This window comes from Dermochelys coriacea, chromosome 4 (assembly GCF_009764565.3).
Source record: "Dermochelys coriacea isolate rDerCor1 chromosome 4, rDerCor1.pri.v4, whole genome shotgun sequence".
NCBI lineage: Eukaryota > Metazoa > Chordata > Testudines > Dermochelyidae > Dermochelys > Dermochelys coriacea.
The window spans coordinates 67,739,998-68,771,135 of NC_050071.1; the positions used below are offsets into that span (position 1 = coordinate 67,739,998).

At 40.9% G+C, this 1,031,138-nt stretch overlaps 8 protein-coding genes, 3 long non-coding RNA genes and 1 other non-coding gene across 23 annotated transcripts; 5 read left to right on the forward strand and 7 right to left on the reverse strand.

Moving 5' to 3' along the window:
* Nucleotides 1-4,643: 4,643 nt before the first annotated feature.
* On the reverse strand, nt 4,644-20,491 carry NPY1R (neuropeptide Y receptor Y1). 4 transcript variants are annotated; one of them, XR_005292809.2, is made up of 5 exons: nt 20,215-20,491; nt 14,854-15,702; nt 14,184-14,726; nt 8,700-8,774; nt 4,644-7,579 (listed from the first exon to the last, which is right to left on the reverse strand). XR_005292809.2 is itself a non-coding variant. In XM_038400995.2 (3 exons), exons 2-3 carry the CDS (start codon nt 15,571-15,573, stop codon nt 14,268-14,270), a joined length of 1,179 nt encoding a protein of 392 aa, XP_038256923.1. In that variant the 5' UTR covers nt 15,574-15,702; nt 20,215-20,491; the 3' UTR covers nt 12,358-14,267. The 4 variants fall into 4 exon arrangements, 1 of the variants encoding a protein (XP_038256923.1); XR_006280884.1 differs by lacking the exon at nt 4,644-7,579 and having other exon boundaries at nt 8,384-8,774; XR_006280885.1 differs by lacking the exons at nt 4,644-7,579; nt 20,215-20,491 and adding an exon at nt 16,053-16,583 and having other exon boundaries at nt 8,384-8,774.
* A 2,842-nt stretch (nt 20,492-23,333) lies between these two features.
* LOC119855267 lies at nt 23,334-28,681 on the reverse strand. The gene is made up of 3 exons (XR_005292810.2): nt 28,533-28,681; nt 26,806-26,938; nt 23,334-24,678 (listed from the first exon to the last, which is right to left on the reverse strand). It is a non-coding gene; the product is annotated as an uncharacterized LOC119855267 (long non-coding RNA).
* NPY5R (neuropeptide Y receptor Y5) lies at nt 28,551-39,960 on the forward strand. 2 transcript variants are annotated; one of them, XM_038400992.2, is made up of 2 exons: nt 28,551-28,759; nt 38,176-39,960. In XM_038400992.2, the coding sequence occupies exon 2, from the start codon at nt 38,185-38,187 to the stop codon at nt 39,517-39,519; it is 1,335 nt and encodes a 444-aa protein (XP_038256920.1). In that variant the 5' UTR covers nt 28,551-28,759; nt 38,176-38,184; the 3' UTR covers nt 39,520-39,960. The 2 variants fall into 2 exon arrangements, with proteins under 2 accessions (XP_038256920.1, XP_043369570.1); XM_043513635.1 differs by lacking the exon at nt 28,551-28,759 and adding an exon at nt 37,135-37,565.
* Nucleotides 39,961-42,870: 2,910 nt separating this feature from the next.
* Nucleotides 42,871-43,032, reverse strand: LOC119855323. The gene has a single exon (XR_005292830.1). It is a non-coding gene; the product is annotated as a U1 spliceosomal RNA (small nuclear RNA).
* Nucleotides 43,033-113,975: 70,943 nt separating this feature from the next.
* On the forward strand, nt 113,976-168,294 carry TMA16 (translation machinery associated 16 homolog). Of its 2 annotated transcripts, XR_005292492.2 has the most exons (8): nt 114,159-114,319; nt 119,196-119,308; nt 127,986-128,023; nt 129,200-129,284; nt 133,610-133,758; nt 157,237-157,279; nt 158,641-158,867; nt 164,924-168,294. XR_005292492.2 is itself a non-coding variant. In XM_038398901.2 (7 exons), the coding sequence occupies exons 1-7, from the start codon at nt 114,317-114,319 to the stop codon at nt 158,777-158,779; spliced, it is 570 nt and encodes a 189-aa protein (XP_038254829.1). In that variant the 5' UTR covers nt 113,976-114,316; the 3' UTR covers nt 158,780-161,767. The 2 variants fall into 2 exon arrangements, 1 of the variants encoding a protein (XP_038254829.1); XM_038398901.2 differs by lacking the exon at nt 164,924-168,294 and having other exon boundaries at nt 113,976-114,319; nt 158,641-161,767.
* A 1,063-nt stretch (nt 168,295-169,357) lies between these two features.
* On the reverse strand, nt 169,358-654,234 carry MARCHF1 (membrane associated ring-CH-type finger 1). Of its 5 annotated transcripts, none has more exons than XM_043513291.1 (9): nt 654,057-654,234; nt 451,697-451,743; nt 451,413-451,575; nt 266,475-266,525; nt 237,068-237,147; nt 236,040-236,801; nt 211,298-211,478; nt 179,624-179,771; nt 169,358-171,410 (listed from the first exon to the last, which is right to left on the reverse strand). In XM_043513291.1, exons 3-9 carry the CDS (start codon nt 451,509-451,511, stop codon nt 171,112-171,114), a joined length of 1,620 nt encoding a protein of 539 aa, XP_043369226.1. In that variant the 5' UTR covers nt 451,512-451,575; nt 451,697-451,743; nt 654,057-654,234; the 3' UTR covers nt 169,358-171,111. The 5 variants fall into 5 exon arrangements, with proteins under 5 accessions (XP_043369226.1, XP_043369228.1, XP_043369227.1 ...); XM_043513293.1 differs by lacking the exon at nt 654,057-654,234 and adding an exon at nt 566,028-566,681; XM_043513292.1 differs by lacking the exon at nt 654,057-654,234 and adding an exon at nt 452,401-452,483.
* A 255,355-nt stretch (nt 654,235-909,589) lies between these two features.
* On the reverse strand, nt 909,590-954,273 carry LOC122459876. 2 transcript variants are annotated; one of them, XR_006280834.1, is made up of 4 exons: nt 951,962-954,273; nt 941,840-941,903; nt 934,256-934,368; nt 909,590-911,828 (listed from the first exon to the last, which is right to left on the reverse strand). It is a non-coding gene; the product is annotated as an uncharacterized LOC122459876 (long non-coding RNA). The 2 variants fall into 2 exon arrangements; XR_006280833.1 differs by lacking the exon at nt 941,840-941,903.
* On the forward strand, nt 941,075-943,593 carry APELA (apelin receptor early endogenous ligand). The gene is made up of 2 exons (XM_038400386.2): nt 941,075-941,522; nt 943,504-943,593. Exons 1-2 carry the CDS (start codon nt 941,447-941,449, stop codon nt 943,590-943,592), a joined length of 165 nt encoding a protein of 54 aa, XP_038256314.1. The 5' UTR covers nt 941,075-941,446; the 3' UTR covers nt 943,593.
* Nucleotides 954,274-958,234: 3,961 nt separating the features above from the next.
* Nucleotides 958,235-960,702, forward strand: LOC119855021 (E3 ubiquitin-protein ligase TRIM39-like). The gene has a single exon (XM_043513310.1). It carries the CDS (start codon nt 958,661-958,663, stop codon nt 960,083-960,085), a length of 1,425 nt encoding a protein of 474 aa, XP_043369245.1. The 5' UTR covers nt 958,235-958,660; the 3' UTR covers nt 960,086-960,702.
* Nucleotides 960,703-973,057: 12,355 nt separating this feature from the next.
* LOC119855023 (ATP synthase subunit delta, mitochondrial-like) lies at nt 973,058-975,110 on the reverse strand. Its single transcript, XM_038400384.2, is given in 3 exon segments — nt 973,058-974,226; nt 974,228-974,270; nt 974,273-975,110. Coding segments are annotated over 3 exon segments (483 nt in total). The 5' UTR covers nt 974,532-975,110; the 3' UTR covers nt 973,058-974,045.
* A 5,042-nt stretch (nt 975,111-980,152) lies between these two features.
* On the reverse strand, nt 980,153-1,014,021 carry TMEM192 (transmembrane protein 192). 2 transcript variants are annotated; one of them, XM_038400380.2, is made up of 6 exons: nt 1,013,876-1,014,021; nt 999,632-999,778; nt 995,125-995,389; nt 992,681-992,815; nt 985,980-986,082; nt 980,153-982,131 (listed from the first exon to the last, which is right to left on the reverse strand). In XM_038400380.2, exons 1-6 carry the CDS (start codon nt 1,013,927-1,013,929, stop codon nt 982,008-982,010), a joined length of 828 nt encoding a protein of 275 aa, XP_038256308.1. In that variant the 5' UTR covers nt 1,013,930-1,014,021; the 3' UTR covers nt 980,153-982,007. The 2 variants fall into 2 exon arrangements, with proteins under 2 accessions (XP_038256308.1, XP_038256309.1); XM_038400381.2 differs by lacking the exon at nt 1,013,876-1,014,021 and adding an exon at nt 1,013,595-1,013,750.
* Nucleotides 1,004,462-1,005,719, forward strand: LOC122459877. The gene is made up of 2 exons (XR_006280835.1): nt 1,004,462-1,005,179; nt 1,005,467-1,005,719. It is a non-coding gene; the product is annotated as an uncharacterized LOC122459877 (long non-coding RNA).
* Nucleotides 1,014,022-1,031,138: the final 17,117 nt, after the last annotated feature.

The window sequence follows — 1,031,138 nt, forward strand, 5'->3', positions numbered from 1 at the left end:
TACAAGTACGTTAGAGCCAGGATGTTTGAAATATAACAATGCATGTTATGTTTAGCTAGTTATATTACAAAATGTTCAAGCTAATCAAAGAAATTTCAGGCGCTTTCTGCTTCTATTGTCACACCCAAGCCCCCACCACCACCACCACCAAGGGGTCACCTGGGGGGATGCAGATCAGCATTGTATATTGCTAATGCTGTTGGGAAGAGTCAAAAATGTAAGTGGGGAGTGGAAGATTCTTTTGCAGGTTGTGAAAGGCCAAAGGCGGAAGGAGAAAGAGAGCAGAGAATGGGTTAATTCAACACTGCAACTAGCAAGCTCAGTCCAACAATAAGACACTGGCCCCAGTCCAAGGTCACGGCGCTAGATGAAAAATTATCTGACCCAGCCACAGCCAGCCATGAGAAAAGAAAAAGTACACTGAACAAGGGCTGCAGAGATGGAAAACACCGGTGAAACAATGATGGGGGGAGCAGAGCTTCACATCCCTGGAGCCGTTGTGTTTTGGGAAAGCGGAGAAGACCACAGAAAGCCGGTTTGGACTGGCACAAAGAGCACCAGGAACAGAGGTCGCAGAATGGAACAGCCCCAAAGGAGCCCAGGACTTAAAACCCTCCTGAGAGCTGGAGCAATTTGAGATCACAGCAGACCTTGGACGACCTGTGCACACAGGACAGAACTCCCGTCCACCCTTCTCCCTCTTCTTCTTACGTTACACCCAGGCCTGGCCAGCCTCAGGTAGTGTGGGTGTGAGTATGACAGTGGGTTAGGGCTTGGGGCACTAATGCTTTCTTCCTTCCTCTGAGTGATGTGGGGAGCACCCATCACTCTCCGCTGTCATTTTATTATTTTATCAATAAAGCTTTAAAACTTAGACACTTGATGTGTTCCGTCATTTCCTCCATTAACAATCCTGTGGTCTCAGCCTGATCATCTGATGCCTCAGGCAGATTGGTAACAGAAATCTGTCCCACTATCACTCAAAGACAAGCTAAATGTCAAGCAGATATCCCTCATTAGCCATAAAACCATGTTTATTACCCTTAGAGTGTCTTATCTAGACTAGGATACCTCACTCTCGTATAAATACCAGTTTGGTACAAATGTAATCCTTATCTCAAAAATACAAACCATGTAAAACATTCATGCTTTAAGAAAAGATCATGAAAAAGAATTTAAGGTTGGGTTATCAAAGCAGTAAATCTTCATGTAAAGTTGGCTTTTTCACCCTCCCTAGAACAACTTCTAAGTAAACATTCACAGAGAATTCCAGAAATATCTTACTGAAAATGAATTTTATAATAATTCTAAAAACATCATTCAGAAAAGCCTCTAGGAAAAACATATGTAGTTGGAAATGTTTTAAACCTTTGTTTATTTCTAATGTTGAAATGGAAAATCATTTTGAATGGCATATTTGCAAGTCTTTTACCTAAAGGCAAAGCACCTAACATAATTTCCTAACATCATTCCTACATAAATGGTAAAATGCTTTATTTACCAGTGATGCTTTCCTGGGGTCTCCAGAACTGTAAGTCACATTGTTACCTATCTGCCTCAGCAAAAGAGAGATTTGCTGGTGCTAAACTAAGTGTCAGCTCCCTGCCATCCCAGTTAGTTAATCAGCCAAACAAACTGCTTAGAATTCTGCTGGCCCACACTTTGCTTTGTAAACCTTGTTTACTTGTTGCTCTTCAGTTCCCATACTCCCTGGAAGAGCGATCCACTGCAGTGTCCAGCCCCTCTCACTGGACATTCACAGAAATTACAAAGACTGCTGTCTCCAAAGAGACAGTTTAGACACCAGCCTGTTACCTCAGCACACTTTACTGTTATATATTGCACTAAGATGAGCTTACAATAAAACCAGGACTAAATGTATTAATAAAGAAAAGAGATTCAAGTGATACTAAGCAAAGTTAAAAAATCAGAAAATTGTCATAAATAAAATAAAAGTATAATATGATTTCTAGTGGCTACAACTTTACAGGCTACAATCTTTGTCTAGGGTGTTTTTCTCACCTAAAGCCTCCTCTCAGAATCACAAGGCCTCCCTGGGTGAGGATCCAGCTTTCATGGATGCAAAGAGCACTGATCTCTTTGTTCCCTCAATGATGGACAACAAAATATCTTTTGTGCTTATAGTTCCCCCAAAATCATTATTAAGATATAGCTTATATCTTATATCCCAGAGACAAGACACCCCTATGTGGCCTTGGTTTCTCATGATGGTTTCACATCCCCCAGTCAACCTGACTTTTCCTGATGACTTACTTGCAAATGCGGCTTCTTTTGGTATTGTTTTCACAATGCTTCATTTATATTAGCGGCAGAGAGATAATTATCTTCCCTCCTGTCTGGAAGAAAACCTATTCTCTCTTTGTTTGCAAAAAGAAAAGGAGTACTTGTGGCACCTTAGAGACTAACAAATTTATTTGAGCATAAGCTTTCGTGAGCTACAGCTCATTTCATCAGATGCATTTGGTGGAAAATACAGTGGGGAGATTTATATACACACACAGAGAACATGAAACAATGGGTTTTATCATACACACTGTAAGGAGAGTGAGCACTTAAGACGAGCTATTACCAGCAGGAAGGAGGGGGGAAGGAGGAATACCTTTTGTGGTGATAATCAAGGTGGGCCACTTCCAGCAGTTAACAAGAACGTCTGAGGAACAGTGGGGGGTGGGTTGGGGGGGAGGAGAAATAACATGGGGAAATAGTTTTACTTTATGTAATGACTCATCCATTCCCAGTCTCTATTCAAGCCTAAGTTAATTGTATCCAGTTTGCAAATTAATTCCAATTCAGCAGTCTCTCGTTGGAGTCTGTTTTTGAAGTTTTTTTGTTGAAGGATAGCCACCCTCAGGTCTGTAATCGAGTGACCGGAGAGATTGAAGTGTTCCCCGACTGGTTTTTGAATGTTATAATTCTTGACGTCTGATTTGTGTCCATTTATTCTTTTACATAGAGATTGTCCAGTTTAACCAATGTACATGGCAGAGGGGCATTGCTGGCACATGATGGCATATATCACATTGGTAGATGCGCAGGTGAACGAGCCTCTGATAGTGTGGCTGATGTGATTAGGCCCCATGATGGTGTCCCCTAAATAGATATGTGGACAGAGTTGGCAACGGACTTTGTTGCAAGGATAGGTTCCTGGGTTAGTGGTTCTGTTGTGTGGTGTGTGGTTGCTGGTGAGTATTTGCTTCAGGTTGGGGGGCTGTCTGTAAGCAATCCAATGAAGTGAGCTGTAGCTCATGAAAGCTTATGCTCAAATAAATTTGTTAGTCTCTAAGGTGCCACACGTACTCCTTTTCTTTTTGTGAATACAGACTAACACGGCTGCTACTCTGAAACCTCCCTTTGTTTGGTTACAGATTTTAAAGCATAATATCAGTGAGTGTCCTTAATTTCTCATATAGTGTTAATACACACATTTCACAATGATATTAGTGACCAGGATATTACCAGCTTTCATTAAATACCTTACAAGTCAGTCTTTATAGATAAATACTATGACAGCAACGTGTTAGGTCTAGTCAGGCCTGAAAGAAGTTGCTGACACAGAGTAGTGAACCGCCAATAGACCTCAGTATCACTGTACCAGCATGTAATCTAATGATCTTGCTAAACCAATTAGTAATGTAAGAAGCCATTCAAGTATTGAATATTTATTTTAATGGGGATTTAATTATTGGCAGTGCTCAAGCCATATTAGGAAAATAAGAAGAATAATCTCTCAAAAATTGTTATGAAGACTCAACAACTTCTTTAAAAGCTATTTAAGATAAACACACTCTAAAAATCACTGAATTTTTGAAAAAACAGTTTTAAGAACCATAAGTTTTAAGTTTAAACTTAGAAGGAATATGGACTGCATAAAAAAGAGTTAAAATTCTAAACTTAAAGATGTCTGAGAATCTCCCACCACAAAGACAAAGGATCTATAACTGCCAAGAAAGAATTACAATCCCAATGCATACATGCATTAATAAATTATATATTCATAATATAAAGAGGCTTTTAAGGATAACCTACGAAAGTACTGAGCCAATGAACAGAAATCAACTTGGAGTCTAAACAAATCTGAAAGTGGCTTTTCTATAATTTCAAGCAAATAGGAAGTAGAATGGTATAAAACTCTGAAGTTACTCCCACACACACACACCCCCTCTGCTACCCTGCTTAAACAGCAAGCATGCCACAAGTCATCTTGTCCATCCCTACAAGTAAGCTACTACAGAGACCTAACAAGAACAGAGAGGACTAAAGAAGAAACCAATTCTTGGAAAAGCGCCCCTAAACTTTACCATGCATTGGTGAAAGAAAATTAACTAAAACACTGGATTAGATTTTAAAACTCTTGTAATAATTTTGTTTATCTATGGAAATTCTGTTGTAACTTAAAATACTAACAGTTTCTCCTGTTAATCAACACATGGTTAGACTATGTATTCCTGGAGAGGAGACAGGGGCCAACCATTGGCAAACCGAGAAATTGTAGATTTAAGATTCTTATTATTCATAATTGGCTTGTCTTGAAGATCCTTAAATGGCTTCCTCTAAGTAACTGATTTAAATATTTTCTTAGATTTCATAAGATTGTTTATTTTGCCCAATTATAAACTGGCTGGTTATTAATAACAATGAGAAAGGTATCACCTGCCCTTAAACACATTATTTTGTCCATACATAAACAATTTTAAGTATCTAGTTAGAAACTAAGAGTAAGTTGACAATAACTTTAGGAAACAATATACTTTGGTCTTAATTTACCAAATGAAGTACATCCTGATTTAACTTTTAAATGTGAAATCTCTTTTAAAAGTTCTCTACAAAGAAGCCTATAGAAGAGATTGTAAGAGAAGTAACCAGTTTATCAGTTGTGTTCTGTAATTTGTTTTGTATTGTTTAATGGTTTCTTTTCCTTTCTTTAATAATAAATAGCATGGTTAATAAGTGTGGTTATGTTGTATATCATGACATCCCCTAAGGTATGCAAAAGAACTTCTGTGACTAAAGTAGTGGGACTCACATCCCTGAGATAGTTTTATAAATAACCTTTATTAATTATTTCATCTTTTTATTTTGGTTTTCCTGGTTTGGCAGTCAGAGAAACACATACTAAGAGCTGGCCCACCATTTCTTGTTTCTCTGGACTAAATAGTTTTAGTATTTTTTAAAGTAAAACTACTTGGCTTGCAACAATTTAAAATTACCCCTTTCTACCCCACATAAGTATACAAGCTTATCCATTAGGTGAAAGATTTATAAAGCAAAAGGACCACATGTAAAGAATCTTAAAATAAAACGAGGAAGAGAAGGGAACATGTTAGTAGATACATTGTGTCTCCAAAATGAGAATCAGCCATCAAAACCCCAACAGCATTTCCACAGAAACAACCATCCTCATGGTCAATATATTGAAACACTTGTGGCATAAGAAATACTCAACATAGAAACCTGAGGCTCCTCCAAGAAACAGCTTTTCACAGACATCAACAATAAAAGTAAAAAAGAGCTACACCGCATCAGTGAGAATAAGAACAAGGGAGATTTAAGGTGGCCAGGGCTCTGCTCCTGCCATAAAATAGTTTGCCCTCACCCTGTAGAAGTGAAAGAAACTGAACTCAATGTTTTGCCAGTGTCAATGGCTGCACTGTAGAATATACTTTTCTGCTAATGCCAAAATGTTTTTTTTGCTTGGCCTTGGTAATGAGATCCAGGTAAACCTGAGATGGAAAGTCATAACAGGTTATCAGTTGTCTTGCCTGGCCGTTGTGAGGATCTCTCTTTTTTTTTTAAATGGTGTAACAGAGAAATTTAATTGTTAGAGGTCACTGCTTGGGCATGCTTTCCAATGCCCTGCCAACCATTTATATGACAGCTTGTTGGCCTCAATTAGTGCTTGATTCTGCCCTCAAATCTTCATATACATATTTCAAAAAATGCAATAATTAATGATTAACTGTTGTTCTGCTGTTTTTCTTTTTTCTGTCTTTCAAAATGTATGTTATATCTGATATACCTGTTCTTGTTTGAAGATCTCCAAAATTAGTAGTAGATTGACTGGACATTGGAGATTTCAGCATAAGTTACATCCATGCAACAATCTGAAACAGACATATCTGGCATACATTTCTGAGGGCAGTGTGGATCTGGGAAATCGGCCCATAGCCTGATATTCACATGGAAAATAAAGGGTGAACTGTGGAGTACAATTTGTTGTGATAAACAGGAATTCTCTGTGCTGAACTGATCCTGCCATGCCTGGGTTTACAAACACATAACACAGTATAAGGCCCATTCAGGAAAGCATCCCTTCCCAGAACAGAACTTAAGTGCAACATATTGACAGCCTTAACCCTGTACCTTCTTTAATTTTTTAGCTTACATAAGACCACTAGTGCTATTTTTTAACAAAAATGTCATTTAATATGTATCAGCATCAGCAACAGGCAAATTAGAGCATAAAAGATGTGAGTTGGTTATAGTTTTTTCCTTTCTTAAATTACATGACATCCCAAAACATTTGGACTTCAGTAAAACTTATGCAAAAAAGAACATATCTTCCTTTCAAACACACACTGGTAATGACTCGGGTACTTGTCTTTTTACTTTTGAGAGGCAAATACTGAATATCAAATAATTTAGACATGAAAAGAACATGGTAGATCGGTCATGATTTTGATCTATATCCTTTAGCCGAGAAAAAGACTGTCAATGCAACTTATCATTTGAGTATAATTTAGCATCTCCTCCCTCTACACCCCCTCCATCCAGCCAAATTCCTTTCAACTGAATAAATCAGAGGTGTTATCTGAGAGCACATTTTGTACTGTTATATATGCTGTAAAAATAAGAAAGTAAAATCCATATTTCTTATTTCTTCCATTCACTGCAAACCAACTGGTTAGAGTCTCTGCTGCTAAGAACTAGAAAAGGACCTGAAGAAAAGCCATGGATCAAAACATCCTCAGGCTTTGGACTCCAGATCCAACTCTAGATCCAAACTTTATGACTTGAACTTACCTGTATAAAAGGCTGAAACTAAACCCAAGAAGCAAATCCTTATGATATTTGGGACAGATCTGGGGCCCTGATTCAGTAGTCCATTCCTATTCAGCAAAGCAGTTAAGAAAATCTTTAACTTTAAGCATGTGCTTAAGTCCCATTGACCTCAGTTAGAGCGATTTGCTGAATCAGGGCCTTACTGAATAGGGCTGGATTTAAAGCATGTGCCCAAATGTTTTGCTGTATTGGGGCCTAGATACAGGTCAAGATCCAGACTTTGCTGGTAGAATTCATTCCTAGTAAAAACCCTGGTTATAAACAGAGTCAATATTTATCAAGAATTTTCTTCTTTTTAAAAAAAACTGATGTTAGAACAAGAGGTGGAATGGCAAGTTAGTTGTGGGAGGGTAATTTATTTTACTTAAAATGTTGACATTTTATATAGAAATTGATCATTTTTACTAGAAGCTGATCATACATCCTGAACTGGAATTAGCTGATATTCATCTTCCATGGCATCTTCAGCGTATGTCCCACCATGTCACTTCATGGAGTTCTGTAATAATTTTTAAGTAAAAATATTTATATACAGGATCAAGGTAGAAGGGCTCTGGTTCCTCCTCACTAACAATAGTAGTAGTAGTAGGATCTCAAGCAGCTTCTTTGTATTGGCGATTGAGCCTAATGGCTAGCTGAAAAGCTTTTGAACATCATTCAGCAAGGCATTTAAACACATGTTGAACCTTATGCTCAAGAGTTCCATTGACTTCAATGACGTGTAAGTGTCTCGCTGAATTGGGCCATTATCATAAGATAGCAGGATCAGCATTGGACACTCAAGCCACTGGCCTTCTGAATGGTCAGTCCTGAACATAATTAGCAAATATCTCAGGTCAGATGGGTCCAGTTATGTAGGAAATTTTTTTCCCCAGGTTTAAACATAATTTTCAGAGATAGATTCAAAGGGATTAAAAATCAGGGAAATTGTTTTAGTTTTTCTAATTGTAACCATAAAATACAGTCCTTAGTTAAAGGCCTCATACAAGATTACTTTCCATCACACCAACAGTAGGTGTTAGCCTAGAAACAAATAAATCAATGATTCCTTTTATATCTTCATGTAACCCTTCTTTATGAAGACACAACGGCTGTAGACCAGAATGCACAATAACAAGTATTTTGAAAATAAGGAATATGGAACTATTAATCTGAACACAGATAATTATTAACATGGTAACCACATATGGTAATATTTTATCTGCTATCAAACATAAAATACTGAATGTTAAAAAACAAAAGCAAAATGTTTGTTGCTGTGGGGACAGGAATCTAAGATAATGTAAATGACCAAACAAAGGGAGGCTATTAGATTTTTATTAAATAATTCAATGTATCATTTAAGGCTGTAGTTTGGATTTGTATGTACCGTACATAAATTAATAAGTAATAAGAATGCCATATTGATTCCTCTGTCTCGCTTTCTAAAACATTCTACCTGGCTGAAAGTCAGAACAAAAGCAATTTTCACAAAGTTTTGTCTAGAAGTCAGGATAGGTTGTGGGTTACAAGTGGACAGTACCACACAGTAAAAAAACTAATCTCAAAATTGTGTGATTGTTGCTTTGGTAAATGTGAAACTAAATGTGAAAATGTGGAATTCATGTGGACAACATTACCTTGGATGAATGGCTCTCATACAAGGGAACTTGGCTGGTACAGGATGAGGGAAGTAGCAGTACAGAGAAGGAAATCTGAAAATGAAGAACAGGATCAGTGATGTGCCAGGTGGTGGGGAGAGGGGCATCTCTTGCTAGTATTTGGGGACCCTGTTGTCAAAATATTGACATTAAAATGAAGGTGAATGTTAGGATAATCTATGAGGAAATATTTAAAAACCTGGATGTGGTTTGTCTTGAGAAAATAAGACTGAGGTGCAGGGGCAAATAGTCTCCACATATGTTAAGGGCTGTTATAACATGGACAGTGGTCAACTGTTCTCCATGTCCACTGAAGGTAAGACAAGAAGAGATTGGCTTAATCTGCTGCAAGAGAGATTTAGGTTATATATTAAGAAAAATGTTTTAACTATAAGGGTATTTAAGCTCTGGAACAAGCTTCCAAGGAAGGTTGTGGAATCCTATGATTGGAGGTTTTTAAGAACAGCTTAAATAAACACCTATCAGGGATGTTCTATGTTTTCTTGGTCTGACTCAGCATGAGGAGGATATACTAGATGACCTCCTAAGATCCCTTCCAGCCCTACATAAAAATACTCTGAAGAGTAAAGATTTTGCCTTTGAAATGCCCTAGCAGGTGTCAGGCATTTGCAAACACATTGTCCTAAATGCAGAACCTTCTCACACCCAAAATTCTCTCTACAATGTCTTCACTTCCCACCACCATTCCAAATAGCAAACTGTACTGTTAATATATGCTGTTCCTGCAAAATATACTGAGCTATATCCTAGGCTGAAGAGTACACAGCGCTTCTTGGGGAAGGAAGGGGGAAGAGTTCAAAGGTGACCTGATGTTGGGCTGGTTGTTCACCAGGCTGGCTCCCAGGTATAAGACATAAGACCAGCCATACTGACTCAGACCAATGGTCCATCTAGTCCAGTGTCCTAGCTTCTGACATTGGCCAATGCCAAGTGCTTCAGAAGGAATGAACAGAACAGGCAATGATCAAGTGATCCATCCCCTGCCATCCATTCCCAGCTTCCGGAAAACAGAGGCTAGGGACACTTCAGTGCATGACTTTGCATCCCTGCCCATCCTATCTAATAGCCATTGATGGACCTATCCTCCATGAACTTATCTAATTCTTTTTGAACCATGTTAAAGTCTTGGCCTTCACAACATCCTCCGGCAAAGAGTTCTACAGATTTACTGTGTATTGTGTGAAGAAATACTTCCTTTTGTTTGTTTTAAACCTGTTGCCTATTAATTTCATTTGGTGATCACAACTTCTTGTGTTATGAGAAGGAGTAAATAACACTTCCTTATTTATTTTCTCCACACCAGTCATGATTTTATAGACCTCTATCATATCCCCCTTAGTCATCTCTTTTTCAAGCTGAGAAGTCTCGGTCATATTATTCTCTGCTCATATGGCAGCTTTCCATCCCCCAATCATTTTGTTGCCCTTTTCTGTACCTTTTTCAATTCCGAGATATCTTTTTTTCCAGATGGGGTGACCAGATCTGCATGCAATATTCAAGATGTGGTTGTACTATGGATTTATATAGAGGCAATATGATATTTTCTGTCTTATTATCTATCCCTTTCCTAGTGATTCCGAACATTCTGTTAGATTTTTTGATTGCTACTGCACATTGAGTGGATGTTTTCAGAGAACTATCCACAATGACTCCAAGATCTCTTTCTTGAGTGGTAACAGCTAATAATATAGACTTCATCATTTTATATGTATAGTTGGGATTATGTTTTCCAATGTGCATTACTTTGCATTTATCAACACTGAATTTCATCTGCTATTTTGTTGCCCAGACACCCAGTTTTGAGAGATCCTTTTGTAGGTCTTCACTGTCTGCCTGGGACTTAACTATCTTGAGTAGTTTTGTATCATCTGCAAATTTTGCCACCTCACTGTTTATCCCCTTTTTTTTCAGATCATTTATAAATATGTTGGACAGTACTAGTCCCACTACAGATCCCTGGGGGAAACCACTACTTACCTTGCACCATTCTGAAAACTTACCATTTATTCCTACCCTTTGTTTCCTAGCTTTTAAACAGTTACTGACCAATGAGAGGACCTTCCTTCTTAGAATCATAGAATCATAGAATCATAGAATATCAGGGTTGGAAGGGACCCCAGAAGGTCATCTAGTCCAACCCCCTGCTCAAAGCAGGACCAAGTCCCAGTTAAATCATCCCAGCTAGGGCTTTGTCAAGCCTGACCTTAAAAACCTCTAAGGAAGGAGATTCTACCACCTCCCTAGGTAACGCATTCCAGTGTTTCACCACCCTCTTAGTGAAAAAGTTTTTCCTAATATCCAATCTAAACCTCCCCCATTGCAACTTGAGACCATTACTCCTCGTTCTGTCATCTGCTACCATTGAGAACAGTCTAGAGCCATCCTCTTTGAAACCCCCTTTCAGGTAGTTGAAAGCAGCTATCAAATCCCCCCTCATTCTTCTCTTCTGCAGACTAAACAATCCCAGCTCCCTCAGCCTCTCCTCATAAGTCATGTGCTCTAGACCCCTAATCATTTTTGTTGCCCTTCGTTGTACTCTTTCCAATTTATCCACATCCTTCCTGTAGTGTGGGGCCCAAAACTGGACACAGTACTCCAGATGAGGCCTCACCAGTGTCGAATAGAGGGGAACGATCACGTCCCTCGATCTGCTCGCTATGCCCCTACTTATACAACCCAAAATGCCATTGGCCTTCTTGGCAACAAGGGCACACTGCTGACTCATATCCAGCTTCTCGTCCACTGTCACCCCTAGGTCCTTTTCCGCAGAACTGCTGCCGAGCCATTCGGTCCCTAGTCTGTAGCGGTGCAGGTGTATCTTATCCCATGATAGCTTTCTTTGCTTAAGAGCCTTTGGTGAGGTATTCTGTCAAAGGCTTTCTGGAAATGTAAATAGACTATATGCCCTGGAACCCCTTGCCCACATGCTTTTTTTACCCCCTCAAAGAATTCTAGTAGATTGCTAGAACAGTTATAAGGCAGCTGTCACTTATACACACTGACAACAGTCTCAAGAGGCTGTTACAGTCATCAGAGATTGCTTTGCTTTGTTCATAAGTCCTACACCAACCACAAGGAAGGGTTGGCATAGGAGCTGTTACCTCCATAGGTGCTGGAACTAGGTGTGCTGGGGGTGCTACCGCACCCCCTGGCTTGAAGTGGTTTCCATCATATACAAGGTTTGCAGTTTGGTTCAGTGGCTCTCGGCACCCCCACTATAAAAATTGTTCCAGCACCCCGGGTTACCCCACTTTCCTATTTGCATCACAGGCAATAATAGCTTTAGAGTTGCTTTGCGCTAGTGGAGCCAAACACAGAGGAAACTGTATAAACATCTCCTGCAGGTACATGAATATGTTAGTTTGCCAAATACTTTTGTCTCCTGCCTTCTGTATGGTTACAAGAAAGTGTTTTTCTTTAAATGGGAAAAATAAGGATGGATTTGCCAGTCCTGCTCTGTTTCTCCCTGTGAAAATGTTTACCTCTGATTCATGGCATTTATCACAGAAGAAAGGGGAAATATTAATAGAAGCCCATTGTTAAACTATTAGCAATGTCTTACCAGAGATGACCACAGAAAAAAGGAAAAACATACAAAACACGAAAGTGGCCAAACTCCGAAAACAAAATTTTCTCTTCTGGATACAATATATATGTACAGTAGTTGTCTCATTATTCTCATCGCCCTCATAATAACATTCCCAAATTTTAAGAAATGATCCTAACATAAAGAAATACATGAAATTATAATAGTACAAGGACACACTGTTACCTTAACATTCTATATAACACATTATTTATAAGACTGCACAAGGCACAAAATTATTTTTTGACTTTTGAACACTGTCAAAATAAAATATTTTCATATCTTAATCATCTATTCCTATCAAATTTTGAGTATATTAAATTCAACATTATACTTAGAGATCCTTTATGTTTAGAGATGCCAGGCCTAATTTCCATGTGTGCTATATTTACATTACACCTACTTTTAGGCCCTTCTGTACTGCCAAAATAGTTTCAAGGGATCTTAGTGTAAACAAGAATCAGGCCTATTCTTTGTATTAAACAAGCTGATTACTTATATAGGCACTGACTTAGACAGAAAAGTAATTTATGTCATAGATTCTCAGCTAATTAATATTGTTGTAGTTCCATTTACTTCAGTGGAGCTATGTAGATTTTCATCAGCAGAGGATCAAGCCCTGTATGCCTATATTCTGGAGATTTATAGTTGAGAAACCTTTTAACAAATGTAATAATTCAGAGAACTGTATTGTTGACATTTGGGCAAATAATGAGTGGCCTCCACAGGTGAAAACACCATTGATCAACAGATGAAATGGGTGTATGACAATCAAATGTGCCAACAAAAATTTCAAGCCAAATTATGCCCTCCTTTACAATGGTGGAAATCTGGATCAACTCCTTCTTTGTGTTGGAGAAAGTTCAGAAATACATCATTGTATCTGATGGAAGAATACAGCTCTACATTATTAATATAGACTAGTAAAGTAATTACTATTAAAATTTCAGATAGCCAGGACCACCATATATTTTTACTAGTGGACCTGATGTTCGAAGTATTCTTTGAGGGTGAAATTCCACCCTGTGCAGAGGGCTGGCTCTTAAACACCACTTAGGTCCTCAAAAAGGGTGTAAGTAGGATTTAAATGGCGTGTATGTCTTGGGTTAGAGGCAAACTTCATGCTAACAGTCCAATTCCTTCAGATGTTAGCAAATGAAAATGTTAAATTTTGGTGTTTAAATGAAAAAAATGTTCACATTATTAAATCTAGCTGTAATATGTTAGGATCAAATTCAAAAACAGGATTCAGAGCCAAATTCTGCTAAAAGTTACACTGGTGAAAAGCTGGAGTATCTCCATTGCACTCAGTGGAATTACTCTGGATTTTCACTAGTGTACATAAGAACAGAAATTAGCCCTTCGTTCTTTCTTTGATCCTAATTGATTAAAGCACAAATTATCTCTATCAACAATGCATATGAATGTCACCATTTAATTTAATCTGTGGCTTTGTGAGAGAGTCATTCTTGTCTGGTTATTCCAGCAAATGGGGTTTTATTTAATACTGCTCTAAAACTGGATTTAAAACAATAAAACTCTTCAAATCAGAGTGATCTAATTTTATGCCAGACTAGATGTCTTCTTTAGTGATAGTCTCATTCAGACCACTATTGTTTCCAATGCTGAAAAAATATTCCTTTTTGATAAATACAATAGATAAATCTTAGTGCAGACATGCATAACTGTGCAACAAAAGACAGCTGATGAAAACCCTAAATAGAAGCAGGTCCAACAATGTCTTATAGTGTGATTCAAATATAACTACTGTGAATATTAAATCAGCAATCGGGGAAATGCACAGCATATCATTTCAAAGTGACACAAGAGTTCCTTAAAAAAAGAAAAATCATTACCCATTTTGTTACAAGTTTGTGCTTTTCCTTTGCCCATATCACCTGTGACCACACTGACAACACTTTGGGTTGGATGTGGGGGGGTTATATTTTTTCATCATAATCATTATTTATTTTTTTAAATGCTACTGGGCTTGCTTGCTTCAAAGAGGTCTTTGAAATATCTGTTTGCATGGTGGACATGGCTATAGTCTCATAATCATCATCCCTGGAGCGAAAATCACAAAAATGAAATAAAAACTGCAAGTCCCTCTGGAAGTTCTTGTTGAGGAATCCATAAAAGATAGGGTTCACACAGGTAGAGATCATGGCTGTGAGGTGACAAATCAAGAACAATACATTGTGGCTGCAGGTGGCAACCGGTAGAATTTCATGATTCCAGTCAAATACAATATTAAAAATGGTAAGAGGTAGCCAGCAGACTGAAAATGCAACCACAATAGAGATCAGCATGATGTTGATCCTTTTGGTTTCAGTGGATCTGTATTTATTGTCTCGCATCTTGTCCATCATGTTGTTCCTTCGTTTTAAGCGTATGTATATCTGCAGAAAACAAAATTCAACAACAACAAAGAAAAATATAGAATCATTTAGCCCAGAGGCAATTCTTTACAAGGACAAACAAATCAGACAGAAATAAGGAGAGATCATAAAATAGATTCTCTCTTACCTTTAAGTAGCAAATAAATATAAAACAAAGTGGTCCAAAGTACTGTATCACCAACAGAGCTGTGGTATAAGAAAGCCTGATAGTGTCCAAAGGGAACAAGTCCAAGCACACGTATTTGTCCTTATATTCATCGATTGTTATATTTTTGAAGGGTTCATCAGTTAATACATGATAAACAAGGAAAGGCAAGGAGGAAGCCACGGCTAGAATCCAGATGACAGCAACCCCTAGGTAAGCATGTCTGTTATTCGGCCTCCATCCTCGAGGGTTGATGATCAGCTGATGGCGTTCAATCGCGATGAGGACCAAAGAGAAAACCGAGACTGTGATTGAGACACACTGCACAAAAGGATTCAGCTTGCACATGGCCTCCCCGAAAATCCAGTGGTCCATTAAAGTGTATACAAAGGTGAAGGGGAGACACATGATGGTCATTAGAAGGTCTGAGAAGGAAAGGTTGACAATAAGGATGTTGGTAACATTGCGCATCTCCTTCTGTTTTAAGATGATGATAATTAAGGCCAGATTTCCAGAGATGCCAAGAATGAACACAGCCCCATAAACCAGAGCCAAGGTGAAGACCATGGCCAATGGCATGTGGCAATCTTCATCTTGGAAGTGTATGATTCTGGAATTCTTCTCTGAAAAGTTCAGATGGATAGACTGATTCCCAGCAGAGGAAAGAAATGATGTGTTCATATTGTTGAAACTTGCGTCCATGCCCTGCACTGATCTCGACTGCACTGAGTTTCTTCCGGATGGTTTCAGAAGCTCAAAATGTTCTCATCACTCAAGCAGCAGGATCTCACCAAAAGCTGTCACTTCGTTTCCTTGAGAACCTTGTACAATCTGCAAAGGGAAAAGAGCACATGTGTTTATTTTTAATCATTTTAATCGCGCGATAATTTTATGGTGCTAAGAAGGCGGATATGAGCATGGAGAGAGACTGCCCCTTCTTTCGGCAGAACAGGGTATGTGATTCCTTGTTCATAACCCTCGAAACAGACCAAGTGGTCTCAGACATTAAGCAAGCTCCCCACAACAGAGCAGGTTTTACAGACTACCCTACATCAAACACTGTCATGAGGACCCCGTACAAGCAATGCCAGTGGAATATTCTCCACCATTTCAAATGCTTATCCAGCTCGGGACAGCATCCACCCAACTGACTTAGAAATACAGCCAGCAGTGCCACTCACTCTGGAGCAGAGAGCACCAAGGAAGGTGAGAAGAAGACTTGCCCGTAAGCAGAACAGACGACCCGAGAAGAATTTTAATCAGCACCACGGACAGACCAAAAAGCAAGCCGAGATTCAGCACGCGAAAGAGCAGGACAATGAGTATCTGTAATCCCGAGCAGAGCTGTCCTGCTGCGAATAGACTCCAACGGAGAAGTCACTTCCCTGCGCCCTGCATCCCGAGCCTTAAATACTCAATGAAGAATATAGGCTTATTTCTCTCTTATATGACTTGACAGCACATGGAGCTGGAAGAGTTTCCCAGCTGGTGGGTTGCACCCAACGCTAGGAAGCAGACGAGTCCTTTAGACATACGCATGAGAATGCATTAGGAGGAGGGCGCTTGATCACGGGGGAAGGACACGTATGGTCTTAACTTATGCTAAATATAACCGAAAGTATAACGGGGACGATCGTTTCAGAGGCAGAACAGAAGCAGACGTACATTGTCCTTCTAGTTTCATGTCACGCGTTTGCCAGCCAGGATGAAGAACTGTCGAAAGGGGGATTGGTACAATGTGGGTGGGCCAACGCAAATCAGGACTTCCACAATCTTTCCCTTGAATGTAATTGCCTCTCCAGACTTGGTGACATGAGCTCTTTCTCTGAGTGTGCCAGCGTGAGACCGCTTTGTACAGATGAGAACTGTACTTGATGTACTTGGAGTGTACAGATGAGAACGAGCGCATGCTGATGACAAACTAGAAAGTGAAGATGTAGGTATAGATGTCAGGGTCGTAATGGAGGCAAGGCGGAATTTTTGTTCGTATAAGCGACTCTGGCTATAAGAGAAGGCTAGACGGAGAAGACGACAGTGTTAATGGATTCTGTGTCCTCTCCATTCTGGGGCTTCAGAGGAAAAAAAGGGATCGCTCCCAAACCTACAGCCCTCAACCATACGCACCTCTCACCCTTCCCAGGCATCAATAATTTTCAGTCGAATTGTTCCCCCAAAGCTTTTTTAAAATAGAACCTTTGTAGGTTTCCGTGGTTAACTATCTTCGCCATAGGGCTGTGGGATTTAGGAGGAGATTTATTCACTGCGAAATAGCGGCGTAAGCAGTTCTGCGAAATGCCTGGCCCCTTACTCTGCCATTACTGTGATCTTAATCCTACACTTCTCCACGTGCAAAAGGAAGCTGTATCACTAAAACTGAGGGAGGAAGAAAGGGGGGGGTTAATGGATCCTAATCTAGGCTAGGAGAGTACATGTGCGCACAATGTTTATAATCGCTCTCCAGATTGTGGAAATCCACCATGCCGAGAATGTAAATAGAGACTGGAAGGCGAATTACCAAAATTAAGGTCTAGATCCCGCGCCCCTTACTCAGCGGAAATTCTTTACTGGAGAGGATGAGAAGTTTTGCCGCAATAGGAAGTGCGGGATACAGTAGAAAGAAAGAAAGAAAGAAAGAAAGAAAGAAAGAAAGAAAGAAAGAAAGAAAGAAAGAAAGAAAGAAAGAAAGAAAGAAAGAAAGAAAGAAAGAAAAGCTCCATTATGTTACAAAATATTTACAAGAGAGAGCGAGAACCGTTGCCGGTAGTTCACTATCAAAACAAATTGCATCTAACACACGACAATAATGTCGTTGAAAAAGTGAGCTCAGTTTACGACCGATTGAACCTTTAACCCTTACATTGTTTTTAATATGTTTCTTATGATCTATTATGTTGTTTTCTCAAATTGTCATGTGTTTAATGGCATCTCTCTTATTTTAACAAAGCTATTCAGCTATAAAATAACAAAGGACAAGCCCAATCTGACATGAGTAAACAGTGATGAAAAATTTACTGCAAAACATAGTTCCTTACCTAATCGATTTTCTACAGTTGACCGACTGGTGACTAACATGCCGCTGACATTGGATCAAAGACAAATCAGCAACTCTGATCACTTTAATCTCAGACAGAATTGCTATCTAGCAGAGAAGAACAAAGGGCGGGGGAAGGAAAGAAAATTTAAAAAGCAAAAATTAAACAGTTTGCAAAAAAAGAGGGGGGAGAGCGATCAATATTTACCTATGCAACACAAATAGATATGCTTAAATAAGCCCCTCCTTCGCAAAAGCTGCAGGCTATTAAATCACAGAAACTCAGGCATGTGTGTTGGGGGGAGGGGAAAGAAGTCAACAAGAAACTGACACACCTCTGCTACAACCTGCAGTTAGCAACGGTCTTGTCGAATCTGGAATTTTCCCTTTGCCAAATCTCAGACACTCTGTTTACAATGCTGTATGCTTAACCTCAGGTGAGAGCTGGAGGAGGGAGTATTGCCAGTTTACGCCATGTTAATGGTTCCTGAATCACCGCTCCATAATGTCGTTGTCACAAATGTGCTCTTCAATGAGTCTGAAAGCCGCCGAAGCATATATTGCTGAAATCCACTTTATGTTAAGATACCTCCAGGGGGTGAAGTTACCTTAAATGACAGCCGGCATAAATAATAACTGCAAACACCCTAGTAACCACAAACACCGAGATTTAGATAAATCTGCAGAGGAGGGAGGTTTTCCTCCCACCAGGGAACTGGCCTTACTTCTGCTTGATATATGCTAGGATTCAGATCCCGTACTCTTCACTCAGATAGACCTGAACACTTTGCCAGAGTGAGGACTGCAGGATTGGGCCCGAGATATTCAACAGAAGATGACAAAAGTGAACGAGGCTCACGCATAAATTAAATCGCAAGCTCAGCTCAGCTGGCTTTGCATTCCATTTCTGCAACGGATTCTTTACAACCATTATTAGCACTACATTCACATTTCAAATCGCTAATTAATGTAGCCAGGCTTTGGTGATTTACATCTACTGGCCAAAGTTTGACTACTTTGATTTTTTCCAGGTAGCTTAATAGCAGACGTCCATCTACCTCAGTGTTATCGCTTAATAATATCTTTACCACATAGCTTCATCCAGTCTGTCTAATCTCCCCGGTCTATTTTAGGATTTGAAATGCAGCCTGTCATCGTGGTATGTAAGGCCCCTAGCCAAACTGCTTTCGTCGTATTTTGTGTTTTAACAGAAAACTGTCTGTGCTGAAAGACAGTAGCACTCCCAAGAAGCAGAAGCTGTATTTAGAAGTATTTAGTGCCAGCAATGAGGACTTCATGAATTATCTACTCCCAGTAGTGTGACTTTGCCGTGACCTGCTGAAAGACAAGACTGGTTTTGCTGTAAACATTAACTACATTTTCATGTCAACAGCAGAGATCATACAACTCCAAGCACGCTGGGACTTCAGTGGGTTTCCTGGGGTGGAGGTACAGGCTGGGGGAATGTGTTCTCTCCTCCCCGTTCTCCAATCAAGAAAGAGACTGGGATAATAAACTCAGCCACAGACTCAGACCTCGCTGCAGGACCTGGGTCGGTGTCACTTTTCTTTTTGTGGCGCTACAACGGCTCTAAAGGGAAAATGCCGATGCTCCTTATTCTCGATAGAGAAGCCACCGGAGCCTCCAACCCCCAAATCGCCCTCTGGGATCGGATTAAAGGAAACTCTGTTTGCTGCGCGATTGTGACTCCCTCTCTCCTCATCTCTCCAGCAGGGATTGCATGAAGATAGGTAGCAGATGAAGTTGACAGTGAGCGCGCTTGTCTTTCCCTGACAGCTCATCAGCTGGAGAAGACACCGGGTTGCCCTCTCTGTGCTCAGGCTCCCCCCGCCTTTAAAAAAAAAAGGGATACCCGGAGAGGCTAACCTGTGCTTCTAGGGGTGGGGATGGAGAAATTAAAGGTAGGCAGAAAAAGCACACAGCCCTGCAACCCAACCCACCCTCCCCCTCCTCGGGATCACACAGACCTCCCCTGCTCTCTCCACGGTTTTGATCCGAAGTTTGATGCTAAGGGATAAAAAGCTGTCACAATGCAAGGCAAGGTGACGGGAAATACCCTGTAAAAACTCCAGCCGCTCACAGGGAAGCATACCATACTGTGAGCCCGGACCGACAGGTAACATACCCAAGAGAGACTCCGGACGGTCAGGGATACACCTCTGAATACACCCCTCTCAGCTACACCTGTTCTGTCACCCTAATGAGCCGCACAAACATCCGCTTAAAAAGCACGCGCGCATACCACAAATAAAAATAAAATAAAAACCAGGGAAACCACAAAAGGAACCCACCTTGTAACTGATCTTATTTCCCCCCGTTCCTTGATTTGGTCAGGGTTTGAGCAAAAGAGTGGATGGAGAACAAGGAGCCAGGCGATGTGGAAAACATCCACTGGTATTCCTCCAGCTCTGATCCTAAAGATGGGTGAGGAGAGCAGGAGACACCCCCTTAAAGCTGAACTCCACCTTATCCCAGTATCACATGATGTTGTTCTATTGAGCAGATCCTGAAGATCCCAGTGCAAGCACATCACCATTAAATTATACATCTGGGGGTGAGTTGCCTAGTAATTCTGAAATAAATGCAATTAAGTATTGAAACAAAAGGGGAGGGGGGTTGCACTGAGAAGAACTTGGGAGGGGAAGCAGTTTGAAATTGCTCTTACAGATTAAACATTGCAACATTTTGTTTGCAAGCCAGTGCCACCTTGTGGCCAAAGTTAAAATATTATATAAGAGCTGGCTGGAGATGGGGCTGGTAACATGGATTGTGTCAGTTATAAAGTGTTCTGTTGCTGCTTTAAAGCAGCACAACTGGTCTCCACTTTGTTTTGCTCTTGAAAAGTGATTGAACTGATAAGGAGTCCCAAATGTAAACATGTCCAGTTTCTTTACATTTTGAAATACTAAGAAAGCTAAATGTTTTCTTTAAAGTAGAAACAAGTCAACTAACCAACCACCAAACCGCAAGGAACTGTAACTAGTACTCCTTAGATTCAGTCAATGTATGATTTCCTGCAGGTACATTTCACAGCTGTATGTAGTCCTGCTTTGCCCTAACTCAGCATTTCTCAGATTTTGGTCTGTTGGGCCTTCCTGCATGCTGGAACATTGTGAGAACTCATCAGTGGGATGGTTGGGGAATTGCGAAGAGAAATAGGCCATGAAAGGGTAGAACTATCCTCATAATATGATACGCAGAAGGGAAAGTTGGAGAACCATTGCTCTATGCAGCTCCTGCAAGTATTGTAAAAACTCCAAGTTTGACCAGATATTTGAATACAGGATGCACATGGCTAGTTCTGCTCACCTTTCCCACTTCTCACCCCATGAACTCAACAACAAAGCAGTGCTACTTAAGGGTTGTAGTAGTAGCGTGCAAGCCTCAGAACCTGGAATGTTTTAGGACCCAGTGGAGAGTCTCAGAAAAGTCATAAAATTAAACTTGTATTTAATAAAAAAAAAATCACTACAACTACCATGTAACTTGCAAACACTGGCGAGTTTCACTGAAGTCTGGAATGACTAGAAAGCTGAGACCCAGGGTTTTCCAGTGATTTAAATTTATTTTCAAAACGTAAGTCATTGCAAATGTAGCTGCATTAGGATGGCACTCTGTAATTTTTGTATGACTTGCCTTGTCAAAAAATGTCGGGTGATGATTATTATTATGTTATCATCATTACAGTAGTAATTTCATTACGTTAATTAATACAATATTACCAGTAAATGGGAGGCCTGGCTTAGTGCAAGAAGAAATCTGGTACCGGTACTGAGGCTTGTGGCTAAGCTGCACCTACAACTATATAACTGCCAGGAGCCACCATGTCTCTCAACTGAGCAGAGTAGGGCTATGCCAGTATTTAGACAGGGAAGCCCAGCTGTTGAAGGGGACATTAGTGCTGGCATTCCCTAGATAGTGCTTTTCTCTCTGAGACAATGGCCCCTTCAGGATCTGTAAACTGAGGGTCTGACTGCTCACCTGGTCATTGAAGAGCCTGTGACACTATTCATAAGAATGGTCAGTGCAATTTTACAGATTTTTTTAAAAGGAGTGAGAGAGTTGCCAGCTTGAAATGGAAGGGATCAGTTTCTTCTATCTTTCCCTTGTTCCTCCTGCACCAGAAGGCTCCCACTGCTTAACTGCTTCCCTACAAGGCTCACGCCCACCATCCCCCACCTTATGGTTATTTTAAAAAATAAATGTAAGTTTTATTGTGTCCTGCACAACCCCAGCACTTTGACTACCAACAGGTGCCAGAGGCATGGGATAAGCCTATTTACACATTCCTAGTTCTGAGTAGTGGTGTTAGAGAAATTACATTTGTCTTATCTAAAAAAAATCCCAGCAGTTTCAATTGTATGAGAGACTCTTTGCTTCTTGTTTTCCAGTCTTATACTGTATATTGTTACTGTCAGCTGCAATGTTTCACCTCCGAGGTAGCTGCATTTCAGTGGTACAGGAAGTAATCTGTAATACTTTGTTTCTATTGAACCTTCCATCCAAGGATCTCAGTGTACTTTATAAACGTGGATGAACCAATCCTCACACCATCTCTTTTGTAGTTGGTGACTATTAGTATCTTTATTTTATACATGAGAAAACTGAAGCCGACAGAGATTAAAGATTGGCTCCTGCAATGACTGAGTGCTGTGAACTCACAATGAAGTCAATGCAATGGCAGTTCCTGATCCCACCATCATGCTAGTGGGTGCAAGTTTACAAGGCCCTTAAAGGGTTGCCCACTATCACACAGCAAGTTTACAACAGAATTGGCAACAGAACTCAGAATCCTTGAGTCCCAGTCCTGAGTTTTAACTACAAAGCCACCCTTCATCCCATTCCCATATCTACCATACCATGGTGTGTCCAGGTTTAATTAAATAAGATTTGTGCAGTACTTTGGAAGTCCCAAAATATCATTCATTGGAGTATAGTCCCAAAGGCCTATAGTCCCAAAACTGGTGTTACTGCTTCCCGTGTGTTAAGAACCATTGAGTTAGAGCTGTAGTTCTTAACTTTTGTGCCCTACGATATCTTTCAAAGGCAGCTTGTATTGCTAAAACTCTTGTCCTGTCTCACTTCACACTCCCCGCCCCCAAGCTTACTCTTTTGTCATCTCCACATGCTATTTTATTAATTAAATTTAGACTGTAAACTCTACTGGACAGGGACTATTGCTTTCCTCGTTGAAACACCTATTACACATTTGGGACACTAAAAAAACCAAAAACAGTAATAATCAGGACTCACCTTATAAAGCAGAGATGTTTTCTTTTCAAACTCATAATATGTGTTGTAAAGTAAATGTTCCATAATATATAGACATAGTATACTTTCCTTATGAAATGAACTCAGACTTTAAAAGTCCTCTTATCCATTCTAACTACATTTCTATAGTGTCAGCACTCATAGCACTTTCCTGCTCACACTCCCTGGTTCACAAAGAGATCAAATAATTCCCCAATAACTCTTTCTTATTGCTAGCCATTGGAAGGACACAAGAATACTGAAAAATCAAAATAACCAAGCAGTAGTTCAGTAAAATAATATATTCAGACTTCTCTGGGGAGTACATTATCTCAGTACACCAAAGGTACCATAAGCTGCAAACATATTATTGTTTATTTTGTAGTAATTGACTTTTTGCAACAAAACACACAGTATGCAAACACGCTACCTAGAAAAACAGTACTGTACAGATAAAATGTAACAACCTTTCATAAAATAATAATTTAACATTGAGGGAGGAGCAACATCTGTTATAGAGCCATTAGGAAAGCAATATTACTAGCTTGCCTGTTGACCAATCCATACATTATAATCTATTTGTAAATCTCAAAATACTGTAAAGTCTATATTCAAGAAAAAAAAACATCAAAATTAAGGTGGTGACACCCTCTGACATTTATTTTGTTGTGCTCAGATAGTGCAGCACAAATGTTACACAAATCATCTTTTAGTGCAATATTCAAATTCAATAGGGTGAGTAAAGGAACACCTGTAGAGTTTTGTGTGATCCCTTTCTATGTGCAAAAAAACCTGTTTTTGAGGTTGTAATTGTTCTGAATAGAAATGTCACTCTTCTTTGTAAGGATTTTTTAAAGTTTAAGTTTATTGTTTTCATTTTGCAATAATGAGCATACACTTCTACTTTCATACCTTTGCAAGGCTTTTGTTGCACAACTGTACATTTTTCACATGTAAAGAGTCACCTGTATTATTGAACCTGCTCCTGTTACCATTAGAGTGAATCAGGGCTTTGCCACAGGTTTCACTGGCAGCAGCAGTAAACTCTCTGCTTGAATGACTAAATTATATGCACTCTGTTATAGGACTAAATACTACCCTCTGCTGTCCTGGAGCCCTAATCTCCCCCCACAAGTGACGGACCAGGACCTAGTGGTTAGAACTGGATGCCAGCCCAGGGGTTAGAACTGTTACCCAGCTACTGAATAGAGCCAGAAATAGGAACCAGGAGTCAGTGCCAAGGGTCAGAGCTGGAGCCAGGAAACAAGCCAAGGGTCAGAGCAGGGCTGTAGCAAGGTGGAATGAGACAGAAATAAGGCTGGGGACAAGGCAGACACAAGGGTGATCACAGCTGCAGGAATAAGCATTGAGCAGCCAGAAATACCTTCTTATGCTTTATGATGATGCAGACTCATTTAGACTCATCCTTACAAAATCCCACATTTGAGGAAGAAGACTGTGCTGCTAAAAAACAACCACCTGGTTTAAAGGGAAAGTGAAGGCACCTGTCAAAAACAAAATAATAAAAATATGTAACAAATGGAATAAAGGGTAAGTTGATAGTCATGAATATAAAGCAGAAGTTAGGAACGATAGCAAATTGATAAGAGAAGCCAAGGAACACAAGGAGAACTCTGTAGCCAGCAGAGTTAAGGACAATAAGGAGTTTTTAAAAATGAATGGTAACAAAACAAATCCTGACAATGGTGTTTGTCCATTGCTAGATGGATATGGTAGAATGCTCAATAATAATGCAGAAAAGGCAGAAGTGTTTAGACATATTTCTGTTCTGTATTTGAGGGGAAAACAGATGATTTAGTTTCATCATATGATCTCATCTTTCCATTCCACTAGTATCTTTGGAGGATGGTAAACAGAAGGTCCTAAAGTGGTCTCTGCCATATGTTATGCCAGTTCACAGTGACACATCCTGACACTGCACAGATGTCACAACTGTAGAGCACAAAGCCACCTTCCCGCTGCTGTCCAGGCTCATCCCTAATTGTTTTATATAAGGAAGGAATTTGGCTTATGCTGTGTTTTTGAAAAGGTAAGAGAACAGAAATGGAGGCACAAATAACCTGTAGGATTTTTTTAATACATGCATTTTGGAGACAAGGAGAGGAGAGAGAAGAAGGGAGGAAATGGGATGGACAGTTGAATTGCCCTGTGGAAAGCAGTATTTTCAAACAACAGAGATACTGTATATAACTTCCTTATATAGCATATCAAATCATAAAGTTGTCATTGTTTTTTAATTCATTCCAAATTTTCAGAATGTCTTGCTGATGGATCACTGCTACACTGGTAGCAGATTTTTTAATGACATTAGGATTTGACTCAGAGTGATTGTATGCCAGAGAATTCTGACAATTACTAAGTTAAGGCCTGTTTGTCACAGACACTGAGCACTTGCAGATCTCATTGACTTGAGCTGGAGCTTTGAGTATTCAGCACCTCTAAAAGTTAGGCCCTAAAATCTTAATGTACTCCCAGAGTGAAGTAGACATTTCAGAGTCTGATGAGAAACTTGTACTAAAATAACAGCCTCAGAGCAATGTGTGAAGTGAGAGGGGATCGTTTGAGGCATCCCCAATCACATGTCATTGGTTGTGGGATTGGATTTCACTTCTGAGACTCCACTCTACTCCACCTGTACAGAGACTGATTACTCAGGCTTTTTGCATGTATAATTGATTTTGCTCTGTATGAATAATCTGGAGGAAAACAGAAGAATATGAAACAAATCCTGCTCACTTGAGTATTATCCTGAAGAGACGACTCAAATGAGTCGGATGAGCAGGATTTGGCCCTGTATTGGCATTTTAAGTTTCATTATGGTCTGAGATTTTAAAATGTGTATGATCATTGTGTTTTTATATGGTAAAGCTTTTCCAACTGTAGTTATACTGAAGGGTTGTGTTCAGCACAGTATTAAATATTGATAGTGTAGTGACTGTATGAGAATAGAGAAGCCAGTATTATATTTGTAGAAATAGCTGTTGTGAAGGCTAGGACTTTAACAGGGTTTAAAAGAGAACTGGATAAATTCATGGAGGTTAAGTCCATTAATGGCTATTAGCCAGAATGGGCAAGGAATGGTGTCCCTAGGCTCTGTTTGTCAGAGGGTGGAGACGGATGGCAGGAGAGAGATCACTAGATCACTACGTTAGGTTCACTCCCTCTGGGGCACCTGGCATTGGCCACTGTCGGCAGAAAGGATACTGGGCTGGATGGACCTTTGGTCTGACCCAGTATAGCCATTCTTATGTTCTTATGTTCTTATGACATACAGACTTCAACATGAGAAACTGATCTATTGAGAGAAGGAAGGAATTAGGACAGTGGGGATATTCCCTGTTCTTTCCAAAAGGTGCTATTGGATCTTTAATTTTCACCTGGACTGCCAATAAAAGGGGCCTCACTGTAGGGCCAGATTCTACCCCTCTTAATGAAGCTGAGTTGTATCTCACTTACTCTTCCCATTATTGTTCCATTGTGATCAGTGAGACTTCTTGTAGAGTACTTGAAATAGTCCATATGACTAGTAGAATTTGGCCTCTTAATGTCTCATCCCATGACAGACCCTACACTTCAAAAGGAAATGTTACAATTTTAAAAATAATAGTCACCTGTGTACATATCTTAGACTAGGTCCTTGGTCAGCCAGAACTCTCCCATTGAGAGGAATCCTCAAAGACTGCATTATTTATTTCTATAATTAGCCAATGTTGTTATGCAGAGTCCACCAACTCCCATACTCTTCTAGAAGGATTAAAAACAGTGAAAATAAAATGATTAAACATCTCTTCAAATTAGTATTAAAATTCTGAACTGTCCAAACCACGAAAATGCAGGCTGAAACTGTAGCAATCATCCTGCTGTGATTACCTTGTTACCAGTGAGTTTCCAGATTGCTTATCTCCTACAATATACAATACATTCTATTTTAGCAAAATAAGTGAACTATGGTTCGAGCTGAGAAAGACCTACTGAATCTACTCTTAAATACTAGTTGGTGTATGATTTGTTTACAGTTTCAAGACCTACTGAATCTACTCTTAAATATTAGTTGGTGTATGATTTGTTTACAGTTTCAGTAGCTTTCCATTAGAACCACTGTATGAAGTTTTGCCATCAGGGGTAATCTTGAAACTTACAGATACAAATATTGCATGAAATAGTTTGTCAAGATTCCCTAATGAACTGAATTAGGCCTGATCCTGTTCTGACAAGGGGGGATGGTAAAAACTCCATAGGAACTAGATCCAGCCTTTCTATTATTTTTAGGCAAGGATGTTCTTATTTGGAAGATATTTATGCAATCTTCTCCCTTTTATTGTGGTATTCTCCAAGTCACAATATTTCAACTTCGGACCTATTTATTAATTAGCACAGATTTTTCCTTTGTATACCTCCTATTATATCATGTTTTTAAATAGCTGCATGCATCCATTCCCTCTCTCCGCTATGCATGCAAATGTGACGATAATACCTAAGAGGGCGGCTCAAAATGCTTTGTTGGCATCTGACCTATTTCAAATTCGCTTAGTCTCTCTCATGATTATAGAGCGCCTGCTGAACTACACCTCCAGTAGTTGTGATCTGTGTGTAAACTGGAATGCCGAATTGCAGAGTACATAAAGATCAGTAAAATAGGAAGACGTCACAAATATCACTCTGGCAATTATAGGAAGAAGGCAAACAACCCTGATCACTTCCTGGGAAGCACGGTCAGGTAATACAAAGTTCAAGCACTTTCCATAAGGAGCAGAGCTGGAGCTGGTTAGTACGTGCACAATTGCACACAAAACCTGAGTTATCTGAAACATTGAAAAGGCAGATGTCCAGTTTAACCTCATGGGATTGATTTGTCATTTTGATTTTCGCCCGGCCGAATTCAAAGGGAGTTTGCCTGTTTACTGGTTTCAGAGTAGCAGCCGTGTGAGTCTGTATTCGCAAAAAGAAAAGGAGGACTTGTGGCACATCCGACGAAGTGAGCTGTAGCTCAGGAAAGCTTACGCTCTAATAAATTTGTTAGTCTCTAAGGTGCCACAAGTCCTCCTTTTCTTTTTGCCTGTTTACTAATACCTACGAAATCCGACCGAAATGAAATAACTTGTCACCTTTAAAAATATCCTACCGCGTTTTAAGCCCTCTGCAATGCGGGTCAAAGCCTCTGCCCCTTCCCACACTCTCACACGCATAGGAACGTAAAATCGGGCCGGGTAGCCAATGTTTCAAGCCTGCTTCGCCGCCCCCCCCCCCCCAGTCCCTGGTGGATGGATTCGGGGGGGGGGGGGTCTAGTAGCTCGGCTGCTTTTGTCTCCGTCCTCACCCTCCCATCACCCATTCTTACCCCCAGCGCCCACGCTCCTGTCAGACCAAGACACCGTCTTCAGCGCAGAAACCCTCCTGGAGGCAGCACGTGGAAAGCGCTTCGTCGCTCCCGGCCGGTGCTCCAGCGGCGATCAACTGCCTGCCTGCTGGGAAAGCAGCTCTGGCGACTTTGGGATGGCCAGGAATTATTCCCCGTGACAAACGCCGATAAGTCATTGGCTCCTAGAGGCCGCGTCGATCAGCAATGTGAGGCTACGTGAACGTTACTGGCGGGGCCGGGGGGGGGGTGTAAATCAACTGGCGGCGTTTGTTTAGGGGGCCTCGATAGTAAGTGGCTGGGAGCGGAGAAGGGGCTCGGGGAGGAGGCATCCGCCGCATTGTATTTGGGACCGTCTGTCGGGATTAAAGGGAGACCGAACGGCCCCACCTCCGCTGGGTTGCGATCTCAAGTATACAGGTGTCAGAGTAGCAGCCGTGTTAGTCTGTATTCGCAAAAAGAAAAGGAGGACCCGTGGCACCTTAGAGACTAACAAATTTATTAGAGCATAAGCTTTCGTGAGCTACAGCTCACTTCATCGGATGCATTTGGTGGAAAAAACAGAGGAGAGATTGATATACACACACAGAGAACATGAAACAATGGGTTTATCATACACACTGTAAGGGGGTCTGATTTGTGTCCATTCTTGTATATTCTTGTTAACTGCTGGAATTAGCCTACCTTGCTTGTCACCATGAAAGGTTTTCCTCCTTTCCCCCCCCTGCTGCTGGTGATGGGTTATCTTAAGTGATCACTCTCCTTACAGTGTGTATGATAAACCCATTGTTTCATGTTCTCTGTGTGTGTATATCAATCTCTCCTCTGTTTTTTCCACCAAATGCATCCGATGAAGTGAGCTGTAGCTCACGAAAGCTTATGCTCTAATAAATTTGTCTCTAAGGTGCCACAAGTCCTCCTTTTCTTTTTAAGTATACAGGTGTGAGCGAGGCGGAGTGACTCCACCGAGCTCAGCGGAGTGACTCCGGATTCAGACAAGATACGGCTGGTCTCTCTGCTGGGTTCGGCTTCCTAGAGCGGAGCAGCCAGGCCCCCCGGCCCCCTTCAGAGGGAATCACTGGGGCGGGGGCTGAAGTCCGCGCGTGGGGCGGCGGCAGCGCTCCGGCCCCACCGGCCCCGGCTCCGGGTCGCCGCGCGCCAGCCGCGCGGAGGGGAGGACCTGGGCCAGGGTCGCTCCGGCCTCCCCGGCAGAGCGGCACCGGGTGTCCCCAGCGCGCCCCTTCTCCGGGCCCTAGGCAGCCCTGCGGCAGGAGCCTCCCTTCTCCCCGGCAGCGCGGGCCACGGGCGCCCCGGAGCAGGCTCCCCCGCAGCGGCCGCCCCCGGCTGCCAGGCGCCCCCCTGCCCCCTCCGGCGGCCGGTCCCCGCGGCAGGGACAGTCCGACGCCCTCGCCCCGCAGCGGCTGAGCCGGGCGCGGTCAGGGAGCAGGCGGAGAAGCCGCTGGGCAGCGGCGGCAGGAGGTGCTGGGTCAGGGCCCCCATGCCGCTGGCGGTCCCATTGGGTGCGATGGGAGGCGGATCGGGCCCAGCATCTGCACCAGGGAAGTGCCCGGGGGGGGGGTTGCTTTTGGGCCGCAGGTTGGCAATAACCAAGCCGGCCGGCGTCAGCGCCCCTCGGAGCACCTGTGCCAGACAGCACGTCGGCCGCCGGGCACTGCCAAAGGCAGGCAGGCGGGGCTAGCTCCACACTGAATGAACCCACGTGCAGTCTAGGAGTCAGGCTGCCAGGCGGAACCCTCTGTTCCTTATTTATCATCGCTTTCATGGAATATAGTGTAAATGCTTTTTAGAGCAGGTAGTATCCAATGAAAGCCTTTCCCAAAGTCTGGCTAGGTCGTGATTCAATATCCCTTGAAATGGAAGTAAATATTATCGAACACCTCCCACATTGCTGAATTATACTTAATGCAATGCCCTTTAAACATAAATATTCTGGCATTCATGTTTTACATTTTGATGAATAATTTACCTTTGACTTGCTTACAGAATATGAGAAATGCCCAACTGGAATGAGCACGTGTTTGCCGTCACTAACTTCTGTGATTCTTTGAACGTAATCCTTTTATTTTTAACCAATGCTACTTTGGCAATAGTCCACCGGGGATCCTTTGGAATCTATGCTTAATGAAATTAGGATTTTGTCTAAGTAACTAATAATATACTTCACTTGATCGCTTGAGGACAAATATAATATACTGTATTAGTTGACATAATCCAAAATGCCTCCCTCTAGAAAAATAAAGAAAAGCATGTTACATATCTAAAGTTGTAAGGTCTCCAGTGTTTGTTTGGTTGTTTATCTAGACGTTTGTTACAGTTACTCTATGTGCTCAGTAGCATATACTTTAATAATATGTTAGGCTTGCTTTACTGATCAGCGAAGTCATTACATCACACTCCTTGGAATTGGGAGGTGTAATCCTATTTTTAATGAATTGATTATTTGCCTACTGTGGGAAGCCATATTGATGTTTTTCCAGAAGAATTTTGTAATATTTATTTTCTTTTATCAATAATGGCCACTTTAAGAGAGACAAGTAAACTTTCATCATTAACGTATGATAAAGCACTTGTCTGGAGTTTTGAAGTGCTCTTACTCTTTTTTTCAGAGCTCAGAGGTTCTTAAACTGAAGTTTACTGTTGAATGTACTAATTATAAAAGAATTGGAACAGTTGCAGTGGTAGCTCTACCTCTTTAATCTGTGTTTTGTAAATGCACAGCCCTAACTCTGCTTTATTGTATTTAGGCATTATGACACAGTCTGTAATTACATGCATCCGATGAAGTGAGCTGTAGCTCACGAAAGCTTATGCTCTAATAAATTTGTTAGTCTCTAAGGTGCCACAAGTACTCCTTTTCTTTTTGTAATTACATGACATTTTTTATCCAGTATAACGTATTTCAGTGTTTTCTAGGAGCTTAGATAACAATGATTAATTAATTATGTATTATTATAATACCTGTATGCAACAGGGTAGCATTAAAGTTAAGTGTTCGTCTTTTGTATTTCCTAGCTTCTGGGTGCTTAACTATACAGGGTTAACATTGTGTTTGCAGTGTTGGTCCCAGGATATTAGAGAGACAAGGTGGGTGAGTAATATCTTTTACTAGACCAATTTCTGTTGGTGAAAGAGACAAGTTTGCAAGCTTACATAGAGTTCTTCCATCCTCCAAAAGTATGATTTATGGATTTTTTGCTTTTTGCATTTTAAACCAATCACAGGCCTTAAAGTGGAATAATGAACATAATCCACTTCAGACCTATTAAATTGACATAAGATTAGATCACCTTATATCTTAAACTGAGCTGAGACTGGACAGTGGTTTAAGCTTCTTGTGCCATTTTAAGGCTTTAGATTAGTTTAAATGATTTTTAAAAAAAAACAACCCCTCCACCCTCTGCAAAAATCTTCCCTAAAAACATAACTGCGGGGGAGAAACAATTTGATTAAAGTGCTTATCAAAGGAAGATGAATATTAAGATACATCAGATGGACATAGGTGAACATGGTTCAGGAAGATATTATGAAGATCTTCCTAATTCATGATGCATTTTCCTACTTTAAAGTACATTTACATGCTGAATGGTGACTATAAAGCAAAGTTGATAGGAAACTAGTGAGACACAAGGAATATGGAACCCCAAGATACTGTCTTTACAGTCACTGTTCAGGTTAGAACCACACTTTAAACATGACGAAGGGAAACATTTTCAAAAGCATGTTAGTGACTTAGGAGCCTAAGTCCCATTTTAAAAAATGACTGGCACTCACGAACCTAAGTCTTACTGAAAGTCTCACACTGGATGTCATTGACAAGAATAGGAGCAGAGAGGGTAAACAAATCCTAGCAGTAGAAGTTGCTGCTAATACCAAGCAGCAAGAGAGATGCCTCAGTAAGTGCAAAAGTCCAAATAATATCAGGGGCATGTTATTGTGTGATTGTGGGCTGAAAACCAGCAGTATGGTGGGGGAGCATTTTAGCTTCATTCAGCTAATAGCACTCAAGTTGAAGACACACTGTGTAAGTGTTGTGAGTCAGGGTAGAAACCCACAGAAACTGGAAAATGCCTCTTTACTGAATCATCTCTGTAACAACCCTCCAGACCCCCGCATTTCTTGCATGACCAGCATGCCCCAGTGCAACAAAACAAACGGCTTTTGCTGCCCAAGCTTAGTAAAATACCCACCAGTTCCAGTATATGTACTGAATCACCATCTCTGGGAGAGGCAAGCAGTGCTGGTGCATGCAAGTTGACTCTGGGTAAATATTCACTACAAGCGCTACAGTGTCAAAGCTGAAGCATAGAAACTTACTAGAGTGGCAGAAGAGTTTTTCTGTCCCTGTCATAAAACCACCCTCTCAACAGGTGATAGGTCGATGGAAGAATTCTTCTGTTGACCTAGCTGCATCTACAGTGGGGATTAGGTTGACCTAACTGCATCACACAGGTTGTGAAATTTTTCACAGCCCTGAGTGATATAGCTAGGTTGATCTAATTTTAAGGTATAATCCAGCTCTAATGTCTCCCTCTTTCTGTTATTCTACTTTCCCACAGCTGGTAGTGATACTTCTCTGTCTTCATCCTTAAGTAGGAGTACCACTGTGATGGGTTGCCCCCCTTTAAGGTGCCATCTGATGTACTGAGATACCACTGAGCCCACCTGTTCTGCCATCCTGGGCCCCCTTTACCCGTCTTGCTGAGCCAGGCTCTTAAGCCTCCTCTGGCACACACACAGCTGCAGAAAAACACAGACACTGAGATCAGCTTAAGGCAAAATTTCCCAAACTTTAACAGCCCGCAAACCCCTTTCACTAAATTGTGAAATCTTGTGAACCCCCTCCTAAAAATGAATATTTCAAGGGATTTAAGTTTAAATTTCCTCTGCACTCCGCACTCGCACTCCACACTCTGTGGGGTTCTTGCTGCTGGACCCTGTTGACCGCCCCAGTCTACTGAGTCCCTCTGAGCTTGGGCTAGAGGTCCCACTGACTGCCGGGGCTATGGCTACCAGCCCCAACTGCCCGACCCCGCCCTCCCTGGGGCTTGGGCTGCCAGCCCCGCAGGGAGTGCTGGGGTTTGGGCTGCTGGCTCCCCCACTCACAGAGGCAGGGCTCAGGCTGCCAGCCCCAACTGCCCTGCCCCGCTCTCCCTGGGGCTCAGACTGTCTGCCCTGCAACCGGGTCCCACCTGCTGCCTCCAATGTCCGTGGTCCTCTGGCCGCCATTAGTGAAATTTTTCTGCTGAACCTCCTGTAATGTTCTCCCAAACCCAGGGATTCACAAACCCCAGTTTGGGAACCACTGGCTTAAGGGACTTGCCCCAGCACTCAGGTGTCCACCTCTTTTGGAGTGCAGACCCAAAGGTATATTGTCTTGCACTGTATAGAAAAGTCTACACAGCGCAAACTCATAAAAATTTGCTCTCTCCGTCAATGTGAAGAGAGATATGCACAGTTGCTTGCCCCCCAACCCAGATATGAATTGCCCAAACTGGGTTATGTTATAAGCAAGAAATAAGTTTATTGACTACAAATGACAGATTTTAAGTGATTATAAGGGATAGCAAACAGAACAAAGCAGATTACTAAGCAAATAAAACAAAACATGCAAACTAAGCTTGATTCACTAAAGAAACAGGTTACAAAAATGTAATTTCTCACCCTAAATGTTGAATTAGCAGGATGCAGAGTTTCTGCAGCTTAGAGTTCCAGTTATTTCTTCTTACAGACTGGACCCCTGTCTCAGTCTGGACTCACCCTTGCCTTTCCCTTCAGGTTAGTTCCTTTGTCCCTTCAGGTTCTTTCAGCAGTCCTTCTTCTTGGGCAAGGGAGGGGAGTCCAGATCAACCCCCTCTCCAGACGTTAAAAAGGATTTACGCAAGGCCGGAATCCTTTGTTTGATCCCCATCCCTCTAAAGTGGAAAAGTACCAGCAGTGTCGAAAGGGGTATTTTTCATCAGGTGACATTATCACCTGAACTTGTAGTGTTAATGCAGCATCTTCAAAGTTCTATTGTCTTTCTTAAATGGGTCATTCAGGTGGATTGCCTACTGTCTGGTGGTGGGCATTCCCCCCAAGTACACACACAGTTGTAATTGTTATATAGTCAATATTCCTAACTTTAGATACAGAAATGATACAGGTTTCAGAGTAGCAGCCATGTTAGTCTGTATTCACAAAAAGAAAATGAGTATTTGTGGCACCTTAGAGACTAACAGATTTATCTGAGCATAAGCTTTCGTGAGCTACAGCTCACTTCATCGGATGCATTTGGTGGAAAATACAGTGGGGAGATTTATATACACACACAGAGAACATGAAACAATGGGTTTTATCATACACACTGTAAGGAGTGATCACTTAAGATGAGCCATCACCAGCAGCGGGGGGGGAGGGGAAGGAGGAAAACCTTTCATGGTGACAAGCAAGGTAGTTAACTGGAAGCAGTTAACAAGAACATCTGAGGAACAGTGGGGGGTACGGTGGGGGGGAGAAATAACATGGGGAAATAGTTTTACTTTGTGTAATGACTCATCCATTCCCAGTCTCTATTCAAGCCTAAATTAATTGTATCCAATTTGCAAATTAATTCCAATTCAGCAGTCTCTCGCTGGAGTCTGTTTTTGAAGTTTTTTTGTTGAAGGATAGCCACCCTCAGGTCTGTAATCGAGTGACCGGAGAGACTGAAGTGTTCTCCGACTGGTTTTTGAATGTTATCATTCTTGATGTCTGATTTGTGTCCATTTATTCTTTTACGTAGAGACTGTCCAGTTTGACCAATGTACATGGCAGAGGGGCATTGCTGGCACATGATGGCATATATCACATTGGTAGATGCACAGGTGAACGAGCCTCTGATAGTGTGGCTGATGTGATTAGGCCCTATGATGGTGTCCCCTGAATAGATATGTGGACAGAGTTGGCAACGGACTTTGTTGCAAGGATAGGTTCCTGGGTTAGTTCTGTTGTGTGGTGTGTGGTTGCTGGTGAGTATTTGCTTCAGATTGGGAGGCTGTCTGTAAGCAAGGACTGGCCTGTCTCCCAAGATCTGTGAGAGTGATGGGTCATCCTTCAGGATAGGTTGTAGATCCTTGATGATGCGTTGGAGAGGTTTTAGTTGGGGGCTGAAGGTGATGGCTAGTGGCGTTCTGTTATTTTCTTTGTTGGGCCTGTCCTGTAGCAGGTGACTTCTGGGTACTCTTCTGGCTCTGTCAATCTGTTTCTTCACTTCAGCAGATGCCCCCAACACTTCAGTCTCTCCGGTCACTCGATTACAGACTTGAGGGTGGCTATCCTTCAACAAAAAAACTTCAAAAACAGACTCCAACGAGAGACTGCTGAATTGGAATTAATTTGCAAACTGGATACAATTAACTTAGGCTTGAATAGAGACTGGGAATGGATGAGTCCTTACACAAAGTAAAACTATTTCCCCATGTTATTTCTCCCCCCCCACGCCACCCCCCACTGTTCCTCAGATGTTCTTGTTAACTGCTGGAAATGGCCTACCTTGCTTGTCACCATGAAAGGTTTTCCTCCTTTCCCCCCCCCCCCCCGCTGCTGGTGATGGCTCATCTTAAGTGATCACTCCTTACAGTGTGTATGATAAAACCCATTGTTTCATGTTCTCTGTGTGTGTATATAAATTTCCCCACTGTATTTTCCACCAAATGCATCCGATGAAGTGAGCTGTAGCTCATGAAAGCTTATGCTCAAATAAATTTGTTAGCCTCTAAGGTGCCAGAAATTATATATGCATACAAATTGGATAATCACATTCAGTAAATCATATCCTTTCCAACCTTACATGAGCCATCTTGCTTAAAGTATATCTTAGTTATGCCATAGTCATATCATAACCATGTTTCTATGAAGAATATGGGGTGTAATGTCATAATCACATCACTTCAGTTCTGGTCATGATCTATCTCAGAAAGAAAAAAGGCAAAGTCAACCCACATTAGTGTTTATAACTAATCCAAATATGCAGACCTTTTGTGGCAAAACTAAATATATTTCCTCTGACAGAACAGTACTTAGCTGAAATGAAGGATATACTGGAGTTGGCTCCATAAGCTATCTATTTTGGAGATAGCTAGGTCCCCCCCTTGTGGTCCACCTTTTCTATAAGAGTGCTGCCTTGTATTTATCAAAAGGCCTGAAGGGAAGATTCCAGACTTCTAAGGCAGTTTGATACCTGGAGCAGTACAATTTCAGTGCACACCTCGCTGCCTTTGACAGCCCACTACTGTAGCCACAGCAAAAAGCATCAGTGGACATTCCCACTGCTCTGTGCGACAACCAATCATCTATGGGTACTTGGGTAGATCTTGAACATTTACTGCAACATATCTTGATACAGGCTATCAGCACACACTGGAATGGCATATTGTGCATGTTACGCTGATAGACTGGACAAAAGCAGGCTGTACACCTCATGTTCATGGGGCAGGACGCAAGGGGAAGCACTAGGCCACCATAAGTGGTTCTTGTGGAAGTCACTAGTCATCATAAAAGAACCTTTAAACACAGCACACTTGATCTTAATGACAGCAAGCATCATTGAGTGGCTCATATACACTAGACTTCAATCTCTCATTTGCTAGAGCAGGCAAGGAAGGATCCTGAGGAGGTTTCTGGTGATGATGCTGTCCCTGTCAGTGCCTTGAGGACAAACCTGAAAACTGTGTACAATAATCTATAACAGAACAAACTGCATTGTTGCAATGGTGCTGGAATTTCACTGATCCCATTATAGTAAAAGGGAGATTTGCTAGGATTTGTCTGACTGCTAGTATTAACCCAGAATTCTCTATTTCACCTCTACTGACAAAACTTTGTGTAACTTTAGTGGAAGTTTTGAATCAGTGGACTCTGCATGACTTGGCCCTATCTTACGTTAACATATATTAAATACTATTTTACAGATTAAATTGAGTATGGCAGTTATACAATTCAAAAATTGCTACACTGGGACGTGAATTCTGTGGAAAAGTGAGTGGCCATAATAATGTGACACTTTCTGAAAGTTTCTTTTTTCTAGTGAAATTCTCTATTATGAAAATAAGGAATATTGCTGGAACAAAACATTATGCATTTTAAGCACTCCAGTGTAGTTTGTCTTCATGTAACAGAAATAGGTACTCTAAAAATATAATATATGGATGGGTGCAATTATTGCACAGAGCCAGATTATGAACTCCTTATTCACAATGGTGAGCAGTTATTCAAATGACTTGTCCTATTGATTCTAAAGGGACTACTTTGATAAATAGCTGGTCACTCATGAGTAAAGGGTCCACAATCTGGGCAACAGCAAACCATTGTTAATTGCTTACTTCATCTGCACCATGCTTTAAATTGTAAGTGCAAAATATGAGAATCCAAGGGTTGGGGCCTAGGTAGGCTGCATAACACATGCTAAGAACTGTGGCAATTAATTGGTGAGGGTTTATAATTATGCAGGATTAGGGCAAAGTATAATGATACTGCACTTTTAAATGTAATGAAGCAATAAAGAAAATGGTTGTTTCTCTAAATTCTGATTAACACCAATGTCATCTTTTCTGCAGTTGCTAATTAAAATCTTTCTGATTCTAATCAGGACTGTAATATGGATTTAGAACTCGAAGACTATAACACAACACTCACTAAGGAGAACAGATCTGCTACTATCCAGAGTTCTGATTTTTCTGCCTGGGAAGACTATAAGAGCAGCGTAGATGACTTACAGTACTTTCTGATTGGCCTGTACTCATTTATAAGTCTTACTGGCTTCATGGGAAATCTGCTTATACTGATGGCTCTAATAAAACGCAAGCAGAACACAATAATAAACATTCTCATTGGAAACCTAGCCTTTTCTGACATTTTAGTTGTGCTGTTTTGTTCACCTTTTACATTAACATCTGTCCTGCTCGATCAGTGGATGTTTGGAGCAATCATGTGCCATGTTATGCCCTTCCTCCAATGCGTGTCAGTTCTGGTTTCAACTTTAATGTTAATCTCTATTGCTGTTGTCAGATACTGCATGATAAAAAATCCCCTTTCTAGTAATTTAACAGCAAAACATGGCTATTTCTTAATAGCAACTATCTGGGCTCTTGGTTGTACAATTTGCTCCCCTTTGCCAGTTTTCCACAAAATTGTAGATATCCATGAAACCCTTAATTTAGAGACACTGAACAGCAGGCATTTGTGTATTGAATCATGGCCATCTGATTCATATAGAATTGCCTTTACTATTTCCTTATTACTCATGCAGTATATATTGCCCTTGGTTTGTTTAACTGTAAGTCATACCAGCGTCTGCAGGAGTGTAAATTCTAGATTGTCAAACAAGGAAAACAAATTTGAAGAAAATGAGATGATAAACCTAACACTTCATCCACCCAAGAGTTGCAGATCTCAGGTGCAACTCTCCAGCAGTTCTAGATGGAGCGATATGTTTTTCAGACAACACAGAAAAAGGTATAGTAAAAAGACTGCCAGTGTGATGCCAGCTATTTTACGGAGTCATCAGGATAATAATTCTGGAGAACTCCCAGAAACCTCTGGTACAGAAAGAAGCCAGCTCTCTTCATCCAGTAAGTTCATACCAGGGGTACCAATCTGCTTTGAGATGAAACCAGAAGAAAATTCAGAGATGCAAGACATGACAGTATCCCGATCCATCACTCGAATTAAGACAAGATCTCGGAGGGTTTTCTGCAGACTGACAGTACTGATCTTAGTTTTTGCTGTCAGTTGGATGCCTCTTCACCTTTTCCATGTTGTCACTGATTTTAATGCCAATCTTATTTCTAATAGGCATTTTAAATTAGTATACTGCATATGTCACTTACTGGGTATGATGTCCTGCTGCTTGAATCCCATCTTATATGGGTTCCTTAACAATGGCATAAAAGCTGATTTGATGTCTCTTATTCCATGCTACCAAATATCATGATTTTAAAAGCTCGACAATAAAATATAAAACAAACAATGTTATGTCTATAAGCATACTGAAGTATAAAATACCTTTTATTCAGTTTTAGGTGTGAATCAGTTGTGGTTAGCAATGATTAGCAGCTTTAGGTGTGAATGGTTAGTTCTTGGTCTGAATGGTTTGTACATGCCTCTTATGTACAGCAGAAAATACAAATACATTGTAATATTAGTCTTTTGTTTACCTATTGTATGGAGGAAATCATGTCTAGTGTACAAAATCATATTATCATTTTAATAGTTCAGTTAAATGTTTTAACTGTACCTTGCAAATATCTGAACTCTGAATTCACAATTCATGTAAGAAATGAGTCAAATCACCTCATATCAATTATCATGAGGCTATAATCAGCAAATTATTATTATTATTACTGCTAAATAATGTTTAAAATGAATCAGACTATTTTGACCACTTCTTAAAATAAAATTTTTTGTTGCTTGATGTGATTAGGACAAATTTATATTTTTCTTTGATCTCGACATGTCCAGTGCAGCCAATACCGCTCTATCAAATTTGTCAGACATCAGCAGATCTTTTGCTTCTTCTTTAAAGACTGTCTTCTTCACTTGGATGACTACATGGATAATCACTATATTCCAGATTGTTCTCATACTTCTGGATTTAATTAGCATCATCTACCCCTTTTTTCTGGTAATTTACTGTGTCCTATCATTACATATGATTTTCAACTTGACCTGAACATAGATAGAATGCCTCTGTCCTTATTTTCACGACTTTCCTGCAAGAACAGTATGTTTTGATTCAGAATGAACTCTACTGATCCCTGGGAGAGCAAGTGACAACAGAAATAAGAAGAAATAGATAAACAGTTTTTTCTCAGGAAAGCAAATGATGATCCCTTTTTCTTTACAGATAGTCTGTTGTTTTGGAGAACTGTGGTATCTTCCAGATACAAATATTGGTTGAGTCTGCATCCAAGCAGCAGACACTAGGACCCTGATTCAGCCAGATGGTGGAGTCAGTGGGATACTCATGTGCTTAAAGTGAAGAAAGTACTTAAGTATCTTGCTGACTCTAGATCAGAGGTGGGCGAACTATGTGGCCCGCGGGCTCCTGAGCTTGTGGCCCAGGAGACTAGCCCCAGGCCCCTCCCCTGCTGTTCCCCCCTCCCCCACAGCCTCAGCTCACTGCACCACTGGCGCCATGCTCTGGGCAGCGAGCTCCTGGGGCAGCACAGCTGCGAGCTGCACGGTGCAACTGCCTGTCCTGGTGCAGCAGCGCTGCCAGCCACCAGTGCTTCAAGCAGCGCGGTAAGGGGGCAGGGAGCGGGGGGGTTGAATAGAGGGCAGGGGAGTTCAGGAAGGTGGTAAGGGAGCGGGGGTGTGGATGCGGCCGGGGCGGTCAGAGGGCGGGGAACAGGGGGGTTGAATGGGGGCAGTCAGGGGACAGGGAGAAGGGGTGGTTAGATGGGGCAGGGGTCCCGGAGGGGGCTGTCAGGAATGAGAAGAGGGGTTGGATGGGGTGGCAGGGGGCAGTCAGGGATATGGGTTCCGGGGGCAGTCAGGGGACAGGGAGTGGGGCAGGGATTCCAAGGGGGCATCAGGGAATGGAGGGGTTGAATGGGGCAGGAATCCTGGGTGGGGGGGGTGTCAGGGGCCGAGAAGCAGGGGATAGGGGCGGGGGCCAGGCCACACCTGGCTGTTTGGGGAGGCACAGCTTCCCCTAACCAGCTCTCCATACAATTTCCAAAATCTGATGCAGCCCTCAGACCAAAATGTTTGCCACCCCTGTTCTAAAAGTGGATTTTAAGAGCCCACTGTGGCTCTTTGCTATCCCCAGTATCTCTGTGAACAAGTCAGTGCCTGCATCTGTTTTAAGTACAAATGCCCAGGTTCTGCCACCCCTTAAACTGAGAAATACACTACTCCACAATTAATTACATGTGGAGTAAGGTATGATTCAAAGTGAGCAAGGGTGGCAGAATCTGGCTCAATGTCTTTACTTTACTAAAAAGTACACTATGCTCCCCACTCCCCTATCTACTTTATTGCTTTTTACTCCTCCAATCCACCCCCTTTTCCCTCTCCCTTTACCCTTCCCTCTCTCTTCATGTTTATTAAATAAAACTTCAAAACAAAACCAAAAATTTTAGGACAAATTACAGACACAAAAATAAACTTCCTCACTCCAGACTCTTTATCCACAGAACTAAAAGGTCACTTTGATCTCATAGGCTACCCCCATCCAATGACAATTGCCATTTTGCGGAACTTATCTGTTTTCTCCTCAGCTATTGCTCACAATTGAATGACTGCACAAACAGCGGTGAACTAAAGTATCAGGTAAGTCATTCTGTGCCTGCAAAAGGGCTGTGCCAAGGTAGTATAAAACTACGGCATTAGTAACTGTCAGAGGCTCAAAGAAAATACATGGCAAATGTCTGTCCTTCCTTATTGATGTATGTACCAAATCTTTTGGTGTCTGAAAAGGTCCAATACCCAAATGTCCATAAGTCTCCCTTACTCCAACAGGTGCTTTACCTTCCCATTTAAACTGCAAGTGTCTTCCCCCAAAGAAATTTTGCCCCCTCCCATGCTATATTTTTATAATATAAATAAACTAAATATATATCATTCCTTGCTTTTGGCTGCTTTAACTCAGCACAGGGGAACTGGCTTTGCACAGAGGCTGCAGCAACAGGTGGTGGTACAAAGGTGAGCTTCAAGCCACTTTTGTACACCTAACCTTAACCTGAGTTCCATCCAGGTCAGCTTCACCCTAGGAATTGCCCCTTAATTCTTTTCCCTTTATCCCATTTTCTCCCCCAGTTCACATTTTCAATCTGGTGGCATTTAAAGGGCATACTTTGGTGAACAGGAAGAACAAAGCGAGATACTAAAACTAAACACAGACAATTTTATGTATAATAGTTGGTATATTATTAGAAGTATACTCTGGTACTGTATCATCATTGATGTGTTTTGTTAAGTTTGCAGCATACAGAAAAATCAGATAATATGAATAATCTTGCTGGAAGAGTGCAACATAACACTACTTTATTTCTTAGAATTCCGAATGATAACGCACAAGAACCCAAAAACAGAGAAAGAAAAATCAGGCTGCTCCTAAAGGTGTGTCTCCACTGCAGCTGGGAGATGGGATTACAGCATGTGTAGAGATACTCAAACTAGCTTTACTCTGGATATATCAAAGCTATCTTGAGAAACACTACCAGTGAAGCTGCAGCAGCATGGACAGCTGCACAAGCTAACTTCACTCATCCAGATCAAGTGGCTGCTACCCATGTTGGCATGGCTTCAGTGCTATTGTTTTTTTTGTTGTGTTTTTTTCCAGGGGAAAGTGCAAACACAGTTCCCCACTACCACAAATTATGCAGTCGAGTTTCCTGCATTTGGGGAAATCACCGGGATCCGCATACCCACAGTGCAAAGGATGAGCCTCACCCTGGGAAAACCACCTTCATGATCATGGTATCTGTGCTATTGTTAGTCGAGCTTGCTATGATCAAAGCTAGCTTGGGAATGTCTACACATGCTGCAATCATATCTCCCCATTGCTGTGTAGACAGACCTTAAAGCAGAGAGACAGAACTCACCCCACCTTGCTTTAAGCTGGCTCTTTCCAGAACTGACTCTGCTTGCATGCTTTGCTACAGAACCCCTAGTCTGCTTTTGGGACCTGGAACCCCCTTTGTGCACGCATGCACGCGCGCGCGCGCACACACACACACTCTGTTAAAGTGCTAGCTTGTAATTTTGATACAGTCCTGAATACATGTTTAATACTCAAAAGTAGGGCTGTCAATTAATCACAGTTAATTCAAACGATTAATGCAAAACAAATGAACTAGATTAAAAAAATTAGTCATGATTAATTGCAGTTTTAATCACACCGTTAAACTAATAGAATACCAATTTAAATCTATTATATATATTTTGGATGTTTTTCTACATTTTCAAATATATTGATTACAATTAAAACAGAATACAAAGTGTACAGTGCTTACTTCATATTATTTGTATTACAGATATTTGCACTAAAAAGATAAACAAAAGAATTAGTATTTTTCAATTCACCTCATACAAGTACTTTAATGCAATCTCTTTATTGTAAAAGTGCAATTTACAAATGTAGAATTATTTTTTTTTACATAACTGCACTCAAAAACAAAACAATTTAAAACTTTAGAGCCTACAAATCCACTCAGTCCTACTTCTTGTTCAACTAATTGCTAAGACATATAAGTTAGTTTACATTTACGGGAGATAATGCTTCCCATTTCTTGAAAGCGAGAACAGGCGTTTGCATGGCACTGTTGTTATCAGAGTTGCAAGGTATTTACCTGCCAGATATGCTAAACATTTGTATACCCCTTCACACTTCAACCACCATTCCAGAGGCCATGCTTTCATGCTGATTATGCTCATTTAAAAAATGCGTTAATTAAATTTGTGACTGAACTCCTTGGGGGAGAATTGTATGTCTTCTGCTCTGTGATTTTACCCACATTCTGCCACATATTTTGTCTTATGGTAGTCTCAGATGATAGTATATGTTGTTTGATTTAAGAACACTTTCACTGCAGATTTGACAAAATGCAAAGAAGGTACCAATATGAGATTTCTAAAGATAGCTACAACACTTGACGCAAGGTTTAAGAACCTGAAGTGCCTTCCAAAATCTGAGAGCAACAAGGTGTGGAATATGCTATCAGAAGTCTTAAAACAGCAACTATCTGATGTGGAAACTACAGAATCCAAACCACCAAAAAATAAAATCAACCTTCTGTTGATGGCATCTGACTCAGATGATGAAAATGAACGTGCGGTGGTCTGCACTGCTTTGGATTCGTATCTAGCAGAATCCATCATCAGCAATTAATCACAATTTTTTTTTAATCTCACGATTAATTCTGATTAACTTTTAGTAATTTGTCAGTCCTACTCAAAAGTTACATTGACCTCTCTAATAGCAAAATAAATAATAATAATAATTAATAATTAACATGTAATAATACTTCACATTTCTTTAGAACCTTCCATCACAGGATCTCTAAGCATTTAACATTGATGAATTAAGTTCTTCACAGGGGTATTGAGATTAAGTAGTATTCTCATTTTATAGATGAGTCATCAAGCAAAACCCTAAGAAAGGGGGTGAGTTTTGAACCTATATATTCTGCATGGGCTGTCTTTTGTGTAGGAAAGCCACCGGCTCATATGCATCAAGGCCAAAGTCCCATCTGTACAATTCATAGGTCAAATTACAGGCAATATATTCGCAAAAAGAAAAGGAGTACTTGTGGCACCTTAGAGGCTAACAAATTTATTTGAGCATAAGCTTTTGTGAGCTACAGCTCACTTCATCGGATGCATTTCAGAGCTGTAGCTCAGGAAAGCTTATGCTCAAATAAATGTGTTAGTCTCTAAGGTGCCACAAGTACTCCTTTTCTTTTTGCGAATACAGACTAACACGGCTGCTACTCTGAAACCAGGCAATATATTGAGTATCTCTGTGGAGCAACCAGGGGACAGACTCCTGCCTCACAGAACATGGAGCAGTTGTGCAGTTTCTCTGCTGTCACTACTGCAACTCTGAGACTACAGTGAGCCCTGCAGCCTTAGCATATGCACGTTGTGGGGAAAAAAGAGGTTTATGGCAGTATCTGTGTAGCAGCAGCTTCTCTAGTCCTTTGCACCCCCACATTTCCGGTGTACTGATATGCAGGTGGGTGGGGATACAGTCTATGGGGGATGAATCCCCCACTCTGATTCTCCCAAATCCCACTCCCACAGCCTCCCCTAAACAAGGAAACCACATTGGTTACTCTGTCAGGGGAGCTCCACAGCTGTTGAGGAAGGACCAGTTTGTCTCCAAGAGACTTAGGCCAAAATTTCAAATTTGGATGCTGAAACTGAAGCACTTAAATCCATATAAATCCATAAATCCATATTTAGTTACCTAAATAAGTGGTCTGCTTTTCAGATGTGTTGAGCAACCTTTAGTTGAGTGGGAGCTGGCAGTGTTCAACTCCTTTGAAAAGCCCTTGAGGCACCCACTTTTGAAAAGTTGGCATAAGTGACTAACTCAAGGTCATATGGAGCATCTGCGGCAGATCTAGGAATAGAACTCAAGTGTCTGTCTTCCCAGGAACAGAACACAATACTATCCTTCCCCCCCATCATGCATTCCATTTTCATGATAGGTTACAATTTATCTAATATTAAATGCACAAGAAAAAAAAAACCTTTGTCCTGGAAAATCATTGTCAAAAGCCTTTAAGCTTTTCAGTAAACCTGTGTCTTGTCTTAACAGAGAGCTTTATCCTGTCTCCTGGTTTCAATTTTCTATTTGTAAAGGGTCCTCTTGTTAATTTTAACGTTTCAGGAAACTATTTCCCATATACAGCATCTCCTTCCATTATCTGTGTATTTTTCCAATAGTCTCACTCATAAACTTTTCAAACTAAGAGGCAAAATCTTTCTTTTTATTTACAGGTTTCAGAGTAGCAGCCGTGTTAGTCTGTATTCGCAAAAAGAGAAGGAGTACTTGTGGCACCTTAGAGACTAACAAATTTATTAGAGCATAAGCTTTCGTGAGCTACAGCTCACTTCATCAGATGCATTTGGTGGAAAAAACAGAGGAGAGATTTATATACACACACACAGAGAACATGAAACAATGGGTTTATCATACACACTGTAAGGAGAGTGATCACTTAAGATAAACCATGAAGTGAGCTGTAGCTCACGAAAGCTTATGCTCTAATAAATTTGTTAGTCTCTAAGGTGCCACAAGTACTCCTTTTCTTTTTGCGAATACAGACTAACACGGCTGCTACTCTGAAACCTGTGATTATGCAAGGCACTGAATTTAGCTGTATAGAGTGGAAATCTGTCAACTTCATGAAAAAGGTTTTCCTCCTTTCCCCCCCCTGCCGTTGGTGATGGCTTATCTTAAGTGATCACTCTCCTTACAGTGTGTATGATAAACCCATTGTTTCATGTTCTCTGTGTGTGTGTATATAAATCTCTCCTCTGTTTTTTCCACCAAATGCATCCGATGAAGTGAGCTGTAGCTCACGAAAGCTTATGCTCTAATAAATTTGTTAGTCTCTAAGGTGCCACAAGTACTCCTTTTCTTTTTTCTTTTTATTGTGTTTCTTGGCTGGAGGTATTTCCAGGCAAAAGCAGTCCTTCTTTATAATACTTCAAACAATTGTCAGCCTACTGTTATTGCAATATTTCTGACATCTTCTCTCCCCAGGCTATCTTTTGATAAGAAGTCTATTGCATAGCAGGTTGTAGTGTCTTTCCTTCAATATTCAACAATTTCCTCAAAGTTGGGTTATATAATAGCACATATTTTTTTCATTTCTGATGGTGATATTATTTATTAGTTTATTTGTGGCAGCTAATTATTACCTTTTGTAGATTTTATTTTTTTTCTAAAAAGCCCTTTATTGTGCTGTCACTGTATATTTATAGGCATCTCTGTTGATGAAGCTGGATCAATATGTTAAAAAATATATCAACCAACTTTCATGTGAAAAAAAAACATTGAAAAACACAGAGATAAATCCCCAGCCAGTACAAACTGGTATAGCTCCATTGAAGTTATATATCAGTTTATACCAGCTGAGGTTCTGGCCTATTTTATAATCTAATTAAAAATGTAATACTTATCTTATTAATTGTATCTCTGAATCTAGATCCTTCTAACAGGATGAACTTTAGAACAAAAAAGCAGATACATGGTTGGAACTTGGAGCATTTCCTATCCCTTTCTCCATGCTGAATAGTTCCTTTCAGTTTTTCTGGTAGTTTGGTTTGGTTTGTGTTGTTTTTTTTGAGGAAAACAGCTATTTTCATAATTAAAACCATTTCCAACTCCTGCCCTTAGGGGAAGCACAGCTATTGTATTAGACATACACAAGCCCTGGAAGCCTTCCAGATTCAAAATGTAAAGAGCTTCCTCCGTATTCTGAGGTGAGATGATTCCCTTCAGATTCGGCTGCATAAAGCTGATTTTGGCTTTAAGTGTCTATCCAGTCCCCTGCATGTTTCCATGGATGGAGTCAATTCATCTGTTCCCCATCTTACACTCCATTTTGACTGCTGTATATTGTAATGATGAAATCAGGGGATTCACTGAACGTAGTCAGTGCTGCATCATCTAGCATATTAGGGAAATTGTTCTTTTTTCTATCTATCTATGGTACCTATATGACACCCATCACATAGTATCTGAGCATCTCCAAAATATTTTAAACCTCATTCCCTTTCTTTCTTCCCAGTCTTTCTCTTAAAGACTTGATTCATTTATAGGGGTTGTTTAGTATTAGTTTGTGTGTGTGTGTGAGAGAGAGAGAGAGAGAGAGAGATACTGGGTGTGCTGTGCATCCACATGTGGATAACTTACTGAGGGAAAGTTATGTCAAATAAATTAGTTTTTCATTTAGCTCTGAAAGTGGTGAGATCTGTGGCCATGCTTAGTTCATGTAGAAGTCAGCTCAATAGTCTAGGTCCAGCTTCTCTGAACGTTCTGTGTGAGGATGTGATAGGGCAATCTTCCCCCTTGAAGGTAGTAGTACCTAGCAGTCAGATCACTCTGGTCATATGGCATGGTCCTTTATGATTTTGGGAGGTTTTGATGTATGCAAAAGACTTCAGAAATAAGAGGTGTTGGTGGAGAGGAAGCAGGCCTAAACAGTATTTGGGAGAACATCAGTTACTGTTTTTTAAGGACCCAGGACCAGGAACCTTACAGAGTGGGTGAGGCATGATTTCCTTTTCAGCCAACCAAATGGAAATGATCTGGGAGAAGACAGCTGTATATATCCTGTCTCATCCCTCAGAGAGGGACACCTTCAGGAGAAGGAGGTCTGCTGAGCCTGGGAGCAACTGGAGAAAACTATCTGAGGGAGAAGCTAGCTGAAACCCACAGCTGACCTGAGGTAATTAGCACAACCCTACAAGGGAGGAGAAGCTTGACTAAAATTCCCTCAGACCCAATAAGGAGGGTGGGGAAGATGTCTGAACCTGATGGGAGATTATATGGGCTGGGAAGGCCATGACCAAAACAGCCCTAGCCCCAAGAGGGAGGCTTATTCAGACCCCTGAAGCTAAAGGGGAGCTCTTTCGAGGGAGCTGTTCATACCAGCGCTGTGTCTGGGGGAGACACTGTCCCATTGACATAGTTTCCGCCTCTTGCGGAGATGGAGAAATCACGCCAATTGGAGACTGCTATCCCATCAGCATAAAGCATCTTCACCACACACGCTACAGCGGTGCAGCTGCATCGGTACAGCTGTACCCATGTAGGGCTTCTAGTGTAGACCTGCCCATAGGTGCTTAGATGATAGCCAGTCTCTTCTCCTTCCCTTACTCCTGCCTTGAGTGCAGGGGACTGGACTAGAAGACCTCTTGAGGTCCCTTCCAGTGGTACTATTCTACAATTCCAGTCCAAGTCAAGATGACACAGCTTGTTGCATATAAATTTCAAATGAAAATTTTCGATGAAAACAGTTTCTCATGATTAAATACACTTAATACAAGATATACTCATGTGTGATCTTTTGGACAGTGAGGTTTTTTTTATTCTAGGACAGTTTTGGCTATTTGAGGAACTATCCAACAAGCAGTGTTCTCAAATAAATTCTGTGGGTTCTATCCACAAACTCCTACACTCACACGCTCACCACCAGCCATCTGCTGGAGTTAAAATAAAAGCAAGTGTAAGAATGTTGAGGTAGAGGCATCCATCTACTAATAAAAACTGGAAAAACAAAACTGAAAAAATAAAACTGAAAATAATATTACTTATGCAGGTGGTTGTTGTGACTCTTGTGGCTTCATTTGGCTTCAGGAAGATGGAACCTTGTGGCTGGCAAGGTTAGCCAGTGGCTTTCTCAGCTCAGCTGAATAACATTTTCTGACAGACTGGGTAAGGTTGCTTGCTTGCAGCTGTCAAAAGAAGTGTGGCACACCTGTTGTCTCCAGCCCAGTTGGGAGCGCGGATGAAGTGCAAGCCTTTTTGCAGAGCATAGCTGTCACAGGAGGCTGTGCTCCTGGAGGGAGAGGCAGTCAGCTAGGGTCAGACCTATGGAAGGCTCTGAATGTTAGAACAGAGACCTAAACCTGGATTCTGTATTCATCAGGGACCCAATACTGTGGAAAACTTGTGTTGCTAAGCAGATGGGCTGCTGATTTAAAAAAAAAACAGTTTGATCTTTTTCAGGGCATGTGGCTTTATTCTCACATATGAGAAGTTCTGATAAAGCTTGGCTGCCAGCTCTGTAACAGCCAACAGAGAGAAAATAGAGCCCATCAGACTGAAGATGCTATTTGGTTCACATAGCAACTGGTGGGGCCAGCGGTAGGGAAGGAGAAGCAGCATCCCCATCATAACAGCAACAGAAGAGTGGGGCATGCTATATTACGAACTAGAGATAAACAGCACCAAACTACCCCTTCAGCAATGTGGAGGGGTCAGTAGGAAGAGCCCTTCCTCAGCTCTTATCCAGGTGCATGTGATAATGTGTACAGTTCTCTGGCACCCACTGGAGGGGACGTCTATATCTACCTGCAACGTCATGGTCCATTGACTTGAATGGGAGCTGGGTTAAGCCTATGCACTTCTAAAAATCCCACCCACTATTTTTCCATTACATTATGAATACACCTATGAATATATAGGCACAGCATATGGAATATGGCCCCATATTGATTTAAGTCAATAGGAGTCTTGCAGTTGACTCTGATGGGACCAAGATGTTCTATGTTGACTTCAGTGAGAGCACAGTTAAATCAACACTAAGCGCTCTTAAAAACCCCACCCATAATGTACAAAATGTTCTGGTGATTTGAGTTTATGCTGGAAGTTAGGAATTCCCAAATTCTAATCCTATTTTAGAGGCTGATTCCCTTTGTAGACTTGGACAAGCCTCTTACCCTTTGACTCATCTTCGATTCCCCACATCTATAAAGCAAGCTCCATTATCTCACAGGGGTATTGTAAGAATTTAGATAATGTTTATAAAGCATGTTGAACATGACATGTTATATGAAAATCAGTCTTTGTCCATTCCATGCTTCCAATCTATTGCAGAATCTAAAAGGCAGGGCATGTCAAAGAGAGCACTGCGCAATTATTTGAAAACTCTTCAGGCAGTTTAAAATGTTAACCACTGTGATCCAACAGTGTAATATCTTTAGCATGAATATTTTTAATTGGCTTGAAGCTGCCTTACCACTGAGGTTAGCTGGAGCTGTCAAGGTTTGATGATATTCAGTAGGAGCAAATATTTTTTCTATGTGCACTATTTAAGGGTAAAAACACAAAACTTCATATGGAAAGGTGTTGAACATCTAGGAACATCTTCATAAGCATATATCATCTTCATTTGAAAGCATACAAAAATGCTTTCAAAAACCCAATCCAAAGCATTTGAATTGTTCACTTATGCAGAGACTCCCCTAATTCAATAAATAAGCGTTGAGTGAGGAAATATGCAGAAGGCTGGAATAGCAGCACAGATCCTTATATGCCCTTGTTAGCATGTGCAGCCCCTGGATTAGTGTAACCATGGAGCTGATAGCCATGCTACTTTCTCTCCACACACATACCTATCTATGTGGAGCTCACAGGGAGCTCAGCTCTGTGGCAAGTAAGAAATATTTAGTTCTCTTGCATTATTCTCTACAAACAATCTCCTCTATGCAGCAGAACCATCTGTGGTGCTGGCTCTTTCCAGGGCCTCAAATGTGAGTGGGTGAGTCATCTATTGAACTATGGGTCAGTCCACTCTCCTGCAAGGTGTTAAATGTCCTCAAGACTCATTGGCTTTAATGGAACTTGCTGGGGCTTAGCACCCCACATATGGACCTCTGCATGTTGCAGGTTTGGTCCCTATATGAATAATTCTCAGTGTAACTTTAGAGATGACTGAGTCTATTAAGTCAATATATATTGAACCTTGTTTGTGCATGAAGTTTGATCAGAAGGGGTTTATTGTCTATCCAGTGCATTATGGGTGAAATTAACAAGTGTGGGGAGGGCCAGAAAAAGGCTTAAATAGAACTTCTGTGGGATACAGGTTTTGTGTTCACTCTTCAGCACTGGAGTAAACGTCTCCCAGATTAATAATCAAGTAAATCCCCATTAGTATAAGTGAGAATCAGTAGGAAAGTAGATTCCTAAATCTTCTATCTCTGAAGAGGACATATAATAAAAGTTCTGCTCACTCGTTAAAATTGTCATGGTGTCTTTAAGAACAAGTTTAGGGATGTTCACTCTGGTATTTTGACCAATTTCCAATTTAGATAGTTACATTAAATTAAATTAAAACTCTTAAATTATCAGCATCTTAAAATGTAAGCTTCTATGTTATCACTTTACTTAAATTTCAATATTCTTACATTTGCACAGCTCTTAGTAACTTCCTTAAACCCTGCTTCTTGATGTTCATCTTACCTGGTGACCACAACTCTTCTATACTTTTTCCCTTGTGTCTCAAACACATGTATTACTCTCTTCCTTTCCTGAAAGGGAACCATCTAATTTGGGTTATATTGCCACCTTGAATTCATATAAAGATGTTTTCTCAAAGCTAAACTAGGAGGTCTGAGAGAATAAATAAAGATCTTGTTGATCATGCTGTGATACTAAAAATACATTACTTTTAACATTGAGGAAAATAGTTTATTGATAATATACTTTCCTTTAGCACTTAACATAGGGTTTCCAGATCTACTATACTAGTGACTATGGACTCTTTTTGAAATATACTTTGGCAACGTACCACCATTGCCAAATAATTTCACTATAAAGTGGAACCTTGTTCACCACACTGACTGGACAGTCTATTACAAACTACTATATGTTACAAAATGACAGCTAAGACTTGTATAAATGGGGACATCCAGGAAAGTTAATCCAAATTGATTGGAATTGTGAATTTGAAGTGGATTAGTTAACCTGCATTAAATTCCTGTGTGGATATACTAATTCAGAATTAAAGTGACCTTAATTTGGCCAAAGTGAATTAAACTAAACCAAATTAAGGCCACTAGCTCTGAATATGGGTGTCCACACAAAAACTTATCACAGTTTAAGTAATCTGGTTCAAATTCACACGGTTAAGGTACATATACTCAATGATCACTACAGCAACACAGCTGCAGCTTTGCCACTATAGTGTAGATACCACAGTGATGAAGGGATGTACCCTCTCAAAAAGGGGTAGCTAGGTTGATGGGAAAACTCTTCTATCAGCCTAGCTTCATCTATATTGAGGGCTAGGTTGACCTAACTATATCACACGGTGTGAATTTTTTTTTCATCCCTGAGTGATGTAGCTAGGTCAGCCTAAGATGTTAGATGTTTGCCATGTTGTTGTAGCCTGTGTTGGTTTCAGGTTATGAGAGAGACAAGGTAGGTGAGGCAGGTGGAAGTATAAGCTTTCAAGCTACAGAGTACCTCAAAAGTTTGTACCTTTCACCAACAGAACATAGTCCAATAAAAGATATTGCCTCATATACTTCGTATCTCAAAGTTTAGGTGTAGACCAGGACCTAGATAATTTGGATTAATTTTCCTTGAGGTACCCATGTAGGCTGAAGTAAAGGAGCACAATAAAAAAGTCCAGGCTACTGCATATAACACTGTTCTATGGCCATATACTTTACAACTAGTTTGTTTTCAAGCTATTTACAATACATTACATTTACTAATACATTCAAGTATGTTTTGTAAAAATAGTCTGATCACAGCAGCTGCTATTAAATCTCTCCTAAAGGTTCAGAGTTTTTGTTTTAAATCTAAATTGGAATTTAGCCAGATTCCATCCTCAGAATTCTCTCTCTGGTCCCATTAAAATAGCCTTGCATATAGATTCATAGATAATAAGGTCAGAAGGGACCATTCTGATCATCTAGTCCGACCTCCTGCACAGCGCAGGCCACAGAATTTCACTCACCCACTCCTATGAAAAACCTCATCTATGTCTGAGCTACTGAAGTCCTTAATTCATGGTTTAAAGACTTCAAGGAGCAGAGAAGCCTCCCTCAAGTCAACCATGCCCCATGCTACAGAGGAAGGCGAAAAACCTCCAGAGCCTCTCCAATCTGCCCTGGAGGAAAATTCCTTCCCGACCCCAAATATGGCAATCAGCTAAATCCTGAGCATATGGGCAAGATTCACCAGCCAGATACTACATAAAATTCTTTCCTGGGTAACTCAGATCCCATCCATCTAATATCCCATCTCAGGGGATTAGGCCTATTTACCCTGAATATTTAAAGATCAATTACTTACCAAAATCCCATTATCCCATCATACCATCTCCTCCATAAACTTATCAAGTAGAATCTTAAAACCAGATAGATCTTTTGCCTCCACTGCTTCCCTTGGAAGGCTATTCCAAAACTTCACTCCTCTGATGGTTAAAAACCTTCGTCTGATTTCAAGTCTAAACTTCCTGGTGGCCAGTTTATACCCATTTGTTCTTGTGTCCACATTGGTGCTGAGCTGAAATAATTCCTCTCCCTCTCCTGTATTTATCCCTCTGATATATTTATAGAGAGCAATCATATCTCCCCTCAACCTTCTTTTAGTTAGGCTAAACAAGCCAAGCTCCTTAAGTCTCCTTTCATAAGACAAGTTTTCCATTCCTCGGATCATCCTAGTAGCCCTTCTCTGTACCTGCTCCAGTTTGAATTCATCCTTTTTGAACATGGGAGACCAGAACTGCACACAGTATTCTAGGTGAGGTCTCACCAGTGCCTTGTATAATGGTACTAAAACCTCCTTATCCCTACTGGAAATGCCTCTCCTGATGCATCCCAAAACCACATTAGCTTTTTTCACAGCCATATCACATTGGCAGCTCATAGTCATCCTATCATCAACCAATACTCCAAGGTCCTTCTCCTCTTCTGTTACTTCTAATTGATGCGTCCCCAACTCATAACTAAAATTCTTGTTATTAATCCCTAAATGCATAACCTTACACTTCTCACTATTAAATTTCATCCTATTACTATTACTCCAGTTTACAAGGTCATCCAGATCCTCCTGTATAATATCCCGATCCTTCTCCGAATTGGCAATACCTCCCAGCTTTGTATCATCTGCAAACTTTATTAGCACACTCCCACTTTTTGTGCCAAGGTCAGTAATAAAAAGATTAAATAAGATTGGTCCCAAAACCGATCCCTGAGGAACTCCACTGGTAACCTCCCTCCAGCCTGACAGTTCTCCTTTCAGTAGGACCCGTTGCAGTCTCCCCTTTAACCAATTCCTTAGCCACCTTTTGATGTTCATATTGAGCCCCATCTTCTCCAATTTAACTAATAATTCCCCATGTGGCACGGTATCAAATGCCTTACTGAAATCTAGCTAAATTAGATCCACTGCATTTCCTTTATCTAAAAAATCTGTTACTTTTTCAAAAAAGGAGATTAGGTTGGTTTGGCACGATCTACCTTTTGTAAAACCATGTTGTATTTTGTCCCATTTACCATTGACTTCAATGTCCTTAATTAATTTCTCCTTCAAAATTTTTTCCAGGACCTTGCATACTACAGATATCAAACTAACTGGCCTGGAGTTACCCGGATCACTTTTTTTTCCTTTCTTAAAAATAAGAACTATATTAACAATTCTCCAATCATTCGGTACTACTCCTGAGTTTACAGATTCATTAAAAATTCTTGCTAATGGGCTTGCAATTTCAGGTGCCAATTCCTTTAATATTCTTGGATGAAGATTATCTGGGCCCCCCGATTTAGTCCCATTAAGCTGTTTCAGTTTCGCTTCTACCTCAGATATAGTAATATCTACCTCCATATCCTCATTCCCATTTGTCATGCTACCATTATCCCTAAGATCCTCTTTAGCCTTATTAAAGGCTGAGGCAAAGTATTTGATTAGATATTGGGCCATGCCTAGATTATCTTTAACCTCCACTCCATCCTCAGTGTTAAGCAGCCCCACTTCTTCTTTCTTAGTTTTCTTCTTATTTATATGGCTATAGAACCTTTTACTATTGGTTTTAATTCCCTTTGCAAGGTCCAACTCTACTCGACTTTTAGCCTGTCTCACTTTATCCCTACATGTTCTGACCTCAATTAGGTAGCTTTCCTTGCTGATCCCTCCCATCTTCCACTCCCTGTATGCTTTCTGCTTCTTCTTAATCACCTCTCTAAGATGCTTGCTCATCCAGCTTGGTCTACAACTCCTGCCTATGAATTTTTTCCCCTTTCTTGGGATACAGGCTTCCGATAGCTTCTGCAGCTTTGATTTAAAGTAATCCCAGGCCTCCTCTACCTTTAGATCCATAAGTTCTTCAGTCCAATCCACTTCCCTAACTAATTTCCTTAAGTTTTGAAAGTCAGCCCTTTTGAAATCAAAAACCGTAGTTGCAGATTTATTTTTGTTAATCCTTCCATTTAGTTTGAACTGAATTAGCTCATGATCACTTGAGCCAAGATTGTCCCCTACAACCATTTCTTCTATGAGGTCCTCGCTACTCACCAAAATTAAATCTAAAATGGCATCCCCTCTAGTCGGTTCAGCAACTACTTGATGAAGGAATCCATCAGCTATCGCATCTAGGAAAATCTGAGCCCTATTATTATTACTAGCACTGGTCCTCCAGTCTATATCTGGGAAGTTAAAGTCTCCCATGATCACGCAGTTTCCATTAGTATTTACTTTATTAAAGACATTAAAAAGGGCTCTATCCATATCCAAATTAGATCCCGGAGGTCTATAGCATACCCCAAGCACTATCGTAGGAGAGGCTTTACTAGTTTTCTTCCCCAATGTAATTTTTGCCCAGACAGACTCTGTCTTATCCATTGCATCGCTTCTTATTTCTTTACATTCTACCTCATCATTGATATACAATGCTAGTCCACCACCTTTACCTTTGTTTCTGTCTTTCCTAAACAGCACATACCCTTCAATACCTGTAGTCCAGTCATGACTACTATTCCACCATGTTTCTGTTATCCCTATAATATCTGGTTTCACTTCCTGCACCAGTAGCTCTAGTTCCTCCATTTTGTTACCTAGGCTCCTTGCATTGGTGTATCAACATCTTAATTTTTGCTGTTTGGCCTCGCTCACATTTTGTACCCTATTAGGCACAGTCATTCTACAGCCAGTATAGCATAGTATCCGCACCGCCCTCGCTCCTTATATACATTCTCCTACCCACGGCTGTACCCTTTCTTACTTCGTCTTCTTCCCTCTCAATGCTAAAATCTGGTGTGGAGATTTCCTGGACATCTCCCAACCATCTCCCCCTAATTCCTAGTTTAAAGCTCTCTTTATCAGTTGTGCCAGCCTCGATCCTAGAAGTCTATTTCCTTCCCTACTCAGATGAAGTTCATCCCGAAAGAACTGTCCTCTGTCCGTGAATGCCTCCCAGTGGCCATACATCCCAAAGCCCTCCTTATAGCACCACTGCCTAAGCCATCTGTTGACAGTCATAATCTTGTCACACCTTTGTTGCCCTTCTCTAGGAACAGGCAGGATCCCGCTAAAGATCACCTGAGCCTCAATTTCCTTAAGCGTCTTCCCCAGCCTAGCATAGTCTCCCTTAATACTTTCCAGCGAGAATCTAGCCGTATCATTTGTTCCCACATGAAGGATAATTAGGGGGTTCTTTCCCGCTCCCTTTAGGATCCTTTTCAACCTCAGATCTACATACCGTATCTTAGCACCCGGAAGACAGCACACCCTTCTATTCTCTGGATCAGCTCTAGTTACAGGCCTGTCTATTCTTCTCAATAAAGAGTCCCCTATCACAGAGGCCTGCCTTTTCCTGGCAACAGTGCTATTCTCCAGTCTCTCCCCTGTTCCCTCTGGCTGCAAGTTCTTTCCATTCCTATTTTCCCTTATAATCCTCTTTAACCCATCCTGTATCCTCCTGGGGCTCATATTTGGTGTAGTCTCCCTTGACTCTTCCCCTTTTCCTATAGGACTAGCCTCTCTTCTCTTCTTCCTTACCCTTCCACCTTCAACAAGTACCTGCTGAGCCCCTTCTTCATTTTCCAACTCTGCAAACCTGTTCCTAAGCTCTATTTCTCCTTCACTAGCCCGTCTTTTCCTCTGCCTGGTTGTTTTAGTCACATGCTTCCACTGACCACTTTCCTCACCCAGTCTCCCCTCAAAATTCTCCAGCCCTGCTTCCATCCATGAGTCTGAGCTTTTCCCTTCAGATACCTCATATCTTTGCTCCATCATCTGCTCAAACCCCCTTCCTAAACTCAACCAGACTTTCCACCTGCATCTCCAAACCTCGGATCTTTTCCTCCATCAGCTCTATCAGACGGCATTTCATGCAGAAAAAACTCTTACCGGTTCCCCCCTCCAGGATCATGTACATACCACAGCTTCCACATCCAGTCATCCTCAATGTGTCTTCCACTACAGGAGTCACTCCCACAGCTGCCTCTGTATCTGTCATCGCCTTCCTACCTAAATCCTGTTAATCTGGGAAACACAAGTCACACCAAAAAGACCCCCCCCCAGCAAAAGCAAACCACAAACAAGCACCACAATACAAACTCCTCCAACAGAACTCCCACTCAAACTCCCCTGTTTAGAGCTCTGTTTGCTAGCTCCTGTGCCGCTGCAGCATAGAATGTCTTCTAAGGGTTCAGTAAGGATGTTATATAGGTATCTTTTGTCATTCCGTTAATCTTGGCAAACAGGGAATATTGGCACAGAAAGCAGTAATTGGCCAGAGCTCTTATTAGAAAATTGCTGTCATAAATATAAAGGGAAGGGTAACCATCTTTCTGTATACAGTGCTATAAAATCCCTCCTGGCCAGAGGCAAAACCCTTTCACCTGTAAAGGGTTAAAAAGCTAAGGTAACCTCACTGGCACCAGACCCAAAATGACCGATGAGGGGACAAGATACTTTCAAATCTGGAGGCGGGGGGGACGGGGGGGACAAAGGGTTTTGTCTGTTTGTGTGATGCTTTTGCCAGGAACAGATCAGGAATGCAAGCCTTACAACTCCTGTAAAGTTAGTAAGTAATCTAGCTAGAAAATGTGTTAGATTTTCTTTTGTTTAATGTTTAATGGTAAAATAAGCTGTGCTGGAGGGAACAGTCAAGCTCAGTCTTAACTCTAACTTTTTTTGTGTGAATTTATACTGATAGCCACATTTTTGTTGTGATACAATATCTTGTAAATACAACTTATCTTCAATAAATTTGAAGAAGTGAAAGTTGTTCCAGTGAAACTCATCTTGTTTATTTTATGTAACCACTGGGACTCATTACTTAATACAGGCAGAACATTTATGCACTTGAATATGTGATCATCAGCAATATGCATCTCTGTGGGATAGCTGTCTCAAGCCTTGTTCATCTGAATTAAAACGGTGGAGTCTTAGAGCATTTGAGAAAACACAGACTCAGAATCCTTATTGAGAGGCATGATTGCATTGCTGAAAAGAACTGTTTTCAACAGATCAGAGCTACTCAGATTGTATTGCAATGTGCTCTACATGGGGCTACCCCAGGAGACCAGAGACTGAAGTTGGTGCAGAATGCAATGGATTGTTCACTAAGCTAGGGCATCTTGCTGGGAACACATGAAGCCAGTGCTCCAGGATCTGTACTAGGCACGCATGGTCTCTGGATGGAGTTAAGGTGTTGGTCATGACCTATAAAACCCTAACTATGCTGAAAGTAGCCTACAAGACTGAGGAATTGCCTCTCTCCCTGTGCCATAATGCCACAGCTGCAGTCATCAGGGACACTGGAGCTGGATCCTCCTCCTATAAAAAAGAGGAAGTAGATTGGAGGGTATTCTCTGTGAGGGCTCCAAGACTGTGGAGCTTGCTCTCCCCTTCCCCATCCCCTTGGTCTGAAATGGTGTCCTTCTTGGCACACTGCAGAAGATGTCCATTTGAGAGGCATTGTTGAGAAGGCTGGGCATCTACCTCCCACAAAAATGAAGAGGTAGAAAGGAGTGTGTGTCTGTCTGGCTGAGTGCCAGTTCGAATGGTTACTTTAATGTTGGGATATTATTGAATTGATGTGTTAGGGCCTCTAGAGCCTTGGTGAGGCACCTTTGTTCATTATTTTAAATTGAAATAATAAATAGATAATTAATAGTATAGGAGGCAATGCAAGGCTTTAACTTATGTAAGTTAACTCTCACTTATGTAAGTCATGACATTAATGTACAGAGAAGAAAACAACTGGCTACATAAAGTTCACAGGACAGAAACAAAGTCAGTCTCTTTGGTGTATGTATAGTACATGACACTATGCCCATTGATTCTGATAAGGGCCTTTAGATGTTACTATTATTAATCATTTATACCGCTGTAACACAAGAAAAGAAAGTGAATGATTAAATAAATGAATCTACCCAAAGAATAGTGATGGGAATGCTATGATAGTTAAATACCACTTGTCCTATTAAATGAAAATGTGGGAACTTTTTAGCAGTAGTTCAATAAGTCTGCTTAGGTGAAATGTTATTTTTATTGTCCTTTAGATAAGTGTATACAGCTTTTATTGTCCCTTTAGATAAGTGTATACAGTATACAAGAGGATACAGCTATACTTGGAATTCCATAATAGTGAAATAGAAGAAAAAAACTAAACAAAGGCTTAAGTCTAAGGAATACTTTATACATTAAAAATCTCTTTTCCTTGCCCATATCACTATTACTACAGCAAAAGAAGTCAGTAAGTTGCTGCCTTTTTTTTCCCATGCAAAAACTTAATAGCTTATTCCCTACAACAGAACTGCATCTGCAGTATTACTGCACTAAGGAAGAAGTAACAAGCAGAGATATAAAATTCCATCACAAACATAGATGCATAAATTTTACTGTGTGAATTTGATTAACTGTTATTTAAATCTAACTGCAAAACCAGCAAACTGTTTTCTACAGTAATTAGGCAAAGATTTTATTGCATGTACCATTAGGAGGTTTTGCAGGAAAGTTACCAGTCAGGGTGCTTATGGCATGGATAGGCCCCCTCTGTATTTGTATTCTGATTATACATTTGTTCATATCATAATGGATTATCCCATTTTTCCAGATATTGGGAATCAACTCTATAACAATGTTTAGAACATGCGTAAAGTTCATGATCCCATTTAGAGTTTTCCTTAGGGAATAAGTGATTGAAAGCCAAATGAGGAAAAGAGGACTAGTGCAACTACCTCTATAATGAATATAATGAATATGGGGTATTCCCCTGACAATACAAATCACTGGAGTGTTGTTCTTTGTGTAGTGTGGTTTTGCACAGAGCTGATTGCTCTAACATCACAAAGACAAAAGTTTTATATGTGGAGAAATGAATAGGAACATTCTTATTCTTCTCACATTTTTGTTGAAGCATTCAAAGTAAATCAGTCTCCGATTTTACATTTATGGAGATCTTGGCATGAATTTGGAAATGCTGTTTGAACTTTGCAGTTCTTTTTAATTTTTTATATTAATTTTGGTCTTTCTTAGCATATGTGCAATGTGCCTCAGGTGGCATGTGACCAGGATTCATCGTCAGATTTGGTCTGATGGTTAGATCATTAGCTTCCCCAGCTTGGGCCAGGTACTGACAGGGAGACTTTAGTCTTCAGACTCCATATTTTTACAGAATTAGTAGAAGGCGGCACCCTCTGCTGGTGGATACAATACCTCCATCTTCAGATATTGCCTGCTGACTAGAAACTTTGTTACAAAGTCCTGCTCTGTATTGGAAACTGGGTGGTGTTTAAATCCTGTGAAGTTAGTATTTTTATTACTCCCCATAGTGTAATTAGAAATTTGTTATTTCTTAACACTCTTGTGAAATAAAAAGCAACCTAATGAATGAGAACAACAGGTGTACCTTGAAAATCTGTCCTTAGAGGCTTCCCTGAGTCACCTTTGCCAAAAGCTTGGCATTCTCTTTTTTTCTTGATTTGGGAGTATTGTTTCTTCAAACCACTGACTTTGCACTTGCATTGCAGAATTCAAGGAGTCACTAAGTGACTGGTTTTATTCACAGGTACCTACTGATATCAGATGAAGTGTAGGCGTTCAGCTTTTCTGGAAAATCAGACATAAATGTTTTGGTCCCAAGTAGAGCTGGCAAAATATTACAACATGTTTCCTGAGAATATTCATTTGAATTCTTAAGTGAATTCACTTTAACTCTATTTGACGCCCATAACAGAGATGGTCTTTCCCCTGTAAGGGCAGTAGGGGTCACCAACCCCCATGGTACTGGAGGAGTTTTAGTAGCACCACATGCTCATAGGAAGTGATATTTAAGCTCATTTGCTTAAATATTTATGAAAGGAAGTTTTAAAAATTGGTTTTCTGCTGCAAATAGTCAAAGATACTGGATGAGTTACTCATCCACCTAAGGAAAAGAAACAAGTTCAGGTTACCCTTAAGTGGAATGGGGATTCATGTTTCTAAGACCACCTTACAAAATGAATAGTTAAGTCAAGAAGAGTACTCATCTATCAAACAATAAATACCTGAGCAAGAAGTGGCAAAGAGTACAAGTAGCATGAGTTTCTGAATTTCTCAATACCCAATAGCAGGACACATACACTTTACAGAGATTAACCTGATACCCTTACAGAACGTTGCATGCTATTCCAAAATGGAGCCCTTATGATGAATTATTCATTTATAAAAGTGTTTTGACAAAGAGTGTGTACACACGGAAATTTATCAGACGGAAACTGAATGAGTGAGCACAGCTTGAAAATCCTATCATATTCTAGATGGTACCATGGGAGAGCCCGAGAATTGAACTACCGCAAAAGACTCTCAGCAGGAATATGTTGTTGGTTGCAGAGGGAAACAACAGAAGACGTGTTGGACAGACAAGTAGAAAAATCATGTTTTGTCCCTATATCTATTGCCATACTCTCTAAATATGTTCACGCTGCAGTAAAGAACTCAATATACTATAGTATTGTTTCTGTCATAAATATAAAGGGAAGGGTAAACATCTTTAAAATCCCTCCTGGCCAGAGGAAAAATCCTTTCACCTGTAAAGGGTTAAGAAGCTAGGATAACCTCGCTGGCACCTGACCATAATGACCAATGAGGAGACAAGATACTTTCAAAGCTGGAGGGAGGGAAAGACAAAGGGTCTGTCTGTGTGATGCTTTTGCCGGGGACAGATCAGGAATGGAGTCTTAGAATTTAGTAAGTAATCTAGCTAGATATGCGTTAGATTATTATTTCTTTAAATGGCTGAGAAATTAGACTGTGCTGAATAGAATGAATATTCTTGTCTTTGTGTCTTTCTTGTAACTTAAGGTTTTGCCTAGAGAGATTCTCTATGTTTTGAATCTAATTACCCTGTAAGGTATTTACCATCCTGATTTTACAGAGGCGATTCTTTTTACCTTTTCTTATATTAAAATTCTTCTTGTAAGAAATTGAATGGTTTTTCATTGTTCTTAAGTTCCAAGGGTTTGGGTCTGTGGTCACCTATGCAAATTGGTGAGGATTTTTATCAAGCTTTCCCCAGGCAGGGGGGTGCAAGGTTTGGGTGAGGATTTTGGGGGGGAAAGACGTTTCCAAACAACGCTTTCTCAAAAATAAACCCAGACATTTGGTGGTGGCAGTGGAAGTTCAAGGGCAAAAGGTAAAATAGTTTGTACCTTGGGGAAGTTTTAACCTAAGCTGGTAAAAGTAAGCTTAGGAGGTTTTCATGCAGGTCCCCATTCTATACCCTAGAGTTCAGAGTGGGGAAGGAACCTTGACATGGTGGCAAAGCGATGGGATCAACTTGAAATCTTTTGAGATTTCTTTGAACCAGAAGCACAGATTTGAAAAGGAAATATATTTTTTTTCCTTTGGGCTGCTGGAAAGCAGGTTAAACTGAAAACAGTTAGAGGTTTTGGGTTTTTTCTCTGCTTTGGGTCCAGAGCAGAGACAAAAGGGAATTGTCTTCTGTGAGGTGGAGTTTTCTCTACCTAAAGGCAGGGTAGTTAACCTCCTGCAGGGAAATTCACAAGTCTTCACAGACCTGAAGTTTTTTTTTTTACCTAAGAGCAACTAGAGAGGTTTTCTACCTATTTGCCTGGAGACAAAGGTGTTAGTTTTTGTTTTTTTATTAGGATTTTGATCTTTTGAATAAGGAGAACAGATTTTAAAAGGAATTTTTTTTTCCCTTTGGACTGCTGGAAAGCAGGTTTCCAACTGGAAGTAGTTGGAATCCGTCTCTCTGCTTTGGGGCCAGAGCAGAGACAAAAGAGAATTGTCTTTTGTGAGCTGGAGTTTTCTCTACCTAAAGGCAGGATAGAAAAGGAGTACTTGTGGCACCTTAGAGACTAACAAATTTATTAGAGCATAAGCTTTCGTGAGCTACAGCTCACTTCATCTAATAAATTTGTTAGTCTCTAAGGTGCCACAAGTACTCCTTTTCTTTTTGCGAATACAGACTAACACGGCTGCTACTCTAAAGGCAGGATAGTTAACCTCCTGCAGGGAAATTCACCAGTCTTCACAGACCTAAAGTTTTTTTTTTCCTAAGAGCAACTAGAGGGGTTTTCTGCCTATTTGCTGGAGCCAAAGGTGTTAGTTTTTTGGGGGGGAGGGGTTTGGATTTTTCTGTAGGCTGACAATCATTATCAGAGAATATAGGTATCCTATTACAGCACAGCAAAATTTTACAAGCCAAGTTTTGTTTGTTTTATTTTTAAACCTTGGGTGTAAAGTTAGTTAAAAACAGAGAGGTAAAGATGACAGAAACCAACACACGACACAAATTGGAGTTAGCCAAACTGGAGGCAGTAAAAGAAGCAGAAAAAGCTCGAGAAGCTGCCCACAGGAGAGAACTAGAGGCAAAGAACAAAGAACTGGAGGCAAGGGCCAAAGAACTGGAGGAGAAGGAAAAAGAGAGGAAGCATGTGGAGGAGGAGAAGGAAAAAGAGAGGAAGCATCACTGGAGATGGAGAAGGCAAAGGCTCAGCAGAATATACCAACAAACCCTAGCAATCCTTCTCCAGGTACCACTTCCCATCCCAGAAAGTTCCCCACCTACAAGGCAGGCGATGATACTGAGGCCTTCTTAGAGAACTTCAAAAGGGCCTGCCTTGGGTACAGCATCTCTACAGATCAATACATGGTAAAGCTGAGGCCACAGTTCAGTGGACCCTTAGCTGAGGTGGCAGCTGAAATGCCTAGGGAACGCATGAACCAGTATAAACTGTTTAAAACCAAGGTGAGAGTCAGAATGGGGCTAACCCCCGAGCATTCTTGTCGGCGGTTCAGAGCCCTAAGCTGGAAACCAGACGTGTCATTTACCCGACATGCCTACCACATTGTGAAACATTGCGATGCCTGGATATCAGGAGTAAGTGTTATATCTCCAGAAGATTTGCACTTCCTAATGCAAATGGAGCAATTCTTAGAGGGTGTTCCTGAGGAAATAGAAAGATACATCCTAAATGGGAAGCCTAAAACTGTAATCGAGATGGGGGAGATTGGAGCCAAATGGGTGGAGGTGGCAGAGAGGAAAAAAACTGGTCGCAGTTGGAGTGGATACCAGAAGGGACAACCTCAGATCACATCCTACTACTGTGGGCCGCCCAAGGCCCCACCTACCCCTCAAGGGACCCTCCAGCCACCTTATCGTCCCGCCACACCATTCTCCTGCAACCCACCTCGCCCCAGTGACCCGTCAGCTAGACGATGTTTTAAATGTAACGAGCCAGGGCATGTAAAGGCCAACTGCCCCAAGAACCCCAAAAGATTACGGTTCATTTCACCTGAATCAACCCAGAGGTCCTCAGGCCCAGATACCTCCCAGATACCCTTGGAGTGGAGGGAAACTGTGAGTGTGGGTGGGAAGAAGGTCACTGCATGGAGGGACACCAGAGCACAGGTGTCAGCTATCCATGCTTCCTTAGTGGACCCCAATTTAATCAACTCAGAGATCCAAGTGACGATTCAACCCTTCAGGTCCAACTCTTTCAATTTGCCTATAGCCAAATTGCCTGTCCAGTACAAGGGCTGGTCAGGAACGTGGACTTTTGCAGTTTATGATGATTATCCCATCCCCATGCCGTTGGGAAAAGACTTGGCCAATCATGTGAAGTCAGCCAAGAGGATGGGAATGGTCACCCGCAGCCAGACTAAACAAGCCGTCACGCCTAGCACTGTTCTGGAAACTTCTACCAGGACCTAGTCAGAGGGTGATGGACCCAGACCCCAGGCCAATGGCTGCAACAGCAGTAGTGGATCCAGTCCCAGAGACCCAGACAGAGCCAGTCCCAGGACCAGAACCAGCGGAACAACCCACACCAGACCCATTGCCAGCACTGAATCCAGTACTTGCAACCCCAACCCCAGAGGGCCCCACCGAACCTGACTGGCAGCAGCCGATAACCCTACACAAGAGGCTCAGCCGGAGCCTGAACCCCAACATAGTGCACCAGTGGAGAGCAGTTCACAGTCAGCGGAAACAGCCCCATCCTCTACATCACTTCCAGAGGGACCAAGCATAGATCCACAATCCAATGAGGAACTGATGTCTCCAGCATCAAGGGAATAGTTCCAGGCTGAACAGGAAGTAGACGAAAGCCTCCAGAGAGCTTGGATGGCAGCACGGAGCAACCCACCTCCTCTCAGCTCTTCTAATCGATCCAGGTTTGTTGTAGAAAGAGGACTCTTATACAAGGAAACTCTTTCTGGTGGACACCGGGAAGACTGGCATCCTCAGAGACAGTTGGTAGTTCCAACTAAGTATTGGGTCAAGCTCTTGAGCTTAGCCCACAATCATCCTAGTGGCCATGCTGGGGTGAACAGGACCAAAGACCGGTTGGGGAGGTCATTCCACTAGGAGGGAATGGGCAAGGATGTTTCTACCAATGTCCGGTCTTGTGAGGTATGCCAAAAAGTGGGAAAACCCCAAGACCAGGTCAAAGCCCCTCTCCAGCCACTCCTCATCATTGAAGTTCCATTCTAGCGAGTAGCTGTGGATATTCTGCAGCCTTTTCCGACAAAGACACCCAGAGGAAAACAGTACGTACTGACTTTCATGGATTTTGCCACCCGATGGCTGGAAGCAGCAGCTCTAAGCAACACCAGGGCTAAAAGTTTGTGCCAGGCACTAACAGACATTTTTGCCAGGGTAGGATGGCCCTCCGACATCCTCACAGATGCAGGAACTAATTTCCTGGCAGGAACTATGGAAAGCCTTTGGAAAGCTCATGGGGTAAATCACTTGGTTGCCACTCCTTACCACCATCAAACAAATGGCACGGTGGAGAAGTTTAATGGAACTTTGGGGGCCATGATACGTAAATTCGTAAATGAGCACTCCAATGACCTAGTGTTGCAGCAGTTGCTTTTTGCCTACAGAGCTGTACCACATCCCAGTTTAGGGTTTTCACCATTTGAACTTGTATATGGCCACGAGGTTAAGGGGCCATTACAGTTGGTGAAGCAGCAATGGGAGGGATTTACACCTTCTCCAGGAACTAATATTCTTGACTTTGTAACCAACTTACAAAACACCCTCCAAACCTCTCTAGCCCTTGTTAAAGAAAACCTACAGGATGCTCAAAAAGAGCAAAAAGCCTGGTATGATAAACATGCCAGACAGCGTTCCTTCAAAGTAGGAGACCAAGTTATGATCTTAAAGGTGCTCCAGGCCCATAAAATGAAAGCGTCGTGGGAAGGGCCATTCATGGTCCAGGAGCGCCTGGGAGCTGTTAATTACCTCATAGCATTCCCCACCTCCAACCGAAAGCCTAAGGTATACCATATTAATTCTCTAAAGCCCTTTTATTCCAGAGAATTAAAGGTTTGTCAGTTTACAACCCAGGGATGAGATGACGCTGAGTGGCCTGAAGGTGTCTACTATGAAGGGAAAAGTGCTGGTGGCATGGAAGAGGTGAACCTCTCCATGACCCTTGGGCATATGCAGTGACAGTAGATCCAGGAGCTGCGCACTAGCTACGCGCCAACATTCTCAGCCACGCCAGGGCTGATTGAATGGGCATACCACTCCATTGACACAGGTAATGCTCACCCAATTAAAGTCCAAGTTTACCGGGTGTCTCCTCAAGCTAAAACTGCTATAGAACAGGAGATCCAGAATATGTTACAGATGGGTGTAATCCGCCCCTTCCACAGTGCATGGGCATCTCCAGTGGTTCTAGTTCCCAAACCAGATGGGGAGATACGTTTTTGTGTGGACTACCATAAGCTAAATGCTGTAACTCGCCCAGTCAATTATCCAATGCCACACTCAGATGAACTATTAGAGAAACTGGAACGACCCAGTTCATCTCTATCTTGGACTTAACCAAGGGGGGCAGGTACCACTAGATGAATCCACCAAGGAAAGGTCAGTCTTCACCACACATGTCGGGCTGTATGAATTTAATGTACTCACTTTTGGGCTGCAGAATGCACCCGCCACCTTCCAAAGACTTGTAGTTGGTCTCCTAGCAGGATTAGGAGAATATGCAGTCGCCTACCTTGACGATGTGACCATATTTTCGGATTCCTGGGCAGAACACCTGGAACATCTACAAAAAAGTCTTTGAGTGCATAAGGGAGGCAGGACTAACTGTTAAGGCTAAGAAGTGTCAACTAGGCCTAAACAGACACCAGGTGGGTCAAGGAACTATCAACCCTCTACAGGCCAAAGTGGATGCTATCCAAAAGTGGCCTGTCCCAAAGTCAAAGAAACAGGTTCAATCCTTCTTAGGCTTGGCCGGTTATTACAGATGATTTGTACCACAATACAGCCAAATTGCTGCCCCACTGACAGACCTAACCAAAAAGAAACAGCCAAATGCCATTCAGTGGACCGAAGAGCGTCAGAAGGCCTTTAACCAACCAGATACTCATGTCTGACCCTGTATTAAGTGCCCCAGACTTTGATAAACTGTTCCTAGTAACCACAGATGCATCCAAGCGTGGTGTGGGAGTAGTTTTAATGCAGGAAGGACCAGATCAAGAATTCCACCCTGTAGTGTTTCTCAGCAAAAAACTGTCTGAGAGGGAAAGCAACTGGTCAGTCAGTGAAAAAGAATGTTATGCCATTGTCTACACTCTGGAAAAGCTATGCCCATATGTTTGGGGACAGCATTTCCACCTGCAAACCGACCATGCTGTGCTACAGTGGCTTCATACCGCCACGGGAAATGACAAAAAACGTATGTGGTGGAGTTTAGCTCTCCAAGATTTTGATTTCGACATCCAACACATCTCAGGAGCTTCTAACAAAGTGGCTGATGCACTCTCCCGTGAAAGTTTCCCAGAATCAACTGGTTAAAATCGTCCTTGAGATGTGGAAAATATTGTTAGTCTTTATGTACTTGGTAGTATATTTAGAGGTGTATGTGTCTTATTAACTCTGTTTTTTCCTAGAGCTCCAGGAAGAAATCCCAGCCAGTATTTCACCCTAGCTGTGATTTGGGGGGGGGGGTGTCATAAATATAAAGGGAAGGATAAACACCTTTAAAATCCCTCCTGGCTAGAGGAAAAATCCTTTCACCTGTAAAGGGTTAAGAAGCTAGGATAACCTCGCTGGCACCTGACCAATGAGGAGACAAGATACTTTCAAAGCCGGAGGGAGGGAAAAACAAAGGGTCTGTCTGTGTGATGCTTTTGCCGGGGACAGATCAGGAATGGAGTCTTAGAATTTAGTAAGTAATCTAGCTAGATATGCGTTAGTTTATGATTTCTTTAAATGGCTGAGAAATTAGACTGTGCTGAATAGAATGAATATTCTTGTCTTTGTGTCTTTCTTGTAACTTAAGGTTCGCCTAGAGGGATTCTCTATCATTTGAATCTAATTACCCTGTAAGGTATTTACCATCCTGATTTTACAGAGGTAATTCTTTTTACCTTTTCTTATATTAAAATTCTTCTTGTAAGAAATTGAATGGTTTTTTCATTGTTCTTAAGATCCAAGGGTTTGGGTCCGTAGTCATCTATGCAAATTGGTGAGGATTTTTATCAAGCCTTCCCCAGGCAGGGGAGTGCAAGGTTTTGGTGAGGATTTTGGGGGGAAAGACATTTCCAAACAACGCTTTCTCAAAAATAAACCCAGATGTTTGGTGGTGGCAGTGGAAGTCCAAGGGCAAAAGATAAAATAGTTTGTACCTTGGGGAAGTTTTAACCTAAGCTGGTAAAAGTAAGCTTAGTAGGTTTTCATGCAGGTCCCCATTCCGTACCCTAGAGTTCAGAGTGGAGAAGGAACCTTGACAGTTTCCCTTCATCCACCCTCTCTCAGCTGCTGAATGCTATCAGTAATGCCAGATTTCCATTATACTTAATATATTGTTTATAATAAAAATTGCCTCTCTCTCTCAAGCCCTCCCCTTTCCTCTCCCAGTATATATATGAAGGCACCTCATTTATGCAAAAATATTTAATAAAAAGTGTTCACTCTCTCCCAGGGTTTCTTCCAAACATATTGCTGCTCCTTCTCACTGATTTTTAATAGTCTCTGCCTCAGTTCAGGATAAAACAAGAGCCATTAGTGGGAATATCACTCATGAATTAAACAGATACACTCACCATTGAGATGCAAAGCTGGGCACAGTCTGACAAGCAAATGGGGGTGGTAAATATGTAGCTTTAATAGAAATCTACAGGGGCTCAGTTAGTCTGCCACTGTTTGATTCTCTGGCAAACAGCTCTCTTCAGCTCTTCTTGGTCATAACTTCACCATATTAATTGCACAGACCATGTTAATGCAGCATCATGGCTTAGATTGGAAATACGAAAACATTACTTGCCCTGGTTATGTTATGTATGTGTGGTAGCTTGTTTTACTACTGGTGGTATTAACTAAAATGCCATTGTTCCTTCCACATACACAAAAATCCATGTTCACACACAAAAATCTATGCTTTGTCTTTAAGCCACCATTCCATACAGTCTTTCAGTGTGGTGCTGCTGGGGAGTACATACAGGGCCGAAATAAAATGGGTGCCTAAAATTAGGCTCTTAGTCCATATTTAGGCACTTAAGTGATTGGCTTGATTTTTTCAGAAGCAGTGAATGTTCAGCAAATCCCAATGTATTCAATGGCAAAAAGGGCAGTGAGAGAAAGGCTACATCACTGGTCAGAGTTGTAATTCTTTCCCAGCTCATCTCTTGGTCTGCTTGGGTGTTGGGGAGAATGTTACTTGCACACCTTTTTGTGGTGCAGCATTGCTGGCTGCTGCATAGAATCTGAGCCCCACCTACTCCAAGGGAAGGTAGTATTGGGTGCATAGTACCTGCTCTGCTCTGCTCCACCCTAGCCACATAGAGCTGTGTAAGAGGAAAATGATTCCACTCAATGGTCACATTAAGGCTAGCAAATATCTAGCCTTGTATTATCTGTAGCTTCTCTGGAGGTAGACTTGCTATTGTTGGACAATTCAAGGAAAGTATCTGCTTAATCTAAAGTGGTGGTCAAAAAAGCAAACAGTCAGATCCTCAGCTGCTGTAAATCAGCATAGCACCACTGACTTTAGAGCTACACCAGTTTACATCAGCTGTTTATTTGACCCAAAATGTAAGGATATATACAGAAATAGGTAGAAACACTGAAAATATGATATACCCTTATTTAAATTGATGGTGTGCCCTTACCTAAAATATTGTATTCTATCTTGATCATCCAACCTCAAAAATGATGGGCACCAAAATGATCAAAAACACAGAAAGACTTCTGTATGAAGAGAGGTTGAAAAGATTGGGACCAGTGAGTTTAGAAAGGAAATGAGTAAGAAGGGGACATGGTAGAAAAATACAAAACAATGAATGTATAGAGAAGGTAAAATGGGAGCTCCTAACTATCCTTTCTCATAATGCAAGGATAAATGGATTTTCAATTCAACTAGAAAGCAAGAAGTTTATAAATGAAAAAGAGTTGTTTCTCCTTCTTCCCCCCCCCATGCATAATTAATCTGTGGAATTCCTTGCCAAAATATCACTGATGTCAAGATCTCAGAAAGATTCAGCATATCTATATGGATGATCAATTACATTAGAAGATGTGGGTAGTGGAGGGAACTATACACAAGTCCTCATGCATCAGGACATAAGGCAACCATTAGCATTAGGAAGAAATTTCCGCTTTGGGCAGGTTATTCCTTAATTTTCAGTTACAAGGGTTTTTCCATCTTTCTCTGAAGCTTTTGGTTCTGGCCAGTGTCATAGGCAGGAATTTGGATTACACATGTCACTAGTTTTATCCAGTCGATGAAACCATTGTAGTGCAAGGGTCTGGCCTCCCTCCGAGATGGACGGGGAGGAACCACGCCCCACCCCGGTGGGCGGAGCCAGGCAACCCACACCCACTCCACTGGAAGCAGAGGGGCAGGACAGGAAGTTCAAAGGGCAGGCCCCACAGCTCAGTTGTGCAAGAGCTGGAGAAGGAGATAGTTGCCTCTCACCCACTGCTGAGCCCGGCGCCTGAGACTGAGCTCCGCAGAGCCAAGGACTTGGAAGAGTTGCTGGGTCTGCCGACTGGCGAGAACACAGAGGAGTTACTGAGATTGCTGCTGGCCATATATGCCAGGGAGACGGAGGAATCCCAGGAGATAGAGGCACTTGCCACGGTGTAGTAGGAAGTAGCCCAGGGACACCAGACAATAGTCCAGTTCTGTTGCCAGAATTCTGGTCAGCATGTTTCGGTGGGATCCCCGCTGACACAGTGGTGGAACCATCCGCCACTGTTAGGGCCCTGGGCTGGGAGACAGTGGAGTAGGGTGGGCTTGGGCCCCTGGGATGGCCACCTACCCACCTTTGGCAAAGAGGCCTGCATTTTTCCACTGTCTGCCTGAGCCAAAAGACCAAGTGAAAGACTGCTTATTGCTCTGCCCTGCCCAGAAGACCAGAGCCCTGTAGACTACTTATTGCTCTGTCCTGCCAGAGGGCCAAAGCCCTACAGACTATTTATTGCTCTACTCTGCCAGGGGGCCAGAGCTCCTTAAACTGCCTAACTGCTTGGCCCTGCCCAGAGGGCTAGAGCCCCTTTGATGGTTTCTTGCTCTGCTCTGTCCAGAGGGCCTGAGCTCCTGAGACTTCTAATTCCGCTTTGAGTCTTGTCATTATAGATACGCAGTTGCGAGGGGGTATGGCTTCCATCTGAGACTAATGGGGAGGGACGGCCACAGACTCCTACAGCCACAAAGGAAAGAGTGAGCAAAAGCCTTTTAAATTTTAACTGCAGGGCTGCTTACATGAAACTATAATAAAAATAGTAGCAAACAGCACTGTAGCTAAGCTAGAAAGCTATTTGACATTTGCAACTATAGTACAATTAGTATAAAATTATTTCCCCTTGTGCTGCTAGGCAGATACTGTTTTATGAACAGATTTAGTTTACAGTGAATAAAATAGATGCTGTCAGGAAAAAAACACAGCTGTTCTGAGTTGTAATACCCACTGGCATAGTATCCAAAAAACAATTTTAATACATTAAGTCTAAGTAATATTTTTAGACTAAAGCCTTCCATAACAAGTGCACTACATTTCAAGGAGAATGTCATGTGTTTACAAAGGCACAATATTAATATGTCCCTTCAATTTATATAACTAGTACACTTTGTTAACATATTGAATGATTCTAGGGAACTCCCAATGAAATTAATAAACAACAGGTTTAAAACAAACAAAAGGAAGTATTCCTTCACACAATTCACAGTCATCCCGTGGAACTCAATACCATGGTATATTGTGACCACCAAAAGTATAACTGATTTAAAAAAGGAATTAGATAAGTCCTAATTCTTAATGGAGGATACATCCATTAATGGCTGTTAGCAAAGATGGTCAGGGACCCAACCCCATGCTTTGAGTATCCCTTAGCTTCTGACTGCCAGAAGCTGGGACTGGACAATGAGGGAAGGATCACTCAAAATTACCCTGTTCTGTTCATTCTCTTTGAAGCATCTGGCACTGGCCACTGTCAGAGACAGGATACTGGGCTAGATGAACCACTGGTCTGACTCAGAATGGCTATTCTTATGTAAAGAAAAGTATGACACTTATTGTTTAGGTAGGACTGAACTTAGGTTGGGGTATTGCCCTGCTAATATCAGGCATTGAAAATTCATTGGTTTTACTATGCAATAGCATAATAGCTCTAGTGCTAGTTATATTATACATTATACCATTTCTTAGAACTGCTTCTCAAGTTGGAATGTTATTTCTCTCACCAGCTACAAGTACACTTAAAATATTAAAAAAAGGAAAGAAATAGCAGTAACACTGTTATTCAAGTCTTGACATTGGAGTCACAAGATAATTGGGGGAAGTTTTCAGAAGTGGGAGCCTAATAATAGAAAGCTCCTAAGTCTCTATTTAGGCACCCATGGTGACATTTTCAAACTGTTTAAAGGCTTTGGATATTTAATTCCACTGGAATTGACACCCAAATCTCTTATGAAGCTTTGAAAATCTCAACCCTGCATAAGTAGCCTGATTTTTCACAGGTGCTTGGTGCCCCACCAGGCTCTCCTTAAATGTTGTGTGCTCAGGACATGTGAAAATCAGGCTGTTTATGTTGATGCCTAAACATGGATTTAGGAGCTTAACTGTGACTTGAATTTTCAAGGGTCTGTAAAGAAGTTAGGTATTCAAATCCCATTGACTTTCAACAAGAGACGGGTGCCTTTGAAAATTCCAACCTATATCTCTCTATATTACTAGAAATCTGAGATTTCCTAAAACAATGTTCTAAGACACATTTCTTAATCAAAGACCTAGGTAGAGTGTTTGTGAAAATTCACACAATTCTTTCAGGAACAAGTGTGAATGAGAAAAGACAGCTCAATTGCCCAACAAAAAGTCTCTGTTAAAAAAAAAAAAGCTCAAACAAGTTCTGACTTTTCCAAAGGATTGATCATTGTTTATAAGAAAAGGAATGTTCTTCATTACATCATTTCTTGTCCATATTAAGATTTCCAATTGTGAGTCAATAGATGTTTGTAATTGGCTCTTTCAATTCTGGCATCCCAATGACATTTGAATATGCCTTTCTACTCCTCCACAGATGAGACATTGTTGCACCTGCTATAGTAAAGTTAGCCATGTTGCAATCGTGTTAACTGGCTAACTGAATTTGACAGCAAATAGCATTGTAATGAGGTGGTATGGCATTCCTCCGAGCTAGAAGGGGAGGAACCACTCTTTCTGCCCGGGTGGATGGAGTCAGGCCAGGCTCAACCATCCCAACGGAAGTTGAGAGGCAGGATAGGAAGTACAAAAGGTGGAGCCCCTAGCTCAGTTGGAGCCAAGCCAGGGAAAGAGACAGATGTGCCTCGCTGGCTGCAGCCCGCCGACCCTGCAGCCGAGCCAGGTGGCATCCTAGACCCGGAGAAGACCGAGGCTGGGGAGGAGCTGGTGAGACTGCCGGCGGCTGAGTACCCTGACGAAGCAGAGTATCTTGAGACCACAGATCTTGATCAGAACTGTGGTTAGGAAGTAACCCAGACTTCGGGACACCTTGCCACTGTTAGGGCCCTGGGCTGGGACGCAGTGGAGTCAGGTGGGCCTGTGTCCCAGTACCCTAGCCATCCCACCCTAGACCGCTTGCTAGCTCTCTTCTGCCTGGGGGTTAGAGTTTATAGACTGCTTGCTAGCTCTTCTCTGCCTAAGGATGAGAACCCATAGATTGCTTTGTTGTGCTTTCTGATTATGGGCCTGAGCCTATAGAAGACTTGTTAGCCCAGCCCTGCCTGAGGGCCTAGGGCCCATTGACTGTTTGGGGTTCCACCCTGTTATGAAGGCCAGGGCAATATGCCTACTACGCTAATTCCCCTGACACTAGACCGTAATCCCAGTGATGTAGTGGGACGGTGTGGCCTCCCTCTGACCCAAAGAGGGAGTGATGACCATGACGCCACTACACTTGGTGGAGAATGTGGGCAGCGACCCCACCCCTGCATTAAGGGATTTAGAGTGAGTCTCACCACAAAGCATCCCTGACACGATGATGGAGATGGACAAGCTCATGAAGTTCCTGGCGGAGAGCCAGCAACAGATGGCCCAGCTCCAGCAACAGCAGCAACTAGTGCAGCAGCTGGGGGCCCAACAGTAGCAGCTACTCCATACGTTAGGAGCCCAGCACTGCGAGCAACAGCAGCAGTGTCTTCAGCGACTTGCGGTCCTGTTGCCTCACCCTTGCAGGGCCCAGCCCATAGGAGCGAACAACCCACCTGTTCCCATTGTACTGTACACATTGTACACATCCGCCTGGCCAAGATGGGGCCCGAAGACTACCCAGAGGCCTATCTTATGACCTTTGAGCAGGTCAGCTCGAGGCAGGGTGGCCCCCCGACCAAAGGGCCACCCTCCTCACCCTGTACCTGATAGGATATCTCAAATGGCCTAACAGGGGCTCCCAAATAATGAGGCCCAGGACTATGGGCGAGTGAAAGCCACAATTCTCAATGCGCTGGACATCACCCTGGAGACCTTTTGGCGACAGTTCCAGGGGAGAGTCTACCCACCGAGCACCTGACCCTGGGTTGTGGCCTAGGAATTTAAGGATGCTTGCTGGCGGTAGCCGAAGCCTGAACGACGGACTGCGAATGAAGTCGCTGAGCAAATTGTACTTGAACAGTTTGTGCATATACTCTCAACCTGAGGGAGGACCTGGGTCCTGCGGCACTGGCCAGTGACCCTGAGCATGGCTGTCACTCTTATGGAGGACTTCCTAGCCACTGAGACTCCAGTTGGGCTGACAGCATGTTTCCCACCCTCAGGACCGAACATCCTGAGACCTGAAAAGTGGTCCCAGGCCCAGGGCTGATTGGCAACCCAAACCCTGAAGGCAGGACGGCTGAGCGGATGACCCCTGGGGAGCGCCAGGGTGTCCAGATCAGAAGGCCCAGGTGCCAATCCCAACTCCACCCTAGGATATGGGCAAAACCCCTACATGGTCAGGATGCCATGAAGTGGGGCCTTGCTTCTCATGTGGCCAGTTCACACACCTGCAAAGGGAATGCACTGAGATGAACTGAAGCTTTGGTTAGGTCTACATAGGTGAGTAGCAGGCATGTCAACAATCCGTCACTAAACTTATGACCCCCATGTGGAAGTTGGGGGGACCCCCATCACCACCCTCATCAACTCAGGGTGTGGACAAACTCTTGTCCTCCAGGAACTTGCCCCGGACCCTGAGCGGACTCTTAGGGAGATACGGATCCAATGCATCTTTTGGGACATAAAGCCGTACCCCAGGGTCCGGGTCCCCCTTACCATAAACGGGGTTACCCAGGTAATGATGGTGGGACTGGCACCCACACCTGCCTACCCTGTCATCCTGGGTCATGACTGGCTGGATTTTGTTGGAGTGCTCTGGGCCCTACTGCTTGAAGTGATGCCTACACAGGAGGCCCTCAAGGGGAACCCACCCGAAAATGGTGTGACCCAGGAAAAGGGGCCCAATTCTGATGACCTACTGGCCCCAGCATCTGACCAGAACCACCTGGAAGGTGCAACCATGCAACCTGGCTTTACAGATTTTAATTGGGTCCAGAGGGAAACTCCTACCTTCCGCCATGCCTAAGAACAGTTGACCCGGGTTGATGGCCCGCTCCTTTGTGCCTAGTGATCAAGTGCTCCTTCTGCTTCCCTCTGAGGAATCAAAGCTTTTGGCTCTCTGGCAGGGCCCCTACAAGGTCATTCGCCAGATAGGCCCAGTCACTTATAAGATTAAACAACTGGATCACCAGAAGAAAAAAATAAATATACTATGTAAATCTCCTAAAGCCATGGCAGGAGCGTGAGGGGCTACTGATTTCCCTGTTCCCCCCTGAACTGGCACAAGGTCCTCAGGCACTGGAGACCCGTAGCAATGGCGAACTCCAGTTAGGTGATATCCTCACCGCTGAGCAACAGAAGCAGGCCTGCTGCCTGTTAAGAGCATTCCCCAAGACCTTCACTGTGATGCCCGACCAGACCACCCTTGCCCACCATGTCATCCTGACCAAACATGGCAAGATGGGTGGTGTTGTTGTGGCTTAACAGCCAGTCAGCATGTTGTAGGAGGATCCCCACTGGCCCAGTGGCAGGACACCCAGCCACTGTTAGTGCCCTGGGCTGTGATCATAGAATCATAGAATATCAGGGTTGGAAGGGACCCCAGAAGGTCATCTAGTCCAACCCCCTGCTCAAAGGAGGACCAAGTCCCAGTTAAATCATCCCAGCCAGGGCTTTGTCGAGCCTGATCTTAAAAACCTCTAAGGAAGGAGATTCTACCACCTCCCTAGGTAACGCATTCCAGTGTTTCACCACCCTCTTAGTGAAAAAGTTTTTCCTAATATCCAATCTAAACCTCCCCCATTGCAACTTGAGACCATTACTCCTCGTTCTGTCATCTGCTACCATTGAGAACAGTCTAGAGCCATCCTCTTTGAAACCCCCTTTCAGGTAGTTGAAAGCAGCTATCAAATCCCCCCTCATTCTTCTCTTCTGCAGACTAAACAATCCCAGCTCCCTCAGCCTCTCCTCATAAGTCATGTGCTCTAGACCCCTAATCATTTTTGTTGCCCTTCGTTGTACTCTTTCCAATTTATCCACATCCTTCCTGTAGTGTGGGGCCCAAAACTGGACACAGTACTCCAGATGAGGCCTCACCAGTGTCGAATAGAGGGGAACGATCACGTCCCTCGATCTGCTCGCTATGCCCCTACTTATACATCCCAAAATGCCATTGGCCTTCTTGGCAACAAGGGCACACTGCTGACTCATATCCAGCTTCTCGTCCACTGTCACCCCTAGGTCCTTTTCCGCAGAACTGCTGCCGAGCCATTCGGTCCCTAGTCTGTAGCGGTGCATTGGATTCTTCCATCCTAAGTGCAGGACCCTGCACTTATCCTTATTGAACCTCATTAGATTTCTTTTGGCCCAATCCTCCAATTTGTCTAGGTCCTTCTGTATCCTATCCCTCCCCTCCAGCGTATCTACCACTCCTCCCAGTTTAGTATCATCCGCAAATTTGCTGAGAGTGCAATCCACACCATCCTCCAGATCATTTATGAAGATATTGAACAAAACGGGCCCCAGGACCGACCCCTGGGGCACTCCACTTGACACCGGCTGCCAACTAGACATGGAGCCATTGATCACTACCCGTTGAGCCCGACAATCTAGCCAGCTTTCTACCCACCTTATAGTGCATTCATCCAGCCCATACTTCCTTAACTTGCTGACAAGAATGCTGTGGGAGACCGTGTCAAAAGCTTTGCTAAAGTCAAGAAACAATACATCCACTGCTTTCCCTTCATCCACAGAACCAGTAATCTCATCATAAAAGGCGATTAGATTAGTCAGGCATGACCTTCCCTTGGTGAATCCATGCTGACTGTTCCTGATCACTTTCCTCTCCTCTAAGTGCTTCAGGATTGATTCTTTGAGGACCTGCTCCATGATTTTTCCAGGGACTGAGGTGAGGCTGACCGGCCTGTAGTTCCCAGGATCCTCCTTCTTCCCTTTTTTAAAGATGGGCACTACATTAGCCTTTTCCAGTCATCCGGGACTTCCCCCGTTCGCCACGAGTTTTCAAAGATAATGGCCAAGGGCTCTGCAATCACAGCCGCCAATTCCTTCAGCACTCTCGGATGCAATTCGTCCGGCCCCATGGACTTGTGCACGTCCAGCTTTTCTAAATAGTCCCTAACCACCTCTATCTCTACAGAGGGCTGGCCATCTCTTCCCCATTTTGTGTTGCCCAACACAGCAGTCTGGGAGCTGACCTTGTTAGTGAAAACAGAGGCAAAAAAAGCATTGAGTACATTAGCTTTTTCCACATCCTGATGCAGTGGAGTTGGGTGGGCCTGCGTCCCCTGACCTCTGCCACCCCACCCCTAGAGTGCTTGCTAGTTCTCCCCTGCCTAAAGGTTAGAGCTCATAGTCTGCTTTATTGTGCTGCCTGATTACTGGCCTGAGCCTGTAGACTGCTCATTAGCTGAGCCCTGCCTGAGGGCTAGAGCAGATAAACTACTTGTTAGCCCAGCCCTGCCTGAGGGCCTAGGGCCTATTGACTGTTTGGGGTTCCACTCTGTTACAAATGCCGGGGCAATAACATCTACCCTGCTAATTCCCGACATAAGACCGTGATCCTGGTGATGAAGTGAGGCCTCCCTCCGACCCAGAGGGAGAGGGACAACCATGATACCACTACTAGCATGTAGAACCAAGCTGAGGCAAGTGAAACACTATATGATGCACTTAGTATTACAAAATTACCTCAGTGTTATCTTTTTGATGATAATCAAGACTTTGGGAATGATCATCATTTACACTAAGCGCTCTTCACATCCACTTTAAGGCCCCTTACACTTGCAGAGTGAGGTAAGTAAAGTCCAATTTATTCATGTCTGAATACTGGTGACATCATAGCAGAATCTTCATCAGCATTCTTGATCCATCACTAACTTCACACACTCAGCAGCTGACCTCCCAATGATCTGATGCACACTATCTATCCATCTCCTCATTGATTGTCCCCTACTACAATGACCTGTCACATTCCTTCCACGTTGACTTTCTTGAGTGTATTTCCATCTCTTCCTGTGTAACCAAAGTACATAAGTTTGTACCTGTTGATTTCAAAGAGCAGACTCTGCTTCTTTCAATAATATTTCAAATATCTTTATTCATCTTTTCCATCAAGGAAACATGCAAGGGTCTTCACCAGCACCACATCTTAAAGGCTTCAATTTTCTTCTCAGCAGCATTTGTTTCCCAGGATTCACATCCATAGGTTGCTATGGGACTGGGGGAGGTTAGGTGGAACTTACCATGATTTTTCCACTCTTTAGTAAGGGAGACCATGGCTGAGTGAGCCACCCCACATAGTCTTCAGATTTCTTTGGCACAGACTCTTTGGTTGGAGGTGTATGATTCCAGATGATTACATTTATCTACTGCCTCTATACCTTGGCCTTTAATTGTGATGTCCACTTGCATCCTGTTGTTCTTGATCAGTGGTTCTCAAACTTTTTTACTGGTGACCTCTTTCACATAACAAGCCTCTGAGTGCGATCCCCCCTTATAAATTAAAAACACTTTTTTATACATTTAACACCATTATAAATGTTGGCTGAAAAGCGGGGTTTGGGGTGGAGGCTTACAGCTTGCAACTCCCCATGTAATAACTTCATGACCCCCTGAGAGGTCCCGACCCCCGCATTTGAGAACCCCTGTTCTTGATTGTGTACATGCATTTGTTTTTTGACACATTCAGGGATAGTCCATATTCCTCACTAACTGTTTTTACAGACTAACGTTTGTTGCATTGCATTGGTGGTTGCAGCAAAGAGTATCATATGACTGAGGTCAGTAAAGAGGCATCCATCAGTGGAAATCCCAGCTTCTTCCACTTAGACAGGCCCTGGAAGGTTTTTACATTGCGTGTACCTGTTGCAAAGATTTGGAGATACAATGCACTCTTGTCTCACACCCTGCCAGTGGAAAACCACTTGCTGTTGCCCGCTGTTCACATTGTGGGCTGTTAACCGTACAGACTCTCAATGAGATACTGGTAGATATTGGTAGAATCCCAATATCTGTCAATATCATCCAGCAGTGACTATGTTGCATGGTATTAAATGCTTTGGAGTAGTCAGTGAAACACAATCAATGGGTGACTATACTACCTACAGTTTTAAAGATATGACAGATATTCGTGATTTGGTCATCAGTGCCTTGTCCCACTCTGAAACTAGCTTGTTGTAGACTGCTTCTATTATTTGCTTCATGCAATTCCTGAATTATGAAAAGCAGTACTTTACTCATGTGCAATATTATGAAGATGATACAATAGTTGCTGCACTCTGTTATAGCCCCTTTCTTTGGTAAGGGGGAAAAGATTACTTTGTCCAGTCATCGAACCAATATCTAGATCTCCATACATGGATGCACATTTTCTACAAGAAATCAATACCATGGTCACCAGAGTGGGGGTAAAGGGGTCTTAAGTGTATATCAGACTCAGAGACTGTTGTAGGCAAACCAGATAGTTGAGTGGAAGTGTTGCCACAGCTGATGAGCTACAGCAGCATGAATTGCAGTCTTCAACTGTGTAGACCCTGCTAGTGTGAGCTAACAAGGTAGCTCATACAGCTTGATGCAGTCTTGTTTGAAAGTTAAAGTGCACTAGGTTTCCAAACAGAACTACCTCAAGGCATAGTAGTTGCCTTTTTAGCTGAAGCCTGCAGGGTCCACATGGGGCAGTTTGAGTGAATTGCAATTCACATTATCGTAGACCACCCTCTGTGGTTGCACTTCTCTCAGAAATCTGCCAACCTAAGGGAGCTGCCTAGTTTGCCAATAACTGTAGCAGCCCCGGGTTAGAATGTGGGGGAGGTGAGCCAGAGCCCCCTCTTCCTCTTCCCACCCTCCTCACCACTGGCACAAACACAAGTATTGATCTGAGCAAGGCAGGCAGCTCTCTGAAGCTGTAAATTAACATCCAGTTGGAAAGACAGGTAGGGTCTGGCTTGCTCTAGTTCAGGGGCAGGCAAACTTTTTGGTCTGAGGGCCACATCAGGTTTCCAAAATTGTATGGAGGGACAGTTAGGGGAGACTGTGCCTCCCCAAACAGCTAGGTGTGGCCTGGCCCCAACCCCATCCAACCTCCCCCCCTGCTTCTTGCCCCCTGATGGGCCCCCCCCGGGACTCCTACCCCTTCCAACCACCCCATTCCCTGTCCCCTGATGGCCCCCCGGGACTCCTGCCCCATTCACCACTCCCTGTCCCCTGATCATCCTCAGACCCCCCACCCCTGACTGCCCCCTACCACCCTATCCAACCCCTCCTCTCATTCCTGACTGCTCTCCCAGGACCCCTACCCCATCTAACCCCCCGCTGCCCCATCCAACCCCTCCTCTCATTCCTGACTGCCCTCCCGGGACCCTGCCCCCATTCAACCCCCCGCTGCCCCATCCAACCCCTCCTCTCATTCCTGGCTGTCCTCCTGGGACCGCTGCCCCCATTCAACCCCCCGCCGCTCCATCCAACCCCTCCTCTCATTCCTGACTGCCCTCCCAGGACCTCTGCCCCCATTCAAGCCCCCTGTTCCCTGCCTTCTGACTGCCCCGCCCCCTATCCACCCCTCTCACCCCGACCACCATCCCAAACTCCCCTGCCCTCTATCCAACCCCCCCGCTCCCTGTCCACTTACCGCGCTGCCTGGAGCACCGGTGGCTGGCAGCGCTACAGCCAAGCCGCCCGGCTGGAGCCACCATGCCACTGTGCAGCTCAGAGACCGGGTCAGGCCAGGCTCTGCAGCTGTGCTGCCCCAGGAGCTTACAGCCCCACTGCCCAGAGCATGGCACTGGCAGCACATTGAGCTGAGGCTGCGGGCAGGGGGAACAGCAGGGGAGGGGCTGGAGCAAGCCTCCCGGGCCAGGAGCTCTGGGGCTGGGCAGGAGGTCCCATGAGCTAGATGTGGCCTGCAGGCCGTAGTTTGCCCACCTCTGCTCTAGCTGAATGGGGGTGGGAGGGGAGAGGGCTGGGACTGGCCTTTCTATGGTGGGCTCAGATAACAAAGCAAGCCCTAGACCTAGGGTAACCCGCAGTGGAAAAGTGGAGGGAGTCCTGTGGCAATCTGGCTTAGGTCCCCAAAGGGACCTCTGAGGATGGGTCGTTTCACAAAGTAAAACTATTTCCCCATGCTTATTCCCCCACCCGCTCCCACTGTTCCTAACACCTTCTTGTCAACTGCTGGAAATGGGCCATCCTGATTATCACTACAAAAGGTTTTTTTCTCCTGCTGATAATAGCTCACTTTAATTGATCACTCTTGTTATAGTATGTATGACAACACCCATTTTTTCATGTTCTCTGTGTATATATATAAATATATGTATAAATGCTGGCTGCAAAGTGCGGTTTGGAGTGGAGGCTTACAGCTCGCAACCCCCCCATGTAATAACTTCCTACTGTATTTCCACTGTATGCATCCGATGTTTTAGCCCATGAAAGCTTATGCTCAAATAAATTTGTTAGTCTCTAAGGTGCCACAAGTACTCCTCGTTCTTTTTGCTGATACAGACTAACACGGCTACCACTCTGAAATTTGAGGGATATAGAGTCACTGCTTAACCCTGCTCAGCTCAATTTAGGCTCAAAGTGTCAAGCTCCAAATTTCACCAGGCAGGAGGAACATTGGGTCCGAGGGGATGTGGGACAGGACTCTCCCACCAGCAACTGCAGCCTGCAAGAGACTTCAGGGGACACCTATTTCTCAGAAAAGATTCACTGCATGAAGGAGTATGTGTGAGAAAGGGGGTATATGAGTCTGTGTGCAGTTGTGTACGATGGTGCATGAGGGAAAGGTAGTTGTCTTTATGAGAAGGGGTGCATAGAGGGAGTGTGTCAGAACTTGTAAGTATGTGCATATGGAGAAGGGTTATGTACATTTGACAGCCATGTATAAGTGTGTGCATGTGTGAGGTGTATGAATGTATGTCGGTGTCATGCATGTGTATACTTGTTGAGGGTATAGGGATTGTGTATGTGTTTAAAAGTGGGCCTCTGTGCATGCTCTGGTGCATATATGTTGTATGTATATGGGGCATAGGTGAGGAAGGAAGACCTTTATGAGCTGCTACAAACTAATTGATGTACCAACCAGGCAGGATACTAACAAACTAGAACAGGACTTTATTTTTAAAGTGGAAACCTCTTAACCAAGCTGCTGCTGCTGCACCCTCGGTAGCTCTCACTCCACCTCCTCAACTTCCCCTGCCTCCTTCCTGTCCTTTCAGACTCCCAACAGCCAGTGCTCCCAATTCTAATAATTACAAGCAGCATCTAAACACCACACTAATCTACCTTGTCATGCCAGTAGAGCTTCATTGGAGTGAACTGTATGTGGGAGTACAGGGAAAATCTGTGTGTAAAAGTCAACAATAGCACTACATTCATCCAAAGAAAAATGCCCTGGTGGGCTCTGGCCCCACCATGTAGACTGTGTCTGAACTGGGGCTCATGCTTGTCCACTCCATGCTGCCACAGATAAATGCTTTCTGAGAGAGGAAAGCCCAGACCATGGCTCCTCTATCATGCACCCTGGCTCCCTCTTCAGCAGGGCCATTTCTCCTGTTACCTGCACTCCCACTCAGTCCAGGTGCACCCCAGCACATCACACACACTGGCAATGGACATGCTACAAGCCAGGCAGGCAAATGTTCCCAGCACACACCCTGCCAGAGGGCCCACTGTAGAACAAACTGAAATTTAAGGCCAAAGATCACTATAATCTGTGAACATGGGTAGTGGCCACGATCATACTAAGCACCAGTTTGCCCCGGCCCTGAGCTTCATGCTGAGTTGGTGCCCAGCTGAGCTGACTGGGGTAGGTATAGGGGTCTCCTCAACCTCACTCCAGTACAGGAGTGTTTACAGCAGCCAGCAATGAAGGGCAGAGTAAAACTCCCCTGGACCTAGTAACCTCTGGCAGGGTTGGGAAGGAAAGACCAAGGGCTACCAGTCAAATAGTGGGAGTTAGTAGGACAGGGATATGACATTGAGTGGTGGGTCTGTGAAACTCTGTGCAAATTCTAACCCACTGCAGTCAGAGCTGCTAGAGGGCTCAAGTGTGATCCCTTACAGATGAACTGTTCCTGAGGGCAGGCCATTAAGGGGTCAGCTTGGCTCCTGCACAGGAGCAAATCTTCTAACAGTGAGCAAACCCCAGCATACATCCCTACTGATAAGGTCTATACACACTCAATCTTGTAATTAAGTACACTTGTGCTGATTGGTTAGGCTGTACATTCCAGAGCATGGGAGAGGAATGACTCAGAGAGAAGCTAGGCCCTTCCCAGCTGGTGACATGCAGGCTGGATTGGTAACAAACTGCCCTGGATTTCAGTGGGCTGTTGAGGGAGGGGATTCCACCGTACACCTCTCTTTTCCATGACAGTGTTTTGCATTAAGATTAGTTAATCTGCAGTAGCCAGGGAAATGGCAGGAGCCAAACTTCAGGACTGGAGCCATCAGGGTAGGAGGGAGGCAACCCACTGGGGCTGCAGATTGTCACGAGTGGTCTCTGGTCAGAATCATTCCATCTGTTTTTTGTAAAGCTTTGGTCCCCACAACACTGCAGACTGAAAAGGAAAGGTATTTGCTAATTTTGCAGTTATCAGTCTTTAATTCAGAATGATTATATAATCCTTTTATGGCAAGGTAATGTTAGTAGAATCAATTAGTCTTTCTTACACTGGCTTATCATGTTTCTCCCTTAGGGGACCACTAATTAACTCATGTGTTGAAAGAGCTAGTGGTATTAGTTGCTAATGAGCTGGATTATTTACAGCGATTGAATAGTAATAATATTAATTATCTATGGAACAGCTTTAGCTTCTCATTATAAAACTAATTTTCAATTCATTCATTTCATCAAGAAAAAACACAAAGGAACGGGTTCTCCATGTCATCACTCATGCATGGGTAGCTTTTTTTTTTTTTTTTGAGGGGGAGGAAAAAGGGGTCTCAATAGTTGTGTTTTTCAAAAATATCCTTGTCGTTGCATATATTTTTGCAGGTTTTATGGAGCAAAGTTCAAAGTAACAAATATAGAACAGATTTCAAAGCATGCAACCCTCTGAAAAAAAGTTTATTCAGTGAAGAAAACATGCAGGAGTCAGCCACATAGTTTGATCATGTTTTATTCTAAATAGGGAGAAAATACAAAAACAGCAATAGCTTACCTCACAGAGAAGTTGATTATTAAGTACCCCTCTGGCTCATGACTTTTGGCTGAATACAACTGAGAAGTATTGTTAGGTAGTTTTCCTTTTGTAAATAGAATACAATAAATGGATTTTTTTAAATTTATCCAGTGCCTACTTTTGAAATAATCTAAAAATAAATTTCTGATTCTTCATACTTAGAATGAATCTCTTGACCTATCATATACCTGGCTACATAATTGCTATACCTGTTTGTGTAGCCATTTGTGGATATTATAATAGAGAGATCACTAAAACAAACATCTTTCTGCATGAGTATACTAATGTATATAAATGCTGTATTATAATAATGCTATATAATTTATAACTTTTCTTGGTATGTAATATCTGCCTTTGTGTTGTGAATTAGCAATTTCTTTAGATCTATTTACAGATTCCTTTTAAAATACAAATTGAGTTCTTAAATAAAGAGTACTAGTAGACAAGATCACACAACATTACATAATATTTCCCTATATTCAAAATGGACAATGATTACTAGAACATTAATTGAAATTTCAACCTAGACCTAGTAGAGATAATGCTTGTATTTCATACACAAATAATTAGCTACCCCATTGCATTTGCAAGTATACTGCTCATTGTTTAATTATGTGATAAAACTCAATTACTGCAAACCCACAATGGTCACCATTATTTTTATTTAGTAGGCAGCATTTTTGGAATACCTGACTAGAGAATAATGGTACACAAGTGAACATTTGTAATAGTGCCATGTGATTGATTTTAGAATAAAGTTGGCTAATTAAAAATGGAGACAAGCCTGTGGCCACCTAGGGTTTAATGGTTTTCATTATGCTACACTTTGTGGGCTTTTGGAAATTCATGGCAGCAGTGGGCTAGGACTCAAATCCCCTTTTCTTAGACAAATCATAGGTACCTACTACTTAGATTATGTCTACACTGTGAGCTGGGGTGTAATTCCCAGCTGGAGGGGACCCCCGCACCATAGCTCTAATTGAGCTAGCACACTCCAGATACAGTGTAGCCATGGCAGCACAAGTGGTGGGAAGGGCTAGCTGCTCCAAGTACAGACCCATCCAAGACCATAGGCAGATATCAAGGTGGCTAGCCCTCCCACCACTCAGGCTACACTACCTTGTGTGTTAGCTCAGTTGGAGCTGGCATAGGTATGTCCCATTCAGCTGGGAATCATGACTGAAATGTAGATATATCTTTATTGTGGCAACGTGCAGCCATGTGGCTACGTGCAGCATTTTTTCCTCTGTAGTCTTGCCAACCAGGTCTACTGGTGGTCCCCCTTTGCCCTGTGATTCAGCCCTCCAGCCAGGTCACTTTTGGTCTCGCCACTTTCAGGGTAAGCCAGGGGTTTTCACCCAATATTCCTAGGACCTCACAGCAGATCGACAGCCCTGGTCCAGGCCCAATAGTCCTTCTGCCCAGGAGGTATTCTGTTTATCTTCCCATTGAGCTTGCAGGAGAAGCCAGTACCTCCCTTTATTGTGGGTTCTCTGGCCCAGGGATCCTTGCAATAAGTATTTTGTCAGACCTCTTGCTTCTTCCCAGGGCGACTTCCTGTGTTTGATAACTTTTGCCTCAGGAGGCTTACTCTCAGTGAGGGTCTGCCCTAGGATCAAGCTACTAGTCTCAATTCTCAAGGTAACAAAGGAAAGGAAGCTAAATTAACAGAAATAAGGAGTGTCATCATCCCTCTACCCTACCAGGATCCTCCAGCTATCTGTCCTAGTTCTGTGCTTGCAGACCACCTAAAGTAGCTTGGCTCATTTCTGTGTTCCTTTCAGGGAGCTGAAGATAAGGTCTGTCCACTTCTGAACAAAGCTTCTCCCTTTTAAGACTCCTTCTCCAAGATTAGCATGCCTCGTGTGTGTGGCACGGCTGCCTGAGCACATAGTTACTCTAATTCCTCCTTGCCGGGATTTGTACATCCCACCACACACTTAAGGAAAATCCCCAGTGGTTGAGAGCAGTTGTGTTGATTGGTAATTCAGTTCAACACTTCTGACTCTAAGAGAAACATGGTAAGCATGCATGCCAATTTATTACACAATAAATGCTCTAACAGTCTGCTTGTTTCCATTTACTATATAGTAGGTAGTGTATCTGCTACATTTACATAACAACTAAGAAAAAGAAAAGGTGATTAAAGCTGAAAATTATTCAGCAGAACATAATTAGCCTAACATCTTTCTTTACTAATGCTTGAATGTTATCTCAAGTATGTCAAATTAATTTTGGTTCTAGATTATTTCACTACATCCTATTAGAAGGATGTTTCTTTTTGGTCTGGTACTGATTCAATAGAAACTAATTGAGAGTACAGTATGTCACAGGCCTTTTTGAGCTCCTTCCAGTTTCCTTTGGGAAATTAAGGCAAAAATTAATATCAGGAATGGGTGATCTGTTTCCTCTCATTTCTACTGATCTTGGAAAGTGATGAATTGAGTGGTTCTTGTTTATCCACTTACACAAGTAAAATATTGTGTAAATCTCATTCCCAGATGCCTGTTAGGCAGAAGCAGCTATATGACAGTCTACTGAAGGGCTAAATGAGTCAAAGCACCTGACCTCAGCTATCAGAGCTAAATAGGAAAGATTCAAACTCATGTACATGCAACCACACCAGCACAAACCAAATTCAATATTTAATAAAACAAGTTGAAAAAGTGGATGTGAACAGATATTGGGCTTCTCAGGAATAATGGAACTTTGATCATACAAGTCTGATTTATTTACCAGGACTCTAAAACTGCTAGAAGAGTTATGCTGGAGAGACATAAAGAGTATTGCCTAATTATTATGCACAGGGTAAACACGTCCTCCAAGTTCAGTGGTATTCAAATGTAGGCATTTGGTTCAGGAAGTTTTCTTGGTAAAAGTGGTCATGTTGCTAGTCTAGAAAAGCAGACTGGTTATTTCAAGGGTAAGTAGATTTCCCTAAGCAATGAAATATTAAATTCATCTTAGAACAATAGGTTAGAAGGGACCACAAAGGTCGTCTAGTCTAACTCCCTGCCACGATGCAGAATTAGCATCTTGTGTGCTGCAGTGGTGATATCAGACCCCTATCATTCACACACTATCAGGTCAACAGGTGGTTGCACAACAAACAAAATGCTATGACTTGGCCATGTGAGAGAAAGTAGGATGCTTGCCATGCTTTATCCAGGTGTTGCTATGCTATCCTGTGCTGGGAGTGCCTCTGTGTTACTTTCAGATTCCCCTATGCTTTTACACTTCATTCTTACAGGACCTTGCCTCACAGCCATAATCCTTTAACCAACACTGGTTGGTTATTGGGCACAGGTTACTAATGAGTGATACAAAATATTCCTTCCCCTCTTCCGCAAAGGCGTCCACACTTCTGGCCCTGGGAACAAGAGAATGGGGCTCAGAATAGCCATAGATTACAGCTGGGCATGCTGGGCAGTGTGCAGCTGGGAAGCAGTGTGGTCCAGTGGCTAGAGCATGTGACTGAGCCTCAGAAGCTCTGGGCTCTATTTCCAGCTATGGCATGGATTTCTTTGTGGTCTTGGGTACTTCACTTTCTTCCTCAGGGAAACTGAGGCAGAGGAGTTCTGATACTCATCTTTGTGAAGTACTTTGAGTTTTCTGGAGGATGAGTGATTATTATACAGCTAATCCCTTTTTGCTTCACAGATGTCTGAATGTTGTCTTCATACCTGTGCATGTGAGTTCACACCTACTATCACTACAAGTTTGGGATCTGAATGTTATAGTCAAGTTTCAAGTGAAATATATGTAATATAATGAATTTCACATGTTTTTGATGTAAGACACTTCAATGAGTCCTAAAACTGGGTCCAGGAATACAAAATTTAGCAAGCCTTTCAAACATGGGCCTAATTGAAAATTAGGATTGGCATAAAGAAGGAAAAAAGCAAGTTTTCTTTGGTTTGATTGTGTCTTTTCCTCTTTACGCAAAGATAATATGAAGGCACCACAATGGGATTTAGATTGTTATATTTACTGAATATATACAACTGCAAGATTTAGCTAAACATACATTGCTACCCTTGTTGCATCTTGGCAGCTTCCCAAACAAACAATATGGAAAGGGCCACCTTATGTTGAAATGTTTCCAATTAGTATTATGTTTTTAAAGATAAGAGTGCAATAAAACCCAATTTAGTTTTCAGGTTTGAGCCTCTCGGTCTGTTATAGAACATTTATTTAATAGAGGTCCAATAGGCAACACTTTGAATAATGCACCAAACTTTATTTAAAAAGAAATATTAAGCAAACAAAAAATACATTCATGCTTACATTCAAAGATGAAATAGCATATCAGTGGGTTATCATCCACTAACAAAGTGAAGTACTGCCTTATAATCCTGGAACCTAATGTTTGATGTTAATTGGAGCTTCCCCACAATTTAGCAAAACTACTCCTTTAATACTAAATTAACATAAAACTGTCCTTTACCATAATTCTGTTTCTTCCACTTTCTTATTTCCACTTTCTTGACATTGCCCATTATTTAAATTAATGTCTGCACCAATGTTCTTCTCATACTATCAATAGATAGCATTTAAATAACATTCACAATACTCAAAAACATGCATTAAAAATCTTGCTTAAGCTATTTATACATAAATGGTAACATAACTCTGAGTCATGTCCTTGCTAACTCTTACTTTCTCATTACACACTCTTTCCAACCTATCTCTAACTTTCTCACACTAGCAACTTCAGTTTCCCATACTCTTATACAGTTAGGCTAACTTAAGCCCCAAACCTAATTTCTATGTATTTCTTAAGCCCCAAAACATCCTATAGGCTACACGCTAAGGGGTTCACAGACTTTTGAGAGATAGTACACTATTTTCATAAACTACAGGTTTCATTGCAAACATTTCATACAGCTCTAGTATAGAAGTATCTCTAATACTTGTATCTCTGTTTTTGGCCACCATCTCTTCTGGCTAGATCTTTGAACCCCATGCAAATGCTTACTGGTACCATAGAAATGGTGCCACCTCTCAGTTTTCAGGTGGAAGGAAGCTGTGTGGGTCATGGAACAGAGTCTGGGAATGAGGTAGTTTGGGATAAATATGGCCTGAAAGACAGGGGCAACTTCAAACCTGCTGTAAACATGTGCATTGACGTAAGGGGCATTGTGACAGTTTACATCCAAGAATAAACTTGGCCTTTTATTTCTTCCCCTTATGCAACTTTCTTTTTTTTAAAAACAAGGTATTGTTGCTAGTCCAGAGGTGGGCAAACTATGGCCCACGGGCCATATCTGGTCTGGGGGGGGCCCTCCTGCCCGACCCCTGAGCTCCTAGCCCGGGAGACTAGCCCCTGGCCCCTCCCCTGCTGTTCCCCCTCCCCCGCAGTCTCAGCTCACTGCGCTGCCGGCGCAATGCTCTGGGCAGTGGAGCTGCGAGCTCCTGGGACAGCACAGCTGCAGAGCCCGTTCCAGTGCTCTGCATTGAATGGGGGCAGGGGTCCCGGGGGGGCAGTCAGGAATGAGAGGAGGGGTTGGATGGGGTGACAGGGGAAAGTAAGGGGAGTGTCCTGGGGCGGTCAGGGGACAAGGAGTGGTGGATGGGGCAGAAGTTCTGGGGGGGGGGGCATCAGGGGACAGGAAACAGGGGGGTTGGATGGGGTAGGAGTCTCGGGGGGGCCCATCAGGAGGCAAGAAGCAGGGGGGGTTGGATAGGGGTCGGGGCCAGGCCACACATGGCTGTTTGGGGAGGCACAGTCTCCCCTAACAGGCCCTCCATACAATTCTGGAAACCCGATGTGGCCCTCAGGCCAAAAAGTTTGCCTGCCCCTGTGCTAGTCAGCCTCAACTGACTAGCAAGAGCCATTTTAAAAAAAGTTCACATCCTCCTGCAATGGGTTCGTTAAGAAAGGGCTGTCCTTGAACAGGCTTCTAATGATGCTAGTAAATGAAGAAATACAAAGTTTTTCTAGAATGACAAAAGAATAGTGGAATGAGTTGTGGTATTTTACAATGGACTGCATGTGGTAAATGTTTCACATACAGAATACTAGCTACTAAAGATGGGGCAATTAGCAGTAACATTCTATGTGGTAAGTGAATGTGTTTTAGAAATCCCAGATGATACCATTTAAGGCAATGCACTTACTTATACAGCAGAAAATAAAGTGCAGTATGATTCCTCAATTAAATATTTTTCCAGATATGCAAATACTTTTTGTGCTATCATCTCTGTAGTTGTTTCTCCTCCTTAGTTTCAATTTTTTCCCTCTCTCTATATTAGGAAGAGAGGAGGTAGAAGAGATACTTCTGTACTGTATATACTTTCCCTTAGGAAGTTTTGTCATTATTTGTCTACTTTTTGTAGAAAACAAGTCAATTTGTACTGCTGGAAAAATGCAATCAGTTATTTACATACAGTTATAGGTGGAAGTATTTAATTAACAAAATAGTAGGGCTTTAGCTGAAGCTGAAAACTAGAATTATGTCTCCAATGGATGTTGTAGTACAAGAAAAAAAAAAAGGGCCAGAATATCCCCATTGATTCCAAGGACAGCATTTTCCTAAAGTTGATACTGCACTACAACGTCAGTAGATCTATGCCATTTACACCAGCTGAGGATTTGACCTCTAAACTTTTAAGCTGCTTAGAGGCTCTTTGTTGCCATTGTTTCTCTCTATGTTGCCACTCTAGCACTAAGAATATAAAAGATCAACTTGGGGCAGAATCCTGTAGATTTCAGTGGGAATATTGCATGAGTAAATAAAGAACTGAAAGCTTTGGCCTTAGACTGCAACTTCAGGGGAAACTGTAGTCACTACACACATAATATATCCTTGTTCTTATAAAGAGAGGATCCCCTGTACGATTCCTCCTTTTTGTGCTTAGTCACATGAAAACAGACTGGAGCACAAAGAAGAATCAATTTGTGTTTATGTTGGGTGTTTTCCTATTCACAAGGCTGAAAATATCAGGCCAATAACTGAAGCAGTCCAACTCTAGGATTTTGTTGATGCCATGGTAGGTAGAACTGTTATGGTGATGAACCAAGGAAGAAGTGGGGCCGCTTAACACTGAGGATGGAGCGGAGGTTAAAGATAATCTAGGCATGGCCCAATATCTAAACAAATACTTTGCCTCAGTCTTTAATAAGGCTAAAGAGGATCTTGGGGATAATGGTAGCATGACAAATGGGAAGGAGGATATAGAGGTAGATATTACCATATCAGAGGTAGAAGCGAAACTGAAACAGCTTAATGGGACTAAATCGGGGGGCCCAGATAATCTTCATCCAAGAATATTAAAGGAATTGGCACCTGAAATTGCAAGCCCATTAGCAAGAATTTTTAATGAATCTGTAAACTCAGGAATAGTACCGAATGATTGGAGAATTGCTAATATAGTTCCTATTTTTAAGAAAGAAAAAAAAAGTGATCCGGGTAACTACAGGCCAGTTAGTTTGACATCTGTAGTATGCAAGGTCCTGGAAAAAATTTTGAAGGAGAAATTAGTTAAGGACATTGAAGTCAATGGTAAATGGGACAAAATACAACATGGTTTTACAAAAGGTAGATCGTGCCAAACCAACCTAATCTCCTTTTTTGAAAAAGTAACAGATTTTTTAGATAAAGGAAATGCAGTGGATCTAATTTAGCTAGATTTCAGTAAAGCATTTGATACCGTGCCACATGGGGAATTATTAGTTAAATTGGAGAAGATGGGGATCAATATGAACATCAAAAGGTGGATAAGGAATTGGTTAAAGGGGAGACTGCAACGGGTCCTACTGAAAGGCGAACTGTCAGGTTGGAGGGAGGTTACCAGTGGAGTTCCTCAGGGATCGGTTTTGGGACCAATCTTATTTAATCTTTTTATTACTGACCTTGGCACAAAAAGTGGGAGTGTGCTAATAAAGTTTGCAGATGAAACAAAGCTGGGAGGTATTGCCAATTCGGAGAAGGATCGGGATATTATACAGGAGGATCTGGATGACCCTGTAAACTGGAGTAATAGTAATAAGATGAAATTTAATAGTGAGAAGTGTAAGGTTATGCATTTAGGGATTAATAACAAGAATTTTAGTTATAAGTTGGGGACGCATCAATTAGAGTAACGGAAGAGGAGAAGGACCTTGGAGTATTGGTTGATCATAGGATGACTATGAGCTGCCAATGTGATATGGCTGTGAAAAAAAGCTAATGCGGTTTTGGGATGCATCAGGAGAGGCATTTCCAGTAGGGATAAGGAGGTTTTAGTACCGTTATACAAGGCACTGGTGAGACCTCACCTAGAATACTGTGTACAGTTCTGGTCCCATGTTTAAAAGGATGAATTCAAACTGGAGCAGGTACAGAGAAGGGCTACTAGGATGATCCGAGGAATGGAAAACTTGTCTTATGAAAGGAGACTTAAGGAGCTTGGCTTGTTTAGCCTAACTAAAAGAAGGTTGAGGGGAGATATGATTGCTCTCTATAAATATATCAGAGGGATAAATATAGGGAGGGAGAGGAATTATTTAAGCTCAGCACCAATGTGGACACAAGAACAAATGGGTATAAACTGGCCACCAGGAAGTTTAGACTTGAAATCAGACGAAGGTTTTTAACCATCAGAGGAGTGAAGTTTTGGAATAACCTTCCAAGGGAAGCAGTGGGGGCAAAAGATCTATCTGGTTTTAAGATTCTACTCGATAAGTTTATGGAGGAGATGGAATGATGGGATTTTGGTAAGTAATTGATCTTTAAATATTCAGGGTAAATAGGCCAAATCCCCTGAGATGGGATATTAGATGGATGGGATCTGATTTACTATAGAAAATTCTTTCCTGGGTATCTGGCTGGTGAATCTTGCCCATGTGCTCAGGGTTTAGCTGATTGCCATATTTGGGGTCGGGAAGGAATTTTCCTCCAGGGCAGATTGGAGAGGCCCTGGAGGTGTGTTGTTTTTTTTTTTTTTTTTTGCCTTCCTCTGTAGCATGGGGCATGGTTGACTGGAGGGAGGCTTCTCTGCTCCTTGAAGTTTTGAACCATGATTTAAGGACTTTAATAGCTCAGACATGGGTGAGGTTTTTCATAGGAGTGGGTGGGTGACATTCTGTGGCCTGCGCTGTGCAGGAGGTCGGACTAGATGATCAGAATGGTCCCTTCTGACCTTAGTATCTATGAATCTATGAAACCTCATGATGGACCATATGATATGGGCATCAGGCATGCTGTGTATGAGCCGTTACAACTATTGCGTAACCTTTGGGCAGTGTTTTTGCTATTTAAAAACACCACTTTCCATTCTTTCTACTCTGAAGCACCAGCAACTACAACTCTGATTGCTGCTTCTGTAAGCTTTTAGATCTTAGGATAGGTCTCGACTTAAAAATGCTGCACCAGTGCAGCTGCATCCTTGTAGCACTTAAGTGAAGATGCTCCTATGCTGATGAGAGCTTTCTACCGTGGGTGTAGTTAATCCACATCCATGAGAGGGGGTAGCTATATCAATGGGAGACGCTCTTCCACTGAGGTAGCACTGTCTACGGCAGGGGTTAGGTTAATATAACTATATCACACAGGGATTTTCCCACCGATTTACCGAAGAGTGGGTAGTGTAGACTGGCGTACCAGTAACTTAACATAGCTATCTGCCAGTGTTCCAGGTATTCCTACAGTAGACACATGAAGGCTTATTAATACTACAGATGTGATGTAGCTTATTCAATAATCTAAGGCCAAATTGGCAGATTTTCATGACACCCGTTGTAGTACCATAATCCTCTTGAACGGGGCGTATTGCTCTAATGCTGCAAAATTAATTCTTCACCACAAGTGGAATTCATAAAATGTCTTTATAGATATAAAAAAAGACTATTGCCTTTTTGTGGCATTACAAAAAACTCATTACAGCTTTAAGGAGTTTGTGTAAATCAGGGTTTGCAGACTCTGTAATAAGAAAATCTACAGCCTAAAGTAAAAAGCAATGCTACTAACTTCCTTCACAAAGCTATCTTAAGCTTTCTTCCATTCTCCCCTCAGACATCGCTCTCTCCCACCTTCAGTTAACAAGGCAACCACTCTTTTCCTTGAAATTCAGCCTGAAAATACACATCTTCCATTAAAGCTCCTAATTTAATGCAACTCAGTTAGAAGTGCTATTATGCATAGATTTTAAAAAAAATCATAACTACCTTCCTTGCATCATCCAGATGGTGGATGTGTCCACAACCACAAATGGCTGTTGTGTCCATTTACACTGTAAACTGTATGAGGTTGGTACCAGGTCTTCCTCTGTTTTGTTTAGACCTGAGCGTGCTGTCAACACTAAAGACAAGGACACTAAAATTGTATTTACTAAATCTTGTTGCAGTCTGCTCACCTTCTCTTTCACATTTAGTCAGAGGCTATGAAATCAGTGACATTTTAGACTGTAGAAGGTTGCCAGAGAAAAGTGGTGGAAGACTGTCAGCTGAGCAATTTAAATAAGAATTGACAAAGCTGTCAAAACACCATTGGACCAGGTCCTGCCCTGGTTTGCATGATCTATTAGGTCTGTTCAGTCTCATAGTCTATGATTCAAATTTACATTTTGCATTGTGAAGATCTCCTCAGTCTCTACTACTGTTTTCTGTAGCCAGTTGTTTTAGTCATTTGACTTTAGTCTTCCAGAGGCTGGTATAAAAAAATATTAAAGCCTTTAAAATAGTTGGTCAAATGCAAGTGGTCTCCAGAACCCAGCCAAGAGAAAATACTGTTGCTATTTTTCTCCATTACATTTTAAACATGGGTGATGCAGCCAGGAGGATTTGGTGCAACTTTTTTTTACAGTATATAAATGGAAACAAGATTATACTGTGCATCCAGGAGACTGTCTGCATGTAGAATAATTATATATTAAGCAGGCTCTCCCTCTTCAAATCAATCTTTTAGATATTTATGATTTCAAATTAGTTAAGTTCTTTGACATCCTTTAGGAAGAAAAGAGCCACCTGAAGTGAGACGTGCAAATGCAGGCAAAGTTAATAGTCATATTACAAAAAACAGAAAAGGAGTACTTGTGGCATCTTAGAGACTAACAAATTTATTTGAGCATAAGCTTTCATGAGCTACAACTCGTGAAGTGAGCTGTAGCTCACGAAAGCTTATGCTCAAATAAATTTGTTAGTCTAAGGTGCCACAAGTACTCCTTTTCTGTTTTGCAAATACAGACTAACATGGCTGCCACTCTGAAACCAGTCATATTACTAATGTTGTTCTTTGGTTTTTGTCATGGGGTTGCAAAGTCTGAGACTTCCTAGCGGGTTTTATGTTTGTTTTGTTTTTTGAGATCTATCTTTCTGCCACTGTCCTGATCCCTGCAAGTGGATAAACAGCTCCACTACTTTTCATTTCTGCTTTCTACATGGGGATGTAAAGACCCCTCATCCTCCCCTCCCTTTGGCTAAACTCAGGAGGCTTTGGTTTGTGACGCACTTGGGGGGGGGGTGAAACAGTTCAGACACTGGAAGTTACAGTTTCTGGAAACTGAAAATCTCAGATGTTTTCATCCTATTTATCTTCTTTTCAAAAGGCAATTCCTTTAAAAAAAAAAGTACCAATGTAATACTGTTTTCTGGTCTGGTCACCTCATTACCAGAAGAAAAAAAGAGAGAGAGAGAGATTAAAAGTAGTAGAGAGAATCACAGTAATTGTTAGATGGCTGGAGGTTTGACTTGAGGAAAGGTCATCTCATATAGATAGAGCCATATCCTCAGATGGTGAAAATCTGCCAAATTCAACTGAAGTCAAGAATGCACTATAGTGTGTGTGTGTGTGTATACATGAGCATCTCAGTCACAAAGCAGTCAATTCTAGCTTCTCTGACAGCAAGTTCCCTTCTTCTCCCTTTATACACTAGCTGTAAACTGCTCCAGGATTGTTGGGGCTGGAATGCAACTTGTTTACATCACATTCTGAGGCTTCTTGTGCCCTGTGTCATGCTATACAATATTTGGTCAGAATGGGGCCAAGACAACTATCAGGTATCCACAAACAGTGCTGCTTTTTATAAATGTATATATTTATAAAAAAATATAAATACTGACCTATTTTTTATATGTTGTCAGCTCTTTGAAGCAGGTAACATCTGGCACAATAGCGGTTGTGAGGAGGAAAGTCTGAGAAAAATCAAGAAATAAATGGAATGTACAGATAGGATAAACAATTTGCCATACAAGATTGGACCATGAGTGTGTTCATGTTCACTATCCTGCTTTCAGCATGACTTGAAAAAAAAAGAAAAAGGCTAAAGAAAATTTTGCCACTAACAGGTTATACGATAGGCAATACATTCCTTCCTGACCCCTACAGCAAGCAGTTTAAGGCCTGACTCATGAAGTTTGATTGCCCTTATCCTAGCATACATAATTACAAGCATTAGAAGTCAAACATCTCCAGTTCTTTTAAAAATCTAATTTTGAGTCTGTGGGTCAAATTCAGACAATAGACCAAGTAAGTAAAAGTGACATAAGCTATAAAGATTAATATTGAAAAGTATTATGGGCCAGACACTCAGCTGGTATAACTTGATGTAGCTATGTTGAAGTTAGAGTGCTACACTGATTTAAGCCACCTAAAGAGCTGATCCTTAAACTTTTTAGGTTGTCGTTTCTTGTGATCTTGCACACAGTTATTGCTGCAGTCAAAAATGTCTCAATCTGCCTGTCTATCCTGACTGAGAATAATCAGAAACAGAAGTAATCAGTGGCATTACTTTTAGCTGGTTTCAGAATGATCACATGGGAGCAACTGATGAAGCCATTCTGGGATCAGATGAGGAAGCTTGTATCCAGGAATCTCTAGCAAATATAGTTCTCAGACTGATCATTTAAAATGAGAAAGTTATGTAGTACATTCATACAACAGAGGTGTAACTGCTGCAGATCAGTTATCTGGTCCATAGAGACATGAATCGATTGAGGGGAGGGGAACCCACCAGGAGAATATCCAAAACAGACACCAAGAACAGAAAGGACTAAAGAATTATCTACTTTATGAATCACATTTAAATGAAAGAAAATGTGTTGTGATGCAAAGCTGACCCATTGCAGATTCTTCCCATGTTCTATGGAGAAACCTGAAATTGTCTTAGTATAAAAACTGACTCTTAAATTAGACATTTAATTTGTCAGGAAAATGTTCCTTCATCTTGCATTCTTATTACTGGTGAAATGTTTCAGTGTATCTAGGAATATGTCAATTCATTATTTATCAGACACATGATTCAATTGACTCTAAAATGAAGAAAACTGTGCTGCACCTTACTCTTAACCCTAAATTAAAGGGACACTGTCAGGTTCTTCATTCCCAAAGTGTGGTGTGCCATTAAAGCAAGCATTCTCATAAGGGAAGGGAGTCTTTATTGTGGTTTAGGGCTGGTCTACAGGGGGTCCCCGGTATACATTTCCCCCTTAGCCATTGTTTCGGATACCTGTTGCTCATCAATAGAGGAATGTGTTCTGATTTACATTCGTCCTGATCCACATATCCATTGTTTGCATGGATTGGGACTGACGAAACACGTCCCCCTATTGTACGGTACAGTACTGTACTTACGTCCACCAGCCACATTCATGGCTTATTACCTATGGAGAACGTTCTCCATGCTGATTAAGGAGACAGCAGGTGAAGGAAAGCCCAGTGTAAAGGAGTTTTGGAAGTCCTATAATACCCTGAACAGCATAAAAAACATTGATGCATCATGGGAAGAGGTCAATTTGCAATGTATGAATGGCGTTTCATACATTACATACATTTTGCATGGCAAAATACTGTCCGCAGTTTCATGGGATTTGATGCCGTTCCTGCTCTCAAGCAGGAAATTGTCAAGTTGGCAAAGGATGTTGGCTTTGAGGAGGAGGATGTACAGGAGTTGTTGGAGTCTCACATTGAGCAAGTGCAAATGAGGAACTGACTGAGCTGGACCAACAATGGATATCCGAGGAAAGCAAGGACCATGATGCCAATGATGTAGGACAGGAAGCCAGGAGTCTGATGACAAAGAATCTCTCCTGGTTCTTTGGATTGGTGGATGAGAAGACGGAAATCATATAGAGCGATGATTCTTTTCATTAACAGTCTGCCAAAGTCTCCAGGGCTCTCAATGATGCAATGGCTTGCTACAGGGAGATCTATCATTCAAAGATTCATGCAGGAGAGCAGACATCGGTAAAATCCTTTTTAAAGACTTCTGCAACCAAAAAGCCAGTCATGGAAAAGCCAGACCAAGAAAACCCAGCCACCACCTCTACCTACGTTTAGCATAATTGACACTTTTATACTGTATTACTGTACTGTATTTACTGCATTAAAATGTTCCATGTGTTTGAATGGTGTTAGTAGGATTCTACATTATTTTATTCAATGTTTTATGTGTAAAATGTGTACTATATAGCCTGTCATTGTAAAAAGGTACACTGTTTAGGCACACTGTTTAGGACATGGGTGGGCAAACTATGGCCTGTGGGCCAGATCCAGCCCCTCAGGGCTTTGGATTCAGCTTATGGGATTGCCCCCCATGGTTCTGCATGCCCCGCACCGCTCTCAGAAGCGGCTGGCACCACATCCCCGTGGCGGGGGGGGAACAGAGGGCTTCATGTGTCACCCTTGCCTCCAGGCACTGCCCCCCGCCACTCCCATTGGCCGGGAACGGGGAACCGTGGCCAATGGGAGCTTTGAGGGAGGTACTTGGAGGCGTGGCAAGGGCAGCACATGGAGCTCTGTGCCTCCCCGCACCCCAGGGGCCGCGTAGTGACGTGGTTCAGGTCGCTTGCCAGAACAGCGCGGTGTGGAGCCAGGGCAGGTGTGCAGGGAGCCTGCCCTGGCCCTGGTGCATGCCGCTGCCACCCCAGAGCCGCTTTAGGTAAGTGGCGCCAGGCTGGAGCCCGAACCTCTCCTGCACCCTGCCCTCCAAATCCCTGCCTGCATTTTGCACCCCTCCTGCACCCCAAACCCTTGCTCTGAGCTCTCTCCCGCAGTCTGCACCCGTCCTGCACCCCAAACCCCTTCCCTGAGCCCCCCATACACTCCGCACCCCTCCTCTGAGCCCCCTCATACACTCCGCACCCCTCCTCTGCCCCAATCCCTTGCCCTCAGCCCATTCCTGCACCCTGCTCCCCCTCCCACACCTCACACTCCCTCCTGCACCCCAACCCCCTGCCCTGCATACAATTTCCCCACCCATACGTGACCCTCGGCCCAAAAAGTTTGCCCACCCCTGGTTTAGGAGAAAAGAGCATTGTCAAAGGCGAGTGTGGTGAAGTTGTGAATGCATCCCTCCCACCTCCCTTATTCAATTATTTCTTATGGGGGAAAATTCTCCATTGCCCTTTTCAAGAATGCAACCCCAATGTGTACAGGAGTTTGAAAAATCCACACCCCCTGAGAGATGTAGCTACGCTGACCTAATCACCAATACAGACAGTACTAGGTCGACAGAAGGATTCTTCCCTTGACCCAGCACCTGCAACTTGGGGTGGTGGATTAGCTACAGGGCCAGGAGAACCCATCCCATTGCTGTAGAAGTGCTACAGCAGCACAGGTAGAGTTTAAAGTGTAGAAATAGCCTTAGAAAAAAAATCTGCATCCTGGGCTGGGTAGCTGTACAGGCAGAATGAGGCGATACTCCCCCTGGAGACGGCCTGTGGTTTCCCGGTTGATCTTGCACAGCTGAAAGCAACTCAGAGGCAATGGTTTGGGAGGAGAGAGAGTGAGCAGATCCTTTGGACTGGCCTTTGCTCCTACACAACCCACTGCCTTCATTTGCCTCGCAGGGAGCCCTTGAGGAGTGAAACAAATAATAAACATACACAAATGATATATTATACATTTAGACAAATTATTACCTTTAAGCACTTTTTGTTCTGTGTCTGTATAGAGTCTAGCACAAAGACGCAATACAAGAAACTATAGGCCTGATTCTCCTCTGACTTATATGAATGTGAATGAGGAATAGTGTAATTAAAGTCAATGGTGTTACATGGAAGGAAAATTAGTGTATGTGAGAGGAGAATCAGTCCCTAGGTTTCCTCTGCTAGAGATCCCTTGAGTTTATTAAGCAGTGTGACAACAATGTTACACCAGTATCCCATAGTTTGGTTGCAGGGCCTTTTTAGTGAGAGGTTTCTCAGGTCCCCTGAGTTCAACAGCCTAAGATTGGGCAATCTTTAGGGTTGCTGAAAGGCTCATCTGTTTTCTCAAACAGATGGCATGAATAGAATGATTTGGACCGTTTGCTGTGGGAGGTTACTACATTATGGTGAGGGGATTGTTTAGCTGGTTTTGGGAAAAAAGCAGATGGTTTTGAGTTGAATGGATAAGTTTGTGTGCATTGGTATTGATTTTTTGCTATTCTGTTTTTTAAATATTTTAAAACCATGTTTAAATATTTTAAAACATATTTATCAGCAGCTAGAAGATGAGAACCACTTAAAATATAATCTAAATAAGTTAAGGGATAGTTCCTTAATTGTATACAGTTAACGGTATTGTTAGAGTGGCTGGATATGCCAGCTAATTGCAATAGCCTAAAAACCTCCGACAGGAAGTATAACTGATCTTTTGCTTCTTTTGTTAGTGAGAGGCAATTGATCAGGGCTGTAATGTAACTGGAAAGGAAAGAAAGATATGGAGGTCCAAAAACCTAGAGTAAGAAAGAGATCGGTAGTGTAAAGTTAAGAGTGTAAGTAGTACGTTAGGGTTATTTGTTTAGAAATGAAGGGAAAGTAGGATGCTGCAAAGGTGTAATTATTTAGAAGTAGGGTTCCATGTTTTAGATTTTATAGTTTGATTATAGTCACTGTGTCGGATTCTCCATTCATTTTGCTGCTTGTGTGCTCGTTTACAAATTAGAGCCTTAATCATGAAAACAATCATGTATGTGCTTAAAATTAGACCTGTGAGAAGCTCTATTGACTTTATGCTCATGAATTGTTCCATTTATGTCTTAGATCACATAGGATATGTCTACACTGCAGTGTAAGATTAGGATTATTAGAACTAAAGTGAACAAATGCTGGATTTGCAAAAAAAACTGAGGAGTACTTATGTCACCTTAGAGACCACAAATTTAGGTGCCATAAGTACTCATTTTTTTTGCTGATACAGACTAACACGGCTACCACTCTGAAACCAAACCCTGGATTTGTTAATCTTAGGCTTGTTCATCTACCCCAGGTTACAAATTGTTGAACCTAGGTCCCAACCTGGGCCTCTAGCATCTATACTTCATTATGCAGGCCCAAGTCCAAGCACTCATATCCCAGACTTCCTGTGCCCTCTCACAATGTGGATGTGCCAGTCCTTTGTTCCTGGTGCAGTACAGGAAAACTTGACTGTTCAGAGGACTAAAAGGTGGCCTGTGGGATACTTTTGGCAGACTTTCAAAGCATGAGTCAAGTGGTACTGTGTCTAAATTGCAAAGCAATAGAGATTGAATCCTGAGCCCCAACTTTAGAAAACTAAATGAGTGAATGAAAGAATATGGGCTAGGAGTAGTGGAGTAACTGGGAGAGGGGAATTTGGTAGAGGTAAAGAGAGTGGTTGAAGTATAGAGATGGCTGTGTAAGGTATTGATAATTTTTTAAAGACAACATAAATGGAAAGTGGTCTTCATCTCTACAGTATTTACATCAGAGTTATCATTCTCACACAATAACCCAATCATTTCCCCCCTATTCAATTAGGTTCTTATTTGTATTCCTTTTTGAAACATGAATAAAAACAGCAGAATGGCTGTATGTGTTTTAGAGAACTAGGCCTAACACAATTCCAGCAGTTGTTCCCACTGTTGCCTGCAGCTTCTCTTCTCCATGGATTGTTGCCCTCAGCATCTTATCTTTCCTCATGGTCCAGGTGACTCAACTTCATCAGTTTCATGCTAATCAATTCCTGGGGCATTTCAAATTTCTTTCTCAAATATGCCTGCTGTATACTCAGTGATTCTTTTAAGTGATGGTCTGACTTGGTTTGAAACATCCTCAGGGTTCAGGTAGCTTCCCTGAAGTTATAAGGATTCTTGATAGATTCCACAATGTGCTTCACAACCCATCTCTTCCAACAGTATTGGAGAAAAATCAGATGTTCCTGCCACATCCTTTTCTTCCACTGTCAGTTAAATGGTAGTTCAAGCAACGAGGAGCAAGGTAGCCCAACTCATGTACTTAACTTTACACACTGCGCACAGTCCCATTAACTTCATCTTTGCAACATCAGAGCCTATACTGGATATATCTTGGGCCTGATTCACCTCTCACACTTGGGTAAATCATGAGTAACTGCATTATGTTATTGGTGTTATGATGCTATAAAAGTAATGTGAGAGAAGAATCAATCATACTTGGATTTGTGCAGAAAGGAAGGGAAAAAGCCATTTTAACAGCTACTGATATTGATCATCCCTTCCACTGTATGGTGCACAGGAAACCAAAAGAGAGTAACCAAATGACAAGCAAGTACAGAAGAGAGTGTGAGCAGAGAAATGCCTAAACATCACCCTTCCCCCACCACTCCAACAAACTGAGATGGCCTCTCAGTCTAGTCAAGTCAAATGTGGGCTGCCATTGTGTTTTGGTGGGATGGAATAACTGGGGACCAGCCATACTACGTGACATTGTTTCCTGAAAACCAGAGGATTTTCCTGCTTTAAAAAAAAATGCATATGGACAAATGCCCTCTGTCTGTGTGGCACCTCAAACCTTTCTCCTTGAGAAGGCAATGCCTTGGAAACCCTTGTTCAACTGTGCACGTAACAGATGTTTTAGGTCTCTGAGTCAATCCAAAATGAAAACTTTTCAGTTTTCTCAGCAAAATAAACAAACAAAAAAGTGGTTTTACATTGACAGAGATGTTCTGTTAACCCAAAATGAAATGTTTTGCTTTTAGATATTTTAACTTTAAAAAAAATTATTTAGGCAAATTTCAAAACAAAACATCATTTTGAAAGGAAAAATTGAAATATTTTGTTTCTAAATGGTCAAAACAAAACATTTTAACTTTTTTTTTAAATTTTGGGGGGCTGAAACTGTGTACTGAATTTGACACTAAACAGCAGGTTTTTTTAAGAATAAAATATTTGTTCAAAAATTTTACCCAGCTCAGAACACTTTAATGCATGGAAATTTTTGAATAACTTCCTTCTCCCATGCAGTTTTGTGAGGAAAGGGATGCCATTGCTAACTATATGGAGAGGGAAATTAAAACCCATGTACATTTAAAACTCCTTGAGTGTAGGGACTCTGATTGGAGCTTTTAGCAACTACTACAATGTAAATGAATAAATAACTGATTTGATACAGTTAAAAGAAACCTCATCTTTCAGCCTTGTAGATTTCTGATACATGGAAATGTTGTGAGGTTACACATAATCATATTACAAACTAAGATGCTTCCATTTGCTCTCCGTAACCTTAAGAATGGCAAATGTCCAGCTGTGACTTATTATCCAGTAATACTCAGGACCTTGATCTTATGTAGATAAGATAGTATGGTAATCACACAATGTACTGAAACATTGCTAGGTTTGAGAGCCTACTAATCTATTCAAAGAGAGAAAATATTGTAATGTATTATCAATGACCCTATCCTGAGTGTCTTTGGCAAGTGCCCTTGAGATAGGGAAATTATGAATTTATGTCTATTGAAGGTGATATCTTAGGAAGAAATGTCAGGTTTTGAAAGCTACATGCTGTAAAGTGGATTTTTATCCCATACTTGATCTTGTAAAGGAACAGGAAATATTCTAAAGTGGCTCATACATTTTCAGTCAATAAATGGTCCTTAGATATGAAAACAAGATGTGAACCAATTACAGAGCGATAAAAGTTATAGAACTCAACACAAAAGGTCTCTTCACTCAGTTCAGCAGAGATGTAGAACAGTTTGATCAGCTAGTTTCTGCAGTAAAAATATATGTTCCTTCTCCCCAATAACTAGTAGCTCTTCCACATTCTTTCTAACTAGACATTTATATGTCCCTCATCACCATAGTGTATAAGTGCTTAGTATTTCATGTTAATGATAGTGACAGATATGAACATACATCTGTGGGCCTATTTCTATCTAAATGTATTTGTAGTCATTTATACCTAAGTACAGCAAGTGCACAGTGCATATGAAATGCAACAATTCTGCTCTGGTAGTATTTCACACATATTGCACAGGTGTAAATAACTGCATAAGGAGGTAGGCAGTGGGGAAAAAAATCAGGGCTCTTCCAGGATGTTTTAAAAAATTTAAATTCAACTCAAACAATAAAAGAAACAGCCTAAACTCATATTTATCTCCCAAGTCTGTCCTTCTCCCACATAGAGTAGAAGAGATTACTTTTTTCTGAATCACAAAATAATTGCAATTTTAGATTAAATTCAGCTGGCATGCAGTCATATAATTAATGACATTGTTTTTACATTGCATTACTATTAAACCCAAATTCTCTTACCCATTATAATTTGTAATTATTGCTTATGTAGTACATGATGTCTTAGCTCTCTAATGCTGGGCTAGTCTATCAACCCACACTGGACAGATTTTGACACATACCAGATGTGACTGACATTACTTCAAGTGTTTAATTTCTGCCAGCGCACTTCAGAATGATCAGATACTATGTTAATTTTTAAGTGAGTTACACAAATATTCCAATGGCTATAAAAATTGCAAGTAAACCCTTAACTTGATAAGGGTCTCAGGTGAGTAAATAAATCAGGACATTATAAAAATAAAATTTGGTTCTGTCAACATGTGGCCTTGTCTCAGGTACCCTTTTGTGGCCTCAGGCAGCCCTGTGAACAGTCCTTCACCTCACTTTCCCCTTTCCTCAAATTAGCTCCAAATGAGGATTTTACAAGTGCAACAACAGCCCTCCTTTGGGTCTGGTTTATTCACTTAAACTAAAATGTGACACAAAGGCCTTCCCCTCAGCCTAAGGCTGCGCAAAGGCCCAAGCTCCCTTGGTGTCTCATGTCCCTTCCTGCCTTGGCTTAGGCTAATCCCAGCCCTTCCTAGCAACTCCCCATGGTTTTAGAGTCTTCCCTGTCTCACCTGCTCGGCTCCCTGAATGCAGCTTGCTGTTCCTTTGTAGGGGACCTGCTGCTCTCTTCAGTTGTGCCTCTTCAGCAATCAAGGTTGGCTGGGCCCAGGCCTCTGGACCACAAAGGAGCAAGCAACCCTGTAACAGTTCTATACAAATTTTGTGTATGGCTTAGATCTGAGTATCAGTTAGATAGTGGAGTTTAAAAACAAATAAACAAAACACACCCTACAATCAGCATGAACAATTGTTCAAGATGGAAGTTTTCATATTTACCGAGATTATTTGCACTACAAACTAAGAAACTATTACATGTGCTGCATCTTAACCACTGCCCTAACACCTCAGTTACATATACTTTTTAATCCGTCTGTGAAACTAGTATCTTTCCCTTAGCACCTGTAAGATATGTGCTGTGCACAATTTTCTATTTTAGTTCAGTAGCTGACAAGATAATTAACTCACTATTTTGATCCTCAATACATGATAGCACTTGAATAGCCTTTAGAGAACACTTCAAACTACTAGATTATTTTGCTGTTTCAGTGACAAAACTTTTGTTACATTAGAGTTCTTTTGAGTGATTTGGTTAAAAAAATCCCTTCCCTATTACATTGTACTGCAACTTTTACAAGTGTTCTGAGTTCAAGAGGGGAATCTGTGCAATTTCATCTCTGGGAGCCCTTTGGCATTCCTTGCAGACCTAAATTCCAACTGAGAATGATCAATGACAGTTTTGGGTGTACAAGGAATTGGGACTTCATTGGACCAGTAACTATCTTCATCTAACATCAATGTGGCCTAAGATGCATGTTATTAAAACAAGAGGATAAGCAACCCTGGGTACATTATCCAAAAAATATAGATGAAGGAGCAAAAGTGATAACATAATGGTACCCTGACTCATTTTAGTTCTATTTCCATTCTATTCAAACTTCCCTGAGCCTTAATCACAAGACTATCCTTCCTCCAGTATTTACTGCAAAAATCTCTGTTTAGTTAGTTTTAGAACAGCCTAAAAGACTACACCTCCCATCAGTGTAGCAGTCTTCTTCTGGAAGAGCAGAAATGATGTTGTGTTAGGTTTTAGTCTCTGATGCATGACAATGATGTGCATTTCTTGTGAAAAGTAGCTTTTCTACAAGCAATGTGTGGGATGGGTAAAGTGCTGAAAGGCAAGAGAGGTCTCTTATGACTAAGGAAATTCCCAAAGTGTGCTAAATGATTCAGTGACTGAGGGGGTTCACCAGTCTACCAGAATAAAGTATGGGTGGTGAAAGAACAGGGAAAATAGGAAGGAAGGATTGTGAGTTTATCATCTCTTGCATAGTAGATGTGGATAGAAAGTTGCCTTCTTTCTTCATAGTTATCCAGTCTCTTCTTTTCTCCCCATCCTGACAGAGAGGCTTATGTTCCCTTTGGGTTCATCCACACTGTACAGATAACATATTGGATTACAATCGTCTCTTCATATGGTTAAAGCATAGTACTGTTTTACAGCATGGGAGGCATCCAGCTGTATAACTGTGGTGATGCTTCCTTGGGGTACCCAGGGTTATGAAGCACCTCACTACCACCTGCCCTTAATCTGAGGCCTTGTCTTTGGCTGGCTCTGAGTCAGCTCCCCAACCCCACTGGCAATACAAGCACTCCTCTCTATACCTCACAGATCCTGCTGTCACTCTGCTGGTTAACAACAGGCACAGTTCAGTCCTCAGAGTATCTCCCTGGATCAGCCTCTGCTCCACTGGATATTCACCATATCCACCAATTCACTGCTTCCAAAGAAACAGTATACCCCAGTTTACCAGTTCCACCTCAGATTACTGCTACACTTAACTCACAGCACTTAGATTTGCTTCTAGTGAAATCATGTTTTTTAAACAAAGTAAAGAGATTCAACTAGTAACAAGTAGAAGTATTGGAAACAAATAGTTACATATAAAATAAAATAATAAACACTCCATTCTAGAGCCTAGACTTCATTAACAAGATACTCTCATATCTAATCCTCACTTGAAATCTTTGCAGCGCTTTACAGCAGGGCAGGCTGTGACTCTTCTTTCATGAGACATGCACGCTGTCAATTTGACTCCTAGGTGCAGGAGTCAGTGTGTCTCTTTGCATTCCAAGATATATCAGACAAATCCTTTGTCCTGATTCATAAAAAGGACGCTTCCCCACTGCTGTTTGTTTCTTCTTACAGATTTCCTCTTTTGTAGATTTCACAATCTGTCAATTCATACCTGGCTCAGTGAAAATAGGTATACAGTGTGAAGCATGTGATATAGAGGTGGTCAGCCAGGGAGATATGTGTCAGTTACCTCCTACCTGAGAGAAACTTCTTCGAAGTATGTACCTTTCTGGTGACCAACCTTAACTCCAAGATCTTAAACACATAATTTTCAGTATAGATATAACTCCTTAAATATTACCCACACATACATTTTGCAATGATTATGATGACCCGTAGGCTACTGGCTCTTGGTAGAGACCTCACATTCCATCCTTCAGTGAACTACCATACAGATATCCAACTCAGGGGATCCCTGTAAAACCCTATTACCCCCATGACCTCTGCCAACTGGCACCAAGGGTTCCTAGGTCACAACTGTCCTTGAAATGCTACAGCCCAGAGGTTCTCAAACTTCCCTGCACTGCAACCCCCTTCTGACAAAAAAAATTACTACATGACCCCAGGAGAAGGGGCCGAAGCCTGAACCCACCTAAACCCTGCAGTCCTGGGTGTGTGGGGGGGGGAGCCAAAGCCTGAGCCACATTTCCCTGAGCTGGGGAGCCAAAGCTGAAGCCCAAAGGCTTCAGCCCCAGGCAGGCAGCCTATAGCCGGAGCCCCACCACCCAGGGCTGAAGCCCTCAGGCTTTAACTTCAACCCTAGGCAGTGGGGCTCAGGCTTTGGCTTTGGCTCCAGGTGGTGGGATTCAGGCTTTGCGCCTCAGCAAATCTAAGCCAGCCCTGGTGACCCCATTAAAATGGGTTCACAATCCACTTTGGGGTGCCAACCCACAGTTTGAGAACTGTTGCTATAGCCTGTTCTGTCCAAGGTTGTAGCACAATTTGAAACAGAGTTAAAATGCAGCTGGGCCTCATTTTCAACTCAGCTACATTGGTATAATACGGCTAAAAATCCATTTAAGTCAAGGGAGATATGCTAGCATAAGGTAACGTGACAGAGTTGAGAATCAGGCCTGGTTAGGATCAATGTACACTACAAAATGGTATTGTGTTTAACTATGTTGGGAGACAATTCTGTGGTAACTGGATTTCCTAAACTGCTTGTCTGTAGTGTAAATGGCCCCATGTAGCTGTTCATTAAATGTTAATTGAGAGAAGACTTAATTCCTCGATAAGTTAAAAATAGTAATTTGAAAAATTAATGTAAATTAAATGTTCAGAATATTTTGTATTAATATGAATGCAAAATTTGTTTTATAAGAAACAAGTTAATACATTCATTTCTGCCTTTCTTCAGAATAACCACATTTAGTTATTAGAAATAATAACCACATTAGAAATAAATGCACCTTGCCAAGTTGAAGTCCAAAGTCACCAAATGCACCTTGCCAAGTTGAAATCAATGCTTTTCTGCAGTTTCTGAAAACAATGTATATAATGAGGAAAATTAGTCCCTTTCCATATTTGTTGTTTTCTTTAAAAAAAAAACTAACACAAAAATATTATGGTAATACACTTTTATCTTTCTCCTACATCTTTATACATTTCCTTTGTCTCAGACAGAAAAACAGACTTTGCAGGTTGTGTCTGGGATAAGTTACTTATAACCAGACAGTATTTCTATTTTATTTCTAATATAATTGTCATATTGGTTAAATTATATTATTAGCCTTGTTTGGTGTTTGATCCTCATTACCACACAGGTGAAAGTAAGAATTTCTAGTAAAATTCTTACATCCAGTAAAATCCTAATAATTCAGGATATATATAAATAATTTGTGGAATCATCTTTCCAATATAACCTCATTCTTTCTCATGTATCATAAATGGGAAATAAGTGCAAATAAAAAGACTACATTCCTCAGTATAGTCATTACATATTGAAGTCACATACTACCCCATATTCTGTATTATTTTAAATCCATATACTGTTGTAGGTGCTATGGGCCCTACCTTTCAGCTCTTATGCAAAAAAGTAGGAGTAGTCCTCATGCCTACGTAGTTCCACTGATTTCAACTGGGCTACTAATATGATTAAGGACTTTTCTCATAAGGGTTGCAGGACCAGGTATTCAGATGTCCTGAGTTGGTCTTGGAAGATAGAAGTTTATGGGAGTAAAGAGAAGAAAAAATAACACAAAATAGGAAAAAAATGGCTGAGCAGGGCATATAGGTAGATAATAGATGTTCACAATAGGAAACAAGGGAGCCAAATCCCAAGCTAATGTAATAAACTATCAGAGCTCCATTGACTTAAATGGTAGTATGCTAGTTTACCCCAGCTGAGGAGGTGGTCCAAGAATCTTTTTTTAAAGTGAACTCTTTTAGTAATTGAAAGAATAGTACCTTTAGGACATTTATTCTATGGAAAATGCTCTTAATATTCTCATTCTACATCAGACACTGAACTAGCTCAAGATATTTTACTATAATTTCCTTGAGAGAAGCTGTATAAGCAGATATGTCACACAAATACTGAAGTTATAATATCTTTGTTAGATAAATGCCGCCATGACAGACTAAATGAATGGTGTCTTGACATAACGTTGCCAAAGTAATCTACCAGGATGCAGTTGCCAATCTAATCTATCAGGATGCTCTTCTGACGTATCTGATGAATTTTAAAGTAGTACTCATACATACTGGAACTAAGGTTGCTGGGGGTGCTGCTGCATCCCTGGCTTGAAGTGGTTTCCATCATATATAGGGGTTTACAATTCAATGGCTCTCAGCATCCCCACTATAAAAATTGCTCCAGCACTGCTGGTAGTACTTAGTTTGAAAATGCTATTTAAGTGCTATATGTTTGAAGCACTTTACACAAATGGGTATTATTATCATCCCCATATCACAAATGGGTAAACTAAGGCTGTAAGAAATGAAATATTTTAAAACTTTTACTTCTGGACTCCATCCACTGGTTGGTGGAGAGAGCCAGTCATGGTTGGCATTTGTGTTTTGTGATAGGACCTATAACCCAGTGAGCTATTTTGGGACTTAGAAGCAGCATTATAGTAGTCCCTCAATCCCAAACATTCAGAAAGAATAGTCACCTCATTAAATGACCTCGGGACAGGTGAGAGAAGCTAAGATCTGGCTGACGTGACTGCTTGCATGCGGGTCCGAGGTACTGAACTGTGTTGCTGTGTGGAAGCACTATTCCTGGAGGAATTCTGTGCCACTACACATGTTGAGAATTTATGTTCCCTGCAGATTTCTTTGCTTCCCTGCAGAAAAAATGACTTTCTGACAGGGAAGCAAAGGGAAGTCACAAGATCAGTTATGCATTCCTCCCCAGCAATATGTTTTGGGTGCCTAGGGCAGACACAGAGAGGTAAATTACTGTGGGGCAGAAGGCGGGACTGGGGAAAACCTGGTTGGTGGCTCCTACCCTGTGGTGGGCTCAGCTGCTCATTCCAGCTGGGCTGGGGAGGGCGGGACTTCCTCTTCCCCTGCACAACAGCTGGGGCTGGGTCAGACCCACCCTGAGATTTCTCCCCCAGCTGCAGGAAGCTCTGCAAACTCCCCTCCCCCAACTTCCTGCACCCATCGCTCTTCAGCTGCAGGGGGAAGGATCCCCGTACAGGGAAATGCTCCCCCATCCACTTAAGCTCCATGCATCCAGACCCCCTCATACCCAGACCCTCCTGAAGAGCCTCAGAACCCTCCCCCACCTCAATGAGCCCCACACTTCCCACACCTGGACCACCCTGATGAGCCACCCACACCAGGATCTGCACCCCACCGAGCCTCAACCAGCTGCAGCTGGATCCCCATCCCACAGAGCCCTACTCCCCCAGCATCTTTATTCCCCGCTGAGCCCCACCACACCCAGACCACCCTGCCAAGCTCTATCCCCCACAGACCCCCCACTGAGCCATACCCACCTTCATCTGGACTCCCCTGCAGAGTCCAATTACCGTTGCACCCAGAACCCCCCAACAAGCCCGTGCACCCAGATCCTCCAATGAGCCACCTGCACCCAATTGCCCCACACAGAACCCGCAACCTACACCTGGATCCCCTCACACTAAGCCCCTCCACACTGGCATCCTGCTTTGCTAAGGCTGCCTGCCCACACCTGCCACAGAGGGGCAGGGCCCTGGCGTGTTTCTGGGGCAGGCCTGGTACTTGCGCTGTGTCAGGGTTGGGTTCAGCCTCATCGGGGGGAGGCTGCACAGTGATCACCCATCTCCGTGCAGCCAGTGGCCTATGCGCCCCAATAGCATGTTGGAGCCTCCACATTTATTTGATAAATAAAATTTGCAGAATTTTAAAATATTGTGCGCAGAATTTTCCATTTTGTAGCGCAGAATGCCCTCAGGAGTAAAGCACTGAGAACTGCTGACTTCCTCCGTCTGTTTGCTAGGGTTAAGGGACACGTTTGCTTTCGACCATTATTATTATTATTGTATTATCAACTGCTGCTCGTGATGGGGGATCAGTCAAGTGGCAACAGGGTCCCACAACGTCCTTCATAAATCTTCGTTTCCTTTTGAGATTTTTCTAGGGAAACGGTGCTCGGCGGGCCGGAGCTGGCCCACACCCGCGCACGTGGTTGTGACTTGTTTTTCCCTCCTTTTCCCTGTTCGGGGCAGCGCGCGGCTGGGGGGCCGCCGGAAGGGCGGGGGCGGGGGCGGGGCCAGCCCCAGCCGCGGGGGAGACGCACCCGGAACGGCCAGGCGCCCAGTGACGGAATCACCCAGAGCAGGCGGAACGGGACGCTCGGGAGCGGGGCACCGAGCCGGGCTCTTTTCCCGTCGGACCGGACGCCCGCTTCCGGTTTTTGCTGAGGTGCCCCGCACGCGTCGCCGTTGCCTGCCTGCGCCGCTCGCTCGGCGGACGCGCCATGGTGAGTGCGGGGGTGTCGCCTGTCGCGCTGCCGGGCCCCAGGCGTGAGCAGCGGGGGTCTGTGGGAGACGCCAGCACCCGCCCCGGGGGGACACCCCGCTCCGTGGCGCTCGTCGCTGAGCGAGGTGGCGGCTTGGCCCCTGCGGGGGAACCAGCACGTGCAGAGCCACGGGCACAAACATCGAAGCCCAACAGGCCCGTGCTCGCCGCAGAACCCCGGTGCCTCGCCGCGTGTCCGGGGAGCGAGCGAGGAGCTTCCCCGGGGGCAGGTGGCCTTCCCCGCCGCCCGCGTCACGGGCCCTTCTGCCTACCTCTGAAGCAGGCTCAAGCCAGCGCTGGAGGCAGGGGGAGCCGTGGGGCTGCTGGCAGGTTACATTGGACCGGGGGCGTTGGGGTGTCTGGAAAGGTCGTTCGTTGTCTCTGTGTTTCAGGGTCCTCCACCTGGTGCCCTACAACAATCTACTTTCCCTTACAGTTACTCTGCGCTTTGAAATCATTCAAGCCTGGGAACTCGGCAAAGAATTCACTTAAGGGATCCCGCCGCTCCCCTGCGGCCAGACAGACAGGCCGTCATTACTCGCTGTTCGCTCCACCTGCCTTACCCGGCACACCCGCTCTTAACCTTGTCTCCTGCATTTTGAAAATATATATACAAACAAAGACTAAAATAACAAGTAACCAGGAGATCGTAACATTCAGCTTTTTTTTCAGTCGATTCAATTCTAGCGTATTCAAATACCAAAATATAGACTTGTTTAGCTCAATATAAAGACTATAGATGAGATTTTCAAAATCAGATGGGGGGGGGGTATAATCCCTATTGATTTCGAATAGAAATTAAATATCTAAGTTGCTTAGATAGAATTGGGAGTCTGTTGCTGCACAATATTTATTATTAAAAGTACAAACTTGTAAAGTTTGTGTCTAATATACAAAGCTGTGCAATCCATGCATTTCGTAATAGATAATTCATTTCAGCTGTATTCATAAAAATATTGTTTGACCTCAACATACTACAGTATAAGAGAACTAATAAATCTATAGCATAACTTGGTATACCCTGGGACTATATTCTTTTCAAAATCTTTACTCCTTTAATAACAATTAAAAATATATATGCAACAGTATTTCTATTACAGAAAAAGGAGCAAGATTTAGGTGTAAGTCTTATTTTCTATTCTACTGAGTTTTTCTACATGCCTAATGTAAGCAGTCCAAATGGTTTAAGTCATAGAATCATAGGACTGGAAGGGACCTCGAGAAGTCATCTAGTCCAGTCCCCTACACTCAAGGCAGGACAAAGTATTATCTAGACCATCCCTTACAGGTGTTTGTCCAACCTGCATTAAAAATCCCCAATGATGGAGATTCCACAACCTCCCTAGGCAATTTATTCCAGTGCTTAACCACCCTGAGAGGAAGTTTTTCCTGATGTCCAACCTAAACCTCCCTTGCTGCAGTTTAAACCCATTGCTTCTTTAAGCCCTATCCTCAGTGGTTAAGAAAAACAATTTTTCTTCCTTCTCCTTGTAACAACCTTTTACATACTTGAAAACTGTGATCATCTCCCTTCTCAATCTTCTATTTTCCAGACTAAACAAACCTTATTTTTTCAATCTTCCCTCATCGGTCATGTTTTCTAGGTCTTTAATCATTTTTGTCGTTCTTCTCTGGACTCTCTCCAATTTTCTAAAATGTGGCGCCCAGAACTGGACACAATACTCCAGCTGAGTCCTAATCAGCGGGGAGTAGAGTTGAAGAATTACTTCTTGTCTTGCTTATAACACTCCTGTTAATACATCCCAGAATGATGTTCACTGCTTTTTTTTTTTTTTTTGCAACAGTGTTAGCTTGTGGTCCACTCTGACCCACAGATACTTTTTCACAGTACTCTTTTCTAGGCAGCCATTCCCGTTTTGTATGTGTGCAACTGGTTGTTCCTTAAATGGAGTCTTTTGCATTTGTCCTTATTGAATTTCATCCTATTGACTTCAGACCATTTCTCCAGTTTGTTCAGAATATTTTGAATTTTAATTCTATCCTCCAAAGCACTTGCAACCCCTCCCAGCTTGGTATTGTCTGCACCCTTTGTAAGTGTAGTCTGTATGCCATTATCTAAACCACAGATGAAGATATAGAACAGAACTGGACCCAGAACTGATCCCTGCGGGACCCCACTTGTTACGCCCTTACAGTATGACTGAACCACTGATAACTACACTCTGGGAATGTGTTTCCAGTCAGTTTTGCACCCACCTTATAGTAGCTCCATCTAGGTTGCATTTCCCTAGTTTGTTTATGAGAAGTTCATGCGAGACAATATCAAAAGCTTTACTGAAGTCAAGATGATGACCTATTTTGTTTATATGCTTATGGGGAATTCCTCTAAAATAGGTGTTTTAGCTTTCAACGCCAAATATTCAAAATAGCCTTATAGCCTGCCCCAAAATTGTACCTGCAGTTTGGCATGTGCAAATTCAGCAGGTGTATTTGATTTTCCTACTGTAAGTGTAGGGACTAGGGAAACTAGTGTAATAAAATTATACGTTGTCATATTTAATGGTGTCCACTGACACACATTCCAATTTGCAAACTTTTCTTTCTCCACTTAAAAAAAAAATTAGTATTTTTTAATTCTAGCCGTGAATAAAATCTGTTGTTGTACAGCAGAGTGTACTTTAAAAACTCTTCCAGACATTAATTGTAGGTTCTTTAACCAGGCAATTTTTTAAGCTGTTCTGTCATCAGAAAAGGCAATTTAGAACGTGTTGCAGAAGTTGGAATAGGATCAGTGTTCTGTTAAATGCTCAGGTAGTTAATTGGTTCTTTCCTTTTCTATGTTAAGTCAACATAGAGGACAGAAAATACATTCTGTTTTAGAGACTATAAACAAAAGTTAAATGAACATAACAGATTGGAATGCAGCTAGAGGTCTTCTCTATCTGTAGAAGATGCATACCAAACAGGGAGAATGAAAAACTAACAGGTGGTAGTAAATATACTGTTAAATGCTTCTGAATCGATCCATTTCAAGCAGTATTTGCAGGGAGCTGTCTCGATAAATTAGTTAAGCTAAACATATATGAAAGTGTTTGGTGAAAGTTTTAAATTTGTACTTTTTGCATTGTTGATCAGGGTATAGCAACTGAAACGTATTTGTCTTTTTGGACACTTTTGGCTCAAGTTTTGAGCAAGTATTTGGCTTGTATGTGTATTGTTGTTTCACAGTTGTATTTCAGTGTGTTTCTGAACTGGATGGGCAAATGAGTCTAGGATTGTTAGCAATGACTTGATGAGGGCAATTATCTATGTTTTTCTAGACTTTCCACCACTATTCTGTTTAGAAACTCCAATCCTAAACTGAAAAACTTCTGTTCCAGACTTGTGGGTAGAAGGCTGTGCCAAATTACATCATATTTTTATGATGTGGACTAGAATAAGGCCATCAAACTGCAATTCCATTTCAAAGCCAGAAAAACTTTCTTTGTTCAACCAGATTTTGAAAATAGATATTAAAAATGAGTTCAGCACCATGGGTTCTGGTCAACTCTTGGTTTTAGACATTTAATTTGTCCTACGTTTTATCTTCTTGGCCCTTATCCAGCAGGGTGACTTAGAACAGAAGCATGCAAGTGTGTAGTTGATCACCTGACGCTAATGTCACTTTTGTGGTAGCAGAGGGTGTTGAAGCCTTCAAACTAGATTTGGAATGCATATACAGCAGTTCATTAGTACAGATTCTGCCTGATCCACATTGTGATGCCCCCAACAATGGAAACTACAGAGCTTCCTATTTGTTTGTTTTTCTGTGATGTTACAAAACAAAGTTCATATTGCAGTATGTTTTTAAATTCCCTGTATATATGTAACCAAATAGAATACAATATAACTTGTTCTTTGGCGAGAAGGAGTAAGTTATTTTGGCACAGTGGTGTGCGTAAGATTCAAGAGAAAAATTCCTTGCTGCTTATGGCATGATTTTAAATAAAAAATAAAATAAAAAAAAATACATGCCTTGTTCATGTTGCTGTTGCTTCCAGTTTGGCATGAAATTGGGCTGAGGTCATATGAGCAACAATAGTTGCTATTAATACCTTCTTTAAATTAGTGGAGCTTCAGGGTGTCTTCTCAAGAAGTGCTAGAGGAAGCAGTCTATGCAAATTTAAATCATCACAGTAATAAACTTGTGAACACTAGTGCAGGATCACTACTTTATGACCAAGCTTACTCTTGTTTTCTTTCTTCCCTATATATTACTCAATATCACACTCCTTAGTAATCTTTCCATTAATTTTTTGGGGCAAACTTCATAACAAAAAAACCAACAACAAAAAATTGAGAACTGAGAAAGGTTTTAAATGGAGCTGTCAGTTGGGAAAAGTTTAAATTAGGGTATACTGGAAATTGCATCCTCGTTAGGAGAGGTAATTTAAAGTTTCCTCACCACTGAGCTCTGTAAGAAGGAAGGTATTTTCTGTTTGTAGAAGAGTAGCGGCCTGAAACAAATTTTATATCTTTTTTTAGTTTAGAGTTGATGTGTGTTATAACTGCATGCTTGCTTCAGCCATCAGTTTGTATGCCTGATTTTCATATTGCATGTGCTGTGTTGGAATCTGAATTCAGGAATCTGCATTTTATTATTCTCAGCAACACAAGGAGTGACATGAATATAACTTGTACAAGCCCATCTAAACTCACTGTATGAATTTTGGATCTTCTGAGGTGTTTATGCATGCTCTTTCAAAAAGATTCATTCGAGATAAGGTGCTGCTGGCTTTCCTTTGAGCAGTCTTTTACTCTGGTTGCAGTAGCTTATGAGACACTTTGTGAAGGGAACAGAAGTGTCTCATTTTATTCCTTGTTGTGTTTCATTTCAGCCAAAAATACCAAAGGGCAGAGGAGGAGGGCAAGAGAAAAAAGTCATCCATCCTTACAGCAGAAAGGCTGCTCAGTTTACGAGAGAAGCACACAAACAGGAAAAAAAGGAAAAGTGAGTTAATTTTTACTGATGTTATCCAATGTGGGGGAAAGGGAGCATAATTCTGTATTTTTTAAAAGTATTATTTTGAGTCTGAATTTCAGGCAAGTGGGGAACACAAAATTTGGAACCTTTTTTGGTAAGTGATTAAAACTAGGAGTAATTAATAAGATGAATTTAAAACAAAGATAATTAGGCTGAATATCGGGCATTATTTCCTAATAGTGAGACTGTTAGTGTGTAGAATAGCATTGCTTGGAAGCTGATAGAAGCTTCAGCACAGGAATAATCTAAAATTTAATTAGACGACCTGATTTATTAGACAAAGTACCGAATCATAGGAATGTAGGATTGAAGGGGACCTGAAGAGATCATCTAGTCAATGCCCTTGCTCAGAGACAGGATTAAGTAAGCAGGATTAACTACAATGTAAGATCATTGCATAAAACTTGAACATAATGCCAAATTCTGCCAGATTATTTTCAGAACTTTTACTTACACTATCAATCTATTTACCAAAGTACTTTTTAAAATGAGTCTGATTAACATGTGGCTGGTAATTGACATGGAGCTTTTCACCTGGTCTGAATCTACTACAAATTGACATTGACAATAAGTTTGGTTCAAATTCTGTTTCTTGCTACAAGTGTCCAGATGACAGAAAACACCAAGATAGCTGGCATATTTTATAGCCTTGCAAAAGGAGGGAAAGACTGAATGAGAATAGAGCCTGAATAATTCATCTCTAGAGGTGGTCCTTGCATCTTTTTTCCTGCTGTTTTATGGGATCTCTCCCCTCCCCACCACCTTTTCTGTGGGGATAGTGAAGGGCACTGTGCTGAGAGGGATAGAGTTTGCCTAGTGCAGGCAGGGTAGAACATTTGGTGAAGAATTCTGATTGTCCCTACGGCTGAAGCTCCTTTGTGCCATGGTAATCTGATCTCCTGGCATGACAGCCTCTCTCTTCTGGGAACAAATCTTCACCTCAAGTTGGGAACTCTTTTTTTTTTAGGGTTGCTTAGTGCTTTAGAGGTCTGCTTGTTGGCATTTGAAATGTCAATATATATTATTAGAACAGCTTTGGGAGAGTCTCTGCTACTGCACGTTTTATCTATTAAATGCATGGTGAGAGATGACCAGGACAGTTAATCTGGCTTTTCACGAACTACTATATTTAAATATTAGGGTTATGAGACAATAGTAACCAACCAGGAAAATTAAACTTCAATGTAAAAAAGAGTGGGCTCACTGCTCCAGCACCTCCTGGCAGCTCTCTCCCCATCTGGCACCCCAACAGCCACCCTAGTCCTCCAGTGGTCCACCTCTTCCCATGACTCTTCCCTTCAGGCAGATCACAATTTAACTCCATCTCTTCCAGGGAATTAGAGTCCAAAAAACAAAGGAATATTACAAACTCAAATCCAGGGTAATCTGAGAAGTTCCAATGTACTGGAATGGGTTACCTAGGGAGGTGGTAGAATCTCCATCCTTAGAGGCTTTTAAGGCCTGGTTTGACAGAGCCTTGGCTGGGATGATTTAGTTGGTGTTGGCCCTGCTTTGAGCAGGGGATTGGACTAGATCACCTCCTGAGGTCTCTTCCAACCACTGTTCCCTCTAAGCTGTGCGTGTGTGTGCATGCACACAGATCCCAAACCCCTTGCAAATGGAAAAACACCGCATGCACAAAAATTGGCACAGAAGAAATTTTTTGCGCACACGGCCTGTCAAAAAATCGCACACAAGAAATTTTTTGCGTGCATGGCCTGTCAAAAATTAGAGGGAACATTGCTTCTAACCCTAATATTCTGTGATTCTAAGTCTTTGACAGGGCCACCCCCCACCCTGTCCAGGATTTCTCTTCATGCAACCAGTCCTTTTAATTAATCTTTCTGGGCTGGTTGTCCCATCTGCTTGGAGGTTCATCCATGCAGTAAGCTCTCTGTCTCTTGCTTGAAATAAGGCTTCCCTTACCAAGAGGAGTAGAGCTCCGCTCTCTTTCCTTGTCAACCCCAAACTGAGCTGGGCCTCCTCCTTTTAATTCCCCTCCCCTCTCCTGACATCTGCTACAGGTATAGAGGTGCAGGGCCAATTGGGACTACAGACCTTCATCAGTCCCCTCCTTGCCAGTGTGGGGCCTGTCTACCCCATCACAGGCTGTAAGTGATGGTAATAACTAGAGTAACAATAACCAGAATATGACTACATACCACCCTTGTGTTTAATTTGGTTTTGTTTCCAGATTATGAGCCTTAAGTGTTATGGAAACCACGCTTCTTGTGGAACCACGTGCAGAAGTAGGGTTTTATGGCTGAGTTAAGGATATTTGTGGAATTCTGACTATGAATTTCCTCATTTTCCAATATTTGTGTTTAAGAATTATGGTGTTCTAACCATGATTTGAATTAATGGGTATAGGTGTAGGTTAAGGGTTTTTAAAAACTAATTTAGGAGCAAGACAATTGAAATACATAATTGTAAAATATTTGAAAACTAGTATTCTATTGTGCAGGTTTAAGTGAAACTCCCACTGCAATAAAATACCACTTTTTAAAAATAGCTTATTGCGGTTTATTTAACTGAATCTCCTGAATTTGTGCTGCTGTCTTCTGCCTGTGTTTCCTTATTGTGTCTGCTTCTTCCTTTCTTGCTCATGTCAGTCAGCTCTCCTCAGCCTTGTACTTCTCGTTTTTCCCCCGTAGCAGTAAGTGCCATAACCTGCATACAGAATTGGCTAGTCTACACTAGAAGCACTACATCAGCACAGCTGCAGTGCATCTGGTGAGGGCGCTCTATGCCGTTGGGAGAGAGCTCTCCTCTCAGTGCATCCGATGAAGTGAGCTGTAGCTCACGAAAGCTTATGCTCTAATAAATTTGTTAGTCTCTAAGGTGCCACAAGTACTCCTTTTCTTTTTGCGAATACAGACTAACACGGCTGCTACTGTGAAACCTCCTCTCGGTATAATCACTGCACCTGCACAAGCAGTGGTAGCTATGTCAGCGGGAGAAGCTCTCCCACTGACATCGCACTATCCACGCTGTCACTTAGGTCAGTGTAACTTACATTGCTCGGAGGCTGGGGTGTGCGTGTGGCTTATTCACACCCTTCTGAGTGACAGAAGTTATGCTGACATAAGTGGTAGTGTGTACAAGCTCTATGTAGAGAGAACAGATGTGAAATGAGAAGTGGCTGAAATCCTAGAGACTGGAACATATGGATCTCATAGCTGTCGTAGCATTTTTAAATAGATAAAATATATGTTCCACGCTTTTAAAAATTTGTCAAGTATCTTCGTTCTAGGGCTTAATTAATGTTTATGTAAAACCAAAGGCCCAACTAATAATATCGGTTTGGAAATGGAAATCTTCAAATAGAGGCGCCCAGGTAGTGTATATAGATGCAACTAAAATTATACTTGTCTCTTATGCCTTCCAACCAAGGATTTCACTGTGCTTTGCAAACGTCAATTAAGTATGCAGTGGAGAAAGTAACAAATATTAGAAAAGTAAAAATGCTGTAGAATGACAGCAAGTGAACTGTAAGTAATGCACAATACTGCCACTGCCATCAGTATCAGATTGAGACTGCATTATGATCTTAGACCTACTTTGCCCAGTCTGAGGCTTGTCTACAGAGGAAAATTATCCTGGTATAAATTAAGGTGTGAATTTAAACTGATATGATTATACCAGTATAATCTGGTATAGACACTTTGATTTGGAAGGTGTGCTCCTTCTTTCAGTTTAGCTGTTGTTGTTTGGGAACAGGTTTAAACTAAACCAAGAAAAGGCACTTTTATATTGGGAATAAATAGGGAGGGTTGTATAGTATTACCAGTAAACCTTTATCCTGTCAACAAAGGCTTAGGCACCTATTAAAGGTTGCATGTGCATATCTGTGCTGCACCTGATATAGGAAACACTGCCACATGTGTCAGAATGCAGGAGACAAGCCAGCTTCTGTAAACCAGTAATTTATCTGCCTGACACCTTTAATATTGCAATAATGAGAGGTCATTGTAGCCCTCCAAGTACAGGAACATCACCTACAACTAGCAGAGGAAGATGTAGCAATAGACTGACCTAATTTTAGACTGTAATATATGTATGTATACATATATGTATATGTAATATATGTAGAGCAGGGGTGACCAAATTGTGTCTCATGAGCCACATGCGGTTCTCAAACTATTTACCATTGTGGGCTGCATATGCAGCTCTCAGTGTGTGGATGTGGCCCATGTAACACACAATCTACCAAAAAAAAAGCTTAGTATTTAGCAATACGATTCAACCTGATATAGTACCTTTCATTTCAACACTGGCAAATGTCTACCAAGAGCATTTTAAATGAACAAAATAAGTGAAAACATTAACTCTTAAAATTAATTAATTTGGGTGTCATGGCATGGTGTATTGCCACCTTCGATTCTAAACTGCTGCTGGCGGCACAGCTGGGCTGAGCACCCGGAGCCTGCCTGCAAAGCTCGGGAGCCCTGCCTGGTGTGGAGTGCCTCCCAAGACAGGGACTGCTCCTCATGCACCCATACCCTTCATCCAGGGACTGTCCCCCACCCCTTCCCAGACTGCCCCCTCTGCCCCCACCAGAGAATGCTCCTCTATCACCCAATCCGTTGGGACTATCCCCCCAGCATCAAGACTCTCCCCCTCAAAACTGGGCTGGGAACGTGCCTGCCCTGCAGAGACACGGTGCCCTGTCCAGGGCAGAACTGGCCCTCCTCTTCCCCAGGGACTACCACCTCCAGAATCTAGTCCCCCACCCAGGGATGGCCCCCCATGCACTCATTCCCCCACCTAGGGACTACCTCCCAGCAACTGCCTTCAGCACCCAGTCCCCCAGCACTCAACCCATTCATCCCGGGACTGTACCTTGGTCTCTACCCCCCATTCAGGGATTGCCACCAGTCCTTCCCACCTAGAATCTGTCCCCCATGCACTGGCTGCAACCCAGCCCTCTGCACTCCCGCCCCATTCCCCAGCCCCCTGAACTGCCCTCCCTGTGGCCCTAGGTCAGTGGTTTTCAAACTGCGGGTTGTGACCCAGCACTGGGTTGCGGCAGCTCTGGTCAGCATTGCTGACCGGGCCATTAAAAGTCCTGTCGATGGAGCTGGCCAGCTAAGGCAAGCTAGTCCCTACCTGTTCTGACACTGCACTGTGCCCTGAAGCGGCCAGCATCAGGTCCAGCTCCTAGGCGGGAGGGTGGTGGTGGTGGTGACTGACTGAGGCTCCTCATGCTGCCCCTGCCCCAAGCACCGGCTCTGCACTGCCATTGGCCCGGAACTGGCTAACTGGAGCTGGGGGCGGTGGTGCCTGCAGTCGAGAGCCGCGCGGAGTTGCTTGTGCACCTCTGCCTCGGAGCCGGACCTGCTGCTGGCTGCTTCCAGGGTGCAGCTCGGTCCGCGGTGCCCGGACAGGCAGGAAGCCTGCTTTAGCACCCCCGCTGACCGGGAGCCACTTGAGGTAAGCCCGCCCTCCAATCCCCAGCCTCAGCTCTGAGCCCCCCCAAATCCGAAGCCCCTTCCTGCACCCCATAGCCCTTATCCCTTGCCCCAGCCCAGAGCTTTGCAAATGTAGTTGCTGAATCAACTAATGAAAAATGGGCATGGGTAGAGGGGGGGAACAGCAGCTGTTTAACAGCCTGAAACAGGAAGCGAAGGAAAAATTATCCATCGACTGTCATTTTTAAGGTAGGATCAAAGAACCCAGCTTGACCTTTGGAGCCAGGGATGGAATTTAGGAGAGAGAAAAAACCTCTTGACATGGAATCTGAGACACAAACATAGAACTTGCAGAGTAGAACCAAAGTTTAGTCTCAATTTTCAGAGTAGAATCTCAGTTTCATCTCTTAGCCGTCCACCATATGCTGTCGGTCTTTTTGTTCTGAGTTTCTACAGCGCTTAGCACAATGGGGTCCTGGTCCATCTCTCGGGCTCATAGGTATGACAATAGTACAAAATAATAATATTGGGTAGATACCCATATTGCAAACAAAAAAAGCCATCAAATGCATCCGATGAAGTGAGCTGTAGCTCACGAAAGCTTATGCTCAAATAAATTTGTTAGTCTCTAAGGTGCCACAAGTACTCCTTTTCTTTTTGCGAATACAGACTAACACGGCTGCTACTCTGAAACCTATCACCTTTACCGCCGCTTTTCAATCTCCCCCTCCCCCTTGCAGGGTCCCAAAGCCCAGGCTGCAACCCGAGCCCGAATGTCTACACTGCAGTTAAACAACCCCAGATAGCCCAAGCCCTGTGAACCCAAGTCAGCTGACACATGTAGCTGCAGGTGTTTAACGGCAGTGTAGACATACCTTAAGACACGAGGAGGGGACTGTTGGAGTGGCTAACTTGTGTGCATTTTTATCAGACAGCAGCCTGTTGTGATGGGCAACTGTTTCTCATTCCCACAAGCTCTCACTTGTGAAGTTCCTCATGGCTCAATCCTGCATCCAGAATGATGGACCAGTTTGAGAAAGCTGCTAGTTTTGTGGATAAAAGCTCCTTTGTTGTCACTGCAACAACTTCCGCAAGCCCTAATATTCACTGGAAGAATTCCTTGTGTTAAGCTCTTGACCAGAACATACTATTTTAATTTCTAAGAGTCCCCTCATCCCTCCCCCGTTAGTGATTTCACAGAATGACAGTGATTTCCTTTCAGGAGCTTAATATTTTCTCATTTGGGATCTACATGGCTTTAACCTCCACCCACTCCAATCTCCTCTTGCAGAGTACAGTGCCAATCATGTGAATAACGTGTTCTATGCTAACTTTTTTCATGAAAATCTGTTAATGTGAAGTGTTTCTATAAATGCACACGCATAAATATTGCCTGTGTGCATTTAAGCACTCACCCGCCCACCCCTGAAAAAAAGAAACAACAACAATTTTTAGTGGTTTTTGGATAGTAACCTACTACAAACTAACGTGTACCTCATATGCAGCATTTACAGGCAGGGTAAAACTATATAGCTTATGCTTTTAGTTAGGCTGCTTGTCTGTCCGATGTCCCAATTTTCTCCTTGGCCATACTTTGTAGACATGCACTATTGTCTGTATGTGTTGTCATGTAAGGTATGGCAAACACTGAAGATGACTAAATAAAAATGCAAAGCTTCTGTTATAACTAATATGTAAATTAATGGGCTGACAATATTATATTAAAAATATTTGAAGCACACAATTTTATTTTGTAAAAACTGTATCATCTGCCCATGCTATTTCCTTTGTCCTCTCCTTTCATTGGTGTCTTTTTTTTCATGCTGTTACCTACATATGGAATGAGTTTGCTTTTTCTGTGCTCTCCTCTTTCAAAATCCTGCCCCATATGCTTCTCACCATGTGCTTCCAATTCTGTGCACTGGACTCCTTCCCTCTTTTCCTATTCCTATCCTATCCTATTTCCCAGCAGTCTCTATTTCAAACATTAGGTACAACTCGCATTTTAATTTGTTTTAATATTAAATCCTTCCTTTCCCTATCCTTTACATTTTCTGTGCTCATCACATTCCAGATTTGTCTAATTTAAAGTCTGCTCATCCTGCAAATCCTACACTCAGATGAATTCATTTTTCTTTAAGCATTTTCATCTTTTAGCTAGCATTTATAAAATCGCTCTTACTTGTGAATATGTTTAAAGAAATAAAAATAACTTCAACTTCTCCTACTCCCTGCTAAACTAATTTACTCGACTACACAAAAAGAGTGTCCATCCCAGGTAAAGGATGCCCTAGACATTTTGGGGCAGATCCTGAGCTCGTGTTAGTTGTCATTTGCATCACTGAAGTCAGTGTCACTATACGTTTATACCAGCTGAGGATCTGCTCCTTTATTTTGTATACTTTAATCAGACTCTTTCTCCCGTGTATAACTTTTAGAGAATCTCCATCACACGGAGTAATACTGTTTTTAAAAGAGCTAACAAAGCTTTAACATTGCGGTGTTAATCTGCCATTATTATAATGTTTTTTTTCTGTGCCGAAGTAACAAATAATTAGAACACTTCTGTATATTTTACCCTGATTTGCTGGAAACAAAATTAGGATTAATGTGGGTCATTTCTGGGGATTGAACTGAGCTCTCCAGGGGTAAAATCATGAATCTCTACTACTGTACTTGAGCAGCTCCTTCAGGTAGTAGCTCTAGGTGACTTGAATCTTTTGTAAACCAGCCACTAGAGTGGGGCATGTAAGAAATACTGAACAACAGGTTATGTATGCATCCTTCAGCATTGATGAGGTTTCAGTTTATAACCCATAATTCAAAGAGAGTGAGAAAGAGAAGAACTTTTTGGGAACAGATGAAGAAAATCTTAGCATAAAAGCCATTGGCTGGCTTTGTGAAGATATCAAAACACTTATTTATATCTACTTGTTGCAATAAAATGTTTATATTGTAGAGTCCAATAAATATCAAGAGGTCTTTTTACTCTCTGCCTTCACCTCCCTTCCACCGTTTCTTTAAACAACGTAGTAGTGAAAAGTTGGAAATAGTTTACTAAAATCTGAATTAACTGGTTGCCCTGGAGCTCTCACACAAAAAGGGAAATCGGAAGTTGTGACATTGGCAAGTTTTAGAAGTGGAATTATGCTACAACATGTTTTCACCCAGCTTTTCCATTGATTTTTCTCTGGGGAAATAGTTGACTGGTATGTGCACTTTCTGTCTTTTAGGTTGAAGAATGAAAAAGCCTTGCGTCTGAGTATTGTAGGTGAGTATCATAAGCTATTTGGTTGAAATCAAAATTAAGGTTTGTCCTATAACTTAGGTCTTACAGACTTTTGTGGGAAAAGGAATTCTATCCAGTTGTTCTCTGTTTGGGGTCAGGACGGTCTTTATAATCTATTAATAAACTGTATAATTGTAAGAATATCATGGATGTTCTCACTTCAACCTGGCAACTGCAAATTAAATCAGAGCTAAGAGGAGTATGGGATCTCTTGACTTCACTTCTTTGCAACACACGTGGACTTCATCACGTGGCTGACTGTAGCAATAGGCAACTTGGCATAGTACAGAACAAACCTCTATTTCATGAATACCACCAAGCCTTGTCAATCCATATGATTAGATGTAGCCTTCTCCGAAGTTTATACTTGAATCAACTCATGTAGATGTTTGTGAACTGGCAGAGTTGCCAGGCAGCAACTTGGAAGGCTGGTAAATTTCAGACCACAATTTGATACAGTGTTTTAAAGAGTTTGATGTTTTACCTTGTTAATTTACTTTACTCTTAAATTATGCAGATCTGTTGATCAGGGAATGAAAAGGCCTCAGGACGGTTTCTCATACTGCAACTCTAAGTTGTTAATTTTGACAGTTTCTCCATTACAAATTTGATTATCTTGATATTGATCCAGTATGGTGATTCTTCCCCCCCCCCATCATGTCTTAATATAACATGATCTGAAAGTGACTCTTGATATTTTTAAACATTTCACAATCAGTACTTACAGAAAGTTTTTTAACAATTTTTAAGATCATCTAATTTCTCTGCACTTTACTATCTGAAAAAAATATACTGTGTATATTGCTTGCTGAAAAATTGAGTTGTGTTTTAAGAAAAATAAATTGAACATTTTCTTCCTGATTTCCAGTACTTTAAAACAATTTATGTATGTATGTATTTATTTATCCTTTTAGTAAAGGAGGATGGAAAACATGTAAACAACTTTTACCTTCTCCTCCAAATTAAAAATAACTGGATGAAACCTAGTCTTTGTTTTAATTTCCTATCTAGACTGAGACCGTGTGCTTGTAGCATAGTGAGGCAAATTTTTATGACTGAATTTTAAACCCCTGAAAAATGGGATTTATTGCAGGAACATTGACAGGCTTTCTTCTATGCTAGTGCTACTATAATAATTAACACGCGCTTTGTTCCTAGGAGAAAAATTGCAATGGTTTCAAAGTCACCTTGATCCCAGCAAAGCAGACTACACAAAGAAAGAAGCCTGTGAACTAATTGAAAAGTAAGAATGGGGAATACAATAATATAAAAGGCTTTTTTTTTGATGGAAATAAGATTGACTTACTGACTGGTAAAATTAAGATGAATCTTTAATATACTGAATATTTCCCTTTCATATTTATTATTAGAAATCTCATTGATTTATTAATAGTGAAGATATTTTATGCATTAGCATAAGTAGATCATAATTAATCTGGAACTACTGGATGAGGTCAGAGTATAACCAGAGAGATTTACCCACTCAAATATTATATCTCTGCATTGTAGTGAAGGCAAACTCAAATTAAAATGGATATACCTATATCTTTTCCAGTTACTGCATGATCAGCAATCTAAATGTTTATGTCCCCAGTGCACGAAGTGTTAGTCGCATTTCTTGGTGAAAGTGCAATCTACAGGTTCTACTTCACTTAGCCTCACTTCTTAGCTTTGTCACATTCTGTTTTAGGAAGGCCAGCTGAGCAATGCCAGAGCTGTTTCAAAAGTGGGGGCCTGTATGGGGACTATATCATTACTATACATACATATATATACTAAGACTACATGTACCAAAGGCTACCCCCATTGCCAATTTGTCAGCTACATCTCTTGCTAGGTTATGCCTATCTCATGATGGTAAATTCCTTTTACCCTCAGTATTTATGGCATATTTCATATGCAGTTCAATGAAACCTGCATTATTGAGTAGTATCTCCAGTGCTACTCTGGGGCAGATCCACCACTGGTATATGTTATAGGATCTATTGCCATCTTATGTTTTAAAGTCTTCACAGTATAATGATGGCATGAGACTTTAAAATATCCTCAATGTATCCAGAGTACTTTAGTTTGACATTTTAGTGAAAGACCACTTATAGCAGGCCATGTATGATTTTATTTTTTTCTGGGTTGAGAGCAGTTACTTGGACAGGTTACACTGTTTTTTTTTTGTTTTGTTTTGTTTTTTTAAACTTATTCACATTGAAAACACTACATTAAAACAACAACATTGTGGTTGTGAAGTCAAGCACTCGGAAATTAGGAAATGCTAGAATTATGATTGCTTGTGCAACTTTAATTTGGTTCCCTTGTGTATAACCATTATGATAGTCTTTAAGTACAGCCCTGGCTCGAGCATGCTGGAGTACTGACAGAATCTTTGGAGAATTTAGCTTCCAAACTCTTAACAAGTCTTTACTTAATGTCAAAAAACAGTGGATTTTTCTCATAGGCAAGGCCGCCCCAGCGGGGGATGGGACAAGTGGGGCAATTTGCCCCGAGCCCCGCAGACAGAGCAGGGGTGGCATTTCGGCGGCTGGTCTTTCAGTCCCTCTCTTCCTCGTCAGTGGCACTTCGGAGGCAGTTCAGTTGCTCCGCTTCAGTCTTCTATGACAATTCGGCAGCTGGTCCTGCTGTCCTCTTCTTTCTTCGGCGGCATGACTTGTTTTTTTTTTCTTTGCTGCTCGGGGCGGCAAAACTAACTTTTTTTTTATGGAAGGGGCCCCCGAAATTGCTTTGCCCCAGGCCCCCTGAATCCTCTGGGTGGCACTGTCCATAGGCTCGTATCTTAGACAGATTTGGCTGTTTGTTTCACATGAATGGCAAAAATAGGGCAACCCCTCTACCACCACCAAATTTCAAGTTCAAAGCGTGGAGGCACTAGAGCTTCTCAGAGAAATTATAGTACAAATGTTTAACGTAGGCAAAATAACACTTTTCTCTAATCTCATTCTTTGAAGTGGCAAAACCATTTTAGTTGAAACATTCAAAAAAGTTCTGCCTGAGGCAGACACCTGACCTGAGAAATTTCTGCTCAAGTGATTGAAGTTTGGCAAAGTTATAAGCAACTGAAAACAGGGTCTTATAATGGGAAGTGTCGGGCAATCAAGGAAGAAGGCTGTACTTCTTCCAATCTGGCTTAGAGGGGAATTGAAAGCAGCTATAAATAATAAATATAACAAATGGAAAAAGGGAAAGTTTTTATAGTAATGAATATAAACCAGAAGTTAGGAATTATAGAAAATTGATGAGGGAAGCAAAAGGACACAAGGAGAAATCTTCTAGGGAGTTTTTTAAATATATTGGGAACAAAAAATTCTGACAATGGTATTGGTCCATTACTAGATTGAAACGGTAGAATTATGAATAATAATGCAGAATAGGCAGAAGTGTTCAATAAATATCTGTTCTGTAGTTGGAGAAAAAAGCAGATGATATAGTCTGATCAAATGCTGGTGATAATGCTCTTTTAATTCCACTAATATCTCTGGAGGATGTTAAACAGAAGCTCCTAAAGTCAGACATTTTTAAATTAGCATGTCCAAATAACTTGCTTCCAAGATTTTTTAGAAGAGGTGGCTGAGAAGATTGCTGGACCATTAATGTTGATTTTCAGCAAGTCTTAGAGCAATGAGGAAGTTCCAGAAGACTGGAAGAAAGCTAATGTTGTGCCAATATTTAGAAAGGGTAAACAGCATGACCCGGCTAATTATTGGCCTGTCAGCCTGACATCGATCCTTGGCAAGACAATGGAGTGGCTGATACAGAACTCAACTAATAAAGAATTAAAGGAGTGTAATATAATTAAAGGAAATCAATATGGGTTTATAGAAAATAGATCCTGTCAAACTAATTAGATTTTTGTAATTTTTTTTGAGGATACAAGTTTGGTTGATAAAAGTAATAGGGTTGACATAATATACTTAGATTTCTCTAAGGCATTTGACCTGGTACCACATGCCATTTTGGCTAAAAAAACTAGAACAATATAAAACGAACATGGTGTTAACTAAATGGATTTAAAACTGGCTAACTGATGGGTTTCAAAATGTAACTATAAATGGGCAATCATCATCAAGTGAGTGTATTTCTAGTGGGGTCCTGCAGGGACCAATTCTTGACCCTATGTTATTTAATATTTTTATCAGTGACCTGGAAGAAAATATAAAATCACTGATGAAATTTGCGGATGACACAAAAATTGGGGGTGTGATAAATAATGAAGAGGACAGGTCACTAACTCAGAACGATCTAGATCTCATGGTGACGTGGGTAGAAGCAAACACTGTGTTTTTAGTATGGCTAAATGCATACATCTAGGAACAAAGAATGTAGGCCACACTTAAAGGATGGGGACTCTATCCACTACAGCCCACAAATCTTTTTCAAAGTCACTGCTTCCCAGGATAATCAGCTGAACATGTGTGAGGCGGTGGCTAAAAGTGCTAATGTAATTCTGGGATGAATAACAAAGGATTCTCAAGTAGAGGTAGAAGTTGTTTTGCCACTGGTGCAACTGCTGCTGCAATACTGTGTCCAGTTCTGGTGTCCCCAATTCAGTGATGTTGATAAATTGGAGAGGGTTCAGCAAAGAGCCACGAGAAAAATAAAAGGATTTAGAAAACATGCCTTATAGTGATAGACTCAAAGAGCTCAATCTGTGTAGTTTAACAAAAGAGGGATAGCTAAGTGGTTTGAGCATTGGCCGGCTAAACCCAGGGTTGTGAGCTCAATCCTTGAGGGGGCCATTTAGAGATCTGGGGAAAAAAAATTGGGGATTGTGCCTGCTTTGAGCAGGGGGTTGGACTAGATGATCTCCTGAGGTCCCTTCCAACTCTGATATTCTATGAAAAGTTAAGGGGTGACTTGAATATAATTTGTAAGTATCTACATAGGGAACAAATATTTAATCGGTTCTTTAATCAATAAAAAAAGTATAACGTGATTCAATGACTGGAAATTGAACATAGGCAAAAATCAGACTGGAAATAAGGCATGAATTTGTAATGGTGAGAGTAATTAACCATTGGAACAATTTACCAAGATTCTCCATCACTGACACATTTTAAATTGATTGCATATTCTTTCAAAAGATATGCTCTAGGAATTATTTTGGGCAAGTTCTATGCCCTGTGTTATGCAGGAGGTCAGACTAAATCACGGGGCATTTTGGCCTTGGACCTTTGCTATAGGTGGAATAGGTAATTCTGCCTATAATAACAAACAGGTAGGAGCAAAATCTGCTCTCTCATCATTATCCTGTAGTCATTTGGAAGTTCTCCCAGTACAGCGCTAGTCTTCCTTCTCTCAGAGATTCTTGGCTACAATAGGTGACATGCTATATACTCTAAGTCTGAGGGGTAAGAGTCTAGAGGTCACAGCCTAAACAGAATTTCTCTTTTGGAAGAATATTACAGTTTTTCACACGAAATTCAAGATTTGCATCGGTGGCATATTTTAGATGTGGTGCAGATGGCAAAGAAATATTTCCCTGTCAAATGACCAAACCAGTATAGTTTTAATAAAATATTACAAGACATCTCATAGCTTAAAGTTGTTGTCTTTCAGATATTTACATCGATTCAGTGATGAGCTGGAGCAGATTGAGTTACATAACAGCATTAAAGGCAGACAGGGAAGGCAGCACAGTTCCCGGGAGATAATCATCAAACAGACCATAGAGCATGAAAGACAACTCTATGAAGGATATGGGATAGGTATGGCTGCTGTATTGTTTCTTTGTTGTGCAAACTGCAATAGCTGCAACTCCTCATTCCCTCCCTCCCCCCCCTCCGTTCAGAAGGCCTGAATCCTAAGGGAAAGCTTTAGGTGATACTTTGGTTTCTTGTTTTAGAGAAATAAATCTTCCTTTACTTCTCTTGATTTACAGGTTCTTTTAAGGTGGATGTAAAAACAAACGGAAAGATCTAGTTAGAAATTCATTTTACTTCCTTGAATGCAGTGATTGCCTTTGAGCAATGATTTTGCTTTATGTTTTATGTTGCTTTAAGGCATATGTGTATGTAGATTTTGATTACTAAAGTTGACAGGAGGGTGATATTCCTATGAAGTCGGACTTCTGTTTTTAAAGCATATTAATGTAGTCACCCCAAAACAGCATGAATTGCATCCTGTACCTGTCTGTGCAGTTTCTTTTAAAAAAAGGTAGGGGTTTTTTTAGCCTGAACAAAAGGTTGCCCCTTTAAAAGAGTGCATAATTACGTGTTTAGAGACATACATGTGGTGATGTTTATTAGTATAAAGGTTTTATTAGCTCTTATTTGAAATGACCAGCATTACTTGCTCATGGCTTCATTACTCATGACTCGTGACCTTCCCAAACTCATGCCATGAAACCTTTGTACCATGAAACATCATAGAAACTTAACATCACTGAGGACCCCATGTATTGTTCCCTCTCACAGGAATGGGCCAGTGGGAAAATTCTACAAGGTTCACGTTGCATAAGCTTACTGTATGTTCCCTACTTAAGAGGGAGGACTTTGGAGCCTACTAAACTTAGAGGGCCCAAGGCTTCCCACTCCATGAATCACGGGGATCTTTAGAGGAAAAAAAGAACCCTTGATCTAAGGAGGTGGGAATAGTCCTGCATCAATTGGACCTGCCTGCACCAGGATTTACACTTTCTCCTTATTTGCGGTGGAGCACAGCTGCAGTAGATGCAGTGGAGCCAAAGGGCATTAATACAGCTCCAGACTTGATTAAATTTCTTGAGTTTTCCTGGATTTCTTCATTAAAATGTAGGGGCTCATCAAGGAATGGTGCTTCATTTTGACAGGTCTCTTGCTCCACCCTGGCCCCACCTAAAACTTTGTGCAGCCCCAACAGACAGAAACTCTGATCAGGCTGAGGATACACATACGCAGAAGAACCCCTTCAAATGTATAGCTGGTGATGAATCTTTGACCCCATGGATGTTTGGAATAGGGTTGAGAGTGTATGTTTATAAAAATGCCCTAATCTTTAACAACCAAAGTCCCCTGAAACAAAACTCTAACATTTAGAATACAATAATGCTGTAATTTATAACAAAAATAATAATAGTCCAATAGACGGTTAGCTCAGAACAACATCTTAACTTCTAGTCTGATGTTTCAGGGTTTTCACTGGCTGCTATCACAAATACAGATAAAGTCAGACTGTCAGACATGATTACTGGTCTTTATTTTTAAATTTCTCCAGGGAAAAAATAGCAGTTGCCCCTTTGTCAACACAGTGTCTCACGATGCCTTAAAAAGAGCTCGGAGGAGAGCTGTGTGTGTCTTGAGACCCTCAGCATGATTATTACCAATGAAAGGTATCGGTCAGGGATGCTGCATGGGATTAACACTAAAGAATGGAAATTTTTGAGCCCAAGTGATAGCATCCCTTTAGAAATACACCGGACCCCCGCTAGAACGTGCGTCTGTATAGCGCAAATTTACATATAACGCGGTCGCGGCCATGGATCCCAAATTTAATTACTTTTAATTGCAATTCATTTTAATGCAGTCCCCGCGTTAACACGGTACTGCACATGTATCCCAAATCCTGCGTTCTAGCGAGGGTCCAGTGTATTCTCTTTAAAGGTCGTATGCAAATGCCAGCTATGCTTGAGAGAGGGCCTGAAATGACTGAAAATCATGTGCATGGAACTAGGCTGGTGGGCAAGAGCAGGAATCAAGTGGGGCAAGGCTAATTGGGACGGGGAAAAGAATTGTGGAGACTGAGATCCAGGCTGTGTTGATGAGGATGTGGTAAAAGTAATACCAAATTTAATGACCTGACACATTACTTTTTAAAAATAGCCTTTTTGGAGTCAAATAACCAGTTTAACTTTAATGTCTAGAAGTAGTAGTGTTCAAAGTCAATGCTACTTTCCTAGTGATATGAAAGTTCATTAACAGAATGGAAAATCAACATTTGTTTCCTGCTTGGAATGTAAAATCTTGGCCAATTAGCTTCTTTGAAATGAGCGTTTCCTATGGTCGTGGGGTGGGGGAAGGGGAGTAATGAAACGTTTTCGGAATATTTGTCAGCTGTACTTAATCCTTCAGAGCTTCTCATATCCTGCATGAGATAGCTTAATGCCAGGAACCCCTGAATTGTTTGCTATTGACTTAGTGCACAGTAAGAATCCAGTGTTCTTTCTCCTCACTTCCTCTTTTGCATTTCTTCTAGGGCAGAAATAGGGAAGCAATCTATATGACTTTTTTAAAAATCTGTTCTTGTTTTCAAATTGTTGTTCACCAATACAAAGTCCTCCTTCCAATTTCTGTGGTTTTAAAAAAGTTTTTCTTATTTTTAAAATTTTTTTCTCTCCTGTTGTGTGTGAAAATTCCAGGCAAACAGAAAAATCAGTGAAATAGGCTAGCAAACAACTCTATCAAATGCACAAGGTAAACAAACTGTAAAAAATAAAGAAACAAGGTGTTTTCATATATATAAATCTCAAGTTTTACTTACTATTGCTGTAAGTTTAAAAATTGCAAAAATGTGACATATTAAAGTTGATGGTGCCCCTTTACATGTTAAATGCAACCTCAAATCATTTATCGTTTGTTATTGCAGCTGTTGAAGGTTCTGTCTGTCTAGAACTCAAAGAAAATTGTTCAAAGAAAATTGTTGCTGCTAACTACTATAATTGGAATTGGGAGGGAAAAAAATGTGAAGTCAGCGGGAGATTGTGCTTTAATGGCTCTATCTCATCATTATCACTAGAGGCTTCTTTAATAAAAGGGAATATCTTCAAACTGACTTTATATTTGAGTGTCTCTCTCTGTTACTGAGGTCAGAATTTTCCCTTGTGTGTTTTGTCTTGAAGCAGCCTTAGAATATAAAAGTGTTGGGAGTTCTAAAAGTCACCCAAGGTATGCCATTTTTGTATAAACAGTCATGTTCGCGTGAATAGAAATTCAAGATTATTTCTTCACTAGTTGATCAATAACAGGCTGAATTTCATGCTGAAGTTCTTTAAAATAGCTACACTGGCAACTGAGTATTCAGATAAATTAGTAAATGTTGTACAGATTCTTCTAGGAACAGTAATAATAAAGGAAGCTTCACTCTTATAATGAGTGAGGTTGTTAAGGAAATTGTGTTTCTTTAATAGTGTCTCGTTGGTTCCTGTCTTTCCCTCTATGCTTAATTGTACGACTAAACAGGTTCCTACAGGTTTGACTTTCCTGGCATATTGTCATTTTCATCATTGTGTATTTCTGAAAAGTACTTATTTTTCAAGCGTTCATAGCTAATGTCCAAAGCTTGTTGAAATGGCATCCCAGATGTTGACAGGAACCCCCTGATGAATTGAGAGTGCATGTTTCTAGCTAAAAATGGCAAGCAGTAGTTATTTCTTCTGAACTTCATGTTGTTTAGTTAACTGACTAACTTTTAATTATGGATTCTGTCAGAACATGGAAGCCAAGTGTCCTAGAAAAAAGAAATTGGTCCAATGAGCTCTCAAAGTTAAACATATCCAGATATGAAGAGTTAATTTTTTTTTAATATTTGGGATGGAAGACATAAGGGTAGAATATTATAGCATAGCTAGTGTCTGTACGGTTTGTTCAATACATTTGAAGTGTTTGCTGCTGATTTTGGTAGAATCCATTGTACAGCTGAATTGTGTAAAGAGATCACTCCTAATTAGTTTAATGACCAGTCATTTCTCAACATTACTTTTTGGCTCCTTGATTTTTAATGCTGCCTCTTGTTCTCTTGAGTTTTGCCTCCACTCCTTAATGAGGAAATGTACACGTGATTTGAATATGGGTTCAAGAACAATGTATTCCAATTCTCGTAAGACTTAACAGAAACCTTTAGTGCAAATCTGTGTATGTCTGAGAGAATGAGGAAAAAAGTTGTGTTGGAGACGGTTGATTTTTATTTTTCAGAAACATTTCATTTATATGAATCTCTATTCTGACTTCTACAGAACCTGATACTATTAAAATTATGTAGGTACCTCTAAACCTGGATTGTAAGCTCTTCCGGGCAGGGATAGTCATATTGTTATGTCTGTACAGTGCCTAGCAAAACGTAGCTGTCTTCCCCAGCTGGGTCCCTTTGGTGCTACTACAATACAAATAAATATTAATAGACTAGAGTGTTTGCCAGAAACATTATGTAGTCATCTTTTTTTGATTTGCTACTCAGACACATGTACAGCAATGGAAAGGCTGATCTGGATTGCTTAGTGAAGTGTTCTCATTTAAGCAACATGTCTTTTAATACAGCCAAATGCAAGGTTGTGCATATAGGAAAAAAATGAAGGTCACATACAAAATGGGTAGCAGTATTCCGGAATGCAGTGATTTGAACAAGACTTAAGGGTGATGGTAAAAAAAACTAAATGTGAGTTCCCAGAGCTATGCTGTAGTTAGGACGGGGTGGGCAGTCATTTTGGTTGGGGCTGCATCTGGGTATGGAAATGTTATTGCGGGCCATGAAGGCTCCCGAAGTTAACAATAGATTCTTATTTAATGAAGATACATTTTAGTGGAAATAAACATAAAACCTTACTTTACTATTATAAATATACCATCATAACATATTACCATAATTAAACTAAACTTAACCCCTTTCTATGCCCTCTTTGATTAATGTGAACAATACAGCTGGTCACCCTTCTTTACAATGGCATCAAAGTCCGGTGTCATTCTTGTTATGGAAATCCGTAATACTGAGTTGAGATTCTGGTCAGTTAACTGGGATCGGTAGTAAGATTTGTTGTAATTCTGCAGGGAAAATGTTTGTTCACACACACAGGTGGAGCCGAACAAAACAAGGATTTTCTGTGCCACTTTGCGGATATTTATGAACTTCGTTTCACTCAAGGAGGCATAAAACTCATCAATTTTTTCTGAATTGTACTTTTTCTTCAAGGTGGAATTGCACTGTAGATCAATGAGCAATTAAAAGTGGCAATTCTTTAACAAAAAAAAAAACTTCAAAAACAGACTCCAATGAGAAACTGCAGAACTGGAATTAATTTGCAAACTGGACACCATCAAATTAGGCCTGAATAAAGACTGGGAATGGATGGGTCACTACAAAAACTAAAAACTAATTTCCCCATGCTAATTTCCCCCTACTGTTACTCACACCTTCTTGTCAACTGTTTGAAATGGGCCACCCTGATTACCACTACAAAGGTGATTTTTCCTCCTCTTGATAATAGCCCACTTTAATTGAATTGTCTCATTAGAACTGACCCCCCACTTGGTAAGGCAACTCCCATCTTTTCATGTACTGTGTGTATATCTATCTATCTATCTTCATCAGATGCATGGAGTGGAAAATACAGTAGGAAGTGGGTTTTAGCCCACGAAAGCTTATGCCCAGATACATTTGTTAATCTCTGAGGTGCTCCTAGTTGTTTTTGCTGATACAGACTAACATGGCTACCACTCTGAAACCTGAGCTCCAGTTGTAATTCTTGCGGGGCTTTCTTGTAGTCAAATGACAGAGAGGACACTGGAGTTGATGTCATGCCCACTATCTTCTCGAAGTCAGGGAATCGACGAGAAAATTCTCTGTGCTAGTCGCTCAAAATTTTGCTGTACTTTCTGTCTGCTCTGGTAACACTTCCAAGTATTTCAGTGTTGGAAATTGAGTGAACACTTTGTCCTTAATTTGTTCTGATAACAAGACTAACTTGCTTCTGTCACACTAGAATACAATTTGTGTACAAAACACATTCTTTCCTTGCAGCTTCACATAAAGTTTATTTAAATGTGCCAAGATATTACCAAAAGCAAGGTTGCACACCGACTTTGAATTCTTTAATTCAGGGAAATTATTTTTTTTCCCCTGCATCTACAGAAAAGTGCAAATTCCATCTCTGAGCTCCCACACTCACTGCAATATCTTTCCTAGATTGAGCCAGCAGACATTTGAATGATAAAATAAGTCCTCATGTTCGGCACCAGGGTCTTCAAGTTGGGAAGTGAATTGCCGATGATTGTCTCCTCGCTCTTGCATAGTTCACTATTTTCACCACTGTGCGAACAACATGATTGATGTCCAGGATATTTATACAGAGGGCCTCCTGATGTATAATACAATGCAGAAAAATCATCTCTTTATCAGGGTCGTCTTTTTTCACTTAGTCCTGAATTCTTTTAAAAGTCCTACGTTTTTCCCAGTTAAATTTGGCTTCATTAAAAGCTTACATAGTAAGGGATGTTACCAAGGTGGAGCGGGAGGACTCATGGGATGTGGTGCGGCGGAGCTCTATAAGGGATGTTACTGAGGTGAAAGGGCACGGGGTGGTATCTGGGACACCTGCTGGCAGTGATACCAAGGCGGCCGTACCAGGTACCGCCACGGGTGGAGGCTGCAGCCTCTGGGCAGTTTCGAGGCTCTTGAGGGCGGGGCCATAGGAGACCAGGAGAGGATTGGGTGCACTGCTGTGTGTGCGGGGCTGCCGCGTAGGGGTGGGGTTCTGATCCCGGAAACAGTGTGGTGAAGTCGCGCCTGCGCAGTGTGGCTCTTCTGCATGCCGGAAGGAATCTTCCAGGCAGATGGTGCTCATCAGTGAGTCGGGGGGTTGGGGCGAGTCTGGCAGAGCAGGGCAACCCCCTGACCCCACTCCCCAGCGGGAGTGCTGGAGTGAGGCAAGCCCCCAACCCTGCTTCCTGGCGGGAGCTCAAGGGCCGGATAAAAACGTCACATGAGCTGGAAGCAGCCTGCAGGCTGTAGTTTGCCCACCCCTGAGCTAAGAGGACTAATGCAAGTCTTGGATGCATAAGCAGGGAAATACCAAGAAACAGTTGAGAAGGGGGTATTACTACTTTATAGAGCTTTGGTGAGTAGAACTGGTGAAAAATTTTCAATAGTATGACTTTTTGGATGAAAAATTCCCTTTATGCAAAACTGAAATAATCTACAGAAAATTTTCAGTTTTTCAGAAAAAAATAAAATCATTTTTTGGTTGGGAAAATAGAAACAACAGGTACATATCTGCCCATCTCCCCCTCTCCCCCCCCCCGCCTTGTCAGTTTCACTTTTTGCCAGTGAAATTGACAAACTTTCTCAGCTGGCTGCCATGTCTGACTTTGTCTCCTTCCCTTCTCTTCCTTCCTTATTCCCCTGCCCCAAATGAGCACTTGGAATCTCTGCTTCTCATGCTCCTGAAGCTGGGGGGAGGGTGTGCAGGTTGAATGGCCTCTCCAGCCCTGGAGCTGAGTGGGTGGCTTAGTGCCCTGTGTCTGTGCGTCTCTGGCAGCCAGGCTGGAAGGTTCTTGTCAATTTCACGAGTGCTGGACTTCAGTTCTCCCAAAACAGATTTTTTTCTTGAAAGCCTTTCCTATTAAAAATTTCAAATTTTTGACTTTTGTCCAGGTTTGGGGCATTTTATTTTCAAATTTGGGAATGTTTTTGCAGGAAGGGGATATCCATTTTCCAGCCAGCTTTGTGAGAATATTGTGTCTGGTTCTGGTTTCCATGCATCAAAAAGGAGTTTGAAAAATTGAAAGGGTTTAGAAAAGAGCTAGAAGAATAATTTGAGGATTGGAAAACATGCCTTATAGTAAAAGACATAAGAAGCTCAGTTCTGTTGAGTTTATCCAAGAGAAGGTTAAGAGGTAACTTAATCATTCTCAGCTAGTACCTATGTGGAAGAGAGATTCTGATAGTAGGGTCTCTAATCTAGCAGAAAAGGTGCATTGAGAAGTTTGGAAGACTAAGCTAGACAAGTCCAGACTAGAAATAAGCTACACATTTTAGCACTGAGGATAATTGATAATGGGAGTATCTTTCCTAGAGATGTGGTAGATTTTCCCATCACTTGCAGTCTAAAAGATATGCTGTTCAGCGGTTCTCAGACTGTGGGTTTTACCGCAGAGTGAGTCGCAACCTCGTTTTAATGGGGTCACCAGGGTTGGCATTAGACTTACCGAGGCTTGGAACCAAATCCAAAGCCTGAGCCCCACTGGCCAGGACTGAAGCTGAAGCCCGAGCCCCGCTTCCCAGGGCTGAACCCAAAGTCTGCGAGGCCAGGCTCAGGCTTCAGCTTCAGCCCTCGGCAGCGGGCTTAGATTATAGATCTCCTGTCTGGGGCTGAAGCCCTTGGGCTTTGGCTCCTTGCCCGGGCAGCGGAGCATAGGCTTTGGCTTTGGCTCCTCCGCCTGGGGTGGAGGGGCTTGGGCTTTGGCCCCACCCTGCCTTGGGCAGCAGGACTCAGGCGGGCTCAGGCTTCGGTCCCCCTTCATGGGGTCGTGTAGTAATTTTTGTTGTCAGAAGGGGGTCACAGTGCAATTAAGTTTGAGAACCCCTGCTAGTTCAAACAGAAACTATGGGCTTGATGCAGAATTTGAGTGAGGTTCTATGGCCTGTGTTATGAAGGAGGTAAGACCAGATGTTCATAATTGCCCTTTTTGGCCTTAAAAATCTATGAATCTGGGAAAAGAGAATTTGATAACTTATTTAAGCAGTTTTTGAAAAATTATTTGAAGGAAATGAAATAAAGGCATGTGGATTAATTTACAAAGGGTAGGCACTTTATTATTCTAAAGCAGTGGCTCAAAAGATATTCCTTGAAGCTGTGGGAGAAGAGTTTGGGAGCTGTACATATCTGAGGGTAGAATGTTGCCCTTTGTGGTGACTGTGGTGCTGTTAAAATTGTACTTAGCTTTTGTGTAAAATTGATTGGATTGTAGGTTATATGCCCTTGTCTGTTTTTGTATAACAGATATCTTGAAAAATGCCTTTCAGAGATCACATTAACTGGTATTAATACATAAGTTATATTGCATCTAAACCAGGCCAAAAAGAGGTGAGAGTGTTAGATTCTTGTTATAAACTTATTTTGTTTACATTACACACTCGTAAGATTACAGAATTAAGGTTACTCCTTAGTGTAAAAAACTTAGTGTAGAAAAACTTAGTGAAGATTTCTCATTGGAAATCATACTTATGTGATGGATACCTGTCACAGAGCTCATCTTGAAAATTTAAATCAGCAATCCAAGAGATGACACATTCAGGAGTGTATCTGTGTATATTAAGTTTTTGTGTGTGTAAAAAATTATTGGCCTTATTAATACCTATACATTATTAATACTTACTGTTAAAATACTACTGTTGTATTTTTACCTTCCCTAGATGTTTTCAGTTTTATATTCCTGGGGTAGCTCTTTTTTCTAGATATCACGGTGCACTTCGTCTTCCAATATATAAATTTTCTGGGAAGGGACTGTATTAATAGTCCTGCACAGAACTGAGTATCTTGTTGGTGCATAGATGGAGACAATATAAATTATAATCTGTGATTCCAATGGGATCAAACATTCTGATTGGGAAGATACTAGATTGAACATAACCCAAATATGTTCTCTTTATTTATAACAAAAGTTTAATATCATGATTTTCAAAATAAGGTGCCTAAAATTTTATTCTTAGATCCATATTTAGACATCAAAATAACTGATTTTTCAAAAATGCCAAGCAACCAATGAATTCAGTTGGAGCTGCTGGATGCTCAGCATTTTTTTTAAAAATAGGCCATTTATTAAGTTGCCTGACTATGGATTTAGGAGCCAAACTTAAGGCATCCATTTTCAGAAATCTTGTTACTAATATCCATTAGTAAGACAGAATATTAGACATCTTGGTTAATATTACCATCAAGAGTACATATAGTAGTCTGTGTTTTTTGCTAACACATCCTATATTTGAACAGCTGAGAGCTAAAGGCATGGCATTTCTGATGGAGGGCTCTTGACTATACACACCACCCTTCCCCTGGTATACTACTCTGTAGACCTCAAGGTACAGCATAAGGCCTGTTGTCACAGTTTCAGTTCTGTTGTCACAGTTTGTTGTAACTCTCTTAAGGTTTCAGGCTTAGCCATAACCCCTTTTGGATGGAGACCCATGTCTCTCCTTCCAGACTGGAGAGAGAGAGACTGTGGAGGATCAGGTCTGACTGAGATCCAGCATCTCAGGGCTGGATAGTTAAATTAGTTAAGGACATTGAAGTCAATGGTAAATGGGACAAAATACAACATGGTTTTACAAAAGGTAGATCGTGCCAAACCAACCTAATCTCCTTTTTTGGAAAAGTAACAGATTTTTTAGATAAAGGAAACACAGTGGATCTAATTTACCTAGATTTCAGTAAGGCATTTGATACCGTGCCACATGGGGAATTATTAGTTAAATTAGAGAAGATGGGGATCAATATGAACATCAAAAGGTGGCTAAGGAATTGGTTAAAGGGGAGACTGCAACGGGTCCTACTGAAAGGCGAACTGTCAGGTTGGAGGGAGGTTACCAGTGGAGTTCCTCAGGGATCGGTTTTGGGACCAATCTTATTTAATCTTTTTATTACTAACCTTGGCACAAAAAGTGGGAGTGTGCTAATAAAGTTTGCAGATGATACAAAGCTGGGAGGTATTGCCAATTCAGAGAAGGATCGGGATATTATACAGGAAGATCTGGATGACCTTGTAAACTGGAGTAATAGTAATAGGATGAAATTTAATAGTGAGAAGTGTAAGGTTATGCATTTAGGGATTAATAACAAGAATTTTAGTTATAAGTTGGGGACGCATCAATTAGAAGTAACGGAAGAGGAGAAGGACCTTGGAGTATTGGTTGATCAGAGGATGACTATGAGCTGCCAATGTGATATGGCTGTGAAAAAAGCTAATGCGGTTTTGGGATGCATCAGGAGAGGCATTTCCAGTAGGAATAAGGAAGTTTAGTACCATTATACAAGGCACTGGTGAGACCTCACCTAGAATACTGTGTGCAGTTCTGGTCTCCCATGTTTAAAAAGGATGAATTCAAACTGGAGCAGGTACAGAGAAGGGCTACTAGGATGATCCGAGGAATGGAAAACTTGTCTTATGAAAGGAGACTTTAGGAGCTTGGCTTGTTTAGCCTAACTAAAAGAAGGTTGAGGGGAGATATGATTGCTCTCTATAAATATATCAGAGGGATAAATACAGGAGAGGGAGAGGAATTATTTCAGCTCAGCACCAATGTGGACACAAGAACAAATGGGTATAAACTGGCCACCAGGAAGTTTAGACTTGAAATTAGACGAAGGTTTCTAACCATCAGAGGAGTGAAGTTTTGGAATAGCCTTCCAAGGGAAGCAGTGGGGGCAAAAGATCTATCTGGTTTTAAGATTCTACTTGATAAGTTTATGGAGGAGATGGTATGATGGGATAATGGGATTTTGGTAAGTAATTGATCTTTAAATATTCAGGGTAAATAAGACTAATCCCCTGAGATGGGATATTAGATGGATGGGATCTGAGTTACTATAGAAAATTCTTTCCTGGGTATCTGGCTGGTGAATCTTGCCCATATGCTCAGGGTTTAGCTGATCGCCATATTTGGGGTCGGGAAGGAATTTTCCTCCAGGGCAGATTGGAGAGGCCCTGGAGGTTTTTCGCCTTCCTCTGTAGCATGGGGCATGGGTGACTTGAGGGAGGCTTCTCTGCTCCTTGAAGTCTTTAAACCATGATTTAAGGACTTCAATAGCTCAGACATAGGTGAAGTTTTTTGTAGGAGTGGGTGGGTGAGATTCTGTGGCCTGCACTGTGCAGGAGGTCGGACTAGATGATCAGAATGGTCCCTTCTGACCTTAGTATCTATGAATCTCTAGGTTGCTCTTTTTTCAGGAGCTACAGCTGGGTACACGAGTTACCAGTCAGCCTTCGCAAAACAAAGTACATTTATTCTTAGGGCAAAAATATTATAGATAAAACATAAAAACACAATAAAAGGAATTACCTGCATGCTAAAAGGTTAACAGAGGTCTCCCCCAACTCCAGATAGGGCTCTGGAAGGTGCTAGTCTTTCAAATCCCTCAGCCCTCTTGGTTAAAAGTTCATATCAGGTTTCAGATCAAGAATAACCTTGGGATAGTTCAAGTGTTTCTTTATGAATTTTGGGCCTTTAATAGGTGACACTAGTCAGTGGTCCTCTCCTCAAGAGGTGAAGCTTCAGAAGCTGAGTTTTTGTATAACTTGTGTTGGAGAACTTGCATTAACCACTCTTCAGGGATTTCCCAGGAAAACATCTCAGCAAGCGATGAATCTAAAAACATTTTTAAAATGTATTGTCACAAAAATACATGTCTGTCTGGCACACTTCACCTCATGGTTCCTGGGTCGCAAGACAGATGCGAATCTGTCTGTCTCAAGTGTATATCCTTTTTGTGAGAAAATACGGTACCACTGTAGTGTTGGTATCATGCCTAGGGACTATTTTGATGGGCTTATTAAAGATGCATAGCTATTAATTAATAAAAATTTTCTTTTTGAACAATAAATCCTAGTGCTTTCACTTCCAGTAGATCTGTAGATGTTCATTTTTTAAATCTGGGAAACCTTAACTCGCTTTCCAGGCGTATAGGTGCCCATAAATCTTTTGATTATATTGCAGTAGTAGAATAAGGTTAATCTAGATCTAAATGATTTTTGCTTCTTATATTTTACAAAAGTAAAATGTCTGTTATTGCTGTGGCAGATACCAACACATTTAATAGCATTTTAATTGGGAGTATGGAACGATTAAGATTTTATTTTTTAAATCTCATCTTTGACCAAATCTCCTCTCTCCAATTCAAGATGAATCAGACTTTTATCACAGTCTTTCAGGAAATGATTTTATTTAACACAAATAAACATGGGATTATCTTGTGTTTACATACTGGACAGGGCAGTAATTGAATTGGTTAAAATTGCAAATTATGGACCAAGAAACACGGAAGATTTGTAGTCTGTGTTTACAATTGTAAATTCAACTTTATTTGGATGTATTCCACAATTGTATTTGGTTAACTTTCTGATTAAAATATTATTTTATCCAACTGTATATTGTAATAGATTCTGTGATTAGTCTGACCAAGTAATTATGGGGTAGTAATTTAATTGTAAGGTGCTTATGAATTCTCCATTCCTATGGCTAGAGGACTCTGAAGTAAAGCAGAGCATTTCTTTTGCCACACAGAATAAGACACTCCATCTTCTAGAACTGTAAAATTTTAGAAGGCATTTTTTTTCCAGAATGAAACATTTTTATCAAAAGGTAAGCAAAATTTTTCTTAAGCTTTCTCTGACTGGTACTCAGAGTTTTTCAGGCTGCCAGGGTTTTCAGTCATCTTATGAAAAGCTTTGAAACAAGCTAGTATGTTAAAGGTTTTTCCACTGGTCCAGCAGAGTTTTAAATGAAATCTGATTATTTTAATGGCTCTGCAACACCACATCTTTTCATAGCCCATCTTTAGGTTATCAGTTTGTCTCCAGCTCTGTGTGCTGTGACCACACATTTCTTTACATTAAAATTTAAAAAAAAACAAACAGGAAATTCACAGGTTTTGTAACATACAGATCTAATTTTCTTGAGTCTCTACAAGGCAAGAAAATAATAAATTAAGCCTACACCCATAACAAAATGCCCATCTGCAAGCATTAATTTAGTACCACTGCAACACTCTACCCCACTGACATGCTAATAATCTGATACACATCATTTTCAATTCAACATACTATTACCCTTGTTTCCTACATAAAACCTGAAAATCACAGTGCAGTGCACAATCCTAATTCTGACCTGTTCATTTTGGTGGTTTCTTACACAACGTACCGGTATTTGAAAAGTGCTGAGCACCCTCAATTGGGGTTAGGGGTAAGGAACAGATTTTCAAAGTACTCAGTGTTTAGCAGCTCTCATAGTACTTAGTGTAGGTACCTAAATGTGAACTAGTCACTTTTGAAAATTTGTCTCATGAAATATTTGTGTGTGGGCTTGTTCAGTTGGTCATATTGTATGGTTGACCTGGTTATACACGTTTTTGAAAACTCTGCTACTGCTGCTGAGACATCACTTGATGGAGGATATTAATTGAACATGATGCATGTTTTAATTTCATGTTTCCATAACTCGCAATTCAGGGCCAAATCTTGCCCTTATGTGCATACTCATGGCTTTCATTGACTTCACCAAAGGAGAAATTTCCCATGTCCCTTATGGAACAGTCCTGTAGAGTTTAATAGAAAATAAACTTCCAAAGGTTTTTGAATCATTCCATTAGAATAAAAGAAAATTATACCCTGTTATAGATGGTTCAAAGAGCCTTTAGAAAGTTTCTCACTTTCTATTAAATCTCCTATAGATTTTTAGAACAACTTCTGTAGAAACTTATTTATTTTATCTCTCTCAAATTCTGTTTCCATAAAGAATAGGAATAAAACTGATAGATTGGAGCTGAAAAAGCCCCAATTTGTCATGTTTGGTGCTTAGAATATAAAAATCCCTGCACCAGAGAAGAAATTATTGGTGCTGTTCACTGCCCTTTTTTTCCTCATTACAAATGCTAAGGCATATTGCCTTTTGTTGTTCGTGGTTCTGTCTTAGAGTCAGATTTCTTTCCCTGCCTATTTCTTTATTTGGCCAGTATTGGGGTTCCTCATCCCTTAGCCACCTCTATGTATTATAGTACTTGAGTCCACTTCAGTCTGGTTTGTTGTATTGTCTTTAAACATAATTGATAGAGTAAGCTCTCGGAATGGGTTTTGTTTATTGAATTTTGCCTCTTTACAGATGGCTGCAAATACTAAAGGTTCAGTGTTTTGAATTGTGGGCTTTTGTCTTAGCTGATGCAGTCGTTTAGGTTTTTAAAGCCAAACAAACAAAACCCAGCAACCCAAATCTAAGCATGTCAAAGGGTATGTGGGGATGGTAGTGTTTGGAAAGCTGTTGAACAAACGAGTGAAAGCCTTAAGAGCTATGGTACTAAATCCCGATTTGTCAGGGAGGCTAACAGAGAGTAGGAACTTGGAGACAATTCTGTGATGATTTTTAAAAGGAGTGAAAAAGGCACCCCAGACCAGCGGTTGGTAGGTGAATTTTAATTCCTCAAGGACTCTGTGCGGACTGGTGGCAAAATCCCACAGCCCCAAGAATATAGCAACAGTGGCTATTTTCACTTCTCAGTGACAGAGTAATAGAATAAATAAAATTCTAGGTTCCAGAGAATACTTACACTGTCACAGTATGATACTTTAAATTTAAGACAAATTTTATGTGGAAACTACTGAATTGGGACCCTCTAAATTATCATGGCATAGCTGCACAATTTACCTGAATTACTAATCTGACACAGTACAAAAATAATTGTATTGTTTTAGATCTTTAAAGCACTGTACAAATATAATTTTATTACTTTACACTATTAATTTTGTAGGGTTATAGCCACTCACTGCATGGTTAGTGCTATTTTGCTACTCAGAAGCTATGCTCAGTACTATAGTAGGAAGGTTCCTACATGTGGGATTTTTTTTAGCTACGAATTTCTTCCAGAAAAGAAAATGATTCATTTCTCTATTTTCCCCCCAATTGTTATAAATACAAAGCATAAAGTATCTTCTGTGACATGGATGAAAAATTTGGGCCCAGAGAGTCAAAGGTGTTAACGTGACCCTCAAACTGCCCCACATTAAACAGAGTTAAATAAGGTTTAAGTGTTTGGTATACAGGTACCTTACTTAGCCTGCTTAGTCTCCTGGCAAACACCATTAAAAATCTTTTAAATCTTTTATTAAAGATGCAGAAAATGAAGGAAAAACAGTTAAAGCCTTTGAAAAATGAAGTATTAAGTAAGGCTTTCATTTTAACAACATATCTTGTTCCCTTTCCCTGGAGAGAGTTTTTAGAAGGAAACCTTGCCCAGTTTGACAGTCTTTTAGATGGTAACTCTCCTTTTTTGAGGAGAAGAGAAGTTAGCTGAGATGAGCTGAAGCTGTTAAAGACTAATCCTATTTCCTAGAAGACAAAACAAGACAAATGCACACAAGAGGGGATGAAAAAGAAAAATAGAAAATGGTGCCTGTCTGTGTTGTCTCCACTAGCATCTTCACTGCTGGAGAAACAACAGCATGGCACGTGGTCTTATTAGTCACTCTGAGACCTGGTAAAGTTGTACCAGCTTCAGGCAGTTTAGGAAATTGCTTTCATCATTCTCTTTGGTCACAGGCTTACAGCAGTGTTGCAAAATATATAGTCTGGCTGGCTAAGCCTGACTTTTATTAAACAGAAGGAAGAAAGAGAGGGATAGGAAAGAGAAGGAATAAAGTGCGGCAGGAGAAGGATACACAGGGTGTGTGAGACAGTCATAAAATCATAGAATATCGGGGTTGGAAGGGATCTCAGGAAGCCATCTAGTCCACATCCTAGATGGTGTTCGGGCTGTAGCTGGAGCCAGTGAAGGTGTTGGTGTCATCTGGGTCCCTCTCTTGATCCTGACTGGTCAGGACATCTCTCAGGATTAGGTGGACAAAAGCCCAAGTCACAGTGGCACCTGAGGTCCCAGAAGATGGTAGGGTGGCAGCCATGATGGTGAAACTTCCCCTTTCCCATCTCTAATCTCTGTTAGGGAGTGATGAGTGAAATAGCCAGTCCTCTAATTATTTGGTGCAGCAATATTGGGCCTAATTTTTGACCCACCAGTTTTGGTCTGATTTTGGGACTCTCACAACAATTTTGGTCTGTTGATTTTGGGACTTGCACTTCTTTAGCAGGCATGATCTTAATTACAGTCCTTGAGTGATATCAGCAGGAGTTTTTATTTGGACTAGTTTAATCTTTTTGTTTCTCTTTTGCACCTTTTTCCATCAATATTTTTTATTATAGGTTATGACACTATATAAACTTTCACTCACTTTTTACAGTTGAGTTCACAATAAGGATAAATCTGCAGGGACAATTATTACAACAGTTGCTCCACAAAGTGTGAGTAAAGCCCTTGAGTTAGCCATGAAATATACAGGAAAAGGCAAAACTTATGTTCAGCTGATGTTGTATAAGACAGAAAAGCTTGGATTATATACTCTCCTGTGACAAGTTGGAAGTTTCCCATGTCAGTGCAGTCTACTTGTAAAGAAGCTAAATTCTCATTAAAAAACAAAACCAAAAGCCCCCTCCAAAACCAATTTAGCACTTGTGTGAAGAAAATCTTCTAAATATGAACCAAATGTAAACTGATGCAGAGATGTCACCTTAAGACTTCAGACAGTTGTGCCTCTGCTGCTGCTCAGAGTTCTGCCAAGTAGCTAAAGAGTGAAAACTAACCAGAATCTTGAGTCTTCACTAGTGCTATTCAGAAGCCTGTGAGCAGCAGAAAAACTGATTAGAGTTGGGTAAGTTTCACTTTGCTACTGTCCAGTTAAGCTAGGAACAGCAGCAGAGGCAATCATTCTGTTCTATAAACATTCTTGTACTATGGTTATCTGAGCACCTTCCAGTAATACATTAAATGAAGTGACCACTCATCTGTCATGTAGTGTTTGTTCTCTCATTGTGTCCTCAGGAGAAGGTGCAGTGCCTTTGTTTTGGTAAGGTTTTTGGTTTCTTTTTAAATATACGTGTTTTTATGTATTATGTTAGAGATGGCAGGGTGAAAGAAACATACCTTGCACTCAGAGCAGAAAGTGATCTGACCAGTTTGCCTGGTGGCTACATGTAGATGTTGAAAAGGACTGGAAAGAAAATTGATCCTTCTGGGACTCCACAAGTGAGGGGTCCAGTAATGGGAAATTGCTCCTCTACCACTACTCCTTGGTTGTGTTCCTCCAGGAAGGACTCAGACCATTTTAGTGCGTTACCCTGGACCCCTGCTCCCTCTCCCTGGTGAGACAACACTATCTCATGGTCAGCAATGTTGAATGCCGTAGTGAGCTCCAGCAGGAACAGAATGGATCTGTCCTTTATCCACTGACAGGAGGAGATCATTCCTGAGTGCCACTAAAGTGGTTTCAGTTCCTTATTCTGGCCTGAATCTGGATTATGACATGTCTAGAATTTTAGCTTCAATTAGATGATCTTATAGTTGGCCTTTGCTAGCTTCTCTTTGATCTTGTTCAGGAATGGGAAGTTTGACATTGGGCAGTAGTTGGGTAGAACTGATGTGTCCAGGGTGGGTTTCTTCAGGGTTGGTCAAACAATTTTGTATTTGAAAGAAAGGAAGAGTTCTCTCCTGAATGAGATGTTGTCTTTTCAGTCGAGAGTAGCACCAGTTGTTCATCACTCTTTTACAAGCCAAGGGTATTTGTCAGATTTACAAGGCTTGGGTCAGTATTCCCTTAGGGACTCTTCTCTCATTGAAGCTATTCACTAGGATACAGGATCCAAAATCAAGGGTTTGGGATTGTGTAGAGTAGTGTAGATATCCCTGTTGCAGTAGTCAGGATAGGTAGAGCAGATGAGATAATGCCCAGTACTTCTCAAGGCAGGTAACATGCTATATTTTATCATGGAGAAATGTGATACGTAATTCTATATTGATAGTATTATATGGCTTATTACCTTGAGACTGAAGAAAATTGATAGAAGCTATTCTTTGTCCGTCTAACTTTCACTGTGTGTTCAGTGTCAATCAGAGACTGCATGGGAACCATCTGAAATGTGACATTTGTATGACATGAGGCAGTAATTTAGATTAAATGCTACAGAGGTAGCATTATTCCTTGTTGAGACACTTTGCTGCTCCTTAAATCTATATAGTTGTTTCTAGATAGTAATAAGGCATTTCAAGCTGTGCTAAAACTTCAAAGCGTCTGAGCATTAGAATCTCTTTTAAAGTGTTCACAATTACTGATAGCTTGAGAAATAGGTCACCTGTAAGATTTTAGAAATGGCCAAGAAACAGGGAATGGCTGTGTGTCACATAAAGCATCCTGAAGGTTCTTTTTTGTGCACTGATTTGTACCCTGGGCAACTACCTTGATGCCAATAGGAATGCATAGGGATACAAGAAAGTTCAGAATTTGGTCATGTAATTTCAACTGGAAACTAGAAAAAGCATCTCTCCTATACATCTATATACAAGAAGCTTGTTCTGGGCCAAGGTGTTCGAAGCACCACAGGCCTGGCAGGAGTACTCTGAAAAATCAAGGCTTACACACAGCTGTGAGTTATTAGCTTTACTGAAGGTTAGTGACACACCTGCAACGGGGACTCCAAGCATTGCTGTCATGGAGGCGGGGAACCCAGCACATCGGAGGTCTGCCTGGGACGGAGTCCCCGTTGCGGGTGTGTCACTAACCTTCAGTAAAGCCAATAATTCACAGCTGTGTGTAAGCCTCGTTTTTTCAGAGTACTCCTGCCAGGCCTGTGGTGCTTTGAACACCTTGGCCCAGAACAAAGCTTGTACTCTATTTTCTGCATTCTGTTACACTGATTATCCAACCTTTACTGATTTATTACTACATCCCATTTATTTCTTTTTATGAAGGGCTTTTGTTGTTAAAAGCTATTGCTATTTATTACGATTAAGCAAGAGGTAAAATCACTTAAGTAGAAAGACAAATAACATACTGTGTAAGCATAACATTGTAATTACAAATTACACAACTGCATTTTTTAAAAATAGAAATTTCAATAATTGCAAAATGACAGTTTTAGTACCAAAAGTTCTGTTTTATAATAATGATATATAATTAACCGTGTAAACTTCAACTACTCTGTAAACAGATACATTGATAGTGTGTGGAGGCGCCCTGTCACTCAATCAGGCATTACCTCAAGTTTTCCAGGCAATTCAGATGTTGATAGGGGCCAAGACTGTTGAATGGCTTGAGTGGGGGAAATGGTGTGTTCCAGAGCCAAAGAGAGATTAAACCCCCGGATAGCCAAATGACAAACAGCAAGGTATGATTATACCGCTCCATGAAGATACATGTCCATTTTTTCTTAATGTTTTATTGATCTTTACATTCTTAGAACTGTGTTTAAAATTGATTTGAACTGGAAAGCCAGGTTTGACTCCCAGTTCAGGAACTGATCCGTTTGACCTTGCACAAGTATCTAGCCCACTACGTAGGAAAGATAGGAAGTATAGCAAGAGACCACCCTGGCTTAACCAGGAAATCTTCAATAAGTCCTACAAAAAGTGGAAACTAGGTCAAATTACAAAGGATGAATATAAACAACACAAATATGTAGGGACAAAATTAGAAAAGCCAAGGCACAAAATGAGATTAAACTAGCTAGAAACATAAAGGGTAACAAGATAATATACTATAAATAAATAAGAAGCAAGAGGAACACCAAAGACAAGGGAGGCCTGTTACTCAATGGTGGGAGGGGGAACGACAATAACAGAAAATGTGGAAATGGCAGAAGTGCTAAATGACTTTTTGTTTCAGTTTTCACCGAAAAGGTTGGTAACAACTGGACATCCAACTTAATGAATGCCAGTAAAAATGAGATAGGATCAGAGGCTAAAATAGGGAAAAAGTTAAAAATTCCTTAAACAAGTAGCAGCTGTGTTAGTCTGTATCCGCAAAAAGAAAAGAAGGACTTGTGGCACCTTAGAGACTGTTAGTCTCTTTACTTTTCTTTAAACAAGTTAAATGTCTTCCATTCACCAGGGTCTGATGAAATACATTGTAGAATACTCAAGTAGCTGAGTGAGGAGATCTCTGAGCCATTAGCGATTATCTTCAAAAAGTCATGGAAGATCGGAGAGATTCCAGAGGACTGAAAAAGGTCACTGTGTTTGCCTATCTATAGAAAGGGGAATTACAGACCAGTCAGCTTAACTTCATTACCAAGAATGATAATGAAGCAATCAGTTTGCAGACACCTAGAAGATAATAAGGAGATAAGTAACAGTCAGCATGGATTTAAAGAATAAATCATGTCAAAGCAACCTAATAGCTTTCTTTGACAGAGAACCAAGCCTGGTGGATAGGAGGAAAGTGGTAGATGTGGTATATCTTGACTATAGTAAAGCTTTTGATACTGACACATGACCTTCTCATAAACAAACTAGGGAAATACAATTTAGATGGAGCTACTATAAGTTGGATGCATAACTGTTTGGAAAACCATTCCCAGAAAGTAGTGTGACAAAGTTCCTCCTCTGCATTGGTGGGTCTTGCGCTTCTTGGCAGATTTGCTCGTCTGAGATTCATGGCAGCCCTCAGTTTGGTCACTTTTGCTAGTGGCTCAAATCTGCCGTTCACTCAGCTAACCTCATCACTGGCCAGCATGGGGAAAAGGAAGGAGAACAAACCCCGCAGTCTCTGCTGGTCCACCTAGTGGGTTGGAGAACAGGCCAGGGACCTTTTTCTCCTCTGATGGGACCCACAGTTCAGGTCCATTCCTCCTGTATCCAATAGGAAATTGGTGAGATAGGGAGAACCTGGGCCCACCCACTACTCTGGGTTCTAGCCCAGGGCCCTATGGATCACAGCTGTCTACAGTGTTTCATGTAACCCCTGTGTGATAGCTACAACTCCCTGGGCTACTTCCTCATGGCCTCCTCCCAACACCTTCTGTATTCTTACCACAGGACTTTCCTCCTGATGCTATATAGCATTCATACTCATCAGTCCTTCAGTAGCACATCCTCTCACTCTCAGCTTCTTGCACACCCCCCACTGACTGAAGTGAGGTCCTTTTTAAACCAGGTGCCCTGATTAGCCTGCCTGTCTTAATTGATTCTAGCAGCTTCTTAATTGGCTCCAGGTAGTCACAGTAGTTATCAGTTGTTCACAGTCAAGCTGGAAAGACACATCAACTGGGGTCCTGCAGGGATCAGTTCTAGGTCCGGTTCCGTTCAATATCTTCATCAGTGATTTAGATAATGGCATAGGGCGTACACTTAAATTTTGTGGATGATACCTAGCTAAGAGGGGAGGATTAAAATTCAGAATAATTTGGACAAACTGGAGAAATGGTCTGAAGTAAATAGGATGAAATTCAGTAAGGACAAATGCAAAGTACTCCAATTAGGAAGGAACAATCAGTTGTACACATACAAAATGGAAAATGATCCTCTAGGAAGGAGTACTACGGAAAGGGATCTGGGAGTCATAGTGAATCACAAGCTAAATATGAGTGAAGTAACGCTGTTGCAAGAAAAGTAAACATCATTCTGGGCTGTATTAGCAGGAATGTTGTAAACAAGACACGAGAAGTAATTCTTCCGCTCTACTCCGTGCTCATTAGGCCTCAACTGGAGTATTGTGTCCAATTCTGGGCGCCACATTTTAGGAAAGATGTGGACAAATTAAAGAAAGTCCAGAGAAGAGCAACAGAAATTATTAAAGGTCTAGAAAATATGACCTATGAGGGAAGATTGAAAAAAATGGGTTTGTTTAGTCTGGAGAAGAGAAGACTGAGAGGGGACATGACGATAGTTTTCAAGTATATAAAAGGTTGTTGTAAGGAGGAGGGAGAAAAATTGTTCTCCTTGTCCTATCCTCAGAGGTTAAGAAGCAGTGGGTTTAAATTGCAGCAATTGCAGCAAATAGTGTAGGTTGGATATTAGGAAAAACTTCCTAACTGTCAAGGTGGTTAAGCACTGGAATAAATTGCCGAGGGAAATTGTGGAATCTCCATCATTGTGGATTTTTAAGAGCAGGTTTGACAAACACTGTCAGGGATCGGCTAGATAATATTTAGTCCTGCCATAAGTACAGGGGCTGGACTAGATGACCTCTTGAAGTCCCTTCCAGTTCTACACTTCTGTGATTCAAAGTCACTTCAAGTAAAATTTCAAAAGTGTCCAAGTCCTATCTTCAAACCAAATTCAGAAATTTAGGAGCCTAAGTGCCTAAATCAGTTTTGAAATGGGACTCTTCTCCCATAGTTTAACTGGTTTGTCTGTTTAAACTGTAAGTTCTCGGTAGTAGGGCTTGTCTCTTACTCGTGTGTGTGTGTGTACACACATGTATAGCACAATGGGGACTCTAGGGTACAATTGTAATACAAATAACGTAATTATGTTGCTAATCTCACTGTTGGCATTTGCAGCTTTCTTTTAAGGGCCTAGATCTTTTGCTGGTTTTGACACAAACATTTAGACAAAGTGCAGCTTCCTTTCAGCAACTAAAAGAGGCAGCTAAAAAGTTGATAAAGTACCTTGGGAGATTTTCCCCCTACTGCTAAAATGGGCTCAGGAACAGCACCTTATAGAAATCCCAGCACCCTCCCTCTTCCTGGCAGTTGTGGGAGAAAAGGTAGACTTCCTGCTAGATTATTACCATTGGACCTTGCTATTCTCAGTATGATTTGTATCCACCTCTGACCTTGTGGGTTCAGTCCTTCACCTAGCATATACCTGATGTGTCTTTTGAAGTCGTAGTTTAATGTTTGCTATGAAATGAGAATTGCTATGGATATTTTATAGCTGGTAATCTAACTGTATTTAATTTTGTTCCCTTTAGACATTCCTGACATTGTGAATGGCAAACATCTTAAAATTTTCAGGTGAGTTTCTTTTTGTTGTATTTAATTATTTGTGGTCTGTATGTGCCCGACTGGACATCTCTAGAAATGGCATGGCATGTCTCAATTTTTTTTTGGGGGGGGGGATAAAAAATAAACCAATCCAGCATTCTACAAAAAGCGGTTTGTGGAGGACAGTGTTCTCTTGTTTGAAGGGAAACTGATGGCTTATTATTAATGTACTCAATATTTTGCTGTTCTAGTTTTTTTCTTAGCTACTGCAGCCTAAAAATTGTAACTTACTAGCTAGTAACAATCAATTATTGAAATATTGTAAGGTTTAAAATGCTGAGACTGTTAGGATTGAGTTCATGTAACTACTTCGTTTTTTGGATATTTTCAAACAAACTTTCTCTGATGTGATTATTAAATGAATCCTTCCTCCTTTATGCAGCCTCTGGCCTTTAGAAAGTAATAGATTCAATATGTGAATTTAAATTACACATGCATTGTATCTCCTTGGCATCACTCGTATAACATTTTAACATTTCTCATAGATCATAATGAACTACTGTTTTCCAGTAGGTGGAATATTAGCTCTGCACATTGAGCACCCAAATGGGGAAGTTGATCCAACTGCACTCATTATTTTGCACAAAAGGAGTTAAGTCTGTCAAATCTAAAACCAACTGGTTCATAGTCAGAAGGGTACAGAATAGAAATTGACAGTAGGAGTAGAATGAGTAATATTTAACTTACATTTTTTCAGGGTCTCTTATCCCACAGAATCCTAAAGCACTTTACAAACTAGATAGATACATGAATCACTTAATTCATCACTGAAAGCAACCAGATGTGGGTTGAAAAGTCATAATGGTTTTAATTGTGCTCAGCAGCAGTATACAAGTTCAGGACAGGAAATGAAGAACATTATATTTGAATTGAATTGCAATTGAAACTGCAGGGGGGATTTAAATTGATAGTGTAAATTAGTAGGACAAACTTGCTTGACTTAATCCAGCTCCCCTGTGAAAATGTTAATGCTGCTATTCTTTTAAAAAGTTTCTTGATTTGTGCCTCATCTGATATGCTATCCCAGCTGACAAGTGCCCTACCTACCTCCCACCCGCCCCCCAGATTTCAGCATGAGTGTAGAACAAGTGGATGAAAGATGTATCATTTGTGCACACATGAACCAGTAAAGATTTGCAGAGGACAGAGCACATTGGGACTGATGTCAGGCTAAGGCTAATGCAGCAAATCCTTTCTTGTTCCAGACTTATACTTCTACCTGACCTGACTGAAACCAGTAACCAACTTTTCAGTAACTAACATTAGTTAATTTTTCTGGGTTCTGAATTTTAAACATTAATTATTTTTCATTATATCTTTTTTTCTTTAAGAGAATGGGATGGTGATCTGAAGAAACTGCCAAACATTAAAATGAGAAAAGTCTCTACTAAAAATGCTGTTTGCAGTAGGACAGAGATGGCAAATGGGGAAGCTGAAGAGGAATTAGATACAGCAAAAGACACAGACTAATGAGCACCAGCTGATACGAAAGATGAAACAGCTGAAAGAGACTGCCAGGAACCTATTTGAACTATCACTGGAAGAAGGAATAAAGCTGGTATTTTCAATTACATATGAGAAGATGTGGCTGGTTGAATATTTGATTAGTTGGTTGTGCTTCACCCTGGCCTTAAGTTATGGAGTGAGATTTCAGCAAGCAGCATGTTAGATTCAGTGTGGTGCTTATTTAAAGAAAAGTGAAGGCTTTAAAATCTTAAACTTACAGAAAATCTCCATTTTCCCCCCTACCTCTTCCACCCTAGTGTCTATTCAGGGTGCAAGCCCCTGGATATGGGTTGATGGGGAATAGTTATCTCTAGCCTAATGGCTGTGGGACAGTGCACTTATCTGTGACTCACCTGTTTTGGCAAATGTAATGGGGAGGGTGGGGGGATTTTTTTGGTAGTGCCCATTCATTGAATGATGATAATGAGAACATAAATGTTGTTTAATTTTGATAAGTAGGTAAGATACTGTTATAAAGCAGACTACCTTTACCCATAACTTGGTCCATTACCTGTGGCCTTTAAGTTAAGATAAAATGGTACTAAATAGGTGACTTAAATCTATCCCCATAGCCACCATCTCCAGATTTTCTTTACTGAGCCAGCAACCAGCCCTCAGCAAATTGTGCATTTGCAGATGATGGCTGAAGCTCGGGTAATGGCTTAGAGAAGCAGGCTTTCATACAGCCTCATGTTAGCACATGTTGAAAAGAGCATCAAAAATTGGAGGAAGGCATTTGGAGCCTCTTCTAAAGCATCCCTCCACCTCCCTTTGTGCCTAATTTGGACCCATCTTTCAGAAAAGCCCTTGTCAGACTTTAGAAAAAGCCAAGGAGAGAACAGCAGGAAGAATTTTCTTCTCTACTCCTTTAAGAGCACAGTCCCTGGTCTGTAACTAAGAAATGTATCCCAAAGTAGAAGCATAGCGTCCCATTTAGTGATGAGGGATATCCATAACTTGATCATCAAAAGGGTTCCTAGGTCTACAACTGCATGAACTCAAGAAAAGCCTTTTACTCTAGGGCTGTGGAGGCAGAATGTATTTCTGCCACTAAAAGCTATGTGCATAGATTGACTGTTTTCTGATGCCAGTGATAGCCAGTTAACCCTTTTATGCAAGAGATTTTATTGCCTTCATTACAAAGACTGAGTTGATCGCTAAGCTGAGACACTGTTGGTTATTTGGTGTGGCTTAGTGAATAGAATACTGGACTGAGGTTCAGGACACCTGGGTTTTCTTCCCAGCTCTACCACTGGCCTCCTGGGTGACCCTAGTTAGTCACTTTCCTCTGTTTGCCTATTTGTAAAATGAAGATGATGATGCTTATTTCCTTTGTAAAGCACTTTGAGATTGACAGATGAAAAGTGGTGTGTATCAGGTAAGTGATAGTATTTGTACCATTGTTAGCACATTTACATGGGGATGCTCTTGTGGCATTGTAAAATGCCTCTTGATTCATAAAATGGGTGGGCTTCCCCAGGGTTTATTCTTAAGGGATGCTGCTGGATCTCACAGAGACTTGCCAAACAGGCAGTAGTTTGCAGGTGGGCAGTTTAACATCTTCAGGTTAAGGGAATTTATATGGATCAGGTATTCAGCCCATCCCTCACTCATAAGGAAATATATAACAATTGAGCTCAAGGCTATTGGAAAAGACCTGACAGTCTCATTTTGCTTCATCCTCCCATCCCTGTGGAAGGGACTAGGGACTTTGGATACTTTCATGGAACCTGCTGTGAGGCCCAAGCATGTCTGTTTTGTAGCGAGTAAACTCAGACAGTGGATAGAGTACATGGACCTGACTGATATGAAGTGTAGCGATGGTAATTGCTTTGTGTTATATTGAGCCAAATTGCCAATTCTGATATCTGGGTAGAAAAAAAAACTTGCCACGCTGTCACAGTTGTGTGGGATGTTTCCAGGGGCATAGATTTGTTGGTGCATAAACTCAAGGTAGGATTACTTTACAGAATCCAGAATTCATTTTTCTCTTGGGCTTAGTGGATATCATGTGTGATTTGGGGCTGAGTGGGTTCTTGATTTAATATATAAAAAAGGCTTTCTTGGGTTCAATGGTATGACCATTAGGCTGCAGAAGAGAAGAATGAGGGGGGATTTGATAGCTGCTTTCAACTACCTGAAAGGGGGGTTCCAAAGAGGATGGATCTAGACTGTTCTCAGTGGTAGCAGATGACAGAACAAGGAGCAATGGTCTCAAGTTTCAGTGAGGAAGGTTTAGGTTGGATATTAGGAAAAACTTTTTCACTAGGAGGGTGGTGAAGCACTGGAATGGGTTACCTAGGGAGGTGGTGGAATCTCCTTCCTTAGAGGTTTTTAAGGTCAGGCTTGACAAAGCCCTGGCTGGGATGATTTAGTTGGAGATTGGTCCTGCTTTGAGCAGGGGGTTGGACTAGATGACCTCCTGAGGTCCCTTCCAACCCTAATAGTCTATGATTCTGTGACCAAAACCTCCTTGTTGTGCTCAAGGCTAAGTTTTAAGGATCTGTAGTGTTAAGTATGTCTCTAGGATGTGGGGTTTGATTTGCCTCTGTGTGAGACTCAGCGGGAGGACCAGCCTTCATCAGACTCCTCTGTTACTGCTTTTAGGAGATGTAATCCAAAACTAAACCTCTTGCTGTCAGGATTTCCTAATTACAGGTATCACTCCTTTCCTTATGACTGAAATGGGAGGCAATGTTGGATACCACATTAGAAGTTAGTAAGTGGAGGGCACAACTGGCACAGTTTGAAACTGTTGTGCCTCTCTTTTCCAGTGATTGATATGTCATGCAATTCTGTGTTAGTTCTGTTAGACCCCTCTTTGCCTATTCTTAGCAAATTTCATTCAGTTACTTACCAGCTTTTTTTTGGTATGTAGTCTGTGTAGGGGATTTCCTGCCCTGGACAGTGAACTAAATTGCATAACAGTAAGTTTCTATTATTAACCGGAACAACCAAAAACAAAAAACTCCCTTCTTGCCAGACAGAAGGAACATGCACTGTTATGGTTTGAACTAAACTGGATTAGCCAGTAATACAGAATTAACCACTCTGTTTCTTAAACTCAAATGAAACAATGCTACAAGGAAGTGAGCTGGAGAAATTAGAGGCCTGGAAGATGTTTGAGTGACCTTTCACCTGTAAGCTGCATCCATGGCCATCCAGCAGTCTGATAGCTAGTGCGCATCTCATGTGGCTGGGAGCGCAGCTGGCGCCTGGGCTCTCAATCAGCCAGAATCTATGGCAGCTCCTCTCGGTGCTGGGGAACAGGAGGAACCCTAGAATCAGCAAGGAGGGGTGAGTAGTGAGGTGAGGGAGGCAGGGGCTCTGGAGGGAGCACGGCTGGCACTCATGTCTCACTCTGCCTGCCAGGCCCTCCTGGCGGAACCCATGGCAGCTCCTCTCAGTGCCAGAGGAAGCTGTGAGCCAGCAAAGAGAGGGAGCTGTTCATGGTGCCTTCCCAGGGCATGTGGAGCCAGCTGTGGAGAGGCTAGACCCTGAGGCTGGCAGCAGCAGCGAAGGCTGGCAGTGCTAAAATGAGCCCCCAGCATCCCTTCCAGTAGAGAGCAGCGGTGGGGGGAGTGCCTATGCTGCCGTTGCGGCTGGGATGTAAGTGCCCGGTCTGGGAGCTCCTCCCCACTCCGGCCTCTAATCGCAACTCCCTCCCAGGGACTTGGGGTAGGGGTTTGAAGTAGGGCTGGCTTTGAGGTAGGGTTGGGGAGACCCTAAAATCCTTTCGCCAAGGAAGTATTAAGCTAGCAGGGAGGGATAAGGGGAGGCAAGGTGCACCTGGGAAGGAACAGTCCGGGGCGGGGTTTCCCCTCAAGGGCTGCCTTTCACATCTTTGCTCAGTTAACCCATCATTCCCTAAGGCTGAGCATCTGATCATTCTCATTCGTCCCTGCTAAAGGTTTTATTGCCTGCTCTACACACCCTGCATTGGTTTAACTAGAAATGTAATAACTGATTTAGTTAAACTGGTGCAATGTGATGTATAATTGCTCTTAACTCTATTTAAATCTGTCTCATCTGCTTAGCTTGCCTTGGTAAATGTCCAAACAAAACCTGAACTGATATCATTGATCTGAATCACCAATTGACCTGTGTCCACAGAGCAAGTCGGGGGGTTTTTTGGTTTGTTTTTTTAAACCCAGTTTTAGTTGAATTGGTGTAACTTCCATATATAGACAAGCTCTGCGTTTCACTTTGGTGATAGAATCACTGCAAGAAGTTTTTTTTTCCCTGCATTTTCTTTTAAAAGGGACAATAAGCCTTATTCTTCCTGGTATGACTCAAAAGGCTAGTTTGTCATTGTAAAAGATGTGGTGTCCTTAATAGCACTGTGTTAAACTGACATTTGTGTAAACATTTTTTAAAAAATGTATGTTATTTGGAGTAATGGAGAATATTAGATTAGCTGTCTAAGTGAACAATTGAACAATTCCATTAAAACAAAAGGCAAATATATAAAGCAAATGTATAATCTGTAAAGTTAACTTGACAAAAAATCGAGCAGTCTTGAAGTAATTTGTAATACTTGCTGCTCACGTTATGCATTTTAAAATAAAAGTGAAACTAGATAGAGAAATAAAAATTTTGATTGTAATCTTATGTACCCTGTGTTCCTTTTTGCTATCATGTAGACTTCAGCTTTTTAGACTATTATGTAGGTTACACAGGGAAACGGAAATGTCTCCAGCTAATGAAGAGAAAAGTTTTTTATATTGATTGTAGCCAGAAAAATTACTATAAAAATGGCAAGATCTTACATAGGGAACAGATAGGATGACTATCTGACTCATGCTGATAAACGCAAATTGGTATTGTGTCAGTATAGAAAAATGAGCTGGATTTTATTCCGTCTTGCACATCATCAATTTGTCGAGTAAGTTTTGACTGCAGAATCTTTATATGGTAATGATAGAAGAGAGAAACTCATGCTGACTTTAAATTTCCAGGTTGAGAATGTTGTTGAGAGAGAAAATGAATATGGAATCCCATGATGTCATTTTTATAGTAATCTTTCTGACAATTACTGTGCTTTACAGCCAGCTGGTGTGTTCACTGGATTGAAGAGCCTATTCCTTCTCCAAATGCTATAAGGATGCTTTGATCTGTTGCACTTGCATTCTTTTTTAAATGTGACTGCCATTAACGTGAAAAGTTTGCCTTCTGTCTAATTACTCCAGTGTTTTTCTATGTTTAGGCTTAGATTGCTTTAATATAGGAAATACCATGGAAATGTTACTTGCAGAAAGTGGTTATAAACATTGTAATGTTAACCACTGTAGATGGGAGGCACTCTGTGTTTATAACTATAACTAAACTTTATCATGCTCTTTTAATTAGAAAATTCAAAAGTAGGTATTTTTTTTCAGAATGCTGTGGGCTGATTTTCCCCCTGCCCAAATGTCTGCGATTTTTTTTAGTTAGCTTTAGGTAATTGATTTTAATGGTGTTTAACTGCAAAGTTTTATGTGTTACAAGCAGTCTTTGTTTTAGCTCAAGGGACTCAAAACAAGTTGTGTACAAAACTTCAAACTAGCGTAAGGCTGGTCTGCAAATTAATATAGCTCGAATAAGATAGGATGTGAACTTAAAGCAAATGAATGATGCCTCATTAATTCCATGTGTGGACACTTTTATTTCCAAATAAGAGTGCCTTATTCAGAATTAATTTAGTCAGAAGATTAAGCTAATTCTGGAATAAGAGTGTCCACCCATGGGGTTAATCAGGGGAAAAGAAACTGCTGCTATAGCATCAGTTAGTAGATGACTAAATTGGTATATTTCAGAAGCTTTTGAAGATAGGGGCCTTTCCCCCTCCCCCCCCCCGATTCTTGCTCATTCATTTAGAGGCATGGAAGCTTCCTGAGGGATCATATCTAAAATACAAAAAGGAATGGATGAGGGGCCACCTGGTCATGTTTTTTCACATCTTCACTAAATTTTACAAATTAAATGTGAAGAGACCTGTATGCTAGTATTCACCCCGTTAACTGATGTATTTAAAAAAAAAAAAAAAAAGACACTGTCTCATCATTTGTCCTTTGTTTCCCTTGCTGCTGCTGCACTGTTTTTGGACATCCCATTGTAATGGATCTGCAGATTTTTCGCTGTGAAGAACAAGAACATTTGCCTACCTGAGAATCACCTTTCTTCTAGCATGGAAGTCGGCAGATCCAACCCACCCACCACAAGGTTATAGTTCTGAGCGAGACTTCAACTGTTGCCCTCTCCTCCATTTTCTTTTTTGGGCACATATGTACATATTGTATATATTCGCTGTTAATTGGGGTGGAATTTGAAGTTACTCTCGTTTAGGAAGGGTTTATATACATTTGTTGTTCTACCTAATAACCTGGGAATTAAGGTTTAAAGGAATTAGCTCTACAAAGCAGGTCTAGAAGGATCTTGAACTGGCTTGCTAGATGGGTCTTCAAAAGTGTGGCCTCTCCCAGCCTGCTTTGACTGACTGACCTGGTGTTTGCCTCCAAGGAGCTGCAACTATGAGTAAGATCCATTATAATGGAGCTGCAGACTGTCACTGTAAAGAAAATGTTCAGGTAGGTTTTTTTTTTTTTTTAAAAAAGGCTCCTAATATGGAGCCTCACAATACCATTTTAGTAAGCTATTCCACAGAACCGTTCTTTAAGCATCTACGCTTAAACTGTTACCTTAAAAATGTGTGTACAGTGGCATGAAAATATTCTGTGCAAAGTGTCATGAGGCGTATAATAAAACTCTGCTTACAACTTTAACTATGGATTTGATACTGAGTAGTTTTGTAATCGGAGTAACTCTTAATTACCATAATTCAAATACTCTGACCAATTTTCTACATAAATGGAACAGCTGTGTCATTCTATAACTAGTTCATTATTAGAAATGAACAAATAGAACAAACCAACATTTACATAGAGAGCCTGGACTAAATACTGGTCTCTCATTCACTGCTCTAAAAACATAGGCTTGCTCCAGTTGAGGTAAAAGAAGCTCTCTGTTATGCTGTCAGCCCTGATTTATATTCTTGAAGCTATATCCAATCAAGAAGGGCAGCATGCTTATTGAGAATGACTGGGTCACCGTGTTATTCCCTAGCCAACTACAAAGTGATCTTGTCCAAAATTCTTATTTATTTTGCAGCTTTAGAAAGATAAGCAGCAAATGTCAAGGTGAGATTGCTAACAGTTCGCAATAAAACCTTGCCTGAGCTTCCCCTCAGACTGGTATATGCCCAGAGCTGCTCTCTGCAGAGCTTCCTGTACCTAGCTGTTTTACCTCTGAGAGCCACTGAGCTTTTATTGGTTGCTGAACTGGTTCAAGTGAAACCCACCTAATTTTGTTACTACAAGTGGTCTTTCTTCAAAGAGAGATTTACAGACAACATGTCTGGCTTTAGGAACATCTTACATTGCTACAACAATTCCTGTGTAAATTTGCTTAAGAACAATCTAATTTCTTCAAACTATAGACTGTGTACTAGCTCTTAAGGAATTTTAACTATATGGCAAGTTTGAAGGAGTAATAAGCTAGTTTTTGCTTTCTCCAAGAGCTTCAAACTGCATGCAAAGCACCAACTGGAATAAACAAAGAAGTGCTGTTTTAATTCCCATTTCCTCAGTGTAACTATAAAAGAGGATACTCCATGCTGTACTGCATACATCTTACCAAAAGATATGTGACTTCTCAGGCAAAGTGATCAACTGCACACCTAAGATCAAGTTGAATGATGCATCAGGAAGTACCTACTGCTGTGAAGGTAGGGTGGAGTCCTGGTCATCTCTAAGGTTGCAACCAAGTTCCAACATAAGCTTTATTTTAGGTGCCCAAATTTTAGCAAAGGACAATTTTTTTTTCCAGAAAAGGTAGGAAAAAAAATGGGCTATAAGGTTACCCTTCATGGACATTAGTCAAACATTACTTCAGGTTACCCACAATTCCCTACTTTTAAAATAAATGTAGCTCTGTATTTGTATACAATGGATAGAAATGAACATGTCTAATAAAAGCAGTTCACTCATTTTTATTGTAATAAAATGCACTTTGTTTTTACTGGCAAAGTTGGGCATGTAGATCTGTTTAAACTATGAAATTTTCTTTATACCTTGGCAAGGTTGGCTTAGATGATTTCTGCTGCAACTCTTAAGAACATGTTCTCTCAAGGAGCACTGTGATCCATTGGTCTTGGAGGCAATGGATACCCTTTAATGTGAACACCCCTGCTTCAACACTTTAGATGTCATTGGATAATGTCAGTCTGTTTTGTTTTAAATAGATTATCCAGAGCATAGTTGTAGCAGTCTATCATATAAAAATGGTGGGGCCCATACTTGCTTGAATTCTGTGCAAAGAGGCTTTTAAAACTTAACCAAAATCTTTTCCTGGGTGCATAGCTTGAGACAATGGGGAGGGGTCAGAAAGATGGAATCCTCCCAACAAATTCAGTTATAATTATGCTTGGAGTTCTGCCTGTGGAGAAAAATGGGAGGTGAAAATGTTTTGTCCTGTTGAAGGAATGTCACACTTAAAGCAAACATAAATTTTGCGTTTTTGCTTTAACAAACCAAAATGTTTTTCTTTTGGAAACTCAAATATACTATATGGTGGTAAGATCATTTCTACCACTTAAAATACAGAAAACTGCAGTGGTTTGGGTCATTTGTTTAATACAAATACAAATTTGTTCTACAACAATTAGAAGTTATATTAATTTTGTTTCCCTTAACCCCCCCACCCCCTTTCTTTCAGTACATATTCACTCACAAAAACCAACTCTTTTTGGAAAAGAGAATGGGGTTAAACAAGTAACAACTCTTAGTTCCAAGTATTACAGTGTAAAATATTTTCTTCATAGATTAAGTGTCACGGTGGTGTACAGAATTATAAAAAAGGGCTTGATCTGATGATGGGGAATGTATAGTTATGGACAGGCCAGGAAAATAAGCACTTGCTTTCAGCTATAGCGCTATGTGAAATAGTACCATTAGACTGGGTAAAAATCCTCATCATACTAACACAAAGGTAAGTGGTGCATTGTCACTGTTTTAAAATGAATAAATGAAAGCATTAGTTCTGGAAATGGAAACAGATTTTAAGAAACCAGGAAAGAAGAGATCCATGTCCACCTAGGGGACAGAAGCATTTTGTTTCACAATTCCTCACTAATAGTAGTAATTCTGCAATCCTTATCCAAGCAAAACTGCCACTGAAGTTAAAGGGAGTGTTGCTCAAGCAAGAAGGAAGAATTTGGCTTCATATCAGTGCAGTCTACCTGGGACTGACCACATCTACAAAAGGGCAGCTTACAATGAGTGTTCATCCCAGAGCTGATCCTGCAGTTCTTAGCCAGTCCAAATTCCACTTAGGTCAGCGGTGTTTTGCCTGAATGAGGATGCATTTGATTACCAAGCCTGTGGTTCAGCAACTTATGTATATGTAGGTTTTACTGATCTTTAACTTCTTCTCAAAATAAATTACTACTTGCCAATGAAAAAGAGTGGGTTTTGTGGCACAGAATCCTCAAGTGGACTACAGCGATTGATTGGGTTCATACAGAACATTATGCTCTCTGATAGACAAGGATGGCAGATGTTTTAAGATGAGGTGTTGTCCAGTACTTACGGTCTTGATCCATTTTCATGTGAAGTTACTCATGCAAGCTTGTATCCCTAACGCCTCAGTGTAAATAATCTTTTTTGCTGGAGACAAGTCTTACATTACTAGATAAATGTGGCTTTGAGTATATAGCTAAATTTCTACCCCAGACCAGAAGAAAGAGAGCTTTGTGTAAGATCAAAAATTTCTCTCTCATATCAGCAGAAGTTGGTCAAATATAAGATATTACTTCACCGACCTTGTCTCTCTAAAAACCATCAAGTCAACTGTAACTGACAGAGGGGATGGGATGGGGAAGGGTGGGGGGTGAGTAATGACTTCAACAGTGCTTAAGCCCCTTCAGTTTTTATCAGTTTAACTGATAAATTCCTGAGGTTTACAAAACTATTTTTTTGTAAGAAGTGGAGGAGACAAGGGCATCATCTTCTTATGCTGCTGCCTCTGTCTCTTCCACTTTTGGACCCTGCCCAGAAGGAGAGATGGTGGCTTGGTAACCTGGGTAGCCCAGTTTGTAAAGCCACCATCTCCGCTTCCAGAGCGGGGAGCCAGGTCAGAAGTATGGGAATTATCTGAATCTCATGCCCACTAAATACCCATTTCCAACTTTACAGAGAACATGGATAAAAGTTAAGGAATTACTTTTCACACTAAATGGGTTGAAAATAAAAAACTATCTGATTACCTTTCTGAAAGTTAAACAAACAAAACAAAACAGGAGCAGTGATATTTACCCAATATTTACTGAGAAAAGTGCAGTTAATTTTTTTCTGCAGATTTTCATCCTTCTTAAATTTTTGTAACAAACTGATAAATTCCCTTAAAACTGAAAGGAAAGGGCCTCAATAATGCTGTAAGGGATTAAAGGCCTAGTCCAAGCCCCCTGTAGTCAGTAGGAAAATTACAGTTGTGTTCAATAGGCTTTGGAGTAGACATTAAATACTTCACTATCTCATTCCTTAAATTTTCTTCAGGGGACAAGTTCTGTTGAAGTATATCTCTAATATCTCATTCTGAACTGAGACTAAGCCTCAGAGTATTTGCACGACAATTGCCATTTAATGGTGCTTAAAGGTTAGAAAACTCAGAATTTATGCTGCAGAATGTAATTATCCTGCTTGGTCATTACATCCACAAAATGATTTGTTTGATTTCCTGTCCTTCCCCCCACATGCACACACCACGAGATCAAAGAGGGCCCTAGTTTACTGTGGTCCCCAGACTTACCCAAACCAATTCACAGGTACTTCTGGCCACTTTGGCTCTCCTGTCCCAATAATAAACACCACAGCAACTGGAAGTGAATCACAAAATTCTTTGACAGGTTTCAGAGTAGCAGCTGTGTTAGTCTGTATCCGCAAAAAGAAAAGGAGGACTTGTGGCACCTTAGAGCTGTAGCTCACAAAAGCTTACATTCAAATAAATTTGTTAGTCTCTAAGGTACCAAAAATTCTTTATGTAACTCACTGCTGTTGGACATCATTTTATCTACATTCATTTATATATTGCACTCTTTAATGTTAGTCACACTTCAGTTTTACATGAAAATGCTCAAAACACAAAATTAACAACTGAACTGTTGAATCTCTAATTGCTCAGTCTTATCCTGAACAGAGGATAACTATCCAGTCAAGTCAAAACAGGGTGATACTGGCATCTTTTAATAGGTCCACGTATGCTCTTTTGTGATTACCTTAATTGCTGAAGCATGAACTCTTAAAAAAATTCCACCCTCCACTTTAGCTGTCATTCCTAGGGGGTGTGAGGGTATAAATTCATTTCATATTCTTTTGTAATGGACTGCATGCTTCAACCTGTAATGCCTCTGATTATACTTTGGAGAAAACTTGCTATATATCCTTTCTACATATATTGGCAGAAAGTTCATGTTAATTCACCACTTAACAAGTGTTATTTATTTTACTTTAAGATAAGCAGAACTAAAAGTGTTGTTCCAGATGTAGAGCTAATAATTTGAGCCTTGTGGCTAAATACTACTTGTATTTCATGGGTCCAAGGAAGCATTTGAGGACTTGAAGACTACTTGTTGAAATTGCTTATTTTGCAAAAAACAAAAAAATCACATATCCAAAAGCATTAAATATGTATGTGCTTCACGTATCCTCAGCTCACATGGCTGCCAAAACATTCAGGCTCCAATGTAGCCATACAACTATGTAATGATTACTTTACAAGATTTAGAAAGTGAGTGTCATGGTGCAGGTCTGTTTACTTTGTTGATTTAAGTTTAATGCAAATGACCTTTTTAGTGTCACTTCGAAGTGTATTTTTAAGATGATGAGCAAATAGAATGCCTAGTAGTAACAAATAGATGGAAAGTTGTTGATGTTTTCTGTAACAGAACAGTTATAGCAGGTCTATTTCCAATTCCTCCTGGTCATCCAGTTTAAAAAGGTCATTTTGTCATGTCTGTTTGACACTGTTAGAATTGTTCTCTGTTGTGCTTTCTACACTTCCACTACACCTGGCTGACTAATTGAGAAACTATTTCACAAACGGTCACATTCCATAAGTAATGCATGTTGCTTCACTGTATCCATTTCCCTGGTCAGGGTTTTTTGTTCTTTTATTTAAAATGCATGTTTGTTTCTGCTTTCTGTAGTGGCTGTGGTGTAAAAAACACACACACCTTTTTCAATGAAGAAACAATATCACCTCTGTCAAACTGGCATGACCTCAGAGGTCATTTCTTCAGCCGATTGCTGTGAGTTTGTACCTGTCTGTGATACTGGCACTACCACAGCATCCTTGATTTCAGAATTCTGAATGCATGAAGGGTTCTTCTCCATTTTTTTGGCAGTGTCCGGGCAGTTTTGAACAAAGATCACTCGATTGTAAGCCTTCAGTCTGCGCCACAACTGAATGTAGACTTTGCACTGTACATACATGAAGACTAGGCCTCCAGTGAACCCAATTGCTACCACAACCAGTTTTGTCCAAAATGGCCATTCAAGGATACCTTTCAAACAAACAAGTTACAATTAGTGTCATCATAATGTCTTGCTGATTGCTTGTCTTTACTGTAGCCTATATATTCCAGTACTGCATAAAGCTGCCAAAACATTCTTTTCAAAGGATCTCTAATACTATTTGTACTGTACGTATACAGTCACACACATGAAGTGCAGCTGTTGTTATGATAGAAGACAGCAGCTGTTCCCTAGACATAGAAACAAGATCAGATCCCTAAACATCTAGTACAATAGGGGATTTTTGGTTTAACAAGGAATGCAGGATCAGGTCCTAGGACAGAAAAATAACTATCCTTACTAGAAACAGATGACATTTTTATGTCCCTTGATTGTACCCATGCGTATAGTACGTATTTTAAACAGGCAGAATGCAGTTATCTAAACTGGAATGGCCAGATCACTGGGCTTTGGCCCCTACTATTGAAATAAAATAAGGGTTTTTTTTTTTTTTTAACATTTGAGGGCTGGTTAAAAGGAGACTCAAGTGCCACAAGCTAGAGTATGTACAGTGTACTGATCAGCTACGCAGTAAGGTGCTGCGTGGACCCTGCTACCATGCACAAAGTTTCGTAACAAGCAATAGCAAGGTCCACATGGCTACTTGGTGCGCTGCAAGCTGGTGCACTGTAGTTTACACCCTAGTTTGCTGCACGCTACGGGTCTGTAAATACACCTGGCACACCCTATTTTATACCTCATTGAACAGTGGCACCTACAATACCAATGTGTTCCCCTGGTATGGTGCTGTAGCATTGGTTCAATAGCAAATTAGTGGGAAGAAATCCACCTTCCTGAAACCAGCTTTTTTTGTTCTTTATGCCTCTCTTGTATGTTTTTTCCTTCTGCTAAATCAACACATTGCTATTTTCCTACTTAGTTAAATAAGAACTTTACTGTTTTTGCTCATTACACCCTTTGCTCTCAATTTAAAAACCAGGAAAAACTCTTGAAAAGTCTTACTGTAATTGTAGAAAAGTCTCCATTGGTGATGACACTAAAGCTACAGAACAGAGCATTAATGATATGAGTAATGCTAAGATGATTCACTTTAGCCTAGAACTAGTCTTAGAACTTTACAAAATCAATTATTGCTATCCTGGGAACAGCTTTATAATCGCAGGATAATTAACAACACTGCAGCTGCTTCTTCATATGTTTAGCAGTATGACTAAAATGGGGGAAAAAAACCTCAGTTGTGCATTACTGCATCAGATCTAATGATGACCGTGTTGGCATTAATACATAAGTGTGTGGTTTTGAGAATGCATGTCATATGCCTCTGTCTCAATGCTGCTTTCTAGATATTTTACTTAAAATAAATTTATTAGTCACATTGGAAGATCTTTAAAAATCCCTAGAACATACAGAGTGCAAATAACAATCAAAGTGCTTTAGAGAGAGGCACTCCAAGATGGATATGGTGTCAGATGGAGGATTAGAATCCACTGGTGGTCATCTGCCAGGCTTAGTTGCAACCAGTAGAGCAGTAATTTGAGTTTAACCTAGGGCTGTCAAGTGATTAATCGTGTTGTTAAACAATAATAGAGTACCATGTAATTAAATATTTTTGGGTGTTTTCTACATTTTCAAATATATTGATTTCAATTACAACACAGACTACAAAGTGTACAGTACTTACTTTATATTTAATTATAACAAATACTTGCACTGTAAAAAACAAAATAAATAGTATTTTTCAGTTCACCTAATACAAGTACTGTAGTGCAATCTCTTTGCAAATGTAGAATTATGTACAAAATGCCAACTGCATTCAAAAATAAAACATTGTAAAACTTTAGATCCTACAAGTCCACTCCGTCCTACTTCAGCCAATTGCTCAGACAAACAAATTTGGTTACAATATGCAGGAGATAATGCTGCCTGCTTCTTGTTTACAATGTCACCTGAAAGTGAGAACAGATGTTCTCATGGCACCGTTGCAGCCGGTGTTGCAAGATATTTATGTGCCGGATGCACTAAAGATTCATGACAGGTTTCAGAGTAGCAGCCGTGTTAGTCTGTATTCGCAAAAAGAAAAGGAGTACCCGTGGCACCTTAGAGACTAACAAATTTATTAGAGCATAAGCTTTCGTGAGCTACAGCTCACTTCATCGGATGCATTTGGTGGAAAAAGCAGAGGAGAGATTTATATACACACACACACAGAGAACATGAAACAATGGGTTTATCATACACACTGTAAGGAGAGTGATCACTTAAGATAAGCCATCACCAGCAGCGGGGGGGGGGGGGGGAAAGGAGGAAAACCTTTCATGGTGACAAGCAAGGTAGGCTAATTCCAGCAGTTAACAAGAATATCAGAGGAACAGTAGGGGGTGGGGTGGGAGGGAGAAATACCATGGGGAAATAGTTTTACTTTGTGTAATGACTCATCCATTCCCAGTCTCTATTCAAGCCTAAGTTAATTGTATCCAGTTTGCAAATTAATTCCAATTCAGCAGTCTCTCCTTGGAGTCTGTTTTTGAAGCTTTTTTGTTGAAGGATAGCCACTCTTAGGTCTGTGATCGAGTGACCAGAGAGATTGAAGTGTTCTCCAACTGGTTTTTGAACGTTATAATTCTTGACGTCTGATTTGTGTCCATTCATTCTTTTACGTAGAGACTGTCCAGTTTGGCCAATGTACATGGCAGAGGGGCATTGCTGGCACATGATGGCATATATCACATTGGTAGATGTGCAGGTGAACGAGCCTCTGATAGTGTGGCTGATGTGATTAGGCCCTATGATGGTGTCCCCTGAATAGATATGTGGACAGAGTTGGCAACGGGCTTTGTTGCAAGGATAGGTTCCTGGGTTAGTGGTTCTGTTGTGTGGTGTGTGGTTGCTGGTGAGTATTTGCTTCAGATTGGGGGGCTGTCTGTAAGCAAGGACTGGTCTGTCTCCCAAGATCTGTGAGAGTGATGGGTCGTCCTTCAGGATAGGTTGTAGATCCTTGATGATGCGTTGGAGAGGTTTTAGTTGGGGGCTGAAGGTGATGGCTAGTGGCGTTCTGTTGTTTTCTTTCTTGGGCCTGTCCTGTAGTAGGTGACTTCTGGGTACTCTTCTGGCTCTGTCAATCTGTTTCTTCACTTCAGCAGGTGGGTATTGTAGTTGTAGGAATGCATGATAGAGATCTTGTAGGTGTTTGTCTCTGTCTGAGGGGTTGGAGCAAATGCGGTTATATCGTAGCGCTTGGCTGTAGACAATGGATCGAGTGGTATGATCTGGATGAAAGCTAGAGGCATGTAGGTAGGAATAGCGGTCAGTAGGTTTCCGATATAGGGTGGTGTTTATGTGACCATTGCTTATTAGCACCGTAGTGTCCAGGAAGTGGATCTCTTGTGTGGACTGGTCCAGGCTGAGGTTGATGGTGGGATGGAAATTGTTGAAATCATGGTGGAATTCCTCAAGAGCTTCTTTTCCATGCGGAACCACCTGATCAACATCCTCTACAGCAAACAGGGAAAGATTAAGAATGAGCTCTCAAAACTGGATACTCTCATAAAGAACCAACCTTCCACACAAACTTCCTCGTGGCTGGACTTTACAAAAACTAGACAAGCCATTTACAAAACACACTTTGCTTCTCTACAAAAGAAAAAGGACACTAAGCTATCTAAACTACTATATGCCACAAGGGGCCACAACAATGGTTCCCGTAACCCACCCAGCAATATTGTTAATCTATCCAACTATACTCTTAGGACAGATTCTTCTGCTGGGCTATCTCGGGGCCTCTCCTTTTGCCCCTCCACCCCCACGAACATGATACAGTTTTGTGGTGACCTAGAATCCTATTTTCGACGTCTCAGACTCAAGGAATATTTCCAACACACCTCTGACCAACATATTAACCCACAGAGACCTTCCTGCCAACACTACAAAAAGAAGGATTCTGGGTGGACTCCTCCTGAAGGTCGAAACAGCAGCCTGGATTTCTACATAGACTGCTTCCGCCGACGTGCACGAGCTGAAATTGTGGAAAAGCAGCATCGCTTACCCCATAACCTCAGCCATGCAGAACACAGTGCCATTCACAGCCTCAGAAACAACTCTGACATCATAATCAAAAAGGCTGACAAAGGAGGTGCTGTCGTCATCATGAACAGGTCGGAGTATGAACAAGAGGCTACTAGGCAGCTCTCCAACACCACTTTCTACAAGCCATTACCCTCTGATCCCACTGAGAGTTACCAAAAGAAACTACAGCATTTGCTCAAGAAACTCCCTGAAAAAGATCAAGAACAAATCCGCACAGACACACCCCTGGAGCCCCGACCTGGGGTATTCTATCTGCTACCCAAGATCCATAAACCTGGAAATCCTGAACGCCCCATCATCTCAGGCATTGGCACCCTGACAGCAGGATTGTCTGGCTATGTAGACTCCCTCCTCAGGCCCTTCGTTACCAGCACTCCCAGCTATCTTCGAGACACCACTGACTTCCTGAGGAAACTACAGTCCATTGGTGATCTTCCTAAAAACACCATCCTAGCCACTATGGATGTAGAAGCCCTCTACACCAACATTCCACACAAAGATAGGCTACAAGCCGTCAGGAACAGTATCCCCGATACTGTCACGGCTAACCTGGTGGCTGAACTTTGTGACTTTGTCCTGACCCATAACTATTTCACATTTGGTGACAATGTATACCTTCAAATCAGCGGCACTGCGATGGGTACCCGCATGGCCCCACAGTATGCCAACATTTTTATGGCTGACTTAGAACAACGCTTCCTCAGCTCTCGTCCCCTAATGCCCCTACTCTACTTGCGCTACATTGATGACATCTTCATCATCTGGACCCATGGAAAAGAAGCTCTTGAGGAATTCCACCATGATTTCAACAATTTCCATCCCACCATCAACCTCAGCCTGGACCAGTCCGATGAAGTAAGCTCACGAAAGCTTATGCTCTAATAAATTTGTTAGTCTCTAAGGTGCCACGGGTACTCCTTTTCTTTTTACTAAAGATTCATATGTCCATTCATGCTTCAACCACCATTCCAGAGGACATCTGTCCATGTTGATGACGTGTTCTGCTCGATAACGATCGAAAGCTGTACAGACACATGTTCATTTTCATCATTTGAGTCGGATACCACCAGCAGAAGTTTGATTTTCTTTTTTTATTGTTCGGATTCTTCAGTTTCCGCATCTGAGTGTTGCTCTTTTAAGACTTCCAAAAGCATGCTCCACACCTCGTCCCTCTTAAATTTTGGAAGGCACTTCAGATTCTTAAACCTTGGGTCGAGTGCTATAGCTATTTTTAGATATCTCACATTGGTAACTTCTTTGCCAAATTGCAACGTCAAAGTGTCCAGCGAACGCCTTTTCTCACTTTCAGGTGACATTGTAAATAAGAAGCAGGCAGCAGTATCTCCCATAAATGTAAACAAACTTGTTTGTCTTAGTGATTGGCTGAACAAGAAGTAGGACTGAGTGGACTTGTAGGCTCTAAAGATTTACATTGAGTGCACTTATGTAACAAAAAAACCCCAAACCTACATTTGTAAGTTACACTTTCACGCTAAAGAGATTTCACTACAGTACTTGAATGAGGTGAATTGAAAAATACTATTTCTTTTATCATTTTTACAGTGCAAATATTTGTAATAAAAATAATATAAAGTGAGCACTATACACTTTGTATTCTGTGTTGTAACAGAAATAGTTGAAAATGTAGAAAACCATCCAAAATATTTTTTTAAAAAAAGAAAAGGAGTACTTGTGGCACCTTAGAGACGAACAAATTTATTTGAGCATAAGCTTTCATGAGCTACAGCTCACTTCATCAGATGCATTCAGTGGAAAATACGGTGGGGAGATTTATATACACAGAGAACCTGAAACAATGGGTGTTACCATACACGTTGTAACGAGAGTTTTCAGAGTAGCAGCCGTGTTAGTGAAGTGAGCTGTAGCTCACAAAAGCTTATGCTCAAATAAATTTGTTCGTCTCTAAGGTGCCACGCGTACTCCTTTTCTTTTTGTAACGAGAGTGATCACTTAAGGTGAGCTATTACCAGCGGGAGGGTGAGGGGGCAATAAACCTTTTGTAGTGATAATCAAGGTGGGCCATTTCCAGCAGTTGACAAGAATGTCTGAGGAACAGTGGAGGTGGGGGACAGAATAAACAAGGGGAAATAGTTTTACTTTGTGTAATGATGACCCATCCACTCCCAGTCTCTATTCAAGCCTAAGTTAATTGTATCCAATCTACTCTGAAACCTGTCAAAATATTTAATACATTTCAATTGGTATTCTATTGTTTAACAGTGCGATTAATTGTGATTAATTTTTGAGTTAATTACATGAGTTAACTGCAATTAATCAACAGCCCTAGTTTAACCATGTGTTCTTGCTGCTTATGCAACTGGCTTGCCTTAGAAAAGTCTTTGTAAGTGAGAAATCATTGAAATAATCACTACAGAATGGTGTTTAATTACCACAGATTTCCCTATCATGGAAACTGCTGATAAGTGCTAACTTTTTCAGGGTGGCACTTTTGAAAGTCAGAGTGACTTTAGCACATGTTCCAGTGAAAGTCAGTTGGACTCCTACTCTTAAGTGACAGGGATGGTCTCCTTATTAAGGCAATGACAGCTACTCCACACACTGACTTAGGAGCTTCTGAAAATCCTACCAACCAGTGATCACTGTTGAGATGTGGTGTTAGTTTTGAAAAATTACACACCAGGCAATAGCCTCAGCTGCAGTAAATCACTGTAGCTCTGCTGAAGGCAGTGGAGCTATACTGATTTACATGAGCTAGTTTGATTAGATATTTCTGTCATCTCACCAGACCCTGGAGTAAATAGAAGAAGAAATAGGGAAAAATACTTTTAAGGATTTCCCCCCATCTTCCCACTTTATCAGGCTAGCATGCAACTTTTGGGGTAGTAAATCAGAGTTCTGAATTTCAATATGAAGAAGAGTGGGCCTGCTGTTGCATCGCTGTAGGGGATGGGAGCTTTGCAGTTGTCTGCAGTAATCAAATAAATGCTACTATGTGTGATCAAATTCTGTTTTTGAACATGCTAATCTATTTCCTATTTGACTTCACTGAGCGCCAAGGGGTGTATCCATAGTCAGGATTTGCTCCCATGTGTTAATTTTTCCTTAATGAATTCTTGTAACTAAAAGCAGCATAGCATTTGCAACTCTGCTAAAGTAGTATACTATATGCATGTTGGCAATATCTGCTTAGTTCATTAATCTACTGTAGTCTGTTGTAAAACAAATCAGCTATGTAAATCCAGTCCTGCATTCAAATGCCCTCTAGCACAACGAGGCCACAATCCTGACGGGCATACTACTAGTACTGAAATAATAACCAAAACTTTCATTAAGGTTCTAAATCAGTCAATAGGTGGAGCACGGCCCAAATCTGGACTGCCATATGCTTTTGAACAGACTCCCAAATTTTTTTATTTACTTATTTTCTCTGGATCCTGGAGCTTGACTATACCTTGATGAAGAAATGTGGACCTTGACAAAAATAGACTACCCCTGTTCTAAACTCCTCCCTCTCCCTCATTTTTTCTCAGTCTTTGCTTGTCTGGATTCCCACTAGAACTGGAAGTGCTGAAATATCACAATAAAGGCTGCTGTTAGAGGATGAAATCCAGCTGTGTGCAGAGAATGCAGGAAAGGACCTCTGTGACATTTAATTCCCACATTAAGGGCTGCACAGGACTTTCTACACTAGGGTGAATTTCATGCAGCGTTTCCTGCTGGGTCTGGAAGTTAACTTGCTTGAAATCTTCTAAGAAAGCCTGTTGCAAGATTTCTACCCCGGTTTTGTAGAAGAGAGGTTTCAATAGGTCAGATCGCGCAGCTTAAATCTTTTGGATGCTCTGAACTGAACTTGCACTGAACTTTTTAAGTTTCACTCATCCATTTTTAAATAGTAGCTTTAAAAAAGTCCAGCTATTGAAGTAAAATGAAAAGAACGAAGTGAATGGTTTAGTTGTTGTGATGGGTGATTGAACTGTGATCTCTTTGCACTGCAGGAAAGAAAATATATTCAGCAAAAAATAGGTTTGTAAACTGAATTGTGTGTCCTTTGCTTTGTCATCAAACCAATTCCCTATAATCCTGTTATATATTTACAAATAAAAAGTGCCTTGCTATCTATCTGCATTTCTAATGTCTCCCTCGCTATGTTAGCAATGAAGGAGATAAAGTCACTTACCATTGTCATTGCCTTGCTTAATTTCCTCAGCAGTTCGATCTATTAAAACATACAATGACCAAACAACGCAGGTAATAGCAATAATATGGAATGTAACTGAACAGACTATCTTCCTCCTTTCACTTGTTGTCATCTGTAGTTTCTCCCACTGTAATCAGAAAAGAATTAGAAATTAAGTGGGCTTGTAAAGAAAGCCTCCTTGTCATTCTAGTTGTTCCTGTTTGAAACGAGAAGAAAGACAGGTTAATTACAAAATATTTTTCTTATAACTTATGTCCCTAAGAATTGTAAGCTTCACAAACTTACCTGATGCATTATATACAAATCTACATCAATTCATAAGAATGTAGGATCCTGTGGAAGGAGTCTCACCTCTGATCTCTTACCACCTTTCTATGAAAAAAGAAAAGGAGTACCCGTGGCACCTTAGAGACTAACAAATTTATTAGAGCATAAGCTTTCGTGAGCTACAGCTCACTTCATCGGATGCATCCGATGAAGTGAGCTGTAGCTCACGAAAGCTTATGCTCTAATAAATTTGTTAGTCTCTAAGGTGCCATGGGTACTCCTTTTCTTTTTGCAAATACAGACTAACACGGCTGCTACTCTGACACCTTTCTATGAGTTACACCTAATCTTGTGTCTCTGCAGCAATAGCAGATTAACAGTGATGGGGAAGTCAAAAAGCAAATATTAGTTTTAACTGCAGGAAATCTGGAACTATGAAGAAAAATTCACATCTTCCAGAACTCCAAATGTGCTTGGTTGCACTACTGGCAAGCACTCAGATACTACTGTGATGAGCAAGATATAAAAACCTGTATGGAATAGAACTTTTAATAGTGAAGAAAACTCCACAGATTTCATTTAATTTATTGCTAGCATCTAGTAGCCTCCACCAGGTCATGGCCCCATTGTGCTAGGCACTGTGTAAAAACAATAAATGATCATCCCTGTCCCAAAGAGCTTACAGTATAACACTTAGCAACAAACAGAACTTCCTTTAACATTGGGCTTTCATTTATAACGCTTAGGAGAAACAACACTCCAATTAGTCTTTTCTCAAAGTTAAAGTGGATGTGTAATAACAGGTTTCAGAGTAGCAGCCGTGTTAGTCTGTATTCGCAAAAAAGAAAAGGAGTACTTGTGGCACCTTAGAGACTAACAAATTTATTTGAGCGTAAGCTTTTGTGTGCTACAGCTCACTTCATCGGATGCATTCGGTGGAAAATACAGTGGGGAGATTTATATACGCACACATACAGAACATGAAACACTGGGTTTTATCATACACACTGTAAGGAGAGTGAGCACTTAAGACGAGCTATTACCAGCAGGAAGGAGGGGGGGAAGGAGGAAAACCTTTTGTGGTGATAATCAAGGTGGGCCATTTCCAGCAGTTAACAAGAACATCTGTGGCACAGTGGGGGGTGGGGTGGGGGGGAGAAATAACATGGGGAAATAGTTTTACTTTATGTAATGACCCATCCATTCCCAGTCTCTATTCAAGCCTAAGTTAATTGTATCCAGTCTGCAAATTAATTCCAATTCAGCAGTCTCTCGTTGGAGTCTGTTTTGGAAGTTTTTTTGTTGAAGAATAGCCACTTTCAGGTCTGTAATCGTATGACCGGAGAGATTGAAGTGTTTTCCGACTGGTTTTTGAATGTTATAATTCTTGACATCTGATTTGTGTCCATTTATTCTTTTACGTAGAGACTGTCCAGTTTGACCAATGTACATGGCAGAGGGGCATTGCTGCCACATGATGGCATATATCACATTGGTAGATGCACAGGTGAATGAGCCTCTGATAGTATGGCTGATGTGATTAGGCCCTATGATGGTGTCCCCTGAATAGATATGTGGGCAGAGTTGGCAACGGGCTTTGTTGCAAGGATAGGTTCCTGGGTTGGTGGTTCTGTTGTGTGGTGTGTGGTTGCTGGTGAGTATTTGCTTCAGATTGGGGGGCTGTCTGTAAGCAAGGACTGGCCTGTCTCCCAAGATCTGTGAGAGTTCTTCTTAACTGCTGGAAATGGCCCACCTTGATTATCACCACAAAAGGTTTTCCTCCTTCTCCCCCTCCTTCTGGTAATAGCTCATCTTAAGTGATCACTCTCTTTACAGTAAAAAGAAAAGGAGTACTTGTGGCACCTTAGAGACTAACAAATTTATTAGAGCATAAGCTTTTGTGAGCTACAGTTCACTTCACGAAAGCTTATGCTCTAATAAATTTGTTAGTCTCTAAGGTGCCACAAGTACTCCTTTTCTTTTTGCGAATACAGACTAACACGCCTGCTACTCTGAAACCTCTCCTTATAGTGTGTATGATAAAACCCATTGTTTCATGTTCTCTGTGTGCGAATATAAATCTCCCCACGGTGTTCTCCACCGAATGCATCTGATGAAGTGAGCTGTAGCTCACGAAAGGTTATGCTCAAATAAATTTGTTAGTCTCTAAGGTGTCACCAGTACTCCTTTTCTTTTTTGGGTATGTAATGTTGTTGATGCCTGAAGCACAAAAGACTTTTGAATCTAACTAGGGAGGCATAAGGGGACAGGAAGAGGGCAAGCAGTGAGACCTTGGGGAAGGAAATGAGGAAGCAGTCAGCCAAAGAGATTAAAAGGGATAAAATGAGGGGCTCCCTTCAAAGTCAATCTACAAGTAGAAGCAGAATTTGGCCTAAGAGGGGGTGCTGTACTGAGGCTGGTGGAGAAAAAGAGACAGCAGCAGGAAGGAGGACAGGCCAGAGAAACAGCAAGAGAAGTCTAAGGGGGGAGGAGGGAGAGGTTGGGAAAGGCATATTATGTAAAACAAAACAAAAAAATAATTGTACCCATGAGCATCCATATGGTTGGGTGATGGTATGTGCTCTAGTTTCACTCTTGGAGAGATGTTTATACTGTGATTTCACAGTGCTGTATAAGAAGACAGTAAGCTCTTCAGGGCAGAGATCTAAAAGACTACAGAGTGAGTGAAGACAAATGGATAACGGAAGACTGTAGGGAAAGAATGAGGGGTACAACAAATAAATATTATGGTTCTAATCCAGTCCTGCCACAACTCCAATAAAGTCACTGGGGATGTACTTGTTTATACCAAGGATGCTTTGTGTCTTGTGGAATTTTGTGTTACAAGCTTCATAGGCATCTCTCAATTCTCTCTCTCCTTTTCATTTTGGGCAGAGGGTCAGCGGAGGTGAGTGACAGAAGGCTAACCAAAAGAGGAGTGCTATGATGAGGGATTTAGAACTACTCAGGATATTTATATCCTTGTATTGTTAGACTGATAGGTAAAGCATTTTTCATTTTTAATAAATCCACCAGATTATTACATTTGTACTGTGAAAGACAAGATGGGTGTGGTAATAACTTTTATTGGACCAGTTTCTGCTGGTGAAAGACAAGCTTTCGAGCAACACAGAGCTCTTCTTCAGGTCTGGGAAAGATACTCAGAATGTCACAGCTAAATACAAGGACAAACAGATAGTTTAGCACAAGTAGTTAACACACACTCTAAGGAACCATTCATAGGACAAAATGATGGGGGGGGAGTGTTAGTGGGTTACAGAGAGTTGTAATAAGCCATAAATCCAGTGTCTTTATTAAGACCAGTGCTTAATTTGCACCAGGGATGAGCCCTGGCACCTGTGGGCTTGCCACATCAATTATGGCAGTTAAAAACTTGTTTGAGCCCTTTCACCTCCTTCATTACAAATTAAGCACTGATTAAGACCATGATTTTTAGTGACTAGCTAGGTTATGAATTCAAGCTCCAACACTTGTCTTTTGAAAGTGGTGTGCTGGTTTCCTTCAAGAATAAGGCCTGCTAGCCACTAGAGGGTGCAATAAGACTGTACTGAGTTCATAAAGTTCATAACACAATGTATTATGAAGAGCATTCAAAGGCACAAAGAAATGAAAGCAAGATTTTGTAACTTTGCACAAAAATAAAATCAACCATTAAAAAGTGTATTGGACTAAATATAGAAGTAGAAACAATGTGCACTGTAGATTTTATGCACACATCCCAAAACCTTTGAAAAAGAAAGAGAACATTTTGTTATTAGCTCATGCCATAGAAAAGTTGTAATAATCTTAGTTAACAGTACACATAGCTCCACGTTCAAGCTTTTTGCTTCCTCTGCGTTATAAAGACATGATCTTCCTCTGAAAACTAAAAGCTGTTACCGAAGTTCATAATCATTTTTTTGGTAATTGCAAACCAAATCATCACGAGTCATCACAGAAATAGGAATCTAAACAGTTTGCCTACACTCAGTGAGGAAAGGGTATCTAAATAAGACTATGATAGCCAATGTAGTTAACAAGTTCCTTACCCTTGCTGGGTAATCTTCAGGAAATCCACAGTACTTGTGGGGGCTGGCTACAGGTCAAAAGGCAGCAGGATCAAAACTGCCTCTTTTTATGTCTTTTTGAGGTTATACTGGTTAATCAAAATCACTATGCTGGTTTTATTCAAACAATTACTCAAAGACAGGTTTTCTGAAGTATCCAGGGATGCAGTCCCATTTTCTAGAGCAGAGGTGGGCAAACTACGGCCCGCAGGCCACATCTGGCCCTCGGGACCGTTCTGCCAGGCCCCTGAGCTCCTGGCCCAGGAAGGTAGCTCCCGTCCCCTCCCCTGCTGTTTCCCCCGCAGTCTCAGCTGACTGTGCTGCCGGCGCAATGTTCTGGGCTACGAGCTCCTGGGGCAGTGCAGCTGCAAGCCCGGCCTGACCCGGTGCGCTGAGCGGCTGCCTGTCCTGGTGCAGCCACGCCACCAGTCAGCGGTGCTCCAGACAGCACGGTCAGGGAGCGGGGTGGGGGAGGGGTTGACTAGAGGGCAGGGGAGTGCGGGGGGTGGTCAGGGGCTGGGGGTGTGGATAGGGGTGGGGCGGTCAGAGGGCAGGGAACAGAGGGTTTGAATGGGAGCAGGGGTCCCGGGAGGCAGTCAGGAAGGAGAGTGGGGTTGGATGGGGTGGCAGGGGGCAGTTAGGGGTGGTGGGTCTGGGGGCGGTCAGGGAAAAGGGGTGGTTGGATGGAGCAGGGGTCCCGGGAGGACAGTCAGGAAAGAGAGTGGGGTTGGATGGGGCAGCGGGAGGCAGTTAGGGGCAGGAAGAGAGTGGGGTTGGATGGGGCAGCAGGTCTGGGGGTGGTCACGGAGAAGGGGTGGTTGGATGGGGCAGGGGTCCTGGGGGCAGTCAGGGGACAGAGAGCAGGGGTGGGTGGGTGGATGGGGCAGGGGTTGGCAGGATGCCGTCAGGGGGCGAGAAGCTGAGGGGTTCAGATAGGGGGCGGGGGTCAGGCCATGCCTGGCTGTTTGGAGAGCACAGCCTCCCCTAACCAACCCTCCATACAATTTCAGAAACTCAATGCGGCCCTCAGGCCAAAAAGTTTGCCCTCCCCTGTTCTAGAGACTGCTTATTATAGACATTTTGGATCAAATTTTCAAAGGAGCCGTAACTCAGTCTATAAAAGTATGCCGGCAATTCAAATTCCCTCCCCTGCACACAACACTTAGGTAAACAGACTTTATGCAAAACAGTTCCACGATCGAGACAGAAGTCTCTCCAAAAGGGCTGCACCCTTAGGATTATAGTTACCATTGGCTCACATTTCCCCATTCCCCTGCAACAGAGACACAGATTCACTGTTCAGAGAGCCACACAGTCCTCCTCTAGCCTATCCTGTACCTCAAGAATTAGCCATAGTATGGCAGATAGAGCCCTGAAAGGGCATATTTCTGCAGCATGCTAAAGGTGCAGTTCTCTGCATCCTTCCACCCCCTCACTGCATTCAGGGTTTTCCACAACCTTCACTTGGGCCAAAAGGCTTGGCCCACAATAATTTATTCCCACAATTTTGTATTTAGCTACCCATGTTTGTAAATTAATGTGCTATTTACATACGCAAATGTTTCTCTTTTGCAAGGGGCAAATGGCTCTACATACAAAATTGAAGTTACAAGTTAGGCTGCTTTGGGGAAAGGTGTCTCTCCTTTGAATGCTTGGAGCAGGAGGAAACTAACCTTCTGTACTGTGTAACAAACTATGTTACTGTGTAACAAAAGAAAAGAAGATAAAATAAGAGCTCAGAACACAAGAACACAATTCAGGTATCACCAGCAAAGAAGTGATAGCGGCTCAAAGTCTAGGTCAGTCAGTGTCCTGAGTATGTCATAGCAGCCACTCAGAAGGCTGTGTGGCTTCAAAGAGGCAACTTGGAGACTGTCTGAAGTAGAGAAAGATGTCTGATCCTGCAGAGAAAGGGCTTCTGTAGAATTCATTAATTGTAACTACTGTATCTTTTTCTGGATCTTTGTTTTCTAGGATTGGTTAGAGCAGCCCTGGAAAGGGAAATTCTATAGTGATAGAGCATTAAATCTTTTGTGTTTGATATGTTTTCCTGTTGCATCAATCCTTCTTGCTATATATAATTCTACAAATAAACATAATAGTTAGCAGAATACAAGAAGCAGCGCACACACCTGCATGGAGCTGCTTCTGTTCACATCTAGAGACAAGGCTATTTTATTACATAGTTTCTGTTCTTTTTTCAAGAAGGTAAATAATTGGGGGGGGGGGGGGGTGGGAGGGAGAGAGTATGTGTCCTTCTCCCTGCTCCTACCCAATAATCTCTGCAAAAGGGAGTCTGAAATGATGATTTTATGATGGCATCTAAAATGTGCGAATTCAAATGCTCTACAAACATAGAGAAGTGTGGTCCCTTTCCCAAAAGAAACCTAATATTATTAGCAGATCATGGATGATCTTTTGGAACAGACAGGGCAAAAGACCATAAGGACTTTAGCAAGTATATGATTCAGTGAACTGAACACTCAAGATATTTCAGTGTGATCTGAGTATATAACTTGGGGGCATTTATTTTCTATTTTTTTGGTCAGTTGTCAAAGTGCTAATTGTTTCTGACTCCACAGTAAACCACTCACTAATATCAAACTACTGGAGGAAAGAATCAGACTGTTTTCAGGAATGGAATGGGTTCACTAGGCAATCTGTGTGGGGAGGAAGGAGAAAGACAAACTAATACTAATAAAAGACAATAGGGATTCCACACAGGGAGAGCAGAAGAGCTTTGAAGAGATCAGAAGTGTGGATCAGAGAGGAGAGTTTAGCCTTTGTAGTATGTGAAGAAAAAACAAAGAGGAACTAGGGGGTTAGATCTGTAGCAAAGACCACCTTATACCCTAATGCAGCACAAAATACCCTGCTGTACATCACAGAATATTGAGTATGTCTCTGGCACCTCCCCTTAGGATAATGCAGCATTTTCTAGGTCTAGTGGGTGGGAAGAATAAGGGATAGAACCATGGCCTTCCCTTTGAGATAAACAGCACCCCAGAGGCACCACTGTTCAGTAAATTGTAGGGAGTATATTTGTGCCTGGTTGCTATAAGACAGAGATGGGCAGACTACGGTCCACAGGCCATATCCAGCACGCAGGTCCGTCCTGCCTGGTCCCTGAGCTCCCGGTTGGGGAGGCTAGCCACCAGCCCCTCCCCTGCTGTCCCCCCACCCCCACAGCTTCAGCTCGCCATGCCGCCAGTGCTCTGGGCAACGTGGCAGCATAGCTGGCTGCGGCCGGGTGGCATGGCTGCCAGTCCTGCTGCTCTGAGCGGCATGGTAAAGGTGTGGGAAGCGAGGGGAGTTGGATAAGGGGCAGGGACTCCTGGGGGGGCAGTCAGGAGACAGGGAACAGGAGCGGCTGGATAGGCGTGGGAGTCCTGGGGGCTCTGTCAGGGGGCGGGGGGTGGATAGGGGTCAGGGCAGTCGGGACAGGGAGCAGGAAAGGTTGAATAGGGGGTGGGGTCCGGAGGGATGGATAAGGGTCAGGACCGACAGGGAGCAGGGAGGGTTGAATAAGGGGTGGGTCCCGGGGGGGCGGTTAGGGAGCGGGGGGTTGGATGGGTCGGAGGTTCTGAGGGGGGCAGTCAGAGGGTGGGAAGTGGGAGGGGGCGGGGGCCAGGCAGTTTGGGGAGGCACAGCCTTCTCTTCCCGGCCCTCCATACAGTTTTGCAACACCGATGTGGCCCTCAAGCCAAAAATTTTGCCCACCCCTGCTGTAATGTGTGTGTTAGGCTCATCGTACCCCCTTCTCTTAACTGTGCATCGAGAATCAGGTGCCTATTATGCTAGGCACTGTAGACACATAGAGAAAGACATGGTCCATAGAATGTATAATCTAAGACCTGGTCTACACACACAGATTTGCACCTGTTAGGCTGTGTTTACACTGCCACTTTCAGCACTAAAACTTTAGTCATTCAGGTGTGTGAAAAAACACTCCCCTGAGCAACAAAAGTTTGAGTGCTGAAAAGCGCCAGTATAGACAGTGCCTTATCGCCGGGAGCCGTGCTCCTGGCGATAAAGCTACCACTGCTCGTTCGGGGTGGTGTTTTTTTTTTTTTTTATCGTTGGGAGAGCTCTCCCCTGGTGATAAAGCGCATGTACACTGCCCACATCACAGCGCTGCCACGGCCGCGCTGTAACATGGGCAGTGTAAACATACCCTTAGTTAAACTGATTTAGTTAAAACGTACAAACCCCTTGGTAGGCACTCATTTCAGTTAAAGAGTGACTTCTTTCACTGTTCCTCATCAACATAACCTAAAATATACTGGTTTAAACTGAAATCAGTGTCTACACAGACTTGCATCTGTTTAACTAAAGAAATGTTAAAATCACACACATTAAATTGGTGCAGCTCTGCTTGCAGAAAAGCCCTAAGATTCTACAGCTTCTGCAGTAATGGTCGCATAGATTATTGAAGAACTATGTTATTAAAATACCTCACTTTGCTAAACACATTAGTAATGAGATTTTTATCAGCACAGAATTCATAATGCAGCCTTTTCAAAATAAGGAACAATACATTTCTCTTTAAAAATGACAGTGAATTGAAAGAGTTGTACTCGGTTGGCACAATCAATGCACACCACTTGTTAAGCTCATGACTTTGTATGTCATCAGTTAGCAGGCCCTTAAAATGTGCAAAGTAGGGATATTAAGTAATTGGAGCAGATCATCTCTAAAATGCAAAATGAAGTAGCTGTTTCTGTAATCTGTATCATCAAGAATAATCATAGTTCAGTAACTATCCTCACCCCAGTACCTACATTCCAGCACAGACCTAAAAGCAGGAATGTGGAACATTAATATAAGAATGGCCATACAAGGTCAGACCAGTTGTCCATTCAGCCCAGTATCCTGTTTCAGAGTGGCCAGCAACAGATGCTTCAGAGGAAAGTGCAAGAAACCCCACAGTGGATAATTATAGTATCCTCTGCCCATAGCAGGGCCTTCTTCCAAACCAACATCGTCATTATCTCCTCATCTATTAGGGATATGCTCATGTCACATTATGGTTGTTTATTTAGAAAGCAATATTTACAGCCTTCTACAATGCATAAACCCTCCTCCCTAAAAAGCCTTTAAGGATCCTCTTCACATGTTGAAACAGCAGTTAATATGGTCTTTGTTCAGTGTGACATGGCATGATCTAGTGGACAGGGCACTGAAGACCAGGGTTCTAGTTTTAGCTCTGCTACTGAGCTCCTAAGGGCTAGATTCACATAAGGCCTGAGGCATTTAGCTGCCACTTTAGGTGCCTAAGTCCCAGAATCAGGCCCCAATGGGATTCACAAAACTCCTGCTCAGTCCTTGTCCCTGAATCCTTTAGGTACATGAAGTCACTCAGAGCCTACACTTATTGCAGTAAAATTTCCCTTAGGTGCCTATGTTTCTGCCTCTGAGCGTGTGCACTGCAACCTTACACCAAGGGTCCAGATGCCTAAGCCCCTGTGTAATTCATGACTGGGGGAAGAGAGGTGTTTGGCCACCTAACTCAGTCCTTGCCTACTGGATCAGCCCCTGATAAGTGAGTTTACACAAAAATAGCCCAGTGGTTACGATACTCACCTGGAATGTAGGAAGACCTCCAGGTCAAGTCTCACTCCACCTGAAAGGGAGAAGAGATTTGAAGTGGGATCTGCCACTTCTCATGTGAGGGCCCTAACCACTGGCTCATTCGGTATTCTGATGTGGGGCTCCCTCAGACTCTCCCGTTGAAGCTGTTCCACTTTGGATAAATCATGAGAGAATCACTGGAGAGGTGCAGAAGAAAAGAGCAAAAGACTACAGCTGGTGGTTGCAGCACTCGCTTAGAAAGTCGAATACCTACAGTCCCTCTGTTCCAAATAATTGTATAGGCATCTAACTCCAAGAGAGGGATAGTTCTGAGCACACAGCACTTGGCTTAATGTCTCCCATTGACTACCTGAGAGGAGGAGCTGCCTAGCATGCTGGCTTTTGTGAATCCCACAGTAAGGGTGCTATGTCTCCCATGCACTATAAGAAGCTAGGTTCTAACCAGGTGTTTTTTCTAGGCATGTAAAAGTTAAGTAGGGTGACACTCAGCATTGCCATGCCCAAGTTCCTTTGTGAATCTAGCCCCATGTGACCTTGTGCAAGTCACTTCACCTTTCTGTGAATCAGTTTCCCTTCTGAATCTTTATTTGTCTTGTCCATTTAGCCTGCAAGAAATCTTGGGAATACAGTCTCTCACTATGTGTTTGTACATGCCTAACACAATGAGTCTCCAGTTGTGGCCGCTTAGTGCTAATGCAATCCAAAGGACAGTCATAATAGGGACTGTGCTGCACTACAGGCCAGTACTGAAGCTATCACTGTCAAGTGGAGCTCAGTGCCACCACAGAGAATAGCTTGGATGAAATCCAAGATGGATAAGGTTTCCCTCCGAATCAGTAGGGAGTGATCTTTTCTGACAAACAACTAGAAGATGGCCACGTCTATCTCATTACAATATCCAGAAAGGATGTACTCTGGCTGCAGAGAAATCTATCATTCACGCAAAGTCAGAGAGGACAGGCAATATGTGGATAACTCACACAGGAATGAAGGGAAATGAAATCTAGCCCTGACCCTCCACCAAGAACCTTCACTCAAGAGCTGCTGTTGCTACCACCCACTCTTGCTAAACCAGACTCTTGGGCAATCCTTTTTTATATTCCATTGATTTGTTGCTCACATCCCTGGCTCTTCCCCAGCCAGCCAATTCCTTTCCCTGCCCACTCTGCCATAAAGAAATTACTGCACATCTTTGTGGCAAGATCCCCTATAAGATGTCTCTACAGCATATATCTTTAGGTAAGATGTCTTGCTCCAGCTATCAAATGGAATAACCTAAATTTGTATAGTAGGTCATCCTAACTGGGACTAAAAGTACATAAGTCACGGTTACATTAGTGCTGGAAAGCCAGGCTCACAACAGTTAATCCAAGATTTTAGCGTCCCAATCAAAGCAATAGGGACTGCTGCATTTTATGGCATGTACTGTATGGTAGTAGAATGTTAGTGGTATATCTAATGGCATGTATTATGTCTTGGTATGGGACATATCCAGCTTTTTGGCTGTGATACGCCATTAAGGCTGAACATGTTGTGAAAACCACTCAATTTCACAGATAGGACCAGCCATGAGGCCCCCTTCCTTCACCCCCTCCAGAACCATGCCAGAGCATGTCTTTCCACTCTATGGCAAGACATCTATCTGCCTCTCAACACCAAGTAATATGAGCACCATCTGCATGGCTGATTATTTTTATGTTGGCATTGATCTTAAATCTATAATGGTGCAGAGAGCATGGAACAAAGGCATATTTAGCATGGAGGGGCAATGGGAAAGTGCAAGGATGAGCCACTTGCACGGACAAGAGGAATGAGGGGAAAAGGGGGGATGGAACTAACAAGATGAATGTTTAACATTGTGACCCAAGGACCTCTTGATGCTAGCTGGCAGAAGGGTGCATTAGGGTTACAGGGATCCCCTGGGTCTGGTATTTACATACTAGTTCCCTCAAAGAGTGTTATGTAAGATCTCTACTGAAAGCCTGTGTCACACTGGTCATCATAGTCTTTGTGAAGTGCATGTGCAAATAATACGTAAGGATGTGTGTGTGTGTGTGGGGGGGGGAATTATATTCTTTTAAAGCCTTGAAGATAAAGGCAAGTCACCCAGCAGTGATGTGCCTCAAGACAGATTGCTGTACTATATAATTTCTTCTTTAAATTGAGTCTGGTCTTGCAGGTAACTATTTTAAATATCTCCAATTTAATCTGCATACTTGACCATTATTAGTCATTGCATCGTAAGATTACGATTTCTAAGCCCAATTTCTACATTAGTGTATATTTGATTTCAAACAAGGTAGTTGATGCAATCCTCTATCATAGTAATTAATTTGATACAAACTTGACCGATATTTACAGTTAATCCTTTCCTTATAATCTTGAAAAAACCTAGGTAATCTGTTGCTAAGCTTTCTGTTACAGGAAAAATTTATTTAAAATATATCACCTTCAATTACATTAATTACTTCATAAACTCTAGAAAGTTGATATTCTAATTTTAAATCATATAAATACAACTGAAGCTCTGTATTATTTATTCGGTATCCTCTTTGAGACTTTTGAATTTTGAACTAAATGTATATTTCTAAGTGTTTCCAGACTTCCCTGTTTGCAAACTTTTGCAACATGATTCTATTTCGTGCAGATATGGCAGGTTTGACCATACGTTGGACATTGTCTAGGTTCGTGCTTCTTTCCATAACTAGAACATTCTTTCATATGCTCATACATTTTAACTATAATACTTTCACTCTGTTTTCCTCCCTAGACTTGTTCTTTACTTTTTCTTATTAAGTCCGTATTCACATCAATTTGTTTTCTTTCTGAAATATGCAATCATTGTTGATTAAGATCAGCAGTTTGGCAAATTATCATTTTTTCCCCAGATTTAGATCAGCTCTTCTAACAGTCTTTTCCTTACATTGATACCTTTTATACTCATCTATATGTGTCTCTCTCTTCCTCTGTCTTGCCTAATTAGATTGAAAGCTCCCTGAGGCAAAGACTATGTCTTTATTATGTTTTATACAGTGCTTATAGCACTTTTGGGTGCTTATTAACAAATTATCATAGTTTTGTTAGCAAGAGACCTCTCATGGATCACCTCCCCCTCTCTATTCACGACATAACTTGGTTCCCAAAATATTTAATTATGAGACCTGGAACCACCTTGAGATACATGTGTCAAAATTAGAACTGATCAAATCATATTAATTAGATAATTTATTCAAAATTGCTGACATTTTAAATAAAATACTAAAAAAAATATTTTTCTATTATTTACCAAGTCCCAGTCAAAAATCATGCATCCAGCCATCATCCTGGTGGCTCCAGATCTCCTGTGGCTACTGTGTAATATTAGTTATTCCCCCTAAAGTCTGGAAAATATTTTCACTTGAATTTGCTTTGTGTTAAACCAATATAAGGGAAAAGAATTGCACTTAGTACTGTATTGTGCTAAAAATGTCCTGTTCTCTTCAAATCATACACTTCCCCCCGCCTTTGTTCCATTTGCCCTAGCATCAGAGTAAAACCACTCTTTAGAGAAAGAGAGAGAATCCCCTATACTTGCTTATTTGTTACAGACAAAACTATAAGTAACTTATTTGAGATTTGCTGGAGATCTTATGGTATAATTTGACCTGAAGGTATTACATTTTCTATCATCAATATAATCCATGTGCATAACGCCCCTTCACATCAATGTATGTTCCATAATGTGGATTGAGAGAAGTATTCCTTTGTATGTTGGAAGCAACAATACACAGATAAATACACACACAACAACGAAAGACTATATCCCAAAGAAAGCTCCTCGAGAATCCTGACACAAAAGGGAAGTAACTTCGTTAGAAACTTTAGTACTCATTCAGGAAGAAGACAAAGTTAAAACCCTCAAGTATTTCTGAAAAATATATTTAGCTGAAGCCAATCATTCTTCCCCTCAGTATAAGCCTTACATTTTGCTAAAATACGTTCTTCAGACCTCTTTCTAAATACGCTGAAGTGTCACTATCCATAATTTCATGACTGCATATTGGGAAGCCACATACAAATATTTTTTGGCATGCCTATATGGTGCCTTAGGGTGCACCAGAAAGGATGTAAATTCTAATGTGCAGCAGCACATTGTACACTAAATGGCCCATGTGAATCCTGCTGGCATGCACTAAAAATTCCCTAGTGCACATTAGCGTAGTTCTGAATGAAATGGGATTACATTAATGTGCACTTGGGAACCTTTAGTTCAGGCATAATTTGATAGAAGTTGGATGAATCTCTAAAAGTTGTCACCCAAACACCCATCTGCATCCCTGTTTTTATTTTCATTTTCTGTTCTTTCTGTTAGATGCAAACAAAATTGCCCTCAGCCAATTCTGCTCCTTCCTACTCATCCAGTAAATAGTACAAGTGATCCTGAAAATAGCCATTTTTCATGTGGGCATCTTTTTCTTCCTGAAGAATAAGCTAACCTTACTTGGGTGGGGAAATAGAACCCAGTATTTGATATTCACTTATTCAAATCAGTCTGATTCATAAGACAGGTGTTGTTTGGTTTGGGTGACTCTATAGGCCAAAGGTCTGTCAGTCTGACATTTTCTCATGCATTTCAGCTTGATCAGGTCAATACACTTGACTGTTCAAGTGCAAGTGTAATATATATGTCAGATTCAAATGCATGACTTGCCACATCTCAGTGATTGAAAGAGGGGAGGTGCTTTATTTTTTTTAAATTTGACTTTGCAAAAAATGTGCCAATTTCTCAATAAATAGCTACTCCTAATTCATTATCTTTTATACTTTTCTCATGGAAATGATTATTTGATCCAATGAAACAAAACCAGCTAAGTGGGACCAATCTGTTCTGAATAATCCAGGAGAGTCCTTCACAAAAGTACACAATTGAGTCCTTCACAAAAGTACAGCCATAACACACAGATGAAGAGTTGAGGTAAGCTTTATGTTCGCAAAGTACTCTGGCAAAGATCTAATATTGTGCTTTTACTTTTCACATAGCCAACTTCTGAACATCATGTGGCAGGAGAGTGAGGTACATATAGAAAATTTTACGTCCTTGTAGTGAAAGACTATATTTTTAAACTTAAAAGAAAAATGAGTTCAATATTGAAAGTTGTAAAATATAGGAAATTAAATATATTATTTTCCCTAATTTAACATAATTTAGACCCAGTGCTGCGAAAATAGCAGTTGATTACAAGAGAAGAGCCATGATATATATTGTAAATGAAATAGTTACATTTATTCCACCAATAACAAGCAAAGCAGATCTAGGCAGAATCTATATATAATCTGCTTCGTAGCTAAGGAAGCCCTCCATTCAGAACTACTCACATGATTTGGAAGTTTATCTTAAATAATCTCAGTAAAGTTTGGATATTTTCATTTGATTAATTTGTCATTTATTACATTATTAAACAGAATTAGGGTGGCGAATAGTCCTCTCCCATTAAAGCCAATGGCAAAATTGCCATCAGCTTCAAAATCATGCTCTAAAAACTGAATGTTTCAAGTATTTTTGGAACTATCTAAAAGTCAACAAATAACTAACAGCTTCAGATTTGTTTTAGATCAAGATTGGGGCTGAGAATTGAAAAATTGATGGTTTCTGCTTCTTATGTTTTTACATTTTCTAGTATGGCTCAATAAATTCTAAAGACCCATGTTTAATATATGACTATTAGGAAATGCTTGACTGGACTCTCCACCAAAAAGGATGGAGATAAAAGGTCTAGACTCATTCTGAGTTCCACAGGCCACACAACTGAGTAGAGCAGAATTGTAATAATCTCAGCTTCTGCTGAAATGCAACATTTCTCTGGGGAGCACAGCTGGGACTCTGGGCTTACCCACAGCCCCCAAGTGTTCGTAAGTGTCACACAATGAGAATTTGGACTGTACAAAAGGCATTTTACCTAGCCAGATTCAGGTTCGGGTTTCTGTGCAGCAGTGGATGACATCACAAACATCTAAAGTTGAGCAATGTCCTGAATTCCTTACACTTCCATGAGCGTTATTGAGATCAGCCACTGTAGCAGGAGAAATACAGAACTTGGAAAAGGCTGATGAGTAAAAGAGGAAATGACTTTTAGTAGTTGATTTTTAAGAAGCTTTATATTATGATAACCAAAGCTTTGGTTGTTTATCTTAAAATAGAGCCCAAATCATCATGAACAACAAAACGATATTAGAAACAATAAAAGCTATTCTCTTCAGTAAGACTGCTACACTGGGGTGTCACAGCACAATGTTATGATGTGATGACATTTTGCTAGCATGAAGATATCTTGGGGATGTTTCTGGGTCATGAAAGGTTGAGGGGTCAGATTCTCAGCTGGTATAAGGCACTGTAAATTGGGACAGGAGCAGCAGAACCTCCACTGAATAGAACAAAAAGAAATATTGGGATAGGTGGCTAGAGCAGTCTTTCCACTGTGAAATATTTATGACCTATTGTTTTTGTTGTGGCACAAGTCATGAGAAGGTTGCACCATAAGAACAAGCATATGTGTGAACTGTTTATATACAAATTAGCAGTAGACCACAACTGTAATTGCTAAAACATTAGAAGTACAACAACTGTCTGTACAAAGCAGTCCCTTGTATCCTTGAGGCATCACAACCGGACATAAATGCTATAGAATTATTTTAACTTTAAAAGCTTTAATATACACATTCTCCCTTGTGCACAAAGTTGTTCCCTATAATGACATGATAGCCAATAAAAAAGTAATAGCTTTGTGCCTTTGTGCATACTGGTGAAGTATTTGACCTCACATATTACAAGAAATGAGTGGGATTTAAGGCTTACAATGTTTGAGCCTAGTTTACTGTAGGAAAGAAAACACTGATGCTGGTTGCCTTGACAACACTGTGTAGCTGCCCCAGAAATCAAAGGAAAATGCAGGACCTTCTGCTATGTCAAGGATTGAAACATATCCACCAAATTAGGTTAAAAGAAAACGAATCCCACAGCAAGTCAGTGTTACCAGACCTACACAATATTAGCTATCACTTCTTATCATGGACCTTGTTATAAAGATAATGAAAAGGCCAGGTGGTTTCTACTTTACAGCTCAGAGTAATAGGAAGAAAACAGCAAGGGATACAATAGTGACTGCTCAAAAGTTTCCTTTTTTCCTAGGAGATACTGCAGGTCAATTCAGGTTCTGAGAGAATCTCTTCTATTGGGAGGAGTGTTTTTTAATGGACTAGCTTGATTTCACAGCAGGAGCTCACACAGCTCTCTCTGCAGGGAATATCACTTTCAGCAGCGAATACCACATGGCATGTTCTTAAATAATGAGCGTAAATAGGAATGATCAAAGTGAAGCTATCTTTTAAACAAAAAGAAATCAACACCTTTCATCATATTTTGCCTTCATTTCAATTATTATATCACCCTATAAAGAAGATTTATCCTCAGATCATCACATGTTGAATGAATCCCTCCAGTAAAATACTATTTCTGTTATCAGACAGATGCAATTCCTAAAGGTTATTCCTTCTCTGGCTTTCTACTGACCACACAATTCCATCACAAAGAAAACATTTTTGCTAATGAAACCTAAATCATTCTATTCTGACTCTGTGCCCCCTGTAAAGGACTGGCTTGAAACCATATGAGAAGAATGTATTATATAGAATACAAAGATTTGGAGGATAGTCATAATGTCACTTTGATATGCTAGATTCTGTATTGTTTCCTGCCTCTATAGAGTCTATGGGTAAGATGAGACTGCAAATTTTGCCAAATACCTGGAGCAAAATTGTTTTACCCATGAAGGTGAAACAACACAAGGAGTAGTGTGAGAATCTTTCCCTAAGTGTTCATGGAATGGACTCAGTGAGAGAGACTGGATTATTACTATTAGCAAACACAACATACTGAAAACAAAATCTGTAACAGAGTTTTGCCATAAGATATTTTGAGGGAGCTCATTTGTGACCAGAATTATGGCTTTTTATTCTTGTCTCTTATAGAGAACAATACTAAGCAGATCTTAATCAATCACCAGCCCATTCTCTAGGACCCAACAAACCCTGCTGCAGACAAAGGGTAATAATTTGTTACCTATTGCATTAAAATGGAATATCTGCTTTTTGACCCAATAGTGAATCTCTGTGTTGAATAATTTAATTCTCCACTAACCTGCCTCAACCACTGAGTCACTCACTAATCTACCCCATTGGTTCACTGGGAGGAGAGCAGTGACTTTAAATTCTTCTTTGGAGAGTCTTGAATATGACTCATTTAAATGAGTTGATTTATTCTATATATTTTATTATTCTTATTATGGGTTGAAGTTATCATGTGGGGAGAGATCTTATATTCCTCTGTCCCAGTACGGGTATCAGTGGGCTATCTAAGGAAATCCCATGGAGTCCACTGATATATGAAAATCAGTAGCCCAAGGAGAACTGTCTAATAGTAATGCTTGATTTGGTATACAATATCAGCGTATAAACAAACACAGGCTTCAAAACTAGTGAATGCTTGGAAGAGCTACATCCACAATCTCTAATGGATAAACAAAAACGATCACATTTGTTTGAATATTAATAGTTCTAGACTTGCATTTAATTTGTTAATATGAGTAATGACAGAATTGTCATTCAATTTAAGAAAACCCAGAAACATGTCTTACGTTTTGTAAGGAGGATCATCCTGTAACTTCTATTACCCTTCCAAATAGAAATAAAATGCTGCCTGAATTATTGCATAAACAAAGTTGATAAATTCATTTTAATGGTTAATGGTAATTACATAATAATGATTTGTGAAATTGCTCATACTTCCTAAATACAGTAAGAGCTTTGTTATCTGGCATGTTCAGGAAATCGGGGGATGCCAGTAAGTAAAAAATTCCAGTTAACTAAGACGGAGGGAGTTTGGGTGCAGGACGGGGCTTGGGGAAGGGAGTTGGAGTGAGGGAGAACTACAGCCAATAGGAGGAGGAGGAGGGATAGCTCAATGGTTTGAGCATTGGCCTGGTAAACTCAGGGTTGTGAGTTCAATCCTTGAAGGGGCCATTTAGGGATCTGGGGCAGATATTGGGGATTGGTCCTGCTTTGAGCAGGGGTTTGGACTAGATGAGCTCCCGAGGTCCCTTCCACCCCTGATATTCTATGATCTTTCCCAGCTAGCACCTGTGGGCGGAGACAGCAGGCAGAGCCGCCTAGCCGCACCTCCACCTAAGAGCAGCAGGGACATGTCACTGCTTGCAGGGAGCTGCTCCAGATGAGCGTTGCCCAGATCCGGCACCTGAATCCCCTCCCGAACCCCAACCCCCTGCCCTGAGCCCCCTCCAGCACCCAAATTCTCTCCCAGAGCCTGTGCCCCACACCCCTTCCCACACTCTCAACCCCTTGTGGCCTTTCCTCCGCCTAAGAGCAGCAGGGACATGTTGCCGCTTCCGGGGTGCCATGCAGAGCCAGGTAGGAAGCCAACTGGACTAGCGCCAACTGGACTATAAACCGGGCTTTCAATGAAGATCAGAAATGCCGGTTTATAGAGTTTTCCGGTTGGTAAAGTGCTGGATAACACAGATTTTACTGTAAATGATTATTTTAAAAGTTTCCAAAGTTAAATCAAAACCAGGAGAGAAAGAAAGTCATATTTGATGCTACAGAATAATCAGTTGGGATAATACATTAAGAGAAAATATCTCATCAGAGAGCAAAAAACTTTAACTAGACAGCAAGATTTAAATATGAGAAGTAATTTGAAATATAATCACAGTGAGAGGCTTTGGGGAAAATCTCCATTTGAAGATATATCTCTGTGTTATGCACATTTTAATTTGATGCTTTCATCCATTCCATATGGATTATTGTAATATGTTGATTCAGTTTATGTTTTTTACTATGCTTCACGCTTCAAATATTGGATTGAGTATATCTGAACTGTAGCTGCTACTTTACCAAGATTCCATTCTTTTTAAAGGAGAACTGAGTTTCTCAAGGGTGGAGATATAACCTGATAGACTTCACTAAAACAGGTTAATTCTCTCTCTTTAATCCTCAACATGATAAACAAGGTGAGTTCCTAAATGGGAAACTGAGGGATACAAAGTGGAGATGCTGAATGGAAAATCATCAAGTGAACCAAAATTGCCTTATAAACTTAAGCAGATTTAATGCACAACAGTGGAAATAAACCTGACTAGAAAGAGTGGCCTAGTATTTCAAACTTAACCACCTCTAGGCTTCTATAGGTTACTTCAATATAAATGACCAAAATAACAAATCTAAGTTTTATTTTATAGAGTATGAGGTCTAGAAGAGACTGGGATAGGCAAACTGGTATAAATTGGCATATGACCTTTGATTTCAATGGGACTATCAAGTTTGCATCAACTGAGAATCTGGCCCATGGTCCCGTCTGACTCAGACATAACTCTACTGAAAATCCCACAAGGTAAGTGCCAATCTGATCCAGGGGAAAATTAATTCCTGACCACACATATAATGATCAGTTAGCCCCTGAGCATGTGACCAAGAACCAGCCAGCCAAGCACCTGAGAGAGAGAGAATTTTCAGTGCCACCTCAGAGCCCTGACCTTCCCCATCCTATGTGCCATCTCTAGCTGTGACCATTCCTCATTCTTCAGAGGAAGGAGATTAAAAGAAATCCAACAGAATACACTGGGGGAGGAGAGGGGGAGATAAAATCCATTCCTGACCCCTGGAGATGGCTAGATGAAATCCCGAAGTATGAGCTTTTAGGACATATGACATAAACCAAAAGTGAACTCCAGCACTGCTGAGCTTTGTCCCCCCTTACCACCACAAGCAAGCCCATCATACAATCACACTCATAAATTTGTCCAGCTCTCTCTTAAAACTAATCAATTTGTTTTCCCTCACAACTGCTATAGGGAGGCTGTTCCAGAATCTCATCCTTCTGATGGTTAGAAACCTTCTTCTAATTGTCATCCTGAATTTGTTCGTGGCTAGTTTATATCTAGTTTTGCTTGTGCCAGCATTCTCTGTGAACTTTAATAGCTCTTCACCCTCCCTGCTATTTACCCAACTGATGCATTTATAGAGAGCAATCATATCTCCTCTCAGATGCCTTTTTGCTAGACTAAACAAGCCAAGCTCTTCCAGTCTCCTCTCTTAACACAGACCCTCCTTATCATCCAATAAGCTGTTCCCTGTACCTGTTTCATTTTGAATTCACCTTTCTTGAACACATGTGATGAAACTGTACACAGTATTCCTGCCCCCAACCCCTCACTGGTCTCCAGAGCTTCCTTGATGACCATCCCCTTCCAAGCCAGCTATAGACCCATCTTTTCCAGACCATCCTTCTCCATGTAGACTACTGCCCTTTGCCTAATGGACCTTGGCTCTCCGCTATTCAGGTTCCTTCTATTGCAAACCTCCATGTGATTTTAACAGATTCCATAGCCTGTTAGGCCACTGTCAGCTCCCCCAGATCCCCACACAACCTCTTGCTCTACGGAGCTGTTGAACTTCACTAAGGAAGGCAAATTATAAAGCACAGAAGTGACAGCAAAATGGTAGATTTCTGAGGTGCACACAAGGAAATTTTCAGCAACTGAGAAGAGAAGGCAATTATTTGACAGGTTTTGTGATGACCTAGGACACTGAGCCATGATTGTAACCTGATCTTGGGAGATATTGAGCTCCCTTTGGAAACTGAGGTGCTTAGCAACTTTTAGGATCAGATCCTTATGACTCAGTCTTGCAGCCATGCAAATGAGGGTTTGATCATCTCTTGCAAAGTGTTGCTGAGTGCCATCAGCTTCCAGTAGATCACACTTACATCCAATCCCTACTGTATGTTATGTCCACTGGTGACTTAGTCATTGATTTCATGGGACCTGAGGATACTTGAAAGACAGTACAGTGGTAGGTGCAGATGAGAGAAGTGCTCAAAGCCAGGCAAAATCAGGCCCACTGGTAGGGTAGGGGTTTGATATACACAGTCCAATAAGGTGAAATAAAAGTGAGCTCTACAGATGAATGGACTAGCAAGAACACAGTAGATGGCATATGAGGCATTGAACAGTTAGCTGAGAGAGATGCTGTTTCATGGATACAGTTAGCTGACTCCCATGACTAACTGTGGTATGTAACCTCTCTCTTAAATCAGCCACCGTACCAGATCACTGGAAGATAGTTAGTGTAATGCCAATTTTCAATAAGGCTCCAAAGGCAATTCTGACAATTACAGGCTGGTAAACCTAACTTCAGTACCAAGGAAATTGATTGAAACTATAGTAAAGAACAGAATTATCAGACACATAGCTAAACACGATATGTTGGGGTAGAGTTAACATGGCTTTTGTAAAGGGAAATGATGCCTCACCAATCTATTAGAATTCTTTCATAGTATCAACAAGCATGTGGACAAGGACAATCCAGTGGGTATGATGTACTTGGACTTTCATAAAGCCTTTGACGAGGTCTAACTGGCCACAGAAGACCCAGAGAAAGCAGGCCTAGTAGGGCTGAGAAAGTGAACACCAAGAGCACTAGAAGCAAAATCCCCTGCAATGCCATATCCAGGCGCGAGGGAGTGCCACAGAGGTGAAGGCATGCTATAACACCCTCCTTTCTTGTTTTTGAAAACATTTTGTTCTGCTCATCCCTAATGAGCAAACACAGGGCACTCCATGGACTACGATCTGAGAACTAATTATTAGAGCTGGACTGTTCAGTATCTATAATAGTCTTAAGAATTTAGCATTTTTTTTGGCTAGGAAGCAATTCATGACTCCATCTTCGCATTTTTCTTTGAATGTATTTGTTCTTTGTAAGTATTTGCTGAATAGTTTTGATGAATAATCTTCAGCATATGGATTATTTGACAGCTTTCTCTTTAGCTCTTTACTATTCACATTGTGTGGTCAGTCACCTAAATATTGTTTCTGCTCCCTGTTGGATGACTAAATCTTGTTGAATAGGGGAATAGTGAACACTGAAGAACCAGCTTCTCATATGAATAAACATTATGTGCTAAAATGCATGAAACTGGATTCACAAACAATGAATAATGTGAGTTTATGAGTCATAGTAAACTGAACTACACAAGTTTAATAAAACGTTATTACTGAATCAGCTTTTTTAAAGTATTCCACCAGCTCTACTAAACCCACCAAACACCTGTCAGCTTAAAACAATTATTTTCACTACTTACATTAGAGCTAGATTTGAAGTGGCAATCTAAAGGTGAAAGGCTCAATATTCTATTACCAGTCTTGCCACTAATTCTCATAAACCCCTGGTTGATACCACATTCTGGAGGTTTGGCTTTTGATTGCAGTATGTTCCATTATAATTGTTTTCATAATAGCATCTTTGGAACATTTCAAATGCCAGGCTTGTAAGGATCAGAACTAAACCTATTTACAGATTATCTACATTTCTGTTCCTATGATACCATGAAACAGGATTGGCATTAAAAGAACATTGCTTTAAGTTGACTGGTGAAGTACCATATTTATTCAGAGGGTTTACGCCTCAGACGTCCATGCCCTTGATTTTGTATTAATGTTGTTTACAACACAGTCTAAGATTGTGTGATAAACCCACATTTAAGTACTTGAACTTCAGTAAAGCATTTGACATGGTACCATGTGGGAAATTATTAGTTAAATTAGGAAAGAAGGGGATCAGTACAAGCATTATAAGGTGGATAAGGAACTGGCTCAAGGGGAGGAAGCAATAGGTCTTGCTAAAAAATGAATTATTGACTAGACGGAGATTGCTAGTGGAACTTCTAACTAGGTAACAAAATGGAGGAACTAGAGCTACTGGTGCAGGAAGCGAAACCAGATATTATAGGGATAACAGAAACATGGTGGAATAGTAGTCATGACTGGACTACAGGTATTGAAGGGTACGTGCTGTTTAGGAAAGACAGAAACAAAGGTAAAGGTGGTGGAGTAGCATTGTATATCAATGATGAGGTAGAATGTAAAGAAATAAGAAGCGATGCAATGGATAAGACAGAGTCCGTCTGGACAAAAATTACATTGGGGAAGATAACTAGTAAAGCCTCTCCTACGATAGTGCTTAGGGTGTGCTATAGAATCATAGAATCATAGAATATCAGGGTTGGAAGGGACCCCAGAAGGTCATCTAGTCCAACCCCCTGCTCAAAGCAGGACCAAGTCCCAGTTAAATCATCCTAGCCAGGGCTTTGTCAAGCCTGACCTTAAAAACCTCTAAGGAAGGAGATTCTACCACCTCCCTAGGTAACGCATTCCAGTGTTTCACCACCCTCTTAGTGAAAAAGTTTTTCCTAATATCCAATCTAAACCTCCCCCATTGCAACTTGAGACCATTACTCCTCGTTCTGTCATCTGCTACCATTGAGAACAGTCTAGAGCCATCCTCTTTGAAACCCCCTTTCAGGTAGTTGAAAGCAGCTATCAAATCCCCCCTCATTCTTCTCTTCTGCAGACTAAACAATCCCAGCTCCCTCAGCCTCTCCTCATAAGTCATGTGCTCTAGACCCCTAATCATTTTTGTTGCCCTTCGCTGTACTCTTTCCAATTTATCCACATCCTTCTTGTAGTGTGGGGCCCAAAACTGGACACAGTACTCCAGATGAGGCCTCACCAGTGTCGAATAGAGGGGAACGATCACGTCCCTCGATCTGCTCGCTATGCCCCTACTTATACATCCCAAAATGCCATTGGCCTTCTTGGCAACAAGGGCACACTGCTGACTCATATCCAGCTTCTCGTCCACTGTCACCCCTAGGTCCTTTTCCGCAGAACTGCTGCCGAGCCATTCGGTCCCTAGTCTGTAGCGGTGCATTGGATTCTTCCATCCTAAGTGCAGGACCCTGCACTTATCCTTATTGAACCTCATTAGATTTCTTTTGGCCCAATCTTCCAATTTGTCTAGGTCCTTCTGTATCCTATCCCTCCCCTCCAGCGTATCTACCACTCCTCCCAGTTTAGTATCATCCGCAAATTTGCTGAGAGTGCAATCCACACCATCCTCCAGATCATTTATGAAGATATTGAACAAAACGAACAAAAAATAGACCTCTCGGATCTAATTTGGATATGGATAGAGCCCTTTTTAATGTTTTTAATAAAGTAAATACTAATGGAAACTGCGTGATCATGGGAGACTTTAACTTCCCAGATATAGACTGGAGGACCAGTGCTAGTAATAATATAGGGCTCAGATTTTCTTACATGCGATAGCTGATGGATTCCTTCACCAAGTAGTTGCTGAACCGACTAGAGGAGATGCCATTTTAGATTTAATTTTGGTGAGTAGCGAGGACCTTATAGAAGAAATGGTTGTAGGGGACAATCTTGGCTCAAGTGATCATGAGCTAATTCAGTTCAAACTAAATGGAAGGATTAACAAAAATAAATCTGCAACTAGAGTTTTTGATTTCAAAAGGACTGACTTTCAAAAATTAAGGAAATTAGTTAGGGAAGTGGATTGGACTGAAGAACTTGTGGATCTAAAGGTAGAGGAGGCCTGGGATTACTTTAAATCAAAGTTGAAGAAGCTATCGGAAGCCTGTATCCCAAGAAAGGGGAAAAAATTAATAGGAAGGAGTTGTAGACCAAGCTGGATGAGCAAGCATCTTAGAGAGGTGATTAAGAAGAAGCAGAAAGCATACAGGGAGTGGAAGATGGGAGGAATCAGCAAGGAAAGCTACCTAATTGAGGTCAGAACATGTAGGGATAAAGTGAGACAGGCTAAAAGTCGAGCAGAGTTGGACCTTGCAAAGGGAATTAAAACCAATAGTAAAAGGTTCTATAGCCATATAAATAAGAAGAAAACTAAGAAAGAAGAAGTGGGGCCGCTAAACACTGAGGATGGAGTGGAGGTTAAAGATAATCTAGGCATGGCCCAATATCTAAACAAATACTTTGCCTCAGTCTTTAATAAGGCTAAAGAGGATCTTGGGGATAATGGTAGCATGACAAATGGGAATGAGGATATGGAGGCAGATATTACCATATCTGAGGTAGAAGCGAAACTCAAACAGCTTAATGGGATTAAATCGGGGGGCCCAGATAATCTTCATCCAAGAATATTAAAGGAATTGGCACCTGAAATTGCAAGCCCATTAGCAAGAATTTTTAATGAATCTGTAAACTCAGGAATAGTACCGAATGATTGGAGAATTGCTAATATAGTTCCTATTTTTAAGAAAGGAAAAAAAAGTGATCCGGGTAACTCCAGGCCAGTTAGTTTGATATCTGTAATATGCAAGGTCCTGGAAAAAATTTTGAAGGAGAAATTAGTTAAGGACATTGAAGTCAATGGTAAATGGGACAAAATACAACATGGTTTTACAAAAGGTAGATCGTGCCAAACCAACCTAATCTCCTTTTTTTGAAAAAGTAACAGATTTTTTAGATAAAGGAAATGCAGTGGATCTAATTTAGCTAGATTTCAGTAAGGCATTTGATACCGTGCCACATGGGGAATTATTAGTTAAATTGGAGAAGATAGGGATCAATATGAACATCAAAAGGTGGCTAAGTAATTGGTTAAAGGGGAGACTGCAACGGATCCTACTGAAAGGTGAACTGTCAGGTTGGAGGGATGTTACCAGTGGAGTTCCTCAGGGATCGGTTCTGGGACCAATCTTATTTAATCTTTTTATTACTGACCTTAGCACAAAAAGTGGGAGTGTGCTAATAAAGTTTGCAGATGATACAAAGCTGGAAGGTATTGCCAATTCAGAGAAGAATCGGGATATTATACAGGAGGATCTGGATGACCTTGTAAACTGGAGTAATAGTAATAGGATGAAATTTAATAGTGAGAAGTGTAAGGTTATGCATTTAGGGATTAATAACAAGAATTTTAGTTATAAGTTGGGGATGCATCAATTAGAAGTAACGGAAGAGGAGAAGGACCTTGGAGTATTGGTTGATCAGAGGATGACTATGAACTGCCAATGTGATATGGCTGTGAAAAAAGCTAATGCGGTTTTGGGATGTATCAGGAGAGGCATTTCCAGTAGGGATAAGGAGGTTTTAGTACCATTATACAAGGCACTGGGGAGACCTCACCTAGAATACTCTGTGCAGTTCTGGTCTCCCATGTTTAAAAAGGATGAATTCAAACTGGAGCAGGTATAGAGAAGGGCTACTAGGATGATCCGAGGAATGGAAAACTTGTCTTATGAAAGGAGACTTAAGGAGCTTGGCTTGTTTAGCCTAACTAAAAGAAGGTTGAGGGGAGATATGATTGCTCTCTATAAATATATCAGAGGGTAAATACAGGAGAGGGAGAGGAATTATTTCAGCTCAGCACCAATGTGGACACAAGAACAAATGGGTATAAACTGGCCACCAGGAAGTTAAGACTTGAAATTAGACAAAGGTTTCTAACAATCAGAGGAGTGAAGTTTTGGAATAGCCTTCCAAGGGAAGCAGTGGGGGCAAAAGATCTATCTGGTTTTAAGATTCTACTCGATAAGTTTATGGAGGAGATGGTATGATGGGATAATGGGATTTTGGTAAGTAATTGATCTTTAAATATTCAGGGTAATTAGGAGTAATCCCCTGAGATGGGATATTAGATGGATGGGATCTGAGTTACCCAGGAAGGAATTTTCTTTAGTATCTGGCTGGTGAATCTTGCCCATATGCTCAGGGTTTAGCTGATCGCCATATTTGGGGTCGGGAAGGAATTTTCCTCCAGGGCAGATTGGAGAGGCCCTGGAGGTTTTTCGCCTTCCTCTGTAGCATGGGGCATGGGTGACTTGAGGGAGGCTTCTCTGCTCCTTGAAGTCTTTAAACCATGATTTGAGGACTTCAATAGCTCAGACATAGGTGAGGTTTTTCGTAGGAGTGGGTGGGTGAGATTCTGTGGCCTGCGCTGTGCAGGAGTTCGGACTAGATGATCAGAATGGTCCCTTCTGACCTTAGTATCTATGAATCTAGGAGGTTATTTGCAAATACCATGGCTTTTTCAATATTAATAAAACTTCTATGATGAATTAGACAGGAATATGTAAATTGCTTTTCTATACATTTTGCATTGTCATCATTGTATTTTTAACTAATTCCTTTATGTCTTGATGCATTTACAGTCGATTCAGGCACTACTGAACCAGTTAGTGAAGTAATCAAAGTTTCCAGAAACTGCCTGTTATACACCAACATTTCTCAACATTTCTTAATCCACGTTTTCTCAAGCCTGGCAGTAACTATTTCCTATTTTCTACTCTCATTCACTAGTGATGAGTATTTTCATTTTTTAAAAATGTTGTTTAGTTTGCTATTTTACTCCAAAATGAAACTGTACTACAAATGTACAATAGAACCACAGGCTACTGTACTTCATGGTAATGCAATTTTAGGCTACGTACATACTCCAGCTTAAGTCAGTATAAATTATGATGCTCAGAGGTGTGAATAAACCACCCCCTGAGCGACGGAAGTTATACTGACCTAAGCACTGGTATGGACAGTGCTATGTCAGAGGGTTCTTCCACCAACATAGGTACCGCCACTCACAGGGGCTGGAATACTTAAGTCAACAGGAGAGCTCTCTCCCATCAGCTTAGAGCATCTGCACCACCTGTGTTACAGCGGCGCAGCTGCACCATTGTAAGCTCTTTAGTATAGCCAGCCGCAGCCTTACTCTGAACTACCCTGGAACACATACTTGCTTTCTCTCCCCCGTCACCCATTTTTAAAATATATACCTTTCTACACATGGACAGATCCAGAGTTATGGGATAGCCCTATAGAATTTAATAGAGATAACGTCAATGGTATAGAAATGTAAATGTAAAAGATTACAGAATTTAATGAATAGAGAATGATAAGTTTTTCTGAACCATCCTATAAATTGTATAGCAGGGCTATAATTTTCTATAAGATGGTTTCAATTCTGTAAGATGGTTGAAAAAGCCTAGAGAAAGATTACCATTTTTGATAGGATTTAGCCATAAGAGCAGGCTCAACTAGACTGCATGGATAAAGACAGGTAGTCTCTGTGGCCCTCTCCTCCATTAAATATGAAGGTAGCTGTGGCTACACGTTCTAGAATTCTACAGATCATATTTAACCTAAGATGATTCTCCTTGGCTACCCTTGCTATAAAAGTCACTCTCTGACCAGTTATAGACAGGGAATAATTGTTTTGGGGATTCCCAATGTAGTGACTAATCCTGATATCATTGAGATCAGTTGCAGAACTCCCATCCATTTGAATGGGAATGGGATCAGGATTGCAGTACATGGGTAGGCAATGCTCTGGCATAGAAAGGGGGGCCTCCATCTGATGCCTTTGAAGGCCTGAGTGGGATTATTGAACAATTTAGAACATTACTGGGACAGGTTAGGACACCTGAATCCACCAAGTTCATGTAGATCGTGTTACTGCCACAACTACTAATGCACATGAACATTCATATGGCTGATCTTTTTGTGATCTCTCTTACCATTCTAGTTTTGCTTTTGCAACAACATACAAAACAGCTTCTTTATGACTGTATGGTGTATCTTAACATGGTGACATGATAAGAAGAGACAAATGTAAACAGTTAGGGATGGTATATCAGTGATATTGTATCAAAAGCATATAATACTCAGGATTCCATTAATGCAAGTAATATAGATAATTTAAAGAACTTCTCAGTATTGTTTCAAAGAAATTCCAGGTAATTTTGGTATGTTGAAGTATTTAGCAGAGAGAAGAATTAACCAGAGAAGACCAGCAAGAAAGAGGAGAAAAGGGATATTTCCGAGCCCAAATTACAATATAAAACTCAAACTTTTGTCACTGATTTCAGTGGGAGAACTGGGTCCATACAGTTATACACTGGGCCCATACTGTACATACAATATTGATAAGTTATGAATTTGGGGGGGGAGGAAGGCTGGTTGGCATCTTTTAATATTGCTGAAATAAATTGAGCTTGGAATGCTTCTTTAAGTGGAAAATAACTACTTTCTAAAAAAACAGGGACAATCCCTGGCATGTACAAAATCAGAGATATTCCCAAGAACTGGTGATGACTCAGAGTCAGGGGGGCATGTCTAAAGACGAATAAAGTGTTTGCCATTCAATGAAGAAAGTTATAGACTTACACGAATGTGGTTTTGTGTAACCACTCTAAATCTGCCAGTATTCCATATGATTTTCAGAATGAAAGAAGAATTCTGAGTGAGAGTTACCTGCTCAGATGTCAATAGTAATGTTAGTTTTTCATTTCTTTTCATCATGGAAGCTGTAACTTGTATTTCTTGGGCTTCCCACACAACCCATTTAAACGTAATGTAAAGTGGAATTAGACAGCTTATTTGTTTAAATAACATGCTCTCAATGTATTCACCTGGGAAACATGGCAATTTTTACTTGTAAATTTGGCAGTTACACTAGCAATTGAAGTATTGAAACCTATGTTGAAAAGGAAGTGAGCAATTTGTATAGCTCATGCCAAAGGGTATGACTAAAGATATTTAAGTACTCTCCATCAGATAAAATTTGCCTTTTTATATTAATAAAATTATAAATAATAAGTAATAACTTATTTAGATGTGCTCAGTTCTCAGATCGCAGGTTGAGTTTGCAGGGCTGGCAGTTTAAAATAATGTATTCCTTCTCTGTAACATCAGCACCTGTGATAAAGCATTTGCAGATCAAATTAAGCCTTCCATGACACCTGCACAGCCCCTGTGCTTTTTATTAGCTGGTATAATTGATTGGAACTTGCTAAACAATTTCTGTGAACGAGACACAGGAAGGCATAGCATCCGGCTCACTCTCTCCAGGCTGTGTTAACAAGAGTAAAAAGCAGTAAAACCTATCTTTTTTCACCAAAGTGGCTCTGAATACAGGGAACACAGGGAACAGGTCGGTTGAATAAGATGTTATTTTTACATAATCACTTTTAGAAAACCTCACATAAAAATTAAAGTTTAGCTTTAAATTGGATGCTGACTCTAATGAAACTCCAACCCCAAAGATAAAAACTTCAGTAGGACACAATGATGTATTAGGGGAGAAGGGGAGAGAATCACAAGAGAAAGAAAGGATATTTCCCTTTTGCAAAAAAATTAACCTCTTCACCTTCTGTAAACTGACATTAAACAGACTTTTAAAAGATTCATCCAAGAATATTTATCCTCAAACTGCATACACTTGACTTCCTAGATACCAAATTAGTTAATGTAACCTAATATACAGAGGGAACTTAATGCACATGGGTATTATAAATTGTCACACAAATGTAACCATTAACATTTATGCATCTAGAAGCATTATTTGGGATACCTCCAATTTCCATCTCTGCATAAGCATCTGTACAAATCTCATCCAAAAATTATGGGCTTGATGGAGGAATTGCTGGGTGATATGTTATGGCCTATATTATGCGAGAGCTCAGATTAGATTAGATTATTGTTGAGTCCCTTCTGATTTTGTAATCTATGTACACACCAATATAACACCAAAGCTAAGGAAGAAAAATCTAAACAGCAGAATATATCATAAGAGACAATATTACTGTGTGTGTGTTCTCAGGGCATGAAACACATTGGACCAGAACCACAGCTACTGTAAATTGATCAACTTCTGTGGAGTAGAGCATCACCCCATTGTGTTTATTGCAACAGTAAATCAAATGACATTTGGGAAATGTAAATGTATCTTAAATATGTCAGCAGGTTGTGCAGCTATCTCATCCTTTCAACACTTGAATGTAATTAAATTACTAATATCGTACCTTCCGGAGAGGTTTGAGCTTGGTCTCCATTATAAAGTCATATTTGCAGAGTTCACAACAGCGGGTGTCTGAGCTTTTAATCCACTGGTGCAGGCATGCCTGATGAACAAAGCGCAGGGTCCCTGTACAGCGACATGGTGTGATGAGAGGGCTTTCATCATCTCCCTCACAGTGACAGATCCTGACAGGGAGGACAGCAACAGATAGTAAGGGAGCTTTCCAAGGAGCAAAGCAAAAACACTGGTTTATTTACACTGCTTTTCATTCTCAGACTTGACATTCATAAGACTTAAGGTATGTGACCTTTAAGATTGGAGCCCAGAAATGCATTCCTCATTCCCTTCTGACACTTTGAATTTGCTGTGTGATCTAGAGATGAATCCATAGAAATTATACTCATCCCCCCGTACCTTTTGTATGACAAAACCTTTAGGGCCTAGTTCTGTCACCCATACTCATGCTGAGCAGTACCTCATTCTGTGAGTAGTCCCAGTGATATATTCTGCAAGAGTGACAGATTCAGACCCCAACTTAAACAGGCAAAGTATGAAAGGTATAGGAAGCCTACCCTGAAAATGGCCCAAGGGATAAGGGAGACAGAATTGTGGATATCTTTAGCGTTCATACACTCCCCTTGGGAGAGGTTGAGAGGGTCACAACCTCTGAAGAGTCACAGCCCTGTCTGTTTTCCATTTGTCTCTGCCCCTTTTGAGGTAGGTAACTGCACTATCTGGAAGCACAAAGAATACAACAGCAGCCAGCCTGGCTATGTCTACACTGCCGCTGGGAGCGAGCTTCCTAGCCAAGACACACAAATTCATGCTAGTGGGGCTTAAGCTAGCATGCTAAAAATAGCAGGATAGAAACTGCAGCTCCAGCAGAGACTTGGATAGCTACCTGAGCTCACATTCAGAGCATTGAGTGACCCTGAGAGTCCAAGCTGCTATTTTTAGCACACTGCCTCAAGCACCACTAGCTTGAATCTGTCTACCCACACTGGGAGGCTCCTTCCCAGCTGCACTGTAGATGTACCCCTTGAGGGTGCTGAGTGTGCACCCTGTGAGGACTGGCCACAGACTGATTCGTAGCTGGTAATGGGATAAAGAGATTTTTTTACATTTGGATCTCTGTTTCAAATGTTTTGGAGTCAGTAGTGTCCTAAAGGTACTATTATTTAAAGTCTTTCCTTTGGCCTACGTCAAATGACTTGGTGATCTCAGTCAGTTCTTAGTAAACATCTGTCCACATTAAAAACCAAACCAAAAACCACAATAATCAGAACTGGTACTTACTGACACCTTTGTTGACAGTGTCTCTAGAAAGGCTAAAAATTGTTCTGCAGGTGAACAGAGGACTTTTATGTATGGCTGTTCATTAAAAAGAACTTTAATTTCAACAAACACTCACAAAAGCTAAATGGATGTCCTAAATGGCAAACTGAAAAAAATAAGAAGCCACAAGCAATGCATCAAAACCCAAACCACATCAACCTCAAAATAGAGAAGTGGTAACCACGGCACTTAGTTCTTCAGAGACATGTGAAGCTTGCAACAGGCAATTAAAATGTAGAAAAGGAACACTTTGTAACTCTTCCTCAAATTCTGTCGCTTGTATGAAAAAACCTAAAGAAAAACTCTTGCTGAAATATACAGACAACTGTGTCCAGTCTGTTCCTTATGGGGGCTGTCATGCTATATATGTTTTACACTGGGGAAGCTGGGAAGGAGCGTCATATCCATCAGGATACATGAGCACCTGACATGAATTGTGAGAAGGGCTAGCAAAGTCTTTCAAATATGTTGATATAACTATTGACTACAACAGTAGCAAATACGCTACCTAGTCTATTGCCAGAAGAAAGAGGAAATTTGAAAGACAAGTAAGAGTTGATTTATGCCAAAAGTGCCATTGAAAAAACTCAACTCCCTTCTATATCTTTCAACAGCCTGGCCCACAGCCATGTGAAAATTAGTCTACAAAATGAAAAAACAAAACAGAGTGAGTCTTCCAGATGTACAGCCAGAAATGAAAACACAACTTAAAAAGAAAACAGTACATGAAATTGACAGCTGTCTCCGCAGTTGGTTCAGTCAGTGATCTGATAATAGTGCCAATGCATTACTCAAAGATACAAATCTTCACTCATGCTCACCACTTTAGGTTTTTGTACATGTTCAGGCAAGTTCACATTCTACAAAAAAAAAATCCACCTGTGTTCTAACCTGTGCTAGCCCAGCCAAACTTGACAAATTGAAGTCTCAGCTATTATGTGTCCTCACTGTACACTGGCTTTTTACTCAAACCCTCCCTTATATAGGATTAATTTTTTTAAAATGAATAAACAGCTATTTTGATACAGCACACACATTCCCAAGAGTTGATTAAAGTTTCGTGAATGCAGTTATGATCTTAGCTCTTTACTAATGATAATTTGTAAGTCTTACTCTTTGCCAGTTTAGATAAAAGTTTTCTCTCTGTCTAAAATGTTACATAAAAAAGCAACATGTGACCTCCAGAAGAGGTAAGCGGAATGTCCGGGTTCCAGTAACACAGACACAGGTAACTAACCGCTTTCATGTTCTCTCCACAGGTACCAATGCGGAGAGTGGACCAGATGATATGTCTGGGGGGAGAAAGCAGAAGGAGACTCCGCTGGTTGGGAGGCATGAGATGCGATGTCCTGAGGTTGGAGGTTCCACGACCACCACTCCCAAGAGGAGAAGGCGGGTGGTGGTGGTCGGGGACTCTCTCCTCCGGGGGACTGAGTCATCTATCTGCCGCCCTGACCGGGAAAACCGAGAAGTCTGCTGCTTGCCAGGGGCTAAGATTCGTGATGTGACGGAGAGACTGCCGAGACTCATCAAGCCCTCGGATCGCTACCCCTTCCTGCTTCTCCACGTGGGCACCAATGATACTGCCAAGAATGACCTTGAGCGGATCACTGAGGACTACGTGGCTCTGGGAAGAAGGATAAAGGAGTTGGAGGCGCAAGTGGTGTTCTCGTCCATCCTCCCCGTGGAAGGAAAAGGCCTGGGTAGGGACCGTCGAATCGTGGAGGTCAACGAATGGCTACGCAGGTGGTGTCGGAGAGAAGGCTTTGGATTCTTTGACCATGGGATGGTGTTCCATGAAGGAGGAGTGCTGGGCAGAGACGGGCTCCATCTTACGAAGAGAGGGAAGAACATCTTTGCCAGCAGGCTGGCTAACCTAGTGAGGAGGGCTTTAAACTAGGTTCACCGGGGGAAGGAGACCAAAGCCCTGAGGTAAGTGGGAAAGCGGGATACCGGGAGGAAGCACAGGCAGGAATGTCTGTGAGGGGAGGGCTCCTGCCTCATACTGGGAATGAGGGGCGATCAACAGGTTATCTCAAGTGCTTATATACAAATGCACAATGCCTTGGAAACAAGCAGGGAGAACTGGAGGTCCTGGTGATGTCAAGGAATTATGACGTGATTGGAATAACAGAGACTTGGTGGGATAACTCACATGACTGGAGTACAGTCATGGATGGTTATAAACTGTTCAGGAAGGACAGGCAGGGCAGAAAAGGTGGGGGAGTAGCACTGTATGTAAGGGAGCAGTATGACTGCTCAGAGCTCCGGTACGAAACTGTGGAAAAACCTGAGTGTCTCTGGATTAAGTTTAGAAGTGTGTGCAACAAGAGTGATGTCATGGTGGGAGTCTGCTATAGACCACCGGACCAGGGGAATGAGGTGGATGAGGCTTTCTTCCGGCAACTCACGGAAGCTACTAGATCGCATGCCCTGATTCTCATGGGTGACTTTAATTTTCCTGATATCTGCTGGGAGAGCAATACAGCGGTGCATAGACAATCCAGGAAGTTTTTGGAAAGCGTAGGGGACAATTTCCTGGTGCAAGTGCTAGGGGAGCCAACTAGGGGGAGCGCTTTTCTTGACCTGCTGCTCACAAACCGGGTAGAATTAGTGGGGGAAGCAAAAGTGGATGGGAATCTGGGAGGCAGTGACCATGAGTTGGTTGAGTTCAGGATCCTGACGCAGGGAAGAAAGGTAAGCAGCAGGATACGGACCCTGGACTTCAGGAAAGCAGACTTTGACTCCCTCAGGGAACAGATGGCCAGGATCCCCTGGGGGACTAACATGAAAGGGAAGGGAGTCCAGGAGAGCTGGCTGTATTTCAAGGAATCCCTGTTGAGGTTACAGGGACAAACCATCCCGATGAGTCGAAAGAATAGTAAATATGGCAGGCGACCAGCTTGGCTTAATGGTGAAATCCTAGCGGATCTTAAACATAAAAAAGAAGCTTACAAGAAGTGGAAGGTTGGACATATGACCAGGGAAGAGTATAAAAATATTGCTCGGGCATGTAGGAAAGATATCAGGAGGGCCAAATCGCACCTGGAGCTGCAGCTAGCAAGAGATGTCAAGAGTAACAAGAAGGGTTTCTTCAGGTATGTTGGCAACAAGAAGAAAGCCAAGGAAAGTGTGGGCCCCTTACTGAATGAGGGAGGCAAGCTAGTGACAGAGGATGTGGAAAAAGCTAATGTACTCAATGCTTTTTTTGCCTCTGTTTTCACTAACAAGGTCAGCTCCCAGACTGCTGTGCTGGGCAACACAAAATGGGGAAGAGATGGCCAGCCCTCTGTAGAGATAGAGGTGGTTAGGGACTATTTAGAAAAGCTGGACGTGCACAAGTCCATGGGGCCGGACGAATTGCATCCGAGAGTGCTGAAGGAATTGGCGGCTGTGATTGCAGAGCCCTTGGCCATTATCTTTGAAAACTCGTGGCGAACGGGGGAAGTCCCGGATGACTGGAAAAAGGCTAATGTAGTGCCCATCTTTAAAAAAGGGAAGAAGGAGGATCCTGGGAACTACAGGCTGGTCAGCCTCACCTCAGTCCCTGGAAAAATCATGGAGCAGGTCCTCAAAGAATCAATCCTGAAGCACTTAGAGGAGAGGAAAGTGATCAGGAACAGTCAGCATGGATTCACCAAGGGAAGGTCATGCCTGACTAATCTAATCGCCTTTTATGATGAGATTACTGGTTCTGTGGATGAAGGGAAAGCAGTGGATGTATTGTTTCTTGACTTTAGCAAAGCTTTTGACACGGTCTCCCACAGCATTCTTGTCAGCAAGTTAAGGAAGTATGGGCTGGATGAATGCACTATAAGGTGGGTAGAAAGCTGGCTAGATTGTCGGGCTCAACGGGTAGTGATCAATGGCTCCATGTCTAGTTGGCAGCCGGTGTCAAGTGGAGTGCCCCAGGGGTCGGTCCTGGGGCCCGTTTTGTTCAATATCTTCATAAATGATCTGGAGGATGGTGTGGATTGCACTCTCAGCAAATTTGCGGATGATACTAAACTGGGAGGAGTGGTAGATACGCTGGAGGGGAGGGATAGGATACAGAAGGACCTAGACAAATTGGAGGATTGGGCCAAAAGAAATCTAATGAGGTTCAATAAGGATAAATGCAGGGTCCTGCACTTAGGATGGAAGAATCCAATGCACCGCTACAGACTAGGGACCGAATGGCTCGGCAGCAGTTCTGCGGAAAAGGACCTAGGGGTGACAGTGGACGAGAAGCTGGATATGAGTCAGCAGTGTGCCCTTGTTGCCAAGAAGGCCAATGGCATTTTGGGTTGTATAAGTAGGGGCATAGCGAGCAGATCGAGGGACGTGATCGTTCCCCTCTATTCGACACTGGTGAGGCCTCATCTGGAGTACTGTGTCCAGTTTTGGGCCCCACACTACAGGAAGGATGTGGATAAATTGGAAAGAGTACAACGAAGGGCAACGAAAATGATTAGGGGTCTAGAGCACATGACTTATGAGGAGAGGCTGAGGGAGCTGGGATTGTTTAGTCTGCAGAAGAGAAGAATGAGGGGGGATTTGATAGCTGCTTTCAACTACCTGAAAGGGGGTTTCAAAGAGGATGGCTCTAGACTGTTCTCAATGGTAGCAGATGACAGAACGAGGAGTAATGGTCTCAAGTTGCAATGGGGGAGGTTTAGATTGGATATTAGGAAAAACTTTTTCACTAAGAGGGTGGTGAAACACTGGAATGCGTTACCTAGGGAGGTGGTAGAATCTCCTTCCTTAGAGGTTTTTAAGGTCAGGCTTGACAAAGCCCTAGCTGGGATGATTTAACTGGGACTTGGTCCTGCTTTGAGCAGGGGGTTGGACTAGATGACCTTCTGGGGTCCCTTCCAACCCTGATATTCTATGATTCTATGATTCTATGAACATCACTTTCTTTTTAAATTAAAACTATTTCCCAAAGGGAAAATACAAGGCTTTGCTCATTTTAATTCCAGTTACATATAATTTATTTTACAGCATTTAAGCCATTTAGAAATTAGACAACTAAATTGGGTACCCAATAGTCTTTTTCAACCATTGTTGAAATCATTTTACATTATTATAAAAGCTAAAATATAAAGCTAAAATTCAATTGGGATCTGCAAATAAAATGACAGTACTACTTTGAAAGGAACAAAACTATTCTTCTGTAGAAACACTTAATACAAAACACTATCTGAAATATAAATTAAAAACATGCAGTGAGAAAAACAAACATTCTAGCAATAGAAATGATATCCAGAGGAAATGACTCTAGAAACAATTTTCACTATATTAAGTGCTCTTCTCTTCTGTATATTTTTGTTCTGTTTGTAATTTATTGACCCATAAAAGATTGGCTTAGAATGAAGCACAGCATGTCTTGCCTAAAGACAGAGTAAGTAAGTGTGAATGTTTGGCTTAGGAGGATTTGAACCAGCACAGCAATTGACCAGGCCTACTACTGCCCACCTACCCTGGTCATAAATTTCACCTCAGAAAAGATATTCTTCAAGGATGTTGAAAAAAATATTGCATAAAATAATTATAGCTGGAGGGCTAGCAATAGCTATATTTAAAGATGCCAAATTTTTTCCATTCTAGCCCCCCATTTTCTGATGCTCATAACTTGCTGAAATATCTGGTTGGCATTTTGCAGGCCTGGTCTCTGCCTGAGGGTTTTATTTTTCTCTATATATCCTTTTTTTAAATACAGGTGTAGCTAGATCTCCAGCTATAATTCAAATTTTACATATATGTTATATAAAAAAATATATAATTTAATATATAAATATATCAGTTGATTCTATAAATATACATACCCCATCGCCACCCTTGAAAAATTTGAATACGAATTGTTTCGGCACTTTTGAGATTAATTAAATGGGAAAAAAATACTCTCCCTACCCACCCCCACCCCCAAAAAAGTTTTGCTAATTTTTGAACAGTCCTGATACTGAATTGACGGTGTCCAAAAGAGCAGGCTGAGCTCTTGGAAGGGTCCTAAAGGGGAAGTCCCAGTTCCCACTGACTTCCCAAGCTTTAAATTTGGCAGACAAATAGTCTTCACTTTGGAGAAATTATTTTGACTATACTGTGGAAAATTAGTTACTTGGCTGAGTTAGAGTCCATTTAAAAATCACAATTTGAACATGCAAAGAATTTTTTTAAACAATGACAGTTCAATGTTTTAAAAATACATGGACAGAGAACTAAGTTGGCTACAGTGTAAAAAATATACACAGTGACCGAGGAAGGGCTCCTCAGGAGATATGCCTCAATGATTCAATTGCACTCTGATAGCAAGTGGTTTTATAAATATCATGTAAGATCCACAGGACAGCAACTTTTAATTATGTATTTACAATTATTTCCAAATTATAGAATTTATCCTTTTTCTTAGAAAAACAAAATTAGAACACACACACACACACTCACACACAGAGGAAATTCCATACAAAATACTATATTAAGAGTATTTACAATTTCATCCTTAACATTACTCCTTGTGCCTGTGCATTATATGAGTCACATATTCATAAATTCATAGATTTTAAGACCAGAAGGATCCATTGTGATAGTCTGGTATGGCCTTATGCACAAACACAGACCATATGACTTCCTCTAATTAATTACGGCTTCGAGCCCAATAGCTGTGGTTGAACTAGACCATATTTTTTAGAAAAACATCCAACCTTGACTTAATTTCAGTGACAGAGAACCCACCACAACCTTAATAAATTGTTCCACTAGTTAAATACCCTTACTTTTAATAAGTTATCCTTTATTTCTAATCTGAATTGTTCATCTTCAGCTTCCAGTCATTGTTATAACTCTCTGCTACACTGAAGAGCCCATTATCAAATATTTGTTCCCCATGTAGGTACTTATAGACTGTATTCATGTCACCCATTAACCTTTTCTTTGTTAAATTGAGCTCTTTAAGTGTATAAGGCATGTTTTCTAATCCTTTAATCAGTACTGTAGCTCTTTGAATCCTCTCCAATTTATCAATATCCTTCTTGAATCGAGTGCAACAGAACTGGTCACACTAGTGCCAAATACAGGAGTAACATAACTTCCCTACTCCTACTCGATATTCTCCAGTTTATAAATCCAAAGATTGCATTAACCCTTTGACAGGTTTCAGAGTAGCAGACATGTTAGTCTGTATTCGCAAAAAGAAAAGGAGTACTTGTGGAACCTTAGAGACTAACAAATTTATTTGAGCATAAGCTTTCATGAGCTACAGCTCAAAGCTTATGCTCAAATAAATTTGTTAGTCTCTAAGGTGCCACAAGTACTCCTTTTCTATTAACCCTTTGGTCACAGCACCACATCGGGAACTTAGGTTCAGCTGATTATCCACTATGACTACCCCCCCCGCTTCCAAGTTTTTTTCAGAATCACTGGTTAGAGCCCCTGTGATTGTGTGGTCTTCAGAATCCAAGACAAATGACAGGTCAGACTCGACTAGAATGCATAAATCTAGACCCTTCTTCCCCCCTGGGATTTCTTGCAACAGTCTTGTTAAGCCCATGGGCCAACACAGACAGCCCAACAGTCTTTATGTAGCAAAACAAAGAAATAGTCCCCAAACCAAACGCAGTAGTCCTGTGCTGGCCTGCTTGCCTCCTCCACTCCCTCTGGAAGGCTCCTGCAGTCTTTGCAGTGGTTCTGGGCTGGGCCTTTCCTTAGGGAGCAAAGGGTAGGAGGTCTGTTCTTCTCCCTCATCAGCTCATTACTGAGCTCTCCTCTTCCTTTTTTACCTGCCCCTTCATTATCAGCGTGTGCACATGTAGCAGAGAGGGGCTGAGTGGGTCCACAGCAGCTCATTAACCTTTGATGGCTCACTGTGGCGTTGGTACCCCCATCACAATCCCCCTCCCATAAGTATGGCCTATATTCTTTGTTCCTAGTTATCTGACCTTACATTTGGCTTTATTGAAATGCACACTGTTTGCTTTCACCCAGCTTACCAAAAGAACCAGATTTCTCTGTACCAGCGACCTGTCCTATTCATTACGTACCACTCCTTCAATCTTTGTCTCATCTGCAAACTTCACCAATAATTATCTCATGTTTTCCTCCAGATCATTGATAAAAATACTCAATAGAATAGGGCCAAGAGCTGATCCCAGTGAGACCTCACCAGGAAACACACCCACTCAAATTGGATTCCCATTTACAATTACATTTTGAGCCCTACGAGGCAGTTTTTAATCCATTTAACATGTGCAGTGTTGATTTTGCATTGTTCTAGTTTCTTACTCAAAATGTTATGCAGAACCAAATCAAATGCTGTACATATGTTTAAGAACATTACATCAAATTACTGCCTGATAATTACATAATCATAATATATTTCACAAGGTACAGAGAAGGACTACTAGGATGATCCGAGGAATGGAAAACTTGTCTTATGGAAGGAGACTTTAGGAGCTTGGCTTGTTTAGCCTAACTAAAAGAAGATTGAGGGGAGATATGATTGCTCTCTATAAATATATCAGAGGGATAAATACAGGAGAGGGAGAGGAATTATTTCAGCTCAGCACCAATGTGGACACAAGAACAAATGGGTATAAACTGGCCACCAGGAAGTTTAGACTTGAAATTAGAGGAAGGTTTCTAACCATCAGAGGAGTGAAGTTTTGGAATAGCCTTCCAAGGGAAGCAGTGGGGGCAAAAGATCTATCTGGTTTTAAGATTCTACTTGATAAGTTTATGGAGGAGATGGTATGATGGGGTAATGGGATTTTGGTAAGTAATTGATCTTTAAATATTCAGGGTAAATAGGACTAATCCCCTGAGATGGGATATTAGATGGATGGGATCTGAGTTACTACAGAAAATTCTTCCTGGCTATCTGGCTGGTGAATCTTGCCCATATGCTCAGGGTTTAGCTGATTGCCATATTTGGGGTCGGGAAGGAATTTTCCTCCAGGGCAGATTGGAGAGGCCCTGGAGGTTTTTCGCCTTCCTCTGTAGCATGGGGCATGGGTGACTTGAGGGAGGCTTCTCTGCTCCTTGAAGTCTTTAAACCAAGACACACACACACAGCATCTGGTGGAATGATATGGTACTCTGTGTGCATGCAAGACAGAATCCATGAACATTATTTATTTACAAAATATGCTCCTGCAGAGCCCAGATTTATCTGTTATGCACCAGGAAAACAATTTTATGAACAATTTCAGTTTTGTTTCCATTTCTTATTTTCCATATTTTGTGAAATCTTCTGCAATATTTTATACAAAACTTTTTGCAAAAACTGTTTTCAAAGCTTTTCATTTACTGAAAACTGGGTTTTCAATAAGAAAACATCTTTCAGTAGACAAAATAAAAAAGAAAATTTTGAAAATAATTTAAATAAAAATTTAGAGAAGAATTGAAAGTTTCAGTAATATTGACAATTTTTCATGGTTTAATATTTTTTTAAAAAACTATTTTTGACAACTTTTTGTGTGAAAAAATTTTTGACCAGCTCTAAAATGTACATGGAAAGATTGCACAAAAACAGAATGTTAACATATTGCATTATGTGACATATTGAGTGCATCATGTAATTAAATGAATACACAGAAGAGGACACAGATAAAGTTGTAGCTGCAACCTTAATTGTATCATCTTCTCACTTTTGAGGAAGTAACGTGCTACTTTAGTTTTTTCTTATACATATTACATCCAAAATTATTGTTAAAAGAATATTACTGTTACACAGTCAAGCACTCAAAAATTAGGACACACCCAAATTAAGATTTCCCATGCAATCTTAATTCATCCCCCTTGTGCTAAGGCATTATGATAAAATCTCCAATTACTTTCAGAAACAGCTAAACAAAAAAAAAATTCACCATTGGACAAACAGCTGGCATGGATTTCAGAGTAGCAGCCGTGTTAGTCTGTATCCGCAAAAAGAAAAGGAGTACAACATGGAACATTTCAGCCCCTATGGTTAAAATCTGGCAAAATTATTAGCAACTGAAAATAGGGTCCTTTAATAGAAACTGTCAGGCAACCTTAATAATAAGTGTCACCACCTGCACTGCCTATAATTTAGAGATATAGATAGGTTGCAATAGGTTTGTATTTTTCCCTTCACGTGCAGGGTAATAATTTTACCTTCATTAGGAAGAATAGCTGTTAATCTCTGCTTCATTAGTGAGAACAGTGGTTATCCTAACCTGTCTTTCACTAATTATCTTTACACTTCAGTAGTTAGGAAAATAGGCCAATTTCATTCCTGCTTGTGCAGCAAACAACATATTCCATTATCCTGCATCAGTCTTGCCTGCTTCATCCGAGGGATTGTACTACCTTTGGTGAACAGTCCATTCTCATCAACTGATCTGTGCAAAGTATTCTGAAGGAGCTTTCTCATCTGAGATAGACTAGGATTATTACTGAATCAATACATCTCTACCTACATTATCTTCAACCCAGCATTTGCAGGGTAGCATGGGCCTCAGGAATGACCCCCACGACGGAGACTGCAAGCACTTTGCGTCACCAGAACCCCTGAATGGACTGTCCATCACAAAAGATTCTGGATACATTTGGCACATGATACATGCATAATTTTCTCATCAGGGATTTCTGGTGACAATGTAAACTCTAACACTGGTGACACCAGAATCCAAAGATAATATAGATTTAAAATAGGTTTGTCTTAAAAGGATCCCTTATCCACAAGATATCCACACTCATAATATCCTATAAATTGCATTACTCATGGCTATGTTTTTAAAAAGTTGCAGCTAAGGTCTGCACATGAAATATCTAACTGTGGATGCGTTTGTAAAAGAAACAAGAGCAAAATGCCATGCAGTAATCCATTTTCTGCACTCATGTGAGAGTATGAATGCACCAATTAAATGCATCTTTGCAAGAATGTGGCCCTGACATTTGTATTTATTTGATCTTCCACACATTCATTCCTATATCTCAGTCTGGGAAATAATAAATCAAGGTATTTCAGAGAATATTTTGCTTCACTACATTCACTACACTTCATTTGACTACATAGGGCCAAATTCTTCCCTCATTTACATCTCTGCAAGCCCATGGGACATTAAGAAAGCCTTTCTGAAGTTCTCAGGGTATATCTCACTACAGCCAGGGATGTGAATTGCAGCTCGTGTAGATGTATCTTCCTAGCTTTAATCTAGCCAACTTGCTAAAAACAGAAGTGAGGATATGGCAAGTGTGGGCTTCAGCATGGACTGCACAAGCCTGCCGGACCCCGGTGGGTACATAACTTACATTTGTAGCCCATGCTGAAGCACATGCCAATGTGTCCTCACTTCAATTTTAGTGAACTACCTAGATTAAAACTAGCATGGTGAAAAATCAGGATGGAGTGGGGGATAATAGCCATTTATATAAGAAAAAGCCCCGAAAATTGGGACTATCCCTATAAAATCGGGATATCTGGTCACCCTACATGGGTATGTTTATACGAGCTGCAAATCACACCTCTGGCTGCAGTGTAGATGTACCTTCAAAGACAGAGCAGATACATTCTGTGACAGCATGGTACATAAACCAGCCATCCTGCCAACTATACGGAGCAGCTGAAGAGGTATATGGAGCTGACTTCATGGCGCTGGATGGCTGTAAATGAGGCTAAATATGGGCGGTATGTTGTCATTTGAAATCCCTGTTATTTCTTAGCTATGTAAGGAATTCACTGAATACATTAGGACCCGTTACTTTGTCAGCATGCCACAGCAAACAGCTCCTTGCACACTCTTTTTCTCTGTCTTGCTGGCCACCCCGACTAGTTGCAACTTGCCTTCGTTCTGAAACAGGCACAAAGGCATCCGATGGAAGGATGCTTCTGCCCTTGGGGACTCACAACAGAGTCCTGAAGGGGGATACACACTATCCAAACTTTCATGTACTTCCTCTAGAACAGGGGTGGGCAAACTTTTTGGCCCTCGGGCCACATCTGGGTATGGAAATTGTATGGCGAGCCATGAATGATCACAAAATTGGGGGTTGGGGTATGGGAGGGAGTGAGGGCTCCGGCTGGGGGTGATCTGGGGTGGGGTTGGGGATAAGAGGTTGGAGTACAAGGGGGTGCTCCAGGCTGGGACTGATGGGATTGGAGGGCATGAGGTAGTTCAGGGCTGGGGCATGGGGTTGGGGCATGGGAGAGGTGCAGGCTCCAGGCAGCGCTTACCTCAAGCAGCTCCGAGAAGCAGCAGCATGTCACCCCTCTGGCTCCTACGTGGAGGCACGACCAGGTAGCTCTGCACGCTGCCGTGTCTGCAGGCGCTGCCCTGCAGCTCACATTGGCCACAGTTAGTGGCCAATGGGAGCTGCAGAGGCAGCACTTGGGGCAGAGGCAGTGTGCAAAGCCCCCTGGCTGCCCTTACACATAGGAGCCAGAGGGAGGACATGCTGCTGCTTCCAGGAGCTGCTCAGAGTGGGGCAAGCCCCTGACCCTGCTACCCAGCGGAAGCTTGAGGGATGGATTAAAACATCTGGAGGGCCGGATGCGGCCCCTGGGCCATTGTTTGCCACCCTTGCTCTAGAAGTAACCCAAGAGAATTGTGCCCTAAATTCCTTTTCCAAACTGTTCAGAGACCACAAGAAAAGAACCTATCCACGTTCCCACGCTTAGTGGATGTAAAGCCACGCACCTACTGAGAAGAAGATTATATCTATGATTTGTCCCAGATTTCTTTTTTTTATGAGGAGAGACTTAAATAGGCAGGCACAATCTGTCCTAAAGTGCAAGGTGTATCCCACCTCAGCAGGGATTAACCCAGTGTGAGGATGAACCTCCAGTGGAACATAGTCCTGTGCCATCCTTCTGCTGCTGGAAGGGGGCATGACCAGAGGAAAGACACTGTTCCACCCTAATCCATGCCTGTGGTTTGGGACTCCTGGGGCATCCAGCATAATTTATAGATACTAAGGTCAGAAGGGACCACTCTGATCATCTAGTCCGACCTCCTGCACAGCGCAGGCCACAGAATGTCACCCACCACTCCTATGAAAAACCTCACCCATGTCTGAGCTATTGAAGTCCTCAAATCATGGTTCAAAACTTCAAGGAGCAGAGAAGCCTCCCTCCAGTCAACCATGCCCCATGCTACAGAGGAAGGCAAAAAAACCTCCAGGGCCTCTCCAATCTGCCCTGGAGGAAAACTCCCTCCCGACCCCAAACATGGCAATCAGCCAAACCCTGAGCACATGGGCAAGATTCACCAGCCAGATACCCAGGAAAGAGTTTTCTTTAGTAAATCAGATCCCATCCATCTAATATCCCATCTCAGGGGATTTGGCCTATTTACCCTGAATATTTAAAGATCAATTACTTACCAAAATCCCATTATCCCATCATACCATCTCCTCCATAAACTTATCGAGTAGAATCTTAAAACCAGATAGATCTTTTGCCCCCACTGCTTCCCTTGGAAGGTTATTCCAAAACTTCACTCCTCTGATGGTTAAAAACCTTCGTCTGATTTCAAGTCTAAACTTCCTGGTGGCCAGTTTATACCCATTTGTTCTTGTGTCCACATTGGTGCTGAGCTTAAATAATTCCTCTCCCTCTCCTATATTTATCCCTCTGATATATTTATAGAGAGCAATCATATCTCCCCTCAACCTTCTTTTAGTTAGGCTAAACAAGCCAAGCTCCTTAAGTCTCCTTTCATAAGACAAGTTTTCCATTCCTCGGATCATCCTAGTAGCCCTTCTCTGTACCTGCTCCAGTTTGAATTCATCCTTTTTAAACATGGGAGACCAGAACTGCACACAGTATTCTAGGTGAGGTCTCACCAGTGCCTTGTATAACGGTACTAAAACCTCCTTATCCCTACTGGAAATGCCTCTCCTGATGCATCCCAAAACCGCATTAGCTTTTTTCACAGCCATATCACATTGGCAGCTCATAGTCATCCTATGATCAACCAATACTCCAAGGTCCTTCTCCTCTTCCGTTACTTCTAATTGATGCATCCCCAACTTATAACTAAAATTCTTGTTATTAATCCCTAAATGCATAACCTTACACTTCTCACTATTAAATTTCATCCTATTACTATTACTCCAGTTTACAAGGTCATCCAGATCCTCCTGTATAATATCCCGATCCTTCTCCGAATTGGCAATACCTCCCAGCTTTGTATCATCTACAAACTTTATTAGCACACTCCCACTTTTTGTGCCAAGGTCAGTAACAAAAAGATTAAATAAGATTGGTCCCAAAACCGATCCCTGAGGAACTCCACTGGTAACCTCCCTCCAACCTGACAGTTCGCCTTTCAGTAGGACCCGTTGCAGTCTCCCCTTTAACCAATTCCTTATCCACCTTCTGATGTTCATATTGATCCCCATCTTCTCCAATTTAACTAATAATTCCCCATGTGGCACGGTATCAAATGCCTTACTGAAATCTAGGTAAATTAGATCCACTGCATTTCCTTTATCTAAAAAATCTGTTACTTTTTCAAAAAAGGAGATTAGGTTGGTTTGGCACGATCTACCTTTTGTAAAACCATGTTGTATTTTGTCCCATTTACCATTGACTTCAATGTCCTTAACTAATTTCTCCTTCAAAATTTTTTCCAGGACCTTGCATACTACAGATGTTAAACTAACTGGCCTGTAGTTACCTGGATCACTTTTTTTTCCTTTCTTAAAAATAGGAACTATATTAGCAATTCTCCAATCATTCGGTACTATTCCTGAGTTTACAGATTCATTAAAAATTCTTGCTAATGGGCTTGCAATTTCAGGTGCCAATTCCTTTAATATTCTTGGATGAAGATTATCTGGGCCCCCCGATTTAGTCCCATTAAGCTGTTTCAGTTTTGCTTCTACCTCTGATATGGTAATATCTACCTCTATATCCTCCTTCCCATTTGTCATGCTACCATTATCCCCAAGATCCTCTTTAGCCTTATTAAAGACTGAGGCAAAGTATTTGTTTAGATATTGGGCCATGCCTAGATTATCTTTAACCTCCGCTCCATCCTCAGTGTTAAGCGGCCCCACTTCTTCCTTCTTAGTTTTCTTCTTATTTATATGGCTATAGAACCTTTTACTATTGGTTTTAATTCCCTTTGCAAGGTCCAACTCTACTCGACTTTTAGCCTCTCTGACTTTATCCCTACATCTTCTGACCTCAATTAGGTAGCTTTCCTTGCTGATCCCTCCCATCTTCCACTCCCTGTATGCTTTCTGCTTCTTCATAATCACCTCTCTAAGATGCTTGCTCATCCAGCTTGGTCTACAACTCCTTCCTATGAATTTTTTCCCCTTTCTTGGGATACAGGCTTCCGATAGCTTCTGCAGTTTTGATTTAAAGTAATCCCAGGCCTCAACTACCTTTAGATCCATAAGTTCTTCAGTCTCAGTAACTGGGCAGATAGGGACCAGCTCCATTCACAGCTGTAACAGGATCCATGCATTGCTTTGTGTACAGTTTGGCAGTCTTGAAAAATCCATTATAAAAATTTCAGTCATCCAGTTGGATGTGTCAATACCATGTGTCTTAAGTAACCAATTACACACCACAAATAGCAAATGATTGAAAATTTAGTCTGTGAACAACCCATGGCAAATAATCAACACATTTGTAAGAATCAAACCCAGCTCAGATAATTTGTCAACAGGAAAAAGAGTTAAATTTGCTAAATAAATTATTCTCTCTGGATAGTTCATCTAGCAGTAGACATCAGCATGCTGAGTTTCTGTCTCCTTCATTTGGCAAACTTGCCTTCTGATCACGCACACTCTTTTTCTTTCTATTCCAGTTTTTCAGTATAAAATAATCTAAATGACAAATTGGTCTTCCTCTCCCTCTAAACCTAGTCTGAATGAAGCACATTAATTCTGCATACTGAATGTAATCAATTTGTATACCTCTCCTCTGTCATTCCTGCCCTTCCATTATACTATATAGTCAGCTGTCTCTATCTGAATACAGAAAAACACCTTTTGAAAATGTTGTACCACACTAACATAATTTCATAATGGTTCTGGTAAGGTGCTCTCTTGATTTCTCAAAGCGTGATCAGAATAAAGAAGAGAGTCAAGAGCAAAATGTACTAGGGAATGCAGGCTATGAACGATTTATTTTGTTTACAATACTTGTATTAATCTTCTTTCATTATAACTGATGAACAGGCAGTTTAATCATGTAAATAGTTACAACTCATTCCTACCCCAATGCACTACCAGTGCCACTCACAATTGGTACAAAACAAGACCTCATAACACAGCAAAATTTAGGATTAAAGAACCAAGCCCACAACTTTAATAATATAAATTGCAATATACACATTAGCCAATAGCCTCTATGTCTCTGTTAATCAGAGATAAATGCTGAAAGCAACAACTTGATGACCTATTCAAGAGATGCAACTCTTGATTCCTCAATTATAGTTTTATATCAGGTCACTGGTGGAGTTCCCCATACCAGTGCGTAATAAGGCTTTTCCTACTATATTCTCACATTGTCCATGCCCCTGGCAAAACCTGTGCCAGAATTTTGGGAAAGAGTCTCAGAGCTTGTCTACATTTAAAATGTTACAGCGGCGCAGCTGCACCGCTGCAACTGTAGTGCTGTAATGTAGACACTACCTACACAGACGGGAGGGCTTCTCCCATCAGTGTAGGTAATCCACCTCCCTGAGAGGCAGTAGCTAGGTTGACAGAAGAATTCTTCCATCAGCCAAGAGCTGTCTACACTTGGGTTAAGTTGCGGATTTTCATATCTACACCTATGTAAATTCCTAGCATAGACCAGGCCTCCAACAACCATAATTCCACCATGCAACGTAGCCAGCAGCATCTACATGTCTTATAAAAAACACTGCTTCTTCATTGCACCACACTTTTGCTACTCCAGGTACTAGCCTGAGCTGTGATCACTCTTCCAGTAAAGACCATATTTCTTTTAGAGAGCTGTTACAAACAGGTGAGCCCTGCAAGAAGCTCTAAATGAAAGAAAAAAAATATGGAGCAACAGAAGTCTATTCACAGTTAAGATTGTGACCAAGTTTCCATTTTAAGCCTGATGTTGCCCCCTGCTGCCATAAAATCCATCCAAAGAAGTCCTATCAACCTCATGTTTGGGTAGCTTTTTTCCTAGAAAATTTGAAGTAATTTGGTTAAGCAATTAATTGATTATAAGCACCACCTCCCCCCAAAAACTCTGTTAAACATAGTTCTAACAGCCTTCTAACTTCTTGCTATTTCCCAGTAAAACTGGAAAGAAAAAGAGGATTACCTAGTTTACTGGAATCTCCTAGCTGAGATTTGTGCCCATTGCTAAAACTTAGTTGCTTAAAATCTAATTTTAGAAGTTATTAATTTTTTTACTTTGGAATGTTGCTATGGATGCTCGCTTCAGTGAAGTTAGTATACTGTGTCAAAGGATTGCTGACCCAAGCTTTTATTACAAAGGAAGTAAGGGCTTTCTTTTTCAAAGTGATTCTTTGTTACAGTAAAGACTCATTATACTGATCAGGCAGCATATAGCAGTCTTAATGTGGCTGGAAACAGCCCTTAGATTCTGCCTCTTTTATACTGGGATCATCATTTTGTTATCAGCTGACAAACGTGCAAGGTTTGCCAGCAGACTTGACAAAATACACTCAGATATCTGTATCTTGAATACTCCTGAGATTGAAGGAATCTATATTTTCTTACCCAATGCAGGTACATCACTGATGTTAAAGTTTCAGAAGTTAGGGCCAAAATCTCAGATAGTGTAGATTAGCCTAGCTCCATTGAAATAAAGGTCTCTACGTTGATTTACATTAAGCATCTAGGTTTTAATGTTAATATCCTCATGTGAAGGTTAACAGCTGCAGAAATAAATATATCTCTAGTTCTACAGTTGTTCTCAAGACTAATCTTAGAAGGACTGTTTCTTCTCAAGCTCTTCTCAACTTTTAGACTGTTTTCCCTTTAGATCCCAACCTGATGTGTATTAAGTGATTAAAGTTCAGTACCAATAAGACATATGTTAATTTTATACATAACTGGTACATGATTATAACACTTGATTTCATGTAGTGAAATCATGATTCAGAAATTTTATGATTTCAGTTTTATTATTTCATAATTACATTTTCATGTACCCTATGTAATATAATTTACATGATGTTTAAATTACTTATGTCTGCAGTTGAATACAATAATGCCTCATCTCACTTCTTTTGAAGTATTTATAATATAGTCCAGAAAGAGTGATTCAAAAAAAAAAAGAAATCAAATCTACTTAATACATTCACCAAAACTTTTCTACTAAAAAGATGATTTTATTAAAGTGATGTTTGAAATGGATTATGCAGATTTCATTACCAATCCCCCCATCCAAACCTCCCTTTCTAATGATTGCTAAGCATCTCTCTCTGTTCCATTCGCTCCCTGACTATTAACTCTCATTTATCTGAACATATTTGTTTCCACTCAAGAAGTTCAGAAAAATCAGGATTCTTCTGTGCGTGTAATTAATTTTTGTTATGGTGATGCATCCTGTCTTATTTAAATGTGTTTTTAAAAGAAATGCATATTTTCAACCAATTACAGTTTAGTATTATAGAAACTGTAAAATTGACCCAGCCCTTTCAACTGCAAAAGCCTTTGGGATAACAAATAGAACCATAGTGTAAATCAAAAATCCCTCAGTGCTCCTTTCATCAGTAATATCACAACTAACAATCTTCCAGGAGTGTCTCATCTATTGATTCTGAATTAATACCATTTCTAACTAGCACTTCTTCATAACTCCAATGTTGAAATTCCAGGCATGAGATATTCACCCTGGTCCCAGCTCCTTTACACCAGGCACAAGGGTTGGTAGTGATGTAAAGGAGCCCTAATAGTCCCATTTCTGCCAGGGGGAGGAGTCCCTTGGCACAGGCACTGAGCTGTAGGGCTGCCCTCCAATGATCTTGCAAAGGGCAAGCCCTAGTATAAGGGTGTGTTGGGGGGAGATTCAAGATTGCTGTGGCCCATAAGGCACCCAGGGGAGGGCTTGCCCCAGTGTTGTTTGAGTAACACTGGGGACTTATCCAGCCCATGGAGCTACCCTCGACAGTGGCTTAAACTGAGTTTTAAACTATCCTGCCCATGATTTCATCCTCTCTCCTTTAGGAATAATATAGAAGCCAAGACAAAGCCCACTGAAGTCACTGAGAATTCTAAGGCTTGGAATTTTACAGTACTTGCTCAGGTAGCCACCACATCACAGGTAGATCAACCACTCCCACAGCCACTTCAAATACTGCAAAGGGATGACTCTTGTATTCCGACCCATTCTAGGAGCACATGGGAGACAAAACTTGTAGACCGAATACCATACATACATACATCCTGCCACCAGCAGCTCCAATACTGCATGAAGAAGAGAGGTAAGCTGCTGCAATGAGCAAGTCCTGCATCCTGCATTTCTCCTTGCCACTACCTGCCTGCCCAGCTATCTTGGAATTTGAACAGGGTGGAGCCCACCTGTGATGCTGTATGATTTAAACATGAGCATTTATCTCATTAATATTGCCTCTCTTGGACAATTGCAACACATCTTGTACAAAGTATATCATGTAAAGTGTCGATGGAAAAGTCAGGATTTGCTGAGTATGATTATCCTGTTTATAGCATGTATCATTTTTGTATCTGATGTTGTGAATATTGACTACATACCTGTATTTCAAATACATTTGCCCCTCAGGTAACACCCACTAGGCAGTTTACATCCAGTCTAGTCATTGTGAATGGACCATTCAACTTGATGTTCCATTAAAGGACACTTGGCTCTTACAATGGATATAGAAGAAGCTTGTCTCCACCCCATTAGCCAGAATATGAGCCACAGTACTTAGTAAGATTCTTTCAGCTGAAGCAGTATTATCGTATAATAAATCTTCTGCCTTCTGTGTAGCTGTATGCAAATTTAACAAGTAAAATAACTTAGTAGCCACGAAAAATTAGCATGCTTTTGATTTTGTAGCATCCTTCCTAGATGTGCAATCTTCCAGAGGTGATACATCTAGAATGACTATAAGAAATACAGCACTTCCCCTAGAGTGAGGAAAGGGTGGCCTTATGGTTCTGTTAACATGGCAGCATTTTAAAAGAAGAGGACAGATTCTCAGCTGTGCCAAGTTTACACTCCATAGAGCTGAGCAGAGTGGCAGGGAAAGGCGGCTCCTCTGATTCTTTAAATTATGCTGGCTGTAGCCGTCACACACAGACACTGCAGAACTGCTCAGGTCTCAGGTGGAATGCCATGTACTTTACCCCACCCCTTCCTTGTTCCTCCTGATGTCAGGGGAATCTTCGGCTACTCCTTTAGGGTTGCTTTCCACCTGCATTTGTGTGCTCCCTCAGCAATTCCAAGCTGGCAAAGTCAGGGCTGAGATTCTGTTCAAGCAATTATCTAATTTTAAACATGCCTGTGATGCTTTCTTTTGTGATTTTAATCGCTCTTTGAGTCTTATTTTGGGCTGCATGTGTCTGTGTGTATTTTCAAGGTGAATACTGAAGATAGGTACGTGGGTCAAGCAGGTATTAGATGTTGCTGAATATTAACAGGAAGTTTTTTAATAAATGAGAAAGGAATTGTGTATGCAGCAAAATTACAATAGTGAAGACTTCTTACTAATATGTTGTACAAGAAGAAAACGTGCTTCCTTTATTTTTATAATCAAACCAGGACAAAACACTTGGATTCAACTCAGGCATTACACATTCTAAGCTTGGATGTATCTAACAGAATCAGGATGAAGTGGAAACACAGGAAGCTACCAGTTTCTATCCCATCCATATCTAATACTAGCACAGCTACAGTGCCACTACAATGAAGAGTCAATAAGATGGGGCAAAGAGCCAGGTAGAGAGATTAGCCAACTTCTCATAAGGGTTCCTGATCCTTTCCTATACCTCCTCAATGTTAATGTTTACCATGAGATCAAGTAGGGCACACCCCTCTCTAAGCTGGGCCGCTCTTTCATACTACACTTGAGTCTGGGCCAGAGTTTTATGTGAACCTTCAAAAGTTTCATTTCCAGCCTTAAGTCAGGCAAATTTTACACCGCTGTAAAAGCAACTATGATGGTTGAACCTTAAAGGGTCCTCCTACTTTCCTCTCTGTAATCTCCTCCTATCTCCTAGTTTCTGACCCCACCTAATGTACCACACATTTATTTTGGTGCATAAACACTGTAGTGAAAGTACACTTGAGAAACACATAGTATGATAAAGGAAATTTAATCTAACAGTTCTTAGGCATCCTTCTCCCCCTACATGACCTTCTTTCTCTTCCTTTCCTGTGTGCCCCAGGGTGAGCAAAATGTGGACAGTCATAGTAAAGCTGGGTGGGTGGACAAAAAGAATCATAGACTATCAGGGTTGGAAGGGATCGCAGGAGGTCATCTAGTCAAACCCCCTGCTCAAAGCAGGACCAATCCCCAACTAAATCATCCCAGCCAGGGCTTTGTCAAGCCTGATCTTAAAAACCTCTAAGGAAGGAGATTCCACCACCTCCCTAGGTAACCCATTGCAGTGTTTCACCACCCTCCTAGTGAAATAGTTTTTCCTAATATCCAACCTAAACCTCCCCCACTGCAACTTGAGACCATTACTCCTTGTTCTGTCAATAAAGAGAAAAATAGAGTCCATGCTTGCATCTGAAAACACAGTTTGAGTTCATGGATTGGGGCAGCAACTAGGCCTGGTCTACCTGAAAAAGTTACACTTGTTTAATTTAAATCATTTTTTTAAATAGTTTTTCACTTATATTCAGTTCATAACTGAATTTTCTTACTATATATGTGTACAGTACCTAGCACACGGAGTCTCAAAGTGCTACTGTAATATAAATAATAATAATTATTATTTATTGCAGTAGTTAGCAGGGCCCTAAGTATGGATCAGGGCCCAACACAAAACTAAACGATGGGTCCTGTTCTCAAGATCTCACAATATAAGTACAGGATCAACAGGTGGATACAACAAACAAATAATGAAAAGGGAACTATGTTGTGGCTTGCCTAACATATTGAAGGGTGTACAGCACATGATCAACTAATAATTATATCTTACATACAGTAATCTGAAGGAGCACACTGTCTATACTTCTACTGACAATTTTCTTAACCAGGACCATTGGAGCTTACTGCCAGACACAAAGTACACTGTATCACGCCATGTAGTTTCACAGCACATATTCATTTCCTCATTCCACTTCTGTTTATATTTTCATACCAGTTCTTCCCAGAAAAGAAAAAAGATTGCAAGGTTTTCAGTTACTGTACCAATATATTAGGTCTGATTCTCATTTACAGTAAGGCCCACTGCCAGGGGACTCACTGTAAATGAGAAACAGGTCCAGCATATTTTTTAAAAAGAAATATTAACTTTAATGCCTGATTTTCACCTATAACTTCCTTTTCAATTTACTGATGAATTGATTTACTCAAGTTCACTCAGTTTTCTACCCCAAACTCATATACTGGGTTTAAAGGTGTCAGTAAGCTGAAGAGTGTTTTTACTCAGAACACAATCCTGTCAGCTTTCAGATCCACAGACACGCTGCCATGTACTGACTTAATGTGATGTTGGTCTGAAATCCTTCCCTTTGATAGTTCCCTCAGGCGAACTTCTCTGCTTCGCTGGACCTCTTGTTGATGTTACTTTATCCTAATTCTAATCCTTTTAATATATTTTTCCTTCAAATATTGAATTTATTATTATTCCATGCACTTCCCAGGGTCTCTCACTGTGAATGGTGCCAGACTGACAGCCTCGGAAACCAAAGATCTCTATTTATTCACATAACACATCATGGATAGCAGCAGCACAAACTCCCACACACTACCTGCCAGCATACCTCCGTCTTAACCTGGAAGGTAGTTCAGTATTCGTGCTGTTATAGTTCTTAACATATGTGCCAAGACTGCCAAAGTAACGCCAGCTATAAGGCTGTCATGTGTAATATGCACTGACTTGAGACCAACAACTCACTTCATGTAGGTCAATGAACAGACCCAGAGAGTAACACATTTCAATCACTTCAGACCAGAGCTGGATTTGAACTGGTCATCTAAGAATGAACGCCTCCATATCCCATTAGCATTGAGCTATCTGATCTTCCCATTCAATCTCTGGTTCTCGTGCCAGAGTGCAGTGTCTCAAACTTGGTAGGACAAGTCACCATGCAGGAGGTGGGAATCTAGTTCTGTGCAACTAGTGTTTTTAAATGAGTTAGGTGTCATATCTTTAGAAATCTTCCTTTATCAACTATTTTGTGCTATGTATCCCTGCCCCTAACAGATAGCTACTGAGCAGTAGTTATAAAAAAAAAGATCCAAATGACAGCAAGAATCAGGTAAAAAGCACACGTATAATTCACGGCAATTCCTTTTAGTAATATCCAATCTTTCTTATTAGAGACTAACCTGCATACTTCTAAATCATCAGACCAGTCATCATATAAAACAGGAATTTTCTGAACAGCATCTGTCACATTGGGCCCTGCCCCAACAGATTCTCCATTTTCTGGAATTGTCAGAGTATCACTGCCAGAGTCTCTCTCTGTAAAGCCTTCCTTGGCCACTTTATTTTGTCTAAGGTGAGATGAAGACTGCAGCCCTCGGGGGTAGCTTCTGCCCCTGTTTTTTCCACATTTTCTTGAGAAACTCCTTGCCTCCGGAGAGGACACTGAAGACAGTGAAAGGCAAGATTCTTTAAATCTTGAAACCCTTCTCCTCCTGTGATTTAAAGTGTGGTTATCAGAATCAGACACCTCTTGTTTCTTTTCCCCTGTTGTCCCCAGGGTGACAAGTTCAATGGCATTGTTATTTGGAGATCCATCTGGGTTACTGCAAGATCTATTGCTCCTTCTCCCTCTCCTGGGCATTTTGACCTTTTCTCTGGCTCTCCTTCTAGCCTGAGCCCACTGATTCTCATCTGAGGATGATGAATCATATGTTTCCTTGTGCAATGCACTGCATCTGGAGCTTGCAACCACCGGGTACAATTTGCAGTCCTTCCCTTTTCTTTGCTTTTCTGTATGCTCAACATTGTCCCCAATCGCCTTCCTCCGCCTAAACCTTCGTTTCACTTGTTTCTTACCAGACTCCCTACTAGCAGGGGTCAGCACCATGACAGGTGTTGCATGTTCAAACTCATCTTCTGACACATCATGCAAGGTGGTAGATCTAAACAAAGCAGCAGCAAAGGAGAGAGATGGAAAACGGTAAAGAGAGAACAAAAAAGAGAGAGATGAAAACAGAAACGAGTTGATTTAATAGAAAATATGAGATTGAAAAGGAAACATGACAAAAACAAGAGCTCTAAAGAAAACCCAGATATATGTAATTCATGAATAATGCTAGGCAGAAGCAAGAGCTTACTTTTAGCTTATTAGACAAAGAAAAAAACTAATGTTTGACAGACAGATTAAAATGACTGATTCAGCACTTACCTACAGATGTCCTGAGTGGAAGGACATACAGACAACCGTGACTGACTCCTAGGAGCTGTTCCTGTTGTAGGACTGCTTGCCTGTTGAAAAAAGTTAGACAATTTGGACTCTTTGCTCATAAAATACATTGCAGATATTTTACTGCTTTGCCACATGATTAAAAAGTTTAAACAACTGTTGCAGTTGTGCATGGTCTTCTGTTGCAAGCACACAAGTTCGCAAAATACAGGAAGAGTGAACGGAAGTAAAACCTTTTTGAGGAACTAAATATAACTGAAGGGCTGCAGCTCTCATTTGCCCTTGGATATTTTTTTGTTTCAGGAAGAGGCTTTCATCAGCTGAGATTTCATTTTAGTTCTGATCTACTGTAAGTGTTTGATGGGAAAGAATGTTCAAGCAGGCAAATAAGTGTGACGATCCTTGTCAGAATGAAATAAGACACATTGACATTATTGTGAATCAGGATGAGCGCAGAGGCTCAGCTTGCAAACCTGCATGGCATGGAGTGACCAAGCATCATGAATATTAAAGCATTTTTAAAAAGGTTTCCAAGGCAATCAAATCATCTATCAGAGTTGAATGAATGTGAAATTGATGAGCCTGAGAAAGTCCAAAGTTCAGGCTGCAACTCTACAGAGTCTATCACATTCTCCAAACAGCAGGAGAGAGAAATTCAATACACATACAAATCTACTGTACACAATTCCCTTCCTAAGGTTGTCACTGCAATTTGCAAAGTGCATCCAGTAAGAAACATGTTTTGATGGTGCTGACAAGAAACAATTTTGGTCTGCCTGATAGTTTATTGGTAGGGTAGCTGTGGGGGATCCAAACGTAGGTCCTGAGAGATTCCTGGTTTACCAAGGACTAGATCAGGGGCAGGCAACCTATGGCATGCATGCCAAAGGCGGCACACGAGCTGATTTTCAGTGGCACTCACACTGCCCAGGTCCTGGCCACCAGTCCGGGGGGAGGGGAGAAAGGGGGCTCAGCATTTTCATTTAATTTTAAATGAAGCTTCTTAAACATTTTTAAAACCTTATTTACTTTACATACAACAATAGTTCAGTTATATTATAGACTTATAGAAAGAGACCTTCTAAAAACGTTAAAATGTATTACTGGCATGCAAAACCTTAAATTAAAATGAATAAATGAAGGCTCAGCATACCACTTTGAGCTAATTTAGATCTTTCTCTTTACATAAGTTGAAATTCACAGTGAGATTGTGAATTATATTATTTTATTCCATATTGGCCCATCAGGAAAATCCACTGGAGGGCCAGGATTTACCTGAAGCATCCGCAGGTTTGTTTACCTGCAGCGTCCACAGGTTTGGCCAATCGCAGCTCTCACGGGCCACGGTTCACCATTTCAGGCCAATGGGGGCTGTGGGAAGCAGCTGCCAGAACATCCCTTGGCCTGGAATGGCGAACCGTGCCCGTGGGAGCTGCAATCAGCCAAATCTGCGGATGCTGCAGGTAAACAAATTGTCCCGGCCCTCCAGCGGATTTCGCTGATGGGCCACATGCCAAAGGTTGCCGATCCCTGTCCTATGATTTATCAGCATTAAGTTTTGGTTTCTGATCCTTTACATTCTCAGCTCCTATTTAATATTCATTCTTCTCCTGTATGTGGTCTGATTGCCAGCGGATTTCCCTGATGGGCCGCATGCCAAAAGTTGCCGATCCCCGTCATAAGACCTAGATAAGGCAAATATTATATAGACCACACAATCAAACTGACTCCTGCATTACTTTGCCCAGGGCAGGATGTCAATTTTTATTTCGATCAGGTGTGAATTTTGTACTAATGAAAATAAGGAATTAATAGCCCAGGCTAAAAATTGTTGATAGATGCATCAAGAGCTTCCTGCCACTGCAGCATAATCCTGACCCATAACATCTTTAACATTTAATGTCTGGGTCTGTCTCGAGCAGGACCACCACTGTGTTATGATGGACTCAACTGAAAGTTGGGAGCCGAGGTAGGATTTGAAGTAAAGTCTTCATGGGTGAGGGATTCAGTCATTAAAAAAAATAAAAGCTTAGGAATAAAAAAGTGAACTTGATAATGGTGTATGTGAGAAAGCATGTATGTTAAAACTGCTCTTGTATGGATAAGTCCCTTCCGCCTGTTACAAAACTCAGGTGTGATGTGTCGTCAGCCAGATATGGCACATTAAAGTGACTGCCACTGAATGAAAAAGATCAGTCATCAATGGAGAAAATATTTTATTTTCCTTGTCTCTCTAGATAAACAAACATCTTACTTCAACAGTTTTGAAGGAGAAAAGGCAGAGTCAATTACATCTGGGGAAAGAGGATGTTAGAAAGAGCTGGCAGCTGTGTGCTGTGGAATATATTCTTCCTCATCTCAACATCTGTGATAAGCCTTGTTAAGTGATAGATAACTCATGTCTCATGCAGTTTGTCTGACTGCTTACTACAGCATTGTCACCGAGGAACAAAATGAGAGGCCAGTGCCAGGCCAAGCAGCTGGATTGTGCACCAGCAGATGCACAGTGGATAAGGGCATGAAAACAATCTGTCCAGGTCACAGAGCAGCCAAGGAATTGCCATCTGGCAATTGCTCCAGCCCAGCTCATGGGCCCTTACACAGGCTCCCTGCAGGTAGGACAGAAAAGAGATTCCACATAGCAGTGGATCCTCTGCCCTTGGTACTACCGGATCCACCCATTTTCTATACCTGCTAAGCTCTATGGCATGGACACACCTTGCCTGTTCCTCTGGCCTTTTCTTTTTTGGGGTGGATGGATGGGTGGTGGAAAGTGGTGGAGAATTGTCAGAAAAAATTAAGGACAGTTCTTACACGTGAACAATTACATATGTGTTTAGCCGTAAAGAGCTGTGCCCTTTGGTGAAACACTGGAAGTATGAACACAAGATGTACCAAACGGAATCAGATCACAGGTCAGCTAGCACAACATCCTAGGTTAACTTTAGAGTGAAATTCACCCAATATGCAGAAGGTTTAAGTGGGACTTAAATAACGCACAGACCTTGTGCAAGGGAGAATTTGGTTTTGAGCTAATTTAGCTCTTTCTCTGTACATCAGTTGAAATTCACAGCGAGACTGTGAATTATATTACTTTATTTCAGCTGGTGGATCAATCACAAATAAATTCTTCATGATTCACTAGCTGAGTGGTGTGACTGATGACCTGGCATCATGTGCCACTGTTTCTGTTACCTGTTTGAATGACCTAACCTTTATAAATTAATTCTGCTTTTATCCAAAATAAATTTCATTTAAAAACAAAGCCAACTGTATGTTGTGATCGAACAAATCCCAGCCTCTAATTGCTTTCTGCAAACATTTGTAAGAGGAACTTCATTTACAGAAATGTTTGTAAAATGTGAATAAAAATGGGTGACTCTTAATGTGGCTGAATCAAAATTATATTTAGAAATGAGCAAAATGTTTGTCAAGAATTGGCCTAATCCTGAATTAGTCCAAGGTGTACTGAGAGCAGCTTCCGCGATGGAGAGGAAGGATAGCCCACATGTTTAGAGCACTAGCCTGCTACTTCTAAGACAGTAGTTCAATTCCTTTCTCTATTACAGGCTTCCTTTGTCCACAGACAAGTCACTTTGTGCCTCGGGTATAAATAAAATGGAGATAATAATACTTCCCTATTAGAGCTGGTTCTGAGATTTCTGAGGAAACGGCATTGTCATCAGAAAATACTGATTCATCTAAACCTAAGTGTTTTGCTTTGCCGAGGCCCTGCCCCCACTCAACCCCTTCCCCCAAGGCCCCTGCCCTGCCTTTTCCCACCCCCAACCCACCTCTTCCTGCCTCGCCTCTTCCCCACCCAGTTCCACTCCTCCCCCAAGCACGCTGTACCCTTGCTCCTCTCCTCCTCCCCCCAGCACCTCCAGATGCTGCAAAACAGCTGATCGGCAGTAGGCACTGGGAGGGAGGGGGAGGCGTTGACTGATGTACACCTGAAGAAATCCAAACAGAAGCCTGTAAGCTCTGCATGCGTGTGACCCTAGGAGAAGCTAAAGAGACAGCTTTTGGGTCTGGTGCTGGTGAAAGAGGCTTGGGGCTGTCAGGTAAGAAAGTACTCCTTTTGCCTTTGGTTCCTCCTGAGTTTTCAGAAGCAGGATTTTGTAAATTCTTTGTAAATAAACAAGATTGCATCAAAGAACATCCTAGACTCCATAATCAATTTCTACTCCCAACTGGAACATCTTCAGGACTCTGAATTTTGACTAGCCATTCAAGTCAAAATGGGACAATGTTGTTTCCCATTCACTCAGATGGTTAAAGAAGATTTTTAGACTGGTTCATAGTGAGGTTCACTTTCTATTTCTCATACATTAGCAAAATGGTGTTTGTTTGGTTTCCAACATTAAAGGGAAATGTTCAAACCCTGCCAAAACTGTCTCCATTGAATTAAAAAACCAAACCAAACCTGGAAACATTTTTATGCCCATTATGGTGAAACATGACCCATATGCAGGCATAAGGGCGATGCATCATCTAAGCCCTCAAAATAGAGCTTAAGTAGGATTTAAGTGATGCACATGCCTTATACAGATCTTCTCCTCAGTAGTAAATTTCATTCAGTAAGTTCCCCACAATTTTTAACGGAAACCCAAATTTCAGGTTTAAACTGAACAGTGTTTCTTTAATGATATATGAATATCAAACTTAAATGGTGTGTGAGGTTCTAAAACTTAGAGATAGTGTTCTTAACATTTGTTTTGATTTACTTATTATTGCCCCTTTTCAACCTGAATAGCTAGTCAAAGTCTGGGGTCCTGTAGGTGTTCCAGTTGGGAGTAGAAATTGAGGATAGTCAGGTATTTCTTTGATGCAGTTTTGTTTGTTTACAAATATTAATATACAAAATTTGGCGTCTCTGAATACAGAAGGAATCAAAGCAGAAAACAGCTTCTTTTGCTCATAGCACCAAGGGCACTCTTTTCAGCCTGCATCCCTCTGCCCTTCCTCTCTGCAGCTTTCTTCCAGAGTCAGCTGCTCTTTCAGCCTCTCTCTGGCTCTAACTGTTCTTCTGTTTGACCTCAATTTCTGTGTGATCTCTTTCCCACCCCTACTCCAAATAATACTCAGTCAAATTTTCCTGGGCAGGTTCACACACACCTTTTGTGTTAGGTTTGGCTTATGCTTTAACTATGTTAATTGAACTCTGAGTCCACAGCTACCAGTCTTAATGTGGTTTTAACTCAAACATAGAAAGGTTTCAACCAGCTCATAACATTATTCATTAAAGGTCAGATCTTGCAGCCCTTACTCAGGTTGAGTTATGCCTTGGGCCCTGGAGCCTGCAAGCTGTACCTTACTTAAGTCAAAGGGGTTCTGCATAGGTGTAGGAGTCCTTTGTGCAAAGCGGGATAAAAGCCTTAGCATGCAATTCCACTGAGATTGTACAGAGTAAAGTGCTACTCCTTCTCAGGATGGTAGAATCAGATTTTAAGTTTTTATCAAGAAACTAAATTTTAATGAATTAATCCATACAGTTACAGTAACACAATCATCCAGAACAATTGAAGTTGATTACTTATGTACCCCCCTCTACACTGAAAGCATGATAACTTGCGTGGATTTTTCTAATACAATCTCAATCAAGATAATGAATCCTTAAGGGAAAATGTACACAACAGATACCTTGCAAATACATAAACTCAGCATACCACATCTCATTGCTATAATTTGCCATTTGGCACACTATGATTATGTTGAAGTTACTGTATTCATTGAATGGGGACAAGATTGATACTAAGGTCTCTATTTCATTTGGCGAGTAGAATAATGAATTCTTGTAAAGAGTGTATTCCTTTAATACATGTTTATTTCAGACAGCTTCATTGTACGGTGCATTCAAATGTGGAAACTAAACTGGAGGCCAGCTGCATAATTTTATCATAGCATAGTATATCGAGTAGCATAATTAAAGGCGTAATTCAAAATTAAGTTGTCTGACAACCCATTTATAAGTAAGGCAACTCATTTCTTTATGACATGAAGGCTACGAATGTGCTTAAGGGACAGTGCCAACTCCAGCTGATTAGGTTTGGCATTTAAAAAATTACTGTTAAAAATCATTCTCTAGTCACCACTTTCTCATGTCTTAATCAGTTTAGATTAATTCTTCTTCAAAAGGATGCAATTCAATTAACAGAGATGACAGGATGTTTTAGTCATAATTATTTTGAATAAGAGCTGATGATGCACTTTACAAACAGAATAATTGTAAGTAGTACACATTCAGGACAACAAAAAAGCAGGCTGGACTACCATCTGACTGCAGAAAACCCTCTAATATCAAGCATCTCTCTGCTTTAAAAGGCATTCAGTAAACTATCATCTTCCAGTAAAGACAAAATATTCATGGTAGCACAGATAGCAGTGGAATTAATGTATCGTTATTGCTGGAACCCTAAGAACCTCCCCATTAGCTTTCAAATTGTTTCTAGGTCTTCGGTTTGTATGCCACAGACTCGTAAAGCTTCCCAAATGTGTGTCTTCTGTAACTCAGCTATACTCTTGACAAACCATTTCTAAAATATTGCACATTTAAGTTCCCAAGAATTTATGTCACAAGCATGAAGCAACAAGCTCCCTTCTGAATTGGAAAAAAAAAGGAACTTTGAGGTGACCTTATGGAAATGATCAGAAAAGATACATGGTTTCACACTTGCAAAGCATTCAGAACTGAATGGGCAACATGTTTCAGATAACTAGTTCATTTGCCAAAAAATGCAGTTTCAATTGACTCAAAACTATTTCCGAATTTGACCCAAGAGTTTCAGCTGGGAAAAGATTTGTGTATGTGTAGTTTGAATCCCCATTCTAGAGCAGAGAGTTAAACTCAGATTCCCTCTGCCAGCAAGCTATACTGCAGTGGGTTGCTCTCAAGTATTTTCAGAACCAAATGCATTATTCTCCCTGATTCTTTGGTCGCCTGGCCAAACCAAAAATCATTCATCCAGCTCTAGGTTTAAGCTTTGAATTTAGCCAGGCATAAATGGATAACCCATGCAGAACAATTTCACATAAAGGGTAAAGATATGGCAGAATAGGTGAATAAATTATCATAAACCTCCCTCTTAAGTAACACCAAAAGCATTTGTATGGGATGCTTGGTTCAGGATGGTATTTGGGGCTATGATGAAAAGGAAGGTGCTAAGACAGAACCAGTGGCAAGTGTGTTGTCCTAGATGGCTTTGTCCGGTCCCTAAAATGACTTATACTCTTATTCAGATACAAAGTATAGCAGTGATTCATCATAAAATCCTCCAGATTCCCAACACCTGACATATTCAAATAACTGAAACTTCAAGTCCTATTAAAATAATGATACTTTGGGGAACAGATGCCTTAGAGGATCAGCAATGGTTTATGGAGCTTTACACATCTTGATTTGAATGCTGTTAAGGTCAGTAGTCACACAAAGTCATTATTGTTTGATGACTGTTCAGAGACCCTGAAATGAGTTTGTGGTGTCAGTCAAAATCCTGGTGGACATGTATCTATACTACACAATCCATTATTATTGTCTGAGACTTAGGGCATGCTTGGTGCTGCATAGGTGTAAAGGGAATTTAGAATCTAAACTGGACATGGACAGCAAAAGTCCATATTATTATACAGACAGAAAACATGCATGGCTCAAAGCCTGAAGAGTAGAACTTCACGTAAGTCCTGTTTAGGTTTTATTTTGCATAATTATAAAACATGATTGAAAAAATATATATTATCCTATTAAAAAAATTCTGATAAAAAATCTGATTTTTCTATGGAAATTTTTTAAACAACATTTTCTTTTAATTTCTGTAACATTTTGGATTTTTCCTTCACTATCTTTCCCTTTATACTTTCCCCTTCTTTTCAGTGAAAAAGAGGAAAAAACCAGAGAAACTGGGGAATAACAGTTTCATTTTTCTTCCTTTTTTCGATGATTGAAAAAGGAAAAAAGAAGACCCTCAATCCCTCCCAACCCCCTTTATTCAACTGAAAAAGTGTGAAGCTAAGTGAAAAAAGTTTGTTAAAAGATTATCAAGTTAGAAAAGTAATACATTCTTTCACTTTTTAATTTTATTTAACTTTTTTCACACTTTTCAAGTGGAAAGATGTTTTAATGTAAGTGTGAGAAAGTGGGAAAAATCTCTAGTTCTTTCACTTTTATTTCCCCTTTTCCACTAATAAGGAATACAAAAAGTAGTAGTAAGGAGAAAACAGTTGCTTTTTAATTCTCCCTTTCTCTTCCCATTCTACTTTTTTCCCCAGTGAAAAAGGTTTTCCCCCTTACCGTCCTCTTTCTTTCCTTTTCTTTTTTTAAATATTTTCCAGTGGATCAAAGGGAGAGAAAGAGGGAAATAAATTCCCCCCAAAACCCTAAACTGAAAATCAAAGTTTTTCAGGTTTCAAACTAATAAAACAAAATTTAAACCAAAAACAAAATGAAATTTTTGTTTTGTATGTTTATCAAAAAGTAGAAAAATGTTGGAAACAAAATTTTCCTGTAAAAAAAATTGTTTTTGACAAAACTGTATTTTCTGATGTTACTAGAAAAAGATGTTACTAGAAAATTTTCTAACAGTCCTAATCGTGACACTGTTACATTGTCTTGCTACTCTCCGATCTGAAGGACGACCCATCACTGAAGGACGACCCATCCTGAAGGACGACCCATCACTCTCACAGATCTTGGGAGACAGGCCAGTCCTTGCTTACAGACAGCCCCCCAATCTGAAGCAAATACTCACCAGCAACCACACACCACACAACAGAACCACTAACCCAGGAACCTATCCTTGCAACAAAGCCCGTTGCCAACTCTGCCCACATATCTATTCAGGGGACACCATCATAGGGCCTAATCACATCAGCCACACTATCAGAGGCTCGTTCACCTGTACATCTACCAATGTGATATATGCCATCATGTGGCAGCAATGCCCCTCTGCCATGTACATTGGTCAAACTGGACAGTCTCTACGTAAAAGAATAAATGGACACAAATCAGATGTCAAGAATTATAACATTCAAAAACCAATTGGAGAACACTTTAATCTCTCTGGTCACTCGATTACAGACCTGAGGGTGGCTATTCTTCAACAAAAAAATTTCAAAAACAGACTCCAATGAGACACTGCGGAATTGGAATTAATTTGCAAACTGGATACAATTAACTTAGGCTTGAATAGAGACTGGGAGTGGATGAGTCATTACACAAAGTAAAACTATTTCCCCATGTTATTTCTCCCCCCCACTCCACCCCCACTGTTCCTCAGATGTTCTTGTTAACTGCTGGAAATAGCCTACGTAGCTTGTCACCATGAAAGGTTTTCCTCCCTCCCCCCCTGCTGCTGGTGATGGCTTATCTTAAGTGATCACTCTCCTTACAGTGTGTATGATAAACCTATTGTTTCATGTTCTCTGTGTGTGTATATCAATCTCCCCTCTGTTTTTTCCACCAAATGCATCTGATGAAGTGAGCTGTAGCTCACGAAAGCTTATGCTCAAATAAATTTGTTAGTCTCTAAGGTGCCACAAGTACTCCTTTTCTTTCTCCGATCTGTGTGTTTTATCCACCTGGCTTGTGAATGCCTTGGAGCAGAGAATTTTCTTCTTTGTTTACACAGACATTATTTATTCATTAAATTAATTCATTAAATATAAAACACCACCATATTGTTTGTACTATAATCAAGGACCAACATCAAGGACAAGGATCCATTGTGCTAGGTGCTGTACAAACAAGAAAACAATCCTGGTACCATATGTATGCAGGACTTCAACATGTTGTCATCAAAGGACCTGAAGAAAAGCTCTGTATGAGCTCGAAAGCTTGTCTCTTACCAGCTTATTGTCCAATAAAAGATATTGCCTCAGCTACCTTGTCTCTGTGGTTGAATAAATGCACTTTAAAGAGAATTTTGAGTGTATGCAGGGATATTGCTTGGTGTACAAGGAGAAGGAAGGCCTTTCAGGGATAAGGGGAAATATGGAAGAAGGCTAAAAGACAAGAGTGGGCAAATAATAAAAATGCGGTGCTTGTGGATGTGGTGATGCTTGGGAAGAGTCTCAGTTTTGGGAGGGAGAGTTGGAAGGAATGAGAGCAGAAATATAGGAGCTTGAAGGCAAGATTGAGAAACAAGAATTTGATTTTCAAAAGGCACTGAGTACGAAGAGCTCCAGCTGAAGTCAATGGCAGTTGCAGGTGCTTAGCACCTGTGCAAATCAAAGCCTTATTGTGTCATTTTTCACTCAAATGAATACACCAAGTTTATTTCCAACAAATCAGCATTCAAACACAAATTCTAAGTAGTATCATTATCCATCTGTTAAAAAAAAATTAAAAACAAATCAAACAGTATGTCCAATTTTGGCATTGGTATTTAATGGATTTCTTATCAACTTCTCTCTTACTAGGGAAAGTCTATTTCCTCAGGGGTTCAAGTCAAAATTCTGTTCATTGTATAAAATCAAGAAAATTGCTAGCTAAACTTGGAATTACCAGGACTATAGTTTCCATTGTGTGTTTGTATTACAGCAAAGCAATTATTCTGAACTGTGATTCCTTCTTAACTCTTTAGGACATATTTCTCAGTATTATCATTTTGTTAGTAAAAATGTTGCCTAGCTCCCTGAAAAAATAACTATTTCCTGAATAAGCAGCCTAAGCAACTGGACTTGAGTAAAAGCAAAAGTGAGCACAAATTTAGGTTTCCAACTAAACCAAGGGTTATATGAAGTTAATTCCTGAACTTCCATCTCAAGCAACCCTTTTGTCTAACCATCTCCTTCTCCCCTTTCAGCTGCATAACTAATGAACCAGCTTGTGACAAGTCATTTTGTTCCAAGCAGAATTATCACAAAGAGCTGAAAGTTTGTTTAAGAAGTAAAGCCAAATGCCTTTTTTGGGGGGGCAGGGGAGGAGGGAATGGGGTAAGTCAATATTATTATGAATATTTGTATTATGGCAGAACCCCAGAAGCCTCAGTCATATCGGGGAGCCATTGTGCTGGGTACTAAACAAACACATACTGTAAAACGTGTAGATATCAAGAATTTATGGACTACGTTTATTTGCTCTTTCATACCTGTATATACAACTTTTATGTCTCCTAATGCACAGTTGGGGGTGGAGCGGGGAAGCTGAGCAGACTTTGTGCTGACAACGGGATTTAGAGAGATGAGTATCCAATCAACTGGCCTCTTAGGACTGAGACAGAAGGGGCTGGAGCATACAACTACTGGGCTCAAGCTAAGATGTAGGGCTCTTCACAGACTTCTGTAAACAGCTTCCATTTAACCAAATGGTTAAGAAATACAACACTGAGCTCTTACTTTCCCATGCCTGAGACTTTTATTTCTCAATTGATATAAAAGAAAATAAAAGGCATTTGGAGAACATCACCTTGCTGGTGGAAAAAAATAGAAAAAATGCATCCTTAGGCAGAACTTATACTGGGACCTAGCAAAGCTCCACTAGTGCTCATTGTGCTGGCTACAAACTTGGGCCCCAATTCTGCAGGTTGATCCATGAGAGTGGACCCGTGGGCCCACGTAGAACAGCTTGCAGAATTGAGGCCTGGCTCAGCAGCAACATATGTAAATTAATCCTGCAAAAATTATCTGGAAACCATGTAATGTTTTCTGATCTAAAATCAAGAGCATTAATTCCTCCCACTTGCATTTCTTCCCACCTGAACTATCCTCTCTCTTATATTAGCATACAAGTGCTAGATGGCTCACCTGTATTAATGACTATTAACACATCTAGGCGATAACTCCAATGTGCTTGCCAAAATAGGAGAGCAAGAAAAGGGCAAAGTGCTAACAAACACAATCACAAGATACAATGGTTTGAATTATTTTATGTTGGCTTAGATGCAGAAAAATAAATGAAAAGAACAGCCCCATTGCCTTGTTATTTAACAGACTCAGCTCAAGCTCATAGTCATATTTGATGTTGCAAGATTTTGAGTGTTCTCCTTGAAAGCTGCTAGGGAGAGCGCTGCAAATAAAACTGGGTTGTGATTCCACTCTTTGTGGGCTAGATTATACCCTTATTTTACTAAGGGTACATTTACACTACCTGCCAGATTGGTGGGTAGTGATCGTTCTATAGGGGATCGATTTATCGTGTCTGGAGTAGATGTGATAAATCGATCCCTGATCACTCTGCCGTCGACTCCTGTACTCCACCACGGTGAGAGGCAGAAGCGGAGTTGATGGGAGAGTGGTGGCAGTCGACCCTGTACCGTGAGGACGCACGGTAAGTTGACCTAAGATATGTTGACTTCAGCTACACTATTCTCGTTGCTGAAGTTGCATATCTTAGGTTGATTCCCCCTCCCCGCCCCCAGTGTAGACCAGGCCTAAGTCATGTAAGGCAGTAAGAGGGACTAAAGCCCTTTCCCCACCCTCATAAGAACATAAGAACGGCCATACTGGGTCAGACCAAATATCCGTCTAACCCAATATCCTGTCTTCCAACAGTGACTAATGCCAGGAGCCCCAGAGAGAATGAACAGAACAAGTAATCATGAAATGATTACTGTTGCTCATTCCCAGCTTCTGACAAACAGAAGCTAGGGACACCATCCCTGCCCACCCTGGCTAATAGCCATTGATGGACCTATCCTCCATGAATTTATCTAGCTCTTTTTGAACCCTGTGATAGTCTTATAGTCTCCTACTTGGCCTAATAAGTCCCACATGGATCTTGGATCTGGGTCTGGTGAGGAGCACAAATCTGCTCTCTGGATACTCTTCTGTGAGCAAAGGGGCAGGGAGGGGCAATACCTTGGCTACTCCCTTCCTACTGCTGGCTGTTTGTGTGAGAGGTGGGAAGTAAACGCAGCCTTTCAAGGATTGCGGTAATTTATTTGCCCTCAGAGAAAGAGGAGAGCAGGAAAAAATTCCCCAGAGGGAAGGATCTGAGGCACCACAACTCCCCTGGGTCCTCCTGAGGTTGAGAGTGGAATCAGATTTGATATCCTTACTCAAGTTGGAATGTGCCTCGATCTACAGATACTCCCACAGGCCTAGACTGCCTTTGGGCACTGCCCGGAGACAAAGGGTCAGGCATAAGCTGCACCACCCTAGGTCTTCGATTAGCAATGTGCCTCAGACACATCCCTCTGACTCTCACTTCCTCAGAAACAGCTACAAGGATTTCACTTACACTTTTGAAAACACATATTCACCTTAGGACAGAGACCACGCATGGGAAGGCTCAGCCCAACAGAAACATTTCTGGGAAATCTGGGGTCGGGGGGAGAGAGACATTATGGGGTTATGATGAAACCATTTTGTATCTTAACAACAGCATTTGCTTCTCTGAAAGCCATAACAATATCAGAATTGTACATATAGAAACAAAGGCCTTGTCCCTCAAACTCTCCTTCCACAATACTGCCATTGTCTTCAGTGTGATTTCTCTAAGCCGGTGGCCTGTGGGACCAGTGGTGACTAATAAGGGTGCCCAGAGCATGCTTCTGTTGATAGGTACATTTATGTACATCAGGAGTAATACCAAAGAAAACAGTGGAGTTTTGTGAACCACATCCATGTAAATGAGAGCAAAATCAGGCTTGGCCACTCCAGTAGAGTCAGAATGGAGATAAAAAATGGTATTTCACAGAAAATATTTTCTATTTTCTAACCTGAGTTGGTTGAGTGTAATTTGTCTTAGTTGTGTTAAATTGTAACTACACAAGCCTGACCAAGCTAGTGCATAATCACTGAATGTATACTATCAAGTTGTTCATAATGCATATAAAGTGAACAGTATTCTGTCTTTCTTTTTATATGATTCTGTGTGCATTTTAGTTTAATGTGGAGAGTAGCCGTTCTTCAAAAGTCATCAAGAGGATTTTCTCTTCCATGGAGGGCAAATATTATTCTGACAAACAGTTCTGTTTGCAAGACTTTTCTTAAAGTCTCAAAATACTTTTATAAGCTGAGCTTCTTCCAGGCACATTGTCTCCCACAACAGAAAGCTGTATTTCATCTATTTCTTTTTTGATCTTTTGTACTTCTGAGGATGCAGATTGAGGAAGTTCCCCTATCTGGAACTATAAAAAGGAAAGAACATATGTGAACAGTGCTATGTTCTCTGTTCAAGAATATTTTATTCTTTTATTTAAAAGAAGAGAGGGCAAAGGGGCTACCAAATCTTGAAAATATCTATGTGAAAGGATCTCAATGCGCCAATAAGAATTATGGGGCTGCCACATTTTTAAAGAGACAGTACAGTATCACAGAATGCAGCAAAACATTTTGGGGTCTGTGATGCCGGCTAGCCAGATGCCAGCTTATGCGGTGGTCCCCATGTCTCAGCTGGACACTGACAGCTACATAGCTAGAATCAGTCTGGCTCACTTGTGGGTTCACATTTGATAAAGTAAGTATTAAAATGATAAGAAAGTATTTAGACTATTGAATGCTTGTGAGTTGCTGCATGCATTAATGTCCTTTGTAATATTAAAATGTAATATTTGAGTGGTTGCACTGTGAATAGCCATACAGGAGAGGGACATTAATTAGTATGAAGAGCTGCTCTTCTAGCATGAAGAGCTGCTCCTTCCAAAAGAGGAGACCCAGCAATACCAGCTGGGCTAGGGTTGGATCTTACAACTGGAAACTCCCTACATATGGATTGATATACGGTCTGCAAAAGGACTGAAGACACTTATTGCTTTTCTCCCCTCATCCCCGTGAAGATGAGAGTGGACTGCTTCCATCAGCTGAGTTTGCACCTCAGCACACATGGCACAAGGGGGATAAAAACTCCAAGCCAAAGGAACTAAGGATCTCTGCTTCTTGGATTCTGGGTGTGCAAGGTGTTTCTAGACATAAGCAAGAGATCCCCAGCTGTTTATCCTGGGTTAGCCCTAAAGGACAAATTAAGCTTGTTGATTACCAAAGCCTATATTACCCTTTGAGATCTACAGCTATAACTCATTTGTGTATTTATGTTTCTTGTTTTAACCTTGTAAATAACTCTCTAGTTTCCTTTTCCTATTTAATAAATCTTCATATAGGTTACTATCGTATTGGTTATAAGCATTGTCTTTCATGAGAGATCTAACATGCAATTGACCTGGAGCAAGTGACTAGTCCTTTGAGATTAGGAGTAACCAGAATATTGCTGTGATTGTTCATGTAAGGGACCATGCATCACTGAGATTCACTCACCTGGGTGGAGGCAGGACAGACCAGAGTACCCAGGGGACTATCTGTGACTCCATCTTAAGGCTATTAAAGTGTCTGAGGAGTTTGCACTTGGTGCAATTGATTGGTGGAATCTAAGTTCAGAACTCACCAATCTGGGGTTTGTGCCCTGATTTTTAACAGTATGTCCTGAGGTTTGTACTCATGCTCTTGAGTCACTATTGGGATCATCAGAGGGTCTGTACAGGGCAAACCACCACTTAGCAGGACTGGGACCTTATATTTTCCATATTGCTCAACAATGAAGTAGGCACATCAAATCTGATAAAAGTGTATACAATAAAATATGTTAGGGATAGGCAGATCAGTCCCTCAATTCAATGGATTATTATTCAAAAGCCTGCTTGAAAACAGGACATTTTACACAACACAAACAACATAAGAATCATGGTTACTCTGATGCTATCAGGACTGCTTGATACATAGGGCTATGTATATAGTCTTATAGCTCAGGGCATCATCTTTTTCTCTAAAAGTATCTAGACAAGAAGCATATTATTTTAAGATGTGTGTGTGTGTGTGTGTGTGTGTATAAAATCTCTCTCTCTCTCACACACAGACAGAGTTTGGTTTAGATTTGTGAGTACATGTCGCCAACTTGCATGAACTTCAATTGAGTGATAAACTATTGTTTGTATGTTCAAGATAAACTAGGCATTTTGATTACATAAAACAATCTGTATAGAAGAATGCATAGTATTTTTTCAAACACACACACCATTTCATTAGATCAGCAGTTTAAAACAGGTCAAGTGTAACCAAAAAAAAAATTGAAAAATGCATTATTCTATACTGGTAGGCCCTTGAAGTTGAAACATATTCAATGCAATTTTATTGAGAAGTTCAAACGTCAAGCAGAGACTTAGGAAAACAAATGCTGTTGTCATACACGTTGTGAACTTACTGTAAATAGTACATTCTACAAACAGCCACTGTGTGTTTTCTGAACAAATTCTAATATTTACATCTAATAGGAAAAGAAACAGCAATAATTTTGAATGTTGCTGCATCTAATTTTAACTACATATGCTTTATTAACGTTTGCAAGAACAGTCTATTTTTCTAAGAATGTGTTTGTCACCATAGGAGTTTTAGAGTTATAATGGTTTAATACGAGCTACACTTCAGGTCTACTCCATACTTTTTGATATTAACTCTTCTGTTTATCAGCAGGAGTTATCATTTAGGTGACTAAGCTAATATTTACTCTAATATATTTTAATGCTGGTTTTGTATACATAATAATAACAACTGACGACAGCTTTTGAAGCATAATGACATTTTAAGATTTATACATTTTTGTTTTTTTTAAGAAGCCATAAACAGTTATTACATAGGGATAGGATATGCTCGCTCTCTTACACATTTGATTAAATAAGGGCCTTATTATACCTCAGATTTATGCATTATCCCCATCGGACTCAACTGCGAGTTATGTTTAAAAAAAGATGGAACATAGCCCTTTGAAAAGTCACAATAATTCAGAAGAGAATAGCCATTCAAAGGATTAGTGCAAAATTTGGAAAGGCCTATTAAGAATCACAAACAAGGGCCAATTGCCAGCTACATGCTGCTACTGTACTAAGGTATGTGGGATTAAATATTTCTAATTGTAAACCCCAATCCTACAACTGATAGTGAGCAGATGCAGCAGGCCAGCCTATCAACTGCAGGATGTGAATATAGATACTTTTTTTTTTAAGAACACTCCCAGTTCTGTGAAAAATACATATTCTTTTCTAAAATCTAAGTCAGCAGTGGTTATTTTCATAAAGAGACTGCTCAGAGTAACAAAAATAAGTCTATTCACAGAATTGCAAGTTGGAAACTTGCTGCCTTATTTAACTGTATCATACCACAGTGGTGGGAAAATGCCCCCTGACTAAAATGCAAAGTAAAGGAGGGGCAGAGCATAGCTCCATCCCATAATACACTAGGTAACCCAGTTAACACTATCATGACCACTCTATTACAATGATACATTCTGATAGCGTGTACTGTGCATTCTCAGATAGCTGCACTGTTAAGGAAATGTGCTGTTTGCAGCTATAGAAAAACTACATTATGCCTGGCATCTTGAGTTTTGCTTCTATTGTGTAAATCAACCACTTATATTGTGCTACGGTATGCTTCACACTTGCACCTCAGAGTGCTATATATAGGGTAAACTAAGAATTTGAAAACCCAGGCGGAAGAATCTTCAGTTTTGATTGAAGGAATGAAATGGCTCTCCATACTTCTAACTTAGGATGGGTAGAATAGACTGTAAACTATTAAAAAAAAATCTTCCATCAGTGAATTCTACTTGAACCATTTTTTAACCCCTTAGACAGAAAGCAGTGTGTAACCGGGTATATAGTGAATCTTTACAAATCTTCCTCTAAAACAGTATCTAGGACAGATGCTTCAAAATACCAAATCATGTGAGGTCAGTAATTTGACATTTTTAATTTAATCATTAATCCAAACATTTAGCAGATATATCTTTGACATGCCAGTGCCCCTTTTGTTGTTGTTTATAATATCATGAGAAGAGACAAAATTGACAAATATTTGGTGACAAAAATATTAGATAAGGTGAGGTTAAAGATACACCAAAAATCAATTCCCTCTTTCAGTCTCTGTCCATTGAGTGTTACTGTTCTCCACATTCTAAACCACGCAATGAGTATTACCACACTTCATCTATCTCCCTCCCTCCAACTATAACTCAACTGAGTTTTATATGACAGACCCTATAATAGGCTCCCAAAGAAAGAGCATTCTAGTGCCTGTGCTGGGCTTTTGAAAAGTAACTGAGCTGAGCAAAATCAGACAATTTACTTTGAGTCTGAATTTCTTTTAATTGGAAAATAAGCACAAACCTCCCACCAGGGAATTTTTAAGACTTTCTGCATGGAGAGCATATAGCTTCCGTCACTAACTAAGGGGCACTTGAATTATAGTGAACATGCAGAAAGATAATTACAATGTGTTAGAAGCATTTCTCACAAGAAGCATTTTAGTACAACCAGTCAGTCTCACAAATACATATATAAACATATCCTCAGAGGGTTATATTTCAAAGACAAGATTTGAATGGAAATGGAAAGAATGGAAAGAAATGAATCCACCAGATCTTTCTCACATCATCATACCCCTTAAATAATTCAGACATTTAGTAAGACAAAGAATAGTCACGGAGAAACGACACAGGCAGTGAAGAGAAATATACTTTCCAGTGGTAAGAGGCTAGATACTTTATTTATTTAGATTTAAATAAAGGCACTTAAAAGAATGTCAATGTCAGGAACTATCTGCCCTTCCCAAGAGTCAAAAATACTGTCCCAACGCCCCCCCACCCCCCACATAATTAAAAGAGTAGGACATTCACCTACACACATACAAGCACCAGACAGAAAAAAAAATACAAACCAAATCTGGATATCTCCACCCCTCACATTCCCAATTATTTTCTGTTTTCTTATGTATTGGTAATATGGTAGTGCCTGGGGGCCATAATCGAGACTCCATTGTGCTTGGCACTGTACACATAACATAAAAAGACAGTCCCTGTCCCTAACAGTTTACAGTCTATTATTGCAAAGCTGTGGGGAAAGCACACTCATTGCCAGCAAAGCAGGTCTAACCATTCCTTCCTCCTCATTCTAACCCCACAAGCACCACACATCCACATGTTGTAAAAACAAGCACTCTTTTGGTCTTGCCTTACAAAGGAAATTCAAAAGACAATGCAGTAAAACAGATTTCACATCCTGCCCCCCTTTAAAGTGTGCCTCTTACTACAGAAACCAAGGAATGTATCTTGACGGACAATTAATTCAGTGTAAGGAGGGCAGAGTTACAGTAGCTGTGCATGCTTCTTAACTGTGGTATCCGCAAAAGGCTTATTAGGAATGCTGTGTCTTCATTAATTAACAAAAGACTGATGAAATCCTGGGCCCACTGAATTCAATAGCAAAACTCCCATTGTCTTTCATAGGACAGAGATTTCTCACCCGTGTGCTTTTTACAAAGAGAAAACTAACAGAGATCAAGCTGCAAAATACTAGGGTTTACTCAATCATCTACACTGAAGTAAAGCTACTGCTTTGCCTTGTGTGCATTTGGATTTCACAATGAGCCAGTTATCTCATGTTAGCTCTCTCACAGAAAAGGACACACTATTTGTACTAGTGAAAACTTACCCTATGTGACAGATAGCAATTTTTTGCAAAATCCTGGACAAATCTTATTGAATTAAGTTTAATCCCTTTGGGGTCTATTGTATTAAATGTGCAATTGTTTATGTATTATTGGATGTAAACTTTATTGGAGGGGGGGTGCTAATGTAATTCCTTTGGTTATCAACTCTTTCAAGCTTCATTCTGGGGAGGGGACCCACAGGCTGGCTGATTACCTATTTGTGGTCTCTTCAAAGATCCAAGAGGGATTATCTAAAGACCAGCGGACAAAGAAAGGACATTGGGATAAACAATTTAAACTGACTCACGACCTTCTCCCTGGATTGAGCAAACAGACAGGACCTCCAGTCTACAGAGGGCCCCAATGTTTAAGGAAGGATTGGAAGGACTTTGGTCTACTGCAGCCCCATAGGACTGGGTTTTTGTTCAGAGCAAAGGGGTGTGATGAACTTTAAACCACAGGAAAACCCCTGGTTTGGGGCTTAACGACTACTGCTGGAGTTGGGGGGTGATCTCTGGTAAGCTTACTATCACATGTATAGGTTCTTTAATTGTTTGGAAATATTTTCTTTGTATTGCTTTTACCTTAAGAATAAAATAGGCTTGCTTAGAAAGAGTTGTGTGGTAATTTATATCTGTGAGCAATTGCATTGTTTTTAGTCTCTGAAGAGAAGGCAAAAGAAGCCTGTTTAGACAGTCTGTATTTTACTGGGAATAACACAGTGAAGGCAGGGAACTGTTCAGCCTAGAACTACAGGCAGGAGAGAGACATGTCTCCATCCAAGAGAGGCAACAGCCAGGGTTGCCAGAAGCCTGAAAAAGGCTGGACCACTGAGGGGAAACGCAGATGTAGTTGCCCTCAACCGTTAGGCCCCATAAGGCTATATTTCCAGTAGCAGTTAGAAACTGTTGTGGCCTCTGGGTATAATTAGCTTTTGAGTTTGTTTCTTTGCTTCAGTGTCTTGATATCCTGCTCAAGTGCTTAGTGTCTGAAGTTCTGTGGAACTAGACTAATGTGAAATTCTTCCTCACCAGTTTGCTTCTACATTGTCAGTTAAACTCAGGAAATGAATTTCTATCTTTGCATAAACGGAGTTGTTATGTTTTTAAACTCACCTCCAGAGTCCTAGTGACTATTACTACAACCAGTGTTAATCTTCTCCCCTCTAATTTTCTGGATCCTTACATCACACAATAACCTGATTAATTACCTCTGTGATGGAGCATATCTACAGTGTTCTTGACAATGTAGCACAGTGTCTCATCAAGAGTCTGCAAAATGAACTAACAGAGTAAGCAATAGACTGAAACAAAGATATAAATATATGTGATTGTGTGAGAGATAGAGATGAGAGTGAGATAAAGAAGGGGGAAATGTACAGTTATTTAAAATGAAACTAGCTACTGCCTTATTAAAAAAAATTAAGTTGACCTTTTGTGTAAGTAACATGGATAGAAAAACTACTCAGAAAAGGCCTTATCAAATGTGTTGCAGTGAAAGACACCACAGAGCAAAGGGTACCAATGAAATTTGACTAGAGACTAAAAATTCTTGACTAATGCTTTGTTAAAGTGGTGAAAATTCTTTTGCACATTTTCACACTAAAATTTTCAACATATTTCTCATTATTTTATATCCCTGAAATTCTACTTTCCTATGAAACCTGGTGAAATGAGTATTTTAACATAAAAATATACAAAAATATGAATCTTGAAATGTCTTCAAGGCAAAGTTTCCGACACTCAAAGTTGGCCATTTTTCTTTGAAAAATATCCTTTAATCCTGAAAATGAGTCCATTTTCATTCATAATGGTACCAAGTTAAACAATTCACATAACTGGGAAAATACTTAGTGAAATTATAAAAAGTTTCATATTCAAAATAAAACATTGATAAACTCTCTTAAGAATATCTTCCCTTTTTCCCCTCAAATATTTCATTTACCTGTAGACTAGACTTTAACCTGAGTAATCTAGTTGTACTCACATGCTATAGATTCTGTGATAGCAATAGATGTACTTAAAATGAAAAACAGGCAATATTCCAATAAGTATATCTGTTAGATTATGTGCAATCCTTTGCTTGAACTTGGTCATTACTTGCAAGTAAGTCAGGTAGCTACAGCTGGTGCCTGCTGTGAATGACCTAATAATTCTTTTCTATTCTCTCATTAAATGTCTGCAAGCTGTAATGAGACTCAGTTCTTCAGACAGAAATACAAGTAGTGCACTGAAACTCATTTCAGTGAGACAAAAGGCGCTGAGCATCTTTATGCATGACTGATTTTCAAGGAGTTCCCTGAGATGACAGGTAATGGAAAAATAAAAAAAACAACTTTCACGTTAGCCTTTCCTTCTTTATCCATGCAGATGACCAGTGGTAGTGAATATCTGGCAACTCTAGCAGTACACAGAAAAATCTAGAGTACTACTAAGCCTCCTTCAGAAGTGCTACAGAAATTAAACATAGTTGTTTCACTATTTGGCCATGGTTAAAAAGACCATCAACCAATTGGAACAGTCCTTGTCTACATTTGCGGCAGAGTGTAGGGTACATGTATACCATAGTGAAAAGCAGGCTGCAACCACACTGCAGTGTGTAGCTACACATAGCAGTGAAAGGCCCTGGCAGGGAGGGAGGCAGCAGGGAAAGGCTCCGGAAGCAGGTTGCTTGCTCCCAGCCCCATGGGGGAAGTACTGAGTATAGAGGTGGGTCTAATTTCCCCCTGAGAACAGCTGTGCTGGGGGAAAGCAAGTCCTGTCCCTCCCCAGCCCAGCAGGCACTAGCAGTTAGGAGCCTCTGGGCTGGGGCACTCTCAGCAGCACAGACCCACCACCACCTCCAGAAACTGTCTGCAGCTGCAGGAAGCTCCAGGGGAGCTGCCTTCAGAGCCCAGCTCTGAAGGCAGCACATAAGTGAGTGTGGCAATCTCACGACCTCCCAACAACAGCTTTGTGACCCTGCCACAGTCTCCTTAGGGGTCAGGACTAGGGATGTAAAATACTAAACAGTTTAACGGTTAACTGGTAAACATTAGTCTTACCGGTTAACTGACCCTAACCATTAATCCCCAGCTGCGTGGGTCAGCCGGCCAGAGCAGCCCCAGCCCCTCTCCCTTTAATTGGCTAACCAATTAAACAACACAATTTTAATTGTTTAAATGGTTAACCTTTTTAATAGATCTTTACATCGCTAGTCAAGACCCCCCATGGTTACAACACCCTGAAATTTCAGAGGTAAACATCTGAAAATGAACTTGACTAATTTTCAAATCCTATGGACATGAAATTGACCAAAATGGATTAAATTTGGTAGAGGAAGCGCTTGGCAATGGACTGCCACTGGAGCTACTACTGAAAGGAACTTCTCCAGAAACCCAAACAGACAAGAAGGCAGACTGTTTGGGGAGCCCTTGAGGGCTAAGGCTTTAAGGAAAGAACCAGGAAACCTTGTTATGGTGTGTGAGACTGATCTCAAGAAGGGACTATTATTCTTGCACAAAGTTTGCAATAAGAGACATTAATGGGTGGGAGTGTGTTTAATAAGACGACTCAATTACAGAAACTACCCTAGCTGAAGATAGTTTCCCAGGATTCCTTGAGAAACATAGGCAGTGAGCTGATGTGGCAGGATAAAACTTGGTCTGAAAGGAGAAGGGCACTAGAAGATAGGCCAAATCTATTACAATTGCAACAAGTGAACTAACCTGCCCGATAGATTTTCCCTGAAACCAACCACAGCTGACCACAGGCATCAATACTGTGCAAACCTACGGATTGAAACTGGAGGATTACGGCAGATAGACAGCATTAGTTCCATGTGTAGATTATCCTCTACTTGATTTTTAATAACTCTTTTGCAAAAATCAGACCTTCCCCCATTGTTTGCCCAAATGCTTAAGTGTTTGGGGTCATAGAAGTATCTTTCAAAATGTTAGTGACAACAGTTACACATTAATGATCCATTTCTGTCAGAAAGGACAACAAACAACAATCAAGAAGAGTATGAAATGTGGGTGAGCATATGAAAAATTAACAATGAACTGCCTTCTAAGCCTAGGATAGTATTTCTTCCTCTCTGAACTAAGTGCACCAAGTGACATGAAGATTACTTCACAAGTTTAAAATAAGCTCTGTGGCTACATCCAGAGCACTCCTTGGCTGGTTTACAAAAAGCAGCATGGAAAGAAAACAGATGGATGAGCAAAATGGTTGGGATAAAGTAAGAATGACTTTTCCTCTCCAATTCCCTCCCCCAAAAGCCAAAACACAATTTTCATCTTTGAAATACAATTAGATATTTCCATAGGTTTGATTAAAAATATTATAATAAAAAAATTACATAACTCTCTCTCTATCTAATGCTAATACTTATTAGCCTGGGGTGGGAAGTGCCAAAATAAAATGCCAGGGCTTGGATCCTAAACGGACAAAAGACCAGCTTCTCTCCTCAGTGACCTCAGACAGCATTCCACCAGTTTTTCTCTCCTGAAGTCTAGCCAGCATCGCACACATCATCATTCCTCAACTGAACACAAAAAGGTCTTCAACATCTTTCTGTCCCCGCCTCAACAATTTCTTTGTTTACATCTCGGTGGTTGTGGTTTACTTTGGGGAGACTATAGGAAAAAAAACTCCTTGGACTCTCTAGTAAGCTTCCACAAGGGTGCCTATTTTGGTAAGTAGTTTTGTGATATGTCTGCTTGGAACTGGACCTTCATATAGTATGGAGAACAATAAAGCGATGGAAGAAACCAAAAGCTGTCACCAACATGAGATTTGAACAGACAGCCACAAGTTTAAAGATCCCGCATTCTATTATTAATGGAGTTGAGTAAGGACTGCTGGACGTGACCTGTAGTGACTGGTTTAAATTTTGAGGGTTATGCTCTACACTGAAAGACTAGAGAATTTTTCTTGTTTCAAAATTAATGTTCAGAATAAGTAGAAAAGAGCTTGTAATTTTCACCAGACCTCTCACTGAAGTTATAAAGAAGCAGAAAGTTAAACAGTTCAGGCAGATCTACAGCAGGTATAAATCAGTGTAGCTGTAGCTTTATTGAACTCAGTGGAGCTATTCCAGTTTATACTGGCTGAGGATCTGGTCCTTCATTTCATGCCCACAGTGGGCTTTTGTTCCCCATTTCCGATTGTGGGATATTCATGATATGGAAAACTTACTAATATGAGCAAAGGAGGAAAGTGAACAGCATTTTGCTATTTGGTATCCTTTTATTAAACAAAATAAATCTCCTTACGTCCCATGTAACACTTATTAAATTGAACCGTTTCAGAACTGCTAAATGTCACTTATTGTCAGGACACTCAGGCATTTGGCAGCCCTTTATGCATCCCCTCAGGCAGCTGGAACCTCACACATATGGCTGGGCTCATGCAGAAGCCGTAGTAACTCCCTTTTTGGCCACCACAGACTACTGTGGTGCCTGCATTTCAGGCATTCCTCATTAACTATCCTTCTGCGAATGCCAGATTAGCACAGAGCTCCAGGGTGGGGAAATGGTGGAGGTGATGCAACAGCAGCAGCAGCTGCTAGTATGGAGGGGGAGGCCATGGGATCAAGGTGGAGCTGGAGTCCAGAACTGAGTGGAAGGATGTAGAGCAGAGGTGGGCAAACTACGGCCTGCAGGACTGTCCTGCCTGGCCCCTGAGCTCCTGGCCGGGGAGGCTCACCCCGGCCCCACCCCTGCTGTTCCCTCTTGCCGCAGTCAAGCAAGCAGTGTTCTGGGTGGCAGGGCTGCACGCTCATGCAGGGCAGTGTGGCAGCATGTCTGGCTCCAGCCAGGCATCACAGCTCCAGACACGCTGCTCTGAGCAGCATGGTAAGGGGGCCAGGACCGGGGGGTTGGATAAGGGGCAGGGGATCCTGGGGGGCAGTCAGGTGACAGGGAGCAGGGGGCGGTTGGATGGGGCAGAGGTTCAGGTGGGGGGGGCGGTCAGGGGATGGGGAACAGGGGGCGGTTGGATAGAGGGTGGTGTCCCAGAGGATGGTTAGGGGCAGGGTCCCGGGAGGGTGTGGTCAGAGGACAAGGAGCAGAGGGGGTTGGATGGGTGTGGGCTCTGAGGGGAGCAGTCAGAGGGTGGGAAGTGGGAGGGAGCAGATAGGGGGTGGAGGGCAAGCTATTTGGGGAGGCACAGAGCTTTCCCTACCCGGCCCTCCATACAGTTTTGCACACGGATGTGGCCCTCAGGCCAAAAAGTTTGCCCACCCCGATGTAGCGTCTTAAAAGGTGTCAGGCTCTAATGGAAAGTGGGAAAAGTAGGTGAGACTACCTCAGTCCCCTCTTGCACTCAACAAGCCTCAGGGTCCACTACTATTTCTGTCCCTTAGCAAAAGTCACACCTAGTACAGCACTGAGCACGTTGTTGGGCAAACATTTGTGTGAAGTTTGCCCTGCTGCTGCCCTCTAGATAAATTACTTCATTCACTAGGTCTATAAATTGGCACCTTTCACCAGCAATAGATCTACATCATTTTTAAGGAAACCTTTAGAGTCAAGTGCACATTACATTTATTGACACTACTCCCAATAACTATTTTATTATCAACTACTCATAAATTGACACCTCTGTTGTTCTAATTTATGTATAAGCCATGGATTATCACAAGTACAAAAATCAACTTCTAATGAATAAAACTTTTTCCTATAGCTTGGTTAAAATACTTTAGTGAGCAAATTCTTACTGGGGATTCATATATAAAATAAGCAAAATATTTATATACTCAGCTCATTTTGGATTATAAACAGAAAATATTTTAACAGGAAATATATATATATATATTTTCAAATTCCTGCAACTCTCTCTGCTTCTCTCCCATATTCTTTTCAATTAGAATTTGGTGAATTAAAAAATATATGGAATTGTTACTGTTAAGTACACGATGAGCTAAACCAATTACACATGTTCCACATAGCTGCAGGCCTCCAGGTGTATGTCTATACTGCATCTGGGAGCAAGCCTCCCAGCCTGGGTCTACAGGGTAGCAGGCTTATGCTAGCACTCTAAAAACAGCTGTGTAAGATGGTGCTTAGACGTTACGGCTTGGGCTGGAGTTCAGGCACTGAAACCCAAACCCCACCACCCAAACCAGAGTCCGAGTGCCAGCCCAAGCTGCAGTGTGTCTACACAACTATTTTTAGAGCATACAATCCAAAATGAGTGGAACATGTACAAATTTTGCCGAATACATAATTAATATAATGAAACTATTGTACTACCAAGATGTTGCCTTTAATTCAACTGAATATACTACCTCTACGATGAAGAGTCAGAGGTTCAGCTCACTTAAAGTATGGTCCTGCACCACTGAAGTGAATGGGAACTTTGCAATTGACTTTGATTGGTGCAGGATCACCTTTAATGAGAATAGTCTTGGTTTTTTAAGGTTGCTCTAGGAAAAAAAAATATGCTGTACAACTATGCTGTTTTGGGAATCATTTCAGTTAGATTAGGTTTTGTACCACACTATATTAATCTAAAGCCATGTATTTTCTTTTTAAAAAATGTTTTCAGGAGCAGAAAATTAATTGGAAATATTGCATCCCCTGTCTAGTATATTCCATCATATTCCCTATTAGTGGAATATATAATGTAGCAGGTCAAATGGAATGACATCATGCTACAGATGAACAGGAGACAGCCTAAGAAAGGGCAAGTCTGGATAATTTTGCATTGCAACAGACAATTGGTATTTATCATATTTAAAGATCATCATCCAGAAAAACTGGACTCCGCAGAGGTCACTTTAAGAGAAATGTTAGTAGCTTATATGTTCTGCCTTAACACACACTAAATATATTTCTACAATCCCTTACAGATTATTTATGAACTGCTGATGCTGTGGCTTTGTCATAATTTAAAAGTAATTCATGTACTTTGACATTGTTAGAAAAATAGACAACTATGTATTTTAAATCGTAATAAATTTAGTTATTATAACTAAACAGGTTCAAAATTAAGGAGCCACCAAACCACAATCTCTGGATCCTCCCGAAGTCTGGGGGGGTGGTAGGGTTTTGAGTTCAGTTCAGCATGTAGTAGAGTGAAACTTGACTCCAAACTTTCCCAAAAGTTCAAAAGTCTTTGCATCAGGGGTATCAGTTGGGGCCCATCTATAATGACATTATTAATATTCACACACATAATACTACGTTTACATAATATTTAGAATTTGTCAAAAATTAAAAAGTGAGGAATTCAGAGTTAGGACTAACACATACATAATTGTAATTTCACTGCCAGAAGTAATAGTGTCTGTTATTTAGTTCAGTCTCCTATTATGAGAGGTACCCGGGCTCGCTCTTATTATTATTATTAATAATAAAACTAATACTTTTCACTTTTATAGCCCCTTTCATCTGAGGATCTCAAAGCATTTTACAAGCATTAATTAAGCCTCTAAGAACCACTTCTACAATTCAACACTGGTCCTTTCCTTTTAGTCAATGGTATGAGATAAAGGCATGACAGACTAAGACTTAGAGTTTGAGGCTCAATTTTGAATTTCCTGGCTTTTGTTGGTTGGTATCTGACAACATTCAAGTTACTAAACCAATGGTTTTCATCTGTGATTTTCTGTGTTATCGGAGATCTTAAAACATAACAAAAAGGTGCCACGGAAGCAGATGAGAAGAGATACAAAACATTATGCTGGCTTTTGAGCAGATACCTACATACGTAATTTGGACAGAGTGATGGTGTATTTATTAATATTTTAAGGGGTAGGTCCAGATTTTGATCTCAGTTAGATCAATGTAAATCAAGAAGAAATATGATTACATCAGTTGAGTTCCCTTAGCTTTACATCAGAATAAATTATATCAAATGTAGATCCAATATTTAATAGACAATTCTAGGATAGGACACAGTCAGGTAAATATGAATTTTGCTACTGGCACTATACTCATTCTGATATTGTATAATGTTTATCCAATACACTGTTAGGGCTCCTCCTGGGTCAGACCAGATATTGATCATTATACATTGGAAAGTAACATACTACTTACTTTATTTTTTCCTATAAATCTATAATTAAACTCACTAAAAAAGGAATTTGACATAATAGAGTCATTACAAAAAGTCCTGAAAGAAACAAGAGACTAGATCATACTATACACTACTGTGGTTTTATCAAAGCCATAGTTTTGTTATACAAGAGCAGAAAAACTGTTTAACCTGCATTTCTTGGAACTGCCATCATATAACTTAAAAATTACTAGAGTAAGCATTTTCAAATCAAATGCTGCTATGGGGATAAAACCTTTTATTGCAAGGTCCAGCACACCATACATTTTTGTTAGAGAAGGACTGAAGACAGTGTTCCTCTGAATCAGGTATAGGTTGGGGTTTGAAATTAGATTATGGCTAGTGTTTGGATTTGGCTTTTATGGTGCCAAAACCTTTGGAACTGCTCTTGTGAGATTTCAGTTTTTAGCTCCATTTTTGGTCATTTTGGACTTGAGATTTCAGCCACATTTGAACCAAAACCATAAGAGTTGCTTAAAATCCATGGATAAGTCTGAAACAGACACTCTCTTACTGCCCCCAAGAAACTGAAAGGGATCTGAGATTCTACCACTGGCATATTTCTGGCGAGTTGAAAATCCCTGTAGATGGGACTCATATAGCAAATGCTGATACAATCATAACTGCAACATATTGTAAACTTTGGTGCCATCATTCTAGAACTGAGCAAGAAATAATTCTGCCTTAGACCAAAGATGACAGCATATTTCCCAAAGGTATTATACTGAGTTGGAAAAAAAAAGATTGTTATGTATTTTAACATGTTTTACATTGCAATGAAAGCACGGCAGCCTAAAATTAGAAACTGGTGAATACAAAGGAAATGTCAGAATATGGATATCTGGGTAGTGGAATAAAGTACTGCATTACGTTTAATAAATTGCTGTGACTTGGAATTCTGTATAAAAGTAAATAAGTTAACATATTCCACTTACCTTTGAAATGTTACTTGATCGACTTGTAGAGCGCCCTGGTGATTTGTCATTCTGGAAAACAAAATTGGACAAATTACTGAATTAGGTGAAACCCAAACTCTACGAGCTCAGATTGAGAAGAAACTGAACTCTTTAATCTTGACTGTGAACATAATGAGCTCTGTGCATACACTTCTGTGTTAGTCCACATATTGTATACTACCCAGCAGCTCAGCAACTGGCTGCCAAAATTGTTCATACTATGCACGTTAATAAAAACTGATCATGCTATAAAAAAAATAGAGGGGAGAACTTAACTTGAATTCTGAATTGCTGTTCAACGTGGCCTCTTTTTGCTTGTTTTTCCATGAACACTTGAGCGAAGAGGTTTGAATATGCATTAGTTTTGGGGAGTGTTTGATGTGAACACCCCTATCTGCATGTAAACAAAGGTACGTTGTGCACAAATATAGGCATTCAATATTCCCACTGATCTCTGTTTATGAAATTTCAATTTACAGAGAAGAAATGGCAACAACATGTAGCATAAGTGACCAACCACACACTGTGAACAACAAATTGTGACTCGTCAGAGACAGTCACAGTAAATAGCTCACAAATACTATATATGCTTAAATATACTAGCATAAAGTGTTTATTGAATGATTACTAATAATTCAAATTGTGTTTGCAGACAATTCACAGAAAAGGGGCTACATTGGTTCAATTAACTGTTCAGCAATAATACTTCTGCGACTCTTGTATCAGCTTAACTTAGTCTGATAAAAGATGCCTTCTCAAATCTGGATCTCCCTTTTCTAAGAATTTTATTTCGAAGTATAAAGCTTATCCAGGTGAAAAAAATACATATTTTATGGAGGTCATAATCTATGCTTTTCTTATCACCCCAGTGGACGATTCAAATGCTGGTGTGATATACTGCTAATAAACAGGATTGATTCTGATAGCTATTACTTCCCAGAAGAGCTGGATTTGAACCAGGCACTATTAATGTAGGTTTTCATACTGTTTACTCTAGAAAAATGTTTTTTCAATTTTCAGATAAATATGGGGACTTGACCAGTTCACTAAGATATGTTCTTCAATTTCAGACCTAGTCCTACTTGAATAAAGAGAAAAGATTAAAAATATACCCTAGCTGTCACCAGGGCCAGCTCTAGGTTTTTTGCTGCCCCAAGCAAAAAAAAAATTTTGGCTGCCACCCCGGGTTTTTTTTGGCTTTTACATGTTTGCACTTTGCAATGGCTTTTTTTTTGACTGTTTAAAATTTAAAAAAAAATGAAAACAGGGAATTTGTAGTTAGTGAAATAAAACAATTTCCTACTAGTGTACTCATTTAATTTTAACAAAATCACAATTACAAACAATTTGGGTTCAATTATACACTGTAATGAAAAACATTAGTGTCTTCCGGTGTGCCTAGTTTCTCATAAATTAAAAGAACTATAACTGAGTAATATTTGGCATGTTTCAAATCCGATAAAATTTCATTATGCACTCCATTAGAAATTAATTGTATTATCTCATTTTGTGTATTTTACCCAAATAATGGGTGTGAATCTCTCCATCTTTCACTCTTCGTATATGCTCAGGCATAACACTATCAAATTTTGCCAATAACTCAACCAATTTCAAGAAATTTCCATTGTTATTCTCATATAAAATATCTGAGGATCCACGGAATGCGAGGCACTGTTCGGCTACGAAATTAATGATTGCCAGTAAACGTTCCAACACAGCTTGCCAACGTAGAATTTCTGAATTTAGTATAGTTGCTCTACCACATTGATTGTTGTACCAGAATGTAATCTGTTTGACAGCCCAATTCAATTTGTCAACAAGTGTAAATGATTTTTGATGTTTCATGTTCTTTCAAATGCTGATGCAAATTTCACCAGTCATTAAAATATGCAGTTGCCAGAAGAATGTCCAAGTTACAGAACAATTTGCAGCAAAAACAAAAAACTACATCTTTGGTCTGTGAATACACTAACCATGATCTATTAATTTGTTCCCCATTTTTCATTTTTTTCTTCACACTGGATGGCATAAATCGACAAGTCAACTCATTAAATGGATATTCAAATGTAGGATCTAGTTTTGAAGGACCTTTTTTCACAATAATCATTAGCATTGTATCAGTAATTATTGTTGGCCATGTACTTGGATTCAATCCTGTGTCAGTCTCTCCACCTTCCATTAATCAGTCTTCAGTTTTAGATTTGGATAACAGTTTTTCGTTTCTGGATTCTTCAGCTGAAGAAGTAAATCTTTGGATGGATTGTGATTGTTTGTCTTTATCAGTTAGCGAAAATAATCTTTGATCAGATTGTTGTTCATCTTTATCAGTTGATAAAGATAATCTTTGATTCGATTGGTCTTCATCAGTTGATGAATAATCACTTTTAATGCATTGCTTAGAGCTTTCTCCTTGATTGTCGACTTTTTAAGAATACTTATTTGAAGTACGAGATAGTTTTTCTAATTCTTTTTGACGTTTCTCTATTCGTTGCTGGAAGGCAGCACCAGAAAGTCATTTTCATTTTTGTCCCAGCATTTTAGCCCTATAACCACTGGCACCAGCGTGACATAGAAATTGGCGTGAATGGTGCCAATAGGGCGTCACAGTACACACAAGTAATCGTGATTCCTGATTTAATTAATCAATAACCGTTAACGTTTACACATTTACGCATGTTCACATTATGAGTGACCGTGTCATGACATGACACGATATTTTTCATGTCATGTTCTTATCGCACTACTGGAGATTTGTTTGATCTTCATGTATTATTTTTTTTCCGTACATTGGTGGATTTTTCCGAAAAAAAGGATGGCCAGAATGCCGCCCCTGGAAATGTGCCACCCCAAGCATATGCTGCTTTGCTGGTGTCTAGAGCCAATCCTGGCTGTCACATGTCAACCTATTCAACTCAGCAGGAACCTCCCCATTTATTTGTCATTCAACATCTACCTTATCCCACTCCAGACTGTGGGTAACTGAGCTATTTTTCTTTTCAGCACCATGTCTACACTGCAAATATCTTTTCACTGCACTAAATACATCTTTGTTTTATCTCAACCAGTACTGAGTGGCTCAACACATTCATGCATTCCAACAAAACCTACTGCACTTTGTGGTCACTTATATTTATCTTTTTGCAGTTGATTTTGTCCCAGGAAGAGAAGAGGAGGCTGGCCTATTCTCTAATCTTTGTATGCCTTAAGGTTTGGGTGCCAGAGCCTTTTCTTTCTCTAGAGAATTTCCAAAGCAATCTGTCCAATTTATTACTAATTGTGTGCCTTGTCCAATTACTATTTTAGTGACATATTCTTCACTATAACTTAATTAAATACAGTTGTAATATGTCATTAAAATCAGGTTATATTTTCTACCCTATTTTAAAAATATACAGTCTCAAACATCAGTTTTATATCCATGCCAAACGTATTGTGGACTCTCTGGGCCTACATTCAAGGTACCACACTTCAACCTCTAAATGGCATGCAGGAAATTATGGGCCTGTACAGAGACCTTCCTACCCAACAGTGGGGAATTGTCAGTGCAGTGGGGTTTGAAACCGGGACCTTAAGTGCTAAAAACATTAAACTAAATCACTTGAGCGAAAGGAGCATCTGTTCTCTCAGCAGTTCCCAAACTTTTTTTATTAAGGTGACCCACCAACTGTATTTGTATCCATGAACTGTAACTGCAACAGCAATATTGATTTTGTATTAACTTCACAAAAACATTACTGTCTCCAACACACAACAGTGAAATAGTAGGTGCAGTGAAACCAAAATCAGCTACTAATTAAAAACACATATGAAAAGACCCTCTGCCAAATTCTGTGCTTCCATACTGCTAGCACTGTACATAATTCAGAAAATGATGACCTGGAGTGGCTTTGCAAAACTTTTCAATTCTTGGAGCAATTTTGGAGAGGCAAAGTCTGAAATAATTTTCAACAAGAAATCTGTTGTATTGTTTGGTCTTAATTGCTGTCAGCATGGAAAACCTGTTTTTCACACAGGTAGGTGGTACAAAATGGAAAAAGCTTTTTCTGATAAAGCAGGGTACTCACATTTAATCCCCAAACAAAGTTTCCAATGACTGGGAAGGAAATCTCATCTTCAGAAAACTAATGCACGACAATTAAATGAACTCATTCTTTTCTTTGCTCTCCAGAGAATGCTGATTTTCTGAGTTTACTGTAAATTGGGCCCCAGATCCAGTCAGATTCCAATTTGGGGAAGTAAAATGAACATTTTTGGTGAAGTACTGATAAGTGTTTTTTATCTGATGCTGTCAAACATGTTGTCAGTGCTATTGAGATATTCTGAAAGAAGTGGAAACGTTGGTTACTTCATTCTCAATTAGAATTTAACAAATGTGAAGTTTCCTCTGGAAAACTTTCAATTTGTCTTGCAAAAATAGAATATTGTTATTATTACCCTATAAAGATAAACTAAGGGCATTCACTGCATTAAAGATATCTGCAAGATCTGGCCATTCAAACACCATTTCTGAAGCAATGTGCCAAATCAGAATTCACTCCTGGCAGAAACTACAGCAGTTTGTTTCTAAGTTTTATAACACATTCCAAAACTTTTCCATGAGACAACCAACACATTTGTGAATGAAGCAGGTCAGTATCATCACTTGTGCCCATCTCAGAACACAAATAGCAAATAAACATGAATTCAAGTGTCTTGCTTTAACAAAGTTTACTATTGTAATGGCACTATTAAAAACTTCATGCATCCATTTGTTTTGTTGCCAGTGTTTCGCAGTGAATAATGCAGTACACTGCGTTAGCATTCAGTACAACTTCTTTAGTGTGTTTCATAGTGGCATTGTATTTCCTTGTCATGACAGCAGCTCCATCTGTACAAATGCCCACACAGTTTTTCCTATTTATATTGCTGGTGATTATAAATTCATTTAGTAGTTAAAACATTTTCTCCATTCTCCATTGAATAACTTGGAATTTTTCTGAATAAAACCATTTTTTTCATTAAAGTCCCCCCTCTCACACAAACCATACAAATGCTACTGTTTGGCTTTCTGAGCCACGTTAGTTGACGTTGTAGTGTTGTAGTGTGCATGTATCCTTAGCCTTAATTTCTCAAAGACCTGTGTTTTGATATCAGAAGCCATATCTTAAATTCTTCTGTGTACAGTGTTGTCAGGCAGAGGGATAGTTTCCAGTTTTCGGGCAGCTTCAGTACCAATCATGACTTCACAGGTCAAAAGCTGCTGGAAGCAGAAGTTGTTCTCTAGTCATGCGAGGTATTTTGTTTTTCGTTATCCTCGATGATCTGAGACAAGATACCTGCAATAGTGCTTCTGACTTATTCTTAAAAAGCAATTTACCAGTTTATCAACTAAATTAGGATATCTGGTGTTCAGATGCTGCTACAATATCGATGGCTTCATGGATTCATTTGTTAATAACTCAGAACAAGCCAGGCACTGTGGTTTTTGATTTTCTCTGGAACCTACAAATCCAAAATGAAATTTTCAAGAATTCTCATCATATCTCTTGATCACAGATTTTGGCACTTTCATACTTGGTTCTCCACTGGCACGTTCACCTTTGTTCCACTGGATTCTTTACTTGAAGCATGTATATATCTTAAGAAAGGGATCTATTTTTAAATGCACTAATCACTGTTGATTCTTTACACTGGGAGAGAACTTTTAAAGCAGATACATTGCTTGCCTCAGGACTGTATGACAGCTCCTAGCATGAGTAGGCACAGTAGATAAACAGTTCTGAGATATGGTAATGAGCAAGCATACTAGTGCAAACAATCCTAAAAGGCATAGCAGCCCCAGACTTTTCTGGTTTTGCACACCCATGTTTATGTTCAGCATAAACACTTCACCTCAACAGTCATTTGTATCACATTTTATATTTTTCCTTTTTTCACAAAATGTAAGCTTTTGAAATCATATACATTGATGCTTGTCTATAACTATGGCCATATTCTGTTTCCAATGTAAATATCAGGCATAATCTACAATGTCACAAGTGTTATGCTGATATGAGACAGTTGTTAATGATAGTATACAAGAGTTACTTTGATTTTTCAACAGCTTTGAAAAATTTCATAGAAGATAACCACAGATAACCAGCCATACTATTAATGCTCATAATTTAATTTCTGATGCCAAAGTTATGCAATTACTCTAAAGTGAAAGTTGGAAACTGACATCCTACATGCAAAAAGTATTGAGCTCTACTCTGATGATTGAATAACAGCTGTCCTTGAACACTTTGGTATGCTTACATATTCTTAAAATCCAATTAAAATGGAAATACATAAATTTAGAACCAGGAAGCAAATCACTGTGCTGTTTAAGGAAAAGCAGTCTGTATTATATTGAAAATTGCTGTCACCTCTCAGCACCTATTTAAATAAATCCTGAAATATGGCAATCCATCTAGAATCTTCCTGCAGTCCACTGGTTCATCAGGACCCATTGTTTGGTGAACATTGTATTATCTGGTAGCAGTAGTAGGCTCTGTTTCTTTCATGTGGACCAGCCACGAGATGGGGACACAAGACACACTGAAATAATGGGTTACATTCACAAGTTCTGTAAGCCCTAAAATTCAGATTTATGCACTCACACAGCATATCCACATTCAAGCTGAGTATTTATATTTTGAACTACCAGGTCTGCGAGCACAACTAGCATTCTGGGGTTGTGCAAAAGCTGATGACTTATAAAAAATGGAGGAGCAAATTACAGACTATGTTTAAAGATCTAGCTCTTGACTAGAACTTTGTACTTCTTTCATGTTAGTTGCTTCTAAGGTGTATCACAGCAAGGCTGCCTTTTGCAAATCTTACAAAAGTGAGTACCACTCCTTCATTTCCCCCAAGGAGACAAGGATTCCTACGCCTGAAATCTCCTGTCATCCACTCCCTGAAAACCACCAACTCAACCACTAAATCATCCATCCTTGAAAACTCCTTACCTTACTGATGCATGCATGAAGAGAAGAGAGACTTTGTGGTAACATGAACAAATCAGTTATTTCAAAGAAACATTCAGTTATCCAGAAGAACACCAAAATAAAATTAAATAGAATAAAAGTTAAAATGGTTGACATTATGAAGATTAAAGGCAGAGTTCTTAACTCAAGTCCACTTTAAACTAGGTGGTATGTGCTTATATGGAGAGCACAATAACAGAGCTGCAATTAAGTTATGACTATAGAAATTTGACCTTAAATGACTCCTGGTGTAACACCATGTGTAATTTTGAAGCTGAATTTCAAAATCAATGGTTTAGTTTTTCCTCCTACTTCTCTAATTGCTTCTTCCTCCTTCAGAGGATACTCCTTATGCCCCTTTCAGCTTTCTGTTGGGGCTCCATAGGGCTCTGTCCTTGGTGTCTCTCTTTTTTCTTTACATATTATCACCAGGTAATCTCATCCACAAATACAAACTCAACTACCATTTCTATGCACATGAATCATAGATCTACCTCTCTACTCTATACCTGTCTCCTTCTGTCCAAATTGAATCTCAGCCTGTCTCTCTGACATCTTCTTATAGATGTCTAGTCATCAGCTCAAATTCAGCATAGCTAATATAGATCTCCTAATCTTTCCCCACAAACCTACCTCTTTTCTCTACCACTTAGAACAACACCACCATTCTACCTGTCACTCAGGCCCATACCTTGGGTATCATCTTTGACTTTGAACTCTCTCAGGATCCTCACATCCAGGCTATACTTAAATCATGCAGATTCTTTTTGCATAATCTCTAAAATGCGGCCTTTCTTATCCATCCACAAGGCTAAAACTCTTGTCAGGCTCTCATAATTTTTCATCTTGATTAATGCAAAATCTTTCTCTCTGTCCTTAAACAAACACAATATTGCACCACTCAGATCTATACAGAATGGTCCTGCAAAGATCATTTTCCTAGGTCATTGATTTGACCATGTCACCCCTCTGTTTGCATACTTGGATTGTAAGCTCTGTGGGGCAGGCCCATCTTTTTGTTCTATGTTTGTATTGTGCCTAGCATAATGAGGCCCTGGTCCATAACTAGGGCACCTTGACACTATGGTAATATAAATAAAAATGATTAATAATAATATCCTCTTTGAACCAACCAGTCAGCAAAGATTGTGGGTCTTGCAGCTTGTTTCCCATAGGAAGAGAAACTGATGATAGAGTTGTTTTGATTCATTCCTGTTTATTTACAAACAATGTAAATAAAGTCATGTTTCCTTGAACACAGCAGGAATCAACAGGAGACAGGTGTCAGAGTAGCAGCCATGTTAGTCTGTATCCACAAAAAGAAAAGGAGTACTTGTGGCACCTTAGAGACTAACAAATGTAATTCATTAATTTATTTGAGCATAAGCTTTCGTGAGCTACAGTGAAGTGAGCAGTTGCTCACAAAAGCTTATGCTCAAATAAATTTGTTAGCCTCTAAGGTGCCACGAGTACTCCTTTTCTTGCAACAGGAGACAGTTTCCTTGCTCAACATTCCAAGCCTCTTTTTCTAGCCAGCACTCTACCCAGGAAGCCTCTCTTTCTGAGCTTTCTCTCCGGGTCACTCTACAAGTGCTTCTCTAGCTGTCCTTGGCTTTCTGCTGCCTTCTCTGTCTACTTTTGGGGTGTTTCTGGCTACATCTGTTCTCTCGCACACAGAACTTCACCAAAAAAAAAATTCAACCGTCTGCATTTGCATTCAGTCCTTAGTGAACCCCCTCTGCCACACTTGACTGGCCTTGCAGGTGGCCTGTGTTTTGGGCCATGACTCCTATTGTTTCAACTATCTTACACCAAAAGCAGTTTAACTGCTTCTTACATTCATCCTTTTATGGTTATCAGCTTCTCCTAATCCCCAGCATAGTAGTACAAATAAACAAATAATTTTGTAGCTGAATAGCCACAATCTTCAAAGATATGATTATTTAAATGAATGATCAACACTAGAGTCAACACTAGAACTATAAGGGACCTGAAATTTCTATTTTGTGGCAAATTCAATTTGTTTTAATTCTGAATTAGAGAAAGAATTCAGAAATTTCCTGAAAAACAAAATTTTGGAAAAAATTTGGGTCAATCAGAATATTTCATCTCAATAAAGTTAAAATGTTTTGTTTTGATTTAGACATATTTTACTTTTTTATTGTATAAAATAAAAACTTTCAAAAGCAAAAGTTGTTTTGAAACAAAAAATCAAAATGTGCCGTTGCAAAAATGTTGAGGGGAATTGTTTCAGCCTTATCAAAATACTTCTTTCCCCTACCCTAATGCCCCGTTTTTTATAAATGAAATAAGTTTAAATTGATACATTCCCATGTTTCAGTAAGGAAATGGCATTTTCCGACAGAACAATACTGTACTGGAAAATTTTCAACCAGCTCTAGTCATGCCATACTGTACAGCACAATCCAAAGGCACAAACGAGCACAAACCATACAGGACTGTAATAGCTCCTCTCTTCCATACATTGAGATGTCGGTGTTCTCAACCTTTTCCATCTCACATAATGGTCTAGTGGGCTTACTGTCGGGCTAGGATCCGTGAATTTCTGAGTTCTAATCCCAGCCAGGCTATTTATTTGCATCATAGTGCAAGTCACTTAACTTATTAATTAGTATCATCCCCATTTTTAAGGTGATGCAAACACATACTTACCTATTATTGTTATTTCACAGGGGCATTGCGACAATTAATTAGTCTTGGTGAAATCACTCTGAATATGTAAAGTCCAACTCATAAAAGCTAAGTAATAGTATGATATTCACATATACAGGGGGCATTTGTTACTTATCAAGGCCTGTAAGTATTTCTGGAGACAACATGTCCATGATGAAATACCATGTGATGAGATGAACATGAGGAATTTCATTAATGTCCAGGTGCCACTGGAAGATATACAAAAGAACAAATCTAGTGCTGTTAAGAAGTAATGCAAAGAATCCAAAAACTCACTTTGTGTTTTTTTCTCTGCAAAAATCAGAGATTTTAATTAAATGTTTAAGATTTGGTTCAGTGTGAAATTTGTCCAGAAAAAGTTCAACTTTTCATGCCTGTCTGCCCCACATAAGCTTTCCATCTCAGCTAGCTAACACTATGTGAGGCCCATGTCCGTAGAACATAAAACTGAATACAACTTTTGATGATGCTTTTGCTCTGTTGCTCTTATCTTGCTGCCCGGGGGCTCTTTCATTCTTTGGTAGGGTATTAGGGTATCCACAGCATCCTTGAACAGCCAGAAGCCAACCCATGATTTAGCTGAACTACATCTCTCTGCAATCCCTAGCATTAGCCTTGGTAACTTCTAAATAATAAATTCAATTTTAAAGCCATGTATCTGGTTACTTGTACTGGATTATATCCAATTATTACTTCTTGTAGAGTATCACAAGTCAACTTGTTGGGCAGTCAACAATGGATGACATCCTTACCCTCCGGCTCCTGGTGGAATTGCACCAAGAATTTAACTCCTTGCCTCCTGTGGCATATATCAGCATCAAATTGGCTTTTGATTTGGTCAACAGGTCAGCACTTTGTCTAGCACTGAAAAGAGTTGGCGTTCCTGATGTTCAGCTAAATCTGGAGTGATATTCACTGGTACCGGTGCAAGAGTGCATGTTGGTTTACAGTGTTTGCCATGTTTGTACACAACCTCAGGTATGTGGCAGAGATGCATTCAACTGAATATTAGGACTTACCATTCCACATGCTGCAATCCAGGTTGGTAAAGAAGTGTCTACTGACCAAGACTATAATGACAGACACTGTTGCCTTGCTTGTGGAGAAGTCAGAGAATTTCAGCCCAGCTCTCCAAGGTCTATAAGATAAGACCCGCACTATGGGAAGTGAGCTGTAGCTCACGAAAGCTTATGCTCTAATAAATTTGTTAGTCTCTAAGGTGCCACAAGTACTCCTTTTCTTTTTGCGAATACAGACTAACATGGCTGCTACTCTGAAACCTGTCACTATGGGACTGAACACTTCATGACAGAAGACCAAGGTCCAGAACCTCTGAGCTGGGCCACCAGAATCCCTGCGCAGGTGGGGTAAAGAACTTATTATTGCCCTCCATTGTACATCTGCAGTGCACTGTAGGCTGCAAATAGGTCAAACAGTTGCAGCAAACAGTATATTCTTTAATGAATAGGTCTTGCTGCCCCCTGCATGAAGTTCAGTCTGCTTATGGAAGCAAAAACATTTTTGCAGTGAGATAAAAGTTTGGGAGCTATTAAACCTGTGTACTACCCAGGAGTGAGGGAAGCTCCCTAAATGTAGGGGGACTACTGGCACCTGAACCATGGTCCCTCCCCCCCCCGAGTCTCCACCTTTGCCACACCCCTTCCCCTAAAGCCCCACTCCTGTGGCATCTCTTCCCGCAAGGCCCACCCTCCTCTCTGGTCCCTCCCTCTGTCACTTGCCCTTATGGCCAGTAAAAAGTGATGGGGCCATTCCGGCACCCCTGGTACTACCTGTATTGACCCAGACCCTTTTACAGGCAGACTTGGGAGTGGCTAGAGGCATTCCATATACTTTGTAAGAGCCAAATCCCGAGCATAAAGTGGTTTTACTTGTGCAATGTATCATAATCTCACAAAGATCTGGCCTTCCTTCAATTGGGGTATTGCATGCTCTTCAGCCATGTTGCCAGATGAACTAAAGCACCTCAGCACAACGTGCCCTCAAATTCTCCATCAGCACATGAATGGGTGCACACCCGGACCCTACCTGGTGCCACCTACTGGGGCACCCCAGAGATTTGAGGATTTGTAGGATTGGACCAGATCTGGGAATTTCACTACATGATGCCTGGTGCAATGCCATCAACTGTAGTTATTCTAGCTGGTGCATCAATCCTTAGTAGACTATTCACGTTTGATGACGATGATGATGAAGGTGTAAAAACTACCCTGAATATATGGTTTTGGTGTCTCTCAAGGACACCATTTCTCATTAAGCATTGTTTAAATTATTTTATGTTAAATGTAGTTATTATATTACTGGGGAAACCACGCACACACATACAAACACGACTGAAAAATGCTTTTTAGCATGACTGTTTTTTGTTTTACCTTACTATTATCCTTCTCAAAGAAGAGGACAGACAGCAAGGTTGATGCCATCTCAAAAAGGGAAGGATAAGATTTTGCAGTAGAGAAAAGTATAGTGAGTCCCAAGGCTTTGGAAAGTTAATGTTATTTTCTAACATTTCAGTTGCAGAAATTTGAACATACTGAAATTTATTCATAGTAGAAATTACTTAGACCTGAGAAACACAAAGGTCTTAACACAATGAACAGGAATTAATGAGTATTCTTTAAGCTCTTTTGAATTATTCTTACATTTGAAATAACCTACCAACATACAATTAATAAAATAAGGCTGAGCATATTTTCTGAATATCCTCTCTTTAAATATCTTGAATTCAAAAGAATGAACAGAACTTATACCACCAGGTAAGATCACATATACTTCATGAATATTTGGCAACATTCGCTCCAATTAAAAATAAAAATTGAGACTTTAAAATATAATAACTCAAAGAACTGTTTTAATTTCTAACATGTACAAACCTGAGTTATTAAAGAAAATATTAGCTTAAGGAACCCCTAGTGAGATCATTCTAGTGGCAACAGGCTGAGCTGCAGAGAACTTCATTGAAAAATACTCTAAAAATGATTGCTCTTTGAGCTGATCAAGTTGGGACAATACTTCAGTATTTCTGCTAGGAAATTCAGGCAGCAATATTCATGAAAATACTGAATGGGGTAATTCATCTTCTCTTGACAGTGGCAGTGTCCAGGATTTTGTTACCACCACAGATAGATATAACTTCCCAAGTGGAAAGTTGCATTGCCCACCATGGTACACCAGATAATGAGGATAAATGAGGAAAATTTTAAATTGTGGGGGAAAAGTTGAGGACTCCACTTAGGCTCATTGTCTTGTAAAGAGAAGGTATGATAGCAAGAAAGAACTCTCTAGATGTCTGAGGACTTCACCTCAGTAGATAAAAATAGTAAAGTAGAGTACATTTTCAAAGCTGTGTGATGTACTGGTACAGTGAGAATTCTCAGCCCTTGTACTTGTTAAGAGGAAGAAATTGATACACATGCCCTAGAATTATGTTAAATATACCTTTAAAATGACTTGTAATGAAAGTTCTGCTTAGAGATAAAGAGAAGCTCAAACAGTGTAGTTAGAGACAGCACTGGGTCTGCAGTCTGAAAAAGTCTCTCCCACACACGCATGCATGGCACCTGCATAGCAATATTCTGTAGATGCAGCTCTAGGTTCATAAGCCATTTCAAGGCCTCATCTGAGGGTGAACTAGCTGGCTTATGTCTGTCAGAACCTTAGCTTCTTTTTAGCTATTAGTGTAGGAAAAGAAGTGAGAGTCAAATGCATCTGTGCTAAAGAAGAAACTGAGAAGATGATGGCAGACCTGCCAGCAGGAGCACCATAGACTGTCTCACATGACCAAAATGTGCAAGAAAACTAGGGAACTTTTCCATCCACTGGGGGGTAGGGGAGGAAATGGTCCAGTAGTTATAGGAGCCATATTGAAGGATGTCAGAGTGAACAGAGTTTTCTAAAAAGCTCTAATGTGGGCAACTTTGGCCCAGGAGTACACCAGAGTGCTGAGAGACCAAGAAGGTAAAGAGTAGAAAGAATCATGACTATCAAAAATATTAGGTTTCAGAGTAGCAGCCGTGTGAGTCTGTATTCGCAAAAAGAAAAGGAGTACTTGTGGCACCTTAGAGACTAACGAATTTATTAGAGCATAAGCTTTCGTGAGCTACAGCTAAATGCATCCAATGAAGTGAGCTGTAGCTCACGAAAGCTTATGCTCTAATAAATTTGTTAGTCTCTAAGGTGCCACAAGTACTCCTTTTCATCAAAAATGTTGTACGTTTAGTCTGTTAGTCCTTCAAGTAAGCGTTTTCTGAGCCTATTAGTATTTTGCTTACAACTCTCTACTGAGAGAGTTGCACCATATTAAGCAATATAAGTCCTATAATTATCTATTGTTCACATGCACCATGACACTAAATCACCATGCATCATTTCAAAATCATGTACACCTCAATGAATCTTAACAGTAGAAGCAGAAAAAGTTCTCTTTCACTTTTTCATAAATGAGACAAACACACAATTTTCTGACTTCAAAATTTTAGAGGTTCATTCACCACTAATTATTACCTACAATTTTAGAAGTTTAGTTTGTATATAAACATTTAACTATTTGATGTTTATATGAAGCCTTAACTTATTTGAAACTGATCCAGAACTGATGTTGGAAATCTCAAAAGAACAAGCCTTCATGGGATATTTATAGCAACAACAGAATTTGTCTAAGGATAACCTTTCACAAAAGATTGTTGGTATTTTCACTTTCAAACCCAATAAAAACAACAGTAAAAAGAAAAGGAGTACTTGTGGCACCTTAGAGACTAACACATTTATTTGAGCATAAGCTTTCATGAGCTACAGCTCACTTCATCAGATGCATTCAGTGGAAAGTATAGTGGGGAGATATATATACATAGAGAACATGAAACAATGGGTGTTATCATACACACTGTAAGGAGAAAGAAAAGGAGTACTTGTGGCACCTTAGAGACTAACAAATTTATTAGAGCATAAGCTTTTGTGAGCTACAGCTCCGATGAAGTGAGCTGTAGCTCACAAAAGTTTATGCTCTAATAAATTTGTTAGTCTCTAAGGTGCCACAAGTATTCCTTTTCTTTTTGCGAATACAGACTAACACGGCTGCTACTCTGAAACTGTAAGGAGAGTGATCACTTAAGATGAGCTATTACCGGGGGGGGGGGGGCGAGAAGAAAACCTTTAGTAGTGATAATCAAGGTGGGCCATTTCCAGCAGTTGACAAAAATGTCTGAGGAACGGGGGGAGGGGGGAGAAATAACATGGGGAAATAGTTTTACTTTGTGTAATGACCCATCCACTCCCAGTCTCTATTCAAGCCTAAGTTAATTGTATCCAGTTTGCAAATTAATTCCAGTTCAGCAGTCTAATTAATTTGCAAACTGGATACAATTAACTTAGGCTTGAATAGAGACTGGGAGTGGATGGGTCATTACACAAAGTAAAACTATTTCCCCATGTTATTTCCCCCCCCCACCCCCACTGTTCCTTAGACGTTCTTATCAACTGCTGGAAATGGCCCACCTTGGTTATCACTACTAAAGGTTTTCTTCTCCCCCCCTCCCCCTCTGGTAATAGCTCATCTTAAGTGATCACTTTCCTTACAGTGTGTATGATAACACCCATTGTTTCATGTTCTCTGTGTATAGAAATCTCCCCACTGTACTTTCCACTGAATGCATACATTGAAGTGAGCTGTAGCTCACGAAAGCTTATGATCAAATAAATTAGTTAGTCTCTAAAGTGCCACAAGTACTCCTTTTCTTTTTGTGAATACAGACTAATATGGCTGCTACTCTGAAACCAGTAAAAATAGTGATTTTTTAAAAAAACTAAGCTTTTTTAAAATCTCATAGGGTAATTCAATTTATGGGTTAAGATTGGGTTAGTCATTTTATCTGAAGTGTCTTATAAAAAAGTAAAATATTTTAAAATAGTATCTCAAAATACTACAGCTTACAACTGTAATATTAAAGTGCATTGGGCTACAACTATAAAATACTGTCATTCTGTATAAGGCTATTTGCTTCTTCTTTTTTTTTCCTCTGTACAGGACTTGGCAAATTGTCAGCACCAAAAAATAATAAATAATGATAGTGACTGCCTAAAATAACTTTTTAAGGTCCCATTTATGTATAAGAACTATTAGCCATCCAAAAAGAAAGCTGCAATGCAGATAAAATTACAGCTCGGAATCTGTCTGCCTCAACAACCAAAAAATGAAACATCAGGATTGCTTTACTTTAGCTCACAGGCTTACATGGTACAATTTAGACCCTTCACTTTACCCTGCCAGCTCCTTTCGTGCGTGAGAATAATATACCTTCAACACTTTTCTGGTGTACTCTTGCAGTGTGTGAGTAGCATCCATCAGATGGCCCACTGTCCATGGTTTGCATAACATGCATTCCTTTGAATTTAATAAAGTTGATAGATTAAGGGATGAGCTGAAGGAGGAATCTCAGGAACCCAATGTGTTAAAAGTTTAATAAAACCAAAGGAGCAAATGGGGTGGTTTCCTTGCTTACCTCTCATCTAGTGTTATCACTTGGTACTCATCAAGAGACTGAAGAGTAAATATTTTTCCTTTTGGTATGAACCAAGCTGCACCAAATGCCAAATATTTTTCAAAAAATTCGAGAGCAGGATTCTTTGGACTCCCTGCAAGATCTTCCCCATCTTCCTCATTACACAAGCCAAACGCTACTGCATAGTATCAATATGCTTGGTACATAGTTATGAAACAGAGCATAAACATTTCCAACAAATGCAGTAAATATGGGCTTGTTTATGGTTGTGCGACACATGAAGAGATTCCCCAGTCCCTGACAATTCTTCTCTTGAGGTCCATGGAGCCACAGGATTTGTCACAGTGCAAGGAAGACAATTTTATGGCAATATTTGCAGCAGATAAACAGACAGATCTCATTCCACACCTACCACTGTTGTATTCTGCAGATAGCCATTTCAGGGAAATTATTTCATCTTCAGCATTTACTCAACAAGTAAACCTACACTGCCACTACTGAAGGGAAAACTAGTGCCAAATTAATAGAACACTTCTTGATGCTATTTATCATTACACCAACTCAAATAGTGGGCCAGAGCCTGATAATCTTCCATTGAATAGTACCTTACTTCACAAACAGTTCTACTGAAGTCAATGGACACCTTTGTAAAGTAGGTGCCAATCAACAAAGATGATCAGAATGTGACCCAAAACTGAAAACTGCTAATTACAATGTAATGAGACTCGAAGCAATTTACCTCACAGGCCAAACTGAGCCAATAGTATACGTACTGTTACAGTGTGAGGGTTTCACAGTAATGCTTTTGCCTGCATATTACAATTTTCATGCTTCCATATTCGGTTACTATCCCTGCATTACTCTGAAGCACAAGGTCAGAAACTGCATTCAAAACAGAATAAATATATCCTTGACTTAAAAACAAAAGAATTATCCACTAGTGAATGTTGAAACATTAGTGGATGCTTTTCCACAATATAATCAGGTAAAAAATAATCACATAGAGCACATAATGGGGAGGTTTCAGTTATGCTTTAAAGTGAAATAGACATGACTGTCCAAAAAAAAAAAATCAGATGTGCAACCTCTGAACATATTCACACCAAGAGCTATTTTTTTGCTTCGTTGTGTTTTATCCATGTGGGAATTTTGTAGCAGTCCTTATCAAAACTCCAAACAAAATAAATATAAAGTTTCAAGGAGAATTACTGACTAAGTCCAATACAGTTTGATACATAGACGTGATACTAATTACGTGTCATGTAACTACGTATTTTTGATTGATCCCAGGATAAAAAGCCTGTGAGAAGCTTTTATTGGAAAACACTTACTAGCACTACATAATGCTTATGAGTATGACACTATAAGAATAAAACCTAGGGAAGATACCAAAGGCTAGGATTGCAAGAGACCTATGTATGGGGATAGAAGAGCGAACAACAATCTCTCCACAGACACACACATCTTGCACAGCTGTGCATGGGCCTCTCTAAAAAAAAAATCTCTTGCATTTTGGGGAGCGTAGGGACTGTTTGCTCCTGCTGCCTGCCAGGGTCAGGTTTCAGAGTAGCAGCCGTGTTAGTCTGTATTCGCAAAAAGAAAAGGAGTACTTGTGGCACCTTAGAGACTAACAAATTTATTTGAGCATAAGCTTTTGTGAGCTAGAAGTGAGCTGTAACTCACGAAAGCTTATGCTCAAATAAATTTGTTAGTCTCTAAGCTGCCACAAGTACTCCTTTTCTTTCTGCCAGGGTCAGGATGCCAAGAAGGGGTGGGGGAGGATTGGCGGCATGGCCGTGATCCCCCTCTGCATCAGCATGTGGAGAGTAGGCAGCACACAATCTGATCTAGCAGCTAGAGCAGATCACACCCTGGCTCCCTCCGCCCCCCCCCCACCTGTGCACAAGGAAAAAACCTGAAGAATGATCTCTCTGGTCCTCCTCCTGGGCCAGTGCAGCTCTGCAGCCTCCTCTACTCAGGACAGCAGTGAATGTGCTACAGTCTAGTCTCACCCTCAAATGACTGAGATTGCTAACATCAGAGAAGGGAATTAAGGGGACATGTAATACGCACAGGAAATAAACATTACAGAATTACTCATATTTGGTATTACTCAAATGCAATTTTCTGCATCCCTAACAAATTTCCCCACTTTTATCCCTTGGATGTAAAGATTTCAGGATAGATCTAAACAATAATCAACACACTGCTGCATGGCCGTTTATCTTCTGCCTTCTTTGATACAGACCAGCACTGTGAATTGCAGCTACAGATTGTCTACAAAAGAAAAAGGACACTAAGCTATCTAAACTACTATATGCCACAAGGGGCCACAACAATGGTTCCCGTAACCCACCCAGCAATATTGTTAATCTATCCAACTATACTCTTAGCCCAGCGGAAGAATCTGTCCTATCTCGGGGCCTCTCCTTTTGCCCCTCCACCCCCACGAACATGATACAGTTCTGTGGTGACCTAGAATCCTATTTTCGACGTCTCAGACTCAAGGAATATTTCCAACACACCTCTGACCAACATATTAACCCACAGAGACCTTCCTGCCAACACTACAAAAAGAAGGATTCTGGGTGGACTCCTCCTGAAGGTCGAAACAGCAGCCTGGATTTCTACATAGACTGCTTCCGCCGACGTGCACGAGCTGAAATTGTGGAAAAGTAGCATCGCTTACCCCATAACCTCAGCCATGCAGAACACAGTGCCATCCACAGCCTCAGAAACAACTCTGACATCATAATCAAAAAGGCTGACAAAGGAGGTGCTGTCGTCATCATGAATAGGTCGGAGTATGAACAAGAGGCTACTAGGCAGCTCTCCAACACCACTTTCTACAAGCCATTACCCTCTGATCCCACTGAGAGTTACCAAAAGAAACTACAGCATTTGTTCAAGAAACTCCCTGAAAAAGCACAAGAACAAATCCGCACAGACACACCCCTGGAGCCCCGACCTGGGGTATTCTATCTGCTACCCAAGATCCATAAACCTGGAAATCCTGAACGCCCCATCATCTCAGGCATTGGCACCCTGACAGCAGGATTGTCTGGCTATGTAGACTCCCTCCTCAGGCCCTTCGTTACCAGCACTCCCAGCTATCTTCGAGACACCACTGACTTCCTGAGGAAACTACAGTCCATTGGTGATCTTCCTAAAAACACCATCCTAGCCACTATGGATGTAGAAGCCCTCTACACCAACATTCCACACAAAGATGGACTACAAGCCGTCAGGAACAGTATCCCCGATACTGTCACGGCTAACCTGGTGGCAGAACTTTGTGACTTTGTCCTGACCCATAACTATTTCACATTTGGTGACAATGTATACCTTCAAATCAGCGGCACTGCGATGGGTACCCGCATGGCCCCACAGTATGCCAACATTTTTATGGCTGACTTAGAACAACGCTTCCTCAGCTCTCGTCCCCTAATGCCCCTACTCTACTTGCGCTACATTGATGACATCTTCATCATCTGGACCCATGGAAAAGAAGCTCTTGAGGAATTCCACCATGATTTCAACAATTTCCATCCCACCATCAACCTCAGCCTGGACCAGTCCACACAAGAGATCCACTTCCTGGACACTACGGTGCTAATAAGCGATGGTCACATAAACACCACCCTATACCGGAAACCTACTGACCTATTCCTACCTACATGCCTCTAGCTTTCATCCAGATCATACCACTCGATCCATTGTCTACAGCCAAGCACTACGATATAACCGCATTTGCTCCAACCCCTCAGACAGAGACAAACACCTACAAGATCTCTATCATGCATTCCTACAACTACAATACCCACCTGCTGAAGTGAAGAAACAGATTGACAGAGCCAGAAGAGTACCCAGAAGTCACCTACTACAGGACAGGCCCAACAAAGAAAACAACAGAACGCCACTAGCCATCACCTTCAGCCCCCAACTAAAACCTCTCCAACGCATCATCAAGGATCTACAACCTATCCTGAAGGACGAGCCATCGCTCTCTCAGATCTTGGGAGACAGACCAGTCCTTGCTTACAGACAGCCCCCCAATCTGAAGCAAATACTCACCAGCAACCACACACCACACAACAGAACCACTAACCCAGGAACCTATCCTTGCAACAAAGCCCGTTGCCAACTCTGTCCACATATCTATTCAGGGGATACCATCATAGGGCCTAATCACATCAGCCACACTATCAGAGGCTCGTTCACCTGCGCATCTACCAATGTGATATATGCCATCATGTGCCAGCAATGCCCCTCTGCCATGTACATTGGCCAAACTGGACAGTCTCTACGTAAAAGAATGAATGGACACAAATCAGACGTCAAGAATTATAACATTCAAAAACCAGTTGGAGAACACTTCAATCTCTCTGGTCACTCAATCACAGACCTAAGACTGGCTATACTTCAACAAAAAAGCTTCAAAAACAGACTCCAAGGAGAGACTGCTGAATTGGAATTAATTTGCAAACTGGATACAATTAACTTAGGCTTGAATAGAGACTGGGAATGGATGAGTCATTACACAAAGTAAAACTATTTCCCCATGGTATTTCTCCCTCCCACCCCACCCCCCACTGTTTCTCTGATATTCTTGTTAACTGCTGGAATTAGCCTACCTGCTTGTCACCATGAAAGGTTTTCCTCCTTCCCCCCCCTGCTGTTGGTGATGGCTTATCTTAAGTGATCACTCTCCTTACAGTGTGTATGATAAACCCATTGTTTCATGTTCTCTGTGTGTGTGTATATAAATCTCTCCTCTGTTTTTTCCACCAAATGCATCCGATGAAGTGAGCTGTAGCTCACGAAAGCTTATGCTCTAATAAATTTGTTCGTCTCTAAGGTGCCACAAGTACTCCTTTTCTTTTTGCGAATACAGACTAACACGGCTGCTACTCTGAAAGCTACAGATGGGGATTAACTAGTGCTGTTGTCCTTTTCCAAAAGTAAAGCAGCTTCCTTTCTTCCATCTCTTTCCCAAATGTCACCATCTATCACAGCCTGTGAAAACCAATACACCCTTCAATCTCAGGATTAAACTAATATAACAGAACAATTTTTCACCTAGTGATGACAATCTTTGTTCCATGCTATGTGGAATGTTATCTACATTCTGAGCTTTAGATAGCTTTGATAGTTGTGGCACAGATAAATGTTGAGTCACAGGTCCAGTGTGTGTTCATTGACAGCAAAAAGGATTCCTAGCCATATTTATCTAGCTCTCCTATGCCCTGATTTAAAGGCTAAGATGTGATGGAAAGCATATTATTGTGTAATGGTACATTTATCCTTAGATGCCATTTGCCATCACTGCATTGCATGAAACAAATGGACTGTAATATCTCAATACTGTTAGTAAACATGTTGGACAAAAAACATAGTTAACTTAGAGGTAGTTTCTTAAGTGCATTTCCTACCAGCACTATGACTGAAAAATCAAGGAAATCACTAATTAGGGCACTATTATCACTATTCCTTAACACCTATACATGATAACACCCAAACACATTCAGACACACCACCACCAGAGGAAACTTCCTCTCACTTCCACCATATAGCTAATTCCTCACAGTCACATCAAAACTCCGTTTCTACTCTAACCTCAGCACTTTTAAAGAAAGTAACAACATATTATAGGTCAGAGTTAAGGTTATGCATTGGAGTGTGATGTTGAGAAACTGGATATGTGAACTGTGGGTAGTTGTCAATTGTAAGTGGAGAGCAGAGATAGAGAGCGTGCTCTGCCATTATGTTTCTATACAAATTTCAAAAGGAGAAAAAAACATCAGAGGAAGACTATAGATAAGAGTAAACAAAAGGAAATTATCAGATTGAATGTAAGTGACATACACAAAAGATGATGAAGATAAATGGCAGGTACTTCACAAATGCTGATTAGATGGAGAAATACAGTACAGAAGATTAGATTAATAGACTTGATTAGATAGACAAAGAAGGAAATGAAGAGAGAAAGTGAAAGCAAACTTATTAAATATCACAATTATCCCTACTACCTTCAGAAAATACTGTCTCAAAAGGCAGAACCATACATGAAGTCACAGATCATTCTTGAGCATAAAACTATTTTTAAAAGTTTGTCCTATACACAGTTCTTTAAGACAAGGTGTGAACTTCAGGGAAGTAAGGGGTAGTCATACAAATGCATTAATTTTAGCTTTCACAATGGATAACAGGAGCAAACTGCACACAAGAAAAGATCATATTGATATTTAAATACATAGATCATCCTTTTCTTATTAACTTTCATATCACATATAACAACTAATTTTGGCATACACATGGTTTTCATAATGCAGCAATGTTCTGGTTTTCCTATATAGCACTATTTGCCAGTATATTTCTCTGCAGCAAGAATAAGCTTTCTTCATTATTCATCTATTTAAATACAGTCTGTTTTATTTCTCTATGGCATCCCCACCACATTAATCATAGCACTGTAGTTATAAAAGGTAGCAATATAATTTGTGATAGATTTCTGCATGTCAAAATCACCTTCTGTTACTTGCTTGCTAATGTCTAAATTATCTGGCAATTATAAATGACCTGCATGATTGCACGAATACTTGATTTACATTAATTCATTTTTGGAGACCTGATTGGGGAACTTCGATATTTGGTGGCTGTTGATAAAGATAGTTTATGTTGTAAAACTGCAACTGTAGCTTTCTTTCTTAGCATTGGTTTCAGAGTAGCAACCATGTTAGTCTGTATCCGCAAAAAGAAAAGGAGGACTTGTGGCACCTTAGAGACCAACAAATTTATCTGAGCATAAGCTTTCGTGACCTACAGCTCACTTCATCACTCGTTTTTTTCTTAGCATTGTTCATCTACCGAAAATCAAGACAAACACCTTGGTAGGCACAAAAACATTCAAATTGCTCAGTAAAATGTAGCAAATGTAACAAATAGCTTGTGGGCTTAAATCTATTTTCCTAATTTATTAACATCACTGCAACCTCATTTTGTCTGCTGCAGCATAAAGGGCATGCCTTTGTGTCATCACACCTCCTCATTCTGGATCAAATATTAGTCAGATGATCCAATAAAGTAAAGCAACTAGTTACCTCTTATTTTTATGTATGAAGGAGTTCACTGTGCCTACAGTACTTCCCCTTCTAATTAGGCCTGATATAAGTAAGGTTGCCAGGTATCCAGTTTTCGACCAGAACACCCAACGCTAGTGCAAGGATATTTTGTGCCCTAGGCGAAACTTCCACATTGTGCCCCCCCGCACATCGGTTCATTGAAGGGCAAATCCCAATGAGCCATTACAGCTCTAACTGCATCTGTTACCTCTGGATTATTAAAAAGATATTTCTTAATGATCAGTAATGAATACAATCATACAATACAAGGGCAGAGGGGATATTTTATTATTGGGTTATAAATCTTTTTCTCTTATAATATAAATCATACACAAGAAGGAAGGTCTTGTGTGTGAGTCACATGCCAGGGAGTGAGCAGATCCATGTTCTATTCCCAGCTTTTCCTCAGAATTCCTGCAACGCACAAATGCTTGCTCCCTTACAAGGCACCTCAAAGGAACATCTAGAAGAGCTAGCTCTTAAATAGACATTCTTGGGCCAACATGACACCCATATGCCTCATTTTCAATTGAATAGGCACATTGCCTCCCAAGAACTCCGGCGAGCAGGGATAGGGCGTGTGCATGGTACACCCATCCCTAGAGGACATGCTACTATATTTGCAACCAATGTGGAGAAAGGTGTAAGTGGAACATGACCAAGTTTGCAGCCCAGCACCTTTTGAAGGAATTTGTGCACCAAGGGTCCCCAGAGTGAGTCCCTTAAGCAGAACTACTTGCAACCATGTTCTATGTGTCCTAGGGTGCAGGACAACACAAATCTGTCAGTTTATGGTTCAAGAGCACTTCAAATGCCATTGCATCTACTAACGGATGATTAGACAATACAGCACAGAAGCATTTGCATAACTTCAACCATGTGAATAGTCCTACTATGTTTAAAGTTACTCTCATGCTGCATCATCTCAGGCATTGGCACCCTGACAGCAGGATTGTCTGGCTATGTAGACTCCCTCCTCAGGTCCTACGTTACCAGCACTCCCAGCTATCTTCGAGACACCACTGACTTCCTGAGGAAACTACAGTCCATTGGTGATCTTCCTAAAAACACCATCCTAGCCACTATGGATATAGAAGCCCTCTACAACAACATTCCACACAAAGATGGGTTACAAGCCGTCAGGAACAGTATCCCCGATAATGTCACGGCTAACCTGGTGGCTGAACTTTGTGACTTTGTCCTCACCCATAACTATTTCACATTTGGGGACAATGTATACCTTCAAGTCAGCGGCACTGCGATGGGTACCCGCATGGCCCCACAGTATGCCAACATTTTTATGGCTGACTTAGAACAACGCTTCCTCAGCTCTCGTCTCCTAATGCCCCTACTCTACTTGCGCTACATTGATGACATCTTCATCATCTGGACCCACGGAAGAGAAGCCCTTGAGGAATTCCACCAGGATTTCAACAATTTCCATTCCACCATCAACCTCAGCCTGGACCAGTCCACGCAAGAGATCCACTTCCTGGATACTACGGTGCTAATAAGCGATGGTCACATAAACACCACCCTATATCGGAAACCTATTGACCGCTATTCCTACCTACATGCCTCTAGCTTTCATCCAGATCATACCACACGATCCATTGTCTACAGCCAAGCTCTACGATATAACCGCATTTGCTCCAACCCCTCAGACAGAGACAAACACCTACAAGATCTCTATCATGCATTCCTACAACTACAATACCCACCTGCTGAAGTGAAGAAACAGATTGACAGAGCCAGAAGAGTACCCAGAAGTAACCTACTATAGGACAGGCCCAACAAAGAAAATAACAGAACGCCACTAGCCATCACCTTCAGCCCCCAACTAAAACCTCTCCAACGCATCATCAAGGATCTACAACCTATCCTGAAGGATGACCCATCACTCTCACAGATCTTGGGAGACAGGCCAGTCCTTGCTTACAGACAGCCCCCCAATCTGAAGCAAATTCTCACCAGCAACCACACACCACACAACAGAACCACCAACCCAGGAACCTATCCTTGCAACAAAGCCCGTTGCCAACTCTGTCCACATATCTATTCAGGGGACACCATCATAGGGCCTAATCACATCAGCCACACTATCAGAGGCTTGTTCACCTGCGCATCTACCAATGTGATATATGCCATCATGTGCCAGCAATGCCCCTCTGCCATGTACATTGGTCAAACTGGACAGTCTCTACGTAAAAGAATAAATGGACACAAATCAGACGTCAAGAATTATAACATTCAAAAACCAGTTGGAGAACACTTCAATCTCTCTGGTCACTCAATCACAGACCTAAGACTGGCTATACTTCAACAAAAAAGCTTCAAAAACAGACTCCAACGAGAGACTGCTGAATTGGAATTAATTTGCAAACTGGATACAATTAACTTAGGCTTGAATAGAGACTGGGAATGGATGAGTCATTACACAAAGTAAAACTATTTCCCCATGGTATTTCTCCCTCCCACCCCACCCCCCACTGTTTCTCTGATATTCTTGTTAACTGCTGGAATTAGCCTACCTGCTTGTCACCATGAAAGGTTTTCCTCCTTTCCCCCCTGCTGCTGGTGATGGCTTATGTTAAGTGATCTCTCTCCTAAATTTGTTAATCTCTAAGGTGCCACAAGTACTCCTTTTCTTTTTGCGAATACAGGCTAACACGGCTGCTACTCTGAAACCTCTCCTTACAGTGTGTATGATAAACCCATTGTTTCATGTTCTCTGTGTGTGTATATCAATCTCCCCTCTGTTTTTTCCACCAAATGCATCCGATGAAGTGAGCTGTAGCTAACGAAAGCTTATGCTCTAATAAGTTTGTTAGTCTCTAAGGTGCTCTCACAAGTACTCCTTTTCTTTTTGCGAATACAGACTAACACGGCTGCTGCTCTGAAACCTCTCATGCTTCAGTGCCTGTAGCATGGAGGCTGAAAAAATGCTGCTACTCTGGATAGAGTTATGTATTACTATTCCTATGGCATTGTGTTTTAAACGTATTAATATTAAAGATTTATATTGCCATTGTCAACCAAGTTGGGGCTCCATTGTGCTAGGAACTAAATGAGTAACAGTACCTCAAAAGGTAGAAACAATACAAGGATAGAAAAGGGGGGAAAAATTGTTTTTCCATACTCAACTTTCAAAATCATTTTCTTTCTTTGTGAATTTTTAACAATATTAAAGTTAGTAAAACAAGACTTTTTTAAGATGTGATGGTCTGACAAACTCACTTTGTATAAACATATTAAAATACTTTATATTTACTCCTCAATCATGTAATTGGTCTTTTTTTATCTGAAATCTGAGGAATATTCCCATCTTGGATGATAAACTATAATCTAGGCAGGGCTTCTTCTGAATTCTGTACCATTTTTCTGGAATGTAACCAAGATTTTCAATGGTGAACACAGAATCTGCTTTTCAAACACAAAACACAGGGCCCCATGCCCTGGCGACGGCTCATACTCCTGGGAGCCGCAGAGCCCGAGCTGGGGGGTGCACAGGTGCCACCGACCGCATGCATCTGTTGCAGCCTGCAGGAGCCCCCCCCCAGAGGGGGCGCCGGGCCACAGCCTGGGCAGGAGGGGCAGGGGGCTCCCCTCTAGCAGCGCTGCCGCCTTTGCAGGGCTGCTCCCCCCTTGCGCTGCGCTGGCTCCTCCATGGCTGGGGCTTGCTGCCCCCACAAGCCGACGTTCTGGCTCTCCGGTGCCTCCAGAAGGTGGCTTCTCCCTGCTGAGCCAGGGCAACGCTTTTTGGTGCTCCCAACTGCTTGGCACCCTAGGCGACTATCTAGTTCACCTAGTGGTTGCATTGGTCCTGAGAACACCCAGTTGAAAAGGGACCATGGTGGCTCTGATCAGCACTGCCAACCGGGTTGTTAAAAGTCCGGTAAGTCCGCACCCCAAACCTCGCCCCAGCCCTGAGCCCCCCGCCCCACAAACCTGGAGCCCCCTCCTGCACTCCAAACCCCTAATTCCCGGTCCCAACCCAGGGCCCACACCCCCAGCCCAGAGCCCTCACCCCACCCTGCCCTTCCCCAGCCCAGAGCCCTCACCCTCTCCTGTACCCCAACCCACAGCCCCCTCCCACACTCCAAATTCCTTGGCCCCATCCCTGCAGCACACCAAACCCCTCATCCCCAGCCCCACCCCAGAGCCTGTACCCCCAGCCCAGAACCCTCACCCCCCTGTAGTCCAACCCCCTGCCTCAGCCCAAAGCCCCCTCCCATACCCTGAACCTCTCATCCCTGGCCTCACCCCAGAGCCCTCACCTCTTCCTGCACCCCAACCTCCTACCTCAACCTGCAGCCCTCTCCCATACACCAGATCTCTTAGCCCTACCCCCCAGCCTGGAGCCCCCTCCTGCAGTCCAAACCCCTCATCCTCAGCCCCACCCCAGAGCCCTCACCCCCAGCCGGAATCCTCACCCCCTCCCGTGCCCCAGCCTGGAGCCCCCTCCCTCACTCTGAACCCCTCATTTCTGGCTCCACCCCGGAGCCCGAACCCCAGTTAGAGCCCTCACCCCCTCCCACACAACAACCCCCTGGCCCAGCCCAGTGAAAGTGAGTGAGGGTGGGGAAAGCAAGCCACCGAGGGAGGGGGAATGTAGTGAGCAGGGGGTGGGGCCTCAGGAAAGGGGCAGGGCTGGGGCAGGGCTATGGTGTTCAGTTTTGTGTGATTAGAAAGTTGGCAACCCTAGATATAGGGCATGACAAATTGAAAATCTTTTTAACTCTGATATCAAATTCCAGGTTCCACTTTTCTCCTTTCTCTGCTGAACAGAAATGTAATACAGCACACTGTTATGTTGTTGAGAATCACCAAATGGAGCTATTACAGATAGTATTACAGAGGTCTTTTTTTTTTCCACCAAATGCATCCGACGAAGTGAGCTGTAGCTCACGAAAGCTTATGCTCTAATAAATTTGTTAGTCTCTAAGGTGCCACGGGTCCTCCTTTTCTTTTTGCGAATACAGACTAACATGGCTGCTACTCTGAAAAGAGGTCTTTTACTGGCTGTATAGTGAAATGTTGAAGAAATGTTTATTGTTAGTTTGAATTCTGTATTCAGTAGCTATACTCACCATCATTAAATTCTGTCTGTTACCTTAGGATCTGATCCAGAGGCCATCAAAGTCAATCAATTAATCTTTCCATTTACTTCAGTGGACTTTAGTTTCTGTCTGAATTATTATGTTTATTATGTGCAGCTGCTGCTTACAGGATATACCACACATGCAAACAAAACCATGACATGGTGCCAAAACATTATGTAAACTAAGAGATTCCATATAGACCGAATATCTCAAAAATACATTTTATGGCAGATCTAAGAAGGCTCTTTAGTTATCAAGAAGAACTATTCAAAGATTTAAGTAGTAACTTTGCAAAGTCAAATATTCTAGAGGTTGTGAAACAAAGTCTTCAGTGGGAAAAATACAAGGACTATTGCATTGTGAAGAATACACACTCTAGAGGCAAGAGAGGAACCTCTCATTCCTAGGCAAGATTATTGAGCAAATCAGTTCTAGCAACATCTCACCTCCACCTATAACCTGCCCCCTCACATTATGGTTTCAGGCAAGGTCAGAGTACTAGAAATGTTGCTGGAGGTGAAGGATGACCCCACAGCAATTCATGGAGATGAAACAACTATGCTAATTCTGCCACACACCTGCTTTTGTCCCTGTTGAGTAGAGACCCACCTATTCATCCTGTCATGAACTGATGAAACTTCAATAAAATGGCTATGCTCATTTCTTTCTCGGCAGTCCCAGAGTGTCATGATGGACAGCTGCTCTGTCCTTCCATAGAACTCTCACACACAAGTGTCCTACAGGACTCAGACTTGGCTGTCAGTCTCCTTTTCATTAGTATCCTGAACTCTGATCAGAATAAATTTGAACAACCACGCGGAATCTTGAGCTAGTTGTCTTTAGGTCCTGCTAAACTCTTTGTTCTCTGGATATTCTAGGATGCAGATATGAAATTAACTTATTTTGCACACTGGAGTGTATTTTCTCCTTAGTTTTCTCTTATTTGAGGTGTGCCCATCCACTGTTTAGTGGATTTTATGGCTCACACTAGCAGTTGATGGATTTTTTCCCTGAACATTCTATCCTCATAATCACCTCCCTGTATTGTAATTCCCTTGTATGAATGTTCCTGATGGTCCACACATAAATTGCAGCAAATTGCCATGATCAAGAGTAGAGGGAATCATAGGAAAAGAGGTTATCTTTGTCATTGTCTTTCCATAAACTCCTGCTTCCAACTTTGAATTCTGAGTGTAACACACATTCATCTTTTTTCTATGAATTATCAGTATATTTGCATTCTTTAATTTGGAAGACAAATTAATTTGTTTTGGAAGCCAGAATAATTCACTTTGGATTCCACAATGTCATAGTAATTGGCAGACAATAGTCAATTAACATCAGAGATGAAAGACTCTAGGTGGCCAAGTACTTGTCTAACAGCCAAAATACATTTCAAAGGAAAGAACATTAATTAAATACACAAGGTCTAGGTGGCTCAATTACAGTAGAGCTATAAAACACTTACTTGATTATTTTATGTACTGTAGCATCCATTCTTCATACCATATTTACTGATTAGAGTTTTCTTTAAAGGGACAATGAAGACATGAACCAAATGATGAAATCAAGTTTCTTGTAAGTAAATGGGAAGTAAGAGAAACATGGCTTTATTACATAAACTCCCTATTTTTAAGGGAAGAGACCTGATGGAGGGCTGCACCTCCTACCTGCCTTGAATTGTCCAATGTGGCACATGCTGTTTCCAAGGGATTACTTATTAGGGTGAAACTTTTACCGAAGAAGCTTGATGCCTGTCTTATTTTTCCTTAATCTTTTCTATCTTTAACACTATTCCTTTCAGTATAAATTAATATGAAAAATGAGCACCCGTAAAACATGTTACTATAATTATAAGGATTTATTTTAATTAGGCATCTCCACCCCAAATACACAATACACCAAAACAGGATTCAAACAATTCTTAGTGAAACCTTTGTCTTGATTAAAATACTGTAACAATTAAAATAATACCACCATTGATAACCTATGCAGGTACTTTTAATCTGTGTATCTCAAAGCACTTTACTAAAGTTGGTAAGTATCATTACCTCTGTTTTACTCATTGGAGGCAAGAGTGATTAAGTGACTTGCTTAAGGTTACACATCAGTTCTGTGGCAGCTAGTTATAGAACCCAAGTCTCCTATTACCTAACCCACTGCTTTATCTACTGGGTGCACTGCTACCCATAATTAATAATTGCTATGAGAGTTTGCTTCTTCAACCAAGGACCCCTGAGACTGTCACTTTTTGTAGCATGGAAGGTGATGTTGTTGAGCAAGATAAAAGATTTCCCCATCATCATTATCATACTGGAGATCACTACTTTTACAAATCCTGTTCATCATAAAAAAAACCCATGCAAGAATGAAAAATGAATCTGACAGTTCTTATGAGGTTTGGAGACTTATTTCCAAATGCACAACCTCAGAGGACTTTAAAAATAGCTGATCAGGGCTAAATGAGTTATCCTGGGAATTATCCCATAATACCTTTTACTCCTCCAACATTAGTGGATTTTAGTGGGAGGGTTCTCATTCTTTTATAGGACTGAAATCCTTCCTTTTTTACCTGAGAAGACAGAGAGGGAAAATGGGAGGGAATAAACACACACACAAAAGGTATAAAGTGTAATAAGATTATAGTTCCAGAGAAAAGTACATTGTTATACAGGATTTCCAGACTGCAGTCTAATGGCCCTCAGGTGTTGTAAATCAGAGGACCTTTATTGACTTTAGTGTCTAACTTTGTATTACACAGAGTACAGCATCCCCTGAAGAACCTGCAAATTTAGTCGCATTCACTAGCCTCTCTCCATGATAAAAATAAAATGAAGTACCCTGATTGAAATCCAAACCACAATTGTATTGAAATTTCTTTACTTTCACTAAGTGGGGTGGGGTGGGGTGGGGGGGAGAAATAACATGGGGAAATAGTTTTACTTTGTGTAATGACTCATCCATTCCCAGTCTCTATTCAAGCCTAAGTTAATTGTGTCCAGTTAATTGTATCCAGACAAACACCTACTTGTTATTTCTCCCCCACCACCACCCCCCACTGTTCCTCAGATATTCTTGTTAACTGCTGGAAATAGCCTACCTTGCTTGTCACCATGAAAGGTTTTCCTCCTTTCCCCCCCCTGCTGCTGGTGATGGCTTATCTTAAGTGATCACTCTCCTTACAGTGTGTATGATAAACCCATTGTTTCATGTTCTCTGTGTGTGTATATCAATCTCCCCTCTGTTTTTTCCACCAAATGCATCCGTTGAAGTGAGCTGTAGCTCACGAAAGCTTATGCTCTAATAAGTTTGTTAGTCTCTAAGGTGCCACAAGTACTCCTTTTCTTTTTGCGAATACAGACTAACACGGCTGCTACTCTGAAACCTAATATAGCAAGCACCAAGTAACTGAAGTTTACTTACATCTACTTAAGTTGCAGGAGTGGAGTTTCAGCCCTGAAGCATACCTAAGCTGTTCTCAGGGTGAGCTTAGCAGGACTGAAGTTCCCAGTTAGGAGAAGCTTTCGGTACCTTGTGTATTCCATTGGTTTCACTGGGACTATTCATGGAGTTAGGTACTATGCATTGTGTAATGGGGACAGAACCAGGCTCTTAATTGTCTGACCAAGACCTAGGCAGGCAAAGTGTTATGTGTGCAGCACTCATTTCTCTCCAGAAGTGCTGCTTACATGAAAGAAACCTAATAACTGTGTTTGTAAGCAAAGTGTTTGGGTTTATGAGGAAGCCAGATATAGTCAAGCAGGTGGGTGCAGTACCAATGCTGACATGGAGTAGAAAAGGGGGTAGGTCTGCGCTGCAGTCAGAGGGTGTGACTGCTTGAGTACCAGAACAGTGAAGCCATGTCAGCATGCACTTCAGTAGCTGTCCAGAATGCTGCATAGTTACTCATACTGCTAGCCCACACTGAAGCCCATTCTCGATAGGGAACCCATCCTGAAAAAAAACTTTTTGAACCTCCTCATCTCGCCTTCAAATATCCCCAACCTCTTCAACTCATCATCAGAAGCAAGCTCCCCACAGACCAGGACAAACCAACTCAAAGCGGCACCAGACCCTGCTAGAACAACAGATGCAAAACCCACAGACATATCTCCACTGCTACAATGATCAAACCCCGTCCCACACACACACATATCTTTCAAGATCCTTGGGTCCTATAGATGTCTATCACAACATGTGGTGTACCTCATTCAGTGCACTAAATTCCCCAATAACAACTATGTGGGTGAAACTAGACAATCACTAGGTACTCAAATGAACTCACACAGGAAAATGATAAAAGACAAACACCACATCACCTGTGGGTGAACACTTCTGACAAAGCGATCACTCTACATCTGACTTCTCAGTCTCATCCCCAAAGGTAACCGCACAACATTTTCAAAAGATGAGCCTGGGAGCTTAAGTTCGTAATGCTGCAAGACACTGAAAATCATGGACTGAATAAGAGACATTGGATTTATACCCACTAACAACCCTCTATCCCAGCTGTCTTGCAGTAATAGAATGTGGCTGTGCCCACCTCCCCGGAAATGGAGCTGTGCCCAAGCTGTGACCAGGAGCAGAGCCACGGCCAGAAGCAGAGACCGGGGGCTGCGAGCGGGGGCCAGGGGCATGGCTAGAGTGGAGCTGGGGGCAGCGTGGGGCTGAATGGCACTTCCTTCCTGCCCTTTTGTGCTGCACCCCTCATTCCTCTGCACACCCTGGAAGGATGCACCCCACAGTTTGGGGACCACTGTCATAGATGATCAGTGTATTTGGTTTTGTTTGTCTTTATAGACACTAGTTGTTAAAAATTACCCTGAAATTAGTTATTTACTCATTCATGTCCATTTTAATTAATATTTTAAATTGCAGTTAATACGTTATGTTTTGCCTCTTTCTGTTGCTGTAGAAAACCATGTAGTCTGGCTGGCTCCATTTTATCTCTTTCTCTGCTGTCTCACTTAGGAAACCTGCATCCCTCAAAACAGCAATAAAATTATATTCTAATCACCATTCCCATTCTGAATAGATATCACATTTTTCTTTTTGTATTAGAGGGCATCCTTAAGGGTATAGTTTCTTCAGGTTTTCAATCTGCAGTTTATCTCCAGTTTTCTTCATGTATGCTTTGTAGCTTCCAGAAAGAACGTAAGACCATTGGGCAATGCTCCACCAGCAGTGCCTGGGCCAAATCCTCAGCTGATATCAATGGAGCAGTTTACATGAGCGGAGGATCTGCCTCATCCACATGGTTTGAGATAATTTACACTTTGCAATATGTGGCTTGGAACATATCTTCAGTGAGGTGGATTTGTGGAAACCTGGCCTCAATGCCTATATAAACTGCACAAAACTGTGACTCAAGTTGTAATCAAAATGGAAAGGATGTTCAAAGTAATGATTCATGGTAAATAACATATCAGTAAACCAATGCATTGCCCTTAGCCTAATAACATAGCACAAACACAAAGGAGATGATGGACACCACTTGATTAATCTGAGCCATCTACATTGGGTTACCAAATTAAATGCCAACCATTGTATGGAAATTTCTTCTTACTTTGTAGATAAAATTGTGCCTAGTTGGGAAGAACTCTCTGCCTCCATATGGCAGAGCAGTATAATGAAGGGACAAGTTTTCTCTCCTTAGAAAGAAAAGGAGTACTTGTGGCACCTTAGAGACTAACAAATTTATTAGAGCATAAGCTTTCGTGAGCTACAGCTCACTTCATCGGATGCATCCGATGAAGTGAGCTGTAGCTCACGAAAGCTTATGCTCTAATAAATTTGTTAATCTCTAAGGTGCCACAAGTACTCCTTTTCTTTTTGCGAATACAGACTAACACGGGTGCTACTCTGAAATCTCTCCTTAGAGTATCTCTAAAATAGTGAATATGCTGTGAACACTTTGTACAATAACTAGAGCTGGGCAAAAATTTTCAGAGAAAATTTTTAATAAACAAGTGACCTTTTTCAGAAAACAAAATTACTTTGTCCACTGTTGGGTTTTGTTTTTTTTCCCCAAAAAAGCTTAGTCACAAATTTTTAACATTTTTTTTTCCAAATCAAAATAGTTACCAACTTTTCTCTTTACCAAAACCTGGCTTTTTGATAAATGAAACATTTTTATAACCATTTTGATAAGAATTGCAATAATGTTTTAAATAAAAATGCCACTAAAATAAAAAAGAATAAAAAGGGTGTACTTGGATCCCTGTGAAATAACTTCAACATTTTCCACCATTTTTTGAAGGGCACTGGAAAGAACTGGACTCATTATTGAGATTAGCAGTTCATCTTTGGTGGAAGATTGATGGCCAGCTTCTTAAAGAACCATATATGTAACTGTTGCTCAAGCAATCATTCCCTGGTATTTTCAGTCTGGCCAAGTGCTGCCCTTTATCTAATAATATTTCATTCTGAGTTAAAACTAGTTGAAAGGTTGTGATGGACTTGCAGATCACAGGAGGGGTGAGCAGGGCTTGCTTTTGATTGGCTGCATTTCTTTGTTGCTGCATATTCCCAAAGAGAGGTGATGGAAAATTGCTCTTTCCTTTAAGAGGGAGTTCTTATGTTCTACAGGGTTCAGTCTCATCTCCCCTCTTGTTTAAGAAGTATATGGGCCTCTTGGAGAGTTAGGGATGACCCCTGCATTGTAGTGTATTCAGTACGGTATTGATACCTAATTGTATATTTTCATCTCATTTGATTCAGTCAAAAGCTGTTGAATGCCTTACCTAGTGGGCTGCAGTGTTGTTATAGAGGAGAGCTCTGTGTAAGCTCAAAACCTTGTGTCTCTCACCTACAGAAGTTGATTCAATAGACGATATTATATCATTCACCTTGTCTTACCTAGTGTCTGTCCAAAACTGGAGCATGGAAGATAGCTAGCTGAGGATCAATGAGGACAAAACTGAAGTGATGTTGTTCGACTAGGGGAAACAACTGGAAGATGGGGTGAAGATAATACCCATCTCTGATTAAAGGTGTAGCTGCATTTTATTGTTGTTTGAGTTCATAATCTAAGGCCGGTTTCCCCGCTACTGTTAGGTAACCAGTTAGCAGCAATTGCCAAGACAGATATTTTCTATTTACTTACAATCAAAATTTCCTGGACCTTTATTGAGTATGATGCCATCCATGCCTTTGCCACCTTGAGATTAGGTTAGAGCAATGCACTCTACATAGAGCAACAGAATAAACTGATGGTGTTAACAGAACTAGTGAAGAACACAGTAGCTCATTTGTTAAGCAGGGCATCTCCCCATGAGCATATTACACTCGTGGTCTATGATCAGCACTGTTTGCCTACCAGTTTCCAGGCTGAGTTTTAAATGCTAGTCTTAACCCGGGGTAGGCAACCTATGGCACGCGTGCCAAAGGCGGCACACGAGCTGATTTTCAGTGGCACTCACACTGCCCGGGCCCTGGCCACCACTCCGGGGGGGCTCTGCATTTTCATTTAATTTTAAATGAAGCTTCTTAAACATTTTAAAAACCTTATTTACTTTACATACAACAATAGTTTAGTTATATGTTATAGACTTAGAAAGAGACCTTCTAAAAATGTTAAAATGTATTACTGGCACGCGAAACCTTAAATTAGAGTGAATAAATGAAGACTCGGCACACCACTTCTGAGAGGTTGCCAACCCCTGTCTTAACCTATACGGCCTTAAATGCCCTAGGGCCTGCCTGCTTGCAAGATACCATACCCTCACAGTTCAGGTCAGCAGAGGTGCTCATGCTAGAGCCCTCTAGAAAAGGCAACTGCCTACACAGCTTTCTGTCAGTTCCCCTCAGCCTTGGAACTCACTCCTCCCCTGAAACAGCCCCAAAATGCTGACCATCAGAGCATGCTGCTAAACCCATGTAATTTTTCCTGGCTCTTGGGGAATGATTGGGGAAAGGAGGTATGAGAGTGATGTGGGATTTTTTGTTTTTTTTTCTTCTGGCCATTGCTGGCTAGATTCATTGATAAACTTGAAAATCATAAAAATGATATTTAAAAAATATTCTTAAGGGTGCCTACATCCTGGGTATGGACTAGTGGATGGATGGATAATCTCATTTTTTGTATGCAAACTAAGAGGATTCCCTAAACCTTAGCATAAAACCCTACTTCCTGTCATCATTAGTTCAGTCAATTGTTTTTTGCTCAATGCTATTTTTAGTGATATACATTATTGACCAAATGTAGACTATCACAACTACTAACCAGTTCTGTGTTACATGGAAAAATCAATCCAATCTTTTTTTTAAAAAATATCCAGAGCTTGATGGAGAAACTTTGATGGAACCATATTCTGTCAGAATATGCTATTCATTAAAACAGAAAACCAGAAAAAAATGTTCTGACATTGTAAAGTGCTGCCAAAACATCCTGTTTTGACATTTTTGGAATGGAACATTTTCATTTTTTTAAAACAACATGTTACTTCAATTTATTTTATTTTGTACGTTATTAAGATTATAAATTAATAATAATACAAAATTAAAAAGTTAAAATTGAAAGGAAACAGTTTTTGTTCTGATTTGAAATGAAGTCAAATTTCAAAGCTTCAAAATTCTTCACTAAATAGAACTTCTGTCCTCTGCACAGCTCTACCTTTTACTTTTGTCTATAATTTGTACGCAAAAGGGTTTTCTCTCCCTTATGCAAGAACAGCCATGTCCCTAAATTCACTGTTTTAATATGTTTGTTACATGGAGATAACTTCATCAGACTTTCAGAGGAATAGTGAGGTAACAGAGAGAAACATAATTCAGAAGTGGGCTACAAAGATATGGAATTATGGGTCCAGTCTTCAGGCATTTACATGAGGCATCTCACTGACTCCTATGACAGGTTTCAGAGTAGCAGCCATGTTAGTCTGTATTCGCAAAAAGAAAAGGAGTACTTGTGGCACTTTAGAGACTAACATATTTATTTGAGCATAAGCTTTCGTGAGCTACAGCTCACTTCATCATGCACTTCATTCATCATGGAATGCATCCGATGAAGTGAGCTGTAGCTCACGAAAGCTTATGCTCAAATAAATATGTTAATAAATAATTATATAAACTATATAAATAATATATATAATTATATATATATATAATTATATAAACTACATAATAAATAATAAACTAATAAATTTGTTAGTCTCTAAGGTGTCACAAGTACTCCTTTTCTTTTTACTGACTACTATGCGACTTAGTCAGACGAAGACATCTGGCAGTGGATTATATCTATCACTTCCTTGTAATGCAGACATCACAGACACTTGCTTCCCTCATTTAATTTCTTTTAGAATTTGCAGACATACCAGAAAAACAATTGGAATTTATTATTTATTAAGAAGGGCCATGTTAGACACATTTCAGAAAATGTCAGGAATACAGAAGACACAGTGGAAAGAGTTATATCTCACAAGAGAGGTGACTCCAGTGTGCCCTTTCTTTGCTCTTTCAATTTTACAATTGAGAATATGCATGAAAACATAATTTCAATACTCCATGAAGTTTATCAGTCCTTAAAAAGTTTAACTTTATGCTCAGTCATTTCAACACTCACTTTCCCTTCAATCTAATCTTATGCTATTACAATATATGACAATTGGTATATGTGATCCAATAATTCTCCCTGTGTTAGAATCTGCAATTATGGTTCCTTCTTATACTTACAACAAATAGTTTCTTGATAACATTCAAGGGTAAAATATTTGTACACTCAAAAAGAAAAACACTCACTTCATCGGATGCTGTAGCTCACGAAAGCTTATGCTCTAATAAATTTGTTAGTCTCTAAGGTGCCACAAGTACTCCTTTTCTTTTTGCGAATACAGACTAACACGGCTGCTACTCTGAAACCTATTTGTACACTGTTTGGGAAGTTTACTGAAGTGTGGTTCCATCTGGTGGATCTAGTTGGAAAGGTTGCTGTCCTGATTTAATCTACAATGAAATGAACCTTTTACAATCAAAGATGACAATGAAATGGAGCTGAGGAACTGTAATGCAGCCACGCAGTGCTGTATATAATTCCCATCAGCTTGCTTACCCATGGAAGAGAGACTACCAGGATTAGAGAGGAGGAGAGATGAGGATAGAAACTTCCACAAATCTTATGCTTATGACAAATTATTCAAATGCGAAAGGTACTCTTGTCCTGTGGTTTGATGAATACACCCTATGCACAATGAAAGAAGAAATAAAATAATCCCCAATAATTGCAGGACTGACATATTTTCTCTTTTGAAATGTACACATGCTTACTGATCTGAGCTACTTGTCCTTTCTACAAGCAGGAATATGATAATATTTTCCAACATTCTAGTGCTGGTTTTGTTGGCTTGCAACAAGGTCACTTAAGTACCAGATTGAACCTGGCACTTTTGAGGATAGAAGGTTTGTAACAATGCAAGAAGTTTATTCCCTTGCCTGGCCTATCAAAGGTCTAACAACAGTTAAAGTCCCTATGAACATGAACTGCTTGCCCCTTCTTTCCTCAGTGAGCAAACTGCCCCAAAGGGCTGGAAGGAGGTGAACCCCACTCTGGAGCTGACCCAGTCTGCACCCTCCATGGGTGGCACAGAATGCACTTCCTCTCCTCTCCACCCCATACATGCCAGTGAACTCAGGTTAAATTATGCCTAGAAAGACTAGACAAAGACAAAGGGTTAGGGTATTAGCCAGTAAAAATATAATCAGTATTCTAGTCCATACCTTATCCAGAAGGCTAAATATAACCTGAATAATAGCAGCTGTGCTTGTGGGAAGGAGAGCTCCTGTACATTAGAACTCTATATCCAGGGGCCAAGCCCCATTGCCTTAATTTTCCTACAAAGTCCAAATGTTTGGCTCCTCCAGCTAATTGGAAAAAAGAAGTGGAGCAGCTGGAACCTTCTTCCCCTGCTCAGGTTTGTAGAGTGGTTGTTGCTTTGTGGGACTCCAGGGTTAGGAGAAAGAATGTGTGTGTATGTGCATAAAAGCCAGATGAGCCTCTTATAAGTAGCTTAGGTGGTCATGGAAAATTGCTCTTGAAAAACTCAAAACAAAAGCAAGCCTTTAGAGTCAAACCCTCACTTCTGCACCAGAAAAGCTCAGCACTGGGGCTGCAATGTTGTGCTAAACTACTCCAGGGCTGGTGTAAGACCTGTCAACAGATCAGGAAGCTTCAATCAGTTCCTCCTGTTCCACCCCAGTTGCCCAGCAGATACTAGGGCCAGCAGAAAATCTATCCCTCTTCTTTAGGCAGGTATATATAAGCACAAGCATTTAAATTCCATCATTCCAAATCCAGGATACAGAGTGACTCATTTCTACTGAGTTACTCAGAAATATGTTTCTGTTCTTATAGTCTATAGCACATTAGCTTTTTCTGATCAGACTTCTAACACACTTCTCCAATGGGTAAAATTGTTTTATGTTCCTCAGCCTAACTAAGATCAGGCAACTTGAACTAAATTTCTTCTCCAAAAAAATCCTCTAAAAAAAAAACCGGTGGTAAAACAGAAGCAAAGAGTGTCTTTGAAAGGTGCAACTCTTTGTAAGCTTTAACCTGGAAGTTGAGACAGGATATATTTAACTTCTCCATTTTCTACCCTCTTCTCTCCCCTACTCTCAAAGTGAACATTTGAATGGTAAATGCAAATAAAGATTTTTTCCCCATAGTTTATTAAGCTATTTATTATAATCAAACATCTGCCTGACTCTCCATTAAGGTGCTGCCTGTACAGACGCTTTGGCAGGAATGAGTCATGTCTGCAAGTTAAATGCTGATCTCCATAGCAACTGGGTTATACACTCTTCAAATAAAAACTGGTAATTCAAGGTTATTCCTTCTTTTCTCTCTCCTGTTCTCAGGTAGCTGGAACAATATAAAAAGGGACAGAAAAAACTAATAGACTATTAGTTTTGATTTATGATCAGCTTTAATCATGAGATGGATATAAACCAACATCAACAAAAATAGTATTAAGGTGCTTATTATTCATTCCTATGATATAGTCATTGCAATTACATTAATTAGTAAGGGATTCTTGCTATTCATATGAGCATAAGCAGGAGTGCCACTGGAATCCTTCTGCAATTTAGCATTAACAACCATCCCCGTTAGGATGATATAGAAAACCTATTCTACGATACAGCAGTGCCACCCAGTGAAGAGTAAATCATTCCCACCGGGCAGCTATGGTTGCCCACTGAAAGTGGGAACACTTGTCTCTGTAGAGGATCAAGCCATGCTTAGCAAATTCATTTATGTTTCCCCAGAAACTTGTTTCCCTAATGACCACCGCACATCTGTCCTCTTTCTCCCCACTTTACCACCCAGCCACTTTTGAGATATATCACACTCTGACCACCATCTTCCCAGGGCTATTGAACAAAATTAGAATCTTTTGTGGCCTGTCAATGTTTTCTAAGGATATACCTACACTGTCATCAAAGGTGTGATTGCAGCTTGAGTAGGCATATCCATGTTAGCTTCGTCTAAGTAGCACAGCTAAAAATAAAACTGCAAAGACACAGTGGCACAGACCCTGGCACAAGCTAGCACCATGAGTATGTGTCCGGGTTTCAGGCAGGCTTATAACAGCCTGCATTGCTGTCTCTTTACTGTTGTTTCTGGCTTCACTAGCTGCACATTACACCTTTCATTGCAGAGTAGACACACACTTTATTTTGCTGAAGGGGTGTTTACTGAGCAACACAAAGCACCGTCTCCTGGCTAGAGATCAGTGTGATGCTTCTATGCCTTTCCATGCTCTTTCTGTCCCTGGGGTTGACCTGAAGAGCTCTGAATAAGCTCAAAAGTTTGTCTCTCCCCAACAGAAGTTGGTCAAATAAAAAATATTAGCGCACCAACCCTGGCATTGACATTCTCAGATACTACTGCTACTCTGGATGTATGTAGTGCTTTGCATATTCAAAGCCTTATGCATGAAAAATAAAATTCACTCCAGTGCAAAGAGCCATCACTAGGTTTCTTTGCTACTTTGGCCCCCTTAATTCCCAAGGTTTAATATCTGTAACTACTGGGTGAGGTTCTGTAGCTTGTTACCAAGGAGGTCAAACTAGATTATCACAACAGTCTCTTCTGGCCTGAAGACATATGAACTTGGCCTTAGGAACCTGACTTTAAGCTCCCATATTTCATAATCGTGGGCCAATTTTTAGATAATATTTTTGTTTCATTCAGCATCACTCAGTGGTGAAAAATGATGCAAGAGACTTTAAAATTTCTGCCCAATTACTGGCATGTGTCACTTTCCACTTTGCGTGCACAATCATACATGCAAGTAGGAAAACAACTGCATTCTGAAAAATTATCTTTTTAAAGTACCATTGGGTTTCAGAGTTGAGTTAGCTCCACATTAGGGTGAATGGAGACAGTTCACATCTACCTTAACACTATGGTTTCAGGGCTCTTTAAAACAGCATTACATTAGTTCACTTTTGGAAGATTATCTTCAGAGCCTGATTTTAGAAGATCTCAGCACATACAGCTCCCATTGTCTTCGAGGAAAATTTTAGGAACTCATCTCTTCTGAAAAGTATAAAATCCTGTTTTTTTAAAAAAAACATTAAAGCTAGTATTTTGCAGAATTTGAGTCTGTCAGGGATTTAGGTGACTGGAAGTTTGATCTCCCTGATGTAAAATATTCAGATTGATTTCCACTAATGTGCTCTAAATTCAGGACCAAATCCTGAAGTCTTAACTCAGTTATTATTCAGACTGAGTAAATAGCAGTTTTGCCTGAATAAAAACTGAGTAAGGACCTCAGGATTTGGTCCTTAATCCAGTTTACTCTCAAAGTAAGAAGTAATCAGAAACAATCTCTTCAGAAACATGGCTTTTGCCATTCATCTTTTACTCCCAATGAAAAATACATAGTTAATGACACAGCTAGACTTTACTTTATGCTGAATAAAGTGTTACAACCCATGCTACTATTTCTACTGAAACTAAACCCTCTAATTAAAATTGTTGTGCAAAAAACAAACAGAAAAACTCTACGTAGTAGGACATTGAATACCACAGAATGATTAATAAATTCTCATTGCTGATATATTATACTTTAAACATGAAGTAGAGCACTTTGTTAAATATAAAGTGAAATGAGATCAGATTTAATACTAGTCTAGTTGATCAATTGTAATTTAGATTACAGTCTTCCATTTACTCAAACCTGAGGAGTATAGCTCTCAGTAAACTATTATCTTTCTTGCTTTGCCATGAAACATACATTACATGGACTTGCATGGGAGATCTTCATCTCTGACAATGTGATCCATTACTAAGTGCCTGATAAGTTCTGTCTCAATTATTGGGCTGGCACAGCAGAATTCACAGTAAACTACACAAAATTTAACAAACTACAAAGAAACCAGTCTTGTTTGTGAACAGATGCTTCATGTTTAGAAGATTCTAATTAAGACTTTTTGATAACAAGAATATTTTGTAGGTGAGAATGTATCTACTTCATCTATTCAGCACTTGGAAAATAAAAATTCAGGGTCATGAAGAACAGGAGAGGGTTTGGAAGAACACAGCTTGGTGATATCATTTTAAATCTTGGCACAGGAATCCTTTTTTTCCATTAATTTTAAAAGATTGTGAATATTTTAATGCCAAAACTGTAAATAAGGAATTTAACAAAGGACAGGTAGTTATCAGTGAATACATAATGCAGGAATGGTTTGACAGAATCATAGGGAATCTGGGTTTAAAGCCATCCCCTGATTTTATTAAAGTTCTAAGTGCTCTAACTGTTGATACTGTAAAAGCTACAAGCCCTCTGCAACATCTGCTTAAGTACCACTGTAGAATCTCAGTTGATAAAGCAAATGGACATATTCTGGATTGTCACATTGCAGTATGAGAATAATCAGGTAGATAAAAAAAAAGAGTAGGACATAATGTTCTAATTTACTTTGGAGCTCTAATGGTGCAAGCATGTGATATCGCAGCCTAGCCAGTGACTAAGTCCTCAGACATCATCCTATTCATGCAGCAATGGCACGTCGCCTGAGATCATTGCAGTAACACAGCCTTCTTCATGAACCAGTCAGTGGAAAACAAAGGAAACCCAAACATTTAAGCAGGTTTGAGATCACAGCTATTGGAAGACAATGGTACACATAAAAAACAGTCAAAACTTTCCATACTTCCCCCAGTTCAGAGCTTATCCATGTGCATTTAGTGTTTATTAGAAGCACAAACTAGGTACACATAAATCATGATTATCATCTAAGCAGCAAACACCCGAAATCATGAGTAGAACTCAAAACTTGTAGTACGGGAAACACTGTGGTTTCCTTGGACCTAAAGGAGAATTACCCTTAAGATTTATATCTTCTTTATAGGCTAGTTGCTAGCGAACAAGAAAATAAAAAACACCTGAGCAGTTCTGATTCTACTTAAGAGTCATAGCATGCATACCCACAAATTGGTATATGTTATGTTAACAATCCCTTATTCTTTATGAGGCCCTTTTCCAGTCCTGTTGGTCTCATCCATCACAAGTTTCAGTAAAGTTTATTCAACACTTCAACTTAATACAGACCTTTGATGAAGGGTTATCATGTAGCTGAACAGAAGTCTTGAATGGGAGATTTCTAAATACCCTTTGGGGTACCAGCTGTTGCATGGTAGTGTGGGAATACAATTTTACATGCTGGTTACTTGTATAAATGTAGACACCAGACACCATACATGATGAGGGAATGGTGCTTTGAAAACAGAACTAAACGAACAGGCAAGGAAATGGAACTAGGTGAAATAGAAAACAGTACATTTTTGTATTAACTGTATAACATTCTTAATTTGAAATGTTACAAGACCCAGAGCCAATTATAAGCTTAAAGAAGGGTTTTAGGAAACATTTAAAGAGACACAATAGGAAAAAAATTGCTTTGGGAGAAGGTGGAGGAAAGAAGGGAAAATGTATGAATATACAGGCAGAACAAGTGGAAGATAGACTTCAATATGTGGAGAGCTGATGAGATAACGTAAAGCCTGTGAAGTGGACTAAGTAAGCTGGGGAGTAAATGTATGACAAGAGGCAGGATAGAGATAATGTGGATGAAAAACTGTAAATCAATTCAGTGGGTACATGAAAAATGGTTATGTCAGGTCCAGTTGAAAGTTGCTCTCTTTGATATTAAAATCCTCCACGGGCTTGCTCCAGAATACTGCTCTCACAAAACTTGTCTGTCCACTCTTTTTGCTTATTGGTTTCCTTAGATGGTCAGGAAATGATTATTTTCCCTGCAGAAAATTCTGATTTTAATTGAAAAAAATATAAAAAACCTAAATAATTTGTTGTTTTGGTTACCAAGAAAATTTTCTATTTTTAATTTGCTAGGTGATGTATGCGTGTGTTTTGCTTTATTTTTAGAGAAAACATTTGCTTTTTTTTACAAAATGTTTTTTTCTAAATTCATTTTCTATTGAAAAAAATGTTTCAAAAGAAGTTTTTTGACCAGCTCTATTGGTTTCCTCTCTGTTCTCACACAAAATGACACTACAGTAATAACAGGCTCCTCTAGTCTTTGGTCTAGGACAACCTACTCTATTTCTCTGCCTAATGGACACCCCATCTCATTTCATATCTCACTTGAAAATTTGTCTTCACTAGAAAAATAATAACAGAAGAAATACCGTACTGGATCAGACCAGTGTTCCATCAGGGCTACTAAGAGATGTTTCGGGATAAAGTGCAGTTAATTCACTAATGGGCAATTATGAGATTACCTCCAATTGAGGAAGTTCTTCCATACCCCATTCTTCATAAATTGGCATATGCCCGAAGCATCATGGCTTATATCCATATGTGTATTTTATTTTTAATCCTATGCAAAGGATGTAGATTATTTTGTTATCCATACAAATGTCAATTCCATTACACAGTCTTCCTAATTTCTTGGCCTCAATGATATTTTATAGCAGTGAGTACTACCTGTTAATTTTGCATTGTGAGAAGAAAGTATTTACTTTTATGAGTTTTTTAATTTGTTGCAGTTCAGTTTCATTGAATGTCATCTTATTCTTGCATAATGAAAAAGGGTAAATATGAGTTCCCGATTTACCATTTCTATACACATTCTAGTATATAATTTTTGAGACAGTGTGCCAAAATGAACATAATATTCTATATGAAGATAATTACAATTTATATATATTGTGTCATCATAATACTTTCATTATTACTTTCAATCCCATTCATTATACTTACTCACATTTTCTTAGCTTTATTGGCCACAATTATGCATTGATCAAAGGTTTCCATTGAGCTGTCTGCAATTACACTTTGGTCGTTTTCCTGAGTGCTAATTTAGAATGCAGCAAAGAATATGAGATGTTTATATAATTGTTTCCAATTTGCATTACCTTGCATTTGTCAACAATGAATTTCAATTGCCTTTGTGTTGCCCATTTATCTTTATTTGCTAAATCACTTGGATATTCCCTCACTACGTTTAGCGTAATCTTTACTAACCTAAAACATTAGTATCATCTGAAAATTTCACTAGCCTACTGTTTCTCTCCTTTTGTAGATCATTAATGACTATTTTAAAAACTGATCCTTGGTAAACTTTTGCCATGATGAAGACACCTGACCACTTAATTTTACTCTGTGTCCAGCCCATACAGGAGAATCAGGCCATAAGACACCTGAACTAAAACTCTTATTAGGTACTATGATGGCATTTCCAAATCTAAATGCTCTTTTTTCAACTGAAAGTTTTTGGCCAAAATTGTTCAGTTTTGGGGAAAAAATTTTCAGTTTTCAATTTTTCACCAAAAAAATCAACTTTTTTCCCCATGAGGAATTCCTCACCTTCCCCTCCCCTACACTCTCCTCCACCTTTCCTTCTCACTCAGCTGTAATTTTCATGAAAGAAACTATACAGATTGTGTTGTAACTCATAAAAATGGACTTTCTGGGTCTGGCGTTGGTACTGTGTCTCAACTTCAGACTAGGATCAAGACTTTCCATAACCAATGTCTTTTCTATACACAAATACCATGGTATCTGGAAAAGTTGTCATTATTTTAGGCAGTTTTCCTTTTCTCCTCTATTCAGAGGGAAGCAAAACAATTAAACATACTGTTTGAATAACCCACGTCTCTAGTGTTCTCACTATAATCATAGAATCATAGACTTTAAGGTCAGAAGGGACCATTATGATTGTCTAGTCTGACCACCTGCACAACACAGGCCACAGAATCTCACCCACCCACTCCTGTAACAAACCTCTAACCTATGTCTGAGCTACTGAAGTCCTGAAATCGTGGTTTAAAGACTTTGAGGTGCAGAGAATCCTCCAGCAAGTGAGCCGTGCCCCACATTGCAGAGGAAGGCAAAAAACCCCTAGAGCCTCTGCCAATCTGCCTTCCCAACCCCAAATATGGCGAGTAGCTAAACCCTGAGCATGTGGACAGGACTCACCAGCCAGACACCCAGGAAAGAATTCTCTGTAGTAACTCAGATCCCATCCCATCTAAATCCCATCAAAGGCCATTGAGCATATCTACTGCTAATAGTTGAAGATCAGTTAATTACCAAAATTAGGTTATCCCATCATATCATTCCTTCCATAAACTTATCAAGCTTAGTCTTGAAGCCAGATATGTTTTTTGCCCCCACTGCTTCCCTTGGAAGGCTGTTCCAGAACTTCAGTCCTCTGATGGTTAGAAACCTTAGTCTAATTTCAAGTCTAAACTTCCTGATGGCCAGTTTATGTCTATTTGTTCTTGTGTCCACATTGGTACTACGCTTAAATAATTCTTCTCCCTCCGCGGTATTTATCCCTCTGATATATTTATTGAGAGCAATCATATCTCCCCATAGCCTTCTTTTGGTTAGGTTAAACAAGCCACGCTCCCCAAGTCTCCTTTCATAAGACAGGTTTTTCATTCCTCGGATCATCCTAGTAGCCCTTCTCTGTACCTGTTCCAGTTTGAATTCATCTTTCTTAAACATGGGAGATCAGAACTGCACACAATATTCCAGATGAGGTCTCACCAGTGTCTTGTATAATGGTACTAAAACCTCCTTATCTCTACTGGAAATACCTTTCCTGATGCATCCCAAGACCACATTAGCTTTTTTCACAGCCATATCACATTGGCAGCTCATAGTCATCCTCTGATCAACCAATACTCCAAGGTCCTTCTCCTCTTCCATTACTTCTAATTGATGCGTCCCCAACTTATAACTAAAATTCTTGTTATTAATCCCTAAATGCATAACCTTACACTTCTCACTATTAAATTTCATCCTATTACTATTACTCCAGTTTACAAGGTCATCCAGATCCTCCTGTATAATATCCCGATCCTTCTCTGAATTGGCAATACCTTCCAGCTTTGTATCATCTGCAAACTTTATTAGCACATTCCCACTTTTTGTGCCAAGGTCAGTAATAAAAAGATTAAATAAGATTGGTCCCAAAACCGATCCCTGAGGAACTCCACTAGTAACCTCTTTCCAGCCTGACAGTTCACCTTTCAGTGAAACCCATTGTAGTCTCTCCTTTAACCAGTTCCTTATCCACCTTTCAGTTTTCATATTGATCCCCATCTTTTCCAATTTAGCTAATAATTCCCCATGTAGAACCATATCAAATGCCTTACTGAAATCGAAGTAAATTAGATCCACTGAGTGTAAAAAATCTGTTACCGTCTCAAAGAAGGAGATCAGGTTGGTGTGACATGATCTACCTTTTGTAAAACCATGTTGTATTTTGTCCCAATTACCATTGATCTCAATGTCCCTAACTACTTTCTCCTTCAAAATTTTTTGCAAGACCTTGCATACTACAGATGTCAAACTAAGAGGCCTGTAGTTACATGGATCACATTTTTCCCTTTCTTAAAAATAGGAACTATGTTAGCAATTCTCCAGTCATATGATACAACCATTGAGTTTACAGATTCATTAAAAAATTTTGCTAATGGGCTTGCAATTTCATGTGCCAGTTTCTTTAATATTCTTGATGAAGATTTCTGGATCCCTCGATTTAGTCCCATTAAACTGTTCGAGTTTGGCTTCTACCTCGGATGTGGTAATATCTACCTCCATATCCTCCTTCCCATTTGTCATCCTACCATTATCCCAAAGCTCCTCATTAGCCTCATTAAGGACTGAGGCAAAGTATTTGTTTAGATATTGGGCCATGCCTAGATTATCCTTAACCTTCACTCCATCCTCAGTGTTTAGCGGTCCCACTTCTTCTTTCTTTGTTTTCTTCTTATTTATATGGCTATAGAACCTTTTACTACTGGTTTTAATTCCCTTTGCAAGGTCCAACTTTACCTGGCTTTTGGCCTTTCTTACTTTATCCCTACATGTTCTGACCTCAATAAGGTAGTTTTCCTTGCTAATTCCTCCCATCTTCCTCTCCTTGTAGGCTTTTTGCTTTTTCTTAATCACCTCTGTGAGATGCTTGCTCATCCAGCTTGGTCTACAACTCCTGCCTATGAATTTTTTCCCCTTTCTTGGAATGCAGGCTTCTGATAGTTTCTGAAACTTTGACTTGAAGTAATTCCAGTCCTCCTCCGCCTTTAGATCCACAAGTTCTTCAGTCCAATCCACTTCCCTAACTCATTTCCTTAATGTTTTAAAGTTAGCTCTTTTGAAATCAAAAACCCTAGTCACAGTTCTATTTTAGTTTATCCTTCCATTTAGTTTGAACTGAATTAGCTCATGATTGCTCGAACCCAGGTTGTCCCCTACAATCATTTCTTCCATGAGTTCTATGTCCCCTTCTATCATTTCTTCTTCTTTCTTCTTCTCCTACTCACCAAAGCCAAATCTAAAATGGCATCCCCTCTTGTTGGTTCAGCAACTACTTGGTGAAGGAATCCATCAGCTAACACACCCAGGAAAATCTGAGCCCTATTATTATTACTAGCACTTGTCCTCCAGTCTATATCTGAGAAGTTAACATCTCCCATGATCACACAATTCACATTAGTATTTACTTCATTAAAAACATTAAAGAGATCTCTATCCATATCCAGATCAGATTCCAGCAGCATATAGTACACCCCAAGCTACTATCCCAAGGGAGGATCTAGTAGCTTTCTTCCCCACTGTGATTTTTGCCCAGACAGACTCTGTCTTATCCATTCCATCACTTCTTATTTCTTTACAGACTACCTCATCATTGATATACAATGCTACTCCAGCACCTTTGCCTTTATTTCTGTCTTTCCTAAACAGCACATACCCTTCAATACCTGTAGTCCAGTCATGACTGCTATTCCACCATGTTTCTGTTATCCCTATAATATCTGGTTTCACTTCCTGCACCAGTAGCTCTAGTTCCTCCATTTTGTTACCTAGGCTCCTCGCATTAGTGTATAAACATCTTCATTTTTGCTGTTTGGCCTCGCTCACATTCTTTACCTGATTAGGCACTGACATTCTACTGCCAGTGTCACCTATTAGACTGATGTGTACACTACTTCCTCCTTATGTCCATTTTCCTCCCCACGGCTGTATCCTTTCTTATTTCATTTTCTTCCCTCTCAATGTTAAAATCCGGCGTGGAGATTACCTGGACATCTCCCAACCATTTCCCCCAGATTCCTAGTTTAAAGATCTCTTGATCAGTTGTGCTATTCTCCATCCTAGAAGTCTATTTCCCTCCTTATTCAGGTGAAGTCCATCACAAGAGAACAGTCCTCTGTCCATGAATGCTTCCCAGTGGCCATACATCCCAAAGCCCTCCTTATAGCACAAGTGCCTGAGCCATCTGTTGAGCACCATAATCTTGTCACACCTTTGTTGCCCTTCTCTAGGAACAGGCAGAATCCCACTGAAGATCACCTGGAGCCTCAATTTCTTAAGCATCTTCCCCAGACTGGCATAGTCTCCCTTGATACGTTCGAATGAGAATCTAGCCGTATCATTTGTTCCTACATGAAGGACAATCAGTGGCTTCTTTCCCGCTCCCATTAGGATCCTCTTCAGCCTCTGGTCTACATCCCGTATCTTAGGACCCGACAAGCAGCACACCCTTTTGTTCTCTGGATCAGCTCTTGTTACAGACCTGTCTATTCTTCTCAGTAAGGAATCCCCAATCACATAGACCTGCCTTTTCCGGCAATGGTATGATTCTCCAGTCTATCCCCTGTTCCCTCTGGCTACAAGTCCTTTCGATTCCTATTGTCCGTTGCAATCCTCTGCACCCATCCTGTATCCTCCTGGGGCACATATTTGGTGTTATCTCTATTGACTCTTTCCATCTTCCTATAGGACTAGCTGCTCTTCTCTTCTTCCTTGCCCTCTCACCTTCAGTGACACCTGCTGTGCCCCTTCTTCATTTTCCAGCTCCACAAACCGCTATATTGTTTTAAGTAACCAATTTATTAAAACATAATTAAAGACCCTATTACTGCTAGTTGAAATATTTGTGCTATTTCATACTGAGTATTTCTCTTTGCTCATCTAATTATCATTTTACTCACTTATACTTAAATCTCTCTCTCTCTCTGCTAACATTCTATCCTACCTGATTTATATTTTTAACATGCTTTTACCTTTTATTTTTACTACTCTTTATAGCCTATTTAACTGCATGGCTTTCTGCACTGAAAACGTAACTGGAACAATTTGCATTTGGAATCTCTTCAACTCTTTTTAGGCATGTTTAACTTTACTGCCACAGTTCCCCCAAACAAAAATTTCTAAATAAAATGCATTAAGCCATGTCTTATTTCCTCAAAGTGAACTCTCATAAGGTCACAAGTGTTTCTCTTGATGCTTCTTGTGAATCTCTCAAATCTAATTATGTTGTTATTGAGAGATGAGCCAGATGTGGAAAATAACTAAGTCATGGATGGCCAGTTCACCTGCTGTTGTGTGAAAATATCCTCAGGCTTCTCTATTCTATGATATCTCTTCTAGAAAGAGATAACCTATAGAATTCTGGGAGCGATAATATTCACCAAACATTCGCAGAGGTACAAAATCAGTTCTGGAAATACCATATTTGAGGTTTCACTAATGATGGTACTGAAAATGTTGCTATGCTACAGCTATTTAGGGTTATTGAAATGCTCATGCAGATGGGTACCTTCATATTACTAAGTATTTTAAATTTCCCGTATGACCTGTAAACTTATCTTTGGTGTTATTACTAGGTCTCATATTTCCCTAAATACAATTATCTTTCTAGGTAGTAATGCACATGTGCTAAGTATTAACATCATTATTATCATCATCATATATCACATCTATACTTACATGGACTGATTTCTAGAGATGATCAAACTGGTTCATCAGAAATAGCAGGAATTCTAATCTCCCTCACATACCAACCTTCATTCATTTTAAAACCAAAGGTCTCGAGTTTCCGCATTGTCTGAAAAGGTTTTTTATTTAATTTTTGTTTGCCTTTTCACCTCCATGCTAGGGCTAGGACAGGATCTAGGACTGATGAAATACTCAGAAAAATGCTGTTTTTACAGTATTTTCCATCAGGATTAGAAGCAAGATCCGATAAATGTTGTGAGATCACCTCTCTATAGGAGACGTTGAAGCAATTTGAGTAGTCAAGATGAGCTTCAGATATGCATTTGAATTTCTGAATAAGCAGACTATAAAACCTTAGAGTTTTGCTCATCAAAACTCATTTCTTAATAAGCCTGTAATGGTATAGGAGAGCTGTGTAAATGCCTTGAAAAAGTGTTCATGAATATTCACTCCAACAAAAAAATTTCAGTCACTTCAGCTGTGCTTATTGGTGTCCACTTTTCTTAAATATTCTAACAAATATGTTCAACAAGTATGTAGACAGGGAATTGCATGAAATTTTTGGAGAGTGAATTTCTAACTTGAAATCTGGTATTTGCATAAACAATTTGATCCAAAGATTTATGTCAACATCAGGGAACAGAACCATCATGTCAGCTCTGTGTCCAGTCAAAACTAATCAACACGGCTTGAATTTTGAATATTCATACTGAACTCCTCATGAACAATAGATGGACCAAGGATTATTCACCAACATTATTTGGAAAATAAATTTTAATTATGAAAGAACTGGAAAAGAATCAGTCTTTACAGACAACTCATGAACAGAAAAAAGGCTAACTTGTCAAATAAAGTATTTACTGTGAATTATTCACTCAACTTTTCTATATACATCTTAACTAAAGGTCAGTTCTACTCCCTTTGAAGTAAAGGGCAAAATTCCCATTAAATTCAGTGGGACCAGGATTAGGCTCCAAATGATTAGAAACAAAATTCTTCACTGCTCCCTCACAAAGTATTGGCCATCTCAGTTTCCACCTCTTTCATTATTGTAACTGCAATCCCTGGAGTCACTGGGTACTGGCCCTTGTCTGGTGACAGGGGAATTAACCTTTGTAACTCTGACCTCAGTTAAGCGACTGGGGCCAGAAAAAAAAAGTTCTTACCAGCATCTCAGTGTGCTACTGTATATGTTTATTACAGTTATCTAGTAATTCAAGTCCTTAGTGATCAGACTTCGATCTTAAACCTGAAATCATGGTCTTATCTGTGAAATATTTCCTGTTCTTAATCAATATTTTTTTTTCTAATTGCTCTGGAGGTCAACAACATTCAGGAATATGCTGTCTTCTTGAATTCTGTGGCTGGGTTAGGACTCTGAGCTGAAGTTCTTAACCCATTCAATGCATTTAAATGTGGGTAAATAATAGAGTGCAAGTTATTGCTAGAGATGGCAAGTTCACAGATTCTGGATGTTTGATCCTGCAGCATGCTGTTGTAGTTAAAAGAATGCCAACAGGTATATACAACCAGGACTGGACCTGGAAAATGAATTCTCTCGCAATAGCCTTATGCCCCAGCGTTCAGTGCATTGGAAGCAACATTACAGAATCCATCATAGGATCCCCATATATCATTCATGCCGGTTACACTGACTAAAGAAAACCTAAAAAAATGACACATACTTTGTCAAAGAATAATGGTCTCCTTGCGTGGGGAAAAAGCCAGCATGAATCTGGGACTGAGCTTATTTCAAACTGAGAAATGTTGAATCTGAAGCAAACTAATACAGTGACTTATATTAATGCATCAATTGAAAGAGGCATTTGGCCCAAATATTACAAAACAAAGCCATGTGTTATACTGTAAAAACATGAACACATATCAGTAACTCAATTAAAATGGAACAGCCTGCATTTCTCATAAAATGCACCCTTACAACACATCCAAGGCATATTGGTATCCTTATGGGTCAGATGCTTTGAGGGTGTAAATTTATTTAAGTCAGTGGAGCTACAAAAATGTACACCTCTGTCGATCTGACCAAACATGTCAATACTCATTGCTAAGTACTGTTGGCTCCTACAGTATCTCCACTGGCTTTTAGCAATATAGTGACTGTTACATAGGGTATGTCTATATTTTGAGCAGGGTGGGGGTGATTTCTAGCTCTAGGAGACATACCCACACTAACTCAGATCCAATTAGCTAAAAATATAGCGTAGCCACAGCTGAGCGAGTGGCGGGAGTGGTTAGCTGCCTCAAGTATGTGCCCATGGTCTCAGACAGATACGTACTCAGGGCAGCTAGCCCCTCCCACCGAAGACACTGCTGCAGCTACACTCTACTTTTAGCACACTCGCTGCACACAGAAATCTAATAATTTATTACAGTACTTCTACTTATATGTTGCTTTTATTGGTTTTAGCAAAATCATGTCACTGGAGTGTAGTACAGGTGGCTTATTACTAATCTAAAATGTAACCTGTTTGTATTTGTATTTTGGGCATATCTGTTGTTCAAAATAATAAATGAGATCAATTCATTTATTTGTAAAGGGATTTTTATTTGTTCTTCAAATTCTTCATTCATTTGCATATACAAGTTTTCTTTCTGGATAATCTGTCAGTGTAACTGTTTTCATGCAAGAAAGCGACATCATATCCATGCAAAATATATTCAGTGTCAGGAAAGTGTGTTATTCCTAATTATGACATGACATCAATGTACCGCAAGATTTCCTCTAACACTTATCTGGTTATATCTATGGCCCCCAACATTGTAATACCTAACTGTCTTGTAAGTACTTAAAAATATAAGCAACAATCAATAACACGTGTCTCTTTCTCAGCTTATTTTGCCATCCAAATTGTATTGTACAATGTTAATATTCATAACTTTTTACGAATTGGATTTTTTATGATTGACCAGAGCTTGTTTATTTAATTAACTTTAAAGATCATCCTTCAGCCGATCTGATTAGGTGATACTGACACCATTTTGTACAGTGGATTATTGTATAACTAAAGGGAAAAATAACTCTGAAAAACTCTTAAAGGGGCACTGTTGTGCCCTGTTTCATCAATGCCTCCTTGTAAAGGACAAATTAGTAATAAGGTTTTGAAAGTGGACTTGACTAGAGACTGTCCATCTGATCTGGAAAATGATGGTTTTACTTTGTAAGAAGCCAGAAGATTTATTTTGACCCTCCACACACACACCTTTTTTTTAAAGTGCACTGAGGATTCAACAAACAGACGGCAATTAAATTGCTGTGGAACTACTAAGAAGACAAGCTTCCAACAATATACTGCACAACTTCCACCTTCTAATAGTCCAAGAGAAGTTTATATTCAAATACTTAAAGGTAATGTAGCACAGACACAAAAGTACGATCAATTACTCTTTTGCTTTGCTCCTGTGACACCATAGATCTCATCTAGTAATGAATATAAATCAGAAGCTAAGAACTGTAGAAAATTGATGAGGGAAGCAAGGGGACACAAGAAGAAACTTATGCCAGTAAAGTTAAGGATAATAAGGATTTTTTAAAAGTATATTAATGACAAAAGAATCCCAAGAATTGGTCCATTGATACATGGAAATGGTAAAATTAGCAATCATAATGCAGAAAAGGTAAAGTGTTCAATAAGCATTTCTGTTCTGCATATGGAGAAAAACAGATTATATAGTCTCATTGTATAATGATAACACACTTTTCATTCCACTAGTATCTCAGGAAGATGTTAAACAGCAGATAAACATTTTTAAATTAGCAGGTCTGGATAGCTTACATAAGAATTTTCAAAAAACTAGTTAAACAGTTCACTGGACTATTAATGTTTTATTTTCAAAAGGCTTGGAACACCAGGGAAGTTCCAGAAGGCTGGAAGAAAGCTAATGCTGTGCCAATATTGTAAAAGGTAAACAGGATGACCCAATTAATTATAGGCCTTTGAGTCTGACATCAATCCTGGGCAAGATAATGGAGTGGCTGACACTGGACTTTATTAATAAAGAATTAAAAGGAGGGCAATGCAATTAATACCAATCAGCATAGGTTTAGGGAAAATAAGTCCTGTTAAACTAGCTTGATATGTTTTTAATGAGATTTCAAGTTTGGTTGATAAAGGTTCTAGTGTTGACATAATATACATAGACTTCTGTAAGGCATTTCAATTGGTAAAATGTGACATTTTGATTAAAAAGCCAACAATATAAAATTAAGGCATACATTAAATGGATTAAAAGCTGGCTAACTGATACGTCTCAAAACATAATTGTAAACATGTTATCACTAAATAGGTGTGTTTCTAGTGGGATCCTGCAGGGACTGGTTCTTGGCCCTAAGCTATTTAACAGTTTAATCAATGATCTGGAAGAAAACAGAAAATCATCACTGAAAGTTTCCAGAAGACTCAAAAATTGGGGGAGTGGTAAATAACAAAGAGGACAGCTCACTGATTCAGAGTTATCTGGATTGCTTGGTTAGCTGGGCACAAGCAAACAATGTGTGTTTTAATATGGCTAAATGTAAATGTATACATCTAGGAACAAAGAATATAGGTCATGCTTGCAGGATGGGGAAGTCTATTCTGGGAAGCAGTGACTCTGCAAAAAGATTTGGGGGTCAAGATGGATGATCAGCTGAACCCAAGCTGCCACTGTGACACTGTGAGGAAAAGGGCTAATATCATCCTAGGATGCATAATCAGGGGAATTTTGAGTAGGAGTATCATAGAATCATAGAATATCCAGGTTGGAAGGGACCTCAGGTAATGATCTAGTCCAACCCCCTGCTCAAAGCAGGACCAATCCCCAACTAAATCATCCCAGCCAGGGCTTTGTCAAGCCTGACCTTAAAAACCTCTAAGGAAGAAGAGATTTCACCACCCACCTAGGTAACCCATTCCAGTACTTCACCACCCTCCTAATGAAAAAGTTTTTCCTAATATCCAAACTAAACCTCCCCCACTGCAACTTGAGACCATTACTCCTTGTTCTGTTATCTGGTACCACTGAGAACAGTCTAGATCCTTCCTCTTTGAAACCCCCTTTCAGGTAGTTGAAAGCAGCTATCAAATCCCCCCTCATTCTTCTCTTCCGCAGACTAAATAATCCCAGTCCCCTCAGCCTCTCCTCATAAATCATGTGTTCCAGTCCCCTAATAATTTTTGTTGCCTTCTGCAGGACTCTTTCCAACTTTTCTACATCCTTCTTGTAGTGTGGGGCCCAAAATTGGACTCAATACTCCAGATGAGGCCTCACCAATGCCGAATTGAGGGGAACGATCACATCCCTCGATCTGCTGGCAATGCCCCTACTTACCCAAAATATGCCCCAAAATACCGTTAGCCTTCTTGGCAATAACGGCACACTGTTGACTCATATCCAGCTTCTCATCCACTGTAACCCCAGGTCCTTTTCTGCAGAACTGAGGCCTAGCCACTTGGTCCCTAGTCTGTAGCGGTGCATGGGATTCTTCCATCCTAAGTGCAGGACTCGGCACTTGTCCTTGCGTATCTACCATTCCTTCCAGTTTAGTGTCATCTGCAAACTTCCTGAGGGTGCAATCCACACCATCCTCCAGATCATTAATGAAGATATTGAACAAAACCAGCCACAGGACTAACCCTTGGGGCACTCCACTTGATGCTAGCTGCCAACTAGAGATGGAACCATTGATCACTACCCACTGAGCCGGATGATCTAGCCAGCTTTCTATCCACCTTACAGTCCATTCATCCAGCCCATACTTCTTTAACATTCTGGCAAGAATACTGTGGGAGATGGTATCAAAAGCTTTGCTAAAGTCAAGGAATAACACATCCACTGCTTTTCCCTCATCCACAGAGCCAGTTATCTTGTCATAGAAGGCAATTAGGTTAGCCAGGCATGACTTGCCCTTGGTGCATCCATGCTGACTGTTCCTGATCACTTTCCTCTCCTCTAAGTGCTTCAAAATTGATTCCTTGAGGATCTGTTCCATGATTTTTCCAGGGACTGAGGTGAGGCTGACTGGCCTGTAGTTCCCCGGATCGTCTTTCTTCCCTTTTTTTAAAGATGGGCACTACAGTAGCCTTTTTCCAGTCATCCAGGACCTCCCCTTATTGCCATGAGTTTTCAAAGATAATGGCCAATGGCTCTGCAATCACATCAGCCAACTCCTTTAGCACCCTCGGATGCAGTGCATCCAGCCCCATGGACTTGTGCTCATCCATCTTTTCTAAATAGTAGAGGTAATGTTAACCCGTATAGGGTTGCTGGGATATTGTGTCCAGTTCTGGTGTCCGCAATTCAAGAAGAATGTTGATAAATTGAAGAGGGTGCAGAGATTGACTGAAGGATTAGAAAACGTGCCTCGTAGATCAGGGAGTGCAATCTATTATTTTAAAGAGTAGGTTAAGAGGTGACTTGAATACAGTCCATAAGTACCGATATGGGGAACAAATATTTGATAATGGGTTCTTCAATCTAGCACAGAAAGATCATAACACAGTCAAATAGTTGGAAGTTAAAGCTATATGAATTCAGATTAGAAAAGAGGAATAGATTTTGAACCGTGAGGGTAATTAGCCATTGGAACAATTTACCAAGGGTTGTGGTGGATTCTCCATCACTGGCAAGTTTTAAATCAAGACTGGATGTTTTCTAAAAGTTAGTATCATGTAATTATTTTGGGTAAGATCTGTCACCTCTGATATACAGGTGGTCAGACTAGATGATCACAGTGGTCTTTTTTGGCCTTGGATGTTATCAGTCTACGAACCTGTCCTTTATTACAAAATATTTTGTTAATTTTAAATTCAAGTTGATTTTTCAGGGGCAGGTTAATCTTGACAGGACTTTTTTTTTTAAAAGATGAAATAAATTTATGGTCAATAATAACATTCAGTTATTGTGAATGAAATATCATATATCAGGGCATTATAGGATTGTCACTTGAGTCAGAAAATAACCCCCTCGCTCTGATTACAACACAATTAGTAAGATGCATAAAAAGAATGTTGTAAAATTACAGTGCACATCTGCTAATGACTTTCCAAACGAGAAGAGAGAAATAACTTTCTTTGATCTACTCTGCAGATACTTTAAACTGCAGTTTATTATTTATGGAGGATGCCCGCTATCTGTTTGTATTAAGAATCAGATCCATTTACTTCATCAACAATTTGTTTTTTGGGGATGTGGGGAGTAAGTTTGCTCCAGTAAGCCCATGTGTTGTCAACACAAAACTGAAAGGGAATGAACTGGATTTTATTTCTTTCCTGTATTATCAACAGAATTGTTACTTAAGTTTCAATTACAGTTAAATTTTGTCTTCAGTTACACTTGTGCAACCACCTTAGATAATTTGAAGATAATGAGGCTGCACATCTGTAACTGAGGGTGATACACAAGCTACAAAGAATCCATTTTGACTTTCAAATCACACTTTGAGCTTGCCGGGCTGGCAGTTACTGAAACATATTTTTACTTGTAATGAGTAAAATTTTATTTTTATCTGGAGTCACGTAGACACAATATGAATGGAACCCCAGGAAGCTGTTTCAATTGAGTCACTTTTCAGATTACAATCAAACTTTAAAAGGCATAAACTCCAAGGAGGGCAAAGGATTATTTAAGATAGTATGAAGGACCATAGCATGTGTTAAAAATTAAGAAAGAAAAAGTATTAGGTTGAATATCAGGAGACACTCAATAAATGAGATTCATTAGATGATAGAATAGTTTCCCAAAAGGAGTGGCAAAAGCTTGGGACTTTTAAAAATAGACTGGACCAAGCATTAGAAAATGTGCTGTAAAAAGCCATCTTGCCCCATCAGGGGAATAGAGTAGATATTAAATATCCTAATACAATTAGAACTTTTACACCTCCAATGCTCATGATTTGCATGGTGAGGAGAAAAAACAGATACTCACCTTTTTGTAACCGACATCAGAAATACCTAACATGATAATTGAGAATATAAAACATTTTGTATGTATCAAAGAAAAGAGTTCCACATTAATTTAAATGTTACCTTTTGCTATTTGCGGTTTCTGTGACCCTTCAATTTAGTCTTCAACACATATTTCAAAAGGCAATATCGAAGGCAGAATGGTGCTAAATTAAGAGTTATGCTATGCACAACAGTCATCAGTTTAAAAATTCTGTTGGCAAAATTTGTATAGGAACCCAAGAAGTTATTTCTGTCCCTGTAAACATCTTCTATGTACTAATTAACACTGCAGAACATGCAAGAATAAGCTTGGAGTATGTTTTCTACTGCACTTATTTTTAGAAGAATTATCCTGTAATTATGTAATCCCTAAATAAACATTTCACCCAAAATGAAATCAACAAGTTGTTAAATGTAGTCCAAAATGCCACGAGAAATTTTAAAACACAATAAGCATTCACTTCAAAAGTTAAAGTCAGGCACTGATGGGACCCCACTATATTTTAGCATTTCTCAGACTCAATGGCTTACTTCAGTAAAAGAAATAAATATTCAGTAGCACATGTAGCTAGCCAGAGAGTTCCATTTGAACTCAGTATTCTAAAACAATTTAAGAAGAGGACTTATTATACTTGACTATTTATTTAATTTTAAGTGAAAAAGCAAAATAGGTGATTATCAGGAAATATTGTATTTGACGTTGGGTAGAGAACTCAATTTTCGGGAACATGGTAATCGTCACAGAAAGTTGTATTGGGGTTTGATTCATTGATCTTTATATGAAGGAAATATTATACAGAACAGGTATGGGTCACATGCAGCATGCTGCAATGTTATTAAACTAATCCCAAACTAACAGGGGAGGGCAGAGGGAATGTGTGCAAACTCCCCATTCTCCACCATCCCTTTAACTCTCAAGGTATTATGTGGGTCCATAATGGCTAGACAATCCAATCTAAGCAAGAGAGAGGAGTGACAAAACTCAGCCTTACCCCCAATATCTGGGATTCAGCTCATGCTGGGATAACCTTACACAGTCCTCTCAAAGGGACGAGGGTGCCCATAAGAATGACACAATCTGCATGAGACTTAAAACCACCCTCCATCCCCAAACAATCCAGGCTGGTGCCATGTTCAAGTTTACCCCCGGATCTGTCACCCACTTAACTCCATCTATTATACTGGACATTAGCTGCAGGTTGCAACAAAGGGGGGTTTTTTGTTTGTTTTTTTTTTAATTTCTTTTTTCTTTTAGATACCTTAACTAACTAACTAACCAACCTCTGGGATGCTGTGAGGAAGGTAAAAAAACCCAATCCAACAAGAGCCATTCTCCTCCAGTGGAAAAATCTCTTCCAAACCTCTGACAAGGTGATGTACCAAGGTCCATAGCATACCTGGAGATCCAGCCAGGGCACTGCACACAGTAGGAGTGGAAAGGGTAGGTGCAACTATATGGGGTCCAAATGGCCACCCACTCCTGGGAGAGATCTTTTATGCCCAGAGGAGGATAATGCTTGAGCCAAGCCAATGAGCTTTAGTGACTCCCCTCAAATTAACTAATCACAACACTTCTCAAAGAGGTATAGCCAATCCTTTTCTCCCTTGCAGTCTCATGAGGTGGGATGAGCTACTCCCATCCACTTTTGGTTGGCTAGAGACAAAAACACAAGTATCTCTCTCCCCACTCTCCCAGCAGGACCCAAGGGGTTTTCTATCCCCTGCCAGTGTGACTAAATCCACCTCTTGTCCCTGGCTCCAGTTGAAACATAAGAGCAGAATTCTAAATCAAAAGAAATTTCAAAACAAAGCTCCAGACAAGTGGCCTGTAAAACCTGGGACACAGACTGATTTAAGCTGCTATAGGGCTATCAGTCAGAGACTCTCATTTCAGTGTTGTTATTTTTCCTTTATTTGACTTCCCACAGCTGAAGTGAACTTTCTAGGGTTTTGCATTAGACTCTGAAGAATAGAGCTGAAGACAACAATGATTTATGCTTCTATAAACTGGCCAGAGCAGGAAAGTTGTTAGATTAAAAGCCAGCCAGTCCCTTAAACAAACAGTGTTCTATTTTATTTTGACCACGTTTCTTCTTTAGGTCATCCATACACAGACAGTAATAATTTTCTTTTGGAGGAGGGAAAAGGGAAAGAAGTTTAGTGGGTAATTCCTTCTTTTCTGCAAGACTTGTTCACATACATGTAACATTATAAATGTATCCACTTTCATGTTTTATTACTGATTTATCCTGCTTGATTACAGGACTACATTATTTTTTTGTATCTTGTCCCCCTTGTAAAGCTGCATTATTTACTTGATGTTAACTTGAGTCGTGTGGTGTTGCTGGCCACATCATTCACTTCTGATGTGCGGATTAGAAAATAAAGTTAGAAATCTCAGCCCATTTTGTAACAACACAAAGAAAAGCTGTGAAGAACAGTTTGCATGTTGATAAGTCTATGCTTGGAATGCAAAGCTCAGCTTGAACCATCTGAATGGTTTATTATTTGTGTTCCATTTCTTCCATTTGTAAATGAAGGGCAACAATCTAGACCTGATTTAAGCATTTGAAACTACAGCATAGTACTAGTGGAAACATATGAGTTAACAGCAAGTGCCTCTTTTCATCAAGACAATATCACATTATGGAGAGACGACCGCCTTCACTGTCAAGGTTGCAACCAGTTTTTATTATAAGCTCTATTTGAATCCCACAGTAACTTAAGCTTGGAAAACCAATTTGGGCTGAAAATTGCCAGTTTTACTGTGTAGGCACAATTTGAAATAAACAGGTGATTAAAAATGTATCTCGATTTAAAATTTTAACCTTTGGTTAAAATTTGTCTCATAGTTGTTCAAAAATGGCTTGTTACTACCCCTCCATATTTTTTCCCAACTTTTCATATCCTTGAATCTCTTTGCAAACTCCTGCATTGGCTGTCTGACAAAATTACATTAAATCATGCAAAGTTATGGCTTTTGTCGTGGATTGTGTTATGGCTCTCACTGATGCCAACAGGAGCATTATTCATGGATTATCATGAGAGCAAGATGAAGTGCCAATATATTGCCATTATTCATGGATTATCATGAGAGCAAGATGAGGTGCCAAGAATGATGCTCTTTGTTGGCTTGCAGAAAGAAAGTAAGCTCAACTGTGGGCTTGGAACTAATATACTGTCCTGCCTATGGAGTTGTGTAGTTTATTACTGAGAGTTGTTAACCATTCCTTATACATATGCCACTTCATTTGAGAGAGACATTGTGCTTTTATTTATTATGTGGGCAATGTAAAATGAATTTAACTATTCATTTCTTGATTTTCAAATTCTGGAGTTTTATAAATCATGCAATAGGTAGTACACAGTTGTTACTTTGCAATCTTAAAAGGTAGCTTGTTTGTTTATTCTTTTTTTGAGGGGTGGTTGAATTATTGACAAGGGTTATAGTTTTTCTTGACCTTAAAAATGAGCAGTTTGATCCTATTAACAGAAAGCTAACTTTACTCATGCGAATAATCACATTTAACTCGTATCAAGATACAACTAATCAAATTATGATATACAACAACTAATTTCCTGCCTGATGTCCATTATTGCTCTTAATTGGAAATGATTATTATAATTAATTAAATTATGCTTAATCTATCAACCTTTTTTAAAAAAAATAATTCCATATTTTGTTGAGTTGTACCATCTAATCAAATTATGGTTATAGGAAAAGAAAACTCTGACAAATCCTAATTCATACTGATTTATACTACCTATTTGTCTAATAAAAATTAAAATGTATAGCAGAACAATCCAGACAAATAATTACATGTAATTATTATTAACCAGTTATGTGCTGCATTTGTATAGCCAAGTGCTTTTTAGTGGTAGGAGAACAAAGCACTAACCAAGAAAAGCAGATTTAATACTGTCCTCTCAATATATGTTTCTTGGAAGAAACACATATATGTGCACCTTTTGAAGTACAAAAATCCTCTAGAGAAATCTGTCTTTGAAAGTACTCCAAGGTCAATAGCACAAGAAGATCAAAAGAAACAGTTAAATATTTACATCAGTGCAAAACCATTATCTCAACTATACTAATGAAAACATAATGCAGGAACTAATATATTGTACTGTATAGTTAAAAGAGCATAGAACCAAAATTAAGAAGTGGTCATACTATTAATTACAAAGTAATATGCCAGGTGAAGACAATCATGGTGTTCACATACTTTTAGTCAAGAAATAAGGAATACCATGCCTGCAAGTTGATTGATAAAGAAACTAAAAGTGTAAAAATAAATAGGTCACCTGCAGACCTAGCTCCAGGGCTTCATTTCCAACTGACAGTACTTCTCTGCTGTCTTCACTTTTAGCCTGCATCCAGTCCTGTCCTCCTTTCCAGCTGCATGTCTCGCTCTTTTCCCTCTTGGCCTTTCATCACATTAAAATCACATTGGAATTTTTAATTATTATTTTCCAATGAGACTGCTTCGAATGATGTTAAGTGACTCTAGTTAAGCCTTTGAACATAAAGCCTTTTCCATCTTTGTATGGTAACTCAGCAAGCGTCTGAATAATTCATGAAAGCAGATGAACGTCTGCTTCCCCTGTAAACATACCACACAGACAAATAACTACTTTGAAGTAATACTGAGGGTCCAATTTAACCAACAAACAAAAAAATTCAAAGCTAAAACTTAAAATTGGTCCTTAGTTAGCAATAGTTAGAGAAATTTGGGGGCCCAGTACATCATATTCCCTGGGACCCCACTACTACCCATTTTATCTCAGTCACAGAATGTTTTTGGGGGACAGGGGTGAGTTTGAGACCCTGGTACAAGTGTCTCCCCTTCCCTCTTATCTTCCCCAAACCAGCCCTTAGCATAAGGTCTTTAGATATTGCAAACGGGTCTGCATGCATTATGGGCCAAATTCGATTCTCAGTTACACCTGTGCAGTCCTGCTGAGTCAGAGATTTCACTAGTGTAAATGAAAGCTGAATTTCTTTCTAGGTAATTTTACAGTACACTATGGACACTAACACTTTGACAAAACAGATTGGCTTAGCATGGACTTTGAGTTGCTTTTAGACTTAATATTTTAGCATCTGTGCATATGAGAAATATTAGTCATACATTACTGCATTCATTACTCCTGGGGGGAAATTCTGCACCACGGTGCATACACAGAATTAATGTCTCCCTCAGATTTCTTTGCTTCCCCACAGAAAAACGACTTTCTGATGGGGAAGCAAAGGGAAGTCACAACAGCAGTCATGCAACCCTCCCTGGCAGTTTTGGATGCCCAGGGCATCCAGGAGAGAGGTAAATCACTGTGGGGAATGAGGCAGGACTGGGAAAGACCCGGATGGTGACTCCTACCCTGCACCGGACTCAGCTGCTAGTCCCAGGTGGGCTGGGGAGGACAGGACTTACTCTTCCGCTGCACGGCATCTGGGGCTGTATCAGACCCACTGCCAGATTTCTCCCTCGTTGTAGGAAGCTCTGAAAACTCTCCCACACTCCACTTCCTGCACCCATCGCTCTTCAGCTGCAGGGGGAGGGATCACTGTATGGGAAGCTGCTCCCCCATCTGCCCAACCCCATACATCCAGACCTGCTCGCACCCAGATCCTCCCACGGAGCCTCACCTGCCCCCACACCCAGAACCCCTCCTGACGAGCCCCACTCCCCCTGCACCTGGACCACCCCAACGAGCCATCCACACTCTGAGTCCCAACCAGCTGCACCTCAATCCCCACCCCTCTGATCCCCACTCCCCCAGCATCTGGACCACCCACTGAGCTCCCCACACCCAGACCCCTCCCTGCTGAGCCCCAACGACCTTCACCTGGACCCTCCTGTGGAGTCCCATTACTGTTGCACCCAGACCCCCCAACAAGCCCTGTGCATCCAGATCCCACCGCACCTGGATCCCCTATTGAGCTGCCCACACCCAGACTACCCGACACAGAACCCTCTCAACCTACACCTCGATCCCCCCATACTAAGCCCCTCCACATTTGGATCCTGCCTTGCTGAGCCTGTCTGCCCACACCTGGTGCACCTAACTCAGAGGGGCAGGGCCCTTGAGCTGTGTGAGGGTTGGGTGCAGCCTCACCACTGAGTCCGTGTCCTGACGGGGAGCTGCACAGTGATCTCTCACTTCCGTGCAGGCAGTGGCCTGTGCCTCCCAATGCCATGCTGGAGCCTCCACGTTTATTTGACAAATAAAATTTGCAGACTGTTAAAATATTGCATGCAGATTTTTAATTTTTTGGTACAGAATTTTTAATTTTTTGGCGCAGAATGCCCTCAGGAGTAAATTCATAGATACAACTTTAGTCTTCAGCCTTGAGACACTATGTTACATTCAGCAAGCACTCTGACAGTTAAAAACAAACTTCCATTCTTTCACAACACAGCTTCCTGATGTCCTCAGCAAATGCAACATATTTTGCTGTCAACATATTCTAAACTTCCCACAGTCTATTGCTAAAGAAGCTGGACTATCTTATCAGTCTCTATGACTATTTGTTGTCACATACCTAGAATTACTGGTAATCTATCACTACTGGCACATGATGTACTTCTATAATATTGTATCTTTCTATTACACTCTTGAATGGCTAAATTCCAGCAGAGTAGATTAGCATTTTGCAGTTAAAGTTTTATCAGCATTTCTCATTTGCCTACCACAGTAGTTTCTAGGCACTGTACACAGGTTCTAGAAAATAGTAGTATTTGCCAAAATGGGACAGTTAATTCTGCCTCCTATTCTTTGATATAGTTGTTGGTATCTACAGAACCTCTGGAAGTGCCTTCAGTGCATGTTCAAACAGGACTTTGGGGAGTTAGTCTGTGCTGCCTTAATACTCAGAGCATGCAGACATGTAAAGCTCAATTATGTGCCTCTATATGTTTTCTTTTTAGAATCATAGAATCATAGAATATCAGGGTTGGAAGGGACCCCAGAAGGTCATCTAGTCCAACCCCCTGCTCAAAGCAGGACCAAGTCCCAGTTAAATCATCCCAGCTAGGGCTTTGTCAAGCCTGACCTTAAAAACCTCTAAGGAAGGAGATTCTACCACCTCCCTAGGTAACGCATTCCAGTGTTTCACCACCCTCTTAGTGAAAAAGTTTTTCCTAATATCCAATCTAAACCTCCCCCATTGCAACTTGAGACCATTACTCCTCGTTCTGTCATCTGCTACCATTGAGAACAGTCTAGAGCCATCCTCTTTGAAACCCCCTTTCAGGTAGTTGAAAGCAGCTATCAAATCCCCCCTCATTCTTCTCTTCTGCAGACTAAACAATCCCAGCTCCCTCAGCCTCTCCTCATAAGTCATGTGCTCTAGACCCCTAATCATTTTCGTTGCCCTTCGTTGTACTCTTTCCAATTTATCCACATCCTTCCTGTAGTGTGGGGCCCAAAACTGGACACAGTACTCCAGATGAGGCCTCACCAGTGTCGAATAGAGGGGAACGATCACGTCCCTCGATCTGCTCGCTATGCCCCTACTTATACATCCCAAAATGCCATTGGCCTTCTTGGCAACAAGGGCACACTGCTGACTCATATCCAGCTTCTCGTCCACTGTCACCCCTAGGTCCTTTTCCGCAGAACTGCTGCCGAGCCATTCGGTCCCTAGTCTGTAGCGGTGCATTGGATTCTTCCATCCTAAGTGCAGGACCCTGCATTTATCCTTATTGAACCTCATTAGATTTCTTTTGGCCCAATCCTCCAATTTGTCTAGGTCCTTCTGTATCCTATCCCTCCCCTCCAGCGTATCTACCACTCCTCCCAGTTTAGTATCATCCGCAAATTTGCTGAGAGTGCAATCCACACCATCCTCCAGATCATTTATGAAGATATTGAACAAAACGGGCCCCAGGACCGACCCCTGGGGCACTCCACTTGACACCGGCTGCCAACTAGACATGGAGCCATTGATCACTACCCGTTGAGCCCGACAATCTAGCCAGCTTTCTACCCACCTTATAGTGCATTCATCCAGCCCATACTTCCTTAACTTGCTGACAAGAATGCTGTGGGAGACCGTGTCAAAAGCTTTGCTAAAGTCAAGAAACAATACATCCACTGCTTTCCCTTCATCCACAGAACCAGTAATCTCATCATAAAAGGCGATTAGATTAGTCAGGCATGACCTTCCCTTGGTGAATCCATGCTGACTGTTCCTGATCACTTTCCTCTCCTCTAAGTGCTTCAGGATTGATTCTTTGAGGACCTGCTCCATGATTTTTCCAGGGACTGAGGTGAGGCTGACCGGCCTGTAGTTCCCAGGATCCTCCTTCTTCCCTTTTTTAAAGATGGGCACTACATTAGCCTTTTTCCAGTCATCCGGGACTTCCCCCGTTCGCCACGAGTTTTCAAAGATAATGGCCAAGGGCTCTGCAATCACAGCCGCCAATTCCTTCAGCACTCTCGGATGCAATTCGTCCGGCCCCATGGACTTGTGCACGTCCAGCTTTTCTAAATAGTCCCTAACCACCTCTATCTCTACAGAGGGCTGGCCATCTCTTCCCCATTTTGTGTTGCCCAGCACAGCAGTCTGGGAGCTGACCTTGTTAGTGAAAACAGAGGCAAAAAAAGCATTGAGTACATTAGCTTTTTCCACATCCTCTGTCACTAGCTTGCCTCCCTCATTCAGTAAGGGGCCCACACTTTCCTTGGCTTTCTTCTTGTTGCCAACATACCTGAAGAAACCCTTCTTGTTACTCTTGACATCTCTTGCTAGCTGCAGCTCCAGGTGCGATTTGGCCCTCCTGATATCTTTCCTACATGCCCGAGCAATATTTTTATACTCTTCCCTGGTCATATGTGCAAGCTTCCACTTCTTGTAAGCTTCTTTTTTATGTTTAAGATCCGCTAGGATTTCACCATTAAGCCAAGCTGGTCGCCTGCCATATTTACTATTCTTTCGACTCATCGAGATGGTTTGTCCCTGTAACCTCAACAGGGATTCCTTGAAATACAGCCTACAAGCCTTTTCTTGATTTAAGGAGCTTCCCAGTGATCTGGGAGAGCGTAACAGTTGGGTGTTCCTCCCACACCCAATTAACTGTGATTAGTACTATCACTGTCCATATTCTGGCATCTTTTATCTGCAAGAACAAAAATAAAATCAGTTTGTGGTCTACACTACATGGTACTGGTACCTGCTATAATTACAGGAAAAAGTAAAAAATTCCTTTGTATTGCTTGGCCATTTCTGTATGTCAGATAGTACCATCTACCATATTGCTTTACATGGTTATGTAAAGCAGGGCTCTATGGTAAAGCATACGTCTTAGGGAAATGAGCTAATGTTGAAGTTACTGTGTTGGCATTATTTTAGAATTTCTTGATTTTTCTGAGCCCTAAAGATGCAGGGGCATAAAAGATGAACACAACTTCCTTTGATCTGTATTTTTAAAGAATCGTATCTGAAAAAAAATAACTGAAAATATGGTAGATAAAGTGAAGCCAAAACTCCAGCAATAGCTTCTGCAAATAAAATAAATACTGTCTTAGCACAAAATATCTATCTGTTCTGCAAACTTATTTTTTCCCTTAGCAATCTTCATATACTGACCAGGCCCAGCCTTGCTTAGCTTATGAGATCTGACAAGATCACAGCTCATGGCAGTATAGCTGTAGAGAATAGATTTTGTTGTTGCTGTTGCTCTTGTGTTCAATGACACTTCAGGGAATGAGATACAAGGAAAAAGCATCAACAAATGATAAAGAATATGAACAAGACAAAGATATTAAACCTTTCCTATACCTTAATGTATGCACATTATATTATATATATTAAATACTCCTGAAAGGAATAAGATTAGCGAAGGTGAAGGAGGGTGGTAGAATCTAGTCCATAATAAAGATTCACCACAAATCTAGAACACGAAGCACAGAGTTTACTAACATGAGTATTCATTACACCCAAACCTACTGTGCTTCAGGAATTAGTCCAGATTAGAAATATTCAGACCAGAAAGCACATATTTTTCAAATCTGTAGCTGCTGTGCTTTCAATTGCAATTGATCCTGATTCCAATAATGTATTTATTCCAGACAACAATTGTATACCCGCAATATCATTATCTGAGTTGGTGTTACAGTTACATTGCAAATTAACGTGTAGGTGGCATGTTCAGAATGTAACTAACACTGAATAAGTGGTACAAGCACAGAGATATTTTGCTAAATGTTACCAACTAAGAGAGAGAGAGAGAAATCCATACTACATCTGACCCCAGTGAAAAACCTTTTAGAATTAGTGGTGACTGGAGATATCTACATATATGAACATGTGGATAATTCCACTTTGGTACATGGAAAAAAACCAGTAAAGATACTGTGATGTTCATGGTTTTCAAGTAACAAATGTATTCAAATATGTCAGTTCTTTTCTTAAAATAAAACCAGTTTATGCTAAAAGACCACCTGAAACATTCTTAAGTATATGTAAAAATATATTTTCCAAGCTTGAAGAACACAGACAATATTAAATGATTTTATTTTAATTAAAAATAATAAAATCTCTTACAAAACAGTGCATGAGAGATTTCATCCACAAAAGTGATCCTGTGAGAGAAATCAACCGTTTCCAATAGAAAAGTTATATCAACCTTAAATGCAGCTTCATGAGTCTGATGCTCTAATTATAGCAATCTTTGGGCAACAAAAGTTTTAATGAAGGACTGCAAAGAAGTTTCAGTTATACCTCCATGTTTCCACACACACAGTGTTCTTAATTCCTTTGGGGATCTGAAATGTTCCAATCATGGCCTTAATTCTGGCAGTGAAAGGGGAGTACAAGTTGTGAAGAAAAATCTATTCTATTTTTCAGTTATGTGAAGCTGAAAAATAATATATTTTCCCTATTGGTAAAAAACAAACAGCCCTCCCCTCATCTTCTCTCCTCTCCACATGCCATATTTTTGTTGCAACACAAGTTCCTCAAAAACAGCTGAACTTTTATATGTGACACACAGATATTGCTCTTTTTTAGATTACTTCTATAAACAAGCAGATAAAAATGGGAACTGTGTAATCCCTTGTGTTCCTGTCAAGCAAACTGTGGTCTCTGGAGCAGTTCCAAGTGACACACTGAGCTGATTATTAGTGAAGTGTCTGCCAAACTCATACTGCAGAATGACATGGGGAGTTTCACCAATTTTCATTTCTCATTACAAAAAAGTTTGGCGCAGTTCTAATGTAGACAGTTTTAAAGGAGAAGAAATTTAAAGCACTCAAATATATACTGTGATGATGTGCAGCCTTTCCAAGATGTTGACTTCTGGAGCTGCAACACCGAAAGAGTAGCAAAGACATTTGGAGGAACGGAGAGGGGTCTCAATGACCTTAGTTATATGAGCTCTCAATGCCAATATGTTTAACTAAGTTGTTATTTTGCAAGTGAGTTGTAGGTATTTAGAAGAAAATGAAATACTGGATACTCAAACTTAGCACAGAATTGTTTTAGGGAAAAATACGGAAAATACAAGTAGCTTTTAGGTTTGACGGTCCTCACATATAAAAAAAATGTCATTATGTGAAAAGAGGAGCAATAAAATTATATTCTTCATATATTATTTTAAATCAACAGACTAATTAACTGAGTTTGTTTCATATGTCTGTTGTTCTAACCAATTAGTAATACCAATTACAACATTCTTACAAAAATTAGAGCAGACTGAAAATTTTCAAAAAATTTAAATTTTAATCAAATGAGGACAAGTTAGTGATTTTTTCACCTGTTTTCTCCTTTTTTCAAGCAGCTCTAAAATAGAGTTCAAGTTGGAAATTATTTCTAATTTACACAAAGAGAAATGTGCTGTGCTGACAGCTGATAGGGATAGAACTGTCTGCAAGATGGTTTGAGTGCTCTTACTCTGGGAGAAAAAAATCTGTATTCTAATAAAATGTAAGTAAATTGCTAAGAAAATGCAAGTGGTAAGTTCATGATTCTTCACTGCAGAATAAAAAAAACCTGCACAAGGGGCCGTATTCTTCTTCCCATTACACTGCTGTGAATACAAAGTAACTGCACTGAAGTTAGTGGTATTAAACAGGTCTACATTGGTGTAAGAGAGAGTAGAATTTAGAACTTTGTTCTTCCATCGTTACACTGATTTTGCTCTGGGAGCAGTTCATCTGAATTTGTGGAATAGTAAAAAATGTTGGACAGTTGGACCCTAAAACAAACAAAAACCTAAAGGATGTTATAAAAGAGTGTAGAGGTTTTGAATAGCAAACCTTTATTTAAAAATTCACAATACATTCTAGACACCAAACATCACGTTTAAATATAGCCACACTTATTAATCGCCTCTGAATGCTATATACCAATATGTGTACATCTCTCACTGGCCCCGATGCAGTCAATTACATTCCCAAAATAAACTGAGAGAACAGAAAAACAAATTGTCTTGAATTTTCTCATGTACAAAAACGTAAGTTGCTTCCAGTCACCTAATTTTTTAAATCTACTACACAGTTTGAACTGAAAATAAACAGGCAAAATGACTAAACTAATTGCAAACCACCTACATCATAGGAGCCAATACATAACGTATTTCCAGTGACAGCCAGAGGCTGAACACAGCACTATCTCATATATCACTGCCTGCTGCATTATTTAAAAAAGTATCTCTTTGCAAAAGATTAATTTGGGCTCAGTATCAAGCATTTATAGAATGACACTATTTAAAAGTCATTGCATTCAAAGAAGCAAAATCCTCATCTTATGAGCAACACCCATAGGAACCTCGGGGTGGGATGATGGGCAGATGCACAGGTGTTGAAGTGATCAGAGTCTTTGCCACCAATCCAAAACTGGGGCACAAGGCACTCAGGATACTATACAGTGGCTGCAATTACAGAATTCTACTCACACAGAATAGTAGCAGCCCAATACCTATCTTTCCCCTTACTTCAATATACAGTTTTGGACCATGACCTCTGCACTGTTCAGTGACAAAATGGCCACAGTCCAACCCTACCATGTTCCTGTTCAGCATTCCTATGCAGAGTCAACACAGAGTTGGGCTCTGGAGTATGAAGGACAAGTGTAATGTCCCACTGTGTGGGTTTCTGCCACCCTCTCAAAATACTACTTTTGCCCCAGAGATGAGTATTTTTACAGGAAATACTGATAACAGTATTTTATATGATTATTTAAAAATAGGAGTTTTGGTCCCAACTCTGTCCTGGATGAGGGATGCAATCTCCCAAATCCCACTGAAAGCTAGGACAGTGAAATGTGTGTATCTGAGGGAAGAATTATCTAATGTGTGTTCATACATTTTTGGAGCATGGTGTATGGGGGAGAGGGGAAGCTGTCAGAAGAATGCAGAGGGACGGGGGAAGACATGGATGTTAAAGTAATCTTCCTTTACTTTTTACAATTTTGCCAGGGACTCTTTCAAACACTGCATTAGGTCACATCCCCTGATAACCAGACTACTTATGATATAACAGATTATTATTTAAAAATAGAGGTTGGGTTGTTTTAATTTGCACCTCCTGGTCTATTCCTGCCCAGAGCCAAGTGTTATATGACAGCTTTTTGTAAATGTGCACAAAACTTCATGTTGACAACATTCATTACTAAAGGAAAGCTTTGCTATTGCACTTCATAGAATCCATTGGGTTTAAATAATTTATTACAATCCATGAGAAAGACAGATTTCTAATAAATAAATAAATATTCATGTTCAGAAATAAAGTAGATCAGAGTGCAGGTCAAGCTGAGAAAAGGGATGATTTTCATTCAAACACAGAACCCAGGAATCAGAAGACCCCAGTGCTAATTATGGCTCTGCTATAGACTTCCTGTGGAAGCTTTGGCACATATTTTCAAAACGGTCCAGTAATTTTCAGTGCTCAGCTTTAGCCACGCAGACCAAAATTCTAAAGTTGGCATGCCTAGAGTTACGCCCCCACAAGGGCCATTTCAAAAAATCCAGTCAGGTGAGCACCCCCATTCACATGGCCTAAGAGAGTCACTGTATTGTCTTCTCCTACACAGAATTCCTTACACAATTATGCCAAGCTAGATGGTGGAAGTGTAAAAAAAAATAGGCTATTATTTTATGTGGAAAAACTTTGAATAAAATTAAACAATTTTTTGAATAGTCATCAAAAACATTTGGTTTGATAAGATTAAAAATTAATTTCACTTATTTGTTTTTTTCTTCCTTCTCTTCTCTTCCTTTCCTGTCTCCCTTTTTCTCCTCTAGGTGGGAAAAAGAAAAACAAAAAATTGTTTCAATTTGAACCAAACTGAATTGGAACAATTTTTTTTTCATTTGAATTATAAGGAAAATGTTCACCATAATGAAAAAAAAGTCAAAAATTTCTCATGATAATTTTTTTTGTGAAAAATGTTGCTGAAATTTTTTGTAATGAGCACTAGGTAGAAGGTTTCAGAGTAGCAGCCATGTTAGTCTGTATTTGCAAAAAGAAAAGGAGGACTTGTGGCACCTTAGAGACTAACAAATAATTCCATAAAGAATGCACCTAAGCTTGTGTGTATTCTTTTCCCCAGAGACTCAAGCACACCACAGCAATCTCAGAGAGCACAAAATGGTTTTTAACCCAGATTGGGCCAACACTAGATCATGAATGATCAAATATCCCACTGTTATGTCAGCCTGTCCCTGGTGGGGTTGAATGCCAATGACCTACAGGTTTCCAGCAGCCATGGGTTTGGTGTCCTTTTCTGAACCAGATATGGGCACCTAAATTGATACTTGGGCACCTACATCAAAGACAGATGATTTTTGGAGATGCTCGTTTCCACATTCCTCAGAAAATCTAGCACCTACATAAAAACAGACTAAGTGTGAATTTAGGTGCCTATCTTTAGGCATCCAAGTTTGAAAATGTAGGCCCCAGAGCCTGATGATCAGATTTTGAGCATCAACAGTCATTTGAAGTCATTGGGAGGTGGAGACGCACAGTATCTCTGAAAAATCAGATCTGTAAAGATATATCAAATTGAGCACCCAAAGTAGAAGGTCATATTGGAGAATGTAGGCCTTAATCTTTCTATGACAATGTTCATCTGTAACATGGGGAGCATAAAACTCACCTACCTCACAGGGTATTAAAAGGCTCCATTCTTTCATATTTTGTGAAGTATTTGAGATCTGACGGCACTATTTTAACAGGTCTAACTGCTTTTCAGAATGCATCATGCTACTGAATCTTAGGAGCTACTCTGAAGAAGCAGTTGGATGCTTTGCATACCAATTTACATTTAAATACCCAGAATGCTCTTCCACCTGTCTACTAATTCACAGCATTTGGGGCATCTCTAAGGAGATATGAAAATGTATTAGTTGTGCTAGTTTGTCCGAAGAGTTCTTTTCTCCATGATTTGTAACATATACTATTAACTAGAATCACAATGGGAATATCTGTATATGGTATACTAGAAAAGCACTTCCACATTACAACTTCATTAACTCAACTGTGAGGGGACATGACTCACAGAAAAACACTCAGAATTCTATTTCTTAATAATTAATCCAGGGACAAACTTAGACACAAGAATATTAAAAAAAGAACATCTATACTTAGCAATAACAAAGCTTCCTTCCACTCCCTCTGCACCCCAAAAGTCTATCTGCAAGTTGTTCCCCACCTGACTGCCATTACAAGTATAAAATTGTGTGGATATCATCACCATGCCCATTCTATCTTTAGGCAGCTGGCAGATTCCTTTTGTTGTCAGGTAGCCAGATTGCATTCAGGTTTGTCTCATTTCTGCTAAGTGATCAATAAAAGTCAATTTTTAAAAAGAATGCCTGGAACTTCAATGATACCAAGGTAAAAACAAGGAAAAGAGATGTAAAAATCAGTGGGACCAGATGTTCATAGATACATCTAAACTGTTAGAAAGGCACTAAAAAAAAATCACCTTAGAGGAGAGAATAAAATCTGAAGGTGATCAATAGGCACAAGATTACTCCCCTGTGGTCACCAGTGAAGTTCTGTGGGATCATGACTATAAATTATATTGATCTGCAAGAAGGAGGACCTGCATACTATATAATGTCCAGCTGATAAATTAAATACAATGTTCTTTCTTCTTAAAAAGACATCGCTGAGATATTTTCAACAATTTTCAGATATCCTTTAGATTATAATGTAACTCTTGGAAGCTTGAAAATGAAATTGACTCATTTTTTAAATGTGTATATACATGGTTATATTACAAGTACAAGCACAAAGGGACAACCTCGGAAAGGATAAAGCAAGGTATGAGTTACACCTAGTGAGAGACATAAAAGGCAATAAGAAGAGGTTATTTTAATACATTAGGAGCAAGAGAAAGATGAAGAAAAGTGTAGGTCCTCTACTTAGTGAAGAAGGAGAGCTAATAACTGATGACATCACAAAAGCTGCGGTGTTTAATGCTACTTTGCATCAATCTTCACAAGGAAGGAACACAAGCCAAAATATGGAAAGACCAGGTTAAAGAATATCTATAGATAAAATTAGATCCGGTTGAAGGACCTGATAAAATACATCCTAGAGTACTTAAGGAACTAGCGGAAGCAGCCTCAAAACTGATAGCAATTATTTTTGAGAACTCATGGAGTTCAGGTGAGACTCCATAGGACTAGAGAAGGGCAAACGTAGTACCTATCTTTAAAAAGGGGAACAAACAGAATCCGGGGAATTATAGACCAGTCTGCCTAACTTTTATACCTGGAAATATACTGGAACAAATTATTTAACAATCAATGTGTAAGCATCCAGAGGATAATAGGGTTATAAAGAATAATCAGCATGGATTTCTCAAGAACAAATCATGCCAAACAAACCTAATTTCCCTCTTTGCCAAGCTTACTGGCTCAGTGGATAGAGGAAATGCAGTTGACATGATCTATCTTCATTTTAGTAAGGCTTTTAACACAGTCCCACATGACATTCTCATATGGTCTAGATTAAATTACTATAAAGTGGGTGCAAAACTGGTTTAAAGACTGTACTCAATGGTTTGCTTTCAAATTGGGAGGTGGTAAGTCTTGCATATGCTATTATTCCATATTCTCATTAATGACTTGGATAATGGAGTGGAGAGTATGCTTATCAAATTTACAGGTGACACCAACGTTGGAGGAGTTGCAAGGACAGGACTAGTATTCAGAACCTGGACAAATTAGATAATTGCTCTGAAATCAAGAGGATGAAATTCAATATAGATAAGTAGAAAGTATTATATTAGGAAGGAAAAATCAAATCCTTAACTATAAAATAGGAAATAAGTGGCTGTGTGATAGTACTGCTCAAAAGGCTATCAGTGTTATAGTAGATCACAAATTGAATGAGTCCACAATGTGATGCAGCTGCAAAAAAAAAAAAGCTAATATCATTCTGCAGTGCACTATCAGGAAGGTTATATGTAAGAGACAGGAGGAAATTTTCCCACTCTACTTGTTACTGGTGAGGCTTCAGCTAGAGTACTGTGTCCAGTTCTGGGTGCCATACTTTAGGAAAGATGTGGACAAATTAGGGAGAGTCTGGGGAGAGTGACAAAAATGATTTAGGAAATCTGAGCTATAAGGAAAGACTGAAAACATTGGGCATGTTTAATCTTGAAGAAAAAAAAAAAAGACTGAGCAGGGGACCTAATAACAGTCTTCAAATATGTGAAGGGTTGATATAAAGAGGGCAGTGATCCATTGTTTTCCATGCCCATAGAGACAGGACAAGCAGTAATGGGCTTAATTTGCAGCAAGGGAAATATAGGGTAGATATTAAGAAAAACTTTCTAACTATAATGGTAGTTAAATTCTGGAATAGGCTTCCAAGGTAAGTTGTGGAATCCCTATCACTGAAGGTTTTTAACACCAAATTAGACAAACACCTGTAAGGGAATGTCTAGGGTTATCTGGGGCTGGACTAGATAACTTCTTAAGGTCCCTTCCAGCCCTACATTTCCATGATTATAGGACTGCTCAAAAGTACTGGGATGCAGGCATTGATTTTTAATGTTTATCATAAAAACAAAAGTATTTGTTTAAAAAAAAAAGCAAATGTATATGAATAATTCCATGTGATTTATAAAGAAAGACCAGTAACAAGTTATATTTGTGGTCTATCAATCATCTTGGCCCTTTAATGTTGCCTTTAATTAATATGTCTCTTTACTTTTATTATCTCTGAGAAATCAAATAAAATGGCCTTAAACTATTTCATAAAAAAAAACATGAAGATCTTATTTATATTACACAAAATATTCAATCTACTCTAATTTCAACAAGAACCATTACTGGTGTTTTGACAATTTGGTAATTATCTATACAGTCATGAAATCAATTTAAATTGATTAATTGAATTGCTTGTTCTTCTGCATTTTGTTTTATCAGCTGCTATTAAAACTGTATAATCATTAATATTTATAGATTATAGAAATTACTAGGAGCAATTAGCACATTTTGAAATATTGCCCAGAGAAAACAAAATGTCAAACATGATTAAGTAAACTCAGCTTTTCATAATAAAAAATAAATCCTATTATTTCAGTTTAGGGAAATATTATGTTCTAAATTAGAGAAGTTTGCCAAGATGAGTATACTCTTAAATGTTAGTGGATTGAATCTTGCCTCCCAACCAACTCACAATTTGTGTATATGCTCTTGGTCTGTTGGAACTACATTGCGTTTGAGGGAATGCAGCCTCAGCTTACGAAAAAGGCATCTCTAGACTGCTCTGTTGTCTCTAGTAGAGGCTGTGGCCTTTATGCACAGTGGTTTTGAGAGCCATTGGATCAGTGTGACCACAGACTCATTGGCCACATCACTGCATCTCTACTCTGCTTCCCTCCCCAGCTTATATGCAATCCTCTGTTACAGAGATGTATGGGAAGGTGATGGACAGCCCAGCTTTACTACCTACTCAGGGCACGGAATCTGCAACCACTTCAGTCCTTATTGGCTATGTAGGTGGCAAGCTGAGACTAACACCTAATATGTAAAATGTGCTTATTTCACTGTTACCTCTCAGCAGTCCCCTTACCTATTTGTATGTTCCCAGCCTCCGTCTTGTTATCAAACCTGACTATGAGCTCTTAGGGGTAGAGACTGTCTTGCTTGTTTGTACAGCATCCAGCACAAGAGGGGCATGACACACTACTGCTAGACAAACATAAATAATGAGACTAGAACAAAGTTGCACTATGTTTGTGGTGGGGACCTTCTATGGCCTCCTAACAAAAGGCAACAATGAGATAAAGAAGAAATAGGTTAGATATTCTAATTTAGCAATAATCCTTAACAGAGGTTGTGCATCAGTCTGGGATTTCACAATACCCTTATGTATTGTTAGAACAAGGCACAACTTTCTGACAAGTGGCAGTCTACTGTGCTAGCAATATGCACATCACATACACCTTAGGATGTCTTACTGTGATTACAAATACAGTCCTACTCTATGTTCATGACACCATCTAAAGGAAAGAATAAATTAATAGGTAAAACATTTTCTTAATTTCCAAAAATTCATGTTAGCTATTGTTTATTAAATCAAAAATACATTTTAAAAATCAACTGTTCACAATTCAGCAGAGCCTTGCTAAACATACATCCCTACTATTCTCTCAGACAGCATAATGGGAAAGCTTCCGCAGTTAATTTTTAGATGTACAAATGTGAAGTCATGATTATGGTTGGGTTTATCCCTACTTGAAGTAATAGAGCTCAAAACACAACTCTCGTTTAAAGTATCCCATGAAAAATTTGCATTACATCCTTCAGATTTTAGCCCACATTCAAAACCACATTGAATTGCATATTGCTGAGGAGAGTTTGGGTGACCATGGGGGAGAAATTTCAAAAATGGAGCAAGGATGGAAGATGCGCCCACACACACACACACGCGCGCGCACACACACAAACCCCTTCACAGAAGAACAATGAAGTTAGATTTAAAGAAGGAAAAACCCTGTTAGGATGACCAGATGTCCCAATTGTATAGGGTTAGTCCCGCTATTCCAGGCTTTGTCTTATATAGGAACCTATTACCACCACCACCACCTGCCCCCGTCCCAATTTTTCACACTTGCTATCTGGTCATCCGTCACCCTATCAACCAATAATTAAGCACTTGGCTAAATCCTAATAAGTCCATTGAAATATTATACAATGCCAAATACCCATTTTATTCCTTTCTAAGGGAAGAACAAATGAGGAAAAACAGAAACATGTAAGTTAGAGACCTATTAGAAAACCTATTGCACCACCATTTCCTTCACTACTTTTCTGGTATTTTGTCCAGTTTAGTTTTCAGACTCCCAAGTAATGGAGCCTCCACATTTTCCACAGCCAAATACATTGTCTTGATAGTCATCCTGATTTTTCTTTTCTTTTTTTACCCCATTACTGCTTCCTCACTTCATGCAAAACACTACAGAATTCTATTCCATCTCTACTGTCTACACCTTTGAAGCATTAGACTTTTAACTGTTTCTTCTCTTATCTCCTTAGTCACTTACTCAAGCTATACATTAGTTCTTTTAATCTGTCCACCATCTATCCAGGTAATGTTATGGTCCTCACCTGTGTAGTATTTGAGCACACCACAGTCATGAATGGATTTTATGCTCACAACGGGGTGCTCTCTATGTTATAGATGGAAATGAGGCACAAGTTTGCATAGGACTGAAGCCTATGGCAGAGCTGGGAATTGGACAGAGTTCTACCAAATCCCAGTCCAGGGGCTTAAATACAAGATCATCCTTCTTCCTCTTAGTGTAATCTCTCTGTTTTATACCTTCTGTTGCTCTTCTCTCAACTGCCTGCAGTTTTTACTCAGTCTTTCTGGGAATGAGTATCCAGAACTGCATTTGCACCACAGCTACATACATCTAAGGCTATTCCCTTCCTCACTGGGGCAGAGTAATTTTGCACATACAATCCAAAGTTATACTGGGCTTTTTTTGCAGCCACTTTACATTGTAAACTCATGTCTAATTAAAAAAAATATTTTTATTGTGGTAATATTTAAAAGCTCAGTCAGGACCAGGACCCCAACTATATGTAATTATAGGACTGTGTGATTCTGTAGATGTGAAAACAGGATTACTAGCCAGACTGTAGAATCCCCTACTGATAGCAACTAGTGATTTCAGAAAAGTCAGCTGCTAACCATTAGCTTTTGACTGCCTTTCAAGGTTTCTTGTGGCAGTAGTTCTGCAAAAGGAAGGATTGTGGTGACCTGTTCTCTCCCCTTTGCTCCAAAACCTTCTATTGCCCCTAAACTCCCACCATTTTTGCTGTGGATTCCACCAGACTCTTCCATAGAATGGGGCCCAGCCAAACTGCCGACACCTGCAAAATTAGGCTATATTCTCTGCTTATCCCAGTCTTCGCTGCACACAGGGAGGGGCTACAAAGAAGCTGATTGCAGTTCCAAGATCTAGAGGCTGTTTCTACAGTAACTGTGGCCTAGTTTAAAGCATCCTTGGTGCTGTTCTTATTTATGCAGACTGGCTATGCACCTCAAAGTGTAGTCTGTTGTATCCTTGGGGGCAGCAGTTTTAGGAAGAAATCACTTGAGACACAGAGAGCTGTAAACCTTAAAAACAGCCATTTATTGCCACACACTGAACTAACCAAACCAGCCAAAACTGGCTGGGTTATCCCCTAATAATCTAACTCAGTTGCCATAGCAACAAGATTCTATTACCACGACAACCAAATACAACATATTCCTCCCCGGTTAATAAGAACACCCCCTAAATAAAACAAACACTAAACTAAAGAAGGAGGGTAGACTGCCACCGATCCCAGCTAAACCCCGGGGATTATTTTGCCCCATAACCGTGGGCTCACTCTAGCTAGAGATCCAGCCATGGAGGCCTTCTGTCTCTAGGTGGATTACGGCAGACTTCTGGTGTTGTTGCACCCAAAAGTTTCTTGTGCACCAGCCTGACAATGGACTCAGGGTTCATAGGGTGAATGGGTGAGGATGTGGTATCAGCCCGTTCTGGGCAGGGGGGTATCTCTCCTGCCGGCAGTAATGGAGGGGGAAGTCAGGAACAGGTAACTCTTGATTCAGTGTCTTGGTGGAAGTGGTGAAGTCAGGCAACTCAACTGCAGATGTGTCCTGAGGACTGGTATGACCTGGTAACAGCTGATCTACACGTCGCTGCCAGGTGAGATCCTCTGCAATCCGGACTGTGTAGGAAACAGGTCCTGTTTGAGCAATGATGGGGCAGGGACCCATTTAGCTCCAGAAGTATAATTCTGAGCCAAAACTGGCTGTCCTGGGCTAAGGGTTCGGTCTTTTGCTCTGGATGCACGTCTGATGACTTGATCTTGCTGATCAAGTTGCAAAATTTATCGGGTTCAGAAAGTTTCAGCAGATAAAGCAAGCGCGCAGCTTCGTCCCATCATTAGAAAGGCTGGGGATGCCTAGGTCGTACCATGATGTGTGTTTCTGTAGGATAGTAAGAAGGTGTCCAGGTGTTTTTGAATGGATAATTCTCCCCTTGCCGATTTCAAAGCTTGTTTCATTGTCTGCACAAATCTTTCAGCTAATCCATTGATGGATGGATGATATGTGCTGAAGTGATGTATCCCATTTGCCTTCATAAAATTTTGAAACTCCTGAGAGATGAACTGTGGTCTGTTGTCACTCACAAGTTGTTCTGGAAGACCGAAAAGACTAAAGAATCCCCGTAGTTTGGATAGTACTCTCTGCAGTAGTGGCCTGCATTATAGAGACTTCTGGCCATTTAGAATGGGCATCTACCAACACCAACAACATGCATCCTTCACATGGGCCAGAGAAGTCATCGTGAATATGTTGCCATCGGTTTTCCATCCAGTCCCATGGGTGAAGGGGTGCCCATTGGGGTGCATTCATCACACCCTGACATGACATACAAACTCTTGTCTTCTCTTCAATAGCACTGTCCAATCCAGGCCACCAAAAATAGCTTGGTGAAATTTCCTTCATGCACACTATTCCACAATGTAGCTGTGTAGAATGTTGCTGTTCTCACATCTGTGATCTCGTTGGTGGTGGGATAATGACACATCTCCCCCACAATAAACAACCAGATTGGATCAATAAATCCGTCCTCCTGGACATGTAGGTAACAAGGTAGGGTGAGACCAGAGAGATTCGTCAAGATTTTCCATGCATCACCAAGTCCATAATTTGGGACAATACTGGATCAACACGAGTTGCCTTCTTTACCTGAGTAGCAGTGATGGGTGTACTCTCTATGTGTTCAACGTAAAAAATTTCCTTCTGGGCAATATCTTGATGTTTGACTGGCAAAGGTAATCTTGAGAGACCATCCGCATTGTCATGCAGAGTAGATTTCCGATATTTAATTTCATATGTGTGCACGGAAAGCAACAATGCCCAACATTGCATACGACTAGCAGCTAATGGGGGAATGCCTGTGTGGGGTCCAAAAATTGAAGTCAGCGGTCTATGGTCTCTGAGAAGAGTAAACTTCCATCCGAACAGGTACTGATGAAACTTCTGAATTCCAAAAATGATTCCCAATGCCTCACATTCGATATGGGCATCGTTAGTTTCTGCTTTGCTTAGAGTGCGTGAAGCAAAAGCAATTAGGTCTCTTTTCTCCCGACAACATAATGTGTGACACGACCACTCCCACTCCATAAGGAGAGGTATCGCAGACCAACTGTAGAGGTAAGGATGGATCAAAGAGCGTCAGAACTTCAGAATTTAGCAATACATCCTTAGCTTTGTTAAATGCAACTTCACAGGCTTCAGTCCACTTCCAGGCCTTGTTCTGCCCAAGGAGTTCATGAAGTGGTTTTAGCAGTGTGGCTAACTGCGAGATGAACTTTCCATAATAGTTCAATAGTCCTAGAAACGAGCGAAGCTGGCTAACATTTTGAGGAGGGGGAGCCTCCACAATAGCCTTAACTTTTGCAGGGGACTTATGAATCATAGAATCATAGAATCATAGAATATCAGGGTTGGAAGGGACCCCAGAAGGTCATCTAGTCCAACCCCCTGCTCAAAGCAGGACCAAGTCCCAGTTAAATCATCCTAGCCAGGGCTTTGTCAAGCCTGACCTTAAAAACCTCCAAGGAAGGAGATTCTACCACCTCCCTAGGCAACGCATTCCAGTGTTTCACCACCCTCTTAGTGAAAAAGTTTTTCCTAATATCCAATCTAAACCTCCCCCATTGCAACTTGAAGACCCGTAGCATCAACGATGTGTTCCAAATATTCAACAGAGAGCTGGAAGAATTCACACTTGTCTTTACGGACTCATAGGCCATACTCTTCCAGTCTTTGTAGGGTAGCCTCTAAATTCTTTAGGTGATCCTCCTCATTCCTTCCAGTGACCAGGATGTTGTCCAGATAGCACTGGATTCCTGGCAAGCCACACAAGATCTGGTCCATAGCCCTCTGGGACAAGGTGGGAGCAGACATTATTCCGAAGGGTAGGCGACCGTATCAGTAAAGACCTTTATGTGTCACAATAGTCAACAGCTTTTGGGACTTTTCATCTAAATGCATCTGTAAATACGCTTGACTCAGATCAATCTCACTGAACTTTTGTCCCCCAGCCAGGCCTGCAAAGAAGTCATCGATGTGGGGAAGCGGGTATTGCTCTGCACACAACACTGGATTGACAGTGACTTTAAAATCACTGCAAATCTGTAGAGAGCTATCTTTCTTCACTATTGGAACGATAGGAGTTGCCCATGGGCTATGGGTAACTGGTATTAGGACTCCATTTGTGACCAGGGGCTCCAGGTCCGCTTCAACTTTCAGCCTGATGGCATATGGCACAGTTCTGGCTTTCAGATATTTTGGTTGACTGTCAGGTTAATGTTCAATGTCACAGTGATTCCCTTCATACTTCCCAGATCCTTTCCAAAAACAGCAGCATGTTTCCTTAGTGTAGCGGTCAGGCCAGTTTCTTCTTTAATCATTCGGTTCACTTCTGCCCAGTTCAGCTGGATATTCCTAAGCCAAGACCTACCCATTAAGGCTGGGTAATTACTTCTCAACACAAACAGTGGCAATTTACCAGCCTGTCCATTGAGCTCCACCTTAACATCAATAGTGCCCAACATGGGCACAGTTTCTCCCATATATGTCTTCAGAACAGTTTTTGTTGCCTGAAGCAGAAAATGCTGTAGCTTTTCTTTATACACGGTCTCGGAGCCTAGCGAGACGGCTGCACAGGTGTCCAGTTCCATGCGTCTAGGTTTCCTGTCCAAAAATGGGGTTACCCAGTATTCATGTGAGCCCACTACCAAAGACAAAACATGCAGTGGCACTTCTCCTTGTGTCTCCTTGGTCATTCTGGGTCTGCTCTAGGGTATGTAGATTTCCCTTTTTGGTCGACCAGACCACAGGCCTCTTTTTCTTTTGTTTACAGGCACACTCAATGTGTCCCTTTTTGCCACAATGTCTACACACCAGGTCCTTATACCAGCATTCTGATGCCTACCACAGCAATAACATTCCTGACTCCACACAGTTTTGGGGGTAAGTTCTTGTGACACCTTATGCACCCTAAGGGATGCACCGATGTATTGTGCCTCCTTTGTAGCCAGTTCCATGGAAACCGCAATATCAACAGCCTTCTGTAAGGTAAGCTGTGCCTCTGTCAATAGGCACTTCCGGATAGCTTCACTGTGCAGGCCACACACTAATTTGTCACATAGGGTGTCATTTCATATCTCCTTAAATTTACAGTGTTCCACAAGCTTTTTCAAAGTTGCTACAAATTGTACAACTGTTTCATCTTCTTTTTGGTCTCTTTTGTGGAACCTATACCTTTCAGCAATTACCAACAGTTTTGGAGAAAAATGGGACCCCAGGATTTCCACAATGCCACTGTAAGATTTGCTCTCAGGCTTAACAGGGTGTATTAAACTGCGTAGCAGAGAGTAGGACTTTCTTAGCCCTTACAACACTTAAGAATATTGACACCTTCTTCTTTTCTGTAATGTCATTTGCAATAACGAAAAGCTCAAAACGCTCAGCATATGTGCGCCATTGCACTATAGTCTCCTCAAATGGTTCCAGTGGCCCTGTTAGTGTAGCCACAGTTTTAGTTTCAGTTTGCATAGTCAATGCAAACAAGCCAGTTCTCACCCCCTTTCAACAGCAAAAAGGTGGGTTTGTTATTATTATTTTTTTTGTACCTTGACTTCTACTTCCTTTTGTTGCTGGGGCAGCAGAAGCAATCTCACCTTCGTCGCCACTTTGTTGTATCCTTGGAGGCAGCAGTTTTAGGAAGAAATCACTTGAGACACAGAGAGCTGTAAATCTTAAAAGCAGCCATTTATTGCCACACATTGAACTAACCAAACCAAACCAAACCAAACCAAACCAGCCAAAACTAGCAGGGCTATCGCCTAATAATCTAACTCAGTTGCCATAGCAACAAGATTCTATTCCCACAACAACCAAATACACAACACAGTCCACCAGCTGAGGACAATTAAGTTGCGACAGGGAGTTGTGTATGAGCTGGCTCTATGTCAGTTGGGGACTCCATCACATCAGAGGAATTCCCAGCTGCGGATATCCAACCCATTTATAGACTATCTGTGCTGCTGGAGCTGTTCAAAAGAGATGCAGCACTGGGGAGAATGTGGACCCCGACTATGTTTGCAGGGAGCATGGGAGGAAGTGTATTCTAAACTGTTGTAATTTAAGCGCTATCAATACAATGGCCCTCTGTATTTTGTAATATAGTTCTCAGAGATTTTCTTCTCCCTTATTCTTCCATTACCATCAATAGCCAAATGGAGGACTTGTGTATACAAACACTTAGTCTGAGGCAAGCTGGATGTAAATCTACCTTGCTGTAGCCTGCCATGTACTAACTGTCCATGTGGACCCTGTTTCTATGCACTAAAAGTTCCATAGTACACTTTGAAATTGGAGTACATATCACACACTAAGGAACTTTTAGCACATGGCAGGCTAGTACAAAGTAGATTTACACCGAAGCATGCCACAAACTGAGGGTATGTCTACACTACAAATTAGGTCGAATTTATAGAAGTCGTTTGTAGAAAGCGTTTTTATACAGTCGAGTGTGTGTGTCCCCACACAAATGCTTTAAGTGCATGTAGTCGGCGGACTGTGTCCACAATATCAAGGCAACAGTCGACTTCCGGATCTTTGCACTGTGGGTAGCTATCCCACAGTTCCCACAGTCTGAGGTTTTTAAGGCCCGGCTTGACAAAGCCTTGGCTGGGATGATTTAGTTGGTGTTGGTCCTGCTTTGAGCAAGGGGTTGGACTAGATGACCTCTTCCAACCCTAATATTCTGAGTCTATTTGGTAAAATGTGATTAACCGAGAGATTGAAACCTTTTGTGTTAGCAAAATAAGTATCCATGTTACTCTTCTGGTGCAAGTTCGAAGTAACTCAACTGAAGTTTGTGGAATAAACTGGTGTAAAAGTGGTATAGGTGAGATCAGACTCAGACCATTGCCTTCAAATGCTGTATAACCTTTTACATGTTCTACCATATCTTGAGCCCTCATCCTGCAAACTCTCTTGCTTAACTTTAAACACACGATTAGTCCAGTGAAATCAGTGTAAGTACATGCATACATACTTGCAGGAGTGGGGTCATGGATTGTGATGAGGACCATATCTTGTGTGTTTTTCTACAGCACCTACCATGATGGGGATCTGATCCTGATTGCAGCCTCTAGATGCTATTGCAGTAGAAATAGTGCTGAATCACAAAATATAATACAACAGTAATAATTTTCTGTCACACCTAGGCACAATAGAATGAGTTAAGGACAGAATGACTTGGAAGCATTCAGGATAATCTGAGATTTTTTACAAGATTTCACAGATTTAGCACCCTGCACTCTGCTTGAATGCTGTAGTTTAGCAGATTTTCTTGCTAGTATTACTTCTTTGTATTTTATTTATTATTTATTTATTATTTTATTTGTATAAGTAGGGGCATAGCGAGCAGATCGAGGGACGTGATCGTTCCCCTCTATTCGACACTGGTGAGGCCTCATCTGGAGTACTGTGTCCAGTTTTGGGCCCCACGCTACAGGAAGGATGTGGATAAATTGGAAAGAGTACAACGAAGGGCAACGAAAATGATTAGGGGTCTAGAGCACATGACTTATGAGGAGAGGCTGAGGGAGCTGGGATTGTTTAGTCTGCAGAAGAGAAGAATGAGGGGGGATTTGATAGCTGCTTTCAACTACCTGAAAGGGGGTTTCAAAGAGGATGGCTCTAGACTGTTCTCAATGGTAGCAGATGACAGAACGAGGAGTAATGGTCTCAAGTTGCAATGGGGGAGGTTTAGATTGGATATTAGGAAAAACTTTTTCACTAAGAGGGTGGTGAAACACTGGAATGCGTTACCTAGGGAGGTGGTAGAATCTCCTTCCTTAGAGGTTTTTAAGGTCAGGCTTGACAAAGCCCTGGCTGGGATGATTTAACTGGGACTTGGTCCTGCTTTGAGCAGGGGGTTGGACTAGATGACCTTCTGGGGTCCCTTCCAACCCTGATATTCTATGATTCTATGATTCTATGATTCTGGCAGTGTAAATGTAAAATGTGAATGCAAGTTGCTTCTTTATTGCTCTTTGTAAGGAGGAAGCTTGGAAGACCATGCATGTGTTCAAATTAATTGTGTACAATGGGACAAAAGACTTCACGGAGCTAAAATGAGAATAACCTGGTTCACCTTTTCAAACAGGCAAGTTAATTGCTTGCCCCTGCCTGACTTACTAATTTTCTCAAACTCATTTTCACAGATAGCAGGTAGATTGCGACCTGGTAACCCCCTCTTTGTTTTATCATCTATAAACCTATAATGTATAGCCTAGAGCTATGTGTGCTTTCAATTACCCAGTCTTCAAATGAAACCAGGATTTTTATGGATATGTTACAAATTAATTTAAGCCCTGAAGGTTCAAAGTGAGAATGTTTAAACTCTGCTGAGATGGCCCAGCCTTTTTCTCTTTGGCAAAAAGTACGATAACACATTTAAAACAATTTACAAACAAAGATGCCAGTTGTCTCTTTTTAAGTGGAAAAGCCCCTGCTATAGAAGAAAATAAGGAAAACAAATGACGAGGAGATAAATAGAAAATAATACATAAGAAATATTTTTGTTTGCACTCAAATACCCTTGTTTGCATGTGAATACAAGCGCTCATGTGAGGAATAGCCACTACCCAAACATTCTGTGCAAGATATTCATGTCAACATTTGTGAACAGGAAATGAAAAGAAGTCAAACATGGTCTAACCAGACAGCCCTATGGAACTTAAAAAAACATTTGTCAACACTTTTCCTGTAACTGTAACTAACTGCATTCAGCCGCTGTATTAAATATATTCCCTGAAGAATTCTGCAGTCTGTAAAAGCCTGTTTAAAGAAATATATAATTAATTAGGTCAAATGCACACAAGTACCATGGAAGGCTGTGGAGCTGAACAAAACTTCATTGCCTCTTGAGTAAAGCATAGTATCTAACATGGAAGAGAGATCTTTGTTTAATGTGAGCTCACTGAAGTAATATGAATGGGTTAGCAAAAGTTCACAATGCCCCATAGTAACACCATCAGTTCTTTGTAAACTGGACAACGTGGAATAACCTTGGGAATGCCTTGTCTTACTTCTTCAACCGTCTAGCAAAGTCAACACCTGTAACATCCTTTTGTCAACATTCTTTTGGTTACTGTTACCTGCATTAAGATAAAGTAACAGCATTCTTTTCTGCGCCATACAATTGTTTTCAGACAGCAGAGATGTGTTCCTTTTCATGAGTGAAGTAAAACTGGCTGAAGCCTTATGGATTTTATTCTTATAGATTTAGATATTACTTAATACAAAGCTCCTGTACATGGTCACATAAAAATACATCTTCTGAAGAAAGCTACCCTACACCATAGGACTGGATTCTTATTTGACTCTACCCACATTCCCCAAACCCAAAGTTTCTGTCATATATCACTGAGATGCGGTAAAGGACTTACAAATAAAGACGTGAGGAACTGAAACTTTTATAAACAGTTATAAATTAGTAAATAATTATCTTAATTTACATAGCTTTTCATCCCAAAATATCCCAAGCTCTTCACAAGCTGAAGCCTGTAAATCTTTACTTGGTTAGCAGTTCCATGTATTTCAATGGGATGATTCATTTGAGTAAGGTTTGCAGGACTGGGTCTTATATACTGATAAAAATCACCTAGGGATGGACATGGCAGCAATGGGAATCAAAGTGTATAACAATGAAGGAGGAAAATTTTGGGGCAAGGACACCAGGACAAACTCTTACTTTTACTGAGACATGGTGTGGATTTTATACTCAGTTGTTATGCTAAATGGGGTACAGGTCTTGATTAAGGTAATAATGCAAAAGCCTACACGTCTCGAGCCTATAAAATAATAGCTTAGCCAAATCAACCATAACTTACAGCCTAAAGACTTGACATAAGCAGCTACCCAGTAAGTGACCTTATATGACAAAGTGTAACAAGACAGAGTGCTGTTATAAGCAAGTGTTGCTAAACTGCTGACTGATAACTACAAGACGTCAGTTTACACCAGCTTTAGATATTTTAAGTTAAGAATATCAGCAGATGTTTGAATCTGCTGAATCCCATGGTAATGACTGATATACTTGCTAATAAGCCTGAAGTAAAAGTCCTAGTCACCTACTGGAGCATAGCACACCAACATTAATAGGGTGAGAAAATACACATAAGGAAAGGGGCTGAAACTGCTACTGAATCTGCATGAGGCATAAGTATTAGCATAACCTCTGCTAAAAAGGTGGCACTTGACCCATGCATTCCCAAGAGATTTCCCGGAAACTATCAGGCCAAGGACCACTCCTAGGTCATCTTCTCTAGTATGGGGCTCCCTGCAAAGGATGGCATGAGTATGCAAGTTCCGATTCCTCTAGTCTCTCTGTCTACTTTGCTACATTGTAGTGTTTGTGATATCACTCATTGTGTTTAAAACTAGTACAAATTCAGAAGGTCTTCCCTAAGTGTGAGTGTCTCTCCTGCATACACCAGGGTCCTCACTTCCAACCTAACTAATACTGTGGCTGATCTCAAGGCAGCTGAGCCCTGCCAAACCATTCCATGTTAATTGGAAACTTTAACCAATACCTAACTGATAAAAATTGTTGCCTGATCTAATGTCCCTGTAAGCAGAGAGAATTTTAAGGTCCTCTCTGAAAAATTCATATACAGTAAACTGCATGAAACTCAGTTTACCAGCCTCAGAAAAACGAAGGGTGAATCAACCCTGCTGGGGTGTGAACCTGTAATTCCAAGGACCATGAGGGATTCAGAGTAAGTTAAAAAATCTCCTTTCTTATTCCTATGAATTTATGTATGCTCCACATATTATTCTAAAAGCTACCTAACGTAAGCCAGCAGTAATGGTTCTGAACTATAGGAACATGCAGTAACTATATTAAATAGGGGGGCTCCTAGGTTTCCAAAATACACAATTATGAATACAGCATGACATATTCAACTGAATTTTGCATTTTTCAGACATACAGATGGTGAAAGGTGATAAACAGTGTCCAATTTATTATGTCTGTTGAATAATGCTGTTTTGTTTGATTTCCATAGGTGGAATCATTCTGACCTTGGAAATAAGATGTCTTTTATTTCTTTGTACACTGCAATAGGGAAATGTAAATCAGAGTGAATGGCAAGTTGTGTGTGGAAATTGACAAGCTAGGAAGTATGGGATATGAAAGGTATTTGTTTTCTTATCCTTAGAGAATTACTGAATTGTTAAATATGATTTTATTTCCCGGGGATGAATTCAGCATGTACTGTATATGCAAGAAAGTTCCTACACACCATCAGTCACTACCTGTAGTGGATTTCAAACAGCAGTCTCTGAATTGAATTTTTGTGGATCTCCTAATACAGCAAAATCAGAAGCTTGTTTTGCAGCCTTGTTAACCTAATTACATTCACCAATTAATTATGTAAATGAGAAAATAATTAACACAACACCTATCTATCTGGCCTTAATCACAGTAGCATCTAAGCACTAGCTTTTGGCTTTAACTACAGAATTTCCTTATGGCAAAGCACACTCAGTATTGATGGTGTTATGCTAAAAAGAGTTAAAACAAACTAAAAGTCTTGGACTGCTATCTTCTCTTAACTTGAGCCTATTCTACAAGAAAGTCAGTAAGTAATTACAATATCCCTGATGGAAATCAGTAAGCCAATTATTTCATGTTCAGATCAAGAGATTTTCTTTTTATTTTGAAATTAAATTTTATACTTTATCTAAAACTAAATCACTGTTACAGTATTCAGTACTTTCAAATAACTAGGCTGAGCAAATTAACATATTAAAATAATATGTTTACAGCATGCTTGCTAGTCTAATCCTTCTGAAAGAAACTGTTCTATGTTGTTTCCCTCAGTATTTTTTTCATTACTATTTATTATATCATACCTAATAAATTGAAAAAGCTCTGCAGCTTCCACGGTGATCTGTGACCTGCATTTTTGCATTAAACTACCCTCATTTGACGTTTCAGTTCACACATATGCATCTTTTTGTTGTGGTTGTTGCTTGTATGCTAAGCAGCCTGATAGAGGTGGATAGTACAGCATATCCTCATTTGCATCAGAGGAAGGCTGCCTGCACAGATAAGTTAGATACCAACTGGCTCATCCCCTGAATTATGTGACCATGTGACCACTTTGACCATGGGATGGTGTTCCATGAAGGAGGAGTGCTGGGCAGAGACGGGCTCCATCTTACGAAGAGAGGGAAGAACATCTTTGCCAGCAGGCTGGCTAACCTAGTGAGGAGGGCTTTAAACTAGGTTCACCGGGGGAAGGAGACCAAAGCCCTGAGGTAAGTGGGAAAGCGGGATACCGGGAGGAAGCACAGGCAGGAAGGTCTGTGAGGGGAGGGCTCCTGCCTCATACTGGGAATGAGGGGCGATCAACAGGTTATCTCAAGTGCTTATATACAAATGCACAAAGCCTTGGAAACAAGCAGGGAGAACTGGAGGTCCTGGTGATGTCAAGGAATTATGACGTGATTGGAATAACAGAGACTTGGTGGGATAACTCACATGACTGGAGTACAGTCATGGATGGTTATAAACTGTTCAGGAAGGACAGGCAGGGCAGAAAAGGTGGGGGAGTAGCACTGTATGTAAGGGAGCAGTATGACTGCTCAGAGCTCCGGTACGAAACTGTGGAAAAACCTGAGTGTCTCTGGATTAAGTTTAGAAGTGTGTGCAACAAGAGTGATGTCATGGTGGGAGTCTGCTATAGACCACCGGACCAGGGGGATGAGGTGGATGAGGCTTTCTTCCGGCAACTCACGGAAGCTACTAGATCGCATGCCCTGATTCTCATGGGTGACTTTAATTTTCCTGATATCTGCTGGGAGAGCAATACAGCGGTGCATAGACAATCCAGGAAGTTTTTGGAAAGCGTAGGGGACAATTTCCTGGTGCAAGTGCTAGGGGAGCCAACTAGGGGGAGCGCTTTTCTTGACCTGCTGCTCACAAACCGGGTAGAATTAGTGGGGGAAGCAAAAGTGGATGGGAATCTGGGAGGCAGTGACCATGAGTTGGTTGAGTTCAGGATCCTGACGCAGGGAAGAAAGGTAAGCAGCAGGATACGGACCCTGGACTTCAGGAAAGCAGACTTTGACTCCCTCAGGGAACAGATGGCCAGGATCCCCTGGGGGACTAACATGAAAGGGAAGGGAGTCCAGGAGAGCTGGCTGTATTTCAAGGAATCCCTGTTGAGGTTACAGGGACAAACCATCCCGATGAGTCGAAAGAATAGTAAATATGGCAGGCGACCAGCTTGGCTTAATGGTGAAATCCTAGCGGATCTTAAACATAAAAAAGAAGCTTACAAGAAGTGGAAGGTTGGACATATGACCAGGGAAGAGTATAAAAATATTGCTCGGGCATGTAGGAAAGATATCAGGAGGGCCAAATCGCACCTGGAGCTGCAGCTAGCAAGAGATGTCAAGAGTAACAAGAAGGGTTTCTTCAGGTATGTTGGCAACAAGAAGAAAGCCAAGGAAAGTGTGGGCCCCTTACTGAATGAGGGAGGCAAGCTAGTGACAGAGGATGTGGAAAAAGCTAATGTACTCAATGCTTTTTTTGCCTCTGTTTTCACTAACAAGGTCAGCTCCCAGACTGCTGTGCTGGGCAACACAAAATGGGGAAGAGATGGCCAGCCCTCTGTAGAGATAGAGGTGGTTAGGGACTATTTAGAAAAGCTGGACGTGCACAAGTCCATGGGGCCGGACGAATTGCATCCGAGAGTGCTGAAGGAATTGGCGGCTGTGATTGCAGAGCCCTTGGCCATTATCTTTGAAAACTCGTGGCGAACGGGGGAAGTCCCGGATGACTGGAAAAAGGCTAATGTAGTGCCCATCTTTAAAAAAGGGAAGAAGGAGGATCCTGGGAACTACAGGCCGGTCAGCCTCACCTCAGTCCCTGGAAAAATCATGGAGCAGGTCCTCAAAGAATCAATCCTGAAGCACTTAGAGGAGAGGAAAGTGATCAGGAACAGTCAGCATGGATTCACCAAGGGAAGGTCATGCCTGACTAATCTAATCGCCTTTTATGATGAGATTACTGGTTCTGTGGATGAAGGGAAAGCAGTGGATGTATTGTTTCTTGACTTTAGCAAAGCTTTTGACACGGTCTCCCACAGCATTCTTGTCAGCAAGTTAAGGAAGTATGGGCTGGATGAATGCACTATAAGGTGGGTAGAAAGCTGGCTAGATTGTCGGGCTCAACGGGTAGTGATCAATGGCTCCATGTCTAGTTGGCAGCCGGTGTCAAGTGGAGTGCCCCAGGGGTCGGTCCTGGGGCCCGTTTTGTTCAATATCTTCATAAATGATCTGGAGGATGGTGTGGATTGCACTCTCAGCAAATTTGCGGATGATACCAAACTGGGAGGAGTGGTAGATACGCTGGAGGGGAGGGATAGGATACAGAAGGACCTAGACAAATTGGAGGATTGGGCCAAAAGAAATCTAATGAGGTTCAATAAGGATAAATGCAGGGTCCTGCACTTAGGATGGAAGAATCCAATGCACCGCTACAGACTAGGGACCGAATGGCTCGGCAGCAGTTCTGCGGAAAAGGACCTAGGGGTGACAGTGGACGAGAAGCTGGATATGAGTCAGCAGTGTGCCCTTGTTGCCAAGAAGGCCAATGGCATTTTGGGTTGTATAAGTAGGGGCATAGCGAGCAGATCGAGGGACGTGATCGTTCCCCTCTATTCGACACTGGTGAGGCCTCATCTGGAGTACTGTGTCCAGTTTTGGGCCCCACACTACAGGAAGGATGTGGATAAATTGGAAAGAGTACAACGAAGGGCAACGAAAATGATTAGGGGTCTAGAGCACATGACTTATGAGGAGAGGCTGAGGGAGCTGGGATTGTTTAGTCTGCAGAAGAGAAGAATGAGGGGGGATTTGATAGCTGCTTTCAACTACCTGAAAGGGGGTTTCAAAGAGGATGGCTCTAGACTGTTCTCAATGGTAGCAGATGACAGAACGAGGAGTAATGGTCTCAAGTTGCAATGGGGGAGGTTTAGATTGGATATTAGGAAAAACTTTTTCACTAAGAGGGTGGTGAAACACTGGAATGCGTTACCTAGGGAGGTGGTAGAATCTCCTTCCTTAGAGGTTTTTAAGGTCAGGCTTGACAAAGCCCTAGCTGGGATGATTTAACTGGGACTTGGTCCTGCTTTGAGCAGGGGGTTGGACTAGATGACCTTCTGGGGTCCCTTCCAACCCTGATATTCTATGATTCTATGATTCTATGATTCTATGTATGTGAAAGACTGTGCTGTTGGTTGAAAAAAACCCAAAATGTATAGGACACGGATCCAAGGCCTCAGCTCATCAAAGCAATTAAGGCTTATGTCCCACTGAAGTCAATGGGATGGAAGCACATGTATAATTGCTTTAATGAATTAAGGTCCGAACTATTAGAACACATACCTTAGAGAGAAGAGAACTTATCATATGTTTTTATTGTAAAAATGCTCAAAGGCCTGAATCGGGATCAGGCTCCCAAGTGTGCTAGGTGCGTTGCAAATTCACATGAAGACATGGTGCCACCTCTTTTACCCCCTAGCACTTACTGCAAACACACATACACGCAAGTAACTTTACAAATCTGCAAAAAGAAAAGGAGTACTTGTGGCACCTTAGAGACTAACAAATTTATTTGAGCATAAGCTTTCGTGAGCTACAGCTCACTTCATCGGATACATCAAATTTGTCACTACCTTAATACTACTTTTTCATTATCTGAAATATTAAGTCTCTCTCCCCACACTTTCACAATAATTCCAGGATAGGCAGCTACTTTGTGAATTTTTGCACAAACGGCCCCCTCAGGCTGCCTCTATCCCAACATAAAGGGTCCACACTGGGGTCCAGAGACACTGAGCTCTTGCAATCTCTCCCAGGTGACTCCCCTAAGAGTTACTACTATGGTGATGCTTTCTGTGACCAACTAGGAACTCTCAAATGGACAGCTGATGGATTACTTTGGCCAGCTACTACTAACTCCAGTGATTTATACTTAATAGTCTCTATTTCTTGCTATGTTGTTTAGACTTAGTTTGTTTTTATACCAACCATAAGATTTTATATCATCCATTTACTCTGAACAACGCTCTTTAGTGCATTTGGAATAACTCACCATCTTATTCCATATCATCTATCCCTTGTCTTTGTGGGGTTTTTGGAGTTTAACATTGCACCTGTCCTTCATCAGTTTCCCATGTCACAATGCACTGCACAACCTGCATGCCACATCTGCTGAACAGTTATCTTTACATTAATATTCTCCTCACAGATAGCCAATTGAACTGTTGTGCAAATATTTAATCGGAAAGATTTTCTTCCTCATACTACCCCATCCCCACTCTGGTTCTATCTCAGCTTCTTCCCCATTCTAGTGTAATTCTCACAACACATGATAATCATGGCATGCTTCATTGTGTAAGGATCTCACTGTTCTTTCCTAACTGTTCTGCTAATCCTGCCTTGGAAGATCATCTACAGGAGCAGGGAGGAGAACCCAGGGTCCCTTGCAAAGACAAAATGTTATTGAATTCTTTTAAAATATGTAATTTTAATTTTTTTTAAACAGATGCTGCTATATAGCTACACAGTCTTCCTTTAAATAATAAGAACAATCTCTTTGACTGAAGTCTCTTAAGTATCACTTGTTTACTTTGGTAAAATGTACATGGAATTAGAGCTTTTTTCAGCCTGATCTAAACAAACCAAGCAACCAAAACAGAGCTTAACCTTATTTCAACTTCATTTAATGAAAAATCTTTTCTAAGCAGTATGCAGTCCTTGAGTTTCATACTTCCCCCATACTTCCTCACCCATAGGCTGGGTAAGCCCTTCCTCTGCCTTTTCCCCTCTAAGCTCCTCCTTTCCTAGACATGTTTGAATGAGCTAGTAATTCTCTTTCCTGCCTAACTTAGGGTGAAGTTGTGACATTAAGAACAGCCCAAGAGTAGAAGGCAAGGGGCACCCCGATGTCTAGCAGTGTGTTTCAACTGGCCTGGCCAGCCTACTGTACCCCAACTCACTACTGTTATCATTTGCATCTAAAAGGTATCCTGAAATATGTCACTGGAAAGCTTATAACTCACCACTAATTCATATCATTGTGTGATGTAGTTGCAACTGATTCAAAGTTATGGACATAAATTATAATTCTTAAAATGTTTGCCACTCACACAGGAGCTACCCCGCCATAGACAAAAGAATGCAGTTTTACCACTGGACGCTGAAAGACAATGAGAATACATTTATGTATCAGATAAACAAAGCTATCAAGTAGGGGAAAGAGACAAGTTGGTTACATCCCAGCAGGGAAGAGAAACTTTATCTGAGCTACAAAGACAGGAGAATCTAAACCTCAAATAATAATCAATTGAATCAACTAATTGAATACAATATTAATGTATCATGTAAGTGTGACACTTTATAAAAGATGGGTGATCATTTATATTATTATTGATATCATTATCATACAATTACAAGAAATCTTGTACAACGTGTATTATGTACTGTATCAATGGAAAAGTTAGTCTGTCAAGTATGATTATCCTGGTTAAATCCATGTATCATCTTTGTATTTAAAGTTATGAATATTAGTTATGTATTTGTATCTCAAAAGTGTTTGTTCTTAGGGTGACACCCATAAGGTAATTTACATACAGTCTCTCCAGCCCATTGTGAATAGACTATTCAAGCTTGGTGGGCCATTAAGAAGAATCAACTCTCCAAATAGCTCTTCCTGAGGACGCTTCAGACAGCGTGGAACCAACAGCGACCCCTGTGATTCGGCAAAACATGTAAGGGTACGTGATATGGAAATGTGACCTCAGATTCCATCTTTGTCAGTAACTTTCCATACACAAGGGCTGTGGGCTTTGTTTGGGACTGTAAATTTCCATGCACATGGCAGAGGATATAAAAGACACCTGAGACATCTCCATTTTGCCTCTTTCCTCCAACAATTCTCTAAACTGCGGATTTATAACTAAAAGAAGTATTTTGAACTATGGACTGAGGACCTTCCAGTCTTTTGGAAGTTACCAGACTTTTGCAAACCAGCAGTCTATTCCATCACTGCTATAATCCTGATCTATGAACACCAAAAATCACTTGTATGTATATGCGGCAAAGAGTCCTGTGGCATCTTATAGACTAACAGATGTATTGGAGCATAAGCTTTTGTGGGTGAATACCCACTTCGTCAGATGCACGTTATATGTATATGATCCTTTAACCATTCAATAACTCTCTTCTTTTCTTTTACTAATAAAATCTTTAGTTAGTTTACTAAGGATTGGCTGACTGTATATTTGGGTAAGATCTGAAATATATGTTGACTTCGGGTATATGTCTGATTTCTTGGGTAGAACCTTATATATGGTGACTTGGGTTTTCAGTAATCTCTCACTATATTAGACCTATTTTTTGAATAGGAGCCAAGGGCTGGAATGCCTGAAGGGGACTGTGTTTGGTTTCTTGTTAACCAGTGTGGTGCTATAGAAGCTTTTTTGTTACTGGTTTAGTGAATCTAATTACAGAATACACCACCAGTTTTGAGGGATTGTCTGCCCTATTTCTTGCAATCTGCCCTGAGTGTGGCATTCTCAGTGTGGTCCATTCCAGGCACCCAGTCACAGTAAGGTCTTTTACAAATGCCTATAACACACTGGTGATGCATATCATTGTAAAATGTATGCATTAATACTACAGGAGGAATTATGGATACTCATTGATATTATGTTTTCAAGTGTGTGGGGCCAAATAAAGGAAGGAACAGTTCCCACCCAAACGGGGGGGGCTGTGTGTGGGGCAGGGGGGACTATTTACCTGTCTTCTTTGTAAATAAACATGGTAGAATCAGAAACAATGAAAATTTGGGACTGAAGGTGCATTGGGGTCATCTTGCTTGTTGTAATAAATCTGATGGAAGCCAGAATGGGGCTGAAAAGAGGCTGCTAGGATCAAAACAGCTAAACCAGAACTGTGTAAGCACATAGACACTCAAGGTATGACCTGCTTGTGAAAGTCCCAGGTTGGGAGCTAGAGTAACAAGGCATTGTAAGGTGCCTGGGGTTGCAGGACAAGTGATGATACAACTCCTCACTGATATAGATTGCACCTTGAAGCTAACTGGACTGTCACAGAAGTATCATATGTGCTTTTATGTTTATTATATATTTGTAATTTCCACATAAACCTGTTTCTCTTTTCTCCAAAACTCTAAAAGGTATTTCTACCTAGAAAAGCCAACAGAACATATCTGGAATTTCTAAGCCAATCCTTTTTGAGAAAATAGACAAAAAATTCAATATTTTTTAAAAAGGGAAGGGCTAGTATATTATTTCAAAATACAGTAATTTTATAGCAAGTTCCTGTGATGAAATGCAGCCTGCAGAATTTCAATGGAAACATTAATCTTCTGGGAATTTAAAATAGGGCTAAAAATGGAAGCTAAATGCAGTTTTTAATGAAACAAAGCATGGTAATATAGTTGTCTCTGGGGAGAATACTTACAGCTGCTGTCAGCAATTTAAAGCATACTCGATCTTCTGCAGGATGCAAGAAAATCCATAACACTCATAGAAGTGAGTACAGAGAGATGAATGGATTTACAGGATTTGTTAAACTGGTTGGGAATTCAGTAAACCACCAGCAGTTCGGTTCCTGACTGAAGAAGCACTTAGCTGGGTAATGTTGGAAGTGAAACAGTGGAGAAGAAAAGTTAGACTGGAAAAATTCATTTTTGTAAAGATATAACACTCTTAATCAGACCTTCCCACTCTGTAATAATTCCTCAAACAAGACATAGGAATGAATGTTTATCATGATCATTGTGACAGGGCGTGTGTCCTCTGCTCCTGAGTTCCTGAACAAATGGCTCTAACACCTCCGGTTTGTAACTGCTGCCTTGTAGTTTATTTATGTTATATCAACTACTACCCCTTTACATTTCCATGCAGCAATTCTACTTCATCATCCCCCCCACTTTTTTTTTTTTTTTTTTTTTTGCCAGAGACAGGAGAAGGAAGAGATCTCCCTTACCTGGATGCTGCTGGCCTTTCTTTTTCTCTCTTTCCTATGCACTTCATTCCTGTGCTCCTTTTCTACTTTTGCAGTTAATGGACTAATTATCTCCTTAGCACTCCCCAGCTCCGGCTGATCTAGTAATTAGCCACTCCTTCCCTCAATCAGGCCCTCTCTGGAGGAGCTAATTGGATTTACAGTGACCAGAGTGCTGGTTCTCAGCATGGTCACAATCCTGAAAAGATTTGCTATGAAATTCTAAAAGAGAAAATGCAAGGAGGTTTTAGGTGCATTGGATTTAAATATAAAGGACCGTAAATGCACATCAGAATTACAAAATCATATAAAAAGATAGAAAAGACCTACTGGATCACCCAATCCACTTCCTCTTCAAAAACAAAGTCATTCCCTACAGTACATGCAGGGGAACAATGGCTCTTACTGCCACAAAACCTGTCCCCACACCAGCCCCCCCCCAAACACCCTAAAAATAGCAATACAGCAGGGATTGAGCCCATGCATGTGATTTCACCCTGCTGAGGAGTAGACAGAGCTCATTCAGATATGAGGCTCATGACTCATCAAGAACTGTCCAGTAGTCCTTGTTCTATTTATTCCACTGGGATCCCAAGGATATTGCAGCTTTAGAGTTCCATGAACACCTGCAAAATATCTTGCAAAGTATTGGGTGTTGGGTCCCAAAGGGTTAGTGGGAGCTGGTGAGCCCCATCTACCTTCCCTGGCTACTGAGAATTATCTTCTTCCTGATGGATTATCCATGCTCGGGTTTCTGATCCATTTTGCTGTTATATCTGGGCAATATGGCCCAGGCAGTTTCTATAGCTGTCAATATGCTAGGGAGGAACCCATCCCTTACAGTGGAGTCCAGTACCTCCTCTGCTTTATACAGTTTTGCCACAAAAGTAGAAAAATTAAACATTCTCTAACAAAAGGTAGAGAAACAGCTCACAAAGGAACAGTTATACCATGAGTATACTTAAACCAAACAAGGATAAAATTATGGCACCATTGAAGTTGATAGCAAAGCTTACATTGACTTCAGGGAATGTAGGACGTCACCCCAAGACTCAAATTGTACCCTATTAGTAGTATTAAATAAGTAATAACAATAACTAGTGCTTCTCAACACTTTTTATGCTTTAAAAAGTATTTAAGATCCATAGCCTCATTTTACAGACTGGGAAATAGAGGTGGAGAGAGGTTAAGAGAAATCCAAGACTGATTATAATTATTTAATAGTTATTTTGCAATAACACTCCAGGGCCCCAATCCAGAGTGAAACCCCAGCATGCTAACTGCTATATACAAGAAAATACAAAGTCTCTAACCTGAGAATTCTACAATCTAACAAAACAAGTAATTTACAAAGGTCTGACATTTTGGCTTGTTCAGAGGAATTAGCCAGACGTACTGTGTTTTGGACAGAGTCCAGGGATTTATCCCAAACAGTGTATCTGACTTCTTCAGAACATATGCTCAGGAACTGCTCCTCTGAAAAACAATCAAGCGACTGTCCATAATTCCCTGCTTCCTTCCCCTTGGCTCACTTTTTGTCCAAATCACACAATTTACATGCTTATTCTCTCTGACTCCTCTTCCTCTTGTCTTGCATATTGAGAGCTCTAAATTTCAATCTATACACTTCAGGAGTAATTTGAGACCTTTGCAATGCAGGCTTTTAAAAGTCATCTTATTGCAAAGGCTTACCAACTGGCATTTCATTAAACACATGTAATGCTTTACCCAAGAGCTTACTAATCAATGTTGAAACTTTCTTGTCCTCTGGAACTTTATGAATGTCACATAAAAAATGGCAAGGTATTCTTCAATACAGTCTGCTTCTTTCTACACAGGGCACATGTCAGGGCTCCTTCCCCACTTTGAACTCTAGGGTACAGATGTGGGGACCTGCATGAAAGGCCCCCTAACCTTATTCTTACCAGCTTAGGTTAAAAAATTCCCTAAGGTACAAACTTTGCCTTGTCCTTGAACAGTATGCTGCCACCACCAAGCGTTTTAAACAAAGAACATGGAAAGAGAGCACTTGGAGATGTCTTCCCCCAGAATATCCCCCCAAGCCCTACACACTCCCTTTCCTGGGGAGGCTTGAGAATAATATCCTAACCAATTGGTTACAAAATCATCAAAGATCCAAACCCCTGAATCTTGGAACAATGGGAAAAATCAAACAGGTTCTTAAAAAAAGGATTTTATTTAAAAAAAAAGGTAAAAATAATCTCTGTAAAATCAGGATGGAAAATACTTTACAGGGTATTCAGATTCAAAACACATAGCATCCCCCTCTGGGCAAAACCTTAAAGTTACAAAAAACAGGAATAAACCTCCCTCTTAACACAGGGAAAATTCACATAAAACAAAAGATAAACTAATCCGCCTTGCCTGGTTTACCTACACTGATTGCAATATTGGAGACTTGGATTAGGATGGGTTGGAGAAGATGGATTTCTGTCTGACCTCTCTCAGTCCCAAAAGAGAACAACCACGTAAACAAAGAGCACAAACAAAACCCTCCCTCTCCGCCCCTCCCCCAAGATTTGAAAGTATCTTGTCCCCTTATTGGTCCTTTGGGTCAGATGCCAGACAGGTTAGCTGAGGTTCTTAACCCTTTACAGATAACAGGATGTTGCCTCTGGCCAGGAGGGATTTTACAGCACTGTATACAGAAAGGTGGTTACCCTTCCCTTTATATTTATGACACGCCCCTCAAATCGCAGATAGGGTGAAACAATGGCTTTGATTTCTTCCTGGAGCTCTAGGAGAAAACAGAGTTAATAAGACACATGCATGTCTATATGTACTCCTAACTGTATAAAGACTAACAATATTTCCCACATCTTAAGGACAATTTGGACAGTTGATTCTGGGAAACTTTCAAGGGAGAGTGCATCAGCCACTTTGTTAGAAGCTCCTGAAATGTGTTATATGTCAAAATCAAAATCTTAGAGAGCTAAACTCCACCAAATAAGTTTTTTGTTATTTCCCTTGGCAGTATGAAGCCACCGTAGCACAGCATAGTCAGTTTGCAGGTGGAAACACCGTCGCCAAACGTATGGGTGTAGCTTTTCCAGAGCGTAGACAATGATGTAACATTCCTTTTCACAGATTGACCAGTGGCTTTCCCTCTCAGACAGCTTCTTGCTGAGAAACACGACAAGATGGAACTCTTGATCGGGTCCTTCCTGCCTTAAAACTGCTCCCACACCACGATCGGACACATCTGTGGTTACTACGAACAGTTTGTCAAAGTCTGGGGCCCTTAGTACAGGGTCAGATATGAGTGTCCCTTTAAGCTGGTTAAAGGCCTTCTGACACTCTTCGATCCACTGAACGACATTTGGCTGTTTCTTTTTGGTTAGGTCTGTCAGTGGGGGGGGGGGCAATTTGGCTGTACTGCGGTACAAATCGCTTGTAATATCCGGCCAAGCCTAAGAAGGATTGGACCTGTTTCTTTGACTTTGGGACAGGCCACTTTTGGATAGCATTCACTTTAGCCTGTAGAGGGTTGACAGTTCCTTGACCCACCTGCTGTCCAAGGTAAGTCACTCTGTTTAGGCCTATTTGACACTTCTTACCCTTAACGGTTAGTCCTGCCTCCTTTATGCTCAAGGACTTTTTTTAGATGTTCCAGGTGTTCTGCCCAGGAATCCGAAAATATGGCCACATAGTCAAGGTAGGCGACTGCATATTCTCCTAATCCTGCTAGGAGACCATCTACAAGTTTTTGGAAGGTGACAGGTGCATTCCGCAGCCTGAAAAGGAGTACATTAAATTCATACAGCCCGACATGTGTGATGAAGGATGACCTTTCTTTGGCGGATTCGTCTAGTGGTACCTGCCAGTACCCCGTGGTTAAGTCCAAGGTAGAGATGAACTGGGCCCATCCCAGTTTCTCCAATAGTTCAACTGTGCGTGGCATTGGATAGTTGTCTGGGAGAGTTACAGCATTTAGCTTACGGTAGTCCACATAAAAACGTATCTCCCCAAAGGAGCTAGAACCACTGGAGATGCCCATGCCAGAGGGGCAGATTACACCCATCTGTAGCATATCCTGGATCTCCCGTTCTATAGCAGTTTTAGCTTGAGGAGACACCCAGTAAGGTTGGGCTCTAATTGGGTGAGCATTACCTGTGTCAATGGAGTGGTATGCCCGTTCAGTCAGTCCTGGGGTGGCTGAAAACATCAGCATGTAGCTAGTGCACAGCTCCTTGATCTGCTGTCACTGCATATGCCCAAGGGTCATGGAGAGGTTCACCTCTTCCACATCACCAGCACTTTTCCCTTAGTAGTAGACACCTTCAGGCCACTCAGCCGTCATCTCCTCCCTGGGCTGTAAACTGACAAACCTTTAATTCTCTGGAATAAAAGGGCTTTAGAGAATTAATATGGTACACCTTAAGCTTTCGGTTGGAGGTGGGGAATGCTATGAGATACTTAACGGCTCCCAGGCGCTTCTGGACCGTGAATGGCCCTTCCCACGACTCTTCCATTTTATGGGCCTGGAGCGCCTTTAAGACCATGACCTGGTCCCTTACTTTGAAGGAACGCTCTCTGGCATATTTATCATACCAGGCTTTTTGCTCTTTTTGACCATCCTTTAGGTTTTCTTTAGCAAGGGCTAAAGAGGTTCGGAGGTGTTTTGTAGGTTAGTTACAAAGTCCAGAATGTTAGTTCCTGGAGAAGGTGTAAACCCCTTCCATTGCTGCTTCACCAACTGTAATGGCCCCTTAACCTCGCGGCCATGTACAAGTTCAAATGGTGAAAACCCTATACTGGGATGTGGTACAGCTCTGTAGGCAAAGAGCAACTGCTGCAACACTAGGTCCCAATCATTGGAGTGTTCATTTATGAATTTACGTATCATGGCGCCCAAAGTTCCATTAAACTTCTCCATCAGGCCACTTGTTTGATAGTGGTAAGGGATGGCAACCAAGTGATTTATCCCATGAGCTTCCCAAAGGCTTTCCATAGTTCCTGCCAGGAAATTAGCTCCTGCATCTGTAAGGATGTCGGAGGGCCAACCTACCCTGGCAAAAATGTCTGTTAGTGCCTGGCACAAACTTTTAGCCCTGGTGTTGCTTAGAGCTACTGCTTCCGGCCATCGGATGGCAAAATCCATGAAAGTCAGTACGTACTGCTTTCCTCTGGGTGTCTTTTTCGGAAAAGGACCCAGAATATCCACAGCTACTCATTGAGATGGAACCTCAATGATGGGGAGCAGCTGGAGAGGGGCTTTGACTTGGTCTTGGGGTTCTTCCACTCTTTGGCATACCTCACAAGATCAGACATAGGCAGAAACATCCTCGCCCATTCCTTGCTAGTGGAATGACCTCCCCAAATGGTCTTTGGTGCTGTTCACCCCAGCATGGCCACTAGGTCAAGAGCTTTTCAAGAGCTTTTCCCTGTACTTAGTTGGAACTACCAACTGTCTCTGAGGATGCCAGTCTTCCTGATGCCCACCAGAAAGCGTTTCCTTGTATAAAAGTCTTCTTTCTACAACAAACCGGGATCTATTAGAAGAGTTGAGAGGCGGTGGGTTGCTCCGGGCCTCCATCCAAGCTCTCTGGAGGCTTTCATCTGCTTCCTGTTCGGCCTAGAACTGTTCCCTTGATGCTGGAGACATCAGTTCCTCACAGGATTGTGGACCTGGGCTTGGTCCCTCTGAAAGCGATGCAGGTGATGGGGCTGTTTCCATTGATGATGAAACACTCTCTGCTGGTGCACTATGGGGTATTTCAGGCTCTGGCTTAGCCTCTTGTGTAGGGTCATCTGCTGCTGCTGCCAGTGCAGGCTCAGTGGTGCCCTCTGGTGTTGGAGCTGTAGACGGGTTGCAAGCATTGGACTCAGTGCTGGCAATGGTTCTGGTGCTGGTTGCTTCAACAGTTTCGGTTCAGGGACTGGTTTTGGCTGGGTCTCTGGGACTGGATCCACTACGGCTGTTACAGTCGTTGGCAGGGGATCTGGTTCCACCACCTCCATCTGGGTCTCTGGTAACACAGACAGGGCCCTGGTGGAAGGCTCAAGGACAGGGATAGGTGTGGAAGCTTGCTTAGTCTGGCTGCGGGTGACCATTCCCATCCTCTTGGCCAGCTTTACCTGGTTGACCAAGTCTTCCCCAGCAGCATGGGAATGGGATAATCATCATAGACTGCAAAAGTCCACGCTACTGACCAGCCCTTGTACTGGACAGGCAACTTGGCTATAGGCAAATTGAAAGAGTTGGACTTGAAGGGTTGAATCGTCACTTGGGCTGCTGGGTTGATTAAGTTGGGGTCCACTAAGGACTGATGGATAGCTGACAACTGATCTCCAGTGTCCCTCCATACTGTAACCTTTTTGCTGCCCACACTCACAGTTTCCCTTTGCTCTAAAGGTATCTGGGAGGCATCTGGGCCTGAGGACCTTTGGTGTGACCCCAGTGCAATGAACTGTAATCTGTTGGGGTTCTTGGGGTATTTGGCCTTCACATGCCCCAGCTCATTACATTTAAAACATCGCCCAGTTGACTGGTCACTGGGGCGAGGTGGGTTGCTGGAGAGTGGTGTGGTGGGACGATAAGGTGTCTGGGGTTTTCCTTGGGATGTAGGTGGGGCCTTGGGTTGCCCCTGGTGATAGGGTTTTGTTTCGGGTTGCCTCTTCTGATATTCGCCCCAACTGCTATTAGTTTTTTTCTTTTCTGCTGCCTCCACCCATTTGGCTCCAATCTTCCCCACCTCGATTACAGGTTTGGGCTTCCTATCTAGGATGTCCCTTTGTATTTCCTCAGGAATACCCTCTGCTCCATTTGCATTAGGAAGGGCAACGCTTCTGGACATTTAACACTTGCTCCTGATATCCAGGCATCCCAAGTTTTCACAATGTGGTAGGCATATCGGGTAAATGACAGGTCCACCTTAGGGCTCTGAACCACCGACGGGAATGCTCGGGTGTTAGCCCCATTCTGACTCTTGCCTGGGTTTTAAAAAGTTCATAACTGTTCATGTGTTCCTTAGCATTTCAGCTGCCACCTCTGCTAAGGGTCCACTGAGCTGCGGCCTCAACTCTACCATGTACTAGTCTGTGGAGATGCTGTACCCAAGGCAGGCCCTTTCCAAGTTTTCTAAGAAGGCCTCGGTATCATCGCCAGTCTTGTAGGTGGGGAACTTTCTGGGATGGGAAGTGGTACCTGGAGAAGGATTGCTAGGGTTGGTTAGTACATTTTGCTGAGCCCTTGCCTTCTCCATCTCCAGTGCATGCTTCCTCTCTTTTTCTTTCTCCTCCATAGCTCTCTTGTGGGCAGCTTCCTCTGCCTCCACCCTGGCTTTTTCTATCTCCATAGCTCTCTTTTGGACAACTTCCGCTGCCTCCACCCTGGCTTTCTCTGCCTCCATCTCCAACTACCTTAAGGCCCTCTGTCTATCATGCTCTTTTTGTTTCTCTTCAGCTTCGAATCTGGCTAGCTCTAGTTTATTAGCTGCTTCACTGGTAGTCATTTTCCTGCTTTCTTGTGCTTAACTCTAGCTATACCCAAGAGTTAGGGGAAAAAAAAAACTTGTGAATTTCCCTGCAGGAGGTTAGCTACCCTGCCTTTAGGTAGAGAAAACTCCAGCTCAAAATAGAAAAATCCATTTGTAAAAAATCTAACACCTCTGTCTCCAAATAGTCAGAAAACCCTCTAGCTGCTCTCAGCTTAAAAAAAGACCTCTTCAGGTCTGTGCTTTTCGTTCAAAATGATCTCTGGTTCAAAATGATCCTACCGCTCTGCCACCATGTCAGGGTTCCTTTCCCAGTCTGAACTCTAGGGTACAGATGTGGGGACCCACATGAAAGACCCCCTAAACTTATTCTACCAGCTTAGGTTAAAAACTTCCCCCCAGGTACAAACTTTGCCTTGTCCTTGAACAGTATGCTGCCACCACCAAGCATTTTAAACAAAGAATAGGGAAAGAGACCCTTGAAGATGTCTTCCCCCCAAAATATCCCCCCAAGTCCTACAAGCCCCCTTTCCTGGGGAGGTTTGAGAATAATATCCTAACCAATTGGTTACAAAATCATCAAAGACCCAAACCCCTGGATCTTGGAACAACGGAAAAATCAATCAGGTTCTTAAAAGAAGGATTTTATTTTTTTAAAAAAGGGTAAAAATCATCTCTGTAAAATCAGGATGGAAAATACTTTATAGGGTATTCAGATTCAAAACACAGAGGATCCCCCTCTGGGCAAAACCTTAAAGTTACAGAAAACAGGAATAAACCTCCCTCTTTATACAGGGAAAATTCACATAAAACAAAAGATAAACTAATCTGCCTTGCCTGGCTTACCTATACTGGTTGCAATATTGGAGAATTGGATTAGGATGGGTTGGAGAAGATGGATTTCTATCTGGCCTCTCTCAGTCCCAAGAGAGAACAACCACGTAAACAAAGAGTACAAACAAAAGCCTCCCCCCGTCCCAAGATTTGAAAGTATCTTGTCCCCTTATTGGTCCTTTAGGTCAGGTGCCAGCCAGTTAGCTGAGCTTCTTAACCCTTTACAGGTAACAGGATGTTGCCTCTGGCCAGAAGGGATTTTATAGCATTGTATACAGAAAGGTGGTTACCCTTTCCTTTATATTTATGACATCACAGCTTATCCCAGCTGAGCATTCCTTGGATGGTGGGAGTACCTGGGGATTGTGGGATCTGACCCTATTTATCCATTATGCTCTGGGCAGACAGCCTTTCCTTCTCTTTTTCTTGGGTTTCCTTTTTGCTCCAGGACTTGTTGATGTGCAGCTGCTTCCTTCTCCCTTCCCTGACTTTCAGCTGATTTGCGACTAGTAGCAGCAAATATCTCCAACAGCCAGTGATGGGAAACTAGACAGGGAGGACTCCAAGTTATTACAGAGAATTCTTTCCTAGCTGTCTGGCTGGTGGGTCTTGTCCTAATGTTCAGGATCTAACTGATCACCATATGTGGTGTCAGGAAGGAATTTTCCTTTGGGTCAGATTGGCAGAGTCACTGAGGTTTTTCACACTCCTCTGAAGCATGGGACATTTGTCATTTGCAGGTTTAAATGATAGATTCTCTGTAACTTGAAGTCTTTAAACCATGATTTGAGGACTTCAGTAACTCAGCCAGAGGTTAGGGGTCTATTACAGGGCCGGTTGAGTGAGGGTCTGTGGCCTGCAACGTGCAGGAGGTCAGACTAGGTGATTATGATGGTCCCCTCTGGCCGTAAAATCTATGAGTCTATACCAAGAAAAGAAATAAAGGTAGGAATAGTTACAAGCAAATAAAAGCGAAAACATGCATCTAAAAGTCCAACAATTAATCTAGCAAGATACAATCTTTGTTCAAGATGTTTTCTCTCACCCACAGTCTTCCCTCCAGCATTTCACTGGCTGGCGTGGCCACGATCCATCACAGAGATCAAATTGCTGGGTTTCTTTATCTCTTTAAAGTGAAAGAAGGATAACTTAGGGGTTTGCTCCCCCTCTCTTTTTAGTTCAGTGAATCTTTGAAATGTGTTCTTCTAAAAGGTACTTGCAGATAAAGTTGATTAGTTCATGGTAAGTAGAGGAGCCATGAAATCTGGAAGATAAGTCTCCATGCTAGTTCCTTCCTTGCTGGTAGTTACTACTATGCAAATTATCTCTGCCTGCTGCAATCCCCCACACAAGTGAATAACCCATTGAATTTGGGCTCTGCTTGATTTCAGGCATCTGCCTCTTTCCCTTTTTATTAATTATTATTATTATTATTATTAAGAGAAACCTGTTTACCAATTCCACCTGACATGCCTCATCTAAACACCTTTTAGTCACCTATTAGTGAGTCATCCATACTTTCACACAAAGTATTCTTACACATATTTTACAATGATATTATTTACAAGTGTGTTATTGGTTTTCAAATGACACTGCACAAGGCATCTTTCATACAAAAATCATTGCAGTAGGTGTGAATACCAGGTGCTTAGGGCCACAAAGGATTGGGGGAGGTTATGATACAATTAGATCTACAGACATATACATTTCTCATATAGATATATACCACTGTAATTTTTTAATAATTATAAATAGATACATAAATAGATAAATAGATAAATAAATAAGTGCCAGCTAACCTCATTGGCCCCTCAAGCTATCATTAATCAGTTGAGCTGGAAATATAATCCAGACCTCCCAATTACAAGTTCCAACTGCTGCCTGCTTGACCATAGTGCTTAGCTCTGAGATATTCAAATTGATAACAATTGTAACAGGAATTAAGGACACAATTGGGCTCTAAATACAGATTTTCATGCATTTAAGTTATGTGGTGGGGTAAATTCTCTTTAGCACCTGGAGTTCACCAAACATTACTGCCATCAAAGTGAAGGGAAAACACACTTAAATAGGATTCAAGGCTCACAAGTTTTGTTTTTCTCTCTTCCTCTCTCCTTTTACTTTCAGATAAAGTACATTTCATCTCCAAATATAACTATCTTAAATTCTTTGGAATTATATAAACATTAAGTATAACAATCTGGAATTATCTGGCTTGCTTTTCATCCTAACAGAATATAATACATGAATGCCAAGAAACTAGTGAACTTTGCCAGGTTAAATAACCCTAACGGGGCTTTTTCACCAAAGTTTGAACCTCTGCTATGTAGCTTGTTGCAGCTCTGTTATGTCCCCTCTCCTCCTCCAGCACCTCCCATACGACCACATTCCTCTGTAAAGAAACCTGGTTTTAAACAATTATTTGCTTTTCTGTTTTGATGTCAGCTCCATGTTTCGACAACTGTTCTCTTCTTTCTGGTTCCCTGTTATAATGTTTCTTCTTGACAACTCTTTAGTAATGCTTGACTTGAAATGACTGCCTCATGTAAAACAATGAAAATGTTAAATATTCCTGAAGTGGGAAAACTAACATCATTTGTTTTCGCTTAAGGAGCAATTCTCCATCACATTAACGCAAAAGTTACAATAGGAATTTCAATAAAAAGAAAAGTGTCTTCATAGAATAAATGCCCAAATCAAAACAAGTGACAAAGACTGAATGAAACTTCAAAGGAGGCCAATTTAACACTCAGTTTCCTGTAACTAATGCATATACCATACTGTAACATCTTGGAGAGATAGTGTCACAATTGTAAGTCTTAATATGTTCATTTTAAACTTAATTAACTGTTACAAAGTTTTTGAATAATAAACCTACAACCACAGTGCATGAAATAGAAAGGGGAAAAATAAGTTGATTTAAGAGGAGTCATTGCCAGCAAAGAATACCATTCATGTCCAGCAGGAGCCAGGTCTTGTTTTACATCAGGAACTGGGCTTCTAGCTAGTGTCTTCTTTCCATTTTAGAAAAGAGAAATTGTAAGCATTTCTAAAATTTCATCCACAGTGTATCAAATATTCAACTCAATACTCTTCTAATAGACAGGCAGTGTTCAGTCCAGTTTTAAAAGAACTGAATACCCAAACTATTTTTATTGGTGCTAGAGCCATTTGGCTAAGGGCCAGACTCTGCAACCTATATTGTCTTTACTGTATGAATAGTCCACTGACCTAAATGGGTCTACTTGTATGAGTAACACCTGCAGGTGCAGACCTTAATCAAGACACAGTGGGGAAGATTTGACAGTCTGATACCATTTTTCAAACCAAAGAGAGTAAAGTACAGGTTTATCTGAGACATTTTCTTATTACTAAGACAAGATGAAGATGGTGGCATGAAAAATGGATGATGCATGACAGAAAAGAGGGAAAACTGGCAAGTGAAAAACCAAAAACAGCAAATGATGCCAAAGTGATTCAAATATAGAAAGATGAAGGGCAAACACTACTTTTCTTAAAATTTATTTTAGCAGTTTTGAGGTTCATCTGCATACCATCATGAAACATAACTTTTCACTCACCAAGGTAGAGGTATGTGAAGCATCACCTGAGACCTCGGGTGTTCTTGTGATGTTTGGGAGTCTGTGAGGGTTACGAGCTATCGCTTGACACCAGCCCAACATTTTCTCCTTCCACTTATCCCTTCTCAATTTCTGAAATTCTGAAAATAATTTACATTCCCTGAAACATTGACACTTTAAGTTTGTTGCGTGCATGCCTTTACACAGCGCTTTAGACTGTGTCTAAACAAGGCAATAAATATTTTTTACAGAAAAATGTGTAGTTGAAATAAACCATGCAGATGAAAGAGAGCTGTATACTTATGATATGTATTACATGCACTAATATTATTTCAGTACCAGAAAATTCCCTTATCTAAAATTAAAAATATCTCTTGCTGAAACATATCCACCTTCTAGGGGAGGTTGTTTTCAGGAATTATAGCCTAGCTCTGAGAATGGTATTACCCCTATAGCTCCCACATTACCTGAAACAATCAACAGATATCAAATTTCATCCAGGAGCCCCAAAGGTGTGCAGCAAAGTGAGTACAAATCAACTGGGTGAACACACACACTTTCTCAGCCTGAACAACTGGCGTCAGACAGGAAGAGGAATTTTCATTACAAATAGCAAAAATATCAACACACATGCTCTTTTAGATACATTAGCTATATATAATACATAACCTGTATGGAGCAGAAATTGTACCTCACATTTGTTTTAGCTATCTTGTCGCTGTTTGACTGAACATTGTATTTTTATCTTGGAGATAACTGGAGATCCATCAGTGGTAGTTTTCTATTAAATGTGAAAAGTCTATAGGAAATGTAATATTTTCACTTCTAAAATTTTACAATCTACTTTTCCACCACATTGCCCAATTTGAAATGATATAGTTAGGTCTTTAGTTAAATCATTACACTGCCAATTAAATATCAAAAATAATTTGGAGTAATTATTTTTCACAGCTTCTGAAGCAATTAACAATCTGGTGGTTTATAACATTTCAGGATTTAAAATAGGCCATTCTATAGCATTATGAAAAGTAACATAAAAAGCTTTTGCTAACAGATTGATGAGTTATTACTACTCTTAATGAGAAGTGATTTGAATTAAATGGATCTGAACAATGTAAATGGGGAAATGATAAAGACCTTTCATGAAAATCAAGACCAAAATGTTTAAAAGAATTGCATTCTTAACAACAAAGAAAACTCTGTGTGGGTGTAATTCTATCCATTTTAGATTTCCCTAGAATGTTCATCACTGAAGTATCTAAGTGATGAATAGGTAAATCATATTTACCTGCTGACGATTATATCTTCACCCTTCTCGGATTCTAATTATTGTCCTACCAGTAGTCCAAGAATAGATCTCAAGACGTAATATTTTGATAGGCATTCACATATCCTGGTATTGCCATTCCCAAACCTTCTGCCTTATGTAATGCTTAATTAAAAGAATTAAATGAATGAGGCAGCATTTTTCTATTGGTCAGAGCATGGAATTAAGTCAAGACACTTGGGTAATAGCTGTAGTTCTGTCCTACTTGTGATGGGGTAAATCACAGTCTCTTTGAGCATGATAATACTTACCCATCTTTGTTAAATGTGTTGAGATCATCACATGAAATGCAAAGTATTAATATAAATAATTCATCTAATCAATGTAATATGCATTTAGTCAAATCCATTTTCACTTTAGTGAGAGAAAAATCTTTCTTGTAGATTCTTTTAGTGATCAATCCTTCAAAGTATGAGCAGTCTGATCCAGCAAAGGATTTACTCATTTGCTTACATTTAAGCACTGGTTAATCTTACATGCTTACAGATACGTATTATTTAAGAGCTGTGTTGGATAAGAGTGCTCAGCATCTTGCAGGATTAAGTCTTATAACAAACTATCCATTTTAAATCATGTTTCTTGAATAACGTCAAAAGTAATATATGAAATTGGCACAGTGTTGCTTCTTTAAAGTAACATGCAACCATACATCCCTGTGCACAAATTATTATTAAATCCAAAGTGTAAAATATGTAACAATCAAAACAGTCTACAGGTGCATAAACAGCTGCTGTCCTTAAAATATTAGATAATTAAAAATGACAATTTGAGTTCCAAGTTTCCGAAAATGATTTTTAGTGCCTATCCAAACACCAGATTGAAGGATTCATACACAGAATAGGTTCAGGATGAGCAGCAATAATGCAATCATCCCCATATTACCCGGTCAACATTCCCCAAACTCTAGTCTGGGAAAACTCTCTCTTGGTATGAAAAGACCATCCATAGTGTTCATATTCATTCTAAAGCCTTCATCGACAATGCAGTAAGGTTAATAATTGTTGTTACGTATTATGGCATTTTCTGGTGTTCTAGATACTGGTCACACAGCTCACCAAGCAATTTTGGAATGGCAGCAAATCTTGATTCCTACTACAGCTGGTCAAAAATTTTGACAAAAGAACAATAATTTAAAAAATTATTCAAAAAATTCAAAAAATGCTGTTTTGAGGAAAGTAAAATTGTTTTGTGAAAACATCTTGATTGCTTTGAAATTTCTTGTATTTTCAGTATAGTTTTTAAGATGGTTTTTAAAAAGTATCATTAAAAATGTTTTGCCCCACCGTACCCCGATTAATGACCGAGTTTTGTCACATGGCGCCATGTGTTGTTTTGTGATTGGACGTGGGTACCTATAATTACTGGGTAACAATGCAATTAGCTCCGTTGACCTACATGTGCCAGAGGATGAACTGTTGCTCTCCTTTTGATGGTACTTGGGGTTGGTCTGGGGTGCACTGTGTAACTGATCATTTGCCTGTGCGGTTTCCGATAAGGATGCTTAGCTGTAATTCCCTTCTACACCAATCTCTGGAGAGAGGGAATGGATTCAGGGCTGTTTTTAATTCTTCTGATCATTAAAATTGGTTGTCCCTTGGCTAGTCTCTCTGGGATTCTGGGTGGGTTGAATCATTTTGCTAGCGGGGTTCCCATCTAGGACTTCTTGGCCATGCCCCTCCAACCATGAATATGGATTTTGTTTCTTTGGCTGATTAACCATTTTGTGTCTGTGTCCATATGCATCTTTGGAGACTAGGAACAACCCAGCTTTTCTCCATCACCTACCCACAGCTGCACTGAGAAATAAACTCAAATGGCCTATCTTACAATTTATCTTCTGGGCTGAAATGTAGGAATTGATCCTCAAATTGCTTTGTTGTTTCATGTTTTTCCTTTTGACAGTTTTCAATTTGAAATTGGTGAATTTTTTCCTTTTATGTAAGATGTTTAAATTTAAACATTTCATTTCATGACAAAAATTTCAAAATTCTGAATTTTTTTGATTCAGCTGATATTCCTCTTTAATCAGAACTAGTCACTGCAGACTTGTATTGGATTTGAGAGAGTGATGTAGAGGCAGAAATCTTCATTGTTCATTAGACCCAAGATCTATGGTCTCCTAAATGCTTGTACACAGACAGTTTTAAGTCCCAGCTAGCCCAATTTTTTAAATCTTTTCAACAGTTCCAAAATGTTCACTGTTCCACTTATTGTGTGTCATTGTAAACATAAAACAAGATTTGTATCCATGAAGCCCTGTTTACCAAGTGTCTAAATAACATTTGACCCTTTGCTAAAGTTTAAATGGTCACTTAAAAAGAAAAAAAGCTTTACCCCACTGGCTATTCATATACAACTTGAGCAATTCAATGATCAGATTAGGAGAAAAGTAAATGGCAAAGCTGTTCATCCCTACAGCCATTCCATCAAGATCTTATTTTAAAGTTATCATGATTTCAACTAATAAATGCAGTGCTTAACTTTGCCAGTGCTTAGCAGGCCTGAGCCCCAGCACCTCTAGGCTTGGCAATTCATAGCCCCAGCCTCTCTGGGCTTGCCATGTCAGTTATTAAAGTTTAAAAAAAATTGCTTGAGCCCTGGCATCTAATTGCTTGAGCCCCAGCACTTCTTTCATTACAAATTAAACACTGAATAAATGGCCATGCATACTGAATGATATAAAAAGCTGAAACAAAAAAGTGAGCCCTTGAGCATGAACATATTTATATAGTGATGAGAGAGCTAAGCACGCAGATCTTATCTGATCAGCCTGAATAAGTTGAAAAAACTTAAGAGCAATAAAATGACTGGTGGCTGGGTCCCTGAGGCACTAGCCTTCCCTCACTCTAGGCCAGATCATGAACCCCTAATTCCCAGTGGAGAACAGTGACTCATATGAGCAGTCCTACTGAAACTAAATGGAACTACCCATATGAGTAGATGCTTGACATGGTTCACAGTCTTATCCTATGTGCTTAATACACTACATGGTTGCAGCCTTGGCTACAGAAATTTACAAAAGCCAGGAAAGCAGGCAGTTTAAATACATTAGTCACCATCTCAAAGGTAGATTACAAGGCTAGTATTTAAACTCTGAAGTTAATTACAGTCTAGCCACAATGTCAATAAATGTGTGTTAAGAAAGCAGCACTGAGACACAATTAGTGATCACAGAAACTAAGCTTTAACTTGTTTTTAATAAGCTACACTGAGCTTATTACACTATTTATTTATTTACTTATTACACTACTTACTACACTAAGGGCATGGCTACACTTGCGAGTTACAGCGCAATAAAGGAGCCCCGGGCACGCTAGCTCACTACCCATCCATACTGGCAAGGCACGCATAGAGCACTCTGACTCCACAGCTACAGAGCTGCTGGTACTCCACCTCGGCGAGTGGAATGATGTTTGCTGTGCCCCCGCTGGAGCGCCGTGGCGCCAGTGTGGAGGAAGTGTTGCATTACTATGCTCTGATCAGCCTCTGGAAATGTCCCATAATCCCCTTAAGTCAAGTGGCCACTCTTCTCATTGTTTTTAAATCACTGTAGGAATGCGGATATTCCCTTTGAAAGCACCGTTTCTGACAGCCAGCTGCTTATCTGCTCTGAGACAAAGCAACCATTAGTGTGGAATGCTGTGTGAGAGAGAGAGGTGGGGGGGGTCTGCTGCTGTCTGAACTTACAAGACAGCATGTTGACATGCTTTCAGCCCCACAAAAACCCACTCTCTCCCCCCACATACACACAACACACTCCCTGTCACACTTCACCCCACCCCCATTCGAAAAGCACATTGCAGTCACTTGCATGCTGGGGTAGCTGCCCATAATGCACCATGCCCAATGCCGCTGCAAGTGCACATATGTGGCCACGCCAGTGCGCTGGAAGCTGTCAGTGTGAACACAGGGCAGCGCTTTCCCTGCTGCGCTCTACGAAGGCTAGCTTAACTCAAAGTGCTCTACATCTGCAAGTTTAGCCATGCCTTAAGAAACTTAATGTTAAACTTATCCTGTCCTGTTTCAGGATGTCAGTCTGATACCATTTTTCAAATCAAAAAGAGCAAAAGTACAAATTTATATAATACATTTCTTTATCACTAATACAAGATGAAAATCGGCAGGGGTTCTCTTAGGATCAGATCACAGAACTAGGTTGGAAGTTTCATTATCTAAAGGCTCAAATTCACAAGACTCTATGTCAGCATTATCTCACATCTTAAAATAATAAAAATTGTGTCTGATTAATCAAACTATTAGGTACATTTTGATTCCCGTTATATTACACTGAAATCTATGGAATTACTGTAGCTTCAAAAAAGGTGTAAATGAGACATAATCGTGCCCTATATTTGTCTTTTCATACAAAGCATATGCACACTATACAGTGCTACACTGGGAACAATAATAGCCTAGTCAAAATAGTTTTAATCCATTATCTTAACAGTCTAATGTTATTGCTTTGGCAAACAAATGCACTTTAAGTATGGTTTTAACAAATACAAAATACAGATAGTTCATAAGAAAATTGCATGTGTGTCCTGGCTCAGTGGTTTAATGCAGTCATTTCAACCCTGGAGATCTGGTTTAAAATTCTAGTTCCATTGAAGTTAATGGCAAAACTCCCATTAACTTCAGGGGGCCAGGATTTCACCATGAATACTTATGTCACAGTAAGTGTTTTTGATGGACTTTACTTAATAGCGAACAATTATTTGTATCAATTAACTGTCAAATTTGTTCAATTGTCCTCTCAAATTTTCTTGAGTGGACTTGGCCTTGGACATAGTTGTTTTGCTACAGGTATAAGAACCCACACTATACCATACCCTTATTTATAAAGCACTGTCAATGTACACACAGTTTTACAAGACTAAGACATGGCCTTACCCTATAGATCTTACAATAATAAGAGAGCAAAGTTCACATGTGCTGATATACAAAGACATCAGTGTTTAGTAGACAAATCTAGTGAGGTTCTATGGAAACATGGGGCCTTAAGGAGGAATTTAACTGAAGGAGTTAATCACTTTTGTCAGTGCCAAATTCACACAAGAATGAAAAATAAAATATTTATAAAAAAACAAAAATTATGCTAGTTTATCTGTCTCTGCATAATCAAAAAGGATGACAATTATGTATGAGATCAAAGCCTTTTTAAACATCTTATGTTGTAAACAACATCAAGGAGGGTCATTTATTTAGGTAAGAAAGCTCATTTCACATCAAGCAGCACGTGACTAATGAACTTCTCTATTCTGTGAAATGTAACTGGCTAAAATTCAGTTATTTTGGTTACTAAACAATTTTTTTAGTTTGATTTTGGCTAAGGTTACAATAATATCTCATCAAGCTTTTATATTGCTTGGTTTTAAGATAGTTACCTTGGCATTAAGTCCCTGCCCACATTACACTGCATAGGGTCATTTTATTCTGATATCATCTGCCAACTCTGTAAGAATACCTCGTGGAAGTGCTACCAGAGTGAATTTTTCCAGGGATTCCTTAGTGTATGGGATTAAGGAAAAATCCAACAGCTCTAGGGAGTCATGTACTCATCATGCTTAGGATGCAAATTCAGCCTGAAAATACAACTTTACACATCACAGGTACACACATCTATCACAATACACAGTTTGTATTTGATCACAGATAAACTTCAAAGATAATATAGTCTGGGAAATATTGAAACAAAATTACAGTGCACAACTATATACTCTTGGAATTTGGACCTTGACGGAATTGACAGAAGACAATAAAACAAAGGCCACAGATGTGGTTCAGTGTACAATGTATCTCTCTTAAAAACACTACACTGTGACTCCTGAGGGAATTCTGCACAACTGCATACGCCCAGATTTCATATCCCTTGAGGATTTTTTTTCTTGGCAGAATATAGATTCTGCTGGAGAGGGGCTGCATTTATACCTTTCACCCACTGAGGGCTTCTATGCAGCCAGCTGGCAGAGAGGCTGCATTCCTCACAGCAGGGCAAGGCGAGGAGGCAAGGAACGGACAGAGCAGAGCAACATGGGACTGCTGGGGGAGGTCACAGGCTAGGGCTCAGAAGGGCTAGTGGGGGGGACAGACTGGGGCATGGACTCAGGAGCTAGTAGGTTGACAGAATTGAGCCAGGAGCTGAATGAGAGGGGGCTGCAGGGCCGCCACACAGGGACAAGGTCAGATGTGCCTGACTGAATGGAAAAGGCTAGTGGTCTGTATGGGGAGGCTCCCCAACTCCCTAACAATCTCTCCCCCCCCCCGCAAAACACCTGTTCCATACTTCTCCCAGCCACACCCAACAATCCTAGGTTCACTCCCAGGCTTCTTCTCAGCAATTACTTCCCTCCCCCTCAGCTCCTCTGTTACCCCTGATTCCCCCAAGTCTCTGCACTGTTGCTAAAGGGAAATAAGTTTCTGTACTGTAGTTTCAATAAATTGTAACTCACAGTTCTGTATTAATATGCCTCTTAAGGCATATGTGTCCAAAAAAAAATTTCTTGACTATTTTTGTCTGTATTGTTCCAGACATACTTGTTGGCAGGTATTTTGAAATAAGTTACCAAAACAAATGAAACTGGCATAATTATATTCTTATTCTGACAAATAAAATATGCAGAATTTTTCAGAATTTTAAAATATTGTGCATAGAATTTTTTTTTGACAGAATTCTTAACTTTTTGGCTCAGAATTCCCCCAGGAGTATACTATGAGCATGATTTAAATATCTTAAGGAGAAAGTAGTATTTCAAACTAGTTAGCATATATATGAAACAAGGCCTAACATGCCAAAAACAATGTTTGTCTAATCTGGAAAAAAACTACAGCCCTCTTTCAGGACTACAATTAGATGTAGGCATTTTAACAAATGCTGAATCAAGACAAAATATATCAGAGGCTGCTGCTACTTCAGTCCTTGGTGAGATGTTATGAAAGGCTTAAAACATTAGGAAATGAAACACACACACACAGTGTTATTCCATGCATAAGCTAAATGGCTCCCTTCTTTGCATTGTAACGTTCCCTCTGGCAACCAGTGTGAAGGCATTTGCCCGGCACACAAACATACTGCATGACTTGGCACACTTAAAAAAGACTGCCAGAGAGGCCCAGGACTGCAACATTAAGTGTGTCTTAAATCTATACTGAGATGCACTGCCTGTGCTACCATATGCGAACAATACAGTACCTGTTGGTTATGCCTGTCCATAGCTTGCACCTTATCATTCCCTGACTTTCACGCACACATTAATCTAATTGACTCAAATAAAACTCGTCAGATTCACTAAAAGAAAAGGAGTACTTGTGGCACCTTAGAGACTAACAAATTTATTTGAGCATAAGCTTTCGTGAGCTACAGCTCACTTGCATCTGATGAAGTGAGCTGTAGCTCACGAAAGCTTATGCTCAAATAAATTTGTTAGTCTCTAAGGTGCCACAAGTACTCCTTTTCTTTTTGCGAATACAGACTAACACAGCTGCTACTCTGAAACAGATTCACTAAAACGCTCCAGCTGCATTGTGCCTTTCTGGTGACATACAGCAGCCATACATTTTACTTAACTAGCTAGCTAATCTTGGTTTAGACTGCCTTGCATTGCTGGAGTTAGTGCAAAGCAGCCAGAGCATAAAAGTGAATCCCAGCCCTGTATTTCTGAAAAGAAATCATATTTTTCAGGTTTGAAGATCATTTCTATTTTTACTCTCACTAATACAGTCTGTCAGTGACAATAGTCACTACTGTGAATTCATGCAACATGCAGCAACAGTTTTGTAATACCTTAAATCCCATAGTACGGTTTTGTAGTGAATTTTCTTATAATTAGAAGAATTAGCTGTAGTAAACCCAGATACCCTCAGTGGTAACCGCTGATAAACATTAACCTCCTAATGACAGCCCCAGTACAACAACTGATCCTCCAAATGAAGGATACGTTTTTTGAGATGTAGATAAGATCAGAATTCCTTCCTTCCTTAATATGGTTTTTAGTGGCCTCAATGGATGACTGCCCCAGAAAATTTGAATTACCCTTAGTTACCTTCTTCATGTCTGCTTTCTATGTTTAGATAAAGAATAAGCAAATAAATTACCAAAGGTTGCCAGCAACATAAATAAATCACTGAGAATGGTCAGAACAGCTATACAATATCAAATACCCACAGAGATATGATCTATCAAAATAGTTTGGTCAAGCCAAACTAGTTTTCCTTACACAGAATACTGTATGTCAAACTGCTTTGCACTGTTAAGTATGAATTGATTTCTTTAAGAGCTAAGGATCAGATTCTGATACATTTAATCACAATCATTAGTACCTGGCTCTGGGCGAATACTATTGGGGCTACTTGGGGAGTAAGGCCCTGATTCAGCAAGGTACTTAAGCACATACCTAACTTCAAACATCTACTTAACCCATTGGCTCTATCATGTAATTTATAACGGATGGAAATGATATGTTATTTAAAAAAATACTGTAGCATAGGTCTTTGGGGACATTTCCAATTGCATAAAGAGCAGACTTACTTTGTGCAATAAGCTTGAAACCTATGTATACCCTCTTCTTCCTCATTTGCTCCAGAACATCACTTTAAATATGAAGCAGGTAGTACATACTGATGAGACATTATTGGAAATGAAAACCTGGCTTTAAATCAGATTCAACAGATTTCTAGATATCCCCTTTTCTGTTACGTTGCATCTTAATAGGAATTAAGATAACATAAAACAAAAAACAAAACCAAAAAACTACTTAGGCCAGATTCCAATCCCTTTACTGATACCACCTTAGACCAATTCTGCAAGCTACTTTAGCAGGTGTCTAACTTTAAGCATGTGATCAGTCCCATTGAAAACATAAGGTAAGCCACCTCCTTTTGTAATCAGAAATGCCTCCAAAAGATGCATGCTTGAATATTTAATAGATTCAGAGAGTTTAAGAAGGGATCATTAGATCATCTAGTTTGACCTCCAGTAAGTCACAGGCCATTAAATTTTACTCAGTAACCTGTGTATTGAAACTAATAACATATGTTTGGCTAAAGCATATCTTCCAGAAAGGCATCCAGTCTTGATTTAAAGACAAAAAGATAGAGAATCTACCACTTTCCCTACTAGTTTGTTTCAGTGGTTAATCACCCTCCCTGTTAAAAATGTGTGCTTATTCTCCATTTGATTTTCTCTGGCTTCATCTTCCAACCAGAGATTCTTTTTATGCCTTTTTCTGATAGATTAAAGAGCCTTCTAGTACCTGGTATTTTATCCCAGTGAAGGTACTCTTACACTGTAATCAAGTCACCCCTCAGATCTTCTTTTTCATAAGCTAAACATATCAAGCTCTTTGTGTTCCTCACTGCAAGGCATTTTCTTCAGTCCTGGAATAATTTTTGTGGCTCTTTTCTGCACTCTCTCCAATTTTGCAACATCTATTTTAAAATGTGGACACCAGAACTGTAGGCAGTATTCCAGTAAAGTTTCACCTATGCCAAATACAGAGGCAAAAATCACCCCCCTACTCCTCCTCAGTACTTCCCTGTTTATACATCCAAGGATTACATTAGCCCCTTTTACCATAGCATTGCACTGGGAACTCATTTTGAATTTATCCACTATAATTCCATAACCCTTCTCAGAGTGACTGTTTTCTAGGCTAGGTCCCCCACCCCCGCACTCACACACATCCTATAGGTATGGCCTGCATTCTTTGTTTCTCACTGTATAAGTTTGAATTTTTCTTTATTAAAACACATTTTACCTGAATTGACCTATCTTACCAAGCAATCCAGGTGGCTCTGTATGACTGCCCTATCTCCACAATTATTTACCACTCTGCCAATCCTTGTGTCATCCACAATTTTTTAAAAATCAGCAGTGATTTTATATTTACTTCCAGATCATTGATGAAAATGTTGACATGTTGGCTTAGTACTCTCCCCTGCAGAACTACATTAGAAACAACCCCATTCAATGACGATTCCCCATTAACAACTCATTTGTGAGATTTGTCAGTTATCCAGTTCTTAAGCCATTTAGCATGTGCTCTACCGATATTGTGTACTGCTAGATTTTTAATCAGAACGTCAAGTTGCACTAAGTCAAATGACTTACAAAAGTCTAAGTATATTACTTTGACATAATTGCCTTTTTCAAACAAATTTGTAATCTCATCACAGAGTGAGATCAGGTTTGTTTGACAAGACCTACTTTCCATAAACCATGTTGACTGGCATTAATTATATTCCTATCCTTTAATTCTTTTTCAATTGAATCCCATATCAGCATTTCCATTATTTTGCCCAGTCTAATGGGTCTATAGTTACCTGACAAATTCCACTGCATTTTTTGAATATTGGCACGATGCTAAGAATCTCTCTACACTGCAATGTAAGCCCACAATTCAAACTCAAGCTTAAGTCTACACCCCACCTTCTCTCTACACACAAATCATGCTAACACAGGGCTTGGATCCAGGATCCCACAGACATAGAGGGTCCGAGCCTGAGTCAAGCTGGGACCCCAGGTTCAAGCCCTAGTGCTTTGAAGTGTAGAAGCAGCCACACTGGACTCGTACTCTGGAGTCCACCAAAAGTATCCCACAATCCTAGAAGCCAACATTCTTTGTCCTCTGGACAAAGTTTGGTGGACAGTCAAGTTTTTCCATACTACTCCACAAACAAAGGGCTAGAGTGGCCACATTTTGTGGGAGGGGCATTAGGAAGTCTGGGATATAGGTTGTTAGACTCAGACCTGCCTAATGCAGTGTATTTTCTGGAGCCCAAGGTTGAAACTCAGGGTTCAACAATTCCAAACCTGGGGTTACAAATGAATGTAGATGCTCAGGCCTTAATTAACAAATCCAGAGTCTGCTAACTCAAGTTCTATTAACCCTGGTCTTACATTGCAGTGCAGTCATACGATCACTCTTCCATTCTTCTGGAATCTCCTTGGTATTCCAAGATTTATTAAAAATTAACATCAGCGAGCCAGACATCTTTTCAGCCAATTCAAGTTATCTGGGCCGGATGATTTAAAAATATTTATCCCTTGTAGATATTGTTTAACATCCTCCTTAGTTGCTAATGGACTATAAAGTAGTTCATCATCCTCATGTGATACACACACTACATCCTGCTTCTTTCCAAATATAGAACACAAATATTTAGTGAACACTCTATTTTCAGCATCACCATTACAATTTTGTCCATCTCCAGGGCCTATACCATTGCTAGGATTTCTTTTGCTCCTAATATACTTAAAAAAAACCCTCCCTCTTATTGTCTGTAGCCCTGCCAGCTATGATTATTTCCCCTGACATCTTTAGCTTTCCTTATCAATGTCCTGCATTTAAAAACATCCAATTTATACGGACTACTATACATTTCCTTTTTTCCCTACATTTGTTATATATTGCTTTTTTATTTCTAATTCCTGCTGCCATTTTATTAAATAGCAGCCTAACATTTTCACCCCCTTTAATTTACACAATAGAACAAAATGGCAAACCTTACTCATGGAAAATATGTGATAACGTGAGGGAAACAAAAAACAATGGAACATGGTCCAAGGTGTACCAGCACCAATCATGTAATTAATATAGAAATCAAACTTCATTTCAAAATATTCTAAGCTGATACCCCACAATGCTGCTGTTTCTAGATTTTCTCTTTAATTCCTGTATTTACTTTCAGTGGAAGTCACTCTTTTGATCCCTGCTCTCCATAGTTGTTCAAATAATACTATATAGCACATCTGTATTCATTAACTTACGAGTTCAGAGAATTACAAAATGAATTATATGGAATTAAATACCAGTTCAGCTTTTATTTTGGATAGCTGATAAAACACCTAATTCCCTCATTTGTAGGAGTCCAAAATAATTGGGATTCATTAGTAATATTTGATCACTAGTAGAATTTTTGATACTGGAACTTGCCATTAATCAATTTAAACAAACAAAACAACAAAACGATACTTTGAAAAATATGATTAATTTAAATGAGGCTTCTTCAAAAGAAGGTCGGAAGAAAGAAAAAATTGTTGGGAGATCTGGCTAAGGACTGGATCAAATCTACTAATTACTCGACACAGTTCAGTTGGTGAAATCAAAAATCAAAATAAGAAGTTTGGGGAAACAATCATTTTATTTCTTGTGATTAAAAAATGATCTCAGGATTCTTCTGATTTTCTTTGACTCTATCTGCTCTGTTTCAGTGTCTTTCTCCCTGAACATAAGTTTCACCTTGAAGTGAAGATGAGTGGTTACCTCATGCTAAGGACACAATCAGCGGCACACGGATTCAAATTAAACATGCCAAAAAGTGTGTACACACATTGAAACACATACTAAAGCAGATAGTTAGAAGTGGTCTGTACAGGAGGAATATTGCATGGAAAAACACACATAGCAGAAACAGCAGTGATATGCACAGAGTGTCTAGTGTAAGTCAAAAGAAAAGGACTACTTGTGGCACCTTAGAGACTAACAAATTTATTTGAGCATAAGCTTTCATGAGCTACAGCTAACTTCATCGGATGCATTCCGAAGTGAGCTGTAGCTCACGAAAGCTTATGCTCAAATAAATTTGTTAGTCTCTAAGGTGCCACAAGTACTCCTTTTCTTTTTGCGAATACAGACTAACACAGCTGCTACTCTGAAACCTAGTGTAAATCAGAATTTTTTTAACATATATAGGTAATTCTCATTTTTTTCTTTACCTACCTACTTTCTAAAATACTTTAAAGCCAGTGTATCAGAAAAGAGAAGAGATTCTTACAAGTTTTCTTACAATCTTACTCAGAGAGGAATAGCCTTTACCTCAAAGTTTATGTAACCCAGTTACAATGAAGGCATGAGAATATTAAAATGTGGGTAGATCTGTCCTCACATTTCCTGAGCACATATTTTTTTGTATAATAAATCAATTGTAAATTAGAACGCAGTGTCTGGTACGCTGAAGTACCTAGAACTACATGCAATAGTCTAGGTTTGGTCTCATCTCATGTGACACTTAATAGAAACTATTCAGGTCTTTTCCCTTTCCCAGTAAAACCTCTAGCATTATTATTTCATTCTTAACTTTAGTGCAATCCCCAGAAAGAAACAACGCCTAGCTAAAGGGAGATAATATGGATATTAACAATCTAATGGCTACATATTTCAGACCAAATTCTTCCCTAATATATGTGGATGCTGCACCTTCTGATATCAATGAGAGATGTATCTGATTATGGCAGAGCTGATTTTAGCCCATTATGTTATATGCAATAAACTACTCAAACTTTTTCAACTGATGCGCCTTTTTTAAGGCTAAATAGAAACCTATATAGCGGACAGTGGTGGTGCGCTCAGGGAAGGAGGGGGCGACGGGTGATGGGAGCTTGGCTGCCAGTAATTTTTCCCCATGAGTGCTCCAGCCCCAGAGCACCCACGGAGTCGGCGCCTATGTGTACAAATATGTATGCAAAGTTCACCTGTAATTATGCATAAAATTATCACAATTGTCATGCATTGTTAGTTGGGTTCCTATTAGCTGTATGGGTGCATATTTATCCAATTAGTACATACAACTGTGATAGTTGTAACCCAAATGCGGGTGAACTTGGGAATGGATGTGGGCAAAAAAATTAGCAAATGGCTTAAAAAAGTAAAATAAAATTAAGAATGTTACAAAACATTCTCACAGCCTGTTCCTACTTCCCTGAAGTTATCTAACATTAACAGATTCAATTTTTCTTTTCTGTTTACCTAATTAAAACTCAAACTAAATACAGAAGATTAAATTTCCCAGGGCTTGTCTACCCATGAAAATTAATCCAGTATAAGGTACATTTAAAATTGATAACTATTCCTGATTAACTCCATTTGAGGACACACTTATTCCAGAATACAACTGTTCAGACATGGAATTAATCAGGAATAACTATTCCGGAATAAGCCCTCAGACAGAACTTTTCACCTTAATGCCCATTCTTTGGAAGTAATATTATGTTTATTCATAATGTGCCTGACCTAGTAGATGCTGAGCGCATTCTCCTGAAGCTAATGGGAAGACGTAGCTGCTCTTCACCTCTCAGGTCCAATGAATTGATGTTAAGAAAATGTATTTGTCATCCTGAAAAACCCATAGAGACTGAACTTAATTTTCCTGCTGAGAGCATTTCATTTTCAGACATTTCAGGTGAGATCAAAACTTGGTTATAATGGATGAGATCTTGCTGTTACATATTCTAGTATTTTTCCCCACAGAAAAGGTGGGGAAGCAGTGCATTGTTCAAAAATCAATACTTAGGCCCTGCTTCTGCAGATAGCTCTGCGTGGATGGACTCCTTGAAATCACTGGGGCACAATGCAGGTGCAGAGCTCAACCTGTGAAGAAACTCAGTGACTGTACAAAGTCCATATGTTGATTTTCTCAGGACATGAATCTTGGTCAATCACTGTAAACCACTGAATTCTGTAACACCATGGAAATTATAAATACTTACAGACTTATCCTACCCACCTTAATATACACTCAGGCAAGTTAACTAGATGGGATTTTAGACAGAGTTAGTCTATTTTTCTTTGTACAATGTCAAAAACTAAACAAATAATTCCTAATGTAAATATTTATTTCTTTTACTCTCACTGCATAAATCAATCATCCTTGCCCTATATTCATTGTTTTTCCTCTCCTCTAGATTGTTTCTAGTTTACCAACATTTTTCTGGTACACTGAAGGACTTTATTTTTAAAATGGAAACCTTTACCAAGCTGCTGCTGCACCTTCGGTAGCTCTCACTCCTCCTCAACTTCCCCCGCCTCCTTCCTGTTTCCTGTCCTTTCAGACTCCCAACAGCCAATGCTCCCAGTTCAAATAATTACAAGCAGCATCTAAACACCACATGCATGTAGCCAAAAACAGTACTGCTATTCCCAGTTGTGATACTGCCTTGCAACTTCATATCTGCTTTGATGTCCACTGCCAATTCTATGTCTTTTTTGGGGTTACTGTTTTCTAAGTATTTCCCTCGAATGGAGGTGAGTCTTTGATTGTTTTCCCTCTAGCTCTCATCATACTTCTGACTCAATACCTAACCTCATTAGCGGTATAGCCCTAGTTATGACTCAGAAGAAAGACTTGTCAATGACCTTTGTGCTCCCGCTCACTCAGAAGGTGTTTATTTTGAATTTGAGGCCAAGCCTCAGAAGCACTAAGCTCTTTGGAGAGGCTTGGCTACTGCCAAACAATTTCACACCAGATGAGAATTACCTATCAACACCGACACAATCATATCAACAGCCAGTCATGTTTTGCCACATCCTGTCTGCAAAAAGGACAGGGAGTAAACCAGTGTCCCCTCCTCAAGTTGTTTCTCAATGACACTTAATCTATTATTTATAATTCTATAGTGTGAATTTTGAAAGTTGAAGATAGTAAACTGTTGAGAATATGAACTTTTTAGTTTAGACCAGATTATCTGTTTGGGAACTGCATGTGATAAATCAAACATCTCACAGTAAAGAATTGCTTAGTAATTGCCTCTCTCTTTTGTTCCACCCTCCCCGACCCCCTCCCCCCCGAGACATACACATACACAGTTGCAAATAACCCTGAAGTATCAAAAAATTTATGTTGTTCAATGCAATTTTGATTGCATTTTGGAGAAGAAAGTAGAAAGGGATTTACTCAAATTCTTATTTTCACAGATTAAGAGTGACTATCTTTTTTGCAGATCATTAATAAAGATGTGGTACTAGACACCTGCTACAATTTGGTACATTGTAATTTATCACTACCCTTTCTTTAGTGTCCTTCAGCCAGTTTCAATTCATTTGACAGTGTCAATAATTGGAATTAAGATTTTGTGAAGCACAGTGTGAAATGCATTAATAGTATGGGCCAAATTTCAAGGTGCTTGTAAAATTAGATTTAGTAGAGATGGAATTTTCCAAAACAAAGAGCATGCAAAAGAGTCCATATTATTGACCATTGGCAAGAGATATTGGAATTTAGTGAAGCTGTGGATGAAGAAAACATACAATGGTGGGTCTATAAACTGTGCACCAGAATGTACCATTTCTCAATCTCATTTTTCTCCTCCTTTAAGGGCCGCTCTCTAGCTCACTGGCTAAATCTGGTGAAGGATCTCTTCACATGCCATTTCCCATCCCGGCAAGCCAAGATGTGAAAAGTTTGGAGGCTGTCACACTAGCTCTGCTGCAACATTGGCTAATTTCAGCTGGTAGCTGGAGTAAGTTATGAAGCTGAGATGCCAACACTCAAGGAGATGGAAGGTCCATCATTCCTGTATTCACTTTTTTTCACTGTCTAGGATTGCTGAAATAAAAAAAAAAAGATTTATTTTCAAAGAGCTAGGATTCTGGAATGATGGTCTTTTTTAAATTACATTCACTTTTTCCTTTAACCAGGACACTGTAGATTACTTTAAATCCACCATATTCCGTCTTTGCATTTCTCTAGCCATTTGTTCCAAAAGAAAAATGACTATGCTGTTTACTATAGATAGTTCTACTTTCTGTTAGGTGTTTATAGGTTCCCAATATTTGTTCCATTATTTCACTTGAAATTGTTTACAATATATAGGTATCTATACCCCTATCTATATACCCCTCAGGACAATTCTTTTACGGGTTTTTTTCGTTGGTTGGTTGGCTGGCTGGCGTGGGGTTTGTTTTTGAATGTTTTGCTTGTTTTTAGAAGATCAGTACCATAATGAAAGATTTAAAGACTGAGCCATAGTTTTCTGAAGTCATTCAAAAGACTCCTATTGTCTCAGTGGATTTTGGATGAGACTAAAGCTTAGTTTCATATTTCCATTTTCCTAATCCTCCAGTGACTCCTTGGTTCTCCAAGACTATTCAGAAATAACTGCCAGTGGTTCAGTAAGTTTGTGAGACCAGGGCTTGTCTTCACTACCAGGGTAAGTCGACCTAAATTATATGACTCTAGCTATGTGAATAACATAGCTGGAGTCAACATAGCCTAGGTCGACTTACCCTGGTGTCTTCACTGAACTGCATCGATGGGAAACGCTCTCTGGGCAACTTCCCTTGCTCTTCTCAGAGAGGTGGAACAGCGGGGTCGACCAGAGAGTGCTCTGCTGTCGATTTAGGTGATCTTCACGAGACCCGCTAAATCGACCCATGCTGCATTAACTGGAAATCATTTTGCCATCTTACTGTAAATGGTAACATTATTTAACATCTCTGTTATTTGGTCTGAATTAATACATAAGTTTAGACATGTAGAGCCAAAGTCTCTGATGACTTCAGTGGATCTGTGTCAACTTACACCAGCTCAACTTGGCTCAGCACTCAGTTTATTTATTAGCAGCTGATTGACATATCCAATTAATCCTTGATGATACCATAAGACAAGACTTTTTTTCCAAAATTCCTTAGCAGCTGTTTCTGGACATTTAATATGTTGTGTAAAGATGATAAATGTGATAATACCAGACCTCAGGGCTCAGTAGGATTGCAAACAGCATTGCTTTCTTCTCACTCACTTCAAAGGTGTCTATCTGCTGAGTCCTACACCCATCTCTTTGAATTTTTTGTCTATGAACATTCAAATAAAGTATTTCATTAGCATATATGCCCCACCAAATGTCTAGGACTTCACCTCAGATACAACATATGGTAGTATTGCACACTATTAGGGGCAAGTTCATTGCAGGTACTATTTATTATGGATAAAATAATTGCTAAGCAGCCAGAGTTTACTGCTGTTATAATGGTTTATAAGACTGAAGGAATGAGGGAGCAGTCTGAATATCTAATATTCCAACCCATGCAATTAAGCAACAAAAACAGCATAGCTCCAGCCTATTATTCTTTACTAAATATTTTCCACTTTAAATGTCAATTTTACATTTTTGTTTTGACAGATAAAAACAAGCCAGAGCTCGCAGTTATTGTAAGAGCAACATACTCCTTAGTCATAAACTATTGAGGCAGGTAGGTGGGTCTCACATTTACTGGAATACCCTAGCATGTGCCATTCCTAGCATAAACCGTTTTACAATATCAACCAAAAAAGCAATATTTTTGTAAAATATTTTTACTCTTTGGAAAAAACACACAGAAAGATGACAACTTTCTATTGCCAACTGAAGCCCCTAAATAAGGTATTAAATGGTCTTTTATCCATTAATATTTGACAGTCTACCTAAAATCTAAATTATGCACTAGTAAGATGAACTTCTAAGGATTTCCCGTATGTCTGATATCAACACATTTGAACATGAAGTTTTAAATTACAACTACTAAATCTGCAACAGCTCACAATGACCATTTCAGTGAAAGCAACAATATTAGTCATACTAGCAATAACAGAAACCATAACATTTAGACCATGGTTTAACACTGGAGGAACAACTTTAAGGCTTGATTATTGTGTAAGACACACTTACACAGTATGGAACTCTGTTTCCCATTAGTGCTTGGCTACACAGAAAGGTTTATGAGTATACTACAGCCTTGATGTGGCAGGCAGTGGAAGCTCATGCTTTTAGATCCAGAGGCCCTGGTTTCCAACCCTACTGCTGAGAATCCACCCAGAGATGTTGCATTACCATTACAATCTTCTGTTTTCTGGCCTCCATGCCATTCATTGGTCTGTACTAAGCTCAGCTTCCTTGACTGTCATTCTGAACAAGACATGTTTTAAACTAAAATTCAGCAAAGAGACTGAAGTAGGATTACTCACATGCTTGAAATTAGCCCTATGCTTAAGTACCTTGCTGAATCAAGGCCTAATTAGCTGCGCCTTCTCCACTGCAGCAAGTTCAAGTATTTTGCCATTGCCTGCAAGACCCTGCATAGTTCCATCCTTCTACTTACCACTCTGACACTTTTTGTTTTGTCCCTTTAATTCCCTCTGGTGCTCCTCTGACAAATACATCAGACATTCTTCAATGTTACTCCTATATCGGATACTCTCTCTGAGATGGTCCACAGGACCATTATCCTTTCCTCATTCAAAACCTTCCTGAAAACCCAAATCTACTGGGCCACTTACATGTAGCTAGTGAAGATTGTGTTTTAATTTATATAATGATCATTTTCAATTTCTTTTAATGTTTAATCTTAACTCTAAATTCTCTAGGTTTGCAATGCTTTGATTTTTCTATTTTTTTAAATCAGTCATTTACCATTAAGGTTAACAATACACTGACTCAATCTTAAAGTAGTATTTTATCTGAAAACTTCTCTCATCTAGGTAAGAATGGATATCTCCTTTCAAGCCCTGCGTCTTTCAGTGTATGCAGAGAAATACCCAATACTTCCAACAAACTTTCCTAAGACAGAACATACTGTTAGACTGTTGTGACCACACTGCAATATCCGAGTAAGCACACACAAAGCACATTTTTAAACCCTTATAACTAGGACAAATCTCAACCAATTTTCACCAGACCACCAAAAGTCACATCAGCAACCTAGGAGTATCTGACACATTTCAAGTTGCTACCAGTTAGGCACTGGAGCTATTCAAGGGGGAAAAAACCACCCACCCACACACCCACACACACACACACACAATGAGAAAATCAAAATAATATTTTTCCTCCCTGCTTTCATGTTTTTTTTAAATGGCTGAACCAATGAGCTCAAAACAAATTTGTTAAATATTTGTCTGAAAGCTAAAAAAATCGACAGTTATAAATTGCAGAAAAAGGCCCTTACTCAGTGAGTAGTCCCACTGAAATCAAATTTACATTTGGGAACATGAACGACTGCAAAATGAGCCTGAAGCAAAATCCTGGATTTAAAAACACCATAGGTAGGTGGCTGGACTGTATTCAATTTTAACATATATTTTAAAAGCTAAATTTAACTGCAGCCCAGCAACCTAGAAAACACAACATTTCAGGAGGAGCGAGGGGAAGAAGGGATGCATGGATTAAAAAAAAATGTATATAGTCCTTGGCTGCTAAAGTATTTACTTTTAAAAAATCTTAGAGATAGGAAAAAAATATTTTTAGCCTCTATTCTCTTTTCTGTGCGTCTCATTGCCTAAAGGACAACAAATCCAGATCAAGATCCTGATAGTCATATGGAAATAGCAAAAAGAAAAGGAGTACTTGTGGCACCTTAGAGACTAACAAATTTATTAGAGCATAAGCTTTCGTGAGCTACAGCTCACTTCATATACATTTTTTTAATCCATACAGACTAACACGGCTGCTACTCTGAAACATATGGAAATAGGTAATTACATTTCCAAATTTAACCAATGGAAATACTGCCTTGAGGAGGATTTGATTGGGACCCTGTAGTAGCAGAGGCTCTAAATTTTCTGCTTTAGATTATCCACCCGAATTATAAACTGTAGAACGTAAACAACACTGCCTTCTTGAATAGCTGCTTTTTCTTAGTTTCTTCTTTATCCAAGCAGCGATTCGCTAACATGTGAGCAACATGTTTACATCCCTCATTTTATGTCCCTTTTCCACCTCTCATGTCAAATCAACCATATCTTTGCACTCCTTTCTTCTACCTTCTTTGCACATGAATATTATGATTGGGGATGTAATTACATGACTGCAGTGGACAATGAGTCAGATTAATGGGAAAATATGTAACCTTAAATATATGATTAACTAAGATATAAAATTATAGAACATTTCTTTTATTGATATTTTATAGTGATTAATAGGTTTTGAGTAAGTTATCAGAATATAGTTAAGCTTACACAGATGTTCCCTATCAGGTTGTTTCATCATAATTCAGAGTTCTTATAACTCAACAACCAACCTTTTCATCCCGCTAAATTTGTGTGACTACAGAGGAGGCAGAGAACTACCTCTAAATTGAAGCCACATATGCCAAACTTCAGCAGAGGAAGTTTCTCTCACTAAGTTATAAGCCCGAGAAAAAAGGGGCTTAGAATGGAAGTGTCTTAGAATGACGTGCCACCTCAACCTTATCTACAATGAAGCTACTGCTCTGTTAAAAGAAGGATGCTTTTTCAGAATTTTCCATGAGGTAACAGATGTTCTTTACAGTAAAAAAGGACTTTACAATGATTAAAAACAAGTGCTTAAAGTACTAGCCATGCTACATAATGGAATATGTTCTGCTTCACTTAAGCAGAGTGGAAACTTGTTCTGTAAAGAGAATGCAAGCACAAAGAGGCACGGTATTGCAAGTGATAAAATAACATGCAATTCTCATTGCTATTACCAATAACAACCGTCAGCTTAAAAAAAAGGAGACAACAGAGTCCATTAAAATGGAGACATTCTCAGAAGTATTACTGAGTGTGCTTGAAATGTTCAGAGATTAGTGAAACAAACATCAAAACATGTAGGTGAGATTAATGTCAAGCACACCTTCAGTCACTGTGGAGGTTCAACACTTAGGCTCCACAGCTATACAGTGACTGCATTAAAGCCAGAGGATGCTAATTATATAAATGAAATTAAATATTAAGACAGTAGCGTAGAGCCACTTTATTGACAACCATTATTGAGGAAGTCCTTTAACAAGCTATCAAAATATCATGGGCTCTCAAAATACTGAACATAGCATTAGCAGTGGTAAATTTATCAGCTACGACTTAAAGTGATTTATATTTACTAATTGTTGGCCCTCCTCAATAAGAAAATCTCTGAAAAACAATTTCCATCATAAAGCAATTTGCATGCATTTGTAAAAGCACCTCTTGAATTACTAATCTCTTTCTTACGAGATAAACAACTAGCAGGTAACAGACCCACAGCGCCATGCTCACAACTTGCTGGCTTTAAATCCCCTGCTGATGGTTCAGACTGACTACTGAGTCTTTTTATTTGTAAGGATTAATTACCTTGTTTCCTCAGTCATCAGTGAAACACCAGCTTGTGCTTCTGAAATAGACTTCTGAAAATGAAGCAGTCTGTCTAGTTTCTGATTGGTCTTAATCAACCAGATAGAAATAACATGGGATCTGATAGCTTTGGGTAGGTTAATTCCCCAACAGCGGTTCTAACTGATCACAAGGCATCACTGCTAGTCTACTGTTTGCATCATTCTGTGCAAGAGACCCTAGATAAAGGGGATAGAGACAAATTCCAGTTCTCCTCAGTACAAAGCTAATTTGAATAATCTATATTTGATTTAATAACTGATTGCAAATTAACTGAAGTATATGGCTTAATGCCTCTCAAGAGGGAAATGGAATAGCTCAAAAAACTGGTAATAGTATACAGAGCTTTTTACATCTAAGTTAAACTCTGTCCCAGGATTGTAGTAACTAAAAGTCATTACTACTTAAAGGCTTTCAAGTATTGGGGGTAGCCGTGTTAGTCTGTATCCACAAAAACCAAGTTTCTGGTATAGGGTGGTGTTTACGTGACCATCACTTATTTGCACTTAGAGTCCAGGAAGTGGATCTCTTGTGTGGACTCGTCCAGGCTGAGGTTGATGGTGGGCAGTGGTGAGCTGGAGCCGGTTCACGCGAACTGGATGTTAAATTTTGAAGCCGGTTTAGAACTGGTTGTTAAGAGGGTGGGCAAACTCCAGCCCGCGGCCCACAGGAGCATCCTGTCTGGCCCGCCTGAGCTCCCAGCTGGGGACGCTCCCCTGGCCGAGAATCCCTTTTTAATTTTTACTCACCCGGCGGCGCTCCGGGTCTTCGACGGCACTTCAGCAGGGGGTCCTTCACTCACTTCGGGTCTTTGGCGGCACTTCAGCAGCAGGTCCTTCACTCGCTCCGGGTCTTTGGCAGCACGCCCTTCATTGCCGCCGAAGACCCAGAGCAAGCGAAAGGACCGGTTCTTCAGATTTTGGCAGCTCATTATTGATGGTGGGGTGGAAATTGTTGAAATCCAGGTGGAATTCTTCAAGGGTGTCCTTCCCCTGGGTCCATATGATGAAGATGTCATCAATGTAGCATAAGTAAAGGAGGGGTGCTAGGGGACGAGAGCTGAAGAAGAACTAAAATTCATTTGCAAATTTAACACCATTAATTTGGGCTTGAATAGGGACAGAGAGTGGCTGGCTCATTACAAAAGCAGCTTTGCCTCTCCTGGAATTGACACCTCCTCATCTATTATTGGGAGTGGACTACATCCATCCTGATCAAATTGGCCCTGTCAACACTGGTTCTCCACTTGTGAGGTAACTCCCTTCTCTTCATGTGCCAGTATATTTATGTCTGCATCGGTAATTTTCACTCCATGCATCAGAAGAAGTGGGATTTTTGCCCACGAAAGCTTATGCTCAAATAAATCTGTTAGTCTTTAAATTGCCACCGGACTCCTTGCTGTTTTTAGAGGCTTTCAGTGACTTAGGAGATACATAATAGTCTCCATCTACCTGGTTTCCTATGCTATGTCCATCATCCTGGTATCCAAGTACCAAGGAACAGTTTTGGTGTCTCTTGTCAGGAGCAGCTAATAAAAATCAGCCCCACGATGGGAACTAGTTTCAGTAAAAAGCTCAGTTACCGGAGAATAATCTACTCTCACTGCTAGGTGGTGTCTTTGCAGGTAGGGCTGAGGCACTCCAGCTGTGGAGGAAGTTTGCTGTACCAGTGCCTCTGCTGTATCTGTTCTGTGGATTGAGAGAGAACTTTATTTTCCAAAGACTGCCAATCTAGCCTCTTTAATAAGAACTAAATTCATTTAAAGATTTAAAAAGAAAATATGGTACAAGCCATTAAATTTTTCAGTTTTGCTGAGGTAACTGGCCAAATGCCTCCAAGACGTAACTCTAAGTAAGCATGGGTTCAGAATTAATTACATGTAAGTGCCTGCTACAGAAATAATCATCATATAAAGTTAATACTATAGATTTTGCCATAAATTTTTCATCTCAAACCAAGATGCTGTGGACTCAGCAGCTATGGGAACAACAGAATAATTGCTCTGCTACAGAGCAAGCTAAGTGAGCAAAATATATTCTTCATTCTTTTATCCACATTCCTGCTCACTGTGGATAAAAATGAACATGGTGTTCAGTGTTGATTTTTATAACCTACTAAGCTGTCTTGCCTCCTTTTTATAATTTTTTTAAGTGTAGATTTTATATAGACTGTTGCTTATTCCTCCACCTTTGCATGCCTGTCTGAGTGTATTGTGTAGGTCTTATGGGGCATATTTTCTCCAGATGTCTAATTGTATGTGATATTTTCCTTTGTATTGTTGGTTAAATAGAGATTAAATAAAGAAGTGGTGTTGCCACAAAAATAGATGCTGGTTATTTCTATTACGCTGCACGATAAGAAAGATTTTACGTTCTGATTTCAAGAACAGTATTTAGTTAAACTAAAACAAAATCAGCCTGCTTCATTAGAGGCAGCTGAGGTTACAGGTACTGTGTCCAACACTCAGAAGATGAAAGTTAGAGAGCTAATGGCCCATTTTTCAGACGTGCCAAGCACCTACATATTGCCAGTGAGTAGTGTAGTTGGCCCCTGAAAATCAAGCCACTTATTTAGGTGCCTTAGGCCTCAGTCCAGCAAAGAATTTAAGCCCATGATTAACTTTCACTTCAGTGTTTGAAAATTCTCACACAAGTAGGAATTTCATCACACAGAAATAGTAATCTATCATTAAAACAATCTACTATATCTTAGAGGACAGCTATTTTTGTACCTATCCTTCAGAAAAGACACTAATGGTGATCTTTGGAATTACAAATCAATGAACCTTCCTTCACTAGGAGGTAAATTATCTGAAAAAATAATTAAAGAAAGCTATACAAAAGACTAATATATGATAAGGACAAACTAGCACAGTTCTATAAAGGCAAAACTTGCTTCTTCAACCTATTAGCATTCTTTGAGGAAATCAAGAAAATAATGGATAAAGAAGGGGATATATTTGTGCTTTCATAAAGCCTTTGATTAAATCCTTCTCAAAAGACTTTTGAAGCAACAAGTAATGGGTGACAAAAGAAGTTCTGTAATGGATAGGAAATTTTAAGAGTCAGGCAACAGTAAGTAGGAATAGATGGTCAATTTTCAGTATGAAATAGGATTAACTCACAGATGCATAAAGAATTTATACTAGGACACATTTATTTGTGTATTTGTTACTTAGTATGCTACACGGGGGAGGGAGGAGCTACATTAACAGAACATTAACATGCAATCTTAATTCAACTTCCTTGTTGCATTGCATTATAATACAATCTTTAATTACATAATCATACACATTTTTTTCCACAAGATCCAATGAATGAGCAGATTCTCAATATTTTGTTTTCTCTGTGTTGTTTGATGTGTGACCTCACACCTTATTTACTGCTCTGAAGAGAAACCCTACTCTGAAGACAGAATTATTGATATTCTCATAGACTTTTCCATGGCATCCATTATAAAGTAACTGAATGTTTCACAAACACGAATTCGTTTATCTTCACAAGACTCTTGGAGAAGGAGAGAGAGATATTATCCCCATTTTACAGATAGGGATCTGAGGCACAGAGAGATGAAAGCAACAAATGTCCACTAATTTTGTGTGCCCAATTTGAGATGCCTAGGATCTGTTTTTTCAGAGCATGTAGCATTACACAGTACTTAATGTGCCCAAAATACAACTCCCATTGACTTCAGTTGTAGTTGTGAATTCTCAGCACTTCTGTAAATCAGATCCCAGGGTTTCAGTCACCCAGAAAATAAGAAACATAGACTTAGTTACCACTTGTGAAAAGTTAAGTTTAAGTGACTTGACCAGCATTCTACAGGAGCTCTGTGGCAGAAGCAGGGATAGAATCCAATTCCCTAATGCAGCATTCAACTGCCTTAGTCATGAAATCATCCTTTTTCTTCATTCAACCTGTCTCTTTCATTACACACCTTCCAATTTAGGCAACAAATGAAGTAGGGTCCTACAGACCAGTCTCCATTACTACACAATCCCGATTGATCCCCTAAGCAGGTCCATTATGTGCACTGAAAGAAGCAGGGATGACATTGAAAAAAACAGTATGTGAACATGTATCATAATGCATACACAAGTAATCCTAATTCTATCAATTCCTAACTTTTGAGTGCTTGACTTTACAATCTCATTTTTCTTACCCTGATACTCATTTTCCACCTCCAGCTCCTCGTCTCATTACTCAGGCAGCCCCTTTCCTCCCCCTGGCTCCTTATATGAGCTGACTCTCTACACATTCCCCTCCCCACTGGTTCCCAGTTCTGATGTGCTCCCTTCCCAGATTCCTCATTCAACCTCACTGTTCCCCACATGCAGTCTCTATTCCCAGCTATTTCTGTTCTCCCTCTGCACCTTTGCTCCTTGTCAGATTTGTCTCCCCTCAACCTCCTTCCACTTACTTTACTGGTTTCCAGTCCCAATCACCTTGCCCAATCGGTTCCAGTCTCCCCTTTTACTCCAACTCCTAGTTCCCCTCTTCTCTCCTTGCCACTAGCCTCTAGTTCAAGTCATCCCCATTTTCCTCACCCCACTGGTCCAGCTCTTGTCCCCTCTGCATTCAAATCAGGCAGGTTCCTCCTTTACACTGCCTGGGCCCAGAAGGGAGCACACTGAGAGCACAGGAGAGACAAGCTCCCTGGTCTCAGTTGCACAGCCCAGCACACAACAGCAGGGAACTGAAATTGCAAGGAAAGTCTATTTCAACCCTCAGCTGGAGCATGCTCAATATGGATGGAATCTTCAGAAATGGTAGCTGTGATGCTCTAAATAGTTCTACAGTTCTATTTTTAGTGCACTAGCTCCACCAAAATTAGCGCAGATACGCCTCCCCAAACTGGAATTTCCAGCTCCAGTATAGACATACACTATGGGATGACCTTTGTAAGGCTGCCAATGCCTGGTCTGGGGAATTATCCCCCGGACAGCAAAAGGGCTTTCCTGGTCCCTTTTTGCTGCTGTAGCAGTCTAAGGCCAGAATGGAGAGACTCCCCATATGGTATTAGAGGTATTTTCAAATATAAATATCTCTAGACTCCAAGAGGACTAGCAATGCTTATAAACCACAATGATAGATTATGGACCAGGGGCTCTCATTAAGAATGACTACTCTTCTGCCGGTGCTGTCATGCGCAGTAATGTGTGTACCCTTTCTTAATGCTGTCTAGGAACTACAAATGTGTAGGCTTGAATACCCATGGATCCTTGGCCCTGTACTGAAGTCCCTGGTCCTGCCCCTGACTATTCTGCATCCTCACTAGTCACAGTGGGGAAGGAAGCAGTATTTCTGTGACTCCAACCCATCTCTGGATTTTAAATTAGTTTGTTCCCCTCCCTGCATTTTTGCGCAGAAGGGGAGAGAACATATGGGCCTACTAAAGTAAAAGTTTCTAAGAGTTTGAACAGCAAAAGTTATTTGAATGTCAGATTTCACTATCACATTAGGCCTAATTACAAGAATCTGTTATCTAATCTGAGAAATGACTTGATGAAATTGGTCATCCCAACACAGTGAGCAGGACATTTTACTTGTACACTAATGGGAATACAGCTGGTGATTTTATGACAGTTTTTACAAGCTTTAACAAAATGTAGACTTCACCACTTCCAGCACATCCTATAAATTATGCCAAACTCCCTCACAGAAGATAAGATCATCAACTTCTAGAATTAAGAAATGGTCCAGTGGAATTTATCAAGAATGTTCTCAGAATATATGGGGGGACAATAAAGTCTATAAGCCATTTCACTATTTTCTCTCTAACTTCAACAACTTTCTGTTTAGGATAAGAGCATCATGGATAATTTCAGATAGAGCTTCAATTTCTATAATGCAAGGGGGAAAACCCTAATTGACCACATAACCGGTCTATAAAAAACACAACATGGATTGATTTAATTTAAGTTAAATAACTGCACTATATTGTATACTTTTCTGGTAATTGCTACATTTAAAGACACTGTGGTCCTAAAAACTATGTACAGGTGAGTCGCATCATATGCGCATTTAGCTTACGTGAATTCAAATATACGCGCTCAGCAAAAAAAAAAAAAGAAAAACAACAAGATACCTGTAAATAGTGCGGGTGATTCTGCCCACCATTCCACTCAATGAGCGTATGACCCGGAGTGAGCGTGAGATGGGAGACATGAATCTGCTGTTCCCTCAGTTGGTCTCAGTTCCCGCATGCTTCTCAGAGTGTGAGCATCTGGCCACGCTGAGCGTGATTCTAGTATTTAAAGATACATATTTTTCGTACAACATGGCCCCTAAATGCAAGCCAACCAACTACTGGTGCTCAACTGAAGAAACAGCGATCTGTTCCAAAGCTGGAGCAAAAACTGGCTGTGTTGGACTTATTGAGAGACAGTACGTCAGTCTCCAAAGTAGCACGTAAATATGGCCACAATGAATCTAGCATCCATGCCATCAAGATTAGAGAGAGAGAAATCCGTCAAGCCGTGGCATCAAGTGCTCCAATAACTGCTAAGGTGACGAGCCAGGTGCATGATAAGACTTTAGTGAAGACTGAAAAGGCATTAAACTTATGGCTGGAAACATGAACTGTAAACTTGTGCCTATCGATTGCAACACGTTGCAAGAAAAGGCTCTTAGCCTCTACGCGCTGTTCAAATCTCCTGCAGAAGAGGGACAGCCTTCTGATGAGAAGGAATTCAAAGCCAGTCAAGGTTGGCTTAACAGTTTTAGGAACTTCTTCAACCTTAAAAACGAGCAGACTACTGGTGAAGCTGTATCTGCCAATGAAGAGGCAGCAAAGCCTACTCTGAACAATTAAAGAAAATCATAGAAGAAAAGGGCTATTTTCTGGAACAAGTTTTTAATGCTGATGAGACTGGGCTCTTCTGGAAAAAATATGCCCAACTGCACTTACATTTCGAAATCAGAAAGACAAGTCCCTGGCTTCAAAGCAGCTAAAGACTGTGTGACTGTGTTGTTTTGTGGCAATGCGGCTGGGCATTTAATAAAGCCGGGCTTGCTCTACAGGACTGCAAATCCCCGTGCCCTAAAAGGCAAGAACAAAAATCTCCTGACTGTGTTCTGGCAATCAAATAAAAAGACTTGGGTGACGGCATTATTATTTCTGGATTGGTTCCACAAGTGTTTCATTCCAGAGGTCAAGCGGTACCTTGAAGAGAAAGGACTTGACTTTAAAGCGTTGCTGATTGTAGACAATGCTCCTGGCCACCGTGCAGCACTCTGGTTTGCACATAGCGACACTGAAGTCTTCTTTCTCCCCCCCAATACCACCTCAGTTCCTCCAACCTCTCGACCAAGGCGTGATAAGCTGTTGCAAGGCCACGTACACGAGGCTTACATTCTCAGGGATACGTAGCGCTATGGATTCTGATCCCAATCTTAATGTGATGGAGTGTTGGAAGTTCTTCAACATTGCTGATTGCATCACTTATATTAAACAGTAAATGAATGCAATCAAGCCTGAAACAGTCAATGCATGTTGGTGAAACCTATGGAAAGAATGCGTGAATGATTTTAAAGGTTTCCCGACTATTGAGAAAAAAGTGAAATGCATTGTTCAGGTGGCCAAGCAAGTGGGTGGTGATGGCTTCGTCGACATCCTTGAGGAAGAAATTGAAGAATTAATTGAGAGCCATAGAGAAACATTGACTAAAGAAGAGTTAGAGGAACTGATAAAATTGTTTACAGAAGACAAAGATGATGACAACAAACAGGAAGAGCCAGCAAGTTGGAATCTTCATTAATTTGCTGAAGTGTTCCAAGCAGCGAAACACTTGAATGATTTAATTTCTGAATACGACCCCTCTATGGAACAAAGCCTCAAAATCACATGTAGTATTATGGACGATTTGAGACCGTATCAAGAAATGTTTGAGCAGCTCAAGAGACAACAGTGACAGTTGCCGATCACCATGTTTTTCAAGGAAAAACAACCAGCAGCAGATGAGTCTATGCAATCAACTTCTCGAGCTGAATCAGAGCCAATCACTTCGTCTATGACTCGCTCTCCATCACCCAAGCTCTCTGTCACCTCCGTCTCCTAGATCGACATCAAGCCCTGATGACCCCCCTGTAATTACCCCCCCGTAATTAAAAATACAGTACTGTAAAATTATATTTTGCATATGTACTCTATTATATACTATACATTACTATATACATTATATATGTATACATAATACTGTAAAGGGTTGTATACATAAAACCACGTACAGTATACTGTACTTTATGGGCGATTTAAGGGATTTTCAAGGGTAATTTTTGCCTTATGCGCTAGCCTTTAGAACCTAACCCCTGCGAAAGATGCGACTCCACTATAAGTATTTAACCTTGAGGAAATAATAAAACCTTTATCTCCACACAATCATGGTTAGAGTTTTAACTTTAATACATATTTCAAGTGGACAATAAGTATTTTTATTATGACACACCCATGAGCTTCGTCCCACTGTGATCAATACAAATAACACTTCTTTTGCTATTGGACTTTGTACATGACTAAGAAAGCGCATCTTCAAACAATAAAATGTTTTTTAAGGGGAAAACAGTTACCTTTAGTTCTGATATAAATCAGCATTTTTTCTTGTATTAACTAGAAGTGAATTGGGCCCGAGTCTAATTTAGCACACCTCCCCAGTCTCAGCTTTTCCACGTTTATATATTTCATCAGATGTTGAAATCAGATTCCATAGATAAAAAGAGTTGTGTTGGCCTCTCTCCTGTAATGTAATTCATTAGATCATTAACTCATTGAACAGCATTTGAAGAATTAAGGACTTCTAACAAAGTATAAAATTGTATTTGTGTAATTCAGATTAAATCACTTCAAAGGAGCTTGTGCCACAGTGGAACAAGATTAAACCGCTGGCATGAATATATTTCTGGGCATCATCTTCTGAATCTCTTTGCTAAAGCCAGCCTCTATTTTTACATAGAGCATGATAAGAGTCTGCTTATAAAATTACTTTCACACTCCCAGTCCTTAAAAAATAAAATAAAATAAAATAAAATAAAATATACACTAAGAGAAAATATGCTGATGTATCTCCCGTAATGTAAGTTTAAAAACATTGCCTTTGTGATAGCCTCTGAGAAGCATAAAAGCTCAGAGGTCAATGCTCAACACACCCCATAGTCCTCCTGATTTAAACAGGCATTTACATTCTCTCTCACACTCACACACACTTCTGCTCTTTACATTCATATTCTTTTAGCTGATTTTTAGCTAACGCTCTAATTGTGATTCCCTAAGTAATTATAACTACCTGTTTTCAGTTGCGCATAACTATCTGAAATATTCACCTTCTGAGGTGATATTCAGAGTTTCTGACAGTTTTTTTTAATCTAGGGAAAATGGCATTTTTTAGAACACATACAGAGAATTATACTTGCTTGTGATATATTTTTGAACAGTATAAGAACAAATTGAGATAGAATGCTGAAGTTTGTCAGGAGAATGCTCCTTTCTTGAGGAGATATTAGTGTTGAAATGGCTGACTTATGGTTACACAGTGATTTCACAGGAGGGTTTACTTCATTAATTTTTACTATGACAGCTAGAGCAAAGGGGAGAGGAAAATGTTGACAAAAATTAAATTTTGAGCAGAATTAAAATGTAATTTCACTAGATGTGTTTGTTTTCCAGCCAGTTGTAAGAATAGTACACTTGATCAATGACTACTCAACATTATAAACAGAAGAACTTTCACTGCATTCAAGCACAAATACTTTTAAATCATAGTAAAAATTGTGATAAATTCTATTTCATTCAAGGTACAGTTACATGGCCTTTTTTGAAAGAAAGAAAGAAAGAAAGAAAGAAAGAAAGAAAGAAAGAAAGAAAGAAAGAAAGAAAGAAAAATAGGCAAATTTAATATACAGTTTAGCATGCACTCTTTCATTCAGGATCTAATCCTGCACCCCTTGAAGTCAATGGTCCATTGATTTCAACAGCGCAGGGTTAGACTTTTGCTGAGCTATTTCACATGGGTGCCTAGCACTACTGAAAATGGTGCAAGGCACGCATCTGTCACTGTGACATGTCATCCTGGTTTCATTTCTGGCATGGTGGTGTGTCAAGTCAAAATGTGTAGACAAAAAGCACAATCTGTCATCTTTTTGATTTTCTCTTTCCTTAAAAAAGAAAAAGCCTATGATATTCCATACTGAAAATATATTAAATGACCATGAAAGCTGAAAGATTAAGTGACCAAAAGTTAAAAAATGCTAAAGTTAGCCTGTGGCTTTCTTCTGAACTGTGACTCTGAAATTCCATTGTGGGAATCTATGCTGATTATTTCAGAATGACTTGCCATGAAATGTGTTCAGTTTGCATGTGAAAAGATGACTTTTCTAACTTCCAACCCCACAAATTCAACCTCAGCTCTGAAGAGAAGTTCCTTTTTTTTCATGCATCAAACACCAGCAATAAAGATTGTAAGCCAAATTATGCTCTCTGTTAAATCCTTGCAACTCTAAGGTCTTTGATGGTTTTTGACAGGTGTTACAATTTGGAGCTAGTTAAAAAAAAGTTAATGATATACAATAAGAAATAGAATCCAGCTCCCTCCCTCTTGTGTTTTTAGCTCCTGCCAATTTTAAACAAGAGTAAAACGTATTTTTGTCGCTAAAGACAATGGATGCAACTCTGAATGCATGCAGAGAGCACATCTGTGGAGTGAAAAGATTCCATTTTAACTCACTTTTAAGAGTAGAATCATTCTTCTCTTTCGTACATGCCAATTATGATACAATTTTTAATTATATGATCACATACTATTATAGTGAAAGAAACATGCATCATTCAATTAACAGATTTGAAAGTACATAAGGCAACAGACAAAGGGTCCTGATGATTCTGCAAAATGTTCTGTGCAATTACAAAAATGTAAATTCAAAGTAACTCCATTGAAGTACTACACATGCTTAAAGTTATGCACTTTGAAGAATCAGGACCTAAGTGAGGTAATACTATTAAATGATCATATGACAAAAGTCTGTGTCATACTTCATATGCTCAAAGGAGCCTGTTATCCAGTGTAGATTTTAAAATTTACACCAGATATCTCTTGGGGATGATCGGGCAGAAGATTGTAATTTATTTTCCAAGGAACAAGCCAGTTTCCAGAATGGCTGCTTTACCATTGATAACTGCTTTGTCCACTCACTTGTTTAATAAATGCTGTTCCCCTTTTTTTAATTTTTATATTAATGAGGTGAGGGCTTCGTAAGGGATGCAATTTTTCCCTCCCAAAATTCTGAACCAATTAGTATCAGTCCTACTTTATGCAGACAATATGGCTTTGCTGTCCCAAATTACCCTAGGCTTGAAGCAAATGTTAAAGGACTTTAGCTCTTATTGTCAGAAGAAGTGCCTGAGCATAAACTATCAGAAAACTAAAGTAATTGTTCTTGGTCACAGACTGAGGCTCCCTAAATGGATGATTGATGGCCATTATATTGAGCAGGTTAGATTTTCCCCTATTCAGGTATTTGTTTTGCATATAATGGCCAATGGCCAATAAACATATTGAGGTAGCAAAGAAAAAGCTTTACATTCTATGCAAGCAGTTCTGCATTTTATTGGGTCGATGAGCGCAATTTAATCACTCCAGCTCCTAGAGTTTTCAGAGCTAATGTCTGTATCCAAATACTTTATGATGCGGAAATCTGGGGCTGGAAATATCTTAGTAAGTAGAGATTGTGCACAACAAATTTTTGAAGAGAATACTCGGCCTCCCAAATTACATCCCAGATCAGGGCAGAGGTAGGGGAATGCGCTATTTTGACCAAAGCCCGATGCCTTTATATTAATCATTGGCTCCATATTCCACATATGAATCAACAGCACATTCCAAGGTTATGTCTGGAAGAACAGCTCAACGATATCCATACCCTAAAGTTCCCTTGGCTTTTGCAAGTTTAGTATTCCCTCCATTCTTTTGGGCTTTTTGGAATTTGACTTAGGACAGTAGGCAAAAGTATGAAAACCTGAAAATTAAGCTTAAGCTTGTTGCAGAAGATGTGTGCAAAAAAACTGGATATGGCAATTGTTCAGATAACAAATATCTCTTTGGCTTTCTCAGTTAAAGAATGTTATGAGAAATATTTGAATATTTTGAACAGCAGTATGTTAAGGAGGGCCTTTACAGATCTCCATTTCCAAACTCTGCAGACGGCCTATTCGGAAAGGAGATTACTGGTACAGAGAAATGTAATTGTCTTTGCCCCTGTGTGTCTGGTCAGTTTGAAGACTTAACACACTATTTATTTCCTTGTAACCTGTACTGCCACCCAAGAAATAAATGGTTATCTCCCTTGCTAGGCCCAGATGCCTTTAGCCATATCACTTCAGAAATCAGAATATTTGCTACACACTGAAAAATGTTTCAGATGTGCAGGCTGTCACCTTATTTACCTGGTTTGCCATAAAAGAGAAGCTACTCTTGACGTAACTGGAATAATATACTCCTAATATTTTTGTAAATCTTATTTTCACATATTGGTGTAGATATGATGATTTTACTGGTATAACTGATTTTAGGGAAGTGTTAATCTTGTTTTTAATTTGTGTTCTTAAAATTTGTATTTTTTTTTGGAGTTGTGTCAATTTAAAAGAATTATTGTATTATACGCAATGGCCTATGGCTAATACACTATGTTAATAAATTTCTAAACTTTATATGTTCATGAGGGTAGAGTTAAGGTTGAATTTGTAAACTTGATTTTGGCATTTCATTGTTCTTCAGTGCTTACTTGTGTAACATTAACATTTTCATAACAGCTTTCAGTATGAACTGTAAATTATTGCATCTTTATATGCATAATGCACAGCGTTAGGTAGTCATTGAGTTTGCACTTCTACTGTGTATATGCACACATCTGCATATGTACACAGAAGGTAGTATCAGACAGCACCCAGATATCATGGTGATGGGTAAATGATAAAATGAAATGCTAAGCACGGATTCCTATGATAAACATTTAACAATACAAGATGTCATCCTCAAATATTTCTGTGCATCATCCAACAGACTTTTATATTTCAGAGCTGTGAGAATGTCATTTTGAGATAGTCATGACTAATAATGACAGGCTATTATAAAAGGAGAAAAAGCTTAGTGATAACAATAAAATGTCACCATAGTGATGATTGCCACACTCTTATTTGTAAAAATGTATTGCTAGAAATAAATTATTTTTTTTCCTCCCTGGAGTCATTATTCTAAAGGTCTCTTGTAAGTTAAACCTGCTATGGCAGCTTTTTGGATATTTTTCCCTTTAAAAAATGTTGATCTTAAAACTTAAAGAATTTATTTTAAAATGACTGTTAAAGGCATCTCAAACATAACCTAAATTGTTGATTTCTCAAATCAACTATTTTTCATCTTTTCAAAGAAAAAGCAGTAAATATCTTAGCAAGACATGATTTTGAGAAAACTATTTTCTCCCTATAAATATAATCACAGTGATCATTTTCTCCCTTTAAGAAGCAGGGGATTATTCACTAAAACAACATACATTTTGGTTTAGAGCATTACGGGGGCTTTTTTAAGAAACTTGCATAATATGTGCAAACCCAATTTATCAAAGAAGGAAAACACAGCAACATAATGTTTCATATAAAATTGCTATACGAGTGTTGCAAGGTGTTTATCTGCAGCAGATTCTGTATCAAAGCTCTGTTGTTCATTATCAGCAGCACTGTGGGAATCTGCTGAATTCAAAATAAGAAATTGAGCAGATAAAATATACCAAAAGTATGTGTCACTTACTTTTTGGGACCAAAACAGCTGAAAGAAGTTGCAGGGTGTGGGGCATGACACATCAGAACTATAGATTCATAAACTAGAGTAAGATAATACTTAAAGTAACTGCGAGTGCATGATGCCTAACTCTCAAATTTTAATGAGAGTTACACTCATTCATCAGTGGAAAAGTGTACACTAAAATTAGTGATGGCAAAAATATTCCTATGTGAAGCTTTATAACTCCAAGAGTGGGGGAACTCAAAGACCAACTAATATCCTCCCCAGTGGCAAACAATAGAATATTATTTTCCCTCATGCCTCACTAGTTACAATTCAATATGAAATATGATGTTTTGTCATACAGATAGATCCAGGCACTTTATGATAAAATTAGACAGAGAGACAGATTGAAAAAAAACAAGCAATCTCTACCAGTGTCATTCAAACTAATGTATTTGTGATGAAAATCACATTATCTCCAGGTTAAATGATGTAGACTTGTATTTATCTGTGCAAAACAACTTGATGGATGTATTAGCAAAGTAGGAACCATGAAATAATTCTCCAGTAGCAAGCAGCTGAGATATTATTAAAAGAAAGTTTCTATAGTACGTTCAATACTTCATAGGTGTTGAGAAAGAACTGGGTTCTAAGGGACCAGTGAAGTTAATGGGAGCTGGATTGGACCTAAATAAGCATAATATTTCAGAGGTGGTTGCAAGGGTCATAGTCTATATCATTCTAGATATTTATCAATCATCCACTCATGTGTTATCTATGCATGATCATAGTACCTCCTTATTGAGTATTTGTGAAGTTGAAAGTGTTTTGGAATCTTAGAATGGTGAAAGTTGAATCAGAACAATTGCTTGGACACTTAACTATTTACCTTCTGCCACACAATAGGACCCTAAGAAATAGAGAAGGTCCTGAGAGTGTTCTCAAAATTTGAATTCACATGGGAAACATCTATCTTGGAGGCCCACATGTTGAATAGCATCTTTTCTGTTCTAGGTTTGGACAAGCAGCCAAAGATTTTTAGAAGTTTTTTGTAAGTTATCCACCTATCTGCACCTACTTGAGAGTCAGTAAGATGGAGCTGGAAATCTCATGAGAACAGGCTTTTCTTCAAAATTTTCAGTACTTCCTGGTCAGGCTGCAAATACCATCTGAATAACCTTCTTTTGAGCATTTTGGCCCTCAGCCATAACCAGGAACCACAAGGCAGCACAGCAATGGAAAATGATAACAAAAAGTTAACCAAACCTTTCCAAATCTCAACAAAACATTGGAGTTTTGGACAGTGGTTGTGGTCAATTCTTATTTTATCCAAAAGAGATCACCCATCCCTTTTTATCATTAGGATGAGAAAAAAATGGAAAGAAAAATACCCCACAACTCAGACAGCTCGGGTCCGTGACTGACAAAGTGCTATGAAAAATAAGATGCCTGAAACATCCTGGGTGTGTCAGATTACAGCAAATTGCCTGAACTAAATCTTGGGGTTTTTATTCAGTTGAAAGAAAAGGAAAATATTTCCACTAAGTTTTGTAAAGTGTGTTTCACATAACTCACATGTTTTTGACAACATGCCACTGAGTATAGTCTACTGAGTACTGTGCTGAGAGAATGCTAATCAGCCTTCCTTCATTCTTTAAATATGCAGCTATTAAAATCTATACTTCAGTGAATGACTGATAGCTGAGCTGTGGAATTACAGGAGGTTGTTTAACATCAGCTTGAATTCCAGTGTACGCATTTCACTAATAATATTTACATGACGACATCATACAAAGATTCTTGAGAACTAGCAAGGGAATGCACCCACAATAGTCACTTGTTCATACAGCCTTTAGCCCACTGAAATCTCCAGCAGCCTTCCTTCACTGTTCAGGATACATTAGTACATTTTCTAGCTACCACCAAACTGCACCTTCCTACTCATCCCACTCCCCCCCAAAATAAGAACCTGTCTCTCTCCTTCCTTCATTGCTTTAGATTGCTTTAGACCAACAACTCATCTGTAGATCAGATGCAGAATAAAACTAAACCATTGGGAAAATATAACTGCTCATAAAAAGCTATGCAGAAAAAAAAGAGGAAATGGAAGGATAACTATACTTGCAAGGGTAACTATACTTGCTGCTACAGCAAGTAATATCTCCTCAGGGTATTATGTAGGCAAAGGTGATGTCTGGTGTCTGCATATCTCAAGGGCCTTAAAGTTAGTCCTAGTGTGAGATGCTATTAAAATGTGTGTTATATGAGTATACTAATGGGGATATAGAGTTGCTTAACCTCTCAGAATAATTACACCTACTCTAATCTCTTGGAAATACGTTATTGTGGACCAATGAGAATAGAATATAATTTGGTTGGGTGTTTTATTGTTGTTTGTTTCATTTGGTTTTTTCAGATCATAGAGTCTCACTCTTGTTCTTTTTAATTTCTTTCCCAACATAAAACATAACATAAGAACGGCTATACTGGGTCAGATCAAGGTCCATCTAGCCCAGTATCCTGTCTTCTGACAGTGGCCAATGCCAGGTGCCCCAGAGGGAATGAACAGGACAGGTAATCATCAAGTGATCCATTCTGTCTCCCTTTCCCAGCTTCTGGTAAACAGAAGCTAGGGACACCATCCCTACCCATCCTGGTTAATAGCCATTGATGGACCTATCCTCCATGAACTTATCTAGTTCTTGTTTGAACTCTGTTACAGTCTTGGCCTTTACAACATTCTCTGGCAAGTAGTTGCACAGGTTGATTGTGCGTGTGTGAAGAAATACTTTCTTTTGTTTGTTTTAAAGCTGCTGCCTATGAATTTCATTTGGTGACCCCTAGTTCTTGTGTTATAAGGAGTAAACAACACTTCCTTATTTACTTTCTCCACACCAGTAATGGTTTTATAGACCTCTATCATATCCCCCCCTTAGTCGTCTCTTTTCCAAGCTGAAAAGTCCCAGTTTTATTAATCTCTCCTCAGATGGAAGCCATTCCATACCCCTACTCATTTTGTTGCCCTTTTCTGAACCTTTTCCAATTCAAATACATCTTTTTTGAGATGGGGTGACCACATCTGCACACAATATTCAAGATGTGGGCAGACCATGGATTTATATAGAGGCAATATAGAACTATCCATAATGACTCCAAGAACTCTTTCTTGAGTGGTAACAGCTAATTTAGACCCCATCATTTTATGAATTTTATGAATGAAGTGAGCTGTAGCTCACGAAAGCTTATGCTCTAATAAATTTGTTAGTCTCTAAGGTGCCACAAGTACTCCTTATCATTTTATATGTATAGTTGTGATTATGTTTTTCAATGTGCATTACTTTGCATTTATCAACAATGAATTGCATCTGCCATTTTGTTGCCCAGTCACCCAGTTTTGAGAGATCCCTTTGTTCACAGTCTGCCTGGGACTTAACCATCTTGAGATCCTGCAGAATGCATTCCAACATATCATTTCAAGGGAGCAAGCTAAGACATAAAAGTCTTTCCCATAGTTAGCCCCTCCTTTATCATGATAACTGTGCTATATATTTTTATTTGTTTAAAAACTTTTGAAAATAGGAACAATAATAATATCTAGTGTACTGTTCATGAATAAATGCATTCAGTAGGACTGTTCTTTATTAAAATTCTTTGTTTCTCTGGTACTATCAAAGCAGAAATGAAATCTAAACATTCACTACCCCGGAGTATTGACTCTCCCCAAATCCTTATGGCTCTACCACACAACTATGATGTAAAAGTGACTTAGAATATATCTACACTGAAGCTGGGAGGTGTGATTCCCAGTCCAGGTAGACAGACTCATGCTACCTCTGCTCAAGCCAGTGCTCTAAAAATAGTTGTGTGGATGCTTTTACATTAGCAGTGGCTCAGACTAGCCACCCAAGTCTAAGCCCCCATGACCTTCTAGGTCCCAGCTTGGATGGCTAGCCAGAGTCACCACCCAAGCAGCAACATCCACACTGCTATTTTTAGTGTGCTAGCTTGAGCAGAGCTAGTGTGAATCTGTCTCCCTCCACTGGGAATCACACTTCCCAGCTGCATTCTAGATATATCTTTAAAAATCTGGCCTTAAGTGCCTAAGGGTATCTACACACCTAAAGATGCAGAAAGCTGCCTAGTTGATTTTCAAAAGCATTTAGGCACCTATCTGCATCATTAGGTACCTAATAACTTTTAAAAATATGGCCTTAGGAGCCTAAATCTCACTGGAAGTTAATGGAATTTAGGAACATTAAAAAAATTTACCCTGTAAACTTTTTGAGTCAGGAATTGTTTCTTGTTCTTTACAGTGCCTAACACAATGGAACCCCAATCATGAAAATCCACCTTTCTTACTTGGTGATTAAGACTCTGCACACACTCACCTTTACATCTCTTCCTTTAACTGGTTTGTATTTTACCCATCCAATTTAGGGATAGATTGCGGCTTCACCACACCCACACAGAGTAAGGGGCAGTGTATAGTTGTGCTGCTTCAGGGAGAGCCCAAGGCCCAGACCGTAGACTCCATGCATCTGGTTCACAGTCTGGACATTCGTACTACCTCTGCCCTGAGGGAAGGTGGGGGAGCAGAAATCTGTTTCTGCCTTTATACCCCCTTTCTCTATTCCATGCCAGTTCAACTGCCCTGGCTAGTGCCTTACATCTATGTGCACATGTGCAGAGTCAAGGCTTCAGACAGACACTCTCCAACCCTTCCTGTCCCATCTGCAGAAAATATGGAATAGTGACTGCTTCTCCTTGTGGTACGCTGTGATATAACTAATCCTTGCAGGGAAGTTTGAGGTACCTTACCACAAAGCATTGATCTTGCCTCAGACTGTATTTTGTATGTGCCATGCAAGCCCATAGAAGCTGTTAATAGTAAAGCAAATGTAACCACTATTTGTAGTCTATAGTATTTGCCAAAGATGATGACAATGGGAATAAATAATGTAAGTTATATTTTAGAGAAGCCAGAGGGTGATTTGGAAGGGAAAATATTGCAGAGTACAATTGCTAATACAAAAAAAAAAGGGAGTAATTTCCAGCATTTCAGTTCTGCCACAACATGAATATGACTTTTTCTTAAATTATCTGTTCCAAATACTGTATATTCCCTGCTCTTTTGCTTCAGTGGCTTCTCTCACTTAGAGGAAGACATCCTCAGTAAATTCATATTGATGTTCATAAGTGGGCTGAGAAAGTTATACTGCTATTGTTTTCTCCTGGAAATGCTGATTGGCACCTGTGTACACCTTTAAATCATGGTGGAAAGGAAAGGAGGCATTTGAATAATAGTTCAAGGAAGTAATCATTAGCATTAATTTTCTTCTAAATAAACAAAATATGGTTCACCTTTTTAAGCAGATTTTTTGACAATGCTTCAATCTTTTGTGAAGTAAGCTGGCATTCTTAAACTTGACACCATGAATTTTCTCAGCTTAAACAGTGCCAGTCTCAACTGCCAGTGAGATTTCATGTTTTAGATGTCTTGAAATAATATGACAGTAGAAGCTGTATTCATGAGTTGGGTCTTGATGCTTGAGAACATTTAAATTTTAAACAAACCAGAGAGAATATCAATCTTCATAAAATAATGGCAGAAGCAGTTAAGTTTACTGAATGGGATGTGAAAACTCCTATCATAGCTTGGAAAAGGACTTAAAAAGAGGTGTGCATTAAAGGAACGAACGGGGGATGGTTGGGACTCCTATGATTGATATGGCAGGGAGCCAACCCCCCATTTTTATAACCCACCTTAGCCCTCCTACGAGGGTGGGGGGGATGGTAAGGTCCTAGCAATGGATTTGCCAGAGGGACATGGATGGAAAAAGAGGAGGACCTGGTAAAAGGCCCCTGAGTAATTATGGAATAAACATGGAGTTACCTGCACTGTACACTGTTATCTGCCGGGTAGTCCCAGAAATCTAATAAAGTTGCGGCCTGATTAAACCCATGTCAAATGTCTCCTGACTTCTTTCGGCATAACCAGACAATAGGTCAGACAAGTTCCGCATGGAAATGTAAAGACAAACTCTCTCCAACACCTACAGCTAGTTGGACAAGTATATTGTATCTGGCTGTAGGCAGTCCACAGTCCATAGTTCAAGGCAGCCAACTGCTGTTAAAATCACAGGCTGTCCTTCAAGGAAGCTGTTCATAATGGAAATGTGAAATTCTATGAACATTAAATAGCTATTAAACTTAAACGTGAATTCTCTGAATTGCAATAGTTTCTCAAGAATGGAGCCCTACAATTTAGTCATTTAAAATGTATCTGCATTACAAACAGGTCTGAGATATAAAAAGTTCAGATCCAGATCTGGATCTCCCAATACTCCCTAAATCCAAGGGGGGTTAATTTGTAACTTCATTCAAGATAATCCCTAACTCTTGCCACCATTGAATAATTTATCTTTAAAAGATAGCATTCGACACGTGATGCAAGACAACACTGTGGAAATAATCAAGACTGGAAGATTATGGAAATTTGCTTAGACTTAGAAAATGGCATTTCAAATTTGGGAGTGAGAACAAAATTAAACTAATTGCTACTATTCACTAGAAAAATATGCAAAGTATAACTAGCATTCAGTTGAATATAGACACATCAACACTGCCCTATTCGGCAAAGAATGTACATTTCACACTGTGGAATTTTGCTGAATAAAGCCAGAAATTCAAGAGACTATCTGGATTTTATTGAACACTACACTGTCTCTGGATTTTTTAATCTTTAAATTGATGAGAATTATAAAAATTACTGAATTTTTTTAAAAGAACTGTTTAGTCTCAACAACAGTCAGTCATGGAGGCATCAACCATGATTTAAGATTATTTCAGTGTTAAATTAGTTTTTAGTTATGGAGGGACAACAAAGTTTAAATGTTTATTAGGAGAAACAGAAAGCCAACTATTCTGAGTAATAATGGAGATGACTCCCTTGGTATTCTCTCTACTTTTCTTGAACTATGTTTACTATCTAAATTAATCTCCTTGAGGATTTAGGCATTTAGCAAACTAAAAACCACTGGAGCAAATCACGAGAGTGTAATCCATTATGGAATTAACATTTGCCACTATGCGGTGAAGCCAAAGGACCATTAAGCCTTAGTCAGTGTACATTATCCATTGCAATGTTTGTTTATATACATACTATAAGAGTGAAAAGCAATTAACAGCTAAGACAAAACAATGTTGTTGTTTTTTTACAGTAGGATGCATTGGTTAATCCCAAGGATAAATACTAGGACTTTGAGGATGTTTAGGGAAAATAAATACCTCCATAGAATCTAGATCACAGAAAAAAAAGGTTAAGTAAAAACAGCAGTATACTGAAAAGTTATAAATGTTGCATAGGTTATTTAAAAGTTTTATCTGAAACTGAAAAAAGAATTATTGTGCGTGGATGGAGAAAGTCACAAATATAATAATTTAGAAATTATTCTCCTTCCAACTATTATAAAAAATGAGTTGTAAAACTGTATACTTCTTTTAGATATATGCTCTAGACTGTAGGTAAATGTTATATACTGTAATTCTATAGCTATAATTACCAAACATCTTGTTTGGCTGAATATTTTAATGTATCAACACCTGCAAATGGGCTAGGTATTTCAAGCAAAAAGTGACAGCCTATTACAGTTCTGTAATATCATTCAGAATGATTTTGATTATATAACCAAAACCTAAGGCATGATCCATGATCAAGTCAAGTAAAATTTTTTGTCAGCAAACTTGCATAACATAATAAGCATAGAAGTGACTCTCTATTGGTCCACACCCTAAGAACCAGAAATGAAGGGACAAGTTGGAAATGCCACAAACTGGTCTCCACCCCATAAATGATGTGTTCCAGACCTGTTTCCTCCTATCACCACAAATGACCAAGGACCCCAAACCCATGCAACCAATCTCTCTCCAACCTCTGTATTCCCAGCTCATGCTACCATACTCCAGTTCCCATGGATTTCCTCATGTTAGGATTCCCTCTGGGACCTTTTTCCACTTTACTTCCCAAAAACTCAGTTTGACTCCAGACTTTATCACTCAGGTATTTTTATTTGGCATATAGTAACGCTTTGCTGAGTTCATCAGGCTCAAACACCAGTGAGGTGGATGCAGGGTACATCTCAGCTCCAAAGTTGCAAAGAAACTCTATCCCGTTACATACATTATGTATCTCATTGCATTTACTATAAATTACAAAAGATATTTTTGGATGGTTTAGTTACTTTACAAAAAAAATGTGCTGTCCATGCTTGACCTCCTCTTTACCACCTCTCTACATTCTTATCTTATCTTGTTCATTGTTATCTTGTTTGCAGTAAATGGTTCTTTGGGTATCCTCCCTCTTATCTTAGCTGGTCCAGACATTCTGTCTTTTTAAACAGATGATCTGTTTACCTCTCAAATTCTATCTTTCAGGAAATGGGGCCTCAGTCTATGTTAGTCACTCATGTCAGGCCATGCCTCAGCTACACCTGAGGGTGCATAAAATCTATCCCACCTTTCCCAGCCTCTTGGGCCTATCCTGGGTTGAAGAGAAGGTTACCAGTCAACACCATCCATCCTCAGCTCCCCCTCTGCCCATATGACTTCAAAGCATTGTGATCCAAAAAGAATCAGAAAGTTATTCAAAAGCAAGAAACAGATTAGATTAAAAATGCTGACAACACAAAACACTCTTTTATGCTGCAATGATGAAAAGTCTCAGTGGACTTCCTTAAACTTGGGGAATGAAGTAAAATAATATATGAATCATACATGTTATTCTATGCAAAGGATCCTTTCCCTAGGGCCTAGAAGTTGTGACATAACAATATCCCCATCCAAGAGTCCATCTCAAAATTAGGTTTTGCAGCTGGATGTATAAGAAGTTATTGTTATGCATCTGGCTGATGGAGCTGAGCATGATTATTTTTCCCTTCAGTCCTTTCAGTGTCCATTAGGTCCATTCCTAGTTTTGAGGCAGCACAGTGTCTCTACGTTTTAATGCCAAAGTAAAAAAAAAAAAAAAAAAAACCCATCAGCAACATGCCTGATAATCTAGAGGAAAAACATTGTGCAGCAACAGATCCTGCGTTTATCTTTTACGTTCACAGAAAGCACAGAATTCCAAGTCCATTAAGACTGGTCCCATTAGATAATTCTTTTTTCCCCCTCAACCAAATAAATGCCCTTAGGCTTCAGACTTAGTGATTATACATGATACTGGAGAATCATCAGCTCAAGCTGCAGAAATCACATTACAAAATATACAGAACGAGGGTCTGTTGCAGGAATAAGTTAAACCCCCATTAATATCTGTTTCTAGCACTGATGGATGAGACAGCAGTATACATTTCCAGGACATCTGAAGTCAGTTCAAGCAGTCCAGAGCTTGTTCGGTACCAGACCATATGCTCTAGAAGTGTCCATATAATTAACATTAGACAAATAACTCCACACTTCACAACAGATTAACTGTAGGATGGTTTTGGGTTTTTTTCCCCTGAGAACCACATAAAACCTTACAAGTTACTGAAGGTTTACAATCCATAATTTAAGGCATTTTGTTTCATATGGTTTAAACCATATCTGGTAAAGATTATGCTCCTGAATACGCCCATTATTCAAAATGGTGGAAGCAATACTTTGTTTAATTGAGTCAAAACTGTCTACAATCAGCATGCAACTCCCATCTGCCAGCCCACTCCGACAACGTCTGTAAAATCCACAGACTAATGCCAAAATATGCACCAAAAATGGCAAATACATGGAGTGGTCACTTATCAACACAGCTGTTCCCCTTCAGACTAGTACCTCATAGAAAGATGCAATGTTAATAAGCCTTTAACAAAAAGAAACAAAAAAAAATGAAAGAAACAAAGAAAACCATATTTAAGTGGGCTCCCACCAGTATATCAGATTTGAATAGAGAAGTTTTTGAAATCCTGGTTCAACAACTCAGTCATTTATTTGGCTATAGCTTGCTTTTGCAATTTACTTTAGAACTACAGAATTCATCTATGATTTTTTGTTGTTGTTAAGGTTAAGAAAATGCACTTTAAAACATGTGAAAAGTCAGAATGCAAATCTGCTGAAGAATGAGCATTTTGTTTTGGGAGAGTATTAAAAAAAATTAGGAACAAAGCCAAATTTTGCCCAAAGGATGCAGCAGTCCACCAGTTTTTCTTCTATAGGAAATTTTAGGAAAGCTTCTTATATATGGAAATGGGTCCTAACAAGTCTTGCAGGGCTTTTGCCTCTTGTTGTTCAGCTGCTGTGTTATCCAACTAATATTACAATGGAATGCTGAACAGCCATGCTTAACTTATATATGATACATTCACAAACTCAGAAAAGGCTAGGATAAAAAAGAGTCACGGTCTATGTCAACTCAGCTGTAAGTCTCTGATAGCTAGTCTATTCTATAGCATATTATACACACACACACACACACACAAAATCATCATCATTATGGTTGCAAAGTGCAGCACTCAAAAGTCACAAAATGCCAGACTTAAGGTGGTCCATGCAACCTTAATTTGGCTCCTTTGTGCATATGTATTATGAGGCTGTCTAATTACATAATCATTTTTCCACAGGATCTCAGCCTCATTCAGTGCACAGGATGGACAGCACTCATTGAATGGGTTCCTATTCAGTAGATCTTTCTAACCTCAATCAATGTATGGCCCCCTGCATTATTTACTGAATGCCATCCAAACACTGTAATGCATACAGAATTATTAATTTCCTCATGAATTTTTCTACGCTACTCATATCTGAGTTCTTTACAAACAACTAATTTAGCTTCACAACATCTGTTTGAGGCAAAGTGGTGTTACCCCCATTTTACATGTAGGAAACTGAGGCTCAGATTAATGCCAAAAGTGTCAACTAATTTTCGGTGCCAACTTTGAGACATCTAGGGCCTCACTTTTCTGAATACTTAGGATTTGATCAGAGCTGAGCTCCCACTGAACTCACATGCAGTTGTGAGAGCTCAACACTTCTGCAAATCAAACCCCCAGTGTCTCAAACAGGGTGCCCAGAAAAGGAGGAACATACCATGGTCACCTGTGAAAATTTTGGCTTAAGTGACTTCCCCAGCATCACATAAGAACTCTGTGGCAGAGGCTTGGAGAGAATCCAATTCTCCAGGGCAGCATTCAACTGCCTTAACCATGAGACCATCTTTCCTCTTCCTGTAATTCCCAGATTCATTCACTATAAACCTTCCAACCTCTGCAACAGATGAGATTGGATCCTATAGAAAACAGCCTCCTTCACTACACTAATCTGAATCACCCAGAGGCCAGTCCATTTTTTGCACTGAATGAGTCAGGGGTCCTGTGAAAAAAATAGCATGTGATCATGTAATTAAGACTATCATAATGCATACTCACAAAGGGACCAAATTAAGGTTGCACAGATAATCCTTATTCAAGCATTTGAATGCTTGACTCTGGCAACCTTAATGTCCTTCAAGTATTTTTTTATGTAATTTTCTAAAATTTTTTAAAAATTAAAAATGAGACAACGCCACCACTATCCCCTTCCAAGCTTCTAACTGTCCACCATTCTGCTCGACTCCTGCTCCTCCCTCCACATTTGTTCTTGCCCATGTTTCCCCACCCACAGATCTCTGCCCTTCCCCCTAACAGCTCTGCCCCTTTCACCCTGCTCACACTCCTTCATCCACAGCTTGTCCTTCTCCCTCCTCTCTTCCTAGTCCTCATCTTCTGCCTTCTCTCCCATCTCCAGTTCCTAACTCCCCTCCCCTCAAGCTTCCATCCCTGTCACCCTGCACTTCATTCCTCACCCTTCTGAATTCAGGTAAATTTACTTCCTCTATCTCGCTACCTGAGCACCAGCAGACAGGGCAGTGAGAGCACAAGGAAGACAGTCTCCCAGCTCTCAGTTCCACATTTAGTGCCATAGCAGCAGGAGCAACAATTGCATGGAAAAGCCTGCTCACACCCTGCTCCTCTCAGTTAAAACATCTTAGCCGGTCCAGGGGGATGGTTTACATGCAGTCCAGTCAACACATAGGAGTTGAGAGCATGCCCAGTGCAGATAGGATAGTTAGAGAATTTAGCTGCCAAACTAATAAGTCTCTAATGAGCACGTGTACATTGCCATTTTTCCCGAGGCTTCCAAGTTGCCCAAATTTGGATATATTTTCATGGGAATGGCAAAAGTCCCTGACATAAAGGCAACCTGCTGCCAAATTTCAAGTCCCTATGCAAAAGCATAGAGCTATGCCACTAGAGCTTCTCAAAAGAAATCCAACAGTTGTACGTTTCTGTTTTATTTTGTTTTTTATACGTGGACTAAACATATTTCTGCTTACTCTTAATTTGAGAAACAGATAAACCATTTTAGCTGACTTCCCCCTACCACCACCCCCATGCAAAGAAGAAAAAAAAAAAAAAGCTCAGCCTGCGGCAGACACCTAGCATGGAAAATTTCAGACCAGACAAAGTTGGCAACATTATTATCAACTAAAAACTAGGTCTTTATTAATGGAACATGTTAGGTAGCCTTAACAATAGACATTGCTAACTGCACCTGTGTGTATATTTTCTGGCTTCTTTAAAAAATATTATTTTCTCTTTTAGAGGCACTATTCACTTATGTGAAGAAACAGTCTGACCTTACTATAACAGCAATTATATTTTACACGTAATAATAGAACTTTGCCCTTTCATCCGAGGACATCAGTATACTTCACAAACACCAGTGAATTTAGTTTTTAAAGGTCCTCTGAGATAGAAAGAGGTTATTGTTCCCATTCTATAGATGATAAAACTGAGGCAGGGATGTTAAGAGACTTGCCCAAACCTACACTGAAATCCCCTGGCAAACTTGAGAATAATTGAACCCAGATCTCAACCCCCAATCTTGTTCTTTAACCTTATTTGTCTCCCTATACATTACATCCTCTAAAGATTTCGCACTGTAAATTGTACAGTGAAATACATAAATTAAATTACCACAGCATCCAAAACTCAAGGTCAGCAGCTAATTAATATGATGGACATATTTACAATTACCATATTGTGATATAATAGCAGGTATTATGATACTAGTAATGTGAAATAAATATACATTACTTATTTGTCCTGAATCACTTGATTCGAAGTCTGCAGCCTATATCTAGAATTTAGTTAGTATTTTTAAGTTCCACTTCTAAAAAGACTAATGGGAAGTAGGATACAGATTCTATGCAATCATTAAAAATACATAATCAGAATGAGTGAGATCTAATGAGGTGACATTTAGAAATGCTTATCAACAAGTTTCCCATTTATTTATTCCATGTACCTAGTTGAAAATAAAAGTGTACCTTTTAAATACTTGATAATGAGCTTCATTCTTTCCTGTTCCATAGAATTTTATCAGCTTTATTTATTTGACATTGTTCTATTTTTAATTGTTTTCAGAGTTTGAGTCCATGCTTACAAGATAGACATTAAAAGATGAAAATCTGAACAACTGAATCCAGTTTCAGAGATTAGCTTCACATGCTCAAACTTTTCATGACAATAGATAATGGAAAGAATCAATCCTCCAGAAATGGCCCCCTTAAAGTGCCATTCAAAACAACACTATAGACATCATTCCTTTGGCACTTATAGAAGCTCATATTGATTCTGAAACGTGCATGTCCAACATGCTGGCTGAGTAGCATCCCGACACCAGGGTTTAGTTGCATTCACTCCTCTTTGTGCTCACCATGTATCTTGAAGTCATACCTACTTCCACCCTCCAATGATCAGACAAGGAAAATTACCAAGATTGACAGTAATACTATGACTCAGAGCATTGCCAGAATGTCCATTGATGTCAAAGAGGAATGGGTCCCAAGAGCATTATTTTCTGCCTGGCTCCTCAGTTCTCCTGAAATGGAATTTTTCAAAAGTTTCCATCCCATGGAAAAAGTTGCATTTCTGAACTTTCATTCCAATTCAGAATGTAAAAAATGTCAGAAATGCGACATTTTCCATGGAATGTAAATTCCAATTTCTGCACAGCTTTATATAATAGTTTTCATTCTTGGCAGAGTTAACTGCTTAACTAAAAGGCTCAATAAAGATTTTGGAATTTCAGCCTGACTTTAATCAGGCTTCTGTTTTTGCACCCACACGTTTGCATTTGTTTGTAATTTATAGATGTGATTGAATTTTAAGTTTCTATATACCTGATTTTGAGGTGCAAAAATGAGGGCCTGTGCTTAATCTGTGTGCCCTTTGTGTTCTTAATAGTGCACTAAGTGGCCAACTGGTAAAGTTGTCCTAATGCACAGTACACAAAATGGTACTTAATGTGTTTACCTCTTGGCCCAGTAGTAGCCCCCATCCCATGACTTAATAGAGGTGAAAACAATGTGGGCTACCCCTTTGGCTATTTAAGGAGCAGCAGCACTTCTAGATGTTTATTATTTAACATTTATATTGTTATACCGCTTGAAGACCAACTACACTTCTCTTGGATCTGCCATGCAACAAAAATCATGTTGGTGCCCGGAGATGATCTGAAACCATATTGGGATTCTGGAAGGACATCTTCAGCAAGAGGGAGGAGACCGTTCAAAAGGATACGAGCAAGGATCTTCCCGGCAGTGGAGGGGGGGCAATACCTCAATAATTCCCGCACATTGACTCGTCCCCTTTCTCACAATTGTCACAATATTGGCATTCTTTAGGTCAGGTGGAATTTCCTCATTAACCCAAATTCTAACAAGAAGTTGATGACGTTTTTGCATGAGTACTGTCCCACCAGTTTTGAAGACCTCCATGGGGATCCATCTGGGCCTGGCGCCTTATTGTTTCTAGTCTGAATGATGGCTCACCAGGTTCTATTACTGAATGCTGAGGAATGGACTCAATGGCAGCAGTTGAGACTTCAGATTCACAATTCAACCAGTTTATGGCATTTACTGACCTAACAAGGTCTTTGATTCCATCAATCGTGAAGCATTATGGAAGGTGCTGTCTAGGTTCAGTTGTCCATTGAAGTTCATTCACGGTTACTTCATGATGGGATGACCGCCACCATCCTCAGTGATTGGTTGAAGATGGAACCATTCACCACCCGTACTGGTGTGAAGCCAAGCTGTGTTATTCCTCCAATCCTTTTTTCCATCTATCTTGCCACAATCTTGATTCTTATTCATGACTGCCTTTTTTCTGGAATTGGGATTGAGTATTGTATGGATGACCAGCTCTTCAATCTGCAACATCTTCATTCTAAAACTAAAAAGTCACCAGGATTGTTCTTACCTACCTTCAGTATGCTGATGACTATGCTATCCTTGCACACACTGAGGCTGATTTGTAAACCACCCTAGATCTCTTCTCAGGTGCCTATCATAGCCTGGGACTTTCCCTCAACGTAGAGAAGACTAAGGTGCTCCACCAGCCTGCCCCAGCAGACGTTGTCCCTATTCTCCCACAAATTGTCATCAGTGGTGAACCTCTGAAAAATGTTGAGCATTTCCCTTAGTATCCACCTCTCCCACACAGCCAATCTTGATATGGAGATTGAACATAGGATCCGTTGTGCCAGTGTATCCTTCAGAAAGTTGCTCCATTGTATCTTTATTGATAGAGATCTGCGGATGGAAACTAAGATCCTGGTCAACTATATAGTAGTCATCCCCACTCTTCTTTATGGGTGCAAGACATGTATGACATACTGAAACCACCTTAAGCATCTGGAGTGGTACCAGCAGCATTGCCGTAGGAAGACTGTATCAGATGTGAAGACTGTCACACCAATGCCAGTGTTCTCTTTGCAGCTAACATCACCAATGTTGAGGCAAAGATTATGAAACATCAACTTTGCTGGGCTGGTCATTGGGTGCGGATGGCTGATATTCATCTTCAACAGCAAGTCCTCTTTTCTCAACTTAGTCATGGTAAGAGAACCCATGGGGAACAGAGGGAACACTACAAGGACAACCTGAAAGTCTGTCTTAAGAAACAGGTTTCAGAGTAGCAACCGTGTTAGTCTGTATTCGCAAAAAGAAAAGGAGTACTTGTGGCACCTTAGAGACTAACAAATTTATTAGAGCATAAGCTTTCGTGAGCTACAGCTCACTTCATCGGATGCATTTTATGCATTTTATGCATCCGATGAAGTGAGCTGTAGCTCACGAAAGCTTATGCTCTAATAAATTTGTTAGTCTCTAAGGTGCCACAAGTACTCCTTTTCTTTTTGTCTTAAGAAAGGAGGCAATTCCCCCAGGAATTGGGAAGAGCCGGATGGCAACAGACTGCAATGGTGTCGCATCATGCATCAAGCCTCAGTCCATTTTGAAGATAATCGCTTTGCTCAAGAGACTGAGAAATGGCAGAGGAAGAAGGAAAGGGTACAGCCTCCCAACCAGCAGTTGTGCTTTCTCCAAGCAACCACCTGTCACATATGTGGAAAACCTGTAAAGCACAAATTGGACTCCTCAGCCATCTTAAGTCTCATTAATGAGTTTCCCCCTAGAAGACATCATACTTGTATAGCCGACGAAAGACCAACTAGCAGGGTCCCATTATATTAGGCATTGAATAAATATATAGTAAATGACAGCCCCTGCTCAACATGCTTACAATCTCAAAATCTTGGAGCCAGATTTTCAAATGAACATATTTACGCCCACGCAGCATCTGATGTGTGCACATATATAACAGGGTACACACACACCATTTATACGGGCACAAAACTGCTTTTAAAAACCTGATTGTTTAAACAGTAGCACTGATAGCCTCAAGGGGGAATCCAAATTGAGCACCCCTCAACTGGAAGAAGGGTGGACTGATGAGGGGTCTTACCAAGTGAAAGATAAACCACCATTTACATTATTAACGTATTTGGTCCCCTAAACTCCTGTTGAATTCAGTGGGCATTGAGGGTGCTCCGCACCTCACTTTTGGATTCTTGGCCCAATTTTTTTTAACGTTAATGGTCTGAATCCTTGAGTCTAACCCTCTTCAGCTTCACTGAGAGTTCATCGCTGGCAACAGTGACCAAATGTCACTGTTCACAAATTTCTGCAACACATATTGGGTGAGCTCCATGCAGTGGGTCACTTGGGGAGATACCACTGTAGGATCGAGGCCTTAGTGAGCAAGGCATAGTCGTGTGCTGCCTGTTATCCTTGGAAAACTGTAATTAATCAGTGGGAGATTTCTGAAGCCTCTAAATGCCAACAACTCAGTTCTCTAGTTTATGCCAAAAATATTTACCCGTCTGTTTAAAAAAAATGTAAAAAATTGTCATTTTTCTTTTCCTATTTTTTCCAAAGTGCCAAATTCTTCCTTAACTGCAGTGTTGAAACCAAAGTGTTCAAAAATCATTAGTCATATTCCAAAATTCATGAGATTGTATTTAAAAAAAATATTTTAAGCCATTTTGGATTCTTTTTATTTGCTGTTTTTTGAACTATTAGGGTTCATGTTTTCTAATTTTTTTTCCATAAGTGCTAGGGCTAGAAAGTTACTTATTTAAATAAAATAATGAAATCGAGATTCTTATGTGATCAACTGACTCCAGGAACTGAAGCTTTAAGAAAAGCACCAAATATATCAACTCTATATAAAATTGTGAAATATGGCAATTGTAAATTATGACAATTGTAATCCTTAAAGTGATAATGTATGGTCCAACAGTCTTTCACTGTAAGGCAGCCTGTTTCGGGGGGGTGGGGGGTTAAACGAGTAAAAGCGCTAGAGGTCAGCAATTTCACCTCTCTGTGTCTATAAATCTAGAACTTTGCTTCCAGGTCAACTCAGCTCAGTGGACTAGGAAGTGTTTAACTGCAGGAATTTGAGCTGCCTATAATGCCTGCATAATGCCTTTTGTTCTCCCAGAAGATAATATCACCAATTTTTCAGGTTTCAGAGTAGCAGCCGTGTTAGTCTGTATTCGCAAAAAGAAAAGGAGTACTTGTGGCACCTTAGAGACTAACAAATTTATTAGAGCATAAGCTTTCGTGAGCTACAGCTCACAAATGCATCCGATGAAGTGAGCTGTAGCTCACGAAAGCTTATGCTCTAATAAATTTTTTAGTCTCTAAGGTGCCACAAGTACTCCTTTTCTTTTTATCAATTTTTCAGTAATTTTATCCAAAAAAATTCCCTCCTACTATATTAAGATATATGATTGCCTTTTGTAGAAATATTACAAATTTTAGTTTAAATATTATACATCTGATTAGCTGTACTTGAAGAAACTGAAGCATTTAGCAGAATTATTTTTTCAGAATACATTATTATGCAATACTACTGTACATGGTATGTTTTTTCTTGCACACTCTGCTACTCTGATCCTGTAAGGGGCTGAGTGCTCCTGTGCCAGATGGAGAATGCCAAATGAGATTTGCATGTGTTCAGCACCATGTAGGATCAGGTTCCATATAATGCTGTCCATGGAAATAGAGTGTCCTACCGAGGATATAAGTATCAATTATGTTATAATCAGTCCTGATTCATTCGTATTTGATTTATCTGCACATTAGGTTAGTGTACCTGAATATGTACTATATATGGCAATCAGTCTTCCAAAAATCCACTCTCTGCACCATTGATTTAGTAAACTGAAGTAACCAAACTCCTCAACTCCCAGAGCAGGTGAATGAGGAGCAGTGGGGAACAGGTGGAGCTTTGACTCCATTCTTCTACAGACACACAATGCACTGGCCAGCACAGGTGAACTAGCACAATGGATATGGTATGGGCCAGCAGCAAATTACTACTCCCAGAGCAAGGAGATTTGGATCTCTGAGAGGTGTATCTAAGCCATAATGCTTCCTGGAGGTACTGCTGGGGTAGGGAGAGTGAAGATTATGCATTACCTGTTGGTTGGGGCTATGCTAGAGGCAAAATCTTTCTTCACATAACACACTAAGCAATGAAACCTCTAAACTACACTGATGTCACAGATATCCTAAAGATATCCTGCCTTGGTTGGAATATCAAATATAGTTCCTTTGTCCAATACATGACACAGTTGTAATGAAAGAGGCAACTTGGACATTCCTTAAATCCCTGTGTCAATATAAGGATCTGAGGGTGCAGGTCCAGAACCCAGTGCTCTGGAAGATGCTGGTCTCCGACACTCCCATGCTGCCAGGAAGAGAGACAAATGAAGCAGCACCTCACTACTCCTGGAAGGTCAGGCCCCACAGGAAGTCCTCTCAGTTGGGGTTGCCGGTTTATCTCACACCCACCATTTAAGCCAGTATGTGACCCAGTTGGCTGGTTTGAGCAACTGTGCAGACTCCCTTTTTCTGCTGCTTCAGATCCCATTCTTCGCTTATCTGCTGTGATCACATCCAACCCTGATTCCTGCTCCACTTCCATCCAGTTCCTGCCTTGCTCCTGGCTCAGAGCCTGAACCTTGCCCTAACTCTGGTTCATACTCTACACCTTGATCCTAAACATCAGCTCCAATTTTGGCTATGACTCTTGGCTCCAGCTCTCACCTGTAGTTCAACTCCTGACCCTGCCTCTGGCATTCAGTGCTGCCCTGATCACTAGACCTGACAGACACTGCTCCAACCCTTAGACCAGACCAACTGCATTCCAGTTCCTAACAGTCATAGGCTCTAAATGACTCCATCATGGTCCTTTGACCTGTCTATTCTTGTTCTGATATACAATTTTCTTACTTATAACTCTCCAACAAGGCTGGGTTTATTGGTGATGCCACCTACTGGATAGGTCACTGGGTCCCAATTTTCCCTCATCTCCAGCATCCCCCTTTTGGTACGTAGTGCCTTGACACTCCAGCCAGGTCACCAATTGAATTTGCCCATTCTGGGGTAACAAAGTCCAACAAAATATATGCAGTCCAACATCTCCACCAAAGAAGATTCTTCAGGCCACCTCCAGACTGCTGTGGGTTGTACACCCTTACCTTCAGGTACAATGGCTTACAATGTCTCTGTTCTCCTTATCTCTAGGGTGAGGAGGGAAGGCATTTTTGTTCCCTTCTTCAGAGGATGGTTGGTGGGGCTGCCCCGGCCTCCTTCTCCACTGGGCTCCAATCTGGAGGCAGTATAAGACATAAGATGCAATGATATCAAACATCCTGGTGCTTTCCTACTTCTTGTCCAGCCAATCGCTCAGACAAAAAAATTTGTTTACATTTTCAGAAGATAATGCTGCCTGCTTGCTGTTTATAACGTCACTTGAAAGTGAGAATAGGCATTTGCACGGCACTGCTGTAACCGGTGTTTACATAAAGATATTTATGTGCCAGATGTGAAAAAGATTCATATGTCCTTTGATGCTTCAACCACCGTTCCATGTTGATGACGGGCTCTGCTCGATAACAATCCAAAGCAGTGCGGACCTACACATGTTCATTTTCATCATCTGAGTCAGATGCCACCAGCAGAAGGTTGATTTTCTTTTTTGGTCGTTTGGGTTCTTTAGTTTCTGCATCAAAGTGCTGCTCTTTCAAGACTTCTAAAACAATGCTCCATACCTCATCCCTCTCAGATTTTGGAAGGCACTTCAGATTCTTAAATCTTGGGATGAGTGCTGTGGCTATCTTTAGAAATTTCACATTGGTATCTTCTTTGCATTTTAATCAAATTTGCAGCGAAAGTGTTCTTAAAACGAACAACATGTGCTGGGTCATCGTCTGAGACTCCTATAACATGAAATATATGGCAGAATGTGGGTACAAACATTTATAATAAAAAAAATATAAAGTGAGCACTGTACACTTTGTATTCTGTGTTGTAATTGAAATAGATACATTTTAAAATGTAGAAAAACATCCAAAAATATTTAATAAATTTCAATTGGTATTGTATTGTTTAACAGTGCAATTCATCATGATTAATTTTTTTGAGTTAAATCATGTGAGTTAACTGTGATTAATCAACAGTCCTACTTTTAACTAAATAAACCAAACAGGAGTTTAAATGGTATCTTCCTAACATAGTTGTCAAACATTAGCTCAGTTCAGTTCTCAAACTGGCTAAACGGACAGAACTTAAATATGTACGGAGAGACAAAATCTGGTTCCCTCATTCAAAATGTAGAGACATGGCCCCAACTGCTAAAATCCCCCACAACTCTTTCATTGTGTGAATGCTAAGAATGAAAAGTTGTGGAGGAATTTAATATCTTGGGCTAAAATGGATTCTAGACTCCCAGTCTGCCCAGGCCAAATGCAATCTCTGCACAAGTTTACAAACTCTAAAATTGGCTTTGTTAACATGACAGTCCCTACTGGACATATGCAAAAGCAGCAACAATTAAAGCATAACAAGCCAGTCTGGTTGAAGGGCAAAAACCAACCAAAGCACAATGTGAAATTCACTTTGGGATGGGGGTGGGAATCCTGCCTGATCTCAAACAGCAAATAACTGAGCACAAAGCACACTAAAAAAATTGACAGAACAAACATAATTGACATGTAACTACCAACTCAATCACAGTGAGCACGATAGATCAAGAGGCACCAAACAATGACAGGATACACCCAGGAGAAGGATTTAAAAAAAGCCAATGGGTAGTCACAAAATAATGAACTCCCTTGTTATTGCAAATGGCCAACCACAACTCAAAATTGGTGTGATAGTCAAGTGTTCGTCTCATCCTCTAACCCAACTCCATGTGGAGTATCTAACACCAAAAAAAGAGGATGAAGGTCTCCTCACCCCCTTCAAAGCTTCAAGAAGGTGTCCTGCCAGCTCAGGTCAAAAGCGCCATCTTAGTGAGTGGAGTAGGCATTTACTTGCTACTACTCTAACGACTCCAACCAGTTTGCATTACTGTTCTATGAGCATCTGCAATAAATATTGAAGTCTAAACCTTTTTGGCCATGTTTTCAAATGTTGTCACTTACTCTGTTACAACAGATTTTGAATGCCCAGTGGGTTCCCAAAAATGTTTCTTCCATTTTAAAAATTTCTAATGGTTTAAGAGATATTCCCTATTCCTTAAATAAGAAGTAACATTGGAACCTGTACTGTCTTTCAAAACAGAATTTTTTTAAGTGTGGCCACTGTATTGTAGACACAAATACAACTTTTCTGTAAGAAAATAGAAACTGAGGCCCACACTGCTTATTTTTATAAGCACAAGCATGTTTGTGTGAAAAATGAGTATGTACACAAATTTAGTAGGAAAAACTTGGCCCTCCGATCAGAACAAATGGCCCAGTCAGTTCAAGGAACATTCCCACTATTACAGTCGGAAAATAAATGATTTTAAAAAGGAAAAATATCAGAGAATACTGTGCAAAACTATTAATTTTCCACTTTGTTAATGTAAAAATGAAAGTTTCTGCCAGTTTGTGAGAATTCACTAATTTGGTCATGGGTAAAATGTCACCATTTCCTCTAGTGTATTGTATTCATAGTGTGACAGGGTCGGGCCAGACGGCTACAGGAGAGTAATAGAAGGCAGATATATTAGCTCCAGATTAAGCAGGTCCCTTTTCCCTGGATAAGTTAACAGGGAAGGTTCCAGAACAATCAGGAACTTTCTGAAAACAATTAAGGCAGACAGGATTATTAGAACACCTGCAGCCAATCAAGAAGCTGCTAGAATCAATTAAGACAGGCTAATCAGGGCACCTGGGTTTAAAGAGGAGCTCACTTCAGTTGTGGCATGCGTGCGAGGAGCTGGGAGCAAGAGGTGCAAGAAGCTGAGAGTGAGAAGGCGTACTACTAGAAGACTGAGAAGTACAAGTATTATCAGACATCAGAAGGAAGGTACTGTGGTGAGAATAAAGAAGGTGTTGGGTAGAGGCCATCGGGAAGTAGCCCAGGTAGTTGTAGCTGTCACGACAGCTGCAATCCACAGGGCCCTGGGCTGGAACCCGGAGTACAGGGTGGGCCCAGGTTCCCCCCATCCCTCCAACTCCCTACTTGATACTGGAGGAGTTGAACTGGACTGTGGGTTCCACCAGAGGGGAAGGTCTCTGGTCTGTTCCCCAATCCGCTAGGTGGACCAGCAGAGACTGTGGAGATTGGTCTTCTTCCTTTTCCCCAGGTTGGCCAGTGATGAGGCTAACTGAGGCAGATTTGAGCCACGGAAGTGGCCAAACTGAGGACTGCCGTGAACCTCTGAGGCGAACAAATCCGCCAATAAGCGCAGGATTCACCAAGGCAGAGGAGGAACTTTGTCACAATAGCAAAATGGACAAAATTCTGTTCTGGGAGGAAGTCAGGTTTTCATGCAGTAGTCTCAGGCAAAACATTACTATTATCATTGAAAAATGGCAGTTTCTCTCTCTCGCTCTCTTTCCTTTTCCTCCTCACCTCATCCCCACTGCCCCTCTAGCTCCTTACACTGTCTTCCATGAGAAACAAAGAAACTATAATATCTTTTAGATGAAAGCACAAAATATTTACCTTTTGATAAAAATTGCAAAAATACTTGAAATGTTAAATAGAAAGTATGAAATGTGCCAACAGATATTTTTCAAATACCATTTTTGAAATTGTAAAGATAAGAATAGACTAGGGATGGGGAAGCAGAGGCTGACTGGTAAACCTTGATTGCTGTCCAACATGCTGAAATTATTCATACAGTAGTAAATGTTTGTGTGTAGAATTTGTCAGGTTTACAATAAACGGAGCCTCATGAAAGAGCAGGAAAAAACCCAAAACCACCTCTAAGTGATAGGAAGCTGCATGTCATATTGGTAGCTTCCACTGAGAAAAAAGTGAATATACCAAACTTCTGTGCTTAAACCATTGCATCGGAAAAAGATAATGCATTAGATACAGAGACAAATTTTTCAGTGCCGGGCTCAGTGGATTATTCCCACACATCCCGTTATTACTAACAGATGTTGCAGTTCTAAGCTGCAGTATACAAAAGTGAAAGTTTACTCCAGAGATTTCTTCTGCTCTAAGAATAAGTATCCCACATGAACTCCACTCAAGGAGGAATTGTAAATTAATTGTAAAAAACACTAAACTGGAAATCTGTTCCCTTAGGCAAAAGGTTTAGAGCCTGATTCAGCACCGATTCAGACCTGATTTCTACAGTGGAGAGGGTAAAACTCAAAACAACAAAACAAAAATGTGTGACTTTTCCTTCCATTTACATACAGTAAGGTGAGTAAATACAATCAATAAGGTGATGAAATACAATCAGTTAATAGTTTGCTTTTCAAATTTTTTGGTTACATATATTTTTCTGTAATTCGTAAAATGTTACTTTTTAGGACTGTCAATTAATCGCAGTTAACTCATTCAATAACTCAGAGTTAATCGCAATTAATCACATTTTTAATCAAACTGTTAAACAGTAGAATATCAATTGAAATTTATTTAATATTTGTGGATATTTTTCTATATTTTAAAATATATTGATTTCAATTAAACACAGAATACAAAGTGCACAGTGCTGACTATTATTTTTATTACAAATATTTGCATTATAAAAATGATAAACAAAAACTAGTTTTTTTTCAATTCACAACTGCAAATACTGTAGTGTGATCTCTATCGTGAAAGTACAACTTACAAATGTAGATTTTTTTTTGTTACATAACTGAACTTAAACACAAAACAATGTAGAAGTTGAAAGCCTACAAGTCTACTCAGTCCTACTTCTTGTTCAGTCAATCACTCTGAGGAACAAATTTGTTTACATTTATAGGAAATAATGCTTCCCACTTCTTATTTACAATGTTTACCTGAAAGTGGGGCATTCATATGGCACTTTTGTAGCTGGCATTGCAAGGTATTTACATAGATTCATAGATACTAAGGTCAGAAGGGACCATTCTGATCATCTAGTCCGACCTCCTGCACAGCGCAGGCCACAGAATCTCACCCACCCACTCCTACAAAAAACCTCATCTATGTCTGAACTACTGAAGTCCTCAAATCATGGTTTAAAGACTTCAAGGAGCAGAGACGCCTCCCTCAAGTGACCCGTGCCCCATGCTACAGAGGCAGGTGAAACCTCCAGGGCCTCTCCAATCTGCCCTGGAGGAAAATTCCTTCCCAACCCCAAATATGGCGATCAGCTAAACCCTGAGCATATGGGCAAGATTTTGCCAGATATGCTGAATATTCGTATGCCCCTTCATGCTTTGACCACCATTCCAGAGGATATGCTGATGACGCTTGTTAAAAAAATAATGTATTAATTACTTAGGGGAGAACTGTATGTCTCCTGCTCTGTTTTACCCACATTCCGCCATATATTTCATGTTATAGTAGTCTCGGATGATGACCCAGCACATGTTGTTTATTTTAAGAACACTTTCACTGCAAATTTGACAAAAGACAAAGAAGATACCAATGCGAGATTTCTAAAGACAGCAACAGCTCTCGACCCAAGCTTTATGAATCTTAAGTGCCTTCCAAAATCTGAGAGGGACAAGGTGCTTTTAAAAGTCTTAAAAGAGCAACACTCTGATGCAGAAACTACAGAACCCGAACTACCAAAAAAGAGAATTAACCTTCTGCTGGTGGCATCTGACTCAGATGATGAAAATGAACATACCGCTGTTTGCACTGCTTTGGATCGTTATCAAGCAGAACCCATCATCAGCATGGATGCATGTCCTCTGGAATGGTGGTTGAAGCATGAAGGGACATATGAATCTTTAGTGCATCTGGCACATAAATATCTTGCGACGCCAGCTACAACAGTGCCATGAAAACGCCTGTTTTCACTTTCAGGTGACATTGTAAACAAGAAGAGGGCAGCATTATCTCCTGCAAATTTAAACAAACTTGTTTGTCTAAACGATTGGCTGAACAGGTAGGAGGACTGAGTTCACTTGTAGGCTCTGAAGTTTTACATTGTTTACATTGGTCTGATGCTTTCTAAATGCTGTGCTCAGTAGCCAATACAACAAAGAGAAGGCTGTGCCTAACTTGTTCTAGAAACAAAACAAAACACAAGCACAGGGAATGGGGATAGCGGAAAAGGAAGGAAGGATTGACCAGAGTAGAAGCCCCCAGAAATAACCTTATCTGGGAGCCCTTAAACCCAGTCCAGTCCTTAATTTGAAAAAACTCTTTAGCCCCTTTTACTCTCGTTTCTCTGGAATATTCTTGTATTCTAGCTGCACTTTTCCACCCTCACAAAATATGAGGTGTACTAGGTTTGAGGCTGCACTTCAAGAATCCCCTATATAGTTGGTACATCATTCAACACTGAAGAGATTTTTAAAAACATATATGTAATTGCTATATATAATTTCCCACTTCTAGTGGGGAAGTTTCAATGTATGTAATTAAATAATAGAAAAGCCTTAAAAGTAATAATCTTGCTAAAGTCATGAAAAACACCTCACCATTTCTGTAGCAAAGGTGCAAAGCACAAACAAATGGATTCAAACCTCCCAGTTTGTTCCCAAAGCTGGAGTTATTGTTTCCATAACAAAGCTGTTTATAATGGGGAAAGAATTGTGGGTAGTATGGAGAGCACATTACCAGCCTTCCGATTTCCAGATCAAAACAATCAAAACCCAATCAAAACAGCTCCACTGAAGAGCCAGATTTACACACTAAAACAGTGTTTGGGGTAGACCTCAACTATGCCCTTGCCTAGACCTTCAGGCCATAATCAGCCATAATCATAATCACCTCTCTGAAATGCAAGTGAATGAAAGAGCACCGTCTAATATAAACAAAAACATATGTATTAGCTAATGAGGGGGAAAAGCTTCCACCATTTATCAGCAAAGCAAGTATTTGTTGTGCATATGTGGACAAGCAAACTTTTCCTTTTATTGTTCTTCTTACCATTGACCAATTTATACTGTTATTCCAGCAAAGCACCAAAATACACTATATCTCAAACTAAGGAGGAAAATACCATTTGATCTTAAAACTATTTAAAATCTCAGACAAATGTTGAAGTGAAATCTAAATGAAAGTAAATCCAAAGTAAGGTGTTCTTCATACATTTTTAAACTTAGACTGAACAACCTACTTCAAGTGAATGCTACTGGGAGTTCCAGAGCTATCAGGAATTATAACTACAGGCTTTCTCCACAAGGCTTGCAGGTAAACTTTAGAAGCAGCAAGAAATACGCCTCATCAGATTTTAAGCACTGACTATTGTGGGGCAAGGCCAGATGGCTATGGAAGAGTAGTGGGAGATAGATATATTAGCTCCAGGCTAAACAAATCCCTGGTACCAGGATAAGTGAAATGGCAGCTGCTCCAGGTCAATTAAGACACCTGGGGCCAACTAAGAACTTTCCAGAAGGCAGGGAGAAGGCTAAGTTGATAGGGACACCTGAAGCCAAACAGGGGCTGGCTGAAACTAGTTAAAAGCCTCCCAGTCAATCAGGTGGGTGTGTATGTCAGGAGCTGTGGGAAGAAGTTGCGCGGTTGGAGAGGCTGAGTAGTACACACCATATCAGGCACAAGGAAGGAGGCCCTGAGGTAAGGGTGAAGTGGAGCTTGAGGAAGTGAGGGCTGCTGTGGGGGAAGTAGCCCAGGGAATTGTACATGTCATGTTTCTAAAAGGTCAGCTACCATAGCCGATACTATTAGGGTCCCTGGGCTGGAGCCCGGAGTAGAGAGTGGCCCGGGCTCCCCCCCACACACACACACACACCTTTACCCTCGATTAATCACTGAGACTGGGAGACAACAGAGACTGTGCAAGGAAGGATAACTTCTCCTCACCTCCCTCACTGGCTTATGATGAAAATGGCTCAGTAGACTGTGACCCTTGTCTCTAAAGAAGGGTTACATGGAGGGTCACAGTGAGCCTCTGAGGCTAGCGAAATCCGCCAGGAAACGCGGGACCCACGGAGGCAAGTACAGAGCTTTGTCACACTATGAATGTAGAGAAAGAAGGTAGCTAGTGAGATATGGGCTCCAAAGTTTCAACTGTTTATCAGTGAGAAACGCAAATTTAAAAATCAATACTCTTATTTGGCACACCCCCAATACATGATAACTCAAATTGGTGAAAAGTGCTGCTATCACCTCCTTTTCATAAAGAGCCTGACTGTCATACTCGGTAGCCACTGGCATTTATGTAGTCTTATCAGGCAAAGCAGCCAGGAGGAATTGTTATAGTTCTACAGGAAGCTAATAAAGGCACAGGAAACAATCTCCTATTTCCTTACTGCTAACTGAAGAACTATTTGCCATTCAAAGGAATATCAAGCAGCAACAAGGAGTCAAAAATGGTTAGAACAAAAGAACTAAGTTTTCTTTTTTCAGTTTCATGAAATTTGCTGACATCCAGGCCGACCATAACTGACCAACGCAATACAAATACCAAAACTGCAGGACACGAATTAGAAACTTTAAATAAGGATTTACCTTTACAAATCTAGAAGAATCCTAAGTACTTCACAAACTAATTTACACAATATACTTACTTTAATTACAAGAAGTGATTGTAACTTAGCTACATAAAACTACATACAAATTTGGTCAGGAAATGGAGAATAGCTTATAATTGCAGCTACAGATGGAATTCAATGTAACAAGATAATCATTGAAATTGGAATGTATCCAAGAAAATTGGGCTAACTCCCCAACTCTTGTGAGAAGTGCCATAGGACAACAATAGATGTCAGAGATTTGGTTTTATGTCTTATCTAAAAGATGGCACCTCCAGCAGTACAGTATGCTCTATACCAGGCTGGAGCATTTGCTCACCACAGACTAAAAAGAAATAGTGTTGCCTAGAGTTGCCAACACCATTTTCTGCAACCGTAGTTAGTATGTCTGAGTACTTTGCTCTATCCCCTCAGATAAAAATAATCATCTTCGAGTGTTTGTGATTTTGTAACCCTTGACCAGCTGGTCTACGAAGATAATAAAAACTCCAATACTTCTGGTAACTAATTTATATGAGTTAGCAGGCAATAAATGTAGGAAGGCAACAAGGCTGCCTGTTAAATTACACAGATGCCAACACTGGGAACAGAATTTAAGAACTTCAACAACACAAGTATCTGCCATCTAAGCTGAAGAATAATTTCAATAATTGTCAGTAGTATTAGGGCTTTGGTATCCTTGCCCACATGCTAGAAGGTGACAAGCATCAACAATTTAGCAGGCCTGATTCCATCCAGCAGAGAGGACAACCATGGTACTCTGATATTACCTCATTTTTATTAGTACCTGATTAATTGCATCCGCAATTTTCAATAACCTAATTTAGGCATATCAGAAGCTGCTCTGATTTTTTCCCCTTTAGTAATCATTAAAATAGTTGTTACTATTAAATAGTTAATTACATAAGTAAGTAAAACCATGTACCTCTTCATCTTAAAAATTACATTTAAATATAATTTATTCTAATTTTGCAACTGACAGACAACATATATATTTGTGATTTTTTACTACTGTACTTGTTTTCATTAACGCTGAAAATGTGACAGGTTTCGAGGACCAAATAGTTCTGTATGTAGTTCCCAATTAACAGTGAGAATACGGTACAGATGCACATGAACACATCATTTTCTTTAGAATGCAGCTAAATATATGCTACTTACCAAATATTATCATTGTATTTTTAAAAGGAATCTTCCTTTTTATTTGAGTAATTGTAGCTTATGTAAAGGGAATCCAATTTATGTGCAGAAAGAACATTCAGCTACCCATCATCCTCTTCACAAAGCTTGTTAATAACTTCTAAGCTGTTTGTGAGCTTTAAGGTAAATGTTAGCTGTTACTTTAGCTTGGCATTTCAAATAAGTGTTAGCAGTTACTCTAGGTTGGCATTTGCAACCACCATTCGATGTCAGCTTGATTTCTCACTTGAACAGAAGAGATCTGTTTAGAAAAATAGTATATGCTCTTTACACTAAACTGATGCAAAACATTTCAGTGACAGACTTATTAGAATGCAATTCTCTTTTAAAATACAGATATAGACTTTATAAAAAACGTAACATGTTCAAATTCAAATATCATACTGTCTCAGGCTCCCTGATGGCCAAATTCTGCCCTTGCTAACATGCCAGAGCTAAAAAGCTGCAGATCTGTCACCATTCTGATGTATATGAGATTATATGGCATGGGAGAGAAGCATTGATGGGACACAAATGGGGACTCAGCATCCCCTTTGCATCACAGAATAACGTGCTGATATATTCCATGATAAACCATGAAAGAGAGATGGCACTTATACTGATGGATGCACGTGTTCCTATAGACCTTGGGTTGTCGTCACAGATGTCACTGATGTTCCATACCCTGAGGGTTAAATTGGTGCGGAGGAAGGGAAGTTTCTTCTTCCCCCACCACTAACCTCTTTACAGCAGTGGGTCTCAAACTTTCTTACTGGTGACCCCTTTCACATAGCAAGCCTCTAAGGGCGATCCCCCTAATAAATTAAACACACTTTTAAATAGATTTAACACCAATATAAATGCTGGAGGCAAGCGGGGTTTGGGGTGGGAGGCTGACAGCTCACGACCCCTCATGTAATGACCTTACGACCCCGAGGGGTCCTGACCTCCAGTTTGAGAACTCCTGCTCTACAGGAATTCCATGAAAAGCTTTGTCCAGGGGACTAGTTTTTGTCCTGTAGCTCTGCCTGGGTAGCATAGTCTACAGGAATATTAATTTGTAGCAGTCTTAAGTATAAAGTTAACATTTACCAGTAAACTCCAAACGGTATTTCTTCTTTGCACAGAATGGAAAATAACCATGGAAGCTCTAATGATGTGGTATAGCAATTGCTTGTAAATGTTAGCTGTTTAATGATAGCTACTATACCATTCTTCAGGATCTTTTGTTTATTAATCATCATGCTAAACAATATATTTTAAAACAATGCTTCACTTTTAAAGTCATTTATTGCAAACATTTTACAGCAATGGCATAATTTAACTTGCAAGTTACTTTGCGGTATATCACAAGATTCACTGACTGATGTCTATCATTTTCTTACTGTATGTATCAAGGTATCTTCTAATATGCAGTTACTCAGAAATAAGCTCATGTTATTTTTGATGTATGCTGATGGGCAGTCATTATGTTAATCATTTTAATGTTATATGTTCTGCAATATTCTATTTCCAGAAAATATTAGCTGAGTCAGAAATGTAGTAGATAGGTACAAGATATCAATGCCAGGGAAAAAATTTGATTTGGTTGTGGTTACCATTTTTTCTGGTCATATCATGCTACTTATCATTATCCTTTATAATTACAATTCACACATTCACCCAGTAAACAAAAAGAGTGAGAGTTTGTTTCCCACAGTAGCAGCAGTAGCTTGCTATTCTCTGTAAGCTCTAGACTGATGTTACATATTGTGTCAGATAAGCTTCATTTACTTGCTTTGGCTAAACTACTCTAACACATACAAATTACATTTTCAAGCTCTTTTTCCTCCCTGGAGGCAATCCATGCCTGTGCAAAGTCAGGCACAGATGGAGACTCCTTATGTTTAAGCCTAAGCATAGGCCCCCGGTTAGTCAAAAGAATTTATCATAAGGGAATGTAAGCATCTCTTGCTCATCTACCCTGGGTTTTTGGAGACACATCCATAGCACTTCTTTAGCCTGTCGTCACAGGAAAGGAAGCCCAACAGCTCTCCAGCACAGCTACACAAGTACTATCATTAGGAGGTCTATTCTGCCCATCTCAATTCACTGATGCCTAGATTTTCAAAAGTTTTGACAAGTTTACAGTGCTCAACGTCAGATAGCGGGTCCCTGATTTTTAGGACTGTTGTGGAGTCACAGCTTCAATTGATTTTAACAGTTCAGTTGGGACAAACACACACTGAGGCCTAAAACATAACTGGACTCCTCTGAAAACATAGGCTTTAGTGTTTTCCCATTCGCATGTGGGATGCTGCACATACAAGTTAGGCATACCTAGGGGTTTTTGTTTACTTAGAGTTTTGGGGGGAGGGGTTTGAAACGAGTGCACAGAAATTTTATATTCTGTATATAAATCAGAATTCTAATATAACTATTGGTCTCTCAGGGCCTAAAATATATAGTAGCAAATTCATCTGTCTTGCAATTTCCCTGAATCCAATGGAATTACATCCAGAAAGAGTTTGGCTTATTCTCACACACAGGCGTAAGGCAAAATATTTATTTGCACTCCAGCTTTTCAGAAAAATGTACGTTGTGAAAAATCAATGTAACCATGGAATATAAAAACACACAAGTTTTACAACGGCTGTCTACAACCACCAATTCATTCCTCATTATTTGCAAGTACCCTTTTTACACAGTGTTGGTGGAGGAATAGATTGAGGAGAAGGACATGTAAAACTTGCTCAACTAAATTTTTTGAGCCTGTCCTGCATTTCTGAATGCAAAGCTGCCCTAAAGCTAGTGGAAGGTTCTCCTTGCCTTGAAGAGATGTAGTACATGGCTATTATGGTAGCTCCGGTAAAACCCACCTCTCCGTGCCACAAGCGCATGGGATTGGCTGTGTAAAAGAGGGTGTGACTATTTCCCCCCCCCCCATTCCCTGAAAATCCCTGGCTGTCAGAATAGTCCCTTGGGGAGCCTTCAGGAGACTATAAATTGCTTCTCGGAACAATACCAGTGCCCCATGGCCTCAGGATTGAGATGGTAGTGCAAAAGTGGCCCAAAGCCACTTTTGTCCTCCACTTTTCTCCTGAACTGCACAGTGTGCACAAAGAATGGACCTGGCTCTTTATTATTTACATTTTATGTAGAACCCTATTGCTAACCATGTCTTCAACAATACACAGTGAGGCAAGCTGACCAGAAAATGTGTTATGTGGCTAAAAAAAAAAGTTGAGTATCTTTGAATTGCACCCATACTTTTACTCCCACAAAGAAATAGCACATTACGCTCTCGAGAGGCAGGCCACTTTGCAAACATATCCTCATATGTGTATACTGTGTTGGTGCTCCCAATATTGCTAGAATATTCATGTGGTTGAGGGCTCTAAGTAACCCTGCGCTTAATGATATTATTGAGAATGTCTCAGTATCAGCCAACCACCTATCTTAAAGTGAAAAATCCTTTACTGAAATAAAATATTTGGGGGAAGTGCTCCCAGGAGAGACTAGAAACATGCAGCAGTGCCAGCAGTGGTGGGTCTTGAACTTTGCATAGTCCTGAGGTCCTTCTGTTGGCTTAACCAGCATACACCTGCCCTTCACACTACTATACACTGTGAGGCTTCTCTCACTGCAGCCAGCCACGTGAATAGACAGGAACTGAAAGGTTCCTCCACCATCTCTAATGCAGTAATTGGGGAGCCCAAGGGAGTTCCCTACCAACCATTTGTTAGAGGACATACACCTTTTATGCACACATACTAGCCAGGGATTACAGAGCATCTTTCGGACTCTACTCAGGGAATAAGAGGGCGCGTTTCCCTGTTCTACTAAACTAGCCTTCTGGTTCTACCACCCAAGAAGATCTTTCTAATGGCTAGAGGACAGTGGCTTTCAAAGACACTTTCCCATCAAATAAAAAACACAACCTGCTGGTGGAAAAGGAGGGGAAGTAGTTACTCAGAGGCTCCTAAAAACCCAGAGGAAGGATAGAGGGTATCAATATACCTCATGAGCCTAGCAGGAGGGGAAGGCTGCTACTGGAGACAAAAATAAGATGTGGAATGGGATGGGATTGAGGAAGGTTTCTAGGTGAGAGTGGGAGAGAACAGAGGATAGAGAGAGAGAACAGCTGGGAGGACAATGGACCTTTTCTGTGAACCCAAATATTAGCCTACTTCAGTACAATGCTGGTGAACCTAATCAGATACCCACAAACACAGAAGAATCCAAACCAAGCATACATTTCAGATATGCTTAGGGTTTTATTGGAACAGTTTCAATTGCCCTATTCAAGGGCCTTCAGCTCTGGAAAGACATCCCTACCACACGATCTAAAGGAGAATCTCCATTAGCAGTTAGTAGTATTAGGTCTTTTATCCTGCGTAAATTGTGGCCACCGGACAGAGGGAGGACCACAAAGTTGAGCAGATCAAACCTGCTGTCCAGCAGAGGGCAGTTTTGAATATGCATTTTACTCTGCAATATGCAATACTCTGCAACAGACACAATTTTTTGTAAAAAAAAAAAAAAGTAAAAACTAATTAAACTTTCATGAACCTAATAAATTCTGCAAACTAGTGTGCTCTTCCCAACTACACATCTGTATGAAAAACCTGCAAACATTTGTACTCAGAAGTATCTGATTCTTTCCAAAATGATTTGATTCAGCCCTTCACAGGACAAAAATCACCCATAGTAGAGCACAAGACAATTCTACTGATTCTAATTAACTCTATGTGGATGTTAAACAAATGTGTTACTCTGTCAAAAATAATTTAAATCAAAAATTAAAGAAAGCCAATTTATTCTATGTATCATTTTACATGTTAGATTTTAATATATGAAATCTTAATTTGAACACTTTCCACTTCAATCTTTATCACTATTATGGAAAAAATTAAAATTTGTTCCAAGTACACAAAACTCTAGGCATTATCCAGTTTGATAAACACTGATTAGCACAGTGCATTTGGAAAAAGATACTTTTTTTCACTTCTAGGGAAAGGACATTTTTAAGGACATTCTTCGCTGAAATTTAAAATCAGAAAACAATGACTGCTACATTTGTCTTAAGCCAATTACCAGACCAAAAGAGTTTCTCAGTTTAAAATCAGTCAATAAATTAACCAGTATTTTCCACCATCACACACAACCCTGGAAACATGAGTCATTTGTTGTTCTCTAAAATTATTTCTTGAAAACTAAATCATACAAATGATTAAAAAAGGGAGGTTGTAAATACCACTTCTCTTTGGAAATTCAGTGAACTTTATTACTTTTCTTCCAGTTCATCATTAAAATATTCTCATTTGTTTTCTCCACACCCACACTTGTTTTCCAGATAGAAAGATTAACATCCAGAACAGAAAAAATGTTTGTTAAAGATTAATTGGGAATATATACCAAGCAAAAATTGTTTAAGGGGGCTGGGCAGCTTTAGCTGCTACAGACTTATTTTTTATATCATCTCAGCCTCGCTGTTTTGTAAGGTGTCACCTACTCCTGATAGGTATTTTAAACTAGAATCTCTGCCGCCCACCCACAAAACACTTTTCAAAACTTGGAAACAATTGTGTAGATTTTTACATTTTATGTGCATTTTTTTCATTAGATTATGATCCAAGAATATTCTCTTAAATAGGCGAAACCTGATTATTAATACTGGTGGAATATTTGTTGCTTTTTAATCATCTTTTTCATGAAAGGCAGGGGACAATGGATGAAAAACAAAACAAACTGATGCATTTTAAATGAAAATGTAGACTAATTTGTAGGCTATAGGCCTATATTTAACACAAGGAGTACATGCATATTAGTGAAACAGACGTTAGCATTAACATAATAAATATGTTTTCCCTTAAAGAGGAATCTTTCTAGGCTATTCCTCCCCCCTCCTCCTCCCCGCCAAGAACTAGGAACAAGAAACTAAAATGTTCAAACTGCCTTGACATCTGAAAATCTGCACGTGTATACGGAATAATATCCATTGTCTTTCAATGCTAGTGGGCTACATAGCTCATAAAAAAGTTAAACATTTAAATATTTAAATGAAACGTAACAAAAACCATGCTATTGGCACTGCAATTTGCAACCTCCTCTTTCAGCAATAATCCCTAAATATTTATAACCAGCCCCTCCCCATAATTCAGAAATGCATTTTAGTATATTGTTGTTAGTTTTATAGGAATTCAATTTCGGTCTACTAGAGCATGCTGTGATCAGGTGTAGTGCTGGTCCAAAGCCACAGCACAGTACATCCTGTTGAGCAAACAAAAATGCTAGCTACTGTGGACTGGCTTTTCCTATTGTATCAAATCAAAACCTTCCTCTTACCTCGACTTCCTTGCTCTTCTCTTTGTTTCTGCCCATTGAACTTCTCCCATTGCTGGCGGTCTCCCGCGCTGGGACTACAGAAATCTGTTGGAGGGGCATTTTGACAGTGCGGCAGGTTGCCAATACCTGATTGGATGCCTTATATCTTCACTCCCCCTGAGTAAAAAGAAAAGGAGTACTTGTGGCACCTTAGAGACTAACAAATTTATTAGAGCATAAGCTTTCGTGAGCTACAGCTCACTTCATCGGATGCATTTGGTGGAAAAAACAGAGGCACCTGTTTAGCCCACCTGTATAATTGTTCATATCCTGGCTTTGCCAAGCTCAGTTTCTAAACAAAAAGGGGAAAATATTATTTGAGACACTGTAGCACAAGCCAGTCTTCCATCAAAAAAGTAAAGCAAACCACATTTGGGAAAGAAAAAAAAACTGCACAACATCATAATCCAGAGAGTTTTGCATTCTCAGCCAGACGAGTTACTGCGAGTAATAACTACTCTGCCTTGTCACTGGAGCACCCCTTTCTCCCCCCTAGAGCATTGTGGGAGACCATTCAATTTCTGTGCTTCCTAATAACTGTCATGGAAACCAAGGAAACCTAGGTCTCACCGGTCCTTATTAGCAACTGCTTCCCTTTAATGGCACAGACTCCCACATTTGCAGCGGCTGCCACTTCTGCTTTTGTTTCCAGGCTGATTCCACAGGAGTCCACTAAGCACCCAGAGCCACTGCGTCGAGCTGACTAGGTAAATAGGCATAAGTCTGAACGGCTTAGTGTCCTATTTTGGAGCCAAATCTCCTCCTTGAAAAGCACGGACAGCTTGCTGTGTCCTTCGTGCGTCCACAATAATCTGTTTAGGTCAAAGGACCTGCCTCGAAGTGAAGCGCAGCAGTGAGCGAATGAGATGTAAAAAGGAAGACAAGACCGGGAGCAATTGCAAATGTGCCTTTCAGTGGTTGGTAGTAAGAAGTTAACCCTTTCCCATACCTTTCTTTCTCTGAGACAGCACCAGAAGCAAGCTCAGCAGGATAAGGCACAGGCACAGAGCAGAGCACACATGGCAGTTTTACACTTACACATGCATTCTGAAAGACCATTTGCATGAATGTATTACACCCAATAGCTGCTGCTCCTCTCAGGTTCCAGAAACAAAACCAAGGGAAGGGTTTCTTCTCCCCACTTTAAACTACAAAACAATAGAAGCAGTCCCCAAGTGTCATATTGCACAAAAGGGTATGGAAATTAAAGCTGTTTTAGAAATTTCTCCCTCCTAAGAGTGCTTTGTTTGATATATCTATTTTTAAAAACATTTTTTTAAACTTCTTAAGGTATAAGAAACAACTAGCCTAGAGCAGAGCAAATCATATTCTAAGTAGTGTTTTGATAACATAGTTACAGATGCAATAAAGAAAAATCTAGACAGAGCAAGCACCATGGTCTTTTATGGGCAACTTGCACATTAAGTAATATGTGAACAGGCTGTACCACATGTGTTTCAAGATGTCCTGAAACAGGTAGTTGAGTTTTTACTTATATCAATTAGACAGCTTATGCATATATATTGGATCACATTATTTATAATTTTGTGAAGAGATTCTCTTAACACCTTTTTCTTTACTGGGTCAACTACTATCTCTCACTTTACTGGATTAAAATAGCCTACTGGAAAGAACCCAAAAATAAAAGTTAAGGCCTGGTTTACCATTCCATTACTCCGGTTGTGCACCAGTGATTTCAGTGGAGTTACACTTGCATAAAACTGGAATAACGTGAAGGTGAAAGTCTCTTAGCAGTCCTATTGGAAGGCATACATATGTGTTACACCCTTTCTGTGGGAGCTGCACAAAATATACTGATATGCAGTGAAGTCACATTTACACTAAATACAAATGAAATCTATTTGCACTCCCAAATTTCCTTTAAACTTTTGATTCCTTTATTGGATTTCCACCTATTTACATTCAATTCACATATTTTACATTTTAAAATTAGTTTGAAAAACTCAGACCTTGAAACACATACAACATCAGAGGGGGATCTTTTCTGAACTTGGAATATAAACTAGAAAAATATGGGCATTTAAGCAAAGCACAACTAGAAACAGTTTACGAAAACAGTTCTATACATGGATCAAGTACTTTAATGGCATTTTGAGACAAGTAATACAGTTTTCAGAGTAGCACCCATGTTAGTCTGTATTCGCAAAAACAAAAGGAGTACTTGTGGCACCTTAGAGACTAACAAATTTACTTGAGCATAAGCTTTCGTGAGCTACAGCTTACTTCATCGGATGCATTCAGTGGAAAAATACTGAATGCATCCGATGAAGTGAGCTGTACCTCACGAAAGCTTATGCTCAAGTAAATTTGTTAGTCTCTATGGTGCCACAAGTACTCCTTTTCTTTTTAAGTAATACTGTGTATACCATATTGTTGAGCTTAGTGTATTCATATTAAGTAATACTGTTGTCTAAGGTTAACAAATCTTTATTAGCCTGTCAAAAGTTTTAAATCTCTAGACAAACTAACTTCCTGCTCTTAAAATCTATAGGATTAGGAGAAGCCGTGAATCTAGGTCTGCTTTGTCATAAAAGTCATCCACCTCCTTCTTAAAGCAACAGCAGAACTTTATTATTTGTGTGAGGGACTTGAAAGTGAATTTTCTAGTAAAGAGCAGAGTCCACATCTGCTTCTTTAAGTAAAAAAAAAGAAATGCTAACTTCACTTTGGATGCAGTACCACTCTAATTCTTCATTTTAAAGAATCTGTATTGAGATTCAAATCAGACATGTCTAGGTTAACCAGTAATCCATTAAAGCCTATGCAGATCTCTCTTAGTTAGCCAGAAAAAGAGCTTATAGGGTATGACAAGCAGTTCTTGGTAAGCTTGACTTTTTCCCCTCCCCGCAACCTATTTAGTTTATGAACCCCCAGTTTATTCTAAAACAGAAAGTCAGATCTAAAATCGAGGCAGATGCCTTTTATAGGCACAGGTTAGTTGCTGTACTGCAACTAATATACACCCCATCCTCCTCTTTTTCCTGAAATGCCAATGACAGATTTTAGGATGGAATATTTTACCCTTTCAGTGGCTGTCCCATTAATAAGAGGAAGCCTTTTGTGACTTCTTTGCCATGTGTACTGTTGTGGGGTCTAGAGCTGATGTTCTACCCCAAATCACAATCCTTTGGTCCAGCTTTACTTTCTCACTATGTACAGTATTTGTTCACAAATTGGAAAATGTAATATTTCAAAATATATTAAATATTTATTTCTAAGAACACCTCATGATCTCTAAACAGCAATATCCTATCTAAAAACTTCTTGGAAAGATAATATTGATTTGAATTTATAACGTATTTTAGCCAGAGTGACTCTTGGCTTTCTGAAATGATTTACAGACTTACAGATGCACCCAAGAATCACTTCACATCTCACTGAAATGTAGTTTCATCTGAGGTTAAACACTACACAAGAGAAGTGCAGGATAGGAAGTGCAACTACAAGGGAAATATTAGGTAGATGATATGTAAACTCTGTGCTAGATTTGGAAACCCTTCCCCAACCAGAATAGACCCTTATGCCATGAACAGGCCCACTGAAATCATTGAGACTTAGGGTGGCCAGATGTCCAGTTTTCTACCGGAAAGTCCGGTCGAAAGGGAATTTGAGGGTGTCCGGTCAGATCTACTGATCCGACACCCAAAGTCCGGTTACTGTGGGTGGAGGAGGCACATGGTCATCAACCAGGCCAGCCCCTACTCAGCCAGGGTCACCTCCCACTTGCATCAGGCAGCTGCAACTTCCAGCCCGGGCTCTGCAGGCAAGTCCCTCCTGACCCATGCAGGGAGAGGGGGAAAAGCATTGAGCGACAGAGGGAAGGGGGAAAAGAGAAGCAAACTGGAGGAGGGGCCTCGTGGTGGGAAGTGGCAGTGCAGGAGCAGGGCCTTGGTTGAAGAGGTGGGGTAGGGGTGAGGCCTGGGGTAAGAGGCGGCATAGGGGCAGGTCCTGAGGGGGAAGGGAGCTTCCAGCACTCCTACTGGAGTGTCCGGTTCTTAAATATTACAAAGTTGCCAACCTTATGGAGACTACTTATAGAAAAAGATGTTGTTAGTAGGATTATCAGCACCTGTTCTTTAGTTTCCCACATTGGAACTAGGCTAGAAGATGGGAATTAACAACACTGCTTTTACAAAAAAAAAAAAAAAATCAAAACACTGCTTTGTGCCATATGTCCGGCAGATTCTGGCTGTGTAGTCACCATAACTAGACTCAAAGGGCCATGCTAGTGCAAGAGAAGTGTAGCTTCCAAACAAGGTGTGGTTATAGGAGAGGGGCATGACTAGGATGCTCTGACACTGCTTCAGCCTCCTGCTGTGGTTGCAGCTTCTTGAAATCTTTAGTAGCTGCTTTGACCAGCCTTGCACTCAATAGTTCCAGGAGAAGGTAAATAGAAAGGGGAAGTTTAAGCCACTTTTTGCAATCCCTCCTTCAACTTGTTCTATTCCCAGTTCAGATGGACCAAAGTATCTGCTTTAGAACTTCCAGTTGTCCAGTGCTCTCAACAGTATGCTAGGGTATGTGCTTGTTAAACTGACCAGTCATCATAGGACCAAAACCTTGAACACAAAGGAAACCATAAATCACAAGAAGTCAGGCCTCAATCCTGGCTCCACAGAAACCAGCACTGTTCATTGTTCAGAGGGTCTGCTTCGTTCTTCCACATACTGAGCCTTGGACGGTGAATACCAAGTCAGGACTTATGGAGAAGGAGTGTGATTCATATGATTGAGGTTGGATGTAATGGATGCTCCTTTGGCCACTACTTACACTCCTATGCTTGGATCAACCACACTCTTAGTAGAAGTAATCAGATTTACAGGAACACTTGCGTGGCCTGAATATTTTTCAATGCTAATTTACACCTGTTTGGAGAGCACAAAAGAGTGAGCTGAAATTCTAATTATGTTCTCTCACTGTTTCTACGTTATACTGTAAAAACATGATTTTCCTCTCATACCCCTTTACATCAAGAATAACCTTGGTGAAATAAGAGGAGAATTAGGCCTATTATCTTGCAGGGTGACATCATGATACTAAATAATATCAATGAGAAGTTAGAAAATCGAAACTAATACCCTTTTAAAATTAGTTAAAAACACAATTTGCAAGGAAACATTACAACTATTGCTTTCCTGGAAGGTTATTTGCATGTTCTATCTTATTGCTATTATTTATAAAAATGGCATGTGTTTGCATGTAATAGAAAGATTTCAGAACAAAGCAAATTATAGTAGTGGCAAGTAAAACAATTTGATTTTTCTCGACGTCCTTTCATTTTTGGGCAGTAAAAGCTAGGCACAATGTAGTAGATTTTCAGATTTGGGGCTAAATGCTCAAGTGGTGAAAATCTGCACAGCTCTGTTGAAGTCACTGTTGCTACACTGATTTACATCACATAAGGATCTGGCTCTTTCTTTTAACAGTAGTTAAATTAATTTATACTCAGTAAAATTATCTTTGGGCAGAGGGGGCTGCCCAAATTCCCAAATTCTGGAATTTTTTTTTAAAGGCAAACTTCACAGATGCTGAAGAAGTCGGTTTAGACTCTGTGTCAGCACTTCTCTTTATTAACTACCTAAAACTTCTGCAATAAACTTAGTAACACATCTCTACAAAAAGAAAAGGAGTACTTGTGGCACCTTAGAGATTAACAAATTTATTAGAGCATAAGCTTTCGTGAGCTACAGCTCACTTCATCGGATGCATTTACTAGCTCACAAAAGCTTATGCTCTAATAAATTTGTTAGTCTCTAAGGTGCCACAAGTACTCCTTTTCCTTTTGCGAATACAGACTAACACGGCTGCTACTCTGAAACATCTCTACAAGAGTTAGATAAATGCAGCCCAGATGATGTTTCCAGGGTTTGACTGCAAAACCTGCTGCCAAAATTTTATGCATTTTGTTCCAGGGAATCTGTGGTTGCTCCATAAATACCCAGGGTCTACTTGCAAAATAGAAGAGCTAAGCACAAGTAGCAAAATGCTCTCATTTTGCTCTCTACTATTTTATCTCCCTTAAATGCTGTTTTTCTATGAGAATTTGGCAACATAGCCTTTTTTCACATGGAAAAAAGTAGTGAAGTCCAAAATTTCACATAAAAGTGCTGTATCAACTACTTCGGGCTTTTTGTGCATAGAGAGGGGGAAGGAGGTTAGTTAGTTAAGTAGAGAGAGACTTTGAAATTTTATTAAAAACATTGCTCCCTCTTTCTTTTTCCCTATTCCCTGCAACTAAGGTATTGATTAAATCACAGCAGTATTTATTTTATAAATTTCCAAATCCATTCCTTCCTCTTCATCTCTGCCACTAAAACCCTGGATCCATGCCCTAGTCACCTCTTTCTTCAGCTACTGCAGTATCTCCTTCGCTGGCCTACTGGATTCAGATATTGTTTCCTTCAAATCTATTCAGTGTGCTGCAGCTAAAGTAATCTTTTCTCACTGCTCTGACTGTCTAGTACCCCTTAATTCCCCCTTCTCTCCATACTTGAATTTCTGAACTGCTTTCCATTTTCTAAAGGATCAGATTCAAACTCTTTATCCTCATCTTCCAGGCTAAGCTTAGCAATCTGCCCTTTCCTAAATCTCAATAATTTCTTCTTTGCTGCTTGTACTCTTCATTCTGCCAGCTTACTGTGAACTGGTGCTCCCCTGATCTTGTCATCTCATAAGTGACTCCAGATCTTTTATTATGCTGCTCTCTCCCTATCCTTCTTGACTTCTACTCTTCACCCTCAAGTTTTCTCAAGAGACGCTTCTTCCACCTAGCCTTGAACACTGACCTAAAAAAAAAAATCATTTAAAACAAACAAATGTATTTAACAAGAAATGTATGAAAAAACAGCATAACTCAAGATCTCTTGTGACTGTAACATTTATCTTCATAACGTTATTGAAGAATATCAACAAGAAAAATAATGTTTTAGCTAAGAATGAGCTGGGCCTTCAAGAAGAGCTCACCTCTGTCTGGTTTTATCCCAAATCAGGAGATTATGGGCTACAACAAGGCCTACTGGGATGAGGAAAAGAGCAAATCAAAGGTAGACCCTATTCCTCAGTAGAGTAAAGGAACCTGGAAAGAGCAGCAGTTTGCTTAGTGATCTGGGCTACAGATCAGCCTGGTTCCAGTCTGTAAGGGATCTGGGGAGAGGAGCTAGGAGCATGTCTGATGTACAGTAGATGTGGGGGAGAGTGACCTAAGAGAAAGGCCGGTAAACCAGGGTTAGAAACAGCCCAGGGAAAGACTGAAATGGAATGCACAGGCTGGAAGAAATGACTGCTTCCCTGCAAGGACTAGGACATACCAACTCCAGGGAAAGGATTGTGGCCCAAGCAGGGTAAAGGTTCTTGCAGAATCCCTGCCATGAGAAAGATTTCCTTCCCCCACCCCCATATTTGGGCATTCATTTAATCTGAAGGAGAGGATTTAGTTTAACCTGAGGGCTAACCTATCCTATCAACAGAGGCAGAGTGCAGCCCTGGGCAGAGAAAATAGGTCATTACTGTGACTGGACAGCAGGAGAAAAGCAGTATCCTCAGAATTTTGTAGGTGGAATATTTTATTTTCCAAATCAGAACATTCTCTTTGAAGGGTGAGGGAACACTTATTAAATTTTAAAGCCATATTTTTAGAAGGTGAAGGGACTAATTTTTCCTTTAATATAAAATATAATACAATATAACTTTCACCTCTCTCTGGTGGGGAAGAAGGGAAGGCAAATGCATGGAATATTTTCCCCAAGAATTTTGGAGAGTCCATCTCTAAAGGGTTTTTGTTTGCTTGCTTAATTATAAGAACTGTGAAATCTTGAGTTATTTAATTTACCAGTGATCTTATTATTAAAACTTCTTTTCAACAGTAGAAGTTCAAAAAATAAGAGTTTTATTTTGCCATTTTTCCCCTGATGCAACTTTGAACACTTCACATATAAACTGATAGGATTCCATATAAGCAAATTATAGTACAGAAAATCAGTAAATTTTGCTGTGACCCTGGGAGACCCTCAATGCCAACCGGCAGAGGGCCCCCTGCCTACTGTAACTCACATCAGGCCTGACACATTCACTTCCCCAGCACACTGTTATCATAAGATATATATCCAAAGGCATCATGTAAGTGATCATATCTAAACTGATGACACACTGGTCTTAAAAATCATTGTGTGATGTATGTAGTGGTTGTGCACAATGAGTTATAGATGTGTGCTGTTAATATGTTCATAAAATGTGTTTGAGAGATCTACCCTAGACAAAGGAATGTGTATTTACCTGTCTTACTGGCTTGGTAACAAGCAGAGGACAGTGAAAATATATTTACATATAAGGTAAACAAAGCCATCAAGCTAAACAAGTGGGAGAGACCATTTAACAATCACACTGGGGGACAGAATCTGCTCCACAGGAAGCCTTCCTGGCTCTTGAGACAGAGACAATGGACTTTGAGTAAAATGGGGTTAGCAAAAAAAGCGTTTTAGTTACTCATCACTTAGGGGTACATAAATGGACAACATCCTTTGAGCCTATGAAAGCTGGACCTCTTGAACCAAAGGCAAGAGTTTCTGGAAACATGATGTAAATGAGAAATCTGTTAAGACAAAACTAGCTGAAATTAAGTTTTAGTCACTAGAAAGCATGTTTTGATTTGTTTTGTTTGTAAACTTATCTGTCTAATTGATTCTTGCTTCCTATCACTTACATATCTGTTCTTTATTTATCAACTCATTCTTTTTTATTACACAATATTCATCTCAGTACTATGTATTAACAGTGGAGAGTGAGTCCTCAGGTAACCTAACAGTTGGTGTGTACATGGTCTCTTTGGAAGTAGCAAACTTAACTTCTGCGAGTGTGCAGTGAGAGAGACTTTATACTGCAGGTAAACCTGTCTGGGAAACTTGGGATTTGGGGTTCCCTGACCATCTTGCCTAATAGCCACTGATGACCTCTGCTCCACAAAGTTATCTAATTGTTCCCTGCAAAGCAAGGTTTGGACTGCAGAGTCCTGGCAACCGGACAAGAAGTAGCAAAGTTCACTCCTGTTGAGGCGAAGTGGCAACACAGTGGCTTACAGTTCTGGGTGTCTTGCGCATCTGATGAAGTGAGCTGTAGCTCACGAAAGCTTATGCTCTAATAAATTTGTTAGTCTCTAAGGTGCCACGGGTACTGCCTTTCTTTTACAAACTGTCACATCTACCAAACAGCAGCAGTCTATTTCTACAGACCTCTAAGCTTGCTTCCCCAATAGTACAAGGACTAGCTAGCTGATGATACAAATTCCAGGTATATTTGGTTATCAAAGGCAATTGAAATTTTTAAAGAACTACTATGTTTAAGGTAATAAGTATGTGTGAAGTTGTATAATTAAAATATTACCATGTATATCATTGTTGGCACCACTGTTATACAATAGCAACATATCTTGTACAAAGTAGGTCATGTAAGGTGTCATTTGAAAAGTTATGATTTGCTAAGTATGATTATCCTGTTTATATGCAAGTATAATTTTTAATCTGAAGTTATGAACATTGGCTATATACCTTTATTTCAAATGTGTCTGTGTAACGCCGACAGACCCCAGTCATCGGTGGGCAGCATAGAACCAGGGACCACTGGAGCTTAGTACATGAGCTAAAAGCCAACTGACTAAGGCTGTAAAGCAGACTCATTTTATCTCTTTCTCTCTAAGTGGTCTCGGAGCCACCAGATAGGACACAACACAAACACTGCACCCAGGATGTGTGTGGGTTACATACTTCCCCTAGCTGAGGAAGAGGGTCCTGAGCTTCAGAATATTCCCAGTTGAAATCCCAGAAGAGCCCCTACTTGTAACGCTGACAGACCCCAGTTATTGGTGGGAAGGATTGAACCAGGGACCTCTGGAGCTTAATGCATGAGCCTCTACCACATAAGCTAAATGCTAACTGGCTGTTAGCTAAGGCTGTAGAGCAGACTCATTTTCTCTCTCTATAAGTGGTCTTGGTGCCACTAGATGGGACACAACACCACACCCAGAAGGTGGGTTACATATGCTCCTGGGGTAACATCCTCAAGATAGTTGCATCCAGTCTAGCCAGCACATTGTGAATGGACTATTCAAGTTAATGGCCAATTAAAGGACACTTAGCTCTCACAATGGATGTAGAAGAAGCTTGTCTCCCCCCGCCCACATGGTAAGCCTCTCTGGGGGATGTTTTAGCCAGAATATGGGTAATGGCTGCTCCTATGACTCATCAAAGCACACAAAGACATGTGACCTGCTCATGTGACCCTGGACTCCATCTTGTGCCTGTAATTTTCAACAAACTAAGACTGAGAGCATCCCCTCCACATGGGAAAAAGGTATAAAAAATCCTGAAAGTATCTCCATTTTACCTTTTTCCTACCCTAATCACTGGACTATGCATTTACACTAAAAGGAGCATTCCAACCAAAGGACTGAGGACTTTCCAACCTTTTGGAAGTTACCAGAGCCTTTACAAGCCAGCAGTTTATTCCATCACTGCCTCAAACCTGATACAAGAACTTTGCACTGAGTTATTTGTTTTCCTTGTTCATTTAACTTTCTCCTCCTTCTTTTGTCTTATAAATAAACTTCTAGATATTAGCTACTAAAGGATTGGCAACAGCAGGATTATTGGGTAAAATCTAAATTCTATATTAACCTGGCTATGTGGATGATCTCTTGAGATTAAAAGAACCTTTTGTTTGATGAAATTGGTTTTAAATAACCATTCATCATAAAGTCTAGTGTCTGCGTGGTGAAACAAGGGCTGGGATACCTAAGGAGACTTCATTTCTGACTTATTAACCAGTGTGTTTACTTTTGTTACTGGATTGGTATTTCTTATGGAAGAATAACCATAAGTTTGGGGTGGGTCTGCCATCAGTTTGTCCTGGTATTCTCAGCTGTGACCCCCTGTGGCATGGTGACGGTATGTAAAATAGCAATTTGTGTAAAGGCAATCACTGTACCTCTCCCCTGTTATTCGTGAGTGTACCTAGGCAATACTGATCTGCACAAACAGCAGTTACAAAATTACATAGGACTAAATCATAGTATAACTAGAAATAATGCCAGCTACAGCAGAGGAGTTACAGACATTTCCCAGCTTGCTACACATCCATTTTAATAAAGAATAATGTGTGCACTAAACCACTTGTAAGTAAGGCTAGGACACTGTTCCCAGGATCACATATAAACCAATAATATTACTGTATATGAAAATAAACTTGGTCAATAGAAGTGGCAGCAGATTTAGAAAGAATTCCCAGACAGGTTCTCAAAAAAAGGATGCTATCCACAGTTAATATTGCTTGGTTCTAAATAACAAACCTTGCCTGATGGAGATCACAATTGATTATGTCAGATATAGAAGTTAAAGTAATGAGAATCAAAGCAAAATAGAATTATTCCCACCAAATTTTTGTATCAAAAGATAACAACTCTTATTCAGCTACATAAAACAAAAGGAGAAAGAGGGAGAACAAGTGAGAAACATACAGGGGGCCTGGCATCTTAGTGGGTTTATACTCCAGAACACAAGTTACCTGCTGTGAACTGTAGCTTCTCTCACATTTGCACAGCTTGGGTGGAGAAGCAAGTCTGCGTGTTGGTCACTGCAGGAGCTGTTGAACTGAACACTTGTACTAGATTATGGTCAACTTCATAAAACATAGCTACTTAAAGCAGCTGAGACTTCAAATCCCTCAAGCTGAACATATTGTTAGCAGTTATTTATTGGCACACAACAGAAGGGTCTGAAGGGTCTGGTCAGCAGTATTTGCGGCCCTCGCCTTTGCGGAATTCTCAGCCCCTGACAATATACACAAGTCCCACTCTTCTAAACTGGCTCTGAAGAGACTACGCTGTACAGGTTCTTGTACCACTCTCATCAACATGGTATTTTTGTGCCATCCAGTAAGGCATTAAGCATCATGACTATCATCTGTCATAGGTGGTTTATTCTCACTCTCATATTCTCCTTAGGGGGAGATTGTGTGTCCAGGGTACATTGTGTTTATAATAAATTTATTAATCTCTAAGGTGCCATAAGTACTCCTTTTCTTTTTGTGTTTAGTTTGGGTTTTTTGAACATCTTCATGGCTACTATCCACATAATTCTCTTATACAGTCACCGCTGCCACCAAATGACATCAGAGATTGGTTGACCTGATGCTGGGAACATTCATGATATGCTTGGACCACACCAAACTTAATTGTGTTGATTAGGTTATTCACTTCTACCAAGCATGAGAATAGTGTTGAAGATTTTAAAATTGTAAATCCGGGAACAGGGACAGGATAGTGATGTTCCTGCCCGATGTCACTGATGCACAGGTTACTCTGAAATGTCCAGTGCTTGCTGTGTGCAGATGACAGTGCCCCCTCAATCATTGGCCTTCTTGTACTAGACATTAATGGAGGAAGATCTTTCTCCAGCAGAGAAATGACCAATATCACTTCACAACATTATTGTTCATCAGCTTTATATATCAAAGAGCTTTAGGATAACATGTACATGCCATATCATAGGATCCAGGCAGGCTGATCTCACTGGGTCTGAGTGCAGTGCATGTAAAAATGTTGTGTTACTATATATTGTTCATATTATGGGCAGGGACGGAATTCAATGATGTCACCAGCTCCTGCTTTTTTTTTTTTTGCAGCTTTCCCCTCCTTAAGAGCATAAAAATGGCCATATTGTATCAGACCAATAGTCCATCTAGCCCAGTCTTCCAACAGTGGCCAGTGCCAGATGCTTCAGAGGGAATGAACAGAACAGGACAATTATAGAGTGATCCATCCCCTGTTGTCCATTCCCAGCTTCTGGCAATCAGAGGCTTAGGGACTCCAGAGCATGCGGTTGCATCCCTGACCATCTTGGCTAAGAGTCATTGATGGGCCTATCCTCTATGAACTGATCTAATTCTTTTTTTTGACCCAGTTATATTCTGGCCTTCACAATATCCCTGGCAGTGACCGTGCATTGTGTGAAGAAATACTTCCTTTTAAACCTGCTGCCTTAAACTCCAAAAGGTGGTGAAGTGCCGAGTAAGTCAACTGAAGTGCCACCTATGGCACAGAGACTCAGCTCTTGGAAGGTATGTGGATTTGCTGCCTGGTCTTTTGCTGAAAGCATGGACACAAATGTGGGAATCAACTGAGATGAATGTCTTTGGAAAGTTTTTTCCCCTCTGTTGTGCATAATGTATGTACATTACTACACATCAATTCAGCATCAGCATTACTAGTTTATTTACAATTCTTCTTCTTCAACAGAGACTAAAAAGGAAATCAATGCAGTTACAGAGAAGAATAATGCACTTGTCACTTGTGAGTCTGTCCCTACATATTGCATACCTGCAACATCTCTCCATCTCCACTGGACATGGAAGCGGTAAGTCAAAAAGCAAGTTTGAAAATATGGAAATACAAGGTGTGCAAGTAAAAACCCAAAGACGTGTTGCATGATGTGATGGCCCATGACATTACGTTAAGTACCATACATTGCAAAGTTGTATCTTAACAGGAATTGTCACAGCAAGAAAAAGAGTGGATTGATGCAGGACAAAAAGTTCCATAGTGTAATTTTCAGCAATGAAACAATAAAACTTCCATGGCACATCATGTCCTTCAGTCAGCTTGAGTATCACACTATGAAGTCACTGGCACAACTTACATTAGAACTTCCCTTATAGTTTAATGCAGCTCTGCAAGTGGAGGATGATGGTTTAAACCGTGCCTCACAATGTCTAGGCTGACTCCTTTTTCTGTATTTCAGCCATTGTGAAAAGAAGTATTTTGAACAAATTATAGGCTGTCTGGTGCTTTATATACAAAGAAAAGTGAAACTGGCAGCCATAGTTTACTTTAAACAATGGCAGACTGGAGTGGGCAAAGATTGGTAGAGAAAGGAGCAAAGAAGGGCCTCCAAGTCAGGCAGTAGTGGTTGTGTTTCTCCACATCATTTGCTGCGTCCTGGGTGGATGGGGATTTTCCCTTGCATGCTTCAGAAAAGGTGGGTTTGGAAATGGCACTGCTGCATTTAAACTTGTTATGTTCTGGCAGACCCAGCTGCCTCAGTGCTTTGGCGTGCCACATGCACTGCCCTCCTGCCAAATGCTCTCTCTCAGGTCATAATGAATATCACAGGAGTTCTAAATTCAAACACCAGAGCCACAGAGGACATCCTGAGATTGCCTCAACTCCTGCGCCTTTTCTAGTGGTGGATGTGACCGGTTCCACCCTTAATGTCGCCACCTGATGTACTGGGATACCACTGGGCCCCATCTTTTCTGCCAGCGTGGATCCCCTTTACCCTGTCTTGCTGAGGCAGGCTCTTAAGCCTCCCCTAGCACACACACAGGCAGGGCCACACCCAGCTGCAGAAAGACAGACACTGAGATCAGCTCTGGGAAGACTCAGTTTACGGGATTTACCCCAGCACTCAGGTGTCCACCTCCCTTGGAGTGCAGATCCAAAGGTATATTGTCTTGTGTGGTACAGAAAGATCTGCACAGCGCAAGCTTATGAAAATTCTCCCTCTCCCTCAATGTGAAGAAATTGTACAGCTTCTTGCTCCCCAACCTCCCCCAGATATGGATTGAACAAACTGGGTTATATTATAAACAAGAAAAGTTTATTAACTACAAAAGACAGATTTTAAGTAATTATAAGGGATAGCAAGTAGAAAAAAGCAGATTACTGAGCAAATAAAACAAACACGCATACTAAACTTAAGATCTTAAAGAGACTGGTTTCAAGAAGTATTTCTCACTGCAATGTTATTTTTAAGCAAGTTGCAGAGTTTCTGCAGCTTAGAGTTCCAATTATTTCTTCTTACAGACTGGACCCCTGTCTCAGTCTGGACTCACCCCTGCTTTTTCCCACAGGTCCCTCCAGGTACTTTCAACAGTCTTTCTTCTTGCGTAGGCAATGGAGAGCATGCAGATTAACCCCCTCCTCAGCCTTAAAAAGGATTTACCTAAAGCAGGAAAACTTTTGTTTGATCCCCATCTCCCTACAGAGGAAAAGTACCAGCAGTGTCCAAGGTGGTATTTTGTATCAGGTGACAGGACCACCTGACCTGGTAGTGTCATAGCTATGTCCCAGGATGCTTCTCAGGAAGGAGAGAGATTAGTATCCTCACAGTCTAATGGTTTCTTCCTAATGGCCCATCAAGGCTGTGATGGCCTGTTCTCTGGTGGATGTCTCCCAAATACACACCCAGTTGTAACTGTTATATAGTCAAAAAAAAAGGAGTACTTGTGGCACCTTAGAGACTAACAAATTTATTAGAGCATAAGCTTTCGTGAGCTACAGCTTACTTCATCGGATGCATTTGTGAGCTGTAGCTCACGAAAGCTTATGCTCTAATAAATTTGTTAGTCTCTAAGGTGCCACAAGTACTCCTTTTCTTTTTGCGAATACAGACTAACACGGCTGCTACTCTGAAACCTGTTATATAGTCAATATCCCTAACTTTAGATACAGAAATTATACATGGATACAAATTGGATAATCACATCAGTAAACCATAACTTTTCAAATGATACCTTACAAGACCCATCTTGCATAAAATATATCTTTGTTAGGTCATATTTATATCATAACCATATTTCTATTAGCAATGCCACAGTGGGGCGCCTCACCGCAAATGGATCTAAGTTCCACTGAGCCCCCATCCACCAGGAAGTAGATCCACAAATCAAATCTGTGTTTAACCTGAAATTGATTGGAGGGATCTTGGAACACCTAAATCCAGGGGCCTCCTGGGAAATCACTGTTATCTTTCCAAAGGAACCAAGCTAGAAATACTTGCAGTTAACACCAATAGATAATTAAAATATATCATGTAATTAAAAATGTAAAATTCAACTCCTTGAAAGACATTTGTGCCCAGCAACTGTATGCATTACAAGTTAATCTACACAAAAGTTTAACTCTCTGTAAAAACAATGAACAACAACAATAATAATAATAATAAAATCTAACAAACATTTATCTACCTGCAGCTTGGACTTTATGTGATAGTTATGTTAATGACAAAACAGTGTTAAAATTTTATAAAATGTAAGCAGTGGGTATTAAATCTGTTGTCTGCCCACCAGAGTTTTAAAAGCACCAAGATCAAAACATTTAGCAAAATTGCTTATGTTAACAGTACCTTTCAAATCCACTGTTGGGAGTTCACTTTGTAGATGATGATGATGTAAATGATGATGGACACATACAATCCAGTAACAGCACCAAATTTGCTCTCATTTGAAATTCACTCCTAACTCACACATTTTATAGGTTGTTGACATAAAATACCAACTAAACAACAAGCATGTCTTTATCATCTATTGTACTACAGTCCCCCAAAATGGGTGAGCGAATGAAGGTTGAGAGTTCTAATGCTATTCATAAATGAGAACTATTAGGTGGAAATTGTATTTTTTTTAATCATAATATTTATAAGAGGCATTGCAGTTTGTGACCCAGAGGTATATACAACCTATATCCTCACAAAAACCCACATAACTTTGAGTGAAGGTTGGTAGACATGTCATACCAACTCAAGCCACAAAGCAAGCAAGCAAATATTCAGTTAAGTTATTCAAACTTCCCACATACTATTATTGTGCATTACTGACTAGGACACCATTGTGCCAGGCCAAATTATGACATAGAGGAAATGAATGCTCTCCAGTGATTGCAACATAGCAGGGTCTGTTTGTACAAAATCAGAGGTTGGTCAGATTTTTGTTAATTCCCTTATCATTTCCTTAATTTTTTTTCTCTAAGAAAATAAGGAGCTGAAAATTTAAATGCATCCATATCATTCAAGAGAACTAATGATGTTTTTCAATGAAAAACACAAGTTCACAAGAAATTGACATGGTCTTCTACATGAGGGTCAGCAACTCGATTCACACTGTTACGCAGATACTTATAAAGGAAAACTAAGAACTTTAATGTAAATGAGCCACTAGAGGGAGCTCATATAGCCATATGAGTGTAGTAGAAAACACTGACACTAGCAAAAAGTTGTTTCAACATTTTTTATAAGGGCTACTGACTGAATTCAAACAAAGCAAATTCCCTAGCCCATAGCAACTCTACATACAGATTCAATTGATTATGTTTTGTTTCTTTAACCAAAGGAACTGTGCTGAAAATTGGTTTAGTCAAATGAAACATATTTTGCGGGTGATAATTAAGTTGGGAAGTGCGTGATCCATACCACACAGAAAATGTGACACATACTTTTTTTTAAATAAATGTAGTCCCTAAAAGATTCCGAATTACTAAATGTCTAAATATTTTTGAAGTTTATATAGTTTTTATAGCTATAGAAGTTTCAATGCAATGTAGTGTAGCCATGCTGTTCCCATGATACCCCCACTTCTGGCCTTCAAACAACTCCCTACCATCCCCAAGCTCCTGATCAGAAGCAAGCTCCCCACAGACCAGGACACACCAACTCAAGCAGCAGCCCCGGCCCTGCCAGAACAATGGATGCGAAACCTGCAAACTTATATCCACTGCTACAATGATCAACACCTCCTACAACACACCTTCGAGAGGCCATGGATCCCACCATGTGGTGTACCCCATCCAGGGCACTAAATTCCCAACAACAATTTTATGTGGGTGAAGTCAGACAACCACTACACTCTCGAATGAGCTCACACAAGGAAATGATCAGACAAAAACACCCATCCCTGTGGGTGAATACTTCACAAAGCGATCACTCTATATCTGATCTATCAGGCTTCATCCTCAAAGGAAACCTGGACAACACTTTCAAAAGACAAGCCTGAGAGCTTAAATTCGTAACTCTGCTCGACACCAAAATCATGGACTGAACAGAGACACTGGATTTATGGCTTATTACAACTGTCTGTAAGTCCCCTAACTCTTCTTTTGACCTATGACTGTAGAGTTGATAACAGACCACCTCTACCTTGAATGGTGCCTTAGAATATGTGCTAACTATTTATGCTAAACTACTTATTGCACCTTACATTTTGCTGGGATGCAGGGAATACCTTCTCAAACCTGAAGACGAGCTCACCAACAGAAGTTGGTCCATTAAAAGATAAGGAGTACTTGTGGCACCTTAGAGACTAACAAATTTATTAGAGCATAAGCTTTCGTGAGCTACAGCTCACTTCATCGGATGCATTTGATGGAAAATACAGAGGGGAGATTGATATCACACACAGAGAACATGAAACAATGGGTTTATCATACACCACTGTAAGGAGAGTGATCACTTAAGATAAACCATCCACCAGCAGCAGGGGGGGAAGGATGGAAAACCTTTTATGGTGACAAGCAAGGTAGGCTATTTCCAGCAGTTAACAAGATATCTGAGGAACATGTGGGGGTGGGGTTGGGGGGGAGAAACTAACACATGGGGGAAATAGTTTACTTTGTGTAATGACTCATCCATTCCCAGTCGTCTATTCAAGCCTAAGTACTTGTATCCAGTTTGCAAATTAATTCCAATTCAGCAGTCTCTCGTTGGAGTCTGGTTTTGAAGCCTTTTTTGTTGAAGGATAGCCACTCTTAGGTCTGTGATTGAGGTGACCAGAGAGATTGAAGTGTTCTCCACATGGTTTTTTGAATGTTATATTCTTGACGTCTGATTTGTGTCCATTCATTCTTTTATGTAGAGACTGTCCAGTTTGACCAATGTACATGGCAGAGGGGCATTGCTGCACATGATGGCATATATCACATTGGTAGATGCGCAGGTGAACGAGCCTTGATAGTGTGGCTGATGTGATTAGGCCTTATGATGGTGTCTCCTGAATAGATATATGGACAGAGTTGGCAACAGGCTTTGTTGCAAGGATAGGTTCCTGGGTTAGTGGTTCTGTTGTGTGGTGTGTGGTTGCTGGTGAGCATTTGCTTCAGATTGGGGGGCTGTCTGTAAGCAAGGACTGGCCTAGATCTCTATCATGCATTACTACTACTACAATACCCACTTGCTGAAGTGAAGAAACAGATTGACAGAGCCAGAAGAGTACCCAGAAGTCACCTACTACAGGACAGGCCCAACAAAGAAAATAACAGAATGCCACTAGCCATCACCTTCAGCCCCCAACTAAAACCTCTCCAACGCATCATCAAGGATCTACAACCTATCCTGAAGGACGACCCATCACTCTCACAGATCTTGGGAGACAGGCCAGTCCTTGCTTACAGACATTATGTCACATGGGATTTTTTGAGCTATGTTAGAATATAAACCTCAAAGCTATCCAAAAGGGACCTCTGATTCTGAAATCTAGACCTATATAGTTCAAATATGTACATCAAGCATATTGGACTCCAGTTCAGTTACATATGCTGGAAATATCATTCCTAGCATATCTTCTGTCATAATGCCCCGAGATGCTTTCAAAAATGTCTGTATTTAAGACCAGGATAAACTCAATCCTATAACAGTCACCGGGCTAACAAGTAAGTGACTCTCAAATCTGATTTTGCATAAAATTATGGCTCCCACCAGCCATTCTTTGTGCTCAAAAAATAAAGAGTGCTTGGAATATTGGAACCTATCTAAACATAATAAACTGGAGCAATAGAAATTATGTACAATGATGTAATTTTTAGAAATGATGTACAAGAACATTGCTTTATTTGGCTGAATGAATTATGCGTGTTCAAATCTGACAAATCTTTGTAGATCTGTATGTGGAGCGTATACCTTATATATTTCTGTACAATCTCTACAAAGTACAATTTGGCCCAAAGTTCTTAAACCTTAGGTTTCTATATGTCATTCATTGCCCAGTTCCAAAAAGTTACTAGAGTAAGTATGAGGGCCAGAGGACGTTTACGCTCATTTTGTCTCTCTCTCTCTCTCAACTCTTCAGGGGATACAAGATGAATCTCAGTGTCCCATGACATTAATTTGCTCTCTTAGGATTTCAAATGCTACTCAGAACTTTTTGTCTATTGGAATGTTTTTTTTTTGCTTAAAGACAATATAAAACATCTTGGCATATGGCCAACATAAAAACTAAGGGTGGATTTTACTCCGTATCCTTAAGCAGAGCATCCACACCAGGTTCTAAGTATCCCTTAAGTCTCACTTAAAACCCATCTAAAGAGGCTTCCGCTGACTCTAAGAACGGAACTTTGGATTGACCTGAACTTTCAACCAATTTTTCAGGTCAATCCAAAATGATCTAGAAAAGATCAAAGTTGACCTTTAAAGGACATTCTATCATTAATACGTCTCATTCCATTTTTCCTGAGTATTCATGGACAAAATCAGCACAACACACAAAATGAAAGCAGCATTTTTTAGATAGTTAGACGTGATAAACCAGGATCACTAGTAGAAGTAGAATATGTTAAGACTTTTACCTCATACTATCCCTGAAACCAGTCTCTCCTCCATGATGTGTACTAGTTAAGGTTCCTTTTATTTTGCTGAATATCTCACCAAGTGTTTAGCTATCATGAAAATTTTTGCTGCCGTGTACTTACGGCCAGCATATATGGGATATCGCTTAACATTAAAAATGATCAACAATAAATGACTAGAGGAGATCACCAGAAGAGAACTAGGTCCTGGACTTACTTGTAGATATTGGAGTTATTTACTTCATATTATTCACGCTAAAACAGAAGAGAGAAAAATTTTACCTCTGTGCAAAGGCCTGCACAAAGCCTATGAACCCCTAATTCCTCAATACACAGTTTGATGGGGACTTAAGTGGTGAGTAGGCTTTTCCCTATAGGGCTGAATTTCAAGACTGGTTTACATATACGGTATCAGAATGACTTTATTTACACACACAAGTCCACATTCTGTCTTTGACATCAAGCTTTCAACTCAGTTTTACCAAAAAAAGAACAAAATATTTTCTTTTCCATCTAGTCATTTAGATGGTATGTATTACCATGGTATCTGGGCTAAATAGCTGGTAAGTAGCTAAGTAACATGGTAACTGGACAATGTTAATGCATTTTGTACCTTCACCTTCCAATCAGAGCATTTTGTTTGTTTGTAAAGGAAGACTTTGATTTTACATTCTGAGCGAAAGGCATTGAGATTGAGGTTTTAACCTCCTCCTTTGTCCACATGAGCTATGCCAAAATAAGTCCTCTCTTGGGAAGTTAGGACTCTCACTTTCTTTCTCAGATTCCAAGTAATTACAATCTATTTAGTTCTCAGTTATTTTTAAAAAGTTACAACTAAAGAAAAAAATATGTCATGTCAAAATCATGTCACCGCAGCATATAGATATTGAGTTTCCTTCATTCAGGGCTAAAAATGTGCCATTGGTTTTGTACAAGCTACATGCTTAATGTGGGGTCAAGTGAAAACTGCAATTTGTGTATGCAATTACCTAATTTGGACATGCATTCTAACCACTTCAGGACCATATCCTGCCTTCAATTTACAGAGAATTCCTAGTAGCATAAACATTTCATCCAGGGGCCCTTAGTGATCACAAAGATGTACAGCATGAAACATAATACCAATGACATTTACCTTTAAAAGATCATCTAAGAGTCAAAATTTCAAGAACTCTGTACTGACAGAGCTCATCTGTAGAAGAGGAGGTTTGTTTATATTTTTCTCAACACACTCTTAAGCAATGTGAAATGTACCAGCTGAAAATCATTTCAAACTGCCTGGAGAAACTAGCAGGCACTTTGATGTGCAGACTTCTAAAAACCGATCTATGGCATAATCTGCTTTAAAATAAAAGGGCAAACCAACTTACTACACAAAATGACAGCTATTTTTCCAGACAAGGAAATCACAAGACAGTTGAACACGAACTGAAATGAAAATGGTTCAAAGGGAAAATAATGCCTTAGGACACCACCACCAATGCTAACACATTATGTAAAAGTTGGAAAAACAAGTTTAGTAACTAAACAGAAACTAATAAAGAGCTCTTTGCAATATCAAAAAATGTCCATGTGGGTCTAACTTATCAAGGTCTGATTCTGTAGCCCTTATTCATGTGAGTTGTCCCTTTCAATTCAGTAGTTGGGGTTGCTAAATACCTCTAAAAATCAGGTCACTTATTAAGTGCCTGGGTCTGGAATTAGATATTGGATTTTCAAAATGGAACTAAGGGAGTTAGATGCCCATGTCTCACTAAATAGTTGGGAATTGGGCACTGTGACCCTAAGAACCCTTAAAGCTAATTGGTAAAGTTTCACTGTTCCATACCAGTAACTCCTGACAGGCCTGAAAACTCACTGCACCAAACACATTGCTTTCACAGGTTTCAGAGTAGCAGCCGTGTTAGTCTGTATTCACAAAAAAGAAAAGGAGTACTTGTGGCACCTTAGAGACTAACAAATTTATTTGAGCATAAGCTTTCATCAGCTACAGCTCACTTCATCGGATGCATTCGGTGGAAAATACAGTGGAGATTTATGTACACACAGAGAACATGAAACAATGGTTTATCATACACATTGTAAGGAGAGTGATCACTTAAGATGAGCTATTACAGCAGGAAAGGTGGGAGGGGAAGGAGAAAACCTATTGTGGTGATAATCAAGGTGGGTCATTTCCAGCAGTTAACAAGAACGTCTGAGGAACAGTAGGGGGTGTGTGGGGGGAGAAATAACATGGGGAAATAGTTTTACTTTACGTAATGACTCATCCACTCCCAGTCTCTGTTCAAGCCTAATTTGTTAGTCTCTAAGGTGCCACAAGTACTCCTTTTCTTTATTGCTTTCACAGTAATTATCCAGAGAGGGTCAAATGAAGTATCTAATAAAAGCACATGTCATACTAAAGGAGTACTTGTGGCACCTTAGAGACTAACAAATTTATTTGTTAGTCTCTAAGGTGCCACAAGTACTCCTTTTCTTTTTGCGAATGCAGACTAACACGGCTGCTACTCTGAAACATGTCATACCGATACCCATAACTGTTGAGAGAGACATGCACGGATGACATTTAAGTTGTGTGTAAAACACATTTTCAGTACATATAAAATCTTTTATATAAATAAAATATATATATAAAATATATAAAATCACCCAAGGCAGAGCTGACAAACAGTTTTGGGTCGGACAAAGGCTGCTGATTCACCTGTCTTTTTGTTGGCCATAGAGATTAAACATTATAGGCCAATAACAATAGAAGCCCAATTTACATGTGAGTCAACGGGGAAATGGGAAGTCAACAGTAGACAGGACACTGGAGAATAAACCTAAGGTGGGGGTATCATCCTGACTCTGGGGCAAAACAATGAATTTTGGGGGAATAAGAGGATGGCAAAATCCTCTTCATGCTTCAGTGAGGAAGCAAAATGAACAATGCTTTTTTGCATTCATGAAAGGGGGATCTCAGCCATGAGGGTTGGAATCGCTGAGAGGTTGCTTTAGGTGAGATAAGCTCCGTTAGACAATGGTTTTTAGCCTGTTTAAGTTGAGTTTAGATTCTAAATGTATTATACTTTTTATTTTATATGGAAACAGAAATGGTTACATTATTATCCTTATTCACTATCTCTTAAATCTGAGCCTTTGATTGTATGAATGTCTGCACTATAAATATATCAGTGCTGTGATATTACACTGGAGCTGATCCTCGGTTATATCAAACAAACTGATGTGAACACTGTTCTTTTGGGGATATTTGCACCAAAATTGGAAAGTGTTGACCCTTACATTTACTTACTGCAGGATTACATAAGATTGCATATGGTTAAAGTGCTATCCTTAATAGCTCCTTTGCCAACTTGCTTTCTCTAAAGGTAGGCAACAATACTGAAACACAGTCTAGATACAGCTTACCTAGTTTGAAAATTTCTTTCATGTTAGTGATGGAAAGAACCAGTTCAAATAAAATAAGTGACCAAAATCTTTTTCAAAACTCAAAATCAAACCTTTTCTGAGATTTTCAAAATCTTAGTTAGTGCTGCCTCTCGCCCCCGCCCCCCACTCACTTTCATATCCATACATACCTCTTCGTTTTCTGGTTCTTGAAAGAACTGAAAAGTGGAAATGCAGAGAAAGGATAGATACATTGCATTTCCATCCTGACCAGAATCAGGAAATACCAAAATATCACAAACAAAAAGTCTTTTCCCGTGACATTTCAAGTCCACTTTTTTGGACTTTGAAGTCTGGATGACTGCTGGATGCTTACATGAACTAAATTCCTGAACTTCCCCAGTCTGGGTCAACACTAAGGATACATCTATACTACCCGCTGTATTGGCGGGCACTGATCAATCCAGCGGGGGTCGATTTATCGTGTCTAGTCTATTCATATAGCTGAAGTTGCATAACTTCTTCTTAAGTTGTCTTGCAACAAAAAAAATGTCAACAGACCTAAACAGTGTGCTCAGTGATGTCAAATAAAAATTGTGAACCAGGTAAAGGCAAATCCTTTAAATTCGAGACTATTCACTGCATTATGTGATGATATGGGAGTTGATCATAAACAGCTCCTATTGCATGCCAATGTACATTGGTTATCAAGGGGAAAAGTCCTGTCAAGAATATTTGAGCTCTGAAATGAGCCTGCCGAGTTTCTTCATGATAAAAAACCAAATTGGTCACAACTGTTCCGAGATGTGGATTGGATAGCCAAGCTGGCTTATTTGGCTGATATCTTTGCCATCATTAATGATCTCAACACCTCCATGCAGGGAAGGATGGCTTCGTGTCCTACACTGGCAGACAAGAGCAACAGACAAAAACGAAAGCCAAAAGCATGGAAGAGTCGAGTGTGAAGAGATTGTTATGACATGTTTCACAACTTAGTGACAATCATCGCCGATGCAGGGGAAGACCTTGATGTTACATCTCTACGAAATGTCATCAGTGAACACTTGGTGAATTTGACAGAACGTTTTGAGTTTTACTTTCCAGCAGAAGAAGATCCACGGAAAGGGACTGGATGGATCCGAAATCCATTTATTCCACTGAAAGATGACTTAACTGTCCCTATGGAGGATAAATTGTTGGAGCTAACTGCTGAAGAAAGATTGAAGATGAGTTTTGAAACTACAACATCACTTGCTTCCTTTTGGATAAAAGTGAAAGCAGAATATCCTGAGCTTACTGAAATTGCTCTGAAAACTCTTCTCCCATTTCCTTCAACTGTGAGACTGGCTTCTCAACCATGAGTGTCATTAAGACAAAGTATAGGAATAGTATGGATAGTCATTCTCCATTGCATGTGGCACTGTCCTCAATTGAACCACGACTTGATAAACTGACAAAGAAGAAGCAGGCTCACCTTTCATATTAGTAAAGGTTGAGATTTTAACATGCCTATTATTGTGTTAATAATTTTTTTATAATATCTTTGAGGAGACTTTGCTAGTTTGATTTTTTTAATATTTTTATTTGTATTGTAATATTGTATTATTTGTTTACAAAATAAACAAAATAAAAATGTCTGCCAACTTTTATTGTATTCATTATATTGTTTCTGATATAAATTAATATTACTATGAATGTTCAAATAATATTTTCTTGGATCATAAATGAATAATAGTAATTTTATACTATCCGCAGAGACGCACAGCCTTTCAGTCAGTCTTCAATGTATTTAAATGGGAACTTCTCCGCATGTACGCCACAGTCCCGTTCCAATTAATACAGTGAAGAATGTTAGTTTTTCTGATGTGCTACGTGCCTATGCGAAAACGATAATAATATGGCACAAATATGGTACCAAATATGGTCCCTGGCACATTGGGGGAAAAAAACTGCCGGTCCACCACATCAGATAGTTTGAGAAGCACTGATCTAGAATCATGTAGCACAAACTGTTGGCAACATCTGTTACCCTGGTCTCCAGTTTCCCTGCTACTTCCTTTCTCTTGTATCAAGTGGCCAGACTTGTCATGCTTTTGCAAAATGAGCTGTACTTACTATTGTATTAGATTACTTATTTTGCTGTAATAAGTGACTGCAGGAAAGACATCAAGAAACAACATAGCTGCTTTCCCAAAACAAGCTGGAGTCTGCAGATATTATAAAGATTATACCAGATTATACCAGACCTTGACTCATATTTAACCTGGCCTGAGCACAAAAGTGAAAAGAAATCAGGTTGAAAGTGACCTATTCAAATTTAGGGTTTTACATGCATGGCATTCTGTTTCTTCCCACCCATTGTGTGTCTTGTAGACTGAGGCATATGTGCTACAACTAGCACAATGGGATCCCATTCTCGATTGAAACCTTTAGGTAGTACCATAATACAAATAAAACCACACTCTAAGTGTTACAAAGTAGGAAAGTAAATACACTGATTCCAAAAGGAAAGAACTAGAAAAATCAGTGCCTCATGCCATTCCTACTTCCCACTCTCTGCATAAGAATAATGTTGAAAACACAATCTGAAAGTATAGTTATGTTCTTTTTCCAATGAGAACACACCTAAGTATGAAACTACATTAAACAGGTCTCGGGGTATATTTATTATAACAATCCTATCAGACTGTTCCCATGGATCATTTAAACACAAATCAAGGAAGCATATTACATGCACATTCTAGCAGGCTAAATATGATGAGCTCATTAGAAAGTCCTGGAAAACCCAAAATTTTGATTACAAAAATTAAACAATTTTTGGGGAAAAAGTCATAATTTCTCTCTCTCTCTCTCTCTCTTTTTTTTTTTTTTGAATCTTGCACAATGAATTATAGTACAAATGGTTGACATGGGATTGCGATTCTCATGGTGAATGCTCCAACCCTTTTTGTCTGATAGACCAGTTTGAAATCTTTACAATGTCTTTGTCAAGGTTCCTTCCCCACTCTGAACTCTAGGATACAGATGTGGGGACCTGCATGAAAGACCCCTAAGCTTATTCTTACCAGCTTAGGTTAAAAACTTCCTCAAGGTACAAACTTTGCCTTGTCCTTGAACCCTATGCTGCCACCACTAAGCACGTTAAACAAAGAACAGGGAAAGAGCCCACTTGGAGACGTCTTCCCCCCAACTATCCCCCCAAGCCCTACACCCCCTTTCCTGGAGAAGGCTTGATAAAAATCCTCACCAATTTGTACAGGTGAACACAGACCCAAACCCTTTGATCTTAAGAACAATGAAAAAGCAATCAGGTTCTTAAAAGAAGACTTTTAATTAAAGAAAAAACCTAAAAGAATCACCTCTGTAAAAATCAGGATGGTAAATACCTTGCAGGGTAATCAGATTCAAAACATAGAGAATCCCTCTAGGCAAAACCTTAAGTTACAAAAAGACACAAAACAGGAATATACATTCCATTCAGCACAACTATTTTACCAGTCATTAAACAAAAGAAATCTAACACATTTCTAGCTAGATTACTTACTAACTTTTTACAGGATTTCTGAGCAGCATTCCTGATCTGTTCCCGGCAAAAGCATCACACAGACAGACAGACCCTTTGTTCTCCCCCCTCCAGCTTTGAAAGTATCTTGTCCCCTCATTGGTCATTTTGGGTCAGGTGCCAGCGAGGTTATCTTGGCTTCTTAACCTTTTACAGGTGAAAGGGTTTTGCCTCTGGCCAGGAGGGATTTTATAGCACTGTGGACAGAAAGGTGTTTACCCTTCCCTTTATATTTATGACAGTCTTTTATACCAAGAGAGATTTAAAAGATCAGGATTATTTACCTTAGAGAGGAGATGAATAAGAATAAAAGGTATATAATAATTGATGGTATACAGAAGATAGACAGGAGACTTACATTGAGGGAGAACAGAAGAACAAGGGGACGTCCAGTATAACTCAAAGGTGGCAAATTCAAAACTGATAAAGGAAGTTCTTTCCCCCCATAACATACAAGTAGACTGTAGACTTTATATAAACAAACTCCTTACATAGTATCTGTACATACATTTCACAATGATATTAATGAGCAGCATGACCCCAGCTTGCACTGAAGACCTCACATAATGTTCTTGGTGACCCACCACATACATACTACAATCAGGAACTTCCTGTAACGCCCTTGCCAGATAGCATAGTGGGGGTTCTTGGGTTGTAGCAGCAAGGCAGTGGGGGAAAGATTCTGGCAGTTCCCTGTTGGTGGAGCCTTTCCACTGCAGTGAAGAAAGTCTCTGGCAGTGGGAAGGCAGCAGGAAAGGCTCACCTCCGGCAAACTGCTGGAAGCTTGTTCCCATTGGCCTCCCTGCTGACGGAGCCTTTCCTTGCAGCAGGAGGCAGCGCGACACTACATTGCTAAAATAGCAGTTTTCAGAGTAGCAGCCGTGTTAGTCTGTATTCGCAAAAAGAAAAGGAGTACTTGTGGCACCTTAGAGACTAACAAATTTATTAGAAGCATAAGCTTTCGTGAGCTACAGCTCACTTTCATCGGATTGCATTTCCGATGAAAATAGCAGTGTTGTTGTGGGAAGCACTGCTTGGGGATGTACAGAGACACGCAGGGTACATAACCTGGGGATTCAGGCACACGGCCATCCCATGAGGGGGTGTGGGGCCCGGGTCAAGCCCATCCCCCCAAGCCCCTGCCTCACCTCTTCCTGCCCCTGCTCCACCCTGCCTCTTCCTGCCCCCTGCTCTGCCCCCTCCCCACCCCCATTCCCTCAAGCCCCCACCCAGCTTCCACCCCCTCCCCCAAGCAACACTGGGAGCTGGTGGGATGGAGCGGAGCAGGCTGGATCTGGGTTGCTCACTACTGCTGGCACCAGGCCCCCCTACAACCCCCCCCCCGCCAGGCCGCCCTTGGCCCTGCGTCCCCAAGCACAGAGCCCCCCCAAAGCACAGTGCCTGGGGCGGTTGCACTGGACGGGACGGCACTGTTTAATCATGTCAGACACACTACTTGCCTAAGCCAAGTTTCCCCATCTATACTGTTAGTCATACCTATTGAGTGACTGCAGTGTCTATAGTGTAGCCACAGTCTAAGAGGACTTCCTTAGATTATCCCACATCTTCCAAGTTATTTTCCTCTGAAGCATCTGGTGCTGGTCACTTTCAGAAATAGATACTGGATTAGATGGACCATGGGTCAGATCCATATGGCAATTCCTAAATTACTATGTTAAAAATTATAGCTGGTATTAAGATCCATTCTTCCTGAGTAGGTAAATTTCACAGGTGAATCTAAACTGGTGTAAATTTCTTTTAATCCCCAGACTTTCTCCATCTGTCATATGCATTTGTTACTAGTATGTATTATTATTCTATTGTGATAGCATTCAGACACTCAGTTCAGAACCTGTGCCTCATTGTACTAGGCTCTGTAGAGACACAGTCTTAAACTCCAACAACTCTCCCTTAGACTGGTATTAGACTACACCCACTTGCCAGTGTGAAACTACGATCATCCCCGTGAAGAGCAATTCTGTATTTGATCCATTATAGTCTAAAGCAGTCTAAGTTAATGTAACTTGTATGTAAAGGAGCCAGAAGAGAGATGTCTAGCAAGAAATGCAGCTAATAGTAGAGTGCACAATGCATAGGTTAAAATAGCCCATCAGCTACTTTAACCAATGTTGCACCTTCTCTGGCTCCTCAGCACATAATGTCCCCTCTTTCCTTCCCCCCATATCCCTAAACAGGTCTAAAGGTTAGACCAAAACACGACTTACAGATGATCCTAGGTTTCAGAGTAGCAGCCGTGTTAGTCTGTATTCGCAAAAAGAAAAGAGTAGTACTTGTGGCACCTTAGAGACTAACAAATTATTAGAGCTAAGCTTTCGTGAGCTACAGCTCACTTCCTCGGATGCATTTGGTGGAAACCAAATTGCATCCGATGAATGTGAGCTGTAGCTCATGAAAGCTTAGCTCTAATAAATTTGTTAGTCTCTAAGGTGCCACAAGATGATCCTAGGAATTCATCCCCTGATTGGAGGGCCCACTGTGAATATTGAGTAAGGCCCACATGTTTCTCTTCTGCACAATAACTCATGCAGAGGAGGAATAAATTAGTATTTACTCCCTAGGCTACAGTGGAGCTGAGAAATCTGATCATTTCCCCCTCCCAGTTTGTAAAACTCCCAGGTTGTGCAGAATAGGCAGGGATAGCACCTGAAAGGGTGGCAGATCTCTCCTCCTCCCACCCCATCTTCTACCCCTCAGTTGGTACTTCTTATAAGTCTTTCCTTTCTCTATTTTAAGAATTCAGCTACTATTTTCAACCATGAAGCAATCCTACTTAAGAGAAAACAGTTCAACATGAAATGATCTTACTTAAAGAAAAAAAAGTGAAAGAGACTGTAATATAACAGGAGAAATAAGCCAAAACTATTCCAGCAGCAAATGTAGTTATGTTTGGTTCAAAACATCATTGTTGTTGTTTCAAAAAATAGTTTACAGTGTTAGGACATGCTACACAATATGAGCTATTGTAATTAATTACTTTCTTTTTGTCTAGTAAGCAAGTGTCACATTCTTTGTTACATTTGATTGCAGGCAGAAACAGGACAGGATCAGGAAACAAAGATCAAACTCCTCCAGTATGCCCACTAACTACACCTTTCCAGGGAAATGTAGACATTGGCAAAAGGAAGCCCAGCTTGATCTCAGCAAAGATAAAGCTGGGTGAATACTGGGGGTTTGTTTGGCATTTTTTTAAGCCACAATATTGTTCCACTTAAAAAATAAATCTGTTTCAAATGTATACACTTTGTACTCACTTTGTGTGAATTTTACAGGGAGTGATTTTAAGTGGAGATTTTTATTTAAACTGCAATTTTAAGTGAATATTTAGAAATTCTAGGAGGAACACATTTCAAATTCATAATTATGAATTTTTGGATCATATACCTGATTTTAGGAGAATGTTCATCCAATCAGGGGACAAATACCTGTGTGCCAATTAAAACAGCTCAATTTTTGAATATCAAAACTTTGCAGCAAATTACTAGTGGACAAACTACAATCCAAGAATTCATAGCAGAAAACATTTTAGTGAATAATTCTAAATAATAAAAACATTCAAGAAGATTGCAGTCTGTTTGTAGACAATTCACATCCAGAAAGAGAAACAATGTGTCTAGAGAAATTGTTCTATGTAGGAGTTGTATAAAGCCATCTAAACTGATGTTTACTGAAATAAAAAAATTATTTTAGCACATCACACAACATGCCACTAACATTCTAACAACATTTCTTAATCTACTATTTTTAACAAAGAAATATCTAGATAAACAAAACCTGGAACGCAAATAAAACAGTACATATGTTGTGAGAACAACTAATAAAGGAGTTGCCATAATGGAGTCAAAATTTTGTTAACTCAACCAAGCACTACAAAGTTTCATTTTTTTAACTCAAATATTTGAAGGAAGGAAAAATTCTCTTTAATCCTTGGGGATTAAAACTCTGCTTGAGAATCCATTTGCTGGGTACGTGGAGTAAAATTTTCAAAAGTGACTAAGTGATTTAGGACTGGAACCTAAGTGTCATTTTCAATAGAGACAGACATTTAAAAGCTTAAGTCTAACTGAGAGTCAATGGGATTTAGGGTATGTCTACACTTAAAATGCTACAGCGGTGCCACTGCGGCACTTCAGTGTAGTCACTAGATATGCTGATTGGAGGGGTTCCCCCATCGGTGTAGATAATCCACCTCCCCTGAAAGGCAGTAGCTAGGTTGATGGAGAATTCTTCCATCAACCTAAGCTGTCTACACCGGGCATTAGAACTATATAGCTACGTCTCTCAGGGATGTGGATGTTTCACACCTTGGACAGACGTAGCTAGACTAATGTAAGTTCCTAGTGTAGACCAGACCTTAGACTCTTAAAAGCCTCAATCACTTTTGAAAATGGGATTTAAGTGCTTTGAAAAATGTATCCTTAGTTTTATTAAACTCCTTTTCTTTACTAGCTTAACAGGCAGCCCAGATTTAACTTTGCTGTTCTCCAAGTTTTCCGTGTTGTTTCATCAATTGTTTCCTATCACATCTGTCCACACAGAATAGTGCGAGAAATGTCAAAAGTCAAATATATTTTTGTAAAACCATTAGATTCATGGAATCTGCAACTCCAGTGGGAGCGGAGACATGAGTCTGAATTTGTCTGTAATAAAGTAATTGAAATGCAGTGTAAAATACTCCAGCCTATCTTAAGTTAAAAAGGAGAAGCACTTTACAAAATAAAGGACTAAATCCCAGCAAACTTTTTGCCGTAAAATAATAGGGCCACATCCAGAGGTCATTACTGAGGATTCTGTAGGAGTTTTGCCTGACTAAAACTGAGTAAGGACTTCAAAATTCTCTTACAGATAAACAGTCATTTCATTTCTGGCTCTATCAGTAAATAACTTGATGTTTAGAAACACAAACAAATGTGATGTAATCAAACTAAGAACCAAATCCTGATATATTACGGAAATGCCCCCAAAATAGGTGCATATTAATCTGGCAAAAGTAGCCATATTTCAACCCAAAAGGCCAGATTTTCCAGAGTGCCTGAGTTATATTCATTGCACCTGACACAAAAAAGGCCAGCTTTTACTCTTTGACCTCCCTGCTGCCATCATTTCCTGTCCCAACTGCTCCTCCAAAGCAGCTTTAAAAGGAAATGAAGTGTGGGCCAAGATCTAGGCCAAAGCTGCATGAACTTGCCATTGATGGACTGTATTATGTCATCCCATCTAATATTTACATAGTGTAAATTAATATCTTCTCCATAACAAATTGCATTATTTCATCTCCTAACAACTTTTCAGAGTTTTACTGTATACAACTACTACTTGATGCAGGCAGAAGTTGATCCAAAGATTATCTACATTAATCTTTACCGGCAGTTGGGCTTTTGTTTCTTTGAGGTAAGCAGAGTGTTGCAGACTTCTTAAAAGGCAATCTGTGGAAACATTCTTCTCTCTTACTCATCTTAATGAGTCAAGTGTTTTTAATTGATCTTGCTGCTTCACTAATCGCTAGGCTCAGCCCATTTATCTCCTTGTCTGGAAAAATTTAGCTGCATTCTTGGCAGAAGAGATAAATCTGGTTTAAGGAACTTTCCTTTCCCTTTCTCCTGTGTGGAATATTTGAATCCTTACTCTACAAGACCTAAGCGATATTTGTGTGTCTGTACAATATTACAGCATCATCCCCACTTCTATATTCTCCTATCTCTCAAATCTTCAAATGATGCATAAGTTTAGAACTAAGTACTGAACAAAAGCATTACACCTTAAAGTTATATGTCTAGTTTAAACAAATTCCCTCTTCAATATTCTCTAGCTCCATTACGGCTAATGTTATTAAAGTGTGTCCAGCTCCCAAAGCTTTGCAGGCCAGACTATAATTAAGAGTATGCAACGTCAGCCAAGCATTTCACTTCCACGAACAGTGAAGCACATCTTGTGCTGGCTCTTATTCCTAACTGGCCTTCCCTGCCATCCAGATCAACTGCCAAGTGTTATTCACCAAGCACAGCAAGGACATGTGCAGTGGGGCATCCAACAATCTACTACTGACCTTTTAAAACAAATGATAAAATATTGAAAATACAAAGCAAGAAATCCTCTTCCATTTTACTGAGGCTAAGAAACTGTAAATCTAAAAATTAAGAGTAAACACCATTAATACTCATCACTTACACCATATCCTTCCTCTCTCCTTAGAGGAGCTCCAAACATTAGCTGATTCATCAACAACTACTCACTCACCACTTGCTGTACAGTTACTTGTAACCATCCTTTCCCACCTACTGCTGCTACCTTTCCACTGGTACCTCTTCACCCTTTCCGCAGTTGAACATGTGTAAGAGATTGCGGATGCCCGAACACTAACTCCTGGGACAGTCTCTGAAATTTCCATATGTATAAGGCTAATGGAGACACAGAGGGTGGCTTATCAGTGCACATGAGTTCATTAGCATTGAGTTATCAGCATATTGACAAGGGAATGAGATGTCAATACTTCCCCCCCTTCCAAAAAAATAATTAAACAAGCTTTAACATCAGAGCTATTCTTCTCTCCTACCACCACTTATGAAGACATTTTGTTATTATCAAATCCTCTAACCACCACAGAAGTTTATCTTTCTTTAGTGAGCGCTTGTCCCCTTATTTCACCTTCAGCGGTCATAGTGTTCTCTCATTTTAACAAGGCATGAAATTATGCCAGAGAAGTAAATTATCCTTGGGAACACCAGCGACAGATGTTGCATTTCTTAGTGTCATCAGTTTAGATATATCAATTTATATTCCCCATTATATCCTTTATTTAAAAAAATCTACATAATAAGTAATGAAGCAGTAGATGAAAGACCTTTGCAATCATTCATTTTTTTCTTGGTTTGCAAGACAGCTTTGTACTAGCTTATGATCTGGAAGATGCTTACTGTATGCAAAAAAGGGAAAAAATTTGTCTCCCCTTGAATACATTTACAAAATCCAACATATCCCCTAAATATTGTGTCATCTTAAAGTTTAATTCTATATCTAATTTTAACAAGACATGAAGACATAGAAATTGGATGCAAGATGCCAACCTCATCTCTACTGAACCTTCCATCTAGAGCTGTGCAAAATATTTGTCATAATTTTAAACAGAATAAATCTGTGCTTTTTGAGTTTGCAGAACATCTGCATAAATGCAAAAACAAATCATTTTCCCCCAATCTCTCTCTATCAGTTAAAATTCCAGTTCTGTTTCTTAGGGAACATTTGTGAATTTTTGGCTGGTTGATTAGTTTTCATTCAATGCCTGAAATCAAATTTTTGGTGAGTCGTTTATGACAGACTCTGAACGGCAACGAATCATCACTGGGCCACAGAAAGAGCAAGAATGACTCTACAGCCTGGTGGTTTGGGCTTTCACACAGTAGGTGGGAGACCTAAATTCAAATCCCTTCTCCAATTACTATGTATTCACTATAAAAGTGAAACAGCTTCAGATTGAGCATGGACCCATGCCAGATTATCCCATAGCCTAGTGCCTCATTCACTACACACCTTCTAGCTTCTGCAACAAATGAAGCAGGGTTCTACAGACAACAACAGCCTCCTTTGTGACACAATCCTGCTCATTCCCTGGAACAAATCCATTCCTTTGCGCTGAATGAGACGGAGCTGACAAAAAAAATAAAAAAGAACCACTATGAGCTCATGTACTTAAAGATTATATACATACAAGGGAGAAGAATGTACAAGGAACCTCAGTTTGGTCATATTTTAAGTTTTTGAATACTTGAAAGTGCAACCTTAATAATAAAAGAAAAGGAGTACTTGTGGCACCTTAGAGACTAACAAATTTATTAGAGCATAAGCTTTCATGAGCTACAGCTCACTTCATCGGATGCATGAAGTGAGCTGTAGCTCACGAAAGTTTATGCTCTAATAAATTTGTTAGTCTCTAAGGTGCCACAAGTACTCCTTTTCTTTTTGCGAATACAGACTAACACGGCTGCTACTCTGAAACCTTAATAATGTTATTTTAATGTAGTTTTGTGTCTCCATAATTTCCTATTTTTTTTAAAAAAGCAAACAAACATTTCATCACCTTTACATCATATTGACACAGACACAGGACATCAGCAGGGTTGGAATCTTTAGATCCACTGTACATATCTCTGTCTTTTGAGAAATGGAGTAACAGAGCAATAGTATGTTGCCATTCTTACATTTCTTTCATTGGACCAGCCAACAGAGAAGTATGAAACACGCTTCCCCAGTGGGTTTTACAGATATTTACTGACAGGAGAGGAAGAGTGAGGCTCTGGAATCTTGGGTTCCATTTTCATGACCTGGAGAGGAATGTTCCTAGTAATCACAGATCCTATGTCTGTTCCCCAACCCCCATTAATGCCTTCTGCTCCACCAATCTGTCCCAGTTCTGTCTCTTCCCCACCTGTCTCTCTCCCGTCCCAGTCCCAGTCTCCAATCCTCAATCTTCTCAGCCCAGTCCTGGTCTCCCCTGCTGGCTCCCTCTCCAATATCAAGATCAGCCCCCCCTCTTCCAGGCTCTTCCCCCCCCACCACCCCCCCCCGCCACTTAGTTTCCCAGTCCCCCTGCCCTGACTCCTTGTCCCTGGTCTCCTTGACTGCCAGTCCCAGCTCCCCACTCTTGTCTCCTTGTCCAATCACTCTCCCCGCTCCCCATCATCCAATTATCCCCTTCTCATTCCTGTTTTCTCCCCACACTCCACCCCCCAAGTCTTCCAAACCTCTCACTCTTTGGGTTCCTCATCCAACTTCAAACTCTATCTCCACCCTATCCCTAGCTCCTTGTCCTAGTCCTTTTATCCAGCCAACCCTAGATCTCCTTCCACCTTCTCACTCCCTTCTCTACAGCTACTAGTTCCCAGTGACAGTTTCCTTGTTCAGCCATTTCCACCAGCTCCCTCTCTCTCCTCACTCACTCCCAAGTCCCAGCTCCAGTCTCCTTTATAAAGGAGTCATAGCCTCCCTTCCCTCCCTCAGCTCCCAATTCCAATCTACTCCTTTATTCTTCTCCCCCTCCCACTGCATTCTGGCTCTTATCCACTCTGCATTCAAGTCTGGGCACCAGCAGGGGATTAATGAAAGCACAGGAAAGACAGGTTTCTGCTCGCAGTTCTGGGCCTCACCTCCACCCCAACCGAAAGCAGCCAGGAGAAGCAACTGAATGGAAAGTCCTGATTCGATCCTGTTACCAGGGGCTCTGTAGGGATTGCACCTATGTCATTTGGTCACACATGATTGGCTGGAGCATGCTTAGTGAGGATGGAATCCTCAGATTTTACCTGCTGAATACCAGGAAGTCTCTACTGACTTTCTGCGAACTACAATTTTTCAAAGGCTTAAAACTTGGCCACTTTTGGACAGCAGGGCTGTCGATTAATCACAGTTAACTCATATGACTAACTCAAAAAACTTAATCGTGATTAAAAACATTAATGAAAATTAATCGCAGTTTTAATCATACTGTTAAACAACAGAATACCAATTGAAATTTATTACATATTTTGGATGTTTCTCTACATTTTCAAATATATTCATTTCAATTACAACACAGAATACAACACGTACAGTGCTCATTTTATTATTTTCATTACAAATGTAAAAATGATCAAAGAAATAGAATTTTTCAATTCACCTCATACAAGTACTGTTGGGCAATCTCTTGATCATGAAAGTGCAACTTACAAATGTAGATTTTTTTTGTTACATAACTGCACTCAAAAACAAAATAATGTAAAACTTTAGAGCCTACAAGTCCACTCAGTCCTACTTGTGCTGCCAAACACTAAGAGAAACAAGTTTGTTTACATTTACGGGAGATAATGCTTCTTATTTACAATGTCATCTGAAAGTGAGAACAGACGTTCACGTGGCACTTTTGTAGCCAGCATTACAAGATATTTGCATGCCAGATATGCTAAACATTCATATACCCCTTCATGCTTTGGCCACCATTCCAGAGGACATAATTCCATGCTGATGATGCTAATTAAAAAAATCATGTGTTAATTAAATTTGTGACTGAATTCCTTGGGGGAGAATTGTATGTCTCCTGCTCTGTGTTTTACCCAGATTCTGACATACAGTTCATGTTATAAACAGTCTCGGACGATGACCAGGCACATTGTTCGTTTTAAGAACACTTTCACTGCAGACTTGACAAAACGCCTAGAAGGTACCAATGTGAGATTTCTAAAGATAGTTATCACACTCAACGCAAGATTTAAGAATCTAAAGTGCCTTCCAAAATCTGAGAGAGATGCGGTGTGGAGCATGCTTTCAGAAGTCTTAAAAGAGCAACACTCTGATGCGGAAACTACAGAATCTGAACCACCAAAAAAAGAAAACCAACCTTCTGCTGGTGGCATCTGACTCAGATGATGAAAATAAACATGCATTGGTCTGCACTGTTTTGGACAATTATTGAGCAGAACCTATCATCAGCATGGATGCATGTCCTCTGAAATGGTGATTGAAGCATGAATGGACATATGAATCCTTAGCACATCTGGCACGTAAATATCTTGCGATGGTGGCTACAACAGTGCCATGAGAACACCTGTTCTCACTTTCAGGTGACACTGCGAACAAGGAGCAGGCAGCATTATTTCCTGCAAATGAAAAAAAACTTGCTTGTCTGAGCGATTGGCTGAACAAGAAATAGGACTGAGTGGACTTTTAGGCTCTAAAGTTTTACATTGTTTTATTTTTGAATGCAGTTTTTTTTGTACATAACTCTACATTTGTAAGTTCAACTTTCATGATAAAGAAATTGCACACCAGTACTTGTATTAAGTGAATTGAAAAATACTATTTCTTTTATTTTTACAGTGCAAATATTTATAATAAAAATAAATATAAAGTGAGCACTGTGCATTTTGTATTCTGTGTTGTAACGGAAATCAATATATTTGAAAATGTGGAAAACATCCCAAAATATTTATATAAATAATAGTCTATTATTATTTAATTGTGACTAATTTTTTAATTGTATGATTAATCACGATTAATATTTTTAATTGCATGATTAATTGCGATTGATTTTTTAAATCGCTTGACAGTACTATTGGACAGGTTTTCATAAGAACAGCAAAAAGCACATTTATGAAAAAATTTAACTCCCTGCTTGAAGCTGGAGCTTCTCAAAAGAAAAGGTCTCCAGGTTTTGGGGGGGAGGGGGTTGTTTTTGTTTTTGTTTTTTTAAATGACAAAAAAGATTTTTCCTTAACCTTATTCTCAAACAGCTGATCTGTTTTGGGTGAAGATTTCCAAGAAAATTCAGCCTGAGGGAAACACCCAGCATGTAAAATTTGAACCCAAATGCTTATAACTTTGCCTAACTTTAACCAATTGAATTCAGGATCTTAACAATAGGCAGTATTGCCATTCCCATCAAACAGTAGCTCGATGTGTCTTCTGAGAATTCCATACCCTGAATATGGTACTTGGCAATATATCTGTGGTCTACACAAAGCTAACACCCTTGAACCACAATTCTTTTGTTAAATTCTAAAATATCTGTACCAAAAATATCAAAGGGACCCTGGAAAATCTACCTGGACACCTGGACTGGTGTAATGATAGGTAAAACTTTATCTCTGAAAGACCTTTAAATGAATCAGACCTTTTCCTTTATTTTTTACAGGAGAGAGTTCATTCTCTGTTAAACATTTGTTGCATGACAAAATAGTTTCGAATGCATGTTCCCAACATACTGCATATTATATGTTAATAATCCTTAAGCGAAGCTGTTAAAAGGTAACTAGTAAAAGGCACATGACAGAAATGGAAGACAACAGACATTAGCTAAGAGAGGGACCATCCAACCGTGTGAAAAATCCAGCAAAGAATTCTGTTCTCTTGTTAATTCTCCCATTAACGCTAATGGAAGTTATGTGCATAAATCCCCCATGCATGAAAAGTATAATAAACCCCAAAATAGCATAATGAACGAGTCATCAGCTTGCTCTAAAATTCACAACTGCTTGGTAAAATTATTCAGTTTGGATAATAAAGCCAATGACAAGCAGTTTGGTTAATATTGATTAGAGCATCTGACCTGTGCTCTGTGAAGTGTGTGTGGGGAAAGAGACAAAAGTGGATTTAAGAAACCCCTTTGCATTCCCCAACCTATCCTCTAGCCAGGTGTTTGTGAGGCCATTTCCTGATGTAAAAGAAAGAAGCCTCAAGGCTTATCTTTCTTACAGCTTGTGCGAATTTCCCCAAGAAATTCCTCTACCTGGTGAGGTTGGTTGGTGTGACTTCCTGGCCATGTCTTCTCATTCCCAACCTAAGGACCAGGAGGATGATAGTGTAGGAGTCAATACTGTGACTCTCCTCGGAGAATTCCCCATTGGGCTGAATCTACTGGGCTTCCAGCTGTTTTCTACTACCAGAATAGCATATCAGACTTCCATAGCCTGAGATACAAGGGGAAATCCTACAAATCTCAGGATACTTGAAAAGGACAGTGGCAGTAGCATAGATATCCATTTTCTCTCTCTCTCAGGAATGGGGTTCAGGTTGCTGGTTGGTACTCTACAGAGCATAAGAATGTTAGGATGAGCATTCTATTGGGATATATTATTGCAGCAATTTGATAGTTCCCAAGAAGCACTGAGTGACTTTTCACAAAATATACCTGAAGTAAGAACAGCTATGCAAAATACTTTACAAAAGGTAGTTGTCAGAAGCGAATGAAATTCCAGCAGACAACCAGTTGAGCAAATTCAGAAATATATCCAAAATCCCAAATGTCTCAAAATAAAATCGAAGAATTTCTTGTATCCTTCTCAGAGAAGTCTCAACCCCAACAAAGCATGAGAGAATACAACTGAGTAGGTGTAGTGTGTGTATGGATGAGAAGAGAATAGTAATCTGCTATTGGTAAAATACAGTGACAGATTATTACCTCTTTGAAGAATTGGGGTGGGGAGAAACTATTCCTCACCAGCACTGATCCTGGATCAATACAACCCCACACTTCCATCTCACTGTACAGATAGTAAATGATTATGGCCCAAATTCTGCCAGCCTTGATCATACTGTAGTACACAGTCCCACTGAATTCAGAGACTGAAGTAAGCTGCTACTCAGTGCAAGGTTAGCAGAATCTGACACAGTTTTAAAACAAATGTACAGGAAGTGAAGGTTACTGCTGAGATAGCAAATTAAAAGTTTTTGTACTTTGAGGTTTTCAAAAACTCCAGGTTACTTTGCATCAGAAAAAGGAGTAAAAACATTTCCTATATTATTGGAAATCCACATTTAATTTTAGATTTAGAGTACATGAGAATGAAATGCACTTTATCAAGTAAAAAGCTTAAAATGTAGGAGATTTACAAAAATCACTATATCACATGCCTTAGGATAGTTTTAAACTTGTGGACAAAATGACAGGAATTATGACAAGAGAAGCAGAAGCAAATGTCACTCCTATAATCTGTAAGAACCTTTTGGCTTTATTCTGTGAAATGAATACAGAATAAAGATTTGGTGACTGGGCTTCTGTGATAGTCTGTACTATTTTACAAGACTATGATAAATTTTATGCCTTGTAAAGTATCATTTGAAAACTCAATCTGCTGAACATTATTGTCCTTGTAAAATGTGTGTGGCAACATCGTATGTGAAGTTATAAGATTACCCCGGATGGTATTAATAAGGTTAGAAAAGCACACACAAACCAGTTCCTCAGAAACAAAAGGCAAACTGATGTCTCAGCCAGGTGTCAACAGAATCAAACGGACTATCACCTGGTTAAGCATCCATCCATAAGAAGGGAGTGAACAAGAAATGTACATATCGGCAAAGAAACAGTTGGAGGTTCCCGTTCCCCAGACCTCCTGTCTTCTGAACCTTAATTAAAGATGATTTTCAAAGAGGAAAATGGCTATAAGAAGTGAGAACAGAGGACACACATCACTCTTCCTTCCTTCGAGCTGTTCACGAAATTAACACCTGAAGAAAGAAACAGCAGTACAGTACACTTCAGGTTGAAGAGTTGAGGAGATACAGCCCTTCAGCAGTCCAGGTTGTATTCTGAGTAACATCACAGCTTCACAATATTGATCACTGGTCTCATGAAAACTCAGAGAGTTGTCGTTATTGTGTGTATAAGAGGGTTACTTCCCTGTATTGTAACTATTGTTCTTTGAGATGTGGGTTCTGCATGTATTCCATTCAGGTGTGCACATGCCCAGTGCACTGAAACTGGAGAACTTGGTTTAGCAGTAGCCATCAGGGAGGCGCTCGTGCCCTCTGGCCCTCATAGGCCCTCCTATGGCAATATAAAGGCAGCACCTCTCTGACTCTCCTCTGTTCCTTCACATCAAAATGCAAGGCTGGAGACTGATGCAGAGGGAATGGCATCTTCAGCACCCACATCTTGCAACATGGGTTGCATTCCCTTCTATGTTGACCAAATCTAAAACCACTTCAACTTAGCCAAATAAATACACCTAGGAGATGGTTTTCTACTATTAAGCGGGATGTTCTCAACTGCTTCCAAGCACTTCCCATTTTTCTCATCTAACCAAGTACCATTCATGCCATGAGGTGTAGACTGCTCAACGCTGGATGAACAACACTGGATGAACCTGAATCAGCAGGTTGGGAAGAAGAGGAAAAGATCTGGTAAATCAGTCTGACAGACTGAGAAAGTTGGTGAACCAACATTGCCTCAGCCAGGCCAGCACAATAAGTGTCAGTGTCGCATGGTCTAACTTGAGTTTGAGGATACCTTGGGTATGAGTGGGAGGCAAAGACATACAGTAGGTCTTCTCCCCAGTTTGGATGAAAGGCACCCTGGGCTGAGTCCCACTTGGGAACAAAATTGATGACATTTCACTTTGGGTAAAGGCAGATTGATATGGTCTTCTGTTCAACTCCTTTCCCCTTTCCAGAGTAGCCTTGGTGCCTTGACTGGTAATGTGTCTGTGTGAAATACCACTGAGGGCATGGTTGCTGCTGCTGACCTGAAAAACAACCCCTTTGTGTGGCAGGGTTATAAATCCCCAAAGAACACAGAGTTGTTCGTGAGCCCTTAAACCAGTGGTTCTCAAACTTTTGTATTGGTGATCCCTTTCACACAGAAAGCCTCTAAGTGTGACCTCCCATTATAAACAAACAAAAACTTTTAAAAATTTTAATACTACTATAAATGTTGGATGGGAACTTGGGAGGCAGTGACCATGAGATGGTCGAGTTCAGGATCCTGACACAAGGAAGAAAGGAGAGCAGCAGAATACGGACCCTGGACTTCAGAAAAGCAGACTTTGACAACCTCAGGGAACTGATAGGCAGGATCCCCTGGGAGAATAACATGACGGGGAAACGAATCCAGGAGAGCTGGCTGTATTTTAAAGAATCCTTATTGAGGTTACAGGGACAAACCACCCCAATGTGTAGAAAGAACAGTAAATATGGCAGGCAACCAGCTTGGCTTAGTGAAATCCTTGCCGATCTTAAACACAGAAAAGAAGCTTACAAGAAGTGGAAGATTGGACAAATGACCAGAGAAGAGTATAAAAATATTGTTCAGGCATGCAGGAGTGAAATCAGGAAGGCCAAATCACACCTGGAGTTGCAGCTAGCAAGAGACGTTAAGAATAACAAGAAGGGTTTCTTCAGGTATGTTAGCAACAAGAAGAAAGTCAAGGAAAGTGAGGGCCCCTTACTGAATGAGGAAGGCAACCTAGTGACAGAGGATGTGGAAAAAGCTAATGTACTCAATGCTTTTTTTGCCTCTGTCTTCACGAACAAGGTCAGCTCCCAGACTACTGAACAGGGCAGCATAGCATGGGGAGGATGTGACCAGCCCTCTGTGGAGAAAGAAGTGGTTCAGGACTATTTAGAAAAGCTGGATGAGCACAAGTCCATGGGGCCAGATGCGCTGCATCCGAGAGTGCTAAAGGAGTTGGCGGATGTGATTGCAGAGCCATTGGCCATTATATTTGAAAACTCATGGCGATCGGGGGAGGTCCCGGATGACTGGAAAAAGGCTAATGTAGTGCCCATCTTTAAAAAAGGGAAGAAGGAGGATCCTGGGAACTACAAGCCAGTCAGCCTCACCTCAGTCCCTGGAAAAATAATGGAGCAGGTCCTCAAGGAATAAATTCTGAAGCACTTAGAGGAGAGGAAAGTGATCAGGAACAGTCAGCATGGATTCACCAAGGGAAAGTCATGCCTGACTAATCTAATTGCTTTCTATGACGGGATAACTGGCTCTGTGGATGAGGGGAAAGCAGTGGACGTGTTGTTCCTTGACTTTAGCAAAGCTTTTGACACGGTCTCCCACAGTATTCTTGCCAGCAAGTTAAAGAAGTATGGGCTGGATGAATGGACGATAAGGTGGATAGAAAGCTGGCTAGACTGTAGGGCTCAACAGGTAGTGATCAATGGCTCCCTGTCTAGTTGGCAGCCGGTATCAAGCGGAGTGCCCCAAGGGTCGGTCCTCAGGCTGGTTTTGTTCAAATATCTTCATAAATGATCTGGAGGATGATGTGGATTGCACCCTCAGCAAGTTTGCAGATGATGCTAAACTGGGAGGAGAGGTAGATACACTGGAGGGTAGGGATAGGATACAGAGGGACCTAGACAAATTAGAGGATTGGGCCAAAAGAAATCTGATGAAGTTCAACAAGGACAAGTGCAGAGTCCTGCACTTAGGACGGAAGAATCCCATGCACTGTTAAAGACTAGGGGCCGAATGGCTACGCAGCCTTCTGCAGAAAAGGACTTAGGGGTTAGAGTGGACGAGATGCTGGATATGAGTCAACAGTGTGCCCTTGTTGCCAAGAAGGCCAATGGCATTTTGGGATGTATAAGTGGGGGCATTGCCTGCAGATCGAGGGATGTGATCGTTCTCCTCTATTTGACATTGGTGAGGCCTCATCTGGAGTACTGTGTCCAGTTTTGGGCCCCGCACCACAAGAAGGATGTGAAAAAATTGGAAAGCGTCCAGTGGAGGGCAACATATTGGACAAATGACCAGGGAGGAGTAAAAAATTGGGGGACTGGAACACATGACTTATGAGGAGAGGCTGAGGGAACTGGGATTGTTTAGTCTGCGGACGAGAAGAATGAGGGGGGATTTGATAGCTGCTTTCAACTACCTGAAAGGGGGTTCCAAAGAGGATGGATCTAGACTGTTCTCAGTGGTAGCAGATGACAGAACAAGGAGTAATGGTCTCAAGTTGCAGTGGGGGAGGTTTAAGTTGGATATTAGGAAAAGCTTTTTCAGTAGGTGGGTGGTGAAACACTGCAATGGGTTACCTAGGGAGGTGATGGAATCTCCTTCCTTAGAAGTTAAGGTCAGGCTTGACAAAGGGGATTGGTCCTGCTTTGAGCAGGGAGTTGGAATGGATGACCTCCTGAGGTCCCTTCCAATCCTGATATTCTATGATTCTATGAATGTTGGGGGTGGAGGCTGACAGCTCGTGACCCCCAAGTAATAACTTCGCAAACCTCTGAGAGGTCACAACCCCCAGTTTGAGAACCTTTGCCTTAAACAAATGTGAAGTTATCTCTTTGTCAGAGAACAAACTCTGATCATCACTGGGTAAGTATTCTTACACTGGATCTCTGGAGCTATGCCAGAGTTCTGCCACCACAAAGCCTCTCATTGTACAGGCAGATGCCATAACTCTAATAGCTGCATCCACTATGTCCAATGCATATTGCAAAGCTGCCTTGGCAAGCACACTATCTTCTTCATTGAATGTCTTGAACTCCTCCCTAGAGGATCCAGGTAGCTTGTCTATGAATTTTGCTATCGACTCCCAATTCACAAAATCATATTTGTACAGCAGCGCCTCCTGAGTTGCAATGTATATTTGCAAGGAGGAGGTTGACTTTTCTCCACATGAGATCCAGACTCTTTGTCCTGGTGCATGGATTTGTATCTCCCTTGTCATGACCTCTCATTAGCTGCTTTTACAACAGAGTTGGGACAGGATGTGAGTAAAGGCACTCAAACCCCTGAATAGGAACTGAGTAATGCTTGTCTTTTTTTTTTTTTTTTTTTTTGCTGTAGGCATCAGTGAAACTGAGGTACTCTGCAAAGACTTAGCAGGTTCTAACAGTGCTTTATGGATAGGGAGAGCTACCCTCCCCAGGGCTGAGGACTGAATAATATCTACCAGTTTGTGAATATTTTCTTGTTCAACATGAAGACCCAAGGCTGAAGCCATTTATCTTAGAAGCTCCTGATGCTCCTTGAAATCTTGAGGCACTTGAGGAGGAAGACTCCAGTATCATGGAGTCATCCAGTGAGGCGAACAACCACTGAAGTGGAACCACTGGAATCACCTGCTGCAATACAAGTTGTGGTATGTACTGCAGTCCTGGTCAGTACTGAAGATAGCAGCTCTGCTGATGGTACCAATCAGAAGGCAGACCTCAAATGTTCACTCTGATTTAGGCAGTGCCAAAGACAGTGCTAACAACTGGAACACATCTGCAATCACTCCAGGTGGTGCCATCCATACGGACGAGGATCTGGCAGTAGAATGCTCCTGAATAATTATGGAATCAGGAACATATGCTATAAGACAACGGTGAATGGAGAATTAGTGAAACTATGACATCCAATCAAGAGAACAAAAGCTGAGTAAATAACAAGGGAAGGGCTTTTAATCAAACTGTTAACAGACACAAAGGAAAATCAGAGTTGTAAACATCTATTTAACTACATTCTTTCTCCATCATGACATTTAAACATCTTCTGAGTCTTCAAACAAGGAAAGAAATCTCACAGTACACATGCTCCAAACCAAAGAAGACCACAAGTGACATACCTCATACTTCTAAGGGCTTGTGTACACTCCCACTTTTATCAGTATAACTTGCATCACTCAGGGTTGTGAAAAAAAACACATCCAAGCAACATAAGGTACACCAACTGAAGCGTTGGTATGGACAGCCCTAAATTGGTGGGAGAGCTTCTCCACTGACATAACTACCATCATTCATGGTAGTAGTTTTATTATGTTGATGGGAGAGCTCTCTCCTGTTGTCACAGAGTGACTACACGAGTGATCTTACAGGGGTACAGCTGTGCTGCTGTAAGATCACTCGTGTAGACATGGCCTAAGGAAAAAAACAAACCCTTAAAAACAAACAACTAAAACTAGGGCTGTCGATTAATAGCAGTTAACTCATGCAATTAATTTAAAAAAATTAATTGCGATTAAAAAATTAATCACTATTAATCACAGTTTTAATTGCACTGTTAAACAATAGAATACCAATTTAAATTTATTAAATATTTGGATATTTTTCTCTATTTTCATATATATTGTATTCTGCATTGTAATTGAAATCAAAGTGTATATTATTTTTTATTACAAATATTTGCACTGTAAAAATGAAAAATGAGAAATAGTATTTTCAATTCACCCTATACAAGTACTGTAGTGCAACCTCTTTGTCGTGAAAGTGCAACTTACAAATGTAGATTTTTTTGTTACATAACTGTACTCAGAACCAAAACAATGTACACTTTGTATTCTCTGCTGTAATTGAAATCAATATACTTGAAAATGTAGAAAACATCGAAAAATATTTAAATAAATGATATTCTATTGTTTAATTGCAATTAATCGCAAAATTAATCACAATTAATTTTTAATTGATTGACAGCCCTAACTAAAACCCTATCTAGCAATAAAGGACTTGACAATATCTGACTTTTTCTTCCAACCCTTTCTGCTCACCTCAAACATGGTCACAGTATTTAAATATTAGGCAGAGATCAATTTCCAGTACTCCAGACATTGCAACTGCCGGGTATTTATTGTCTAATATGCCATTTTGCATAATATGGGTTCCACATGTTTTGCCTCATGTCATATAGATTTTTCTGATGACACCCCTTGGTCTGTTCTAGTCAACTTTGCATTTTTATTATTTCCAACAACATTTTTTCCTTAATTTGTTGCTCTCAGAGAAATGCAATTATAAAATAACAGATGGTAAGTGAGTTGGAATAGGCAAGCTGATTCTAACTTCAACCCCATTTCTTTTTTTAGCCTAGTAGTATGTTGTTGGAGCTCTACCTATCCCATTTGCATTAAGTAAACAAACTTACCAAGCAATATTAAAAACTTGACAAATTTAAAAATCAAGCAGTGTTCATAAAGCAAATACCCTCCCCTTCTCCTTTTCCCTGCTAAATGTGAAAGCCTGCATGAAGTGTCCTGGAACATCCTGAAAGTTCCTAACCACAATTTTGGCACAACTGAAAAGGAGATGGCATTAGATAGAGGCAAAGATTTACACTTAATCTTGGGTGACAAGGAACAAGTCTTTGGGCATTTAGTCAGTGCTATGTGACTATTAATACAGTGCAGACATGACAAACAGGTTGTGTGGCTTACTATGAAGTTTCACTGCCTTGGGACAACACTGCATATCCCCCTCGGGGGGGGGGGGGTAGGATTCGGTGAGGAGAGCCATTCGTGTTGGGACCGGAGTGCGGACAGAAGGGAGCCGCTTCTCACCTGTTGTGTATCGCATGTTCATGGGGAACCTGGTGCTAAATCATTCGTAGACGACCTGATTCTGGGTCAGGGTCTTGTGCGTAGCAGAGCAGCTACCTCGCTGTGATCTATTGAAAGTCAGCCTTTGACACAAGACTTTGTTTAAAAAAAAAAAAAAAAGACAACTGCATACAGAACTGAGGTTTCAAAATATTAAAAAAAAAGTTGATAATGAAATTTCTATCAATTTGTGTTTCTGTGCCAGGAGTTTGTAAATACCATGAAAACTTTCTCTGGGATCACTTCAGCACTGCCTAGATAAAACCAAGAACTGCTACCAGAACAAATATAAAAACACAACAAAGTATAAACAAATTTCTTTGAACCTCCATAAAAGTTTGATTTGGGGGATTGACCAGCCTTTGCAAGTTCAGGATAGAGGTTTTATTTTTATCTAAGTCATCAGTTTGTCCAATAAATTACAGATACCAGGTACAGTGGTACTTTCGATTTGAAAGTATTTAGTACTGGGAATACCTCAGATCCCGCAGTAATCCTAATTTTAAAATTTTAAATGCTAACATTGCATGGAAACCACTGTATGTTAAGAAATCAAATTTGTCTAGCTAGTAAGTCAGCAATTTACAACTTAATGCTATATCGAAGGGGAAGTACAATATAAATGGAGATACCAGAAAAGTCTCAATATATTAAAGAGATTTACATGATTGTTGTAGGCTATTAAGTAGATAATGTTTACTGGACAACTAGCTTTTGAGAATGTATAAATAATAGAGAGAGTTTATTATTTTCCCCAAATATTTATGCATACTTGATTATATAAGATCTGGGCAAATCAAGAGATTGGTAACAGGATATAGAGCCTTTCATCTCTACACTTTAGGTTTGTTTTAGTTAAAGCACTGAACTGAGACTAAGACAATCTGGGTTCAATTGCCAGCTGTGCCACAGACCATGTGACCATGGGCAAACCAATCTATCTATAAAATAGGGTTACTAATCCTTCCTTCACAGAAGTGTTATCAGGACAAAATTCATATCGGTGAAGTGCTGCCTTACATACTTCAGTTATGGGGGAAACATAAATACACACACAGAAAGATTTTGGCTGAATGTTGAAGTCCAAATTATTTCCTACCAATGTTTGTTTTGTGGTCTATATGAAATCAATTGGTTTCACTCCAGTTCAAAGAAAGTCACCACAAACAACATTACTGGTAGTCCAACGTCTTCAATTCTGTGGGCTGAATTGGTTATTTTATAAACAACTGCAATTCTGTGATGCTAGTTTTGGAGCACCTCAGGGTCACATACAAAAGTACACTTCCAAATTCTAGGATCAGATTTTTATTAAAGTTAGGATTTAGCCATATTAAAAAAAACAACATTAAAAGTACATAAGGCATTATGCTTGTCCACTACTTTCAATGAACAAGTCATCATCTTCCACTTACTTTGAAATGCTCTATTCTTCTCTGCATCAACCTCTCTTCTTACTATAAGCCATTACAGTTACTTGCTCCCTTGCACTTGAGAGAAACCACTCTGTCCTCTCTCTCAGACTGAGTGCTACAGGAGACTGGGATCTATGTGGGGCGATTGAAGGAAGAACGGAGTGCAGGGCTGGTTAGGCCTGTTCCCTGTTAATAAGGATTGCCCTACCCTGATAGCTGAGAGATGGTTCTACAGATTGACAATGCTCACCAGCTACCTTCACTCTCTGCTGCTGTAGCAAAATGTTGTGCTGCATATGCCAGAGGAAGACCATCTCTATAACACAGCATCTTCCATGGTGCATGCATGGAGGACTTTACAAATGGTGTCCTCACACACACACACCATACATACAAGGTCATGTTAGGCAGAGGACATCATTTTGTCTCCACATGGGGATTGGGCAGCATTTCACTCACTGCAATGCTCTGTTCCAGGCAACTGCTGCTTGGGGAGTGGAGGACTCAAGGGCCAGATTGAATCATCCTGCAGGCCAGTTTCAGCCAGTTGTACTACTGACAATATTTTTATTGGTTGCCACAGGAGAGAGGTAGTCACTCTAAAAGAGAACTAAGGCACACTGGAAGCGGCATTGCTAGTCTCTATTACAAAACCTTTTGGTGCATTAATAACTTTGGAAAATGAAGTCTGCTATTTATCACCTTTTGCAAACACTAAATTCATTTTTTAAAAATAAGATTATTTCACTGTATAATGAGTAACTACAGTTTAGCACATCATGAAACATACAAAACTGGTGGACAAAATGCACTGTCAGCACAGAGCCTTAATAGAGAAGAATGAAACTGGTCACCACCCACTACAATTCAGCAATATAGGAATAGAAACTATGGAGAAAATTACTTATTGGTGTTTCCTTTACATACAGTAAAAATGCAGATGTTCCCAAGGTAAATAAATCCTCTACTTGTGATAATACATTTTCCCATTAAATTATGACAAAGAGGAACTTGCGATTAAAGCAATCTCTTAGCAAATTGCTGCTATGGCAGAACTGCGTGTGTCCCTTCAAGATTCTTCCTGGGTACATTTCCTGAAAACAACAGAAATCAATTAATGACTAAACAACTGTATGATAACAAAAAAAATGCATACCTGCAACTGACACAGTGTCTGTGAATTGTCTTTCAAAGCATGTTAAGGTTGATGATGCCTTTAAAGTATTGGCCTATGTTGGGGATGGTGCAGATCATCAATGCCCATGAGGCTCTGGGAGCCATGAAACATGCATAAATAAGCACTGAACAGTCTACAGCTTGAACACTCTACATCTTGAAGGGACAGAAATACATCTCTGATTGATCTTTTTGGTGTGGTTTGCAGCACTATCCAAAGAGTTATCATTGAACTCATCGGAGCTTGAGAACTGAACTATTATTCTCCCTGTGTTGGTGATATTGATGGGGAAAGGCTTTTTGTAACCACCATCCCACCCCACCCACACAATCATTCAGAGACTGGCTGCAGTTTGAGGAAAAGTAAGCTGAAAGCAATAAAAAAAGGCTAATGACAATAGTAATAGCATCACTGGTGTAATAGTAATAGCACAGAAGAGCCAGATACTTAACAGTTACCTTAATACACTGGATATTTGAGCTAATATTCATCAACTTTTGTGCTGTATGCAACAACAATGGAAATGTTCTACTTTATTATCAGATGAGTACCACATATGAAAAAGATACTCAGAATCACACAAACTCCACTTATGGTGTATCTAAACACACCAACATGAACCAATCCATCTCATTGTGCTTTGAATCCAGAGACTGTAGAAAAGTCAATTTTTAAATTGAGGAAAATCTGTGAATTTTCTAAGTGTTCTCTGAAATTGGTCCATGCTCAAGAGAAGATAAAAGTGAAAGGAGGTTAAATTAACCACCCTGAAGTCCCCTTTGTATGTGTATTTAGAAAATTGTATCAATCCATCTCATTGTGCTTTGAATAGTCTAAGTACATATAAAACATATAGGAGTTCAGGTATGCAAGATAAATTTATAGATTCACAGGATAAAATCCCAATCATGTCAAATAGGTTTTGCCAAGAACTTCAATGAGGCCACAGCTTCACCTGTAGGTTTAAAGGCCAGAAGAGACCATTTTGACCATCTAACCGAACTATCACTCAGTAATTCTTACATCAAGCTTACCTTTAGATGATCCTATTCTTGGTACTTACATTAAAAAGATAGAAAATAATTCTATAAATTTTTGGCCCTTTTTTAAGCCCATAAATAATGTTTCTATAAATACATATCCCTTCATTGGGGAAATTTATAAAATTTCAAATGTTTGTGTTTGCTTAAATATGTTAAATTTTCTTGAAAACTAGCCTTCACTCTGGAAATAAACATGTTGTTCAAGGTCCCATATATCAATCAATCAATCTTCAGTATGCTGTTATTAGAAAGAATCAGGCCAGATCCCCAGCTGGCATCGCTCCATGGACATCAGTGGAGTCATGTCCATTTAAATTAACTGAAGATCTGGGCTACCGTACAGAAGACATTCCTTGGAATAGGTCCATGGAAAATGTTTATATAGTAATTTTTGAATATATTCATGAGAAGAGAGGCATGGAGACAGACCCCAACAAAAGACACATTATAAAGAAATCTTTTAGATTAAAAAATATTCTTTCAACAGTAGAATTTACACATCTTCAAAAAGGGAGCAGAATTTCTGAAAAGAATAGACAAGTTTACACTTAAGTATTCAAATTTTTCACAAATACATGACTACAAAAACACAATATAAATGTGCCAAATATCTATTTCCCAAAGGAGAAAGAAGAACATTAGAAGCTTTTGCAGCCACTACCGCCAGAGATCCCAACCACTGAACATAGTATATTCAACATAGAAATACACACACAATTATATCTTATTATAGATATACCATTAGATAGATATTCTATGTGTATTTTACCTAGAAATACTCACTACTGAAGTGTGGGTTGCATATGTATTATCTTCACTTTCATATTGCTAGACTTTATGCAGAAAATGTGTTGGTTAAGTTTCCACTGAAGTAGTCTTAGGGTATAATTAATTTTCAAAATGATTGGGTTTTTTGCTCAATAAAATCTATTTGTAATGCCACAGAAGAGCTTTTAGCAACAGAGAACGAGTTAAACTAACAGGACCAGAAAAACCTGAAATTAAAAGGATTTTCCATTCCTTTCAATAGATGTATAAATCTGCGGCCTTAAGAGCTACAGGAAAGGTAGTTTACAGATAGAGTAATCAGGGATACTTATTTTCCCATGTAAATTGAAAAAAAAAATAGGATGAACTCTGAAGATCACTGACTTTTTGAGAATCAAAGAATTAGTTGGCTATTTCCTCTTCGTGGCCATCAAAATACAGTAGTTTTACCTCAAATTATTAAATTAAAAATATTATGAAAATTACTGAAATTAAAAGCAGACAAAGAACTTTATAGCAAAGTGTCACCATTCAAAATTAATCTACTGACATCTCCATCCAAAATGTGCACAGTACTATCCATTGAATTTTGTTGCATTGCTTAGTGATCATGTTTTCCTGTTCTTTCACAGAAAATTACATAACTTTTGTTCAATACCTGTATCTATATCTGTTTTATTTAGCCTTGGTCCATCTGCTCTGCAAATGTTCTTGTAAAGCTGTCTCCCATAGCAACACTAAATATCATGCAGTTCCCTGTCTTCTGGTGAAGCACTTTCCTCCTGACTGATCCACTTCAGAATTTCAAGTAGTCTTGTTTCTATAGTAGTTTGTTGTTGTTGTTGTTTTAAACAAAGTCTAGTGTGCGACACTGCATTCCATAAAGCCTCAACAACAGTATAGAAAATGGAAGTCCTAGTTGTTAAGATTTAGCTGTTATTTTTTTTTAATTAAATGGTTTCATTTTAGAAGAGCATTATGAGAGATTCATATTTCATATGTAAATCCAATAAGCAAGATTGGCTGGGTTATTTTATAAACAACTGCAGTTCTATTGCAGTAAATTTCAATTCATTAAACCACTCAAAATAATAACTATACATGTAGTAACATACATTTGGCAAAACAAAGAGTTATATAGAATAAAAAGTCCATTAAGCTGTAAATTACAAGGTCCAGAATTAAAACCTTTAATTACTTCCTAATATAGCACTATTTAAACTGCGTACAGACTGTCCCAGTTCTCTGCCTTCATATTCACATTCCAGCCCATTATTGTTCTAGAGGGAAATTCACAATATACATACATAATATATTGGCAAGATTTTATTTTTGAAAATACTGAGCCAAAGTTGTGCACGGATGTATACTCCATACAACCCCACTGACTTTGTTCTGTTTTTGTCAGCCAAAATTTCCGGCACCAGCAAGCAATTCTTATGCCCTGAATTTTTGGGAGCCTAACTTTAGAAACCTTGGCCTGACTTTCAGAAGCACTGGCCATGTTCAATGTCTTCTTAAGTCAATGGAAAGTGCTGAGTACTTCGAGAAAAAAAAAATCATTCAAAAGGTGTTTCAAGGTGAGCACCCAAAATTGAAACACCTGAACATCACTGATTAGTTTTGAACATATTCACCTAAGTGTTTAATATGACATTCATCTCCATGATATCAGACCGCCTTCAAGGTGTTGCACGCACTATGAGTCAGAGAATTGCCCTGGTAAATTCAAACTAATGAATAATGAGAATATGGGCCAGATTCTCAGATGCACCCAATATCTGTTGGGAACAGGTGACGTGAGTGATTGAGAAGGAGCTAGTTCTAAGTTCCTCTACTCTGAGCCCGTTCTATACCAGCACCAAAATAGTTTGGAGCAGCCTGAGGGCTACTTTAAAATACAACAGCTGTTATGGTTTATGGCTGACACACGAGCTGAGAATAGCTGGAGCATAATAGTACTCTACCCAGACCTCCTCCTCCCGAGACTATGCTCCAACTTAATTTCTTCCTCCTTCTCCTCCTTTCCCGCCCCCCCCCCCACCATGTACGGCAATCACCAGTGGAAGAGATCCACAGGTTTCCTGGCACCTTTGTTCCACCAAAGTGGCAAAGCAGTGCTGGATCAAAGTAAGAAATCTGATCCTGTAACTCAGAGTAAATATAAGGTATAAAAACAAATACACGATAAAGGTTTATATTCATACTATTTCATATCCTTAATATTTTAGAATTGAGCTAGTTTCTGTATACATACTTTCAAAATATGCTCTTGAGTTGATAAGGATATTTGTCTGTTACCTTTATAATAGGTACTACAACTTTTAGTACTTGATTTGTAAAATGGTTTCATAACCACATGTTTACATGCGTATTTTAGTCAAATGTTTCAACCAAAAAATATACAAAGGGTTATGAAAATGCATTGAAACCTGTAATTAAGTATCTCTAATAATCTGTAACTACTCCCTAAATCAGAGGTTCTCAAACTGGGGGTTGTGACCCCTCAGAGGGTCACAATGTGGTTACATGGGGGTCACAAGCTGTCAGCTCCATGGGGCTGACAGCCCTGAGCTCCATTAAATTAAATTACCCCCCCCCATTTTTAATGTATGAGGGTGGGGGGATCACACTCAGAGGCTTGCTGTGTGAAAGTGATCACCAATACAAAAAGTTTGAAAATCACTGACCTAAATAATTTGAGGAGGGGTATTACATTTTCAATTGCAAATTCATTACATGATTACCCATTTTCTAGATATCGTCTAGATATTTTCCAGATATCGTCAAGTTTTAATTTTAGCATTGTGCTTATTTTAACAGTAAAAAGTGACTTCACTTTAATGCTGAAATATATTCAAATCAAAATATAAAACTGAATAAAATTCCAAAAGCAATGGTTTGAACTGAAAATGGAAAACAAGTTCTTAAAGAACTAAAACCTTTTTTTCTTACTTTGTCTCAGTCAAAGACTAAAATTCTCAAGTTATTATAAGCCATTCAGGGAATGGCTAAGCAGCCAGTACTGTATTCATTTATCCTTTTTTCCTTTTAAGTTTTCAGGCTGCTGTGTAGCCACAGTAACTCAGTCTTTTCGCTCTGAAATCCATTAGTTGGTTTCAATACTACCATAAAAATCAAAGCCAGAGATTAAAAAAAGTTTTTTAAAATGGTAAAGATTCCCGGAAAAAAACATTTCTTTATCTATCTTCTTACTGCTTCTTCTGTAAGCAACAGCAACCAGAAGGGCACAAAAAGGCAAATCAAGACTAAATGTGGTTTTCACTAGGCAAGGTAGAACACAGTTTTGAAAATCTGGTCTATACTACATCAAGGTAATACAAACCAGTAGGAAGCACTTTTCATAAAGTTATCCTGTATTTGAATATGGTACATATCTGAGCTCAACCCTGATCAGTGTGTAACTCCAATGTTAATTGACAGGAATTCTACATATGGAAGGACTGCTGGATTAAGTCCTATTAGAAGAAAGCAGGAAGGGAGGCACTAGTATCCTGCATCCTTATGCAAGGGACTTAGTTGAGTGTTTGTGTTGTCAAATAAATGAGCCCTATATGAATGCGTGCTGCAATTGTTTCTGAATTATACTAACTGGCAGACATATAGTTCTCCAATAAGGTAATAGAGAAGTTGAACATCTGTCTGGAGAACAGGTAACTGGGTCTGAGATGGAGATGACCTCTGCAATAGCCAAGCTTGGGGAGAAAGTTTAGACTGAAGTTTATATTGTGTTATTTCAATTGCCAATAAAGCCAGATCCCAGGGCAGAGATAAGTTTGGACTTTATATGCTGTGTATTTGTAGTGTTCAGAGCAGGGTTGAAATTCCATGCTGCCTTCAAACTTGTTTTAGAAAAAGTACATCATTCTCTCAGTTCCCATAGAGTAATTTACAGTTACCTATTCATCACAAGGTATTTCTTTGCCATACCAACTGCACACATCAGACTAAAAGAAGGTTCCAACTGCCTCCCAAAGCTTCTGCCACAATTTTGCATGCAAAATCATTTCCAGTTACATTAGACAGAATCAGAGCATCTAATGCACACATTTACATGCACAAATGCCATCTGCTCACCCAAATTCTGCATTCGATCAATGCAAAAATTGGAACTAAAACACTGTAGGTACAAATTTTTGAAAATGTAACCTGTACAATGAAAAAATAATTTAAGTTTCAGAAATCTTTAATTCAGTATAATAGAGTTTCATATTGACAAATTTTAAACAGTTTCTGCCATATTTTTGTTTGGTTTGCAATTTTTAAGATTAATATTAAAAATGTCGAAGTTTTATATAATGTTGAGTGGAATGATGACAAAGCTTATTATCACAATCTTTGTTTGTGGAGATGGGATTATTATGTTTTTCTACTCTCTAAACACTAATTTAAGGGTGTGCTTATTCTAGTTTACTATACTGAATAATATGAATATTCATTTTGAACAGTTCTTTACTGTATGCATAGCCAGGTCTGTAGCTTTGCAGTAAGAATGATTCTTTATTGACTATGTATTGGAAACAAAGTAGAACAGATTTTTTTTAAAAAACTAATCACCTCCAGAAATGTGAAAAAAATCCTCACTGTCATATATAATTTGTACATGTGCACACGCACACACTAACCTGCAAATCACCTTAAGTATACAGAGTATAGTATATTGAAAATGGGGGGGGGAGGGAGAGAAGGGGGGAGAAAATCTCCAGTAATCTACATGCATTGCTTTATTTTTTAATTTAGTTATCGTAATATTCTGCCCCGGATGCTGAACCTGTGCTGAAGAATGGTGCAAAGGACATGAATTGTGGCTGGAACCCACACCCCACCAGAAGGAATTTTAGCCAAAATTCTTCCTGTAGTGCCTATGCCAGAGTGGTATCTTCAACATCCTTGGAGAGACGCAGCATGCTCTCCTCTCTGAGCCAGGCCAGGTCCACTAGCTGCTGTGGATGGGAATGGGACTATACCCAGACCCTGACCCCAACAGATCCCATTCCCTTTCAGACAGCTCGCAAAGATGTGAGTAGAGAGAAAGGTTTCAGAGTAGCAGCCGTGTTAGTCTGTATTAGCAAAAAGAAAAGGAGTACTTGTGGCACCTTAGAGACTAACAAATTTATTAGAGCATAAGCTTTCGTGAGCTACAGCTCACTTCATCGGATGCATTTGGTGGAAAAAACAGAGGAGAGATTTATATACACACACACAGAGAACATGAAACAATGGGTTTATCATACACACTATAAGAAGAGTGATCACTTAAGATAAGCCATCACCAGCAGCAGGGGGGGGGGGAGGAGGAAAACCTTTCATGGTGACAAGCAAGGTAGGCTAATTCCAGCAGTTAACAAGAATATCAGAGGAACAGTGGGGGGTGGGGTGGGAGGGAGAAATACCATGGGGAAATAGCTTTACTTTGTGTAATGACTCATCCATTCCCAGTCTCTATTCAAGCCTAAGTTAATTGTATCCAGTTTGCAAATTAATTCCAATTCAGCAGTCTCTCGTTGGAGTCTGTTTTTGAAGCTTTTTTGTTGAAGTATTGCCACTCTTAGGTCTGTGATCGAGTGACCAGAGAGATTGAAGTGTTCTCCAACTGGTTTTTGAATGTTATAATTCTTGACGTCTGATTTGTGTCCATTCATTCTTTTACGTAGAGACTGTCAAGTTTGGCCAATGTACATGGCAGAGGGGCATTGCTGGCACATGATGGCATATATCACATTGGTAGATACGCAGGTGAACGAGCCTCTGATAGTGTGGCTGATGTGATTAGGCCCTATGATGGTATCCCCTGAATAGATATGTGGACAGAGTTGGCAACGGGCTTTGTTGCAAGGATAGGTTCCTGGGTTAGTGGTTCTGTTGTGTGGTGTGTGGTTGCTGGTGAGTATTTGCTTCAGATTGGGGGGCTGTCTGTAAGCAAGGACTGGCCTGTCTCCCAAGATCTGTGAGAGTGATGGCTCGTCCTTCAGGATAGGTTGTAGATCCTTGATGATGCGTTGGAGAGGTTTTAGTTGGGGGCTGAAGGTGATGGCTAGTGGCGTTCTGTTGTTTTCTTTGTTGGGCCTGTCCTGTAGTAGGTGACTTCTGGGTACTCTTCTGGCTCTGTCAATCTGTTTCTTCACTTCAGCAGGTGGGTATTGTAGTTGTAGGAATGCATGATAGAGATCTTGTAGGTGTTTGTCTCTGTCTGAGGGGTTGGAGCAAATGCGGTTATATCGTAGCGCTTGGCTGTAGACAATGGATCGAGTGGTATGATCTGGATGAAAGCTAGAGGCATGTAGGTAGGAATAGCGGTCAGTAGGTTTCCGATATAGGGTGGTGTTTATGTGACTATCGCTTATTAGCACCGTAGTGTCCAGGAAGTGGATCTCTTGTGTGGACTGGTCCAGGCTGAGGTTGATGGTGGGATGGAAATTGTTGAAATCATGGTGGAATTCCTCAAGAGCTTCTTTTCCATGGGTCCAGATGATGAAGATGTCATCAATGTAGCGCAAGTAGAGTAGGGGCATTAGGGGACGAGAGCTGAGGAAGCGTTGTTGACAGTCTCTACGTAAAAGAATGAATGGACACAAATCAGACGTCAAGAATTATAACATTCAAAAAACAGTTGGAGAACACTTCAATCTCTCTGGTCACTCGATCACAGACCTAAGAGTGGCTATACTTCAACAAAAAAGCTTCCAAAACAGACTCCAACGAGAGACTGCTGAATTGGAATTAATTTGCAAACTGGATACAATTAACTTAGGCTTGAATAGAGACTGGGAATGGATGAGTCATTACACAAAGTAAAACTATTTCCCCATGGTATTTCTCCCTCCCACCCCACCCCCCACTGTTCCTCTGATATTCTTGTTAACTGCTGGAATTAGCCTACCTTGCTTGTCACCATGAAAGGTTTTCCTCCTTTCCCCCCCCCTGCTGCTGGTGATGGCTTATCTTAAGTGATCACTCTCCTTACAGTGTGTATGATAAACCCATTGTTTCATGTTCTCTGTGTGTGTGTATATAAATCTCTCCTCTGTTTTTTCCACCAAATGCATCCGATGAAGTGAGCTGTAGCTCACGGAAGCTTATGCTCTAATAAATTTGTTAGTCTCTAAGGTGCCACAAGTAGAGAGAAAGGAGTCGAGACTGTGGGATTTTGACCAGCCTCTGCACAGGGGTAACAAAAGGCAGAGGGAAACTCCTTGGGCCATATAGCCTCTTTTGTACATCCCTGCAGATACTGACTACAGTGACCTTTATTTTGGCATTACGATATAAAATCTTTATATTGATCTTAGGTGAAAATATATCTATATTCCACAGAGACTGCTTAGAAAATTTGATACAGGACAACTATATTGGCCTGTTCTTTTCCACAGTGCCCAAAAAGTTGAAATTCACTGTGGAAGACTTGTCCTTGAAAGAATCCAGGACAATACTAGGAGGTTCTGAGTGTCTCCTTCATTTGCTGAGCACTTCAATTCTCATTGACTTTAATGCAAGATTGGACCAAGCGTCTTGATATAGGTAATAGGTCAACTGGGTTGATTGTTATTTCCAACTCTGGACACCCAGTGATTTCTAGATGAGTCTATAATCCGGGAATAGGATTTTGAGCTACTATCAACACAAAAATACAGAAATACTTATGCTCCTTTGGTCTAACGCCATATTCCTCAGTCAAGTAAAAAACTTTCACTGACTTCCTAGCAGTCAAAGTCATTTTCACATTAGCCTGGCTCCTGCTAATTTGATTTAACACTTCAATTTTTTTCCCTGCTCAAGTAATGTAAATCATGATTTTAGACAGGGGGGAAAAAGCGATCCATCATCGTAAGATTGCATTTTTTGCAATTATATCTTGCATTAAATTTGTTCCACTGAGAGCATGATTCTAGAACATCAAAAAGCAACAAAAGAATTGTAATCCTCAGGCACCATTATGATGTTAAGTCATATGTGACTAAGTCCACATACGGTGCCCCTACAAAGCATCTTGATAAATTAGATGTATGTTTAATATGAAAGAAAATATGTAAAAAATTAATATAAACAAATATTTTCAGGTGTCAGAAATGTACACTTTTTTTGAGACATTTGCATGTCTTTTTTTAAACTTAGAGATAGTTTCAATTTTAAAGCTGTCATTCTAGGGAAAAAAACATGAAAGGTGATTCATAAAAGATGTTCAATATAATATCTCCACAGCCACCAAGATAGATTTTTTTGTAAAATATGAGGTTGTGAAACACTAATCCTGATATCCAACTACTTCATTCTGGCTTCTTACTCTACTAAATCCTTTAAAAACAAACAAAATCCTGACTTTCAAGAACAGCTTGTCAGAGATAAAAAGGAAGAGAGAGTTACGTTATTTCATTTTAAAACAAACTAGAAGAGTTAAAGAGCAAAAGCAGGGTCCTCTATGAAATAGATACATCTGAAGATCCAGTGCTAGGTTATGAAGCCTGAGAGACACTTCATCCAGAAATGCAAACAGTATCAATGCTGTTCTCTTCTTCCTATCTTTTGTATGGCTCTGGGGAGCAGTGGAAAATGTGGCCAGCATGTAGGAGGCCATTGCCCAGACGAGCAAGATGTCATTCACTATCTCCTATCTTGGGTCCTGACATAAGAAGAGCTGCAGGACACTTTTTGCTGTTTACAAGTGCAAAGAGGTCAATCACCAGCCCACCAAACTGACTTCTCAGTAAGGGTATTTCTGGGTGTAGGTTCCTCTCTGTCTAACCCAACTTTGCCACGTAAATCTTGGTGTTCACCTCCGCCTTGATGGGCAGTGCAAATCAGCGATAGGAAACTTTGCTTCACCCAGAACAGGAGTTGATTTTCCCTCTGGGGCAAGGCTAATCATGTTCTTCCTTGTTTATTTATGAAAACAAAAACAGACACATTGACTGTCATGACTGGAACTCATCCCTTATCCATGGAAGGAACATTTACCCAAGACCTCAGTGAATCATTGTGGTCAAGCTGGTGAATGGGTTTCCCCTCTCTCTTTTGGTATCTATTACATGGAGTCAGTTAGAACCTGAATGAGGTCCCTCCATTATCCTCAGCTGGTATTTAACGTAAGGATTTCTCTATCTGGTTCATTTTTTCCTTAAAAAAAATTCTGGATTCTCTGCACTCACCAGTTGAGGGAATGGAACCTTGATCTCTGCCAGGATGAGACAGGGTGAGATGTAGAGACACTAGTGGGAATTTGTGGATAGGTCTCATTTGAACTTCATTGAAATTTATCTATGATTGAGATCAGCATTTCCAATAGGCTCCAATAAAATTGGATTTTTTTGCAACACCAGTTTCCCACGTTTTGTTACTACTGCCTTACAGGGTCATACTCAGTCATGAGTATCATCTCATAGCCACAGCCTAGTGTCAGTCAATCAATCCCAAAAGGTTCCCCTGTCTTCCCAAAATGTTTTAAGAGTTGTGCAAGAACACAGACACACTACTTCATTAAAGTAAATGTAAGTGGCAAATCCAGGAACATTTGGAAAATGTACTCTTGCCTCTGTAACAATGCATATTGTATTTTGGCCACAGCGAATATAGGTGAACTCAGAAACACTGAAAACACTCTGACAATTCAAAGTTATGATTAATAACCAGTCACGGATCATTAGTTTTGGTCAAGTGACCTTTAATGATAGATTACATAAGGATGGTGCATTTGTAATCATGTCTTTTTTTCACCTCTCAAACAAAAATATAAGAAAACAAAGTGTTCCTCAGTAATGCCTATGTAAAAAGGCTCAGAATTTCTGGCTGCTTGGTGAGACTTTTTATGAAATACCATCCTCCTCTTCCCAACCTCACCATAACCCTATCAATTTATTCTTAAATTGAAATGGTTAGTTAAAAAATATCCCTAGACCCTAAGCTTATGAAGAAAGCCTCTGAATAGAACCAGATTATGAACTACACACAGTGTTGTTCTCCTGAGCCTGCAGACACACAGGAACAAGAGTAATGAAAAGCATGAAGTGTGCCATTTAGTAATAAATAGGAAGCATAACTATGACAAATTTAAACTACAACACTTACGTCATCTACTGCCAGACTAGGGTCCAGTCTTGCAAAGTGTCGACTACCCTCAACTCTCAAGGTCAATGGAAGTTTAGGGCATTCACCAGCCTAAAGGATGAGGCCAATATCTAGGCAAATGTATTTATTTCATGTTGCTACTTGTAAAGCATCAGACTTGTATCTGCATTCTCTATTCCCTACCCTTTCTATCACCACCTAGTCTATCAACCATTGCTATGGCCAATATTTATTAATCATGCTTAGTTTGTAAAATAAAAGATTTATTTCCAGTTACTGGTATGCAAATAAGGCCCAAGGAACAGAGTTTCTACTGAAATCAAATTGTTTTCTTAGCATGAAGCAGGGATTCCTCAGGACCAAGACAGGCTCATTTATATATGCAGAGGAACACTTTTTTTTCCAAACACATTCTCTGCCAAATGAACATATACTTCTGGTTATAGAAACTGCCCCACTCTCAAGGCATCTGATGGTCATAGACACTAGGCAAACAAACAGTGAATCCTTCAGAGACAAATCTTCCAATAAAGTACTGTAGAATCTTAAACTGGAAAATATATGCAATCTGAGAAACTAACTAGTGTGTTTGACTGAGGACAACTGAGCCTGGGACACCGAGCCAGCTCTGTATCTCTATTTTACACCACCCAGTCTGTACATCACAATAGATTAGAAAAGGGAATTGGAGACGCAGACATAGATGAGATCTAGGTGGCAAAAGATTCATCTAATCTAGATAAGACTGAAGTGATACTTGCAGGTTAGGGGAAGCAACTAGACGTTAGCGAGTAGATTATATCCGGCCCATTTGTTGTGGGTTTGTGCATGCCATTTTCAACTCAACTTCACAATCTGAGGGTATTGCTAGGTCTCCAGATGCATGATCACAGAACAGAGTTTAAGAAGGCTTTTCACCTTTGCCTGAACAGCAGATTATGACAATTTCTTTCCTGTTCAGATCTTGTTACTATAATCCATTGCTTAATCACTTCAAGACTGGATTACTACAGTGTACTGCGCATAAAGCTACACTTTTAATCAACCTGGAAACAATCTGGAGTAGAGTGTGACAGCCCATGAAATGGCATATCTCACAGGCAGCACAGGACACCAGTCCTTTGTGATTTGCATTGGGATGATTTAGTTTAGATAGCAACCTTCTTCTTGTGTGATACTGTGACAGGGGTGGTCAGCACAGGTCTTGAGTTAAAATCCTCTGCAGGGAGGGCACACTAAGGGCTAATATTTATGGGCTAGTTGAGATATAATTTGAGTAGGATTTCATCCTTGGTTGACTATTATCTGGTTTTGTAGAGAAAAGCTTCCAATTTTCTCTTATGTGGCTGTATTTTTAATTACTATAAAAGGCTCCTAAACTCTGGAATAGAGGCTAAAAGCAAATTTGTTAGTCTCTAAGGTGCCACAAGGACACCTGTTGTTGGGGTTTTTTGCGGATATAGACTAACACAGCTGTTACTCTGAATCGTCTCAGTTGTGTCTGATCGTCACATGAAAAAAAAAGTAATTAAATGAAATACTCCAGAAAACCAATATTTATCACACAAGAAAACTGTTCTTTATTTCAAGTGGAAACAGAAACAAGAGAGTGTATCGGTAGAAGACCAATGGGTACCCAGAGACAGATGAAAACACTATACTGTTCTGAACTAAAAAAATCCAAAACTTTTCACTGTATTGTATTAAGAACACACAAATGAGGATGGAGAATGTGTATCACTGCTGGAGACTGATGTAAACTCAGGCTTGCATGTACAAATAACACTGTGTATGGGTTCAGCAATTCTGCCTCTTAGTCTGGCCATATGGAATACTATTGCTACTCTCTAGGATACTAAGGCCATTACAAATTCAGGGTTCACTCCTGAAACCATTATTCATGCTGGCAGCCATTAATCAAGCAAGTATTCCTATTGAAATCAATGAGAATGCTTCAGGGTTTAAGGTTTGCAGGATCAGGCTTGTATTAACCAAACTGAATTTGCAGATGGTAGGAAATGGAATTTCATAAGCAGTGGGAAACTGTTTGTTTTTTACTCTTTAGTTAAGCACCTGTGTAGGTTTTTTGACCATGCAATTCCAATGCCAGTCTTGTGTCAGAAATACTATGAAAAGGTTTCTTCCAGCTGAGCAGTTTGTATACTTTGTGCACTTATCTCACAACACACTTATAACCACAAGTTTGACTACTGTAATTTCATTTTAGCAAGGCCTCAGCAGGGTTTCTCTGCTGCTTGTAACTTGTAGAGAATATAGCAGCCTGCACATTTACTGGCTTGAGCAGCAGTGATAATATTATGCTCACCTTGCAACCATTGCACAGCTGCCTATAACATAGAGGATGATTTTAGGATGGCAGTATTTGAAACTTTCTTCATATATCTTATTGAGGTGGGTGTCTGCACTCTGACCTCACCTACCTTCTTGGCAGAACTCATTTTAAGATGGGTGAGAGCTTTTGCTCTTGTATTCCCCACAGTATGAAATTTTCTCCCTCCTGGACATATGCCTTGTCCTATCTTTCAGCGTCTTACTAATCATTAGAAAGCTTTATTCTGGCAGAGATGTATGCTTCCATCTCTGTAGATTCGTAGATTCATAGATACTAAGGTCAGAAGGGACCATTCTGATCATCTAGTCCGACCTCCTGCACAGCGCAGGCCACAGAATCTTACCCACCCACTCCTACAAAAAACCTCACCTATGTCTGAGCTATTGAAGTCCTTAAAGCATGGTTTAAAGACTCCAAGGAGCAGAGAAGCCTCCCTCAAGTCACCCATGCCCCATGCTACAGAGGAAGGCGAAAAACCTCCAGGGCCTCTCCAATTTGCCCTGGAGGAAAATTCCTTCCCGACCCCAAATATGGCGATCAGCTAAACCCTGAGCATATGAGCAAGATTCACCAGCCAGATACTACAGAAAATTCTTTCCTGGGTAACTCAGATCCCATCCATCTAATATCCCATCTCAGGGGATTAGTCCTATTTACCCTGAATATTTAAAGATCAATTACTTACCAAAATCCCATTATCCCATCATACCATCTCCTCCATAAACTTATCGAGTAGATAAGGGGTCATTATCAGCCCTATTTCAGGGGAATCCATCTTTGACTCACTTAAGATGAGTTATATTTAGTGCCTTCAAAATTAAAACAAAACAAAAATTGTGGGGCTTCTCTCGTACGTAGCAAAATGAAATGCCAGGTGTTTTGTTGTTATTTGGTTTGAAGTTGCACATTGCACACTAAAGGCTCAACATTTTTGTTCATGTTATATTACTTACTGTGTAATGGTTGACATCTGTATCATCTTTTTGGATTCTCATGTGATTGATACTATTGGCCTTCAACCACTTCTTCAGGTTAAGCATTGACCTCCAATACATGCTACGTTTGCAATAGTCAATAAAGTCCATCAGATTGGCATATATATAAAAAGACAATTAGGCCTCTTGGGGCCAATCATGCTGTGCTTTAGTTATTGGAATAGTCACACTGTTTTTGTGCTTTCTTTGGCCTTCATTTAGGTCTTCAGTAAAGTGATTTCAAATTTACTCAGGTTTCAATGGGCAGACTGGACTAGTTGTATCTGTTTATTCAGTCTTGGTGAAAGCAACAATATTTTCCCTTCATTATCTAGCACAGTGGCTCCCAAACTTGTTCCACCGCTTGTGCAGGGAAAGCCCCTGGCAGCGTGGGCCGGTTTGCTTACCTGTCGCGTCCATGGGTTCGGCCGATCATGGCTCCCAGTGGCCACGGATCACTGCTCTAGGCCAATGGGAGCTGCTGGAAGCGGCGGCCAGTACATCCCTCAGCTTGCGTTGCTTCCCGCAACCCCCATGGGCCTGAAGCACTGAACCGCGGCCACTGGGAGCCGCAATCGGCCGAACCTGCGGACGCGGCAAGTAAACAAACCGGCCCGGCCTGCCAGGGGCTTTACCTGCACAAGCGGCAGATCAAGTTTGGGAACCACTGATCTAGCAAAATGTAATTGGACAAAATAAATCACTAAATCCTAGTCACACTTGATACTCCAAACTAAACTCAAAAACCTAGCATTTTACTCCTCTATCTGAAAACAGTTGTGTCAGTATTTGCAATTCACTGTTAAGCAAGCTGTACCTCTTGTTTTTGTATTTCACACTTACATGAAGATTATTTTGCAATTTAAGTGATAAATTACTCATCATTAACCTCCTTTGATGTGTTAGTTCCATGAACTCTTAATACATTTGACTAGCATTTAAATAAATAATCAACTGAAAGAAAGTCAGAGCTGTACAGTTCTTGAATTTGAGACATGACAAGAAATATTTACAGGTCAAAAGAGGTGCAACAGACTATCTCCTACTAACTTAAACATGTAACATTGTAAGAAACTGGTACAAAGTATTATTTAACATAGCCAGCCATTGTTTCAGTGGCTAAGATATAAGAGTAGGCTGAGATCTGGGTTCTATTTCTATCTCTTCAGTGGACTGGCTGTGTGATCTTGGTCTAGTCACATAGACCCAGATTCTGATACCCTTACCCACACTGAACACCCTGGGGCTATTTGAGGATAAGGTCCTACTCAAGGCAAAAAGTATGTACATCTAAGTACGTTAACTAACCTCTACCCAACTCCCAACTTCTCTCTCAGTATGGATGCATTGCCATGACTTTAGTTTGATTGAGCAGGTTTCCCCTGAGGAAAAAAAAAGTGCAAAGGCACTTATAACTGAATATAAATTAGATAATTTTTTCACTTCAAGATCCAAGCGACACAGACAAGGTTTTCATCTCGAGGCCAAAAGACTAAAAACATCACGACACTTGATCACAGCCTTGGATAAGCCAAGAGACTACTTACACTTGATCTTAGCTCTATAATAAAGCCCTTTCAAAAAGAGTAGTTGGGCACATTTTATTAAGTTAGGCTTAGTTTAATTGTTTACAAATTGAAGAGAAGCAAACAAATGTGATAACCTAAACATATCTATAATATTATCACTAACAATAACCATCAGCACTTGGATACTGAAATAGTGGGTAGAATGTTGAAAATGAAGAGCCTTTTTATAAGAAATCATAATTAAATCCTATGTCCATTTTTATAAGATATAATTGAGTCAAGACCCAGGCCTGCAACCCTTTTTCACAAATGTAGCAACTACTCAACTGTGTAAAGATTATTAATGTAACTAAGTGATCAGAATTAAGTACTGTTATAGTGGATGTTCAATAACATTGGTTACAGAAGGAATCAGATCTTATTCTCCTTTAACAGGAATTGTAATAAAGTGCTCTTTTTTTGAATCTAGGAGATGAATTTTTACTTCACATCTATTTGAAATACCTCCATTAGTTGGAAGAATACCATTAGTGAATAAGAATAAAACAAAGAGTGCTTGACATCCATAGATTTCAAAAAGCTTTGCAAAGGTGAATAAGTAGTTGCTCTATTGTATAGTTATGCTGGGCTGTAATTCACTTGCACCAGGGAAAAAAAGTTTGTGTTTTTTTCCCAAAAGAGCAAAACACATCTTTCTCTTGGCAATATTACACTCCATAGCTCAATAGCCAGCATCAACCTATCAGTACTTTGTAAGTGTGCTATGAGTGATCTGGTATATACCTGAAAAAAGCAACTAAGAACTTTCACTGACCTTCTAGCTTGTGGAGCTTTCATTGCTAACAAACATTTTCTCAAGTTGATTGAGAGGAGGGTCACTGTTCTCTTAAATTCTCAAAGTTTGTTCCTCTCTCTCACTTCCCAATGATTTAATCTCCCCTGAAGTCATGGCCAGTGAGATCATCAGAGGGAGGAGGGAAAAAAAAAGACGCACAAAAATTTAGACAGGGCTGAGCTACCTTTCTCTTACCTTAGCTTTTTGTATTGAGCCCCTATGAATGCAGTATCTAAGCATTGAACAAAATTAAACAGCATAAAATCATGGAACAAAAAGATATGTTTCCCTCTCAGTTGCTCTATGCAGCTTGAGCACAGTGATGGTTTCTTGAGAAAAATCTGGGTTCCCTTTATTTTAAACTCCTTGATTTTCATGACCAGGCTAGCTGGTTTCAGAGCCTGCCTCACCACCTCAAGCATTCTCAACCTTACCATCAGTGAGGTTGTTCACTTGACAACATCCATGTCTTTTATACTTCTACCTAGACTAATCAAATAAGAAGACTAGCACAAGGTTTCAGTTTCACCTTCCCCCCCCCCTTAGAGCTCGAGTGTAGTTTGGACTCTGTACCAGCACATGAAAGAAAAGAGAGGAAGAACCTCTTTCACTCGTAAATGAACTACCAAAAGTCAGTGGGGTTACTAATCCAGTTACTCCCTCCTCAGAGCAGGTGGTCAGGCTGTGGATGAAGAGGGACAAAGTCTTAGTTCCACAGCCTCTTCCCCCACTGAGTGGCCAGACTAGCTGAGCCAGTGTTTGCTGAATAGTAACAAAAGGTTCGTGTACACAAGCAGTAAATTACTACCACTGACAAGAGCAAGGATGACATAGGTAAGGAATTATGATTGGGAGCTATGCTTTTTACATAGCCTTGCTCAGGACATGCCTAAATTCAGAATCTAGCCCTTAGATTTTATGGTTTGTTTTATCACAAATGGTGAATTGTGATCCATGAAATCTGTTATTGCAAATGGGTACAGAGATATTAAGTAACTGATTTCCAAGGTCACACAGCAAGTCAGTGACCTTCAAGAATGGAAATGAACTGCACTCTCCTGACTCAGAAAACTTTCCAAACCACAGCAGAGGACAGAGAACACAATGAGAAAGAACTACATCTTTAAAACCAAATCAGTCAACTTCTCTCCCCAAAGTCATTTCCGGATATTTAGAAGCTTTGCATGTAGTCCTGTCTCCAAAGGAAGTCAAGGGGAGTTTATTACTGATTTCAATGGGACTAGGATTTCACCATATTTAAGCTACCCTTACCTGTATTTTAAAATGAGGATGTATTGAATAGCAGCTCAGCTGTCATGTTCATATCTGTAAGGTTTTATTTTAAGATTAAATTAAATGTTAGTGTAAGAGAACACCTCATATGCTCACATTTACATCAAATATGTAAAAGGTTTTCACGAGAGTTCAGGTCTTTGATGACTATCTTCTCTTTTAAAAAAATATACAAAATAGGAACGAAGCTTATATATTTTACAAATGTGTTGTGTTAACTGTTGGCTGTCTTTTTACTGCATATTCTGAGAATCATGTTTTACTCAACATATGTCTCATTTGATCCCCCAGTACATACTGTAATATGTTTCAGTGCTGAAGTGAACTTGCCTCAAGTTTCTGCTATTGCTGTGGTGTGGATCAGTTGTGACAATTTTTTAAATCATATGGACATAAACCACTGATTGATAGCCCAGCTCAGTCAATCAGTGTCTTGTTTTAATGACAAAGGAGAAGGGATTCAATTATAGTAGAGATGGGCCCAAGCTGCAGAATTCAGATCAGAATCTAAATTGCCATAGATGCCTGGTAAACTGAAGGTTTAGTTCAACAGATATCTTTTCCAATCTGTTCTAGACACACAGTTGAAAAAGTCCAAATTCAGCCCTTTCCTGGGGTTTGGGTTTATTTTATTTTTTTAAAGGAACAGTAAGAATATAAGGATCCACTCAAACCTTCTCTCCAGGCTTGGCTGCACATAGGGTTTGCTCTCTGAACTGCTTAGCCCATCCTCATCCCCCTCCTCCATAAAGCCACTCACACTTCCCATAAACCGAGGTGAGATCTTAAGGCACCTGCCTCCCTTAGGCAGTAGAACCAACTTAACCCTTTCCCATCAGGATCAATACTTGTTATCAGCACAGGGTGTTTCAGGTAAACTCTGCCAGCCTCTTACAAGCTCACCTCTAACTAATATAATCAATATAGCAGAGATTTAATGTATCAGTTTCTGCAGTAAATTAGCTAACTAATGTGCCTATCTTAAACATGAAATGTCATCCACAGAAAATTCAGAAAAAAAATTGAAGAACATCACCATCCAAAAGACAGTATTTAGCACCTGCTTCTATTTCACACAAGTTCTTGCAACACTGTACTTATGTAAAGGGCATATTGATACAGTACAGCACAGATGTACATTACTCATCTAGAGATACTGTTCATCCTTTCAAAGGACACAGATTTTGCTAGTGAAGCAAACACCTCAATCTATCATTTCAAGCCAGTGCTATATATAAATATATATACTCAGAAGTTTCTAAACTAAAGTTATTGTTCAGCCACAGAAGACATATGATGCTATCATCTGGTTTCTTTTTTCAAAGTTTTCTGGAACTGATTTGTTAAAGCAATCAAGGATTTCAGCTGAAGTAACTTTACTGTGTTAACTAAGATCAATGCAAATGAGCTCCTCAGCTGAACTAAAATAGTGATTTGGCACCTGTATAAATGCATTATTGCACACTAACACAAGGAGGATGTCATCACTGCAGATAGGTAACTTTTAAAAGGTCCTAAGGTTTGGATGTTGCGAGAAGCTTATATAAATGTTTTGAGCTTCCATCCTAGCACCCGACTCATAACCCTCTAATAGGGCTTGCTCTCCACTCCCTGCTCATATCCTCCAAATAGATTCTGGTATTCTCTTTCCAGAATTGCAGCACATATCTAGCTACGTTCTTAAGAATGCCATGCTGAGTCTTGACAGGTTTGACATTACTACATTAGTAATTTCAGCATCAATCCCTGCACATAACAACTCAAACAATGTGTAGCACTTCGATCATGTGGCGTGGAAATGTTTGAATAAACTCTTTCTATGCCATTTATAAAGGCTGCAAGTTGTCTTCCTATTTTGGCTCACATGAATTAAATCTGAACTATTTTAAAAGGGAGCTGATTATTTCATTCCAGTTCCTACTTGAAATATAACAAAAATCACCACTGTAATTGCCAGTGACAGGCAAACCTATCAGCTCTCTTAGTAGAGAGGCCAAGGGCTAAATGGGCATAAGGACTGAACATCCCCTCACATCCAAGAATTATATCGCCTCCCTCTAAATCAGTCTATTCCTTCAGTTCTATAATATTAATAGAATAGAAGATTTCAGTTCTATAATATTAATAGAATAGAAGATTTCAGTCTCTAGGGCTGTCGGCCTGGCACCTATCATGAGCAGTAAATGTCTGTTTTAAATAAAAGGACTGTAGAGTTTTTAAAAAGTATTCTCTTTACATGAAGTAGAGTTTGTTGTTCAATGCAGACTGGCAAAATTTTATCTATCTATCTATACGCCCAATGCAAGTAACTTCATTCCCTCACCCCCGCATATCAAATATTATTCGTTTTTTCAGCACCATCAGTATCATTATAGTAAGGGGCAGGACAAGAGTTTTGCGGTTTTTGCTTTGGCTGGCAAATGTTCATAACTTTCATGACTGATTTAATGGTACACTGTGCAATGAAACTGCTTAGACACAGCAGAGGACATACCTTATCCAAAAAGGCATAGTATGATTGACGAGTTGGGTTTTGTTTTATTTTTTTTTTGATGGGGCACAGTTGAGCACATGTATTTTGTGAGGTCCTGCCATACACATTATATTAAATAGGAAGGAGGGGAACAAAGATAATAGAGACAGACTAAGGGCATAAAAAGTTAGAGAGAGGAAATTTTAGGGAAGAGCTGGAAGGAAAGAGTGACAGTTTTAAAGTCTTCTCTCTTTTCGGTGTACCACACTGCCCTTTTAGCAGTAGAGCACATGGAGATCTAGCCATTTTCAACCAACTTCCAGCGTAAGTTGGGAAATGTTCACGGGCTGGTGTAAGTTGATAAAAAAAAAAGGGCGGGGGTGATAGCTCCCTTTTATGGACACCCAGCCAGCCAGTTACCTGTAAAATCCCAGGTAGTAGTTGTTCTCTACTTGCTTTACCTGTAAAGGGTTAAAAAAGCACATAGGTAAAAGGAAGGGAGTGGGCATCTGACCAAACGAGCCAATGGGAGGGCTAGAACTTCTTAAAATTGGGAAAAAACTTTCCGTTTATCTGTCTGTCTGTTGTTCTCCGGAGAGAGAGGAGAGAGCAAAGACAGGGCTGGAATTATGCTGTAAAAAGCTTTAAGCCAGGTATGAAAATCACCAGATCATACCTAAAAACTACTTATTTGAAACCCCAGGTATGTAAGTAGATCACGAAATGTCTAGGAAGACGTGATTAGGTTTATCTCTTATTTCTTTGTGGCTTGTGGACTCCTCTGTGCTAACCCAAGGTGCTTTTGTTATGCTTGTAACCTTTAAGATGGACCTCAAGGCAGCTATGTTGATGCTTAATTCTTGTAATTGGTTTTTTTAAAAGTCTAGCAAAAAGCCTATGTTCCAAATGTATTTTCTTTCTTTTGTTTTTAATAAAATTTACCTTTTTTAAAGAACAGGATTGGATTTGTGTGTCCTAAGAGGTTTGTGCACATGTTGTTTAATTAGCTGGTGGCAACAGCTGATTTCCTTTGTTTTCTTCCTCTGCTCTTCCCCAGAGAGAGAGTGAAAGGGCTTGAGGCACCCCACAGGGAGGAATATCGAAGTGCGCCTTCCTAGGTCCAAAGGGGTTTTTTGCATTTGGGTGGTGGCAGCATCTACCCATCCAAGGTCAGAGAGAAGCTGTAACCTTGGGAGTTTAATACAAGATTGGAGTAGCCAGTATTACTTTTGGAATCCTTACGGGTCCCCACCTTCTGCACTCAAAGTGCCAGAGTGGGAATCAGCCTTGACAGCTCCACAGAAGTCACTGACTACTGCAAGTACATCAAACCTGTCCCTCACTCACCACACTGACCTCCCATAGAATATCAAATCAAGTTCAAGTTTTCAGCCCATATCATCAAGGCACAAAATCTGGGCCTAGAATGTCTAAAAGACTGCCTAAAACTCCAGGATAAGGGATGGGGTCAGCAACCCTATTCCACAGGCACAATAGAATTTTCTATCACAAGGGCGCATGCAGCTCATCTATGCAGGAGGCAGAGCTTTCTCATAGGCTAGTCCAAAACCATGGAATGAACTCTGAGGATTTAAAGACCATCACAAACCTCAGCAATTCCCACCCCTAGTATAAGGCACACTTCTTTGACCTGCCTTCTCTAAAATAAACATATAACAGCATTTAAAAAACCAAGCAAACAAAAGACATCCTATCAAAACAAACATTCCACTGTACACACAATTCTCCCCCTGCAGAGAGGATGAGAGGAAGAGCAAATGACAAGACAGATTTTGGCCACATTGCTTAATACACTACTGGAAAGCACTCAGATACTATGGTAAGGAGGGTTATATGAGAACTTCTAGAATAGAACTATTGCAAGACTGGGGCCTTGGTTTTTAATAGTATAAAATGAGCTGTTAACGGCCTCCAGGCCACAAACTCCTGCTAAAAAGGAGCAACTGGGCTATTGAAGACTAGGAGGAGTAAGGTTGGCTCTATATGATCCAGGAATTTTTTTTCCCAAAAGTTTATTTATTCATATTTTCTTAAGATTCAAAAACAGGGTAATTTTTTCCAAACCAATTTCCTCATACATTTTCATCAGAAACTATTATTCATAGTGGAAAAATAATGATTTTATAAAAAATTAAATTTAGTGAGCCACACCACAATGGTAATAAGCCACGAAAGGGAGTACATTAGTAGATGCCGAGATACTTCTTGGGTTTTCAAGGTACTCCACCTTCTTTGTCATCTCTCATAATGCAACTGATGCAATTAATAAAAATCCTGTTGTGGCTTAATAAATCCCTATTAAAAAACACATATGGAGTATGACTGTCAGTTGGCTTTAAGCACAGCTCCAGAGCTTTTTGCCATACCAATAGTTTTTGCTCAGATATTTGTTTAAGCAGCTCATTTTGTGGGTTTTGAATTTTGTCATTATACATCTTTATTTCAGTTCAGTCAAATCCAAGTTTTAATTATCAGATAAGCAAAACTCCAATATTTCAGTTCTTGCACTCATGTGGGTTTAAAAAAAGATAGTATCTTTAATTGTTTTTGATAACATCTGGTTGATTAGATTCATAAACCTACTATATATGAGCCAAATTCTCACAGGACTAGTCTCATTAAGAAGTCAAATTACTATGCTGATTACAAAACCTTCTCATGAACCTTAGAATCAATAATACTCAGAATAATCTGAAATCTTATGTGGTTTTATGAAAATAATTATGCTTTTCTTTTGTACAGTATTTAAATAGAAAAATCATTAAGTTTTCTTTGGCATTAAAATTATACTAATAATTCCTTAATTTTTCAGCACAGCAAACACAACAAAAAGACCCACATACAACCCAGAAACACACACACACACACACACCTGCACACTCATTTTGATGCTTTAAAATGTCATAAAGGAAAATCTCATTTAGTAGCTATAAAAATAAAAATCTTGGGGTCTACACAGTGAAAAGTTCTTAAAATTTGGTAACACAGGTTCTGACTTGAAGTTTAAAAAAAGAAATGAAGTTAGAGTTAGGGAAAACTTCTTAACAGAAAAGACAATGGAATGATCTGCTTAGGCAAGTCATTGGAGGATCATCACTAAAAGGATTGAAAATAAAACAGCTGAGAACCTAATGTATAGAAAAATCCTGCTTCCTTGCTGGGAGCTGGCCCAAGGTGACCCAATGTTTATTTTTAAGCTCACATTGTTCACAGTATTTTCATAGTATTATGTAAAACAGGTTGAGAACCATGGCTCATCATTGTGGGTCACATATGTGGCCCACAATGTGTTACATGGGACGCAGGTTGAGAACCACAGCGCTCCCCCAAAAACCCCCACAGTTCCCTGTGCTCCCCGCCCTCTGCCCTGAGATCCTTCCACAGAGTGGGGCCAGAAGGTAGCCCTGGGCAAGGGGCCCAGCAGCTGGGACCTGAGTCCCGCTGCGCAGCTAGGGCCCCCAGCACTGGTCTAGGAGCAGAGCCCTATCTAAAACCTGGTGGTGCTGCAGCACCCCCCACAAACCCCTAGTTCCCAGTGCCCCATCCTGTCACTGCCCAGAGTCTCCCCTTCCCCCCAAACCAGCCCAGAGACCCACTCTCCCATGTCCCTGTCCCCCTGCAGCACTCACTAGCACCCTGCTGGCAGGAGCACTTCTGCAGACTGCCTTACACTCTCTCTCCCCACCTCAGCCAGCCCCGCCCCCTGCCAGACCAAAGCAGCAAATTTTGAATTTTTTTAAGCACAGATCTGGGCTGTAGTTATGTGCTAATTGGGCAGCAGGTTGAAAACCATTTATGTAGAGTAAAACAGTAGCTTGATTCAATCCAACTGTTGCTTCCAAAATGAGCACAGAAAGCAGTGCCACAAAAGGTGCCATGTTAAGTTTCTTGTTTCAGCTATTTGGAAATACACGTTTCTTGTTGTTCGCTTGCCCTCTCCTGAATCTCTAAACCTTTGCAGAAAACATCTATGACAAGGAGCATGTCAAATACAGCTTATTTTTGAAGTAATGAAAAACGATGTTCCACATAAGGTAAAGAAAACCTGTCACTTTTAATTCTAACTCTTTAATGCACACTATTGTGTTAATAATCCAAACCACTGCAGGCAGCTGATTCAGCACAATGATTAAGGACCAAGTTCATCCCTGTTGTCACTCCATTTATTTCAGTTTTGAGAAATGCAATAGAATGACAGATGAATTTGGCCTTCCTCTAGTACACAGATGGGTGTAAGCTGCACATAGGTTCTAACAGGGGTTGACTCTCCCAAAGGGTCCCACTTTGGAAAGGATAGCTTTAAATTAAGGACAATGGTGAATTAGCACATATTCCTCGAACCTGGGTCACACCCCCTCCCAAACCCATTATGCTTGCTTTTGGGCTTAAGGGTTACAGGAATCTTTGACACTGCAGCTCAGCATCCTATCGGGGCTTTCCACTTCAGAAGAACCAGAGTTTTGGCTTACACATCGGTGGAAGCTGGGGTTGGATGCAACCCTTCATCAACAATTTCACATTCAGATACAAAACATTTCACAGAACTCTACAGTCCATTTAGAATCACAGAATCATAGAATATCAGGGTTGGAAGGGACCTCAGGAGGTCATCCAATCCAACCCACTGCTCAAAACAGAACCAATCCCCAACTAAATCATCCCAGCCAGGGCTTTGTCAAGCCTGACCTTAAAAACTTCTAAGGAAGGAGATTCTATCACCTCCCTAGGTAACCCATTGCAGTGTTTCACCACCCTCCTAGTGAAAAAGTTTTTCCTAATATCCAACCTAAACCTCCCTCACTGCAACTTGAGACCATTACTCCTTGTTCTGTCATCTGCTACCACTGGGAACAGTCTAGATCCATCCTCTTTGGAACCCCCTTTCAGGTTGAAAGCAGCTATCAAATCCCCCCTCATTCTTCTCTTCCACAGATTAAACAATCCCAGTTCCCTCAGCCTCTCCTCATAAGTCATTTGTTCCAGTCCCCTAATCATTTTTGTTGCCCTCCGCTGGACATTTTCCAGTTTTTCCACATCCTTCTTGTAGTGTAGGGCCCAAAACTGGACACAGTACTCCAGATGACAAATAGAGGAGAACGATTACATCCCTCGATCTGCTGGCAATGCCCCTACTTATACCAAAATGCCATTGGCCTTCTTGGCAACAAGAGCACACTGTTGACTCATATCCAGCGTCTCGTCCACTCTAACCCTAAGTCCTTTTCTGCAGAACTGATGCCTAGTCATTCAGTCCCTAATGTGTAGAGGTGCATGGATTCTTCCATCCTAAGTGCAGGACTCGGCACTTGTCCTTGTTGAACCTCATCAGATTTCTTTTGGCCCAATCCTCTAATTTGTCTAGGTCACTCTGTATCCTATCCTTACCCTCCAGCATATCTACCTCTCCTCCCAGTTTAGTGTCATCTGCAAACTTGCTGAGGGTGCAATCCACACCATCCTCCAGATCATTTAGGAAGATATTGAACAAAACCAGCCTGAGGACCGATCCTGGGGGCACTCCACTTGATACCGGCTGCCAGCTAGACATGGAGCCATTGATCACTACCCGTTGAGCCCAACAATCTAGCCAACTTTCTATCCACCTTATCATCCATTCATCCAGCCCATACTTCTTTAACTTGCTGGCAAGAATACTGTAGGAGACCATGTCAAAAGCTTTGCTAAAGTCAAGGAACAACACGTCCACTGCTTTCCCCTCATCCACAAAGCCAGTTATCTCATCATAGAAGGCAATTAAATTAGTCAGGCATGACTTGCCCTTGGTGAATCCATGCTGACTGTTCCTGATCACTTTTCTCTCCTCTAAGTGCTTCAGAATTTATTCCTTGAGGACCTCCTCCATGATTTTTCCAGGAACTGAGGTGAGGCTGACTGGCCTGTAGTTCCCAGGATCCTCCTTCTTCCCTTTTTTAAAGATGGGCACTACATTAGCCTTTTTCCAGTCATCCGGGACCTCCCCCGATTGCCATGAGTTTTCAAATATAATGGCCAATGGCTCTGCAATCACATCCACCAAATCCTTTAGCACTCTCGGATGCAGTGCATCCAGCCCCATGGCCTTGTGCTCGTCCAGCTTTTCTAAATAGTCCCAAACCATTCTTTCTTCACAGAGGGCTGGTCATATCCTCCCCATGCTGTGCTGCCCAGTGCAGCAGTCTGGGAGCTGACCTTGTTCGTGAAGACAGAGGCAAAAAAAGCATTGAGTACATTAGCTTTTTCCACATCCTCTGTCACTAGGTTGCCTCCCTCATTCAGTAAGGGGCCCACACTTTCCTTGACTTTCTTCTTGTTACTAATATACCTGAAGAAACCCTTCTTGTTGCTCTTAACATCTCTTGCTAGCTGCAACTCCAGGTGTGATTTGGCCTTCCTGATTTCACTCCTGCATGCCTGAGCAATATTTTTGTACTCTTCCCTGGTCATTTGTCCAGTCTTCCACTTCTTGTAAGCTTCTTTTTTGTGTTTAAGATCAGCAAGGATTTCACTGTTAAGCCAAGCTGGTTGCCTGCCATATTTACTGTTCTTTCTACACATTGGGGTGGTTTGTCCCTGTAACCTCAATAAGGATTCTTTAAAATACAGCCAGCTCTCCTGGACTCCTTTCCCCGTCATGTTATTCTCCCAGGGGATCCTGCCTATCAGTTCCCTGAGGTTGTCAAAGTCTGCTTTTCTGAAGTCCAGGGTCCGTATTCTACTGCTCTCCTTTCTTCCTTGTGTCAGGATCCTGAACTCGACCATCTCATGGTCACTGCCACCCAGGTTCCCATCCACTTTTGCTTCCCCTACTAATACTTTGCGGTTTGTGAGCAGCAGGTCAAGAAGAGCTCTGCCCCTAGTTGGTTCCTCCAGCACTTGCACCAGGAAATTGTCCCCTACCCTTTCCAAAAACTTCCTGGATTGTCTGTGCAATCTCACTAACATTGTAAACTGAAAAAACTCAAACCATCCAAACCAACCCCCCCTCCCCAATTTATTTCAAATGGCTTTCCTTTCACAAACCAAAGCTTGACCAAATTAGAAAAACAGGCTTATTTTGGCAAAAATGAACAGAGAACTTCTAACATGTCAGAGCATAATAAAACAAAGGAGAACTTTTCAAAAACTTAATTCACATGATTGTGTTCTGTGCTGTTTGTATCATATCGGTGAGTTAAGGACAGTTTTGGAGGCTTGTATTTGATTTCCCTGGTTTGGTCAATTTGAGACCTGCAGCCATACTACCTCATGGTTGATTCCATCAGATCTTACAAGCCTAGCAGAATCAGGCCAACTCATTCTTTAGATAAGACTGCATTAGGAAAAACTAGGTGCTGCAGTTGTTGGAAATTCAGCAGGCATGTGTATCCATAAGAGCACCCCAGCACCAGAGGGGAAGAGGCTCCCTTGTATTTAACAATGAGTCGCAGCTGGACTGACCAGCTCAGTTGTACACCAAACTCAACTGTTGTCATAATCTGTATCAAAAAAGATATTTTGTAGATATCATATGCAAACTGGTTACGCACTCGTCATTATTATTGTGCAGTGTGCATATGGGTGTTCAATGAAGAATTTTAAATAGGTGCCAGAAATATATTCCTAAAAGATGTTTGGCAGATGGGGCTAAAGTCACCCCCATCTAGACAAAGGAATGTGGTTTTGCTTGCTTGAATGTGTCTCCAATGTAAATCGATCAAGGAGAGAGACAATGAAATTACATTTACATGCAAGGTAGACAAAGCCATCAGCCAAACAAGAACGGAGGATGGCCATTAACACTTTAAGTAAGGGATGGAAGCCGCAGCTCCAGGAAATCTTCCTGCCTCCTGCAGTGAGGTCATTGAACTTTGGAAGACTTAAGCAAGAACAGAAAGCCATTCTGGCATCCATTACTGGGCAGATACAAGAAGCCAGAGCTCTTGCATAACTGAGAAAAGTGGAACCTTTCAACCAAGGGGGTTGAACATTGTTGGAAATTGAATATAGGTGAAAAACTTGCTTGAACAAAAGACTCTACTGCGTTAAGTTAGACTTTAGTCTTAGAAACATATTTTTACTTTTGATTGTTTGTAATCATTTCTAGCCCTATCCCTTGTACTTGGTATCTCTTAAATATCTGTTTTTGTTAATAAACTTATATTATTTTATTACATGTTTCAGTGTAGTATTTCAAACTAAAGTGCAAAAACCTCAGCTTAACAGGCTGGTGCTGTATACAGTATCTTAAAGGAGCAGTAAACTTAATAAGGTTTTGCAAGTGCTACAGTCAGAGGGGATAAGCACTGCAGAGAAAGAGTTTTTGGGGAGACCTCAGGACTCAAAGGGCTGTTGGTGTCATCCTGCAAGGAGTAACCAGGTTGGTAAAAGCCAGGATGAGGCTAGTTTGCTCCGATAATGCTGTTGGTGTCAGTACTCTGAACTCAAGTTGTACAGCACAGAGGCACCCAGGGTTAACAGACTGAGGGTGACAAAATCTATTACTTGTCTGAGTTGAACCCCAAAGCATCATAGTACACTAAATCAACACCCCATTATAATACTGGGAGGTAATTGGCAATTGGTACACGGTTTGTTCAACTGGCATTCTAATTGGTAAATGGCATGACAATACAATAGCCAAAACATTTCAACTTAATACTATAAATTTAGCCAAGGCTATAAATTCAAAGTGAAACAATTTTGACCTTATTAAAAGAAAAGGTCATCAAGTTTTTCAAAATGAAAAACTGGTATTTCATTCCCTGAGAAATTTCTATTTTTGGTCCCAGTTCAGAACAGGAAAAAAAATAAATGAGAGTTGGGAATTTCCCAAGGAACAACAATCCCAAGTTCCAACCAGCGCTAGCTGCAAAGCTGAACCCAAAGGCAAGATGGAGTTTAGAATTTTCCACTTCCTCTATCCCTATTTCTCCCTGTAAGAAGGCAGGCTTCATCCTTATCCTTTGATGCTCCAGAAATCTCTCAGACTCCAGCAAGTGGCACTTCAGTGTCCTCATTACAGTCTCATGCAGCCAAGTATTTACAGTGTTTATTGCCCTTTAGCCCTTTCATACAGGAACAGGGAGGAACAGAGCTCTCCCTTCCTTGAGATCTCAGCACATACTGTGCTCAGCTAGCCCAGGTCCTCCCTCCTCACGTCTTCCCTGTGTCTTTTATACCCTCAGCTGATGGCTAATTGGTTCATCAACTCCCCTACACCCCAGCCTGATGAGCTAATTAGCTGTATCTTACCAGTTAGCCTTCTCTAGGGGAACTCATTATTCCCAAGTCATGAGATGCTAACTCACCTTATAGCTTCTAGCACTAGGTCACACTCCCCCATTACTTCATCCTGTGTTTTTGTCTTTTGTTCCAATTCTCTCTTGATTGCCCTCATCTCAAATGTGTCAGCAGCATGCATACTCTTTGGTCTCAGTCACTCTTGTAATCATCAGCTCTTTACATTGCCTGAAAAACCAAGAGCAGGAAGCTAAGCATGGATCAGAGAATGAATGCTAGTCGGCATTAAGCAGAGCAAAAAGCTCTTCTTTTATCATATTTTTGCTGTCTGCAATGGCAGTGTGTTTTATGCAGAGGTGTGTGAAATGAAGGTGTGACACATAAGAGTGTCAATAAGTGACTGATTTTTGATTTTTGATTTCTGATTGCTGTCTGCAATGGCAGTGTGTTTTATGCAGAGGTGTGTGAAATGAAGGTGTGACACATAAGAGTGTCAATAAGTGACTGATTTTTATTTTCTGGCCCTGAGCACATAACATGGGTCAAGTTTACAAAAGCTTAATACTCCCACCACATTGAAGAAGTTTGTATATATACGCACCAACTCCACTGGCTAGTTGGCATAAGATGACCTGATCCCACTTCAGATATAAGGGGATTATTCTCCCTTTTCTTGATCATTTGTCAATAATCTCTCTCAAAATCTCAATGATTTTCTGATCATAATCTCTTCTTATTCTCAAAATAGTTTCTTCTGCAGTGTTCTGTTCAGCTGTTCAGGTGGATCCACTATCTGGAGGGTGAGTTTACTTCTCCTCATGAATGGGTGGGCATATGACTCCTTAAACACAGGAGCACTGTACCAGGAGAATCACGCGTGTTCTCAGGAAACAGATTCAGTATCATCCTTGATTTCATTTGGATGTCTTCTCTCCTGCCTGTAGATTTGACCTTCATAGGTGGTGAAGATATGCAACCCTTTTTGTACATGGTGTAGCTGTTACCTCAGCAAGTTGCCTTGTACCAGCTCTTTGAAATTTAACACTCTCTCCCACTTGCAATGGAATGATTATTTGGTATTTTTGTTGCAATATTTCTTCTGTTTTAATATCCTTTATGGTTTCTTTTATGGTGAAGAAAATGAAAAATATGTTTTCATTTCAGTTTTATTTTGGGGTTTCTTAAAAAGTATAAAGCAAATTTCAAGGAGGCTTGCAAACCAAAACTGCAAAAAATTGACCAAACTACACACAAACCTCAAATGCCAAACTATGCTTGGTAGTGAATACACAGAGAAACCAACTTCTGCATGAGGCCAAGAGAGATGCAGTTATTAAGAAGATATTTTATTTTGGTTGGGCATATATTAAACAGGTTTAGGCTGTTTTCCATAGCAAGCCTGACCTTAATGGTTAGGTAAGACATCTTCAGGTCATTTCATTTCTTCAGGATCCTCTAAATGATTGAAAGTTTTGTTTTTTGTCAATAGTCCATTGACAAGATTTTCAGAAAAGAAGTGACTTTGGGTACCTCAATTATTGGGTCCCAATTTTTGAGATACATTGCAAGGGGCCTGATTTTCAGAAAATGGTGAGCACCCAAAGAAAAAGGCAACCAAAAAAAAATTCACTAATTTTTTAAGATCTTGCCCATCATAACTCTTTCCAAGCTAATGTGGGCCAGATCCAAAGCCCACTGAAAATAATAGGAGTCTTTTAATTGACTTCAATGGACTCTGGATTCAGGTTCCAAGTGCCTAACCAGCATGAAGTATACATTCATGATAGTTACTGTCTACATGCCCAACTTATCAGAATCATACTGAATGGCATAAAATTATTCTATTTCCCCTAACATAGATTTTCCAAACATGAACACTTTAAACAGAATATATTTGCTGGATCATACACCATCTGTTCTGCATAGTATTAAGCAGTCTGAATTCTACTAAGAAACACAGCTTAGTTGACTAGGTCACCGTTGAGTAAATCATAGATTTCAAGACCAGGAGGGACCATTGTGATCCCCTAGTGCCTAGTCCAATATCCTTTATAACATAAGCTATAGCACTCCTCCAAAATATATTCCTCCAAAATACATTCCAATCTTAATTTAAGAATTACTGCAACCCTTAATAAATTGTTCCAATTGTTAATTAACCTCACATATAAAATCATCAGTGGTTTAGAATAAAGAAATTCTACATTATGCATAATTTGAAAAAAAAATCACTAAACAGATAAACCTCTGTCATAACAGTCACAGTTTTACCCTTTGAAGTGTTTTTTATGTTTGTCTTCCATATTTTTTCTACTGGTATCTTTATTTCATACAGAAAATTGTAACAATGTATTCCCATGTTGAGGGAGCTCTCTCAGTCTAATAAATTTTTTGCCAAAGCCCAAATCAAGCGTAAAGCTCAGCTAAAAGCTTTATTTTTCAGTTCTATAATCCAATCATCCAAAAACTGCTTTAATTGAAATTCTGGGGCTTTCAAGAAAATATACCATTTTCTCCAGGCATCACAGTTTCAATATGCATCCTCCAAGCTCTAAACACTGTCACCTACATTCCAAAGATACAATACTATCACACTCAAAATGATCATTTCTGGTTTCAAAAGGGCAGCCCTCTGGTGTTAGCAACATCGTGGGTGCTGAACAGAACTATTGCTTATGCTTTAACTTAGTACATGAAACTAAGAAATGTTGCATCTTGGTAAAATACTTCAATGATAGCTCTGTTCAGTTAGGAGAGCAACAAAAAATGAGGAGGAAGCCTGAAGGAGTGACATACCAGGAGACTCTCAGGAAACAGAATGATTAAAGGATATGATAGCCTTCTACATGTGCTTGAAGAGTACACAGCAAGCAGGGAGAATTATTATTTAGGATGTTTCAAGATTGCATAACTAGGAATAATGGGCTGAAATTAACAAATAGGCTAAATGTTAGTGAAAACTTTCTAATAGTGAGATGAGACTATAAAACAGTCTCAAGGGAAGTGGTGTAAACTGAAATAGCGGAGACATTAAATGTAAGAGCAAAGAAAGCACACAAAATAATTGTATCCTGTCAAGGGGACTGGAATATATGTTTTAATAGCGGGTTTTTCCAGCTCTAATTTCCCATGATTCACCTAACATTTTTTGTTATAATGAATAGTCTCATAGAGAAAAACAACAAGATTTAATTTTCCTCACCTCATGAAATAATGATTCTCATCCTTTACTTCTAAGCTTTCAAATTCTTTGCTGCTAATTTACTTAAAATATAAGCAACTGCAATTTGCAAAGACAAGATTTTAAACATTTTAAAAAATGGAAGCCACAGCGTTTCTTTTTAAAGGCTGAATCTTTTGATATATGCTCATGCGATGCATTATGCATAATGCATTATGAATAAGCACAGAAAAGAAAAGCAAAAACCATGGGGTTACTGTGAAATAGGCTGTTCTTGAATATGTTATAGACATTTTAAAATAATGCAGGGTGAGTAATGAAAGCACTGAATGTGCATGACTAGGCTAAGTGACAACTAAGGGAGGACATGCTAATTTACAGATATTTGAAGGGGGTGACAGCTACAGTGAATCCTGGTTTCAATGAAGTCAATGGGCTTTTACCATTGACTTCAGCCAGGTCAGGATTTCACCTGAAAGAGAAAGACAAACAATATAGATATGTACAAGTATAACCAGGAGTGACAGGGTAAAATTAAGGGTGAGGGAGGGTTCAATATTAGAAAGAGCTCCCTGACAATAAGATGAATTGTACTATAAAACTGTCTCCAGGAAGTGTCCAACCACTCTTAACTTTAGTCTACACATCCCTGGACTTCAAATTCTAGGAACTGCCAAATTCTCCCTTAGATGAACATGCATGATTACCACTGGCTTTAAATTGAGGCCTGTGCACCTACCCAAGGATAAAAGCATGCATGATATTATATATAGGTAGAATTTTAAATCTGCACAAGGTTCAAATTATTCACATTATCAAACTAATGATTTTGTGCAAAAAATACTTTTTGATTAAATGAGAGGTAATATTTTCAGAAAGTATGGTCATTTATTCACACCATAGGAAATGTATAGGATTGCTTCATTGTTTAAGATTGTGACTAAAAAGACTGCTTCGTTAATACAAGTCTAAAGTAGTCATAAAAAACAGACCCTACACAGTGGTTGCCATTATACAGTTAAAATTTACTCACACAGTTCTATTCAAGACACCATAAATATATTTCTGATGATAAAATCATCTCCAGTACTATTGTATGGTAACTCGGGATAAGTGTTTACTTTGTAATTGTTCTCACAGTGAACCCAATTCAGCTACGCATTTTCTGCAAGAAATCCCAGGTCAGTGGAGCTACTAATGCAGTAAGGTACTATTCTCTGTGGATAAGTGGACAATATCAGGCCCTGTGTGTTCATGCATGTGAAGTATATTGTTAATAGTATTCCTATTTGGTGGTTGTTGTTTTTTAAACATATAGGAGACGGATAGTAGGTTACTATCTTTGTGCCACAGGGGGAAAATAATTCCTTGGATGTTTGTACGAATAGCTGGGGAAAGAGGCTTGTATGTATGTTTGTAAGTTATGTGGCATTTTGCTTTCACTCTGACTCCTACAACAAAGGCTGTGTGTACCAGCTTCCAATGACATTTGTTGCAACAATTAAAAATTGAATGGGAATAGTCCCTTCTACATGGAATATAAACTTGTCTTGGAATTTGCACCTGGAATTGGTACATCACTCAGATAACCAATGAGAGAGAGAGAGAGACACACACACACACACACCCATCCCAAGCAATTATAACAAGCAAAACTAGTCACTCATCATTCTGTTGGAAGTTCAAGTTCACCCTGCTCAGGTTTTCTCCCTGAGCCAACTCAAAGGTTCATCAACTTCAAATAAACTCAGTCCCAACTTGAAATTATTTTAAAAATTTCATCAGCATTTCTCAACCTTTCAGTAACTTAAACATGAATATAAACATGCAAAGAGATTGTATTATACCAGAACTTACTGTTGGTTTAGTACATTGCTCCCTATTCAAATTCTCTTTGGTTGTAAAGTCAAATACACATGGTAAAATTGTAAGGACAAATGCAAACCTACTTTAAGCAGGTATAGCGCATCAGGTTGAATTTTGTTTGTATGCTGGTAGACTTGATTCTGTTGTTATTGTTTAAGATTACACCTAGGCTTGGAAGGATTAGGTCAGTACATGTCAGTAAATATTGTAGATATAGTTCAAATTTACAGACAGGCAAAAGAAAAAAAAATGCTGCTTGAGAACTTAAGAGTCAAAACCACAGTGATTTAAACTTTTGAATTAGGCTGGTTACAAATGGACTAGCAAATGAATAGTAACAACAGGTATATTTCATTAATTTAAGCATATTTACTTTGTATATTTTGACAGGTGATGTTGACAGCTTGTGTTTTAATAGTTTATCAAGCTTTAACTTTTTGAATCTCAACATCTACGGTCATTAAATAATTGTCTGGACTCGTTCCCCCAACTATGAAAATTTAAAATGGTTAAAAATAAACATTGGTATTATCCATCAATTTAAAAAGAACTGTCAGGACTAATTATACCACAATGTTGTAAAACTCTTTCTTGTATTAACATCCCATAAGGTTCTGATTTTGATTGAGAAGCCTGTAAGTATTAGATAGAGCCAAATAAATCCAGACTGTACCTCCAATGATAGAAACGGCAGTACAGCATGGATGAATGTGGTCCAGTAGTTGTTTCCATTCATCCCTATATTGATTAAGCTAGGATGAAATCGTGCACAGTGTTTCAAAAATTCAGGAATAGCTATTGGGCCAGATAAAATAGGGAGATACAGTGAGATTAATGTTAGGGATTGAGATAGCATCTTTTTCAACTGTACTAGGAGAAGCTTGACAACTGCAAGTCCCATTCCACCCATACTCACAAAGATGCATCACAGAACATCTGCCTCTTGCTGGAGATGCCAAGAACAAAAAAGAAACAGTATTCACATAAAAAGGCAGTACACAAGAATGTTCATCTTCTGGAGGGGGGCTTTTTATTAGAATCAGTTTAATATTACATCAGGATTTGATGTATCATCAACATCAACTTGAGTTCGAGGCAGAAATTCTTGGAGATACTTCTAAGTGGTGTGGGTGTCTATTGGCAGTGCTGATTTGAGATCTACCTTCACAGCTCAGAGGATGATCCAGTCTTTGTCAAAAGATTGTGTACAGCAATTCTGGTTATGGCCAGTACTAGATTACACAATATTCCTGTTTTATTTCCATGTGTGCTGTCTTTCAAATGAAAAATGCCCTTGACTAACCCTTTCCATGCAAACTGTACAAATAACTCATTATCACATTATGAATTTTATCCTACCTCAATTCCACATATGTGGAAGACTCAGATGTAGCAGGCTGCTGGGGGACAGGTGGATGGAGGGCAGCGGGTGTAGAAGAGGACAGGATACCAGAATTCTGTGCAGGGAATCTGCATTGCAGCACACAACTTCAAGAGTAATCCTAGAAATTCTGTGCTCAGACTCATTCCGGAGCCAAGACAGGTAAACTGGAAAGAGGTAGGGCAGAGCAAAATAAATCTGCTATTCTGCTGATCCTAAGGTTTTTCTTGCCATGCAGATGCTAGGCACTAAGGCTAATTCAGATGCTGCTCCACCTCCTTGAAATGGTAAGATTAGTCTTGATTCCTTTACCCCTTTGGAATTCCAATACCCATGCTGGGTACATGGGACAGAATTTTAGTTACATTAATAAACAAATCTTTTTATTAAAAACATTGATGATTTTCAGATACATGAAATAGCTCTAATGTTAAATGGCCCTTAAGTATGATTACTCTTTTCTTTAACCATATAGCGAGCACTAATGGATCTCTCATTAATAAATGCAAGTTTCTAATCAGGAGAAAAAGAAATTTTAAAAAGTTAAAATCCCCTATCTAACAATGCAAAACATTCTTACTGCTGGATGCAACCACCTTAGTCAATAAATATTATTAAATTTCTCAACTCCACATACAATTCAGTGGACCTAATACAGAAGTTTTTCCATCAGTCACTACTTGTGTAAATCTTCCACTGAAGTCTGGACCGAATAAAGTCTTTGGATCAGGACTGAGCCCACTGAAAAATGCAAATTGTGTAAGAGCAATTACTCCCATTTATGGATTGAGTTTGCTGTAGCTGGGGATAATATAGTCTTCTGTAAGGGACACAATATATTTATATACTTTGCTTATAAGCAAGAGAGACAAAACACCAATTTATAACATCATACCAGAAATGTGAGAGATTCTCTTATAGAGCTAAGAATTTTACCATTAATTTCTGATAGTTTTTAATTCATTGCACTTCAGTGTTTTAATTTTTGTTTGCATCAGTTAAGAAGCAAAAATACAAGCAAAGACATGGCTGACTGCTAAAAGAATGTAGTTGGTTACTTCACTGCAAAATCAAGTGAAAGTAAATAGCTAACATCAGAGGAATAGCTCTATATTTCTTAGTTAGAAAATGCCAGTATAAATTTTAAGCTGTCCAGTATACTATGTAATCTGGTAAATTCTATGGTAAACCTAGAAAAATGAAAAGGAGGACTTGTGGCACCTTAGAGACCAATACATTTATTTGAGCATAAGCTTTCGTGATCTACAGCTCACTCCATCGGATGCCACTGAATGCATCCGATGAAGTGAGCTGTAGCTCACGAAAGCTTATGCTCAGATAAATTTGTTAGTCTCTAAGGTGCCACAAGTCCTCCTTTTCTTTTTGCGGATACAGATTAACACGGCTGCTACTCTGAAATCTAGAAAAATGAATATCACCTCATTATATACTCTCAGATAAAAAAAAACAGGACCCAAGAGCTGAACAATAGGGCTTAGCACCAAAATGTCAGCCAGTTATTACTAGCTATACTTTAATGCTTTGAATGGATGCATTCATAGGATACTTGCTATGAACATATGAATTAATTCGAATGTGGAAGCTAACAAGCTATTTCAAGAAGATTGCATGACTGATATTACCTTAATCACTGCTGTAATGTACTTACATCTTGCATATCATTATGTTCATTCTACCCCAAATGTGATAGTTGGCCATAGAAAAGAGTGTGAGTAATTTAGCATGACCATGATTGTTAAAGGAGAAGAGAATAATGCATAGTGTATATATCTGATTACCTTTTAGAGTAGTGGATTACTGTGCTGTATTAAAATTTAGAAAAATGTAATCCTGAAAGAACCTCTCTCATTTACTGCTTAGTGAAAAAAAATCCTCCTCTGTAGACAATAAACTGAAATAAAGCTTATGAGAAAAAGGTAAATAGATAAAAAAGAGGTTAGGGATTGAGCTTTCAAGGTGACAGAGACTAGCACCTGCACTTACTTTTCTTTCTGTGGAAGTAAAGTAACTTACTGAAGCTTAATTCAAGAAGGATAGGTCTGAATCTGGTGGGTATGATGTGGTGCTTAGAAGGACTACCAAATGTATACTTCACTATCAAATTGCGAGCTTCTTCCCTCTGATCATCAGTCTAAGGAGTTCTTCTGGATTCCTTCCTGATCCTGCACCTCCAAATGGACTCAGCAGCCGCAAACACCCCCAGCACCTTTGATTAGGCAGGAATCTATGCTCTTTGACAGAGACTGACACAGCCAAAGTAATCATGAACTTGTCACCTCAACTAAGGAACATGCTATACACCTAAGAGTTGAAGTGACTGCCTGATGAATCTTCAGATTGTACAACGTACAGCAACCCTATACATCCAATACAGAGTGTTGAATAAATCACTCCCTAGTTCTTTATACTCTGAACTGGTTCCCTGTCCAATATGAGATCCAGTTTTGAGACCTAATGCTAAACTTAATAACTTCTCACAGATGATAAAAACTAAACACACAATTTCTAGGCATGCCACAAGACAAGACAGAGAATACAATCATTGCAGAATATGTGTATTTTTATGCTTTTGGTTGCACTTAGAATACCATTCAGTTGTGCAAATTAGACATATATCTGCCCAGTTATAGTTTTGCTAAAAACAATGTTGAATGTCATTAATAAAATAAATTAAACAAAACAACAACAAACAGGGCTACAGAAACAACTGGTCCGAGGAAGCCTTGCCATTTGGGCAGCTCCAAACCTGAGCAAGACCATACAGGTTAGAAAATCAGCCGCAAGTTGCTTCCTCTCCAGTTCCACTACTGTTGGACTTTTGTTGTATTACTCATTTCAACTTTGTGTTAAACATTATTGTCCTTGCAATCTATTGATCTTTTTTGAAACAAATATTTTGAGACAATGGAAGAACAGAAATAAACATGCCAAATCTATAAGTCGCAAGGTATAGACAGCATTACAGAAAACATAAAAAGTTCTGTTTAGTTAAGCTGATCTGTAGCACAACAGAATTACATAGTACTGACCTATTTTTATGGCAAGGAAGATAACAATGAGGTGGAAAGATACAGCCCATTCTGCTGATGACTAACTTCTCAGTATATAGCCTCCAGAAGAGCTAGGTGAAATTTTTCTGACCAAAGCTTTATTCATTGAAAAATACAGTTTTGGTTGACCCAAAACTAATGTGAATTTGACACAAATTCATTGAATAGTTTAAGCTAAAATTATAAACATATTTCAAGCTGAATTCACAAAGCACCTTCCTTATAATCTTTAGCCCAGCAGAGGGATGTGGGAGACCTGATTTCAGTTCCCTCCTCTGACCCATGTGGAGCAGGGATTTGAACTTGGCTCTACTACAGGTGAGGCCCTACTCAGTGGGCTCCAGAATATTCTGGAGTATATTTCAGTCTCCCCTGTTGAAGTTGTCCCACTGTATATAAATTATTAAATAGTCCAAGGAGCAGGAATTGGACTTGGATCTCTCTTCACCCAGGTGAGCGCCCTAACCATCTGGCAAGGGGGAGGGGGACTGTCTGTCTCCCAATGACTAGTCAAGTACTTTATACGAAGTAGAACAGCTTCAGCAAGGGAGACAGAGAGGCCCCATCCCCATCTTAGACTAGCATATAGACCACGTTATAGCACTCACCCAGGAAGTGGGAGATGCATGTTCAAATCCTTTTTCCACAGCAGGCAGCTACAGGCAACTGAATCCAGGACCCCCACATCCCAGGTGAGTGTCCTCCTCACTAGGCTCAAAATTGGAAAGACACTTCCTCCCGTTTTGTGAATAATTTCCTTTGCTTTTTATATTAAAAATGTCTGGAACTGAAATGTCTTGTTTAATCTGAAACAACATTTTTGTCAACCTCAAAAAAAAATTGCTAAAGCAAAAAACACTTTTGGGGTTTGGTTCAACCCACATCAATTTTATTTTGGGTTTTCAGTACTGCCAGCAATCCAAAAAAAAACTGGTTCTTCACCCAGTTTTCTGGGCCACACCTTGACTGCCAACCACATGAAGTGCTATGTCAGTTTTACATATTGTAAATGTCCTTTAGAAAAAATAAACATGCAGAGCTCTTTAAGCTCCTTTGCTTCATCCAGATTTTGAAGTGTTAGCACGAAACAGATTCTAACTGTTACTAATATGTGCTCTATTTTTAAAAAAATCTATGTTTTTGTCTTTGGGGACGTTTAGGCTTGAAAAACAACATTTGTCAGCCAAAACTTTAACATTCAGACTGTCCTTGTTTGGCTGAGATGAGAAATAGAACTCAACTGAGGAAAGAATAGCTGGCAAAGATCTGGGTTCTAACATTTAATGAAAAAGCATGGCTGGGTTTAGGAGTATTAAAGTGAGAAATTGCCCAAAATTACTGTGCAAAAATAAGCTTGTTTTAAGGAAAGAAGCGATGTAATATTGCCTGCACCAGCATTTTCCTTTAAATTTCCCACAGTTGCACCTCCACAAGTGCTAGTGGGAATGCTAATGTAGACAGGTCACCAGTGGTTGCCAGCATTGTAGCTACCTTGTCATCTCACCATGTTCCTGCTCAAAGCAGGATGCAATGACACTGTGGTTAGACTGAACTAAGCTAGCACTCCCATCACTGATACCCTTATTGGAACTGCATAGCCTAACAAAGCTTGTATGTTAAAAAGGTAAATTTATGTATCAAATATTGAGTGAAATATTGTTTTATGCAAGTAGTTTCATGTAGGTAAATTCTGGAAAGCAGATGGGTGATAGCAGCTCTGATCTCTAGGACTGTGTCATTGTAAATACAGAAGTCAGTTGCATGAAAAATGCAAAACGATTAGATATGGAGGCAAAAATTAAGTTAGTATCCCATCCATCCATCCACACACAAAACAGTTATTTACTGGTAGAACTTTTCCATTGCCCCTACAGATGTGATGCTAGTTGACATTCTAATATACACTATTTTTTTCTTTTCTGTACTTTTAGGATAACGGGAAAAAACACAAGTATTCTAGTAACTAAATGTGCCCAGGTGTTGGATTGAGTATCCTCCCCTAAAACCCAGCTATACTGAAATCTTCATTTTCACAGTTCCCAAATGCCAGTGTTCATCTATGCTAACATTCTCTGAATCACAATCGGAAGATGTACTGGAGGTCTCATGAGCAACAATCTCTTTGCTTTTAGCAGCTACATTGTAATAATTGTTTCTGATACTAATACTAGGTGATATATTTCACTAAGAATATAATGTCCCTGTATCAAATCCAGGTCTATTAACTGAATTACTAAATAAATCTCTCTCTCATATACACAAAGAGATCTGAGATTAGAACCACCATCCTTTCACTTCAGCCATACAGTCTTCTACTTCTTGAGTTTAAAAAGAAAGCCATTACCTAAGAGTAGTTCTCATAACCTCTCTGTGGACTAACTTTTAAGGCAATGCCATATTCACTCATACACATGAAGTCTGTACATTACAGCCTGATATAGCATGCAGAATTTCAGGTCCTGAATATTATAAACAAAAGCCTCCCTACATTAAACTGTTTGATCCCTCTGTTTGGAGATTAAAACATTGTTTTGGAGAAGTTGTTAATTGTAGCTGTATTTCTATCTCTGTAGCCACGTGACCACATTTTCTCACCCAAGTTGCTGTGTCACTGAACAATTTTGCAATTACCTTACATTCCATGTAGCTCCATCAAACTTACCTTGACCCCATAAATGTCAATAGTACAATATGAAGTCATGGCAGAATTCAGCCTATTAGATTTTAATAACTATAGAAGGTGCTGAGAATGGAGACTGTAGGTCTGTATGCATCTCTATTCAGGTCACAGTTGACCTGTTACTATTAAGTTGCCAAAAGCAGCTCAACTACTAGAAAAGTATATATCAGGGGTGCCCAACCTGTGGCTCTTCAGAGATTAATATGCAGCTCCTTGTACAGGTGCTAACTCCGGGGCTGGAGCTACAGACACCAACTTTCCAATGTGCTGGGAAGTGCTCACTCTCTGCTTCCCTGCTCTGCCCCACGCCCTTCCCTCACTCCACCCCTTCCCGCAAAGCTTCCGCCCCTTCCCCCAAATGTGCTGTGCCCTCCCTCCTCCCCTCTAACCCTCCGAGCTTCCTGCGCATGCAAAACAGCTGATCATGGCAGACAGGAGGCATGGCAGGGGAGGAGGAGGCGTGGGGGACTTGAGGGAGGACGAGCTGCTGGGGGGCTGCTGACATATTACTGTGGCTCTTCGGCGATGTACACTGGTAAATTCTCAAGCTCAGGTTGGCCACCCCTGGTATATATTGTAAAAATAAATAGTGGAACACTTCCTTGTAAGGCCCTGTTTTTGTTTGGTTGGATTTCTTTTTAAAGTTATATTCTGTACTTCAGAGCTTCTTCTACCTACTTACAGAGAGATCGCTGTTAGAAACCTCAGAGCAAATAAAGCAAGCAAGCAAACAGTAGTATCACATTTTCCCCTTAGCCAGCAGACTCACACACCCCCACACTCTTTTGGGCCACAGAGTTTGCTTCACCAAAAACATACATACATAAGAGAAATGAATCCCCTCATTGCTGACAGTAATTGCAACGTTCTGTGTTGAAGAATTTTGTGTTTGGATGCTAATCACTTTCATTCCCCTACACCAGTGGTTCCCAAACTTGTTCCTCCGCTTGTGCAGGGAAAGCCCCTGGCAGGCCAGGCTGGTTTGTTTACCTGCCGTGTCCACAAGTTCGGCCAATCGTGGCTGCCAGTGGCTGCGGTTCATTGCTCCAGGCCAATGGGAGCTGCTGGAAATGGCGCGGGCTGAGGGACTTACTGGCCGCAACTTCCAGCAGCTCCCATTGGCCTGGAGCAGCGAACCGCGGCCGAACCTGCGGATCGGCCAAACCTGCGGACACAGCAGGTAAACAAACCGGCCCGGCCCACCAGGGGCTTTCCCTGTACAAGCGGCGGAACAAGTTTGGGCACCACTGCCCTATACATAGATTTTCTTTGAGGTACACTACCCTTGGTAGTCTGTATTTTGTTGTTTTCTGCAAAACCTATAGTTTTCAACGGCAATAAGATGCCATGGATTTCTGAGCACATGATCAGATAAGTCTACGCTGGACATAAGGAAGCAGTTAATTTTTTTCTAGCAATTCATCTATACTGGAGAAAGATGATGGATCGATACTTTAGGTTGAACCTATGCATTACTAAATCACAGATCACGATATCTCAGTACTATGTTGCTTTTGTGCTGGGATAGATAGAGGGTAGTTGTAACTCCAAACAACTTCACAATTCAGACAGGAATACAAAGATGAGCACTGAGGTTGTTTTGAGTCCCATCAGAAACCTTTTTCTCTGCTACAAGAGGAGTACTAGGTATGTGGAACCACTAATCGGGACACCAGGAAAAGTCAGGAGTGTGCTAATTTTTCCCTGTTATCTATCAGAGGAGTCCTCCAGGAACACAAGGTTCAGGAGACGTGTTCCCCCTACAAACTCCACCTGGGGTCCCTCCAGCACCAATAGAGCTGGCTTTTCCAACAGCAGTTTTTTGTAAAGCCTGTTTCCCTGGAGAATACCTTCCTGTGGCACCAGCCCTGCAAGAAAAAGGGAAATGTACTTTCAGAGCCTCCAGGGTAGTGTCTTCTTCTAGTTTTGCTCCCCCTCTCATCATCCTCAGTCACAGCACAAGCCCAGTGCAAAGGCTACAAGTTTCCAGATTCATTTTTCAAGTGCTGCTCAGAGAGCTGAGATGCCTTCCCTTCCCCTGACACCCTTAAACAATGGCTCACATCTCAAGCCTCCCATATACCAGCACTCCCAAGACATTTAGTCAACTGTCCAGCTCTTCCTCACCACAAAAAACACCATCTGACCTGCAAGGTGGTCTCAGAAGCCCCCTGCTCCAGCCCAATCTCCTTCTAGCAATGGCAGAATTCCAGAGTCCATCATCAATTGACTTGACTGCCATCTGCTTCATTGAACATAGTTTTTATTAATACAGTCACTATTTTCCCATCTCAGCATGCCACCCATTCATCCTCCTGATCTTTAACAGACCTCTTTGCCCACCCACCTCCTCTTACTATATCATTCCCCTCCATCCCTTATAGCTTTACTATTCTCATGTAACCAATTTTGCCAGCCATCACCAATGGCAACTTTTACACAGAAGTGAATCAGACAGTGGGAGGTGGGGGAAGACCACTGAAGGAGGATCTCTAATCCCCTCTATAATGTCTTCAGATACAATTATTTCTCAGTGTTACTCACTTTGCAACAATCTCTTTAAGAAAGACAACCTCATTTATTAGCCTTCCAATCCACCAACTCCTTCAGCACTGTAAGTCTGATGCTCATACATTTGCAGGGCTACAGACAGAGCAGTGAGTCCCAAACAGGATGTTCATTTTCTTTTAAATTAAACATATCTGCACTTTGAGAATATAGAGGAAAATACGTAATTGATGTAACAGAAAAGCTTCAAGCACAACAGATAGTTACAATGGGCATGTAGTAGGGGAAAGGAAAAATAAAAGATTAAGACAGGTGCTCTGTTTTCCTTCCCCTTACTGTTACTGCTATCCATCCAAATAAAGGCACTGGAGATAAATATTACCCTTCAGTCCAGAGGGGTGGACCTACCTGAAGGCACAGATAAAGAAGTCAGAGCTGCAATAGCTACATTTCACTATTTTATACACCATGCACATTCGTAACCCACAGAAGAAGCAGAGCAGTATGATAACTGTATCTGAAATCTGGGCTTCTTTTCCTCTTTGTTGTCTACACTGACTCATGCAAAGACTTATTATATTTTAATACAGCAGTAGCATCCTAATCTCTGAGATCACTTTAGAAACATATTAAGGGCACCACAGGTGGAAGTACATAGTGAGTTTCAATGTACATCTCTGAATAGAATTTAGGAACTAAGATTCCTATATGCCAAGAAGCTCTTTATTAGCTGATAGCAAAGACAATTAAATAAAACATAATTAAAATACAAAAAAGATTCATTTTAAAAATTTTAATACATAATGTCTGTCAAACTAATCTAATCATCTAATTAACTGCACACACCCATGGCCTTCATCTTTTAATTATTTGTTGTCACCCTAAAATAAATTCTATTAGAATGCAATTGAATCACCAGCCTATCAAATAATTCATGTGTTCCATATGACATTTTCAATATATTATAATGGGAGATAAAATGTAAATGGTTCTTAAATAATTTCTGACCAGTTAATAAGTCCAAAGAAAACAGAAAATGAATTATGTGATTTCAAACTCCTGAGGGGTAATAAAATGATTAACTACCTCACCTGCAAAGCAGTTTACACTACAGTCTCTGTCTCTCACAAGAGGAAATGCTCTCAAGGGTCCTACAAGGAGTTCTTTGGTTGTATGTTTTTGGTTTGTTTGTTTTAAGTAAAGACATTTTGCTCAACAAAGCAGTTAAATCAAAGCTGTAGGATCGTTCATTTAGTGTTATTGCAAGGAAGTCTATGCACATTGTCTTAACTAAAGATTAGCTGTTCCTTGCAAGTTCAGATAGGCCTCTGTCTGGAGCTGCTTTCAGCTAATGGTGCCACCCTAGAGTTGAGCAGGCACAGTTAGGGAAAATTTGCCTTAATTTTTCTTTTGTTTTGGCCAATCAATCACTGTTCAGTCTTCTGTTTGGTAGTTTCTTGCTATGATTCTAGCCTGCTGGTAAAGCTGTTATTAGTCTCTCTTTTCTCAGGGTGGTTCAGAATCTCTTGAGTCAGAGGGCCAGTAACCTCAGTGAAGGATCAACAGTTTCCAGTCCTCTTCTGGGGTTGGTAGAGAAACCCAGGCCTGCCCACTGCTCAAGATTCCCATCCAGGGACCCTGTATCATGCAGTTAGGATCAGTTTCTCCCAATCCCTTACTGCTTTCCATGACTGCTCCCTACTCCACCTCTCTTGTACATTATTTCCCAAACTCATGCTTTATGATCATCCTCCTATGGGGATCCATGCTTCCTGGGAAGCTTCCCATCAGTCTATTATTGAAAGCTGGCACTCTGATTGGTTCCTTAGAGTCTCTGGCATCACCCATCTCTTCTGACCTGCAACCTTTTAAAACTTCCTCACTGTTGCTGGATCACTAATCAGCCTCAGTTCAGGAGACAACTCATTTCTCTGTGCCCCCTTTAGCAGCTGGGACAGCATAGCAGCTGAAAACCCCATGAAAGCCCCCCTTGCCTCAAGCATCCTCCCAACACTGGGGCTGGGCAAGGCATACCTGCACTTTAATGTTATTTTTCTCTAAAATACCTTTTTTAAAATCCAGGAAAAGCAGTAAACAGGTTGTTTTACTTTTAAGATCTTTACTTTTTAAATAAAAGTTGAAAACCTGAAATGTGATAAGTGGGTCATTAATAGGTCAGATTCTGTACCATTACTACTAACTAGTCAAAGATTATGTTCAGGCTATATAAATATGAGAATGAAATCATACTGAAACTCATCCTAGCTTTGGAAAGTTCAGATTTAGAAATGAATCTGGATTCTAATTCCACATCTTGAAATCATCTCTACTACAAGATACCAGTCTGATTCACATAATTGAAATCAACACTACCACCTCTAACTGCTGTGTTTATGAATGGTAGATAAGGTACCAGTTTCACAGTCTCATTCTAGCTGAACGTTTTTAATTCAAATACCAAAATATAGTATATATACACACATATATACAACCACAGACTAGTATTCATTGTATTTAAATACTACACGTATTTTAGGGTTATGTGGTGGGCGTCATGATTTGCAGACCTAACATTTTGCTGCATTTCTATCAAAAAGAAAGGCCTTCAATATTTGAATAGGCTTTTTGCAATGGAGATATTCTACTTTATCAACTGCTCTGACCATTTCCCTCTACTCCATTCCCCTAATCTAGAGATGCCTTATTTGAAACCTGCCTGGTGGGACCATGGGAGCGGAATAAGAAAGGTGAGGGGAGAACAGGGCAGAAAGGTCTGTACCCACCAGAACACACTGCTCTCAAGAACCTGGAATTGAGCCCATTATTCCTGAGTTTTAGCATTCTTTTGCTGTCTAGCAAATAGCTGTGAAATCCGCCAGCAAAGCATGTGCCTTCATCCTCACCTAATGGCATATCCACATAGAGGAGAACTGCCTTCTTTGCCACCTGTTACTCCCTTAGCTCAAGTGGTAGACAACTATGCTCTAGATGTAAAGATCCAAACTCTGCTAAACTGTGTGGGAAGTTGATGTGGTTCCACATGATGGAATTTGCATTTACAATTATTACATTTTTTAAAAGTAGAAAATTACATTAAAAAAAAACATTAAAAATTATGTTAAAGAACAAAGGATGCAAAGTCAAGAACTCAAATTAGAAAATGCCTCAATTAAGGTTGCCCATGCCATGATAACAGTCTTCAATTAAATGATCACATGCTATTTTTTCAACACAACAACTCCTGCCTCATTCAGTGCCCAGGATGGACTGTGCTCTAGGAATGAATCAAAGGAAGTTTTTGTCTGTAGGATCCCATCTTCATTTGTGGCAGATGCTGGAAGGTGTGTAGTGAATGAAGCTTGGAACTTCAGGAAGGGTAAGCATGGTCTCATTGGGAGACTGACTAATGTTGCCACATTTCTGAATTATGTGCTACAATACCCAAGATACACTTAGATGTGACTACCTCTCCCCTTCAACCACACGAGGTAGCATCAATTCATTCAGCATCAATACCCATGAAGTTAAAAAAAAATCATAGTTTTTTTCTTTATAAAGCAAGCTTGAAACCACCATTTTTTAAATTCCAGTTCCAGGCAACTGACACTAGATCCAATGCCTTGCTACTGATGCGTCTCATGAGACGGATGAGCGGAAAATATAGTTTTGATGTGAGATGTGGCGGAGAGAGTGTACCTTGAAAAATGCTGACCAAACAGATTTTTGGTAAGGTTGTGTAACAGCGTAATTCACTTCACAATTCAATTTCTCAGTTTATTCTGTTGTGGCAACTTCTGGCTTTTTTTTTCCCCTAGCATGCCCTGAGGTAAGGAGGCAGCAGCGTGCAGGAAATTCTACAAAGACCTGGGTCTGAGCATCAGGCTGTTTCTTCCTCCAGATCCCTGGGCTCTGGGAGGGTAGGGGGACTGGTATCTGGGCAAGTGCGGGGGGCACACCACAGCAAGGCTCAGGGGGAGAGGAGCTGGTATCTGGGCTGGGGAGCCCCACAACTAAGCTCTTGGGGGAGGAGATTTGAGTGTATTGGCTGGGTGGGCCCTGTGTCTGGGCTCTGGACGGGGAGGAGTTGTGGGTGTCTGACTCCCCAACTGGGCTCTGGAGGGGAGGTGGCAGCAGAAAAACAGGAACTGGGTTGTCATAAGGGTTTCTTTAAGTCTAGTCCTAAGGGAATTTGTATGTGTGTCTGTATTGTTACAGACATACTTGCTGACAAGTATTTTGAAATAAATTACCAAAATAATTGAAACTGGCATGATTATGTAGTGTTATTTTTGACAAATAAAATTTGCAGACTTTTGCAGAATTTTAAAATATTGTGCACAGAATTTGTGTTTGTATGTAGAATTTAATTTTTTTGCACCAAATTCCCCCAGGAGTAAATTGAATTCTATCCACAACATTACATAAACAGTTTTAAAACTATTTGGTCCTATCTAGGTACTTATCTGATCCCATGATAGTACACTATTTCAAAAGATTAAATTTATTGCTAGATACGTTGAAATGGCGATGACTAGAATTCACAACTTTTGCTGGAAATGATTAAACATTGGTATAATTAAGGTAACTGACTCAAGAAAATCAGTGAAGAATTTAGATACATCATCACCAATTTCAGTGATAAATTCTCTCCATTACATTGGTGTAAAACTGGATTAAGTCCATTGGCTTCAATTAAGCCACTCCAGATTTACACTGGTGTAACAGAGTCAGTAGGTGAAATCCTGATTCCATTCAATTCAGTTATTTTGCCATTGAATTCACTGGATGAAATCTTGGCTCCATTGGTGTTATTTAGATTTAGTGCAGGGTAAACAGTAGAATTTGGCTGTTTACCATTAATTAACTGGACTTCACAAAATTAAGAAGGCAAGTGAACAATCATTTGTTGGTGTCTCAATTTATTTAAAAAACCCTTCAGAATAATTAGTGATCAGCAAGTCTCAAAATGTTTCAAGTCTCAGACTGGATAAGTCTCCCTTATGTCAGGTGCCAAGTTCTGCTCTCATACATGTTCACAGCTCCCTTTCTTTTCCATCCGAGTTACCCACATACAGAGGGCAGAACTGGCCAGAAAGTATAACTGAGGGGTATTTTAATCTTCTCCCTCTTTCCTTCCATTTCTGCCCTTCCTTTCTATCCCTTTCTCCAGCCTCATTCTCTTCATTCCACTATTGAGTAAGATCAGCTCTGAGTGACTCCACTTCTCATTTCTTAGCTCCCCATCATCTCTTTCCCCTGAGCCTGCTCCCTATATCTAATTCCACTCCTAGATTGCCTTCCTTTTGCAGATATGCAGAAATCATTCTAGTCACCAGTAGAGCTGAGTGGAAATTTTTGACAAAACATTTATTGGAAAATGCTTATTTGTCAAAGCTGAAACTTTTACTGGAAATACATTGGTTTCATTTAAATTCTCTTGGGAAGGTTTCTCAGGTCCAAAATGGAATTTCTGGTCAGAGTGAAAGATCCCTGTGCCAGAATACCCAATAGCCCAGTGGTTCAGGCACTCACCAGGTACATGGGAGACCCAGGTTCAAGCCCCTGCTCTAAATCAAGTAGCTCCTAGATACCAGGTGAGTGTCCTAATCATCAGGTCATTGACTATTCTGTGGTGGAACCATCTTTTTTTGTGAAAGTATTAAAAAGAGGAGTCCTTTTGTTCTAAAGCTGAAGGAAAACAAAATTTCAGAACCTCAAAATATTTCACAAAATGGAATTCTTGTTTATGGCCCACCTTAGTTACCACAGTTCAAGAGTCCTCTTTTAGGCTGGCACCTTTCCCCCCAGTTTGTGGCTTCACTTCTCCACGTTACTGGCACAGGCTGTATTATGTGCTTCTAGCTTTGGAAGACCTATGTATCATGCATGATTTTAAGATTGCAGACAGTACAGAACAGACTGTCAGACCTAGTGGAACCACACCAAGAATATGGTAAGCAATAAGCTCAAGTGGAGAGGGGGTGGATGTTGATGATATATAGAGAAAATCTTAAATCAGACATTTATTTAAATTGAGGCAAATTTTCCATAAGTCATTTGGTATTTGTCCTACTTTAGAGTTTGTATTAAGAAATAGGGTCAAAGTATCAAAACTGTCACATGATACAGCTGCAGAGACACATAAAAGATTGACTTGTCTATTCTGCAGAAGAAGCTGTCATTAGATAAGCAAAGAAAAATGACACATGGAATTATAACCTTGCTTATACTCATTTCCGCAGAACACTATTTTTAAAAAATCCATTACATGTAAAGATGCTATTAGCACTTTGGTTAGATCCTCTAGTTTGGAATGAAAAGAGTATCTACCACAGAAAAAAGGAAAAAAAAGAAATAGGCAAAGCAGCGAGGGGACAATTATTTGCATTACCAAAAAAAATGATCTGAACAAAACATACCGTATAAATTTAGTTGATTGGAAAGCGAAACCAAATAAAAGAAGACTGAAATTCTCTGTCAGTCTTTCATTTGAGGAAACAGAGTCTGGGATTAGGTTAATTACTGATCAAGAAATGGCTTTAAAACTTTCATTACCCAAATATTTCATGATTGTACATAAACATGCATTCTGTGGTTCTCTTCTGCCATTAGAAAATTAACTGTAGCTATCTGGCCAAGCATCTTAGTCCTGATGTCCATTTATTTTACAGCCAGGCAGAAGCAGCATTTTCTATGAGAACATAATTTAATGTGAAGCATTACAGAGGATAATATTCTTAAATCAGGATAGGATTGGCATGATTAACTGAAAGATAAGCTGCAATGTAAACAGGAGCATTTGAGGGTCATAAGTATTAGGGTGGGGTGGAAATAGTTAAAATCTGGATCTCACGTCCAAAATACAAGTGTTATAGAGGAATTTGCCTTCTGAAATATGAACAGTAAGAAGAGTCAGGAAATAGATTAAGCCTGAATTCAAAGTTTAATCTTCCAGATGAACATACAAAATGCCTTGACAACCAATTCTCTTTGGACGCTACTATCCCAATCTGCAATGTTACCATCAAGCTACAATTCCCTCAAGTAAGTAACCTGCTGTCTGAGCTCCCCATCCTTCACAAGAAAACTGCCATGCCATAGGTCACTTTTCTGACAAACAAGACTTGTCTGTAGAAGTCTTGCTAGCACTATTTTGTAAGATTGAAATTACTCTTCCTCTCAAACAAATTGATACTTTGTCGCCAACATGTATTTTGATTAAAGATGCATTTGTTATAATTTATTCATTAAGGGTCACATACTACTTTTGACCAAATGTGCAGAACTCCGCAAGTATCAATGGCAACTCCTCACATGGACTGAGGTGTTTAAAAAGGTGAAACTAGAGTTAAATCTTTTTTTAAATATTCTAAATTTCCTTTACCTATTAGTTGTCCAGTAAAAAGGTCCATTCTCCCTCCCCCCCCCCCCGATTTTACATAGGGCAGGGTCAAAAGTTTTCAGAGATCACAATATTAACTAACTTTTGCCACTCTTCGATGGCCCTTACCATCATAGCACCTATGCATCATGTGTGCAATTAGGCTCCATTACTGCAAAAGTGCAGAATGCCTCCTAGAAAGTGTTAACCATCCTCCACTCGGAGGGGACAAAGATCTCATAAGATCAGCCATTCACTGCACTTGCACACCCATTCAGGCAGGTGTTTATGTATGTAAACTAGTAGGTCCAACATGTAAACATGTTTAGAGCCCTGATCTAGTAAAACCCTAAAGCAGTGTGTAACTTCAAGGAGATGAGTATTCACAGTTACTGTCATGCAATATGGTTACCTGTGCTATTATATGGTATCATAAATATAAAGGGAAGGCTAACCACCTTTAAATCCCTCCTGGCCAGAGGAAAAACCCTTTCACCTGTAAAGGGTTAAGAAGCTAAAGATAACCTCGCTGGCACCTGACCAAAATGACCAAGGAGGAGACATGATACTTTCAAAGCTGGAGGGAGGGAAAAAAACAAAAGGTTTTCCGTGTGTGTGTGTGTTGCTTTTGCCGGGACCAGAGCAAGAATGTAGGTCAGAACTCCTGTAAAGGGTTAATAGGCAATCTAATTAGATATGGCGTTAGATTCTGTTTTGTTTAAATGGCTGATAAGTGCTGGATGGAATGTATATTCCTGTTTTTGTGTCTTTTTGTAACTTAAGGTTTTGCCTAGAGGGATTCTCTATATGTTTTATTTGAGCATAAGCTTTCGTAAGAAAGGTGAGGTCCTTTAAATGGCCGCTGGAGCCCCGCCGCTTCCCCAGGGCTCTGGCAGTTAATTAAAGGACAGGGACAGTAGAAGCAGGGGAGCCCCAGGCCCTTTAAAAAGGCCCAGGAGCCCCGGGCTGCTGCTGCTACCCCGGTGGGGGAAGGAGGGCAGGAGGAGGAGAAGGAGGGGTGGGGCACTTACCTTACAGGGTGGGCTGGGACTGGCTCTAACCCCCACAGCCCTGCCCCTTCTGCCCTAGGCCCCACCCCTTCCGGGGGCCAGACCGGCCCCAGTGTACCGGTAAGTCACTCGACTTACTTTCACCCCCATGTAACACTGACAGACCACGGTCGTCAGCAGGCGGGATCAAACCAGGGGACTTCTGGAGCTTAGTACATGAGCCTCTAAAGCATGAGCTAAAAGCCAACTGTGTCTTAGCTTAGGCTGTAGAGTAGACTCATTTTAACTCTAAGTGGTCTCGGTGCCACTAGATGGGACAGAACACCATACCCAAAAGGTGTGTGAGTTGCATAAGCACTATGTTCAGCTGCAAGCATTTGCAAGGTTAGGACTCAATATATTGTACTAGAGAAATAGCATGGGATTAGAATTCAGGTACTCCTAATATTTCACTTTTGGATCTGGTACTGCCTTGCTACCTGGCCTTGCATCAGTAATTCTATAGGACAGATTTTGCACAATTATACCTGTATAATTCCAGAACAACAAAGCAGAATTTGGCCCTGCAGGTCAGTTTTTGCAGCTGTAAAATAGGAGTGGTAGCTACTACTTGTACTATTTCATGGCCCTAATTGAAAATCTTTAATCCAATCATCCCCTGAACATTAAGAACATTCAACTCTTCATCTGGATCCAGACTCTGTGCACTCCACTCCCAAGAGTGGAAGCAAGTCTTATTATACAAGTCTTACTATATTAACTATGCATAAATGCCCTGCTACAAACTAGTAAGAAGTTCTCCTAAAGACACTTATTTAGAAGCCTTGAATCTCTCTTTTTAGGCCTTCTAAGTGAACCCATTGACTTATTTAAAGCTCATCTAAAAAAGGCTCAGAGAAGCCACATCTGTACAACTAACACCACTAATGAAAGGATTTGTTTTTCACAGACATGAATTATCTAGGTAGTGAAACCATAGCCAGATCTTTGTTCTAACTACACACTTCTTCAGGGATATATGACAGCCTGGAGTCTATTAGTCATCAGTCCAGTATATCTTGCTGCCTTCCACAGATTCCTGCAATATACTTCGCAGGCTTCTAAGTTGCTATGTGGCAGAAGACGTTTCACAATCCTTTTGGATAATTATGAAGCAAACCTATATTACTTTAATTTGCTAATTGTAATTATTTTTAATGTATATAAATTAAATACAAGCTTTGCATGGCATAAAGAAAGTGACATTTTTCATCACTCACTTCCTCCTTTATGTACTGTGACAATAATTTAGTTATTATAGTGAGAATATTATGGATTGACCAGTAGTAAACTCTGGAAAATCTATTCATTCCTATCAGATTCATACAGACTTCCTGTTAATGAAAAAGTACACAACCAGCAGCATGACAAGCTTGATTAATTCAGAAAGAGCAAAGTCAAAACAAATTTTAATATAACCTAATTTTAATCATTCAGCATCATTAGCATTTCAGTTCAACATCCTTTGGTTCTAATCAATGTCTTCACCTAGATGTTTCACAAACCAGCAATATTTACAAAGCTCAAGTCATAGAATGTTATAATCCATATATACCAGCATGCAAGTTCAAAATGGGCTTGAGTCACTTAAGCCTGGTCTACACTGCAGAGTTAGGTTGACATAGGCTGCCTTATAAATGTCTGTGTCTCTATTACCAGGACCATTCTACCGATGTAACTTTCCTGCCACTTTGGCTTAATTACTCCACCTGCATGAGAGCCATAGCACTTAAATCCACATTATTAGGTCAACAACAAAGCAGTGAAGACAGTGCATTGCTTAAGTCAACTTTAATGGCCTCCAGGTGGTATCCCACAATACTCCACTGTGACCACTCTGGTGAATGTTTTCATCACCTCTGCTCAGTGGCCAGGTACACAGGAAACAGCCCCTCCCCTGTTAAAGCACCAGGAACTTTTGAATTCCCATTTTCTGTTTCATCAGCGTGGAGAGCTTACAAGCACAGCTGATCATGGTAACCAACATCCCAAACACGCTCCAGTCTAGAGTACACAGGGAGTACTAGATCTTATTGGTCTGTGGGAAGGAAAGTCTGTGCAGGCACAGTTCCAGTATAGAAATGTAGACATCTACTAAAAGATTGCACAGGGCACACGTGACAAATGTTACACCAGGACACACAGCAGTGCCGCATGAAAATGAAAGAGCTTCGGCAGGTGTACCAGAAGACAAGAAAGGCGAACAGTCACTCTGGTTCTGCACTACTGACATGCCATTTCTACAGTGAGCTGCATGCAATTCTCAGCGGAGACACCACAATGACCCCCAAGAGCAGCATAGATGCCTCTGAGAAGTCAGAGTCCTGACCCACTACAGGCAACACTGAGGTGGTGGTCTTGAATGAGGAAGAGGAAGAGGAGAATGGGATACAGATGTGCAGGGGATCCATTCTCCTGGAGAGCCAGGAGATGTTTGAAGCCCCGGAGCCGTCCAATTCCAGCCAGTCACAGAACAGCATATGACTGAGCATGAAGCCAGGGAAGGCACCTCTGGTGAGTATTCAATTCCAAAATATTGTGGGGCATATCTCCAGGAAAGTTTCACAATCCAGTGCAGAAGGCTTCTAGGGAGGACTGCCTTATTTCTTCCACAGCAGAACACTTTCCCTCACCATTCCAGTATTAGACAGACTGCTGCAGTGGCACAGAAGCCAGCAAACAGAGCTGTAAACAGGGAAGTTTGAGTGGGAATTCTGTTGGAGGAGAAGGTATTTGTAGAAGCTGGTAGGGGCAGTGTGCTGAGAGAGAAGCTTAACCCTGATTAGGGGATGGGGCTTCTCTGATTAGGGGTCACAGAATAGACTTTAAGGTCAGAAGGGACCATGATGATTGTCTAGCCTGACCTCCTGCACAACACAGGCCACGGAATCTTACCCACCCACTCCTGTAACAAACCTCTAACTTATGTCTGAGCTATTGAAGTCCTCAAATCCTGGTTTAAAGACTTCAAGGTGCAGAGAATCCTCCAACAAGTGACCCATGCCCCACGCTGCAGAGGAAGGTGAAACCCCCACAGGGCCTCTGCCAATCTGCCGTGGAGGAAAATTCCTTCCCGAACCCAAATATGGCGATCAGCTAAACCCTGAGCATGTGGGCAAGACTCACCAGCCAGACACCCAGGAAAGAATTCTCTATAGTAACTCACATCCCACCCCATCTAACATCCCATCGCAGGTCATTAGGCATATCTATTGCTAGTAGTTGAAGATCAATTAATTGCCAAAATTAGGCTATCCCATCATATCATCTCCTATAAAGGGAGCCAGCCACTCTATTACTCTAGTTCTGCTGGCATCACTACAGTACATAGCATAAGGATCGAGTTCTTACCTGGATGTTTGCAGCATCAGTTCTCTTCCCACCTGTTACCCTCAGAAGGCTGGTATCACATAGGGTCAATCCAGGGGATATGGCGGCCATTTTCGTTTCAATTTCTTGGACAGCAAACAGTAGTGTATATGATTCCATCTCCACTGTGCTTTTCTGCTCCTTCACGGGTTTCCCAGACATGCTGCTAGTGTGGGTGGCAGGGTTCATCATTGAGCTTAGAAGCTGCAAGCCTTGGCCCAAAGCTAGCAACAGCAAAACGGGGGAAGGGGTTCTGGCGGAAGGGAAATTTGCTTATGCACTGTCGCCACCATAAACCCACCTCCTGCACTGCCTCTGCCAAGGCTTGCAGTTTGGGAAAGTCAACAGTGGTTCCTGATTGCCACACAACATCCATGTTACAAAGGGTCGGGGGCCATTAAACTTGTGCTCCCATCACGGGTTGCCCACCCAAAACTGCAGAGAATCCAGCACCTCTGTCCCCAGACCAGATTCACTATGCCTGATACAGCAAACCAGGTCAATGACTGCCTTGTGTAAATGAAAATGTTCTACCTTTTACTTCAGTGGAATAAGGGGAGTGATTTTTATACATCAGCTGTGCACTAGACCCTTGTTATGCACAGACAATGATTTCTTTGTGTTTTCCATATCTTACAACTGAAAGTATGGCCTTCAGCTCATTCTCCACACCAGAGGCAAGGCTGTCCCACATTAGAAGAATGCGAAAAAGAACATTTGATAACATGTTTATGAATGCCTCTGGGACAGTGGACACCAAGAAGAGGGCATGGAGGATTTCTCTCTCTGAAAAATTGGACATGGACATTGCAAGCAAGAGAGAAGACCAGGAGCATGAGCATGGCACACAGCAGGAGATGTTGGGGATTCTAAAAGAAGACACAGACACGTTGAGGCAACTGGTAGACATTCAGGAGAAACACCTTGAAGCTAGACTTCCTCTGCAGTTCCTGCAGAACAGCATTCCTGCATCACTGTATTCCCCCTCTCCCAAATGTTCCAGGAGGTGGGGGGCAGGGAAGAGCTATATCCCTTCTATTCCATGTCAGGGAAGGATACTAGCAATAAAAGGTGCACATACGATGCTCCATGCTGTGCTCTTCTTATTGTCCGGATATCTGGCTGTTCTAAATTAGCAGACAGCTTATCTGCCTCTACACCCTACCCCTATGGATACTTCTCACCCTTTGTATCTCAGATATTATGGAGCACACAGCAGACATGGGGATATTGCTTTTACTGAGGTCTAATGGCACACTGCACCAGCGAACCTTTAAACAGCCAAAGGCACATTTAATCACCATTCTCAGCCTATTGTTGAACCGTTCCTTGCTGCTGTCCAGGTTTCCGGCTTCATGAGCCATGGGAGCAAGGGGTATGCTGGGGTCTCCCAGGATTACTACAGGCATTTCAACATCACCAATGATTTTTTTGTGTTCCAGAAAAAATTCCCCGCTTGCAGCTTTCTGAACAGACCTGTGTTCTTAAAAGATGCAGGCATCACACACCTTCCTTGATCATCCCACATTCATGTCAGTAAAACGCCCCACCAGTGCTTACAACACCAGTGAAAAAAGTATACCTTTCTGCTTATGCACTCTTTGCCAAGGTGGTCTGGTGCCAAGATAGGGATATGCATGCCATCTATCACCCCACTGCAGTTAGAGAAAAAACATCCAATATATCCTGCACATTGCCAAGAGTCACTACCCTTCTTACCAAAAGGCAATTAATGGCCCTGCGGACTTGGATCACAACAGCTCCACAGTGGGCTTATCAACCCCAAATTGATTCCCTACTGACTGGTAGCAGTCTGGTGTTGCCAGCTTCCACACAGCAATTGCCACTCACTTCTCCACGGTCAGAACAGGTCTCATTTTATGATCACTGCACTGCAGGGCTGGGGAAAACTCTGCACACAGTTCCCGGAAAGCCTTGTGAATGCAAAAGTTCTGCAGCCACTGATAGTCATTGTATAACTTCAGAACAGTGTGATCTCACCAGTCAGTATTTGTTTCTGAGGACCAGAAATGGAGCTCCACCGTGTCCAGTTGCTGCACGACTGCCAGCAGCAACCGGGAATTGTTTCATTCTATGAATTCCAGCAGGGCTGCTTGAAGGACATTGCCATGTGGCGGCTCCTCTCCTGCCTCTGAAAATACCGCAGCATAAGGCACATGGTGTTTGTAATGCTCACAGCAAGAGAGGGATCCATGCTTCTCGGGAGATGGCGTACATGTGGCTATGCCAGCCTTTTTGAAAAAAGGCACGAAATACTATGGTTTGCAGTTGAGATCGGGGGGGGGGGGTGTGTGAAAACTGCATCATGGGACATTGAAGCCACATTCTCAGCCTTCCCTTAGAAAATGTTTTGGTCCCATGAAGCATTGCAAGCCCTTCCCAAAACCTCTGCAGTGATTAGCACTGTAGGATAGCTATTCATGGTGCACTGTTGTCAGCATGGATGCAAGTGTTGCTAGTGAGAACATGCTCCACTGACACAAGGATTGTGGTGTGGACATGCGCTATCGACTTGATTACTATGGCGGCTGGATGTTGAGTTTGAAGTGTACATATGCCCTTCAAATGAGCGTCTGGCCCCTTCCCCACCAGTTAAAAAGTTCAGAGTGTCCTATTAGAGGATGGGATGGTTTGGCCTTTTGTAGATGTAGGGGTTTCAAAGGAGAATTGTAGATCCAAAAGTTGGTTTGGATTCCAAACCACCAAGCACAGTTAGGTGAATTTGGATTCAAGGTTTAAATATAAGCCCCTCTGCTACAAAAGCTGCATGCTGATAGAAGTAGAACCACACCTTACATAAGCATGGTTTCAGGTGAGTGATTTTTCCTTTCTGCTTTAATTTGAATATTTGTAGTAGCATCTAAAAGAGATTATAAATCACCATCATTCTGCCCCCCCTCACATGTTTACACCCTCAGCTTAGCAGGCAAACGACTGCACTCATCTCACACACCCCCTTATCACGTAAAGGGCACTACATAGAAGATTCACGTGGAGCATGTTTGAGAAGAAATTAACAGTTACACAAAAGGGACAAATAAATGCTTCCGGAGTCAATTAGCCTGGTGGATATATTGTCCATAGAAGGAGAAAAAAGGCTCAGGAGAGGAATGACAGCAGTCCCAAGGTGGTTTTGGTACCACATGCATGTAGCACCTCATGCAGCTGTCTCCATACCTTATACCTGAACTCAGGAAAGGTGTTACAATAAAATTCAAAGCCAAGAAATTCAAAACTAGAGCTGACACTCCATTTTTAACTCACCTGAGGTCACTTTCTATCCACTAGTTAAGGGGAAATTTCTGCTTTACTTAGAATTTCATGTCACTTTTATATTTGCTCTCATGAGAGCAAATATACAAAAGTTTCTTTCAAAATGCCATCCCTGTAAGCCACACATTATCCATGGAATACCTTCCTTAATATTTTTGAAAAAAATTGAGTCTTTTTTTTTTTTAAGTGATCCTGAACAATTCTGAGGGACAAAGTCAAAACGTTACTCTACAATTTGTCGCATAACAAGAAGAATATAAATTATATACATTTCCATATATCTATAATCCTGCTGCAAAGTTATTTTATAAGAGAGTGTTCAATTTTCCTCTAAACTGAAATGCTGCGCTAGACTAAATTGAAGTTCAAATCAAATAGCAAATGATTCCAGATACAGAAGCACAATAAGAGAAAGTATGTCACCCACAAATAATTTGCATGTTTGAAACATAATAAACAGATTGTGCATCTGAATCAAGCTACATTAATCATGCTTTCTATACTTGTGAAGAAAACAGATGAGAATGTGCTGCTAGGTAGGGTTGCCACCTTTCTGAAAATATAATGCAAAATCATTAGCTGCCACAGAAAGCATTAGAAGCATTAGCACTGCTTAGACCTCCACAAATTCAGGGCTTTAGATGCTCTGAAGTACAATCTGAGTAAATTTCTTGATCTTTTAGTATATTTTTTTTTTACTGCAAACACATTTCAGCCCAAGCCTCCCCACTCCTAAACAGGTATAAAATATCTACTGTATCACCCATTTTAACACTAATTGTCTATATATGTCCCTGATTAACTGAGCATTTCTTTTAAGTGTTTGAAAGCATGACTGTACTTGAATGCAATATGTCTGATATTAATGAAGGTCAGGGGAAGTACTAGATATGTTTGGATTTCCTTTTCTTTAATTACCTCTAAAAATCCTCAATGTATTTTGGGTCCTTCTACTTCCCGATTACAAGAAGACAGTTCCGCCATCTGCTGGTAGCATAGAAAAGGGAGCCCACTGTTTCATCAGCAACAGTACAAAGAAAACCATCTCCAACACAACAAAATATGTTGATACAGTACATACAAAATGGGAAATGACTGGCTAGGAAGGAGGACTGAGGAAAGAGATCCAGCAGTTATAGTGGACCATAAGCTAAATAGGAATCAACAGTATAACACTGTAGCAAAAAAAGCGAACAACATTCTGGGATGTATTAGCAGGAGTGTTGTAAGCAAGACACGAGAAGTAATTCTTCTGCTCTACTTCTTGCTGATTAGACCTCAACTGGAGTATCGTGTCCAGTACTAGGTGCCACATGTCAGGAAAGATGTGGACAAATTGAAGAAAGTCCAGAGAAGATCAACAAAAATGATTAAAGGTCTAGAAAACATGACCTACGAGGGAAGATTGAAAAAATTGCATTTGTTTAGTCTGGAAAAGAGAAGACTGAGAAAGGACATGATAACTGCTTTTGAGTACATAAAAGATTTTTACAAGAAGGAGGGAGAAAAAATGTCTAACTTCTGAGGATAAGAAAAGAAGCAAGGGGTTTAAATTGCAGAAAGGGAGGATTAGACACGGAGGAAAAACCTCCTAACCGTCAGAGTGGTTAAGCACTGGAATAAATTGCCTAGGGAGGTTGTGGAATCTCCATCATTGGATATTTTTAAGATCCAGTTAGACAAACACTTGCCAGGGATGGTCTAGACAATACTTAGTCCTGCAATGAGTGCAGAGGACTAGACTAGATGACCTCTCGAGATCTCTTCCAATCCTATGATTCTAGGTTCAGAGGATGGGGGAAAGGGAAGAGATAGGAAAAGAGGCTGTAGCAATGCTTCTTTTTCCAGCCAAAAAAAAGCTAGGCTAGGGCAGCTGCTATATTGGAGTGAGATGAAATCTGTTCTCCACACCCACCAATAAGGCATTTCTCCTAGAAGCAGGAATGCTGACTCAATGGCCCCCATCCCTTGCTCAGCTGCCAGGTCGACTTCAGAATGATCAACCAAGAATGAAGGTTACTGAGGATGCAGTTAATGCTTTACTGACCATTAGCTGTAAAACACAGCTTCCTGAATCCTGCTGATGAAGAGTTAGGTAGGAATTGTCCATTAATTTCATCCCTGAAGACCCAGAAAATGGAGTCACAGAGTCTGTCCTATGGATAAGGAGGGCAGAGTTTGGTAGCTGCCATAGTTGGATACAGCAGGCACAGGATTTGATGTAAAATTTCAGAAGTAACATATAGGAAGCTACACAATCCTTCTTTCCCATGTATCTGTTACCTGGCTGCACAGTTAATCTACACTGCAAAGGCTGTTGCATTTCAGGGATAGATTATGAAATGCTGCCCACAGTGTCTACAATGTACTAGATGCTGTACAAACCCCAAGGAAGTAATGGTCTCGGGTTGGAAGAGAATTCCTGTCTAGGCATGTAATTATTATTTCATGAAGTGCACGAGGGGTGCTGGAACAATTTTTATAGTGGGGGGTGCTGAGAGCTATTGAATCAAACTGTAAAGACGGTCTATAATGGAAACCACTTTAAGCCGGCAGATGCTGCAGCAACCCCAGCACTCTATAAAGTGAGGGGCAAAAACACCCCAAGGTGTCTCTTCCTATCTACCTCTCTTTCAGCTCAGATGACAAAAGAAATAGCTTTGGGTGCTGGGAGCAAATCTTGGCCTGAGAATTTGGTCAGCAATGTTACTGGGAACATATGGTAAGGAATTTCACTTTGAACCAAGTTCTAGTACTAGGCAGTGTTTTATCTTTATTTCTCTTCTAATCAGCTCTGACTTTAATGCATTATACTTGTACTCAAAACCTCTCTTTACAGTTAAATAAACTTATTTTATTCTTTAATCAGTATTATGAATTATTTGGTTAACAACATTTAAAGTCACAAACCATTGGATATTGTTCCCTCACAAGGCCAATGGACCTAAAAATATCTGAAATGTCCAGGAGAGGGCTGGACAGTGCGGAATACACATTTGAGGGAAAATTCGGAAGTGGGATTGCGTAGGGATCACTCTGCAAGTGGTAACCAAGGCTGTTGGAAGCCAGAGTGAGACTTGAGTGTGCTGGCCGGCTGCAGCTATGCACAGACACTCAGGGTGTGATGTGCATGTGGTTTGGCTGTTTGTGAGAGGCTCAGGTTGGGAGCTACAGCAGCAAAGGATAGCGAAGCACCCCAGGTTGCAGGACAAGTGTGACAACCCTTCACTAGTCTGAATTGTACCCTAGAATGTCAAACACCTATGTCCCCCTTTGTGGACCCAGGCTTGGGTTTTATGGATATTGAGCTGACCACCACTACAGGCAAGTATTTACTTTTGTACCATGTAAATTTAACATTGCCTTCCTTTCTTACAAATTTTGCACAATTAAGTATTTACACAATTAAGTCATGCTTTCACTCAAAGGAATCCATGTCACTTTGTGTTCCATTCTGGAAAAATATCTAGTTTTGCCAATAAAACATTACCTAAACGTAAAATAGATTATAAATATCATTATTTCTCAATTGGATTATATACGTCACTGTTGTCAGTACTGCACAAAGTAAAAAGCTTCTCATACTCAAAATATAACTCCTAATAAGATTATGTAATAAAAGATGTTTTAAAATCCCACAAAATGTATACTTTGTAATGTTTTCAATGTAGTATGATACATGAACATTCAATTCACCTCTAGTGGCCAAACTGTGTCCTGACTTATTCAGAGTTTGGTCCTGTTAATATGCTATACTTCACAATACTTTTTCAGTGAGCTGTGAGAATGCATGTGTGTTTCATCAGTATCAAAATGTATCCCTATGGTCCAACTTCAATGCTGGCTCCTTGTCAAAGGAGGAGGGAGAAAGTAACAAGATAGTCTAAGCAGGTTGTAGCACTGCTATTATTAAGGTTGCCTGGCACTTCCGATAAGACCCTGTTTTCAGTTGCTTATAACTTTGCCAAATTAAACTGGTTGGGCTGAAATTGTGTGAGCTGGATGTCAGACTCGGAACTGATTTTTTTTTTTTAAATTTCAGCCAAAATGGTTCTATGGATTTAGACAAAAAGGTTACGGGAAAACACATTGCTTTGCCCATGTGAAAACATTCCATTAACCTTTTCTAGCATCCCAATGTTTTGGAGCAGAGACTTGTAATTTGACAGGGCACTGGCATTTGTCAGTGATGTGCCTTTTGCCATCCCTTGAAAATCCAATGACATTTATCCAAGTCTTTTTTTTAAAAAAAAAAGATCACATATGACTCATACTCAATAGAGACTTGCTACAGCATCAAAGTTAAATTCTATGAAGATTCTATCCACACTGGGCACTCTCTAGCTGTGGGTTGATGAGAATTTTCCTTGAAATTGCTGTTCTAGGCTATTAAAGTCTGGGCTGAGACCATGATCATGCCAATGCATGACCAAAGAGCCTGTCTCTCCTGTGCTCTCAAGTCACTATCTTTTGCCTGGCCCAGATAGCACAGAGAAAGAAACTGCCTGATTCAGATGCAGAAGGGACAAGACCTGGACATCAGGGCAGAGCAAGAGGACTAGACTGGGGCAAGAAGCCTAGGGAGAGAACTGGAACTGCAAGGTAAGAGAGGAGGGGCTAGTGGTAGTTAAGAGAACGAGATTTGACAAGGAGTAATGGAGAGTGAGAGACTGAATCCATGGAGTAGGAGGGAAAGGAGAGTGATCTGACATGTGCTGTGATATAGGAGGGAGAACTGAGACTGACTGATCAAAGAGACCAGGACAAGGAAGCAGGGAGTTAAGTGTGACACACATTGGACAAGGAGTCCATGGAGGAAGACTGGGACAGGGAATATTGCAGAGGGTGGGAGACAGATTGCAAGCACACGAGGGCAGACAAGGAATGGGGGTTGATGGGGAGGAAGACTGGGACTGGTATAAGAAGTCTGGGGCAGGGGTGAAATGAGCACTTACACAGCAAGGAGAAAGACTGGAATTTGAAACCTGGAGACCGGGACAGGATAAGGAGCCAGGGCTGGGAAGAGACAGGACTAGCACAGGTTGGAGGGAATCCAGTTTGGGAGAGGAGCAGTCAGAAGAATCTATGCTCACTAGAGCAGCATCCCCTCTAGAGTTAAGAATGGAACCCAAGATTCTTGCATCTTCCCATTCCTCTGCTGTCAGTAAATGAACACCACTGGCAAAGACTTCCACCCCCCATAGATGCGGGAACTACAGGTGCGGGGTCCTGGCCGCCGGCCCCCACACGCCTGGCTGCCAGCCTCAGCTGTGGGGGGTGGACAGGAGTAAGGGGACTGGCTTTCAGCACCTCCACTATTAAAAATGTTCCCGCACCACTGCACCCCTCTCTAACACTGGTCCACAGAGAGAGGATAACATACCACTGCTACCAGTTACTCCATTAGCTCAAGTGATAGAGGTGTGTTCAGTGTATGTAAAGGTTCCAACCCTGAAAGGATTACATTTGAGAGCACACCAGTGAAACAGGGAATGCTGGGAGAAAGGCTGGAAGCAACCCAGCCACATGGACAGAGCAGTGCCAAAGATTAGTTAAAGTTTCACTTGTTCAACTTAAACTGCATTCTGCTTCACTCTGTGAATGGTGGCGGTCTAAGCTGTAAATTCTCTGCGCTACAGCAGCTGGCAGCAAGAGACATGGAACTGTCTGAAGCTGCCCTGGATTTTGTGGATACAAATGTAGCCAAGCAATGGACCCAGTGGGAAAGAGGAGCTCCAGCACACAAAGCTGGCTATGCAGTAGGACAAGAGCAGCAAGAAAGTGTAACTGTTACTTTGCGTTACTGGGGAACAAAGCAGAAAGGGCTGCAGCACTCTGAAGCTCACCACTGCCTCAAGCCTCACAGCAATCCTAGGAACCCTGGGCTTCCACACCCACAGCAAGATGTATTTACTCTGGGAGACAGAATGACCAGGTAAAGGAGAATTGCCCCACACTGGAACAGCGCTGCAAGGAATGTGGCAAGTTAAACCACTTTAGCAGAGTGTGCAAGAGCAAAGAATGAATCTTTCTGGGACCTGTCAGTCATGTACAAGTGGGGGATGGCCTGTTAGAGAGCAATAATGACTTCATGACATTCCTTCAGTCCTAGAGCATATCAGTTTCAGATTGGGACAGGAAAGCAACTGGGGACAATACCAACTTCTGTGCATTGCAATAAAGTTAAAGGGGAAATGTGCAATTTCAGCTGGCTAGCTGGGCCTCCTGCAGTGAGATTGCTTGGGCTGAATTGGACTCAGCCACATGACAAAAAGCAGGCACGTGTCAATATTGTACAATGAGAGCATAATACAGCCCAGAGGAAAATGTAACCTCATGGTAACTAAACTGAAAAAATAACAGACTTTACCAACTGAAGTTTGTGGTGGTGGATGATAAGCACCACAGACCCCTCTTGGGGAATACAGCCATACAAGCCAGGGATCCGATTAGCATACAGTGCAAAAAGGGGGAGTCCAATGGACAATGGAAACCATTTTAAAAGCATATGGGGATGTTGTTTTCATGGACAACAGGTGCCTCAACGGAAATCTGTGACTTGAAGTAGACCCTACAGTGGAACCTGTGTGCTTACTACAAAGTAAAATTCCAGTTTCGCTGTGTAACCCAGTACACTAGAAGATCAAAAGTCTGCAGAGTAGGGGTATCATAGCAGCTACAGAGATCAGTACAGCCTGGATAAGCAGCATGGTGGTGGTAAAAAAGCCATTAGACATGTGATGCATCTGCATAGACTCAAAGTTTCTGAAGCAAGCATTGAAAAGATGCTCACAATTGATGACATCTTGCCAGAACTTTACCAAGCTAGAATCTTTACAGTCTGCTAGGTAAGGAATGGGCTTTGGCACATAAGCCTGGATACAGCATATGGCATGTTGACAATCTTTGCTCCATTTGGTTGCTATAGATGAATATGCAGGCTGATGGGTATAACACAGAGGTGTTCCAGAGGAGACTCACCAAAGTGCTGGAAGGACTGCCTGGGGTGAAAATAATTGCAAGCATCATCCTCATTGTAAGTGAAAGGAGCAACGATGTAAAATCTGAAAGAGACCATGAAAGAAAGCTCCAAGCTTTTCTACAGCAATGCAGAGACAAGAACAACTCAGCCCAGAAAAAAATGCAACTCAGACAGCATGAGGTGACCTACATTGGACAACAGCTCCCAGCAGAGGGACTGAAAGTAGATCACAACAAGATCAAGGCAGTTACAGACATGCCAGCTCTGTTGATGTGAAAGGGGTACAGCACTTCATGGGAATGAGAGAACTTCAACAGAAAATTTGTCTGGAGCTGGCTGGAGAAGCAGAACCCATACATCAGCTCACAAGGAATAGTGGGACTGGGCAGGTTCCCAACAACAAGCATCTGACATGCTGAAACAAATGATAATGGATGCCCCCGTCCTGAAGTACTACAAGACAGGAAAGCCACTGACACTCCAGTGTAATGCATTGGGGAAAGGATTGGGTGTAGCACTTTTGCAGGAGGAGCTGGTTGCTTATGCCAGCAGTGCCCTGTAACACTGAACATGGATACACTCATTTGCTCAACTTAACCTGCATTCAGTTTTACTCTTTGTGAATAAAACTGTTAATCTGATGTCAGACTTGTGTGAGTGCCGAATCAAGCCCCAAATTAGCTGTCCAAGACTCACAGGAAAATGAGAACTCAGGAATTTGTTTCCTAATCCTGTGCTCAGATTCTGCTATCCACTCTCCTCCCTTTCAATAGAGTATTTAATAATCATAAATATGCCTACAAAGACTACTGATACTGGATGCTAAACAGGATATGCCTTTTTCTGGAGCTTGATTTTCACAACAGGCTGAGCACTCAACCTTTGTATTTCAAATTTGAAACATCTCAAAAGGGACTCTATTTTCAAATTTGTCAGTCACTTTAAATCTTATCCTTCTTCTTTGCAACACTATCCTTTGAGGGGAAAAACATTCTACATGTTGTAAGGAGGTGTTTTTGTAAAAAAAATGTCTATATCCATTAGATAAATGAGGCAAACGCTTACTGAGCTATGTTCAACACCAGTAGTTATTAGGAGACTGAATATATTTAAAGCCAAATTCAGTAACTATACTGGTCAGGAAAAAAAAACATACTGCAGTAAAGATCTTAATAATAATGGAGAAGTATGTTACCATAGTAGTGCTCCTCCTGACATTTCTGCATCTTTCTATTCATGAGTAACAATTCTTCGTTACGCAGCAAAATGCTATGCATTCTTTGATCACACTATGCTTCTTTGCAGAATTAAAATATGTGTTTTGACAAAGTTTCAAAGTATAGGATATATATGCCATTGACTTAAACCCACTTATTTCATACATTCCAAGATTTGGGGGTGGGTGCGAGTCAGTGACATTTTAAGTAGGCCATCGCTGATGCTAAGAGAGAAAGTCTCTTAAAATTAACTGTATAAAATGTTTGTGATCCATGCTTTGTCTTCTTTCCAATTCTCCAACCTCTAACAATTTGTCATGATTTAATATTGACTTTACACTGATGAAAGTCTTTTTGACAACTAGATAAAACACTTGGCATTTAAAAATATATTACTAGATTGTGAAGAATTATCTCTCTGTTCTTTCTGTCTCCTTTTTAATTTATCCTACTGTCTGGGGTGTCAGAACTTGAGAGAGCTACAGATACATTTTTTAAAAAAAATCTTAGTGGCATTTAAATGATGATGCATTAGCAAAATGTTCTAAAGTAATGGTAGAAATCTTAATTTGATCAACGCTTTATATTTAGGTGCCCTTTCAATACAGTGTATCATTTGTTTTTTAAATCTGTTCCAATTTATCTCAAAAGCCACTTAATACAGTTTTCCAATAATAAAGGGGGGCTGCTTTCTTGGTTCATTTTTCTGGCACTAACATGACTCTGTGAAGACAAATGGCATTAGGGTGCTATTTGAAAGCAGCGACAATGAATTTTATCAGGCTTTTAACAGCCAGGATGTTTAAAATACAGATCAATTTACTGATGTGGATATATTATTTTGTTAAGGTATTAGTGTTCCTAATTGCATGGTAATTCTCAATACATCAGGGAACGAATGTGAACTGCTACATGGGAGTAAAACGGAATTGGAAGCACAAGAATAAAAGAAAGTAAAAAAAAAGTCAAGTCATATGGGATTCAAATCTTTCTTAAATACGTCCTACAAATCACTCTTTCCATGTTCAGGACTTCTGAGGTAAAATAATTTACAATAGATGTGGTATCATGACTAAATTTGGAACTAAATTGAGACATGTCCCTTGAAATGAGAGATGATCCTAAAGTATCAGGGATATTAATTTCAGAGCCATCACCTCATGTTTTCAGGATCCGAGTAAAAAAATAGTTCATTTATGGGTTTTAAAACACCTTTCCAGTGCAAGTTACATAAAACTGATATTAGCCAATATGTTTGTACTGATTTGCAGTACTGATTTGCAGTATTTACAGCAAACTTATCCAATGTACAGTTATGCCACACTGAAATACAGGTTCTACTTGTAAGACACAAAATACAGTGAAAAATTAAGATTTTTATAGTGGTATGCATTTGGTGTTCCTTTCCCCAGCCATCATCTTATGTACTTTACAGAATCTCTTATAGTGCACTTATAGGCATTTCTCTAACATCAGGAAATATACCGTGTTTTTTCCTTAGTTTCCCAAAAGAAGTATATTAATGAACAACAATATTTAACTCCCTACTTGTGTCTGAGTTCCTCATTGACTCACTTATGGCACTCCAGCTACTCTCACAATACAGGCCCTCCTATGTTCTATTGATGTTTTAGGATTTGTCTTCCAAGAATTTGTGCCACAAAGCAACCATGGCTAACCTAGGGCCTGCCACCTATTGGCTTTAATAGGCTTTGGGTCAGGCCCTTATTGAGTCACTACTGTTGCCTCTGGTGCATTGAATGTTAAGCTCTCATTTTTTAGGATAGGATGCTCTTCAGTCTTTTGACCTTAGCAACAAATATTGTATAAGCACGAGAAAGGAGAAAATATTAGTATTACAGCAGAAGTAAGTACTTATTCTTCTAAGCTTTCACAATGCTAACCAAATTTTTCTTGGTTATTTTGTAGAAGAGAAGCAGTTTCTATTTGGACAAAATGGTGCAAGATATACCCAATCTGAGATCTCTCCACTATTCCCATTGGATGACATTCACCCCTGTGCAAAAGACCAGCACAAGGCCCTGTTTTGAGGGTAGTTGACAATTCAAATGCTGCAGAGGGACTTTGAGTGAAGAAAGTTACACACAGAATGGAACCAACTTGCTCCAAAATGATTCCTAAAAAGGGTAAAATTGTTCTCATGAAACCATCAATCAGAGCACAACGTGTTTCATTTCATATAATAAAAGGAGTACTTGTGGCACCTTAGAGACTAACAAATTTATTCGAGCATAAGCTTTCATGAGCTACAGCTTATGCTCAAATAAATTTGTTAGTCTCTAAGGTGCCACAAGTACTCCTTTTATTTTTTGTGAATACAGAACACAGCTGCTACTCTGAAACATTTCATATAATACAGCTTTTCCCTCAACGCCTGTTTAAAACTGATCACACTACATTATGATACTTAGTACTATTAAAATGTGGCATCACACTCGAAGGTGAAATTCTAGTAACCCTATATGACCTATAATATTAAATACCAAAGATATAGGGTCAGATCCTCAATTAGTGTCAAATAACATAACTCCATTTACTTGAATGGAAAAATGCCAGATTACTCAGCTGAAGATCTTGCCCAGTATGTGAAAACAGTTACAGAGCAATTTATACAAACATCATGTAATTAGTCAAGTTTAAAAAAAAAAACCTAAACAATTCTATATAGCTTCTTTTTATAGTAATTTTCTTAAATTCCATGTGCTTTTAGTTACAGTGGTGTAAATCCAGAGCAACTTATTTAGCTTCAAACACCTGTGTAAATGACAGCTGACCCGGGCTCTACAGGTGCTTTGAATGTTTAGTGTTTTAATTCAGTTGCAATTAGCAGTTACTTAAAGAAAAAGAAAAGAAATATGTTCAAAAAAAAACAAAATCAAAAAGCAGTAACATGAATGGAGAATGATGAATGTGTCTACCTAGAGTGAAATCATTAACCTACAGACACCAACATCAAGATTCCCGTTGATTTCAGGAGGACCAGACTTGATCCTTCATTAGCAATGTACACAATATCCCTACCAGTAAGAATATATTTCTATCATTCAAAAGACTTTCATGAAAGTTTCTCAACAGGCCATACTCAAATTATGTAATATTATTAACGAATAAGCTAGTAGAGTTTATTTCATACATTTTCAGGTATGTTAAAAATAAATCTTTTCAGTATTGAATATTATTGGGGGAAAAGGATCTTGTTCCACTGCTAGCCATTTATCTTCACTTGTATTTATCCTTTATTTAAGAGCAATGTATGATCCTGAGCAGTCAAACTGTTAGTGTGATAGTATGCCTGTTTCATGGATTCTAGAGAGTTTACAGTCTATATCTAGAATTTTTGCTTGGAAATTATATCACCATCTGTCCTTATACTCAGAAAAACACATCTGTGAGATTGACTGTAGAAGTTAACACTGAACTAAAAAACTCATATACTCAAGAGTTCCCGCTTTCAAAAGGAGGGTTCCTAGCCCACTACCCACATCCTTCTCTTCCACCAGACCACCAACAAATATCCTTTTAAAAAAAAGTACCTAATAATATGTATCCAGATTGGTAGAAGCCGTGAAATTATTTTTTCCAGTATTTTTCCCTGTGCTGTTAAGTTTGAACTGTGTCATCCAAATCATTACATGGACCCCATCACTGCAGTGTCAGAGGACATCACAAATATTAATTTATCCTCATGCCACCCTTGTGTGGCACTATTTTACAAGTGAAAAGCTGATGCAGAGAGATTAAGCAATTTGCACCACGTCACACAGGGTAAAACAATTTGAATGGGGAAGGAAGGACCAGGTTTCAAGGTGACCAGTATTTAATGCAGATTTGAAATAGAGGTTCAGCCAAAAATAATTCTTTCTTGTATTACATTTAGGATGCTCAAACAAGTGCAGGCTAGACTACATAAGCAGAAAAAGAGAAGTCCTTAGCACAATATTTTATACCATTTCTAGAACTTACTTAACACAGGGACATACTCTGCTTTCAGGAATGAAATATCTACTGTACCAGCATTAAACTAAATCAAATCTTCCATTTAACTATCAACTTGGTGAGTTCTGAAGAGACATTTTAGTTAGTCAGTGGAAAGATTACCTACATGAGCTTTACTTAAAAGGTGGAACTGAAGCATAAGCCTAACAGTGATAATAAGAGACAGACATCAGGAAGTGAGACTATACAAGTGTACAATATGAATTACGCAATTTGTGTTAATATGATCTGGAAAAAGGGGTAAACAGTGAGGTAGCAAAATTTGCAGATGATACAAAACTACTCAAGATGGTTAAGTCCCAGGCAGACTGGGAAAAGCTACAAAAGGATCTCTCAAAACTGGGTGACTGGGCAACAAAATGGCAGATAAAATTCAATCTTGATAAATGCAAAGTAATGCACATTGGAAAACATAATCCGAACTGTACATATAAAATGATGGGGTCTAAATTGGCTGTTGCCACTCAAGAGAGATTTTGGAGTGATTGTGGATAGTTCTCTGAAAACATACACTCAGAGTGCAGCAGCAGTAAAAATAGCAAACAGAATGTTGGGAATCATTAAGAAAGGGATAGATAATAAAAGACAGAAAATATCATATTGCTTCTACATAAATCCATGGTACTCCCACATCTTGAATACTGTGTGCAGAAGTGGTTGGCCCATCTCAAAAAAAGATATATCGGAATTGGAAAAGGTTCAGAAAAGGGCAACAAAAAATTATTAGGGGCATGGAACTACTTTCATATGAGAAGCGATTAATAAAACTGGGAGTTTTCAGCTTGGAAGAAAGATGACTAAATGGGGATATGATAGAGGTTTATAAAATCATGACTGGTGTGGAGAAAGTAAATAAGGAAGTGTTGTTTACTCCTTCTCATAACACAAAAACCAAATGAAATTCATAGGCAGCAGGTTTAAAACAAACAAAAGTGTTTCTTCACACAACGCACAGTCAACCTGTGGAACTCCTTGCCAGAGGATGTTCTGAAGGCCAAGATTATAACAGGGTACAAAAAAGAACTAGATAAGTTCATGGACGATAGGTCCATCAATGGCTATTAGCTAGGATTGGCCGGGATAGTGTCCCTAGCCTCTGTTTGCCAGAAGCTGGGAATGGGCGACAGGGGATGGATCACTTGATGTTTACCTGTTCTGTTCATTCCATCTGAGGCATCTGGCATAGGCCACTGTTGGAAGACAAGAAACTGGGCTAGATGGACCTTTTTTCTGACCCAGTATGGCCATTTTATGTATTGTACCCTTTTACTGAGAGGCTAGAAGAATAATGTAGGCATTTTGGATGGAACTGTTTTGGCTCTTAAGATTTGCTTAGGTTTGCTGATTTTGGCATTATTCATTGCTAAAACAAGACATTTATTTCAAACACCAACAATGACCAAATCATTTTTGCCAAAAAAAAATTGTTCTGTAAATGGCAAATAACTGTCCAAGTGATACTCCAGTTTATTCAATATTTTTTCATTCAAGAGTTTCATTTGTTAGGAGAAACCAAAAAAGTATTTTCTTAACGTATTTTCAGAAGTAATAATGTTGGCCTTCAAGAAGAACCAAAAAAATGTAATTAAAATCTAATCATATTGATGGCATCATTTGAAAAAAGCTATACCACAGTCAAATCTAAGATGATTTTACAATAAATGCTGCTTTCTGTTTGACTTGGTCTGTAAACTTGCTTTCCAGGTATGATATATCATCTTCAAATGTCTTTTTTTTCTTTAACTGCATAATGTGGATTAAAAAAAAACATATGTAATTCTAGTTTCTCATTTCAAACATTTCCTAATTAATAACTAACACAACATTCATTACAATAATGATATGACATTTTGAATTAGGAGTTGCTTGAAAACTAATTAGTTGGTCTAGGTTACACAAGGATGATTAATTCATAATTTGCTGAGAGGCACTCCATCATAAAACTCACTTTTATTGATCAGATACCTTGGTTCTAGTTGTTTATTCTTCCTTTATCCTCTTGCAGCTGCGGGTGAGTAAAGCATCCACCAGTTTCTGTGATTTATTTCAGTCTTGTGAAGGTCTGTTCACATTTTTGTGTGTCACAATGAATCTGGCTGCTTCTTCTACTATTCTGTATAATGCTTCTCTAGGTCACCCAGCTAGTATCCTTATTATCACCTGATGTGGAAATCTTGTGGGTGGCATCCTTAAAGCCTTACCACATTTGATGCTTTAGGTTGGTTTGGTCTACTTTGAATTTCTGATATGGCAAGAAAACTCTTTGCACTCTGAATATCTTTCAGAGGCATTTGCTTTGGAATGAGTTGGCTATCTATCAATTTCTGTTCCAGATTTCCATAGCTCTGTTCAACAAAAGAGGACAGACATAATACCAATGTTAAAAAAAAATCAAAATTGTGTCCATGCCAATCATGTTACTTTTCCAAAATCTTTTTAAGCTTATGAAAGTTGTTTGCTTGACATCTAACATGGTTTCGCTCTCATTGCACATCTCACTCCCTAGATAGAAAAAATAACTTACTTCCTTTAGTGTTTCTTCCTCTATTCTAATGGTTGCTTTTGGGGCACTATAACCATATTTGTTTTCCTCTTGTTGATGAACAACTGAATTGGTTTTGCTGTGTCTGCCAAAAGCTGGGTCTTTTCTTCCATTAAGTGATGTGTTGAACTAAGCAGGAACAGCTCAGAAGCAAAAACAAGGTCATCGAGTTGTGCTTCATCATTTGTCCACACAATACCTAGGTTGTCTGCTGAGATTACTTTATGACCGTGTCATGAGTAAGAACAGCCATACTGGGTGAGGCCAAAGGTTCATGTAGCCCAATATCCTGTCTTCTGACAGTGACCAATGCCAGGTGCTTCAGAGGGAATGAACAGAACAGGTAACCATCAAGTGATCCATCCCGTCACCCATGAACTTTAGTTCTTTTTTGAAACCTGTTATAGTCTTGGACCAATGACAATAGTGGGGACATAATATACTTTTGCCTTACTCCAGTTGTCACTTCAGTTGCTTAATCCCAATAAATACAGTTTCCTATTGCTATGCATACACTATATTTCAGAAGCCAGTAGTATAATAGGGGTTTCACAAACACTCCTTTAGCTTTGGAATTGCTGGATTGCATGACTTTGCTTATGCTTTCTTTCGTTTTTTATTCCTTCGGTGTGTTAACTGACAGAGACAAAGTGGGTGAGGTAATATCAAGCTTATTGTCCCCAACTCTGGCTTGAAGCCTATTAACACTTGTCTCCTTCCATTGTTTTTAGTTTAAATTGTTGCTTCTAGGTATTATAAATTGTCCATCTTATAAACATTTGTAAGCTATTACTAGGGACTTCTGAAAGGAAAATATAGGACTATCCTTATTATGCCATTTATATTTCTAAAAAGTTCTCATAGCCTAAAGCAGAGCAGAACGTTAGAAAACTGACACCACAATACTGCCCCCCCCAATCAACTAGCATGTGAGTGTGGTGTTGTTTAGCAAGAGTAAGGGTTACAGAATTTAACCCTAATTAATTGCATCTGAGAGGTCCATTTCTTCACTGCAAACCCAGGGGGGACGGATCAACATTCACGTTGCACTTCCCATCAGTACCCAACCCAGGTCGGGGAAGCTAATGATCCAACCAGCGGACCAAATTCAGTGATGAATCCTGGTCATATACCACCTGAGGCAAATTGTGCATACGTCAAGATGATGACTGCAAATCCTATACCCTCAAGTTCTTAGCTTTGATGTTATATTCTACCATGTACAGCTTTCTCTCAAAGATGAGATTTTCTCTAGTTGTAACCTCTAAAGCTTCTCATATATTTTCCATTTTCATTGTTAAGCTTTCATTGTCTTGCCTTACAGTTTCCAGCATATTCTGACAGATATTTATAGATCTTGCAGCTTCCAGCATTCATCTCACAGAGGGCACCAAGCTTGTCTTTATATGTTTTAAAATTAAAATCTAGATATTTTAATTCAATACTAGCAGGGTTGCCTCTTCTTAATTGGGCTTAAACCAAATGAAGCACATAGTTTACATAAAGTAACAATCCCAACCTTGGGGAGTAAGACATGACATTGCACCCTTTGGCTTCAAAACACAAGATACAGTATCCTCATGCTTTGATTTAAGTGATTAATGTGGAAAAATATAATGCATCCAACCAGACTGATGGTTGGATGCATTACAGGACACTTTTCACTTAATTAAAAACAATTATTCTTCTTGTGCTCTTTTTGGCCATGAACTGGCTCTCTTCAAAGTGTCCAAGCTTCAGCCATTGGAGGGAGCTGTGTTTAAAAAGTTTTGATCCAAGACTGCATTCTGATTGATAACCCTGTCCCTTACATTAACAATAGTTTGCTGACATATCTATGTGTGATCGAAGTGCCAGTGTTGACAGTGATGTAACTAAAACAAATATGAAAGAAGCACCTCCACAATGTGAACTTCCAATGATTTCTATATACATTTGCATACAGCTTGAGGGCTAGTGTGTAGGAGCCAAATGAAACCTGGTACAGAGAAGAGTCACTGATAGAATGAAAATCATTTCTGGCTGCACAGAAAAGTGATCTGCAGAGCACTAATGGGCCAGCTGTGCATAGTTCTCACTGTATTGTACATAAACCATTATTCTCTCAGATTTAGATCTGAACTCATTATAATGTAGACACATACATTTACTACTAATAGGCCAATATAGGTATTTCAAGAGAAACAAAACTTAAATTGATAGTCAACCCAGGATGCCCAGTTATTGAGTGTGTGATACCCTGGTACCCCAATATTCACCACTAACATGTAACTAGGATGTGTTTTGTACAAAGTAGGTCTTGTGAGGTATCATTCTAAACGTCTTGATCAGCTAGACATTAATATCTCATTGGATTGTATGTGTTATTGTCGTATGTGAAGTTAGGTTATGTATGTGTTACTGAAACCTGTTGTGAGATTGAAAACACCCCCAAGCAGCCTTTCAGGTACAACTGTAAAAAGGCCAAACAATGTTAATGGATTATTGAGGAAATGCACAAAAGCACAAGGATTATCCCAGGAACTGTGTACAATAGAAACCTCTCCGAAATAGCATTACACAACGGGAACTGTTTGACCCAGGTCACAGCAAAAGAGCTTTCCAGCAAGTGGGAAGAAGGGTTAAAAGGAGGACAATGACATCATGAAAGGACCTCGCTGTCCCTGCAACACCACCTGCGAACACCTGAGGGGTAAGGACTGAACTGTGGGAATTGATGGTCCCAGCCTAGAAGGACTGCGTATGAAAACCTGGGAAACCCAAGGCAACTTGTGCCTTATGAGTCTGTCAGCCTGTTTATCACTTGGGGTGAGAATTTGCTAATTTATATCCTACTTATCTAGCATGTTAAGCTGTGCATATCTTCCTCTACATTGAGGGAGAGGGCGGATTTCATGAGCTTAGGCTGTATAGTTTTCTGTCCAGCGCAAGATGATACAATTTGGGGTTTACACTCCAGAGGGGGTGTGCACTTGAATGCCAACTTTCTTAGTCTTCCCATGCAGTACTGATTTCAGTGTCTTTCTGCAGCTGGGTATGTCTCTACCTGTGTGCATGTGCTGGAGGAGGCTTGAGGGCCTGGCTCAGCAAGACAGTGTAAGGGAGCCCAGGTTGATGGAAAAGGTGGGCCCAGTCATACCCCAGTACATGAGGTGGCACCTTGGAGTGGGGGGGTAACCCGTCACAGAATGGTCTGAAAATAAGTTTAGAAGAGCAAACCCTCTCAATTATACTGTAGTGAATCACAACCCTTCACAATGGTTACTTGTCTAGATAAATTGTGGTGCAGAAAGATAGACAACTGAGTAGTTTGAACTTTTTTCCACACAGTTTTCCCCACAGGCAATAATGCCAAAAATAAAATCCAGAGAATTATCTCCACTGTGTAACCATGAAATATTCATTTGGGATCTTAAATATTTCCATCAAAGTTCTTCCTTCTCCTCTATCACTGTGGACAACTTCACCATCCTTCCTGTCAGTGTCGCCCAAACTCACAACCTGTGGATCATCTTTGATTATGCCTCTCTTTTTATCCCTAGATGAATGCTTCCATTAAGTCCCACTCCTGTCACTTCTTTCCTCATCCTCTCACTCCATTCCTGCTACTAAAATTCTGGTCCATCTATCCTTTTGCCACCTGCTGTCATAACCACTAACATCTTTCTGCTCTTCTCTCTCCTCCAGTCTATCTAAAACACTGCCTCAAAGATTTTCTCTCTCCACTCACCACTGGTGTGTCCATATCTCACACCTTTACATGTTCTTTCACTGGTTTTCATTAATTTTCCATATCAAATTCAAGCTGGTATTTCTCTCTGTCAAGGCTCTGTATGTAAGTATTCTAAGTCATCTCCCTCCACATCATCTCCTGTTCTCTTTGCGCTTTCCAAGTTTCTCTCAATTCCTTCCTTTATCTCCTTCACCATGCCTAACTTCATGCTCTCTCTCATTCTGCCACTTATATTTGAAAAAACAGACTGTTCACTAATTTCCTTCCATCTTCTCTTTCATGATGGATTCTTGCTAAAAATAAAACTTGGAGCTATGTGCTTGTTCTATTTTGCCTTTTCAGGTCAAGGATCCTTATTTACCCTGTACAACGGGTAAATTACTACTACTACTATTATAACCACTTGTGTAAGATGGGTACGATTTAACATTTAGAGAGACTTTCTAAAAGTATGGGTGTGTACAATAAGGGCTTGTCTACAGTTACATTTTATAGCACTCTAACTTGCTGGCTCAGGAGTGTGAAAAATCACCCCTCTGAATGCAGCAATTCTGAGTGCTTTAAAGCGCTAGTGTAGAGAAGATCCGAGCTCTCGGAGCCGTGCTCCCAGTGCTCGGAACTAATCCCCTCATGGAGGTGCATTACCAGGAGCATTGGGAGAGCTCTCTCCCAGCGCTCACGCATGACCACACTTGAGCTTCAAAGCGCTGCTGTGGGAGCGTTCCCACGGCAGCGCTTTGAAGTTTCCAGTGTAGACATACCCTAAGGGCATGACTAAACTTGCAGATATAGAGCGCTTTGAGTTAAACCAGCCCTCATAGAGCACATAGGGAAAGCACTGCCGTATGTCCACACTGCCAGCTTCAAGCGCACTGGCATGGTCACATTTTTGGCACTTGCAGCGGCATTGGGAGCGGTGCATTATGGGCAGCTATCCCAGCATGCAAGTGATTGCAACGTGCTTTTCAAATGGGAGGTGGGGTGGAGTGTGTTGTGTGTACGTGGGGGGAGAGAGAGTGGGCTTTTGGGGGGCTGACAGCATGTCAGCATGCTGTCTTGTAAGTTCAGACAGCAACAGACTCCCACCCCCCACCTCTCTCTCTCTCACACACACACAGCATTCCACACTAATGGTTGCTTTGTCTCAGAGCAGATAAGCAGCCGGCTGTCAGAAACGGTGCTTTCAAAGGGCATATCCGCATTCCTTCAGTGATTCAAAAACAATGAGAAGAGTGGCCACTTGACTTAAGGGGATTATGGGACGTTTCCGGAGGCTCATCAGAGTGCAGTAATGCAACACCTTGTACACACTGGCGCCGCGGCCACAGTCAGAGCGCTCCATGTGCCTTGCCAGTGTGGCTGGGTAGTGAGCTTGTGCACCTGGGGCACCTTTATTGCGCTGTAACTCGCAAGTGTAGCCAAGCCCAAGAGTCACCGTCCTGCACTTTAAGTGTGTGGTGGAGGGGGGTGTTGTCTGGCTGGCTGGGAGAAGAGGGCAATGCTTTCTGGCTTGGGGGAGGAGGGGAGATGTAAAACTGCTGGAAAAGCTGTCAGCATGGTAGATAACTCACCACCTAGGAATGAGGGGTTTAAAAAGGTCAGCCTGGGCCTGGCCCCTCCCCTCATTCACTCAGAACAGACTGGCTCTGATGCATGGCTTGCTGCAGGACCATGTGCAGTCAAACAGTGAGTGGGGATAGCAAAGGGGGGGAACTCCTTCCCCATTTCAGGACATAAAAAACAGGCAGGAATTGCATACAGTGGCAGTGGGGAGTGGGCACAGGTTCCCTGCTCCATAGAACCCCATGTGGAAGCAGTCTGGATGATCAGCAGGGGATGGGGAGGGAGGAGACCACCACCTTCCCCTATTGCACGGCATAAAAACAGGCAGCAGTTTGGGACACAGCAGCAGCGGGGAGCAGGCACTTGTTCCCTGCTGCATAGAACTCCTCATGTGGAATCAGTCCCGACGGACCCTTCCCCAATTCAGACCATAAAAATAGGGTGGAGTTGGGACATGGTGGCTAGGGGGCAGTAGAAACCCCTTGTGTTCCCTAGCCGCAACTGCAAGGCAGCAGGGAGTGGGGGAAATTGCTCAATCCACTCTCACATAGAGCCAGATAGTGTCAGGTAGGGAAAGGCAGGAACCCTCCCCCCACAAATTGCTACAGGAGGGGAAAGAGAGCACTAAAACCAACACAATTTTGCATATAGCCCATACAGTGCGGGGGTTGGGGGGGGGAAGAAACCTCCCACTCTCTGGGAAAGCAGTGGTTGGGCTGGACTGGGGAACAGGAAGAGGATAGGGGGCTAAAAGCCATTCCCAGTTTCAGTAAAGGAGGCATAAGGGGCAGGAGCTGGTAAACAGGATCAGCATGGCTCCAGGGGGACACAAAAGGGGAGAGCAAGGGGTGCACAAAAGGGAAGGCTTAATCCTTCTTTTCCTGTGGCACCAGTGGAACAGAGTAGCAATAGGAGAATAGATTCCCAAAGGGAGGTAGAGTTCATTAGAGGGGGTATAGGTACAAGAAGGAAAAGGAAAGGGGCAGTGGGCAATTCCCATTGCAGTTGCAGTATACATGAATGTTTAGAGAATCATGGTGCAGTTTTTCCCTGCTGTAGCCAGAACACAACGGGATGGGGGGGAATTTGCATCACCCCACCCACCCTGCCAGTTAGTTTTGTTACCGCAGGAACCCAGAAAGCAATCAAATCACACACAGGGTGGATCCAGTGCAGCTGGTTGGCTCCAGGGCAAGCCGGAGGCAGAGTCCATACAGCAAGGGCAAGTGGCTGGGGGACCTTGGGGTAGTGCACCTGAGTATCAAAGTCAGCCTACAAGGCTTGGGGAAAAGGGGGCACCAAGTGCAACATTTGTTCACCCGAGTGCATTGGATTGTCACAGACGACCTATCGGGCTTGGGGAAGTGGAGGCTCCAGGTGCAGCTCTCGCTTACCCAACTGAGCTAGCGGCGTCTGATGGTGGGACCAGTTAGCCTGGAACTCATACGATTAATTAAATGTATTGTGTATAAGGTTGTTTCCACAGCACTACAGGCTGTACAAAGCGGAACAAAAATCCAGGACATCCTGATTTCAGGAGCAATGGTAGACGCCCAAAGCAGGGAGCGCCATCTACGAGCCCAGACAAATGCTGTTCGTGGTAGGGAACCTTGGCATAGGACAGTTGTCGGTGTGGTCCAGACATCAGTGGCACCACGTATGTGGCACAGCTATGAGAAAAGTTTTAATGAATTCATACAATTTCAGGAGCAGGAAGGCCAGTCAGCAATGTGGCCCATTACAGAGGAAAAGGTGCTGCAGTACATGCTATCATTGGCAATCCATCAACTGGCATCCTCCACAATTTCTAATCGCCTTTCAGCCATTACATTTGTCAGTAGGCTAAATGCAGGGCTGGCTCAAGGCACCAGCGAAGGAAGCAAGTGCTTGGAGCAGCCAATAGAAAGGGGCGGCACTCCATCAGTTATTGAAGCAGCACATCCGGGTCTTCAGCGGCGGGTCCTTCATTCCCTCCATTACACTTCCGCGGCACTTCGGCAGCAGCTCAACCATTTTGTTTTATTTTCGTTTTTGGGGGTTTTTTTGCGGCTTTGGGAGGCAAAAAAGCTGGAGCCGGCCCTGGCTAAATGGCTACCCAGATCCTTGTGGGGGTTTCTCAGTATGAAGGTTTTTGGTGGGATGGTCACATAGCAGTGGACTCAGGGAGGATTCCCATCGTCTCATCAGGGTATCCACGCTCAGGGACCTCTTTCACATCCTCAGTGTCATCTGTAATCATGCACAGAAGGTGTCCCTATTCAGGGCAGCATTCTGGACAGCATTTTTTGGTGCTTTCAGGATCAGTGATCTAGTGCCTGGGTCCATCAGGGATTCTACAGCAAAGGCTTTGGAATTTTGTGACATAAGCTGGCACAAGCATGCAGTGATATTACACCTGCGAAGGTCAAAGACCGATTAAGTTGGCCGGGGTGCATTCGTTACCCTATGCGAGGGTGGCGAGCCCAGGGTCTGCGCCATTCGGGCACTGAGGGCCTTCATGGCAATACGGTGAAAGGCAGAAAAACCTCCTTTCGCACACGGAGATGGGAGTACTCTTATGGCATATCAATTGATTACCATGTTGAGACAGGGGCTAACAAGGTTGGGGCTGCTAGCCTATGAATTTGGTTACCACTTATTCAGAATAGGGTGGCTACGGCAGCAGCGCAAATAGGTATGCAAGCAGAGGCTATTCAGGCAATCAGGCACTGGCGGTCTAATGCATACCAAACGTATGTCAGATCACAGGTGGAAAAATCAACATTAATCGGTTGTTCTCATTTTAGATATGGGACAGCTGGCTATGCATGTGAGGGTGTGGATCTGTGGGCACAGTATTGTGTTGTGGGTGCATAGGCACCCAACCACATTGCCTGAGGGCTCCTAGCTGGTATCTAGTGGTGAAGCATTACTCGGTTGGCACGCATGGAGGGTCATGTTATGGAATCAACTGATACTGCTGTTGTATGCTGTGCGGGCACGTCAGCAGCCACCGGATATATTGGTCATACACCTGGGAGAAAATGATCTGGAAACACTTAAAGGGGTGGAGTTAATGCTTTGAACTAGGAGGGACCTGATGCAGATCCTGGCAATTTTTCCGGACATTAACATTGTCTGGTCGAATATGCTTCAGTGCAGGGTCTAGCGGGGAGCCATGAACCCTACCAGAGTGGACAGAACCAGGAAGTGTGTGAACAGGGAAGTGCCCAAATTCTTGTTGCCCTGGGGGGGCCTGGGGGGACACAGCAATTTCACATCCTGGCATATTCCATGGGGCACCACAGTTATTTCGGGAGGATGGGGTGAACCTGTCAGACTCAGGTGCTGCCATATTTTTGGCTCTCAAAAAAGGCTTTGCAAGATGTCTGGAACCCGGCTGGGGGTGAGGAGGAGGCAGCCAAGCTAATGGATGGATGTTCAGTGCAGATACTCCATAAATTAAGGCATGGAACAACGGATAAATGGCTTGGAAAAGGAATTAAGGAGAGGCACTTGGTAATTGAGGAAGCTGGGAGCAGTTGGGGCCTCTTCTGATTGGTACAGCAGGGAGCCAATCCCACATCATTATACTCCACCTTAAACCCTCCTATAAGCAGCAAGGGAATTGCTGGAGGGACCTGGATGAAAAGGGGGGGCAGGGAGCTGGTATAAGCCCTTTCTCTCCCCCCCGCCCCCCCAGAAATGGCTGGAATTGGAGGGTCCTGGCAGTGGATCTGCTGGAGGGACATGAATGAAAAGATGGGGGGGGAAGGCTAAAAAAAGTACTCACTCCTCCCCCCGGTAAATTGTAGGGGTTTTCAGCTGCACTGCACATTTTATCCCAGACATCTAATAATAAAGTTGCGGCTTGATTAAATCCATATCTAATGTCTACTGTCATTCTTTCGGCATAGCCAGACAATACTTTAGGAATGAGAAATCCAGTAAAATGTTTGATTTGGATCCAGTTTTATTTCAAATCATAAATGCCAATTATATTTTAAACTTTTTATCAAAAAGTTATTTGCAGAATGTTTGGATTATTTCAAAAAGGACAATTCATGCATGGCTTAGACATATGCTGAAAAGATTTTGAAGTAGGTATTTTTTGGTTTATTTTCACAGTTTCATTTGGGGCCTATTCCAAAGCTCATTGAAGTCTGTGGAAGACTCTACAATGGGCTTTGGATCAGTCCCCCTAGTATTTTCTCTTTAGATGCTAGAGCAAGAAGACCAACATAACATAACTGCCTTTTGCCAAGCCAAACAGAATGACATTCCGATACAATATATTTAGGCAAGTTAAGGTTTGCTTAATTAAACTTAACCAAAAAGTGGCAAGACTGTATCTCACCATATTTAAGTAACTCTTCTAAGCTGCATCAGCTATTACCTACAGCCAACTATACCTTCTCAAGGCATCATATAGAAAAACATCACTTTACTAATGGCATTTTCCATATTCAATATTGCATTCAAGGTAGCCCTTGGTTTCCACAGGAAAGACGGGCTATGATCCAATAGCCTTATCACAAGACCACCAAATAGTGGGAGCCAGAACTTTCAAACTCTAAGGTCAGTGTTATTATTGACTACTTATATGGCTTGTGAACAAGTGACAGAGACTCTCAGGCCTGTTTTATAGATGGCAAAAGTAAAAAGTGAATAATTACACACTTACAGACCTCAAAGCGCCTCTTGAGAGGGAAAAAAAGCTTTTCATCTACCTTTTTAAAATTTAAACTACTCAAATGTAAAAAAATACAGTATTGATGCTTCATTTTCTAGTTGTAAGGAAGTGAAGCATCTTTTATCCAAAAAAAAAAAAAAATAGAGATGCTTACTCAAAGAATAAGAGCATAGTTTACTTGCTTTCTCCTCATATAAGATTCACTGTTTAAGATAGCTTAATTAGTATTGAAACCTTTATGGTACAAGCATGCTTGCAGATATAATAATTTTTTCATCTTTTTAATTGGGCATTTTCATGCCATTGGTAAGGTTAGAAGAGAATAAGACCCTTTTAGCCCATCTAGGTGGCTGCATAAAATCATCACAGCAGGTTTTCCCCTCCAAGATCAAGTTTCAGACTTCAGAGTAGCAGCCGTGTTAGTCTGTATTCGAAAAAAGAAAAGGAGTACTTGTGGCACCTTAGAGACTAAAATTTATTTGAGCATAAGCTTTCGTGAGCTACAGCTCACTTCATCAGATGCATTCAGTGGAAAATACAGTGGGGAGATTTATATACACACACAGAGAACATGAAACAATGGGTTTTATCATACACACTGTAAGGAGAGTGATCACTTAAGATGAGCTATTACCAGCAGGAAGGAGGGGGGGGGAGGAAGAAAACCTTTTGTGGTGATAATCAAGGTGGGCCATTTCCAGCAGTTAACAAGAACGTCTGAGGAACAGTGGAGGGTAGGGTGGGGAGAGAAATAACATGGGGAAATAGTTTTACTTTATGTAATGACCCATCCACTCCCAGTCTCTATTCAACCCTAAGTTAATTGTATCCAGTTTGCAAATTAATTCCAATTCAGCAGTCTCTCGTTGGAGTCTGTTTTTGAAGCTTTTTTGTTGAAGGATAGCCACTCTGAGGTCTGTAATCGTGTGACCGGAGAGATTGAAGTGTTCTCCGACTGGTTTTTGAATGTTATAATTCTTGACGTCTGATTTGTGTCCATTTATTCTTTTACATAGAGACTGTCCAGTTTGACCAATGTACATGGCAGAGGGGCATTGCTGCCACATGATGGCATATATCACAATGGTAGATGCACAGGTGAACGAGCCTCTGATAGTGTGGCTGATGTGATTAGGCCCTATGATGGTGTCCCCTGAATAGATATGTGGGCAGAGTTGGCAACGGGCTTTGTTGCAAGGATAGGTTCCTGGGTTAGTGGTTCTGTTGTGTGGTGTGTGGTTGCTGGTGAGTATTTGCATCAGGTTGGGAGCCTGTCTGTAAGCAAGGACTGGCCTGTCTCCCAAGATCTCTGAGTGATGGGTCGTCCTTCAGGATAGGTTGTATATCCTTGATGATGCATTGAAGAGGTTTTAGTTGGGGGCTGAAGGTGATGGCTAGTGGCGTTCTGTTATTTTCTTTGTTGGCCTGTCCTGTAGTAGGTGACTTCTGGGTACTCTTCTGGCTCTGTCAATCTGTTTCTTCACTTCAGCAGGTGGGTATTGTAGTTGTAAGAATGCAGACCTTATTGTTATTCTGATAAACAGAGAAGCAAGTAAGAAAAGGAAACATGGCTCTGCCTTCTCTGTGCACTGGCAGTAGAACCAGCTGAACATAAACAGAACTATGATTTTTTAGTTTGGCCATTTCTTTTAAATAATTGGATTTTCAGTTTGACAACACCAACAAAACAACATTAATGAAAATGTCTTTCCTATGAAAGAGTGTAAAAGTAATGGTAAATCGTTCTAATGAGACTGCTTTAGCAATTTATTTTGCAGTTGCACCTATAAGTAGATTATACAACCCTCTGATACAGCAAATTTAGAAACATCCTAAGATTTAAATGAGATGTGGACCTGCAAATAACTGAATAACGCCAACCACGTGAAATACCACATTGATCTGGAAAATTAGTCCAGTGTTTCTCATCGAGTAGTAAAAAACAAACTTCTCAGTAATCAAGGTAATGTTTCAGTACTCCTGGCAATTAAAATGTAATGAAGTTCCCCGGCAGAGCTTCTTTCAAAGAGCTTCCAAAGATTCAATGGTTTGTATATAGACAAGCCAGACCTTCAGCCTTACACAACTACGAGTGTTATTAAATATCAGAGAAATGGGAAATAATAGCTTTTACAAAGCAAAAATGAATCAATGAATATTATTCATGGAGAGCTGTAATCAGAAAAGAGTCAGATTTTCCTCAACGGTCACTGTTATATGGTAGCTTAAAAATACATTTAGATTTTAAATATACACTTGCAAGCAATTTGCTGGAGAGCACATACAGCCTTGAAAAGTTATCACTTTTTGAACAGAGCTTTACATAAAATGACATGGATGTCTTAGTAAATGGATAGAAATACTAAGTTTTCTATGTAATCAACTAGAGTTAATAAAAGGGGAATATATCTGAACTGAAATAAATATCACCCCTGTTTATTAGACGAGTAATCAATTTAGAGCTGTAGAGCATTTGAAGTGTTCCATCGTCAGTTGACAGGTTGCTAAATGAACTTTTATCTCCACAAACACCTGGGCTCACACATATTTAGTCGCTCCTCCACAAACACCTGACGATGACTTTTGCTGCCTTTATTTATTCTTCTTAGCAGGCGCGTGTACGCACACACACACACACACACATACACACACACACACACACACCCCTTCCATACCCACAGCTGTTAAATATAGTTACTGAGCATTTAAATTCACATAACTAGTCACACAAAAAAGCTTCCTCCAAGCAACTTCTGTACAGTTGCATTTACCATAAACAAGAAATTAAGAGTGATCAATGGTCTAGCCAATACTACACATGCGTAAGAATATTAAGTGTATGATTAGGGCAGCACAAGGCAGCTTTATGAAGACAGGAATCCTTCCAGTCAGCATTTTCACTGTTCTAAATAATTAGGAATAGGCAATCAGCCATCAACTTTAGGTATGACTACAAAGTAATGAGGTTTAGTTGCACTCTACCGCTAGTTTTAATCTAACTAGCATGGCTAAAAATAGCAGTGAAGACACATACAGCATGAGTTTCAGCGCAGGCTCTATAAGGCTGCCTGGAACTCAAGGCATGAACTTGTGTACTCAACCCATACCATAGTCTGTGTTGCCCAGTCTTCACTGTTATTCTCCAACTACAGTGTAAGCATACTCTTGGGGTGCAAAACGTTCATTCTGTTCCTGAACAAGAAAACATACAGCAAACTGAAGCACCTAGTTCAGTGTTTCCAGCACTACCTCCATGTCATCATTCTTATTTTCTCAGAACAAAGCCTGGCAGAGAATCTGAATTTGGGCATTTACATGATACGTAAAGGAATGCAGTGAAGCTAAGAGCAACTCCTTCTGAAAAACCATTCAAGGTTGAAAATAAAACATTGTTTTAAATTAGACTAGCTGTTATTAATGGTTTCTCCCATAGTTTTGTGCAACAATTCCTTTAAAAATATATTTAATTGATGGGATGAGTATATTACAAGCACTCAGTTCCCTGCGTTTCATATTTCCCCTCCTAACATTCAGAGTGTCCCAGATGCCCTTATCTTTTAAAGTCAGGGAACGTATTTAGTTATCCAATAACAGAATGTAAGACATTGTGGATCTGATTTCCTTTCTGCTTATACTGATGAAAATCTGTGATCAGAGACTAAGCATGGTATTAGGATTAAGGCACTGAACTGGGATTGAGGACATCTGGGTTAAAATCTCGACAACCATAACTTTCCCATGTAGGAAATATATGTCATCTCGTTGTTCCCAAATCCCCTATCTATAAAATGGGAATACGACTACTTTGATTCTGCCACCCCAGTCCCTCCCCTATGTTAGTGAATAGCACTTCCATTTAGCCAGTGCCCAGCTCTCTGAAACTTTCAGATGTCCCCCAGGCTATTTGGATAAATATGATCAAAACACAACTGATCCATTTTTGTACTGTATTTGTTTATACAGAGCATAACACAGTGGCACTCGCATGGCAGTTGAGGACTAAGTAATAACATAATCCAAATAATAGAAATGAATGGATTTGCAATAGTAAAAGACAGGTGTGATAAAGGGGGGGAAAAAGAGTATGTGTATATACCAGAGGTGGGCAAACTATGGCCTGCAGGACCATCCTGCCCAGCCCCTGAGCTCCCAGCCGGGGAGGCTAGCCCCCGGCCCCTCCCCCGCTGTCCCCCCTTCCCACGCAGTCACACCGCTGTGTAGACAGCGCTCTGGCCCACTGCTCCTGTCAGGCAGTGTGGCGACATGGCTGGCTCCAGCATGGTAAGGGGTTGGGCAGGTTGGATAAGAGGCAGGGGTAGTCAGGGAGCAGGGGACGGTTGGATGGGGTTTGGGTCCCGGGGGGCGATTGTGTGGATAGGGGTCGTGGCAGTCAGGGGACAGGGAGCCGGGGGGAGGAGGGGTTGGATAGGGGGTGGGATCCCAGTGGGCGGTTAGGGGCGCGGGATCCTGGGAGGGGGCAGTCAGGGGTGAAGGAGCAGGGGGGGTTGGATGGGTCAGGAGTTCTGAGGGGGGCAGGAAGTGGGAGGGGGTAGATAGGGGGCGGGGGCCAAGAAGTTTGGGAGGCACAGCCTTCCCTACCCAGCCCTCCATACAGTTGCGCAACCCCGATGTGGCCCTTGGGCCAAAAAGTTTGCCCACTCCTGGTACATACACACATAAGTAAAGTCACCCTTGCAAAATTATCCTGAGAATGTCAGCCCATCATTTAACATGTGGAAAAAAACAAACAAACAGTTTTACTCATCTCAACAATGTATAGACACAACATACTTTTTAATATAAACATAACTCACCCCAGCAAAGTGGACAAGTAGAACTCTGCAAGGCTGGAATATATTAGCAGCATAACTAGCACATGCAAATGAGCTCCTAGCCTTCCATGCTGCATTATTCTTGACTCTTAAGCGTGCAGGCAAATAACTTGAAGGCAATGGTGGGTGGGGCAGGGAGATTGAGATTGTCTTCAGCCTTCATGTATTACATTTTGCATAGTTAATGTTATCATATATTGACACTCTATAGAGCTGTTTGAATTTTGGTTTGCTGTGACATAAGATTGGTGAGGTAATAACTTTTATTGGACCAGCTTCTGTTGGTGAGAGAGAAGTTTTTGAGACAAGTCTCTCAGCAAACAGAAGTTGGGCCAATAAAACATATTACCTCACCCACCTTGTCTCTCTAATGTCCTGGGACCAACAAGGTTACAACTACATTGGATACTTTATTTTGTTGGCAGTTCAAAGTAGGAAAATAATTCTGTTCCGGTCAAACTAAAACAATATTTTGGTAAAACTGAAAAAAATTCCCAAAAGACAATTTTGGGGGTTGAACTAAACATTTCCTTGAGTCATTTTCAACCTTCTAAATCAAAGCTAAGGAAGCTAAAGGTTGTTGAAACTGATCTGCCTTGTATAAAATACTTGAATAGTCACTGGACCAGAAAAAGAGAGAATTACGATAGTCCCTAGTAGTTAGAGCACTCAGCTAGGATGTGGGAGACCCAAGCTCCTACTCCAATGAATATTTAAGTATTTATACAGAGTGGAACAGCATCAACATGACAGAGACCCCCCACTTTAGAATAGCCTGTAGCTTGGTGGTTTTGGGTACTTGCCTGGGAGTGGGAAGACCAAGATTTGGTTTTCAAGATTTGGTCTTTGGTTTCCTCACAACCCTGGTGAGTGCTCCAAACACTGGGCTAATGGCTAAACGGGGGGTGGGGGTTGGTGATAGTGTAACCACTATCAGTACCTCTTCTTCGATTTTGTGAATGTCAGCTAAATCCCATTGTGAATATAGCCTGACCAAAAATCAATGTTTTGTTCTCGGTGCCAAAACAAATCAGTCATTTCTGACTTTTTTGGTCCACATCAAAACAATTTTTCACAATCGACACAAATTCATGAAAAGTTTTGGTTGACCTGAATTAACATTTTTTAGTGAAAAAAATTGTACAGACAAAAATTTTGACCTGCTCTAGTGTTATTTCAAGACAAAATCTCTGTGAAGGTGAGTTAAGGTTTTGTGCCATGAGACTCTTTCAAAAAGAGTGGAAGTATTAAAAAAAGTTGGCAATCCATGAAATTCACAATTACAGTTAAATTTATAAGAAATCCTAATCTCTGAAAACATGGATATGCAGATAAGATCGCCCGCAGATACACGGTTCTCATCTTCCCTCTTTTGTGGAAAAGGCATCAAAAATGCATGTTTTAGGAGTAGAACTTCACCTCAAATGAACACTCACGCAGAATTAATCTATGCCAACAAGCAAATTCAGGTTTTGTGCATGAAATTAAATCATTTTTTAAAGTCTACCCTATCATGTCTGGGAAATTTCTCTCACCCCCCACCCCCACCATGATAACATTTTGTTTTAACATATGCTTAATGGTACCCATGGGATCTGATCCCTGGCTAAGAATCAAATAGCTTGAAGAATAAATAATCAAAAGAGACATGCAATTGGTATATATTAGTTATACATGGACATTATTAATTAGTGGTATAAATTAACATCACAAAGCTTAGTGCTCAGTCTCACAGCCTGACAATACATTCTGAGTCCTTTGTTATGGGACTAAGTCATGTTTTGTATATAGAATCACAGCATAAAAAGGGAAAGGTGATATTTGTGCATTCATAAATTGATACCTAGCATTTGAAAGTCATTTTTTTTTGTTTCGGTACCATAGGTCCACAGTTTGTATCAAATCAATTTTCGTTTTGAATTTAATTGAATATATAGGGCCCAATTTCAAGTTACCTTATGACAAAGGAGATGACCAAAACCCACACTGTGACCTATTATGATTATACTTGGCTACAGTCTTTGACATGCAGTTATTCCTGAATCTTAGTAAGCAGTAAAACAAGCAAAATGCCAACTCCTTTTACATCTGATGAGGCAGGATAAAAAGAGCTTAATACCCCTAGCCATATTGGGTGGCATCAAAATATGTACAAACTCCCCATAGGCCAAATCCTGCTTCCTGAACAAAATCCAAATAGATGTTAAAAGGTATTCTGTAGGTTCAATGGGACAAAGTACTCCCTGCCGGACAGCCCATGACAACAGCAGTCTTATTGCAGCCAGTGCCGTTCCCACTCAGAGAACAGGTTTGTTTTGTTGATCCATGTATTTGCAGGCATGCTTCTGTTCTTCACCCCTATATGGGCCTGTTGGGGAGGACATAATGGATTTCAGTTTAGAGGGCCCCTCCCCCCAAGAAAACTCTACCTACTTTTCTGTCTTGGCACTTACACCACATTCATCACTATGGTATCTAACACACCCCACAACGTACTCCTCCCCACAAAGCAAACCTATCCCAATTTCAGTGTCCAGAACTTGTTTTGGTATTACTTGAACCAGAGAATTTGACATTATATGAGAATATTTTTTTGAGCTTAGAACTGGCATAAGTGAATAAATCAAGGCAGAGATGAAAAGCAGGAGTCTTGGGAAAGAGGTCATGAACTGGAAAAGAAGCTGTCAGTCAACAGGTCTCAAAGATTCAGCGGGTTATAACAATCATTCCTGGAGGAAGAAACTATATTGGTAGGCCCCCGTATTCAGTGGGTTCCACATATGTTATAATTTATAGAACCTACAACTCAGAGAAAAGACATAAATGTGCACTGAATTCCACCATTATTTGAGAAGCATAGACTTTTGGCACAAAAAAAAAGTCAGAATTTTGCTTTTACTGCTGAAAGATGTCTGTAGGTAGGCTATCTTTAACTTAAAGCTTCTTTGTTTTTGTTTTTTTTTCAAGTGTGCTTAAAACTTCCAATCAAAGTAACTCTAGCAAAAAAGATCAACAACCTTGAAGTGCTTTTGATGAAAGATTTATTTTAAAAATCATCATTCCTCACTTCCCATTCCAAACTTCATGATCCGTCCATTAGATTAATTTGATTTTGGCTAAAGATCTTTGCTGTAGTGTCTTCACTTCTTTGACAGGTATCAGGTGATATCTATTTCAAAATCACACATCAGTTTATATCTGCTTAGAATCAGAGACCAGAAACACAGATGAAGATTCTTCTATAATACACTAAAAAAATATTTTGTTCAATCAGTGAACATAGCATACCTGAAATAAATAGCAATAGGGCAATATTTGCACAGGCTTTGCCTGAGCCAGCACTCATTAAATTTCAACTTCATTAAGTACTGGTCAGGCCTCTTAGATATACAAAAAATGGAGACCATTATCTAAATATATGATTAATACCAAGAGCAATTGTTGTTGAGGAGGGAACCCCTAAAATGTCTTCAAACAACTACATATTGGTGCTGCCTGAGAAATAAAAGCTGATTTATAAGAAATTATGGGGCAATTTGCCAGCATTGCTTCTATGCCACAAACAGTGCTCTCATATGCACCCCACACACTTCCCCCTGCCCCTTTAGTTTGGAAATAAAGGCAGCTGAATGCTTTCAAACCAATGCCCCACCCAATACATCCTTAACTGTTATGGAAGAAATTTTTTAAAAAATCATTAAAAAGAAACCATAGAAAGTAAAACAAACCAACTCTTCTTTGTTTTAAGCTCTGACAAAACATTGGCCAAAGCCAAAACTTGCAGACTCAGGGCAGGTCTACACTTAAAATGCTGTATCAGTGCAGCCTTTCCCATTAGCACACTTAATCCACCTCTGCGAGAGGCAATAGCTGTGCCGATGGGAAAAGCTCCCGCACTGACATAGCGCTGTCTACGTCAGGGGTTAGGCTGGTAGAACCATGTCACTCAAGGGTGTGGATATTTCACACCCTTGAGCAATACAGATATACTGATATAAATGTGTGGTGTAGACCTGGCCTCAGGAGCTCCCATAATCACAATAGTTTTCTGAAGCCTAACCCCCCCCACATCTTACTAAAGAAAGAGTAATTTGAAACAGAAGTGAACTGAAAATACAAAATGCTACAGAGATCCTTCCAAATGGCAAATCTTCAGGGTTGTGTGGATTTGGCAGCAAGTTCTGCAAGTCCCCCCCCCCGCCCCCGCAGCTTCTAGCCCATCAAATACTTGCTATAATTTTGTCACTCCTTTGAATGGGGCTGACTGCTGAATTCCTGTTTGGACACCAGCATAGCCATACTCCAACAAAAAGATAAAAGTCCTAGTGAATGTAGATCTGCTGACCAATATCATCAATCTGCATAATAAAATACTGCCCAAAAAAGCTTGGCAAACTGGCTCCTCTTCAGCCTGATAAGTTCTTTCCAACACTGACCAGTCTGGTTGTATTCAAGGAAAAGCCAAAAATTATGATATTCAGTGATCATCATCAGTTTCACATTAAATAAACAAATACAAGTGGCTTTCTTCTAGCATTAGCTGCAGAGAGGGTGCTGAGGAAATTAAAATTTCAGACTTTCAGTCACAAACTCCATCCAACTACTCCACAATTCCATATATCCATTACTTCTTTTAAAATGGTTTGTGATCAGAGACTTTCTTCCGATATTGAGTCATGTGGTAAAAGTATTCTTTTATCACCTTTTCTATTTGCTCTATGAATCCATTGAACTGCTTGCAACAGCAATCAGAGATGGAGCAGAGACTGGAGAATCACAGTCTATGACAAAAAAAAAAAAAAAAAAAAACAAGCCCTGCTCTTTTTGCAGATGACAGCTGCTTTATCTCAGTGAAATAGAAGCCTTCTTTCAATATCTTAAAGAAATCTCGGGGGCTTAAAGCACTATGTCTGGTTTTTGTGTAAATATGACCAAGTCAGAGATAATGCTCTTAAGCATGGTTCCAGTGAGAATCTCTAATTAGATTTTCCATGCCAATGGCCCGGGGGATTTGAGAGTATAGGGGTACAATTCTCACTCAATTGAGCTAAACCAACACTAAATATGCAACCTCATCTGCACACTTTAGATCATGACTTTCAAAAGGTGACAATTTACCATTATCAACACTTAACTGAGTTTACTTGAAAAACATTAATAATCCTTCCCCAAACGCTGTACTTTCTTCATCTTCTACTATTTATACCTATTTAGCATTAAAGGTGGAGGGCAAGGGGCCTAGATAGAAAATGCTTGAGTTTTACATGGCGTGGAAAGAAACTGATGATCCGCTTGTTAAGGTGTTCATCTCTCTTCCTGGAAGTTTTATAAATGAACAGCTGTAATTTGACATTTTTGGAACTGGTTACATTTTATAGAAGCTCCAAACACCCCCATATGGCAAAGCACTGAAGCATCATATTGCTCTTTTTCTCCATTCTAACCTGATTTATAGCAAAGACACTTCGCTCCTGTGATGTTATTGACTTGAACTGGGACAGCATACAACTTGTTGCAACCAAGGTCCTGTAGTGGCACCAAATCTTGTATAAAGGGGTCAAATAAGGTGTCTAAGACAAGGTTATGGTTTGCTGGTTATGATTATGCTATCTGTTTGCATGTATCATTTTTGTATTTAAAGATGTAAGTATTCGTTCTAAACTATCTGTATTTCAAACTTACGCTATGCTTCTGCATTCGTAGATGCATATTCTAAATGCACCCCCATCTTAAAATTCCTTTTAATCAAAAATTGATGGCTTAGGGTACTTGAACAGCCAACTGAAGTCTATATTTGCAACACTTGAAAGCTAATCCAGTACCTTATACTTCAAAAACTTCAATATTATCTAATTTTCAACAAAACAACAACTCTAGAACTAGGATTTAAAATTTTCTATTACAATTATCAGTTACTCCTACTTCTATATGGCCTATGACACAAATACACCAGTTTAGGATATCAATTTAGCATTTCATACATTCCAAGTTGTGAGTGGCTATGATGTTAAACCTTTATTATATGTCCTGTAAATTGAACCATGGGACCAAGTCTGGCGTTGATTTAAGAGTACAGAGTGGAATGTCTATCAAGGGCAAAACATCAAATCCTAAAATCTACTGGCTTTACCACAATGCCTACATTACAGGTATAGCATGTGATGTCAGAGACTACCTTAACCAACTGAAAGGGCCATAATAGAAAATTTCTTTGGTTTTGTTCTCTTAAGTATGGGGCAGAAAGAGAGACTGTCTTTGGACATTCGTACAGGGAGAGCAATTCTGAAAGAGAAAGTACAGTAGAATCTCAGAGTTACTGACACCTCAAGAATGGAGGTTGTCTATCTCTGAAGTGTTCCATAACTCTGAAGAAGAGGTTATGGACTTCAGCCACACCAGGCAGTTGGGACTGCATGGGAGGGAGTGGCGGGGGGGGGAGACATCTGGGCTCCAGGCAGGGGAGAGAGTTGGGGCTTCTGATCTTCAGGGTGCTAGGGCTTCGGGCTGGGGGCTCAGGGCTTCTGCCCTGAGAGAGTACCAGGGCTCAGAGCTTTAGACCTGGAGGGAGCACTGAGGATCAGGGCTTCAGCTGTGCTCCCAGTTTCAGCCTCACAGGGGGTGCCAGGGCTCAAGACTCCCCATGGCTCGTCTCTCAGCTTTGGGTGGGGGGGGCCACATTCACCAGGGCTCAAGCTATGCGGGGTGGGGGGGTGGGAAGGGAAGCACTGGGGCTGACACTAGTTAAACTGGAGAGGATGGGATTTAATACAGCAATCAAAAGGTGGGTAATGAATTGATAAAAGGGGAGACAACAACAGGTCATACTCAAAAGTGAACTGTCAGGCTGAAGGGAGGTCACTGGTAGAATTCCTTAAGGATTGGTCTTGCTCATTGTAAATACATCAGAGGGATAAAACAGCAGGGAAAGAGAGGAGTTATTTAAGTTAACGCCCAGTGCTGGCACAAGAAAAATGGATATAAACTGGCCCATCAACAAGTTTAGGCTAGAAATTAGACAAAGATTTCTAACCATCGGAGGAGTAAAGTTCTGGAACAGCCTCCCAAGGGGAGCAGTGGGGGGGAGGGGGGAGAGGGAGAACCTAACTTGTTTCAAAACTGAGCTTGATAAGTTTATGGAGGGGATGGTTTGATCAAAGAACTTCCAATGGCATATGGCCCATCCATGATTGCTTTTAGCAAATATCTCCTTTAGACAGAGATGGAACACTAAATGGGGAGAGCACTGATTTTACTACAGAGAATTCTTTCCCTGATGTCTGGCTGGTGGGTCTCTCCCACATGCTCAGGATCCTATTGCCATATTTAGGGTCAGGAAGGAATTACTCCCCAGGTCAGTTTGGCAGAGAGCCTGGGGTTTTCGGCCTTCCTCTGCAGTGATGGAGGCACTGGTCACTTGCTGGTTTGAACTAGAGTAAATGTGAATTCTCTGTAACTTGAAGCCTTTAAATCAAGATGAGAGGACTTCAATAACTCAGCCTGAGGTTATAGGTCCATTACAGGAGAGAGTGGGTGAGGTCCACTGTGGCCTCTGATGTACAGGAGGTCAGGCTAGATTATCACGACTGTCCCTGCCGGCCTTAAAGTCTATAGGAGAATCTCCGTTCTGTCAGGGCTGGGACATAGGAGGCCAGGCCTAGTAGTTAGCATAGGGTAGTGGTCTGGGTCCCCATATCAGCCAGGGTTCAGAACCAGGAGGTAAGCAACCAAGAGTCAAATACCAGAAATCAGGCTGAGTCAAGGAACTAGGAGGAGGTCAGGATCAGGAGCAAGTAGTACTGGATGAGTAGTCTGAAACAGTGCAGAGTTCAGTTGAATGGATGACTTTCCTGTTCCTCTTCTGGCGTTAGTAGGGGGAACAGGCCAGTCAGGAACCTCTGGTGTTCCACCAATTGGAGCCCCGGGATAGAGCTTTCCATCTAAGCTGAACTTCAAAAAGTCCCGGTTCTAGCTGATCCCAATAAGCCACTGGGTGGAGGATTGGACTTTGATGACCCAGGAACCTGTGGATCTGGACGGGTTGGAGACCCATAGATCACAACAAGTTTTCCCTGTTTCTACATCCCTACCCCCTTGTTCCAAGTCAGAAGTCATCTATACCATCCTTTTATCAAGCACAGAATATTTCTCCTGCCAGTGCCAGCTCATCTGCATTGGCCAGAACACTTAGGGAGGAGGGGTGCAAAACTAAGACTCCTCCCACTTCTTACCCCCTGACATGGTTAGAAATAAAATAGCAGCCCCATGGAACTGACTATCCATACACAGGCAGTCTAGATAGCCCATAGATAGACAGTAGGTAGTATTGTACACAACCTCCTTTCTTCCCCATGTAGGCACACAGGACAAGCTACCATCTTGCCCTAATAGTAAGCTAATTGTCTGCCATATAGACTCTAATACCCAAGTCATATCAGCTAACCACAATATTATTTAAAATGAAAATTACAAGGAAGTGACTACTTAGCATTTTTAACATTGGTTAAAATGGTAATGCCACAGAATCTGTTCAGTGGAGAAGCTGCTCATGTAATACAAGAAGGTTAAAAAACATATATTTGGAAATGGTATGTAGAATGCTGTTCAAAGGTGCACACACTAAATGAAGAAACTTTCTTTATCCTTCAAGTTTAACCTTAAATGTCAAAAAGTGTCACTCTAGGTTATGATTATTGTTGATGCTATAGATGATTTACATTTGTAAACAAGTTTACATTTGTAAACAAGTGATTGAATTCCAGCAGTCAATTGTGGTGAGGATGGACGCATCGTTGCCCATAGTTCTGTCAGCATTGTATTTTAATGAATAATAAATTGCTTCTTTAAAATAATCTGTCCTTAAGATATTAAAATCTTTCAAATAAATCTCACTACGTCTAGGATCATAAGCCAGAAAGTGAATTGGGTTTAATTTCTCATTATTATGAAGTAAGAAGCACACGAAAGCAGGGATAGGAAAGCACCACAAACTAAACTAATAGCCTAAGAAATGAGCATGAGAGAACTGGATTGTGAGCCATAATCAGGATTCTTGTGCCTGGTAACAAGTAGGAGCTAAATTTGGCCCTTGGATGCATATGACTCCCATTGAGTTCAAGAGGAAACACGCATGCACCAAAGGCATAAAATTGTCCTAGGTGTAATTTTAGTGGGAATTTCACTAAAAGGACCTGATTCCCCTGTTAATAGAATGTCTTGTCCTGCAGATAATCCAAGAAGCTGAACCTTTGAAGTCCTCCAAGGAAGTGGCTTCCAGCTGGAGGAAGAGTACAGATACAAAAGGAACAATGATCAAGGATTAATTGCATAGAGGGGTGATGGGTACTGAATTAAGAAGTGGCCAAAAGACAAGAAGAGAAATCTCCGCCATTTGCTATCAGGTCAGAAGACCAGCAGAACATGTATGATTCCTTCTGGTATTGCATTAATATGCATTTTCCGACAGACTGTGAATATACTAAAGAACAGTAAAAGCCAAAAATTTTCATTTGAAAATACATTCCATCCTTTGTCTGAACTTTGGACTTGCATATCTCCTTACATTTGGCATCTCAAGAGACAAACAGCTCCCTATACAACCTCTTTCCTCTGAACCCATTATAGCAGATACTCTGTGAGCAGTCATAATTCATACCATTGTTCCTGTGACTAATTTTGAAGCCATTTGAAAACGCACAAAATTAAAGCCTATCTCTGTGGATTATCCGATACAATTTAATAGAATCCTGGGATTTAATATAATTAAGTTAGCTAGTATCCTGTCTATCCATAATCAGAAAATTAGAGAAATGTGACATGAATTATATAATTGACAAATTCAAACTGGTCCAGAAACAAAGTTGCAACTTAAGTTAGCTGCATTATAGAAGGTTTAAGAGTGTCTAAAAAAAGGAGTGCTATGTGGGTGGAGGAACAGAACAGAAAATGTCACAAAGAAAGATTAAATCCATGTGCCGTATGTTCGACAACCTTTCACAGCCAAATTGCAGTACTTGCAATAAGGGACTGTAGGTTTTTGCCCAAGGGTCTGGAAAGCTATAGGAACAGTAGGAATAGTTATATTGCTGCACAAAAGACATGGGGAAAACAAACAGGGAACAATTTCTTAGCATACAAATCAGATTATTAGTACACATCTCCACAGATAAAAATATTTTTGTTTAAAAAAAAAACCCACACACAACACCACCACTATGTGTCTAAACATGTTTAGACTCCATTTCAGAAGCTAACTAGCTTTAACATCTCAAAAATAACCACTCAAGGAATTAATTCTGAAGAATGAAAACAGAAGAAAGTAGAAATCTGTCCAATAATATTAGTAACAGCCATATTAAAAAAACAACAGGGAAAGGACTTTAGCAATCTGGGAAAACAGACTTAGGTTGTGTTATTATGCAGACTGCAGAAAAAGGGGGTGGGGAAATAAAGATGGAGCTTGTACTGTGTCATTGTGCAGACTTCAAGAAGAAAAAATAGTGGGGGGTGGAGGGAGGGGATGGGGGGGGAAGGAAGCATAATAGCGAAAACTATTGAAAGCCTAGAATGAAAAATAAGCACAGGAAAGGAGGAAAGGAAATCAACACAAAACTGTCAAAGTGGACTTGACAAAATATCTATTTTTTTGGAAGACACATGCAGGGAAACTGCTCATTAAAATGCATGTGACAGGTTTCTAGAAATCTATACGTTAAGAAAAGACAGCTAGAGATTTTAGAAAAGTTGCCAGTATTTTGAGTCTAAGTCAAGGCGACAGATGAACACAAAAATGATACTATATCCTTATCTGTTAACTGGGTTTCTACCAGTTGAATTACTAATCCAGACACATGGATTCAGCACTCTCTCAGCAGGTAGATGGACCAGTGAGAAGATATTTATTGTGCAGTTTCAAATGCAGCTGCAAAAAGAAAAAAAGTTTCCTGACCCTCACCATCATTCCATAAAGTGGTACAAATGTAGCTTTCTTGCATCTAGTCTGGTTCCCCATATTGGCATCTCTTCAACTGGAGTGGGACCAACTATTTAAAAAAAAATAAGTTAGCCTACAAGAAACTACTACTACCACCATTGTTTTCCAGCCCAGTCCCCAGCTGACATTCTAAGTGAATGCTCCACAGTATCCCATCAGCTTTCAAACCAGCAGATGTCACTGGAGAGAGGCTAAGATTTGGCATCTGCTGTTCCTCTCACCGTGAGAATGCCACAGCCGCTGGCTTGGGTGGCCCATCTTTAGGACTGAACACTGTTTAGGAGCAAAAGCCATTTGTAATGAAATAAAACAGATTTGAGGAAAAATAAGATTGGATACCATTCTATTATCCGAGAACGCAAACAGTTATGGTATTACCGTGTCTAAAATTGAAATCTTCCTATTGGTCTTTCAGCAAATTGATATTACAATTAACCCAAAAAAATTAACAAATTTTCAGTTTCTTATTAGAGTGCCTCAGTAATGGTAACCAATGTTTTAGGAACTCCCCAGCAGATTCCTTACCAGGATTTTGAAACAATGAATGGAAAGTCCCCAGGAAATCCTTCCAAGGCTTTAAAACTTAGTCTACTCTATAGTGGGATAGGACTGAGTTTAATGGATACTCTATAGACATTGATACAGTTCATGTTATTTTTTTAAAAAATATATATATAGCTTATACTGTAGTTACATACCTACTGAGTTTCAGTGTAGGATTTTCAAAAATACTTAAGTGACTTACGTACCTAAGTCAAATGGAGAATTGATACGACTAATTTAGGAAGATAAATCCCAGGAAACTTTCAAAGGGATGCATGCTTTTAAGTAATTGGGTGCTTTGGAAAATCCCACCCTTCGTGCCTTGATTTAAGTAGCTCTGAGTACCTGAAGGCAAAGCAGAGACATGGAAATATTATATATTTAGTAGTTCAAAGAGAATTCCACATTAGGAAGCACTACTGAGAACACAATAATAATAGGATATATATCAGAAAATAGAGTACTAGAGTCTCTGTATAAAAATGTGTCAAGCTATAGTCAATTATTCTCATTTTAAATTCCATTTTTAAAGTAGAGTTCTGGTAAGAGGAGAGAGACTTATCAAACCCACATTACTACAACTTACAGAGATTGACAGGTAATGATGAAAAAAATATTTATAGCTCAGGGAAAATTTTAAGTTGGTATAGAGGTCAAATCTGCCACAAGGCCAAATATTGGTTCATTATAGTAAGTGTGATTGCATAAATGATACATATTCATTTCACTTAATACTGAAGAGTACCTACTGCATCAACATTTCAATTAGTATATGCAAAAACCAGGAAGTTGTGGTGCATTTAAAATGCATAAAAATGCAACCGTTTAATGCATCGACTAGAAGGGCCTTGTCAAAGATTGTTTGGCCTAATTTATTTTGATGGGGATCAGATCAGAGGACTCATACCAGATGTCAACAGACATAATTTACAAAAATAGGTTTATAAGCAATTGTCACTACAAGAAATTTAAATGTTATGTATTATATAAATAAATGCACGCATGGGTTTGGGGGCCCACCAAAAAAAAAAAAAAAAAAAAAAAAAAAAAAGACCATGGCACATGGTAGGATAGAAAATATAACATGTGCAACATAACATCATAGGCAAAAATCAAGAGCCATTCCCATTACTCATCTTGTCAGCATACTCGTCCAAATGTATTAAATTAATAAAGAGCAAATCTGACTCTCCCCAGTTCAAATGTGGTGCTGCAGATAATTAACTTGTTTGGCTGCTGTCATACCATGGCCATTTCTTGGCTCACCTTCTACAAACATCCACAATCATCAACTTGTGTTTGATTTCCCCCTCTCCTCCCTCCCCCCCAAGAATGGAAAAGGTTTGAGTTAGATTGTAATTTTTGTACATGACAGAATTCCCACATGCTCTCACACAGACTTAAAAATATGTGGTGTCCACTAATCCGTATGCTCAGGTTTTACTTCCATCTACTTCAGGCTCTCAGTTGTTTTTCTGTTTCTCACTCTAATATTCTAGTGAATATTGATAGAAGGAGACTTTAGATGAATTTATTGCAGCCAGTCTACTTCTCTTATAACAGACACTGGGACTCTTGAGTCCTTGGTCTGCAACTAACTTTTGTGTGGTCTTTAGATAAGTCTCTGCTATAATCTCTCTCTGGTTTTAGTTTTATCCATTTTCAAAATAAGAATTTGCAAGAAAGATATTCCTATTTCTATGTCAAACATAAGTATTATTTAATGATCTCTGAGGTGCCCGGATGAAAAGTGCCAACAGAGACAAGTTGACAAAACCGAATGTGCTACTCAAAATAATATAGCTACTAAATGTTTCCAAAGGAAGAATGGAGGTTCAAAATTGCCTGATCAGAGTGCAGAGAATCCCAGGATAGATCCTAAATTCTAGCTTTTCATGAGAGCATTCATTTCTCACTATTTGGCCACTTTTAATGGCGGGGGGGGGGGGAAGAGGAGGTAGGCAAGGAAATCAAGCCCCTTTTAAAGTGTTTCTGGTTGAGCATCAAAAATCACTAGTCGCTTTTTTGAAACTGTTCGATTAAGCACCTAGTCACTTATTGCTTCTATTTCAGACAGTAACCATGTAAATAATCAATGACTTGCTGCCTTTTATAAGCACTACATAAAAATACTGAAATTCACATGCAAAAGTGAATTAGGTATAATCTTTCTAAAAAGGCACTGGTTATATTAAAGGTGCAATACTGTATGCCTCCTGATTACAATATTGTAAATACACAGAATTAGTGCTCAGCCCACCTAGTGGGCCATAGATTAGTGATCTCTGTTAGGGTTATGGGAATAGGAAGAAGTGGGAAGTGGTTGCAGAGTTGCTCCAAGGTTGCTCTTGGAGTTTTGAGGCTGCAATAACTTTGATGCCTGAAGCCCTGGCTGGCTGGAGGACTGAATTAACCTTGTCATGCCCTAAAGCAATGGATTTCAAACTTATTTGCTCGTGCCTCCTTTTTTGTGTCTGTTTACACCACCCTCCCCACCACACAAGTACATATACCAATTAAAAACAAAAATCAACACACAACTCTCACTAAATATTAAAAACAGTAAGGCATTGATTAAACAGAGCCAACGATCCATTTTAACGAGCAAAAACAAAACGGCAATTGTGGTCGATGCTTACAATTAAATGTGTACCTAGTGTTGTAGCAAACTGATTAAGGTACAGATGGCAACTTTGTAAATCGTCAAAATGCACAGCGCCATCTGAGGAGCTGGTATGTCTGTCTGGAGGAATTCGCTTTGCTAGTTATTCATTGCTGTGGGTAAAATGTGCACAATGTGTTTTTTTTTCCCTAAAGTTTCTCACACTCCCCTAGGGAGCTCTCCCTCACCCCACTCCATTTGAAAACCTCTGCTCCAGAGTTCACCAAATAATTGGGTCAAAAGAAAAATGACAAGGCAAAACAAACCAATCAACCTTATGTTGAGGTGACAGATTTTTTATTCAAACAAAGACCAGAAAGTTTTGATGTTTGAGCTAAGCAGCAGAATGAACTGCCACAAGTACACAGAACTGCACAGCCAAGTTAGCAGTGGAATATGAGAAAAATAGGGTAAGTAGTGAAAAGGTAAATGTGTTGGGACCCAAGGACCCCTAAATGCCAACAGGGAAGATAGCAAGGTAGTGAAAAGGGGTTACAGTAGTCTATCTTCAGAGTCTGATATGTACATTTTAGTTCACCAGCTAATGACATTGGAGGTTTCAAAAGCCAGTCACACACTGATCATCAATGTCATGGTGAAATATATGTACAGATATTATTGAAGGAGTTGTGTATATATACTGAAATTATGTTCTTAAATTCTATATCAAGGTATTAGTCACCAGCAATAGATTAAAAATCTGGTTCTCTGTCAAACAGGAGATGTCTGTTCTTCTACATGTAAATTGAGTATTGGCTTGTTCACAATGGATCCCTGTCAGGGTTCCCTCCCCATCTGAACTCTGTCGTACAGATGTGGGGACCCGCATGAAAGACCCCCTAAACTTATTTCTACCAGCTTAGGTTAAAAACTTCCCCAAGGCACAAATCCTTCCTTGTCCTTGGATGGGTACTGCTGTCACCACCAAGTGAGTTAGACAAAGACTCAGGAAAAGGACCACTTGGAGTTCCTGTCTCCCTAAAATATCCCCCCAAGCCCCTTCACCCCCTTTCCTAGGGAGGCTTGAGAATAATCTACAAACCAAATAGGTAAACCCGGTGAGCACAGACCAGACCCTTGGGTTTTTAGGACACTAAAACGCAATCAGATTCTTAAAAAACAGAACTTTATTATAAAGAAAAAAAAGTAAAGAAGCACCTCTGTAAAATCAGGAGGGAAGGTAACTTTACAAGGTAATCAGGTTCAAAACACAAAGGATTCCCCTCTAGGCAAAACTTTAAAGTTACAAAAACCAGGGATAAACCTCCCTTTTTGCACAGGGAAAATTCACAAGATAAAACAAAAGATAACCCACCGCACCTTGCCTTGTTTACTTACACTTTTTGTGATATCAGAGACTCGTTTCAGGATTGCTTGGAGGAGATTGATTTCCCTGACCTGGTGCCTCTCTGCCTCCCGTGAGAACACAAAGAAACACAAAACAAAAACCTCCCCCCACAGATTTGAAAGTATCTTCTCTCCTTATTGGTCCTTTTGGTCAGGTGCCAACCAGCTTATCTGAGCTTCTTAATCCTTTACAGGTAAAGGAGGGATTTTATGCTCCCTTAGCTGTATGTTTATGACAATCCCCTATCACCAATCTGAACTGGAGGCAAATGAAAAATTGTAGAAACTTCAGAAAGAAGCTAACAAGAAGAGAAGAACAGTGGCAGAAGAACCTTATACTGAGGTGCATATCAAAGGTTTGAGTATACTTGGGGGGTGGGGAAGTGTTGCTGGGGGGAAACCCATGCACCATTTACTGAGGAAATAAAAAGGAGTCTCACCCAGGCTTGGTTGAAAACACTGGAGAGAATTTTGGATGAAATAAGCTTCTTTAGACAAGAGAGTTATCTGTTAGTTACGTTTAGTCTCTAGAAAGCATGTTATAGTTTTGTTTTATATGTAACCCTTAGTGAGTAAGAATATGGCAAACAATCACGTAAGAATAAGTTTATCAAAGAATGGGGACTCATTTTCACTATAACTATATTTGAGTACTGTGGTGTTAAGCAAAGTGCTGGCCCTGAGTTGAATCTTACAAGTTGGTGTGTACTGTTCCTTTGGGGACAGTGGGCCTGGAAATTCTGTGAGTGTTTAGAGTATAAGGGGCTGGACACTGCAGGGAAGGCTGAGTGTTTGGGATTTAGAGTGTGCCTATTACTATCTGTACAGAAAAGTAAGGCCTGGAAGAAATTGCTTGTGCTGCCAGAGGCTGTTGGTTTTAGGGAGCTTATCCATAGCAGGCACAGATGAGACCTCCTCATGCTAAGGGGAAGTGGTGGTGAGGAGCCTTTCAACTCTGGATATCCCTGGGGAGCACCACACATACTTTATAAAATTGATACGCATGCTGCAGAATTACCCCTTGGGGGAGTTGGAAAGTACAGGGTACAATAGACAAATTGGATAGCAGCTCAGATGAGGCAGTTCTATTCTTCAACACTTATCTCTGTGCTACAGGACTAGGAATGTGTATTTCTATTCCTGGAAGGACAGACAAATTCTGGCATGAACACTGTGACATAATTTCATGGCAGAAAAAAAATGGATCATCTGCTTTCTCATATCTGATTACATATTTTCAGATACACGCACATACATTAAGATCCTGCCAACAAGTATGGACTGTACAATTATGTGTATGTGCACTTGTATGCTATAGGTTTTAGTTATTTAACCACTTTGGCATCCTATGCCTGTTAACTATATCTGCATAGGTTACCACATAAATGGCCCTTTGGACATTGGACATAGTGCAAACATCCTTGTTTTTCCATGGAGGTATTTTCCCAGAAATGTCCAGCTTTTTGGTTCTTAAATCGCCGTCCAGGAGGAATTTTTAAAGATCTAAAAACGTCCAGGATTTTGCCATTATTATTTTTCCCAAAGAAGAGTTGATCATTCAAGAAAGAGAGTGAATGTTGATCATTCGACAGAGTGCCTGCTTTTTCCCCCTAGCTCCCAGCGCTTGTGCCACAAAACAGCTGTTTTGCACAGCTGGGAGGGAGCGGAGAAGAGGAGGAATGCAGCGCGCTCAGGGGAGGAGGCGGAGTTGGGGCGATGATCTGGGGAAAGGGTTGGAATGGGGGTGGGGAAGGGGCAGGACCGGGAGAGCACGAGCAAATACCCCCCCAGTGGACTGTCCTCTTTTTCGAATGTTCAAATATGGTAACCCTATAAGTACTGCATGCGGAAAGTGGAAAATGAATTCTTTCCTGCTTGATTCAAAAGGCTGGACTATGGTTTACAGAATTCCCACAATTTCTGATTCTGTAGCATCGGTGAGTACCCCTCATCTATTGATATTGTTAAATTAAAATTAGATGGAATAAATAGGACAAAGGTGTTAACCCAGTCATTGCCCAACGTAAATAGGGTTAAACAAAGTCCAGGGTTTGGTACACAGAGATCTCAGCCTGCTTAGTACCATAACAAACACGCCACTAAAAATCCTTTTAACCTTTTATTAAAAGATAAAGAAAAGAAGGAAAAACAGTTGAAGAATTTGAAATATAAAGTATTAAATAAGGTCTTTATTTTAAAAGCATCCCTTGTTCCCTTTAGCTGAAGAATTTCAGAAGGAAAAGTCCCCCTGCTTGACAGTCAGTTACATCAGTGGTGCCAAAACTTTTCCTGACATGCCCCCCACTAAACAGTAATGGAATCGGTCTGCACTGCCCATGCTCCATTACAGCACAGTTGACTCGGTGACAGTCCCTCCCCACGGAAGCTGGCCTGAGTCCCACCATGTCCCCCTTGGGGGCATACTTCTCAGTTTTGAGATCACTGTATTCGATGGTGGCACTCCTGAGAGGGAAGCTTGCTCCAGTAGCCTCCATCTGTTCTTCCATACTTTCCCTCAGAAGTGTTGTGTTTTTTTTGTTTTTAAAAGGACCTAAAAAAGGAGTGATAGAGGGAATAACCCATCTGCTTATTTTTTTTCACCAGCTAGGCCTATATTTAAACACACCAGTTTTTGTTTACTAATTTTTGCATCTATTTTCTTGTCCATCAAGCATGAGTTTAACAGAGTCTTCATGTTATATCAGGAGGTCCTTTTGTTTAGACTAATTCAGTTTTTCCATCTTTTTCATACCGCTTCCAATCAACATTACATGTTAGTGACATTTTATAAACTTGCACAAAATTTACAGTTAAGTTCAGAGAGCAAAAGTATCACAACATCCAAATAAATGGTATTCAGGTTCACTTTTGCTAATATACTCGACAAAAACACAGGTAGCAGAATTATAACTATTCGGTTTTCTAACACAAGTGATAGGTTGAACCACTATACAAAATAGTTCAGTTAACCTAAAGTTAATTAAGACCAATTAAGACATGTAAAAAAAAAATTAAACACCAAAGCAAAGCTTTGTTAAAATAAAAGGCGTCATCTTAATTTATGCAGCTTCTTCATGAAAAGAAACATCAGGAAAAAAAGAAAAGCTACAAAAGTAAGAGATGCTATATTGCTATCAGTGCAGTTTCTTTCTTTTTAAAAGACTAATCTATGAAATAATTCAACCTAAATCAACTTATAATACAGCTCTAGCATAATGCATAGGTGACAGAAGGAGTTTAAACAACAACATTATAAAGCCATGTAGTTAAACTCATTCAGAATTATGTTGGGATAAAATCAGAAAGGCCAAAGCACAAAGGAGATTAAACTAGCTAGAGAAATAAAAGTGTAACAAGAAAACACTCTACAATTTCTTTAGAAGCAAAAGGACAACCAAGGACAGAGTAGGCCCGTTACTCAGCGAGAGGGAACCCAATAACAAAAAATGTGAAAATGGCAGAAGTGCTAAATGACTGTTTCAGTTTTCACCAAAAAGTTTAGTAGCGATCTGATATCTAACATGCCAGTGAAAATGGAGGTAGGATCAGAAGCTAAAACAGGGAAGTTCAAATTACTTAGACAAGTTACATGTCTTCTAGTCACCCCGGCCTGATGAAATGCATCCTAGAATACTCAAGGAGCTGACTAAGGAGATATTTGAGCCATTAGAATACAAGAGAGATTCCAGAGGACTGGAAAAGGGCAAACATAGTGCTAAAGTATAAAAAGGGAAATAAAGACAACCTGGTGAACTACAGACCAGTCAGTGTTACTTCAGTATCCAGAAAGATAATGGAGCAAATAATTAAGCAATCAATTTGTAAACACCTAGAAGATAAATAAGGTGATAAGTATCAGTCAGCATGGATGTCAAAAACAAATAGCATCAAACCAACCTAACAGCATTCTTTGACAGAGTAACAAGCCTTGTGGACGAGGGAGGAGGTGGGAGATAAGCGGTCAATGTGGTTTATCTTGACTTTAGTAAGGCTTTTGATACTGTCTCGCATGACCTTCTCATACATAAAACTAAGGAAATACAACCTAGACAGAGCTACTATAAAGGTGGGTGCATAAGTGGTTGGAAAACTATTCCCAAAGTGTAGTTATCAGTGGTTCACACTGTGATGCTCTGTACCTCAGGGGAACACCCTATACCCCCCATGTTCATCTGTATAAAATGATTGCATGGTATCCAATCCAAATTTTGCCATGTCAGGTGTCTTCGGAAGGTTCACAGATTCATAGATATTAAGGCCAGAAGGGACCATTATGATCATCTAGTCTGACCTCCTGCACATTGCAGGCCATAGAATCTCATCCACCCACTCCTGTAACAGACCCCTAATCTATGCCTGAGTTACTGACGTCCTCAAATCATGGTTTAAAGACTTCAAGGTGCAGAGAATCCTCCAGCAAGTGACCAGTGACCCGTGCCCCGTGCTACAGAGGAAGGCCAAAAACCCCCAGGGCCTCTTCCAATCTGCCCTGGAGGAAAATTCCTTCCTGACCCCAAATATAGCAATCAGCTGAACCCTGAGCATATGGGCAAGATTCACCAGCCAGATACCCATAAAAGAATTCTCTGTAGTAACTCAGATCCCACCCCATTTAACATCCCATCATAGGCCATAGGGCCTATTTACCATGAATATTTAATGATCAATTAATTGCCAAAATCATGTTATCCCATCATACCATCTCCTCCATAAACTTATCGAGTTTAATCTTGAAGCTAGATAGGTTCATGATGCACTGAGCATTGTTGTTATAGTAACATTATTTTGCTGCCTACAGGTTTAGCAGCAGCCAAGCAGAGATTCTGTTAAAGGTAATTTCATGTATATAGTTATGAGGCTAAAAAATGTGTCCTCGTGGCTTAAAACAAGCCCAGGCAAAACTCTCCAAGAGCAGAGAGACAGTTCACACCACATCAGGGCATGTATGGAACAAACCCAGCCCAGCCTCACAGAAACAAATGACACTGGCCTATGCAGCAACAAAGAATCTGTTGGAATTTCGAGTGAGTCACCCACCTTCCTTTGGTTAGTTTGGGACTACGATGTGGTAATGAAGGCGGGGGGCAAAGCCAAGAGGGAAGCCAGCCTGTAGTGAAAAGCATCTAAGTTTGTAAGGGCAATGAAAGTGTTAAGATCAGCTTAGAATGCGTTTTGCGTTTATTTCATTTGACCAAATCTGACTAGTGCTTTGACTTATAATCACTTAAAATCTATCTTTGAAGTTAATACATTTGTTTGTTTATTCTACCTGAAGCAGTATGTTTGGTTTGAAGCATGTCAGAAACTCCCCTTGGGATAACAAGCCTGGCACATATCAATTTCTTTGTTAAATTGACAAAGTCATATAAGCTTGCAGCATCCAGCGAGCATAACTGGACACTGGAAGATGGAGGTGGCTAGGGTTGTCTCTGGGACTGGAGATATTGGCTAGTGTCATTCGGTTGCACAATCCAAGAAGCAGTTTACATACCAGAAGCTGTGCATGAACAGCCCAGGAGTGCGGGTTCTCTCAGCAGAGCAGGGTAAGGCTGGCTCCCAGAGTCAAGGATTGGAGTGATCTAGCAGATCGCTGGTCCAGATAACACCAGGGGAATGTCACACACACTCAAGCTGGAAGTGGGATCCTGCAGGGATCAATTCTGGATCTGATTCTGTTCAATAACTTCATCAATGATTTAGATAATAGCAGAGAGAGTACACTTAAAGTTTGCGGACAATATCAAGCTGGAAGGGCTTGCGAGTGCTTTTGTAGGATAGGATTAACATTCAGAATGACCCCGACAAACTGGAGAAATGGTCTAAAGTAAATAGGATGAAATTCAATAAGGACAAATGAAAAGTACTCCAATTAGGAAGGAACAAATCAGTTGCACACTGACAAAATGGGAAATGACTGCGTAGGAAAGAGTACTGCAGAGAAGGATATGAGGGTCATTATGAAGCACAAACTAAATATGAATCAACAGAGTATCACTGTTGCAAAAAAAGCAACCATCATTCTGGGATGTATTAAGAGGAGTGTTGTAAACAAGACATGAGAAGTAATTCTTCCACTCTACTCCGCGCTGATTAGGAGTATTGTGTCCAGTTCTGGGCACCACATTTCAGGAAAGATTTGGACAAATTGGAGAAAGTCCAGAGTAGAGCAACGGAAATGACCTATGAGGAAAGATTGCAAAAAATTAGGTTTGTTTAGTTTGGAAAAGAGAAGACAGAGGGGACATAACAGTTTTCAAGTACATAAAATGTTGTTACAAGGAGGAGGGAGAAAAATCTTCGTTCTTAATCACTGAGGACAGGACCAGAAGCAATGGGCTTAAAATTGCAGCAAGGGAAGTTTAGGCTGGACATGAGGAAAAGCTTCCTGTCAGGATGATTAAGCACTGGAATAAATTGCCTAAGGAGGTAGTGGAATCTCCATTATTGGATATTTTTAAGAGCAGGTTAGACAAACACGTGTCAGGGATGGTCTAGACAATACCTGCATATTAGTAACCTCACACATGATTCTCAACAAGTGATAATGTTCAGTTATCTGTCAATAAGTGACCACCACTACCTGCTAATAACTGAGGCTCAGATCCACAGAAGTATTTACAGGTTTCAGAGTAGCAGCCGTGTTAGTCTGTATTCGCAAAAAGAAAAGGAGTACTTGTGGCACCTTAGAGACTAACAAATTTATTAGAGCATAAGCTTTCGTGAGCTATAGCTCACTTCATCGGATGCATTTGGTGGAAAAAACAGGAGAGATTTATATACACACACACACAGAGAACATGAAACAATGGGTTTATCATACACACTGTAAGGAGAGTGATCACTTAAGATAAGCCATCACCAACAGCAGGGGGGGAAGGAGGAAAACCTTTCATGGTGACAAGCAGGTAGGCTAATTCCAGCAGTTAACAAGAATATCAGAGGAACAGTGGGGGGTGGGGTGGGAGGGAGAAATACCATGGGGAAATAGTTTTACTTTGTGTAATGACTCATCCATTCCCAGTCTCTATTCAAGCCTAAGTTAATTGTATCCAGTTTGCAAATTAATTCCAATTCAGCAGTCTCTCGTTGGAGTCTGTTTTGGAAGCTTTTTTGTTGAAGTATAGCCACTCTTAGGTCTGTGATCGAGTGACCAGAGAGATTGAAGTGTTCTCCAACTGGTTTTTGAATGTTATAATTCTTGACGTCTGATTTGTGTCCATTCATTCTTTTACGTAGAGACTGTCCAGTTTGGCCAATGTACATGGCAGAGGGGCATTGCTGGCACATGATGGCATATATCACATTGGTAGATGCGCAGGTGAACGAGCCTCTGATAGTGTGGCTGATGTGATTAGGCCCTATGATGGTATCCCCTGAATAGATATGTGGACAGAGTTGGCAACGGGCTTTGTTGCAAGGATAGGTTCCTGGGTTAGTGGTTCTGTTGTGTGGTGTGTGGTTGCTGGTGAGTATTTGCTTCAGATTGGGGGGCTGTCTGTAAGCAAGGACTGGTCTGTCTCCCAAGATCTGAGAGAGCGATGGCTCGTCCTTCAGGATAGGTTGTAGATCATTGATGATGCGTTGGAGGGGTTTTAGTTGGGGGCTGAAGGTGATGGCTAGTGGCGTTCTGTTGTTTTCTTTGTTGGGCCTGTCCTGTAGTAGGTGACTTCTGGGTACTCTTCTGGCTCTGTCAATCTGTTTTTCAAAAACCAGTTGGAGAACACTTCAATCTCTCTGGTCACTCGATCACAGACCTAAGAGTGGCTATACTTCAACAAAAAAGCTTCAAAAACAGACTCCAACGAGAGACTGCTGAATTGGAATTAATTTGCAAACTGGATACAATTAACTTAGGCTTGAATAGAGACTGGGAATGGATGAGTCATTACACAAAGTAAAACTATTTCCCCATGGTATTTCTCCCTCCCACCCCACCCCCCACTGTTCCTCTGATATTCTTGTTAACTGCTGGAATTAGCCTACCTGCTTGTCACCATGAAAGGTTTTCCTCCTTCCCCACCCTGCTGTTGGTGATGGCTTATCTTAAGTGATCACTCTCCTTACAGTGTGTATGATAAACCCATTGTTTCATGTTCTCTGTGTGTGTGTATATAAATCTCTCCTCTGTTTTTTCCACCAAATGCATCCGATGAAGTGAGCTGTAGCTCACGAAAGCTTATGCTCTAATAAATTTGTTAGTCTCTAAGGTGCCACAAGTACTCCTTTTCTTTTTACAGAAGTATTTAGGTTCTTAAAACCTAGATGTAGGTACCTAAATCTCAATTTTAGACTCCATTATCTTTCACAGAATCCCTGCTTGGCTGCTGCTAAACCTGTTGGCAGCAAAATCCACTCAGTAGCTAAATTTTCAGGATAAAACTTCTCTGGGCACTTCAGTTTCTGCTTCGGAGCATATGCACTGCTGCTTCACTCTAGGCATCTAGATGTTTATCTCCCATCTAAGACCCTGCACAATCCACAACCTGGGGGAAGATAAATAGAGGAGAGCCTATCTTACCTGCAGGGCCACATCTAGTAGGGTGCTTATATCAGGCCCCCTTCGAAATCGGGAGGGTGCCCACCTTATAACATTTAGCCAGTGCGTTCACCCTGGATATGGGAATCCCAAGTTCAATTCCCACCCTCTGCCTGATGGGAAGAAAGTATTTGAACAGGCATCTCAGAAAAGTGCTCTCTACTACTGAGCTATGTTGAAGCTATCCCACTTTGGATAAATGAAATAATCACTAGAGCATGGGGACTGGACTCTGGGTCTCCCACCTTTCCGGCAAGTACCCAAACCCACTGGGTTAGAGAGTCATTCTCACTCACCCCCTCTGGCCCAATGACTGCACAGGTTTTTATACACAATGGAAGAATTGTGGAGGAAAGACTGATGGAGCCACTCATCAAAATATCCTATAGACTGGTGGTTAGGGCACTCAGCTTCAAATCCTTTCTCCTCTTTAATCAGAGAGGGCAAAGAGAACCCCAGTCTCCCACACGAGTGCTCTAATCAGTGGGCTAAAAGTTGAAGGTGGGCAACAGAAGCACAAGCACCACCATCATCCCCCTCCCGCCCCTCCCCACTTGTATGGGCTTAAAGCAGCATCTGACTCATTCTCCCAAGAAGCACCACACGTGCCTAAGCCACCTCACTCTAGGAGAGGGGCTCCCAGATATTTATAACAAGCAGAGACAGGTGCCTCTCTCATCAACATCTCCCATTGGCTAACTTGAGCAGCTCCCTGCCTAGCATGCTGACTTTGTGGATTACATTCTCAGGTACCTCTCTCTCCCCATGCATTGTACTGTATAAGTATCCTAGAAACTTACTCGGTCTGTGAATCCCAATGATTTTCTAGGCATCTAAAAGTTAAGAATTGCAAAGCTGAGCATTGCATCACTAACTGAATTCACACCCTACACACTATTGTAATCATCTTTATACAAAATATGCCTTGTAGATAGCATTTGAAAACTCAAAAACACACTGGCCAGTAACATCATGGTGAAATATATGTAGCAACATTATATGTAAAGTAATAAACAAGCTGAAATTAGGTCTGAAATTGATTTAACCAGACAACTTTAGGTAAACCAGCAAGCTGATCCTGTAACGAGGTATCAAAGTTGACAGGCAATAACCTGTCAAGTGACAATTCTTTGGCAAAAAAGGCAGAGGGGGAGAGCAGGAACAAAATGTATCTAAATTTTAGCAAACATCATGGATCCTCTTTCACCATGGGACTCATCTCCATCCTCACAGCAGGAATTAGCTTTATCTAGGGGTAATCCTCAGGAAAAAATGCATTTTGAAGGGGGACTGGTCTATAAAGTGAGGGACAAAAACACCCAAAGGTATCTCTTCCTATCTACCTTGCTTTCAGCTCAGACAACAAAAGAAACAACCTTTGGACTTTGGGAGCAAATCCTGGTCTGGGAATTCAGTCAGCAATGTTACTGGGAACATATGGTAAGGGATTTCACCTTGAACCAAAGTCTAGTTTGCTAAGTTCTAGTACTAGGCAGTGTTTTATCTTTATTTCTCTTGTAACCATTTCTGACTTTAATGCCTTATACTTGTACTCAAAACCTCTCTTTACAGTTAAATAAGCTTGTTTTATTCTTTGTTCAAAAACTAATCCAGTATTGTGAATGGTTTAGTTAACTATGTTTAGACACACCTTGGTGAAAACAACCTGGTGTATGTTTGTCTGCTAGACCACACTGGCCAGGTAGTGGAGTACATTTGGTAGTGAGAGAGATGCCCTGTGACACTTGCCATCCATTCCTCTTTCTACATCAGTTCCATTGAGAGAGAGGTGGGAAACACACATTTCCTATCCCACAAAAACATTTGGAGATTTAAAAAAACCAACCTGATCAGCTCTAGCCCATTTATCTTCCCTCAACCCATTGCAAGCCACCTGCACAATTGTTAAGAGCATCTCCCAGTTCCTACTGCAGTGACATGCTTGGTTTAACCATCCCACTGCTTTCTCAAAAAATACTCCAATAATCTTTGTCAGGCAGTCTCCTGAAGGCAATGGGGTCACACAGATGTAACAAGGGGCACAATTTGGAATGTTGAGCCTCCATTAGCTGGTGAGGTTGCATTTAGAAGGAAGGATACCAGCTTGACTCTCAGATCCCAGGTTCAGTGTGTAGAGATGACAGAAGTCATCTTTAAACATGTAAACTGAGCAAATTTCATACAGGTGTCATTTTAAAAAAAGGTTATTTATCAGGTCACTTTAGTTTACAAACTACATATCAAAAAGAAAGTGTCCATAACTGAAGCCATTGTCAATTCTTTTCAGCAGTCCAAGTAGGGTGGTATGGTATGCCGTACCAGCAAGATATTTATAGATGGTATGGCGTACCGGAAAGAGGAGCAGCAGAAGGTAGGGCCGCTGCGCGGCCCCATGCCCGCAGCTCCTCCGGCACCGCTGTACCGCCCCCAGCCCTTCCACGCAGGGTCTCTTCCGTTCTGCACAGCAGCCAGCCCCATTGGAGTGGTACAGTGGTGCCAGAGGAGCTGTGGGCCTAGGGCCATCTGATAGCCCCATGTTCTGTTTCTTTTCCTGCTGCTGTTCCCGGAACAGCCCTGAACCACAGTGATCTCCCAGGAACTGCAGTGGGGAAAGCAGCAGAACCCAAGCCCCACCCCCTGCCCTTCCATGGAGGTGTGCCTCCTCCAGCTCCCAGCAGCAGATGCGCCAGAGGACAGGGCTGCAGGTGGTACAGCAACCGCACTGGAGGCTGCTGACGTGGGGCCACCTGGGTTCTGGGAACACGTACCAGTAAGAAATGGATTCCACTTGCACCACTGTTTTCTTTTCTTTAGTGTTACCTGTTTTTGTTATCTTCATCTGTTATGTTATCTCTATACCCTGATTATAAACTACTTGAGGAAAGAACCATGCTTTATTTTTCAATGCTTTAGGTACTTTATTAAAAATAGTAATTTTGCAAAAAATCAGTGTTGTTCAACCCCAGAGTAGCTTCTGCTAAGTTGACTCATTTTTCTGCCATCATTAAATGGGAGGCCGACTAGCTCTATGTGTGTTTTCCATTTGCTTCTTTACTACGTTAAACACTGCTAATTAAGTGCACTGTCTATCTGCCAGCGTGAAAAAAACATTCTTAAGCAGCATGTTCTTGTGTAGAGCATAACAGGAGAATCTCTCAATTCCCAAAAATGTAACATTCAATACCAAGAACAAGATTTCCTCCCTACATAACGACATCTGACCATTTGTTCTTCAGAAAAACAGTGTGATGGATTACGTAGGCTTGTCCACACCTGAAATGCTTTGCGACATGGCTGCAGTTGCACCTCTGTAGCGCTTCAGTGCAAATGCTACCTATGCTGATGGGATGGATTCTTCCATCAGTGTATGTAATCCTCTTCCCTGAGAGGTGGTAAGATAGGTTGAAGGAAAACTTAGGTTGACTTAACTACTTCAATCGGGGTGTAGATTTTTCACATTGTGGAGTCACATAGTTGGGTCCGTTTAATTTTCTCATGTAGACCAGCCCTTAGACTGATTTTAAAAACAGATTAAACTCCACTGACCTCACTAGATGCAACTCCTGATTTGGATAGTGTCTATATTAGTAGTAATTTGGATGGGGTCTATATTAGAAAACAGTATCTGATAGACAGCACTTAAATTAGTACATTCCTTACTATACCTAATAACATCCTGGGAGCGTGGCAGGGAAAGGGAAGATGCGATACCAACACCAAAAAGTACCATATTAGGATAGGATGGGAAGACTTGGATGGCTGTAATCTGTTCTCAGTGCCAATCAAGGAGAGGCCTCTCAAGAGCAATCGTACAGTTTTAGAAGAGGTATACCTGCAGTATAGGTACCTTGATGTTTCTATATACAGCACAGTATGTTCAAACCTGGCATCACTCACAGGTTCCCTAATAATCACTGGCAGGCATGAAGAGTTTCTCTATGAGAAACTATAAAGGTCTGAAACATTTTGGATGTTCAAGAGAACCTGGACTGTCTGAACCAAAGCTGGTCATAAAAAAGAGCCATATGCAACATTCAGACATGGGCCCAAGGTTTACCTATTGTGTTGCAGAAGCTCCTACTGTGTCCCCAGCCATAGATCAAGGCTACATTGTGTTAGCACAGTAAAAAAGATGCAACAAAGATCCCCGACCAAGGAGCTCACAATCTAAGTGTAAGACCTGTGGCCTGAAGTTACAGAAAACAGGAAGCTCACTATCATCATCGGTAGTTTACTAGGCGGGAGAAGAGAGAGAAGGGACTGCGGGGCAGGAACACAGTTCTCTGCTCCATCCTCTGGTGAACAGGGGAGGGAGCTGCCAACAATTTCTTCAAAAAGTTCCGAACTACAGCTTTGGAATTTTTCACCGGAATGATTTTCCAACCAAAAAAAAAAAAATGCAAAGTTTCTGCAAAGTCAAGGTGTTCTATGTGAAAAATCTGTTTGAAATTTCATTTCAATTTTCCCAAATTTCTTTAGCATTTTGTGTTCAACCAAAAACAGAAAATATCCTTTTGTGAAACTGACCTGAAACATTTTTTGTTTTGAATCCATTCAAAAATATACTAAACATCATTTCCCTATTAGTGTGTTGTCTTATGGTAGTTGTAGTTTGGGCCCGTTTCTCTGCTATGAACTGAGCTTCCTGGAAGACAACATCTCCCATAATACAATGTGGATTTCCCTCTGACCAAGTTATGTGTGGTACATCATGGGAGATGTAGTCTGGCCAGGGACTGTCCTGCAGGAAATTCTGAATTTTGCTCAGCTTTACTATTCACCCAGAACTCCAGATGGAGAGAAGCTATATAAGGAAGGCACTCTCAACCACCATTCTCTGGTGGTGAGAGGAAAGTACAACTACAGAGTTTATTTTCGCAAGCTTTGTAGCCAGAAATCCTCCAAGTGACACTTTGGGACTCACCAGAACTCTACTTGAGCTCAGAATTGATTGGGGAGCGGGAATGAAGTGAGAGACTGGGAGGGGGAAGGAGATTCATACCTTTCACCAAAGACTGCTCAATGGCAAGGCTGCACAGAGGTTTATGGGAGCCTAAGGCAAAATCTGAAATTGAGGCCCCACCACACCTAAAAACCACAGGGGCAAAAACACTGAGGTGTCCCAGGGAGGCAGGTTGAAGGGAGAGCACAGCCCTGTGGCTCCTATCCAGATATTGTGACTATTGCATGGAGTCTCAACACCATTCAAAATTTGGCCCATCCATTCCTAGGTGTGGACAGGCCAAACTTGATTGGTGCTTCAACCCCATCTGCTAGGTTGCAACACCACTCTGTTTGGGGGGCTCTCTCGAATAGGAGGCCTGGAACAAACTTCCCCCCACCTTTAGACAGCCCTACATGCTATTGTTTTCCTTCCATTCCACTTTACAAAAAGGCTATGCAGAAGCAACTAATGACAGCTCATCCAAGACAGCTCCACAAGAGGAAGCGCCCTCTGAAGCCCCAGAGGGTAGCAATGGATTTAAGTAAACTCAGGTCAGGGCACCCCTACCTACCACCAATAAAGCTGAACTCCTATATCTGGGTGAGGTGGAGGAGCCTCAGGTGGGCATGACAGCACTTCCCCCAGGGGCTGGAGATGGGATTGTTCAAGTGCGCTCCCACACTTTGAGACTACACAACCTACTGACACCAAAATATGAGTGGCATATAGGGCAGGAGGAAGAAATGTGTTAAAGAAACAATTGTTAATCAGACATTCACACCAATGGGTGGAGAACTGAGCTAAAAAACTACTGCTAAAGATACCCAGGGAGTGGGCATTTTAATATCAATTCTATATATCTAGAGAGAGAGAGAGAGAGAGAGAGAGAGAGAGAGACTGATTATAGTGTTAGTTAGTTGCTGTGTTATTGCCAAGTTGACACTGTGTCTTCTTATCCTCAATAAAGTCTTTCCTTGTTTTATATGCTGACTCAGCATTTGTGAACAAAGACAATATTGTCTGTTAAGAACACCCAGGAAAGGGTATTTAGTTTTTCCACAGGTTTCTGGGTGGGACCAGTGCTGTTAGCAAAGTGAGAAGGGATGCTAAAATGCACTGGTTTGCTCCTTAATCACAAACCTGATAGGGCAACTCCAAGTGATTCTTGGGGTTATGTCCTGGTTTCAACACCCATTCAAACAGAAACTGGTGATTTCACATGACCATAACAATAAGCCAATACATTACAAGTTGTCATCGGGTGCACAGTACAATAGATAAAAATCAAGCTAGTGTTCCAACCCTCCTCCTTTCTTTCTTGCATACAGCACAAATACTCTCCATAAGGACCTGCATTTTATTAGGGACAAAAATTTAATTTAATTTATCCACAGGTTTCCTTATCTTATTTCATTCTGAATTAATTCTCAAGTAATTCCACAATAGGGTAGCACATGTACTAATACTTTCCTGGCTGACAACTTCAATTATTGGAGGTTTATTCATCCATTTGCACACAAGGTCTAAAAAATTTACTATCCTGTTGGAAAAACAGTCAGTTATGAGGACTGTTCTGGACTCAGCCCCGTGAAGACTTATTGAATAAAGCAGTTTTAATTATTAGGATCTATGAATTGAGCTAAGGTTATGGACCTTGTTTGCACAGTATAATCATCTCTGCTTCAAATGATTCTTCATGAAAGAACTCTTTAGAAATTATGTGCACCACTATTGTAGAATGGTGCAAACTATGATGCTAAGTTGTAACATGCATAACCCATGCTCTCAAGTTACAGAAACCCAAAACGGGTGAAGTTAACATTTAAAATTGTACAAAGTCCTAACTGAAGGAGTTAAAAATAAAAACTCTAAACTCCTTCCTCTAAGGTTAACTGACTAAAGTCATTCTGGATGTAACTTAGTTAAGTTACACACAGAGAATTTGGCCCAATGTGCCTATATTTAACATGATGCTATTTTACTGGTTTTGTTAGACAAAGTTGTCTGAAATAAGTCATTTACTTCATAATGAGGCATAGATAAGAAATAGGATTTAAATGCACCCAAATGCCATTATGTGGAAGTAAGTGTCACATACTAAAAAATGTATTTATTCTTTTATGACAGGATAGTCACATAAGTGATTTGTCATTTTGCTTTGACCACAACAAACAACTGGCTTCCACATTTCTAGTGATGTCACTTCTCAGGGAACTTGTCAGGTAACTTATGTATGCCAGGAGCATGTATAACTATTTTTACACAGTTATCTAAGTTCTTTTCAGGATTCTTGAATTTCTCTGGGAAGACTCCTCCACCCTGGAGCCACTGTTACAAGAAAACTGGATTTGACAGAACCCGCAGCTACCTTGTGCACTTAGCCACCATAAGCTGGAAGCAAGGACACCACATAGCAAGGAAGAATTTGGCCTTGCTAAGGCAGATAAAAACAACTGCACATCTGCTATGTTACAGATTCATGAGAATGAAAAAGGGAGGATGGATAGCTAACCTTGGTCTGGGTGCCTGTAAATTTCTTGCTAGGATTTGCTTTACTGATAAGTAGAAATTATGAGTTCTTTGCTGTTGCTAGGGAAATGGTCAGCTTATTAGAAGTTATCTTGAGTTGTGTCCTTGATTTGGAGAAATTCTTTTTTATGAGAGTTTAGTGAGTGTAGAAAAATCCAAACTTCTCCAAAGTATATGAGCAAGATGATGTGGATATTAATCTCCCCAGCTAGGAGGAAGGCTGGCCACCTGAAACCTGCTGTTGCCACTCAACACCACCTCAGACTTTGGGTAACTATATTCTAGGGTGCTCTAGACCAGTGCTTCTCAAGCTATCTGATGGGGGACCGGCAATTTTTTTTCCCCACTGTGTGCACAGATTGGCAGCCAATGCCTCATGGACAAGAACTGGTCCGTGGACCACCACTTTGAGTAGCACTGCTCTAGACTATTGCTATTTTAGATGTGTGCTTTTTATTCAATAAAAACAAGGATTTTGGGGGGGGGGAAGCACTCTTGTAATATTACTTTCTGTAATATGAATGACCTAGTCATCAGCGGAACCCTATTTGAACATCATTAAATTCATAAGCTGACATGGTGTTCTCCAAATAGCAGAAATAAGAACCAGATTGACCATATCATGATCAATGGCAAATGGCGACGCTCACTGACAGATGTGAAAATGAGAAGGGCTGCAGATGTTGGCAGCAACCACCACCTTGTGACAGCTTCCATCAAGCTAAAATTGAGATGTGTAGATCCACCAAAAAAGGAACAGACATTATGATATTGACAAGCTAAAGTCCCTTGAAACACAGAAAATCTTTGTTGTGCAGCTAAAGAACAGGTTTCACTGCAGACCTTGATGAAGAGGAGGGGAATGCAGATGAGGAGAACAACAAGAAGTGGGACAAAGTAACAGCAATTTATAGACAGAGCAGTGAAGCCTGTCTAGGCTACAGGCAGAAAAGGAAGGAAGGAGTGGATTACACCCAGCACACGGAATGCCACAGAAACCAGATGAGCCCTGAAGAAAAAAGTTTTAGACACAAAATCCTGGAAGCTAAAGGACAAATACCACGAGCAGTATAGCAAGGCACACCAGGAGGTCAAACACCTTGTGAGAGTGGACAAATAGTATTATATCAATAATCTGGCAACACAAGCAGAGGATGCAGCTCCTCGTGGTAAACAAGGAACTGGTCTACAAAATGAAGCGGCTTACCAGTGGTAAACAGCAGACACCAATAAACACTCATCAGGAACAAACAAGGACACCTACTAACAACCGAAAAAGAACAAGAAATGTGCTGAACAGAGCATTTCAAAGTATTGCTGAACAGGAAGCCACCTAAAGAATAAGAAAAACATCCAGGAGGCAGAAGAAGATCTTGATATCAATGCAGACATCCCAACTAAGGAAGAGATCATTCAAGCCATTAAATCCTTAAAAAATGGGAAAGCTCCTGGCAAGGATAACTTGAATGCAGAATTGTTCAAGGTAAATCCTAAATCAGCAGCATCTATCCTGGCCCCTCTATTTACATCAGTCTGGGAAAGGGAAAAAAATGCCAGATGAGTGGACCAATGGGGTTATAGTGAAGATACCAAAGAAAGGAACTCTCAGTAATTGTAATAACTGGCATAGTATCACACTTTTATCTGTGCCAGACAAAGTATTGTGTAAGATCATAGTCCTGCGAATATCAGAGGCAGTTGATAGCGTTCTCAGAAAAGAGCAAGCTGGGTTTTCGGAAAGGACGTGGATGCACAGACCAGATCTTCACTCTATGAAACATAATAGAACAGTGCTTATAATGGCAACAGCAACTCTACATAAATTTCATAGACTTTGAGAAGGCTTTTGATAGCATTCACAGGACCAGCCTGTGGCACATTCTGCGAGCATGTGGAATTCCTTTCTGTATAATAAACATCATCAGAAGCTTCTATTTCAACTTTACATGCAGTGTTGATCACAGTGAGCTCAGTTTTGAAGTCAAAACAGGAGTATGTCAGTGGTGTGTCATGTCTGCAATCCTCTTAAACATTGCCATCAACTGAGTAATGTGGTGTACAACAGAAGAAATGGCAACAGGCATTAAATGGACACTCTTCTCATCCCTTGAAGACCTGGACTTCATAGATGATGTCGCTCTCCTATCACACACCCAACACCATATATAAGAAAAAACAGCTTGATTCAACGCATTCAGCTAGCAAATTGTACTGAAAAATCAACCGCAATAAGACAGATGATATCATGACCTTTAATATTGCCTCATCATAACCAGAACAGATAGAGGTTTATGTTCTCACCAATGTAGAAACATTCACATACTTGGGCAGCACAATCAGCCAGGACAGTGGAACAAGCCAAGACATCCAGAACAAAATCAATAAAGCCAGGAAACCTTCAGGAGCTTAAATACAGTCTGGAAATCATCAAAATACAAGACCAAAACCAAACTCAAGATTTATCAGAGCTGGGTATTTTTAACATTATTTTATAGTGCAGAATGCTGGGGAATGAGAAAGTATGACATTTCCAAGGTCTTCACTCCATACAACCTGCCCCAGAAAAATCCTCTGTATCTTTTGGCCCAGAATAATTTCAAACCAAGATCTGTTAACAGTACAGCCAAGAGGATCTGAGCACCATCATTGCCAGGAGGCGTTGGAAATGGAACGGTCATGTGCTTCGGATGGAAACTGATTCCATCACCAGAGTAGAAATAAGATGAAAACTTGAAGGCAAGCGAAAACGAGGCTGCCCAAAAACAACATGGCAAAGAGCTGTGGAAGCCGAGCTGAAAAACCTGGGGCACAGCTGGGGAACCATTGAAAGACTTGCCAGAAACAGAAAGGAGTGGAGGAGCTTCGTCACTGCCCTAAACACCAGAGGCGAATTAGGAACATGATGACGACTCTTGTGTGTGTTAATCATTTGTCAGATGGAAGTGCTGTGTCTCCAGCTGATTTATTTCCTGACCGACTGGAAAACAGATTAGTTACCATAGCTATGGGTTCAGATAATCCTGGGTACCATCACCTCCTTTTGTCCAAACTGAGATCTCGGTCCAACAGCTCCTTGGAGCTGTCCAGCAATGAGCTTAAGCTTAATGTGGCCAAGACACAACTTTTAATTTTTCCCGTTCAGTTCTCCCCCTCCTTCTTCCTCAGTCACTGCAGATAACCATCTTTCCGGTCACTCACGCCCATAACCTGGGTGGCATCTTTGGCTCTGTATTCTCTCCAGATGCTCAAATCCAGGATCATGTATAAATCCTGCTACTTCATCCTGCAGGTCTTTCCATCCATGCAGCTCAATCAGCCCCAGTCTTGGGAGCAGACTAGAGAGGAGACTTGAACTGCCATCACCTATGACATATGTTTAATAGATCTCAGTATCCTCCGCTCTGCATCCAGAACTTTTCACAAGCACTAAATTTACATTAAAATATTTACTTAAAAAATTAGGTTTCTCTATACTTCAGCAGGCCTAACATTCATATTAGATGATCCAGTGTAGACTGGGAATTAGGCAGTAAACAAAAAATCCAAGCAAGCACCTGATCAACGAAATAATCCTGTACGATATCAGAGAATATATTTTCTTCATTTATTTTGTCAAGTATAGTTTAATACTTCATAGCATACTAGTAAATGTATTCTGGAATATTGTGTAAAAGTAATGAGTACTAGGAATACGTGTTTGAATATTTTCTCTCACTAGATAGTATCTGGCTGGTGAATCTTGCCCATATGCTCAGGGTTTAGCTGATCGCCATATTTGGGGTCGGGAAGGAATTTTCCTCCAGGGCAGATTGGAGAGGCCCTGGAGGTTTTTCGCCTTCCTCTGTAGCATGGGGCATGGTTGACTTGAGGGAGGCTTCTCTGCTCCTTGAAGTCTTTGAACCATAATTTAAGGACTTCAATAGCTCAGACATGGGTGAGGTTTTTCATAGGAGTGGGTGGGTGAGATTCTGTGGCCTGCGCTGTGCAGGAGGTCGGACTAGATGATCAGAATGGTCCCTTCTGACCTTAGTATCTATGAATCTATATCTTTCCTGAGCAGTCAGATGATATTTTGGAGAGAGGGGGAATGCTTTTCTTATTGGGAAGGTGAGAATTAGAAAGTTTCTACCATATGCTAGGTCACGATGATCTTGTCATTTAGGCTCTAGTCTAGAAAGAAGATGCATATCTTAGGGCTTTTCTACATATATAGTGCTGCAGCTGTGCATCAGATATGCTGCAGCAGAAGACGTATAATAAAATCACCGCCGCAAGCACCAATAGCTATGTCAGCAGGAGAAGTTCTCCTACCAACATAGCACTATCCACACCAGTGCTTATGCCAGCATAATTTATGTCACTCAGGGGCAAGGTTTTGTCACACCCCTGAGCGACAAACTGTAGCGTAGACATAGCCTTTCTAAATTTACCTGTAGCCCAAAATGTACAGAAGCCAGTGTTTTGGGAGAAGATGATTACAAGTCCTATTCTTTATGCATATTGTTGACTGCTGCCATGGTATGTAAATGGCCACGGAGCATTACAGTACAAAATGGAAAAATTGATAGACATTCCTTATATATCACTACAGAAAACATTTCCTCTGACCACCTGTTCCTCATTAAGTATTGGAGCTTCTAGATGGAATATATGCCATTAAATAGTGATCTTGCAGAAAAGTTTCTAGTTGCTAATAATAATCCAAGATCAAATGGAACTGAATTGATTCAAAGAGATTATAATTTTTTACCTGATTAGACACGTCATATGGAATCCAAAATCCCATTTGTACAAGTTTTGTTTTCTTATTTTAAGTGCTCTACCTTAGGCTCATGTTATTGCAAGGAGATTCTGAACAGCCTAATCATACGGACAGCACAGAGTGAGGAAAAAGATGAGAATCTTGGATGCCCTGATTAGACATGTCAACAGGAAATCAAGCATAGAGAACCTCTTCCCAAAGGGGTTAACAGACACTTGTTAACATTTTGAACCACTGGTCACTATCCTATCACCTTTCATTTCTGAAGTATTTTCCATCCACTAACCTTTGATCCCAAGTTTAATTCTAAGGTTGGCATGTGTATCACATCACTTTGCTCAGCAAGCAAGTTAAAAAGACAGTTTCACAGGGGGCATCACTTTCACTGACATGAAAGATGGCATTAATTTTCTTGTTACCTCCAGCATAACTGGTTCACATTTTACTGTCTTTCAGCATGCTGATGAGCACTGAACAAAATCTGGAGTGCCTCTACACATTAAACAGTAAAAATTCAGCAAAGGAGCACAAAGGAGCAGTGATGTTGCATTCCAAGTTTATGGACCTTCATTTCAGAGTGCATAATCCCAGAACATGCCAAGAGCTTGCCATGCAAGCACTTATTTTTCCTAAATCATGGTGTGGATTGCATACATTTTACAACCTTCTTCCATTCATTATATTTACAGAATTCTTCTGGATAACAGGATAGATAAAAGGAAGTTATGCTTTTTTCTGAGAAAAGCACCATTTTGAACTTATTTCTTTTAAGTTTTCAAATAAAATTTAGAGCCAAAGTCTGAGCAAAATATTCTACAGTGAGCGCCTCAGTTTAGGCACTTGTCTTGATGGTAGTATATTCAAATCACAGTGTTTGCAACCCAAGATTCACCTTAACAAATCTCTGTCGGGGAATTTTAAAGAAAACCCTGCAATCAGAATGGGGCCAAGTGAGATTCAAGGGCAGTTGAAGGTGGGGGGGGGAGGCAGATTCTCCCAACTCCTTTCCCACTCTTTCCTCCAAAGGTGTGAAGAAGAGAGCCTTATTAATGCAACTCCTCAACTTCTTCAGAGTGGAGCTGGGGAACTTAGATGGAACACAAATTAAGTCAGTCCAAATATGGAGAGATGCACTCAGCAGACCCCTTCCTTCCGCCCTTCTACTTAGCTAGAGGATGATCCAACATATCTTGATGTCTTCTGGAACATATGTTTTAGCCAATTACAAGTTATTGGGCTCAACGTAAGGATATTTGGATGATATTAAGTGATCTTTCATATTACAGATGATCAGAGTAGGTGATCTGGCCTTAAATTCTATGAATCTCTTAAATATTCAACTCTATCACAGTCCTAATTTATTTTACTCCACCCCACGCCAGTTTAAATATTCTTCTGCCCCATCTTTAAATGAATACTAGAAGGTTTTTTGTTTTTTTAAGATTTGTAGGTGGCAGAAATTGTAACTTCGGCCATTCCATCCTAATAAGGCATGAAAGACCTCATTAAATAATGCTGAAAGATGGCTTCTCTCTCTCTCTCTCCTTATTTTCAATGAAATTGAATAAATACCACCATAATACAAGAATAATAAGAACACAATTCTAGGGCTAGTCTCAAAACCTGAAAATAGATTAGATTACTGTATATTATATTTTTCAAGAAGGCATTCTGACAAAAAAGTAAAGCTGCATTGAAGCTAATATATGGGACAGGAAGTCAAAATACCTGGATTCTACCATGAGATCCATCACTGACCTGTTGTGAGATTTTGCTAAGTGACTTAAGTTTTGTGCCTCACTTCGCTCCTCTGAAAATGTAGGTATTTTTCTTTGTACTGTGCTTACAATCACCAAAGGGAAAGAGTTTATGGAGAAATTAGGGAGTTATAAAAACTCCCCACATAAAATCACATGCACCACCATTCACCTATTTGATATTATCCTGCCTGACTGCAAGGTGTTAAATCAAAGGATGTTATTGCAGGGGAAAAAACAAACAGGAAATGAAATAATGGTAAAAATAAGGTATAATCTGGAGAAATCTGGGGTCCTTGAGGAAACAATGGGGGAAGTATGAATTGGGGAATGCCCCTGCCTCGCTCAACTAAACGGCATGGTCTTTCCATCCCTGGCCTGAGCCTAGGATAAAAAGGAGATACTAATATCTTAAAGACACTGGCCTAGAGAAGGATGGTTGAGTGGATAGCAAGCAGCCACTGGATAGGATCTGAAGAGAAAGAAACTACAGCAAGCAGGCTCTCTCCCTGAACCCAGAGATGGAGGTAACTGAGCTAAATGAAACTTACTAAAGCTTTCAAGGAAAGACTAATGTTTAGGTAAGGGGTCAGGGAAATAGAACAACGGGTGAAATAAAGAAAGGCCTGTACACGTGTGTGGTGTACTTTTGGGAAATGAACAAACAATATTTTGTTTTTAAAACAGCTATTTGAGTGACTTTAATCTGCTGCTCCTCAGGGGAAAAAAACAAAACAAAACAAAACAGACTTCTAGGTTTCAAACCAGTTGAACCTTCCATGTGGGCACTGTCTCCCAGATATCCAGTCTAAAAGTGGTAGGACCACATGGTTCCATCCTAGAGAGATGCAGGAAGCCAGGCTTGTCACCTTAGGGATGCACTTGAGAGGGACTGAAACGGGTGTAAAGCACAGCTTGCTCTGTCACCATGACAGAGCTCTATACATTTTATTGCCAATATATGGTAGCACATGTAAGAGGTTTGTACTAGTTCATTACTTATGTAAAGCTTCCATGCAATGTGACAGTGTTTCAAGTATCAGGGGAAAAAATTCAAAGCTTCAGACCATACGAGTTAAGACAGTCCCCATTGTAGGAATAATTGCCCTCCAAACGTAACACCATCTCCCACATAGCATCTATTCTGGTAACATTCTAGTCTTGTTTGAATACACAATCTACATCAGATAGTCAGGGAGCACATTTTTTTCATCTGAATCCCTTCTCTCTCATTTGTAAAGACAGGCACTCTACATATATGGGAGAGGGCGTCACTTTGTATGGGCAAAGCATGGATGGGCTCCAATTATGGCATTTTAAAGAAATATTCCACATACCAGTAACAATGAGGTGAAAAGCTTTGTATGAATATGAAACAAGTTGATGGGAACAATCTTCAGTCCCTATCTGCAGGCTATTCAGTGACCTCACTCCAGTCCACTGGCACTCCTAAGAGTCTCAGCAGAAAAATCAAGGACTGATGGCCATGGAGTGCAAGTTAGCCTTTCACCTCTACAGATGGTTCTTCATGATTGAGGTCCATGGTGGGGGCAGTTCACACAGATACTGCCCATACTGTACTTTTTCTATGGATATATAGAAAATCTGAGCTGTCTAGTTCTGCCAATCTGGTCCCTTTCACAAAGATTGAAATTCAGTTTAAAAATATTAAATGAAGATAAAGCAAACAAAGGAAAAAAAATGTATTCTACAATTTACTTAAGCACACCAGGTTCCTCTGGAAATTGGCCAAAGAACTTTTACGCACCTCTAGGCTTGTAACAGCTCCATAAAAACCACTTCAAATCTCATTAAAACAGGGCGAACAATGCCAATAAGTATCTGAAGCCAAACGACAGCTTTTCACTGGATTGGAGTCATTGAACAAAAATAAGTAGTATTTCCATGTGTCTCTACCTTTCAATAACAATGCCATCTTGTGGAAAATGTAGAAGTAGCACAGAAGAGCCTCTCTAGCACATTTTGACTTAATAAGGAGAAGAGGGACTTCACTGACACAGTACACCAATTTGTGACAAAATGACAAAGCATACAGGGTTCTGTAAAACATTCTTTTCACATGGTAATCAGTAATCAATTTAGAGTGGATTGAAACCGTAGGGGGAGCACTTAATCAAGGAGGAGGAGAGAGCTGGTTTCCTAAATGAGCAGGAGATGGGAGCGATCTATAAAGTGGATCATCAGCCCCTGAAATCCATCCCCGCCCCCACCCCCCATCAGTGCCTGATAATCAAGATTCAACAAACATTGATCTATAGCCACCCTGTGGAATGGAGAACTGGATTCTGTTATTATAGCCTGGGTTTTTTATTCTGCTATATTTTGCCCCTTTATACTCCAATAGCAGCTCTCATGAGATCAGGCAGCAGATATAGTTCTTGGATATTCAACAAATGATCAACGATTCATCAAAATAGCTTGAGATGATCACAAGACAGGGTTCCACCAACTAACTAAATGCCAAAGCACAGTACCGGTCATGATAATGGCTGATTTTTTTGACAGACAACCGTCACTTATGCTTTTTGACCCTTCCCCACCCCCCATCCTGATGCTTACATGTTTCTTCTCTCTTTATTTAGACCCTGATCCTGCAAAAGCAACTGCATTAGAGCATCCCTCACAGCCCCACTGAAGTCAATAGCGCTGCTCAGAGGTGTGGGTATCTAGCTAGGCAGCTGTTTTACAGGATCAAGGAGTGAGACTGTAAGCTCCTCAGGAGGGTGACTGTTGCTCATTTATGTATGCCTAAAAATGGCCAGGCCCCAAGTACTGTTTGGTGCCTCTAGGCACAACCCTAATACATACAGATGAGGTGCAATTACCTTTCTATGCATGTATGTTTTTAAGGAATTCCTAAAAGCATTATAGCCAATGCACAGATTATACAAGTACAAGTGTTACCATGCACATGTACTGTAAAGAATTTGTTAGAGGGAGGCATAGAGTGAGGAAGTAACGTAAGGTGCATGTTTATTTGAGCAAAATAGACAAGCTTAGCGTACCTGTTGACTTCTAGCTGACTGATCTTCACATGCATGGAACCTTTGCTCATTTTTTTACTTCAACATTATGAAAATGCAAACAGTACAAGTACGCTATGTTTCAGTAAACATACAAGTATCACAAATGCAGACTACTGTGCTCTCCATTACTGTGCAGGACTGATAGAAAAGATGGCTCATATGATTTTAAGCAGAATTGTGGGTATTTCACAGCTAACTGGGCTCTGGTACTGTGGTTACTGTATTAAGTATTATTGCCAAACAGTGGGAGCAATGGGTAGCTAAATCCAGTTTGTTTTATATTGAGTTTTACCACCCAAAGGCGCTGATTTCCTCATTTCCCTGGGGGTGCTCACCTCCTGACTTGCCCCAAACTCCACCCCACCCCACTCCACCCCCGCCTCTTCCCTCCCTATTCTACCTCCAGTGCTTCCTACATGCCGCTGAACTCCTCATCCACAGTGCGCGAGAAGTGCAATGAGGGAGGGGAAGGAGCTGATCGGTGGGGCAGCCAGCAGGCACTGAGCACCCACTATTTTTTCCCCCTGGGTGCTCCAGCCCTGGAACACTCACGGAGTTGGTCCTATGTTACCACCCCCCACAAAGGGGTAGTCCGAGAACGTAACCATACAACCTTTTCTCACATGTAACCCTCACCTCAAGAGAAGAGTCTGAGAGTAATAAGGCCCAGTTCTCCAACCTGCATTAATGCTACTCAAAAACAGATTCTTTTTTCAGAGTAGCAGCCGTGTTAGTCTGTATATGCAAAAAGAACAGGAGGACTTGTGGCACTTCAGAGACTAACAAATTTATTTGAGCATAAGCTTTCGTGAGCTACAGCTCACTTCATTGGATGCATAATTTGTTCACTGTCACATTATTTGTGAAGTATGGTGTCAGAATCACAATCATTTCCAGCACTCGTGCAAAACACTATTCAGAGGGTTCGTGACACAGAACAACTTCCAATGAAGGATTCCTCCTCTAATGGTTGTCAACTGTTTCATTAGCTAAGGTGTCATGGATTTCACAGCACACCCAGTGCCTGCCATTTCTGAAGTCTTCATAGTTTTACAGGGAAAAACATGAAGCCAGAGCTTAAAAATTTGAGACAAACTGTGGTACGATTCCGAGTATTCTGAGTTAAGAGCCGCAGTCATAAGAAGTTTTCTGAATTTCAGTGCATCAAACAAGGATAGTGATTGACATTGAAGTAACAAGAGCTGTGGCAAGGAAATCACCCCACCTGCAAAAGTCCTTGAAAAGTTATAGGGCAGTGAGCTCTTGACACAACATGGCTCCTAAGCTGTGTGTGTTTTTATAGCCTGTCTCTCTCTCTTCTCATGCTTAAATAAGACAGTGTGGGGTGACCTAGCAAGGATGCTGTAATTGCCCTAAGGGAAAAAGAAAAGGAGGACTTGTGGCACCTTAGAGACTGCATCCGATGAAGTGAGCTGTAGCTCACGAAAGCTTATGCTCAAATAAATTTGTTAGTCTCTAAGGTGCCACAAGTACTCCTTTTCTTTTTGCGGATACAGACTAACACGGCTGCTACTCTGAAACCTAAGGGAAAAGTTGCAGCTTAAGAACAAAGGCAGGCATATTCACACAGAGTTGGGTTAAATCTATTCACAACAATGGCCAGCTAGCATAAGCACAATATAAGAAATAGTGGGTGAAAATGCCTGCTTTGCTGTTTTGATTGATCTAATGGGTAAGATAACTTGCATTTCTCATCTGCAGAGGGCCTTAAAAATCATTAGCCTAACCTAGGGTGGCCAGATGTCCCAATTTTATAGGGACAGTCCCGATATTTGGGGCTGTGTCTTATATAGATGCCTATTACCCCCACCCCCATCCCAATTTTTCACACTTGTTGTCTGGTCACCCTAAGCGAACCTCTCAGCATCCCTTTTACAAATGGGGTCATGAAGACAAACAGGCCAGATGACTTATCTATGGCCATAGAGGGAGCAGTCAGAAATATTAGTCAGGATTAGAATTCAAGAAACCCTGGCTCCTAGTTCTGTGGTGACCTAGCAAGGATGCTGTAATTGTAATTGCAACCGTTTCTTTACTAAGCTAAAACCTGGTATGGTCCCTGGGTACTTACTTGCTCACCCGCCCACATTGCACTGGTTTCACTACTATTACATTCAAACTAGCTCAGGTAAGCTAGCCCATGTACAGGTTTTCCTGAGTAGACATCCTAAAAGAGAGTGAGAAAAGCCCCCAGAACTTACAAGGTAATGTGTTACGTTTAACCAGTTTTGGATATTGTATGTCTGTCAAGTATATACAAATGTGAAACTATTGTGGCATGCCACAGAAGCACTACTGGCATATTAATACCTAGGTATCATTTAATACAGGTATATGTTTCAATGAGCAGCGAAGCCAGTGATATTACTGACAATTAATGCCAGTCTCCCCCTTTTTCTTCCAGTACAGAATGGGCTGTAAAAAGAAAATTAGCTACTATAGAATTAACTAGAACTAAAGGATCGTAGTTCATTACATGCAGCAATAATATCAGCTATCAGAGTTATGGTCCAGAACTGTAATTGAAATCAGTCACATAACCAGAAGACTAATGCTTCCAAATCTAAGATAGAAAAAGGAAGCAGAATACACTAACCAGTTCCAAAAACAAGAAGTACCAGAGGTGTGTGGACAAAGGCTGAAACATTAAATTGTGTCTCACTCTTTTGGTGATACACATGCAGAAAGATCATTTTTTAGTGCCTGTGGATCAAAACAAGTAGCAAGTGAATTGATGCTAGTACATTATATTGATTTGGAGGGAAATTTTCAGTAGCTATTCTAAGAAAACAGCAAAGCCTCAAAGGATGCACTGCTCCCCACCAACATTTATCATGCAAATCAGTTGTCTCGTCACATTTGTTTTGCTATCAAGACTACTTGGAAAAAAGCCAGTTTTCAAAACAAGCTTTTGTCTAGAAGACAAGTTATAAAGTGAAACAGCCATGTTTGTACTAAACCTGGGCAGGAAACTAATTTCTGTTCCATGAAAGATGGAATTTCCACAATTTTTCATGTGACAGAAATGCCAAAATATTTCAAATCAGACACCAAATATTTCAGTGCATCCTAAATGAAATATATTCCTTGGCAGCCCCTGCCATCCAGCTCCCTACACCTCCCCCTTTGCCCACTTAGCAGGCTGACGCACTCCCCAGATGCCTGGGTTGCCAGACTAGCCCACTCCTCAGGGTCCCTGCCTGAGGCTCTGTTCACCTGGTAGGGCTGCCTTGCTTCCCACCGGGCAGACAGAGTAGAGCCTGCCAGCCACCCAGCCCATTAGGCAGACAGAGGGGGAGCCAGGCTGGCTAGCTGATAAGAAACCAAGCAAGCAGGCTGACTGACCAGCCAGCCTACTTTTCAGATTTCCAAATAAAGCTTTGATGGAATCAACAATTCCCATGGAATGTTGAGATTCTGTCAAATCAGCACTTTCCAATGGAAAACTGTCTCATTGGAAAATTTTTGACTGACTGTAGTTTGTACCCTTTATTGTTCCTTTACAATATGTAATACAACACACTTTTAGAATAGAGTCCAACCCTGTCTGTCCCTTTAACCTCACCCACACATCCGGTGGACTGGAGCAGGATAATGACTTTATAAAAACCTAAGCTGGTGTATTTCCAGTCTTCAAATGAAGGAGTAATCAAGTGGTAGCCTCCCTAAAGTTTCTTTGTAATGACGCAATAAAGGGAAACTAACTCACTTTGAAGTTCTTGTCTTGGAATTCAAGGAAGTAGTTTGGGTCTGCATCCCAAACTTTCATATCTTTGCAACACTACATTCATCATGGCTCCAAGTTATCTGGTACTGTGTATTGGCACCTCTCTCAAGCTGCTGTCTTGTTCTCCAAAATCTCATCTTATGTTTAAAAAAAGTTTCTAGCCATTACAGTTGCACAGGTAACTTCAAAATGTTGAGACTAATAGAACAGAGAGGTGTACAGAGATGCCAGAGAGCCTGGAACAATAGCTCTGAGAGGTTTGAAGTGCCCCATTCATCTCAACAGATGTGTCTTGTTAACCTTTAATGGCAAAATGAGCAAGGCTATACATATGTAGCCCCAGCGAAGCTACCAGTTGGGTCCAGCCCCTTAGCCCAGAAAGCAGCAAGCCAGATATCAGGGGCTTATTCCTTCACCAGCTTACTTCCCTGGTCCTTCTCGCATGAACAGAGAGCAACAATACCCGAAGTCCAAAGGTGCAAACAATTCGATGTTTACTGGGGTGAACTTCCAGCAAGCATGATTCCAGTTTCCTTCCTTAGTGTCCCCCTTCCCAGCTCTGACACCACAGAGCCTTACCTGTGTCCATGTTCCCATTCCCCTCCTTAGCAAAACATGATTCCAATTTCTCCACCCCCATTCCCCGTTCCCATTCCCCTCCCTCACTTCCTGATTGACTGCAGACTATATAGTAAAACTTTGGTTCTGCTTAGCTATACCTTAACCAATCATTTTACTGAAATTTAACTAACCAAGCCTAACATAGAATATCAGGGTTGGAAGGGACCTCGGGAGGTCATCTAGTCCAACCCTCTGCTCAAAGCAGGACCAATCCCCAGTTTTTACCCCAGATCCCTAAATGGCCCCCTCAAGGATTGAACTCACAACCCTGGGTTTAGCAGGCCAATGTTCAAACCACTGAGCTATCCCTCCCCTCATAGATAAATAAATAAATAAATAAACATATTGTAACATGATTATTTAACTAATTATATCCCACCACCTTCATTAGTTTTACACCCAGCAAAATTAATTATACAGCAGACAGAAACAATCATAGAACCAGACAGAGATTATACAGACAAACAATAGAGAAATGGGGACTACAATGATAGAACAACACAGAAATGAGGATTTCACATCCCAGCTATTGATAAGTGAGTTCTTGCCAGACAGGATGCTATCAAACTAAATTTCCTTTTACATTTTCTTGGCACTTCCCTTTCTCTGGAGGTGATAGGCATTATCAGACAGGATTGTATTCCTAACAGCCCAATAGCACCTTCTTTCAGTGTGACTAGGTTGGAATGTGAGGATGTGAGCAGTCGCTTCCCAGCTTATGGCTGCCTCTGCAGCTTAGCCAAAGGCATTGGCCTAAGAACAGGGCCTCAGACTGTCACAGTAAGGGAAGGCCTTTACACCGGCAGACTGTGATTTTGATTCCTTTCTTTTATACCTCTATAACTAGCTAAGTGATAAGAATACACCTAAATTCTTAGAGTATAGGCCTTTATAGACAGGCCTGAATATCTATATCCTAACACCTATAACCACATGGCAGTCTTGTAGACTCTCACATGGAAATCCTCAGCCAAAAGTCATATTGCCCTCATTGTTCTCTGTGAAAAACTTGGGCTACGTCAGATGGGCCAGAGCAGAAAAACAGAAAAAGCCCCAGTTTTGCTGAGTTGCTTTGCAACACAAACTCTCTGCAAGATCTGACCATACATGTTGCCCTTCAAAGCTAGCTTCTCTGCAAACCTCCAGTGAAATAAAGAATGCTCATTCTACAAAACTCACATGACAACAATCCATGTACACTTACTGGAGCAAAGTTTGTGGAGGATTTTGGGTAATACTGTCTCTTTAACTGTTTCTATGAAAACCTTCGCATCAAATACTGAGTGTTGCCAACTCTCATGATTGTGTCATGAGTCTCATGAGAATTACTGTTTTCATTAAAGCCCCAGCTTTTGGAATCAAGTGACTATGCAATGATTTCAGCCTTCATGCTTAAAGAATAAGTAAGTTTCCAGCCCTTGTGGCTGTGCAGAAGGCTTCAAAATATGAGCCCAGTGCACCCTAAAGACTCAGAAAGCAGAAAGCAAATAGGAAGAACACCATATATTATTTTTACATAATCTCATGATTTTTGGTGAGCTTGACTCATGATTTTTGAACATTTGGGATTGACAATACTGAATACTTACTAGAATAGATTAATAACATGCCTTACTTTTGCAGTAATTATTTAACCTATTTATTAAGGGCAAGGAAAGCTGCATCTCAGGTTTCAGTTTGATTATCTCATCACCACATGCCTGTTTCCCAACAAAAATATAAAAAAAAATTTTGAAAAGAAAAAATGAACTGAATCTTTGTACATTGTACAGAAAAATTAAGGGTCGCAACACCAAGATTTTTCCCTTTTTACAATTCACCTTTAAATTATGTACTGTCCATACTTACTTAGGTCTGTGACTAAGTAATGGTTCAGTCTTACACTCAGGAAAAATGCCAACCGATTTAAATTGGAATTTTGTCTCTGAAGATCGCAGTACCTGTCCCAAACTGTGTCTTGGGATACTCTTTCAAATAACTGCTCTGATTTTGAAAACACTACTCTGGTTTAGTTGCTAATTGGCTGTCTGTCACATTAAGGTTGCATATGGCAAAGATGACAAATTTCAAAATGTACAATTTAAATAATTATGCAAAGGCATTTGCTCAGTAAGACACTTATTGCTGTGGTTAGCTTTTAAATTTTTCAGCTTATTCAGAGGAGTGGCTACAGCACTTATTTTCCTTTGTGGGCCATGGACCACAACTTGTTTCTCCAAAATGGAAAACTGTTTCATGGAGACTTCATTTAATACAAATGCCTTGATTTCAGAGGAAGAATTTGGCACTGTATCTTTAAACAAGTGGAATAATTTTTTTTAATTGTATGCTATTTAATCTCACTTCCCCATGCGCCAATCACATAAGTGTGCACATTTGAGCATCATCTTCAGGCAAGCTGAATAAGATTACCGTGTAAAATACACAAGGCTTAGAAGAGAATGAGAGGTTTCTCAAAGCTTTTTTTTGAGGAGTTTGAAGAAGAATGCAATAAAGCTCTTCCACTCCATCCTTCCTTAAATAAGTTTACTCCCAGCAGGACATCGGATTCTGTTGTCAAAAAGAGGCCTGTTTTATCTGTTCTGCTGAAAGTGATAGAATTTAAAATGGCTTGACATTCTAAAGACTGGTCATGGTTAACAGTTGTACATTTGCCATTTTTGGAAAGTTGAGGCAGTCATTCCAGTTGGCTGTTCTTCAATTTCAGTTACAATTGCCAGAAATTAGCCAGTTACTCCCTCAACCTCTATGCAAATCATTATATGCTTTTACTTCTTGTCACCCACACACCTCCCCACATAGGAGTTGAGTGATGCAAGTCATTTTTCCCCCCGGGTAAATACATGATAGCAAGTGCATTTCATTTTAACAGCACTGATCCTTTTTATTACTAATTTTCTTTTTGTTTACACCACTGAGCAGAGTTTTTCTATTTTCAGAAGAGTCTAATTATTTTATTCTTAGATTTCTGCTGTGTTCCCATTTGCTCTTTGGTGGAAACAAGAAACCTTCCAATTATTAGCCCCAAAGGCAAAACTTTCTGCTGAAATCCTTAATAGCTTGTTAGCCAACTATAGTACAAGGGAAGAATATAATTTATTGGTCCTGCAGTCACAAGAAATAGTTTTCTACACTTCACAAACATTACCACAGAGAGGGTGAGAGGCATTAGAATAATTCAGAAAGCCAAAAGATGCTCTGTGAAATTACAAAAAAAGGGGTTTTTTGCCAAACCAGAACATACTTCCCCCCCTCAATCACCTTTAACTTAAAATAGTGAGGCATGGCATTCATGTATATTGCACTTTCCAAACCATAGCATCCCTATTTCAAAGCAGTAAAACTTTCTAAAAGCGGTCTTTATTTGACAAGGACTTCAAGTGATGGAGAATCTACACTTCCCTTGGTGAAAGCATACACCTTTGCAGCTTGAGCTAAAACAGCCTACTCCCCCTTAATTAGCAGCTATATTGTGGTTACAATACTTTTTATATTATATTATACTTATTACGAAAGCCCCTCTTATTAAAAATTTTCCATAAGCTTTTGACTATATTAGTGGGGAGAGCAGGTCATGGTCTATATTTTCCTTTTCTTATTTAAGGATACTGGAAATAATGTAACACTAGTTAATTATCAGCTGGTCCAATCACAAGCACCAGGGAAAAATAATTAGTTACCAGAATACTTAGTTTGTGTAACTGAAGCGTCTTCACACAAGATATGGAAGAACCTCTCTAAAAAAACCAAGAAAGAGTCTCAATGTATGTGACTCATGCACACAGCAATGACTATTTAATGCTATAAAAAAGTGGCAAACTTTTTTGCCAAATACTTAGAATTTGAGTATTCTGTCCTCTGCAGTTAAAGCACCTCATCTTTCAGCAGTGGTATGTAAGGGTAAGTGGGAAAGTCTAAATTAAGAATTCCAGAAGACATGCATATATGATGCAATCCTGTAGTTCCTATGAAGACATTACTAAGGCAAGACTCCCATAAAAGTTAGTGCTTCTGGGCTGAAGCATAACACTTCTTTTCCCAAAATTCCTTCTGTCAGGCATATTTAAGATATAACCTGCCTGCAACCAGTTACTTGTTAGATTTGTTTCCCTAATTACACCGCCCCCCCAAAAAAAATTAAAAAAAGAAATAACATTTCACCTCACTAGGAAAGAATCTCATTTCTGTAAAATCAAACAAGGTGATTTCATTACTGAACTCGTTAAGCTGGAGAACACATTTAGTTTCTTTTTGCTAGGAAGCCATTAGAAACATGTAGGACCCATTCTGGGGCAGAGTATTTTAAATTGAAAAATGTTAAATATGACTGAGGAAATGAAAGCATCCTTGAACACAAATAGAGGTGTTTATTCATCTCAAGCTAGGTTTAATTGTAGGAATTTATTCTGTGCAGTATGGAATGTATTCTATACCAGAAGCTGCTAGTTTAATATACGAGGTGACATGTAGGAGTGGAATCAAGAGGTAAGAGCTCTAAAATCCATATTTTCACAACAGAAAACATTGAAAGAACAAGATGTACCACTGAAGGATCCAACTATATTCATCTGAAGAATATTCCTAACCCGTTTTAGGTGCACTATGGGCTTGATTCTATACCACTGAAGTCAATGGGCTGATGTCATTAATTTCAAAGGATGCACCAGGCCTTATATGGGAAAGAGGTGCAACTGCATAAACAGGGTAGGATTTCACTGAAAGATGCTCACCATAATAGTCAGTCACAGAATTAATTTGCTTAGCTGTCTTTAGAATAAAAAGAAAACGAGTTAAGAAAACAAAACTGGTTCCCTGTGTCACTCTAGTTCTAGCACCTTACCAAGAGATCCGAGTAAGAACTGTTTTCAAGATCTTTCACCCCATTCTGAGATTTCTTGGTATTCTATTCTTAGAAAATCTGCATATTTTTTGGATGGGCCCTCTAGACGACATACAAGTATCAAGTGTGGAGGAGCATAGGTGCAGAAATACATATTGATATATATCAGCACTGCAAAAGCCATACACTGTGTATTATTTCAGGGCAGGAGCTACATCATATTAGTGATATTACACACACAAAAATTGTTTAAAAGAATATTAAGGTTGCATAAACACAAAAATTATGAAGTGCTATAATTAATGTCTGTGCAACCTTTTTCAGCCCTATATGCATATGATCACCTACTATTTTCTTCCCAGAATCCCTGCATCATTCAGCATTCTCATTGGATGGTTCTCAATTCAATATTTTGTTTTCTTCTGATTGGTCAGTGTGAGATTCCAGGCACTATCTACTGCACAATATTCAAATACTGCTCTGAAAACAGAATTATTAGTTTCCTCATGGCTTTTCCTGTAGCACTCAACACTATACTAACCAAGTGCTTCACAAACAAAATCTATTTCCACTGAATTAGGCAGAGTTCCTCGGGGGGGGGGGAAGTGTGTGTGATCACATAATTAGAGACTCTGTCATAATGCATACACACAACATGGTCTTTAGATCCATCACACATGATTCTGCCACTTGAGCTAAGAGCGTAATAGATAACAGTAGTAGGTGGCCATCTATTTTGGACCAGCACTGGTTGGGGTGGGACATATTTGGATCAGCACTGGATGGGGTAGGACACAGATATTTACTGGTGCTTGGGTTCCCATTCCAACCTATGGTAGACAGTGACTTGTAGTAGGCAGAGACTCCTCTTCCCAATAGTCCCTGAGCTCCTCATCCGATCTGGAATTGAAAATCTTCTACTTGATTATTATAATACAAGGCTAGGCAGCTGTCATAAAAATAAAGAGAAGGCTAAACACCTTTAAAATCCTTCCTGGCCAGAGGAAATACCCTTTCACCTGTAAAAGGTTAAGAAGCTAGGATAACCTCGCTGGCACCTGACCACAACGACCAATGAGGAGACAAGATACTTTCAAAGCTGGAGGGGGGGAGAAACAAAGGGTCTGGGTCTGTCTGTGTGATGCTTTTGCCGGGGACAGAACAGGAATGGAATCCTAGAACTTAGTAAGTAATATAGCTAGATATGCGTTAGATTATGATTTCTTTAAATGGCTGAGAAAATAGACTGTGCTGAATAGAATGGATATTTCTGTCTTTGTGTCTTTTTTGTAACTTAAGGTTTTGCCTAGAGGAATTCTCTATGTTTTGAATCTAATTACCCTGTAAGGTATTTACCATCCTGATTTTACAGAGGTGATTCTTTTACCTTTTCTTATATTAAAATTCTTCTTGTAAGAAATTGAATGCTTTTTTTTCATTGTTCTTAAGATCCAAGGGTTTGGGTCTGTGGTCGCCTATGCAAATTGGTGAGGATTTTTATCAAGCCTTCCCCAGACAGGGGGATGCAAGGTTTTGGTGAGGATTTTTTTGGGGAAAGATGTTTCCAAACAATGCTTTCCCAGTAAACCCAGTCAAATGTTTGGTGGTGGCACTGGATGTCTAAGGGCAAAGGGTAAAATAGTTTGTACCTTGGGAAAGTTTTAACCTAAGCTGGTAAAAGTAAGCTTAGGAAGTTTTCATGCAGGTCTCCACATCTGTTCCCTAGAGTTCAGAGTGGGGAAGGAACCTTGATATCAGCTCATTCATTTTTGGAGCAATTCACTCATGAGCAGAAGACTAAACATATTTAAACCATCAAAACAAGGCTGAAGTACGGCTTAAGCAGCATAAAGGCATTGCATTAGTCCTCTGCCCAGGGACAAATTTCACTCACTTTCTTAAAAAGAAAAGGAGTACTTGTGGCACCTTAGAGACTAACAAATTTATTAGAGCATAAGCTTTCGTGAGCTACAGCTCACTTCATCGGATGCATTTGGTGGAAAAAACAGAGGAGAGATTTATATACACACACACAGAGAACATGAAACAATGGGTTTATCATACACACTGTAAGGAGAGTGATCACTTAAGATAAGCCATCACCAACAGCAGGGGGGGGAAAGGAGGAAAACCTTTCATGGTGACAAGCAGGTAGGCTAATTCCAGCAGTTAACAAGAATATCAGAGGAACAGTGGGGGGTGGGCTGGGAGGGAGAAATACCATGGGGAAATAGTTTTACTTTGTGTAATGACTCATCCATTCCCAGTCTCTATTCAAGCCTAAGTTAATTGTATCCAGTTTGCAAATTAATTCCAATTCAGCAGTCTCTCATTGGAGTCTGTTTTTGAAGCTTTTTTGTTGAAGTATAGCCACTCTTAGGTCTGTGATCGAGTGACCAGAGAGATTGAAGTGTTCTCCAACTGGTTTTTGAATGTTATAATTCTTGACGTCTGATTTGTGTCCATTCATTCTTTTGCGCTACATTGATGACATCTTCATCATCTGGACCCATGGAAAAGAAGCTCTTGAGGAATTCCACCATGATTTCAACAATTTCCATCCCACCATCAACCTCAGCTTGGACCAGTCCACACAAGAGATCCACTTCCTGGACACTACGGTGCTAATAAGCGATGGTCACATAAACACCACCCTATATCGGAAACCTACTGACCGCTATTCCTACCTACATGCCTCTAGCTTTCATCCAGATCATACCACTCGATCCATTGTCTACAGCCAAGCGCTACGATATAACCGCATTTGCTCCAACCCCTCAGACAGAGACAAACACCTACAAGATCTCTATCATGCATTCCTACAACTACAGTACCCACCTGCTGAAGTGAAGAAACAGATTGACAGAGCCAGAAGAGTACCCAGAAGTCACCTACTACAGGACAGGCCCAACAAAGAAAACAACAGAACGCCACTAGCCATCACCTTCAGCCCCCAACTAAACCCCTCCAACGCATCATCAAGGATCTACAACCTATCCTGAAGGATGAGCCATCGCTCTCTCAGATCTTGGGAGACAGACCAGTCCTTGCTTACAGACAGCCCCCCAATCTGAAGCAAATACTCACCAGCAACCACACACCACACAACAGAACCACTAACCCAGGAACCTATCCTTGCAACAAAGCCCGTTGCCAACTCTGTCCACATATCTATTCAGGGGATACCATCATAGGGCCTAATCACATCAGCCACACTATCAGAGGCTCGTTCACCTGCGCATCTACCAATGTGATATATGCCATCATGTGCCAGCAATGCCCCTCTGCCATGTACATTGGCCAAACTGGACAGTCTCTACGTAAAAGAATGAATGGACACAAATCAGACGTCAAGAATTATAACATTCAAAAACCAGTTGGAGTACACTTCAATCTCTCTGGTCACTCGATCACAGACCTAAGAGTGGCTATACTTCAACAAAAAAGCTTCCAAAACAGACTCCAACGAGAGACTGCTGAATTGGAATTAATTTGCAAACTGGATACAATTAACTTAGGCTTGAATAGAGACTGGGAATGGATGAGTCATTACACAAAGTAAAACTATTTCCCCATGGTATTTCTCCCTCCCAGCCCACCCCCCACTGTTCCTCTGATATTCTTGTTAACTGCTGGAATTAGCCTACCTGCTTGTCACCATGAAAGGTTTTCCTCCTTTCCCCCCCCTGCTGTTGGTGATGGCTTATCTTAAGTGATCACTCTCCTTACAGTGTGTATGATAAACCCATTGTTTCATGTTCTCTGTGTGTGTGTATATAAATCTCTCCTCTGTTTTTTTCCACCAAATGCATCCGATGAAGTGAGCTGTAGCTCACGAAAGCTTATGCTCTAATAAATTTGTTAGTCTCTAAGGTGCCACAGTACTCCTTTTCTTTTTGCGAATACAGACTAACACGGCTGCTACTCTGAAACTCACTTTCTTATTTCAGCTTACTACTAGATTTTTTTTTAATTATTCCATCTTCTTGATTGTACTTGTTTCTCCAAGGTATCTCAATCTTTTCATTTTAGTCCTTTATATAATCATCAACAAAGCCTCTTCTCCCTCTCCCCCCCGCCCATAATTTCTTTTTTAAAATCTAGACTTTTCATGTTTTCTTCAAGTTTCAGTCTCCTCAAAATTGACTGTTTTGTTTTCAATTCTTCACACTGTTACCACTATTTTAAAACTTTTTAAATCAGTTCCCCATATCTTATGGAGAAAGCTGTAAGTGCACTCTATCACAGCACATTTATCTTGTGGGGGAAAATTAACTTGTGTGGTTCTGCTGCCTTTTCCTCATAGCATTGCACTATTTACTCATTAGTGTCACATGAAGCTTATTTTACTTTTGGCTCTGTACCACACCAGATTTCTCTCAAGATTCATTTTTTGGTAGCTTCACATTTGCTTGACTTATTCAGGTTTTTCTCTGTGTGGTCCTGTCTAAAAATAAATAAATAACAAGTTATTTTAAAGGTTACTTCTGGTCAAACCCTATAGTATATCAATCAACTCATGGTTTCTAGTGGTCCACTGGTTCTTATTTTTTGCCACTGGTCTCTATCTTTGCTGCCCTAACAACATCAGAAAGACAGTATTTTTGTGCTGATGGATAAGATCACATCCTTTCCCTTTGATTCAAGCTTGCCTGTATGAGGGCTTGTCAGAGTACATATATTGTAAGAATTATGAAAAATGACTATTAAAGAAGGAAAAAGAAATTACAAAAAACAAACAGTCTTTTTCCTCAAACAAATTCTGGAACTCAGTTCTATGAGCTGAGGAATAATCAATGAATCAATCAAATTTATCCCAATCCCTCCTCTTCCCCCCCCCCGAGTTAAAATTACCACTAATTATCCTTTTTCAAAAATATTTAACAAGTGTTTGAACATTATTTACTACTCTTTTTATTGGAATTCTCTCTTCCAATGTTGTAATCAAAATTCAGACTCTTGTTCAGACTCTTATGGCCATCCTACCATGGAACACAAACATAAGGTTCTGTATAAATATTTCAATTTACTAAACTGAAATTCACAGTTCCTGTATATTGTGTACTTAAAATATGTGTTTCAGCAAAATGTTCCTGCCAGTAAATTTATTCCTTAGACTGTTCTTTGAAAATGAACATAAAGGGGTTGCAAATTCCTTTAAAAGTTGAACGAATTCTCATGAATAATTGTTCAGGTACTCACTCAACAACTTACACTGAGTTTTCTGTATCTTTCTTTCATCATCCATGCAGTTGTCTCTGTTATGTATCTTGGGTCTTGATTTTGATATAATATTCTACCTGCTCCGTTTCTATTGCTCCCTTTCACTCTTAAATCTACTCTTTGTTCCAATTTTCATCTCAACAGCTTTCACTGAGACTTTTCTCCCTCTAGTCTATTGGTTCTTGTTCCCTTTAATCTCCTGAGGCCTTTTTCCATTTTCTAAATCTTTCATGCTTCCTCCTCTTCAAAAGATTCCTTTATGTTTTCTCTCAAAATTCTTCACCCACTCTCTCATTTGAACAGTCTTGATCCCCTTATTCTTCACTGCTATTTCTCCATCTTTCTTCCTGTGCTCCTCTCCATTCACTCTGCTTCTTTAAAAAAGTTAATTTCCCCTCCCCATTCTAAAATAAACACCAGTTTTAGATTATCCTGTTTTCAACTTTCATGGAGAGAAACAGCTTGTTACCTTTTTCTGGTGAAGTGACAGAAAAAAAACTGCAGACCACCACTGTACCAGCAATTCAGAAGAGTGTTTGGGGGAGAGGCAAAGAGGAGGAGTATGAGCTCAGAGGACTACATTTCCCAATAAACTGTATTCAGAAGTGGCTGAGTAATAGAGAACCACTAGAGAGGAATGCTACTAAAAATTTCAGTATTCAACTGCAGGAGACTTTCATGAGTGCTGTTGCAGAAATTTATCCGTTTTCACACAGTTCATATTACTATTAGACCAAAAAAAGCTAACATTCTACTTTCAGTTACATGTGCAGCCTTATCAGACATGGGGTGGTCACATGCCCCCCCACCTTTAAATTGTGCCCCCCACCACCAAGGGTTATAGGTCATCTCTACCTAGAAATAGCCTGCTTTCTTTTCATTACTCTCTTGCCCTGAATCCCTGACCTTTTGCCACTATTTTCTCTTCCATTCTCCACACCCCATGAATAACAGAAACCAGAAACAGGAGTTAATGCCCCAATAATTTCATCACTGATTTCCTATCAGGAATCCAACATATCCCAAAAGGGATTATGTCACATGCAGCAATTGCTTCCCCGATATGTTCCCCCATCGCATGGCATCAACACAAACGTCTCCCACAATATACTGGAGGAAAGAAGGTGTGTGCTGTAGAGCCACTGCTCCCTGCCAGCATTCTTCCTCTGACTTTCTTTTCCACTCATTCTGTACTGCTTTGTGCCCCATTACACCACCCAGCCAAAGGGAGTATTTAATTTGCATAGAGACAATGAATATGCTTGGGCTTCAAAATATACCTTCCTTAATATGGAAGTTAAATGTCATGTAGCAGCAGTTTGAGGACATTAGTTTTCTGATTTAAAGAAATACATCCAGTTGCTAGGATATTATCCATATATGCTCCTTGATTGCTAGGTATACTCAAAGTATTAAACAGTAAAAGGCCAAGATTTCCAAACTCCAGCACCTACAGTTAGACTTGTAAATTCATCTTTAGGGCCCTAAATAAAAGCTTTTGTTTTTCAGAGGTGCTGAGCACCCGAATTCTCATTGTTTGGGTCCCCAGGAATACAGCATGTTACTGCAAATAAATATTACACATCAATTTACAGGAATCCTCCTTGGCATTTGTGGTTAAATGAAGTCAACTTGAGGGCACGAACAGTGTGACAACAGCCTTTTAACCTAACTTCAGCAGAGAATCTAAAATATTCCCACTCTCTGACCTCCACACACAGCCAGCCAATATTATCAATTCACATATTTCTGGGGTGGAACGGGGAGGAAGTAAGAGGAGGGGCAACTTTCAGCAACTGCGCCTCCCTGCCAGGATGCCGTGTCTCCCTCAGCTGGGTAGTCTCCCCTCTCTTACCACAGGTGGCAGTGCACTGTAGAGTCATGTTTCTGATAGACTCTCCCTCACTTCGCTGTACAGGAATGGACTCCCCCATACTCCAGGTCACACTACCTTTTGGCCCAAACATCCCTCAGTCAGGACAGAGGCACGACCAGGCCAAATTTGAGTGACATTGCAACCCTATGCACCAGCTCATAAGCCACTCACTTAAATTTGGCCTGGCAGCCCCTTCTTCTGGCAAATTTCAATGGCATTGAGACCATGCAGCTAGGGCAACGCTCCAGACTGCTCCAGCAGCACTCTGACAGATTTAGCATAAGACCACTGAGTAAAGCAGTCTAATCACACCCTGCCCTCAGCTCTAAGGCCTGTGGAACTTTGAGAAAATGCAAAAACTTTGGGGGGGGTACCTGTTTGCTTCACGCAATTGGCACTTCTGCTTTAGCCACCTCTTTATACTTGCAGTAAATCCAAAATTGCATTTTAGTAACAAAGCTACAGTAGTATGGCTGGGACTTAGGGAAGTGCGTGCATGTTTCTGCAGAGCCGAGCCAAGGAATAATTAGGTTGATTACCCCTAATATGAATTATAACTCAGTTCTTTCTCGAGACACTATTGTTTAGTTAAATAGACTAAAGCCATTCTTTAACATGGGACTACAAATCAGATAGAAATTTCAAGCTATATCTGATTCCATGGAGCGAATATGCAGTAATGTTCTAGGTTTCCTTCCACACTAGGAAACAATAACTAAAAGAATGAATTAAAAAGTTTCCCTTCGGTTGTGCATGCTAGCTTCTCCATTTCAAAGGGTTACATTGAACAAAAAGCCTAAGTTTTTACTACCTCTAGAAACAACTGGCACTATCAGTTGATTTCTTGTGTTCTAAAGACATAATCATGTACATAGGAAGAGACCTTTGGATCAATGAAGCCTCTCTTTATGCTCCTTATTTCCATTGCACACATGCACCCGGATGCATGTGCACGCACCCTTTATGAATATCTTCACAGATTCACAATGAGCTGTTATTCGTTGGCCTGAGCAGTTAGACAATATTTGTGACTCTTCCAGATTGTTTCCAAGAGAAGAAGAAGAAAAAAATTATACGAGTCAGACATTTCTGATTCAACACTGTTGATTTACACAGGGTGTACAAAAAGTTCCGCTTCCCTGAAAACAGGAGGATCAAACAAGATGCAGTTTCCTTGATCAGAAATGAAAGCCTGCTTTCCAGCCAGTCCTGTGCCCAAAGGAGCTCTGTCACTGCTCCCTCCCACAATCATTCTACCAGTACCTCTCCAGCTTTCTCCTGGCTCCTTGGTTCCTTCCACAATCACTCAGATGCACTAAATCAATGCACCAGTCCCTGCATTTGCAATCAGCCTAGAGGAAATCCACTCAGGCCGCATGGGTCAGCTACTCAGGCCATGCCTGGCTGGTCCATGCGCTGGATGGTAGCTTCAATTGTTTAATGGCCATGGAAACAAAGGGCATTTAATTGCTCTCATTTAGCCTGAATTAAAGGTGAGTAGCATACTGATCAGCTTCAGCGAGGTCCGCAGTTGCCCACAAATCAAAGACTTGCTAGAGGGCAGCCACCACCCTCCTCCACATCAGAGCATGAGCCCTAAGAGCTGCACAGATCCTCTGTAAATTACTGTAGAGTGAAGGGAAGATTCACTCTGGCAGTTCACCACTCTCCCCCATCATTCCACCTAAAGTTAGTCAAGAATCCTGCTCCCTCCAATGAAAATTTGAAGTGGGAATTTTTCCTGTGAAAACTGGAGGTGAGGTATGTTTTTAGCTTAATTTTTGTTTTCATTTTTGGGTTGCCAAAAAAGTTGTGTTTTTTTTTAAATGAAGCCCCAAGTATAGTCAACAAAATGGGAGCTTTTTTGACGAAAAGTTTCATTTTCAACCAACTCCCAGTTTTTAAATGAAGAAACTTTAAAAAAAAAAAAAAAAATTGTTGACCTGTTCCAGTACTAAACCTTTCTGTAGTTATTGATCCCTCCATCTCATTCCTTAGGAGACCAGATCCCCACACAACTTCACCACTGTCCCGTAATCCCATCCCTCAAAAATCATCACAACCAGGCACTTCTCCCAACCACTGTCCTCCCTTCCCCATCTGGCTTTTCACTACTGTCCACTCCATCTCTCTGCCACTGCCTTTCTTGTCCATGTACATACATGCAAACAATAAACCTCACAACAGTCAAGTAGCATCAGCAGAAAGATGGGTTGTATGTGGAATGCATGCCCATGAATTGGGGAGATATCAACTGTAGGAAGGCAGAGTAGAACAGGACAAGATCCAGGAAGAATTCCAACCTGCCCACATGCCAGCTACCAGAAGCTTCCTCCCATTCTTGGAGTACACCCAGTACCTAAAACAACCTACTTAAACAGCGAATGTTCAAGGATCAACCTACAGTGTATTTATGGCCTTTATTGAAGAAATCAAGGGTCATTTTTCCCCCTGAATGGACATCATCTGGTCTTTCCTCCTCTTCCATGGTTGAGCATGGCTGAGATTACTAGCCTTAGACACGCATTGCAAGGTAAAATACACAGCATGACCTCATGATTCAAACTTCCTCATATCCTTATGTCAGGCTCCTTTTGTCTCAAGTATATTTGGTACTTTCTTAGCATCCTGCGAACTAATCTTGCAGAACATACCAGTTAGAAGTTACCTGTAATTGTCATGCTACAGAGAGCCAGAATAGCTTAACGCAGGAAGAGCTATAAACTTCAACACTATTCAGCTCCTTCCTATTTGTAGATAAAAAACAAGAAGCTTCACAGCCATAGATCTAGGTATATAGGCCAGTCAGAATTTTAGAAGAAAAATTTTTTCTCTTCATTTTAGTTATCTCAAATGAAACATGGTTTTGCTGCAGCTTTAATCTTGAAACCCTAATTACAACCTGAATTCTAAGCAACAGCTAATTTAGCTCTCCACTATTTAATGAAGTACCATGCCATGGTTAACTTTAGCTGTTCAGTACTAAAAGTGAAGTTTTCTGCAAGATAGGCTCATTATCTTGTTCAACTACATTGGAGATGCTGCACTTAGATTCATGTAATTATCACAGGAATTAAGAAAGAAAGCTGAAATAGTTATCAGGTTTCCAGAGAACAGTCTTTAGACCTAAAAGTTCTTCACAGTAGCTTATTGCCCTCTCTCCCATTTGTAGGAGAAACTTCACCTTCTTTGATGCTCTAAATTGCTCTTAAGATTGTTTGGATTTATTATTCAGTTGTTTCTCCACTTTTCAGCTCACCAATGGCTGTAAGGTAACGGAGAACAAATGGAAAAAAGTGACCAAGTTTATAGCTTGTACTCCCTAAAAGCACAAATGTCAATATAAGAATAAGGGGGCATACAATAAGGGAGAAGGAGAGAATTCATTGGGATATCACAGGTTTCATGTCACATATGATGAGGAATCTACCATCTTGCTCAAGAGAGATCCAGAACTAAAACAGTCCAAATGACGATGATTATAGTAAGGTGCATTGGCAGATCTGAGTGGGCAAATACGAATACCTGTCTTCACTACCGACAGCTGCTATAGCTTACAGTCTCTCACTTTTGAAAGCACCAACTAATCAAACTCTCTCACACACAGGTTAGTATGAATATTGGAGACTTATGTTGGCTGTTTCTCCCAAATTACCAGGCTCATTTTTGTTGCCAGAATACTACACTTATTCAGAAACTCCATAACATTCAAGAACCATCTATCACATTGTAAACAGAAGCAAGTGAAATTGTCCCTTAATACAGTTATATAACGGTATTTAAAATGACAGTGCTGAAAAGCCTTACCAAAAAAGCATATCTGAATACCTACATAAAACGTAGCCAAATAGAATCTCTTCCCTCGTAACCGGTTTCTTCAATTTTTGGAAACCGAATTCGTGTGGGAGCAAAATACACATTTTTCAAATGTGAAGTCAATGGGCTTGTAAAACAAAAATCAGAAACAAGAGGTTTTAATCAAAAGTGCAAACCCCAACAAACTTCAGGAGTAAGGAGACAAGACTAGTCAAAACAAACCAGTCACACGTGTGGTGGCAACTAAGTAGAGTGCAAACCTATAATACTCAAATGTTACAGTCAGGGAATTATGTGCACCCCATCCTCCCTTACCATTCACTAAAGCACCTAGAAGCTTGGGTCTGTGTGTGCGCCCTTTGAGGGGCTCTGCAAGATCAAGAAAAGGAGCAGTAAGAATTAGAGGGGAGGCTGGTTAAACCTGATCTCCCCAATCGCGGCTGCGACTTTCGGTGCAGCTGCGGAGTTCGCAAGGGGCTGCGACTGTTTAAGCCACCCCACGTCCTATCAGCTTGGAAGCTTCCCAGGGACAACCAGGCAGCTGAGCCAGGTGCCCCGAGTTTGTACCAGTCACATTAACTGACCAGCATGGACCCAAGATAAGCGATCAGTAACTAAAACCAATCAGCAAGCACTGGAGAGTCCATGTCGCACAATTAAAGGACAGCTATCCAGAGCTAGCCCGCACGGGACACGCCTCCCCCCACGCTGGGGCATAGCACTGGGTTTGTCACCTCTCACTCGCACGGCGCCTGGGGATTCCCCACGCACAAGGGGGAGCGGATCGGGCATTCGGGATCCAGCACTAAGCATCCGAGATCTTGCCCCGACACTGCACCTAAGCGCTGGTTACTTGCACCGTGCATGGGTGTGTGTATTCGCTTTCGCCTCCTGTGTAAATGGCATGCGTGTGGAAATCACTCACCAGCGCAGGGTTAAGTTTCGCAAAGAGCAGGCTGATTAAGTGGCGGTGCAGGCTGTATACCGGGGCGCTGGCATCTTCTCCCCCATCTTTTTGCCAGCAGTTTGCCGGGCACTCTTCCAGACCTCGCCGATGAGCAGCCGAGTGGCAGGCAGCCCGGCTCTGCCTCTCTCCCTCCCCTCGTCGCGTCCCCCTCTGTGCCGGCTCTCACACTGCTCCCATGATGTCATCCAGTAAAAATCTGCCATGCTCAAAGGCTGGAATAATCCAGAGCAGAAGCAGAGAGCGGTAGCCTCCTGCTGCAAATGTCACATACAGGCAGCACCCCTGGAGGCAAGCAGGGTTGCTGAGAGAGCAGTAGGGGGTAGATGTGGGCTGCAAAAAATCCTAGGACTTAGATCACCTTTCTGTAAGCCACAAGACAGCACTCCTGCAAGGGGGCTGCAATCACTGAGCCGGTGCCTGGCACCTCCCAGAAAGATGTTGCAAACAAACCAAAAAAATAGCTTCATAACCCGACACTATTACCGGTAGCAAAGTTTTCAATGCTTACAGGTTGAAACAGAGTTTGGAAAAATGCTCACTGAGACAAACGGAACTGGCATGCTTTTTAATGGAGAATAAAAATGGAGCATTATTGCACATAGAGGTCATTTTTCCACAGCAGGACAGATCAAGCCATCCTACATATTAAGCCTTTCCTCCCTACTTAATCATAGTAGAATCTCAGCCATTGTGTGTTACCTACACCCTCTCCCTTCCTCTGGGCACTTTTGTGACGTACTTTTCCCAACGTTTCTGAAAAAAGAAATTGTTTTCTTCAGAACAATTTTTGAATGAAAAATGGCCTCTTGGCCAAGAGGAGAGAATTTTTCTGTTAAAATTTTCCTTTTACAACCATTTTTTCCAACTAAGTTTTCAGTTCTCTTTTTGGTAAAAACTATATGGATTCTCAAAATCCAAAAATACTTTCACTGAAAATGGTTTTGGAAAAAACACTTTTTAGAAGGTTTCAGTTTCATTTTTATTGAAAAACTGAAAAAGTGTTTCATGAACATAAAAGGTTGTTACAAGGAGGAGGGAGAAAAACTGTTCTCATTAACCTCTGAGGATAGAACAAGAAGCAATGGGCTTAAATTGCAGCAAGGGATATTTAGGCTGGACATTAGGAAAAACTTCCTAATTCCAGTAGTTAAACACTAGAATAAATTGCCTAGGGGGGTTGTGGAATCTATCATTGGAGGTTTAAGTGCAGGTTAGACAAACGTGTGAGGGATGGTTTAGATCAGAGGTGGGCAAACTACGGCCTGCGGGCCCCTCCTGCCTGGCCTCTGAGCTCCTGGCCCGGGAGGCTAGTCCCCGCTGTCTCCCCGGCTGTTCCTCCTCCCCCGCAGCCTCAGCTCACTGCGCTGCCAGCACAATGAGCTCCTGGGGCAGTGCAGCTGCGAGCCCAGCCTGACCCGGGGCTCTGTGCTGCGCGGTGCATGGCTAGCTCCAGTTAGGTGGCACAGCTGCCGGTCCTGGTGCAGCAGTGCTGTCAGCCACCAGTGCTTCAAGCAGCGTGGTAAGGGGGTAGGGAGCAGGGGGTGTTGAATAGAGGGCAGGGGAGTTCAGGGTGGTGGTCAGGGGTGTGGATAGGGTCAGGGCGGTCAGAGGGCAGGTTGAATGGTGGCAGTCAGTGGACAGGGAGACGGGGTGGTTGGATGGGATGGGGTCCTGGAGGGGCAGTCAGAAATGAGAGGAGGGGTTGGATAGAGCAGCAGGAGGCAGGGGCTCTGGGGGCAGTCAGGGGACAGGTAGCAGCGGGGTCAGGGGTACCAGGGGGGCCATCAGGGAACAGTGGGGGTTGGATGGGGCAGGAATCCCATGGGGGCCATCGGGCGGCAAGAAGCGGGGGATAGGGGGTGGGGCAGGCCATGCCTGGCTGTTTGGGGTGGCAAAGTCTCCCCTAACTGGCCCTCCATACAATTTCTAAAACCTGAGGCAGCCCTCAGGCCAAAATGTTTGCCCATCCCTGCTCTAGATAATACTTAGTCCAGCCCTGAGTGTAGGGGACTGGTCTAGAACAGTGGTTCTCAAAGCCGGTCCGCCACTTGTTCAGGGAAAGCCCCTGGCAGGCCAGACCAGTTTGTTTACCTGCCGCGTCCGCAGGTTTGGCTGATAGCGGCTCCCACTGGCCGCAGTTTGCCGCTCCAGACCAATGGGGGCTGCGGGAAGCGGCGCGGCAACTCGCGGCAACTCGCCTTTGTCAGATTAAAACAAAGCCTCTCTTTTTCATATTTAGTTGCTTAGGTGAAGATATCCTCCAGTGGAAGTGTCCCTAATGGTGCTTCAAAGAGTTCCTAAATCAGAAATAAATGCACAAAAATAGCTTGTGGATGAACACATTATTAAAAACCCATAAAGCCATAGAATGACTCCCTCTCAAAGTTTTACAACAGGGAATCTTAATTCAGTTTAAGGTACTTCATATTATATGTCTGCTAGGATTTTAACTCAGACTTTGGATGAAGTGAGCTCTAGCTCACGAAAGCTTATGCTCAAATAAATTTGTTAGTGACTAAGGTGCCACAAGTACTCCTTTTCTTTTTAATGAAACCTTTATCAAGTTATGACACCATTTGGGCTCATGTTTGCTGATCGGAATTATTAGTACTTGTGCCCCATTCTTTACATTAGGCATAATCGCTGACTGAGCTAGCCCTAGAGATATGATAGCAATAGGGAGTGTATAAAAACTAAAATAGATTAGACAAGATTTGTATTCCAAAAGAAAAAAAACTCTACTCACCAGCAAAGAAATACCATCTGGAAATCTCTCTGATCAAGACATTGCATGTCACACAAGCACCAGTGCTTATCCATCTGCAGAATTTGCCACATATCAAGTGTCTCACTTAGGAAAGACTAATGTGTTGAAAAAGACTGCAAGAAAGATTGCACCAGCCTTGAATAAGGCATGTTTTGAACTTCTCATTGGTCTTAATTTGCAGATACAAAACTGTTCTAACTCATGCTAGTGCAATGGTACTTAATGCCTGGTTTCAGTCCAGAGATGAGGTATGACTTTTATTGAACCAACTTCTGTTGGTAATGGAGACAAGCTTTCAAGCGGCACAGAGCTCTTTCCAGGTCTGGGAAAGGTACTCTATGTCACAGCTAAATACAAGATCAAACAGATAATAGGATAAATAGTTATAACATATTCTAAGGAACTATTCAAGGTGAAGAGGTTTAAACACAGGCAGTAATGTTTTCTGTAATAGCAAGCACCTAACCCAAACTTTGTGTATGCAGTTATCTGTCATGACTTTGATAGCATATACCCATTGGTACTGGGTTTTTTCATTTATATACTCATGGCCACTGGGTTTTCCCCCCATAATATATATTTTTGCTGCTTTGGAGAAAAAAAATTCCCTAGTAAATAGGCTGGTTGAATACATGAGAGCTTTTCTCTTATGCATTTGCCTAGGGACAGCTCCTTTGGTAAGCAGTCTTTTTACAGACTCCAGTTCCCATACAGTAGTTGAGATTAATGATATGGCAAGGTATGATACACAGTAGGTGGTCGAATGGGTGATTTAACAGCAAGTCTGTGCAAATCTATTTCACATCGTGCAAGTTCACACAAAATAACCCTCCTAGCCCCTTACGTTTTCTAGAACTTCAAGCCTTGCCAGGAAGATGTGTTACATTTTTAATGCCTTCTAAAAGTTTCCCAATTGTAAATATTTAAAGCAATACCCAGACTTGATTTAATGATACCACAACAGGATTTCATGCATGGGATGTAAGCTAGGGAACTGGGAGTGATCAAAGTCAAGCCCCAAAGCTAGTGGTGACTAGGAACATTGCTAACGCCATATGGTATTGCATGAAGTGGGGAAAAACAAGGAAGGGCTTCCTGAGGTTTTGTCTGATTTTTTTCCAAATTGGGTCTCTTTGATAAAGGACAAACTCAAAAAAAAAAAAAAAAGAAAGAAAATTAAAAGCAGCAGCATTCAGCTCTCCCATCTGGAAGAAGAGTCACCACAACTAAGCTTAGCTGTAAGTATTTTACTACTTTATTGTGATGGCACCTGAAGGATCCATTCACGATCGGGATCCTAGTGTGCTAGCCTCCGTACAAGAGAGTTTACAGTTAATTGCCCTGATCCTGCAAACAATGCCCTATACCTGACTTCAATGTAGAATTGATTTTGTAAACAATGTTAATTGTAAAGGCTTTTGAGTTAAGCCTTTTACCCATCCAGATAAGTCCTTTGGAGAAGGTAGAGCACTTAAAACATTTCAAGTCTCTAGTGTATCCAATCTTTTTTCCCTAAGAATATTACTTGCGAACAGACTTTCAGTAACTCACTCTCTCTCTTAGGGCATGTCTACATTACAAAATTATGTTGACTTCAAGTTAAGTCAGCATACAGCCACTGTAGTAATTAAGTCACTTGCGCGCGTTCACACTACGCTTCATGTGTCAGTGGTGTGCATCCTCACCAGGAGTGCTTGTACCAACTGTACTGTCAGTGCAGGGCATTGTGGAATGTCCAAGGGCACCAATTAGGGAGGGCATGAACCTGTAAAACAGCAACAACAACAACGAGTACTTGTGGCACCTTAGAAACCAACAAGTTTATTTGGGCATAAGCTTTTGTGGGCTATAACCCATTTCATCAGATGCATGAAGTGAAAAATACAGTAAGAAGGTATAAATATACAGCACTTGAAAAGATGGGAGTTGCTTAACCAAGTGGGGGGGTGGAAGGGTCAGTGCTAACGAGGCCAATTCAATTAGGGTGGATGTGGACCATTCCCAACAGTTGTCAAGAAGGGGTGAATATAGGCAACTCCCATCTTTTCATATGCTGTATATTTATATCTGCTTACCGTATTTTCCACTCCATTCATCTGATGAAGTGGGTTATAGCTTATGCCCAAATAAATTTGTTAGTCTCTAAGGTGCCACAAGGACTCCTCGTTGTTTTTGTTGATACAGACTAACATGGCTACCCCTCTGAAACCTGTAAAACAGGAATCCCTCTGTGGGGGAAGGGGAAGTGTTGAAGAGAGAATGCAGGGGACTCAGAAGAAATACAGTTTAGCCCTCTGAGCCAAGGTTACATTCAGAAAAGAGGGAGATGTGGGGTGGGCGGTAGTCATAGGCACCGACTCTGTGGGTACTTAGCATCCACTGGCAGCCATCTCCCCCTGATTCCCCCCCCCCAGCACCTCACTGATCAACTTCTCCCCCTCCCTCCCAGCGCCTCCCACTCCCACTGCAATCAGCTGTTTTGCAGCATGGAGGAGGCTCGGGGAGGGAGGAGGAGGCGGCATGCTCAGGGGCAGAACGGGGCGGAGGCTTGGGGTGGAACCAGGAGGTTGAGAAATCCCCTGGGCCTGGAGGAAGCTGGCGCCTATTGGGATGGGGTGAAAAAAAAGGGGCCAAAATGGGAGGTGTCATACAGGAAGGTGTCAGAGGAAGTCCATGGGTGGTGGGGAGATTAGAAACCAGGTGTGTGTGTGTGCACGTGTGTTTGTCTCTCTCTCAGCCAAGAAGACCAGTTCTCTGAGACTCGAACAATTGGTCCCAGGTGATTGTGAAGGAAATGGGGGGAGAAAGGAAGGGAAGGAAGAAGACAAAAAGAAGGGTGGGCGTGAGAATAAAAAAAAGTCAGATGAGAGGAGACCACTTAAATTGTCAATGGGTGGCAGGTTCTGCCCCAGGCAAGGTTGTACAGCAATGCCTACTGTGAAATTTTAGATTTTAAATGAAAATCATTTTATTTTGTCTTCATTTTTTGTTCTGAGTTTGAGAAGGAAGGAAATAAGCGTCGTACGAGTATCAGAAGTGATTATACCTCAAATTCTTAGGGTTTCAGCTGTATTCAGGCCAATTCCAGAACAAAGAACAGAAATTGCATCTGCACAGTCCATAAAGTCAATGATTATTGTTATGATTTGTATTATTCACTGGGCACTATCTGTGTGCTCAGCACTGTTCAGAATATGCCAGAAAATGTAGTCCCTGAGCCAATGGACACAAGATGTGTAACTCTGGAGACAATGGTTCAGATATTTAAGTATGAAGTGTATAGTTATTGACCACATATGTTATCACATGTTCACTGTGATGTGAATATCTATGAGTGGATGCACTGTGGCAATAGAAGCTTTACTTGATTAAGGACTAGAAGATTTGACTCTCCAACTTTCTTTCAAGAGGAAGAGCTTCCCAGAGCTCCTTTGCCTGTTTGTTTTTTTCTTTCGTGCTGCAGTGGCCCCGATATAGCTCAGAAGTCTGGAATTTTTTCTCACCTTGAAAATGTGAAAAGTTGTTGGTTTTTGGTTTAAAATATTATCCTGTGAAAACTGCAACTCAATCACTGTAGTGTTATATTTAAGACCCTTCTGGAAAGTAACTAGCCTTTCAACAGAAGTGAAAGCAGTGTTGCCAACTCTCATGATTTTGTCATAAGTCTCATGCTAATTATTGTCTTCTTTAAAGCCCCAGCTCCTGGAGTCAAGTGAGATGTGATTATTTCAGTCTTAATTCTTAAAGAAAAATGAAGTTGCTATCCCTTGTGGGGGTGGAGAAAGCTTCAAAATGTGAACCCAGTGCACCCTAAAGGATCAAAAAAGCAGAATGTAAATAAAATGAACACTAAATCTATTATATTTTACTTGATTATTATTTCAAAACCCATCTCATGATTTTTGGTGAGCCTGATTAATGTTTTTTGAACATTTGGGGGTGGCAATACTATGAAAGTGTCAGCTTCACTCCTGTTTAAAGTCAATTTCTAGTCTGTTATTTGTAGTGAGGTAACACCCTTGCGCCCCAGGCAGGTGCAGTATAAACTCATGGAGCCTTGCCAAAAGTTAAATGAACTGCAAAAAAGTGATAGAAAGTAATCTAGATTTTTCTACAATTGAAACACTTGTAGTATTCAAGAGTTAGTAACAAAGTAAGAATATACATTAAATTTTTAAACCTAACCAGTGTCCCTTAAGTGAATTGACACAAGGTGTCAGAATGTTAGTATTAGAGCTGAGTGGGTCTAATAGTTAATTTTCTTTCTTTATATAGGAATTAGAAATCAGACAGTATCATCTGACACGAGCACTGTATCTAAGTTATCTGCAAAAAAACAAGAATTTTCAGGTGCCCAAGTAGCCTCTGTGATTAAAGTCCCACCCCCCACACCAAAATCTGAAATGGCGCCCCGGGGATGGCTTCTGAAAGCCAGTTAACAGTTGATGTAAGCAATGCAGTGTCTACAATGACCCTGCATTGACATTAAATCTTGCAGAGGTGGAATAATTAAGTCAGTGCAGCAGGCTCTTATGTCAGCAGGAGCGAAATTTTTGTGTAGACACTTACATAATTAGGTCATCGTAAGCTGCCTTCTGCCGACTTAACGATGTAGTGTAGACCAGGCCTCAAATTCAGCTAGTCAGATCTCCATTGTGGCCACCTGTATGTGTTCCAGGCAGGGATTGCACTGAAATGGAGCCAAATTATGAATGCAGTTACTGAAGTATAAATCTGGACTCATTTCCCTTGATTCAAAGTGGTGTACATAAGTCTTATATTTGACATATATGCTCTACTTTTCCCTTCTACAGACACTGTTTTTTGTAGTATCAGTTTCATATTGTAATATAGCTATTGTATTTTTAAGTAATGCCAGTGATTGATTTTGCTGCCCTCTGACTCAGCTGGTGAAATAAAATGGTGCAAGTTTTTGCGAGTTCCTGCTCAGAAGGAAACATCTAACCTTCAAGAACTCTTCCACCCACATGCACAAAAATGGTAGCAGTGGTCTTAGTATCAGTTTTAGAGAATATTTAACCACCTGAATGAAAGGTTTATCTACTAGGTAAACTGGAGGCAGTCTACAGTACCCTCTTACTGTTAGGGATCTATGATAAACTGTTGTTTCAGTTTCCATAAAGTGAGTTTAGCATGTATAAATCCATAAAGCTGTATAGTTAATAAACCCATTCATTTCAAAATTTCAGCAACCATGATGCTTAGTTTCAGGAGGCACGTTACCACCACAGTCCTGGAGCCTTAGAAGTCAATTGTCCTGCCAGGGCCTCTGTCCTATGAGCACCACCGTTTTACTGAAGAGCAGGTGGAACAGGAAGAATCCAGAATTACCTTGTAATTACACATGGAGAAAATAAAGTAATCGGATTCTCTCAGGATACCATTTGACTGGAAGCCACTTCTTCTGAACTTTAGTCAGATGGCTTCCTGACCAAAGCAAAGTTTCCTCTTGGCAGTTTAAAAGTGAAGAGTGAAATGAACTGTATGATGGAGAAACCAGGGGGTGAAGTAATATCTTTTTTTGGACGAACTTCTGTTAGTGAGAAAGAAACTTTCAAGCTTCTTCTGAAGAAGAGGTTGGTGTAGCTTGAAAGCTTATCTTTCTCACCAACAGAAGTTGATCCAAGAAAAAATATTACTTCACCCACCTTGTGTCTTTAACATCCTGAGCCAAACATGGCTACAACACTGCAAACAACTGTATGGTGGAGACAGGGCAGAACTCATCAACAGTGTTACAGAGAAAGCTGCTAACTGTTTGCATATTAGGAGCAATTGACATCCAAGCACCACAGAGGAGACTCTCCTTTAAAAAAAAAAAAAAAAAGTTAGAGGCCATGCAATAAATTGCTTTTAAAGAGCTGTTAAGTAGGGCTGTCAGGAAAACAAGATTACTATTTTGTGAAAAAAAAATTGGTGTCAAAATTTGTGTTTGTTCTGCATTGGAACAAAATGACCTTTTGAAGTTTTTCATGAAATGACATGAGACAGCCACCCCAGAATAGCCAACAGAGTGCCTGGGGCATTCACTGGGAGACTTAAGTTTAAGTCCCTACACTGCCTAATTTGGAGCAACAACCTGAACCTGGGTCTCCCACATTTTTGAAACCTGACTGCCATGCTATGGGGTACTCTGGGATAGGTCTCTCCCATGTTGAGGTTGCTCCACTTTATATACGGCTATGGCTACACCAGAAAGCTTACAGCGGTGCTGCTGTACCAATGTAGCTGTGCCACTGTAAGCTCTCTAGTGTAGCCACTCTAATCAGGAGCACCGGAACGGGGCGGGGGGGCATGGCCCATCACTTTTTACCAACCATAAGGGCAAGCAACAGGGGGAGGGGCAGAGAGGAGTGAGTTGGGGGTGGGGTCTTGGGGAGAAGAGGGGGCATGAGGGGAAGGAAGGGAGCTTAGGGAGAAGTGGCCACAGTTTGGTGCCATTGGCCCCTCGCTCCCACTTTGAGACCTTCAATCACACCTGACTCTAAGCCAACGGGAGAGAGCTCTTCTGTCGATTTATTTAATCCACCTGCAATTAGTGGCGTAGCTATGTCAGCAGGAGAAGCTCTTCCGCTGACAGCGCTGTCCACAACTGTAACTTATGTCACTCAGGGTGGTAGCTTATTCACACTCTATGGGAGATAAGTTTAACTGACATAAGTGGTAGTATACACATAGCCTAAATAATTAAATATTCATTCAGCCAAAGAGATTGACTGTATATCCCAAAGGTTGAGGCACCTGGGATGTGGGAGAGTCAGGTTGAAGTCACTGTTATAAATCAGCAAAGCTGGGACTTGAATCTGGGGATTTCATATCTCACAAAGTGTCCTAAAATATAACGGGGTTTCCCTCAGATGAGGCATCTGCTTTCCTGAAAAGTTTTGGTTTTGATTAATACACATTGTCTGACAAGAGTATTTTGTCAGACTCCCAGTAATCACTATTGTTAAGGGTATTGAGTGGGTTATAGCACAATTCTTCATCTGGGCCATTAGACCTGTGAGCTTCCTTTGTGTCACAGAGTATCTGCAAAAAGGAAGGTTAATGGGTAGATCACCTTTTTCCAGGTCTTGCAGTCTGAAAATAGCCCTGGACTTGGTGTTTCACAGGTCTAAAGTTAGGGACAAAGAGGGGCATAAGACAGTTTAAACAAACAGTTGGATTTGTTTTGAGTTTTTTTGCACGTACTAGAGACAAAACTCCCCCCAAGCAGCTGCTTCATGGGACAATGCAGCAATGCCAGAGATCTTTTTTGAAAGAGTTATGTATTCAAAGGAAAAGGATTTGTGTGTGTTATATTTAAATAAATTACACAGTGATGTAGAGTTGAGCATCACAAATTTCTCCTCCAAATGGAGGACTGACTTGCAAGGCCCCAAATTTGTTATCATTTCAGAAGGGCAAAAATAGCTCCAAATAAAGGAATGAGTGAAAGAGCCATAACTAGTTTCAAGTTTTTGAATCAGGTTAAATTTTCAGGGTCTTTAAGTCACTACCTTGGAGCAAGTAATGCCCGCATCTTCCTCCCTACAGAAACTGCACAAGCTCCACCAGATGTGAACTCACTGACCTTTTATTTCTAGTTCCCTCCACTAGCATCATTACAGTCTCTATACAACAGCCTATTTACAATGTTAGCCAAGCTTTTGGCCCTCTTACAAGAATCCGAGAGGGAACAGAAGTCTCCCCACTCTGACCCCTCTGTGACACTAGCCCGAGCTAGCCCATTCCTCTCTCTCCTCCTTGCACTTCCTTCCTATGTGTCTTATCACCATTGGGCTACTGGGGCCAATTGAGTTCTTACCCCACTCAGCCCACCAGTCTGATTAGATCATTGCCCCCAATCAGCTTCTGCTGGGGCACTAATTTGCCTGTCAGTAATCAGAGAACAGGATCCAATGCTCCCTCCCTGCACTCTATCACAGAGCTGTTAGCATTCCTCTGGCCTATACCATACCAGTGTTGAAATCAAAGTTTCTGTGAGCCATGTGCAACAATATTTATTTTAAATATTATTAAAACCATTTTGCTAGATTTAAACAGTGCAGCTAAAGAAAACAATGTCAAATATCACCTCTTTCCTCAAATCTACTGAGAGAATGACACTGCGGCTGTTGGCATACACAGGGAGTTCTCTTGATATTTATTTACATGATAATTCAGTACAATTCCTCCCCACTCCCACATCTGAGACAAACTCTGCCATTACGTACAGAGTCTGGCTTAGTGGCAGTTTTCATACATGTGACAGAAAGCTAACATTTATGGATTTAAAGGTAGAGGAGGCCTGGGATTACTTTAAATCAAAGCTGCAGAAGCTATCAGAAGCCTGTATCCCAAGAAAGGGGAAAAAATTCATAGGCAGGAGTTGTAGACCAAGCTGGATGAGCAAGCATCTTAGAGAGGTGATTAAGAAGAAGCAGAACGCATACAGGGAGTAGAAGATGGGAGGGATCAGCAAGGAAAGCTACCTTATTGAGGTCAGAACATGTAGGGATAAAGTGAGACAGGCTAAAAGTCAAGTAGAGTTGGACCTTGCAAAGGGAATTAAAACCAATAGTAAAAGGTTCTATAGCCATATAAATAAGAAGAAAACTAAGAAAGAAGAAGTGGGGCCGCTAAACACTGAGGATGGAGTGGAGGTTAAAGATAATCTAGGCATGGCCCAATATCTAAACAAATACTTTGCCTCAGTCTTTAATATGGCTAAAGAGGATAATGGAGATAATGGTAGCATGACAAATGGGAATGAGGCTATGGAGGTAGATATTACCATATCTGAGGTAGAAGCGAAACTCAAACAGCTTAATGGGACTAAATCGTGGGGCCCAGATAACCTTCATCCAAGAATATTAAAGGAATTGGCACCTGAAATTGCAAGCCCATTAGCAAGAATTTTTAATGAATCTGTAAACTCAGGAGTTGTACCGAATGATTGGAGAATTGCTAATATAGTTCCTACTTTTAAGAAAGGGAAAAAAAAAGTGATCCGGGTAACTCCAGGCCAGTTAGTTTGACATCTGTAGTATGCAAGGTCCTGGAAAAAATTTTGAAGGAGAAATTAGTTAAGGACATTGAAATCAATGGTAAATGGGACAAAATACAACATGGTTTTACAAAAGGTAGATCGTGCCAAACCAACCTGATCTCCCTCTTTGAAAAAGTAACAGATCTTTTAGACAAAGGAAACGCAGTGGATCTAATTTACCTAGATTTCAGTAAGGCATTTGATACTGTGACACATGGGGAATTATTGGTTAAATTGGAAAAGATGGGGATCAATATGAACATCAAAAGGTGGCTAAGGAATTGGTTAAAGGGGAGACTGCAACGGGTCCTACTGAAAGGCGAACTGTCAGGCTGGAGGGAGGTTACCAGTGGAGTTCCTCAGGGATCAGTTTTGGGACCAATCTTATTTAATCTTTTTATTACTGACCTTGGCACAAAAAGTGGGAATGTGCTCATAAAGTTTGCAGATGATACAAAGCTGGGAGGTATTGCCAATTCGGAGAAGGATCGGGATATTATACAGGAGGATCTGGATGACCTTGTAAATTGTAGTAATAGTAATAGGATGAAATTAATAGTGAGAAGTGTAAGGTTATGCATTTAGGGATTAATAACAAGAATTTTAGTTATAAGTTGGGGACGCATCAATTAGAAGTAACAGAAGAGGAGAAGGACCTTGGAGTATTGGTTGATCAGAGGATGACTATGAGCTGCCAGTGTGATATGGCTGTGATAAAGCTAATGCGGTTTTGGGATGCATCAGGAGAGGTATTTCCAATAGGCATAAGAAGGATATAGTACCATTATACAAGGCATTGGTGAGACCTCACCTGGAATACTGTGTGCAGTTCTGGTCTCCCATGTTTAAAAAGGATGAATTCAAACTGGAGCAGGTACAGAGAAGGGCTACTAGGATGATCCGAGGAATGGAAAACTTGTCTTATGAAAGGAGACTTAAGGAGCTTGGCTTGTTTAGCCTAACTAAAAGAAGGTTGAGGGGAGATATGATTGCTCTCTATAAATATATCAGAGGGATAAATACAGGAGAAGGAGAGAAATTATTTAAGCTCAGCACCAATGTGGACACAAGAACAAATGGGTATAAACTGGCCACCAGGAAGTTTAGACTTGAAATTAGAGGAAGGTTTCTAACCATCAGAGGAGTGAAGTTTTGAAATAGCCTTCCAAGGGAAGCAGTGGGGGCAAAAGATCTATCTGGCTTTAAGATTCTATTCGATAAGTTTATGGAGGAGATGGTATGATGGGATAATGTGATTTTGATAAGTAATTGATCTTTAAATATTCAGGGTAAATAGGCCTAATCCCCTGAGATGGGATATTAGATGGATGGGACCTGAGTTACCCATGAAAGAATTTTCTGTAGTATCTGGCTGGTGAATCTTGCCCATATGCTCAGGGTTTAGCTGATCGCCATATTTGGGGTCGGGAAGGAATTTTCCTCCAGGGCAGATTGGAGAGGCCCTGGAGGTTTTTCGCCTTCCTCTGTAGCATGGGGCACAGGTCACTTGAGGGAGGATTCTCTGCTCCTTGAAGTCTTTAGACCACGATTTGAGGACTTCAATAGCTCAGACATAGGTGAGGTTTTTCGTAGGAGTGGGTGGGTGAGATTCTGTGTCCCACGTTGTGCAGGAGGTCGGACTGGATGATCAGAATGGTCCCTTCTGACCTTGGTATCTATGAATCTGTATCACTTTTTACAAGTAGTGTTTTACTACTTCAGATAGTACCTGATGTAGACACTGGCTCTGGAAATTGTCATATTCCTTAAAAGCAGTTTGCTCATTATTTGTTAAAAACTTAATGCAATACTTTCAATAACTGATTTGATGACTGTCTCTAGTTTCTATTACAACATAAGGGCTTTGTACTTCCTTCTGAATCATAGATATTATTGGGTATATATGCCTCCAAAAAGTGAGCTTCACAGTCTACTTAAAAAAGGCAAGCAAACAAATCCCTCTTAATTAGTCCCTGTGCGCTCCCTCACAATATAAGCCAAGTTTATCTACATCAGTTATCAGCTACTAGCCATTATGGCCTCTGTATCCTAAAGAGATTCCCAGCAGTTTCCAGAGAGGTAGGGGCAGACCATCACCAGCACACGTCCCCCATAACTACTGCACCAAATATTTGGTATCAGTGGGGGATTTCTACATCCTTTGAAACACTGAAGTAACCTGTGCAAAGACTTCTGGGATATAGCAGAGGAAGAACAGATAGAAGTGATTAAGGGCTTGTTTATGCCACCCATACTCCTTGAGTAATACTTTATGCCATGACAGTCCTTTTGGGGGAAGTCCTACCGCATACTCATTAGGAGTAAGCGTGTTACAGAGGAAGGCGCATACCTTGTTGTAAAAGCTTTCATTTTATGTATTTATAGATTTTTACCTGAAAAAGACAACTGAATCAGTTTGATCAAGTGATGGATCAAATTTCACAGAGTGTACAAACCTTGTTTTCTCTTTCAGTTTGTTCCTAAGACAACCCTTATTATTCTAACAAACCACAGGGAGCACTGGATAGTGATTGAACTACATAGTTCAGCTACAATTTTTACTTCTAGAGAAGTAAATCTTTTCCACAACTGCTGAAAACCACTGTGTTTAGAGGAAACAGTTTGCATTTACAATTCCTGGGGCTGATGCATGATTTTGCTGTCAGACTGTGTGTGACATTCTATACTTTGGGGAAGCATATTGTAACCCCCACATTCTTCATTTTCATATAAATGTGATCTCACATATAAACCATATCTTGTAAGGTATCAGGGAAATGGTTATGATCTGCTGAAAGTAATTTCTCTATCCATATATGTGTATCATTAATGCATATGAAGTTATGAGAATTGTGTTGTATGGTGGTCACTAAAGCATGCTGTAAGTTGGGCAATCAGCCAGATGTTAGCTCCCCAGAGGCAACAGCAAGGAAAGTAACCAACGCCCAGTCAGGGTGTCAATCAACCCATCAACAGCAATTGTCCAGCAAGGGAGCTACAATGCGATGACTCACCTGCATGATGCCACACCAGGGAAATTGCTCAACCTTGCTGGGAGAAAAAAGAAAAGGAGTCCTTGTGGCACCTTAGAGACTAACAAATTTATCTGAGCATAAGCTTTCATGAGCTACAGCTCACTTCATCAGATGCATTTGAAAATACAGTGGGGAGATTTATATATACACACAGAGAACATGAAACAATGGGTTTTATCATACACACTGTAAGGAGAGTGATCACTTAAGATGAGCCAGCAGCAGTGGGGGGAAAGGAGGAAAACCTTTCATGGTGACAAGCAAGGTGGGCCATTTCCAGCAGTTAACAAGAACGTCTGAGGAACAGTGGGGGGTGGGGTGGGGGGGGAGAAATAACATGGGGAAATAGTTTTACTTTGTATAATGACTCATCCACTCCCAGTCTCTATTCAAGCCTAAGTTAATTGTATCCAGTTTGCAAATTAATTCCAATTCAGCAGTCTCTCGCTGGAGTCTGTTTTTAAAGTTTTTTTTGTTGAAGGATAGCCACTCTCAGGTCTGTAATCGAGTGATTGGAGAGACTGAAGTGTTCTCCGACTGGTTTTTGAATGTTATAATTCTTGACGTCTTATTTGTGTCCATTTTTTCTTTTATGTAGAGACTGTCCAGTTTGACCAATGTACATGGCAGAGGGGCATTGCTAGCACATGATGGCATATATCACATTGGTAGATGCGCAGGTGAACGAGCCTCTGATAGTGTGGCTGATGTGATTAGGCCCTATGATGGTATCCCCTGAATAGATATGTGGACAGAGTTGGCAACGGGCTTTGTTGCAAGGATAGGTTCCTGGGTTAGTGGTTCTGTTGTGTGGTGTGTGGTTGCTGGTGAGTATTTGCTTCAGATTGGGGGGCTGTCTGTAAGCAAGGACTGGCCTGTCTCCCAAGATCTGTGAGAGTGATGGGTCGTCCTTCAGGATAGGTTGTAGATCCTTGATGATGCGTTGGAGAGGTTTTAGTTGGGGGCTGAAGATGATGGCTAGTGGCGTTCTGTTATTTTCTTTGTTGGGCCTGTCCTGTAGTAGGTGACATCTGTTCCTCAGATGTTCTTGTTAACTGCTGGAAATGACCCACCTTGCTTGTCACCATGAAAGGTTTTCCTCCTTCCCCCCCCCTCCTGCTGGTGATGGCTCATGTTAAGTGATCACTCTCCTTACAGTAAAAAGAAAAGGAGTAATTGTGGCACCTTAGAGACTAACAAATTTATTTGAGCATAAGCTTTCGTGAGCTACAGCTCACTTCATCGGATGCGTCCAATGAAGTGAGCTGTAGCTCGCGAAAGCTTATGCTCAAATAAATTTGTTAGTCTCTAAGGTGCCACAAGTACTCCTTTTCTTTTTGCGAATACAGACTAACACGGCTGCTACTCTGAAACCTTGCTGGAAGAGACTCAGCAATGCCTCACAGACATGCCTGGACTTGTGTTCTGCAAGCACATGGACTGAGAGTATAAAATAGAGAGAGTGGACACATACTATCCCCTTCTCCTGCTCCCACCTATGCTGCAAGCAACCAAGACACTGAGAAGACAACAAGACTCCAATACAGGAGATTATGCAGGTTTGTTCCTTTCCTGGGCCAAAGGACTGTAGTATCCAGTGGGGTGAGAAAAACTGCTTAATCTAGTTGCTGTCCAGTCTAATAGGGTTGAGAGTTTAGACTATGTGCTTATATTTTCTCTTGGTAACCACTCTGACTTCTTGTGCTTTGACTTATAATCACTTAAAAATCTATCTTTATAGGTAATAAATCGGTTTATTCTACCTGAAACAGCACGTTTTATTTGAAGTGTGTCAGAGGCTCCCCTGGGGAAGAACAAGCCTGGTAATATCAATTTCTTTGTTAAATTGAATAACTCGCATAAGCTTGCAGTGTGCATAACTGGACACTGCAAGACTGAGGTTCCTAGGGTTGTGTCTGGGACCGGAGATATTGGCTAGTGTCATTCAGTTGCTAGTAGCTGGGAGCAGCTTACATGCCAGAAGCTGTGCGTGAACAGCCCAGGAGTGGAGGTTCTCACAGCAGAGCAGGGTCAGGCTGGCTCCCAGAGCCAAGGATTGGAGAGGCCTAGCAGATTACACCAGAGGGGAACGTCACACTATGCCAGAGGTTTTCAATCTTTTTTATTTTCAAACCTTTAAAACATTTCAAATGGAGGTGCAGACCCCTTTGGAAATCTTAGGCTGCAGACCCCCAGGAGTCCGCAGATCAAAGGCTGAAAGCCACTGGACTATGCCACACATCCCAGGACATTTGAATGGATAAACCAAAAACTTCATCATCTTGGTTTAAGTGTAAAAAAATTGTTTTCAACCTTATATACAGGTAGCAGATGTTTTGCTCCCCACCCCAAAAACAAACCCCGAAGAAGAAAGAAAAGGTTTCTTTGAGGACTTTGTTCCCCATGCTGCCCTTCACAGGAAGTGCTCATGGCCACAGAATGAATAAGATCTACTAATCTTGTGAAGTCCTAAGGAAAGCAGAGGGTAACTATAGTAACTGTCCAGACAGTGATTGGAACAGTATTGTAAGCTGTAGTGTTTTAGACACTTTGAAAATGCTGTATTTGTTTCTAAGTGGAGGAGCTGTCTGACTAGATCATCATATTTAAAGCCTTGTTTAGTAAAATAGGAGCTCCATCCCAGGCATTTGTGAAGCAGCAGGTAACTCCAGATCTTCATGCCACCAAGAAGTCTTATTCTGTTTTTGTACTCAGTGTAGCATCTATTATGTGAAATTACTGTAATTACAGTGCAGAATTAAGAACACTCATCCTTGGAGCACATCTGTTGAAGCACATGTAAACTGGAACTTTCACTGGGGACATCCTGATCATATAAAAGTATGTAAAAGAAACAGTAGCCTTACCTGTAAGGATGTGTATTGTTTATATAGACATACAGCTGGGGTGATGGTTATACAAAAATCAAGTGTTTCAGTAGCTAACAAGCACCCATCTTTCATGTAATGCATAGATTAGCCAACAGTTAGGAAAAGCAACTGGAGGAGCAGATCTGGCAGGGGCAGATTAAGACAAACAAAAAAGCTGATGATTTTATAGGAGAAGTCAGTCAGTTGTCCCCAGCTGTTGCTCACATGATAGTGAGAGAAGTAGCAGGTTTTATTAAAGATGCTGCTTACTCTAAGTCCTAAAATCTCTGATAAGCAGCAAATATTCCCACCTGTCTCTCATTACCAGAATACTAAGGGTTGACTTGTCTACCAATTCATCTTCCAGGGACTGCTCTTAACATTCAAAGCTTCTTAGATTCACACTGGCTTTTTTTCTTTTTTTGGGGGGGTAAATAGCTTCAGATAAAGATTTCCTTCCTTGCCCTCTTTAACCCTCCCAACAGGCAAAGTTTCTCCCTAAAGTTACACTGGCTACAGGCCCATAACAAGCAACGCTATTAAGTCCTCAACCAGTGACTGGTTTAAAGACAGACACAGCCCAGCTCCTGTTGCTACCCCTGCTATATACCATTAGAAAGCTCAGAATATCTTTCTCCAAATGGTACAGCAGAATTTTTAATCCAGGTAAGTTACCAGATGTTGGACTGTAATGGTTTGCTTGCCTCCCAAGTGCTAGGCTTTGCCCTGCCTCAGTTTTCTCCTGGTAATTTAGTTTAATTTTCCAATTAAGCTGAAAAAACCGTTCCACCTACTCCAAGCACAATATGAGTTCAAGAGAGTCTCCAAATACATACCTGGTCCATTCTTCAATTACACAGATCAAAGACTCTCCAAATGAGGTGTACAATCAGCTCTCATCCTGCTGCCATGAAGGAAAGGGAGTTGTAGGCCACTGCCCTCTCTTCCCTGCCCAGGAAGGACTAAACACCACCCTTTCCCCCCAAAGTCTGGTCAGGCTCTTCTTTCAGGGTAGAGCTTATTCTTTAAGCACAAACACACAAAACTATTCCCCTGACCAAAGCAGATTGCAGGCCCCAGAGGCCACCTACTTTCCAACAGTTTCCTCTTCAGGTGAGCACTTTCAGCCCTTTATCTGAACCACCTGACCTCTTCCCAGCAGAGAGTCCGATAATGAAACAGGGTGGGCTGGTAGTTTAGAGGCAAGCTACCCAGTTACAGGAAACCTCTACTAGAAGATGGGCAGAAGCTACAGCCTTGGGCCCTTAAAACAAAGCAGATACCTAACTTTGGCTTCTTGTATGCACTACTTCCTTGCTCAAAGTCACTTCCTTCACACAGAAGTACACTCCCCACCACCACCACACCCTTGTAGGGATCCCAAAATCTCAGAATCCAAAATAAACCAGTTTGCTAGCAAACCAACATAGACAGACTTCATGTGAGGAGAATACCAAAAATAGTACAGAACATTTTCACTCTGAAGTTTTGTTAAAAAACAAATTTTGGAAATATGGCACAATACATAGCCATATGGTGCATACCAATGAAACCTTTATCCAACAGCAGGCACCAGACTAGTGTAAGTCAATAGAGCTATACCAGTTTACACCAGCTGAAGATCTGGCCCTATCATGCTTTGTGTATACCCACATCTTGGAGGAAAGAAGAATGGGCACACATAAAACAATCACACTTTATTTAAGCACCAGGTATTCAGTAAGGGGTGCACAAATATGGGTGCAGAGATGTACCCATTTGCAGGGCTTGAGTTCAATAGGAGTTGAGCATGCATAGCAAGAGCTGGCCAAATTCTGCCTTCATCAATCTATAGGTTCCATCTATAGCTTTTATATCCCAACTTTCCTATCTAGTTACTTGCTATTAACAAACAAATACTCTCTCATGCTAAGCTAGGTAGCAATCACCAAAAACGTTTAGAAGCATCTGATATATAGTGGACTTAATCTGCGGAAAATTCTAGAGATGGAGTTTTAAGGAAAATTCTGGCTTCCCGTTGTGAAAATATGTGTATGTTCAAAAAGAAGGTGTTTCTGCTACTTATTCATCATTTGAAGCCATAATTCTCTGTCAGAAATAAGTAGGAGGAACAGATAACTGCCTTTGAAATAAAGACATTGTTTTCTTGAAAATGTCCTTAATAAAAATCACATGAAAACAAATGAATAAAATATGCCACGAAAACAGACTTTTCTCTAAATAGAATGTTCTTAGGCATCAGGTGGTCTAACATTTTGTTAACCTGAAGAACTGACTTCAGTGCTGGGGGGAGGGGAGGGAATCAGAATGTTAGTGTGGTTTCATCTTCTTTGCATGGGTAAATGACTACACAAGATGCAAGACAAGGGAGAATAAGACCCTTGATTGTTAACTAAAACCCAGTGAGAGATGAGAGTCTTCCACTGGTAAGGGTTGGTCACCAGGGAGTGATCATCATGCTAAACAAAATCACAGGTCAACCCAACCCCTTAGAAACATCCCAATCAACACCACATCCCACATGATGCAGCAACACATAAATAGCACACATTGCATACATATGGCAATATTTTCAAAAATTGCCACCTAAAGTTAAGCTTTTAATTCCATATTTAGACATCTTGAACTTAAGATACTCATACTCTTAGCCTTAATTTTCTGCAGTTTTCAGGGGGGTTAGTACCTAATCTAGGATACAATCTTACTATCCTGTATTTCATAGATTCATAGATACTAAGGTCAGAAGGGACCATTCTGATCATCTAGTTCGACCTCCTGCACAGCACAGGCCACAGAATCTCACCCACCCACTCCTACGAAAATCCTCACCTATGTCTGAGCTATTGAAGTCCTCAAATCATGATTTAAAGACGTCAAGGAGCAAAGAAGCCTCCCTCAAGTCACCCATGCCCCATGCTACAGAGGAAGGCGAAAAACCTCCAGGGCCTCTCCAATCTGCCCTGGAGGAAAATTCCTTTACGAAACCAAATATGGCGATCAGCTAAACCCTGAGCATATGGGCAAGATTCACCAGCCAGATACTACAGAAAATTCTTTCCTGGGTAACTCAGATCCCATCCATCAAATATCCCATCTCAGGGGATTAGGCCTATTTACCCTGAATATTTAAAGATCAATTACTTACCAAAATCCCATTATCCCATCATACCATCTCCTCCATAAACTTATCGAGTAGAATCTTAAAACCAGATAGATCTTTTGCCCCCACTGCTTCCCTTGGAAGGCTATTCCAAAACTTCACTCCTCTGATGGTTAGAAACCTTCATCTAATTTCAAGTCTAAACTTCCTGGTGGCCAGTTTATACCCATTTGTTCTTGTGTCCACACTGGTGCTGAGCTTAAATGATTCCTCTCCCGCTCCCTCTCCTGTATTTATCCCTCTGATATATTTATAGAGAGCAATCATATCTCCCCTCAACCTTCTTTTAGTTAGGCTAAACAACCCAAGCTCCTTAAGTCTCCTTTCATAAGACAAGTTTTCCATTCCTCGGATCATCCTAGTAGCCCTTCTCTGTACCTGCTCCAGTTTGAATTCATCCTTTTTAAACATGGGAGACCAGAACTGCACACAGTATTCTAGATGAGGTCTCACCAGTGCCTTGTATAATGGTACTAAAACCTCCTTATCCCTACTGGAAATGCCTCTCCTGATGCATCCCAAAACCGCATTAGCTTTTTTCACAGCCATATCACATTGGCAGCTCATAGTCATCCTCTGATCAACCAATACTCCAAGGTCCTTCTCCTCTTCCGTTACTTCTAATTGATGCGTCCCCAACTTATAACTAAAATTCTTGTTATTAATCCCTAAATGCATAACCTTACACTTCTCACTATTAAATTTCATCCTATTACTATCACTACAATTTACAAGGTCATCCAGATCCTCCTGTATAATATCCCGATCCTTCTCCGAATTGGCAATACCTCCCAGCTTTGTATCATCTGCAAACTTTATGAGCACATTCCCACTTTTTGTGCCAAGGTCAGTAATAAAAAGATTAAATAAGATTGGTCCCAAAACTGATCCCTGAGGAACTCCACTGGTAACCTCCCTCCAGCCTGACAGTTCGCCTTTCAGTAGGACCCGTTGCAGTCTCCCCTTTAACCAATTCCTTAGCCACCTTTGATGTTCATATTGATCCCCATCTTTTCCAATTTAACCAATAATTCCCCATGTGTCACAGTATCAAATGCCTTACTGAAATCTAGGTAAATTAGATCCACTGCGTTTCCTTTGTCTAAAAGATCTGTTACTTTTTCAAAGAGGGAGATCAGGTTGGTTTGGCACGATCTACCTTTTGTAAAACCATGTTGTATTTTGTCCCATTTACCATTGATTTCAATGTCCTTAACTAATTTCTCCTTCAAAATTTTTTCCAGGACCTTGCATACTACAGATGTCAAACTAACTGGCCTGGAGTTACCCGGATCACTTTTTTTTCCTTTCTTAAAAATAGGAACTATATTAGCAATTCTCCAATCATTCGGTATTACTCCTGAGTTTACAGAGTCATTAAAAATTCTTGCTAATGGGCTTGCAATTTCAGGTGCCAATTCCTTTAATATTCTTGGATGAAGATTATCTGGGCCCCCCGATTTAGTCCCATTAAGCTGTTTGAGTTTCGCTTCTACCTCAGATATGGTAATATCTACCTTCATATCCTCATTCCCATTTGTCATGCTACCATTATCCCCAAGATCCTCTTTAGCCTTATTAAAGACTGAGGCAAAGTATTTGTTTAGATATTGGGCCATGCCTAGATTATCTTTAACCTCCACTCCATCCTCAGTGTTTAGCAGCCCCACTTCTTCTTTCTTAGTTTTCTTCTTATTTATATGGCTATAGAACCTTTTACTATTGGTTTTAATTTCAGAAGTGACAAATGATTTTGAGTACCATTTTGTGTGCGCCCAAGTCTTGAGATGAAATAAAAGGGACTGATTTTCAGAAGGCTGTTGCTGAGTTTCTTCAAGATGTCTAAAGTTCAAAAAAATCATTTTTGAAGTCTATCACCATGATTCATAACCTTGCCATTCTTAAAAAAATCCTCAACAAGCATAAATGCAATTCATTTCATATTGTTTGAGGTAGCAACCCACAGTAAGGAATAAGCAAGCCAGTTTGGCCCACAGTGCAGTCTTTTCCTTTTGCCTGTGATGGAAAAGTCCCAAAGAAAAAAGTTAAGCTTTACAATTAACATTTTTTACTTACACTATAGCGGATATTCTCTAAGGACTCAGGCTAATGTTAGTGTGTGACAATCTACTGTTGTCAATAGAAATGACATATTACCAGTTATTTTAATAATCAACATTCTATTCAAGCTAGCAATTAGGCACTTTGCATTCTTCCCTGCTCCAAGATGGTGTTCATATTAGCACAATGCAAGATGAACTTATTGTTGTTCACGGTCTCAAAGCCTGGGTCAACTAACTTGGGCTACAGAGCTAAAAATGTCAGCATAGATGTTCTTTCACAGACTAGCACCTGGTCTATAAAGAAAAGGAGTACTTGTGGCACCTTAAGAGACTAACAAATTTATTTGAGCATAAGCTTTCATGAGCTACAGCTCACTTCATGGGACCGATGAGGATCCCATGAAGTGAGCTGTAGTTCACGAAAGTTTATGCTCAGATAAATTTGTTAGTCTCTAAGGTGCCACAAGTACCCCTTTTCTTTTTTGCAAATACAGACTAACACGGCTGCTACTCTGACCCCTGGTCTATGAGACCCTGATGGGGTTTCAGAGCCCAGGCTTCAGCTCATGCCAGGAACATTCTACACTGCTATTTTCAGCCACATGGAGTGAGCCTGAGTCAGTTGACCCAGACACTGAGACTTGCTGCCATGGGTCATTTGTTTTTTCCTTTTGCACTGTGTAGACCGAAGCAGAATAATTATTACTGAGAACTAACCAAGGTGAGAATGCAATCTGAGATAGATAAAACTGTATAGTGGAGCCAACTGGGAAACTTCAGCATATATTCATTCTCTGACAAGGTCTAAGATACAAGCATGGAAGCAAATTAATTAGTCTCCAGTATAACTCCATTAGTGACATAATTTACACCAGGATAAATTATTTTAAACACATACCATTTGGAGTATATGATTGTGGTTTCTGAACAGAACAGAAGACACAGAGCTACACTGACTACAGCTACCCAGCAATACAGATTATTGTAGAGTGCTGATGTTGGCCATTTACACAAGCCCTGCTGAAGAAAATCCTGGGACAATCATGCCCAACAATAGAATTTCATTATTTTATAGCTGAACTTTAGGTCTTGGACAGCTGGTTTTAAAAAAGTCACATTTCCAGTACTATTATTGTTTTCAATGATTAGAGGAACAGAGACTCAGACATGAAGTGGATATCGGTGAAATAATCTACGCTTATCTAGCCAAGACTGATTCATGACTGCTCCAGCCAACTCAGAGGTTAGCAATAGACAAATCTAGAATAGTGACAAAGCAGGACCTGACATTGGGTTTCCGACTGATGGCATTATCAAAAGGATATTAAAAAACAAAAAGACCAGAATAAACTCAAAGTAGGAGTTTAGAGTCCCACCAGAAAGGTAGGTAGTTGCATAGTATCAAAAAACAGTTTTATTATTGTATTAAAAAAGTGACTTAGTGGGAGGGGGGGGAGAAGAGTCTCTCAAGAGAAATGAAGAGCACTCCTTCCATTGTCTCATTTGAAAGAGACAAAACACTAGGAAGTGACTAAAAAAAATCAGGGAGAGGAACTAATAGATTTTCTCCATCCCTTTACCCTATTGTACTGGAACTCATCCCTGTGACCCCCATCTTTGCACAAATATTATTTGTGAAACAAAGTGACCAGATCAATTTTTTTAAGCTAAATACAAAAAGTCTACGTAAGTGTTTAACTCATTCTGTGCACACATACAGAAAAAAGGAATAATAGGTCAGATTTCACAAGTATTATTCATGGGACACAGAGAGGCAACCCACAGACAGGTCAGTAGAAAAGTGTATATTTAACTAAGGTTCTTATGCTAGGGTAGAGTACCCACATTATATTTTATAGACTGTGTTTTATAAAAACAAATATTTTCCTATCGTTTCTACTTGCTCAAGGAGGATTTTGGCATTCTACTGCAGCATTTGCTACATTGAATGACTCACACCTAATAATAATTCACCCTGGTTCATTGCTGCACAATTGGACAGGTTTGCTCAGACACTCACTTTTGCCTGTTGCTAGTAGTGCCATGTTTTTCAAAGTACTACATGAAAAGTGCTCAGTTTTAACAGAAAGAAACCACTGTTTTATTGCCCAATCACAATTTTTGTGACTCTTAAAAAGTGTCATGAGCAAGTTTTCCTCCTTTAGATACATTTACTGACTTAGTTCACTTCATAGTGGAAACAGTGAAGTCACCAAAACCAAGTTAGTTTTATTTGTAACACCAAACAATGCTTCTCAGTCATCTATTGAAGTTTCAGAGATTCAGGAGTCAAAAGTGTGATCAGTACAATGGAAAGCACATCTCAAACTAGCATGTAGGTAGGCCACGCAATAGAGTGGTATTCTCTCCCAGCCCCTCCCACAAAGCCAAGCTCCCAGTTGTGATGCTAAATAAGGGTATGTCTACACTACAAAATTAGGTCGATATTATAGAAATCAATTTTTAGAAATCGATTTTATACAGTCGATTGCATATGTCCACACTAAGCACATTAAGTTGGTGGAGTGCATCCTCACTACCGTGGCTAGCATATACTTACAGAGTAGTGCACTGTGAGTAGCTATCCTGCAGTCTCCACCACCCATTGGAATTCTGAATTAAGCTCCCAGTGCCGGATGGGGCAAAAACATTGTTGCAGGTGGTTTTGGGTACATGTCATCAGTTGCCCCAACAGCAGACAATCGTTTTGCACCTTTTTTCTGTGTGGACGCCATACTGCTTTCAGCAGATGGTGCAGTAAGACTGCTAACTGTCGTCATCCACTGCTTTCGCCGCAACTCTGCTCTGCTGCTATTGTCTCAATAGCTAATTTCTCTATGTTGTCTATCATGGGCTCCTCGGTACGTGTGTTTTTCCTTGGGAAATGAGCGTGGTGCTAATCATCGTCCTCCACAACTCTGCTCTCATGAATCCACCTCGCAGGTCCTCTCGTCGTTCTCTATAAATATCCATTCTTGTGGCATCCATCATCAGCCATCACTTCCGCTGCAACTCTGCTCTCCTGCAGACGCCATATCATGGCAAGCATGGAGCCTGCTCAGATCACTGCGGCAGTTATGAGCATTGTAAACACCTCACGCATTATCCTGCAGTATGTGCAGAACCAGAACCTGCAAAAGCAAGTGAGGAGGCGATGGCAGCGCGCTGACGAGAGTGATGAGGACATGGACACAGACTTCTCTCAAAGTATGGGCCCCGGCAATTTGGACATCCTGGTGGCAATGGGGGCAGACTCATGGTGTGGAACGCTGACTCTGGGCCCGGGAAAAAAGCACAGACTGGTTGGACCACATAGTGTTGTGGGTCTGGGATGATTCCCAGTGCCTGCAAAACTTTCGCATGTGTCAGGGCACTTTCATGAAACTTTTTGACTTGCTTTCCCCGGCCCTGAGGCGCAAGAAAACCAAGATGAGAGCAGTCCTCACAGTTCACAAGCGAGTGGTGATAGCCTTCTGGAAGCTTGCAAAGCCAGACAGCTACTGGTCAGTCGGGAATCAATTTGGAGCCAACGCAACCACTGAGCTGCTGCTATCAAGGGTAGTGACTCTGGGAAATGTGCAGGTCATAGTGGATGGCTTTGCTGCAATGGGATTCCCTAACTGTGGTGGGGCAATAGATGGAACACAAATCCCTGTCTTGGGACTGGACCACCTTGGCAGCCAGTATGTAAACCACAAGGGGTACTTTTCAATGGTGTTGCAAGCACCAGTGGATCACAAGGGATGTTTCACCGACATCAACGTGGGATGGTCGGGAAAGGTACAGGACACTCGCATCTTCAGGAACTCTGGTCTGTTTGAACAGCTACAGGAAGGGACTTACTTCCCCAGTCAGAAAATTACTGTTGGGGATGTTGAAATGCCTATAGTTATCCTCAGGTACCCAGCCTACCCCTTAATGCCATGGCTCATGAAGCCATACACAGGCACTCTGCACACTAGTAAGGAGCTGTTCAACTATAGACTGAGCAAGTGCAAAATGGTGGTAGAATGTGCATTTGGATGTTTAAAAGCATGCTGGTGCAGTTTACTGACTCAGTTAGACCTCAGCGAAACCAGTATTCCGCACTGCTATTACTGCTTGCTGTGCGCTCCACAATATCTGTGAGCGTAAGGGGGAGACGTTTATGGCAGGGTGGGAGGTTGAGGCAAATCGGCTGGCTGCTGATTACCTACAGCCAGACACCAGGGTGATTAGAAGAGCACAGCAGAGCGCGCTGAGCATCAGAGAAGCTTTGAAAGCCAGTTTCCATGACTGGCCAGGCTACGGTGTGACAGTTCTGTTTGTTTCTCCTTGATGAAAACCCACCCCCTTAGTTCACTCTACTTCTTTATAAGCCAACCACCTTCCCCCCTTTGATCACCACTTGCAGAGGCAATAAAGTCATTGTTGTTTCAAAATCACGCATTCTTTATTAATTCATCACACAAATAGGGGGATAACTGCCAAGGTAGCCTGGGGGGGCGGGGGGGCAGGGGGAAGCACCAGGTGGGGTGGTGGATGAGGAAAGCATAAGGCCACACTGCACTTCAAAATTTGTTGAATGCCAGCCTTCTGTTGCTTGGGCAGTCCTCTGGGGTGGAGTGGTTAGTGCCTGGAGCTGCCCTCCCCCCCCCCCGCATTCTTGGGCATCTGGGTGAGGAGACTATGGAACTTGGGGAGGAGGGCGGGTGGTTACACAGGGGCTGCAGAGGAGGTCTGTGTTCCTGCTGCCTTTCCTGCAGCTCCACCAGATGCCGGAGCACATCAGTTTGATCCCCCAGTATTGCATCCTGCCTCCTCTCATCACACTGCCATGACCTCTCCTCTTGCTCCTGCAACCTCTCATCTTGCTCATCCCTCCTGTCCTCACGTTCATTTTCTGCTTTCCTGGACTCTGCCATTGTTTGCCTCCATGCATTCTGCTAAGCTCTTTCAGTGCGGGAGGACTGTATGAGCTCAGAGAACATTTCATCATGAGTGCGTTTTTTTCCACCTTCTTATCTGTGCTAGCTTCTGGGACAGAGATGATAGGGGGAGCATTGAAACATTTGCAGCTGCAGGAGGAAAAAAAGGGAGAGTAGTATTTAATAGGTAGACTCTTTCACGGTGAACCAAGCTGTTAACATTACATAGCACATGTGCTTTAGGCAAAAGGTCGCATTTTGCCTCTTATATTGAGGGCCTGATGGTTTGGTGTGAGAGATTACACATGCAGGGCCGGGCAACAGAATTCTGCTTGCAGGCAGCCATGGTAAGCCACAGTCTTTCGGCTTTTTCAACCTTCATAACATGTGGGAATGGTTTCAAACAACAGTGCCCTCCTTTCCCATACCAAGCACCCATTGGGTTTGCCATTTAAAAGGAGGGGCTGCGGTTTTTGGGTTAACAAACCCCACCCCCCATTCTCTGGGATGATCGCTTCACCCCTCCTCCCACCGTGTGACTAGTATGAGGGAAGATCCCTACCAGCCAAACATGAACAGCTCAGCATGAATGCCTCCCCCCGCCCCCACCCTGTGGCTAAAAGCGGGGATGATTTCTTTTCAGACGCAGGCAAACAGCCCAGCAGGAACGGCCAACTCTGAATGTCCCCTTAATAATGTTCCTGGGAGGATTTCCACTCCATCCCCAGACATGTTAACAGACTTTTCCAGTAGCTGTACTTGCCGCGAATTCATCCCAAGTCTTCAGGGCAAATTAATCATTAAACACGCTTGCTTTTAAACCATGTATTATATTTACAAAGGTACACTAACTAGAGGTGCCTTCTCTGGCTTTGCAGTCCGGGAGCCCGCCTTGGGAGGGTATTGGTTCCAGGGTGATAAACAGTTCCTGGCTGTCGAGAAGAACAGTTTCTCCGCTTGCCGGTTGTGCGCTATCCTCATCATCATCTTCCTCGTCACCCAAAATCCTCATCCCTGTTGCGTGAGACTCCCCCCTTGCAGGTGTCCACGAACGGGGGTGGGGTAGTGGTAGGGGCACCCCCTAGAATTGCATGCAGCTCATCATAGAAGCAGTATGTCTGGGGCTCTGACCCGGAGCAGCTGTTTGCCTCTTTGGTTTTTTGGTAGGCTTGCCTGAGCTCCTTAATTTTCATGTGGCACTGCTGCGGGTCCCAGTTATAGCCTCTGTCCATCATGCCCTTGGAGATTTTTTCAAATATATTGGCATTTCATCTTTTGGAACGGAGTTCTGATAGTACGGATTCATCTTCCCATACAGCAATCAGATCCAGTACCTCCTGTTCAGTCCATGCTGGAGCTCTTTTGCAATTCTGGGACTGCATGGTCACCTGTGCTGATGAGCTCGCCACGCTGGCCAAACAGAAAATGAAATTCAAAGTCCCCAGTGCTTTTCCTGTGTACCTGGCTAGTGCATGTGAGTTGAAAGTGCTGTCCAGAGCAGTCACAATGGAGCACTCTGGGATAGCTCCCAGAGGCCAATACTGTCAAATTGCATCCACACTACCCCAAATTCGATGTGGTGATGTCGATTTCAGCACCATTCCTCATTGGGGAGGAGTACAGAAATCGATTTTAAGAGCCCTTTAAGTCGACAAAAATGGCTTAGTCATGTGGACAGGTGCAGGGTTAAATCGATCTAACGCTGCTAAATTCGAAGTAAACTCGTAGGGTAGACTAGGGCTAAGACACTACTCACAACATTGTCCAGATATGCAAGATATGTGAGGTCCCAGAATGAAAGTTTTCATTTAAAAAGAGTTATATAGCTATACACATGTTTCTACCCGTCATGGTTACAGAGGAAAACAGTTTGGTTATAACCAGGTCACCTTTCAGCATGGTCACATCTGTCAGTCTGCAAACAGCCTCTAACAGAGGGAGGAGCAGCAGCTGCCATTAGATTAAGGGAGAAAACTGATTGATACTAACCAGAAGGGCTAGAGAGTTAACTTAAAAAATAAAAGTGCTAAATCACTGATGCGATGCCACCCACCCAAAATCAATATCTGATTAAAAGGTAATATTAGGCAGAAGTGCCTGAATGGACTGTTCTTGTGTCCAGAAAGGCTCTGCTTTGCTTAGTAACATAAGAAGTTTTCTGTATTTTTTTGCCACTAGTTTCTCATAGTATGTCCCTCTTGCTAGCGTGGAGAAAAAGCCCTAGATAAGTGCTAAGTGTCATTGTTATTAGCTAAAACACAGTCTCTCTTCCCAGAAATGGCAGCACAGAGCAAGGCACTTTAATCACAGCTTCAGAATAGGACAGAATACAGCCAAGAAATATCCCACTTCTTCAAACGGCTTCTGCTTATTGTTACCACAATAACAGATACACAGCCTCATGAACAGCAGGAATCAGTTCAATGTTTAAAAACCCTTATTCTAGCACAAACTGAGAATGGTGGCTGAAATGCCATCACTGTTTTCTGTGCAGAGTGGTGCCATGGAAAAGCTCCTTACAGAAACCCTTGTTTTCCACTGCTAATATCATTGTAATACAGTTCTGCTAAACCACCACTAATTTGCATCCCTGTCTACTCCCCTTTATTTGAATCCAAAAGTCCCCCAAACTTGAAATAACAACTACCCCACATTCTCCTCAGATTTTTCTCCACACTAAAGACAACCAGTTGCAGTTCTATTTATCAATACAGCACTACAAGCAAAACCATTTGCTGTTAAATAAACTGCTAAAAATAGTCTTACGATTTACTGGATTTTCCCTGAGATTTCTTCAGGTAGTATAAGCCACAACCATCCACTCCCACCAACTACAACACTAGCTGTAATAAGGGTAAATTATTTTATTTACCTCTATATTCACTTTAAGTTCTGTGCCTGAATCCTTCGTTCCTTTATGAGATCCTGCTCTGTACCCTCTGTGCTTTAGTTATGCACACTTGTTTGCCACTTAAGCCAACACACCTGTAGTGTCTTTAGCCCACTGCACTGCAGCTGTTAACTCTCTCTTTTTCTTCAGTCACTGCAAGTTTAGTTTAATGTATATTACATCCTAAAAAGCTATGTTAGAAGACTATTAAAGGTCAAGTACTCAACATTAAGGAATACCAAAATTAAGTTTAATCATGAAACCTTAGTTTTCCCCTCCTGTGTGTACGCATTTTGATACAATTTTTAGTTACATGATCACATATTAACTTTTGCCAAAAGGCCACTGCTTCATTCAGCCCACTGAATGGATGGTGTTCTCTGTATGGGTACCTATTAAATCTTTCTTTCCATCCTCAATCAGTGTGGTTGCATGCATTATTTACTGCATACTATCCAGACCCTGCACTGAATACAGAATTATTAATTTCCTCATGGAGTTTGCTGTGGTGCTCTCATCACAGTATCTTAGTTCTTTACAAACATTAATAAATTAATATTCAATACATCCTTCTGAGATGAGGGGATGTTATCCCCATTTTACACAAGGGAAACTGAGGCACAGAGATTAGAGTCAAACTGTCAAAAGTATCCCTCTAATTTTGGGTGCTCACTCTGAGAAGCCTAGGACTTGACTTTTCGGAGTAGCGTTATACAGTGCTTTATATTAGCTCCCCCTTCAAAGTTTCCTTGCATACTCAGCACCAGAATACATCTGAGCATTTTTCTCTTGACCTCTTGTTTGTGGAATACATTTCCTATTGACTTTTGCATTTATTTAAGTCTAAACATTAAGGAATGTTTGTGGTCACTGGCTTTTAACTAAATTTCAGACATAGCAACTGCCTTAGTGGGTCAAACCAATAGTCCTTCTAATCTATGTGTCCGCTGAGCAGGGAGGCTTGTGGATCTAAATTTTGAACTTAGGCTCTTAAAGTGGCAGGTAGGTACCTAAATCCCTTTCTGGCTCTAGCCCTGGATCTCAATGATATCTCATGGCTGTGAATTCCACAAGTTGATCATGGATCTGAGTTTTAATCATAATCTTACTGATAAGATCTCTCCAAAAAAGTTCTGAGCAACACATCTAGGACCAGATACTCACCTGATGTAAATCCTGTGAACATTCTCCCGGTTTCTCAGAGATTGTGAATGCTTTGTGTCTCTTTTTATTCTGAACTAGAGTATGGCTTTGGATATTGCACCTGGGTAGTTGGGCATTTTGCAGTCACATCCATATACCATCTCCCAACTCTGCTCACCAAAATAAATAAAGCTATGCCTATATTCACTGTACTTATTGAAGGATGAGTGAAGGAGATAAACAGTAGGGAGGGAGGAAAATCAGTTAAAATAAATTAGTTAGAGGAAGATAAAAGTATTTTTATATTTAATTAAATCTGTCTTAAATATACAAACTATCGCTGCCCTTGATATGCCTAACAACTGAGATGAATTAATACTTCCATGGGTAAGATGAGACACTCTCTCTGTTTATTACTATCCATTTCTGTCATCATTCTGAATGCTGGTTTGAAAATGAGTGGATGCTTTTTACTGGAGTATTCTCCCCTTAATGTGTTCCAAACTCCATTAATGGTAAGGTGGGGGTTGTAGTTGCCCATGAAGAGGGGACAGAGAGGGGCAATAGAGGGGATGGGAAAAGTTGTTCAGAAAACATAAGTACTCCAGTCTCCACCCAAAACTAATATCGAACCTTACCTGCATATTATTTAAATTTAAACAAGAATGGTTAATGCTATTGTTGGTGCTACTACTATTATAATTATTGTTCATTTTTATATATGTCTGCAATGCCTAGTTCCTTCCAAAACCAGAAGAGAGCTGCCAAGAGACCATAATAAAGGTTGTTCTCATGGTATTTCCAGCAAAATCAGGAAGTGCCAGATATCTCATGAGTAAACCTTACCTTATCATATTTCCAGCCCTCTTTTGAAGGCTGATTAGGGTGACCAGATAGCAAGTGTGAAAATTTGGGACACTTTTTTTTTCAGGGAATGGCGGGTATAGTTTCCTATATAAGAAGAAGCCCCTAATATCGAGACGGTCCCAATAATATCGAGACATCTGGTCATGCTAAGGCTGATGCTCAGATTATTGAGCTAGTCATTGGAATGTTAACCGGATTGAACTTCTGAACCGTTTTGAGGTCTATTCAATATTTATGGACCAGTTTGATTTGTTTGCAGGAAGGGATCCCTTTAAAGAATCCTAAGAACCAGCCCCCTTACAGTCCTACATGGTGGAGACTCCTTCTCATCAATGAAGACTGGAAGAAAACACTCTCTGGGTCCCATCAACACTACCTCTGGATCAGCTACAAATGTCACTGGCTAGGGACATGAAGCTCACTCTTCCTCTCCATGGGCACTCCCAGCTGAGGAATGAGTCTAGAGACTAATGAACTGGGATTCCAAATAGACAGCTGTAGCGGCACAGGAGCTAGCAAACAGAGCTGTAAACAGGGGAGTTTGAGTGGGAGTTCTGTTGGAGGAGAAGGTATTTGTATTTGGTTTTGTATTTGTAGTATTTGTATGTGTAGAGGCTTGTAGGGGTTTTGTGCTGGGAGAGAAGCTGAGCCCTCATTAGGGGCGGGGCTTCTCTGACTAGGGTCCTAAAAAGGTAGCCAGCCGGTCAGGCAGTGGCACAGACAGCTGCAGTGATAGAGGAGCCAGCAAACAGAGCTATAAACAGGGATATTTGAGTGGGAGTTTGTATTGTGGTGCTTCTTTGGGATTTGTTTTTGCTGTGGGAGTGGTCTTTTGGTGTGGTTTGTGTTTTCCCAGATTAACAGGATTTAGGTGGGAAGGCTATGACAGATATGGAGGCAGCAGTGGGAGTGACTCATGTCGTGGAAGACACAATGAGGATGTGGAAGCTGTGGTATGTACATGATCCTGGAGGGGGGACCTGGTAAGAGATTTTTCTGCATGAAATGCCGTCTGATAGAGCTGATGGAGGAAAAGATCCGAGGTTTGGAGATGCAGGTGGAAAGTCTGGTTGAGTTTAGGAAGGGGTTTGAGTAGATGATGGAGCAAAGACATGAGGTATCTGAAGGGAAAAGATCAGACTTACAGATGGAAGCAGGGCTGGGGAATTTTGAGGGGAGACTGGGTGAGGAAAGTGGTCAGTGGAAGCATGTGAATAAAAGAACCAGGCAGAGGAAAAGATGGGTTAGTGAAGGAGAAATAGAGCTTAGGAACAGGTTTGCAGAGTTGGAAAATGAAGAAGGGGCTCAGCAGGTAGTTGCTGAAGGTGGAAGGGCAAGGAAGAAGAGAAGAGCAGCTAGTCCTATAGGAAAAGGGAAGAGTCAAGGGAGACTACACCAAATATGAGCCCCAGGAGGATACAGGATGGGTTGAAGATGATTATAAGGGAGAATAGGAATGGAAAGAACTTGCAGACAGAGGGAATAGGGGAGAGACTGGAGAATAGCACCGTCACCAGGAAAAGGCAGGTCTGTGTGATTGGGGAGAAGAATAGACAGGCCTGGAATCAGAGCTGATCCAGAGAATAGAAGGGTGTGCTGTCTTCCAAGTGCTAAGATATGGGATGTAGACCTGAGGTTGAAAAGGATCCTAAAGGCAGTGGGAAAGAATCCCCTTATTATCCTTCATGTGGGATCAAATGATACGGCTAGATTCTCGCTGGAAAGTATTAAGAGAGACTATGCTAGGCTGGGGAAGACGCTTAAGGAAATCGAGGCTCAGGTGATCTTTAACGGGATTCTGCCTGTTCCTAGAGAAGGGCAACAAAGGTGTGACAAGATTATGACTGTCAACAGATGGCTTAGGCAGTGGTGCTATAAGGAGGGCTTTGGGATGTATGGCCACTGGGAGGCATTCATGGAAAGAGGACAGTTCTCTCGGGATGGACTTCATCTGAGTAGGGAAGGAAATAGACTTCTAGGATGGAGGCTGGCACAACTGATTAAGAGAGCTTTAAACTAGGAATTTGGGGAAGATGGTTGGGAGATGTCCAGGTAATCTCCATGCTGGATTTTAGCATTGAGAGGGAAGAAGATGAAGTAAGAAAGGATACAACCGTGGGTAGGAGAATGTATATAAGGAGGAAGGGCAGTGTGGATACCAGTCTAATAGGTTATACTGGCTGTAGAATGACTGTGCCTAATAGGGTACAAAATGTGAGCGAGGCCAAATAGCAAAAATTAAGATGTTTGTACACCAATATGAGGAGCCTAGATAACAAAATGGAGGAACTAGAGCTACTGGTGCAGGAAGTGAAACCAGATATTATAGGGATAACAGAAACATGGTGGAATAGTAGTCATGACTGGACTACAGGTATTAAAGGGTATGTGCTGTTTAGGAAAGACAGAAATAAAGGTAAAGGTGGTGGAGTAGCATTGTATATCAATGATGAGGTAGAATGTAAAGAAATAAGAAGTGATGCAACGGATAAGACCGAGTCTGTCTGGGCAAAAATTACATTGGGGAAGAAAACTAGTAGACCCTCCCTTAGGATAGTGCTTGGGGTATGCTATAGACTGCTGGGATCTAATTTGGATATGGATAGAGCCCTTTTTAATGTTTTTAATAAAGTAAATACTAATGGAAACTGCGTGATCATGGGAGACTTTAACTTCCCCGATATAGTCTGTAGGACCGTGCTAGTAATAATAGGGCTCAGATTTTCCTAGATGCAATAGCTGATGAATTCCTTCATCAAGTAGTTGCTGAACCGACTAGAGGGGATGCCACTTTAGATTTGGTTTTGGTGAGTAGTGAGGACCTCAGAAGAAATGGTTGTAGGGGAGAACCTTGGTTCAAGTGATCATGAGCTAATTCAGATCAAACTGAATGGAAGGATTAACAAAAATAAATCTGCAACTAGGGTTTTTGATTTCAAAAGGGCTGACTTTCAAAAATTAAGGAAATTAGTTAGGGAAGTGGATTGGACTGAAGAATTTATGGATCTAAAGGTAGAGGAGGCCTGGGATTACTTTAAATCAAAGCTGCAGAAGCTATCGGAAGCCTGTATCCCAAGAAAGGGGAAAAAATTCATAGGCAGGAGTTGTAGACCAAGCTGGATGAGCAAGCATCTTAGAGAGGTGATTAAGAAGAAGCAGAAAGCATACAGGGAGTGGAAGATGGGAGAGATCAGCAAGGAAAGCTACATTATTGAGGTCAGAACATGTAGGGATAAAGTGAGACAGGCTAAAAGTCAAGTAGAGTTGGACCTTGCAAAGGGAATTAAAACCAATAGTAAAAGGTTCTATAGCCATATAAATAAGAAGAAAACTAAGAAAGAAGAAGTGGGGCTGCTAAACACTGAGGATGGAGTGGAGATTAAGGATAATCTAGGCATGGCCCAATATCTAAACAAATACTTTGCCTCAGCCTTTAATAAGGCTAAAGAGGATCTTGGGGATAATGGTAGCATGACAAATGGGAATGAGGATATGGAAGTAGATATTACCATATCTAAGGTAGAAGTGAAACTCAAACAGATAATGGGACTAAATCAGGAGGCCCAGATAATCTTCATCCAAGAATATTAAAGGAATTGACACCTGAAATTGCAAGTCCATTAGCAAGAATTTTTAATGAATCTGTAAACTCAGGAGTTGTACTGTATGATTGGAGACTTGCAAATATAGCTCCTATTTTAAAGAAAGGGGGGGGGGGGGGAAGTGATCCGGGAAACAAACTGTTTGTTTGACATCTGTAGTATGCAAGGTCCTGGAAAAAATTTTTAAGAAGAAAATAGTTAAGGACATTGAAGTCAGTGGTAAATGGGACAAAATACAACATGGTTTTACAAAAGGTAGATCGTGCCAAACCAGCCTGATCTCCTTTTTGAGAAAGTAACAGATTTTTTTTAGACAAAGGAAACACAGTGGATCTAATTTACCTAGATTTCAGTAAGGTGTTTGATACCGTGTCACATGGGGAATTATTATTTAAAGTGGAAAAGATTAGGATCAAAATGAACATCGAAATGTGGATAAGGAATTGGTTAAAGGGGAGACTACAATGGGACCTACTGAAAGGTGAACTGTCAGGCTGGAGGGAGGTTACTAGTGGAGTTCCTCAGGGATCAGTTTTGGGATGAATCTTATTTAATCTTTTTGTGCTGAGGTCAGTAATAAAAAGTGGGAGCGTGCTAATAAAGTTTGCAGATGATACAAAGCTGGGAGATATTGCCAATTCAGAGAAGGATCAGGATATCATACAGGAGGATCTGGATGACCTTGTAAACTGGAGTAATAGTAATAGGATGAAATTTAATAGTGAGAAGTGTAAGGTTAAGAATTTTAGTTAGAAGCTGGGGACGCATCAATTAGAAGTAACAGAGGAGGAGAAGGACCTTGGAGTATTGGTTGATCATAGGATGACTATGAGCTGCCAATGTGATATGGCAGCTCATATGATATGTGAAAAAAGCTAATGCAGTTTTGGATGCATCAGGAGAGGTATTTCCAGTAGGGATAAGGAGGTTTTAGTACCGTTATACAAGGCACTAGTGAGACCTCACCTGGAATACTGTGTGCAGTTCTGGTCTCCCATGTTTAAAAAGGATGAATTCAAACTGGAACAGATACAGAGAAGGGCTACTAGGATGATCCCAGGAATGGAAAACTTGTCTTATGAAAGTTTAACCTAACTAAAAGAAGGTTGAGGGGAGATATGATTGCTCTCTCTATAAATATATCAGAGGGATAAATACCGGAGAGGGAAAGGAATTATTTAAGCTCAGTACCAATGTGGACACAAGAACAAATGGGTATAAACTGGCTACCAGGAAGTTTAGACTTGAAATTAGATGAAGGTTTCTAACCATCAGAGGAGTGAAGTTTTGGAATAGCCTTCCAAGGGAAGCAGTGGGGGCAAGAGATCTATCTTTCTTTAAGATTCTACTCAATAAGTTTATGGAGGAGATGGTATGATGGGATAATGTGATTTTGGTAATTAACTGATCTTTAAATATTCATGGTAAATAGGCCTTATCCCCTGAGATGGGATATTAGATGGGTGGGATCTGAGTTACCCAGGAAAGAATTTTCTGTAGTATCTGGCTGGTGAATCTTGCCCATGTGCTCAGGTTTAGCTGATCGCCATATTTGGGGTCAGGAAGGAATTTTCTTCCAGGGCAGATTGAAAGAGGCCCTGGAGGTTTTTCGCCTTCCTCTGTAGCATGGAGCACAGGTCACTTGAGGGAGGATTCTGTCTGCTCCTTGAAGTCTTTAAACCACAATTTGAGGACTTCAATAGCTCAGACATAGGTGAGGTTTTTCGTAGGAGTGGCTGGGTGAGATTCTGTGGCCTGCATTGTGCAGGAGGTCAGACTAGATGGTCAGAATGGTCCCTTCTGACCTTAGTATCTATGAATCTAGTTCCTTATGCTATAACAGATATTCAGGGAAGCTTTGTATTATTTAATAAATATACTAATTAATTTTCTGCAATGAGAAAAACATAATACATATATGCATATTAAAAAGGTATGATGCTAAACAAGTTAATTTCTCTTTAATATAAATTCAGTATATGTAGAAATATATTTCTCTCCTTGTGAGAAACTTTCTAAATAAGAACATCTGAGAATCCTCAGAAATAAAATCATATCTTTGTATCAGCCACATTTCTTCGTAAACATCACCAATGCCATCAGTTAGGAACTGAAAATCTACTAGTGCTGAACACCGACAGCATAATAACAATCGATCAGTTCACCTTATTAGGTGCAACTTTTCAAAGTGTGTGTGTATCTCTTCCTTCAATTGTTTGCACATAGTTTGCAAAAAAAAAAAAAATATCTAGTGAGCACGTATGATAGAATCTGTATGTGCAAACCTCATATTGCTTTGTATGTATACGGAAACTATCTTTTGCACAGACGACTGACCGTGCATAAAATGGCTTACTTAAGTGAGAGTACACACAAATTAGAATATGCATAAATAGAGGTAATGTTTTAAAAATCTGCCCCTTGGTTTTTAATGACTTGAAAACTTTTTAAGAGGACAGATAAGAAGTATGATAATTAATAAGTTCTAGTTATTCCATTATAGAAGAAACAGACCTCCTTCTTGCTCATCTAAATAATCACTGTATTATGCCTGTTTTCTAAGAAGGGATTTAAACTTTCCCATATTTAATTAAAAATCAACTCTTAACATCCTAAAGATCTGAATTAAATACTCTGGATAAAAAAAGCATCATCTTTGTTCCCATACCCCTTGTTATTGCATTTTTGTTTGATTAAATGGACATGATGGTATTGCTGTGAAAGGTGTCCCCCCCCCCGTAAAGGTGATGCTGTCTGCTATGTCTTGATAGCACACAGTAGTGACAGGAGCTTATTAATTTCACTCCCGCCATGAGATTTTGCACTGCTTATATTTTGAGTTACCATGGCTTCTGTGGCTTCAACCCTTTATTTCCAATGCAAATGATGACTTGCTGCATGCAAGCTGGTGACAAATTATACAAGATTTCATGAAGGGTGTGAAATTAGCCTGTGTCACTCCATCGTATCTCTGTGCTACTCTACACAAGGTACGTGCTGCAATTTACAGCACTAATTTCTTTATTTAAATATAAAAAGCATAACCATCATCACTGAAAACCCATAAAGTGGGAGCATTTATGGAAACAGAGACATGTCTTGTATCAACATTAAAATGCATTGGACTAAGTGGGGTTTCTGGATGCCCAAAGTAGGGGAAAAGCTGCATATTTGATGAAATATAGACACAGTCTCATTTAAATACAGCTAGGTAGTATGTACAGAACATTTTTGGAGAAGTGAGTTGGCCAGTGAAGAATGTTAGTCACAGCTCCATTTGTGCCAGGTTTAGCATCCTCCTTACATGAGGGGAAGAAGCATAGGAGTCACGTGACAAGCGGGAGCATGTGCCGGGCCTGTTGGGAAATATCAGGGCAGCCTGTGCTGAGTAGAAGAGAAGAAGGCTTGGGAAGGAAAAGCAGGTCAGTTTGAGTTATTGAGCAGCTAGCCCAACAATTTAGGGTCCAAGGAACGATAACCAACGGTGGAGGTAGGTTCCCCCTATGCTGCCACCTTGTGAGGTGGTGGAGCTAATCCTGCCAATAAGGGAGAAGATGAAGGGATTGACTGGAGCCCAGAAAGGCGTGACATGAACCTAAGAGAAGGGCTAAAGGCTGTGTTGGGAAGAGGACATACCCTCGGACAAAGGGCTGTTCCTGGCAAGAACCCGGGGTGGAAAACTGGGTTGTGTTTACTTTTGGGGCTTTGATTAACTTGGGAAGGAGTAAACTTTTGTGATATAGCTGGAGAGTGACTTAACCAGCATGGGAGCTGATGGCTCATTGCTGACATTGGAAACTGAGGCAGCAGTTGGGTCTGAAACCAGACCATGTATAACCCCATTACAGGCCCATAGTTTCTAGTGTGCAATTGCTAGGAAGACCCAAAGGCTGGAGTCCCACTTAAGAAGTCTAATGATAAGGATGGAATCTTGGAGATTGAGGAATGGAAGAAGGTGTGTGCTGGGTCAGGAAAGAAGCTAGGAAAGACTAGTCCCCAATTTAGTTGGATTTTGCATGATGTTAATGAGGACTTTTAAACTGCATGGGGCTGAATCTAGAAGTGTAATATACATCAGAACAGATTTTGTTTTATATAGCACCTTTCATAATTATGATAGCTTCTTAAAGCACTTTATAAAATACTTGGCTGTTGGCAATGTAAAGATTACGTAGGCAGGAGCATTCATATCATTATGCACTCAATGGAGCACACAGCCATAGGAAAAATAGAACCTGTTTTATTGAGAAAGGGAATATTGACCAGAACATCTACTCTTTCAAACAATGTCATGGAATGTTTATCTTCCACATCAAGAGCCAAAACTGATGGGCAGAGAGGTCCTCAGTTTAACGACTCATTTGAAGGCTGACATTTGTCATGATGCAATAGCTTTCTGGAACACTGCAGTGCCATTACTGGACACAAACCCAAATCCTAACTTGGAAATCCATGATCTCCTGGCTGAGATGCACGACTACTACTGGCTGAAGGCATTATCAACTGCCGTGGACATTATGTTGATGTTTAATTGTTCAAAGTAGAATCATAGAACTGGGAAGGACCTCAAGAGCTCATCTAGTCCAGTCCCCTGCGCTCATGGTAGAACTAAGTATTATCGAGACCATTCCTGACAGGTGTTTGTCTAACCTGCTCTTTAAAATCTCCAGTGATGGAGATTCCACAACCTCCTTAGGCAATTTTATACCAGTACTTAACCACCCTGACAGTTAGGAAGTTTTTCCTAATGTTCAACCTAAACCTCCATTGCTGCAATTTAAGCCCGTTGCTTCTTGTCCTATCCTCAGACATTAAGAACAGTTTTTCTCCCTCCTCCTTTTAACAACCTTTCATGTACTTGAAAATGGTTATCATGTCCCCGCTCAGTCTTCTCTTTTCCAGACTAAACAAACCTAAGTTTTTCAGTCTTCCCTCATAGGTCATGTTTTCTAGACCTTTCATCATTTTTGTTGCTCTTCTCTAGACTTTCTCTAATTTCTCCACATATTTCCTGAAATGTGGCACCCAGAACTGGACCCGATATTCCTGTTGAGACCTAATCAGCGCAGAGTAGAGCAGAAGAATTACTTGCTTACAAAGCTTCTGCTAATACATCCCAGAATTATGTTCACTTTTTTTGCAACAGTGTTACACTGACTCATATTTGCCTTGTGGTCCAGTGTGAGACTGATCAGAACAGTAGTACACTCAATTTGCACAGGTGGGAATGACTACAAAGTGCAAGCAAGTGGAGAATCAGACTATAGACCAGAGGTGGTCAGTTAAAGTGCAGCACACGAACTGGGAGGGGGAAGCTCAGTGCTTCTGCCCTGTGGCGGGGTGGTGGGGGTAGAGGCTTTTGCCAGAGACGACTGGTGCCTGCTGAGACTGGGGGCACAATTTAAAGGTTTGCCCGCCACCTCACCCCCCTCCTTCCCTGCATCAGCTTGAGTCATATTCCTCTTACCCTCAGCGGGCCCTCCCTGCAACTCCCAGGTGTTAGCTCTGTGTGGAGGGGAAGCAAGAAACTGCTGGGAACTGCAGGGACGGACCGCTGCTTTAGCTCCACAGGGAGAAACAGCAGCAAAAGCAGTGTCTCACCCTGCTGTTTGCCACTGCCTCTTCTTAGGACTGCAGCTCCTAGGTTGCTGACTCCAGCATCTACCATGCATGGGGCGGGGGGGGGGGGGAGAGGCTTGATGGCACTGTGACTGAGCAGGGCCAGCAAATCCTGGCAAAAATTGAGGAGGCACATGACCCCTCCATGCCCTCCCACATGTGTAACCTCTGACTCCTGCCTAGAGGGGCATGTGTCTTGGGGCTTCAGCCCTGCAGGGTGTGCCTGGCGGAGCTCAGGGCTTCAGTAGTAGCAGGGCTGAAGCCCCAAGCTCCAGAGGCGTTTCCTGCAGGCTGGAGCCCTGAGTCCTGGCAGGTGTGCCCCAGCTCTCAAACTTCTGTAGGATGTCATATGTGGCTTGAAGGTTCAGTAGGCTTGGCCACCCCTGCTATACAACGATATGAATGTAGAGACCAGTAGGAACTTGATACTGCATCAGTGGAGCCAATGGGATTTTTGTCAGCAGCATCAATAGGAATGGAATGGGGCCCCACCTCATAAGTAAAATAGTATTGGGGTGGGGGAAGAAATCCATACTGGAATGGCTAAAAAACCCAACGACAAGGCAGGCTACATCATGGTACATACTGGCAGAAAGAGACCAAAGTTGAATCAAAAGCAACAGGTATCCATCATGTTGACATGGTCACTAGCATTTCATACTTGATACTTTTTTGCTATCAGAGCCACACTCCATTTCAGTCAAGTGAACAAATTCAGTGCAGCTAAAGATATACTGCCAGGGACTTTGGGGACCAAAACATATCAGAATGAAGTCACTCTCACTCTGATCTGTCAAAGTTCCTTAGTAGTGTGTGGATGCAAAGATCAAATTATAGTAATTGGTGATTTAAAACCTCTTACTATCTATAAGGGATCCTATGTGTAAATGTAATTAAATTTCTGGACTAGAGTATATTGGGATTTCTAAAATCTTGTTTTATAGCTTGATACATTAAACAAAATGGAAATAGCAGTTTCAGTTATACTTAGTGTCATCAGATAATACTTCTGACACAATTAGCAAAAAGAAATCTGTACAACCCAGACAGGAAAAATTCAGCCTAATCATTGTGATTATGGTTTATGATTTGGCAGAATGTTCAGTGAGGCAGGTGTCAAAGCATTTATTTCCCTGGTTGAAATATTTCAGCATATCGTGATATTTTAACTCTAGGAAGCATCAGCAAAAATATAAACAGGCTTTTTCATAGAGGTAGAACCACTTAAAACAATTAAACATGCAAAAATAAGAAGGCTAAACCTTACAGGCAACAGAATGCTAGACATGCAGCTGGTATAATTGCTATACTTTTCTCTTTATACTGTGACACCCAGAATTATAATGGAGCACTCGACTGTAAATGCCTTCATATTCATGAAACATGCTGTCTGGGTTTTTTAAACTTTCTCTAGGATCAACTGAAATGGTAGGCCACATTCTGCTACTTCTTGATTGTACTGGGCACACAAAAGAGAGTGGGGAAAGATAGCCTTAAAGATTATCATTTTCCTACTCTCATGCTTGTTGTTAATAGATTTTAACAGGGTGGTGTGAAACTCTTGCCTTGCAGGCTATAATTCTGTGGTACTTATTCAACCCCATGACAGATTTAGATCCTTCAGAATGCAATCTGTTTTCCTGAGAGCTACAGATGCAGAGGTAGGTATCAACATCATCATAATTTTAAAAAGTTTTTAGCCCTTTTAGTTCTGAAGAAATCTTCCAGATATGAATCAAGTGTAGTTAATGCCAAACTGAGGTAGCTGTTTTCTGGAGTCTGCACGCTGCCTGAAAGCACAGCTTTGAGAAGTTCATGCTGTCCTATTCTTAAGGGGCTATTACTCTTAAGCCTAATGATGGCACTTCAAGAGGAAGAAGTTCAAACAGTCTAGGTGCTTAATTATGTACCCAATTTGTACAATTACAATGGAATGTGTACACAAAAATCCCCACATTGAAAAGGGGAAAAATTAGCACTGGTCCTAAATTTTCCCACTGAATAATGGTGAATAAAATAGAAACACTGCTAAGTTAATGCCAGACTATGAATCAGTCTACACACATGCACAGGGGGGAACTGGAAGCACGGATATCTCTTTGCATAGAAGTAAGTGGGGCTGCTCACCCACTTTCTCCAAGGAATGGCTGGGCAGGGAATGCATGGTAAGAGGCAGGGAATGGGCCAAGCATTGCTGTATTCCTCCACTCGTTGACTAAGGCGTGGTCTACACTGCAGAGTTAAGTCAACATAAGGCAACTCCACAAGAGGTGTAGGACTTATATCAGTGTATTTGGGGTGACGTCGTGTTTGTGTCGACACTGCGTTCCTTACATTGGCTGTTGACTGTGTTGTCAATTTCACGGCTCTGGTGAAGCTGCAAAATTGGCAAGAAAGCTAGCTCCAGCTCCCCAGCTGGGCTGCTGCCGAATCTCTTCTCCAAGCTAGGCTGCCCCCAGCATCCTGGCTCCCCACTTTCTGCCAGGAGCACATCAGCTGACTGGATTCGGGGTGCATATCTTCCCACCGGAGGCAAGAAGATCTGGTCAGCTTCTCCCCTGCTCCCGCCTGAGAGTGGGGAGGCAAAAAGCTCTGGGGGCAGCTGGGCTCCCAGTGACAAGCTACACAGAGCTGAGAGCCAGTGCTTCCCCCATTTCCCACCCCCACCCCACCCCTCACTGCCCCTCTTTAGTTAGTGAAAGCACGGCTGATGAGGATGCACACCACCAACAAAAGGACAGTAGTGTGGGCATCAGCCACCACAGTAATTACTGCAGTAGCTGTAAGTCAACTTAACATAGGTCAATTTAAGACTGTAGTGTAGACCTGCCCTAAAGGAGCTGAGTCAGTGCGGGGATTAGACATTCATTGGCTATATTATATATACTGACATATTATAGCTGGGATACGCTAGCAATAAATTACTAACCCCTGGGAGCAAAGAGGAAATGAGAGTAAAATGTGATTCAGAAAGAAGTCTCTGAGGCCCAATGCCTCCTAAGGCTAATCATGGGTGATGCCCTTTTAAGGAGACATGCTTAAAACAAACAGCTAGAAGACTAGATTACTGTATAATGTCTTTTTAAACAAAAGCTCAAACTATTATTTTTATTACTATTTTATTTCTGGTATTTACATGATAAGGATTTGTAAACCTGTTAACTTCCTAAAGAAATCGTGTTTAATAAAAAAACAACATCAAAAATAAAAGAATCTAGCCCTTAATATCAGTTACTTCATATTCAATCATTAGGGCATGTCTTCATTAACAATGTTAAATCGCTGCCGGGGCAGTGCTTTAACATGGCTGTGTAGTCGTGGCACCAGTGCTTGGAGAGAGCAAGCTGTAAAACACCCCCACGAGGAGAGTAGCTCCCAGCACTGGTGCACTGTCTACACTGCCACTTTACAGTGCTGAAACTTGCATTGCTTGGGAGGGTGTTTTTTCACACCCCGAGCAAGAACATTTCAGCGCTATAAAGTGGCAGTGTAGACAAGGCCTTAGAGACAAGTGGGTGAGGTAATATCTTTTATTGGACCATCTGCTGGTGAGAGAGACAAGCTTACCCAGAGTTCTTCAAGTCTGGGAAAGATACTCCCAGCATCACAGCACAATGCAAGGTGGAAGTGTAGAGTGGCCGGTTAAGACCTCTGCAGTCACAGAACAAAAAGAGGGGGTTAGTGGGCTACAGGTTGTTTTAATAAACCATAAATCCAGTGTCTCTGGTCAGTCCATGATTTTAGTGTCTAGCAGCGTAATGAATCACTATGCTCTCAAATGAATGCACCTAAGAAAATGATAAAGACAAAAACACCCCATCATCTGTGGGTAAACACCTTTCACAAAGTGGTGACTCCACATCTGACCTACCATTCCTCATCGTCAAAGGAAACCTTCACAACACTTTCAAAAGATGAGCCTGGGAGCTTAAGTTCTTTACTCTGCTAGACACTAAAAATCATGGAGTTAGAAGAGACTGAGCGGAGAGGGCCTCGGGACAGAGCGTGGGTGGACGGGGGCAAAGCCAGGGTCCGGGCACCAGGGCCCACAAAAGATTAATCCAGCCCTGCACACATGTGCATGCGCACACACAGACACACGGGTGACCAAGTGTCCAGTTTTCAACTGGAAAGTCTAATCAAAAGGGGACTTGACAGTGCTACTACCGGACACCCAACATCCGGTTACTGTGGGTGGGGGAGGACCTGCACCAGCCCCAACTCAGCCAGGGCTGCCTTCTACCTGCATCTGGCAGCTGCAGCTCCCAGCCCCAGTTCTGGAGGCGAGTTCCTCCCGACCCAGGCACCGGGTGGAGGAGGGAGGAAAAGCAGCGATGGGGGAAGGGGCAGAAGAGGAGCGAGCAGGGGATGGGGCCTTGGGGAGAACATGCGGGGCCTCGTGGGGAAGAGGCAGAGCCGGGAGGTTCTGGCACTCCTGCTGGAGTGTCTGGTTTTAAATATCACAAAGTTGGCAATCCTAACACACACCGTTAAAAGAATGTTATTTCATTTGCAAAGTCAAGACCTTGAAAGTTGGGAAATGCCCCATTATGGCAACCCATGACAAATACTCATGGGAACCTGAATATCATTCTTTTAACCTAACTTTCTCTCTCTGTGTGTGTAACTCCTTTGAAGATTGTTTTTATTTTTTTATCATATGCAAATGTAATAGCCCTCTGTAAGAAATAACAACATTGGACAGATGTAGGAAAAGTCTTGTTTTCCTGGAGAGGGGATGGATTGCTGAGTCCAGGATGTGGCTGGGAAAACCCAGCCCCCATCTATCTCTCTCTGACCCTCCCCCACAGGAGTTGGGAGCTCCCGCCTCTTGTGGAGACCCTGTGTAAGGGGGTGATAAATGGATCCCTAGGCCACATGTAGAGGTTTACAGTGGTGGGCAGCCCGTTCTGACTCTTTGACCCCTTCCTTTCCCCTTACCTATGCTCTGGCCACTTGCTGGCGTTCCCAGTCCAGTGTAGGCAGCTGCTGCTGCTGCTCTGGTGGCAGCACAAACCTGAGACTGTTCCGGGATTTTGGCATCCTGCCAACATTTCCCTAACTAACCCATACAAAAGAAGGCAAGTGGCAATTTTTAACACTTTATATCTTGGACAAAGAAAAGGCAATTCTGTCTCCTAAGAGGTTTTCCCTTGCCATATATCAAAGGCCTGCTGCAAAGAGCAGAAGGGCATGACCTTCTCAAAGAAACTCCTATAACCTAAATATAGGTTTTGCTATCCTTTCCTCCTATAGTTCCCCAAGCCTAAAATAGCAACCATAGTGGTTAAACAAATCATCACCAACACATTGGTAACTAAGGTAAATGATGGCACCATGCATTTTCATCAGGATAAAAGGCTTGCAGAACTCAGCTTTTCACTGTGAATATTGTGTAGGTGGATAGGCTCTTGTTATATAGTAGTGAAAACCAAAATAAATAAAACAGATTGTGGTAAAATAAGAGCTATGTCTTTTGGTGTCATTAAAGCAATATGTCATAGCTTAGCTTAAAAAATAAAATTCCTCAGAAAATTGTTTAGGAGAGACTAGAATCATAGAATCATAGAATCATAGAATATCAGGGTTGGAAGGGACCCCAGAAGGTCATCTAGTCCAACCCCCTGCTCAAAGCAGGACCAAGTCCCAGTTAAATCATCCCAGCCAGGGCTTTGTCAAGCCTGACCTTAAAACCTCTAAGGAAGGAGATTCTACCACCTCCCTAGGTAACGCATTCCAGTGTTTCACCACCCTCTTAGTGAAAAAGTTTTTCCTAATATCCAATCTAAACCTCCCCCATTGCAACTTGAGACCATTACTCCTCGTTCTGTCATCTGCTACCATTGAGAACAGTCTAGAGCCATCCTCTTTGAAACCCCCTTTCAGGTAGTTGAAAGCAGCTATCAAATCCCCCCTCATTCTTCTCTTCTGCAGACTAAACAATCCCAGCTCCCTCAGCCTCTCCTCATAAGTCATGTGCTCTAGACCCCTAATCATTTTCGTTGCCCTTCGTTGTACTCTTTCCAATTTATCCACATCCTTCCTGTAGTGTGGGGCCCAAAACTGGACACAGTACTCCAGATGAGGCCTCACCAGTGTCGAATAGAGGGGAACGATCACGTCCCTCGATCTGCTCGCTATGCCCCTACTTATACATCCCAAAATGCCATTGGCCTTCTTGGCAACAAGGGCACACTGCTGACTCATATCCAGCTTCTCGTCCACTGTCACCCCTAGGTCCTTTTCCGCAGAACTGCTGCCGAGCCATTCGGTCCCTAGTCTGTAGCGGTGCATTGGATTCTTCCATCCTAAGTGCAGGACCCTGCACTTATCCTTATTGAACCTCATTAGATTTCTTTTGGCCCAATCCTCCAATTTGTCTAGGTCCTTCTGTATCCTATCCCTCCCCTCCAGCGTATCTACCACTCCTCCCAGTTTAGTATCATCCGCAAATTTGCTGAGAGTGCAATCCACACCATCCTCCAGATCATTTATGAAGATATTGAACAAAACGGGCCCCAGGACCGACCCCTGGGGCACTCCACTTGACACCGGCTGCCAACTAGACATGGAGCCATTGATCACTACCCGTTGAGCCCGACAATCTAGCCAGCTTTCTACCCACCTTATAGTGCATTCATCCAGCCCATACTTCCTTAACTTGCTGACAAGAATGCTGTGGGAGACCGTGTCAAAAGCTTTGCTAAAGTCAAGAAACAATACATCTACTGCTTTCCCTTCATCCACAGAACCAGTAATCTCATCATAAAAGGCGATTAGATTAGTCAGGCATGACCTTCCCTTGGTGAATCCATGCTGACTGTTCCTGATCACTTTCCTCTCCTCTAAGTGCTTCAGGATTGATTCTTTGAGGACCTGCTCCATGATTTTTCCAGGGACTGAGGTGAGGCTGACTGGCCTGTAGTTCCCAGGATCCTCCTTCTTCCCTTTTTTAAAGATGGGCACTACATTAGCCTTTTTCCAGTCATCCGGGACTTCCCCCGTTCGCCACGAGTTTTCAAAGATAATGGCCAAGGGCTCTGCAATCACAGCCGCCAATTCCTTCAGCACTCTCGGATGCAATTCGTCCGGCCCCATGGACTTGTGCACGTCCAGCTTTTCTAAATAGTCCCTAACCACCTCTATCTCTACAGAGGGCTGGCCATCTCTTCCCCATTTTGTGTTGCCCAGCACAGCAGTCTGGGAGCTGACCTTGTTAGTGAAAACAGAGGCAAAAAAAGCATTGAGTACATTAGCTTTTTCCACATCCTCTGTCACTAGCTTGCCTCCCTCATTCAGTAAGGGGCCCACACTTTCCTTGGCTTTCTTCTTGTTGCCAACATACCTGAAGAAACCCTTCTTGTTACTCTTGACATCTCTTGCTAGCTGCAGCTCCAGGTGCGATTTGGCCCTCCTGATATCTTTCCTACATGCCCGAGCAATATTTTTATACTCTTCCCTGGTCATATGTCCAAGCTTCCACTTCTTGTAAGCTTCTTTTTTATGTTTAAGATCCGCTAGGATTTCACCATTAAGCCAAGCTGGTCGCCTGCCATATTTACTATTCTTTCGACTCATCGGGATGGTTTGTCCCTGTAACCTCAACAGGGATTCCTTGAAATACAGCCAGCTCTCCTGGACTCCCTTCCCTTTCATGTTAGTCCCCCAGGGGATCCTGGCCATCTGTTCCCTGAGGGAGTCAAAGTCTGCTTTCCTGAAGTCCAGGGTCCGTATCCTGCTGCTTACCTTTCTTCCCTGCGTCAGGATCCTGAACTCAACCAACTCATGGTCACTGCCTCCCAGATTCCCATCCACTTTTGCTTCCCCCACTAATTCTACCCGGTTTGTGAGCAGCAGGTCAAGAAAAGCGCTCCCCCTAGTTGGCTCCCCTAGCACTTGCACCAGGAAATTGTCCCCTACGCTTTCCAAAAACTTCCTGGATTGTCTATGCACCGCTGTATTGCTCTCCCAGCAGATATCAGGAAAATTAAAGTCACCCATGAGAATCAGGGCATGCGATCTAGTAGCTTCCGTGAGTTGCCGGAAGAAAGCCTCATCCACCTCATCCCCCTGGTCCGGTGGTCTATAGCAGACTCCCACCATGACATCACTCTTGTTGCACACACTTCTAAACTTAATCCAGAGACACTCAGGTTTTTCCACAGTTTCGTACCGGAGCACTAGAAGACTCCAAAGGATTGGTATTGAGATTATAGAGCTCTTCACTGCCAGATAACAGATACAGACCAAGAATACTGGTGACCTTCTGATGGCCTATGTGAAATGAATTTGTGGTCTCAGTCTAGTTGCTAGCAGATCAATGTCCACAACACAAAAATATCATGACAACTTAAAGTAACCGATGTCTTTGTTGACAGGTTTAGCAGAGAGGCCAATGTTTCAATGCACATTGGATTGAATTGCATTCTCTGTCTTAAATTGGTCCCTACAGGTCATGTGGAAAATTTGATGATCAGCCACTACAGATGGCTTTTACGTTTCGTTGTCCACCTTAGTTTCAAGACTGTTTTTATTAATTAACAGCTCTACTAAAATGCAAAAATCCTAAGTGGGTATTTTGTTGTTGGTGGTGAAGCTTCATTGGTTATCCTCCTAATGTACATATACTCCCACTAGACAATCAAAACCCAAACTTGGATGTTTCTTCATGAAAGTCTGACTAATTTTTGTTATCACAACTGTGCTTCCAATAAAAGTGACAATGATAATGCTGTCTATTTAATCACTGATATTCCTGGCTGTAAATCTGTCTTTACATCCGGTAGTTTCATTGCCACTTTCCAATTATATCAAATGACGTATATTAAACATTTGAATGCTACAACCAGCCTTGTTGGACTCCAGAGGCTCTCACAAATATCTATGTTTCAACTGAGAAACAGGATATATTGTTGGAACAGAATACAAATGCTCAAAGATCTAAGAGTTTCTTCATTTGAGCATAGAGAATAAGAATTTTTCACAAGCAAGCATTGTCTGTCTATGTAGCTGAAGGTAGCATTAAAACTAATGAAGCATGAGAATAGTTCCTGGAAGAGTTCCCAGTGCTTCTCCATTGGCTGTTACAACACATAAAAATCTAGTCATCCATAAAATGATAATGTAGAAATCCAGCCTACTCAGGCCTTCTTCTGGACTAAGGATGTTAAAAGAGCTGTTCGTGATCATTATGGCGAACATAATGGGTGGGAACAGCATGATGATACATTCTTGCCAGTTTTCATTGCTATTCTAGATTGTCAGGAAGCTTTAGCATTACTCATTTTCAGATACTTTCCTTTATTATAGCATTGAACTAAAATAAATCTCTCTAATTTCTGGGGTTCTTTTTATATAAGGTCTTCATTGCTGATGCCATGGGTGCTTAGTGCATTTTTTTGATGACTACCGCTTATGCCTATCATAAATCTCACTGATTGATTTGGAGTTGAGATCATACTCGCTGTTCTGTGTAGCAGAATCAACAGCACCCTCAGGGTCAGATAATGTTGTTCTTGGTGGTTTATTTGATAGGATTTTTAAGTGACACATCCATCTTCCTTGTGTATTGGCATTGTACGTGAAATAACTTCCTCATTCATTGCAGATCAGGATGTTGGGCTGTGAGGTATAAGTTTTTGCTAAATACAGAGATCTGTTCTTGGGCGACTGTAGAGAGATGCACTATGAGGGTTTTTTATTTATTTGTTTGGGGGTTTTTTAGGATTATCTTTCAGGACTTCTCCTTGGCTTCTTTCTAGGAAGTATTCAGCCATCTGCTGTTACCATGTTGCCTGTCAATCTGGCAAATCACTTTCTGAACAGGGGTGAAAAACTGAGCTAGCAATATATTTTTGTGTTCTTCAGGTTCTTCTCTCTACGTGTTTAGTGTATAACACCATGTTGTTTTTTCACTCTGATAGGAGCCCACTGCATACTGAAATTGTGTGACAGGAGCCTGGAGAATTTATAGCCATTTTGACAAATAAATACATACACTCCTATATTGCACCCAAGGGGTGACTCTATCGCAGTTAAGGTGGCAGGAAGAGTTCCATTGTAACTTTTTTTTAGGTTGTTCTCCTTCACCCATAATTCTTTTTCTGAGTAATGGATTTGTTTGGAAATGTCAGTAAAGTAAGTCAGGAAAAATTTTACAAAAACCTTCTAACTCTAGGATACTTAGTTTTCACTTACTAATGATTAAAACTACTCACATGCATGAGCATAAGTATAAGCTGAGTAGTAATGTTGATGTCAAAACTGTTTGTGACCTTGTCTTATTTTCCACAGCTTGAAGTTTTTCTAGATGGGTGTTTTGTTTTATTTTTAAAAGATGTTTTCAATTATATATTTTCTCTTGAATGGCATTCAGTAGCCTAACTGTAATTTTAATATTTTAGTTAAAAGCATTCTGTAGATTTATTTCAGAGTAGCAACCGTGTTAGTCTGTATTCGCAAAAAGAAAAGGAGGACTTGTGGCACCTTAGAGACTAACATTTATTTGAGCATAAGCTTTTGTGAGCTACAGCTCACTTCATCGGATGTGAGCTGTAGCTCACGAAAGCTTATACTCAAATAAATGTTAGTCTCTAAAGTGCCACAAGTACTCCTTTTTTCTTTTTGTAGATTTTATTATATAGGCTAATATTTTCATGTTTATTACTTGAACATAGTGTGTCTAACATTGTTAATTATATATATTTGCAAAACTATAGTAGTAACATCATGTACTTTTATATCAATTATATCAGCAAATCAGCATATGTGTCTTTCACACATTCCATGCGTTTGGGAAGATATTCTACCTTTACACTGCTGAAGTGACTGCTAAGGTTTTAAGGAACTTTGGCCAGAATGTAGGTCTGGCATACCATGGAATATCTGGGATCTTGTATAGGTGATTGTTTAATTGTCAAGGATGATCTCATAGGAGTTAACCTTCAAGGACATGGAATTATTTCATATTAGCCAATTACGTGAGAGTATCCCATTGTTAATGGTCTGTAGTGATATGCTGCAAAAAGATGGAGTTACTTGGGATGTTAAAGGAACTGGTATTATACTTACAGCTTTTGTGGAAGGGAGAAGGGGAGAAAAGAAGATCAGTTGTCCCAGCTCAGACATGTTGAACTGAGTGGTTATCTTGTTTGGATTTTATAAATGTTGACCCTAAAGTTTAAATTGAATCTGAAGGCCTGAGAATAAGTTGTTGGAGCAAGACCATACTACATTATGCCATAGTTGGTGATCAGGAAGAAAGAATTAAAGACTCAAAGAAGAGAAATGGGTGCTAGATCTCCAGCTGTTAAATTCGCTAAGTACTCTGCAGGTGTTTGCCTGAAACTACGAGTGTTACCTTTCTCAGCAAAAAGTCACTTATATCTTTTTATACAGCATGCGTTTGGTAATTACCACATTCTTAGTTAAGATGCTTATTCTAATAAAAATATCTTAGCTATTTTTTAGTTTTCTAGACATGGAATGTGGTGGTAAGGTTTCTCATTCATAAGGTCTATATTTCAGAGACCCCAATGAATGAGATCCCTACTGTTCATATGCAGAATAGTTTATCAATTGCCATGAAATTTGTAACTATGTATTACCAAAGCCAGATTTTTGGCTGCTGAAACTCATGTGATTAAACCTATTTTCCTATATTAAAGTGACTAATTGTTAGTAGTGTTTTGTTTAATCAGGCAGGGTTGATTTTCCATGTTTAATAAAGAAATACATGCAGCTCAAATTTCAGTTTTATGCTTTGAAAGTATCAGCCCTTGTTCTACATATTTGGCATCTATCTGGAGAAATACTATAACCTCTACCATTCGCACACTTCCTTTCTATACCTAACCCTTGTTGCTTTCCTCACATACTCAGAAGTGTCATAGAGGGAATTGTGCTATTTATTTAACTATTACAGTTTAATTACATTTATTATTCTTTTATTTACAAAATATCATTATTCATATAAACACCTATTATGATGTAATGTCATGACTACAGGGCTGATGGCACCTCTGTCCCCTTTCTGATCTCTAAAAAGAAAAGGAGAACTTGTGGCACCTTAGAGACTAACAAATTTATTTGAGCATAAGCTTTCGTGAGCTACAGCTCACTTCATCGGATGCATTTGGTGGAAAATACAGTGGGGAGATTTATATACACACACAGAGAACATGAAACAATGGGTTTTATCATACACACTGTAAGGAGAGTGATCACTTAAGATGAGCCAGCAGCAGTGGGGGGAAAGGAGGAAAACCTTTCATGGTGACAAGCAAGGTAGGCTATTTCCAGCAGTTAACAAGAACATCTGAGGAACAGTGGGGGGTGGGGGAAAAGAAATAACATGGGGAAATAGTTTTACTTTGTATAATGACTCATCCATTCCCAGTCTCTATTCAAGCCTAAGTTAATTGTATCCAGTTTGCAAATTAATTCCAATTCAGCAGTCTCTCACTGGAGTCTGTTTTTGAAGTTTTTTTGTTGAAGGATAGCCACCCTCAGGTCTGTAATCGAGTGACCAGAGAGATTGAAGTGGGTCTAGATGGGTCCATGGGTCCAGATGATGAAGATGTCATCAATGTAGCGCAAGTAGAGTAGGGGCATTAGGAGACGAGAGCTGAGGAAACTTTGTTCTAAGTCAGCCATAAAAATGTTGGCATACTGTGAGGCCATGCGGGTACCCATCGCAGAGCTGCTGATTTGAAGGACGACCCATCACTCTCACAGATCTTGGGAGACAGGCCAGTCCTTGCTTACAGACAGCCCCCCAACCTGAAGCAAATACTCACCAGCAACCACACATCACACAACAGAACCACTAACCCAGGAACCTATCCTTGCAACAAAGCCCGTTGCCAACTCTGCCCACATATCTATTCAAGGGACACCATCATAGGGCCTAATCACATCAGCCACACTATCAGAGGCTCGTTCACCTGCGCATCTACCAATGTGATATATGCCATCATGTGCCAGCAATGCCCCTCTGCTATGTACATTGGTCAAACTGGACAGTCTCTACATAAAAGAATAAATGGACACAAATCAGATGTCAAGAATTATAACATTCAAAAACCAGTCGGAGAACACTTCAATCTCTCCGGTCACTCGATTACAGACCAGAGGGTGGCTATCCTTCAACAAAAAAACTTCAAAAACAGACTCCAACGAGAGACTGCTGAATTGGAATTAATTTGCAAACTGGATACAATTAACTTAGGCTTGAATAGAGACTGGGAATGAATAAGTCATTGCACAAAGTAAAACTATTTCCCCATGTTATTTCTCCCCCCCACCCCACCCCCTACTGTTGTTCCTCAGATGTTCTTGTTAAGTGCTGGAAATAGCCTACCTTGCTTGTCACCATGAAAGGTTTTCCTCCTTTCCCCCCCCTGCTGCTGGTGATGGCTCATCTTAAGTGATCACTCTCCTTACAGTGAGTATGATAAAACCCATTGTTTCATGTTCTCTGTGTGTGTATATAAATCTCCCCACTGTATTTTCCACCAAGTGCATCCGATGAAGTGAGCTGTAGCTCACGAAAGCTTATGCTCTAATAAATTTGTTAGTCTCTAAGGTGCCACAAGTTCTCCTTTTCCTTTTGCGAATACAGACTAACACGGCTGCTCCTCTGAAACCTTTCTGGTCTCCCTGAGTGCACCCTCTCAGATATTAGACTTTACATCCTTAGATGGCTGAGAGTGGAATTTCGCAACTTGCGATTCTGAAACTGGAATCTGGTACACCACTACATCATCTATGCCAACCACTTATTACTTAAGTCCAACTGGAGCTGCATTTCTTCCCTTTACAAGCATCTGAATAATCATATACTGAAGAACTGCTTTCTTAAAACAAGTAGGTTTATTATCCAACAGTACAACGCATTAGAGAAAGACTTCAAAACAACAGTCTACATGCAAATTTGGTCTCATCTAATCCTTCACTTCACTTACAGAGAAGCTAGATGGGCTTCTCTCGAGTTACAGGGAAAGCACAGGCCAGCTTACATTGCTTTAGGATGCCAACGATCTCTTGACTCTTCCCACACCTCCCCACTCACTAGACTCTCTGCAGGGCTCTATGCAAATTGCACAACTAAGCCTATATTTTTTTTAATGTCCTCTTGTTGTAATTCTAATTATGATACTACTTCTCCAGGAGGAAGTAGGACATTTGGAGAGTGACAAACAAATCGTGATGGATTGTTAGCAAGTCTCAGGATCTCTCTGTCATAAAATAAATCCCATAATATGTACAATATTTCATACACGCTCCATAGTATTTTACTTATTTATTTGAACTATTATTTTTTTCTTTCACGTCAGATTTCATATCAGAGTGCACAACTTGATAGTTTACCTATCCTTAATTATAATTACATATAACCCTGAACCCATACTTTGGATCAAAACATCCTCCAACTTTGTAGAGTTAGGAATCAGAAGCAATATCTTGATGCACAATTTGTGACTGCTCCTTAATTTGATAATGGGCTGATTTGGAATCTCAGTGGTACCTATATACTGTGCTGATTAAACCTATGTGTTTATATTGATAAAGAGAGATCCATACTTCCCAAACTTTGAAAGGGTTGAAATCTAAATTCAACTTTTGCATTTCAATTCTTCTCTACCACAATACTCTCTTTTCTATATGTCTCCTAGACCCTTCAGGACCCAGGACAGGAAAAAAGCCTGAGTTTTTTCATGTGGGTGTCGCCTTAAAGTTTATTTCCTCAGGACAACCTTGCTAACAAAAATATATAATCTGGTGGACTATATGGAAAATGTATATATCTCTGTCAGGTTTTATCCAAAGAGTTCACACAAAGCAATAGCAGACAGTATTTTAAAACAATTTCAAGATGCCAAGAACACATGCACTATACTGTGTTGGATTTTTTAGAGCTGCATGTTAGGGTATACCACCAGGTGACTGGACAACAAAATGGCAGATGAAATTCAGTGTTGATAAATGCAAAGTAATGCACTTTGGAAAACATGATCCCACCTATAGATATAAAATGATGGAGTCTAAATTACCTGTTACCACTCAAGAAAGAGATCTTGGAGTCATTGTGGATTATTCTCTGAAAACATTTACTCAGTGTGCAGCAGCAGCCAAAAAAGCAAAGAGAATATTGGGAATCATTAAGAAAGTGATAAATAATAAGACGGAAACTATCATATTGCCTCTATATAAATCCATGGTATGCCCACATCTTGAATACTGAATGCAGATGTGGTTGCCCCATCTCAAAAAAGATATATTGGGATTGGAAAAGGTTCAGAAAAGGGCAACAAACATAAGTAGGGGTATGGAACAACTGCCATAGGAGGAGAGATTAATAAGACTGGGACTTTTCAGCTTGGAAAAGAGACAACTAAGGGGGAATATGATAGAGGTCTATAAAATCATTACCGTTGTAGAGAAAGTAACTAAGGATGTGTTATTTACTCCTTCTCATAACACAAGAACTAGGGTCACCAAATTAAATGAATAGGCAGCAGGTTTAAAACAAACCAAAAGAAGTATTTCTTTACACAATGCACAACCTGTGGCTCTCCTTGCCAGAGGATATTGTGAAGGCCAAGACTATAACAGGGTTCAAAAAAGAACTCAGTAAGTTCATGGAGGATAGGTCCATCAATGGCTATTAGCCAGGACAGGCAGGGATGGTGTCCCTAGCCCACTTGCCAGAAGCTGGGAATGGGCAACAAGGGATGGATCACTTGATGATTACCTGTTCTGTTCATTCCCTTTGGGGCACCTGGCACTGGCCACTGTCAAAAAACAGGATACTGGGCTAGATGGACATTTGGTCTGACCCACTATTGCCATTCTTATGTGTTCTTATGTTTTATATTTTCAGCTAAACAGAGCTTAGTTAAAGAGTAAATCATTCTCTTTTACTACAAGAGAACAGGGAATCTGAGATAGACGTATATCCTGACCAAAATTAAAAAACAAAAAACCACAGCATGAGATCTCAGCTCACCAAAGGATGATTAAATTAAAAATGACACTATCGAGTAACATAGGACTAAATTTTATTTATTTTAAATTGTTATTATTACCTGAATGAGATGTTCTTCAAGAATCTCAATATTACTTTAAATTAGCCTGAGATTTTTTTAAAGATACCGACTGCCTATGTAGTACTCGCAAAAAACACCAACAACAAAAATTTTCTATCAGCAGACAGTAACAATGATTTCCCCAGAGCTGCTAGCAATGTTATCAATGATCTGTCCTAAATGCCACTATAAGAATAATCACACCTGCCCAATACACTGATCATGTCACTCACCTCTTAAATCCTTTCACTGGTATACCCTCACTTCTGTATAAAATTTAATCTCCTGGCCATCACATTCTAAGCTCTGCACAATTTGACCTCAAGCTGCATTTATGATTGTGTTTCTTACCACTCCTGCCTTTATTCATTTATTATGATTTAAATAGTTTTTAAAAAGCCTGTAAAAGGCTCTGGGCACCCTAGCACTCACTTAATATTACAACATACCACCAGCAGCTTTAAACAATCAATTAGATAGAAATTTGGCTAGTCAGCCGCCTACAAAATAGCTCTTTCCCACTCCATAATTCCAGGAGCATACATTCAGTCCTCTCCAAAGCCCTGTGAAACAGATGTATTTGGCAGCATACCTGGAAGTTCACTAAATTCATGCTATTCCATACCAGTGGAGGAGCAAGTTCCAGAAACCCTGAGCCCTCATGCCCTACCATCTGCCCCTTCTTTTATAATGACAGGGATCCAACTCAAGTGCTCCTGCTGACCATACCTGCGGCAGTGGGAGAGAGGAAATTCCTCAGGTAGGCTGTTACCAGGGTAGTTAGGACTTTATGGGTAATGACGAACACTTTAAACTCCATCCAGAGACCAATCAGCAGCCAGTGGAGAACCTGGAGGGCTGGTGTCACGTGTTCCAAGCAAGATGACTCACTCAGTAAGTGAGCCACTATATCCTGCATCACCTTCAGTCTCTGAATGGTTTTAAAGTGTGGCCCCAAGCAGAACACACTGCAGTCTTTTAAATAATAAGACTCATATTATCTCTACCATCACCTCCAGCTGCTTCCCCACAACCTTCCATCACCATTCACCTACCGGTCTTGACTGTGTTGAGTTGCAACCAGCTTGTTCCCAACTATTCTCTAATTTCAGCGAGACGCTGGCTGAGGTACAAAACTGTATTGTTCAAGTCAGACAAGATAGAAATATACAGTCGGCTGTCATCCACCTATGGGAAGCGCCACACCCGTGCCTCCTTACCAACCCTCCCAATGGCTCCATATACACTTTGAATAGGAGGGGTAACAAAATGGCTCACAGAGCCATTGAGAGCTCTTTGAGAAGAGGTGTGATTGTCCACAACTACCTGTTAAGATCTCTCAAACAGAAAAGAACAAAGCCACTTAAGACCAGGCTTGTCCTATCCCACTGCTCACAGGTAAGCCAACACCACCTCATGATCGACTGTATTGAAGGCAGCTGATTAATCTATGAACATCATCTTGGACACTTGATCTTTATCACCAGGAGGAGAACATTGACCAACCTGATAAATGCAATCTCAGTGCCAAAGCCAGGCCTATGGACCCAGACTGACAAGCATCAGGGAGATCAGAAGCATTTAGACACTGAAAGTTGCCACACTACAACCTTCTCCACAATCTTATCCAGGAAGGAAAGATGTGGTACTGGTTGAGAATTAGCTACATTGTCAATGTCAAGTTATGACTCTTGAACAAAGGCCACACTAAAGCAATAGACCACCATCCTCTTAAGGATATGTCTACAATGCAGCTGGGAGTGTGACTCCAAGCCCAGATAGATGGACACTTGCTGGTTCTGCTTGAGTTAGCACATTAAAATAGCAGTGTGAACATTACATCATAGGCATAGGTGGTTGGGTGGACTTGTACTTGGGTGGTTAGCCCATGCTACCATGGCCACACTGCTATTTTTATCATGCTAGTTTGAGCAGAGTTAGCATGTGTATTTCTACCTGGGCTTGGAGTCACATTCCAACCTGCAGTGTAAACATACCCTGAAAGAGGTGTGGATAGTGTCCACAAGAAAAAGACCCAATACTTCCCCACTGGCCTTCAGCAGCCAAGCACGCAGATCCAAAGAATGGGTTCTTGGACAAAATTATCTCAATGCCTCAATGCCTTTTTTTCCCCTCAAGAACACACTGCCATTATGGGAGCAGACAGCTCATTCCTAATCCAATCAATTGCATCTGCAAAAACAACAAGAAATTTCCTCACAGCAGGAGGAATGTTTATTTGCCTCTTGCTCAGTCACAGTATTGAGAGCTTTAAAAAATCTTTATGCTGCAACCGATCAGCTTTGGCATGAGACTTCTGCCTCCCATGCTCTACACACATTCCCTTTCTCATCATTTGTAAACCAGAGCTGTTCTATGGGAATTACAAAGTCTTACCAAACAATCAAGGCAGTTAATGTTCTGTTAGGGGAATGAGACTCTCTTTAAAAAGAAAAGGAGTACTTGTGGCACCTTAGAGGCTAACAAATTTATTTGAGCATAAGCTTTCGTGAGCTACAGGTCACTTCATCGGATGCATTCAGTGGAAAATACAGTGGGGAAATTTTATATATACAGAGAACATGAAACAATGGGTGTTACCATACAGACAGTAACGAGAGTGATCAGGTAAGGTGAGCTATTTCCAGCGGGGAACGGGGGGACCTTTTGTAGTGATAATCAAGGTGGGCCATTTCCAGCAGTTGACAAGAACATGTGAGGAGCGGGGGGTAGGAAATAAACATGGGGAAATAGTTTTACTTTTTGTAATGACACATCCACTCCCTAAGCCTAAGTTAATTGTATCCATTTTGCAAATTAATTCCAATTCAGCAGTCTCTTGTTGGAACCTTTCAAAATGGGTTCCTCGCCACAGAAGAAGAGATGAGCCTCAACACCTAAATACAGGAGAAAATGGTCAGTCCATAACACAGGTTTAAGGTCCAGTTGCTTAACCTTCAACCTGAATTCAAAAAGCAGGTCCAAAGCATAGCCAAGTGTATGAGTTGAGCCAATAACCTCCAGGGATAGGCCTATGGTTGTCATGGTGGCTAGAAAACTGAAAATCAACTCATTCATTATTTACCTGTGGATTGAAATACTCCAGTCTGCCTACATATCATGATTGCCCCTCCCACCCTCTTCTCTCCAACTCATATATGTGTGCCTTCTTTCATTCCAGCACCAACCCTTGGCACACCATACGTATCACTATGTAGCAAGCTTCCACTATCTTTTATTTCCAAAAAATAAAATAAAATAAAATAAAATAAAAATGTGCTACTATAGAGCAAACCAGGGCCTCTGGCATTGCTAAATAAATTAAATTTGTGTTGTAACCTTTGTACCACTTACATTAGACTCCTCTGTAATAAGTTTCAGAGTAGCAGCCGTGTTAGTCTGTATTCGCAAAAAGAAAAGGAGTACTTGTGGCACCTTAGAGACTAACAAATTTATTAGAGCATAAGCTTGAAGTGAGCTGTAGCTCACGAAAGCTTATGCTCTAATAAATTTGTTAGTCTCTAAGGTGCCACAAGTACTCCTTTTCTTTCTGTAATAAGTGTAAGACAATGTTAATTGGAAATACTTAGAGTGGGATCCACAAAGGTAGTTAGGCACTTAAATCCCTGACTTAGGCACCTAAATCTTAGGTTTAGGTGCATATGTCCTAATTTTGATGCCACTGCGATCCACAAAACTCACCAAAGCCAGTCGGCACCTAGACTCACTCAGCACCTACATTTTCAAAGTAAAAGTTTCCTAGGTGCCTATGTTCCTGCCTCTGGGCATGCACACTGCTGCCTCCTTCTAGGTATTTGGTTGCCTGTTTCCCACCTAAGCCCCAGAGTGATTTATGATGCAGAGAAAGACAGGCATTCAAAGGCCTATGTCACATTTCTTCCCACTGTGGTATACTGCTCCTAAGCTCCTAGTGGATCATGTCCCATTTAGAACAACTGGATAAGTATTTATCCACAGTGGAACAGTGACTGGGCAGGGAGGAAGGAAGGAAGGAGTGGGGTGGGGTTGGGGGGAGGAGTAGGGGAGAGAGAGAGAGACAATTCCAGTGGTTAGGGCACTACCTGGGAGGTGAAAGACCCTGGGTCTAGTCCCCCTGCTCCAACCACGCTTTCGTTATTTATCGAATGTGCAACAACTTCATCAGGAAAGACGGAGAGAGCTCCACATCAGACTATCTTATGACTCAGTAGTTAGAGCACTCTCCTGAGAGGTGGGAGACCCATTTCAAATCCTTTCTTCCCCTTTGGCAGAGAGGAGGTGAGAACTGAAGCTGCATCTAGCTCTAGCTACCATGTTAAAAGTTATAAGGTGGGAGCATCACCTCCTCCAGCTGTTTTGTGCACAACACCCAACTCAGTCCTACAAAAAATGCTTTAGATGCCTAAGCTGTTTGACTGCAAGGATCCCTTTAGTGCAGCTCTATTATTTTCTAAGCAGAGATAGGTGCCAGTCTCCAAGAGGGGATGGGACTTAACACCCCCCCCCCTCCTCTGCATCTCCCTTTGGCTTGCATGGGTGGCTCCCCACCTAGCATACTGACTTTTGTGGACTGCATTCTTAGGCACCTCTCTCCCCATTCATTGGATTAGGGAACCCAGACGCCTAACTCAGCTTTGTGGATTGCAGTGTTAGCCATTTGTGACCCTCAGAGTCACAATACCTTTGTCCCTTCATGGATCCCAGATACGTTAACATCAGCACCTCCCAGCAAATATCTGGGATGGGCAGAGCTTTGGAGAAGTATACTTTTTCTCTAAGTGCATATCATTCTATTGCCATTTTGTCAGACCAAGTGTTACAAGGCAAACAAAGTTGTGATCTGATTCTATCTAATGATGCTAGACAGATCATCTACAGGAAGAGAAAACAAGTGCCCTCTCCACATGATGAAGCTACACAGAGCTCCTGTTAGTAAAAAACACAGCTTTGGAAGCTAGGCTTCCATTACAAAATCAAACAGAAAGAGCAGCAACTAACTGAATTGTGATGGCACAAGCATTAACTACGTGTGAATAGACCAAATCACTCCCTTTCCATTTCATAGATTCAATTGCACCAAATCATTGCATAATAAAGCCAGATTCTACTACCCATGACTGCTTGTGTAAGACAGAAGTTGTCTACCTCCTGTGCATCAGAGAGCTGTACTCCACGGGGCCCTGTAGCTGCTGCACACAGGAGCTTATTTAGTATGAAGCAAATTGGATCAGGGTCATGCAAAGGGGTTCAAATGGTTCCAGTGGAACCATAAAAGGCCCCATTCTTTGTTTTGTTGGTGTTTTTACTATTTACATCTCACTCTTTTCTTCCATCATAGGGTCTAGCATCCTCCATTTAGAGTCTTGAATGATGTGTTCGGGGGGCCCCCGCTTAGTGCTTTGTAGATGCCATTGATATCGACACTAAAACAGGGTAGGCCCTTTCTGGGGACAGGGGTGCAGTGAATGTCACTGGTATTGGGAAGCTCTCAAATTTGGGTTTCTCTGTGGATAAGGGGCTTGGGGTGCAGTGACATTCAATAGACTGTGAGGTCTCCCTGGGGCTGCTAGGTGGTGCACTGTGAATCACTGGGATTGGAGATCTCTCTAGGGATACAAGCCTGGGGGTCCAGTGAGATTCAGTGATCTTGGAGTCTCTCTGTGGCTGGGGAGGTGCAGTGACAGTTGGGGTGGCGGGTCTGAGTCCTTTGCCAGGGCTGTTGCCTATGTCCTCCTATCACCCACACTGGCCCAACTCAGGGCCTATCTTTACAAGGTGCTGGGCAGCCAGCAGGGGAGGGTCTGTTCCCCCTGCAGATTTGAGAGGTTCAAACTAGACATCAGACAGTTTTCATCATGATAAGTTTTTGGGTTTACTTAAGTCTCTGGCAAGGTATGTAGTATGTTGGGAGAGCACATGGAAGCTTTTAAGGCCAGTACTGCAAAGGTGACATACTTATCAAACCAAATACAAAATGAATTTATCAGTAGGATCACAAGAAAAGTATGGTAGACTATTTTCGACAAGGTTAGAAAAGCTAAATACTTCTGTATTATGTTTGATTGCACTCCAGGAATCTCTTGAATGGAACAATTGACTCAGGTATTAAACTATGTTGAGGTTTTGAAAGATGGAGTGTAGGAGCAGGATTTTATAATTGTACTATAAGAATAGAGGTACTAATGTAGGTCTTGATTTCATTTTACCCTTTTTGAATAGCAGAAAGGAATGATCCTCTGGAACATTGGTAGGTATGCATCTGACAGACTGCCAGTGTCTGTACTGATGTTACGGCAGGGACAGACCAGAACAATCCTTATGGCTGATTATGGTCACCCTTTTGTTTTAGGATAAGTTATAATGTCTACTATGGTTTCCTATACGTATTACAAATTAGGCACTCTAGTTAAATATACATTTCACTGTTTTTAAGGTTTAGTAAGTAAAAGACAGAATCTTGTATTGTGTCTATGTTAAGGAGATTCAGAATAAACTGACACTGTATTTTCAAAGGTCTCTGTAAAAAAGACTGTGTGAATGAGGAATGTATGCATCAGGAAAAGATAAGGTGTGAAGGCCATTGTTATAGCCAGATGGTCAAGAAAAAAGGAGTAAAAGAGACTTAACGACACCAGAAAATCATCAATGCAGATCCATAATGAAGGAAGGGCAAACTGACAACCCTGAGGCGAAGGCTAGCACCCCTAAAGACAGGACAATTGATTAAATTGGAAGCAGGACATGATAATCCTCTCGGAGGTGTATTGGAATGTTTACATCAGAAGATAACGCCAATGCATCTGATGAAGTGAGCTGTAGCTCACGAAAGCTTATGCTCAAATAAATTTGTTAGTCTCTAAGGTGCCACAAGTACTCCTTTTCTTTTCACCAATTAAGAAGTAACTTGCAACATACTGACACAGCAAAATCTATAGACTTCAACAGAGAAAAGGAACTATAAGACTAGGGTGCTTTGCCATGGGATTTTGTATTCATCTTGCCACTACTCCAGGAGCATCTGATCGTGACCAACAAAGTCCGGCTCCCCTCTGCAACCAATCTGACTGGCCACTAGATTCATTCAGATTCCAGATGGGTAACTATAAAAACATCAACTGGCAGGACTGTGTGTATGTGTGTGTGACTGAAAAGCATATACTAACTGTTGTATTTTCAATAAATACAGTGTATTTGCCTTCTCTCTTATAAAAGATCCCGTATGCTTTGTATAGCATAACAGGAGTGAAGGTAGTTGACAGCTTTATCCATTTCATTGATCCCTATACCAAACCAGAGAACGGTATTATGGCAGTTATTTTAGAGAAGCTGAAAAAAGATGATTTAGATATGGCTGACTTCAGAGGACAAAGCTATGACTATGGAGCAAACATGGCAAACAAAAGCATTCAAAATTGAATTCAGCAAGTAAATCAGTATGTTACTTTCATCCCAACTGCTGCCTGTTCACAGAATCTTGTTGGAAAAGCTGCTGCAATGGCTGTCCCCCAAGTTGTTCCCATTTTTTGGAATTGTTCAAAGATTGTATTCCCTGTTTTCCATTTCTACTAGTTGTTGAGTGTGTTGAAAAAGAACAAGATGGTCAGCATGGGTAGAGGCCATCCATTTACTATGAAATCAGGTTGAAAGTGTTTTTAGATGTTTTAAGATGAGATCAAAGCGTCACACAATCTTACACCAAAACGTAAGTCAGAAGCTGATAGCTTGCAAAATAACATTTGAGAATTTTCATTTCTTGTTTTAACACACATGTGGCATACTAACTTATCAAAAATTGATGTCATGAGCAAAAGTCTGCAGAGTCCAGATCTTGACATTCAAACAGCTCACGATTTACTTGGCCTCTGAGACACTTTCTTGGAACTACAATCTTCTGGGTTTATTCCATGTAAGAAAGCTACTGTTTCACAAGCCGAAACATTAGTGTCCCTTTGAACTTCATAGATATTTCCATCTCACAGGAGAGAAGCAATGGCGGTGAACTTGTAAAGGACAAAGGTCATCAGATCCTCTAAGTTTTTGAACGTGAGATTTCCAGCCTCATTTTAGACAACACTAAGATAACTGGACAATAGGATGCATAAGTACAATGAACTCATAGAAAAGTTTGGGGGTTTTGACAGGCAAAACTGAAAAGCAGCAAAAACCTAGAGGCGTGCTCAAAATTTACCATGCAGCTACTCTGAGGTTTTAAACTCAGAGTATTGAGTACAAGACTGAGCTCTTCACCAATTTTTGCAAACAAGTCTTTAAGGATGACTTAGAAACAAAGGGACCCATTGATCTCCTTAGCTACATTCACACAAGGTTTTTAGATGAGAGTTTCTCTAACACAAAAATGGGACTGTGTATTCTTGATGTCTTCCAGTAACTATGACTGCTAACAAAAGGCATTTCATCAAGCTAAAATTAATCAAGACCTACCTAAGAACAACCAAGGGACAGGAAGTATTAAGCAATCTGGCAGTTATTTCTATAGAGAACTCAGAAGCAGTGCTGATAGACTAGGATACTCTAATTAATGAAGCCTAGGAAAGTCCCTTTTTAAAAGTACTTAGTGGTGAGTGCAGGGTTTTATACAGCCAAGAGGGCTGGATTTGAGTCTTTGAACCAAGTCTTGAACACCCTTGGCACAACGCTGAGTGGGATCCAAAATTATTCATTTTCGGTAAGGGCAGCACCACTATGACTTTGCGGTGTGAGGAGGAAGATTACCTCCTTCCTCTAATACCTGCAGACCTCCCCAACACATAATCTGTTTACTCAGTATGTGTACAGAGAAGAGGATTTGCCCTATGTGCTTTATTGTATGCCTTGTGAGCCACTTTGGGCTAGACAGTAAACCCTGCTCTTTAGCTTAATCCCCAAACATGGCAAAGTATCTTCAAATGGAAATACATTGCTTTGACACCAATCTGTTGGCAGCTGGCTCAGTGATGACTGATTTCCAAGAACTTTAAAAACTACCTTCAAGTTCTGCAAACCAGCCAATTTTCTGCTCAAAAGCAACTTCAGTCTTTGGGAGGTGGCTTTTGTATCTGATCTTGAAAGGATTGTTGATTTTTATTGGCATGCTTTTGCTTCAGACTGGGGATCATTGAATCTGTGTGTCTCTGAATTTAACAGTAAATTTAATAGTGATCAATTAATTCATTGGCTAATTTTAAGACATCAACCTGAGTTTTATCTAAGTTTAAGTACTCAGATTAGCAAGCGGATACCACTTACTCCTGTTTGTTTCTGTCGGCCATTTGTTACAGAAAAGCTCAGAGGTTTGGGGGGAGTGTGACAAGGTGTATCAGCCCCGTACTGGCATAACAGAGGTTAATTCTTCTCTCTTAGCCGAGGAGGCCACAAGCCCCCTCCCCCTGCTCTGCTGGGCATGCTCCAGCTGGAAGCAGGATTTAAAAGCCAGCAGAGCAGCTCAGTCTGCCCTTACTCCAAGACACAGAGGCCAGTGTGGAGAGATGGACCCCAACACACTGGCACGAGACATCATGGAGAAAGGAGAGCCTGGAGAATCCTGGTCTTTTGGTCGGACCCTCACTGAGCTGATGGGGGCAAACTGGCCACCGACAGGGTCCTGGGTTGGGACCTGGTGGAGAGGGCGGGCCTGGGTCTCCCTATCCTGGCCACCACCCACCCCAGGGTGGTGGCCCAGCTCACCAGTAGTACTGACTCTGGCCATTGGGCCACACTGCCCTGACAGTGGGGGTATAGTATTGACTCTGGCCATTGGGCCAATAGGCCGCACTGCCCTGCTATCAAGGGCCGCACTAAGGACTGAGGCCCTTGAGCCATGCCACCCTTTCAAACTTGATCGCAGGGCTATGGCACACTTCTCTCCTGCCCCCTTGTGGTGATGGGGTGTATCAACCCTGTGACAGGGAGTTGTTTTGTTTTTACTCTGCCAGTACTACAGAAACTTCCACAGGCCAGACAATGTTGGTAGAATGTGCCTGTTAGACTCACTATCAAAAATGTGCTAGAAAATAAATTAGTATGATAGACTTCCTTTGCATGACCCTGTGTAGCACTCAAAAGCATTTACTTCTTGTTGGAAACATTGAGACCAACTTAAGTCATGTAATGGTAGGAGCTATAGAACACATTTTGTTAAAATTCTGTCTCCAAATTGAAAGGAGAATGAAGATGGTGTTCAGCTCATCTCTGTTCACTGCTTAATCATCCCTGACAATGTTGATTTAGCTGCGAGCCACATAAAAAATATAGGTTTCAGAGTAGCAGCCGTGTTAGTCTGTATTCTCAAAAAGAAAAAAAATGCATCCGATGAAGTGAGCTGTAGCTCACGAAAGCTTATGCTCTAATAAATTTGTTAGTCTCTAAGGTGCCACAAGTACTCCTTTTCTTTTTATAAAAAATATACTAAGGCCAAATTTCAGTTTATAGAAATGACAGTTGGCAATGTATTAGCACATGTAAATGGCCCAAGGATTTGGTATTTTGAAAAATAAAAGGAAATTCAAACCTGGCAATATATTCAAGTTATTAAGAAAGATGCCTAAGCCAAAAATTTCCGACCCAAGCACTCCTGAACCTTGGGGAAGCTCAAATCTGGATTTGGAAATGAATTTCACTGCTTTTACTCATCTGTGATTAAAGAAGTGTTTAGTCCATATGCAAAGAATCCTCCCAAAAATGTTCATAGGTGCTACTGTGGCTGTAGGAGTCTCATATTTCCCCATCTCTGCTTCCTCTGCCTTCAAAGTCTCTGTTGTTGCCACCTGCACTCAGGCCAAGAAAAGCGGGATGAAGTCCCCTCAGTCAGTGTCTGCTTGAGACGAGTGTACAGAGCAATTCAGGACCTTTCCAGATCTCTTTGGCACAAGGAATAGGATGGAGCTAAGGACTTGAATTTGAAACCCCATACGGCAGCATGTTATATTGCTGCTAAGCCTCTGGGCCAGTGCCTCATAAGGATTTTCAACTTTCATATCATTCGGATCACTGTACTTACTCTAACCAAGCTATAAAATATCTCTTACCACCTATCCAGGACCAAAGGCTAAGTACTACCCTGCTCATTCCAGTGAATGGGAGCGGAGACGCTGCCCAATGATCCAAGACACAGCACTATGGGGTGCATTTTGCTGATCTTCTAAGCAGGAGCAGTGTGCACAACTACCCTCCATTTGATAGTGGCATGGGTGCCAGCCAATGTGGGAGGCTAGACATGCACCATAACCCAGAGAACATACCTTTGGGGATGTGGTTCTCGTTAGCCAGATCTCTCTGATATTCTCTTGCGCGTTCTGGAGAGCCTGTTTGCACAAAGGGAAGATTCCCTTCTCAGCAGGGGCTTGACCCTGCAAGATGCTAAGCACTCTGCCCCACTTCCAGCAAAGCACTTTAAGCATGTGCTTAACTTTAAGATGCCTGTAAGTGCTTTTCTGGATTAGGTCAATGTGCTCAGCAGCTGATAGGATCAAGCCCCAGTATACCAGTGATCTGGATTTACTGTGAATTTGCTGAGGAGTCTAGGCAGTTTCTACAATAATGGATAACATGGAAACTAATGTTTTATATTTTCTTAAAGACCTTGAATTCTTTTTTACCACATTTGAGGTGGAAAATTCCTCTTTACCTTAAACATTTATAGTGAGTCCATCTTCAATTTTTGCTGCACAGAAAAATTCTGACTATTTGATTGCTAGAGTACTTTTATAGAAGGAATGTAATTGGTGGTTGTTAGGATATAGATGTTCAGGCCTGCCTGTAAAGGCCTATACTTTAAGAATGTTGGTATATGTTTATCATTTAGCTAGTAATAGAGGTATACAAGAAAGAATCTGTGTAAGGGCCTTCTCTCACTGTGACAGTCTGAGGCCCTGTTCTTAGGCCAATGCCTTTGGCTAAACAGCAGAGGCAGCCATAAACTGGGAAGCGACCGGTCACATCCTCACATTCCAAACTAGTCAATATGGGGCTGTTAGGAAGGTGATCTGATCTATCACCTCCAGAGAAAGGGAAGAGCCTAGAAGATGTAAAAGGAAATTTAGGGTGATAGTTTTCTTTTTGGTAAGAACTCACTTATCAATAGACACAGCTGGGAAACCCTTATGTCTTTATAGATGTAGTTGTGAAATCCTCACTTCTGTATTGTTTTGTCATTATAGTTCCCACTTTGCTATTGTTTATTTGCATGGTCTCTGTCTGGTTCTGTGATTGTTTCTGTCTGCTGTATATTTAATTTTGCTGGGTGTAAACTAATTAAGATGGTGGGATATAATTGGTTAGCTAATCATGTTACAATATGTTAGGATTGGTTAGGTAAATTTCAGTAGAATGACTGGTTAAGGTATAGCTAAGAATATTACTATAAAAATTGGGGCAAACAGGAAGTAAGTTGGGATTCAAAAATAAGGAAAAAGGAACTTGGATTTAAGCTTGCTGGAAGTTCACCCCAATAAACATCGAATTGTTTGCACCTTCAGATATTGTTGCTCTCTGTTCATGCGACAAGGACCAGGGAAGTGGGAGAGTGAAGAAATAAGCTCTCTAAAAGTGGTTGACTGTGCATACTAATGTAAAAAAATGTTCCAAATGCAATACAGCTGTCTGGGGCGAGAACAAGAGGCCAACTTGAATCAACACATTTATCACATACATTATTGGCAATGGTGGCCACGAACTCCCTAGCTTCTGATCTCACTGACAAAAAATGAAAACACTACTTCTCTACATTTCAGAGAGCTCTGAACTGTTTGGCAAGCTTTGTGCTGCTATCTAGTACACATCTGCCAGTTCGAACATAGTAAGCATCCTCCTCCGTACTCTCGGCCAAGACAGTTAGCTATTTGGATTTATTCTCATTTGTGGGCTCCTGGAACATCCTGTAGGACAGCTGCCATCCAGTAATTGCTAATCTACAGGAATCACTGGTATCAAAGCACCAAAGAGTTTTCTGTTTTTGGCAGAAGCAACAGTGGGAAGTTTGAAAGCTGAATCCATCATCCTTGTCTGCCAAATGCTAACTAAGAGCAATGTGGCACTACTTAGTCCGTAAAAAATCATTACTGGATCAACAATGGGAAATTGTTAATCTGTGCTGCCTGGGTTCCTCTAACAAAGATGCCAACGATCCTCTAACAGTGGTTGTTCCAAGGGATGATACTACACAAGAGCCAATGAAAGGTAAAATTTATTAGAATGATAATAGATACTTTTATGTTTCCAGATGAAATACTCTTTTAGAGCATTCCACAAATTCTATATGTATACACACTGCCACCACTGAAATGTAACCACCTATGCAAATCTGTGCACAATGTAAAAGCCTAGGATATGCAGTGTCTGTTGGAAAAGGTAAGACCATGGTTTTGAAAATCTCCTTTGAAAGACCCTCTTGCTGACTAAACTTACCTTTTGGCAGGCTAAAGGACTGAGTTGACCTGTTGAGATTTTTATCATGGGTTTCAATGCAACTTTTGTATTCTAAGGCTATGCTTAAACTACTGAACTATGCTTGCTGGATTATTATATTATCATACAGCAATTTTCTTTGGTTTGCAGCTTTGAGTCCTTCCTGTGGCTTGGCTGTCTACTCTGGAAATGTTACCATAATGGCCCTACTCCTGCATACACTTACACATGTGCTTAATAACAACATCATAGTCCCAGTGACATCAATGGAATGTTCCAAGAGTCCGTAAGTGACTTCAGTGGGACCGCCAATGTGCGTGAAGTTGAGCATGTATGTAAGTGTACTGCATTCTTTCTCGACACTGCTTATGATGAACTCAGTAGACAGTATTGCAATATTATAGCTGGATTCTGTGAAAATGATTGGGATGTCATAAACCAGATTATGGTGCTGGTTTGTGGATATAAACAAAGACAAAACATCTGAAATACATTTTAAAAGGGTTTTCTTTAACAGACTAACTACAAAACGGTCTTTGGTATTTTCAGATTGGAGCGTGGGAGAGGGAGCTGTTCTAATTCACTGTCTCTGGGCAGCCCCGCTGGGGTGCCCTCCTGCAACAGGCTGCAGCAGGACAGGCATGTCTGCCTCAGTTTTCCCCTCATGCAGCCCAATAACTTCTCTTCAGGGTTTCTTGTCTCAATACTATCTCTCCTTAGGGCTGGTGTACTACAACATGTTCGTCCAAATAATCCATAACAAAAGTCCCAGCTATATAGTCCATTTATCACCCCAGCACCAGCAGTCATTAAAACTCAAGACATCTCATTCCTTGATGCCCCATGTACCACACACTGTTGCTCTCCAACATACCAATAATCTCAGTCAGTCCTCAGCCATCCCAGCCCTTCCAACTGGAGTGCAACCCCACTCTTCCCAGCAGGAATCCCCCACAGCCTCTCTTTGCTAGGATTATCCCTCAATCTCCCTGGTCCTCTCATGGTTCCTGTGGGTTCAGCTCTTTGGCCATGGAGATACCAGTGAGTAAGCTCCTCTGCTGCTCCCCTGCCTTCAATCCTCTCCAGCTCTTGGCTCCAGCTGTCCAATTTAGAGTTATCATGCAAATCCCTGTGCCCTCTTCAGCCCTCCAACCCAGGTTCTCTGGCTTGGGAACACCACACAGCAAACCCTTCTTGCTGCTTTCTTTCCTGCCTTCAGCCTTCTTCCAGGAACCGCTTTCTGTTTCCTTCTGGGACTCATCCAGTTCTCGGTCTCTGGAAGCTCTTATCTTCCCTTCCTGACTGAACCAGTCTACTCTGATTCACTGGGGCTCCCTCTCACTAAGTCTCTCCTTGATCCTTTATAGCTCCCAGGTGCTGTTCTGTCCTCTTAACTGGCCAAATAGGAGTACTTGTCTTGGCACAGGGGAGCTGGACCTACTTCATTTAAAGGTTTCAGCCACTCTGACACTCACATATCGCATGCATATCGATTGATGCTTTTTACAAAGACAAAGATGTTTCACTTTAAGAAGTGGCTCAGCACTTGCACTGTAGGTACTTTTTCAGCTCCTTTTTTCTCTCTAATGTGAACAATATCAATTGTATAATATGGTTCTATTCAATTTTCAACACAATATGTCTCAAACTGCTGTTTCTAACCAAATGTGTACTTCAAACATTATTGACTTCTCACTGTTTTATAGTCTTTCGCCATTTCTTCTATTTTTTTATTCTTTCATTCTCTACTTACTGTAGGTTTCTCATCATTTTCTGCTCTCTTCCTAAAAATATGAAAGTCTGCATTGGTCAAGCCTATGACAATGGATCTAATATGACTGGGAAGTACAAAGGTATATAAACAGTTCTGCTTGAGCATCATTCAAACTGTATTTTCTCCAGCTGTGGAAACCACACACTAAACCTTGGAGGTGTTGACTGTGCTGAATCATGCAAGGAGGCAAATACTTACTTTGGAACTGTTCAGCAAATGTACAATCTCTTCAGTAGCAGTCCACAAAGGTGGGAAATTCTGAAGCAATATCTTCCTGTTTCACTGCATGGGATGTCCAAAACTAAATGGTCTGCATGGATTGATGGTGTTCAACCAGTTGTACAGAATTTGAATTCACTGAGAGGCTTTAAATGAGCTTGAATCTCTCAATCTCACTGCACAGGCTCAAACTGAACTTCAGTCTATTCAGAAGCATATGTCCAAATTTGAATGCATTCTGATGTCATCTTTATGGATGAAGCTACTTACAATGATCCACCAAACTAATCTGGTAATGGAAGCATGGAATACTACACTGATGTTGAGAGGGATAACACTGAAAGTCTTATCAATAAAAAGAAAAGGAGTACTTGTGGCACCTTAGAGACTAACAAATTTATTAGAGCATAAGCTTTCGTGAGCTACAGCTCACTTCATCCGATGAAGTGAGCTGTAGCTCACGAAAGCTTATGCTCTAATAAATTTGTTAGTCTCTAAGGTGCCACAAGTACTCCTTTTCTTTTTGCGAATACAGACTAACACGGCTGCTACTCTGAAACCTGAGTCTTATCAATGACATTCAACAGATTCATGAACAATGGGATGCAATCCTGACTGAGTCCAAATTGGTAACACAGAATATTGGCATTTCATCTGAGTTCTCCATCGCAACTTCCCTACTGAATCCGATGCCGGGCAGCATTATAGGGTCAATCAGGTCTTACACATCGATTTGAGTCACTGCAACTAATTTGTACCCTTTTTGGGTTTCTTTAGCAGTTCAACAGACTGAGTAATAAAGATCTACTTTCTGCAGCTGAACAATTTCAGCAACAGTACAACAAAGAAATCTCAAAAGATTCTCAAACGAATATATTCCACGAACTTTAAATTGGATTGCAAGCCAAAGGAATTGCTTCAAGAAATACTCGAACTTGGACTCTCTGGGATGTTTCCGAATATGAGAATTGCATTGCATATTTTTGCCAGTCTGCCTGCACCAGTGGCTTCCGGTGAACTCACCTTCAATGTGTTGAAGCAGGTGAAGAACTATCACTGTTCACCTATCGGACAAGAGCATTTGAATGGGCTCGCCATGCTTAATATCAACTGTGACATTGCACAAAAGCTAGATTTTTCCTCAATAATTAGTGTATTTGCACAGAAAGGCTAGAAAAGCATTTGTTAAATAAAAAAAATATTCAAATTATGTGTCTCACTTTTTTGGTGCCTTATTTTGTTTTCATGTGTTGTCATTTTTTATTTTTATTATGGCTAGGGGCCTCAAAACCTGGAAGTGGCCTGGGCCTCTCTGGACCTTTGAGAGGGCCTGCCACCAGCAACATTTAGTTAGGTTTTATGTTCACATAAACGATAATGTGTGTATTTTGGGAAGTCTTTTAAAGTAGGGTGGAGGAATGTGATGTCCTGCCCCTTTAAATGGCCCTAACTCAGAGTAGAGCCTCACTTCCATTTGTTCCTGTTTGTTGCCCAAAAAATAAAGTCACCATAGCAGATAGACAAAAGAGGTACTAATTTAAACACAGTGATCTCCTTTACTACGGGTCCAACAAAAAGTATGCAAACAATAAGTAAAAAACTGCTTCACAGTATCTTAGGCAGTAGTCCTTTGCCTTGTGATAGATGAATTTCCCTTCAATATACTACTTCCCTTTTCCCTCTGCTGACCTGCACCCACAGGTCACAATTGGTTGTCCTAGGCTAGCAAAGCCCAAGATCCAGGGTGCATTCAGGTGCATTCCTCTCCCACCCACAGTGAGGGCTGGTTGAACAATGCCTTTGCGGCTGCCGCTGTTCCCCCTGCCGCTGCTCCTTCTGTTGCTGCTTTCCATTGTCACCATTGCTGCCACCTCTATCTCTATTGCTGCCTTAAGCTGCAGCCCTATGGTCTGATATTTCACCACTTAGCCCAGTTCTTAATGATTTCAACTCGTAGTGATTTAATTGACTAGTGTAGAACTTCACTGCTGATGCATCCTCTGCATTACCTTTCACCACATCACTGTCCCCACACCGGATCTAAAACTCAGCCCCCAGACCAACCCATCTCTGATTTCAGCCCTAGTGATCACTGAAGGATCAAGGGAAGGAACAAAGAGGGTAAATAAGTATGAGAAGGGTAGCCATGTTAGTCTGTATCAGCAAAAACAACGAGGAATCCTTGTGGCACCTTAGACTAACAAATTTATTTGGGCATAAGCTTTCATGGGCTAAAATCCATTTTATCAGATGCATGGAGTGAAAAATACAGTAGGCAGGTATATATATTACAGCACATGAAAAGATGGGAGTTGCTTTACCAAGTGGGGGGTCAGTGCTAACGAGGCCAATTCAATGGAGGTGGAAGTGGCCTAAATTCCTAACATTTGACAAGAAGGGGTGATATTGATGATACCTGATAGTCACTATAGTATGCATCTGCAACAAAAGGATGCCCATATTGTGTAGTTTTACATCTACTTCATGTTGCACTGGTGGGTGGAGAGGGGGCTCTAAAACATCATTTTGTTAATTCTATATCTCACTGATAAGATAAGATAAGCACCACATGTGCTTTTCCCACATATTGTTATGAACTGAAATAGGGTGTCTGCCTCCTGATCTAAATATGATCAGAGTTAAGCATTTTAGAAATATGAACTTTTGAATAGTGTCCAGGAAGTGGATCTCTTGTGTGGACTACAAAAGGTTTTCTTCCTTTCCCCTCCGCCCCCCCCTACACCCCACTGCTAATAGCTCATCTTAAGTGATCACTCTCTTTACAGTGTATATGATAACACCCATTGTTTCATGTCTCTGTATATATAAATCATCTCCCCACTGTATTTTCCACTGAATGCATCCGATGAAGTGAGCAGTAGCTCACGAAAGCTTATGCTCAAATAAATTTGTTAGTCTCTAAGGTGCCACAAGTACTCCTTTTCTTTTAACATTAGTTAGCACTGTCATTTTACTACATCACCCGTTTAAGTATGGGAGCTAAGGCTGCAGACAGACAGAGCTACCAGTTGGGTATGCCAAAATTAGCACAAGTTGTGAATCTTAAAAGGGAAAGGACAGCTCAAGTATTTTTCCTTTTTTTCTAGGGAGTGACCAGACATCCCAGAATCAGAAAGAGCGATGCTGACTCAGGAGAACATCCCAACTTCGATGTGGTATGGTCTCTGCAACTGCCTTGGAAGCTGCCAGAGAAGATTTACTTCATTTGTGCAAAGAAGTTCTCTCTCCCTCTTGCCCTTCCTGCCCCACAATGCTGGAGATCAGAAAATCTCATCAAGGGATTTCCCTCCCAATACTAAAAGGTAAATTTCATATCAGCAAAAGGAACTGCTAGAATTTCCTTGTGACTGAGCCTGAATTGCTTTTGAAGACACAAACAAATAAATAATATACAGCACCAAAGAGAGAGGTTTCAGTGCCCTGGGGTTGGAAATGAGAGGGTTACCAATCCAGGACAACACTAATATACTGAAATAAGAATTTTTTTAAAAAAAGTTTCAAAATAGCTTTTAATGTTGCTCTGACTTTATTTTACTCAAAGAGCTTACAAAATGAGAGAGAGTACACACACTGCCCACTTTGCACACACTTCTATATCTACAAGCTGGTTTTAATGGTGCTGTTTTGGTGTTATTGTGAAATGAAATTTGACAGGAGTAATGTTAATATAATCAGCGTTTCCCACAAAACGAAGTGTAATGTTTATCTGAGAGATAATTGAAAATATTAAGAAATGCCACTTAACATGTAAAAAATATACAAATTACTTTAAAGATAGAAAATACGTATATCTGATAGAACCGCCACCCTCTCCCTCCCACCTTCCCTCAGGAAAAACCTGCATAGAAAGCAAACAGTCAAAATGATCTGCAACTGAATATAATGTTTGCCAAGAAGGTTGGGGATTTTGGGGGTGGGGTGGGGAGAGAAGGGAGGTGAGTTTAAAAGGGAACTTTATACTTCTCGAATATTTAGCACCCTGTTTTCAGTGATTTTTGTGGCAATATTTTTCTTTTAATTTTTTATATATCGTTGTTCAGTTAGCAATGGGCAGAATGACAGCACCACTCCATCAGCTGTCCTGGTCACCTTGTTAAATTTTTTTCACTCCAAGAGCTATATTATGCTCCTGAGTCATGCTCATAATATCTCCTGACGTCAATAGGAGATCTATGTGGATCAAAGTCACAATTTAGCCTTTGGAGTTGCCACACTAAAATCAAAAAAAGAAACGTGCTACTACTGTGTAGATGTCTGCCCTTGAAATTGACAGATTTCAATTTTACTTTACTTTAATTTTAATTTAACTTTAATAAATATACTTATTCAAGGCCTGAGGTGATCTGACAACTGTTAAAAACACAATTCATATCTATAAAAATAACAGAGCAATGTTAGTTCCCATCCATCACAAGACAGCTAAGTAGGAAAATATAACAAAACATCCCCATTTGCCCAAACAATACTACTCCACACCCATCTCAGCCTTCTCCAAATGCCCACTCCATTAAACAGGCTTTGCAGAGGTCAGACTCAGGCTATTTGAGGGCAAAGCGGAACACCCCTCAGAGGCCCTGATTCAGGAAAGCATCCCTCATTCAGAGAACACGAGAGTACATGCTTAAATCGATGGAAATTCAGCCCATGCTAAGTGTTCAAGTGCTTTCCTGAATAGCACCTCCTTCAGTACTTAAATGTTTTCTTGAAAATGGAGCCACAGAATATCCTGCCATCAGCTCCTTCCCTTGTATATCACTCTGAGCATCTCCACTGAACTCACCTGTGGCTGTAAAACGTCAGAAGAAAGAGGCAGAACAGGTCTCAGACCACATAGAGATTTATAGGCCAAAAACACCACCTTAAACTCCACCAGAAGGCAATATGCAATGTAGTTGTAGCTGTGTCAGTACCTGGATAATAGAGAGACAAGGAAGGTGAGGTGATATCTTTTATTGGACCAACTTCTGCTGGTGAGAGAGACAAGCTTTTGAGCCACACTGTTCTTCTTCAGTTCTGGGAAAGGTACTTCCAGTGTCACAGCTAAATGTAAGGTGGAACAGATTGTTATCATAAGTCGTTAACACATATTGTAAGGGCCCATTCAAAGTAGAGTGGCCCATTAACACCTCTGCAGTAATAGGACAAAAAGAGGGAGTTAGTGGGTTACAGATGGTTGTAATAAGCCATAAATCCCGTGTGTCTGTTCAGTCCATGATTTTAGTGCCTACCAGACTAATGAATTTAAGCTTCCAGGCTCATCTTTTGAAAGTGTTGTGCAGGTTTCCTTTGAGGATGAGGACTGATAGGTCAGGTATAAACTGAATGGTCCCTTAGAATATGTGCTAACTACAATCTGTTCCTCCTTGCATTTAGCTGTGATGCTTGAGTACTTTTTCCAGGGCTTGGCTACACTTGCAAGTTAGAGTGCACTAAATCAGCCTCGGGCGCTCTAACTCCTGAGGTGTCCACACTGACAAGGCACGTAGAGCGTCTGGACTCTGCAGCTGGAGTGCTCCTGGTAATCACCTCCACGAGAAGCATAAAGCTGCACCCCAGCTGAAACGCCCGGGCGTCACTTTGGACGATGTGTTGCATTACTGCGCTTTGATTGGCCTCTGGAAATGTCCCATAATCCCCTGAAGTCAAGTGGTCACTCTTGTCATTGTTTTGAACTTGGCTGCAGACATGCGGGATATCCCCTTTCAAAGCTCCATTTGATACTTATCTGCTCCCGGACAAAGCAACTATTACTGTGAAATGCTGCTGCTGTGAGTGTGTGAGAGAGAGCAAGGCAGGGGTGGGGGGGGTGAGAAGGATCTGCTGCTGTTTGAACTTACAAAACAGCATGCTGACACACTCCCAAAACACACTGTCAGTCCCCCCACATACACACAACACACTCCCTGGCACACTCCCACCCCACCCCCCACATTTGAAAAGCATGTTGCAGCCACCTGCACGCTGGGATAGCTACCACAATGCACTGCTCTCTGTGTCCTTGCAAGACCTGCTAATGTGGCCATGCCAGTGTGCTTGCAGCTGACAGTGTAAACACACGGCAGCGTTTTTGCTGCTGCGCTCGCCGAAGGCTGGTTTAATTCCCAGCACTCTATATCTGCAAGTGTAGCCAAGCCTCCAGACTTCAAGAAGAGCTCTGTGTGGCTCGAAAGCTTGTCTCTCACCAACAGAAGTTGTCCAATAAAAGACATTACCTCACCCACCTTGTCTTAGGGTTAGTCTACGCTGGCAGTGCTAAATCACTGCCGCGACAGTGCTTTAACAGGCCTTGTGTGGTCATGGAGCTCTTAAAAAAAAACAAAAACACCTCCACCAGGGGCGCAGCTCCCAGCGCTGGTGTCTACACTGGTGTTTTACAGCGCTGAAACTTGCTGTGCTCAGGGGTTTTGGGTTTTTTTACACCCCTGAGCCAGAAAGTTGCAGCGCTGTAAATTGCCAGTGTGGACAAGCCCTCAGAATGCAATAGGCAGGTAGTGCAGATCATGGAGTACTGTTGTCATGTGCTTGTGGAGAGAAAGGCTCTCCTCAATAAATGGGCTGTTCGTTGAATAGAATTGAGGTGTAGTCCTTGTACACTACAAAAATTACTCATTTGCTTTGATGGCAGCAAGGCAACTAGAGCAGCAAGAAGAGCTGTGCGAACAGTACAGAGGTGGTGCCCAATGGAAGCTATAATTGAAAGGCAAAGCAGCAACATAGAGCACACCTATGTCAAAGTACATACCTCCTCCCTTCTTTCGTTTTTACATTCTGTTCAGATTTTGTGGCTTTTCGTGCTCCCTCTGCAGTTTGGTATTCAGATGCTGTAACCAAATAAGGAAGACTTGTCAAAATTATGCATAGAAGCCCTACGGCAGAGAAGAAGGTGCTTTCAATCACAGTGGTAAATAAAGTCCTTGACAGTCTGAGTGAAGGAGGAGAGGGGAGTGAAGAGAGAGAGTCTGAGTGAAAAAGGAGAGAGGTCCTGCTGGTAAATTTTGGATCTAAGTTCTTCACTATGATAGAAGGATCAAGGAAGATAGTATGTAGTTAGCTTTTATCAAACTGGAGTGACAAAAGTTCTGAACCTATTGGGATTTAACTTGATGTAAAAGGTTAGGTGCACAGTTGTCTCAATGTGTTGCAGTGTTTAATGCCTGATCCAAAGCATTTCACAAGCAAAAATAAATAAATAAATACAATAGAACAAAAAAACCCCAAGCCTGGTTAAAAAAAGAATATTTCAACTATGTGAAGATGTGATTTGTATGAACACAGGCTAATTTAGAATAGGGTTACTGATTAAAATGATCATGATATCAACCCATAGTTACAACTCACTAGAAGATCATGTGGCAGTATTGCAGTCTCAGGATTGTGGTAAGACTGGAGAGGTACCTCTCAGTCTGAGTGGTGTATTCCTTTCCCCTTTCATCCCAAAAGTAAAACCCTTATGTCATGCTCACCTTAAGCCATGCACACTTAGGCTTCACACAGGAAGAGTGGATTTGTCTCTTAGCACATTTTAGAGTACATTCCTAAACTCCAGTCCCCACAATTGGATCTGTGTAGGCAGATCTTTGCCCCTAAATCAAACAAGCTCTACTGAGGGTCTGACAGAATGGATCCAATTGCACAATTAGGGACTTAGGTTGTAAAATATTTGGGTTAGGGTGTGTCTTCACATGTGTTTGAATACACTAGCACAATGTGGCTCTATGATTGGGGCCTCTGGGTGCTACTATATTTTAAATATTAGTTATACATTATTTGTCAATTTCCACCATGCACCAAATTTGTGTCTGACTTTCTTCAATTGAAAGGCTAAGGGGGATTTTATCCTTTCAAACCATAGTTCTGCAGGATCAATGTATATTATCCAATGGAACTGTCAAATAGAATTCCCTCCATTATAATTTTGGATAGACTTTCCTCTTTAGTTGGTTGGGATAGTTTTAACAGATGCTAGCTATGTGGAGGTATAATCAGGAGGCGCTCTTGCATGCCTCTGTCCATATTCCCTCCAACATAGGCTGGCTGGATTTTTAACATCAATTTGATTACGCACAGACAGCATTTGCACAGGTGCCAATTAGAGGAGGGCTGGGGACATCCCCACACTCCCAGGTTTTTGCATTTGATAAGCAGGATATTTACTGTACATCTCACATTGCTGGCACCTAGGCCCTCAATCTGCCGGAACTCGCTGCAGTTCCTCTGGGCACCAGGGCCTGACAAGAAGCCTCGAGCCCTCAGGGAGGAGGGATAGGGAGCAAGGCAGGGGAGGCAGGGGCTCCTAGAAGGGAGCACAACCAGCAATTGAGACCCACTCTGTCTGCTGGGTCCTCCTGCTGCAACCCATGGCAGCTCCTCTCAGTGCCACAGGAAGCCTCGAACCAGCAGGGAGGGGTAAGGAGCGGGAAGGGGGAGGCATTTACTAGGGCACAGAGAAGCTGTTCATGGTCCCATCCCAGTGCGCACAACAAGCTTTGTCCCTTCCCCCAGCAGCAGCACCCAAGAGCTGGTGGTGTTGAAATGAGCCCTTAGCAGCCCAGTCCAGCAGAGAGCTGAGGCAGGGATAGAGGGGGAACCTGTGCTGCTAGCACTGCTGGGGCAGGGATTCCTGATCCTCATGATCCTCCTATCCATTCTGAGCTGTGATGGCAACTCCCTCCCACGGGGGATGGGGCAACAAGGCTGGCTGTGGGGTTGAGAGGGAGGAGAGCAGGGTTTGCAACTCTCTCCAAAGAAATATTTGAATTGGCACCACTGCTGAGAATATGCCACTGTGGTGTTCTTAAGGTATGGAGAGCCTGTATTTATTTTTATTTAAACATTACATGACTAACAACAGCAGCAGAGCCTAGTGTTGGCTGCAGCTCACTGCTGTCCTGAGGCCCCACCTTCTAAACTGAAGGATAACCTTTGGTCTCTGGAACCACACTCACATCCTTACATAACAATAGCAATTACTCCACACAGCTCCTACTTAAAGGCTTGAGTATCCAGTCTTTACTTAGGCAAACCTTCCATTGAAGTGAAGTATAGCTGTGTGGATGTTGAGCCAAAAATCTTGCATTGCATTCATATTAGACTTGAGGTGACGGCCCTTTGAAAAGTTTATATATTCGCTATAACTTATCAGACTTTCAGATGTTGAATTTGTTTCAATTGTTCCCTGAACAGACAATATTGAAAATTACAAAGAAATTATTAATAAAAAGAGAGCTCTAGAGTTCAAACAGTGCCTGTACTCTAGTTCATAAGAGGACCTAACTGCATACACAATTTCATGAAGAGTAGGTATATTACTATGCATTCTGTTTGCTTCTTCAAGAAATGAACTGATTAAATGTTTTTGCTAATGGAGATTACTTTTGGATGATAAAGATAATTAAGTGTTAAAGCTTTAATGCTATTTTGACCTTAAGAGAATAAAAGAGATGAAGAATGTCTCATAAAAATGCAGTCCTCCTGCAAGGATCTAACTCACTATCTTTGCAGTGAAAAGTGGACACTGTTCAGCAGACTGCAATCTTTTATTACCATCTATGGGAATTTACATGTGTTAAATTAACTACAGGAGGGCTCCTCTATTGCTCCCTGCACACAACAAAAACATATTGGGAAATACAAAGAAAACGTTAATAAAATAAACTGAATATTAGATGTACAGAGTTCAAATAATTCCTGGTCCCTAGTTCATAAGTGCACGGTTTAGTGCAATTTAGTTTCTGTGCTTTTCATCTTTAATATTAAAATGAAAAAAGATTAAGCATAAATTTGCCTATGTTTCCATGTTAGATTTCTTCATAAATAGAATTACGAGCAATGATATCATAAAAGAAACCTCCTTCATTATAGACTCTCAAACTGTGATCCCTGAAGCACTTCTGGCATCTATATAGAGCTGGTTGGTTTGTTTCCAGGTATCAAAATCTCATTTTAAAACAGCAAAAAATATATTATGGGTGGGATATTCAAAAGAGCCTATGCTACTTAGGAGCAGAAGACTCTTTGACTTTCCTTAGGACTCGTGCTCCTAAGTCACTTACACACTTCTGAAAGTTCTGCTTGTTGATCCATGACCTGATTCTGGATTGCTTAAATTTAATTTGATTGCTTGAGTTTAATCCATATAGTGTACATGTGATTGCTTTTTAATATGTAAGAGTGAGGCACATTTAGCTGAGACATACAACTGAGTATTAACATTAAGGTAGGCTTGGCAATAGGGTGAAGCCTACATGAGGCCTAGTAGTTATAGGTTTGTTAACATAATAAACAACAGGTCTTAGCATAACTAAGTGACCTAGGGTTATAACGTTTAGCAATAACAGTTCTTATAACAAGTTAACCACAAGAGAACGAAGTAGTGAAATCCTAATGGCATTGGGGAGGGAGGGGAGTTGTTGAATAAAATGTACCCTTTTGGCTAACAAAACATTGGGAAATGTATTCATGCAGTATTGACACAAAAATCTTATATCAGCAATTGGAACCCCAGTTATGGATACGTGGAAAGCCACATATGGATAAGCTGAGACCTAAGTAAATACAGTCATGATAAATAAATGTATGAAAGAGGGAATATAAAACCCAATGCATGAATGATCACAAGTGGGTGTCAGCTCAAAAAGTCATCTCCTTGTAGTGTGCTCCACTGACAGTTGCTTCTATCTTTGTTTCTAAGGGCCTCCATAAAGTTGTAAGTATGCACTAGGTTCTGAGAATGTCAATATTGGGGATTTGCTTTGTTTTGTACTAAACTAAGGCTGTAAGTATGCACAATCTAGGTGATCGTTTTGCTATGTTTTTCATACTCTTATTGTCCTATGATTTCAGTTATATGTATCTGAACTAACTAAAGCTCAGTCTGCATGTGCTTCACCAATCTCAAAAATCAGTAAAATTTCTTAAGTAGCTGTCTAAATAAAAGAACCTGTTATTTAGTGAAGCAGCACAATTTACACTCAAAATATTCAAGGTGAAACACTAATTTTTTCCCTAAAGTTATTTGTCCATGTTAGCAGTTATTGTCGTTGCCACCGGAATGTTATGCAATCAAAAATGTAATGAGATGATCTTCACAATCATGAAAGGAAAGGGTGGTGGCCTATAGGGAAATTTCTCCATTAAGATGTAGGCCACACTGAAGAAAGATTAAGATCAGTGATACTCAGACTGAGGGCATGTCTTTACTAGCAACATTAAAGTGCTGCCGTGGCAGTGCTTTAACATGGCTGTGTAGTCCCAGCACCAGCACTGGGAGATAGCTCTCCCAGCGCTGTAAAAAAACCACCCCCACGAGGGAAGTAGTTCCCAGTACTGGTGCACCGTCTACACTGCCAGGTTACAGCGCTGAAACTTGCAGCACTCAGGGGGGTGTTTTTTCACACCCCGGAGCAAGCAAATTGCAGCACTGTAAAGTGGCAGTGTAGACAAGACCTGAGACTCGGAAAACACAAGTGGTTCTTTAATGTGTCTCCTTTAGCTCTTTGCAGCACACAATATTAAAACATTGTGTGATTTAATTATTAACTAATCTAAGTTATTAACCAATTAGGATGCCTATTCTAGTTATTAATCAGTTGTAGTTGATAAAATAATAATGCTTAGAATAACAAGAATATTTTATATACACACAAAGTAAATCAAACAATGAATTCACACTGCTGAGGGTCTTTTGGGTAATGTTGATTTAGCTTCTGAGCCACTGAGGTCTGGGTATCACTGATTAAGATTATGTATCATACACCATCAAAAAGCTCTATCTTTAAAGGCCCAATTTAATCACCTTTGGAATCAAACAGAAGCAGAAGGTGTCCACAAAACTCCTCATGAGAAAAATAAAACAACTTTTTTGATGTTACCCATAGAAGAATAGACTCACTGCTAGCTCACCTCCTTGTGGCTGGGTGTCACATAGCAGGCCCTCCTCACTTAGCACCCCCTGCTGACAGCTGCTCTGGCTCCGGGGTTGTCTGCCTCTTCTTGTAACTTAGCCTCCAGCCATGTCCTGTTTAGTCCCACCCCTTCTGGAGTAAACAAAGATTCCAATAAACTAAACTCAAAGATACATAACTCTTCATCCAGATCCACTTCTTAGACTCTTCATCATTTGCCAGGCTCTACAGAGAAGTGCTCCCCCTCATATTCAGTGTGATACCTCACAAGGGTTTTCTCCTTGGAGGCTTGGCTGCAAATTCAACAGTCCTTCTTCCACTTGTGTCATAGCATTTCTGAACTACCTTTCCTGGTGGCTGATAGGGGAATCCAGGCCCTCTGTCTCTCCTGGGTTCCAGTCAAATGAGCCCACGGAAAGCAGCTAGGGTCTGCTTCCTCAGACTCCTTGCTGAATCTCTAGACTTCTTCCTGCTTTGGCCTTCCTGCAGGTCCTTTTCCACAGCTCCTCTCTGGGCTTACTGTATATCTATACCTCTCTCAGCCCTTCCTTCATTCTCTAGCAGCCAGAAAGGGACTACGGAGTTCTCTCTCCAACAACCCCCTTTGCATCAAGACTTCCTCCATTTATTGTCACCATCCAGCTCCTTTCCCAACTGGGCTTAATTTTAGATCAGTCTCATCTCTCCCCCTCCACCCGCCAACTCCCCCCCCCCCCCCCCCCGCTTCCTGGTGCAACCAAATGCCTTAACTGAACTCTCTAGCTCCAGTTAACCCTTTTAGTGCCAGTGTGGGATATATACCCATCACATTAGCACTGTGACATAGCTGGACTTCTGAATGATCACATAATGTTCTTCTTTGAATAGTCACTGTCCTTTACTCAGTGAATTACATTGGGAGTTATGATAGTCTGGGAGATTCTGCAAGGTAATTCAAGGATTCAGGGCCTCCAGAAGCAAAACATGGGACTTGAGTGTAGCAGAATGGCACCATCCATTATTAGAGGGAAATCAGATGTCACAAGAACACACTCTCTCTCTCTCATACACACACACACAGCTTTCTTGGGTTGTATTTCATTTTTCTTCAGGCCTGGATTTGGAGGCCTAAAAATCTATCCAGTCAAGCCTTTACATTAAGATCGTCTTTTTAGTAAAGAGAACAGGATTGCAAGCATAACACTGCCATTTTTGCTACACAAACCAGCAGAAGAGATACAATTTTGCCACAACGAAAAAAGTGGTGCTGTTTAACTGCTACGTATGATGATTTGTTCTCACTGCACTGATTCTGAAAAGTACTGAACACTTCCTAAGCAGCCACAAAAACCAATGATTTGAATGTGCTCAGTAGCTCTCAAAATCATGGCCAGAGTGCTGAGGACAGAGGACACATGTTGCAGGTTCCCACCCGGGAGCTGCCAGAGCCCCATACCACAGAGGTGAAGCCTGCCAAGACCCAGGCGGATACCCAACTATCCGCGGACACCTTGAAGGACTTAATTTTCAGGAGGGTGCATAGTTCTTGCATTAACCAGATGTGAAAAAATTGGTCCCTTGCTCCGAAAATGTTCCCTATGTGGGCAAAAAGTTTCATGAGCCAAGAGGCAACCATTGCTGCCTCTGGGGAATGCAGAAATATTGCCTTAAAATATTGTGTAGCACAATCTGTGATCACAAGAATGTACTGGTGCCCTGAAGAACTCCTCTCCAGGGGGTTTATCAATCCCTGTCCAGTCAAAGAGAGTTTCTATCTATGGAAAAGGACTCAGGGGCGCTTTTGGGACTCCTTTTGGGGCAACCAACTGTTACTCCGGGACTGAGAGACAATAATTATGAACTTTTGGGTGGAAGTTGTACCAATAAAAGTAGGCCAGTACCCAGAACAGAATCTTGTCCTGGCCCAAGGACCTAGCACATTTCTGCCAGACAGGCCTTGGAACAAACTAGCTTTCAATTTAAGTTAATTCAAAGGACATCATTACCTGGTCATAGTGGACTATTTTCCAGATATATAGTCATGTACTCGAAAGACAGTGTGTCACAGCATTGAGAAACTAAACTGCATTATTGCTCATTTTGGTATTCCAAACAACTAGTGATAGACAATGGACCACAATTCATCAAGCATAATTTAAGTAATTCCAAACAAAATTGTTTTTCAAACAAAAAACACATTACCCACAAGTGCATGGAGAGTCTGAGAGAGGAGAACAGATGATTCCTTGCTGTTCTGACTCAGACAGCAACACCAATAGCAGTTACTGGATATAGTGCAGCACAACTTCTGATGGGAAGACAAGTCAGAATTGTATTTATCTTCAAAGTAGCCAGACATGAAAAGAGAAGCCAAATCAGATAAAAAGGCAAAAAGAACTTACAATCACTTTTATAACAGACATCACTCAAAGAACTGACTGATGATTGAGACCAACAGTGGAGAGTTCAACAGAAACCATCCACATCTACAGTTTGTTCCTCAGAAAAAAACAGAGAAAACTCTACAGATGGCAGATGCAGAACAAGACAACAACACAAGGATTCTGGTGATGGTGTTCTCGTCCATCCTCCCCGTGGAAGGAAAAGGCCTGGGTAGAGACCGTTGAATTGTGGAAGTCAACGAATGGCTACGCAGATGGTATCAGAGAGAAGGCTTTGGATTCTTTGACCATGTTCCAAGAAGGAGGAGTGCTAGGCAGAGACAGGCTCCACCTAACGAAGAGAGGGAAGAGCATCTTCGCAAGCAGGCTGGCTAACCTAATGAGGAGGGCTTTAAACTAGGTTCACTGGGGGAAGGAGACCAAAGCCCTGAGGTAAGTGGGGAAGTGGGATACCGAGAGGAAGCACAAGCAGGAGCGTGTGAGAGGGGAGGGCTCCTGCCTCAGACTGAGAAAGAGGGACGATCAGGGAGTTATCTCCAGTGCCTATACGCAAATGCAAGAAGCTGGGAAACAAGCAGGGAGAACTGGAAGTCCTGGCACAGTCAAGGAATTATGACGTGATTGGAATAACAGAGACTTGGTGGGATAACTCACATGACTGGAGTACTGTCATGGATGGATATAAACTGTTCAGGAAGGACAGGCAGGGCAGAAAAGATGGGGGAGTTGCATTGTATGTAAGGGAGCAGTATGACTGCTCAGAGCTCCGGTATGAAACCTGAGAGTCTCTGGATTAAGTTTAGAAGTGTGAGCAACAAGGGTGATGTTGTGGTAGGAGTCTGCTATAGACCACTGGACCAGGGGGATGAGGTGGACGAGGCTTTTTTCCGGCAACTCATGGAAGTTACTAGATCACAGGCCCTGGTTCTCATAGGAGACTTCAATCACCCTGATATCTGCTGGGAGAGCAATACAGCGGTGCACAGACAATCCAGGAAGTTCTTGGAAAGTATAGGGGACAATTTCCTGGTGCAAGTGCTGGAGGAATCAACTAGGGGCAGAGCTCTTCTTGACCTGCTGCTCACAAACGGGGACGAATTAGTAGGGGAAGTAAAAGTGGATGGGAACCTGGAAGGCAGTGACCATGAGATGGTCGAGTTCAGGATCCTGAAACAAGGAAGAAAGGAGAGCAGCAGAATACGACCCTGAACTTCAGAAAAGCAGACTTTGACAACCTCAGGGAACTGATGGGCAGGATCCCCTGGGAGAATAACATGACGGGAAAAGAAGTCCAGGAGAGCTGGCTGTATTTTAAAGAATCCTTATTGAGGTTACAGGGACAAACCACCCCGATGTGTAGAAAGAATAGTAAATATGGCAGGTGATCAGCTTGGCTTAACAGTGAAATCCTTGCTGATCTTAAACACAAAAAAGAAGCTTACAAGAAGTGGAAGATTGGACAAATGACCAGGGAAGAGTATAAAAATATTGTTCAGGCATGCAGGAGTGAAATCAGGAAAGCCACATCACACCTGGAGTTGCAGCTAGCAAGAGCTGTTAAGAGTAACATGAAGGGTTTCTTCAGGTACATTAGCAACAAGAAGAAAGTCAAGGAAAGTATGGGCCCCTTACTGAATAAGGAAGGCAACCTAGTGACAGAGGATGTGAAAAAAGCTAATGTACTCAATGCTTTTTTTGCCTCTGTCTTCACAAACAAGGTCAGCTCCCAGACTGCTGCACTGGGCAGCACAGCATGGGGAGGAGGTGACCAGCCCTCTGTGGAGAAAGAAGTGGTTCAGGACTGTTTAGAAAGCTGTACGAGCATAAGTCCATGGGGCTGGATACGCTGCATCTGAGAGTGCTAAAGGATTTGGCAGATGGGATTGCAGAGCCATTGGCCATTATCTTTGAAAACTCATGGCGATCGGGGGAAGTCCCGGACGACTGGAAAAAGGCTAATGTAGTGCCCATCTTTAAAAAAGGGAAGAAGGAGGATCCTGGAAACTACAGGCCAGTCAGTCTCACCTCAGTCCCTGGAAAAATCATGGAGCAGGTCCTCAAGGAATCAATTCTGAAGCACTTAGAGGAGAGAAAAGTGACCAGGAACAGTCAGCATGGATTCACCAAGGGCAAGTCATGCCTGACTAATCTAATTGCCTTTTGAGACGAGATAACCGGCTCTGTGGATGAGGGGAAAGCAGTGGACCTGTTGACTTTAGCAAAGCTTTTGACACGGTCTCCCACAGTATTCTTGCCAGCAAGTTAGAGAAGTATGGGCTGGATGAATGGATGATAAGGTGAATAGAAAGTTGGCTAGATTGTCGGGCTCAACGGGTAATGGTCAATGGCTCCATGTCTAGTTGGCAGCCGGTATCAAGTGGAGTGCCCCAAGGGTTGGTCCTTGGGCCTGTTTTGTTCAATATCTTCATAAATGATCTGGCGGATGATGTGGATTGCACCCTCAGCAAGTTTGCAGATGACACTAAACTGGGAGAAGAGGTAGATATGCTGGAGGGTAGGGATAGGATACAGAGGGATCTAGACAAATTAGAGGATTGGGCCAAAAGAAATCTGATGAGGTTCAACAAGGACAAATGCAGAGTCCTGCACTTAGGATGGAAGAATTCCTTGCACCGCTACAAACTAGGGACCGAATGGCTAGGCAGCAGTTCTGCAGAAAAGGACCTAGGAGTTACAGTGGACGAGAACCTGGATATGAGTCAACAGTGTGCCCTTGTAGCCAAGAAGGCCAATGGCATTTTGGGATGTATAAGTAGGGGCATTGCCAGCGGATCGAGGGACATGATCGTTCCCCTCTATTCGACATTGGTGAGGCCTCATCTGGAGTACTGTGTCCAGTTTTGGGACCCACACTACAAGAAGGATGTGGAAAAATTGGAAAACGTCCAGCGGAGGGCAACAAATAAGATTGGGGACTGGAACACATGGCTTATGAGGAGAGGTTGAGGGAACTGGGATTGTTTAGTCTGCAGAAGAGAAGAATGAGGGGAGATTTGATAACTGCTTTCAACTACCTGAAAGGGGGTTCCAAAGAGGATGGATCTAGACTGTTCTCAGTGGTAGCAGATGACAGGACAAGGAGTAATCATCTCAAGTTGCAGTGAGGGAGGTTTAGATTGGATATTAGGAAAAACTTTTTCACTCGGAGGGTGGTGAAACACTGCAATGCATTACCTAGAAAGGTGGTGGAATCTCCTTCCTTAGAAGTTTTTAAGGTCAAGCTTGACAAAGCCCTGGCTGGGATGATTTAGTTGAGGATTGGTCCTGCTTTGAGCAGGGGGTTGGACTAGATGACCTCCTGAGGTCCCTTCCAACCCTGATATTCTATGATTCTATGACTGATCACAGCCAGTTGTTGCAACTAATGGACAGTCAGATGACCAAGTTGTTACACATTCAGGTCATGTAATTAGAAAACCTATATGATTCAGAGACACTTCACTGGCTGATCCATACTGAACTTTGTAGATATATTATCTTACACAAAAATCAATTTTTAAATGGTAGTAATGTAAGCTTAAAAGAGGAGATGTAATAGAATGTTAAACTGTATTATACCATTCAGCCAATAGGCAGCCCATATGTAACAGACCTTAAGTTCACACCCGCTGTTCCTGGCAGTACAATAAAGTCTTTTAAGGTGAACACATGTCTGGTGTATCTCTCTGGGAAGCAAGCTGTGGAGCCAATGTAAACTGACCCCTCAGAGTAGGGCTATTGTGTTATAATTTGAAATACATCTGAGAGTCACCCTGTCCCTATACCATAGACCAAGATTTAGTAATGGTCCATAGCAGAGGTGATATAATTTACTTAGCGATGAAATCCCAGGGAAGGGGGGGGGGTGGCTGTGTTACACTGTGATAATAGTTTATTTAATGGTACACAAAATAATACAACTGGTTGTCAAAAAATGGGATGTAAACTAGAACAAAGGAACTGGATTCCACCTATAACATTAAATATATGTTCTTATTGTATATATTCTTCAATTTGAATACACACACAGTAACTGATTACTAAGTGTATTTAACAAAATAGCACTCTCTAGATAAAAAAAAATCTCTGTATGTACAGGCTATTATTTTAAAGATTATTATTTTTAGTTGAAGATTCCCCTTTCCTCAAATATCTGAGTGCAATCTAATGCCCAAGTCAGTTTGAGCCTATTGTGACTTTCTGAAGAGATCAACTCAACTCCAGTGATGCTTGCAGGAGTGCACGTTAGATCAGACACTCTGGATCAGAAAGACATGGGTTTGAGTTTTCCAGGACCACATGAATCAATGACAGGGGATGACCAGATCTGATGATCAGGAACAAATAGGAACACACCATCACACTTGGACTGACCTGACCAGCCAGCTTTAAACCAAAGGGACCCTTTCCTGCCCATCTGTCTGTCCTGCTCAACATCAGCCTCTCCACTTATTTTTGTTTCAGAGTGGTAGCCGTGTTAGTCTGTGTCAGCAAAAACAATGAGGAGTCCTTGTGGCACCTTAGAGACTAACAAATTTATTTGGGCATTAGCTTTCGTGGTCTAGAACCCACTTCATCAGATTGCATAAGCTTTCATGGCCTCTGTAGCTTCCAGGGAACAGAAATACTTTAGGAGTCATATTGACAGCAGACAGAATGAGCTGAAAGGGGAATGGCCCCAGTGAACAGACACAGGACTTCTTTCCACATGAATGAGGTGTTTTTGCAGTTCACCCACGATGTTAGCATGGAGCACAGATGATCCATGATTTTAGGAGAGGGAATAACTGGTCGGTTCCATGGGGTCAGGAGCCAACTCAGCATTATTCAGGGGAAAAATGCAAATCAAAACTCCTAGTGGTTTCCTGCCTCTGTTGGAATCACCTGCCTAGGAGAACCATCTGTTCCTAGCTATTTTAAGTGACTGTAGGGACTAGGGAAAAGATTTAAGTATTCTATAACTGACTTATGAATTCAATTTTATGTAAAACAAATATCTGAGGCTCTATTTCTCTTAATATTATAAAGTGAACCTGTCACTTCAAACACATGGGTATGAAAAATAAAAGGGGTGTGTTATTGATTTTTAACAGCATTTATCCTTAACTGCTCTTATTTTGAAAATGAATGGATGTCCTAGAGAATAAAAAACATATAAGCAGAGCCATTAGTCACCTTATTTTATTAATGCTTCACTCAGTTTAATCAGTCAAGGCATGTTAATAATGGCCAGACCCCACTCCACTTCAAGCTCAGTATATTAGAATCTTCTAGAAAAAAGCCTAGTCTTTGGTGTTTCTAGCAGAAACACCAAATAACAAATTACTAACCTTGTTTTGTACCCCCAGGGGGGCGCCCCACAGTTTGGGGATCACTGGTCTAGTGAGAAAGGTGAAAAAACTCAGTGAACTATTTGATGATATTGGACTTTTGAAAGGACGTCCAGTACAAATAACCTTAAGAGACAATGCTGAACTACATGATGTATATACACCTCACAGGATTTTTATCCCATTATTCATGAAGTAGAAATGGAATTTAAAAGAATGGAGCAGACTGGTATAACTAAGTCCTGGTCTACACTAGAGAGTTGAGGTCGAATTTAGCAGTGTTAAATCGATTTAACCCTACACCCGTCCACAAGACGAAGCCCTTTTTTTCGACTTAAAGGGCTCTTAAAATTGATTTCCTTATTCCATCCCTGACAAGGGGATTAGCGCTGAAATTGGCCTTGCCGGGTCGAATTTGGGGTACTGTGGACACAATTAGACAGTATTGGCCTCTGGGAGCTATCCTAGAGTGATCCATTGTGACCGCTCTGGATAGCAATCTCAACTCAGATGCACTGGCCAGGTAGACAGGAAAAGGCCCGCGAACTTTTGATTTTCATGTTCCTGTTTGGCCAGCGTGGCAAGCTGCAAGTGAGTGCAGAGCTCATCAGCAGAGGTGACTATGCAGAGCACATCAGCAAAGGTGACCATGATGGAGTCCCAGAATCGCAAAAGAGCTCCAGCATGGACTGAATGGGAGGTACGGGATCTGATCGCTGTATGGGGAGAGGAATCTGTGCTATCAGAACTTTGTTCCAGTTTTCGAAATGCCAAAATATTTGTCAAAATCTCCCAGGGCATGAAGGACAGAGGCCATAACACAGACCTGAACCAGTGCCGCGTGAAACTTAAGGAGCTGAGGCATGCCTACCAGAAAAACAGAGAGGCAAACGGCCGCTCTGGGTCAGATCCCCAAACCTGCCGCTTCTATGATGAGCTGCATGCCATTTTAGGGGGTTCAGCCACCACTACCCCAGCCGTGTTGTTTGACTCCTTCAATGGAGATGGAGGCAACACGGAAGCAGGTTTTGGGGACGAGGAAGATGATGATGATGAAGTTGTAGATAGCTCACAGCAAGCAAGCAAGCGGAGAAACCACTTTTCCCGACAGCCAGGAACTGTTTCTCAACCTGGACCTGGAGGCAGGATTCAATGTGAGGCTGCTGGAGGATCAAACTAATATGCTCCAGCATATGGTTGAGCTGCAGGAAAGGCAGTTGGACAGACTGCCGCTACAGCCTATGTGTAACCATCCGCCCTCCTCCCCAAGTTCTATAGCTTCCTCATCCAGACGCCCAAGATCGCGGTGGGAGGGCCTCTGGCCACCCAGCCACTCCACCCCAGAGGATTGCCCAAGCAACAGAAGGCTGGCATTCTTTTAAAGTTTTAAACTTTTAAAGTGCTGTGTGGCCTTGTACTTCCCTCCTCCACCACCCCTCCCGGTGCTTCTCTCCTCCACCACCCCTCCTGGGATACCTTGGCAGTTATCCCCCTATTTGTGCGATGAATTAATAAAGAATGCATGAATGTGAAACAACAATGACTTTATTGCCTCTGCAAGCGGTGATCGAAGGGAGGAGGGGAGGGTGGTTAGCTTACAGGGAAGTAGAGTGAACCAAGAGGCGGGGGGAGGGTTCATCATGGAGAAACAAACAGAACTTTCACACCGTAGCCTGGCCAGTCATGAAACTGGTTTTCAAAGCTTCTCTGATATGCACCGCACCCTCTTGTGCTCTTCTAACCACACTGGTGTCTGGCTGCGCATAACCAGCGGCCAGGCGATTTGTCTCAACCTCCCACCCCACCATAAACGTCTCCCCCTTACTCTCACAGATATTGTGGAGTGCACAGCAAGCAGTAATAACAGTGAGAATATTGGTTTCGCTGAGGTCTAACCGAGTCAGTAAACTGCGCCAGCACACTTTTAAACATCCAAATGCACATTCTACCGCCATTCTGCACTTGCTCAGCCTGTAGTTGAACAGCTCCTGACTACTGTCCAGGCTGCCTGTGTACGGCTTCATGAGCCATGGTATTAAGGGGTAGGCTGGGTCCCCAAGGATAACTATAGGCATTTCAGCATCCCCAATGGTTATTTTCTAGTCTGGGAATAAAGTCACTTCCTGAAGCTTTTGAAACAGACCAGAGTTCCTAAAGATGCGAGCGTCATGTACCTTTCCTGGCCATCCCACGTTAATGTTGGTGAAACGTCCCTTGTGATCCACCAGTGCTTGCAGCACTATTGAAAAGTACCCCATTGCAGTTTATGTACTCGCCGGCTTGGTGCTCCGGTGCCAAAATAGGGATATGGGTTCCGTCTATGGCCCCACCACAGTTAGGGAATCCCATTGCAGAAAAGCCATCCACTATGACCTGCACATTTCCCAGGGTCACTATCCTTGATATCAGCAGATCTTTGATTGCATTGGCTACTTGCATCACAGCAGCCCCCACAATAGATTTGCCCACTCCAAACTGATTCGCGACTGACCGGTAGCTGTTGGGCATTGCAAGCTTCCACTGGGCTATTGCCACTCGCTTCTCAACTGTGAGGGCTGCTCTCATCTTGGTATTCATGTGCTTCAGGGAAGGGGAAAGCAAGTCACAAAGTTCCATGAAAGTGCCCTTACGCATGCAAAAGTTTCACAGCCACTGGGAATCGTTCCAGACCTGCAACACTATGCAGTCCCACCAGTCTGTGCTTCTTTCCCGGGCCCAGAATCAGTGTTCCACCGCATGAATCTGCCCCATTAGCACCATGATGCCTGCATTGCCAGGGCCTGTGCTTTGAGAGAAGTCTGTGTCCATATCCTCATCACTCTCGTCACCACGCTGACATCGCCTACTCGCCCGGTTTTGCTTTGCCAGGTTTTGGTGCTGCGTATACTGCTGGATAATGCGTGTGGTGTTTAATGTGCTCCTAATTGCCAAAGTGATCTGAGCGGGCTCTATGCTTGCCATGGTATGGTGTCTGCACAGAAAAAAGGTGCGGAACAATTGTCTGCTGTTGCTCTGACGGAGGGAGGGGCAACTGACAACATGGCTTACAGGGTTGTCTTACAGGGAATTAAAATCAACAAAGGGGGTGGCTTTATATCAAGGAGAAACAAAAACAACTGTCACGCAGAATGGCCCCCTCAAGGATTGAACTCAAAGCCCTGGGTTTAGCAGGCCAATGCTCAACCCACTAAGCTATCCCTTCCTCTACTATTTCAGGCAGGACTGAACCTCCATTAAAGTTTTCAAGGTGCCCCTGACAGACCTCACCAAAGTGATTGTCGGCCATTGATTTCACGGAGGGAGGGAAGGGGGAGCAAATGAATACAGAACAAATCTGGTCTATTTCTTGTTTTGATCCACTCCATCTATCTTTTACATCTTTGGCTGGCAGCAGACAGTCCAGGACTGTCTGCTTGGCAAAAGATGGTACAATAGAACTGCCTGCAGAACTAAAGAGAATGACCTGGTCGAGTCACTCCTAATTTAGTCCCTGCACCCAAGTCTGCCCAGGTGCTCCTGACCGACCTTACCAAGGTGGCCAGGAGCACCTCGGACACGATGAGGATGGTTTTCAGGCCTAATGCACCATCTGCTGCCACAAGGCAATGGATTGCTGCTACTGTGTAGCAATGCAGTACCGCATCTGCCAGCACCCAGGAGACATACGGTGACAGTGAGCTGAGCAGGCTCCATGTTTGTCATGGTATGGCATCTGCACAGGTAACTCAGGAAAAAAGGTGCAAAACGATTCTCTGCCATTGCTTTCACAGAGGGACGGAGGGAGGGAGGGCCTGATGACATGTACCCAGAACCACCCGTGACAATGTTTTTTGCCCCATCAGGCATTAGGATCTCAACCCAGAATTCCAATGGGCAGCGGAGACTGCGGGAACTGTGGGATAGCTACCCACAGTGCAACACTCCGGAAGTCGACGCTAGCTTCGGTACTGTGGAAGCACTCTGCTGAGTTAATGCACTTAATGCACTTAGAGCACGTTGTGTGGGGACACACACAATAGACTATATAAAAATGATTTCTAAAAAACCGACTTCTATAAATTTGACCTAATTTCGTAGTGTAGACATACTCTAAGAAAATCTGGGCCAACAGCATTGTGTGCCCCAGTGGTACCAATCATACAGAAAAATGGAAAAATATGGATCCGTTTGGATGTTCAAAGACTTAATGAAGCAGTTGTGAGAGTAAGATATAGCCTCCCAGGGGACTTCCTCCACCCAGTGAAAGGAGCTACAATATTCTCTAAGCTGAATACCTCAATCAGATTCTGACAAATTCCTTTAGCCAAAGAGAGTTATAAACTCACTACATTCATCACACTTTTTGGGAAATTTTGCTTTCAAAGATTACCTTTTGGGGTTACGAGTGCTCCTGCAATTTTCCAAAGAAAGATGTCAGAACTATTAATGAAAACTAGAATTCCATCTGTGTTCATCAACGATATTTTGATATATGAATCTTTGATGGAACAACACAACAAAACTCTCAGTGAAGTTCTAAGCCTAGTCAGTCAGTCTGGACTGAAGTTAAACAAGGACAAGGGGTTCGTAGAAAACACACAAATGATTGTTTTGGGATAGACAATGAACAAAAATGGAATCAATCCTAGCTCTGAGAAAATAAAAGCAATTCAAGAGTTAAAGGCACCAGCAAACATATCAGAACTAAGACATGTGCTGCGGATGGTCAATTACTTGTGACTGATACCTAAAAGACCTTTCTACAGTGACAAAGCCACTGAATGAACTATTTAAGTACAAAACATATGGGGGCATATCAAAAAATTGCCTTCAAAAATTATCTCAACAGCTATAGTTCTCAAACACTGTTATGTGAACAAACCCATAATGGTGGATGCAAGCAGCTGTGGCCTAGGTGGTGTATTGTTACAACAACATGGATCTGAGTGGAAGCCAGATGCATTTTGCTCTTGCATACTCAGAAGTAGAAAAACAGTATGCACAGATTGAAAAGGAGTACCTTGCAAGCATATGGGCATGTGAGGACTTTTACAGATATCTGTGTCAATTAGATTTTTTTTTACACTGATAATTTACCATAAACAACTTAGTAACTTCATCAGCAGAAAAGACGTGGATCAAAAGCACTGCTGAGATGCTACCTATTGATAAGGTTAATGCGATTTATCTCAGTTGCCAAATATGTTCCTGGAAACAGTCTGGTAGTAGCAGACACACCATCATGGAGCCCTGCATTGCACTCAACTACCCGTGACCTCAAATATAATGTAAAGGCATACATGGATGCTGTGGACACATACAAACCACTGTCAGAAAAGAGACTACACCAACTACAGCCAGCAACCTTGACAATGGACCACAATTCAACACAGCAGAATTTCAGTCATTCCAAACAAAATCTGATTTTGATCATATTACAAGTAGCCTGCATTATCCACAAGCAAATGGAAAGGCTGAGAGCTGTACAGACAGCCAAGTAAATCCTACAGCAGGAAGTTTCATTCCTTGTTTTTCTGAGCTACAGATCAATACCAATAGCAGCTGTATATAGTCCAGCACTACTTCTCACGGAAAGACAGCTCAAAACTACTGTTCTGACTTTGGGAAAAAAGCCTGTGTCCAAAGTGGCCAGACATGGAGAGTAGCCAAATCAGATAAAAAGACAAAAAAGAACTCACAAACACTTTTATAACAGATGGCACTCTGAGAACTGCCAGGTTTAGGACCTGATGACTATGTTTGTGTCAAAATAGATGGAGAAAAGGGGTGGAGACCTGCAGCTGTTGTAAGGGAAAAAAATTAATTGCCCAGATCATATGTGATCAAGACCAACAGTGGAGAGTTCAACAGAAACCATCGATATCTACAGGTTGTTCCTCAGAAAGAACAATCAACAGAGAAAATTCTGCAGATAGTGGATGCAGAAAAAGAAGATGACTCAGATTCCACTGCAACCAGAGACAGTTGCTGCAACTAACGGACAGCCAGATAACCAGATTTGTACATGTTCTAATGTAATTAGAAAATCACTATGATTCAAAGAAACTTAACAGACTGATCCATACTGAACTTTAAAGATAGCATAAATACCGTAATATTTTTAAGTGGTAGGAACGTAAAACTTAAAGGGGGATGTAATAGAATGCTCAACTGTATTATGTTATTTAGCTAGTACGTGGTATCAGGTGCACCATGCCTTAACTTAAGCTCACACCAGTCATTCCTGGCAGTACCTTAAAGTGTTTTAAGGTGATCACAGCTCTTATGCATTTCTCTGGGAAGGAAGCTGTGGAGCCAGTCCATACCTGGTACTGAAGCCTGACCTAGCAGTAGCAGCTTTGCAATCTAACATGTACAAGTCAGACATGACATCGCTAGCACACTGGGAAAAGACTATAGTTGTGTCCATCCTTCACTCAACCTGTGTTTCCGGGGTCAACTGCTGCTGTGAACAATAACTGAGATGAAAGCTGATGGCTGAGCAAAGATCTGGTGATAAGGAACACAGACTTTCTCTTTTTTCAGAGTAGCAGCCGTGTTAGTCTGTATTTGCAAAAAGAAAAGGAGTACCGGTGGCACCTTAGAGACTAACAAAATTTGTTAGTCTCTAAGGTGCCACCGGTACTCCTTTTCTTTTTGCAAATACAGACTAACACGGCTGCTACTCTGAAACCTGTGATTATGCAAGGCACTGAATTTAGCCGTATAGAGTGGAAATCTGTCAACTTCATATTTTAAATGTGTTAGTCTCTAAGGTGCCACCGGTACTCCTTTTCTTTTTGCAAATACAGACTAACACGGCTGCTACTCTGAAACCTGTGATTATGCAAGGCACTGAATTTAGCCGTATAGAGTGGAAATCTGTCAACTTCAGACTTTCTCTTGGGTCCCCTTTCCTGAAATGGAGTACCTAATTAGTAAGGAAATGTACACACTTGTGGATGTGCTCTAAAGATTGGAACCTGTACCAAAATGAAGACACATAGAACTCTGTGACAATCAAGATTGTTGTAAAGCATCTTTAAAACTGAACAAGTTACTGTTGACTACAGCTGTGGAACTGTACATATATTTACCATAGTTAATGGTATCATGCTGTCTTTCAAGTTCTAGATGTATACAGACATAAATTGAGACTAAGTGTGCAAGTTTCTTGTATTGCACTCAGTCTATCATAAATGCAGGAATTTATTTTAGGTTTTAGTCAGATCCTGGGGCAAATATCATTAATTGGGAAATAGATTAAAAGAGTTGGTAACTATAGGTCAACTGGGAAGGAGATCTTGGTGAACTGGCATGTAAGTAATTAACCACATTTTTTTGTGACCCAGCTTTGGATTGTTTTTCTTCTGTTGTGTTAGCAAAACTGGAGTTGATAACTAATTTGCATAAGTGAGGCCCTACTGTGAAGGTCTCAGTTCTCAGTCAAAAATCTAAACGAAGTATAAACAAGACAGTACTTGTCTTGTCTTTTTCTATTATGACAGTTATTTTCTATTGTTGTTGTGTAATTTTATTCTGAAAACCTAAATAATTATATCTGCCAATTTTCTAATTTGTTGCCAAATAATAGTCCAATATCATTTTTGCCTTGTTATATCCTATACTATTAGTTGCTAGTTATAACCCTGATGCACCCACCACCCTGTCCCATCCTTTAATTTTTTGTTTTTAATAGTCTGTTTGAAACTCTATAAAACTAATTTCAACTCTTGAGTCCTTTTTCTTTAGTTAAGCAAATAAAAATTAAAAGAACACTAAGACAGGTGGTATGGGTAATCAATTAAGTAGTTGCTTAACAAAGGCTTAATTTATACCCTATGTGACACTGAGGCATCCGATGAAGTGAGCTGTAGCTCACGAAAGCTTATGCTCAAATAAATTTGTTAGTCTCTCAGGTGCCACAAGTACTCCTTTTCTTTTTTTAGTGAAGGTTAAGTAACCAGCAGGCTGTGTGACCTGAAAACAACCCTTAAGTACACATTAGAAGAGTACTGAAATGGTAAATAGGGCCATTCCTTATAGGTATTAGCAAAGCCACGTTAAATAGAGTACAGTCCTTGAAATGTAGGCCTATATTATCAGAGAATCAAGGAGTACATACTAACTGTATTTGTCTGTGTTTACCTATAGCTTGTTAAAAGCTTAGCATCTACAAGCTAATTAGATCACATTGTTAAACCTCTGTTCCTGTCTGTAATGTTTCATTGCATATTCTATTGATTCAGAGATCAGAAGGGGATATTAACCTTTATATGGAACTGGTGGTATAATAATATTATTGTCTTCATTTCTCTTTGAAATTTTTGACTCCACATTGTAAAACTACCTGTGAATTGTTTGAATAGTTAATTGCCTTATGCTAATAAATGCAACTAGTTACTGGTATATGCCTAGGAAACAGAGATTAACTTCAAAGCAACAATGTACATTACCTTTTCTTCATCCAATGAATGCTTGCTGTGATCATTTGCTGACAGGAGGCTTATCCACTGAAAACTAGCCATAAAAGACTGACCCTGCTGTCTCAGATCTGCTTAAACTTTGTCAGGGAAAGTCTAAGTCACAAGACTGAGGGATCCAGGTCTACTCTGGATTATCCCTGCAGTTTCTCATGGAAGAATTTGTACAAACTCTGTGTATGGACTGCCTATTGGACAACAACCTTTTAAATTTATTTCAAGAGGATTTTTACAAATCAGCAACCTCACCATCTCTGCTATGAAACTGACCTAAGAACGTTATTCCTATCTGTTTGTATAATGATCTTTTAACCATAGTAACTCACTTTCTTTTCTTTTTTAATAAATCTTAGATTTCAGTTCATAAGGATTGGCTGTAAGTGTATATGTGGGTAAGATCTAAAATATTCATTGACCTGGTGGGTAACGTCCAATCTCTTGGAACTGATAGAATTTTATATATGGTGAATAATATTAAACTCACTATATTAGAATTGGCTGTCTGGGTGGGAGCCAAAGGCTGGATTGCTTAAAGGGAACTGTATTTTGGCTTCTTGGTAACCAGTAAGGCATTAGAGAAGCTGTTTTGTTATTGGCTTGATGAAATCAAATTATAAAATAAACCACCTGTTTTCGGGATTGCCAGCCCTGTTCTTTTCAGTTTGCCCTGATTGAGCATTCTCAGTATAGCCACCGCGGTCACACTCTATCTTTCTTATGAGAAATACCTGAGCCAGGTGGAGATCAGGATTCCATTCCTTTGCCCCACAACCTGTTCACCGAAAGCTAAACAATTTTACACAGTCTTTTGTGTTGCTCAGGATTTGGCCCAGAATACCTTCCAGAAAAAGGGCAGATTTGAGGTTGCTGCGGGATCCTTAACTCTGGCATTTCCATTAAGTGTATAAAACATGATTCTATACTGTACTTTTATGGTTCGTTTTCAGAAACTGTGCTGGGTTGTACAATGGAGCTGGCAATGGAGTGATGCTGAGTTAGCAGAAGCAGCACTAAGGGCAATCTATATTTCTGTGAAACCAGTTAAACTGGTTGTACTTTGCTCTACAACAGTCCAAATGTTAAAACCTATTCAACACTTTGCTCAAGGAGTTAAGAAAATCTTATTTTGTGCAAAGCGTTTCATTCTTCCTGCCAGAACAAACTGTTCAAACAAAAAACCTTCTTAACAGCTTAGCAGAAATTTTAATGACAGAAGATCCCCAGAATCTGAACCTGGAGAGAAAACCTGTTAGCTTGTTATTTTTGCAACATTAGTTCAGTTGAAAACACAAAGGCTTGGATGGGTGGTCGCTTTCTTTGTGTTAGCAATAAATAAATTTTAAAAGGCTTTGGAATACATGTATTTTTTTTAAATAAAGGCCTCTCACTTTTCAGAAAACCAGTCAGATTTCACACTTTTCACCTAATGTACCACATTGAGAGGTGAAGTTGAGGTGCCACATTGGATTGCTTTAGTCACATCATATTATGGCTCATTGTGACATGACAGCAGATGACAAATGAAGCTAATGCAACTTGGCAGAGCAGATCACCTCAATCCTGAGGAGTTTCACAGCATTTTTTACTTCTTTGCAATATATATAGGGTTCTTCACGTCCCCAGCCATTAAACAAAGAGAGTCTTATGTTCCCAAATTTTCACATAATTTGTGAAATTATGTTCACAAATTTTGGTTCACATGTTCAGTATCTAAAAATAAAAAATAAAAACTTGCCAGGGGAATTGCAGCTGAGAAATAAGTTTGGAGACTTTTTTTGTTCCTTCTATCCTCTATTTCCTGCTTCAATGATAAATGGCATCAGGTTGTCTGGCTTCCCTTGGATGGTTTTTCAACAGAATCTAGCATTTTGAAGACAGCAAACCACAAATGATAGACACACCAACTTTAACATGTCTCCTTGAACAATTGAGCTTGCATAACAAAACACTGTCATTTACAGATGTGCAGAAATATGAATATAAAGCAGGGTGAGAGTTGATCATGAAAGACGGTGACCACCCTCAATTCCCATCAACATCAATGGGAGCTGAGGATGCCAAGAATCTCACAGGTTTGGGCCCTTGAAAAGCAGTTGTCACAACTAGTATGAGCAATTGCCCGCTTTCATTTATTCTGATATTCTAAATATGAGAATTACTTTCCTGTACTATTGAGGCTCAGCCTCAGCATAATTCTGACATAGATATTAAGGCATTCAGACCTTGACTACAATAGACAATAGAGTGAAATATTAATATTAAGATGTTCTGGTTATGAACTCATGTTTTGTTTGTAAGTGGAAGTTTAGGTAATAGATTCCTCTTTTTTCAAACAGACTCTAAAAACCAAAAAATTAAAAGATGGGACAAGGCAATGGATGCATAAGGGTGATGATGGTGTTCAAGTATAAAACCACTGATCATTTAATGAGCAATGGAAGTAAATAATTAATGTATACATAGCTATAAATACATAAAATACTACAAATAATTTAATAAATTCTTAATCTTTAGTGGCACATTTCAAAAGGTCCGTCTCACATCTTAATATCATTCCTCCTGACCCTTAACCGTAATAAACAAAACATGTGTGACCAAAAGTACCTCTGCATTCACACCTTACACATTATGACAATAATTTTTGTACAAAATATGCCTTGTGAGGTATCATTGAAAACTAATAACTCATTGGTCAATAACATCATGGTGAATGTAGCAACATTATATATAAAGTTATGAACATATGCTGAAATTATGACTGAAATGTGGTTACCAGACAAGTCTGGGAAGTGGTTGAACCAGTTTCTCAAAGACAAAGGACAAGCTGATGCCTCTAGCCATGTGTCATCAAAGGTGATGGGCAATCACGTGTCAAGTAGCCATTCTTTGGAAAAGGGGAGCAGGAGCAGATCGATCTACATTTTAGCTAATAGCTAATAGCTTTCACCATGAGACTCCAAACTCGCAGTAGGAAAGAACTTTATCTTGGGGTAACCCTCAGGAAAATGCTTTTCAAAGGGTGACTGGTCTATAAAAGGGAGGGGTAAAACACTCCAAGAGATCTCTCCCTATCTGTCATACACCTACCTAATATGACAAACAAAACAGCCATTCGACTCTGGGAGAGAACCTGACTTGAAATTTGGTAAGTGCTGTTGCTGGGAGCATATTGTGTTTAAACTGAAGTGTTGGGGAACTTCAATTAATGTAGTAAATTGTTGCATATTAACCCATCAGGACAATGAACTTATGATATCTGGACTGTTCAGAAGAGGGCTGAATCATGCAGAACACAGGTTCTGTGGGAAAATTTGGGAATAGGAGTATGCTGGAGGTCGCCCTGCAGCTAGTAACCAAAGGTGCTGGGGTCACTGCTGCTGGCAGGCTGCAGCTATACACAGACACTCAAGATGTGACCTGTATGCTGTTTGGCTGTTTGTGAGGGGTCCAGGTTGGGAGCTTCAGCAGCAAATCATTGTGAGGCAGCCCAGTTTGCAGGGCAGGTGATGAGAACCCCTCACTGGTCTGGATTGCATCTTGGAATGTGACAACATGACAGAGAAAAGCATAACCTATTGCTTAAGGAAAAAATAGCAGCATTCTAAACATTGACAGACACCTTTGATAAATGTTAAGTTAAGCTCTTTTGAGCTTGAAGAACATTTCACATTAGTCAGAAGAGTCCTACTTAGGAGGGGCCAAGGACTCTGCCATTAATATCTTCACACTATTATATATAAAAAATATTTTTCATGAAGCAGCCTGCTACTGTCTCCTTTAGGTAGTGATCTCTTCCTTGTTTTTGGTCACACCAGTCTGTGATTTGCCTATTTCTGATTATACACACACACACAAAAAATCCCATCAGATACAAGCTCATGTGGACACATCTAAAGATGGGTGAAATGGGTCAAATTAAATGGCAACTTAACCAAATCTTCACCTCAACTGTGAAAATAACTTTTTGAGCTTCAAAAAAGATGGGTTAACTAGAGAGGACATTGGCAGGAAAATGGACTAAGTGGTCTATTAAGCCTTTTCCATTTCGGACTGATATGATTCTATTTACTTTCATTTCTTTTTCATTTTCACTTGGTAGTATTTACAGGGCCAGGAAGCCAAAACAACAGATTACCACAAAGAATTCTATACTTGTGATATATTTGACTTTCCAGAAATGAGAGATGGGCTTAAACTGTGAAATTCAAATCTGGACATCAAGTACTCCATAGAGTATTCAGGTCTAGGATGTTAGTTTGGCCCATTATAAAAGTAGAGTCCATTTTACAAGTTTTGGCTGTGTATCTGGATTCAGATTTCAAACACCTCCAAACACTGAATGTGTTTGATTCAGGTCTATCTCTAATATCACTATCATGAGACTCTTCCAGTGCTAGAAAATGCAATTGGACTATAGACATTATTTGATAGGCCAAATTTTCCAAAATCATTTTTAAGGATCTGATCCTGCAACTGGATCACCATGGGCAAGGAGCCCCATTGACTTCAGTGGGACTTGCATCCACCAGCATGGAGCTAGTTTCAGACCTATACCTGCATATCTAAAATTGTGTGTTCGAGTTTCTGGTGCACAATTTCAGATGCCCAGTTTTTTGGGTGTACAAATTCATGGCAATTGCACACAGAAAGTGTTAAATCATCCAGCTATAAGGTTCTTTCACACAAACCAGTGCTCTTAGAGGCCCAGAAACCTGGAGGACCAAAACTGTGATCAAAAGCATGTGTCCATAATTTTGTAAATATCAGTTTATAGTCTGTGTTGAAGCCATTTGGGAATGTTGCTCCCCCTGTGAACAAGAATTAGTTTCTGTAAAAAGTTATCTTTCTGGATAGTAATAAAAAAGTAGTTATATTATGTGCAGTCAAGTTAGTGAAAATAGAGATGGGCATATTTCAACTGATATTCTGTAAAAATCAAAGGAAATAAATGGGACATGGCCATTGTTGGCTTGATTATGACTTTGTCATAAGCCCTAAGCATGAGATAGTGTGCTGGAGAAGACCAGAGGCAGACTTTGGGGTTACAATCAGCCTCTGAATTCTCCCTGCTGTGGAGTGGGCGGGGAGAGGGGGGAAAGCGGTAGGAGAGAGAACCCTACACCTTATGTGTTTTTACATTCTTGCACCACCACAAGAGTTGGTCCATGATCTGGCCCTGTAAAAGTAATTGGGCTTTGTATGCAATGTCAGTGTAGCTGTGTTAGTAGCAGAATATTAGAGTGAAAGTGGACATGGTAATAGATCATCTTTTATTTGACCAACTTCCATTGGTGTTAGAGAGAAACTTTCAGACTTACACAGAGTTCTTCTTCAGGTCTGGGAAATGGACACTTTGATTAAGTTCTCCAGACTTGAAGAAGAGTTCTGTTTAAGCTCCAAGGCTTATCTCAATCATGAATGGAAATTGGTCCAATAAAACATTACCTCACCCATCTTGTCTGGGTTTTGATATTCAAAATTTACACCCAAAGGCTGAGGATAGCTGATTAGAAGGCATTCTGGTTCCTTATGTAGGAACACAAAACTCAACATTTTTTCTTTGTTTCCAATAATGCAGAAAGTATAAAAATAAAAATGTAATTTGCAGGTAGAATATTTAAAAGCTCAGCTTATTTTTCTAAGACTGAAAAGCATACATGCTATTCCCTAGCGCTTTGACATTTTTGTTACATTGGGCACATAACAAATTAGCTGTATTAATCATGACTCTCCAGGGGAACCTACACCTCATTCTTTCACCCAAGTAAAATACATCTATTAAAGAGAACATCTGGTTTTGTGGTTTAAAGAAATGGTTTCAATAAGCAATAATGACAAGTGGTGTAAATAGGGCAATGATGGATGGGTGCTTTCACTGGGTATGATGGTTACCCAAGAAAGCCCAGCTGAGGGCTTTTAAAAATACATACAAACTAAATGAACTCTGTAGGTGATTTAAATACTAAAGTGATAAATAATGCAATTGTGAGTTTGTATTTCATGTGAGTTAAGGAAAGAGCAGAGGAAGCCAGGTGGTTAATGCAGTAGCTTTTCAGCTCAAGAGACCTGGGATGAAATCCTGGAGTCCACTTCAGAACTCCCATTGATTTCACCACTGGATTCAGATTTGACTTAAATCAAAGTGAAATGAATGTCTTAGTCTCAAGTTGTATAGAAGACATTTATCTACATTTTATAAGCATCTCCCAGTTAGGCATCATTGGAATTCATCAAAATAGTCCTTGGGTTAGATCATCCCTTCCCACAGCAAAATCCATTGCAGGGGAGTTAGGGGTGGGGAGGGACGTGGGGATGCAACATTTTAGTGGGAAATCTCCTTAAGGACTTCCCTGCAGAGATTCCCTCTCCCTTTCCTGTCACAGGAGTGAGTTTTGCCCCCACCTCCAGAAAAGCCACTCACAAACCCATCAGATCCCAGTGGACTTTTGAGAGGCCAGAGACATTTGTGTGTGGGAGGCCCTGTACTCACACAGTACCATCACACACACCCCAGAAATGGAAATTTCTTCCCTCTCTTCCCAATTCCTCCCATTCCAAGGGAGAGGAGGCTCCCATGGACCCTGGGACTGTACTAAATTTTGAATAACTTCTGCCAGGCTATAGGGGAGAACACTGTGCTCCCACCCTAGTCCTGCCCTTGGTCAGCCTACTCCTCTTCCCATATAGATCCCAGACCTTCACAGGGTATGGGTGGTGAAGAAGGATGAACACTCTCAGAAAGGCACATGAGTTCCCCTTCCATTGAGAGGGGCTGAAAGGACCTCTTCATTCATGGATGTCAGATGGTATGATCTGCTTCTAAAATGGTTTGAATAGATGATGAATTCTGACAGGATGAAGACAGTCCCAAAAATTACTGGTTTAATTATCTCCCAGCTAATGCAAACACCAGTGCTATGAAACATCTGAGCAGCCAGCTCATTGCCCCACTCACCACGCTTGGATAAAGTAATATTAGTAAACTAAAAAAGGTGTGAAAAACTTCTATTAAAATTGTAATAGTTTCATCAAGTGTATAATGTCTGACTCACAGCTGCTTTTCTTTCCACAGGTCCCTGTGCTGCTGCCATCGTTAACCCATCACAATGGTTTGAAAAATCTAGTTAATTGGAATCGGGGCTTGCTTTAACCCCAAAACACCCCTCTGCTGTTTTCCTGTTTCCTCTCCAGAGCTTCCCTTCTCAAACTCCCACTTATCTTATTTTACCTCCTGCTTATGCTGAGAAAGCAGCATTTTTATTTTAAAAATATAGAGTGAAATCCTGACCCCACTGAAATGAATGGCAAAACTCCTGTATTGTTTAGGACTCAATCCTGCATTCTGCCAGCTTCATTAGCAGGGATGCTGGAAATCCATTTGCCACAGAAAAAATGCAGAATTTTCATTTTTACAGAGAATCTTTAGTTTTTGTGGAAAAAATAAAACCATATTAACTATTAACTACATTTTACTGAAAGTACCAATGTGACTTATTCAATGTGCACAACCTCTCCCTCTTGTGGTTGATTTTTGAATGCGCTTTAAATTTACATAGCTAATCATACTCCAATAAACTGCTTCCAGCATACAGAGATTACTCAAGGGCACATAGGGGTTTGTGTTTTAATGCATCTCAAATTTCACTTCAGCCTCCAGATGTGAGTAATTAGAGTTATGAAAAGATGCTGAAAACTTTAAAAATCACCCCTAAAAAACACGTCACTGAGTTTGGCAAGGACAAATTTCATGTTGATGGTAGTGTGATGCTCTGTACCATACACAGAGCAAGGGCATAGACAGATAATTGAAGAACACATGGAAAGCAATAAACATAAACTGAATAACAAGAAACAAAAACAAGAGACTGAAACAGTGGGACCATCGACAACAGTGAAGAAACAATATACTGTGATGTTTTACAACTGTAAATGTATCAACAAAATATTGTGTTCAACTGATACCTAAATATATTGTGGCCTGGGAAACTAAAGTTCAGTGTTTCATTTTCATCATGAAAAAAATGCAGATTTTTATGTTTTATCAGAGAATTTTTTTTTAATCACAGAAAATAGGATCCTGGTTCATAAGCAATTCTGGATGTACACTGTTCCAAATGGGGTCTTAAAAAGGTTCAACTTTTTGTAACAGGATACATCATTTCACAACATGCTTTCTTCCTCATATTTCAGTGCCAAAATTAAGACTGGGATTTTCAAAGGTGCCGAAGGTGCACCTTGAATTTCAATAGGAGGTTAGTGCTTAATTCTCTCAGGCTCCTTTCAAAATTCCAGCCTAAGTGACCATGTTCTAAATGTAATAAAATATCCCAGATGTGCATATACTGTCTGATGGAGTGCATATATGGAAGAATATTATTGTTGTCCAGTGCATCTGCCTGTTGAATACAATGGATTTCATAGACTTGCAGAACTATCAAAGAAGTCTGAATTTTTTCTGCTCTATCCAATGCCATCCATCTACCATTTCCATAAGAAGTTTAGTAATAATTATTTGATCTAACCCATATGTATGAAATCTGTTTTTTAAAATCTGGTCTTTTGTTATTTTTCTTATGATGCTGAGCTATTTTTGCACCTGAGAAATGTAGGTTCTTGAGTAGAGGGTGTTTTTTTTCAAGTTGCTACGGTCTGAAAAATATAGAAAACCCAGGGCCTCTCCCATTTTCTCCATCAGTACAAAGAGATTAATTCATTCACACTGTTCTGTGCTGACACCAGAAATTTCAGCTAGTGAAGTATGATTCATGTACTGCTGCAGAACACAGGAGACTGAAGTACAGCTGCAGGTTGTATTAATATTATTAGAATGGACTGAATATCCTGATCTCATTGTATTCAGTGGAAATTTTGGCATTAACTTGAGCTAAAGCAGGATAGGTCCTATTTTACTTTTAGCATCTGTGGCAAGGCAACTTCTCAGTCTCACCAGCCTCAGCTGTTTTTAGCCTTGGTGAGACGGGCTTGGGGTAAAACAGTCCCTCTTGGCTGCACAGGGGCAGTCTACTCCTTCTCTCAGCCAGTCTTTTAGGTTGGTTTTTCTCCCTTATGGGAGGGAATGCACGCTCCCTTCCTTGTGAGGTTTGCTGTCTTGATGGTCCTCGCCTACTGGCAGCTTGACTCCCCCCCCCCCACAGGAGAGAGTTTAAAAAGGTCTCATGCAGCCCTTAGTTGGAATCAGCTGATCCTAATTGCCCTCAGGTAACTCCCTTTCAGCTGATCCTAATTGATCTCTGGTAATCCCTTCTTAGCTGAACCTGATTGACCTGTAGTCACCCCTCCTCAGTTGATAGGGAGGAGGGCCTTTTACCCTTCTGGGGCTGTTTTCTACCCCACGTTTGCAGCTGTCTGTCCTGAGTTTAATCGCAACCGCCCCCCCCCCCCCGCTCAACACTACGGGGTTCGACTACTTGGGTTGGCAAACAGTGCACCTTTGACAGGCCATCAGCGTTGCCATGTTTGATTCCAGACCTATGTTGCACTCTGAAGTGGAAGGGTTGTAGCAACAGGAACCACCTTGTTACTCTTGCGTTTCTTTCTTTGTTTTGGTGCATCCACTTCAGAGGTGCATGGTTCATGATAAGGATAAACCTCTGTCCAAGTAGGTAGTAGCATAGGCTTTCTACAGCCCACTTTACCACCAGGCATTCCTTCTCTACTACAGCATATTTATGTTCCCTGGGCAGGAGTTTCCTACTGAGGAACAGGACTGGGTGTTCTTCTTCTCCCACCATTTGTGAAAGAACCGCTCCCAACCCAACCTCAGAGGCATCGGTTTGCAAGATAAACTCTTTCTCCCAGTCTGGAGCTACCAGCACTGGGTCAGTGCAGAGGGCAGTCTGCAGATCTACAAAAGCTTCCTCAGCCATGCTGGTCCATCTTACTATGTCTGGGCTATGGGCTTTTGTTAGGTTTGTTAACGGGCATGCCCCTAGTATGCCTATAGTATCCAGCTAGTCCCAGGAATGCTCTGACCTGTTTCTTCCGGACTGGTCAGGGCCAATTCTGTATTGCCTCTAACTTGTTGAGTTGTGGCTTCACCACATCCCTCCCCACTATCTACCCAAGGTATTTGGCTTCTGCTAGCCCAGTCGCACATTTGGAGGGATTTGCAGTAAGCCCCACCTTCCTCAGTATGTCCAGGACTGCTTCCCCCTTCTCCAAGTGCATCTTGGAGTCTGGGCTATGTATAATTACATCATCAAGATAGGTGGCCACACACTTCTCATGTGGATGCAACAGTTTGTCCATGAGTCGCTGGAAGGTTGTGGGAGCCCTGTTTAAACCAAAGGACAGTGTACTGATACAGACCCTCTGGTGTAGAAAAGTCCATCTTCTCTTTGTCAGCCTTGGCAAGGGGGATTTGCCAATAACCGTTGGTCAGGTCAAGGGTGGACAAAAATCATGCTTTTCCCCATCGGTCAATTAGCTCATCTATCTGGGGTATAGGGTATGCATCAAATTTGGACACTTACTTCAGTTTCTGGAAGTCATTGCAGAACCTCATACTGCCATCAGGCTTAGGTACTAGGACAACTGGACTTAACCATTGGCTATGAGCCTTTTCAATGACTCCTAACTTCAGCATTTTCCTGACTTCTGTCATGATCTCTTCTCTTTTGGGAAATGGCCCACCTTGCTTGTCACCATGAAAGGTTTTCCTCCTTCCCCCCCGTCCTGCTGGTGATGGCTCATCTTAAGTGATCACTCCCCTTACACTGTGTATGATAAAACCCATTGTTTCATGTTCTCTGTGTGTGTGTATATAAATCTCCCCACTGTATTTTCCACCGAATGCATCCGATGAAGTGAGCTGTAGCTCACGAAAGCTTATGCTTAAATACATTTGTTAGTCTCTAAGGTGCCACAAGTACTCCTTTTCTTTTTGCGAATGCAGACTAAAACGGCTGCTACTCTGAAACCTGACTTCTGACAGAGAAGGTTTGAGAAAAACAAACCAGTAGATTTTCTCTTACCAGACCTCTACACCGGAGTCTGCAACAACAGAAGCTGACATAATATTGACGCAAATTCAATGTATCACAGAAGACGATGACATGAACCATAATGTTACAGGAATAATGTTAAATTTAAAACAATAAATATTTGAGACATACTTTTATTTTTATGCTGCATCATAACATCTTCAAAAGGTACCCACCGTTAATATTTTATGACAGAAAAAGAGACAGAAAAAAAAGATATATAGGAGATCAAACAGATACATTAGAGAAAACAAAAGATAGAATTTGTTGATCCAAATATTGAACTTTAAATACAGCATTTCTGGAGAAGGCAGAAAAGAAGCTGGTATATAAATATTATAAAAAAAATAAAACACAAATTGTACATACAATTTAGAATTGTACTTTTATCTCAGAGTTCTAGTAAATTAAGTTTTGCTCTTGGTGTATATATAGTCACCAAAAACCTGTTATAAGAGTTTAATTAGTTATTGTTCAGTTTATTCTATCTTTCCAGGGTCATGTTATTTGGACTATGGTCCAAAGCCTCTAGCAGCCCCCAAATAATAATTAATATATTAATGTTCCATAAAAGAGCATGCCATGATTATCTGGGATAGCTACATTTCATAGGTGAATTTTGGTCATTACAGATACTGGTAGACTCTGAATTTCTGATGACTTACCAGTGAAAGTCCCTGTATTCATTTACTAAGCCTTGAGATGGTAGGTTGTGTGCTGTATTCAACTGTACACAAAAAACTGAAATCAGAGCACCAAACTGTTTCATACTGGCAAGGGTGAAATATTTTCCACTGTTCAGTTGAAATATTAAATTGACCATCAGTCATGAAAAAAAACCCTCTGTGAAAAGCATGAAAATTTCAAGTTAATGCCAATTTTTTTCCATATGCAAATGCAGAAGGAATAGCCTAAGAGATAGGAAAATGACTGAGTGATCATTTTGCTCATAAAACAAAGGATTTGGAAGTGGGGCCTTGACTGGAACCAACTGAACTGATCTTGGGCTCTCTCTGGTTGAGTCTGCAGAATAGACTATTAGGAGAATCATAGAATCATAGGACTGGAAGAGATCTCGAGAGGTCATCTAGTCCAGTTTTCTGTATTCATGGCAGGACTAAATATTATCTAGACCACTCCTCACAGGTCTTTGTCTAACCTGCTCTTAAAATTCTCCATTGATGGAGATTCCACAACCTCCCTGGCAATTTATTCCAGTGCTTAACCACCCTGATAGGAAGTTTTTCCTAACGTCCAACAAAAATCTCCCTTGCTGCAATTTAAGCCCATTGCTTCTTGTTCTATCCTCAAAGGTTAAGAACAATTTTTCTCCCTCCTCCTTGTAACAACCTTTTATGTATTTGAAAACTGTTATCACATTCCCTCTCAGTCTTCTCTTTGCCAGACTAAACAAACCCAATTTTTTCAATCTTCCATCATAGGTCATGTTTTCTAGACCTTTAATCATTTTTGTTCATCTTCTCTGGACTTTCTCCAATTTGTCCACATCCTTCCTGAAATGTGACGCCCAGAACTGGACACAATACTCCAGTTGAGGCCTAATCAGCACCAAGTAGAGTGAAAGAATTACTTCTCGTGTCTCACTTACTTACTTACAAAACTCCTACTAATACATCCCAAAATGATGTTCATTTTTTTTGCAACAGCATTACACGGTTGACTCATATTTAGCATATGGTCCACTATGACCCGCAGATCCGCAATACTCCTTCCTAGGTAGTTATTTCCCATTTTGTATGTGTGCAACTGATTGTTCCTTTCTAAATGGAATAATTTGCATTTGTCCTGATTGAATTTCATCCTATTTACTTCAGACTATTTCTCCAGTTTGTCCAGATCATTTTGAATTTTAATCCTGTCCTCCAAAGCACTTGCAACCCTGAGTTTGAAACCCAGCCTGAATTATATACAGATGCAGTATGACAAAACAAGACATGTCTTATATTTAAAATGATGTCATATTAAAATGACCACATATGATCATTTCCTGCAGGAGTCCTTACCCCAGAGCAGCCCATAAGCAGGAATTGGAGAGGTCTTCCTTTGACTTTGCTTTCACCACAGCATATGCTGGGGAAATGTGCATAGAGGGAAGCTGGTTGAAGACTAAAAAAAGGTGTTCACAGATGCTCATTCAAATTTCTATGTGCATTGACATGGATTGTGTTGGTGATCCCTTTTGTGTTCCCTTTCTACAAAAATGTTACAAAATAATTTTAAAAGCAGAAAAGTTCACCAGAATAGTAAATTTTAGATGAATATTCAAAAATTCTGTAATCTCTTATTGGCAAATTCATAATGGAAATCTGATTCTAAGAGTTGCACTCACCCAGTTAGAGAAACAGATGCATAATGTGACCTAGGTTTCAAAGCAAAACAGCCACATCAAACACTAATCTCATACTTAAAGGACCTTTACGTAGTACATAGGCACTGAGCTGGCCCCCTGCACAGAGATCAATTTCACTGATGATAAGCCATTTCAAACAACAATTACATTCAAGAAAAGTGCACTCTGAGCAATTCAAGAAAATGAGAAAAACTGAATGGATTGTTTGTTTTTGATTATTACATACTATTCACCCCGCTCTGTTACAGAGTTCAAAGTTTCTGAGAGGCTTATGTTGCTAACATTCACTCCCAAATACGCACTCAGATGAAAACAACCAGAGATCATTTCCTAGTATTTGGTGAGCAGCTACATCAGAGAAACTGCATTTTGATGATATATTATAGCAAAACTTCACCGGTGCAAAACTATTCAGACAACATTCTGGAGACAGCTAGCCCATAAGGCCTTTTTTGTGGCTGCTGCTTTAACATTCTTATTATTCATAACTGAGATGTAAGGGAAAAATACAGAAAGTAAACTTGTCTTGAAGCAAAGAAATCTCTCCTTGAAGTCCTTTTGGTTTTACCTTGTTGGAGTTTTCAGTACAGTTGTGCTTGATATGATATAGTATGTACTATAATCATGAGAACAAGCAGGCACTGATGTAGGCACAAAAATGGAAACAGTTCACAACAAGTGAGTGAAGTTTATGGGTTCAGAGGACAGAAAATTTCCTTCATGAAATAAACAGTACCATATTCTACATTAGTGGCTCAAAATACTGCATTAGTTACAGCTAATCAAATTTTGTTAAATGCCCCAAACATTCTTTAGTTTATGGCAAATAACCTCTAAACAAGGGGGAGCCAACTCCTAAATACGTGAAACCAAATTTGGATAAAAGTGGCCAAAAAGTGTTCCACAAAATGTTTCACTCATTCTTTTTTCTGGTTACTAACCAGCTTTCTAGCTAATGTGAAATTTTCAAAAACTCTCTGAAATGCTGACTGAAAGCAAAAATAAAAAATCATGAAAACATTCAGGATTTGTCATGATTTCCCAGCCATCCCAGGTATTAACACTAGTGTAAGCTATAGATTATTGTACGCTTTGAACAACTCCAAGGGAAACCCCAGCTGTCCCTTCCCCTGCATTTACATGACATGACTCAAAAGCAGGACAAAATAGCAATACTGAAAGGGGGCACGGAAGGGTAAGACTCTGGCACCACATTCATTCTGCACCATTCCAGTACAGCCAGTGCTCCAGAAAGAATAATTTATGCCTACCTAAAGGCTGACCTTTATTTGTGGAGAACAGCACCATGGAGATTGTGGCTACCTGATGCACCATCTCCCCAGTGCCTTTCCTGCAGCATTGAGGTTCTGCTTTGCTCCCTATTCAGGCCTTACAACAAAACATCAGAATCTAGCTTGAGAGCTCAGAAAACCAGATGGGACTTTTGTCTCTCAGTTTGGAACAGCTTAATCATGGGCTATCTTCCCATTAGCAGTCAGTCAGATAGAAAAAGTACCAGAAATGCTCTAAACCTGCAAGAGTTGTGCACTTAGAGGGTGTCACAGGGTCTGTTCTACCTACCATTCAGCAGTGCCTCCTCATGGCTCATCTGGGGAATTAACTCACCGCCTGGTCTGATGCCCCATCCTGCAATTACTCAGACCATCATCTCACTCGTTCACTCCATGGCCTCTCACACTGCCAGAGCTGCAGTCCTTTCCTCTTCATGGCTTTGCCCTCTGGCCAAGTCACATTAAAGTTCTCTCCACTTCCAGGGTATTATCAAAGTCTGCTTCCAGACTGCTTCCAGCAGTCCCCAAATGGGCTGTCTCTAGCATGCGACTCCTACAGTGGTTTGTATTCTTCAGTCCATTATTCTTGAGGATTTAAAAAAAATGTATCACTCAAGTCAGAAAAAAACCCTCCTATATACACCTGCACAAACATAAACTGCTAAAAGATAGACCTGATATAAAGCAAGCACACTCTGCTTCTCTTTTAATAAAGATGTAGTGTTCCTCACTTTAATAAATATTGCCAGTTAGCAATCAGACATAATGGATAGAGTTATTCAGCAAGACATAAAAATGGGGTGATAACTGAAAAACTATGCATTCCTTACTTGATGACCTGCTGCCTAGTAGTTTAAGAAAAGCGTGTTGGGAGGTTCCAAAAGGCTTTCTGCCAAATCCGGGAGAGACTGAGCACCTGCAGCTCATTTCCTTCTGGGAGTTGCCGTTGCTCAGTCCTTCCAGGCTTTGGCTTCTCTTGTTTAGAAGTTATTTAGCATAAAATATAGAAGGCAAAATGCCTTGCTGGGACTCATAATAGATAGAGCAGTAAGCAGAGGCCCATTATTTAAATACATTTTCCCTCCCAGTGACTTTGTCAAAGATGTATTAATGGAAAGCTATGTATAGCATCTTTATGAGGATATGAGGAAACCTGCATAGCAATGTAATGATTCATTATAGAAAGCAGTAGAGTTCATTCTGTATGTATGAAAAAACCTAATTGAAGTCTCCTTGGCTTTCAACTATTGTATGACACACACACTAAAATCTTCCTATAATGATATCTTAAAACAATCACCCCTCCTCCCCCCTAAAATTAAACAAACAAGTGATCTAGAATAATGTTATCAGGAGAGCTAGGGTTTGGAACTTGATTAATTCATTGAGAGGATGATACTGACATTTTTACAGATAACCAGGACTCTCCTGAAATGTTCAGCAGACAATACATCAAAAGTAAAAGTTGAAAACAGTACTGGTAGTCCTTCCCCACTTTAAGCTAATGGGTAGGAGGAAGTTGTTAAGTCCACAATGATCATCTTTAAATGTTTGTATTATCTGACATAGGAGGGGGTGTGACATTGCACTCCATATGCTTTATAAAAATATGCTTGGAATGTGAATATAATGTCACTGGATTATACTTTATGCAAAAGGTCTCTTGTAAGGTATCACTACAAAACTTATAATCTACTGAGTGTGTTCATCCTATTTCTATGAATGTATCATTCTTTTCAGAGTAGCAGCCGTGTTAGTCTGTATTCGCAAAAAGAAAAGGAGTACTTGTGGCACCTTAGAGACTAACAAATTTATTAGAGCATAAGCTTTCGTGAGCTACAGCTCACTTCATCGGATGCATTGGTTTTTTCCACCAAATGCATCCGATGAAGTGAGCTGTAGCTCACGAAAGCTTATGCTCTAATAAATTTGTTAGTCTCTAAGGTGCCACAAGTACTCCTTTTCTTTTTGTATCATTCTTGTATCTGAAGCTAGAAATATGAAGTATTACTCTGAAGTCCTACTGTGATTATGCAAAGTGTGGGCCATTAATGGTGGCTTGGAATCTCGATGGTTCCCATTAACTAGGACAATTGTTTGTAAATGACTGTTTACTTGTAAGCCTTCCTTTATATGTGGGTGCCAGCCAGTGAGTAATGAAGTCTCACAGGACATGTGAATATGTCACATGATATTGGAATCCATCTTAAACCTGGTGCTTTTCCATTTAGAAGGAAGGGTGGAAACCCAGAGAGAGACAAAGGATTCCCGCCTTGTGCCAAAGATATAAAAGGGGGTGGAACAGAACAAAGGGGGCTGCAGTCCTAGAAATCCCCTAGTTACCACATGAGCTGAAACTAACAAGACCTGTACCAGTGGAAAGGATTGGACACAGACTAAGAAGGAGTCTAGTCTGTAAAAGAAGCTTATTGGAACATCTCTGATGGTGAGATTTACCTGTATTCAGTTTTTAAATGTATTAGGCTTAGAATTGTGTGTTTTGTTTTATTTTGCTTGCTAACTTACTTTCTTCTGTCTGTTATTACTTGAAACCACTTAAATTCTACTTTTTACACTGAATAAAATCACTTTTGTTTATTAATTAACCCAGAGTAAGTGATTAATACCTGGGGGAGCAAACAGCTGTGCATCTCTCTCTACAAGTGTTAAAGAGGGAGGACAATTTATGAGTTTACCCTGGATAAGCTTTATACAGAGCAAAATGGATTTATTTGGGGTTTGGGTCCCATTGGGAGCTAGGTGTCTGGGTAGTGGAGATAGGTGATTTGCTGAGCAGTTTTTGGTTAAAGTCTTCAGCTTTGGGCGCATGGACAGACTTGGGTCTGTGTTGCAGGAGGCTAGCATGTCTGGCTCAACAAGGCAGGGTTCTGGAGTCCCAAGTTGGCAGGGAAAACAGGCTCAGAGGTAGATTCGGTACCTCAGGTAACAGTCCCAAGGGAGTCTCTGTGACCAAATCCATCACAGGGGGCACTTTAAAAATACCAACGGGACAGGATTTAGAAGAGGGTGGAAAGGTGAAATCAGGCCCAAGAGGTACTGAGGCTTTAATGAAAAAAGGAAGAAATTGAAATCATAACCTTACTTTTTAGGAGTCTAAAGGAAAGCTTGCAACCATATTACCTGTGTAAAATGCACAGAAAAACAAGAAATTGTGCATCACATTGTTCAGTGTGTGTGAATAGCATAGATATAATATATTAACAGAATCAATTTTGCCTTTCTTCACATTAACATCAAATCTATTTTAAGTTGATTAACAGTTACAGAATACACACACACACTTACAGTTTTTGAGTGAACTCTGAATGAAACTTTGCTTATAGGCCCAAATCCTCATTCCTATGCAAAGCCTCAATAAAAGCCTGAAGATTTGGGTCTTTGCAGTAGGGTGCTCCATAGGGGTAAGGAGACAAAAATATCCAATCCGGACCAAAAAATGGCAGCTGAAAAAACAAGGAAAATAAAGTTAACAGGTTTTTTATGATAGTTCATTTCTATCACAGGAGCAGGAGTGCTGGCAAACACTCTAAGATGGAAAGAGCCAGTTCAGACCTGTTTTCATAAAACTCCTCCATCTGTATAAACCCAATCAAGGATACAGTTACAATCCTAATCTATGGGACTATTCACATGGTAAAAGTTTTGCCCACACATAAGTGCTTTGTTGGACTTTGGCCTAAGAAACAAGATATTGCAAAGGGAATCTGAATAAATCTGAACTCTCCAAGGTACTGAAAGCCATAGGGAGGCCTGGAATACCAAAAGTAAATTGACAGGAGTTTGGTGGTATAGACATGGTCTGGATTATAAAATGTGAGTATGATTAAATAAAAGACTTTAAAAGTAGAACTGGACAAAAATTGACCAGTGAGTTTCCATCAGGAATATGTCAATTTTGTCAAATTTTCTATGGCGATCAGACAGGCAATAATGACCACAGGCTGTTTGTATCTGTGAGAGAGCTGCTTGGGATGATTGAGATGTAATTCACATGAAGTTCTCATTCTCACTCATCTCCAATCTCTGCCCTTTACTCCAGAGGAGCGCATATGGAGTCCATACAATCCCACATCCCAGCAGCAGACTGTTCTCAGGATCAACAGCGTTGGTGTGGAGCTGCTATATATGGGAGTACTCCTGACCCTTGGCACAGCCAGATTTAAGGATTTAGTCCAAGGTATGTATATGACAGTGATCACAATTCGAAAACTAATAATTTTCTATAGTGTCTGACAGACGCAGGCTCTCCCCAGTTTAATAGAAGAAAGGAAATAAAAACAAACTCTTGTAAATGGCCCTAGGAAAACAAAACAAGAAGCAGATGATAAAGCAGTGGGAGCACATGTTCCAAAAATACAGCAATCTTTAGCTCTCTGGAAACATTTTACTTAAAAAACACCTTTTGGAATGAATCAAATTGTTTACAAAAGATGATTTATTTTTAAATATGAGGAAAAATAAAATGTTGTTAAAACAGATACTTAGCAAATCTGCTACATATTTATTTAAAATTCTCTGAATGTTCAGTTTTAATTCTTACAAAGAATGCCTGCAACCAGTTGGATGCAGGCCTGATCACTTCCAAAACATTAAAGATATTTTTTCCTTTTCATCATCAGTTACAAATTGCTTGTGCATATGATTATGGACTCTTAGAAACAAAGCTGTGCAGTTCCTCTCTTGTGCTACTTACTTCCAGAATGGATGCTAATCAAGTCCAAGATTTGCATCATGTATGAGCCTTTGTTCTCAGCACTTTACAATCCATTAAAATAAGAAATGACATCAATATGTACAGTTCTTGACACTGGCAATGTTTTACAGTTATCACCCATCAAAGTAGGTACCAGGCACAATTGTGTGTAAGAACTACTGAATTATTTCCTGGATAAGGTAGAGTGACACAGGGTATAAATAACTCCATTATTTACATCTCTGTCCAATGCTACAATTTTGAATCAGCAAGCTAAAATTCCATTACAATTATATTTTTCCCCCTGCGTTGTTCTAGGTATTCTAGCAGAACAACAGATTTCACACTTCAAAGGAATTAGCAGCCAAAAATCAGCAAACACTGAAATAGAAATGACTATTCAAATGGCTATATCAAATCTGCAACATCAGCATGCTGATATTTCATGACATTTTCTGCTGCAGAAAGGAGAGACAAGCTATAGAGAGAATCATAATAGAGCAAGGGAGATTAAAGAGGTATACAATGCTGGGAAAGATTGCCATGTTACTAAGTTAAAGAACATTTTATAAATTTTATTCAAGCGTTTAAACAAAACTCAGTATATCACCAAAGCTAAGCTACTATTAATAATATTAAAGTGAACAATAAAGCATTATAACAATCAAAAAAATCAAACTGAGATCCAATCACATTGGAGTTAAATCATCAAATTAATACTGAAAATAACCAATCTTTACACAAATTCTAAGAAGGTGGCTGTCTTCTTGATTATAAATCCCAACAAAGAACAAAAAGTAAATCAAATGTCCGGGCCAGGACATAGGCAGCCAGCCTAGTAGTTAGTACAGGGTGGAGATCCAGGTCCCCATGCCAGGGAGGGTTCAGAACCAGAAAATCAGAAGACAAGAGTCAGATACCAGGAATCAGGCCAGGTCAACAGACCAGGAGGTTGGTATTAGAAGATGAGCCAGAGGTCAGGAACTGTTTGTCAAATACCAGGAACCAGGTCTGTTCAGGAAACTGGAACATCAGGACCAGGAGACAAGAGCAGGTAGCACTGGGTGAACAGTCCAAAGCAGGGTGGAGCCCAGTTGTACAGACAACTTCCTGTTCGTCCTTGAGGCTTAAGTAGGGAGAATGGGTCAATCAAGAGTTCCAGTATGCCACCAAGTGGGGACTAGGAGTGGAGTCTCTTATTTGAGTTGGGCTTCAGAGAGTCCCAGTTCCAGCTGATGCCTACAAGTTATCAGGTGGGGGGTTGGAGCATGATGAAACACCAGGAACTCTGCAGGCTCAGGTTCATGACATTAAAATTGATCATTTGAATTGTTAAATAGCTTAATACTTAATACTGAAACCAGACTAATACCAACTATCTGGACCACAACCTAAATATAAAGCTTCTGTCTTAGAATTCAGTTTTTAGGTGGTTGCTAACCCTCATCTTCCTCCCCTCATCTCTCCAGCAGAAATATTGTAATATGCACCTTAACAGATCACTGGATTAGCAGAAGTTTGACAATTCTTAGTTACCAGAAATTGCAAATGACAATCTCAAGCTTCCTATGACTTTTAAACACAGAACACACCTTGTTGAGCATCTTTATGAGACGATATTTAGGGCTGTTTAAACCTAAGGAACATTTTTTTCAGCCACCCTCTCCATGTGCTCTTGATGAGCACTCACACACATTCATGCACACAACCACATTTTCACTTCAGATGTCTGGGATGCCTCCCAGTTAATAAAAAACAAAGACAAAAATAGAAAAATGGAAAATTAAGATACTTAAGATAACAGAGGGCTGAAGAATCTTCAGCTCTCACAGTATTCTGGACTCTCATACTGTAGGAGCTAGAACTGCCGACAAGGAGCAAGAGTGTGATGTTCTGCTGGCATAGTGCTTCTTGTTAGTGGGTCTTCTCTGAGTGCAGGGAACGACCGGACACAGGCTGGAGTTGCCTAGTTGTTGATGTCATAACTTCCTCTCCCCAATGTGATCATTCTTGGAGATTCTAGAATGTGAGTCTTGCCGCAGGTAGCCTGATGAAGGGAAAGGCTTCTCAGTCTTATCCTTGATTCTTATACTTTGTGACCTTTCCTTATTTAACCTTACAACCCTTTCCTCCAAAGTCTTTTGACAAATCACGTTCATGTCCTAAATTGGAGCCATTCAACTTGGTTCAATCAGGTTTGAATTAAGTCATCCTTGGCTAGCATCAGTTTGGAATTAAATTAGCAAATTTAAAGATATTTTATGTTTTGTTTACCACAGAGGCTGTAAATCTGTGACAACTTCCCCTCCTATAAAAAGTCTGGCTACATAAGACCACATTTGATGAAACTGGCACTGGCTTATCTAAGTGGAAGTTCTGTAACTTTCTGTAAATGCAGAGTTAATATAAAAGCCTATAAAATAGCTAATTGGTAAAATCCTCGAGCAAAAAACCCAGTCACTCAATCTTCTATCATCAACACAATTAAAAATCAATTCAAACTTATTATGAGTTTCATCTCTCCACTTTCTTCTTCTTTCTTTCTTCTACCTTCCTATTTTAGAACTAGACTATAGGTCAAAAAATTATCTTCTGAAATCTTCATCTTGATAAGAAGACCTTTACTATAAAACCTATTAAAATGAAACCCTCTTGAAACGTAACATTTGAAATTATATATAGTGGCTGTATTCCCATATAAGTTACGCATTTTACACTATTTGGATAATTTTAGTCTGAATCACTTTAAGAGATTGAGTTGAACAAAATGTACACTTACAATCTGTGATAGAAAAAATAAGAACACAAATATTATTGCCCCAAAGTTATTATAGCACCATAGTAACCCAGTGTCACAGCCTTCAAACAGAATTACTTGGTTAATTCTGTTGATTGTGAAGTCCACAATGATGGGATTCATAAGAAAAAAACAATCGAAGTCCCCATAATCCAGAATGAGTAGAGTACCAGGCAACACCAATCCATTGGCTTTCTAATGAGCTCATTAATTAAGAATCATTAATCTGTGCAATCTTCCTGACTTCAGATCTAGCAGGAACATGCTTGCAAAAAAAAAAAAAAAAAAAAAGCAGCAGCAGCATCAAGCCAAAATCCCTGATACTTACTGGCCAATCCCCTCCAGCAGCTTTGTTAATACCACCCACTGCAGGGTCAAATGTCTGTAACATCAGGTCCCACCCCACAAAGGTACTTAGGCCCCTAAATTGGGGGTTTAGGTGCCTACATTCCAGTTTTAGATTCCACTGCAATCCACAAAGCTCCCGTCAAACCTTGTAAGCACCTAAACTTTCTTGGTGCCTAAGTTTCTGCCTCTGGACATGTACACTTCCACCTCAGTCTAGGTGTCCAGGCACCTATCTCCCACCTAAGCCCAGGAGCAATCCACGAACCAGGGTGGTTGGGTGTTCATCTGCCTATCTTGTGTGCAGGGTCCACGACAGTAGGTGTGCTCAGACACCATTTACTGAATACAGTTCCAGTTGGCAGCACCCACTTCATAACTTTTAGTTCAGTGAATAGAGCACTCACCTGGGCTATAAGAGACTCTGGTTCAAGCTCCCCACCCCCTCTGCCTGAGAAGGAGAAAGGATTTGAACAGGGGTCTCCCACTTCTAATGAGCATGCTCTAACTACTGAGCGATGGGATATTCCATTATTCAGTCTCTCCTGTTGAAGCTGCTCCACTTAGGATAAATAACTAAAGAGTGATGGAGCAGGACGAGCGAACCTGGGTCTCCCATCACCAGGCTACAGTGTTGTTCTCTCTGTGTGTGTGTCCAAAGACGGGAGACCTCTGTTGAAACCATTTCTCCCCTTTAGGCGCTGCGGGGAATTGAACCTGGGTCTTCCATACCCCAGGTGAGTGTTCTAACCACTGGGCTAAAAGTTAGAATGTAGGAAGCATTGGCAGCACCACTACCTCCTTCTCTGTAGAGTGAAGCAGTTATATCACTCCTTCTCACAAGAAACAACTTAGGTTAGGTGCCTCAGCTGTCTGACTCCAGGAGAGGGGTTCCTGTTTGTGGATCACTAGCAGAGATAGGCACCTAGCTTCATCAGAGGGAAAGGGCTTAGAACACACGCCTCATCAGCATTTCCCACTGCCTGCCTTAGGCTGTCCACCTGGCATGCTGGCTTTTGTGGGTCTCATTCTAAGGTATCTATCTCTTCCCATTCATTGTAGAGGGAGCTCAGGCACCTAATACAGGTTTTGTGGATTACAGCATTGTTTCTGTAATCTTCCAGGCACATAGAAGTTATTCATTGCAGTGCTCACAGTCACAGCATCTAAGTCCCTTTGTGGATCTGGGCCTCAGTGTCTGTGATCTGAGAATTGTACCAAAAGTCAGAGTTTGGGAATTTTGGGTACCTGGAATTTGCAATGACAAAGCTGTGTACGCACAAAATGTATGCTTAAAACTGAAGGTATCAAGTTTAGAGGTTACTTTGGGAAATTGGACTCTAAATCTCTACATTAATGCCCACTTGTTCTTTTACCAAATATGAGAAGGAAATATTTTATTTAAACATTAGACATGCCCTACTGTAGCATTAATTGATTGTCAAAACTATTTACTTAGGTAGGGATAGGCAGGTCAAACCACATGTTTATTCATTTCTCAGTACGTGAAATGTGTTCCTTTCCCTATTAATTAAAATTTGCATCATTCGAAAACATTTAATCAGAGTGGCATTATTGAGAGACCATGTAATAATTCACCTTTTATGCTGGACAATTACATGAAATAGGCAATTTGGGTCTTAAAAGATACCTAATGTATTCACATTATCTAATTTGTTCTCTGTGATTTTCCCATTCACTGTGAGCATTCAGAGCCCCAAAAATGTGTAACTAAAAGAAGTTATGCTCTTCAGCATGGCATAACTGGATAGACTATTTTAAAAATGATCTCATTTTCCATTCATTCAGAAGCTTGGTGTGAAAGAGATGATACCAAGACTAGTTAAACCTTTTTACACAGGAACAGCACACTGATTATAGAAAGAAAAGGAGTACTTGTGGCACCTTAGAGACTAACAATGTTTTGTAAATGGCTTGTCTAGTTTTTGTAAAGTCCAGCCACGAGGAAGTTTGTGTGGAAGGTTGGTTCTTTATGAGAGTATCCAGTTTTGAGAGCTCATTCTTAATCTTTCCCTGTTTGCTGTAGAGGATGTTGATCAGGTGGTTCCGCAGTTTCTTTGAGAGTGTGTGGCACAAGCTATCAGCATAGTCTGTGTGGTATGTAGATTGTAATGGATTTTTTACCTTCAGTCCTTTCGGTATGATGTCCATCTGTTTGCATTTGGAGAGGAAGATGATGTCTGTCTGTATCTGTGCGAGTTTTTTCATGAAGTTGACAGATTTCCACTCTATACGGCTAAATTCAGTGCCTTGCATAATCACAGGTTTCAGAGTAGCAGCCGTGTTAGTCTGTATTTGCAAAAAGAAAAGGAGTACTTGTGGCACAAGTACTCCTTTTCTTTTTGCAAATACAGACTAACACGGCTGCTACTCTGAAAACTGATTATAGAGTCAGACTCTCAGGATTCTAGCTGCCCTTTGAATATTCCTGCCTCTTGCCAACACATTGCTTAGCCTCAGACACTGACACTTTACTTGCCACTTGTCAGTAAATTTACTTTTAGTTCTTCTGCAAATCTCTTTATTGGGTGAAACACTCACTTGTTTCTGACTTGCAGAGTACTGACGCGTGTGCTTAATTTTAAGTATGTATTTATGTCCTACTGCTTCAATGAGCCTTAAGCACATACTAAAAAGCTTTGCTATACAGGGATGGATTTAAACATGTACTTAAAGTTAAGTATTTTGCTGAATGAGAGTCTCTCTCCGATTTGAAGTGCACATTTTTATACTATCATGGCATCATCATATGTGGCACACTAAATACATGAAACAACTTTGCATGTCTGTTGGTTCACATATCACAATGAAGCAGTTAATTTGTAAGAAGCACATGAGTACTAATGGATTTCAGAGCTCCTACACTTTCTTATAGTTATTAACATGCTGAAGGATGTGCACATGGCTATTTTGATTGTACTATTGCATACTTTTGTAGACTGCAATAAAAACACTGGAGAGTCACACTTCAGCTGCTTTAGTTCATATATTTATTACACACACAATGTTATGGTTGCAAAATCAAGCACTCAAAAGTTAGGAAATGCCAGAATTAAAATCACCTGTGCAACCTTAATTCACCCCCTGTCCCCTTGTGTACATGCATTATGACAAAGTCTTTATTTCCATGATCACATACTATTCTTCCAAGGTTTCAGAGTAGCAGCTGTGTTAGTCTGTATTCGCAAAAAGAAAAGGAATACTTTTGTATTTTTGTACTGAATGAGGCAGAGATCCTTTGGAAGAATAAAGAAAAGGAGTACTTGTGGCACCTTAGAGACTAACAAATTTATTTGAGCATAAGCTTTCGTGAGCTACAGCTCACTTCATCGGATGCATCTGTTGCTCACGAAAGCTTATGCTCAAATAAATTTGTTCGTCTCTAAGGTGCCACAAGTACTCCTTTTCTTTATTCTTCCAAAGGATCTCTGCCTCATTCAGTACAAAGGATGGATGGTGCTCAATTAAGTGAGCAGCTATTCAATATTTTGTTTTCACTTTGCCATTCAAAGTTAGTCCCAGGTCTTATTTACTGCATGCTATTCAAACCCTGTTCTCAAGGCACAATTATTTGTTTCCATATGGGATTTTCTATGGCATTCATCACTATAGTATCTGAGTGCTTCACAAACACTGAACTTATTTTTGCTACATCTTTATTAGGTATGGGATGTTGTTATCCACATTTTACAGTCAGGGAATTGAGACACAGAGAAATTAATGTCAGAAGAATCCACTAATTTTGGGTGCCTAATTTGAGACATCTGGGACCAAAGTTTTCAGAGTACTTAGTATTATGTAGGGTTTTTCAAAATATTTAGTATTATATAGCTCTTTCCATGTTCAAAGAATATGTGCATCAATATGCAAACTACATCTCATATACTGTGTTCTGTTTTCCTATGAAGACTACCATAAATGAGCTGTGCTACAACAGTGTGTTTATTTTGTTAGGATAGATGACATAAATATGTAAATAATTCTGTCTCCGTAGCAGAAAGGTATGTGAAAATGCTCAAGAATCATCACAATAATGCAAAATTCACCACAACTTGTTTGACATAATATTAAAGCCAATTCCACGGAATTCCTCTGAATACAGATGGCAAATACTTGAAAAGAAAGGTTTTTCCATGCTGAAGCTTAAAAAACAAGGGTGTTCCATATGTCATACTTCAATTAACGATATCATACAAATGTTGCATCCCAATCAGCCACTCAGCCTCTCTGAATCATCCCAATTTTGACGCACTGATTTTACAAATAAGTAATCTGTATAAGAAGATTCCAGGCTTGTTATTGTCTGTGTGCCACTCTGAAACCTACAGTGTCTGTTGGGTTGGTGTAAAAAAATAGAAACAGCTACAAGCATGGCTGGAAGCTTATTGTGTTTTGAATATCACCAGTTTCAATCATCACTGGCATTTGCGATCAGTTACTATCCCTTTTTTTTTTTTTTTTGGAGTTCTCAGACATTTTGACATCATGAATTACACCCATATGACTGCATGGTTTTTCAGCTGTGGTAAGATATGTATGCCATGCCAAGAGTCCTAAACCACTGTAATTTCAAAGGTAACTCAACCAGTCACCATCCTTACTCCACAGCTTATTTGCATACAACAATTTCATTGAGGGAGACTGCACAGAGACTTGGCCCAATTACCATACCCATTAAGCTACCAACAAATTAAATTATAAATAATAAATAATATTTTGTGAGGAAGCCTTTCATGTACTTTTTTTTCTACATTGCATTGCACTGCTGAAGTGTTTTCTGAGGTTTTGCTCTCCTTCGATCAGCATAATGGACGCAAGCAAACAGGAAGGAACTAAAAGTGGATGGGAATCTGGGAGGCAGTGACCATGAGTTGGTTGAGTTCAGGATCCTGACGCAGGGAAGAAAGGTAAGCAGCAGGATACGGACCCTGGACTTCAGGAAAGCAGACTTTGACTCCCTCAGGGAACAGATGGCCAGGATCCCCTGGGGGACTAACATGAAAGGGAAGGGAGTCCAGGAGAGCTGGCTGTATTTCAAGGAATCCCTGTTGAGGTTACAGGGACAAACCATCCCGATGAGTCGAAAGAATAGTAAATATGGCAGGCGACCAGCTTGGCTTAATGGTGAAATCCTAGCGGATCTTAAACATAAAAAAGAAGCTTACAAGAAGTGGAAGGTTGGACATATGACCAGGGAAGAGTATAAAAATATTGCTCGGGCATGTAGGAAAGATATCAGGAGGGCCAAATCGCACCTGGAGCTGCAGCTAGCAAGAGATGTCAAGAGTAACAAGAAGGGTTTCTTCAGGTATGTTGGCAACAAGAAGAAAGCCAAGGAAAGTGTGGGCCCCTTACTGAATGAGGGAGGCAAGCTAGTGACAGAGGATGTGGAAAAAGCTAATGTACTCAATGCTTTTTTTGCCTCTGTTTTCACTAACAAGGTCAGCTCCCAGACTGCTGTGCTGGGCAACACAAAATGGGGAAGAGATGGCCAGCCCTCTGTAGAGATAGAGGTGGTTAGGGACTATTTAGAAAAGCTGGACGTGCACAAGTCCATGGGGCCGGACGAATTGCATCCGAGAGTGCTGAAGGAATTGGCGGCTGTGATTGCAGAGCCCTTGGCCATTATCTTTGAAAACTCGTGGCGAACGGGGGAAGTCCCGGATGACTGGAAAAAGGCTAATGTAGTGCCCATCTTTAAAAAGGGAAGAAGGAGGATCCTGGGAACTACAGGCCGGTCAGCCTCACCTCAGTCCCTGGAAAAATCATAGAGCAGGTCCTCAAAGAATCAATCCTGAAGCACTTAGAGGAGAGGAAAGTGATCAGGAACAGTCAGCATGGATTCACCAAGGGAAGGTCATGCCTGACTAATCTAATCGCCTTTTATGATGAGATTACTGGTTCTGTGGATGAAGGGAAAGCAGTGGATGTATTGTTTCTTGACTTTAGCAAAGCTTTTGACACGGTCTCCCACAGCATTCTTGTCAGCAAGTTAAGGAAGTATGGGCTGGATGAATGCACTATAAGGTGGGTAGAAAGCTGGCTAGATTGTCGGGCTCAACGGGTAGTGATCAATGGCTCCATGTCTAGTTGGCAGCCGGTGTCAAGTGGAGTGCCCCAGGGGTCGGTCCTGGGGCCCGTTTTGTTCAATATCTTCATAAATGATCTGGAGGATGGTGTGGATTGCACTCTCAGCAAATTTGCGGATGATACTAAACTGGGAGGAGTGGTAGATACGCTGGAGGGGAGGGATAGGATACAGAAGGACCTAGACAAATTGGAAGATTGGGCCAAAAGAAATCTAATGAGGTTCAATAAGGATAAGTGCAGGGTCCTGCACTTAGGATGGAAGAATCCAATGCACCGCTACAGACTAGGGACCGAATGGCTCGGCAGCAGTTCTGCGGAAAAGGACCTAGGGGTGACAGTGGACGAGAAGCTGGATATGAGTCAGCAGTGTGCCCTTGTTGCCAAGAAGGCCAATGGCATTTTGGGATGTATAAGTAGGGGCATAGCGAGCAGATCGAGGGACGTGATCGTTCCCCTCTATTCGACACTGGTGAGGCCTCATCTGGAGTACTGTGTCCAGTTTTGGGCCCCACACTACAAGAAGGATGTGGATAAATTGGAAAGAGTACAGCGAAGGGCAACAAAAATGATTAGGGGTCTAGAGCACATGACTTATGAGGAGAGGCTGAGGGAGCTGGGATTGTTTAGTCTGCAGAAGAGAAGAATGAGGGGGGATTTGATAGCTGCTTTCAACTACCTGAAAGGGGGTTTCAAAGAGGATGGCTCTAGACTGTTCTCAATGGTAGCAGATGACAGAACGAGGAGTAATGGTCTCAAGTTGCAATGGGGGAGGTTTAGATTGGATATTAGGAAAAACTTTTTCACTAAGAGGGTGGTGAAACACTGGAATGCGTTACCTAGGGAGGTGGTAGAATCTCCTTCCTTAGAGGTTTTTAAGGTCAGGCTTGACAAAGCCCTGGCTAGGATGATTTAACTGGGACTTGGTCCTGCTTTGAGCAGGGGGTTGGACTAGATGACCTTCTGGGGTCCCTTCCAACCCTGATATTCTATGATTCTATGATTCTATGATTATTTAAGTCTTATGACAAACCTGTATGATATGGCAGGTAAATGCTACCACATTCACTTTCAATTTGGTAAACTGAGGCAAGAAGAGCTGAAGGATATGCCCATGGCTACACTGTGAGTCAGTGAAAGAGCTGAGGTTATTATAATCCAGGAGTTTGCAATTTATGGTCGCCATTCACTAGCCTTTAGATCACACTTCCTCACATTTTTCCTTCCCAGAGTGTCATAAATGCAACTCTGAGAACTGTGAGAAATCCCAGGTGGATGGTGTGCAGTTTTGTTTTCTTCCTGCTGAATATTTCCTTAGAACAAAGGTGTTCTCTCTCAAAACAGAAAAGATATATGAGAGAGAGAGAGAGAGAGAGAGAGAGAGAGAGAATTTGTATTGTAAATGAAATGTGTGACATTTGTGATCTTGAGTAAAAAGCTTTGCTTTCCTTTCCTCTTATCTACACCGCACGAGGCAACATGTTTAATCATACCATGGTTATCATAGATGTTAAAGACATACAAAATTCGGCTTTGGTCAGTGAATATGAGCCTAGTCTGAAAAGTGACTTGAAACATGCATTTCCATCTTTATTATCTTTAATTGCCTATTATTTAAGTAAAACATTTTTTTCCCCTAACTGGCAGCCCTGGAAACTCAGCCTGGCCTCTTAGAGTTGTTGTGCTGAACACTATTTTGGGTTCAAGTTTTAAATAATCCAAAGAGAGTGAAAAGAGAAACAATGATCATGTTAACCTATAGATACCTCTGAAGCATATCTTCTCAATTTATGGATAATATCTCTACCAAATACCAAGCTCCTATCATTTACCACTGATATGCCAGAGCTGTTCAATATTTTTACACAAGAGGAAAAGTGTTTTATTTGTGTTATTTTTCCCCACTGTTTTCATTCTTTAAAATGATTGAACTGTTTTGGTTCAAACTTAAAAGAAAATTCAGACTAAGGACAAAACTTGTCAAAATCGAGAAAGCTAAAAGACTGAAAAGTTATATGCAACTAAAAACTGATGTCTTCGAATTCAACTTTATCATGGTGGGAAGATCATCAAGATATTCATTCACAAAACTCAGGGTATGAGGGTGGGCATAAGTGAAATCAATGTTTAGAATGATATTTAAAATCCTGATTTTGAAGTGAGCACCTCTATGCCAGGTTTGAGACAGGGCCAATATCTAATTGCCAAGTTATAAAACTCTGAAAGCTGTTTGTAAGGAAAACTTTGACAGACACTTCATTGCAGCAGTCTTAGTGTGTGCTTCTGCACTGTGCAAGTTATCTGGCAAGGAACAAGAGGGGAAAAACTCACTTTGTCCTGAGGCTGCCATTAGAAAGTAAATAATCTATGTGCCGTAATTTTTTTTATTATTCCATCATTCAGATTTAAAATTCTAACAAAAGTAAAATATGAGAAGCAATAAATGTCTTTACACTGTATATGTCTAGAATATTATTTAGTTTAGGGCTGATAAATCTCCGTCTTTCTTTTGCAGACACAAATACATTGTCACCAGCTTACTACAGGAAAGGGAGCACTAAATGAAGCAAGATATAAAATGCTGGCTATAATTAAATGGGATAGCTGCCATAGAAAGCAGGATGGCTGATACCAGAAAACTCCAATCTATCCACATCTACGGTAACACTAGGATGTCCCTTCCTGGGAGTGACAGATCTAGTTATAGTTCAACTTTAAAACTGCAGAAGTTTTAATATGAAAAAAATGAAAATTCAATTACTGCTAAATCCTCCTTTAAAATTGATTACATGCTTGGAAAGTGAAAAGCATCCAATGAAGTGAGCTGTAGCTCACGAAAGCTTATGCTCTAATAAATTTGTTAGTCTCTAAGGTGCCACAAGTACTGCTTTTCTTTTTGCGAATACAGACTAACACGGCTACTACTCTGAAACTATGCTTGGAAAGTAGTTCACAGTTAGTGTTCCCAATATACTGGTAATCATCTATATTCCTCACAACAGGTAGTCTATAATAGGATAATGGCTATGATTGCCAGCTTGTAATGTTCAAGAATAACAGAAGATTGTACTCTGATATTATGTTGTCCAATAGCGGTCATAGTAGAAAAAGATTTGTCCTGGTGAGTACGGACAGTCAGTCTTGGAGTGTGGCCAGGTGGAAATCACCTTTACACTGGAGATTGCACAGAAATATTCAAGATTGAATAAGGACAATGAAAGAAGATTAGCCACAACTCTGGGAGGAGATCCACTACAAATGCATCTTGCAATTTCTGCTGTTACTTAAAATGAAAAATACTGTGAAGTGCTTTGCAGTGAGAGACAATCTCACCACATAGCACTTAACCAAATGAGGAACTTGTCTATGACTGTAACCACTTCCCTGTAACTATTCTAATGGAATAATTGTCACGCTTTCTAAAAATGTTGGGCCAAATTCATCTCTAGTTCACATCCATTTAAGTCAAGGTTAAATTCGACCCTTTGTTGCTATGCACAAGAGACAGTTTTTTTACTTGGTCTTGCTAGACCAGGTTAAAAAAAATATTAATTTGGAAACTCTTTGACAAAAACAGGGAAATTGTTTTCTCACAAATGTTTTTCCTCAAAAAAAAAATCCCATTTTTTGACTGGTTCTAATCCTTATTAGCTGAGTATTTTCAGTGCACATTATTTCTGGGGACAGGCAAATTGATTTGACAAATGATTGAAGCCTGTGCTGCAAACTGAAATCAGACATATTTTGAAGGTCAAAAATGCTTACATGATAATTATGCTTTCAGTCACACTATATGCTAAGGGTACACTGATAAATAGTTTATAAAGGGATAATAAATGACTAATCGGTGTTATATTACAGGCCTGAGGAATATATGTTAGAGATGATTATAAGCATATCAGTGGAAGAGGTTATAGATATACCATTGTTATAAACAACCTCGTGACCAGTTGGATTATGATTATAGATAATACTAGTCCTGCCTCAGTGCACGGGACTGGATTAGATGATTTATCAAGGTCCCTTCCAGACCTATATTTCTATAATTTCTAATTTTAACTATTTAAGAAATCTATTCATCACTTATTGATCCCTTATAAGGATTCCAAATGTACCCTGAATAAAATGTGACCATTTTTCCATATTGCATTCCACCTCTGCACTTTCTGGTTTTGTATAGAACCAGAATTGGAAATGCCACAAATGCCATGAGAAAGATTCACAAGATTCACAGCTCAGTTCTGCAACCTCAATAAGTTCAGATTTTCTGGATAAATGACCAAAATTTAGGGATCTTATTCTTTAAGCCAAACCTTTAAAGATTCTTATTTCATTAACTTTCATGTCTCTTTTACTCTTCCTTAGATTTTTACACTGATTCCTCAATAAAAGCCATTGCACCAACTAAATCTACCTTCAGGTTTTGCAATGTATTAGGAGAATGCATTTATCTCCTATAAACATAAGCTTTCAAATACACCACAGTTTCTAAGCAGCTTATGGAAGTCAGACTCACAGAGATACATAATACTGACTGAGAGACCATACCACCATCCACAGCATGAACAGCAAGATGCCCTTGGCTGCTCATTTAATTCAATGGGAACTTGAGGGGGTTTCCCACCATTTCACAGAAGGACTGCAACACTACATCCTGATCTACACTGTTATTGTGTGCTCAGAAGAGAAGATTATCATTTTTTTATTAGGGGAAGTGATAGCAGAATCCATTGCAAATTACAAGCTGCGAATGCTATTACACTGGAATGATCATGTAACAATTTAATCCTTTTCAGCTCTGCCGATTGTGTATCATCACATTGCTCTATCTGTGCTTCTTTAAAGTGCAGTTTTATTGAAAAAAGCACTGTGGGACTTTTGGGGATAGAAGACATGATACAAGGCAAGATATTATTAATAATTTTTAAAACCACATGCAGGGCTTACTTCTATTCTCACTCAAGTCAATGGGATTTTTGCCAGACTTCAATGGGACTGGAATGATGCCCATAGCAACTAGATAGTGAGAAGGCAAAAATCTACTGCTGCTATCAGAAGTTGAAAAGTTGCTTTAAATTCAAACTCTGAGATCTTGTAGCAAACAACCCAACATTTTAATCAAGTCTCCATAAATTCAGCAAATGAAGGGCTAGAATGCTGAACTCTCAAAACCGATGTCTTTGGTAAGACTATCCTTCAAAATGTAAGATAAATTAGAGGAAGCAGGACAATCATTTGTTTAAAGAACAGACCTGGGAGTAAAGAAATCTAGGTTCCTAGTTTTTCTCCAGAGCACTTATGTGACTTTCAAATGGTCACTTATACCTTCCATGACATTCTGGGGTGCAATCCAGACCAATGAGGAGTTGAACCACACACACACACTGAAAACTGAACTGCCTCAAAATGCTTTGGTGCTGTACTCCCAACCAGGGTTCCTCAAAAACAGCCAAATGGCATGTAGGTCAGACCCTGAGTGTCTGTTTATAGTTGCAGCCTGCCAGCATACTCCAGTTACACTCTGCCTTCCACCATCCTTGGTTACCACTTGCAGGGTGACCCCAACACATGCCCAATCCCAAATTTCCCCCAAAATGTGTATTCTGCTTTTTTTACATTGTTGTTTAGCCATGGTGACACTTTTTTGGTTCTCTTACTATGTTTTTTAATGTGGGGTATATATTTAAATTGAGCCTCTATTATATTGCCTTTAAGAAGTTTCCATGCAGCTTGTAGCAATTTCACTTTTGGCACTTTACCTTTTAATTTCTGTTTAACGAACATCCTCGTTTTTGTGTAGTTCCCCTTTCTGAAATTAAATGCTACCATGGCGGCCTGATCTGGTGTTTTCCCCCCACAGGGATGTTAAATTTTATTATGTTATGGTCACTATTACCAAGTGGTTCAACTATCTTCACCTCTTAGACCAGATCCTGTGCTCCACTTAGGACTAAATCAAGAATTGCCTCTCCTCTTGTGTGTTCCCATACTAGCTGCTCCAAGAAGTAGTCATTCAAGGCATCAAGAAACTTTATCTTGGCATTCCATCCTGTGGTGACATGTACCCAGTCAATATGGGGATAGTTGAAATTCCCCATTATTGATGATTTTTTAATTTTTATAGCCTCTCTAATCTCCCTGAGCATTTCACAGTCACTGTCACCATCGCATTCAGGTGGTCAGTAATATATCCCTACTGCTATATTCTTATTATTAGAGCATGGAATTTCCATCCATAGAGATTCTATGGTACAGTTTGGTTCATTTAAGATTTTTACTTCATTTGACTCTATGCTTTCTTTCACATATAGTGCCACTCCCTCACCAGTATGACTTATTCTGGCCTTCTGATATATTTTGTACCCTGGTATTACTGTATCCCATTGATTATCCTCATTCCACCAAGTTTCTATGATGCCTATTATATCAATATTCTCACATAATATGAGGATTTGGCTCTGGAGGTTCTTGTTTAATCCCCAGCAAAGACCCAGGTGACTGTCATTACACATACTCATACTGTTCATACCTGCTAGCGAAAGGTGAGGGAAATACTTCTGCCAGCATCTTCTGTCAGATGTTAGCAAATATGCATGGCCTCTGGCAAGGCCGCCATTCCAACTAATAATGCCCCTTTGTGGCTAAAATGCCTATAACAAACCTTGAGAGGTATGATGAATTACTCAGTATTTATGTTATTAGCAGAAGGGTTGTTTGGATTCCCAAACCCTTTGGGAATCTGATTTGCCTAAGTGTTTATACATTGAACAAACAGTGACATTCTATGTAAATATGAACTTTTAAATTATCCTCAGAACAGAAATAGTTTATGTCTCTTTTAAAACCCCTGTAGAAAAGAAAAAGGACTACAAAAAAGGACCTCCGAAAGGTTACCTAGTCCCATCAGCCAATGCTGTCATACTACAATACTAACCATATCCAACAATGCTGATTGACAGACGTTCTTTCAATTGGGGGAACTTGGATAAACCAACAGAGTTCTTTTTTCATGATGATTGACATTCAAATTCTATTACTAAAAGTGGTTTTGTGTGTGAGAGAGAATTCTAAAGGCAGTGTCTCAAGTCCTTAGAAAAATATGCCAGATGGTGTTTTGCTAGTAGGGAATAAAAAATTGCTAAGAATGTCTCTACCCCATATTAATTGGGAGTTAATTAGATACTCAAGATCACCTCTTTACCCATTGTAGAAGAAAATGTTACCATACTCTGTAGGAAATACCCAAATTTCTTTTGCAAAGAAGGAGATTTGTGGTTGATCATTGTAAGAACTACTGAATATTTTTGGTCAAGAAGTAGCAGCAGAGGACAGGATAGATATTTCTAGTTTTGTTTGTTTTTTGTTTTTTTAAATATTGAAATCTTTTTCCTCCTTGTGTAGATAATGGAGACACAGTTTTCAAAAGTGTAAAAAATGGGATTGGTGACCAGAACATTGAAGGAGTAAGAGGCGTTGGACAAGCTAATACTGACTCTTGCATATCACTGCTTATTCAATACCTAATGCGATATACAGGTTCCCTAAGTAGCTGAATTAGCCACACATGCATTCAGTTTTCCTTAACCCGAGAAACTCAGTCTTCCTCAGACAAAGTTATGCTGAGGAAGTACAGAAGAGATGTAACATCTCTGTGTCAGTGCCAGGGATGGTCATCCTCAACACCGGGAAAGGAACAATAGGCAACAATTCCTGGTTTCTAAAAGACTAAGGACTGGTATTAGGCAGAAAGGCTATGGAATAAACACTTTTCTTTTTACTGCCAAGAGCAAAGGCACTTGGAAATAGGCTGAGAGGCATTACAACTACAATTTCTTAGAACACACTGCTAAAGGAAATGAGACAACACATCTAGATTGTAGGCAACATGGTGGGATAATTAATTATTCCCTAAAGAAGTCCAGCAGAGACAAAACGTCTGCACAGGTAGTATAATGCAGAGGAGTATTTTTTATTTTAAGAGACCAGGAAAACTGACTAACAAGGAGTCAGGGAACCTAGTTACAACATAGTTAAAAGTTGTAGTATCTCCCTTGTAAATGGGTTACAAACTTGTGACTTGTTTATGGAAACTAAGCCTTTCCAGTAGAGTTGGTCAGAAAATGGAATTTCCTTTCTGCTGGAAATTTTAACATTTAAAATTCAGTTTTCTTTCTGAATTAGAATGAAAGGATAAAATTTCAAAGTTTCCAATGGAATAAAAATTCTGGAAATATCATATTTGGACCTACCAACATATTTCATTCTTTCACAGGTGTAGTTAAATGGTTCATTAGGCCTTGACATTTTGGGCTTATTTTGCAAACAACCATACAATTTATGTTGCATTCTCACATTCTAGCTCTGGCAAAGTTTCATTTCTTCCTATACCTATGCATTTGTCAGCACAAAACCGCACAGGATGACTCTGAATTCTAGTATGCAATATGGTAACTAGTTCTTTAAATCAACAGATGCAAGCAGAGATAACTGATCTCGTCAGAGACCAAGTCTTTTCCAGCTTTTGCCACTAACAGTCAAAAGATCACACCAATTTTTATTGGAGAACTTTGTTGGTGACTACTATTAAGAGCATTTAATCCAACCTCTGCTGTTTCAAGAAAGGTTAATTTATAAGGTTAGTGTGTACATACTACAGGAAGAATGTGAGCTTGACTTGCTGTAGCCACTCAGGCATTAAAATCGATTGCAAAATTTCCTGTCCTTAATAGCAAAGGGAATCTCATGCTAGTACCAGTTAGGGAACTCCCCATCTCCAACCTTAATCTTTACATGTTTTTGTAGCATCACCTGGAAAAAATATTTTAATAGTTGGAGAAAATCTGTCAAAAATATGGCAGAATCTTTTTTTTCTTGTTCTCCTTGTTAAACAAAATATATTGCAAATTTGATTCAATAGGCATATATGCCAAGGCGCCTGCATGAGGGAACCTTCTCTGTTTGAACTCCAGAGTCGTTATATACCATTTAAGATTTTCATTTATTCCAGTACCTTTCAACAGCTTTGAAAAATATTGCTAAGACCTGCTGCTGCTGGGAGCTACTTTAAAATCCCATCTGTTTTATTGACCAAGGACGATACAGTGTAGTTTATATAGAATTTGATATAAGAGGTTGCAGGTTGAAGTATAGGATTTTAAAATTTCTTTTGATTAAAATTGTCAGTCTTTTAAATAAAATATGTTAAAGGAGTTAGGGACATTAATGAAACATTCTGCCAATACAATAGCAGTAAAGTGATACACAATACAAAGTTGTAAAAAACTAAAATCTTCTGCGAGACGCAACTAACACATTTTTTTCTGCTCAGAAATAAATATATATATATTCATAAAATCATGAGTATAAAATACTTAACATTTGACAGCCTTTCTAATAGAGATGGAACCAACAAGATTCTCAAGAAATTACACTGAAAGCTAATAGAAAGGATAAAATTTCTATTGATTTCTATAAATTTTTTTAGGCCAGCCTATTGAACATAATAGGAGTTAAGTGAATGTAATAGAAAATACCTGCTATAGAAATCTTTAGGCAGGTTTACATTTTCTACAGAATTTTTTTCTGTTAAATTCTAAAGAAATTTCCAGTGAGGGTTGAGTAATGTTTGATGCTCTAATGCTGGATTAGGATCTACTAGCAGAGGTGCTGTTATGGAAGCCCCTGGAACTCCACAAAAGGTTCATACAACTTGATCCTGAGGCAGGACTAGAGTTTAAGTTACTTTGAGCCACTAGTGGTAGGTCTTGGTCCAAAAAGAAGTTGAAAACCTACAACTCTTATTGACTGATGTGGTGGTTCTGAACCTCTGAAGAGGTACATAAAGGATAATATCTTAAATGCTTTACTATTATATTTCTCATGGTTTTTCTATAGCCTTTTGTATTTAGTTATTTCATAAATGAATGAGTGTCTTGACAAAAAGAAAAGGAGTACTTGTGGCACCTTAGAGACGAACAAATTTATTTGAACATAAGCGTTCGTGAGCTACAGCTCACTTCATCGGATGCATTCCTGAAGTGAGCAGTAGCTCACGAATGCTTATGTTCAAATAAATTTGTTAGTCTCTAAGGTGCCACAAGTACTCCTTTTCTTTTTGCGAATACAGGCTAACACGGCTGCTACTCAGAAACATGTCTTTGACAGTCCTTTGGCAGATAATGAATGTGCTATGCAAATACATTAGGAGTAAGTACAAGGGATACAAGAGAAAAAAGGTTGAGTGCAACAGATTCATACATCAACAAACCAGTGGTGTGTATCTTTCATATTAGAGGTCTACAGCTTTTCTAAAATAAAAGTGTTCCCAAAGTCTAACTAAAGTATCATTTTAAAATCAAATTATTAAATTAGGGGCATATATATATATATATATATATATATATATATATATATATACACATACACGGCCTCTGTTTGAAGGTGGCATTTCCAACTGCAAACTTTTCACCTGCATTTGTGACTGCAGTTTATTTGTATGTATAAATCTGAGAAGATGCACATTTAACTACCTGATTGTAAATGTTGATCAGGAATTTAGAGGTGCAACCACTCAGATTTTCATCACAAGCAGAAGGATGGACCTCAGCATGGCTGAAGACATCTGATTTAATATCTCACTTACAGTTTGTCATAATTTGCTGAACTTTAATTTTTCAGAATAAGAAACATAAGGCCAGATATAGAAGGGTTTTTTATTTAGTCCTCCTTAATACAACTGATCAGAAAAGCCAACAGAACCATATTCTGTGAGGAAACAGTTCCATCTAAATCAAAATGCTGTGAGAAAACATATCAATTTCACCAAAATTTTGTTTTGGAGTTAAAGAGAGGAAGATTCCAACATTGTCGAAATATCCCGTTTTAACATTTTCAGAACAAAACACTTTAAATGATATTTCAATCTTTATTTTATAATAAAACAGTCTAAGTCAAAACAAAATGCTTTGATCAATCTGAAATAATTTATTTTTAAATTTCTTTCATGAAGAACCTCAATGTTTTCAGGTTTCATTTTGAGTCAAAACAAAAAAAAGATCCAAAATCTTAAAATCTTTCATGGAATGGAATTTTCAGCTCTACGCTTACCCTGTCAGAGTTTTCCCATATCATACAACTGCAGCTATGATCAAAAAAAGACTGTTGAGCTGGAGCCCCTTTTTTATAAAAAGGAAAGGAGATAAGATGAGAGGACTTCATTTTTGGAACCTGCTCCCCACATTCTCTAAAATAGCCTGAACTGGCTGAGCTTTGGGGTACATGGCTAGATTTACCTCTTTAATAAGGCTTTGGGGCTGGAGGAACATAAAAAAGACTTATATTGGTGGGGAAATGGGAACTGTTTGTATTTAACTTTGTTATGATTAGTCATATTTTGGTTTAAGACCAGAAGGGACCACTGTGATCATCTTGCCTGACCTCCTATAAAAAGCAGTCATAAAACTTCCTTGAATTAATTCCTATTTGAAGAGATAGAGAATATCTAAAAAAAAAAAATCTTGATTTTAAAATGGTCAGTGATAGAGAATCTACCAGAAACCTGTTGTTCCAATGGTTAATTGCCCTCACTGTAAAAAATATGAATCTTATTTCTGGTCTGAATTTGTTTAGCTTCAACTTCCAACCATTGGCTCTTGTTATACCTTTGTCTGCTAGACTAAAGAGTCAAATATCAAGTTTTTGTTTCCTATGTAGATGTTTTTAGACTATTATCAAGTCACTCCTTAACCTTCTCTTTGTTAAGATGAACAGACTGATTTCCTTAAGTCTAAAGCTCCTTCCTTTAATGTTCATTTGAGTGTATTTTTAACTTTTGGCAAGGGGTTTCGATGGCACAGTACATTGTTTTGAGCAATAGATTGATGTTACCCAGATACTACTAAAGGCTATTTACTGGGCATGGACAATGTGCTTAGCAGTGTTCATGACACAGATAAACACAGTCCCTGCCCTAAAAAGCTACAATCTCTGTGGTTTAAGATGTCTCAGACAGAAATATTAGAAGGCACACGTCTCCCAACACGTACAGTACACCAACACTATGAGCATGTAAAAAGCATTCATTTAATCTGCATCCATTGACATTATTCTTCCTGAACTCTCAGGCTCACTGTATGGAGACTGTCCAGATTAAGGACTGTAGCTGCTTCCACTGGAGTTTGCTTACTGAGCAACATGAGAATCTCCTTTTTATTTAATCACATGCAAGCACTCATTTTGAGTGCTGAATGTCAGCTCTCAGAAGCTGACCACAAGACTGCTGATCAAACTGCAAGAGGATTAGATATATTTGTGAGCTGAGTCTATGAAGGCATCCCTATGAACAGTGGTTCTTAACCTGGGGTGCATGCACCCCCAAAGGTGCGAGATGCCCTTTCTTGGGGTGCAAGACATGCCAGTTTTTTTTAGAAAATAAATCATCGAAAACACAAATTAAGCAAAGGCACACAAATACAACTACTTTGTTTCATCAAACCTATGTATTTATTAACATTATACAAACAAAAAATATATCTAGGTTTAAAACACCGACCTACTTCAACGATTTTTGATAAGAGGTGCGGGAACATATTTTGAGAACCAAAGGGGTGCAGGCTGCAGTAAAGGTTAAGAACCACTGCTATAGAAGATGATATGCCTGAGATTAATACATGCTTCCACTGGATGTCACTGATGCTTTGCTTGTATAACATACATACTGTAATGAAATGTGATCATTGAAAAGAAGACCCTTTCCCCCACCCACCACACACGTAATGTGAAATTATAAAAGAAATAGACGTGACAGAAAAGTTAAAACATCAAGATGTACAAACCGGATAGTTCAATGGTATTGATTGATAAGGGATTAATGGTTCTATCTATAAATTGGTACTATATCACTGTGTCTAACAGATGTATGCTACAGTCTGAAAGGGAAAAGACATTTCAGTCTCTCATAGTGATTTGGTACATAAGAGTGCTCAAATTGAGGGTGGGGACAAAGATAGTTATACTAAACCCCAACTTTAAATGCTGCCAGTTGGTAAAAGCTGCATATAAGAACACCTTGTTGAGAAAGAGTTGAGGTATACCATCATTTTATTTGAAGGGATGGTGAAAAGTAGCAATTAAAGAATTGCTAAATGATTATCAGACCCTAGGATGCAGAGGAATAATTATTGTAAATATACTAAAATACCACTGATACCAAATAGGTCTCAGCCCTCAGTGTTCCTGGGTTGTATTTTTGTTAATATTGTAAAAATATAAAAGTTTAGGAACTCCTACCTTCAGTTGGGTCAACATGGAGAAAACCAGGCACAATACAACAAGCAGGTTGGAACAACTGCATCACATGTTATATTAAGAATGGCTATTGAGAGATATAGAGAATTTCTAACAATGTATGTAGTTTGAAGTATATTTGTCAATAGAACTCTGATACATAGTAAAGGCCCAATCCTCTGAGGGCTGAGCACCTTAAACTCCCTCCCCTGTTGTGCTTCATGGTTTCTGCTATTTTTACCTTCTTTTTCTTGCTCTGTTTAAGTCTTGTAGGAAAAACAAACATGATGTTGAGTGGGCTCTGAGAAGAAGTTCTGATCCTTTTTCTTACAAGCAAGGAAACAATGATACTAGAGTGGGAGAGAAAAGGGTAGCATGAGCAATGACCTGATGTTCTTCCTGAACTCCCTTCTTTCTGCTTCATTCCCTTTTTCTCACCACCAGCCTCTGAGAGGCTTTTAAAAACTTATTTTCTTATGAATAATTGGAAATTCTGAATCAACTATCTCCTTTCCACTTAATCACACACAAGCACTCAGCTTGAGTTCTGAACATCAGGTCTCAGAAGCTGACCACTAGACTGCTGATCAAATTTCAAGAGGATGTATATATATTTGTCAGCTGAATCTACGAAGACATCCCTATAACCATGATACACCTGAGAATTAACCATAATCTGCTGTGGAATAGTGCACTGAAAGGAATGAACAGGAGTCTCTACCATCTTTACAAGAGCATGCAGGCCCTGAGTCACTATCCAAATGCACCACCTTCCTGGGATTTGCTTTTATGGGTTACTCAGAAACACAATACAGTACAAGCCTCAGCTTGGTAACAATGAGCATCCCACATTCCGTAGGGATAGATACATCCCACTGCTTGACACTAGTTCTAATGGGATCACTCTTTTATGCCAGGTTAGGAAAGTAAATCAAGGGGAAATAAACACAATTTAAGAGCCTTTTTGGGCTGTTTGCCTCCTGGGAGACATTTATTCTCTCACTGTTCCCATTTTACTGGGGAGGCTTAACTAAAATGATAGGAAACATCCTTTCAGTAGGATGACCATATAGTTCCAGTCCTCCCTATGTCAGGTAGATGGTGAATAAAGTAGTGAGTATTGGTCCCTTTCCCAGGCTTTCATGCTTTCCTGTATGGATGGAAGGAAGCTAAGTTCTGCTCCTCTTTCCTAGAACTGTGACAGATTTCAGTTACCAGTCTGCCGCCACGTTAGGTGATCAGGCTGCCACCACAGGATCATTGGGGGAGAGGGCAGGGGTGGTGGGAGATGACGAAACACACCAAGTGCCTACATTTTAAAGCTTTATTGGTAAAATAATAAAATAACAGCAGAGAGTGCTGGGAACGCTCCCACGTCACTCAGGGGAAGAAAGAAAGCGTTAATGCCCCACGCCCTAACCCACTTGGTTGTCCAAGGATCTGCTATTGATCTCCAAATTGCTCCAGCTCTCAGGAGGGTTTTAAGTCCTGGGCTCCTTGGGGGGTATTCCACTCTGCTTCTGGTGCTCTTTGTGCCAGTCCAAACCAGCTTGCTGTGGCCTCCTTGGTTTCCCAAAACATCCCAGCTCTGGAGACTTTGTTTTCCCTTCTATTGGCCTTCGCTGTCGCCGTCCTATTTCCTCTCGCTGTTTTTGCTGTTATTTCTATAGCTTTGCTCAACTTAGTTCTTCTCTTCTTATGGCTGGGCAGCTGCTGATTTCTCATCGAGGCCATGACCTTAGGCCTAAGCCAGCGTCTTATCTTCACACGGAGCTAGCTGAAGTGTTGAGTTAACCTGTTCCCTGCTCTTCTTCTTTCTTTCCCCCCTGGCCTCTCGTATTCTGCAATACACACACACCTTTGACCCTCCCCAAAATGCTTTGCGATGCTTGCAACAGTGTTAGCCACATACAGTGCTGATCTGCCTTCCCAAGGGAATCCCTGAGGTTGTGACAGAACCACTTTATTAACCCATTGAAAAATGTAGCTTTCTATGGCTTCCCTGTTAACAAGGCATAGTCATCTGATCCACCTTTCAACTGCCTAATGGGCCACAGCTGTTAGCCTCTCTCAAGACTAGATGCGTAAGACAGTGGATGGACTTTTCATGGGTCAGCTGAGGATGCAGTACACACACTCCATCACATAGGGTAATTAAAGTGACATAGGTTTCAGAGTAGCAGCCGTGTTAGTCTGTATTCGCAAAAAGAAAAGGAGTACTTGTGGCACCTTAGAGACTAACAAATTTATTAGAGCATAAGCTTTCGTGAGCTACAGCTCCGATGAAGTGAGCTGTAGCTCACGAAAGCTTATGCTCTAATAAATTTGTTAGTCTCTAAGGTGCCACAAGTACTCCTTTTCTTAAAGTGACATAGGGTATTCTAAATGCCTTAATTCTCAACACAATCTCCATGACAAATCCTAGTCAGCCAGTAAACCTGTTTACTTCTGTGTGGTACTCCATTTATCAGGACAGAGGTTCTTGGCAACAAGAAAATCTGTTTATACATTTGATCCAGTATGGAGTGCATTGCTTATATATATTGTGGGAACCATATAAGAATCTGGATAGATAGAAGACAGAAAGATATGAAAGACTTAGAGTTTAAAACTGGTACGAACTTGCATAGGCGCCGACTCCGTGGATGCTCCGGGGCTGGAGCACCCACGGGGAAAAATTGGTGGGTGCTCTGCACCCACCGGCCGCTCCCTGCCCCCCTTCCCCAGCTCACCTCTGCCTCCGCTCTGCCTCCACCCCTGAATGCACCACCGCATCCTGCTTCTCCTCCCTCAGCTGTTTTGCACAGCAAGCCAAGGAGGGAGGAAGGGGAATGCGGCACACTCGAGGGAGGAGGCAAGACTGGAGTGGGGATTTGGGGAGGGGTCCAATAGGGGCAGGGAGAGGCAGAGTTAGGGCAGGGACTTTGGGGCAGAGGTGGAGTAGGGGCAGGGCTAGGGGGAGGGGGGGCACGAGCACCCACCAGGACAGAAAAAAGTTAGCGCCTATGCAAACTTGCCCTCTGAAGCTAAAGTCCGGGGTTTTTTTCCTTGCCCTTTCTCCACTGACACTTGAAGTGAGCTGTAGCTCACGAAAGCTTATGCTCTAATAAATGTGTTAGTCTCTAAGGTGCCACAAGTACTCCTTTTCTTTTTTCTTACAACTAACACTGAAGAATACTGCTTAGAAGAGGCCCAGGGAAATGGCAAAACTCAGCTACCTGTCCTACTGCTTCCATTACTCCATATGGTTTGCTACCAACCATGGCTGTGGCAGTGTCACACCCCAAGGGCCCCCTCTCCTCAGGGTGTCTCCTGGGGGAGGCAGATCAGCATTGTATATGCATTGTATATTGCTAATGCTGTTGCAAGCATTGCACGGCAATTTTGGAAGGTCAAAGTTGTGAGTGGAAGACTCTTTTGCAGGCTGCGAGAGGCCAAAGGGGGAAGGAGAAAGAGAACAGAGAATGGATTAACTCAATACTGGAGCTAGCAAGCTCAGTCCAACAATAAGATGCTGGCTCCAGCTCAAGGCCACAGCACACAACTGACACTCGGCAGCCTGCCAAGAAAGACGGGGGCCTGGATTCCAACTCTGACCAGCCGTGAGAAAAGAAGATTCAACTGCATAAACCTGCAGCGGCTGCAAAACCGAGCGAGACAATGAAGGCTGATGAGGGGGGAAACAACTGTTGTAGTGTCTCTAAAGCCAGGATATTTTGGGAAAACCAAAAAAGCCATGAAAAGCCGGCTCAGACCAGTACAAAGAGCATGGAGTGGGGAGGAGAGGAGGGGAGCAGAAGTCCCGGACTGAGACTCCCCCAAAGGACCATAAGGTTTAAAACCCTCCCGAGAGCTGAAGCAAATTGGAGATTGGCAGCGGACCCTGGATGGCCTGTGTGCACAGGACAGAACTCCTATCCACCGCTTCCCCTCTTCTTATATTACTTCTTACTGGCCAGCCTTGGGTAGTGCAGGTGTGAGTATGAAAGTGGTTAGGTTTTGGGGCACTAATGCTTTCTTCCTTTCTGTGAGTGACATGGGGAGCACGCATCACTCTCCACTGTGATTTTATTATTTTATCAATAAAGCTTTAAAACTCAGTTATGTGGTGTGCTCTGTCATCTCCTCCCTAACGATCCTGTGGCCTCAGCCTGATCACCTGACACCTCAGGCAGATTGGTAACAGAAATTTGTCACAGTAGAACCAATGGAGTGAGAGAAGAGGGGACTGGGATTTCTTTTTGGGTGAAATTCATCATCATCACATCAAGTTAGCCTCAAACTCTGCTGGTGTATTAATACTCTTAGCCAGTTAGCTGCTAATCTTTTTGTGAGTGAGATTGTAAATTAGAGAGTTATAGAGTATGAGAACAGAAGAGGCTATTACGATCATCTGGTCTGACCTCCTGCAAAACATAGGCTATAGCATCCACCCAGCTGGTGTGCAGAATGGTATCTAAGATATGGCAATATTTCTTTCATTTAGAATAGGAAATAAGTATGGGAATTTGGATACCATTGCCTGTTAACCTAATTTTTACATAGGGAGTTTGGTATATATAAAAATATAATATAATAAAAGTACAATACTACAAAGAATATTTTTCCCCTTTCCTTTTTCAGCACAGAGCATTGGGAAGCCTATCCTGTGGGTTATACGTATGCTGGGCAAATGGCAATCAATCATTCTCTTTTCCATGCTAGTATTTGTCCTCTTTGCTGTGTTTGGAATCTACAGTGAAAATACAGGTCAGCACCATAGTAAGCAGAAAATTTAGTTTCCTTTTAAAAAAAGATTTGTGGCCTGGTTCACTTCTGTTTATCTTCTAGTGGTGTAACTCTGAAGTCAATGGAGTTATATCAGAGTAAGCCTGGGTTATGATTAATTACCCTCATTGTTAAACATCTATGCCTTATTTCTAATCTGAATTTGTCTAGCTTCAGTTTCCAACCACTGGATCATGTAATCCTTTTGTCTGCTAGTTTGAAGATCCCTTACCAAATTTCTGTTCCCCGTGTAGATACTCATAGACTGTAATCAAGTCACCCTTTAATCTTCTCTTTGTTAAGTGAAATAGTTTGAGTTCCATGAGTCTCTCACTACAGGGCATGTTTTCCAGTCCTTTAATTACCCCTTCCACTCTTTCAACATTCTTATTGAATTGTGGGTGCTAGAACTGGACACAGTAGTCTAGTAGCAGTCAAACTGATGCCAAAAACAGAGGTAATATAACTTCTCATTGTTTCTACTTGAGAATCCCCTGTTCATGCATCCAAGGATCATATTAGCCCTTTTAGCCACATCATCATACCAGGAGCTCATGTTCAGCTGATTATCCACCATGACTCTCCAAATCTTTTTCAGAGTCATTACTTTCCAGGATAGAGTCTCCCCATCCTGTAAGTATGGCCTACATTTTTTGTTCCTAGGTGCATGACTTGACTTTTCTCTGTATTGAAATGTGCATTGTTTGACTGTGCCCAGCTTTCAGAGCGATCTAAATCATATTGCATCAGTGCTCTGTCCTCAACATTATTTACTAGTCATTTTTTACCAGTCAAATGACCCAGTCATTTACCAGTCATTGATAAACTTGTTAAATAGCATAGGACCAATGACCTCTCTCTGAATCACTAGAACACACCCACTTAATGGTAATTTCCCATTTAAAATTACATTACCACGCCTATTAGGCAGTTTTTATTCTATTTAACAGGTATTGATTTTGTATTGTTCTAGCTTCTTAATAAAAAATGTTGTGTGGTACCAAGTCAAATGAATTACAAAAGTCTAATGCAGTTTTGTTGTAGCCATGTCAATCCCAGGATATTAGAGCAATAAGGTGGGTGAGGTAATATCTTTTATTGGACCAACTCCTGTTGGTGAGAGAGAGACAGCTCTGTGTCTTCGAAACCTTGTCTCTTTCATCAACAGAAGTTGGTCAATAAAAGATATTACCTCACCCACCTTGTTTCTCTCACAGAAGTCTAAATACATTTCATCAACTCTACAAGTTTGGTTCACAAAAAACCTCAGAGTTTCCTGGCTAAAATGTTCAAATTCAGCATTTGGATTATTTTTGTCAGTTTTAACTTCAAAAGATTGAGCCAGATCCTCAGCCAATGTAAATTTTTGTAGCTCCACTGAAGTCAAGCTAAGGTTTTGGCCCATAGTCTCTCTAACTCTATGCTCTTCATGCCAAATATTTGTGCATGTTAATAATTTACCTGGTGACATATCCTGGTTCAAGACTGATAACCAAAATTCTCTCTTCATTACAGATACTGGACAAAAGTTAAATTTCTCCACAGAAGAATTGGTTATAATATGAGCTGCATTTTCTTTCACTACTGGGAAATATATACTAGGAAAAGAATATAGAGTATGAGAAACTAACTGAACAGATGGTATCTTCCAGTTGGTCACTAGTCTCAGGATATTCTTACTCACTTTTTCAGCATCTGCCCACTGTACAAAGAAGAACTAAGACTGCCAAAAAGACAGATCCGTTGGATGTAAAGATTACAAAGCAGACTTTGCATCATGTGTGGCAGAGGCTAAGGAATGATTGGCTCATCCCTGATTTTGGAAAACAGGAAATTTAACTATTAAACATGCAACCAACTTTCATAATAGTTAGTTCGTTTCAGCTCTTCTGCTTTTTTTTTTAAATTGTGTGTTCAGCCAACCTCGTCTCTGCTTTTCATTTCCTCTGCTCTTGATTCCTCTGGTTCTGGACCTCTACTTTAACATCTTGTGACACACCATAACTCAAAGTAGCACCCTGTAACCCCCATATTCATCATTTATATATGGTTGTGATATTTCATATGAAGCATGCCATGTAAGATATCATAGGAAAGGTCATGATCTGCTGAAACCCACCATTCTGTCGAATGCCATATGTTGTCATGGTGTATGAAGTTATGAGATTTTTCTGTATGGTTGTTATTGAAATAAGTTTGGGAGTCATCCATTGCTAGTTCTCCAGTGATAACAAAGGAGGTGATCCACACCAAGGTGATGGATGCCTGTGACTCAGCAAGGCCAACCAGGCATGCCTGGGATAGTTCCTTTCCAGGGACACAGACCGAGTATAAAAAAAGGGACAGTGGCATCATGAGGGCATCTTTCTCCTCCCCACACCTGCTCTGAAAGCAACAAGAATGCTGGGAAGACAGACTTGAACTGAGGAGACTGGTCCCAGGCTGAAAGGGAAAGCCTGCGTATTAAGGACCATAATCTACCTGTAATATCCAGAGGGGTGAGAAAAACTGCTTGATCCAAATAGTGCTCAGTCTAATAAGGTTCAGGATTTAGACTGCATGCTTACTTTTTATTCTGTGGTAACTATCTATCTATCTCTGACCTTTTATGTCTACCACTTATAATCACTTAAAATCTATCTATCTTTCTGTAACTAATAAATCTATTTTGTATTTTACCTAAAACAAACGTATTTTGTGTTTTGGTTGAAGTGCTTGGGAAATCTCAGCTCAGCTTACAAAGGTGCATGTCCTCTCCACATTGAGGGAGGGGCAGTCTGGTAATGAACTTACACTGGTCAGGCTTCTGACCAGGGCAAGATGGCACAGCTCTGGGGTGCAAGGCTGGGGGCTTGGGAGATTTGCTGGTGCCTTTCTCTGTGTGATTCAAGAGTGGCTCTGGGAGCATTCATGAAATCTAACTCTGTGTGGGGCTGCACATATTGTTGTACTCAGTGATAACAGCATCTGGAGGGGTTTGCTGCTTGTCACTAACAAAGCATCATGAGAGAAAACCCAGGCTGGAGAGTTAAGGGGGCACTGTGGTACCCCAGTTCCAGGTTGTACCCCAGGGATCCTGTCACACATCTATATTATATTCTTTAATTATACCACACCCAAAAAAAGCTTCCTCAATATGGTTATAGATATAAAGTGAGTTTCTTCATTAAAAATCCTGATTTTCCCCATCTATGACTGGAAAAATCATTCACTTTTTTTGTATGTTGCCTTATTTTCCTCTGTAATATAGCTCTACTCCATTATTCCTGGCATTGCAACAAAACAGAAAATAACCACACTGACATTCACCAACAACTTTCATGTCAGATCACGGACACCAATAATAAGAAAGCCTTTACAAGTTTATTACGGCACTAATGGCACCCTACAGCATTAGTCTTAACAGAAAAGTTAGGGACTGAATGGGCATGGAGAAGGAACTATCCTCTCAGCTAAGAAGAGTCAGAGTAGAGGCACAGGTGTGCATGTGCAGCCGTTGCCCATGTCATACCTGTTCCACAGCTACACAAAGGCCTTCAGTCAACAGCTTTGAACAAACCCAAAATTTTGAAGGTGCATATTAATGTCCACAAAAATGAAGCCAAGCTGAAGCACAGTTGAAAATACATCCTTAAATTTTTTGTGGATTAAAATTCTCTTGACTTGATAAAACACTATAGCAAAATCAAATTACTGTTTCGAGAAACTGATAGGGCAGCTTTCATGACATTTTGATCTGTGGCTATTTTAATTTTAACATTAGGCTGAAATAGGAGAGTTTTAGCATTTCTGAAATATTTTTGTTGTAAGAAGAATGCACACTCTTGAGCACATCTGAGTTCCCTCCACTTCTATTGTTTAGCACTTTGCAAGACTGGGCACTTACTGCAACACAGCCAGAAATCTTCAGCCCTTTACCATTATAATTTTGCATTAGCGTTTTGATTGTAAAATGTATTTGAAACGTTTTTAAAGAAAAATTAAACTTCAGCAACATTTAGTGTTTTATTACATGGGTGCTATAGATAAAAGTATGCTCCTTCCTTCCCTTTCCCTCTATTAAATGATGTAATCTTTGGAGGTGCAATTTCCCAATAAACAGTTATCATAAATATAAAGGGAAGAGTAAACACCTTTAAATCCCTCCTGGCTAGAGGAAAAACCCTTTCACCTGTAAAGGGTTAAAAAGCTAGGATAACCTCGCTGGCACCTGTCCAAAATAACCAACGAGGAGACAAGATACTTTCAAAGCTGGCGGAGGGGGAGAAACAAAGGTTCTCTCTGTCTGTGTGTTGCTTTTGCCGGGACCAGAGCAGGAATGCAGTTCAGAACTCCTGTAAAAAGTCAATAAGCAATCTAGTTAGATATGCGTTAGATTCTGTTTTGTTTAAATGGCTGACAAAATAAGTTGTGCTGAATGGAATGTATATTCCTGTTTTGTGTCTTTTTTTTTTCTTTAAGGTTTTGCCTAGAGGGATTCTCTATGTTTTGAATCTGATTACCATGTAAGGTATTTGCCATCCTGATTTTACAGAGGTGATTCTTTTACTTTTTCTTTAATTAAAATTCTTCTTTTAAGAACCTGATTGCTTTTTCATTGTTCTTAAGATCCAAGGGTTTGGGTCTGTGTTCACCTATGCAAATTGCTGAAGATTTTTATCAAGCCTTCCCCAGGAAAGGGGGTGTAGAGTTTGGGAGGATTTTTTGTGGGGGGGAAGATGTTTCCAAGCAGGCTCTTTCCCTGTTATATATTTGTCAGACACTTGGTGGTGGCAGCAATAAAGTCCAAGGGCAAAAAGTAAAATAGTTTGTACCTTGGGGAAGTTTTAACCTAAGCGGGTAAAAATAAGCTTAGGGGGTTTTTTCATGCAGGTCCCCACATCTGTACCCTAGAGTTCAGAGTGGGGAAGGAACCTTGACACTTCTTAGCCTTAACAGTTAGTCCTGCCTCCCTTATGCGCTCAAAGACTTTTTCTAGATGTTCCAGGTGTTCTGCCCAGGAATCCGAAAATATGGCCACATCATCAAGGTAGTCGACTGCATATTCTCCCAATCCCGCTAGGAGACCATTTAAAAGTCTTTGGAAGGTGGCGGGTGTATTCCGCAGCCCGAAAGGGAGTACATTAAATTCATACAGCCTGACGTGTGGTGAAAGCTGACCTTTCCTTGGCGGATTCATCTAGTGGTACCTGCCAGTACCCCTTGGTTAAGACCAAGGTAGAGATGAACTGGGCCTGTCCCAGTTTATCTGTGTGTGGCATTGGATAGTTGTCGGGGTGAGTTACAGCATTTAGCTTATGGTAGTCCACGCAAAAACATATCTCCCCATCTGGTTTGGGAACTAGAACCACTGGAGATGCCCATGCACTGCCAGAGGGGCAGATTACCCCCATCTGTAGCATATCCTGGATCTCCCGTTCTATAGCAGTTTTAGCTTGAGAAGACACCCGGTAAGGTTGGACTTTAATTGGGTGAGCATTACCTGTGTCAATGGAGTGGTATGCCCGTTCAGTCAGTCCTGGGGTGACTGAGAACGTCGGCGCGTAGCTAGGGCACAGCTCCTTGATCTGCTGTCACTGCATATGCCCAAGGGTCATGGAGAGGTTCACCTCTTCCACGCCACCAGCACTTTTCCCTTCGTAGTAGACACCTTCAGGCCACTCAGCGTCATCTCCTCCCTGGGCTGTAAACTGACAAACCTTTAATTCTCTGGAATAAAAGGGCTTTAGAGAATTAATATGGTACACCTTAGGCTTTCAGTTGGAGGTGGGGAATGCTATGAGATAATTAACAGCTCCCAGGCACTCCTGGACTGTGAATGGCCCTTCCCACAATGCTTCCATTTTATGGGCCTGGAGCACCTTTAAGACCATGACCTGGTCCCTTACTTTGAAGGAACGCTCTCTGGCATGTTTATCATACCAGGCTTTTTGCTCTTTTTGAGCATCCTTTAGGTTTTCTTTAGCAAGGGCTAAAGAGGTTCAGAGGGTGTTTTGTAGGTTGGTTACAAAGTCCAGAATGTTAGTTCTTGGAGAAGGTGCTTCACCAACTGTTCATCACTTAACCTCGCGGCCATATACAAGTTCAAATGGTGAAAACCCTATACTGGGATGTGGTACAGCTCTGTAGGCAAAGAGCAACTGTTGCAACACTAGGTCCCAATCATTGGAGTGTTCATTTATGAATTTACATATCATGGCCCCCAAAGTCCCATTAAATTTCTCCACCAGGCCATTTGTTTGATGATGGTAACGGGTGGCAACCAAGTGATTCACCTCATGAGTTTCCCAAAGGCTTTCCATAGTTCCTGCCAGGAAATTAGTTCCTGCATCTGTGAGGATGTCGGAGGGCCATCCTACCCTGGCAAAAATGTCTGCTAGTGCCTGGCACACACTTTTAACCCTGATGTTGTTTAGAGCTACTGCTTCCGGCCATCGGGTGGTAAAATCCATGAAAGTCAGTATGTACTGCTTTCCTCTGAGTGTCTTTTTCGGAAGAGGACCCAGAATATCCACAGCTACTCTCTGAAATGGAACCTCAATGATGGAGAGTGGCTGGAGAGGGGCTTTGACCTGGTCTTGGGGTTTTCCCACTCTTTGGCATACCTCACAAGACCGGACATAGGTAGAAACATCCTTGCCCATTCCCTCCCAGTGGAATGACCTCCCCAAACAATCTTTGGTCCTATTCACCCCAGCATGGCCACTAGGATGATCATGGGCCAAGCTCAAGAGCTTGACCTGGTACTTAGTTGGAACTACCAACTGTCTCTGAGGATGCCAGTCTTCCTGTTTTCTTGTATAAAAGTTTTCTTGTATAAAAGTCCTCTTTCTATAACAAACCTGGATCAATTAGAAGAGCTGAGAGGTGGTGGGTTGCTCCGGGCCGCCGTCCAAGCTCTCTGGAGGCTTTCATCTGCTTCCTGTTTGGTCTGGAACTCTTCTCTTGATGCTGGTGACATGAGTTCCTCATTGGATTGTGGACCTAGGCTTAGTCCTTCTGGAATCGATGTAAGGGATGGGGCTGTTTCCATTGACTGTGAACCGCTCTCCGCTGGTGCATTACATTGGGGTTCAGGGTCCGGCTGAGCCTCTTGTGTAGGGTTATCGGCTTCTGCCGGTTCCGGGACTGGATCCACTACTGCTGTTGCAGACGTTGGCATGGGGTCTGTGTCCATCACCTCTGACCGGGTCCTGGTAGAAGTTTCCGGAACAGAGCTAGGCGGGATGGCTTGCTTAGCCTGGCTGCGGGTGACCATTCCCACCCTCTTAGCTAGCTTCACATGATTGGCCAAGTCTTCCCCCAACAGCATAGGGATGGGATAATTATCATAGACTGCAAAAGTCCATGTTTCTGACCAGCCCTTGTACTGGACAGGCAACTTGGCTTTAGGCAAATTGAAAGGGTTGAACTTGAAGGGTTGAATTGTCACTTGGATCTCTGGGTCAATTAAATTGGGGTCCACTAAGGAAGCATGGATAGCCGACACTTGTGCTCCGCTGTCCCTCCACGCGATGACCTTCTTCCCGCCCACACTCACAATTTCCTTCTGCTCCACGGGTGTCTGGGAGGTATCTGGGCCTGAGGACCTCTGGTGTGATTCCGGTACAATGAACTGTAATCATTTGGGGTTCTTGGGGCAGTTGGCCTTTACATGCCCCGGCTCGTTACATTTAAAACATCGTCCAGCTGACAGGTCACTGGGGTGAGGTGGGTTGCTGGAGAACGGTGTGGCAGGACGATAAGGTGTCTGGAGTATTCTTTGGTGTGTAGTTGGGGCCTTGGGCTTCCCCCGGTAGTAGGGTGTGGTCTGAGGGTGTCCCCTCTGGTATCCGTTCCAACTGCGACCAGGGTTGTTTTTCTCTCCTCCCTCCACCCATTTTGTTCCAGATTGCCCCGCCTCTCTGGTGGTCTGGGACTGTTCATATCGATCAGCATAAGAAGCAAGACTTTCTGCTGAGTTAATTTCCTTATCCCATAAACACAGTTTTATTTCCTCCTTGAACATATTCAGGAATTGCTCCTGAGCTATCAAATCACACATTCCGTCAAAGCTAGTGACACCCCTTCCTTGGGCCCATTTATCTAACAGATCCTTCATCTGGTTTAGATAAGCCACATTACTTAGTCCAGACCCTCTCTTAAGGGTTCAAAATTTTACTCTGTACGTTTCAGATGTAATTTGAAATTGCTTTAAACCCAAATCCTTGAACTTATTATAATCAGAAGCCTCATCAATAGGCATCTTATTGAATATGTCCAGAGCTCTTCCAGTTAATTTTGCGACCAGTGTGGTTATCTTATGAGCTTCAGGAATTTTATGGAGAATGCACAGTCTCTCAAAAGTGAGAAAATATTCAGCAATATCACTGGATTCATCATACTGTGGACATAGTCGCTCCCATTTGTGGATTGTTGGGGAAGGATGGTTAGGATTATCCAGTAGATTCTGCTCAACCTTTGCCTTCTCCATGCATGCTTCCTCTCTTTTTCCTTCTCCACCTCAACATGCTTCCTCTCTTTCCTTTTTCCCTTGCCTCCATAGCTTTCCTGTGGGCAGCCTCCCTTTCCTCCTCAGCATGCTTCCATTCTTTTTCCTTTGTCTCCATAGCTCTCCTGTAGGCAGCTATAGATAAAAGTATCCTCCTTCCTTCCCTTTCCCTCTATTAAGTGATGTAATCTTTGGAGGTGCAATTTCCCAATAAACCGTGAAAGGCACTTTGTTAATGGAGAGAGCAGTAAATAATGGAGAGCTGCAGAATCCTGTGCAAAGGCTACACAAGCCTGAAACAAATTAGCTTTTAGTTGATGCACATAATTTTCCCTGTCTTGATTCTGACCCTGAATTATCAGAGTAAACCAAAATCAGGTGAACTGAAGCCATTAAGCACCAACATTTCTTCTTGATCTATGTTCTACAGACTTTCACAATAAAATGAAAGCGAAGCAAACAGTTTCCTTCACTGACTACACTAATCTACAAAGAAGAATTTAGAACAGTCTAAATTAAAAACCTCTTTAATTACAGACCTGCCTTTCCACCCTTATATTGAGTCACATCTCAAGTAGTTGCATTCACTTCACTGTGACTATTCTTAAGGTATATCTACACCTGGAACTGGATGTGCGATTCTCAGCTTGAGGAGAAATACTTGTGCAAGCTCTTATCAAGCCAGCGCACTAAAAGTAGTAGGGTAACCATGGTAGCACAGGCAGTGGCTCATGAGTATGTCTCCTTGAACTGGGAATCAGACCCCCAGCTCTACATGTAGGCATACCCTTCAAATAAGACCCAACTCAATGTGAATATAGATGAAAGATTTTTGCTCTAAATTCCTGGCCCGTATTTCACACTGGGTACAATAAACATTACTTCAAATATGCATGCACATATGCGACACTGGTAAGCTTCCTGCATTTGTATGTTTAGGCCCTGGATTCTGATCTCATACACTGATCAATTGATTTAAAATAAATTACTCCATATTTACAACAGCATAATCGAGATCAAAATCCAGTCCTTTATTAGTTCAGAAATATTTTTGAGGGCCACCCATCAGGTCACAGATTAAAAATGTTGACTTGTATAGAAGATTAAAGGAGAAAGAGAAAACCATATTTTTTCTTCCAATAATGCTATTATTAGATTACCTGAAGATGAAAAGATGGTGTTCAACTGCGTGTGCAGGGGAAGGCTGGCTTGAAAACTTGTGCAGAAATCAAAGTCCATCAGAAGCAACAGTAGCCATTAGGTGTTACTGCAATGCAAATAATAAACAATACCTTCCATGGGATCATGAGAATGCCACTGCATTCTCAAGGTCAGTGGTTCCCAAACTTTAACAACCCGTGAACCTCTTTCACTAAAATGTCAAGTCTTGCGAACCCCCTCATAAAAATGAACATTTCCCGGGATTTTCTCCTTTACCCGAGTATAAATTTATAAATGCAGTGATCTTGGAAACATAAAATTTGTTTTTATGATGTGCTTATTACACACTATTATTATTTATCATTACAGTATTTTTATTACATTATGAAAATGGCAACACTCTTCCAAGTTCTCACTTTCATAGCTTGTATCACTTTGAATACGCCTGTTATAAGACAAGGCTCTTATGGTTCATCAAGGAGTATCAGATATAAAACAGCATGAATGTATTTAAGAAGCCAACTCAAAAAGAGTTCCTCTTACACAAGCATTCAGATCTTGAGCAGTCCAGGCAAACAACGCACGTTACAACAAAGCTTAAACTTGTTCTTCATAATAATTTTAAAAACAATACTAGCTGCCTATTTAATTTTAAAAACAGCAGAAAATATCCACCTCCCTTTCCATTTCTTATAAGGAGTCTTGAAGTTTAAACTTCCTCAGTGTGATAGATATGCTTGCTTTGATCTGCATAGCTCTTGGAAGTCCAGGGGCTTCGAGCCCGTGCTGCCTGCGGTACCTAGGGACAGTTCCGTCCACCATTAGGGAATTTTTTCCTGAGAACCCCCTGTAATATTTCATGAACCCCAGTTTGGGAACCACTGCTGTAGGGTGAAAAACAATGGAGATCACCACTACAAGGGAAATGGAAAGATTCACTCATTCACATCCGCCCACAAAGTTTCCAGGATTTTACTACAAACCACTCACATTGTCATAAAACCATCATCTTTATTTAAGTTACGCTACCTCGGGGCTGCATAATTACCCAAGTTATCTCAATTTTGAAGTCAATATCACAACAGTTAATAAATAGAAACTTAATCAAATGTATAATTAGGATGAAGCTATGTGACAAAAATAATAACACCCAGTTCCACTACTGAAATTATTTACCTTTGTAACATTGCCTACCCCAGTGAGCCAGACTGTAACTCACATGTAGTTTCACATGGCTGCACAGGGAAATAAGGGGACTCAAGGCAATCGTCACCCTCATGTGCAGCTTCCCAGGATTTGCCTGGTTGTGGGGAGAGGGAAACAGAGCAGGGTCTGCCTAGCATCTGGGATGGGAGAGGGCAAAGCCTGGAGCCTGTCAGCATCACACTGGCCAGCAGAGCTGAGCAGGCCTGAAGGGGAAATAAAATGCATGTTACAAACAGGTGCAATAACTTACTGTCCCCTAGATCATCACTGATCTTGCAAAATTTCTGCTATGTTGGGGTCAAAATTGTATAACAACAGCTTAAAAAATTTTGAAGTTATTGAACGTGACCCTTAGCCCTCATTCAACCTTGAACACTAGCCTAAAATAGATCAGATGCTAGATGTAAATACTGTCATTAGTAGAGTTGGGCAAACACATGGTATTTTCTGTGAAAATTGTCAAAATAAATTAAATTTCTAGCTTTTCTATGGAAAAATGAAAAAAATCCCATTTCAGTTTTTCATTTAAAAAAAAAACAATTTGCAAAAATTTTCCTTTCTAAGTAAAGATATTTTGGGATGATTATTTCCCTCCCAACCAGCTTTACTCCTTAGCTCTTTAATACATAAAAGTAGAGACTTTTACAAGAGCACATGAATAAATAAGCATGATGCCTGAGTGGAGGTTAACCACATCAATTCCCATTAATAGAAATACAAATCATTTAGCTAAATCCCCTTTCAGAGTAGCAGCCATGTTAGTCTGTATTCGCAAAAAGAAAAAAGGAGTACTTGTGGCACCTTAGAGACTAACAAATTTATTAGAGCATAAGCTTTCGTGAGCTACAGCTCACTTCATCGGATGCATCCAATGAAGTGAGCTGTAGCTCACGAAAACTTATGCTCTAATAAATTTGTTAGTCTCTAAGGTGCCACAAGTACTCCTTTTCTTTTTGCTAAATCCCCTTGCCTCACATAAGTTCTGTCTACATGGGTGGTTAGGCTGGTATAACTACATCGCTCCAGGGTGTGGATTTTTCACACCCCCGATCGACACAGTTATAGCAATATAGATCTGTAGTGTAGACCTGGCCTCAGCATGTAACAGCTAAATACAAGATGGAACAGAATGTTTAGCACAAGTAGTTAACATATATTTCAAATGAACACTGCACCTTGGATGGTCTTGTTTAGCATAAGTAGTTAACACATATTTCTAGGGACCAGTCAAAGTGCATTGTTCCCTTGAAATGTGTTAACTGTTTATGCTAAACATTCTGTTCCATTCTGTATTTAGCTGTGACACTCTGAGGCCAGGTCTACACTGCCACTTTACAGAGCTGAAAAAACACCCCCCCCCCCCCGAGCAAATGAGTAATTTTTGTAGTGTACAAGGACTACACCTCAATTCTATTCAACAAACAGCCCACTTATTGAGGAGGGTATCTTTCTCCACATGCACATGACACCAGTACTTCATGATCTGCACTACCTGCCTATTGCCTTCTGAGGGATTGTCTACACTGGCAATTTATAGCGCTGCAACTTTCTGGCTCAGGGGTGTGGAAAAAAAAAAAACACCTCCCGTGAGTGCAGCAAGTTTCAGTGCTGTGAAGTGGCAGTGTAGACAGTGCACCAGCACTGGGAGCTACTCCCCTCATGGGGGTGGGTTTTTTTTTTTTTTTTTTTTTTTTTTTTTTTTTTTTTTTTTTTTTTTACACACAATTCTGGGAAACCTCTCTCCCAGCCCTGGTGCCACGACTACACAGCCACATTAAAGTGCTGCCTCGGGGGCACTCCACTTGATATCAGCTGCCAACTAGACATCAAGTCATTGATCACTACCTGGTGAGCCAGACAATCTAACCAGCTTTCTACACCTTACAGTCCATTTATCTAATCCATACTTCTTTAATTTGCTGGCAAGAATACTGTGGGAGACCGTATTAAAAACTTTGCTAAAATCAAGATATATCACATCCATATCCGTTTTCCCCATATCCACAAAGTCAGCTATCTCATCACAGAATGCAATCCGGTTGGTCAGGCATGACTTGCCCTTGGTGAATCCATGTTGATTGTTCCTGATCACCTTCCTCTCCTCAAAGTGCTTCAAAATGAATTCCTTGAGGACCTGCTCCATGATTTTGCCAGGGACTGAATTGAGGATGACCGGTCTGTAGTTCCCTGGGTTCTCTTTCTTCCCTTTTTTAAATACGGGTATTATATCAGTCTTTTTCTAATCGTCCAGGACCTCCCCTGATCACCACGAATTTTCAGAGATAATGGCCAATGGCTCTGCAATCGCATCAACGAACTCCCTCAGCCCCCTTACATGCATTAGATCTGGACCCATGGGCTTGTGCAGGGCCAGCTTTTTTAAATAGTTCTTTCACCACTGAGGGCTGCTCACCTCCTCCACATACTGTGTTGCCCAGTGCAGCAGTCTGGGAGCTGACCTTGTCTGTGAATACTGAGGCAAAAAAGCCAGTGTAGCTGTGAAAAACTATAGGCCCTTGCCAATCCCCAAACCAGCTGATCCCATCACAAAACACTTAAACCCACCCCTCACCCCCCCAAAACCAAAAAACATAATCTGCTTGATTTAGTTCACACTTTCCCTTAAACAAGTATCACCGTTAGGCTAAGGTTAAGCATGAGTCATTTCTATGCAAGATATTTCTAACGCATCTATCATAGTAGCATTTAAGCACCATTTCTGACCAAATTGATGGTTTTGTTGCTATAAAAGTTAGAAGGGGTGAAAACTATGAGTTACAGTGGAATGGCTCCTACAAATCACATATCAAGAATATGCTGATATTCTTAGCATGGGATTCATAGCATGGGATTATTTCGTTTCTGAATTCTCCTAGATAAGGTTTATATGCTGGTTTAGTTTCAAAAGAAATAGATTTGCCATTGATTGACCATCACTAATTGATTCCTTTATGAAAAGATAACATTGTACAGAAGAAATATTAAACCACCTAAAAATCTTCATTGCTTGCACCATGATAGAGATTTTACATTAAACATAAAACGATTACAAGAAATGCAGAAAGACATTATCTAAATTACTAGGATGCATCTTGCAATTTGCCTTGTAAACTATGCGACAGTGTGAACAAGTTGCAGTTTTAATTAGAACTGAATTAAATACTGTAGTGCTAATCAAGTTAAATATCCCAGAATAATAAGGGGTTCTGGCAAACAAAATTGCTGGACAATTTCAGTGTTTAGTGAAGTTCTGCAGTTGCCTGATCTAAATCATTCCTCTCTATCATGAAGAGGTGAACAAACATACAGCTAGATACTGTCATCCTTGGAATAACTTACATTTCACCATCAGTAGGGGTGGCAGAATCTGGCCTACAGAAATAAACACAATGTGTAGAATTTTCATATCTCTGTGATATCTTTGGCCAAATCAGTTGTAGCAACGGTCACTGACAAACACTATTAAATTCTGCCCTCAGATGTACATTTGTGACTTTCATGAAAACCAACTAAAAGTATATACAGCTGAGTGTAAACATCACCACTATTTTTTCTTGCCATGTGTGTGGTTTATTTTCCAGAACTACAGTCTCATTTCCCTGACATGCATTTAAAAAAAAGAAAGAAAGAAAAACAGTCAGCCCAACAGACAACCACAGGAAGTGGCTCTAGACTTGGTCTACGCATGTTTGTGCATACATATTATAAAGTAATAGTGTGGAAAATTCAGCAATCATTACTTCCTCTGCTTATTGTGTCAGTTGGCCCATTTCTTGGGGGGGGGGGGGAGTATTGAAGAAAATTGTACAAGTGTTGTAGTTTTGTATTTTATGGGGAAAGTTCTGAAATGTTAAGATGTTTCCATAAAAAAGTAAGTTAAAAAATAAGGTGCTTTAAAAAGATGGTTCATCCTTCAACTTGTTCCCCTATGCAACCATATTTCTTTTCCTCCCTCTCATTGAACAGAATTTCATTTATCTTGACTATGTGCAATTTTTATATTTATGGCATTCTGAGTTAAAGGCTTTGGGGGAAGGGGAATTAAAAATCCAAAAGGATGTAAAAATATCTGCTTTTTGACTAACCAAGTGTAAGTAACTGGTTCTAGATTCTGCCTTTCATGTATATTAATATATTTTCCTAGAAGCCTGTCACATCCCTTGTTGTTTTGGATATTAATCAACAACTTTCTTAGTTTCAGCAACACTCTGATATGTTAACATATGCAAGGAACATCTGATGCTACAGAAAGTTGTTGCAGCTTTAAGGCCGCTCATCATTGCTTCCTTCCTATTCACTTTTGTATCTTATATCTTTGCCCTCCCAGTCTCCTCTGTTTTGCCAATAATGCCAGTCTCTGTCACCTGTTTCACCACTTCCCTTACACATACCTTTTTTTCATGCTACCCCGGAACAGCCTTCCAAGGGGAGTAGTGGAGGCAAAAAAACGTAACTGGTTTCAAGACTGAACTTGATAAGTTTATGGAGGCAATAGTATGATGAGGTTGCCTACAATGGCATGTGGCCCATCTGCAACTGCTAGTAGCAAATATCTCCAACAGCTGAAGATCGGACACTAGATGGGGAAGGCTGAGTTACTACAGTGAATTCTTTCCCAGATGTCTGGCTAGTGGGTCTTGCCCACATATTCAAGGTTTAACTGATCACCATATATGGGACTAGAAAGTAATTTTCTTCCATGTCAGATTGACAGAGACCCTAGGGTTTTCCACCTTCCTCTGCAGAGTGGGCACAGGTCACTTGCTGGTTTGAATTAGAGTAAATGGTGGATTCTCTATAATTTGACATCTTTAAATCATGATTTGAGGACTTCAGTAACTCAGCCAGAGCTTATGGGTCTATTTCAGGAGTGCGTGGGTAAGGTTCTGTGGCCTGCAATGTGCAAAAGATGAGACTAGATGATCTTGATGGTCACTTCTGGACTTAAAGTCTATGAGTCTAAACACCTATATAGCCATGTTTCTTATCACTTTTCTCCCCCTCATCTATTCCTTCATTTTTTCATGTGTCACACCCATTTGTTGCATCTTATCTAAAGTTATATTGCAATGTCTTTGGATAAGGGAGTCATTACACAGAGTAAAACTATTTCCCCATGTTATTTCTCCCCCCCCCCCCCACTGTTCCTCAGATGTTCTTGTTAACTGCTGGAAATAGCCTACCTTGCTTGTCACCATGAAAGGTTTTCCTCCTTTCCCCCCCTGCTGCTGGTGATGGCTCATCTTAAGTGATCATTCTCCTTACAGTGTGTATGATAAAACCCATTGTTTCATGTTCTCTGTGTGTGTGTGTATATAAAGCTCCCCACTGTATTTTCCACCAAATGCATCCGATGAAGTGAGCTGTAGCTCACAAAAGCTTATGCTCAAATAAATTTGTTAGTCTCTAAGGTGCCACAAGTACTCTTTTTTTTTTTTTTTTTTTTGCGAATACAGACTAACATGGCTGCTACTCTGAAACATCTCTTACTAGGTGTTTGTACAGTGCCTGTAATGGCTAGGGTTTAGGTGGCTGGGCCAGTAATGTTTGTTGGTCTGAGGTCAAAGGCCCCTAGTTACCAGGCTGAGTCAGCAAACAAGGTCAAGCTGGGCCATGGTCAAAGGCAGGAGTTAAGAGCAAGACGGAATCTGTAGCTGTAGCAAGCCAGTGTCTGCCTTATTACTCAGGACATCCATAAGTGCTGGAACTAGGGGTGTTGCAGCACCCCCTGGCTTGAAGTTATTTCCATCATATACAGGGTTCATAGTTTGGTTCAAAGGCTCTGAGCACCCCAACTACACAAATTGTTTCAGCATCCCTGCAGACACTGGCTTGCTACTACAGACAGCGCCCTGGTGCAACTGCCTGGTTTAAATAGTTGGTGCGGACCAATCAGGCGGCTGCAGTATTCTGTCGCTCTGGGCTCTTTGGGTGGTACTTCCTGTGGTGGCTAACCCTCCAGTAATTGTTGGATGCTGCTTTACCTGGCTCCCCAGTGGCAATGTGAAGATGTCAGTAAAATGAGGTTCTGGAATGCTTGGTTCTAGACCCATGGATCCTTACAGTGCCTAGCACAAAGGATTCTCAAGTTTGTTTGAGGTCTCCAGGCACTAGTATATTGCAACCACTAGGTGGTTGTAGTTAAGGCACAGGACTAGGACTCAGGAAATTTGGATTCAATTCCTTGCTTTGTTGCAGATTTCCTGCATTTCTTCAAGTGAGTCACTTAACCTCACTGTTCCTATCTGTAAAATGGGGATAATTCATTTGAAACTGGGCTCTGGTTTTCTCAAAAAGTTCGTGAACTTTAGCAAACCTTTTGACAGACCTGGACCAAGATTAGAGTTTGGAACCAAACCTGGAACCAGGGGATTTTCTTGTGATTTAGGATTTCACTGCAAACATTTCACATATGTCTACAGTGTTTTGGGCATAAAGTTCAGGGTATTTACATTTCTGTGATTTAGCATGGACCATTAAGGCCATTGTAGAGTGTCCAAGGTTACTGGTCATGGACAACTGATTTTCAGCCTGTTAATTAAACAGTAACAGAGAGCAATGGAAGCAATGAAACAGATAATCTCACATTTTAAGACATGTTCTATTATCTCATATTAGTGATAAAATCTGTTATGAATATCATTATGAAGAATTCTCCATGTAAGTGCTATGTGTGGCTACTGCTTTCATGCTATCTCTTGTGAAGTCAGAAAAACATTGCATCCTTTGTATGTCCTCAAACTACGACATCCTGGTTATCTAAGAAAGGCTCACATTGAGCTTTAATTTCTCCCAATAAAAAAAAAAAGAATTTTGGAGTCAGCTCTGTCAACAAGTCACTGGAGGACCTAGGCAGATGATGACTATAAATTAGGAGTAAACTAGAGGTTCTCATAGGTCAGAGCATGAGAGGGAGGGAGAATCCCTCCCCCACCATCCATGGTATCATGATTGCAGGATGTAGCATACCCTCTTTGAAAGAGAAAGTTGGGCTTCTCCTGTAAAACTACCAGGTAGGGAAGAGGTAAGAACTGCATGCACGCACACACACACACACGAGAGACCCTTGTATGTGCTATAAAACTTGAAACCTACCAGAATCTCTGATACTCTGAGGGATGGGACCTCGCTCACAGTGGCGCCGATTCCATGGGTGCTCCTGGACTGGAGCACTCAGGGGGAAAAATTGGTGGGTGCTCTGCATCCACTAGCAGCCAAGCTCCCTTCTCCACCCCACCCCCGCCTCACCCCACCTCCACCTCCTCCCCCGAGCGTGCCGCATCCCTGCTTCTCCTCCCAGCACTTGCCGCCACAAAACAGCTGTTTTGTGGTATAACAAGCTCTGGGAGGGAGTAGGGAGCTTGCGTTCAGGGGAGGAGGCGGGAATTTGGGGAAGGGGTTGGAATAGGGGCAGGGAGGGGGCAGAAACTTTGGGGAAGGAGTTGAAATGGGGGTCGGAAGGGGTGGGGCCGGGGGCAGAGGGAGAGTCGAGCACCCACCAGCGCCTACAGAAGTCAGCACCTATGCCACTCAAGAAAGTGGTTAGATTAAGGAATGCAGTAAGTGGTGAATCTGCAGACCCACTACAAACTGTCTGTTCTATCTGGGATATTGTCCAATCAACACAGTAAAGTATTTCATAGCTGTCCAGCTGGATTACTGGAGTGTTTAACCCTTCACATTGTCAGAGAAATGAAACCAGACTAAGGCCTAAGTGAACCTTCCCCCCCACCCCAGCCCACTCTCCATGCCAGTTCCTAGGTTCTATCACTTTATCAGTCCAGAACTAAACCTCTTAGCATGTACAATTTAAATATTCACACCGATATCATTTAGGTTTCCATAGACAGCTTGTGATTTTTAAATTTAAACCAAAATGCAAACTAGTAAGTAAAATAAGGGCTAAATTGATAAGAAATCAAATGTAGCACTTGAGTTTTGAGGTATTCCTGTTTAAAGCAAAAACAGCCTGGATTTTTTACATTCCTAAGAGTTCTTCCTAGAATTAGCTGTAAAACATTGTCACTTAATGCTCTGTCTAGTTATTTTAACGGACTTTGTAACTCCTTTTGTCAAACAGGTTCATATTTATCTATATTTACGTGGAAAGAGTCATATTATAGCTAAAATTTTATATGCACAAAATGTGAAGAAATCAAGGTTATCGATCTCATACAACCATAGTTCAGCTCCCATTTACATATGTAAGAGTAAGAATACTTAGCACTTTGCCTCCTCTAAACCCTTTAAGCCTCGCAATTTTCCTGAGGTAAGCAAATATAATTGTTTCCATTATATAGATAAGAAAACTGAGCTACATACAGGTTATGGCCTTGAACCTACAAAGACTTCTGCATGTGCTTAGCTTTAAACACTTGATTAGTCCCATTAGAGCCAATGAGACAACTCATATGCTTAAAGATAAACACAGGCATAAATCTTTGCAGAATTAGGTCATAAGTGATTTGCTCAAAGTCATAAAGGGTCTGATCCTGTTCCCATACAATCCAATGGCAAAATTCCCATTGCCTTCAATGGTAAAGGATCAATTAATACAATAGCAATTAATACACAGAAAATGATTGTCTTCAGGAGCTCCTAACTCCAAATTTCTAGCCCACATTGAATTACTCCATGCTACTGTACATGCCTTACTATATATGCTATGTGCCCAAGTTACAGTTGCTGTAGCAACTGTGATAATGAATTCCCGGATGTGTGTGAATGTAAGATCTTAGCTTCAATGCTGTATTAGTGTGGTGGGGGGTTTTTTCCCCCCCTCACTAAACTTATTTCCTTTTTATGCCCTTAAACAATAATTCCCTACCAGTTGTGTTAACAAAATTCAAGAACAGCATACATTTGATTTGGAGTTCAGTCAGGTTAGGATAATAAGCCAGATATAGATTCTATCTCTTAGTAGCAGATTATACCTCATTTAATTCGATTGCTAACCAATCAAAATTAAAAATCACTCAAGACTGTGTTCTGAGCCCTCAGATTTATCATCTCAAAGGGTTAATCATCTACTTGAAAGAATCACCAACTTGGGGAGCATCTGATTTTATGAACAGTTCCCAAGTGTCAGAGATCTGTTACTTCCTGATAGTCATTCTACAACAATTGATTCTAAAGAATTTTGATTGGGACTTGGGTGAAGTACATGCTGCTTGGAACTGACTTAATATATAAAACATCACTAACCTCCTCTCTTTGATGTATCATTCCTACAAATTCAGTAAGCTTCCAGTGCTATTTATGTATCAGAGACCCTGGTGGACAGCCCTCTTTTATAAAGCTAAAAGTCATTATGATGAATCATAATCTGAGGTCTCAGTTTGGTGCTAAACCCAGAATGTATTATACACAAATGCAATTCCTTCCAGAGCAGAGAGATGAATAGAAGTTGTGGAATTATGGAAATTGCTTGCTGATGTAATTTGAGGGCATCTAGGGCTAACACCTCTCAACAGCTATATCAAGTGGAACATGACAAAAATGTAAGAAAGTCATTCAAAAGCCATGACACCATGCTAATGAGGGGCCATATGGTGTCTCATTGCTACTCCCACACAATTCCAACATTCTCTGTCTTCATCTGGGTTCCTAAATGGAAGCCAGGAGTTATTTTAAAAATTATGTTTGCATTTTATAAGTCTCATTGGGTGTAAATCAGTACAGCTCCTGTGAATGAAGTGATACTAATTTATACCAGTTGAGAATCTGGCCCTACATTACTATTATTAATTATTATATCTTCATTTAGAAGACATGGGCATATTATACAAGCCTCTGAGCCCATTTAATTTAAAAAAAATACAATTACTAACAAGTTCCAACACTCAGTCTCCAATCAATATGTTTTTATTATTGTATGCATTTCTAAAATCTTATCAACCTAATCACAACAACTAGAGTATTACAGCAACCAGAATAAATGAAGAGGAATTTGAAATCACTGTCTATCCCCAATCAAATTGTTTCCCTGAATGCTTTGGCCTGTCTATAACAGAAAGTTCTTTCCATTTAACAGAGATACCTATACTACTATAATCCCCCATGTGGATACCCTAATTCCACGGAAAGAGGGCCTTTTTTTTTTTTTTAATTTATTTTCTCTCACTTGGGAAGAAGTTTAAGCTAAACCAGAAAAAAGACACTCATGCTGGAATGTGCATGTGTTATGCTCTGATGCACTCCAGAACAGCAATTCCAAAGCACAAGGAAACCAAAGCAGGACATGTAAGTGGATGGTCAATCAACACATGTAATAACCACGAACCAGTTAAGTCAGCATCAGTCTGAACAAAATATAACAGTCCAAATGGCAGGTATGTAGCAGCAAGCCCTGAGTAACTGCACGTACCCAACACTACACATGTACACACACACAGGAACACCGAGTTCAGGCAGCAGGAGCCAGGAAATGAGCAGGAACAGAAAGCAATAAGCAGGAAGGCAACACACAGTCATCACAGAGTGTGTACCAGAGGCTGTGGGTAATACCAGTATAACTAAACCTGTATTACTGGTAAAACCAGTGCAGACAAAGCCCAAAGTCAACAGATGAGTTTTGCATCACACCTTTAATGTGAACAGATGGATTGTAACAGCTTGGCAGCGTTTTCCTAAAAATATGCCCCTTTGTTAGCCACAGTTGATCCTGCTGGGAGAAGGTTAAGTGAAAGTGGTGGTTCATTATCTCACCCAGACAAATGGAGGGGGAAGTGGTTCTCTAGAGATAAAGGAAGTAGGGTGTGGGCTGAGTAGACCTGAAGTAGGAACTCTAAGAGCAGCAAAGCCTAAGGAGAAGACTTTATTAGCAAAGTGATTGATAACAACAAAATTCAGTTAAAGGCAAATCTCAGGAAGGGGATGAGGTTTGACCTTACATTCTGGCTTTGTGTACATGACCCTTTCCCCCTTACCATTTACCTGATGCTACCATTGGTGCAGCTCCATTTTGGTACCAATGGGGGAAGTGCTACTGTAGACAACATGCTAGCAGCCCCAGCACTCAAATTTCCATGTGGTCTAGGCTTGCAGGATAGGACAACACAGAGCTTCAGATGCTTCTGGCTCTCCTAATAAGTGTTCCCACCATTGGCTACCAACAATGGGAATTTTTCAAGAAAAAAAGGCTAACGCTGACTTTGTTTCAGAGAAAGTTGGGAAAGGTATCTGCTCACACCCTTACTCTGACAGACTGACGGGGAGTTTTCCTTAAACTGTGGCCTTTTTACAGGCCGTGCATATGCTGGACCACAACCATCTTACTTAGCAGCACAACACGGGGTATACTGCAATAGCTCATGTAGCCTGTTGATTCATTTCCTAATTCAGGATCAGTTCTAGGGCCAAATACAAAACACCATCCCATTGTAAGAAGGGAGAGAGGCAGACAGAAAGTGTTATATAACAATGGCCAAGAATTATGTCAAACAAAAAATTAATATGCAGAAGGAGACAATTAGATTGTTCTCTACATCATTACAGTATCAGAAGTGCTAGACAGAGAACTTGAACAATGTGCTCTGTAAGAGTATGATACAATACCACTGATTTTGAATTTCCTTCATAAAACACGAAGTGCTTTACTATAAGATATAGTCTCAAACCAAATAAAATGAAAGAGGCAGCTTCTAAGGAGAGTTTTAGAAGGAGGAAGTGACTCACTGGGGTGCTAGAAGAAAGAAGAAGAAATAGTTCCAAAGAATACAGAAACAGAAGTGAAAGTGTGACCCGCAGCCCAGCCACCTGTATCTCTGAGGAATGAGCACAGAAAAGCAAAGTGAATGGGGTGGGGAGCAGATGGACCCGAGAGAGACAGAAGCTGGGCAGAAGAAGCTTAATAGAAAGTTTTGAAAATAGTAAAGCCAGTTCTGAATGGGACTGAAAGCCAGTGCAGATTACAAATTATGGCTTTGCTTCCTTGGAGTGACATTGGTCTAACTCTAGCCACATCATTCTGGATCCTGGCTATTTAAAGAATCAGGTTGTTTGCACTAGGCAAGGAAGTAGGAACTCTTTTCTCTAACTGAGGGAGAGATGGTGCCCATATGATGGGATATTTGTTCTCATTTTAGCATTCTTACTGAAAAAGGGAAGACATATTGCCTGAGGATACAGATTAAACAGCCTTATAGAGAAGGATGAATTTCTATACTATGTATCATCCATGCCTGGTCAGTTATAATAAATGTTCATGAAATTCAATCAAGATAGAGACATTGGGCCAAATCAAATGCTGATGCAATACTACTGAAGGCAATAGATTTAACCAGGGGAGAGTTTGGCTCTGTCTGTGTGTTCACATAGTGTGTTTGTGACCCCTCTGCATAGATTTAGACACATTACAAAGAGCAGATAATTTCCTATGAAGATTGACTATAGCTTCAAAAGTCTGTCACTACTTGAGTGCTCAGAAGAAGCACTCAATACTACAGGATTTGGTGGAACTGTGTAAAGGAGCAGTCAGGCACACTAATTGGCAATGCAATTCCCAGTCTAGATTTGACGACCAAAAACCTCACTTCCACAGCTACATTCTGTGTCAAAGGGGAGTTCAGTAAGGCTCCTCATCAGCATTAGGCAATGGGGGGGAAAGTGAGTTAGAGGCATTTAAGGGTTAAAATCTTTTATCACTGAATCTTTACTCTCTGCTTTAGATACAAATTTCTGGTGCTACTGGGCACATTCTCCAACCTTTGCTTAATTCTCTTTTATTTCACTCTACAGAGGCTAAATCCTGACTCTAGCACTAGCTATTCTTGTAAAATTTTCTAGAAAAACCTCTCCCTAATCTCTATCAGCACAGGTAGATAAGAGCTTGCACTCTTCTCACAAAGTGACTAGTATCACTCTGTAAACAGAAAGAAAAGGAGTACTTGTGGCACCTTAGAGACTAACAAGGCACAGAATTTAGCCGTATAAAGTGGTAAAATTTGTTAGTCTCTAAGGTGCCACAAGTCCTCCTTTTCTTTTTGCGAATACAGACTAACAGGCTGCTACTCTGAAATCTGTAAACAGAATTACATTTAATGAGCTTAGAGTAATAGCATTGACAATGGCTCCCCCTTGTGACACTATATTGAAATCGCATTGATTTGGAGACTGGAAACTAGTATATGAGTTGTCTTTATACCTACTTCAATAAGTGACTGGCCATCTATCAAGCATTAGTGTCTTAGTTCTGTTCAGATAACTTTAAAATCTGTATGTTTGTCTTAACTGTTCAAAACTTTTGGGCCTGAAAAACTAAGATGGAAATTCTATGTTTACCTCAATTTTTACAAATGTTCTAGGGACACCAGGGACATTCACAAAAATCAAGGAGTCATAAAACTGAAAGAATCTAATATAAAAATATCAGGTTTGATATGGGTTTTGGAAAACATGGAGACTAAAGCTTCAGGAAAAAAAATTAGGATTTACTCACAATAATGACTTTTGTCCAGAAGAATTTCAAAGCACTTTAATTTTAAAACACATATTCACACACACACACACACACACACACACACACACACACACACACCAACCACTTCAACCAGCACTGCTGCTCCAGCCCAGTAGGTTATTTAGCATCCGAATAGAAAGACAGCTGGTGATTCTTTGATAATTACACTCTCAAGTAATTCCTTTATAAAAAAAAAAGTGTGTGTGGGGGGGAGAGACTTTATTGATTTTCATCTATCTGTGTCAGTAAGGCAGAAGAAAACACTTTTGTCCATGTAAAGATCAGTGGTTGCATCAATACTTTCATTTTCATATCCCATATGTGTGCTCTGGAAAAATAGGTGCAACAAAGATTGCAGGCAGTGAGCATCATTTGCTTATCTCAGCAACCTGCATATAGGGTGATCAGACAAATGTGAAAAATCGGAACAGGAGGTGGGGGGGAGGAATAGGAGCATATATAAGAAAAAGACCCAAAAATCACAACTGTCCCTATAAAATCAGGACATGTGGTCACTCTACCTGCGTACCAGATCTAAACAACAGTTTAAACTTTTTCCTGTGTTCCTTATCCTCTCTTCCCAAAAGGTCCCATTCTAGTTAAAAGTCTCATCCAAATGTCACTTCCAAGCCAATGTCATCAGTTATATGAAATTTAAACTGATTGACCTTGAATGAAGTAATCATTTGTGTAATGTTAGTGTACCTTAGGCAGATATCCCAAAGCACGCTACAAGTCAGAGTAGACCGAGAGTTTGCCGTATTAAATCAGCAGGTTCATTAACTGGATTTTAATTTTTATGCACAACTTAAAATGGCATGACTCTTTTAAAAGGTCAAGAAATCTCTGATGTTGTAGTGTAGGTCCCGGAGCACTGGGGTTACCAGTACAACAATAAAAATCTTGGTGACAATTCAGCCCCAAATACCTTCTTGAACCTGAATCTGACTCTAAGATGGAGATTCTGGATGAGGAAGTATATGGTGCTGGCCTCTCAAACTACAATGTGGAACATTAGGAAAACAAAAGCCAATATAAAAAAAAGCAGCATGCAGCTAGTTTATCTAAAAGACCAGGTGATGTCTCCCCAAACAGCCAGGAGTAGCACAGCCCTCGGCCCCAATCCAACCCCCCCTGCTTCTCGCCCCCCTGATGGCCCGCCCCAGGACTCCTGCCCCATCCAACCTCCCCCGCCCCGTTCCCTGACAGCCCGCGGGACCCTGCCCCATCCACACACTCCTCCCACTCTCTGTCCCCTGACAGCCCCCGGGACCCCCCGCCCCTAACTGCCCCCCATTGCCCCATTCAACCCCTCCTCTCATTCCTGATTGCCTGCCTGGGACCCCTGCCCCCATTCAACCACCCCTTCTCCCCGGACCTCTCATCCCTAACTGCCCCCCGCCACCCCATCCAACCCTTCTCCTTCCTGACTGCCCCCCTGGGACTCCTACCCTCATTCAACCACCCCTTCTCCCTGTCCTCTGACCGCCCCCGGAACTCCCACCCCTGACTGCTCCCTGCTGCCCCATCCAACCCCTCCTCTCCTTCCTGACTGCTCCCTCATCCACACCCCCATCCCCCCTGAACTCCCCTGCCCGGACCATCGGTGGCTGGCAGCGCTGCTGCACCAGGACAGGCAGCCGCACCACCCAGCTGGAGCCAGCCACCCCACCACACAGCACAAAGCACCAGGTCAGGCCAGGCTCTGCAGCTGCACTGCCCCAGGAGCTCACAGCCCCACCACCCAGAGCATTGCACCGGCAGCTTGCCCATCTCTGATCTAAGGCCCCAATCCTGTACTGACAACTATGTTGGTGAAACCCTCAGCCCATCCAGAGCACCAATGATTCCAGTGAGGCTCTGTATGGGTATAGGGTTCTACACGTGTGATCCTCAGATCAGGATCAGTGCCAAAAATAGACAACCCACAAAACAAAGGAGGGTAAAAAAAAGGAAACAAAAAAGCAAAGCAATTGGATGGTGAAGTTTAACACACATTGCATTAAGAAAAGGAGTACTTGTGGTACCTTAGAGACTAAGGAATTTATTTGAGCTACAGCTCACTTCATCGGATGCATTCAGTGGAAAATACAGTGTGTATGATAGCACTCATTGTTTCATGTTCTGTGTATATAAATCTCCCCAAACAATGGGTGCTATCATACACACTGTATTTTCCACTGAATGCATCTGATGAAGTGAGCTGTAGCTCACGAAAGCTTATGCTCAAATAAATTTGTTAGTCTAAGGTGCCACAAGTACTCCTTTTCTTTTTGCATATACAGACTAACACGGTTGCTACTCTGAAACACACATTGCATTGCTTCCAAGACTTTTATATGGGTTTTTTTGTTTGGTTGGTTTCTGATGTACGCGTTATTTTCAGTAATTTAAGTGGGGAGTAAGCCAAAGTTAATAGGGCTACTACAAACAACTCAGACTAGATGTTACGAATATAAAAATCAATATACAGCATTTTACATACAAGAAGAAACTTTTAAAACCCCTGATTAAGGGAGCTGGGAAAGAAAGCTACTTTTACTTGGGATATCAGCCTGACAAAGCATGGGATTGAGTTATACTAGTAAGTTACAGATTTCCTGGAGTTATGAGAATTGTAAAGTATGTGTTTATGACAGGACTGCTATTCCACATAATACTCTTAGGATAATTGTATGAAATGCAGGATGGTGGATAATCCTGCTTCTCAAATGATACAGTACATTTATTCCTTAAGTGCCTTTAGGACCCCAGAGCATCAGAGAAACGGCACTTTGCTTAGATAAATGAAGCTAAGAAGGGGGTTTCTGTTCTTTATCAATTTTATTTCCCATTAAAATGTCCAAAAGAATTGCATCTATGCAGTGCTGATGGTGCTCGATGCAAAGTGAGCTTCTAAAATATCTCCTTAAGCCTTGACAGGACTTAGGTTGGTTGTAAATAAGATACGCGAGTGTTGACAGATAGGACAGTGTTTATAAAGAGAGGTGTTTAGATGAGGAAATAAGTGTGGTAGTGAAGGACCAAATAATTTTGCATATTGTTCAGCATCTTCCATTTATTGCTGTTATCAGATTCCAAACTCACCAGCAAAAATTCAGGTCAGATAATGTCTACAGCAGATACTGTTACAGTCAAATTACATATACCAAACTTCATTTGCTGTTTAATTATAATTCAATTAGACTGAGAATTGAATTTTATTCCTTTATGCATCAGCATCAACAAGAGTGCATGTGGATATCGCACAGGCAAGATCAGACACAGTGGAGGGGACTGGCAGGCAGACAGTGGATGACATACTGCCCAGTCCCAGCATAAAGGTAGAACCGTGGACGAGGAGCTCTAGCTCACACCACTGAGAAAAAGTCCGTCTGTCTGAGGAATTCTGATTTGCCTTCTCCCACCCTGCTTAGCAGGCCAGAGTATCCAGCCCTTAACGTGAGCTGAAGTGAAGTCTGTTTTCCATTAACCACCAGTTCAAAACCAAATTTGTCCTTCACCTCCCTTTTTACTGCCAAAGCATTGTTGTAATACAATAAACATAGTAAATGTTTTATATATGAATATATCTAACTTTAATATTCTATACATTTACTTATTTTATTTGTGTCCTTAGAAAGTAGGCATCATTTGCCAATTGTGTTTTCTCTGCACATTAGATCATATTTATACACTTCAGTGTTCACACTAGTAGAGTATTTGTGGATTTTTCCTAGGTGAAAAGTGTTGTTCTCAGTTCACAGCATTTATGAGAAAATCAAATTCCAAACATCTGTACAAAAACCACAGAAATAGAACAAGGGAGCCAACAGAAAACTTCATTTGTAAAATCCCACTTCTCATCTCAGCTGTAGCTTTGCAGAGGAAACTTGTGCTCAGGCAAGTTGCTCAAAGTAAATACATTGTTATACCATGAAGAAATACAAATGACCTGCCAGCGATGCCAGAAACTAGTAAGCTGAACTGGAAAAGTTAGAATCCATTCTAATATCTACAGATCTATGAACGTTTGATTGGCATGTCCAGAACAGTTCAATTTTTTTTAAAAAAGCTCTTCAATAAATAGCCAGGCTGATAAGAATTTCAGCTTTGCATTTATATGGCCCCTTTTCTGTTCCAGGCACTGCACAGATACTTTATGCTCAATCCAGCAAAGTGATGAAAGCCTTCTCTGAGGTGCTGAGTGCTTTCATCTTCCATTGAAGTAATTAAAGTGGAGAGTGCTTAGTACATTGTTGGTTTCAGCCATAATCTTGGGCTCTGGCCTGTTCATATTTAAATCAAACAACATTTGTCATTGATTGACAGGAATGTGACAGCGTGCCCTTGTTGCCAAGAAGGCTAATGGCAAATTGGGCTGCATTAGTAGGAGCATCGCCAGCAGATTGAGGGAAGTGATTATTCCCCTCTATTCAGCACTGGTGAGGCCACATCTGGAGTATTGCATCCAGTTTTGGGCCCCCCCACTACAGACAGGATGTGGACAAATTGGAGAGAGTCCAGCAGAGAGCAAGAAATGGTTAGGGGGCTGGAGCACATGATTTATGAGGAGAGACTGAGGGAACTGGGATTATTTAGTCTGCAGAAGAGATGAATGAGCGGGGATTTGATAGCTGCTTTCAACTACCTGAAAGGGGGGTTCCAAAGAGGATGGATCTAGGCTGTTCTCAGTGGTACCAGATGACAGAACAAGGAGTAATGGTCTCAAGTTGCAGTGGGGGAGGTTTAGGTTGGATATTAGGAAAAACTTTTTCACTAGGAGGGTGGTGAAGCACTGGAATGGGTTATCTAGGGAGGTGGTAGAATCTCCTTCCTTAGAGGTTTTCAAGGCCCGGCTTGAAAAAGCCCAGGTTAGGATGATTTAGTTGGGATTGGTCCTGCTTTGAGCAGGGGGTTGTACTAGACAACCTCCTAGGGTCTCTTCCAACCCTAATCTTCTACGATTCTATGAATGGGTCTGGTCTCATTAAGCCTTGTAATATCTCTCTGATTAGATCCAGCCTTAGAATTTTGGGGCTGACCTACTCACAAGGATGTTGCGAGGCATGTGCTGTGATCCTACCATGATATACAAAACCAGCATGAGGACTTTGGGAAGGGTCAGTGTGATGTTTCTTTTGAGCAATTGCAAAGTTCCGGTTTAGGCCTCTTCAGTGAATGCAGTACAACAGGATTGAAGGACCACCACAAACCTCACCACCTTCTATTCCAAGACCTAGGCACACTTTTTTCGCCTTATCTTCTGTAAGGCAGTCGCGGCTCTCTTCCTGTCCATCAGGGAGGGAGGCCACATCCCCTTGCTACAATGCCTCTGGAGGGACTCAGTTCTGGAGGGAAATTAGCTGACAATCAGTAGGCCAAGCCTGCAGTCCAGGCCGGGCAGCAATTGAGTCTGTGAGCCCTAGTCCTCAGCCAAGGTGGAGCAGCAAACAGTTAATGGCTCTGGTCTGCAGTCTGGCAGAGCAATAATGGGTCTATAAGCCCAAGGCCCTCAGTCAGGGCAGTGCAACAAACAGTTAATGGTTCTAGCCAGCAGTCAGGGAGAGCAGCAGCGAGTCTAGGGGGTCCCAGGCCCTTGAGCAAGGTGGGACACCAACAGATAAGGGGCTCTGGCCTTTAGTCAGGGCAGAGCAACACAGCAGTCTAGGGGAATCAGTTCTCTGGCAGGGAAGACAGCAAATCCATCTGGCATCCCAGCTCGTATGGATGACAGACCAATGTAGCCTCTTGGTCTAAAGGTGGGGAGGTTGCTACCCCATGGGGTGTGGTGGCAGGGCAGGGGGGACGCAGGCCCACCTGACTCTACTGCATCCCAGGCCAGGGTCTGCCATTGGTCAGCAAGGAATCTGGCTGCAACATGCTGGCCGTCTTGCAGTCAATCCTTATTCGGCTTCCCTGGGCTCCTTCCTACTCTCCCATTCAGGAGGTACCTGGGTTCCAGGGTCATGTTAGTCTCACCAAGGTAAACCGCTAGTGGTAGCCCCAACAGCTCCTCTGTGTTCTCGATGCCTGGCAGCCCTGCAGTCCCTCCAGGTCTCTGGTGCTGTAGCAGCTTCCATCCGGTCCGAGCTCCAGCAGCAGGTGGGGGACATCCTGTTCCTCTGGCAGCTCTCCTCCAACTAAGCTGGAAGGCCTGCCTTTTATATTTCTGGTTCCTGTTCTGCCCCTCTGCTTCCGGCAGGGCAGTCACAGGTCTCTCCCAGTCTGTCATGGAGCGAGGCCCACTCGCTACACTTCTCTAATATAAACACATAGCAGCATGCTATATTTTAAAAACAAAACACTCCACTGCATGCACAATTTTTCCCAAGGAAGACTAAGAGCTTGAGAATGAACCATACATGAAAGTTGTTAGGTACATGACCTATTGCACTACCAGAAGGCATTCAGGTACTATTTTGATAAGGGCAGTTTGAGACGCTATGTAGTATAGTATAATGTATTTCTACTTGTAAATAGACATGGTTATCAGGTAGATGAGCAAGCTAGTTTTTAGCACTATTTTGTGTTCCTTTTCATCTTTATAGACTATTTTTTAAAAATTCTCATTGCCATCAGCCACTTTGTGGTTGCAAGTGGAAGAGTTTAATTTGTGATGGGGGGGGGGTTGTTCAGTGGAGACTATTTGTCATATGTAGGGCTTCTTTTATTTGTCTTTCCAATTTCATGTTTTATTTGGCTCTAGGCTTGGCAGATTGTGAAATGGTTCCATGGCCTGTGGGGAAAACCTCTGTTTAGTCAAGAGTTTGACTTGAATTTTTAAAACATTCAAGAAAATTTACACACAGCAATGGCATAAGGTAGGGAACTCACCATTTATAATGCCCCTTTGTATCAGGATGTAATGCTGCAAGGGGCCCTCATCTCCAGTGCCTTGTATGGGTCATCTGCCTCTCACCAGGGCTTCTGTGGCTCTTTTGCTCTTCTTGGGCTCTGCTTCTTGGCCCCTTCTCCCGGCCCCTGCAGAGCTTCTCTTATTTTGCTTCTTCCCCAGCAGGATTCCCTTATTGTCTTCCTTCCCCAGGGACTCTGGCAGCTTCCTGTAGGGGTCTCCTTGATCTTTATAGACCCTGTCTCAGGGCTTCCCCCACTTAAGAGCCTACCCTGCTTCCTCCTTCAGGGTCCTGTTTTCTCTACAGTCTCACCCCTAGAGTGAGTTCCCAGCTCTACTTAAGTAGACCTCTGCAGCTGGGGTCAGTCACTCTAACTCGATTATATACAGCTGAGATCACTAATTGCCCCCTGAGTGGCTAGATCAAGGGCAGGGCAAAGACAAGGACAAGGTAGCTGCTAGATCATGAGCCAGACTGAGCCCAGCTTGCCTTAAAGGGCCAACTAGCCTAGGAAAACAGGATTCACACAGAATAAATGAAAAGACAAAGGGGCAGGACCTTTTACCAGGTACAGATGAAAAGGAAAAACAAGGTGACATGCAGCCATGCCTAGAAATCTGGAAACAGCACCACCTAATTACTTTCTCCTCACTCAGAGGAGCGAATAATAAGTCAATATCCTCTAACTCAGGGGTGGCCAAACTGAGAGCAGCTCTTCTACACTTAAAGTGCGGCTCATGGAGCCCCCACTCCCTGCCCCATCTCCCCATTCTCTACTTACCAGACTGGAGGGGGGGATTTGGGGTTTTTCCTTCAGCCGGAGTGGGGCAGAAGCCCAGAGCCCAAGCAGGTGCCTCCTGTGGAGCTGAAGCCTTGAGACCTCCCTTCCTGCAGGGCAGAAGTCCATAGCCCCACCACAGGGCAGAAGCCCTGAGCCCCAGCAGGTCGCCCCACAGAACTGAAGCCCTGAGCCCTGGCAGGCCTGCCTGGCTCTCGAACTTCTAAAGATTAATTGTATGCGGCTCAGAGGATCACCCCTGCTCTAACTCATTGAAAGAAATCGATCAGAGACCCACCAGTACAATAGAATGTTTGAGTCACAAATAAAGAGCAGTTCCTTTAAAAGCAGATTTACAATGCAATGAACAAGATGAGTGAAAGGGGGATGTGGAGACTTAAACACAGAATTTATCCCAGCATTACATAGAGCAATTTTCTTTATATTTTATTCAACCCCTCTTATTCACAATGACAACTATATACTTATTAAAATAGTATTTTCAGTTAGGTACAATTAAACAAGTAAAAATTAGAAGATGTGAAGTCTTATTAGCACATAAAATATATGCCTGCACCTTACATTCACAAAAATATCCCATGTTATTTCCTCAGGAATGGCTTGCTGAAAGTAGGGCCTGATTCTCATTTACACTAAGGCCATTTTATACTGCTCTGGCCTTAAAACAGGTGTAAGGTCCTTACTCTCTTATTGTCAATACATTATATACATACATTCTCAAACACTAATTGTTCCTGGTTTTGTTTATGCAAGCAGATGTATTCAGCCTACGATAATCCCAGATAGATTGTTCTTGTTAATATGGTCAGCTTTCAATCAGCTCTTTTACTTTCAATAATCGTATATATTATGTGAAAAACCCTATATGTGTAGAGGTGCCCTCACTGGGGTTCTGCATGGATGCAAGGAGCTGCCTGCATGGCTTAATGTACAGGTTCAGAGTTAGTGTGATAAAATGCACGACTCCATGTTAAATGAATTTATCATGCAGCTTTGATGGTCTCCCCTCACTTTTTCATTAGCATTGAGTGAAGCTGAATGCAAGTTAAGCTGAATTTTATTAAACCCTGTGCACTTCTCTGTGCATGTGGCTGTTTTGCTTCCAACCCAATCTCTGACATTCCCTGTTTCCTTGGTGTCCCCTCAATAACAGTTCCTCCTGGGAATATTGGCCCTCTGACTCCAGTTACATTAATCATGACACACTCCCCACACCACACTGATCCATCTCCTTAGGTTCCATTCTAACACGTCAAACCCTGGAGCAGCTTAAAAGTGTGCCATTGACTTTTTTAAAAAGTCAACTTGTCCAAAAAGTGTTTCCTCTTCCTCCCTCTACCTAAAATTACACCTGTCTGAAGCCCAATATAGACAATATTTAATTTTGGGTCAGTGATAGCTTTTCTGTATATAAGCATGTCACAGCTTTAAAATCCATACCTCACATCATGCAGGATGAGAAACAGGAGTGTTATACAATGGGATCTAGTATTAAATTCTAGTCCTCAAGGGACCCAAGAACACCAACATCTTTGGATCTTATTTAGAGTTTTTTTTTATTGTCCTCTGAGTACAGCTAAACTCATGGATCCAGATTCTCCTCTCACTTACACTGGTATAATTTATAGGAAAATTAGGCCTATGACCACTAAAGCTCTTGCCTTCGCAGGCCAAGGGATACAAAAATGAGTTCCAATAAAATAAATATTGCACTCTTTAAACAAAATAAAATATTAAATAAATATTGCACTCTTTATTCATAAAAATAGTTTTTCTCTAACAGGTGCGCCCATACACAAAACAAATGATGACTTTGGTGTGGTAAAAGGGATTTTGTCAACACTCATTTAGGGATGACTTACAAAATTCATTTGTGGCTTCACCAGTTATTGTATCCATCCCAACACATGCTGATGAAACCTGTATACCAAACCTTTTCTCTATATTTAATATAATCACACACACAAAACACTGAGTGCAGACACATGTCTTGATAATATTCCCTTATTTTTACCATCTTCCATCACTCACCAATAAAATGCTATCATGACAACAAATTTGGATACATTTATCTATCAAATAAATAGATAAATACAAATAAATACATATACTTCATCACTGTGTTATTCAGACACTTGCAGCATTTCTGCATCTGCTTTCTGCTCAGTCAGTGCTCATCCAGCATCCCAGAACACACGTATCAGCATTCCAGACCTATGCCATTCAAATATAATGAGCACTGATTTAAGAGCAGAAGCTGCTGGCCTGCAAGATAAAAAATATTCAGTGACTGTGACTACAATATTTATTTTTGCTGTTACTCATGACCTTTCATAATTGACAACTTTCTGCTCCACTGCTGATGAGTTATAAGGTCATTGATAACTCAGACATAAAGTACACCCACATTGCTCATTTGTTAGTTAACTTCAGAAACCATACACAACAGCAGGTAAGAAAACCCACAAAACAAAAACTGAATGGCAAAGCTAAAGATGCTTGATACAAGCTATATACCTGGCATGCAATCAAAAAATATAGTAACATCTAGAATGCAAAGAAGCAGGTTCAGCTGGACAAAATGGGCTAGAGAAACTACTTGTCACCAACAACTACTGCCAACAAAAGGTACAGATGAATTAAGTTTAGCTGCAAATAGAAGTAAGGATGTCATGTTCAGAAACTGCTAGCATAGAAAAGCCCCATAATAATGCTGTAAGAGGCCAGCAGTGTTTGTCTGAAAACCCCAACTACAAGTAGGTGATGTTCCTGCAGGAAATGTTGTGTGCTGCTGATTCACTATAGCAGGTGTCTCATTTCTCTGCTGAGATAACAAAGGAGAACACAGGGTGTAGGTTGAGAAGTCTTTAGGCAGGAACTCTTGGAGCAGCCAAACCTCGGAAGAAGGCTTGAGTTGATTTTTGAGATACCTTAGTGTTGATTTATTTGTTAATAAAGCCAAACCCCTAGGAAGGTGGAGAATTTTTCATTACATGTAGTATAGACTGTTTTTACAGCACTTGGGAAAGGCATCTGCTTACAAAGGTATACTTTATATACTCTTCAAAAAGGCTTTTAAGACCTAATTATTAAGACTGTCGATTAATCGCAGTTAACTCACGCGATTAACTCAAAAAATTAATTGTGATTAAAAGCATGTTAGCAAAAGGTATAAAAGAATGTAAGCAAAAAGTATTTATGTGCCAGATATGCTAAACATTCATATGCCCCTTCATTCTTCGGCCACAATTCCATAGGACATGCTTCCATGCTGATGACAATTGTTAAAAAAAATAACTTGTTAATTAAATTTGTGACTGAACTCCTTGGGGGAGAATTGTATGTCCCCTGATCTGTTTTACCCTCATTCTGCCGTATATTTCATGTTATAGCAGTCTCGGATGATGACCCAACACATGTTCATTTTAAGAACATTTTCACTGCAGATTTCACGAAACGCAAAGAAGGTACCAATGTGAGATTTCTAAAAATAGCTATGGCACTCAACCCAAGGTTTAAGAATCTGAAGTGCCTTCCAAAATCTGAGAGGGAAGAAGTGTGAAGCATGCTTTCATAAGTCTTAAAAGAGCAACACTTCGATGCAGAAACTACAGAACCCAAACCACCATAAAAGAAAACCAACCTTCCGCTGATGGCATCTGACTCAGATGATGAAAATGAACATGCGTCGGTCCACTCTGATTTGGATAGTTATCAAGCAGAACCCATCATCAGCATGGACACATGTCCTCTGGAATGGTGGTTGAAGCATGAAGGGGCATAAGAATCTTTAGCACATCTGGCACGTAAATATCTTGCAACGCTGGCTACAACAGTGCTGTGTGAATGCCAGTTCTCACTTTCAGGTGACATTATAAACAAGAAGCAGGCAGCATTATCTCCTGCAAATTGTAACCAAACTTGTTTGTCTGAGCGATTGGCTGAAGTAGGACTGAGTGGACTTGTAGACTCTAAAGTTTTACATTGTTTTCTTTTTGAATGCAGTTATTTTTTTGTACATAATTCTACATTTATAAGGTCAACTTTCATGATAAAGAGATTGAACTACAGTACTTGTGTTAGCTTAATTGAAAAATATTATTTCTTTTGTTTTTTACAGTGCAAATATTTGTAATAAAAAATAAATATAAGGTGAGCACTGTACATTTTGTATTCTGTGTTGTAATTGAAATCAATATATTTGAAAATGTAGAAAATATCTAAAAATATTTAAATAAATTCTATTCTTTAACCGTGCGATTAATGGCGATTAATATTTTTAATCACTTGACAGCTCTAATAAGAATCTTTACGGCCATGTTACTATCTCTATTCCTATATTTTACACTTGAAAATAAAGAGCTGCAGAGCCATGCTTTGGTCTGGTTCATGCTATTTTTTGTTTGTTTGTTTGTTTGTTTGTTTGTTTGTTTGTTTACTAGCTATAAAATGTCTAAGAGTTGGATTTTTAGTCATCTCACTCCTGAAAAGACAGAAAAAATAAGGGAGAATGTGAAAGGGTACACCCATCCTGTAGCACCCCTGCTAACCAAGCACAGCTCTGCTGAGGCCTGCCTCAGTTCCCCTTCACTCATGGGCCCTTTAAAAAGTCCACATAGTCCAAATATTCAAATCATTTCCCCTCCCCAATTTATTAAATCCTACATGGTCTTTCAAACTAGAATTCAAACCTACAAGTCTTCTTCCCAGTTTCAGTTGGGCCCAATATCTCCTTCTTGAGGGTCTACCCTCTGGAAGGATGTTCTTTTCTTTTGCCCTAAACCTATAGGCACATTCCTTCCTGCTCTCTAGCACCTCTTGCCTGGAGTTTGACCTTCTCCAGAAGCCTCCCCCACTGGTATCTTCTGCCTAGTGACTGAGGACCCCGCAGGAGTCTTCTTAGATCCTGTAATGTTGCAAGGCATCTAACTAACCCAGCTGCTTTATAAGACCCTGGTGCCTTCCTTTAAACCCAATTGGATAGCAAGTAATAAGTCCGGGTACACTAGACCCTGCTTCCTTTTTTCCAGGACCAGCCACCTTCTGACAATGTGATAGATTAAAAGACTAGAGAGCAATGCAAAGTATAATTAAACCAAATGCTCTATATGCCCATGGAATTTAAGATAAACAGCTGCTTAACAAGTTAATTGCTTACAAAGATCATATTTATTCAGCCAGGACTGTGTAGAGTAGTTAATTTATGTTATCAGTTTTAACTAGCAATAATTGGATTGAACCTGCATACGTCATGTTTTCATATGTTACCTATTGAACCTTGTACTTCACTTGATTTGGTCAGAACGGGCTGCATGATATCTAGCAGTCAATGGAATTTGTCCAGAGGTGCACGATTTAAGCATATAAAAGAAGTTTTGGTGCCATCAGTACCATTACTTTTCTAGTGTTTCTATTAACTGGGGGCATTATCTACATGATACAGTTTCAGTTTGGGAAAAGAACAATTGACACAGGATTTTGTGTGTTGGGAAATGTCTGTATGCTAATTTACTTCAGAACTTCACATCAAGTACAGAAGATGCTATCATGGATGATATTTCCACTAATTAGCAGCATTTCTTTCCAATGACAGGAATACCGTATGTTGGTATGTAGAAATACACATTTTAGTATAGTAATTTGTGCTTTTTTTTTCCTGTCTGTTCCATATTAGTGTTTAGGGTTTTTAATTTTTAACTTTGTATTGTTATCATTCTCATGTCACGCTGATAAAAAACACTGAACTCTTTTTTTTTTTTTTTTAGCCAAGTAATGAGCTAGACTTTTGGAGAGAAAGTATATCAAACTGAAAAAAAATCATAACCATGAAATAATAGATGTAGTCCTGTCCAACTCCCACAAAGGAGTTCTCTTTCTAAATCAAGTTCAGATTTTTCTAACTTTTTGAGTTGTATGTCCAACGTGGAGAAATACCTATTTCATTCTTTTTCTTCTCTTTCTCTCCTCTTTTCTCTCTTCCTTCCTTCCTTCTGGCCAGATTCCAACACCTCTACTCATGTTAAATAATACTTTACTTTGTGAGTAGTTCCATATAAGTTAGTGGGAATGGTGGAGTAATCTGAGGGTGAAATCTATGCCATATTAAAGTCAAACATTGTTATGATTACATATTTAGAGCAGAGGGAAAAAAGTGAAAGTGAAAGCTTAGAATTTGCAAATATGACGAATACAGAAGAAGAGACTGCTGAGACCCTGGAATCGTGAGATTCACAATTTGTTCTCAGCTATGATTTCTTCCTGTCCTTAACATTTAGGCTGTTTTTTGGAGGGTTTTGCAGTGTGCTTCAATAAGACGGTTATAAATTAACCTTCTGCAAATTACCTCTGCACTTCCCTGTGTCTGTAAGAGAGATGCTACCTGTATGCTGTTATAAGAAAAAGTGGGGCTTCAGTGGGATCTGATAAAATGTTAGCAGACAAATACTGTGCTTGCTCGAAAGTGATTTTTCAATAGTTGAAATCTGATTTACATTTCTTCCCCAGCCACAGTGACATATGGGAGAGTAGTTATCATTGAGAGACTACCCAGAGAGTAGCATAACGAGTGGAGTCCTGCAGGGACTGGTTCTGCGTCTGGTTCTGTTCAATATCTTCATCAATTATTTAGATAATGGCATAGAGAGTACACTTATAAAGTTTACAGACAATACCAAGCTGGGAGGGGTTGCAAGTGCTTTGGAGGATACAATTAAAATTCAAAATGATCTGGACAAACTGGTCTGAAGTAAATAGGATGAAATTCAATAAGGACAAATGAAAAGTACTCCACTTAGGAAGGAACAATCAATTGCACACATACAAAATGAGAAATGACTGCCTAGGAAGGAGTACTGCAGAAAGGGATCTGGGGGTCATCGTGGATCACAAGCTAAATATGAGTAAACAGTGTAATGCTGTTGCAAAAAAAAAAAAAAAAAAGCAAACATCATTCTGGGATGTATTAGCAGGAGTATTGTATGCAAGACATGAGAAGTAATTCTTCCGCTCTACTCCGTGCTGATTAGGCCTCAACTGGAGTATTGTGTCCAGTTCTGGGTGCCACATTTCAGGAAGGATGTGGACAAATTGGAGAAAGTCCAGAGAAGATCAACAAAAATGATTAAAGGTCTAGAAAACATGACTTATGAGGGAACATTGAAAAAACTGGGTTTGTTTAGTCTGGAAAAGAGAAGACTGAGAGGGGCCATGATAACAGTTTTCAAATACATAAAAGGTTGTTATAAGGAGGAGGGAGAAAAATTGTTCTTCTTAACCTCTGAGAATAGGACAAGCAGCAATGGGCTTAAATTGCAGCAAGGGCAGTTTAGGTTGGACATTAGGAAAAACTTCCTGTCAGAATGGTTAAGCACTGGAATAAATTGCCTAGGGAGATTGTGGAATCTCCATCATTGTGGATTTTTAAGAGCAGGCTGGACAAACACCTGTCAGGGATGGTCTAGATAATACTTAGTCCTGCCTTGAGTGCAGGGGACTGAACTAGATGACCTTGCGAGGTCCCTTCCAGTTCTATGATTCTATATACACATCATACTGGGGGTGAGGGGGAAGAGAGCCTAGGAAATTCCTGTAGGTGCAGCTCACAGTTTCCATTTAGCAATGGAAGGGATGTGGGCAGGTGGAATGGGGCAGGAGCACCAGGCAGGCGAGCGGAACAGGGTGAGCCAAACACCTTATAACAGAACGTTGCATGACTTTAAACAAATATGTTCTCTAATAGATCAGCAACCTAATAAAAAAACAATGTTAACTGGGATGACTTTAAATGACGAGTTACTGTACTTTATTAACCACCTATCTGCTTTAACAACAATGTAGGCATCAGGCCAAAATTTGTGCCTATTGTCATCTAAAAAGCCTCCACCGAGTATTAACAAATATTCACAACGCCTAGCTCCTTTTGTGCATTCAGGCCGTAATTACTTGCAGCAACAAACAGAAAGAAGTTGGCTGCAATTTAACATTAGTTGCTCTTTAAAACAAAATCAAAACAAAACATCCAACTTGTGAGGCACTGAGTTTTATAACAGAGGACTAGAGCTGATAGGCCAGGGAGAAGTGTGTTTTGAGGAGGAATTTGAATAGAAAGGGATGGTCATTTCACACATCCGATCACAGATGCTATTCCATACATACAGAATGGCACCAAAAATGGCACAAAATGAGAAGAGAGGGAGAAGAAAACAAAGGGAAAGGTTGGACATGAGGTTTAAACAATACTGGTGTTTAAAAGCAAATCATGGGGACTTTATGCCTAGAGTTCTTTGACAACAATTTGCCATCTTTACCCTATTAGGACAGATTTACCATAGACTTCACTGGTAGCAGTAAGGTAACTTTTATAAACTTGTTGTGCTATGGGAGGCCAAACACAGTCTTAACAATAAGAAAAGGAGTACTTGTGGCACCTTAGAGACTAACAAATTTATTAGAGCATAAGCTTTCGTGAGCTACAGCTCACTTCATCGGATGCATTTTGCATCCGATGAAGTGAGCTGTAGCTCACGAAAGCTTATGCTCTAATAAATTTGTTAGTCTCTAAGGTGCCACAAGTACTCCTTTTCTTTTTGTGAATACAGACTAACATGGCTGCTACTCTGAAACCAGTCTTAACAATGTAAACAAAAATAAAACAATACTCGGCATGTGGGAAAAGGCATGATCAGTCAAAAAAATCCTTCCCGACTCCCTAGATGGGTGGCTAGCTACTTCCAAGATTCACTCCACTTATTAGATTTCATTGTCTATCCCGCTACCAAAAAAAGGATTGATACCAATGCTGCTGTTTTCCAATGCTTTGTCTAGTCCAATTTTAAATGACTTGAGCAATAGGAGTTCCACCACTAGTCTTGGGAGCTATTCCACCATCTAACAGGACTCCAACACAGCCTAAATTTTCCTTTGTTTAATTTCATCCAATGATCTTTTTACCATCTTAGAAAAACAAAATTTAGTTTTCCCAGGTTTGTTTGGGTTTTGTTTTGTTTTGTACAAACCATGCAAATTAAGAGCTATCATCATTAATAAAATATTGATTTGGCCTTTCTACCAAGAAAGGGATCTGGCAGAGCAGAAGTCTTGAATTTGTGATTAGAAAGACAGGAAGGAAGACAGGTTAGAAAGACAGTTAACAGGCAGGCACAGGTTGTTGAATTCTTCCCCAAAGGAAACAACATATAACAAGTTGCAAAAGTGATATGAGATGCTGAAGGCCAGTCACTACAAAATACACTTTTTAAAAAGTGTAAATATACAAAGTCATTTGAACAGTAGGGTCAGATAGACATACAAGAAAAAAAATGTTGATGGATTTTTCTGCATGTATCAGAGTTCACATACATTTAAAAAATGTGCTAAATTCAGGCGATGAGTGCCATGGTGATTTTATATGCCAGCCAGCTCAAGATATTAGTGACAAAGTGATATTTAAAAACCAACCATCCCATGCTTTTAGTGCCAGCGTGATTTATCATACCGCATCGGATTGTGGGCTTGCAACTTATGTTGTGTGAATGTGACACAGATATTAAACTTTGTAGCTTTCCAGGCTCTAGGAAATAGATTGGTATCTACTACCAACATCTGGCAAAACACTTAAAGTCTATCACTAATATTCTTCTAAATAATCTAACACATTAACCTTCCATTCTCTTTCTCACTCGCTTCAGGTTTTGGACTAATTGACATTCAACCTTTCCTTTGTCCTGCATGCATTAAATATGTACAGAGCATCTGCTACAGAGCAGCAATCAGAGATTTTGGAAGGTTGAATATATTAAGGATAACTCATTGATATCTGCGATGAGAAGTCAAATCCACTTAAGCTGACATAACTTCTATTGTACTTGTCACCTTACAATCTGAATTCAAATACAATTTGAAACAATACAGACACCATATTTCATTATTTATTCTCTTTCTTTATTAACTTGAGTCAAGAGAGTCTCCAATAAACAGAAGTACTATCTTTTCGAGCTATCAAAGATATGGGCAATGAGTATTTTTGCACTTGTACATTGCAAAAATGACCCACAAAAAGGTGTCTAGGACCCAATGTCAAACTCCTGATTCTACCTGTGCGCACACAGCTTTGAAAAAAGTAAGGGCCTGATTCAGACTTCACTCACATTGGTTTCACCAGTATAACTCCAATTAAATTACTCTTGATTTAAACCAATGTAAGTCAGATCACAACAAAACCCTCTGAATCTATTTCACTGCTGCACTTTGCATTATTCTCTCCTCTTTTCTCAGAATGTCATTCATTGTCAGGAGCTATTCTGCAAATCACTTTCTCCTAGAGTTGTAAACTCCCTTCATAGGCCTCTTAAGTGCAGTCGCTGCAGTAGCGCTTGCTTTTAGCTCAGTCATCTATTTAAGTTGTGGATGAGATTACAGTCTCATCATGAATGTCTGTATTTTAAACTCATTCTTCCCTCTGAGAAATGTGTTCCTGCTGAACTATTTTAAAATTAAAATGTGTTGAAATGGCCCATGAGTTCTAATAAAAATGTCAATCATACTTTTGTAATGAAAATGTCAAGCAAACCCTATTATAATGTTCATCTGATTACAACATATGAGCAGACACCTGCAAATTTAGTCTGGTTTTAGGGAGAGGAATCTGTTTTGGTACCTGTGATCTGCAAGGGCTGGACACACACCAATAATTTTCTTTGGCTTTCTGAAAGGTGTGGGAATATAAGGGAATTATTCCCAACATTACAGCAGGTCAAAAACACCCTCCAAAATAGGGGATTTAAAAATATTTCTTCATAAAAAATCAAAACTTATGGAAATTTGTTGAAATATTAAAAATTGGAAAATTTTGATCAGCTTTACCTAAAACTTATTTTCTTTGTATTTTTCTTGTGTGGGATTTCTTGTTTGGGCTGAAACCTGGACAAACTATGGGTACCACTCATATTTCAAATAATGAGATATTTAATAATGGATGGAATGCTACTGGTGGAATCACCATTTATTAGCAATAAACTGTTTTATGGGATTTTTTTTAAATAATCCAGTTTTTTATTCAGTCTCCTCCAAAGTCTTTCATAAACTACCTATTAGCTAAAAGAAAAGGAGGAATTGTGGCACCTTAGAGACTAACAAATTTATTTGAGCATAAGCTTTCATGAGCTACAGCTCACTTCATCTCTAAGGTGCCACAAGTCCTCCTTTTCTTTTTGTGGATACAGACTAACACGGCTGCTACTCTGATACCTATTAGCTGTCTCTTCCTTCCAAATAAACGTTATTAAATATGTTTAGGTGATGGTGAGGAATGAGTTACGATTCACTTTGAGCAATAAGATAATAATCAGTGATTAGAATAAAAAAAACTTGAAGTGTTGTATTGTACTAAACCCAAGATAATTTTGGAAGTGGCATCATCTCCATCTGCCCTCCTCCTCCTCACCTCCCATTTACTTTATAGAGTCATAAAAAATTGAAAAATCCAATTCAGGTACCAAAATCAAAAAAGATTGATAGGTGAGCTTAAATATACCCATCTAAAAAGCAGATATTTATTTCAGACAAATATTCTAAAATGAATGAATTCCATCTTTAAAACAAAAATCAAGAAGAATTTGAACTTGTTTCAGATTGTTAAATTCTAGAGTTAAACAAATATACAGGGATCTTGCAAATTTGAAATGATTCGCAGTGAACAAAAGGATCAGACTCAACTTGTTTGCTTAGGCACACTTCTCAACTTATGGTATGGGTAACTGCAAGTTTAGATAGGACTACATTTTGAAGATAATTAATTACAGGTAAGAGACTGTCTTGGATCTTTTTGGACTTCAGCAGCAGGTCATGATCTCCTGCCAGAATTTCCAAGGAATCAACTAATCCAGCAGTTCTCAGACTGTGGGTTGGGACCCCAAAGTGGGTTGGGACCCTGTTTTAATGGGGTCACCAGGGCTGGTGTTGGATTTGCAGGGGCCCAGGGCTGAAGCTGAAGTTTCGAACCCTACCGCCCGGGCCTGAAGCCAAAGCCCAAGTCCCACCACCTGGGATCAAAGCCCAAGGGCTTCAGCCTGGGACGGCAGGGCTCAGGCTTGACCCCCACCCCATCCCCCCACCCAGGGCATTGGGGCTCGGGCTTTGGCCCCACCAGGGGTGGCAGGGCTCAGGCTGGCTTGGGCTTTGGTCCCCCCCTCATGGGGTTGAGTAGTAATTTATTTTGTCAGAAGGGGGTCACAGAACAATGGAGTTTGAGAACCCCTAATTTCTATTCAAGGATTCAGATTTGCTTCCCCATGGAGTGATAGGAGAAATGTTCCATCAATCCCAGGAATATTTCAAGATCACCTGGAAAGCCTACTGTAACGGGGCGCACCCACCTCTCGTGAGTGCTCTCTTGGCCAAGTACATGTGCCTGCACACTCTCTTTCAGTTTGTCCCTGGTCCAGGGTAGAGTAGTGCCCCAGGCTCCCTCCCTGGAGACAATGTCTTTGCCCTCTTTGGCTTTTGGCTGCAGCTCTCCAGTGGGGCCACTATAGTTCAATTCCCCCTCTGGTGTTCCTTAATGTCCAGGCCACTTCCCCGCAGTGGCTAATGGAGGTGGCAGGAGAGGGGAAGGGGCAGGACAACCAATACTCTGGGTCCCAGCCCAGGGACCCTGTAGATAGCCACCATCTGCTGTATCCCTTTAACTATGTCACATGGTTTCTCCAATTCCCTGGCCCATTTCCCCTGCAATCTTCATCCTTACCTCAGGGCCTTGTACTAATGGAGATCCAGCAAACAGTTCAGGGCTCCTTCTCACTCTCCCCGGCTTCCGGCAGCACTGCCCTGTGTAGAGTTCTAGCTCCATCAGCCAGCCATCCACACTCCTATATTTCCAGCAAGGAACTGAACTCCCCCTCCGCCCCTGAGGTCTTCTTATACTAGGCTACTGGGCCCTGATTGGCTTCATTCCACACAGCCAAGCTAGGCAGCTTGGAGGACCCTGACCTCTGCCCTTTTTTGGGGTGCGGTGTGGCAGGGCTAGCAGGGGGCCTCAGAAAGTCTGGTATACTCTATCACACCCACAAATTTCAGGTCATCCATTGAAGGGTAAGAAGTCTGCATGAGAGGATGACTCCTCCATGCTTTTCCTTCATCTGTATGGGTAATATACCTCTATTTTTAACAAACTAGATATTATGTAGAATATTCTGTACTCCATCTAAAATGTACATGCTTGGCGTGTGATTCTAAACTATGTTACTGTTGCTTTTATTCCAATCAAGATTATAAATATATGTTTTGGGGTTGCCTCATGTTGGGGATCCCCAACATTGGGAACCTATACAAAAGGAAATGACCCATATTCTCAATCACATGATACCTGTTATCTCTATATTGTTTCTTTTGCAATGATAAGATTGTCTTAAACAATCAGCAGCATACACATGCTTCACAGTTAATAATACATATATTTCAATTATATAATTCCCTGGCCCCTGCTTAGTAAAGAGGGTCTGAAATGCATAGTGACTATTCCCCACCCACTCAATAACTGTACGATAAGCAATTCCCTGTACTCCTATAGGCTAAAATATCACACAGCCAATCAAAGTTCAGGGATTGATAGCATCACAGAACAAACATCTTTCTCAATAACCAAACATTAATTATGCAATATTCTCAGCTCTGATTACATAATCATAGATGAATATACTGTAGGCAAACTATTAGCCAAAGAACGCCAATTAACATGTTCATAATAAATTTCGTTGCCTTAACGTGCAGTGTTTGCTTGAGCCCAGATTACCAAGCATTCCAAATCACTCCGTATCAGGTACCCTCACCCCCAATCTTTGTGTCATCTGCAAACTTAGTAATGATTTCATGTTTTCTCCAAGGTGCTTGATGAAAATGTTAAGTAGTGTAGGGCCAGGACCAAATTCCTGTAGTATCCCACTAGAAACACACCAGCTTGATGAGGATTCCATTATTACAATTACATTTTAAGACCTGTCAGTCAGTTTTTAATCCATTTAATATGTACCATACTGATTATGTATTGTTCTAGTTTCTTAATCAAAATATTTTGTGGTACAAAGTCAAATACCTTACAGAAGTATGAGTATATTACACCAACACTATTATCTTTATCAACCAAACTTTAAATCTCATCAAAAACATGATACATTTTACTTAGGTAAAATGTTCAAATTCAGCATTTGAATTATTTTATCAGTTTTAACCTAAAAATATTGGGTCAGAGCCTCAGCTGGTATAAATCAATTAGACTTGATTAATGAAGAATTAAGAGGGAAACATAATTAAATAAAATATGATCAGTCTTATTAAGATGAACTACAAAGGGAAATAAATGTTTGCACATGGGCGGCATGTAAACCCTCCCCCTTCATGGAGGCTAGCATCTGGCCCTGCCCCTCGACTTGAGACCTCGCTCACCTGCCAGAGCACTGAGTCCTCCCCTCCTGCCCACAGGAGCCCCAGCCCACCCGCTCCAGCTGCCCCCGAGCAGCTGCCGCCCCAACCCCCAGGTTTATTAAATTCCGTTATGCTGAAGACCATCAAAGAACTATGTATATAAATACAAAGCATCATTATTTGTATCAGCATAGGTCTGTGTTTTAATATTCTATTTTGTATTTAGAGTACAGCTTTAATGTTATATCTCATCCTTTTTATTACTTAGCAATAAAACTGCATCCTGTTTTCTTACCATGTTAATATTTCACTAATGTTTACCATTCAAAGTGTTTTACAATGTACAGTATTCAGTCTTGACTGCCCAGACCTCATTTTTGCACCGTCTGTTGCTGCTATTTTCATTAGCATTACTGACATCCTGTAAGTAGGTAAACAAAACACACTTGTTGAGATGTGCAAACTTTCTAGCATTTTCACTGCTTGATTCCAGTAGCCTTTATTATGATGTGTATATTGTACCTAGCATGAGGAAGGCAGCAACTGAAAGGCACCAGGAAACCACATTATACTAAACACTCCCAACTCTGAGTGATTGGCTCAAGACAATGCAGTTGAGTCATTTATAAAAATGTGGTGATTTTGAAACCACAGAAAAAAAGAGATCCCACTGGAATATACACACCAAAATTCCCAGAGTCAGTAAGTGGAGACTTTCCTTTTCTTTATTCTGATTCTCCCTTGGCTTTCTTAAAAATATGCCTCAGAGATTTTGAGCATATATAATACAAATTAATTGGAGTCTTTGGCTTTTGATGGCGGGATTGCCATTTGAGACTAAATCCAGTGAGGTGCTGAGCATCCTAAATTCCCATTGACTTCAGGAGTGGGCCATTGGTTTGGATTTGATTCCACTGTTCACGGGGCTAGAGGTTTTTCCTCTTACATATTAAACTTTCTGCCCTACTATTAGGAAATGCTTTTCTGTAGATCTCTACCAAGATATTTCTCTCTCTTAGCTGTGTTTTACTTATTAGTGTATGGGACCCTGAATTACCTTCCTGTAATAAAATACATTATATTTATTCTCAGTTATGGGGAGTTTTAAGTGCTGCTCTCAAAATAGCATGAGCCAGGCTTTAGATGTGCCATAGCAAGAGGAAGAATGACACAATTTACTGCATATTATGTGGAGCGGGATAGGATTCGCCTTCTTCTTGAGAGCAAACACTATTATTTTCTTGCCAGCTAAAGTCACTCAACCAGTTTGACGAGGATCTATATCCTCTTGACTAAAAACTAGGCTACTATACTGATCAGACCATGCCTTTTCTACTGTATGTCAAGTAAACATTTCCATTTTATTGTAGGTGAAGAGGCATTAACAGTTCATGGAGCTACCATTCACAAACCTTGAAACAGCTTTCATCTTGTTGGCTTTTGTCATTTTCTCCTTGTTTATCCTGGCTTCCATCTACAGTGACCCTGATGAAAATAATGCAGGTAAATAAAATAATCCAATGTAGAGATAGTGTTCTACAATTCTTAGAAATCTAGTGCCTGTTGTTCTTGCTATATGTTATTTTCTGAATCTTGTCATTAGACCATTGTAGCAAATGGGCCTGCAACATTGTTAAATTTCCTACAAAATAGAAAAGGAGTACTTGTGGCACCTTAGAGACTAACAAATTTATTAGAGCATAAGCTTTCGTGAGCTACAGCTCACTTCATCGGATGCATTTGTAGCTCACGAAAGCTTATGCTCTAATAAATTTGTTAGTCTCTAAGGTGCCACAAGTACTCCTTTTCTTTTTGCGAATACAGACTAACATGGCTGCTACTCTGAAACCTACAAAATAGAGAGAACAGCAACCAGTCAACGGACAAACAAAAGTCAGGAGCATAGAAACTGTCTTACTGGATCAGATCAAAAGCCCTTCTAGTCTCATCTCCTGATTCTAAGAATGAGCAATACTGAAAGGTTCAGAGCAAAATGCAAGTAATCCCATAATGAATAATTGAGCCACAGGGGAAGATTCTTCCTAGGTCCAGGCAGCTGGCTCATGCTCACGTAGGAGGGTTTATATCACTTATAAATGTTTAGCCTGACAGAAATGCTGTTATTATGCTTGTAAGTGTAAAATTCCCCTTTTGAACCTGCCAAGCTCTTCAAGCCAGATCTCATTTGTACTGCTGTAGCAGCCCAAAGAGGTGGATCTGATTGAAAATTGTAGGATGGTGTGCAAATGTTGTGAAAATGTTTATGAAAATGTTGTCCTTTTTTTGGCTGAAAAATTTTAAATTCAAAAGATTTCTACCAGCTCTATGAAGAGATGAAAGCAGCTGATGACACCCTTTTTATAGTGCAGAGCAGGCATAATTAGCCCTCTGCCATTCATTTCCCCACTCACTACTATAAGAAGTATCGTGGCTTGGACTGAGAGCACAGTTCTAGCAATCCTGATCACCAAAGCAGCTCCTTTAAATACTTTAAATTGTGCTAGGAATCAGTTTGGCCCTCGACAGCCTCTTGGGATCGAGAGATGATTTCAAAGATATTACAAAGTTACCCATAGTGCTCTGATGTACCAGGTGATCTAATCCTTGGTCTCTACAATATCTTTTGGCAATGAGTTCTACAGGTTAACTTTGTATTGTGTAAAAAATAAATAATCTTTTATCATTTTAATGTGTTGTTTGGCAACAAGGATTTGGTGTAGAGTGGTTTCATATTACAGCAAGCAGCTTAATAAGAGTGATCTCTTGCTCAGGTCTCACTGTATTTGTGTAACAATATCAATCGGCATGAAAAGTAAATAAATGTTCAAGGGTTTGCTATTTGCATTCCAACTGTTTTTTTAAAAAAATCCGTTCTGCTCCACTGGGTTTTATATAATTGTGGAAAGTGTGGAAAAACAATAGACATTTCTGGAGGGAAAATGTGGTTGCCATGAGAACTCACTTCAATTAGAGAGTATGAACATGAACAGCTTTTCCTGGGAGGAGCATGTAATGATCTAAGAGTACAGCAACACTCCATGGACAAAGACATTGTCCCTCCCCACAGATGAAGGTACAAGAGGAAAGTTTGAGAGGGCTACAGGTACAGGAAATTTAGCATCTCTGTTGTACATGCAGAAGTGCATGCATGGACATGTGCTAATGCTTTTAAGTCTTGCGTGTGCCTTAAAAGCTTAAAAAGAGAAGGTTGTTGAACCTTTCGGATTCTGAGATGGTGAGTATGTGGGCTCTGAAGTGGTAAGATGAAAAGATGAGCTCCACTGCTCCCCAAAAAGAAAAGGAGTACTTGTGGCACCTTAGAGACTAACAAATTTATTAGAGCATAAGCTTTCGTGAGCTACAGCTCACTTTATCTGATGAAGTGCTTATGCTCTAATAAATTTGTTAGTCTCTAAGGTGCCACAAGTACTCCTTTTCTTTTTGCGAATACAGACTAACATGGCTGCTACTCTGAAACCTGTCACTGCTCCCCAAAGAATCTGTTTACTATGATGTAGCATTTATCAGTGCTGTTTGCTGCCACTGTGTTGTCAATTTAGAAACTGCATGCAAATTGTTTGTTTGCCAGGAATTCATCAACCTCAAAACAATATCATCAGCCTGGAATGAGAAACTGACTTTGTTAATAAAATTCTGAATTAGAACAATCTCACTTCCATAGGGTTTCTCAGGTGTCAAAAGTACTGTTACTTCTGGCATACACCACAGGACTAGAGCTCATATCTGAGGCAAAGGCTGTACTCAAGACATTTTACTCACTTTATCTTGACTTAACCCCCATGGAAGTAAATCCAACTTACTATGCCAATGTAATATTCACTGAATATTCCAGCATTGTCTCCTGCCTCATTCAGCCACTAACTCTTGTTTCCCTGCATAACTCTAAATTCAAAGAAAAGCCAACAGAGCCAGGCAATTATCTTTCCATGAGCTGAGTGTTGAGTAATTTATAACGTGCTCAATCTATACAGAAGCACAATACTTTGATTGAATTCTCACACATACACGTCAACACCTTCAGACGCCAGGGACTTAAAAGAAAGGCCAGCTATCTAAGCGACAGTGACATTCAATCAAAGAATGTGAGCCTTGTGCCTTCCCTCTGCTAATGTTAGTATTATTATTACATTGGAAATAAATAAATAGATAAAGGATAGGGCATGAACAAAGTAATTTGGAGTGAGAGTGCTTGTAGCATGGACTCCATTTAATGGGATTATGCAAGGAAGAAGAGAAATGTTTTGCTTCAGAGCTAGCTTGCTGACACATACCATAAAATGTGGGTTCAAGAACTCTACAGTCCCCATGGGGCATTTTAGTCTCTCTTCTATATTATACCGCTGTAAGGTAGGTATCCACCACTAAAAACTAAAAAGCATCAGAATCTCCTTTCATCTCCAGGTTAAGTTATTTTTCATATATAACAGGTATAGATGGAATCATCATGTATATTCCAATTCAGCAGGTAGTCTTTAGGGGGAAGGAGTCTGGTTTTTGCACAAAGGACACTGGACAAGATGGTCTGGATGTTGCTATGTTTTTCCCAGACACACAGAGCAAAACACATATTTTTCAGTCTAGGTGATTTATTTCAGATTAAGAAAAGACAACAAATAGAAGTATAATTCTCCATGAGAGCACAAAACACAACAATCCCTTTTAATAATTACCTTTGAACTGAAATTAAATGGCTGCCTCCTTGCAACAAGAAGCAAGGATCATCTGTATTTAAAGGTGCAATGAGCAGAAAACAGAATTAAATTTCCTTTCAATGATGTACCTAAATACACCACAGATGGCAAAGAGGAATGAGATTTGTCACTACTCAAAATACAGGTTTCAGAGTAGCAGCCGTGTTAGTCTGTATTCGCAAAAAGAAAAGGAGTACTTGTGGCACCTTAGAGACTAACAAATTTATTTGAGCATAAGCTTTCGTGAGCTACAGCTCCATATGCATCCGATGAAGTGAGCTGTAGCTCACGAAAGCTTATGCTCAAATAAATTTGTTAGTCTCTAAGGTGCCACAAGTCTGCCTTTTCTTTTTACTCAAAATACAGGCCTCATCACTTGTGATGCAAATTGTCCCTGAGAAAACTGTTTAGCACAACCTAAGTAGAATGGGTTGATGGTGTCAGTCCAACCCACAGTTGGAGCGTTGTGGGTAAACTGCTACTGCCGCTGCCTGTGATATAGCTGTTCTGCACCTAAAGAGAGAATTTCAGTCCTCAGAGCTGTCAAGCCATCATTCTTAATGGGCACAACATTGAATGAACAAAATACATTTAAAATAAAAAGGAAATCATCACTGGAACTGTGCTGTATGGTAGCTACTTGAGTGTTGCAGATGAAAGAAAAGCTATAAAAGCTAGAATATACCTAACATGTTTTACAGGATACACCCTTCTTTACTTTCAAATACACTGTTCTAAGTATGTCCTGACACTCCGATCATGTTGGATCACAAATCTAGCATGCTAGCTGACAGCACTACCTACACTGCAGGAGGTGTGGGGGGCACATTATAGCAAGAATTGCCAAAAATACATATTGCTCCCAGGGAGTATGTACTGCGATGGTAGCTCTGCCACTCTGGGTGAGGGTGCAGCATGCTCTCCCATCCTTAGCCACCTAGACACTCTTTTTGGGGAGGCTAGTAGTACCACTGTCAAAACTAACATGAAACAGTATCTCCACTTGCTAGCCACATCACAGATGTCCTGTGAGAGAGAGAGGTGTCCTGTGCTCTTTTTATCACTCTTCCCTCATACACACTAGATAGGGCCAGACACAGCCCAGTTCTAAATATTTGCCCTTTATCCCTTTCCTGAATCCAGCCCTTTGTTCCTAGTTAATGTCTCTTCTACCTCCTTTTACAGAGGTCAGCTCCTAGAGGCTAAACACAGTGTGCTTTAGAGAGAGTTTTATTTTAAGTGAAAAATGCTTGTGAATTTATTGTAAAAGGGCAAAAGGTGTCTGCTAGGGAGCAGAACACATTCATAGCTTATGACTTCATTTGCTGCCAAGGAGACACACTTGTGAGAAGAGCAGTTTCAAGTAGAGTTCATGCAATAAATCTCCCACTGGAGGGAGTTCTTCAGTCATCATGACCCCATTATCTGCTCTATTTATAGAAAAATTCTTTTGCAGACTCCAGAAGCAATCTGTGATTTCACTGGCAGGCTTGTTTCCAGCAGTCTCAATCTGAATTGAAATGATAAATTTGAAAATTAAAATGTCTTTCTTGCAACACACATCTCCATATGTGTGACAAGCCGCACTGAATTCAGACAAAGGCAAGGGTGCACTTTTATTCAGTTGTAGATTTTTGCCTCAGGGAAACTTGACTTCTCATGCATAGATTGAATTTCAGTGGAATACGGTTACCATTTTGCTCCACTTCCACAGCAAAATCCAAGTGGCAAGATAGTACAGAAACAAGCAACATGAAACTCAGTTTATTCTGTGACCTCCATTCCCCTCCATCTACAAACGTGTTTTTCTTTATCTTCAGAGAGAAAACTCAACTAGACACATTGGGACAAGGAAAAAAGAACTGTTTATATAAACCATTGTTCAAAAACAAGAGAATATAACATTTACTTCTAATAGATCTTCGATACTTGACATTTAACAAAAACTAAAAATGGCATTAAAAATTCAGATTTCCATATGTGCCTCTTTAAAAAGATGCCCCTATAAATCCCAAACACTGGCACAATGTGATACAAGTGATCTAAGTATATACGCTAGCTCCCTTACAACTTGCTATTTGCTGCATTGTTTAGGATACTTACAGTATTTGAGATATACTCTATACTTAGGATGGGGAATTGTAGCAAATATCACAGTAAGTATTTAAACCATTAAAATGAGGTAAATACAAGTTTGTAAGGGCACTCGTATTTTCAATTTAATCCGCTCAGGGTCATGCTCTTATGGACCCTGGACTATAACTTTGAAAGCTTTAGGCATTAATAGAAAGAGCACCCACAACCTGAGGCGGGGCCCAGTAGTTCTGAATCAGGGAACCACAACCAGTTCCTTGTGGCATTCCACCCTCGCCCCCTTCCTTACTCCACCTGGACTGAGCTTGAACAAAAGGGAGAATTAAGGCCAAAGTGTTTAAAGACTAGATTGTAGACTGATTCATTTGGCATCTTGACTTAAGCTTTTCATCAAGTTGTCTTTAAAGACCATATAGATGTCACACAATCTTCTATTCTTTTGTTTTAACCAAAAGCAATGGAAGAGTTTAACATTCTGCTAATTCCAAGATACACACACCTGTTCAGGTCTCTAAATTTATCACCATTCTCAAGCCAGTTTAAGAGGTTCAAGTGGCAAGTATTCTTGTACATGTTGAATAATAAAATATGAATTAGTTATTATTAAAAAGTGAGCCAAACCTAATGGCACTTTCCTATGATTGTAGAATTCTGGGTCACAGATAAAACACTAATAAATTGCCAAACTGGAAGGACTCTGGAAAACCTGCTTTCAGACAAAGCCAGACTCCCTTTTAAAGAGGCTGCCTGGAATGTGCAAAGTTTTGCATAAAACTAATTTGTTGTTTCCCCTGTTCAGTTTTTAAGGGGGTTGCCACTTTGCATCTGTGTTCTTCTGGGGCCAGAAGTCACCTTCTGCTGAAAGCATGGAAGGGAACAAACTTGTATTGATTGTATGAAGCTCAGACATTAGACTTCCAAAAAAAAAAAAGGAAAAAACTTCCCCATACTCCAGCTACCTGAAACCTCTCTTCTTGATTAGGAATACCTGACTTCGGTGGTCTATGACAGACCAGAAGATAATTAGGGAGTAGCCGCTTTGTGCGCCATGCTCCCTTTCCAAATTAACATACTTGATGTGGCAAATTGCCACATTAGGAAATGTTCGGTCATTCAGCATTCACTCCCTTTCCATGTTTCAGTTCCTGCTGGTGGGAAAGGCAGTGCACAGGAGCAGCTGGGAAGTCAATATTAGTATGGCACTTAAATCAGACATACCACCAGGGACTGGAGGATGATTTCAGGGACAACTGCTACCAGTAGATGTCCTATGATCCATGTTGTTAGCGTTCCCTCCATGATCCTTGGAGTCCCTGTGGTTGGCAACATCACACCTCCTACCTTACCTAATGCCTCCTCAACAAGGCTACAGAGGAGAAATATTTGCTGATTGCAGAACCCTACAGAGGTTTTCAAAGAATGTTTTTCTTCTTTTTTCATACATGGAAAATGTACAGTTTTCTGCATCACAAAAAACATTGCATCATGGGCATTAATTGGCATCCTTGTTGACAAAGAGTCCAAGCATTGAATAAGAATGTAGACTGTACCATGTTCGCACAGAGGAGATACTCCCTCCAGAACTCTAGAAGACATTAGTGGGGCAATCAGTGCTGGGTTTACAATGGCGCCATGAAGCTGGGCTCATGCTCAGAAGGGGCCCCGGCCTGCTCTGCTTGCACTGTGCCCTGAGACTCCCCTGTCCACCACTTGCTCCTCTCGGGCTGCCAACCAAACAAGGGCTCCTCTCCACCCCCTGGCCTCAGCTGCTGGGTCCTCTCTGCCCCTGGGCCAGATGCCAGTGCACCTCTGGCTCCAGGCAGTCTCTGCTTCCCACCTCCTGTGAGGCCCTGCCTGTCTCCCTGGAGCCAAGCCACCTGGGACTGGTGCAGAAGCCTGGCCAGTCTTGGTTGGCTGGGGGAGGGGTGGAAGAGTGGGGTGGGGTGGGAGTGAAGGGCTTGACTGGGCCCCTCCAGGCATGTGGGTCCTAAGGGAGCCCAGCCGGGTCAGGCCCTGGCCTGGCTGATAGCACCACTCCCGAGGGGCCGGAGTGATTGCCCACCCCAGTACCAGCCCTGGCTGCACTGGCAGCTCAGCCTGGCAGACACAGTCGCCTCCCAGGAGGGCTGGTGAGTGCGGCTGAGAGGCAGGACATGGGGGAGTGGGTCTCTGGGGAACCTGGGGGCAAGGGCGGCTCTACCAATTTTGCTGCCCCAAGCAGTCGCCACCGCAACAGCAGCGGAGCTGCTGCCAAATTGCAACCACGCCTGGAAAAGCGGCGGAGCTGCCACCCAAAAGCCGCCACAGCAGGAAGAGCAGCTGAGCTGCTGCCAAATTGCCACCGCAGGACACGGACTGCCGCCCCATTCTGAATGCCGCCCCCAGCACCTGATTGGAAAGTGCTGCCTGTGGGGGGGGGGATGCTGGCTGTGAGGGGGCGGGGAAGATCTGCATGTGTTGGGGTACTAGGAAGTGGGGGTTCTGTGTGGAGTGCTGGGCAGTTGTGGTGGGGTTGTGGCCAGGGGTGCACTGGGCAGGGGTGGTGTTGTGCAGGGCAGAGTCTTGAGGGGGGCCCTGGGCACAGCAGGTCTGAGGGGGCTCTGGCCATAGGGAATCAGGGGGCGTGTTCCGGTGATGGGCAGCGGGGGATATGTGGCGCGGCAGCACAGGGCCGGGTGGGCCATTGTGCATCTGGCAACTGCCAGTTTGTAAATAGTGTCCTTGCAATGGGCTAGGCGGAGCTGGGCCACCTCTGCCATACCATGCCCCTGGCTGGCTCCTCACTCTGGGGGCCGGCCCCTCACTCTGGGGGCCGGCCCCCCTGCACCATGCTCCATTGCCCCAAATATATTTGGCACCGAGGCCACAAAAGGTTAATCCGGCCCTGGGGGCAGCATGTGGGAGGCTTGCCCTATCCATGTTACATTTTCTGAGGCTAACAAAGGAGCTCCAGGCTGCTGTTAGCCTTTGTTCAAACCCCAAATTTAAAAATAAATATAGAGTCTGATTTACCATTCTGTTATTCCATTTTTCTATCAGTGTGTGTGATGCTTTGGGGTTCCACTCACATAGGTAAGGGTGAATATCACCACCTGCCCTGCAACTCTTGGTGCCTTAAATGCTATGCTGCTGTGGTTTACCATCCTGACACCAATTGCCAGCATCCAAGCATGCAGGTCACATCCTTTTTCCAGCCTCAACACCCCGCACAGTCCTGAGTTTCCCCAAAACCATCTGCCCTGTGGTGTGGTGTCCAGCCCCCTTATTGAACACTTACAGAACTTATTAAGTTCATTGCTCTTTTTAAGAGAGAAAACACTTGAAGCTCATTAGTTTAACTGGGGTTTGACAAACACTCTTATTTCACTCACGGCACTGATCTAGTTTATAAGTAAAAGTAAAACAAGCTTATTAGACAAAAGGGCATAGGTTTAACTGATATCAAGTATAGTAAAAGCTGTTTCATCCGTCATATTGGGGAAATGGGGGGTGCTGGTAAGTGAAAAATGCCAGTTAACTAAAAGGGAGCGAGTCTGGGTGCTCGGGGTGCCAGGGCTGGGGGCTGCTCACCTTGGGCAGCTCCTGGCAAGCAGTGGCCTGTCCTGGCTCTTCCTAGGTGGAGGTGCAGCAGGTGGAACTGCAGCCAATGGGAGCTGCAGGGAAGACCATGTGGGCTAACACCTCCCTGAAAGACATAAGTTTCACCAACAAAAGTGCTGGTGTGGACAGTGCTGTGTCAGCAGGAGATGCTCTCCCGCTGACATAGCTAACACCGCTTGTTGGGGGTGGTTTATTTATACCAGCAGGAGATCTCTCTCTGACCAGCAAAAAAAAAAAAAAAGGCTACACGTACAGTAGTGGTACATCTGTGCAGCTGTAAGAGCTGTAGTGTAGACATAGCCTAAAACTTAACTTCAGCAAGTTACAATCTTTGCTTAAGCAGGTTTCTTACCTATATTCAGTTCCCAGAGACTTTCACCTCCTTGGCTGAAGGATCCAAAGTTCTGTGATTTCAAGAGTTCTAGCCTCTTTAATTCCCAAAATGATGGATACCAAAATGGTTTCCTCTTTCTGCTTATATCTCCCAAAGCTCTTTGATCCAGTTGTAAGAATCAGGATGGCTTCCTGTTGCTCTTTCCATCCTGTTGACTTCTCATCCCCCAGCTGATTCGTATGTAAATGGGGCTTCCATTGTTTTGATTCCATAATGCTTAATTTACATTGGAGACAGATAAATAGCTGTCTTTCCTCCTCTCTGGGATAAAACCTGTGTCTCCCTGTGTTTGGTTACAGCCTTTAAAGCACAATATCAGTATCCACAATTCCTTATAAGCAAACATTTCACAGTGATCTTAATCACCATTGAGTCACAGGCTTTCATAAGGGACCTTACTCAATACACTTTTATAATATAGTACTATTGTACACAATTAGTTGAGTCAATTGCTGATCATTTGAAGTCCAGAATCCCTGTCTTTATAGTCCTGTAAACCTTTGAAATGTGTTCTTCTAAAGTGTTTCTCTCTCCTGCTGGGGTATAGATGACATGCTGTCTTCTCAACTGCTTGTTAGCTTGATTGCTTTATTTACCTTATATGTAAATGTACCTTCATTGTCGCCTCCTGATAACCAGGCAGTTCAGACAAGCAAATCCACATTCCTTTGTCTAGAGTAGAATTTGCTTATGCATTGCTTGCCATGCAAGAATAGTAATGATAAGCGAGTAATGATGAGCGAGTTATATCCAATGATATATTACATGCCACCTTTCAGGTATATAGCATGGCAACAGTGTATTAGCAGTAGTGAGTATGTCAGGCCTGACAAGAGTTGCTGACACAGAATAGTGAAATACCAACAGGCCTCTGTGTCACAATGTGACACCATAGAAATTCCTGAAGTAACACTGTGGTAAATCAGGTCCCTCATTTTTCCCAATTGAGAGCTAAAGGGGCTAAATGAACAGCGCCAGGAGCCCCATTTTTAGCCACAGAATAAGTGTCAGAATGATCATTGTATGCACTAAAGCAAAATGGATCAGAGTCTCGTTTGCCCTTTGGGATGCCCAATATTCAAATATCCTGTGACCTTACAAGGTTTTGTAGAAGCTCTGATCAATGATCTGAAGCCGCATGAAATCAATGGAGTTACACTGGAATACAGCAAGAATAATACAGTGGTAAATCAGTCCCATAATCTCTACACAATAAAAAAAAGACATGTTAACAGCACAGTTTGCTGCAGAGAGCAAACTGGAAACCATAGGTGTTGTGGTTTAACCTTAATGAAAGGGCTGCATAAAGCTGAGAATCATTTGCACTTAAATGAATCCAAAGTGTAACTTCTGAAAGCTAACACAGACAGTGTCTGAAGAGTTGCAAAATTATTGCTAGGGTCATACAGATCATCAATTAGAGCTTCTACAAAACCTTGTGAGGTCACAGAATGTCTGGGTATTAAATATCCTGGCAAGCAGGCAAGTCCCTAACCAATTTACGTTTATTATAAGGAAATGTTCATACTAGTTAAATGGCCCTAGACTTACAGAGCATGCCTTATATCTAGAAAAGTGGTATAAAGCAACTCCTCCAAAATCAACCCAAAAGAGACAAGAAAGGCAGCATAGCAATTACTGCTTTATAGGAAGAATGTGATAAAGACAAGGTCCTGACCCTAGCATGAAAGAAAAATGAAACAGCATTTAGAGGGATTTAATCTGTTTTCCATCACTGATTAAATCCCATCACACTGAGGAAAAGGAAAAAAAGAGTTAACTATCATAATATGAACCTTCCCAGCTGAAAGCATACCTACAACCACACTGTTTTATGCTAAATCCTGTGTTACCTACAAACAACCTCAGTATGTTTTCAGGAACAAAGACTTGGCCATACACATACTGTAGAAAATCAAAGCATATAGCTAGGACAGATCTGCAAAAGGAAACCCCTAGGGAATGCATGCCTTAACCTTCCTTAACCCACAAGAGACCCCCTTTCACTGCCTTTGTAATAACATTTAGAGTGACCTAGTTTCATCTGAAAGTTTAATATCTCTCTGTCTTCCTCAGGAGGGACAATATCAGAATTTCTATGAATCATGCAATGTTCTATATAAGTTTAGAAAACAATGCATTTCAAATTTTAAAGCAACATTACAGCCAGTTTTATTCAGGTTAAAATAGTACTTGTTTGCCTTCTTGAAGGGCATAAGTCACTGTGTCAGACTGCAATCTTCCACAGAATCATTTCATGATTTTCTCTTTCTGCTTATGGACTAAACCCTAGCCCTATTAAAGTGAATAGCAATAGTAAATGTAATATATTTATTTTTAGGCATTGCTATGGCAACCATCACCATTGTATACAAGCATCAAAATTCCATTGACTCCATTGACTGTATAAATATCAAGGGTTGTGAGATACTTGTTTAGAAGGACCACTTTTACTGCAAAGGCCATTATGACTAGCTCAGGCAAATACATATTTAAGATTAATATTACACATAGTAAAACTGAAAGTCCATCTCCAACATTTGCAGTGGCCACAGTTAAAATGTAAATATCTCAAGCATTTGCATGTTAACAGGTATCTAAAGGAACTAGTCCATATTGTAATCCAATCACTTCCCTAAATTCGTATTTAAAAATGAAGCATTTTAATAATTGTACATGACTAACAATTCCAAGCTGGGAGAATTTGTATTACTTATATAAATGACCAAACAGAATGGCCTTTCAAATTTGTTTGTAAGAAATCCCTCCTTCATGGTCAGTTTATTTGGGATATTACAGTTTGCAGTGGATTTCGCAGGTGAAATAGAAATCCCTGAAAAAAATCATGCTGCTTAATGGGAACAGTGACGCAGATGCAAATACACACAGTAGTTACAAGAAATGGTTGAACAGTTAAATGACCTAAGGCAATTTATTCTACCTGAAACAGTTTTAATAATGCCACTGCTTGGTTCTAATATATAATGCAATTTAGTCTTGACTTTACAGACTCCGATACTGCTGCTGTCTGAATTAGTGAAGGAAATGGAGGGAAGCAGGAAGAGAGAGCAAGAGAGAGAAGATGACAGAGGATAAGGAAGGAAGGTTACAAATCATTTGAGTCTTCGTATTTGCCTATTACTTGTCAAAATTAGCATCGAGATTTGGATTATCCATCAACTCTTCCAGGCAGAAATATAGAATGGATATAATGTAATCTATTTATATGGAGCCATATTCTGCCCTCTGTTGCACAGAAGTGCTAGAGGGCTTTGTGGGGGATGGTAGGGATAGAGACACATACCCACACCCTAATGCATTAATGAAGCATCAAGACAGGATTCCTAAAATAGCACCAGGATGGAGGCCTGTCTATTGCACTCCTGGACTTTAATAAGATCATTGCTGGAGGTGCGGCCAAGCTTGAAGCTGGCTAGCACACTTCTGGCAGGCCATGTGGAACCCAGCCAGCGTGCTATTTCACTTTGGTACAGCACCAAACAGCATTCATCAGTGCTTTTTGCCCCACCCTCCAACTCACTCTGACCTATGCTTCCCTGCACCAGCAGGATGGTTCTATTTTCAAACATGCTGCCAACACTGTTCTGCCAAGAATAACTACATCACTGAAGGCTTGGATTTCAACTGTAATGTTGCATAATCATTGGACCAATAAAAGGAATGCACTGCAAATTATTTTTTTAAAATAAAGTCATAATGTCAAATTGCAAGCTTCATAAAAAGCTTAGGCATAGATGCACAAAAGCCGTTAGACTTTGTGACACTGAATGTCACGGCGCTTAGAAAAATCACCATGATTCACAAAGCCTGAGTGAGGTGACTTGGCTCCTGCATAATGAATGGGGACAGATAGATGCCATATTCACAAAAGCCATATTCTAGGGAACTGCCTAAATTAGGCGATGGGAGATGCTGACCAGAGAGGTGCTTGGCAAACCCCACCACTCTCACAGAGATAGGCATATAAGTCCAGGCTGCAGAGAGGTGCCTATCTCTGGTAGCAACTCTCAGCCGTGAATCTTCTCCTGGAGTTAGGCCACTATGCCATTTTAACAAGAAGCTGGGGTGGGTATGCAAAGCAGCAGCTCCCTCAGAACTTTCAACCCGTTAGAGTGCTCACCTGGGAGCAAGAGACACCCAGTTCAAGTCCCCCCTCTGCTTGAGGGGAAAATGGAATTTGAACAGGGCACTGCCACTTCTTAGGTGAGGACCCTAACCACTGGTCTATGGGATATTCTGGTGTGGGCTCTCTTAGTCTCTGCTGTTGCACACTGGAAAATCCTTTGGGCAAGAGCACAAGCATGAGAAATTTCAGGTTTCAGAGTAGCAGCCGCATTAGTCTGTATCCGCAAAAAGAAAAGGAGTACTTGTGGCACATTAGAGACTAACAAATTTATTTAAGCATGAGAAAGACTCTATTGCCTGGTGATTAGAGTACTCACCCAGGAAGTTGAAAACCCAGGATCCCGGCCCCCTGCTCCAACCATTCTTTCATTATTTATCCACGGTTGAATAGCTTCAACATGAGAGACTGAGGGAGCCCCATATCCAAACATCCCAAAGAAAAGTGTTCTAGCCACTGAGCTAACAGGAAACAAATCCCTCTTCAAATCCTTTCGTCTCCTCATGTGGATGGGGGACTTGATCTGGGGTGTCTCTCACATTCCGGGTGAGTAAACATAGACACCCTAAAGTTATGAGGGAGCCTCCTCCCCCTCCCGTATGTTTTGTGTGAACTCACCAGAGGGGCCCCAATCCAGTAGCCATGCTCAGAGGGCATCTACAGGATTGGGATCTGCATGTGACTGAAGCAGCCAAACACCTATTTTCCCCTGGTTTATGAATCACTTTGGGGCTTAGGCAGGAGACAGGTATCTGGACTCCTAGAGTGGGGCAGCAGTGCACATGCCAAGAGGCAGAAACATTGTCCTTAGGGAGCTTTTACTCCAAAATCTTAGGCACCAAGTGAGTTTGGGTGCCCACAGGGATTAGCGGGAGTTTTGTGCATTGCAGTGGTCCCCAAACTGGGACTTGAAAGCCTAAAACAGGAACTTAGGTGCCTAACATCTTTTATGCATCTAGACCTTAGTCACTAGTAGCAAGATAAATCGTGTCACTTTTCTGAGAAACCTTCTGGGGAGATCTGATCAATCAGAGCTTTTTTTCCTAAGAGAAGAGAACTGAAAGTCACTAAGAAACTTATCTCTCTCCTTCTCCTCCTCAACAGGTCATTTTTAAAGTCTGCTACCTCCCTTTTGTGTCAGAAACAGGGAAGATAAGTGGCCCTTGAAAATGACTACAAGAGCAGGGGAGAGAGAGACTAACAGCCATAGGTTGTCAGACTAACAATGTGGGAGCTGGAGCTGAACATCAAGTCTTTCCCAGGAACCCTCAGAGAGGTGTAAAATATGATTATAGGACTAAAGTCATTCCATACTGGACTCATAGGAGTGCTTCTGAAGTATAGGATAATAACCCTAGAGTGGATGACTCCCTTATTGAACTCAGAAGTATTCTGCTGCTTTGCTCTCTCTGAGAGGTAACTGTTGTAAGTTAAATACTTATTACAATAGGTGACAGAGAAATTCGGGAATGAATTAAAAAGCGAACATCTTAGGCTTGGGAGGAAGCAGCAAATAAGGACAATGATCAATTAGCTCCTTCTCCCTCTGTCTCCTAATTCTATTTTTTGCATCCTAATTCTAGCAGCAAGATTAAAACTTTGTATGCCCAGCGAGTGTATGCTTAGATTCACACTGATCCTCCTTGAGGGGAGCATTTGGAACCTTTGAAAGTTAGGTGCCCAGAACCAGTCCACTGCACTCACTTTGTCATATCATTTTATTCTATTCAAAGTTTTGGAACAACCTTCCAAGGGGAGTAGTGGGGGCAAAAAACCTGCCTGGCTTCAAGATTGAACTTGATAAATTTATGGAGGGTATGGTATGATAAGCTAGACTAATGCAAATGGTGGCTTCTCTGTAACTTGAAGTCTTTAAACCACGATTTGAGGACTTCGGTAACTACTATGGGAGTCTGTGAGCTGTAGCTCACAAAAGCTTATGCTCTAATAAATTTGTTAGTCTCTAAGGTGCCACAAGTACTCCTTTTCTTTTTGCGAATACAGACTAACACGGCTGCTACTCTGAAACCTATTACAGGAGTGGGAGATTAAGGTTCTGTGGCTTGCAATGTGCAGGAGGTCAGACTAGATTATCATGATGGTCCCTTCTGACCTTAAAGTCTATGAATCTATATAGGATCTCATTCCACCCTGATCACCAAATAGTATCTGAGCACCTTCCAGTAGTGCATTAAGAGACATGACTAACATCTGTCATGTATGGTTCATTCTTTTATCTACACAATTGTGCGTACAGTGGAGTGTTCATTTTTTTAATGGTACATGCTACTATGTATTTCTATTAGAGAAGGCAAGCTTGAAGAAAAGCACCTCCTTTTTTGGAGCAGAAGGTGGTGAGGTTTGTTATGGTCCTTAGCTCCTGTGGGAATTTGTTCCACCATCTCAAATTGGTCTCTGAGAAAGCTCTGTCTCTGTTACCCCTTATGGTAGAAAGTTCCATTTAGGGTTGCCAGGTGTCCAGTTTTCAACCAGAACGCCCGGTTGAAAAGGGATCCTGGCAGCTCCAGTCAGCACTGCTGACCAGGCCATTAAAAGTCTGGTTGGCAGCGCAGTGGGACTAAGGCAGGCTCCCTGCATACCATGGCTCCGTGTGGCTCCTGGAAGCAACACCATGTCCCCTCTCTGGCTCCTAGGCTCAGTCTGCACACTGCCCCCACCCCAAGCACCAGCTCCACAGCTCCCATTGGCCATGAACCGCAGCCAATGGGAGCTGCAGAGGGGGCCTGTGCACCGGGCAGGATACAGAACTGCCTGGCCACGTCTCTGCTTAGGAGCAAGAGTGGGGACATAGTGCTGCTTCCAGTAGCTGCCTGAGGTAAGCACCACCCGGACCCTCTCCCACAACCCCCCACCCTGCCCTGATCCCTCTCCTGCCCTCCAAACTCCTGAAGCACCCTCCTACACCCCAAACCCCTTATTCCCAGCCTCACCCCAGAGCCTGCACCCGGGGCCTCACCCTCCCTGCACTGCACTCCAACCCCTTGAGCCAGCCTGGAGCTCCCTCCCACACTCCGAACCCCTCAATCCCAGCCCAGAGTACTTTCCTACATGCCGAATCCCTCATCCCCAGCCCCATCCCAGAGCCTGCCCCCCGCAGATGGAGCCCTCACTGCCCAACCCCTTGCCCCAGCCCAGAGCCCCCTCCTGCACCCTGTACCCCTCATTTCTGACCTCACCCCAGAACCCACACCTCCATCCCAGAGCCCATACCCCATCTCACACCCCAACCCCCTGCCTCCCATACTCCAAACCCCTCGTTTCATCCCCCCAGTCCAAAGCCCCCTCCTGCACCCCAAACCTCAGCTCCACCCCAGAGCCCACATCCCCAGCTGGAACACTCACCCCCTCTCACATCCCAACCCACTGCCTCAGCCTGGAGCCGCCTCTGGCACCATGAATGCCTCATTTCTGGCTCCATCCCGGAGCCTGCACCCCCTCCCACACCTCACCCCCTGAGCCAGCCTGATGAAAATGAGTGAGTGAGTGAGGGTGGGGAAAGTGAGCGACGGAATGGGGGGTGGGGAAATGGAGTGACCGGGGCGGGACCTCAGAGAAGGGGCAGGGCAAGGGTGTTCAGTTTTGTGTGAGTGGAAAATTGGCAACCCTAGTTCCATTATCGTGGGTTAGATTATAAATGCATTAATTCTGTAATCTTGCATTTGATCTTAAGGTTTGGGTTTTTTAATGTTTGGGAGCATAATTGCTGTATATTGATATGACTCTCCATCATTTATTCTCCCATGTGGAACAGATCCCATATTAGTGGAAAATATACATGTGAACAATAAATCAAAAGTCTTAGAAAACAATACAGTACAACTGAGAAATGGTTTTCGTTTTTACTAATCGTGAGGGAATAACAGGTTAAACCCAAATTCAGCTGGAATTCAATTATGCACAATTGGAAATTGCATTTTTGAAAGGGAAAAAATGAAAGTTTTTATTATGATCTATGTATCCCAAAATATACAAGTCAGCTCCAAATTCTAGTGACTGCCTCTCTATGCCATGTGAATGTATATTATAAATATACACACACTGTTAAAAGGCATTATGTTTTATAAAATGAAATTAATATTGAGTATAAATGTTACTAAATAATTGTATTTATGAAAAGGAAGAATCTATTTAGATTCAGAATTAGACAAAACTCTTTAATCAGCATCTGATGCCTTATTTATATTGTGACAGGGCAAGGCCAGATGGCTATGGAAGAGAAGTCTTATTGGGATCCGGAAAGTGTCTATGGAAGAGTAAAAAGAAAAGGAGTACCCGTGGCACCTTAGAGACTAACAAATTTATTAGAGCATAAGCTTTCATGAGCTACAGCTCACTTCATCGGATGCATTGGAAGAGTAGTGGGAGATAGATATATTAGCTCCAGGCTAAACAAATCTCTGGTACCAGGAGAAGTGAAATGGCAACTGCTCCAGGTCAGTTAAGACACCTGGGGCCAACTAAGACCTTTCCAGAAGGCAGAAAGAAGGCTAGGTTGATTGGGACATCTGAAGCCAATCAGGGGCTGGCTGAAACTAGTTAAAAGCCTCCCAGTTAGTCAGGTCGGTGTGTATGTCAGGAGCTGTAGGAAGAAGTTGTGCGGTTGGAGAGGCTGAGTAGTACACACCATATCAGACACAAGGAAGGAGGCCCTGATATAAGGGTGAAGTGGAGCTTGAGGAAGTGAGGGCTGCTGTGGGGGAAGTAGCCCAGGGAATTGTACACGTCATGTTTCTAAAAGGTCAGCTACCATAGCTGATACTATTAGGATCCCTGGGCTGGAGCCCGGAGCAGAGGGTGGGTCTGGGCTCCCCGCCACACCTTTGCCCTCTGATTAATCACAGACTGGGAGACAACAGAGACTGTGCAAGGAAGTATAACTTCTCCTCACCTCCCTTGCTGGCTTATGATGAAAATGGCTCAGTAGACTGTGACCCTTGTCTCTAGAGACAGAAGGGTTACATGGAGGGTCACAGTGAGCCTCTGAGGCTAGCGAAATCCGCCAGGAAACATGCGACCCACGGAGGAAAGGACATATATTTGTCACAATATTCAAAAAGGTATTTAGTTTAACTAACAATGTGATTTTAAACTGATTTAATTAAACCTGTGCAAAACCTTTGATGGCTACTTTTAATTTGATTTAAACCTGCCTTATATCTGTGCAGTCTAACTTGATTTCTTGTGAAGTGAAATTAATATAAACCAGATTTAAATCAAACTAAGAGTATTCAGACAAGGTTCCGCATCCATTTAACTAAAGTTTGTTAACCAACAAAGTGAAACCAGTGCAACTGTGAATATAGAAGAGGCCAAAGTAGAATTAGAACTAAAGGAAGAGAGCGGTATTTAGCTTTTGTGGTCTGTACTGAGCTAGAATTTATTACTGTAGAAAGAAACAAGATCCCTCATTGAAGGTTAATTTAGGATTAAAGTGAATGATTTTTTTAGGAATTCCACCCCAACACTAAAAATTAATTAAATAAATTCAGGCAACACACATCAAGATCCAAGTATTAGCCCATTAGCATCTAATTTCTTCTCTCGTGCTCACTTTCAATTCAACATTAGTACCCTCAATGCAGTGTTAATAAATCAAAAATTAACATTAATACATGTTAATAGTAGCATAAGTCTTACATTAATCTACAGCCTAGAAGTGAAGAGGATTATTTTACCAGCCCTACTATCTCATATCCTTATTACAAACCAGTTCCTACATTTCTACTGTTACTGACTGTAATGACAATAAGTATAAATAAATATCCTAGCACAGATATATTGCATGTTTAGATAAGGTGAACCACTAGAAACTGAAAACAGTAAAAGTATAATCTGAGATAATTTGACTGGTAATCATTATGACACAAAAGCAGTAACAACAGATTTTAGAATAGATATTTGCAAATCAGTAATGGCAAATTAACATTAATGAAAGCCAGGTTTTTTTTTCCCCCTTTTCCTGGATATATACTAGTTTGTTAGATGCTGTGTGTATGCTATGTCATAGTTTCCTCTGCTCCTAAAAATCCTATCAAATAGTAACATGCATTTTAGAGAACAGCTGAATATTTTACTACCCTGTAGCTGAGCTCCCTTTTGTGTCTATAAGAATAAAATCAGCTCTGTGGTTTTGTTCCCACTGCAATAGATGGATGAGGTCAGATCACTTTATACTTTTTAAGATTCTATATACTATTTTCTCTTTGACAATGATATCTAGAATCATTTGTTAGAAATCAAATGTGCCTAGCATGATATCAGTTCTGATCTGGTATTGCTACTACTACATGTGATCACATTTAATAAAATATTCCACAGCCAAATTATAGGGACATATAGCCTGCTACGAAAGGCAGCAACTCGGTTCTGAGTCATCCCTTGTATTAGCTTTTGCAGCCTATTTCTACTGTGGAACTGTGCTGGTTAAGTAGTTTGTCTTTTAAAGAAGTGAGTACGAACTGTAACAGAGCTATATGCTTGCTCTTCTTGGATACAGTCAAGACATTCTGTGGTAGCGCACTTCAAAAAATTTCAATGAAACTACCACAGAACATATGCTAATACAAGGTTTGTTCGGGGTTTTTAAAAAACACTTATTTAGACTTCCAGTAATATCACGACCATCACTGTTCCAACTGTCTGCCTCTGCCTTGAAGTGCTTGTCTGGTGACTATTAAAATGGGACACATCAGCAACATTCCTTTTGTGACCTGGCTGGAACTACTGTATACTTTAGTTTGGCTTTGGTTGGTTGGATGGGGAGCTGTAAGGGCATTACAAATTATGTCCCAGATTTCTGTACTAACTACATTAGTTCCTGATCTTCAAGGTTGAGATTTGGAAAACTGTTGGTTTTATAAAAAAATAATAATAATAATAACAATAATAATAAGAGCTCATCTCTCCTTTCAGGATATGCTGAGTACAGAGCAAGCCTGGCTCTTATTCTGCGTTTTTCATATAGATGACTGATTACCTCTGCTCAAAGCAAGTTTACAGCTTTACCTGTTATTTTTATTTCTTTACCAGTGACCTAGTTTACTTAAGTCTCTCAGGAAATAAAATAATAATTTGCTGCACTTACACAGCTCCCTTCATCAGAGCTTCTCAGTGTGCTCTGAAACACTAATTAAGCATGCCTTCAAACACCATTATCAGGTAAGTACGTATAAAGAATATTTCAAATGGGATCACCATAAAAGGTGTATAAATGGCTTTGTCTTCTCTAAGAGACACTAGTAATGTCCTACATGCTCATGAGGGCTTGGAATGGGAAATGAATAATGACAAGGAAATTGCAATAATGTCTGAACAATAATATGTAAAGAAACATTTTTGTGGCCATCCAGTACACTTTAAACATAATTTTAAACACCAGGATTCCCTTGGAAATTAGGTCTTGAATTTCATACAGTTTTATTATTTATCCTGCTCAGAAACTATTTTTTTCCATGAAAGGAGCTAGCACGTTAGCCCAGACTTAAAAGGACTTTTTTATTCAACATGTCACCAGTTATATCTTTATTTTTAGACCATTTTCACATTCCAAGATTTAGGGATTTCTCAGTCTTCTGAGAATCTAGGTATAAACATTATTACAAACTATAATGGACTGGCAAGGTTTGTCACATGTCACTGTCCTCAGGTGGTGACTTGGCTTGGAAAGAGTTAAATGGTTTCTGCTGACCCACTGAGGAAGATGGTTCATTACCCCCACCCAGATATAAAGAGATGGAAGAGACTGTCTACAGAGAAAGAACTTAGGGTAATGGCTGAGTAGTTCTGAGGAAGGAAGCAGCCAACCCTGTAGAGAGTTTCTCTTTAAATACCAAACTGGGGGAAGGGAAATGAGGGTGGGAGACTGGAGAGAGTATTAAACTCTGCACAGCATGTGAGTCTTGGTTTTAAAGCCGATTGAGAAAGGCAGTTGCCCCCACAAATACTCAAATGCAGAAATAAATACTTCATATGCAAAAAAGCAGTCACACGTGAAATGGGATGGGAGAAATAAGTGTTACATCCATAGGCATATTGGAGAATTTGAAGCCAACTGGTAAAGCCCATGGATATCTGCCTGTGTATGGAATCTGCCACATATTTAACGATGCAGCTGATGCTCAAAACTAAGACCATCAGCTACAACAGTAAGCTTACTAGACAAGCTAAACAAAAGAAGACTTCAGCAGTCAAAATCAGTCGGAACTATGCTAAGCTTTACTCAGCTGGAAATCTTAGAGTAGCAGATTTTAAAGCCAGAAGGGAATATTAGATCTGACTTCCTGTATATCACAGGCTATTAAATTTAACCTGTATTGAGCCCAATAACTTGTTTTTGATGAAAACATATCTTCCAGAAAGGCATCCAGTGTTACTATGAAGGCATCAAGAGATAGAGAATCCACCTCTTCCCTTGATTATTTGTTCCAATGTTTAATCAGCTCTACAGTTAAAAACGTGTGCTCACTTCCGGTTTGAAATTGCCTGGTTTCAGCTTCCAGACACTGATTCTTGTTATGCCTTTCTATGACAGATGAAATAGTCTTTTAGTAATTTCTCCCCATGAAGGCACTTCTACACTGTTATCAAGTCACCTCAAACTTTTCTCAGACAGCCTCTCCTAGGAAAATATCTTACAGTGAGAGGTGAAATAACTTGGCCAGTGGGAGAACCACAAAAAGAACCCAGGTCTCCTGAGTCCGAGTCCAGTGATTTCTAATGCTATTAATCTGCAAATATTACTCCACCAATTAGGGATCAAGCCCCCAGCCTAAATACCCTTAGCAGATTTATCTCCTTCCATGCATTCTTAGCTCAGTCAGCACCACATAGTTTAACACAATTAGCACAGTCAGTCATGTGGTATAGTTTAAATAATATCTGGGAGTTAAAATAAAGGATTTGGTGGCTAAACCAGCAAACAAGGTGGTTGTTCAATGGTTTAACCTTAGAGGTAGAAAGAGAAGCACCAGACACTAAGGCTAGCCTGAAGGACCTGGAGCAGAAAATAAGAAGCTGAATAAGGAGATGAAAGAAGAACTGCAGGCCAATATTATGGACATAAAAAGTGAAATCAGTGAGGTTAATTAAAAAAAAAAGTTGAAATAGGATAAAACAGTAATTGAAAATTACCACCAATCTAGGTCAGAGACTGTAAATATATATATATATATTTTTTTTAAAGAGAGAATTAAAATTACAGGACATGTTAGAATAGGGATCACAGAAACAATGTGAGGATTAAAAGTATTCTTGAGGAAGAAATCCTCTGGAAATGCCAAATGAGATTTTTCAAGGTATATTAAAATTGGGCAGCCAGGTATGCATTTATAGTGAAGGGGTACACAAGTCCCTTTTCCCAAGTCTCCAGTGGGATCAAGACAGATGTGTGATTGTCCGTTTACATTACTACTAAGGTAGGGAAAACATACTAAGAGCTATGAGGGAGAGATGTGAAACACAAATCATACTTTCACCAACCCATAAAATTTTTTCCAGATCTGGTAACCTCAGCCTTTAGAAAAATAAAAGGAACTGCACCAGGTAACCACAATCCTTAGAAAATGGAGGTTCCCATTATACCAGTGGTGGGCAACCTGCAGCCCACGGGCTGCATGCAGCCCATCAGGGTAGAATCATAGAATATCAGGGTTGGAAGGGACCTCAGGAGGTCATCTAGTCCAACCTCCTGCTCAAAGCAGGACCAATCCCCAACTAAATCATCCCAGCCAGGACTTTGTCAAGCCTGACCTTAAAAACTTCTAAGGAAGGAGATTCTACCACTTCCCTAGGTAATTAATTCCAGTGCTTCACCACCCTCCTAGTGAAAAAGATTTTCCTAATATCCAACCTAAATCTCCCTCACTGCAACTTGAGACCATTACTCCTTGTTCTGTCATCTGCTACCACTGAGAACAATTTAGATCCATCCTCTTTGGAACCCCCTTTCAGGTAGTTGAAAGCAGCTATCAAATCTCCCCTCATTCTCCTCTTCTGCAGACTAAATAATCCCAGTTCCACCAGCCTCTCATCATAAATCCTGTGCTTCAGCCCCCTAATAATTTTTGTTGCCCTCCGCTGGACTCTTTCCAATTTTTCCACATCCATCTTGCACTGTGGGTTCCAAAACTGGACACAGTACTCCAGATGAGGCCTCACCAATGCCAAATAGAGGGGAATGATCACATCCCTCGATCTGCTGGCAATGCTCCTAGTTATACAGCCCCAAATGCTGTTAGCTTTCTTGGCAACAAGGGCACACTGTTGACTCACATCCAGCTTCTCGTCCACTGTAACCCCTAGATCCTTTTCTGCAAAATTGCTGCCTAGCCACTTGGTCCCTAGACTGTAACAGTCCATGGGATTCTTCCGTCCTAAGTGCAGGACTCTGCACTTGTCCTTCGTATTTACCACTCCTCCACTTTAGTGTCATTTGCAAACTTGCTGAGGGTGCAATCCACACCATCCTCCAGATCATTAATGAAGATATTGAACAAAACTGGAGACAGGACCAACCCTTGGAGCACTCCGCTTGATACTGGCTGCCAACTAGACATGGAGCCATTGATCACTACCCATACTGTAATCTGATTGCGGGCTGCAAGACATTTTGCTGACGTTGACTGTCCACAGGCACGGCCCCCCACAGTTCCCATTGGCCAGGAATGGTGAACCGCCACCACTGGGAGCTGTGGACAGTCGCACCTGTGGATGGCCAACATCAGCAAAATGTCTTGCAGCCTGTGGGATGCAGGTTTCCCATCATTGCATTAAATTGTCTTTTAAATTAAGAGATGTGTGTCTTTTTTTTCCAGAGCCAAAGGAAGGGAAAGAGATACTAATGGAAATGGGAAGAGGCAACTCAAGTAGGGAACAACAGACACAATGGGAAAAAAGTAGTTGGACCAACATGTCACCAAGAAACAACTGGGAATCAGTGAGACCAAAAGAGAAAGAAAACAATATAAAAAGGTGCAACAAGACAACAAGACAGACCTGAGAACAGTAGTAGCCCAGACATAGAAGAACAAGATTAGAATATGAGTTAACTCATTATTCTAAGTAATAGATATTATATTTGTACAGCAATGTGGATAATGGGCTGTCCAGCACCCAGGAAGCAGTGTACTTAATAGATACAAATTTATCGCTAAATTAATGCTGTGGTTCATAGGATTTAATGAACAACGTGAACAGTGATTTAGCTGGGGACCTAGCTCTCCTTCCCGTAATGAAGTTTATTTGATGTTTGAGTTATCAGTATGAGAATGTTTGTGATATTCATTGAAAAAGGGTCATTTACCATGAAAATTTTAAGAATACATGAACTCAAGTTATACCACAATCTTATAATGGTGTGCGTTAAAGGAACGTTTGACAAGACCTGGTTTTTATTAAGTATATAGATCCCTTCAGCAGGGATCCAGCACATTCCTATAGGAAGAGGAGAGCGCTCAGGTTCCCATGGACAGTGAGGACCAGCCAATAATAGGGGAAGAAAGAAAGAAGTGGGAATGGGAACAGAAAGCCAGACGTGAAGGAAAAATATAAATAAAACTGGGCTTCATGACACAGAGGCATCAACACTTCCACAGTAATAGTATAGCTTTTTTTCTAATCATGCAAATTTATACACTGGGATCTGCTGCATCCAGTCCTCATCATAAATTGGTAGGGGATAACAGACTGAAATATCATACCTCGGATATCATATCCCAAGTGTAGACACAATGGCTGTGACCCAATTTAATATTAATAGTGGTGATCCTATAGAAAAGACTTAGAAATTGAATGATTCCCTAATGAAGCATGTGGGGTATTTTTGTTTTGTTTAGTTGGGTTTGGGTTTTGGTTGGTGGCTTGGTTGATGCTATCAAAACTGAAACTAAGGGGGTTTTATACTAGTGATAAAGGTCAAACCTCTATAAACATTGCCTAGAATGCATATAAAAGCAGTAATAGCAGGAAAAAATTTTCCCAAAGGAAAAAAGAAAGGGAAGCAGAAGCAAATTACTAATGGAGATTAAAAACTGCAAGCTTTGCATAAAATAATGAGATCTAGAAGTATATTTAAAAGCCTCTCCTTCCTCAGAAGGCAGCTAAATGCCATATTTCTAGAGAACTCTAAAAAGACTCTCAATTAGCTGACACAGAGATTTTAGGAGAGGGCAATAAGGTTAATAAACTCCTTGCCTGCAGATTAAGAAAAAAGGAATGAAGAGAGTCAAATTCAGGCAATAAAAATTCAACATCAGAAGTAAAATTTAAGACCAGGGAGATTGTTGAAGAATTCAGGAAGCTTTCAAACAAATCTTTATGCCTCAAAAGACCCAATGGAGAAAATTATAATATATATTCATGCCAATGTTAACCCACAAACAGGAAAACTTAGAAAGACCAAGGGAGGAAGAGGTGTTCATAAAGGTGAATAAATCTGCACCGGCACAAAAATCTCCAGGACCAGATGGGCTCTCAGAGTTTTATAAAAGAGGACATCAGATATAATTGCTGGTAAACTAACTACTCTATTGAATTGTTTGTTTGTTTTTTAAAAGAGCAATGAGATTCCCAATAGAATTAAAGAAGCAGATACAGTAGACATACCAAAGTTACAATAAGACAAGGTGCTATCTGGCTCATGTGGGCCACTCTCACTTCTTAATGTAGACATGAAAATAGTTTCAGAGACTCTTTCCAGAAGATCAGAAACTGTTATTTTTCAGTTAATACACATTTAATCAAATAAGTTTCCTACATAACAAATAACTTAGTGATAACATTGGATGAATCATAGTACTAATTCAAAATATTCAGAATAAAAAGAAATAAAGATCTACTACTATCTTTAGACTCTGAGAAGGTCTTTTCTAAAGTAAAGTGGCCCTTCCTAAAAACACTGCTATTGGAGGAGGGTTTTGGAATTTAAGGAAACAATATATCTCTAATCCCCAAATAAAACTTTCATTTGAATAAACAGTTTACTGTTGTAGGCCTAGAACTATTAACCTATATTTACATTTAATAATTGGGCCACACCATTTGCAGCACATACGCTCAACTTCATCCTTTTCTCCTATTTTTCTTTTTTTTTTTTTTAATTTTCAAATACTTCCTTGTGTTCTGAAATGTATTCTGATACAGATTTTTGTTTTGTTCCCATTTTACTGTGTCAAATCTTTAAACCATTATCTGCTAACAGCTTGAAATGTGGACATGATGGGGAGTAAGATTCATCAGTACATTCAGATGCATACTCACTTCAGAGCTTGCATGAATACCCTGTTTGTTTCTTGTGTGTATCTTCTAGATTAATACATAGCCTTACCTCAACAGGCAGCTTTGCATATATACATAGACCAATGTATTATCATAATACATACATCTCATGCAATGTAGTTTCCTAATAGAACAAGTTATTTTTTATATATTTGAATGATACAAAAGTAGGGTGAAAATCAGAAAAAAATAAATATTTTGTAAAACCCAGGAATTTTTTGGTAAAAATCAGTTTAAACTGAAAATGAAGGGGTTTATATATTATATCTCAACATCAAGTATATTTTATATTGTATGTGGAACTAGGTGTGCTGAGTATGGATCTAACTTAGAACCTGTTGCTCTATTACCCACCGTTATATATTAATTGGGACATGATTGGAAGACAGGTAGTTGACAGAGGATGTCTATTAACTGAGTAGAACTACAACTGAAGGGCTAATTGAGGGGAATAACCTCAGCAACTAGGATTATATAAAAAGACAGGAAGGGAACAGTGGAGAAGAGTTGGGAGCTTGAAAGAAGGCTGAAGTTGGCAGGACTAGATGCTGCTAGTATTATTCCCTGCCCTAGAAGCAAGTGGGAAGCTTGCTGTAACTTGTTTCTATATGTAAATAATATTACAGGTTGTGGTCTGCTGGAAAAATACAACAAAACACAGTGGTAGTGAAGACGACCTGGAGTAATTATGGTCTGATTAAGGTCTGAAAGGTTACCATTTTTTGAATCTGAACAAAATAAATACACTGACAATGATATGGCATTACCAAACAAATGGGTCTTTTGAAGTTAGCAAATGCAGGTTATGAATAAGATTAATACTTGAGGGAAACTTCATGTATTTTAATAATAATAAACAAAATAAGTTAAAATAAATAAATGGTTTAATACAAAACTTTTGGATCTAAAAACTAAAAAACTGAGTAGGTTTTAAAACTTGTAATGATAGGCTATTTTGATTGTTTTACTTTTCAATTTGTTATTAACTTATTTTTGTTACTATGATATAATTTAATCTATCAGACATCTGGGAGTTAAAATGAAATATTTTTGACAACTCTCATAACAGCATTAAGAGTCAATGGAAGGTGACCATATGGTATATAAAGGCTTGCCCTTATAAACTCAAATACCATTAAACCTGTATTTCATCATCCTAATTCCATAAATGTGTCCAGCTTCTTCTTGCAGTGATTTCTTCTTGCAGTGATTTATGCTTCTTACTGCTATTGCTGACTTCAGAAGTTGATTCCATCTTCCAGCCACTCACTGAGCTAATCAAATTAATGTTTAAACATAGTATTTTTATTATTATTTCAAAAAAAGAGAAACTTTTTAGTAACATTTGTGGGGAAGAGGAAGAGGGTAGAAATTCTTGTCAGCAGGAAATATGGTCCATCATATAATACGGAAGACTTGAAACATAGACCCAATTAGCTGTGTAGTAGCTTTTTGCCACCCAACTAGCAAACCACTACCACCCTCTCCATGCCTTCAGATGTTATTGCACTTTATTCACACCAGAAAACACGAATACATAATTGCAGGTAATGAATGATTATTCCTTAAATTATGTTGATACGGATTATTGGTTAAAATTATGGATCAGAGACTCCAAACGAGTTCTGGGTTTTGCAAAATAAAATTTGCAGATGATAGAAAAATTGGGGGAGTGGTAAATAATGAAGAGGACAGGTCACTGATTCAGAACAATCTGGATCTCTTGGTAAACTGGGCACAAGCAAAAAAATACGTTTTTATATGGCTGAATGCAAATGTATACATCTAGGAATAAAGAATGTAGGCTACACTTATAGGATGGGAGGCTTTATCTTGGGAAGCAGGGACTCCGGAAAGGATTTGGGAGCCATGGTGGATAACCAGGTGAACATGAGCTTCCAGTGAGCCTCTGTGGCCAAAAGAGCTAATGTGATCCTGGGAAGCAGAAACAGGGGAATCTTGAGTTGGAGTAGAGACATAATATTACCTGTATATTTGGCATTGGCATGACTGCTGCTAGAATACTCTATACAGTTCTGGTGCCCACAATTCAAGGATTCTGATAAACTAGACAGGTTTCATAGAAGAGCCACGAGAATGATTAAAGGATTAGAAAAGATCTAATAGTGATTATATCACTAATTATAATGACATTATATAATGAGATAAAGAGCTCAATCTATTTAATTTAACAGAGAGAAGGTTAACGGTGACTCTGAAAATCTTTAGAATTTGAGTGTGAGGGTTGGGGATCACTAATAGGAAAAAGAAAAGGAGTACTTGTGGCACCTTAGAGACTAACAAATTTATTAGAGCATAAGCTTTCGTGAGCTACAGCTCACTTCATCGGATCAGTATTCATGCCAATTCAGTCATTTATCGCTCAAGCAGTGGTATCCCCAGACACTGGTTTGAGAGCACTAACTCATTTTCACAGGACACCAAACTGCCATGAGACAACTTTCAGTCCCAGACAACCTGCATTAAAGTCCAGCAAGCTTTTTTTCTCATTTCCCCATCTAATACTCTACCATTATCGTCTATCTCTGTACAAGAAAAAAAACTCTGCTTCTGACACACCGTTAACTAAATAAGTCAGAATTTAGAAAATTCAGAGATGGCCAATATATTATAAATTATGAGTAATTTAACACAGTAATTCTTCACTCCCTCATGTCAAGCCTGAGCCCACGACATACCAGGCGCTTGATCAGATTTCTACACCTTTTTTCCCCCTCATGTGTGATTATTTATTTATTTTGGCTAATTAAATTAACAGGCTTCTTTACAGGAAAACCTTTGATGTAATCTAACCTCTAAAAATATACAGATGAATGCTTTTCCTATTAATAAAAAGAAAAGGAGTACTTGTGGCACCTTAGAGACTAACAAATTTATTTGAGCATAAGCTTTCGTGAGCTACAGCTCACTTCATCGGATGCACTAAAGTGAAGCTGAATGTGTGCTGTAGCTCACGAAAGCTTATGCTCAAATACATTTGTTAGTCCCTAAGGTGCCACAAGTACTCCTTTTCTTTTTGCGAATACAGACTAACACAGCTGCCACTCTGAAACCTTTCCTATTAATGTTGTTCCCATGCTTTCCAGACATGGAATGCTACCAACAGGAAGAGAAAAGGAAAAGGAGAAAGTCCAACAAGAAAAAGACAGCACGTGCAAGTGTGGTCGAAATGATCTAGGATAAGTACTTCTCAGACCCATTGCTGGAAATACCCCTGATAAAGGTAGATGTGGAAGCTGGGCACTTGGACACAGTGAAATGAAGGATGTGAGTGAGAGAGGAAGGAACTATTCATTGATCAAATGGAATCCAGACATGACAATAATAATAGTTAATGAACCGTGACCTATGAAGCGGCTTCAGCACCTTTTTATAACCCCACTTCATGGCCTTAATAATAATAAAACCATCAGGGCTTTTTACAGACCACATCTGTTCCAGCTTCTGAAGGGAGAAACCTTTAACTGCAGGAGGTACATTTGATTCTTTCCCAATTTTTCACTCTCTTAGAGTATATTTCGTTGTAATGTGTTCACTTTTATATCTATAATATGCACGTAAAAGAGCAAGATTCCATATCTCTAATGGATTTTGTATAGCATTATTGCAGAAATTAAATATTTAATTTATATTTATTTTAAGTAGCAGCTGAACCTGACTGAAGAATAATAAGCAAATCATTTAAAAAAAAAACCCATCTCTTCAGTGAGATGTCTCGTCTTAACAGAAGGTACTGCTTTTGATTTCAGATAATTTATAAGTTTACACCTTACATTGAAAAAAATATGAAGTGGATTTGTTGCTTGTGAAAGATGCCTGACTAACAAGCCTGGAGAATGATGTCTTCTGTTTATCCATAGAACAGGTATAGCTAATGCAGCAATACAACCTTCCCCAAACTGGGCGTGACCCACGATTCTGTACCTCAACCCTGACCTGGGAGGAACAGTTCTGGTAGGGCAATTCAGTCTCCATATCCATTCAGTATTGAGTCCTTTTGCTGAGAGTGCCAATTTGGTTGCTAGATAATGTCACTTGTAATGGTGGAAACTGGACTGATGACAGCAACATGCATACAGGCCACTAAAGAGTTTATAGATGTTAAAAACTTTTTCTCAGTACCAACCTGGATTAGATCAGCACTTACAGGTAAAAGGTTAGGTATTATATTAGCAGTTCCCTGAACCACACAGCACTAAAGTTTATATTTTACACTGAATTCAGATTCAATGAAAGACAGTTCTAATATAATCTTTACTTAAATATACCAAGATGAAATCAGAATTTCATCTCATGGACCATCTTTCGGATACCATGACATTAATATAGCGTCCACCACAGATACAAATGAACTGATCTAGTTGCAACCCAGAGTTTAAAATAATAAATTGGCCTAAACAGCATCCAAACCCTGAAACTGTCAGTGTATTTCAGGGGAATGCACACATGCTTAGGGTCTAACTGATCGGGGTTGGGAAGGAATTTCCCCCCGGGTCAGATTGGCAGAACCTCTGGATTTTTTTTGCCTTCGCCAGCAGTATGGGGCACGAGTCAATTGCAGGTTTAAACTAGTGTAAATTCTCTGAAATTGAAGTCTTTAAACCATGATTTGAGGACTTCAGTAACTCAGGCATAGGTTAGGGGGTTTATTACAGGAGTGGGTGGGTGAGATTCTGTGGCCTGCATTGTGCAGGAGGTCAGACTAGGTGATCACAATGGTCCCTTCTGACCTTAAAGTCTATGAGTGGCCTACTCCCATGAGGCAGCTGAGGCTGTCCCAAATTCCCCATTTTATATCCATACCCTCTCTTCACCATTTCTTTCTAGCTAAAGGGTACTGAATAGACCTCCATTCAAAGTCTGTTAGCATTATTCCTTAACTATTGGAGGGTGTGGTGGGGAGGGGCTAGAGCCAAGAAAAAAATGGCTGCACTTAAAATCACTCTGCAGAGATTTAAATTGGAGACAGAGTGTAGCTAGCGCCTCAGACAGTTTCTCCAAGAACATTTGAAGTCTCCAGAATAGTAGAGGTATTCTTGAGAAAAGTGTTCTACTAAATGTTTGTGTTTTCAGAGACCAAGGAGCCCTGGAGTGGGTAAATCTGATGGGATTTGGAGATTCACAAAACCTCTAGCACTTTTTAAAAATGTTATTAGGGCGTGATCTTTTATTAAAAAAATGTTTAAATGATGCTTTGAGAAAATGTAATCTACAAAGCACTTATTTTAAACAAAAGGGAAAACAGTGTTATGAAACAACAAACATTCTTGTTTTAAATCAATTCTTGCAATGCTTCTAGCTAGGGATAAACAAAAGAAAAGCATACAGCAGGGGCATAAAGACAAGAGAACATGCAGCAGCCCAGAACTCACATTTCGCCAGATCCCAAATGGAAACTATAGCTCAAAAGCTTCAAATTTTGTTCTAAATTTCTGTATGGAGTTTCTGTATGGATTCTAAATTTAAGCAAAATAAGTTATCCCATCCGGTTCTGGACTACCACTTCCCGCAGCTCCCATTGGCTGGGAACGACAAACTGCGGCCACTGGGAGCTGCGAGCGGCCGTACCTGTGGATGCTCAGGTAAACAAAGTGTCTTGCGGCCCACCAGGGGCTTAACCTGAACAAGTTGTGAACCAACTTGTGAATGTAAACCACTAAAGCTAAACCAGTGCAAAACCCCTGTTATGTAACTCTTATTTTGGTACAAGAGTGGCTTTTTTGTTCTATCCTAAATTGATTGAGACCAGAGTTAAGCAAAAATGGAAACATCTACTCTTATACTCAAATAAGAGTGACCACACAGGGCTTTGCATTGGTTTAAAACCTGACTTAAGTTCAATCAGTCTGACTATCCTGTGCAGTCAAGGCCTGAGTGTTTCAGGCAAATACTGCCAGGTATTACTGCAGAGGGGCACAACTGTGACCCAGATTATTAGCCTGCTCCCACATATATGCATTTTAGTGCTTTGCAGTTATAAAGTACCTTGAAGATTAAAAGTGCTGTGCAATCATCAAGTAATTAATCACCTCACCATTAAAAGATACGGGAAGCAACCAACCATATATTATAGCATAGAGGAAGCATATTTTATTAATGACATGGAATATTACCTTACAGGATTAAAATTCTATGCTCTGTTCTATTATTAACCACAAATCTAAATTATGATGCCAGTGTTCCGGAATGAGACAATATAGTCATCTTTAACCCTGAAGGAGTTCTGAATCTATCTTGTGCTGTTGCTCCATATTTATTTTCATCTTGTCATTAACACAATGGTTATTTTACATCATACATGTCCAAGTTCTTCCTGATGCAGAGAGCCCAAACAAATACCTCCACAGTCTTCAAATCCCTCTTAATCCTACTGAAGTCAGGAGGAGCTCTCCCACTGAATTCAGTCAAAATAAGACTTGGACCTATGGGCCCATATCTGCAGTCCTGTTGCTCATGATAAGGGAGGAGAACTCTACTTTTGGGAGTGGTTTGTAAGGCCCTTGTATGAGTGTTCTACTCTGGGGTGAATTACACCTGGTTTAAAATTAAAATTCCCATAAAAGTGGCTACAGAGAAGGATTAATGCATTCAAAACACAAATGTTGTCCAGGTAAAATAAATACTGTTTTTACAAAATTCAGTGGCTGTTGCTTTTCAATACTACCTAGTATACTAATAAAATACACAGTTTCTGCATACATTAATTTTGCAGCTCTTGCTGATCCCTTTCTTAAGTTTAAATAGTTCATTAATTGAAAATGAGAGGAAAGAATGAATATCATTAATTAACTGAGACTAGAACAAATTGTAGTGAGGACAGTCTGACAAAGAAAATATGGAATTAAACCACCAACTGTGATAACAATATTAAACAAACTAGCAAGAAATTAAATAATGTATATGCACAATAAATATAAACTACTTAAAAACAAAACATAACAGGTTTATTTCACAGCAATATGGAATGTGTATATGGCAGACTATGTATTATTATCCATTTGTATAACTAAATGTGTTTGAATATTACAGAAGGTATTTAATAAATTGTTCTAAATTTCCTCCAGATAGTGGATTTTTTCATATGTGATAATATATATATTCAGGATTTGTTTCTTAGCTGATGTAAATTGATGTAGAACCATGATTTTCAATAGCAGTACATCAAATTGCCCCACTTGGGATTTACCCCGGAATTTCTAAGTAACATCCTTATCATTTATTTTACACTATTATACTTTAGAGTTTCTTTCTTATCTTTCACCTTTTTGCTCCTTTGCTTTCTTTTTACATTGATACTGATTTTCTTTCAATCTTCCTAGTTGCCTTTTTCTACATCAGGTATTTATGATCTTGCAGCAAGAGAGTTTGCTCATCTCTGATAATCTTTTATGTTGTCATGAGCTAAATGAAACCTTGACATGAGTTGAGTTAAAACCTTATTGGGATTGATAGGTGTGAACTCACTCTTGAATTAACATAACTGTAATACCCCCCACCCCCAGGCAAGTGGAGTATGTGAACGCATTCAGGAGCTTTGGGTGAGTATTGTTTTGGGTAGTGGGTATGTATGAGGGAGAGAGAGAGAGAGAAGGCTGAACAGACAAAGAAATGGGAAAGACAGAGACAGGGTGACAGCCTGAGGGAGCAGCCAAAGCACAGTGTCCGACCCTGTCAAAATCCCAGGGAGAGGTTTTTGGGTCAGGAGCGCAAACTGAAAAGAGTGTTCTTTGTAATGTTAAAAAAAAAAAAAAAAAAAAAAAGCTCTTTCCTTTTATTGGATTCCCTCTGTATTGGAAACACAGGACTGTGTAAATAAAATAAAACTGCATCAAAGAAAATACCTGACTATCACCAATTTCTTTTCCTAACTGGAACAACCTACTAGACCCCAACTTTCAAAAGGGGTAGTAATATTATTTCTCTCAACCAGAACAATTGGCTAGGTAGCTGCTCTTTTGATCCTTTTTTGGTGCCTCTGAAAGATTTCAAATTAGGAGAAAGAACGAGGAGTATTTGTGACACCTTAGAGACTAACAAATTTATTTGGGCATAAGCTTTCGTGGGCTAAAACCCACTTCATCAGATGCATGGAGTGGAAAATACAGTACAAACACACACACACACACACACACACAGAGAACATGAAAAGATGGGGGTTGCCATACTAACTAACGAGACAAATCAATTAAGGTGGGCTATTATCAGCAGGAGGAAAAAAAAACCCAACTTTTGCAGTGATAATCTGAATGGCCCATTTCAAACAGTTGACAAGAAGGTGTGAGTAACAGTAGGGGGAAAAATTAGCATGGGTAAATACACTATAGTGCTAATAAGTGATTGTCACATAAACACCATCCTATACTGGAAACTTACTGACCGCTATACTTACCTACATGCCTCCAGCTTTCATCCAGACCATGTCACACAATCCATTGTCTACAGCCAACCTCTAAGATACAACCGCATTTGCTCCAATCCCTCAGACAGAGACAAACACCTACAGGATTTCTATCAAGTGATCTTCAAACTATAGTACCCATCTGCTGAAGTGAAGAAACAGATTGACAGAGCCAGAAGACTACGCAGAAGTCACCTACTACAGGACAGGCCCAACTAACTGTCACCTTCAACCCCCAACTAAAACCTCTCCAGCACATCATCAAGGTTCTACAACCTATCCTGAAGGATGATTCCTCACTCTCACAGATCTTGGGAGACAGGCCAGTCCTTGCTTTCAGACAGCCCCCGAACCTGAGGCAAATACTCACCAGCAACCATGCACCACACCACAAAAAACACTAACCCAGGAACCTATCCTTGCAACAAAGCCCGTTGCCAACTCTGTCCACATATCTATTCGAGGGACACCATCATAGGACCTAATTACATCAGCCACACCATCAGGGGCTCATTCACCTGCACATCTACCAATGTGATATATGCCATCATGTGCCAGCAATGCCCCTCTGCCATGTACATTGGCCAAACCGGACAGTCTCTACACAAAAGAATAAATGGACACAAATCAGACGTCAAGAATTATAAGATTCAAAAACCAGTCAGAGAACACTTCAATCTCCCTGGACACTCAATTACAGACCTAAAAGACGCAATTCTTCAACAAAAAAAACCTTCAAAAACAGACTCCAACGAGAAACTGCAGAACTGGAATTAATTTGAAATTGGACACCATTAAATTAGTCTTGCATAAAGATGGGAGTGGATGGGTCATTACACAAACTAAAAACTATTTCCCCATGCTAATTTTTCCCTCTACTGTTACTCATATCTTCTTGTCAACTGTTTGAAATGAGCTATCCTGATTATCACTACAAAAGTTTTTTTTCCCCTCTTGCTGATAATAGCCCACCTTAATTGATTTGTCTCGTTAGAGTTGGTATGGCAACCCCCATCTTTTCATGTTCTGTGTGTATATATTTTCCTACTGTATTTTCCACTCCATGCATCTGATGAAGTGGGTTTTAGCCCACGAAAGCTTATGCCCAAATAAATTTGTTAGTCTCTAAGATGCCAAAAGTACTCCTCGTTCTTTTTGCTGATATAGACTAACACGGCTACCACTCTGAAACAAATTAGGAGAGTGACTCTCATAGCTGTCAGTCTCAATGAAGCCAATAATCACTAGGCAGAACTACTTCATAACACTGATATGGTTCCTAGTTTGCTCTTTCTCTCTTGATTCCTAGATCCCAACTAATGTGATGCTTCAATAAAATGCATCACACAAAGTTCATTTGCTTTTGGTATTTAGAGTATTATTGTGTACAACTGAATTAAGTACCTCTTACTTTCCAAAAGGAAAGTGTTTACAGTGACAGTGAATTAAAGTGGAATGAATACAGCAGAAGTTTGATGTTATGCAATAATAGGCATATCCATTGCTTACAAACATAGTTATGGTAGCACCCCTCCATAATCCACTTCTGCCAGTACTGAAAATAGTCTACTGTGGTTGGTTCCCTCTTAATTCCAAAGTGGTTCATAACCCTAGCATGAAACTGCCAATGTGACCAAGCAATATGAATGGACGTGACAGAGTACTGTACCTATCTTCATACTTTCCTTATATTGTAGTAATAGATTTATATTGTCTCAGACTAGGAACACAAATAGGGAGATCCTGTTTGGGGAACCCTTTCCTTGATTTACTGACAAGTGCTACACTATACCTATTGCAGGTAACAGACCATCTTTATGTCTGGTCAACAGAACACCCAACGTATTCATAGGGAACTCCTTTGACCCCACAAGTATCATTTATGTGTATTACAGGTCATTTAATTATTTGTCTTCTCACGCAAGACCCTTTGATGTAACAAATTTAGGATGTCAGAGCACTGGTATATAGAAATTAAATTCCATCAATAGCATCTTCAAAGGTGATTTTACAATGTGACACAGAGCCTGAGCTGAGTTCATGCTCACCAGAAAGAGGTGCCAAATGAAATGTAGAGACAGTTTTGACTGATTCTTTCTAAGTATACTCTCTGTATATATCCTGAATATGCTACTTGTTTCTTTTATTTATAATATTCCTTGCAATGGTTCCATTCCAGGAAGTTTTTAGTCTGTGTCCTCGAGACTATTTTATATATAATGTGTCCATTTAAACCATTCATTTATATTTTTGTCTGCTCCGTAATATAACTTTTGCCCCATATTATAACATATGTAAATCTTGTATTTATTAAGATGTAATTGACTCAGGTAAATTTATGGGAATATTAATTTCAACTAGCCCAAGAAAAGTGCTATTTAAAAGTCCACACTGTCTCCATAAGAAAAGGATTTAGGCCCACACCCTCAAAGGCATTTAACACTTAACTGCCATTGAAATCAAACAGCTCAATACCTTTGAATATCTGGGTCTTCTCCTGAAGAATCCAATGTTATAAATCCCCTGGCTTTCAGCAATTTAGGATCAAACCCACACTGAAGTCTTGTCTATACACAAATTTACACTGATTTAATTAATAAATAACATATCTTTCTTCACAACACTCCCATGAGGAAGAGAAATGTATTAACCCAATATTATAGATGGGGGAAGAGAGACCTAGAGAAAACTAAGCAACTTGCCTGAAGTCACACAAAGTCTGTAGCAGAGCAGAGATTAGCACCCAGGTCTTCCAACGCCTAAACTACTGCCCTAACCCCTCGTCCATCCTGCCTATAAAGAAAAAGAAGTAAAATAAACCTATCTATACATAAACTTACTTGGTTTACATAAATGAGTTTAAATATACAGCTTTAGTTCAACTGGTTAGCGTTCAGGCAAAGCCTGAGTGTTTTCATTACTCCAGCTAGTCTCATATGGCCTTGTGCTAAAGAGTGAACAAATGAATAGTGTGTTTGCAAGCTGAGTATTTTGATAAATTGGAGCATCCAGAAGGTGTTTAAATGCTAAGGGACAGATCCCCAGCTTGTGTAAATTACATAGCTCCATTAAAGTCAATAGAACTATGACATTTTACACCAGCTGAGCCCTTAACCAGTACCAGAATATCTTTAAAAAATTTCAAGCACTACCCAGAGAAATCCCAGTTGGCTCTTGATAGATTCAATACAGTCTGTACCAAGAGCTTTCCAGATCAGCTTCTACAAAGGTTATCCACATTCCAAACACCTCAGATCCTTAGATTCCGAGGACACTACCTGCCCACTCACATCTCCCCTTAGGATATATAAACACGTGGATACTTATATTTGAGAAAGAAAAAAAGTCACCTCTGATGGACTTTGTCTCCTTCTATTGTGAAGATGTATTTTGTCATTTTCTAAATTTCCCTGAGAGTTAACCTTCCATAAAGGAATGTAGCCAGCTGTATTCTTGGATACATAATTAAAAAGAGAGAGAGTTCCTGAGAACCACAATGACAGGAAAAAGACACCCTCATGACCAGGGAAAGCCAATCAACCCCAGAATTGCAGATTAGTGCATAATTGAATAGGGGCAATTACTAGAAGGCTTTGTTTGTGGGAAAGGATACAATGGATGAGTATGACTCCATTAGGCAATCAATCATTCTTAGACTTGTAAAGGACATGATCTTGCAAGGTGCTGAGCATTCTGGCCTCAATCCAACAAAGCGCTTATGCACATGCTTAACTTTAAGCACATATGTAGTCACATTAACTTCCACGGTACCACATATATGCTTAAAGTTAAGCATATGCTCAAGTTCTGTGCTGAAGTTGGCTCATAGTTCTCAGCACTTTGCAGGATTGAACCCCAAAGTATAAAAGTCAATCGAATGACTATGATCTTCTTGTTTGCCCTACGTTTACGTGTAAGTAGTTGATATTGGAGGTGAAGATGAATGAGGATTCATTTCCCTTTGTTTTCTTTAATGGGCTTTTTGTTTGTTTGTTTGTTTAGTATCAAAATGCTACTTGCACTCATCTAAATTCAGTGGAACTGCTCAAAAGAATAAGGATTTTCAGAAACAATCCCATAATGTACCATATGGGTATGAAATAAGAACTGGCCCAAGACTTTTCCCAGAAGTCAAACCAAATTCTACATGAACCTTTTCTGAGGATTGAAAAAAAAAAATCTGATAATGTTTTAATGGATATTTCATTCTATTTCCACAACTTTACACTAGATGATTTCAGCTAGAAGCAGATATGCTGAAGTACCAAAGGGCTGTTCCCATGATACTTCCAGGCCATTACTGAAGACTCTGATGTTTGGATGCTTATCTGACCCTAATCTTCCAGCCTGTTGTGACTCACACATCATGCTCTGCATATTTGTCACATGAATTTTAATTAGGAAACCAATTTCACTATGACCTCTTTAGCTAGAAGCGCATCATCTGAGCAGTCTGAACTTTAAAAGGGTGGATAGGAAAAGAGTAGATTTCTTTCCTTACTTAAGGCAAGAAGAAATGGAAGCCAAACGACTTTTCCTGAGGGTTAAGATAAGTGCGCTGGAAAAGAAAGGATAAAACTAATAAAATAAAAAGGATAAAAACAGGTGAGCTACAAAAGCTAATTAGTGGAACCATGGTGTTCTGGCTCTAGCCGCAGGTGGTTGAAAAGGAACTGGAGTGGTGGTTGGGCCACCCCTTCCTACATACACTTTCTGTCTAGACTGAACACAAGGAGATGTAGGGCTGAGGCACAGATTCAGGGACATAGATGACAAAAATCTCCACTTAACAGCGCATGAGCACATGCATGTAACTGAAGTGGCGCACCCGTAGAGACAATAACCTGAAGGAGACAATTAACCTCATAATGCACTGAGACAATTATGCATGCAAGTATGGGAGAAATTCCTTTCTGAACCTGCGAGTGATTGACCTGCACTCTGAATTATGATAGTTATGCAAACTAAATCTATAAAAGTAATCTAATCTAAAGATCTTTTCAACCTAGTCACAATATCATTAACTTCTTGCAGCAATGAATTCCACAGGTTGCCTATATACTAAAAAAAAATATTTCCTAAATTTACTTGAAGTTCTATGTCCCTGCCCCTAGTTCCCTGTGCCTCAGTGAAACACTCAAACCCTTTTATATCTCCGAGTTGGAGCCAACAGTATCTACACAGTCTGGATACTAAGATGAATCAGCAAAGTAGATCATCTCACTAGCACCTAACAACCTGATAACAAAATAATGTAATATACATTGTTTACCTTACACCTTAGGAATTCAAATCCTGTGGCAGTGTAGTTTTTACATACCTCATAAATTATTTGTTTAATTAAAGGCTTCAGCTTGTTATGTATTCACTGAGTGTTAGTTATTTGGGAATTGTTATAGTCTGGGCCATAGAGCTTATCCAACAAACATGTCACTTTCTGGCTTACAGACATAAAAGTAAAAAAGAGACAAGGTGGGTGAGGTAATATCTATTATTGGACCACCTTCTATTGGTGAGAGACAAGCTTTCGAGCTACACCAGCTCTTCTTCAGGTCTGGGAAAGTTATTCCCTGTGTCACAACAAAATGCAAAGTGGAACAGATTGTTTGGGATAAGTAGTTAGCACACATTGCAAGGGGCAATCACTGACAGTCACTACGCTCTCAGAGGAGCTCACAGATGAAAATGACAAAAGACAAAAACCCTATCACCTATGGGTGAACACTTTTCACAAAGTGATCTCTTTATAACAGACCTATCAATCCACATCTTCAAAGGAAATCTGCACAAACACTTTCAGAAGACGAGTCTGAGAGCTTAAATTCTTACTCTCCTTGACACTAAAAATCATGGACTGAACAGAGATACTGGATTTATGAAAAAAGGAAAAGGAGTACTTGTGGCATCTTAGAGACAAATTTATTTGAGCTACAGCTCACTTCATCGGATGCATTCAGTGGAAAATACAGTGGGGAGATTTATATACTCAGAAAACATGAAACAATGGGTGTTACCATACACACTGTAATGAGAGTGATCAGGTAAGGTGAGCTATTACCAGCAGGAGACCGGGGGAGGGGGGGGACGACCTTCGTAGTGACAATCTAGGTGGGCCATTTCCAGCAGTTGACAAGAATGTCTGAGGAACAGCTGGGGGGGGGGGTAAATAAACTGGGGAAATAGTTTTACTTTGTGTAATGACCCATCCACTCCCAGTCTTTATTCAAGCCTAAGTTAATTGTAACCAGTTTGCAAATTAATTCCAATTCAGCAGTCTCTCGTTGGAGTCTGTTTTTGAAGTTTTTTTGTTGAAGAATTGCCACTTTTAGGTCTGAATGTATCCAATGAAGTGAGCTGTAGCTCACAAAAGCTTATGCTCAAATAAATTTGTTAGTCTAAGGTGCCACAAATACTCCTTTTCTTTTTGCAGATACAGACCAACACGGCTGCTACTCTGAAAACTGGATTTATGGTTTATTACAACCATCTGTGACCCACTAACCCTTCTCTTTGTCCTATAATAGCAGAGGTGTTAACTGGCTACTCTACCTTGACTGGTCCCTTACAATGACCCATCTTCTAGGACCTGGGTCCTAAGTGCTTGCTGACAAGTGCCAGACTGATGTGAGTGTGAATGAATGGGGGACTTGGGCTCAAACCTGAGTCAGACCCTGGGGTTAGTGTCCAGTGTGTAGATACCATGACCAAGTGCTGCCGCCAGCACAGCTAAAATGGGCATATTGCCTGGATTGGCTTCCTACTTCTTCCTTCACCATCTTGATGCTCCAGCTAATGGAGCCAGCGCTAGGTCTCGAGTAGCCTCCCTTTCCTGCTGTTGCTCCTGGCCCAGCTAAACACACAGAGCCCTGGTGACAGGGAATGAAGGGAAGGAATAGAAATAATGTGGAAGAATAGTAAGAGAGGTGAAGTGTGGGAGAATGAGGGGAAGGAGAAAACTAGAAAGAGGAAATAAAGATAGAAAGTGAATAATGGATGGAGGGAATGGAGAGAATAAAGAGAGTGGAGGATATGGAGAGATGGAAAAATGGGCAAAGAAAAAGGCAAAATAGAAAAGAGGAGAGAATTTGGGCCCAGGCTGCTTTCTAGTTAACTGTGGTCTCTGCAGAAAGAGTTGGTGATGGGAGGGGGAGAGGAGGAGTTTCTCAACTACTTTGAACAAGAATTAGTGCTGCATTGTATCATTTAATTAATCTCCCAAATTTAGTCAGTTTTTTTTCCCCAATTTGCCTCAATTCTTATGCTTTCTTCCCCCATTTCTTGGATTTCTAAACCAAGGGCTTCTCTGCTCACTAAACAAATGCAACTCACTAAACAAATGCTCTGCTTTTCACTAATTCCAGCCAGGCATAACACTTCCCTGACAGTTGGTGCCATATTATCAGCACTGTCAGCACTGAGGAAAAACAACTGGAAAGCAAACTTGCTTTCCTTTTTTTAAAGTTAATAAAAACAAGCTCAGCATAGTCATGCGCCTAAGCAGAGCATCATTAAAATCAACAGAAACACTGACGATGATAAGAAACTAGAGAAGAGGAAAAAAAACAGAAAGGAGAAAGAAAAAGTTGAGCAGAGAGAAGGGGTCACTGGTACGGTGGATTTAATTTCTACTGAAGCCCCTCAAGTCATCCCAAGTAAAGCAAATTGCATGTGGCATTCTGCATGCCTGAGGAAGATATGATCCATAGATGCGGCAGAGAAAGAAGGGTGCCACTTCCACTCATCCACCTCCACAGTGGGCTTAGTGCTTGAGCCAAGTATACTACTCTCCCTTCAATCTTTGATCCTTATTAGATTCTCTACCTTTTGTAAAGGAGATTGTTTGGGCTAAAGCTTTAGGTATACATGTGTAGAGGAGTATCATAATGCCCATTGTTTCCCCAGGTAACCACCACTGCAATGTCTTTAGTTATTACCTCCATGACATCTCTTGTGTTCTCCCCTATTTGTTTAGTGGATGGGAAAGGGAAAGCCCCAATGAGTTTATGGCATTATTCAGTTGCACTGTTTTCTTATCTTGTATTTCTGTTGATATCCTGTTTGTGCAGGCAGCTTAAATTAATATGTCCAGATGCTATGGGATTATAAGCAGCATTATCATTTTATTAAAGTTTTTGAAGTTGTGGTGACAGATGGCCCTGGATATCTAAGTTTGGGTATGCATTTGCCTTGTTAGCCTGGACAAGCTTGTATATGGAACTAACCTCCTCAACCTCAAGAAGCAGTTAAGAAAAGAGGAACAGCTGACCAGTAAAAATACATCCATGCCTTCATTTTAGGCTTCCTACGATTAATCCCACTCCTTCTCCTTATAATATTACTGGTCAGCAACTCAATCACCGGGAAGATGATGGACTTCAGACAGGTCTTCCCTGACAACTTGTTAACTTCTTGGAATGTGTTATGTACCACCCCTTTGCCTCCATGAGTGAAAGGGACCAAACCTGTCACCAATGGAAGTTAAGAACGCTCAGCAACTTTCATGAGAAGTTCAATCAGCCTCACAGGATCAGACCATAAGGCCCCAATTCAGCAAAGCATTTAAGCATGATTCAGTTGGTTCCTAGTCAACAAAGAACTTCAGCACATGCTTCATTTTGAGCCTGTATACAAGTTCCATTGAAGTAAATGGAATTTAGGAACTTGCTTAAGTCCTTTGCTGAATAGGGATGGACTGCAGAACTGGGGCCCAGGTGCCACAGTTCAGGGCAACTGCACCTGCATTTCCCCTTAATGACCCAGCAAAGTCCCCCACTCCTTGACTTCCAGCTCCCTTGTTGTTGCCTCTCTTTGGTGAAGACCCACATCTCACTCCCTTCCAGGGTATGTCCATGCTGAACAGTTTCCTGCCTTCACTGTGTATTTCCCAACAAAGACAGTCTGCCTAACCAGGCCTGCTTGCCTTCTCTTCAGAGACTGATAACAGAGCGATCGCTAATCGCTACAGATGTAAGTTACCATGCAGCACTTCCTATGCAAGACTCCTTTGTTCTTAAGGTAAGAAGTATGATAGGGAAAACATATTAAAAACAATAAAAGAACCTACACACATGCTAGTAAGTTTACCAGTCATCACCCCGCACTACAGGTTTCTCTGTGTTTACAAGTTCAGACCATCAGCTCAGAAGCAGCATCCAGTCTTATAAGGCCTCAGTAGACCAAGTTCTTCCAGTCCTCCCCTAAGGATTGGGGATCTGGTCCATTTGCTGGATATGGAAGATGGCCCTGAGTCAGTTTAAAACATTTAAGACATTTATCCAAAAGTCTTTTCTTTATCTGTTGGTCTCTGGAGAATCCAATTTGAACTAATACATGCATATCTACCGAGATAGCATCCCCCCTTTCTACTAGAGAAGGTACATAAAATCACACACACACACACACACAAAACACTGCATTTTTACACAGTCCCACAAAGGTGTTAACCCTAATTCAGTAAAGTTTAATTAAACTCAAGTTTATTCAGAATATTGTCAGTCAGTCACAACTGTTCTTTTACTTCACAGTTCCTCAGTGACAATGGCAGCAAGGAAGGATGTAGTAATAATATTGCATTTCTCTCCTTGACATTTGGGTAACATTCTACAGTTTCAGATTAGGACCATTCACTTTCTTTGTTGACTTCCTCTCTGCATCTCCAACTCCTTTAAAAAAAAAAAAAAGAAATTCTTCAACTGCAACTGTCCTTTGTTCCAGACTAGTAGCCTGTATTGAGGCTGAAGAAACGACACTTCACTGAGTTACATAAGAGAAAAAATGTAAATGTATAAAAAGCTGCAGTGAAATGACAGCTTACAAAAATTAATGCCATTCAAACTGCCTACAGTGAAAAGGTTTTTTTGCATCATTTTGCTTAAGTAATTGAACACATGCAGCATGTTCAATGATCTGTTCTATCTTGAGCTAAGTTCTGACTTGCAGTGGCTGTAAGTAGAATAAAAGGTTGTTTGTTTTTAAATATCTCAAATGACAAGCATCCAGTTCAAAGTGGCTTCAGCCTGATCAGGGCTGGATTTAGGGGAAAGGTGACTACTGCCTGGGGTGCAAGGCTTGGGTCTGGGGTGCTGTTTTTGTTGTACAGATCCTAGTGTGCACATTTATCATCTTATATGACAGGGATAAATTATGCATGCAAATCATGTATCAAAGTCATGAAATGGGCTACAAATGCAATAAAAAAGAAGGTATTCAAAAGTTTAACAAATGGAAGGAGGGGGCGCCGAAGACGCTTCTCACCTGGGCCACCATTTGGTCTAGGGCCGGCCCTGACTCTGATAAATCTAACCTCGATTATTTTTAAAATATCAACTCCCAGATGCAAAGTGTGTCAGACTCAATGTAAATTATTAAATAAAATAATAGAGAGACTAAGGAGTCTTAGAATCTTAGGGTATCCTGTGAAACAAGTTAAAAATCAGGGAGAAAAAAAATAATTCTTTAAAAAAGTTTTGCTTTATTTGTCTTTATTGCTCTCAGAAAGGACAACGTGACTAACTTGTTCTTACCTGCATAGTAACCATCTCAACATGGCACAAGTTAGAAACTTGGCCCTGATCCTGCAAACTCATCCCTGATTCAGACTCTTGTGCTCACACAGTTCAGCTTGCAGAAGAAGGGAAGTAGGTAGCCAATCGTATATTTCTTCAATTCTATAAGTATATATTTACTCACCAGCTGTCAAGGTTCCTTCCCCACTCTGAACTCTAGGGTACAGATGTGGGGACCTGCATGAAAGATCCCCTACGCTTTTTCTTATCAGCTTAGGTTAAAAACTTCCTCAAGGTACAAACTTTGCCTTGTCCTTGAACCCTATGCTGCCACCACCAAGCATGTTAAACAAAGAACAGGGAAAGAGCCCACTTAGAGAAGTCTTCCCCCAAAATATCCCCCCCAAGTCCTATACCCCCTTTTCTGGGGAAGGCTTGATAAAAATCCTCACCAATTGGTACAGGGTGCACACAGACGCAAATCCTCGGATCATAAGAACAATAAAAAAGCAATCAGGTTCCTAAAAGAAGAATTTTAATTAAAGAAAAGGTCATTTTACCTCTGTAAAATCAGGATGGTAAATACCTTACAGGGTAATCAGATTCAAAACATAGATAATCCCTCTAGGCAAAACCTTAAGTTACAAAAAGACACAAAAACAGGAATATACATTCCATTTAGCACAGCGTATTTTACCAGCCATTAAACAAAAGGAAATCTAACTCATTTCTAGATAGATTACTTACTAACTTTACAGAAGTTCTGAGTCTGCATGCCTGATCTGTTCCCAGCAAAAGCATCACACAGATAGACAGACCCTTTGTCACCCCGCCCTGCCCTCCAGCTTTGAAAGTATCTTGTCTCCTCATTGGTCATTTTGGGTTAGGTGCTAGCGAGGTTATCTTTAGCTTCTTAACCCTTTACAGGTGAAAGGGTTCTGCCTCTGGCCAGGAGGGACTTTATAGCACTATATACAGAAAGGTGGTTACGCTTCCTTTTATTTTTATGACACCAGCAATGACTTTACAACAAAAACACAGTGTTTGTTATGAAATGATAAGGTAAGCTGGTAGCAGGTTGCCTAACTCTTTCCATTATAAAAGATTCTTATCATCTGTTCTCAGAAAAGCCTTAAACAACTCCATTGTTTGCATCAGGCTTTTGATATTCAGCAAGGAGAACCCTTAGTCTATATAGAAATGCCTCTATTTTGGTCCTGTGAAATTCCATTCACATTTAGCTGAGCTGTACAGTATTAAAGTCACCATTTTCTTTCTCTCACTAAAAATCACTGGCTATTCTAAGGAGCCCAAACCCAGCCCTGCAGCCACCAAAGCAACAGCTACTATGCTGGGAGTGACTGGGATTTGCCAGTGCAAATGAAGCAGGGATTTGGTGGGGGAGAAAGAGTTCTTCTGACATTGCCTGCCCTCCATGTTTCCCCTCCTCAGCCCCAGACCTAGCACATGGGACCCAGCCTCCCATCCCACATTTTCCAATGGCACCATATGGGGCAGGAGTGCTTCCAGGGATGAGTCAAGCAAATGATTCCAGCAGCCCACTGGCCCTATAGGGCCACCACATGGAGCCCCATACCTCCTGGGGGAGGAAAAGAGAATCTTATACTTAGCAAAATTGTGTATCTTCAAATCCCCAGCTCACTATTGAGCTTGAAAACAAGACAATACCGCTCAAGGGAGTTCATAGACCTCCTTTGCAAACAACACTTCAGCCTACCTTCTCACAGTAACCCCACCAAAATAATTTTTTGATGTGTGAGGAACAGAGAGAGACAGACAGATCTTCTGTAAATATGATGAATAGCAGAAGTAGTAATTCAACCAGCTATCAACTACCACAGGTAGCCCACCCAGGAAAACAAGAGTGTCTAAAATGGCTATATAGAGCCCAGGAGGCAATACCATGCCCCCAAAGGTGTTTTAATAGTTTGCCGGGTTCACGGTTATGAGGTCTACTAGCCCTAGTCTTATTTAATGTTTCTATATAAGTACTGCACCATCCAGGCAAGAATGTAAGACAACCCTATGCAGTGACACTAGGTACCGTAGCCTTGGAGCAAGAAAGCCATAAAGAACTGTAAAGTGTGCGTCCAGCAGCCACAGTGAAAAGTTCCATTTACACACATTACAAGAGAGTCCTGTCTCTTCTCTATGGCAAGAAAGCAGAACAGTGCTTACTGGGTGGGGTGATTCATGTGTGGAAATGGAGCTCCATTTTCACTTGTAAAGATAGCTTTTCAATACAGTAAATATTTGAGCTAATGACAAACTTTTAATTTCACCAGCATTATTAACAGGATTTTTGGTTTGTTTTTTGCATAATGTAGATAACGACACAAAACAAAGTGGAGTTTTATCCAAAATGGATTTACAGCATTAAATAAATCAATGTCAGATATAAGCAATAGAGAAAGAGGGAAAGAAAAAGGCAAGGAAAAAGTATCTTCTTCAGCAGAGATATGGAAAGGGCTGGAGGGATACATGAAGGCTGTTCCAGATGACAGGAGACACAGAGGAGAAGGCTTGCCCTCTCTTATTTAATATTTAACACTGTAAATCATTTTAGGATACAGGTGCCAGATTATCCAGAGACACAAAGGAAAGGTGAGTGGAGCTGGGAAGAGAGAGAGTGCATGTGAGAGAGCAAAGATCCATGAACAAGTCATGGGAGAGCTTTTATAATAGAGGTCAAATTAGAACAGGAACTTAAAATACACTGGTTTCAAAGTAGCAGCCGTGTTAGTCTGTATTCACAAAAAGAAAAGGAGTACTTGTGGCACCTTAAAAACTAACAAATTTATTTGAGCATAAGCTTTCGTGAGCTACAGCTCACTTCATCGGTAGCTCACAAAAGCTTATGCTCAAATAAATTTGTTAGTCTCTAAGGTGCCACAAGTACTCCTTTCTTTTTTTAAAATACACTGAAAGTCAGTGAAGGAGGAGGGCAGAACGGTGAGAGAGAGAGCAACAAACCAACAACTTTACAGCAGACACAGAGGAGAAGGGAGGCAACTGGAGATGAGCAGGATTCTGGAGAAATCAGACTTTGAAGTTATAGAGGAGGGAGTTAAAATGATCCTCTTGAGAGTTCCAGAGATGAGGAAACAACACAAGTCACCATCCTCTGTATGGCCATAGGCAGCTCAGGGTTCTGATGGTATCACAGAACAGTCTTATTGAGAATGTGATTTTACATTTTCATGGTCTGTGTGAGAATTGTATTTATGTATCCAATGTAGAGTGAAGCTCTGTGGGGCCTGGATTGCATCTTTATGTTTCCACAATGCCAAGCCAACTGGCAGCACTTAATTATTTAACAAGGAACTTCATGTACAATTTTAATGTTTAAAATGTTGTTGTCTGAGACACTGTTGATGTAGATTTGCAGTTATAAGAGGAACCCAAGATACTTTACCCTTACATTTGATTTTCAGGCAAGTGATAGGACAGCTATCCAACCGGATGATTAGAGTTATGACATCAAAGAGGATTATACCAAGCAAGGTATTTTTGACAAATTGATTTGATACTTCTATTGTTCGTGAAATGTCAAGCTTTCAAGTTCTTCAGTTGTTTAGCATTTTTTCACCAATTTTAATAAATCCAGACTATATTGTCAGCACTGTGAAAAAGAGCCCTCGGTAAGGATTTTTTAGGTCAGATTACAGGATGGGACCCATAATTAGGAAACAGGAGTCTTGCTAGTTGTCAATAGGATTTACATTCTCATTCTTCTAAGTATGTATTTCTATTGCAATAGTTCTTAGAGGCACCAACTGTACTAGATACTGTAGAGATACAGATAAAGAAAATCCCTCCCCCAAAGTTATTACATTCTATACATGTAACAAGTCAAGAAGACGATAAAACAAATAAGTGAGGGAGGACAAAGTAAACAATGAAAGAATCCACGCATTTTAATAAATAGATGTATCACAACTGCCTGGCCATTGGGGCTGGGTGTTAGGAAGGCAGTGCTGGAGAATGGTGAGACATTTTGTGGTACTGTTGAAGGGATCACATGATGCTGTAGCAGCTGGTAGGGTGAAACCATGAGAGGTTATGAGGCCTGGGAGCTCCTGTGGTGGGGGAAAACAAGTAGGATGCCAAGGATATGAAGCTGCTGCATGGCGAATAGACTTAATAATACTGCACATATCTACAGCTTATTATACCCCTAAGTGCTAGCAAACTGGCTTTAGCTCAGGAAGGTACGTAAGCCTGTGCATAGCTTTAAACAGGTGAGTAGTCCCATTCCGTAAGTATCTTCCTGAAGGGAATATCCCAGAATAGCTTCAGTGAGAGTTGGCAACCCTACCTGCACCATTAGCACTTTTAGTCACACAGACTTACTTTTGCAAAGAAGAAAATACATACAATCCAATTAGAAATTGGATAGATTTGAACCATGTGATCATGAATGATGACAGTAGACTTAAGTTAAATCCTTAAATAACCAGCCCTTATTAGCGCTTACATTTTCACCTTCTCCCATTGGGTTCTAAATTCAAGATCCTGAGGTGGTAAAAACTCATACAATGGTTACAATAAATGGTGACTCAGATGTAATTTAATGGGCGTTTTCATTCATTTTGTGGCAAAAGTGTTACACAAATCCTTAGTCTCTTTCTTGCAATGACTAAATTTGCCTAATAAATGAGCCAAGTTTTGCAATGCCTACAGAAAGTATGGGCTCTCCAAAAGTGCATGATTTCCTGACCATGCTGAACATTCGTGTTTCGTGACCAGACTATTAAGAGACATCAGATTAGTGCCGTCTTTAATATCCAGTTTAATGGGTTTTTCAGGTCTACTGAGAAAGAACACCTTAGACTGGTTTTGTCTCCCTTTGTGTTGATAAATTACTGGCACTCACTGTTGTTTCCTCGGTCTCCTGAATAGTTCTTTTCACTATCCTGTAGAGCTGATGTAACTTTAAGAAGCATAGTGCTATAAATCTCTCCGTTTACAAGGCATTGCCCTTATATGAGAGTCTGAGAGCTGAAGAGTTGACAGTGTGCAGAAAATTTATTTTCTTCATTGCTACAGAAATAAAATTTAAGTTAACTGTTGCTCATTTCTTTCTACCCCATCCCCTCACCTCTATTAGGCATATGCATCAAAGGGCCTACAACATAACAAGGATGTCAAATTCATTCGGAGAAGAGGGTCAAATTCTATGTACAATCATGACCTGTGGGATGGCATATAAATTCTAGGCTATCTACTCCTCACAATGCACAGGGGAATGTCCACTGCTGTCAGTAGGAGGTTTGCATAAAAATCAAGAGAAGAATGTGGCTGTGATGTAGTAACTAAACACTTTGTTATTATTTGTTCAGTCTTATTGTTGTATTTATCATCCAGGAGAAAACCTGCTCCCCTTTGGCCCACTGCTATTTCTGCCCTTTGTTTCTAACCCTTCCCCACCCTTCTTTCTCTTCTGTCCCCTTTCCTGTCTTTGAGAGTATCTTCTGTTCTTTAATCTGCGCTTCCTTCGATGTAGCATTTCCCCACCCATTGACTTTCTCTCCAACCTCCTTCCTCATTCCATTCACTATAATGATTAGTGATTAAAACAGTTGGTTTTGACACTGAAACACCATCATTGGGTTATAAAGTTGATACTCCAGTCAGATTAATAGTGAACAGGGGAGTGTATGCCTGTGAGTCACTGTTTCAGGCAGTCTGCAGACTCAGACAGACACTTACACTCACTTCACATTTGACTGTAAGGTTTTTGGAGTTGGGACCATGTTCTGTTCTGTGTTTTTACAGTGATGGATCCTAGTCCATGACTGGAGTTCCTAGGAGCTATCACAAAACAAAACTAAAACTAATAATCTCTGCAATCATGAGGGCTAGAAACTTCCTCATTTAAAAATGAAGTTAAGATTCTAGAGAATCTCAATAGGTCATGCAAGACCATAAACACATCATGGGGAACAAAACAGGCCTAAGGGCTGTATGTTTGACACCCTGTTGGCCTACAATATGAATTTAGTAAAAGCATTGTAAGGCAAAAAAATTTATAGTCTGTGCATTTTGTGTACATTTTTTTCCTGGTGCATTCAAAATAGTTAAAGATTAAGAACTGCACAAAAGCAGTCAGAATTTGAAGTCTTGATACCGTTGTCTCTATGAAGACAAAACTCCCACTGACTTTAATGGAAATCTACCCTGGAGGATTAAGTAATAAAGAAAGTGAAAGCTATTTAAAACATAATTCACAAGAGTCAGATTCTGCTAGTCTTATTCCACATTACTTAGTGCCTTATAACTCAAAAGAAGGTGCTACTCATCATGAGTAAGAGTGGCAGAATCTGGCCCTAAATATTGGTATAACCAATAACAATACTGATGCCATGGAAAAGTACTAGGAATGAAAGACTGTATCTGCTATAAAAAAAGGAGGACTTGTGGCACCTTACAGACTAAAATTTATTTGAGCATAAGCTTTCGTGAGCTACAGCTCACTCCATTGGATGAAGTGCATCCGATGAAGTGAGCTGTAGCTCACAAAAGCTTATGCTCTAATAAATTTGTTAGTCTCTAAGGTGCCACAAGTACTCCTTTTCCTTTTCTTTTTGTATCTATGTTCATGAATTCATCTAACAATGGCTTATCCAAGAGAAATGTTTTATCTATATCCTACCCAGGATTCCACAGGTAAGGCTACATACTGCATAACTTGATGCACAAGAGGTCTGGAAAACGCGTCTCATTTTTCATGCAGACAATAATGATAGTGAGTTCCCTGGGTGAAGGGCTCCACATCTCAAGGGTTTTACATGAGCAAAATCTGATGGAAACTGCTGTTTATCTGCATGAACTCAGCAGAAAGGTTGTTGATTTGTCCCTCCTTCTGAAATAAAACATTTTAGAAGCTGTCAGGTTTTGAAAACAGGGTGATAAAAGTGACCAAACAGAGGTCAAGATCAGAATCTATCTGTTGGAGGAGTAGGCAGCTTTTAAGATGAAAGAGAAGCACTTCTAAGATGAAAGAACATACTTTTCCTTAAGGATTAATCTTTTATAGATACCTTGTCACGGGGAGATATGGATCAACCTCAGGCCTGTCTGCTGCCATCCAGCTCTTTTTACATGACTAAGAGAACTATTTGGCATTCAGAAAGGAAATTCTTCACAGGCCATCATTGTCAGGAACTGTTTTCACCAAAAGTATTGTTACCAGGAATGGGTACATCCAGGGAGCAAATTAGCCAATAATTTGCAGTCAGTATTTGCCAGTTATTTTGCAGACTCTTGTTCTTTTTGAATTTTAAGAAAGGGGTGTTCTTACATGTCTTATAATAAAAGTGACCCTGGAATACAACTATACATGGTACACAAATTTGTGTCTATAATATGATAAAAGCAATCTATAAATAAAAAACTTTATACATTCCACGTGTAACAAAAGCTACAAAATCCTTGCATTGACCTGATAAAATATGGAAACATTTGATTGTGAAAAATTAGTCAAAAAAGAGGCCTACATTAGCAATAAATATTATTTGCAGTTAATTATTCAAGCACACCCATGGGAGACATAGTTAAGCCAACCTAAGCCCTAGTGTAGGCACTACTTAGTACAGGGGTCTCAAACTCAAATGACCATGACGGCCACATGAGGACTAGTGCATTGGCCCAAGGGCGGCATCACTGACACACACCCCTGCTGCCCCTAGCCCCACCCCCACTCCACCCCTTCCATGAGGCCCCACACCTGCCCTGCCTCTTCCCACCCCTTCCCTGCCCCCATTCCAAACCCTTCCCTGAAGTCCCCACCCCAACTCTCCCCCCTCCCTGCCCACAGGGGTGCAGGAGGGGTGCAGCAGGGGCTCAGGGCAGAGAGTTGAGGTGCAGGAGGGGTGTAGGGTGTGTAGGGGGGTTGGGGTGCAGGGTGTGGCAGGGGGCTCAGGACAGGGAGTTGGGGTGTGGGGTGAAGGAGGGGTGAGGGGTGCAGCAGGGGATCAGGGTTCAGGGTGCGGCAGGGGGCTCAGGGCAGGGGGTTGGGGTGCGGGGTGCAGGAGGGGTTTGGGGTGCGGGCTCCAGCCTGGTGCCGCTTACCTAAAGCGGCTCCGGGGTGGCAGTGGCGTGCACCAGGGCCAGGGCAGGCTCCCTGCCTTGGCCCTGCTCCGCTCCAGGAAGCAGCCGGAACTGTGTCCCTGCGGCCCCAGGGCGGGGGAGCAGAGAGCTCCGTGCGCTACTCTTGCTGCTCCTCCAGGTACCTCCCTCCCACTGCTCCCATTGGCCACAGTTCCCCTTTCCCGGCCAATGGGAGCTGTGGGGGACGGTGCCTGGAGGCAAAAGCAACACACGGAGCCCTCTCCCCTGGCTTCAGGGACATGCTGCCGGCTGCTTTGGGGAGTGGTATGGGGCTCATGGCACCACGGGTGGTAATCCCGCGGGCCGGATCTGGCCCGTGGGCAGTAGTTTGCCCACCTCTGGCCTGGAGGTAGGTGCGGAGGGGCACGAGGAGCTTGGCGGGCCGCAGGAAATAGCCCTGCGGGCCACATATTTGAGACCCCTGACTTAGTATATGCGCAACATGCCTCAGATGGTACATGACCAGGATTCATCACCGAATTTGGTCCACTGGTTGGATCATTAGGTTCCCCGGGTTGGGCTAGGTACTGAAGGGGAGCGCAACATGAACGCTAATCAATGTCCACCCTGGACACCACTAAGGCCATGGCTACACTAGTGAGCTTACAGCGGGACAGCTGTACCAATGCAGCTGCGCCACCGTAAGATTGCTCATGAAATCACTCTATGACGACAGGAGAGAGCTCTCCCACTGACGTAATTAAACCATCTCAACAAGCGGCGGTAGCTATGTTGGCGAGAGAAGCGGGACATAGTGTTTTGCACACTACCAGTTATGCTGGCGAAACTTATGTCATTGAGGGGGAAGTTTTTTCACACCCGAGTGACATAAATTTTGCTGACATAAGTAATAGTGTAGACATGGCCTTAGTCAATGGAAGAATTCTCCTGTCAATCTTGCAACTGCCTGTCAAGGAAGTGGATTTATTACAGCAAGAGAAAAAAACCCTTCAATCACTGCAGTAAGTGTCTATAACCCTTCTGCGAGGTGGAGCCAGCAGCACCAAGGGCTGGGTTCAGTATCTAGGGGTTCCTTTTCAACAATACAACAAAAAACCAGCTTGATTCCCCCACCGTGACCTGGGACAATTACACACAACCCCCTGGGCACCTCCAAGAGGCAACACTTCACCTCTCTCAAGCATAGAGTCTGAGTGTAGCAAAAACTTTTAAAAAAAGGAGGGAAGTAACTCAGCATTAATTTGGGAAAACATGCCAACTCGGGTTCATAAACATAAACCAGAAGCAAAAGACCCACCCCCAAGTAAGTTGGGCAGTGTCCTTTTCCCCTCAGGTTCTTAAGTCCAGCAACCCAAAAGTCCCTTTAACATGGCCAGCCCTTCTCTGCACCCCACTCACAGTTGCTGTCCTTGGCAAGTGCAGCCCCAGAATTTAGAATTTCATCCGCAGAGCTCACCTCCCACCTGGGTGGAAGAGAGGGTGAGGAGGCAATTTACACACCCCACTGTCCTGACGGCTGCTTGCTATGCTTCTCCATCAGCTGCCCTGCTAGCTGCACCTCTCCGCCCAACTGGCCACTCGCCAGGATGTCTTCAGGGCCCCCCACTTAACACAGCTCTCAGTGATTGTTAGTGGGGGAGCCTCACTGCTGGTGCACACTGGGCAGTCTCTTGCAATCAATACACTTGGACCTAGGTAGACACTAATACTTAGACCTAGATATCAGTGATTTTAGCTCGGCAGCATGTAACAAGACTCTCAATTGACTCTAAAGTCTTGTTACTAAAATTATACCATGGAAAGAGGAAGGGTCAAGTGGTGTCTAGGACCCTTAAACAGGGCCCACACAACCAAGTACAAGTATCTGTCCCCACTCTCTCTCAACTCATTGGGCTTTGGAACCCATGTCCCCTGCCTAGCGAGTGCTGTTCAGTTGAGGGTGAATCCCTCCATTGGGGTACAGTTCTGTTGCCCTCGGTTCAGATGTGATGAAGCGGGACTGTTCTTAATGTTTCCTCTGAATATTGTGGGGGTGCCTTAGTTTCCCCTATGCAGTTCTTAAGTATCTAGGTGGTGGGATAAGGGTGTATGATTGTTGCAGAGCCCTAGAGGGCAGGTGTGTGCAGGTGTCTGGACACAGAGAATGGCCAACACCCTGTTTCCTGGCAACTGATGGTCTGGCCCTTCCCCCCTGCAAGGTGAGAGCTAAAGGGATGGAGAACAAAGGAATCGGGTGCCTTCCTGGCCCGGGAAAGGGACAAAGCCCAGAGGAGGAGGGGCTGGGGAGAGTTTCAGTTTGGGGCTGGCTGGGGACATGGAGTGAAGTGCAGACGTGGATGTCTGGCTCACTGCCCCCCAAAATGGACCCAGCTGAGGGATCCTGTTCTCTGCACCTACAAGCTCTGTGTTAGACCACGTTCCTGTCATTTAATAAACCTTCTGTTTTACGGGCTGGCTGAGAGTCACGTCTGACTGCAGAGTTAGGGTGCAGGACCCTCTGGCTTCCCCAGGACCCCGCCTGGGCGGACTCGCTGTGGGAAGCGCATGGAGGGGCAGAGAGGATGCTGAATGCTCCGAGGTCAGGCCCAGGAAGATGGAAGCTGTGTGAGCTGTGCGTCCTGCAGACAGTCTGCTCACAGAAAGGAGACTTCCCCAGAGTCCTGACTGGCTTCGTAGGGAGCAGTTCCAGAGCATTGCCCGGGGACTCTGTGACATCACACAACAAGGATAACAATCCTTTATTATTCCTGCCCCAATAACAAAGAGACTGGGGATCCAACACCAGCCACAAGTGATCATTTGGGCAAGCAATCCCATCATGCTGAGCACCTAGGCAGGGTGGGTGGGTCCATGCAAACGAGATCAGTTCCTGAAGTCCTTTTCCATTAGATGTCAGGGGAGAGCTCATTCAGACTCTGCTTACATGTCCATACTATCATGCTGCAGCAGCCTAGCTGCAGCACCGAAGCTATGTTGCTGCAGTGCTTCTAATGTAAATCCTGTGGTACTGGGGACTGTACCTTTAAGGGCTGAGATGCCCAGACAGATTCTGGACAGGGCACTATAAAGTTCTTGTTGTTATGCACAGCAATTGGAACCAGACCTTGTCCAAGATCTCTCAAGCATTGGACACCACATAGCCTACCATAATTCAGACCATCTGCAATGGCCACATAATCTCATAGACCGTTTTTGTAACCCTCTATAATATCCTCAAAATACTTTACACACTGTATCCACTGTCTACTTCTGAACAGCAACATCATGGGTGTAAAGTTTCCACTGCACTGTGAACTCTTGTCATCCCAAATATTGCCAAAAGCCACACAAGTAACATATTCAAAGCATACTAAAATCCAGAGGATGCCAATATTTTTTTATATAAACATGATACTCAAATCTGGAACAGACTTTACATATAAATGTAGTAATGAACACATTGAGGGACTAAAGTATCTTCCAGTCTGCTGAAATAGAAATACATAGCGTTATTGTAGCCGTATCAGTCCCAGGATATTAGCGAGACAAGGTAGCTGAGGACCAACTTCTGTTGGGGTGGGGTGTGTGTGAGTGTGAGAGAGGCTTTCCAGCTTACACAGAGCTTTTCTTTAGGTCTAGGAAATATATTTAGCTGTGGAGCACAGAGCATAAGGTGGAACTGATTGTTAGCATAAGTAGTTAACATGTATTTCAAGGTACCATTCAAGATGAAGTAGCCCCAAGTCACAAGGAGTAAAGGAAGGTCTGGGGAACAGCTGGGGTCGGGGAGGGAGAAGATGTTAGTGGCTTATAGATTGTTGTAATAAGCCATAAATCCAGTATCTCTATTCAGTCCATGATTTTTAGTGTCTTGCAAAGAATTTAAGCTCTTAGGCTCATCTTTTGAAAGTGTAGTGCAGGTTTCCTTTGAGGATGAGGACTGATAGGTCAGATATAGAGTGATCACTTTGTGAAAAGTGCTCATCTACAGGTGATAGGGTGTTCTCCATCTTATTAATTTCCTGTGTAAATACATTCAAGAGTGTAGTTACTGTCTGGTTTCTCCCACATAGTTGCTATTAGGGCATTTATTCTTTTGGTTAGTCCTTTTTGTGCATTCTTTCAGCTTCCCAGTACCATACCTGTCATGGCAGACACTTTGGCTTTGTTCTTAACACGTCAGATATTTCCATCTTCCTTTTTGGATAATATCTATAAGTTTTTGAACTCTGATGAATTTCAGTATTTGTTATAAGTTCATTCCATTTAATACCTAGTATTTTCCTGAGGCATTTGCTTTCAAAGACATTTAGACATCTATCTATACCTTTAATGAATTTTCAGCTTTCACAGCTATATGTTTGTCAAGCTGTCTGGAGTGGTTCACAGCCGTGAACACCAACCTCAGGGCAGACTGTCAAGGAACAGGGTACAAACTCCAGACTGACTCTATGTTCTATAATTAGATTTCACCAAACAAGTGTGAACTCTTAGAACACTATATACAGCCTTAACATGGAGTCATAGACAGTCCCTTTGGGTACTCCAGTCTATCTTGCCACCCAGACAAGCCTGCCTTTGTGATAGATGATCCCTTTCATCAAAAAATCACAACAATACTTAGGTTACTCCTAGTCCCAAAGGGCCAGTCACTTATGTCAGGTAAATTGCACCCCAGATCTCTCACCAAAGATGTTTGTAGCCAATCCAATAATTAACTAAAGATTAACTAAGAAATGAAAGTTATTTACAAGGTTAAAGCAGGTACACATACCTACATAAATGAGCTACAGTCTTAGGTTCCAAAGGGTGACAGTAACTGCTATATATGCAAGTTCTATATGTCCTTTAGAGCTAACCCAAAATAAAAAGGTTGGGGGTCTCCTGCTTATGCTTAGAATATTGCCCTCACAGAATTCCAAGCAGCATAGCGATCATTTTTCTTGACAAGGATTTTTATCTCCTTCCCTCCAGAGTTGAACCGATGGGACGAGGGTCTGTGCATGTCTCCACTTCATGGGCATCAGGGGAGCAATCAACAAAGTCTTTCTTTTGTCCACTGATGTTCCACAATGGCTTGTCTGATGTCTATAGACCTTTTGTTGGGCAGGAGATGACATCTCTTGTGGTAAACCAGTATTTCACAATTGGTAATGCCTCTCTCCTGACTGCGTGGTTTACAGTCTTAGAAAATATGTTTATAGTTACAGAGCAAACACTTAAATATTATCTAATAACATGGCATAGAGATATTACATGTAAGATTAACATATGCAGCATCCTACAAGCATTTCATAAAGTCTAAACATTCTAAGAACTCTAATATCTATTTTAACAGTGCTAACACATGAGTGAGCCAGACTTGGTTTCTAGCTATGCATTTGTCAGTGTGCAATTAGGCCTAGGCATGAGCTGGCACCTGGCCTGCCAGTATCAGTGTTAAAGTGGAAATAAAACATAAGAGTTGAAGGTTTGTAGTTTAGTCTTTAGGTTGTAGATTTTCAGTGTTTAATCTGGCAAATGCAGCTGCTGCCTTGCCAATTTGTGACATAATTTCCTTCTGGATGTCCCCATTTGTCTGCTTGTTGCTGTAAGGTATGTGACTTGACTCACTTCTTGTATTTGTTTGTCTTCTAATGTAACACTTGATTTGGGATTTGCTGGGGTTCTCATAATATATATATTTAATAATTGATTATTAACTCAGTCTTTTTTTGCTGTGGTGAACAGTCTTTCAGTCGTTGCTTGCATGTTGGGTGAGCTGTCACTTTAGAAGAGCTATGTTGTCAGCAAAATCTAAATCTTCTAGTTCACAGTTGATAAACCATGTGATGCCTGCATTATATCCATTTACACTTTTTTCTCATCATAAAATCAGAGGCCATGCCAAAGGAGAGGAGAGAGACTACATCTTTATTTGACACCAGTGCCTACATTAAACCATCCACTCAAATCTGTGTTGACTTTATCTAGGCAAACAGCACTTTGATATAAATACTTGATTATGTCAAATATTTTTTGTTGGCATACCATAACACTAAAGATGTTCCAAAATGAATCATGACATGCTTTCATAAAATCAGTGTTTGTCACTTTTCAATGATCATTCTAAGAATGAAACTCTAATCAATACATGATCTTCCCAGTTGAAAATCTGGCCCAATAACTTTTTTAAAATAAAAATGCAACGATGACTATTAATAACTTGCATGGCAAACAACAATATATTTAAAATTGCCAATTTTAAATCTGAAATTCTCTTGACTGATATGCTCAAAGAGGCTTGCTTGTTCTGATTCCAAGCAAGTTTGCCAATCACATTGGTTCCCTGCTTTGCCTGTTAATGATGTATACTGATCATCAGACCCAAGTTTTTGCATTTTATTCTGGGTTGTCCCCCTCCAGTCTGTTCAGGCTGTTGGGACCCTCTTCAAATCCCTTAACTGGCTTCTCCATGTTTTGTCCTTCAAATTTAAGCTCCTTGACCTTGGCTTCAGCACTCTCTACAGCCAGACTCTTACGTGCCTCTCACTTGCTTGCTGAAGCTGCAGGACTAACATTTCCCTTTGTGACTTTCTCCCATGTTTATATTCGTGCAGAACCCTGGAATTCACTCCCTGACCTGGTCCAACAAAAAATATCTACCTTCTTCTTCCAGTATTTCCTATAAACACACTTCAGCAAAGCTTATGAAGCCAAAAAGAGCAGGATGTGCTCCCCCCACAAACCTTTAGCCACATTGCTTTTATTGTTTCTCTTTATTGTCTTCACTTCTTTGTTGTCCAGTTAGAATTTACCCTCTTTATGACAGATATGAACACAAAGATCCCTGACCCAGACCCCATGGTTGGCACTACACAAACACCACATTTCTTTGCTCCCATTTATTCTGAAACACAAACAGTACAAATTAAATGTCTTGGCATTTCATTTTGGGTTACTTGTTTAAAAAAACAAACAAAAAAACCTTTTGCAAAGACCTATGTCAACGTCATAGCAAATTTCTATATAGCCATTTATTAATGACACTCATATTTCATAGCTTCTTAACTGAAGCATAATGAAGACATGTGAAACAATACAAATGGGAGGGTAAAGCATTAATGAAATACATGTCCAAAGCAAGAGACACAAAAAAGTGGATGAATGGTAAATGTAATCTATGACACTGATGTATTCACTAAGCCATCTGGCAGAAAATTTAACATTTTACTTTTAAAATAACCGGATGACATTGTGCTGTAGTAAATGTCAGAATGCATTAAAGAGGCAGAAAGGAATTGTATCTTCTTAGAGAATTATAATAATGTCCCATTGCATTCTTACATTCAGTGAGCCTATCCTTGGTGTTAATTTCTTGCAATTTGACTTTATTTACTCAGTATAATTTATTTCACCATTGCATCCATGACACTAGAGGTTAAAAATGGAATACATGAGAGAGAAGAGAGTTCATAGTATTTATGCACCAGAATTGACGAGCTCAGAACTGATAAACGAAGAACATCAAATATTCAGAAAAATACGGAATAGGCCTGGATTAGGTAGTCACCATTCAGTAATTGCAGTACACAGTTTAATTAAGCTCTTTTGAGCTGTGGCACAAAAGGCAATTTTCTGTTGTATTTTCTGCATGTAAAGCACTACAAGTTCGAACCACACAAATAGTCATAAAATGGTATCCATGTCTTTCCTTCCTATCTTCCCTTATGTTTCCTTCTACTACATTCACGTGTTGAAATATCGTCCACTCTCTTGAATACCAAGCCAGCTTTCTCCTCCTTCAAACACAACTCTTCTGCAAACCTTTCAAAAGTGACCACTGCCAGCTCATAGCAGCCTGCATGCTATGCGTCTGCTCTGTTTTGCTTTGCTTGTAGATGAGTGGATGCAGCTATACTAGAAAAAACAGAAGCCATATTACAATATCAGCCAGTAAAGCTGCACTGGTGTTAGACTGATCAGATAAATAGGTTTCAGGCATTTTTACTATGTCATAAATGCCTGTTCTGAATTCAGTTTCATGTCACAATGATAAAAATACCTGAGTCCTGTCCATATTAGTTCTTACACAATTGTTACCGCGAGTTCAGCTGTACTATTGATGTCCATTGCTGTAGTAAGGTACTAACTTTTCTAATGTAGATAAATCCAATGGCACTGTAAGCAATTTGGACTGGGACAGTGTGTGTTTGTTTGTTTGTTTTATAATGGGCCAAGCAAGTTGCAGTTGCTGTGTGAATAATAATTATTATTATTCTAAATAAACTTTCACTGGCTGAACAGTAAGTCTGGGGCCACAATGCCCATTATCTAGCAAATTCCGAGAACTGGATTTTACAAATCCCCTTTGTGGATCTCACTCCACAGTTTTCTACTGATATTTTAAGAATCTAGGGAGCTAAAATGCAGACATGGAAATACATACACTGTTGTAAAATATTATGGAAATGAAGATCTAGTAAGATTAAACACTGACAGGAATAAGAATCACATCTACATTTACACTAGTGAAGCTAAAAAAACCCACAGAATATGTATCACAGTATAAAATGATTACCAGCAGCGATCAAGAATAAATCTTTACTCCACACCCTAGTGCAGTGCAGACAACCTATGGCAAGTGGGCCAAACGTGGCACACAAGCTGATTTTCAGTGGCACTCACACTGCCTACGTCCTGGCTACCGGTCCGGTGGGTTCTGCATTTTCATTTAATTTTAAATGAAGCTTCTTAAAGATTTTAAAAACCTTATTTACTTTACATACAACAATAGTTTAGTTATATATTAAAAACTTATAGAAAGAGACCTCCTAAAAAATTAAAATGTATTACTGGCATGCAAAACCTTAAATTAGAGTGAATAAACGAAGACTCGGCACACCACTTCTGAAAGGTTGCTGAACCCTGCCCTTGTGGCTCAATTGGCCAGGTGAGGTTGGTTTTGTGTTTTTCTGAAACAGACTGAATCAAGAGCTAGAAAATCTGCACTTGCAAGAAACTAGATTAGATGATGTAATAGTTCTTTTCCATCTCCATTCTCTATGGTTCCTCTGAATCCGTGGCCAGGCATCTGTGGAAAACAGGACTAGACAGACCACAGATTTGTTGTCATTAGGTAATTCCTATGATAGCTGTAAAGTAAGGTGTCTTCTGATAGTAATGAATGATTTCCGAGCTAGTACAGCCAAGGAACAGTCATTCCATTTTACCAAAAATCTGAAAATTAATCACAAGCAAAGAAAAAAAAAGTGGAATTCTAATCTGATATCAATTTCTAATTCTAACCCAATTTAAATTAAATTAATAAAAAGCTACTCAAACTGATTTAAGGGTGTCCATGGAGGGGGTGGTACCAATTGAACTACATCAGTTTCCGAATCAATTTATTAAATCAGTACAACTGATTTAGAGACAAGGCTTATTGCAAAACAACACTTAGCTCAATCTCTGAAAGGAGTGAAGAGTGTTCAGTTGTCAAGATGGGTAACATTGTGGAGTTTTGTAAATTAGTAAACGAAGGAATGGAACCAGGAGACATACAACCACAAACTTGTTTTTAAAAGGTGACCTGAAAAATGAAGAAATAATTGATGTTTGTCCTTTTTTGCTTTTTTATGAGTATGAAGACTGCTTAAGAGGTTATTGTTGTTTTTACTTCATGTGATTTAGGGTTTATTTCCCCATGCTTATTTTTCCATTGACATAGGAATAGTAAAACTGGTCCTCACCTTTTTGGCTAGAAGACTTCTTCGATGACTAGAAAAGTGCACTGGAAACTCTGTCAGACCTTAGATAAAAGGGTACGGATGGTGAAAGGGCATTTTCTGCCAAAAGGGTGAAGTTAAAAACCTATTTTTGTTAACACTTTGTTAACATTCTCAATGAAAAAAATCTATCCCTTTTCAGCTAATCAGGCTTCACTTCCTTGGTATCTGATGTTATCCTTCCAATGTGCTAGCTATCCATAGTGCATTCCAGGATAAACAAAATCTGAATTTCTAGAGTAGAAACCAAGTAGAAAACACACGCTCTCTGAACTTTGTTATACATCAAAGAAAAAGAAGACAAATTGAGTTTTGCATTGGCTGGGGAGACAAGCATGTCTTTTAAATTGAATTTGGTGGAATAAAGACACAAAAGATCAGAATTGTGGTAACATCTATAGGCCCAAGTCAGGATTGGGTTACCATTGTGCTAGATGCTACACAAATATGTATTAAAGGATTGTCTCCACCCCAAAATATTTACAGTCTGATGCCCCAATCCTGAAAAGTTTTATGCACGTTTAACTTTACACGCTGCAAATAGTTCCATGAAATATAAAATTACGTGCGTGCGTAATTCTTTTAAGGACAGGACCTAAAGACAAGAGGAAAAAAGTAGGTGTAACAAACGATCTGGGGAAATGGGGGAAGGAGGACAAAGTAAGGCCTTATCTACACTACAAGATTTTGTCGACAAAAGGCAGATTTTGTCAACAAAACAGTGAACGCGTACACACTGCAATGCAACTTTTGGCAGCATTGCCCTGTTTTGGCAACAAAATAAAACCACCCCAACAAGAGACATAAGACTTTTTGTGCAAAAGATTTGTCAAAGTGCCAGTGTAGACACCATGCTTGATTTTATCCCTTTAGTTGTCCTCCAGGAGGTATTCCGCAATGCCCATCCTAACCGCTCTAGTCAGCAGTTTGAACTCCACTGCCCTGCAGCCAGGTAAACAACCATCCACACCTCCCCCTTAGAAGCCATGGGAATTTTTGAAATTCCATTTCCTGTTGACTCGGCTTGGAGAGGTCTCATTGCATTTTTCAAGGTGACCGTGGTGGCTTATTGCAGCAAATGCTCTCCCACTTGAACCAGTGTGGAGCTGCTGGATCTGCTCAGTATATTGGGAGAGGAGGCTGTGGATTCTCAGTTGCACCTGAGCCATAGAAAGGCTACTGGCAGATTTCTGTAGGCTTGTGTGAAAAAGGCTTTGATCAGGACACGCTGCAGTGCAGAGCAAAGATAAAGGAGCTGAGGCAGGCATATCATAAAGTGAGGGAGGCAAACCATCGTTCTGGTGCTGCACCTAAGACCTGCCACTTCTATAAGGAGCTGGACACTATCCCTGGTGGCGACCCCACCTCCACCACCAAGGGCCCCATAGATACGTCAGCAGGCCTGGAAGCGGCAGAAAGAGGACCTAACCTGACAGACAAAGTTATTGATGAAGAGGTGGAGTTAGATGACGATGTGGTGCTCCCAGAGGGGTCGCCCGGTGGGGCAGGCAGCCAGGAACTGTTCACCACTCCAGAGGTGTCTAGCCAGTCTCAGCAGTCACTCTCCGGCAAGCAAGAAGCAAGAGAGGAGATGTCTGGTAAGTGGCTGTGGTTTGTGTAGTGCAGAGGTGAGTTCAGGATATAGAAATGTACAAGGCTGGCTGTGTTTCTGTGAGCTGAACATTTCCCTGTGCAGCTAATTGGTATGGCAGAACAGAGTGTTGATGCATGCTGAGATCTCATGGGAATCCTCCAGAGAGATCTCTAGGAAAGTTTCCTGGAGGTTTTCAGCAATCCTCTGCTGAAGGTTCCTTGGCAGAGATCCTTTGTTCCTTCCCCCATGGTAGGAAACTTTCCTGTGCCATTCGGCAATCACTTGTGCAGGGACCAAAGCAGCACATAGGCGAGCAGCACAGGGACCAGGGCAGAAGCCACAAACGTGTAGTAGATGTACCCTCGCTCCCCTGCTTACACTCAGCAGTGAGATATCTGCTACAATGACCCTTGCCTGGGGAAAAGTGTGGGAGACTTTTATAATTTTTTCCCTAGTCAGCTGCACTGCAACCCTTTCAGAGTTCTCTTTTCCCCATGTAGAGTGTCCTACCCCCACCCCCAGTCAACATTCACCATGCTTTGGGTGTTCGCCAAGATGTGTGCTTGCCATGGGTCAGTGAGAAAGTGATTGCTACATTACCAGAGTATATTTTACTGAAATGTTTCAATGCTGTGTGTGAACTTAACAATCATGCTTCTGTGCATTGTTCCTTGTGCTGTGGCCTTGAGGAACACCCACACACACCGGCCAAGAGTCTCTGCCAGATAAGAAAGCGCCCAAGATGGAGCAAAGATGACATGTTTCAGGAGACACTGCACTTCTCCAATGCAGAGAAAAGGGAACACAAGGAATGGAGGGAAGTCGAAAGGCAGGACAAAAAAGAAAATCAGCACATTCAGAACTCTTTTCTGTGCCCCCTTCCCCCAAACTCCACCCACACATTCCTTTCCCCCTTCCAGGACTTCTCGGTTTCCCCTTCACTCCACCCTCTCGGACAACTTTCATAATGATAGCTGGACCTACACACAGCTCTGAAAGTCTGCCCTTCCCTGGGACCTCCTTTTCCACCAAGTGTCTTTTTGTGTGTGTTTTTCTTGTGCAATAAAAGCAAAGTTTTTGAATGGTAACTCATCTTTATTTGTTTCCTACAAATTGAGATAGCAGGCACCACCAAAGACATACACAGGTAGTTTAATCATTTACTTACTGGAATGTAAGGCCCCAAATTTCTCCATTGCTTCCTAGGAAAACTACATGTAATGTAACATTGCAGCAACAATCACAGAGATATACATTACTGGTTCTCATTTGCAAAAGTGTTGCCTCAAAGCCTCCCTGATTTGAATTGCCCCCCCTCTGGGCCCCTCCAATATCCCTGGTATCTGGCTGCTCAAAATCAGCAGCCAAACGGTCTGCCTGAACACTCTACCCCTGAGCAAACCTTTCCCCCTTAGCTTCACAAAGATTATGCAATGCACAACATGCAGCTATGAGCATGGGAATATTATCCTCATTGTGGTCTAACCTGCCATAAAGGCATCGCCAGCACACCTTTAATCTGCCAAAGGCACATTCCACTGTCATCCGGCACCTACTCAGCCTGTTGTTGACTGCTCCTTACTGCTATCCAGGTTTCCCGTGTAAGTTTTCATGAGCCATGGCTGTAAGGGGTACGCTGGGTCTCCCAATATCACTATCGGCATTTCAACATCCACCACTGTAGTCTTCTGGTCTGGAAAGAAAGTCCCAACTTGTATCTTTCCATATAGGCTGGTGTTCCTGAAGGTGCATGCATCATACACCTTCCTGAACCACCCCACGTTGATGTCAGTGAAATGCCCATGGTGATCCACAAGAACCTGCAACACCATAGAGAAATAACCTTGCCTATTGGTGCCAAAATTGGAATGTGTGTGCTATCTGTCGCCCCTCCACAGTTAAGGAAACCCATTTCTGCAAAGCTGTCCACTATTTCACACACATTTCTCAGAGTCACAGTCCTCTGTAACAGGATGTGATTAATTGCCCTGCACACTTGAATTAATGCAGCACCAACAGTTGATTTCCCCACTTCAAATTGATTTGCGACCAACTGGTAGCAGTCTGGAGTCGCCAGCTTCCATACAGCAATTGTCACGTGATTTTCTACTGATAGGGCAGCTCTCCTTCTGGTGTCCTTGCACTGTACTGCTGGGGCAAGCTCTGCACACAGTTCCAGGAAGGTGGCTTTCCACACCCAAAAGTTCTGTAGTGTTGTCAGGCTCAACGGGTAGTGATCAATGGATCCATGTCTAGTTGGCAGCCGGTATCAAGTGGAGTGCCCCAAAGGTTGGTCCTCAGGCCGGTTTTGTTCAATATCTTCATAAATGATCTGGAGGATGGTGTGGATTGCACCATCAGCAAGTTTTCAGATGACACTACACTGGGAGGAGAGGTAGATATGCTGGAGGGTAGGGATAGGATACAGAGGGCCCTAGACAAATTAGAGGATTGGGCCAAAAGAAATCTGATGTGGTTCAACAAGGACAAGTGCAGAGTCCTGCACTTAGGATGGAAGAATCCCATGCACCACTACAGACTAGGGACCAAATGGCTAGGCAGCAGTTCTGCAAAAAAGAACCTAGGGTTAGAGTGGACGAGAAGCTGGATATGAGTCAACAGTGTGCCCTTGTAGCCAAGAAGGCCAATGGCATTTTGGGATGTATAAGTAGGGGCATTGCCAGCAGATCGAGGGACGTGATCATTTCCCTCTATTCGACATTGGTGAGGCCTCATCTGGAGTACTGTGTCCAGTTTTGGGCCCCATGCTACAAGGAGGATGTGGAAAAATTGGAAAACGTCCAGTGGAGGACAACAAAAATGATTAGGGGACTGGAACATGAGAGTTATGAGGAGAGGCTGAGGGAACTGGGATTGTTTAGTCTGCAGAAGAGAAGAATGAGGGGGGATTTGATAGCTGCTTTCAACTACCTGAAAGGGGGTTCCAAAGAGGATGGATCTAGACTGTTTTCAGTGGTAGCAGATGACAGAACAAGGAGTAATGGTCTCAAGTTGCAGTGGGGGAGGTTTAGATTGGATATTAGGAAAAACTTTTTCACTAGGAGGATGGTGAAACACTGCAATGCGTTACCTAGGGAGGTGGTGGAATCTCCTTCCTTAGAAGTTTTTAAGGTCAGGCTTGACAAAGCCCTGGCTGGGATGATTTAGTTGGGGATTGGTCCTGCTTTGAGCAGGGGGATGGACTAGATGACCTCCTGAGGTCCCTTCCAACCCTTATATTCTATGATTCTGTGTTCTTGGGGAACCAGGGCGCAGTACCGAGCCTGTCTGACTCACAAAAGCCCCCCCGCCCCTGCTTGAACCAAATCTGTATCAGAAATAAGACTTACAGAAAAGCAATGAAAAGGCAGTGGGACACATACCCTGCGATAAGGATGACAGAATTAAGGAAACTCCCCTAGCCTCATTTGCATTGAAGATGGGACAAGGAGGCATCTCCATTAGCATAAAGAATGGAGAACAGAGATTCCAAGACAAGAACTGCATGGAATTATGGGACCAGAAAAGTAGGGAAACACTGCATGATGCAGGATCTCTCCTCCAGATGTTAATGAACCCACACCTGCACACACCCAGCTCAGTAGTTATCAGACCAATTCTAGTAATAAAGCCTTTATTGGTATCCAAAATAGTGAAGCTCCCCAATTGCATTGTGAACTCCCTCCAAGGAACATTGCCCAAAGCCAGGAATGATCAGCTTCCATGGTCTAGCCTGAACAAAACAACTTTGGTATTCTCCCTTGTTTACCTAGTGTTCTCCCTTGAACCATTGTTGTTTCTCTACAAAAACTCCTACCTATGCTCAGGTAAGTGTTCTGATGCCTGGATCCAAAATCTGTATCAGTTCCACTGGGACTTCATCTTCTCCAACTGATCATGCTGGAGGCTCTGCCTGTCTCCTTCAGCTATCACCACCACCTGGGACCGATCTATTCAAGCTTCATGGAGTGTGAGAACCCAGCTCTCTCTCTCTCTCTCTCTAGGTATAGCTTTCTGACCCTGACTTTTGTGATCAGTTTTAGTTTTGTAAACCTGACTTTTATAATCAAGTTTAAGTTAGATTTATTATAACTGTTTTGTTTATTTGGCTCCCCTATGGTTATTACCTGGCAACAGATAACTTTCATGAGTAAGCTGGTTGCTTCTCTCTCCCCGCCCCTCCCTTGGGTGTGTTTTGGTTTCCTCATTCGCTCTGCAGCAACGCTCCTCGTATCTAAGCTAAAAGATCCCTGCAGCGCCCAAAAATCCTGTGCGGTTTGCTCATTAAGTGAGTTACTACCAGAACAACTGTAATGTGAAAGTGGGGATAGAGATGTGCTGAACCAGGGACATATGAGGGTGGCAGCTTGGAAGTGCTGCTCGACCCAGCCTGCTCAGGCATGCTCTATTCCAGTGCAGTAGAGATGGCATAAGAGGGTGACAGCTTGGAGGTGATGTTCATCCCAGTCTGCTGAGTCCAAGGGCCTATGTGGGTGACAGCTTGGAAGTGCTGCTCGACCCAGCCTACTGAGTCCAGGGACATATAAGGGGTCAGCTTGGGAGTGCTGATTAACCTGGTCCTCTCAGATGCACTCTGTTAATGTGTGTGTGTGTGTGTGTGAGAGAGTCTGATTCTGGGGCTGGAAGAACCCAGTACTAGGGAACCTAGGTCCTACAGAATAGCTCCATTGGGAGGGAATTTGTAGCAGGGAGAAACAGAACTCCGTACGAGAACACAAGTGACACAAGCAGTACATTGATAGAAGTACAGCCCCCCCCCCGAAGAGTAACCCTAATAAATGAGCATACCCTAAAGTAACAGGCAAAGCTGGTAACAGTAGCCACTGCTTCTCATTCCAGACCTGCATGACGATACGATCCCACCATTCAGTGCTTCTTTCCCGAGCCCAAAAGCAACGGTCCACCATCTACTGCTGTTCTGTGAATGCCAAAAGCAATCTGAAGTTGCTCCTATCCATATCACACAGCATGTCGGGTAACTGGGAGCCTTCTTCAGTTTGGAACTTCGTGATTAACTGTACTGCCATCCGCGATGTCTTCATGACAGTTTTTAGAGCATAGGAGAGCAGTGTGGGATCCATCGCTTCTCACGAAGATGCCAAGGTGCACAGCAAACAAGGGCCGTTGAAAAATGCCACAAAAGAAAGCTGGAAGCCCATGGAATGTTGGGACAGAGAGCAATGCATCATGGTACATTGAGCCCGGTCCCAACATGCTCTGCGATCCACTCTGCCTGCCCACAAGACCTAGCGGGAGAAAATTTCAAGCTGTACTGTGGGATAGGCACCCAGAGTGCATTGCTCACACTGTCGATGATAGTGCCCCAACTGTGGACATGCTCTGCCAACAGAGAGAGTGAGTGCGAACATGCAATACCTATTTTTATTATAGCGCTTTTTGAATGTCGACATGACTTTTGTTGACAAAACTCTGTAGTGTAGACAAGGCCTAACTGTTACAGGATATAGTATACATAAAAAAAAAAAATGTTAGCACCACCAATACATATGAGAACTTCTGGTCCTATATAGAAACCTACTGAATATAATAGGGACTGACACTCACTTAGGGATATAATTCCGTTTAATTCTACAGAAGGGCTTAAAACAAAAAAACAAAACACCCCAGCACCTATACAAAGGCTATTATTTTCTATTAAAAATTCTACAAGACTTCCCATAAAGGTTACCATGCTATGATTTTCTTCCCTGCTCCTCCCAGCCACTTGTCCTGAAGTATCGTGCTTTTTTCTGAAAAACAATGTAGGTGGCAGGTTGTATTGACTTGTAAAATGAAGATACTTGGTACTGATGTGATAATTCATTAGTTTACAGCAGGGTATTTTACTGGGGTGAGTTAGAATTTACGGGGAGAGAACTTCATTGTTTCTCAGCATTTACAAAATCAGCTCTGAAAGTGGGCACTCTTCGTCTACTCTAGGTTGTAAAGCACCTAGTCCCATGAAGTCAAGATTTATAAGGCTGCATTAAACATTAAATTAAACATACATGTCAGTGGGACAAAAACAGGCTGTCAGCTTTGGAATGTGTTTTGGATCTATGAACACAGGAGTACACACAGTGTTCAAAAGGTTACTACTGGCTGGTCTGTTGTTATTAGCTGGAAACGTCTGCAGAGTAAATTGAAAACAGAGGCAACACCACAAGGTTATCTGCATATATGTCCAATGGGCTTTTGGGTGGAAAGGGACTAAGAAATCTTGCACAATCAAGAAGCAAAGCTAATGCTTTGAGAGAGAGAGAGAGAGAGAGAGAGAGAGAGTAGAATGATTTCAAAATCTAAGTACAATTCAAATAAACATCTTTACTGTGCTGTTTAGATCCCTAAATGAGTTACACCTTGGTTGCCATATTTATGGCAAATATCTATATGTAGTACATGAAACCATTCTGAAATTATGTTCTTCTCTGCAAGGCTTTCCAGTCTGATATGGTCCTGCAAAAATAGGACCCATTATAACTTCCCAAGGGTAAAAATAAAAATACACATATGTTGCATGTATTTCTTTTTCTTTCCTGATGACAATAAACCTATTTATATAGAGTTCCATAACCTGTCACACACAGTACTGTACATGAACTCAGGATAGAATGTTAAAAAACCACACAGAAATACTGAAAAATAAAACTATGCTCTTAAACTGATAACTTTTAAAAAAAAGTCACAGTTCTGACTGAAAATGCTTCATTCATTATTACTACATGAACACATAGGATTGAACTAAAAAAAAGTCAGTGATTTTTTTTTCCATTTTGTTTGTGACTGTTCTCTGTAGAGTTTCCCTTGTATATAGGCCCTAAATCTCAAACAGTTATGCACATGCTTAACTTTATGTAAAGAAATATACATTGAAATCAATGGGATTAAGTGTTTACAGTATCTCACCCATATTTAGTCCATTGCTCCTGTTGTACAGGTCTTTCACACAGCAACAAGGGATAGAATAAATAAAAATAAAAACTTATAATTGTAAAACCACCCAGAAAAGATAGCACAAGAGCTTAGTAACTGAAATTATTTTTATTTTTAAATTGACAAGTTTAGTGTGGCTCTTTAAAACTACAAAAGCAACAAAAAATTGTGGACATTCTAAATATGGGGCTCAGAATTGTCATATAACAATCAGGAGACAATGGTTATAGGTAGGGTTAGTCAAAAACGTATCAAAAATATTCCTTTCTGTTAAAAATTGAGATTTTTGTGAGAAAATTTCTATTTTTTGAGTTTGCTCTGAAAAATCAAAACCCCAAACAAAAAATTGGTTTCCGTTCTTTGGGGGGGGGGGAGAGACCCTCCAGAAAAAATTCCACAGCTCTTTTCCTGATAAACAAAAAACTTTGGAATAAAACAAAAAACTTTTAATGGAAAATAAAATCCATTTTTGACTAGTTCTAGGTGATCAGCATTCCATCTATGCTGCACTAGTATAACCTGTTACAGTAGAGCCTAGTGTGCTTGCCACTGTTCAGACACCTAGGAAGGTGGAATTCCTGCCCAGAAGAGCTTACAATATAATAGCTTGTCTGGACTAAAGAAATATACTGTATTAACCACAACATATCCCCTAGCACACTTATAACATACTTTGGGTGAAATCCGGCCCCAATGAAGCCAACAGGAGTTATGCCATTGACTTCAATGGAATCAAGAAATCACCCCTTGTGTTCCCAATGTTCTATATGCATGCTAAACATAGTTTGGATACAGCTTGCTTCCTTCAAGGCTAACTTCTATGTCAGGCCCTAGAAGTTGGAATAGATAAGATGAGATTGACACAAAGGGTCAAGAGAGGATCACCCCTTAGGGGCCACTACAGCAAAGGCATTACTTCCAACTGACTAAAGAAGTGAGAGTGAGATACCTAATAGGCTGGTAGTCTCTGAAGGAGGATTCAATAATTTTTTTAAATTCAGTATTTCTTGATGGCCTCTTACCATTCACCAGTGCAGGGTCTGCATACTATATCTAAGTAACTTCCATTTGCATTAAATATGTTGTCTTGTGTAATGCATGGGTGGTCAGTGTCCCAGCATCAAAGTGTTACGGCTTTGACATCTTCAACTTTCAGTACCAAGACTGCCCTCAAAAAATATTTCAGACAGCACCTCTCCTCCTCCGGCCCCCAATTAAGTGGTCCAGAAGAAGATATTTCTCCTACAAGTTCTCATTTAAGATTGTATTTCTTTTCTTTTATGGGTATTGCTTAACATCCTCCTGCTTTCCTGTTAGCAACCACTGCAATGCAGTAAGAAAAGGAGTACTTGTGGCACCTGAGAGACTAACAAATTTATTTGAGCATAAGCTTTTGTGAGCTACAGCTTACTTGATCGTTTGTTAGTCTCTCAGGTGCCACAAGACCTCCTTTTTTTTTTTTTTTTTTTTGCGGATACAGACTAACACGGCTGCTACTCTGAAACCTGCAATGCAGTAGTAGCTGTCAATTCAAATTATATCAAAACTACCAGAAAGAAAAGGAGTACTTGTGGCACCTTAGAGACTAACAAATTTATTAGAGCATAAGCTTTCGTGAGCTACAGCTCACTTCATCGGATGCATTTGGTGGAAAAAACAGAGGAGAGATTTATATACACACACCAAATGCATCCGATGAAGTGAGCTGTAGCTCACGAAAGCTTATGCTCTAATAAATTCGTTAGTCTCTAAGGTGCCACAAGTACTCCTTTTCTTTTTGCGAATACAGACTAACACGGCTGCTATTCTGAAAACTACCAGAGACAGTGTGAGATGAATGCAAAATATCCCTTCATAATGACTGAAATGCAGGAGTGTTTTTGTATTAAGAAGCTGACATGAGAAAAAATGTTTATTGGGAAAATTTCATTACTTTCATAGCATTGCATGCATCAGCTCAAAGCATAAATTTTAGGCAAGGGTACAAGAATAGCATTAAATATGGGTTTATGGTGCTATTGTATGTGGCAGTCAAATCAAAAGACAGTTTTAAGAGGAAATCATGTAAATCAAATGTTGATAATACAAATCAATGAGCCACAACTTAGTATGCTTAGTATGATTAGTTTTCAACAGCTTCTTCACATACATTGAAACCTTCCCAATAGCTGTTTTTCTGCTCTCTCTCACCTCAACTTTGCAAAGCTCTGACCTGTGCATAACTTTAAGCCTATAGGGTTGCTCATGCTTTAAAGCAGGGGTTTTCAAACTGTGGGTCGGGACCCAAGTTCCCTGTAAGTTGCACGGCCATGCAACAGCCTATTTAGCACCGTGCAGGTGCTCAGGGAACCAGCTCAGAGACCTGCCATGGTATGGGGAAGCGCATCCCTTCCCCAGCCCCAACCTAGCCCAGTCCCCAACCTGCCGTGGCCAGAGTGGCTCCCCAGCCCCAACTATGCTGCGGCCCGGACCTGCCACTACTGGGGTGGCGCAGTGCAGCGCAGCCTGGACCCAGCCACGGCCAGGACAGACCGGCCTGAACCCAGGTGGCGTGGCCCGGACCCGGCTGCGGTGGCCCAGCCTGGCCCGGAACCTGGGAGGCCTGGCCTGGACCCAGCCCCAGGCAGACCTGCAGGGGCCGGGCATGTATCTTGCAGCCCCATCCCCGGAGCTGCAGCAGCAAGAAGAGGCACCCCTCCCCCTCAGCCCAGGTGCTGCTGTGGGGAGAGAGAGTTGGGGGGAGTCCTCTCTCCTCGCCATAGCCCTGGAGCCCCCTCCTGCACCACAAACCCCTTATCCCCGGCCCCACCCCAGAACCTGCAGCCCCAGCTGGAGCCCTCATATCCCTTGCATTCCAACCCTCTTCCCCAGGCCTGAGCCTCCTCCCACACTCTGAACCCCTCAGCCCCACCCCCACCACATGAATTTTGTTATGTGCTCCGCTCTGAAGGTGATGTGTCACACATCACCTCCATATTGGTGCACATAACAAAATTCATTCCGCACATGGGTGGGAAAAATTAGGGGGAACACTGGTCGCGACAACATTTTAATGGGGTCACCATGGCTGGATTTGACCCTGGGCCTCAGAAGTTTGAAGCCCAAGCCCCACCGTCCAGGGCTAAAGCCTAAGCCCAAGCCCCACCGTCCAGGGCTAAGGTTACATGCCCCCCAACCAGGGCAGAAGCCCTAGTGCTTCAGTTTTCTGCCCCACTGCCCCCCCACCCCAGCGGTTTTCGGTCCCCGCTCCTGGGGTCTTGTAGTCTTTGTTGTCAGAAGGGGGCCACAATGCAATGAAATTTGAGAACCACTGCTTTAAAGTAATGCAGAGGCTTAAGTGTGTTGCCGGATCAGAGCTATGAAGGTGCTTAGTACCTGCAGTACACTGTGAAGTCAATGGGAACTACAGGCACTCAGAACCTTTCTGCATATTGTGATCTCAACTTGATTCTGTTCAAATCTTTACCTGGCCCTTATGACACCACTAGTTAATGTGTAACAGCTAAAGCAATGTAACGATATTATGAACAATTTATTTCAACCAGATATTGCAATTCTAACAAATCCAAAGTAACTATTTGATTATCTTTTTTGATCATTAACATTTTTGGTGAATTGGATATTTCAAAATTTAAGAAATGCTGATTTAAAAAAAGCAAGTCTCAGTCTTGAGTTTGGATTTAAAAAAAAAAAAGTATTGATTTTTCATAAGACAGATTCCCCATAGTACAGACATTCCAATATTTACCCTCACACCTCTATACCGTAGCACTGCCATTCTATCTACTGTATGTTGAGAAAATTATATACTATTGCTTATTAATAAAGCTCCAAGACCATTACAGTGCACTCTTATCTAACCCATGCAATCCCCATTGTCTCCAAATTATACCCTCAGTTACCCCACCTCCGAGCTGTACACCTTGCAAGCTTAGCAACACACACAATCACAACAACAGAAAACTATGGAAAAAATACTCAACATACTATACTATGCATAACACACAACTTTGTATGGCTCAAAACTTAGCCAAATCAAAATTAATTTTCAAACAAACATTCAAGTGCACTTTTCAATTGGGCCTATTTCTGTACTAGGCTTCAACTTTCAATTCCTAATTCTAACTATAGAGCTGTTCAGAAAGCAGTCACAAGAGAGATTGTTTTTTTCTTTGTTTTGAAAAAAATTTCCTCCACTATTTCTCTCCCATTTTTTTTTTTTAAATAAATTAATTTATCTTTTGGTAGAAACCAATTCTCGACTGTGGTTCTCTTAGAGGCAATAGTCTCAGAAAGCTACGATCCAATGAAACAGGAGCTTAAAGATAGAAACTGCTTGTGCAACCTCAAATATAGGCAGTCACTTCAATTACAATGTATTTGTAAATCATACTACTACGTTTGAAAATTATTCTAAGAACTTGATCTTATTTCATAGCTTGAACTAAATGAAATTCATATGCTTTTACTTAGAGCTGAGGCATAATGCAAATACATTTCTTAAGAATATTTCCTTGAATTTTTTTTAAATGAAACCATTTTGAACTCCGTTGTGTCAACTTTTTGCCAAACATTTGAACAATCCAAATTTACTGATACAAATATTCATGCAAAGCAAATTTCAAACCGGATTTTAGTGTTTGTTGTAGAATTGTTTGTGTATTTACCCAATCAATGAAAACAAACAATATTATCTGACTTATATGACCAATAACAACTGAGCAATGCAGCTTTTATTTAGACTATGCATGATCAATCCATAGAGTAAAAAAACCAGAATGGCTATTTATTAAATACATTTGAAAGACTAATAATGATTCAAGGAAATGTGTGATCTGATCAGTAGAATTAGTCCTGATCTCTAATGCATATCAGTTTGAAGGATTCCTTAACTAATTTGTTTGCTAGGACATACTTGCTCCACTATACTTGCAAACCTCATATAAAACCCAGTCCTGCAAGCCTCAGGAATGCAAATGGTCCTATTTAAATTAATAAGTGAGTAAAAAGACTATTCACATAATTGAAGGCTATAAAATCAGAATGTAAAATCAGGCCAATACATTGTGAGGTACCTATGGTCTCAGTCCTGCAAAGAGTTACTTACATGCTTGACTGTGCAAAGAAGTTGAAAATGTGTATAAGCCTTTCAGGCTGTATAATTGTAAACATTTCTGGCATAATATTTAATTGTTGGCGGGATGTAGAGAGGGTTAACGCAGATTTCTCATCTGAACAAACAAGAAGAAGAAATTCAGCTGCAAACATGATTTCCTGTTCTTTATAAAGGAAATGCACTTTCTGTACAGACATGGCCAAAAATTATAGTAAGGATTCAGTGTATGAATGGGATACACATCTATTCAGACACTTTTACTACCTAATTGAAGAATTCTTTAATAAAATAAATAAATAAATAAAGTAGTAAAGCCTGCAGATCTGGTGTACATCAGAGTTATCTTTTGTACTAATAGCAAACATCCTTGTATTTCTCAAAAGATGCAGAAGCCACAAAAGTGGATAAGATGAAAGGGGAAGGAGCTGCATCTCCTTTGCAAAATATACATTTTTTTTTAAAGTGGGACTCTATAAGTGGGACTCTATAGAATTTCTCAGGGCCTCAGGCCACATAATTTGCTGACTATTTACTAGAAATCTGCAATCTAAGAGTATTCACTAACCACAAAAACCAAACAGAACACCACTGGGTAACTGCCAAATTCAACTGTCTCTCTAAAAATGTGATGCAATATGTCTTGTGAACTGCATTTCCTAATGCTAAGTCAAATTTTGCAGTGTAACCTAATGTAACCGACCTCCGGCTTTCCCCCTCCATACACACTCATCGTCCCCAGTGCCTCGGATTTTTATCCCTGTATTTAGTTGTTTATTTTGTAATGCTCATAAAAATAATCTTTGACTAGCATGAAGAGTGAAGTCCTCTCTTGGGGCCAGATACAAACTTCTCTGCAGTCAATAGAAAGACTCCCATCGATTTCAATGGTCTTTGTGGGCCCTTCATCCATAGAACAGGTACAGCAGGAGCAGTAGCAGTAGAAACACCACCCTTCCCCTTCCAGAAACAAACCTTTACCTGCCAATGCTTCCTGCCATGCCTCAACTCCCGAGCACCACTCCTAAAATATGTGAAAGCCAATTCTATTCATACTTTTATATTGTGCCCATCACTAGGGCATTTTAGCAGTATCTAGTTCAATGCCCATGCTGATTCAATCTTTTGCCTCTCAATGGCAGCAGCTAACATGGATACCCATTAGTGCCAAAAGCCCCTGGAGCTTGATTGGCTCAGTTCTCATCAGCTTTAAGGGAGCTCAGCACCTTACAGGAGGGCTCAGCAGATTGTAAGGTTCTGTTTGCACTAGACTCCCCTACCCACCTCAAGATTTCCTTCCCTTGCTACTATTAGTACCGCTCCAGTACTGTTGCTCCCAGCGGGTCTAGACAATCCGGAGGTTAAAACACTGACAGCTACTGGTGGGCAATCTACAACAGTGTAGCCGCTTGCCACCACTGGTAGATCATCCCAGTGTTAGCAGCTGTAAGCAATTTTAAGCAAAAATCAAAATGAACCAGAATAGTCTAGCATAGACAAGGCCTCAGATGTTAACATCTTGCTGTCACTATTTACCTGGAATCCATTTGAACTGGATATGCAGAAGATGAGGCTGTATCCATAATTATTTAGAAACCGGAAATATCCACACCAGATAACAAAACCCCTGCACCACTTGGGAGCTGTTACCAGGCTAGTTACCATGCCTTTGCTACTATCCAAATTAAGAGTGGGCAATCCGACTCATTTCACTAAACAAGGATATTTAATAGGTTACCTTTAAGGCACTGTCCCTTTCCAAAATAAGGATATGTCTATACATACAGCGCTGCAGCAGTGCAGCTGTAGTGATATAGCTCTGCTGTTGCAGCACGTCTGGTGAAGACGCTCTATGCCAACAAGAGAGAGCTCTCCTATTGGCATAAAAAACCCACCTCTCTGAGCAGCAGAAGCTAAGTCAGCGGGAGAAGCTCTCCTGGTGACCTAGCGCTATGCACAGAAATGCATATGTCAGGGTAATTTATGTTGCTCAGGGGATGGAATATTCACACCCCTGAGCGACATATGATTTGCCAGCAGAGGCTGTAGTGTAGTCATAGCCTAACAGCATATGCATAAATACAGAAAAAAGGGTAAGAGGAACTCAGTAATTCTTAAGGAATTAAATGCTTTACTACACAAAACTGCAGTTTTTGCCTGTGCCCTCTCTCTTAGATGTTTATTTTATTTGGATCTAAACCTGGATCCTCCTTTCTTTATACTTTTTAAGGAATGAGAAGCTTTTGCTTTTCAGTGAAAGGAGAGGACACCAAAGTGAAAAATATCATACACCTCTCTTCTGCCTTTGCAATTTTCTCCTCTCCTGCTGTTAGCTGTAAAAAAACCCAAACCTTCTTGCCCATGGCAGCTAAATAAATGAATCAAACAGAAAAAAAAAAAAAAAAGAGATGTTCAGCAGTTGATTCGAGAGGAATAAAGCCAAAGATTCAATCCATGTTTTGTCAGGAGGAAGAGGTTAAAGGAAAACATCAGGAAGCTCCTAGTACAACCCAGGAAGAAGATTCATATGTAAAATACATACAGCACCTTGGTGCAGAGGTGGCAACTGTTTGCAGGATTTTGAAAGGGTTAATATTTCAAATTGACTGGCATAGACTTTAATAGATTTAAAGTCCTTGGTCAAAATATTAATACGAGTACACCATGCTTGACTCAGTAGGGAAACAAAATGTCTATGTGTTACTACAGTGTTGCTTTATGACAAAAATATTCCCTATGATAATTTGCAGCAACACTTAAAGGTTTCAATTAAATCTGCAAACCAAATTGGTCTTCAAAATCAGAATTGTAAACAAGCAAAGTACCCGAGAGAATCATTTGAAATTGTCTCTCAGATAACTACTCTCTTTAGTCTGTTCCTGTCTACACAAGAAATTCACCAGGAATATCCTAACTTTTCCCCCACTGAAAGTTGTATCTGCTAATGACTGCCCACATCCAGAAGAGACAAAGGATGAGTTAAACAAAAAATATGCAGTGTTGTTGTAGCCATGCTGGTTCCAGGATATTAGAGAGACAACGTGGGTGAGGGATGTCTTGAATAGAAAATGGCATCTAAGAACTTGGAAGTTGCAATTTAGAAAAGTAGCTGAAATCTGTAGAAGTTAATTGATTTAAAGTAGGTTTATTAAAAACAGTTATTTTGTACTCACTTTCGTAATTATTATTGTACTGTTTCTTATATTTACAGGGCAAGGATTTGTAAACCTGTTCAAACTTCCTAAATAAATTCATTTAAAAAAATAATTATGGTACTTTGTAGTCACACATCAGGTATACTCAAAATGAACAACATATCATTATAAAACTATTTAATCATTTTTATCCTAAGCAGCCTAAAAACTAGGAGTAAGAGTAAAAAATTCTGCAATTATTCACTGAATTTTTTCTTGGGAAATATGAATCAAAGTTGAACTAAAGTCTACAATAAGCAACTCCCTGCCTTAAGTAACCACATTAAAGATCATCTTGACAAGGCAAACTTTTTTTGCCGTTCCCTTAGATGATCATTCAAGACAGATTTCACTATAGTATAATGATAATTTGTTTAAAGACTTTCCCTTCTGTGGGTATGTCTATACTGTGAAGTTGTTGACAAAACTTTTGTCTTTCATAGATACTTAAAAAAGCTCCCCCGCGAAAGACAAAAGTTTTGCCAATGCAAGTGGCAGTGTGAACATGGCTTTGTCACAGGAGTACTCTACTGCCGACAAAGCTAACGCCGCTCGCGGGGCTGGAAGTATTTTGTCGGCAAAGTACCGACAAAGAGCATTTACACATGCTGACTTTTAGTGACAAGGCTGTGCCGACACAGCCTAGTCGCTAAAAGCTGCATGGTGTAGACAAGCCCGGAGACCTAAGGTGCGTCTCATGGGATGGCTGCACATTTGAAAGTTAACAAGCGAGGGATGATCAGATCCAGAATTGCACAAGCTTAGCATTTTTCATGGAATATATTAGTGTCAAGCAACAATCATCTGTTTAATTTGAAAATGCTAAAAAAATTATGACTAGTGCCTCTTAAGAAGCAGATTTCAAATTCCAAACCAGTGACAGCAGAGAGTACTGCAGAAACAGATGGGTGGTCATTCTGCAGGTGAGGTAGGAGTGTCTGCTTTTAAATTTTCTTTAGGGGTTTATTTGTTGTTGTTTTAATTATTATTACCTAATTAAATAGCTAATAATTAAAATACCTAAAAGACACATTTTCTGAAAATTTTACAGGAATCTTTGTTACAAATTAATATGGCCCCAATATATCTGTGTCTTTTCCTTAAAAAAAGGCAAGGGGGAAAAAAAAGCATTAATACAACTCACTAGATAGGTGCATTCATAATTTACCTAAGAAACCCTAATGTCTTCATAGGAGCCCTTACAGTTAGTAAGTACTTTGTCTAGATTCAAATATAAAAATATCAATTCTGCGCAAACAAACAAAAAAAGTGACAGACTGGAAGGACTGATGAAGTGAGCTGTAGCTCACGAAAGCTTATGCTCAAATAAATGTGTTAGTCTTTAAGGTGCCACAAGTCCTCCTTTTCTTTTTGCGGATACAGACTAACATGGCTGCTACTCTGAAACTGGAAGGACTGTGATTCACCAGAGTTTCCTTTCATTTATTATTAATACTATTTATATGGCAGTAGTGCCCAAAAGCCCTAGTCAGGGACCAGGACCTCATTGAGATAGACACTGTACAACCACAGAACAAAAGACAGTCCTTGCTTCAAAGAGCTTACAATCCACAACTGCAGGAAGTGTACTATGTGTAAATTGTACCTGCCTGCACCTTACACTGATATCTTCTCAGTGCTCCAAAGGAAATGGGAAACCCAGAGGTTTCACCTCATGCCTGAGTCATCCCCCCAATTGCTACTCTGCTACTGCATCTTGAGTTTCAGCTTTGTCACTGCGGTTACTTTGAGGGCCTGCCGAACACTATGAAATTGATTTTCCCCAGAGTAGCACCTGAGCATGATGTCATGATGTTAGTTCATGTAGAGATGGGAAGTGCAGCTGACCCATCAGGCAGTGAAACTGATTTTATACAAAATGCTTCCAAATGCACAAAGCTAAGAAAAACAAGAAAAGGGAGCAGGGAAGAGATTCTTTCCCCCCTAATCTTCTTTGGTTATAGTTACCTTAAGCTACATCAACACTGTAAGCTGGGGGTGTGATTCCCAGATCACACACTCATGATAGCTCTCTTCTGAACTAGCACACTAAAATAGTAGTATGGGATAGCTGCCAGAAGTATATACCCACAGGCTTCGGGTGGGTTGGTATGTGGAATGGCTAGCCCATGCCACCACCGCTGCTTCCTGTGCTATATGGCTACACTACTATTTTTAGTGGACTAGCTCAGATGAGAACTAGCACAAGTATGTCTATGTGAGCTAGGAATCACACTGCTAGCTCAAAATGTAGTAATAGTCGTCTTAGTTGGCACTTGTAGGTAAAACATTTCTGATGGAAGTGCGATTTTCAAGCTGATGATCACCTTTTAGGTAAAAAAAACCCCGAAACTCTCAATAATTATAACCAAGGAAGGAGGCAATCTTTGCTGTATTTTGCTGCAACATTTATACTTTGCTCCAGAAATGTACATTGCATATATTGATAGAATAGTGTTCTGCTTGTATAATTTGGTGTTGTGTAAAGATCTTTGTCTGAGAGAAGGGCAATATTCCACACCCCTTTCAGGGACATATTTTTAATTACCTGATATTTGGAGCAACCTGAGCTTCTCCAAAGAACACCACTGAATTTTTAGAAGTATTTTTATGAGGTCATCTCTGGTAGAGTTGATTTAGTCATGATTTGATGATGCTCTCTTCCGGATGGAGAGAGAGACTCTATTAGAGGGTAGGAAATATCCCTAACTCTCCTTTCAGATTGGTAGTGGAATTTTTAACAAAGGCCTTTTGAGATCCCCTTCAGTATACCTCTGAGTCCCTGCTGGTAAGCCCCAGAAAGAAAATTACTTCCCAACCCTAAATTTTGTCATCAGTTTAATTTTGTACATATGTGCAAGAACCATCATAGTTAAGTAGTCCATCCATGCCATGTACAAACCAAAAGCCAACTTTTCAGACTTTGCCTAGGCTTTTCCGCCGTGTAGATTTGATATAGAATCTGGCCCTTAATTTGTATTGCCTCCTAATTCTGAAAATGCGTTTTTTTCCCCTCCCAAAAAGGAAGCATACACCAGAATATCAGTCAAGTGAATGCTTAGGAGTACAACCTATGTTAGTACACAGTCTCCTACACATGGTTCTTTAGGCCCCATATGCCCTGGGCTTTAAATATATTTTAGGACCATGCTTAAACTCAGTTAAAGGATAGTTCTTGTTAAAATGCTTTCTAATGAGGTTTGGGCCCACAGTGTGGATGAGGCCCAACTATTTCAAAACCACATCTTTAAGAAATACCCTAGACTAGGTCCCTAGAGTTAAAATTCCACTGTAGAGGGTCTTAGTGTTACAGACTATTGCAGGAATATGTATTTTGGCCCTGATTTCTAGCTGAAGTAGACCTTATGCCCTCATATCATTTCATTCCAATTAGCACAATGGCCATGGGATAATAATCCCAATGAAATTTGTGCTTGGGGGGAAAAAAACCACACACACACTTTATATGCCCAAGCACCATTTTTTGCTGACATTTCCTCTCAAACATCCCAAAACAGCAATCCACAGAAAGGCCCACTGCATTTTTGTTCCCTTATTGCACAATTCATATGCCGTCTTGCTATGTCAAAGAGGCACCTCCTTACTCAGAGCTTCTCCTGGAGAATACTCAGCATCAGATCTAATTATTTGGTTGAATATTTTGTTAACCCCCCGCAATTTTCACACCTGCTATCGTACCTGCACACACATCGTAGAGCCAAATACTTCTGTTGGTTAGTGAGGTGACTTCTGGCCTGGCTTCCACATCAACAGATTCCAATTGCAAAATCTTTAGTCTTTCACTTCCCAGGCTGAGAATTAGAAAATCGATTTAGATATAAACTGACAAACTGATCTGAAGGCAATGAGACAAAATAAATATGGACCTCCATTTGTACAGTGACTCTTTGGAACAGAATTACTCTTTGGAACAGAGGTAATGTCAACATAGTATCTTGGATCTTTACAAACACTAATGAATGTATCTTCTCAACACCTCTGTGAGGCAAGGCGATATTATTCCCATTTTACACATAGGGAACTGAAGCATTATAGCATCTCACATGTCCAGAACTGAGCTCCCATTGATCTTAGTTGCAGGTGTGAGTGCACAGCAATTCTGCAAAGACACCTGGGGTTTGCTTACATTAGGCACCAGAAAATAAGGAACATATAATGGTCATTGTTCAAAAGTTTGATTTACATGACTTGCCCGGCCTCACACAGGAATTTTGGCAAAAGCAGGGATTATCCAGGCATTTGACTGCCTTAACCAGGATGCAAAAAGAAAAGGAGGACTTGTGGCACCTTAGAGACTAACAAATTTATTTGAGCATAAGCTTTCGTGAGCTACAGCTCACTTCATCGGATGCATTCAGTGGAAATGCACTGAATTAACCAGGATGCCATCCCTTTTCTTCCTTCAGTTCTCTGCCTCATTCATTACACTCCTTCAACTTCTGCAACAAATGAAGCAGGGATCCTACAGACAACAGCCTCCTTCCTTACACAACCGTGATTCACCTTCATAGCACACTCAGTTCTGTGTACTGAATGAATTGTGGAAAAAAATACTATGTGATCACGTAATTAAAATGATATCATAATACATACACACAATCATAGGTGCAGGAAGGAGTGCTACAGCACCCTCAGGTTTTATGAGGGGCCACTGACCCCGCACCTGGGACTCCACTCCCCAGCTCAGGTCCTGGGACCAGCCTCATGCCCCGCTCCCGAGCTGCTGGCTCCATGCCCGGGACTTTGCTCCCCACCCTGCGCCCCAGCCACCGGCCCTGTGCCCCACATGCCACTCCCCAACCCCGCACTTGGGGCTCGGGTCCTGGACACCGGCCCCATACCCTGGCTGCTGTCCCTGTGCCTGGGGCCTGCGCCCAGGATCCCACTCCCAGTTCTGCGCCCGGGGCTCTGTTCCTGAAGCCCCAGCTGCTGGCCCCATGCCCAGCCCCACTCCCTGCTTGCAGGCCTCCACTCCCAGGGCCCCATGCCTGGGCCCACACCTGGGACTCTTCTCCTAGCCCCACATGTGAGGTCCGGCTCAGGCTGCCAGCCCCTGCCTGGGGCTCCGCTCCTGGCCCAATACCCCCCCCCCCCAGCTGTGGCCAAAGCCTCGGCCCCCTTACCCCTGTCTGGGTCTCCCCCTCCCAGAGACACAGCCCTGCTCCCAGCCTCAGCTTGGTGGAGGGGAGACAGGGGGAGGGGGGATGGCTTTCAGCATCCCCACTACTGAAAACGTTCCAGCACCAATGCACACAATGGAGTTTGCATTAAGATTGCATAAGTTTTGAAGGCTTGACTTTGCAACCTTAACATTCTTTAACATGGTAAATTACATTAAAAATCTAAGTTGTTTAAAAACATAAAAATTAAATTACACCACGTAGAATCATACTGATCCCCACAGAACAGTCCTCTATCACTTGAGCTAACAAAATAATTGATAGCAATAGAAGGTTGTTATCTTCTATGTGGACCAGCCTTTAAGGGGAAGCAGACCCTTTGCTACTGGGTTTCACAGCTATTTGCTAGCTAGCAAAGGAATGCTGAAACTCAGGAATTGGGTTCAACACCATAGGAGTGTTCTCTAACGGTTACAGACCCTTCGCCCCTGTCCACCCACCTTCTCCCAGTTCCCTTCTGCTCCTAATCCGTTTCCTCAGGTCCTACTCCTGTTCCCTCCCTTCCCCACTATTATCCCCTCCCAACTCCTATCCATTCCCCCACACCGTATCCCTGTTTCCCCCTACTCCTATCCTCCCCTAGTCCCTGCCCATCTTCTCTTCCTCTCCACTTCTACCTCTTCCCTACTGCTTTCCCCACAACTTCTGTCTGTTCCCCCACCCTACACCTTTGTTCTCCCCTGCTCCTATCTTCTCTGCTTCTATTGTCTCCCTCTCCATGGCTTCTGCTCCCAACCCCTCACTCTACATCTCCTACTCGGAGTTCCCCACTCACCCCCTATGCATAGCACCATTCATCAAAGCTCTGCATTCATGTCAGGCTGCCTCATACTTCTTTTCAGCATTCTCTGGGTGCCAGCAGAGGGAGGAGTGAAAACAGAAAACAATCTTCTTGCTACCTGTTCCAGCGTCCTGCTCAGCCCCTGAAGATCTGAGATGAAACCCTTGCACAGTAGGGATGGTTCATGTTCATTCTGGTCATCACAGTGCAGTAAAAATATTCAGAGAATGTAGCCACCGAACACTAAGTCTCTACTGTGTATGAGATTTCTTCAGAGGCTGATAACTTGGCCAAATGTGGGCGTATGTTCATGGAGATGGTAAAATAATAAATCATAACTAGCTCTCATATAGCACTTTTCATCAGTAGATTTCAAAAGCTCTTTACAAAGGAGACACCTATCTAACAGTAGGGTGATCCTCCCCCGCTGCCAAATTTTAAGCCCTTGCTCCAAAGTAGGAGTTGCCAGAGCTTCTCAATGAAATGCTTGTAATTTTTTTTAAAAATATAGGCAGATTAACATATTTTCCTCTAAACTTGCTCTCAGAAATGGCTGAACCATTTTAGCTGAAACTTTTTGGGAGTGAAAAAAAAATAAAAAAAATCAGTCTTAGGCAGACAGCCAAGTATACAAAAATTTCTGCCAGAATGGTTTAAGTTTGGAAAAGCTTTAAACAACTGAAAACAGGGTCTTATACTGGAAGAAGTCAGGCAACCTTAACTTTAGGCATTGCTACCTGCACTGTCTATAATGATATTGATATTAAAGGAAGATCAGAGAAAGGAAGTAAGAGTTGATTGATTGTGAGCAGATAACTTCACCCATTTTTCACATGTGAGAACCCTGGGCTGGAGTACCAGCAACAACACAGATAATGAATGACAAAGTCAACCTCTGCTCCTTGCTTCTCAACAACTAAAGGGGTTGAGGGTAGAAATCCATTGATCCAGGGAACCATCCCTACAGCACAGAGAATCTGCCAGCAACATACCCTACACTTGTCCAGATCTCTGATGCACTTTTAATTGCTTTCCTATTTCTTTTGGGCCAATTAAAAAGAAAAAGAAAAAAGATGGGAAGAAGAAATACACTATCATGTTTTTGTTTGTTTGCGTCTGTTCAAGCATTGGCTATGATAAGAGAATTAAGGGTAGATTTGAAATAAATTTAAATTTCAAAAAAACTGTACATCAAAACTCAAACTATCAGTTTGTCAGCAATTTCTACAGCAGGAGCATGTCAAGGAACTCTCTAATCTAAGACAAATTTCTAGGAGAGCTATGATAACCATATTATAGAGGCGTGGACCAGACATGTAAATTAATTTTTGTATAATTTTAGATAGTATACTGAATAAACAATGCAGTCAGAAAAGGTAAGAATATTGAGCCTAGAATGCTGTATATTATTTTTATGCCTCAAATACTTCAGTTGTATTTTTAAGTACTTCTGCTCAAAATATTTGTAGGTTCTATAGAAGGGGCAGGAAACCTTTTTTGGCCCGAGGGCCACATTGGGTTTCTGAAATTGTATGGAGGGCCGGTTAGGGGAGGTTATGCCTCCCCAAACAGCCAGGTGTGGCCTGGCCCCTGCCCCCTATCCGACTCCCCCTGCTTCTTGCCCCCTGGGACTCCTGCCCCATCCAACCTCCCCTGTTCCCTGTCCCCTGATTGCCCCCCCAGGACCCCTGCCGCATCCACTCCTCCCTGTCCCCTGACTGTCCCCAGATCCCCCTGCCGCCCCATCCAACTCCTCCTCTCATTACTGACTGCGCTCCCGGAACCCCTGTCCCATCCAACCACCCCTTCTCCCTGACTGCTCCCAGAACCCTTGCCTGCCCCCCATTGCCCCATCCAACCCCCCTCCTTCCTGACTGCCCCCCCAGAACCCTTGCCCCCATTCAACTCCCCTGTTCTCCATCCTCTGACCTCCCCAACAGCTATCCACACTCCCACCCCCTGACCACCACCCCGAACTCCCCTGCCTCTATCCAACCTCCCCTGCTCCCTAACCCCTTACCGTGCAGCCTGGAGCACTAGCAGCTGGTGGCATTACAGCCGTGCTGCCCAGAGCACCAGGACAGGCAGTCATGTCGCCTGGCAGATGCCAGTCACGCCACCATGCAGCACACAGCACTGGGTCAGGCCACAGCTCTGCAGCTGCACCGCCTGGAAAGAACTCGCAGCCCACTGCCCGGAGCATTGCAACAGCGGCGCAGTGAACTGAGGCTGCAGGGGAGAGGGGACAGCAGGGGAGGTGCTGGGGACTAGCCTCCTGGCCAGGAGCTCCAGGGCCGGGCAGGAGGCTCCCGCAGGCTGGATGTGGCCATGGGCCGTAGTTTGTCCACCTTTGCTCTACAGCCTGAAAGGACTGCATAGCCTGGGGAAATTGGCAATGGTCTCTATCTTTTTAAGTATTTACAAAGTACCTTTCACCCTGGAATTTAAGCACTTTCCACCTCTAAATTATTGGTTTGAGTCAAATGCAGGTCAGTTCTGACTGAAAGTCTTTATCCTTTAGGAGCCTGTATGAAAAGAAGTCAGACACAATGTTCTAATTCCTAGTGAGCAGATATACACATCACCAAAAAGGTGGTCCTGTGGATAGAGTACTGGACTGAGATTTAGAAGATTTGGTTTCTAATCCTGGTTCTGCCACTGATTTGCTGTGTGATCTTGGGCAAATCAGTTCCCCACTCAGCTCTGTCTTTTTAGATTGTAAACCCTTGGGCAAGGAATATCTGCCAATAGGGATTTATACAGGATTTAGCACAAGTGGCCCTGATTTCAGTTGAGATTTCTAGGTACTAATATTAATAATAATAATTGGAAGTCTAATATAAAGGGTTAAGGACTGAATGGACGGAGAGAATGAACTAACCTCTAAGGCCTGGTCTATACTTAGAAAACACAGATATATTGGTCAGGGTGTGGGGGGAAAAACACACCACTGACCAATGCTGACTTAACCCCCAGTATCAATGCAGCTATTTCAACAGAAGTATTCCATCAACGTAGCTACTGTCACTGGGGAAGGTGGTGTTCTGATACTAACAGAAAAACTCCTTTTGGCAGTGTAGGCTGAGTTTATACTGCACTGCCATGGTGGGCATCATTTCCATATCGTAGATATACCCTAACTTTTAAAGAGCAATCTGGGGAAGTTAACAATGTCTGTAGTACACCAGCTCTATGATTCTATCCATCAACAAAAAGAAAAGGAAGACTTGTGGCACCTTAGAGACTAACAAATTTATTTGAGCATAAGCTTTTGTGAGCTACAGCTCACTTCATCTGCATCCAATGATGTGAGCTGTAGCTCACGAAAGCTTATGCTCAAATAAACGTGTTAGTCTCTAAGGTGCCACAAGTACTCCTTTTCTTTTTGCGGATACAGACTAACACGGCTGATACTCTGAAACCTATCCATCAACAGAGGACTTCATTTTCTAGTGCTGTCAGCCTAGCATCTTCCTCAATAAGTTTCAACCTTCAAATAATTGTTTGGATCAAGCTGCAAGTTACATTTTTATTATTCGATGTTGTTTACACACGCACACATCCCTTATTCATATCAGATCACTCGTCCCATAACAATGTCCCTTCTCTTATGGAAAAGTTCTATAAAATTGAATAGGAGGGAAATTGAATACAGTTTTTAAAGAATCCTAGAGAATTATTTAACAGGGATTTAATTCTCTATTAAATTTAATAGGATGGGTTAAACTTTTCTGTAGAAAAGTCTCTCTATAAATTCTACAAGATATTTTCCTTAAGGGTCATATTTCCATTTTCTATGGTACTAGTCTATATTCCACTCTAGGAATTAAGCAGGTTGAGAATAAATAATAAGGATCACTCTAATCAAATTTTAACTCATACCAATATTTCAAAGATACTATGTGCCTCAATAAGGGTTTTGCAGGGGTAGTCCTTAGGACTCTCTTTTCTCTCTAGAGCTCTACATAGCTGTGTTTTTATTGTATATCACACTGTTTCAGCATAGTTCCGTTAAAGGTAGTTTATCACCTTATTTGAATAAAGAACATAATGAATATCTAGGTGGGTTTTATAAATACTAAATCCTTTTTAATCTCCTCCCCATATTCAAATTGTTGCAACACAGTTAATATAATTTAACAAAGCCATAGCTCTATCTATTCATATTACTAAAAGAAGTGTCAAAAGTCTTATATATTCATTCCAGGATATTCTGAGCTTGTAGGAACACTTGATGATACAAAAGCCACACATTAGGTTTAACAGTTTACAGTATCTCTTTGAATAGACACTACTTTGCAGCTAGTTTAGAAGAGATAAAACATTTGGGCAGCAACAAGGACCACAATGCTTTGGGGGAGCTTAAGTTTGTGCTTCAGAATTCTTTCAGAAGGGACAAAAGGGGGGGGGGGGACTTCCTGTCACTTCCATTGCTTTCTGCATGTGGGACCAACATGCAGAAAGCATGGGCAATGCAGAGTTTAAACAGTTGCAAATGGAGGGAGGGAACATCGTGCCTTGTTTTACATATTTCTCCCTGACTGGGTTGAATTTAACGTGAAGTTGCTCCATTGTTCAGGGCTCCCTGCCCCATATATATTGACAGAAGCTACTGTTTACATGGACTTTTCATCCCTTCATTGTCTGCTTATGGAAAATAAGGGGGAGTGACAAAAAAGAGAAGGGAAAGGGAGAGAGAAAAGAGGGAGGCACTGACCATAGTGCAGAACCACCCAATAACCTTGTCTTATGTGATCATTAACTTTGCTGGAAAATGCAGCTGGCAGTTCACTCTGGAGCTTGTCATTAGGATGTGAGCAGAGACACAGATGCTGCAGAGGCATTTCAAGGATTTTTTTATTTGCTGCAAGTATTAGAAATATTTCACCTATTTTGTGTGACTGCAAAATGAGATTCCAACAGCTCCTTTACATCTTATTTTTTCTCATGATGAGTCTACTCCTTATCAATGGACAGAGGCCAGGTAGGAATTGTGTCCTCACATTACATGTTAATATGTATATTTTATAGGAGTACCGACTCCACTTTTTAAGTTTATTGCTATGACTTTGTTCCAAACACTTAGTTATTGTACTTCCATTGCTATTTGTTTTGCAGAATTTTTAAAGTCCTGGGTCTAGAGACATATTAATAGTAATAAAGATATACATGTATATAGTGTAACTACTAAAAGGTCTAAAGAAATTAAGATTTAAACGAGATCTAAAGATGTTGCATTTCCATGCCTGCTCCTGAGAAAACACGATCGGACGAATGTTATATCAGCTACATCAAACGTACCTTGGTATGTAGCATCCATAGCACTTAGCTTTGATGATTGACTTGACTAGGCTGAGTTTACGCCCTGATAAAAATCACGATGAAACAAAATGAAGCTGTTAAGACACGTCAACAGCTATAATCACTTACGGAGCAATACATATGTTTAAAAGGTCTGGAGTAGCATCTTTGCGAATATTGGATGGGGGGAGGGAAAGAGTTCTACACTTGCTGCGATGCAATTTTGTTTACTACTTACCATTGACGGTAACCTATCATTCAAATCTGGTATCTACGTTAATCGCAGTTTGAATGTTTCCTATGACGACTTTAAAGTACTTCTTTGATCATATTTATCATAAAAAGCGGTAGTAAAAAAGAAGCAGTTTGCTGTACAATTATTGTTAGACGACTCTCAAACAACCAGCCATTCAAAACTTCCACACACCAATTAAAGAAAACGTAACCGCGGTTTGTGAATGAACAAAATATGGAAGCAAAATTCCAAGCAGTATAATTATAGTCTTTAATAATAACAGGTTTCAGAGTAGCAGCCGTGTTAGTCTGTATTCGCAAAAAAGAAAAGGAGGACTTGTGGCACCTTGGAGACTAACTAATTTATTTGAGCATAAACTTTCGTGAGCTACAGCTCACTTCATCGGATGCATCCGGTGGAAAATCTCCCCACTGTATTTTCCACCGAATGCATCCGATGAAGTGAGCGGTAGCTCACGAAAGCTTATGCTCAAATAAATTTGTTAAGTCTCTAAGGTCCCTCAAGTACTCCTTTTCTTTATAGTATTTAAGTTAGGCAATTGTGATAACCACACCAACATAAACTCATTTCACTCTATTTCCTGATCAAGGCTAAACAAAGTGGTCAGCAGGAGCAGAGACGGTAACAACGCGCCCTACTGCTGGTTGCATTTCTGACTCTTCTTTTTGGTTAAGGGGAAGTTTTATCAACTGGGGAGGGAGCACATCTCAAATGTGACCCTAGGGCTGTCTTCGTCGGTGCAGAAATCAACGCAAACTGACTGCTAGTCGCCCGCTGTAGAGCCAGATTGAGCCCTAACTTGAAATTAGAGCACGTTAGAAAAGGGGCTTGGTATACAAAGTATATAAGGAAAGGGTTCATCCTGTAAGGTAGAGGGCACTGTGGGCCCGATTCAGAAAAGCATTTATTTTAGGCAACTGCTCAAAATGTTTGGGGTGCTATACCTTCTGCTCCAGGAACAGTGACTGCAATTTTTGAATATGCTCTGTCCACAAGTTTATGGCACGTGGGGAGGACACGCTATTTCTGAAATGGGAAGAAATCTAGAATTTTAAAGCTAGAATTTTAAAGGATTTTTTTAACCAAAAAAAGGGGGGGGGGCTGTGAGGATAATTAGGACGAACAGTATGGAAGAAGCAGCATGATTCAGTGCAAAGATGTTGGTCTTTCTTTCCGTTCGCTTTGCTGCTTAATATCCAATAGCACTTGCCAGAAATGCTTAGAAGTTCGGGAGGAGGGGAATGCAAAAACAAATAGGTCGGTGTAGGACATCAATGCCCGCGGTGACGCCTGGATAGCAGGTTCTTTTGCATGCTGTGTGCTCAGTATTATACACAAGTGTAATTGTCTGATTGTTGAAGTTTTCGATTCAAACGGTGTGCTTTCAATTCCCGCTTCTGCCTTTCAGCTAATCTGGCCCTGCGCAGAAAGCTGCACAGACACAACTGCTCCCACAGGAGATGTATGCCTCTCCACTCCAGAGTGCCCTTCCCCTGAGGTATCTGAAATCCAACCTTGCTTTGCTAAAGTTAGGAGAGTTCGGGAATAAAACCAGGCTCCAAGGAGGATGTAATTATCAAAGCTTCCCTATACGTTTCTTTGGAAACACTGCTGAGCAGGCTGTCCAGAATAAGCACATTTCCAAATTCTGCTTACATTTCAAAACAGTTTGCGCTGCATTTTACTAACCAAACCACAAACATCATTTCATTTGGTCTCGAGTCCTTGCGATTTCTTTGTTCTGAAAACAGGGCTTTGAAAAAGCAGGAGGGAAAAAAGTATGCTTTATTTAAACTCCATGGCAGGATCCCAGATGTGCTTGGCTTATTGGACTTGATTACAGTGTTTTCAGTATGGCAGATTCTGCGCAAGAAATCAGCTCCTTTGGATAACGGGCTGTCCCATATTAGCGTTCCCTTATATTTCTCCCCCTAGGCAAATTCAAACTCCCTCCTCTCATTATACAGGCTGAAAATTCTTGAATCTGTTATATCTGCAATGTTGCTGGGCTAGAAACACTTCCCATTGTACTATTCTAGTTCTGCCTACATTTCTCTTTGCATGAAAAACTAACCCCAAATGTTTAAAAAGGAAGTGCTGGCCAGTGATGAGAACTTCAAGCTAGGCACGAAGAGTTCTCAGTTAATACCTGTAACTGATTTGTTGTGTGAGGTGGGGCAAGTCACTTGATCTCTCTTACTCTTTGTCCTATGTTCCCCCATCAGTAAAATGGAGATACCACTTACCTACTTCAAAGGGGATAGTGAAGCTTAATTAATGTCAGCAAGGGGCTTTGAGATCCTTGGATGAAAGGCTATGCAAGCGCAAAACATTAATGCTCTATAGTGGATTACAGAATACGCATTCAAATATGTGCATATTCAAATACATTCCAGTGACTCCAGAAGCATATGTAAATATAGAAGGTAGGCATCAAAAGGATACCAAGACTCCCTTTCAGGGAAGCATGCAATTTAAGAATTAATAAAACATGCCGTCAATAGTTTTGCATCTTTTAAACTCTTTGTTATAGTCAAGATAACGTGCTAGTCCCAGGCATATCAGCATAATTAATAAATAATGACAGAATCTATACTAGGAGGATCCAATAGCTTTCAATTTGCTAAGTAAGCATTTGACTGTGTAAAACAAAGACCAAAGCAGAGCTTCTGACAATGCCATGAATATCATTTCTATCTTGCATAAAGCAAACCCACACTACTACCTATCTAAGGGCATCCTTGTTTCCCTGCTACCACCATCATTCAATAGCAACTGGCTGCACTGATCCCTCTCTATCACTCTATAAACACAATGGTATGTGTATATGACATACATACAAAAAGCACAGGAAGCTGGAAAACTGCAAGCCTAAGGAATGATTAAGATATCTTCAGCATACCCCCAAATTTACTCCAACATTGTATTGAGGCAGTAACTAGAATATTTTCAGGGTGCAGGTTTAAAAGCATGTTCATATTAAAGTGTGTAAAGATGTTTAAAGATAGATCTACCTAACTGGCGCTTCAATATTGAGCACGGAGGCCCACCTGCCTGCTCATTTCAACAAGAGACAGTCAAGACAAGATCCCTCATCAGTATCAGCATAAACATGACCAGCTAAGCAATCAGATCAGCTCACTCAGCAGGCAGGCAGGAGCTAAGTGAGCTGAATGATAGAGAGGGATAGTGGAATTTAGTTTAGGAGCAGGGAGGGGGCTTATTGATTCACTCCTGAATGACTTGCTTCAGTTCTGATTAAGACAGTGGACTCAACACCCCTCCCCCCCCAATCCTGCATTTTTAGACTAGAGATAAGTCTGTGCACAGACTATCTACATTTTCTCGAATGTGCCCCCGAAATAGTGCATCATACATTTGGCTTCAGATTGCACCATCTGGGTGATAAATATGCACTTAATCTGTTTTTTCCCCCCTTCTTCCCCATACAGTATATTAATTTGCCAGACTAAAAGCTATTTTCAAAGTTATCTGCTTTCATTCAGGGAGCTGATTTCTAGTAACAAAAAGTCAGTGACATAGCAAAAAAGGGTACTCATTAATTCATAACCAATTGTATACACATTTAGCTAAAGACTGTTATAATACTGTTCTGTCAAGCTGTTCAGAAGTCTACAGGACTTGATTTTTGGGCGGAGGAGGGGTTTAGCATCTTCAGCTCTTACTGATTTCAGCTGGAGCTGTGGGTGCTCAGTGCTTCTGAAAAAAATCAGGCCTTATATCCTAAGTGGGCCATTTCCTTTCCAGTTTTAAACTGGACATATATTTTTGTGTATTTACTAAAATTGTAATTTAGCATCTTTATTTATTTACAGTGTCATCTAGAGACCCCAACCACAATCAGGACCACATTGTAGCAGGACACATCTATAGTAAGAGACAGTTCCAACCCCAAAGAGTTTACGGTCTAAACAGAGAAGAGAGACAAAAAGTATTATTATTCCCATTTTACAGAGAATTGAGGCATGGATCCACAGAGAGACTTAAGTGATACAATGTAGTGTGTTGTAAAACCTAATTTCTAGGTGTCTTGAAAATCACTGGGATATACAAGTTGCAGTGAGGTACCTCAGGTCCCTATACAAGGAAGGGGGAGAGATAGTTGCTTTAGGAAGGGATCCATAAAAGCCAGCATGCTGGGTAGGGGCACCTAAGATAGCCAATGGGAGGTGCTGACAGGGGGGTGTATCCTAAACCCTGCCCTGATAATGTTCAGTACCTAAGTCCAGCTGCAGGGAGGAATCCAGCTAGTGATCCACAGCTGGAAACCACCTTCCTGGAATCAGGCAAGTTAGGCCTTGAAACAGCCAGTTTTTGCAACACCCAGCTTAGGCACCTGACTGCCTCTACACAAGCCAGTGACTCAACCAGGATGTGGAAGACCTCACTTTCAATTCTCACCTGTACCTGATGAGGAGGTGAATACTGTAACCACTGGTCTGCAGAATACTTCACTCTCTCTCTTGCCCAGTTAATATTTAATTTCAATGGTCAGGCTTTAACAAGAGAGACCCACATCAGAATATCCCATAGTTTAGTGGTTCGGGCACTCTCCTGAGAGATCCTTGTTCAAATCCCTTTTCCTTATCAGGCAGAAGGGGGAGTTGAACCTGGTCTCCCACAGCCCAGGTGAGAGCCCTAACCACTGGACTCAGAGTAGCAGTCGTGTTAGTCTGTATTCGCAAAAAGAAAAGGAGTACTTGTGGCACCTTAGAGACTAACAAATTTATTTGAGCATAAGCTTTCGTGAGCTACAGCTCACTTCATCGGGTGCATCCGATGAAGTGAGCTGTAGCTCACGAAAGCTTATGCTCAAATAAATTTGTTAGTCTCTAAGGTGCCACAAGTACTCCTTTTCTTTTTGTGAACCACTGGACTAACAGTTTTAAGGAAAGCCACTGCTGTTGCCTCCTCCCCGCATCCTTTTACACAGAGTTAGGCTATCATTAGGGCCCTACCAAATTCATGGTCCATTTTGGTCAATTTCACAGTCATAGGATTTTAAAAATCAAAAATTTCATGATTTCAGTTATTTAAATCTGAAATTTCAGTGTGTTGTAATTATAGGGCCCGAACCCAAAAAGGAGTTGTTGGGGGTCACAAGGTTATTGTAGGGGGGTTGCGGTATGGCTATCCTTACTTCTGTGCCGCTACTGGCGGCAGCACTGCCTTCAGAGCTGGGCAGCTGGAGAGTGGCAGCTGCTGGCGTGGAGCCCAGCTCTGAAGGCAAAGCCGTCGCCAGCAGCAGGGCAGAGGTAAGGATGGCATGGTATGGTATTGCCACCCTTACTTCTGTGCTGTTGCCTGCAGAACTGGGCCCTCAATCAGCATCCACCACTCTCCAGCTGCCCAGCTTTGAAGACAGCAGTGCAGAAGTAAGGGTGGCATGGTATGGTATTGCCACCCTTATTTCTGTGCTGCTGCTGGCAGGGTGCTGCCTTCAGAGCTGGGCACCCAGCCAAAAGCTGCCACTCTCCAGTCACCCAGCTCTGAAGGCAGCACAGAAGTAAGAGTGGTAATACCGTGACCCCCTAAAATAACCTTGTAACCCAGCTACAGTTCCCTTTTGGGTCAGGACCCACAAATTGAGAAATGCTGGTCTCCTCTGTGAAATCCATATAGTATAGAGTAAAAGCACACAAAAGACCAGATTTCATGGTTCGTGACGTGTTTTTCATAGCTGTGAATTTGGTAGGGCCCTAGCTGTCATCTACACTTAAAATGCTGGAGCACTTCAATGTAGATACTCATTACTGTGACAGAAGAGGTTCTCCAATTGCTATAGCTGATTCACTCCCCGAGAGGCAGAAATGAGATTGACAAAAGAATTCTTCTGTTGACCTAGCACAGTCTATACCAGGGGTTAGGTCAGCATAGCTACATCTCTCAGGGGTGTGGATTTTTTATACCCCCGAGACACGTAGCTATGCCAATGTAAGTTCAACGGTGGACCAGCCCTTAGGTGTGCTCTAAGTAAACCACCAGATCAGGCCCTGCAGGCGAGCTAGAAGGATGGGCACCTATCTTCCCTAATTTGAGAATCGCACTGGGGCTTAGATGGGAGATAGACAGGCACCAGGATGTCTGAGGCAGCAGCGTGCATGCCCAGAGGCAGAAACGTAGGCACCCAGGAGACTTTTTTTTACAGCAAAAGTTAGGCCTGTATGAGTATAGGCCCCTACAGAGTTAGGTGGCGGCCAAGTGGGGATTTTGTGGCTCACAGTGGTGCCTAAAAGTGTAAGTTAGGTACCTGAATCTCTCTGTAGATCTGGCCCTAAGTGAGTTGTCCATTGTGGCACAAAAATCTGGGGCAGAATTCAACCCAGATCTTCCAAGTCCCTCTCCAGTGCCTTAAGCACAAGACCATATTTCCTTCTATCTAATGAGCTGTTATTAGAAGCTTACCATTTGTTTTCTGGAAACTGAACTGTCACAGGAGACAGTTCTAATGTATCTGGGAATTCAGTAGTTTGGATCTATTAGCCTTCCTAGCAGACCTCTTGAAACATAATTATGAGACTCACAGGCTCCTCCAAGCCTACACAAACAGCAATGGCTGTTGAATGATTTACTTATTTAACAGATTTAAACAAAATGAGGCCCCCTGGGAGAATATCTACTGTTTACCTGATTCAAATGAAGCAGAATAAGCAAACTATGACCACTGCATTTAAGGATATTGGCTTCCACTACAAACACCCTGTTCAACCAGTACAAATAAAAAACAAACCACCGAAGAAAATCATTGTTTGATTAACCTTGATTTTCTGTAGTAATCAGGTCCTCTAATTAAAAGGAAAACACTATTGGGAATGTGGCACCATAATGAAAGAGAAACTTAAATAAAAAAAAAAAACATTCCTTCCTGGGCCAGAGGTCAAGAATGCATTTGACTTTTTTAAACCCACACATTTCACAGCTACTTGCAACGACACATCAGAAGTGAGGTGCCTAATTCATGCAATCAAATAATGAGATGAAATTCTGGTAACTAACTATTACAAATAAAAACAAAAACTATGGTGGCCTTGTAAAGTCAATACACTTTTTCTGTGTCAAAATGTAGGGAGCTACTGAACATTCATGACCCTCTTTAAAGATTAATGGAATGGACAGTGCAATGATTTTAAATCAAATGTGATTTTTGCCTTCCCAAACCATACTTTCTAACAGAAAGAAGAATGAAAGAGGAAACCAGTCAAGAAAATGCGATGTGATAGTGCAGCATTCTAATCAGCGCAGGTGTCCATGTATAAGCCGTCACCACATTCAGAACCTTATCAGACTCCTACTGGAACAACTTCACAGGAGTTTCAGATTTCTCTTAAGTTGGAAAAAACAATGGAATCACAAATGACTCCTTCAGGAACTTTGAAAAATCACCAGTGCCATAAAAAGATAGTCATTCTTTTCTACATACCAACCAATAGTCATGTGGGAAACAGCAAAGCACTGTAGCTTTGAAAATTTTCAAAAATTAGACCAACATTATACCACTGAAAGAGCTATTATTTTAATAGTTATTTACCATTCACATATGTCTGTGTATTTCTATTTAGATACAATACCTAGTAAAGAACATGAAAAAGAATGGTAAAAGATAAATAAATATTTAATAGTTACATTTTTTGGACAAATATATAGGTTTTAATGTTTATGGTAGTATTGGATGTTTATATGTAGCCATAATTATGCATTTAACTTTACTATAATTTTAAGAAAAGCATAATGTATCTATCAGACAGTTGTAAGTGCATATTCATTTATGGATAGAAAAAGTGTTAACCGCTAACCTCTCTTAGGAAGCAAAAATGTACAATCTAGACTTTAGAAAAGAATCCTGAATGTCTTAGCTCTGTTTTTAAGTCATGTTGCATACCGTAAAAACATAGGTCATGATCTTTGATGGTTATTTATCTTTATAAAAGACCTATGTGGCTGTATATTTTGTAAAAAAAATAATTATGCTCTTCAATAACATTAATGTCTCATTTTAAATAAACTTTGTACAATTTTTGTTTTTAATTTCAATTCTTTATGTGTAAAAGGTCCTGCACCCAAAGAAAAATTAAGAATTTACCTAATTTCTTTTCTAAATTTCATAAGGTATCAATGTAAAACTTTTCCCACTCAATTTATGACATACAGATAAATAAAAATCAGTTATTCACTTGACGTTACATTTTCAGCAGATTTTTCCCCAAATTTTTCTTTGCATTCTGAAAGTATTAAAATAATTCTAGTAACGTTGATGCACAGAAACAACTTATTATGAGCTTCTTGTATTTAACCTATAGGACAGTATAGTCAAAGCATTACACTGCATCATGTCACTTGATAAGGATAACACAGTGTGATTGCATTGAGATACAGACATGATTCCACATCTCTAAGTCTGAAATAAATGTGAGTCTTTAACTGTCCTATAAACGGCACTGGACCTTGAAAGCTGAAATTTTCCTGCAAATAAAATGAAATATCATCACCCTATTTTAGGGCAAGCAGTAACTCCAGCAGTAAAAGAAGTGGTCCTATTTCTAGATTGAGAGCAAAAGCCAAAATCAGCATTAACGCATTCCTGGAAAGGATGAATACTACGAGTAAATAACAATATGGTGCTCAATTGAGTTTAAAATGGAAAAAAAAAATTAGCAGTATCCACTGTAACTCATGCATGAGAATTAAGGGTCCAGTGCTGCTTCCATTGAAGTCAACAGGAATTTTGCCATCAACTTTAGTGACAGCAGAATTGGGACTAACAGGCCCAATATTCAACTGAGCCTCAAATCGCCCTTGACTTACATACAGTTTGGGTTTTTTGTGGTTTTGTTTAAGGTGCACTTTCACTCAGAGCATAGAATATACACATGCAAGCCCATTTAGACAAATGGGCTTTTGCATGTGAGAATCTGATATCACCTACAAGCATAAGAGACATTTGGGCCCCAATCCTGCCACAACAAACCCATATGAGTAATCCGACTAAACTGAATCAAATTAGTCATCTGCCTGGGTGTTAACAGGATAAGAGCTTATGCTCTAATAAATTTGTTAGTCTCTAAGGTGCCACAAGTACTCCTTTTCTTTTTGCGAATACAGACTAACACGGCTGCTACTCTGAAACCAGGATAAGAGCGTGTGTGTGTGTGTGTACACACACCTGCAGGGTTGCACACATACAAATGGAAGCTGCTGAAAAATCAGAACTGTTACATAAGGTACTAACCTAACTTGATTTTTAAAAAACCTTAACTAAGAAGTATTTAGTTCTCAAGCTGCCACTGTTAAAATGTGGGTTTTTGAAACCTAAATAAATATCCCAAAAGAGAGAAGGAATCTGAGATTACGTGGGACCATTTATTTAACAAATTTTATCTCCAACTCAGTTTCATCAACTCTTTAAATTACATTAGCTATTTAGAGTGAAATTCAAAATTATATAAAACCAGGTCAGCAGGAAATAGCAGGCTGTGGTGAGAAACAGCAGAGCAGTATGTTCACAAATGATAAACAATTCAAAAAAGGAAATTATAGAAGAATAAAATCTGGTAATACTTCTCTTTTACACTTACACACACACACACACACACACACAGAGAGAGCTCTGAGTTGCAGTATATTTACCCCAATATAACCTACAGCAGAATTTGACCCACAAATGTTAGGTTTAGTAAGCAAAACTCAAGTGCACAAGTGAAACACAAACTAATACAGACCAGTACTTTGTATACTAAGCTGCTGTTACTGATGCTAATATTTATCTTATTTCTTTCTAGTAACAGCAATCAACTAATATATTTGTCAACCATAGCACAATTCTGATACAAAAAAACATTGTAACATACCTTTTTATTCAAGAGCAATGCCAAGTCCAGTTGTGATGGTGCTTTTTTGCCTAACTCTCAGGGTTAGGCTGTTGATAGACTTGTCAGCTGAATGGTTTTATTCCTTGATTACTGTCCATTACATTGGATTAGTCCTGAGCAGATTACATAGTAACAGTAGAAATTTGGTGATAGAGATCATTTATTGCAAGAGATAGTTCAAGATATATTAACTGTATTTAGGTAGAAAAACGTATGCGCTATTCAGAAAGACATAACTGTACACCAATGTCTACTGGGGAAAATTTGTTTTGCTTTACCTAGCATGCATACATGAGAGCTCTTTTGGGCAGTGAATATCCCTTGTTGAATGCTTAGAAAGTGCTTAACGTATCTGAGCAGTACCTCAAACAAACTATAATAAAATAACAAACAATAATATTAACAGAATATGTGCATTTTGGTGCAACTCGAGTTTGTATATACTTTTAGCATGGTTTTTATAGCACTATTTTTTGTAGAAATAAAGACATTTAAAAAAAACTGTAAAAAATCGTTAAAGACACAAAGCTTTTATTAACTGCAAACCAAAATACATACTATGTAATTTACTTCATAGTCACTTCAGTGTTAATGATTAATTCTTAATGTTTATGCTCATACTGCTCTGGCTGTGATCCTACAGATCGCATGATCAAAGGCCTCAGACCTGCAAACATTTATGCATGTGAGTAGCTGTATACACAAAACTAGTGCCAACGAGTTCTGGAGCTACTCATGTGCATAAAGTTACTTGTGTGTAAATGCTGGCAGGATCTTGCCAAGTTGAGTTGGGCTAAATAGTTAAGAGATTTCTAAGTAACAAGTAGAGTACAACAGAAAGTGATATTTGTAATTCATTAGATGCCACTTTTGCCCATGTGTAAGCATGGAAACTATGCCCCCATACTTGTTGGATTTTTTTTCTGTTTTGGCTAAAATATTAAAACCAGAGAATGACCACTGCAGTCATTAATTATCCTAGTGCATGTTTCACAAAAGCACAGATGTTCACCTGGCTGTTATGAATAAACTCTAATGACATTCTGCCTAACCAAATACTTCCTGTGTTTTCAATTGTGCACTGTTAAACAGCTGGCATGTCTGGTTCCAAAACTGCCTGCACTTCAACAGCAGATGAAATGAGCAGTGTATAGTTTAAATGAGCAGAGCATTCTAGAATGAAGAGTTCTATCTAAATGTAAAATGCACCAGAAAGAAGAAGAAATGGACCAGCTGATTCAGCATCAAAGCTAGGAGCTGTGGGGTTTATAAAGCAGTGATTCAGTATAATTAGTATTTCTCCACTACAGTATTTTAGACAGTTTTCTTTTTAGTCCCTCATTTGTGGTCATATTTGTATTTTTAGCAAGGGAAAAGAGGATTTGGTGGCCAAACTAAAGATGACCAAACATCTTGTTTTATGCTTTCAGAAAGTCATCCGGGTTTGAGCTGGTGGATGGGGAAAGATGGAGTTTCCCCTTTCACTGAAGAACACCAGACAAAAGAATACTTTTACAATCATTATTCTATCATGTGGATCAGGGGTAGTAAATTGCACTTAAAACTAGTTCCCCTGCTCAACTGACTGGGGGGCAGGGGGGGTGGAAATCACGTTACTGGATACCCAAAATGATATTAACTAAAGTACAACTGTTCTAAGTATACAAATTCTTTGGGAGAGGTAACAGAAGTATGAAGTTGATGTACCCTAAAGACTCCGAAACAAAAAGGCAAATTAAAAGAAACCAAAAATGTATTTATTTTTTTAATTTCATGACTTTAATGTGTATAACTCGTAATTTTTTCATTCTTATGGTTGCCAATTTATCTTGAGGTTTTAGATCTGTATTTAATAAAAAATACAGTATAAAATAGCCTTTGAGAAGGATTTTATACAAGGCAGAGCCAAATCTTTAAGGGTATTTAGGCAACTAGAGGGATTTTCAAAAGCATCTAGATGCTTTTAACCTTTAAAAATCTGGTCATTAGCAAATATTTTTCTACACACAAATTGCAACATATGAAAAAAAACCACTAAGGTGCTAGACAGAGGCAAGATAACAGTTGATAAAAACAAAATCCACTGGTGAATCAAAAAAAAAAAAAAGTTTTGAGACCAACCCAGGATATCAGTCAGCCTTAACGTCACACCATCCCAAAGAATAAACTTGTGCATGCATTCGATGAAGTGAGCTGTAGCTCATGAAAGCTTATGCTCAAATAAATTTGTTAGCCTCTAAGATGCCACTAGTACTCCTTTTCTTTTTGCGAATACAGACTAACACGGCTGCTGCTCTGAAACCTGTCCTTGTGCATGGTGTGACTCTATACCCCATATTCTTCATAGACATATGCTTATGATATGAATATGGCATAACTAAAATGTTTTATGCAAGATGGGTCAAGTAAGGTATCACTGGAAAGGTTATGATTTACTGAGTATGATTATCTCATTTGTATGCATGTATCATTTCTGTATCTGAAGTTAGGAATATTGACTATGTAACAATTTACAACTGTGTTTACACTTGGGGAATGCCTACCAGACAGTATGCAATCAGCCTGGATGGGCCATTAGGAAGGACAATAGGACTCTGAAGATGCTAATCTCCCTTCCTGAGAAATTTCAGGGATGCTGCTTTAACAGTGCAGGGTCGGTAATCATGTCATCTGGTACTGGACACAATCTTGGACTTCTAGTGTTTTTCCATTAAGAGTGGGTGGGGGTCAAACTGGGAAACAAAGGATTTCCACCATATGCAAATCCTAGTTAAGGTTGGGGACTGAATTAATCTTGGTTCTTCTTCACCTGCCTCCCTACCCAAGAAAGAAGACTGCTGAAAACACCTGAAAAAACAAAAGGAACTAAGCAGGATGCAGGGGCTGAGCTCAAGTGAAAAAGGTCTAGCCTGTGAAAGGAATACCTGGAGATTTAAGATGCATTCAAGCTTTGCAGTTTACCTTTGAGAAACTCTGCAACCTGTATAAAACAACATGTAGGATGAGAACTTGCTACTATTAACCATTTAATTTTGTGTAATAAGCTTAGTTTGCGTGTTTTGTTTTATTGGCTCAGTAATCAACTTTGTCCTGTTTGCTATCCCTTATAATAACTTAAAATCTACCTTTTGTAGTTAATAAACTTTTCTGGGTTATTCAATAACTAGTTTGTGTAATTCATAACTGGAGGGGGGCGGGAAGCTTTGCATATCTTCCTCCAAATTGAGGGAGGGAGCGAATTTCATGAGTTTATGCTGGATAGATCTCTATACAGAGCAATATAATTTGGGGTTTACACTCCGGAGGGTGTGGGCACTTGAGTGCTGGGCAATCCCTGGGCTGTCTTCCCATACAGACTCTATGATGCTACAGCTGGGAGTGTCCCTACCTGTGTGAATGCACAGCAGGACAGGGTGAGGGAGCCCAGGCTGGTGGAAAGGGTGGGCTCAGTAGCACCCCAGAAGAGGGGATAACCCATCACAATGAGAAAAAAACCAAAACATTTAGAATTAAAAACGAATATAGTAATATAAACAGGAAGTGTTATACCAGATGTGATTGCTGAAGCTCCCAGTAACTTCAATGCTTCTTACTAAATTCTTACTAATTCTTACTAAAATTACTTGATGCATCCGATGAAGTGAGCTGTAGCTCACGAAAGCTTATGCTCAAATAAATTTGTTAGTCTCTAAGGTGCCACAAGTACTCCTTTTCTTTTCTGCGAATACAGACTAACACGGCTACTACTCTGAAACCTACTAAATCTATGTGTAAGCGGGGGAATAGTCCCGCTCTTGTGGGGAACTTTCCTGGCTTCTGCACAATCCCGGTGAAGTGGGATAGCAAAAGGATCAGAGTCCTTGCTCCCACTTCCTTTACCCAGTGGTCTCCCTACCCTTGAGGACTCCCCTTCCACTCTCCTGTCTGGCAGAGTCCTCGTAACCCCAACAAGGCTGGGCCCAGGATTCCTGGAGGACTCGACCTCCAACCCTGCTGTGGTCACCTAGGACAGGGGCTAGGGTGTCCCCTCTCCGGGGTACTCTCTCTGCACTGAGCACTGCTCTGACCATTACATACAAGTTAAAGCAAATGCAAGTTATTTAATCAACAAATTAATTTTAAAAAGAATAAGGAAAAATGGGAAAGGTTAAAGGAAACACATCACCCCGCTCTGTGGCAGGGAACATCACAAACAGTGTCTCTGGAATATCAGGGCAGTTCACAGTCTGTTCCTTGCAAGTCCCAGGCCTTCTTCTCAGGCCCTGGCTGTGCTGTAGGGATGCTGTGGGTTGGACACTTGCTCTGGTGGTGGCCCCACGCTTTCAGGCTCTAAATGGTAGGATCCTTCTTCCCAGTGTCGCCCCCACCCTGTTGGGGTTATGATCCAAGCCTGGCCTGCTTGGCTGAGGCGTCTCCCTGTGCTGGGCCTGCTGCCCAGGGTCTCCCTCCGTTTCCCCAGCTGCTCACAGCACCCAGCTCCAGACTGCTCCAGCCCCAGCCCCAGCTGCACCACTCTGTCTCTGCACTGCTGCTGCTGCTCTGCCTCCAGCTCCCTGGGCTGCTTTTCTGGCCCCTCTGGCTCTGGTTGCTGCAGCTCTGCTCCCAGGGCAAGTCTGCTCTCTCTGGGCTGCTCTTCTGGTCCCTCTGGATCTGGCACAGCTCCACCCTCAGCTCAGCTTGGGCCTCTGCTTTCTCCTTAGCTCGGCCCCACTCTGTCTGACCCAGGCAAATCCAGCTCACACAGAGGACGGGACCTCCCTGCCTCCTGATTAGCCTGATCGCCCTGTCATTCAGGCTGACCTGGAGCATTGGCCTCTCCCCATTGTTCCTGGGGACTGTCAGTCTCAGGGTCCTGATTTCCTATAGACCCTTCCCCTTTTAGTACCGGGAGCTAGCCAACCAAAGCACCCCCACTGAATGTTAGTAAGGGGGCAACAGTCGCCTTACATATGAACAATTATATCCATCCAATAGTAACAAATGTAAATAAATGTAAATGATGAAGCGTTAAGAGTAACAAATACATTTTAAAAAGTAAACAAGTTAAAGGAGCGAAACCACACTTACAGTGCAGCACAAGAAAAAGGCAATCCAATTCAAGCCGTCAGAACACCAGCTCAAACGCATTTGGGCAGGGGTTCTCAAATTGGGGGTCAGGACCCCTCAGGGGGTTGTGAGGTTATGGGGGGGGGGGCTTGGTGGTTTGAGCATTGGCCTGCTAAACCCAGGGTTACGAGTTCAATCCTTGAGGGGGCCATTTAGGGATGTGGGGCAAAAATTTGGGATTGGTCCTGCTTTGAGAGGGGGTTGGACTAGATGACCTCCTGAGGTCCCTTCCAACCCTGATATTCTAACTTCCACCCCAAACCCTGCTTTGCTCCAGCATTTATAATGGTGTTAAATATATTAAAAAGTGTTTTTAATTTATAAGGGGAGGGTCCCACTCCGAGGCTTGTTATGTGAAAGGGATCACCAGTAAAAAAGTTTGAGAGCCCCTACACTTGGGACTTGGTGTGAGGCTTTATGCAGTCTTAGAAACTGCTAAAGGATACTTGTAAACACCAACACCGTGTATAAAAGTGATAGCGTTTGGCCGGGGAGGGAGAATGTATGTAAACTATTTCGCTGGTCTCCTTGAACAGCTCCGACAGGGCAGATCTGCCTTGTCTGGGCACGGGGGGTGCTGAGCTCCACCATCCTGCTAGGGAGCGAACAGGCCCCTGGTCCTCATCGTCTAATGTTTGCAACCACTGCAGCTAGCTCGCCCCGCCAGCCGGGGTAACTTATCCCCTCTGCCGTCCCCAGTGCCTCGTTCACAGTCCCGACTCCCGCCCCTACCCCTCCTCCCGGTGCTTGCCCTTCTCCGGTGCATTCAGCCCCCCCCCCCCCAGCTTTGCCCCTCTGCCCGCCTTCTTGCCCCACGCCCAGCACCGCCAGGGCAGCCCGTTCCGCCGAGGTTACTGCGCACGCTCAATTCGCGGCCCGAACCTGCTCAGTAACAGCCAAGCGGCGGGCAGAGAGCGTATCGTTACCCCGGCAGCCCCCGCTGAGACTACAGCTCCCAGCGTGCCACAGCTCCCCGCCGCACGGAGTGCACAACTCCCGGCAGGCAATACTCGCCATGGGCCCGGCGGCTTGTGCCCGTTGCATGCCGGGACCTGTAGTCTTCGGTGCACGGAAGTGTCACCGTTGTAATTCATCTCCTCCCAGTGGAAAGGCGCGCGGCTGGGGAGTCCCCGTGGCGGGCGGCTCCGTCCCAATCCCGAGCGGAGAGGACGTTATTCGAGTTGCCGCCAAGGCTCAGCTAAGCTCGTCTGCTCCTTTGACAACTTCCGCTGCGTTGGGGAGGCATGGAGGAGGGAAGAGCGTATCTCTAGTCTGATTGGCTCAAAGGAAAGCGAGGGGCGGGAAAAAAGACCCTTAACCGCGGCCTCTCTCCATTTTGATTGGGTACAGGGCCCGATGCCGACGTGGATAGTCCTTCCCTTTTTGACTGCGGGCCACACCGTCTCCCCAGGGGAAGGGAGAGGTGTTGGGCCCAGGCAGACGTGAGCGGCGCCGCGAGCTAAAGCCTGGAGGCTCCGCGACTAGGCCCCACGCGGTCAGCGTCACGTGGCAGGGCCTGTCGCAGGAGCTGTTGCCCGTTGGCGAGCACGCGGGCGCTGGGCGGGGCCGAGCATGGCGACGGCCCAGGCCCTGGAGAGCCTGCAGGTGGAGGCCAGCTGCTCCATCTGCCTGGACTACCTCAGTGACCCCGTCACCATTGACTGTGGCCACAACTTCTGCCGGGGCTGCATTTCCCGCTGCTGGGAGGAGCTGGAAGGCCACTTCCCCTGCCCTGTCTGTCGCCGGCGCTTCCACCTCCGCTGCTTCCGTACCAACCGCCAGCTGGGCAACGTGGCTGAGATTGCCCGGCAGCTCCGTGCCAAGCGCAGCCAGCGACACCGGCGTCCCCGCCCTGATGCCGCCAGGGCTCTGTGCCACAAGCACCAACAGGTCCTCAGTCTCTTTTGCGAGAAAGACCAGGAGGCTGTGTGCCTAGCCTGCCGCATTTCTTGCCACCACCGGGACCATGCCGTGGGTCCCCTTGAGAGGGCCGCCCTGGCCCATAAAAAGAAGCTGCGTGCCTACCTGGGTCCCCTGAAGAGGCAGGTAGAAGATGCTCGTAAATTCCTCTCCAATGAACAGAAGAAGCCAGCTGAGCTGAGGGAGAAAGTTGAGAGCCGGCGGCAGAAAATTGCATCCGAATTTGAGAGGCTGCACCAATTCCTGCAGGAGGAGCAGCAGGCCGTGCTTCGGCGGCTGGAGGATGAGGAAAAGGAGGTTCTGCAGAGGCTGAGTGAGAACGCTGCCAAGCTTGCTGACCACAGCACCAGCCTCAATAAGCTCATCACAGAGATTGAGGAGAGATGCCAGCAGCCAGCCATTGACCTATTGAAGGGCATAAAAAGCACCCTGAACAGGTGTGAAAACATCAAGATCCCCAAGGCCATCTCCATTGAGCTGAAGAAGGACAGTTGCAGTTTTCCACTGCAGCACTTTGCCCTGAAGAAAATGATAAAGAAATTCAAAGCAGATGTGACTCTGGATCCCAAAACAGCTCATCCCAACCTTATACTGTCCGAAGACCGCAAAAGTGTGAGGTTCGGAGAGACCAAGCAGGATCTGCCTGACAATCCTGAGAGATTTACTTATTACCCATTTGTTCTGGGCTTGGAGGGATTTGTCTCAGGAAGACATTACTGGGAGGTGGAGGTGGGAGATAAGACTCAATGGACTTTGGGAGTTTGTAGGGACTCTGTGACTAGGAAAGGGAAAATTACACCATCACCTGAGGATGGATATTGGAGACTCAGGCTGTGGAATAAAGATGTTTACACAGCTCTTACTTCCAGTCCCACACCCCTACTGTTGAGAGTGAAGCCTAAACGGATTGGGATTTTCCTGGATTATGAACTGGGTGAGATTTCATTTTACAATCTGAATGATCATTCTCACATCTACACTTTCACTGAAACTTTTACAGAGAAACTCCGGCCTTTTTTCTATCCCGGAGTCCATACAACTCCTCTGATAATCCGACCAGTTACAGATTGGGAATAATGAAATCAAGACATTAAAAAAAAAAAAATCCTGGTTTTCTAAATTTATTTATTTTATTTTAAAGTGGTCACCTTCACTTCTAGTAATGGAGTGAAGACCTGTTGGTTTAATCCTAGAGTTTAAGGACAGAAGGGACCATCGGATCATCCAGTCTGAGTTCCTGTATATCCTAGGCCACCAACTCCACCCCGTACCCACACATTGAACTCAACAACTGAGAGTTCAAAATCATTATAACAGTTGTGCACCTTCTCACAGTAATTTCTTTCTACAAACCAAAGGCATATTTTCTTTTACGGAATGGAAGAATTGGCTTGTTATCTGCTAGTAGATATCCCATTCTTCTCCAGAGTGGAGGAGAGAGCCCAGGTTATCAAGGAGTAAACTGATATAAGATGATATTGTTTGAGAGTTTTATAAACAACAGTGATGTATACAAAGTTAGATGAGCTTATGCTACTATATTTCTATTATGGCTTTATTGTTAGAAAAATGGTATGTGTTAACTTTTGCTGGGAGTGCAAACTGCAGTTAAAGTTGTATTTAGACTTCCAGTATAACTTCTTTGTTTTCAAATTTTCATGATTTTCATAAAAAAAAATTTCCTTTGTGACTAACTGATTTTTTTATATAAAGTTGGGGAAAATCTGTCAACTTGTTTTTTAAGTTATGATGAGAGTTTGGGGATAATTTTTTTTTAAACCCTAAACCATAGTTTTAGTTTCAGGTGATTGTAAAATGGTATCGTGGGTTTCATGTGTTTTTACTAATTCTAGACTAAATTTGCTCAGTTTAGAAGTTTAAAAAAAAAAAAAAGCTACAATTTTATTGTCAGTCCTGCAAACTCAATGTGGGCACTGACAATCAATCTGGGTTCTCTCCTTGTTTAGGCATAATCAATAAAGATTCTGCAGATTAAATTATAATCCTATTACAATCCAGTTAATCATAATCATAGAATATCAGGGTTGGAAGGGACCTCAGGAGGTCATCTAGTCTAACTCCCTGCTCAAAGCAGGGCCAGTCCCCAATTTTTGCCCCAGATCCCTAAATGGCCCCCTCAAGGATTGAGCTCACAACCCTGTGTTTATCAGGCTAGTGCTCAAACCACTGAGCTATCCCTCCCCCTTCAGTTATCTTTAGGAGGTTTGTATACATACGTAACTGAAGGCAGAATTTGTTCCTCGAACTGAAATTTTAACAAAACTGTTTGTTTCACCATAATCAGACTGACATTCACAGCATCAACTATTCCTCTTCCCTCCTCAAAAAGCCCAAATCTTACAGAAAGTTCTGTGTTTAGGGTAAACTGAAAAAGGAAGAAAGCAAGAGAATCCAAGTAGTCTACTAGGGCTCGTCTACACTTGGAAGCTTATCAAAATGCTCATTCTGAAATAATTATTACAGAGTAGTAACTTTGGTATAAACTGCTATGTGGATACTTTTATTTGAGGATTTATCCCTCCTCATTCCATTACTTTTGATACGGCATGGACCTCTAAGTCTGATTTGGAGCTACAGGAATGCTACAACATTATTCATGGGTTTCCCCCCACACCCCCTTAACGAAGGAAACTAAATGGAAAAACCCCTAAATCAAAGCAGCAGTAAGGTCACAATTTAAATATGCACAAAAACGAGGGGGAGATGGAGTCATGCTAAGCTTTTGTAAAAAACCAGTTACCTATGTTTCCTTAACTGTTGTTCTTAGAGATGTTGTACATGTCCATTTCACTGTGGGGGTGTGTGCTCCTCATGTACAGTTGTCAGAAATTTTTTCCCTTGGCAGTACCCATCGGGGATGTGTAAGTGCCCTCTGATGCCTCATAGCACTGCACCCAGGTATAAAGGGCTATGCTGCCCCCCTCCGTTCTTTCCTACCAGAAAGACTGGAACGGACATGCGCAACACATCTCAAAGAACATGTAAGGAAAGGTAGATAACTATTTCTTTCTTCCAGTGATTTTACATATGCATTCCCCTGTAGGTGACTCACAAGCAGTTTGAACTGGACGTTGGCTTGGAGTCTGCTTGAACAGGGATTGTAGGACCGTGCATCAGGATGTTTTATTGTGTCTAGATTGATAAGAGGGGGCAAATGTATGGACTGATGACCAGATTGCCACCCTACAACTGTCCAATATGGGTACAGGAAGGATGCAGAAGCTGCCTGCAACCTGGTTGAGTGAGTCACATAAGCCAAATCAGTAGCATAAACAAATACAGGTGGAAATCCAGCAAGAGGTCCTCTGGGTGGTTTAGGGTGGCCCCTTACTCTGTCTGAAACCACAATGAACACCCGAATGGTTTAGTCTGATCCAAGTAAAAAGCCAAAGCTCTTCTAACAGCGAGAGTATGGAATTTTTCATCTCTTTTACTTGAATGTGGCTTTGGAAAGAGTTGGTAAATTAAGTAATTTATGTGAAAAATCAGAAACCATTTCAGACAGGAATTTAGGGTCAAAGGTAAATCTTGTCCCTGAAGAAAATTGTATAGAGAGGCTCTGATACTAAAGCTTCCAGTTTCCTTGCTCTTCTGGCTGAAGTCATAGCAACCAAGAAAGCCACCTTCATTGACAGGGGGAACAGAAAACAAGTCACTAGAGGCACAAAAGGGGACCCACCAGCTTTGCTAGAACCTAAATTTAAACTCCTTTGTGGAACCAGGCTATGAACCTGTGAGTATAATCTGAGAAAACCCTTTTAGAAATCTGATGGATATAGGTTTTGAAAAAATGGATAGGTTATCCACAGGAGGGTGGATAGCTGCCAGATAGCTTTTAGTTCCATCAGAGTCCAATTCTTGCTGTTCTAGAAACAAAAGGTAGTCCAAGATATGGCACATCGGAGTCTGAACTGGAGGGGGCACTTTTTTGTATGAGACAGAGAATCTCCTCCATTTAGTAAGTTAAGTAAACTTTTTTGAAGGTTTTCTATCATTCAGCAGTACTTCGCGCATTCCTTAGAGCAAATTTGTTCTGAGATTAGCCATGAAGCATCCACACTGTCAGTTGGAGGGTCTGACTGAAAGTTGGAATAAAGGAAATGGCTGTGGTCCTGAGAGATCACATCCACATCTCTTGGGAACAGCAGCAGAGGTCTGAGCAATAGAGCTGGTAGAGACGAAAACCAATGTTGATAGGGCTATGCTGGGGCTATTAGAATAAGGTGAGCAGACCCTTGCTTGACTTTGACTTTGGACAGGAGCAGAACTGGAGGGAAGGCATACAGCAGGCCTTTTGACTAGGATATGAGGAAAGCATCTATCAGTGAACTTGGGCTGCGACCTACTCAGGAACAAAAAAGACATTTTGTTTGCTTTTGTTACAAATAGATCCACTTGGGGAATTCCTCACTGCTGGAAAATGGCCCTGGATACATCTGAGTCAAGAGACCACTCAGTGACCTGCACATGATTCAAGCAGAGGCGACACGTGGGATGGGTAGCCCCCAGATTTCTGCCACGGTTTATACCTTTTTTCTCTTTTCTTTTTTTAGTGGGAAGTTAGTTCAAAATATATGTTCCCACCGCCCCCCATCAACAGTTATGCTTCATCTCTGTGCTCAAACAGTCTGCCAGAGTGTACTGAATTCCCAGAATGTAAGCAGCTTTCAGGTTGATGGAACGGGAGAGGCAGAAAATCTAGAGGAGGATTGCCTCTTAGCATAACAGGTCCGAGCACTTAAGAAGTGGGAAAGGCAGTTTGGAAAACTGGGGTGAGGAAAGATGGTACTCATTGATAAGGGGTAGACTGCTCTCAACCAAGAGGTCAAAATGACTGAGGACCCAGTTTGCCCAGGAGAACTGGCAGCTGCACAAGAGGGGGAAGAAGGAAGATGCCTCTTGTAACTTCTCCTCTTTTTGGGTATGTGACAAGAAGGGCTGAAACTGTTGGGACTGCTGTAGTTTTCTTTTTGGCAACAGTGTATAAATCTCCAGAGACTTAAGGGTCACCCATGAATCCTTAAGACTATAATGCCTTCTTGGAAAACAGCCACGTGCTTTCAAATGGGAGGTCTTGAATGGTTTGTTGCAGATCAGGGGAAGACTTGACTGCAGCCAAGATGAACACTGCATCTCAATGACAGAAGCCATAGTTCAATCCAGAGTCTGTTGCATCCAGGCTTACTTGCAATATTGTTCTGGCTAGTAATTTTCCCTCTTACACCATAGCAGTGAATTTGTGTTTTGCCTTGTCCGGAAGCTTGTTTTTGAACTTCAGGATATTCTCTCACAGGCTGCAATTGTATCAACCCAGCACAGCCTCTTGGTTTGCAAATCCTGATCCTAAACTGTAAACCTGTGGAATAAAGTTACCAGCTGACTAGATCTAGCTTTCTAGCTTCTTTCCTTTTGGAAGTAGAAGCCTGGTGTCCCTGTGTCTCTCTTTCATTAGCAGCAGTGACTAGCAAGGAGCATGGAGAAGGGTGGCTAGAGAAGTGCTCAAATCCCTGTGAAGAGACATCTCTTTTCTTCACCCTTTTAGCAGAGGGAGGCAGGGAAGATGAGCTCAGCCATAAAATCTTCTCAGGTTCCAGGGTACCCTAATAGGGAGAGCTACCCAAGAGGGTTCTGCAAAGGCTAAAATGTCCATGAGTCTGAGAGACTTTTCCTACACCTCCTCTCGTTGGATATCCAGAGCAGCAGTCAGCCTCCTTAATGTGTTTTGATGAGCTGTGAAATAATCAGGAGGGGAAGAAATAGATTGTCACTACCACCTCATCTGGTGGCAAAGAGGCTACGGGTTGTTGAGAAGGTCTCTTCCCCCAGTTCTTCCCAGGAGTGTCCTGAGCATGCGGTTCCCCCTGCATAGCATTGGTCGTGGTATGGGGGAAGGGAAGATGGTGACCCTACTGCAGATGCTCCCAGCACCTAGCAGATGTAGAAGAGTGTACCCAATTAGGAGCCAGGAACTGTACTTTAGAACAATAATATTCTAAATTTATTCTTGTAGCTAACTATGTACAGATATGCTATTGTAGAAGGTATGGTATAGACTAAAAGAAGGAAGACTTGCAGGTACAAAGATCACAGCTCCAACAACTGTTGCTGATGGTAAGAGGGAACTGAAGGACATTGGGGGCAGCATGGCCCTTTCTAGTCACACGCACTGTTGTGAGGCACCAGAAGGGCACTCACACTGTCCCAACATGTACTCCTGAGAGAAAAATCTCCAAAATCTGTGCCTGAAGTACATGCATACCTACAGGGGAATGGACATATGCAATCACTTGAAAAAGAACATTAACTTACCAGCATTGCACAACTCTCAAATTTGAATCCCTGCTGTCTGGCACTTAAAATAAAAGGGGCCTGATTTTTCAGAGATACTAAGCACCCACAGCTCCAATTTAAGGTCCTGGTTCTATATACAATTTCTAAAATCTTCACTGTAAGGGAGTCCTAAGCAGGTGTAGTAGCCACTCTGTGAAAATTAGGTCACTTCTATTTAAGTGCTTGCTTTCAAGCACACAAGTTTTAAAATATACCTTGCTGCATGTATTTATGTCTAGTAATTGCGAATGGCACATTTGTGCTGCATGGATGAGTGAATGACTTGTGCATTTTGAATTTGTAATTTTAAAGTTACAGAAAAAAATTTCAAAAATGTATTCATGTTTCCTTGATTGGGTAATTTAGAAGTCTAAATGTGCCAAAGTAACCCACTGTCATAACTAAGGTCTGATTTTTAGAGCCTTTCTTCCCACTGTCTCTCAAGAAGTACTCTTGTCTCTGCCTGGATGCTCTTCATCCAATTAGGGATTTAAATTTCTAGTTGGAGGATTGGAAGATAATTTTAGATTTTTCTCCACCAACCCATGACCTCATTAAGAGTTGATGTTGCCTAGGATCAGGGCCTTTTTCACAGAGGTAGGGTCTGACTAACATTCTTTTTCCCTGGCAGATTAGCACTTGGATAGGAATGTGGTCGTAGGTGATTTTGAACAACATATCTGTTGGTCACCAAAGATGGCAATTGTTTCAAGTAGGAAAGAGATATGAAAAAAAACTGAAGAGAACTGACTCATCTGTCACTCAAGCTAGATTAGTTTGGGTGAACATTTCACATCCTGAGTTGGACAGCTCTGTTCTGCAGTTATATGAGTATTTTTCTTGTGTTACTGTCACATGTGCCCTTTTTTAGTTAGATTGCTTCCCCCTTCCTGCAGTTTTAAATGTATCGTGTCTTAAAGAAATAAATAGACTTCTCTGTGAAAAGTAAGAGAAGTACAAAGCTGAAGAAAAAGCATCCCAATGCCTGCCACAAAATCAAATGGACAGGAATACAAAAAATACTCCAAAAATTTTCTTGGACATAAATGTGTTTATTCAGTGATATTCACTACATTTGTGTATCTGGTCACTATAATAAACTGCTTGAAAGGGAAAACAGCTATTTTAACTCTTGTATTAATTTAGACAACTTGTTTCAATCCTTAGATATGTTTGGAGTAATTCCAGATTTGAGAAAAGTAATGGTTACTGGAACAATTTTTGTAAAACAAGTCTTAACAATTGCATGTTAGTTACTTATAGAAAGAGATGGGACCTGTTCATTCAGTGCACATTGTGTTTGAATGCATGTGACATTGAGTGCTAGTGTAAATTGCAAAGTCCATGATAGCCTTAGCTTTGTCCCCATAGACTGTGGTACTAGGTTATGTGGGTATTCTAATCACTTCCACTAGTGTGCTATATATGCAGAGCACTCTTCATTCTGGAAAAAAAATAAACATCAAGCTGCTGTGATGAGTATTTATAGTTAAAAGATTAAGTAATCTGTTTACACTAATCTGTAAAACAGTGTTATAAATTCATAGATTCCAAGGCCAGAAGGGACCATTGTGATCATTTAGTCTGACCTCCTTTATAATACAGGCCATAGAACTTCCCTAAAATAATTCCTAGAGCATATATTTTTAAAAAGCATCCAATCTTGTTTTAAAAATGTCAGTGATACTGAATCCACTAAGACCCTTAGGAAGTTGTTCCCATGGCTAATTACTCTCCCTGTTAAAAATGTACACCTTATTTCCAGTCTGAATGTCTAGCTTCAGCTTCTAGCCACTGAATCGTGTTTACCTTTTTCTGCTAGATTGAAGAGCCTATTGTTCAATATTTGTTCCCCAGTTAGTACTTAGTTGCAATCAAGCCATCCCTTAACCTCATTGGCCTGGTCTACAGTATGCGGTTATTTTGGAATTAGCTGAGTTACTTCAAAATAAAATTGATTCTCTCCACATGACCAAACCAGTTTTTTCGATTTAAAGGGTTCTTTAATCTGATTTCTGTACTCCACCTCGGCAAGTGGAGTAGCACTAAAATAGAGATTGCAGTTCCGGGTTACAGGTACTGTGGATGCAATCTGACGATATTGGCCTCCGGGAGCTATCGCAGAATGCTCCCTAGTGGCCGCTCTGGACAACACTCTGCACTCCGCTGCATTAGCCAGGTAGGCAGTAAAAGCCTCGGGAACTTTTGAATTTCCTGTTTAGTCACAATCAGCACAGTCCACCAACTCAGGTGACCACGCAGTCCTGGATTCGCAGACGAGCTCCAGCATGGTTCGAACAGGAGATACTAGATCTCATTATATGTTGGAGAGATGAATCTTTTATAGCAGAACTACGTTCTAAAAAAAGAAATGCAAATATGTACACTAAAGTCTCCAGGGCCATGACAGAAAGAGGCTACTCCAAGGACGCAGAGCAGTGCCGTACAAAAAAAAAAAAAAAGGAGCTCAGGCAAGTGTACCAAAAAGCCAGGGAGGTGAATGGGCGCTCTGGGTCACAGCCCCATACATGCCGCTTCTACCGTGAGCTGCATGCAATTATAGGAGGGTGAAGCCACCACTACCCCACCACTGTCCGTGGACACCTGCAAGGGGGGAGTAGCATGGAGGATGAGTTTTTGGAGGACGAAGAGGAGGACAACGATGACAGTGCACAGGCGGCAAGTAGGGAATCTGTTTTCCCCCCAGCCAGGAACTATTCTTAACGCTGGAGCCAATAGCCTCCCCCCACTCCCAAAAGTATGCTCCCGGACCATGACCCTGGAGAAGGCACTGCTGGTGAGCTATAGCTTGAGTGCAGCCACGCGGTGGGGAGAAACCCAGCCATGCTGGGCTGTTTGCGTTTAAAGGGCTCATCCCTGCTCAGAGCTTCATTGGAGCCACGCGGGGGTGTGTGGGGGCGGGGAATGGGGGAGGGAAGAGCAATCATCCCAGAGAGCCTGCAGGCCCTCCTTTTATATGGCAAACCCACCAGGTATTGCTTTCTATGGGAAAGGGGGCCTGGCAGCTTGAAAGGAATGCGGAAGAAGCAGAACCCCACGTGCCCCTAGGGTTTAAAATGGCTGCTTGCAAGCTGAATTCTGTTGCCTGGCCGCATGTGATGGCTTGCCTGCCACTTTAGTGTGAGTACTTCAGCATAAGAGACAAAATGAGACCTTGTACAGAAAGAATGTGCGCTGTGTACTATGACTTGCCTGTTTCACTGAGAAAGAGTGTCCCCTTTGTTCTCCAAAATGTATCTTTCAAAATACTACCCTCCCTTTTTCCTCCTCCCACAGCAGCTGCAAATGTTTCAACGCGGCCCTTATCTACTCCATCCCAGAGGCTGGTCCAGATTAGAAGGCGGAAAAAACAAACTCAGGACACCATGTTTGCTGAGCTCATGCAGTCCTCCCGCACTGATAGGGCCCACTTGAATGCATGGAGGCAAACAATTACGGAGTCACGTAAAGCATTACATGAATACAAAGAGAGGAGGGACATGCGTGATGAGAGCAGGCAGGATGCTATGGTCAAGCTCAGGGGGGAGAAAAATGACACACTCCACTGTATGGTGGGTCTAATGCGGGAAAGGCAGCAAGACCACAGACTGCTGCTGCATCCCCTGTATAACCGCCCTCCCTCCTCCAAGTTCCATAGCCTCCTCACCCAGACGCCCAAGAACACAGGAGGGGGAGGCTACGGTGACTCACCCAGTCAACCGCAGAGGATTGCACAAGCAGCAGAAAAATGGCATATCCTAAATTTTTATTTTGTTTCTGGACTTGTCCTTTCCTCCTCCTCCCTCTCCCCTCCCATCTAGCTTCTGATTTCTCTCAATGTTTTGTGCAACAACTAATAAAGAATGCTTTTTAAACAGTTGTGACATATTATATGTGGATATGGAGTGGGTAACTTTAAGAGGAAAAAAAAACAAAAAACCCACCAAAAAACCAAACAACTGTCACACTGTAACCCGGCCAGTCATGAAACTGCTTTCAAAGCTTCTCTGATGTGCAGCGCGCCCTGCTGCGCTCTTCTAATCACCCTGTTGTCTGGCTGTGCAAAACTGGCCGCCAGGTGAGTTGCCTCAACCTCCCACACCACCATAAATGTCTTCCCCCTTACTCTCACAGATATTATGGAGCACACAACAAGCAGCAATTACAATTGGAAAATTGGTTGTGCCAAGATTTGAGTCAGTGAACTGCGCCAGCATACTTTCAAACATCCAAAAATGCACATTCTACCACCATTGTACACTTATTCAGCCTATAGTTGAACTCCTTACTACTGTCCAGAGTGCCTGTGTATGGCTTCATGAGCCATGACATTAGGGGGTAGGCTAGGTCCCTGAGGATAACTACAGGCATTTCAACATCCCCAACAGTAATTTTCTGGTTTGGGAAGCAAGTTCCTTTCTGCAGCTGTTCAAACAGACCAGAGTTCCTGAAGATGTGAGCATCATGTACCTTTCCCAGCCATCCCATGTTGATGTCGGTGAAACTTCCCTGGTGATACACCAGTGCTTGCAGCACCATGGAAAAGTACCCCTAGCAGTTTATGTACTGGCCGTTCCAGGGCCAAGATAGGGATATGCGTTCCATCTATCGCCCCGCCGCAGTTAGGGAACCCCAGCGCATTAAAGCCAACCAGTATGACCTGCACATTTCCCAAAGTCACTACCCTTGATAGCAGCTGCTCAATGATTGCATTGGCTATTTGCAGCACAGGTGCCCCACAGTAGATTTGCCCACTCCAAACTGATTTCTGACTGACCGGTAGCTGTCAGGCGTTGCAAGCTTCCACAGGGCTATGGCCACTCGTTCTCAACTGTGAGGGCTGCTCTCATTTTGGTGTCTTTGCGCTTCAGGGCAGGGGACAGCAAGTCAAAGTTCCATGAAAGTGGCCCTATGCATATGAAAGTTTCTCAGGCACTGGGAATCGTCCCATACCAGCAACACTATGTGGTCCCACTAGTCTGTGCTTGTTTGCCAGGTCCTGAATCGGCGTTCCATGGCATGAAGTTGGCCCAACACCACCTTGATCTCCCAATTGCCACATGCCGTGCTTCTAGGAACGTCTGTGTCCATGTCCTCATCACTATCGTAATCGCGCTGTCATTGCTTCCTTGCCTGGGTTTTGCAGCTACTGCACATATTGCTGGATAATGCGCAAGGTATTTACAATGGTCCAAACTGCAGCTGAGATCTGATTGGGGTCCATGGCTATGGCGCCTGTATGGGTAATCCTGGAAAAAGGGCGCGAAACGTAGGAGAGCAGAATGGCAGCGGAAGAGGTGCTGTTTGGTTCACAGCAGCTGAAAAAAAGGCAGAAAATGGTTGTCTTCTGTAGCTTTCACGGAGGTGGGAGCCCAGGACAGACAACATGGAGAAGCTCGGAAGCGTGGCAATAGCGGGAGAGCAGAGCTGGCGGCAGAAGTTGTGCTGCTTGGTTCACGATGGCCAAGCAGAGTTGGCAGCGGAAGTGTTTAATGAAAAAGAGAGAAGAAATAGTAGAGATTACATAGGAAGATGAGAGGAAATGAGAGGTTGATTCACAGTAGCAGGAGAGCAGTGGTGCACCGTTTGCTGAAAGTAGTATGCACGCCATAAAGGCATGAAACGATGGTCTGCCGTAGCTTTCACGAAGGGAGGAGGGACTGCTGACACACACCCAGAAACACCCACAAGAATGTTTTTGCCCACATCATGCACTGGGAGCTTAACCCAGAATTCCAATGGATGGCGGTGACTGCAGGATAGCTACCCACAGTGCACTGCTCCAACATTCGATGCTAGCCTTGGTACTGTGGCTGCACTCCGCCGAATTCATGCGCTTTGTGTGTGGGTGTGGGGGGGGGGGGGACACAGAAGACCAAATGTATAAAATAGCTTCTGAAAATTCAGACAGAATAATTTCAAAATAATTTCATACTGTAAACGTATCCTTCATTAAGCTAAATAGATTAAGCTGCTTGAGTCTATCAGAGTAAGGCATGTTTACTAATTGTTGAATTAGTCTCATAGCTTTTCTCTGAACCTCTCCAATTTTTCCTTGAATTGTGGTCACACCAGGGCAAAATACACAAGTAAAATAATCACTTTATTCCTACTTGCAATTCCCGTCTTTATGCATCCAAGCATTAACCCTGGGAGCTTATGTTCAACTGATTATCCACCACAACTCCTCAATCTTTTTTCAGAGTCACTGTTTCCCAGGATAGAGTCCCCCGGGGTACAAGTATGGCTTACACGTTTGAATCCTAGACATACACATTTAGCCATATTAAAATGCATAGTTTGTTTGTGGCCATATAATCAACCAATCCATATCACTCTGACTCAGTGACCTGTCCTCTTCGTTATTTGCCATGCCCCCAATTTGTGTGTCATCTGCAAACTCTGTGATTTGTGTTTTCATCCAATATTAAAGACTTAAAGGCCAACAACCCCACTAGAAGTACACCCATTCAGTGACGGTCCCTTGTTTAAAGTTACATTAAGACCTCTCAGTTAGCCAGCTTTTAATCCATTTAATATGTACTATATTGATTAAAAATAGATATAAAAAATTTAAAAACATTTAGTAATTGTTGCTCTTACATTGTCATGTCATATTAACATGATGTTTTTTACATCTTTACATAACTCACAAAACTTAAGCTTGCCAAAATATAAAGCCAATTAATTATACTAAAATAATGTACACAGCATCTCCGAAAATTAGAGGCCAGAGAAGTTATTAGTTATGTGCAGACATTGCATTTCCAAATGGGCTGTATTTTTCTATTTTTATTTGTTCAGTAGAAAACATGGTAGTGTCCAAAGGGGTGAATGAGGATTGAAACTCCATTCTGCTCACTGCTGTACAAACCTATCTGAACTAATCCTTACGCTGGAGGCTTCCACTCTAAATGATAGAAAAACTAAGGGAAAAGAGGATACAAACAAACAAATGGGGTGAAGAATTAGGAAAGTGTTATGTTTATTGAAGGTTGAAGGTTGAAGAAGAGGGAAGCAAAAAGGGGAAGACTAACCATGGCAAATCAGGAGTTAGGGTTTTGTAGTCATGTAACCATGTTCTCCGGTTACAATATTCCAGACTCCTGGGGGAAACTGCAGATACTGCCCTCACTTTATGTACGTAAGGAAGACCTACCTTTCTCCCCCTGAAGTGGAAGTAGAAGCATCATTCCTATTAATTCAACAACAGTTTCCCTCTGAGAGCAGTAGAGGGAATCTTTTGCTAGGCTGTGCAACTTTTTTTTCCACATCCTGGCGACAGGAGAAGTGGGGAAACAATAGTGCTTGGAAATAAAGAAATGGGTGGTAGTGGCGGGAAGAAAAGCATAGGACAGATGGAAATTCAAGCCTAAATGAAAATTAGTGAAGTTACTCCACCATAGCATTTAAGAATTTTAAAAAAAAAGTTCCGTAAAATACGTTGGCTGAGATTTAAAAAAAAAAAAAAAAAAAATAGGGAATCATGGTTGTTTCTTAAATCCATATTTAGGCACTGAAATGACCTTATTTTCAAAAGGTAGCAAATCTGTGCTTTTAAATTGGAGTTTGAATGTTTCCAGAGTAGTGCGTACAAGATGCTCACTAAGCATGGGTATGACATTAGTTTTCCTGCTGTCTTGCTGCACTTAAATCATGAAGTATTTGCTGATGTGGCAGTGTCTAGAAGTAGGAAAAAATAAAAGGCATATTGTGAAGTTATCGCCCACATTAGTTGTGAATAGAACTAAGTTAAACTTTCAGTTTTAAGAAGTTCAGAATTCAATGCATCACCAGTTTGTCCCCCCCCCCCCCGTGTCCTGAATCCAGCTGGATGGGTACTAGATCACTTGAACACACACACACACACATCTAAACTTTAATTTAAAGCCAGAAAACTGGTCATCAGACCCACTGGCATGACTAAGAGGTCATGGGTTTCACTTTGTGGGAAAACAGTTTACTTTGTATAACATGCCTCAGCACAAGTTTCTGTAGCAAAGCCATAGATGGCATGAAAGTGGAGGTTCCCTCATTCCATTTCCTCTTTATGGAAGAAAGACAAATACATTTGCTCAATTACTGCAAGCTGAAAGCACTGAATTCCACTCAGAGGCAGGAAGGTAAAGAGCTACACAATCTGAACACCATTTCAGTTACACAATTAGCATTACTAAGCCTTCACTGATATGACTTGCTGCTTGTATCCTGTCAAACCAGGCCCTCAAATTTAAGCAGAAGAGATTTAAGTTATGAAAATAGGGAATTTAAGGATTCTGTGCATTTTATTTGAAGCTCAATTTGTTGGTGGGATTTTGGAGGTGCTCAGCATTAGCTTAAATGTTCCTATTGATGTTAAACAAATGTGACTTAGAAGTGGGCACAAATGGCTACGAAAATTAAGTTTGGGCTAGCTTCACAAAAGTCTTAAGTGCTAAACTACTGCTTTAGGCATCACTGAATCTTTAACCCCCTGCTTAGCTGCCACCTAACATTGTAGATGCCTAAAGTCCAAGTTTCTGCTTGTGAGCATGCATGCATGCAGGTTTTTGGCTTTTGTTTTCTTTAATTGATCAAAGCAATATATTGGCAACAGTCTGTCTCATGCCATCTGTACAAACGGGCGGGCGGGGGGGGAGTCAGGCCCAGCCCATGGCTTCTGCACATGGACAACAGAATCACCTAATTACTCCAGGGCTTTTACAAGGGCCTCACTGGCTTCTACATTAATCTGAGCTTCTACTTTAGCTGTTTCATCAGGTGCTGCAGCCAGCTGGGATAAGGCCTTATCCAGATTCGATTTAGCAGTAGCGAGATCCAACATGTCCAAAGCAGCCACCTGTTCTGCCAGCAGCTGCACAGAGGACTGCATTGACTGTGATGGAACCACTGCTCACAAAGTACTTATTACTGTGCCATCCTCAGCAATGACCGTCATAACTCCAGGTTTCAGGACCTGCAGGGTGGGAATGTGAGCCGCCAAGATGCCAAAGGAGCCACTCAGTGGGGGAATGTCCACCTGCTTCACAGTGGCTCCGTTGCACAACACCTGCGTGAGCGAGGCAAAGGTGAAGGACATCTGGGCCGGGCCGGCAGCTGCCTCGGCGTAGGATCGAGGTGGGGCCCGGAGGCTGGGCAGGTGCAGGGCCAGGAGGCGGTGAGCAGGCAGCATGGCAGGGCTGGAGTAGGTGGGGAGCGGGCTTGAGTCCAGGTACCCAGCTCCTAGTCTCAGGCCTAAAACCCAGTGGGATTCTCAAACTAGATATTCCCCTGCCTACTTTGCCTGCAGGGCCTGATTAAGTAGCATGTTTACCCACACAAAGGAGAAGGTAGCACAGCCCCCTCCCTCTTCCCCAGAGGTTAGAACACTCACAAAAGGATGTGGGAGACACACTTCCTGACATAGAGCAGGGATTTGAGCACAAGCCTCCCACCTCCCAGTAGAGTGCTCTAACCACTAGGCTATAGTTGCTGTCTTTGGTCCCAACCGTATTTAATTTATGCCCAGTGGACCAGCTCCAAACAACAGATACTGAAAATTGTGCCCCAGAATACTCCATAGCCAGAAAGCTCTTGGTAGGGTGCATGCATGTGCACTACATAACAGTTCAGGCAGCTCATTTCCAAGATTATCCACGAACAACCAACAATACGATCCCCATGCCAGGAAACATCTGTTAGATCATATTAAAGAAGTTCTGTATTAAAGTCACAAATGAGTTTGATTCCCCATAGTTTAAATTCCAGGGTATTACTAATCAAGAGGTCTCTTGGTTTTTGGTACTGTTTCTCCCTATGTGTGTGAAACTTGCAAGCTACTAATTGTGTTAGTACATTCTAAGACAGTCTGTTCTCAAAGCAATTCTTTGAAACAACAAACTACTCACAGAGAGAGCGCGCGCGCGCACGCACGCAATACTCTAACAGAAACAGCACCCAGAGACTCCCCGCCCTTTTGTTGTATTCATCTCGCTTTGTTAACAATTGTGATTAAAACAGAGATAGAGTATATATGTGGATAATAACTGAATGATCAAGGAGGTGCCAGCCTAAGAATCCAGTGTCCATTGGCTGAAGAAGGTGTCAAGTGGAAATAACCAGAGGACCCCCCAGAGGGCAGACTGGAATCCACCCAACAGCCTCAAGAATGGGAGAACCAAAGAACAAGATAACATCTGGCAGCATGGAGCTGTCAGAAATGTGCCATCTGCTGATTGATTCAGCAACAGCATGATGAAGCAATTCCCAGACTGGCATAGGAAGAAATTCCTATAAAAGTGGACTCTAAAAAGTGAGAACTTTGGGATCTGATTCTGCAAGCTTCCAGGAGCATCAGATGAGCATCTGACAAGGCCCTGTTCCCTCCTCATGTCCAGGCCACCTGGCCAGTGGCTTGGCATGAGCAACTCTAAGGCTGGTAACTATGATAACCTTGCAGAACGTGTACGTGTACAGTAAATATGAAATTGAATGGAATGTTATAGCTATAACTAACTGCTTACTATGATTCTTTCTGTAGTCACAATAAATGTGGCATTTTGCCTTTTCCCCTTTAATAAGATCCTGCTGGTTTTTATTTTATTGGTATAACACATCCACCACCAGTCCAACATCCCAGTGAGCTTTCAAGTCATTATGGGGAGAACAATGATGGCCAACATGTGCTCTCAGGGTGCCAGCCTATGTAAGAGAGACATGAGCTATTCCCAGCATATGCCCCAGCTGCTGTGCCAAGACAAAAATCACATCCCAGGCAAGGCCCAGCTACAAGCTTATCACTGAATTACACACTCTTGTAAACTGACTGTACTGGTTCGTTATATACACAACAGACACGGGAAAGTAGTAGACCCTATTAAAGCCAGTGGCACTTACAGCCCCGCCGTTTGCATCCACCTCCCCTCAGGCAGGCACAATGAAGAATTTATAGGCCTAGATTACCAATGTCCTATAACCTGGACATTTTATGTATCCAAACCCAACTGGGTAGCCACAGTTGCAGACCCTATATGGAATGAGTGGAAGCTTGCTGGCATCCTGCACTCCTTCTAACTGTCCTGTCCAAAATTGTACTGAGTTTTTTTTTTTTTTGAAGACTGCACACAAAATAGCACAGCTCATGGGCATTGTTTTGTCCACATAATCTGACCATTGAAGGAAAGGACCAAGAGATCAAAGTCTGCTAGGTAGACTGGGAGGAGGAAGAATGCCAATTTTGTCAGTCTTTGCAAGCAAGGCTACAGTGGTGCACAAGCCGACTACATGCACCATTGCATCAAGTGATATATAACGCACAGTGCACAGCTTGGGGTTAATCACATCAGTCAATAATTCTCTTATTGGGTACAAGAGATCATGAATAAGGAGACACTCACTGGACACTTATGTGGCCAAAGGGGAGATCTGGAGACTAGGCTGTGGCAATAGCCAAAAGGGACCCATAACCCTGCTCAAAAAAACCCTTTCTGGATCTTATCCCTGGCAGTGCCCTTCATTACTTTAACAGATCTGAAGTTATTTGCCATTACATCCACTCTCTCCCCTTCACACAGGATCCTGAAACCCTGAACAAAACCCCATAGTAATATGGAATCCTCCTTTTTGGGGTAATTCCTGAAAAGAGGGGCTAAAACACCCAAGTTAATTGGATATGTCGCTCTTTTCAGCCATGTGGCCCCAGCCACCCTCTGAGTGGGCTTGAGCTGCTGTACATTTACTCCGCCTGCCATATCTTCTAATATTGGCCTGAATCCAGTGTCTTACACAGCTGTTTCTGATCAGTTGGGGGCCCATCTTCTCCAGACAATATGTGAGTAGACCCTAAACCTCCAATTGCCAAAAGCGGGGCTTGGATCACTTGATAATTGTCCTGTTCATGCCCTTTGAAACATATGGCACTGGCCACTGCTGGAAGACAGGATAATGAGATAGACTGACCACTGGGTCTGACCCAGTATAGCCATTCTTATGACCCAATGGGGAGAGAGGGAGAGACACCCCGACCCAGACACACAGAGTACCCAAGGCTGTAGGGTTGGGAATGAGGGAGCCAGAGGCTGAGCTGCTGGAAGGCCCAGGCCTTGGGTTCCCCCTCCTCCAACCCCAATACCTGAAGACAGCCAGTATGTTCTATGACCTGCTGCTCACATTCCTCTTATGGTTCTCTGCAGGCCAGACACTGAAGCCACCTGGCGCCCCTCCCATTACTTCCACCAGCAGCACCCACCTGAGACCATAAGGCCACACTGAAGGAATATGCTGAACTGCAAAACACACCTGTCAGATTTCCCTCCCCACTCTGAACTATAGGGTACAGATGTGGGGACCTGCATGAAAGCATGAAAATAGAAAGTTTATTTCTACCAGCTTAGGTTAAAAAACTTCCCCCAGGCACAAATCCTTTGTCCTTGGACAGTACGCTGCCACCACCAAAGTGATTTAGACAAAGCATCAGGGAAAGGACCACTTGGAATTCCTATTCCCCCAAAATATCTTCCCCCCCCCCCCAGCCTTACACCCCCTTCCTGGGAAGACTTGAGAATAATATACCAAATAGGTAAACCAGATTCTTAAAAAAATAGAACTTTATTATAAAAAGAGGAAAAAAAAAGTAAAAGAAGCACCTCTAAAATCAGGATGGAAGGTAACTTTACAGGGTAATCAGATTCAAAACAGAGGATTCCCCTCTAGGCAAAACTTTACAGTTACAAAACAGAGAAACCTCCCTCTCAGCATAGGGAAAATTCACAAGTTGAAAATGTAAGGTAATCTAATGTACCCTGCCTTATTTACTTACTCTTTTTGCAATATTGAGACTCACTTTAGGATGGTTTATAGGAGAGGTTTTCTGACCTGGTGCTTCTCTGCTTCCCAATAGAATACAAAACCAAAGAGCACAAACAAAGCCTTCCCTGCCCCAGATTTGAAAGCATCTTCTTTCCCTATTGGTCCTTTTGGTCAGGTGCCAACCAGGTTATTTGAGCTTCTTAACCCTTACAGGCAAGGAGGAATTCTAGGCTACCCTTAGCTGTATGGTCATGACAACACCCACTGAGGAGGCTAGAACTCTGGGGCCTGCCCCCCTGCCCTCACAGTGGGCCCCAATTGTTTGTGAAATCACTCTGCTGCAAGGCAGAGGTGTCACATTACACCTGCACATTGGTTTTCTAGCTGCACATCTCCAGGAGTTGCCCCATCCCTGGCTGCTTAGGACGTGGTTCCCTTCCTGGCCTTTTGCTGTTTCCTCTTGCCTTCCTGACCTTTTCCTCATTGCTTCCCCACCTGGGATAGGCAACACAGCCCCCTGCATCAAGTAGCTGCCCCAGGTCTGTTAGCCCATCCTGCTGCCCCACAGGTTCTTGGTCCCAATGCTGCAGTTGGCCAGCCACATGCCCTGCATAATTGAGTTGGTTTTGGTCATTGCCAAACTGCTGCCTGTAATCCATGTGATTATCCGTTACCCTGGTCTTCCTTGACTACCAGAAACGAACAAAACAGGAAGTGGCCCTAAGTACAGAGCTCCCATCATGGTTCTAAGACCTCCAGCCCACTCTGGAAATCCTCTGGGGGCTGGAAGTCTTGTGGTACCTGGCCCTGGCCCTTTTTTGCTCCTGCCATTGTCTGAGCCACCAGACTCACCCCTCGCAAGGCTCAGAGACCTCTTATGATTTGTTTTCCTGGGATCCTCCAAAGGAAGCTTCTTGGAGATTGAGCAATTAAGTCTCAGAATGGGACTGAAAAGAAACTGAGGTCACAGAAGGCAGCTATAGCTGAACCAAATCTGAATTTAAGATTGTGCTTTATTAGACAACAATAGCAAAACCAAGGGCTTGTCTACACTTGCAGTGGTGCAGCTTCATCACTGTAGCACTTAATGAAGATGCTACCGAGGCCAATGGGAGAGCTACTTCTGTTGGTGTGGGACTCCATGTTCCCAAGCATTAGCAGCAGTAGCAGCACTCCTATTGATATAGCACTCTACATTGGGGGTTAGATCAGTGCAACTACGTTGACCAGGAGTGTGGATTTTCCACACCCCTGAGCAATGTAGTTAGACCAACATAAATTCCATGTTTAGATCAAGCCCTAGTTTCAGTGAAATTGTGAAGAAGCGCAAGATTCTAGTCTGCAAGCACTGCATTCAGATCTTAAAATTTCTCCATTGGTGTGGAGCTAGAGGATTCACTGTAAGAAGCCACCAGGTGCTCTGGTTGGGCTATCCTCTCACTTAGACAGGTTTCCCACATGGCTTAGTACTAAGTATTACTCTATTGCACACGGCCCATTAGCTTTTTCCACTGATGCAGTGGAGAAGTTTGCTTTAAGGACAGTCAAGTAAGTGAAGATGCTATTACTTTACTACAAGCTAGCTTCAGTGGGATGCTCCAGTAGGAACCAGCTGCATCAAGCTAACCCAAACTTACCGTTTTCCGGGCAGCAGGAATTTAGAGGAACTTATCCATGATAGATAAGGCTGCCACCACCTTTGTAGGAACTTGCTAGAGAGAGGCTCCCTTAAGAAGTTTTTACTAGCCCTCATGTTACCTTTAGAACACAGGCACCTGGAGTATTCATAAATGAGTAGATCCTGTTCTTCCTCTTTGCAGGGTTTTACTGTGATCAGCAGTTTAGGAAAGTGCCTTCTCCATCTAAATGCTGCTGTCTGGCAGTACAGATTAAATGGCAATATCCAACTCTTGCTTTTCCAGACTGGTCCAAAATCCTTAAATTAAGAGATTCCCATTTTAAATATTTGAAGAGTAGATATGATCATTGTAATGAAAGGCTTTAAACTTTTCCTTAGTTGCATTTATTGTGCATGAACTTCAGTCACATTCTCAGCTTTTCAGACAGATATGTACAAATGGTTATATGCAGTTACATCAAAACCTGAGTGTTCTAAAAACAAAGATATTCATATATCCCTCAAATATCCAGTATAAAAATCAGCTGTATTTAAAAAAAAAAATACAGCTAGGGAGAAAAGAATAATGTTAGATAGCAGCAAGTCTCCAATCTTCCTGTTGTCCCTCAACTACAAGAATTGTATGTTATTAATTACTCTGAGTGATTACAATAGAATTAGACATCAAGTTGTGTCCCAGAACCAAGACAGGATGGGGTAATTTTCCTTTGGTGTTCTGAGATGACCACCACTCCCAGCATTATACTGAGAGTCTTCCTACTTTGCTCGGAGGCTAGCCTGTCTCCCCATGAAATATCAAGTAGGATACACAATGGGTAGGGTAAGGTTTGGAAAACAAGGTGGCAGAAACTCAGAAGAGAATGGTTTTCTGGCTTTTAACGCAAGTTTCAGGGAGTGGTCTGGGTATGCTCCACTGCCACCTGAGAGGCAGGTGTTCAGGCTTAAGGACTAGCTTCTCTAGAGAATCCACTCCAAGTACATAGAGGTGGATGTTTACAGACATTTTGAGTAATGAAAATTCTAATCCAATTCCCATCATGGTATGACCCCATTGGCTTCAGAGTCAAAATGACAACACTTTAGAGAAAGGTCATCAAACTGTATAAGACACTATCGTTGCAACTGCAACAGTAGCACCTTTTACAGACTAACTTAACAATGCACCATCGTAAGGGGAAGAAAAAAAAAAACATTGTAAATTCTCATGTACTGAACTAAAGCGTCAACACAGCAAGTTTAAAGAGTAGTTTACAAAAAAAACTCTCTCCAAATATAAATATTTAATGCTGATGCTTTTTGGTATGCAGAACAGTTCGTTCCTATTTATAGTTTTTGGAAAAAGTTCAGCAAAAAAGCCACAAATACTTAGGACAACTCTAAAAAATCCGATTTAGACATTTTACACTGAAATTCTGTTTAGATGCTTGATCAGCCATCAATTTGCTCAAATGTCTGCAAGCCTAGTTTTTCATACCATGCTTAGAAAAGTGAAATCCTGCTTTTCCTGCATACAAAGGAGAGACTTGGATATGTTTTAAACCAGACACCCGATTCTTCATCTTTGCTTCATGTCCCCATTTGTGTAGTTACCCTTTTTAGGTCAAAGGGAAAAAAACCCCAAACAAAAAAACCCCACCACAACAGCAAAAGACACTGATCCAGAAACTGAGTCTCTTCAATTTACTCTATAGACTCTTCCACGCCAACTGTAGACTTGTGTTTAGGGAATATTGAAACAAACAGCCTTTAAAAACTCAACATGGTAGACCCAGAGCACAGTTATAGCATGTTACAATATTTGATTTCATCTCAACCTCTACAATAAGAAACCCAGAAAGTCAGGAGGAGGGTCCATACCTTGCAATGTTTCATTCTGGAAAACAAACGTTTGGGTTCTAGAAGCACAGAAGACTTTGGTAGTTTGGAGTTTGTTACAGCAGTGCAAAAAATCTCAACTGAACAACATTAAAACAAAGTTTAGTCAGGGAGCTCAGGTCCAACTTCAGCCCAGCAAAAGTTAGTGTCCACAAAGAAAGTGTCTGTTCAGAATAGACAGTATCTCCAGCTGCAGATTTTACATTTCTAATATGAATGCATACTTCCAACTTGAGAGCTATACTACTTCCATTAGGAGACAGTAATCAAGTGGAGTTGTGTGTCCTCCAAATCAAATTACACTGCTTTGGATTCCTCTTGAAATGCAGAGCAGCTTCCTGGATATTTCTAACCTCTGATTTGCTGTGATGTTAGTGCTAGTAGTTTCTTGCTGAGCAGCGCATTGTGTCGCTGGAGATAGTCTATCACATCTCCTTGCTTTTCAACTATTTCTTCCAAACTTGAGCTTTCCCTTGAAGACATAAGGAAAGGAGGAAAGTCATTCACAATTCATGTTAAAGGTGATAAAAAGTTTGTAATATACTCTACACATAGAGGAGACTGGAGCTAACTGATGATACTTCTACAAACCCCTTCTCATGACTTTGGTTTAGTTCCTCTTGATTACTTTCCTACTGTGAGACAATAGTTTGGGCCATAAGAGGAATATCTGAACATTTAGCAAAACTATGTGGGCGATAGGGGATTGGAGAGGCCACATATAGGCAGCACTCTTAGATCCTTTTGGGTCAAGGCACTTTTGTCCTTCTAGTCATGATGTTAATCCCATCGCTGTTTTACCATGTGTTTTGTTTAATTTTGTAGTACATCTGAATTTCATATTTTTCGGTAGTAATGGAAGCCACGGTTGGACCTGTCAGGGAAGGCTATGCATAGGACAATTATAAGGCGCGTTCACTCTCCCTGTGTGTGTGTAGGAGACATACTCTGCCTAGGCCACCTAGAAGGGAGTGAAATTGATCTCAGGATGCTGTACAGAAAGTAAAGTAAGCATTCCTTTGGATTCTATTGTGGTTTTCAATAAAGTGGTTAAAAATCCACCTGGTCTCTCAAATTTAACTGAATTACCCTAAGGGGAATGGGTCAGAGGGGAAGGGTAGGGAGTTAGCCATTAAACACAGGTCCTGTTCTAGGCAAATAGTTTAACTTAAGTTTTAGAAGAAGATGTTTAACACTAAACATGGTAACGAGACAACGTTACAATAACATTCAGAAGTTATTTGGACAGAAGAGTTTTGGTAAAAGCTATAAACTTAAAGTTATGCTAATGCTGTACTCCTCATTTCAAAGATTTGGTGCCTCAATAGTATACATATACCAGTTCGTTTCATTTTGTTGTAGCTGGCTGGTTTACTGTTTGCTCTGGTTTGCACAGAGCCTTTTAAGCTTCAAGCCATGTAGTGTATTTGCACTGAGATACTATATTCTGGATACAAGCAATATATTTGGAGGCATTTCAAAGACTATCAAACCATAACTAAAATAGAACACGTATCTAAATATACTAGATGGCTTGATGTTAAGAAAAGGTTCTATAAAAAGGCAAAAAAGTATCAAAGCAAAGTGCTTGGCTGTTGGCTAGAATTTAGCCTGTTTTTCTTGTATTAAAGAAAGCTGTAATGGCTTCTTCTTATACCCTGAATTGAGAAGTTACTTACTATAAAAGAGTCAAGAAGAATAGATATGAAGGTTTATAATTTAGTTGTCATTGCCAGAGCCCATTAGCCTCACTTAGACCCCAGGAAAATGCATTTCAATTTACAGTTAAACTAATAACGAAGAGCACTTGTTTGTATGACGCAGCTGAAAATAGTTCACAGGAAACTTCAAGGAGCAGTGTCCTCCATAGTAAGTGATTACTTGGATCAGTTTTTCCTTTGCAGTTCAGCACTGATACCATTATGCTAATAATTAAAAGAACTATATTTAAACATTAAAGTTACAAAGTCAAGCATTCTAGAATTAGCAAGTGCCAGATGTAAGGTTACCTGGTTCAACTTTAACCCAATTCCTTGTGCATATGCATCATCATTCCTCCCCCATCCCCCACAACAAAACCCCAGTAAAGTGCCAAGTTTTGAGTCCCTCCAGAGCATGGAGATGCTATAGCTTGTCAGCCATGCAATTCCTACAAATAAGCCATGGATAAGATGACTTTCCCACATTCTCTCTAAGATAGCTGAACCATGTTTGCTGAAAACGTTCCAAAAGTTCAAAAGCAGGTGGCTGAATTGGAATTTTAGTCCAAACAGCAAAAGGCTGGTAGTCATACAACTGAAAACAGGGTCTTTAATGGAGAAAGTTGTGCAACCTTAATTATAATTGGTGCTAGTAGTGCCACCCAATGGCCTTTTTTCAGACACGTAAACAGTCATACATGCTGGCTGAAGTTACATTCTTGTTGGCCTAGAGAGGACTTCTAAATAAAAAAAATCCTTTGGATTTCCAAAGAACACATTAGGAGGAACACTTCACACTTAAATCCTAGAATTTGTGCTCTAATAAATTTAAGGCTTTTATAAAGCTTAAAACAGGTGTTTTAACATGCATAGAGTCTTGTCCACAAAGACCCGAATACAATGTGTCCTAGAGTGCAGTTCTACTCTGAAGAATAAACTTGGCACAGAAGGCACCATGTTTAAGAAACTTCCCTAGTCTGTATTCTTGTTAACCCTACAGAGCCAGAGCTGCATTCTCTTCTTGTAAATCAAGAGAGTTGTTTATCAGTTACACCAGTACAAACCCACTTAAGCCAACAGGGCTGCACAAGTTATTGAGGGCAAAATATGGCCTGTAGGACTTACACTACTGGGTAAGTATGAGAAGGAAGGGAACAGCTCTTCTCAAATCCCAACTTGGATTGTCAGTCCTGCAAAGTTATTTTAAGGAGACATTTGATCTAGAGAAGCAAGCAAGCATGGAATTCTCCAATCTTGGTCTTCCTTTTACAGAACTTTTCACAGTAGACCTGCTCTTTAAACAATTTATTCAAGGGGTTAAGTCTCTTGCTCAGCACAGGTAGTCTTACTACTAAGTGGTACAGAAATGTTCTCGGAATGTTTGAGAATGAGTCAAGAGGGGAGTTGAATCAATAAGGGTTGTGATCCCACACACACACACACACACACACACACACACACACACACACGCTCACTCCATTGTGGTAAGAGGACACCACAACTGAAGACCTTCCCTACATTCTGGGTTTCTGTGCTGCTCAGTTATATTTGAGTGGAGGGCTGCACATCAGTTTCTCCAGAAAAAAAGTTTGAAATTGTGAACATTAAGGTTCAGAAGATACTGACTAGCAGAATTGTTAGATCTTTCTGCTGTGTTCTCAGCACTCCAACAGACTGCTTCCATTCTAGTATGCCACACACTATGGAGTATTTAGTCACAGATTTGATCTACACATGCAGTTTAGCTTAGATGCAAGGAGGAGTAGTCCCCCCCCCCCCCCCCCCAAACAATACCCTAATCTTTGAATAGCTCAAACATTTAAACACCTTCCAGTTGCTGAAATATGTAGTAGTCAAAAAAGTACATGGGTCAGGGTGTTTTTCAGGTTAACATGAGCAGGCTGAATGACTGTCTCTCCAAATAGGCTTATTCATGGTCTCTACCCTCTGCCAACACACAAAATATGCAATCAATCTGTATACTTCCACATTTGGAGAGGAATTCTACTTCTAACCCCATACTAGCTGCTAGATACTCCTGACCCCAGCCTAAGACAGAAATCCCTGACCTCAAGCTGCAAAAGTCCTTCTTACCGTCTAGCAAGGAGCACCCAGCTCCCTCCCAGCTATCAACCCAATACTTTCTGGGCAAGAGCTCCTTGGTTTATACAAAGACACATTTGAAATGACATCCAAGACATCAGTATTTCTCCACAGACTGCTTAAAACCAACTATGTTAGGAGACTAAGTGCAGCTACTTTAATAAGCACAGCTAGTTATGTTTAGAACATCATAGTAGAGATTCATATAAAATTTCACCAATAACTGTTACATGGCCCCTATGTACCTATTAAGGCAATGACATACCTTTTTCATGATTAAGTATTTTTGAATTCTACCAAGATACCATTGCTGAGGGGGACTATCTTTACAATTTCTGATTTTTGAGCATATAATATAGCGGCTGTAATGCTACAGAAGTCCATGAAGGAATTTTAATCACCTTTCTATTTTTCCCTTATGGCTTTAAGGTCCCACATGCCATTCTGTACAGAAATTGATGCTAAAAGTTTACAGAGTTACCCAAATAAACTAACTGAAGCTAACAGAAAAGGTTACCTGAATCCAACCTCCGAAGTAATGTGACTGGGGTAAGCATACATCTTTTCTTCTTCAATTATATCAGGCCTTGGCCTTGCCTTGTTGAAATTGCTTATTTTCACTGAAATAAAAAGAGGTAGTTAATGGACAGTTCTTAACAGCACGGTCTGTCTCCTCAACTCAGAGTCCTACACAGGGTTCAAACCTGCCTCAAAAGTATCAGTAGGGGAGATAACCTGACCCTCTTGTTGGGCTCCCTGGTTACACGTTAGGAATTAGCATTTTTTCCTTTGGTCCTGCTGCTCAAAATTGCATAAGGGCATGCCAGAGAATTGTGGAGCTTGCACTAGCTGTGAGAGCCCCAGGCAATGGGGAATGTTACATTTCCTGAAGTGATAAGAGGCTCTTTGAAAGAGAGCTTCCTGCGTCTATTTTCCCCCCCCCAAAAGATGACAAAACTCACTTGCTCGCTCTCCGCTGTCTGTACTGTCTTGTTCTTAATTGTGTACAAATCTGCCAAGTTTACAAAACAACTCTTTAGAGAGCAGGCTAGGAGACACATTGTATCTTTAGTGGTCATTTCCCTTTTCTATTTGCAGCATTCCAACCTCATATACAACAGTTCTTGTCTGGGAGTGCTGTATAATTATGATCAACCAGTACTAATAAGTATATTAAAATGTCAGAATCCCCATGAAAGTCCTGATATTTGTGTGGCAGTTCACTCTGTATGGTTAATGCACATTATTTAATGACTTACTAGCTGCTCTGACTGTGTCAATTCCTGAAGAGTTATGATTGTGCACCCCATGTGTGCATTTATAGGACACCACTTAAATGAGTCTCCATTATCATAGTCCATGCTGAATATGCTTTAAACTAAAAGCAGGTTTTAGTCAGTTCTTGATGCACTTTACCCTATTCACACTGGCTGCAATCACTTTTAAACACAGGGAAGGGTAGTGTAGTTGGGGTCAGTATGCCTCAATCTGATCTTAGAGGACCAGTTACAGGGATAACATGATAGCTCAGTCTTCATGCCTAAAAATCAATACACAGTTTGCTGACAAGACTGCCATTAATGGTGCCAGCTGGAAACTGAAAACATGTCTATAATCTATACTTCCTAATATATCCAGAAATAGTTAGGTTACAAATGCCAAATTTGGTTCAAGTGCAAGAATAGTCCCCCATAATGATTAAGTATGTATAATTTTTTGATGACAGTTTAAAGACTTTTAATACTATTCCACAGCAGTTCTGCAACTCACATATTGCAGTATCATGCAAATGCATGTGAAAGTGTAATCTCTACTTAAGATATAGTTTCAAGTAGAGAGACATCAAAATGACTTTAAACATTCAGTTTTAAAAACTAAGCTAATAATTGTAACAGGCCTTTTTGAAAATACTACCCCTTGAAAGTGAACTGTGTCCCAATCTCTGATCCTTTTTGGGCTATTTTTGGGTTAGTGTGGACCTAGACCCTGGTTAAGCCAGAGATGTATCACAGCGTATATCTGGTTAGAGAAGGGACATTAAAATAAGAGTTTGGGCGACACCCTCTAGGATATACCTAAAACCCTACTTTACGCAATGGTCCATTCTCTTCTATTCCAGCCTCTCTAGTGAGGAAAAGATGTTTCTCTCTCACCCTCAAAGTTTTACTAAGCCACCTGCTATGTAGAAGCAGGTTGCCTAACTGATCATAGGAGTAACTAAGGCAGAAGTGTTTCAGCAAGTTGTAAAGTTAAACCAGATTGTCCCTGGGTGGTCTGCTTCTACCTCAAACTTTATCTGAGACGGGTCATTCAAGTGTGTGAATAAAGTTTAAGCCTATTGTAAGTTCACAGGCATTGAGGAAGGAAAAATAAGTCCTTCAAATGGTCATTGAATTGAGGGATAGAATAATATGGAATTGAGAGGAAGAGCGTAGAATGTGTCATGCCTAGTAAGCTTTGTTCTGATCCCCTACATATGGTCCAATCTTGCAAGGTGCCAAGCACCCTCAATCCTCTTTGAAATCAATGGGAGCTGGGGATGTGTGGATCTTAGCACGATTACACTCTAAACAGAGGTAGACCATTAGTAAACTATACTGATTACAGGCCAGACAGATACTTCAGTAGGGCTGCTTTTGGAGTAATGTTAGGGTAACTGGGACTATCTGGAGCAAGGCATTACCGATCACAATCTGGATCTATGAAAATGAGTCACGCTACTTTGGCACTTAACTCTATATGGAAGAAATTGTCCTTTACCAGTCAAGAATGCAGTAGGGTTTATTAAAAGGTCACTTTGCTAGAATAATACAAGACCCTCAAGAGATTAGCCATGTCAGGCTAGGGAGTCATCACATCTATCACAGTATTACACAGGCAAAAAACAGCTTAAGGAGAGATACCAGGAATTTCCAACATGACTTGTCTGTGAGAATACGAGTCTTTTTATTTGGCAGCATTAAAAATGCAGAGGTTAAAGAATTATACATCTCTGCTGACAATATACACAAATCATAAGATACCTCTCATTGCTGCCAGGAACAGAGAAAATAGCCAAGAGTTCATTTTAGTTAAATATAGATTTGAAATTTCCTCTAACACCCTGGCCTCCCCATGCTGCAAGGCTAAACTCAGGAGCATCAGATATCAAGTCTCACATGTGTGTCACTATGTTTTATATCAGCCCTGCATTGACAGTAAGTTGTCACCATTTCATTCAATGACCTAATTAAGGACTGAAATTACCATAAAACTGCAGACAAGTAAGTAGCTATTTTGGTTAGGGGAAAGTGATTTTTCTGCCAGTGTAGTTGAAGTGGTACAGCTTGTGTGTTTAGACAGGCCTTGGACGACAGGTTCCCCCATTGCATCTCCACAGCACAAAAAGATGCAGACTAGAGACATTTATAACTAGCCAGTCTAGTTACTGTATGCCTCATTAGAGCTAAATTAAGTTGAGCACTGAATAAAACGTGTGCAGAACTCTTCAGGGCATGGAATGTTGGGGACTGGTACAGTCCCCAATATGTTTTGAGGACAACTGCAAGAGAATCCTTAGCCAGTGTTGTGGGACTATTTCAAGTGACAGTGCAAGTGGTTTGCTAGACATACAAAAATCTACCCACCCATTCTTTAACATGTGTGAGCCATAACAATACAGTTTACTTTCTGGTGTTAGAAGAGGAAATATGGCACAACCCTGTTTGAGATGGTTTATGATCTTTCAGCTGATTTAGTGAAAACGCTTTAGTTTAAAAACAAATAAGAAGGATACATCAGAACAGATTAAAACTACAACACTTCTGGAGGGGAGAAGAAAAGCTTACCAAAAGTAGTTTATCATAAGAGAATTACCTAACCTGAGAGACTACAGAGTTCCTTAGGCCAGGTCTATACTTGAAGCTATAGTGACTGGTACAGTTTTGTCACCAAACCCTCCTATACTGGCAAAAGTTTCTAATGTAGACCTGTCCTCAAACTGACTTAACATGTTAAATCAACACTGCTTTCATCTTAGAGCCACGCACTTTAACTGACATCTGTGTACTAGAAAGAATTCCAGGCAAGTGTTTGTTTTGGAGGAGGACTTCAAACATTTGAGAGAAAAGTGCTCCAAGTTCTGCAATAACAAACCAAACATCCTGCCAGAGAGCCTTAATGCTTGCACTCAAGTAGTGCTCTGCTGTCAGAAATACCAAGGTCTAAATGGTGGGATGGACCCTCCATTTAGGTTATGCCTTTTCAGTGCTGTAACCCATCCCAAATTAGTTTTACTTCAGGAGTTTGTCCTTTAACAGAATTTGTGCATGAAGTCATTATGTGTGGTTCTGTATCAATTTAAGTCTCTCCTGCTCCCCCCACCCAAAAAGCCCTCACTTCCTTTACCAATTTGCAGTATAACTTGAACCGACATCAATTAGATGGGATTAAAGAGCCTCCTTTTAAAGTCTTTTAAAGAGGTGTGAAATTCAGTTTCAATGAATATTTGTTTTAAGGCACATGCAGGTTTAGAGAATGAAGCTCAGCTTCAAACACTAGTATGGAGACCACCATTTTCTTGGTTGTTTATCCAGTTAGAATAGGACAAAAGATCAAGGCTGAGAAAGAAATACCCAATTCTTCGCTCTTTGAGTATCAGTGTGTGCAAGGGAAGCAATGGAGTACTTCGTTTAGATTGTAACGTTTGCAGTAAGAAACTATTAGGTCTAATCGAGCATTTGAAGAATGTGACAATTCAGAAGACAGTTAGGAAAAACAAGTACTATTGTGGAAAGCCGAAATCAAAACAGAGTGGAGGCAATCACCACGAGAACAGGACCTGAAGGTGTTTTCATTACCTTCCCTTCCCTTCCCCAGGAAGGAAGGTGAAAGTTGGGTAACGGAGGTGTGCAATGGCATCTTACTGGGTTATTCTGCTTGTGTAGAAATATTATTGCTAGTGAACTATCTGTGCTTTAGTTTTCAAGGCAGTGGATGATGGCTGTTTCTGTGATGCTATGTTCCAGCCTGGGGGGGGGGGGGTGTTTAGCTAAAAGCACACCACTAAATCAACTCTCACTAATTTTCCATTAGGATATTTTATTTACTTTACTATGCTGAAAATGGAGAAAAAACTATTTCAACAATATCCACTTATTAAAAATAGATATCCACAATGGAGAACATACCAACTACAGCAGAGTAACTATTCTGCTATAAAAAAGTGATTTTATTTTGGAGTAATTACTCTACTTCCAAAGTCACATTTACTCCAGACTATATAGTGTCCACCTGAGGAAGTTATACCAGCATAGCTATACCGGAATACTTTGCTGCAGCTACGTGGGTCAAATTTCCTATGTAGACAAATCTAGTGTCAGAGCCTCTATTATAGCCAAGGGAGGTAGACTGGTACATTTGAGGCTTCATTTCTTGAGGTAGTCTCAATACTATTACTAGCACAAGTTAAAAAGAAAATAGATAAGTCAGATCTTGAAACTGTGTATTCAAAGCTTTTATAGAATTTGGTAGAGTACCATTACACTGGGAATAACTACACTCTGCAACTTTATAGCAAGTCACTAACTAGGCTTTTCTCTAGTCATGAAGTTTCTCCAAGAGTAGAGTTTTAAGTTGAGACACTTTATGGGTCAGTTACTGACAAACACTGATCTAGAAGTTGCTTTTGCTTTCACCATTGTCCCATGAGAATCAGCAGCATAATGTTACAGCAGCTGTTTCCTCTCCCCTCCCAGAAACTTTGTTCCTCTTTTCAACTCAACCTCTTTTCACCCCTTCCCTTCTTTTGTCAACACCTCACTTTAAGTTTTGTAATTGGTCTCCTTTCTAACCAACTGTTGAGAGGAACCCCAGAACTTGAATTCCACTACCGCAGTAATTTTGCTGAGCTACTAGTAGCCACCCGATACTTCAGTCAGCGTTCATCTTGTTATGTAGGAGACACCAGGGCAGCTCAATTCCTGCTGAAGTCTATTGATCTGTCTCACTTCACACTAAGCTGTCTACATCAGCCCAGTAGGAAGTAAGTACAGTTTATGAAAGCCTACTATGTTTTTAAATAAAACCAATCAGTACCCCTCTGATTAAAAAACCTGTAAAGAAAATGAGGATTCCCAGGAGTTAAAGGACAATGACATTTACATGGTGTTTATAAGCAAGATATAAAAATAGATATCACTTTGTAGCAGTTGTCTGTGTATTTCACTGTAGCAATAAAGAATTCGTGTGCCGCTCAAGAGGGGAAGTTAAATAAAATTATGTTCTCATCTTAAAGAGCTGGTTTTAAAAAATCAGAACACTAGTTTATCTGGGTTTGTGGTGTTTAACACCTTTTGTTTTCCTTACTAGTGGTAGTCAGGAGTAGAAGTTTATTTCATGTTATCTAGGTCACTCCTATGATCTTTCAGCCTGGCATACAAACTATCTGGTCATCTAAATTTGAGTTTTATTGTGATGGTTTAATAGAAAAAAAAAAACAAAACATAGTCCTGGAGGATTAGGCCAAACCCATCGGGTCAGTAATACTATATAATATTCTACATTAAATTATTTTGTACTAGCCGTTAGTGTTATAGTGAATGTGGGCTAGAACCACATATTGCTTCATGTAATTAAGTAGAGATTCCAAGAGTCCGAGTGTCACTTTACAACTACTAACCTTCAACAAATACTAGATGGGATAAGATTAGGGGAAGAGGGAGAGAAGAAGAGGAACTGGAAGGAAATTGCAAGTTTGAAGATTGAGACATGCCATATACCAGCTTAAACATTTAAGTTCCACATGCCAAAAGGAAAGTAGTTTTGACTAGGCAAGAAGAATATTGGTTCTCTTTGAGTCAGTTTAAAAACAAACAAACAAAAAAAACAAAAAACATCGAGCATATGAAAGCTCACTCGCAATCTGTGCTAGACATTTACTTCTATTTTAATTACTGCAGTTTCACTACATCACTAATTTCATGGGACAGTGCCTTAAACAACTAGCCTAGTTTTTATTTGGCAAAATTTAGAGTTTAAGCCAGGACAATGACTTCCCAGTTGTTTTAAACAAGAACATTTGGTTGTCTGCAATGGGCACAGATACTGAGAAACCAGTTTGCAGCTATGATTGTAAAACAAGTCTTCTGGTGCCAAAAATTATTGCACCATGCCGAGAAAATAGAGTTTAGTAGCTATTGTAAGGAGGCCATGCAACAAGGCAATAATTGCAGTTTTTACCTGTGTAAATGACTATACATGTCAAAGAACAAATCAGCTCCAGACACAAGACTCCAAGGATAAGGTAGAGATACTTTTTACTGTAGTTAGGAAAGGAATGCTGAGCTGACAGTATCAGAAGCAGGGCTGCATTTCCTTAAAAGAAAAAACAAAAAAAACAGACATGACATTTATGTGTTTTAGTCTAGCTAATAACCAAAAATGGCTCAAAAATTCCCTCCTCCAGTATCTACATCCCAGTGGACCCTTGTTTGTTAGGCTAGATAGATTATAGCTATGGAATGGAAAAACATGACTGGTGTGTAATTTAAATTGCATAAGAGTAAGAAAGAGACAAGTGTTCGTAATTACAGTTATAAGTCCTACAGGACCAGGATGCTTCATTCTATAGTTCCTGAAGCCTTCAAGCAAATGCACGAAATTCAGTGACAGCTAAGATGTACAATGAATCAGTAGTGTTGTCATTGATTGACAAGAATGTTAGACCTACTGTCTAATATTTGACCTTTCAGTACATCAGTGTAGTAGTCTACCAAGGCACTAGCTTCATTTAATTCAGACCAGGCAGAAGAGATACTTGAATTCCCCTCCCATTTGTCATCATTCCCTTCCCCATGCACTTCTTGCGTCAGATATAAAATAATAAATTAAGTTCTTCAGAGTAGGTACCATGTCCTTCTTTTGTGCTGTGGAGTTCTTACAACATTCTAGGGAACATAAGACATCTGTCAGCTGTGAGGTAGGTTTAGAACTCATATACTGCTTTAAAGCAGAGCATGAACAGGATACTATGTGGGATGACTGAACTGTCAAGGCCAAATTGCCACTTTATGAAATGTGGCATTACATTTAATTTCCACCTTCGCTTCCCAGTAGTGTTTGAGGGAAGTTGACCCTCACCCCCACCAAGGAAGTTTCACTTGGGTGTTTACACACTTGGAATTTTAACCATTACATACACTAGACGCTCTAAGCTTGCAAAAGGGACATAGTTTAACAAACATAAGGAAATTAGTATATCAAACTGCAAGACCACACACACATACACTCACTATCAAGATAATTGAGAGAAAAGTTTCCATTTCTGCTATCTGAAGCACACTATGTACTCAGCTTAGGTTTTATTCTCCACAAAATCACAGCCTTCCAATAAAAAGGCCCCCTAATAAAAGAGCCATGACCATATGATTTTAAACAAGAATTAAGTTCAGTTTCTGGAAAAAGATGGACAGCGGCTGCTAGTTAAACACCTCCTATGCTTGCTGCCACTAGGAAGAAAAAGTAAAACTAAAGAATCTACAGAGTTAAAATGCTGCCAAGAATCCTCTTCTCTCCAGGGAAAGTAGGGATGAAGTAGCATTCGTAACATGAATCCTGCTGCAAATTAAGGAGTTTTATTTTGCTTGAAACTTCAACATACAGCCTAGGCCTGGGCTACACTCAAAAAAATCAGATCATCCTATCACTCAGGGCTGTGAAAAACCATCATGCCTGTGTGCCACAGTTAGGTCAACCTAATCCTGGTGTATACATGGCTAGACTGACGGAAGAGTTCTTCCATCAACCTAGCTGCCACCGTAGTGGAAGGGGTTTCCTTCATTATCTCTAATATAGGAAGCATCTATGCTACAGCAGCACACAAGCAATGCTGTAGCGGTGCTGCTATAGTGTACATATGGTCTAAGTCATATTAGAAGTTGGAGTATGTGGAAAATGGTGAAGGGGATGAGACCTCTTCAGATTCTCTTTTCTTCCATTTTGAAGTTATGGAATGTACCCCTTGGAAACACTTCCCACAAATGCACATGATCCGTCCATACATGCATATGAAAAAAATCTGTGCTGTTTCATAATGACAGAGTAGACCACATAATTGTTCCCCTCCCCAGCCCCATTTGTAAAATGGGGCATGTTACATGACTGTTTTTCTCCAACCTGAACACTCTTTAAATTCTGGAGTTTGACTGCAGACTCAAGCTCACTACTCAAGTCAGACTGCACACCGACTAAGTAGTGCAGATTCTTATTACTATATGAAGCCTACAATAGCTTCAGAAAGTAAAGTCACCCAAGAGCATTCTTGGGGCCCAATGGATGCATGCAAGTCAGCATTTTATCAGCCAACAGTCAGAAACAGGGCAAAATTACTAGCAGCCAAATGCAGCATATGTTTGCTCCAAGGACATTATGGCTACCAGATTTAGTTGATGGGACAAGACATCTAGTCAGTGACTACTATGTCTGAATCTATTTCAACTCAGCCGAGTGCTGGCCTGCTGCTCCTGTAATAAAAACTGGAGCAGGGAGGTTTGTATTTAACAAACTAGTGTGCCAGAACTTAAAAATTATGAGTTCATAAAGCACAGATGAAGTAGTTCAGTTCATGGTATTTTTTTGGATACAGAATCCATAAAAAGAGAAAAATTCAAATTGGTTTATCTCACCTGTAGAATGTATAAGGAGTGGCAGTCTTTTAAGATGTCTTGTTGATCGGTAGATCATGAGGTATCCTCTGCATCTGACTTTACTGTGATGATGCTGAAGATATCGTTCAAAGACAACATGCAGAATCCACAGAATTACCTTTGCAATGATTATGACACTTTGCACCTTAAGTGGGTTGGTGTAGTTTCCAGGGCATTCGTCCTCATTTGGGTTTACATAAGAACAATATATACCTGCTAAAAATACTAAGACAACAAAAGCAACCTGTGAAAGAAGGGAAAGAGAGAAGACAGACCTTAAGGTTAATAGTTAGAATAAGTGCAATATTACCAAAATTTAACTACTGTGCCTTATTTTCTGGATTGGTTCGAATGAAAGGAAAAAAGATCCCTAGAATCCCTAATGCAGTTTTCTAGAACAGTGGTCTCCAAAGTGGAGTGCAGCAGGAGGAGGAGCACCCCTGGACAGCACTCTGCTGTTTTTTTTCCTTCAGCAGTGACTCTGTATGCCTGCAGAAGGTCTCTTCCCACCCCCCCCCCCCCAGATGCCTGCGGCGGGTCTTCCTTCCTTCTGCGGCACTGTGGCATTGCACTATCCAAAAAACAAAAAAAAACTTGAGACCACTGTTCTAGAAGATGTTTCATCTTTGTACAACAAGTATATCATGCTTCTTCCTGAATACAGAACTGAAATATTTGTTCTGCCTGTTTTGCAGCTTCATTTACTCAAGGACCAACAACATTGCTAGATTTTTTTTGTTCCTAGCATACAGTACTAAGATTACTTATTGTCCTCAGCCTTACCAGTGATGGATTTTTCCCAGATGTCTTTAGCTTCCCTTATTTTATACATTTCATGATTTCTAAATTTATGTCAATTGCTATCTATTTCTCTTTAGATATGTTATATTGATTTTGTAATTTATAATTGCTGCCTTCACTGCACCAGGATGCGCTTCTAGCCAAAGCTGTGGCTTTTTGGCCACCTAACAAACTTAAAGGACTCTCCCATTTTTCAAAATTTTTCCTCCCAATCAGTGTTGCTAATAGTTTTCCTCAGCTTTGGGAAACTAGCCCTTTTGAAACACCAGGTATACATTTGGGACTGTCCTCTGGTTGCCCATATTCAATATAATCAGGTCATGACAGTTGATCTGTGTAGGTAACTACCAACTTCCAGTCCTGTTATTAGTGCTATTTTTAAAAAAGCAAAAAGCCACCAGAAAGCAGCTTAGTGGCCAAAGAGCTTGAGTGGCTGAAGAATCAGATAAGAGGACACAGCTTTTTAGTCAAGGGTATTAAGGAAAGTCAAACATCCTTCCTTGTACTGTCTTGAAGATGTTTTTTGCAGGTTGGTGACTCAGGCATTTGTTTTCACAAAGCTGAAGAGGATAGGTATAGTGACTTTAAAAAAAAAAAAAAGAAAAAGATTAGTTAAAAGAAGGCATTTAAGCCTTGTTTAAGTTATTATTCTACTGTCTTATCCTCTTAGGGGATTGTCAACACAGTCAACAGTAAACTAGCTGTAACAGAAGGGACCACAATCCCATAAGAGTGCTCAAATGTAATTATCCTGTGAGATAACATGGTTGGTTTGTTTTTAGTTTATACCTAGGCACTTACAAAAAAGTAATCTACATAATTAATGCCCCCCCATCGAAAAAAAAATAAAAATAAAAATGACAGAGGTTTTGATTCTAAGCCTCCCTGATCTACTAAAATCCTAAACAAGAGCGTTTCGAATTCTGAGGAGAACACACACACCATTGGACTCCAAGCTCTCCAAACCTTTATCCACCAGTACTTATAATACTAAGCTGCCATTAAATAGTAGGTCCATTTCAGAGTGATCTTAAGTTTGTAAAGAAAATAAATGCCTCTTAATGTTACCCCCCCATGATTTACATCTTCCATATAATCAAACTAACAGTAGTATATATCCTGTTACACTACTACTCCACAGTATAAGCCCATGCATTTTATACAGAGAACTAACAGGACATACTTCTGCAAATTTTTGCTATTTATAAACTATCCATGTGCTTTTAGTCTTCCTCCTCACCAAAAACCTCACAGTTAAGGATTCCCATTTTTTTTTTAAGAGATGGTGCCACGAGTTAATTTAAAGTTTATAATCCAAGTGATTTCAGTTTATAAATCATGAAGTAGAGATAATAGCTAGCTATTTTTGTCTGGGATATTTAATTTAAAAAAGTGTCCAATAACTACATCTGTACTACCTTAATCCAGGTAATTAATTCTGGACAAGTACAATACTTTGTATTATACAACACTTGAACTGGATCCACTCATTAAAATGGAGATCAGCCAGAAATTGTTTTTATGTCTGGAGAATGGATGTGACTTCTCACCCTGCATCTGTTTGAGAAAGTCTGTTATGCCCTAAACTAAACTACCTAAACATAGCTCTTCATCCTTCCATTTCCAAATTCATCCTTACACTTCAGAGTACTAAAAAAGTTGCATTACCATTTTACAGATTTTTAAAAAGTGCATAGAAAGATTAAGTGATTTACTCAAGGTCTCACAGCCTGTTGACAGAGTGACAAAGCTGTCAAAATTCAGATTTTCCATCTCCCAGCCCAAGTGTCTTATCCACTAGTCATGTAATTTAGAATGCCACTGTCATTTTTATTCTGTCCAGTTACTTAAATTGTGTTTTTAATACCTTTGATGTTTCTCAGGTATTCCAACATGGAACTATAGGTATGTATATTTTAAATGACCAGGATTAGGATGGAAACTCAGCAAATATTATGCAGTGCATACATCCTTAGAATTGACTGGAGACGGAAGGATGGCCTAATGTTTATGGTGATGAGACTTGGAAGACCTGGGTTTGATTCCCTACTGTGCCAGAAGCTTCCTGTGTGACATTTAGAAAGTCACTAAGTCTCTCTGTGGCTCAGTTATCCATCTGTGAGAAGGGGAGAATAGCACTTTCCTATCTCACAGGAATGCTGTGAGGACAAATGCATTAAAAATTGTCAAGTGCTTGGATAATATGGTAATGGAGTAAAATAGATCAATATTCCAGAAGGTCATCTGATCAATTTGACATACCCCAAAACTGAACCTTTACTGAGTAAGGGAAAGTTAAGGTGAAAAATTGAGCTGGAGTCTCTCAAAAACAAGAAGGTTGCAAAGGGAGTACGTCCAAGGTTTTCAGCATGCACATTTGTGAACACTGATTTCAAGAGGCCTTTGACAGGAGGTAATGCATTCCGGACATCTGGTTTTGAGTAGCGGGACTCCCTCAGACCACCAGTTGATTGAGTGTTCCTTCCTTTTTCCCTTCCCTCTCCCGGCCTTTTCTGCACCCCAAACTGCTCTTTAACAGCTTAAGAGATACATGTACAAATTACTGGGGAATGAACGTTCCTTATTCCCTCCTGCCCTGAAGATATGATCTTTAAGACACTCGTTTGGTTGCCACCATTTTCCCCAAAACGCTCGCCATCCTTGGTAGGCTCCTGTCATTCTCCCCGCAGTTTGAGAAGACCTCTCTGTCCCAAGTGATGAGTATCTGGGCGGTGTGAGAAAGGGATGGTGAGAAAAGTTCAGATGGAGCTGTGCTTGAGAACACTAGCTAAAGCTTGTCAGACAGAAGCCATATTTTAATGTTTCTAGTTACCAACATGCAGTGAGTTTAGGGCTTGTCTACATACAGAAGTTACACCAACTACATTGATTTCTAAATTGATATTATGCACTCTTACATTGGTTTAAGAGTCTCCACACAAGGGGGTTGCCCAAATCTAGTGAAGTCCATTTTAGGAAACTGGTTTAGTTGATACAGCTTGTATGTAGACTGAGTCTTTAAAACAAAAGGGAAGGAGTGCTACAGATGTGACATTAATGCACTGTCCACATTAGAGCTACCCAAATTCTGTTAAACATACTGATGCAGTTACATCAGTCCAAGTTTCCTTACACGGAAGGCCTAAGACTCTTTTTTTCTAACCTGAGCAGATGGAAGGTGGGCTAGAACAACTCTGGAATCTTTACCAGGTCTAGAACTAGTTGAGTACAGACAAGGCTAAATTTACTAGAAGTAATGAAGAAGCAAGTCAAAAAGGTAAATTGGATTAGTGTTTAATATGAATTACTAAATCTTTTAAAATCAACTCTACACAAAAGAGTAAGTACAGGAATGTTTTCTTGGTCCTGAGGCAACATCCTAATTTAAATATCATTTTGTAGCATTGACATCATCCAACTCACTAAAACCAAGTGACCTCTTATTGGACTAGATTAAAAAGATTACTTGCCATATCCATGTGAGTGGAGAGTTTGCAGTGTTGGGATGGAATGTTTAAAATACAAGGCAAGAGGAGTATGCAATACAAGTTACTTCTCTCTGTCCCCACAATCCTGGCTTTAGATCCAATACATCACAGCTGGAGAAGCAGAATTTCCCATTATCTGCTCAGACCCAAGCTACTTTAAAAAAAAAAAATCTGATGATTCTTCCCCAAAAACTTACATGTATAAGCAACAGAAAATTGGCAATCAAGACTGTAGGAATAGCATGGAATCTCGGTCTCAGTTGGGAATGTAATGCATGAGGTGGAAGAAGTTGTGCATCGAGTAGAGGATCATCTTCTGTGCTCTGTGTTATCTCCAAGGAACCCTGAAATTTAATCATGAGTTTCAGATTAATTTTCCCACATTACTCTTTCAATGGGTGTTTCCAAGGCAGGCCATCTTCTTGTACCACAATATTTCAAGCAGCTATAACTTTCTGGGTGAACACTAAATTAAGTAATTTAACAAATTAATCATTAGGTCATCAAGAACACATGTCATGCCATTTGGCCAGTTCTAGAACAGCTGTACTCCTATTGATGGGCTTTAGTCTTCAAAATACTTTTCAAATATTTGAGTGTCATTGAGACTTCTGACACCTCCACATTTAAAGGAAGTGGAACACCTTTTCAACCACACTGAAATCTCAACCAAGAAAGAGAACTACAACACAAGAGGTAACATTATGCTTCCAGCTCAGGGAATAGTGAAAAGCAAAGTAGCCTGCTGCCCTATACTAAGTACATCTACTTTGGAGGAGGTTAATTTGTATTTTAGCATGCTTATCCTATGACAAGTTCATAGAATGTCATGCCTTGTCCACACTAGAAGTCTGTAATGTTAAATATTATCTATTCCCTCTAGATTAGAGCTGTAAGACATTATGGCCACATGTAATAATCCAGATGTGGCATGCTTGAAAATGCCACAGATCTGGTCCCCATGACTTATCAACCAGACAGCTGTGAGGGGAATCCCACTTCTCAATCCATGCATCTTTTAAGCTTCCCTAGACTTCAGTGGCTGCAGCACTGCTTCCTCCCCAGGTCTCTCTGGCACATTTCCGAGACACCATTCTCAATCTGTTACCTCTTTATGCAAGTGAGGCCCTTTAGCACTGGCCCCCAGGTCCAGCACTGAACCCCCTCAAGGTACTGCAGTAACTTAAATAATCCTTATCCCAAACTCCTACCGAAGGTGAGAGCCTTTAAGTTACTGTTTAAGTTTCTCAGGGGGAAACACAGTAGATGTAGCATAGACAGACTTGAATACAGCATTGCTCTAACAGCATGAGAAAGATACAGGTCTCTACAAAATAAACCCTACATACATTTCCCCTGACTAGCTCACCCTTCCCTTGGGAGATGGTTCAGGCAGGGTCCCCCTCTCCCTGATGCTGTTTCCCCTCATCTTAAACTGGTAAAAAATGGCTTTAGACTAAATAGAGTAGCTTCTGCCCCTTACAAACAAGTCCCTGGTCAGCCTCCGCAGGTGATCCCAGAGAGACCAGCTGACCTTACTGCTTACCAGGTGACTGTTGCTAAGCAAGCTGGCTCCTAACCAGGACAACTGGGGGAAGAGAAATTTTGGTCTACAATTATTATATTTCAGTGGCAGCACATTTAAATCAACTCCTCTCTCATTATCCCTTTTCCACTAGCCTTTGGAAATCTAGTTCAACATGACAAGAGTAAAGAAACCAATAGTGATGCTGCCAGACCAGACATCAGCTCATGCCAAGGCCCCTAGGCCTCAAATTAACACTGACAAATGCCTAGCTTGAGGCCTGTCTGGCTCCCCTGTGTTAGTATTGGTAAAATAGATATTAGAGTTAAAAGTGTGTTTAGTCTTTCTCAGGGTGACTAGATGTCCCATTTTTAAAGGGACAGTCCTGTATTAAAGCCCTCCTGCAGGTGTCCCAACTTTCTTAAAAATTGGCACATTGTCCTGTATTTTCTGTCGTTTCCCCCCCCAACCAGTACCAGCAGGTCCTGCTGCAGGCCAGATCCCTGCTCACCAGCTGCTCACCAGCAGTGAAAGAGAGAGAGAGTGTGTGTGTGTGTGTGTAGGTTGGGGGGGCAGAGGGGAGCAATGGCTGATGAGGGGCGGGGGAGGGAGTGCAAGGTTGGTGGTGGGGTAAAGATCCAGCACATGGGGTCGGCCGCTCCCCCCGCTGGTCCAATCAGTGCAGCTCCCACTGTATTCTGGCTCTCATCCAGCAGGGCCCTGCCCCCCATCCCGTTTTTGGGCAGCACTGACTGCACACCGTGAGCCACGATGGCTAGTAAGTGCGGGCAGGCACCAGGCAGCGGCCTGTTACATGTCACCTATACCGTCGACCCATTGGCCCTTTATGTGCTCCCTCTCCTGCTATCCTCTCTGCTTTGGCCCTTCACCCCTCCCTCCAAACTCTGCTGCTCCTCCATATCCCCCCCCCCCCCAGCAGTGCATGGTCTCGTTCCCAGTGCTGTGCAGAGAACCAGCCCCTGGTCGGAGTGCTTGGCTCACCAGCAGCCTCCTTCCTTCCCCCTCTGCACCTGACTGGGCTGGCACCCAGGGAAAGCCCAAAACCCTCTGGCCCAGGGGACTGGCCAGGAGGAGCAGAGCCCCACGTGTGTCAAAGCCCCACACAGTGCTGGCATGGGGTAGGCTCTCTGCCCCTCAGCTAAACTCTGGAATGTGTGTGTGACTGGGGGGGGGGGGGAGGAGGGTGGAAAGAGGTAAAAGCAAATTTCCAGCCTGTTCCTGTCCTGAACCTGCAGGCTCCACAGCCACCAGCCCCAAGGCAGGGACTTAGCCCCCTCTTCACCCCTCCCCCCCAGGTCCTGCCCCCAGGGTGCATGGGGCTGATCCATCTCTACTGAGCCACCTCTCTGGCCTGGTTTGCTGAAGACCCTGCAATCACAGGAGACAACTTCTCCCAGTGCTGGCAACCCCTTGCCCCAACTCCACCCCTTCCTGCCCCACTGGACTCCTTCCCCACCCTCTTCCCTAAGCCCACCACATTCCCGCTCCTCCCCCTCCCTCCCACAGCTTGTTATGCTGCAAAACAGCTGTTTTACAGCAGCAAAACTGGGAGAAGAAGCAGGGACATGGGGCGCTCGGGGAGGAGGAGGCGAGCTGGGCCAGGGAGCTTGGCTGTCACTGGGTGCAGAGCACCCACGGAGTTGGCGCTTATGCCTGCAATCAAGTTCCCTGGACCCTGGTGCACAACGCATCCTAAGGGCTTAACCCCTTCCTGACCATGCTGTAGTCTGGGAGGGGCGGGGGGGGGAGGGTAAGAGAAGACAGACAGGAGACAGCTGGGTTATGTCAATGGCCAGCCCACCTTTTGACATTGAAAGCAGCTTGTCTCTTCCTGCCTGAGCAGCTGGAGGGGTGGGGAGGAGAAGAGAAGAGCTCTGCAAAGACATGGGCCAAGTCATCCCTTGCCCCTCCACAGCTGGAAGCAGGGGTACCTTCCCTCCTGCAGTGTTGAAAGGCTGCTGCTGGCCATATTCTGGTGTGAACCCTGTCAGAAATTGGGGTGGAGGAGCAGGCATGTGACCCTGCATACCTCCACATGCGTTGTCTCAGGAAGGCATGGCACAAGGTGAGGCAGGTCCATCTGGGGGCCCAAGCATGGAGTGCTCGGCAGGGAGGGTCAGTCACCTCCCCCCTGTGTAAGAGAGAGAGGTAGGATGCGTGTGTGTCCTCCCCTGTGATCCTAAAGCCTTAAAGATAAGAAGGTAAATATAAAAAGAAGTATTGCATAGTTGGATCCTTTTTAACTGGGGCTCAGTCAACTTGATGTTAATTTGAAAGTTTGTACTGCATAGTTCTGATCAATTGCCATTGAACTTGCCCAAATACAAGTAATTTTACTAGGTACCATGTATTCAGCATAGGGAAATATGGTCTCCCTAGTTTTTATGAAATGCTTGTAGGATGCTGCATGTATTAAGCTTGCTTATAAACCTCTGTACCATGTTATAAAGGTAAATATCTAAGTGTTTGCTCTAAAACTATACCCTCACATTGAGGGGAGAAGAATTACCAAGTGGGAAATACTAGTTTACCACAAGAGATGTCATCTACTGCCCAACAAAAGAAAGCCTGTAAACATCAGACAAGCCATTGTGGAACATCAATGGACAAGAGACATCATTGATTTCTCCCTCAATACCAATGAAGAGGAGATAAACATTCATCCCATCATCTTGACCTCTGCGGGACGGGAATAAAAATGCCTGTCAAGAAGAAATTGTTATCCCTGTCCTGCTTGGAATTCAGGGAGTGGACAAGACTTCTAGGCATAAACAAGGGATCCCCAGTTTAGCTTGGATTAGTCCTGAAGCTTGCATGCTACAGCAACTTCTATTACTTTTTGAAACCTAAGATTAACTCATCTGTGTGTGCGTGTATGTTCACCTGTTTTAATCTTATAAAGAACTCATTTCTTTTTCCCCAATTAAAAGATCTTTAGTTATAGGATTGGCTACAAGCATTGTCTTTGGTGAGAGACAAAAAGGTGCACTTGACCTGGGGTAAGCGAATGGTCCTTTGGGACTAGGAGTAACCTGAATATTGTTGTGATTTAGGGACCATCACAAAGACAGGCTTCCCTGGGTGGCAAAATAGATCAGAATACCCAAGGGGACTGTCTGGGATTCCATGTTAAGGCTGTTATAATGCTTTTAGAAGTCACACTTGATAGATGGTTAGTGAAATCTCAGCTTGGTGTCTGTGCCTTGCTTCTTAGCAGTCTATCATGAGGTTGGTACTCACACTCATGAGCCACTCCAGACTGCTTGAGACCCATATCCAAAATGGAGTCTAGTCTGGTCAAGACATATTGAGTTCAAAATCTCACCCAGAATTCCTACATTGTACAGGAAGATGCCCCATCTCCAGTATACTATGCTTCAAGAGGGCCAATAGTGACAGTCTGAACCATTTAAGCCACAACTATGCTAGTTCCAGTGTGGTTTCAGAGTAGCAGCCGTGTTATCTACCCTATCTCAAGCCCTTGAGATAGGGTAGATAAGCCATTTCTAAAATTTAAATTATAGGTTTATTTTAAATACTAAACTTATTTTTGAAATTATGATAACCTATAGTAAGCCATTCACTATAAGATGTTAGAATGGTTTAAATTAAATGTTTGCTGCCAAGTTTTCAAGAAAGCCAAAACTGAACTGGTAGAAGTTACTAGCCATGCACTTCACTTTTAAAGAAAATTTAATATTCCCTTACCCAAGACATTAAAAAAAAGTTAAATTTAATCAATTGTACTCCAGACTACCAGAAATTAATCTTCTTATGCTGCACACACATTTAGGAGAATTTACAGAATATCTGTTTTAAGAAACCCATACAACCCATTGAGGTTTGTCCATTAATCAGGTTTGAGATATTAGGAGTCAGATTAACTCTGAGTTTTACAACAATTTGGGGCTTGTTTACCCAGAGTTGCACTATTTAAAGTTTTATTTTTATACAAAAACTAGTACAAGAGGCAGTGTGCATGCTTATTTTGATTTATACCAGGTTTATTTTGTTTCATCTTGAGCCTGTTATAAACATGTTTAATCTAACCTAAAATAAGCCATTTAAATTGAAATTAGGAGTGCTCATGCACCAGGTTGGTTAAACCACTGGTGTTGCCTATAGAAGGGTTCCTAACACATTGGATACAAAGAATTAGATCATCAGTAAACAGATATTGGTAGATGTATACACAAGAGGTTGGTTTCAGAGTAGCAGCCATGTTAGTCTGTATTCGCAAAAAGAAAAGGAGTACTTGTGGCACCTTAGAGACTAACAAATTTATTTGAGCATAAGCTTTCGTGAGCTATAGCTCACTTCATCGGATGCATTTGGTGGGAACAAAAACAAAAAACATGAACACTTTTGCTTCCCCCCCCCCCAACCAAATGCATTCGATGAAGTGAGCTGTAGCTCACGAAAGCTTATGCTCTAATAAATTTGTTAGTCTCTAAGGTGCCACAAGTACGCCTTTTCTTTTTACAAGATGTTGGTAGATGTTTGTTTCATTGTACACACAAAAGCCAAGGAAGTATTTCCATTGATAATTAATTTACAGAAAAGCAACATTTTTATTTTTGCCCGAGGACAGTTTGATTTAAAGATATTTACTTGGTATATTTTGACATGTTACTTTGTTAACCATTACAAAGATTTACCTTTGACTCTCAACATCTGTTAAATAATTGTATGAACCCCATAATTCAAGATTTCATGCAACTGAATAAATAGAGAAAAATTAAAAAGTGCTTATATTTTTAAACATTAAAAACAAATAAACCCAGTTCTGCCAGGCATACTAGTAAGTAAATTCAAAGATAGAAGATAACTGTTCCTTAAATGTGGTTATAGTTGTGATGGGTTTGACCCCCTTCTGGGATGCCACCTGATGTACTGGGATTTCACTGAGCCTCTCCTGCACAACCAGCCTGGGTTCCCTCTCCCTGCTTTGCTGAATTAGGCTCTCTGGCCTCTTGCAGCGTGCGCACACAAACACACACGTAGGACCACATCCCACTGCAGACACAGACTGAAGTCAGCTCTGTGTGAGAGGACTCCCCGCACCACCCCACCCCCCAAACTCACGTGCACACCCCTTTTGGGAGAGAAGCCCAAAATAATACTGTCTTGTGCTGTACAGAAAAATCTGTATGGCACAAGTTTATAAAAATCTGTCCTCTTCCTCAATGTGAAGAGACATGTGTACAGCTTTTGCCCCCTCAGTTAGAAATTACATAAACTGGGTTATATTATAAACAAGAAATAAGTTTAACTACAAAGGTAGATTAAGTAGTTAAAAAGACCACAAACAGAACAAAGCAGGTTACTAAGCAAATAAAACCAAACATGCAAACTAAGCTTGTTTCCCTAAAGAAACTGGTTACAAACAGTAATTTCTCATCCTAGATATTGTTGCAGGCAGATTACAGAAAGTCTTGAAAAGGCAGCTGCACGTGTCTCCAGCTTGAGACCTCAGGTATTATTATTCACAAGCTAGACACCCTTCCATCTTGGGCTCAACCCTTGTCCCTCCAGTTCAGTTCTTGCTTCCAGGTGTTTTTCAGTGTCTTTGGGTGGGAAGACAGAGGAAATAACCTGGATGATGTCACTCCCCTGCATTATATAGCTCGTGCATGGCAGGAACCCTTTGTCTCCCAGTGGAAGAGCATGGCATTCCGAGGGGTGGGTCCAGTACCAGGTGACTCAGACCCACGTCTCTGCAGGGCTGTGGCAGCCATTCCTCGTAGGTTTCAGAGTGGTAGCTGTGTTAATCTGTATCAGCAAAAAGAACAAGGTGCCACAGGTACACCTTGTTCTTATTATTCATAGGCTGCCTGGAGTGTCTAAAGGAAGACTACGTAAACTCTTTTACAGTCCATTGTCTCTGCTAATGGCCCATTAGCCCTGTCTGGCTTTTCCACTGTTGTACCTGAAGGGCTGGTTAGGGGATAACACCCAAAGTTAAATTTGAAATACAGGTTTCAAACTGCATCCAATGAAGTGAGCTGTAGCTCACGAAAGCTTATGCTCTAATAAATTTGTTAGTCTCTAAGGTGCCACAAGTACTCCTTTTATTTGAAATACAGATACAGAAATGATACATTTCAGAGTAGCAGCCGTGTTGGTCTGTATTCGCAAAAAGAAAAGGAGTACTTGTGGCACCTTAGAGACTAACACATTTATTTGAGCATAAGCTTTCGTGAGCTACAGCTCACTTCATCGGATGCATTTGGTGGAAAAATGCTCTCCGCTGTTTTTTCCACCAAATGCATCCGATGAAGTGAGCTGTATCTCACGAAAGCTTATGCTCTAATAAATGTGTTAGTCTCTAAGGTGCCACAAGTACTCCTTTTCTTTTTGCGAATACAGACTAACACGGCTGCTACTCTGAAACATGGGGAAAGAGTTTTACTTGTGTAATGACTCATCCATTCCCAGTCTCTATTCAAGCCTAAGTTAATTGTATCCAGTTTGCAAATTAATTCCAATTCAGCAGTCTCTCCTTGGAGTCTGTTTTTGAAGCTTTTTTGTTGAAGTATAGCCACTCTTAGGTCTGTGATCGAGTGACCAGAGAGATTGAAGTGTTCTCCAACTGGTTTTTGAATGTTATAATTCTTGACGTCTGATTTGTGTCCATTCATTCTTTTACGTAGAGACTGTCCAGTTTGACCAATGTACATGGTAGAGGGGCATTGCTGGCACATGGCATATATCACATTGGTAGATGCGCAGGTGAACGAGCCTTTGATAGTGTGGCTGATGTGATTAGGCCCTATGATGGTGTCCCCTGAATAGAGATACAATTAACTTAGGCTTGAATAGAGACTGGGAATGGATGAGTCATTACACAAAGTAAAACTCTTTCCCCATGTTATTTCTCCCCCCCCCCCCCCCCCCCCACTGTTCCTCAGATGTTCTTGTTAACTACTGGAAATGGCCCACCTTGCTTGTCACCATGAAAGGTTTTCCTCCTTTCCCCCCACTGCTGCTGGCTCATCTTAAGTGATCACTCTCCTTACAGTGTGTATGATAAAACCCATTGTTTTATGTTCTCTGTGTGTGTATATAAATCTCCCCTCTGTATTTTCCACTGAATGCATCCGATGAAGTGAGCTGTAGCTCATGAAAGCTTATGCTCAAATAAATGTGTTAGTCTCTAAGGTGCCACAAGTACTCCTTTTCTTTTTGAGAAATGATACAGGAATACAAATTTGATAATCTCATTTGGTAAGTCATAACCTTTCTAATGAAATCTCACATGAGCCATCTTGTGTACCTCAGTTATGTCACATCCACATTATAAGCATATTTTCATAAAGAATATGAAGTGAAATTTCACATTAGTCCTATGATTATATACAACTCTAGCATCCAGACTATTTCAAGAGCTAATCCCACCTTGCTGGCTACCCACTCCTACTGCCACCTCACCCTCTCAGCCTCCCTTCAACAGCAGCCCACACAGGAATGAGAATTAGAAGTGCCAATTGATGAAGATTAAGAAGGTAAAGAGAAGTTTCTACCACCACCCTACATCAGTTAGTTGCGTCTGTTTAAGGGCCATTATGCAGATCTTCTATAGATCCTCAAGTCCTGGCAGTGTTGTGTTATGGTCCAGAACTAGGACACCAACACCATTAAAAGAATCTGGAATCCCACTACGTTACACCTTCCAAAATTCTTCCCCGCCCCGCCAGTGGATTCTGATGTAATTCCCCCTTAGACCACTACAGTAGGATAAATCTTAAAGCTAGGCATCTGTAGCCAATTGCTCAATCAGCAACATCCTTAAATAGATAAGAAAGTGACCACCTGGGTCCTACTACTAACTGTAAGATTAGCAGTCAACAAAACCAGTACAACCTAGGCTATAATTTGGATGAAGCACCTGGACTCTCTCACTGGACATGTCTCAGTATCCTACCCTAGTCCCCCCAGCACACTGTGTCACAAGACTTCCGAATGCCTCACAAAAAAATATGGAGAAGCAGTCCTTGTCCACTTCCCCATTTCTGCTACAGAAGACATTTGAGTGCACGCATATGCTATGAAGTGATGGATAACAGGAACCTAGAACTTTGGGGGGGGGGGGGGGGAAGGGGGAGAAAAAACAGGCCTTCAGATGGAAGCCATATCACCTTCCAGGAAGGACTAGGAGCTGCAGCCCAACATGGTACCAGAATACCACAGATTTCTTGGGCCCAGTAACCTCACCCATCACATACAGTTTTAAATGGTTCAATAGTTGGTTGATCTCCTGGCCTACATGGAAGCCATAAGATTCTCCCAGGCAGCCTCAAGAGCTACACATGCAGCTGCACATATACTGGCTTTTATTTTCATCCTAAAATATTGGTTAGTTGACCAATCTGATCATCTCATCCAGGCAGTGTTAAAATCCTTCCTACCAGGACAGTAAGCAACCAAAGCTGGTCTGTCCCTAAAGATTCCGGAACTCCCTAGGGTTTCAACTCATTAAATATAAGGCCAAGGTTCAATAAACTAATCCAGATACCTTCACCCCAAGCCTTCCACATCAACCAAGAAAGTCACCAAGGTTCACAGATCAACTGTGGGAGATGAAGTGCAGAGGAAGAGGTTTAAAAAGCCATTGGTGCAAAGGAAAGAAAAACCCCACACAAAACTCTGAACTCCTCTGCCAATAGTGCAGACACTTACATGACTGCATCATTGCCTTAAAGGAAGCAAAACTAGCCTCTGCAATCAACATGGCAGAATCACAACAAGCAGAGCTATATTGCTTGGTCAACTCGCCATGCATCAGCCACAAAGAAAGAGGTTAACATACCACATTGATATGGTCAGAAAAGTACATATGGAGCGAACTGGGATAGAAAATGCCATCCTAACCAGATTGTATTATCTTCCCCAACATTCCTAACCAAGTTTGGCCCCATAACACATGCTGCAGCTGAAGAAGCCGGGGGAGACGGAAGAGAAGGGAAAGGAAGAAGAGAGGAGAGAGAGAATTAGAGTTTCAACCTGTTGAACTGATTTATGCATTTCCTGGCTGGTAAAAACCAGTGAAGAACAAACAGGTTTCAGAGTAGCAGCCGTGTTAGTCTGTATTCGCCAAAAGAAAAGGAGTACTTGTGGCACCTTAGAGACTAAAATTTATTTGAGCATAAGCTTTTGTGAGCTACAGTTACTTCATCGGATGCAACTTATACTCAAATTTGTTAGTCTCTAAGGTGCCACAAGTACTCCTTTTCTTTTTGAAGAACAAATAGTCATTGCTCCTTCAGAGAAAGATATCTATCAAACTCAATGAAAAATGATGATTTGCAATATATAGTGCGGTCAGACAACAATACTCAACTCTGAAGATCTTTCCAGCTACCATTCTGTTTCCAAGCCTCCCATTCCTGGTCAAAATAAGAGCACTAACACGATGCTTCTGTGTTACTATAATACAAATGAAATCAGAAGTGTGAATATTCACCTTCAACTGACTTGAGTACAAGATGTGGGTGTAATTTCACAAGTTTCATGTGAACAAAAATACCTACAAGTATGTATCACTTCCCCATCTTACCAGCACTAACTCATGACCAGTCTATTTTCAGACATTAATCTTTGCTACTGTAGTCAGCATAGTACCCTTAGTTTTTACATGAATGGCTAAATCCAGTAGCTTTTAAGATACCTGATTGCATGAGAATTAATTGACTTGTGATCTGTCAGAAGAGGTATCACTACAGTGCAGTTCACTTACTGAGGCCAGGGTTACCTTTTAGGTCAAAGCAAGGGGGGAGGGAGGGGCACCCGCAGGAGGAGAAAGATGCAGGGAAGTCACATTTGTGGCTTGCTACTGCAGTTATGCTTTCAAGAGTACAAAAGCATCTCTTTATACCAATTGTACTTACTCACACACCACAGATCCCCAGCTTCCAAAACCCTCCAGCCACATTTCCATGCCAGAATCAGAAGTTATCTACATTTACAGAGATTGTGCATTTGGCTATCCAGATGAACAGACTGTTAAAAAAATTTAATATATGGGTTAGGAAAAGAGTGTCTGTACATCTGGGTATAGTGCAGGGGTTCTCAGGGGGGTCATGAGGTTATTATATGGGGGGTCGTGAGCTGTCAGCCTGCACCCTAAACCCTGCTGTGCCCCCACCATTTATAATCGTGTTAAATATATTTTAAAAAGTGTTTTTAATTTATGGGGGGGTCACACTCAGAGGTTTGCTATGTGAAAGGGGTCACCAGTACAAAAGTTTGAGAACCACTGGTATAGTGATTATATTATCTACAAATATAAAAAAGTTAGTTTTTAAAAGTCATATGAAATACAGAGTATATAATCAGCAATAACCCAAATTTAGGTGAATAGATTTAACAATACAGCTTAGATATTAGAATCCAAATACTCGGGTTCATCACTCATGAAAAGCTGTACAGGGATTTGGTTGTGGAAAGCAAAATATATCAATGAGTGGAGACTATTTTCTAAATTGACAACCAACCTAATCTTCAGTTATTGAGGGACAATCCATGAGGAAAGCATGTTACTTTCCTGACTGTGGTTCTCATCAGCACTCCAGCTCATCCCTCCTGGCATTGGCGATGTGATCTATGTAGATATCCCTCGACCACCTGACGGTGTCAGACATCATGAGTTGCCGCATCAGCCGAGCTTAGTGCTAACGGATTCTGCATTCTCTCAGCCCTTGCTCGTTACTGGGGTCCCATGCACCTAAAGCTCTGATGTGTGTGTGTGTGTGTGTGTGTGTCTGTCTGGACTGGACAACCCTTAGCTCTCAAGGTTTCTGCCAGAGGGGCGTATTTCTCTACCTTTTGAGCTCTGGCATCGTGGAAGGCCAGGATCCTGTTCTTGAAGGGCACTGTACTACATCAACAGCTTATATATTTTAAGGTCAGAGTCCTCTGTGTATTAAATAGAGAACTTAAGTTTCATGGCCAGGTCATTTCTTCCACATCCTTCTTAAGGAAGCAGCATAACCAAGTTTGATGCTATAGATAATCTATAATTTGAGTGGGTGGAGGTTGGAGCTGTTACTTAAGTTTATGCAAAAAGAAAAGGAGTACTTGTGGCACCTTAGAGACTAACAAATTTATTAGAGCATAAGCTTTCGTGAGCTACAGCTCACTTCATCCGATGAAGTGAGCTGTAGCTCACGAAAGCTTATGCTCTAATAAATTTGTTAGTCTCTAAGGTGCCAGAAGTGAGCTGTAGCTCACGAAAGCTTATGCTCTAATAAATTTGTTAGTCTCTAAGGTGCCACAAGTACTCCTTTTCTTTTTGCGAATACAGACTAACACGGCTGCTACTCTGAAACCTGTCATTAAGTTTATGCAGTGAAGTTGCTTCTGTGATTTTATATATATATATATATATATATATATATATATATATATATATATATATATATATAAAAAAACACACACACTATCCTACAAGTGATATTGTTTGAAAAATCAGACATCAAAATAGCAGTGTTTTACATGCTTACAAAAAAAGCAAATAGCGTTTGTTATTAGAGCCCAAACAAGACAACAGGAACAGATTATGCAGGAACATAAATAAAAAGCCTGTCCTAAAAGCCTTTTCAGAAGGAGTTTTAAATTAATCAGTTTTGGAGTTTAACATAACTACCAGTCCTTCATACAAAAGCCCATTTGATCCATCTACAGTTATCTTTTAGCTGCTCCCAATCTTGTTGGCCCACCCCACCACATGTATTTCAATTCACGATGGGACTTCCCATCCATCCCCACAGGCCTCTTGAGCCTCTTGATGTTCCAAAAACTGGGGAGCTACACAAAACCACAAACAGATGGCTCCTCTGTTGAATAAACTTTGGCATCATTTGTATGTACAATAGATCTGTTTTGTTTTCTAATAAGCAAACAAATTCAGGCTGCCTTTTGTTCTCCAACACATCAGTTTAAAAGACAAGTATAAATTACTTAAAAAGAAAAGGAGTACTTGTGGCACCTTAGAGACTAACAAGTTTATTTGAGCATAAGCTACTCTGAAACCTATAAATTACTTGTACTCCCTTGGACCCCGTTGTAAGGAAGATGTCTCAAGTCATTTAAAAATAACTAATAATTAAAAAAAAAAACCGGAGGGGGAGTGGTGGTGAAGCAAACAAGCAACAGTAAGGTTACCTGCTGGATGCTAGTTTGTTATTATAAGCACTTCTCGCCTGCTTTTTTAAAAAAGCTCCAGAGCACTTTTACCAGAGTAGAATCGTTCGTCTGTCTGTGCAGCTGGGGAAACTGAGGTACGCTCTCTAAAGGTCACATGATGAGAAGTCGGTGCAGGGCTGGCAAGCGAGGACCCCGCTCCGTGACTTCCCGATCCACGGGCCCACGCTCCTAAGGGGCAGGCGCAGCCAGAAAATTAAAACTTGGGTCTGCGCTGCGAGCCTCCCCTCCTTAGGGCCCAGGGAACCGTAACGATTACCTCCAAGCCGGCACGTGCGGAACGGCTTTCTAGGGCTCCCCAGCGCGCTAGAGGGGGCTCCCCCCCCCCGAGCCCGGGGCCCCCACATCGCCCCGCCCCGCCCCGCTCTGCCACGCGCCGCGACGACCCCCGCGGGCCGCGCCCCGCTGCTCACGTTATCCAGCTCCCGCTGCGGCCCCGCAGCTGCTCCCGCCACCGCCATCTCCGCCTGCTGCCGGGCTGAGCTCCCCCGGCGGTAGCGCCCCCACTGCCCTCTCCAGCCCTATTAATGGAGACTCCCCTCCCACAGCGGGCGCGGCCCAGGCCTACGCCCGCCCCGCCCCGCCCCGCCTGCCGCTGCCGGCCTTGAGCCCGCCCCCACGCCAGCCGCCGGCGCTCGGCGATTGCTTAGGCCCGTGGGCTCGCGCTTGCTTGTCTCCCCAGCGCTGCGCCTGCCTTTTCCGAGCCGGCTCCCGGCTGCTTTAGCCGAGACAGCAGCAACTCTGCCATCGCCAGCGCACGGGGAGGTCGGGGCCTGGCCGGCTACGCACCCCTGGGCTGCAGCGTCTCGTCTGGCTGGGGAGCTGCGTCCAACGCCCGGCGACTGGCTGTGAGCTTGGCCGGTGGTTTGACCCAGCTGATGATGATTATTTATTATAGCGTTAGAATCATAGAATCTCAGAGACCTCAGGAGGTCATCTAGTCCAACCCCCTGCTCAAAGCAGGACCAATCCCCGACTAAATCATCCCAGCCAGGCCTTTGTCAAGCCTCACCTTAAAAACCTCTAAGCTTTGTATTGAAGTACCGGGTCACAGCGCAGGTCTTGGTGCTACTTGCTGTATAAACGGGGGAGACAGTCCCTAACCCCCACAAAATCAAAGTAAACTCCACAGTGCTAAGCTCCCATTAGGGAAAACTGCTCAAGGTTGCTCTCCAGGACTAGCTTTAGCGTGGGTTCATGTGCTCCCATGGACATCATGAAAGCAAGGGTGCCACACCCAGGTGGTGCTCTGATCTGACCATGTGTGCCTGGTAGCGGGAGCCAAGCTAGGGTGACTAGACAGCAAATGTGAAAAATCAGGACAGGGCATGGGTGGTAATAGGAGCCTATATCAGAAAAAGACCCCAAAATCAGGACTGTCCCTGTAAAATTGGGACATTTGGTCACCCCAAGTCAAGCCCAGCTCTGCCCTTGAGTAGAGGACTTGTTGTCCAACCCCGACCCCCCTCCTCTCCATACCAGGCTGGGATTAGTGGTGCAGGGGGTACTTCTGTGTGTTTTCTCTGTCCCTTTACTACAGGATAGGGCACACATTGAATCAGGAGGCTACATCCACCCCAGCTCAGTCACCCACAGGAGGGATGTGCTTTCTCACTCCTTGCTAGAGGGCAGATATCACTGATCACCATCTGCTATGTGTGGCGTGGCCAGTGGGTCTTCAACTATGCAGAGCCACTTGCCAAATATTCTCTTTTGCGGAAGGGGGAGAGGTTGGGGGAAAGAGAGCTGTCTCAGCAGACTCCTTGACAACCCCAATCATGCAGCTCTTGCATAGGTGATCTGTCACTGGAGGATTTCTCCATCCTTCCTGACCATGACACAATTCCACTGCATGATGCTTGCATGGATTGATAGGCATGGAAGTGAAAGGTATTGATAATTACAACACAGGCAACTCTAGTGCACGTTTCCCTGCCAACATGCCTGTTCTGGAGCAACCAGAACTACAGGCTTGAGATGTCATTACATTTCCACACCCATTCATTCAGATGAGGCAGCGAATAAGAAGCCCTATAAGGATTCCAACTAGTGCCAATTATTATGGTGTTCTTGGGAATGTGGATACTCCTAAATTGGTTTAAGACTGCATTATTGCCGTTTAGCTTAAGTCAGTTCATTACTGACTTGTCAGATCAATATGAGGCACTCTGAAAACAATTTAAGAGTTTCCATACAAGAGGATTGTGTCAATTTAATGAAGAACATTTCTAAACTAATCTAGTGAAAATGGTATAACTTTTGTTTGCAGATAAGACCCAAGACCTCTTAACATTGCTCTGGGAGCAGTAAGCGTAAATGCAATTTATATCTACTTTAAGGCCTCTTTTTGCTGCCAAAGCTGTGGCCTTAGTGAAAATGAGAGTCAGATTCAAACATGTGAAGGAGGTATGAAATGTATTTACATTAGTTGGTAGCTGGAATTGTTCTTTTTAATTAATGAAGTCTGGCTTTTTAATATTTCAATCTTGTACTGATGAATTCAGAGTAAGCCCAGATCCTCCTTGGTATTTAGGTGCCTAACTCCTATTGAAATAAATGGGAATTAGGCACCTACATATCTTCGAGGATCTGGGCCTGAGAGTCTGCAGATGTAGTGTGTCTAGTGGTTAGACTAGGGAAGAGAGAGTCAGGACTCTTAGATACTATTACTAGATCTGCCCCTAATATCTTGTGCCACATTGGCTGTCACTTAAACTCTCTCTGCCTCAGTTTATCCATCCATAAAATGGGGATAGTACGTACCTCCTAAAACCATTGTGAGGTTTAATTATACTTGATCATAGCCAAAAGGTGAGAATCAGAGTTTGGCTTAATAAATATTTGTGAAGTGCTTTGCGGATTTACATGTGCAGATAGATAATACTGACTGTAAATACAAAAACTATTATTACATTAAGCAAATGATCTGTCGCCATTTCAGATTCACTTGTTCGGCAGCCAGGGGCAGCAAGTTACATACACTCGTGGTGCCCGGGCTCCAGCAATATTCAGGGCCTGGGGGCCTGGATCCACCAATGTTTGGGGCCGGGTCTCTCCCCTGGCCTGCCTCCCCCCCCCCCGCACTTCCCCTGAGTATCCCTGGGCCTCCACTTGCTGTCCCTGCTCATCTCCTGACTCTGCTCTATTGACTCCCCGCATCAATTGCTGCCGCAGGGTCCTAGTGCTCCCCATTCACTAATGCCGGGGCAGGGCACCCTCGGCCCTAGCCCTGAGCCTCTCCAATGCCCCAAACCCCTCAACCCCAGCCCCAGACAGAGCCCTCATCCCCCTGCCCCTCCCACACCCCAAACCTCTCATCCTCAGCCCCACAGCCTTCACCCCTGCATCCCCTCCTATCCCAAACTCCCTCCCAGAGCCTGCACCCCCACCCCTTCCCACACACCCCCTCCTGCCCCCAAACTCCCTCCCAGAGCCTGCACCCCCTTCACCCCCAAACTCCGTCCCAGAGCCTGCACCCCTCACCCCCTGCCCCAGCCTGCTCCCAAACTCCCTCCCAAAGCCTGCACCCCTCACCCCCTTCTGTACCCCCACCCCTTGCCCCAGCCAAGAGCCTACACCCAAATTGCACCCCTCATCCCCTCCAGCACCCCCTGCCCTAGCCCAGAGTCTGCACCAGCACCCAAACTCCCTCCCAGAGCCTAAGGCAGGTGGGGTGTGGAGTTTGGGGGCGGGGGCAGGTTCTGGGCACCACCAACATTTCTACAAACCTGTCACCCCTGGTAGCAGCAGTGTTTGTAGGTGCCTGTATCAAGCTTTTTTTCCCAAAAAAATCCCACCGTTGCTACTACTGGTTCAGGTTAAAACAGAAACAGCAATAGTCATTGTGAACCACGATGCATAGGAAACTGCTGCCACTTTAGGTGACTTTTATGTTTTCCATGCCTACAAAAAATTTTAGGACTTGTTTTGTAAAAGCACAGCGCTCACAGCTGAACAGCCTTGGATTTGGATTCTGAATTTAGCAGAGATGTCATTTGAGCTGATGCCAATGAAGAAAGATGAGAGATAATCAAAGAGATTAAGTGGTTTAGCACAGTTGTTCTAAAACGGGTAGGCAAACTTTTTGGCCTGAGGGCCACATCGGGGTTCCAAAAGTGTATGGAGGGTTGTATTAAATTGCTCCCTGTAGGAATGTGCTACTTATGGTGTACTACTTATGGCTGCCAATCCTGGTACTCAGTAAGTAGCACATTCCTACAGGGTGCAATTTAATACACTACACTAAGCAGCTCTCACAGCCACGCTGCCTGGCAGGAGCTCGCAGCCCCACTGCAAGCTGAGGCTGTGGGGTAGGGGCCGGGCAGGACGGTCCCGCGGGCCGGATGTGGCCCGCGGGCCACAGTTTGCCCACCTCCGTTCTAAAAGCTATGAACAAAGAGGCTGAAAACCTGGGGCCTGATTCACCACTAGGTGACACAAGCTTTATCCCTCTGTAAATCCAATTTTATTAGAATTACAATAATATTTATAGCAGTGTTTTTCATCCTTGCCTCCTTCAATAAAAGCTGCTTTTTACTTGGTATATTCTGATCCCAAAATGTAAGTATTTACATGTATCTTTTACAAAGTTTTAAGATGAGAATACACTTAATTCTTTTATGGTGATTCATGTCCGCAGCAAATCAAAATATACTAATACAGTAGCTAAGTAACTGTCTGTTTTCCTACACCATTTCAGTGGAAATTTTGTGATACTAGCACCAGATGGCCAAATAGTTAGAATTTGAGTCTAATCTATTAATGCAAACTGCTGCATAATTTGAAGAATCTACTCAGGAGGTTGCACAGAGATATGCAATAGAGAATTTACATGGTGTAGCTTATTATGCAATTGCCTACTTGAGACCTGGTCTACAGTTAAAATTTAGATTGACCTAGTTATATCATGTGAAAAAATCATTCTGGAGTACTGTAGTTAAGGTGACCTACCCCCTGGTGTAGAAGTAGCCAGGTTGAGGGAAGAATTATTCTGTTCACTTAGCTACCATCGCTCAGGGAAGTGGATTACCTACATTGACAGAAATACCCTTTCCATTGTTGCAGAAAGCATCTACACTATGGATTACAGTAGAATTGCTGCAATGCCATAGAGTAGACATGTCCTTAGGTTGCATGGGTTATAAAAAAGATGTCCTAAAGCTTAGTGAATATGCAACTATCAATATTGGCTTGAGTATGCAAAATTCCATGGTATAAGAAGTAATGTTTCATAGAATATCAGGGTTGGAAGAGACCTCAAGAGGTCATGTAGTCCAACCCCCTGCTCAAAGCAGGACCAATCCCCAATTTTTGCCCCAGATCCCTAAATGACCCCCTCAAGGATTGAACTCACAACCCTGGCTTTTGAATGTAAACTGAAATAGTTATTTCAATTAGTTATTGAAGGGTATATATTTGCAGATAGAATTAAAAGTTTATTGTAAACATTGCACACAAAAGTAAACATTTCTTGTACATGACAGGTTATCTAGCGTTTCCAAAAACTGCAACTGTTGTTAAGAGCAGTTCAGGGTTGGTTTCAATCAGTTTATCTAAAGTATATAGCACCAATCTTTGTAGTATCTATCCTATTCTATTCTGGTTCTTATACCACACCCATAACCATTGTATCTAGGTGTCATTACTGATTTACCAGCCTTGTAGATAATTAAATTGGGACAGCCTACAGTGATAGAAATGAGGCAGATTCTCTCTTCTGCTCCATCCCTGTTGTACCACTCTAGCAAATGTTGTCACCTGAATGCTAGTAGCCCATCTTCCCTCATAGGGATTGCCCCAGTGTTAGGGAGTCAACCATTAGTTGTACAATCAGTGTAGCCAGCTCCTATACGCACCTCCCTTGTAGCCTTTACTGCAGGGGGTGCATTGATAATAGTGAAGTGTCTGTTGAGGGCAAGGAAGAATAAGGAGGTGGCCTGAGTGTTGTACTATGACTATCCTCACTTGGCAGACAGTTCTTTAGGGACTGCTGTTAACTGACAAAGGTTAGAGAATCCCCCAGAGTCTTCCCTGGTCAGGGCCTCTTCTAAATAACCAACAATTGCAATATTTGGGGACCAAATTTCATAATTGCCACTTGACAAAGAGTTCTTACCAGCACAGGGCTTGCTCTTACTCCCAATGAAGTTCCCTTTGATTTCAGTGGAGCAGAACTGGGCCCACAGGCTCTTTTTTTTAAATCAGGCTGTAATAGACTCATAGACTTTAAAGCCAGAAGGGACCATCTAGTAGTCTGACCTCCTGTACGTTGCAGACCACAGAATCTTGACCAACCATTCCTAACCCACTGACCCATAACCTCTGGCTGAGTTACTAAAGTCTTCAAATCATGATTTAAAGACTTCAAGTGTGTAGTTATTACTATTACTACAGGACTATTTATTGTGCATAATGCAGTTGCAGTCTGGACCCAGTTGTCCTAGGCTCTGTATAATAAAGATATTCCCTGCCCCAAATTCACAATATGGGATTATGACAAAACACAACATGTAGATAAAAAGGAAAATGGGAGGTGAGGGGTCAAGGTAGTAATAAAGACAATCATAAATATGTGGTTATAATGGTCAGAGTAGAGACAGTACAGTAAATGATGCCTGTAATCTAGCCTCAAATTGGAGACCGTTTATAATTTTGGGGTTTAAATTTCTATATAGTTTTAAAATTCTACTGAAATTAAGTACTGATTTATTGGTAAGTATTTATTTAAAATAAAGGAAAACTCCTATTTTGAATATAGCTCCTAATGTCTATGTAGACTCAAATTTCTTGTCGGTTTCTCTCTGGTGAGCAGCACAGGACTGATAACCAGGAGTACTCATATTAATGTTGAAACAAAAGATTGACCAAAATATCTAGAAACCTTACTTTCATAGCATAACTTTACTAAGAATTCTGCTGCCCAAAATTTGTATCTGTTTAAAAAAAAATTGAAAAGAGGAAAAAGCGTGTAAATATTGATTATCTTAACACTCAGTGTTACCTACTTAGAAGAAGAGAATGTAATGCTGTTTAAAAAAATCTTCCCAAAGTCTTTCAAGATTTTTCAGGGTAAAATGCTAATGTCAGATATTCAGCATGGTGTTTTACATATTTTTATTACTCTGCTACTTTACTAGTGCAAATAATTAGCAAAGTGCATTGTGCAGGTTTAAAGGAGTTCACAGATGGGTGACAAAAATTATTACACATAAAAAGACTTCAATATCAAGAGAATTTGAAAAGATTTGGACAGTTTAAATTGGAGAGGACATAAATAAGAGTCAACATAGTGGAGGTATATTAAATAAATAATGAATGATAATGTGAATTAGGCATGCCTATTTACTTTTTCTCATAGTACAAAAAGAGGCCATTCAATTAAATTCAAAGTCAAAAAAACAAACTGAAGAAAGGAAATAATTTTCTAATGTATAATTAATTTGTGGAACTCAATGTCACAATATATCGAGGCCAAAGCTTAGTGTGATTCAAAACAAAGATCTAATATTTATATTTACAGTTATTTTATATAGTTTAAAAAGAATTAGGGATATAAATCTTCAAGCAATACGACAACCACTAACTATCTGGGGTTAAGAAGAAACTTCCCCTTTTATAGATTATTCCAAAATTGTCCATTATATAGTTTCATAGAAATGCTGGGCTGGAGGGGTCGAAGTTGGAAATTGGGTTGGTTTGTTTTTGATAAATCCATTCTGGCTATTCCTTATAACCCTATTATCCTCTAGGATCTTAGAAACTGATTGTTAAATAATTTATTCCAGTATCTTTCCAGGTATCAAAGTTAGGCTGACTGATCTACAGTTCCTTTGGTTCTCTTTGTTCCCCTTTTAAAAGATAGGTACTATGTTTGCCCTTCTCCAGTCCTCTGTACTTTGTCATCTTCTTCTGAAACATCTGGTACTGCTATACCCAGAGACAGGATAATGGAATAGATGGATGCAGTATGGCAGCTCCTATTTTCCTATTAGAATTTGCTTATAGTAGTTGAGGTGTTATTATTTGTATGACAGGTTTCAGAGTAGCAGCCGTGTTAGTCTGTATTTGCAAAAAGAAAAGGAGTACTTGTGGCACCTTAGAGACTAACAAATTTATTAGAGCATAAGCTTTCGTGAGCTACAGCTCACTTCATCAGATGCTGAAGTGAGCTGTAGCTCACGAAAGCTTATGCTCTAATAAATTTGTTAGTCTCTAAGGTGCCACAAGTACTCCTTTTCTATTTGTATGACAGTAGCTCTTAAAGGCACCAACAAAGATTAGGGCGCTGACAGTTCCTGCACAACAGACTGTCCCTGTCCCAAAGAGCTCACAGGCTAAACAGATAACTTGTTTTACTGTTTTATTTGATCCAGTGTGTTCAAATTGAAGTGACTGGGTAAATCCATTTGGGGTAACAAGTTGTGTGCATATTATTCCCTTAAAAGAATAATGGATTCAGTATATTTGTACTGTCCAGGAGAGGGGCGGGCAATACAGCACATACATTTATGGGGGGGAAATCTGGAACTGGGAATGTGTTTGGGATCATCCTATGATAGTCTTTAAGGCTGGTAAGAGCCCAGGTGTGGCTGGCCGGCTGCAGCACACACAGACTTAGTTGGGAGTGACTTATGTGCTGGAGGCTGTTTGTGAGCATTCCAGGTTGGTGGCTATAGTAGCAAGGCATTGTAAAGGGAACCCCAGGTTACAGGGCAGGGATGACATGGCTACTCATTAGTCTGGATTGTACCTTGGTATATCACACTCACATTGCTACGTATAGCCCAGCAGTTAACTAATATTACAAATTCACTTGATGATACAAAGCTATTACTATTATTATGCCTTGTGACATGCAAGGTTAAATACTCTTATAATTGACAGTGAGGCACAAGAGAGATATGGTGTGTGAGGTAATATCTCGTATTGGACCAACTTCACTTGTTCAGTTACCTTTATACTTTCCCTACAACTTTGTGCACTGAAGTTTACACAGGTTTAACTGTGTACAATTTAGGTTGAAAAGGAATGTAGCTTCTTAAAGAATTACCTCACTGTAATCATGTAATTACATGGAGGACCTTACCTCTGAGAAAAGTATATATGCCTATCCGATGAAGTGAGCTGTAGCTCACGAAAGCTTATGCTCAAATAAATTTGTTAGTCTCCAAGGTGCCACAAGTACTCCTTTTCTTTTTGCGAATACAGACTAACACAGCTGCTACTCTGAAATATGCCTATACAGTTGATGAAGAGAAAGCTAGATGGAGGGGATCTTTTCTGCATTTTATAAATATTTTAAAGTGACATTCTATTAATAACTGACTAAAATTGGGGTGTTGAGGGGTCCCATATCTTTCAGTGACTACTAAATCAGCTTTACTCAATTTACAATTAAAAGGAGTTTTCTCATTGCATACCTTATAAAGGCAGCCTGAGATGTGATAATCAAGCTGAGTTCTTTTTGGCTATGGCATCATCAAAAATAAACTTTAGCAACTGGAACTCTAGTTAATAATTCTACTGATGCTGTATGAGCCAGTACAAATACAGCTCACTTGCCCACATAGGTGGGGGAGATTCTCAGCTGGTATAAATTCTCTGAAAAGTGTGCAGATATGACTTGCTAACACACAGAGAGCTGATGTGTGGAGTCGGAATGTGCCATTTTTCATAATTGGTTTTCTGTGCACACTGCATTTAAAAGAGAATCACAGTTGGGTAACAACTATATGATGTCATGAAAACACATGGGCACTCTTGGAAATAATTAAATATAATTATATTATATACACACCAGAAGAGAAGTATTTGGAATACTTTGCCGCAGAAATACTAGCAGAAATTAGATAATGGGGATCTAGCAGCAAATTGGATCCTGTTTCATATTTCTAAATATTTTGTCTGAAAGCCATCAAATGAACATGGAATGGACTAATTTGCATAAACCAGTTTGAGGAATTTTACAATACACACTATACTAATATTGACTTCAATGGAGTTATGCCAGAAGAAAACTTGGCCTATAGGGTTATATATATATTAGCATTCCTATATGTATTAGACTCTGAGGATCCCAGACTTCCTCTCAACTATATCAGGTTGATATCACAATGACCACAATGTTCTTCTTTTGCACAGGAGAATTGGCAAGAAACTGTCTCTGTGGCTGGTGAAAGTGTTACTCCAGGAAAGCTACAGAATTTTCATATTATTAGCATATGCTGTACCACTGTTGTACTTCTACTATTCTGTTCAGAATTTTATGCATCTCCTCTATTTTCCATTTTCTAATAACCACCAATCTAGTTTTTCTGGACATTCTGCATAATTAAGCTTCCTGATCCCATGAGTCACCTTGTTAACCTTCACTATGATCTCTCTATAATCCTTCAGTAAATCCTTCTTATACGACTAAAAATCTAACTTGTTATTCCAAACACGCATTTACCCAATTTTTTCTATGCATCTGCTATTCCTTTTTTGTTCAGTACCTCTGTTTATAGACTCCAAAATTATATTCACTAAACTCAAAACTGAATGTTCACCCTCAAGACCATTTGTCTATATGTTCTTTTCCTATTTTCGTCCCTAACTTCATTGCTTGTTGTTGCTCTTTGTACACTGATTGTATGTGCTGCATGCCAGCAATTGCTCCTGACCCACAAAAGCTTTCCAAATTTGGCTGCCTCTCTTCTCTACTGACTGATCCCCAAATATCATATCATCAGCAAATAGTGTTTCCTGAATCCAAGTTATATGTAAATAGAACAAAATTAGCCTCAGTACTGATCATTTCAGCATCCCACATTACTTTTCATAATTTTTCGCAGTTTCAACTTATTTTTGTTTTCAGGTAAGTTCACTACACATTTGAGTTCATATTGCTGATGACTTTGTACCCCCTTTATTGTCACATGCCACATTCGGCTATCAAGAACACTATTATAATTAAACAAAATTTCCCTTCAAATATTTCTTCACTGACCCCTAGATGGCACTATAATGATTTGTGAAAAGTAGTCATTTTAATTGACTTCACTTATTTATTACCAAGTTTATATATATACTCTTTACCTTCAGTATAGTACAGAAAGTTATATTTATTTTGTGCATTGCTAACAAAGATGGTTAAAACAATGTTAACAAATGCTATCTTAATGAAACTCTAGAGGAGCTAGCAAGCGGCAGTTTTGCAAGGGAGTTTTAGAGAGGGAATGCGAGAGCCAGATACACGATTAACATTCTCTGAATTTAGGCCAATTAATTCCCCCCAAAAAAGCTGCAGTAGTAAAAAGAATGTAGGCAGTCCAGCAGCAGAGTGGGGGCTATCCAGTTTATTGCACTCAATTCAGCATGTCTGATTACTTGCCATGTGGCCAGGTGGTGTACGTGTGCATTCGGTGTAAGGAGCTCATGGCTCTCAGAGACCAAGTATGGGCTCGGGAGACCAGAGTGGATGAACTGGAGAAGCTACAGGAGACAGAGAGGTACATATATCAGACTTTCTGAGACACAGTAGCGTGGTCCCACCCACAATCCGATATCCTCTGTGCTCTTGAGGAGGATGAAATTCTCAGGGACCTGGAGCAGAGGAAAACGATCTCATAGTTGGACCCCTCCTTCCAGATGATTTAATGATATCCTCTTGTACTGAGGATACCTCTCCTGGGGAGGGAATCCAAGTTATTGGGAAGAGACAGGTAATAGTAACAGGGGATTGGATCATTAGAAATATAGGTAGCTGGGTTTGTGATGAGTGGGAGAACCGCACGGTGAATTGTCTGCAGGGTGCCAAGGTTGCGGATCTCTCAAGACATCTAGACAAGCTTATGTGCAGTGCTGGGGAAGAGCTGGTGGTTGTGGTACACATAGATAGTAATGATATAGGGAAAGGTCCTGTGAGAGATCCTGGAGGCTAAATTTAGGCTGCTAGGTAAGAGATTAAAGTCCATAGTAGCATTCTCTGAAATGCTTTCAGTTCCACGTGCAGGGCCAGTTAGACAGGAAGGGTTTCAATGTGTGGATGAGATAATGGTGTTGAGTGGAGAGTTTTCGGTTTATTAGGCACTGGGGGGAAAGGCGGCGCATATTCAGGAAGGATGGGCTCCACCTAAACCAAAACAGAATCCAATTGCTGGCATGCAAGCATAAAAAGATTGTAGAGGAGTTTTTAAATTAAGAGCTGGGGGAAAGCTAACGGGTGCCAAGGGAGCACATGGTTCGGACAGAGACATCCTGTAGGGGAAGCTCTATTAATGGAGATTCTCTATATCCTAGTAAAGAGGACAGGATAGAAGGTGATAAAGTACAGGTAGTAACTGAAGAGAAACAGTCAAATGTAAAAGAGTCCCATTCAATTTCATCACATAATGGCAGACAACTAAAAAGTGACAAATTTTGTAAGTGTACACAAATGCTAGAAGTCTAAATACTGAGATAGGTGAACTTGAGTGTCTAGTGTTAAATGAGTATATTGATATAAAAGGCATCACAGAAACTTGGTGGAACAATGATAATCAATGGGACACGGTAATACCCACAGTACAAAATATATAGAAAAGAGAGTAGATCATACTGGTGGGGGAATGGCACTATATGTGAAATATAGTGAGCGTAGTCAAATACAGTAAAAATTTTAAATGAATCAAACTATATCATAGAATCTCGGTCTATAGAAATTCCATGCTTGAATACTACGAGTACAGCAGTAGGGGTATACTATTGGCCACATGACCAAGATGGTGATAGTGACTGCAAAATGCTCCAGGAGATTAGAGAGGCTGTAAAAATAGAAAACTCAATAATAAGAGGGGATTTCAACTATCCCCATATTGACTGCATACATGTCACCTCAGGATGGGATGCTAAGATAAAGTTTCTTGACACTTTAAGTGACTGCTTCTTGGAACAGCTAGTCCTGGAACTCACAAGAGGAGAGGCAATTCTTGATTTAGTCCTAAAGGGAACACAGGATTTGGTCCAAGAAGTGAATATAGCTACACTGCTCAGTAACAGTGACCATAATATAATTAAATTTAACATCGTTGGGGGAGGGGGAAAAGGAAATACTAAAGAAGCCCACCACCATAGTATTTATCTTTAGAAAGGTGAACTACACAAAAATAAGGAAGCTAGTTCAATGGAAATTAAAAGATACAATCACAAGAGTGAAATAGCCTGCAAGCTGCATGGAAACTTTAAAAACACCATAATAGAGACTCAAAATCAATGAATAACCCAAATTAAAAAACATAGTAAGAGGACCAAAAAAGTGCCAGCATAGCTAAACAAAGTAAAAGAATCAGTTAGAGGCAAAACGGCATCCTTTAAAAATTGAAAGTCAAATCCTACTGAGGAAAGTAGAAAGGAGCATAAACTGGCAAGTCCAAGTGTAAAAGTACAATTAGGTGGGCCAAAAAAAAGAGCAACTACCAAAAGATACAAAAGCTAACAGCATTTTTTTTTAAAGTACATCAGAAGCAGGAAGGCTGCCAAACAATCAGTGGTGCCACTGGATGATCAAGGTGCTAAAAGGGCACTCAAGGAAGACCAGGCCATTGTGGAGAAGCTAAATGAATTCTTTGCATTGCTCTTCACTGCAGAGAATCTGAAGGAGATTCCCATACCTGAGCTATTTTGTTTAGGTGACAAATCTGAGGAATTGTTTCAGACTGAGGTGTCAATAGAGGAGGTTTTTGGAACAAACTGATATAAAGTAATAAGTCACCAGGACCAGATGGCAATCACCCAGGAGTTCTGAGATAATTCAAGTATGAGATTGCAGAATTTCTAACTGTCGTATGTAACCTATCACTTAAATCAAATTCTGTACCAAATGACTGGAGGATAGCTAATGAGACACCAATTTATAAAAAAGGCTCCAGAGGTGATCCTGGCAATGACAGACCAGTAAGTGTAACTTCAGTACCAGGTAAATTGGTTGAAACTATAGTAAAGAACAGAATTAACAGACACATAGATGAACATGCTTTGTTGGGGAAGAGTCAACATGGCTTTTGTAAAGAGAAATCATGCCTCAACAATCTATTAGAATTCTTCAAGGCGATCAACAAACATGTGGACAAGGGTGATCCAATGGATATAGTGACTTGGACTTTCAGAAAGCCTTTGACAAGGTCCCTCACCAAAAGCTCTTAAGCAAAGTAAGCAATCATGGGATAAGAGGGAAGGTCCTCTTATGGATCAGTAACTGGTTAAAAGACAGGAAACAAAGGGTTGGAATAAATGGCCAGTTTTCAGAATGGAGAGAAGTAAATAGCTATGTCCCCTAGGGGTCTGTACTGAAACCAGCGCTGTTCAACGTATTCATAAATGGTCTGCAAAAAGGGGTAAACAGTGAGGAGGCAAAATTTGCAGATGATAAGAACTTACTCAATATAGTTAAGTCCAAAGCAGACTATGAAGAGTTACAAAGGGATCTCACAAAACTAGGTGACTGGGCAACAAAATGGCAGATGAAATTCAAAGTTGATAAAGACAAAGTGATGCACGTTGGAAAACATAATACCAGCTATATATACAAAATGATGGGGGTCTAAATTATCTGTTACCACATGAAAGACATCTTTGAGTCATTGTGAATAGTTCTTTGAAAATATCCACTCAATGTGCAGTAGCAATAAAAAAAACTAAGAATATTAGGAACCATTAGGAAAGGGATAGATAAGAAGACATTAAATATCACATTGCCACTATATAAATCTATGGAACACCCGCACCCTGAATACTGCATGTATTTCTGGTCACCCCATCTCAAAAAAAGATACATTAGAATTGGAAAAAGTACAGAGAAGGGTAAAAAAAAAAATGATTAGGGGATGGAACAACTTCCACATGAGGAGAAATTAAAAAGACAAGGACTTTTGAGCTTGGAAAAGAGAGGACTAAGGTGGGATATTATAGAGGTCTACAAATCATGACTGGTATGGAGAAAGTGAATAAGGAAGTGTTATTTATCCATTCACATAAAACAAGAACCAGGGATTACCCAATGAAATTAACAGGCAGCAGGTTTAAAACAAACAAATGGAAGTACTACTTCACACAATGCACAGCCAACATGTTGCCAGGGGGTGTTGTGCAGGCCAAGACTATAATTGGGTTAAAAAAAGAATTAGATAAGTTCATGGAGGATACGTCCATCAATAGGTATTAGCCAAGATGATCAGGGATAAAACCCCATGCTCTAGTTGTCCTAAGCCTCTACGTACCAGAAGCTGGGAGTGGATGACAGGGGTTGGATCATTCAATAATTGCCCTGTTCTGGTCATTCCCTCTGAACCATCTGGCACTGGCCACCGTCAGAAGACAGGATATTGTGCTACATGGACCATGGGTCTGATCCAATATAGTTATTCTTACGTTCTTATGTTCCACTGTTAGAGAGTGGAGTTTAGTTATGATAGGCTAAATTTAGCCTGGGTGTAAGCAGGGCAAATTCCCCAGACCCCAGTGGAGCTGCACTCACTTTCAACAGGGTTAATTGGGCCCTAAAACTCTACTCATTAACTCTGAAGACAATTTGATTTATTTTGCTTTCCAGGAACATATTTTTTAATACAAGCAAAACAAACAATTAGATACATGAGATGCCTCCATAAAACTGAGTTAAACCCTTTAACAGCTAAATGAACAGAAAAACCCACAGAAGTTTGAGAGTATTTATGGGAATCAGAATGATTCCATTGCAATCCTGCTAAGCTATTATACAACTCACTAAGGGCTGGAGCCTGTAAATCCTTACTTGAGTAGGCTGTAGTTTGTGGGTCTTCTTCCATGAGCATATTTATGTGAATAAAGCTGTGCAGGATTGAGCCCTAAATCTGTTCAGAAGAGACCTGTTTTACTTCTCGTTAATTTCCTGGTACATATTAAATTACAGATAGGGTCCTCAACTGCCCCGTTAACATTGTGTTTGCTTGAACTTTGATATCTTTTTCTCTTTCACAGAGGCAATGAACTTGGGAGGGACCAGCAATGAACACTATCGTGTATTTAAACAGCACGGCTCAGTATGCAGTTCTCGACTATAATTACTTGTCACCTCTTGTAACATACTTTATCTTGTTTGTTGCAAGTCCACTGTATGGTGCCCACATGCCTCATTCCATTTGCTTTTTAAAACATCCTCACCTTACCATCACCATGATCACAGAGTGGTGAGAATCTGTTTGTCAGGTTCAGCGTGTGTCATGTCAACTTTTTTGGTGACTATGCTAGCAAGCTGGCAAACCAGCTCATGCCTATTCATCTTATGTCCTTATTAAGGGGTTTTTGAACTTTTTCAAAGAATAAATCGCAACTTAATTGAGACACTGTTTTGTAGACTGCCTCCACTCCTATTTTCAATCATATAGACTACACCTTTACAGTACAACATCCTTATGGTGCTACAGCAATTGCTTAGGTGGCAAAATAATAAGACAAATGTAATATTTTAACAGTGCGTCAATGGATTTAAATTGTATTTTTACCAAAATAAGTGTTTTACCATTTTAGGGGGGGGGGGGAAATGTAGTCATACTTTCTCCCATTCCTCTTTGTTTCATATCTCTTTCTTATCAGTCCTGTCCCCCTCTCTCTGCCTGCTCCTCTGCGTGAGTCTCACTAGTCCAGTGGTTTTCAAACTGTGGGTCGTGACCCAGTAAGGCACTGGGTCATAGAACAGAACATCAGGGTTGGAAGGGACCTCAGGAGGTCATCTAGTCCAACCCCTTGCTCAAAGCAGGACCAATCCCCAACTAAATCATCCCAGCCAGGGCTTTGTCAAGCCTGACCTTAAAAACCTCTAAGGAAGGAGATTCTACCACCTCCCTAGGTAACGCATTCCAGTGTTTCACCACCCTCTTAGTGAAAAAGTTTTTCCTAATATCCAATCTAAACCTCCCCCATTGCAACTTGAGACCATTACTCCTCGTTCTGTCATCTGCTACCATTGAGAACAGTCTAGAGCCATCCTCTTTGAAACCCCCTTTCAGGTAGTTGAAAGCAGCTATCAAATCCCCCCTCATTCTTCTCTTCTGCAGACTAAACAATCCCAGCTCCCTCAGCCTCTCCTCATAAGTCATGTGCTCTAGACCCCTAATCATTTTTGTTGCCCTTCGTTGTACTCTTTCCAATTTATCCACATCCTTCCTGTAGTGTGGGGCCCAAAACTGGACACAGTACTCCAGAAGACGCCTCACCAATGTCAAATAGAGAGGAACAATCACGTCCCTCGATCTGCTGGCAATGCCCCTACTTATACATCCCAAAATGCCATTGGCCTTCTTGGCAACAAGGGCACACTGTTGACTCATATCCAGCTTCTCGTCCACTGCAACCCCTAGGTCCTTTTCTGCAGAACTGCTGCCTAGCCATTCGGTCCCTAGTCTGTAGAAGTGCATAGGATTCTTCTGTCCTAAGTGCAGCACCGCCAACCAGGCCGTTAGAAGTTCTGTCGGAGGTGCTGCTAGGCTAAGGCAGGCTAGTCCCTACCTGTTGCACCCCGGAAGCGGCCAGCAGCAGGTCCGACTCCTAGGCGGGACGGGGGCCATGGGGCTTCGTGTGCTGCCCCCACTCTGAGCACTAGCTCCGCACTCCAACTGGCCGGGAATCAGCCAATGGGAGCTGGGGGAGGTGCCTGCGTGTGAGAGCTGGACCTGCTGCTGACTGCTTCCAGGGCGCAGCACAGTCCATGGTGCCAGTACAGGCTGGGAGCCGCCCGAGGCAACCCCACACCCGAATCCCCTGCCCTGAGCCCCTACAAACCCAGAGCCCCTTCTTGCACCCCAAACCCCTCATTCTCAGCTCCACCCCAGAGCCTGCATCCCCAGGCCAAAGCCCTGACCCCCTCCCACACCCGAAACTCCTGCCCCAGCCCAGAGCCCCCTAACACATCCAACCCCTAACTCCCGGCCCCACCCTGTAGCCCTCACCCCCACATCCCAACCTTC

Coding starts and splice junctions, on each gene's coding strand:
- NPY1R (XM_038400995.2), bottom strand. CDS start 15,573: ATGGACGCAAGTTTCAACAATATGAACACATCATTTCTTTCCTCTGCT. Junction 14,727..14,853: donor TATTTATTTGCTACTTAAAG/GTAAGAGAGAAT, acceptor TGTTTTCTGCAG/ATATACATACGCTTAAAACG.
- LOC119855021 (XM_043513310.1), top strand. CDS start 958,661: ATGGCGACGGCCCAGGCCCTGGAGAGCCTGCAGGTGGAGGCCAGCTGC.
- TMEM192 (XM_038400380.2), bottom strand. CDS start 1,013,929: ATGGCAGAGTTGCTGCTGTCTCGGCTAAAGCAGCCGGGAGCCGGCTCG. Junction 992,816..995,124: donor ACTCCTTATACATTCTACAG/GTGAGATAAACC, acceptor TTTTCTTTTAAG/GAAATGCAGCCCTGCTTCTG. Junction 986,083..992,680: donor ATGTATAGTCATTTACACAG/GTAAAAACTGCA, acceptor TTTTTATTTCAG/TGAAAATAAGCAATTTCAAC.
- APELA (XM_038400386.2), top strand. CDS start 941,447: ATGAGATTCCAACAGCTCCTTTACATCTTATTTTTTCTCATGATGAGT. Junction 941,523..943,503: donor TATCAATGGACAGAGGCCAG/GTAGGAATTGTG, acceptor TCTGCCTTTCAG/CTAATCTGGCCCTGCGCAGA.
- NPY5R (XM_038400992.2), top strand. CDS start 38,185: ATGGATTTAGAACTCGAAGACTATAACACAACACTCACTAAGGAGAAC.
- TMA16 (XM_038398901.2), top strand. Junction 119,309..127,985: donor AAACAGGAAAAAAAGGAAAA/GTGAGTTAATTT, acceptor TCTGTCTTTTAG/GTTGAAGAATGAAAAAGCCT. Junction 128,024..129,199: donor CTTGCGTCTGAGTATTGTAG/GTGAGTATCATA, acceptor CTTTGTTCCTAG/GAGAAAAATTGCAATGGTTT.
- MARCHF1 (XM_043513290.1), bottom strand. CDS start 378,765: ATGTTGGGCTGGTGTCAAGCGATAGCTCGTAACCCTCACAGACTCCCA. Junction 237,148..266,474: donor GATCAAGTAACATTTCAAAG/GTAAGTGGAATA, acceptor TTTTTTCAACAG/GCAAGCAGTCCTACAACAGG. Junction 171,411..179,623: donor TAAGCAAGGCAATGACAATG/GTAAGTGACTTT, acceptor TTTGTTTGAAAG/GTATCCTTGAATGGCCATTT.